This window comes from Gopherus evgoodei, chromosome 1 (assembly GCF_007399415.2).
Source record: "Gopherus evgoodei ecotype Sinaloan lineage chromosome 1, rGopEvg1_v1.p, whole genome shotgun sequence".
NCBI classification, from domain to species: domain Eukaryota; kingdom Metazoa; phylum Chordata; order Testudines; family Testudinidae; genus Gopherus; species Gopherus evgoodei.
The window spans coordinates 314612846-315597441 of NC_044322.1; the positions used below are offsets into that span (position 1 = coordinate 314612846).

A 984596-nucleotide genomic window follows, 5' to 3' on the forward strand; every position below is an offset into this window, starting at 1 on the left:
CTGGATATATGAAGGCTGCAGAAGCCGAAAGACAATGGCTTACCATGGCCGCATACAAGCCGAATTCTGATGTCTGGACCTGCATCTGTGATCTCTAACTCTAAAGCCGCAGGCACTCAATATTAAGATGCAAAATGAGATCTTGTAGTGAGATCATATGTACTATGTAAGGTGAATAGTGTTGTTCACCGTAAAAGAATATAACTATTGTTCTGTAAAATATATCTTTTTAAATACTTCTCTCCCTTTTTTCCCTCCCTCCTGCAGCTGCAAATTTTTCAAGTCTCCCTCCTCCGTCCCAAAGACTATTTCAGATAAGGCGGTGGAAAAAAAAGACACAAGACGAAATGTTCTCGGAAATCATGGAAGTGACCCACAATGAAAGAGCTCATCTGAATGAGTGGAAGGACATGGTATCAAAGTACAGGAAAGATGCCAGTGACCATGAGGACAGGAGGGACCAACATGAGGCCAGGAGGGACAATCATGAGGCAAGGAGAGATGCTCAAGATGAGAGGTGGCAGCAGGAAGATCTGAGGTGTCGGGATGCGACTCTGGGGCTGCTGCGTGATCAAACGGACATGCTCCAGCATCTGGTGGAGCTTCAGGAACGGCATCAGGATCACAGAGTGCTGCTGCAGCCCCTGTATAACTGCCCTCCCCCATCACCATGTTCCTTAGCCTCCTCACCCACCAGACGACTAAGAACATTGGGGGGGGGAGCTCCATGCACCCGCCCATTCCACCCCAGTGGACAGCCCAACCAAAAGGCTGTCATTATTTTGAATTTTTTTTAATGACCTTTTTCTTCCCTCCTATCCCCCTCCCAAATCCCACCCGGGCTGCCTTGTCAGTTATCTGCCTCTTTTTATAATTAATTAATAAAGAATACATGATTTTTAAATGAGAGTGACTTTACTTCCTTAGGAAGCAAGCGGTAATTGAAGGGGGAGGGTGGGTGGCTTACAGGGAATGAGTCAATCAGGGTGGGGGGGAGGTTCATCAAGGAGAAACAAACACAATAGTCACATCATACCCTGGCCTGTGATAAAACTGATTTTCAAAGCCTCTCTGATGTGCACCGCTTCCTGGTGTGCTCTTCTATTCTCCCTGGTGTCTGGCTGCAGGTAATCAGTGGCCAGGTGATTTGCCTCAGCCTCCCACCCCGTCATAAAGGTCTCCTCTTTACTCTCACAGAGATTGTGGAGCACACAACAAGCAGCAATAACAATGGGGACATTGGTTTGGCTGAGGTCTGAGCGAGTCAGTAATGTGCTCCAGCGCGCCTTTAAACGGCCAAATGCACATTCTGCCACCATTCTGCTCTTGCTCAGCCTGTAGTTGAACAACTCCTGACTACTGTCCAGGCTGCCTGTGTAAGGCTTCATGAGCCATGGCATCAAGGGGTAGACTGGGTCCCCCACGATAACTACAGGCATTTCAACATCCCCAACTGTTAATTTGCGGTCTGGGAAGTAGTAATTCCCTTACTGCAGCCGTTTAAACAGAGTAGTGTTCCTGAAGATACAAGTATCATGAACCCTTCCTGGACATCCCAAGTGGATGTTGGTGAACCATCCCTTGTGATCCACCAGTGCTTGCAGCACCATGGAAAAGTACCCCTTGTGGGTTATGTACTGGGTGCCCTGGTGCTCCGGTGCCAAGATAGGGATATGGGTTCCATCTATCGCCCCACCACAGTTAGGGAATCCCATTGCAGCAAAGCCATCCACTATGACCTGCACATTTCCCAGAGTCATAACCTTTCTTAGCAGCAGTTTAATGATTGCTTTGGCTACTTGCATCACAGCAGCCCCCACAGTAGATTTGCCCACTCCAAATTGGTTCCCGACTGACCAGTAGCCATCTGGCATTGCAAGCTTCCAGAGGGCTATCGCCACTCACTTCTCAACTGTGAGGGCTGCTCTCATCTTGGTATTCTGGCATTTCAGGGCAGGGGAAAGCAAGTCACAAAGTTCCATGACAGTGCCCTTATGCATGCAAAAGTTTCGCAGCCACTGGGAATTGTCCCACACCTGCAACACTATGCAGTCCCACCAGTCTGTGCTGGTTTACCAGGCCCAAAAATTGGTGTTCCATGGCTAGAACCTGCCCCATTACCAGCAGGATCTCCAAACCGCAGGGGCCCACGGTTTGAGAGAATGCCATGTCCATGTCCTCATCAATCTCGTTGCTGCGCTGCTGTAGCCATCTCCTCCTCACCTGGTTTTGCAAGTCCTGGTTCAGCATAGACCGCACGAGAATGCGTGAGGTGTTTATAACGTCCATGACCGCTGTCTTGAGCTGAGCAGGGTCCATGCTTGCCGTGCTATGGCGACTGCGCAGTTCACCCAGGAAAAAAGGCGCAGCATGGTTGTCTCCGACTTGCACGGAGGGAGGAGTGAGGCTGTACCCAGAACCACCCGCGACAATGTTTTTTGCCCCATCAGGCACTGGGATCTCAACCCAGAATTCCAATGGTTGGGGGAGACTGTGGGAACTATGGGATAGCTACCCCCAGTGCAATGCTCCGGAAATCGATACTAGCCTCGGTACATGGATGCACACTGCCGAATTAATGTGCTTAGCGTGGCCATGTGCACTTGACCTTATACAATCTGTTTTTAAAAACTGGTTTCTGTAAAACCGGAATAATCCCATAGTGTAGACATACTCTCTGTGTGGAAATTTTCTGTAGCAAACCCTCTCTTGGAAATAGGCACCTATGCTGTTTTTGTGAGGACAACAACCTCCATCATAAGTTTCGCCTAGTGATTAGGGAAATATACTGGGATGTGGAAAAAAAAACAGTTCAGGTCCCCTATCTGCCTGAGCAGGAGAAGAGATTTGAACTGGGCTCTGCCACCTCTCAGGTAACTGCCCCAGAGGCTAGGGTGTTCACCTGAGAGGTGGCAGATCCCTTTTCAAATCCCTTCTTCCTCTTAGGCAGAGATAGGGGACTTGGACTAGGGGTCTGCTAAGTCTCAGGTGAGTACCTTAAACACTGAGCTAAAAGTTATGAGGTGGGAGCTCCGCATGCCCACTGTTTTGTGTGGGTTTGCTTATTGAAGCCAGCTCCATTAGGTGAGCTCTGAGCTCGCTAGTGGATCAGGCCCTGCAGGAGATAGGCGGAAGAATACCTCTCTTTCCCTGAAAAAAGAACAGGAATACTTGTGGCACCTTAAAGACTAATACATTTATTTCAGCATGAGCTTTCCTGGGCTACAGCTCACTTCTTCGGATGCATAGAATGGAACACACAGACAGGAGATATTTCTACCTGCAAAGAACACGAAAATGTGGAAGTACCCATACCAACAGGAAGAGTCTAATCAGTTGAGATGAGCTATCATCAGCAGGAGAAAAAAACCTTTTGAAGAGATAATTAAGATGGAATCTTTCCCTGGATCGTGCATCAGTCTGGGTTTGGCATCTGGATGCCTAGAGTGAGGCAGCAGTCTGCATGCGCAGCGGCAGAGCCTTAGGCACCTGGGAAATTTTTCCTGAAAAAATGTAGGCACCTATTGGGTTCTATGTCAGCTGAGTGGGAGTTTTGTGAATCCCAGTGAGGCCTGGTTCTAGGATTTACGTCCCTAAAGTGGCACGTAGGCGCCTACGTTTTTTTTATGAATCTTGCCCTATGTGATCCTTAACATAGACTGGGTGTTTTTGTTTCTTTGAACTCTTCTTCTTTCCTATGTAGTATGTTCCTAAGATGTTTTTCTCATCTCCACAATGTGATGTAATCAATCCGATGAACGCACATGGTCCATGGCAGAATTTAAACATTTTTGTGAAAATGAGAGATTCGTTTGGGGAGAAAAGAAAAACCTGATTTTAAAATCAGTGTCTCCTTGGATACTCTCAGGAAGGGAAAAAACCTGTCACTTAAGTATGTAATTAATTCTTGCAGGAAGAACCTGTGAGAGCAAAAACTCGTTTTCAAGACAGACACCTTAATTTGCCTGCTCTGATGGATTCAAATGGAAACTCAATGATTCCTCTGAGTAATATGAAAAGGTCCCAAGAATGAGCTGGCAGATGGTTGCAGGGGGGCGGGGGTGCTTATGTTTTTAATTCTTAGACAGATCTCTGAGTTACTTTTTGGTAACTTGCCTTGTAAAATTCCAGTCATATGCAAAGCTAGTATAGTCTCCAAGTATGTGAGGTGGGTTCTGTGTATCTTGATGAGAGTGATCTGACACTTCTAATTACAAAGTGGGGTTCTATAATAGGTTTTTTTAGTCTCCTTTGTCTTACAAGGAAGAAGCAATTTAAATGACTACTATTTAAAGGACCAAATATTGTTAGTTTTCTTCCTAGCTGAAAACATTCAAGGAGCATTTACATTCAAGGAGTGCTAATTGTGTCCACTTTTCTCTTGGGGCGTCAGTTCACATCCAGTAAGGTTGATTTAAAAAAGAAGAGATTTGAACTCTTGCCCAATTAGTCCTTCAAAGCCTCAGGTGTGAAATGGATTTTAAAAGTTATAACAGAATGGGAATGCAGTTCCCCTTGCTCACACATTTTTCCGGAGAACTGTTTGTGAAGATCACTGCATGGCCTTTAATGTATCTAGTGACCCTTTGGAGTTCTGGCAGCAGGAGGAAATCTTGATAATTGCTGAAATAAAGTTGAAGGAATGTCTAAAGATTTAAAAGCAGAGCTTTCTATCATAGTCATAATGCTGTCAGTCTTTGTGAGCGCCTTTATTTTAAGTTTTGCCTTTTTCTATTTTTATTTTTGATGGTTCTTTCCCTTTGGAGACTTAACAACCTTCTTTGCACTGAGAATGCAACCCTAGGAAGAGCCATCCTAACTCCTGGGCCTCAGCATCTATGATGTTAGCATAGACCCTACTGGACATTTCCAGGGAATAATTTGCCATTGTAAAGTCATGCTGACAGTCTTGTCAATAGTACCATGATCACACATTAAACTAATGTCTTGTTAATTGGTAAATGACAAGAGATTTCATTTTCCGCAAAAATGAATACTCTGAAACAGGAGCTTGGTATTTATGTGTCTTTGCCTGGGCATCAGTACCATGCAGACTGCACCAAAGTGGCTCCGCATTCCAGGTGCAATGTCTGACTTTGAAGAAGCAACTTTTCTAACCATTACTAGTTCTACTCAACTGGCAAACCAGTTTTGTGTCAAAGCTTTATTTTCCAAAGAATCCTTACAGCAGTTAATACTTTCTTAATGAAAGATACTATAGCTAGCAATTCCAGGATTCTCTACAAATGTCTGCTGAAGGACTAAGACATTGATATAACAAAAGGCTAGGAATCTGACATGTGACCAGACTCTGCCCCAATCCCTTTGATCTCCATCAGCTGTATTCTTATGGTATAAGCAATCGTGATTATAATTATATTAATAGTTTGCATTTATATAGCATTTTTCATCTACATGTCTCAAAGCACTTTAAAATAATTCCTTATCTTTGTTTGAAATTAAAATTTATTCATGATTGTGAGGTGCACAGATACAATGGTTATGAGGGCCAGGTACAGCTATCTAGCTCCATTTTACAAATGGGGGTAACTAAGTGGTCGAGACTAAAATTTTCAAACTGTCGTGAGCCGACCACCACTTGAAACATATCTGCTGACAGACTTTTCCTATACTGTGGTTGAAAGCAAGGATTAGACACGTATCTAGATAATGAGAGCATCCACATTTACATTAGAAAGGATCAAAAATAAATAAGTGAGTTAAAAGTTCATGCCTCAAGGCATATGACTAACAATACCAGAGGTTGGAAAGAAACTTCCCCTATGGGCAAGTTATTCCATAGTTTTTCATGATAGGGAACATCAGATACTGACCACAATATGAACCAGTGAGTTAATTCATTCTTATGTCCCTTTCAGGAGTTAAATTAAGGTCTGAATGAGAAAAAAGGCAATACATTTCTTTAATTATAGTCACATGAAAAGCAGGTTCAAGTAGTATATGCAACTCAGATCTTTAGGCATCAAAGCACTTCAGAATGATTTGGTAATAAATTTTATGATGAGCCCCTGTAATAATCAACTGTATAAGGCTATGGGGAAAGTTAAAAACAAATGTCTGTCAATTGCTTCATTTTATTAATTGAAGTATATTTAAGAAAGATCCTGCGGGTGATCTACAGCAGGCCCCCAAAGGATGTACAATTCAATTTTAAAGTCAATTAGAAAAATATGGGGCAAAGTTATATATTAAATAAAATGCTGAGCCATCTGTGACTGGGTTAAAGATGAGACTGCATAATGTGCAGTTACAGCATGACTTGAACTAGTTAGCCAAAATTAAAGTGTTTTCTCAGCCCTCAGGTTTTTTTCAACTGTATTATTAAAACAGCCAGATATTTGGAAGAAAAGGTTACTTACTGTAACTGGAGGTTCTTGAGATGTGTGGTCCCTATCTGGATTCCACCATGCACTGGAGCTGGAACTGTTCATGGTAGTATCCATAGTATCCACACTTGCATGCATGGCGCATCCAAGGCTTTAAGAGGCTGTGCGGGTTGACGCCACTCCATTTCTGTCATACCAAGAAGCAAAAGAGTCCAGAGCAGAGGGGAAGGAGGAGGGATTAGAATCCAGATCAGGACCACATATTTCAAAGAACCTCCAGTTACAGTAAGTAACCTCCTCTTCTTCTTCACATGATGGTCCCTATGTGGATTCCAAACATGAGAGAGTAGCAAGCATTGTTCAGTGCAGAGGCAAGTGTGAGGGCTCTCAAGAAGACTTAGTTTGAAGGACCGCCTGGCCAACTGCCGCATCCATCACTGTGGCAGGGGTGATGGCATAGTGGGTGGAAAAGGTGGACAGAGGATCAAGTGGCTGCCCTAAAAATGTCTTGCCATGGAACAGCCACAAGAAAGGCCAACACTGCAGCGTATGCTCACAAAAAGTAGGCTGTGACTCCCAGAGGGGGGAACATGGGAGCGTGTATAGCAGTCCACGAAACAATGAGCGATCCACTTAGATAGTTGCTGAGAAGAGAGAGTGTGACCCCGGCAGCTCTCCACAATAAAGACTCAGTGGAGGTATAAGGCTAACACCCAGCAGACATTGAGAGTGTGGCATGTGTGCTCTTGGCAGGAGGTGTGCAGTTTTGAGCAGAAGATCAGGAGGTGTTCACACTGGTTGAGGGGAAATGGGGAGGCCACCTTGGGGAGAAATTTGGGATGAAGACACTGTGAGAGGTCCCAACATGGCATACCCCACAGGCAAAAGATGGACTGGAGTGAGAGGTTGTGGCACTTCCACTTGTGGTAGGTATGGAAGGAGTGGCTGAGCATGTCCGCCAGTGAGTTGCTGGTGCTTGGAAGATGTACAGTGTGTACAGTGGCCATGTGCCAGACAACCCATTACAAAGGAGGATGGTGTCTGTACAAAGGGAGGGGGATCTGACCCTGCCCTGCTTGTAGATATATATACAACCACCATCATGTTGTCCAACACCAGTTAAATATGGCGGAATTAGGTGAAAGGCAAGAAGGCCCAGCAGGCAAGGTGGATGGCCTGTAGCTCCAAGATGTTGATGTGTAACTGCTCCGTCTGATGAGTAAGGCATCTGTTGTGATGGAGCTTTGGGGGGTGATAAGGGAGGTGAGGACAGAGTGGGAAATCAGGATCGGTTTGTGTAGGTGGTGGGACTGGAGATCATAGACAGAGCAGAGACACAGCTGGACATAATGCATATGAAGACAGACATATGATGTGACAGAGATGCAGGCCGTCATATAGCCCAGGAGGGAAGGGCACCAATGGACACACGTATGTGGATGACAACAGAGCTGCACAATTAGCATAGTGAGGTTGACGGAAGCTGTCTGTCAGAGTCCAGAGTTCAGGTGAGCCCCCTAGGAAAGTTACTGTGCGAGTAGGAATGAGGACTGATTTCTCTGCCTTGATGCAGATTCTTAAGCTGTCAAGGAGAGTGCAAAGAGTCTGTATAGTGGTAAGGAGGCAGGCACGGGATGGGGCCATAGGGAGCCAATTGTTCAGATAGGAAATGACAAAGTGTCCCAGAGCTCCATGTAGGATACCACAATGGCAAAAACCTTCGTGAAGACATGGGGAGTGGTGGCAATTACACAGAGAAGGACCCAGAATTGATAGTGGAAATGTCCCACCGTGAAACAGAGAGACTTGTGATGAGCAAGGCGGATGACTATATGGAAATATGCATCCTTCATATCAAGAGCCACAAAATAAGCTCCACAGGGAAGAGATGGAATAATAAGGGGGAGCATACAGAAATGGAACTTGTGGATGAATTTGTCAAAGACAGGCAATCCAGAATGGGGAAATGATCACCCATGAGGAAATAAGGGGAGAAGAAACCTCGGCCACAGTAGCATCATGGGACATGTTCTATGGTGCCCTTTCAGAGGAGGGCAGCCACTTCCTCCCAGATGAGGTGGCATTAGGAAGGATTTGGAGGGTGCGCAGTGGGAGAGCTGCAAGGTGGGAAGGAAAGGAATTCAATGAGATACCCATGGTGAACAATGTTGAACACCCAGCTATTGGTGGTGATCTTGCCCCAATGGTGGGCAAAGAGGGAGGGCAAGATGACTCGCAAAGATGATCTGTAGTGTGATCGGAGGGAAGGAAGAGGGTTTGAAGGTCTCAAGCAAAGAGTCAAAGGACTGCTTAGACAGACATAGTGGAAGGGTGGAATCAATGGAGGTATTAGTAGAAGCGTAATGGGGGCACTGAGAGTGTAGTAGGTGGCAGGACAATTCAGGTGGCTGTTGAGGGTAGGACTGGTATGCAAATCGACCATTGCTGTCAGAGGGCAGGAGCTGGGATATAGATGCCTAGCAACTGGAAGATGTCATGGGAGGCCTTGAAGGAGTGGAAGGATTTATCAGTCTTATCACTGAACAACTGATAGTTGTCAAGAGTACCTCCTTTGGAAGCCCGCTGGCCTGAAGAGTGGTGGCAGAGCACCACCCCAGCTGCTAGAAGGTGGGACACAGTGTCAGCAGCATCAACACAGCATAGAGAGACATCTTGGCAACCAACTTCCCTTTGTGTAGGAGGTCTTGAAAGTCCTGTTGCTTTTCAGGAGGAAGGAAGGTTTGGAAGTCTGCTACCTTAGAGTAGGAAAGGAAATCATATTTGGCCAAGATGGCCTGATAGCTAGCAATGTGGAACTGCAGGCCTGTGGATAAATAGACTTTGTGTCCTAGAAGATCCAGCTTCTTCACAGCCCAATCAGGAAGTGTGGATCGGAAATGTTGCTGGCGGGCACGCTCAGTCACCACATTTACCACAAGAGTGTTAGGCAGCGGGTGGGTAAATACCCTTGGATGGCATGAAATAGCAGCGTTCTACCTGCTTTGGGGTAGCAGTGCAGGAGGCCAGGGTGTGCCAGATAGTCTAAGCCAGCTGTAAGATGGCTTTGTGGCTCGGCAGTGTGATACAGGAGAGTCCCAGGGGTTTCAGAATTTCCAAGAATTGGTTCTGGGGGCCCTGGATGTCCTCCAAAGGATGATTGAGGGCTGCACCCATGCAGCGAAGTAATCCCTGATGTCACACCCCGATGGCCCCCTCCCTCAGGGAGTCACCGAGGAAGGCAGATCAGCATTGCGGTGGCTAATGCTGTTGCAAGCATCGCAAAGCATTTTGGGGAGGGTCAAAGGTATGTGAGTGAGGAATAGAAGATTCCTTTGCAGGAGTATGAGAGGCCAATGGAGGAGGAGAAGAGAAAGAAAAAAGCAGAGAACGGGTTAACTCGGCACTTTAGCTAACTCCGTGTGAAGACAAGACGCTGGCCCTAGCACAAGGTCATAGACTCTATGAGAGAGTCGGGGTCCCTTCCAGTTCTATGAGATAGGAAATCTATAGATGAAAAATCTACAGCTGCCCAGTCGTGAGAAAAGGAGAACTAAGTGGAGCAGAGCTGCAAAGATAGAAGCAAAAACAGAGTGAATGAGATGGCAATGATGAAGGCCAACAGAAGGGAAAATAAATTCTCCAGGGCCGGTGTGTTTTGGGCAGCCGAGAAGGCCACAGCACACTGGTTTGGAATGGCACAAAGAGCACCAGAAGCAGAGGTTCCTGAGTGGAATTCCTCCTCTCCCCTCAAGGAGCCTAGGACTTAAAACCCTCCTGAGAGCTGGAGCAACTTGGAGATTACAGCAGATTCCCCAGATGACCTGGGCCCAGGACAGCTCTCCCTTCCACCCTTCCCCCCCTCTTCTTCTTACACCAGGTCTGGCCAGCTTTGGGTAGTGTGTGTGTGAGTATGAAAGTGGGTTAGGGCTTGGGGCTCTAATGCTTTCTTTCTTCCCCTGAGTGACGTGGGAGCATTCCTGGCACTCTCTGCTGTTATTTTATCATTTTTATCAATAAAGACTTAAAATCTAGACACTTAATGCATTTTGTAATCTCCTTCCCAAATGATCCTGTGGCATCAGCCTGATAAACTGATGCTCCAGGCAGACTGGTAACAAAAATGTCATACTGGAACTGGGCATGGTAGTTGGGTGGGGAAAGGGTGGGGCTATAGGCGCATCATCCAGTGATGAAGAAGTGCCAGTAGGGTCCGGGGGTGCCACTGGTGTTGACGGAGTAGGGGCATCCTGAGGCTCCTCGTAGATGGAAGGAGGAGTAGCATGGGTCAGAGATGGCCAGTGATATGGGCATGGTTGTACTCCATGGTCATGGTAGTGGCCAGTAGGACCAGATGTAGGGATCACTGGGCATCAGCAGCACCTGCAGGTAGCAGAACCATGGGGTGACCGATGGGTAGGGACAATTCAGAAGGTCCAAGCTGTAGGATTAGGCAGGTGGGAAGGCTGGTCTGGCTCAGAGGACCACTCCAAGTCCGAAGATGAGTCTGGTAGAGGAGGGGCCATCGGTGCCATCAGCAGAACAGGATGGTACAAGAGGAGAAGAGGTTCATCCATTTTGAGTATTAGCAGAGAATGTCAGAAGGGATGCTGGAGGAGTAGGAGGGGCTCATCTGCCAGAGACAGAAGTTTTGAAACGGCGGATGACGGGTGCATGGGGGAGAGCCAGTGTAAGATCAGCTGTTCACATAAAAGGAGACAAGCACCCTGGTGTATGGGGGACTGGGCATGAAAGACCGGATGGTCCCAGCAGTGTCGATGGTGCCAGAGGAGAGGATGGCAGTCTGGGCCCCGGTGCTGAGGATGGCATCTGTGGAGTGGCTTGTGCTCCGTATAAGACTTCTTTGCAGCAGGGACTTCTGTGTGGATGCATGACTTCTCACCCTACTTGGCAGGGCTCAGGGAGACAATGCTGCATTGGGAAGTGCTCCTCGATGGGGCTCCACCCTTATGCCCGTGGCTGTGCTTCCTATAGATGCATGACCAGGCTTTGACGGATGTCCCGGTACTGTTGGTACTACATGGGAAAGGCCCACGGAGATGCTCACTGATGGCGACACGTACGACTCCAGCAGAGTTGGTGGTGCTGGAGTTCACTGTACACGTGAATGCATAGCCTTCTCCATTACATGCTTGAGGAGGCGAAGTTCTCGGGCTGCTCAAATTCTGGATGGGAACAATCGGCAGATGGAGCAACAGGTGATGATGTGGGCTTTGCCTAGGCAGTAAAGACAATGGTGGTGTTCATCGCTCACAGAAAAGGCGTACGGACATGAAGCACAGTTTTTAAAACTGGCCTGTTGGGGCATAGTTCAGGGAAATGCCCCACCGAGGGGAAAGTCCAAGGACTTATACAAATGGACAATTAAATACAACTAAGAACTAAAACAATATACAGTGATATCAAAGAGCAGTTCTTTTAGCAAGCTAAGAGCACCGAAGGTTCCAACTCTGGCCATGTGGCAATAAGAAGGAACTGGAGCAGTGTCAATCTGCACGGCCTCAAATGCGCCACACGGGTGATACATGATGCATATGTGGGTCAACAGTCACTACTATGAATATTGCTGGCTCCAGCGCATGAGCACCCACTTTTGGAATCCACATAAGGACCATCACTAGATGAAGAAATAGCTGCTGTTTTTTAAAAAACAAACAAAAAAAACCAACAATTTTTTAAAGTCCAGGTTTTGAGCTGTTAAAAATTAGTAAAGCAGCCCCCCAAAATACTATAAAGTCCAGCAAAAAACAACTCTGGACAGAAAAATCGCTTGCTTGCTGGCAATATTCGCCAGGCAAATCTCTGCTTTACTATCTTACAAGGTGACTCTTGAGTGACAGTGATGCTGATTTACCTTGTAAGATAGTACATTTGCAAGTAAAACAAAATATAAAAACCTTCATTGTCTAACTGGTAAGGCTAAGCGCCACTGCTCCAGGCAACACAACTTTTTTTTTTAACTAAAAAAATTGACACTCACCAGGAAAGGTTAGATTTAAAAATTTGATACCAAATTTACTACAACATTCAGTAACACATGACCAAAGGCTGCAAATTCCTGTATGTATGGCAATCCCAACTCTGCCCAACACCATCTTGCCTTTTTTCCTACCTTGAAACTCAAGCCTTAAGCACTTAAAGGTTTCGACCAGCCTTCTTAGAGATGGTTGGATGAGACTCCATATAGCAGGGGTGGACAAACGTTTTGGCCCGAGGGCCACAGCTAGGTGGGGAAATTGCATGCAGTGCCATGAATGGGGCTAGGGACTAAGGGTGCAGGAGGGAGTATGGGGTGTAGAGGGGGTGTGTGGTGTGGAGGAAGGGGCTCAGGGCAAGTGGTTGGGGTGAATGAGGGGTATGGGGTGCTGAAGGGGGTTCAGGGCAGGGAGTTGGGGTGCAGGAGGGGAGCAGGGAGCAACAGGGGAATGGGGTGTGGGAGTGGGGTGCGGTGTGCAGGAAGTGGCTCTGGGCAAGGGTTTGGACTGCAGGATGGGGCTCAGGGCAGAGGGTTTGGGTGCAGGAGGGGTGCAGCAGGGGGCTCAAGGCAGTGGGTTTGGGGATTGGGGTGTGGGGTGTGGGGTGTCGGAGAGGTTTGGGGTGTGGGCTCTGGCTGGCACCACATCCCTGAGGCTTCTGGGAGGGGGAGGGGGATAGAGGGCTCCCCTGAAGCTCCCATTGGCCACAGTTCCCCGTTACCAGCCAATGAAAGCTGCAGGCAGCATTGCCTGCAGTGCCCTCTGACGCCCCACCCCCACCCCCAAGGGCCGCAGGCACAAGGTGCTGGCCGCTTCCGGGAGCAGCACAGGGCCAGGGCAGGCAGGGAGGGTGGCCATCCTGTGGGCCGGATCCAAAGCCCTGATGGGCCAGATGTGGTCCGCAGGTTGTAGTTTACCGCTACCATATAGTATAAGTTTGGTTATTTCTGGATGAAGGACTTTTCCTAAGTCCTTTACTCTGAGACCAACTGCATTACATTTTTAAACAGTGGTATATTGTCATAGACTTTAAGGTCAGAAGAGACCATTAGTCTGACCTCCTGTACTTTATTGGCCTCCCACCCACTCCTGTAATAGACTCTGACCCTCCTGCTAAGTTACTGAAATCCTCAAATCATGGTTTAAAGACTTCAAGTTACAGCAAATCCACCATTTAGTTTAAACCTGCAAGTGACTCGTGCTGCAGAGGAAGGTGAAACCTCCCTAAGGTGTGTGCCAATAGAAACCATACCACAGAAAAGCATCAGCTCATTCCTTCAGCAAACTGGCATAAGAGGCTTGAGCCATCTGCAATAGTTACCTGCCCAGTGGGCTGACTAGTCTTGCAATTAAGACGGTGGTCTGAAATCCAGGAAACCTTGGCTTAATACCTAGCTCTGTCACAGACATTCTCTGTGACCTTGTGCAAGTAATTTAGTAGGCCACACAAGGTGGAACACTGGCTAGTGACACGATGGATTAGTAATTTGTCTGTGTTTGAAATATTTGTTAAATATGCCAAACAGTACCATTGATACACTAGGTAAGGAGACAGACAGGGTTATAGCCTAGGATCAAGGGGCTTGTACCAACAGTCTAGCCAATTAGCGGCTAGATTCTGACTCCATGCACTTACAGTACAGTATGTGACCTCTGTGAGTTATTCCTTCTGTAATTTGTTTCTGAAAAACACAGAGCGCGAGAATGCTTTTTGCACACAGCTTACAATCTTTATGAATATTTCTGGGGGAAAAATGTGAAAAAAAACTTGTGAAAGAAAACTCAAAGACAAATATTCAGCACAACAGTAATTGATTTTCCTGTTTCGTGCTAGCATAGTTTGTATGTAGGTGCAGTGGTCTCAACTGCTTGATAGGTGAGTGGTATTCCACTAGTAGTGTTAATGCTTCAGGAACCAGGTAGCAGTGGAGCAAACCATTATTTATTAAAGTACCCTGTGTTGCTACTGGGCCCTATGTTGCCTCTTCTAGTGCTGCACTGATCTCTTACCACTATGTGAATTCTTCCTGTATCAAGCACAGGCTTCACCTCCGAACACATGGTGCTTTGTAAAATGCTATTCTAAACTGTGTTGTTACATTTCTAGGTATGTTACAGGAAGACTGACTCTAAGAGGGAGCTTGCTCTGTCTGCTCTGACAGTTCAGGTCTCTCTGTTGGAGGGAAATCCTGAAAGACTAATTAAGAGCACCAATACAATTAATTGCACCTGCTCTCCAGTTTCTTTATTGCTTCCTTTCAGTGTATTGATGCATTGTGGCCGTATATAATTTCATTCTGTCAGCCTCAGATGTTGCTTCTCATGTTTGCCAGTAGTATCAATGCCTGGATAGCTTGGCTGGTATACCCTGTCTTTCACTGTGGCTGAAATCCAGAACTCAGCACCAGGTCAGAGTAGCAATGCCCGCATAATAGGGAGGTGCACAGCGGAGAAGGAATACGTGGTTGAAATAACCTATTCAGGGCACTTATGTGGCTCCCTATACAGAAAGAACCTAAGCTCTATGGAAGTATTTTTCTTCTACTGTTGTAATATTATGGGTATTGCCCCAATAATTGAGGGCCTGGTCCTAATCTCATTGAAGTCAATGGCAAAATTCTTATGGACTTCATGGTGGCTTGACTGGGCTCATAGGGGCAACCTCAGCAGGCCCCCTCCTCTGTGTAGTGGAACCAGTGCAAGTCTGGTGTACAAGAGAAGGCTGAGGCATGGCCAGGGTGAAGGAACCTACCATGTTTTGTGTCTGTATCCTATTGTGGCTGCTGCTGAGTGTGACTTTGTCGAACCTTCACATTCAGTGATGTGAATTTAGTGATTTAAAGTGGCCTTAGCTGCAGTTTTGTGTCATGCTGTGAATGATCTCTGGTCATCACTTGCATAGGGGAACATGTTACCCACATTTATCTGGTGCCGAAATATAGCAAAGCATATAGTTTTGCAGACTTAGCAAGATCAATATACTGAAGAACAAATATTTGCAGCTTTCATTGGAATGTGAATGTTTCTTGTGTTGGTCCAAGAATATGGACCCAAACCCACAGCTGGGTCTATGCTTGCTGGGACTTATACATGTGATGAGTCCCACTGAAGCGAATGCAGCCCCATACAGGTGCATGTGTTTGCCGGCACAAACTCAATTGTATAAATTGGGGATTAAATTAACTAAATACCAGGAGGTTTTGAAGCATATCACATCTGAGTCTATAGGACAGAATTTACTTTACCCTTTGCTCAATCCCCTAAAATCTCTCCCATCTCCATCCTCTGCCTTTCTCCCACTCTCTCCTACTCTTTTCTATACGAAGAATAGGCTTGCAAGGAACCTTACCAAATTTTCTTGTTGCTGTGCAACTGACTTGAATTGCAATATTATAATTAAGATAATTATGGAGCTTTTCATGAAAAGGAATTTAGTACTGTTGACAACTGCCTGGCATTGCTGAAGAATGGATGTCAATGAACCAACAGGGCAAAGGGGACTCTGCCAGCCTAACATACATGAGAGCTGCTGCCCAGCAGGCGAATAAGGATGGAGGGACTGAACTAGAAGCTCAGAAAGAATGACAGATCTAGACTGACACCAGAGATGGCATTGGTGTAAATGTTCTAGTTGTATTTTTGTTTGCCCCCGCCTCCGTCTTTTTCTTTAATGTATGTTTGTATGTCCTTGTGTCCCAAATTAATTATAGCTGTGGCAATTTTTTTGAATCTGTTCTAGTTTTCTTGATTAATTTGTGAAAGAACTACACATCAATGTTTTCAGTCTCCCTAAACAAATCCGAATAATGGAAGACTGACTGTAATTAACAACCAAGCAAACCACATTGGTTTCAATAAAGAGCGGGTCACGCACTGGGGAGAGGTTTTGGCAGAAGGAAGGGGAGCTGGGTCCAGGTTTATGGTGTTCAAGGATACCAAAGTGCTGGGAGCCATAATAAGTAAATGGGATAGCTAGGTAGATTTAGCAGTGGCGGGAGCTACTGAGCAACCTCTATACAATAGAACAGCTAGCTTCAGTCTTCTCAGAAATTCAACTTAGCACTGAAACCAAACACCAGGCCTAGTTTCACCTCATTTTGGAGTCTGATGAGAAAGGTTGCATAACTCTAGCGCAGAGGTGCTAACTGTTGAATCCTGGATAGCTCAGTGGTTTGAGCATTGGTTGGCTAAACCCAGGGTTGTGAGTTTAATCCTTGAGGGGGCCATTTAGGGATCTGGGGCAAAAATCAGTACTTGGTCCTGCTAGTGAAGGCAGGGGGCTGAACTTGATGACCTTTCAAGGTCCCTTCCAGTTCTAGGAGATAGGATATCTTCAATAATTATTCCCTCTGAAATAAAATTCAGTACATATGCAATGAAGTTGGTTCATACTGAAAATGTGTCACTTGTCAATGGAAATTGGTCAAGGCTCCTCCATTGATAATGTGGTCTCTGGAAACTTTCTTGTGCATTAGTAGAGGAATGTGTTTAAAGGAGCTTTTCACATATTTCCAAATAAATGTGGCAATCATTGTTAACACTGAATGATTGTACTTAAGAAACCAATAGAGTGTATTTTGTGTAGATGCTGTGGCATAACATGTATTATATTTTGTTTGAAACTCTGTCTCAACACATGGATATAAAAGGAATATTTATATTAAACATTAATGAAAAATAAATTTAAAATAGTATGTTTTCAATTTAATAATAAAAACAACAAACTGCATTAAATGAAAAAGAAAAACTGGATTAAAGATGCATTTTTATTCTTTTCTGGACATATTGTACAATTAGCTTTTCATATACAGAAATGCTGCTTTTTCAATTTTAACAATTATATTGCAATTCAAAATGTTACATTATGAGTAAATGCTTCTACATATTCAAACTTAACTGAAATGATGAAGTACTGGACTGACTTCACATTTTTAACAAAATATTAATTTTCAAGGATCTGTCAAGCTGTTAAAGAAACAAATCAAAAGCAAAAGATTAAACCATTTTATAAACTGTTATAATAATGTCTTATCAACAGGAGCACTAGAACAGACAATGGCTCATATATTTTACTGTTTCTGGAAATCTGAACATTGGAATACTCCACAATCAGAGAATAATTACTCCAAGACAAAATAATGCACCATGTGATGTTACAGATTAAAGATAAAAATTAGATTTAAAGTGACACCTTAACATAAGGGAATTTCTGCTGCAGCAGTATCTGTTATAGTACAATTGGCGTTCTTATTTGTTCTGTTACACCATCTACCCCTCTTGATGGTTAATCCCAGTATCGATATTTCATTTCTCCATCATGCACATGTAGGTCATTCTTGATCACTGTGAAATGGTGTACGTTCTGGAGGCAGCATAGGTTGTAACTTCTGCCAGCGGCTTGGAGGCCACAGGATATGGGTAGCACGAGCATGTAAAAGCCCAAGAGAAACCTGCACCAACAACAGACATGAATAAAATGTAACAAGATTATATTTTGAAAAAAATTTTAGCGAATGATTTTATAAGAGAAATAAGGGCATACAAAGTAAGGAATTTAGAACTGTATTGACTTGTGCTACAGCCATAATGGAAGAGAAAAGTAAATGCTATTTGCAAAATACCTAAAAAGACTTATTTTAAGTTCTAATGATTTTGCAGACTCTGGAGTTTAAAAGAGTTTTCCCACATTATGTTTAACAGTCATATACTCAGTCATTTTTATTTTATGTCTGCAAACATGAAGAGAAGCCATTATTATTGTTCTAGTTAGAAAATACCAAAAATTATAAACAACACTACATTTGGACACCAAATATGGGAATGTTGGTGGACTATGTGCTGATTTAAGGGATAAAATGAAAAATGTTGGCACTTAACTTAACCCATGTTTGATAATTAGACACGCTCTGTATCCTTTAAGCTCTGAGTCTTGACAGTTACTCATAAATTTTAGTTCTCTTATAATGCAAAAGCAGTTTTCCCAGATAAGATTTATATTTAATCAGAATACACTTTGGGTACCTACTAGCCTCTTTACTATTAACCCAATACAACTACAGACACGTATCTTCAATTCTATCCTCACTTCTCACGACAAAAAGAATTCTTTGATTAAGTAAGTTCCACATTTTATGCAAATAGGCACCAAACAGACCCCTTCGAATATCTTCAGCTAATTTTCCTGATTTAATTTCATAGGATTAGATGTATACGCACCAATCTCTCTCTTCTACATAATCAAATGACTGAAGCTGAAGTGGCCGATATCTAAGTCCATATTTTGTAGCTTGATTAAGCAGGTGCTGAATTACTTGAATATAATTTGGTTAGCTAACAATCCACAGTATCTAACAGAATCAAACGTAGATCACTGAAATGACTGTGTAATATCTTATTTCACTTGCTGATTGCCTTGGAACACTGCAGTTTTCCTTTTACATTAAGGGGGAGGCCAACTAAGTCCAAGCTTCTGGGTGAGCATTGTTTGGAAGCTGCTTTTTGATAGACTTGCTCCATTTTGATTTCAGTATTGCTGTTGTTTTGGATAGCTGGTTGGGTGTTTTGAGCACACAGAATATTCTCTATTTTAATTATCCCACTAACTGGAGTTCAGATGCCATGGGAGCACACTATCATCACAGGGATTTGTACCCTTAGTTAATTGCATTATATTATATCTATTACAGCGCTGGCTACAAATAATAAAATGGATGAAATCACCAGTGCAGCATATAAGAAGCAAAAATGTACTACTGAAGTCGAGGACTAAGTTCTCTTCTCACATCTATCCTGTATTCTCTCAGTGCATGGTCACCTGTTGATTTCAATTGGCTTTCTGCATCTACAGTGAGAACATAAATAATGGAGTCAAAATATATTTGAATCTGACTGCGAACACTCTGCTTCTGGCTGCGTGTCCCCTAGTGTTCAGGCAAGGGGAACTCTGCCTTAGTTTCTCCTCAGCCAGATACAGACAAATCCAAACACAGCTTCTGTGTATTAAAGAGCACCCTCTTCTGAGGGCCTCATTTATTGACAACTGACATTTATATAAACATAAGTAAGGACTTACTCTGGTACTTCCCACAGCATTCATCATCCCAGCATCAGTATAACTCTCTTTGGAGAGCAAACTTCTGGTTCCTTCCTTCAGAACCACTCTTCCCTTCCCCTGGAAAGTCTCCAGCTCCTTCTCTCAGGATATTCCTACTCCCTTCACTGGGGGAACAGTCTCTCTCTCTGGATCCTTCCCAGTTTCTCCCTTTAAGTTATTCCTGTTCTCTCCTGGGGTTGCATTCCCCTTGTAAGCTCTTTCTCCTCAGAGCACCTTCTTCCTGAGCACACTAACTGACTGAGCTGAGGCAGCCTGTTTTCTAGGGTGCAGATGCTCCTCTACTAATTGAACATTAAACACCTACCTAGGGCAACCAATTATCCCAGATGGCTTTTAGAGGGCTGCCATGGGTAAGCTAGGCTTTGATTCTCCTTAAAGGGCCAATTGCCCCATGACACTGACAGAATGTCATGCCTGAAAATTACTTCTACTGACCATCTTCTCACTTATTTCAAGAAACAAAACCTCTTCCTAATAAAGCTGATCTACAGAGGAACATGACTAGTGGTATCCTGTGTTAAACAGGCATTTCTGGAAAAGCGCTGGATTGGAAGACTAAATTCAGCTCCTACTCCCCACTCTGCTGCTCCTGCTTCCACCCCACTCTGCTGCTCCTGCTTCCACCCCCTCACTCAATATCTCATGCCTCCATTTTACTTCTACTGTGCATGCTCCCCCTGACTTCCTTTGCCATCTTCTGCTGCTTTACTCCCTCAATCCCTGGATGCTGCCACTGGGTCTTTAATGGCAGAGACTAGGTTGAGATCCTGATGTCTGCACCAGAACATGAGATGAGAAAGAACAGCAACAGGGAACACAGCTTAACTGAGACACTCCAATGAGGAACCAAGAGGAAACCATCCCTTTTTGACCTCTGACTCTTGGACCCTATTATAATTATACTAAAGATTCCAATAGACTGTAAGGGGAATCTTGGATTGTCCACTTTCTGTCAGAAGGTAGCAAATCACAAGCACAAAATCTAAAGCATAACACAAATTCCTCAGCATGAGTTTAGCACATTGTTCCCTTATTGAGCTGTATTTGAAGAAGAAAAGTCTAATGAGAATGTTCTTCTTCATGAGAAACACTAATTAAAAAGACTAAACTTCTTACAGGTTTAAAAGTGATAAAACCAGATCAGTCAGAGTTAGTTTTTGTTTTGTCTTTTAGTCTTGTTAATATGTATTTAAATTGTGCGAAGCCTACAGAATGCCATTGGCAGAGAGGAACTCTAAACTCTTTAAAAACAAAACTGGAAAGAAATAATACTAATGCCACAGGTTTTGTATCAACTCCTAGAAAATAACATTGTAAAAACATATGCCAACCTATGACTCTGACATGTCTCTCTTGCTTTAACCCCCTCAATTTGAGTTAAAATCTATCTATATGCTACAGGCATTCCAAGTGCTTCAAAACAATGATAAACAAAGCACAAAGAGTAAAATTCACCCAAGCTTGGAACAAATAAAACAATAAGATCAATAAAAGTTGTTGTTTCTAATTAGAGTTTCTTTCCCCTGAGGTAGTATATTCTCATTAAACACTTTTTTCTGCAAATAAGTTTAATAAAGGAGTAATGTGCAGGTCCAATTCTATGGAATTCTTGCTATATTTTAGATGTCCTGCTTGCAGTTTGTTACCTTGTGATAGACAGTGGACAATTTTGGATCTTTTTTGTTCTTTTAGATTTGTCTAACTATTTGGGGGGCATATTCAGGCTAAACATTGTTGGCTGAATCCTGGACCCCACAAACATCACTGCAAAAGTGGCCTTAAAACAGCCCTAAAGGGGCAAAAAAAAATTCCCCCAATATGGAGAAATCCTAGGTTGGTGTAAAGTTGGCATATCTGGGCCCCTTTCTGCAATGGCATCTTGGGGGCATTTGGGCCACAGAGGAGGTGTTTCAGAGTGGGGCCAGAGTGTTGTTATGCATTTTGCTGGCCTCCAGCCAGCAGGAAGGTTAATAAGAAGCTATTCTAGCCATCATAAATTAATTTTATCCAGTGTTGTTGTAGTTGTGTTGGTCCCATTAGAGAGACAAGGTGGGTGAGGTAATATCTTTTACTGGACCTTTTATTTAACATATTCAAAACCATCTTCACTGAGCAAGGACACTCCACTAGAGAAGTAGATTGCATCATAGAACAGGCCACCCAAATGCCCTGAACCTGACTCAATACAGAAATAAAATCCCCTCCAACTGCATACCCCTAGCTGACCCCTATCTCCCCACACTGCAACCCATATGGGGTATCATCAAACAACTACAACTCCCCTATATATACCACATGAAGTGAACACTGGCATGCAAAGGGATAAAAACACAAAACATTTCAGCCCCAAAGGTGAATGCTTTGGAAAGTTATGGAGCAACTGAAAACAGGATCTTAGAATGGAAACATTTTAACAACTAGTTAGTGTTCCAGGTATAACACTAACCAGAATGTATTGTGCAGGATAGCTATGTGTCAAATTAGATTGTTTGTCTTTAAGAAAGGCTATTACACTGGGTTTTGATATTAGATTGTAAGGGTAAAACTGTCTCAGAGTATTTTCTCAGTAAACTAGCCTCATAAAAAATCCATAGTTTAATAGAAGGAAAACTGCTATTACATTTCATTTTTTGTACACTGCTGAACCTTGAATCAACCTCTCCCAAGTACAGCAGCAGGAGAAAAGCTCAATACAAATAAAATCCTGTGGATTAAAGCAGTATCCCAGAAAAAACTACTTCTTCCAGCTGAAGTACCTGTGGTAATGAACAAGAGTAGAAGAAGCAAATGTTGATCTTCTTTCATGCATGTAAGAAACACACTAAGGTGAGAACTAAGGAATTATTTTATTTAAAAAGCACACGGCACCTCAGATTGCTCAACTTAAATGATCCTGCTGGCTGTTACTACAGCAAGAAGCTACCTTGTTTATCAAAATAAAAATGCAGTAAGCTTGTTTCAACTATAAGAAGAAAGGCAACATACTGACAACTTCATTCATTCTCCCCAGCCTTACCCAACTCCTACAAGTCAAACCTAATGGAGCCGTCAACTGATGAAGAAAAGCATGCAGGACACTAATTTTGTTACAGGTTGAACCTCTCTAGTCCAGCACCATCTGTGGTCTGGCATGATTTTATGGTTTTTTTGCTTTCTCTACTTATTTCCTTGTGCCAAGACAGTAAAATTGTGGAACAACATTAAGACTTTGTTATGAAGAGAGCTGGTAAGCCTTGGCTAGGCGGCATTGCAAGCATTGTTCCGTTTATTAATCTCGGCGACATAAAAGTAAAAAGAGGCCCACTCGCTACATACTGACCTCCCATGGTTCATCAATTCTCTGGTTTGGCACCGGTCAGGTCCCAAGGGTGCCAGACTAGAGAGGTTCAACCAGTACTAAGTGATTTGTTAGTATTATAGCTGGAGCACTAGCTCCAACACAGATAAAGCATAACGTAAGTGTTTCCATTCAAAGGCCCTGCTGTAGACTCAAAGAAGGATTCATCTGGAGTTCCCAGTATTCTAATGGGATCATCTTAATTTCAAACAGGTAGCTCACTGGTTTGAGCATTGGCCTGCTAAATCCACGGTTGTGAGTTCAATCCTTCAGTGGGTCGCTTACGGATCTGGGCAAAACAGTATTTGGTCCTGCTAGTGAAGGCAGGGGACAGGACTTGATGACCTTTCAGGGTCCCTTCCAGTTCTAAGAGATAGGTGTATATCTTCATAAACAAAACACACATACAGGAATAGTGTAGTCATAATAATTATTATATGAATTTCAGACAGGTATTCTGTGACAAAATATAAAGAGTATACATTCCGAGAACCAGTTTTAACATTCTGAATATGCATAGAGATGGATAGATACACCCAAAAATGCTGTATATGTACTGTATGAGTGTGTGCATGCATGCATCATCTATATCTATATCCATATAAGAGAGTTCAAAATCTAAATGCTAAGACCAATTCTCAGAATGAATAAAATTCACAGTATGGCACAGACTAGCTATTTTAAATTTGTAGAACGATTGCACCTACCCCATTCCAATATGTCTTTGCAAATTAAGATGTTCATATCAGAATAGGTGGGCACTCATTGAATTCTTAATAAGGTTCATACTCTTGACTGAATCAAAATAGGGTAGTGAATTAAGTAACAAATTAAATGACTTATGTTCTCTTAGTCAATCAGAGCTGAACGGCTAGATTAGGCCTGAGTTATAAAAGGGGCAAAACAAAGAATTTTTTAGTTACCAAATTATAAATTTCACACATAGATGAAGCTATTACAGAGGAGAGAGAGAGAGCTTGGTTAACCTTCTATCATCACTTACATTCATAACAGTACCAAAGTACTGTGGATTTAAGGAAATAAAGCAATATGCAGGATTTTTTCCCACTTTCATAAGGAAAGCACCTAAGAATGCCACTGACTGATTTAGATACATTAACAAAAAGGCCTGGTACATATATTCCTCTGGCTGAATGCACTGAATTCTTGGAATTGTCAAGGATATGTTATTGAGAGGACAGCAATAACTAGTGACGTTCTTTTTCAATTTCTTCCTCTGTCTTTTCAAAAGTCTTTTTTTTAAACTGAGGTTAATTTACAATATTTTAGTGCTAGTCTTTCATCTCCAATAAGTATAACTTTATTAGAAATTATTTGTGAGATTCTTCATTGCTTATGATTAACAGAACTACTATTCTAGATAGGTCTACAGAAAGATTTATAAACCATTCTACTATTTATTTTAAAGATTTTTAGCCTACAGAGTTGTAAAAATTAAGACAGAATTGGCTTTAGTGCACAGCATGATATGCTTGCTTGCTGCATATACCAAAAAAATCATAATTTAATAGTTTAGAGCTGTTTAATATTTCACTGACTGATGCATCAAAACTAAGCCTAAATAGGGCTGTCACTGTGTCATGTTACTCAACAGAAAAACTGAACTTATTAATAGTCTTCAGGAAACAGCACAGATTAAAAAGCACTAGTATATATACATTTCAATAATGTAAAGAACTGGTAATTTAAGTGGTGGCAAATTGTCATTACAACACATTTATTATCTTCAAATAGAATGTAGCAGATACATCCCAAGTCTGTATATATTAATTATTCAGAAATACATACAAATTTTGAAACTTCTGTGTGAACTCCAGTCAAGCATACTTTGCACCAGTACCTTCTGAGAGTGTCAGTATAAGTGACATTTTTCACCTGATTACATTGCTTCACCTCCATTTGTAATGCTGGGTGTTCCCCAGGGAATATAGATAGAGTTGTTCCCATGCTGCTTAGAGTCCATAAACTGTCATTCTGTCTGACCCATATTCAAGAGTATACAATGTGGGAGCGACTCCTTACATCCTCCGCTTCCACTATGAACTCACACAAGTGTCAGGCAGAGTTTGGCTCTTAGAAAACCAGTCTTTAGTGTGAGTGTTGCTAGCATTGCTGAGCTCAATAAATTGGTTAAAATACAAATCAGGTTTTCACTGAGTTTTTAAAAAGTAGAGGGGGGAGTTATATTTCAGGGTCAGTTTTCACTATTGAGAAAAGAGTTATTTTCCTGTCCAGGAACTCTGTGACAGAAAACTGAGATCTGGATCTTATACACCCAGGCTCAGACCTTATGCCCTATTAATAATATTCTGGCCCCCCCCTCACACACACACTATGTTCTATATTAGTTAGTATGCATATTTTCCAGTTCCTGAGTGGCTAACAGGAGATGTCCTACAGCACCATTCCAGGAAGTTATTTTTAATATTGATGCCTATATTCTTTTTTATTTCAATTCAGAAGAAAAAAGATTAAAGGGTGCCCATACTAGTCTCTAGGTGATCTCGTCAATATTTAAACACACTAGTCTTATGTTTTACAATCCAACACTTTCACCCACACCCAACGAGCAAGCAAAACAAAAACGAAGAAACAATCTATCCACCACTCATCATACTCAGAATTCCTTAACCTGCTCAAAAGCTGAGGAGAATAAATACGTTTTGCTACATGCCCTCAAGGTCAAGAGGTACTGGCTAGTTCAAGGGGGGAAGCGCCAAAGAAAACAGATTCTCACAAGAATGCTCCTCACTTGTTTAACTGAGGGTGGTATTGCTCAAGTGCCTTTGGTGATCAACATCCCTAACACAGGAAGACAGACAATCTTCTAGTTAGACAGTTCTCAAGCCATTTATGGCTTTACTGGGCAAACTTTACATCTTAAACTCGATCCAAAAGCAACCGGCAGACAGTGCAGATCATAGAGCACCCCTGTTAAAATGCTCCCACCAAGATACAAGCTGTAGAATTGCGTACTAGCTTTGCTTAGTGCATGAATTCAAAATCTAGCCCCCATACAGAGTTTACTTATTTATTTTTATTTTTAAAACAAGTTGGGACTTATCAAAAGCTCCATTTAAATTGATCCATTTAAAATCACATACAAAATTAAACAATAAAATAAAGCATCCCAGTAAGCATCATCACTTAATCTTCACCCATGATTAAAAAAACAAATCAGCAGCCCATTCCCGCTGTTCCCACTATCTGCCCCCAAAGCCCAGGAAAGTAGATGGTCCTTACAACATGCTCTGAATGGTAACAAATTATGACTATTTAGGACCAAGGAGAGGAGTGGATTTCGATGTTAAGGAACCCTTAGTGGACAGCATACTGCGTGTAGCTTCCTCTGTTTTATACCCCAAAGCTCCAACTTGAATGTTTCCACTGATGATAACTGTGGTAGTATCTGGCATTGAGAGAGAGAAAGTCTCGAAGCAGATAGGTCCCACACCATTTAGCTTGTTTCACTACCTTACATTCTGCCTGGAAGTTAACTGACAACCCCTGTAAATCATACTGTTCAGCAATCTAACCCTGCGGTGACAAAGACACAGATGAAGCTAGGTTCACATCTGAAGTAATTCACAACCGCCCAGATATATTTAAACAGAATAATCTGTTCAGAGAATTACTATTCCCTGATCAGGCCCTCTGATCCTGACTGGGATTTCTAGGCACTAGTGCAATATAATAGTGTTACCAACTATACACATGACATCATGACCAATGACACCATAATTTGTTTCCTCTGGTATGAGTAGCCAGTTCAAGAAGTATCAGAGGAGTGGCCATGTTAGTCTGGATCTGTAAAAGCAGCAAAGAGTCCTGTGGCACCTTAAAGACTAACAGACGTATTGGAGCATGAGTTTTTGTAGGTGAATACCCACTTCGTCGGATGAAGTGGGTATTCACCCATGAAAGCTCATGGTCCAATATGTCTGTTAGTCTTTAAGGTGCCACAGGACTCTTTGCTGCTAGTTCAAGAAGATGTGTGTTAATAAAAACTAGGTGTGATAACAGACATTTTATCCTTGTTAAAACAAGTTGGAAAAGCATGTTTAGGATACTACAGCTTTTGCCTGGTAAGAAAGGAGATTTTTAAAAGGTAGGTGAATTGTTTTAAAATTTTCAAAAGAACACATTTGTAGGTTTCAGCAAACAGATCTGTAATCACTCACAGTTTTCCCAGTTTTTTTGTACGACGTTAGATCTTGTTTTTAGACTGACATGTATCATGCTCTTTGGATATTTTTATCAGAATCATTTTGATTTTCTTGTACTCGTCAGGAAAAAAAACACTCAGTAGAGCATTCCATTTAATTAAATCTTTCAAAAAGCCCTACTGTGAGGCTTGTTTATATTTTCTTATATAATGATATACAAAAGCAGTCTGGCTTACAGAAAACATGCTGTTGAAAAGCAATAGGGAGCAGATATTCGATGGGTAGCTAGGATATCAAAGTGTCATTAGATAGCTGCATGATATGTTATTAAAATTGTAAAAGACTTTCTTATATAGGTCTCTGTGTGAAGATGCCCACAGCTCATTGAAAATGGTACATTCTATCAAAACCATTTGCAGTCTATATACACTCTCACTGAGCGGCAAGATTTATAGGGAGAAACATATAAACATGCTTAATAGATATTTGATTCCCCCCCATCCCATAGCTAAAACAGACAGCCCAAAAGACTGTTTAAATACCTTGAAGGATGATTAGGTGCAGCGTAGGGAGCAGAAGAAATTAACTTTCTTGTGTCCTTTCCAGCTCTCATTCAGCAAGAAAGACCCTCCTCTCACATAGGGATCTAGTGGGAGGCAGGGGTGAAAGTAACTTAAAGGACTTACCGGTATGCCAGAGTCCTGATTGAGGCATGGCCTCAACCAGAAAAGGCAGAGCCTTTAAAGATTTAAAGGTCCTGGGGCTCTGGCTGTGGCTGGGAGCCCCAGGGCCTTTAAATCACCCTGGAACTACCAGCTGCAGAGGCAGCTGGGAGCCCCGGGGCTCACTGGTAAATTAAGGGGCCCGGGGCTCTGGCCACTGTGGGTTCTGGCAGAGATTTAAAGGACTCGGGGCTCTCTGCAGCAGCCAAAGCCCTGGGCCCTTTAAATCACCACCGGAGCCCTGCCGCTGCTACCCCAGTGGCAGCAGGGCTCCAAAGGCAATTTAAAGGGTCCAGGGCTCCCTGCAGGTGATTTAAAGGGCCCGACAGTGATTTAAAGGGCCCAGGGCTCCCCATAGCCAGAGAAGCCGGTCCAGTCTGGCACGGCGTACTGGCTCTTGCCGGTACGCTGTACCTGACCGTACCAGCTTACTTTCACCTCTGGTGCGAGGTAGCAAAGGGACTGGTGAAGAGGCAATGTCCTCTCTCAGGATTTGAGCCCCACTGTATGAATGTAGAGTCCAGCCAGATTGAGCTGCAAAGGCAGCTTTCTGTGCTTGTTGAGCATGGGAGTCACATTTGATATATCAATAATTCAAGTATGTTCTTGACTAGAAATACAGGGGGCCAAATTCATCCCTGGCTCAACTCCAGACAGAGCCAGTGTTCATGGACTACTGTCATAAACAGATAGTTAAGGGTTAATGTCTCTTTTACCTGTAAAAGGTTAACAGCAGTGAACCTGGACCACCTGACCAGAGGACCAATCAGAAGACAAGATACTTTCAAATCTCGGTGGAGGGAAGTCTTTGTTTTGTGTTGTTTGTTTGTCTGTTGTTCTCTCTGGGTTCTGAGAGTAACCAGATGTACCTACAGGCTCTCTAATTTTCTGTTCAAATAGTAAGTACAAGTAGAAGGCGGTTTAATCTTTTTGATTGTTTTCTTTATTTGCAAATGTGTATTTTGCTGGAAGGAGTTTAATTTGTATTTGTGCTGGGGGGAAGGCTTCTCTCTAATGTCTATAAGCTGAAAGACCCTGTAATGTTTACCATCTTAATTACAGAGACAACTTTTACTTTTTTCTTTCTTTTATTAAAAACTTTTCTTTTTTAAGACCTGAATGATTTTTTTCCCCTTGTTGAGGCTCAAGGGAATTGAGTCTGTACTCACTAGGGAATTGGTGGGAGACTGGGAGAGAGAAGGGAGGGAAAAAGTTGGAATTCCTCTGTTTTGGATTCACGGAGCTTGAATCTGTATTTTAAAAGCAAGTCTGCAGGTTTTTTTTCTTCTCTTCCTTCTGAGTACTCAGACAGAAGGCAAAGACATTAAGTTTAACAAGGGTCTTTTGTTAAACAAAGCAGGCTTAAGCTGTGAACAGCAGAGACCTGCAAAACATATTTGCAAATCAAAGAGTTTCTTTTTTTTTTTTAACTCTATCCGGAAAAACTAGTTAGGAAGTGTTAAAAAGTCTGTTGCCAAGCAACCCTGAGCTGCAGCATTTCAGGTACTGAGCAGCAGGGGGCAACCAGCATAAGAAAACAGGAACCATGAGTTCCAAAGAAACCCTGAAGCAGGAACAAGCAAAGCTAGAAGCCATAGAAAGAGATAACGAACATAAAAGGAAGATGGAACTAATAAATGCAGAAATAGCCAGGGAAGAGGCAGCCCACAAAAGAGAGCAAGAAGCCAAAGACGCGGACCACAAAAGAAAAATAGAGCTCCGAAGGGATGCACACCAGCAGGCCCTGGAATTAGAACAGGCTAAGCAGAAGAACACAGCCAATCCTATCAACCTTTCACCAGTTATTGTTCTACATCCCAAGAAATTTCCCACCTACAAGGCAGATGACGACACTGAGGCCTTCTTAAAAAATTTTGAAAGGTCATGCCTTGGGTACAGCATCCCTGAAGACCAGTACATGATAGAGCTGAGGCCACAGCTCAGTGAACCCTTAGCAGGGGTGGCGGCTGAAATGCCTAAGGAGAACATGAATGATTATAAACTTTTTCAAACCAAGGCCAGAATCTGAATGGGGATAACACCTGAGCATGCCCGTCGGCGGTTCAGAGCCCTAAGATGGAAACCAGATGTGTCATTCCCCCGACACGCCTACCCCATTGGAAAGAATTATGAGGCCTGGATATCATGAACAAAGGTTAACACTATGAACTAGCTGCACCTCCTAATACAAATGGAGCAGTTCTTAGAGGGTGTCCCTGAGGAAATAGAAAGGTACATCCTAGTTGGGAAACCCAAAACTGTAACCGAGGCGGGGGAGATTGGAGCCAAATGGGTGGAAGTGACAGAAAGAAAAAAGCTACTAGCAAGGGGAGTAAATACCACAGAGGGCACACCGACAATAAACCCTACAACCGAGGACAACCCAAGACCCCACCTACAACCCAAGGAAAGCCGCCGACTCCCTATTCTCCCACTTCACCAATCTCCAGTAACCCACCTTGGCCCAGTGACCAGTCAGCTGGGCGACGCTTTAAGTGTAATGAACTAGGACATACAAAGGCCAACTGCCCCAAGAAACCCAACCAAGTGCAGTTCATTACACCACCATCACACCAACAATCCCCAGGCCCAGATACCTCTCAAATACCCTTGGAGCGAAGGGAAATTTTGAGAGTGGGTGGAAAGAAGATTATCGCGTGGAGAGACACAGGGGCACAAGTGTCAGCTATCCACCAATCCTTAGTGGACCCCAAATTCATCAACCCAAAGGCCCAAGTGACAATTTACCCCTTCATGTCACAAGCTGTAGACTTGCCTACAGCTGAACTGCCTGTCCAGTACAAAGGCTGGTCAGGAATGTGGACTTTTGCAGTCTATGACAATTATCCCATCCCCATGCTACTGGGGGAAGATTTGGCCAACCAGGTAAGCGGGCCAAGAGGGTGGGAATGGTTACACGCAGCCAAACCAGGCAAGCTTCCAGACCCATCCCTGTTCCTGAGCTGTCCACAGGCGCCCCGTCTGTGTTACCAGAGACCCAGACAGAGGTAGTGGACCCGGATCCCCTGTCAATGACTGAAACAGCCAGAGTGCCTCCAGTCCCAGACTAGGAACTGGAAAAGCAACCAGCACCAGAACCGTTGCCAGCACTGAAGCCAGCACTTGTAAACCCATCTTCAACCCCAATGCCAGAGGGCGCCAGCGAGCCTGAACTGGCAGAATCAACAGACAACCCTACCCAAGAGGCTCAGCCAGAGCCTGAAATACCACCTGGTGTACCAGCAGAGAGCAGCTCACCAGCAACAAAAACAACCCTATCACCTACATCTCTTCCAGATGGACCAAGCCTAAGTCCACAGTCTAAGGAAGAACTGGTGTCTCCAGCCTCAAGGAAACAGTTCCAGACTGAGCAGGAAGTGGATAACAGCCTTCAGAAAGCTTGGGCGGCGGCACGGAGCACCCCACCGCCTCTCAGCTCTTCTAACCGATCCCGGTTTGTTATAGAACAAGGACTTTTATATAAGTGGTGGACACCAGGAAGACTGGCACCCGCAAAAACAGTTGGTGGTTCCAACTAAGTACCGAGGGAAACTCTTAAGCTTAGCCCATGATTATCCCAGTGGCCATGCTGGGGTGAACAGAACCAAAGACAGGTTGGGGAAGTCCTTCCACTGCGAGGGGATGGGCAAGGACGTTGCCAAGTATGTCCGGTCTTGTGAGATGTGCCAAAGAGTGGGAAAGCCCCAAGACCAGGTCAAAGCCCCTCTTCAGCCACTCCCCATAATTGAGGTCCCATTTCAGCGAGTAGCTGTGGATATTCTGGGTCCTTTCCCAAAAAAGACCCCCAGAGGAAAGTAGTACTTCGTGGACTTTGCTACCCGATGGCCGGAAGCAGTAGCTCTAGGCAACACCAGGGCTAAAACTGTGTGCCAGGCTCTAACAGACATTTTTGCCAGGATAGGTTGGCCCTCTGACATCCTTACAGATTCAGGGACAAATTTTCTGGCACAGACCATGAAAGAACTGTGGGAAACTCATGGGATGAATCACTTGGTTGCCACCCCTTACCACCATCAAACCAATGGCCTGGTGGAGAGGTTTAATGGATCTTTGGGGGCCATGATATGTAAATTCATGAATGAACACTCCAATGACTGGGACCTAGTGTTCAGCAGTTGCTTTTTGCCTATTGGGCTGTACCACATCCCAGTTTAGGGTTTTCACCGTTTGAACTTGTGTATGGCCACGAGCTTAAGGGGCCATTACAGCTGGTAAAGCAGCAATGGGACGGGTTTACACCTTCTCCAGGAACTAACATTCTAGACTTTGTAAGCAACCTACAAAGCACCCTCAGACACTCTTTAGCCCTTGCTAAAGAAAACCTAAAGGATGCTCAGGAAGAGCAAAAGGCCTGGTATGATAGACATACCAGGGAGCGTTCCTTCAAGGTAGGAGACCAGGTTATGGTCTTAAAGGCGCAACAGGCCCATAAGATGGAAGCATCATGGGAAGGGCCATTCACAGTCCAGGAGCGCCTGGGAGCTGTTAACTACCTCATAGCATTTCCCAATTCCTCCCTAAAGCCCAGAGTGTACCATGTTAATTCTCTCAAGCCCTTTTATTCCAGAGACTTACAAGTTTGTCAGTTTACAGCCCAGGGAGGAGATGACGCTGAGTGGCCTGAAGGTGTCTACTACGAAGGAAGAAGTGACGGTGGCGTGGAAGAGGTGAACCTCTCCACAGCCCTGGAATGTCTGCAGCGACAACAGATCAAGGAGCTGTGCACTAGCTTCGCCCCATTGTTCTCAGCCACCCCAGGACAGACTGAAGGGGCATAGCACTCCATTGACACAGGTAATCCTCACCCAATTAGAACCCCACCCTACCGAGTGTCTCCTCATGCCCAAGCTGCTATAGAACGGGAGATCCAAAACATGCTACAGATGGATATAATCCGCTCCTCTACCAGTGCATGGGCATCTCCAGTCGTTCTGGTACCCAAACCAGATGGGGAAATACTCTTTTGCATGGACTACCGTAAGCTAAACGTGGTAACTTGTCTAGACAACTATCCAGTGCCACGCACCGATGAGCTATTGGAGAAGTTGGGACGTGCCCAATTCATCTCTACAATAGACTTAACCAAGGGGTACTGGCAAGTACTGCTAGATGAATCTGCCAAAGAAAGGTCAGCATTCATCACCCATGCGGGGGTGTATGAATTTAATGTGCTTCCTTTCGGGCTGTGAAATGCACCTGCCACCTTCCAAAGGCTGGTAGATGGTCTACTAGCAGGATTGGGAAAATATGAAGTTGCCTACCTCGATAATGTGGCCATTTTTTCAGATTCATGGCCCGAACACCTAGAACACCTGGAAAAAGTCTTCAAACGCATCAGGCAGGCAGGACTAACTGTTAAGGACAAAAAGTGTCAAATAGGCCAAAACAGAGTGACTTACCTGGAACACCAGGTGGGTCGAGGACCATAAACACCCTACAGTCCAAGGTGGATGCTGTCCGAAAGTGGCCGGTCCCAAAGTCAAAAAAACAGGTCCAATCCTTCTTAGGCTTGGCTGGGTATTACAGGCGATTTGTACCATACTACAGCCAAATCGCTGCCCCACTGACCGACCTGACCAAAAAGACCCAGCCGGATGCAGTTAAGTGGACTGATGAGTGTCAGAAGGCTTTTACCCAGCTTAAGGCGATGCTCATGTCTGACCCTGTGCTAAGGGCCCCGGACTTTGACAAACCATTCCTAGTAACCACAGATGCATCTGAGCGTGGTGTAAGAGCAGTTCTAATGCAGTAAGGACCGGATCACAACTTCCATCCTGTCGTGTTTCTCAGCAAGAAACTGTCTGAGAGGGAAAGCCACTGGTCCATCAGTGAAAAGGAATGCTATGCCATTGTGTACACCCTGGAAAAGCTACGCCCATACATTTGGGGATGGCGGTTCCAGCTACAAACCGACCATGCTGCGCTAAAGTGGCTTCGTACTGCCAAGGGGAACAACAAAAAAACTTCTTCGATGGAATTTAGCTCTCCAAGATTTTGATTTTGAAATTCAACACATTTCGGGAGCTTCTAACAAAGTAGCTGATACACTCTCTTGTGAAAGTTTCCCAAAATCCACTGGTTAAAAATTGTCCTTAAAATATGAAAAGTCTTGTACTATATGTAAAGGTGCATGTGTTGTATTAATCTGTTTATTCTAAAGTTCTAGGAAGAAATCACCGCCAGTGAGGTTCCCTACTGTAGGCGATTTGGGGGGGCGTGTCATAAACATATAGTTAAGGGTTAATGTCTCTTTTAGCTGTAAAGGGTTAACAGCAGTGAACCTGGACCACCTGACCAGAGGACCAATCAGAAGACATGATACTTTCAAATCTCGGTGGAGGGAAGTCTTTGTTTTGTGTTGTTTGTTTGTCTGTTGTTCTCTCTGGGTTCTGAGAGTAACCAGACGTACCTACAGGCTCTCTAATTTTCTGTTCAAATAGTAAGTACAAGTAGAAGGCAGTTTAGTCTTTTTGATTGTTTTCTTTATTTGCAAATGTGTATTTCACTGGAAGGAGTTTAATTTGTATTTGTGCTGGGGGGAAGGCTTCTCTCTAGTGTCTATAAGCTGAAAGACCCTGTAATGTTTACCATCTTAATTACAGAGACAACTTTTACTTTTTTATTTTCTTTTATTCAAAACTTTTCTTTTTTAAGACCTGAATGATTTTTTCCCCTTGTTGAGGCTCAAGGGAATTGAGTCTGTACTCACCAGGGAATTGGTGGGAGACAGGGAGAGAGAAGGGAGAGGGAAAGGTGGAATTCCTCTGTTTTAGATTCACGGAGCTTGAATCTGTATTACTTCTTGGGGAGGGGAAAAGAGGAGGGCGGAAGGTGCATTTCCCTTTGTTTTAAGATTCAAGGAGTTTGAATCACAGTGATCTTCCAGGGTAATCCAGGGAGGGAAAGCCTGGAAGAGGCAACGGTGCGGGAAAGGGTTTACTTTCCTTGTGTAAGATCCAGGAGGTCTGGGTCTTGGGGTCCTCTGGGAAGGTTTTGGGGGGACCAGAGTGTACCAGGCACTGCAAGTCCTGGTTGGTGGCAGCACTGCAAGATCTAAGCCGGTAATTAAGCTTAGGGGAATTCATGCTGGTACCCCATCTTTTGGATGCTAAGGTTCAGAGTGGGGGTTATACCATGACAACTACATTATCTAGAGAATTAGTATCACCTGATGGGGCCCTAACGTTTCACATATCCACATATTCTATCAGTGAAGGCTGAGAAGAAAGGATACTGCATTCCCTTGATATTTTCCTATGTAGTGTTTAAGGGCATAGACTATCATATTTATTCATTTCATATCCAGATAAAATCTTAAACTTTATATAACCATCTTTTCTGTTTCATCAGTCAATGGCAGTAATAAAATATTTCCTATTATAAATGAGAAGTACATGTATAGTGTCAGAGTTAAAGTGTGAATCTTAGACCCCTTTGCAGCCCCTCTCAAGTGCATGCCTGAGATGACATGCTCAGCTTCCTTCCCCGCTCAAGGGTGGTACACCATGGTCCAGCCACTCTTGGACTGGATCTGTTAGTTACAGACCTCTGTTTCTGAATTATGTAAAAATGATAGGTCCAACTGTGTTTGATACCTGCAAGGTAATTTCTCTCAGGAGCCTGTGGCCATTGGCTGATTAAAGTGACTCAAAACAGTTTTATCAAAACAAACCTCTTGTTTATTCACCCAAAGGTAAATAATAGACAGTGAAGATGAATAAAATAACAAAATCCTATATGCCTGTGTCTTATCTAAACCTTAGCCACTGCTTGAAAGTTTTTGGTATATCCCACTGAGCCCAGACAGCTTACATGTGGGCTGGGAGAAAAACTGTGCTGCTGTATTCTGGCAGTGAGTCTCTATCAGTCTCACTTCCAACAGCTGATGCTTTCTTCTGAAATAGGTGGGAGGGTTTAATAGCTTAGTGTCCCTTTGATGTTAAGCTCTGACCTTGGGAAAATAAATGTGTTAACTGGCTAGAGCTGGGTAGGTAAGCATTTCCTGATTAACAGTCCCCCAGTGTTCTCTAAAAGACCCTTGGTATTCATTCTGGAGGTATCTTATCTCTGTCTATTTCATTTCCTGCTTGTTCTCCCTAACTACCTTCTTTGCTTTAATACTGTGGAGTCAGATGGAATAACACCAGGCAGGTAAACTGAGAGACATGCTGTACATAAAATACGTAATACGGATATCTCCCTCCTTCTCCATAAATTATAATTGTATTTAATTTACCACCTTGTGCTAAAACACTATTTTTTTCTCACTGAGTTATTAAGTTCTGCTTTTAATCCACACACAGAGAGGTGTCCACCTTTTTGCAATGGAAGATTAATGAATTCAGTTATTTGCATAATTAATAAATATTTTATTGTAATCACACTTGTGCAGTTAAGCCGCACTTCAGCAAAGCCTTCAGCATGTGCTTAACCTGAAGCACATGAGTAATCTCATCTCTATTCAACAAAGCACTTAAACACATTCTTACAGTTAAGCAAGATAAAATAAATCAGTTTTACATTCTGGTTCTGAGCTAACTGGATCTTAATTTGTTAACCTCTTAAATTACTGAATTTCTCAGTATTTACACATATTGGAGAAATTGTGCTCTTAAGTTATTTACAGGGGGGAAAGGATTAGCACATTTGAAAGTTGAAAGACCCAAATATCAGTACTTCCTGATGCAGTTATGCTGTAAATCATTACATAGAGCTCTTCCACTTCTTATCAAAATATCAACTAAATGCAAGTGAATTTTAAATGTTTGATTTATTAAGTTACACAAATCTATTCAATATGCACTTGCCTCTAGCAGCTGTAAAACTCAGGAGTTATTTTGTATCTTAATACTTTGGGGCTTGAAATCACATTTTAGATGAACAACAGGCTGCTTATCCATCACTATTTCTGCAGTGCCTGGAGTTCTAATTTCATTTGAGAAATTAGCAGGGGAAACAGAAATAATGAGATGCATAGATCACATGATCAGACAAATTTTCATTATTCTACTCTAGAAAAAAAAAATCTAGGGCTCCTGTACATTCACTGTGAAGTTTTATTATGTTTCAGGGATCTTGAGAGTCTTATAAATAAAGTAGATGATCCACATATCAAAATCAAGATGTTTCTGAGATCATCAATAATAGAACACAGATCTCCTAGTTTGCTCTTAAGAGTCACAGAATCATATCAGCTATTCTTAAGGTAAGGGGGGAAAGACTGCAGCTGAAACTGCTACTTTACTAATGGAGGTGTGCAGAACTATTTCTAGGGGGCTCCTGTTCCTCAGCTACTAAACATCTTTGCTTAGGAGTTTTGGTCCTTGGTAAAAACTATACTGTCTTCTTTTCACAGTGATGTTTTGTGCTTTTTCTATTGGGTTATTGTAGGAAGATCCCTGAAAAGGCAAACTAGCCACCAAAGCTTCTGTATAGCAAATAGCAGTAAGTGCCCTGTGCTCCAGTACAGAGCATTCTCCTGCTGTATTTTCAGTCTCCAATCTGTAAGAAGTCACACTCAGCCAGAGGTGAATGAGAAGTAGCCTTCTCTTCAGAAGTCTCACACCAGATGATGTTATACACCATTAATACACCTGAAGAAAGAAGAACTGGAGGCATACACACCCTATGTTTCCAGACTTGAGGATATAGTTTTAATCTTTGAGGAGGAACTACATACTGTGAGTCAAAATCATGCCATTTTAAATAAAGAATTTGAAAAGGTTAAGCATGTATCTTTTGATAGAAGAAAATGTGTTTCTATAAGAACTGAAGGAAAGCTAGGTCAAGGGCAAGAATCTGAGGGGAGCTGGAATTAAGTAAGACGTAGATAGAATCAAAATTTTGGATGGGAATTCAGAGTTGCTTGAACTTTTATTTTAACTCTGATGACTTTCTGAAGATGGAGAAAATCTATTGTCTCTGTTGCAGCTCCCAGTACAGAATGGAAATCTGGCAGATGCCAACTGCATTTGGACACACCTCTGAGCAGTCCTAGGATTTAAGGTAGGGGGATCAAGCTCTGAAGAGGACAGCACAGCACAAATGAATTTATGGCTGCTACACAATAAAAGTTCATTCAGTATGATGAATATCATTTGTGATTTGTTACTTAGAGCCAAGGCAAAATTAATGCCCATATTTAGCAGCAACTCTTTAGGATGCTTAACAATATCAAAACAAGAAAACACTCAAAACTTTCTGTAAATAATCTAAAATGATATCTTATAAATAATTTATGACTGGATCCTAAAGCCATGTCAGAAATAGTTTTCAGACAACAACATGTCCAACATGTCACATTATTTTATACTTGATATGTTGCTCAAGTTAGTAACCAAAAAGTGACCTGTATTACTTATTCACTTACAAAAAATATTTTGTTAAGACAGAGTTAAGGTTGCTGCCATCACAAATGCTCCCTTTAGCCTTCCAGAATATGAGACACAGACACCATAAACTCAAATGTTAGTCAACCAGGAAACACTCATTTTAGGTCCCATAGCATATCCCTTGTTGAGTGTTAAAATATAAGAAAACCAGGAAGTATATAGTTAAGGTAGCACTTGCCCTACAAAACGTTCATACACCTTTAATTCTGCTCCTCACTAGGATGCCAGCATCTGGAGACACAGTACAATGATACTTAGTGAACTGGGTGTCACTGCATCAATCAGGACTTTGCAAGATTCTCATGACATTGGGACATTAAAGGAAGTTAAGAGCTTGGATTCTGAAAACCCCCTCAGCCTTCAAAGTTTGGGGAAATTTTGGTTTGAGCCCATCTCTAAAATATTTTCATTCAGAAATATAATGCACTTTATTCTTCATAACCGAGTTGCTTAGAATGAAAAAAACTATAATATATTAATGCTAATACTGTATTTGAATTTTTGTTTAGTTTACAGACAATATACTTCATGCTTGTTAATAGTCTGTGAATATATTGAAATAAGAATAAATAAATCAAATACTAAAATAAAAACAATGTTCTGATTGTTTAAACATACTAGCAGGAAAGAAGGTAAAATATAAAAATGGAATTAAACACACACATCCAATTAGGGTTTTTTCTCTTTTGTTGATTGTGATTATAATCCATAATGGTGACAGTTGTCTGCAGTTTAAAAAAATGGCAGCATCTCCTGTGACTGCTGGTCTAAACTCTAACCCTTTCCTGATGAAAAAAACAAAACTATTTACAGCCAAAGTATATTCCTGTGTTCCTTTAGAATAATGGTATAACTGTACAGATGAAATGTCACCTCGAACTATGAATTTATAGCATTGAATCCCTAGTCTGATCAAAGCAAATGGAAAGACTCCAATTGACGTCAATGGGAGTTGGGTCAGGCCCTTATATTAAGTTTTCAAGGCTACACATCCATTGCGGAGGGAGAAGAGAAATGTTTGGCAACAGGACTATTATTATTGCTACCCATGGCTTATGCATTCTTTTGGCATTTTTTCTGATTCAGTTCTATATGGTTCAAATTTGTCTGAACTTAGGGTGTGCAGTGTTAATATGCCTTCTTTAGAGCAGCTGACTAAATCAGCTGGTTACGTCCATGAATGACCCTATCTGACACAAAAATCTGAGTGTTACTCACTTTTTCAAAGGCTAATACATTATGTACTGTAAGGTTTCTGATTGTCCAAACATATAATTCAAGCCATCTAGGATGGTGGGGAAAAAAGTAGAACCAGTGGGTGGAAAAATGAAAACTCTGGTCTGGAATTTAAGAATGTTTTGATTCCTAATATATCAACTGGGAAGTGAAGTGATCATTGGATCAAGGCATTATGATTGTTTGGATAAAGCCAGAATACTTGGATCTGGATTAGGTTTAGGCTAGAGCTCAGGCTTCAGATTTGAGGCCAAATGAAGCCTAGTATTTGAGTTCTGATATTAGTACCATTACTGAATAGTAGAAATCCTGAGTTCTGCTCTTCTAATGAGATTTCTAGTAAATTGGGAACTTAATCCTAAATTGACAAATTTAATTTTCCCGATAACAGAAGATATGAAATAGAGAAAAGATATCAGGCAGCATGAAAAAATGGACAAGGTGGCCTCACTTCCCAAAGGACTTGATCCCAAACCTACTGAAGTCAATGGCAATGCTCCATTGGATTTCATTGCTGCAGGATCTGTGCACAGTCTCTAAGGATATGTCTAAACTGCAAAGAAAACATGCAGCACAGTGTCTCAGAGCTTCAGTCAATTGACTTGGTTTGCAGTGCTAAAAATAGTAGTGCAGGTGTTCCCACTTGAGCGGGAGCCCAGGCTTTCAGACCTCATGGTGTGTATGTGTCTGTCTCTCTGTCTCTCAGAGCCCGAGTTCGAGCCCAGGTGGGAACAGCTACATTACTATTTTTAGTCCTTTAGTCTGTGCCTCATGAGCCCAAGTCAATTGATTTGGGCTCTGAGACTCAGTGCTGGAGGATTTTCTTTGCAGTGTAGATGTAAGGGGGGAATGGTCCTGCTATTGTGGGGAACTTTCCTGGCTTCTGCACTACCCCGGTAAAGTGGGCTAGTGAAAGGATCTGAGTCCTTGCTCCCACTTCCTTTACCCAGAGGTCTCCCTGCCCTTGAGGACTCCCCTTCCACTCTCCCATCTGGCAGAGTTCTCGTAACCCCAAAAAGGCTGGGCCCAGGATTCCAGGGGGGCTCAACCCCCAACCCTGCTGTGGTCACCTAGGACAGGGGCAAGGGTGTCCCCACTCTGGGGTACTCTCTCTGCACTGGGCACCTCCCTGGCCCACTGATCATTTCATACAATTTAAAACAAATACAAGTTGTTTAGTTAACAATTATTTAAAAAAAAAAGGAAAAATGGGAAAAGTTAAAGGAAAACACATCACCCTGATCTGTGGCAGGGAACATTACAAATAGTGTCTCTAGACATCAGGGCACTTCACAGTCTGTTCCTTGTAGGCCCCAGGCCTCCTTCTCAGGCCCTGGCTGTGCTGCAGGGATGTTGCGGGTTGGACACTTGCAATGGTGGTGGCCACACACCTCCGGGCTTTGGATGGTGGGATCCTTCTTTCCAGTATCAGCCCCTCGTCGGGTTAAGATCCCCCTCCCAGTCTGGCCTGCAAGGACCTTTGGCTGGGGGTGTCTTTCTGTGCTGGGCCCTTTGCCCAAGGTCCCCCCTGGGCTGGCCCCAGTTGCTCACCACACCTGGCTCTCTGGCTGCAGCTCTGCTCCCAGAACAGGATCTGCTCTCCCTGGGCTATGTCTCTGGCTCTGTGGCTGCAGCTCTGCTCCCAGCACAGGATCTGCTCTCCCTGGACTGTGCCTCTGGTTCTGTGATTCTGCTCCCAACTCTGACCTGCTTCCTGGGCTGTTTTTCTGGCCCCAGCACAGCTCTGCTCCCCAGCTCAGCTTGGGCCCCTGCTTTCTCCTTAGTTCGGCCCCATTCTGTCTGACCGAGGTTAATTCCAGCTCACACGGAGGACAACGGGACCTCTCTGGCCCCCTGACTCCCTGATTAGCCTGCCCGCCCTGTCAATCAGACGCAGAGACTGAGGCTGACCTAGAGCATTGGCCTCTCCTCCTTCTTTTAGTGCTGGGAGCTAGCCAACCAAAACAGTCCCCTTACACAGACATACACTAATACTACATTTCTCAGTCTCATTAATAATTGTTTTTTCCTCAGAAAAAGGATAACAGAAGTCTTCCTCTTTTTTGTGCAAATTAAAAGCGAATGACTTCCCTGCACCTTTAAGCAGGTGTATTTGGCTGGCTGACCAAATGAAGAGAATAGTGCTTTATGGCTCGGTGGGGAGATGAAAACTGCGGCAGAAGGGTCAGTGTGGTCACTGATCATCCCCTAGGAATACAGGGTTTAAAAGGGGCGGCTCTGCATCCAAAGCCTCCCTTTTACACGGAGGAGGCTGAAGCAGCACCCACCCGCCCACCTCCCCTTTAGGTGGTGAAATACCAGGTTTGGTCAAGACCTACTGTGGGCATTGCGCTGGACGCCCCTTTTTTAGGGGTCTGGGAAGCAATTTTTCCCTTACCACAAGATAGGCTTGGGTGTAGTCATGGGCTTTTTATCCCCCTCTCCCAGCAGGTTCAGGAATAGCTCTGTTCATGCCTGGCATGAAGAGCAGTAGGCCATATGTTGCAACTCATTATTTATGTGTAGGGTGGGGTCCAATGCAGGTACTCCATGGGAAAGTGATACAGTGACCGGGTAAATGGCTTGGAATGATCATTAAAAGAATGAATGGGGGGCAGTTGGGGACTCCTATGATTGGTACGTCAGGGAGCCATCCCACCCTGTTATAACCTTATTCCCAGATTTGGACCTTAGCGTCCAAAATATGGGGGTTAGCATGAAAACCTCCAAGCTTAGCTACCAGCTTGGACCTGGTACTTGCTGCCACCACCCAAAAAATTAGAGTGTTTTGGGGCACTCTGGTCCCACTGAAAAACCTTCCCTGGGGACCCCAAGACCCAAATCCCTTGAGTCTCACAACAAAGGGAAATAATCCTTTTTCCCTCCCCCCCTCTAGGTGCTCCTGGAGAGATACACAGACACAAGCTCTGTGAATCCAAACAGAGTGATTTCCCCTCTCCGTTCCCGGTACTGGAACAAAAAGGACTTTCTTATTCCCCCAGAGGGAATGCAAAATCAGGCTAGCCAATTCAACACACACCGATCTTCCCTGATTTCTTCCTCCCACCAATTCCCTGGTGAGTACAGACTCAATTTCCCTGAAGTAAAGAAAAACTCCAACAGGTCTTAAAAGAAAGCTTTATATAAAAAAGAAAGAAAAAATACAAATGGTCTCTCTGTATTAAGATGATACAATACAGGGCTAATTGCTTAAAAGAATATTGAATAAACAGCCTTATTCAAAAAGAATACAAATCAAAGCACTCCAGCACTTATATTCATGCAAATACCAAAGAAAAGAAACCATATAACTTACTATCTGATCTCTTTGTCCTTACACTTAGAAACAGAAGATTAGAAAACAGAACTACTTCTCCAAAGCTCAGAGAAAGCAGGCAGCCAGAAAACAAAGACCTCAGACACACAATTCCCTTCACCCAAAGTTGAAAAAATCCGGTTTCCTGATTGGTTCTCTGGTCAGGTGTTTCAGGTGAAAGAGACATTAACCCTTAGCTATCTGTTTATGACACACCCACTTTCCTATAGCTCACCTTAACCCTCCTACAAGGTGGGGTGGAGTGGATGGTAAGGTCCTGGTAGTGGATTTGCTGGAGGAACCTGGATGGAAAAAGAGGGGGAGTTGGTAAAAGCCCTCTGGGGAATTACAGAATAAACATGGGATTACCTGCACTGAACACTTTTATCTGCCAGGTAGCACCAAACACCTAACAAAAAAAGTTGCAGCCTGATTAAACCCATGTCAAATGTCTCCTGTCCTTCTTTCGATATAGCTGGACAATAACAACACCTGCAGATGGATCATCAAGGCAAGGTTGAGGAGTGGGGAGGAGTTGAAATCTGAGTGCCTTTGACTAGAGAAAAAGGGTTCTTAAATACAATTCATTAAATACCATTATACCAGATGACAGTTCTGGGAGTGAGGAAGTATGAGAATAGTAAAGCCAAAGTCCCTTGGGATAGTAACATAAAATGACTCAGAACCTGTCTAAATAACACATTTGTTCTATCGAGTTGTGTTGCTTTAAAATCTTTTCTCATGAAATAACACAGCTCAGTGGCAGAGCTACCCTCATCACAGCCAACAGAAACACATTGCTGTACACTGATCAGAATTGTCTATGTTCTTTGCCATGGCAACATACTAAAATTAAAAAAAAAGCCGGCTGGTATAAGGCTTGAATCAAAGATATTCATTTCTACTGGTGTCGAGACAACTCCATTTAAAGAACAAAGGAATTACTGCCCATAATTAAATTCTAAAATATCTCTTAAAATTATTGGTTTAATCTTAATGTCTAGTGTATCTTTTTTTTACATGTCATTGCCTGTGTAATAGATATTCCACTTTTTGTCTAAGGTCCCAATCCTGAACTCTCACTCATGAATAATACTTGTAAAATTGCCAGTTGGCCAAGTTTTACCTAAGTTCTTCAAGACTGGGGCCTAAAAATGACACCAAACAGTCCACAGCCACTGAAAGGCAAAAACATCAGATCCCCCTGGCTGTACTGCTGGGGCTGGGAGATAGAGAGGCAATTGCAGGGCAATACCACAGATTGGTGTGCCCAGGGTGCTCCAGCTCAATGAGAGTGCAGGGGCCCAGCCTTAGGGGCAGAGGAGGATTCTGTCCATCCAGCTCCCACATGAAAAGTCTAGATAAATGGTATTAAAATAGAAAATATGAAATTCCATCAAGAACAGCTCCAAGGAATGAAATGATTGATGCAGAACAAGCGTAAGATGGTTAATATAAATAGTCTGCTGTTTCATTATCAGATACTTGACAAAGTTACTGTCAAAGGTCTGGAAGCCTGATTCCAATGTGACTATATCTCCATCACATTGAACTGCAGAATAGTTTTGCTTTGGATAAATGAAAATGTAACCTTTTTTTAATGGTTTACAGTTATTATTTTTATAACATTTTATATAGTTATGTCAATCCTAATATGGTTTGAATTTTAGTTCTCTCTCACTCTATTTGTATAATTTAACTAGAGAGTGTTTTCTGTACAGTTACAAACTAAGAAAAGGTTGAAGAGGTGACTATATATAAAATTTTATGTTGCAACTCTGTATTTATTGTTAGTGTACGAATATTTTATTCTGACCTAACAGGTCCCCACTATAATCTTTATGTAAATTCTACAGATCTATAAAAATCAACACAGACTGTTTACACTAGTAAACTACATTCCTCAGAAGTAGAGAGCAGGCTCCAGGCTTGCGGTGCCAAACAGCTGATTGGCACTGCAAGCCTGGGAGACAGGAGAAGTGGAGCGGCGACAGCGTGCTTGAGGAGGAGGCGGAGCAGAAGTGAGCTGGGGCGGGGAGCTGCCACACAGCTCCTCGGGCGGGGGGGAGCTGCCACATGGGGGGGTGCCACAGGGTGGAGGGGGGGAACTGCTTCAGGGGGCATGTTAAGGTGTGGGGGGTGGAGAGCTGCCACAGGGTCTGGGGGGCAGGAATTGTGGGAGGGCACTTTTGGGGGGGTGGGAGCAGCCCGCTCTGCTTCCCTCACCCCAGCCCCAGCCATGTCACTCGGGGGAGGGGTCTTGGGGGAAGAAATCCCCCCACACTCACCAACAGTGGCAGAAGCTGAGCAGTCCGGCCCCAGCCCACTTCACTCCACCAGCTTCCAGCCGCAGCGTTCCGCTTCCTGCTGTAGGTGAGTACGGGGGGGCGTTCTTTCCCCAACCTCCCCGCACTCACCTGCGGCAGGAAGTGGAGCGCCGCATCTGGAAGGTGGCAGAGTGGAGCAGGCTGAGGCCACGTCGCTCCACTTCCCGCCACCGGTGAGTGCGGAGGGCATCCTTTCCCCAACCTCCCTGCACTCACCGGCGGCGGGAAGTGGAGCAGCCCAGTCCCAGCCAGCTCCACTCCAGCAACTCCCAGCCATGGCGCTCCACTTCCCGCCGCATGTGAGTGCAGGACCTTTCCCCAGCCGCCCCCCAGCAACACGGCTGGGGCCGGGGCAAGGAAAGTGGAGCAGGCTGGGACCGCGTCGCTCCACTTCCCGCCAAGGGTGAGTGCAAGGGGGCATCCTTTCCCCAACCTCTCCGCACACACCGATGGTGGGAAGCGGAGTGCTGCAGCTGGGAGCTGGCGGAGTGGAGCGGACTGGGGCCGGGTTGCTCTGTTTCCCCCCGCTGCCAGTGAGTGCCTTTCAGGGGGGGTGGATAGGGGTTGGAGCAGTCAGAGGACAGGGGGGTTGGGTAGGGGGTGTGGTCCTGGGGGTGATTAGGGACAGGGGTCTCTGGAGGGAGCAGTCAGGGAACAAGGAATGGGTGGGCGGGCAGAGCAAGTTTGATATAATGCGGTCTCACCTATAACGCGGTGAGATTTTTTTGTCTTCTGAGGACTGTGTTATATCGGGGTAGAGTTGTATTCCATAATGGTAACTTCAAGGTGTGCTCACCTACCTTACATTTTGTTGTATCGTCTCCATTATCTCTCAGATAAACAGGTCTTTATTAATACCTAGTGAATTTGGATTCTAGTGGCTTAAGTTGGGATTAATCATTGTTGGATATGCCACAAAAGAAAGAAATGCCTCCATTTCAACATTAAGATAGTTGAGCAGAGGTGATAATATGGGCCTTGCGTCAATAGGCACAGACATGTTTATAGCACTAAATAAAAAGTAAATGATACTTATGTGGTATTCTCTAAGTATCTTGTTATTTGCATTTCAGGGATATAAAATTCCAGCTGTGTGATGCTAAAGGAGCAACAGATGCCAAGAAAGTCAAGATTCTAAAAACACCAATACTCTATTATAGAGAACCACTTCAGACCCTGGTAGAGGGCCTCACATCATAAAAACATCCACTTTGTGGACAAAGGTTGCAGAAATGAAGCTACAATGGCCCATGCAACAGGAGGCTCTCACTCATGTAACACCACCTAAAAGAGGGCAGTATTGGGCAGCGAAGGGACAAAGTTTGGGACAACTGGGGATATACTAAATCTGTACTTCCACTAGATAATCTTGCTAGAGATCAAAGCTGCCCTTCCATGCTAGAAGCTTTGAGGGCAAGACAAAAGTCATTTCCACCACTTATGCACCTATGAGTGAACTGCTTCTAGAGTTTGCAGCTCATTTCACAAATATGTTTGAAGTTGGCCCAGAGAACAGAACTGCTAGAAATTTTAACTTGTCAGCCAGGGAGATTTATGATCTCTGTACAAAAGGTTTTACAACATACATTTTCCTGATTTGCAACTTTGTAACTTTCACTATTTTTCTCTTTACTTTCAACCATTCTGCGATTTCATTGTAACCCTGAATTTCTGAACTCCTAACCAAACACCTTCCAGGAACATCGCATGAAATTCCATAAGAGTGGAGATTCAGGTTTTACTCTCGCAGTACTCAAAGGTTGCACAGTGCCGAGTCTATGATGTTGCAGATCTCCAAAGTTCCACTGGAGTGGTGCTTCTAGCCACCTTTCTCTCTAGTGTCCAAGCACTACCAGGCACTCACTCATGTTTTGGAGTCTTTTGAAGGTGTTTGACTTCATTCCTAGATATAATAGGATGCAATAATCCATCTGAGAAGTCACAAATGCATTGATCACCATATCCAGGACTCTGCCCAATAGCCTAGGGTGCAGTCTTCTGGCCAGTCACAGAAAAGAGTGGGTGCCTTTTGCTGTCATGACAGTGGGGGTGGGCGCGGAAGGACACTCTCCTGGAGACCTCAGTGCTGACTCAAGAGTTTTTTGAAGTATTTAGTATCAGAGGGTAGCCGTGTTAGTCTGGATCTGTAAAAGCAGCAAAGAATCCTGTGGCACCTTATAGACTAACAGACGTTTTGGAGCATGAGCTTTTGTGGGTGAATACCCACTTCCTCAGATGCATGTAATGGAAATATCCAGGGGCAGGTATATATATGTGTGCTAGCAAGCAAGCTAGAGATAACGAGGTCAGTTCAATCAGGGAGGATGAGGCCCTGTTCTAGCAGTTGAGGTGTGAAAACCAAGAGAGGAGAAACTGGTTCTGTAATTGGCAAGCCATTCACAGTCTTTGTTCAATCCTGAGCTGATGGTGTCAAATTTGCAGATGAACTGAAGCTCAGCAGTTTCTCTTTGAAGTCTGGTCCTGAAGTTTTTTTGCTGCATGATGGCCACCTTAAGGTCTGCTATAGTGTGGCCAGGGAGGTTGAAGTGCTCTCCTACAGGTTTTTGTATATTGCCATTCCTAATGTCTGATTTGTGTCCATTTATCCTTTTCCGTAGAGACTGTCCAGTCTGGCCGATGTACATAGCAGAGGGGCATTGCTGGCATATGATGGCGTATATTACATTGGTGGATGTGCAGGTGAATGAACCGGTGATGGTGTGGCTGATCTGGTTAGGTCCTGTGATGGTGTCGCTGGTGTAGATATGTGGGCAGAGTTGGCATCGAGGTTTGTTGCATGGATTGGTTCCTGAGCAAGAGTTATTATGGTGTGGTGTGCAGTTACTGGTGAGAATATGTTTCAGGTTGGCAGGTTGTCTGTGGGCAAGGATTGGCCTGCCACCCAAGGCCTGTGAAAGTGTGGGATCATTGTCCAGGATGGGTTGTAGATCCTTGATGATGCGTTGGAGGGGTTTTAGCTGGGGGCTGTATGTGATGGCCAGTGGAGTCCTGTTGGTTTCTCTCTTGGGTTTGTCTTGCAGTAGGAGGCTTCTGGGTACACGTCTGGCTCTGTTGATCTGTTTCCTTATTTCCTTGTGCGGGTATTGTAGTTTTGAGAATGCTTGGTGGAGATTTTGTAGGTGTTGGTCTCTGTCTGAGGGGTTAGAGCAGATGCGGTTGTACCTCAGTGCTTGGCTGTAGACAATGGATCGTGTGATGTGCCCGGGATGGAAGCTGGAGGCATGAAGGTAGGCATAGCGGTCGGTGGGTTTTCGATATAGGGTGGTGTTAATGTGACCATCACTTATTTGCACCGTGGTGTCAAGAAAGTGGACCTCCCGTGTAGATTGGTCCAGGCTGAGGTTGATGGTGGGGTGGAAGCTGTTGAAATCATGGTGGAATTTTTCCAGAGTCTCCTTCCCATGGGTCCAGATGATGAAGATGTCATCAATGTAGCGTGGATAGAGAAGGGGTGTGAGTGGACGAGAGCTGAGGAAGCATTGTTCCAGGTCGGCCATGAAGATATTGGCATATTGTGGGGCCATGCGGGTGCCCATAGCAGTGCCACTGATCTGGAGATATATATTGTCATCAAATTTGAAATAGTTGTGTGTAAGTATAAAGGCACAGAGCTCAGCAGCCAGTTGTGCTGTGGCATCATCAGGGACAGTGTTCCTGACAGCTTGTATTCCATCTGTGTGTGAGATGTTTGTAGAGAGCCTCTACATCCATGGTGGCTAGGATGGTGTTTTCTGGGAGGTCACCAATGTAGTTTCCTCAGGAAATCAGTGGTGTCGCGGAGATAGCTGGGAGTGCTGGTGGCATAGGGTCTGAGTAGAGAGTCCATATATCCAGATAGTCCTTCAGTGAGAGTGCCAATGCCCGAGATGATGGGGCGTCCAGGATTTCCGGGTTTGTGGATCTTGGGTAGTAGATAGAATAACCCTGGTCGGGGCTCTAGGGGTATGTTGATTTCTTCTGGTGTTAGTGTAGGGAGTGTCCTGAGTAGATGCTGTAGTTTCTTAGTGTATTCCTCAGTGGGATCTGAGGGAAGTGGCCTGTAGAATTTGGTATTGGAGAGTTGTCTGGCTGCCTCCTTTTGATAGTCAAACCTGTTCATGATGACAACGGCACCTCCTTTATCAGCCTCTTTGATGATAATGTCAGGGTGGATTCTGAGGCTGTGGATGGCATTGCGTTCTGCACGACTTAGGTTGTGAGGCAAGCGATGTTGTTGTTCCACGAAAGTATTGAAGTATTTAATTAATGGAACTCTTGATTTTACAAACAGTGTCCCTGAAAAGCTACATAAAATAATAATTTTATTGTATTAAAGTTCAAGTTTATGGCCACCCATTCTTTGTGGATATTTACTTTTGTTAACAGAGAATAACTGCACTACCAGAAAAAAAAACTCAATCAAGGAGAAATACATATTGAATTTTCATTTTAAAATCATGTTTTAGTTGATCATTTAACTATGCATCCTTTTAAATTAATTCAGAGTTTAAGGATACATTTTGTAATAAAGTAATATTGTGGTAGATTTGCTAAGTCCAGATTCAATACTTACTCAAGGGTAGCATAGATGAGCATTACTTTTTCTTATAATAAACTCCACTAGAAACAAACATTTAGAATGCTGCATCTCACATGAATTCATTTAGAGGCAAGAAACAGTATGAATTAAACTGGATAACTGATCAAATAGTGTGATATGTTTTTTATTATGTACTCTAGAAGGCATACATACTTTATTTGCAATTTTAAAGTGTTATGCATAAGTTAATACATTTTTTCCCGCCTAAACTGAAAGTTAAAAGTATTTCCCTTGTCAAAGCAATGATACCCCAAATGGCAATGTAATGTTGAAAACCTAATTCAGACAATATTTATTAATATATCTACAAAATGATTGCTGTATTGGTGAAGTGAGGCTATGACAGGTATTCAGAGGGTACCTAACTACGACAGACCATCTTAAAACTAGTTCTTTATTACCGTTTTCATACTTCCCTCATTAGTAATATATTTATTTTTTATTTGTATTTATGAACAAATTTAAAAGTATCTATCCCAAACTCTAATCATTTTAAACAAAATTCATAGCCAAGCTTAATCAACCAAAGGGTTAAAGTTTCTACACACAGTGCTCTTCCTGAGAAATCCTGCAGCCATCTTTCCAGCCCTCCAAACCCTGACAAAATAGTTGGGCTCTGCTGTACTCCCTGAAGCACAGCACATTCATGCTGCTTCAGACAAAGGCGTGGAGTAAATTCCAACATCAAGGGCCCCTCACAGAAGTGCTCTACTAGCAGCTCCCTCCCTTTCCAACTAAGGGGATTCTCCACCAGTAACCAGTAAATTTCTCTACCAGTAACAATTTCAGCTTCATAAAACAGGGAAAGAGATAGTCAAGACCAACACAGAATCACAGAAGATTAGGGTTGGAAGAGATCTCAGGAGGTCATCTAGTCCAATCCCCAGTTCAAAGTAGGACCAACACCAACTAAACCATCCCAGCCAGGGCTTTGTCAAGCCAGGCCTTAAAAACCTCTAAGGATGGAGATTCCACCACCTCCCTAGGTAACCCATTCCAGTGCTTCACCGCCCTCCTAGTGAAATAGTGTTTCCTAATATCCAACGTAGACCTCCCCCACTGCAACTTGAGACCATTGCTCCTTGTTCAATCATCTGCCACCACTGAGAACAGACAAGTGCCATCCTCTTTGGAACCCCCCTTCAGGCAGTTGAAGGCTGCTATCAAATCCCCCCGCACACACACTTCTCTTCTGCAGATTAAACAAACCCAGCTCCCCCAGCCTCTCCTCATAAGTCAAGTGCCCCAGCCCCCTGATAATGTTCGTGGTCCTCTGCTGGACTCCCTCCAATTTGTCCACATCCTTTCTGCAGTGGGGGGTCAAAAACTGGACGTAATACTCCAGATGTGGCCTCACCAGTGCCGAATAGAGGGGAATAATCACTTCCCTCAATCTGCTGACAATGCTTCTACTAATGCAGCCCAATATGCCATTAGCCTTCTTGGCAACAAGGGCACACTGCTGACTCATATCCAGCTTCTCATTCACTGTAATCCCCAGGTCCTTTTCTGCAGAACTTCTGCTTAGCCAGTCGGTCCCCAGTCTGTAGCAGTGCAGGGGATTATTCTGTCCTAAGCGCAGGACTCTGCACTTGTCCTTGTTGAACCTCATCAGATTTCTTTTGGCCCAATCCTCCAGGGATTTGTCTAGGTCATTCTGGACCCTATCCCTACCCTCCAGCGTATCTACCTCTCCCCCCCCGCTTAGTGTCATCCGCGAACTTGCTGAGAGTAAAATCCATCCCATCTTCCAGATCATTAATAAAGATGTTGAACAAAATGGGCCCCAAGACTGACCCCTAGGGTACTCCGCTTGATACTGGCTGCCAACTAGACATTGAGCCATTGATCACTACCCACTGAACTCGACAATCTAGACAGCTTTCTATCCACCTTAATAACTCCTTATAACACCTTATAGTCCATTCATCCAATCCATACTTTTTTCACTTGCTGGCAAGAACACTGTTGGAGACCGTATCAAAAGCTTTGCTAAAGTCACAATATATCATGTCCACTGCTTTCCCCATACCCACAGAGCCAAACTCTATTTGGAAATCAGCAGGAAGTCAAAGCAAATCATTTAGCAATGGCCTGATGTGCTTCAGCCTTATTCAGTGAGAGGAGATGATATAAATTTTGCAAACCTGGCAGACCCTGATCAGTAGCTGGCAGGGGAGCCTCCAAACAGATCCCTCTCATCCTACAAAGAATGGGGTTAATACACCACTATTGCAGTCTGTCTCTCTGTACTGGACTGTTCAGGGCCCTCCATAGGCACAGAACACCTTCATCAAGGAGAGCACAAACTGAAGGTCAAGGGTATGCACATCTTCCTCCCCCAGGATTCCATATGGAATCTGGTGAAAAGTTAAGGTGTAGTATCACACTTCTCTGTAGACCCCACACACTGGGGAAATCTTCTGGAAGGCATTCCCAAAACAGCAGGAGTCAGGGCAAACCCTGATAGTGTGGCCAGAGGAAGAAGGAGGAATAGGGAGTGATTGAGTTCTGTGGTATTTGTCATATGAGTGTGTGATCTGTCCCAAAGTGATTATTCAGCACTGTAGGAAAGGGTCTCTTGCCCCTATTCATATCAGGTAGTACATTACTACACAAATAATCCCATTGAAACACACAGGTTTCCTCACATAGTAAGTTACTACTCAGTGTGCATAAGGATAGCAAAATTAGGCCCTTATTAAATACCCAGGCCTGACCCTCAGCTGGTATAAATCAGCAAAGCTTAATCAATACCAGTGGGGTTATGCCAATTTACACCAGCTGAGTAACTCCCCACATCAGTATCTCCCAGAGGATTCTATACGATGCTCGCTCGTGTGCCTCAAACCCTGAAAACAGCAAAGCACAGCAGCAAACAAGGAGAATAATGTACAGAGAATACAGCAATATGCCAAATATAATTAATAACTCCTCAAGTAAAAGTACAAAAGAGCTCTTGCCCTTGATATCTCCAAATCATTTTAGCAGTATGTAATTTATGGCCTGGAGAGGGCAAACTTCTTTCTTCATTCATTCGTTTCATCCCCTGCAGGATGCAGAAAATAAAATTACCTACAGAAAAAGCATGTTCCAGACAATATTGTTATAGCTGACACCTCTTGACAAAAACATCTTAGAATCCTTCTATTTAGAAAAAAATCCTACTAATATGCCCTATATTCTTCTCTTTTCTCATTCTTTATCACTAATTGGTTACTGTGGAAATAACTGTGATGTCAGAATTTTATGGTTGGTGGGGAATATTAAGAAATAAATGTCAGGAATGAAAAAGGTAGAACACCTAACTTTTATATAAATGCTGAATTGTTTAAAAATGATTTTCTATGACACATTATCCATTTTTAATGACTTTGCTTAATCCCTTAAACATTAGCATGTTTAGAATGAAGGATGATCAACCTGGGTGAGAACAATTTTTCCTGTTCTGTGAAAATTTGAGATTTTAAAAAAAAATCCTATTCCAAATTGGGACAAAAAGTCTTTCACAAATATGTTTATGAATTGAAAATCTGAAAAAAAAAGTTTCAATTTTGACCATTTACTATAATTAGCTTAAATTTCAAAACAAAAAAAAAATTTCAAAGTGAAAAACTGGATTTTTTATCAGTTTGAAAAAGTCAAAACAAAACATTTAGAAACTTTTTCAAAACATTTCAATTTGAGAAATTTATCAAATCAAACCCTTTCCTGCAAAAAGATTCAGTTTTGGTTATTGGCATTTTGCAGCAAAAAAAAAAAAAATGCAGTTTAAAAATTCCTAAGCAGCTCTAGAGCTTACTCTGCTAGCTGCACAAAGGGATTTAAACAGATGGAATCAAGTGGCTAATTCCGGGAAGGTGCTAGAGCCTTAACTTTGAATTTCCCTGTTTTTGTGCTTTAAAGCTAGACCAGAGATCGGCAAACTTTCAGAAGTGGTGTGCCAAATCTTCATTTATTCACTCTAATTTAAGGTTTCACATGCCAGTAATACATTTTAACGTTTTTAGAAGGTCTCTTTCTATAAGTCTATAATATATAACTAAACTGTTGTTGTATGTAAAGTAAATAAGGTTTTTAAAATGTTTAAGAAGCTTTATTTAAAATTAAATTAAAATGCAGAGCCCCCCGGACTGGTGGCCAGGACCCAGGCAGTGTGAGTGCCACTGAAAATCAGCTTGCGTGCCGCCTTCGGCACCCGTGCCATAAGTTGCCTACCCCTGAGCTAAATCATGAACATTACATTGACATAGTATTAGGGATGGGAGCAGACCTACCTGGGAGACGGGTGGTAGTACCTTCCTGGAATATGCATGTATAGGCCTGATGTTAATAGCTCCTTGTATTTCACTGTGCATTCTATTATTGGAATATCTAGTCCCTATTATATGTATTTACTTCTTTTGTATAAAATGTCATAAAAATTAACACATGCCTACCTTAGTTAAATATAGATAGAAAAGAAACCCAAGAAATGTATTAGATTTAGCACAAAGGACTGTAATACTATTCTAGAACCTTTTTTTAATAATGATATTTTTAAAGGTTGTCAGTCTACCCTGTAGCATATATGCCTCCTACGTGTCACCTTATAGCAGTCATAGAACATATAACTTGAAGTTGTATTATGGATGGATAAAATTGTGTATGACAAAACTCAGAGCTCTTTTTGAGTTCTCTTGATGAAGGAATAGAGAAATCAAACTATAGCCACCAACTGCTACATCTAAAGCCTGGCAAAAAGTGTTAAATTATTGTTGTAAAATAAACTGTTGACAGGATACGATTATCTGCCACTTTTTTAGCTCAGATACATGTAGAAGTTCCAGCACTTCACAAATAAAGAGTTCTGAGTAAGTTTGGCTGGCTTTTAATTACAGTGGCAGAAATATGTCACTGAAATAAAAGTTTCCAGTATCCAAACGTTGCAGGGATTGCTTTATTTAGGATTCTGAGGGTGAGGCCAAATGTGAAGTGACAATGATGATTTCTTTTGGCATATTTCCTTCTCTAGTATACACTTTTCACGATTTCTAAAAAATGAAAACACAGTTACAGCTCCTGTCTACTGATGTGCCTTGAGCAGCACATCAACACATTCTGCATATCAGAAGCAGTTGCAAGAGCATATCTGTCAACGTAAAGCTACTTCACAGCAGTAGAGGACTGATTTGCTAGTCAGTTTAGTTCACTAGCACTTCTGTAATAGCATAGGAGGCTTGTTTTAAGCAGGACTGTGCAAACAAAAACCAAACTTCACAGCCAGTGAAACAACAAACCAGAAAACTTTGGAGGCGAAATCCTGGCTTGAACTGCACATATGCAAATGAAAACAAGGTATTATCTGTCAGGTGACAGCAGGCTAGAAATTATATGCTGAGATATTGGCTCACCTCCAAACTACAGGGCTTCTGTCTCTGAAACTACAAACAAATGGCTTTCCAGCACAGTATTTATAATAAAATAACAGTAATAATATTTAGCTCATATAGCAAAAAGTATCATGAGCCCAATTTTACAGTTGGGGAAACCAAGGCACAGAGCCAAAAAGTGACTTACTCATAGTCTTCCAATTGGTCATTGTCAGAGCCTGGAAAAGGGCCCAGGTCTCCTGAGACCCAATCCAGTGCTTTATCCTGTAGATAACATTGACTGTCATTTAGGCATCTCATTCACCCCAACTTAGTCCCACACAAAACTCCACTTTAGCTGATGACTTTCAGCATCAGGTCTTCCATAGGATTAAGACCTGCCAGAAACAAGCTCATGCTAATAATATTCCCCTTTTGTGGAAATTATGAAACTTTCATGTCTGAAGACAAATTCCAGTGTGTGTGGGGGACTGCTTGCCATCGGCAAAGACAAATTTTCATCAATTCATTTGAAAATGTCATAGTTTGCATGTAAACACTGGCAAATCAATAAACCAGTAGTTTCACAAAGTTTTAGTATGCAATGTTAAAATAATGTACACCGTATCTGGAACCTACATAAGGAGAGTAACAATGATTTATGGGAAAGATGCCTTGCCATACATGCTCTTTCAAAAATATATTTTCAGCCTTCTGTTAACTCTGCTTTGTTTTTTCTTTAGTCTAGACATTCCAACTTCTTTCCTCAAGCCTTTTACAGACAAATTTTAAAGAAATTCAGCAGCCAAGTAAGATTAAGGAGCTTCAAGGAAATGAGATGAAACACCCAGAAGAAACAAAAACAGGAGTATTGAAGAAAATAGAAACTAGGATAACACCAATATTATTCATAGCTCAATGCTCACTAAATTCTTTTTTGTACACCAAGAGAACACACATAATATATTACAGCAGGTTAACAAATAGATCTAGATTGGCACCTAAAAGCAAGTTAATGACAGAAACCTTCTGATGTAAGATTGTTTTAATAAAAGATTGAAGGACCAAACACTAGTTCTGCCGACATAAATGGCAGAAATCTCATTAGTTTCTATGGGGCCAGACAAATGGCTGATAGTTCAAGGAGAGGCTAATCATTTAGAGCTAGTTTGGGACATGTGGTATACAGGCAGAGCAGCTGCACACCATGGAGAGCCAGTTGCATGGGGTGTAAAGCAATCCATAACACCCTTTGAAGTGGTGCAGTGTATCATGATCAGTGGAACTGGAGTCAGAGGATCCATGTGCCCTGAAGGGATTGTTAGTTTAAGGACACCATAAAAACAGGAAATGTGGGGAGTTGGGCTAGAAGCAGTGCAGTCAGATGGACAGAGCAGTGCACAGGGTTTAATAAAGTTTCACTTGTTCAGCTTAACCTGTATTCAGTTTCATGTTTTGCTAATGAAACACAGTGCCAGCGTCTGAGCTGTGAGTTCTCTGCAGTGCAGCAGCTGGCAGCATGAACTATGGAACTCTGAAGCCCCCTTGGGTTTTGCAGACACAAATCTAGCCCAGTGATTGACCCGGTGGAAGGAGGAATTTGAGCTGTACACAGAGCTGGCCATGCAAGAGGATGACAACAGCAGGAAAGTCAAACTGTTATTTTAACTTTTGAGGGGACAAGCAAGAGAGGTCTGCACCACTCTGAAGCTCACCACAGCCTCAAGCCTCACAACAGTCCTAAGGGTTTCGGGGACATATTTGTGTCTGTGATGGTGCACCTGCCCCACCTTCACCTCTGAGGGGTTAACAGAGCCCTAGGGAGGCTGTGCAGGAGGCAGTTAATCAGAAAAGGGCTGTGAGGAGCGACCAATCAGGGCCGGGCTGGCCCATATAAGAAGGGCTGCAGAGCAGAGCAGCTTCTGTCACCCCCTGGAGCTTGAGGAGGGAGGAGGACTGGCTGCCTTGCAGGCTGAAGGCATCAAGTACCCTGGACAGAACAGTGTTGCAGGCACACAAGCCTGGATAAAGAGTCCAGAATACTGACAGCCTTTGCAACACTATTTGGTCACTACAGACATCTGTGCATGGCAATAAGCCTAAGCCCAGCTCCAGAGGTGTTCCAAAGAAGACTCACCCAAGCACTTGCAGGATTGCTTGGTGTGAAAATAATTGCAGATAATATCCTCATTGTAGGTGAGGTGATATCCTCATTGTATCATGATCAGTGGAACTGGAGTCTGAGGGCCTTTGTTCCCAGGAGGGACCATTACTGAGGAGACACCAGGAAAACAGGAAATGTGAGGAGTTGGGCTGGAAGCAATGCAACCCCCATTGACAGAGCAGTGGATTTACTAAAGTTCCACTTAACCTGCATTCAGCTTCACTCTTTGCTAATGAAAAAGTTTGTGTGTGGGGAAAGTTATGGTGCCATAGACTTGGCCCTTGTCCCCAGTTAGGGTTACCACCTTTCAAATACAAAAAAAACCTGGTACCCATCCCCGAACAAGGCAAGCCCACCAAAACCCCAACCTCCAATCACAAGGTAACTCTGCAACTCCCCCCCTTCAACAGCCACTTATAGTATCTAGAGAGATAATACATATAGATAAGATTGATAACATAGCACATCTCACTCTCCCATGATGCACACCCTCTCTCGTACATGCATGGTGTTCCTGCATGTTGGTGGGAAGACAGCTGCTGTATTTTAACCATTTTGATCTGTTATCATTTAAACTGTGAAAGTGGGAACATTGCAGCATCTTTAGCTGGATACAGAAACTTTTAATATTAGATATCCCAGTCTATTGTGATAATAATGCAAATCTTTAGACCCATGTAAAAAATACTGGCAGATTAAATTATTTTTCTGGAAACTGGCAAATCCATAAAAAACCTGCCTGGCCAGTCCAATACAGCTACGTGGTAACCCTATCCCCTATCATCCTAATTGTTCCTTGTGGAGAAGCATCTCAATAAAAGCAGCTCAGTACTCCACTGAGAACATGATCTGCAGTTCTGGCAGGCCTTTACATGAGCTACACAAGGGCTGGGAGAAAAGGCTTTTTACCCATCCCACCACAGCTTGGCCATGAAAGGGCTGGCCAAAACCTTGCACTTTGCAAGGAATGGGCGAGATCTGAGAATGGCAAGCAATCATTTGATGCTTTGTTAACAATCTTGCACTTTGTGTACTCTAAACGCCTGCTGAATAGCTGAAAAGTCAGTGCAAGTTTTGAGTATGCAAGGAACACAGAATCAGGCCTTCTGGCATTGTATTTATCCTACAATATGCACGCATAATTTCCAGTAACATCAATGGGAAGTTATGCCTTTGTATTAAGAGAACAGAGCAATGAAAATTTCATAGTGAATAAAACATTTTCCTGTATATTTACTACATTCATATAGGATACTATTAATTGCATTAATTCAATTTTCAGCTTGACACACCAAACTAAATGAATAATGTATCATTTTTTAACAAAGACTATGAGACATCTGTGTGATTTTGAAGGTTTCTGCAACACATTTCAAATAGCACTTGTTTAATGTATCATCTAATTTTCTTTCACTCTTTACCTGGAAAAAACTACTGCATTTGTATTTTAAAGGTATGACGCTTTCCTGTTAAGGAAACAATCAACTTGAATTTTGTAAAATGGACTATTTTTTTTTCAAATATGGTTTCTAATAAAGCACCTTTAAACAGCATGTACTGGATTTCCTTTGTTGTTTTAATTCCTTTTAAAAAGAACAAACCTAAAATGTTTTCTGCCCTCATAGTCAGCTGCAAAAAAGGATATTTTCAGCAAAGGGGAAACTCACAAAGGCCTTGATCCTGAAATTCACTGTATGGAGGTGAACAGCTGCATCTGTACAGCTCCTCACTGCAGGGCCGATGCAAGGATGTTTCGCGCCCTAGGCGAAACTTCCACCTTGCGCCCTCCCCGTGCTCCCACCCTGCAGCGCCGCCACCCCCTGCGGCAGCTCCCCCTATCTGCCCCCTCCCCTACAGCAGCTCTGCTCCCCCCACCCTCCGCCCTGAGGCACCCACCCCGCCCCAGATCACCCCAGCTTCGTGCACTAACACGAGCACCCCAAGCACGCCCTTGCTGCTTCACTTCTCTCGCCTCCCAGGCTTGCGGCGCCAATCATCTTAGGCGGGGCAGGGGTAAACTGGAGCAGGGAGTTCCCCTGGTGCCGCCTCCCCCCCCTTACTTGCTGCAGGCGGTCGTCCCCGCACTCCCCTGCCCCAGTTCCCTCTGCCTAAATGTTCACAGCGACAGGGGAGGCCGAAGATCCGGTCACCACGGTTGCTGCCAAAGAAAATGGCGCCCCCCAAATCCCAGCACCCTAGGCGACCGCCTAGTTCGCCTAAATGGTTGCACCAGCCCTGCCGCATGCAGGAGCACCATGTGGGCCCAGTAGTCAACCTGTATGCAACATACTGCAGGATCAGGGCCTAAATATATGGCTTTACTGAATATATACAAAGTGCTAGAGATACACAAAGTAAACACTGTAAAAAAAAGCCGGAGAAAATTTAGCCACTTCTAGTAATCTTAGGTCTTATTTATAGCTAGAATGAGAATAGCACTTTCAGACAGAAGTGTGATTTTCAGGTTGAAAGTATCCCTTAACAATTGGCACCACTTTCTACAGTGATTTAAGGCCGCTTTTGTCCTATAGATCTTATAGTGCAATATGGACAGCAAATGTCTGGTAGCAACAGATGAGTTTATGAGTTCTGTGCCAAGCTAAGGCTGCCCTCATAATTAGGAATTACACGTTCCTTAGAAGTACAAAACTCTCAGTGAACGAGCAGCTGTGGGGTGCCTCTGTAGCTGTTGCACCTTGCTTCTCCCAGAAGAGGTCCCATGGTGTGGAAATGATTTCCAACAGTGTTACAGAAAGGAATGCAAAACAGATTTAATAAAATATTATATCCATAAACTCCAATCCTTTTCTCTCTTTGGTCTCTGCTTAGAAGTATTATGTGCAGCCTAAACTTATGAAACAGTAGTTGACAAGGCTTCTTAAAATTCTCATAAAAAGCAGAAGATAATTGACAGATTATGATGGAAAAACATGTGCTGTAGTTTTTAAGGATATATATATGTGCAAAGATACCTCTTATTATAGAAATAATATTATAGCTAAAGTGAAGGATTTCAGCCAATCACAGACACATCCCTTTACCCCACCAACAAACCATGACCAAATCAAACAATGACTCACTCACAAACCAAACCAAAGTTCTTACCGGTGCCAAACACACTAAATTTCTGGCTCCCTGAAGTCCAGAGAGACAAGCGTGGCTTTTGGTAAAAGGAGTGTCCTTCTATACTCTACAATATTTACATCTCCCTGTCACCTTATCTAACTCCCACGTAGCCAAACCTGGTAACAAAATGCCAACATTGAGACAATCTGGAGATTTTCTCTTGTTCGTCACAAAGTTTGTAGCATTTAAAGTGCAAAGCATTCTTCTCGAACATTCAGGAAAGTCATCTACCCTCTCTCCACTAGGGTCTATCTCCTTATACACAAATTTCTATCTCTAGCATTGAAATGTAAGTACATTTGCAAGATAACAAGTGCATCACGCAGTGTCTGCCACTACATTACCCTCTTCACAATCCTGCCAGCTTGGATTTTACATAAAGATGGTGATGCTGTGAATATGATCCACAGTATCATTTCAGGTCTCTTCTGATGGATATTTTGAGGCTAGCACACTTTGGGGCACTGTACAAATAAACTAATCAATAATAAGACAATAAACTAGTAGTTTAAAGCTAGTAATGTGATTATTTTACTTCCCAAGTTCTGTCTCCAATGTATACATCATTAACTGATTATCTCTGTTACAGGTAGTTTCATTTTATATTGAACTTACAACTGAACAATTTATCTCTAAGCACCAGGCAATCAGAATTCTAAGCTACTGTGTCTTCCATAAATATCTCAAAAATCTCACAGCTTTCCTCCATTGAAAGCATCAATGTTGGCCCAGACACCAAGGTTATCATCTGCTTTCTGAAACAGTTGTGGAAATATTAACTTCCAGTGGGCTGCCACCAGTGACTGCCAGAAGCAAGTTTCCTGCACAGTATGTACAAAGTTCAAATATGATCTTTGACGGATCTATTAGATATTCACTCTCATGACTCTTGTTGTGAACATCTCAGTGGAACTATAGTGGTAGAGTATGAACACCCAACTGGAAAGATTAAATAGGGTTGGCAACCTTTTCAGAAGTGGTGTGCCAAGTCTTCATTTATTCACTCTGATTTAAGGTTTCGCCTGGATTAAATTAAAAGATTAAATTAAATTTTAACTAAGCAAATATTTATAATGAATTATTCTGTCAAACTGTTCCAGTCACTGATAAAATGTTCGGCTAACCTATGCCAGCCCTCACTTTTGCAGACTCCAATGGGTGAGTTCCCGCGTTCAGTGCAGTCAACTGCATTTCAGAAGCGGGCTTGCAAAATTCAAGGATGCAAAATTAAGACCCCTTCATTGAAATAGTTGTAGGAAATAAAATGGTATTTTCAATGCTGCTTGTTTCAATGAAATAAAATACTGTTAGAAAGCAACAGATCTCAATTGTATTTTAAAGATAAATTGCCACCTATCACAGAGGTAGAGAAGCATGAGAATTCTGGGCTCTTTTGTACTTATTGTTATTCTTGCCAGCATATTAGTTTTTACACACTCACATACTTGAGCGCACCCCCCTCCCCACAGTATTGATATGATACACTGGCAGATTTGGATTCTCTGTACTGCTTGCAGTGGTTGTGGGTCCAGTTTCCAGAACGTATGCCTTCACAAACTATGTTACCTCTGAGGAATAAATGAAGGAATTTATCTATTACCATCATTTCTGTATTCATCTGCACTCCCAGGTCTCATGAGAATCACCAAAACCCCAATATTCATCACAACAAAGTAAAAGCTGAAGAAGTTCTGAGAAAATGAAATACAATAAAATGTTTCTGTTGGACAAATGAAAGATCCAAATAACAACCCATTTGCTTTAAAATTCAATATTCTATTACAGATTTACTTTTTAATGAAGGGAGAGACACATATTCATCATCATTCTAGCAGCTTTATTGTATTTACTTTTGATTTGTTATCACACTAGAAAAGGAATCAAAATTAAAACACACTGAACAGCCATTAGGCCATATGAAGAGGCCCATTCTTGTATCATTCTGTTCCAGCAAGAGGGGCACCACAATTCTATCCAATTTTATGTAGGCAATAACCTGAAAGATCTTGTGTTAGAAGTTAGAGGAAACCCTGCAGTTTTGTGTCACAGCACATCTAAAGTTTTCTAGCTGTCAACCAATTTTGATATTCTACTGATTAAAGAAGTTTTGGCTATAATTTCCATAATATTTGCCTAATCTAGGCCCAAGATGGTTCAAAATGATTGAAATATATTCAAAAATGTACTGAAATGATGAGTGAAATCATCATACAGCTAATACACAGGTGAAAACATGTTTAAAATGCTCCCCAAAAAACCCTGTTATCTTTGAATTATGTATGAAATTGATTATGAAGCCCAGAAATCTGTTCCATCTAGTGCATATTATACACCAACATTTTTCTCACTGATCATGCAAAACAGAAAATGTGCAACAACCAGCCATATCTCTATTTTGGTACAATTTCTGGGGCAAAATGTTACCCCTCACCCCCAATTTTTCTATCATCAGTAATACTCATGGCTCAATATAAATATTAATGTCTTCCATTTTAACTCCAGGCAAAGTAGTTGGATGACAAATGTATGATACTTTAAATTAATTTCTTCCTAAAGATTCATAGTTGTATGTCTTTTAATGACAAACAGCATATTTTCCTTAGTGTCAGCATTGTAGAAAAATAGCTCACAAGGTCTTTATAACTATATACAGTGAGGTTTTGATGTCTCACATGATGATAAATGTAATTTCAAACAAAAAAAGATAGAGTAGGAAAACAGCAAAAGGTGCTTACACCACCACATTTTCCTAACAATTAATATTTATGTGATATTGCAAGCACAACAATATACATTGTCAACCATGTAGATTTTCAGGAAGCGACTTCACTGTTGTCTCCTAGACTTTGTTTGCTTTTTACTTTTCAGCATTGAGTGTGAAAATATTGGAAAGTTAACCCAGTACTGACCTTGCCACTTGGATCACATAAAAAGTAATAGCAAATCTTGCAGGCTTTAGATTGGACTAGTTAACACATGCATTCATGCAAAACCAATATGGAACCTTCGCAGATGTTGGCGGACCAGAAGTGATGCATGGGGGGGAATTTAGGGTCACATGCCCCCCCAGATTTCCTACTTGGCTTGCACTGAGCATGCTGAGATGGACTAAGCATGCTCAGTAACATCTGCTGAAGCTGCTGCCCTCATTGACCCTCCTCCGCTAGGGGCAGATATGGGTAGCTTCTGGGTGGTGGGAAATTCATGTTTCTTTTATTAAAAACTGGGGGGACAAAGGCTCTAGGGCCGCCCACCATTCCAGACCACATTCCAAACTCCAGTGGTGGAGGGTCTGGAGTTTTCCTTAAAAGCACTAACTCCTCTCGCGCCTTTATCTAGTTCCCAGACTCACTTTTTCAGTGGTGGCTCCCCATCAGTGTTGGATGTCATGCTCTAGGGAGGGGCTCTAGAGTGCTTTGGAGAGGGGTGCACATCCCATTAATAATGACCAAGGAGCCTGAACAGGAGAAAGACAAGCGGACAGCATCCCATTTTTGTGGGGGAACAATCTCGTATCTCTGCAGATTCTCACAACAAAGAGAGGTTAACACTTTGTGCGACAGACACATTTTTATACAAAATATAACAGCAGGGAGAAGGAAAGAGTGCTGAATTATGTGGTTAACCCCAGTAATGAATGGCTCAATAAAAACTAAAGTAGTGAGTCTCAGTGGCAGGTACAATACAGCTGCTTGAAGGGAGCTAGAGAATTAGTAACTTTTCAAAGCATCTTAGAAAGTAGATATGGAGAGATAGTGATGGACTGATGATTGGAGAAAGAGATATTGATCCACTTCTCAGGCAAAGCTCTACACGCTAAGGATCTTGGCTTTTGAGGCATAAGAATGCACAGGAAAACACAGGCCAATATGTCTCAATATGTTTCAAATGTCTCAATATGCAGAGAAGCCAACAGCCATAAGATGCAGGAGCGCTAACAATAACCAGTTCCAGCGGCTTGGAGCACTCCAGCTGATGCAGCAGGTCATCCTGGAGGTAGCCGTGGCACAGCAGTGTGAACAAGGGGCAAGTGCATGGGACTCAAGCTACAGGCTCCTCTAGTAGCTGCGGTCATTCATTTGCAGGAGAGCTTTGCCTACCCACTCCTGAGCCAATGCAGCCAGATCCTCACCCATGGCTGCAAGCCGGCTCTGAGGCCCCTTCTCCTGGCACTTGTGTCTTGCTGGGGCCAGTGGCTGCCAGCTTCCAATGTTGTCTTCTTTCACTCATTCCCAAGAAGCCAGGGCTTTGTCCAGCCCAGCTTAAGGTTAGGTGAATAACTCATACACCCCATGCCCAGTTAGCATGGACACCCAGTAAGCAACCAGCCCCTGTTCCGATGGGGCTTCTGGCTTGGTCCCCAGCAGCTCAGAGTTTCTATTCTTCTTGGAAATGCTTGTGCTGGAGCAACTGCTTGGGCTCTGCTGCTCTGGCTGGAGTACTTATCTCCAAGCCTAGGCCTCACAGCTGACCAAGTCATTAACGAGGGAGCTGTGACCCAGGAATTTCCAGATGGACAGGGTTTGGGAAAAAGTGGGAGAGACATGGCCCCCTGCCCACCCACCATTCCTCCTGTGAAAGTAGAATGAATTATATTGTGAAAATAGAAAGGATTAAAGAAATGCTGTCTGTACCTTTAAATAAAACTGTTGGAATGCTGCAATCCAGGTGTCAGGAATACAGACATTCACATAGAACAATTGTACCGTTTAAGGGCAATTGGTGAAGTATTAGCCTTAGATCGATAACAGTTAGTAAGGAAATAGGATATGCATGCTATGGCCCTGGTGAATTTTACTGTTTTGCTTTCTTTGTCCCTTTGTCTAATTCCTGCTCTTTTATCTGTATAAATAAGACTGTTTGGGTCTTGCATGGCCACTCACATTATCTGGGTGTTATTGGCGGAGCGCTGCGCTAATAAGACAGAGTGGTCTGACAAATTGTGAGTCCTGATTCTAACTTTGACAATTTGGAGGTTCCACCGAGATGGCAACCGTCTTCATTGGGGCTGTGTGATTCCTGACCATTTTTGTAGGATGACTGTGGTAGCCAGCACCTGGGCATTTGGCCCGAGCGGTCCTCCACCAGAGCGAAAAGGCGCACAGCCACAGGGAGGTCTATGCCATCGAACCTGTTGGTTCCCACTCTGTTCTGGTAGGGATCCCGGGATCTGACATCAGGAATCTGCTCAGGTAATTATTTCTGTGTTTTGTCCGGACTGAGGACTGTCCTGTCTCTGTGTCTATCCATCCTCTTGTGGAGTGTTTGAGTCTGGGTGCCGTGTCTGTCTGGGGATCGGCCTACCAAGGGGTTCCTGTCCCCGCGGTCTGAGTGAGTGGAATCTGCACAATCGCAGTCACACCGCACTTTGGGTAAAACCCCTGGTGTGAAAGCAAGGGCGACTGAGGCAGTAGCCTGTGGGCTTCTTTTGTGTGTTACACTGCGCATCGCTCTGACGAACCCGAATTTCCTTCTTGTGAAATTGGTGTGTGAAGTCCTCCTGTATTGGTAACCAGACATCTAAGTTGGGACCGTTCCCTATATGAACGCCGGCTCATTTTATGTATTTAGAATGGGTCTGGACTCCTGTAAAAAGGGTCCAGATTCCTGTAAATTTCTAGAAAAATGGTCTAGGCTAACTCAGGGGGATCCCAAAACTCAGTGGCCACTGTTAAAATCTTGAAACAAAGACTTAGTGGACGTCTTAAAGGACAAACTCAGCCAACCTAAAACTAAATTGGCTAAAGAAGAGGTTAATTGTTTCATGCAGTGGTGGCAAGAGGCAAATCATAGGTGAACAAAATCAAAACTCGCCTCTCTTAAATATTCAAATAATAAGTTAAAAGCTTTATTAAAAGCCTCCTCTCCCAACACCAGATTGAGCGCTCCCCTTTACCCCATTCTCCAAACCCCGGATCGATCCAACCCCCTTCATACTCCCATCTCTTTGTAAAAAGGACAAAAAGCTCCTTGTTCTGTTCCCCTTTATTGTCTGCCTCAAAAACTGATTCTTCAGTGTTCCACTACCAATTCAGCAAGGAGGGTGGACTCTTCAACTAGCCCCCACCCTTCCTGGTCCCTTTCCTTGAACATTTCTTTCAAAATTGTAAAATGACCACAATATCACTCACAAACGGTTCATTGGGAAAAAAAAAAAAAAAGCAGGATCGGGCCCAGACAAGCAGGCAAGCAACAGATAAAGAAACACGCTGAAAGCCCTAAGGGAATAGTGTCAGTGGTAAGAAAAGCAGTAAGTGCAGGCATAAACCCCTGGAACAATACTTAAAATGGTAAAATCTGAGGTGATAAAGGTGTCATTTTGGGACATAAACAAGTGATTTAAGAAAAGAGAGTGAAAAGTTAACTCTACAGAGGCTGAAGAGAATTAAGCAGTTAAACTTTGTGAAAAATGTTTAAAAGGACCATGTTAAAGAGAGAGAATTCTTGGTTTCTTTGCAGCCATTCTGAAGGGAAAATGGGCCCTTTTTCCAGAAGAATGCCTGTAAATAATCCATATATATATATATATACAGCTATGTAAAAACAAAGCAGTGTAAAGAAATGTTAAGGAAAAGAAAATGTGTATGTATCTATTTGATTGTGAAAATATGTAACATTCTAAGAATCTAAACCAACACATCTGGTTTGTAAAAAAGACAGTTACTCACCTTTGTAACTGTTGTTCTTTGAGATGTGTTGCTCATATCCATTCCAGGTAGGTGTATGCGCTGCGCGTGCACGTCTGCCGGAAACTTTTTACCCTAGCAACTCCAGTGGGCCGGCAGGTCGCCCCCTAGAGTGGCGCCACTATGGCACTAGATATATACCCCTGCCGGCCCACCCGCTCCTCAGTTCCTTCTTGCCGGCTACTCCGATAGTGGGGAAGGAGGGTAGGTGTGGAATGGATATGAGCAACACATCTCGAAGAACAACAGTTACAAAGGTGAGTAACCGTCTTTTCTTCTTCGAGTGATTGCTCATATCCATTCCAGGTAGGTGATTCCCAAGCCTTACCTAGGCGGTGGGGTCGGAGTGAGAAGTCGCGGCCTGGAGCACTGCCGAACCAAAGGCCGCATCATCTCTGGACTGCTGGACCAGAGCGTAATGGGAAGCGAATGTATGGACCGATGACCAGGTCGCCGCCCGACAGATCTCTTGGATCGGGACGCGGGCGAGGAAAGCCAGCGACGACGCCTGTGCTCTGGCGGAGTGAGCAGTCACACGGCCCGTCGGAACTTGGGCCAGGTCGTAGCAGGTCCTGATGCAGGAGGTAACCCATGAAGATAACCTTTTGGAGGAAATCGGCAGCCCCTTGACCCGGTCCGCTACTGCCACAAATAACTGGGGGGACTTGCGGAAGGGTTTGGTCTTGTCCACATAAAATGCTAGTGCTCGACGGACATCTAGCGAGTGAAGCTGTTGCTCCCTACGTGACGAATGGGGCTTGGGAAAGAAGACTGGGAGGAAAATCTCTTGGTTCACATGGAAAGCTGAGACCACCTTGGGAAGAAAGGCAGGGTGAGGTCTCAGCTGTACCTTGTCTTTGTGGAAGACGGTATACGGTGGGTCCACCGTGAGGGCCCTCAGCTCTGACACTCGTCTAGCTGAGGTAATGGCCACAAGGAAGGCGGTCTTCCACGAGAGGTAGAGCAGGGAGCAAGTAGCTAATGGCTCGAATGGAGGGGCCATGAGCCGAGTCAGGACCAGACTGAGGTCCCATGAAGGGGCCGGAGGGCGAATTTGCGGATAGAGCCGCTCCAGCCCCTTCAGGAATCTCGCCACCATAGGCTGAGAGAAGACCGAACAGCCGTCCACTCCAGGATGAAACTCAGAGATGGCGGCTAGGTGTACTCGGAGGGATGACAGTGCCAGACCCTGGGTCTTAAGGTACCAGATATAGTCTAAGAGAGTGGTGACAGGAGTCTCCGTAGGACGAAGAGCTTTCTCTGAACACCAGCAGGAGAAACGCTTCCACTTAGCTGCGTAAGTAGCTCTGGTGGAAGGCTTCCTGCTGCCCATGAGAACCTCGGGAACCAGGGTGGAACATCGCAACTCAGAGTCTGTCAACCACGCAGGAGCCATGCCGTGAGGTGAAGAGACGGAAGGTCTGGGTGACAGAGCCTGCCGTGGTCCTGAGTGATCAGGTCCCGATGAAGGGGCAGGGTAACTGGGTTGGCTACTGAGAGGTCCAGCAACATGGGATACCAGTGCTGTCTGGCCCATGCTGGAGCTATGAGGATCACCCGGGCTCTGTCTCTGCGCACCTTGATGAGAACTCTGTGAATCAGCAGGATGGGCGGGAAAGCATAACACAGGTGGGCTGTCCATGGGATCAGGAATGCATCCGCTAGAGATCCTGGCTCCCGACCCTGGAAGGAGCAGAATGTTCGACAATTCCTGTTCACCCTGGACGCGAAGAGGTCCACCCGGGGACGACCCCACCTCTGGAAGAGTGAGAGGGCGACGTCCGGACGGAGGGACCACTCGTGTGAACGGAAGGATCTGCTCAGCCGATCCGCCAGGGTGTTCCGCACTCCTGGGAGATAGGAGGAGGAAAGGTGAATGGAATGGGCTATGCAAAACTCCCAGAGACATATTGCCTCGAGACAGAGAGGAGAGGACCTGGTGCCGCCCTGCTTGTTGATGTAAAACATGGTCGTTGTGTTGTCGGTGAAGTCTGCGACACAACGACCTTGAAGGAGATGGACAAACGCTTGACAAGCAAGGCGGACCGCCCTCAACTCCCATACGTTGATATGGAGGTTGATCTCTTGTGGTGTCCACAAGCCCTGGGTTCTCTGGGTGCCGCAGTGAGCCCCCCATCCCAGATCGGAGGCGTCCGTGGTCAAGGATGCCAAAGGCTGGGGCGGATGGAACGGAAGCCCCGCACAGACTACCAATTGGTCCAGCCACCATCGAAGAGAGTCCAGCACACTCTTAGGGACGGTGACGACTGTGTCCAACGACTGTCTGGCAGGCCGATACTGCGCAATGAGCCATGATTGAAGAGGTCTCATGCGGAGTTGAGCATATGCTGTTACAAACGTGCAGGCTGCCATGTGGCCTAGGAGGGCCAGGCACGTTCGTAGAGAGGTCATCGGGGCCGCTCGCAAACGTAGAATGATGTCCGACAAGGACTGGAACCTGGGCAAGGGTAACAAGGCCCTGGCCAGGGTAGAATCTAGAACGGCCCCGATAAACTCTATCCGCTGCGTGGGAAGTAGAGTAGACTTGTCCACATTGATTACGAGGCCCAGGGTCGCAAAGAGAGTGCAGATCCTGTCGACATGGTCGCGGACCTGTAACTCCGACATGCCTCGGATCAACCAGTCATCCAAGTAGGGGAAGACGTGGATGCGGCAACGTTGAAGATGTGCGACAATGACTGCCATGCATTTTGTAAAGACTCTCGGGGCCGTAGAGAGGCCAGATGGAAGGACCGCAAATTGGAAATGGTGGCAGTTGGCCATGAAGCGGAGGAAACGCCTGTGTTGGGGGGCAATCGAGATATGAAAATAGGCGTCCTGCATATCGAGGGCGGCGTACCAGTCTCCGGGATCCAGGGAAGGGATGATGGTTCCAAGGGATACCATGCGGAACTTCAACTTCACGATATACTTGTTGAGTTCTCGCAGGTCGAGAATGGGCCTGAGGCCGCCCTTGGATTTGGGGATTAGAAAGTAACGGGAATAAAACCCCTTGCCCTTCTCGTTGTCCAGAACCGCCTTTATGGCTCCCTTGGCAAGGAGCGCGTGCACCTCCTGATAGAGGAATTGCTCGTGAGAGGGATCCCTGAAAAGGGACGGGGAAGGTGGGTGGGAGGGTGGGGACGAAGAAAACTGCAGGCGATAACCGGCCTGCACCGTACACAGGACCCAACGGTCCGACGTTATTTGGGTCCACGCCGGGAGGAAAAAGGAAAGGCGATTGGAAAACTGCAGGGAAGGATCCGGAGGGGAAACCGGTACTGCGCCCCCGGGCGCACCTTCAAAATGAAGGCTTAGGTCCTGGAGGGGCCTTGGTGGAGCCTTGGTTCTCACCGTTTGCCCACCAGACTGCCTGCGGCGGTTGTTCCTGCCTCGATGCCTCGAAAGGTCCTGCCGTGGGTGGAATTGAAAGTATGGCCGCCGCTGCTGCTGCTGGTTTTGCTGCCTGAACGGCCTACGTTGTGACGCCGGGGTGTGCATGCCCAGCGACCTTATGATGACCCTCTTGTCTTTTAGATCCTTCAATCTAGGGTCTGTTTTATCTGAAAACAGGCCCTGGCCTTCGAAGGGGAGGTCCTGGATTGTGTGCTGGAGCTCCGGCGGAAGGCCGGAGACCTGCAGCCAAGAAATCCGGTGCATCGTAAGCCCCGAAGCTAGGGTCCGAGCGGCCGAGTCAGCAGCATCAAGGGAGGCCTGTAGCGATGTTCTTGCTACTTTCTTGCCCTCGTCCAGGATGGTGGAAAATTCCTGACGTGCATCCTGGGGCAAGAGCTCCACAAACTTCCCCGCCACTACCCAGGAATTGAAGGAGTAGCGGCTGAGGAGGGCCTGTTGGTTTGAGACCCGGAGCTGCAGCGCCCCTGCCGAATAGACCTTGCGGCCCAGGAGGTCCATCCGCCTCGCCTCCTTCGACTTCGGCTCTGGGGCCTCTTGCCCGTGGCACTCCCTATCGTTCACTGACTGGACCACCAACGAGCAGGGGGTCGGGTGAACATATAAGTATTCATAGCCCTTTGAGGGGGCCATGTATTTTCGCTCCACCCCTCTAGCTGTCGGAGGAATGGAGGCCGGTGACTGCCAGATGTTAGTGGCATTAGTCTGGATCGTTTTTATGAAGGGCAGGGCCACCCTGGTGGGAGCATCGGATGAAAGGATGCTCACCACTGGGTCCTCAACTTCCGACACCTCCTCCGCCTGCAAGTTCAGGTTCTGTGCCACTCGGCGGAGGAGGTCCTGGTGCGCCCTCAAATCCAGTGGGGGGGGGGCTGGAGGACGAGGTGCCCGCCACTGCTTCATCCGGAGACGAGGACGAGGAGACCCCCGGCAACAAGGTGTCCACGGGGGGTTCCGTGAGGGGCTGCACCTCTGTTTCCGGAGGGAGCTCTGGGTCCCGGTGAGTACCGTCCGTCTCCGGGGAGTGAGGGGGTCTAGACGCCGCCGCTTCTGGTGGTCTGCGCTCCGCCATAGGGCGGGGGGTAATGTGTTGTGGACCCTGGGCCTGAGAGTATGTCCATGGGGTCCAAAACCCCCACTGTGGAGGCCCTCGTTCTTGTGGCGGAGGATCTTGGAACAGGGCCGCGTGCCTGTCCTGTGCCATGGCATAGACACTGTCAGTGTGGGAGGAAACCGACGGCTCCCTAGAAGGTCAGGGGGGCGCCGAGCTTGGTTGATATGCAGCCCTATGCGCCGTGACTGATGCTCCCCTCGGTGCTGAGGCTCGGTGCCGCGACCCACATCGGTACCGGGATCGGGACCAGGAATGGCGTGATGATCTGTGCTGAGATCCCGACCGGGAGCGGGAGCGATGACGGTGCCGGGAGCGGGACCGCGACCTTCTGTGAACGCGGTGCCGGGCCAGCAGCGGAGACCGGGACCTACCACCAGCGCGGTGCCGGGAGGTCGACCGGGTTCGGGACCTGCCACCGGTTCGGTGCCGGGAGGTCGACCGCGGGGCCGAACGCCGAGGCGAACGGCTCCTGGAGTCTCGGTGCCGGTGGTGAGATGAGCCCGACCGGGATCGTGCGGATGGTGATCGGTGCCGCGAGTACGACCGGTACCGTCTGGGCGACTGGTGCCGGGACTCCAAGCAGCGCCCCGAGCGTGCGCGTTCGCGCCTCCGGGATGATCGGTGCCGGGACTCGGGAGACAGTGCTCGAAGCATCGGCTTACCCCTGGAAGTTATGCGTCCCGGGGGTGCTGGCTGAGGCTGAGATGGCTCCGTAAGTGCAATTAAGTCCCGAGCCGAGGCGAAAGTCTCCAGCATCGATGGGACCCTTAGCTCGACCCCTGATCTTACGGGGGAGCTAGGTGGAGCTGGACTCGACGGACCTTCGGGGCCCGGAGTCGACAGCAGTCCTGCAGGCGGTGCCGCGGCTAAGGTAGGTGCCGGGCAGTCCGCTCGGGCCTGCCTTGATGGTGTCGCAGACGCCGAGGGACGTAGATCTGCTCCCGGTGCCGGAGACGGTCGGTGCCGGGGAGTCTTGCCGGTGCCGGCGCGGTCTGGTGCCGTAGTAGAAGTGGCTGACTGCGCCGCCGGTGCCGGAGACAGGGCCGCTTCCATGAGGAGAGCGCGAAGTCTTTGGTCTCTCTCCTTTTTAGTGCGAGGCTTAAAGGCCTTGCAAAAGCGGCACTTGTTGCTGATGTGCGATTCCCCCAGGCACTTAAGGCACGCGTCGTGGGGATCGCTCGTAGGCTTTGGCTTTTTGCATGCCGAGCACTGCTTGAAACCCGGCGAGCCAGGCATGGGCCCGGTGCCGGGTGCCGGGGAGGGCAACGGCCCACCAGCAGGCAACGTCCGATAACTATTTACAAGATTCTAACTAACTACTAGACTAAAGAACTATGTACAACTCAACTAAGAACTATCTACAATCAAACGACGAAGACGAACAGGAGAGCTAGGGACGTGGAGGTCAGCAAGCCGCACTCCACAGTTCCAGCAACCGACACGGCGGTAAGAAGGAACTGAGTAGCGGGCGGGCCGGCAGGGGTATATATCTAGTGCCATAGTGGCGCCACTCTAGGGGGCGACCTGCCGGCCCACTGGAGTTGCTAGGGTAAAAAGTTTCCGGCAGACGTGCACGCGCGGCGCGTACACCTACCTGGAATGGATATGAGCAATCACTCGAAGAAGAACTCCTGTTTTCTAGGTGTAAGATAAATTGGTTTTGTTTTTGTTTTTAATGTCACTAAAAATTCATTTGACTCTTTAATTCAAAGTTGCAAAACTGACAGACCTTTTTGCAAGACCCAGGTAATTAGTGCTGTTTGGCTTTGGGATTTAGCATTTAACCCTTAAGAAGTATCTTGATTCTTTACAAAAATTAAAATGTTTTTAAATAAAGACCAAGTCATGGCTGCAATAGGGCAGTCAAAATCAGGAGAATAGGGAGAGATTCTAAAGTCTTTTTGTTTGTTTAGGGTTTTTTTGGTAAGAATAGCAGATAAAAGCTGTAATAAAAGAATAAAAAATTAACAGTAACCCTCTGAAGCAACAGCAGAGGTGAGGTGCACAAAACAAAAAGAAGCAATGTTAAAAACACTGAGCCTTAAAATGGCTCTGTGTAATCAGACTGTCACTTTTATAAGGGTACATAAAAACTCTGTCAAAACAAAACAAACAGTTACACCTTATGTAAAAATTAATATGGCTAATGTTTTTAAAAAGTTGTAGTATAGAAGAAATGTGCATTTTCCCTAGAACATGTGCAGTGTATATTGTAGAAGGGGGTAAAAGAAATGCAAATGAAACGTGCTACTGAATTAAAATCCTATTAGGGCTCCAAAAAGAGCCGCAATAGGCTGTGTTTTCTTTTTCAGATCTCTGTTTGTTAAAACAGAGTCTCTGAGCTCTGCTAATGGCTTTGAATCCAAAAGCCAAGCCTGTGTTAATGCAAATTACCTAACTAATAAAAAAAGGTAAAAACTGCCAGCACAAAAAAAGCTGCAAATAAAGAACATACCTGGTCAGCAAACAAATTGCCTACATAAAAGGCATGGTATAACAAGATACCTTTAATAGATTTAATGCTAATGTTATTGTTAATATTAAACATTAAAATAAATTTGATGTTAGTCAGTACCCCTGTAACAACTTATAGTGTGTATGATTTTTGAAAAAATCCTTTAAAGTAATATGGTAATGATGCTTCTCAGCTATTACCTGTAAATATACTTAAAGGTTAACACAGCAGGAAAAACATTACAAACTTGGTCTGCTATATAAGAAAAAAAACTTGAGGTACACCACCTCATAAATTTAATCACTAAACAGTGGAATAATTTCCCCATAACCCTTAAAAAGTAGAATCAATTAAAACCTGGCCTGCCTATAAAAAAAAACAAACACAGGAAAATATGGGGTAATTCCTCTGTTTTGCCTGCAATCAGGAAGAGTATTTGTAAAAGAATGGAATCTTTAAGCAATAATCAATGCCACCCCAAAAGGGGTAGAAAAATGTTATTTTTGTCTTTCAGAAAATCATAAAAAGCTAATACCAGCTACAGAACAAATGTAAGTAAAAAAAATACTGCAATAGCTATGGAATGTACTAAAATGCAGATATTTAGAACATAAGATGTTTTGGGTAATAGAAAATATTAAGTTTTTAATGCATTTTTTAAAGCAAAGAAAAAAAATCATTGTTTGATACCTAGCAATATAAATGGATGCAGTATGTCTCCAGTACGGTGAGACAAAATTTGTTAAGTGAAGATATTGTTGTTATAATCGCACGCCAACAGGCTCTGGAAGCAAAGACATGGAAGGTTAGCCCACTCCCCAGATTGCACCTGGGATCTTTCTGGTTGTCCTGGACCTCAAGCCAGTGGGCTGTAGAGAAAGGGAAACTATTGAACACTACAGGTTGTACAAAGTGGGCATGCTTATCCATGCCTGTTGCTCCAAAGCCCTGTAGTAAAGACATCTCACTAGAATCCTGTATGTGAAATAAAATTAATGAGACCAAAGTACTGTATAATGGGCTATGTGTATGTGTTAATTCTTGGGGGAAATTGTTTAAAAAGAGTTAGTAACCCACCAGAAGACAAATGTAAATGTAATATAAGTACTGTGTTTACTAATAATCACATTCACTATTTGCCATAACAACAACAACAACAACAAAAGAAAGTCTCAGCTTACTGTAAGCACTTATTTAGCTGAGTTCTCTATCAATCTTGGCGTTAAATGGCAAACAGTTACCAATCATCTGTTAAAAGGTAAAAAGGTAACATAGTTCCTAAAAAAAAACAACGTGGAAAACTGGACCATTCACATTATACACACAAATGGGGACATGTTAAGAATTGCCACTGCAGAAAGATATAACAGCTTACCATTGGTATAACATATTTTTTGGATGGTCTCTCACAACTATTAGCATACTAATGTTACTACCCCTAATTGTGTTTGGTTTTAAATTGTATGTGTTTAATTGCAATGTTTAAAATGTGCTGTTGGATAAAACAAATGTATGCAAAGCTAAAGCCACAGGCCCAAATCACCTCCCACTATTTTCTATTACACGGACTAAATAAGAAGTGACATTAGCGATTAATAATTTTAGTGTCAAAAGGGGGATATGTTGTAGGAGCAGGATTTTATAATGTCCCATAAGAATTAAAGTATAATTTGATTTCATCCTGCTAGCCAATTTTTTTAAATAGCAGAAAGAAATAACCCCCTGGGCTATAAGATTCTGTTTTCCCATATGCATTACAAATTGGGCCCTCTCTTAACTCTTTAAGATTTAGTTAGTAAAAGACAGGATTCTCTATTGTGTCTATGTTAAGTAAATTAGAGAAACATTAAAGGTCTGGGTCTCAGTGTAAATTGTCTTGGTTATCAATTGTAAAACTTAGCAACGTTTAATTTGCAATGCCTTTTTTTTTTGCTCGATATAAAATACTACTTTTTGTATTCTCAATCTATTTGTGCGAATGAGAAATGTACGCATCAGGAAAAGATAAAGTGTGAAGGCCATTGTTATAGCCAGAGTCAAGGAAGAAGTAGTAAAAAGACTTAAAGAACATCAAAGAATCACCAGGCAGTGCTTACTATCCCAACGGCTGTTAAACTGTCTGGCATCTCAGAGTGGATACATGCTTCGCAGTGTAAAAATGCATCACCCCCAGTCATCCAGTCAACCAATCATCACCTCAGGACCACGCAGAGTCAATTTTGACTCAAGAAGACGACGTAGAGGAACAGCCTGCAATACCTTACAATCTATGCTCTCATAAGGATTGCCGGAAGCAGACGACGACATAAAGCAAGGCCCAAGAAGAAGCAGTAGTGAGCCTAGCGCCTGCTGCCTGGTGGACATAAAACGGTGACTGCAGTTCCCGCAGTTGAGGTTGTCTGAACCAGAAGGGCCCTGCCTCCAACATGCACCTCTGATGGTGCCTGTTCCTCGGCTGTTGGTATCTAAGGTCTGGGGAGTCCACAATGACAATTCTTTTATCCAGCAGCAAGTGCGGATAGCTCAGACCCTTATTATTTCTAAATGCTAGGTCTGCAGCCACATCCCAGCCCACTCTCAAACTGGTGTTCCTGTCCTGGCTACCCATTCTATTCCCCTGACCTCACTGGAGGACCTTGTCTGTTTAACACAACATGGAACAGTAATGACACCTGGGCAGAGGCTATTGGCAGTTCCTTTATCCCACCTGGGGGAGTAATACACCATGCAAAGAGGCTCCTGAGGTTACAAGCAGTAGTTAAAATAATGGCAAATGAAACCAGAGAAAGTTTAAAAACCCTGGCCAAAGAAACAGGGGCGATCCGACAGGTGGCCCTCCAAAACCGTCAGGCATTGGACATAGTACTGGTGGCCAAAGGAGGGACCTGTGCTCTCACTGAAAAAGAATGTTGTGTGTTTATACCTGACAATACCAATAAGGTAATAGATCGCGCTAGCCACTTAGAACAAAATCGCATATCTTCCCCATGAAGAATCAAGTTCTTTATGGAAGTGGCTAAGTAACCTGTTCAATTTCTCTGGCATAGGAAACTGGCTGTTTCAGGGAGCCCTAACTATCCTGTTTGGAATCTTAGAAATTTTTGTATGCTTTCAGTTAATCTCCTGTTGTATCCAGAATTGTGTCACCCAGATGACTGCCCCAAAACAGAGTGCTTTATGATGATTTTAAACATTACTGATGAACAAAGAGATAGGGAACGGTTAATTTGTGAAACCCAGTAATTGTTGGTCATGGCGTGCGCTTGACCAAAAGGAGGGATTGTGAAAGTAGAATGAATTATATTGTGAAAATAGAAAGGATTAAAGAAATGCTGTCTGTACCTTTAAGTAAAACTGTTGGAATGCTGCAATCCAGGTGTCAGGAATACAGATATTCACATAGAACAATTGCACCGTTTAAGGGCAATTGGTGAAGTATTAGCCTTAGATCGATAACAGTTAGTAAGGAAATGGGATATGCATGCTATGCCCCTGGTGAATTTTACTGTTTTGCTTTCTTTGTCCCTTTGTCTAATTCCTGCTCTTTTATCTGTATAAATAAGACTGTTTGGGTCTTGCATGGCCACTCACATTATCTGGGTGTTATTGGCGGAGCGCTGCGCTAATAAGACAGAGTGGTCTGACAAATTGTGAGTCCTAATTCTAACTTTGACACTCCCCAGTTCCGGTGCTGTTGGGCTACACTCAAGGATGGTGATGAAGACCAGGAAATCCCTTCTCAATCATCTAAGATTAACAAGAAATCCAGTTTTACAACCGGTTTGCATTGTTAGATGCATCCAGCTTCAGTCAAGGAGTCTGCTGTAACCATTTACACGTCAGATGGGATAAATACCATGAATGTGCTCAAGCACTGGTTGGACTTCCATGGGGATATTTGATACATTGCTGAATCATTTTATCAGCAATGTCAAAATAATGTGATGACATCACCAGTGACACAGGGCTCTACCCCATCTGCTATAGCCGTTTTAAAGACAAACCGTTCATAGAGAGTGCAAGAAAATGCTGTGCTCAGCTGTCAATATTACAGGGAAACAGGATGATGGACAGTCTACCTCTTCCAGCACCAGTTTCACACCTTTGCCCAGCCCCAGGATGACATTTTGGTCAAGATCTAGCCTACCTGGTCATGCATCTGGACCAGTCCTTCCTGCCATCTACATCTTCCTACATCTTCATAACCTAGGCAGGTACCATAGATTCATGAAGGGTAAAAAGAGCTGCAGAGTTGAAAAAGGATCAGAGCACTGCCATTCACATACAAGGACAAGATTGTGTGGCAACTGAAGTCTGGTACTATATAGTATGTTACAGGGACTACCCAAGATTTTTGACAAGGCAGTAGATCAGGATAAGCCTACTTGTGCTGAGCACATGTACAGCGAAGCCTACAAGATTTCCTGTGCCTCTATCATCCACCAATGGTTCAATGTAGACCAGGAGATGTGGTTGACAATACATACCCACATTTTCATTTTAATAAAGCATGAAGGTCTTGATTCTTCACATTACAAGTAAGTCATTGTATAGGCAGATCATTTCATAATCTTTTAGGCAAAAATAATGGTAGAAACAAATGGAAATTTAAACATCACATCATTTTTCTAACCTTTAAATTGGTAGTAAATCTTGAAAACAATAGCAAAATATACATTTAAAACACAGTAGCAAGACTTATGCCTCACAACTACAATCAACATCCCTGTGGAGAATTCTGCTTTTATAAATCATGCATGTTTTTGTATTTCAGAGCTGACAGACTGAAATATTGTCTGAAACACGACTTCCCTCACCTCACCTTCCATTAACCATACCATAAGAATGTTAGTAAGATGTTGTCCATTGACACACCATCAACAACTACGCCAACTAATAGCCTTCCTTATCAATCTGAGGCAGGAGCAACTACAATGACAATTCTGAGTGAAAAAGAGCAAATTCATTCTCAGCCACAAGCTGAGTTACAATCACACAGATCAACAGTGGGTGCACTAGTTCCTGATATGCAGTCAACTAGGACTCTGTACAATCCCGCACTGATCATAAAGAGAACACTGGATGAAAGTTCTAGAATGAGTTGTCCCTGGCCACCAACATCAATTGATTTAACTGTTGATGCTGCAAAGTCTGTCATGCCAGTTGAATTTGATTGCCTGGATTACTGGAGCAGCATAGGCACCAACTCTGGCTGGTTATGTTGATCTTCCAGATGATCTGGATCTTAAACTCATATCATTTTGCCATGATATTATTTATCTCGTATCTAAGGGATCAAAAACAGACACCTAAATCGCTTTGCCTTGTATTGATAATTAGACACTCGATGGGATCATCTCAACTGGTTTCCATACTAAACAAATTGTGACTTTGTGCTTCTTGGAATACAGTAATTAGCCATGACACAAGCCTTGCTCACCTCTGGCACTGTGGCCCTTTTCATCAGCCCCCTGCCCTGTGAGCGCTACTTCCCCCCGACCTCTTCCCTGCATGACCCAAGCCAGCTGCATAATCTCCAAACCGCATCTAGGAAATAGCTGTATGTGCTCATGTGCCACACCATTCATTTCCTCACCCTTGTGTCCCGCCTTGACACCAAGTGGTGGGACCTCCTACTATATGTGGAGGGTGAGAAACCCCAATGGGCCAGTCTGTCCACTTTGGCCCCATGGCCCACCAGGGATATTGGTTGGCAGCTCCTTCCTAGAGCCGTGAGCATGGGCGTGTACTTGGCACAGTTCACCCCCTTCCTAACATCTGTACCTTTTGTTGTATGAGGGGGATTTATGCACACCCCATTCATGGCCCCACAAAGTCGCAAAACCTCCTTGTCAACCTTCCCCTGGTGCTGGTCAAGGTGTCCATCCATCATACTAGCAGGAGGAGGATGCTGAATGTGAGAGAGCTGGATAATGAGATAGTGTGAAGTGATGGCAGGCAAGACTCCAGAGGTATGCAAACAGAAAAATCCCGACAGCACAGGAATTCAGAATGACAAGACAGCCATAATGAGCATTTTGTGCACTACTGAATGCATGATCAATCATTCGATGTGCCTTAATATGCACTAGTGCGTTTAAATTCAAGTGCTGTTATCACCAGTGAGATTACAAGTGATTTGTTTGCTCTCAAAAGAAAGGTGAATTTGCACTGATGGATTTTGTGAACCAGTGACTGCTTTCTGCTACTCAGGACATTTTTTCTCCCATTAAAAGCCAGAAATTGAAAACATTTCAGTAATCAAGTCAAACAAACAAATAAACAAAAGTAGTTGGCAAAGATTTGAGTCTTCATAGTAACAAGAAACTCTGCCAGACTTCTTGTAGTAGGTGAATGAAGGAAAACTGATCTCAGGGAAATCTTGTCCTACTATTTGGGAACAGTTTCCTACTCTCTTGCTAGTGCTGGTGGTAATCTGGCAAAAACAACAAATGAGCTTTGCTCAATCTTCTTCTGTCCAATTGCCCATGTTTCAGAGAATTATGTAATAATTTTTGATGGAATGGCTGTCATCTAAGCACTATGGGATGTTCCTTCAACTTTTGGTGAGCTTGCAGATGCCATTGTCGCATAGATGATTAAGCTTTCAAGAAAGTACAAGTGTATTAATTTGGATTTTTGTTATAGATCAGAATCCCAATGTGAGCACCAAAAACGTGGAACTGTCACACCGAGCAGTTAGTGGGTCTCAAACCCTACAAATCTATGGGAGGGGCCAGAAAACTCCAGTCAGTGGAAGAAGATTCTTCCTGATGGCAACAATAAGGAAGCAATTCAGAAATTCTTGTACTCCATGTGGAGAGATGCAGATTTGCAAGCAGTAGGCAAGGACTCACAGCCCATGGAGGGAGGATGGTCATTGCCTGGTTGTACAGAAGGGTTCAGTGACAATCACAGGTGCTGATGAGTTAAATTGGGACCATGAAGGATGTGACACATGTAAATTTCTTCATTTGAAACATCCTGCCAAGGACTATCAGAATGTGATAATTAGGATCCCAGATATAGATGTTGCTGTCATAAGCATCAGTCTTATGTCACAGCTGCCAGTCCATTTGCATTTCTTCTCTGGTGTTGGCAATCAAAGCCACATTACTGATTTTGAGAAAAACATCTCAGCCCTAGGCCTGAAGGTCTGTACCTCTCTTATTGGTCTCACAAGTGCCCTCTATGGGAAGGGAAAGAGAAAGGCATTTGCTGTGGCCTCAGAGTGAAGAGTTCCCTGATGTTTTCACAGACCTTGGGAAAAACTTCACAATTCAAGGTGCAACATTCCTTGTCGTTGAGAAATGTGTGTGCAAGTTGTGTGGCCAAACTTCACCCCAGAATTCAGTGATGCCTGATACAAGGTGTTCTGTCTAGCTTCACCTTCTCTGACTGGAGACAGCATGCCACCAGCATGTGATGCTCTACATCGACATAGCAACCAGGCAAATTAACAGGCAGCTATAAAGAGGCCCTTTCTTGTTAAAAGGATGAATGTTCCTTCATCTGCTGGCCATGGATGGCATTTAGAAAACAAAGAGCTTGCCATCTCTGAGATGCCAAGTCATCCAACACCAGCTAGTATGTTGCAGGCAGTCCATTGTGCCTGCTAACATGTGAAATGTCAAACAGGGAGGTGTTCCTGTCTTGCTGCTAGGCTTTCCTGCACAGATTTGTATAAGTGTCAGAAGTGTGAGAACATTGTCAAAAAGCTGCTGATCCTGTCATGCACAATGATGATATGTCTGACGAGAGTGACTTTGATGAGTAGGATGCCTTGATTGTCAGACTGCAAAATAAAAATGTATTTTACTCCGGGAATAAGCACTACAATGCCAACAGCAAGGCACATAATTCAAAATGAACACTGCATTTGAATAAGAAAATAAAATGTTGATTTATATCAATTATGCCAATTCATATCAATCCAGATAAACTGTCATTTATAAATATTTTAGAAATAAATGTCAGATAACAAGAGGATACCAGCAAAAACATTTGTGTTTTACTTTTTTCAGTGCTGTTGATGAGGAAAATATGCTGGTTGTCAAAGAAAATAGCAATATAGTAATATTTTAGGTATTGACATAGAAAAATGCATCAGATGTATTAAATTTATTATTTCATATAGTTATAAATGTAGTGGTACACAAACAATTCTCCTGAGGGTAAATGGTAACAGAGTCCAGCTTACAGTGAGTATATGTGAAAAGTGAGTATTGCCAAGCCAAACAAATTATGAGGATAGGGTACTATATTGATCGATATTTACTCCCAAAAGGTAGCCATCGTAATTTATTGCACATTACCTGTTAAGACTGGTGATTGAAAAACTACTGATGCATAAAACACCACAGAAGGCCAAGGATTTTTAGTTCTTTATCATATTTTATATAAGAATGGCCATACTGGGTTAGACAAAAGGTTCATCTAGCCTAGTATCTTGACTTCCAACAGTGGCCAATGCCAGGTGCCACAGAGGGAATGAACAGAACAGATAACACTGCTCTACAGCCAAAATGCTTCTGAAATAAATGTAGTCCAACTTTACTAATTCTGGGTCACTGAAAACGAAAATGATGCTTAAAATTATTGATTGGCTCCAGTTGTCAAGATATGCTATTGGGTCTCTATATACGACCCTTGACTTGGGAATGGCGGAGGATAAGTGAATTATAAAGGGAAGGGATCTCAATTTAAACCAGAAATGACTAAAATACATCTTTGACTGGATCTATGAATAAATCTATGACTCGGTTTGGACAGTACTTGCTTTTGAGGCAAAACAATGAATGATGCAATCTGAAGCTGGTATTGCGTCATACATGATATGAATTGCATCATGTTATTCCTAGAAGTCATGGATGATGCAATCATAAAGAAGCTTACATCACTCTGCTGAACAAATTGCCCTATATCAGCTCTAGAAATCATACAGTGTCAGGTGCTCTCTTATTTGTCAGTGTTTGATTTTGCAAAGGGACACATTTCTGTTTAGCCAAAGTGAGCAGAGATGCCTCGTACTTGTGTGAACAGTGCAGATAACTTCTGCTATGTTTGTGGTGAAGTGACTTTTGCATCACAAAAGCGCAGTCTAACCACTCTGGTTAAGAAAGCCTATCACCTTTATTTTGGCTGCAAAATTGGAGATCAGGACAAGAGGTGGGCCCCACACATATGCTGCAACACTTGTGCAACAAATCTTCATCAGTGGTTGAACAGGAAAAGGAAATCTATGCCTTTTGCAGTGCCAATGATTTGGAGAGAGCAAACAGATCATATCAGCAATTGTTACTTCTGCATGGTGCCTCCAGTTGGGAAAGGTGTGTCAAAGAAGAAAAAGTGGACTGTGCATTATCCAAACATTCCATCAGCTATACGCCCAGTACCCCACGGAGAAGGACTGCCGGTTCCTGATGCACCAGAATCATTCTCACTTGAGTCGGACGAGGAAGAGGAAGAGGATGAAACTTCTGGTCCTGAACCATCAATGTCACAGGACCCACATTTTCTCCCATCCTCCTCCTCTGAACCACACCTCCTAACACAAGGTGAACTGAATGACCTTGTCAGGGATTTGGAACTACCCAAGAGTAAGGCAGAGCTGTTAGGCTCCAGACTACAGCAGTGGAATCTCCTGGCAGGCTATCAGGGCAAATGGAGCCCATCAATGCTTGCAGACTATTGCTGGCAAGAGTGACAAGAGATGCTCCATTTAATGAATACAAGAGACAAGCCAAGAAGCACCGAGTAGACACTGAACAGGATTAAACAATGTACATACTAGCTTTTTGCCTTTTGTTTCATAATAAATTTTATTTCTATAACCCTTTGGCTGATTTTTAAAGTGTTACATAAACAGGAGAGGTGAAATATTATCATGTAAAGCAACCATAAACACATGAAAAGACCTAGGTTTACAATTTATGATTAAAACTCTACTATCTACACAATATACATAGACATAAAATGTAAAAACTTAAATATCTTAGAAACAGTAGCCAATCAGTTGTTTTAATTGTCATATTTGAATTCAGCACATCAAAATACATAATAAATAGCACATTTTATCTCTGAAGCAGACGACTTCTCAAAAATTGTAGACCAGTGTAATCATCAAGTGATCCCAGTATCTGGCAAACAGAGTCTAGGGACACCATCACTGCCCATCCTGGCTAATAGCCATTAATGGACCTATCCTTCAGGAACTTATCTAGTTCTTTTTTGAACCCTTGGTCTTCACAACATCCTCTGGCAAGGTTGACTGTGCATTGTTTGAAAAAATACTTCCTTTTGTTTGTTTTAAACCTGCTACCTATTAATTTCATTTGGTGACCCCTAGTTCTTGTGTTATGAGAAGGAGTAAATAAAACTTCCTTATTTACTTTCTCCACACTAGTCATGATCTTACAGACTTCTATCATATCCCCATGCAGTCGTCTCTTTTCCAAGATGAAAACTCCCTGTCTTATTAATCTGTCCTCATACGGAAACTGTTCCATACCCCTAATCATTTTTGTTGCTCTTTTCTGAACCTTTTTCCAATTCCAATATATATTTTTTAAGATGGGGCAACCACATCTGCACACACACAGTATTCAAGATGTGGGCATACCATGGATTTATATAGAGGCAATATGACATTTTCTGTCTTATTATCTATCCCTTTCTTAATGATTCCCAACATTCTGTTTGCTTTTTTGACTGCTGCTGCATGTTGGGTGGATGTTTTCAGAGAACTATCCACAATGACTCCAAGATCTCTTTCTTGAGTGATAACAGCTAATTTAGACTCCATCATTTTATATGTATAGTTGGGATTGTGTTTTCCAATGTGCATTACTTTGCATTTATCAACATTGAATTTCATCTGCCATTTTGTTGCCCAGTTACTGAGTTTTGTGAGATCCTTTTGCAGCTCTTTGCAGTCTGCTTGGGATGTAACTATCTTGAGTAGTTTTGTATCATCTGCAAATTTTGCCACCTCACTGTTTACCCATTTCCAGATCATTTATGAACATGTTGAATAGGACTTGTCCCAGTACAAACCCCGGGAGACACCACTGTTTAACTCTCTCCATTCTGAAAACTGACCATTTATTCCTACCTTTTGTTTCCTATCTTTTAACCAACTACCAATCCATAAGAGGACTTTCCCTCTTATCCCATGACAGCTTATTTTGCTTAAGAACCTATGGTGAAGGACCTTGCCAAAGGCTTCCTGAAAACCTAAGTACACTATATCCATTGAATCCTCCTTATCTACATGCTTGTTGACCCCCTCAAAGAATTTCAGTAGACTGGGGAGGCATTATTGCCCTTCACAAAAAGCATATTGTCTCTTCCCCAAATTATATGTTCATCTACGGGTCTGACAATTCTTTTCTTTACTATAGTTTCAAACAGTTTGCCCACTACTGAAATCAGGCTTACTGGCCTGTAATTGCCATGAATCACCTCTGGAGCCTTTTTTAAAAATTGGCATCACGTTAGCTATCCTCCTGTCATTTAGTACAGAAGCTGATGTAAATGATAGGTTACAAACTATAGTTAGTAGTTCTGCAATTTCACATTTGAGTTCCTTCATGAACTGAAAAAATAAAAGGATTTTCATCCAGATTGGCTATTTGTAATGTATTGTCTTTTGTCTGACTTTTAAGTTCCTCATTCCATTCAGTCATACCTTCAATATATTTCTACATACATTTCAATCATTTTCTGCCAGTTTGGGTCTTACAAGGCAAATATGAATGAAGTTATGAACAAGAACCCTTTGTCAGCATAGTATCGAAATAGGTAACTTTAGATGTACTGTGAAAGAAAACTGCAGGGTTTCTTCCAGAGAACTGTTAACTAAAGGTTTCTCAAGTTATTGGCTATATAAATCTGCAGAGATTAAATAGTGCCCCTGTTGCCCAAACAAAACTCATTTTCTAAACACACTAATGGGCCTCACCATAGAGCCTACATGGGGAAAAGGTCAAACATTATCACCAAGTATTTCACTTCAGACTTCACATGCCAGACATTACATAGTCAAGGTAGGAGATGCTACATATTAATAGCTTTGTAAATTAAGTCTCCCAGGCATTAATTTCTGAAGTGCAGCAGGATAGCTGGGTTCATCCCAGTAATAAACTTATACTCATGATTTACACCTACAATATAACAAAGCCAAAATATCTAAATTAATTTAATGTGCAAATTCTAATCTACATCCATGAAAGCCATGAGGATCAGAGATGAGGTTCAATGGCATCCTATCTTTGCTTTTTTGTATAAATTCATTATGATGTATATACATTTAAATATTATGTCCTACTTCTCATCTTTTACTTCATAAATAATGACAGCCCCATTGTCCTCTTTTTTCTTCTCCCATGGACATTTTCGTATGTTCCTTCACACTGCCCAACTGGCAGGGAACCACCTCCCAGTTTTAGTGTTCCAAGTATCCTTCAGACTCACAGGCCACAAACACTAATCATCGTTCAAATGCCTTCTGCACCCCAACATTATATAAAAGACAAAACAAGGAAGAGTAAAATATTAAAAAATATTCAATACTAACATCTCCTCCAAAACTCCTAATTTGTCTTGTCTGAGTCTTTGTTTTGTATTGAAATATAGTCAGTATAGGGAATATTTTCATGACTCTTATCAAGAAACTGAACACATCAGTAGTTCCACTGTAGTAAAGCTGTGCATGCACTCAAGAACCTTGCTTAATCACAGACTATTATTTGTATCTTGTTCAGTGCTGAGCATGTTATTGGAGTTTCAAAAAATAATCAGTTTTAAAATGATAGCATATAGGGCTTCATATTATATAATACTGTGATCCAGGAACCTCTAGATGCCAATTAGTAGAAGGCATGCACCAAAAGAATGTCACATAAGAGCTCTACTGAAAGCCTGTGTCACACTGGTCATCATAACCACTGTGAGATGTTTGTACAGAAAAATACATGAGCAGTTATGTATATACACACACAGAGAGATATGTTTTCTAAGTCTGTAGTTAAAAGCAGGTCACTTAAAGATAGCGCATCTGGAAAAAAACTTCTCCAGAAAGGGGGTGGGATACATTTCTCTCTGTGGCAGAATATCCTGTATTGCATGTCATACAATAGGAATCTATTAGCATTCTAAGTCAGACACTAATGGAGAGCTGGCAGAGACCTGAGAAGGAAATTAACACGAAGAGGTTAACAGTCAGGGGGAACCCCTATTTTCAGGTAACATCACTGGTCTGTTCTGATATATTTGGGGTGCACAGAGACACTCTGGCATTCTTCACTGAGGAAGTAAACTGGCAGTGGGTTTGCTTCATGAAAAAGGGATCTAAGATAGTCTTGATTGAAAATGCGAGGAAGAACTTTGGGTGAGATAAACTTCTTTGGATAGAGGATAAGCAGTTAGTTATGTTCAGGCTCCAGAAAGTGTGTTATGATTTTGTTTTATATGTAACTGTTTCCAGTATTCTCATTCTTTTTCATTTGAATCTCTGTTCATTGATAATAAAAATATTCTTGTTTTCATTACATATGTAAAATGCTGTGTGTTAAGTAAAATGCTAATCCTGAGTCAAGTCAAATCAGCTGGTGTGTACTGTTTCTTTGGGAATAACATATCTGATAATCCTGTGAGTGTTCCGTGGACCAGGGGCTAAGCATTCCAAGTGGCTGCCCAGACGATGTGGGAGTAGCGTGGGCCTACCGCTAATGTGTGCCAAGAAAGTGAGGCCTCCAGGAGCCTGGAAGGCAGTGCTTGTGTGGCTAGCGGCTGGTGCTTTCAGGGAGCTGATCCACAGCAGGCACGGACAAGACTTCCTCATGCTTAGTGCAGGAGGTGCCTCACAATGATGGGCACCTCAGGGAGCATCACATATACACCACAATGCGAACAGGTGTATATTATAGGATAAATATAGATTTTAAAAAATGGGTTAAGGTAGCAGCAAAGAAATATTTCATCTTGTCCAGGACAGTCACTACACAGGTAAACTGACACATTGTAAAACCAAACTACTTTTGAGTTGCCAATGTTAAATTCTGAAATGCTTTTGATCAAAAATTTATAAATGTCCAAAATATATTTTGTTTTACATTTTTATAATTAAAACTGGGCTGAAGTGGGGAAGGGAGACAGTGGAATGTATTTTCCTCAGATTCGGTGACAAAAATTCACTTTCAGGCTGACACTTTTCAGATCCAATTTAAAGCCATAGGGAATATTTATCATGGAGTTCTATAATGGAAATACTAACACAACTTAATTATAGCATAGCTGTCAAGCTGCCATTCCTTGTCCTAATACTGTTTAGTTGGCCACCTAAATTAAGAATTTTTAAAACAAAAGGAACACCACAAATAATATACTTAATGCAAAAACAAGGAAATCTAGAGCAGAAAATGTAAACAATTATGTGATCAAGGTAATCTCTAAACATTTATTCCATTTTTTTTTATTATGATTTATAATGAGATTTGTGCACCCATTTTAATCAACGTTCTTATCCTGTTTGATTGTATGCAATGAAAGTACCACCTTGTGTGTATGGCAATATCTCCATGGTAACAGATTATAAAACATAAGCACAGGGATGTAATTTCAATGCATGATCCCTGTTTAGAAAGAAGGATGATTGAAAGTAAAGGAAGTTGAACATCCAATGCCTTTCATTTTCTTGGGATATCAGCAAAGAGATATAATATGCATTTCCAAGCACAAGAATATAAACAAAATACAAAAAACAGCCAATGAAATTCAAAACAAACAGATGTCTTGATTTTTTTGTGCTCTATCTTCTGATTTTTAGAGGTAAGAATACCCTCCCTCTCATTCAATTGTGGTCCCAATCCCGCAAAAATTCATTCATGTGTGTAATTTTAAGCATTCAAATATTCCTTTTGAAGTCAACTGACTCATGGCACCAATGCACTTAAAACTAATCCCATACGTATGTTTTTTCAGGATTGAGGTCCTTGGGAGCATTACCTATTGAATTTTCAACCTAAGTTCGAGCACACACAAAGAAGTTAAATGTCTCTCATTCCTATACCATTAGGCTGCTTGGAGGTGTGGGGGAGGGTGAGGCAGCATATTTTTCTTTTTATCTCAAATGCATAGGAAACTTGTTACTTCTCTCCTCCCACAGGAGAAAGAGCTACCAGCTTCACTGCAAACTCTGGATCTGGAGGAACCTCCATGTGTTGGATCAGCATTGCCCACTCTACTTCAATGTGTAGGGTGAGGAACACACCAAGGAGGGAGTGGAATTGTTCCAGCATGTCCAGAAGTTATAACTAGATTTGTATATAGGAGGAACCTAAGCAAAATCATTTTTAGCTGATTATCTAGAAAAATAATACTATGTAGACATATTAGACTATGAGATAGCCTCTCCAGGGCCGGTGCTACTATTTAGGTGGACTAGGCGGTTGCCTAGGGAGCCAGGATTTGGGGGCGCCAAAAAGCGGCACCCTCCAATTTTTTCTTAAGTGTTTGAGCGGCCGTTGCCCTGGGAGGGAGAGGGAATCTGAGCTGCCACCGGCAGCCCAAGGATTCCCGTGGGTCAGCACACTGCCACCGGCAGCCCAGGGGTTCCCCTGAGTCAGCGGGCCACCGCCGGTAGCCGGCAGCCCAGGGGTTCCCCTGGGTCAGTGCGCTGCCAGCAGCCGGCAGCCCAGGAGTTGCCCAGGGTCAGCGCGCCGCCAGCGGCAGCCCAGGGGTTCCCCTGGGTCAGTGTGCTGCCACCGGCAGCCGGAAGCCCAGGGGTTTCCCGGAGTCAGCAGGCCACTGCCGGCAGCTGGCAGCCCAGGGGTTCCCCTGGGTCAGCACACCGCCGCCAGCAGCCCAGGGGTTCCCCTGGGTCAGCGCACCGCCGGCAGCTCGGGGGTTCCACCACGTAGTCGCTGCTTCGCTTCTCCCGCCTCCCAGGCTTGTGGCACCAATCAGCTGTTTGGCGCCGCAAGCCTGGGAGGAGAATTAGAGTAGGACAGCGTGTTCGGAGAGGACACGGAGCAGAGATGAGCTAGGGTGGGGAGGTACTGCAGGGCTCCCCGGGTCTGGGAGTGAGGAGCTGCCACGGGGGGCGGGGAGCTGCCGCAGGGGGCAGGGGGGGCCTCAGGGCAGAGGGGAGCTGCTGCAGGGCTGGGGGGGGCGCAAGGTGGAAGTTTTGCCTAGGGCGTGAAACTTCCTTGCACTGGTCCTGAGCCTCTCAATGACAACTACATTGTTTGATTTGAAACGAGATTAGACAAATCTAAAAAGCCTGTCCTAGGGAACAAACCGCTTTGGAAGTGCATGGACAAAATGAGGTCTGTGTCTTTTCCAGCCTTGCCAATATTACACTTTTCTTCCATGAGCATGGATGAATTGTGAACAGTATGAAAGTTGTCCAAGTTCACATGGTAGTTTACTTGCATTACTCATGGGAGTACTCCAGCTACATTCCTTTTTAGTGAGCTGAAAATGCCCACATGAGTGTGTCTGTGGCCCTTAAGTTTACTGAGGTGAATAGTTACAGTAATACAGTGAGAGTCTCCTTTTCTTGATATGACCAGACCGTCATCTTAACTTCTTCTGAGCTCTTGTACTTCTGGTCCATGTCAAAGTATTAAGCCTCCTATAACCATGTTTCACACAGTGAAGTGGCATCTTTCCACTGCCTTTCAAATGTTTAGTTTATTTTTTTAACTTACAGTCTTCTAATGAGATTTCTGAAAAAGTTATACACATATTTCCAACCTTTAGCCCTAGCATAAGGAATGTTTGTGCCTGTGAATATATGCATGGTGAGCATATACACAGCAAACACTCTTCCACCAGAAGCATTGTCACAGACTGATCTGGCAGTTGTCACATAACGTACTATGTACCGTCATCACATAGTTAAACTTTCCTTTTTCTAACCTGATAGTTGTGATTTTTGAGATAACTGGTTACGGATTTCAAGGAGAAAGCTCTATGCAGGGGCTAGTGAGTGAAAAATCTATGGCCTGTGTTACACAGAAGGCCAGTCTAGAAGATCTAGAGGTTCCTTCTGGCCTTAAAATCTATGAATCTAAGAAAAAACGCTGTGGCTATGTGGTGATGATTGTTGGGGTGCTTATACAATATTTTTCACAGATTTTTAAAGCTGTAAGGGAAAGTCATAACTTCTATTTGAGCTATAGCATATCGTTTAAAAAGGTTATAGCCTGCCCCCAGCCTTTCCAAGCAGCTGTGTTGCCTGAGTCCTCCTGCCTAGCGTCTGTACAGCAGCCCCACCAGAGGACAGGGCTGGGGGCGGGGCCGCGAGCAGTACAGCAGCCCCCCTGCAGGAGCTGCTGGTGTGGGGCCTCCCAGTGGCCCCATGTTCTTCTTCTTTTGCGGCTGCGGTTCCTGGGAGATCAGGGCTCTCTGGAATCGCAGCAGAGAAAGTAGCAGAATGTGGGGCCGCCAGGCACCCCTGTGCCAGCAGCTCCTCCAGGGTGGCTGCTGTACCGCCCGCAGCCCCGCCTCCAGCCCTGTCCTCCAGCAAGGCTGCTGTACAGACCCCAGGCAAGAGGACTCAAGAGATGCAGCTGCGTGGAAGGGCTGGGGGCAGTACAGCAGCCGTGCCAGAGGAGCTGTTGGCATGGGGCCACCAAGTCGCCCCATGTTCTTCTGCTCTTTTCATCACTACAGTTCCAGAGAGCCCTGATCTCCCAGGAACCTCAGCAGCGAAAGGAGCAGAACGTGGGGCCACCAGGCGGCCCCAAGTTGGCATGTCCTCCAGCACAGCTGTACCACCCCCAGCCTGGCCTCCAGCCTTTCCACACAGCTGCATCGCCTGAGTCCTCCTGAATGCAGTGTGTACAGCAGAATTCTCCAGTGCAGTGGGAGGAGAACAGAGCACCCCCCCAGTTAACATGAGATGGAGTCACATGTGGGGGTCACATGCCCGCTCTTTGTGTCCCTCCCATGAGTGCAGCGTACCGGCAAGAAATTATTTCTACTTGCACCACTGGTCCTAGATAAATTGTTCCTATAATTAAATACCCTCGTTGTAAAAAAAATGCACCTTTATCCTGAATTTGGTTTCCAACCTTTGGATCTTGTTATGTCTTTGTCTGTCACATAAAAAAACTTCTTACTATCAAAAATTTTCTCCCCATGTAATCATTTACATAATATGATCAAGTCACCTGTTAACTTTCTATGGAATACACTGAATAGATTGCGCTTCTTTAATCTCTCACTGTAAGGCAGGTTTTCCATACCTCACATTATTCTTGCAGCTCTTTTCTAAACCCCATCCAATTGATCAATATTCTTTTTGTACAGTGTGGTTACCAGAACTGGAGGCTGTACTCCAATAAAGGTCTCACTAATGTCAGCATAATATATAGCAGTAATACCAACCCCCTTATTTCTACTCAAATTACCCCTGCTTACACATCCAAGGTTCACATTTGTTCTCTTAGCCACTACATCACTCTCAGAAGTTCAGCTTAGTTGGTTCTCCACCATGATGCCCAAGCTCCTTTCAGAGTCATTGTTTTTCAAGACATAATTCCTCCATCCTATTAAGTATAACATACATTCTTTGCTCCTAGATGTATGACCTTACATTTTAGCTGTATCAAAATCAGTAGTTCAAGCAAACTTACTTTGCCATGCAATCCAGATTGCTCTGTAGAATTGATTGTATATCATTATAAAATTTTTGTATCATGATTACTTACTAAATAGTCCTCCAAATTGATGCTTAACTTCTTCACCTCTTTTCGTCCTATTGTGCTGCCTTATCCTATGTGTCAACGTAATACTACACAACTTTATAACACAGCAGGATTATATAAGGGCTCATAGTTTTGAATATGAGTAGTTACTATCCTTGTGTGTTCAGTGGCACATATAATTTCTTTTCCATCAGGATCGTATGCTGTAGACACCTCAGTGAGATCATTTCCAATATGATCTCAAACCTTCATAAGCAGAGATGGTCAAATCTGATTAATCTTTTCTTATGACTCACACCTTGAATCAGTTTAGTTGTCCTATTCAGTTCTGAGAGGTTTTGAATTCCAGCACAAAGGCCCTTTTATTTGATAAAGAACCCCAGGTTGATCTGCTAAAATTGGTGTTTTGCCATTCAGTTCACCAAACAACTCCTTTCGGTTCAATGTTCATAATTGTTCCTTTACTCTGGGTTGGTGAGGACTCTCTGTTTGATCAGTATAAACAAATATCAGACAATTTGAAAAAAGCAATGGAAAAGTTTAAATCTGAAATATTCTGTAACTCTGAGCTCAAGACAGGGATGTGATAGGACTATGAATCTCAAACAAAAAAGAGGAGTGGGATGGAAAGCTACATATGGAGATATCAGAGATGTCATGAGAAGTCTTGTCTTATTTTGAACATACTGTATTATCCCCTTCACTACTGCACATAATATACTTTCAAGGACCATGTGGGCTCAACAAGACCCCATTCATTTGAACATAATGCATTGGCATATGTTAAACAATTGGTCACAGTGATTCCATTTTGCACAGTGTAATGCCTCCAGCCCAGTGAACTATATAATCCTTTCCACAGTTAGACTAAAACTATCCAGCAGATTCTAAGTGTGCAGAGCTGAGTAGATACAGTAGCATTTTTTCGTGTGGGCTGTTGGTAAAATTTTAAATTTCAGAACCTCTATTTTGCTCCTTTACTACCCACAACTGCCAGAAATTCTATTTGTTTGACATATGTCAATAAGCACCCAAGTGGTAGGTTATGGCTCAGAAGTGGAATGAACGCTACAACTGTGCAACTGGAAATGTCGCCAAATCACTGTTAAAGTAGAACCCAAATCAACTGTCTCTTTAATAAGTTTTACAAACCAAAATTGACACGCAAGGCCAGGACATGTCACATTTTCTAACAGAGAAACTGCTTTTTACTTCACGTCTTCCTCTCTTTTTCCACTTGTCGTTCCAGAAACTACTTGCCACTTTGCGCATTACAGCCCAGAGTTGCACATGCCCAGGGAAGCTAATTTCAGTCCAGTTCCTCTGCCTTCAAGATTAGTAACATCTTCTACAAAGTTTCAGGATTGTTTTTTTTTTTTAAATAGCAAGTAGGTTGAAGTTGAGGATTTCAAAGTTGTGTAATATACTATGCTTTGTAAAATACATTTTACAATCTACTTTTGAAGAGTCCACTGCACTATGCAAGCTCCTTATATGTTGTGGATGACATCACTAACAAATCTCATTGAAGTGTGACCATCCGCTGGCATGCAGGAACTAGATTCATGCATCTGGACTGCCACAGAAAACTGAAGAGGGAAACATATTGTAGAGAAAATGTTTTAATAAAAGATGGACTTCTTACTTTCAGGGAAGTGGGAATCTTTGCTAGATGTACTTATTTTTAAAGGTGTGGATACCTTAAGTGGGGATAGGGGCATCACTTCAAACTAACTCTAGCAATACAAAGTTCCTTTTATCTTTTTCAACTTAAAAAATAAAAGCTAGCTCTATTGCCTCTGTCCCAGCGTAAACAGCTGTGGCTGTCCCTTCACATCGGCCTCTGAGGAAGGCCATGCCTCCTCACAGTCTGAGTGGCAGGGATAACCTCAAAAGAAAAAGGTTTAGTGGTAGGCTATAAACCCAAACCTTAAGCAGGGTGGGGCAGCAAAGAGTTAGGGCTCTGGCCTGCGACCACGGCAAAGCTTTAACAGTCTATAAGCCCTGGCAGGGATAAGCACCAAAGCAGTCCAGGGGTTCAGGCAAGCGTGAGCACCAAAGCAGTCTGTTGTAATGGCTCTGGTGAGCAACAGACAAACGCAGGCCTCTTGGAGGAGGGGGAGTGCTGCCACTCCAGGGGTGGGGTGGCAGGTGTAGGGGAACACGGGCCCACCCAACTCCACCACATCCCAGCCCCAGGCCCTAACAGTGGCAGAGTGATCTGTCACTAGGTCAGCGGGGAATCCAGCCACAACACACTGACTGTGTTTTGGGCAGCACCACAGCCACACAGTTGTCTGGCTCTCCTGGGCTACTTCCTTCTCTCCCCCTGTTGGGTACCTGGGTGCAGTGGGTGTCCAATGTCTCCCCAGGGTAGATGGTCAGTGGCAGCTCCAGTAGCTCCTCGGCATTGTGGTCAACCAGCAGCTCCTACCACTCAGGTGTGTCCTCAGAACAGCTGGGGTTGGCTTCAGGCTCAAGCAGCCAGTGGAATGCACCTGTCTCCTTTAGCAGCTCCCTCCCAATTGAGCTGCAGGATCTAGGTTGTAAATTTCACCTTCCTGTCCTGCCTCTCTGTTTCCAGTGGGGTGGGGAGGAAAGGGGCTACGTTGTTCCACTTACCAGGCTGTGTGCTTGACTGTCCCTCTGTGTCTGCCTCCTCCCACACCTCCTCGCTACACCCAGCCGTATCATTCTGGCCACCCAAAGGCACCTTGGGCAAGAAACACCAAATGCTTCAGAGGAAGAACCCTGCCTAGTAGGCAGATGTGTACTGACGTATAACTGTACTGTTTGCACATCTCTCAGATTTGCTCTGGTGAAATAAAAATCTGTATCTAATACTTTTATTTAGTGCTCTTTGTTACATATCCTTATGATCAAGCAAAAACATTAAACAAACTGCTTGGCAATCATGCCCAAGGTGGCAAATCAGGACATATTGCTCACTTCTTTCAACAACTCCTATGTATATTTTCAACAATTCAAATATCTTTTTATAATAATATACACGTATAGACAATAGCTTGACTTTCAGTCAGAGTTGTGTTCCTAAGTCATGTGGGCACTTTTGAAAATTCCACCCAATACCTGAGGCTTTATTTATCTTATACATTGCATATGGAGGAATGTCTATGTGCCCCTCAGTATGCTGGCACTCATTCTCATATATGTGTATATGTTTACACATATACTAATGTTAATGTGGTTGCAGATAATTAGCCTTTGTTTGTAATTAGAGGGCACTAGTGCTGAAATATTTCTGTTCAATGACTTGCACAGATGAATTATGATAATAATTTAAAAAAACTATTTGTGTACTAAAATGTTACGGTGCTGCACTACATCACATGCATTATCAAATTTACATGCAACAATAGCACGTGAAACAGAGAATACTTCTCCATACACAGACCTTTCTAAAGTTTTATTTTGTAATATATAGGATTGCTAATCCTATGAAGTACTAATGCTATCGGTAATTCACCAAAGATTTGCCATTTGAGTTTAGATAATCCAGAAATTCCAGTTTTTATCCAAACTATCTGAACCTTCTGAGTCTGTAAAACTGAGTTAGAAATTATTTTTTTTTTTTGTAAATCAAAAGGCCAAAATTCTCTAACATGGGTGCATTACTTGAGACATCTAATTCCATATTTAGTTACATATAAAAAAGGTGCCCTGATTTTTCACAAGTGCTGAATTAACAGTGTCTTAAAACAATTCATTTTTTCAGTAAAAATTTTTACTAATAAATTATGTCTCACAAAACATACTTGTGAAACTTGCTACTATATGTGTTAGTTCAGAGTGTATTTGGCTAGTGGTGTCTTTATATGGTTAAACAGCCTCATTAGTCTTTTGTTCTAGACCAGTGTTCAGACACCTTGGGCTGTAATTTCATCATTAGCTAAAGAGATTTAACCTAGCAACTAAATTAATGAAGATCTACAAAGAAACCCAGATGCAGAAAGAAGTAGTGAGAGGGGAGGGATAGCTCAGTGGTTTGAGCTATTGGCCTGCTAAACCCAGGTTGTGAGCTACCCTTTGAGGGGGGCCATTGGGGATTGGTCTGAGCAAGGGTTGAACTAGATGAGGTCCTCAACCTAAATAATCTAGGATTCAGGAAGTGGGAATCTGAAATGAATCCCCCTAATAATGTTATGGTTCCATGTATAAGAGGAATGGCTTCTTTTAGCAAAATTGTAAAGCCATAGCTCTCTGACTAAAAGACGGCATTGCATTTTTTTGCAAGAGCTTTGACTATTAACTTTACTGTCCTGAGCAGACTATAACATGTAATCATTCTTTACTAATCTATAATTTCCATCTATAGTTTCAGGTGGAAACTTATTCTCTGCATCCCTCAAACAAACAAAACAGTTTTCCAGTGTTGCTGGTGCAGAATTGCTGGCAGTCCATTTGGTAGAAGAGATTAAGTCATCCTATTTGAAATCAACAGTGGCATTCAGACTAGAATGCCCTTGCAATATGTGGAAGGAGCTCCTGACAGTTGTTCTTCATGAACGTTCTTGAATATGCAATCTGTTTGCTCTAGTCCAGATTTATTAACCTTTTGGATATGCTACTTCAGACATATTTTCTAGGAGGCATTTGAGTGGGAGTTGACTGAGAGGATGAGAAGTTATCACGTGAGTTGTTGGAGGTTATGAATTTATGATGTAATTAACAGATTGTTTTATCAGTTTTATCTGAGTAAAAGAACTAAATTGTAACTGCTGTAAAAAGTGCCCAAAGCAAGAATGGGTGCTTATTAGTGATTAATAACTTCATAAATCAAAACTGGGATCCTCTGGATTGTCAACCTACTGGTATTCTTACAGTGGCTCTTTCTATCACAGGATACCTACTGTATGTCATTTGGATCATTAAGACTTTGCAGAACTGGGCATCCACAGATTTGCAGACTTCAGGGTCTTCAGTAGATAATACGTATGTGATACCGAGAGAGTTGGGACACCTTGCCCGTCACCAGTCAACATAAGGAAAGGAAAGAGCTAGAGGGGGGGTCGGAAGGAGAAGCAGGGTGGCGGGAACATCAGCCAGCTGAATCCTTTTGCCCCCTTTGCCCCACATTCATTAGACAAAGTTTTTACACACTGAACCCTATAAGGGTACAGTGTCTTCAATGTGTACAGCACCCCACTGCCACCCTCTGTCCTGCCCCCACTAAGTTTCTCACCAGTTTTGCTGACCACCTTTGCACGTTTGCCAGAATATAGGAATCACTTTCTGAAACCAGTAACTAAACAGAGGCCCCATTTAGGTGTGATAGATAGTAGCACTGAACTGTTACTAGAACAGTCCAAAATATCTTCTCCCTTATTGTAAACCTGCTATTTTTACTTATGCTCACCACTCCTCCAACTACCTTTTATGCCACTAAATGTTTCAAGAGAAATTAGGGTGCATGCAGTTACTTACACTGCTCCTGGTATTGGAATAAATTCAATAAGATGCACCTATATAACTATGTTATTGAACTTTGTCAACCTTTTTAATCTCAATGGATATGAAAACTTTTTCTTTTTTGTTTACATTGGTAACTTCCATGGGATTCAGTTATTCTTTGCTATTTGTGACTATCTGAAGGGCCTGCAAATGAAAAAATGTTGAAAACCACTGACTTCGAGAGATACAATACTTTAGAGTAGAGTAATGTTGCTGCTGAACTGACCATCTTACATGACATTAGCGATACCCTTCTAATTGTTTTGGCAGTAGTTTAACTATACATTTTTGCTACCTTTATTTGAACTATATAATATAGTGGAAACCAAGAGCTTTAAAGATACATTTACATTAGAAAGCTCACTCTCTCTCTTCTTCACCTCCTCCAATGTATGTCCGAAATGAGATTACATTTGATACTCTTTTGCACAGCTATTTAAAATGGATTTACCTTGTTTTGAATCTGGGAATAAGACGTGCTTTTCTCCCCTAGTTTCAGATACTTTTGATTTTTACTTGAAGGTAATCAGTGTTTGTTTTATTATCCTTTTGGGTATGTATAAGCAATTTAAAGCATTATATTGAGCACCAAAGAATGAGGCCTACTGAGTTAGGCAGAGGGTACTTCCAGGACGCATGTGAAATATTATTAATAAAATACAAAACTATTCAGCATTTAAATTTTTCTGATTTTATCTTTTTTGGACCCCAAATGTGACAATCTCAGAATATTTTGTTATTTTGCTCACGCAGCATGATCCAGGGGACAGGACACTGGACGAGTTTTAGGAGATCAGGATTCCAGTCCCAACTGTGTGTCTGATCTGCTACCTGAGTTTGGGCAAGTCACTTTACCTCAATATACTATAGTTTCCCCATTTGAAGCATAGGGATAACAACATTCACTTCCTTTGCAAAGCACTTAAGATCCATGGATGAAAGCATTATGTGAAACCAAAATATTCAGTTTCATAGACTTTAAAACCAGAAATGGTAATTTAATCTGATCTCCGGCATAACACAGGCCATAGGGTTTCTGTGAATTAATTCCTGCTTCAGTTCCAATACCTACATTTGAAATATAGCATAGCCAATCTAGATTTAAAAATTTCTAGTGATAATCCACCATAATCCTGGGTAAACTCTTCTAGTGGCTAATATCTTCACTAAAAATTTTCATCTGCATTTGTCTAGCTACCCTGTACAGTGATTCAGTCTTGTTATGCCTTTGCCTACTAGACTGAAGAGCCCTCTATTATCAAATCTATGTTCCCTATGTAAGTATTTGTGAAAGGGTGTGGCCCTCTGCTACTGTCTTCTCACACAAATGGTTCTAACATCTCTGGTTGTAAACCCCAACATGTAGTTTATTTGTCTCATCTCAGCCACCAGCAATTTACATCCCAGGCACGCAGTCTAGGATGGCTGTTTTAGCCATGCCACAGTCTTGCACCTCCCTGAGCTTCCCCTGCCAAACAGTGCGCTAGCTGTAGGGCCCAAGTTCCCTTGTCCCAACCTGCACCCACAGCTACTCTTTCAAAAGTAACCAAGAATGTGTCAGAGTCATCCAGAGAGCCCATCTTACAAAGGCCCATCATCTGTGCCTGGCTGCCATTACCATACCTTGAATTAGCCGACACTGCACAGGAGCTTGCGCTCAAATACAGTGTTGTAGGTTTTTCTGTTGCGCAGCCTGCCAGGCAAGCAAGGACTATCTCTCCAGAGTTTTTAAGGCCTGGCTTGACAAAGCCCTGGCTGGGATGATTTAGTTGGGGATTGGTCCTGCTTTGAGCAGGGGGTTGGACTAGATGACCTCCTGAGGTCCCTTCCAACCCTGATATTCTAGGAGTCTATGAGTCAGTCTGCTGGAAGGCCTGAAGGGTCTTCTGCATCTCCTGCTGTTCTTCAAGCCATTGCAATGTCTCCTCCATTGCCTAGCCTGCCAAACCTTTGCACTGACTTCCCTATAGGGTCCTCCATCAGCATGGATAAAGGAAAGATTCCAGACAAGCCAACTCCCCACCCCCTTGTGAGAGGGCACAGCCCTCCATTCCTGTCTTCTTGCACAAATGGCTTTAACACTTCCTGTGTGTAAACACCAACAAATTGTTTTTATATTTCAATCACCGCCCCCCTTTACAGTCTCGAGCAGGCAATCCTCTTTATAGTGACACACAAACATCATACTCTTTTGCCAGAGAGAAGAGAGGGAGAACTCTCTCCACTCAGAGATCTTGTAAATGTAAAATTATTTCTGATAGGTTTTGCAGATGACACAAAGATTGGTGGAGTGGTAAATAGTGAATGGGCTGGTCACTGATAGAGAGCCATCTGCCTCACTTGTTAAGCTGGGTGCAGTCAAACAATTTGCATTTCATTATGGCCAAAGTTAAAGTCATATATCTGGGAACAAAGAGTGTAGGTTGTACTAACAGGATGGCGGAATGCTATCTTGGGAACCTCTTTCTCTCCTCTCATTCCCCCTTTTGCTATTTCAGTTAATAGCTTAACTAGCTCATTAGCTCTTCCAGCTCAGACTGATCTAGTAATTAGCCCTAGCTTTCCTCAATCAGGCCGTTCTCTGGGGAAACTAATTGGATTGACAGCGACCAGAGTGCTGAATCAAACTTTCTCTCTGATAAATTAAAATGATTGAACTGCTTGGTTCTCTTGCGATAAGGTCTGTTTTCCAATTCTTCAACCATTATTGTGGCTCTTCTATGAATCCTTTCCAATTCTTCTATATTCTTCTTGACGTGTGGACACCGGAACTGGACGTAGTAGTCCAAAAGCAGCCACACCAGTGCCAAGTACAGAGGTAACATAACCACCCTTCTCCTACTCGAGATTCCCTTATTTACACATTCAAGGATTGCGTTAGCTCTTTTAACCACAGCATCACACTACGAGCTTATGAACCATGTCCCCTAAGTCTTTTTTAAGACTCAGTGGTTCCCAAGATAGCATTCCGCATCCGTTAGTACAACTTACACTCTTTGTTCCCAGATATATGACTTTAACTTTGGCCATAATGAATGCAAATGTTTGACTGCACCCAGCTTAACAAGTGAGGCAGATGGCTCTCTATCAGTGACCAGCCCATTTCACTATTTACCACTCCACCAATCTTTGTGTCATCTGCAAACTATCAGAAATAATTTTACATTTTCTTCCAGTCATTGATAAAAGTATTAAATGGCATAGTGCCAAAAGCCAAATTCTGAGAGACCCCATAGATGCACTCCTTCCAATACAATTCCCCATTTACAGTTACATTTTGAGGTCTATCAGTTAGCCAATTTTTAATCATTTAATATGGCCGTGTTCATTTTATATTTTTTTAGTTTCTTAATCAACAGATTGTGTGATACCGGTTAAACACCTTACTGTAGTCTAAATATATTACATCAGTACTATTACCTTTATCAACCAAACTTGTAATCTCATCAAAACAAACTGGTTGACAAGATCTATTTCCATAATTCATGTTGATTGGCATTATTATATTAATTTGTTTTAATTTTTGATTAATCATGTCTCATATCAGTCATTCCACTATTTTTCCCAGTATTAAAGTCAGGCTGACAGGCACTAAAGATTCAGCCAGCTCTTGTTTTCACCAAACCTGTATAACTATCCCTGTTTCTAATTGCCTATTCATAGTGACAAAAGTGAGGAAATTCAGAGCCAAATGTGACACTCAACCTATAGTTTTTAGATATTAAGATGACATAAGGAAAGGCATGATCTTACACATAGTGCCATCTGTGCCAATAATGTTGTTTACACTGCAGTATCTGAATGCAATTCTCTATTGTTTTCAGCTTTGCATGATCTCCTCATGGACCACAAAACCATTTTTACTTACATATACTGTGTGTGTGACATTAATAAGAAGCCACCTGAAAAGGCTGTGATTTTTCAAGAGAAATTTATTCCCTATTGTATTCCTAAAGAATCCAAGGATAACTTAACTTGACAGATGAAGAAAGAACAGCACATCTTCTTTCTTAATAGCATAGAACATCTATATCATTTGGAGTATTACTGTGGGTAAAAATTCCTCAGCACATATTTATCAATATATATTCCTTCAATATTTAAATATTATTAAATTGCAAATGTAAAATATGTACATTATTAGGCTTTTCAAATAATATAAAAGCTTTTAAGTCTTGCCTAGTCTGACTGTAGAATTCTGAATATGCTTTTCCTGCATTCCCCTTTGAAATTTTTTCAAAAATAGTGATATGAAAGGCAAAATAAATGTAGCTGCTACTAGTGTTGGGGGTAGTCATCAGTAATGGTGACAGTTCTCAAGACGATTCTTTGTAAAATTATATTTCTATTGTGAAATATTTTGCCTTTCCAATCAAAAACTGAAAAATAACACTGGCAGAGTAGATTATGTAATGATTCTTATCTTTTGAAATCTGGGTTCAAATACTACTTAGGCTGTACATACCATTATTTTTTTCTTAATAGCCTAAGTTTAAAATAAGCACTTGGCAAAGTCAAAGGCAGAAGATGAAGAAGTTACTCACCTGGAGAAATAATGATGGTTATTCGAGATGTATCTCCCTATGGGTGCTCCACTGTAAGTATGCTTGGGTCCCTGCGCTGCTATTGGAGAATCTTGGTAGCAGTGTCTGTTAGGCCCACACATGCACTGTCTCTCCTCATGCCCCACCAGCACGCACTGGTCGCCCTCCTCAGTTCCTTTTCTACCACAGAGTCATTGACAAGAACTCTGAAGTAGAGGGGAGGAAGCTGGTTTGTGGAGCATCCACAGGGACACGCATCTCGAAGAACAGGGCGGGTGCAAGGATCTTTCACGCCCTAGGCAAAACTTCCACATTGCACCCCCCAAATGCTAGCACCCTAGGCAACTGCCTAGGTCGCCTAATAGGTTGCACCAGCCCTGTCGAAGAACCATCATTACTGCACAAAATGAGTAACTTCTTCCTCCCCCTAAAATGCTGGCCAGTGCAGGTCAGCTAGTGCATTCAGTGTCACAATTTGCTGCTGGTATAGACCTGATAATTTGGGGCTGGCACAGACCTGATAATTTGGGGCTGGCATAGTGGCGAATTACTATTCCATCCTGGAGAAAGAGGGGAAAAAGGAAGGGGAACTGTGCTTCAGAGAGGTGTCCTAGACACAATGCCTTCTAAATTAATCCTGGGGTGGTGCAGTTTACACACCTGGCCTATAACCTAGCCCTAAATATAAAATATATGCTTTAAAAATGTATGCCCTGGTATCTCACATTAGTTTGTTAAAACCCACAGCAATCTCATCAAGTGTATAATAAACGGGGTGGGGGGGGAACATACATATTGTTGGTTTCCATCAAGAAAGAGAGAACTTTGCTGATACTGACATCTCCAAAATTAAACTATCATCAAAATTGTTCATATCAAGCCAGCTAAATCAGCCTCAGCTGAAAAGAATTATTCATTACATTTTAAGTTACAGGAAATTTGTTCTGTCTAATATGAAATGTTTTCTAGCACAGTCACTTTGAGAGATATGTTAGAATAATAGCAATATGGAAGATGTAAAATACTTCAGTTTCATATATTTATTTCTAAGACTTATACTCCCTTTTTCAAAGGTTTAATTATCATTTGCAGTCGTTGTGGCCGGATCTTAGATAGACTTAGAGACAGCATCTTTAAACTACAGCATAACAAATAAGGAAGTTTATTGTTTCAGTTGGAAAAGTTAATTTCATTTTTTTAAGGAGAGGAAGCATTATTTTATGGTATAGACGATGTAGAACGGTTACCATATCCCACCCTAGAGACAGGTGCATTTTTCTGGTAAGTGAGTGATTTCTGCATATTCAAGGTTCAATTCACTCTTCCGTTTCTGCTAGCAGAATCTGCAATACAGGCACTTGATGATGGAAACAGAAGTGCAACCAACGGTTGGATATGGGGTAAGGCACAAGAGTGAGAATGCATCAGTCCTACAATGCCATTGCTAGGGGGCACTGCAACAGATTAAGGCATCTGCCATCACTTCTCTGTTGGAAGACCTGGAGCTTGGCCATGTAATCCCCCCAAAATAGAAGGTCCTAGCCAGGGAGAGTTTATAACAAGGGCACCTCGCAAGGAAGCTTTGCCAGTAAGTCTCCTATGGAGCCCTAGAACTGCCTTTCCTTGATGGGCCACCACAACACACCGGGGTGCCTCTCCCTGAAGCACAACTGCCCCTGCAGTGTAAGAGTTTCAGATTACACCCCTTGCACCAATGGAGGAGGATGAAGTCCAGGGCCTGTGAAGCACTTTGTGATCTTCAGAATGAAAGGCATCCTCTGTAAACATAAGTGACTGATTATTACAACTATATGAAAGAGTCCCCTTTCAGAGCAGCACCATTTCAGTTTTGCTAGGATGCTAAGTAGAAGTGAGTAAATTATCACATCAGTGTAAGGTCTGAAGCCTATGAGAGGAGATGGAGTGAGCTCTCTGCTGGTATTTGCTAGAGAGCAAGGGGAGTCAACTGAGTGAGGCAGTAGCTTATTTACATATGAACTGTGAATAGTTTGGGGACATTAGAGTGTAATTTGACTAAGTTTTGTATTTGGGCCTGACCCAGCATCGCACCTGAATGTCTCTACTGTGGGTCAGGTAGTAGAGTCCAGAGCTGCTTCAGCAGTTGGGACCCAGATTTGTCCTGACCAACCAACTGCAAGTGGGGAGCTGTGGACAGGGCTGGCTCCAGGCACCAGTGGAGCAAGCGGGTCCCTCAGTCCCTATTGGAGGGAAGGATCTGCCACCAAATTGCCACCGAAGAATGAAGCAGTGGCGGCAGAGCTGCTGCCGACCGTGGTTGTTTTTTTGTTGTTGTTTTTTTTGCCACTTGGGGTGGCAAAAATGCAGGAGCTGGCCCTGGCTGTGGAAGTGACAATACTGAATCGGCCACTCATGGCTCATTATGAGGATGGACATAGGTTGGGATTGTGACTCATGCAATTGGATTAATAGTTGTAGAAACTGTTAAGTTGTAACGTTTAAACAAGTATATCCAGTTGTTTCCCTTCCCTCTTCTGTTTAAAACTCTCTGGTCACTGTGCTTGCCAATCTATGGCTCCCAGAGTGATAGGTAGATTCCAAGGTTACTGAACAGAAGTTCAAGCCAGAGTTATTAAAATTTCTGAAAAAAATGCTAGAAAAAATTGCTAGTAAGGACCTAGCCATTAACTGCTGTCACCGTCGCTGACAGGAGAATTACATCAGCAAGAGCCGTTAACTTGCTGAGAACCCATTGTGTGGCATTGAGATTGAAGATATGTGATGAAGGACAAAACACCAAACAATGAAAGAGGAAGTTTTAAATGACATAGGATTTATTAATAAGTTCTGTCTGAATCTCTTTTTCAAGATTTGGTATTTTTGTCATTAATTAACCAAAATTAAAAAATAAAGAGCAGGTTTGTGTTGAGACACAGGTAAATTTGGGTTTAAAAATGAGTGGCCATATAGTGAGATGTGGCAGTAAGATATATCTCATTGAGGTCTGCTCCAAAGTTCATTGAAGTCAGTGGGAATTTTTTCATTGACTTCAATGGGCTTTGGATCAAACTCCTATACCATTTCCATTTTCGAGAAGTGTCAAATTATACCTTCGTTCTACTATCAAATGAGTTCCACTGCAGTGACTGAAATGAGTCAGTAAGGTGGGAAATTGGCACCAGTGGCTGCTCTCTCCAGATTTTCCATGATCGCTTTGAAAAGAAATTTACTAGGAGAGAATTAGTATTCTCGAACTATAAAAAACAGGTAGATGCTTACATATAGGTAAACAGAAACTAAACTCTACAACAGGGGTTGGCAACCTTTCAGAAGTGGTGTGCCGAGTCTTCATTCATTCACTCACTCTAATTTAAGGTTTCACGTGCCAGTAATACATTTCAATGTTCTTAGAAGGTCTCTTTCTATAAGTCTATAATATATAACTAAACTATTGTTATATGCAAAGTAAATAAGATTTTTAAAATGTTTAAGAAGCTTCATTTAAAATTAAATAAAATGCAGAGCCCCCTCGGATCAGTGGCCAGGATCCAGGCACTGTGAGTGCTACTGAAAATCAGCTTGCGTGCCACCTTCAGCACCTGTGCCATAGGTTGCCTACCCCTGCTCTACAACCTAAATTAGCAACAAACTGAAAAGTGCCAGCATTAATACCAAGATATTAGTATTCTTAGATAGTGGAAACACTACCAGTGTAATCTTTCTGCATTACAGAACAAAAGAAGTTTGCTGCAGAAAATACAAGAAAGCCAGTATTGCCAGCTCCCATGATTTTTTCACAAGTCACAGGATTTTATCTGGGGTTGGGATCCTGTCCAGCCTGCCCTCATGTGGATTTCAGCTCTGCCTGGGAGAAAAAGCCCTCTGACTGTCTGGCTTTCTCGATTTCCTGCCACTTGGTAAAGTGCAGCCCATCAGGGTTACTGCAGCAGGCAGGCAACTCTCTCTTCTCCTTCACCTCAGGAGCTAACACCATTCTTTCAGCAGGGGAGAAACGAGCAGAAACAGCCCAGCACCCAGGGCCGGCTCCAGGCACCAGCTGAACAAGCTTGTGCTTGGGGCGGCAGATTCTAAGAGGCAGCATTCTGTCCAATCCTAGGGTGGCATGGCCACCTTTTGGGGGGGATTTTTTTGTTGTTTTTTGGTTCACCGCTCTGGCCACCCCACACCCTGGTGGGTTTTTTTTGTTTGTTTTTCTTTTGTGTCGCCGACAACTTTCAGTGCACCACTGTAGAGGGCAGTGGCATGGAGAAGGGGACCGCCCTGCTGGGAGTGGCCTGCACGCTCCGTCTGCCCCAGCTGGTGCCAGGTCTGCAGCAAGCCTGGCAGCCAGCGTCCTTCCCTATCCTCGCTCACCGACAACTTTCAAATCACCTGCAGGCGGGAGCAGTGTGGAGCCCTCCCGGCAGGCAGCACGGCGAGAGGGGCTGAGTGGCGAGCACCCTGGCTGAAGGAAGTCCTGGCCACTCCCTTTCTCTCTCTCCCCCCCGCTAGCCGGGGCACGCACTCTGCTGCCCGGGACACGTCTGCAATGCTGGGAGTCCCACTAGCCAGAGTGCAGCTGCCACCCACCCAGAGCTCACCAGTGCAGCCGGGGGAGGCAGCCACGAGCCGCCAAGTAAGGGGCACTGAAAGTTTGCACCCTGTTTTGGCGTTTTGGGTTCGCCGCTCCGGCCTCCCTGCACACTGCTTGTTTTTTTCTTTTGTTTTGTGTTTTTGCTTGGAGTGGCAAAAAAGCCAGAGCCAGGCCTCCCAGCGCCTCAGGGTTGCCCTCGCCTTCTTCCCCACTCCCCTCCTGTGAGCAACTGGACAGCTGTTCTCTGCTGCTTCTCACTGCCCCCCTGCCACACCCAGCCATGCAAGAGGTAGGAGGATTGGATGAAGAATGATTGAAGTTGCCCCCTCCCCTGCCTAGGGTGAGAAGAGGACCCCTTGCAGCCCCCTAGATCTAGAAGAGGGGGATGACATTCCCCAGGAGATGCAGGAGGACTACAGCTGTGGCTGGGAGGACAGAACTGATGTGGGGGTTGGAGTGAAAGGATTGATTTGTGGGTCAGGGGGATGGGCCAATGTAGGGGGCCTGCAGAAGTGGCCAGAATCACCTTCCTCTATGCATTTGGGAGATTGGGCAGCACTAATTGTCACACACACATGAGGGGGCAGGAGGAATTTAATAAACCCAAAGACAAACCAATGTTTTGTTTAAAAATCTCATGATTTTGGGAGCCTGCCTCTTGATTTTTGAAACATTGGGGTGTGCAGTACTATGAAGCTTACTCAATTGCAATTCAAAATTCCTCCACACCCATCTTGGGGCAGGGGAGATGTTTGACTGCTCTAGCAGGAGAAAACAACCGCTAGAGTCCTGCAAGGAGTAGGGAAGGGAGGGACAAGCTTTTGTACAAAATACACGTGGAGATCATCCCTGGACAGGGCGGAGGGCTGTGCAGAAGGAGAGAATTCTCTGCCTCTCGCTGCTGCCATTGGCTAGGCTGTGGCAGAGGGGGGAAGAGTTGATTGTGTCTCATGCTCCTGTCCTTCTCGGATGTGAAACCCTCAGGCCATGCAGCATCCATTCTGCTGCAGTAGCACCCTGGCCTTATGATAGCAATAAAATCTGAACTGTACTATCCAGAGCCTGTAGCTCTGATCAATCAACAGTTTTTGCAATCCACATGGAATTTTTCCATTCAGGCAAGACTGACAAGGTGTCCAGTGGGCTTTAATTTTCCTTGATTCCTGGAAGCCCATATTCAGGTTAATAAGGAGTAAAGACAGGAATTTAAAAACTGTGCTTGTCATTTCATGATGACTTGCTCCCAATGTCCAGTGCAGGTGAAAGGCTCAAAGGAGCCATGTCTCAGAGGTAAACATGAGACCTAGGAGATGATTGGTGGACCATATTAACCTGGGGGAAGAAAGGGAGATCTTAAGTCTGCACACCTCTGTATGCGTACACTCATTTCCCCGTGCGGAGAAAGGGCAAGAGAATTCAGAGATGGGCTGAATCCCAGATCTTAGGCTGAAGAGTGTCAACCCTGAATATTATTATTTGGCATGGTAATTGTGACCGACATCCCGTGCACCATCCTAGAGGAAGCTCTGGAAGGCATTGGGCTGGAAGCAGACACAATGACTTATGGAGTTTTAGGAAGCACAACAAAAACACAATAATAAAATCAGAGAAAAATAGGACTGGAAGGGATCTCAAGAGGTCATCTAGTCCAGGCCCCTGCCCAGAGGCAGAACTACGTATTATTTTGACCACCCTTGGCAGATGTTTGTTTAACCTGTTTATAAAATCTCCAATGACAGATTCCACAAACCCCCTTAGGTAATTTGTTCTAGTGCTTAACTACTTTACAGTTAGGGAGTTTTTTCCTAGTGCCTAACCTAAATCTCTTACTGTAATTCAAGCCCATTACATCTTGTCCTATCTTCAGTGGATAAGAATAACAATTTATCACATTGCTCTTTCTAACCACTTTTTAAGTACTTAAAGCCTGTTATCATATCCCCCCTCAGTCTTCTCTTCTCCAGAATAAACAAACACAATTTTTTCAATCTTTTCTCCTAAATCATGTTTTTTAGACTTTTAATCATTTCTGTTGCTCTCCTCTGGACTTTCTCCAGCTTGTCCACATCTTCCCCAAAGTGTGGTGCCCAGGACTGGACCCAGTACTCCAGCCGAGGCCTTAGTACTGAGTAGAGTGGAAGAATTGCTTCTTGTGTCTTGCTCATAAGATTCCTGGTAATATATTCCAGAATGCTGTTTGCATTTTTTGCAACAGTATTACATTGTCGATTCATATTTAGTTTGTGATCCACTCGAGCCCCCAGATTATTTTCTGCAGTATACCTTCCTAGGCAGTCTTTTCCTATTTTGTATTTGTGCAACTGATTATTCCTTTCTAACGTAGTACTTTGCATTTGTCCTTCATGAATTTCATCCTATTTATTTCAGACCTTTTCTCCAGTTTGTCAAATAATTTTGAATTGTAATCCTGCCCTCCAAAATGCTTCAACTCCTCCCAGCTTGATATCATCCACAAATTGTGTGTGCACTTTCTATGCTATTATCCAAATCATTTATGAAGATATTGAACAGAACTGGATCCAGGACAGATCCCTGCAAGACTCTATTGGATATGCCTTCTAGCTTGACTGTGAACTCTATCGTTTTCCAACCAGTTGTTCACCACCTTATAGGAGGTTTGTCTAGGCTATATTTCCCTAGTTTGCTTATGAAAGGGTCATGAAAGAAAGTATCAGAAGCCATACTATAAGTCTTGACATAAGTCAAGATATATCACATCTACTGCTTTTACCTATCCACAAGGCTTGTTACCCTGTCGAAAAAGAATATTTGGTTGGTTTGACAGGATTTTATCTTCTAGGTGCTTACAAACTGATTGTTTGATTACTTGCTCCATTATCTTTCTCGGTACCAAAGTTAAACTGACGGTCTATAATTCCCTGGGTTGTCCTAATTCCCCTTTTATAGATCATCATCATGTTCTCATTATACCTCTGGTGTTTAGGGCAGCAATGAAGCTCCTCCACTCCTCTCTGTGTTTCTGGCAAGTCTTTCAACGGTTCGCCAGCTGTGCCCCAGGTTTTTCAGCTCAGTCTCCACAGCTCTTCACCATGTTGTTTTTGGGTGGCCTCATTTTCACTTGCCTTCAAGTGTCCACCTTATTGCTATTCTGGTGATAGAATTCGTTTCAATACAAAGCACATGGCCAATCCATTTCCAACACCTCCTAGCAATGATGATGCTCATATCCTCTTGGCTGCACTGTGTCAATAGATCTTGGACTAATATGAAGCTTAGGAAAATTGTCTTTGCTGGAGGGTAGAGCAATGAGGAGCTGGAAATCATGGACAAGATCAAAGACCGGAGGGGAAGCCTGGTCTGTAGGACGGATGAAGAGAGAGAGTGTGTGTGTGTACTCAGTACACCAAGGCATGAGGGCCAAGATATCTTCTGTCTTCCAAGGTGAAGTGGTGGCATTTACTGCTTCCATCGCACAAAGGGCTGGATTAAATTAAAAGAAGGTAGTAATTCATTCTTGCCCCAAGATCATCTCAATGTGATACCAATATTGTAGTGTCAATATCCTGCCACCTCCCCCTTCAAAGGAAAAGATTTTATCCTCCTTTCCCTCCAAATCAGCGGAGCAGATTGAGGATTTAGAGGGGAAGTTCATGGGTTCAGCTAAAAGACTGAGTAAGCCAGCTGCGCAGAGAAGAGAGGCCTAGTCCAGACTCAGCTGAGAAGAGCTGAGCTGGCTGGAAAGGAGGATCAGAGGAGTGACCCAGCTCAAAGTGAAGGCCAAAGGACTAGCTTTGAGTAATGGTTGTAGAACTCCAGGACTACTATAACTCTATGTTTACATTAATGGATGGGATGCCAGTCAACATTGGCCATCTTGGCTTCCCTTGTACGTAAAAGGTGTAAATACTGAGGACAGAGAAGGAATATTCAGCGCAGTAAAAGGAGTTGCAGATAAGAGGGAAATATATAGGCAGGATATTTAAAAAACTTTCATGGCAGAGTGATCAGTTTGAATCTGAAACAGTGTCCCAAAGGCAGATCAGGCAAGGTAATTCCAGTAGAAATAGAGATGTATTAATACCATTGTACAAGGTAAAATCTGATAGCAGACTTCAACTATCTGAAGGGGGGGTTCCAAAGAAGATGGAACTAGGCTGTTCTCAGTGGTGGCAGATGACAGAACAAGGAGCAATGGTCTCAAGATGCAGTGGGGGAGGTCTAGGTTGGATACTAGGAAAAACTATTTCACTAGAAAGGGTGGTGAAGCACTGGAATGGGTTTCCTAGGGAAGTGGTGGTATCTCCATCCTTAGAGGTTTTTAAGGCTGGCTTGACAAAACCCTGGCTGCGATGATTTAGTTGGGATTGGCCATTCTTTGAGCAGAGAGTTAGACTAGATGACCTCCTGAGGTCTCTTCCAATGCTAATTTTCTATGATTCTGTGATCTCATCTGGAATACTATGTACAACTCTGGTCACCCATATTCAAGAAAGATGAAATCAAACTGGAACAGGTACACAGAAGGGCTACGAGGAAGGTCAGGGGGAAAGGAGAACTATAAATACAATGGAGAGGGCACCAGGGAGGGATAAGAGCTAATTAAACCAAAGGACAATATTGGCATAAGAACAAATGGGTATAAACAGACCATGAGTAAATGTTGGCTGGAAATTACAAGGTTTCTAACCGTCAGAGGAGTGAGGTTCTGGAACAGTCTCCCAAGAGTAGTGGTAGCAGGAAACCTAACTACTTTTAAGATGGAGATTGATAAATTTATGAATGAAATTATATGGTGGAGATGTTGGCGACAGCAGGGAACTGGACTTCAAGACCCAGGAGATCCCTTCCAGTCCTGTGTTATGTTATGTTGGCTGACTTTGAAACTGACATGCTTTACCAATTCTCTGTTTACAAATAAATTAGCCAATCCCTATTTAAAGGATTTAGCCTCAAACCCACAAAATGAGTGGGAAGTTGTGGCCTCCATTTTCACATGTGACTAGTGATTTTAGGTGCTTCAGTGTTGGGGTGCCCAATTTGAGACACCTTAAAGGGGTTGAATCTGAAAAGTGCTGAGCACCCAACCTCTGAAAAATCAAGCCCCTTTAAGGTGTCTCATCTTGGGTGCATAATAACTGACACATCCAAAATTCCTAGTCATTTTTGAAAATGTAGGTTTGAGGTGACTAATATCTGTGCTATTTTGAAAATTGAGGGTTAATGTCTTACTTTGCATGCATGGACTTTTTTTGTTAAAATATTTTGCACTGTTAGTAGCGTATAGTAATGTAACTATTCTAAGTGAGATATTTGAATAAAACACGTCATAAGCGTTTTTAAAGCTTTGGGTTCTTCATTGTACTTAACACTAAACACAATGAGTAATAATGAAGCTAGTAGGCTGTTTTTGAGTCCAACATTAATTGTCTCATATGTAACTTGTAAGTTAAATTAGATTCTGGTATTGGATGATAATGTAAAAAATGGATCATAATAACAACAGCAAAGTCATTATGACAACATCAATTATTACAGTCGTGTGTATCAGCATTAAAATCATGCCAATATATTAGAGTGCCACTTTATAAAGGTCAGCTATTTTCTTCTGGTATTGAATCTTTTTAATATGAAATTTAGACAGGTGGAAACAAAATTCTAGTAAAAGAGCAGAATTCAAGCACAATAGATGATTTTCAGGCAACAGATATGTGGAGATGAACAAGTCAGACAAATATTTCCTGAGCATTTTGATGTTTACTTAATTATTCCCTAAAAGAAAATGTAAAGAGATATTGTCTACAAGCTATCATTGTTCTGTCCAGTGTCTGAACTTCTCAGACCAAGTTCATTCTACAACACATTTGGAGAAAAATAAGTATTAGGGTGCTCTTTAAAAGAATTGCTTTAATAAAACATGGAAAGTTGCTCTGAATAGCATTGTTACACTTGAGGGAAATCAGACTGAGGAATCAAAAGAGAAAGGAAGATTCTAGCTAAATGAGATAGTAGGGTAGAGATGGAAAAGAACTGGTCTGAGTGGCAAAGATGTTGTAATAATATCACGGTAGAGCCTAAAGGTGCATGTGGTTAGTGATGATTGTTAGACTAACACCAGGGTAGCATACAAGGCTAATTAAGTTAGTAAGATATAAACTAAATCAGAAAGTGAGACCTCATAAAGGGGAATTGCTACTTTAGTTCCAACACCACAGTTCTAACTGTGGCTTATTGGGTGGTAGTCTCACTTTTACTTGCTGTCACCAATACAATATATATGGTAGAACTGGGTTTATTCTCTAGTAGCTTATCCTCTTCATTATTAGTAATGCTCAGTTCACTGTCTTCTCTACCTGAATTCATCTTTTCCTGTCATGAGGATGTAATATTTACTTGCAGGTGTGTTGTTTGGCCACTGGACGTCTTTGTGCTATGGGGAAGGAGTGGGGTCTCAGGGACAAACAAATATGGAAGAAGGCTTGTTTTTGTGGAGCTTGTACTACTCCTGTGCAGTTTTTGGTGGTCTTAAATGAGTCCGAAATCCTACAGACCTACCTCAAGCACAGCTCTACTGAACACGACAGATTATAGACCAACCTGGAATCAAATCATAGGTGCAGATAACGAATTCAAGAATCTAAATTCTCTCCTCTCCCCTTTAGAAATAGGGAGAGGTTTAGATGTAAGGGCTGAGTTTTGGCTCAATTCATTTTTAAAATGAGTGCCATAACTGCTTTACCCAATAGACATAGGGCAAGGGTGGATGATGCTAGAAACCTTCCCCACCTTGGGCCACTTGTAGCACACAGGAACAATAGTAGTCCATGCATTCCCCAAGTTACTGACAGCTATCCCCTCGGACTTCCCCTGGTGCTCAAGGAGAACAAGGAAACAGTAGTGGCATGGTCCTCTCTTTCCTCAGCGCTGGTCAATACAGCTGGTGACTGCAGGGAGATGAGTGTGAACCCTGAAGAGACCCTAACGCCTGGGCCAGCTCTAGCAATTTCGCCGCCCCAAGCACGGCGGCACACCGCGGGGGATGCTCTGCCACTCACCGGTCCCGCAGCTCCGGTGAACCTCCCGCAGGCTTCCCTGCGGGGGGGTCCAGTGGTCCCGCAGCTCTGGTGGACCTCCCGCAGGTGTGCCTGTGGATGCTCCACTGGAGCCATGGGACCAGCGGACCCTCCACAGGCACGCCTGCGGGAGCTCCACCAGAGCCGCCTGCCGCCCTCCCGGCATGTCGCCCCAAGCACGCGCTTGGCGCACTGTGGCCTGGAGCCGGCCCTGCCTAAGGCAGAATCTCAATGCAAGGCTATAGCAATAAGGCATAACTGAGCCGATTCTAGGTTTATTTAGGGTAATCCCACTGTGATTTGTCTGCCAAAATCACATTAGAGGAGAGAAACAAAAAACAAAGACTTATTTGATTTTCCACAACATAACACCATTACTCCAGTCCTACAGCCCTTAAACATGCATAGTTCTCACTAAAGTCAGAGGGAGTTCTGCACGCAAATACAACAATTTGTAATAATGAAATACCATGTAAAGCAGCTAGATAGTATAGAAATGAGAATATACATTTTTATGTTGCAGAGATGCTAATATAGCATGCTCAGAATGGGTTATTCAACAATATCAAGAATCAGCAGTCTGAAGCTGTCTCCTCTGAGTGGCAACTTTAAGAAATGTAATATATTGCCTCTTTATTTTAACAAATAGATGTAGGAAACAGATTAATACTCAAAGCACTACTAAAGACCTTGTTTTTCTTCAGTGGCTTTGGTCTTTTATTGCTTTTAGCTAAACTCAACAATAAATACAATTCAAATACATGATACCTCATTGTACTTGCATTACAGCCTGCACATATAAATAAAATTATCACAAATTGGTAAACAATTAATGAGATTCATTGCTGAGACATTTCATTACTGAATGCTGTTTTCCTGCCAACTTAGATATGATGTACTTAATTCTAAATGACACCACCTGCTCCCACCTCTAAGTGGAATGAAAAAGCTGCCAAGGGGCATGTTGGGAATTAACTTGCAGGCTTTCTTTTAATCAAGCATTCCTCCATGATGCTGAAAGCCAACAATATTACTGAGGAGAAAATACAATTGTTGTATACATCTGCAGTTCAATTTAGAGCTCTCATTGTAATGGTTAACTGAAGCCTAATGCATTTTTTTCTTGCCAGGTGATGCTGGTCACCAGCTACTTGAAGCCAAACCACCAAATGAATGTCAAAGCTACCATCTGACTGGGACAGGATAGTATAAAAACATTTAAAAGTGAGATGCAATTTTTTTCTTTTTTTGATCAGCTGCACAGACTTTTAATTTATATATAAGTGCTTAGACTTCCCCTTTTCGCAGCATCAAACTAAGATATCAAGGCCCTCTGGGGAAGGGAAAGACAAAGGCCTCAAAAAAGTTAAAAATTCTCACAGTTTGAAAGAGTGTGGCAAACAAAAATGACTATTCTCTTCCATATAGACATTCAGCTTCTGAGTACAACCTAACTGGGGGTGGGGAGAGGTTGATAACTGTGCTCAGATGCTCCCCTGCCCTCCAAGACTTCTAATAAAGAGGCAAAATGCAGTATCTTGTCAAACATAAGGTGAACTCTCACTTAATATAGGTGCATGTCGTGTTACGTCCTTAATGTTACATTTGCTGTTTAGTAACAAGGACCAAGTTACACCACCACCACATGGGTTACTCTTTGAAAAAGATGTAATCATCCCAGTATTTATAGGGTAGAAAAAAGCAAGTAAACAACCTCTCCAACTTATAAATACTAGCAAGGAAGGCAATGCTGAGGTTTTGCAATGAGTTTTCAGAAACAGTACCTTGCAGAAATAGCTGCGAATACTTTAGTTTTTATGAGCTACAACATGATCATTTCATCCAAATGACCCCCAAATGATAAGTGTGCTTCATATGTTAAATGCACTCCATTTAAGCAGCACACGTTTCAGGCTTTTTTTCCCAGCATTTGTTCATATTGACAGCATGTTGGTTGTTTTTTGTTTTTTTGTTTTTAATAAACCCACACACTTTCATGTAGTGACCCTCACACTTTTCTGCATTGAAAGCAGAAAAGGGAGGAGGGACAGAAGATATACAAGAATTTAGAAGACTGGGAGCACAGGCTTTCTCTGGCCCTGAAATACAGTAGAGTCGTTGGAGAGAGTTGGTTCCTCTCTCTGCATCTGGGTTTCCTTTTCTTTTCTCCACCTCCTGCTTTCAGAGGTCTGATCTGCAAGCTCTGCCTGGATCTGACCCGAAGCTCATCAAAGTCAATGGAAATCTTTCTATTGATTTCAAATGAGCATTAGGATTGGGCTCTATCAGAGGGCCTAAGGTACGGCTAGCTGACACCAAAGCCAGCTCACCCTCACTTGCCTCTGGACTCACATACATCCCTACCATGGTGACAGACACTGATCAATCACTTTCACAGTGCTGAATATTTCCTTTGGTCACTCACAGTTTAATAAAAAATAAATAAAAAGAAAGGTGAAAAGTTTGAACTTCACATTTTGCAAAGATTTTCCCAGCCATTGCATAATTCCATGTTTTCTGTAAAATCCAAGCTTATCAAAATATTACAGCCTTAGTCATAAGTTTCAGGACTAGAGAGGACTGAAATATTTGAAATTTTGAAAATTTCTATCAAAAAATGGGGTGTGAAGGACAAATAGTGAAAATGTTCACAATTTTTTCCCCATTTTTTCACCATCTCTACTCAGTATTCGTTCAGTGTATGTTCATGTCTTTCCAGTTAGAGCATCCATGAACAATCTTGAGGAAAATAAGGGAATATATAACACCAAAATGCAAAGAGGTAGGGTTGTGCTTTCTAATTTCACTAACAGAAACTCATGGAGCAATGCCATACTTCTTGCTGTAGAACCACCTTGAGTTGCAGCTTTGGGGCTGAAAATCAGTGAGATCATCTGGGCAGAATGACCCAACTACAGAAGCTATTACAAATGGGGAAAAGTTGGTAAAAGGGTCAAAGAGAATAATTCTGACAAGTAAAGAGGGTGAAAGTGAGTTTGCGTACCAAATTGCTGACTAAAAGTAACAATGAACCAAAATGAAAACTTTTTAATGTAATTAATTTATTTATAGGATTTTTTTACAGTGCTTCTCATTTTAGTATCTACATTTCATAATCAATAGTGGATTTCTCATTGCACCATCCCAGTCAGCTGAAAAAGGATGACTGTGGCCAGGGCCCGCTCCAGGCACCAGCTTAGCAAGCAGATGCTTGGGGTGGCCACTCTGGAGAGGGGCGGCAGGTCCATCTATTTGGCGGCAATTCGACGAAGGGTCCCTCACTCCCGGTTGGAGAGAAGGACCTCCCGCTGAATTGCCGCAGATCGCGATCGTGATAGCAGCTTTGTTTGTTTGTTTGTTTGTTTGGCTGCTTGGGGCAGCAAAACCCTTGGAGCTGTCCCTGACTATGCCCATGTAATAGATAAGGAAGTGAGGCATAGAGTGACTTAGGTTATGTCTACACTGGAATTAAAAATCCACAGTCTGTGCCCGCTGACTCAGACTTATGGGGACCAGGCTAACGGGCTGTTTAATTGAGATGTAGATACTCTGGATCAGGCTGGAGCCCGAGCTCTAAGACCCTGCGAGGTGGGAGGGTCCCAGAGCATGAGCTGCAGCGCGAGCATGAACATCTACACCGCAATTAAACAGACCCTTAGCCAGAGCCCCGCGAGCTCGAGTCAGCTGGCATGGGTCAGCAGTGAGTGTTTAATTGCAATGTAGACATACCCTAAGCGACTTGCCCAAAGTCACATAGAAACTCTGTGACAGAACCAGGAACAAAGCTCAGATCTTCCCAAGTCTCGGTACCTTATTCATAAGCTTATACTATATCATATGACAGAAAATAGTCCAAAAAACTAACTATATATTTTTACTAAGGAGAATGCCTAGAAAATAACTTCAGGGACATCATCATGGTATGCAAGCTGTAAGTATCTATATGAAAGGCAAGATACTGTAGTATGCAGGTCGTCAAGGGGATCTAGAACTGTGAATGCTGCCATACACAACTGACTTATATGGCTTGGACTCTAACTCTAGTGTTCAAAGACTAACTTGTAGGACCTTTGGGGTCAGGAATGAATTAAGGTTTTGTGGCAGTAAAGACTAATATTATCAATATATTGGGGTTACATGGTGTCTTGAAGGAACAAGTTAACTGGCCGTACTTCTCACTTAACCATTGACAGTCAGCTCAAGCATTGACATATCAGCCATAGATCGATTGCTGTAGCAATACCCATAAACAAAGGCAGACATGTTAGGTACTGAAAGGAGGGAACAACAGCACTAAGTCTGTAGAGGTGGAAGAGCTGTCACTGATAGCCACAACTCAGGGTCAGACACTTCTGATTTTTAAACCAAGACCTGAGATTCTACTTCATGTCAAGCAAAAGACGGATCGTCTCTTCCAGGGGTACCTAAAAATGTTTACTGTTCTCATCGTTTTGCCACAGTTAATACTCACACAGAACATAAATATATTACCTAACAGTCTAGATTTATAGCTTTGCAGCCATTTAGCAGTGCTTATTTCAAAGGAAAACATTACGCACGACACACAATGGATGAGTGATGATAATGACAAATAAAAAGATATATTAGAAACTTTGTGAATAAAATACATGCTTATTCTGTAACAGCAAACTGTGTTCTACTTTCTGGGTCCAGCACTGTTCAGTAATACAATTCCAAGTTCTCTTTAGCCATTTCTATTTCTTTCTTTCTTTCTTTCTTTCTGTCTGTCTGTCTCTCACTTTCTTTCTTACTTTTTACCATGCAATATTTTATATGTGCAATTTACCCTTTCCTTAGAGCATTTTTTAAAAGAAACAATTATGTCAAACAACCATAGCCAACTCAACAACTTTAGTAATGCAAACACTGAAATCACTCTTTCAGTGGCCTCACATTCCATATATCAATTGGTGCCTGCAATATTAAAAACTAACTCAGTTTAAGAAAGCTAAACTAATTTAAGTATAGCAAAAAACCATTCCAACTGCAGTGTCGCACCTAATCTGAATCTTCATCAACATCATATGGCTTGCCTTGTGCAAAACAACAGACCTTGGAAAGAAATTCACGTTGCTGTTAAGAGAAGAAAGGCAATTAATCATCCCCTGTATTAAATGTTCTGTAGTAACTGTCATATACAATTTTATCAGCTGCACTGAAGCCACAGCACAGTCTAAATTTTACACTTCAGGGCAGGACATAGAGATGCTGCATGGCTGTCTGGGTTAACCTGAGCTGTGTTTTGATTCCTTGGTTTGCATTAAGGGCGTTTGAGGTAATACATTTCAGATAACCGGAGGAAGAACTGATGAGGACTTCTGCAAGTTTTCTTCAGTTTCAACCACAGACATGTTGTCAAGATGTTGGCGAACCCACACAGGAGGCACTTGCCTGCTGGTGTTTGTAGTTATTGCACCAACGCTGGTGTTTTAGTTTGTCTTTATGCTGAATGAGGTTTAGAAATGTAAAATGATTAACACTTTGTCTAAACTTAACAGCACAGCAAAGCTGCACCAGGGCAGCTGCGCTGCTGTAGCACTTAGTGAAGACACTACCTATGCTGGCAGGAGAGCAGCTTCTGTCAACATAGGTACTTCCCCTCTCCAAGAGGTGGTAGCTATGTTGACAGGAGAAGCCCTCCCATCGACAGTGTTATCTACACTGGGGGTTATGTTGGTATAACTACATCGCTCGGAAGTGTGGATTTTCCACATCCCTGAGTGACGTAGTTATAATGATGCAAGTTTGTAGTGTAGACCAGGATTAAGATATAATAAGCTGCATCCTTACACAAGAGAAAGTCAATCCATTATAAGATAAAGAATAGGTCATGAAATAGTACAGTCCTGCTAATCAACAGGTCTGGTCACTGTTGCCACTTATATATCTGCTCTATCATATCTGTTATACAGTAGGCCCAAATAACAACTGGAGAAAGCAAAAAGCATGGCTACTAATGTACCTGAAATTGATGATTATGTTTAACGTACATGCAACAGGCATGAAACAGACAAACCAGGCATGCTACAGCACTGAATAGGGTTTCTCTGTTCCTGTTCGCATGTGTTTTTTAAAATAAAATAAGTAGTTTTAAACTATAAACTCTCTTCTTTTCTGACAACATACATACAGAACTAAGAACTACAGCCTATCTAAGTACTTAAAAGGCCCCACATCACTACAGTTAGTGCCTACTTCTCTAGAGGATGCACTGAATTCAAGTAGTGAATTCATCACAGATAAACCAGAGTAGAAAGGCTGTATGTGAAATCTGTCTTTTGGAAATACAGTAACAAAGATGTATATAAGTGTTTATCTGTTGTCTCAGAGCTAAAGGACTTAGAACCCAGCCAAACACGGGGTTAGATCCTCAACTCTGTTCTAGCACCTTTATTCCAAGTAAAAGGGCCAAAATGGTGTAAAAGGGAACTCAAAGCCTCATATCCATCCAGGGGAGGGATCCCCTGACAAAGATTCTGGAGAAGACAACCATACAGCTGCATCCTGATGACTCATTTTACAAGCTCCACTGTGGAGGGTAGGCTGTGATTGGAGCTGAAAGTGAGGGAGCATGACAGGAGTACGGCAGCACACACTGCGCTGTTGAGATTTTGGCTAGTGCTGAACCTTATACGGCAACCCTGGGAGGCTGATGCAATGGAGACAGGCCCCCAGGACAGTTTAAGTTACACAGGGGCTCCCAAAGCTACTCAGCATTGGCAGAGCACAAAGATGGCTTAAAACTTCTCAGTTACCCCTTCCCCTGAGAGTTCTGTGCTTTGTCTTTTAGTATCTGTGCTGCATCTTTTAATCTCATCTTTGCTGTTTTTGCACAAGGCATCTTCCTGGATTTGAGCAAATAAATCTTGCCCCCCAAGGCCACGCATTGAGGGTGATGTGCAAGTAAACAAATCAGCTGTGGGCCCTGGGGCTATGTCTACACTGCAGCTGGAAGTCAGCCTCCCAGCCTGTGTAAACAAGGTTGTGTTAGTGAGGCTCGAACTAGCTCACTAAAAATAGCAATGCGAATTTTCTGGCTTGGGCAGGAACTTGGGCTCAGACGGCTAAGGGATTGGGTGTGTGTGACAGTCCAAGCTTCCATCTGAGCCAGACATCCTCACTGCCATTTTTAGTGTGCTAGCTTGAGCCCCACTACCATGAGTCTGTCTCCCCATGCTGGGAGACTCACTCCCAGCTGCTGTGTTCACACACCATCAGAGCCCAGGATGAGTCTGCAGGACTGTTAGCTAGAAATGTACTGTAAACTGAGCACATGTGATCTGGAAATCATTTACAGGCAATAAACATGGAGCCACAAAATTATTTTTTTTACAGAGCCACATTTCAGAGTAGAGCTGCACTTCATATCAAACCAACTTTTCCCCACAACAAAAACTAGTTTCATTCCATTATAAACTACTCAGTGTCCAGGTGTCGGGCCTTGCTAGCCTCCATCCTAAGAAAACACGAGAGGTAGAAATAACCATGCTATCAATGGTTTGTTCCTACCTTGTGACAGAGGTTCTCATATCCCCCCTGGACTACCGGCCTTTGGCACAGAATCCTTCTGCCCTCTTACATGTTATGCTTAGAACAGAAACAACGCTACAGGTCCCACCACTTCCAGTTATTGAGACCACAGAGGAAATTGCATTTGGAAAGATCTGAAAAGTGCTGCTGCCTTCCAGAAAGTAGTCAGTGATAGGCAAGGATTACATCTCCTAGAATAAGCTTTCTAGGCCTGCAGGTTCCTTTTGTAGTGCCAGTTAAACTGAAGAATATCATTCAGTGGTAAACCTTCCATATTTATTATGTCAAAGCTGCTGAGGATGAAAAATTGCTCACAGTGTTAGTAAAACCACAAGCCAGTTGTGTGAAATGGGGTTTGTCAGAAAAAATTTCAGTAAAACAGTAATGTGTCACCTTCGTAATGCCTTCAAAAACTCTTACTCATTCTTGCTTCCCATATGACTTACTACATTGCTGTTCTTATTTTGAAGTTTTGTATATGCTAAACAAATTACTAATTGTATTATAGATGTGGTGAATATATATTTTATGGCTATGAATCATTTTTATCAGATCTTTATCATGGATAGTACGTGTAGGAATTGTCACAAAGGAGCATTGTTTTCTTGGAGTAGCTTACTTCTTTGTACTGATGCATTTCGTTTGGGGTAATCTCTTTTTATTTGTGTCTCAGGAAAAACTTTGGTAAAATCCACAGTATGTGGCCTAATATTCAAATCTGCTAAATATTGAGATCCACACAGAATTTACACAGCTTTTATGTGTAGTATGATAAGCGATGCTTTAAGCTTAATAGGACTGGTTTAAAAAACATGCTAAAAGTTTAAAAAAATGAAGGTAAACACCCTATATATTTATTTAAAATATCATTATATTTAAGCCAATGTCATTATTTTCTAGGGTCTAACTCGTGATTTTTGAACATTTAGGAATGACAATTACTGTCATATCCATGCTATGCTGGGTGCTATCGGTCTTCCACTTTTACAGATGGTTTTCATAGTCTCATAAAAATTGCTTTTTGCAATAAATGCAAGTTGGGAAATACCAAACTAGAAAGTGAATTTATTTTTAGTCTTTCTACAAAATTCACAAAAAATATCTATATAAGCAGTTTCACTACCTGAAATTGATCTACAGATTGTAGTGGAAATTAATATAATTTGACAGATACAATGTAACCCACACGTTGTGAATTGTATTTAGGTAAGCGAAAACCAGTTTGGAGACAATAAGAACTGTTTTGAAACTTTGCCCATAACTCAAAATAAGACTGCAGCAAACCTTTAGTGTGGTTTAGACAAGTTCAGATGCTTTTATTCCCTTTATTTTTCATTTTTGCTTCCTGGGGAGTTCTTGATTTTAGCTTGAAGCAAAAGTGCCAAATCCTACATGAGAGGCTTTGTTTTCAGCCTTTATGGCTGTACTGCAAGCAGGGAGCTCAAGTAATCTCATAAAACAATCTATTCTCATAAGATTTCCAACCCAGTTTTGCAGATTCAGATAAGCAGTGAACTTTTGATTATACCTGAGCCAAACCAGGTATCTGAACTTGGAAGTTTGACCATTTGCAAGCTATTACTACATAACTGGAGTCCATATTCTTGTTCTCAGTTACATATGCACAATCCCTCTGAACACAATGAGGCAGATTGTTTGCTATGACCAGCTTCTACTGAACACAGCACACAGGCAGGGCTGGACAAAGCTCCTTGTGGTTCCCTGATTCTCTGTCCCAGCCTCAACACTGGCACTGGTTAGACCCTTTCAGACTACAACATAGCCAGCTGTGAATTGCCAGAGCCCACTGTGCTCTAGTCTAGGGGTAGGCAACCTATGGCACATGTGCCGAAGGTGGCACGCGAGCTGATTTTCGGTGGCACTCACACTGCCCAAGTCCTGGCCACCAGTCCGGAGGGGGGGGGGTCTGCATTTTAATTTAATTTTAAATGAAGTTTCTTAAAAATTTTAAAAATCTTATTTACTTTACATACAACACTAATTTAGTTATATATTATAGACTTATAGAAAGAGACCTTCTACAAACTTTAAAATGTATTACTGGCACGTGAAAACCTTAAATTAGAGTGAATAAATGAAGACTCGGCACAGCACTTCTGAAAGGCTGCCGACCCCTGCTCTAGTCACTCTCTCTCTCTCTCTCTCCCCTGCTGCAGACATGCTCCTCTATGCACCCTCTGGGAGAGAAATTTAGGAGAAAATTCAATTGGCTGTAATTGTTGGGACTCTCTTACACAAGGGGAATCCCAGACAGGAATTTGGAATTGATTTCTGTTTCCTTTGCACCACCTGAATGATGGAGAGAGAGCAGATCAGGGCAAAGAAATTGCCCCATTGTGTCTGCATGCATGTACATGAGAGCAGAACCTGGTCCTAAATGTTTGATATAGAATTTAACATGTCACTGCTTTTGTTTCTGATGATGCAATCTGCATAGTAGAGTCTTACAGGTATATTCTGGGTTTTGTACCTTTATGTTCATGTGGTTTGTGGTGTTTCAGTAATCGTCATTGTAAAAGATAAATGGAAAAGCCAGTTTTAAATATGTACAAGCTAGTTACATAGAACAGTGTGAAGCATTCAAATGCCTTCCTAATAGAAGGTTTGTCTGCACAGAGCATCTGTGAAAAAGAAATTAAATTTTGAAAAACTGATTTACAATAGCACTAGCTGAAAAATGTGTCAAAACTTGAGAAAACTGCAGGCTGCATAGTGTGCACTGCACAGTATCTTTATAGTTCTACAGAAACCCTGCACATCTCCACCAAATCTTACATTGATTTACATCTAGCAGTAGTGAGACAGTTGTTCATCACAAGATTGGGTACATTAGAAACTATGTTACAATATGGCAAATAATGAGGTAATTTTTTATCATGAAGTTGGGTACATTAGAAACAGTGTTGCAACATGGTATGCACTGTGCACAGCTCTGACAGGAAAACATAAGCAAAAGTAAACAAAACAACTGTCAATCAACTCTGTCAGCAGAGTATGTAAGGAGAGTGTCAGAGACAGACAGATTTTGGAATGTGGTCACTATCAGAGACATAGAAGAAGAAGCAGGAGAGAAGCACCAGAGGGAGAAGAGAAGCAGAAACCTGACAGGAAACCAGAGACAGATGGGACTTGACCTAAAGACCATCTAAGAACTATTACCAGCTGTGAGCAACCTGTGGAAAACTGGCCTTCTGAAGTGGGGCACAGCCACTTAGGATCATCTTAACTGTAAGTTGTGGTTCAGGTGCTTTTTAGCTTGTGTTTAGAGATTTGTGTTTGAACCAATAACGGGTGTTTCGTTTTGCAAAAGTTACTACTTCTGTCAATCGTTTATCAGAAGGCTGTATCTGTATCCTCTGGAGGTAATAGGTGAGCTGTTCTGGGGAGTTTCTGAAACAGGGAACCCCTGGCAAGCCCAAGATTCCTTGATCAGCCTAGATACCCATCCCTGATGAGAACAGATTGTTATAACAGGTGGGCTGTTTTACAGGGGAAACTCTTGGGGAATATTTGAATTCTGGTTTTGAGGTATCAACAAATGTGCTCTATGCTCCCTCTTTAATATCATTAATAAAGATGAAGATAAAGCAAGTGCTAAAATCAATCCCTGTAGTAAACAACTTGTCAAGTACCACAACCTAATATATTGCTATTTAGCATTACTCTTTGAAAATTGGCTAAATAACCATAAACAGAGCACATGAGGGTACTCGTATCCAAGTCAATTTGAATTAATTTTTCAATTACTATTTAGTGAGACACTGTTTCAAATGCTTTACAAAAAGTCAAATATATTGCATTTACTACATTCTGTTTGTTTACTAATTTTGCAATTCTATCAAAAAAGCAGTGGTTTGTCTGGCAATTATTTTTCATAATCCCACTCTGCCTAATTGCTCAGAATTCTTTTATACTTTCGGAGTCCAACTCTGCTCCAATATAAATCAATGAGAACTTTACCACGGTTTACAGTGAGAACAAGATCAAACCCTAGATGTTCAGTGATTTTTCCTTAATAAAAATTCCATTATTTTGTTTAGAAGAGAAGGCAGATATATAGAATAGTAATTGCCAGGACCACTAATATTTCTTTATCTGAAAATAGCCTCTGTATTTGCTTGATTTCACTTTACCAATACTTAATCTTTTGTCCATGATTTTTCATAAATAACTTTTGGTGGTTCAGTAGGTTTGAACAATTTTCTTAATAGCCTGACTATTCTGAATGGCTGCTTTGTATATATGCATATTTTCCTTTGCCCGTTTGTTGCTCTATAAGATTTCCATTATTTTATGATCATCAAAATTTTCATTTTTGTTAGAGATTTTTGTTAGAGAAGTTCAGTATCTCAGCCATTTTTAATCATTATTAATTTGATCCTCTTCATGTATTAATTGACCTACTATTTTTACATAGTCAAGTCAATAGATGTCTTTCTCCACAGTGAAAATCAATAGTTACATACATGGGCACAAAATTGAAGTTACACAGCAGTGAATCAGACCCCTCCATATCTATATCCATACACCTGTATGTTCCATATTATGTGCAGGTAAGAAATTTTCACAAAACTTCCTTTTAACTTTTAATTTTCCAAGTCACTCTACAAGTTCCACTAAGTATTTCTATGTGGGCTATTCACAGTATGCTAGCTGCCTAATATGCAGCATTTGAATGAGTCCTTTTTATATATCCTATAACTATGGGCTATTTTCAGTTTGAAATTGCAACATTTTCTCAGGATGTGGCTATTATTATATCCAAATACAATATCATCAGGGACCATTTCAAAGGTCAACCCCTCCTCTTTGTGGAAACAAGCTTAACAAAAATGTTTAATTAATTAACATGGTATGAGCTTGCTGTTAAAACCAGCAGTTACATTATGAATTCTTTTTGACAGCACTTAAATGTGAACATTGTTTCATTAAAACTTTATGCTGATCTTTCTTTCTCTCCTCGTGCCTCACTATTCCATGTGGGACACAGGGTCTCCACCACTGCCTTCCATCTTTGCTGGTCTCCTGCTGCAGTCTTATCTTGCAATTCTGCTTCTATTGTGCATTTCCATGTGCAACCCTTCTGCCAGGTGGAGTCGGCAGCAACAAGGACCAGGTTCAATATCCAGTGGTCCCTCTTAACAATATAACACAGAACCAGCTCAAATCCCCACCTAGTAATCTGGGAAAATGAAACACCACCCTGGGCACCTCTAAGAGGTTATACTTCCCCACTTGCCAGCAGCGAATTTGTGTATAGCAGATACAATTTATTAAAAGGTGAAAGGAACCTGGCATTAACTTGGGAAACATCACAACCATGATTCAAACACATTTGACCATGAGCAAAATTCCGACCCCAGAATACATTAGGCAATGTACGTTGCCCCTGTTTCTCACTTTGTGTCCAACAAATGTCCCTTTAATGTGCTATTTCCCTCTCCCTTCACCACACTACACTCACAGCTGCTGTCCTTGGTCAGCAAAGACCAAGAGTTCAGAGCTGAATTCATGAGATTTCACTTCCCACCCGGGGTAGGGGAGGGGAAGAAATATCAACTAATGCTTCGGCTGTTGCTGCTGCCACCTCAATTTACTCACAGGTACCGCCACACCATCATTCACTCCACTGCTGTTGTTCATCATGCCACCATTCACTCCACCACATGATCATCTGCTCTGCTGCCAATGGCCCAGTGTCATAACCTTCTGCTGCCACCTGCCTCTCTAGTGTGATCTCTGTGTCAGTCTCTTGAGGTTCCACTGCTGGCATCCAAACTCTTGCTTAGCAAGTTGATTTTAGTTGAGAGTGAACCCCTCAACCAGGACAGACTACGTACACCCAGCTCTCAGTGATTTCAGCAGCTAGCGGGGGAACCTCACTACTAGCGCAGGTCTTCTGTAGAAGTGCTGTCCCACAGCAGGTCATTAAATTGTCAGTGATTTCAGCTTTAGTGATCACTTAACAAAACAAACAACTCCCAGTGCAGCCTAATCAGCTCGGTCTTTAAAAAGTGCAAAGGGGAAGGACAGCACCCACACCACCAGGCAGAAATACCTGTCCTTACCCTCTCCCTTCTCCACTGTTATCTGGTATCCAAACCTCCTGCTTAACAAGTTCAGTTTAGTTGAGGGTGAACCCCCCAATCAGGAAACACTATATACAGTGCTGACCTTCACTCATGCAATAAGGAAAACAACATTTCATTACCTATGCATTCAATACTAAGGTGATTTGTAATCCAACACCAGTCAATACCGATCACTTGGGCAACACAGCTGTCTGCTGGATACCTGGCAGAGTAGGTTTGTTCATGTAAATACAGCCTGGCCCTGAAGTCCCTCCTCCACACTGCTCACCACTAGATGTCAGGAGAGAGCTCATTTAGATCTTGCTTACACATATCATTCTTGGCCTTTTGCCCTGTAGGTTCCATTCCAATTCCTGTCTTGTTAGGTTATTTGGATCTTTCCTCCATGTATGTCCTATCCCTCTCCATTTGTGTTCCATAATTTCCAGTCTTATCAGTTTCTGTTTTGTCCTCCCCTGATTTCTCTCTTTCGATTTTGTTTATACATCTGATATTGAGGATTTGTCTAAGGCAGCTGTTTATGATAAACTGGAGTTTAGACAGTAAGGTCTTAAGTCTCCAAGTTTCAGCACCATATAGTAAGTCTGATTTTACAATGGAGCTAAATATTCAAAGTGTGGTATGGAACACAGATTTCTGTTTCTCCAGTCTGGCTTGTGCTATTCTGCCTTTCCCCACCAGTTGTATTTACAATGTTGCCAAGACATGGAAACAGGTAATGAAAACTTTTACTAAAACATGTGCAGTAGTGCTGGAATTCATGAATAATCATCACAACAAATGTTTATCTGAGGATACATGGTGGAAATAAAAAAATTAAACAGAAACTAAATCAAACAAGAACACAGATACTGACTCCAGGAGGAATATGCCATAAAGAACAAAGTGGCCAAAAAGAGCACTAGGAAGACTTCATAGACCAAACGGAAACAGCTGCACAGACTGCTGCAGCACAAAGCGACATGGAGACTCTGTACCACATCATAAAACAGTTAGGTTTAGAAAAAAACAAATACCAACAGATCAAGTCAAGACAATGAGGCCAACATAATAATGAAGACATCAGAACAATTAAATATATAAAGGCAATACTTTCGTCAACTACTGAATGGTGAGCCAGCGGCCAAACCCCCTATAGAGTGGGAAGAAGAGCTGGATGTCAGCCTAGGACCTATCAACGTTAATCTTTGCTAATTTTTTAACCCTTTTTTAACCTTTATTCATTTAATTCAGCATCTTTTCTCATGCAAGTTCTTGTCTACATGACGAGTTAGTGCACGGAGAGCCAGGTGAAAATCTACAATGCATCGGATGCTATGCTTAATTCCAGGACTTTTCACTGCACTGTAGCAGGGTCCACACAGTGAGCTGGCACTCAGCAAGCTAGTGAGCTATAGAGTCACAATTGGCTTGTCATACACTGTTCAAAGCCCACAATGCTGAGGCAGAGACGTCCCTTGGGTATGGCAAATTCTGTGCTTTGGGGGCCCCTGTGAGCTGGTATGATTGGCCGGTGCAGTTGGTCCTGGAAGTGACAGGTCGATCCTGGAAGTGATGGATTCATCACTTCTGCCCCAGGCACTGCACCTCGCTAGGAATGGCCCTGTGCTGAGGACTCTGAAAAACTTGCTGTATCCACACAGATTACAACATCTAAAAAAACCCACAGGTACTGTAGAATAACTAACCATTCTTTTTTCTTCTAGTACATGTCAGTATGAATCCCACTGTAGGTGCAGGGCAAACTGCACCATCCTTAAATGGTGGTCGTGAGGAGTTTCATCTGTACTAGTCAAACAGTGATTGTGGTACTGTTCTTCTAAATGAGCATAATGTTTAACAAAATTCAGTAGGCTGCAGATCTCAGAAATTGCCAAGTACATAAATCAGGCCAAAGATGCTGCCTGTGTCCTGGTGGAATGCACTTTTTTGTTCAAAGGGAGAAGTTTAACAGTAAACTGAAAGCAGGTGGAAATGCACTGAGTGATCCACTTAGATTATGTGTAATGAAATGGCTCTGCCTTTTGAGGGACCAGTTATAACAACAAAGTGGAAGGGAGACTTCTGGAAAGGCTTGATTCTGTCAAAATAATAAAGAAAAGCTCTGAACATGTCCCAGGTATGCAATTTCTTTTGCCCTGGCATTAAAGTAATTGATTGATGCCGGTGGAATTCTCAGACCACCTTAGTTATGAACCAGAGTTGTCATTTCAGCACCACCTTGTCAATATAGAAGGATGTATAAAGTGGTCGAGACATGAGGGCTCAGAGCTCACTGACTCACCATCTTTAGGTGATGAAAAAGACAGTCTTGTTGGTAAGGTGGTGTACTGAGCAACCTGACAGTAGCTCAAAAGGAGGCTGCATGAGTTTTAGGACAACACTGAGGTCCCACGTGAAAGTCACGTCTCTAACCAGAGAGCAAGTATGAAGGAGGATTTATCTGAATTTTGATACTGTTGATGTGAGATGATTGAATCTAACTGTACTGACATATGACGCACCAATACTGGTGCCAGAAGAACTGTGAGCGAAACCCTGTATCCTTCACAAGCAGCACATAGTCAAAGACCTTCAATGTGAATCTTAGGCACTTCTTGCAGCTGGAGGGATAGCTGTAAAAAAGTATGCACCCTGCAAGTTGAGAGCCATAAAGCAATCTTGAGCTCAGAAATATGGAACCCATCTGTAGAAATTTAGCTATCGTGGGATCCACACTGACACATCCTCGAAGTAGTAGTAACATTTCTGTGATTCCAGTGATATAGGGACCAAGTTTATATAAGACCAGACTCTGCCACCTTTGGTCAAGTAATCATAATGATTTCAATGGGTTTCTTGTGGGGTAAAGTGCTACTCAACAAGTGTTCAGGTGGCAGAATCTGGCCACAGTAATTATAATACAATAAGCCTTGGAAAAAACAGACCTTTTAGAGTTGAGAACAAAAATCACAGAAACATAACTGTTTGTTTATTTCACTGTTAATCTTTTTAATGGGAACATCCACCCACTTGCTTATCCCACAATCCGAAACTGCATCCCACATCTTGCCAGTTGCTAAATATGCCCATTGTCCTCTACCCACATACCAAAACCCGTAGCTCTCCCCCTTAAAATTTACACAAATCAGCTTTGCATTTGTAGTATAAAGATCTACAGTGCCTTGAAGATTAAAAATGTAGAGCATTGTAACAAACTAAGTTTAAGGGTGAACTGAATAACACAAGGAATACTGTAGTGATTGATTTACTTCTATATTATTCAATAGAGCCCTTTAATTTATCTCAGTCTGCAATCCATTGCAGCACAGTGCTGCAGAAACCAAGGGCCTTTCAGAATTTAGGTCAAGCTGGGCAAGAAGTACACACACGGCCTTGAGCATGGGGGAATCTTGCACTATATATGGACCTTTCTCAAGAGAGTTAATTAGTTGCAATGTTTACTACACAATTCAGGAGCCAGGTTTTTCACAAGAGAAGGCAGAGAACTTTTATTAACTTATTAAGTATGCAGATCAGCCTGAACCTGTTCAGGCTTCTGGAAACAACTAGTTTACACTGGGCATGCTCAGAGGTTTAAGGACTATTAGCATAGTTACTCCCATTCTAGTGACATGTTATCTATTCTTACTATAGCGTCTCATTTTCTTGAGCAATACCTACACACACTGTTGCATTAGAAAAAGGTGTATAGTCTGGTAACAACCTCTTTCAAAGCCACCTTGTTAGAATAATTATAAAGACAAATAAATGTAAACGTTGGGACAAATTCAGCCCTGGGAGTTAAGTCTGCTTATTCCAAAACAGAATTGGCCTTTACTGTAAAGGCCACAGTCACTTGTTTTCTTTATGTTTATATGGATACTTCCAAAATAGTCATTAATGTAATGCTGAAAATTGAATAAATGAGAATTTTGACCTTTTGTGCCCCTTAAATATGAGGCAAAACATATCAAGTATTCAATAAACACTATCAAATGGGCACCAAAGTTCTACCCCCAAAGGGGAATTTAAGAGCTATCAGATATACCATATCTCAGGTATCTCATAGTTCAAAATACAATCCCCAAAACAGAGAACAGTGCAGAAGTTCCTGGTGAGATTTTATTTACTGTGTGCACAGTGAGACACACTGAGGACTGTAAATGGAAAATGAGGGGAATAACAGCTGAAAAAAGGCAACAAAACACAAAATGCAACAAATACAACTAGGGTTTCAGTGTAAGTTTATAACATACATGCATTATCAACCTCCGCATCCTTAACCCATCCTGGCTGTAGAGGCAGAGAAAGCCTACATAACCCCTTTGGCTTGTTCATCTCCTCCTCTGGGAGAATGATTGACTCCCTTGATTTTGCTCCCTTTCAGACAAACAAATCAAGTAACACCAGTCCCCATTCCCTGGACAGCAGCAAGATCTTGTTTACTTCCTGGTCCAAATGCATTGAAAGGAACAAACTCTAGAGTGTGTGGAAGAAATCCATTAAAATATCTTTAAGGTTCCCATCAGTGTCAATCTTTGATTCCCATCAATTTCAGTAGGACTCTAAAATAAAATAGTATTGCTATTATTGGCCACGATTGCTTTTCTGCAATTTGCTGTGCATACATTGCCCAGAGCCCTCAGTAAAGTTCAGGGTGTTGCAGGGAAAATTAGTTTCAGTTTTCACATATTTGTAATAACATAGTAAGATGACTTCATCTTCTTATTTCCCTCCATTTCAAGTCCTATTCTGCTAATTTGTTGCCTCCTGATTTCCTGGTGGGGTGTCCCAGGATACCCTCTTAGCCTGTTGTAGTACATGGCAATTCCAGCAGCCACCAGTTCTGCAAACAGCCTCAATGAATTCTGTATGAATTAGAATTTATGCATGGAAGAATTAACATTGAGATTATGTCCCTAGGTTTTAACTTCACAAAGAGACACTGAGATTTGTAAAACAATGGACTTTTCCTCTAATAATTATATTTCACTGCATATCTCCAATTCTTTTTTTTTAATGATAAGGAGACAAGAAAGGTTATAAACAAAATCTGATTCATAACAAAAGATGCCTGTAAACATCAAATTCCAAACACTGGAATGCCAGCTGCCAATATGTCTTAATTTTCTTTTAAATCGCCTTTAAACAACTATTTCATTTTCTTCTGAACTATTATATGCAAACTCACTGTTAAAAGTTTAAACCCAGAGACCTCATCAAGAGGATACCTCTGGACCTACACTTTGGAGAAATTTGACCTGAGTAGCTTTCTTTGTTTAACTATGGTTAAACTACTGTTTAAGCAATTACAAAATATTTTGCCACAAAACTAGCATGTTTTTGCATCCTTTGAACACTAAGTAGAGGTTCAATCCTTATAAGAAAAGTACACCATAGTTTATGTCAGTGGTCCCCAACCTTTTCGTCTGGCAGGCACCAGACGAAGTACCGGGGCGGCGATGGAGCACCTACTGAAATGCCGCCAAATTTCTGTGGCTTTTCAGCAGCGACGCCTCTCAATGATGTCGCTTGTCAGCAGTAAGTGGCGTCATCGAGAGGCGTCGCCGCCGAATTTCTGCAGCGTTTCGGTGGCGACGCCTCTTGATCATGTCTCTTGTCGGTGGCAAGTGGCGTCATCGAGAGGCATCACTGCTGAATTTCTGCAGCATTTCGGCGACGACACCTCTCTATGATGTCACTTGCTGCTGACAAGTGACGTCATCGAGAGGCGTCGCCCACCGAAAAGCAGCAGAAATTCGGCGGCATTTCAGCGGATGCTCCACTGCCGGCCAGGAGGTGGGTGCATTTAGATGAGGACCCCTGGTTTATGTTGTGTATAGCAGTTTCCTTTAAAATAAATTAGATACAGCACACTTCTTCCCTCAGTGTTTTGACTGGATAATAACTGAAAAATCTTAACTAACAGCCCATTCCTGAACACCTGTACTCAGATGAGGAGTCCCACTGAAGTTAATGGATCTACTTATGTAAAGGATTTTGAAGATCTGTTCCTAATTCAGAGATCTCAAACCTACCTCTTTTTCCACAGCTCCAGATTCATCTGCTACAGTTTACCGATAATTCTCCAAGAACATAGCACTGGAATAGCAAGTTAGATGAGCCAGGTACAATCACAACTATCTTGGGCTGACAAGCATCTTTCTTATATGTAAGAGCCCCTTCAAATCATTAGCTAGGATGCATACAAGAAGGCAGAAAATGAAGACTCTACAGGTCATTCTCTTGAACTGCTTCACATAAGTAAAGTGCTTGTTTTACCACCTCTTGTGTCTTAAAATTCAATAAATCCTTACCTTTATCATAATCCTATGGAGAAAAACAGAGCAAATGTCCATATATATGTTCAGATTACATTTGGTTTCCTACTGAAAAGCAAAAGTGAAGGTAATCCCTCTGTAGCTGCAGTGCAGATAATTTTCTTTATACCATTTCACTGACTACTAAACAGAAATTGGAAAAGTTTGAAAACATAATAAACAAAAAGCTGAGCATGAGTTTAAAAGTTCTTTTCATTTGTCAGATGGATGCATTCAGAATCTCTGTATGTCTACCAAACAGTTAAAGGGGGACAGCCATCATAATTACATGTCTACAGTCTCCTCTATCTTTGTAAAAAAATAGATTAAAATTATTGAGGAGGAAAAATTGAGGGACCCTGGCCATTGATGTCACATACAAGTCTTAACGCCAACAAAAATGGACAGTTTAGGCAGTGCTGAGCAAAAATAAGCAGAGATCTTATATTTAAAAAATGTGCAAACTCACATTTTATTTATTAAGTAGATCAAATCGAAAAGGCGCATACTGGAATGAACAGATTTAATATATGTGAATATTAAAGACGAGGCAGGACTGAAATATCTGACTCATTAAGTGACTGTGTAAAAGTTCCAAAATAGTAGGTAATTAGGTAACTTAATTGATCTGTCACCCACAAAACTGTAGGGCGGATTGCTATTCACTTTATATAATTACCTCGTATAAAACAGCCTTGGCATCCTTCTCATTGCACGTCCATTTGACCACTCAGGACCTTTTAAAGTCCTTAAAGAACAATGCCATCAAGACTCATGTCTACACGAAAGCCTGATCCAAAACCCATATAAGTCAGTGAGGGTTGTTGAATTCACACAATGGGCTTTGGATAGGGCCCTAAGTAGGCAGGTGAAAATGTGATTATTAAATCATGGGTTATTCACTGATAGTTTGTTGATTTGAATTCAGCACAGGTAGAAGTGATGGAAAGTCATCAACTGATGGCTTTTCAGGAGGCCTGTGTAATGAGATGCAGTCTCAATTTCATTCCTGCCAGACATGCATCTATATCACAAAAATCACCACAATTTGGCATTCTTGAATAAAAGGAAGGCCTGACTGAGCTTAAATACTAAAATAATCTCACAACCCTAGATATATAGTAGCAGAACAGTACGGTGATGTTTGTGCTGCTGCTGTTTATGCTACACATGTTGTGAGAATAAGCTCAAAGTTGAAGCACTACTGACCACTACAGTCACCACAAGATGTTATAGACAAAAAAAAACATTGCTAATGATGCAATGAGAGCTCTGTCCCCATAATACTTGCACCTTGAGACTGAAATTGCAGTTTTCTCATAGAGAAGCAGACAACCTTCCCCTTTTTAGCTTGATTCAGAGTGAACATGAGTGCTTCCCACTCCCACTGAACTTAATGTGAGCTTCAGTATCTAACTCCTCTCACTGTCAAATCCAACATTTGTGCTGCTCTGGATATCTGGAGGCAGCTTGGGAATCAAAATTTCAGGGCCAACTGTGGAAAATTAAAGTGATTTGAATCTGATCCCGTTGTATCCTTTTTAGATCCCCTCAGAACAGAAGAGGGAAGGCAAGCATCTAGAGACTGACCAATTAAACTATAAGTCATCCACCTCCCAAGTGTAAGGATTCTGGCATTATGCACATAACAAAAGTAGTTGGTGGTTGAGATGGCAAGCAATAAGATCCATACAGTGCAGGTCACATTTAGAATGGCTTGTTAGCTATTTCTGTACTAGTCACAGGAAGGAGGAAAGGATAGGACAGTCATATTAAGATCTGCACAATCTACTGTATCATACCATTCTGATGACTCCCTTTTGCATGCCAGGTGGCTGGAGTTAGGTTTGGGGGTGCACCTTCTTATACCAGTTACTCACCCCCACTTCAATCCTTAGCATGATGAAAACCCAATCTGTTACACTCTGGTTTTGGGTTCAACTCTTGCTCAGGGGGAGGATGAGATAAATCAGAAGGAGTCCATATACCTGGGGCAGATTACTTCTACAGCTGGTCAAAACTCAGAATTTCCATTCCACAGATCATTTTAATATTTTGACATTTGTTTTTGTTTACATGTGGAACAAAAACATATTTTCTAAACTTCCTGGGAAACAGTAATTCTGAAAAAAATCACTTTGCAATATTTAGTTTTTAAAAATTTCCTCTTGAGAATTTTTTTTGTTTCAAATTTCATTTTATGGGGTTTTATTTTTATATTATTTTTACATTAATTCATGATGTCAGTAGTAGTAATATATAATATGACATCATGAATCACATGACATGTTCTAATACAAGCTACTACTACTGACATATCATGAAGTAATGCAAAAACAATATGTAAATAAAAACCCATCAAATATATAAATAATCAATGGATAAAGAGTCTGAAAGACTATTATTTTCATATTTCATATTATTTTCAGTTAGACTGGACCTGATTCTCGGAAATATGCTGTAGAGAACAATGCTCTACTCTACTGGTTAGCAAATGGACTAGATACTCTCATGTGTCTTTTCTGTATATTATTCTGACCTGTCATCAAGGCCTGTAAGCTGCTTTTTATTAACAGTAATTCTATACACTTCCTTTGCACAGTAACATTCAGAAACCGCTTTTCTTCTCATGAATATAGAGCGTTCTAACATATCTGCAAGTAGCAATGCAGAAAAATATGCTCCTTGTTATGAGATAACAAAAATCATTCACAGCAGAAATATAAATTACAGAGTCTTTACAAAAGATACAGAAAATATCTTTTTTTTTTTTTTACAGAATGTAATGACTACAATAAGGTTTTGTAAATATCAACTGTTGTTTTGTAACCAGTGGCATGGTCTTAATGACTAATAATGAAGGTGTCACAGAAAGGTCTAGAAATTGAATTTACTCACCATTAATGCAAAGAATTATTCTTGTGAGAAATGTGATAAAGGGTAATATATTCATAAATTAAACTAAGAGATAGCAATTTATTATAAACAGCTATTGTGATTTTTCATCACAGCCCAGACAAACATGAAGGGCTTTAGATGAACACCACTTTTGCTATATGCTACTGCTACTTAGATTTTGTTGTTGCTCATTCTTGTTTTTTACACAGAGGTACAACAGGAAGTAACTGTGATAAGTATAAAATATCTATTGGCCAATGTTGAATATTTAAGATTGATCACTGTACTTGTGTATCCATGCATATGTTTACATTTGTTGTAGAAGCAAGTGACTACAGAATTTTGAAAGTTTGGGGCTATAGGATGTGCTGTTATATAAAGATATGAACAAGATAAAAAATATCTAGCCGCTAAAACTTTAATCAGGATATTTACTTATTTTATAAATAGAAACCACTGAAACTAGAAAACTTCACCTAAAGAGTTTGTTTTTTAGGATGCTCTAGGACCTTATGTAAAAGCTTTAAAATAAATTAATTATAAATCTTCACAAGGACCCAATATAAAAGTCAGTATCTTGTATCATTTCTAAATATTAAGGGCTGCATTGTAACACATGAAAACCAGCATATTGTGTATAACAAACATACTGGAGTTGAATAGCTGTTAACCAGGATTATTATATTCTTCCTTTCTGTGCCTCAAAACACAAGCAAATGCAACCACCTATACTGTACATATCCTTCGAGTTTTTCAAAGTACACACACACAAATGTCACTTCAAAGTACTATTGAATTTTTCTCTATCTAATTAGCTTATTAAATCCCTTTCCAGCCTTAGGCAGAGCAAGAAAACTTTGTAGAAGATTTTGAGAAATAAATTATTTCAGTGTTTCTTCCTATATTTCAGACTATCTCTTGTGTCTTCAGCGACAACTGCACTGCAAGAGAATGTCATAAAATCAAAGACTATTTGAACTGGGAGAGGTTCATGAAGAAGGCTAACCAGCTTACATAAACTTGAGATCTTGATAATTACCATTCACTTTCAATTTACATCTACATCAATAACTAATTAAAATTTGGAACAATGTTCTTTGTTGTGGACTTCTTCTAAGTGACAATGAAAGGTCTGGTTAAAGTACAGGACTAGATGTCATAACACTGGAGTTGTATCCTTAACTCTGTCAAAGATTTCCTGTATCTCCTGAGACAAGGTACAATGCCTCTGAGACACAATGTCATAATCTGTAAAATGAGGATAACAGCTTTTGCCTACTTTAAAGCAACATTGTGGGGCTAAATTCGTGTTTGGAAAGTAATTTTAAATCTTTGGATGGAAGGTGCTATCTTAATGATTAATAAAGTATTAAAGTGATATTAAATTATTTTTACTGGTTGTTGCTTAGGAAAACACAGTAGAACTATCTAATAAATATTAGGTTTCCCTGACATTTGACATGACTACTATGATTCTACTCTGCTGAAAGTTTGTACTGTACTCTGTAACAAAAAGATTGTTAAGAGATATCCACTTCGAAATGTCCTTGAAAATGGTTGGCTTCTCTAACTCTTGTATGATCTTTGGGAAATCTCTCACATTTTGTTGTTGACAAGGGCAAGCTAATGGCAGCAAGCTAAGGGCTTTATTTTCATATACAAAAAAATAAAAGCTGATCTAACGATACTGGGAAAAATCAACCCTGATAATCCTGTCACCTTGGACTAATCTGACATTAATTTAAATATTGTGAACACTTACAGGAATATTAATATAACAAACATTATTTGTATCACACCTTTTAAAAAAATTACAGTTTTCCCACTTTCCCTCTAGAATAAACAGTAAACCTATCATTATATTTTGCATAGGCCATAACATTTCAGTAAAAAGCAAGAAACCAAAAATAGGTTTCTCTAGCTCCTTTTAGGTTTACTGACAAAAAGTAAGCATGTTAGTTGTACTGTACTGTATTTCATACTAGTGTATTTAAATAGACTAACACACATTGATTCAAACAACTCCAACTCTCATTTTTAAAATATAAATGAGCTTGCTCTAACCTAGCTCACAGACCTTCTCTTTCCCTCCTGCAAATTCTTTGCTGATGTAGGCTAAGCTTATGCATAAATTTACGTGGGTATGCAAGGATCAGAGTACTGTGTGAAGAGACATGTGGAGCAGAACAGAAACACACCATGTGCGCTACTGAGAGGGCTACAAAAAGCCCCTGAATCAGAGTCAGTCCACCATCACGACACTCCAGGAGTCCTTATCCTTTCAACAACTGATTGACTCTGTGTTGCCACTTGTTTTAATCCCATCAATTAATTATACTTGCCCACCCTGCCTTCATCCTTTCATTCTTCTGTTCCTTGCCTATACCTGTTCTCCTCTCTTTCCTTTCCTTTTCCTTGCGCCAATTTTTTCTCCCCTATTCCTCTCCATCTCTGTGTTTTTCCTTCTAACATCTCCCATTTCTCCTCTTTCATAAACCTTAGCTCCTCACTGACCCTGTCCCTCTATTGACCATGTTAATTTATAAACTAGCAAAATATTTTAAAACAGGCTAGTGAGGTATATTTTATAAGAAAAATAACTATAAGTGAACCATCAAAATGTGCACCTAGCCAATCTACTATTAAGAACATAAGAATGGCCAGTTCCTGGCAGTTCAGGGACACTCAGAGCATGGAGTTGCATCCCTGTCCATCTTGGCTAATAGTCATCGAAAGACCTATCCTCCATGAACTTGTCTAATTCTCTTTTGAACCCAGTTATACTTTTGGCCTTCACAGCATCCCATGACAACAAGTTCCATAGATTGTGGTATTGTGTGAAGAAGCACTTCTTTTAAGTTTGCTTTAAACCTCCTGCCTGTTCATTCATCGGGTGACCCTCACCTCTTATACTATGTGAAGGGGGTAAATAAACATTTTCTTACTCATTTTCTCCAAATCATTCATGATTTTACAGACCTCTATCATAACCCCCATTAGTTTTCTCTTTTCCAAACTGAACATTCCCAGTCTTTTTAATCTGTACTCATATGGTAACTATTACATACTCCTCCCTAATTATTCAAGTTGCCCTTTTTTTCCAATGTGCATTACTTTGCATTTATCAATATTGAATTTCATCTGCCATTTTCTCATCCAGTCATCCAGTTTAGTGAGATCTCTTTGTAACTCTTCACAATCATCTCTGGACTGAACTATCTTGAGTAATTTTGTATCGTGTGCAAATTTTGTCACCTTATTGTTCTCTCCTTTTTTCCAGATCATTCGTTATAACTTTCATCCTCTTATTACCCCATTGTTTGTTGCACTTACTAATGGTGTTATGTCTAAGATCAGAGCATTGCCCTTTTCTACAATGATGGTCTTTTTTGTGTGTAAAATGTCTACCATGCCCATTGAGTGCTGTATAAATATTGATAATTTTTGTGTGGCAGTTTACAAAGATTTAAAAGACATGGTCCCTGCCTTGAAGAGCATACAGACTAAATCAGAGAAAAACAGAAAGTGAAGATAAGATGAAGGTGAAGTTATGGGAGGGAGAAGGATTACACAAAAGCATATTATGAGTTATGTTACTGTGCAAAGGAAGATTATAAATGATGGTATTTTGACACTGAGACTGAAGGGATTAGTAGATAGCACAGATTTGGTACTCTGCAGTGGAAAGCAAAGGGAAAGCAGTGGGCTTTGAAGGAGAAGAGTTTGGACTCTTAGCTGATCGTTCATGAATAAGACTTCTAAAATTGAAAGGGGATTTTCCACATTAATAACCGCCTACTGGACGAGGTTTTTGTTCCTATCAGTTTGATTGGCCTTGATTTAGATAAAAGCTCTGTTCATGAAAAACTAAACAAAACAAAAAACCCAACGCCACACTTTGCACACACAAACCAACAAAAAACAAACTATGAATAATTCAAAGTACTAAATGGCATGAATGGTTTAATATTTTAATGTGTGTTATGTTTGTCTTTTAACAAGATGCAACTTGGAATATAATAAATTCTGTTTAAAGAACCAAAGATATCCACATCCTATATTTTCTATCTTTATTTAACTATTTATTTTTAAAGACTGGAATGTTTATGATCATATTCCCCGTGGCATGATAAAATGCAGAGAAATATACTGAGACTGTACCCAGGATTCTCTGCTTGCAATCTGAAATCTAAAACAAGGGTATCTGTTTTCTGTTACCTTCTTGTAAACATTTGCACCACAACTTTCTATAATTCTGTTGATAGATCCATAAAAAGAGCACTCTACAGTACTTAGCAGAAACAAATGTGAAGAAATATTTTCTGAGGCTGGGCTGCAGGCTACTGAAATATTGCAATCCAGCCAGTGAAATGCTTCTGGGAATGTTCAAGAGGCTAGAATTCAGCAAGGAGTGATTCACTCACCTGTTTCTGTGACACAATTAAATTTATTTGAGGAACTCATTGATAATAAAGTGCAGACATACCATATCTCATAGTATAAAACCAAAAATTGAAAATGCTACCAGCCAACAAAAATACTGCACTTTGAATCAAGTTGGACACACAATTAGAATCTCAAGCAAAATTTACACGGACATGGTGAGCTCTCTGAGCCTGATTCTCATTTACACAGAAGCCCTTTATCCCATACTGGCAGTAAAATGGGGCCTGAAGTGGGTATAAATTACATTTAAGGTCCCATTACACTGTCAGACTGGTGCAAAGGGGCAATAGGGTAATGAGAATCTGGCCATTCTTTGTCACTGTTGATAATACCACAATCCAAGGATGTAACTTGGGGATCATCTTTGACAATCCCTCTCCTTTGCCCCACACATCAATCATGCCTCTTCTTTCTCCATAATATTTTAAAAATCTGACCATTTCTTTCTGTCATGCAGCCAAAATTCATATCTAGGTCCTCACCATCCCTTGTCTTGCTTAACATAATCTCCTCTTCATCTGCAATGCATACAGTACTAGCTGTACAGATTATCTTTCTTTGCACATTGCACTGACCATGTCACCCTCCACTACGAATTCTTTGTTGGCTTCCCATTTTAATTACATATAGTTCAAGCTTCTTATACTCACCTTCATAATCCTTCACAACACTATGTCTCCTTACTTATTCAGTCACCCATTATTGTGCTGACCCTGCCTCTTCCTTCCACCAACCTCATCCATTATTTGCCCACTTCTCCCACAGTCATCTTAGGGCTTTCTTCCACACTGCCTCCTCAAATGTCTTCCCTGTATTAATCCACTGAGCCACTACATTCTCCTGTTTTAAATCCCTTCTTAAGACCCACTTGTGTGTGTCACTAGGGCTGAAAGGAAGTAGCAAACCAACAACAGCTAGGTCTTGCGCCAATTGAGATATAACATTTATTTTGTAATAAAAGCAGGTTATATTTCTCATCCTTCTCCTCCACCTTTTGTTTCTCACTTATCTTCTCCCATTAGAGAGTCTCACCACTGTGTGTGTGTATATATATATATATATAGTGTGTATATATATATATATATATATAGTAGCCACTGTTGTAATTCAAATACTGCCTGGTCATAGAATTCAGAATCAGGAAGAGTTCAGAACTTGCTGGCACAAAAGCAATCCAGAGATAAAGTGGGCTTGTTTAATTTCATTTTGAGATTTCATTATATCCAAGATGTGAAAATCCATGACCATGAGAGGGGATGTAAGATTGGGACATGAATGCAACTAAGTCTTTTAAAAGAATATTTTTTAAATTGAGATTCAGTGATTAAGAGGTTTAAAGTAGGGTTGAGTGAACTGGTTAAGTTAAAATAAAGTTTAAACCAAATTTTCAACCATTCTTTCAATTGAGGTGCACACAAATCTTTTAGAGTACTAGGGAAGTTCAATTACTTCACCTCTCACCCACAGGATCTGGGCCGGATGAACACTTCCTTTCTAGATAAGTCTCAGAAGACACGGAACAAATGAGACTCCTCCAATATCACAAAATCTGAGGCGTGACCAAGTACTTTGATATAATGTAGGCAACTTTGGAGCAGTAAGACCTTGCTGCACTGACTGGACTATGCTCATGGTGGAGTTAATGCTGGCTATGTCCTCTGACATAGCTTTTAATGGCAAGTATGTTTGTTCTTGGCCCTCCTGTTTCATGGTCAAACCACATGAATGATATTCCATTTTAAGGGCTGGATTCTTTAATCTGCTGTGGTCACTTTGTACCACTGAGAGTTTTGCTCTGCCTACCTCCACTGTGAGGTCATTTAGAGACATTACACCAGTTCCTTAGATGCACTAACTTGCACCAAAGCTGGGAAGTGCAGGATCAGGCAGCGGCAACAAGCTCATACAAACCTCCTTTCCCCCTATATCAAGTGAAGCTCAACCACATGGGAGAATCCATCTCTCAGGTTATATTCGGTGTATGAGTGTCAGACACATTGTTCAGGGCTATAGAGGGGCTTTGAGGTGAGAATCAATTTGGTAAAAATCTATTTTACAGGAAGCCTGGTCAGAAGAGTCATCATCAGTCAGAATCAGCCAGTCATCAACCTTCTCCAGTGTCTGAGGGCAAGTCTACACTAGACATGCTACATCGGCTCAGCTATATCAATGCAGCTGCACCACTGTAGTGCATCTGGTGAAGATGCTCTATGTCAAAGGAAGAGTGTTCTCCCATCTGCATAATTACTCCATCTCTGAGAGAGGTGGAAACTATACTGGTGGGAGAATGTTTCTTGACAACATTGCGCTGGTGTGGACAGTGCTTAGCTGACTGTAACTTACATCACTCAAGGGCGTGGCTTTTTCACAATCCTGAGCAACATAATTTAGATCAACTTAAGCAGTAGTGTATATCTGCCCTGACTCTCAATTACCATAGCTATACTGATTTATCAGGGTCTGTCATGAACAGATAGTAGGAGTTAATAGAACAGAAGTCTTCTTCTTCGGGGCATTTTTGTAAATTGAAATAAATACAAATAAAACAGCTAACAAAATCATATTTAAAATGCAGATCTAGTGTTGATAGTTACATTTCAGTCATAGCTCACAACAACACAAAGAGTTAAATCCTTCACTTTGACCCACACTGTATATCTTGTACCCACATTTATCAGAGATATCTCTTGCACATGCTGCATTCTAGCCATGAATAAGGCTTCTATGGATGTCATGGGATCTTTGCATGAAAACTGAATACAGAATATCAAGAGAGAACCAATTCATGAATTCAAAGGCAGAAAACTGCCCTGAGGGTAATGATGAATTCTTGTGCTTTTAAATCAGAATTTACCTATCATTAACAATCAGGAACTTGTCAAAAACAAGATGTTTAAATGTAAATTTTAAAAAATGACCACAAACCTAAATTTTGCATACTGGTACAAAACTTTCTTCAAATATATTTTCTAAGAGAGCGTTTCATCCTGCTGCAGTTCAGTTTGGGAAGGAGGCAACGTGAACATTTATAGAACAAATGAACATTCTTTGCAAAAATAACAAGCACATAATGTTGCCTGGGAGCTCTGAAATTCACAGCCAAGAGTGAAATGTTATCACTGTACAACCTGCATTAAAGCACTTAGTGTGAAAGCGACTGTCCTCTGTAAACGAAGCATACATGAGATATTATGTGTGCTTCTTTCTCTACAGTTCCAAAAGGATTGTAATTCAGAACATATGAAGGAATCAGTTATGCTAGATGTGCTAACTAGAGTTTCAAATATATAGAACAAAACAGATAATATGCATAAAGAATGGTTTGAGAAGTACTGGAACCAGCTGAATAGGGACTTTCTGGAGAAAACATTTCCACAATTAATTTCTTGTTTGTTTGGCTATTATAGCATGTCATGAAACACTCACTGAACATAATTAACTCCTTCACACTCCTAATTCAAAACTCTTTGGATGCAGACACTGGCTGGCCAGATGGTGAGCAGCAGCATGATGGCTTACCAACTGGGAAATATGAGTTCAGGTTCACAAGCCACAGGACAGCAGAGGCTGTATGTGTGATGGAGGTGATATATGAAACCCACAGGGGCAGGAAGGGTCTGCTAGTTATATGGCTTTTGCCAGACAAGACACAAAGTGCTGTTCTCTCACAATAAGGAGTGTGATAACACATGGCACACTGTTGGGGGAATGCATGTGAAAGCAGGAAGTAAAAAGGGAAGGCAAAACTGTCAACGGACAAATTAAAAATCACCACATGCAGAAACTGCATCTAAATTTATGAAACCACCTAGAGGGCCAAATTCCCTGCTAGATTCCCTGGCACAGCTCCATGGAAGTCACAGAATTTGCCGACAATTGTTGTTTCCCCCCTCCTCCCAAATCACACATGACTCTTGTAGGGGTTTTAAACTTTTTTTTTTTGGGCCTCCTAATGAGAATGGCTGGTAATCATGCAGCCTCATGCCTGAGCCTGACAGTGCTTAATGGAAAACCACTTTAACTGCAAGAAAGCTTGGGCTGAAAATCATTAGATTTATCTTGAAAACTAAAACTTATGGGAAAAGCAGGACATTGAGCTCAAAATAGCATAGTTGAAGTTGCCTTAAATTAGATTCAGAAACTGGAGATTAGAAAAGCCAAATTAGCTGAATTGGGTCAGATCAAAAATTTTCTCTGGGAAAAAAAAATACACCAATATTATTAGTTCTCTTTTCTTAAGTAGTTCATTATTTCTAAAGACATCTGGATACATAAAGTGCAGACATAAGAGCCATATATATTGTCTCGTTTACACATAACTTTGATTTCAAATAGAACAGGAAATAACATGGTCACAAACAGTCTTTGAGAGTCCCCTATGACATCCCCAGAAAGTGCTCTCAAGAAAGTTTCTTTTCTCCGATATTTTCCTTAAAAAAAATAAAGTCAAGCAAACACACACAGTGCAATCAGCACCCAAACCTGCAGAACTAAAAGGCAACTTGGCCCAGGCTTTAGATTGACTTAAGAGCAGTTAGGACTTGATCCTAACATGTGCTCCATATGGGGAGACCACTGAATCAGCCCATAGCCCCACTGATTTCAACAGGGGTTCATGACATTTCTTGTCAGATTGGGGCCTTATCTCGTAAACTTGTTTAGGCAGAGAGAGTCCTGTGACATCTGTGAAATGTCTAGCACTCCCCTGGGTGCCATAAAAATAATAAGTAATAATAAATGTTCTACACAGTGCTAGCCTGACTCTAATCTACCATAAACCCCCAAACTCTTCAAATTATTAGGCATTTTGCCAATAGAACATAGAATTTCTTCTATGTAAAAAAATGAGCCTGACAATTAGTCTACTATTATGTTCAATCCTTTATCTTTTTCCAGCATTTTGTTTTATATAGTCAAGGACCTGTGTACTCCATGGTATCATGGTCCCTCTGTAGCAGGGTTCTCTGCACCAGGGTCTGGAAATTCTGCAGCAGCAACAGACAAATTAAAACATGGAGAGTTTTACGAACTAAATATGAAAATGCTTAATACAATCCATGTAGTACCTGTGTGTTATTAATTCTGATGTTAAATTCATTCGTCTTGTTTGTTTTCAGTGCACTGTAGATTTTTGTACTGGCAACATAGAAGCTCACTGTAGTAGTTGTGTGGGGGCCAGGAGCAGGCAGCTTGAGGTTTGGTTAGCTGTGTATAGGGCACTTTGTCAGGTGCCAAAAGCCCAGTCAAGGTCCAGATACCCCAAGGGGAGAACAAGAGGTTTGAACCACAAAATAATAAGCAGTCAAATGAACGGATTATGTACAATGTTTCTGTACTATAAAAGTATACGCAGTAAACTTGTAGGGTTTGAATTTGATGGTTATGATGAGATATGTATACAGAGAATGTATTTGTGTATATACAAAACTGTGCTCAATTTGTGCTGCAACATTCAGCCCCAACTCACAGCAGGCTGGTGGACAGTCAGACTGGGAGGGACTGCATCCATGATGAGATAGGACTAGCCAGGACTAGCTCCAAGCACCTAGCATGGTACAAACTAAGAAAAGACAAAAATGATGGGCCATTGTGGTTTGGGATGTCACTGGCATCCCAGCTAGAATTTCCCCAATCTGAATAACCATAAGTGACCATACTCAGAGAGAAGGAAAAAGGACAAACCCTTTTATAAAGGAGGAGGTTTGAACTGATGACCTTCCAGAAACTGAGGGACAGGCACCTAGTGGGTGTTCTCCATGAAAACACTGGATCCTTTCTATGGCAGGGGCAGACTGGGAACCTATTCAAAGGCAATAGATAACTTGTATTCAAAAACTGATTTTATCTAATTTTAAAGTGTAAAGTCTGAGGTTGTGTCTATTTTCTGAGTAACTTGGATAGATTTGCATTCTTGCTATTTCCTCCTTTAATCTGTTGATTTTTCTATTGAATAAACTTTTTGTTTATTTTTATTCTAAATAAGTCTCTGGTATGGAAACTGTGTGGAGTGGTGTGCCAAAAAGCAAGCGTGTATCTGGGGGGCTGGATTCACGTGGGCGAGCTGACAATCCACAGGGGAAAAATCAGAGTGTTTGGTAATCAAGAACTCTGAGTGGCCAGATTTGGGGAGACTTGGGACTGGAAGGGTTGTTGGTGTCACCTTGCAAGGGGAAACTAGGCTTGAGAAAGTCAGGGTGAGACCTTGTGCTTGTGAGCAGGTTACTGGTGTCAGGGATCAGAGCAACATAGTAGGGAGGTACCTCAAGGTTACAGGGCAGGTAGTGACGAACCCCTTACTGGTCTGGGTGATTCCTAAAATGTCACACCAAGTACAAGAAATTCTTTGTCATTGTGGGATACATACATTGGCTGAATACTTTTGTTAAATTGATCAGCAGTGAAATAATTGATAACACTAGCTGTAACCACTAGATTATACAACAAACATCATACTGAAAAGAATGAAGTGGTTCAAACTTTCCAAGCTATTATTGTAGGCTAACTGCAGACTAAAATAGACATTAGTAAAATGGCTCAATTTAATTCACATTTTGAAATCTTTCTTTGTTGACCACTAATGGCTTCAAGGGACAGTTCCAAGACCCGTGAGCAGCAGGTATAGCAACCCTCCACCTCATGCTCCTTGTCCTCCCAGCCACATTCTATAAGCCCAACAAAGGTGGTATAAAAGTCACTATGGCAGTCCTACAGCATCTGAGGCTTCTCCCACGTGGAGGGAATCCTCAGGCAATTGGATCTGTTGGCTATATGTCTATTTTGTTGCACCATATTAAAACAAAGCAGCCATAATGGAGGACAGGATGTAACCCATTCCCACACACACTTCGTGTGTATGTGTGTGGGAGCATGGCAGAAGGGAGAGGGGAAATGGGATTCTGTGATAAATTCTTTAGTTTTAAAGTCATGGAATACAGATGATCCTGTGTATGGTAACTACTTTTAAAGTTATAACATTTATCCAAATCACATTCTGAACAACAAATCCAACCAAACAAAAAAAATTGCATTTTTGCAAACATTTTCTCTTAAAATATCTTACAAATAGTTGAACAAATATTTGTTCTCTTCCACCACATACTTAAAAAATAATAGAGGACAAGATACATAGAAGCAAGCAAAATGATATTTTATTTCTATTTTTTCCAAAAACATGTGGCTTCTGATATTTGCATATTCTCTATAAATTTTTGTAATTATGCATTTATATTTCCCACAGAAATATTATTTATAAAATATGGAAGAAATCCCATTTCCTGTAACAATTACCACTACACCTTTACTTTTGAATTAGATAAGTGGCAGGGACCTACCATAAAGTTATTCCTTCAAAACTGAGAGGTTACTGTTCTTAAACTGATTTAAAAGGAATTGTAATCATGATAAAACCTTTCCCAGCAGGAAACAGTCAGGCACAGAAACGTGGAATAAGTGTTCTCACTCTGGGGGTAGATGTTAAAGAATAGTTGGCCACAGGTTACAATTTTTTCAACATACAGTAAATACAGGGACATGAGTTCTTTAAAAACAATCAGAATTCTCTTTGTTTTGTAGTAATATATGTAAAATGTTTGAAAAGCACTTTTCAGAGCAATGCACTAATAGGTTGAGATTTTTTTGGAATTTGTCTAAAGTGATATGAAGCTTTGGATAAATATATCCAATGAAGATGTGATACAGAAGTATAATCCTTTACACAGACTTAAATTGAAAGTTTGTTGGAGCAAGAACTTGACTTCCTTCATTTCTGTGTAACACCAAGTACACTAATATATAATAATCAGTATTGTTTAAGGAGAAATAAAAAATTAGTGGATGAAGGGAATCTGGTACACGTAGAATTTGAAAAAGCATTTAAGACACATTCTCAAAAACTTAAAAATTGGCGTGAATATAAATTATCTCATACTCATTGCGAATTGGCTGAAGAATTATAAACAAAGGGTACTACTAAATGGCAACATCTCACAATCGGAAATGTGTCTAGCAAGGCTGTGCAGGAACTAGTAGGCCAACTGGCGTATCCATTAACTTCAACAGAGCTACGCTGATTTACATCAGCTGAGAACTGGCCGAGTGTCTTTATTCATTTAAAAGAACCCTCAAAATCTGCTCACTGCTTGCAAAAGATGGAAGATGACAGTCCCTACTCTAAGGATATACAATCAAAATTATACATCAGTAATGTAGTTCAAACATAATATTGAACATACATCACATCCATAAAGTATATGCAATAAATAGGTACTGGAGAAGATGAAATCTTCATCCATCTGATTTTTTTTTCTTTTGTGGGTTTGTTTTTCCCTCAAATGCCTGGAGGGTTAAAATTGAAAGGCCAAGCAGAAGAAACATTCTTTCAGTAGGTATTTGAATGTGCAGAAGGAAAATGTTTGACAAATAAGGATCGGAAAGGAGTTCCAAAGCATGGAAAAGAGCATACCAATGTAAGTGAGAGAACAGAAGAAACTGGACAGTCAGGCAGGAGGGAAATAGCAGGAAATTACAGCAGAGACAGAGGCAGGGAGTTGTGTGAAGAGCCTTGAAGGGGAGGATAAGGAATTTGGTCTCAGTTTGGAAGGCCAGCAAAATGATATGGACAACAGGAGAGAAATATGCTCCTTTCTTAGACTCCCACCTCTATAACATCATCAATTATTATTTTCCAGTGTTTGCTAAACACCAACAGTGTGTTCTTCTTGGTAACAGACAAGAGAAGATATTGTTCCTGCCTTGTGAAGCTTACAATCTAAATAGACCATTAATGATCTCAAAGAGAGTAAACTGTCATTAATTAATTTGGAGATGTGTTAGCTGTAACTTGTTGCGAACAGCAGCATGCACAAATGGACAGTACAGAGGAACTCCTTGCTAGGAATGTGGGCAGAATATTCTAACAAAATGTGATTCCAGTTTGTGAAAATATAACATACTGCATCTGGGGAAAAAATTATGAAACATATTTAATGGAAGGGAGAACCCAGGAATGTATAATGTGGAAAAAAGATCTGTAAGTGAGAGTTGGTAGCAAAGTGGACTAGGATTTTCCATGTGACATAGCAGCAAAATATGCTAATGCAATTTTGGACTGTATATATAGATCCTATGCAGCTCCAGGCAGGGATGGCCCTATCCATAACGCTTTAGTATGAAGGCTAGAAAATTGCATTCAGCCCTGGGTACCTCTTTAATAGAAAGACACTGACAGAGTGAATGTACAGAAGAGCCCCAAACATGATTAGATGACTAGAGAATTTGACTTGTTGTTAAATATCCAAATACCACGATAACTATTCCCAACAATGTGCAATACATGTTTTTTGTATTGAAGTTCTTACATTGTAATAAGCGTAATTATAATCCTTACAAGGAACGACGACAAAAACTGAAAATGTATAGGTTGATCAAGTAACTATTAAGAGGGAACTTCACAGCCGTCTACAAATATTTGAAGGATACAAATCCCAAGGCTGGAGAGGAGTTATATAGTGTCAAACATGAGATAAAATTAAAGGAAAAATTCAAGATTAACATCAGAATGAGCTTAATACAAGGAAGATCCTTTAGGTAATGCAACAGACTCAGAAAAGCAGAAGACCCATCTCCTTCGATATTTTCAAGTGGACAAAATGGAAATAAACTAAACTGGAAGGAAAAATCTGGCAGTGGCAGGTGATAGATTACAGGACCTAATAATAGAGCTGTGTACAATATTTCATTCAAAAACAAAATGAACTGAAATTTGCCTTGGTTTGAGTTAACTGGGTGTGCAAACTTTAAATGATTCTTTCAAAAATTTTGGCAAATGATCTGGAAGTTGTTCATAGAGAGGACAACCTATTGAGCCTCTCTTTCTCCCAAGCCAGACTCCTTCTGTATTAGAGGTGATTGGGAATCTTTTGTTGAAAAATACTGATTCATCAAAAATGAAAGGCTTTTCACTGGAACTTAGCAGTTTCATTGACATTTTCATCAAAAAAGGTGTCCCGGTCTGGTATGGAGTTTCTGGTAAAAAACAAAAAAAACAGAGAGGGAGATTTCAGAACAGCCAATAGCCCTCTGAGTAGAACACACAGTGGAAATATGGGAGACCTAGACTGAAGTCTCCGTGGTGCCTGATTCAGATCAGAGTTGAACCTGAGTCTCTCACTTCCCAAGTGAGTTCCTTAATAATTAGGTATTGACTATCCCAGGGGGAGTTTTCTCAGAAAACAATGTACATATATTATTTATTATTACTAACACATATTTCTTCCTACCCTTGCAAAAGAACAAAAGCAAAAATGACTAGAAAGTCCAGACATCACTACAATAGTCAGCGTTTTACTGGAATCTTAATCCTTCTACATTTCACTAGATGATAGTATCTTTGTAGTGCCTGTAATATTTCTGTCAAGCTACATTGTGTCTTACATTCTGATTCTGCTAAGAAACTTTGCTTCCTATTTACAGCAATAAGCTGACTGTCAATAGGAAACAGTTTTCTGTGTATGCAAATATGACTCTCATTTTGCTTTGCTAAATTCCACTGTAGTAGACTGAACGGAAACTGAAGCAGAGGCAACATAAACCCTTTCTATGGAACAATGCTAACAAACAAACCCATAGAGAGGGAGTATGTGGTCTTCCCTACTGTAAAAGACTGGAGAGTATTAAATTTCTGCATTAAGATTCAGTTTGTCAAGATAAAGGTTAAATATGAATCACACACACTTCAAACATTACTGAGAACATATAACTGAGCACTAAGCTCTGCCGTGGCAAATAATATTTATCTGACAAAAAGTAACAGAAGGAATTTATACATTAATGGCACAATAATTTAGAAAAATTATTAATATTTATGGAGTGTCAAAGGTGTATACAGGTTTTAGCAGACACATGCAACACATGGTCCCTCCCCTTAGGATATTACAGTCTAATTCAGACAGGAAAATACAGTTCTTGGGAAGGCAATTCAGACAGCAGCTGGCAAAAGGAAAATCACTGATGCAAAGATCAGCATTGGAAGGCAAAACAAAAGCTGTGAGTTTTCTTGAGGTATTGGGTGGAAGAACGGGAGGTTATTCAAGGAACAACTACAAACAATATCTGAAGGTCAGTCTCAGCAGCATTTTATAAAAACTTCTACCTGCCAAAAATAAGATTAAAGGGATTATACTAATATGTTGGTAAAAGACACTGGGCAAAAGAAAATGCCTTTGGATTTTGTTAGTGATGCCACTAACAGAGTGCCTAATACTGCAGTTGTTCCAGTAGAAGGCAGCAGGCTGAGACCAAGAAATATTAAGATTTGGTGGTAATCTCTATTCTTTCTGCTGTGCACATGCTTTCTCTAACAGTTTACTAGAAATTATTATTTGCATTACAGTAGCATCTAGATGGTCCAACAGACTGAGGCCCCTCAGAGAAAATATACAGTAAAAAAAGAGCTTACAACCTAAACAGATAAGACAGCCAAAATGTAGAGACAAAGAAACATCATTATGCTCATTTTGTAGATGGAAAATGGAGACACAGAGGGATTATTGGGGTTGCCCAAGATTATGCAAGGACTCTGTGGAAGAATAAGAATATGAACCCAAAATCTCCTAAAACTCCGTCTAGAGTCTTTACAACCACGCAACTCTAAGAGGAATAATCACCGATGCCTACACCTGGTCCACTACATAAACATCATAGTAGTTTTCTTCATCACAAATAGAATTTCTGATTATTCTTTTCACGTCTTGAACTCACTATTATTTCAAAATAACAACAAGAGTCACTTTAAGAGTTGTTACTTGTAATCCTTAACATAAAATAGCCTTCAAAATTGTACCATGGTAGTGTGGTACAATGTGCTACAAATTAGCAATGAGTCAATCTCATTGAGATAAGTATTCCAATGTTTGAATCTTGTCCAAACCACATTGATCCAGAAATCAGGTGAAATCCTTATAAAGTCTGAGATAGCACATCTTCTTAATTTCAAGAAGTAATGTGAGAAAATACATTAAAATATTTATCTACTTCAGCTCACTGAAGAAAAAAAAATCAGCTGCTCATAAAACTTCAAATAAAGAAAGTTAAAGCCTGGAATTTCATAAATGAGGACCTAAAGTTGGACTTTAAAGTTCATAGTTAGGAACCTTATTAAGATGCCTGATTTTTCTTAGTGCTAACCACTCAGCATCTCTTAATGAAGTCAATAGAAAGAGCTAGGGGCTCAGCAGTTTTGAAAATCAGGCCACTTTTTAGGTTCCCTAACTATGGATTTAAGAACCTAACTTTAGACTACTCAGACTGTGAAAATCCTTGTCTATATATTTTCTTTGAAGAGTCAGGTTTAGCTTGAGTGAAGCTTTGGGTAAACATTCCTGTCAGTCTTGACATTATCAAACTCCTCTGTCCATCCCTCCTACAAAAAAATAGTACAAATTCATTTCAGATGGACCACTGGCTGGGACCGTAGTGGACATTCACCCACTACGGACTTTGACGTGAAAGGACTCCAGCAAATAGGCAGTTTGCCAACTAAAGAAAGTTGTGGGGTTAACTTATTTTTTAAACTAACTTAATGTGAGTTTATTGTTCAGGAAAGTTGACATCCTTTGAGAGACAACTCCACAGAATAGATATTGTCCAGGTATCAATAACACAAGCTTCCACATGCCAATCCTCTAGCACACCTCAATCAAGCTTACAGAGATCACCACAGCTAGGGGTGAAAAGTAAGTTCAAGTTTCATACTCATTCAGTTCTCAACTTCCCTGATGAGACTGCCAAGAGTGCCAATTAGTGCCAGTATAGTAGTGCTTTTTGTGATCTTGGCATGTACTCTAGAAACCAGGCTGAGAGCAGAGAGCTGTTTTACAGAAGAGAATGTCTCCAGCATGAAGTATATGAGTTTAATACAGTCTTTGGCCCTGTGCATTTTCTGCCTGTAAAAGACTGTTTTACAAACGGGAAAAGTGCTGAAAAACTATGCCATCCATTTCAAATATTAATGTATTTTTCCCAGGAGGTGTTCTTCTCCTGATGTTCTTATTGTCTTAGTCGTGGTCATTTTCAATATACTTTATCTCAATTAAACTATTTCTAATTTGTAAATCTGTGTATGTGCTATTACTGAGAACAATGTCTCATTGCAGATGCAACTGCCTACCCATACACACTACAACTATGATTGAACTCAACTGGGATTTTAAAAAGCATTTTAAATACCTTGAAGTATAGAAGACACCATGTAAAAGCAAATTATTTTCTGTTCCATCTATATAAACAAATCTATAGTTCCTTTTCCTGTGAACAAACAATGGCTGCTGGGTCTGAGAGATGAAATGCCTTTCCAAAGGCTTATCACATGAGACAGCCCTTTCAAATGCATCTAGACTTCCTCAGATGCTGAAAGAAAAGGAACCACGAATATCCACAGTTTACTTTAAAGCAAGAGATTTTGGGTAAATCAGATTACAAATAAGATTAGATTGCATGAAGGATACATTTGTAACACTGGTCTACAATTTTTGAGACGTCGTCTGCTTCAGAGATAAAATGTGATATTTATTACGTATTTTGATGTGCTGAATTCAAATATGACAATTAAAACAATTGATTGGCTACTATTTCTAAGATATTTAAGTTTTCACATTTTATGTCTATGTATATTGTGTAGATAGTACAGTTTTAATAATTAATTGTAAACCTAGGTCTTTTCATGTGTTTATGGTTGCTTTACATGATAATATTTCACCTGTCCTGTTTATGTAACACTTTAAAAATCAGCAAAAGGGTTCTATAAATAAAATTTATTATGAAACAAAAGGCAAAAAACTAGTATGTACATAGTTTAGTCCTATTCAGTGTCTACTCGGCGCTTCTTGGCTTGTCTCTTGTATTCATTAAATGGAGCATCTCTTGTCACGGTCCAGCAATAGTCTGCAAGCATTGATGGGCTCCATTTGCCCTGATAGCCTGCCAGGAGATTCCACTGCTGTAGTCTGGAGCCTAACAGCTCTGCCTTACTCTTGGGTAGTTCCAAATCCCTGACAAGGTCATTCAGTTCACCTTGTATTAGGAGGTGTGGTTCAGAGGAGGAGGATGGGAGAAAATGTGGGTCCTGTGACATTGATGGTTCAGGACCAGAAGTTTCATCCTCTTCCTCGTCTGACTCAAGTGAGAATGATTCTGGTGCATCAGGAACCGGCAGTCCTGGGCGTATAGCTGATGGAATGTTTGGATAATGCACAGTCCACTTTTTCTTCTTTGACACACCTTTCCCAAGTGGAGGCACCATGCAGAAGTAACAATTGCTGATATGATCTGTTGGCGCTCTCCAAATCATTGGCACTGCAAAAGGCATAGATTTTCTTTTCCTGGTCAATCACTGGCAAAGATTTGTTGCACACGTGTTGCAGCATATGTGTGGGGCCCACCTCTTGTCCTGATCTCCAATTTTGCAGCCAAAATAAAGGTGATAGGCTTTCTTAACCAGAGTGGTTAGACTGCGCTCTTGTGATGCAAAAGTCACTTCATCACAAACATAGCAGAAGTTATCTGCACTGTTCACACAAGTACGAGGCATCTCTACTCATTTTGGCTAAACAGAAATGTGTCCCTTTGCAAAATCAAACACTGACAAATAAGAGAGCACCTGACACTGTATGATTTCTAGAGCTGATACAGGGCTTTTGTTCAGCAGAGTGATGTAAGCTTCGTTATGATTGCATCATCCATGACTTCTAGGAATAACATGATGCAATTCATATCATGTATGACGCAATACCAGCTTCAGATTGCATCATTCATTGTTTTGCCTAAAAAGCAAGTACTCTCAAAAGCGAGTCATAAATTTATTCATAGATCCAGTCAAAGATGTATTTTAGTCATTTCTGGTTTAAATTGAGATCTCTTCCCTTTATAACTCACTTATCCTCCGCCATTCCCAAGTCAAGGGTCATATATACTAACCCAATAGCATATCTTGAAAACTAGAGCCAATTAACAATTTTAAGCATCATTTTCGTTCTCAGTGATCCAGAATTAGTAAAGTTGGACTACATTTATTTCAGAAGCATTTTGGCTGTAGAGCAGTGTAATTTATACCAGCCTTTACCATAATGTCTGAATGAGTCTGTGAAACTGCTAATGTATATGAAAAATAACCAGATAGGATAGGGTTCGGGTTTGAATATTTACAGATAAAAATTCAATACCAAGTTGCACCTAATTTAAATTCAATTATTTACTGACACACAAGTTTTAGGACTAATAAAAACTCTCAAGCCTGAAAGATTGTCTGACAGTATTATAATCTTGGCACACGCATTACAGAAGAGCCATACGGATGTCTTCAGAAAGCTGTCCTTGCAAGGCCAGTCAAGGGGGAAGGTTGGGGCCAGAGCTAAGAATGGGAGATGTGTATCCGGGAAAGGGACACAGCACATAGCACGGAGGAGATTCTGAGCAGCACTGCATCCAGTAAGGCAGCTTTAGGAGGCTGCTGTAACAGGCAGGCTCCTCAAGACTGTCTAAATCACAGGGGCCTTTCCAATTACCATAGCAGCCCCAGACTGCAAAGGTCCAAAAGTGCCTTAAAATCACTCCTCTCCATGATTTGCAATTTCTCTGCTGTATCTCCTGGAGTCTCAGCTAAGTCTTTGAGGAAAGATTAGGGTGAAATCCTGGCCTCCATGAAGTTAATGGTGAAACTCCTATGGACTACAACAGGGACAGCTAATGAAACTACTTCAAATAGATTATCAGAAGTCTCCCTTCCCTCCACTCTGATTCTACACTATCCTGAAAAAGTTAATTTTGAACTTTGTTTACACTTCTAATATTTGACTTATTTCAAACGTTTTCTAGAACAATAAAAATGAACCTTTGTAGCAAACAGATTCCTCTTGTATCTCCTTTATGGAGTTTGGTAGCTCCCAAAGAGTTTGTTCAATGTCATTGGTACATTACAGTCATCATCATCATCACTCTCATAATCGCATTGCTTATTGGGGCACCATCACTGATGAGCAATCAACCAATTGTCTCCACCTCTGACGATTGTGTGTCAGCGCTTGAGTCTCTGCGAAGTCCATTCCTGTCCACTCTATTATGCTGTCAATCCTTTATGTGGTCAATCTCTTCTTCTGTCTACTTCTTCTTCTCTTCCCTTGTACTGTCCCTTGGAGGATGATCTTGGATAGGCCAGATGATCTTGTTACATGGCCGTACCACCTCATCTTGTGCTTCTTCACGGTCATCAGGAGGTCTTCATATAACCCAGTGCATTGGGTGATGACATTGTGGACCTCTTCACTACAGATATGGTCGAAGTAGGAGATGCCCAGGGTTTTACAGAAGCATCTCATCTCTACTACCTGTATTTTCTGTTCAAGTTCTTCTGTAAGGGTTCATGTTTCTCATGCATACAGAAAAATGGAGATGACCAATGCATGCAGCAGTTTCAGTTTGGATTCCAGGGAGATATTCTTATTCCTCCAAATTGGCTTTGGAGGAATAATACTGCTGACATTGTTTGTGTAGTTCTTTCCCAAATTTCTGCTGTGGATTCTTCATCAGTGACGATTGCCCCCAAATACTTGAACTGTTTCATTGTCTCCAGCTTTTGTCCCCTGACAGTGATGTGTGAGCTGATCCCATCACGTTTGTTTTTTCTTCAGCTTGATTTTCTCTGCACTGATTTCCATGCCATATTTTGCGGAGGTTTCAGCCAATCATTCCATAAGGTTGGCAAGTTCATCTTCGCTGTCTGCCAGGCCATCAATGTCATCAGCAAACTGAAGATTTGAGACTGTTCACCTCCCCAATGCTGACTGTGCATATGTGGTCTTCTAGGGCATCAGTCATCATTTGCTCCAACTAGATGTTGAACAGTGTAGGTGAAAGAAGGCAGCCTTGCCAGACTCCAACAGTCGGACTTCACACCACTGTTGGAGTCTGACAAGTACATTACAGTAGTTATTTGTAACTCCTCTTAAGAGCAAAGCTGATGGTACTCTAATTAGCAAACATTTCTGAAATTTCAAAATGATGAGCACATAATTGCTTGAAAAATACGAGTCTTCTCTCTTCTGTTCCAATCTTAATGTCAAAAGACTTCATGGAAATGAAGATTCAGAGTAAGACATGAAAAGTAAAACTGTAATTAATGCTATGTAATATTGTTATTCTGTGAACCACTTAAATTTGTCCCCAGAAAGCTGGCACTGTTCATTTTAAAGGCATAATACAAATTTTTATTTCAGAAACTATAAGAAGCAACTCTGTATTTTTTTTCAATGAAAATTTGATCATTTTAGTTCCCTGTGTCTCATTTTAAAATACATGCATTCAAATGTAGATTGAGACCTTCTCTAGAGGGCTAAGTAGAAAGCCTTGTAAGATGAAATTCTGACAGAAGAGTAAACTTTTGATATTATTCCTAGGATTAATTTATGTCTCCTGGTTAGCTTTGGATCTTCAATTACCTCAACTTGCAGACAACACTAATTTCTCTTGGATTAAACAGTTTTCTTTCAAAAAAGAGATTGCCCATTCTGACACATAAAACGTCCATGGATAATAATGAAAAACTTTATTGTCAACTGAACTTGATACCTTTGGACACAATTTCACACTAAATAGAGTCATGCCATGGTTAATTTTGCATGACTGCTATTTCTCACTGAGGCAAGAGATTTTCTAGAACACAAGATGGCACTAAGTGAAGAAGAAACTATCAAATAGTATAGGAGAATAGCGAACAATAGTTGTATTAGCATTTAAATGCTACAAAATAGTTGCTAAACGAAACTCAGTGCAATTATATACAAATTTAACCTACAGTGCTCATGTCTGCTCAGACTGATGATTCAACTCGGGGCTCAGATATCAGCCAGTGATGTGGAAGGATTTGTTAAAAAACTTCTCAGCTGATGGGCTGTTTTTACTAGCTCTTTGTTGTACACAATAAAATCATTGCATAATTAGTTTCAGGAGAGGAATATTGTGCTAAATGGTTTTAGGGGCCACACATGAGCTGTGGGAATGAGATGTGATCATTTGTCTTCTGCGACTTTACATGCCTTTGACAATAAGGATGGGAAAATCCAGAGAAGTTGAAATTTGCAGAAGCTAAAGCATAGAGATTTTTATTTTTCCTCTCATTTTCCCTTTCTAAACTGTAAGCTGCCATCAGATTCTCAACCTTCTCTGCAAACCGACAAGATACTTTATTATATTTGATGTATGCAGACCTTGCAATACTCAATATCTCAGTTTAACAGCTTCAGGTTTTTCACTCTTTATCATCTGTACAACAGAACTTGATTGTTTTCTCAGTTTATCAAATAGTAGAGAAGAACGGGAAACTCTGGGTCTCAGGATAGATTTTTCTATTATTTTCAGAAACTTTCATCTTGATTGTATGTTGTTAATTCTTTTGAATTTTCAAAACTTTCAAAACTAGGTGAACAAAGTGGTTCTGTGCTGCTGTTTTACATATATAGGCCTCTGTTAAATTTCTCAGGAGAATTAGGAAGATGAGCCCTCAATAGACATGGGGTGATGCAAGTAGGAGAAGAGCTTATAACAGTGGGCAAAATGTGCGTGGTATACAATGTGTGTGTCAGGCTGGAAGGAATAATGCACTGTTCTTCAGAGCAATTGTTTTGAAGATCAAAACCCTACTAAGTTGATACATAACAACAAGAGTAAAATTAATATCAGCATGCTCATGTCATTCAGATGGTGTTAATGTTTACTAAGAATTTGCAGAGCCTATGAGAATAGGAACTATGTTTGGGTGATAGACTTCACTTGACACTATTTTTTTCCTTTTTTGTTATGTGAAATGTGATATTTCTGTGACTTTTAAAACTTTGCTCATATCTAGTAACCCACAGTAATGGGCTGAAGAGCGGAGATTTCATACACACAGTCAGCCAAGGAGTGAGAAATTGAAATGACATGGCTCCATTGCTACTTTGTTGTTGAGGAAACCCAAGTAGCTTTTCAGTTTGTGATCCTGTCAAATGAATTTTTGTATGATGTACCAGGACAAAACTCTCAAAACCCTCCAACAAAAATAGAATTTTTGTTATGTTGTATTTTTTAAGATGCAAGGCTTCTTTTATGTAGGTGCTGTGACAAAGTTCCTCCTCTGCCTTCGTGGGTCTTGCACTTATAGGCGGATTTGCTCACCTTAGAGATTCACGGCAGCTCTCAGTTTGGCCACTTTTGCTTGTGGCTCAAACCTGCCGTCCACTCAGCTAACCTCATCACTGGCCAGCATGGGGGAAATGGAGAACAATCCCCACAGTCTCTATGTCCCACCTAGTGGGTCACAGACAGGCCAGATCCCTTTCCAATTTATACCTTCCCTTCTGGTGTTTCTCTCAGACCAGGTCAACTCCTCCTGTGTCTGATCAGGAGTTGGGGAGATAAGGGAAACCCGGGCCCACCCTCTATATCGGGCTCCAGCCCAGGGCCCTGTGGATAGCAGCGGTCTACAATGTTCCCTGTATCGCCCGCGTGACAGCTACAACTCCCTGGGCTACTTCCCCACGGCCTTCCCCAGCACCTTCGTTATCCTTACTGCAGGATCTTCCTTCTGCTGAAGCCTGATCATGCTTGAACTCTTCACTCCTCCAGCAGCACACCTTCATACTCCCTGCTCCTTGCACACACCCTCTACTAACTGATGGGAGGTCCTTTTTAAACCAGGTGTCCTGATTAGCCTGCCTGCCATAATTGATTCTAGAAAGCTCTTAATTGGCTCCAGGTGTCTTGATTAGCTTGCCTGTCTTAATTGGTTCTAGCAGGTTCCTGATTGCTCTAGGGCAGCCCTTGCTCTGGTCACTAAGGGAACAGGAAGTTGTTCATCCAGTGGCCAGTATATTTGCCTTCTACCAGACTCCTGTACCCCACTGGTCTGGGTCTGTCACAGTACATCTTGTAACAGTGTAGTAAAATAAGGATTGCCATGAATGCCCAAGTATAAATGCATATATTAAATGATCAAGTGATTGTTTTATCTCTCTTATTTCTTTAAAGAGGCAGCTTAAAGATGTAGCGATCTATTCTGCATTTCTTTATCACTTAAGAAATAAGAATTCCATCTAGGTTACTAATGCAAATGCAATACATTACTGCGGCAGAATGGTTGCCTCAGTTTTTTAATATATTGGTATAGTACATCTTTAACTGAAAGTTACTTTGTTAAATGTACTTCCTACTAATGTACCTTATTATTATAGCAGGTAGTTCTGCATCTCATAGGTATTGTGACAGTGGTTTAAGAGGAAGGTGCAAGAAAGCCCATAATGGACCACTATGCAAAGTTCTGTAAATAGGGGAAAATTCTTTCTAACCTATATAGGTCAGTGATTAGCTTACACCATGAAGCATGATGATTCTATTCCTCCTAAAAATTGTTTTATCCTCTCTAATGTACTGATAATTGTGGATATTCTCATTATCCATCTAAAATATCTACTCTGTTTTTGAATTCTACTAAGCTCCTGGCCTCAATCTCTAAATACAATGGATATTTTGAAAATTAATATAAAACTGAAAAATTGTAATCACAGAACACACACTTCTTTGCAAAATATCTCAACAGCAATAAATGAATTTAGAGAAAACAGACATCTTCTCAACAATTACTCCACCAATTAAGTATAATTTAATTTTTCTGCACTTGTTTGATTAAGTAACTTTTACGGATTGTGACAAAGTTCCTCCTTTACCTTGGTGGGTCCTGTGCTTATTGGCAGATTTGCTCACCTCAGTGATCTTCCCTTCTGGTGGAACCCACAGTCTGGGTCAACTCCTCCTGTGTCTGATCAAGAGTTGCGAGGTTTGGGGGGAACCCGGGCCCGCCCTCTACTCCGGGTTCCAGCCCAGGGCCCTGTGGATTGCAGCTGTCTATAGTGCCTCCTGTAACAGCTGCATGACAACTACAACTCCCTGGGCTACTTCCCATGGCCTCCTCCAAACACCTTCTTTATCCTCACCACAGGACCTTCCTCCTGGTGTCTGATAATGCTTGATTGTCTAATAATTCCTCAATCCTCCAGTAGCACACCCTCTCAGCTCCTTGCGCCTCTTGATCCCAGCTCCTCACACACACTTCCTCTCCTCTGGCTCCTCCCCACCTGACTGGAGTGAGCTCCTTTTTAAACCCAGATGCCCTGATTAGCCTGTCTTGATTGGCTGCAGGTGTTCTAATCAATGTAGCTATCTCCACTGCCTTCTAGAAATATCTTAATTGCCCCCAGGTGCTTTGATTAATCTGGAGCAACTGCCATTTGGTTACCATGGTCCTAGGTATTTGTTTAGCCTGGGGCTAACATACCTGTTCCTCAGTACTTTACTGTAGCCATCTGCCCTTGCCTCATCACAGGATTTACTGAGTTAATCCAAGTAGAATGGACAGTAGTCAGCAATGAACAATGAAACCATGTAACAGTTCACCACTGCCTATATGTAGTGTCCTGCAAATCCATGGATATCTGCTTTATGTCCACGGATATTCACAGACTATTTTTGTGGATCGGATGTGGATATAAATTTTGTATCCGTGCAGGGCTCTACCTACTTATTGTTAGGCCACAAGTGTATTTGAAAACAGATTTTGAGTATGGGAAATCAGCTTCCAACTTGAGCTTTTATTATATCAAAGAGCAAAGTACAGCTAATCAGAAACAGTACACTGTATTTAGCAACAGGGAGCTTTTATCCGTCACTGTGCAGTATGAACATAGTGATCCTTACAATATAATTGATTGCCATCTAGAAGCTTATGTTGAAATTTGTGCCTATATTCCAAACGTGCATGGCAATTCTGATGCATTTCAGTTTCAAAGTGGCACCTGTGCAAGGATATAAATTTTGGCTTTAAGCTGTATGTGGAGATCTAGGTTTGGAGTTGAATGGGTATTGGGGAACACGACTGTATCAGAGTGAGTACATGGATGAGTGTGAAAGGAATGAGAGCAGTGCTATGAGAGCAAAGACAGGAGTACGGTTGGAAATCTACATGAACTAAAGGAAGTATTGGGTCAAGAGTAAGCCTGGACTGTAAGATCATTAGCGGACAGAAAGGTGAGTAAGTGGCAGTCAGAGAAGCACAGCTCTGCTACATTTATTTTTTAAAAAGAACAGTGCTCTGATTTCTTATCTCTGCATTATTTCCTTCAACAAAGAAGTTGTATTGTTTTCAGGTCAGCTGAAAGTGTCCTCATACCTTCAGGTCCTAGAATTCTTTGTACAAGTTACCAGGTTGCCCTGTATTAGCCATCACAAAGCACCTTAGAGTATAATGGAACTAAAAGACTAGGCTTCACATAACTTAGATGTAAAAAGCAAAGTCCCTTTAGAAGACACTTTTAACTGATGTGAATGTAAGCAACAAAGTTCCTAATACAATATACGAAGACAGAGTATGTGAAATTGAAAGATACAGGGAAAGAAAGCAGGAAAAGTTTTATTCTTTGGCACAAAAAATATATCTACATTGCATCAATGTTACAAATTTGTAGAGTTTGGGAAGGAGAACCACACACACACTTATCGTAAAGTACTAAAGTATACTTTCATGCTCCTCTTCAGTTTGAGTACTCTTCTCACTTCCTTCCTATCCCCAACAAGTGGGAACCCTGGCTTCCAGTCATCTGTTATTCCCTCCTTTCTCCTTCCAACAGGCTCTCTTCTGCCTGCCACACAGTTCCCTCAGCCAGCTGTCAGAACACTTCACCCTCTCCTCCAGTGGCTTGCTACAATTTGCTATAAAAGTGAAAATTAGACAGGTCAGACCCTTCCCCCAAGATGTACACAAGTGGCCACCCAGCAGACTTGAAATTATCCAGCTGACACCCAGTCAGGGACTAGCTAGTTTCCAAAGGGTTGTATTCGGACTTCAAAACTTCCAGTAATTTATCTTCTTTCCATGGCATCTATTTTCCTCCTCCTCCTGCTTTTCCATTTATTGTGAGCTACTGTGTCAATGACTTATAGGTGCTGTTTGTGAAGGCTTTATGGACCACAATAACACATATAGCCTGCAATTTGCCCCTATCCAGGAATTCATTTTTTAAATTTTCATTTCAGTGGGTAAACCTAGACCATCTGCATTTCAAAAATCATCAATACATCACTCGCATGAAGTGCTTGGAATCAGGCAGCTTTCTCTTAATATACCTGCTGCGACAGACCCAGACCAGTGGGGTACAGGAGTCTGATAGAGGGCAAACGTACTGGTCACTGGATGAGTGGTTTTCTGTTCCCTGAGTGACCAGAGCAGGGGCTGCACTAGAGTAATCAGGAACCTGCTAGAACCAATTAAGACAGGCAGGATAATTAAAACACCTGGAGCCAATTAAGAAACTGTTAGAATCAACTAGGACAGGCTAGCTAATCAGGGCACCTGAGTTTAAAAAGGACCTCGCTTCTGTTTGTGGAGTGCATGCAAGGAGCTAGGAGCAAAAGGCATGAGGAGCTGAGAATGAGAAGACATATTGGTGGAAAACTGAGGAGTACAAGCATTATCAGGCACCAGGAGAAAAGTCCTGTGGTGAGGATAAAGAAGGTGTTGGGAGGAGGCCATGGGGAAGTAGCTGTACCAGGAGGCACTCTAGATAGCTGTAGTCCACAGGGCCCTGGGCTGGAACCCGGAGTAGAGGACGGGCCCGGGTTCACCCCAAACCTCCCAATTCCTGATAGACACAGGAGGAATTGACCTGGACTGTGGCTTCTACCAGAGGGGAAGGTCTCTGGGCTGTTACCTGACCCACATGGTGAATCAGAGAGGCAAGCAAATTGGCCAATAAGCACAGGACCCACCAAGGTAGAGGAAGAACTTTGTCGTACTACCTAAATCCATCCTGCTCATACTGATGCTCCTCCTACTGAATTCCCAAAGATCTAAATCCTGCTGCATTCATAGCCTCTGCAGCTATCATCTCTTGGTGAGAACAAGAGGCATGCTCTGCATTTTCAGATGCCAAGAAAAGAAAAATCTGTTTTGTTGGCCAAAAACACTGAACACTATTTTTTTGTCAGTTAAAATCCAAAAGGCAGATAAAATCAACATGAGAGTTTGGAACAAGATTCTGAACTGCATCAGCCTAGCAAATTGTGAAAAGCAGTTCTTCCTCATGTAAAAACTTTTCCACAAAGATGCCTGTCAGTGAGATTTGAAGTTAGCTATCACAGAAATGCAAGCCATATAGGTCAAACTTTCCAAGCAACAGTTTTAGGAAATTTTGTAGACAGTTACTTTTCCTGATTCTACTCTTCTTTCAGTCCACTACACCTTGTTTTTATCTTATGCTTCCTGTCTTATATTAGATATAGCATATATATGACCAAAAATCAATGTTAGATACTAGTTTCAAATCTGCTATAGAGCAGACCAGCAGTCTATCACTTTGGCATCTAAATTATACAAATCCCAATCTTAGAAAAATGCAGTTATCTGCAGTTATAAGCTATATAATTAACCCTTCGTATTAAAACAAAATATATCAGTCTTCCCTGGCACAACACAGAATGCTCTAAACTGCTAGCATTGTATGTGGCGAGCTTTCAGTCCTACTTCAAAATTTTCAACTAGCTTAACTGCAGTGGAACCTCAGTGTGCTGGCAACATCGCGGAAACCAATAGCTCTTCAACCTTTTGACTTGGCTACATGCCAATCAAAAAGCTACATTCTACAAAGAACATGTCTGGAATCCATACATTAAAGTGTTTAATAAATTCCAAAAAGGTGCAATATGGCGGAAGTACCACTCAGCATACTCTACTCCAAAGGGTGGTAAGCAATGATTATAGGGATTATTTACTCTACTATTAAGAAATGCAATGGAGTGTCTCCTTAAGGAAATACTAGACAAATCACTTTTACCATTATATTAATTCGAAGGATCCCTTTTTTTGTTTTGATTGCCATGAACAAACAGATTTTCACTATTAATATAACTGGGCATGCCACTTCCACCAATTCATATTATCTGTCTTGACAGGTGATAACAAAACGTCTTTTTTTTCCTTTCCAACTACTAGTCCAGCAGCAGTACTGGCCCTAGCATATTTGCAGTAGCCTCCGCAGGGATTCTAGCCCAGTAGGTTGAGGAATATTAAACCTTAAAATCACATATTTTTATATCATCTTGGTTCTACCCCTCCCCCCATTTCAATCTGATGGGATTTCAGCATCTGCTATCTCACAAACCCACAAGGATAACCAGCTCCTGATTCATACCACATGCAAGCTGGCTCTCCTGCTTCCAAAGGGTATAAAGCTACAGCTCTCATACATAGTGCTACTACTAGTGGTTTTCAAAATAGTGCTCACTAAAATCACATTGGAACTGAAGTGGATGAAGGAAGGAAGGAAGAAAGTTAGTAATTAGAGCAATGCAGTTTCATATTTCAAAATCCTGCAATGTGCCAAGCTCGGAAATAAATGCTATACACCTGTGGTTATCAAACAGTTGTAAAGAGTATATGTTAGTGATCTGTAGAGAGGTTCTCTTCTAGGAGTCCAAATGCTAAATTGCATTAAAGGGCAGCTAAATATACATTAAATACTTCCAGGTAAGGAAGTGCTGTTGTCAGAGTGGTATGTGACCATAAATGGGAGGGGAGGAGTACATTTCTAAAATGTGGTCCACAATATGAACAAGTTTAATCCCACAAGAACCTCGATAAAATAAGATTCCCAGTTTTATGACTGAACACAGCACTCATTGGTAGCTCTCAAGGATCGTCAGAGTTTTAAACCTCTTGCTGTTCCCCTTATCGGACAGTGAGAATTTTTGGCAGCGGTCCTTGACTGAATGAAATGGTCCCCTCACTGAAAGTTACATTTATTTGAAATCTCTGACAAAGGTTAATTTTTAAGCACTCAAAGGCCTGAGGCCAAATGAACAAAAATAACTATAAACAATGTTAGCAACACAAGGTGGGTGAGGTAACGTCTTTTATTGGACTAAACTCAGTTGGTGAAAGAAACAAGCTTTGAAGCATACACCGAGCTCTTCTTCAAGACTGGGAAAGATATTCAGAGTGTAAGAGCTAAACACAAAGTGGAACAGATTGTTTAGCATAAGGAATTAGCACATGTTGCAACAGACCATTCAAGGTGAACTGGACGGCTAACACTTCTACAGCTGTAGGACAAAGGAGGGTTAATAAGTTACAGATTGTTGTGATGAGCCATAAAACTAGTGTCTTTATTAAGTCCATGATATTCAGTGACTAGCAAAGTTAATGACTAATTCCCAGATTCGTCTTTTGAAGGTATTGTGCAGGCTTCCTTTGAAGATGAGGATTAAGAGGTCAGATATGGCGTGATCTCTTCGTGAAAAAATGTTCACCCACAGGATATAGGGTACTTTTGTCTTTTTTCATTTTCCTGTGCAAATTCATTCCAGAGCATAGTGATTGTCTCGTTTCAAACGCTGGGGGAGAGCTGCAAGGCCAGAAAGTGGTGGCTGCTGGCCAGGAGCCCAGCACTTAAGGCAGCGCCACCACTAGCAGCAGCAGCACAGAAGTAAAGATGGCATGGTATGGTAATGGGACCCCCGGGATCCCAGTCTCACTGCAGGGCTCTACCTCTACTTTTTTTTTCTCCAGTCCACCCAATTTTTCTGCACGTCCTCTCCCCACCGGCTTTGCACCTTGAGCGGCTGCCCAACTCGCCCCACCTTGGTTATATCTCTAGTAAAATATGTGGTTGTAAACATCTAAATACTAATATGTACAGTAAGCTACTCTTTCAAATAAACTTTTTTATGACTGAATGTGTTGTTAATTGCAGTAACTGCCACACATTCAACGTTATAACAAGTTTAAAATTTAAAATTAAATCATTGCTTGAGCCCTGGCATCTCTTTCATTACCAATTAAGCACTGGTTGTGACATTTTTTCCTTGGAGTCCCCTGGGCAATGAATTAACTGAACAATATGATCAGTTTAATAACCTTTTCCAAAAGCTGTTTTTTCACAACACATAAAATAAGTATCTTTGTGTGTCAGAGGAATGTTTATTTTTCATTGTTACTTATCTGTACTGCAACATAGTTGTATGTGATACTTCATAAACAAGAAAGAACATAATCTTATAAAGTAATTAACACTTAACTAAAAACAGACCCGTGAAACCTCAGGACTAAGTAATCTGGGCATAAAGCATCAATACACTGAACACAACCCATCTGGTATGTTTGGATATACATGAACACAGTAACATCAACAGCACTTCAGATGGATTTTACAAGAAGCAACACTGTTTACAAAATCTTTCAGTTTTTCGAACTTAAACCTGTTCCTGCTGTTTCCTAGAAAATACTATACATGTAAAACCTTAAACCTTTTATCAGGAGTGAATGAATTCATCTCTGAACTACTGTGGTTTATGCAGCTTTCCAAATGGTTTGGTCATGGCTCCTCAAACTGGAAATTCTGTCAGCAAGCATGAAGGATCAGTCAAATTCTTCGTTCTCTCTTTTCTTCCAAACTTGCTCACACTTAATAGCAATTTTTTTTTTATCATCAAGTATCACAGTCAAACATATAAAGTTTCTTCTGTCCATTTTCAGGAATGTTACCTTCTCTATCTTAAATGGTTCCTACAATCATAGTGTGAGAGTGCCTCACAACAAAGATTAATGCATTTATCCTCACAACATCTCTGTGATGTACAGAGGAGGTTCCAGCAATTTTCTTCCAATAGAACCTTTCAGAATGGAGAAAACATTGAGGGCAACCACTATATAGCATAATTTTAAATCACACAAACCATTACAGAAAGAACTTTGCAAGACTGTTTGCATCAATATTCTTGCTCAGAAAAAAAAGCTGAATGAAAATATTGTATTGTATTACCACCAATTCTCCCTACAGTAAGCCAATTTGTTCATATTTGGGAACATTTTTATCTCATTCCTTTAAAAGAAACACAAGTTATACAACTATTAACATTGCTAATTCTATATTAACAATGGACCACATATTTCACTAATGTTTTGTTTTTAACCCACTGCCATTAAATATACATTTCTGACAACATGACAAAGGGTGACCACCCAGCCCTTACTTCAAGGAACTGCTTTTTATTTTACTAATTTGTCTCTTAGGGTGACCACCTGTCCCATATTTTAAGGGACAGACTTCCTTATTTCATTGTAAGTCACATAAGTAAGTGAAGGCTGAATCAAATCTTTGCAGAGCAGCACTAAGCAACGTAGTGAAGAATTCAGACTGAAAAAACCAATCTTTCAACAAAAACTAACCACAAAGCTTTAAAAAATGATTTTCCTTTTGCATTGTCCTAAGACTGCTTTGAATTGCACACCTGAAATAAAAATCATTCTTATTTGAGGCTTTGTTAAAACATATTACATATTCAAAAATTTCTCCACTACAGTCCTGTTTTTGTACTTGTAACATAAATAAGGAAATGCTAAGAAGAAATAAGAAAACTTCTGGAAAGGGAATGGTTCTTTAGTGGCTAAATAAACAGTACATGCTTGCCACATAAGGACACTAGTATGATTTATCCCAAAGAGGGCTCAGTGAATACTGTGTGCAGGAGAAGGAGTGGGCTTTGAAACATGATAGCCAGCTCCTTCTCCTAATTTCTTAAAACTTGAGGAATTTATGCTGTCCATTCTTACCTCAAATGCAGCTGAGGAAACAATTTTTTTTTTTGTGTGTAAACATACCCGGAGAGATTGCAGAAACCTGCTAAATATTGATTCTGTTAAGGCTGAGCTTGAAATTAAAGTTAATTTCAAATTGTAGATATAAGGAGTTTCACTAATTGGTTTTTTTAAAAAATCAAAGCTAATATGAGTTTTAATACATTTCAGCATAAGTACTATTTTAAACATTAAATTGAAGCTTATGATGATTGCAATGTATACTTGCGGACAGTAGAAAAGCACACACAAGAAAAAAATATAGATGGTATGCTATGGGAAATGGTATTTCCTTAAAATGTCCCTTAAAATAAAGTGTCATCCCATATTTTTCATGTGGTTTTTTTCCTTATGTTTGTTCAACAAAGATGGCCACTCTACATGACTGCTAGTGAGTTGCACAAGGCATTGAGATTAAGTGGACTCAATGTCTGCCTCACGACTGAGAAACCCACAACATGGTAACATTTCTCCTATCTGAAAATAAAATCTGGTCAAAAATAATTCTTTATAGGGCTGCAGTCACCAAAACTGAGAACTGTGTTTGAGTTAGTAGTGATGGAGCTATAGATACTCTCCATGCCCAGAAAAGGAAAATAATCCCCCAAATATAGGTTCAATGAGTTTCTAAATTAAGTGCAAGTATATCTTGCTAGGAACATCGGCATGGTCAAAATACCATAGTATGAAGCCACAGAAAAGTTCTATTTCTACTGAAATAGGATCACTTTAGGAGCCATGTAGAATAGGATATAGTGTTGTAGATCCTGGAGAATGACTTATCAAATTAAAGAGCATTTCAAACTATATCTTGAGTACTGAGAAATATAGATAAGCAAAGAAAACTGATACAGAACTGTGTGTTATACTTGGGTCACAGGTATCTTCCAAATTTGGAAATAGATCTGGTCAAACTATTTAATTACAGATACAAGGTCTACCTTAGACTGGTTGTACACCAATGGAGATCCAGTGATTTAATAGAATCCTGATTTACATTGTCACAGCTCAGGTAAAGCTCTCCCTCCTAGACATTCACCAGGCTGCTGTGTTTAAGGACATAATGGCCATACTGGGTCAGACCAATGGTGCATCTAGCCCAGTATCCTGTCTTCCAAAAGTGGTCAATTACAAGTGCTTCAGAGGGAATGAACAGAATAGGGCAATCATCAAGTGAGCCATTACCTGTCATCCACTTCCAGCTTCTTGCAATCAGAGGCTTGGGAGACCCAGAGCAAGGGATTGCATCCTTGGCCATGTTGGCTAATAGCAATTGATGGACCTATCCTCCATAACCTCATCTAACTTTTTTGAACACCACTATAGTTTTGGCCTTCACAACACCAGCTGGCAAGTTCTATAAGTTGATTGTGCATTGTGTTTGTTTTAAACCTGCTGCCTATTAATTTCATTAGGTGACCCCTAGTTTTAGTGTTATGTGAAGGAGTAAACAACACTTCCTTATTCACTTTCTCCATAATTCATAATTTTATATATCTCTATCATATTTTTTTTTAGTTACCTCTTTTCCCAGCTAAAAAGTCTCAAACCTTCTAATCCCTCCTCATATGGAAGCTGTTCCATACCTTTAATCATTTTTGTTGCCCTTTTATGTACCTTTTCCCATTCTAATATATCATTTTTGAGATGGGGCGAGCAGAACTGCATGTAATATTCATGGTATAGCCATACCATGGATTTATATAGTGGCATTATGATATTTTTGTCTTATTATTTATCTCTTTCCTAATGGTTCCTAACATTCTGTTAGATTTTTGACACATTGAGTGGATGTTTTCAGAGAACTATCCATAATGACTCCAAGATCTCCTTCTTGAGCGGTAACAGCTAATTTAAATCCAATCATTTTGTATATATAGCTGGGATCACGTTTTCCAGTGTGCATTACTTTGCATTTATAAACATTGAATTTCATCTGCCATTTTGTTTCCCAGTCACCCAATTTTGTGAGGGCCCTTTGTAACTTCAATCTGCTTTGGACTTAACTTGAAAACATCTGATCTATTCTCCGTACTGCAAGTTTAGTTAGCCATGATAATTTTAATGGACAATAAGGCCACAGAACCTTCCCATCAACTGCTTTTGTAGTTTGCTAGCCATTCACAGTCTTTGTTTATGGACAATCCTCAGTCCCACTTTGAATCTCTCATGTAATATTTTCCAAACAGGACAAGCATATGTATCCTTCCAGGCATATTTAGCTTCACAGTAATAATGCATAATGTACTGTACACTTCATCTATCATAGACTTTTACAATAATTTCAGGCTGCGCACACATGCCACAGTCTCTATTGTCACCTCACCCTCCATACACAAAATTCTTCTTCCGATAGAGAATTTTGCTTTTGCCTCTTCATCCAAGGGCCAATATAAACATAATGGGAAATCTCTGGCAGTATATTTATGCTACGCATTCTGTTCAAAATTTCTTTTATAGTATATCAGAGACATTGCCTGATGTTACAGTGAACCAGGGCTGGTGCAACCATTTAGGCAAACTAGGCGACCGCCTAGGGTGCCTAGTGGTTGAGGGCGCCTAAAAACCTGCTCAGGTGAGGAGGTGGGGCGTAGATGAGCTGGCGCGAGGGGTGGGGTGCACAGGGGAACCGCTCCCCGCCCCAGCTCACCTCTGCTCCACCTCCTCTGCTGAGCATACAGTCCCCGCTCTAATTTTCCTCCAATTGGCACCGTAAGCCTGGGAGGGGAAGAGAATTTGAGTGGCACCAGGGTGCTTAGTGGAGGAGGCGGAGCAGAGGTGAGCTGGGCGGGCTCCCCGGGGTTAGTTGCTGCGGGGGGAGGGAGTCTCCCCAGGCGGGGTTAGCTGCCGCGGGGGGAGGGAGTCTCCCCAGGTGGGGTTAGCTGCCGCAGGGGGGAGTATCTCCCCGGGCAGGGGTTAGCGCCGCAGAGGGAGGTAGCTGCTGCGGGGGGGGGGGGGGTTCCCTGGACAGGGGTAGGCGGCGGGCTCCACGGGTGGGGATCTGGTAGCTGCCGTGGGGGTGTGGGGTTACTGGGTGGGGGAGTGGCGCAAGGTGGAAATGTCGCCTAGGGCGCAAAACTGCCTTGCACTGGCCCTGCAGTGAACTAATTTCTGGAACCACCTTCTAACTTCAGTTCTAGGAGCTGCAGAAAGAAGTGTAGGAGACACACTTTTTCCTAGGGGTTCAATTGTGCTCTGTAAGCATGGTCCTAAATTGGGAGTAGCATAGATGAGCACAAATCCAGAAGAAGCACCAGGAGACTGTGTATCTGCTGCTAACATATTATTCCTTACTATATAGTATGGGGGACCAGATGACCCCAGTCCCTCCTCATCTACTTTGGAGCACCATCCGCTTCAAATGTCTGGCAAAATTCCATTTGGAGAGATTACATTCTGCCTGCATACGTTCCCTTCGCAATTCCATCTGAACTCAGTGCACTTCCCTGTTGTGTAGCGCTGCTGTGTGCTGTTAAACAATCGCCACCTTTACCGTACAAACAGCTGCATTTCAGGGCTGATGAAGTGATCTTTATACCAGTATATAGCTTCTAAATGGCTCTGCAGTTCTTCCAATTAAAGAAGATATATATGGCAAAACCATAATCAAGATCATTTACACTTTTGTCTTAGCAAACATGGGGTTGTACTTTTGCTAAGACAGAAGCAGTAACAACAACAGTAGTACTTTCCCTCAGTTTTCCCTGGGGTTGCTTGAACCTTCCTAGAAGAGGTCAGAGCATCCCTATGAAGGTCATCCTCACAGTCTAAAAACCTCTTGGCTAGAATATTTCCTTTACCAGAGAGCATGAATTGCTCCTCTGTCTCTATCAGATTTCAGATTTTATCATTACAGGAGTAAATATTTTGAGTCAATTTACTAAGCAAATTATACATGACCAGATTCTGTCACCTTTATTCATGCTGTGAAACTCCTCACTTGCCAAGTAAGATACTAAATCAACACAAATCTGGCCAGAGAGGATTAACAGTTAAGTCTTCTCTCCACCATATGGCCTAAAGAGTTGATGACTTTCCTTTGAAATGAAAATCCAAATAATTAAATTTAGCATATTCAATCGTTTTGAATCATCTCTTTCTAAAAATCTTTATTGTGTTTTCTAATCCACAGATGGGATGCAGTTGAAAGAAGAAGGAACAGGAAGGAAAGAAGACAACAATGTGCATTTCAGACAGGTTCCCCTATGAACTTGCATCTCAGCACTGTTCACTTGGACAATCACCGGTATTTACAATGTTAAAGATGTTAGTCTTTACAGTTGTCCTAATCTACTCATTTGCAGTTTACAAATTTAAACTCTATGGTAAATAAAAATATATTGAGGTCAGATCCCAGTCCAACTGGATTAGTTTTTAGAAAGTAGGCACATTAAAGAAATAGTAGTGTCATGTTGAAAATATGACTGGGGGGTATGTCTTCACTGCAGTTAACCCAGGCTCTTACCTGGGGTTTAGCTCAAACCTGCACCTGGATCTGAAGGTGTTTTAAGGCTGAGTTAGTTTACTCAGTTAGGAAGTGGGTTAGAACCTGGACTCCAGTTTAACTCGGTTTGGAACCCACCTATTTTGCAGTGAGATTGCGGGCTAATTCGTTCAATTGCTCATAGCTCTCCCATTCCTTCACACAATTCTCCCCAAAGAACACACAATTGACTAGGAAAATAATCACAGAGGATCTCAACAGAAACTACCATGGGATATGCTCTCAGATACACACACACAGGCATGTGCAGAAATATAGAAGACAATAATGCAGGCAAAGCTTTGTGGGCACCATGGAGCTGGGCGCCTGAGGGCGGAGTGGTGCCCTGGCCCCGACATGCCAGCCGGGCCCATCAGCACAGATTCCCTGTGAATAACTTCAGTGCCTGCTTCTGTTGTTGATGCTCAGGAAAACTATCTTCATAACAAAGACTATGAATGGCTAGCAAACTACAAAAGCAGTCTCTCCTCCCTTGGTGTTCACACCTCAACTGCTAGAGGAGGGCCTCATCCTCCCTGATTGAATTAACCTGATTATCTCTAGATTGATTCTTGCTTGCATATTTATATCTGCCTCTGGAAATTTCCACTACATGCATCCAACAAAGTGGGTATTCACCCACGAAAGCTTATGCTCCAATACGTCTGTTAGTCTATAAGGTGCCACAGGACTCTCTGCTGCTTTTACAGATCCAGACTAACACAGCTACCCCTCTGATACTTAACTTGTCTAAGTAATTTTTAACTTCTTCTTTTACTATTTTAGCCTCCCATCCTACCTAATTTTCATGGACGTTCACTATGTTAGACATCCAATCACCACCAACTTTCTTGGTGAAAACCAAAACAAAGAAATCATTAAGCAACTCTGCCATTTCCACATTTTCTGTTATTATTCCTCCCCCTCCGCTCATTGAGTAACATACCTACCCTGTCCCGGTTTTCCTCTTGCTTCTAATGTACTTGTAGAATGTTTTCTTGTTACCCTTTATGTCTCTAGCTAGTTTGAACTTGTTGTGTGCCTTGCCCTTCCAAATTTTGTTCCTACATCCTTGAGTTATTTGTTTATATTCATCCTCTGTAATTTGACTTAGTTTCTACTTTTTGTAGGACTTTTTTTTTAATTTTTAGATCATTGAAGATCTCCTGGTTAAGCCAGCGTGGTTTCTTGCCATACTTCCTATCTTTCCTACACAATGGAATAGTTTTCTCTTTTGCCCTTAATAATGTCTCTTTGAAAAACTATCTACTGTCTTTAATTGTTTTTCCCTTTAGACTTGCTTCCCATGGGATCTTATCTACCAACTCCCTGAGTTTGCTGAAGTCTGCTTTCTTGAAATCCACCTTCTTTATTTGCTATTCTCCCTCTTACCATTCCTTAGAATCATCAACTCTACCATTTCATGATCACTTTCACCCAAAGCTGCCTTCCACTTTCAAATTCTCAACCAGTTCCTCCCTATTTGTCAAAATCAAATCTAGAACAGCCTCTCCCCGAATAGCTTCCTCCACCTTCTGAAATAAAAAATTTTCTACAAGATATTTGAAGAACTTGTTGGATAATCTGTGCCATGCTATTTTCCCAACAGATGTCTGAGTAGTTGAAGTCCCCCGTTACCCGAAGTCCTGTGCTTTGGATCATTTCATTAATTGTTTTTTTAAAAGCCTCATTCATCTCTTCTTCCTGGTTAGGTGGTCTGTGGTAGACCCCTACCATGACATAGCCTTGTTTTTTTTACCTCTTTTATCCTTTCCCAGAGACTTTCAACAAGTCTGTCTCCTATTTCCATCTCAACCTCAGTCCAAGTGTATACATTTTTAATATACAAGGCAACGCTTCCTTCCTTTTTCCCCTACCTGTCCTTCCTGAGCAAGCTGTATCTTCTACACCAATATTCAGTCATGCATATTATCACACCAAGTATCTGTGATGCCATCTATGTGTAGGCTCATTATGAAAGTCAATTGAACAAGTAACATTAACTTCAATGGGCATTCTATTAGGCTTTAATTGTGTAAAGCACTTTCAGATCCTAAGCTGGAAAACATTCTGAAAAGTAAAGTAGTAGCTATAGAAATAGTACATTTACAAAATGAATCCTGGTATCCTCCAGGTCTTTATTTAATTTGAAAGAATTTGTTATTACTACTGTGTACTACTACTGCCACAATTCTTTCCCAAGAAACATTTCTTAGATGAACTCACAACTAAATAGGAGCATTACTGGAATTAAAAACATAAAGCAATCTCTTAAAAGCAAAACCATATATCATCCAACACTGCATTATTACGTCTCTGTAATATTCCAATTAAACGAGAATAAGATAATATAATAAATGTTTGGCTTTACCCTCCTAAAAGCTTGAAAACAGAGAACTGGCTCATTGAAGTGATATCACTAACGCAGTCCAGCTAATTGAACTAAAATCATTCTATGTGTAATTTTTTTTCATCCCTTAAATTAAAAACAAAGCAAAGGAGGCAAGGATCATTGAGTTCTTTTCATGGTTATTGCCTGACATTTAAAATAGCTGTTTTCAGCCATTATAAATGGCAGACATGACTTACAAAACTTATGCCCCACAGTTCAGACTGTGGAGTTGTGAATAGCAGTGCATACCAAAGTGCTGTGCTGTAATTCCCCTGTGTGGATTGCAGACACAAACTAAAAGGTTCCTAGTTCACATTAATATAATCCTCCATAAACAAGAACTTTTAATTCACATCTTCAGAGTCTATGTAGAGTGTTACAGCTAAGCACTTCGGTGCGTACTGCTATTCATACTCCTGTAGTCCAAACTGTGGGGCAGTGTAGATAAGACCTCAGATTGAACCAGGCAGTATCAGAATAACAACAACACAATGCCTTTGTCTATGCTGCACAAAGCAGTTCTTTAAATAACAAAATTCAATAACCACATTATTTAAATAACTTCCCTGCATGCTGGATTAAATTAACATTTAAATCAGTAGTTCGCCAGCAATACTATACAATGTTACTAATTCAGCACAGTTGATAGATCTGATGGTGTTTGAATTAAATTAATGCTTACACTGAAGTCAGAAAAAGTATCTACTAGACAGAAAGGACCTATAAAGCCATTTTGAGGCTCCCTTGCTTTTTTTTGCAATATATTTTTACTTCAGTTAAAAAAACTATTTTAATGTATGAACTTGAGAAAATTATCTATATATGCCTTGAGAATCTGATCTTGGTCCTACTAAAATCAGATAGATACAAAAAGACTAAAGGATATCATGGATAAAATGTTTTAGAAACTATATAATGATTATCGTCTGTCAAAGGTCATTCACATTTTAGGATTCATAACCCCCAACGATGACATATAAATTAGCCCTTGAATGATCCCAGTATTTCTGTCTTATCACCTAGTCCATTAAGCCATTACACATTATTCTCCAAGTGAAAAAATGATTTCTAACACTATTCTCAGTCTGTATTCCATAATTCCATATATGCCCCATGTAATTCATTATGCTCATCACAAAACATAACTATGTCTGACTTTATCTATAGTGTATACGCTTTTTTATATATATTGTAATTAAAGGAATAGCATCAAAGTAAATAGACCTAAAATGTAATCTACCTTGAAGATACTTTTTTTTGTACTGGGCCCTTTTGACCCAGGAAAATGCATTGGTTCCTCCAAATTAGAGTGTGACACAGATAACATTCTAACTACTCCTCTGGAGTGACCTCTATTACAACAAAACAAGGACACTGGGTTCCTTTCTTGCCATTGTGCAGCCTTTGCATTCTGACTAACTGTTCAATTCTTATGAGAGAAAAGATATTAAAATGAAGAAGAATATGCCTCTCAATATCTTGAGAGTACAATCCTAATATATTCAGTATCCTGCAAGAATTGGTCAGGCTAGAGGAATGGACATTGTGATATGCCAATCTGTTCATAACATATGAAGTCTGCCTCCACAACCAAACACATGTAGGCGAAACATTAGTCAATAGGAGCTAAAGCATCCCTAAGCCTGCTTCATCTTTTTCTGCAGATGCTATATTTATAATTTTAGTCAATCCTCATAGCTAATTTCCTCCCACAAGAGCATGCGTGCCATCCTTTCCTTTATATTTTCAACTGCCACTATAATTTAAATCTAAAGAAAAATATCTGTTTACCTTTGATACTTACTCAAAATTTAACTCAACCAATACAAACTTTTTAAATGGTTCTATATGTATATCCCAAGATCATCTTTGTGGAATGCTAGAAAGCGTGCATTGTCAAAAGTTGTTACAGTAGTTCTCTGATGGTGCCTATTCACTGAGAAAGATGGTGGGAAACTTAACTTACTGTAACAAACATGAGGTAAATCTCACGAGAAAACAGTGAAAAAGGGCAAGCTTCATAATTCTTCACATTGCATTAGCAGGTGTAGTTAAAACCCAATGGGGGAGTGTCGAGGTGTACCGTGACCTACTCAACTCATGTGAAAACTACTACCTGCCTTGATTTCACTAGGATTTGGTTACTACATGTGTTTAACATATGCTATCTTCATACAAGGTTTAGAACACACCTTTCTCCCTAGGTGAACACAAGGCACTAAACATTTCAGAGTGAGTTTATTACACTGGTGAGCTACCATGACAAAATACTAGAAGTAAGAGGAAAACGGTGAGGATCGGATTGTGGGTATCCTGGGTGCACAGAGAGAGACTGTGGATAAAAAGACACCCGTAACAATACAGAAAGGGAGAGATACACATGGGGTCAGTGAAAAAAATCTAGTGGCACAGAAAAAAGAAAGAGCAACTCTAAAATTAACTGTCCAAAAAAAAGACCAGAGCAGAAAGGGAGAATAAAAAAATCATAAGTGATGTGGGCCCTTGAAGCAGATAGTGAGACAAACTATAAGGAATGTAAAAGAGATTAGGGCAATAGCAATACACCGTCCAGCAGGTAGGGGGTCTTTGAATCTTAGATACTCTTACGTTTTCCTCTTCACGTCACGTTATTGGAGGTAGATTATCTGGGGCCAAACTCTGCCACCTTCACTTAAGTTGAGCAGTATCTACTCCATGATTAGTCTAATTAAATTCAATGGCCCTACTTCAGATGTAAAGTGCTAACAGAATTTGAATAAGGGTAGCAGAATCTGGCATGAATTTCCCATGACAACCAGTCATTATGTCATTTTAGAACAGAATCATCTCTAAGTAAATAGGTAAACAAAACTGCATGTATAACATGAGAAAAATGATTAATATCTCCAGGGCAGAATGCAGAGACAATAAGGCTAAATTTCTGTATGTCAGACAAAGTGAGCAATTAAAAAAAAGCCAAAATACTAAAACCCTGAAAAGATATCCTGTCTTTCCACAGAGACCAGATGTATACTTTTAGCAGTCTAAATCTGAGTTTTAGCTTTTGTTTTGTAAATATTTGTATGCAACTGGAGACACTTACCATTTAGGGTGAGTTTTTTTACTTTGAGAACTGATTAGACAGACAAAGTGTCCATTACTTCATACTTTCTTCAACATATTGATTTATCAATTAACATTTGCTGTGCATCATTACAGCCCACTGATTCTGTTGGAGCACTGGCTCCAAAGTAGGAGAGAACTGCTGGGAGGGAGACACTCAAAGTTGCATCAGCTGGCAACAGATCTGTCAGCTGTCCCCATCCCTCAAAACTGCCTCCCTCCAAAAAAAAAAACCTTTCTTCCCTCTGCTTCTTGCAAGAGAGTTAAAGACAATCTCTGTTATTTTTGCCACTTAGGTAGTGCAAAGAGAATGGAGCAAGATCTGTCCCTCCATCTTGATTAGAAGAAACATTTCAAGGTGCGTGGATTCTCTCTAAAATCATGACTGCTAATACAGGAAATGAATACTTGCTGTATTATCTGAGTAACCCATCAGATACTATTTGCTCTCCAACTGCAAACATAAAGTGATTCATAGTGAATGTCACTTACCGGACCAAAAGCATTACTGTCAAAGCTGTGCCCGTGGTGATCACCTTCCACCCATATATGGCCATGCGGAACTTTCACATACTTGTTTTTGTACCCAATGGTTCTAAAAGACAGATGCAAAACAATTAGCAGTGTAAAAATATATATACACACACGAGTCAAAAATTACATAAATATAAAACATTTTGTGAAGAAAATCCTGTTATTTATTACCTTGGGGCCTGATCCTGAAAACAGCTAAAGCATGCAGAATTTTACCACTTGTGAGTAGTACCATTGACAGCAGTATGCCAACTACATGAGAAGAATTAAACACATGTGCTAGTGTTTCCAGTATTAGGTCCTTCTTTATTAAACATGTTTTCTTTTTGCAAATACTCTAACACCACAAGAAACAAAAGACATGTATAGTAATGTATGATTTAGCATGTAATTAACTTTTTTCCATAATCATTCGAATGAACTCTTTGAAGCATCACATTTTCACACCAGTAAAATTCAGGTGATCATATGTTGTACTTAAATATGAAGATATTTTAAGGCAAATTTCCTATGTGCAGTGCATGTTTGCAACCACCTCATTTAGCAAAAATAGCCAGACAGCTCTGCGCTGGCGGCAGATTTAGCATTTAGACTCCTGCAGCCATATGACCTTGGGTATGATCTCAAATTTCATAAGTTAAATAGGATTGAGTTAGGCAGTCCTTTAGGTTTAGGGTTAGGGAAGCCCAAATGCTGCAGGAAGTGATTCATGTGGTTCAAGAGGGGTCACTCTTTGCTGCAAATCAGTAATGAACCAGTGCTCCAGAATGAAACTAGGAAGTACCATGTTACTAGATGGTTACTCTTGTTACTACCATATTACTCTTTTGAATGAGAACATAAACCTGAATACAAAAAATGGTTACATTTTATTCATGGAATTTAACATCAATTTTCAACATCTTTCAGAATTCCAACCGGCCCGTACCAACTTTCTAACTGCACAAAACCAAACACCCTAGCCCTGCCCCTTCCCTGAGGCCCTGCCCCCGCCCACTACATTCCCCCTCCTTCAGTGGCTCACTCTCCTCCACCCTCGCTCACTTTTACTGGGCTGGGGTAGGGGTATGGGGTGCGGGAGGGGGTCAGGGCTCCAGCTGGGGGTGCAGCTCTGGGGGTAGGGCTGGGGATGAGGGGTTTCGGGTGCAGGAGGGAGCAGCCATTCAGCATTTAGTGTAAAGCAGGGGTCCATCCTGTCTCCTTTTTGTTTATGCTAATCATCGACTATGGATTAAAACAATATGACAGTGATAAATATGGCCGAAAATGGAACAATTCCAGGCTATTTGATCTAGACTTTACTGACGACATCGCTCTTATCAGTGAAGACGCAAACAGACTACAAAAACGTACAAACCAAGTAAAAGTAGTAATTGAGAAAATACTTTTGAGATACAATGCAAAGAAACATAAAGTCATGTTAATGGGGACTATAGGAACAGAATGAAAATTGAAGAGGAGAAACTGGAGAAGGTAGACAATTGTATGTATCTTGGAAGTACCGTCAGGCAAGATAGTATTAGTTCCGAGGAAATAAGAAGAACTGAGAAGGCAAACGCTGCATTTGGAAGACTCAAAACCATCTGGCAACTCAAAAACATCTCCCTCAAGACAAAACTGAATGTGTACAAAGCACTTGTTACTGCCAACATAGAGCAGTGAGACATAGCAACTTACCAAGAAACATACGCAAAAGCTGGATGCATTTCATCACAAATATCTGAGAAGAACATTGGGAATAACATATAGAGATAGGAAGACGAATGAAGAAGTCAGAAAATTTACTGGACAAGGTACCCTCTCACAATAATCTACAAAAGAAGACATCAGTGGCTGGGACATGTGCTGAGAATGGAAAAAGAACGCTTACCAAATATTGCCCTAGAATGGAAACCAGAAAATGCAAGAAAAAAGAGAGGAAGACCACAAATAACATGGAAATGAACAATTCTGAATTACATCAAGCACCTCAACATGAAATGGGAAGATTTGGAGAGAACGGCAGTTAACAGGCAACGATGGCAAATGTGGGGTAGCCCAATGTGCAACAAAGCAAGGACTGGACTAAGGTCTAAGGTAAGGTAGCGCCAGGCTGGGAGGTGGGGCTGAGGGATTTGGAGTGTGGGTAGGGGCTGCAGGTTGAGGCAGGGGGTTGGGGTACAGGAAGGGGTACAGGTTCTGGGCTGGGGATGTGGGCCCTGGGGTGGAGGCCAAGGATGAGGAGTTCAGGGTGTGGGAGGGGGTTTTGGGTTTGGGGGGGCTCAGGGCTGGGGCAGGAGGTTGGGGCATGAGCTTACCCCAGGTGGCTCCTGGTCAGTGATGCAGCAGGGCTAAGGGAGGCTCCCTGCTTGTCCTGGCTCCGTGCTGCGCTCTGGAAGCATCCAGCAGGTCTGGCTCCTAGGTGTGGGGGTCAGGAGGCTCCGCACGCTGCTCTTGCCTGCAGGGACCACCCCCCAGCTCTCATTGGCCGTGGTTCCCAGCCAATGGAGTATGGAGCCGTGCACTCCCTCCCCCACCTAGGAGCCGGACCTGCTGGCCACTTCCAGGGCGCAGTGTGATGCAAGGACAGGTAGAGCTAGCCTGCCTTATCCCTGCAGCACCACTGACCGGGCTTTAAACAGCCTGGTCGGCAGTGCTAACCAGAGCTGTCAAGGTCCCTTTTCAACCGGGTGGTCCAGTCAAAATCCAGACACTTGGCAACCCTAACCACACACTTCTTGCTTTATTTGCAAATTAAACATGAGGTTTTGTATTATTGTACAAATACCCATACAGAGAAGTAACTTTACTCTGGTGTGTTAAATTTCTTCCCCATTTAAGTGTTTATAGGGAAGGGCCATGGCTATTGAAGCTCGTAACTCTGCATTTAGCTCCTAAATACCACAGAAATGGCTGTCTTAGAAAAATTGAGACACAGTGAAGAGAAAGAAGGAAAAAAGATAAAAAGATCTGATATATGGAAGGAAAGAAAAGGGACTGTGGAAATGGAGGGTGAGGAAAGGCAAGAAAAGAGGTATCACTTTTTGATTAAAAATATGTATTTTATTTGTCAAATCATGTTTCATTTATTCTAAATGCATTATGTAATACTAGTATACTCAAAAATTATATAAAGGTACATGAAAACTATCCTGATGTAAAGGAAAGATGGAAGAATAGTAAGAGGCCAATATGGCTGCATTAGGATCTCTTTAATTACCTGAAAATCAAAAAGAAGTTCTACACAAAGTACAAACATGGACAACGCGATAAGAATAGTACAAAAGAACAGTACAAGCATGTAGGACAAAAATCACAAAGGCACAAAATGAGTTACATGTAGCAAGGGACATAAAAAGCAACAACAATAGCAACATTAGGAGCAAGAGAAAGACAAAGGAAAGTGTAGACCCTCTACTTAGCAGGGAAGGAGAACTAATAGCAGATGACGTCAAGAAGGCTGACATGTTTAATGGCTATTTTGTCTCAGTCTTCACTAAAACAATGAAATTGTGGCCATATACTAAACACAATTAATGTTAACAACAGTGAAGAAGGAACAAAAGCCAAAATAGGGAAAGAATATTAAAGAGTGGTTAGATAAGTTAAATATATTCAAGTTGAGGTGTAATAGAGTATGATGGTATAGACTGTATTCATGTTTACTTCTGGCCTTAGGTCAATAATTTTATTTTGGGGAGAAAGGTTGTTTTTTTTCTAGTCAATGCACTGGATCTGGTTAAGGCTAAGGAGATCTGAAGATTATTCCTGGCTTTTGCACAGACTTTCTCTGCAACCTTGGACAAGTAACTTAATCTCTTTTGTGACCTCAGTTTACCATAGATAAAATGGAGGCAATCATACATCTCTATTTTACAAGGATATATGAGGATAATTACTGTTTGTGATGTTCTGAGATACTATAGTGTTCTGGGAAAAAGCCTATATATATATATAAATTAAAGGTTCTTTCATGCTCAGATTCTGTCACTTGACCAAAAAAGTGAATTGGGCAATTAACTTCAATTTGCATTTCAACAACTATTGATTCATCAAGCCACATTGTATTTTTCATCTAATTTTAATCCACATTTCCAGCTACCTACAATGTGACAAGAGATACACTGAAAATGGCAACGTAACTCTAGGTGGGCTTTAGATTGCTTGGAAGCAAGTAGGAAGTAACGATAAGCATAATTATTTATTTTACAAATGGCAAACCCAAACAATCCCACTTTAAAATAGTTTTGTGGGCAGCTAACAGAGTGACTCAGGAGAACTATTTTCCGTGGAACCTCCTTCTGCAGTTCTTCTAATGCTGACAGGGTAAGAACCCACTTCTTTGAAAATGGACTCAGAGACATACATCATCAGAGCCTGGCTTGATTAAAGATTAGTTTCCAAAATTCAGTTAATGAATCATATAATTTAACAGATCCAAAAATGTCTTGAGCTGGCAAATATATATACCTTTAAGCCCATATTCTGCCATATGTATACACTGTGAGATTTTGCAATTCTACCCATGATTTATTCTGCTTTATGAATGTGACACAGCTAACTTCCTCAAAGCTATAAGGTTGTACTTATCAAAACGTATTTGAGACAACAACAGAGATATTTTCATGCTATTAAGAATTCTCTTAGGAAATAAGTTAAATGGCTTGAGCAGCTCCCCTGCTCTGTTTCAATAATACTTTTATAAAATACTACACAAGAACATGTTTTAATGAAGAATTTCAAAATGTAAGCCCAGAGAAGCTGTCCACTTGTCAAATTATTTAACATCTATTTTCTATTCCACAGACTTAGGAGATCACTTAAGTCCTACTTAAATTATGTTTTGAAGCTGAGAGACTAACGTATTCTATAGATTTTGGGCTGACCATCTGCACATGGGTAATTTTTACCTGGAGAGCTTAGAGACTTGATAAAGCCTGTAGTAATATTTTAACTCTACCCTCTTGTCTGTATGCAGTGCAACATTGTCATTAATTATATCATCACATGTTATGATTGTTACAGACTCTGCTTCATTCAAAATGTAGGCTGGTGAGTATGCAGTGAATGAGGTACCGGAAGTAACGAACGAGGCAAAGATACTACTACTCTTGATGTCATTGTAGCCCAAATCCTGGACCAGATCATACTAACTCCCATATGAATTATTCGCTAATAAAATTTGATTGTTCAAACATTCATAGAAAGAACACAAAAGAGCATGAAGCAACAAACCATACTATTCATATTTTCCAGCTACAGTCAGAGCAACATCCTCTACTCAAGCACATCTTCCAGTGCAGCTCACTTTTACAGAAGTGCTCCTCTTTATTTCCTTCCTATTCTTCCTCCTATATTTCCCCAAATTATCTTCACGAGAGAAAAGGAGTGTTACCAAAATGGAAGGAAAACTTCATGCAAATACTCGGGGGTGAAGGGGAGTGGCAAATGGCACTCAAAGACTTAATTTGTAGTTCATAGATTCCAGGTCAGAAGCGGCCATTGTGGATACTCTCTCAGTTAAAAATTTACACTGTATTTCCAGTCTCAATTTGCCTAGTTTCAACTTCCAGCTGTTGGATCATAGTATACTTTTTTTCTGCTACATTGAAGAGCTCATTATTAAATATTTGTTCCCCATGTAGTTACTTACAGACTATAATCAAGTCAGCCCTTAACCTCTTAGTTAAACTTAACAGATTGAGCGCCTTCAGTCTATTGCTATAAGGCATGTTTTATAATCCTTTAATTCATCCTCATGGCTCTTCTCTTTCTGAATTATGGGCACCAGAACTGGACACTGTATTTCAGGTAAAATAATCTCTCTACTCCTCAAGATTCCCATTATGCCTCCAAGGATCACATTAGGCCTTTTGGCTCCTGTATCACACTGGAAGCTCACGTTCTGCTGATTATCCACCACAACCCCCAAATCTTTTCAAATTCACTGCTTCCAGCATAGAGTCTTCCACCATTAAGTATAACCTACATTCTTGTTTGCTAAGATTATACATTTTGCCATATTAAAACACATATTGTTTGCTTGTGCCCAGTTTACCAAGTGATCCAGATCTCTCTGAATGAGTGAATTGCCCTCTTCATTATTTACCACTTCCTCATTTGGGTGTCATCTGCAAACTTTATGGTTTTTTATTATTTTATGTTGTTTTCCTGATCATTGATACAAGTGTTAAATAACATCCTCGCTCTTCCCCACTTCCCCACCAGTCTCCTGCACATAGCAAAACAGCTGATTGCAGTGGACAGGATGCATGGGGAGGGAGGGGGAGGTGCTGATGGAGGGCAGCTAGTGGGTGCTCAGCACCCATCATATTTTCCCCATGGGTGCTCCAGCCCCAGAGCACCCACGGAGTTGGTACCTATGGAAGCTGTTACAGATTACAGGAGTTATAGTTGGTCTTTCATTTTACTTCTAACAATTCAGTGCATAAGTATTTCTGCTCCTAAAATACGCCAGAAAAAAATCTTTGCTACTATATGTAAGAAGATTATGGATATTGTAGTCATTAAAAGGAAATAATATGCAAAATTCTCATATTGAGACGCAAAAAAACAAAAAAAATGAATGAGGATAATGATGTCACGGTTCTTGGGGTACCCAAGGGAGCTGAGGTCCCCTGTTACTCCCTGCATCCAGCACGAGGGAATCTTGCCTGTGCCTGGCTGGGTGTCAACTCCCTAACATCACTAGCTTTTCAGCCTCTTAAGCACTCTCTTCTGGATTATTCCAGCCTTATCTTTGCCTGGAAGGTTAACAATAGGTGCACCCCAGTCCTTAAATCATTCCTCTGTGATATCCAGTTCCTGACATTGGCTACTCAAAGAACTCCCAAATCCTCTGCCCCAAAGGAGCAGTGTACCCCAGTTTACTAGTTTTAACATAAATCACCACTCTTGTATAATACACAGCACTTGTGAGCACTTATCATAAACAAAAAGTGGTTTAAGAAGGAATACAGACTTAACTAGAAACAATGCAGTAGAAGCAAATATTTACAATACCAAATCAAATAATAAAATGTGAACCTGAGTCTTAATAGTTACTTTCCTATCTAATAAGGTAGGTTGCCTCCAATGCTGCTGCCAAAGTTTCGGTCTGCTGCCAAGCTAGCTGACTTCACAGGAAACAGGATCTAATTTTTTATGGATCATCTCACTCCTGAAGATGTTGCCTGAGTGAAAGGATTCAAAAGGACTTCTCCCTCCCCAGTGTTTACTGAAACAATCTTCTGTTTCTATTCATAGACAGGGCAAACCTTGGTCTTGTTCTAAAGTTCCTTTTTTAACCTCCCAAGTGATTTCGACTGTTTGCAAAACCAAAATTTGGAATAAAGTTTATTTGTACCTTTCATTAACAGCAAGTTATAACAGTAAACTCATGCTAGTGTAAACTTGATCATCTATTACTTAATGCAGTCTTTAATTTTCAATATAATTTCATTGTTGAATTACTGTGCAACAAATCAATGCATCATTCCTGCAAGCAAGCTGGGCTACAGAGTTCAGAAACCCACATTTAGGTAATGACAGGTGATAGTTTTTTAATTACTTTTGTTAAGGATTTCAGGTTTCTTAAGAAGAGCAAAATGGATTGTAGGCATATTCTTCCCATCTCTCCCCTGCATCACCACCATCATCTCCTTAAGTCTAGCAAATTTCCTACAATTAAAATTAGTCAATTCATTGCTGACTGTGCAGCTTTCTTATATGAATGAACTTCATGGAAATTAATAGCCCTTTGGTATTAAGTAACAGTGAGGAGACCACTTGTATTGGATTGTCCAAGTACATCAAAACACCATTCATACATTTCACTAGCTAAGCATTTTGGGCAGACATAGTGAAAGAAAACAATTCCCCATTTGTCTTTTCATATAACCACGCTAGGCAGAGCCACTAACTTACAACAGCATTTCCAAGCAGAAAAAGAAGGTGCAGAGTCAAGCACATTTTTCCAGCAAACTTCTGCAGGGAAGTGCAATGCAGTTTCTACATTCACTGCCGTACAAATAAAAAGTGGATAATTATGATAGAAACTGACTCTAAAAAATGGATGACTGTAGAGCTATAGCTCTGTCTCTCTCTCAAAACCCCCCTCAAGTAATTAAGATATAAAGCACTTGAGGCACTATTATATTAGTAGCAATTTTTTTTGTCCTCTCTCTTTGACTTGTATTACAAAAAGTTTATTGAATGAGCTTTCATTCTGACTTTTTAACTAAGGAAGAGAACCAGCCACTTGCATTATTTGCAGAATTAATATCATTACAATTGTCTACATTTTCCTGAAATCTTCACGACTTTGTGAGTGCTCAGATACAAAGCATTTAACTGAAAGTTTATATTATGTCTCAGTGAATTCTTAGGAATACAACTAGGTTAAATAATTACTAACTCCATATTTGTTAACCTAGTACTTAACTCATTCTTCAGGTTACAATTAGACTTATCTTGGATGTACGAACATCACTCTTTACAAACAATACCCTTAATTCCTGAAACCTTACATCTTGAAACAGGAGTAAAGAAAGAATTTATTTTTCCAACATCTCAGTCCCTTGCGCATCTCAGAGACACAACCTGGGAATAACACAGAATACAGATATTGCTGTGTTCAGATGCTAAGATGAAGGTACTTACAGATGTGATGGGAGCAACATAAGGCCATGTCTAGACTTCAAATGCTATAGCAGCAGGGCTGCAGCTGCATTGCCATAGTGCAGTGGTTCTCAACCTATTTACCACTGTGGGCCGCATATCTGTGTTATGTGGGCTGCATCTACACAATATATATACTACCTGTATGGCCCTGAGGATGTTACATGGGCCACAGCTGTCTGCTGATTGGGCCACAAGTGTTCCGTGGGTTGAGAAACACTGCTGAAGTGCTTCAGCATAGACTCTCACTACAGAGACAGGGAGGATTTTTTCATTGCCGTAGTTAATCCACATCTCTGCGACATGGTAGCTAGGTCAATGAAAGAATTTCTTCCATTGACTTAGAGCTGTCTACAACAGGGGTTAGGCTGGTATAGCTATGTCTCAAGGGTGTGGGACATAGGTATGCTGATGTAAGTTTTTAGTGCAGGAATAGATGAGATAAGGGAGAGATTCAGATCTCTGGCAGATCTATAGCGGAAACATATGTTACTACTATCGACATATTATCAACCTCTCACTGTTATAGTTTTCAAGATTTTACCCTCACCTTTTCTAAGACATGTAAATACAAAATATATAATAAACTTTTTATGTTGAAGACATTAATCCTATTTAGGATCAGTGGATCTACAGAAGTCTTGGTAATTTTTAGCACCACAGAATATTTTTTAAAATTATTTGTTTAAGAAATTATTATGGAATCACTGAAAATCAAGGATACATTTCTAATCCAGCATAATGTTTTTCCGTCTCTCAGATGATTTAATAGTTAACAGATGCTCTTATACCTATCTCTTGGCTGAGAAGTAATTTCAATCTTGACAGTCAAAATGAGCTCTGTAAGGTATTCTAACCACCTGCCCACAAGCAAGAGGAATCTGCTTTTTTAGGGCTAGCTGTGAGAGCCAGAGAGAGAGACTTGGCTGAGGTAAATTAGCTGAGGAATGATTACCTTCAGTTTGATGTGACCTTGAGAAATCAAAAAGCTTTCGCAGTCTCTGTACCTTTGGGTGTCATCAGGGTACAGACAATGCTTGATTAAGTCCCTCTGTATACACAGTAGATAAGTGGTTCTCAACCATGGGTACATGTACCCCTAAGAATACACAGAGGTCTTCCAAGGGGTATATCAACTCATCTAGATATTTGCCTAGTTTTACAACAGGCTACATCAAAAGCACTAGCGAAGGCAATAGAAATTAAAAATTCTTACACACAGCAACTTGTGTATACTGCTCTATACACTGAAATGTAAGTACAATATTTAGATTCCAATGGATTTAGTTTATAATTATATGGTAAAATAAGAAAGTAAGCAATTTTTTCAGTAATACTGTGCTGTGACACTTGTATTTTTATGTCTGATTTTGTAAGCAAGTAGTTTAAGTGAGATGAAACTTGGGGGTGTGCAAGACAAATCAGACTTCTGAAAAGGGGCACAGTAATTTGGAAAGGTTGAGAGCCACTGCAGTTGATAATGAAGAATGCAAACCCCTCTGCAACAAAGGCAATCTATAATGTATTTTTAGGGCAAATCCTCCTGTAGTTGGGTAAGGCAGGTACTTGGGTTGCACAGAGCTGCTATGGTCAGTCATACACCTTCTTCCTTACATTAGGAGCGGAGCATAGCTACAGAAAAGCAAGCATAGCCAGAGTGCCCCAGCGACCTCTGGTTACTGCAACAGCTTGTTGGGGCTGCTGGTGCAAATCAAACCAGCCTCACTGTCTTCCCCCATTGTTTCCCCAGGAACCCCTGACATTCTCTGTGATAGTTCCTTTTTCTTTGCCACTGTTTCATTTCCTGCTGATTCACCTTTGAGGCCTTGTCTACACTACAAAGTTTTGTTGGCAAAAGCTGCCTTTTGCCGACAAAACAGGGGAGGCATACATACTATCAAGCTACTTTTGACAGCAAAAACTCTGCTGCTTTGCCGACAAAATAAAACCACCTCAAAGAGCAGCATAAGCTTTTTGCGGCAAAGTTAAAAGCGACAACGCAACAGGGTAGATGCTGCTGTTTGTCTTGTCAACATAGCTGGCTTCCACCAGTATCCCACAATGCCTGCCATGACCGCTGTGCTCACCTTTTGATCTCTGCTTCCCTGCAGGCATGCACCCCTCCCCTTTCAAAGCTCAGGGACATTTCTGGTGTTTCAAAGCTCAGCTTGCTGCTCCCTTTGGGGAACAAAGAGCAAATCATTAACGTGGAATGCTCCTGTTCTGCCTGCACTAGGAACCCTGGGGATGGGGAGTGGGGGACGGGATACTGCTGTGTTGCTTGAGGTTCCTCAGCAGAGAGAGTTCACAGAGCTGCTCAGAATGCCGCTCCTAGCAGCTAAGGAGGCTGTGGGAGAACTCGGAGGGAATCACAGACCATACAAAGGCAGGTAGAGCCAAGGCTGGCTCCAGGCACCGCTCAGCAAGCAGGTGCTTGGGATGGCCATGGGGAAGGGGCAGCACATCTGGGTCTTCGGCGGCAGTTCGGTGGCGGGTCCCTCACTCCCTCTCGGAGGGAAGGACCTGCCGCCAAATTGCCGCCAAAGAAAAAAGCAGCGCAGTGGAAATGTCACTGATCGCAACCGCGGCTTCTTTTTTTCACCGCTTGGGGTGACAAAACCCTGGAGCCAGCCCTGGGTAGAGCAGACTGCTTCAGGAGAGACTGCTGTGCTGAGCAGAGCAGGGGGCTGATGTGTGGGAGTGGGGTTCTCCTGTTCCCCTCTTGCTGCCTCAGGATGGCTCAGTCAGCCTGCTGTCTCCCCTGCCCCAGATACACCACCCTTCTCTCCCTCCCATCACACACTTCAGTTGAAAAGTGGCTGACAATCTACTAGGGTGCCCCTGGAACGATGAGGTTGAGAAACCTGCATCATGTGACACTGTACCTGGCCCTGAGGCATTGCAAACCCTTCCCAAAGCACCCTACAGCCAGTTGCACAGTGGGATAGCTGCCTAGTGCACTGCTCTCTCTGTTGATGCAAGAGCTGTTGGTCTGGATGCACTCTGCCAACACAAGGAGCTAGTGTGGACATGCAATAGTGGTTTTAATTAAAGCACTTTAATTAAAGCGGCATAACTTTTGCCAACAAAATTTTGTAGTGTAGACAAGGCCTGGAAGCCTCCTTTGATTTAACTCTATGCAGCCATACAGGTAAACTAAAGTGCATCTAATACTTATATACATTATAACAGATATTTCCATCTTTCTAGATAGTGGGTTTTGGGACAGCTGGAGTTGGGGGTAAAAAAAAGAAGAGGGAGTGAAATATTTGGAATAGCATATGTGGCAGTCTGGACATTTTTATTGTTATAATACAGTTTACTGAGAATAAAGTTGGATAGTAAAGAGAAATTTTAAATAACTTCACATTTATACTAACTTAATTAAGCACTTGAGAATTAAGCACAAGAGAAAACATGCAATCTTTAAAGATGAGGTGGGCTTGAAAGATCAAACATCTGGCTTTGGGATCTAGAGTGTCGTTGCCAGTGCCTTTACAGTGTTACATAAACTATTCCTGAGTCAATAATATGTACCTATTCCACCGACAGAATGCAACTGAGACTTTGGGGTTTCGATTCCCTCTAAGCTCTTGTAACAGAGATCTAGCAAATACCTGCAAATTCAGTCAGAGTTTTAGTCACCATCAATGAAATAAAAAATAAAATTAGTTCACAGGAAACTACGGATGGAGCAAGGTATTGTATTAAATCTCCCACACTCTATAGCCTGATGGTTAGAGCACAGGTCTGAGATGTAAGAAACTCATGCTCCCATCCCTGCTCCACCTGATTCAGAGTGATCTTATATATTAAAAAAACCTGTGCTCTGAATCAGGCAGGGCAAGGACTTGAACCTGGATGTCCCATATGCCAGGCAGTCCCACATGCACATACCTCCCTTTCCAAACAGAAAAGCTCAGGTTTTGGTCCAAAAAACAGACATTCTAGCATTGGAATGTTTTTGTTTCATAGTGGAATGAAATAAAACCAAAGTCTGAACCTTCAAAAGTTGCTGCGAGTTTGGAAGGTCACCTCCAGTCAGCTCTATAAATAATCAAGAATAGCTCTGAGTAAAGGAAATGTAGTTGTCTGGACCTTGATTTCACCTTCCACAGCTGATGGATCAACCCAACATCTACAATGCTAAAAACTGTAAGCTAAGCAAAATCTCATCTTAGAAACAGTAGGTCAAATCCTGGCAGCACAGAAATCGAAGCCAACGAGTGTTTTGTCATTATGGTGCCAGGAATTAATCCAACATATGTTTAAGCAATTTATACGAAAGCATAACATACATAAGCTGTTCATTATTAAATGATTAGAGAAGAATTGAAGGACATAAGCACATATAAACACAAAATGAAAACAGGCCTATTCAATAATGTCACATTAGTTTCTGAGTGTTGTAGCTATGTATGGTAGTGACTAAAGAACTGCTCTGTCACTTTTAGACATTTGTCTTAACATCTTGAAGATACTAAAACGAAAATAAGTTTAGGTGATCTCATCTGCTTCTTTGTAAATAGTTACTATGTCACTGAACTACCATAGAGTTACTCTAGAACAAACAGAACAAATTTATTATTTTCCTGAAGACAAGTTAGCTGGAAAAAATATTCAACTTAAAGATTAATTAGAAGTCAAACAGAGCAATAGATTGTAGCATGCATTATATTTTATTATTTACTATGTCAATTTTACTAATAAAACCCAGTCTCTACAGTTAAGAGTCCACAGTCTCATGGAATACAACTAATATGTTTTGTTTTAATTCCAGTTGTATTGTATTGTTGTCATAACATAAAGATGAAAGCATTGCCTCTAGAGTAAGTCGAAATGCAGGATTTCGAAAGGCCAACTCCCAACCATATTTAAATTTTATTGTTTCCATTCTCCATAAAAACATTTTGCCAACAAAATGATTTCTGAGAAGTTTTTTTCTCCCCAAAATATTATTTTTTCCTTCTAAAATATCAAGTGGACTAATGCACTCAGGAATGTTAAACACCTTTCTACGAAAGCTCTTTTTCATATGCTATTGATCTAATGTGTTACGATTACATGAGACTATTTGACACTTTCATTAACAATGGCAAAATGATGTAAAAAGTGAAGAATGTCAGCCTAAAGAGATTGCACATACTCAGATTCACAGTTGCTCAGTGCTCCTTTATTCCCTTTTTTATGTTATAACGAAGAAGGAGATGGCAAAGAAAAAAAAAGTCAGAAGGAGCAAGGGGAGGATAATATGGTCTACAATTAAGGATAATGATAGAAAAAGTGATCACTGCTATGAGGAGGGACCAGAATTGATCTGGGCTTCCTCACCACCTCAGTGTCTCCAACAAATTATGCTGTCCACCATCTGAATTGAGAAGCATCTGAACCAGCCTTACCATAGGAAAGGAAGCACTGTCTCTTGACTCTTATTCAGCCTTAATAACCTTTTATATTGAAATTTGCCCAAGTTCCTATTCAAGGCTAATTCCAGAACAGAACTGATTTAAACTCAATTAGCAGTGCCAGGTTCGGAGAGAATCAAGACTGACATAAACGGAGTGTTGTGGATTAGGTATGAGGTGTCATCAGGAGAGTAATGGGGGAAGTTTGCATGATATTGGGAAAACTAGACACTATACATTACTCAGCAAAATTCAGACAAATATTTTAACATTTCACAAAAATATTAAACTGAGGGGGTGGGGGCAAGAAACCTCTGTTCTCTGCCTGTCTGTGCAAATCCCATCACATGACTAAAATAAGGTATTCCTCATGTTAAAAGAATAATTCATATTCTGCCAATAGGCAGCAAGAGGAATCTCCTGCAGAAAGAGCTATCCACTTATAGATAAAATGAGGTAAATTTAGTATCCTCAACCCTTCTCCCATGCTTACAATGAAGCTCTATAGCTGCCCTTATAAAATAGTAAAAAGTTTCAACGATGCTTCCTGTAACAGCTGACTAATGTTAATGGATTATTTAAACTTTCCTAGAATCAGTTGGACCAACGTATTTTTGGCCTACACAGTTGCAAGTCCATTGACTTACTGGAATTTCTTCCTCTTATGCCAATATAATATTGGCCCAACATGATATTTTTCCACAAAATGATTTGATTGCTCTTTTGTCTCTCTCTACACAATTTCACTTTTCATGTAAAAGTGTACCTAAAATTACACCATACCATTTGTTTTTGAAATCTGAAGAAATGTATTTTGTGTTTCATTAACTCATTTCTATAGGGCAATCTCAGTGGCTAACAAATTGTTTTATTGCCAGCATTGTAGTAACACTAAAAGGATAAAACTTTTTTTTTTTTTTGGTAACTGAAAGAGTGGATTTGGTGGGGTTGGGAGGTCTAGTGTTTTACTACTATTTTTCATGTACAACTGCACATGTATAGTGTAATTATATTACTCAATATTCAAAATGATCAGTTATGTTTAACTTTTTTCCGATTTTATTTTTTATTCTAATAAGGATATACAATCTTTGCTGTCTCATGATTCTTTCTACAATCAAAGATCAGTCACTATCTTCAGATCACTCTCGGGATGCTACTAATCAGTCATGTGAACATTTGTTGGTAATGCCCATAAATGTACCTTTTCTCCCAATGTTCGAACTTTAATATCTTCAAGGCTTTAATATCTATCAGTTCAGGTTTTCTTCTGGTAGCTCTATACTCATTTTGCAAGTATTTTAGGAATAGCTTTCTCTACTCTAATTCTCTTTCGTCTATCCAAGATCTCAGTCTCTCTGACATTGCCTTGTAGATGTCTTGCCATCGTCCAAGCTCACAGGGGCTCTGAATCTTCCTCCCAATCTCACTCCACTACTTCTCTTTCAGCAGAGTAGACATCACCACCATATTGCCTGTCATTCAGGCCCATAACCTAGATATCATCTTCAGCTCCACCTGTCCTCTAGGTCCCTCACATCCAGGCCATGTCTAAGTCTTTCATAACCCTCTAAAATACAGTCTTTTCCTATCCATCCATATAGCTAGACTCTTGTCCAAAATCTTATAATCTGAAGTCTTATTAATGAAATCCTGCTCTATTCAGATCCACTCAGAATTTGTTTGCAAGATCATTCTCCTAGACCATCACTTTTGACCATGTCACTCTTTCTCTTTGCATCCTCTACTGGCTCATCTTGTCTATTGTATCAAACATGACCGACTTGCCTTCCCTTTCAAGGCTTTCATGGCTTATCCCCATCCTACCTATCACCTCTCATTCATTATTGAAGTGGTCAACTCTCACCTGGATTGGCCCCACAAAGTCTGCTTGTTACATTTTCAAATAAGGACTTACGAGCTTTCTCCCATGTTTCCCTCATGCTTTGGAGAGGCTCAGCAGAAACATCGTGTAGTTGTCTTCTTTTGTGTATCTGCTATTTATTTTTTGGGGTCCATTCCTCATTGTCTCCTCCACAACTCATTTACTTCCTTCTACAACCCCAAATTCATTTGATTTTCTAAGAGTGTTACATGATGTGACACCTTTTGTAGGTAACTTTTGCTTAGTCTTTTCGTCATTCTGCTACAATGTTTAATTATGACAATGTACAGTTGGGCACAGATTTTTGCACATGCCTTGAAATCCTTTTCCTATATACAAGAAACACATACATTTCCTTAATTGGCTGTGGAACTATAAACTGGGTCCTCTAGTTCTCAACCATGCACTCTACAGTTTTATCTAACGACTAGCTATAGAAGCTAAGCCACTACAGGTTATTTTATAATTACTGGAATCAATGAGTTACAGGATCAGGCACCAACCAACAGAGCCATGAGGAGCTATATTTTAAAGAATTGACTTCTCTCCAGGTCAGATCATCTTTATTCATCTTTCATTACTTTCCATGACACCTTCTCCCTTCTCACAACCATTTCTCGCTGAATTCCTTCAATTGCACAGGGAATCTCACTTGTCCCCACAGCTCTGCTTGCATGAACAGGGGGAATGTAGCAGGCCTATGCTCTCAATACTCTTCTTCCAGGAAGCAGAGCTTCTTCTGCTCTGTTGACCCAAGAGTTCAAATGCTAGCATTAGAATTTGTTCACTGTTGAAGCCCCCAGAACCAGCCCACCCCTTTCAATGCCACTACTCCTCCAACACTGTCATTCTTGCCTCTCTTACACCCATCCCTATTATATAGCTTTCCTCCCACCTCTTAGAACTACCTCCTTTCCACTGTATGTCTTTCTATCCTTCCAAAACAGATATCCTTCTCACTGTAATGAGTCTCCTCCACGCCATTATTCCCTCAACCCTTTGTTAGAAAAAAGCAAAATTGGTTACTACATGCAAATGGTACAGGAGAACCTCTGCTGATTTGGATTTACAAATGGCACAGTTGAAGGCAGAATTGGCCCTTTATTTCCAGATTCGTTAGACTGATGCTAAGGGTATTGTGGAATGAGTATGTCAGATCCATACTCCTTTCAATGCACAATAATTGTTACATGTATCTACCACACTGCATGCTTTCCATTTAAAATGTGTGTAAGAACATATAAAGCTGCTGTTATATATAATATGTGATATTTAATATTGAGTGATATGCCACTATATTATGCAATCTAGAGATGTGAATGGAATATGTGAAATTAAGTATTTCTACACATATTTATATATGAATCTTTCACTGCTATTTGAGATATTGAAGTTATCTTATTCTACTGATGTGCATATTCCCTACTCAAAAGAACTATAATTCTCTTTAATTAAAAATATTGTTTTTAAAGACAGTAATTTTCTGTAGAAAAATAGCAGCAATTCACCTTTAAAAACAGCTAATTTAAATGGGGTAATTGCCTGCAGATTCAGCAAAGAAACTAGAACACAATATAAGTCATTTCTCTACTATGCTTATTCTTTCACTTGCAAATCTTGATTACTTCATTGACAATGCCATACTCATCTTTCCAGTTATGATTACGAAAATCATTCTGCTTGCTATTTATTGATGAAAAGCACCACTGATCATACTAGTTTCAGTACTGATTCACATTAGGAATTAACATGCTAGATTTTATTATTTTCAGTTTAGAACTACAGTACAAGTGCGAATGGTTAGCTACCACAGTTGCGATCTGGTGAATTCATTATCACAATCCACATAACTTTACCAGCATAAAATGGTTTAATAGATATTATGGGGTAACTAAATAAAAATAGTAAATCCCTAATGGTGTTACTCAATTGGAGATTTTGCAAATGTACAACAAAGGATAAATAGGGGCAAAAACCAAAAACAACACTACTGCTAACCATATTAGTCAAGAGTTTAAATATCCATATCCAGTTTTTACATTTGATCAACTCTTAAAATCAAAATACATTGGGCAAAATTCTACTCATGTACACTGGTAGAAAGGTTGAAGGAACTCCACGAAAGTCATCTGAGCTGAAGTAAATAGTCCAGATATAAGTGAAAGCTGTATTTGACCCAACAACCTCCTGCAGAAATGCTTTCCAATAGTTGATTACAGAATCCTCCTACTCTTTATTACAGTAATGTTCAGATTCTGCTCTGTTACTTACACTCAGGCAATCCAATTACCTAAGAGTGGAGTTGGCCCAGAATCTGTTTAATATTACCACCTTATAGATTTTAAATTCTCCAACCATTCAAATTCTGCAGAATTTGCAAGTCTTATATGATGCTCTAGGCTATTCCTCTTAGTACTAATGTCTGTTTATATTCATCTAGGCTTTTTTTCTTGACAATGTTGCCCTTGACATTTTTCTGCCCTCTCACCTAGCATGTTCAGAAATTATTGTAAAAGCTTTTGACCCTGCTAAGTTATTTTGACAGTACAATCAATAGTATGGAGGAGTTCTGGTTTTTATACTGAATGAATTTGATATGACAAAAAGGTTGAACTAACAGAAGAGAAGGCCCCATCATCTCCTATGCAGGAGACTCAACACTCAATTTTCTTCTAATTCTTCCATTTGGAGAATGAAGTTTCTTCCCCACCACGTGCAGATGGTTCAGTCCCTCAACTCAGCCAATATGGAGGAAAAAGAAAGGTCATCCTCAGACAGCAACCTGGCCTTCGCATTGCTGCTTGGCCTCCTTGCCAGAGCTGCCCTCTGCAGCCCACAACATCTATATCCACAGAAACCTCCATGATTTAAGGGGGCTTAAAGAGAGAGAAGGAAGAGAATTGCGGGGATTTTTTTTGTAAGGGGAGTTTCTAGCACATTCCTTCGTGAAAAGAACCTTAAATGTAACAGACAGAAACAGATTCTTCGGATTCAAAGTTAGTGTGATGTTATGGACATGAAGTGGGACCATATAGATCATTACTGCAACCCAGGGCCTGTAGTGGCACCAAATCTTTTATAAAGGGGGTCAAATAAGGTGTCTAAGAGAAGGTTATGGTTTGCTGGTTATGATTATTCTATCTGTATGTGTGTATTACTTTTGTAGTTGAAGTTATGAATATTTGCTCTAGACTGTCTGTATTTCAAACTTCTGCTATGGTGCTGGGTGACACCCCAGACAATTTGGCATCAGCACTGCCTAGCCTGCTTGATGGCCCATTAAGGACCATCAGCTACACAACTGACCCATTGAGAGAAGGCAGATACACCTTGTGACTCAGCAAAGTATGCAGCGACAGCAAAGTATGCCCATATGACTCCAACCTCCATTTTCTGTAATTTGCCACAGTACGTACAAAGAGGTGTCCTTACACTTTGAAGAGACAATAAAAGGCAGCTGCCTCATCTCCATCTTGTCTTCAATCCTGCTTACTTCTGGGGGCACTTTGCTACAAACGGAAGCTGTAAACAAAGGACTGATGACCCATCCCAGCTGTGGATGTACTCCAGAGACTTGATTTGAACCTGCAGCTTATTCCCTCATTGCTACAAGCCTGAAGCAAGAACTTTGCCATAACTGTATGTATTGATTCCATTAACCAGTTCTAGCTCTCATTGATATCTTTTGCCTTTTATGAATAATCCTTTAGATTTTAGATTCTAACGGATTGGCAACAGCGTGATTTGTGGGTAAGCTCTGATTTGTATATTGACCTGGGTCTGGGGCTTGGTCCTTTGGGAATCGAGAGAACCATTTTTCTTTTAGTGGGGTGTTGGTTTTCATAACCATTTCTCCCCATAACGAGCAGCACCAGTGGTGATACTGGGAAACGGAGTGTCTAAGGGAATTGCTTGTATGACTTATGATTAGCCAGTGCAGTAAAACTAAAGTCTTCTCTGTTTGGCTGGTTTGGTTTGCCTTGGTGTGCATAGAAACCCCAGCCTTGGGCTGTAACTGCCCTGCTTTAAGCAATTTGTCCTGAATGGGCACTCTCAGTTGGGTCCCACCAGACCCAGCATTGTTACAGTTAGTCACAGATTTTTAATAAAGATCACATATTCATGATCCCTGTTACAGTGCTCAGCGTTAGTGTTTGGAATCTGTGAAAACGATGGCCACAGATCTTGATTTTTCAGAAGGAACCCAAGTCAATTCACAGCTCGATGGGAAGCTCTACCTGGCTTCTGCTGATAGCACTTGGGTCACCACTAGGCACCACACAGATGAGTGCCAGAAACGGAGATGGCTACACTGCTGAGCAGCCAATGTGACTTCTGGCTGCACATTCTGAGGAGAGGGACAAGACAGCTCAATAACAGGAGAGGCACTATAGTCAAGTTCACTAAACAAATGGCTGAAACTGTGAGACTTAGGCATACTAATTAAACTCTGATACCAACTTTCTCTGTAGCCTTGTCATGTTTGTCTGACTTCATTTCCCCATGTCTGTAATAAGGATACTTGTTAGGGTGACCAGACAGCATATGTGAAAAATCAGGATGGGGGTAGAAGCCTAAGTAATAGGAGCCTATGTATGAAAAAAAAAAATTCAGATATCTGGTCACCCTAATACTTGTACTTACCTACTCATGGGGTGAGTGATGAGTAAGTGGTTAAAGAGCTATGAATGTACTAAAATTCACCAAAATGCACACTGAATCTTATAATAGCTGAGATAACAGCAGTGCACAGACCCTCAGTTTATTTGGGTAAATTACCCTTACAAAAGTATTTTTAAAATGTTGACCACTATGCGCAGACATCAGAACAAACAGCTCTGCTACACTACTGCTGCAAGAGTACGGGGAAGAAACCTACACCACAGTTATTTTTTTTAGGTGACAAATTGAGGAACTTGCCCAGATTGAGGTGTCAATAGAGGAAGATTTGGAACAAATTTATAAATTAAACAGTAGTAATTCCCGAGGACCAGATGGTATTCACCCAACAGCACTCAAATATGAAATTGTAGAACTGTGGTATGTAACCTATCACTTATATCAGCTTCTGTACCAGATGACTGCAGGATAGCTAAAGGTATACCAATTATTTGAAAAGGCTCCAGGGGAAATTCTAGCAATTATAGGCCAGTGATCTTAACTTCATTACCAAGCAAATTGGTTGAACTATAGTAAGAATTATCAGATACACAGATTAACATGATTGTCCTGTTCTGTTCATTCCTTCTGTAGTGTCTGGCATTGAGCACTGCTGGAAGACAGAACACTGGGTTAGATGGACCATTGGTCTGACCCATTTAGGCCATTCTTATGTTCAAGTTTTCCCCTCTGTTATCTCTTGTCTATAATTAGATCGTAACTCCCTTGGAATAACGAACATCTTTTTGTTCTGTGATTGTACAGTGCTTAGCACAATGGGGTCCTGGTCCATGACTGGGGCTCCTAAGTGCTATGGTAACACAAAATAAAACCTCCATCCTGGGAAAGTTTAGTCTGGGGCATATGTTAATGAATCATCTCACTAACCCTGCCTCCAAATCGTTGATCCAGCTCTTTACGCATTGGATGTGCAAGAATCTGATGTGTGGGATGCTGTGAAATATTTTTTTCTCCATTGGCCTTACCAAAAATGCTGAGGTCAGCTTTGTCACTGGCTCCCTATAGCTTCTCTAGATGCTGTGCTGCTAAGTGCTGAAGGAGGTGTTTCTAAAGCATACACGGCTCTTGGGGATAATTCAGAAGCTAACAACTGAAAGCAACATAGAATATGACTTATTCAGTCTGCCCCACAGTTTTAGATGGACTTTTCACTACTGATGTGCAGATCTGCAATGTCCTCCCACTTCCTGTGGCATTCAAATCCACTTAGAAGGGTTTTGGCATTGCAGGTGAGAAGAGGGGAACATAAGAATGGCCATACTGGGTCAGACCAAAGGTTCATCTAGCCCAGTACCCTGTCTACCGACAGTGACTAATGCCAGGTGCAGCAGAGGGAGTGAACCTAACAGGCAATGATCAAGTGATCTCTCTCCTGCCATCCATCTCCACCCTCTGACAAACAGAGGCTAGGGACACCCTTCCTTACCCATCCTGGCTAATAGCCATTAACGGACTTAACCTCCATGAATTTATTCAGTTCTCTTTTAAACACTGTTAAAGTCCTAGCCTTCACAACCTCCTTGGGCAAGGTGTTTCAAAGGCTGACTGTGCACTGTATGAAGAAGAACTTCCTTTTATTTGTTTTAAACCTGCTGCCCATTCATTTCATTTGCTGGCCCCTAGTTCTTATAATATGGGAACAAGTAAATAACTTTTCCTTATTCACTTTCTCCACATCACTCATGATTTTATACACCTCTATCATATCCCCCCTTAGTCTCCTCTTTTCCAGGCTGAAAAGTCCTAGCTTCTTTAATCTCTCCTCATATCGAACCTGTACCAAACCTCTAATCATTTTAGTTTCCCTTCTCTGAACCTTTTCTAATGCCAGTATATCTGTTTTGTGATGAGGAGACCACATCTGTATGCAGTATTCAAGATGTGGGCGTACCATGGATTTATACAAGGGCAATAAGATTCTGTCTGTCTATTTTCTATCCCCTTTTTAATGATTCCTAACATCCTGTTTGCTTTTTCGATTGCCACTGCACGCTGCGTGGACGTTTTCAGAGAACAATCCACGATGACTCCAAGATCTTTTTCCTGATTCGTTGTAGCTAAATTAGCCCCCATCATATTGTATGTATAGTTGGAGTTATTTCCTCCAATGTCCATTACTTTACATTTATCCACATTAAATTTCATTTGCCATTTTGTTGCCCAATCACTTAGTTTTGTGAGATCTTTTTGAAGTTTTTCACTCTCTGTTTTGGTCTTAACTATCTTGAGCAGTTTAGTATCACCTGCAAACTTCGCCACCTCACTTTTTACCCCTTTCTCCAGAACATTTATGAATAAGTTGAATAGGATTGGTCCTAGGACTGACCCTTGGGGGACACCACTAGTTACCCCTCTCCATTCTGAGAATTTACCATTTATTCCTACCTTTTGTTCCCTGTCTTTTAACCAGTTTTCAATCCACGAAAGACTCTTATCTCTTATCCCATGACAACTTAATTTACGTAAGAGCCTTTGGTGAGGGACCTTGTCAAAGGCTTTCAGGAAATCTAAGTACACTATGTCCACTGGATCCCCCTTGTCCACATGTTTGTTGACCCATTCAAAGAACTCTTATAGATTAGTAAGACATGATTTCCCTTTACAGAAACCATGTTGACTTTTGCCCAACAATTTATGTTCTTCTATGTGTTTGATAATTTTATTCTTTACTATTGTTTAAACTAATTTGCCCAGTACTGACGTTAGACTTACCAATCTGTAATTGCTGAGATCATCTCTGGGACCTTTTAAAAATATTGGCATTACATTAGCTATCTTCCAGTCATTGGGTACAGAAGCCAATTTAAAGGACAGGTTACAAACCACAGTTAGCAGTTCACAACTTCACATTTGAGTTCTTTCAGAACTCTTAGGTGAATGTCATCTGGTCCCGGTGACTTGTTACTGTTAAATTTATTAATTAATTCCAAAATCTCCACTAGTGACACCTCAATCTGTGTAAAATTCCTCCGATTTGTCACCTACAAAAACCGGCTTGGGTTTGGGAATCTCCCTAACATCCTCAGCCATGAAGACTGAAGCAAAGAATCCATTTAGCTTCTCCACAATGACTTTATCATCTTTAAGCGCTCCTTTTGTATCTCGATCATCCAGGGGCCCCACCGGTTGTTCAGCAGGCTCCCTGCTTCTAATGCACATAAAAAAAAATTTGTTATTACCTTTTGAGTTTTTGACTAGCTGTTCTTCAAACTCCTCTTCAGCTTTTTTTATTATATTTTTACACTTAATTAGGCAGTGTATATGTTCCTTTCTATTTACCTCACTAGGATTTGACTTCCACTTTTTAAAAGACGACTTTTTATCTCTCAATGCTTCTTTACATGGTTGTTAAGCCACAGTGGCTCTTTTTTAGTTCTTTTGCTGTGTTTTTTAATTTGGGAAATACATTTAAGTTGGGCCTCTATTATGGTGTCTTTGAAAAGCATCCATGCAGCTTGCAGGGATTTCACTTTAGGCACTGTACCTTTTAATTTCTGTTTAACTAATCCCCTCATTTTTGCATAGTTCCCCTTTCTGAAATTAAATGCCACAGTGTTGGGCTGTTGAGGTGTTCTTCCCACCACAGGGATGTTAAATCTTATTATATTATGGTCACTATTTCTAAGCGGTCCTGTTATAGTTACCTCTTGGACCAGCTACTGCACGCCACTCAAGACTAAATCGAGAGTTGCCTCTCCCCTTGTAGGTTCCCGTACCAGCTGCTCCAAGAAGCAGTCATTTAAAGTATCGAGAAATTTTGTCTCTGAATTTCGTCCTGTGGTGACATGTTCCCAGTCAATATGGGGATAATTGAAATCCCCCACTACTACTAAGCTCTTAATTTTTATAGCCTCTCTAATTTCCCTTAGTATTTCATCGTCATTATCGCTGTCCAGGTCAGGTGGTCGATAACAGATCTCTAATGTTATATTCTTATTAGAGCATGAAATTACTATCCACAGAGATTCTATGGAACATGTGGATTCACTAAAGATTTTTACTTCATTTACTTCTACATTTTCTTTCACATACATTACCACTCCCCTTCCCCTGCACGACCTGTTCTGTCCTTCCGATATATTTTGTACTCCAGAATGATTGTGTCCCATTGATTGTCCTCAGTCCACCAGGTTTCTGTGATGCCTATTATATCAACATCCTTCTTTATCACGAAGCACTCTAGTTCACTCATCTTATTATTTAGACTTCTATTATTTAGACTTCTTATTTAGAGCATACTATGGAAACCATACATCCCTCTTCACACCAAGATCCATGGATGGAGACTCTTCTCCACTTATAAAAGTTAACATAATATGTTAATAAACCCCCCCCCCACAAGGCTGAACACATCTTAGATTCACCAAATATTAAAGCAGCAAAGAGTCCTGTGGCACCTTATACACTAACAGACGTTTTGGAGCATGAGCTTTCATGGGTGAATACCCACTTCGTCAGATGCATGAAGTAGAAATTTCCAGGGGCAGGTATATATATGCAAGCAAGAAGCAGGCTAGAGATAATGAGATTAGTTCAATCAGGGAGGATGAGGCCCTCTTCTAGCAACTGAGGTGTGAAAACCAAGGGAGGAGAAACTGGTTTTGTAGTTGGCAAGCCATTCACAGTCTTTGTTTAATCCTGAGCTGATGGTGTCAAATTTGCAGACGAACTGAAGATCAGCAGTTTCTCTTTGAAGTCTGGTCCTGAAGTTTTTTTGCTGCAGGATGGCCACCTTAAGATCTGCTATAGTGTGGCCAGGGAGGTTGAAGTATTCTCCTACAGGTTTTTGTATATTGCCATTCCTAATATCTGATTTGTGGCCATTTATCCTTTTCCGTACAGACTGTCCAGTTTGGCTGATGTACATAGCAGAGGGGCATTGCTGGCATATGATGGTGTATATTACATTGGTGGACGTGCAGGTGAAAGAACCGGTGATGGTGTGGCTGATCTGGTTAGGTCCTGTGATGGTGTCGCTGGTGTAGATATGTGGGCAGAGTTGGCATCGAGGTTTGTTGCATGGATTGGTTCCTGAGTTAGAGTTACTATGGTGTAGTGTGCAGTTACTGGTGAGAATATACTTCGGTTTGGCAGGTTGTCTGTGGGCGAGGACTGGCCTGCCACCCAAGGCCTGTGAAAGTGTGGGATCATTGTCCAGGATAGGTTGTAGATCCCTGATGATGCGTTGGAGGGGTTTTAGCTGGGGACTGTATGTGATGGCCAGTGGAGTCCTATTGGTTTCTTTCTTGGGTTTGTCTTGCAGTAGGAGGCTTCTGGGATGGGATGCCTACCTTCATGCCTCCAGCTTCCATCCTGGGCACACCGCACGATCCATTGCCTATAGCCAAGCACTGAGGTTCAACCACATCTGCTGTACTCCTCAAACAGAGACAAAAACCTACATAATCTCCACCAAGCATTCTCAAAACTATAATACCCTCACGAGGAAATAAGGAAACAGAGCAACAGAGCCAGACGTGTACCCAGAAGCCTCCTACTGCAGGATTCGGGGCTATTTCTGGCATCCTTGTTAATTTCACTCAGGGTTGTTGGGGGAAATATACAAGATACTTAGAGAAAGTTTTGTCAGTTTCAGCCTCTCCACTCTGCAGGACACCAACAAAACAAAAAGAGATCTGAGCCCCTATGTCCTAAGGACATTTCAGGTGTTTAATTCAATATATAAAGAGGGTGGAATGAAAACTACTATTTCTTTCAAAGGAGGCACAATAATTTCCCTGAATATCCAGTTTTCCCCTCCAACCCCTTTGTGGTCTTGTCTATCGGGCTATTTGCTTTCCCTGTGAATCTTTAGTAATATTACCAAAATTGCTTTGCCCAAAATAAACTCTGATCATCAGAATACGTCTTCCCACCATGTTCTCCATGTGTTTTTTTTTTTCAAGCAGTAACATTTCAGAGAGGATCTGCAAGCAGTTTGGACATCACAACCACGATCTTCTGCTGGGGAGGGAATAGGATAGATCTGAACTTGGAAATGGTTGCTGATTTTGATTGTATTTTTTTGTGTATTCTATTATTGAAGATCGCCTCATCCGGGGGCAGAAAAGAACTGCCCTGACTTTGGTCACATACACCCCAACAATCATGAGTGAAATTAACAAGGATGCCAGAAATAGCCCCAAATCCCATGATTCAGACCGCAAAGTGAACAGCTAAGTTTAAACTGTCCTCATGCAGGCAGCAGGCTACCTGGGGAGGCTTCTCCCTCAGCCAGTCTCCCTGCTACAAGCTAGAGGGGAGCCCCTGTAGTCCCTGCTGAGTGGGAGGGTCAGAGGAATAATGGAACCTAGCTGCGTTGGGCAGCCTGGCTGGAGGAGGAGAGGGAGAGAAACAACAAACAAATGTGACAATGAGTTTTCCTTTTCCAAGCTTTTATTAGCTTTGAGTTTGAACTTTTTGTTATGCAGCCAAAAGAGGTGAAAGTAAGCCAGTACTGAATGCTCCACTTATTTGCCGGTACACTACTGCACCTTTTTTTTTACCAGTACTCCGTACCGGGCCGTACCGGCTTACTTTTACCTCTGACCAGTGTCTGTTAAAAGTAAGCCACTAAAAGTATGTATGTATAGTTCCAAATGCAAGAGATAATTCTCTACATACACATCTATTTGATACCACTCCTGACATGGAAGCTACTTGTTATACCTTCTTTATAACTTAACATTAATTTTTAAAGTATCACTCAGCCTGCTTTCAGCAGGGTATAGAAAAATGTAGAACATTAAGAAATATAATAAGTACTTTCAAGAGTACTTTTTATTTATGAGAGGGGGAAAGTGGGTACCCTTTCTACATTAACAGCCCTAACGTATTTTATATTCTTCCTATTCTCTCAAATTGAGTTCTAGAAACAAAAATGACAAAAGATGCCTTAATTCTGCTTTAAAGCTCTCTTTTCATATTTAAGATAAAGAACTTTCAAAATAAGTAATTTAGAAATAAGTGTTATGAAAAATATTTGCCTGACTTTCTGCATAATTACACAAATTAAAATACGTCTTTACTGATGTAGGCCTTAACAGGGTTTTTTTTTTAAACTCAAATATCTGAATTTCTTTATCTCAAATCACATGAGAACTATAACAATGATTTAACTCTCAATGACTGGACTGGTCAACTAACACTTTCAATTGAGAAAGAAGATAATTGGTGGAAAGTAAAAAGAAGGGAGCATTTTAGAGTTTGGACATCTTGGTATGAGCGTGAAACTAATAAAAGTCTGGCAAAAGTGAACAAAATGAGGACCAATATGAAGCTTTGCACTTAGCTTTCCTGAGATGTTTTACTGAACTTGTTCACAAATAAATTGACACTTTTTAGTTTGTTTTTATTCTCCTCAGAACAGCCTGGTGTCACTTGGGCCTGGGACCAGAAATGGAAGTGCAGAAGCACAATGAGAAAGTATGTTCATATGGTATTTCTGACCTTAAAGGAAATACTAGGAATCGCAGAGAAAATCTTGTTTTCATTAGTTTTTTGTCCAAAGGCATAAAGTCCGTGTGCACAGACCACACCGAAGAATAAGTCTAGCTTTACAGATTCAAACAGTTGTTCAAATAACCATTCAAACCATCAGGTGCTAATCCTATGTAAACCTGTGAATACTCTGAAGTCTGATTATCTCTAGTACAGATTAAATTTAACTCAGTATCAATTTTATATATCATCATTCTTTCAAAAGGAAAGTTAAGGATATATTCTGGATACTTTCACTTCAATGAATTAAAGATTGACACTTTACTGACATTTAAGACCTTTAGGCAGCATTTTCATGTGAAAGCATCAGGTAGGTTTTCAAAAGCGGCTAAAGGACTTCTGTGCACAAATCATATTGTGAGGTAATAAGACTTGTGCTCCTAATTTATTTTTGGTATTTTTAAAAAATTGCTAAGCTTTACATCTGCAGCCACATAATCAATAAACTATATTTACAAAAGTTACTTGGAAATTACTCATACAGTGCCTTCAAATTAGCATACACTCAGCCACCATTTTTGCTGAAGTAAAAAGGCAACAAGCTTAACTTAAGCCAATGGAGCTTGGTGGCTTGAAAGAGGATAGTGCATAGCAGCAGATGTACTCCCCTACTGCTCCTATCCACTGGAGCTGTTGAGAGCATTATAAGAGAGATATGGCTGTTAGGTGTCAAATTCCCATTTATGCCTCAGAAAATCTCCCTCTCCAATGAAGGATAGTACCTACAGGTCACAAACCAGCCATTAGTAATGAATAATCACTCTATACAGTTATATTCTGTCAGAAGAGTTCATAGTCTAGTTTCAAAAGAAGGATATCTTTCTGTCTCAGGACAGAAGGACATTAGATGGACATTAGTCTCCAGTAGCATTCAGGGGAAAAAATGTTAATTTTTATGCTCATGTACAGTTGCCGCCAAAACTCTGCAGACTTTAAATATCAGATAAAAACAATACTGTGGTATTTTATAATTATTGGTATTACGGACTTGTACAAAGTGTGAACTATTAAATCAACATCAATTCATTGGCAGTTTAACTGGAATTGTAAAGCCATCACCGAGACTCGACCTTTGTCGCCATAGAAACATACAGGCAAACTCTGAGAAGAGGGTGCGGAGGAAGAGAATTACAATTTAAATAGAATCTAGGCCAAGGTATCCTGGAGCAGTTAAGAGCAAACAGGAGACAGATCTAATATAGGCTGGCTATTGAATGCAGTTTGCTAACTTTAAGGAATTGAGCCTCACAAAACCCTGTGAAGAAGGTATTGTTGATATGAGCAGAGATAAAGAGTGAGTTTGAATGGAAAAGAAGGCCATGACAAAGCATAAGGCACTGTGATCAAAGTTTGCTTCTTGACAACTTGTGAAAGTAAAATATTTGGAAACAAAAGCTTATAATCTGGAGAAACACAAATAAGTAAGGTCTATTCAGATGGAATATTTAAAATATGATGAAGGAAAGAAGCCCTAAAAAAAACTGTGAATGGCCATTACGATTAAGCTAATAGAACTGTGTAGTAGTTCAGTGTTGAGTCTCTGGTCTAAGAGTGGTGATGAGCTGTTCACTGATTGCCACTAGCATCAAAAATCATCCCTTGGAGTGAAAGTTTGGGAATAACATTTTTAAAAGAGGGAACATTAAGGCACATACAAATATGCTTGAACAAACAAACAAACAATAAGTGTTTAGTGACTTAGACACCTTATGTGACTACAACACAAAATAAAACCTATAACAAAGAACACTTGAAACAGCAAAAGGAGTTCTCCTGATCACCAGAAATATAGGGAGCTTTGGCCATGGCCATTGAATGGTTGTTGGATCATATTGAAAAACTGAGCTACATTTTAGATAATAATTATGGAAGAAATTTGGCTAATTCTGATACTCACATTATTCAGTCTAGTTGTATAGTGTGTATTAATGGCTTCACTGAAGATAGATTATTCAAATCTATCCAAAATTTGGATATGCCTGAAGATCAGGCAAGTCAAATTTAGACAAGAAAAAAAGTTGTGAAACTAAACATTTAGGCCTTCTCTACACTACACAGTTTTGTTGACAAAACAGTGGAGGTGTACACACTGAAACACTCCTCCTGCCTATGTAAATCCCCTGCTATGCCCACAGGAGGTGTAGGGCATGTTAGGGTGATCTAGTGTCTGTGTAGACATTGATTTCCTTACATGGCTTTTGGCTGTTATTTTTGTCAATTTCACACCTCCAGTTGGCAGCTGGGCTTCCAACAGGGAGCTCCACAGAGCTGACAGCCCAGACCCCCACACTGCCCCTCTTCAGTCGGTGGAAGCACTCCTGGTGAGGACGTGCACCACAGACAGAAGGACATCAGACACCTCAGTAAGTAATGCGGTGATTGTAAATCGACTTAACATTTGTTGACTTAAGATTGTAGTCTAGACATAGCCTGAGCAATTTTGTCTGAAGTGAGAAACTGCCACAGTGTAGTGGAACAATTTTTATAGTGATGGATGGAAACTATGTATTTGGTGATGATGGAAACTATGTATTTGGTGTTTGTTATTACTACTTCAAGCCAGGGGGTGCAGCAGCACCACAGTTCCAGCACAACTGGTATGCTACGTTGCTCAAGTCTAATATACAGTGTTGCAAAGAGACCTCAGTAATGATTTCTAATAGATGACACACAAAATTACTGAATGGAAAGACTAAAAAAATCCCAGTAAAGTTATTTTTACATTTCAGGAAGAGGAGTCTAAATATTTTTGGACAACTGAAGTCACAGGGGTCTAATTCCATGATTTCTTTACAATTCTAATTAAACTCATTAATTAAATGATGTTGGTATCTTCATGTCTGACACTCAGTACAAGCAAAAGACAGAGAGAACATAGTACACAACAGCTGGTTTTAATTTCCAGCCAACTATCTAAATATTTGGAGCAACATTTTCAAGTTCTTCTCCTCCTCTCACCACCCTCCACCCATTCTATAATCCAGATTGAAATGAACTGGAAGAAAGCCTCTCTCTTTTCTATATTTCAAAGTACCATAAACTTACATTTGTGTGCCTTGGTTCATTTATTATGTTTCCCCCCACACCAGGGAAGAAAGTAAATTCAAGTCTCCCACTTTTATAGCATCTGCCTATAAAAACAATCGCAGGACAAGTAAGGGCACTCAGGACAACTGGTGATCTATGTTTCCTAGAGCTCCTGTATTAAAAAAAAGGTAAAATAGATTACAATGAAAGGTGTATCTGAAGTGAGTTATCCTTTAATGACATGTATTTTAAATGACTGAATCTAGATTATTTTCCAGAAGGTTTCACTATTTAAAATATACTTTTATCATTTAAGGTAAATGTTATTAGTATCAAACAAAACTTTTTTGTAAAGGTAAACTAAGATATCCATTAATGTTTCAATTTAAGGGCAAATATGGGTATCTACAGAATATCTGATGGAAAATAACTCATCTTGCATCCCATTTGATTATTTTCCATCAACCATGCCTATAGCAGCAGGAACTGCAGGTATTCATGAGTATTCTGTTTGAAATTTATCCTGTCAAAAACAGACCCATCTTTTCTGTTTGCATGTTGTAGCAGTCATGTTGGTCATAGGATATTAGAGACAAGAAGGGTGAGATAATATCTTTTATTGGACCAACTGCTGTTGGTGAAATAGACACGCTTTCGAACTAAATGGAGCTACTTCAGACCCAAAGAAGAGCTTTGTGTAGCTCAAAAGCTTGTTGCTTTCACCAACAGTAGTTGTCCCAATAAAAAATATTATGTCACCCTCCTTGTCTCTCTATATTTGCTGAACATTGTTATAATTGTACAGTTTAGACCTTAGAACCTACAGTAATGTGGGGCACTTCATAAGTGGAAAAAAATTACCTAGGGCTATCCTGACACTTTGCAGAGTAGAATACTGTTTGTCGTTTGATTCCATCTTTAAACATTTTCCTGAATGAGTTCACCTGTGGGCAATCCAGCGTTGGAGAATAATAAAGAGTGCTTTGTTGAGCCTTAAAAAAACCCTTTAAAAAGCAGATCTGTATTCTTAGGGTCAGGCATTCATGGAGGTTTTCTTTTTTTCCAGAACTCAATACTGGGATTCCATATTGCTTTGGTAACTGCAAAACCCTGAAAAGTAGTGAAAACTTCAAACTGGAGATCCTCAAAGAAGTCATCTAAAATTAACTATAAAAGAAAAGGGCATTATCCTCAAAAGTATTGTCTCTGCACCCAGTAACCTCACGGTACTGAGTGAGCTGATCTCTCATTACGCTAGCCTATTTCCCTCTCTCAGTGTGGTTTTTTCTGGTTTAATGTTACTAAACCAAGCAAGTGTTCATTCAATATGGAATTTTCAGATTACTTTGAACATTGTTACTTTAATACCAACAGAACACCCAATCCTGTGTCCATTGAGATCAATGGCACAACTCCCATTGACTTGAATGGGAACAGGAGCATGTCCCTATTGAGCTTTTTATCGGGTGCTTATGCTTCTGAGAAAATTCTGTAGAACAAAGGGGATGGAAGAATTCTTACATTTCCTCTTTTGGAACTAGAAAGTGTTTCAATGGCATATTTCTGATTTGATTTGGTGTAATCTTGCCTAGAGTCTTGTATATTGATCTTGAACTCTTGCTATAATTATCAACAAAAGCAGAAAAGAATCAAGGCAGATCAGAGAAACATATCACAAAAATGATACAATCAGATCAGTTTAAAATAGTTTCATATTGTATCCTTCACCCCAGTATGAATATTTTCACAAAGAGACAGTTGCAACTGTTCTAGTTACATTAAAATAGAAAAGTGATTTGAGAGACCTTTATATATGACCTGAGACAGTCGGCATGTGGTCTTTCTGGAATGAAGTGACTATACTGCTGTTAGCAAGATCAGACGATCCTAGAGAAGCAATACAACAAGATACCATGATGACAGGCAAGCTAGAGAAAAGAAGAGCCTTAATTCTAATAGACAGAGAAACAGACATGTTTCCTGTTTATCAACCACAGGAAAAAAAAAACGAACCTATTATTTCACCTAAAGTTGAAATCATAAATCTAGCTAGGAGATTAAAAATATAATTTAGGGGGGAAAACCCACTAAGTGGTTATGACCCTGAATTTATTGAAAACTGTGATCTTTAAACCACTTCTCTCCCCTCTCCTGTGCAGTGCAGTGGAGGCTGAAAGCTACTCATGCAAACCTGAGGCTGGGGAGAATGTAGAGAAAAAAGATGCAGCGTAATCCCTGACATGTTACCCCAGACCTTTCATGACAACAGCACATTTGAAAATACAGGTTATATGTATATGCCGCCAGAAGAGAGTGAAATTACGGATGAGTTACTCTCATTTGTAATAGAGTGGCTTTATTAGTTCTCAGAGGAAGAGTCCAGCTGTGCCAAAAGCATCCCATCCCAAGGTGGTCAATGAAAAGGAAACATGTTAGCTATGTATCTACTGAAGGAAGATAGCTGGGACCAGCAGGGGTTATGGAATATTTGTTTCTTTTTGGCTTTTGTCATAAATAGATGGTTAAGGGTTAATGCCTCTTTTACCTGTAAAGGGTTAAAAAGTTCACCTAGCCTAGCTAACACCTGACCAGAGGAACTAATGGGGGAACAAGATGTTTTAAAAGGAAGGAAGTAACTTTTTCCTTTGTTTAGAGTTTCAGTTTCAGCCGGAGTGGAAAAGATCAAGGAACCAACCTCTTATCAGAGTAGTAAGTTTTAGAAAGGGATAAATAGGTTTATATTTATTTTCTTTGTAACTTGCCTTGGTACCATTCAGGGAATTATCAAAAATTGGGTATGAGAGTATTTTTTTGTGTGTGACTAAATTTGTGCCCAGGGGAACATCCTCTGTGTTTTGAATCTGTTGTCTGTGAGAGCAGCTGGTATGCTAATCTCTCCCAGAGGGTTTTCTTGTACTTTTCTTTTCTTTAATTAAAAGCCTTTTTTCTTAATACCTGATTGATTTTTTCTTGTTTTTTAGATCCAAAGGGATTGGATCTGGACTCACCATGGATTGGTGGGGGGGAAAGGAGGGGGGATGATTAATTTTTCCTTGTTTTAAGATCCAAGGGGTTTGGATCTGTGTTCACCAGGGAATTGGTGAAGTCCCTCAAGGCAACCCAGGTAGTGGAAAGTTTTGGGGGGGACAGGGAGTGCTCCAGACACTGAAATTCTGGATGGTGGCGGCGATACCAGATCTAAGCTAGTAATTAAGCTTAGAAGTGTCCATGCGGGTCCCCACATCTGTACCCTAAAGTTCAGAGTGGGGAAGGAACCTTGACAGCTTTACTTGCTGTAAATGTAATGAATGAGAAACATATACCTGGCTTAGACATTAGGTAGAGATGGGCCCTGGAGTGCCTTCTGTATTCCCGTTCCCCGTTGTTAAGAGGCTAAAACAAACACAGCACTGCAGTGTGTGTGTGGGGGGGGGTGGGCACGGGACTTTATTACTCAAAGTAACCAGTGTCTTTTATGGCAGAGGAGCTAAAGGTCACTACAGCAGCATGTTTTATAGCAACACTCCATAAATGACACAGCAGATTGCACTGTCAATTGATGCTGCACCTTCCATTAACTTCACCTCCATTGCTTCAGCCCCACTGAAAAAGGAAATAATGAACCATCACCATCAAGGGAACCAAAAGAAGCATGGCACAAGGCAGCCACACTGCCAGTTCCAAAAGGATCAGAGGGCAATTGGATGACCTGAGATCCAAAGGATTGAAAACATCCTTTTCCACAGATCCTTGTGCAGTAGTTGCCAGGGAAAAAAGTTTGCAGCAGCATCGAGAAGGAAATTCCAACTTCCCTCAACCCTCATGGGGAACTTTGGCACAAAACCTGTATACTAGGCCTTTGCATACGGTGGGAAGAATTAGCCCTTAGAGATGTTCATACAGTAAGTTTTGTATTTGCAGCCCCACTTCCCTATTGGTACTTCAATGCTGTATTTACAGTTTTGATTATGTCACTTCTTCAACTCTGATCTTCTCAGTCACCACTTATTGCAATAAACACAATAGCAAATATTTTATTATTAATAATTATTTTACAGAACTGCCTAGAGTCCCTAACAAAAATCAGGGCTTCACGGTGCTAGATGCTCTTTTCAGCATATACATACCAAGGGAGGGTCCCTGCCCAGAAGAGTTTACAGTCCAAACAGACAAAACACACAAGAGGATGAGAATAAGGAACCACTGTTATCCCCATTTTACAATCACGTAGGTAGATCTGGGAATTTAACTCAGATCTCTTGAGTGCTAACCCAGTACCTTAACTACAAGACTATCCTTTCCCTATATTAGTGCTTATGCGGCATCCTTTTATAGTGACAGCTTTAAACATGCATTTTGTCGTTTTTATAGCAATAACCATTACCTTAATAGATCAAAAGATCCATCAATTTTTACACCTTGTTCTAATAATCTACAACTGTATCACTAATCCCATCTGTTCACACTTGTACTTTGGAGTTCAAAAAAGTGTTTCATCAGTTTTGCCATGAGCAGTTCCTGTGAAGGAAAAAAAACACCTTATTTCTGTGGGCCCAATTTGGCAAGTCCTTACTCATATGAGTAACGCGTGTAAGACTGGGTTTTAAGAGTGCAAGAAGAGATGCAAGTCAAGATTAAAATGCAGCTTTTTGCACCACATGTTCTGAATCTAAACTAGAGATAAGCTCAATCCAAATCTCGCCTTGGACTGCTTCCAAACTGGATGTTTAGATTCCCATCTGCACTTAGTGGTGTAGACCCATTTGTAACCACAATGTCACTCACACAGAGTTTGTGGCATGTAGACATATCCCTGCATAAGGGAGAATGCAGAGTGGCCCTACTGCAGGGGGAGCAGTGAGAGCTCCCTAGTTTGGCTATGAGCGGACCATCACAAGTGTATAACACTGACAGACCCCAGTTGTTGGCAGGCAGGATCAAACCTGGGACCTCTGAAGCTCAGTGCATGAGCCTCTACTGTATGAGCTAAAAGCTGCATGGCTCTTAGCTAAGGCTGTAGCAGACTCATTAATCTCTAAGGGGTGTCAGTGCAGCAAGAAGGGGACAGAGATGTGTGGGCAGGGGTGGTGAGTTATATGGGCCTGTGGTGCCCATGCTCCAGCAATATTCAGGGCCCAGGGGCCCAGCTCCATCAATGTTTGGAGCCGGGTCTCTCCCCCAGCCTTGCCTGCAGCTCTGCACACCTTACCTGGAGTGTCCCTGCTTGCACCTAGGCAACGGGCGGCTACCCTGCCGCTCTGCGCTGCAATTCCTCACCAGCCGCTGGTGGCTACAAAAGGGAGCAGCTGAAGTATTTGGGTGGAGGTTCAGAGGAGTGACTGAGTGACCACAGCAGCTCAGGGAGCCCCAGGTAGCTGCTCAGCCTGCTTTGAGCTTTTTCTTTTTCTTTCCCTTCCTCTCCTCTGCTTTTCTTTTGCTAGTTTCCCTTCTTTGTGGCTGTGGCAGGGATGTGGGGGAGCCCATTTTTCTGAGGGCTCCCAATTGGCCAGGGCCCCTGGGCACAGGCCCTGTTGGCCCAGTGGCTAATCTGCCACTGCATTTAAGACAGTAAAAGGCAACAGTAGTGCCTAAAGTGAACATAATCTCACCACTGAAAAGACAAATTAGCTAAAGAGTTACTTGCAGTAATGCTGTGGTAGTGACAGAACAAGTCACAGCATCAATGAGAGCGGCTTATAGAGGAAGAGGAAGGAAGTGGAGGCTCTGCACTGCCACCATCTGCACTGCCAGCTCACAGTAACGTTTAAGTTAACCAACACTAGCAGTGATGTGCTGCTGGCGACCTGAGAGCGAAACTTGAAGAATCCCACAACTGAATGGCTATTTCCCTGTGAGGCATTTGTGAAATGTAATCGTTCATTTTGGTCTTGTTTCCTGTTTGTTACCCTTCACACTGTCATAAACAGATAGCTAAGGGTTAATGTCTCTTTCACCTATAAAAGGGTTAACAAACAGTAACCTGAAACACCTAACCAGAGGACCAATCAGGAAACAAAATTTTTTCAAATCTGGGTGGAGGGAAGTTTTGGGTGTGAGTCCTTTGTTTTTGGTCTGTTCTCTTTCTCGGCTCTGAGAGTGACCACAGGAATCTCCAGGCTTTCTAATCTTCTGTTTCCAAGCTGTAAGTACAAGGATAGTAAGACAATAGGTTTATATATTTTTTTGTATTTACATGTGTATAGTTGCTGGAGTGTATTCTTTTTGGATAAGGCTGTTTATTCATTTTCTTTTAAGCAATTGACCCTGTATATTGTCACCTTATACAGAGACCATCTTTATGTCCTTTTTAATTCTTTTTATATAAAGCTTTCTTTTCAAGACCTGTTGGGCGTTTTTCTTTAGTGGGGACTCCAGGGAATTGAGTCTGCAGCTCACCAGGGGATTGGTGGGAAGAAGAAGTCTGGTGGAAAAATCTCTTTGTATTAGATTTACTAAGCCTGACTTTGCATACCCTCTGGGTGAGGGGGGAGAGAGGTTAGCTCTCTCGGTGCTTGTGTTTCAAGGACTTGAAACAGGGAGGGTGGAATCCCTCTGTTTAGATTCACGGAGTTTGCTTCTGTATATCTCTCCAGGAACTCAGGGAGGGAACACGTGGAGGGGAGGAGGGGGAAGGGAAATGGTTTATTCCCCTTTGTTGTGAGACTCAAGGAGTATGAGTCTTGGGGTCCCCCAGGGAAGGTTTTGGGGAGACCACAGTGAGCTAGGCACTGTATAATTCCTAGCTGGTGGCAGCAATTACCAGGTCCAAGCTGGTAACTAAGCTTGGAGGTTTTCATGCTAACACCCATATTTTGGACGCTAAGGTCCAGATCTGGGAAGAAATGTTATGACATGGTGGTAGAGCGGTGTGGATAGATAGAAGAATCCAGAAGCCAGTAGGAATATTATTTTCTTTTTCTCTGCTAGGGCTTTTAAGCAGAGAGAAAAGAGTTTGGTTTTAAAACGAGCTAGAGAGATCTTTTTTTCTGCTCTCTCTTGCAGTTTTTGGCTTGCATATTAAGCAAGGAACTATCAATTAAGCTGTGACAAAGGGTCTTTTGTTATACCATAGCACTCCGATTGAGAGTCAAGTACCCAGCACAATACACATGCAAATAAAGTGGTTTTTCTGGTTTACTTTACATTTAAAAGATTAGCTAGAGGAAGAAAAAAAAAGGCACTGTTGCTTGGCAGACCCCAGGAGGCAACAGAGAACCTGCATTTCAGGCAGTAAACACCAGAGAGCACCTCAGCACAAGAAAGCAGGAACCATGAGTTCCAAGGAAAGCCTGAGACAGGAGCGAGCACGGCAACAAGCCATGGACAAAGAAAATGAACATAGGAGACGGATGGAACTAATTAATGCAGAACTAGCCAAGGAAGAGGCAGCCCACAAAAGAAAACAAGAAGAAGAAGAGGTGGCCCACAAAATAAAACAAGTAGAAGAAGAGGCAGCTTACCGCCAAGAAATGGAAAAACAACAAAAAGAAAGTGGAGAGGGAAAAACAGAGAAAACATGCATTGCAGTTAGCGCAGGCTGGGCAGCATGCTCCAGCCAATCCTAACAACCCTTTGCCAATTATGGTTCCACATCCCAAGAAATTTCCCACCTACAAGGCAGGTGATGACACTGAGGCTTTCTGGGACTATAGCATGATTTTGATCATTAACATTCAGCAACAGTACTGTAGCACAAAAGAGAAAGTACAGAAACAGGAGGAAGACAGATACAAGAGAGCAGCAAGGGGGAAAATACTGCAATGTGGACTTTCCAGCTTTAGATTAGCTATCACTCCTGTCCTACACCTCTTTAGTAGCAAGTGAGTGTGACACTTTGTAGATGGAGCATTAATAAAAATGGAAAAGTGTCACAACATCCAGATGTTGATAATATCCAGATAACTTGAGAACAAATATAATCCTATATCCTACCTGCCTTTAGTTTTCTTGTGGATTTCCAAATATCCGGAAGCATGTCAGTCTAAGAGTATAGTTTAAAAGATTTAGTAGCAGTAATGGAACCCAGGGGGCAGCTTGTGAGTTTGGCTGCCACAGGAATGAAAAGGATGCAGGGAAGGGTTGTGGACATACAAGTCACTCATTCCACTTAAGAAACAGACCAGACAGATTAGGGGAGCTGATTTCCCCAGGACCAACAGCTAACTTCAGGATAGCAAGTAAAGGTGACAAAGCTAGCTAGTATTTAGTCATGACCCTAAAAAAAGGAAGGCAAGTTCTCACGCCACACTCCAGGCATAAGTTTAAAAGGGGAGGGATCCTGTGGGAAGATAAGGTCAGCATGGGGAGTCATTATACAGACCACTTTGTTGCTGCAGCTACTTCATACAATCAACACCTCTTGGATTCAGGGAGCCTAAAGTCAGTGAAAATTTTTCCTCTCATTCCAAATGCCTATCAGAGGAGTTTTTCTTTTCCATTCCCCTCACGGGCCAGAGAGGGGAGCCATTAGGCAGTCTCAGTCCCCCCCACACAAACACACACAGTTTCAGGCTAGAAGTGGAGAGAGTACCCAGCCAGCAGCAGCAGCTTGTCTGCTCACTGATCCGGGAGGGGCAGAGCCTGACCAGGATTTCTTTTTGATTACTCTCATGTCCTGCATGCCCACAGCAGCTCACAAAGGAATCAGCAGCAAAACATTGGGTACTAATCATGCTAACATTTAGTACAACAGAAAATCTGAAGATAGGACAAATTTTCAAACTTGGCTGCCTAATATTAGGCACCTGTGTGATGCACCCAAATTCTTCTAGAATTTTAGTAGAGAAATTATGAACAGAAGTAAAAATGGAGAGACGCCAACAAGATCATGCGGTCAGAGACACACATTCCAATGGATATTTTTATTGCTTACTCCAGTAGTGCCCAAAGTGTGTTAAGCACTGTAGAAACATAAAATGAAGACAATGTCTATGTCCCAAAGAGCTTACATCTGGAAATAGCAAAATAACTTTTTTAAGGCTGGGTGGCTCAGAGGATAGCTAATGATACATGAAAGCATTCACCTCTAAATCACTGGTTCAGAGCCACTCCAGATATTGGGGACTGAAGTTCGTTATCATTTGAGCACAGTTTGCTGAAAATAGTTGGTAGTCTGAGTCTAGTTGCTAGTGGGCAGTTTGTTCACACCACAAAACAGGGTATTTCCCAAACACCAGATAGTTTCTTTTCACTTTTATCCGTGTCCCAAAGGCCATCTTCAAAAGGTTAATACAACATTAAAGTTAAGAATTTAAAAGTAGGGATGTCACAAAATTCAAAATTATGGATCCCATAGATACAACTCCTTCCCTTGCACATTACACTACATGCTGCTAAAACCTGATGCTCTAATAGAAACATGTAATGTGATACAGTTATGGTTGCTATGGGAACTATAACATTACATGTCCTGATTTGTGTGCATAAATTCTCAGATATGATCCATTAATGTTTCTCCCCCGAATAAATCTCTCTCATACACCAAAGTCCCATGGACCATCTCTACACAAGAGGTAGATTACTCTCCATGGGTGAAATGTCACCCTGGTTGAAGTCAATGGGAGTTTTGCCATTGGCTTCAGTGGGGACAGGATTTCACCCCATGTTTCTGTGCCAAGTGCAGTCACTTAAATAAATCCACCAATTGTTGAGTCTGCTCTCATTTACACCTGTTTTACACCAAGTAACAAACAGAAAAGAAAACTTTCTGTGGCATTTCAGATTTATTGACAAGAGCTTTTTATTCTGAGGCAACAAAATTGCCCAAACCACCAATCTTTGGCCACTTTCCCTTCATTCAGTTTAAGAACCTGTAATCCCCTAACAGTACAAAACCAAACAAAATGTTATATTCAGGGCAGCTGTTGTGTCTTCAGAGCTTTTCAAATTGAGGGTGAATTTTCAAATGCTGGCATTTTCCCCAGCAAAAGTGTTTCACGATGGGGCTTCCATTGGCAACACAAACTACATGAGACCTGGGCATGAAGAAAAGTAAGGGATCCTCAGCAGTTGCAGGGTAGCACTGTGCTATTCTTCCCCGAGTCCCATCTTGCCTTTCTGGATAAAGGCACCCAAATTTTTTGGATTACACGCACAATATTCTTACAGCTGGCAGTTGGTTTAGGAAACCATCAACTCCCAGAAGTTGAAGAATGGTCCTGTGGTTAGGACACTAACCTGGAGTTTGATTCCCTGCTCTTTCAAAGACTTCCTATATGGGCTAGTCTACATTATATGCTACATCAGCACAGCTGCACCAATGCTGCACCAATGCAGCAGTGCTGCTATAGCACATCTGGTGAAGATGGGTTATGCTGACAGGAGAGTGCTCTCCCGTCAACATAATTATTTCAGCTCAATGAGAGGCAGAATCTATATCCACGGGATAGCATCTCCCAATGACATAGCACGGTGCAGACACAGCTTTAAGTAGATGTAACTTATGTCATTGGGGGGGGGTCACACCCCTGAACAATGTAATTTACATTGACTTAAGTGGTAGTGTAGACAAGCTTTACTTACCTTGGGCAAGTAACTTCCCTAACTCCAATAGTGTTATGAGGATAAATTCAGATTGTGAGGGACTCAGACATATACAACGATATGATTTTTTTTAAAATACTTAATTACGGGGGTAGATTTTACATGCCTATGAATGAGACCTTCTTTAAAATTAAGTACTATGTACCTGGTTTCCAGAAGAGTGAGCCACCAACAACTCAGCACCTTTGCAAATTAAGGACTATAGCAGTATGTCTACACTGAAGTTGGGGGTGATTCTTCCAGCCTGGGCTTGAGTTGGCATGCTACAAATAGCAATGTAGACATTCTGACTCAGGGAGAAGCTCAGGCTCTCAAATGCATCCAACCCCCTTCGCTTAAGAGCCCAAACCGGAATGTCCATAGCGCTATTTTAGCATGCTAGTTTGAGCCCTGCTATCAGAAGTCTGTCTACCCAGGCTGGAAGGCTTACTCCCAGCTGCAGTGTAGACAAATTGTATGGCTAAGTCTACACTGCATACCTCTTGTGGTGGCATGTAGGAGATGTGTAGCTACATGTCACAGTGAAAAGCGGGCTGAATCCACACTGTGGTGTGTAGCTACACGTCACTGAAAGAATCTGGCGGGGGGAGGCAGTGGGGAAAGGCTCAGCTGTGGAGAGTAACCAAACCTTGCCCTACTGCCTCCCCCCCACTAGAGCTTTTCCCTATCACTGTAGTCTTTCTGTGTGGCAGGGAAAGGATCCAGTAGCTCCGCGCAGCAGAAGTCTTTTCCTGCTGCTGGACTCTTTCCCTGTGGCAGGGGAAGACTCCAGTAATGGGAAGGCAGAAGGACACTACACTGCTAGAAATAGTGTATGTGGGGTAGCAGTGCTGGGGCAAGGAGAAAACCCTGTAGGGTACATACTCATAGGGTTCAAGAGTATCTTTACTCCACTCTCCCACTCGTTATACTCATGATAATGTGTGCAGTGCATGTACTTTACACCTCACTGAAAGGAGCGTACAGGGTAGCTGTACTCTTAGGGCTTGGCTACACTCACACTTGACAGCGCTGCAACTGGGGTGTGAAAAAACACCCTCCTGACCGCTGCAAGATACAGCGCCGTAAAGCGTCAGTGTTATCAGGGCAGCAGCGCTGGGAGTGCGGCTCCCAGCGCTGCACGCTACACCTGTAAGGGATGTGGTTTACATGCAGCGCTGGGAGAGCTCTCTCCCAGCGCTGCCGCTCTGACTACACTCACACTTCAAAGCGCTGCTGCGGCAGCGCTCCCGCAGCACTGCAGCGGCAGCGCTTTGAAATTCCAAATGTAGCCTTACCCTTAGTGTCATATACTACATATACCTTAATAGCATGGTCAGAGAAAATAGGTGTAAAAATAGCAGAGAGGGAGGGGCAAATGGGGCAATTTGCCCCAGGCCCTGGGCCCCGCAGGGATCCCGCGAGCCCTGGCCCAGCAGCAGTCCGGGTCTTCGGTGGCATTTTGGTGGTGGGGGGCCTTTCAGTGCTGCCGAAGACGTGGAGCGACTGAAGGGCCCCCCACTGCCGAAATGCCCCACGAGCTCTCGCCCGGCGGCGGTCCAGGTCTTCGGTGGCATTTCGGCAGCAGGGGATCCTTCAGTGCTGCCGAAGATACAGAGCGACGGAAGGGCCCGCTGCTGCTGAAATGCCGCCGAAGACCCGGACAGCCAGGTGAGTACAAGTGCCGCAGCTCCCCCGCTTTGCCCCAGGCCCCCTGAATCCTCTGGGCGGCCCTGAAAAATAGTGTGTTTCTGGGATTTTTTAAATGTCCAGAATGTATATGGCAACCAAGGAAGAACAGTTTTGGAATTAAGGTAATAGACTGGGCTGTTTGAATGCTAGGTTCAATTCCTGGCTTTCCCACACCCTTCCTGTGTAACATGCTGTCATAAACAGATAGCTAAGGGTTAATGTCTCTTTCACCTGGAAAGGAGTAACCTGAAACACCTGACCAGAGGACCAATCAGGAAACAAGACTTTTTCAATACTGGGTGGAGGGAAGTTTGTGTGTGAGTTCTTTGTCTTGTATCTGTCCCTCTCGGCTATGGGAAGGATTTTTCTGCCTCCTGCTTTTCTAATCTTCTGTTTCCAAGTTGTAAGTACAAAGATAGGAAGACCATAGGTTTGTTTTTTTGTATTTACATGTGTGTAGTTGCTGGAATGTGTTAAATTGTATTCTTTGTGGATAAGACTGTTTATTCATATTTCTTTTAAGCAATTGACCCTGTATTTGTCACCTTAATACAGAGAGACCATTTTTATGTATTTTTCTTTCTTTTTACATAAAGCTTTCTTTTTAAGACCTGTTGGAGTTTTTCTTTAGTGGGGAACTCCAGGGAATTGAGTCTGTAGCTCACCAGGGAATTGGTGGGAGGAAGAAGTCAGGTGGAAATCTGTGTGTGTTAGATTTACTAGCCTGACTTTGCATACCCTCTGGGTGAGGGGGGAAGTGCTTGTGTTTCCAGGACTGGAAATAGGAGAGGGTGGAGTCCCCCTGTTTAGATTCACGGAGCTTGCTTCTGTGTATCTCTCCAGGAACCCAGGGAGAGAACACCTGGAGGGGGGAAGGGAAAAGTTTATTCCCCTTTGTTGTGAGACTCAAGGAATTTGGGTCTTGGGGTCCCCAGGGAAGGTTTTTTGGGGGGACCAGAGTGCCCCAAAACACTCTAATTTTTTGGGTGGTGGCAGCTTTACCAGGTCCAAGCTGGTAACTAAGCTTGGAGGTTTTCATGCTAACACCCATATTTTGGACGCTAAGGTCCAAATCTGGGAATATGTTATGCCACATGCAACAAGTCATGTCATCTTTCTGTGCCTCATTTTCCCATATGTTAACTAAGGATCATAAAAATTCTGTTCTCCTACCAATCGTCTGTCTTGTCTCTTTAGGTTTCAATCCTGCAATGACCATATGCAACAAATTGCAGGACTGGGAGCCTGGAGTGCAGGGCAAGGGCTATCTTTTACAGCACCACTATAAGGCAATAGTAAATAAACTAGAATAACTTTTAAACAGCCCCTAATGATTTTTCAGAAAAAAACACTAGCTTAACCAGGGACTGTCATTTTCATGTAGTACAATCTTTTTGGTATAATATATCATTCCTTTTGAAATAGTGAAAGGCTTGTAATTAACTGAGGCATAAATTCCACACTAATAGCTCATTTTTTAAAAACTTTGTGCAACCTGGTAGCTAGGGTTGCCAACCCTCCTGGATTGGCCGGGAGTCTCCCGGAATCGGTCTCAATCTCTCAGTGGCTATTGAAAGCAATCTGGCAGATTTTAATAGGGCGCTAAAAGTCCAGTCGGGGGCAAGCAGGGCTAAGGCAGGCTCTCCACCTGCCCTGGCTCTGCGCAGGTCCCAGAAGCAAACAGCATGTCCCTCTGGCTCTTAAGCGCAGGGGTGGCCAGGGGTCTCTGTGCGCTGCCCCCACCTCACGTGGGGACTCCGCAGCTTCCATTGGCCAAGAACTGCAGCCAACGAGAGCTGGGGGGCGGGCAGTGCCTGCAGGCAGGGGCAGCATGCAGAGCCGACTGGGCACCCCTGAGCCTAGGAGCTGGACATGCCAGTTGCTTCTGGGAGCCATCTGAGATAAGCGCCACCCAGCCAGAGCCTGCACCCCTCAGCCTTTCCCATACCCCAACCCCATACCCCAGCCCTGAGTCTGCTCCTGCACCCAAACTCCATTCCAGAGACCACACTCCAAGCCCCGACATATTCTAACCCCTGTCTCAGCCCTGGGAACTCTCCCACATTCCGAGCTCCTCAGACCCAGCCCTCAGCCCAGAGCCTGCACCCCTGGGTACTGTAGTTTTAAGAACGCTTGACAGAGATCCTGTAGGTGTTTGTCTACAGCCAAGCCCTAAGATAAACCATATTTGCTCCAATTCCTCAAACAGAGACAAACACCTACAGGATCTCTAGCAAGTGTTCTTAAAACTACAATACTCATCTGCTGAAGTGAAAAATCAGATTGACAGAGCCAGAAGGGTACCCAGAAGACACCTACTACAGGACAGGACCAACAAAGGAAGTAACAGAACGCCACTAGCCATCACCCACAGCCCCCTCTCCAGCACATCGTCAAGGATCTACAACCTATCCTGGAGGACAATCCCTCACTCTCACAGACCTTGGGAGACAGGCTAGTCCTCGCTTACAGACAGCCCCCCAACCTGAAGCAAATACTCACCAGCAACTACACACCGCACATCAGAAACACTAACCCAGGAACCAATCCCTGCAACAAACCCCATTGCCAACTCTGTCTGCATATCTATGCAAGGGACACCATCATTGGACCTAACCACATCAGCCACACTATCAGAGGCTCATTCACTTGCACACCTACCAATGTTATATATGCCATCATGTCCCAGCAATGCTCCTCTCCATGTACACTGGCCAAATCGGACAGCCTCTATGCAAAAGAATAAATGGACACAAATCTGACATCAAGAATTGTAACATTAAAAAACCAATCTCCCTGGACACTCAATAACAGACTTAAAAGTGGCCAGTCTTCAACAAAAAAACTTCAAAAACAGACTTCAATGAGAAATTGCAGAGCTGGAATTAATTTACAAATTTAACACCATCAAATTAGGCCTGAATAAAGACTGGGAGTGGCTGGGTCACTACAAAGAGTAATTTTCCACCTGTTGATACTCACACCATGTTGTCAATTGTTGAGAATGGGCCACCCTAATTGAATTGGCCTTGTTAGCATTGACCCTCCACTTGGTAAGGCAACTCCCATCTTTTCAGGCGCTGTATATTTATACTTGCTCACTGTATTTTTCATTCCATGCATCTGCTGAAGTAGGTTATAGCCCACGAAAGCTTATGCCCAAATAAATGTGTTAGTCTCTAAGATGCCACCAGGACTCTGCACTCATTGTTTTTGCTGATACAGACTAACATGGCTGCCACTCTGAAACCTGTCCAATACAAAGTGTTTATTCCCACATTGGGGGCGAAAGACTCCTTCAACTGTCTGAACTTCCGTGCACGTCACTTTTTGTGATAACTGTCTAAAATGAAAGGTCTACAGGATAGCAGTTCTTTTGATTACATGCAAGTGTTGTATAAAACGTTTCAAGGCCAGCGCACTAAGGAATAAATAAGGACTTACTCTACTATATGAGATTTGAATATTTAAACAAAATACTGCTTACCTTCACCAGGTTTTACTATTCTGACACAGCAGAATGAATACACATACAATTGAGTGTCACAGTCCATCTGCACAGACATGATTATTTTTAAGGGTCCAAGATATAGCTTTCAGTAGACATATAATAATATGCATGCTGTGTCTGTAATAGGAAAACAGACTGGAAGGGAAAATGCAGGTCCTAATATCTGGATCTTCAGTTTCTAATGGGGCTATGCTTTTCTGTGGTCACCACTATAAATTATATCAGCAGAACATTGTGAGATTATTTTGTTAGGTAGTTGTCTAGCAATTATTGTACAGTTTTTCCAAGTCTATCATCATGATAGCACTCTGTTTTTCACTGTGACTGAAAGGACATTAAAGGGGAAGTTTAATTATGCCCTTTGCCATACGGACACAGAAGCTAGCAATACTGGTGTGATTTGGCATTTTACTATTATAAAAAAAAAATCGTATACTCAAAAGTACCATACTTTAAAAATAGGTACCAAAACCAAGTCCATTTATTCAGGTCTATGTATGGTATGCACTAGAGTCTAAAAATATAACTACTGCATAAGCACATGTACACTTGCCATGTCATGTTTTCCATTCATTTCATCCAAACATATGGCGCACACTGATTAATTGTTTCTATTTCCAAACAGTGGCAACAGGTGAATTTGTCTTTTATATTTAGTAGAGACACCGCAGCTACTTCAAACTGGTACCTACTGCACATCACTAAAGGTTGCTGTAATATTAGAAACATCTCTCTCCGGCCAAGGTTTATCAAACTAATGACCTGTTCTACATTTGTATTTTGTCTGAGAGAATTGGGAGATAACTAGTGCAGCTCAGCTGCAGATGAATCTTTCTACTCATGCAATTTATGGCGTTTCAATCCACATCATCTTGTCACATTGCACAAACATCCCTGGTTTTACAGTACATGACTAGCTCTTTCTCAGATATCATCACACTGGATCTGACCGAAGATTTTGTTACATCTGACTGAGAGGTTAATAATACATGTTTGAGAGGTCTGAAATATATGTTGGAATATTCACATTTGATGTTGGGATATTCACATTTTATTACAGTGTGATCCTTGATTATTTAATCAAAATTTGAAATCAGAATTTTTTTGTGGATTAGGTCAGTATTTGCTGAGATTCATTTCCTTCTTTACTTGTTAATGTGCCTAGTAGCACCAGTGAAGGAGTGGGAAGACTGATTCTGACTGAATCTTTTCTTGTTGCTGAACATTTGATTCAGATCATAGTTATCTAACTCCATTTTTTTATCTTTGTAGAGCTTCATGTAAACAATCGCCCAAAAATATTACATAGAATGACTTTATTACTGTTAAAGTTATCTAGTAATAACATCTTACTTGAAGGGACATCACCTCACCCCGATTAGATTCCATTATGATTAGTTTAATCTTTTTATACTATGAGAGAGAAGTCCTATCTCAAAAAGCTTACAATCCATAAGAAAGATAGACAAGGGACACAAGGAGGAAAACAGAGGCATAGAGAAGTGAAGTGCTTTGCTCACTCTCACATAGCAAGTCAATGGCAAAACCATGCACAGAAGCCTGACTCCTAATCCAATGATACCCTATTCATCAGATCACATTGCCTTGATGCCACAGAACATCCATTAACAAGGGGTTGGGGTGCCATAGCAGTAGGGGGTAAGACAAAATAAAAGTCTCAATTAGTAACTTCATTCAGCTTAAATTAATAAACTGTAGGATCTGCCAAAATAATTATGTAAAGGCCTGATTACACAGACATTCCTTATATTACGCCCTATACTTATAAAAAGACTAGTCTATGCCGGACAGAACTCAAGATCATACAGATAAATGTTTTGACACTTTTTCTTGTTTAAATCTGTTAGGGCATGTGTGTGAGAGAGAGAGACTGAAGTATTTAATAGGGGCATACAACTGAGCCTCAGCGAATGTACATCAGCATCACTTGTGAGGGAAAGGAAAAAAGCAAGGGACAGAGTGGTGGGGGCTATTGATTGTTACAAGCCTTCAAAGCAAAATCTGTCATGTTTAATGGACCTTAAGAGATAGGGAGCTTGTGCTACCTGTATAGCATCTGTTCTGTGGGTAAGTTTAGTATAACTTTATTCTCCAAGGCTGCCAGACCAGCACCTTTCAGTAGTCAATAACTCCAGATAACATGAAACAGTGAAACGCAGCAGTACTTTCTATCATTAGTCACACCTGCACATTTAATGAGAAGATAAATCAAAACCCTTTTTCATTTTAATTTACTTCAGTTCAACAAGATGCTTAGTGTTAAAAAAAAAGTATTTTATGCCAAAGTGAGACAAGAGGGAATGTGAGGGTTGTCAAGTAGAGGGATCCTTCTCTTTTCTGAGTGGGAATGAATAGGCTTATAGGAGGAAGTTGCTATCATTTTATTGTTACCAGAGGGAATGGAAGAGTGGTCAACTAACTGCATCTCATTTTATCTTGTCTTCTCTAGAGGCAGTGGGATGGGAGACCAGACTGGTGGCTTTCTCTGAAGACCTGCACTGTAGCACAGACTAGTGACATGATACCAGGATTTGTTAAATCACTGCACTATTTTCCAAAATTAAACTGGGAGATTTTGCTTAAATAATAGAAGGCAAGAAAAATTGACTTCTACAGAGATTAAGTCAGCTCCCTACCATCAATGGATCATTTTCAAAACTTCCAAATCAGTAACTTAGAAGTGGAAGTCAGAAAGAGTCAAAAAACACACACAAAGATAATTGAGCAGATTAGCTTGAACACCAGTAAAATCTAGATCAGGTTTAGTAACCTCCCAACAGAAGCTACATAATGAATACTAAGATGGTCAACCATGAGAGATGCATTGATAAAGCCAAAGCAAATGTGGGTTTTTTAGAGGAAAACCCATGACAGTATAATGACTTTCCCTTCACAAAAACGAATATACCTTTCCTAGCAAAGGTTGAAATGGATAATTAAAAAGGTGAGTCTCAAGCAGAAAATTTTATGAATGAAAATACTAAAAATCACCTATCAACAGGGCCAACTTTAAGTATTTAATCTCATACAAGTAAGTGAGGGGAGAGGAAGGAGACAAATGTTTGCTGAGTGTAAAACTCCCCAAAGTTTCTAAAATGTAGGAAAATGTAATTGGATGAAGTCTTAATTTGAGGGCAAGAGAGAATTAATTAACAATTAAAGTACTAGTGGATCGCATTTCCCCAAAAATGTAAAGTATCACAAATATTAAAAAATACATTATAGTCTTCATCCAAACAGTTCAGGTGGTGCAGCAAAAGAAACTGAATGTGTTTTCTGTATTGGAATACAATGTAAATAACAGCAGCATTTTGTAGTATACAATTTACATATTTGTATATATGTGAGCAAAATTGTTCTTGATTTTAGGACTGATTTTTCTCTTCCTAGAATCCACTAACACATTTTTAACTACTCTGGAGCATCTCCCTGACTAACGGAACATGGTTTTCAGTGCCTAATAAGGATATTGTGATATGCCATGTTCCAGAGGTGTTAATCAATTTTAGCAGACCACAGTGGATGTAAGAAATTGGATTTAAGTGTCTTTTCCATACAAGGCAGCTATTTGGGGTTTCAGAAGTTTCACAATGTACAGCCAATGAAGAACTGGGTTATAGGGTGAAGTTTAAAAAATTGGATACTTGGCTAAATATAGTTCTATAAAATAGAGAATTCCTTTTATTGTCTCCTCTTTGGCACCATTCCTGAAATAAGATGATCTATGTACTCAACTGTATGCATGTTTCAAAGTCATATCAACAAAAATATATCGCTACAACAGTATCCACCCTGTTCTCTTAGGGAGGAAGAGGATTGATTCATTTATGCCTTTAGTTGTTCGCCCTTCTCTCCTATCATTTTTTCAGGTTGACAATGTTTCCAGCTTTCACCACATATTTACATCCACCTAGTAATGTGACTCTTACATCTTGAAATAACAAACAGGCTTGACAACCCAAAGCAGACCACAAGGAAAAAACTATTTTGACACATCTCAAAACCGAACGTAGAAATCACTCTAGCGCAAGAGAGACAATCTGTTGAAAAATCACAATGAAGTGCTAAAACAAGAAAGGGTCATGCAGATTCTCTACTTCTCTTTAACCTCCACAGATGCAATTTTATTTAGGAATGCTAATCTACTGTATTTTCTAAGCACCTAAGCACAGTTTTAGGCTGATTTGTCATTGTATAGACAGTAGCATATTCCCTAATAAGTTAAGTTTCAAACTTAGTAAAGGTATTTTAATATGGATCACTTTATTTGATGGAGTTCACATTTTTATTTTATGGAATATAGGGATGAAATAGTTAATTAATAAGCTAAATGAAAAATTATCATAATAGTCCTGCACTGGTAGGGGGATAGGCTAGATGACTAATGTTATGCATCTCAAGTTTTGGGTGGTGGGAGAGGTTGAAGATTGGGACCAGTGTTCTGTACAGTAATTTCCCTATATGATCCACAAATACATGAACAAGTGCAGTATCTGATCAAGAGTTAACGTTGCTGTTCCAAGCCACCTAGCCACCTCTACACTTCATGGAATTCCTAGAATAGTGTTGTTAGTGGGAGAAAGAACCACAAGAGATGCACAGAGAGGCTATCCCTCTACACCAGAGAACTGGGGCTTCCATGACCTGTGGATCCTTAGAACTGGTAGGTTTAGCAAACCCTGTTATCTGCAAATTTGTGCCTACCCATTCCATCTGAAGAGAAGGTTCCCTGAAAACTCCACAAAAATAAACTTAGAATTTCCTGGCTCATTCCTCAATCCAGCTCTATGATTCTATGACTAAGGCCTAGTCTACAGTACAAATGTAGGCTGATGGAAGCTGCCTTACGTCAACCTAATAATGCATGCGTCTACACTACCAGGTCCCTTCCGTCAACCTAACTCGCCTGTAATGTCAAGTTAATTATTCCACTTTTGTGAGAGGCATAGCACTTAATTTGATGTTGATGAGTCAACAGAGAGGCAGTGTAGATGCAGCATTGTGGAAGTTGAAGGAATTGGCATCAAGAAGGTGTCCCACAATGTTCTGCTGTGACCACTCTGGAGATAGTTTTCAACTCTGCAGCACAGCAGCAGGGAACACAGGAAATAGCCCCTCCCCTGTTAAAGCCCCAGGAACTTTTAAATTCCCATTTCCTGTTTGATCGGCGTGGAGAGCTTGCCAGCCCAGCTGATCATGGTGACTCACTGCCCCAAACATACTCCAGCCTGGAGTATACAGGAGGTGGTGGATCTTATTGGTCTGCAGGGAGAAGAGTCTGTGGAAGCACAACTCAGATCCAGCAGAAGGAACTTCGACATCCACAGTAAGATCACGCAGGACATGAGGGAGAAGGACTGTAGCAGTGAACGTGAAAAAAATTAAAGAACTTTAGCAGGCGTACAAGACAACAAGGAAGGCAAACATTTGTTCTGGCTCTGCATAAAAGACATGCTGCTTCTCCAATGAGCTTCCTAGGATTTTTGGCATTGACCCCACCACTACCCCCAAACTCAGCATGGATACCTCCCAGAAGTCTGAGTCCCAGGCCACCTCAGGCAACAATGAGGAGGACATCTTTGATGAGGAAGAGGAGGAGGAGAATGGGAGACAGGCAATACATTCTCCCCGAGAGCCAGGAGCTATTTTTAACCCCAGAGCCCAGCTGGTAGCAGGACAGCATGAGAACTGAATGTGATGCCGGGGAATGCACCTCTAGTGAGTATGCAATTCCAATAAAACTGTAGGGGTTAAATGCTATTATATTCTGTTTAATCTGAAGAAAAAAAGTGAGGTGCAGTGGGTATCTGTTTCCCAGTGACACCTTCAGTTATGTGAAGGGTGCCCCCCCAGAAAGACTGTTTATGTGCAAAACGATGGCCTGGGACTCCTCCATGGAGATCTCTAGGAAACTTTAATGGAGGTACTCTGCAGTCCTTTGCAGAAGATTTCTGGGGAAGGCTTCCTGATTTCTTCCATCAGGGTAGGACACTTTCCCATGCCATTCCAGTATTAACTCTGCAGTACACAGCATAAAGGTCCAGGTCTGTACCCAGACGATTGCAGGATCTGCTCCCATGCCACCTCTGTTACCCTCAGGAGACTGATATCACACAGGGGAGATGGTGGAAGTTTTCATTACAAGTGCTCTTACCGCAAACAACAGAGCATGCGATCCACCATCAATGGTGACTTCTGGGTCCTTCAACCACACTTTCCCTAATACGTTGGTGGTTTGGTTGGCAGGGACTGGCATTGAACTCAGATTCTGCAAGTCCGAGGTGACTTTTACCAGCAGCATTAAGAGAAGAGGAGGTGCTTCCTGTATTCTCTCATGGTCACAAACCTCCCAGCCCAGGAACCGCCTCAACACCGATCCCTGGTCTCAAAGCAACGTCCATGTTGCTAGGTGGAGGGGGCATTGTCCACCTGCCCACCTGACATGGGTTTCCCACAAGTTGCAGCACCATGCCCATGTTGCTAGACTATAATCACCATTACTGGAAGAGCAAACAAGTTAATTGAATAGCTAAGAATTCTGATTATGTTCTGGCTTGCACTTGAGTGTAAGGGGAGTGATTTTTTTAAAACTAGAAACTTTGCACTAGACTCAGGGTATGCACTGACTGTCATAAACAGATAGCTAAGAGTTAATGTTCTTTTACCTGTAAAGGGGTAACACCAGTAACCTGAAACACCTGACCAGAGGACCAATCAGGAAACAAGACTTTTTCAAATCTCGGTGGAGGGAAGTTTTGGGTGTGAGTTCTTTGTTCTTTGTCTTGTGTCTGTGCCTTCTCGGCTCTGAGAGTAATTTTTCTATCTCCTGGCTTTCTAATCTTCTGTTTCCAAGTTGTAAGTACAAAGATAGTAAGATAATAGGTTTATATTGTTTTTTTTTTTTTGTATTTACATGTGTGTAGTTGCTGGAGTGTTTTGAATTGTATTCTTTTTGGATAAGGCTGTTTATTCACTTTTTTTTCTTAAGCAATTAACCCTGTATATTTTCACCTTATACAGAGACTATTTTTAATGTATTTTTCTTTCTTTTTATAAAGCTTTCTTTTTAAGACCTGTTGGAGTTTTTCTTTAGTGGGGACTCCAGGGAATTGAGTCTGCAGCTCACCAGGGAATTGGTGGGAGGAAGAAGTCAGGGGGAAAATCTCTTTGTGTTAGATTTACTAAGCCTGACTTTGCATACCCTCTGGGTAACAGAGAAGAGAGATTAGCTCTCTCGGTACTTGTGTTTCCAGGACTGGAAGCAGGGAATCTCCTAGGGTCGTCCAGGGAGGGGAGCCTGGGAGGAAGTAACCAGGAAAGAAGGGGAGGGGGTTATTTCCCTTTGTTGTAAGACTCAAAGCATCTGAGTCTGGGGGTCCCTCAGGGAAGGTTTTGGGGAGACCACAGTGAGCTAGGCACTGTATAAATCCCTGGCTGGTGGCAGCTTTACCAGGTCCAAGCTGGTAACTAAGCTTGGAGGTTTTCATGCTAACACCCATATTTTGGGCGCTAAGGTCCAGATCTGCAAAAAAATGTTATGTGTGCTTTGCATGCCTTATAGTGGAAAGCTTGGTGTTCAGCACATCCTCCATGCTGGCAGAGAGGCTTTTGCATATTAGAAGGCAGAAAGAGAGAGCATATGATGACGTGTTCCATGAGATAATGAACTCCTCTGGGACTGCTGACACGGAGCTAAGAGCCTGGAGGATTTCACTGTCTGAAAAACTGGACATGGAAAGCATCTCAGGAGCATGAACATGCCATGCATGATGAGATGTTGCACATTATGAAGTACCAGTGAGATATGTTGAAGCATCTTCTTGAAGCTCAACCAGAAGAGCTTGAGCCTAGAATCTGTCTGCAGAACAGTCTGCAAACATTGCCCTGTTCCCAATCCCCCATCCTAAAACGTTCCAGCAGCCAGGGGTGGGGGAAGGGTTGGAGAGGGAGAAGAGTTCAGTATCCCTTAGTACTCTCTCCCAGTGTTAAGTGTAAGAACAAAAGGTGGTCATTCAAAGATATTATGATGGGAAAGACTACTGTGCTTTAATAGACAAGCTGACTTGGTTTCTCCCCTCCCAATTTTATCACAACATTTGTCCAAGGTTATATTATTTTCCAGTTCTCTCGGTTTATTTATGTTTATGCAATAAAAGTCAATGCTTTGAGAATGAAATATTCTTTATATATTCCAATCAGGGGGAGTAGGGGTGGTGGGGTTTGAGGGAAACTGACGCAATGGGAAGGCACAACACAGATAAGTGGTGCACATTGCTGTGGCTCATTACTGAATGGGTTTTCAAAGCCTCCTGGAGATGCAGAGCTCCTTGCTGGGCTCTTCTTATTGCCCTGGTATCTGGCTGCTCAAAATTGGCTGCCAACCTATCTGCCTCTACACCCTGCCCTGAGGAAACTTCTCTCCCTTTGCCTCACAGATAGGATGGAGCACACAGCATGCAGTGATAACAATGGGGATACTGCTTTCACTGAGGTCTAACCTAGTCAGTAAACTGCATCAGCAACCCTTTAAACATCCAAAGGCCCACACCACCATCATTCTGCACTTCCTCAGCCTATTGTTGAACCGCTCCTTACTGCTGTCCACTGTGCGGCTTCATGAGCCATGGGAGCAAGGGGTAGGCTGGGTCTCCTAAGATCACTACTGGTATTTCAACATAATTAATGGGTTTTTTTGCGATCTGGGAAGAAAGTCTCCGATTGCAGCTTTCTGAACAGACCTGTGTTCCTAATGATGCACACGTTATACACTTTTCCTGACCATCCCATGTTGATATCAGTGAAATGCTCCCTATGATCCACTAATGCTTGCAGCACCATTGAAAATTATCCCTTACAATTTATGTACTCTTTGGCTAGGTGGTCTAGAGCCAAGATAGGGATTTGCATGCCATTTATTGCCCCACCACAGTTAGAGAACCCCATCATGGCAAAATCATCATGGCACCACTGCCCACAGTCACTACCTTTCTTAGCAGAAATCAATTAATGGTCCTACACCCTTGGATTACAACAGCTCCCAAAGTGGATTTACCAGCTTTGAATTGATTCACCACTGACTGGTACTCAGTCTGACAGTGAAGAAGTAGATCTCATTTTAGTGTTGCTGGTTTCAGTGCAGGGGAAAGCTCCGCACAAAGTTCCTGGAAAGTGGCCTTTCGCATTTGAAAGTTCTGCAGCCACTGCTCATCATCCCGTAGCTGCATAATGACGCAATCCCACCAGTCAGTGCTTTTTTCCCCAAAACCAAAAACTGCAATTCAACATGTTAAGCTGCTGCATGCCAGCAGCAACTGAGAATTGTTTCGTTCTATGGCTTGCAGCAGGGCTGTCTGCAGGACATCGCAATGTTCTGTATGGCGACTCTTGTCTCTATTCTGGAAATGCTGCAGGATAAGGAGCGAGATGCTTGTAATGCTCACAACAAGAGTGCACTGCTGAGCAGAGTCTATGCTTCTCAGGCTATGGTGTATGCGTGGCTAAACCAGGCTTTCAAGAAAAGGCACGAGAAAGTATGGGCTGTTTGCCCTTGATATCAAGGGTAGGGATGGAGGAAACTGCATCATGGGAGGCCTAAGCCATGTTCCCATTGCTCCCGCAACAAAATGTTTTGGTCTCATGAGGCATGACAAGCCTTCCCAAAACCGCCTGTGGCTAGTTGCTAGGTGCACTGTTGCACAGTGCACCGCTCTGTGCATTGATGCAAGTACTGCTAGTGAGGACGCACTTCACCAACACAATGAGCATGGTGTGAACACACATGACTGACTTAATTACTGTGGTGGCTGGATGTCAACTTACCTTAAGTTGACTTAATTTTGTAGTGTACACATGCCCTAAGACCCAAACAGTGATTGTTTCAAAATACTCTAGAAAAAAATCTGCACACGCAAAAAAGAGAACTTGATACCAAAAGGCCTTCAAATAAGGAACAATGACATAAACCACAGAACAGAAATTCAGTTAGCCTCACATGTCATCCCTAGTGTCTCACATGGGTGGAGTTTTGGATAGAGGAAGTGATATAAAGCCAGCAATAAATCCAGCATCTCGCAATGGTTCAAAGCCTCATTAGATACTGTTTTCAAAAGAATAACACTCTGAACTGTTGTTAAGATTCAACCAATTTAATTTGTGAAGTTAATTTCCTCATGTTGTACATTAGCAAATGAAAGAACTATATTCAATTGTCCAAGTCCTGCAAAGACATATGCAGTACTGGCATTTTAAGGCTCCGGGACTGTATTTTAAAGCAACTGAAATAATTAATATAGAGTACAGAAAAGTTACATATTAGTTGCATTTTAATACCAGCAAAAAGACAGCCATTGGTTTTAACCAACATGTGTGGATGCTATGCTAGTCCCCTTTATTGCTTTCAAATTTTAATGTATTTCGTTGTTATATTTTACTAATACATTTAAAACAAAAATTCAGAAATCATCTGCAACTAGGTAACCTATTCAGTGAAATTTCTGGGTCCCATATACAGTACTATATGTCATATTTAATAAAGTTTTAGCTATTCCAAGATTATACATGAGCAGATAAAGACAAAGTTATATTTTAAAAATATCCATATGCTTATTTATATAGAAGATATTAGTACCTCATGGTTCATAATTCTCCACATTTATAGTAAAAATACTGCCCTCGGATTCAAGTACACCAATCCTGTTAATGCCAATGAGGTTCATGAGGGAATTTACAGAAAGTCCACAATGTTCAGTCAAATCTCTCTGCTTTTTAAAATAAGCAAAGTATCCTCTAGTCTGTAAAAATAATTTTAGGTGTATATTTATGCATTTTAATAAAAATCATTTATCAAAATAGCCACTAAAATTTTAAGTAATGGGTTGGCTCCCAGCAGCCCCCTTTTATGTGGAAGAAAGCAAGGTGATATTAATCTGCTTTTGGAGCCGATCAAAGGATTAGCTATCTAATTAGTACTTATTATTTTGAATCACATTTACCAGGACTTTAGTAAACAAGCATTCTACATCAAACTTTGCCTTAACAAGTTCTTCAATCTAGCACAGGTTTCATCTGTTCCAACAACAGTGCGCAGTTTGCCACCGAGCTCCTACTCTACCACCACCAGAAGATCAGTCCACCACAGGGGGACAAATCAGTAAACTACTTGCCAATGCCATCTCTCCAGTGGGTGATGTCAAGATCGATATTCATGGAGAGATATAGGTCTTGATTTATGGGAGAGAAGTATAAATGGGATTTTTAAAAATTGAACAAGTTTATGAAAGAGTAGTTCAGGAAAAGATTGGGATTTGCAGAATGGAAGGGTAGGGCAGCAGCAGATCCCCTTTTACTGGAAAATGACATTTGCTGGATCTTAAAACAGAGGCCAGGGTTGAAAGTCTAAAGTTTACAATGAGGAGAGGTATGAGGATTACTTTTGAGGGCTTTCTGTGCCAAAAAATTAAAAATTCTGCAAAATTCTGCAAATTGTATTTGTCAAGGGTGGAGGCTCCAGCCTGGCATTGGGGAGCACAGGCCACTGGCTGCACAGAGGTGGGAGATCATTGTGCAGCTTCCCCTCCATCCTGGGACACAGATTCAGCAGTGAGGCTACATCCAACTCTGACAGAGCGCAAGGACCTGACCTGCCCCAGGAACACCCCAGAGCTCTGCCCCTCCGTGCCAGGTGCACCAGGTGTGAGCAGGCAGGCTCAGCAAGGTAGGATCTGTGTGTGGAAGGGCTTAGTGTAGGGGGATCCAGGTATGGGTTAACAGAGTTCTGTGGGGGGGATCTGGATACACAGGGGCTTGTTGGGGGGTTCTGGGTGCAACAGTAATGGGAATCTGCAGGGGGGTCCAGGTAAATGTGGTTGGTGCTCAGCGGTGGAGGGGTGCTGAGTGTGTGCGTGGGCGACACAGCTCAGCAGGGTCTGGGTGTAGGGGGGCTGTGTGGGAGTCCAGATGCAGGGGGAGTGGAGTTTAGTGGGGTTGGGATCCAGATGCATCTGGTTGGGACTCAGTAAGGTGGGGATCTGGTTGCAGGTGGCTCATCAGGGTGGTCCAGGAGCGGGGGGAGGGGGCCCTTCTGGGTGTGGGGGAGGGTGAGGCACAGTGGGAAGGTCTGCATATGAGGGGGGCTGGATGCATGCGAGTTGGACAGATAGAGGAGCAGCTCCCTGTACAGTGATCCCTTCCCTTGCAGCTGAGGAGTGATGGGTGCAGGGAGGGGGAAGTTTGCAGTTTCCTACAGCTGGGGTAGAAATCTGGAGGTGGGTCTGACCTGGCCACAGATGCCGTGAAGGAGAAGAGGAAGTCCCATCCTCCCTAGCGCAGCCGGGAATAGCAGCTGAGCCCAGCAAAGGGTAGGAGCCACCAGCTGTGTCTTCCCCAGTCCCGCTCCACTCTACAGTGATTTGCCTTTTGGCTGGCTGTCCTGGGCACTCGAAACATACTGCTGGGGTGGGTCGCATGATGGCTTTTGTGGCTTCCCTTTGCTTCCCCATCAGAAAGTCATTTTTCTGTGGGGAAACAAAGAAATCTGCGGGGGTCACAAATTTGCGCATGTGCAGTGGCACAGAACTCCCCCAGGGAATAAAGTCATTTTTAGAAGTGCTGTAGTAATACATTCACCCCCACTTCTGTGCAGTATTTGATGGGCTGCCTGAGCAGGTGGCACCTAATAGCAAAGAAATGATTGCATACTTAAACAACAAACTAGAAAGAACTGGATGGGCCAGAGGCACAGGTATCTGTTTAAGCATGCAATGCCATTTTCAACATAATTAGTTATCTAATTGCAAACCCAAACTTAGTCAATGTATTTGCACATGTAATTAATTACAATTTATTTAAAAGCACTGTGTTTGTAGTGCTTTGTTCTCCATTTCCCACATATCACATTACCAAAGGATAGATTGGATTTTTGAAAATCAACAGCGACAAATTAAAAAAAAAGAAAGAAAGAAAGAAGCAGCAGCAAAACAACACATTAAATAAAAAGTTACTGCAGGGTAAAGTGTCATTCTAATAATGATATTCTACCATGGTGATAACCATGGAATGAAGATTAGAAAAATAGATGTGAAAAAGATTAAATGAAGAATTCATGCAACAAGTTATTTTTTTCTCTTCATATGCTTCAGAGGCTAACGTTACATAATTATTATGTGTAAAGGAAAAAATTCGTACTTTACTTTAATTAATTTTCATAGTCCAGCATTAGGAAAGCAATTATTTAAAAAAAAAAGGTATTTTCTCTGCTATTTGTTTTTTGTTTTAAAGGCTATTGTTTATGTGAATGAAGGGGTGAGATCTGTGGGAAGCATAAAACTATCAGAAGCCATTAACATAACACAAAAGAGGGATGCTACTGAACAAAGGGACAGGATGAAACTGCATTCAGTTCAACGTGCAGAGTGTCTTTTTCCTATATACACTGCTATGTATTATTGTGATTATTATCAAGCAGAGCTTTCCCTCCTCCCCTCTTCAACTGAGTCCAGGGCAATATGAGCGGATTTTTCTAGTGACTCCATCTAAATGAAGCCCACTGCTACAGCCTGAGCATGCAGCTCCCTTCAACCTATTCCCAGGAACTCGGCCTTCTTCCCTCTGACATTCATTGTTTCATGGTAAGTATTATTATTAGTAATAACACAAAAATGTATAGGCCTTGTCCTGGTCCTCTGCACGGGGTGAAATACCTCTGAGCAGTCAGTAGTTGGAATTTACTATTTCAACTGTGTGACTGGTCATCTAAAAATCACATGGCTTGGTTTCCACAATTAACCTATGGATTTCATTGCCATAAGATGTTTTGATGGCCAAAAAGATGTTTTGATGGGTTCAAAAAGACTTCGGTAGTTTCATGGAGGATAGGTCCATCAATGGCTATTAGCCAAGTTAGTCAGGAATGTTACCCCATGCTCTAGGCAACCCTGAACTTGACTGCCAGAACCCAGGAAGGGAAGATGGGCAAATCTCTCCAAAGTGCCCTTTTTTGTACACTTCCCCATGAAGCTCTGGTACTGGTCACCATCAGAAACTGGGCTACATGGTCCATTGGTCTGAGCCAGTATGGCCATTTTTATGTTATGCTCCCTGATTGGATGACCTAACATTTATAAAATAAGGACGGAGTCTGACAAAATAACTGGTTTATTGCATCTCTAAGGAGAGAGGCAGAGCAAGAGATAAGCAGACCTAGGAAATGTTCAAACACTTTACATTTTGTCTTATGTTCATGGACTAAAGATTTTAGAACAGCTGAAATCCTTTCTGCTGAAGAAAGAGAGGCCAAATTTATTGGTTTTATAATAGATTTCATATTCCATTCGCTTTTGTCCCATCGACTCCAGTAACTGCCGTGGGAGTTGCTGACTAGCAATACTGCTTCCTGGCCTCTTCCAATCATTTTTCCCTGGTGACGGTGGCAAAGTCGATGCCTCTTCTCCCTGTCATCAATCTCAGACTTAGTGCCAGCGGGTGACCACATGACCATGAGATTGTCTGTGTAACCTTGTACTGTACAGAGAATCATGGTTGTTCCCAGGCACTGATTTCCATTCTGACCCACACCTAAAGGTACAACCACACTGCAGGCACCTTGGCTCTGTATTTTAAAGCTGGAACAATCATCTGAAGGCCAGAAACCTTTCTGATGCTGTTGCCCTATTTCTTCCTCCTTGCTTTTCTGACTGAGTGATCACTCACAAGATTGTTTTAGCATCACAGGCCCACTGCCCTGCTTTAACACAAAGCAAATATATATGGGATGACTAAGAAAGATCTTTGAGTGAGGACACCTGTTCACAAGCAAAACAGGAACATGCTGATCTGTGCATGAATGTTTTTATCCATAAATCTCTGCCCCAAATATTCATGAGAACAAACTATTCCAAAAAAACATGATCGTGGTTGGGTTGAATCCTGATTCTACTGGGCACAGGTGAACATAAGAAGAGCCGCACTGGATCAGACCATAGGGCTATCCAGCCCAGTACAGTATCCTGCCATCTGTCAGTGGCCAATGCTAGGTGCTTGGGCTTCCAACAGTAACTGCATGCTGCCACATGTGTATTGTGGGAGAGAGGGGGTTGAGCTAAGTACTGTTGGAATAGATGAGAAGTTTGAATCAGTGAACTGCAGCTGAGGTCTGTATGATAGCTCTCCCCATAGTTGCGAGCATCAGAATTGCCAATCCCAAGCACTCAAAAATCATGGAGATAATCATGAAATTAATTTATATATAAATTAGAATTTTCCTACCAGGATCTGAGCCTTGAGTTCAAGTTTGGCTTGTAGCCCTCAGATTTATGCCCTACAGTCTCTATTTTGTACAGAAAATCATGTATTGGCTTTTTCAGAACCACTAGTCCATTAGACCAAGTCCATTATAGACTCCAAGAAGACCCTTTTATAGCCATTAAATCTAAGTCAGCTAAGTCTATTATACATCAAGATTGCATTTTCAATCTGACATTGTTCATTTCATCCAACTGCTCATCTTAAGAAGCCTAAGGTAGCTCATAGCTTATCAAGCCCAGGAGTGGGACAAGCTTTTGAATTAATTTATCCTCAGGAGTAAGTCACATTCTCTGCTCTGCGTTTTTAAATGATAAAAAAGTGGAACAAAACATGCCCTTTATAGAAAGGAACACAGAGTGGCTGAATAACAAGTATTTGCCTATTGCAAACAATTTAAAAAGTCATTGTAAAGATAGGTAGCAATGTCATTTGCTAATATCATGCTACTAGTATAGGAGACTATAGGACAGATTTCTACAGGTGTTTAAGCACCTACTCTCCTTGAAAATCCACTAGGCATCTTTAGGTGTCTAAATACCTTCAAACATCTAGCCCTCTATGAATGTGTTAAGCATCTGAGCATGCCCAATATAAAGCAGATATTTCTAGGACATAGAGCAAACTCAGACTGAGCTGAACACTCATGCAATTAATTCAAGTTCTGCGTCCTGTCTTCACCAGCATTCCCCTAAGTGCTTATTCACTACTGCCAAAAACACTGACAACTTATACACTTTTTACCACAGGTTGATCAGAACTTTATGGGGAATTGGTTGTGGTACGTGAAAAGTAATTTTTTTAAAGGACTAAGGCACATTGTCCTTGTTCCTTTAGTTTTTTCAGTTGCTCAGGTGTATATTAGAAATCTCAGTGCACCTAAGTCACTTAGGCACTTTTGAAAAAAATTGAGCTCTACATGGCCTCTTCATGTTTCATGACAATGAAATGCACATAAGTACTGCAGAGAGAAGTCCAGGGTTAGCTAATGCTCCTGTTGCTACATACTGTAGTTTGAATATTTGTAAACCAGATGACTATATGCCAGCCCAAAATGCTGGAATAATACAGTTGTCAAAACCAAACTACAAATGCCCAATTTTGTTTAAGTCTCATTCTCAACAGAAATTAATTCAAATTAATTCTTAATGTCGTCATCATGTAACAGTTCAACAGAAAATGTTTCTAGTGGTCACGCTCTTGCCTATTCCTCCAAACCTGACCCCTTTACAGTCCTGTTTCTTCCCATCCCAGCTTGTTGTCTCAGTTCCATTTTCCTTGCCTACTCAGTTCCAGTCTCCATTCCTCAGGCTTCTGATCCCAGTCCAAGCCTTTTACTCACCCCATTCAGACTCCCAGTCTCTCCTTCTCCCCCCAGCAACTAGTCCCAGTCTCTTTACCCAATCCGAGTTTCCCCTCTGTAACAGCATGGCACCCACCTCTCACAAGCACTCCATTCTGTTCAGATGTGTCTGTACTTCTCTCAGTTTATGGTGACCCCTTCTAGCAGTTTCTCGCTATCCAATTGTGGGCTAATTCCCCAGTGGCCTATCAGGGAAGGGGAGAACCCAGGCCTGCCCAATACTACGGTCCCAGCCCAGGCACTCTAAGAAGAGCAGCCACATGATGCCATGCCCCTTTAACTGAACTGCTTTCAGTTCCCTGGGCCACTTCCCCATAGCCCCAGACTTCATCAATGCTTCATCCTTACTTCAGGGCTCTTCTATTTTCAGGCCCACTAGCCAGCTAGGAGCCCTTTCTTGCTCCCCCAAGCCCTGCCAGCACTGAGCCATCCCGTGGTGCTGCAGTTCCCTTTGGCCAACCAGGAGTACCAGCTGCACTCCTCCGGCTCCAGCAAGGAACTGACTGGTCTACACTGCAGCTCCTTTTATACTAGCCTGCAACCCTCTGATTAGCTAGCCTTTGCAGCCTCCCTCTGATTGGCTGCTTTCCTGCCCGGCCGCTCTAGGCCACTTGGAGGACTTGGCTCCACTGCTGCTTTCCTGGGATGGGTGTGGCCAGACCCTGAGGCCTCCAGTACGGGGCCTCTAGGCCTAGTCCACCAAATCACATCACCTCTTGACTCTTTGTCCAATGTCTCTCTCTCTCCAGCTGTCACTGGCTTCTAGTCCCAGTCTCTCTCCTTGGGCCACTCATCCAATCTGTCTCACCAGTTCCTGTCCCAGTCCCCTGCATCCCTGGGTCCTTGTCCCAGTCTCTTTGTCCAGACAGCCCCAGCTCTTACTCTATACTTCAGTTACATCTCAGACCTCTCCCATCCCATCTCCCTGCCCCTGCACTCTCTGCTATATAGATCTCCAGCAAGTGACAGAGAGGGATGGAAGAGATTAGTTTCCACCTGCATAAGAAGGCTCAATTGTTCTTAGTGCCTTGTACAGCCAATGCCAGTCTCCTTCCCTCCTCCTAAGTTCTCATCCAATCTCAGTGTTTCTCCTCCCCAGACAACTGACTCCCAGTCCCCTACTGGCCAATGGAAATCTTAAAAAAAGAAGTGACATAAAAAATAAAGATATCCACAGCACTCAGTAAACTCAACAATGTATGGGAATCAAAGATACACAGTGCCACAGTAGAATATAATTTTCAAGTCTAATGTAATTTCAGTGCTTACATATAGCTGGAGATCTATTAAGCCTTTGAAAGTATTTGTTGGAAAGACTATCACTAAGTAACAGATCAGAGAACTCACTAACCAGCCTTTTGTCTCCACTAGAATTAGAAGGAAGTGTTGGGGCACATACTCTACATGCCAACACACAGACTCACACATGAAGCTGTCAAGTGGAAACCAACTGGCATGTAAAAAAAAAAGGATGCCCAAAAGAAACTTTATGAAGAACCTTTAGCAGGGAAGGCAGGACAGTCAATCTTAACACCACAAAGCAGATAGAAGCAGCAAGTGACAGAGAGGGATGGAAGAGATTAGTTTCCACCTGCATAAGAAGGCTGTAATAATAAATAACAACATAAAAATATGTACATTAGAAAAAATGATATGACAAAATTAAGTGAAAATTTAGGCTGAATAGAAGACATAGTTTGTAAAGCCAAAAGGGACCACTGTGATCATCTAGTCTGATCTCAAAAAAGCTTCCCGGTGGGAAGATTTATTACATTATGCAATTCTTCCTAGGGAAGTGATGGAAGCCCCATCACTAAAGACTAGAAAAATCAACGAGACAAAGCAATAGAAAATGTATCTTAGGTAACATTTCTGCATTGGCAGGTGGCTGGCCTAAATGGCCTAATTTCATCTCTAATGCTGTGATTCCCAGTATCGTCCATTGCTGTGCTTGTTTTAGCAGAGTTGTGGGTGCAGACTTGCCTTGAAGTGGGATTTTCATAATCAGATATATGGCAAACAGGGTCAGTATTTTACTTATAATCATAGCACAATCAAGTATAGGTCTCCATGCATTTTGTTTTATTCACCAGAAGTGTCATGCTGTCTGTGTAATCCAGAACCAAATCCTTAGCCATTTCTTTTCAGGGCATAGCATACAATAGACAAGTTTAGTAAGTAAATGCTTTCATCTCTATTTGAAAGTAGTAATTTTTTGCCAAAAACTACAGGCATCCCAACATATGCATCTCAAGAAAATAAGATCTATGTAATCTCTGTCCCCATTTCCCATGTCTTATTTGTTGTAAGCACATGTATACCCCAGATTGACTGGATATGAGTCGACAGTGTGCCCTTGTTGCCAAGAAGGCTAATGGCATTTTGGGCTGTATAAGTAGGGGCATTGCCAGAAGATCGAGGGATGTGATCATTCCTCTCTATTCGACATTGGTGAGGCCTCATCTGGAGTACTGAGTCCAGTTTTGGGCCTCACACTACAAGAAGGATGTGAAAAAATTGGAAAGAGTCCAGCAGAGGGCAACAAAAATGATTAGTGGGCTGGAGCACATGACTTATGAGGAGACACTGAAGGAACTGGGATTGTTTAGTCTGCAGAAGAGAAGAATGAGGGGGGATCTGATAGCTGATTTCAACTACCTGAAAGGAGGTTCCAAAGAGGATGGATCTAGACTGTTCTCAGTGGTAGCAGATAACAGAACAAGGAGTAATAGTCTCAAGCTGCAGTGGGGGAGGTTTAGGTTGGATAGTAGGAAATATTGTAACATTTTTTCACTTAAGTTTGAAATATGTTATGACATATGTCCTGTTTCTCAATTAAATAAGCAGCACGTCACAAACTGGCTTATTAGCTGTGATATGTCACCCAAGCTGCAGAATAAATCAATAAAGTGAAAGACATGTCATGCTGGGGTTTTGGGTTTGTTTTGTTTTAAATGGAAAGGCCTGCTGCAAGACATAATTGCTCTTACTTTTTTAATATTATCACTTTCCTTTGCACTGTATTCTCTCATACCTGGTGTCCTAAAACATTTTTTTAAAAGCCATGTATTAACTCATTTGCGTTATGCTACACTTAGCTTACGTTTTACATAAAAAGAGCATCCATGCCATGGAAGGGAAAAAATGTCAATGTAATCCATTCATCAGTCTAGTGAAAAAACTCTGCCAGCGTGTGTGTCAAATCCATTTGATATTACTGAGTGCATGATTTTGACCTTTGATTTAGTTTAACAATATGAAGAATAACAGGCAGGCAGCTCCCTTTGACCCCACATCTGAGGAACCTCATTTACATTGATTATTCTGACACTATGTATGCAACATACCACACTAATCTAGTGAGATCTTGATAAGTTAGTTGTGGACAAGACATATGGATAACAGATGTATGGGACTAAAATCTTTCAGGTCAAATATTGCCCCACTGATTACCACAGACTAAGGCACTTTAGACATTCACATCTGACCTAATACTTCCAGGAAAACTATGGTGTCCTGATGGAGCAGCAGTTTCAGGCAGAAGCTATTACTAGCCCTTGAAACACAAAGAGTATTTCATCTTTCAGTGCAACACAATGCACAGAATAAAGTACTAAATGAGGATGATGAAGCATAAATTAACTTATTCAATATAAACTTCCTCCACGCTAAAACCTCTAAAGCCCTGCAGTGTAATTTATTATTGTGCAGTTCCATAGTAATAAAATAAGGAAAAATGTAAAACCTACTGTACTTGAATATTATACCAATGATGAGCTGCTAATGCAGTCACATATTGGCTAAAGGGTTTTCAAGATTAGCGCTCTGCACTTTCTTGAAGCAAGTGACCACAGCAAAGAGAAGGTGTGAAGACTAGCTAAGGATTATTTACAACTACATTAACTATATTTTGTACAGTGGTGCATTCAGCATATAGATCAAAATCTTGAAAATACTATTTTAGAATATCTATATAAATCAAAGTATGCCATCAAGACTCAAGAGAAAATATATTTGTTATTGTGTCTGCTGGTGACATATTGCCAATCAGACATAATACTGTGGCTGTGGAGAAGCCCCATATTGCGACAAATCTCCAGAAGCCCTTCCAAAATAGAGCTCAGAAATGACATCTGCATCCTTTATTTGAGTAGGATGAAGAAATATATGTCAGGTTTTCCAATCATATACACAGATAGAATAGGCGCAGCAGATTTAGTTCCACAGATACTGAATAGAGTATACTTGTTCATTTATATAATCTAACCTATTTTCAGTGGTACAAGCCCCAAAACACAAAAGGTGAAATCCTGACTCCATTGAAGTCAGTGGCAAAACTCCCATAGACATCAACAGGAGCAGGATTTCACTTGTGTTTTCTGAGATAATCTCTGTAGGGGAGTGGCCAGAGTGGAATGAGGAGAGATTCAACCAATAGTCCCAGTAGGTTGTGACCATGAAAACGGGGGATAGCAAGCCACATTGTTTCGTATGGGTCTTGGCAGCAGCGGCTCCAGGCACCAGCGCTCCAAGAGCGTGCCTGGGGTGGCAAGCCACGAGGGGCACTCTGCCAGTTGCTATGAGGGCGGCAGTCAGGCAGCCTTCAGCGGCTTGCCTGTGGGAGGTCCGCCGGTCCCACAGATTCGGTGGCAATTTGGCGGCGGGTACGCCGAAGTCACAGGACCGGCGGACCTCCCGCAGGCAAGCCACCAAAGCTGCAGGACCGGGGACCTCCTGCATGCATGTCGCCAAAGGCAGCCTGCCTGCCATGCTTGGGGCGGCAAAAAAGGTAGACCGGCCTCTGGATCTTGGATCAGTCTCTAAGAGTGAAGGAATTCCACATACAGGGATTGGATACAGGAAGGCTCCAATTAAAAGTTCCAGTGAGGAATAAGCAACAAGAATAGACACATTTTAAAACTGAAGATCTTTATCTTCTCTTTATCTGGTTTCCCTAACGCTAAAATGAGAAGGAAAAAACCCTCAAACATATCATTTGTTTATAAATATCTTTCAATGGGCTTCAGTGGAGCTATGCTGATGTACACTAGCTAAGGATCAAAGCCAATATCTTTTATTCTCTTTTTAAAATGGATTGAAATGAAGCTAAGTTACGAAAACAGCTTTGGAGAACGGCAGTTAGCACTGCCTCAGTTTCAATGCAACTAAACTGAAATGAATATGGTTTTCTGATCATTTAGAATAAAATGACTGCTCTCCAATTTTTTTTAACAGAATCTGAATACAGAACATTCTCCCTATATGAAAATAATCTTGATTTTTTTAAGTATTCCAGAAGGAGAACTTCAAAATATAACAACCCTAAGGAGGAAATAAACAACGCACAATAAGGGATATGAATTCAGATTAGCAGGAATAGAAAAAGCATATTCCAGAATTATATTCCCTAGTTGAGAGTACAACAGTAATCATGAGAAGAGACTGGCTTGAAGTTGGAGATATTTGCATTTTTGGTTCAAACAAATATTTTATTCACATTTCTCCTGCAATGGGGAGTGAAATCACAACTTTCACCTCCAGAGTCCCAGCTAGAGTCTGGGTGCAGTGTTACAGGGTTCTCTCAGTCAAGTGCCCCTTTTACAGGAACTCAGGTCCATCCTCTCCTCTGGTTCCAGCCCATGGACCCTCTTCAAGTGGCTAAGTACAATTCCTTCAATCCCTTTGTCACTTTCCCTGGACCACTCCTACTTTACCTGGCTCACTGGCATCGTCACCAGATCTGCAGATTTTGCTGCCCCACCTTGATGTTATGGCTTCTCACAGCTTCTAGGTCAGCTACAGAGGCATTTCCTAAAAGCCAGTCTCTCAGCTGGATTGTATGGCTAGTAGTTTTCTTTGCCCCTTGCCTTAACACAGTCAGTAACTCTCACCTTAAAAAAGAAATTCCTCCTAAGCCTTCTCTCTAGGACAGGGAGCTATACCTCAGACAGCTTCTCTGCATTACAAGTAGTCAATATTACAGGAGGAGATCTCCCCCAGTTCTCTTTCTGGAGCTGGGGTTATATCTCTTGTCTTAGGTTAGTCAGTTGCAAGGCCTTTGCCAGCTCCCCTCTGCTGAACCCTTCACAATTAGCCTTCAAATCTGGAGGGTTCAGCAGGCCAGGCTTTTCCTTTTGGTGTTAGTCCTGCTATGATGGAAGAGGCAGCCTTTATGCTGTTCCCAATTCCTTCCCAATTGGTTGGGTGAGAGGGATGCCTTGCTCCAACCTCTCTCCAAGGCTCCTGGCCCTAGATCCTTAAGATACAATAACAAGATTCTATCTCCAAGCACTATTAGTTCCCTGGTCTGCTTGTTCCCTATTCCTATTCCCCTTAGATTTCTATATATCTTTCTATTGGACCTTTCAAACCCTTCAAAGGCCATGCCAAGTGGTGGCGCAGGCTGACTACTGGGCACTACTGCCTTTGACAGTAGACTACCCCTTAACAGGGAGAAAGCAGTTTCAGTACAGCTATGAATCAAAAGTTACACTGCTTATAAGAAAATTTTGTAAAAAGAGAATAAAGTAGTTCTTTAAAACAAAACACAAACCCCTAAAATAATGTGTTTGTGTAAAAGTGCTCAGTTCTAATGTCATAATATAAATGAGACTCAGGCAAAAATGCATTAGAAGGAGTAAAAAGAAATGCTGATCTAATAAGGTATTTAATGCTTCTTGTCAGTTTTCATCAAGACACTAAAAAACACTTCAATCACCTCCCCCAAAGCACAAACACACATTTAGTAGTAGTGAAAGATTTTGAACCTGTCCCAACCTTCAAAATCTAAAAGTGATGTGAGAAGAGGAGGAGCCATATGATAAATCAACAAAAACTTTTACAATGCATTTAAAAGGAAGTGAGCCCTCCTAGCAAATCCTTAGAGCATACCAACAATCTACATTCTCAAATGGTCATCTCAACTATTTGATACTCAGTCCTGATTACTGAGAATACATAATCTGAGAAATCAGGAACAGCAGAAGCATCTTTTACATTTCATTTTGGGACACCAGTGATGTCAGGAATTTTTTTTATTCCAGTAATTGGATTTAAGCATCATTCACATCTAGATTGCAGATATTGACATTTCAACACCACATCCCACTGGCCTTTTCCGGTAGATTAAAATTGGCATATTACTCCCGATGAAAATATGGCTGCTTTTTAGTACTCGGTGCACAGCAACCCTGAAGCAAAAAGGTCAAACCACACAAGAGGATTCTCCCTGCCTAGGAAAGCTCTGTGTTGTCTTAGCACTTCCTAAACTAACTTCCTTCCTGATCCTTGCTGTCTGAGGCATGACCAAGGCATGGGTGAGGCTTCTTAATGGCGCTATGATCTGAGAGGGCTGGAATAGCCCTGCTGAGTTGCTTGCCTGCTATGACCCCTAAATCCTTCTCAAGAGTCACTGCTTTCAGTCCCCCATTCTGCAGGCTTGGCCTACATTCCTTGTTCCTAGATATATGACTTTGCATTTGGCTATATTAAAGAACAGGTTTTTTGAATAGATCAAATGACCCAGACTTCTCTGTAATTATTTACCTCTCCACCATTTGTGTCATCTGCAAATTTTATCAACAGTGATTTTATAACAATTTCCAGATCATTGATGAAAATGTTCAATAGTGCTGCGCTACCATCGATCTCTGTGGAACCCCACTAGAAACACCCTCCGCCAATGATGATTCCTCACTGATGACTACTTTTTGAGATCTGTCAGTTAGTTAGCTCTTAATAGATTTGACATATGTTTTATTGATATTCATAGTGCTATTTTTTTAATTAGAATGTCATGAGGTACTGAGTCAAATACTTTACAAAAATCTATTTTATCTGTACTTTTACCAACCGTAATACCATGCTGACTGGCATTAATTACATTCCCATCCTTAAACTGAATCCCATACCAACTTATCCAATCTTTTGCTTGAGACTGATGTCAGGCTAACTGACCTATTGTTACCTGGGTCATCCTGTTTGCTCTTTCTAGATACTGCCACAACATTAGTGCTTTTCCAGTATGCCCCACATTATTCACAATATTCCAAGATGTATTATGATCAGCAGGACAGAGATCTCCTCAGACAGCTTTTTAAGGTCTTAGGTGCAAGTTATCCAGCTTGCTGATTTTAAAATATCTATCCACAGTAGATGTTGTTTACCATCATCTTTGCTCACTAATGGACAGGAAGGTACATCATCCTCCTCATGTGATTTAAGCACATCATTCTGTTTCTTTCCAAATACAGAACAAAAAGATGTATTGAACACTTCTGTCTTTTTCTGCATCATTATTAACAATTTTAACCACTTCCATTTAGTAATGGGACTATAATGTTGCTGGGATGGCACAGACTCATAAACTTTAAGGTCAGAAGGGACCATCATGATCATCTAGTTTGACCTCCTGCATATTGCAGGCCGTAGAACCTCGCCCTCTCATTCCTACAATAGACCCATAATCTCTGAGTTACTGATTTAAAGACTTCAAGTTATAGGGAATCTACCATTTACACTAGGGTCTCTGCCAATCTGACCTAGGGGGAAATTCTTTCCCAATCCCAAATATGGTGATCAGTTAGACCTTGAGCATGTGAGCAAGACCCACCAGCCACATACCTGGGAAAGAATTCTCTATAATAACTCGAAGCCCTCCCCATCTAGTGTTCCATCAACAGCCATTGGAGATATTTGTTGCTAGCAGTCTCAGATCAGCTACATGCCATTGTAGGTAGTTTCATCATACCATCCCCTCCATAAACTTATCAAGCTCAGTTTTGAATTTTTTTGCCCCCACTGCTCCATTTGGTTGGCTGTTCCAGAACTTCATTCTTCTTATGATTAGAAACCTTTGTCTAATTTCAAACCTAAACTTGTTGACGGCCAATTTATATCCATCTGTTCTTCTGTCCACACTGGCGCTTAACTTAAATAACTCCTTAATATCAAATAAGAAATCTAAACATAAAATGTCAAATCCATTGATGAAGTGGGTGAGGTAATATATTTTATTGGACCAACTTTTGGTGACAGAGAAAAGCTTTTGAGCTTACATAGAGATCTTCTTATATGATATCCTGATACTGCATACAAAAACATTGACATAATTTTTAATTGCAACAGAAAATGTTTGGATATAGTTTATATGAATGATTTTGTGTTGTGGAATTGATGCTGCAGAAGACAACATATTATATTCTCACTTGTCATTGGCAAGTCATCATTTCAACACAGAAAGCAATCTTGCCCACTTGTTTACCTAATTACTTTCTACTTATGTAAATATGTATTGTGTCGCTATTAGTTTTCTTGGATTTGCAATAAATCATTTTTTAAAAATGAAACAGTATTGTACCACACTGAAGAAAATGGAAACTCCAGTAATTCAATCAACATAAGAATGGTCATACTGGGTCAGACCAAGGGTCTATCTTGCCTAGTATTCTGTCTTCAGACAATGGACAATGCCAGGTGCCCCAGAGAGAATGAACAGAACAGGCAATCATCAAGTGATCCATGCCCTGTAGCCCATTCCCAGCTTCTGGCAGACAGAAGCTAGGGACACCATCCATGTCCATCCTGGCTAATAGCCATTGAATCAAATCCTAGATACTTTGAAACTTATTCTAACATCTAGGCTAAAGTTTCAAATAGAGGCAACTGAATTACAAAGAAGACGAATTTAGCTAATAGTGCAAATTAGAAGGAAGAGGCTCTGTGTATGTCAATGAGGAAATAGGCAATATGGAGACTAGAAAGGTATCTTTGAATGTTCAGAAAATGAGGATACAAGTGTAACATCCGTTTGGGAATGTATTCATTTTGCACGTGTAATTTACTGTTCGGTTATGGTCCCACATAAAATGGAATCTAGGTCCAGTATCGTTAGCCCATAACTTCCTAAAATTCCTTCAGAGCTAAAATTGTCTATGTTTGGTGACAGCCCTGTTTGTACCCAAAAAGAGAATTGGTCAAGGACTTCCCCTAGTAGCAGTCTGTTTTACTAGATATATGTCTCTCCATTTTTCAAATAGTTTGAGCATTAATGGCAAAACTGATGTAAAATGTACACTTTGCTTGTTACCTGTCCATCATGAACTCTGATTTACTGGATTTTCAATGTCAAGGAAACTTTTTAACAAAGCTTTGCCTGTAAGTTGTTGCTGTTTAATGAACAGTTTTGAAAGACTTGAGTTTCTTTGGAATAGGCTTTAGTAAAGGAATCTAGTCTGATCTGAGTAACTCATAATGTAGACAAATTTTTATCGCATGCAGTAATAATTCATATGATTGCCAGCATATGATGACTTTATGTTGGTCACTAATAGTCAGATTATGGCCTTTATCTGTTGAGACACTGGAGAGCCCTTCTCAAATATTAACTTTTTTAGGGATTTAAACTGATTCTGGGATGGTGAATTTGGACTCCCTAGGGAAAAAGTGTTACAACTGCAAAACTTCAGAGGTGATCGAAAAGCAAAGGTCACCCTGTGACACTAGCAATTGCTCTTGAAACATCTTCGTTTTGTAGGGAGGGTGGTGGCTCCCACTAGGGGTCTTTGTTCTTAGTTGGTCTCTGTAATGGCAAGCATGTGATTCCTTCATCACTTCATCAAAGCGTCTCAAAGTAGTACCCTATGAGTTACTGGGTTAGGAGAAATTCCTGAATAAATAAGGGATTTTATTATGGAGCTCAGAGTGGGGTTCACACTCACAGATATAATCTGACACAGATGGTGATTTGGGTGTTGATATATTTTTACAAGGATCACGGTATTGTGTGCGCTGGCCTTCTCGGATGGAAGCAGTCACAGTAAGAGACATCATGCTCCTAGATTTTTTTTTCAAATCTTTGCTGCAATGGCTATATAGGGGTGGATGAGAGGGAATCAATGAACAGGTATACGCCAGTGGCTCTCAACCTTTCCAGTGCTCTCAACCTTTCCAGTGGCTCTCAACCCCCTTTCAAGAGTCTCATGAACAGACACATTTCATTCTGGTCTGATAATTTGTCTGTCTTCTATATAATACACATCAATCATCTAAGTCTCCCTTGCTAATTAAATTATTAGGGAATTGGTTTTGCATTGTATGGGATTCATGCATTTTTCACACTAAGGAACAATCCAGTTATTAACAATGCAAGGACTAGCATGGGGCGTTGAGAAGGAAATGTCAGTGATAACTAAATTCCTGTATTTCTGAAATGAGTGAAAGAGTTATAGCTAACTGGCCTATAATTTTTTGTGCAGGAAAGTCAGATTTACGATTTATGTTGAAGTATTTTGCTTGATGCCACACTGAAGCTCAGGCCAGAACTATGGTGATCCACAATGATATGCACTAACTCATCTCTTAGAACCTCTTGAGCTTGTTGTTGTGTAGATACCTGACCCAAAGCTCACTGAAGTCAATGGAAACATTCCCATTGACTTTATTAGTTTGGAGGGTCCTTGGGTAATATTTGCATGAATGGGTATGAGACCCCCCCTTTTTTTTTTTTAAGAAATATCTTGTCATTGGCCTTCTTTGGTGCCCTGAATATAAGCTAATTGATTCCTGCTTCTGCTGGGGATTCTTTGCAGCACACTATCCTGGCACAGGATTTAGATAGTTAGAAAAAGATAGACGTTAGCAGAGTAAAAACTGACCAAAAAGGTATAGGGTCAGTTATTTCTCTGTTGAGGTGCATGGGGAAACTCTGTCCTGAACCACACTAGGTAGCTTATTTTCCTTCACAACCTTGCAGTTTAGAGTGCTTGTTATTGTAGCAGAGAGGACAGCTCTTATAAAAAATTTTTAAAAAGCAGGGGTTAAATTAAAAAAAATGTGAAAATCAGCGTGGTTGCGTCAAAAACTGAAGTTGGGGTATTCTCAGAAAACAGAGCTCTTTGATCATTGAGTCTTATTGGTTCCTATAGGCTATCTGGTCTTTTATCAGGATTTCTCATGGACTTTATGGCAGATTAGATGGCGCAACATAGCTGTAGTTTACAGTAGTTGTGTGCTTGGGATGCATTGGAATTAACCTGAACTGACATTCAATTTGCTGTGACAAGTCATGAGGTACTAGCACATTTTGATATTACATCTTGAAGAGCCTGATCTGGCAACTCATCTGAGGCTGACTTAATTTTAAAGATAAAAAGGAAACATTATTGCATCAAAAAAACCCTCTCCAATATTGTGGTCTGGTCAGAAATCAGCTCATTTTTGTTATGCCAGCAGGCTGTGGCTGTGAGAAATTGGAAACATGCCTGTGTCAGATTATGAACTCCATCTGCTTTTGTGAATGCCATTTCTTTTCAGATGCTCCATTCTGTGCTGTAACATTCATTTTGGAGTATGACCTTCATGGTATATGCCAGTGGCTCTCAACCCTTCCAGATTACTGTACCCCCTTTCAAGAGTCTCACTTGTCTTATGTACTCCAAGTTTTCACTTCAGTTAAAAACTTACAAAATCAGACATAAAAACACAAAAGTGTCACAGCACACTATTACCAAAAAATGGCTTACTTTCTCATTTTACCATATAATTATAAAATAAATCAACTGTAATATAAATATTATACTTACATTTCAGTGTATAGTATACAGAGTAGTAAAGATAAATCACCCTCTGTGAAATTGTAGTTTGTACTGACTTTGCTAGTGCTTTTTATGTAAACTGCTGTAAAACTAGGCAAATATCTAGATTAGTTGATGTACCACCTGGAACACCTCTAAGTATCCCCATGGGTACATGTACCCCTGGTTGAGAACCACTGGTGTATGCAGCCTCCATTGTAGATAAGAGCATACATTTTGTAATAGAGGCATAACTTGTAATTGAATGGCTATGCAAATTATAAAAACTTCAGGGTTAATCTGCTACTTTATGTTTGTATAACACCTAGCACAATGGGACTCCACTTTTGATTGGTCCTTAAGCACTATCATAACAACATGTTAAATAAAAAAATTAATATATCTAAACAGTTGGCATAGAGAAATCTAGTGCCATCAACTCTGACTGTCTCTCTGCTACTGGCCCATCCACAAGAGCACTGAACTCTACACAGAAGCCTGCCTGGAGGAAGGAACAGTCATTTCTCACCCTGGACACCTGGAAGAGGTCAGAGACGTTATTTACAGGAGGAGTGCTCTTTGCAAAGGGAGACTATTCACTGCCACATAAGGAAACTTGGCCCAAGAGAGAGAAGATAAGAAGGTCTGCCTAGCCTATTGATACTGACCAAACCCAGGGCTCATACGAAGGGTCTGATCAAACTATTGGGGGAGAGATCAGGACTCTTATTTTTCAAAGATCTGTAATTTTCTAGTGCTCTTTAAGATTAACATGCTGGTTGAAAAAGTCCTTTGCTAAGCCTGTCTTCCTTGCTTGCCTACCACATTATCCCTAAAGATATTAACTGAAAAGCTAAGGGCACCTCATGGTGAGGTGGAATTCTGAGGGAACCTGTCTCAGCAATTTTGAGCTCTTGAGGGATGGGGACTGTTTTGGGGCTCTAGGTGGCTGGATTGCAGGGTCCCACTGACAAGAAGGGTGTCAGACACAGGATCTGCACCAGTCAGTATGATTGACAGACCTAGAGCTAGCAAATGTGATCTGTCACTACTGGAGTTGTACAGACAATGCATTTTTGGGGGGAGGTCCTCTGGCAATTCTGAAATCATTTCGGGTCAAACAAAGATTTTGTTTACATTTTGAGTATTTAACTTCTTTTAATTAAATACATTTGTAGGAAATTTCAAAATAAACTATCAATTCAAACCAAAAAATCAAAACTTGTAATATTTTAACACAACTCCAGTCACTATCCAGACCCTGGGGCTTAGAAGCATGTGGGATCCAGTGGCTGGATCCACTAACTACAGACTGGTGTCCATCCAGAATGTAAGATTGGGACAGGGCTGTTACATATGGCAAGGGTACTGAAGAGGTAGCCCATGTGTTTGCGTTATTAGTGAGGTTTCTAAACAAAGTCAATTTTGAAGTCTGCATGTAGTCCTGAGATTGATGATTGGTAAATATGAAGTTGTCATCCTGTAAATAGGGTGGGCCATAGGGCAAAGTATGACTGGAAGATTAGGGAAATGACTGCTTTGCTCTCCCTGTGGAGAAGGACAGAACTGTCACATTACATATGTGATCTTTCATGTACTGGAGCTGTGTAAATGTTCTCATTTGCAAGTATATTATATTCTGCAAATCTCTACTAAGCTATTTATTATTGCCTGCTAATTAGTATATTAATTCTGATTAAATCTTATTGGCTAGAAAATGTGTTCAGGCTTGTGTTCATTTCTTGGTGGCGCAGCATAAACAGCTAGCCCAAACTGAGATCAATGGAAATATGTCAATTTGTACTAGCTGAGGATATGGTCCTTTATTTTAATAGTGTTATAAATGCAATAAAAATGACACAGATAACCTCAAAGATAAAGTAAAAATATTTATCATAGTAAAGAAACAAAAACTACACCATTGCCAAGATTTATTCAGTATGGCAGAAGAAATAACTACCATAGTGAGTAACGCTATTATCAGTGATAATACTTTAAATTGAAATCAAAACCAAAACTAGGGTAACTATATTCAATTTATCTGAATGTCAGGGACAATTGCTGGAGGAGTCTCATCTTCTGTATCAGTGAAACATTCTGTTCTTTCCAGGAACCCACTGGGACACAAATCCCATTTTCAGTGATGTCCTGTTGATGATAGTATTGTAGTAGCATACCAGAACAATTCAAGAACAACAAGATTACACACAAAACAATTTAAGTTGTTCAATGTAATTTGTTTTCAAATTTGCATATATTGCTAGCCATTGAGACCATCAGATGGGGAACAACAAGTACTCCAGAACAACTTCTTAGCAATTTGTGGTTGTTTTGAAAGACATGAAGTCTATTACTCCAATCTGTTTTGTTTAATCTAAGCAGAAAATCAGAATTTGTCTTCAACGAGCAACGGATGTTTTGAAGTCCTTGTAATTAGAGGCAATGCATTTAAACATATATTATATGCTTAATTTATGCTTTATAAATATAATTGGGTAGAAAGCTTCCATTCACTGTAAAGTGAGAAACAAGGTGGATTTTAAATGGTGAATAATTGAAATGAACCATGATTCAGTTATACATATTACTTTTGTTGCCAGCAGGCCTAACTTACAAAAGTTTTAAAGAGTGAAAGTGTAAGTTTTTCTAGCATATATAAATTTTCATGCTATTTGGATGATTCCATGATCTTTAATTGTTCCCCACTTCTTAGGACCAAGTACAATATCTCAATATGTTGTGAAGGGAAATAAGTTATAGGGAAACTACAAGCATGATTTAGTAATTTAGTCCACCTATGTATCTCCTATGCCATGTGACTGACAAGGAACAATTTATATAAAGAAATAAATAAAACTAAATTAGCAGAAATCCCACTGTAGATGATTATAGATTACCACATCAGCAATTCTATCCAATTTCTTCTCCAGAGCAGAGTGACTGTTCTCAGAGAGGAAACAATGCCTGTCAATAGTGGAGATTCACACTGAGGGCAGCAGCTTCAGCAGACTGAGCATGTTCAGTCCAAGCAACAAATGGGGAAGGGGGGCACAGAGGTCACATGTCCCCCCCTCCCAGGTGTAGCCTCTGACTGTCTTTATTCAGCCCAGCTGCAACATATAGCAATCAAAGGTTTGGTGAAAACAGGATGAATGCCCTGAGAACAGCCCATAAGTCTTTTCGCATAATTACTAGCATGACCATTCTAGATGCTCTAGTCATGGAGGATTCTCAGGATAAGTATGGAAGGCTTTCATCAGATACAGTATGATTTCCATCCACTGCTGTAAAACAGCTCTAAGTACACCTTGACAAGCCACTTTTATATGTTAACGTCTTCCAGTTCTAACACTAGAACTAGAAGCAGCAGAAGCAAACATATTACCTATATGCATCACGCTTATGATGATGCCACAAATAGAGATGTCACAACACCAAGAAAGATTTTTAAAGGGTCATTGATTAAAAAATGTAAGCACATAAGGACCTTTGGTGTTTTTTTCTTTCTTTTCCCCTTCCAGCAAGGAAGGATAAAACAAAAACAAAACAAAACTGATGCTCACTGCAATATGAACTCTCCCATTCTCCATCAACGAGTTACAACCCAAGCCTATAAGATTCACGACAGTCATAAGGGTGTTACAAAGAAAATGTAAGAAAGCAAGAGCCTTCTACTTTGTCAATCTACTTCTAAAGGCTGGTTACTTCTATTTGATGGCCTTCTACACACCAGCTGTATAAACCAGCTAAGCATGGAAGTTATGTTTTGTGGCTTACTGAGCCCTATGCAGTCTTCAAAAACACAGTAGCCACCGATTTTTTATGGTTATTTATTTATGTCAATAAATGTAGATCTACTTGTCCTGAGCTCTAAGTGCACATGTAATTTAATTATTTCATTCAGAAATATACTGACTGTCAAAAGAAAGCAAGATTTTCAAGTTTTCAAAATTTTCCATGCAACACCATAAAGAGGCCTCTATAAAGTGTGCCAGAATATGGGCACCCAAAATCTCCAGTCATTTTTGACCATCTTGAGACCCCCCCTAGATTCAGGAAAACATCTTTTTAGCCCCCTTTATCTCCCTCAGAAAAAACCAACAACATTAAAATAGATAAGCCTTGCAATGTGCTCTGAATTTCAATAGGCCCAGCTTCCATAGCAGCAAGGAAGCAAACTAAATGCCAACTTTGATAACCCTCCAGTGAGAACACTCTGTCTCAACACTAACATGTCCAGGGACTTTAAACTCAAGTTGATCTCAAACACAGGGGTATAACATGAAAGAGTTGGTAACTAAGATACAGAGGATCCAAATTTTAAAGGGCTTTATCACTCAAAATAGATCTTGAATTGCCCCTCCAAGTGAAATGAAAGCCAATTCAGTTTTGTGAGAAGCCCTGCTGTTTAAATGATCCTCTACATTCCGCACCAGTTAATGTATCTGAATGGGTTTCACCTGCAGCCTCAGACAGAATGATGATGGAAGTAGTAAAAGTAAGGGTCGCACTGGTGAGGACCACAACCAGACAGAAAAAGTTGCAAACTCCTGGCCACACAATGATGAAGCACAAACTCTGGCCACCGCTAACGCTCTGTCTGGACTACTGAAGCAGTTAAGGATCCAGTAAGACCCTTAAATTATGAACTTGAGAACCAAATGTAGGCAAACTTTCTGCATTAAAAAAGCAGATTTTATCTCTACCAGTTGTTTCTCCCAGTTTACAAACAGTACTTCTGTCTTAACCAGGTTCTACTTTAATCAGGCAGCTTTCAGAAAAGCTCCAACTTCACCTAAATGCTGGAAAGCCCTATCAATTTCACTATCCAGGTCTGATAAAACAGAGATGTTGTGCTGGGTGTAATGGCCATACAGAAGGAAATGCAGTCCTTCACTAACTCCCTTAACTGTCTTACATACATGTTGAAAAGTGTAGCCTTATAGCACCCCACATGACACAGCTCTTAGGATAGAGGAGCAAATGCCCCATACTAACTCTCAAAGAGAAAAGAATGTTTTCGCTCAATCCAGTCTATTGGAATGAAAAATATTCTGATATCTAGATACACTTCCATGTACTAGATACACTTCCATGTAATAAATATTAGCATAGTGCCTAATAATATAATTTTCTTACCTGGCTAAGAAACCTTGGCAGCAAAGATGCTAAACTTAAACTGTAGGATAACTTCTTAGGAAATATGCAGCAGCTGTAGCAAGATTTACTACAAATATGCTAGAAAGTGCTTTTAAAAATTAATACTATGCTGCTATGCTTGGCTTAATTAGCTTTCTTCTTCATTTACAAAGCATAGCTCTCTGGTTTATGAACTCAGTCTCTATTCCCCTTTCTTGCAAACCTGTATGATTAAACTTCTAACTGCATAAGCTTTGGAAACAGTAAAATGATTTTTATCACTAGAAACCCTAAATCCTTCTTTTAAACATGATCACACCCTGTGTACATAATATTGGAAACATGACAAGAAATGATTTGTAATACCATAGATTGCACCCAGCATTGCTACTTCTAATTATAAGTTGCAGTCCATCTCCATCATGTTCTGTGTAGGCAGTTTTATTTTTATTTGCCCAGAAAGTTGCATTGAAGGTCACTTTTCTTTTTAGTATATACCTATTTCTAAATTGTTCACTGATTTCCTCATCCATTATTATATTCCATTCCCTTTATAGACTCATCACTTGTTAGACTTCTATCTCTAATAGTAGGTCACTAGGCTTTGGTTTTCAATTATAGTAAATCCTATTAAAATCTATTCCAGCATATATCACTTGCTTCTCTTCATGCTAAAGGATTAAAAAAGTGGTGTGTGTGTGGGTGGGTGGGTGGGTGTGTGTGTAAAATTGAAATCTATTCCCTAGAAATGTTATCTTGGAGATACTTGAAGTTCGAGAAATACTGAACATAGAATTTATCATCATACTTTTCAGGTTGCATATTAAAAAGCTTGTAGCATAGTGCTCAGTGAGCATAAATTATTTGTGCAATCAGTATCATCTGAGTATACCAAAGCAGAAAATATTTTTGGCTCCTTAATATACAGATGCTGAAACCCCAACTTCACGGCTTGCTACCCGACATACTCCAAATATACTGCAGTTTCATCAGACAATTTACTTCACTGAAAGTGTCAACAATAGTCAGCCCCATAATAATGAAAAAAGATAACAGTCATTTTCACTCCTATTCTCATTTGAATCTCATAACCAGTAGGGTGATCAATTTCAAAACCTTATTAGTTCTGCTAATGTGAACCATTCAGACCTCATTTCAATATCACTTTGCAGTGCAAAACTATAGAGGCAGTTTTTGTAAAGAACAATTTACAATTAATATTTATCCCAAAATATATTTGCCAGTTTTACATAACAGCAAACACAATCACTTCAAAGTTTAAAAATTAAAACATGGGTAATTATTGTTCACGTCTGACAAACAATGCTCTAGCCTGTACTAAATAGGCTTGACAAAGTGTAATTTTAATGAGACAAAAACAACAAACAGGGAATTCCAATACCTTTCCAATGTATTTTAAAACAAAAGGTAGCAAAACCACTATCAGTCTGTATATAATTCTATATTCCCTCTTTTCAAGTAATGGAGAAAATTTAAAAATATAACTGAATAAAATCTTTAAAGCAGTAGACTTTTTGTGGTGTACCATATAGGCCACATCTTATTTTTCCAAGGAAAATCTTACCAGAGGGTAAAATCTCAGCATAACAATACTTCAGTCACTTTTGCAGCTGGAATAAATTGGCAAAACTCTGGTGACATAAATTATGTTTGTTTATACCAGCTGAGTATGTGACCCTTTCAGTTTGACTTGTGGAATTTTTGCTAAATTTTCCCATCATGGAAAACAGAGGGACTCAGAGAGTCAAAAGAGGTTGTGGATTGCAAATCCAAGCAGAGGACAATTAGAAAGTTACTCACCCGGCACAGTAACTGAGGTTCTTTGAGATGTTTGTCCCTGTGGGTGCTCCACTTTAGGTGACTGCATGCCCCTCCACTTTTAATTGGAGATTTGTGGTAGCATTGCCTGGTTGAGTCGCATATGCACTGTACCCGTCTCGAGCCACCTTAGGCAGTTACATAGTGCTGTGCAACCAACCCCTCTCCCTATCCCGTGGTTCCTTCTCTACCACAAAGTATCTCATGTGAAAACTCCAAAGTAGACAGGAGAAGGGAGGATAGTGGAGTACTCACAGGGACAACCATCTCGAAGAACCTCAGTTGCTGCACAGGGTGAGTAACCTTCTCTTCTTAATCGAGGAGTGTCCCTGTGGGTGTACCACTTTAGGCAACTGTAGAGCCAAGGCCGGCTCCAGGCACTAGCCCAGCAAGCAGGTGCTTGGGACAGCCAACGGAGAGGGGCGGGACAGCTGGCAATTCGGTGGCGGGTCCCTCACTCCCTGTTGAAGGGAAGGACCAGCTGCCGAATTGCTGCTGAAGACTGAAACGGCAGTGGTAGAGCTGATCACGACTTTTTTTTTTTCCTGCTTAAGGCGGCAAAAACCCTGGAGCCAGCCCTGTGTAGAGCAGTACCTCTCAGTGGAAAGGAGGAGCTTCAGAGTTGCAGTCGTGGTGGATGATAGTCTGAATAAAGCATCTGATGATGAATGCTGCTCTGTGGCATAATGTTGTGTGAATGTATGGACTGATGCCCAGATTGCTGCTTTGCAGATGTACATAAAGGGGACATTATTAAAGAAGGCTATCAAAGCAGATAGTGATCTGGTGGAGTGTGTGTGGGTCCCTGGTGGGGGTTGTAACCATTGTTGGTGATAACAAAAGTGAATGCAGCCGGACATCCATTTAAACAGCCTCTGTTTAGATATGGCATCTTCTTTGATCGTTCTGTGATCGAAAGGAATAATATAAAAGACTAACGCCCTTTGGACATCTAGGGTGTGGAGTGCTGCTTCTCGTTTATTCCCATGGGGATCTGGAAAGATGAATGGGCTGATTCAGATGGAATGAGAAATTTAGGTAAGAAATTGGGATGTGATCTTAAGATAACTTTGTTTTTGAAGCATGTTGTGTATGGGGGGCTGTGCAATGAGATCTCCTACTTCCCACACCTGGTGGATGTGCTGGTGATGAGTAAGGCCACCTTCATCAAAAAGTGGAGTAGTGAGCACATCGCTTCAAATGAGGGTTCAATAAGGCCTTGCAACACCAGATTGAGGTCCCGTGATGGAGTACAGGCTCATATTTTGGAGTTAATGTTACAAAGGTCCCTGAGAAAACACTTGGTGATTGTGTGAGCAAAGATTGAGAACTCATCCACCTTGTGCTGGAATGCTGTGATAGCAGTGAGGTATACTCTGATCGAGCTCCTGGACAGGCCTGATTTCTTAAGTTCTAATATATAGTCCAGTAATAGTGGTAGAGGAGAGGAAACCACCATGATTTGTCTATTTTGACACCATGCATTGAATCACCTCCATTTATGCAGGTATGTATGTTGCGTAGATGGTCTGCAACTGTTTAAAAGAATGCCCCTTACTTCCTATGAACAGGTCATTTCGATTTCTCAGAGCCATGGAGTAGCCACTCCTTGAGGTGGAGTCTTGTCAGGTTTGAGTAGTGGACCTGGCCCAAATCCTGAGAGAGATGAGGTAGAAGAGGAAGAGTGCTTGATGGGCACATGGGCATCTTTAGGAGGTAAGGAAACGACATTTGCCAGGGCCACATGGTGGCTATCAAGATGACTCTGCAGTTATCTGTTCTGATCTTGTGTATGACCCATCATAGAAGAGAGATTGAAAGGAAGGTGTGCATTAGGGATCCATCCGATTTGATGAGAAAAGCATAGCCCAGGGAATGGTGTCCCAATCTCGCTATGGACCAGATGTGTGGGCACTTAGTGTTTTGGGTCATTGCAAAAAGATCTATAGCTGGGAACCCCCACTGTTTGAATATGCTCTATAGTACTTCGGCATGTATTTTCCATTCATGGTCCTGGGAAATTCATGGTCCTGGGCAGTGGTGGGGGGTGAGGAGGAGAGCCAGGGGGTGTGGGGGCTGAGGAGATGAGTGGGGGGGCGGGCAGTGGCAGGGGCACAGAAGGCGAGCCAGGGAGGTGGGGGGCTGAGGAGGCGAGTGGGCAGGCAGTGGTGGAGGGGGGTGAGTAGGCGAGCCGGGGGGGCTGGGGTCTGAGGAGGCGAGCGAGGAGTCAGTGGCTGACCTGTTCTACTGATCTGGTCTGGCTCTCATCCCCTCTCCAAGGGTTGCAGCTATCTGGAGGTGCCTGCCTTCCACACCTTCCTCATTCACACCTCATTCATTCAACACAGCAATTGATTAGGATGTTGGGGGAAGATCTTATTCTACTTCTAGCAAAAAGACATTTTTTCTTTTACCTTAATTATACTACCTTAGGGTCTCGCTATAACATATTATCAAGGTTCAAAATCGCCGTTTCGGTGGGGCAGCACTGGGGAAGAACGGTTTGTTTCCGCGGGGCGGGCGGGGCTGGGGGGGGAATATTTCAGAGGGCTGGGCAGTGCTGGGGGAGGTTGTGTTTCAGGGAGGGGCTTGGCAGCACTGGGGCGGGGGGTTCGGTGGGGCCGGGAGGTTCGGCCCTCAGCTGTTTTCTTTGGAGTAATATGGCCCTCGCCGCTTTATGAGTTGTTCAGGTCTGCCGTAAACATAACTAAATCCAGAATTTCAAGCTTGTCTCCAATCAGATACAGACAGTACCCTAAAACTTGCATTTATCAACTTTAAGGAGAATGAATGGTTTTGTGATTAATGCACTGGGATAAGGAAGCAAGAGATCAGGATTCAACAACAGCTGTGCACAGACTTTCTGTATGACCTCAGGCACGTGACACAATCTCTCTGCACTTGAGTTCTCCATCTATCAAACTACTTCTACTTCCTTTCTCCTATGCTTTATCTTTCTTTTCTGTTTAGATGCTGCAATGAAATTCATGCAGGTAAAGCTTCTGTGCTCACAGAGAGCCCCATTGACTTCAATGGGACTGTTCATGTGCTTAAAGTTAAGCATATGTCTGAGTGTTCACAGATTTGAGTCTTTATACTCTATGCTTTTCAGGGCCATGGCTGATTCTTATTATGTACCTGTACAGTGCAAAGCACAATGGAGCCCTGATCTTGGCTGAGGGATCTAAGCACTACTGTAATAATAAATGATGACAACCTTGACCATTAATACAGTCATTTCAATATTTGGGGTAATCCCCCACCCCATTTCAATTGTCATTTCTTAGGTAAAGGAAACACTTTATCTGAAAAGATAAAGAACTTCTGAAAAACCAGGCCATCTTTTATTTAGGTGCCTAAATAAGGCTATTGAAGCCTAGGTTTAGGCACCTAGGCTTGAAAATTTTTCTCTGTTGCAGAGATTATAATAAATGAAATGATATAAATTGTGAAATGAAAAGAAATAGATTAATATGGTTATTAATTATTAAATAACTAGTTTTCAAATGTTCATGCATTTTACTGACTTGCTACTTATCTTTTTGGTATCTTTTCTTTTTTTTCATAAAGACAATCTTTTTGAGCTTCCATTGAGATTATTAGTCTTGTGTGCTGTTTCTAAACCCTGACGTCTTGGCACTACATCAACTTTCATTGAAAAACAGATGTTTTTTGGAAAGCAAAAGCTCTACAAATGATTGCTTGCCCAGGTTTTCTCAAAGAGATTGTGACAAAACTTCTATACCTGTCTGACCCTCTAACAAAGAAAGCACTACACCAAAAATGGTTAATGTATCTGAAAACCAACACCAGACCAGGTGCGACTGGTATTTCCCCCTCCCCATCAACGTCCCAATAAGAAATCAATTATATGCTTTTGGGACAGATTCTGGTCCCTGCCTTGCCAGACCACACCAGAAAAGAGAACCTCGGTATCCTGTGATACAGCTATCACAGCATGGCAACCCGTAAGTAGCTGTAGGGAAACTGCTGTAAGTTGTATGCCTCAGGGCTGCTGTATTTAACAGCAGGGATTGCACTAGGCCCTAGTACAGCCAAAGTCTGGGTGGCCAAAGCCACTTTTTTGCCCCCTTGCCTCCTGAATCACACCTTGTGGTGTTCTTCTCCTTTGGTAGTTTCTGATAGGGAAATATGAGCTTATGGATTTTTTTTTTAAATTAACTGCAATATCTTTCTCCAGATTCCATGCAATATTTACAAACACATTGGCAGTGTGGTACTATACACTATTATTTCTAACAACATTTTATTGAATATTTGAGAGAAATGTTTGAAGAGAAAGAATTATGTCATTACTGCATCCACATACTGGTGTTTACTGTGCAAAGAACCATGCAATGCTTTAACCATATGATTTCCATATAAAGTCAGCAGGAATGCTATGCCTAAAAGTCTACATATCTTTTAAAAAGTTTTCTCCCCCATCATCATTAATGACAATAGTAGATTAGAATTATTTTTGTAGACTACAGTTCATAACTTTGTAATCTTAAAAGAGATGCGGTCATTGAGTTCAGTGAACTGCTTTAAATGTAAATGTCTCTCTCTCTCTCCTTGTTGCAGAATCAACTGTGAAGCAGATGCCATTTGTGTTTCAGTGCTGATATAGAATGCTACCGACTCAGTCACTTTGTGTTCTCTCTTCCACAGAAACTTTATATTTGTTCTTTGTTTGCACTCCTAGTTCTACTCTGAATAGCAACTCTGTCCAAATAGTGTTGTTGGGGTATCATGTTTATTGTCTCTCAGTGGTTTCTATTTCAAACATTCTCATTTCACAAAAAAGAGGATGTTTTACTAGAAACCAAGCCTACACATTCTATATAAGGAGAGGTTTACAAAAACCAAGTGCAAAGCAATCACATTGTGACGTTGCACCCCATAAGGCTTTATGGAAATATGAATGTATGTATGACATAGCTAGAATATGTTTTGTGCTACATATGCCATGTAACATATCTATGTAAAGATTATGATCTCCTGAATCTAATCATCCTATTTGTATGCATGAGTCATTTTTGTGTTTGAAGTTATGAATATTGTCTGTGTACTTGCTTGATTTCTAAGCAGCCTTAGTAAAGCATTTGGTCAGCTTTTTGAGAAAGGAATGTGCAAATTAAGTGCCCAATCAAGAAGCACTTAACAGACAATGGATCTTGGAAGGCTACAATCCACAAAAGAAGACTCCTTGAGGACTTTCAAGGTAGCATATGAACCATGGATGCTACATGTAAGTTCTGAGTCATGCATGGACATGTGACTTGCCCATGTGGTGCCAAAACTCCATCTTGTAGCTGGGATTCTACACAGGGGGAGGGAGGAGTGTCCACCCACAAAAGAAAGTCTGTTTCTGGGAGACCTGGGAGACCCCTCCATTTTGTCTTCAGCTGGCTAAAGAGGGAGCCTCTCCACTCCCAAGGATACCTGAAAGAAACTGGAACAAAGGACAGTAACTACCGGGGGTGTGAGTGATTGCTGGACCCAGACTAGAAGGAGACTAGTCTGTAAAAGGAAGCTTACTGGAACACCTCTGAGGGTGAGGTTTTATCTGTATTCAGTTTTCTTACTGTATTAGACATAGACATGCGGGTTTTATTTTATTTTACTTGGTAATTGACTTTGTTCTGTCTGTTATACTTGGAACCACTTAAATCCTACTTTCTGTATTTAATAAAATCACTTTTTACTTATTAATTAACCCAGAATATGTATTAATACCGGGGGGAGCAAACAGCTATGCATATCTCTCTATCAGTGTTATAGAGGGCGAATAATTTATGAGTTTACTCTGTATAAGTTTTATACAGGGTAAAATGTATTTGGGGTTTGGACCCCATTGGAAGTTGAGCATCTAAGTGTTAAAGACAGGAATACTTCTTAACCTGCTTTCAATTAAGCCTACAGCTGTTAGAGGATGTGGTTCAGACCTGAGTCTGGGTTTGCAGTAGGCTAGCGAGTCTGGCTCAAACCAGGCAGGGCACTGAACTCCCAAGCTGCCAGCGCAGGAAAGCGGGGCAGACACAGTCTTGGGACATCAGTTGGCAGTTCCCAAAGGGGTTTTTGTGATCCAATCCATCACACACATCTCTTCTGGATCCTTCACAATAGATGTGAGTAAATCAAAATTTTGGAAGGTCAAGCTTTGTTGACTGATTTGGTTTCTGAGCCAAGAGGCCAACTGATCTTTTGAAACTAACTGTACACACAGGAAAACTAAACAAACTCTCACAAGCATTGCCAGAATATTTCTCCAGCTTACTGATACTGTACCAATACATATTCATATCATTTTCATTTACAGAAATAGGATGCAATCACGCAAGGCCTCCATGTATGGAAATCATATTGAAATCGATGGAAATTCCATGCCAGAGAGCTTTCAGGATTGTCTCAGTGCTGAAGACTCATGACCAACTATTATAACTTAAGTCTGTCTGAAATTTATATTGACCTGACAGATCCCATCAGTACCTACAAATCAGTGTTGACAAGCATATTGCATAAGCCTTAATTGGGATGTTTCCTAAAGTTCCGAATTAAAACTATGGTGAACTACAGGTAGAAGACAAAGTGGTTACACCACAAACTTTTAATGTAAGGTGAAATTTCACTATAAATATATATTACACATACAAAAATCCCTAAATTAATAGAACATTATTAAGGTTTCAGTGTCAAGCACTCAAAAGTTAGGAAGTGCCAGAATTAAGGTTGCCCAAGCCATCTTATTAATGTTCTTTAACATAGTGTGTATGAGACTGAGAGAAAATTCTTAAATTTTTTTTTAAAGCAAACAAAATAAAAACAGCAATTCCACCATGTGGCATTATACTGATACCTACATGAGTCATAAGCAGGCTTGGAACTTGTAGGTCCATCACAGAGACCTCTACCACTTGAGCTAATGGAGTAACTGATAGCGATAGTAGGTTGTCATCCTCTCTGTGGATCTGAACTAGAGGGGGATGGGACACTTTGCTAATGGGTTTCTCAGATATTTGCTGATAGAAGGAAAGGTGAGACTCAGCATTCTTGGGTTTTATTCTAGGCTCTGGAGGGGAGTGTGTTCTAGTGGACTCAGACTATTCTGCCCCATAGCCTCCATCCTCTCTTTGTCCCAGTCCTGTCTCTTCCTCGTTCCAGCCTCATTCTTCTCAGCTAGCCGTCCCAGTCTCACCTAGTGACTCTTCTTCCAATCTCAGTCCCCCTCGTATCTTCCCCTAGCTCCCAGTCCCCTCTGCACCCCCAGTCACAGTGCCCCCCACCATAACCCCCAGCTTCCCTCTTTCCTCCACCAACCTCCAGTCACAGTCTCACTCTCACCACAAGCTTTGTCCCAATCTCCTTCTCCCAGTAGGTCCACATCTTGTCACCTCTGAATTCAAATCAGGGAGCTTCCTCCTCCATGATGCCTGATGTCAGTAGGGAGGTAACTGAAAGCACAGGAGAGACAATCTTTGTACTCTCACTTCAGGTCCCTGGACCCAGCTCAGCCCCTAGCAGCACACTTCTGCAATTCAAGGGAAAATCCAGCCCTGAGCATGTAGATACCCAGCGTGTAAAATTTCAGCACATATGGCTTATAATAGGAGGCGTCAAGCAACCTTAATAGGTGGTACTACCATCTGCCTCTTCCACCCCATAATTAGTGCTAGAGATACAATCCCTAAGAGACACAGTCACTTCTCACACAACCACCCAAAGCTTCTGTTATTTGCACTAGTCTGAAGATAGATAGATAAAGGGAGAAGCAACAGCAAGAAACACTTGAAAAATATATTGATCACATGTTGAAATATTCAGGATTCTGAACATTGACCTCTCCTAATCTAACGATAACCCTGGATGCAAGTTTGTTTGTTTTTAATACAGCCTTCCTTGGGTTGGGGCAGAGGGTCCATTTCCAATTTATCACTAGAGCTAAATATCAAACTATGGTCTAAAACAAGTAGACTCATAACATCAGATTATGGCAATGGCTATAAAAAAGCAGTACAGTATGTTATTAAATAGCCATTGTTTTAAGTTTTACTAGTAAAAACACAATTTTGGTACAGTTTTTCTTCTCATAAAACTTCATTATTTCTGGGACTGTACATAGCACAACTCAACCATCTGTGATAGATTACTATAGATTTTTGTATCTTCAGTAGTGCATTTAAGATAAATTGGTTTTAAAATGTTTAATTTCTAGTGATTCAATGTGTTTCCTAATACCCGCACTTATTTTTAATAAATTAGATAATATTGATTTTTTGTAACTTAGCCCCTCTCTTGGAAGAATTATCATTTAAATAGTCTACAATGTTGTTGTTTTTTTATGATTTCCTTTCTACAGAGTGAATTCTGCTGTGAATTCATGGAAGATAAATAAAGTCTCATCTACGGGATGTGTGCTGTGTGAGATTTGCACACTGTCCAGCAGTGCTGTTAGTGCTGACCTATAACATCTCTCTAGGGCTGAAAGGTGATTTTCTGCCTGTTCTTTGAAATCTCCCAACGAAGAATTGCTGTTCACTGCTGAAAGTCAAATTGTCCGATGGGATGGTGATGTGGACTATACTATGCTGGGAATTTAAAAGACACCACCTAACTCACTTCATTGGGACTGTCAGCTAGACTGGAACCAAGGTCTCAGAAGTGAAATGCCAGGATTTTTTATTCACTGAGTTTGCAGTATTTTCAGTCCCCAACAGCAGGTTTTAAAGGATGAAAAAATGTGTAGTCTATTATTTTTGACTAAATGGAAAATCTACAAAACAAAGCCCCAGCGGTCCCAGTGCTGGTCTTTCCTCTGTTGTGGTCTGCCAAAATTACAACTGAATCTTGTATATTTTAAAGTGTATGAATTTATTATTTTATATTTACTCTTAGCTTTTACACATGAAGAAAGCAAAACTAGCCTTTTTATGCAGCAGAGGACATAATAAATGAATATTTTAAAAAACAACTGTAAAGCTTTTCTATAGTAGTAATGGCTTTGTCTAAATAATACTTTCATTGTCTGCAGTACTCAAGACAAGACATAATAAAAAGCTAGCTACACTTAATTTGGTTAATGGCATGAAATACACAGCATTTATGACAACATATTCTGAAAGCTAGGTCAACATACTTCTGTATAATCTATTCAGAACAAGCTAGATACAAATACATTGCTGTTCCATGACAGTTATTTTAAAGGCAGATAGCTTTTTAGATAGTATCATATTTAAAAGAAGCAGGATGCTGTATTTCTTGACACTGGTAACATAATCCAGCATTTATGTCAATTTGTATTATGTTATGTTTGTTGTATCTGATAACAGTGTGATTTAAGACCTTAGCTAAGCATTTTTCTTCACTTCTATTGTGTGTGTAACATTTCTCACAGCATTATTTTGAGTTTGCTATTTCCCTTTCCCATGTTAACACTAAAACCACATTAAATCTTGCACTCCCCATTATTCAAATATGCAGCAGTGATACCCTTCATTAAGGGTAGGTTGGGATTAGAGCAGTGCATATAATTGATTTTTTTTCAATTTGCAGGCAATCAGGAAAAAATGTATTGAATTTTTCTCAGCAAATTAAAAAAAAACATTTTGTGTTGAACAAAATTCACCAAAACTAAATGTTTTCTTTCAATTCTGAGCTTTTAAATCATTTAAAAAAATTTAAAAGTCAAATTGAAGAAAACTTTAAAACAAAGTCATTTTGAATCAAAATCTTGAAATTTTTTGTTTTTAAAAAGTGTAAATGAAAGTTTAGATTTTTTCAATAGGTATTTTTAAGGGTACTTTTCAACGGAAACAATTCAGTGAATTTAGCATGAATTCACAAAATGTTTTGGTTGACCTGAATCTACATTTTCCTCCAAAAACTGTTCCAGTAGAAAAATTTTGCTCACTTCTAATTAAGATCGCTATTTGTTCAGTTCCAGAGATTATTACACTTTTGGAAATTTAGACAGAGGGTCTGATACTTATAAAAAGAGGAAAAAAGCTGGGCGGGACTTAACAGTAGCTGTTCTTCCTGGAAAATCACTCTGTGCCTTCACATTCGTGGGATATGGCGGCTTTGTTGTCAAGCTGCAAAACGGCTTTGAAAAGTCGTGTCTGCTGGGGAGTGCACAAGGGTGAAATAATTGCCTTGCTCTCTGTAAGAAAGTGCACCTCCTAGTCACGTCAGTTCCTTCTCTGAAATCATAGGGTCCTGATGTTATATAGAACACCAACATAGAGAGGAAGGTAAATGAGTAGCATGAACAGTTACTGGTAAATAATCTCTTTCTTCTTACAGGGCCTTCCCCCCTGTGGGAAACTGATTAAAGTGAACTTCCAATCACGATGATGTCTGCTAGAAGGGGGCATGAGCTTAGTAATTCAAGGTAACTCTATTCTGCCTGTGGTCCACAAGGACAAGTCACCATCTCAGCTTCATGCCTACTGTGGTCTTAAATTGCCACCTATCTCTATGCAGAGCTCTTACTCTCACCAAAGGAAGTCTGTCATCAGTACCCTAGATGCAAATAAAGTGCTCTGTTTTTCCATGGAAAAGACCAAGTCTTTTAGAAAATCTAACAGGTTATTCAGAGCATAAGAGCAGAGATTCCTGGGAGAACCCATTACCAAACAGACTTCCATACTGGATTAGGAGATGTATAGAACATTGTTACATCTTAGCTAGGAAACCAGTACTTCCTGGTTTAAAATTCACTCCATGAGACCCACTCATCAGTGGCCTGCCTTAGGCATGTTCCCTTGGTGAAAGCGTCCAAAGTAGCAGCGTGGAATTCAGTGCACATTTTCACCAGGCATTACTCTTTGGACTTAGCATCATGCTCAGTTTGGGAGAGCGGTGCTACAGTCCATATTTTGCTAAGAACTCTTTGCCCATGATCCACCCAGTGAAGCACTGCTTGCTAATGTCCCACTAGTTCCAATCCCTGGCAAAGCCCCTCTCATCACTGCCACTACTGAAATAACAAACCAATTAATTCAGTCATCCAACACCAATTTTTTTCTGGCACTTCCTGCAGTACAAACCATTTAATTCTGTCTCCCAACATTATTTCTGCTCTCACCAATAAACAATTGATACAGACAAGATCCCCACACAATGCAGATCCTCACTGTAACTGATACTGGCCAATCCATGCAAAATCACACACAACTCACACATACCTGTTACAAAACTGCTCACATTTGACAGACTGCACACACACTACAGACCCTCCTCATACCCAAAGCTTCACATAAATCCACACACACACTCTCACACAGACTTCCAGTCATAATCAATATACACACTTACACAAGCCTCCTCAACTGATATTACAACACCACACACAATTAATACAAACATTGCTCCTCCCCCACATCCCACAATTGACTCACCACCCAAAGACCCCTTCAACAATTGATGCACCACACACAGGTCTCCTCACAACTGATATGCACCCCTCATGCTGAGTGAGGAGTGGAGAAGGCAGGAGCTGTCCTTCTGTAGCATACTCGTTGCTGGCACAACTCCAGTGCTGTGATTTCAAGAAAAGGAGAGGGAGCACTGGGTTGTTCTATGTGTTGAGGGAACAACAGTCCTTCAGCACACAGAGTGGCTCTAATTAATCAGTGAAGTGACAGGCGTGGAAAACAATGAAAGTGCCAGTGTGGCATCTGGGCACAAACCATCTGTTTCTAGGCCCTGGAATCAGGAGTGGCGCAGCTTGTACACTAGACCTCTAGGACAATAACAAGTTTTGTCCCTACCAAAAGAATGTATGACCCATTAATTTTCAAAAGCAAGTTCTCTAAACAACTGTGGACAGCACCTCTACCATAACTCCTATAAACTACTTTAAAAGATGTTCAAAGTACAGGTAAATCTGAAGAGCAGCAAAATTCTTCCTAGGTACAGTAGGGGTAATTTCTCTGTTACCTGAAGTGTTTGAGACTTCCAAACATTTTCATTGCAATTATTCAGTGAACTAAGCAGAGGATGAATTTAGTTCTCATGAACATATTTTGTGCATATTCCAATTTATGTTTAGTTTAACTCATAATATCATTTCATGCTGGCCAGGTAATTTGATACAACATATTAATAAACATAGTATATTGGGTTGATACAATACTAACTTTATTTTGCTTCTGAAAAATACCTGTCTTCAAATTCATCAACTGGGAAGGAAAATGTCTGATTGTGTTTTTGTCACATATCTTAGGTCACCAAATTTGCTATGAATTGCTGTTGGTTTATCTGTTTTAGTCACATATCTCCTTTTAACACCATAACAGAAAATAATCAATAAAAGAATTTTAGAAAAAATTGTCACTTATATAAATCTGTATTTATACTCTGTATGTATTTTTAGGGAAAAAGTTGTAATTTTTTCAAAGATCTCTTCCAATGGTACAAAATGTGTATAGGTAAGTTATAAATTGTAAGTATTTTTCTGAGGAGGGTTCTAACCAGAAATTAACCAAAACAGTTCAAGAACCATTCAATATTGGAAGGCACTTGAGATTTGTGTATATTTATCATCATGGGTGGGATTTTTCAAAAGAATCTCTGGGAACGGGATGACTAATTTCCTTAGATGTTTCTGAAACTCTCTCCCCTACACCCATGTACTCAAGAACCACATTGTAAAATGTTATTATAAAATAATAAGTAGGATCATTTGGAACTGATTAATTTTGCTGTCCATTTTCAACAACATTCCTATGGAAATGAATGAGGAACCACTAAACTGGTTGTTAATCTTTCCCTTTTAGCTACAACACTTAGGCAAATATATTGCCAAAATGGTACAGAAAGAAGCCATTGTGTGAAGACAGATTGCTATAGAAGATGTCACTCAGGACTGCTGTTTCACATAGCCTTCCATGTATTATAGGTTTGGCATGTAAACAAACATTCAGACTTGGAAAGACATATGTTGTTGTTGTTAATTTTGTAACTTTTTGTTATGCAAGGGACAACTCAGTGGTTTGAGCATTGGCCTGCTATTCCCAGGGTTGGGAGTTCAATCCTTTAGGGGGTCATTTAAGATCTAGGGCAAAAATCTGTCTGGGGATTGGCCCTGCTTGAGCCAGGGGGTTGGACTAGATGACCTCCTGAGGTCCCTTCCAACCCTGATATTCTATGATTCTAAGGTTTGAATATAGGCAACGGTCCCTGGAAAGTGAGCTATATGAGCAGCATCAGGCTTTTCTATCCACTTGGTATCAAAGTAGAATCAATTCTTGAAGCAAGTTGTTCTCTGGGAACTGGACATTGGTTTTGGGCTGACAGACTAGATTTCTCCTCCAATGAGAAGCCAGTTTTCAAGTCCTCATGCATCTGTGAATGCTTTGCAGAAGGGCAATGCTGGTGCCAGAAGGAGTAACAACATTGTACATGCTAACTAAGACAGAGGTGCAAATACTTAGACTTGTGTCAATAACTGCATCTATACAAAGGGGTATTGGGCTTCAGCCCTTTGAAAATTTACTCTTTATTATCCGTAATATATTTAGAAGACCAGTACACTGAGCTAACTGTACTACTAATAAAAATAACTATCAATGTACTTAAGGGTCTCTCTGAAGTTCTAAATGTATTGAACAAAATTCTCTGCTGGCATTAACTTCACTGAAGTTAATAGAATTAATGTCAGCACAGAATTTGTCCGGTTGCAAATGCATACATTTACCATACTCGTAGATCCGTTGTGAGTCATTGCGGCCCTTCTGACAAAGTGGGTGCATCAACAGCCAAGTGGGCTTAAGGTTCAAATAAATAAGAACACACGAACAAGCCATACTGGTCAGACCAAGTCCATCTAGCCTAGTATCCTGTCTTCTGACAGTAGCCAATGGCAAGTGCTTCAGAGGGAATGAACAGAACAGGTAATCATCAAGTGAACCATCCCCTGTTGCCCATTTCCAGCTTCTGGCAAACAGAGGCTAGGGATACTATCCCTGTCCATCCTGGGCAACAGCCATTGATGGACCTATCTTCGAGAATTAATTTAATTCTTTGTTGAACTGTGATATAGTCTTGGCCTTCACAAAATCTTCTAGCAAAGAGTTTCATAGGTTGACTGTGTGTTGTGTGAAGAAACACTTCCTCTGGTTTGTTTTAAACCTGCTGCCTATTAATTTCATTTGGTGACTTCTAGTTCCTGTCTTATGAGAAAGAGTAAATAACACTTCCCTATTTACTTTCTCCATTTAGGTCTATAAAATCATGATTGCTGTGAAGTCAAACCTGTTGATAGCCAGTCTCCTCCTGAGCCATATTAAACAATAGGCCCACCAGATTTAAGAATAAGTAACAGGATTTTGTGAGTGCCGTTTTTGTTGTATTTTTTTTTATTTTTTGCTTGGTTTGGTTTTTGTTTTGAGGTGGGGGAGTGGAAAGACAGGTGGGTGTGTTGAATGGGCAAAAACAGCAGTAAGAGATACAGGCAAAGAGGGAACAGAAGAACAGCTGATCAACCAGCATGCATTTAGCAGTTTCAGCTGTGCTGGCTACTCTAGAGGTAGAACGCCAAATGTCCAATTGCAGCACACAGTAGAAGAGTGACCTTTTGGCTGGGGTAGTGGAGCCATATAGCCAGGTAAGGAGAGCCAATTCTATGCAAAATAAGTGGTTGTAATGGACTGAGAAGACTACAGCCTTTGATCTCTGACCAAACCAGGGACAATACTGACTTCCTCTGCAAAGCACTTGGAGAACTACTGATAAAAAGTGCTACATAAAAGCAGGGCATTATCATTACCGAGGGGTTAAAATGTGTGGGAAATGCAAACACTTTTAGGCACCATCTCATAAACTTGATCCTTAATTTTTCTTAGTTCTAGAAAAGCCTCATTCCCAGGACACCCAAAACCTAGAAACAGAGCTCTGTTCTTCTATAAATCCTCCTGATACAGTGTTTTCTTCTCCTGATTCTTCTATGAGCTCTTCAGAGCTCAATTCTTCTATAAACCCTCCTGATACAGTCTTTTGCTGTAAGGGTGCTGTATATTCCCCCCAAATCTTTGCAGTAAGGATAGATACACTGAGTACAATAGTTCACACAGGTGTGAGCTTTATACCTGCAAACTATTGTATAAATATTATCAGTCCTACCAGAAAGACTGTGCTCATGTATAAAAATTCCTTTGCAATTGCCTGGCATAAATTCGCTATGGGGGAATCAAATACTGTAGACCGTGAGCAGGATTTGCAACTACATAATCTTCATAAGGTTACCTTTGTGTAACATTTCTTATCTCATTAAAAAAGATTGACACTGACATCCCTGTTAAGAATATATAACAAGAAAATACTAGAAAGTTGTCATCTAAGATACTCATTCAAAATTTACTGAAAAGCCACAGTGTTCCTATAAGAAGGCAGATTAAGGCTCAAAATACTTACTTGATAATGTCTCCTTCAAGAGCAATCACTCGTTTAATGATCTTCTGTTCAGGGTTTTTAGGAGACCTGGGAAAGGGATAAGGTTACACAATCAGTAATGTGCCTGTTGTTTTAAGAAAATGAAAAGAAATTCCACAAAGAAATAGGCACTATTAAAGTCATTATGGGATTCCATGTTCTCCCTGATATGGCATCAGTCATGATGTTCCAGCTAAAGTGAAGCCACAGCTATCATTCTTATTTCAAACTATCATGAAAAAACTGGGGCTAAAATATCAGCTGAATGCAGTCTAAGAAAATCAACACTCTTTATAGCAGAAGAAATGGGGAAGACACTTGACACTGATGAAATTAGAATGTCCCATTATTGATGATGTGGGAAACTTTGCAAATAAATTAATACATTTAAACTTGAATTTTCCATCTAAATTTAATAGTATAGTGTATTTAAATATTCATGTCACTCATTTGTTTTGAAAAAAATCTTAAAATGAGATTAATATTTATTATACTAATTGAGGCAAATCTTGCACAGGAAAACAAAGAAGGAGTTTAGAAAAACAGGTAGAATTTTCTAAAAGTTTCAGCTTTATACAAAGTGTCCTAATGTATCAAGTGTTAGTTGAAAATTGTTTCTCATACAACACTATGTTGAGTGTGATACGGTTGCACACTTAAGCATTCAATAATCAGGAAGCAAAGATAAGCCTACATATACAACCTGAATTCTACACCCTTCTGCATATACATTAAGCCATAAAATCATACTACTATGTAAATATGCAGTATAATATTAAAAACATTTCTATAAACTCATATGTGCATATCATGTATCTTTTTGTGATATACTTAGACTTCCTCAGTTTTTAACTTGGAAATACTTAACTGCGCAAACAATGTAATTTTTCCATGTTCTCTTAATATAGGTTTTCATTTGTTTGCTTTAAAGAAAGGCCATCAGGTAGGCCATGCTTTTCATTTTCTCCTGGCACTGACTGAGGTTCTGTACTTTAGACTCTGAGTTTAACCAACTTGTTAGAAATGTCCTTACAGAGCTTTGCATCACAGTTCCTGCTCCTGACATCCTGTGCCCTGCTGGCCTCACTCCAGAAATCCACCAGTGTCTTGTGTCAGCCTCTGGCCAGGTGGCAGCATGCTGCAATTATGTCTTCTTCTTAGGCCACATTCTTCAAAGGCAAAGGAAAGATGACTTTGGATGGGAAACTCACCAGAGATGAGCTCAGTCACATATACTAGATGCCACATGAAACTAGGGGGACAGAACACCAAGGAGGCTTATTTGAAGTGGTAGACGACTTAAGATAAAGGTTATTTTTATGTCATGGAGGTCATGAAAGTCATGGAATCTGTGACTTCTGAAGACCTCCATGACATTCTCTGCTTCAGCTCCAGGGACTGCAGGACTCTGGAACTGTCAGCCAGCTGGGCCCTGTAGGGTTCCAGTGACAACTGATAGAAGCGACAAGCGACAGGGGCCCCTTGCAAGGTTCTAGCAACAGGTGACAGACTCCTGAGGGGGCCCTCCTCAGGGTTCCAGCAATGAGCGACAGCCTCGGGTGGAGTGTTCCATTTTCTCTTTGGGAAATATGGTCACTCTGTAGCTCCCAGCCACCGTAGGTGGAGCCCCCACCCCCATCCCACAGCTTCCAGCTGCCACGGACAAAGGGGGAACCCCACAGCTCCCAGCCATTATAGTGACAGGGGAAACTATTGAGTCAAAGCAGCAAGTCACAGACAGGTCACGGCTTCTGTGAATTTTTGTTTATTGCCTGTACATGTAGTGACTTTTACTAAAAATAACCACCACAAAATCTTAGCCTTACTTATGGTTAGGAAACAGGCAAGAAAGAGCCACAAAAGTCTTGGATGATTATGGGAGACACTGGTGAACTGGTGCCCCAAGACTGTTGTGTTACAGTACTTATCTGCAACCCTACAAACTCAACAGGTCAAATTAGCAGCTATCTATAGAAACTCAATTGAGGTCTGCCCTATACCCCTGGTCGTGCTAATTCATGTTACTTCTACCTCCATACACATGATGGAATTTTGTTTGGAGGCAGGAATCAAGTTAACAGGAACAATAATACTATACTTCATATAATGAAGACAAGCCCAAGGAAGGAAATGTCAGCTTAGGGACCGATGCAGATTCAAATCCACAGTTCCAGTCTGCATAAGAGAGACCAAATTGTTGAGAGGCCCACTCCAGAGTCTCAGAAAGAAAGGGATCAAAGCGGAGGACATCTGCACAGCATAGATAAAGAATTTATAATCTCTATATGGGAAAGATTCCTATGATCAAAGGATGTTTCTTCCAGAGCAATATGTGGCCATGGCAGTTCAAACCTGGGGAGGCCATAATTTCAAATGTGATAATTTAGTCATTATTAGAATTAAGTCCTGATATCATTTACTGTATAAAGTCATTTAATGTGACTCTTCTTTGAAGTACCCTTCCTTCAAGCTAACTCAACTCATCTCTTCAATTTATCTCTACTGTCTGAGAACAGAGATGTTTTTATGACCCCTTTGCATGTGATTCTTGGGAGGAACCCACCAAGTTTTAGATGCCCATGTGGTTCTAGTAGTTGGTGCACCAAAAATATTTGTCACTGCTACCATCACTAGCATATCTCTATGTGCCACGGCTCACTTGGGATCAGGCCTAAGAGAAGAGCTATTACTTTTACCCATTAGAGTTACTGTAAATTAAACCGTTTCAGTAAAATTTCACAGGTAATTTATTTCATCTCTTATTCATTTAGACTAAGTATGAACTTGTACTCCTGTAAAATGTATTCTAACCAATGGGAAATAGTAATACATAATGTATGTGCTAAAAAGTGTGTGTTTGCTAAAGAATGAATAAAAACAGCCATCAAATTTTGTCTGCCCTTTCAAAATTCTCTCTCACACATTACTTTTAAAGGTTCTTTTCAATTCCCCTCACAAGCATTTCTGTTTGATTAGCATATACACTTTGTAATGTAATTACTGACCTCTGTGTTAATTTGCACCCACTCAGCAATAATTGTAATGACCTTGAATAAACATCATTCTAAATCAGAGGTAAGAACATTCATTCTCAAAGTGGTCACTTTTCTGCCAGTAAGGACACATTTAAAAAACTGATTTATCAAAGAGGCTTTCAAGAAACCCTTATACATCACTATTATAAATCACGAATGTTTTCTAACATCTTAAGCCAGAAAAGCTAGAGTAATATAAAATAAGTATTTTATTCATATTTTGATTAGAATTCATTTAAATGGCAAAAACGAATGTAAGACAAATGAGAACTGGATATTACAGGATGCAAAAAATATAGATACTGCTAAACAAGGGATTTTCAGTTGGCTAAAGATTAAAAATAATAGACCACAGATGAGAGAGAATATTCTAAAGTCACAGTTTTCCACTGAGTTTAGTGTAATTGCAAAGGTTCACTTGGAAGGTGCTCAATGAAGGATAGGAATCTCAGCTGGCTATGGAAGACATATAAAGAGAAAAGATGTAGGCAATTTCTGGCTTCAGAATCTTTCTTACTGTTTGTTAGTCTATAAGGTGCCACAGGACTCTTTCCTGCTCTTACTGAATGTTACTGAATATTTTAGTCACTTTCTAGCTTCAGATCTGGTCAAAAAGTGAGAAAAAGCATTCTTTACAAATAATTATTTTGTGCAAATGTTAGCAAAGTTTTGTAATTATTATTCATTCTTCTCTCTCTAGCTGTGAGATAGGCAACTCCTTCACACGTTTATTTAAATATATTCTGTCCAGCATGCCTGTGACCAACACCCTCCACCAACTCCCATTTCCTACTTGGTCCTTCAGTCTCTCCCTTTGTGTTCACCCACCCCACCCTAATGGGAACACCACTGTCTGGGATGGGGCATCTTCATACAGACCTCGTACAGAGACTGACCAAGGGGAATAGGTTCCAGAAACTCTTTACCCTTTGGCACCTCTCCTTACAAGTTACAGAGTTTTCTTCCCTTTACAAATATCTGTGTGATATTGTCCATACAACAGTAACCTTAAAATGGGATTTATTAAAAAATGGATAAATGGATTAAAAAGAAAAGGAACTGTTTGCTTAACATAGCTAGATTTGCACTTCTCCTAAGTTACACTAGACAAAGCCTTTTCAACTTAATTACAGAGAAAAAGGAAAGATCTTACATGTCTAAAGAGCAAGTCCCTGCTCTGACATCCTTGTGAGAGTGTTTTCAGAGAGAGAGATGAGCGAGTCCTTCACTCACTCAACTGGCTTCTCAAGCTCCCCTGATTCAGTGCCACAGCCTCCACTATCGAAACAAGTTTTCTTCAGTTACCTAAATCCAAACACAATGGCGTGTACACTGTTTTCTTCAGTAAATGTCCTACTGAAGAGATAAAGAACAATAATGAGGACTAGTAGCTGCCTCTCGAAGTCTTAGCATTCAAATTCAGAGATTGCACTTCATAGACCAATCTGAATCTCTCTGCTCCAGTCAGATTCGATAGTGTCCTTTCAAAAAGACAGATTGGCATTTTCCTCCACAACACCACACACACACACACACACACACACACACACACACACACACACACACACACACACACACACACACACACACACTCATTTTCCTTTGTTATGAAGTTGAGTGCCTATCAAACTGTACAGGAATATTACAAAAAAAAACATTTAAAGAAGAAGCAATAGTAGGAAGCATATCAATGACCCATTAGAAAAACAAACCTCCTGAAAACCATTTTAACCTAGACCCAATTCTATTCCATCTCCCAATTTCTTTTTTGATGAAAACTGTAGGAAAATAGGTGAGCCATGCAGTGGACCCCAAAAGTCACCAAATCTGAGAATAACTTGCTGCTAACCAAATACTCTTTAAATGAGGTACTCTGTCAGGACCCCAATTCAGGGGCACAGGTCAAGACCAGGAACTGGGTTGGAGGGGACTCAAGAACATGGTCTAAGTCTAGAGGATCATAGTTAGAAGGAAAAGTTCATTCCAGTGTCCCACTGTCGGATCAGGTCAGAGTTGAGGTTGATGAGCCATATTGGCTCAGAGTCACATGAGCCAGCCTAAGTAGGGTTATTGGAACAAAAGCAGTGCAAAAAGTCAGGAGTGGAGTGAGGACTAAGAACACAGCATATGCTCCTGGTTCCTGTCCCTAGCCCTGCTCCTGATACCAAGCTCTGCTCCCATGAACCTTCTGAGAGGTCTTCCTCCTTTTCCACTACCTACCCACAACTGTCACTCACTAAAACACTCACAGATATCCATAAATCCATTCACGAGATCAGTTCAGCAGCACTCACTCATTTCACCTTCACACATTGACACACCCACCGTCTGTACCTCCATATACTCCCACTACACACTAGCCCATATGACACACACCACCAATTGCTGTACCACTGCTGTTTCTCTCTCAGGGGACTCTTATTATCCCTGCTTAGAAGTCCTTCACTTGCTGGGAAGCTCCTGCTTTCAGGGCCATTTCCCCTTGGTGTGGGGTGTCTCACTTCACCTTTTGGCTCGGGAGCACTAAACATCAGTGGCTGCGGAAGAGAAATGGAATATTTCTCCTCTTATCTCCTGGATGAGAGTGGATATTCTCAAAACAGGGGAAGTAAAAGAGTGTCTTCTCCCCTTTCCTCCTTAATGGGGATATATCTCAGTCAGGTCACTCCAATGGAGAAAGCATAAGAACATATGAAAGGCCATACTGGGTCAGATCAAAGGTCCATATAGCCCAGTATCCTGTCTTCTGACAGTGGCAAATGTCCTCACAATGTTCCACAGGTTGACTGTGCATTGTGTGAAAAAATACTTCCTTTTGATTGTTTTAAATCTGTTGCCTATAATTTCATTCGGTGACCTCTAATTCTTGTGTTATGAGAAGGAGTAAATAACCCTTCCTTATTTACTTTCTCCACACCAGTCATGATTTTATAAACCTCTATCATATCCCCCCTTAGTCATCTCTTTTCCAAGCTGAAAAGTCCCAGTCTTATTAATCTCTCCTCATGTGGCAGCCATTCCATACCCCAGTCATTTTTGTTGCCCTTTTCTGAACCTTTTCCAATTCCAATATATCTTTTTTGAGATGGGGTGGCCACATCTGTACACAGTATTCAAGATATGGGCATACTATGGATTTATACAGAGGCAATATGGTATTTTCTGTCTTATTATCTATCCCTTTCTTGATGCTTCCCAACATTCTGTTAGCTTTTTTGACTGCTGCTGCACATTGAGTGGATGTTTTCAGAGAACTATTCACAATGACTCTAAGATCTCTTTCTGGAGTGGTAACAGTTAATTTAGACCCTATCATTTTATATGTACAATTGGGATTACGTTTTCCAATGTGCATTACTTTGCATTTATCAACATAGAATTTCATCTGCCATTTTGTTGCCCAGTCACCCCGTTTTGAGAGATACTTTAGTAGCTCTTCGCAGTCTGCCTGGGTCTATTATCTTGAGTAGTTTTGTATCATCTGCAAATTTTGCCTCCTAACTGTTTACCCCTTTTCCCAGATCATTTATGAATATGTTGAATAGGACTGGGCCCAGTACAGACCCCTGGGGACACCACTATTTACCTCTCTCCATTCTGAAAACTGATCATTTATTCCTACTCTTTGTTTCCTATCTGTTACCAGTTACCAATCCGTAAGAGGACCTCCCCTGTTATTGCATGACAGCTTACTTCACTTAAGAGCCTTTGGTGAAGAACCTTGTTCAAAGGCTTTCTGAAAATCTAAGTACACTATATCCACCGGATCCCCCCTTACCCACATGCTTGTTGACCCCCTTCAAAGAATTCTAGTAGATTGATGAGGCATGATTTCCCTTACAAAAACCATGTTGATTCTTCTCCAACAAATTATGTTCATCTATGTGTCTGACAATTTTGTTCTTCAATATCGTTTCAACCAGTTTGCCCGGTACTGAAGTCAGGCTTACTGGCCTGTAATTGCTGGGATGACCTCTTGAGCCCTTTTTAAAAATTGGCATCACATTAGCTATCTTCCAGTCATTTGGTACAGAAGCTGATTTAAATGATAGTTTACAGACTAGTCAGCAGTTCTTCAATTTCACATTTGAATTCCGTCAGAATTCTTGGGTGAATACCATTTGGTCCTGGTGACTTATTACTGTTTACTTTATCAATTTGTTCCAAAACCTCCTCTAAAGACACCTTATGGTCACTATTACCAAGCGGTCCAGCTATATTCACCTCTTGGACCAGATCCTGTGCTCCACTTAGGACTAAATCAAGAATTGCCTATCCTCTTGTGGGTTCGAGGAGTGGCTGGTCCAAGAAGCAGTCATTTAAGGTGTCAAGCAACTTTATCTCTGCATCCCATCCTGAAGTGACACATACCCAGTCAATATAGAGAAAGTTGAAATCTCTCATTATTATTGTGTTTTTTTAATTTTTATAGCCTCTCTAATCTCCCTGAGCATTTCACAGTCATTATCACCATCCTGGTCAGGTGGTCGGTACTATATCCTTTCTGCTAGATTCTTATTATTAGAGCATGGAATTGCTTTCCATAGAGATTCTATGGTACAATTTGGGTCATTTGAGATTTTTACTTCCTTTGATTCTACGCTTTCCTTCACACACAGTGCCACTCCCCCACCAGCACGACCTGTTCTGTCCTTCTGATATATTTTGTACTGTGGTATTACTATGTCCCATTGATTATCCTCAGTCCACCAAGTTTCTAAAATGCTATACTTACCTACATGCCTCCAGCTTCCATCCAGGACACACCACACGATCCATTGTCTACAGCCAAGCTCTAAGATACAACCACATTTGCTCCAATTCCTCAGACAGAGATAAACACCTACAAGATCTCTATCAAGCATTCTTAAAACTACAATACCCACGTGCTGAAGTGAAAAAACATATTGACAGAGCCAGAAGAGTACCCAGAAGCCACCTACTACAGGACAGACCCAACAAAGAAAATAACAAAACACCACTAGCCATCACCTACAGCCCCCAACTACAACCTCTCCAGTGCATCATCAAAGATCTACAACCTATCCTGATGATCCCTCACTCTCACAGATCTTGGGAGACAGGCCAGTCCTCGCTTACAGACAGCCTCCCAACCTGAAGCAAATACTCACCAGCAACTGCACACCATACAACAGAAACACTAACCCAGGAACCTATCCTTGCAATAAAGTCCGATGCCAGCTCTGTCCACATATCTATTCAAGTGACACGATTATAGGACCTAATCACATCAGCCACGCCATCAGGGGCTCGTTCACCTGCACATCTACCAACGTGATATATGCCATCATGTGCCAGCAATGCCCCTCTGCCATGTACATTGTCCAAACCGGACAGTCTCTATGCAAAATAATAAATGGGCACAAATCTGACACCAGGAATCATAACATTAAAAAACCAGTGGGAGAACACTCCAACCTCTCTAACCACTCAGTGATAGACTTGAAGGTGGCAATTTTGCAACAAAAAAACTTCAAAAACAGACTCCAAAGAGAGACTGCTGAACTCGAATTAATATGCAAACTAGATACAATTAACTTAGGTTTAAACAGAGACTGGGAATGGTTGCGTCATTACACTAATTGAATCTATTTCCCTAGGTTAAGTTCTCCTCACACCTTCTATGGGTCATCTCAATTATCACTTCAAAGGTTTTTTTTCTCCTGCTGATGATAGCTCATCTCAATTGAGTGGACTCTTCCAGTTGGTAGGCATACTTCTATCTTTTCACATTCTCTGTATGTATAAATATCTTCTGTCTGTGTGTTCCATTCTGTGCATCCGAAGAAGTGAGCTGTAGCCCACGAAAGCTTATGCTGAAATAAATTTGTTAGTCTCTAGGGTGCCACAAGCACTCCTGTTCTTTTATTACATCAATATCCTCATTTAATACGAGGCACTCTAGTTCACCCATCTTATCATTTAGACTTCTATCATTCTTATATAGGCACTATAAAACTTTGTCACTTTTTAGCTGTCTGCCATTACATTATGTAATTGAATGGGACTTTTTTTTCATTTGACTGCTTCTCATCAGATCCTACCTGTATTTTATCATCCTCCATCCTTTCCTCCTTATTAAGACATAGTAAGGGATGTCTCTGTCCAAACCACATGCTCCTCTGCACCTCTTGGCTTTCCTCCAGCTCTTAGTTTAAAAACTACTCTATGACCTTTTTAATTTTAAATGCCAGCAATCTGGTTCCATTCTGGTTTAGGTGGAGCCCATCCTTCCTTTCCCAAAAGTTTCCCCATTTCCTAATAAATCTAAACCCCTATTCCTTACACCATCTAATCCATGCATTGAGACCCTGCAGTTCTGCCTGTCTAACTGGCCCTGCATGTGGAATTGGAAGCATTTCAGAGAATGCTCCCACAGAGGACCTGGACTTCAATCTCTTACCTAGCAGCCTAAATTTGACTTCCAGGGCCTCTCTCTTATCCTTCCCTATGTCACTGGTACCTACATGTACCATGACCACCAGCTCCTCCTCAGCACTACACATATTTCTGTCTAGATGTCTCAAGATATCCACAACCTTTGCACCAGGCAGACAAGTTACCATGTGGTTCTCCTGGTCATCGCAAACCCAGTATCTATGTTTCTAATGAACAACATGCTCATTACTAGTACCTGTCTCTTCCTAATAACTGGAGTTTCCTCCCCACCCGAGAGGTATCCTCAGTGTGAGAGGATACCACAGTATCATCTGGATGGAGGATCTCAACTATGGGAACTTTCCCCTCTGCTCCAACTGGATGTTCTCCTTCCCTGAGACTTTCATCCTCCCCAACAGCACAGAGGGTGCCAGATCAGGGGTGAGACCATTCTACTGTGTCCTGGAAAGTCTCATCCACCTACCTCTCTATCTCCCTTAGCTCCTCCAATTCAGCCACTCTGGTCTCCAAAGGCCATACATGGTCTCTGAGGGCCAGGAGCTCCTTGCACCAAATGCACACATAGGCCACCTGCATTGGGTGCAATAAACTGGAGGGCCCCCACTCCATTGCTAGACTTATCTTTTAACTCCTGAAGCTCATTCCTTTGTTGTTCTTTTGTTTTTATCAGGGGATGTTTATGGCTTTAAATTTAAAGAAGTTTAAGGAATGTTAAGTGTATCTAGCCCCCTCACGTTCCCCCAGTAAACTCCCTCGCAAAACTCTCCTATTAGCCACTCCTGTTTGCTAGCTATTATCTTCCCTTACACCCATGCTGGGACTCTTGAAGGAAAGAGGAGGGAAGTTCAGAGCAACAGCTGCGGAAGAATCCTCCCCAACCTACTACACCCATTTCAGAGCATGAGGAGCAAGCTAAGGAGCAGTAGTGCTTTATGTTCCCAGGCAGACAACCTCATCCTGCAGGCAACAAGCTGAGAGGGGGTGAGTAGGGGGAATATGTTAGAAAAGCTATTTCCAGAATGAGAATTGTAGAGGAGAAGGAAGAGACAGAAGAGGAGCTGAGCAGCTGCAGAATGAGCTAGAATGTCTGCTCTCAGATGGAAGGGCTGCAAGGTTCCTGAAGACTCTAGGCCTTTGCTATACTGTAGCAGTGGGTTGAGTTGAAAATTGCCTTATCCTCCCATTTAGACTATTAACACTGAGCGTAAATCACTTAGCACAATTTCAAACAACGGATCTCATAAATTCCTTTACAATTATCATTAAACTTCCATGGCATTTTTGCTTATATTATTTCAGATTCTACTCTTCCCTTCATTCTTTGATTCATTTTAGTAACTTCTTCCCAATAGTTGTCTACAGCATGTTACGTATAAGAACTTGGAAGTAACGTTGCGACAAGCTTCTCCATAGATAGTGCTTATTACAGTCTATCCCAAGGTCCCAGCAGGCTAAATGAAGGAAGGCAGTTGTTTCATTTTTCACTTTCCAAAGGAACATAGGAACACATATCTCCAAATACCATGTGAGATCATAGCCTGCTGAGTGTGTAGCCTTTTATAAGAATAAAAAGTAACCCACAGATCCTGGATAACAGTCATATAGAATGTTTAATGCTCAGAGGCAGTGGACAAGCCAAAAGCAATTATGTTTTTCAACATACATTAGTACTGTATCTGCTACTAAAAGAATAAAGAAATTAGACTTGAATGCCAGCAGAGCCCATTTAAATTACTGCTGCATCATAAAATAAAGAACTACTTCAAAGAGCACTCAGGGTTTATAGATGCATGTATGGAACAAAGAGGGGATAGTTTTACACTATTAACCCAGCATCAAAAATCATGTAATGCAATTTAAATAGAACTAGACCGCATTTCATGATAACCAGTACTTGTTTAATATGTTACATTACACTGGTAAGCTTTTATTTGCAAGGATTGTGCTCTCTTTTGATTGCGGGGACTGTGCTCTCAACTGATCGTATACAGAATAGGTCCTAGAAGAGAGATTTAAACTTCATGTTGAGAGGTACCTGAAGATTACAGATGCTATGTGTCTGCATATGGCTTTACTCTTGTATACTTTGAGAATGTTTAAACAGCATGGTTTATTTTCAGATTATACCAGATGGGATTTATGCCAGACAGTGACTTAACTGAGTATTATTTACACAAAGAAAATCAAAACAGACAGAACACTTACATTAAAACCATCTTTCATAAAAGGACACTATGCTTTTAAGAATACTTTGAGCTTGACTTACCCCACTGTTCCTCTCCCAGGAAGTTTCCACTGCATCTTTAAATTCTAGTGGTGATGCCATAGTGGTGACCATTCCAATAGCACCATTGTACATTTATTGCCTTTGGCCTGCCTGATGATAAATCTATTATGATATTTGCTATGAGCCATGTGGTGCATGGAATACCTATTTAAGAGCTCAAAGAACTGCTACAGAATTGGACCCAATGTTATACTATGAATTTTCTAATATGTTATTTTGAGAAATACCCCATTTAGTTTTATCCTCTTTTCCTGGCCATCCTTAAAGGAAAACCATATATTTTCTGAAGAAAATGTAACTTGTATCATGGTAAAAACTTGCATGTGAAATGAATAATCCTGTTATGTGATGCAGATTTAAAAAAGTACGGTAGCTAGGCAAAAGAGTGATTAATACAACATATTTTCTCATGTATCTATCTATCTTGGGTACTTATGTGGCCTCTATTATCATAGTATTTAAGCATCTCGCAGTTTCATGTATTTATCCCCACAATACCCCTGTGAAATAGGAAGTTCCAGGAGAACCTAGTTCAAATCCTAGGGTCCTCATTAGTGGACACCACAAAAATAGTAAACAGTAGCTCCTGATCTGTTCATAGGAAGTGTGTGACAACATCACAAAGCCATCATCAGATCAGTTCCGATCTTGTTGGCACTCTCAGCAGAGGCGTCAAGAATTTAAAGATCGTGCAAAATGCACTGACTTCACACCCTTAAAAGTGATTTCTCCAGCTCAGGACTAAGGCAGTGCCCATGCTACACCTGTTCTCTAGAATGACTAAAGTGAATCCATCTACTTTGCACTAGCACTAAACTCACAGTTAAAAAATTAACCTTAAAAAACTAAAATACATCAGACATCTTGCTATGATTGACAAACTTTGCTCAGGAGGGGTGCTACAGTTATACTAGTCAACATCGGGGGCGTTGCAAAGGAGAAATGAAGTGCATTGACAAACATATGTAGGAAAGCCTTTATAGCACTTGATGGCATTGTAAGCAGGGGCGGCTCCAGGCCCCAGCACGCCAAGCGCGTGCTTGGGGTGGCATGCCGTGGGGGGCACTCTGCCGGTCGCTGGGAGGGCGGGAGGCAGGGTGCCTTCAGCGGCATGCCTGTGGAGGGTCCACTGGTCCCGTGGCTCCACTGAAGGTGCAGGACCAGTGGACCCTCCGCAGGCACGCCTGCTGGAGGTCGACCAGAGTCGCGGGACCAGCAACCGGCAGAGCGTCCCCTGTGGCATGCCGCCGTGCTTGGGGCAGCAAAATGTCTAGAGCCGCCCCTGATTGTAAGGCACAAGAGGTCCTTCCCTAACCAACACAAAGAGTGCAGAGAGATTGAAGGTGGGGTGGAGGAAAATTCCCCTTGGTTCAAAGCAGAGCTGCTACCATTCCACTGCCACAACTACATCCTGCAGTTACAGACAGATCCCTTTCACATTCCCTAGCAGGGGTTTCAGCCCTATGGATATGGGATATGGTTGATCCACTGACTACTCCCCTACCCTTTTCTCTTCCCTGCCCCTGCATTGCTGAGGAAAGAGGCACACCAGAGGTATATTCCTTGATGCCCTGAACTGCATCATTACTGTTGCAATTTTGTTGTGTTTTATGCCATTCTTGCTTACAGAGCAGCAGTAAGGGGGAAGAGAACATTTGGCTCAGTTTCTGGCTTAACCAGTGCACTTTGGCTCTCACCCTTTCATAAGCGTGACATATATGCAAATTTTCCTAATAAAAAGTCTGCCAAGTAACCATCCATAATATTGGCACTATGAACAGAAAGTAAGAGTAACTCAAAACATTCTTCAATTGGTCTTGGATTCCTTGTAGGCTAAGCTTGAAGAAGCAGACTTCAGTTGTAACGAAAGCTGATTAAATGAACCATATGCTGAATATCCACTATTTTTCATCCATCTTGGAAACTTAGTCTCATTACACTTTAAGGCTGGAGTTGTGCCAGTTGGTTGACTGTAAGCTTCAGCAATGCTTGATTAGCGCTGTATCTCCAGTAGAAAATATGTTTGCAGTAATCTAATTAATACTAGGAAAACTATATTTGTAATGGCATACAGTAATTCTTGATTTTAATTCCATGACTCAGTGTTCTGAACTATGTTAGCATTTCATATTAAAACCTCTCTTGAAAAGTAAAATCTTGAGATAATGCTAGATCACAAGCTAGCCCTCTGGGACAGGTACTGGGCTGTTTTTTTTAATGTTTGTACAGCAGCTAGAACAATGGGTCCCTATGATTGGAGATTTAAGTGCTACTGTAGAACAAGTCTTAATAAATAACCATCCAAATTAATTGTCTGTACAAAATTCCACTGTAGGAGTTGTGTGCTTAGCCAAATAGCCATGAAATCTTTTAAAGCACCAACTGGCAGTTAAGAGGTACGTACAATTCCTCAAGCTCCACAGACTTTTGATGTAGATGCACTCCACTCTCTAACAGTCCCTTAGTTCCCCTCTCCTTCCCGAAGTCCTGTTTAGACTTGGGGATTGAAACAGAGTGAGAGGGAGGAGGTCAGTATCTCTCTTTGGACATAATTCATTCAGAAAACAAGAGTTGCTATTGATAAATAATCCTTTTTTCTCCTCCTTTGTGACAAATAGCACCCCCTCGGTCGGATACTAACTACAAGCGACTTCCTTGGTGAAATGGGATGAGGAATCAGCCCTGGTGATTTTTAATATCTGCCAGGTGCAATGTAGAAAGGATCGCTCTGCTTCAAATACTGTGACGCGTTGACTGCTGAAGCTTCCAAAGAACATGGAGAATTAAAGATTCTAAATATGTTCCCTAACCTAGACTATAGAATTTTAATTTGGAAAATTTGCATATATAGGCCATGCTCATGAAAGTGTAAGGGATGAAGAGCACAGGTTAAGCCAGAAATAGGCATCCATGTCTATCCTTATCTGAGGAATGAGCTCAGAGAAAGGCATCTCCTTCAGGACATTTTCTGGCAGTGTCCACCACCATAAAGAGTCTTTGTATTGATGTGGGGAAATACTAGCATGTACAATCTGTATGCAGATTTACCCACATTAGCAAAGGTTGATCTATAGTCTTGTAAAGCAGGCAACAAAGGTGCTGGGCAACATTAGGCCTAATACTTGCAAATTACATCTCATTGGGACTTCTAGTCTGAACTTTTCTAGGTCCAGTGCCTAGATGAGATCTCAGCACCCAATCTGGGGTCTCTAAACCAATCTGTATATTTTTGTTTTTTTTTAATCAGACCAAGCAATTTGAAGAGGGAGTTAGCTATTCCCCCTTGAGAATGAATTCTTTTGAACTAGTCATCCAGATAGAGATTATGGATTTTTATTTTACAACCGTCAATACTTGGTTAATACCCAGAATACCATCAGGATACTGTCTTGAACTTGCCCATAATGAACGTGAAGTATTTCCTGTGCTTTTGCCTTAATGAGACATGGAAATAAGCTTTTCAAAAGAGGAAGACCCAAAATCAGTCCTGAAAGTTGAAAATGCAGAACAAGCTCCACAGGGAAAACCCTGTGAAGTTTGATTTTCCTTCAGTATTTGTTCAATTAGTGGAGGTCCAGAATAGGGTGCAAGCAACTATTCATTTTGGGCATAAAAGCCTTTCCCTGAGGTAAACTCTACCACTGTCTATATGACTCCCATTTTCAATAGAGCCAAGACCTTTTCTTGCAAAGAGGAAGGATGGTCCATTAGTTAGGGTGTAATTCCCTGCTCCATTACACACTGCTTACATGATCTTGCGCAAGTCACTAATCTCTGTGCCTGAATTTCCCATTTGCAATATGAGCTGTTGGGAAAATAAATACACTAAAGATTTTGTGGAGCTCAAATACTGCAGTGATGGGGCCACGTAAGTACCTTAGAAAGATAGATGCAGCAGTTTCTGAAACTGAAGAGAGTGCCTCAATATGATTATTCCTAAGTCACAGCAGTCTGAAGGAATGGTTTGCCATGTGTTAACAAATCTGAGACAAATGGTTCCCAAAGTGTGGGACAGAAGAGGAAGAATGAGAGGATCTGGGTACTCTACGACTGATTCAGATATCTTTGGTATATCCTTGACTTGTAACATAGATGCAGTCTCACCAGTAGCTGAGATGGCACACATGGAAGATTTTTGTGATCTGACTGGTGGTGGAAGGTCTTTCCAGATTATCTGGGTCTCTACCACTAGCCAACTCCACAAAAGGAGTGTAGCAACTATCTTGTATGAAAACAAAATGGGTTTTTTCCATCATGAATTGAGCAAAGCCATCCTGGTATTTTCCCCCCTTTTTTAAAAAAGTGGACCTAGCAATCAAAAATGTGTATCCTATATGTAGTTCTGAAAATCTGAAAGGCAAAGTCAAACGCAGGCTCAACTGAAGATGAGCTCTCATTTTCATATTTCAGCCAACTGGCGCCAGTGCAGTAGTAAGAAAAACCAAAAAAGAAAATCGAAGGCTCTAATTAAAATGCTTCAGTGCAATAAAATTAATGGGTAGACTGCAAAACAATGTGACTAGTCAATCTGAAAACCTGGAAGTGCTATATTAACTTGCAAATATAACTACTCTTCTGAATTAAAATCTCATTTTAATTAGTTCCCAGCCCTTCAGTCTAATCACTGTGAAATTAAATGACTCAGTTGTTTAGAATGCAAACTAAGTAACTGCTATGGTTATGTGTACTTGATCTCTTCCCTGTTAACAAAGACACTCAATTATTTATTTGCTCTTTTACCCTTGCCATTTCACCTCACTTCCATCTTTTCCTAAAGAGTTGAACCATTTAATCACCTCAACCTTTGCTTTAAAGAGTGCACTTAGAATTACTTATCTGCTGAATTCTAAGCCAAACTAATATTAAGCAAGCTAATCGGAGACCAGGGAATCTGGACTTCTTATACTTGTTATGCTAAACTAAACTATTGACTGACTGTCACATTATCTCGTTGCTTGGGTTTTTATGTGTGAACTAAACTATTTTTAATATAGCTCCTAAAACACTTTATGCTATAACACAAACACAGTGACTTAGTTCTGTTACAAAAGGTTGCAGAGTACACAATAAAAGCCTCTGGAAAGAAACAATAATAAAATACTCATGGAAAGTTTCTAAGTGGTAATATGAGTTTTATATGTAATAATTGTAAGCTAGCTATACTTATTTTTAAAGCATTTTATACACTGAAAATGTGCATGTCTGTGTTTTCATGCTTCCAGAGCATGGGTTCAGCTAGGATTCAAAGCGTCCAGCTTCCTATAGAAAGGTGTTATCCTAAACCATCCATCGTGGTTTACTACAACCACCATGAATAGTTTCCAAATATCCATTCTTTTCGACAAGGTTTCAAGAAGATTCTCATCTAAACATCCCCACAAATTATTGAACAAATAATTGGTAGCAAATGTGTGTGTGTGATAGATTTTTCAGAAGTGCCTAAGTGATTTAGGAGCCTAAGTCCGGTTTTCAGAAAGGACTTGGGCACTACTGAGTCTACGTGGCCCGGCAGTCTGGACTATGGGGGTGTGAACTGCAGTGCGCACTAATATGTTGCATTGTAATTCCCCTATGTAGTTCACATTAACTTAGCCCTGTTAAAGAGGACTACATTAAGGCAAACTACCTTTTAGTTTACACCCACAGCGTCCAGAGAGGGGACTTACTCCAATTGTAACTATCCCTAGGGGAGAGAATCCAAGGAAGACAACAACAAGCAAATAGAATTGCAATGGTGGAGTAAAGGAAAGACTAATATAAATGTATGCTACTTGGTAAAATGAAGACTATAGGTCTGATCTTCTGAGGTGTTCAGCATTCTAATTTTACTTCCACAGAAGAGAGGGGTCCTGCACCGCTCACAGGGTATTGCACTGAGCAGAATGTAGGATCAGACCCTGAAGAGGGACATAAAAGCCTTCTTTAAGTATTTGAAAATTATATGCACTAAGGAGCAAGATACATTTTACAGTGGTGTAATTGGGTATCAAGCATAGTTTTGTAATCGCAATCTCCACTAGCTCATGGAATAGTCCCATGAAAGTGGGAGCCCCATTGCCCAAGACATATAAAACTAAACTGGACAAAATACTGAAGGCAAACTTCTCACCTCACTGAAGCCAATGACAAAACTCCTATTGACTTCCATGGGGCTAGGGTTTTACATTGAAAGCATACTGGAGTGAATACTACTACATTGGCTGGGAGTTGGAAAAGATAACCAGCTCCTTTGCAACTCTCATTACTAGAATTCCAGGATGTCACACAAAATAAGATGCTCAGACTGCCAGAAAAAATAAAAAATAAATTGTTTTAAGAGTAGTGGCATTATGTGAATGTAAAGCCACTAAAAAACTCATTAAGAACAGCTCTTTTGAGGTCAATAGGAGTTTTACCCTTGTTATGTTGATTCTTATAAAAATAGTTTGGTGTACACAATAGATGCTTTTTCAATGTTTATGTCTTAGGAAAACGAAAGCCAATTATTTTCCAGCTATCAAAAGGTAAAGACAAAAGTAACGGCAAATTGTATTTCTTAAAGTCAGCCTTTTTATTGCTACAGAAGAACAATCACATATGAAGCTATCATAAAGAGCTATATATTTGGTTTATATGCAAAACAAACAAAAAACTCGAAAACCTGGTATTTCTGAAGTTGTATAATGTTCTATTCACTTAAACCTTGTACACAATGCTAAGGAGTTATAACAGTTCTAAAAGGAGCTGAAGATAATGATACCATATTTATAGCTTTGACAGCATGATATTGTAATAATAAAATAGAAAATGTAAATCCCCGCAAAGTGGCCAAACATTTTTAAAACAGTAATTGTGAAAGTTACTATACATTTATAACAATGGGCAAACTACCATGTGCAAAGCTTTGAAATATTCTAATAAGCAATACACAGACAGGAATGAAGATATTTAGTATTTAGCTGCCAGCATCTAAAAGCTGTTTCAATAAAAAGAAGCTAACCTAATTTTTTTTTCTGTAAACAGCTTTTAGTCTAACTAGTAGCACTTGGGGAAAAGTATAAAATGAGCTTTGGCTGATCATCCTGCAGATCAAGTGAGTCGGAACTAACCACTGATTGGCTACTGTGAATGACATGACTCTAATAGTATGGACTATGACCTGCATATGATTGCCCAGCAAAGAACAACAATGAGAAATATAGTAAGTACTTTTTGATATGATACTTTTAGCCAGAAACTGATCTTCTGTGTCAGAAGGTCATGCAGCCTTTGGCTCTATTTGATACTAATTGCAACTTTCTTCACTTGTTTTGTGTCCAGAACTCTCACTGACATCAGTGGGAGCGTATAAAAACTGCCCTAAGAGACTTTGGTCATTTGAGCAGATCCAAACATATCTTTGAAGATTCTATAGAAATATCAGGATATCTTGTGCTGTTCTCTCTAGGAGCTTTATAGGATTCATATGTAACCAAAAAATATTTTAGCCTACCCTCTCGCATCTAGATAACTAGATTAATTTTTTCCCTGCAAAAAACAAACAGAAAAGAGGCTCAAGGAAACAGAACTACATCAGCTAATGGTACTAACAAGAAAAATAGATAAAAATTACAGATAATTTTTCTTGGTTAATTAAATATAAATATTTGTGAGTGGATATTGCTGTCTGCCTGGTAGCACCCTCTGTTGCAGAGATGACTGAAGTGGTGATGGGATTCCTGTAGTTTGTAATGCACTTTGGGATCATCTGGGAGAAGCTGTATAATAAACATCTAAGATAACAATTACTATTTTTTAGAGAACCACATGCATGCACCCAGCAGGTGCATAATTTTCTATGTGCACAAAATAATGCATATTTCAAAGATCTTTTGCACAGATAGTTTGACTAAAAAGGATATCATGAAAGAGTGCACCCAAAATGTTTCCAGCTACCTTTTTTGAAAAATCCTGTGCCCATTTATCATCCACTAGAAACTTCAAAATATCGCCCATGTGGCGTTGTTCACATGCACCATGTTTTATTTCCATGTGGAGAACACTAAGAATGATCTCATTTATTGTCTACATTGAACACAGGAGCAGATGAAAGAATAATTTACAGCTGTAATGTAAAATGAAACCTCAAATCAAAGTTCCTCAAATTGTATATCCATCATCTTCATATCCATATTGTTCTTCCCAGACTTAATACCTGAACTTACAAGCCAACTTCTACAATTTCACAAAGCGGTAAACAGTTTATGCTCCTCTTACCTGTCACTTTTAACAAAATGACCATGATAAAATGTTTAATTCTTTTTGATTTTTTAAAAGGCTCTTTGAACAAAAAACAGGTGATTTTATATACTACAAAAGACTGGACAAGTGTTGGCAAAAGAAAAAAATCCAACCCTGAATGCCAGAACAAGTGATACTTAAAGACTCACTCAGAAGAATGCAAATCTTTTTTTTTTAATCATGGAGAGACTACTCTTATAGTTGAGCATTAGTGGAATAAGATCTTAGGAACTGGAAATGGAGGCTATATTTTAAGATTAACGTGTCTTTGGACACAGAGTACCAATAAGAAGCATGCTAAGAGTTAAGGCATTCATGGCAATGTTGCCTTTGGGATTCTAGAATTAAAGATTTCATATTTTAATCAGATGCACATATTCAAAAGAGATCTGAATTGAAAAATTACATAGAGTCAGGCCATGTCTACCCTACAAACTTTGGTCAACGCAAGTTATGTTGCTGTATTGCCACCAACACTTGTATATTGCTTGGGTATGTGCGTACCTGGCTGTTTGCATCGGTGCTACATGTACTCATGAGGAGTGCTGGTGTTGATGCAAAATGTGATGCACCACAGGTAGATATCCCACTGAGCCACATAGATTCGTAGATTCTAGGACTGAAAGGGACCGCGAGAGGTCATCGAGTCCAGTCCCCTGCCCTCATGGCAGGACCAAATACTGTCTAGACCATGTCATCATCTGGTGCAATGCCTTTTGCAATGTATTGGGTGGCAGAAATGACTCACTCAAAAAACATTGCAAAATTTTCCATATCTCTGAGAGGTAAAGATCATGTTCCTAGCATGCATCTTTTTTCATCCAATAATGTCATCCACATCCCATAATTTTCATTCCTTTTTTTCAGATCCCACAAACCCACTGTATTCCCCACACTCTCAGGCTCAGAGGTATACCACTCTGCCTTACTGTGTCAGGCAGCAAACAACAGTCAATTAACAGTCTATAACTCTGGCCCTCTGGATGGGGCATGTATTGGAATTCAGGGATGGTTGGGCATAAGGCCATCCACAGTTAACTCCTCCCCTTAGGCTGGGAGAAGGGGACTTTACCAGACCAGAGCCCATGCAATTCTGGGCAACAACTGATGATTAAACAGGGATGAGAGTCAGGGTTACAGGTATAAAAGCGGTGCCACTGATCTGGAGATATATATTGTCATCAAATTTGAAATAGTTGTGTGTGAGGACACCATCACAGGACCTAACCAGATCAGCCACACCATCACCGGTTCATTCACCTGCATGTCCACCAATGTAATATATGCTATCATATGACAGCAATGCCCCTCTGATATGTCACATCGGCCATACTGGACAGTTTCTACAGAAAAGGATAAATGGACACAAATCAGATATTAGGAATGGCAATATACAAAAACCTGTAGGAGAACACTTCAACCTCCCTGGTCACACTATAGCAGATTTTAAGGTGGCCATCCTGCAGCAAAAAAACTTCAGGACCAGACTTCAAAGAGAAACTGCTGAGCTTCAGTTCATCTGCAAATTTGACACCATCGGCTCAGGATTAAACAAAGACTGTGAATGGATTGCCAGCAACAAAACCAGTTTCTCCTCCCTTGGTTTTCACACCTCAACTGCTAGAATAGGGCCTCATCCTCCCTGATTGAACTAACCTCATTATCTCTAGCTTGCTTGCCACTGGAAATTTCCACTACATGCATCCGACTAAGTGGGTATTCACCCACGAAAGCTCAAGCTCCAAAACGTCTGTTAGTCTATAAGTTGCCACAGGATTCTTTGCTGCTTTTACAGATCCAGACTAACACGGCTACCCCTCTGATACCTTACAGTTATGTTAATTTAAGGGTGAGGTCACACGTATCAATCTCAATGGTGTTTTAACTCAACCTATAGCAAGGTTTCACCCAGCTGATAACACATCCCACCTCACTTTTGCCCAATCCCTCATCCCAAACTGAAAGAAAATATTTTTTATTTGTTTAATTATTTAACTATTTACATATGTCTAATGTCGGGGTGGAGGAGTTATTGTATTACAGCAAATTCTCAAATTCTCATGACCTCCTGATTGCCTTCTGTAAACCCCCCTTGAGGGTCAGAACCACTAGCTGAGAAACATTGCCTTGAAAGGCATCTAGTACTGGATGCTTTCTGGGCCCAGTCTACAGATATGGGATGGCAATTCGTGGGTTCTTATTAAGGTCAAACTGTACTATCATTTGTAAATTTGTTTAAATTATCATTTAAAGTGCCCCAATACCAGGAAATTTAAGTTATTAGAAATACATTTTCACCATGCTGAAGACAGTGTGGCCACATGAAGGAGGGACCAGAATAATATTTTCATATTTAGCATGTTACACACATTAAATTTATTTCTCGATGTGCAGTTACTGAATAAAACATACTGAGCAAAAAAAGCACAGACTTTCCTAAACAAACTGTTAACCTATTCCTACAGACATAGGTTTGAATATAGGCTGATGGCCTTCTTATAACTTGACTATTAGCAGCAGAATTAGTTGATAGCAAAATTAGACTTCACCGGCCATGCTTTCATATAATTCTCAGGCCTTTTAAATACACATCACTTCCCTTCCTCTCTCTTTTCTTAAACAGAATTAGCCTCATCCCTTCCTGAGCACTGACATCGCTTTCCCATTTTCCTCTCAGATGGTTCAGAAAAGAGACTCATTCAAACAAGAAAGGGTAGCAGAGCTTCATCTTTCTGCTTGCTGGATGGAATGCTATTTTCTGCAACAAGAACCCATCCATCCTGTTATCAATTTATTTCTATTGTGCAGATGTCTCCATACCTATACAAGCCACAATAAACTACTCTGAATGCAATGCGCTAGCAAACAAAAAGAAACTCCATTGGTGACAACTGTTACTATCCACATGATCGTGTTGTGAAATGATTGTATTGTGCAAGGCCGATTAAATACAGTGCTGTTTCAGTTGTGATTGGTTTGCTTTTTATTATTAGGGTTTGACGTGACATGTCATACCAAAAGAACCCCACACATGTGTTAGCAGTAAACCAATAAGGCTAGGCCAAAGGTCAGATAGCATGCTCTAAGAGAACAAATTTGATATCCTAATGCAACACAGTTACCAGAAATACGCAACTGACTATTCATATCAAATCATAGCTGTATCTTAATTGGTTGGAGAATTCTGGGGTAAGAATAAAAAGTAGATATTTATAAAAAAGAGAAAGATTTCCCAGTGGTTTTACAGCTCTTTTACTGGCTTAATCACAAAGTAAAATGAGACTATTTAAACTTTACAGGCTTTAAAGAGGGTTCATCTTCAGAGCAGAGATGAGCCACAAAGAGTATGTCTACACTTGGAGCCACAGATGTAACTTCCAGGTTGAGGAGACATACCTGCACTAGCTCTGATTGAACTAGCATGCTAAAAGTAAAGGTGTAGCTGTAGTGGCAAGAGAAGTGGGAGAGTCTAGCTGCCCAGAGACATGCCTAAATCTCAGACAAAATTGTACTCGGAGTGGCTAGTTCTTCACACCACTGTGGCTATACGACTTGCAGCACGCTAGCTCAATCACAGCTAGTGCAGGTATATTGCTTCGAGCTGGGAATTACACCTCCAGCTCCAAGTGTAGATATACCCCAAGTCTGCATCTGGATTTTGTTAAAGTTTGATTGTTTAGATCTGGGCGGTTTGTCTCAGGGCAAGCAGAAAACTTTGGATTCAGATCTGGATCTGAGCTTCCCCAAAGTTCAAGGGTGTTCGGACTCAAGGTTTGGGTTCAGGCTTTTCTCACTTGTTAACTTTTTAGTAGCTAAAAGCCTTGTTGCTCACTAACCCAGAATATAGCTTTGTGATTGTGATTCTGGTAGATCAGATGTCAGATCTTGCCAAGCTGATAGGCATCAGCTGAGCTCTGATCAATTCATGACTGGAAACCAGACCAGCTCAGATTGCTGCATGTATAAAGTTTACTTCATTGCCTTTCTCCAGTGTCTAAAAAACTCAACTCCCATAGAAAAGCACCCGGAGACCCAGAATTCAGTCACTGGATTTTCAGCAAAGAGTGCACAGGGTCAACCTCCCCACAATCAAATCCAAAAGAACAAAAGAAATTAACTTAATTCTTAAGTACCCAACATTATAAAATCTTATGATAAAAAACATAAAAATTACTGAGTTAGCTAGTCAGCTAACCAATTAACCAACCACTCAGTTAATTATATATATATATATTTAAAACTGTTACAAAAAACCACAAAATTGAGAACAGGAAAATAAATGACTCTTTCCCCATCATAACGTTTCAGTAAAAAACAAAAAGTTGGCGAATCATAGTAGTTGGGAATTTAAAACAGTTTGGCTAAAATCAAACAACATTCAGAGTGTAGAATTAAAATTAAAAAAAATATTTTTCCATTCCAATTTCCCCGTTCTATAATTAACTGTTAGGGCTTCCTTATTGGAGGATTAACAATATCACTAACCTGCTACAAAATGCTTCAGAATTAGAGAAAACAGCCTGGCCTTCTGCTCTTAGGGCTCAGCTTCTCCTAGCCCACACAGTGCAGGAGGCCTTTGGCAAAGCAGCTGCTCTCACGTAGTCTGAGTCCAGCAACAGGGAACCTAATGACCATGCACAAAACTACCACAGCAAATTCCAGAAACTTCTGAGTGTGGACAGCTAATTGTGCATCTGCCTAGCAACATGATCCAGACATAATTTATTCCTACTCACCCCCCAATAGATGTCTTAAAGAGATATCTCCCTATTAGGCACATGGGTTACACATGCATTAATCGTACTGTTAATTTCTGTATCCCTTGCTCTAAGGCCAAAATCCTGAGGGTTGCGCATCCCCTCACCCTACCCCTCAGTCAGGGCTGGGAGCAGGGATGCAGCTCGGGGGGGATGCGGATGGGGCAAAGGGGCTGAGATTGGGCCAAATCTGGGGGTGGTTCTGGGGCTGGGAACAGGGACAGAACCACCGCAGCCAGGGGGCGAGGCTGGGATCAGGAGTGGAACCACAGTTGCACTGCAGTGGGGGCTGGCAGCCAGACCTGAGGCCAGGTGTGGTTCTGCTCCCAGTCCCACCCCCACCCCTAGCCTCTGCCCCAGGCTGGGAGCAAAGCCGCACTGAGGCTGGTGACGGGGCCAGGCTTGGGGCTGGGAGCCGGGGACGTGGCTGCAAGTGGGACCAGAGCAGAACTGGAGGCAGGGAGGGACGGGTGCTCCCTCCCCGACCCCCATGGGAGTTGGCCTGGGCCTCACTGCGCTGCCCTAAAGATTCCTCTGTGCCTCATTAGGGGGGCGCACCTCACAGTTTAGGGACCTCTGCTCTACCATAACAGGTAAGTTTTGCTTTATAACTGTAAAAATGCCTGCTCTGAACTTGTGAACCCAGGCAGGAGTAGTTCTCCTGCCCCACTAGAAGAACTATCAAAATTAAATGGGCCAGTGTGGTACATCACAATACAAAGACTGAGTTAATGGCACTCACACACCCATGAAGGTGCTACATTCAAGAAAGGTCCTCCCATCAGCTTGAATTCTGAAAGAAGGAAATAAAGATAGCTGACATAAAAAATTTTCATCTCTTTGCTGTTTGGACTCTAAAAGACATCCAGTGCTGACAGATTACTACTACTCAATCTCCTTTTGTAACCACAGACTGTACGTAACTCATTTGAGTATATATGTTGCCTGATTTAATTTGTAAATAACTCTCTCATTTCTTTTCCTAATTAATAAATCCTTAGTTAGTTTACTGTAGGATTGGCTATAAGCATTGTTTTTGGTGTGAGATCTGAAGCACAAATTGACTTGAGGTAAATGATTGGTCTCTTGGGACTGGATGCAACCTGAATCTTTTGTGATCGTTGGTATATGGCAACCAACTATCTCTCAGCTATAAATCAATTACATTAAACAAATGCAAACTCCTAATGTAGATATACTTAAACTAGTTTAATACTATTTTAGTGTTCATAAATTGCCAAAGCAAGTTACACTGATTTAAGCAGAAATGAAACCAGTTTAAGTAGATCACTTTAAAATCAATGGAGCTAAAACAGGGCAAATTTTTTACTATAGACAAGGAAAAATAAGGATCACATTGTCGATCAAAGTATTCGTATGATCGTGTATTTATTTTTTAGTAGTAGGGCACAGTAACAATGATAAGTAACAGCAAGGGAAAGAAAATGCCCCTTTGCTCACTACAGTTGGTGTAGACCTTAAACCAAGGACAACCATCTGCCCCAGAACACCAACCCAACTATCTACCCAACTACTTTTCAGCTACTTTGCTTCATTAACTTGAAGGTAACCTCATTAGGGGCCAACATGCGCTTGTCCTTTTTTGCTTCTCTATAATACATATAAAGAAACCTTTAGAGAGTCTTACTTTTCCCCAGTAAGAGTTTTTCTGCTTGCCTTTTACAGCACAGATATCAGGAATGTCAAATCTTGTTTTCCTTAACTTAATAGAGATGTGGGCTTATGGCTTTCTCTTCCCTTAATTGCAGAAGTGTGTAATCTTTAATAAAAAAAACTCATTTTTCATGCAGTTTATTGTGGCATTTGAGTTAAAAAATATTCTAAACAAACTCAAGTTAGCCAAGTTTTTTGGCTAACAAACCCACGTTTTTTGTTTGTTAGAATATTATAGACAAACGATATTCTAAACAAACAAAGAAGAGAGTATTAAAGAGAGTGTGGAGGGATGGGTCTATTTGAATTCCAGTCTCTCTACTGCAGTGTTTCTCAAACTTGAGACACCGCTTGTAGGGAAAGCCACTGGCAGGCCGAGCTGGTTTGTTTACCTGCCCAGTCCGCAGGTCCATCCGATTGTGGTTCCCACTGGCCATGGTTTGCTGCTCCAGGCCAATGGGACAGCGCGGGCTGAGGGATGTGCTGGCTGCCACTTCCACAGCTCCCATTGGCCTGGAGCAAGGAACCACGGCCAGTGAGAGCTGCGATCACTGCAGGTAGACAAACTGGCCCAGCCCGCCAGGAGCTTTCCCTACACAAGCGGCATCTCAAGTTTGGGAAACATTGCTCTGTTGGGACAGCAGGAAGCTCCACCCTGGTGGTGAAGGTTCATCAGAAGAAGAATTGAATGCAGTATGACAGACAGTGTACTCCATCACATATTTTTTTCACTCCTCTCAAGCTCTGCCACCTGAATTATGTGACCATCCACTTGGCCAACCCCATAAAGTTGATATATCTCATTACTGTATGAAAAGATGTTTATGTTTCAAAACTGTACAGTTCTTGTACAGATGGAGGCTCCCCTCACCTTTCTCACATGACTACAAAATACAGGAGAGCCCTTTTTCATGAACACTGAGGTAATACTTCTCACCTTGACTATTTAGATTGAGCATGCACAAGATGAAATTGTTAAACATGTTAAATTCAGTATGCTTGTTTTGCGATATACAGGAAGAACTACTTACATTTTTAACAGTCACTCTAATAAAAGCATTGTTCTTCCCTGGTAACAGAGGAAGAGAAGTGTACTATTATTATTATTACTAACCTGACTTGCCAGTAAAAATGACAAAGGATTTTCAAGCCCAATGACAACAGCAAAATGGGAAAACAATAAACATCAAGATGTAGGTCAAGCCAATGAAGACTTAAGATTCTGGCAATGTTCCTCTTTAATGTTCCTATGCTATTTTGGCCTTGTGGGACAGTGAAATGACTAAACATCTCAAAGAGAGACAAAATGAGTGCAAATTGCCATTGCGGCAACTTTACATAATTTAAATAATCTACAGAATATAGTCTGCAAGGCACCCAGACAGCACTAAGTGAATTTTCACAAGTAAAATTTTACTTGCTATTAGTCCATTCTTGTAGAAGAAAAGGATAAACAGATTTGACATGTATTCACAATGTACAATATTTTGCTGTACAAACACATTCTGCATTTTACAACAAGCAGTTGAAAGACTATATTGCTCTTGAGTTTCTATAAAATAAAGGATATTATTCTATACTTTCATAACAGAATTCTTGAAGACCCAATGATCCATGCAATAAAACAGTGAAATTAAATTTTACAATTAAAAATAATACAAGAAATTAAGATAGAAGGTTTCATCCAAATGGGTAATTACTGAGACCTATTCAATTCCCCATTATTTGTATATTATGTTATTTACCTGTCACAATGATGAAGTATGTACTATTCACATTTTACAATTTGTGCTCTAGCCTGCAAGGTGCTGTGAACTCCAGCTCTGATCCAGGAAAGCATTTAAGGATGTACTTGACTTCATACATGTTAGTAGCAGGGGTAGCTCTAGACATTTCGCTGCCCCAAGCACAGCGGCATGCCATGGGGGGCACTCTGCCGGTTGCCGGGAGGGCGGCAGGCGGCTCTGGTGGACCTCCTGCAGGCGTGCCTGCAGAGGGTCCGCTGGTTGGGAGGTGCACCGGAGCCATGGGACCAGTGGGCCCTCTGTCATGGTATATTTCCCCAATCTGAACCTTAGAGTCCAAAAAAATGGGGTACCAGCATGAATTCCTCTAAGCTTAATTACCTGCTTAGATCTGATACGCTGCCACCAACCAGGAATTCCAGTGCCTGGTACACTCTGGTCCCCCCAAAACCTTCCCCGGGGACCCCCAAAACCCAGACCCTCTGGATCTTAATACAAGGAAAGTAAACCCTTTCCCTCACCATTGCCTCTCCCAGGCTTCCCCTCCCTGGGTTACCTTGGAAGATACCGTGATTCAAACTCCTTGAATCACAACACAGAGAAATCAGGTTTGTTTCCCCTCCCTTCTCTCCCCAATTCCCTGGTAAGTACAGACTCAATTCTCTTGAGCCTCAACAAGGGGAAAAAATCAAACAGGTCTTAAAAAGCAAAACTTTTAATAAAAAGAAAGAAAAAAAGTAAAAGTTGTCTCTGTAATTTAGATGGTAAAAGTTACAGAGTCTTTCAGCTTATAGACACTAGAGAAAAGCACTCCCCTCCAGCAAAATACAATTTAAAATACTTCCAGCAAACTACACATTTGCAAATACAGAAAACAATCAAAAGACCGTAACAGCCTTTCCTACTTAATACTCACTATTCTGAATATATAAGAGACTGTAGTAGGGAGATTGGCAAGAAACCTGGTTGCATGTCTAGTCCCTTTCAGGACCCAGAGAGAACAAAACCAAACCCAAAAAACACAAACAAAGGCTTCCCTCCACCGAGATTTGAAAGTATCTTGTTTCCTGATTGGTCCTCTGGTCAGGTGTTTTTGGTTCCCTGTTTGTTAACCCTTTACAAGTAAAAGAGACATTAACCCTTAACTATCTGTTTATGACACCCTCCGCAGGCACGCCTGCGGGAGATCCACCGGAAACACCTGCCGCCCTCCTGACGACCGGCAGAGCACCCCTCGTGGCATGGCGCTCCAAGCACACGCTTGGCGTGCTGGGGCCTGGAGCCGCCCCTGGTTTGTAGGCTCACTGATCTGCAGGATTGAGGAGAGCTCTTTCTATATGTATACCGGTCAAATTCTCTGCCCTGCTCTGTCCCTGTTGCACAGATTTGGCAGCACAGAGGGGACAGAATCTACCTTCATTTCCTCTGCTAGGAATCTCCTTGCGTTAGTGGGTCCTCAGCAGGTACAGAACTAGAGATCAGTCCGAATTCCTATGCCATCCCCACAGAGCGCCAGTACAGGAGGCATGTCAACCAATGTTGGGGAGGGAGAGCAGAATGTTCCAAGTATCCTCAGCTGACAGACCATCCCTTGGGGACTGTCACCAGCTAGTGCAAGTTAGAACAACCCTGAGGGTGAAGCTGGGGAGAAAATCAAGGAGCCATAAGCAGTTCCCTTACAGCCCCCTCTCTCCTGCATTGAGCAAGAACTCAGGGAGGGAGAGAATCTGGCCCACAATTTCTAATTAACATTCTTTGTAAAATAAATACATGCAAAACAGAGGAAAAGTTTCTCTCTATTTTCATTAACTTCTGACAAACAAATGTTATCCAAGACCGCTTTTGTCTATGCTACCTGTCATCCGGTCATGATATCCCCCAGATGCTACTTACAACTACTATTTCTTGCACCATTTCTTTTGGGATCCCAAACTACAGTGTGATTAACTGTTTGGCTAAGAAGAGGTATCAACTACCATGCAAGAGTTACCCAAAATTAATTGTAACTGGAGTTGGGCACAAGGAAACATTTCTTATTTAAATATAAATAGATTACGTTAAAAAGGCATTCATAATATAAAAATATTAAACTCTATAACAACAAATCATCTTAAAAAAGTGAGAGTGTGGAATGTTATCTAAAGGAAAATGGTGGAGCCCATGTTGCTTGAATCAGTCCATTTAGAGGACAATGTTGAAAATCTCTCTGTTGCCATGCTCATTTTTTCCTCCATCAGCTACATCATTGAATGATCTTGTTCATTAACATAGAAGGCCTTGCTTTCAAATAATGCTAATTGTCATTTTAATATTCCTTTTCTTGGAAACTGCCTCTTACATATACTGATGTCAAAAAAATCAACCTTCTTTCAATTTTGAAGTATAATGAGATTTCTATAGGGCAGACAGAGGACCACAAAGAGACACTAGACACTTGGCAAAATGTTCAAAATAGAGCCATTTTTAGGTATCAGATAGACTACAAAATGTATTTAAAATCTTCAAAAAAGTTCTACTTGTCAATGATGCAAAATTAAAAATATGAATGCATAAAGCTTTTTTTAATTACAAGGGATCAAAATAAGCCTGATAGTAGGCATGTAGTAGCAACCTTAACTATGGAGAGACTATTACCTCTCTAATCAATGCATAGCTAGAGAAGCTAGGCTGGAACTGTGGCGCTTTGGCTCCAAATAAATAGGCTTCTACCATTTGAGCCAAAAACTAAGATCTTTGTTCACTGACTTTTATAGAAAACCTCACTCAGTCAATAAAGACAACATGCTCTCTCTCACACACACACACACACACACACACCCCTGCTGAAATAAATGGTAGGAAAACTTCCATTGACACAAACTGCAACAAGATTGGTCCTATAATTCCCACTTGAAATACATGGGACTGGGATTGGGCTCAAACTATCTACAATACAAAATTGTGAACAGCTTCACTTAACTATAAACCACTTTCTTAAATGTAGCTAGTGCATGAGCTTTTGTGGAGATTTAACCATCTGGTTAAGTTGGAAGTTACAAGACATTTTTCATGTTAGAACATTTGCCTTTGTCTTCAGAGATTTTAAAACAATTTTCAAGACAAACCTAGTTTAAAACAAAAGGTATAAGAGTGCTGAAATAGAGCTCTTTAAAGATAAATGAAGACAACCTTAACCATGCAGAAACTACTGCCTTTTCAGTAGGCAGGAAAGGTTTTTTGAACTCTCAAGGATCTATTTTAACAATCCACAGTGAATATAGATTCCAAGGCAACAAAATGAGAATATACCTATATGCTATGGGATATCTACTTTTAACATTCTTCTACAGCATAGAACTGTTATTAGTAATATGCATGATAGTTATTATTCATTCACTATTCCTTTTAAGAATGCCAAAGACTAGATATTTAATTATCATCCAACAAAATGTCACAGTGAAACAGCAATGCCTTTAAGAAAGTAATCTAAACAACATAAATATTTTTCTTCTATGAAAGTAACTTCCACTGTTACACCTTTATCTTAGTTGACCGCATTCCCAAATATCTTGGCAAGAATTTCATAGTGTACAGCAGTTTCATTAGGCAGCTTTAATAAGATCACTCAAGCATTTGTTCAGATGAATAGTTCATCCAAACATAACCAAACTCTCAGCCAATATCAAGACAGTTATGATTAAGAATATATTCAGGCATAATACTACTTTTAATATTTATTCAGATTGCCAACTTCACAGTGAATATATTAGTGTTGTCCTTATATGTCACTTGTATTCAGTCCCCAGAGTCAAAGTAATTTGGCTAACATCCAGCTACAAATCACTCAGTTAAAATTATCATTCCCTTGGTGAATATTCATTGCATCACAAAGGAAATATAGAATGAAAGATGATTATAAGCAACTTGTAGCTACTTGAGCTTTTACCTAGCCTCGTTGTTATCCACAAATGGATAGTTATTTTACATTCATGTAAACGACTCTGTGTACTATTATTAATTAATATACAAAATGCACCGCATCAAACCCAACTATACTATAACTGGCAAACCACACTCCTTAATAGATCATTTGTATACTGTGGATTTTCAGTACAAGTAAAAAAAAAAAAATTCATTGAACAACATATTGGATAGCAACTGCATAGTGAGGACAAAGAGTTATTTCCTTAAGTCACAAGGCAAAAACTAGCTCACTAGCTAAATAGTTATGTGATGAAATTGATATGAGCAAAAAGCTACCACTGAAATAATAGTAAAGCAGTTAATTCTGCTAACCTACTCTCACCGTGAATAATTCAAATATGCAGGTGTTTCAATAACTGCATTTGTTTAATCATATCCTGGGTTTTACTGAAAATCTCACCTGTTTTTAGTAAAATTCCAGCAGGACATACACCCTTTGGATGCCCCCTGAGAAAGTACAAGTCATATAGGTGATGTGCAAGACCTCTGAACAGAAAAATGTAAAATACATTGTTAATTTCCATTAGAACTGCACCTTTTGCCATCTATGGGGATGGAAGGAAAAGCATCACATTGTCAGAGCCAGCCTTTCACATTCTTTTATTTTTTGTGACTCATTAAGTTTGGAGATCCACTGAGCTAGGACTCAAACTTAAGTTTAAAAACAGTCACTAGAATTTCTTGTTTTCAAGTTAACTGTTTTTATTAAAACTTTGGTAATTCTACCAAAATTAGAGGGAGAAAAGGTCAGAAATGGTTTACAATCTTGAACAAAATAGTTGTAATTCTAAATGCATGGAACAGCACCTATTATATTGATGGGCACCTATGGAATATATATAACAATAAATAAAATAGTATTAAGCAATAACAAAAAATAAAACTAGGGTTTCTCCATGTTTCCTTTCAACCACCAATGGCCTGTGTGCAATTGAGCATGCTCCTCCCCTGATTTGTCAGTGGAGCCTCTGGTCACAAGAGCAGGCCTCGGGAAATGACTGTACAAATGACTTATCTGTAGGCTACTGGCACATAAAGGGGCAGGGAAAGATTGCACCAGGTTCTTCCCTTCACCGCAGTCCCAAGTTGAAAAGGTGGAGAAAGAGCTTGGCTTCACTGACCAAAAGAAAAGGGGAGATGTGTTTTTACTGTGGGATAACTAACATCTGCTATCCCTCTGTAAATACCTAGCAGAGATGAGACATAGTTTTTATATAAAATAAACGAGGCAAGATCAATTCCAGGCAGGAGGACAGACTGCTGGTTTCGCCTAACTACCTCCTGGTAAATACAACAAGCATCAAGACACTTGTAAAATGATTTTGCAGAGAGATAACTACTGTGTGTTTATTTTCTCTCTGTAAAAACCACCCAGTGTAGTCCTGAAGACAAAGCTAAGAGTGAACCCAAATAAGGGGAGAGAAAGGAGGCTGGACTTCAAAGGGGCAGAGGGAGACGATGAACAATGGGTGTTCAACAGGAATGTAATGGGGACTGTGATAAATAGGAGAGAGACAAAAAGAGATGGATGAGATGATCACCGAGAGACAATACAGGGGAAAAACAAGTGGTCAGAGCACACATTCCAGGTAGGTGTTCAGCATCATCAGCTCTCATTACCATCATAAACCCATCAATTGATGTGAGCATGAAACCCTTTGAAGAATTAGATATAGATACACACAGTATAAGTACCCTGACAGACAAACAGGGAGGAAGGGAGAAGAAACAATATAATACAAGAGGACAGAGTGGACAACAGAGAATGTGGGCAAATACCAAAGAGATAAAGAATGACACAAAATGAAACAGTGTTTATCAAAGTAAGACAGACCGGGAAAAAAGAGAGAGAATAATAAAACCAGGGAATCTATTAGTCAAAAAAACAAGTGAGAGACTTGCATGAGCCTGGACAGAATGAGCCCAAGATTGGAGAAGAGAAAAGGAAAGAAAAGTCACAACTTTTAGCTTGATATATTTTCCTGAATTTATTCCCACTGCTAACAATTGTCAAGAACTTTCTGGCCCTTGCAGTATCTGGTTAGTCATAGATTAAATCTCAATGTTTTGAACTCTTCTGGCCCTTGTTGTGAGTCATTATTGGACGCAGATATTGCGAAAAGCACATCCTTTAGTGAGCCATCAATAAATCTTTGTAAGTGGGGGCTTTATATATATTGAAACATTAACATTTGTCATTTAAAAAACCCACAAAACTGTGAAGTAGAAAAATCAGACAATTCATCCCTGTAACATTGAGCTGTTCAAAGTAACAAAGGACATTTTTTTTAATATAACGTGCTTTGAAAAGGATATTTAACAATAGAATCAGTGGAAACAGGAGACTTTCAGTTTTTTGTGATGGAATGGTCACTGTGTTCTTTTTTTCAAAAAAATCTTGCTTTCCTACCTGCCATTCATTTCTTCCAGTCATGCTTACTTGGTAAACTATTTTCATAGTTAATAAAGCTCTTAAATGTTAGATACTATTGTCTGTTGTTGTAATAGTCATTATCTTAAGCAGTAAATCACATTATTTCAGCAATGCCCTATTTACCTATTTTGATTCTGGTATGGAACTGGAGATTTAATGATTTTAGAATCATGGAACTACTGGGTACCCAGTTCTTGAAATACACATAGCTCACAGATTATAGATCTTGCTGCCACAGCCACGGTACTGTTTGGAAGCATTCCTTTGATAAGTCCAGTTTAAATGTGTAAAATATAATTATTTATAATGGCTTTTTGTTTTTAAACTTTATTGACTAACATTTTGACTGCTACATGGAGCAGATTGCAGGATTAAATAAATTTCTGTTAATTCATTTGTTTATTGATTCAATAAATGGGTTTTGTGACTGTCTACAATGGCTCCTTGGCATTTTATTTTCATTCCTTTCTGTTACCATGTCTACAGTCTGACCATTTATTTTATCTTAACCATATTTAATCCTTATGTCCAAATTCACCTTATTTAAATTGGGTAGACCAGGTCATCTGCTCCAGTTTAGGGGGCTCAGATATGTCAGATATACAGTGGAGTAAACAGGGCCAGACAACGCTTTTCCCGCTCTTTTTGCCCACTCCATTTAATCCCCTCTGCACCACTTACCACAGCCATTGTACTTCAGAGCTTGACAATTTTAGTGTTATTTGCATCACTGTAAATGCAGAATTCCACATGATTTCACATTCACAGATATGTTAACCTTGCTCTGAGATTTTAGGAATTTTTTTGACAAAAACTAGGGATGTTGCTTAGACCTCTCTCTTCCCAGGGGCTTCTCCCACCTCCACTCCCCTTCCTGTCTATTTCTAAGGGGATCTGGACCCCCTGGGTTTCCCCATTGCACCCCTCACCCCCAGACAGGGAGAAAGGGAGGATCAGCCCCAGCAAATCTGCCCTCCTATACCTCCTACGGTCCTTAACTATCTTGGCCAGACCCAGGCCTGGACCTTCCCAGGATGATCCCCATCCTCTTCTCCCTCTTCTGTTCAGCTTCTCCTCTCACACAGACTGTGTGTAGTGTAGTGAGGTGCTGACAGGAGGCAAGCTGCAGCAACTGTCAGTGGGGCTTGGGGCACTGTTGGATTCACTGCCCGTGCCGTAGGCGGTGTGTCGTGCTTGTGCTCTAATGCCCTAGGTGGACCCTGCTGGCGCAGCTCATTTAACGTAGCTCGCCAGAGTCCACACAAGGCAATAGAACACAACATGCAGCTTGTGCGGTAAATCCAGCAGTGCCCCAACCTATTCAAAATTGCTGCAGCTTGCTTCCTATCAGACCTTCACTGAGCAGTCTGCAGGAGTTTGGGGGAGGAGAAGCTGCATCACATGTCTGTGAACATGCCTATAGGGGTGGTGGAGAAGAATGCCCCTGGCTATGGCAAAGCTATTTGCTGTGTTCAGTGGTCCCAAGTGGTAGAGATTCTCTCTCTCTCACACACACACACAATTAGTACCTTTAAGCCTGAATTTCATAATTACATGTAAAAATTGGGAAGATTACAGAAAATTTGGGAAAGTTGGCATCTCTGCATTTATGAATGCTGTCAATGGTACAGTAAAGTTAATTTTATGAAACTGTAACTGTCCAGTGTTAAAAGGTAGCCACTGAGAGATCAAATTAAAGCTCTCCTCTTCTGGAATCTGAGGTTTCTTTGCAGGCTTTCAGAGAGGATGATCAATCATCTGACAAAGCCATTCCATTATGGAGGCTCAACAGGAGGGAGAAGGAAACAGTGTGAAAAGCATAGAGCATTTATGTAGATGGCCTGTATTTTCAAGAGATTTCAGGAGAGCCACAGGCTTTTGAATCCTATTTACAGTCCACTGTTGGGGGAAAGGCAATCCCGCCACCTGGAGGGAACAATCCCTGAGTCAAAACCTACAGCTCTTTCCAGCTCTCCACATAGGTAAAATCCAAGACAATCTGAGCCTTTTAAAAAATTTTTAGTATCATTTATATAAAGCCATTGGTGTTCGTAAGTCTTAGAATCTTATGGCTTGCAAAACTTTGCTTTATCTTGTAATTTATTTATATAATTCAATGTAAGTAGCATCATTTCATACTTATGGCTGAATTCTGATGTTCTACATGGAGTTAAATAGTTCTGTTTAGATTTCCAACAAAGATTATGAGGGAGGAGATATCTTCCCCACCATACCCTGTTTACAACATATTTTTCATTATGTGCACTAAAAACAGATGGATGGGCCTCTTATAGCAACTTGAGAATATGGCATCATTCTCAAATATTTTGACATAGAAATGTGTTAGTCTTCTACATTTAGGGCCTGATCCAGAGCCCACTGAAGTCAACAGAAATACTCCCATGGATTCCAATGCACTTTGGACCAGGCCCTTACAAATGTATTGAGGAAAAGTATAAAAAAGAAGAAATAAAACTGACAATGGTACTTAAGAGCATCCAACCAGAAAAATAATTATTAGACTTCCCTTAGGGTATGTTTACATTTAAAATGTTACAGTGGCACAGCTGCAGCTCTGCAACTGTGCTGCTATAGCTCTTTGGTGTAGACAGTACAGCAGTGAAAGGGTTTGTCCTGTTGCTATATTAATCCACCTCCCTGAGAGGCGGTAGCTAGATTGACTGAGGGGAGGGGGGGAAGAGGGAGGGGAATTAGGTTGGCAACTTGGAGGGGGTGTAGATTTTTGACACACCTGAGAGCCATAATTATGTCAATGTTTTCAATGTAGACCAGCCCTTAGATTAAGACCACAAATTTAAATGCTGAACAGATCATCAAAAAGGATTCAACTGTATAATGAATTTGCCCAGACATGGTAAACATTTGATTCAAAATAACAAGTTATCTTTAGCAACAACATCTTATTTCCATAGCTCACAATAAAGCAAATGTTTAAATGCATTTCCAGAGTCTTTGTGGGGCAGTGGAAATACTTGATATAATTAAAACCTATCAATGCATAACTCTTAATTTACATGCTTTTCATACCTCATGTTATTATGTTCAATCACGTATGGCAATATGAAATATCACTGCTTCCTGGAAACTACTAAACATCTACAGTTTTCTTGGTAAATAATGGACAACACACCCAGTCACAAATGGCTCTCACCACACCCTTTTTCTGTATCATAAGATCCATCCTTCTCCCTTCCTTTCCCCACTGGCTCCATCTTCCCTAACGGGGTACATTCACAACTCTGCAGTTCCCAGAACCTCTGCCTACTCCTGTTCCTCCTCTTCTCCACCAACACAAATCGAGGTTCCATATCCTCCTCTTTGCCTCTGATGACATCTGCCCCAGCCCTCTCTACTCTAACACCTACTCCTACCACTGCTCTGCCCCTCTAAAGCCTCCATTCCTAATCGCGTGCCCACCTTCCTCCTTCCCCCTTTCATCCTCTTCCTCTTACTGTCTCTGGGACACCCACTCCATCTCTAAAAAGGTTACAGCCTGCATAACCTCTTCAGCTCTCTCTCTCCCTCTGCAGCTCCTGGCTCTTACAGAGAATGGATCCCTTCATCTGGCACTGTCTTTACAGTGACAAATGAAGGGATCCACTCTCTTTTCTTACATTCAGACCATGTTGGGGAAGGGGGAGGGTTGTTGGGCTTCTGCTCTCACACTCCTGGTACTTCCAAACCATCCCTGCTCCCCCTTCCCACTCTTTCCCCTCCTTTGAGCATTTCTGCATCTGACTTCTATTTTCTCCCACTCAACATTACTGTCATCTACCATCCACCCAACTCCTTCTCATCAGCCTTCCTCTCTGATTCTGGTGCCTGGTTCTCTCTCTCTCTTCTCATAATCTCCCACTTTCATCATCAGTGACTTCAACTCCTATGTTGATGATCCATCCAACTTGTTAACTGTTCCTTTCCTCACCTCTTCATTCAATCTGCTGCAGTAGGTCAACTCTCCAATTCAGAGTCCATTCACTTGACTTTGTCTTCACAAGCACTGCTGTCTTTGATCTCTCTGTTACTCAGTTCCCACTCTCTGACCATCAGCCACATGGTCTCTGGTAGCACTGTCCATCAATCCCCTCTCTCATGCCCTGCTACTTGTCCTTTCCATGACTTCCCCTCCATAAGCACTTTCCTTCCTGCCCTATCCTCCCTTTCCTCCACTGATAAGGTGGTTGATTTTTTCCATGCTTCATTCTCTTCTGCCTTAACTTCACAGCTCAGTTACAGCAATATCTTTTTCTTTGGTCTTGACAAATGCAATCTTGCCCGACTGATATTCAGTCAGAACACTACAGCAAAGATTATTTTCCTAGCCTATTGCTTTTACCATGTCATCCCTCTCTTTGCATCTCGACTGGCTCCCCCTTCTTTCATCTCAAACATAAGCTATATGTCTTCACTTTCAAGGCCCTTCACAGCTAATCCCCATTCTACCTATCATTGCTCATTCACCATCAAGATGTTGACTTCCATTTCTGATCAGCTCATGATGCCAGCCTCCATCACCCAATTGTTAAATTTTCTAACAAGCAGTTTCATGCTTTATCACAGGTTCTCTCTCGGACATGGGAGAATCTCTCCACAAACTGTTGTCCTTCAAATTCCTCTCTTGCTGTGATGTCTACAAAACACTTGACAATAGCTAGGCTGGTGGTGTCCTGAGACCACTGCCTATCAGGCTGGCCAATATTATCTCATTGTTTTCTTGTCACTCCCCTGTCTGTCTGTCTGTCTGCATCTGCTGTCTTTTGTCTTATACTTAGATGCAAGCTTTTTGGGGTAGGGATCATCTTTTTTTTGTGTTTGTACAGAGCCTAGCCCTGTCCATGATGCCCTGGTCCATGTGCAGAGCTCCCTAAGCACCACAGTAATACATATAAATAATAAAAAAGCAGCAATCGTTTTAAATGCCTAGAAAGTCAGATAACAAAAAGAACACCACAAACTCAACGTATGTCTTAAGGAATTCTATACACATTCCAGGCAATTCCTTCTTATATGCTTTACATCTACAAGACTATGTAAACTATAATTAGGAACAGTCTGTGAAACTAATGAGCAGCTGACAAGCTTGGTAAAATAATATGATACTTTGATCATTTATTTGTCAGTATTTATAAAATACAAATTTATTCATTGAGCACAAGAATTACTGGATGTCAAATTCAAATGGAATGTTGATCTAATAATTATTAATTATTTAAAGCTGAGAAATTGCTAAACCTGAAGTCAAGGGTCTGTGCCTTGTTCCCCTTCCCACATTGTCCAAAAGCCCTCCCTCTTCCTGTCTATTCAGCTGTTTTTCTACTACAGCACCACAGTATCTGAGTACCCTCTATTAGACGCAGCATTACAGAATGTGTCCATCCTCACTGGGCAATCACACAGTGATACATCTGAAAGAAAGCATCAGTTGGTGCCGTTTCTTACACAGTCCTGCCTATTGTAGTGTCACTGCATTGAAAAGGCTTCCCTCCAGCCCTGACAGGGTGCCTGCTCCAAAGCCCAGTGAATTAAAAAGTCATTTAAAATATATAAAAACAAAACATTTTTGTTTGTTTACTTCTTGAAAAGGGAAAATCCTTTTTTTTTTTGTAAAAACCCAGGAAACATCTCTGGGAAAACAATTCCAGTGGGAGGAAGAGTTGACTGACGCAAAGAATCATAGAATCATAGAACAGGAAGGGAACTCAAGAGGCCATCTAATCCAGTCCCCTGCACTCAAGGCAGGACATAGTATTATCTAGACCAGTGATTCTGAAACTTTTGTCCTGGTAACCCCCTTTCACAAAACAAGTCTCTGCGTGCAACCCCTTTTAAAAACACTTTTTTATATATTTAACACCATTATAAATGCTGGATGCAAAGCAGGATTTGGGGTGGAGGCTGACAGCTTGCGACCTCCTATGAAATAATTGTGCAACCCCCTGAGGGGTCCTGACCCCTAGTTTGAGAATCCCTGATCTAGACCATTCCTGACAGCTGTTTGTCTAACCTGCTCTTAAAAATCTCCAATGATAGAGATTCCACAATCTCCCAGGCAATTTATTTCAGCGCTTAACCACCCTGAGAATTAGGAAGTTTTTCCTAATGTCCAGCCTAAACCTCCCTTGCTGCAATTTAAGACCATTGCTTCTTGTTCTATCCTCAAAAGTTAAGAAAAACTATTTTTCTCCCTCCTCCTTGTAACAACCTCATACATACTTGAAAACTGCTATTATGTCCCCTCTCAGTCTTCTCTTTTCCAGACTAAACAAACTCATTTTTTTAAATCTTTCCTCATAGGTCATGTTTTCTAGACCTTTAATCATTTATGTCACTCTTCTCTGGACTCTCTCCAATTTGTCCACATTCTTCCTGAAATGTGGCACCCGGAACTGGACACAATACTCCAGTTGAGGCCTAATCAGCATTGAGTAGAGCTGAAGAATTACTTCTCATGTCTTGCTTACAACACTCCTGCTTATACATCCCAGAATGATGCTCACTTTTTTTTGCAACAGTGTTTAGCTTGTGGTCTACCATGACCCCCAGTTCCCTTTTCGCAGTACTCCTTCCTAGGCAGTCATTTCTCATTTTGTATGTGTGCAACTGACTCTTCCTTCCTAAATACAGTACTTGTCATTTGTCCTTATTGAATTTCATCCTATTTACTTCACACCATTTCTCCAGTTTGTCCAGATCATTTTGAATGTTAATCCTATCCTCCGAAGCACTTGCAACCCCTCCCAGCTTGGTATCGTCCGCAAACTTTATAAGTGTACTCTCTATGCCATTATTTAAATCACTGACGAAGGTATTGAACAGAACTGGACCCAGAACTGATCCCTGTAGGATCACACTCATTATGCCCTTCCAGCATGATCACTACTCTCTGGGAATGGTTTTGCAACTAGTTATGCACCCACCTTATAGTAGCTCCATCTAGGTTGCATTTCCTTAATTTGTTTATGAGAAGGTCACGTGAGACAGCATCAAAGGCTTTACTAAAGTCAAGATATACCACATCTACCACTTCCCCTCATCCATAAGGCTTGTTACCTTGTTAAAGAAAGCTGTCAGGTCGGTTTGACATGATCTGTTCTTAACAAATCCATACTGACTGTTACTTATCACCTTATTATCTTCTAGATGTTTGGAAATTGATTGCTTAATGTATCAGACTAGATCTTTAATGATCCATTCTGCATCCAACTGGTCAAAATTTTCCTTAGGGGTAATTGTGCCCAGAGGGTCTCTTTAATTGAATGATCACATGCCCCCTCCAGACACCGAGAGGGGGCATATTCCAGAGGGGGCAGGCAAGGAAGCTGTTCCTGTCCTGTACAGCCAACCCTTTACAGCTGTGCTCAGGTACGTGCCTGGACAAGAGTAGCTTGCCTGAGCTTGCTGCCCAGTGAGCAAAGAAGGGGAGCTTCTTTCTTGCAGCGATGGGGCAAAATGGGAGGGCTCAGGGGATGGAGGAAGTGGCAGCTGCCAGGGACACTGGCGATGATCATGGGGATCATGTGGGGGACAGAGAGGCAGAATAGACCAGGGCTGGAAGTCGAGGAGGAGGGGCAAGGAAGGAGCCATGTGGCCAGCCTGGATGGATATCGGGGTGGGGGAGCAGAAGGGCCAGGGGCTAGCGATGGGGATGGGCTGTTTGGGGGAGGCAAAACCCATGAGGGATACGGGATTTCTGTGGGAGAGAGAGGTTTCTTGGCCTGGGTCCCTCAGGCCACACAATAAACTAGACAGAAATCCCTGATGTGCTTTTAGCAATGCACAGGATTCTTTTAGGAAACAGGTATTTTACTTTAAATAAGGCCCTGCCTGAGTTCCAAATATTGCATGAGTGCAGAATCAAACTCAGATTTCATGAAAGGAAACTTCTCATATGATCTGGGCCAGCCTACTAGTAGCTGGTGGGCTTCAACCTCCTCTTGTACCTGTTTTCTGACCCAAAGCTGTACAAGGACACAAAAGTGAAGTGATAGTAAATATTTGTTTTACTGACTCTGATCTTGGATCTACTTCATGTGTCAGTATTATTCCATCTTTGGCATAAAATAAATAAATAATAAATCTAGCCCTACCAAAATAAATAAATAAGACAACAATAGTATTATTCTACATTATTCAAATTTTGAATGGGGAAACATTTATTTTATAGACATTTTTGTTAGTCATTTTAAATACTCTGATAAGTGTGATTTTACCTGAATTATATTCAGCATAAAGCTCATAGTGGGGGTGAATGGGAAGGTGGATTAGTCTTCTGGAGTACATTAAGGCTAGGCAAAGACTAGGAGGTCTGTCATTTTAAAAATGCTTTCTGTCTTCAAAGGGGCCTCCCACCATTAGCTTACCTAGACGAATCTGAAGCAGGCAAATGAAAGCCTTCACTTGCACAGTTTAATGCTTCCAAAGGGGAAGGAGAGAATTGATTCTGCAAATGGACTTCAATTCCCAATCCTACTGCTTCTGAAAACAGAGAAGTAGGACAATTACTGTTTTTTTCTACATTATTCCCAAATGTCATGCTATTGTGAGATTCCAGAACCCAAAATCCTAGAATTCTATTATATAGCATTTAATTCTAATACTGGGCTTTAATTCTAGTGGCTACGTAATCTTCCATTGTTTAGGCTTCCAGTAGTGGAAGGTTTGCCCTGGAATGTGGCTGTGGCTGAAATCTCCCTTCTACTAAAGGACATGCTAAAAGTAGAAGAGAGAGAATATAGCCAATGTAGCTATATGATGCACATCCCTCAACAATGTGTACTCCAGGGGCTTCTACAATGCAGATGCCCAGCCTGGTGGAAAACCCAAGAGAATGTAGATGATCAGCACACCATCTGCCCTTCATTTAGGTGAATTCCCCATTTGAGCAAAGGAAGCCATGCTACTGCAGGGGGAATGTAAATTATACCCTCTTGTACCAGCCAGCTTCAATGATTCTGGCCCCCATTGTGTTTTAGGAGCCTAATACAGATATGTCAAACTGCATGGAAAGAAAAATACTAATAATTAAATCTACAGTTAGGAAATTTAAGATAACATTATAAATAGCACATCAAGAAAAAACATGCCTCCATAAATAAATCTACAATGGAAAATATGTTTGGAGTAAATAAAGCATCTTGAGTGCAAGTTAAAAATCCTGTGATTTTGATAGCAATATACCTGGCACTATATAGACATTAAATAGAATCCCTGAACCTTGTTTGTGCTCTGTAACACTGCTTCAAGGCAATATTTTTATTTTAAAATAATATTCCCTCATTTGCATACAAAATTAAGAAGAGAAATCTCAGTGTCAGTATCCCTACTATTATACCAACCTAGCCACTGGCTGATTTTAAACTGGGCAGTAATTGGACAGCTATGATTTTAACTGTATCAGTATGTGTACAGTTTCTTCAGATAAATATTCAGAACATTTCCCATATACGCCAGTGGCAAAAGAAAGAGTAAAGCTATCCTTAAAGAAGGCTAGATTCACTATAGCACAAACATTTCATTATGTATGGCATTTTTCGATTGTGGCTTCAATCATTTTTTCATTTCTATTCTTTCACTTTATTTTTAACAAAGTCTACAAACAAAGAGCAAAATGCAGCAGCTCTGTTCTTTAATACAAAGATATTTCCTTAGAAAAACTATAATGACAGTGAAAATGTTCCTAGTAATAGTATGCAGATTACAAACATTACTTGTTTTGAAGTATAAGTTGTAATCATCAATTCAATTGCACTTCTAAAAAATTGCATATAATCATTTCAAGGAGTATCTGCAAAGTACACATTTTCACTGTCTTCTCCCAGAAGCATTAGAGTAGTACAAAGATCAAATCTCCAAAACTATATGGGATATATATGTGGAGAGATAATGTCATTCTGCTGCCCGAGAGATACCATAATACTACTGATTAGCATGCTTTTTTGGTTGTGCCAGGATACACAAATTCTCATCACAGCTTTTGATGCTCAGATACCAAACTGATAAGCACAATATAAATGCCTAGGTAAACAGACACATTTAGATTGGAGTCTGAAAAGCAAGAGTTCAGATTATTTTATCCCCCAACAGCAGCTCATCTGTTAGAATCTCAGATCAGTAGGTTAAAATGTGATTATATGACCCCATGATAAGAAATGGAAGTATATTGTTGGCACCATAATCTAGTACAAAATTAATGTATGATCAAGAAGTGACAGTGTCATATAATTTCCCCCTTTGATAGTACTATAACAGGATACCCTTAGAATTCCATTGTTTAAGCTACTGCATAAACCAATAATATTCTAGATACCAGAGCGAGCTGTAGATTCTTACAATAATCTATTAAGATAATACAGTATGCAACACTTATTAATGTTGGTGAGTGCTTACTCAGTCAAGTCAACCAGTAAAATCAGGGAGAATATTCATGAGACTAAGCATTTACCAACATATTGACCCCTATTATCATTTGTTTGTGGAGGAAACACTAATTTAATGTAACTCAGTAACCATTTTTCTTGAGCTATTCATGTTATTTCTCCCTTGACTTTTTTTTTCATTAACATGGAATTAAGAAATACGAAAAACACAACACATCTGAGAGTAGTCGTGATCTCTTGTTCTACATTTTGAACTTTACTTGATAAAAACAGTATCTAAAACCAAATAACTTGGGACCAGATTGCCAACCCCTTTATTTCCATTGCTGAGCTGTGACAGATTGACAATATTTTGCAATACCCTGAACAAGCCTTATGAAATTAAGATAAAAAATTAATTCAATAAAGTTTATGAAATTAGGGTTAATACATTTGCAATCCATTGCAGTAAAACTGCATTTGTGTACGTGCAACTGAGACATTGTACATATCTTCTCTAGCACAAAGAGGGGAGAATAATGTTCTTCCTTCCTTATTAGCCCTTTGAAGCCACTCCCATGGAGAGATTCACATAAGCTAGTCCAAAGTGGATTCTCCAGGAACCAACAGACAAAGAGGGTTTTTTTAGATAAATAGCTAGGTTTTAAACTGACTCAGGGCTTTCTTTCTCATCCAGGAATTGGACAGGGTCCCTGATCCATGGAGAGCCCCAATTCCTATAGTAGGCTTGGAAGAACTGGAACTACTGAGGTCCCATAAGTCTGGATGCTCATTCTGGTCTGAAGCTTTGATGAACTCTAACCACCAGAAATCCCCTTGGATGAGGGAGTGAAGGACTTAGCTGGCCAAAATCCCTGTCAGAGTTGAGGTAACTTTGGTAAGCTTATTAGCATTGTGTAGGTTCTTTTATTGTTTTTAAAATATTTCTCTGCAATTCTTCTTACCTTCAGGATAAAGTAGGCTTGCATAAGAAGTGATGGGAAATACAGGTGCAGTGGCCCTGAACTGTGACAACTTTGAAGAAAATGGAAGTACTAGTGTAAGTAACCTGTCACCAAAGTAATAAAGGTTTCACAGTCTGCCTCTTGGCTAGTAAATATTTTGGAATTATTTGTGACTTTATTGAAATCTAACTACCAAAATCACCACAAATATGGGTTTAGGAGCCAAAAATGGCCACAGTGTTGGCTGTCCATTGCTAGTGTTAAGCATAACTCGTGTGAGTGCTGAAGTTGCAGTATAGTTTTTGCAGTGTTTTCTTTTGACTTAAACATTGATCATCTTGCCATGGTTTCAATATAAATGAAAATGTACATGAACCACACAGATGAAAGAGATTTGCCTCCATTCAGTGGTATGCAGGGAAATCGATCTGGCATCTCAGGAATTTATTGTCAGTGACCCCATCTGATGTGAGGTGCCTCAAAGTTACTTGGCTTCCTTGCATTAAGCCAAAGACCCAAGCACACTAATAACTTCTCTTTGCCAGGAAGTCAGCATCCAGTATTCTCCAAAGTTCTTTCATAATTTTGTGGCTTCTTGAATGGCTGATTAGGAAGTATGGTTTTTTTAGGTGCAACAAAATTCTATTATTCAGTAAGAGGTGAGTTCTCACCTTTAAAAAATAGGGAAATTTAAAAACATACAGAGGGATTGAGTATTCACTTTGGTAGAGAAACCAGAATGAACAGAAAATTAAGGTGAATACCAGAGAGTTTCCAAATAACAGTCCTCTCAAGATGGGATGAGGAGAGACCAGGAAGGAGAGTAATCATGTGAACTAAAGAAACAGCAAAAGAATTTGTGTACAATTTGGTAAAAGAAACATTGCACATTTTAGACAGTTCTAGGTATAGAGGGTGAAATCCTGGTCCCACTAAAGTCAACAATAAAACTGCCATTGACTTTAGTGGGACCAGGATTTCACCCAGAGCCTCTAGATTGGAGATGCTAAGGGATCCCCAATAGAATTCAGCTTATATCATCACTGTGTCACACATGAAAGTGCCAGTAACTTCATTTCCTCACAATTACACAACACGAATCAGGATTACAAAAGGTTATATCCCAGTGTGACCGGGTTCAGAATCCACTGACTCCAAGGGCTATTATTACAAGTACAACTGTGTCCAATGGTTGTTACTATTTAAAGGTTGTTCGATAGCACACATGAACTGAGTTGGTGAACCTGAATGCAGTCCTCACCAGCAAATGCCCGCATCACTAAAATCACCACTGTTGTTGGCACTTTTTGTTGTATCACTGACAGGCTAGCAGGTCAATGCTCATGGAAACTGAATTATCCTCCGTGCTTAAAGGTGAACCTCCAGGTCCAGGCTGGGGCAGAGTGGAAGGTAGCATGTGCAATCCTGCACTCCTGTTGCCCATGCAGTAACTGTTGTGCAAATAGAGGACTTCAGTGTCAAGAGCTCTTAATCTTGTACCTTTCACAAGTACTAAATTCACTTGCAGAAAAGTTTTAAAAAGAAAATTATGTACTGACGTTTAAGGTATGCACTCTTTGATGTTATCCATTCAACTGGAGTAATTATAAAACAAATTGAAAGGATAAGGCAATCTCAGTATATTAAAGTGACAATTATTACAAGACCAGTTTTCATCATAGTATGAATTAATGGACAACTGTTTCCAGTGAAGGATTTAATTTGTTTTTATGCTTGTCACATCTATGTTTGATCAAACTATGCTGAAAACAGACTAGTAAGTCTCTGGTCCATTGAACAGTTATTGAAATGTAAACCAATTTCACTTGTTTAGCTCTACAAATCATAGTCACAACAAAGTAATGATGAACACAGAGCTCTTCTCTTAGGGTAATTCTTGACATATTTTTAAAGTGTGTGACTCAGTAAGATTAAATAAATCACCTCAAAGCCACTTAAACATATTTTCCAAAGTAATTAAGAGAGGACAAGAGAATTAACTGAAAATGTAACATGTGCACACATTTATAACCTTTCTCAAAGCTTCAGAAGACAGGGATAAAACTTGCTCATTCTGCTGCAGCATTGTGATAGCATTAATAAAGAATTTTTAAAGGCCCGAACACTTCAAAATCAATTAGCATTGCACTCCAGAAGTGTCTGCATTTCAGTGGTGTCCAAGATGGTTTTAGCATTCCTATATATTTTGTAGAAAGAGTTGCTAGTTCTCAAGATGAAACACATTGGGCTCAATCCCTAGCTGTACCGAGAGTGCTGGTCCAAACCACATTTCCTCCTCCCCCAAACATGGAGGAGCCATGGACCAAACCAGCCTCTGGTGTAACAGCAATCTACTCTGATTTTAATGAGACTTTAGATCCCAGATGATGCAAGAGCAGTGTACCCCCAGCTCCTAACTCACCCACTATGCTGGGAGGGAAGTGGGTGACAGAGAGCCACATATGCAGATTTGAGCCACTGTACAATTCCTCTACAACAGAGAAATCTTGAGTTGCCCCTTCAGCGTAGCTTTCCAGTTGCTTTGTGTCGCCTTACAAAGGCAGAGCAAAGAGAAATGAAGCCAAAGAGATGGACCCTTATTACTCATTTTATTTTTTTCAGTAACAGCATATATCCCACTGTGACACTTCCCAGTGTACCATGGGTTGTAAGGCACCTCACTTTAGTGTTAGGTAGTCTTGTCTGTGCCTTGTCTGTGCCTGTTGTGGATCAGCTCTCTGAAAATAACCCAACCTTTGGCAACACAAGCACTGCCTTTCAGGCCTTCACAGACCTCAGTCTCTCTGTACAGGGTAGCTGTAGGCACACTCCAATCTCCGAGTCCTCTGAGTGTCCCTTGGGAATGCTCAGCCCCTGTTCCATTGAGAACTCTTAGATCCACTATTCCCAAAGGAATAGTACCCACCAGCTTGTAATATTCAATTCTGTATCACTACTTTGCTTAACACACAGCACACACACACACAGTGCACACACACATCATAGAATCATAGAATATTAGGGTTGGAAGAGACCTCAGGAGGTCATTTAGTCCAATCCCCTGCTCAAAGCAGGACCAACACCAACTAAATCATCCCAGCCAAGGCTCTGTCAAGCCAGGCCTTCAAAAACTCTAAGGAAGGAGATTCCACCACCTCCCTAGGTAACCTATTCCAGTGCTTCACCACCATCCTAGTGAAATAATGTTTCCTAATATCCAGCCTAGACCACCCCTCATTGCAAATGACACAACACTTAATTTACATATGACCAGCCAGTGAGATAAGTGACTCTTCCCCCTGCCTTCCAGGAGCATGTGGGTTAACTTTTAGTGACCTCTTAACTCACAGACCTAGATTAACTGTTAGTAACTTCAACTCACAGACCTAGAGAACACATTTTCTGATATGTATAACTCTTCCCATATTTTCTAGACATATATCTTGCAATGACTATGCTGACCAGTACAGGCTTTCATTAGAAACCTTTCATGACATTCTGTTGGTGAATTCAGAGGACCCTTGTATCCTATGTCCCCTGGTTCCCTCTGGCAGTTGGCATCAAGAGGTCTTTAGGTCACACCCATATATTGTACACAGTTTTTAAAGATACATAAATAAACACGCTCTTTTTGTATGAATATTGCTGTAGTATATTATATTTTTCTTTTTAAAAATAAATCCCTTCCAAGTAGCCCTAACCTCTTGTACAAAATAATTAACTTATTTAATAGTGAGTTTTACAGAAGCTGAATAGCTGTTGTTATGGAATACTGTGTTAGTATGTCCTAGACTATAATTGCATGACAATTTAGTATAAACTAAGAAATCTCTGCAGCTATATGACTAGAGAAGAATTGAAACAAATAACTGACATAATACTTTTGTTAAAATCCTGGGCTCTGACTTAAAGCCCAGCTGAATGCTTTCAAACCTGATTTGCATGTATTTTTATTGTTTTCATTTAAATGTTGGTTGGCAAGTGGCAGTGCTTCACCACGATTCATCGTCTGAAAGGACATTTGAGAGAAGGTCATTTAATTTAGTGAATGTTCAGGAACTTCTCTGGTGGAAATAAACAACAACCCCACATAGCCTTCTAGGGTGTGAAAGCCTTATAGGCCACATATATTGGGTAAGACAGCTTGCTGCACAGCCAAAGAAAAGTCCTTTCCACTGGACAAGGCCAAAACAAAATAAAAATGAAAAGTAAACCCCTATCTCCAACTCCCTATTTTCTGAGAGTCACAGTTCCCAGACATCATACTATCAACCCTAAAGATGAAATAACCCTGTTAATTAGTCAAGGTTTGTACCATGCTTGAAGAATTAAAATTGTTATTAATTTGCTGACTACTGACAATGTGCTTGACACAAAATGGGGACTGTTCTTGACTGGAAGAGCTCACAATCATGACACTTAGCAGTGTCGTGTAGTGCACATACCTACATGACCCCCTAGCATAGGTATAAATAGCAGTATAGGTGGTGAGGTACTATTTCGGCAAGAAAAGACAGACCCATAGGGTATATACCCTACAGAGCTCTCTACATGCCCACAGAGTACCTACCTTCCCCACCTACACTGCTATTTTTAGCAGTGTAGTGTCCTGCTGCCAGAGCCTTTCCCTCTTGCCTTTCACCCCATGTGTTGATACTCATACACACCTCAGTGAGCATGGCCATTGCCTGCTTTTCACTGTGGCATGTAGCGACACATACCCTACACATCACCACCAGTGTAGACAAGGTGTAAGAGGAAGATTTAATGTTAAGACTTTTCCCACTCCCCATTTTTGTGGGCACTGTAAAAGAAGTGAGTCTTAAAAGCCGTGTGTTAGCCTTGAATGGCACACTCCCAACAGGAAGGATACAGACTTTACAGATTTGTAATTATTGTGCATAAAGTTTGCTTAAAATGTTGGTTCCTTTTCCCTCCAATAAGTGGGGGCAGGCTGACGAGATCTTTGGGCAGATAGGTCCCTTCTTTTCTCCTTGACATCAGTAACATTTTGATCCTGGTCGACTGTTAGGCAGGCAGGCACTTGCGCATCACAATAATTTGGAAAGGGTACTATCGCCTTAGAAAGGTGTGACTCTTTTAGATCAGCTCCATAGATGATTCGGCTCTTGACATGGGCCATAATTATAGCTTAAAGTCTGAATTCTGATGTGAGAAAAAAATGTTGACGGGTGAAGGAGACATCAGTATTTCACTATGGAGCCAAGAAAGGAAATGTATGAGCACAATGAAGTCACTTAAAGCTGCTTCTGTGTTTATAATTGCAATGTAATCATCAAAGCCATTGAATACTTATATTTCTGTGCACTAAAAGAGCAATCTCATAGTATTACTGTATTGTAGTAAAGTTAAATGCATATCCTCCTCTTTTTGTAGCATTTCTGATAATATATAGAAGTATGTTCTCAATGCATGGAAAACAGTAATAAGGCAGCTAATCAAAATAAAACATATGTCAGTTCCACAATCTGTTTACGTATAAATATGATTGCATTCCTTCTGCTATACAGTTAGAAGCTCCTCTCCCTGGCAATTACAGAAGGAGCTCAAGTGTTGCAATGGGTACATGTGCCATAAAAACTAAAAGAAAATTAAAGTAAAAGCAGGATGTACTTTTAACAAATACAAATAAACCTTGTTTTCCCTATATAACTAATTAGATGCCTAATCATCAACATGTTGTATCAACCAGCCAAGGTACTAACAAACTTCAACAGGACTTTATTTTTAAAGTGGAAACCTCTTTACTAAGCTGCTGCTGCACCCCCTGTAACTCTCACTCTGCCTCCTCAACTCCTCTTTCCCCCTTCCTGTTTCCTGTCCTTTCAGACTCCCACCAGCTAATGCTCCCAGTTCACAAGCAACATCTAAACACCACACAACAGAATGCTTCAAATTCCAGTGAAAGCACCTCAAAAGGCCCTGGAACAAAGACAAAAATTATGAATAGTGAATTGAAGTTATTTCAGATATTATGAGTAATCACAGATCTCTCCTGCTGACAAAGAGCGACTACACTTGCAACTCTTTAGCGGCATGGCTGTAGTGGCACAGCTACGTCGCTAAATAGTGCGTAGTGTAGACATCTCCTAAAAGTCCTAGATGAGAGGAAAGCGCATATAAAATTAGACTAACTCAACAAAAATACCTCTTTATCTCTATGTAGGCTTCTAGCATCTGGGAACACTGTAGCTCATCTGAAGACCCCTGTATTCTTATAATGGGTCCTAGAAGTTTCTACTCTGTTATGCTGACCTCTTCTCTGCCCACACAGTTAAGCATCATTCAATTCAGGCCCTATCACCCAATGTTTTTCTCAGCTGTAAGTGAGCCACTATAGGTCCAGATTTAGGCACATGATTAAATATTTGTTAATTGACCGCATTTTAAACTAAATTGACGTAAACCAGTTGATACTGAATTTAAGTATGTACACAGAAGGGTTTGCATTGGAATAACAAAATAGATTTAAAAACAGATTTTAGTTAAATCAGTGCAACTTGTGCGTAGGCAAGGTCATAGATATCATCTTTATAGTCAGAGTAGGCTACCTTTAATGTAAACATTTTTATCTGCAAAATAAGAATATGGAAATCTTCTATATGGACTGGCTCCAAAGTCCATTGAAGACCAAGGAAAGTTTCCCATTGGTTTCAGTAGGCATTGAATCAGGCCCTCAGCAAAAGATGTGTTATCAATCTGTCTGATGTAAGGTATGCTACACCTTGACTCTCAACTCGATGAAATCCCAATTTTCAACCATTTCCTATTCCCCCTCTCTGTCTGAAACAAACAATTCAAATATTTTTTTCTTAGCATTTAAAAGCTAATAATACCTTTTTCTCCATATTCAGTTGTTGCGTCATGTCCAATGTTGTACAGTACTGAAAAATAGCTACATTTAATCCTTAAAACAAAGTTTCCTTCTTTTTCTATTATTGCACAGAAAAGTAATGTTGACTGTTTGCCCTCAAATGCCATTATGAATGGATAACAAAGACAAAATGAGTAACTTAGATTACATTACTGGGTTGCTAGCAGGCTACTCTAGTACCAATTACAGAAGACTTGCCTATTTACATATAAATAGCTAGGAAATTCCAGCACTGAATGTATCTGAAAACACTGAATCAGTAGTTCAGTAAAACAAGAATTAGGCGTAGTTCAATTTGAAGCTGATTACCACAACCATGCATCTAACAAACAACAGAAAGAAACAGAATCATTATAAAGTCTTTATTAGAAGAAAAAAAATAAATTAAATATACTCCCACACCAACATAAAACTTAACATTATCAGTTCCCATTTCCCTGTCCTTTTATTTAAAGTTAAAAAAAAATTCAACCATTCTGGGGCAGATTTGGTTTTAATCTGTCAATAACTCATATTTAGAGAGACAAAGTGGGTGAGGTAATATCTCTTATTGGACCAACTTCTGCTGGTGAGATTGACAAGCTTTTGAGTCACACAAAGCTCTTCTTCTTGGGACCAACATGGTTACAATTATACTGCAATAATTCATACTTGACAGAGTAGAAACACAGGTAAGTGGAAACAACTAAAAATAGAAATACTGATGCTTTAAAGACAGTATTTTAACACCTCCAGCCAGAAATAATTCACCTGCAAACCAGGATTCAGTCGCCTTGATTCCTTTGGGATAATTTAAGCCTGGTCACCACTTAAAAGTTTTGCTGGCATAGCCACATATCTCTAACCAACATGGCTATGCCAGCAAAAGCCCTAGTGTAGACACAGTTATATGTGCAAAAGAGTCCTTTTGCTGATATAGTTTATTTTGTGTGATATAAGGAATATATGCAAAATAACTCCCTCCCAGTGGAGGCCAAGTGTATGTCGGTAAAAGAGTTATTTATTATATAGCTATACTGATAAACCCTTTCTAATTATAGACAAGGGCCAAACTATATGCAAGATCAAATTGGTATTTGAAAGACTTAAATGCAGGGGAAAAGAGGGGTTGTTAGACGGCATAGGAGACAACAACCATTTTATGGAGATGAGTGAGTTAGACCTCACTCTCCCCTCTCCACTGCCTCCCCCTCACCCAGCATGGTACACTTAAAAAACATATTTTAAAGGCTGATTTGATAATGATCCTTTAACATCAGAAAAGATCACAGACTATAGAAGACTGAAATGTGAGGGAGACCGGGGATACTTAAGAAACCTGAAACCAGAGATGGCCCCTCTAAGACACTGCTTGGCCACAACACTCAGAAGGGAGAAAGGACTTTCTGTAAATTTAAAATGTTTAGCCACTACAATTAAATCCAAAGGAGACCTATCTAGATGAGCTTTGCCGAGTGTCAGACTAGATATGACATGCAGAACATTTATTTTCTTCTAATCTTGAACAGCTTCTTTGTTCTTAATACATTTTTATTTTAATTGGACCACTTGAGTCTTAGATTTGGATATGGAGAATTTAATGCACCGTCCCAAGGAAATTAAACCTTCAATCTCTAAGAGGAAGTAATGAATGAATAGTTGTCTGGACTCTACCTCTTTGGAGATTCTCAGATTTCAAACAGGACTATGGAGCCCCCCTCATATAAAGATGAATCACTTCTTGGGCTGTGGTCATAAGATGCATGGGAAACTGACCACAGACCGAGGACAAGAACCAAGTTTAAAGAAAACAATGACAACATGCCTTTATAGTAAGCTTGAAATAGTGTGAAATGTAGACTGTTTGCCTCTTTTTTCTTTTCTCCTAATTTTAAATACACAGAGCAAAACAAGTAGTTCAGTACAGATATTTAGAGTTAAGAGGCAAAGTCCCAAAATATGAAAACATGATTTCAGAGACTAGAATTAAGTGCTGGAATTTTCTAAATTGACTAGTGATTTTGATGGCCTCAATTTTTTCTGTGTATAACTTGAGACACATTGAAGTGGCTTGATTTTCAGGAAGTGCTGAGCACTCACCTCTTGGTTTAGATTGATGATAGACCCAATGTCCTAATAATGGAGCCATGAAAACAGCATCCTTTGAAAGTTAAAATTAATACTGTCATCCTGTAAAGACAGGACAATGGGTAAGTGCCCACCTCTTCAGGAAAGAAAGGACCTGTGTGTTTAGTAGCTAAAGAGCTTTAAAAATCTTTCTTCATTTAAATATAATGGGTCAAAAAAATTATATGATAAAATGTATAAGTAGCATTTTTCAGGAATTCTTTAGTACCATGTGCAATCTTATCTAATCTTCTTTCCTGCACAAGCATACAAGGACACCCCAAGGGAAAAGTATGAATCTTTATTAATGTTTGCAAATAAATCACTGAATATGACTTTCCAAGTGTAGCACGTATAACATTAAAGAATACTTTGCTAGCTGTAATGAATTGTTATTTCTACTACTACAATAGTTACTTTCTAGTCACTCCCTGCTTTGCTAATTTTTCTAATACACCAGACACTGACAGCAAGTTATGTAAATGTAAACTAACTATTAGTTTTTTCTTAGTGTCTGCAAATTATACAACTTGATATTGCAATCACCATAGAGGAGTTAGAGCTGCCATCACTATTGTATCTGCTTAATAATCATCCTCTTACAGAAACAAAAATAAATATATAAACCAACACCAATGGCTAATCATAACATCTTTGTGCAATGTGTACTCCTTTCTGCATAGCTTCTTTTAAATTCACTACTGAATAAAGGTTTCTCTAGGTGAAGCCTCCCCAAAAACCCTGTCATCATTATTCTCATTGTCTCTGAGGGATCATTCTCCCCTTCTCCATCTTTATCTAGGTAAAGATATTGCATGTCACTAATAAACTTCTATCTTTTTTTTTTAACCCCAGGAATTTTGCCTTCCTTCTCGTTTCCTTCTCTCCTCTCCTGATATCTAAGTATGTTGCCATGGAAGAGACTAAAGTGAAAAGGAATAGAAGACATGTCTGCAATCTAAAGCAAGGCAGGGACTAAAACAGGAAAACTCTACAATAGCTCTGTGAAAAATGAGTTTGAGAGAAAAACAGAACAAAAAATGTCACAAATATTATTCTTACAACAATTACTCTACATGTATTTTTCTCCTGAGCTGAAAATAAGCAACTGAGATAGATGCAATAGGTTTCACTAAGCCTAAGGAATATGCTCATAAAAACCCAAACCACAACTTGTGGCAGCAATTTGTTCAAAAGAAGGGACAGAAATGCCTCTTCTCTCCCACTTTATCCAACTGATATGGTCCCTCACTCTTGTTCAAAAGCTTCTTAGAAAAGGAAGAATGTCCTCAATTCTCATATTTTTCTGTGGTCTGTTTCACCATTTCCTAAATATTTTATGATCTGCTCTGTACACCTCTGGTCCCAGCTATAGATCAAGAAATGATCTGAGTATGAACTGAGTGTCATTATTGTGTCACCGATTTCTGAGCAAATTTCATCCTTGTGTCAACAGGGGATCCACTTTAAAAATAGACTTTAAAAAATCATGGTACATTATTGTCCTAAATAAGAGCTGCAGAATCTGGCCCAATATTTCTTTATTCAATAAATGCATCACAGTTATGTTTGATGTGCATTAAGTGTATTCCATAAACATATTCTTACACATAATAATAAACTTCTATATTCAAACAAAATCACCAGTCACTTCCACTCAGGCAAAACATTTCTCTTTACACAGTGGTATTCAGGCTCTTATGAGCCACAAATAGAGCTTTGAAACTTAGAGGTAATATGTTTTGTTTGAATTTATACCATTGCAATAAATATGCAGCATCATTCCACATAAAAAGGAAGCAAACTAAATTATCTTTATTTCTACTCCATGTTTCTTTTTGTTTTGGGGGTTTTTGGTTGTTTGTCATATTATTAAAATTTGCCATTGTTAGTATTGTTAATATTTGTCTGACTTTTGATACCACAGAACTTAACAGAGTATTACCACACTAGACTTACATTACAGTAACTGAGCTAGTGAATAATCATTTCCTTTGTAGTCCAGAACCATTTAATGTTTCTATTTAAAAATTACTATACCTATCATTTAAAATGCATCTTAAATTGGTTTTATAATGTTGCTTATGATTGTTTCTCATTTGCTTTGGAAGCTATTTGTAAATAATAATAATTATATTATTATAAAACTAGGTAACATCAAAGGATGAGGGTGAGGAAGAGGAACCACAGAGAACCAAGGAGAAGATTAGTCTCTCTCATGGAAGATTGCAGCAAACAGTAAATTGCTTAATTTGTAGTGATGGCACTAATGTCTTAAGGTGCAATATTGGGTTGGACTGTATAGCTCAGGGGAAGGGTAATGGGCTACTAAGTACTTTACTTCTAGGTCACTGCTTGGAATCCAGCCCAGGTTAGGGTTGCCAGTTTCAGCTGGACATATTCCTGGAAGTTTCATCACAACATAATATTTAAGTAAAGATTAATCTTTAACTCCTGGAGACTCCAGGACAATCCTGGAGGGTTGGCAATCCAAGCCCAGGTCATTAGTACAGTATGCAATGATTCTCTGCTGCATATATATACACAGATACCCTAGTCATCGGTTAAATGCAGAAGTAGGACATGGGAAATCCACAGCATCCTTCTCTTGGAGAATTGACAATAGAACTCAGTACAAGGAAAATGGCCTCTATCATGTTTGAAGGCCAACCACTACAAAATGAGACGTGTACAAATTGTAAACATTTGAGCAGGTATGGTTCTATCCAGGAGAGAACATTGATGTACATTCACCCAGGACAGCATCAGAGAGTGATACATGTTCATTGGCCTATGTGAAGGGAGTCACTGATGCTCTTAATGTCAGTTCCCAGAGGAAAGCTATCCACATTACAAAGGGGAAAAAATGCATGTGGAAACTGGAAGTTGTGTTGGCAGTTTCAGCAGGGAAGCCAAGGCCTGAGTGAGTATGGCGAGTGAACTACCCTTTTGTGATAGGTTGGGTTAAACCTCATTGAAGCTGATGGGTGTAATGCCACTCTTCATTTAAGATAGTAGGAACAATTAAAATCCCTTATGAAATAAAAACAGACTCCTCCCAAAACAAGGGCATACCCTTCTAGGCCACTTAGGAATTTGAACTATGTGGGCAGATGTCTTCACTGTGTATTGTTTGAATATGGTGGTGGAGGGGAGGAAAGAAAGAGTGAAAGACAAGCAAAGAAGCATGCAGTGTAGCCATGTCGGTTCCAGGATATTAGAGCCTCATCCACCTTGTCTCTCTAAGCAAAGAAATAGAAGCAAATGCCAGGCAGCCTGGGCAAGCAAAGCCTGTGGGTCTGAAAGAAGGCTTTTGGGTCTGGCGCTGATTAAAAGGCATTTGACTCTGTGGAAAAGAAACCTGTCTCCTGTTTGGTTCCTCTTATGTTCAGTACATGATTTTGTACATTGTTTACAAACAGGATTGTATCACAAGTACCTGACTCCATCATCAGTTTCTCCTCCTAGCTGGAACAACCTGCAAGACCCTTAACTTTTGGCTAGCCACACAGATCACAAGGGATAACATTATCATGACAACAGGATATCTAAGTGGAGACATGGTGAAGTACATAAGAGAAAATGCACTGTCATTGCCTGTGCAGGACCACTTCAATAGACAAATGGAGGATTTCAGGGTAAGAGCCTCACCTGGCGGAAACTGCCATAGTCCCATTGAAGCCAATGGAGCTCTAACAATTTACTTCAGCTGAAGATCTGCCCCTCAGTTTCAGTGCTGCCATTCTTTCAAAAGTTACAGTCACTTTCAAACTAAATAATAAAAATATAACCTTGATTGCAACTACAATATAGGCACAGAGAATATTCGTAAGAGTTCCCATTGATTTCAACACTACGTCTGATCTTGAAAGGTACTAGAAATACAACAACAAATATCCCGACGATAATGGAGGGCAGAGGGGCAGGAATGTTGCCAGATAGTGAGGCCTCTTATAGAATTTGGAGAAGGTACACTGGATCAGATATTATTGTCACCATCTCCTCCAGATATTTTCCCAGCAGCATCGTCTCCGGTGTTTTCAGGACTGAGCTTCAGTCAGCTAGATTTCATTCAAGCACCTATTTCGGTCAGATATGGTAAAAGCCACATTGTCTGAGTCAACTGAAATGGATATATAGAGCTGAATAATATCAGACTATAAATGACATTACATCTCTATCCACTCAGCAGTGTCACATGCCATAAATAACTAAGAGGAGGAGTGAGAATGGAATCTTGTGGCACTTCACATGACAGCTCCACAGGGCAATCCTTTAATACTACTTTGGGGCTTTTTTCTGAAAGAAAATAATGAAGCCACTAATCCAAAATGACTTCTATCCCTGCCACATTCTTCAGATGTGTCAACATCAACACATGATCAATAATATCAGAGGTAGCTGGCAGCATAAATCTAAAAGAATCAATATGGACATGTGATGTTTCAAGATCAACAAAAGGAGACTACTGACCATGAGATCAGATCAGTCTCTGTGCCCAACCCAAGCCTGAATCCAACTGACAGAGGTCAAGGTTCTCTGACTATGGTCCAGTGCTGTCTCAACAATCTTCTTAATACTTTAACTTTTAAAGAAACAATCATTAGAGACAGGATGATAATCATTGACATTGTGAGTGTCAAAAGATGATTATTTGAGCATAAGCCTAATAATCACTTGTTTGGGAGAGGTTTATACCTTCTCTCCAAAAGGAAGGCATGCACAATCTCTACCAAACAGATACATGTGCTACTGCAAGTGTTTATCAATGAAAAGAAGTATGGATCCAATACACTGATCACAGTTAGACGGTCCTGAGCTCCTCTATAACCTCACTGAAAAGCATTTGTCCCCACTTTTCCATAACGTCTGCTATCACAGAGGTTGTCAATCAAAACTGAATCAGAGTGACCTAATCCATGAAACAGATTAAAACCTGATGCTGTTTTGAAGCAGAGACAATTCAGTTTCCGTTTCTTCGGCTTTTAGCAGATGATATGTAATGGAGAGAAAGAACCTTTTCCTTGTCTGCATTAAATCCACAGGCTAAGATAAGAAACAATCATTCAGATTCAGAATGCAGTTGCTACCATCGGTTCTCTAGCCTCCTTCCTTCTTGAATCCTCTGTTACAGGTCATCCATATACTACATGAGGATACCCTATAAGGATCAAACAAAGGGAGAGGATGATAGTTAATGACAGCAGAAAATCATAATTTTAAGTTAATCTTTGACCGAGAGGTCCACTGGCTGAACCCTATTTCTTAACAGGCGTCTGAAACCCAAATGCTCTATTATTCTCCAAGAGCAGATCCTCTACCCTAATTGAAGAAAACCTAAGAAAAAGATAAATTGCAGAGATGAAACCACTGGACAATAATTGGGTTGATGCCAGTGCTGAAATTACACAGGGCAATAAAGCTTGATGACCCTAACCTCAGAACAGATTAGGCTCAGTCAGGAAACATGAATTGCAATCAGGCACTGTGCACATCAGGAGAATTTCCATTATAATCCAAACCCAGACATACACATTAAGTGTACCCACTACAAGGAATTCAGTTTTGGGGTAGGAGATATATATTACATATAGTCATTATTTTTCATTAACGTTGCACACGGTGCTAAATTAGAGGGCATCTCTGTTCATCAATTTAACAGAAACATGTCTATATACCAGCACCATGGATAATATGTAATGGAATGCACACACTGGGAAGTTTTAAGGGAATGAGTAAGAGATTATTTAACTGCCTTCAAAGGGTTCTCCTGCTCAAGAAGTATCTTGTAAGTCTATTTGACCGCAAACAAGAGTAGTTACGTTACCACAATCAGTCCCAGAATCATGATGAGATTCCTCACACTCCTTTTCCTGGCTAGGAAATGATCTAGATGTGGGTTAATGGAATGATACCATTAATATTGCAAAGCAGCCTTATTTTTTAAAAAGGAACATTTTCAGCACACTTCCACAAGTTTGATAAGCTGTGCAATAAAGATCAAAGAAGAAACTGGTGACTCATTTTGAATGTGAATAAATCTAAATGAGTGCTTAGTTGTGTACATTACTCCACAACAAAATACACCATGTGGCTATTGCAATTAAAAAGGAACACTTATTTATAAATATTCTTTAAGTGATACAGTGTTTTGCAACAAAATAAAGGTTCTTGTAAACTAAATGTCAAGGATCAATAATGAGCAGATATCCAGCTTACAGCTAACAACACTGTTGCCTAGGCTCAATCAAACTGAAAATGAAAAATTTTTACATGGAAAAATTTAATTAACATTTTGCTGTCATTATGCTGCTCTGCTGTTAGCTGATTTCTGTGATCAAGCTGTTAGCTGCTTTAATATTTAAAAGGCTGAGTTGTCTTTTAACTACTTACACATGGCAAAGAGCATTAATTATAAGACTTATGTTTTGAAATGTGGGCAGCTGTGCTCTGTTGTGTAAACATACAATACCTCTCATGTATGTATTTCTCGTAGATTTGAAGCAAGACCAAAAGGATACATAAAATCAGAGGAGAAAGAAAAAGGGGAGAAAATTCTACTATTGGAGGATTATAAGATGTAATTGAGGCCAAAAGCAGAAGTCATTAATTTCAAGAGAGTGGCTTGGACGGTTTTAAAACCCACTTCAGATGCATTAGTTGGATATCATTTTCCATTTCAGTAGGAGTAAGATCAAATCAAGGCGACTTCATAGCATATGAATCCTACAGTTATATTTCATGAAGAAGGGTCATTTTAATTTCAGGGTCTTATTACACAGCAAGGTAACTGATTGAACTGTGAAATAACATTTACAGCATAAATAAACTCTGATGTGCTCTCTTCAATGCAATTAGAAATCGTTCAAGTATTTTTCTTTTCTGATTCTTAAGAATTATTATGATTCCTCAATTATTTGTCTATGTAATATTTATCTGAAAGAGTGAGTTTATAAATTATACACCATTGCTAAATGGTTAGTACTACACACTACTTGACCAAACCAGTTATTAAAAGGGAGGTGACTGTTTAATGTTTAGACCTGACAGGGTGTTTGGAGCTCTTGCACAAGCATGAAGCTGTTTGTTACAAACCCATTACCCTATATCCTACCTTTTTAAGTACTTTCTTAGTGCAGCAGATTTTTGTACAAGATTAAGAGCAATACATTGCAAAATAATAGACATTTCTATTATAGTAAAATTGCTCAAAATATAAAATGATGATTTCCAAAACTTCAGAAGATCTACTGTCCACAGAAAGACTAAAAAGGAACAATAGCTATTTTAGCTATTATAGCTATTTTAATATCTATAAACAATGAGGAGTCCAGAAGAACTCCAAAGTAATAGACTGGCCTGACTTTTTGAGGGCATACTCCCTCAATGGCAGAAGGTGCTATGAATGAATGAAATATTTCACTCTTTCTGTCAGCATTAAGTTAGGCCAAAAATGTGATGCTACTCAAAGTGGTGAGTGGGGGGAGGAGAGGAGAACCACCAAGAAAGCTATTAAATATATATCTATTTGTAGCAGCTATCAACAGTTTGGACTTGTGTATTTCCACATGCTGGTCACTCAGATAATCCAAAGTCTACATAGCAGAATTTAAAAGAATGTGCTTTTGGCATATCTGCCCCTCCCTCCATCATTTGCCTAAAGAAGCTACCAGGTAAACTGTTCAGTGCCTCAGTAGATAAGAATTGCTACTGTATACTAGTGGTGAAACAGACAGCTTATTCCCAACTGTGAGACTGAGTTTGTGACCACTGAGACATTCCTCATCCCTAATCTAAAGCAAAATAACAACTATTTCCTGTGCCACTTCTGAACCATTCCTCCAGGCCAGCAGCTCTTCTCTTTAAAACTATGAATCCTAGTAGTTTGAAGCACATTTTGTCAATTTCTGTTTGTAGCCTTCTTAACCTTTTTTTGTCTGTTTGAATATATGCATTATGTGCTGAGACTCAGAGACCAATCATTTTGACCAGCAATAAGACTGGTAGTTACAATAAGGGCTGTCATGCACTTTGTCATGTTGTTTCTTTAAAAAAATTAATTAATTAATTAAAAAATCCCACTACTGCTCTTACCTAACATGGTCTCACGGAAGTCTATTAATCTTTATGCTGCACAAATAAAATAATTTATTTCCAGGAGGGACTGGGCCAAGAACATCAGGTTTACTTAGCAAGGCATTTTCAGATCTATTTTTGTTAATGGTTCATGAATCACCCTCAGGAGGCAACAGGATCAGATCTGGCAGATTTTCCCTCATGTAAATGTTCCAGTAAAATTCAAAGATCTGACCATTGCAAACTGCTAATTACTTGCTGTCCCTAAAGGGGACTTGAGTTCATGACCAGCAATCACATGACAGTAAGGACGAGAGTACACTACCAATTTAGGTCAGCTTAACTACATTGCTCAGGGTTGCAGAAGGCTACATATGCCATAAGATGTAGTCTCTGCTCCTGCACTCACTGAAGTCAATGGCAAAATCCCATTGCCTTCAGTGAGAGGAATAATGGGTGTATGGGTATTAAAGTATCTTTTAACTGAACCAAGACCTAGATTTTAAAAATATTTTCTAGTTAGAAATGTGTGATAACAATAGGCAAGATCCTCAGTTGATGCAGCTCCACTGATGGCGTTCCATTGGTGGAGCTATGCTGATTTACACCAGAGGAAGATTTGCCCTATTTGCAGCGGCGGCTCCAGGCCCCAGCATGCCAAGTGCGTGCTTGGGGCAGCAAGCTGCGGGGGGCGCTCTGCCGGTGCCGCTAGGGCGAGAGGCAGGCTGCCTTCGGCGGCTTGCTTGCGGAGGGTCTGCTGGTCCCACGGCTTCGGTGGACCTCGCACAGGCGTTCCTGCGGAGGGTCCACTGGTCCCACGGCTTTGGCGGGCCTCCCGCAGTCAGACCTGCGGGAGGTCCGCTGAAGCCACGGGACCAGTGGACCCTCCACAGGCAAGCCGCCAGAGGCAGCTTGCCTGCCGTTCTTGGGATGGCAAAATCCCTAGAGCCGCCCCTGCCTATTTGTAACACAATTTTAAGTAGCTCTACAAAGTGCTAACAATATTGGTATAACTTTAATTATTGCACAGTGCCACTCTAAACCAACATTCATTAAATGAAAATCTAAAGTGTGTGCCAATGATACTCTCATTCTGGCTGAATTGTGTATCACATCCTGTCTCTTTATATGAAATCTTCAGAAAGATGAGACTGCATAAGGATTTATTAGCAGCTAGGGCAGGTATTTATAAACCCCCCAAGGATAAGGAAATTGAATTATTGTTATCCTGGGGCTCATAAGTTCTTGCCTGTAAATATATCAGTTATTTGTGGCCAACAGAAGAGTTTTGTTTGTAAAGAAACACTCAAAAGTTTGTCTAATAAAAAAATTAGTGTGAAAGGAAGATGTGATGATTTCAGAATAATTTCTGAATAATTTATTATACTGCAGTAATAGTAAGCCCAAACATTTGTAGTGTGTATCTTATTTCTTTGTTAGAAAGACTTGTTTAATCTTCCCTGAATGGAACATACTCTATTGTGTTTATTTTACAGTTTTTAGCCAGCTATGTGGAATATAACATACAGAAGCTGAGGTACTATGCTGGGTGTCACCAGTTCAACCTCAATTCCAAAGTCACTTAGCAAGAAAGATTGTGACAGCTTTATTTATGTGCTACCAAAAATACCTAACAGTTAAATGAAATGCAAATTTGGCATCTGTTAATTCAAACCTACCCCCATTGCAATTGTGTGTCACACAAGCTGGCTGATCTGCAGATTTTGAATCTGACTAAAGTTTTCATTAGCTGTAGATTCATTCACACCTTCATTCTTGCGTCCAAACCACCACCAGACAAAAGACAGATTTAGGCTACCAAAGGAAGAGCATGTTGTGGAAATGAGATTTGATACTTTATGTAATGTCATGAATACCTATACCAAAAGAACAAGCTGTAATAGTTGAAAGGGTAGAATAAGTCACCATCTTTTGAAAAAGGAAAGTATCTGGACTGCAGCAGTCAGCTTGGAAAATATTTTCTATTCAGATGAAATAATTCAAATTCAGTGAGTTAATCAGCTAACTGGAATTCTATTTTAAATTTTCTCTGATAGTAGTTGGAGCATTTTAAATGGTTAAACAGTTTAAAAGACAAAACAATGTTCTGTGCCTTCAGCCATGAAGAACTATTGCAAACCTGGTACCTTCATCTCTGATTAAGTTCCAATAAGTTCCATGTTACTTTAGTCATCATTAACACTTTGAGAATCAAATCCTTTGTTTACTGTGACCATTTTGAAACACATCATGAATGAAATCTGGCCCTCAAACCTCAGATATTTATGAAAAATTGACAAACTTTCAAATCCTGATTTTCATTACCTGTACTAACTACCTGACAACTTTCTTTCTCTCTTTATTTACCTGCAGTTATGCTCATACTCTTATTTGAAAACACTTAAATTATATTTTAATGCTAGCCTAAAAGTCTTTTAATTCAATATTTTTATCCTCCCTCACATATTTCACTGCCTCATGTGGGTTAACAATACCTTTGTGGTGGTTTAAGTGTTGATATTTTAAATGGATTCTTTTCTCTGGTCCATTTCTAATTTATAACGAAAGTTCCTTGCTTCATTGTTTCATCCACAACTCATTAGTAACTGAACTAAAATAAAAGTGAATATTACCAGTTATCTATATGTAAGAATTCAGCCGTTATCTTAAAAAAATCCTGCTCTTAGAAATCACTGAGTTCTTCCATTCTTTGTTATTGTTCCTTAAGGGCTACCAATTAATGTTTGGATACTACCATGCGATCTGGTTTATTTTCCAGAATGCTGAAATTCATTCCATTGTGCTACAGTTACAGGAAGAGAAAGAAGTTTTGAATCATGACAAAGCTTTTTTCTATCTCTTGTCTGAGCCCAGTATAATACCAAGAAGAATTCCAATGGTGAAAATAGCAAGAGTAGTGAGCTACATTAAAGATGAAGTTGTTTCCAGTGTAGGGAGCCATTCCCTATCATGGACTGTGAGTGAAGAGAACAAAATACAGTAACTAATTGTAGTTATAATCCTCAGCTTCCTAAGTCCTAAGGCCCAAGTGTGTTATCCAAAGTCTGAGGCAGATTCAAAAGGAGCATGTAGTTGAGTCCAATAAGACATCTGACACCCTCATTAATGTCTGCAGTGTGGTTGTAGCTGTGTTGGTCCCAGGAGATGAGCGAGTCCCACTTTGTCTCTCTCACGCTCCTAAATGATAGTGTCTCCCCTGCTGCTTTATTTATAGAATAGAAGAAAAGATAAGGCACAATGACTATGCTTCAGGACCCAGGTCAGGTGCTTTTTCTTTAATCATTAAACTCTAGTAAGGGAAGAAAAGGAAACAAAAAACCCAAATGACACATATTTGTGTTTTGTAGGCGGCACATGAGCTGATTTTCAGTGCCACTCACACTGCCTGGGTCCTGGCCACTGGTCTGGGGGGCTCTGCATTTTAATTTAATTTTAAATGAAGCTTTTAAAACATTTTTAAAACCTTATTTACTTTACATACAACAATAGTTTAGTTATATATTATAGACTTATAGAAAGAGACCTTCTAAAAATGTTAAAATATATTATTGGCACACGAAACCTTTAAATTAGAGTGAATAAATGAAAACTCGGCACAGCACTTTTGAAAGGTTGCCGACCCTTGCATTATATGCTTCCTGCTAGGTTAATTGACTGGTTAACTCAGACAACCTGCCAAGCAAACTCAATTTTTTAATACCTTCTACTCCAGGATGAAATCTGCATGAGATACACATTCTTTTGTGGGGGCCAGTTTGGGGTAGGGTGTCCTCAGGTCAGAAGTTTTCTCCCCTGAACTTTTAAGAACTAGTACACATAGTTATAGAAAGCTACACCAAAAATAGAGAAGAATTAAGAGTGAATTAATGTAAGGGGAACTCTTCTAGTATACAGAACTTCTAAAGCTACAGTTTCAAGATTTAGTATTGCTCAAGGCAATAAACTATGGTAATAAACAATGGTATAACAATAGATTTGTGCAGGAGGGAAATTTAGAGATATGAGTGATATAACTCATAGAAAGATGGATGCCTTTGGGTAATGGCAAAGGCCACAAAGTTCAAGATTGATTGATTACATTTAAGTTCCTGAATAAGAGTGGTCTGATAGTTCAGCGATACTAATCACACACAGTTCCCAATGAAGTCACCAGGAGGTGTGCTTACTTGGAACCTCTGACAATGAGGAAGATGAAGGAGGAGTGCTTCAACTTATCTTCATGGAGGCTGCTCCTAGACTGGTGTCAGAGCCCCCTTAATCATTTAAGGGAAGCTCTTTGATAACTCCTTCCTGAAGCAGTCCCCCGGCTGTGTCACCTGAAAGAGACTGCAGAAGGTCTCTGAAACTATTCTCTTTTAGGCTCAGGGAATTGGACTCCCAGTCAGAGAAACACAAGCACTAGTCCGCAATTGGGTCCTGGTACAGCACCTTATATCTGATGTGGACCTCACCCAAACACTTTGGGCAGAGGGACTGAGGGCCGCTAGCAGGCATAGACTTCCTGCAGCCTGCACAAGATTTGAATCTCAGGAACCTTGGCATAGACTCCCCTGTACAGGTGGGAATGAGAGACCTGCCATACTGGAAAACCCCAAATGATGGGCTAAATCAAATGAAAAAAACTTAAAATTATTTTATTTAAAAATCCTAAAAGAAAAGCAAAAGTCAATAGCCTTTTTGAGTATCACAAGATAAATTTAGTAGTTAGTTGCTCTCAGGGAACACCAATGCTTCAACCATCGGCAATGACAAGGAACTGAAGGAGGGGCGAGGGTTCTCCAGCACTCATGCCATTGATCGCAGCATGAGGAGGTCAGCAGTGGGTGCATCTACTGGTACTGCTAGAGTAAGCTGTCTGGCACCAGTACACAAAGTGCACACACCTACAGTGTAATGAATGTATGTAAGCAATCAACAAAGAAGCTGTGGATCTACAGAACTACAGTTATACCAACTCTATTATACACAACTGAAACGTGGGTGCTGAACATGATGTCTTCAAGTCTCCTAGTCTTTGACAGCTGCTCCATATTAAATGGCAGGATGAGATCAAAAATGAGAATATTCAAAGTCAAACCCAGCAACTGCCTGCATCAGCATTGGTTTGGCTTTGGTGGTTTTCTTAGTACGCACATATTATTAGAATGAAGGACCAATGAATTCTGAATAATGTTTACCAAGGAATGCCACTACACAGCCAGTGATCTTTGGAGAACCAAAAGTTCGACGGCACAATGAGATTGCCAGTGATAATCTGAATATCCAGTGAAACTACCTTACGGACCTAGCTGATACCAGAGAAATTGCCCATACTCCATTTTGTATTCTTGACCTCCATTTTGAATAAGCAAGAGCCACTCCACCATCAGAAGCTGTAGATTACATATGATTAGAAGATGTAGGAACATGATAATTCTAAGCAGCCAGTAGATCATAACTTTGAAGTAAACAGTGAGTAGGAATGAATGTTTAGTATAGCAGATTATGAATGAATGTGTAAAGTAAGCCTAAAGCTAACAGACCCATATAAAAGTAGATGATTGGAGAAGAGAAAGTCAGTCAGGAGACAAGCTGACAAGGAGGTGAGAAGCTGCCAAAGAAGGAAAAGACGAAGAAGTGGAACCAGGCAGACCTGAGCCTGATAGCTGACTGAAGCTGACGGTGGTGGAGAAAGCAGCAGCAGGCAGCAGCAGCCACAAACAATGCAGCGTAGTCCACAGATAGAAGCAGCTTTCTCAGTTTTTATTATAGTTTAATATAGGATTAGAGTTACTATTTGTGTGCTTGAAATGTATGTTTATGTTAATTGTATTTTGCTATTTTTCCTATATAAAAATTAAAGTACATTTTAAGAACTACTGTCAGTGATCTGTAATGGACTGGCCATCTGTTACAGAGTGCACTGCTTAGAATCATTTAAACTGATTGTCAACGTGGTTTAGATGCTCTTTAACTTGCAATAAGGGATTTGCTTCTGGTTTTCGATTTAGACTAAATTGTAGTAGGGATTATTAGTTACATTAATAAAAAGATAATTTATTTAAGGAAAATAATACTGCCTGTGTCAGTCATTTTATCAGAAGGTTATATCTGTGTCCTTTAAGTGTTTCCTTAATTACCCCAAAAACCCTAAGTTGAGCGGATAGCAGTTCTGCCCCTCTCCTCCCCAAGCACGCCTCCTCCCCCTCCCTCCCAGAGCCTCCTGCACACCACAAAACAGCTGATTGCGGCAGGCAGGAGGTGCTGGGAGGGAGGGGGAAGCTGGGCTGCCAGTGAGTAATTTTTTTCCGTGGGTGCTCCAGGGCTGGAGGACCCATGAAGTTGGCACCTATGAATTACACCTAATTACTGCTACCCTGTTAACATCTTAAATAATTCCTCTCCATCTTTGGTGTTCACATCTACCTCCTATTTCTAGATTTATCTTCCTCAGTCCTCTACCCAATTAGCAATCTTTTAGCCAAATTATAAACATATATTTTGAGGAGTGCAGTCGCCAGATCTGAAAACAATAACCCAAGTGAGGTCACACTGGAATGACGTGGAGAGGAATTATTACCTTCTTATTTAATGATGTAATGCCTTTACACATACAGCCTGTGATGAGTGCTGGGCAAAGGGTTGCTGATTCAGCCCTCTGTCATGCCAGCTCCCATTTAGGGGGATAAATTAGAGCAGGCTGGAGATAACCTGGCCCTAATTGCAGAAGCTGAGACAGCGGGGAGCTCTGAGCCTTTTGAATCCCAGCCCCGGCCAGTATTCAAAGGGCTCTGGGCTGCCCGCAGCGGCGGGGAGCTCTGAGCCCTTTAAATTCCAGCCCCGGCCAGTATTCAAAGGGCTCTGGGCTGCCCGCAGCGGCGGGGAGCTCTGAGCCCTTTAAATCCCAGCCCCGGCCAGTATTCAAAGGGCTCTGGGCTGCCCGCAGCGGCGGGGAGCTCTGAGCCCTTTCAATCCCAGTCCCGCCCAGGATTCAAAGGGCTCTGGGCTGCCCACAGTGGCGGGGAGCTCTGAGCCCTTTCAATCCCCACCGTGGAAGCCGGTGCGATCCAGCACAGTGTACTGGCTCTTGCCAGTACACCGGACCAGACTGACTTACTTTCACCTCTGACTCCAGGTTCCAACACAGGGATCCTATAAACAGCAGCTACTTTGCTTCCCTTTAATAGTTGTTGCTGCCTTCCCCGGGCTGCTTCCCACTCGGTCCCATTACCTTCTTGGGTTCTCTTGTCCTTTCGTTGCTTGAGGAAGGTGTCTCCCAGGGCTCCTTGCCTGGAGAGTTTCTCTGTCATAAAATCCTTCTTCCCCTTTCTGGCTCCAGCCAGCAACTGACCTGCTTAGGCCCTGTAGTGCCCTTTAACTGAGCCTGCTGCATTCTGATTGGCTACTTCCCTGCAGCCTTTCTAAGCAGGCCTGGAGGATCTACCTTCACTGCTCTTTTCCAGGGTTTGGTAGGACATTGAGGTCTCCAGCTGGAGGCCTCAAAGGGCCTGGTACACCCCATCACAAATGCCTTATAATTGCACTCACTTAAAACCTGTAGTTAAATAAACTTGTTTTATCCTTTAATCAAAACTAATTCAGTGTTGTGAACTGTGTGGATAAATTCATTTAGGGTAGCACACTGTCATATACTGATCGCCTTAGAGGGGGAAGGACCTAGTATATTGGAACTGCCCAGTGGAGGGCAGTGCAGAACATACAATTTTGAGGGTAAAATTGGGACTTGGAGTGGGCTGGGGTCATCCTGCATGTAGTAAGCAAGGCTGCTGAAAGCCAGAGTGTGGCTGGTGTTTACTCACAGGCTGCTGGGGTCTGAGTTGCTAGACCAGGGCTGTGACTATCCACAGACACTCCAGATATAACCTGTATGCTGTTTGGTTGTTTGTGAGGGGCCCAGGTTGGGAGCTACAGCAGCAGAGCACTTTGAGGCATCCCAGGTTGCAGGGCTAGGGTGACACAGCCCTCAGTGGTCTGGACTGCACCGCAGAATGCCACAAACACCTAAGTCCTTTGTGGACTGTATTCTCAGCTAGCTAAAAGTTACTATCACACATTCCAATCCCAAACAGAATCCTAGTGACTTGTCATTCCAGACAGGAGTAAGAATATGCACAATAACAGCTATTTATAGAATCAGACCCAAGTAGTATCCCAGCAGATGATCATACAAATGAGAAGCTAAGAAGACAGGAACTGCAGCACTATGTTTCAAGGACACAGAACATCAGGACAAGTAACCTGTGAGAGATTCTAGATTCTCTGGGTGATTGACATGAATCTAGCATCAAAAAATCCTTGATAACTTCTAGGCTTTAGAAAAGAAGGAAAAACGAGCTAACACATTATAAAACATCACTTATTGATGGAGTCCTGAAACCTTAAAAGTTTAAACAAATTAACTTTACATTTAGCATCTTTTTAAAAAAAATTAGTTAAGGTCTTTACAGCTTCTGAGGGAAAGTGACCCAGAAAAGGCATCTCATTTTTAAAGTGAAATTAGATGGATCCATAGTATCAGGAACAATCAGTGAAGTGCTAATTTGCAGTAATAGGCAAAAGCTAAAATGGCACACCTGGGAAAGAAGCAGCTCTGTGGACTAAAATCTTTCAAGTCCTTTATACTCAGCACAGCCATCTTTATTCCAGCCAAGCACATACTAAGCCAAGCTCTCTCACTCTGTTAATGTTTCAACATGTAATAAAGTTAACGTTCCTCCACATATTGATTTTTCACTTCATAAAAACATAAGCTCTGTGGAAGAGAGATTCTTCTCATTATGTTTTATTACTTTATTTATTTTCTTGATTTTAGCCTACTTCAATTGGCAGCCGATGTTTCCCAATCCAAATGCTGTCTCGGTTGCACTGGCAGAATGATAGCTCCCTCTGTCCAGTTAAAGTAACACATTGCAAGTGTCAAGTTATTGGTATATGTACAATCCCTAGAAAATATTTTGTTCTCAGTGACATGCAGTCAGTAGGAATGCACATGTCTAAGCAATAGCTTAATTAGTGTACATGAAAGCACTTTTAAATGAGGGATTCTCCACTTTCTGGGCTTGATTATATTCTCACACCAGGTTTACTTTGAAACACTATTCATTGAAATAGAATTGATACTAATTTACATTATATGAGAAGTAAATCACATCACCTTTCTATCCATTGCCAATTACTATAATATATATATTGAGAATTTTTGAATGACAAATGTTGCAAAAAGGTCACCAAACAGAGTATTTTGACCTGCACATCTGTAAATGCCTGCATGCAGTACATAAGATATCAAACATCTACAATGATGATATTCAAGTAAAAAAGTGCTGCCTTGAGAGGAATGACATGGCATCAAGCTGAGAAGGATTTCTACAACTACAGTCTCAGTCGTAGAAGAGATGCATTACGGGGATGGTGCCTCTGCGAACAACGTAAAACATGTTGGCCTCAACCACTGTTTCTAAGAGACATGGGAAACAATTTATTGATCCCATTCCAGAGCCTTCAAACATAGCCAAATTCGGAGGAACTGAATGTCCTTTAACAGGTCTGATCTTTCTCAAGTTTATATTCACTGCACAAAGTATAGAGAGGATTTTATTAATACTTTAGCTTAGTTCATCAGTGATATTCTGTATCACTTGGTCCTGAACTTCATTGCCTCTTCAAGACTCCTTTAAATTTCTTAGCAACGTACAGTGCAGTGACAGGTAAATTTCAGTGGATTTCACTTGGCTAAGCATCATGCTTTTTGAGTCAGATACAAATGACTCTATGTCTAATCTATATCCAATGATCTATATCTAATCCTGTAAAGTGACTCTAAGGATACCTTTGTGCATCACTTTTCCTACATACTTTCAAATTCCACCTTCCGCTCCCTCCCTCCCTCATATTAGTTTACATGTTTATCCCAATCTCTATTATATAGAACTCTTCACAATAAAAAAAAATCACCATTTTAATGGTGTGGTACAGGTTAAGTTATTGGCTGAACAAGAAATACTGGAAGCATTGTTAAAACAATAGGCCAACTTCCCGACTGAGGCAAACTCAATTACTTTAGTACAACTCAATGGGATTACCAAAAATGTAACTGCAAGAATAGAATCTGCTCAAACATGCTGAGACTCCTCATAACAAGAACTAGGGGTCACCAAATGAAATTAATAGGCAGCAGATTGAAAAAACACTAAAAACAAAAGGAAGTATTTTTTCACACGACAGTCAACCAGTAGAATTCCTTGCCAGAGGATGTTGTGAAGACCAAGACTATAACAGGGCTCATAAAATAATGAGATAAGTTCATGGAGGATAGGTCCATCAATGGCTATTAACCAGAATGGACAGGGATGATGTCCCTAGCCTCTATTTGACAGAAGCTGTAAACGGGCGACGGGGGATGGATCATTGGATGATTACCTGTTCTGTTCATTTCCTCTGGGGCACCTGGCATTGGCCACTGTAAGAAGACAGGATACTGGGCTAGATGGACCTTTGGTCTGACCCAATACGGCCACTCTTATGACACTTTTTGGGAGCACCCAGGATTGTGACTCACTTCATTACCCTCTTGCCTCAGTCAACTGGGTGTCAGGTCCCTGTCACGCCAATCTGCTAGCCACTCAAACAGAAGCATTACCAGCCTTTACTTCCCCTTGCAGGTTAATTTTAGGTGCACCCAAATCACCACCCATCTTGAAAAGCATTCCCCTGTAGTATCCAGCCCCTGTCAGTCACACAAATTACCAAGTTTTCTGTTCCCTTAAAGAGAGTGAGCATACCAGCCTGTTTGGTTCAGGTAAGAATTCATACTTCAGTTTAATATTACAACACTGAGGTGAATTTATACTAAAATCAAGAATAAGTTTATTAATAAAGAACTGAGAAGCTAAGGATAGTGAAAACAGAACTGGGTACAAATAAAACATAAGTATAACACACTTCAAAGAGATGAAACATAAACCTATAGCAGGCTGCAATTGTTTGGCTAAAGCACTTTTCTCACTTGTAAAGTCAGTCTGTAGAGCTTGCTGGTTTTCAGTCAAAACCAGGATCCATAATGGTCATGAATCACTCCCCTAAGCCAAGAGCTTTCCTCAGGGAAATGGATAACAAAAGGTCTGTTTGCTTTTGCTTATATGTCCCCCAAAATCATTGTTTTTGACCCCAGAGATAAGACAAACCTGTGTGGTTTTAGTCTGCAGTGTCTTCCCATGCAAATTTCACATCTCCCTACCCAGGCTTTTCCTGCTGACGTACATGCAAATATCTCTCCCATTGATGTTTTGGGTTTATACTGCTTGAGTTACATCGGAGACCTAGGCAGACAGGTAAATCCATTTTCCTTTGTCTATGACAAATCTGTTTATCAGCCCTGCTTAGTTACATGCTTTTAACCCATTTTTAGTACAAACATACATACAATTATCACCCATACATACATCACACAACACTTATGATGACTAGAATAATATAAGCTTTCATTAGATACTTTACACAACCTTCTTTACAGATACATACTATGGCAACAATGTGTTAGAAGTAGTGAGTTTGTCAGATTTGCTGTTACAGGACAGTGAACTCTTTGCCAGTTAACACTGAGGGGCTTTGAGGGTCACAGTTTGTCAGTTTGTAACTCTGCAGCTGCGAGTTCTCAGAGAGACATACAATTTTATGATGATTTCAGCTGCTTCATTTCATCCTCCGTATTATCTTTTCAATAGGGTTTGCATTAACATTATTTCTGTAGAGATTTACAATATTTTCAGTGTCACTATTTTTGGTAGTCAAAATTTCCGTTGTTCAAAGTTGATTGAGGTTCTATGGGGTTTAATTTGTCATTTTTTTTTCATCTGAAGCTTAATAACAGACAAACTTTAGAATTAATTTAACATTTTGCATTTTTGTTCACCTACCCATATATAACTATATTTATTATTCTTAATTTACCAAAACATTGATTTTGTATGTGCATGAGTATATCCATTTACCACTGATGCTGATCCTTGAGAACATTCATGTTATTAACAAAAGCTAAACAGTTACAATATAATTAGTAACATTTACAATTACACATGTTTTACTATGTATACTTCCACCTGTATTATATCCAATTATGCAAAAAAGCTACATTAATGTTATCCACAGTATCACTGACAGTACAGTAATTCAGTCGATTTGTTTTCTTTTTATGATCATTATCAATGACCAATCATAATGAAGTAATTCCCATCTAGAGAACAGATAAAATAATAACAAACCTGATGAACTCTTCACTAAATGTAATAAAATACAACTAAGAAAGAAAGAAAGAAAGAAAAAAATTCAGTGTATGAGCATCACAGGCCATGCCTGTTGTGCTACAGATTATAAAGGAAAGGTCCAGTTAAGTAGCTTCCTTTCATTAGAACAAGAATAATATCTTACGCTCACACGGACAATCTGTCTTACTGCAACATATTAGAAATTCAGCCTTGTTGTAAGCAGGCACAATGTCATTGACTTCAAGACAGTTGTGCCCTTTTACACTTGGGATCAAATGGCCCCTCTGTGCTCAGAGTTCTCTATAGAATGACATTTCTCTTTGGTGATACAACTGAGGATTTCTAACCTAATAAATACATCATAGGATGTGCCTACACTAGCCATTTTTTTTCTGAAAAACCTCCCCCCATTGCTTACACGCTAACAGCTCCATGAGTGAAAAAAATAACAGGCACACCCGTGCAGCCAGGGCACCAGGCACCTGGTGGTATTTTAGCAGAAAGTCACCTAAACCTGCTCAAAAAAGGTCTGTACAGTATGGTAGAAAAAAGGCCAGCAGCTGTCCATGCCTTGTCTACAGCACTTCCACCATTCTACCACTGATGGAGGTCTATTCAAGGGTTAAAACAGGTTGAAACAGGAGGAGGAGCTCTCACTGCACCAACCAGGGAGAAGAGCTTCTCTTATACTGTTAGCAGCTACACACAAGGAGAAGGGGGAGCTTTTCCTCTGGGTCTAGGAAGGGAGTGGAAGCTGTGCTTCTTACCAGTTCCTTTCTACTTGCCAGTGTTATCAACCAAGAGAAAATTTTCAGAAAAGAACCTAGTGTAGACCAGGCTTTCATGTTTTATTGTCATGGTAATGCAGCATAGCGTTTTGCAGTTCAATTACTCATCAGCATTCGAAGTAATATCCTTCATTCTGCAGTCAGTGTGAAATCAGTTTGTCAGATGATTTTACTCCTCAGCCTTTTGTCTAATTGCTTTGTCTCTGAAATCTGGAAGGTTCATATTTCATGAAACTGTTTGTTTTGGTAGGCCCCAAATTATTACAACAGGCATGAACAAGACTATCGTAATTTCCTTCCCTGGAAAAGCAGAACTGACTGTAGCTTAATACCGTCATCTGTAGAATTTACATAAACACATTAATTAGCTTTCCTTTGTTTCTCTCCAAAGCCATATTAAAATAACATACTGCTGTCTCAATGAGAAATTAAAGCCATGTCCTTTCTAATTCATGATGTCATCCCAATCAAAGGTAATTTCCAGTCATCTTGGTTTCAAAAGAAAGACAACTAATGAAAACATTACTATAAATTTTACACACACAAGTTTTACAGACATTCTACAAAAACAGTAATATCCATTTGAGAGTTTTTTCTCATACTACTGTGTAAAGATATGTCGGCCAGCATGCCTGAAGCTAATTCAAACTTCAGTTCTAATAGAACTCAAACTTCAGTTCTAGTATGAAAGAGAAAGCTAAAAGCTTTGGCCATTTTTTTCCCCACTAGGACATTAGATTCTTCCATTCATTTGATACATAAACTTAATTGACATGGACCATGATTTAAAGATGAGACTAATCTACTATTTTTGGATTGTCCAGCTATCTCAAAAGGACAGGAGACGTTTGACATGGGTTTAATCAGGCTGCAACTTTATTTTTATATGTTTGGGACTAACTGGCAGATAAAAGTGTACAGTGCAGGTAACCCCCTGGTTATTCCATAATTACCCAGGGGGCTTCCACCAGCTCCCCCTCTTTTTCCATCCAGGTTCCCCCAGACAATCCATTGATGGGACCTTACAATCCACCCCGTTCCCTTGTAGGTGGATTAAGGTGAGCTATAAGAAAGAGGGATTGGCTCCCTGCCACACCAATCATAGGAGCCCTCCCTTCCCCATTCCCTTCCTTTAATGAACACCTCCTTTTTAAGTCTATTTCCAATCCAATGCTCCGGTCACTGCATACCTTCCCTATGAAGTCCCTGCACTGGACATCCACCACAAACTTATATAATGAGTTCTGACATACAGTCTATCGTCCTTCCTGACATGCATGAACAAAGCCCTTCCTGAATCTACTATGAGGAAGATGAAAAAAAACCTGACTTCATTTCAGCCAATCTGGTGATAAGGGTGCATGAAAGGTGCAATGCCCACAGCAGGTTTTGACCAAACCTAGTATTTTATCACCTAAAGGGGAGGAAGCGTGGGTCCTGCCTCAGCCTGCTCCGTGTAAAGGAGGGCTTCAGGCACAGGGCTGCCTCTTTTAAACCCTTCATTCTCAGGGGATGAGTCAGCGACCATGGTGACCCATTCTTCTTGCAGCAGTTTTCCTCTTCCCACTCTCCCCCAACCATAACACATTGTTCCCTTCATTCGGCCCGGCAGACAAATTCCACATGCCCTCCCCCCCAAAATTGTGGTCATTCTTCTGAATACCAAATAATGACCACTGATATTGGCTGAACAGTTAATATAAATACAAACCTTCGTCATGGAAGGGGATGGGGTAACAAGAGGTAACAGGTCAGTCTGAGGAGAAGGGGATCACTGGTTCTGTCATTCTCATCATTCATAATTCACAAAGCCCTCAAAAAGTGTGCTAGCTGCCGTACAGATCAAAGGCAAAGGAATGGTCCTTGACCTGAAGAGTTTACACGGTGACTTTAGAGCTGTCATCACAAATGAGACAAACAGGAAAGAGGAGACATATGAGAACGGACAAGGATCACAGTAATAAGATCATCTGATTTCTAATTATGATGTTCATGTGCATGCCCTAGAGAAGAAGTGGAGTGAGAAAAAGGTCTGGGCAGTGAGAGGGCTGCTTCTCTGCAGCTGGGGACAGGATTAACAAAGGTGTGCTAGTGAGGAGGGGTACGCAGCAGCAAGTGGGAGCAGCAGACTAATCATAGAATGTCTAAAATGTGCTATGATAAACATATGTGATGCCAGTCATCTTACCTATTCAAGACTTGGGTTATTGGTATTTGATAAATATAGACTAACTCGGTTCTCATATGACTCTCAGCAACATAATGTCTGAGCACCCATAAACATTAAAGCATGTATCCTTACAACGCTGTGAATTAGCGGTATCTCAATTTTACAGATGGGGAACTGTGGTGCAGGGTACATTTCCCAAGGTCACACAGGAAGCCTGTGAATGAGCCAGTGACTGAAGCCAAGTCTCTTGAGTCCCAATTAAGTGCCCTATCTGCTAGCCAATCCTTCCTGTTTTGAATGTGACTTATCCCTTCCCTAATGTGATTTAATCATAGTGACCATAATACTTCCTGTGAGAATTAAGTACTCCTGAGGGAATTCTGCATCAAAAATATAAACATTCTATATACAACATTTTAAAATTCTGCAAGTTTTATTTGTCAATAAATAAATGTGGCGGCTTCAACATGGCAGTGGGGAGCACAGGCCACTGGCTGCACAGAGGTGGAAGATCACCCTGCAGACCCTACCCACAGGACATGGACTCAGCGGTGAGGCTGCACCTGACCCTGACATAGTGCAGGGGCTTGGCCTGCCACAGAAACATCCCAGGACTCTGCTCCTCTATGCTAGGTGTGGGCAGGCAGGCTCAACAAAGCAAAATCCAAGTTTGAAGGGGGTCAGTGTGGGGAGATGCAGGTATGGGGTGAGAGGGTTCCCCGTGGGCAATCTGGGTGCAAGTAGCTCAGTGGAGGGTCCAGGTGTGGGGGGGATCTGGATGCACACGCTTGTTGTGGGGGTTTCCAGTGCAGGGGCAATGAGACTCTGCAGGGAGTTCCAGGTGAAGAGGAGTGGGGCTCATTAGGGGATGTCTGGGTGTTTTTTGACTCGGGGGGGGGGTCTGGGTGCTGGGGGAGTGGGACTTGATGTGGCAGGGTCTGGCTGCAGCTAGTTGGGTCTCAGTAGGGAAGTGGGATGGAGATCTGGATGTGGGGGGGATCATCAGGATGGGGATTCACATGCAGGGGGCTTACTCGGGTATGTTCTGGGTGCAGGGGTGGGGGTCCAGAGGCAGGGGTCTGGGTACAGGGGGGCTCTTGATGCAGGGGTTGAGGTTCAGCAGGGTGGATTTTGGGTGTGGAGGGCTGTGGGGGGGGGGTTCTGGGTCCACGGGGTGAGGCTTGGGGGGGTGGTCTGGGATGTCCAGATGCACAGGGTTGGGTGTACATGGGAGCAGCTTCCCTACAGTGACCCCTCCCCCTGCAGCCGAGGAGAAATGGGAGCAGGAAGCAGGGGAGGATGCTGAACTTCCTGCAGCCGGGGGAAGTTTCTGGGGGTGGGTCTGACCCAGCCCCAGCCGTTCCTTGCAAGGGAAGAGAAAGTTCCATCCTCCCCTGCCTCCAGTCCAGCCAGGACTAGCAGGTGATCCCAGCATAGGGTAGAGCCACCCGCTGGGTTATCCCCAGCCCTGCGATGATTTACCTCTCTACTGGCTGCTCTGGGTGCCCAAAATGATGTACCTGCACTGCTAGGGAAGGGTGTATGACTACTCTTTCAGCTTCCCTTTGCTTCCCTGTCAGAAAGTCATTTTTCTGAGTAGAAGCAAAGAACTCTGCAGAGGACGTGAATTCTGCGGACATGCAGTGGCACAGTTTACCCAGGAGTAAACTAAGGTAGAAGAACAGAAAGAGCTCAAAGAGAGTATACTGGTCCATGGTTCCAGTTAGAGAATTTATGGAACAAACCATCCAGTTTGGTGAGCCTTTCAGACTGCACCTGCCCCCCTCCCCAGCCTATGGAAAGAAAACATTTTTAAAGAGACACAAACATCAGGATTCTCACAAGACAAAGACAATATTAAAATAAGTAATAACTAATAAATATTAATTACTTTGCAATTCTTTAATGCAATACTTTTCTTGCCTTTCATCCAGCCATGTAAAACACTTTACAATCAATAATGAAGGGTCCAGATCCTGAAAGCACTTACTAAGGCATTTACATAAGCACTAAGCAATATGAACTCAGCCCATATTGAGTGTTTGTAAGATTGGGTCTTAAATCTCTGTCCATAGAGAGTCATGGTTGTACTTTAAATCTTAAAAATATATACTCCAAGGGTATTTTGCTGTACATAAAATTCTAGTCAACATTATCTCTCATTTTTACTATGGAATTGTAAATTAGTCCTCTCTTTTGGAATGTATCCTACTGCTCTCTCTAATCTCCAGAGACACAATATTGGCAGCCTTTGATGTTTAATTAAACAATCACCTTGGAGGGTTGGAATACTAATCATAAACTAGTGCTAAGTAACTTTACTGGAGAGCCCAAAATACATATTAAGTACAAAAAGGCAGTGTTAATGCAATGTTAAGTTTAGAAATTTAAATGCAACAAAGCCAGGGAATAAAAAAAAAAAGATTCTCATGGTCACAATAGCAGAGCCACACACACAGTCCTGGGCTAGACCAACCATTTACAGATTTAATCACAAAGGAGAATTTTCAGAAAATTATGAGCATTGGAAAACTAAGGATTATAATGGAATCATGAACACTAATCTCTCCACTGGCCAAAGCCATAGTTACCAGTTTAAGCTTTATTTTCTATTCCTGTACCTTATTTTAGTTGAGATTTCAACTCCACAACGTATATTTTTTAAATAGCTTACTTCAGTACACATAGTATCTATAATTATAGAGTTTTTGTATATGTAACTTATGGTACCTACATGCAGGCTAAACACATAATTGTGGTGAAGGATTATTCTTGCCAAAATCTAAATTCTGTACAAGTGGTCAACATCGCTTCATTATTTAAGATATTGGAAAAGGTGCCAACATCTCTTTCACCAATGAAAAAACAAACTCTATAACATGCCACACTTGCTGATTTATTTTTTGTATACAGAGAAGTAATAAACTTCAGCCAGGCCAACAAATCAAAGGCTGTTTAAGATAAATATGCACTTCTTTCCAAGATGAATATAATCCAAACCTATTACTGACAATTCAAACAGACTAAACAAATCGTTTGGTTATCTGTCTCATGTATATAGGTGTTGCAAGTTACTGAAAACACTAAATTTTTCAAGGTTATGTATATACTGTATAAAATGTGATCTTTGCAAACAGCTGTAAGTATATATGTAAGTATATGTAAGTTTGAAAAAATGAACTCTATATATACAGTGAAACAGATAAGCATGAGAGATTACCACGACTTCATGCAGCAAAAAGATCAGACTAAAAAACTGTATGTAGCATGTGGTATAATATATATAAAAATATAACTTTCCATCTCAATTAATTTCTTGATACCTGTGATGTCAAAAACCTTAGAATCATAGAATCACAGAATATCAGAGTTGGAAGGGACCTCAGGAGGTCATCTAGTCCAACCCCCTGCTCAAAGCAGGACCAATTCCCAACTAAATCATCCCAGCCAGGGCTTTGACAATACTGGCCTTAAAAACCTCTAAGGAAGGAGATTCCACCACCTCCCTAGGTAACCATTCCAGTACTTCATCACTCTCTGAGTGAAAAAGTTTTTCCTAATATCCAACCTAAACATCCCCCACTGCAATTTGAGACCATTACTCCTTGTTCTGTCATCGGGTACCACTGAGAACAGTCTAGATCCATCCTCCTTGGAACCCCCTTTCAGGTAGTTGAAAGCAGCTATCAAATCTCCCCTCATCCTTCTCTTCTGCAGACTAAACAATTCCAGTTCCCTCAGCCTCTCCTCATAAGTCATGTGCGCCAGCCCCCTCATCATTTTTGTTGCCCTCCGCTGGACTCTTTCCAATTTTTCCAAATCCTTCTTGTAGCGTGGAGCCCAAAACTGGACACAGTACTCCAGATGAGGCCTCATCAATGTCAAATAGAGGGGAATGATCACATCCCTCGATCTGCTGGCAATGCCCCTACTTATACAGCCCAAAATGCCATTAGCCTTCTTGGCAACAAGGGCACACTGTTGACTCATATCCAGTTTCTCGTCCACTGTAACCTCTAGGTCCTTTTCTGCAGAACTGCTTCCTAGCCATTTGGTCCCTAGTCTGTAACAGTGCAAGGGATTCTTCCTTCCTAAGTGCAGGACTCTGCACTTGTCCTTGTTGAACCTCATCAGGTTGCTTTTGGCCTAGTCCTCTAATTTGTCTAGGTCCCTCTGTATCCTATTCCTACCCTCCAGTGTATCTACTACTTCTCCAAGTTTAGCGTCATCTGCAAACTTGCTGAGAGTCCAGTCCATGCCATCCTCCAGATAATTAATGAAGATATTGAACAAAACCGGCCCCAGGACCAACTCTTGGGGCACTCCGCTTGAAACCGGCTGCCAACTAGACATGGAGCCATTGATCACTACCCGTTGAACCCGACGATCTAGCCAGCTTTCTATCCACCTTATAGTCCAATCATCTAGCCCATGCTTCTTTAACTTGCTGGCAAGAATACTGTGGGAGACCATATCAAAAGCTTTGTTATAGTCAAGGAATAACACATCCACTGCTTTTCCCTCATCCACAGACCCAGTTATCTCCTCAAAGAACGCAATTAGGTTAGTCAGGCATGACTTGCCCTTGGTGAATCCATGCTGACTGTTCCTTATCACTTTCCTCTCCTCTAAGTGCTTCAGAATTGATTCCTTGAGGACCTGCTCCATGATTTTTCCAGGGACTGAGGTGAGGCTGACTGGCCTGTAGTTTCCCGGATCCTCCTTCTTCCCTTTTTTAAAGATGGGCACTATAGTAGCCTTTTTCCAGTCATCCGGGACCTCTCCCATTCGCCATGAGTTTTCAAAGATAATGGCCAATGGCTCTGCAATCACATCCGCCAACTCCTTTAGCACCCTCGGATGCAGAGCATCCGGCCCCATGGACTTGTGCTCGTCCAGTTTTTCTAAATAGTCCCGAACCACTTCTTTCTCCACAGAAGGCTGGTCACCCTCTCCCCATACTGTGCTGCTCAATGCATAAACCTTGTTTATGTAGTTCTTTAGCTGTCTCTAGAAAGAGTAGATCAGTACTGTATTTCTAATTATAAAAACAAGCAAATATTTCTTTGTTTGGAAGAAAAAAAAATACTCTCCCCACCCATGGCTGGAGCCACCATCTGATCAGCCCTTCCTCATCAGAGCAGAAAGTAAAGTGGAAGCCTTACTTCTCCATGTTCTTCCATGCAACCAAGTACGGGCTAGGGACAATCAAGTCTTAAAACATCAATCTATATTTCTATGACTCCCCCCACCTAATAAATCTCCAGCAAAACTGGGAAAGACAAGGTCTGACATTCCTGATCAGCCATAAAGCCATAAGCTAGAAAATAAATGTTTTCCCCCAGAAACAGTTCAGACCTTTTTTGGGCCAAAGAAAAGCACAAATCAAGGCAGAACCCCTTTTTGTTTTCTTGTATAGGTGATCTTTAACATTATTATCCTTTGGTTTGAGTGGTTAGTCAATATTCAGGACCTTGCTGAGTTGTTTCATTAGGAGGAGAAATTGCTGATAGTCAGGTATTTCTTTAGTGCAATCCTGTTTATTTGCCAAGAATGTACACAAAATCCTGTTTCCTTGAACAGAGTAGGAACAAACAGGAGGAGGCAGCCTTTCTTATTCGGAAATCCAAGCCTGCTTTCCAGTCAGTACTTTGCCCATAAGGAGCTCTCTCTCCCTCTCTCTGTTTCCTCTGAGGGCCACACTCACACGGCTTCTCTGAGTTCTTATCTTGTCTGATTCTGAGACACACAGCTACACTGACAATAGGCTTTAGTGAAGATGCTCCTATGTCAATGGGATCGCTTCTCCCATTGGCATAGTTAATCCACCTCTCTGAGAGGCAGTTATGTCAGTATAACTACACTGCTCGGGGATGTAGTGTAGACCTGGCCTTATTATCTGTGAGTTAGTTCTTGATCATGTGGTGCAGTGCATTGGGCAATGGCTTCTGTAGTTTCAACTATCTCTAATCAAAAGGGCTTTAAATTGCTTTGTCGTTTAGCCTGAAGGATAGGTGGTTAGCACACCTATTAGCTTCAGCAAGGTGAAGCTGGCTGTCCACAGTAAAGACATGCCTGCTGGCAGCCATCAACACCCTCCATATGACACTATTGTTGCTTACCTGATTTATCAATACCACCTTAGAAATACTGTAGTTTGAGCCTACATTATTTGAAAGGCAGAGTATGGTAAGATTTGTACACTGAAAACTGCTAATTTAAGGATAATTTCCCCCTTCCCCATTTTTTGTTTCATTGCTATGGCAAGTTATATACTGGGTTAAAGTTGCATAGTAAAAAAAAATGTGTTAATTTCATTTGCTGTGATACTGGAACTACCTACATTTTATATTTTACTCCGCTGCAATGCTGTTCTCTTTATTTTGTATTTCTTTTCCTTTCATGCTTCCTTTTTTATCATTAAAGGTTTTAGCACTTGGTAATAGCAAAATAATTAGTAAAGTATTCGGTGATTGTATTTGAATTTCTGACTATAAACCAAATAAAATACTATGCAGTGTTAAATGCAGTATTGTGGTTTAGAATTTCAGTGTTTGAAATACATTTACCAAGAAGGAAATTCACAAGTTAAGCACTCAGGAAATTCAAAACTTTACTTCACCCACATTGCATGATGTGGATAGTGTGGCATTTTGGGTTACTAGTTAAAGTACTTAAACATATGCTATAAAACATGGGAGCACAACCCCCAGGGAGGCTACGAATAGGTCATGAGGAGTCTTTATCACTCTGTCTTTCTTTATGACTGTATGGGAAGTGGGTTCCAGAACTAGAGGAGAAGAAATCTAGAATGTTTTTCTGTTGTAATACAGGATTAATGGTTGAGAATCACTGCCTTAAAGCATAGAGTGCACACCGTGCTGCTGACATGACTGCAGAGTTTTGTGCAGCATTATGTGGGATAGCTTATGCAAATTATTTAGGAGCTAATTTACATATTTGCATAGAGACAAACTTCAGCTTAAAAATTGGTCCAACATTAACAATGGTAAAAGGCGTCAGAATGATAACCCTGGTGAATGACGTCCTATGTTTATAACAGGGGTTCTCGAACTTCATTGCACCTTGACAACAAAAATTACTTCACCACCCCAGGACAGTGGACTGAAGCCTGAGCCCACCCGAGCTTCACTGCTCCAGGCATGGGGGCTCAAGGCTTCAGCCCCAGGACCCAGCAAGTCTAAGGCAGCCCTGGCAACCTCACTTTAGGGTCCTGACCCGCAGTTTGAGAACTGCAGACCTATAGGGTATCAGGTATTAAAAAGCTTTGCCTGCTACTACACAGCTATGAGATGGAGAAAGTGGTTGACAACTCCACTCCATAGGCACAAGGTAGCTTTTCACCAGACAGGTAAAGCTTATCTGCGCAGGAGACAGAATTTTCTTGGGGGCTGGTTTGAGACTACAGAATGAACTCCCAGAGGCACCAAGGACCATCCGCTCAAAGTGTAAGGCACACTTCTTCAACCTTGCCATTTACAACACAACAATATCAGTGGGCACTTTTTTTCTAAGTGACCTACAAAAACAAAACATGACCCTGCACACACATTCTAGATTTCTTCTCCCCTAGTTCTGGAACCCTGGGGAGATGATGAATGAAAGAAGAAACCTCAGATGCCAAATCTTAATGCTGACTGGAAGGCACTCAGATACCACGGAGATTAGGGCCATATAACAACTTATTTATAATAAATGGAAAAGAAATACTCTGCCAGCATGGCTCAACCCTGATCTGACTATTCCATATGGAGACGCACCAAATGCCTCTTATATAAAGACTATCATATATCCCTTAGATGAGAACAGCATTTTTCATACTGATTTAACAACACCATTCTATATTTGTGAAATATACAACAGAATGCATTGGACTAGATTGTTGTGTAAATTCAGTCAGTAAAGAAACTTGTGTTTTTCCTGAACAATTTAACAAATTAGTTATTGTGTCAGTTTGAATTTACAAACTAAATGTTATTTCAACTCAGATGTAAGTTACATTACAAAGTTGTTTTCACCTCATGCCCACCTCATTTAAAAACAGGGGAATCAACAAAATAAGAAAACTCATATTGGGGAGGAGAGAAAACAGGCAACGTTTCAGATCAAATTTTGAAAAAGTAACAACTGCCTGAAAACAGTAGTCAGTCATGAATCATCGCATCCAGCATCATCAACACACTTTAAAGTTCTGAGTTCATACTATTTTATGTGCTACTGAAAGGCACATTCCAAACTTTTACTTTCCCTATCCACCACCTGCTTCAGGGGCGGCTCCAGGGCCCAGCATGCCAAGCGTGTGCTGGGGAGGCAAGCCGTGGGGGGCGCTCTGCCGGTCCCCAGGAGGGCGGCAGGCAGCCAGCCTTCGGCGGCATGCCTGCGGAGGGTCCTCTGGTCCCGCGGCTCCAGTGGACCTCCCGCAGGAATGCCTGCGGAGGGTCTGCTGGTCCCATGGCTTCAGTGGACCGGTGACCAGCAGAGCACCCCCGCGGCATGCCGCCGTGCCTGGGGCGGCGAAATGTCTAGAGCCGCCCCGACCTGCTTTATTTATTCTCAGCTATGTCATCCTTCTCGCTGGATTACCTGCCTACATTTCAGTCATGAACCATTATCAGGCTCTGAAAAAAGAAAAATGTCCTACCCATTTTTTCATCAATTATTCTTGCTAGCAAAATCATAATAAGTGTGTTATCTACTGTAAAGTTATTTTCTTATACATAATACAGCAAAAACAAAATTATTCTCTAGAACTGAGAACGTTGCTTGTTTTGATCGTGGGCACAGAAGATTTATTTTGTATTAATATATTTTATTAATTTTAGGGACTTTATCCAAGCAGCTATCTGTCATAATGCACTTCAATCTTCAACTTCATTTTAACAGAGATTGTGCAGGTCACATGGGAAGAATGATGACATGTACAACACTGGTAGTAAATAATCTTGCTGGTATCCAAAATATTTTCCAAAGACTTACTGTCCTCTACTTCTTGTAGTTTTTGACTGGCTTTTCCATGTTTTTTGTAAATAATTAGGGGCCTATTTCATAACCCAATTCACATATGATCCTGTCACCATCTATTATTTAAATTTAAGTTAAATCATTCTATAAAGCCAATTGTTAATGAAACTTTGAACAATGTAGAAGGAAAAGTAAGTTCATTTCAGTCCTCTATTGTAGTGCCTACGCTTTCACATTCCACTAATGTTGCCATCATTGAAAACAAAGGAATTTCAGGATTTAAATATCTGGCATGATCAACAATAGTCAGGGGGAGTTCATAAAAAAGTATGAAGGTGAAATAATAAAGTGATATGAATGACAAAAACAGAAACAGCAGAACAAAGGCTGTGACAAAGAATTTTGCTACTTTATAAAAATATTATACTACAGTTGTCTGCAGTTATGGTCCAAAACATTATAATTTACAATAGTGCTACTGCAGTATTATAGAAAATATTACAAAATATTGCTTTTCTAATATATAAGAATTTATTTCTCAATCTCTTGATTTTGTATAGGACCCATTACCATAGGATCTAAGCTCTTCCTAATGAGAATGAACTACATAAATTCTTTCACAATCACTGGAAGCTAGAGTTATTCCTAAGTAAGTTAAGCAAAAAATAATGATTTTCTTTTCTGCGCAATGTTTTGTAATGATTAGAAAACATAAGGTTATTGTTATGTTTTATGTATAGAACAACAACAAACATTCTCACTGGAAAGGAGCATCCACAGAGAAATAAAGAGCCTAAGATACAAGCCCAGGATAATATAGTATCAAACTTAATCAGCAAGAAGGCGAACTGTAAGAAGAAACATATAAGAACAGTTCCATATAAAATATTAGTGGCTCCATTAGTCAAGGTAGATCCTTTGATTACACTGCTCTGCAGCCAAAATGCTTCTGAAATAAATGTAGTCCAATTTTACTAATTCTGGGTCACTGAGAACGAAAATGATGCTTAAAATTGTTGATTGGCTCTAGTTTTCAAGATATGCTATTGGGTCAGTATATACGACCCTTGACTTGGAAATGGCGGAGGATAAGTGAGTTATAAAGGGAAGGGATCTCAATTTAAACCAGAAATGACTAAAATACATCTTTGACTGGATCTATGAATAAATCTATGACTCGGTTTGGACAGTACTTGCTTTTGAGGCAAAACAATGAATGATGCAATCTGAAGCTGGTATTGCATCATACATGATATGAATTGCATCATGTTATTCCTAGAAGTCATGGATGATGCAATCATAACGAAGCTTACATCACTCTGCTGAACAAATTGCCCTATATCAGCTTTAGAAATCATACAGTGTCATGCTCTCTTCTTTGTCAGTGTTTGATTTTGCAAAGGGACACATTTCTGTTTAGCCAAAGTGAGCAGAGATGCCTCGTACTTGTGTGAACAGTGCAGATAACTTCTGCTATGTTTGTGGTGAATTGACTTTTGCATCACAAAAGCACAGTCTAACCACTCTGATTAAGAAAGCCTATCACCTTTATTTTGGCTGCAAAATTGGAGATCAGGACAAGAGGTGGGTCCCACACATATGCTGCAACACTTGTGCAACTAATCTTCGTCAGTGGTTGAACAGGAAAAGGAAATCTATGCCTTTTGCAGTGCCAATGATTCGGAGAGAGCCAACAGATCATATCAGCAATTGTTACTTCTGCATGGTGCCTCCAGTTGGGAAAGGTGTGTCAAAGAAGAAAAAGTGGACTGTGCATTATCCAAACATTTCATCAGCTATATGCCCAGTACTCCACGGAGAAGGACTGCCTGTTCCTGATGCACCAGAATCATTCGCACTTGAGTCAAACAAGGAAAAGGAAGAGGATGAAACTTCTGGTCCTGAACCATCAATGTCACAGGACCCACATTTTCTCCCATCCTTCTCCTCTGAACCACACCTCCTAACACAAGGTGAACTGAATGACCTTGTCAGGGATTTGGAACTACCCAAGAGGAAGGCAGAGCTGTTGGGCTCCAGACTACAGCAGTGGTATCTTCTGGCAGGCTATCAGGGCAAATGGAGCCCATCAATGCTTGCAGACTATTGCTGGACAGTGACAAGAGATGCTCCATTTAATGAATACAAGAGACAAGCCAAGAAGCGCCAAGTAGACACTGAATAGGACTAAACTATGTGCATATTAGTTTTTTGCCTTTTGTTTCATAATCAATTTTATTTCTATAACCCTTTTGATGATTTTTAAAGTGTTACATAAACAGGACAGGTGAAATATTATCATGTAAAGCAACCATAAACACATGAAAAGACCTAGGTTTACAATTTAGGATTAAAACTCTACTATCTACACAATATACATAGACATAAAATGTAAAAACTTAAATATCTTAGAAATAGTAGCCAATCAGTTGTTTTAATTGTCATATTTGAATTCAGCACATCAAAATACATAATAAATATCACATTTTATCTCTGAAGCAGATGACTTCTCAAAAATTGTAGACCAGTGTTATACTAACAACAATAGTTTTAGACACATCTAACTGCAAGACTGGCAAAGAGTATTTCCAGAAATCACTCACTCTGAAAAGACCATTCCACACCTAAAGAACAGCCTCATCACTGCACTGGGTGGAGCATCTCATACTTTGTCAGGGGAGAAAAGTTAGCAATGGAATGATAGCTAGAACATATACCCACCAAACGGAAAACTTTCTAAAACATTGTTTTTCTTTGAAAGAACAGCCATAAATACAAAAGGGAAAGCTATAGTTGCTTGAAGAGGTCTACTAAGAATAACATGAAAGGGTAAATAAATTGCACGTAAACGAAACAAGCTAAATTGAAATTAAAAAAAATATTTTCCAAAAACAGTTATAAAACTCATTTATCATTGTTAGCTAACAATATAAGTAAATAAGAAGGATGGCTTAATCCTCTAGCTCAATGTCATGTATTTATGAGGCAAATTTTTAAAAATGGAAAAATTCAAAAATTCAAGAGAATTAACTGCACATTATGAAAAATAATGCTGCTTCCCTTTTTTATCCTTTGCAAACTACCTGATAACTACTTGAGCCCTGCTAGAGGCCTTGGGTAGACCTATGCTTCTGAATTTTTGAACTACAGAGGTGGTGATTTTTGAACTACAGAGGTGGTCAGCAAGATAAAACATTTTGAAAACTAATCATTTTTTGGTTGTTTTATTCAAAGGGGAGGTAGGTCCATGCAACTTCAGTGCTTAAATTGCAAGGTGGCATGTACATTAGAAATATTTAAACTAATGGTATGACTAGATGTACTTAGATAGATAGGAAGATCTAAATACTTTGTTGAATGATAAAGTTCCAGAATAACTGGAGAAAGCATGATATAGAAACAAAGCATACAATTGGAAAGGCAGAGATAAAGCAAAACTCTCACTCACAAACTTAAAGAGCTAAATTTTCAAAGTGGGCTAAAACCAGAGAGTGAAATCCTGGTCTCACTCAAGTCAATAACAAAATTACCTTTGACTTCAATGAAGCCAAGACTTCAAAGGCTTTCAATTTAATTCATAGGTATCACACATACAAAACTCACAATTGTGTATCTAGTAGGTGAAAAATTAGATGATCCCAACCAGCAAATATCTCTGTGTGCTCTGGCAAATTTATTGGAAACACAATACAAAAAAAAAAAAAAGCAGCATGCCAGAGGCGAATGTAAACTGTGAAATCAAAATCTACCCACGTACAGACAGATACGTACAGAACCCATGGGCTACATTTTTCAAAATCAGTCTGTCTTCCTCTTTTAGGATCCCTCAGGAAATGAACTTCAAACTTCCTTAGATTGTCACAATACTATTTATGCCAAAATTACAGGTGAAATTCTGACCACACTGAAATCTATGGCAAAACTTCCATTGACTTCAGCTGAGCTAGGATTTTACTCATAGTTTACATTTATCTATGTTTCTCACTATTATTTATTATGCCACAGAGTAAGTTTGTTTTCCAAATGCATAAAAATAACAAGGACCCTGCCTCACAGAGTTTACAATCTGATTTGGGAATTGGCAGGATGACATAAGGAGAAACAACCTAAACACATGCCACCATTTCTCACTTTTCATGATGTCATTGGACCTGATCCTTAAGTCCTCACTCAGGCAAAAGCAGATTATTACTGATTAACTTCATGTATGAACACTTTTATTCTTTGCTTTTTTCCTGGGAGGGAGGAGACACAGAGGGGATTTAGCTAATTTGGAATAGAGGACTTTTATTGTGGAATAAAAGCAGCCACACATGGAGTTAATCAAGAATAGTTAATCAAGCATAGCTAATCCAGAATAACTTCCAATGCAGACAAGCCCTAAAGAATGCCATATTGCTGCTATTGCTAGTATCTTTCCACAAGGAAACTAAATGCTTATTTTCCATAAAACCACTCTTTAGCAGAGCCAAAGCCTAATTCCACCGAGCTCCCAGTGTGACACTGGCCAAAAGAACTAATGCAATCCTAGGATGCATAAACTGGGGAATCTCAGATAGGAGTAAAGAGGTTATTTTACCTCTGTATTTGGCACTGGTGTGACTGCTGCGGGAATACTGTGTCCACTTCTGGTGCCCACAATTCAAGAAGGATGCTGATAAACTGGAGAGTTCAGAGAAAAGCCACGGGAATGATTAAAGGATTAGGAAACATGCCTTATAGTAGTAGATTCAAAGAGCTCAATCTTTTGATCTTACCAAAGAGAAGGTTAGGGGGCGTCTTGATTACAGTCTATAAGTATCTACATGGGGAACAAATAATTAGTAATGGTCTTTTCAATCTAGCAGACAAAGGTCTAACAGTCCGATGGCCAGAAGTTGAAGCTAGATAAATTCAGGCTGGAAATCTGGTGTACTTTGTTAATGGTGAGAGTAACACTGGAATAATTTACCAAGGGTCATGGTGGATTCTCTCTCACTGACAATTTTTAAATCAAGTACAGATGTTCTTCTAAAAGATATGTTCTAGGCATTATTTTGGGGACGTTCTATGGCCCGTGTCATACAGGAGATCAGAATAGATGATCATAGTGGTCCTTTCTGGCCTTGGAAACTACAAATCAAGCCACTGAGCCTTGGTCTACATTACAGAGTTAGGTCAATGAAAGGCAGCTTACATCAACCTAACTATGTAAGTGTCTACACTAAAATTTCACTCCTGCTGATGTAAATACCTTGTTACGCCAACTTAATGACTCTGCCTCCATAGAGTTAGTGTTGATGTAAAGTATCAGAGGGGTAGCCATGTTAGTCTGGATCTGTAAAAGCAGCAAAGAATCCCGTGGCACCTTATAGACTAACAGATGTTTTGGAGCATGAGCTTTCGTGGGTGAATACCCACTTCGTCAGATGCATGTAGTGGAAATTTCCAGGGGCAGGTATATATATGCAGGCAAGCTAGAGATAATGAGGTAGTTCAATCAGAGAGGATGAAGCCCTGTTCTAGAAGTTAAGGTGTGAAAACCAAGGGAGGAGAAACTGGTTTTGTAGTTGGCAAGCCATTCACAGTCTTTGTTTAACCCTGAGCTGATGGTGTCAAATTTGCAGATGAACTGAAGCTCAGCAGTTTCTCTTTGAAGTCTGGTCCTGAAGTTTTTTTGCTGCAGGATGGCCACCTTAAGGTCTGCTATAGTGTGACCAGGGAGGTTGAAGTGTTCTCCCACAGGTTTTTCTATATTGCCATTCCTAATATCTGATTTGTGTCCATTTATCCTTTTCCATAGAGACTGTCCAGTTTGGCCGATGTACATAGCAAAAGGGCATTGCTGGCATATGATGGCGTATATTACATTGGTGGACATGCAGGTGAATGAACCGGTGATGGCGTGGCTGATCTGGTTAAGTTCTGTGATGGTGTCGCTGGTGTAGATATGTGGGCAGAGTTGGCATAGAGGTTTGTTGCATGGATTGGTTCCTGAGTTAGAGTTACTATGGTGCAGTGTGCAGTTACTGGTGAGAATATGCTTCAGGTTGGCAGGCTGTCTGTGGGCGAGGACTGGCCTGTCACCCAAGGCCTGTGAAAGTGTGGGATCATTGTCCAGGATGGGTTGTAGATCCCTGATAATGCCTTGGAGGGGTTTTAGCTGGGGACTGTATGTGATGGCCAGTGGAGTCCTGTTGGTTTCTTTCTTGGGTTTGTCTTGCAGTAGGAGGCTTCTGGGTATATGTCTGGCTCTGTTGATCTGTTTCCTTATTTCCTCGTGAGGGTATTGTAGTTTTGAGAATGCTTGGTGGAGATTTTGTAGGTGTTTGTCTCTGTCTGAGGGGTTACTGCAGATGCAGTTGTACCTTAGTGCTTGGCTGTAGACAATGGATCGTGTGGTGTGCCCGGGATGGAAGCTGGAGGCATGAAGGTAGGCATAGTGGTCGGTAGGTTTTCGGTATAGGGTGGTATTAATGTGACCATCACTTATTTGCACCGTGGTGTCTAGGAAGTGGACCTCCCATGTAGATTGGTCCAGGCCGAGATTGATGGTGGGGTGGAAGCTGTTGAAATCGTGGTGGAATTTTTCCAGAGTCTCCTTCCCCTGGGTCCGGATGATGAAGATGTCATCAATGTAGCGTAGGTAGAGAAGGGGCGTGAGTGGACGAGAGCCGAGGAAGCATTGTTCCAGGTCGGCCATAAAAATATTGGCATATTGTGGGGCCATGCGGGTGCCCATAGCGGTGTTGATGTAGTTAAGCTGATGCAGTGTCAGTGTAGACACTGTGTTACTTATATTGACTGTTGCTGGCTTTCAGAAGCCATACAACAATGCCCAACACTAATAGTACAATTGATACAAGTGGTCCTGGTGAGGATATGCTCCGCTGACACAAGGAGCAAAGTGTGCACACACACAAGTGATGTAATTACTGTGGTGGCTGTATGCTGATGTACGTTAGGTCAACTTAATTTTGCAATGTAAACATCTGAGACAGATGTTGTGCAGCATTTAAAAGCAAGGCATCTGCATATCCATCACAGAGAATGTCGTCAGACTATAACTTTCTATTGCCAAAAAAAAAAATTCTATTTCTCAAAACTCTTGATAAAACTTATGAAGATTTTAATAATGACAGGATTCAGATGATGCTAAAATAAGAGATGTTTGGTGGTTTTAACAAAAAGCCCTAGTAAGTATTATAGAGCCTTCTTACCCTAGATCTCTTTTCAAAGGATTTATTAATCATATTGTTTAATGATCATGACACTTTTACACTCAGCTAACACAAGAAGAGTTAGTAATTCACAGTTACTAATAGGTGTTAGAAATTTCATGCTTGATAGGATACTTGATTTTAATACCTTGACCTTTTTTGCACCTTGTCCAGTTGCTTTGTGTGGAGGCAGGATGATTATTGCACTTAACTCGTTAGTGATGTGTGTTTTGAGGACAAAGGTGTAATTTGTTGTCTGAGTACTTTCAGCATTGAAAAAAAAATGTGTTACTAAGGATGGCTTGGAAAAGCAATAAAAACTATTAAGAATAACGGATAACACTTGTGCCTTGCCTTAGCCAAGATCATAAAATTTTGAAGTCAGTTTAACAGAAGCCTTCTACAGAGCATTTTTTAAACATGAAAATAAGAATGGAAAATAAGTAAGTAAATATACTGAGGTTCTCCATATAATTTATAAAGTAATTACGACAACATTTTGGAGTACTTATTGAACACTTTGTAGAATCATAATTTATTCAAGGCACTGAACAGTTCAAAACTTATACAGACATAGGGCATTTAGATAGTTGGTATCATCAACACTTCAGAATCATGAAACATAGACCCACTGGAACTGATGAAGAAAAAAAAAACAACAACAGTAGGCAGGTAGGATGACAAGTAATAACTTCCTCCACCAGTTAACTGGGACATCACAAGAATATAGTGTGAGCAGTAAGATTGGCCTTAGCATTATTTTGCTATTCCTGAAAAACATTTTACCACCACTGAGGCACACCCCTGTCCTGGCCCCCCTTACACCTCAAAAAAATCCTTCACTCCAAACTTAGGTGGCCAGTCACAATTTAACCATATTTATCTGCTCTCCAGATAGGCTGTCTCTCTTTATAAGTTACCAAGAAACCTCCCTTCTAAACTCAAGGGCTCAGCTATCTACTGTTAACAGACTCTCAAGTTCACAGCACCTATCACCAAATAATACTGTGCTAGCTGTATCTAAAGTGGCTGTTAATCTTTTCAAAGGTTGCCATCTCAGATAGTTTAAGTTAGTAGTTTCAACTCCTTTGCCACAATACTGATAGAAGTCATGGACTAAATCCCTATGCATTAACTTGGAAATGCAGGAATTAGCTTGTAATGGCAATGACCAAAGTTACCATACACTCAGGCCTGGTCTACACTTAAAAAAATCAGATTGACCTGGCTATATCACTCATTGGTGTGAATAATTTTCCGACCTGAGTTAGGCAAACCTTAATTCTTCATGCAGACACTCCTAGATTGACAGAAGGATTCTTCCATCAACCAAGTTATCTCCTCTCTAAGTGGTGGATAACCTCCTTCAATGGAAAAATCCCCTCCATCAATGTAGGAAGTGTCCACATTACAGCAGCACGCTGCAGCGCCATTGTTGTGCTTCTGTAGTGGCTATAGAATAGGAGTATCCTGAGGAGTACCTTGTTTCTTGCTGCAAGCAGAAATATAACAATAATAAATATCAGTGTTTTTAACGTCCCATGAGAGTTGTGAATCCCCACAACAAGAAAACAGAAAACAAACATAACCAGTCTAGGAGTAAAACAACAAATACGCTCTAGAATATTAAAAATTGATATTTCTTAGCAAACACAATACAGCTGTGTCATTTAAAGTCATCTACTCTATATCTCCCAGAAGCATTCAACTGAGTCAGGCCAAGGACATTTTATCTTCACCACAGCTGTCATTCTTCCTCTCTTCCACAAGTTAGGGAGTTAAAAGAAAATCTATATGGGACCATTTGCTTATTAATTGTGGGAAAAGAAAAGCCAGCTACTCCATATATACTAGCTTCAGAACAAGTCTCTTGTCAGCAACAATGTCACCTGAACTACTAAATATAAGCTTAGAGTAAACACTCTGTGGACACATTAGACTCCACAAACAGCTGGCAGCTTTAGGCTCCTCATTTCAAAATGAATTGAACAGTCACCACCTACATCAGAAAAAAAAATAGCATTAGCAGAGCATGTTTGTATTTTCAGAGGATATCAGCTGTCTATAGACAAACCTAGCACCATCTTTGATGTTATATGATTCCATGGAGTCATGTAGAAGTCCGAGGACAATACTGAAGGATTTAAGTAATGTGATATGTTTTTCTGTCTATGTTTTCAGTCTTATGCAATGTTTGCTAAGCTAATTCAGGCACTGACTTTGGAAAAGCTGAATAAGAACTTGCTAACATTTCCCCATTACTCACCTCAAGTAGGGAAGGGGGAAAGCAGGAAGTAAACCTGTTTGCAACATTCTTTGATTACATGCTTCCTGCTAAAAGAACAAGGAATATTTGTGGCACCTTAAGAGACTAACACATTTATTTAAGCATAAGCTTTCGTGGGCATCTGATGAAGTGGGTTTTAGCCCACGAAAGCTTATGCTTAAATAAATGTGTTAGTCTCTAAGGTGCCACGAGTACTCCTCATTCTTTTTGCTGATACAGACTAACATGGCTACCACTCTGAAATCATGCTTCCTACTTTAGTTCATGAACATTCATGATCTTTGAGTGTACATAGCAGAACATGTCTTAACAGTCAATGCCTTCAGATTCAAATACCTACATTTGAGTATATTAACTGATCACTATGCAGTTAATAATAGGGGGACATTTGAATTCAATTTTAAGATGGGGTTTGATTCAGAGTTGTTGGCCAACATTTCTGTGACTTGGATGAACATTTTGGGCAGCTGGAAGCTTGGCTTACCCTTACAAAATGTAAATGTATTTATGTGTATATTTGCAGTTACCCTTAACAATGGATTGAGCACTGTTGACAAACTCATACAGACATTCATTTCCAAGGGAAAGTTTGATCAACTGTGGAATCCATAGACAGCATTATCACCACAATTTTGCCCTTGTTATTACAGCAGTACTTTCTTTTATTTCAAACTAGTATCACATTTTGTTTCAGAGAGTAAGAGTATGTCTACACTTCAGCTGGCAGCTTGCCTCCCAACCCAGGTAGACAGACGTGCACCAGCGCTGCTCTAGCTAGATCATTAAACATAGTAGTGTGGACTTTGCAGGACAGGTGACAGCACAGCTAACTACCTGGGTAAGGATCCAGGGAGTTGGACAGGCTTGTTCCTGGGTAGCTAGTCTATGCTGCCATCTGTGCTGCAACCATCCACACTGCTATTTTTTTGCATGCAAGTTCACAGCATGCGTCTGTCCGCTTTACTGGAAGACATGATACCAGCTGGAGTGCAGTCATACTCCAAAGCATTCAAGGTCTATCTTTGGTGCGACAAAAGTTGCATGCTGAATTTCTCAACAGTGTCATAACAAGGGAGAAAAGGAATATAGGTCAGAAAATCTGCTTTACCTATTTTGTTTACTAACACATGGTCTGGAAAAGCCTTCTGATTTTTAAAGGATCTGTGAAATATTGTGCACACACACACACACGCACACGCACACACACACACACTACCTCTTGCACAATATTGTTAGATTGAATTTGTTAAAGTTGTGGTATTTTAAGCCTCTTTTGTTTCCCGCATTTCTTTCTCAGTGCCATAATGCAATCCTCGTGGTTTGAGCACCAGACTTCAAATGAGAGATCTATTCAAAGCATGTACGGACAAATAAGTGGTTTCCTTAGTAATGGGAACTATGTGAAAGCCTTGGAAATAGCCCTTTCCCAGTAAGTCCCTCCCCCACCCAGTTTATTAGTGCACAGATAGGCTCACTAAAAACATCATGCAGCTTGTGAGAATCCCTAAAACCTGTGATGGCAAAATTATAGCGAGTGGAGAAATATTTATTGCATTGCTAATTAAATACAAATGTAATTTCTAGATCTGTGGATTGAAAACCCAAAATTATATACCATAATTACTAGTCAATTCATTTCAACATTTATTACATGTATATATTAAACTGTATTTGATTTAAACTAGTATTCTGAGCTAACCATACTGTCAACATGTGCTGCACATATCCTGCCTGTTCCTTGTTGTTCCTAGTCCATGCCATAACAATTATCCATGAAGTAAGTTTGAGTTTATGCTATTGATAAGGGAAAAATCATTATTTTACTTTTTTTGAGCTCAGAAGTAAATAAAATCATAAGGATATCATCTCTACAGTATCTAGAATGTGGTCCTGTTTATACAGGTTTCCAAGGCAGCAATATAGCTCCCATAAAGACAGCTGCAAATTGTAAATAATCTAGAAACACTATTATCTTCAGTCCTCAGTCCCATCACTACATAACATTGCAGCTAGAATACTATGATAAAATGGCACTAATCTGATTTTAGCCAAAAAATCTAGGAAAATCACATCTGAAATTCCGTCCTCAGGAGTGACAACCAACGCAGACAGGTACATATAACAAATAAGCTTAATATTGTGGGGGGAAATGTCCCATTAAAACTAATCAATACTCCAAAGAAAAGACTGCGACAGAGTTAAATGACATCTACATTCCTGGATTACCTACCAAGAAAAAAATAAGTGTACACCCTTTGTTTATTATTGAGGTGAGAATACCTAGTATGTCACCTGTTTGCATTCCTGATGTATTCAGACATTAAACTACATTGCTAAAGTCTGGAAAAGATGTGAACCCTCACAACTACACCCAGAAAAGCATCTTCTCCTATTTCATCCAGAACTCAGTGCACACTCTCATTCCTCTCCCTTACATCAGTTCCCTTGATGGGTTTCTGCTGGTTCCATTAATCTCCTCCTTCAAAGCTGGTGTACATTGCATTTGAGAGCATATCAAAACTGAATGTGTAGATGCTAAAACTTAGAAAAGACATAGGTGAATTTTGCAAAATATCATTCAACTTTGTGTCTTGCATAAGTGAACTTCAGGGGGATGAGAGGAGGAGAATTGAGATCCCTCTGGTTTCTCCTTAACCAAACTATCATTTAGGCAATTAAATTTGAGTCGGTTCTTCTGGTGACCCACCCTTACTTCTGAGGTTATTCAACTAAAATAACTTTACATCCTCATTAATTAACCTCATTAATGGTGTAGGAAAAGCAATGGGAAGATACAAGTTACCATCACTTGGATGACTTTCTGATAAATGCCAACTCCTCAAATGGCGTAAGTCCTCAAAGAGTCTAGTTTTATAATGAACCTGAAGAAAAACTTCCTAATCCCCTCTCAAGCCATAGTTCACATCACAGCATACCTCAAAATGCCACTATGGGTTGTAATTAACCCAGCAGAGAAATTCTTGACAAAAAGACTCCACCTTCTTTTCTGGTTGCTGCAGGTTTTATCCTTTTGGTGTTTTCACCTGAATCCCCAAGGATGTCCCACAAGAGCATCAGGCTGAATCTCAAAGACTTGAGGTTCCTTTCTTTTTTAAAGGCCTCTAAACCTGTCATCACATCCTCAAACATTAAAGAGTCATTGAACTGTCAAACATACTGGTTGAGCCACTGAGAACTGTTCTCTGGGGAACAGTGGTTTCTCTCTGAAGTATTATTTGTGACTTAGATCAACAGAAACATTTCAACTTCCTGCTCCCAACACAGGCACCAAATGGCCAAGAAGATGGAGGCTTTCTCCTTTCCTTGATCAGACCTTCTCTCCACTTTTACTGCTCTGACACAGCTCATGAGCATGAAAGATATGCAGCACTGCGGTCTGAAGTGTACAAAAACTGAAGGTGGAGGGTTGATCATCAACTTGTGAATATCCCAAGGATAGATAATAGGCAAAATGGCACAGCCACAAATTGATATGGCCTATCTGTGATGAATAATAATGAGAGGGATGAATAGGACAATGGAGATATGCCTTTTTTAGAAGGATGGAGTATGTGATAATTTATGCTACCTGCCCCTAAAGAATTTTGAATAGAGGAGAATGGAGGAGAAACCTGGAAATGGTCTCTATGTCTAGTACATTTCAGCTCTATAATCACTATTATAATCACTATACTCTATAATCACTATTATATACTTTGTCAGACTGACAGGCAAATTGATGAAAAGTGTGTATGTATGTGTAAGAAAAGTCAATTTTGGAGATGGAAGAGAATTTGTTGCCCTTGTTCTATTGAACCTAATACAGTTTGACTGAGGCTGTTGAGAGAACCTTTACATTCTGGATGGGTCCTATTCCAAATCCAATAATTTTGTCTTGAGGAAAACGCATTCTTGTGTTTCATTTTCAACAGAACTGTCTTTGTCTCGAGAGAACTAAAATCCTTTATTGTCCAGTTCTTATAAATCATACATTCATTAATATTATTAATATATGATGAGTCAAACATCTCAGTCATATCCCTCTGAAGTGGCTGAGGAGATCTCTCTGTCTTCAGATAAAGATCTAATGTCAAACACAGCTGAGGCAAAATCAGTTTTAAAGTGAAATAAGGAGTACACTGTGCTTGAAAACATATGAACCTCTGGTTCTTAAGTTCCTCTATGTTCTGGCTGCTTTGCACCACTGTAGCTTCCTCAGGATTCCCCCTCAATAAGGGAATTCCCAGGTGACACAGAGAAGCAGTGCAGTCTCGATTCCACTCCCTCTCAGCCCCCAATGAAGGGACACGTTCTGAGGCAAGGGAATATGGTTGTCCCTGGTTGTTGGAATCCACATTTAGGGCCAGGGGCACTTGGCAATAAATTAAAGTAGTTCTGACATTTTTCCAAGCTGCACCAGGAACCAGACCAGTTCCAGTGCAGAACACATTCAGACAGATGCCTTCATGTCAATCTTGCAGACAACTTGCCCTCCCTGCGCTTTGTTGACTGCAGTTCTGGCATAACCCAGGAGTTTATTTTGAATTCCAACATATGAAGCACAGTTGCCATTTAATTAAGAACTTGGGCACACCTGGAAACATGCAAAACTCCCATGGTTATCAAGTTAAGCAACAGATTATTAACTAAGTCCATATTCAACCTCACTTAAGTCACCTTCAGGTTTTAAACATAGCTTATATGAAATTTAAACATATGAGAAATTGGCCTTTATTGTTCTGCTCACTAAGGCCCTGATCTTGCAAAGACATATATTTGGGTGGGCTCTTACACCCATATTCAGTCCCGCTGAAGTTAATGAGTCTTTACGTGGATGTAAGGGTAAGTCCATAGGGATCCCTTTTACAGGACTGTGGACTACATTTCTTGTGTCTTTCTGCTTAATCGCCATCCTTTTAGTATTAGTAACCCTCAGTACTTGCCAAAGGAGGAGTTGGTGACAACACCCATATTTAGGTTGCCTAACTCTTTTCATATAAAAGATTCTTGCAAGCATTTTTAGAAGCTCTAATACCAGCAACACTTTGAAATTCAGAAAAAACTCTGGGGCTAGAAACATGCCTCCTCCCCACACTTAAAAATCTGTTCTTGTTTGGCTGAAATATAAACTATTAAAAATCACCAATCCCCTTCCCTTGTTCATGGTCCTCAGGAAAATTTTGCCCAAGTGCCACAGTAATATGTGAACATTGACATTCTAAGGATGCAAACAGCAGCATACATGCTGTACTGGAAACTCCTGTGAGCTGCTGGATCAATTACAGAGAAAGGTTGAGGAGTGAGCCAGGCAAAGCTGCCATTATTCACCACCACAACCCTCCCTGAATACAGTACTTGGCCCCAGTGGCCACCCTCCCATCTGGGACACCCCTATGATAGGAGCTCCCTCAACTCTTGGGAGAGGATGGAGACAGAGAGAGCTGGGCACAGTTTCCTCAACCAGACTCAGCACATAGCCCCAGTGGCCCATTTCCCTCTTCCCCACCAAAGATAACAGGCTTCTCCTGTGGTCAGCTACAGTTAGTTCTGTAGATCAAGCTGTACTGACGATTTAGGTTTCATGCCCTGCTGGCGATGCATACAGTTGTAAAAAACAGAATTTATTTCTATCTTTTCCCTTTAAACAACCTAACACCTAGAAAATTACATATATAACCTACATTAAGAGAATGTTGCTTAGATTGCAAAAGCACTCAAAAGTTAGGAAATGTCAGATTTACAGTTGCCAATGCAAACTCAGTTCAGCCCCCTTGTGTGTATGCATTATTTAGCATTACTTACACAATCACAAACTATGTTTTCCACAGAACCGCTCTCTCATGCAGTTCACTGTGGATGCAAAACGAAGCAGAATCAAGGTTGCATGCAACCTTAAATCTGGCATTTCCTAACTTTCAAGTGTTTGACGTTGCAACCTAAAAAAAATTCTTTTAACATCTTTTTTTAGTATGTAATTTTCATTAAGCTTTCTAAGCACTTCTGCTTATCTCGTCAACATAGTTCTGTGTGCATTCAGAGAGCTAATTTCCAAATCATAGCAGTAATAAAAGTTCTGTCACCATCAACTTTCTTAACAACTGTAAACATACAACACATTAATAGTCCAGTAAAGTGATTCTCAATCTTTTCCATACTATGACCATATGTTACAACAGAAAAAAAATAATTTAGCCTCCCTCCCTCACTATAGAGAAGAGTGGTCACAACTCCCAGGTTGATTACCCTTCCTCTACTGCATCAAAGTACCTCTCCATTTCAACCAATAATTATTGGGTTTGTTCTGATGTCTCACTCACCTAGTATGAAAAAACCCACTGAAAACAAACTCCATTTTAGTGTTTGCACACCTTATTTTCTCCCTCACTCTGCCCCTCACCTCACAGTCTGATGAAAAAAAAATGCAGAGTGAAAGCTAATAAACTATATATAAATCTGGTGAAATAAATTATGTTGCTATTTTAAAACTACCAAACATGTTGGTGAAATCAGCAGGAAAAGAGCTTCTAATGAACCTTAATCATCATAATTGTATCAGTTATAAAAAGTATTTTATGTTGCAAGCATTTTGAAAACATCTTTAAAAAAATCTTTGGTATTAACTGAAATGAAAATTAAAGTATTTCTCTTCTTTGATATAATTAAAGTATATTCTTATATAAATATCAGTTAAATAGTAGTTTCATACACATGTCAATCAAGGAGGTATTTTAATTACATATCAAAACATACTTTCCTTATGCAAGTGCATGCTAACTGATTTAATTATTTAGCCCTCCAATTATATAGTCCATATCAATCAACCAAAATGAAGGACTTGTGTAGTAAAAAAAATAATCTGAATTTCATTGCATCATTTTTGCATGATTCTCACACATTATATGTTACTTAGAAAACTGAAGTGTACAGCTCTTAGTATTCTTGAATGATTCATTGAAATTGTGTGCGCATATGTGCATATATATAAAAATAAGAAGAGATCTGCACATACCTTTAAACAACATGTAAAAGATGTTCTCATCATTAAGAATAAATTCACCATTAACATATTTTTGAAAAATCAAGATGTGTGTTTCATTATAGCTACTACTAATGTAAGTATCAGCAAGAATTGTATGGGTTTTGCACCTATTTGCTCTTAACATGTTACTCCAAAATGACTTTTATTCCAAGTATTTAGCAGTATTTTTAAATCACATGTTATAAAATAAGCAACTTTATAAAGCATAAAACCAATTCCTCGGGGAATTAATGAAGCCTATAATCTAAGATTCAATGTGGTACTTTATGCTCACAAAACAATAACTATTATTTTAATAGTACTGTGGCATTTTGTTGCTGTTTCATTTAGGAAACAGATATTGATCCCTCATGCAATTAGACATGACTGCCAATCTTTCTTCAAACAAAACTGAAGAAATGAAATGAAAACCACATTTCATTTTATTCCACTAGAGGGTGGTCTGTATCAGTCAGGGTTATAGTAGGAAATTTATGCAAGACAAATCCTTTCTAGTTTTGACCTGTTGATAAACAGGTCTTTATAGTCCATTATTCTTTGTCCCCCGTTACAAAGCCATTTCTTTACATGATAGGATATTTACAATGAGAAGTTTTTTTCTAAACAAGGTCTGCCTAATTGTTGTTGTTTGGAAAGTAAAGTGGTAATAAATTTTCAGAAAACAAACCTTTTCTGAACTGTCCTGTAACCTCAGAAGCCTGCACAGACATATACTATAGTTTGCCTGCCTTTTATTTACAGAGTTAAGGACAAACACAGTGCCTGTGCCTCTGCAATAGTCCCCAAAGTACTAAAGAAAATATTATAAGAAGGAAAAAAAGAAAATTCTGTGCAGTCAATTGCTTCACTTTACTAAATGGCCAGACAATAACCAGTGAACTGGACAGGAAGGGGAAAAAATGATTTTTAAAAAAAACTAATCTGTTCTTCATTTTATTACTACTACATTTTACACTTGTAAAATTGATTTTTAGCCAATCAAAGCACATAAAAAGCTTATTTAATATTCTATCTGTAAAAAAGGGGGAAAGAAAGAGACTGGTAAATCATCTATACTGTCCAAAATTAAAAAATATAGCAAAAGATACAGGAAAAAGAAAATGCTTTACAAAATGACTTCAGTCTGTATGTGGTGTCTTTTGAACTAAAGCAATCTGGTTAAAGTTTAGTGATCTCTATCAGTTGCTTTGAGCATAGATACCTTCCTTCTAGCTCTGAAAGATTAATTTAAATATCCTACATTGTCTCACAAAAATAAGAAAGCAATGCTCCATACCCTCCCCGAATCAGAAGAGATACCCAGAAACATATAAAGACTTGTTCCCTTTATTCATACCCTAAGCAGCAATGTCATATAACAGACAGGATTTTTCAGCCAACCAGACTGGAGCAGCTGCGAGTGCTACATCTTGGCACTCTGAAGCTATTGGCTCCTCTCTGGGGAGTGGAGGATGTTCAGTTATTAATGATCTCTGAACAGGCAGCACCATGTCAGTGTGACAACTGATCGGGTGAACGATGCAGCTCTAACCACCATGGAAACAAGGAGAAATAAGGAGAGCTAGCAGGCATTTTTCTCTTCACTGGATTGTGAACCTCAGTCAGCCAGCAACAGAGCTCTGACAAACGTAAGGGATCTCAGCTGGCAGCACAGAGATTCTCTCATTCTGTAGGATATCTATAGATAAATGTATCATTTACTATATATACGTGCAACTCTTCAGACCCTGGCATTAACACAAATATGTGGTTACTTGCACTAAGGAATCCAAATATACAGATGCAGAAGTCCTCCAGCACTGAAACTACTCTTCCAGGGTAAGTTTTTTTATATATATAATATGACATGTTCTACTGTTTATATTTTCATTTACACAATCCCCCCTTTCTTGTTTCCTTCAACTTATTCTATTAGACTCTTTCCAAATTTAACTTTACGTTCAGACTACAAATACAACCAGCTTCTGGCCCATGGATAATCTAAATGTGTTTGCAGGTCTCTTAGATGTGTGCATTTGCTAGCTTGAAAAATATCAAAGGGTTTTTTAAAAAAAGAACATTTCCCCCAGTCTTTGCAATGCAAAATCAAATTAAACAGTTTCTCCATGTTTTGAAACCAATAAAACAAGATACAGGACAGCTATTTTTCCTCTCTCTCTCCAATGGTTGGATTAAGGCAAATGCCATTGTATGTCAAGACCTAAAGCCACTGAGCACCGAAGCTGAAGGAGCATATCACAAACAGTTATTGAATTTCTGCCAGGCTACATCTTAGAGATTGTGGCAAATGACTTCCCCTAAAAAAAATCCCTTTAACAGTCAGAAGGGACAGTGTGAAGCTCTGATTGCTACTGTAGCTGGAACTGACACATGCTAGGTAAAAAGGATAACATTAAGCAAAAGAGTTCTAATCTTTGGTAATTAATAAGACCACAGCAGGATGGCTCTAAAGTACATTTTTCATTTGAGAAGACTGTTGTTCAAATCAATTGCTATATTTCCCCTAGCCTGTTTTTCTACAGGAAGGCTTTTCAGTTTATTTGTAAGAAAATGTCTTTATTTTCATATGTCTAGTTTTTGCCCAGTGTTGCTGAGCAGAATGAGAAGAGCCTGACATGGGTTTTGTTTTTTTTTTTTCAGGGGGTGGGGGAGTGGGCAAAGAGAGGAACAGAGGGGGGAATAAGAGCTAAAAATTCTCCATATAATCGATATGAAATATCATGCTTGCTTTAATGTTGCTTAGTATGTGTACTTGTGTGTCATACCTTTCACCCAATATAAGCAAAGGCTTTAGTATAATAGTATAACTCCCTTAAGATGAAAACATGTTCAATAAAGTCCATCAGCATACATGGACCGGTGACTTAGGCAGCAGTGAAAGCTAGGTTAAGAGATTTTACTTCATATCAATGCAAAGGGGAGGTTGGCTGTCTAATGTGTGCTTCCAAAGCTTTCTACATAGCTTTTCTGTTTTATGGAATAACACATAGGTGTTAAAGCAGTTCACCCCTGTTCACCCTACAAAAACACCAACAGGAATCTGCTCCTCTGTAGCAAGGTAATTATTTGTTTGTACAATTGCAACTTCAGAGTTATTGTTTGTTTCTCAAATTACAGTGAAGACAAACATGAAAAGACAGTCAAGTGCTGCATACCTGTCACCTCATAAATACATCAGAAAAGGGGTATGGAAATATGTAACAATATGTATGGGAAGATGTCAATTAATTCAGATTACCTTTGTAAATGATGACAGAAAAGCAGCTCTGACAATATGCCACAGCATTTTATTTTCCCTCTGGAAAATAAACGAGCTTAATAAGAGGTTTCTTTTCAGAGTGCAAAATGAAAGGGACTGAAGCATAGCTCCCGTTATTGGCAAATTTGCTTTATGAATGAAAGTCTGTTTAAAACATACAGGTTTATCATACAATGTGAAATATAACTTCTGCTTTTATTACTTAAATCTACCTTTTCAGTCATCATGCATGGAGGTTTTTTTGTTTTTGTTTTTTATGGTTTTTAGTTGTTTAAAGGAGAACTGCAACCCTCTGGTTTATATTGGTACAATATGTGGCACTGCATTGAAACTCATATTGTTTCTTCTTGTTATATGCAAAGTACCACTTGCATGAAAACTTTTTCTGCATTATATGTCACAATCCAAAGTTCTGAATCTTTACTTTCACTCATATTTTACATAATCAATACCATTAAAAGTTAACTTTGATAACTTTAAACCTAAAATCCACTGTTCTTTTTTGACACATATACTGTTTCACATACTGTTACACTGCTTACAAAGATCTTCCAGCTTTTGAAACATGCATTCATTCCAATTACTCATGAATACAAAGGAAACATAGATGTCCTGATAAACAACTAAGACTTCTTACCCATTAACCCAGCCATACTATATGGTGACTTTATATTATGGTTAATACTCCCTAAAGCCCCCTGGTATAATATCACAATATCAAAGACAATGACTGGCTGATATTGTTACGGCAACCCTCGAAGTACTCCCTTTGAGACAGTAGATTTGGGAATTACATCACAATTCCTGTTTGGAGTACCTAGGAGCATGTGGGTATTTTTGTTTTCTACCAGATTAAACCAGACCAGCTGTAACACGCTGCCACTTGCAATGCATATAAAAAATATCATGCATAATCCTTATTAATAGGTTTAGCATAAGAAGCTTTATGAACATATTAATATACTGCAACTCACTTGTGATTAACAAGGGACACAGGAGGACAAAACTCAGACTTCGTGTAAATCAGAGTAATTCAAATTAATGCAGTTGAATCGGCTTTCTCTGAATTTGACCCCTAATCTTAATGATGTTAATATGGATTCCAGGAACAAACATAATTCTGTTTTATTGGTCAAAAAGAACTTCTATCAGTTTAACTAGTTGGCAGCTAAAGAGCTCATTCAATAGCTAAATTTTTCTAGAAGCTCATGTAATAGAATAAGATAAGCCATAAAAAAACAAACAGCCTGGTGTAAGATAAGCACTATCTTGCTTCAATAAGAAAAGCCTCCAGATAAAGGCAATTAAACATAATCTGATTTCTTGCATTGTATTAAGACATTTTTAGCAGGTTATGAGGTGTCAGAAATATAGTTCAGTTACTCCACTAACTCATGTATTCCTCTTCCACCCAATAACATATTAAGGTGAAGAAAAGCATAAAAATCAGAAGGCATAGTTAATATCTCTAGAGTATTATCAGAGACACTTTGTAAACTCTTCTACCTTATACTCTGAAAATATTACTAAAGACAAACTACAAAATGGGATATGGAAAACTGATTTGAAATAAATCACTCATAAAATTGTTTTTTTTTTTATTTTTGAAATTAAAGATTTCTCAAAAAAGGTCACCTTTTCAAATATATCTATACAGTTCTTCCTGTATAATACACTCAAGGCAAACTGTTATTTAAAAAAAAACTTGTAAATTTCCTTTTAATAAGAGGGCTGTGGTTACATACATAGATCTGGGAAAATATTTCAGGAAGCAATTAAAATGTATTACTTTACTGAGTGGAAATGCCATTGGAACATGAGAAGAAACAGTGTAGCAGATGCCATTAAAGGTCATTAGGTGCATCAGTACTAGCAAGAAATCAATATTGTTCATTGTAAGTCAGAAAATGCAGTACATGCTATTTATTTATTAAAGTGAGCAGTTTGTAAACAGCTGAATGCTATTATTGTAAGTCAACTATAGGTCACAATGAGCATTCATCAATGTTTTTGGTATCAAAAACACTTTTTAGAAATCCACAGTCTAGATCAGCGGTTCTCAACCTATGGCACACATGTGGCCTATCTGTGTGCTAAAAAAATTCTAAATTTGCAATCCCGGGAGCTGGTGAGAGCTGAAGTAGGGCAGGGTGCGGTAGAGTGAGGCTCTGGCCAGGTTGGTGGCGGGGGCACTGGAAACAAGGGGTTTGCGGGGATGCTGCAGCACCCCCAGGTTTTAGGTTGGACTTTGCTCCTGGCCCAGCTCTGTGGAGGTGTCTCTGGGCCAGATGGGAGGGGGAGGGAGGGGCACTGAGCATAGATGGTGGTGGGGAGGTTGGGAGGGGTGCTGTGCTTCTCAACCTGCAGCCCACATAACACATTGTGGGCTGCATATGCAGCTCACAATGATAAATAGGTTGAGAACCACTGATCTAGATGAACTGTAAGGTTACAAAGACACAATTTGAAAGTAATAGACATACTTGATATCACTGATATCAGCCTCCCTAATATAGGGCCATTTCCTCTCATGGGATAAAATGGCACACATTCAGAAAAGTGAATACAGCAATATCGATTTGTATCTGTTGAGGATCCCTCCTGGATCTCAACAGGGCCATTCCCATCTTAGGCTTTAGGTAAAGTAGTTGTGGTCCTAACTGTTGAGGAAGAATAATATGGTGAGAGTGAAATGCACAGTAACTGCAATTTTTTCAGAAGGCTTGTTAACTTTAACCTCTCCAGATACTCCAGATATGTTTGTACTAGCTGAGAGCTATGTTGAAAGATTCAAGAAGTGAAATAATAATAAAATTTTATTCATATAAACATAAAATGTGGCACTATATAAGTAAAACACCTAAAATCCAGTATAAAGTGAACAACAAAGAAAAAACCAGAGACTCCAGTTACTGGCTGTTGGAGGACCTGTCCTTTGCCATTATTCAAAAACATTTTCAAAGGCGTCACTTGATAAACATGATTACATTTATCAGGCCGGTTTTCCTTCAACTTTACGCTTAGTCTTAAATATGAAACATTTGGAATCTGGCTTATTCTTGCATCTCTCTCATTGTTCCCACTCCCAGTTCTACTTATCAGTTTGCCTTGAAAGCAATTCACTTATAAATACATTCAAATGATCCAATTTTGAATGGAAATATAAGTTAAAGCACACAATTTGTACATTAAACAATGAAATGTTGGTACAGTGCAATATGGAGACATTTCTTCTTGGTCTAACATTTTTCTCCATTAACATATTGTCTTTTAGACAGCACATTTTCTGTAGCTGCTATGCCATAAAGTAAACTGGACCAAAACCAAGTGCTGTGGGCTTCACATTATTTTTGTTATTATTTATGGAATTAAATACAAGCTTTGGGCCAAATTCTCTAGTGGTGTAATTCCAGTGACACCAGAGTTATGCCAAAAGAGCATCTGCCCCCTTGTACTTAAATCAAGCTAAGAAATAGCTTTCCACAACATTAGTACAAAATAAACATTTAACAATTTCCCTTGTGGCTTAAACTTCAATCGTGGAAGGTAAAGTCTGCAAATCTGAGGTAAAAAAGCTGACCAAAAAAAAAAAAATCTTTCAAATTGCCTACTGTTTATTAGCATTATCCCAGAAGTCTTTTACTGGAGGCTTCTTCTCATGTGAATAACTACTCCTCTGCCAGGAAAAACATGAAAGTCTCTAAAGAAGTCTTCCAATAAAAAGGTTGAAATATCAGCTCTAAGTTCAACTATATCAAGAATCCCCTGGACATCCGGCTACCCGCATTAAGAAAAAAATGACTGTTTAAACAATTCTCTTATCTATGAGGCTGCCAATTTCTGCAAAGGTTTGCTGAATAAATTAGAGACTAACAACAACATGCACCATAACAGATATATAGAAAGAGATAGAAAGACAGACACACACAAACTCCAGCAAAGTCATCTACTGGGACTTACTTTATTGAGCCTCTTAGGATTGAAAACCTCAAGGGAGTGGACAGTGTCATTGAAAAGAAAACAGGAATTTCCTTGTGGGAAACTCCTCATGCAGGGAATGTGATGCTATTAACACCAAGTTCAGCAAATTAGTGAGCTGTTAGCATGATTTTGTACAATTAGAGGAAATTGCAAATGACAATAAGGTTGGTTAGCTTCATCACTATGGCCATAATACAGGAAAGCACCCAAGCATTTTCCTGAGTAAGCATGACTTAAGCATATGCATGTGTGTAAGTCAGGGGTTCTCAAACTGGGGGTTAGGACCCCTCAGGGGGTCACAAGGTTATTACATGGGGGTCATGAGCTGTCAGCCTCTACCCCAAACCCTGCTTTTCCTCCAGCATTTATAATGGTATTAACTATATAAAAATGTGTTTTTAATTTATAACTGGGTTCACACTCAGAGGCTTGCTATGTGAAAGGGGTCACCAATACAAAAGTTTGAAAACCACTGGCTTAAGTGCTTTCCTAAATCAAGACCTATAGTTCGGTTTCACAGCAGTGACATAACCTGACTGTGAATAGAACAAAATATTGCATTGTGCATTAGGTCTGAGTTTCCCCTTCCTTCATATGCTGTGTAAATTTGCACTGTGCTTAAAATCAGTGTGAAATTTGTCACCTGTATAAGATTTTTTTTTAAACGTAAAGATAAGTTTTCTCAGTCCTTGCAAAAGTATAAGGTTAGTTCTAAATTTAAAAGGATTTTATATATATTTTCCTTTCCCTTGTCCCATTCCTGTTCCCTTTTTTCCAAATAAGGTGCTTCTCTACCTACCCTGGCATTCCCATCAACCCCTGAAAGGGGCTTCCTCCAGAGCAGGCATCATTATCCTTAGCTGTGCTGACACTGTGCTGACACTGGCCTAATACCACACATTGCCAGCAGTGTGCTGAATCCTCTTCACTATTAGCCTGATGGCCCAATGCAAACGTTCTCCTCCTTTATGGTTCTGTCCTGGTGGAGAGGTCAGGACCAGGCAGTGCAGGGAAGTGGAGCATGTCAGGAAGGACGAGGGACCAATCAGGACCTGTTCTAGACAAGAATCCCAACTTGGCCCAGACTCCCAGAAACCTTCCCTCTATCCAAAACAGTAAACTCCAGCTGCTCCCATAACCCTCACAAAACAGCAGTCTTCTAGGTATTCAACATGGAAAATAGCCAGACTCCTAAAATTGTTTCCCCCCTACTCCCAATTTTAAAGCTTAGAAAACAATTAAATGGATCACATTTTCATATATTTTTCTTGCAAAGCTCTAAACAAAAATATCTAAATAAAAAATAAAATATTGCAGACAGGCAGAGTTCCATTTCCAGCATTGTGGGAGTCAGATTAGATTCATAACTCCCATTAATGCCAGTTAACAATAAATAGGAGCGATGTGACTAATTTTCTATGCCTGGTGCTGAGGTTTATCCCAGATACTTTTACTGGACTAAGCCATTTAGAGTATATTTTTCCCACACGGCCAGATATTAAGTTGAAAAACAACTGCTGAGCTTGTACAATAGTTATTTTTATGACACATCCACAATAAGGTGATTTCATTATTCACTCTAATTCTCTTTAATAGAATTTGCTAGCATGGTTATTACTTGATACAGTATGGAGAGACCACACTGCCTTGAGAAAGGCAAAATGATGAATGATAGTAATACTAGTTTATGGGGGCAATGCTGAGAGGAAAGACAAAAAGGATGTCACTGTAAATATAGGGCTAAGCAGATTCACCTGGCACACACTGCTTAGATTATGCATCCTCTTGACTCTTCCTTTGGTGCAGTTTATTCAGACACTATTTTTTTTATATATGACATCATATATATCTGAAGTGTCAGAAGACACACACACACATACACATGAACACCAGCTTCTGGCACTTCAGTTGCTTGTCATATGTATTACAATAATGGAATCATTTTGTACTTACCATAGAGCCCAAGTAAAGGCGGTGCACTGCAGATATTCATGGGAAAAAGGATCCTGCCCCTAAGAGTGTCAGCAAAGTCACAGAATCCCACAGATCCCACAGTCTAGAGGCAGAGACAATAGCTAGCAGATCCATGTAATTACAGATCCATTGGCCATACTTTCTCCCTTCCAAAGACCCAACGATCAGAGCCATAACAAGGAATTTTTGCGCCTGAGGCAAGGGCCAGCTCCAGGCTCTTTGGCGGCAATTCAGCAGTGGGTCCCTGAGTCGCTGTCAGAGGGAAGAATCTGCCGCCGAATTACTGCCGCCGCTTCATTCACTCTTCGGCAGCAATTCAACAGCAGGTCCCTGAGTCCCTCTCAGAGAGAAGGACCCACTGCGGAATTGCCACCAAAGAATGAATGAAGTGGCGGCGGCAATTCAACGGCAGGTCCTTCCCTCCAAAAGAGAATCAGGGACCCGAGGCTGAATTGCCACCGAAGAAGCGGTGGCGGTAGAGCTGCCACCAAAGAGCCGCTGATAACGGTAGAGCTGCGCCCCTCTACTTTACACACCCAAGGCAAGTGTCTCACTCACCTCGCCCTTGTTATGCACTGCCAACAATTCTCTAAATGCTTGGACCTGGAGATCCCTACCAAATTCCCTAAGCCCAGCCCCTTCTGTGCAGCTACACTGTAACATTGGGCACTAACAGGATTTGATCCTAAGTGAATAATACAATTAAGGCACTGTGTGAACTCTCTTCAACTTTTCTATAACATATTAATCTTCACACCTTACCATGCATTTCATTTTAAGGGTTGCATTTTCAGAATGTGTCCTATCTTTTCCAGGCAAAATGTGGGCCAACTTTTTGTCCCTCCTCACCATCTCTTCCGTTCAATAGCAAGTTCAAGTTCAAATCCAGTAGGAAGAAGAGCAAATAAGTTGCATTTGTATCCACTTTGTAGCTGACACTAATGTATAGACACAATATGCCCCCACTAGTGAGGAAGTTGGGCTTCCACCCACTGGAAACATACCCTTAAATATGATGATCACATTCTGTAACATGTACATTTTTCTTTCTACAATAAAAATTACATTATGTACAACACACAAAATGGAAAGAAATGAAAAAGGAGTAATAAAACAGTGCTAGTAGAGGTATAAGCCAAGGAAATTTTGCTTAACAACTCATGTGATGTTTGTAATTCTTCCTCATTAGCAACAGATACTACAGCACAAATGGCCCTCTATCATATTGTCTCTAAAGTGGGCAATTTCATATACTCCGGGTGATTTTTGTTTATGTTCAAGTATCCCAGTACAACTGAGCTGGATAAAAAACATTGTGGGAAGCCTTAACTGAAATTGTTCTCTTTTATTCATACTTGTTTTTCGCTAATTGTGTTGGTTTCTGTTTCCCCTTAGCAACATTTCAACTGAGTTCTGTGTAAAGCTAATTATAAGAGAATGTTATGCTAAAAAACCAACAAAATGAAACTATGAACATTAAAACGTCTATAACAAGCAGAGCAATTTAAAATCCTTTCACAGATGGTCCTAAGAATTGCCACCACTGGGCCCAATCCTACTTCCATTGTAATAAATGACAAAGGTCCGAATGATGTCAACAGAAGCAAGAGTGGGGCATTAAGAGTTTTTTCTTTTCACCTGTTGGTGTTTTTATCATGTTTCCATCTAGGAAAGCAGAACTCACCATGCTGCTTCATTTGAACTCATACAGCAAGGTAGCAGACACAAAAGAATAACTCAAAGAGGTCTCCTTTTTCATTGTTTGAAAAAATCCTAGTCATTTCACACATTTTAGTGCAATCCTATTTCTCTGAAGGTCTAGAAGACATCCAAAGCCTTCAGATAAACAAGATTTCAGATGGGGGCAGGGAGTCAAGCCAGCCAGCTTTAAAAGGCCTGCCTTCAGGAACTCCATCCCCAAAATCCAGAGAAGAGTCCACCATCTGGTTTTTCAAATGCTGTGCTTTGAGAGATCCTGGGAACATAACCAGCCTTCAGTTTTTCGTTAATTGGAGTTTAATTAATTTGGGTTGCCTGTTGCGCATTTTACTTCACATGTGTGAGGGAAACAGTTGTGCCGGAAGCCAGCCAATAGAACATCTGACTGTTACTAAAGTATTACATTCTCAGTGAGGAAGACCAAACCTCCTAAATATTTAATATGTGTCTAGCCTTGAAAAAATAATTCATGAGAAATGAAACCCATATTTCAAAAATGAGCATTTATGAGTCCAGTACTGTAATATCACTATCAGTACAGCTTTCACACTTTAGCATTACAATAAAGGAACACTTTTCTTTCATTTTATATTGCATATTTCACTGCACTGTAGTTAAACATATTTCAGTGAAGCACTTCATTATTTCCACAGCCAACAGAATATCTGGATGAGGAGGGGAGGAGCAGTCATGGATTTTTCAGTTTTTGAAAGCTACAATAATTCACTGCAAAAGATGAAAAGCAGTTTTTACATCCCATTTGTGTGGCCAGTTGCCTAATATGAGACAAAGTTTTGTGCTCCAGCAGTATTTTGAAATGTATAGAAAATATACAAAGGATTTACCCATATACTTCCATTTGTAGTAATGAGAGTTATAAACTTGGTTCCCCTGCATACTGAAAGCAGGGTTATGCCAAATGTCAGCAATGAAACTTCATCTCTATTTACTCTACACTCAGGTTTACCAGACAGGTTGAATCAGGACTCTGAATCTTTTGGCAAACCTGGCCTGAACCAGGTCCACTGATCTCCCCATCAGCCTGATTTCTCCTCTCTGGTAACAGTTTATGTCCTTTGGAGAGGGGAAGAAGAGGTTGCAGTAGTGCACAAACCCCTTCAGCTCTTCGTGTATCAGATCACAAACCCATTCTCCTTGGTCTATAAAAAAGATGTTATTACAATACTAAAACAAATACTACACAAAGGACTTAATTCTGCTATCATTCACTCCTGTATATGCCAGCCATAATTCCACTGGAGTTATACTAGTATAAAACTGATACTAGTAACCTGAGCATCAGGTCCAAACTCTATAAAAACACAATTCTCATAAGACTAAATTCTGCTCCTTTTACTTACACTGTGTGGTAATTTACTTAGGGTGACCAGATGTCCTGATTTTATAAGGACAGTCCTGATATTTGGGACTTTATCTTATATAGGTGCCTATTACCCTCCACTCCAGTTTTTCACACTTGCTGTCTGGTCACTCTAAATTTACTCCACAAGTAAGACACTATCTAGCATGAGTAAAGGTGACTGAAGTGAGCTCAGATGCTTAGTAAATGTGACAAAAACACTGAATAGTAGATTATATCTAAAACATACACAAATTCTAGGATATATTTTTACAGAATATTTGCAGAGGCGATCAGAGTAACATCAGATTGCTTATCATTGATCTTTGTGCCATTGCTGATACCATGTCTATCACCTATTCCGAGACAGCATTAGGTTCTGTACTTCACGCTGATTTCATTGTCTAGTCTAAACTGGACACCTACATAAATCCATAATGTGCACATATGTCATACCAGGTATCTTTTCTCAACTGCATTCGTATTACTATTGCCTCCTGAAAACAGTTGTGAGAAGCTTTAGAAAGAATAAAAAGGCTTACATTATGCACCAGTAAAAACATGATTTTACTGCAAAACTTCACAAATAGAATAACTTTATTTTACAGTAATTTTCTTAAAATTATATATTTGCCACAAGCCAAAGTTTTCAGACCTGGATGTCTAAATTTAGGTTCCTCAATTCATATTTAGGCATCTAAATAAAAGAGATTTGCATTTGAAAGGTGCTGAGCATCTGAAGTTTCAGCTGATTCCAGTGGGATTTGTGGTGCTCACTCCTTCTGAAAATTAGATCACTTTTATTTAGGCATATACCTTTGGATTTAGGAGTATAACGGCATCCAGTTTTGAAAATGTTGGCCTTAATGAGTAGCATTCATAAGTAATCCATTTTATACAAAGCATTGTAATAAATGTAGGTTTACTTTTTAATAATTACTAGTTGAACTTTAAAATTATCCATATGTTTTCCAAACTTTCAAGTGCTTCTAGGGCTCTGGCCCAGATCCTCCACTGAAAACAGTGAAGCTGTACCAGTTTCCACTAACCAAGGATTTGGCCCTCTGCTTCTAAATAAAAATTGTTTTACTATTGCACTAATTGGAGAAATCACAGTGTTACTGGAGGAGTGTTCTTTATATTTCAGTTCCTGGTTTTTAAGAGCTCTTCTGCATCATTACTCTGATGCTCTCTGGCCTGATCCATAGGCCAATGAAGTCAATGGGAATCTTTACGCAGACTTCCATGGGATTTGGATCAGGCCCAAAGAATCTTATTTGTGGTATAATTTGCTTTTTATTGGTTTTTCCAAACAACAAAATCTTAGTAATTATTTCACCCCAATAATGTTAAATAAGGCATATGACATTACAGTTAAGAAAAAAAATCAATAGATATTATATATAAACAAAAAATATAAATGTTCAACACAAATATGTCAGGGATATGTTTATAATTGGGTCAGGATATAAGACTACTTGTAAAGTGCTAGGAAATCATAAGTGTCCAAGCTGCAGAATAAACCTTGGACACCATTTTTAACCTCTTTTGCAGAGGCTAATCGAACTTTCAAAAGGGCTGACCAAATTTCATAGATGGCATCAACCCTGTCACTGCACTGAAATGTATTTCTTTCAGGAGCAGCAATATGCCACTGACCAATATTCATGATTGAGGAAAATGTTAACTCCTGTAAAATCAGTCTTGTTTGCAGAAATACTGCTCATAAAACAAAGTTTTTGATATACAGATAATATACTTTATTGCACCCACATGACCCAAAATGAACAGAGGATCTTCTGAGAATCCCAGTATTAAGGATCAGATCAAGTCAGTTTAGCATTTCATAAGCAAAGGCCTTGGAATTATAGTAGTTCTATAATGTATGGGCTAGTATGCCTCCGATGGAGTACATAAATCCTACACAGCAGAAACCCAAAGCTAAGGTCCTTTCCTTGCATGGGGTGAGTAAAGAGTATTTGTTTCATCCCTAAAATCTGATTCAGCTGTCAGGCAGCACAGACTGATTAGGTATCCCAGCATGGCAGGAATCCGATGGGAGACATCATATACTTGGAACAGGAGAAAGCAGTGTTTCTGATCCTTCTCCTTGGGGCTTGCTACATACTTCAGGTCTCAGATTCAAAGAGGCAGGACTGAATAATCTGAGAACAGAGACAATTTAGCCCAAATCCACAAAGGCATTTAGGCATTGCAAAAGGGCTCCCACCAGGGAGGAGAGAAACTCAAGTTCAAATCCCTTCTCTTCTGGCAGCAGGTGGAATTGAAGCAGGGTCCCCCATATCCCAGGTGAAGCCGCTAATGAGACGGCTACAGAGTCTGCCTCTTCCTCCGCCCTTCTCTCCCTTCCTCCCTCCCCTTCCCATTGGCCATTTTGTATGGATCTAGGCATGCTCTTAGCACACCTACTGGCTCAAGCCTCACAGGCAAGATAGTCAGGAATACAACTAGTTACCTCTGGCTTAAGGATTGATCCTGTTGCAGCTTAAGTGTGAAAGGGCACAGGGCTGGGCACAGAGACTGAGGCAACAGTGCACATGCACAGAGGCAGAAACTTGGGTACCTCTGGAACTTTAACAATGGAACTTTAATTGTTGCGGGGTTTTAGCCACCTCTAGGGTTAGGCAGCAGCCAAGTGGCGCTTTGAGAATCTCAGTGAAGCCTAAACTTTAGACACAGCCACCTCAAGTGGGAGTTAGGCACCTAAGCCCTGTGGCTCTGGGTTTCTGCTACTATGTTTGTGATGAAATTAACACCTGTTTGTTCACAAGAAGAGAATTTTTTGTATTTCCCATTCCGGAGAGGGGTAACTTGTCACTGTAAACTTCTTCCCCACCTCCCACAATGTTGTACAATAACTTGTCTGAATGCCTTTCTACACTGACATTTTTGAAAGCCTGGACATGAAGTACTGTTTTTATTCAGAGACCAGGCACTGACCATTTTCTGAAACAGTCTGACTGCTGGCTGGTCAACCATTCCCCAGAATGTGACATTGCCTTTAGTAACAATCTTCCCCATTCTACTATGTGTTCAGTGTGTTCCAATAATTTTTGGCTGGATCAACTTCTGTTTTACACATATGACTGAGATTTTGGCATTAGCATAATTATAAATCCATACTGTTGGACTGATATTAATATTAAAGTCTAATCTCCATGCCAGCCTGTGGTTTTCTGTTTCTACATTTGTGTTTTAACTAATCCAGTCAATAGATCGAAGCTGCTTTGCACTTTACATGACCCAAGGCTGCAGTGAGCTGTTTGTTGGGTGCGTCTGCTAAAGAATCTTGCCAACATAGACTTATTTTTAGTGCCAACTGGGTTTCTCAATGGAAGTCGTCTCTAATATTGCAATTCATCCAGTATATACTTCTACTACGATTATTTAAAAGATATGAACAATACAGTTAGAGTTACCTACATTGTAGAGTTACTTGTAACCCCACTGAAGCCATATGGAGTGTAAATCAGGGGAGAAATTAGTCCCAAACATTAAATTCCAGAATTCTCAATAATTGTATTCATATTGTAAGACAAGTTTCATTTCCATTTGAAGGTATATCTCATTGCACTAATTTTAGGGGGAACAGTCTTGAAGTAGTCTTCTATTAGTTACTAGTTTGAGAGTAGGGGATAGAGAGGGGGTTTTTCATGCTAATATTTTGGTAATATTTTGAAGGAAATTAATTATTTCCCCAATAATTATATCTGATTGTTTATATTTCTACATTAAGCAAGCCTGTAGTCAGTATTACTAAAATAAGGGTACTGTGTCCACCGTGAGAGGTAATTGTGAAGACAAGCCATCTAAAAGATTCAGAAGCAGCAACAACTTTGTTTTACAAAAATCATAGTGATAAATAACAATAGCATATTTCTCATCAGCACATTTGTTCTGACAAAATCGGCCAGATTGGCAATCACTCTAGGGAAACATTTTAGATTTGGTTTGCAAAAAATATTGATTGTTCCCTGTTAATTATAACGCATGTAAAGAGTTCCTGTTATACAATCTGATCCGGCAAGTCCTTACTCAGACAGATCTTCCAAGACAATCAGCAAGAGTTTTGCCTCAGTAAGAATACCCTGCTTAGGCCCTAAAGCCTAAATATTTTCTAAATATTTTTCTAAATATTTCTTTTTCATTTTCTCTCAAAAGCACATCCATTCCTTGTCAATTACTAATGCCATTGTTTTGCATCATACGATGACTATAAATGCTTAATCAAATCTGAATAGTTATAAGCAACCATTTCTTTCTTTAGCCTCCACAGAAGTATTTAAAAGGTCAGGGGCCATTACTACTAATATTGCCAGCAATCATACACAGAGTACTAAAATCACTTTCTGCTGATGCTTTTGGCTAAATAAATCACATCAGCAGTTCTTGGGTCTGAAGTTTGGATTTATTTAGGGCTAGACAGACTCTTTAGGCTCAGGACCAAGTATGGGATGGTGCACATCTGGCCACACCAAGAATAGGTAAGAAAGGCTCCCCTTTTCTTTTGGGTGGGGCAATATTACATCAACCCTTTACACCATGCTGCACCTTCCTCACATCTAGCTAGTGCTGCTAGTCAGCATGCAAGAGTACATGGAACCATGGCTCCTCCTACTCCACAAACCTCTCTGCTTTGCTCTCATAGAGGTGATAGTAGAAACACAACCTCCTGATCTCATCTCTGTACCCAAACCTATGATCTGGTTAGGTCCTGTGTAGCTGTGTAGGGGACTTTACTCCCCCTTACTGATTAGCACAAGGGCACAAACTAGCCCTTAATGGTTTGGTCCCTAATGTTGAACAAACAAAATGTTCTATAGAACAGCTTTCTGAAAACTTCTTTCCTGAAAGCAATTATTCAGCTAATAATCTTTACATGTGCTTGGGGCTTAAATACCAAGATGAGAGAGGACATGGAAATACTCGAAGATAAATTTATTTAAACATTATAACCACTGAGCATTAAAAAGATCTCTCCAATTATGCAACATAGAAATGGGTGGTGCAAAAAAAGGGCAGACTACGCGGAAGAGCAATTGTTTGCATATCAAGATGTATATACTACATAGATACCTTAGTAGAAAACAAATTGACAAAACAAGAGTAGATATGTTACTGTTTCCCAGAACAGCAGTAGCTCATTGTCAATTTACATGTGTCTTACTCTTGGACTTACTCTGTGAATCACAAAAATTGGTTACCCTAGCAACTGCCACAAGTTACTCAGGTTGTCTGTGAGACACAGAGCAGCGTCGGAAAGAAAAATATTGCCATGTATTTTTATCAGAATCTTTCTATGCTGCAAAGATATGGGGATTAAGTGACACAACATATAAACATATTTCCCCAGAGTTTTAATGATAAGCATGTTCAAGAAAGGCTAGTTGTATATCAATGCTTTGTATTTCAAAACGTTTCAGAATTTCATTATGAGTAATAATGTATATGATATTCAGAGAAAATAAGAAAAGATCCATTGTGTAGAATGGGGAGGGACAGTGTATTTGTCCAATCTCATAGTTGTTTTCTGCATTCCCTTTTTGTTACTGCTCTATTATAATGTTACATCAGTACCAGACATTCAGGGGTGGCTCTAGGCATCAGCAAAGCAAGCAGCTGCCTGGGGCAGCCCATTTGCGGGGCTGCAGCTGGCAGGGATCCAGCCTGGGAGCTGAGAAAGAACAGGGGGCCCTGGGTGCTGTAGTTCCTTGGTTAGTTCCCTGCCTATAGAGCCAGCCCTGGAGCAGGGAAAGAATTACATTTCCCAACATTCCCTTGGCCACTATCAACAGGAAAGGGAGGGAGAGGGAGTATGATAGCTGAAACCTCATGCTGCGGCTTGCTGTGAATGGAGAGCTCACTGCTAGAGCGGGGTCGCACTGTGAATGGGGAACAAGTGTGCTCAAGGAGTAGAAGGCTTTGGCCCAGATATCCCCGTCAGAAGACATCCCCAGACTGGATTAGGGATACTGGTGTGACCTCACCTTACAGTCCCCAAAGAAGGAATTGGGTGGACTAAATGGACAGTGCCCCCTCTCTATCTGAAGCCTAGCAAGGGAGGTACGTGGATCACACTAGAATTTAAAATGAAAAGTAAGGGAGGGGAGGCTCTGGACCTGGGCAGCTTTAGATACAATACCAGGCACTTAGGAGGATTTCCACTTCTGAGCCATGGAAGCAAAAATTGACTTTTCCTTTCCAGATTTAGCTAATATTCAGAAAGGGAATCTAGCACCTGCCTTTCAGATTTGAGCACCTCAAATTCAGGAATGCTCAAGCTCTATTTGGGCAGCTGTTACTTCTTTTTTCCCACATCAAATATACTGATCCACTGTAATTTGCTGTAGAAAAAGTAGGATAAAATTGAGCAAGAAATGCTTCCCAGTGGTTTTAGGACTGGAATTGCTATTTTCAACAGACATTGACTTTTTTTTTTAAGTTTTATTTGTTTAAAAAGAAGACAGTGATATTGCATTGGCAAATTCCCCATAAAAAGAAAGAGTGGAACAAAAGAATAATAAAGGCACCTCAACTTTTCCTCATTTATGTATGACAGTCTTATAATATGGATCCAGATATCCTCCAATCACACAAGCTGAAAATTGTTCCACTTTACTGCATTTCTGTAACCGTATGGGAACCAAGCCTGTCTGTGTTCTTTGCACATCCAAAATTCCTGCTGAATGACCCACCCTGGGAGCAAGTCACCAGTGACTAATTTCTCAAAGTCTTTATGCAAAGACCATGCATACACATATTTTGTTGAACCTTGGTCTACACCAGGGATTGGCGACCTTTGGCATGCAGCCTGTCAGGGAAATCCGCTGCAGGCAAGGACAGTTTGTTTATCTGCAGTGTCCACAGATTTGTCCGATCGCAGCTCGCACCGGCTGTGGTTCACCGTTCCAGGCCAATGGGGGCTTCAGGAGGCAGCGCGGGCCAAGGGATGTGCTGGTTGCCACACATTCCTATTGGCCTGGAATGGCAAAATGCGGCCAGTGGAAGCCGCGATTGGCCGAACCTGTGGACGCTGCAGGTAAACAAAGTGTCCCGGCCTGCCAGCGAATTTCCCTGATGGGCCATGTGCCAAAGGTTGCCGATCCCTGGTCTACACCATACTGTGGAAGAAATATTTTGGTTTCGTGATTTTCAGGCTCATGAAAGATGCCAGACTGCTAATCATTTGAGAGTAAAGTCTTTTTAGCCAGAGAAGAGATACAAGAAAGGAAGCCTAACTGCCAACATGTAAACATTTCCCCATAATACTCCAAATAAACTGAGGTCTCAGAACTGATAAGTCCCCAGACACCAGAAGGTTGTGTGTCTATTCAGGTGATTTTTAGGTGATTTTAAATAAATGTATATATTATATTTTAAATATATACTTTAAACCTTTAGGACCAGGATGTAACAGCTGTGGGTTTAGATAAAATCTAGAAGTAAAGGATACTTATCTGAACCTTTGAAACCTCTCACAAGATGTGTCTGCTCAAGGGCACCTCAGATTGGGGTGGGCCATGTGCTTGGTGGGGGAAATGCGTATGCTCGCTCTTCCCCTACTTATGTACATGGACTTCAACATCTTTAAAAGGACAGAAGTCATGAGCTCTCCGCTAGCATCTTGAGGAAGTATCTTCCAGTTTCTCTTTTTTTGGGAGATGGGGAGGCATGTGGCTTTCTCACACACTCTCTCTCTCTCTCTTTCAGTACAGGAAGCCTCAGGCCTTCTCTCCTCTTTAAAGGAGAGGGGCAGTGCTTCTCCTTTCAGCTTCCCCATAGAGGAAGTAGTTACAGGCTTCTTTCATCTCTGCTTTCCAAACTAGCACCTCACTGTGTGTCTTTTCTATCTCCATTTTGTTCCCCTATCCATCTCCCATATATGTTTACTGCCTATCTCTCTGTAATTTCTTTGCTTTCATCTGTGCCCTTTTCATGCTGAAATGAGAAGGGGAAAAATAATCAGTCCCCCCTGAATCTTCCCCATTCCCCATTTTCTGCAGCATTAATGGGCAAGAAGATGAGCAAATACAGCTGTAATGGCTACTTTCCTTGCCTCTGCTGATTTCTGCTATGTCCTCAGAAACTCTAGAAATGAATCTAGGGGCTGAGTCATGTTGATGGGGAAGCAAAGTCCAGAAACAGGTCTTCTGCATCTATCCAGAGCAACCCCCTAGGAGAGAAAGGACGTTTAAAATAAATGTAGCCAAGTAACTTGAATTTGCATGAAACACAAACACTCTAGACTGAATTAAAAAAAACCACAACACAAATGGCACTCCTGACAAGAATACAAACATACTTCTTTAAGGCTGCTCTGCCAATATGCCTCAACCATGTCCTCCTCTCTCTCGGAGCAAGAGGATAGTCTTCTCCATGCCTGTTCCACAACTGGTCTCTTTCAAGAGAATTTGCCAATTAGCACAAAACTGTAGTGATGGTTTATTTGATGTAGTCATCTGTCGAGAAGCTGGACTAAGACCAAGTTCATTTCATAAGGACCACAAATAGCCATGTGATGATGGCAGCATGCAGTGGCTACTACACTTGCTGGATTCAAACTCGTGGTCTAAAGGTGAAAGGCATATGCCTTTATTTCCACACAAACGGAATATGTAAGTGAATGCTGCAGACAAATAAGAAATAAACATAATTACGAAATGCAGATTCAATGTCTTAGAATGGGCCTGTCTAGAAAACCGAGAACCATAAATAGTCATTAGGCTCTTGAAAAACATACTAATTCACCTTCAGAAATGTATAATGAAATGAAATTCTTCTGATGTTTAATTTAATCAAACTAAAGAAATAGAATAGTAAAATACATACAAATGGACTTTTTACATTCCCTTAGGCCACAATATAGAACAATCAACTGTAAACTAATTGGGGAAAATTTGTGTTTTGTTTAGAAGAGTGGTAAAGCATTCATTTATTCAGCAATTCCATGTTGAATCATTTGCTTAATGGCATTTCTAATATGCTATGCATTTATTCAGCCTACTTCTCTATATATTAAGATGTAAAACAATTACTGATGGTTATAAATTCTAGTAAAATATAATCAAAGTTTCTACTGAAAAGAGTGAAACCAAAGTCAAACTAATATATCATTTGCAATTTCTACCAAATAGTACATACAGTACTTGTTCGAGCAAAACATATCACTCATCAGTTAAATGAGGTTTTTAGGCCTAATTCAAAATTTAGACACATAAATAGAATAGACATAGAAAGCCAAACATGCACCCATATCATCTTTGTGTGTGTGTTAATACTGCAAAAGTACTGTTAATGTAGATCCATGTTCAGGCCATCCTGTGAGTACCAAAAAAATCCTACACAACTTCCCATGGAGATCACATATCATCAGGAGCATGATTCATCTCAGTAGAAGAATGGAGTTGAGGATACTGAATGAATTAGGACCTAACACTCTCCATGGTTCCCAGAGGACTCGCAGAGTGCAAACTATATGGATTTTGTGGGAAGGTACAAAAATTGCATCTTGTGGTTCCCAGCATGATTTTTAGGTACATTCTAAGCCTGAATCTGTCCCATAGACTAGAGCTATCTATACGTAATCATTCAAGAACAGTAACCCTATGCATAGGCAGTGCTAGGTCTGTAGCACATTCTTTCTTCTAGTTCTTATATCATGCCACTTCAGCAGGACTATCTGCTCTCCTTAAGTTTCAGTAGAAAGTTAATCTTATTTCCTTTTAAAATTGTGTAATGTTATAGCTGTCCAGTCTCTGGCATTTGCTTCCTTTATTACTCACACGAAATTCTGAAAAGTGCCTTGTACTTATGATAAAATATTGTTATATTGTACTTTACAATTAAAGTGACCAAATAAGTATATCCAAGAAAAATTACTAGCATATGAGGCGATAAGTGGGAAGTCTGTGCAAAAACAACAAGCATTTTGCATTTTTCTAGCTTTCAAGAAAAAAAATTACATTAATTGGTAAATTACTGAAATAATAATCCTGAATATGAGATTCAATAAATGCCATTCTTGCTCTGATTAAATGTCAAGGCCATAGACTTGTTATTTCAAAGCTAGTGAGCAATAATTTGGTAGGTATAATGAACCCTCTCAGGGATTTCTCTCTGGAATTCTATTCCATCCATATCAAGGAGCATTCATGGCCCACAGTTTTACACACTGTATATTATTCTTTCTGCTGCTATGTTTGTGTTTAGTGTAATTAGACTTTATTCACAATGGTAGCAAGCAAGAACAAGTCTATAGTGTTTTAAGGCCAGATTGTGCTTGGCCCTTACGTGTCTGCACATAAAAAAATCAAGGGTTGTAGGCTTTTGTGCACATGGGGGCTCCAGAAGGCATTCTGTATCCGCATCCTCAACCTGAAGTACTGAAGTTCAGCACCACCCCTCACTATGGGCTATACAATCAAGTCCTTTGGTATTAGTGTACTATTCTGGACTGGGTGAAGACCATCTCTCAAGGCAGAAAAATCATTGTGCTATTGTCCATTCTGCATTTCACAATTGTTTATATGATCAAAGTTTTGTTCACACGAATGGTTAAATAAAGTGAATTTTGGGGCTGTAGCTGAAATTGTTAAATCAAGAAAGAAAAGTAGTTTTGTCACTAAACAAAATTTGTTTTGTATGGGAAGTAGTTTATGAAGAATGGGTCCTTCATTTATATAATAACTGAAACAGAAATTATTGTACACAGCTTACACAGTAAATTGTGAACATATAAAAATCGAATGAATAATTGCTATGAATCGCTCACATAATCCAGAAAGAAATTAGATCCTTCTTATAGTTGCTGCTGCCTATAGTGTTCTAGAGCAACAAAGTTTAATTTACCAATATTTCATCAGTTTTATGCTGCAATGCTCACAATTCTATAGTCAACAATAATGAAATGCACTCATACTGATCCCTTATAACACTACTGCTTTTCTAGAAAGCCAAGCAGCAGCTGAGATATGTGCATCATCCACTATCGCAGCAGATCAAATTTAAAAACAAACAAAACTCTTCTTTACCGTGCAGCTCACAATTGACATAAAGTATGGACAGTCCACCCAGGAATATGAAGTGCTGTGGGGCAGGGGGAGGACAGATTTTCTGTCTTTGCTTTTGGCCAATAGATTGTTCAGTAAAATTTTCAAAAGCTGGAAACAAATTAGGTCACTCTTAACCTTGTCTGGATTCAAGTGCCCTAAAGGACTCCATTTGAATCCTCTTTACCAGAGCCATCCAGTCTCCCCAAATTTTATTTTTAATCCTGCTGACAAAGTGTATTTGAAGACACAGCTGTGACAGTACTGTAAAAGTCAGTGTCTCTGTTAGTTCCATCACAGCAGACAGAAGTCACTGAAATCCAAAGGTAGTGATTTTGTGCACAACAACCCATATTTAATAAAGACTTATTATAATAATTATTATTGTGAAAGGATGTTCTCAAGGTTGATAGATCCAAATAATTATCTACTTCTTTTAATATAGCTATTTGCGAAATCCATCGAATCCTGCAATACTCTTTCTATGACAAAGGAGGCCAGAAGCCCAGCACTTAAGAGCAACCTTACAAAAATAAACCAGTATGGGGTGCCAGTGGAGTAAAAGGATTTTTTTTTAATGAAACCATTTTCAGTTTCATGATTCCAAGTTATTCTTATTAAAAAGAGAGATAACAAAATTAAAAGTAATTATGAAAAATACGTGGACAGTGAACTTTCTACTGAAAGTGTGATTGGTGCAGTAGCGATAAGCTAGCAATGGGGCTGTTGCAAATCTATGTGTCTAAACTAATTACCAAATGTATTAATGTTAGTAATGTCAAACCTTAATAACAGTCTGAAAAAAGCAGCTATTTTGTAGATTAAGCTGTGTTAGAGAAAGAGAGATTTTTCATTAGAATGTGCACATATTCCTACTTTAATTGGATTATAAGGATTACGTTTATACATCATCTACTGTTGGACCCATTGAGGCCATAAAACAACTGCAAGACTGATGGGCCGGTGAGGTTCTGGGGCTTTGTGTGTGTTCCATAGCTGTATTTAGAGAGGAGAAACATCCCTGCTCCTTGCATGTTCAATGCCACACCTCTCCTTCACAATTCCAGAGTCTGGTTTTGCACTTGGCAAGTTCTTGGGGCCAGCACTGGGAGATGCCATACTCACAGGGACACCTGCTGTTTTCACACAAGATCAATGTCTTTCCTGCCTGAGAGAAAAGCTTCAAGGAGTGCCTGAAGGAATGTAGTTCTCCCTGTCTTAAGGGCTCTATCTAAGGAGGACATCCAGGAAGATTAAGAAAGGGAATATAGAAGCAAATCCACTGCTCATCCAAATAAAGCTATGTCTAAACTACAAGCTAGGAGTGTGATTCTCCTGCTTGTGTACATATACTTGTTTTAGCTCTCATTGGCCTAGCATAGGTATAAATAGCAACATAGCCAAAGTGGGTACTCAGCACAGCTAAGCCATGCCTCTACTACCATTACTAGTGCTACAGTGGCTACACTGCTATTTATACTTGTGCTAGCTTAATGAGAGCTAAGACAAGTATATGTACACAAGGGGGCAGGGGCAATCACCTTTCAAAAGCTCTATCACAGCAGCTTCATAACATAAGAAGGGTTTCTGAGGCAGATCAGCCTATCCTGTGAATAGCTCAGTCTGCTGTGAAGCCAGTGTTTGCAACTTTGCAGGGCTTGCACAGATCATAATGCTGCCAATATTTTCAGCTGGAGATCCAGTCTTATTGCAACCTTACCAGTATGTAGAAATAATCATCTAGTTTGATTTCTTACAAGTAAGCATGGGATTTATGTAACTGAAAACATCTCAGTAATATATTTTGAGACCTTAGTTAAAAAACTTGTTTAACAACGATCAGTAATGACCTCTTTTGTGATGTAACAGGGTACTCTTAACTAAGGCAGAACATAAAAAAAATGATCTGTTTTAAACACTGACCTTTATAAGGAGTAACAGAACTAACAAAGCAAGGATTCATCCTTAGATGAGCAACTAGAATCATTACAGTGCAGAGTGGATGGCACCACATTCTATCAGCTCATTCTCTGCTGAAACCCTTTTTTACTATGAATCCAGCATTCTGAACAGGCCGCACAGAGATTTATCTTCTTTTTCACCAAATATTCCATGTTTGAGATCTGCAACACAAATAGACTGCAGCAGAAATATTCATAGAAAGGATAAGATTTTTTAAATGTATTTTGCATATGCTAGACAGTAGAAAATGTGGAAGACAAATATTAATAAAATGATTCTGATACCGATACTGCTACTGCATATGACAAGTTATTTGTATAACTAAGGCCGCAAATAGGATTGCCAATATTGGTTGGATGTATTCCTGGAGATTTCATCACATGACATAATCTTTAATTAAAGATTAATCTTTAATTCCTGGAGATTCCAGGCCAATTCTGGAGGGTTGGCAACATTAGCACAAAGGGGTCCCCACTCAGATCCAATGCAATTAATGGACTATGCAAAGAATCTTCTATGACTTTAGGAGATAAAATACATAAAAGTAGTGGGAGTTTGAAAATTTAAGTGCAGATGGACCAAAATGGTAAACTAATTAATTTTAAAAGGTCCACTGTAAGGATAAGGCCTATCTTGATCTTTAAAATTCCTCCCCCCCCCATCATTGTTTACTAATTCTCTCCCCTATCTTCCTAAGAACCAAGTGAAGCCCTGCCTCTTCACTGTGACACTTCAGGCTCTTTCCCCCTCAGCAGTAACTAAGTTACTAATATGAAAAAGTATCAGAGAGGTAGCCGTGTTAGTCACACCTCAACTACTAGAGGAGGGCCTCATCTTCCCTGATTGAACTAACCTCGTTATCTCCAGACTGATTCTTGCCTGCATATTTATACCTGCCTCTGGAAATTTCCATTACATGCATCTGACGAAGTGGGTATTCACCCACGAAAGCTTATGCTCCAATACATCTGTTAGTCTATAAGGTGTCACAGGACTCTTTGTTGCTAATATGAACAAGTAGTTCTGAGGGATCAGAAAGACTCTTCTGCCTCCAAGAAATCTTGTTCACCCCAGAGTAGATTGGGTCATGGGTAGGATTAAGAGAAGCAGCACTGTGGGCAGACAGTCTAATTTCAGGTCAAGGTGATGTAGGTGAGACTGGAAAGTTCCCAAATATTTCCACAATCCTGCCAGCATTATATCAGTGCCACAGTCATTCACACACTGGGTGACTACAAGGAACTGACAGATTCCCTCCCACCGCCAGACAACTTCCAGCGCTACTACTAGGGCAAGCTGCCATCTGTAACCCTATGCAAGGGTGAGAAAGAGCTGCTGCTGACTTCTCAATTTCTCCATAAAAGACCTGCTGTTGGTTAGCTATCACACTTCAGGAAGATGGGAAAAAGGGAGGAAGAAAAAGATGGTCTCCATCACAATTCTGCACTGACAGAAGCACAGCTAATACTCTGAAAGCCCTATTGGGAAAGCAGTTCACCTGGATAAAAACACTACAAATGCAGATAGTTCATAATCCTTAACCACAATGCTTAATATCTGGGGTGTTTCTCTGATAATATTCAATTTTAGATTAAGCTTTATTGATAGTATTTTTCATATTGTTAACATCACATTTATTAACAGTGATTTAATTGATCAAGTCAATAACCCTGCAAAGCTGTATCCTGGAATGCTGAAAGCCCCGATTGTTATAGCGCTTACCCACATGGCGTTTTTATCCCTGAGCACTATCTTCAGATTTATAATGTCTGAAATTGACAAGCTCTACTTGATATTTCTTTTGCTCTTTCTCTCTCATGTTGTCTCTCATGAAGGATGGGAGTTTGAAAAGCAGAAGATCCTATCACTTTTAAGAAATGAGTTAACATACTTTCCATGTTCCCAGTCACTCAGCTGTAGAATTTCACCCAGTTGACTGCTGCTGAATGGTCCAGGAATACCATGTCAAACAAACAGGCTGTGCTTCTAAATGTAGTGCATCAGCAACATTCTGCCATTTCACTGATTGCAATGGAGTCTTGATGAGCAAGGCCAATGCAGAAGGAGCAGTGAAGGAGGATCAAAGAGGTTAATTGTCACTGCTTCCTATGACACAGGGAAAATTTCATCTGATCTGTCACAGCATGAAAACATATACATTAGGAAGCTTAAGCAGCTCTGCGCATTATGTTCCACATTGTCAATTCTAACTATGGACATACTTTCAAAATGTGCTTTTTCTAGGAGGTATAGTATACCAGGATAGGGAAAGTCTGAAATATAATGGTAAGAGATTAACAACAGACATGTTTAATGCAGCTTCAGCAACAGCTGTTGGTCATTTAACCCAAGAGGACTTTCATCCTCCATCTCTTTGCATGCTACCTTAAAAACATCAATCCATTTTAAGAGACATTTTCATCTGTAAACAGAGGATATTGAAAGTCATCTGCAGGGAAAAAGGCAGACAGCTTGTATCTTCCACCCCGGTAACAATGTTATTGAACTGTCTGACAAGGGCTGTTGCTTGAAGTAGGAATGACTATATTAGAAGGCCTTAGGCTGCATATCCATTTCAACACCTGTAAACTCTAGTAGAAAGATAATACAGAAAAATGAAATGTACCAGTTTCCTTGCTTCAACTGTAGTTAGCCACATTAAGCTTCGAGAATTACTGCATTGCTGGGCTAGCTACTGTATTTAATACATAGCTTTCCATCAAGTAATGCTATCTTTAAACATTCATCATTCACATAGCCCTACTATTTTTGGCGCTATTCCCCATTATTGCAGGGGACTGCACCCACTTAGGCTCCATGTGCAGAGGAATCATCTCTCCAAATGGATCACCCCTTCCTGGATGAAAGCGTGGGTGGGAGGAGGTGAGGGATCAGCCACCTCTGATACACTATTTTCCTGCTTCCCAGGACTGATGTGTAGGAAGAGAAAGGCCTAAGAGAGCTGAGCATTCTCATTCCTCAAATTTCACAGGTAGTGCACTGGAAAGGTATGGTCCTTCATTGGCTTGGCTCCTCGCTGTGATACAGACACTCTTCTCTTATGTAAAGGGTGGAAAGTCCATGGCAATATTGCTCATTGGAGCCAGGCTGAGTGAGAGCAAAAGCTGGTGCACAAGACAGAGGGCCTCTACGTGGAGGGCCTTATGCCTTTAAAAGATCTTGGGAGTATGTGGTATTTGGGATCCAAACCATGGCTTGTTCCTTAGGGAAAAATAGTGGCAAACACCCCAAGGAAATTAGGGGACATCTCTGTGAAGGGAAGCTTGTGGAAATTTCCTGCTCCCTGGACTCCCTCCCAAAGGAGTGATTTGTCTAGCCTATTATGTGTAACTAAAATGTTTCTTCCATTTTGGATATACATTACATCTCTGAACACCTGTGCAGAAGCTTCCTTATGGCCTTCAAAGCAGCAATTATTTTTTATGCTGCAAAAGTGAGCAATTTAATCAGCAATACGAATTTGATGACAATCCCTTTACTGCTACCTTCAATATAGTATATATTTCCGCTGTGTATGCCTCCCCCTTGAGGATAGTACAGCATATACTTGGGGCACCTAATAAAAGAACTTACGACACTTTTCACTATATTTGCCAGCCAAGTTCTTCCTTACAACCGCTTTATACATTCTGGAGAACATTGCCTGTGAATTCAAAGAAGAGCAAGAACAACATGCCAAGATCTATTAAATATAGATATTTTAAAGAGAGAACTGGAATAGCATTTCTGTAATGAATTGTTTGAGAGCTCTTTTTTAGGGTAGATATTTCCATAGTATTATCATTTGGACACAGAGAGTGGAACAGTTTTTGAGTTTTTCAAAAGATGAGCACTCTAGTCACCTACCCTTACAAGTAATATACTAGGACACATTATATTTTGTACGAACAGTAATGAAACTTAATTATCATATAGCACTTGTCATTCACAGCTGGCAAAGTGGTTTACAAAAGAACATATTGCTATTCCCTGTAAGCTGAGGGGAGGTCAGAGTAGAAATTTCAAATATTTGGTGAGTTCAGCTCTGTCGGTGACCTTTTATTGTCACTTTTCACAAATATTAATGGTTTTCATTCTCAGGAACATTTGTGGAATGGCTGTTCTTAAAACTATTCATATCCAGATAGTCAACATGCAAAATATCAGTAGTCCCTATTCATTTTCCTCTTGTTAATGAAGTGTTAGTCAATCACTTAGGTAACAGAAACAATACAACATGGTTTTGGGGACCAAGTTTAGGGCTGCAGGATTGTCATGGTAGCAAAAATGTCATGGATATTGGGATTTTTCTGTTTGTGTGGATTTTTCTTCACACTCAGGTTTTCATAGGCTGCACAACCAGTAGACCCACATGGGACATGGCTTAATCACTTTTGCCACCAGAGCCCAGCTCAGGGCAGGCAATCCAGTGGTGCTAGGGCCAGGAGGATGTGGAGATACAGTGAGGCATTGCCCAGGGACAGGTCCCACCTGCACACTGTGGCAAGAGGAATGGGCTAGAGTGCAGTACCTGACTGAACCTGTGTGACAGGAGTTGCTGCTGCAGAGTAACTGTGGAGCAGGCTCCACTCTGCAAATTCCAGTCCCTCATGCCCTCCGACCCCCCCAGTGGGCAGGACTTGACATGCACCATGTGGCCCCCTTACTTTAAATGGTACCCCATGACTTTACATACCATTTTTGCTCTAAGTTCCATGACTTTTACTAAATTTACCATAACTGGTCTGTGATTTTTGATAAAAAATCCTGAGACAAATCTGCAGCCCTACAAATAGTACATATAATGAAAAATGAATTGTAAATCAATCAATCACAGAGCTGAAGCAGACAGCTTGTGAACAATGTATTGGCTGAAGTATGTTTGCATAAACCATTTGGACAAATGCAAATATGAGTAAAAACCATAACATGGTTACAAATAGTTTGCAAACTGAAAAAAGAGCTAATTTTGTTGGATAATGTCTTCACAGTGAATTTAGAGTAGCTCAACCTCTGAAAGACATAGTAACTTGAAACAAGAAGGTCAAAGAAAATATCTGAATAAGATCAATCATAAATAGCTGAACAAGATCACTCATACCTATAGTCAAACCTAGCTCAGTTTACTCAGACAAGTTGTTCCGCTGATGGGCAAGAGAATTTGACCAATTATGTGGAAACAGAAAATAAAAATGGAGAAATGAGGCTTGGCACAATGCTTTGAAATAATCTATGCTCCTTGACATTTCTGTAAGAAGTGTCCTTTGATATGAATAAATAGTCATTACTGGTGTCCCAACATTCTATCTAGATCCACTACCTGGCTTCACCTGCACAAGCACAAACAAAGAATAATCTGAATGGCTAATCTCTCTAATGTCACCCACAACAATCAACAAGATTGTTCACTTTAACACTCCACTCCCACTACTAAACATATGAGGTCTTTTCATATAACATCAGACTCAGCGTCCTTAGTAAACTTCCTTCCTATTGATTTATAGTAAGGGCCATATTTTCAAAGTTAGGTACATGCAACTACACACATACATTTGTGCATGCCTAATATATGCATGGGCATGCAATACCGAGCTGGCTATGCACATGCACAAAAAGCTTATTTGTGTACCTAGGTATTTGCATTATATGTTAAGATGACACGAATGTGTAAGTGCACTTATGTGCACAAATTTGGAGAATCTATCCCTAAATCTTGAACAGACAAACTGATAACAGAATGGGTCACAGGTAATTTATTAACAGTAAAATACTGTACAAAACTATGTAAGAACATGCACATTAGGTCCAACGTTAAAATGTATACCACAGATCAAGCTCAGACATTGTGTACAAAATGCACAAAGGCAGAATAAAAATGATAAATGCTGGAACAGCTGAGAATCAAATACAAATTTATTATATGGATATGTCCTCGGCCTTTCAGGGAATAAATTAAATTAAACTGATCCTGGCCAGTGACATTGCTAGTGAGCCAAATCATCTATTAAGGGATTTGGGTGGTCCTGTCAATTTAAACAAAGCACAGAAAAAAAAATACTTTTAAGAGCAAGTACTAAAAGGATTATACTTAAAAAAAGGAAATTGGCTGTATGTCTGAACTTCACAGAGAGGTACAGTGGGTAAAGTGAGTTAGCAAACTTGGACTCAAATTACTTTTAGTTTAAAAGGAAAGCAAGAAGACTTTAAGGAGATTCAGTCAGTGGTTCTGGAAGCATATGATTAACTCACCTTCAATACCAAATCTAGAAAAGTGATATTGGATTCAGTTATATGTGCAATATAGTATATTTATCCTTCCCCTTTTGCTCTTTCTTTTTTAAAGAAGAAGGATTGCATTCTAATGTATCTGCTCCTGGGACAATACCAAAGGAAGCATAATAATCCTACATTGTGGATTAGAGCTGACAAAGAGTTTGAATATATTCATATAGGCATGAAATGACAATAACTTCAGATTTGGAAACATCATTTGTTTTGCTAATCATGTACAAAAATCAACTTAACATGTAATATTATTAATGAAGTGCTCAGCTGAGCAAAAACTATAATTAAAAATAAATACAAATCAAAATTCTTTCTGGAATTAGAAATGACAGTATCTCTACCAGCTGGTAATTTATGAGCACGCATAAATCACTGCAGAGACCAGAACTTACATTTCCCATTCTTTGCAAAGAATATTCTAATGAGTAATTTCTGCTTTGCAAATTATCACTTGTCAATTTTAGCATCCCTTAACTGTCTTTTCGTCAATCCACTTCTTCACAGTGCCTAAAGTGAAGTTAAAAATATCTATTTATGTTTAACAGCCCATTATCCTGTAGCTCAGGATAAAATTAATCACCCCCAAATTATAAAGTAACAGAAATTGGACCTAAATTAAAGGGGAAAAATACATGTCATATAAAACATTATCTTTCATCCACTATTTTTGAATACATCAAAATGAATTTAATAGTGTTATTTGGTGGACATTTCCACTTACCATTATGCCAAATGATATAAATTCTTCAATTTACATTCCTTAAACTATGTAGAACATTGAGACAAAACATTAAGGGATGTGGATTCTGTTGATACAAATTATAGTCACAATGCATTTTTAGGACTTTAAGGGTTTTCCAATTTAAAGCAACACAGTATGCACTGGAGATGATTTCTCTCTTTAAAGAAAAAGATATTTAACACTCATATGCCTCTCTCTAAAACTGTCTCAAACTGGCAGTACATCCATTATTGAAAGGGAAAATAACTAAACATCTAGGGCCTTGAAGCCATTCCAGACATTAAAAACACTGACAATATAAAATAAATTAAATGAACACAAGACAAACAGTCAAATAATAAATACATCTTTAGCTATCTTTTAAACCTAAACCCTAGTCATTGAAAAAATATACAAGTGAGGTAATATCCAAAATAAAGTCAGATTTTGCTATGGTGGCATAGGCACTTTATTATGGTGCCTAAGGATCTGTGTTTGGCTGAGTGATAAATCAAAATTCAGAAGTGAATATATTTAGGGGGAAATGTGATGTGATAAACACAAATCAAATAACCAAATTAAATGACTCATTTTTCCCTCCATCTGTAATGGAGCTACCTGAGGGCATCCAATTCTAGATGTTAGGTACATGTTTATCATTCATGTTTTAGGAGCCATAAAGAGGAAAACATCAAATATACTTTTTGTCAGCCACGGTTTGAAACTGACTAGACTATTTTAACAGCCAGAAGCACTTCATTTCTCCTGTATGGATTTGGTGCCTTTATATAATCATGCCCAAAGTGGCTCTCTTATCTTTAGTGCTGGCCATCTGCTTGAAGCATCTGGTAACTGGGTACAATCACCCACACCCAGAACTTGACTGTTTCCCTGCCGATGACTTCCCTTGGTAACTGCCAATAAATGCTTTCCAATACCGACATAATAACTGGCAAAGGAAGGCTGAACCTCTATGAATGCAGTTAAGTTAAAATAAACTATAATTGTCTCAGTCCACAGTTGTTTGCAGTATAGTTGTACCCATGTTGGTCCCAGACCTGAAAAAGAGCTCTGTGTAAGCTCAAAAGCTCATTTCTTTCACCAACAGAAATTGGTCCAGTAATAGATCCACACAATCCACAGTGGTACTATATCTGGCATAATTGTTCTGTAGCCTTTACTGACTACATAGAGAAGCCAGTTGGATGGTAAAACGTTCATACAGCACAGCACTGTTAACATAACACAACATAACATGCTTGGAGAAGAAAACCAAAGTTATAAGTAGTTGGAAAAATTCTCCTTCCAAAGTATTTCTTGAACATTATGACTATTTTTCTTTGAACTTCTGAGAAAATATGTTTTTATACAATACTGCACATGCCTCATTTTCATGCTTAGGTAAATGTATATCTGAAAAAATATTAACATTTTATTGTAAGAAACTAAAATCCTTTAGGAATCAATATAGGTAATGCATTACTGACAAAAATTATACATAACAGTATCATGCATTCACCATATGATATTTAAATCAGGAATCACATAAGCTAATCACATTTCAAATTCATTTTAAAGTTTCCTTTATAATTAGTCCAAAATGATGCAATTCACTAAACAGAGTTTAATCACTACAGACGGTAAGTAAACTGCAGAGAATGAGCATAAATGACAAAATTGCGTGTCTTGTCCACAATTTATTTCTAATTTAATTAAAGCTTATGCTTTTTAACATGTTCCTATCGTTTTACATTTTATTTCCATTCACTTCAATACCTCACCTGCCAGATTGTTTTGTACACTTTACCCTGGGATCATTAAAGAAATGTAGCTGATCAAAATTCACTAAAGGAGGTGGTTTTGTAGGGTTGAAATAAATATTTCCCTCTAGAAAGTATCCTTTAAGGAATTCTTCCCCTTCCCTCCCTTATTTTGCTCACCACTCAGACAAATGGTCAGAAATGCCCAATGGATAGAAAATATCCAATTAAATCTGAAAAAAATATAAGACAAACATCTACACAGAGGAAATCTGAAATGTCAGAAAAACTAATCCAGGATCCTCCTCGCAATGAACTCACATAGTAGTTTACTACTGTAGTAGTTTGCTATAGTAAAATCAAATAATATGGCTAGCAGAACATCTTATCCTACCTGCTTCCTGCAGGCAAGTGCCCACATGGCTAATTGCCACTTACCTGGTCCAGCTTTTACCAGCCACTGGCAACCTACTTCAAAATAAGTGAGGTAGAGAATGTTCCATATCAAAGCTCCTCAACTACTTAAGAAAGGTCTTTTATCAACTGCTTATCCAAGTCTTTTGGAATGTTCTTCCAACAGAACACATGCAATCAATTCTCTGAGATATGTAAAAGTTTATATACACTGCATGTCACTCTGCTGAATTTCTAATAGAGGCTACCAACATCATGTTATTTCTACTACTTGAGTTACTTTATTTTCCACTGCTATACATTTTATTTACTACAATACTTTTCAAAACACTACAAGAAATCCTAAGTGAATGGGGATAATTTCTGATATAGGTTCCGGATATCCTTATTCTAGTTCTATGCCTGTCCACAGATATCAGTTGATTTAGTATAGCATACAGTGAAGGTCAACGCATTTGTGAATTGGATCCAACTAACAGAAAAGAAACTGTAGGCCTCTTTAAAAGTGTAAATTCCTATACATCTGTTTTCCAGAAACTATCTTTATTTTTAGATTAAAGAATATCTAAAGTGTATGAGATGCCCAAAGTATAAAGTATTTTTATGATGCAAGAATTCCTCTGATTGTTTCCAAATCAGAGAGTTTATCCTGTCTTATTTGCATATAAAACATTTTAAGCCTTTGGCTTTCCTTTAGGCAAAATCTAGGCCAGGGAAAGAAAGAGAAAGAAAGAGGATGAAGAAAGCAGGTAACAAAGTAAGATTAAACATACATGCTGAAGTAACAATTCACCAACTGTAATTGCTTCCAGTGTAAGAACATAAGAACATAAGAATGGCCATACTGGGTAAGACCGAAGGTCCATCCAGTCCAGTATCCTGTCTACCGACAGAGGACAATGCCAGGTGCCCCAGAGGGAGTGAACCTAACAGGTAATGATCAAATGCTCGCTCTCCTGCCATCCATCTCCAGCCTCTGACAAAACAGAGGCTAGGGACACCATTCCTTATCCATCCTGGCTAATAGCCATTAATGGACTTAACCTCCATGAATTTATCTAGCTCTCTTTTAAACCTTGTTATAGTCCTAGCCTTCACGACCTCTTCAGGCAAGGAGTTCCACAGGTTGACTGTGCACTGCATGAAGAAAAACTTCCTTTTATTTATTTTAAACCTGCTGCACATTAATTTCATTTGCTGGCCCCTAGTTCTTATATTATGGGAACAAGTAAATAACTTTTCCTTATTCACTTTCTTCACACCACTCATGATTTTATATTCTTCTATCATATCCCCCCTTAGTCTCCTCTTTTCCAAGCTGAAGAGTCCTAGTCTCTTTAATCTCTCCTCTTACGGGACTCATTCCAAAGCCCTAATCATTTTAGTTGCCCTTCTCTGAACCTTTTCTAATGCCAGTATATCTTTTTTGAGATGAGACCACATCTGTATGCAGTATTCTAGATGTGGGCGTACCATGGATTTCTATAAGGGCAATAAGATATTCTCCGTCTTATTCTCTATCCATCCTGTTTGCTTTTCTGACTGCCGCTGCACACTGCATGGACGTCTTCAGAGGACTATCCACAATGACTCCAAGATCTCTTTCCTGATTAGCTGTAGCTAAATTAGCCCTCATCATATTATATGTATGGTTCAGGTTATTTTTTCCAATATGCATTACTTTACACTTATCCACATTACATTTCACTTGCCATTTTGTTGCTCAATCACTTAGTTTTGTGAGATCTTTTTGAAGTTCTTCACAGTCTGCTTTGGTCTTAACTATCTTGAGCAGTTTTGTACCATCTGCAAATTTTGCCACCTCACTGTTTATCCCTTTCTCCAGATCATTTATGAATAAGTTGAATAGGACTGGTCCTAGGACTGACCCTTGGGGACACCACTAATTACCCCCCTCCATTCTGAAAATTTACCTTTTATTCCTACCCTTTGTTCCCTTTCTTTTAGCCAGTTCTCAATCCATGAAAGGACCTTCTCTCTTTTCCCATGACAACTTAATTTACATAAGAGCCTTTGTTGAGGGACCTTGTCAAAGGCTTTCTGGAAATCTAAGTACACTATGTCCACTGGATCCCCTTTTTCAACATGTTTGTTGACCCCTTTGAAGAAGTCTAATAGATTAGTAAGACATGATTTCCCTTTACAGAAACCATGTTGACTTTTGTCCAACAATTTATGTTCTTCTATGTGTCTGACAATTTTATTCTTTACTATTGTTTCAACTAATTTTCCCAGTACTGATGTTAGACTTACCGGTCTATAATTGCTGGGATCACCTCGAGAGCCCTTTTTAAATATTGGCATTACATTAGCTATCTTCCAGTCAGAAGCTGATATGGAGCCAACAATGAACAATAACAACAGCTAAAACTGTCAAACATGACTAATAATTTTGGGTGCCTCAATTTTGGGGTGTCCAACTAAGCACACCTGAAAGAAGTCTAATTTGCAGAAAGTATTGAGCACCCAGCCTCTGAAAAGCAGGCTCCTCTAAGGAATTTCAAGCTGAACATCTCAAAATTGAGATATCCAGAATTAATGGTCACTTCTGAAAATCTTGACCTAGGTTTTTCCAGTGAGAACATATAACAGTCCCTTTCTCCTCAACTGTTAAGATCATGGCCATAAAAAGAAGCAAGATTCTACACAAACTATTCCCATGTCCAACCCTGGAGAAGGAAAGAAAGCAATACAATGTAGTTAGGTTGAAATCAAGGCCTATTATAAAATATATGTTTGAATAAAATGTCTTTTACTGGTTTACCCTGGAACTGCATTCACTTACCTTAGCACATCAAAAAAATCCCTGTTCTACTTTGTATGTTAAAATCACATTCTTGCACCACATATAATTCTTCAAATGCATCAAATAAATAGGGATTTTAGTTGAAAATAAAAAGGCTGATTCCTGTTAACAATACTTCTCTAGTCTTAATTTTTCTTATAATATTAATAACAAGAAATATACCTAAAGAAAATGTGTATTGTGTGTTCAAAAGGAAAAATAAGGAAGCACATATTCTCAGCAATTGAACATGTGCAAAATTCCATCTATTACAACTCAGACATGCATAACTTTTCCATTTTTTATTAGAAAAATTAATCTTTGCGTAGTGCTATAATTATAATAATGCAAGGTACAAAATCTTCCATTCCCTTGTTTCTGGTTTAGTGACACGTTCAGAATTGTTGTCCGGTTAAACAGCTGAAAATGTTTGGAATGGCAGGAATTGAGAAATGCCTCTTTCAATGGACATAGCTGAAAGGTAGCTTTGTATAAACAGCTGTGTTTTGAAAATGCTTGCCACCTCGAAATTGGTCCTTGTGAATTGAAATGTTTGCCTTATTGCCAACAGGGCATATTAGTGTAACTACTACATTTTTACTTTTTATCCCTGTTTCTCTAACTGCTGAAGTGGAAAAGAAAGATTGCCAAAGCCTGATGTGCTTCTTTTCCTTTCTGTCCACTCTGACTTGGTTCTGAGCTGTCGGTTGCTCCAGTGATGAGAAACGATTTTCAGTTTATCTATTCCCTGAATGTCTTTCCCAGCTCAAACAATGGTAACGCCCCCTTGTGAATCAATGACTGAAAGTGAAACAAACCTAATTAAGGCATACCAATCATTGCCCACAGGACAGATAATTACTCTGAAAAGGGTCACACCATTTCAAAGAGTACTGAACGTATTCTTATGTTCTTATGTATATCAATCTGCTGAATACAAAGGGTTTTGCTGTCTGCTTTGCACCCCACAATTTAGGTAAATACTGAGCACTGCAAACTCTAGTTTCACAAATGAACCATTTGAAGACAGAACCTGGAATTTAACAACTTTAAAAAAAAACCAGCAACGTTCTTATGTTCTCATTTGTTTAAAAAACAACAGACATCACTATCATATCTAATGGAGGAGTCTGAGTGGATTTCAACCAGTGGTAAAGGACTTCCAAAAAGGATAAGAAACCTGCCCATAAAGATTTGGAATGGGTTCAAGTTAGATTCCTAAGTAAATAGAGACAGTACTACAATTATAAACAATACTTAGAGGTTTAGGCAAACAGCAGCAGACATCATGGATGCCTCTGTTTTGGATTCTTATATGTCTGTACTGAATTAGATGAGAAAATGTTGTATACACACTAAAGGAACAGTTACTGATTACTCTATTCACTTGCATTAAACATTCTTTATAACATAAAAGACATGGGAAATCTTCACTAGCTCATAGACACAAAAGCTATCACAACAAAATTCCTACTTAATAGAACTGTGTAATTTTTCATTTAAATTAAATGTTGATGAAGCCGCACTACTTGAATGAGTGTGTTTTTAAGAAATTTAGCAAATGCCATACACATTGGTCAAGGGAATAGGACAAATTCTCCTAGCCCTTTGCTTTCTCTTTGCAATTTAATTACTACTTTTAAAATTGCACATTTAAAATTTATCCATTTCTATTAGGGACAAATCCAAAAGTCTTTGCTCAGTTTTTATTCAGTCCTAATTCAGGAAAAACTCCTGTTGAAATGGGAGTTTTGTGTGACTATGGATTGAATAAAACTAAGCAAGGCCTTGTGGATAATTCCCCCCAAAACTCCAGATTGTGCTGCACAAAGATCTAATTTACCAAAGTATTTCAGCTTCAAAAAAATCAGAAGTAATTAATACCGCAAAATGATAATTTTAAGTAGGAAAATTTTGGTTTGGAATTTTTATTGGAATTGGAGTGTGGGGCAGTATCCTTTGTTTACTATTATTGGCAATGTTTAATGGAGACAGGGAGTACCGGTCAAAGTGTTCAGGAGACTGTTACCTTAGAATAAAATCATCTACATATCTAATGCATTTGTATTAAGCAAGAATCATCTAACTGCACTACAGCAAGAAAATGACAAACCTGATAATTCCTCAATATGTGAGTTTTAGATGACAGGTAGTAGTACTGGATAATCTCTTTGCCAGAGGCATATTAGCTTTCACAAGAAATCTCCCAGTATACCTGGGTATCTATTTTCATAGTTCATCCAATACTGCATATGCAATATAAACCTTGAGTAGATACACGAAGTATAAATAATCTCTCTCTTTCTCTCTCATACACAGAGAGAGAGAGAGAAATATTTTGCATACAACATTAAACAGGCTGCATTTTTTTTAATTATTAAAAAAATGAAGCCTTACAGAGTATTTACTTTCCAATATAAACATATAATGCAGTAAGGCTTCATTTTTTAAAGGAAAATGAAATTTGCACACTCTAATGTTGAATGCAAAATATCTATTTATATGCAGGTTAATTTTTTAAACAGCAAATTGCAGGTGCTTTCTGACTTTGAAGTGCCTTGTATACCTCTGTTCATGGTTAGAAAATAATCACACCCAACCCTCCCACCCCCAAAAAATCAATACAATCAGTTGACACAAGGAAAGTTCACAGTGGCCAGAGTAAAAAACATTTAATCTTCTACATATCATTTTATACCTAATGCATGAATGCTGCACAACTTGATTCTGTGGTTTGGCACCAAAAAATCTACATTAGGAATCCAGGGATTTGCTGCTTTCCCATTTAGTATGGTATGCTGAAGTCATACATAAAAATGTAATTATATTTTAAAAACCTCACTAATCTGACACACACTTTACCACTCAAACGCCCCTGAAGTCTTGTTCTGTACATTATCTATTTCCTTCCTTCTCCCATGTTATCACCTTAGCATCTTCTCTTCTCATGATTAATCAAGGCTCAATCCTGCAAAAGTGTATACATAGGCTTAACTTGATGCATGCAAATAATCCTTCTAAAATCAAGCCGACTACTCATGTATTAAAAGCAAAGCATGAATGTAAGTTGTTGCAGGAGCTAGGTGTCATTCAGTAAGCTCTTTGGGCAGTGACCATGTCCTAGACATTATGATCCTGATTGCGCAAACCCTGAAGTTAACGGGGCTGCTCATGTGCATAAATTTAAATACATGTATAACGGTTTCCAGGTTTTCCAGTAAAGCACCTTGCACACACATAGTGCTAGATAAAATATTTAATATGATACTAGTAATAAATAATAACTCAATTTCAGATACAGAAATTGCCCAGGAACATTTTCAAAGCTGCCAAAATTGTAACATTATTCAAAATCAATTCCACATGCCTTTTAAAATGAAACATGGTATCTGCTAAGGATGACTTTTGTTGTAAAGACTCAGGGCTGAAAGTCAAGTGTTTTAGGTACTTTCCTTGACTCTGCCACAGGTGTCCTGTTGGACTTTGGTTAGAGAACAATCTGTGCCTCAATGTCCTCTACTTTACAAAAGGAATAACACCACTTATCCTAAGTGAGTCTGAACTGATGTCTGCAAAGAGAGTGGTGATCCTCAGGTGAAAGATTTTACCTACTCTAAATGAAAAGTATTCATATTTATAATAAAACACAAAGAGAGGTTTTTAGTTCCCCCTTCCAGATATGGCTGGGTTTTTCATAACAGTCTAAGTGAGTTAGACCCCTAACTCCCACCGAATTCCAATGGGAGTTGGGCACCTAACTCACTTTGGCTGGGAGTTTCAAAGGAGTCTGAGTGGCCTAGGTGCCCAACTCATTAAATCTCAGTGAAAGCTGGGTGCCAAACTCACCTAGGCTCCTTTGACATCCTCAGTCATGGTATTCAGACCATTGCCTTTTTAACCTCAGTATAGAGCAATTAACTATCTAATGTAAAAAGTTCAAATAAGCTATCAGCAAAAAGATTGTTTTATTGAGTGCTTGCTTGGCCTGTGTAAAGGGATGAGTGTGTATTTTAAAAGCAACTGTAAGTGTTACTAAATGAGACAAACATTTTTAAAATTTTCTCAGGCAGACCAAAGGGAAGTGGTACTTGAATTTGTACTCTTCACTGAATCACAACAAAGAAACTAGTCCTTGGGTTACCTCCCACATAGGTTTTTAGAAATCAATCAGTTGTGTCAGACTCTAGTGGAACAACATCAATTAGATTTCCTGCAATTCATATACAAGTGCTAGAGCTGTTTGTAACAACATGTGGAACAAACAAATGCCGAAACACACAAATGACAAGTTAAAGAATTAGCCATACAAAAGCTAAGAGTAAAATCTAGTCCCCCTAGTTTGTATCTTGTTTTTTAATTTCATCACCTACACTAACTGTAGGAGTATAATTATCTTTTGGGGAAATGAATGAACTTGGCTTGACTCAATGATTATCAACAGCACTGATTTGGCCCAGTTCTGAGGTCAGTTAGGGCAAGTCTACACTACTCATTATGGCAATATAACCTACGTTGCTCAAAGGTGTGAAAAAGCCACCCCCACAAGTGACACAAGTTACACCAACCTAAGCGCTGGTGTGGACAGCACTATGTCATCGGGAGATGCTCTGCCATCGACAAAACTGACAGGAGATCAGCATAGAGCATATTCACCAGATGCACTGCCGTGGCTACAGTGATGTAGCACTGCTAGTGTAGAGTAGCCCTTATAAAAAGGTTTGAATTCCACAGAAATTATTGTAATAAAATACCCTAAGAAGAATACCAGAAATCAATGGGAAGTTTGCCCAAGCAGGGACTTTCGGACTGGGCCCATCTTTTTAACCTTGCTTTTAACACAGGGAGTTGTGTCTGTGCATAGTTTGGTTATAAGGATGTGGCACTGCAAGCGGATCCCTGCAGATGGACCATTAGTAAATGGGGCAGCACAAAGAAAGAAGGGTTTGCATTCAAAGATCAGCTTGCGGGATTGGGAACTAAAAGTTTGGGAGTAGGTATAATTCCATGGGCAAGTTAATGAGAGAAAGGTAAGAGAGGTGTCATCTGATTTGTAAAAATCTACAGAATCATAATTTCAATGGTATTACCCTTTGCAGCATGATGGGGAGAACTTGCTCCCTCCCACCCCCGGCTCCCAACTCCTGTAGTTGATAGAAACTTTGATAATATAATATCAATTGAAATGAGTCAAATCAGACTTCATTCAAAAGCTCTTTCCTCCCACAAACACAATAGCGCTAAACAAGACAAACCTAGAACAATTATGTAAATATATCTTTGAGAAAATGTTTTGAAGTACAATTTTTAAAAAGTTGATTTTTAACACAAGCATGTCAAACATGCAGCCTTCTCAAAGTTAAACTGTGCCCTCAACTGACAGTGTGTTATCAGCTAATGCTTAGAATATGGTACTTTATTATTTTTTTAATGTTACAGGTAAATGGAAGGAGTGCTTCAAGTTGGTTTGCCATCATTGGGGGGGAGGGGGAAAGCAGCAACAGCAGTTCAGTGGTACTGATTATCAACTTTGTTTATTATAACAAAAGAGTTGTAATGAGGCACTGGTTAAGATGTCAGCATCCAGCCAGAAATTACTGGAATCCCAGAGGGTCAAACAATTGAAATTATAATTCTGTAGATTTTTATGAATCAAATGATATCTCCTTTACCTTTCTGTCACTAACTTGCCCACAGAATGAGATTTTATTCCATTATGCTTCCACACTACAAATTACTAATGTGAGGATTTGCCTAGGCAGTGCGCAGTAGCAGGGTGCACATGGAGACTTAGTTCGTGGCATGCTGGTGCACTGTATATTTAATTACCCAGCTTTACACATGCTAACTCTCCATCTAGATAAGCCCATAGTTACAAGAACTAACTGACCAGACATATATTTATTTCTTTGTAAATCTGACATTTACCTCAATTCAAGAAATGAAGGAACAGATTATATTTTGATTATTTTATTTTGTACTAGTGTTTCTTTGCATTTCAGGATGATCTGAACCATTGCTGTAACATGTATTATAAAACTACAAAGCAGCAGACTAATTTCTGTATGTTTAGCTCACACATTTTCTGTTCATTTTATTAATATAGTTTTATGGTAAAGTTAAGTGATGAAAAAGCTTTACATGTATTGAAAGAGCAGATCTCAAATAGTTGTCAAATGTCTTAGATAATTAATTATTTGCAATGTGCTTATCATCTTGTAGAATCATACTTTAAAATATATCCTGTCTGCAGATGTATGGTAGCTCTTAACCATGGTATTTACAGTAATCAAGGTATTTGCTGGAGTAAGTGTGAGGAAGTTAAAGAGGATGCTGAAGAGACTAAAGCAACCTTATCTATTTATCTTAAACAAAACTGACAACTTTTTAAGAGCCACTATTGTACCACAAAAAAACACCCAAATCACATATATTTGTTAATGCAAGCAACTAAAATTATATACAGTATTGAATGGATAAGATGCAAATAAGAAACAAATATTTTAGGCAAATATTTTAAAACAAGGATAATATAGGTATTAACTTAGATCTTAAGCAAGGGGATTGGACACCAGATTAATAGACATTCCTTCTAAAGCAGAAAAAGGAAAGGATGGAGAAACTGCAATATGCCTCTCTTGCTTATTTCAGCAATTTTAATTTGAGATAGCTTTTATCACTAGCAGAACACATACTAGTTATCTGTAATGTGTAAGTCAGTTTTATAGATAAGGACTTAGTGCCAGCAAATGGCGGGAAAACAGCCAAATCAGATGCTAGTTCAGATTGTATACGCTTTACATCTCTGAAGACAGGAACCTTTTGCCAAGTATGTAGTGTTTCCATCTGTCCATACCAGTGACATTTCAAAATGCATTTATCAATATCAATGAAGCATTGACCTTACCTTAGTTTTTGTAAACTATGCCACTATGAATTTTAATACTAGAAGTAAAAGGCAACATGAGAAATAAATGTATAAGGTATGGTTGATTCCACAGACACACACTGTATGGTAAGCTTTGGTACAGAGTCTGCTGTTTTAAAATAAATGCAGTAGTGTGTCCCATTTCATGCATAAAGGCATCAAAAATTTCTCACAATATAGTTTTGAATGTGCTCAAAGCAGTTTCTTTAAGAGGGAAAGAGCTACCATACATCTGCAGACAGGAAATATTTTAAAGTATGATTCTACAAGATGATAAGCACATTTCAGAAGGTGGTGAGAGCTCTCAGTACCCACTGAAGTCAGTGAGGACTGCGGACACTCGGCACCTTAATGGTGGAGCTCAGCATTACCAGCATTACCAGCTAAGTGTGCTTTTTTCCCCTGACTGCAATAAAGGCACTTTCCCTTTGTTATCCTAATGCAATGTAAGATTTTTCAAGCAAAAAAAAGATGGGTGGTAATCAGATTGAATTTCCAATATGACAAACACTTTCCACTCCAATGATATCTTTAAAAATTCAAGCTTGCTCCCAGAATAGCAGCTATAAAAGGAATTAGGAAAAGACAAAACCTGGGGATTATCAATTTTGTATGTTACTGTATAAATATCTCATGGGCATATCTCAGGATGCACTCATTTTGGGTGTATATTAATGCAACTGTTCCTTTTTCCTTGATTACATATACATTATGTTCTTTATATATATAAATTCTGTCTTCAAAGAGTAAAAATTCATACTCTGCAAGAATTAGCTCAGTGGTTAAGTTTTCAAAGCCAATATAGCAGAGTCTGCTTTTAGTGATAACAATAGGAAAGAAAAATATTCTAAAGTAGCCTGAAATATGTGGAAAAACCTTAGTGATATATTTTGTTTATTATTCTTTGGATCTTCAGCTTGCTATATTATGCTTTATTTATGCTGACTAGATGCCACTGCAATACTTCAGAAACCACAGCCATTTTCTTTTCTTACCTGCAATAATTAATATTATAGAGAGACGGCTAAATTATTTTATAGCCTTACAGTTTTTTCTAATTAATTATTTCCTCTTCTTATATTTTAGATCATCCTGTCATTCCTGTGAACAATAATCAATCATGGGATCTGAAGTTAATACTAGTAAATAAATGAATTGCTTGATCATCTATGACCATCTATACATGCTTCATCATCACAAATCTTATCAGTTTTATGGCATCAAGGAGACAGTGACCTTCATTTCCACAACATGCTTGTTATCATTGGACAAGGTTGTTACGAAGTTATCACTTATTTTCAGGAAGAAAATCTTTGTGCTTCTTTGGCATTCATCATTTGACAAATGCAAGTATTTGTTTTATCAAGTGACCAGCTCTTACTGAAGTTGAAAACAGCATCTGTGATATCCTTAAGGGCCTATTACTTTTCTTAAGACTTGAGCTAAAATGAAGGACATGCCACTCAAAATTCATTTTCTACTTGGCTTAGCTATCACTGCATTTGTACAAGCTGTAGATAAAAAGGTAGACTGCCCTCAGTCATGTACCTGTGAGATCAGACCTTGGTTTACCCCAAGATCCACATATATGGAAGCTCCAACAGTGGACTGTAATGATTTAGGCCTTGTTAATTTCCCAACAAGACTGCCTGCTGACACACAGGTTCTACTGCTACAGACAAACAACATTGCAAAAATTGAACACTCAGTAGACTTCCCAGTGAACCTTACTGGTCTTGATTTATCTCAAAACAATTTATCCTCAGTGATCAGTATTAACCTTAGAAAGATGCCACAGCTTCTTTCGGTGTACCTTGAGGAAAACAAACTTACTGAGCTGCCTGAAGAATGTCTGTCTGGACTGAACAATTTACAAGAACTCTACATTAATCACAACTTGCTTTCCACAATTGCATCAGGAGCTTTTATAGGCCTTGATAATCTTCTTAGACTTCATCTCAATTCAAATAGCCTACAGATGATCAACAGTAAGTGGTTTGAAGCTATTCCTAACCTTGAGATTCTCATGATTGGAGAAAATCCGATCATCAAAATCGAAGAAATGAACTTTAAGCCTCTTATCAATCTGCGCAGCCTGGTTTTAGCAGGCATAAATCTCACTCAAATACCTGATAATGCTTTGGTTGGCCTTGACAATTTAGAAAGCATCTCATTTTATGACAATAGATTTGTTAAAGTGCCCCATGTTGCTCTTCAAAAAGTTACAAATCTCAAATTTTTGGATCTAAATAAGAATCCTATTAACAGAATACGAAGAGGAGATTTTAGCAATATGCTGCACCTGAAAGAATTGGGAATTAATAACATGCCTGAACTAATTTCTATAGATAGTCTTGCTGTTGACAATTTGCCAGATTTAAGAAAAATAGAAGCTACCAATAACCCCAGATTATCATACATCCATCCAAATGCTTTCTATAAACTTCCCAAGCTAGAATCACTCATGCTCAATAGTAATGCACTTAGTGCCCTGTACCGTAATACAATAGACTCTTTACCTAACCTCAAGGAAATCAGTATACACAGCAATCCAATCAGATGTGATTGTGTCATCCGCTGGATTAACATGAATAAAACCAACATTCGATTCATGGAGCCAGATTCATTATTTTGTGTGGATCCTCCAGAATTTCAAGGCCAGAATGTGAGGCAGGTACACTTTAGGGAAATGATGGAAATCTGCCTCCCACTGATAGCGCCTGAAAGTTTTCCCTCAACTCTGGATTTAGAAACCGGCAGCTATGTTTCCTTACACTGCAGAGCAACAGCAGAACCAGAACCTGAAATATACTGGATAACACCATCAGGTCACAAACTTTTGCCTAATACAGTTATTGATAAATACTATGTCCATTCTGAAGGAACATTAGACATAAGTGATGTTACACAAAAAGAAAGTGGACTATATACATGCATAGCAACTAACCTAGTTGGAGCAGATTTAAAATCAGTTATGATTAAAGTGGATGGTTCCTTCCCCCAGGACAGCAATAGATCTTTGAATATTAAAATAAAAGAAGTGCAATCTAATTCTATTTTGGTGTCTTGGAAAGCAAGTTCTAAAATTCTGAAATCCAGCATTAGATGGACTGCATTTCAGAAGACCAAGAACTCTCAGGCTGCACAGAGTGTTCGAATTCCATCTGATATAAAGGTATATAATCTTACTCATCTAAATCCATCAACTGAATATGAAATTTGTATAGACATTCCCACCATCTACCAGCAGAATAAAAAACAATGTGTCAATGTCACCACAAAAGGATTGGACCTTGCAGTGAAAAATTATGAAAAGATCAACATAATAGAATTCTTTGCTTGCCTTGGAGTTCTCTTGGGAGTCATCTGTGTGGTATATCTCTACAGTTGCATCTCACAAGAAATTAACTGCGGTGCAGGACACAGCTATTTAAGGAATTACCTGAAGAAACAATCCTTTTCACTCAATGAGCTTTATCCTCCTCTAATCAGTCTTTGGGACACCGGCAAAGAGAAAAGCACATCACTGGAAGTAAAAGCAACCGTGATAGGAGTACCAATGAATATGTCATGAAACACCAGTGTAAACACCAATGTTGGAAAAGTACAAGACTGCAGTTGTGCTAAATAAAAAGGCAAAAAAAAGTATTACTCTTTAGAACTCAGAAGTCTGGGCATTGCTGCTGGTGTTGACAAATGGGAAAATGTACTGATTCAGCATAAAAAGAATTTTTAACTAACTGACTTCTAAGGGTATTGTGCCAACCAAATACAATTACTCCATTTTTTAGAACTTCTATGTGACTTTTCAGTCTGGAATACAGTGCAAGTAGCCAAGAACATTTTCTGTATTTTTTTTAATTAAGTAATAGTAGAACTGAGCAATACCTCCTCCTGTGCTGTATTACACACACTAGCAGCGTGTTTTTGCAATGACCAGATAAACTAGAATTGACACGTGGTGTAATGAAATGGACAAATTCTGTAGAGTAGACACAGTATGTGAAACATTTTTTATGAGGAAAAATACATTTTTGATTAAAATCAAAAGAGTTTTTGGCTTGTTTCTTAAAAAAAGAGAATCCATCTGGGGGCTCCTCTTTGACAATAAACAAATTCATTTTAATGTCTTATAAAATCTCTCTATAAATCTCTTTATATATTTTCCAGCTGAAATGCAGCTTTGACTGCATAGGAAATTTTTGCTGTTTTTTGGGCTGTATAACTGAAATAAATAACACAATAAATACTAATATAAAGTAGTTATCCATATGGTTAAGAAGTAATAACTATATGTATTTACCTGTTGGTCATTAAAACACACACAGACACACATACATCCCTCTTTATCCTCAAGGAGAAAAAAACAGGGACCTACTGCTATCAGCGAATGAGATTTATTTTTTTACTTGGTGTCTGAAGATTGGATTTAATTATTAGACACAAATAATGTAAATCCAATACTTTGGCTGCAATAAAAAGGCCAATTTAATGATTAATAGTGTCTAAAGTTTATGTTGCTTGGTACACAGGCACACAATTTTTAACAGAACTTAGCAATCTTGTTGACATTAAGGATCTCTCTGCGGGATCAGAATTCTGTTCTGATACAACAGCAACCATCACCAATAAAGGGTTTATTAATCTCTCCAGCTTTGAAGATGTGACATGCAAATAACTGAATGACATACACTGAAATAAAATGAATGCTTGATCCCACTCACAATGACTTTAATTGCAAAATTCCCTTTGTATTCATTAAGAGTAAGGCTGGGCCTTAAAATAGCAAATGGACACTGTTGCTGACAAATTTAAATCTGAATTCTGTCGGAGTAAATCTGACTATTCCTGGATTCAGTGGAAAAAGTAGTCCAAAACTGAAGTATGACATGCTAAAGGAATGTTGACCTCCAGGTGGTAGAAGACAGATGAAGAAGCAATCAGCAAAATTGCTACCTTATTCCAGTTAGTGGTTGTGTATACAAATGCAGAGAAGTAAGTAAGAAGGAAAAATGGAGTTTCCATTTAGGGAATGAAAAGAGTACATTTAGAGAATTAAAAATTATTAAAACAACATGTAAGTATCTTGCATATGAAACAAAAAATAGGACAAAAAGCATTTTGGTTTTTACTATGCTTTAATATTTTTAAAGTATTGTAATCAAATACTTTAACAGATTTTATCTTTCTGAACTCATTTCTGAACTCAAACATTTCTCTGGAATTGTTGGCAGCATTTGTGTAGGTCAGAACCCTAACTTTGAAATTCTCCAGTGCTTTCACGTTCATTTTTGTGTGTGTCCACTTGCAAACAGATATTTAACATTTCCACTTCATGGCCTGCTGCATAATGCCATTGGCCTGTAAGCATTCCTACTACAGAAAATCATCTCATCTGATATATTACTAATGAATAACTTGCTTTCAAGTTAAAGTTGACACTTTCTGATTAAATCCTAGTTGTTTCTGACCATGTGCAGGTTATTTTCAGAAAGATGTTTAAAACTAGAAAGGAGAACATGCCAGTACTAATTTTAAAAGATCCCAAATTTGGATCTTTATAAATTCAATCTGTTTTGCTGAACACAAATTTTACAAACGTGATGAATCACTATCACACACAGTCTGGCATCAGAATTTATCAGCTAGACATGCTCATATATCATAAGAGATTTCAGAACCTTGGACAGAGCTTTTAGAGCCAAGCTATTTATCAAAAACACAGGAGCTGAAATATGACCTATTACAATGCAAGTACTGTATAGGTCAGCAAGAGGTTGCTCATGTATCTTGTATGTTAATCTTTGGAATCTAGCTACATTTAGAACCTGTTACTGATATAGCTCAGAGGTGAGAATCTCATTTGTTTCAAGCAACAGTAAGTCAGCACAATGGTATGAAATAGCACACTAAATGAACACTAAATGGTAATGGAAATGAAAAAAATATTTTTGTTTCAGCTGAATAAATACAGCTATTCATACCAAGTCATCATGCTATTTATTTAAAAATCTAGTCTTGACTTTCTATTAGTGAAGAAAATGTTTGTTTGGCTAGCTAGCAGGGCATTCATTCTCTCCTATATCCCTGATATCTGACATATATATAATACATAAATGTTGGTCAAAAGCACACCAATCATTTTATATGAAAATATACTTAAACATTTAAATTAGAGATTGATAACTCTATTGCTTGCTGTTCAGATGGAAAATATTCCATGTCTCTTGTGAGGAGAAATTCGTTACAATAAAGTGGCTCTGCCAGTCACCTCCCATGTGACTCTAAGCAAGTCACTTCACCACTCCACATCTCATTTTCCCCAGTTCTAATGAACTTTACCTTCCACTGAAAAGCACTTTGATGTCTACCAACAAAAAGTGCTACGTGATAGTTAAGTGTTATTTTTAAATAGGGCAAGGCACTCCTATCCTTAAATAAGCATATATCCATTCACCTGAATGTAAGTATTACCTGCATAAAGACTATGAGATTTGTCCATTAGATCTGTGATTCTAAAATTGGGATCTATGGACCACAAGAGACCTGGGGAATTCTTTGTGGTGGTCTGTAGAATTAAATGTTTTGAGAACCAAGTAATAGGAAGGAGGGGTTGGGAGCAGGGATGTCCCATGAAAGATCTCTCTCTTGTGATTTGATTTGCAGAATGAAAAGTTTAAAGAACCCCAGCTTTTGAGTGTAACTTTTAGGGTTTACTAGTAGGAAACAAATGAGACTGGTTGATTTAGACACTAAGGATAATAACTATATTCCTTTACACAGGTATCATACATTTCAATGTCATTATAGTTTTGTAGGATTCCATCAGAGTGCAAATATGCTTTAGCCTGAGATTTTCCTGAAACTGACAGAAAAGTGAGTAAGTAGAGTCACATTTTCTTTGATGAAATTCTGTTTACCATAGACATTAAATGGGAAAATCTTTTGCAGATGGAATCATTTAAAAACTTTTATCTGATCTTAATGTTTGTATTTACTCACTGGAAGTTTGTTTCAGGTTTTTATTGCAGAGGCTACATTTTTTCTCAGATCATATTTATTTGATTAGTTCTGTGTTAAGATGGTGACAGAGATATATGCATTAACTACTCAAGAGCAATGAAACAAAAAAAGGCTGGGCTCAGAATGAAAATGTTACAACCCCATAACTAAGGATGTGCAAAAACCACAGTGTCACTTTGTTTAAACAATTAAAGAATAAACTCAAACTTTGCCATAAATTAGTCTCCTCACTTGTCAATTCTAGATTCTGCACAGTACAGGCAAACAGCTGTGCATGGTAACTGCACAGTACAGGCACACAGCTGTGCATGTAACTGCACAGTACAGGCACACAGCTGTGCACATAACTGCATAGTACAGGCACACAGCTGTGCATATAAGCACAAGATGAAACATGATGAGCATAACAGGGATCTAAGGCAAACCACACCTTAAAGAGAGCACTACTGCACAGCCATCAAGTTACTTCTACTCAGAAACAGGAGTAAAACCAAACAGGTGGGGCATGTTGATAAGCGCTTCATTTTGACATGAAGAATTGCACTTAAACCCATATGCACCCAATCTCACATCCCAAGATCGCCACTGACTTCAATAGATCAGGATTTCACTCCAGCAGATGCACTCCCCATACTTTAAAAAGATTCCAGCTCAGTGCATAGGTATGTAGTACATAGCAGGTGTCCAGTGAGCCCATAACCACATTATAAACAATAGTACATTCTCCACTAACAATTTTGACAAAATGGTATTATGGTATATCTGTGCTTTAAGTGTAAATTCATTAGCTTTCATGAATGTCTGAATTAAAAAAGAAAAATTAGTAAGCAAGGCAATTAAAAATTACATTTATACTTCTCAGACAAGGTATGGACTCTCACTCAAAGAGCAACCACAACTTTCCTCTATTCCAGCAGACACAACACAAGTGAGCTGAGCTGCCAAAGCTAACACAATACAAATGCACAAGTTAACACCACTAAAGCAAAAAGGCATAATATTTGGAGGTCATTCTTCAATCAATTTCCAAACCACAATGAGTGTGTGCGTGCATGCCACCACACACAAGTATAAACTAGCCAAGAAATTATTTACACCACACTTGCAGTTGACTCCTTTGAGAACTAAATTAAAAAAAAATCTTGAAAAGACATTCATTAAAGAGATCCCGATGGTGCCATTATAAATCATATAGTCATTGGCTTCCATTCATTGCCTTCTCTTCTTCAAATGTTCACTTACATATGGTTGCATTGGGCATATTTTTATAAGATTAACTTTAAAAAACTCCTATATAACTTTTTCCTCTTTAGGCTACTACTAGGTTGCTCTGAGTCAAATGGTGCAGTTAAAGTTGTGGCTGGTTGAGTGAGAGTCGTCTTGTTTAAGTAGTGAAAGCTTTATTTTTAAATTCCTTGATTCTATCAGTATTAATATGATTAATTATTTGTATTACCAGAGAACCTAAAAATCCTAGTCATGAACCAGGACTCCATTGTGCTAGGAGCTATACAAACACACAACAAATGGTTGTTTTTAACTCAAATGCTCATGAGATAGTATATGCTAAAAATCACCTGAAACCTCAACTCAAAAGCAAAAGTTTTTGGCTGGCTATTTCCTAATTTTTTAAAAATATTTCTAACCTAGGACTGAGGGGAACAGGAAATGTTATTCGTAGGTGGGAGCAGGCTATTTAACGAATGCCTCCTTCATAAGATTTGCAGGCACAAAGGATGTGTACAGAAATACAGCTACATGTGAGTAAGTGTACGAGCCACAGAATATCCTGAAGGAGCTCATTGTGCCATTACCAACCCTTCAACCTGGCTGGCATTAGGAAGCTTGTCAAGATCCCCAAACAAACTGGAGCGGCTGGTGGAAGTCTTGTGCTGTCCTCCATGGAAATTGATGGGGGTCCTTCCCCAGACCCACATGCCTCAAAGGATTTCCAATGCTCAACCAAACCCTCTTGTCTCCCTGAAAGTCTTGGGAAGCTTCTAAGCTCCCTCCCCCCTGCCTTTTATTAAATGAAAGCTTAGCTGCTCAGCACTAATTTGTGTTATTTTAAACTCATCTGAAATTACAGTCCAGTCTGATGTTACTATTTAAAATCTTACTAATAAATCCTTATCCATATTGTGTAGCCCTTAAAGTTTAGTCAATTCTAATCTTTGGTCACATCTATCAGATCTTCAGGAAGTGAATCCAGTACATTAGATTTATCTACTTCCATCTACTTCCTTTTTGTTCATCTCCGCCCACTTCCTCCCGGCTTCTTCTGCAGGTGGCAAATAAAATTTGAGATGTTTTGGACTCTGGTGTACACCTCTATTTAAGGTGTCTTATTTCAAGAGCCTCCAGATTAATTTAGCTTCAGATATAATCCACCAATTTTCAGGCCAGTATTTCTTTGTTTGTGGATTTTAGGTGAAGGGGGTCACAATCAGTTTTACTATGGAAATTCAGTGGCAATCTTAACTCTACAATGGTGGTTGTTACATCATGATGAATGCCTTACTTCATATTTACCCAAGGATTTTGCGTAATATGCTCTAAACAGCTCCAGTTCATAACTTTTCTGAGTTTCATGAAATCATATTCCTGAGTTCCTCAGTGCACAAGGAGTGACTCAGATAGTACTTGGGAATGCACAGCTTTCAAATTGCCACAGCAAAAGAAAAGGCAGAATAAGTGATATGGACCAGCAAACTACTGAGTAAATTGTGTCTTTAGGATAGGTCTACATTGTGTGACCAGAAACTTCATAGTTAATGACACAAATTCAGAACTTTCCCAAGAATTATCTACATTTTAATACTACATTATGGTTTCGACTCTTCAAAGTCTTCTTGTCTTATTTTCTACCTAATCTTGCTCTAACTAGCACATTTATTCTGTACACTGTAAGCACAAACCACTGCATAGTTATACTGCATTTTTTCAAAGATGGGAAATGGTATTATGTTACACAACTTTGCTTCTTTTTTTAAATAGTTATCATTCAGGAATCCAATGCATTAAAGCCACTGTTTATTGTAGTTTCAAGCTAGTAAATACAGAAGCTGAGTAGGATTTGAAATTGATTTTCCTTATCTTCATATTTGAATATCTTCAGTACCAGTAGAGTAAACCTCACTTGGGAATGTGGTAGTGACCACAGAAGATGTTAAGGCAGTAGCTGGTTTTAAGCTATCAGAAATGGCATTATCAAAGACATAGGACTGAAAAGTCTTGTTGATGCCATTTTTCAATAGAACACCTACAATACCTGAGTTCTTTCTGTTGGGCTAATACTACTATGTTGATTAATACTGTGTTCTGTTGAGATAAGGTTAAAACTCTACTCCCTGGTAGCTGCATTTCACATCAGAACTCTGGCATACATTTGGGCAAACACTGCTTAATGCTAGTAAACATCTCATATATATTTTAGTTTAGGTAACTATCAATGCAGCCAAAATATAACTCCAGTTATTACACAAAAGCCCTGGATTAGATAAAAATGCACCCAACAGACTGATGACAATGACACCCAAATATATGTTTAAGTCATTCTTAACAACATATTTTTCCATTACTCACAAATTGTAAATGCTCTTTATTAATAAAAGAGTGAGTCAGTGGATGGGAAAATACACTTCTGTTTCCCAAGACATGATTTTCTGGTCTCTCAGATTACTCCGACTAAGAATAGGGTTTTTAACATTTTTACATTTTAAAAAGTAGATAACTATTAATTTGATAAGCCAGAGTGGGCCAACAGTTAGTTTAGGACTAGAGTGTGACAATATGATCTGTTTGTTCTACTGCCCCTAGAGCAGTTTGGGAGCAAGACTGAGAATCTTAATCTCCCTCCCAGTTTCCTTGCTGTTCCAGGGAGGGAGTAAGCCAGGGGTAGGCAACCTATGGCACGCGTGCCAAAGGCAGCATGCGAGCTGATTTTCAGTGGCACTCACACTGCCCAGGTCCTGGCCACTGGTCCAGGGGGCTCTGCATTTTAATTTAATTTTAAATGAAGCTTCTTAAATATTTTAAAAACCTTGTTTACTTTATATACAACAATAGTTTAGTTATATATTATAGACACATAGAAAGAGACCTTCTAAACACTTTAAAATGTATTACTGGCACACGAAACCTTAAATTAGAGTGAATAAATGAAGACTCAGCACACCACTTCTGAAAGGTTGCCGACTCCTGGAATAAACTGTGCTGGGTATTCACTGGCTGGTGTTTTAGGAGGCTGGGGGAAAAGGGGAGGAAGTGGGGTGGAGCCAAAGCTCTGGTCATGATCTGCAAAGACCATTGTCCCATCCCATCACTTTGACGATGTCATGTTTCTCATTACATCCCTCCACTGCCTCCTTCTTCTCTGCCATATTCTAAGCTACTTGTCTTCACTGTCAAGGTCTGACCCTACCTAACATCTCTCATTCAGTACTGAAAGGTTGACTCCCACTTCCAATCAGCCAATGATGCCAGCCTGCACTGCCCACTTGTTAAGTTTTCAAACAAGACCTTTGTGTTCTTCCATGCTGTCTCTTATGCATGGGAGGGTTTCCCCATAAACACCTGCAAAACTAATGGATTATCCTCCTTCAAATCCCTGCTTAAAACTTTCTTTTCCCATTATGCCAACAAAAACACTCAATAACTTGACAATGGCTAGGATAAAGATGTGCTGAGATCACAACCTATCATGTTGATATAATCTCATTGCTTCCTCGTAACTCCCTGTTGGTTTATAGCCATCTGTTGTCTCTTGTCTTATACTTAGAGTATAATCTCTTTGGGGCAAAGGTTGTCATTTGTTCTGTTTGTACAGCACCTAGCACAATGAGGTCCTGACCAAAACTAGGGCTCCTAAGCACTATGTAATAATAATAATAATAATAATAATTAATAATAAACATTTCCTGCTCCTTCCTCCTAATTGCTTCCCCTCCCTTTTCCCCACACTGCACAGCCTGCTTTCCCTTTAAGAAGGGGTTTTAAAAGTTTGTCTTTTTAATGTTGTTCAGTGCCCTGTTACAGTATGACTGAAACTCTTCTAGTTAAAAGAAAATTGCTTTATAGAATAATACAATATATATGAATATATGCCCAATTTCAAAGCCCTAGTTCCCCTCTGGGAACCTATCCTTTACTCACCATGTGCAAATATTATTAGTATCATCAATGAAATATTTCATTATATCCTCTAGTATGCAAAACATATTGCTCTGCTGCAAATGCTATAAAGAAAGCATCCTTGACAACCAGCCTGCATCCTGAGAGTGGATGAAACTCTTTGGAGGTAAGACATGGGATTGATAGTAGGGAAACCTATGTTTACCCATCAGTAAAATGAGGCATTATTATACGACAATTATACTTTCCTACCACACAGGGAGGCTGTGAACCTTAATCTACTAATATTTGTGAGGCACTCAGCTGCAGTGGCAATGGTTTCAATAAATAAGTTTAACAACAGTCACCACCACTAAAGATTGAAATGTAATTTTTTGGAAGCAATACAAAGAAATCTCTCTAAAACATAGTCACATCTATTTACTCAAGAGAAGTCTGAATGCATTGTTTTATGCTGTCATTCATAATTATTACTTATAGTGCTATAGGTGTTCATGGCAATTTATTGACAAACAAAATAAGGCTACTCCTGCAATGAGGAACATTAAGTCTAAATTAATCTAGTTTAATGACCAATATTTCTGTTGCTCTTATGCTTTCTGCAGAAGGATATAGGAAATGGATTTTGCCATATCAAGCCCAGTGGCCTTCCTCTGTGATATCAACACAATGATATCAATGCCTCAGAGGAAGACAATATATAGATAAAAATATAAATCTATAGATAAAGATATAACACAATATCTCAATGCCTCAGAGGAAGACAAAAATCCCACAGTGCATCTGACCAACTGATTCCTGCAATCAGATGGTGCCCTGAAGCAATAAATTCGATTATTCTTATCTTAACTTGCATGTCTACAAAGTTATTTTTATTTTAAAATTACCCAGTTGCAATATTTGACACTAAAACCTTCTGCATATTCCACAGACTGACTAAATGCCGTGTTTTTTTCCACAGACTGACTAAATAAAGTGTTTTTATTTGGTTGAAATTTTTCTGACATTAACTTCATTGAGTGATGTCTTATTCTCTAACTCTATAAAACAGTGTGAAAAGAGTAAATAAAATGTATGTGATTAAATTCTGTTCATGAGAAAAATTCTCACGCTATCACCAGGAAATGCATAATGCAAAATATCATTAGAACAAAGACAAAGCAAATTTAAAAATGCATATCTATATGGCAAACAGTAGTAGTGATACTTGCCAGTGTTAAAGGAAACTGACCTTACAGTGGCTGATTGACCATCGGGCAGTACACCGAGTACAAGAAGCCTCACTGCTATAAAACTATATTTCATTGCTAAAACCACAACATTTTCTGAAAACAAAAATGGGTTTCTACCTGGTTAAGGCAATGTTTTTCAAAAGCCACTTTTGATAAATAAAGAGGAAAAACTGCGAACAAAAGTAATGCAATTTCATCTACTTGATTACATCACTTTCACAGAGGGATACAAAACTGCAATTGTTATAGCAAAAAGCTTTCCAATCTCCAGAAAAAAGAAAAAGATTGATCTGAAGAAAGAAAATCTACAGAGATGGCTCCCAAATGATCACAAATCTGGGCTGTGTTTTTAGAATAATGGAAAGCACTAGCAAACTTCTGCTATGAAAAAGCCTGCAGTGATACAGCTTTTGCCCACTGCCTCCCATGTAATTATTATGAGCATTTGTCAGAGCAATCAGAACCTGAGCAAAACTGAAAAATTGTGACAATGGACTTTTCTTTTACTCCTAGTTACACAAAAATATATTTAACAAGCTCAGTCTTGCTTCCATGGAAAATAAAAAATGAAAAAGCCTGTTTCACTAAAGAAAATCCAGCAAAGCACTTACACATGGTCATAATGCTAAGCACATGGATAATCTCACTTACATCTGTGGGACTATTCACATGCTTAACACAGCACACATACTTACATACTTTTTTGGGCAGGGATCTACATGCTGGCTCTAATCTTCAAATTCCTAACTGTTGACAACAATGGGAGTTCTACCTCACACTGAGATGTCTACAGACCTACTATTGCAGGTGCGTGTATAAAGCTACACAAGCCCTTATTCCACATCATATACTTGGTGGGGTGGTGGTGGTAATATAAGAGCATAATTTTCTCAGTAAATCTTTAAAGCAATCATCTAGTAGTTTTTAGGCAGTTACACCACATAACTGTGTGTTTAATTTGCAGTAATAAAATCCTTTTGGAAATATTTTATTTAGGGTAGAGTTAAAGCACACCCTCTTCTATCAGTCTTGTCATACAGTCTGCCATATTGTGTTCCCTTGTTTGTGCTACAGAAAAATTTGTCTACAATAAACTACTATCACTATTTTCCACAGCCAGTGAAAAAATACTTCATGCACATTTATAGTGGCAGAACAGATTTTTTTCTCCAAGTTTATTTTTATGGCATATTTCTTCCCAATCTCAGACAGCGCAAATGCAATCATGCTTAATAGAGTCATGAAACTGAAAATAACAGGAAAATATGCTGCGATCTAGAGAGAGATTAAATTACAATCTCATTTTTCTGAGTGATGAAGGTGCACTGTCAAAAGCAGTTTTATTTCCATTCTCCTTCACCCTCACTAATTTTTCAACATCTCTAAATTTATCTTGAGTTGATTGGAAATGGGTGTAGATCGTTTGAGAGCTTCAATAATATAGTCAAACAACCTGAGCTGCTTCAAATTCCCAGAAGCTGGGAATGGGTGATAGGGAATAGATCACTTGATGATTACCTGTTTTCATTCCCTCTGGGGCACCTGGCATTGGCCACTGTCCGAAGGCAGGATACTGGGCTAGATGGACCTTTGGTCTGATTCAGTATGGCAATTCTTATGTTCTTATGAGAATCAGCGAAGTTTAGCTTGAATTGACACACCTCTAAGATTTTTTAAAAGCATTTTGGAAATATTTCTCATGTGTTTGTTTATGTGTTGATATCATAAACACATATTATAATCTAGTATACAAATATTAATTATTCCTGAATGAACAGGTTACTTTCACTAAATATTTCTCCCCCTTTAGTCTACTGTGCACATGCATAAGAAGGTGACGGTTTTTAATAAACAAACAAAAAACAAAAGGTTCTGGATTTCTTTCAACATATTGCCTTCTGTCTAGTATACACTCTGCCTCCGCCTGCTGTAATTCATACAGAAGATAGTTTAATACAAAGGGCTGCCTGCCTTTATTACACAAAGGAAATACTACATCATTCATTCTTTCAATATCTAGAAATAACGTGTGCTTTCATGCATCATAAAATTCTTCCAATTCTGTGACTCTCGCTATGTAAGAAAAATAAGAAAAAGCAAATTTAACTATCAAAAATAATCCTGAAGATATAATTTAATTTACCTATAATAAATGAATAAAGCACTTAATCTACCAAAAACTTTAAAGGTCTGATTTAAACCTTCAGAATCAAGGATATTATTTAAGACTATGTTCTCCCCTTCTGCAGAGAAATCCCTGGAAGGGAATATTCTTTTTAAAAAATCTAGAGTTTAAATGGATCTCAGTTCTCCACTCAACAGGAAAGGTGTATGAAGCCCCATCAAGAAAGTAAGTCTGCTAATTACATTGGGCCTGAGGATCCAGGGATAAACCCTGCTGACCTTAAGTCCCCTATGCAATATGCATGCATTCTCCATGATGCTGCCTGGCCTCCTCTTCCTTCCTTTCATCATGTATTCTCTAACAGCTGCACATTTTTTTAAATAATATATTTGTAAGGTCTGATCCTGCAAACACTTACACACATACTTAACTATATGTGTGCCAACAGTCACAATGAAGTCGATTTTACTATTCCTATGCATAAAGTGAAGCATGTGTGTAACTTAAGCATGTCTTTCTGAAGGATCAAGGCTTTAGTGATTTGTTCACATGAAATCTAACAAACAAACATACATTAACCCTTAAAATTAACTTGCACAAATAAACAGAACTAATGTCAAACTGTGGTACCTTAGAATCACAGAAGATAAGGGTTGGAAGAGACCTCACGAGGTCATGTAGTCCAAACTCCTCCTTAGAGCAGGACCACCACCAACTAAATCATCCCAGCCAGGGCTTTGTCAAGTGTGGTCTTAAAAACCTCTAAGGATGGAGATTCCATCACCTCCCTAGGTAACCCATTTCTGTGCTTCATCACCCTCCTAGTGAAATAATGTTTCCTAATATCCAACATAGGACTCCCGCACTGCAACTTGAGACTATTGCTCCCTGTTCAGTCATCTGCCACCACTGAGAACTGCCAAGCTCCATCCTCTTTAACTACCTGAAGCGGGGGTTCCAAAGGCTGTTATCAAATCCCCCCTCACTTTTCTCTTCTGCAGACTAAACAAACCCAGTTCCCTCAGCCTATCCTCGTAAGTCATGCGTCCCAGTCCCCTGATCATTTTTGTTGCCCTCCGCCGGACTCTCTCCAGTTTATCCACATCTTTCTGTAGTGGAGTGCCCAAAGCCAGATGTGGCTTCACCATTGCCGAATAGAGGGGAATAATCACTTCCTTCAGTCTGCTGGCAATGCTCCTACTAATGCAGCCCAATATACGGTTAGCCTTCTTGGCAACAAGGGCACACTGCTTACTCATATCCAGCTTCTCATCCACTGTAATCCCCAGGTCCTTTTCTGCAGAACTGCTGATTAGCCAGCCTGCAGTGATGAACAGGATTCTTCCGTCCTAAGTGCGGGACTCTGCAATTGTCTTTGTTGAACCTCATCAGGTTTCTTTTGGCCCAATCCTCCAATTTGTTAAGGTCACTCTGGACCCTATCCCTACCCTCCGGCGTATCTACCTCTCCCCCCAGTTTATTGTAATCTGCAAACTTGCTGAGGGTGCAGTTCACGCCATCCTCCAGATCATTAATGAACATTATTGAACAAAACCAACCCTAGGACCAACCGTTGGGGCACTCCGCTTGATACCAGCAGCCAACTAGACATGGAGCCCAATGATCTAGCCAGCTTTCTATCCTTCTAACAGTCCATTCATCCAGCCCCTATTTCTTTAACTTGCTGGCAAGAATACTGTGGGATACCATGTCAAAAGCTTTGCTAAAGTCAAGGAGTAACACATCCACTGCTTTCCCCTCATCCACAGAGCCAGTTATCTAATCATAGAAGGCAACTGAGTTAGTCAGGCATGACTTGCCCTTGGTGAATCCATGCTGACTGTTCCTTATCACTTTCCTCTCCTCTAAGTGCTTCAGAATTGATTCCTTGAGGACCTGCTCCATGATTTTTCCAGGGACTGAGGTGAGGCTGACTGGCCTGTAGTTCCTCAGATCCTCCTCCTTCCCTTTTTTAAAGATGGGCAGTACATTAGCCTTTTTCCAGTCATCCAGGACCTCCCCCAATCACCATCAGTTTTCAAAGATAATGGCCAATGGCTCTGCAATCACATCCGCCAACTCCTTTAGCACCCTCGGATGCAGTGCATCCAGCTCCATGGACTTGTGCTCATCCAACTTTTCTAAATAGTCCTGAACCACTTCTTTCTCCACAGAGGGCTGGTCACCTCCTCCCCATATTGTGCTGCCTAGTGCAGCAGTCTGGGAGTTGACCTTCTTTGTGAAGACAGAGGCAAAAAAAGCATTGAGTACATTAGCTTTTTCCACATCCTCTGCTACTACGTTGCCTCCTCAATTCAGTAAGGGGCCCACACTTACCTTACCCTTCTTGTTACTCTTAACATCCTTTGCTAGCTGCAACTCCAAGTATTTTTTGGCCTTCCTGATTTCACCCCTGCATGCCTGAGCAATATTTTTATACTCCTCCGTGGCCATTTGTCCAATCTTCCACTTCTTGTAAGCTTCTTTTATACTAATAATTTTGTTCATTAGAGCTAATCAAAACTTGGAATTTCTGTTCCTTTCCAACATTATGAGAAATATTTTCATTCCATAACAGAATGAAAAGTCAATATTTCAAAGTTTTCCAAAAATGAACAAATCAAAAATTAATTTTAGGTCAATCGATGCATTTTGTTTCAATGTCAACTTTGTTTAATTTAATTGTTTTTTTTATTAATTTAGAATTTAATAATTATTTTAATTTATACCTTAATAAAAATAAAATAAATTGTTATTGAAATTGGTAATTGGAATTCTAACTGGTAATTGATATAATCTAAATCATAACAGAAATTTAAAATAATACAAAAATACATTAAAATATAAACATAAAATTAAACATAATCTTGTGGAGGATTTTCCCCAGTGTTGAGAGAGAATGTGTGTGACAGTGAGAGAAAGAGAGTAAATATATATTTATATTCGTTACCCACTTGGTTCGAATGTTTTGTCATCTGCTCCCTTATTTATGATCAGTGAAGATTGTTTCTGTAACTAGGGGATGTTGCTGCAGTGTTGGAGATGGCTCATTAGGTGGGAGGGTACTAAACACATGGGGTTAATTTGCCTTAGTGGATGACAGATTAGGCAGGTGAATAACTATAAATGACATTAATATGAACACTGAAGAACATCAATAGAGCCACTGAACCTAATACACAAATCACAGTAATGGCTGAAGTGAAGGAAATCAGAGAACCAAAATGAAACAAAAAGGCTTTGAGACACAGGAGCTAAAATCTGAAGAGTCTTTATGGCCAAAAGATTCTCTGCCACTTTAAGGGAGAGGGATAGCTCAGTGGTTTAAGCACTGGCCTACTAAACTAAGGGTTGTGAGTTCAGCCCTTGCGGGGGCCATCTGGGGCAAAATCAGTACGTGGTCCCCCTAGTGAAGGCAGTGGGCTGGACTCAATGACCTTTCAAGGTCACTTCCAGCTCTATGAGATAGATCTCTCTCTCTCTCTCTCTATATATATATATATACAGACACACCTCTACCATGATATAATGCAGTCCTGGGGAGACAAAAAAAATCTCACCATGTTATAAGTAAGATTGTATTATACCAAACTTGCTTCCTTGTTCCCTGACTGTTCCGCCCCCTGACAGGCACTCAAGGGCAGAAGCAGAGCAGCCCGGCCCCAGTCCGCTCTGCTTTCCTGGCCCCAGCTATGCGGCTGGGGAAAGGACCTGTGGTGGGAAGGGGAGCGCTGCAGCTGGGAGCTGGCTGAGGCAGGGCTGCTCTGCTTCCACCGCTGCTGGTGAGTACAGGGATGATCCCTTGCCCCCTCCCCTGAGTGACATGGCGAGGGAAGCAGAGTGGGCTGCTCCTGGGCCCCCCCCCAGGCCACTTTGGGACTGTAGGGCCCCCAAAATGCCCTCCCACAGTTCCTGCCCCCCAGACCCTGGGGGGGGAGCACTTGACTACCCCGAGACCCTCTGTCCCTTATCAAACCCCTTAGTCCCGGCACCCTTAACACGCTACTCAGAGTAGCGTGTCAGAATTTTACTGCATTACATCAGGGTAGAGGGCTGTGTGTGTGTATATACATATATATATATATATATATATATAGTTAATGGACAAGTTGGTATTAAAATATTAAACCAAAAAGTATCATAGGATGAAATTAAGAAAGAACTACCATTACAAAGACAGAAAGATTTGCTTTATGAGACTGTTTTTTTAAAAATGTTATTTTACATTCAATGGAACTCAGGCCTGGTAACCATGAATTTTTGTGCTGCTTATTGTCTGACGCTAGTTAAGATGAAAATTTAGTCCCCAGATTTCAGTTTTCCCCAAGTTGATTGTTGTGGCACTTTAATTTTGGTTTTCTTGTTATTGATCAAACTTCTTTTGCACTAAGCAGAATGGCAAGTAGAGTCTACTTCTGGGTGAAGCCCAGTCTGATATTGGAGAATATACAAGCAAGTAGTTCCAAGATAAATGGAACTTCAAATTTGCCATGTGACAATGGGATTCCTTTAGACATTAGAAACAAATATCTTCCATCTTCACTTGTCATGTTATTTTGCAGTTTTTGTTTTGCTACAATGTAGGCACATGAATTAATATAATATCAAAACAAAAAGCTGTCTTGAAATGAAAAAAAATTGAAATATTTCATTCTGATAAGGTTCATTTTGATTTATTTTTCAAAACAAAATTTTCTTGATGAGAACAGGTTCCTCTGAAACAACAGTTTCTGATGGGAAAATGTCTTACCAGAAATGTTAGAATTGCTCTAATGTTCATTTTAATAATGTGGTTGTCATAAACAGATAGCTAAGGGTTAATGTTCTTTTACCTGTAAAGGGGTAACACCAGTAACCTGAAACACCTGACCAGAGGACCAATCAGGAAACAAGACTTTTTCAAATCTGGGTGGAAGGAAGTTTTGGGTGTGAGTTCTTTGCTCTTTGTCTTGTGTCTGACCCTCTCGGCTCTGAGAGTGATCTTTCTGTCTCCTGGCTTTCTAATCTTCTGTTTCCAAGTTGTAAGTACAAAGATAGTAAGACAATAAGGTTTATATTGTTTTCTTTTGTATTTACAGGTGGAATGTTTTGAATTGTATTCTTTTTGAATAAGGCTGTTTATTCATTATTTTTTCTTTTAAGCAAATGACCCTGTATTTGTCACCTTAATACAGAGAGACCATTTTTATGTCCTTTTCTTTCTTTTTTATATAAAGCCTTCTTTTTAAGACTTGTTGGAGTTTTTTCTTTAGTGGGGACTCCAGGGAATTGAGTCTGCAGCTCACCAGGGAATTGGTGGGAGGAAGAAGTCAGGGGGAAAATCTCTTTGTGTTAGATTTACTAACCTGACTTTGCATACCCTCTGGGTGAGGGGGGAAATACTTGTGTTTTCCAGGACTGGAAACGGGGAGGGTGGAGTCCCTCTGTTTAGATTCACGAAGCTTGCTTCTGTATATCTCTCCAGGAACCCAGGGAGGGAACACCCGGAGGGGGGAAGGGAAATGGTTTATTCCCCTTTGTTGTGAGACTCAAGGAATCTGAGACTAGGGGTCCCCCAGGGAAGGTTTTGGGGAGACCACAGTGTGCCAGGCACTGTATAGCTTCCTGGCTGGTGGCAGCTTTACCAGGTCCAAGCTGGTAACTAAGCTTGGAGGTTTTCATGCTAACACCCATATTTTGGACGCTAAGGTCCAGATCTGGGAAAAAATGTTATGACAGTGGTCTATGGAAACAACCCAATAGTTGGGACCCTCCTTCCAGATGGGGAAGGGGACGCCAGTTATTAGGCTACAAAACCTTAACAAAATATATAGAAATTGAAACCCCTCAAATCTGCTGAATTAGTTGTTGGATCCCTCCAAGATCCTCTTGGGTCTTGACTTGCAACTGAACAGTTCTCATTCCTTGCTAATATGCACTTTTGCAAATCTCTTATTCTCACTTGTTCAGGCCTTCTCTCTCCCAGTTCTTATTATTTCACAGTCCTCTACTTGCAGACAGTATTGCCTTGATGCAGCTGCTCAATTGCTCTACCTTCCAACATCCCTTCTGCTCCCTAGCTTATCTCCCAGTAGCATTATTGCCAGCACTGACACATCATCCCCCATGCTGCCAGTTAGGACAGATGCTAGTCTGACTCAGTAAATAAATTATCATTCAAATTCCATATTTCCCTTCCGCGGCACTCCCTCCCCCCGCCCAAAAAAAACAAAACAAAACAAAAAACAAAGATGTTTTATTTGAATAGCAAAAGTGTAAACCTCTTAATGAGTTCTGCAATCTTTAAAAGAAACACTTGGATGAAATGTTAAAATCAGTGACTGAGAAAAAGCAGCATATAAGGAAGCAAAGCATAAACATATAACACAATGAAATTCCAACAAAAATAGTGACAGTAATGTGGGAGTAAGGTAAAGCTGAAAAGGTCAAGCAGTTTAGGTCAGATGGGCTTTACTAGGTCTTAAAATATCTGATGATCTTTCCAACATTACAGTTTGTGATAGTGGAAAACAACTCCATCTGCCTTACCTAAAGTAGCTATTGTTCTTCATTCATGTTGATAATTTCATGCTGTGCTCCAAACAGCCTTTATGCTTTTGGGAATCAGAAAGCCATATATCCTACCTCAGCTGTGAAAGGAAGTTTGGGATTGATGTCCCAAAGATACGCATTACTTCTCATAACAATTATAGCTCTTTGAGATGACTGTCCACAAAGATTCACACTATTAAGAAGTGTGCCTTGTTAGCATAAAAATTCAGAAGCTCTTAGCAAGCAGTATCCACACACTCTCTCCCTTCTTGTTGAGGGTATAGATGGGAATAGTACCCCAACTGCGATTTAGAACATTAATTCAGAAATCTCTCAAAGAAGACACGAAAAAAGTAACGAAAAGGCTAACAGAAAACACGGATCCATACGGACAATTATCTTGAAGAACCATAGTTATTCCGGTAAATAACTGTGTTTTCCTCTTCAAGAACTGCCAGCTGTGAGATTAACAAGACATTATTGTCCCCTCTAACAATATAAGATGTGGGTCTGAATATTATTTAAAAGTTCTCTTGACTGTTCTCTTGAACTATGCATCAGATCTGGAACCTAAATTAAGAGAGTAATTCTATGTAAAATTGTACTTACAATTCTAGGAGGCAGCCTTCTATATTCATTTACGAAGTCATAGCAAAAGCAAGCTGTGATGGCTGCCTGAGATCTGGCTGAACATTCCCTAATATCAATGGGTAGTCTAACTTCTGCCAAGCACTTGCAGTTAAATTTACAATCTGATCTTTCTGCACAATTTCTGAGCTGAACCTGACTGACCCCTTGTCTTTACCTCCATATGCCAGAAAGGGTGTGCTTCACTCACTGCAATTCAGCCTCTTGGCGTAGCTGGCAAGAATTGGCTCTTTCTTGGAATTTAGTGCAATACTTCACCATGTGGTTGTCTGCCAAAATTGGACAGCTCTTAATCTAATCTTAAGTGTTGCAAGTTCCAGATAACTATGTCTCAGCTTCACACAGATATGGAACCAAACCTAAATAGCATTCTGATCATTATAGGCATCCCATCTTAGGACAATTACTGCAGATTTAGATGTATATAAGATGAGCACATATCTCTTTTGCCCACAAAGTAGCTCTTATCATAGAATATCACGGTTGGATAGAACCTCAGGATGTCACCTACTCCAACCCCCTGCTCAAACCAGGTTCAATACCCAGACAGATTTTTGCTCCAGATCCCTAAGTGGCCCCCTCAAGGATTGAGCTCACAACCCTGGGTTTAGCAGGCCAATGCTCAAACCACTGAGCTCCCTCCCCCCTCCAAGAGCTGAGGTTCTTGAGAGTGAATCATTCACCATCAAATCACTACCAGAACTCTTCACCTAGCAAAGAAGGAACAAGCTGGGTGCAGGAGGTCTGTCCAAGGAGACTCCAGTAGCCAAAATTATGTCAAAGAAACAGGGTTCCCCGGTACAGAGTCCTAATCTCTGCTAAATATGGCACTAGTACTGACATTTAAAGAGTGGAAAGAAGGAGAAGGATCCTTGCTGGGATTGACCAAACTGGAAAGAATCAACGGAGACATAACTGGAAAAGGTTCTTCTCACCATCCAGAAAATGTTTTTTGGGGTCTATACCAAAGTCTTCACAGGTTTCAATAAAGAGGACAATAGCAAAGGAGCCGATGTCAAGGCATCATCTGTACCAATCTCCATTAATACTGACTGTAGCAAGGTGGTGTGGCTCCCCTCCTCCCCAGGGAGGGTCGAGCCCCATCAGATGCCAAAAGGGGCAGGGCCACTGAGCGGTAGTGCCACCCCTCAGAGGGTCAGGAGGCGCCCCAGAAGTATAAAAGCGGGCCCTCAGCCCTCAGTTGGAGCCCTGCCACCGTCGGGAGCCGCCGCCGTCGGGAGCGGACCTGCTAGAGGGTGCTCCTGACTGGGAAGCTGCGGAGGCCCAGGGCCATTGCCCTGACTGCCAGAACTTCCCCGTTAAGCCAAGGAGCTGCCGGAGCTGCCCCGCGCCCGCTACGACGAGGAGCTGCCAGAGCTGCCGGAGCTGCCCCACGCTCGCTACGATGAGGAGCTGCCGGAGCTGCCCCACGACCGCTACGACGAGGAACTGCCGCAGCTGCCCCGTCCCTGCTACTACTCTGAGAAACCCCCGGACCAGGCCTGGCCGGACTTTCCTGAGGTACTACCAGATCTACCACCCAGCCCTGGCCAGGAGGAGCCCATGCTACTAAGCTTCCCAGGGATGGATGGCCCCGATCAGGTAGGACCAGAGGGGGAGATAGGAAGTAGCCCAGGGGCAGCTGGCCCCAGTCAGACTGCAAGTATGCTGGAACCCATGTCAGTGTGTTTCGGTCAGGATTCCCCACTGACCGTTAACGGCGTTAACCGCTGCTAGGGCCCCGGGCTGGAACGCAGTGGAGTGGGTGGGCCTGCGTTCCCCCTGCCACTTGTACCCAGGTGGCAGAATCTCCCTCTCCCCGGCCTAAGGAGGCCATCAGTGCCTGAACTGATAACTGCTTAGCCCTGAGTCACAAGGGTCTGAGCTACTGTATCTGTGGGTTTGGTGCCTCACCCGAACCAAGGGCTGGGCCCCCCTTGACTGTGCCACTGCTCGGTCCTGTCTACAGGGCCCGAGCTGCCTGAACTGCTAACTGCTTGGCCCTGAGTCGCAAGGGTCTGGGCTACTGTACCTGTGGGTTTGGTGCCCCGCCCGAACCAAGGGCTGGGCCCCCTTTTGACTGTGCCCATGTTCGGTCCTGTCTACAGGGTCCGAGCTGCCCGAACTGTTGACCGCTCAACCTTGAGGGCAGAGGCCCTCAGACGATGCGTAGCGAGGCGGTGTGGCTCCCCTCCTCCCCAGGGAGGGTCGAGCCCCAGCCACGCACCATCACACTGACGAAGTGTTGGAGGAAGATTAGGTCTGAATGCAAATTTAAATGTAAATATCTCTTGTCTTCCTTGGCATTGTGTGAGAGCAGAGGAATCTGTTAGCACTGGCCTTCCTCTTCTCTTTCCAGATGGAAGACAATGTGTCCTGATGGTAAAATCTCAAAGAAATGTTGAGTTGGATTCTTGAGCTTCTGCACAGAGTTTATACAAAATAAAATCATGTTCCTACCTAATTCAATAAGGGAGAAGCCAGGCACCACAACTCCGCTTTTTCCAGCCCCAAAGTACCTTTTGCAGAGACCAGAATCCTTGGGGTGAAAGCATCTTTCAACATTAGTGGACCTGGATGCTCAATACCAAAACTGGTTGACAGCAACATGAGCCTTCTCTGTTAACAAAACATAGAGGCAATCCTCAAAAATGTTTAGATTCTAATGAAGACAAAGCAGACAGAAAATCTGTCCAGGGTATGGCCATCTCCTAGGCACCAAACACAATGAATATGGTTGCCAGTGATCATACCACACAGATACATAGATTCGGTCAGAAGGGACCACTGTGATCATCTAATCTGACATCCTCTAATAACATAGGCCAGGCGTGGCCAAATTTACTGACCCTCCAACTCGCATACAACAATCTTCTGAAGTTTGCGAGCCAAGGTGGAAATTTTATTAGAACAAAATCCAAAACCTTATACTTGTACAAAACCGTGTACTTGTATATTGACCAAATCTTGTCTGTTTTTTCCTTCTGGATACAAATTTTGAGGTGATTTGATTTTTGGGCTTTGGTATTTAGTAATTGTTCCCCAACACTGAGATTGATGTCAGACTGAGAGGCCTAGAATTACACAATTAATCCCATTTACCCTTTCTACATATTGGCACAATATTAGCTTTCTATCAGCCTTCTGGAACTTTCCCAGTATTCCAAGACTTATTGAAAATCACTATTAACAGACCAATGAGTTCTTCAGTGAACTCTTTTAAAACTCTTGCATGCAAGTTATCCAGACCTGCTGATTTAAAGAAATCTTATTTTAATATCTGATGTTTAACATCCTCCTGTGATACTAGTGGTATGGAAAGAGTGTTGTTATATGATATGACTACATAATCTGTTTTTCCACAAATACGGAACAGCTTCTAATTTATATTAATTACTATCAAATTCCCCTTTCTTCAATTTATTATATAGTACTTTTTTATACCTGTCTTCAGTTCCCCTCTAAACCAGGTCAGTTTTTAACCAATATGGTCTTCTTCCTTCATTATAGGATTGTGGCTGTTGGGATATCTAGTAAAGTGTTCTTAAAGACTTATTATCATTCACATTTTTCTCATTAAATTCTATCTCCCAACTGATTTGGCTCATTATTGTTTTTAGCTTTGTGAAACTGGCACTTTTAAAGTACCATGTATATATATACTACTGTTCTGGACTTCCTTTTGTTTGCATTGCAGGACCTGTGCTTGTCCTTTCCATCACTTTCTGCAATTATGGAAAATCCACAAATCTGAAAGTATTGTCATCATTTTTATTTTTTTAATATTTATAATATAAAAGAAATTTCAAAACAAAACATAGTTTTGAAACAAAAATTAAAACATTCTATTCAGAAAATGTCAAAGTGGAATGATTCAACATCAGGAAGTTTTGTGTCTCTTTTTTTTCTTTTCTTTTTTTCCCCAAAATCGAAAATTCATAAAAGTAAATAACACCCAGAAAATAAGAACATAAAAACGTCCGTATCAGGCCAGACCAAAGGTCCATCTAGCCCAGTATCCTGTCTATCGACAGTGGCCAATGCCAGGTGCCCCAGAGGGAGTGGACCTAACAGGCAATGATCAAGTGATCTCTCTCCTGCCATCCATCTCCATCCTCTGACAAAACAGAGGCTAGGGACACCATTCCTTATCCATCCTGGCTAATAGCCATTAATGGACTTAACCACCATGAATTTATCCAGTTCTCTTTTAAACACTGTTATAGTCCTAGCCTTCACAACCTCCTCAGGTAAGGAGTTCCACAAGTTGACTGTGCGCTGTGTGAAGAACTTCCTTGTATTTGTTTTAAACCTGTTGCCTATTAATTTCATTTGGTGACCCCTAGTTCTTGTATTATGGGAATAAGTAAATAACTTTTCCTTATCCACTTTCTCCACATCACTCATGATTTTATATATCTCTATCATATCTCCCCTTAGTCTCCTCTTTTCCAAGCTGAAGAGTCCTAGCCTCTTTAATCTCTCCTCATATGGGACCCGTTCCAAAGCCCTAGTCATTTTAGTTGCCCTTTTCTGAACCTTTTCCAGTGCCAGTATATCTTTTTTGAAATGAGGAGACCACATCTGTATGCAGTATTCGAGATGTGGGTGTACCATCAATTTATATAAGGGTAATAATATATTCTCAGTCTTATTCTCTATCCCCTTTTTAATGATTCCTAACATCCTGTTTGCTTTTTTGACCGCCTCTGCACTCTGCGTGGACATCTTCAGAGAACTATCCATGATGACTCCAAGATCTTTTTCCTGACTTGTTGTAGCTAAATTAGCCCCCATCATATTGCATGTATAGTTGGGGTTATTTTTTCCAATGTGCATTACTTTACATTTATCCACATTAACTTTCATTTGCCATTTTGTTGCCCAATCACTTAGTTTTGTGAGATCTTTTTGAAGTTCGTCACAGTCTGCTTTGGTCTTTACTATCTTGAGCAGTTTAGTATCAAAATGTTTTGCTCTCAATAAATTCATCAGAAAATTCCTGGCCACCTGTAATGGGTATGCATGTGACCCCAAAATAATATCGATGCCTATAAGTTTCTGAGTTTCATCTAGGGATGTATGATCCACATGGGTAAACCTAGAAGGAAAACATTTAGTATGAAAGGTCCATTTTTGAAACAGCAGTGATATACAATCATTGTTTGTCTGTATTCATCTCCCACATTCTAGCATTGTAGCATGGGATTGTTTCATTTTGTAGATCAAGGGCCCAATTTTGTTCTCTGTGCATGCACATTTCAAGAGGTGTTGTGCTTATATATTTGAGTGCAAAATTTTGCCTCATATTCTTATTAGTAGGGCTGTTAATTAATTGCAGTTAACTCATGTAACTAACTCAAAAAATTAATCGTGATCAATCGCACTTGTAATCACACTGTTAAACAATAGAATACCAACTGAAATTTATTAAATATTTTTGGATTTTTTTCTACATTTTCAAATATATTGATTTCAATTACAAGACAGAATACAAAGTGCTCACTTTATATTATTTTTATTACAAATATTTTCACTAAAAATGATAAAAGCAATAGTATTTTTCAATTCACCTCTCATAAGTACTGTAGTTCAATCTCTATATCATGACAGAGGTAGATTACAAAGGTAGATTTTTTTTTTTGTTACATAACTGCACTCAAAAACCAAACAATGTAAAGCTTTAGATCCTACAAGTCCACTCATTCCTACTTCTGGTTCAGCCAACTGCTCAGACAAACAAGTTTGTTTACATTTATGGGAGATAAAGTGAGAACAGGCATTCGCATGGCATTTTTGTAGCCGGCATTGCAAGGTATTTATGTGCCAGATATGCTAAACTTTCAGCTGCCCCTTCATGCTTCGGCCACCATTCCAGAGGACATGCTTCATGCTGATGACGCTCGTTAAAATGCATCTGAAGAAGTGGGTTTTTTACCCACGAAAGCTTATGCCCAAATAATCTGTTAGCTGTTAAGGTGCCACCAGACTCGTTGTTTTTGTTAAAAAAATAATGTGTTAATTAAATTTGTGACTGAACTCCTAGGGGGACAAGTGCGTATCTCCTGCTTGGTTTTACCCACATTCTGCCATACATTTTGTGTTATAGCAGTCTCGATGGTGACCCGCATATGTTGTTCATTTTGAGAACACTTTCACTGCAGATTTAACAAAACACAAAGAAGGTGACAAAACACAAACACAATGTGAGATTTCTAAAGATAGCTACAGCACTTGAGCCAAGGTTTAAGAATCTGAAGTGCCTTCAAAAATCTGGGAGGGAAGAGGTGTGGAACATGCTTTCAGAAGAGTTAAAAGAGTTAAAAGCCACCAAAATAGAAAGTCAACCTTCTCCTGGTGGCATCTGACTCAGATAATGAAAATGAACATGCGTTGATCTGCACTGCTTTGGATTGTTATCGAGCAGAACCTATCAACATGGATGCATATCCTCTGGAATGATGGTTGAAGCATGAAGGGACATATGAATCTCAAGTGCATCTGGCACGTAAGTATCTTGTGATGCCGGCCACAACAGTTCTTTTCCTTCTCCTCAGATGCCTGTTCTTACTTTCAGGTGACATAGTTAACAAGAAGCAGGCAGCATTATCTCCTACAAATTGTAACCAACCTTGTTTGTCTGAGCAATTGGCTGACCAAGAAGTAGGACTGAGTGGATTTGTTGGCTCTAAAGTTTTACATAGTTTATTTTTGAATGCAGGGGTTTTTTGTACATAATTCTACATTTGTAAGTTAAACGTTCATGATAGTACTTGTCTGAGGTGAATTGAAAATATTTGTTTTTGTTTTTTACAAAGTAATCAAAAAGAAATATAAAGTTAGCACTGTACACTTTATATTCTGTGTTGTAATTGAAATCAATATATTCGAAAATGTAGAATATATCCAAAACTATTTAAATAAATGGTATTTTATTATTGTTTAACAGTGCGATTAATTTTTTAATCATGATTAATTTTTAATTGCTTGCCAGCCCTACTTATTTCCTATTTTAAGTGTGAAGAGGTGTTCAAGATAATTAACATTCACTTTATGTTTTTCTCTCTGTCTCTAGTTTGAATTTTAGCTAAACTTACATATATTTAGCTTATATACATTCTAACAGCAAGGAAACTGAGCTCTTGTTTGGAGGTCACCAAAGACAGAAGGAAAGAAAATGGTTTGTTGAAGTTATGGTAATGACAGAATGATTTCATATTTATACAGAACTACAAGAGAAAATCACGTAGTGCTATCATACACCACATTTAAATATATTACATACAATAAGCAGTGTTGGCTGAAATATTTTTAAATTATATGCAAGTATCCAATAAATTTGCAAAATAAAAATAGCCATTCAGAAGTTGCTATCTGTAAAATAAGGAAACCATCCTCATTAAATTACTATTAGGGAAACATTATGTTCTAGTCTAGTTTATCTATTAAGTAATAAAAGGATTAAGTGAAATTAGACTGATTCACAGCAGCAGTCAGTTTTGTTAATTTAATTCTGCCCTAATATTTCTTTTTTAAAAAGCAATAGCTAAATATGTTTGTTAGATGGCTATTTACCTTGTCTTCTTAGATTATTTTATTAATAAAAATACTATGACAGCTGGTGCCAAAAATAAAATTATATAAATTGATTATTGATATTAATCTCTGCTTCATGGGACTAAAAATGGTCTATAAGCTGCATCAGTTCTGTATTTTTTGTGTAGTTTGAAAATCGAAGTGGTTACCAACCTTAACATTTAAGATTCTACACATTTTAATTCTATAAATACTATGAAGTTTTTAAACTAATAAATGTTAAGTATTAACAAATTATGTGATAATATGTTTGCATACATACAAGAGCACAAATTCAAAACACACTAACAATACATAAGACAATATAAAACTGAACATTTTCTCTCTTCCGATTTTCTAATTCCTGCAAATCTGCCTACTACCACCTTTATAACATAGCACATTCACATCATGGCCTCAACTCAAGCTCTCCTATAATCCTCATCCACTTGCATGACTTTATCTCCTCATACCTTGATTAATGCAGTTATCTCCTCTATAGCTATGGCCCAGATCTGCAGAATGTTGCTGCCTACCCACTCACACATACATAGAAATATGATCACATTAACTCCACCTTCAGTTTTCTGTTAGCTCCCTAGTCACTAAGGAATCCACTTCAAAATTGCCTCCTCCTTTCTAAAATCTTCAAAACTAATCTCCATTACCCTCCTCAATTCCCTCCACTTATTTAGCATTGGTCTCCTGTCTGCCCTTCCACACAATCTCATCACTGGTGGCATTAAATTCTTCTCTACAGCTACATTCTGTCTCATTAATTCCTCATTTTTTTCCATTCTCTTATGAAACATCTCTTTTCTTCCTTGCTTACAATCTCTCTATTAATTTCTCTCTCCCTGTGCTATTCTTTATTATTTAATTCTGCACAATGGTATGAACAACATGCAACAAAAGGGTTGTGTTGTATTATGGATTCAAGTGCAGATTTCAGGCATAATCACAAGCAGACTGCTTCTTTGATAACACTGGTCTACAATTTTTGAGAGGTCGTCTGCTTCAGAGATAAAATGTGATATTTATTATGTATTTTGATGTGCTGAATTCAAATATGACAATTAAAACAACTGATTGGCTACTATTTCTAAGATATTTAAGTTTTTACATTTTATGTCTATGTATATTGTGTAGATAGTAGAGTTTTAATCATAAATTGTAAACCTAGGTCTTTTCATGTGTTTATGGTTGCGTTACATGATAATATTTCACCTGTCCTGTTTATGTAACACTTTAAAAATCAGCAAAGCGGTTATATAAATAAAATTGATTATGAAAAACAAGGCAAAAAACTAGTATGTACATAGTTTAGTCCTATTCAGTGTCTACTCGGCGCTTCTTGGCTTGTCTCTTGTATTCATTAAATGGAGCATCTCTTGTCACTGTCCAGCAATAGTCTGCAAGCATTGATGGGCTCCATTTGCCCTGATAGCCTGCCAGCAGATTCCACTGCTGTAGTCTGGAGCCCAACAGCTCTGCCTTACTCTTGGGTAGTTCCAAATCCCTGACAAGGTCATTCAATTCACCTTGTGTTAGGAGGTGTGGTTCAGAGGAGGAGGATGAGAGAAAATGTGGGTCCTGTGACATTGATGGTTCAGGACCAGAAGTTTCATCCTCTTCCTCTTCCTCGTCTGACTCAAGTGAGAGTGATTCTGGTGCATCAGGAACCGGCAGTCCTTCTCCATGGGGTACTGGGCGTATAGCTGATGGAATGTTTGGATAATGCACAGTCCACTTTTTCTTCTTTGACACACCTTTCCCAACTGGAGGCACCATACAGAAGTAACAATTGCTGGTATGATCTGTTGGCTCTCTCCAAATCATGGGCACTGCAAAAGGCATAGATTTCCTTTTCCTGTTCAACCACTGGCAAAGATTTGTTGCACAAGTGTTGCAGCATATGTGTGGGGCCCACCTCTTGTCCTGATCTCCAACTTTGCAGCCAAAATAAAGGTGATAGGCTTTCTTAACCAGAGTGGTTAGACCGCGCTTTTGTGATGCAAAAGTCACTTCACCACAAACATAGCAGAAGTTATCTGCACTGTTCACACAAGTACGAGGCATCTCTGCTCACTTTGGCTAAACAGAAATGTGTCCCTTTGCAAAATCAAACACTGACAAATAAGAGAGCACGACACTGTATGATTTCTAGAGCTGATATAGGGCAATTTGTTCAGCAGAGTGATGTAAGCTTCGTTATGATTGCATCATCCATGACTTCTAGGAATAACATGATGCAATTCATATCATGTATGATGCAATACCAGCTTCAGATTGCATCATTCATTGTTTTGCCTCAAAAGCAAGTACTGTCCAAACCCAGTCATAGATTTATTCAGAAATCCAGTCAAAGATGTATTTTAGTCATTTCTGGTTTAAATTGAGATCCCTTTCCTTTATAACTCACTTATCCTCCGCCATTCCCAAGTCAAGGGTCGTATATACTGACCCAATAGCATATCTTGAAAACTAGAGCCAATCAACAATTTTAAGCATCATTTTCGTTCTCAGTGACCCAGAATTAGTAAAGTTGGACTACATTTATTTCAGAAGCATTTTGGCTGTAGAGCAGTGTAATATAAAGACAGATGATACACAATAGTAGACTTTGCAAGCTATTCCTCATTATGAACAGCCCTACCTCCTCCCAACCAGACAGTGCACTGGGAAGAGTTTTTACACTCCCTGGCAAAATTTGCACACAATAACTCTGGCAGCACTGAAAAGTCTGCCTTCCAGTTCCACTGTCCATAGCTCATTTAACTAATTAGCTCCTGTTAACCAAAGTTTCTTGTAAACCAAAGCTCACTTTATGTCCCTGAGCTTTCACAAACTGGCTGCAACATAATACTTTCACCGTGCTCAGAGTGATTTTATATACATTAAGCTTGTATGATGTTTGTATGAGGACGGTAGAGATCTTATTATCCAGCCAGCTTGGCTAACAATCATGGTTAAACAAATAACTGATCAAAAGACAGAGCCAGATTTTCAAAAGGCATTTAAGTGCCTAAAAAGGCAAACAGGTGGTCTACTGAGATTTTCAAAAACACCTAGGAAATTTAGGCATCTAACTTTCATTGAAAGGGTTTAATAATTAAATGTTCATAAAAACAGAGGATGGTTTGGGTTCCTAAATGGCAGCACAGGAATGAACAGAATTGTGCTGCTCAAATGAATACCTATTTACTAGTCAATAAAGCTGTACTCTATTGTCACTATTTGCTAACTAACATGTGCCTAATCAACATAGCCAGACTGGTCTGCCAGAAAGACAGTTGTAGATTCAAAACTGAAAAGAGTCAGAAGTAACTTTGGAAATTTAAGCATAAGGATGGTAATCGAAGCCATGAGAACACAGGAAATCACCCAAGCCATTCCAACATTCATCTCTCTGATTAAAACTGTTTTTGCTCCTTGCTCTTAGTTTTATGTACCACATATTCAGTATTAATTGTCAAATTCAGGGAGCTTTGGTTCCTTCAATTTTTTGAAAAGGTCCTTCAGGCTGCCAAAATTTACCAGATTATTTTAGTGGAAGTTTTTTTTTTTAGCAATTCATTAAACCAATGGTCAGAGAACATCTGTTACATGTGCTTGCTGGCAGACAATAAATTCCCTTCAGGTATCTGAGGAGCCATACTTAGTTTCACATACTGGGTAGTTATGTTCTTCAGTTGTAAGAACCACATTGGTGGAGGAGAAGTCATCCTGCTAGCACATATTAGGATTCATCCGGGCAGGCATCTGATTTTCTTGAAAAGGAGCAATGTATGAACTTGTCTAGAAGGAGCTACAGACAGCATCATTCCCTCTAGGAAATTTGTGCCTGCAAGAATCTGGAACCCCCAACCAATCTAGCCATATTGGCAAAGAACCTAGTATAGGCAGTCATAGTGGTATAGCTTATTAAGTTTGAGGAAGTGGTATAAGCTATACCAGCAAAAGTATGGATTGGTAAATGGTTAAAAGATAGGAAAAAAAGGAGAGGAATACGTGGTCAGTTTTCAGAATGGAGAGCGGTAAATAATTGTGTCCCCCAAGGGTCTGTACTGGGACCAGTTCTATTTAAGATATTCATAAATGATCTGGAAAAGGAGGTTAAACCGTGAGGTGGCAAAATGTGTAGATGATACAAAACTACTCAAGATACTTAAGTCCCAGGAAGACTGCCAAGAGCTACAAAAGGATCTCACAAAACGAGGGGACTGGACAACAAAATGGCAGATGAAATTCAGTGTTGATGAACGCAAAGCAATGCACATTGGAAAACATAATCCCAACTATACATATAAAAGAATGGGGTCTAAATTAGCTGTTGCCACTGAAGAAAGAGATTTTTTAGTCACTGTAGATAGTTCTCTGAAAACATCCACTCAATGTGCAGTGGCAGTCAAAAAAACAAACAGAATGTTGGGAAGCATTAAGAAAGGGATAGATAAGAAGACAGAAAATATCATATATAAATCCATGGTATGCCCACATCTTGAATACTGTGTGCAGATGTGGTCACCCCATCTCAAAAAAGATATATTGGAATTGGAAAAGGTTCAGAAAAGGGCAACAAAAATTATTAGGAGTATGGAACAGCTTCCATATGAGGAGCAATTAAGACTGGGACTTCTCAACTCGGACAAGAGATGACTAAGTGGGGATATGATTGAGGTTTATAAAATCATAACTAGTGTGGAGAAAGTAAATAAGAAAGTGTTATTTACTCCTTGTCATAATAAAAGAACTAGAGGTCACCTAATGAAATTAATAAGCCGTGGGCTTAAAACAGACAAAAGGAAGTATTTTTTCACACAACGCACAATCAACCTGTGGCACTCCTTCCAGAAGATGTTGTGAAGGCCAATAATATAACAGGGTTCACAAAAAAACTAGCTATGTTCATGGAGGATAGGTCCATCAGTGGCTATCAGCCAGGATGGGCAGGGCTGGTGTCCCTAGCCTCTGTTTGCCAGAAGCTGGGAATGGCAACAGGGGATGGATCATTTGATGATTACCTGTTCTGTTCATTCCCTCTGGGGCATCTTGCATTGGCCACCGTCAGAAGACAAGATAGTTGACTAGGTGGACCTTTTGTCTGACCCAGTATGGCCTTTCATATGTTCTTATAACTATAGGTCTCCTTTATCACATTTTATCTCCTCCTCCTTCTTCTCACCATCAAGACCATGGGCAGCTCTGCTGCTGCCTATTTCTCATCTCTACTCTCCCATGAATTCTCTTCTTATTCTCTTCTAATTTAGTTTGTCTCGATGGTCCTTTGTCTCCTCCTCCTCCAAGTGCGTCGTTGTGCCTTTAATTATGTTGCTCCTTATACCTGAAACATCCATTACCCTGTGTGTCATGCAACCTAGCTCTCCTCACTAAAAGTCCTCTTCAAAACTCACTTGATTTGGATAGACTTCTAATACTGACATCCATCCCAGCCTTCTCAAAATTAATATTTCTCTGATTACATTGTGGGAGTAATGCAGTCACTTTGCTGAGATTAAAACAAGTACTTACTCAAAAGAGCTTAGAAACTGCATCACACACACAGAAAATGAAAACAACAGATGAAGAAAGTTTAGGGAGAAGGAAGGAACATAGGTTAAAACAAAGATATAATGTGAGCCATATTACATTACAAACAAGTAGTCAGGAAAGGAAAAAGAGTGACAGGTGCCCAAGAAAGAAAAAGTCTCCAGAGAGAAACGAGTGGCTGCCAGCATGAAAGACAGCAGACAAATTAAGGAGCAGGAGAAAAAACCTTCAGACTAAGCAAAGAAATTTACAAATTCATGTGAGGACAGTTTAAGTGAAACGAAGAGGTAGTAGACTGAAGAGAACAGAGGAGAGATCTGCAGCTGAGGGAGCCAAGGCAGTAGGAATAGAGAGCCCATTCCAGGATCTTAGACATTAAAGGCAGGAAAGAGATGAGTCATTATGTAGAAGGAGGCTGGTCAATTGAGAATTATTTTAGGACAGGGAAATTCATAGATTCATAGATTCTAGGACTGGAAGGAACCTTGAGAGGTCATCAAGTCCAGTCCCCTGCCCTCATGGCAGGACCAAATACTGTCTAGACAATCCCTGATAGACATTTATCTAACCTACCCTTCAATATCTCCAGAGATGGAGATTCCACAACCTCCCTAGGCAATTTGTTGTAAAAACTTAGCCCTCCAGGTAGGTCACTTACAGTTCTATCTCTGTTGGACACTCAAAGTCCAAACCAAGTCTGAAGCAACACAATCATAAACTGTTCCTCCAGGAGATCTGTTAGGCGCTTGTTTGGTCATAACCTGCCTTCTCTCTCACTGTGAGAGTTCTACATCTGCTCTCTCTGTCTGCTCCCTCCAATTCAGCAGGGCTCTTCTTTTTCAGTCCCTTTCTGGAGACCTGCCTCCTGCTCCAGGTGTCTTATTTTGAGCTAAATTGGGCCTTCACTAGCCCATTAACCCCTTCCTGCCTTGCATGGAAATTTGTGTGCCCCATTATAGGAGGTTTTTAATCAATTGGAAGCTGAGAATTGAAAGCATCGTGGTGGCGGCATGCTCTGATAAACTTGTTAGCCTCTGGTGCCACAAGTACTCCTCGTTCTTTCTGAGAACCCTTAGTTATCATGAGAGAACTTTCTCGTACAGGTAGTCAAGGTGCCAATGAAAGGGACACACTACTGAATCTCATCACAGATTCTATGGAGCTACTTAGATATAGCTCTTGAGGTTCAGGGACTACACAACAAAAGCAATCCTAATATGGTTATGTGGTTTTCTGAGTTCTCACCAGAAGCGGCCAGAAAAATATTTAGAACTTTAAGACTTATTTTTAAATTGTTTATTTAAAAGGATTAATTGGAAAAATCTGATTAAAGGCAACAAAATAAAGGCATGCTGGAACATATTCAAGTCGGTTCTACTTAGCATTCAGAGCATATTTATTCCACTTTTCAAGGAAGTAAGCAAAGGGGCAAAAAAAGTCCCTGCTTTACCAGAGAGATTAAAAGCATGTAAAAAAAAGAAGCCTTCATTTAGGAAAAAAAAAAAAAGGCAAGCAAGGGATAAGTGAAGATGTCACTGAATGAGTATCTAAACATGTAGAGAAGTAATCACTGAAGCAAAATTGCAAGAAGAAAGTACAACAGCTGAAAACATTTAGAAGAAAAATAAATTATCTGTAAAAATAAAAAGCACTGGGGTAAACCTCCTGTGGATCCACTGAAAATCTGAAAGCCAGGCAGACTATTCTAGAGTAACAGTTCCTAGGAGCCTGCATAAAAAAGCAGCACTGATCTGTTAAGCTGTTAGAGGCTTGCTTAGAGCTGAAGTAGTATTTTTGGTTAGCTAGTTCAAGGTTAGATCAGGAGTGTCCAATTAGTTCCTATTAAGGAGTAGAAGATAAGATGAAGTAGCTCTCTGAAATAGTAGAGGTTTTGCAGGGAAGCCCTATGAACAGCCAAGATTTAGGAAGAAAGCAAAACACAAACTTTGTGTTAAGTTATTTGAGTGACTTCTCCATCTTGCCAAACCCTAGTCACATTGAAGGTCTGGAAGTGTGTGGGATCACTACCCACTTAAAGAGATGTTGGTGAAAGATACGCAAAAGGATAAAGAACTGAATACTTTTTTCTCTCAAGACACTTACTTTAAGTAAACTAGAATAAGACTTTGGACAATCTCCCTCTGCAATGATTAGGATTTTGCATCAAAAGATCAGACTTTTTTAGTTGCATCTGTCCCAGATTGTCATTATTACTGAGAACACAATAAACTTGTACCTGCTCAAAAGGGAAGGAAAGAGTAAATGCATCGTCTCTCTCCAATTTTAATAGCTTCCATTGCCTCTTAAGTGCTAATAAAACATAACGGACACCCACTCCTTCCAAGGTGCCAAAAACCATAGTTGTCCCCTAACAAAGCTATCAAAATCGTCAGCTGTCTTCCAAAAATTTCTATCATGCAACCATACATTTCTCACTGAAATTTGTGGGACAGCATAACATAAACTGAACTTAATAGCAAAATAAATTCATAAAGGATATTGTGCTAATTTTTACTGGATTAGACTGGCTGGGGGAAATTAAGGGCAGAGGACTTGAGGATACAACAGTTCATAATGTAAGTGCCTTTGTATAATTCAGATTTAATGAGCCTCATCAGACTGCCCCATAAGGGCAGTTACCAACCCTCTTCAGTCAGAAGTTGCCTTGTGCCCTGAAGCATAAGATTTTATTTCCATTACACATTTTTATTCTACATAATGTAACCATGGATGCATTTATTCTATTAGTTGTCTAATCGTCTCTGAGCAGTTGTGGACTTCATTTCTTCAGGTCTTCCTCTTCTGAGCCCCTCTGTTTTAAAACTATTCATAAGGCAGAAAGAAAACATCTTTCAAATATTCTTCCATATACAAGATAAATACTTAGAACTACTAATGTCTAATATTCAAGAGGACATTGAATATTAGAATGTTTTCTGTTCTTTGTTTTCCAGCTATGCCATGAGCACAACTAGACCTTTCTATCACTCATTTCTCTGGATGATAAACACATATGGTAAAGCCATTAACATACAAGAAAACAAACAGGTTCAAATACTTGCTTCCTCCCAACTACAGGAATGAAACTTTGATAATCCAATTTTACATTGTGAGTTGAAAATCTTTCATCTTGTACTAGCACTGGTCATTTTAAAATATAATTTCTTAGTTTTGTTTTACACCTAAAGACTGTGACCATAATATGCTAAACATTTTCCTTTTCTTTCAGGCTTGCAATTTCAGGCTGAATTCATGTTTATCCTTGCATGCAATGGAAGGGAGTTAACAACACAGGAAATGTAAATCTGCTGCTTTACTGCTATGACAACAGAATCACTAAAATTTCAGAACTGGGGAAAGCACAGGAATATTGTGCAAAACAGAAATGCTTTGAAAATGATCCGAGGAAATCTCTAACCAGGACAAAGCCTGGATCTTCGGCTGGCACTCCCGCAAAGGAATTTTCACCAAATAGTTAAAATATTGCAAGGATAGAAAGGACAGCTAGAAGTAGTAGATGGAGAAGGAAGGACAACAGAAAGAGAATCTACTTGTCACTTTAGAAAGATTACAGTTAATGTATGTGATCATGACAACAATTGACAGAGGATGTATCAGTTTGAAGTAACACAGGAGGAGAAAGACCTGGTTATCTCAGTTGATCACAGGATGACTATCAGCTGCCAATGTGATGTGACTGTGAAAAAGACTAATGAAATTCTAGGATGTATCAGTTGAGGTATTTCCAGCAGAGACAGGGAAATATTAGCACCATTATACAAGACACTCATCTGCAATACTGTGTGCAATTCTGGTCTCTCATGTTTAAGAAAGATTAATTCAAACAGGAACAGGTGCAGAGAAGGGCTGCTAGAATGAGCCAAGGAATGGAAAACATACCTTATGAGAGGAGACTCAAAGAGTTTGGCTTGTTTAGCTTAACCAAAAGAAGGCTGAGGGGAGACATGATTGCTCTCTATAAAAACAGCAGAGGGATAAATATCAAGGAGGGAGAGGAGCTACTTAAGTTAAGTGCCAATGTTGGCACAAGAACAAATAGATACAAATTTTAGGCTTGAAAGGTTTCTAACCATCAGATGAGTAAAGTTCTAGAACAGCCTTCCAAGGGGAGCATGGAGGCAAAAAATCTAACTGGCTTCAAGACTGAGCTCAACAAATTTATAGAGGGAACAGTAAGATGAGACTGCCTACAATGGCATGTAGCCAATCTGTGACTGCTAGTAGCAAATATATCCAATGGCCATGATGAGACACTAGTTGTGGAGGTCTCTGAGCTACTATAAAGAATTCTTTCCCAGATGACTGGTTGGTGGGTCTTACCCATATGCTCAGGATCTAACTGAGTGCCATATTTGGGGTCAGGAAGGAATTTTCCCCTGGGTTAGATTGGCCCTATTACAAGAATCACTGGGTGAGATTATGTGGACTGCAATATGCAGGTCAGCCTAGACAGATCATGATGGTCTTCTGACCTTAAAGTCTATGAGCTTGAAGGGAGAACAAATGGCCCAGGCAAACTGTTGGGAAGAAGAAAATAGGGAGAGTGGCTAGGTAAGAATATGATTAGGTCTGAAGTAGTAGTAGTATTAGCAGATAGTGAAAAGGAAAATGCTAGAAAAGAAAAATTAAGATGTGTCTGATAAATTTAAATAAGTTCTGTTTAAGGATGCTTTGGAGGGATTATCTAAACCAATACTTCTCAATTGGTGGTCATTACCCCGGGAGATAACTAAAGAAAACAGGGGGTTGTGAGAAACTGAAAATTTTATCATAATCTAAAGCAAAACATAAAAAAAAAATTCACTTGCCCACTCCCCACTTGTCCTTTAAGATGAGGTATTTTCTGACAACCTCTCGAAACAAACACATAACACACAAATAGATTACGTTGGCTCATCATTATCACTGATATATATTTTACTCCTACTTTTATGGTAAATGTAAGGAGAGGTATGTCATGAAACACTAATCAAAACCAGGTAGAATATATATCTATATTATGTATTTCTAATGATCAAATCATCATATAATACAGGCGCCACAAACTCTTCTAAAGCCACTCAATCAATGAAAATATCACAGGCAAAAGTATTTGAGATTAAGAATGAAACATATACTCTCTTAAGGTTTAATTTCTGTCACTATATATGAAATATACATAATAAGAGATCTGTACATTCTAAGTTCCAAATATTTCAATCATTCATTTCATGATTTTGCCAAATTATTTTTCACTTTCTCAGTCATATGTAGAACACATAGTGCACTCTCACTGCCACATCATCACCAAAGGTGATCAAGATTGATCAGTTTTAGGATCCTTGTTTCTGATGCCTGCTGACAAGCCACTTTGCCTATTTTCCTGAGAGACTTCAAAAAACAGAATACAGCTCAAATAATTTTTCTTTTCCCCACACGCAAATGAAGTCCCTGCCACCAAACAGAACAACCTGTACTACTACCTCTGAGATCTTGTAACTAACCATTCAACTTGATAGCACAAACTTCGGCCAAAATGCTAATTGTATTGTGAGGAGCATGTTTAATGGAACAATGTTTTAACCAGTTTTCCACCTTGCCTTCTTTTGCACAATTTAAAAAGGCATCCAACAAAAAGTACGCAGAGTTCATTTTATCTTCTGACATTACTCTAATTGATCATTTTAATCACACAGAATCATAGAATATCAGGGTTGGAGGGGACTAATTTAGAGTTCGCTACCTTGCGCCTACCAAAAAAAACAGACCCAGCCTTTGCTTGTTTGAATCTTGTGTCTTCCTGCCATCAGTGCTGCCACTGATCTTGACATTACCTCTTGGTCACCTGGCACATTTGGAGTCTTCAGGAATCTAGTTCTCCTCATCTCAAAGTCAACCACTCCTTTTTGAGACTGACAATTAATATTCCTTTGCTATTGATCCTCTCCTTTACGGAGTCTTCAACAGTTAAATCCATAATTAGCTCCATATTCTCTATTTATCTAATCTCTATAGATCCCTTTTATCTCATTTAACTTCCAGATGTTAGTAAACAAAAAACATTTCTATGGTTAGAAAAGGAATAAATTTCACATTTAAATTCTCATCTAATAAAATAGACACTAAAATGTGAACTTCATATTCTCTTTATGGTACACAGTATAACAAACGCACAATCTTCAAACAAGTTACCAATTCTAAGATACTGTAAAATCAATTGTTCCCTGAATGACTGCTCATATCCACTCAGCATGAATTATTGCCTTATTAAGTACCAGGGATTTTCTTCCTAAATGCACACTACATTATACAAAATCTGGTTAGATGAAGCAGAAACAAATTCACACTTCCAAATGCTTATTCAAATTCTTTAGACTAGAAATCACATTTTCTGATAGTCTGGAGACATTCCATTGAATAATTCTCCAAGTCAAATTCTTACTAATAAGTCTCTCATGTACCATTGCTTTTCTGTTTTTATTTTAAAAAAGGATCCCCAGTAATTTCACAGTACAATGAGACAATCGTTACTTAATCTCTATGCTTCTCCATATTCCACATTAAAAATTACAGAAGCATATGCCCTGTAGGGTTACATTACTGTTTTCAACCATTTACTTGTAATAAAAAAACAGCAACTACCATGATTTTTTAAAAAACAAAATAATATTAATGTTCTGTCTTAAATCAACAAAAGCAATAGCATTCGAGTTAAGATTTATACACTATAATCAGTTCAATCTCTTATAAGAATATATTCATGGTTCCTCAGAATAAAGCATGGCCTTGATCCTGCAAACACTGACTTTGGGGCTACTCATTTGAGTAAAATTTAGCATTGCTTAAGTGGCTACAGGATCAAGACCTATGATCCTCACACACAACATATGCTGCAATACCAAGACAAAGACCAAGACACTGTCAATTTTAACCGTGAGGTGAAATCTTGGGCCCATTGCAGCCAATGGGAGTTTGGTTTTCCGACCATTGGTTAAAACCAACGGTTCTCAAACTGTGGATTGGGACCAAAAGTGGGTCGCAATGCCATTTTAAAGGGGTCGCCAGGGTTGGTTTAGACTTGCTGGTACCCAGGGACGGAGCCAAAGCCCAAGGACTTCAGCCCTGGGCAGCAGGGCTCAAGTAGCAGGCCCCCTGCCAGGGCTAAAACCCTTCGGCTTGGACTTTGGCCCCCAACCCTGTCCAGGGCAGTGGGGCTTTAGCTTTTCCTCCCTCCCCTGCCCCCATCTAGGGCAGCAGGGCTTGGGCAGGCTCAGGCTTCAGTCCCCCTCCTCCTGGGGTTGTGTAGTAATTTTTGTTGTCAGAAGGGGGTCACTGTGCAATGAAGTTTGAGAACACCTGGTTTAAACTGATTGCTATTAGTATTTTAAAATGTTCTTGCATTTTAGCCTTTTTATTAAATTAGTAAGCCGCTACTCCGGGGCTGTGGCAGTGGGGCTCCACTGGAAATTTAAAGGGCCCGGGCTCCCCACAGCAGCCAGACTCCAGAGCTCTTTAAATCATCGCCAGAGCCCTGCTGCCCCTATTCCGATATAACAGGGTTTCAGCTATAATGCGGTAGGAATTTTTGGCTCCCCACGACTGAGTTATAGCGGGATAGAGGTGTATTTATTTTTTAAAAGAAAGGACAACCGATAGCCCCAAAAGACATGGAATCTAATAGTGGGGGAAAGCCATACTGCACATCTTTCTCACGACCGAAAATCAAGAAAGAACAAATAAACTAACAAACAAATATTTTCGTTAACTCGAGTTCATATACACTTATGAACTAGATGTGAACTGGAAAAGCATTCTAGATATTCATATGCAAATATTCAATATGTATCACATATCCAAATGTATCACTTTGCTTCTAGTATTACCATTTTAAGAAATAATGGCTATTTTAATGGGAATCAGATCAGCAGCTGTGGAACGCACTTCTTTTGACATCTAATAGGAAGAAAAGTGTTCCATGGTTGCTGAGCTGACACTCATTAAACAAGCCATTATTTCTTAAAATGGTAGTGCTAGAAACAGAATGATACATAGCAAAGCAACTAATCTAGTACAAGTAAAGGACAAAAAGTAGGGATGGGAAAAAAAAACGATGTAAGAAACTTATTAAAATTTGACTCGTGTATCATGCAGTGAAGTCTCTGCACAATCAAAATTGCAAAAATGCAATTTCCAGATCAAAGAATTTGAAAACGTAACCAACTGGAACAGTGGTGGGCAACCTGTGGCTTGTCAGGGTAATCCGCTGGCAGGCCGTGAGACAGAGTTTATATTGACCATCTTGCAGCTTCCAGTGGCCACGGTTCGCTGTTCCCGGCCAATGGGAGCTGTGGGAAACAGTACCCAGCATGTCCCTGTGACCCACGCCACTTCCTGCAGCTTCCATTGGCTGGGAATGGTGATCCGCAGCCACTGGGAGCTGTGGGTGGCTGTGCCTGTGGATGGTCAATGTAAACACAGTCTCGCGGCCCGCCAGCGGATTAACCTGACAGGCCGCGTGCGGACCACAGACTACGGGTTGCCCACTGAAATAGATCCTATGATAATAACTGCTAAATTGTCCAAAGTGGAGCTCTTCAAAATGTCTTTATTGTGATGGTGTAATGGTGTTGGCACCCAACTCTCGCAAGTGCCACCTCTGGCTGGGTGCGTATGTGTTCTTTCAGTTCTGGTGACCCTTTTCGGTGGTTCTCAGGAGTTTTTTTTTTAGCAACTCAGCTATCCAGCTGAGTCACGCACACTGTCTGCTTATGAACCAGAACAGATCTCTTCCAGGGTATACAGTCTACCAAGGCCTATCTCAGTATCTTTCTGGTGGTGTCTCTCTAACCCACCCTGGGCTCAGTCTTTAAGCAGTCTTTGGTATGGAACCATATCCCCAGGGCTTCCTCCCTGGAGACACTATTTTCTTGTGGCCCTCCCGAGACTCAATCTCTACTCAGTCCCCACAGCCAGACGGAGCTCATTCATTGCTCCCCCATCCCTGCTAGAACACAGTCTTTGGCTTAGTCCTAGCAGCCATCTGGGAGCCCCTCTTTGGTCCTGCTGCTCTTCAAGCCAGCCAGGTATGTAGTCCTTTCTTCTCCAGCTCCAAGCAACAACCAATTTGTGCTCTGTTCTGCAGCTCCTTTTTATATGGCTCTCCTGGTCCCTGATTGGCCATTCCAGCAGCTCCTCTGATTGGTTGCCTCCTCACAACCACTCTAGGTCACTTGGAGGACCTCTTCACTACTCCTGTCCTGGGATGGGTGGGGCAGAACCCTGAAACCTCCAGTAGGGGGCCTTTGGGCCTAGTCCACTCCATCACAGACTGCACCAAAGAAGATGTGACAAAAGGTGAGCATGACTCTAGTTTATTTCATTCTAATTATTACTAAAGAGCCATAAGAAGAAAAACAAAACCAAAAATACCAAAACCCACAATGCCCACACACACAAAACCAGTTGGTGTGACTGACAGTCTCTTTTGAGGAAAGACTCAAAATCCATGCTTTGGCAAGTCAGTGTAAAGTTATAACTGTGGAAAACAACTTTCAGTTTCCATCCCCAATAATTATCTCTGGCAAATGCGTATGTCTTTGGTGGCCATAGTTCACACACAAAATTGTTGTTCTAAAAAGTCCCCTAAAATGAAAACCAAACTACAGCAGTTTGGCTTCTTGAATAACTGCTTAAATGTCAATTAAAAATCCTTTGTGACCCTTCCTTGCCAATAATTGTGAACTCCAGGGAAATTTCAGTAACTGTCTATTGCTTAATGGGATTGTTCACTTACATTTTTTTTTAAAGTATAGACAGAGAAATATATATACAGTGAGGGAAGAGAGAGAGAGAGAAAAAAACAACAAAAGGAAAACACATTTACGCTAAAAATTAACGGTAAACTTAACAGTGGGATACTTCTGGAAACATGTAGTAGTATTAATAGTAATGTCCAGGTATTTAATACCCTGGGATGAAAGTGTATTTTACTAATATTAAGTAAACGTCAAAAGTTATTAAAGTGATTCTACCTTTTCTTTAAATTTTCTACACAAAGATACTGTAAGATTAACCCTAATATCACAAATACATTGGATGGTTTCAATTATGAGTGAGTTGGTTACTTATGAATACCAAACACTTTCTTCACAGCAGAAGAATCTGTTTACAGAGGAATAGACATTAGCAATAATATACGCCAGCATGAATGCACAGTATCTGCCATTCACTGAATACTATAATGCAAAGGAACAAAAGAAAAAGGCATGCCTAAATGATAGATATATTCAAATATAAATATTTGAAACCAATATTGCTACTAATATGAGCCCAGGAAAAGATCAGTATATTTGTGAGCGAGTACCTTTACAAGACATTACTATCATCACTATTTGTTAGAATCCTTATAATATTCAGGCTTTTTAATGCTTTCTTGATTCTCTCTTTAGAAAATGAATATTTTATTGCAGCTTTGCTATTCAGACACAGAAAGTGCTCCAGCATAGAATCAGAAAATTATAAAATAAGATTACTACTTTTTTGTACGGCAAAGACAAATAATGTGATTCTTTCCAATGGTCAAACAAGTATATGTAAACTGCATTATATATACTTTAAAAACTGTAAAAGAAAATATAAAAAACAAATTTCAGCAGTTATATATTAATATTGTATAATGCAATCTATTATGCTACAGCATTTTTGAAATACTGTCACAAAAATTTAACAGCCAGCATAAATTCTATTCCCCTACCCTTTATCATGATGACAGATACTAATCATAAAACAAATATACTTTTACTTAACAACAACAACAACAACAAAAGCTTCTCCGTGGTGAATGGACAAGTAGTATTTTGCAAGGCAGTGCTACAGTACTTCTAATTTTTAAAATAAACTAACAGTTTATTTATACCAGATCAGATAAATCATCTTTCTAACCTAGTTTCCTCTCTGACAGTGGCCAGTACCAGATGTTTCAGAGGAAGGAGCAAAAAACCATGTAGTGGACAATTCTGAAATAACCTGCTCAAGGGGATATTTCTTCTTACGCCCTGCCAATTAGTGGTTGGCTTATGACCTATACAGTTTTTTTCTATTCCAACTATTTTAACAAGATATCCTCATTATCCATAAAAAAATCTAATGCTTTTTTTAACTCAACAATTTTTCTTGTCCTTATGCCAATAAATTCCACAAGTTAATTATGCTTTGTGTAAAAAAAATACCATTAGAATCAGTTTTAAATTCTTGCTGTTTAGTTTTATTGGATGCATCATTTTTCTTGGTAAAAGGGAAACAAGAATGCTCAATTTACTTTCATTAAGCTGTTCATTATTTTGCATACCTCTTTCATGAATTGTATTATTCATCCACTCTCCAAATGAAACAATTCCAATGTGTCTGATCTCTCTTCATACAGAAGTCTCTCCATGCCTCTAATTACTTTCATTGCTCTTCTCTGGACTAAGTGGTTAAAGTTCATTTAATTTGGCAACATATACGGTTCCACTGCTCATTTGTAAACACTGAAATTCAGCTGGCGCGTGCTTTCCAAAAACCAGAAGCTTTAGTGGGCAAAATGGGTCATCATCGTACTGTTAATATTTTGCTGTGTTGAAAATTGACCATTTATTCCTACTCTTTCAATTCCTTTCTACTTCTTTTTTCTTTCTATCTATCTGTTTTATGCTGCCACACATCACCATTGTATCTGAGTGCCATTCATGTCAAAGCAATAGCAAAGTCCCTGTTAGACTTCATGGAGTCTCTGGCACTTCTCCCTTTACACGGTCAGAATTCTGCTTGGGGTAGGTTGTTTGTGGAGGTTGTTGTTTTGGGGATTTTTTGGTTGGGAGGGATTGAGAGGAACTTAGGAAATAAATTGTTCAAATCGTATTACTTATGGTAAAAAACCTTTCTTGAAGAGGACGGTTCTGCAACATAGTTCCCAAACACAGTCAGACTCTGGATTCATCTGATATCCACTGGAAGACCGTTCTATTGCTGGATCCCCTCAACAGAGTGCTTTGTCTCCAGCTCTCACCTGCTTCATCCTAGGCTAATCCTAGGTGATCTGCACTGTCCCAGAAGAGCACAGCTGTCCCAGTGGTTCATAGATGGAAATTCAGTCTTTGATGCAGTTGGGGTTTGATCCATTAACTGACCACATTGATATGCCAAATTTAATTTTTCTAACCACAGCAGTTTCAACACTAGAGTGGTTTTAAAAAAAGTTAGATTTTTTTTCAATAAGGGAAAAAGTATATTTTATACCACTCTCCTTTTTCTCAAAAATGGCTCAACAATTTTTGTCAAACTTTTCAAATAAATTCATGACCATTCAGGCATTGTCAAATCACAGGAAATTTAAGCCTAAAAGATGATGATCAGAATGTTAATCAAGAAAAAAAAGTTATAATGGAAATTGTTCTGCAACCCTAAGTGCCTTGCAACCAGCAGCGCAGATTTAAAAAAATCAGAACAAAACAAAAAACTCATCTGCTGTTTTTTGCATGGTAATTTGCAATGCAAAGTAAGATGCACTTGTGTTAAGTATTAGTATCATGACTAAAGTGATACAGTTTAGAACTGCAAATGACATACACATATCTTTATCACATGAAACAGATGAGAAATAGCATCAGATGAATGAAATAAATAATGTGAGAAATCCTCATGAGAAAACAATCCACTTGCTTCCGTAATATCTGTTATTACCAACAGCGTCACCAATTACAAGAACAAATGATGACTGCAGTTTACAGCTGCCATATTTTGATTAGGCCAAAATAGGAACACACATTTTCATTTATGTGTTCTTAAACCTCATCTAAATGAGCTACTTGCAAGTTTGCTACTTTGAAAGCACTCTTTGAAACAGCCACCTTTGTTACAGGCTTTTAAAATGGCCACATTCATTTCCAGGTTAATGAATTTGGCAGTGGCAGATTTAGAGTTAGTGGAACCTTGTGCTCAGCTTCATTTTTGCCCCCCCCCGCCCCTCGCATGGGACCCAGCCAAGAAAAAGAAGTGAGGTACCTTGATTGGTTTTGTAGTCTAGCTTTTTTTCCACAGACCACTTGAAAAGTGCTGAGGGTCTTGGCGGACTACATAATGATCGTTCCAAATACTGTTTGTACTGTTAGCTCACTATTGTAAAGTGCTTTGGATAAGAGCACTTTATAAAAAAAACCCATAATAATCTTTCCTTGATCCACTTGAATGAAGTTCTCGGACCACAGTTTGAGAACTTCTGATCTAGATGAATTTGCATTACGCTAACGTGATATATGTGTAAAAATAAAAAGTATAGATGATGCATGAATGGAAAAATAAAAGTTAACTTCCTTTGCGGAAATTTACTCAATCTGAAAAAAAAATTATTCAGATTGCTTTTTTTCTACACTTTTTCTTTACAAAATCATCAATTAAGTAATCATAAGTAATATTTGGTAAAGCAGCACTTTCAAGTGTTAATATTGCTGAACTTGTCAAATGTTCCTGATTCATCCTATTTCGCAAATAATTTTTAACTCAATACAGAAAAAGAAGGTTCACCAGAAGCATTTGTGACAGGAATTGTTAAAAATATTTTCAGAATGGTTTCTACATTTGGAAAGGTTGCCCACAAACTGTCATATACAATCAACTGGTGATCTCAAAGCACAGATCTCATCATTTTCGATGAAATGAATGAAATGTTTCACTTCATCTTCAAAAAGATGTATGTCTATCCTCTCAGTGGAATTCACTTAATTTCTTACTCTAGTGGCTTTTAGCATTTCCGTCCATACTTCTGTCAAAAAACGCACAAAATAAATCAACAGTTTTCTTTAGAGATTCACTTCTATTCTGCAGTTGCACTATTACTGTGTCACAAATAACACTGTCTCAATGATGATCTCCTCTTTCCCTTTTAAAATGATTTCATTTCTCTAGTTTCATCGAAAAATAACTTCCTGGTTTTTTACGCTTCTCATCAGACATATAAGAGAAACTTATATTTTCCGTTAATGTTAGTGCCTCTGCTTTCACCGTGCTATAGTCATTTCGAAATTCCATGACAAAACTTGTAACTGAGGCTAACAGTTGTGCAGCATTCAATAAATTTGTATCAACCTTTTGCAGCGATTTGCTGACAGCATTAATTCTTTGAAGTAAACAGTTCCACAAAAGAGTAAAAACAGCAATATCGTACTTTTCAAACTTTTCTGCTAAGGATTTTTGCACATGGTTTTTCAGAATTTGATGTGGTCCTGTGCTGGCTGGCCCAGAGAAACAGGCAGAGACTAGTGTGGGCAGAACACCCACCTGAAGCTGGGAGGGACATGGTTCCATTGGCAGCCATCTGAGTGCCCTGCTGCCTCCACACACTCATCTCTGCTCGGCTCTCCCAGCTGGCGCCTCTGCTTGCAGGCTCTGCGCTGGCTCCTATAGCCAGCCCCATCCCCTGGCTGGCCCTCTCTGCTTGCAGGCTCTGTGCCAGTTCTGGGGCCCAGCCCCATCCCCCGACCTCTGCCCCATGGGCTATGCCCAGCTGCCGCTCACCAGGCAGTGTCAAGCGGCGCCAAAGCAGGCTGGAGGACGCAAGAGGACCAGGGGGCAGCCACACAGCCAGCAGCTGGAGAGAAGCAGCAGTTTTCCCTTCAAAGTGACACTTCTCTCCGGCTCGCTCCATGGCCACCCTGTGCCCCTCCTGCATCCTCTGGCCCGCGTTCGCGGCACTCACCACGACCTATACCTCCCGCCTGCTCCCGAGGCTGCAGGTGAGCCTCCCTCCCTGCTATCTTGCCCCCCCAAACCCCTGCCCCAGTGAAGCGGGCTGCCCGAGTGCTGGTCGTTTGGGGGGCCCTATGACAGGGAATGGTAAATCCACCCCTGGAATTTGGCCTGGTTTTTGCTTTTTTACTTTTAATCCTACAGCTCAAGTGGATGTGATTTCAGCTGAGTTACATCAGGTTTGAATTTCACCCATTTATCTAAACATGATGGATCTGTATTTCCTACATGTATAATTCTCCTTTTCAGCATTCTTCACTCACTCCTTTAAAATTCCTAGTTGGACAGTGTCTTGTACCCTCAGATCATTTGAGTTACCTGCATCAATCTAGCACCCACCAGTTGCGGTCTAGTGACTGGGCAATGGGGACCATGCCCGGGGCCCCAGCCAAATAAGGGGCCCCATAAAAATGGGCATCCCTGCTCCCCAACCCTGTTTCCCTGGACGAAGTCCGGGAGACGGGGGGTAGAGGCTCCCACTTGCTCTGGCCCAGGGCCCCACAAAACCTTAATCGACCTCTGCCACCCATCTGCCTTTCTGTGGCACTGCTCTGGAGGAAGACTGCCTCCATGCTCTTGACCTTTATAGATTCATAGACTCTAGGACTGGAAGGGACCTCGAGAGGTCATCGATTCCAGTCCCCTGCCCTCATGGCAGGACCAAATACTATCTAGACCATCCCTGATAGACATTTATCTAACCTACTCTTAAATATCTCCAGAGATGGAGATTCCACAACCTCCCTAGGCAATTTATTCCAGTCTTTAACTACCCTGACAGTTACGAACTTTTTCCTAATGTCCAACCTAAATCCCCCTTGCTGCAGTTTAAGCCCATTGCTTCTTGTTCTATCATTAGAGGCTAAGGTGAATAAGTTTTCTCCTTCCTCCTGATGACACCCTTTTAGATACCTGAAAACTGCTATCATGTCCCTTCTCAGTCTTCTCTTTTCCAAACTAAATAAACCCAATTCTTTCAGCCTTCCTTCATAGGTCATGTTCTCAAGACCTTTAATCATTCTTGTTGCTCTTCTTTGGACTCTCTCCAATTTCTTCACATCTTTCTTGAAATGCGGTGGCCAGAACTGGACACAATACTCCAGTTGAGGCCTAACCAGAGCAGAGTAGAGCAGAGGAATGACTTCTCATGTCTTGTTTACAACACACCTCTTAATGCATCCCAGAATCATGTTTGCTTTTTTTGCAACAGTATCACACTGTTGATTTGTATTTAGCTTGTGGTCCACTATGACCCCTAGATCTCTCTCTGCCATACTCCTTTCTAGACAGTCTCTTTGCATTCTGTATGTGTGAAACTGATTGTTCCTTCCTAAGTGGAGCATTTTGCATTTGTCTTTATTGAACTTCATCTGGCTTACCTCAGAACATTTCTCCAATTTGTCCAGATAATTTTGAATTTTGACCCTGTCCTCAAAGCAGTTGCAATCCCTCCCAGTTTGGTATCGTCTGCAAACTTAATAAGCATACTTTCTATGCCAACACCTAAGTCGTTGATGAAGATATTGAACAGAGCCGGTCTCAAAACAGACCCCTGCGGAACCCCACTTGTTATACCTTTCCAGCAGGATTGGGAGCCATTAATAACTATCTCTGAGTATAGTTATCCAGCCAGTTATGCACTCACCTTATAGTAGCCCCATCTAAATTGTATTTGCCTAGTTTATCGATAAGGATATCATGCGAGACCGTATCAAATGCCTTACTAAAGTCTAGGTATACCACATCCACGGCTTCTCCCTTATCTACAAGGCTCATTATCCTATCAAAGAAAGCTATCAGATTGGTTTGACACGATTTGTTCTTTACAAATCCATGCTGGCTATTCCCTATCACCTTACCACCTTCCAAGTGTTTGCAGATGATTTCCTTAATTACTTGCTCCATTATCTTCCCTGGCACAGAAGTTAAACTAACTGGTCTGTAGTTTCCTGGGTTGTTTTTATTTCCCTTTTTATAGATGGGCACTATATTTGCCCTTTTCCAGTCTTCTGGAATCTCTCCCGTCTCCCATGACTTTCCAAAGATAATAGCTAGAGGCTCAGATACCTCCTCTATTAACTCCTTGAGTATTCTAGGATGCATTTCATCAGCCCTGGTGACTTGCAGGCATCTAAATTTTCTAAGTGATTTTTAACTTGCTCTTTTTTTATTTTATCTTCTAAACTTTCCCTCTTCCCATAAGCATTCACTATGTTAGACATTCCTTCAGACTTCTCAGTGAAGACCGAAACAAAGTCATTAAGCATCTCTGCCATTTCCAAGTTTCCTGTTACTGTTTCTCCCTCCTCACTGAGCAGTGGGCCTACCCTGTCCTTGGTCTTCCTCTTGCTTCTAATGTATTGATAAAAAGTCTTCTTGTTTCCCTTTATTCCCATAGCTAGTTTGAGCTCATTTTGTGCCTTTGCCTTTCTAATCTTGCCCCTGCATTACTGTGTTATTTGCCTATATTTATCCTTTGTAATCTGACCTAGTTTCCATTTTTTATATGAGTCCTTTTTATTTTGTAGGTCATGCAAGATCTTGTGGTTAAGCCAAGGTGGTCTTTTGCCACATTTTCTATCTTTCCTACTCATCGGAATAGCTTGCTTTTGGGCCCTTAATAGTGTCCCTTTGAAAAACTGCCAACTCTCCTCAGTTGTTTTTCCCCTCAGTCTTGATTCCCATGGGACCTTATCTATCAGCTCTCTGAGCTTACCAAAATCCGCCTTCCTGAAATCCATTGTCTCTACTTTGCTGTACTCCCTTCTACCCTTCCTTAAAACTGCAAACTCTATGATTTCATGATCACTTTCACCCAAGCTTCCTTCTACTTTCAAATTCTCAACGAGTTCCTCCCTATTTGTTAAAATCAAGTCTAGAACAGCTTCCCCCCTAGTAGCTTTTTCAACCTTCTGAAATAAAAAGTTTAATCTATTTCTGTCTCCCTACACAGGACAGAGAGCTTTGTTTCCTTTGTAAGTGCCAGGGAGTAACACTCACAACCCAAATATCAGAGGGGTAGCTGTGTTAGTCTGGATCTGTAAAAGCGTTAAAGAGTTCTGTGGCACCTTATAGATTAACAAACGTATTGGAGCATGAGCTTTTGTGGGTGAATGCCCACCCTTTGCCGCATTCACAACCCAGTTCAGCTTAGATTTGTAAAAAGGCAATATTTATCAGTAATTTACTACTAAAGGATATATGCCTCATGCAGAGACTATGAAAAACACCTCCAGAATTCATTCTAATCTTTCAAATTACAACTGCATATTTTATTTTGATTATCAAAAACTGAACAGCCAAACACCAATTTAGCTGCAGAGTTACATCCCTGATACAGCCCTCCAAAAATCCTTCACATTTGCTACCCTAAGTCCAGCTCCAGTAGGTAGTAGTTGTTTTTTTTTATTACTGTGCAGTGTAACCCTTCCTAGAGTGACACAGCAGCTAAAACACTAGTATTGTCTGTGCTCCAACGTTTGCTATCATGAGTGAAATTGACCCAATAGTAGCAATGATGGGAAATGTTACGGAAACAATAATACTGCATTGCACCCACATTCATGCTACTGATGCTTAGGCAGATCACATTTCAAAGGATTCCTTCCTCTCCCCACTAAGGCCGGCTTGAACATTGATACATTTCTGAGACCGGAGTTCTGTTCAAGCAGTGTCAGCAGAGCCCAATCACAGGAGTGTATCTTTGATCAAGCAAAAGGAATTGGGATTGCATTGAGGCAGCAGCAGCCTAATGACTGAGGAAGGAAGGAGCTAAAATGGATTGACTTAAAGTGATTTAAATCAGCAAGCAGGAAACCCTGGTTTAAATCACTAATCATTATTTTGTTTTGCATTTGTAATTTTTAGTTATTTCCCTAAAAGGGCTGATTCCCATTGACTGGTATAATTTGGGACTTCTTTTCTGCTAACCAGGGGAATATACTGCATCTATACGCATTTTCTTAATCTATTACATAGCTTAATATACATTTATTCAGATTCTTAATTTTCACGTTTTGTGAAAACCGTGAATGAATTATTTCTTATTTACTAGATGATTAATGTATTACTTATGATTTATGTCAAGCTACATTTGGATAAAATTGAAGCTCAATTAAAAATACTTAAGACAACATTTTTAATTTTTTTTTATTAGTTAAATAAAACTACCTTAAATATTCCGGATACAAAAGAAAAAAACCCGAAGTTTATCAAAACATGTTTTGTATTTAAAACTAACTGATTTATTAAATAAAAGTAGTATTATCTATAGTTAGCAACTAGGACTGGTAACCACATCCTTAAAGATTTTAGAATTAGTAGTTTTCATCCTATTACATCTCATTTTTATTCATAGATTGGAAGAAAACAAGCTTTCCTGCTTTTTCAGCTCCTAATTAGTTTCTCAAGATTGAATGAACTAGTCATTGAACAAAACTAGTTGAATAAATTGACATGAGAAAAATATTCTCTCTGCACCCACAGAAGAGACCACTACTGCCAAAAGATGGATTAGCACTTCAACAAACTCTATTTCTATATGCATAGCAAGTGACTTCCACCAGTTGAGTGGTCTGACTTTCTTTAAAACTTCCACAGCAAACAGGTACTATTTGGGTTTTTATTTAAATTATTTTAACATTTTAGTAAGTTTAGGGCTTAATGTAGGTTGTCATAGTAAAAAAAATAAAATTAAAATTAAAAAATTAAACATATATTTAGTTTAACTATTTTTAAAAAATCAATTTTTATTGACCCAGAAAAAAGCCATGTAGCTCCTACAAACACCAATAGATGCTGCTTGGTGAGGAAGAAAGAAACGGTGGGATCATGTACCTTTACTCACTTCCTCCCAGAGGGATACCAACAAGGACCCGGGACTTGAAATGAGAAGAAAAGGGTGGAACCAATCACATTTCCTACCTCCTCCCTGAGTCCCCTCCTAGACCTTAAATAGAAGATGAGGAAGGGGTGAAGAGAATACTGGACTGAATTTCTATAGCAAGATGTCTTGATTTTGTTGCACACCAACCATTTATCATGCAATAAACTGGAAATTCAAGGATAACCAGAAATGGTTGGAGAAGCATTAAAATACAGTGATTGTTACTGACTTGGAACACAGTATTACATGTAATCAAGGATTGCCATGCAATATTGGTTATTGTTAATATTCATATTTAAGTAATAAAATACCTCTGTATTTTAATGCTTTTCATGCTACCATAGAATTACTAGTTTGCAACAAAAATCAAAATCCCAACGAGCTGTTATAATCATATAGTCTAATCTCCTGTGTATCACAGACCATAGTACTTTGTCCACTGAACCCAACTTGTGAGAGTGTATCTTTTAGAAAGAAATCCAGTCGTGAGCAGTGGGTATCATAGGCTGGGGAATGCTGAGCCTTCCCAAACAGCCTAGCATGGCCCCGCCCATGCACCACCTGCCCAGCTCACCGGGGCTTGGACTGGGGGCGCCGCAGCTGTGCCACCCACCTGACACTCAGGCTGGGAGTGCTAATGCCGCACCGACAATACAATGTTCCGGGGCTGGGGCCACCCATCTGGCGCTGGGGCGCTGGGGCAGGGGGGCTGGCAGCCATGGTGGGGAGTGCTCTGGACTCTGGGGGGGGACAGGGAGCAAAAGAAGAGGGGCGGGGGCGGGGCCTTGGCAGAAAGGGAGAGGCTGGAGGCCTAGCCTCCCCCAAGGGCCAGTTCACCTGCTACCCATGAATGCAGTCTTGATTTAAAGACTTCAGTGATAGAAAATCTACCAAAGTTCATGAATAATAAATAATTCAGGTTCAAACTGCTGCTAAAAATGTAGGATCCATGTTGTAGGCTTAGTCTAATGGTACTTTTTTTTATTCAATAAATTCTGAAAGCAAACTAACCTCCAACCAATATCTCTTTTGTTATCTGTGATTTGAAACTTGGCAAAAGCTCTTTTGTTAAATACATTTGAAAAAGTAAGATAGCATCTTGTGAGGAGAATAACTTGAGATTTGTATATAGAAAGAGAGACTTAGAGAAAAAGGAACGATCAAAAACTTAATCCAGATTTCAACAAGTTTGAATTATTTTTGCTTTTAAGCATTACCGCCCTCAGGTATAAAGAACAGATATTTTTATTTTTATAATGTGTTGATTTATGCCACAGACACTGATCTTTTCCTATGCTTTCCCTATGCTTTGTAGACACTACTTAATTTAGTGGACAAGCTCACAGACTACCATTACTAAATAGAAATTTATTTGAAAAACTGGCTAACAGAATCAAGGACATTCATTATCAGGAGAGATTCACTTGTTTATTTCTACCAGACAAATTTTGCTGTCTCTTGACATTGCAGAAGCAACACATTCATTTTACTTTCAAATGGTGTTTTTATCCAAGACAATTCTGTTAGAAGAAAACTTGCACTTGGCAAAAAACATTTACACAAATCATCAGAACTTTGTTTTGGTATGTACAAGTAACCTATATTTTAAGGGTCTCTTCTCTCTTTTTTCCTTCACCTGAATCCTTGCTCCTCCTCTTCAGCATTCTAAACTCATTTAGCTGGAAGTCCAAATTCCTGGTCATCCCATTATGTATGTTGCTTAGCAAAGAGTACAGCAGCAACTATAAACAGGAGGCTTGGATGGGAGCCAGTTTTGTAAGCTGAGAGTAGGTCAGTACATTTTAAACCCTCACAGCATTAGAAAAGAAAGTAACCTTGCCAAGTGCAGCAAAGCCAGCTTGGTTTTCTTTCATGTGTTTCTCTGCAAAGAGAGAGAGTTATTGATATCCACTAAATTTCTATCACTAGTATTTCTACATTAACAGAGTCAGTACAGAATTTTCTCCATATTCAATCACTCTTTCTTTCCTTAGTTACCCAAAACTTTAGTACACCTCTACCCCGATATAACACAACCCGATATAACACGGAATCTGATATAATGCGGAAAAGCAGCACTCTGGGGGGCAGCGCGGGATGGGGCGGGGCTGCGCACTCTGGCAGATCAAAACAAGTTTGATATAACACGGTTTCACCTATAACGCGGTAAGTTTTTTTGGTTCCAGAGGACAGCATTACATTGGGGTAGAGGTGTATTATTTACAGAAGAATCAAACAAAACAAGCCACACAAATTTGGAAATGCATTCGCAAAATGTATTATATAATGATTTTTTATTATTACCTTGGTTCCTGAGTACCTTGAAAAGAATGCGGAACACAAAAAACAGTTTATTCATAGTTAAATGTTCTTGTACTTATTTCATGTTTTCAAAGTTTTTTAATCACTAAATCTAATCAGATTTTTGAAAAATAGCCAGTAAATCCATTAGTGCCCTACTGAACTTTACTTCGTGAATACTGGTATTAACTTTACTATATTGGTGTCTTTGTTACCTCCCTTTCATCCTCTTGACATTATGTTGAAAGGCTCTGCAGTCTGATCCTCATACTAATTCAAAGCCAGAACAATGTGTACCTGAGAATAGTGAACTACATTGCATAAACTGAATGGTAGAACCATGATGATGTAGCCATGCCAACATGTTGCACTGCCCTGTAGAAGAGACTCACCTTAGATGAATGAGCTCTGATGTAAAAAGAGAAATGGTTTCTGGTAATGTAGACCCATAAACCTTTATTATCCATGGTTTAGCACTGACCACATGGAGAACTTCTTATCTGCTCTGTTCCCTGGAGAACCAGAGGAGGTGTTAGGGGGGCAGGGTGCTATCAGACAAGAAAACTGAGATTTCCTGCAGTCGCTGACTTGATGTATATACCTGTTACAACCAGAAGAAACAATGCCAACAGCAGCAAATTCAGTGGAAAAATTCAGCATCAAGGTATATTTGTTTCTGGAAACGTGACAACTAACAAGTTTGTGACAGGAAACAAAACAAAACAAAACATTCTGCAGCCTTTACACTTACATACAAGAAAAAGGATCTTGGAAACAAGAAGTAGACTTGCAGCAATCAGGAGATCACTACTATTAAAAAAAAACAAGGCTCAAGTGACGATGATAATACTGATGGTTTCTCTCTACTGTCAAGTGGATGAAAATTACTGACAAGTGATTTTCCCAACCAACGGATGGCCAATTCTATGGATACCACACGCTCTCAGTCATGGTGTGATTTTTCTATCACAACTCAGCACTGCTGATATATTTGTTTCTTCATATGTGCAAGAAAAGTCCAGTGAACAAAAACACAGACATAGTCGCAACTGACTTGATAAAAAATGTTGAAACTGTCAGCTCTTCCTGGAGGCTCCTGGAAAAATTATATCCTCAGATAAAATGATCCATATTATCAAAAAACTCTGGAGAATGCATGGGTGAGCCTGTACAGGAAAAACAATGCCACCCTTCTGGTACTATAAGTTATTTGGACTTTTCTTTAAAGTAAGGTTAGACAAAGCAACTCATGTCCTATCACTGAAACTAAAATTAGAACCCATCCCTGCAATTTTTTTTAATCCATCTCATTTAAGTGCAGCAACAGAGATGTCAGAAGCACTTATTAAAGGAAAAGTCCTTTGTGAATAACTGTGTGCTCAAAGACCTGCCGATAATGACATCCTGTTTTGCAGCGACTATTGTAAACTCTTGGCATTAAAATTTGCATTTCATAGACTGAGGTTATGCACCAACCAAAAACATTTTGTGTCTTGAAATGGACCTAAGCATTATTAGCACAGTGTTAAACAAAGTGACAAAGCTTACCTACCTTGCATTTGTCATAATTGTAATAACTTTTTGCAAAAAGGTTGCCCTGCCTTTGTCGAGTTGCACATTCATGGGTGGAAGCAACATGGTTTTTGTCCTTGCACATACACACACAGCAACATAACAATCAGAATAGAAAACGTTTCCATAATATTACTGTATATTGTATGACCCAGAGATACAGACTTACCACTAATTGAATCTCAAAGTATCAGAACACTTTCATGAGAAACGTCTTTGGTCCCTCTTGGGTATGTAATGACAAGATGAGCAGCACTGTACTGAAGCATGCTGGTCTCATGCTCTATGGTAGGCAATACTCATAAATATGAACACTGGTTCAGAACACTAAGCCAGATTTAAAAAGGTATTTAAACAGATAGGGACCCACTGGGATTTACAAAAGTATCTAAATTGGTTAGCTGGATAACTTCCATTGAGTTCACTGAGCTGGGAAACAGATGCCACAATTGCTTAGGCGTTTTCATAAATCCTAATAGGTCTCTATCTACATCTTCAGGCACCTAAGTAGCGTTGTAAATCTGGCCCACCCTTAATTTGTACTCTAGACAATCTAAAACATGAGTTAAAAGTAGTTTTGGATATTATATTTACTTGAGTCATCCAGCCAGTAATCCTGTTTTGTTTTCTTTTTTAAATGCTTCCTCTACTGTTCTTGTGAGAAAGACCCAGAGATGGCATAGTCCACCATAGAGGGTAGCACCGTCTAGTGTTCAGCCTATCCTGCCCCACCTGGCTTGGCCCTTTCTGGGTTCAGAAGAGTCTAAAACATACATGTAGAGACCTAAGAGTCCTGAGAACGAATGGTACTTGTGGAAGGAATCAGGAAACTGGCCTGAAACACTGCAGAGAGGACAGGGCAAGGATCCTGTCAGGGTTTTCTCCCCACTCTAAACTCTAGGGTACAGACGTTGAGACATGCATGAAAACCCCCCTAAGCTTATTTTTACCAGCTTAGGTTTAAAACTTCCCAACGACAAAAATTCCTTCCTTGCCCTTGGTATTGCTGCCACCACCAAGTGATTTAAACAAACATTCAGGGAGGGCCACTTGGAGCCCTACCTCCGGCAAAATATCCCCCCAGACCGCTACATCCCCTTTCCTGGAGAGGCTTGAGAATAATATCTTCACCAATTTGTTACAAAGTGAGCACAGATCAACCCGCTGGGTCTTTAGGACACTGAAAAACAACCAGGTTCTTAAAAAGAAGTTTATTTTAAAAAAATAAGATAAAAGAATCACCTCTGTAAAATCAGGATGGAAGATAACTTTACAGGGTAACAAAAAGATTTAACACACAGAGGATTTCCCCTCCAGGAAAAACTTTAAAGTTACAAAAACAGGGATAAACTTCCCTCTTAGCACAGGGAAAATTTACAAGCTAAAACAAAAGATAATCTAACACTTTTTTTTGCTGTTACTTACTATTTCTGTAATATTAGATATGGCTTAGGGAGATGTATTTTTCCTGCCCTGGTTCCTCGCTGACCCAGAGAGAACAAAGGAACGCAAAACAAAAACCTTCCCCCACAGATTTGAAAGTATCTTCTCTCCCCTTATTGATCCTTTTGGTCAGGGGCCACTCAGGTTATCTAAGCTTATTAACCCGTTACAGGTAAAAGGAGGGATTAACCCTTTACAGGTAAAGAAGGGATTTTAAGCTACCCTTAGCAGTATGTTAATGACAGCTCCCCTCTTACCCAACCAATGAGAAGGGATTAGGAGAAGGGGAGCAGCATAAAGGCTGCCTCCTCCCTCAAAGCAGAGAGATGTTGATAGCAAAAGACTGGCCTGCTGAACCCAGCAGATTGGAAGATTATTAAGGAAGAGTGTTCCTGTTCTGCAAAAGGGGAGCTGCCTTGCAACTGATTTAGTGGAAGACAGGGGGCTTAAGGCACACGCCCAGCTCCAGGGACAGGGGGATCTGCTGCTGGGAAGAGAGTAAAATAGATTACTCTAAGGCAAAGAGGACAGAGGCAATCCCAGTCCCAGAGAGGAAACCCCTGTTCAAAGGAGAGGAATACAGATTATTCTAAGGCAAAAAAGCCTGAGATACAATCCCAAAGAGGGGGGGCTGAAGGGGAACCTGTATTCAAAGGAGAGAGCTAATGACTGTCTTAAGGCTAGAGGCAAATAATTGCTAGTAGTACAATCTGTGTAAGTTCCAGTGGGTCTAGAAGCTGAGCCCAGTAGGCAGTGCTGATAGGTAAGAGACACCTTCACTCAGCCACACAGCAACAGCTGTAACCAGCTTGTGCTCCAGTGCCCACAACCTTCCTTGGACATAGACCATGGGAAATCCGTCTCATGGTTTCTGATCGGTTCCTCATCCTAAGGGGTGTCCTAGGAAGTATCCTGGTAACAGTACAGTATGGCTCTCCTGTAGCTGCCAGGACCATTCCTGCTCCTGAACCCCTGGCTTTGACCTTGGTTTGATTTGGACTTTGCCTCTTAATCTGGACCCTGAAATTGGACTCAGACTCTGACCACGGGCAGCTCCAGGCACCAGCGCAGCAAGTGCGTGCCTGAGGCAGCAAACCACGGGGGGGGCGCCAAACCGGTCGCCCTGAGAGTGGCAGTCAGGCTACCTTCAGCGACGATTCTGCAGGAGGTTCGCTGGTCCCGTGGCTTCGGTGGCAATTTTTCAGAAGTGACCAGTGATTTTGCCCAAACTGATTTTTTCAGAAAGCGCTGAGCACCCAGTCTCTGAAAGTAATGATTTTTAAGGCATCTCAAGTTGGGCACTCAAGAACTAATCTCTCTTGAAAATCTTGGCCTGAATGTGCAAGTTTTATTCTTGTTCCATGAGTATATACATCTGACATAGCCTTTACGTGACCACAAAACTTCTTAGATAATGCAATACAAAATTGTACAGCATTTTTCCAAAACCAGTCTGGTCTGTCAGGGTCAAGGTTTTAGATATACATGTGAAACAGCTTGTAGGATTTCTGAAAACATTTGCAATGTTGTCTGGGTTGGGTCGGAGCCATTCACTGAGCTAGCTGGAATAATACCTAATGCTTTTTCATCTCTGCAAAAGCCTGGCTGTACACTCTGAGTAGGACCTCATCTTTCCAAATCCACAAATCGTTTTGAGTTTAAGTGACTGAAAATGTTACACTTTCCAGCAAGGGTTTCTGCAGGAGCTTGCAGGGAAATGAGGAGGCAAAACTAAAACTGCAGGCTCTCAGCACCAGGGTCACTGCCATGCAGCTCAGAGCTGCTTGTTCTGGTTCTATCTCCCTGCTGTATGGCTAAATGCCCACTGAATTACCCTTCTTGCACAGAAGAATCTGTTTTAAATATGTATATAAATATATACTCTTCTCGACCACCCCACAACACCTCCAGGGCAATCTAATTCTCAGCACCTTTGTTATCTCAACTAGAAAATATGAATAATGATGATGTCTTTCATTTACCAGATGCTTTGTAATCTGTAGATCACTAAACACCTTACAAGCATGTGTAAATCTTATTTTTTAAACCATCTGTAAAATGGAGATAATTCTTTGTGAAACTGCAAGAAGTGGCATAAGCAGTATAAGTCCTCATCAACAGGGATAACAAAGTGCAAAGAATTATTTAAGCCAGTCAGGAAAGAGGGGCAATAGAATGCAGGACCTCCTGTCACCCAGATCGGTGCAGAGTTCCCTAAACCATTATTCCAATACTTGCAAGAGAAGGCTCCCTTTGCCAGAATTTGGGCTTCCCAAGATATACACAAAATTTGTCTTGGTTGGGATCATTCTAATAAATTAGGAGTCAGGTACTTCACTTGCATGTGCTGTCTACCCTTTCTTGCGTGCCCACTTAGTATTCGTAACAGAAAACTCTGTACCATATGTATGAGGTAGGTAATTTTCAAATGCTCATATCTCAGTCCTGGAACAGGACGGCAATTGGAAACGACATCGACGTTCATGCCGTGACCAGCTGCAATAGCCCCTCTGAGACAAGGACCTTTGGTGTCATCTGCCTCAGTCCCATCAGTGTTCACTCCTTGAGGTGGAGCAGTGCCAAGAGTATCAGTCTCAGACGGAACCCAACCAGATAGCCTGATGGGCGTTGAAGGCGATCCATGTGGACTTTGCCCTGAACGGACGCTGGGCAGCAAACGGCATCGGGAATGTTCCCTCAACCGAGACCTGTGCCAAGCTAGGGGCAATTGCGGAGATCCCAGAGGCAGCTTGCCTCTGAAGCATGGGGCAGACATCAACGGTGCTCCTGGTACCAGCATGGACATAAAATCCTGGGCTGCCTGCAGGGTCTCCGGTGTAGAGGGCATCCAGACATCTGGGGAGGCCTGCTCCAAATGGACCGGACTACTCCGCTTGACTTGAGTCGGAGGCCTACAGGCTGGTGGGAATCGAGGACTGTCCAACATGGGTCTAGCCTTACTGTCAGTGCTGACTCCATCAGAATAGCCCAGAGCCTGATGTCCCTTTCTCTCTTGGTCAGAGGCTTAAACAACTTGCAAATCTTGTAGCGATCACTGAGATGGGTTTCCCCCAAATAGTGTAAACAGTCAGCGTGTGGATCACTCGCTGGCATAGATTAGCTACAAGTATCACACGACTTAAAAGCCGGGGCACGGGGCATGTCCTGGCCCAGGCACTCTAGCTAAACTAAGCTGGAGCAGAGCAGTTCTGAAGCACCTTCACCGGCGGCAAGAAGGAACTGAGGGTCGGGGGAGTGTGCAGAGTCCCTTACACTGCGCCATGGAGGCGCCACTCCAGGGGTCGCTAGGGCACTCCCCTGTGAGTACTGCTAAGGGAAAAACTTCCAGCACATGGCGAGCATGCACACCTATTGTGGAATACACATGAGCAATCACTCGAAGAACAACTGTTAGGTAATAAAAAGTCTCTCGACACACTCATCTAAGTATAGTCTCTCCCTCAGCTCTGACTTTATTTATCCAAGGGCTATGATGCAATTAGATTAATAAAAAATGTCTTTACAAAATTAAACTTCTAATTAAAATTGTGCTCCCTAATGACCTTATTTTTACTAGGTTCCAGACAGCAAGTACATGCATTAAAAAACGCACCTTCTATTTTCATCCTCAACAAAACACTGACTCTAAGAAAATGATCAAAAGAAATGAATATGCTCTGAAATCATTTTCCAGAGCAGTACTCAAATAGAGCAGGCCATGTAAATTGAAAATACATATAACAAGTCTAAAGGTTAATAAAAAGAACCATTATAACATGATATTGAAATAGTAGAAAATAAAAGCAAAATCAAGCACCTCATCCAGAGGCAATAAAAATGTATAATGAAGAAAATGTCATCTCAGATTACTAACTTCGCTTCCAGTTGTTTTTGTGCCAGACTTTTCTGGGGTAGTTTAATTTTGTTTTGAAGGAGCTAATGGTGGTGAAATTGATGGTAATTACCAGAGCCAGGCACAGTGAAGGAAAACTGTACCACTTCTTCAAAATGTTCCAACTCTGGACCTTAGTTTTGGGCCCCAATTCTGCAAACACTTATTTCCATTATTAACTTTATTACCATGAGGAACCCCTTTGAAATCAATGGGGTTCCTCATGGTAAGAAAGTGCAGCACTACACAAGTCTTTCCAGGCTCTGGGCCTTAGAGTGCAATACAACTGTTCATCTGTCCTGAGCTGCTTCTGAACAGAGACTTAAAATGAGAGACACATGTAGCAGCTTTTTGACAAGGATGAATGTTCACCTGAGACTAAACTGAGATCAAACTCATTTTACCTGTGACTTAATCCCCTTTGGAATCCAAATCTCCAGAAGTATACTACCTGTACATTAGATCTATGATGGCATCTCGTTCATTCATTAACTCCTTTTTCTTCCCTTTCATTTCCTTGCATCTCCCTGACCAAAAATAAACTTTATGACTCAAAACAATTTCTTAGAGCAAAGGCCCTCTGTAAATTAAACAATATTGACCAAGCTAAAACTATCATTTTTTCTCTGGACAGATGATAAGGCCGGTGAGAAGTGAAACCTTTCTTCAGACAGCATAGCAGATGATTTGCACGTAGCCACTGAATGGCACAACAGTCAGGAAGATTCATTGCCACTGTCTAGTTCATGCCACTTGACTTGACAGAATTTAGGTGACACAGGAGTCTCCTAATAGCAAATACTTAAACACACTCACCTAATCAATAACTTGAGTAATGACCTTCCTTAGAAACATGAGGTACGTGTTAAAGTGGAGTTTATGGTTACTTACAATCATTACAATGTTAAATGACAGTCCAGTATTCTCAATTTATTTTAGTTAATAAACAGAAAGATGTAAGATGCACTAAAAACGCAAAATAACTATAATTCATTCAACTATGTTTGGTCACAAAGCAGATCAATTCAATACTAATCAGTAATTTAGGCAGCCCTGGTCTTAAAAAGGTGGTACCGTATGAAGCTCCTACATAACATTTGGGATTGTAAAGAAACTGAGCTAAAACACAGACACTTTGTATTGAATATTTATAGCTATATTCAAGTTTCCCTCCAGGTTCCAAAGAATAAACCAGGCTCTGTTTGTAAAGTGCACAGCATGTATCTAAAGATTTTCTGTAGCCTACATCATCGTTATTTAAATGCTGAATGTATGTAAAAAAACAACAAGAATAAAGATCAAATTGTTCATGACTCCTGCCAAAAGGCAGTGCACATTCCTATATACTGTTGATTGAGAAATCAGCCATGCAATTGAACATATTGGCATGTATGCACAATAGCTGATTTTATCAAATACTCAGCAATTACTGATGCATTCTAGAGGGCATGTTTGAACCTCAAGAGGAGCTAATAGCACTTCTAGAAATATGCAGCAGATGGAGGGAAATCTGGTTTGAGGAAGAGAGGTAGAGTCTCAGAATGCAATATTTTTTCATCTGAAATAATGGGCTTTGGGGGCAGGGATGTGACAAGGTGTACAAATCCCACACTGGAGAACAGGGTAAAGGGCAGCTCTGGGTCCAGGTGGCCCTCCCTGCCCACCCTAGAACAAGCTGGAGGTAGACCTTAAAAAAGCAACTCAGAAGAAGGCAAGCTGTGGAAGGGAACAGACCTCTGTCTTTCTATTCAAACAGACCTCTGCTCTGAGCTTTAGGGAAATAACAACCCAGCGTCTCATCTTGCCTAAGACCTGACCACAATGACATGAGCACACCTGCAAAAGGGGAGTGGGAGGGGACGACTCAGGTAGGAATTGATCCAGGGAGGCATCTATTTAGCTCTCCAATGTGCAGAACTTAGCTGCCCACCAGTGGCCCTGGATCAGAGCCCAGTGGAGAGGGTGAGCCCAGGCTCCCCTACTAACCTCTGAAGGTGAGACAACAATAGGAGTCTACCTATTGGAGGGGTATCTAGCTGAAGAAGATCCTGACTACACAAGGGTCCAGACCCCAGGTCCCAGAGTTAAGGAGAAAGTCCTGAAGTCCTTGCAGGCACTAAAATACTTCTGTGTATATCATAAAAAAAGGTGAACTACACTGTTTCTCAAATGCAGCCACCAGGGCCATTGCGGCCATTGCCTCCGGGGCTGTGAGGGAGGACCCAAAGGAATGGCCCCTCTCCCAAGGCCACCAGCAGCAGTTGGGACCTGCCCCCCTTCAGAGACACAAATGGTGGAGGTGCAGGCAGCTGGTGAATTCCCCACTTTCCCTGTGATAGGGGAGGCAGGCTTTGGCCACAGGGCTGCGGGCTCCGTCCATGTGGTGGCAGGCTCTGGTTTCAGGCTCCGGCCCCAGCTCACTACCCCCGCCATCGTCCCTGAGCCCCGCTGCCTCCCTGCCCACCTCCCATCCAGGGCTTAATTTGTCTCAGGGCTTGCCAGGGCTGAGTTAGTCTGCTGTGAAAAGTGATATTAACAAACATACAAATATCACTTTACACAGCAGAAGACTTACCAGCTAGCAAGTCTTAGAAGAAAAAAAAGCACAACCAAAAAAGCAAAAGAAGCAACAACAACAAAAAGACAAGAACATGCAAAGCACCTTATTTGTGTTTCTATTCTGTTTAGGTCCAGTAAAGAATAGAGACAACTGTAAATTATTTTTATTACTGAGTCTGAAAAAACCCTACATAAATAAATTACAATTATTTGGACATGTACATGTGCATATTTATTGTTTTTTCCTAAAGTTAATTAAGTATTTTAGAAAAAATTGTCAATATAGCCACTCTAAGGCCACCAAAAAATTTGTTGTGAGAACCCCTGGACTAGAATGTGTGACCTGTCTGGAGGGCTGAGCTGCAAAAGAAGGATTCGACACCATAGGACAGAAGTGTAGAAGTTATGAGGACCACCAGCCACACTCCTGCTTGACCACGAGCCAGGACTGCCAGTGAGAGTCACCTTTCACAGGGAAAAAACATTTTGCATCCAGAGGTCATTTAAGTAAATAGTTATTTGGAAAAAATATTTCATATTTTGAAAACCGTTTAAGGAGTTACAGCCCAAAATGAAGATCAAAAATCTGCAAGTGACCTTTACAACAGTCCAAAATAAAACGCTAATCTTCCAAACACTTAGAGGTGCTTAACTTTAACGAATGTGAGTAGTCTCACTGAAGTGAGTAAGGAACTACTCACATGCTTAATATTATGCATGTGCATGAATATTTACAAATTTTAGGACTACAGCTCCAGCTCTGAAAACTGCCAAAAGTTGAAAGAGTTCAAAACACGTCAGCATTCACATTTTGTAACTTGAGTCTTTACTAGGAATGTGATCTTAAAAAGACTTTCAACACCACCCAAAGTGATGATTTAGGTGAAATTATGTTTAATTTGTGGAAATTTAGAAAAAATGCTTTTTACTTATAAGTTACATATTCTGCCTATCCAAAACACAGCAAATGTACATTTATTTGTAAAGCTTTGGGGTTGGTCTGACTTTGCCAGTTGCAAGAGAAACTTTATCCAAGCAAAAGCTAAAGTGCTTTTAAATGTAAAATGTGCTTGCTTCCACATGAGTAAGCAGCCTGCAGCTAAAAATCCAAGCCATGGAATGGAAAGATAATGTGGGATTTCAAGCTCTCTCTTCAGAAGGCTCTATTCCTAGCAAAACTTCTTAGGCAGAAGTACACTAAAAGTCACACATGACCTGATAAGATGCCATCTTATTTTCCTCTGCACACCTGTTTTTCTGTTTTTAAAGGCACCATTTCCTCTTGCAGCAGGTATTACAAAGGTGAGTTGCAGATCCTATAATTAGAAAATGCATAAAAATAAGGATACTCCATCTCCTAATTCATTTTTTTTAGTCCCAAATACCACATCCTAAAACAGGACCATTTTATTGTCCCTCTGAATCTGTCTGTCTGGGAATGAAGATTTCTAGGGCTGAAAAATAATACCACACAGAATGTCAACTAATGCATATAAGACAAGATTGTGACTGGAAGAGGGTCAACAAGAATGGAGTTAAGAATTACAATCTTCTGATCAATTTTACACAACTTTATTAAACCTTTAACTTAAACAAGATCTTCTAAAGGAAACCTGTCCTTGTAGCAGTGAAAGGAGGCAGAGGGGGGAGACCATAGCCACCACATGCACTAACAAAAACGTCCCTGCTTTTGCTGCTGAGTCCTGAGCACTGTCAAATATCTCATATCCTATGTCAATCAAAGATTTATCAAGGCCTGTAGTCTTGTAAATGTAATATAAGGCCCCTTTACACGACCAGAGCAGTGTAAAGAGGCCTTGATATAAATGAGAAAATGGGTCACAAGGATTTTTTTTTTAAACTGCAGTGTTCCCTGACATACAAATCTATTAGCAACCATAACAAAAATATAATCTGTGTGTTTAAGGCACTCACCACTGTTATATAAGCATTGTGACTCTTTTTGTGTGTTAATACACATAGTAATACACACATAGAGTTGGGTAAATAATACAGAAAGTGATTCATAAATATTTTCCCATATAAATAAATAAAGTTCAGTATTCTGCTATTTTTGCATCCGATGAAGTGGGTTCTAGCCCACGAAAGCTTATGCTCAAATAAATTTGCTAGTCTCTAAGGTGCCACAAGTACTTCTGTTCTTTCTGCTATTTTTGATGTCATGTTATATCTTATTCACATATATTCAGACAGCCACCAGCTACTTGTGAAGATATAACCAGAGGGTCGCACCCTCTTTTGCTCATGTACATTGAGCTGTGTACCCAGTTGGACCCTATAGCCCCACTTCAACCGGCCCTCCCAACAGCCAGACCCCTTTCCCCCCATTCCAGCCAATCCAGTCTCCACCAACCAGACTCCTAGCCAGGCTTCCATTTGCACTTAGAAAGTTAGATAACAGAGCTCAGCCTACATGAGCAACAAAGTGTGTAACCGTAAGCTGTAGCCTGATATATGTAGACACTAAGAGATGGTGCCAGTGAGCACTCTGTGGTCCTCATTTTAGCTTTTGCAGTTTTCTGTTTTTTGCCAAAATCAAAAGTTTTGCCCATTGGTATCTAGAACATACCCTGAAATTTTGGAGTTGATTGTATACAATTTTTGAAACTTCTCACATAACAACACAGATAAATGCCACTGAGTGGAGTGTAGGGTGACCAGACAGCTAGTGTGAAAAATAGGGACGGGGGTGGGGAGTAATAGGAGCCTATATAAGAAAAAGACTCAAAAATCAGGGCTGTTCCTATAAAATCAGGACTGTCCCTATAAAATTGGGACATCTGATCACCCTAGTTGAGTGTAGGACTTTGATTTGCTCAGTTATCTAGCTTTTCCTGTGGTTACACTTAGCATAGGCTTCCACCCCATTTGATTTGTAATGAGTGTCAGATTCAGAAACTTGAAAGCAGATAAAACTCTCTCAAGACTTTGGGCTGAAAATCACGTCCTGCTTAAAACCATGTACACCACACGTGGCTTTGATGATCAAAGTTTGATCGGAAATATACATTTGCTCAGTTTTGCTTAAAATTGAACCCAGGTTAATCCAACAGCAGATATGAGTTCAAGTCACAAAATTCAGCTCAGTATCAAGATTTCAATCAACTGATACTTTGTAGATGTTTGACTCCATAGCTTTCTGTTGCCCCATTTTCAAGATAGCGGCCATTGGGGAAATTTAGATATGGGTGTGGCTTCTGAACACCCAAAAGTTTGGCTATGTTTAGGTCTCAAAAGAAACTCAAAAATTTACTTGATTTGAGAGTTTCACTGTAAATATTTCACAAACTTCTAAAAACATTTGCTACAATTTCTGGCAAAAGATGCCAAACAAACACTGTGGCATGCCCTCTCTATTTTCTTACAAAATAAGAGTTACAGTCAGAAATAACAGTGATAATACAATTGTGTACATTTGGGACTATAATAAACCTAAAGAGAGAATATGGAGAATGGTAGAGAATATACAGTGGGTAAGAATCAGCTTCCAAAAAACTCTCCTCTAAATAACGTTAATATAGTGAAGAGGTGCAGCAATAGCAAAGAAGAATGAATCATAAGACTAGCAGAACACGTGAACATTCTCATACAAACAACTACTATACAAGTTGCAAGATAACACAGAAAAAATATCAAGCAATATGAAAAATTTTTTTGGATAATATAAAAATAAACAGATGAAACAAATAACACATGACAACAGATAGGATAACTTCTCTTATGCTTTTCTACCCCTATTGTCTATCCTTCAAATATTTTCCTTTTCTCTACTGATTAAACCAATGCATGTTCAAATAATAATTATAGGTTTGTAATGATAAATAAAAAACATTGGCTGGAAAGGAACTATGTAACCAAAGCATGTTCACACTATTGATATATAAACATTACCAATTTATAGTTAGTTACAGAATATATTTAAAACTATTAAATTAGTTTCTAAGAGCAAAAAAGAAAATATGATTTTCCATTAAATATCTCCATTATAATAGAAGTTTTATCAGCAAACATTTTAAAAATCTGGTTGATCTGATGACACCTGTCCTGTATCTACAGTCTTATTGTAAGCGCTGTGAGAACAAAAGTAACAACAATGTCAAGTTAATAAGAAGTTATGATGGAGAAAAGATTCTCTGTTAATGTAAACATCTATCTAGTTTAGAAATCTGATTGTGTATATACCAATAGTATTTTTAGTGCATAGCTAGTATATATTTATTTTATAAAGAGATTTTGAGTCATATTGATCCTACGATCAGATAGATGTGTAGGAGAAGAAACAGTATCCAGGTTGTTTAGCTATAGCCAGGGGCTATGGCTTTGATTAATAAAGAATTAAAGGAGGGTAATATAATTAATGCCAATCAACATGGGTTTATGGAAAACAGATCTCTTGTTTTAATAAGATTACAAATTCAGTTGATAAAGTTAATGCAATATACTTAGATTTTGTAAGGCATTTGAGTCGGTAAAGCAAACTTTTTTATTAAGAACTAGAATGAAAATCAACAGAGGACACATTAAAATAATTAACAACTTTACACGGGGAACCATCAAGAATGGTGTTGATAAACTGGGGTTCAGAGAAGAGACACGAGAATGACTAAAGGATTATAAAGTATGCCTTATAGTGATAGACTCAGAGAGCTCAATCTATTTAGCTTAAAAAAGTGACCATTAAGAGGTGACTTGATCACAGAGCCGAAGTGATATTCTTAACAAATACACTAGTCTGTCATATGGTTAATATTAACGTCTTTCCATTCAAACATGCTAAAAACTGAATAGAACAGTCAACCTATAACAGTCAGACTAAACTCCCTTCCTATGGATCTGTGGGCTGTAGCCTGACTCCTTGAACCAGTCTCACTGACCCAAATGGCAAGCCTCTGGGTCCTTGGAGGAATGTTATTCCAGAACAGGAGCTACAATGCCCTATAAAAGTGTGCAATATGCAATTCCCTGGCTATCAGGGGATGGGCTCTAGAGATAAGGCCCTGTCCCTGTGCTATACCTCCCCATGCCCTTTGAAGAGCCTAGTCCCAAATCCATGAACTTTGGGCATACATGGATTGGGACTGTGCGTTGCTCCTCTGAATGGGGAGGAGGAGAGAGGAGGAGAGTGTCCTTCTGTGCCCCCTTTCACCCTTCCCAGTGCCACTCGCTATATATCCCAGGAGTATTTTCCAAAGAGAGTTTTCATAGGTTGTTTTTAATTGCTTGCATAATTTCCATAGAGGAAATATGTTTACGAAATAGACTGAGCATTAATGCAGAGACAACGAGGGGGTCAAATCTGGCCCCAAATTTAAGTTTTTAAAACAAGTTTTAGAAAAACCCAAGTGAGAAAAGAGAATAAAGGTTCCATTATTGCTTCTCCTTATGTTTCTGTGGAGATAATTTTTAAAACAAATGGCCATTCCCCTGCAGTGTTTGTAATCCAGAGATTGCATTGTTATGCTATCATGTATCCACAAGATCAGTGTTACAACCCCAACATAGAACAGTCTCTTGGAGAACCCCCTTTTGATGTGACAGACCCCCAGGGGATCTCACTCTTCCTTCAGGGTAGGCCACTACCTCTTGACACCGAACCTCTGGGACTTCAGCACTCCTGCTTTACACTGTGAGCTCTGCTCAGTGAGCTCAACTGAGATAGACTCCTGGTAGAGTCTATCTGTACATTCATCACAGTTTAATGTTCCTCACCAAGTATTTACAGTGACACAAACAGCACTTTCAAAACAGAAGAGGTTAGTAGTAAACTGCAACTCACCATAGGAAATTCTTAGATTAGCATAGAGAAATTCAGATTAAAACATACGCCATTCTGGTTAGTCCAGAGCAGCCCACCAGCCAAGCTGCTGTGAACTGTTTTTTCAGGCTGTTTGCGTCTCTCACTGACTTCCTTCCTTCCTTAGTCAGTTCCCAGGTCAGAGAGCCCCCAGTGTCTTCCAGAAGCCAGATCTTACTTTCACACTTCTCAGTCCTTTGTTTTCAGGCTAGGGCCTCTGCTCCACTTCCCTGCTAAAAAAGTGGGGAAATCGTCCTCCATCTGTATTTTCCACTCCATGCATCTGATGAAGTGAGTTTTAGCCCATGAAAGCTTATGCCCAAATAAATGTGTTAGTCTCTACAGTGGCACAAGGACTCCTAGTTGTTTTTGCTGATACAGACTAATACAGCTACCACTCTGAAACCTGCCTCCTTCTGGGTTGTTGGCTGCAAGATGTCAATGTCCTGTTGATTGGACTTAACACGGACTTCTCAGATTTTCCATTGATATGGGTTGGCCGTGGGTAATGATCCATTCAGTCCACTCAGACAGCTAGGTGACATATATACCTATGTCTCTTAGCCTGCACTGGGAACAAACAATCCTTTTTCCCCTTACTGGGTAGCAATACAAAATATAGGGCGAAACTGGGGCACACACAGGATTTTTTAAAGTATTACAAAAAATTCCAACTTTCTCACATATGCTGCCACATGAGAGACAGAAAGTAACATGGAGTAGAAACTTAACTAAAAGTAAAATTGGTAGATTATTTCCGTTTTGCAATCTGAAAAAAACCTAGCATAAATCATAAAATGAAGATTTTATTTTAAATATGTTTTATTTCTAATATTTCAAAGTGTTCTTTTAAACTCAGACACAACATAAGACACCATAAAAACACTGTGTGATGTACTGTGAAGAGAGAAAATTTGCTACATATGTAGTATGTCTATATATTTTAATTCTGGAGAGAGTATTGCATATCAAGGATGATTTTTGACATTTTGCCTAAGAGCAAAACAGTCTGCCTATGAACACATTTTCCATCCTTATAATTATTGATGGCCAATGAAGGGAATCTCATGAAAGTATATTCAAATCATAATATTAAGGACTCCTAGCCACTGTGTTGTTCAACACCAGAAAGTATTGCATCTGATTAAATAACAGCCTGTCTGAGCAGGGATAATTTATTCAGATGTCCGGTTTATAAATGAACACACAGAACATGATGAGGATCATGAACAAACTCAAAAAAACTGAAACCAAGCCCAGTCTCTATTGCCACAGGAGTTACCTGCGCAACTGAAGTTGGGCAGTTCAGCTGCCTGGGGGTGGGAGAGGACCTTCAGTCTGCTTAGTGACCTCTGTTGTTGTTCAGTTCCAGCATGGAGTTTGCTAAGTCTCTATCCGTTCCAAGTTTCCCCAAGGGGGGTCTGGAAGAACAAGTTTTCGTGCCCTCCACAACAAGGTGGTTGGTAGGGGAGCTTAAGCCCTCCCTCTCCACTGGGCTCCATTCCCAGGCTCTGTGAGAAGCAATGATGGCCAATACCCAGGAGTGACTTATGGCTGCCTCCCTGGGTTGCTTTCTACCACTCACTATCCCACCTGTCTAAAGGCTCAAAAACCAGGAGGCAAATAAAAATAACCCACATTTATTATTTTTAATCACAATTTTTAAGCCCATCTCATGGTTTTTAGGGATATTCTTCATGATTTCTGAATGTTTGGGATTGGCAATACTGCTTTGAGCCTGCAGGAAGATCATAAAGGCTCAGCCAGACTTTGCATAGGAGCATGGATTTATGGCTGCTTATCGCTGTTTACAAGAAGTATCAAACATTTTCACTTATTACTGTAATGGTACTTGGTCTGCACATCTTTGAACTAGGGTGGAAGAGATTAAATACAAAACTGTAGAAAAACTAGAAATAAACACACAGTGGTAGAGTATGTCAAAAAGGAGAAAACAAAAAGCATGTTCTATTCACAAATATTTTACAAACTAACTTGACAGGAAAGCATTGAGGGTTTTTTTTAATCATTGCCTCCATGTTATGGATTACTTCTTACACTTGTCCAATATCTGCAAAATTTCCAGCTGGCCTGTGCATATGATTCAGACTCACTACGTAGCAACTGTTGAAGAAAAGACATAACCAAAGAGGTTTCAAGGACACATAAACCAGCAAGGCTGATATAAACATTTCATTTCACCAATATCTCTTATTTATACTAAAATATGCAAACTGTTTCATAAAAAGAATAAAAGGAAACAGCCTAGTTACCAACTAAAAACTTTTTTAAAGAACAGACAGTTCAGAGAGGAATCCCTTTCCCATCACTGTCTCCAAGGCATTTTCTTTTACCATCCACTGGGAGACTCAACACATCTGGCAACCTCTAATTAGAGAAGTAAAAAAAACCCCCAGGAATGAATGAGTCAAGAAATAGATCTAGCAAGGTTGGTAGAAGGGAAGGAGAGAGGGTGAGGCAGGAGACTGCAAAAGGTTGAAAAATATTTAATGACAATTTAGCTTCTTGTGTGCCTATTCAAATTGAAACTTCAAACTGTTTGCAGTTTGCTATCATTATTAATTTTTGCTATACATATCTCACTAGTACAAAATGATAGGTGATGGACAGAATATATATACACACACAATGTAAATCTTCTCACTTAAAATCTAACAATATACTCTCTAATTTTTATGTAAATATATATTTATATTTAATAGTTTAGATGGATGCCTAAAATATTGGATTTCCATATGCATCTAAGCCATAAATGGCAGAAAAGTAATTACAATCTCTTTAACCCCATAATACCTACAGATGGATAACATGATATTCTTTGGTAACAAACAAGCAAATAAAACATAGGATTATGAATCTATAAAATCTATATAAAAATTAAAGAAATAAAGCATCCTTGTACAGTGAGTGAAATAAATCATTTTGATTTGCACTATTGTCAACATTTACTATGAATATTAGTCATATATTCAATCTTAGCTCTGATTACAAAACCAATATATGCTCAGAATTCCATAAATATCAGACTAGGTGTCAAGGTTCCTTCCCCACTCTGAACTTTAGGGTACAGATGTGGGGACCTGCATGGACACTTCTAAGCTTAATTACTAGCTTAGATCTGGTATCGCTGCCACCATCCAGAATTTTCAGTGTCTGGATCACTCCCTGTCATAAACAGATAGTTAAGGGTTAATAGAACAGGAGTACTTCATGTCTCTTTTACCTGTAAAGGGTTAACAAGTTCAGTGAGCCTGGCTGTCACCTGACCAGAGGACCAATCAGGGGACAGGATACTTTCAAATCTTGAGGGAGGGAAGTTTTTGTGTGTGCTGTTAGTTTTTGGTTGTTGTTCACTCTGGGGGCTCAGAGGGACCAGACGTGCAACCAGGTTTCTCTCCAATCTCTTGGATACAGTCTCTTATACGTCCAGAATAGTGAGTACTAGGTAGATAAGGCAAGTTAGGCTTATGTTTGTTTTCTTTATTTGCAAATGTGTATTTGGCTGGAAGGAGTTCAAATTTGTATTTTGCTGAAAGGATTTTAATTTGTACTTGTATACTTAGGCTGGGAGGGTATTCCCAGTGTCTATAGCTGAAAGACCCTGTAACATATTCCATCTTAAATTTACAAAGATAATTTTTACTGTTTTTCTTTAATTAAAAGCTTTTCTTGTTTAAGAATCTCATTGTTTTTTTTTATTCTGGTGTGAGATCCCAGGAGACGGGGGCTGGATTCACCAGGGAATTGGTGGGGAGAAAGGAGGGAAGGGGGAGAGAAAGGTTAATTTCTCTCTGTGTTAGGATTACTTTCTCTCTCAGGGAGAGTCTGGGAGGGGGAGAGAGAAGGAGGGGGGAAGGTGGATTTTCCTCTCTGTTTTAAGATTCAAGGAGTTTGAATCACAGTGATCTTCCAGGGAGAGGAAGCCTGGGAGAGGCAACAGTGAGGGAAAGGGTTTACTTTCCTTGTGTTAAGATCCAAAGGGACTGGGACTTGGGGGTCCCCAGGCAAGGTTTTGGGGGGACCAGAGTGTACCAGGCACTGGAATTCCTGGTTGGTGGCAGCGCTACAAGTACTAAACTGGTAATTGAGCTTAGAGGAATTCATGCTGGTACCCCATCTTTTTGGACGCTAAGGTTCAGAGTGGGGAATTATACCATGACACTCCCTTTCCCCCCAAAAGCTTCCCCTCCCTGGGTAGCCTTGAAAGACTCCTTCACCAATTTCCTGGTGAGTCCAGATCCAATCCCTTGGATCTTAAAACAAGGACAGATTAACCATCCCCCTTCCTTTCTCCCGCCAACTCCTGGTGGATCCAGATCCAACCCACTTGGATCTAAAAACAAGGAAAAAATCAATCAGGTATTAAGAAAAAGGCATTTAATTAAAGAAAAGAAAGGTAAAAGAAAACCCTCTGAGAGAGATTAGCATACCAGCTACTCTCACAGACAACAGATTGAAAACACAGAGGATGTTCCCCTGGGCAGAAATTTATACACAAAAAAATACCCAAATACCCAATTTGATTCTACCTCTAATTGCATAAGACAGGTTACAAAGAAATGAACATAAACCTATTTATTCCTTTCTAAAACTTACTATTCTGATAAGAGGCTGGTTCCTTGATCTTTTTCACTACGGCTGAAACTGAAACTCTCAAACAAAGGAAAAACTTCCCTCCTTCCTTTTGAAACATCTTGTTCCCTCATTGGTTCCTCTGCTCAGGTGTCAGCTAGGCTAGGTGAACTTTTTAATCCTTTACAGGTAAAAGAGGCACTAACCCTTAACCATCTGTTTATGACATTAGGTAAGGTGGTTAATTGCCTTAGACTAATTATGAAAATTGGCAGGCTCAGCAAATGCACTGAACATAAGAGTTAACATTTTAGAACATGGCTTCCTACTCTTTATTTTACCTCAAGGTGTCTCCGTGCTTTATGGACTTCCTAATTTCACATCCCGCAGGAGAGGGATGTAAACTGCAGTCATTGCTTTATGCACTCCAAGGCAATTTGGAAAGTAGTACTAGTCATTAAAATGTAAGAATATACCATATACTTTCTGAAGAAAATGAAAGTTTCCTCCAGGATCATTTTCAGTTTCAAATCACAGAAGTGGCTCTCTCCAGAACCAGCTGATGCTACTCTGAACATCTGACACTAGTGAAAATCCCAATGGGGGGAAAGAGGTCACATGTCTTCCAGAGTCTCTTCTCTTTCTTGGAGCTTGGAACCTGATATTTTAACTTCTGTATGGCAGCACATTGCACTGGCCACTAGACTCCTCAACATTTAGGGCTAGAATGTGGCTAGCTCTGCATCAGTAAACACAGGAGGAAGATAAGTTCTGGGAGCCCTTCCAAGAGCATGGGTGTATGACAAATGGAAGCCATGATTTTGGGTCTTTGTGTTGTCATTCACAAGGACTGAGGGGGTAAGTGCTGACAGCTGCACTAGTCATCCCAAAGGGGGCAAGGCCAAGGACTCATCACTACCCACACTTTTGCACTACTTTGCAGAGTAGGACTGACACGTGGCAAGCACAAGCTACAACCTTTCAAAAAGTGCTGCCGCTCACTCTGGTGTGCTCTCCCCTCTTATTTCTGGAAACATTCAGGATGAATCATCCAGAATACCTATGAAAACTACTGTGGGGATTAAGTACCTCCTCCTATACACCCCAACACAACATTAAAGACAGAGTTCAGTCTTTAGCTTTTTCAAACATTTGCTTACATTAAAAATAGGAACTTTCCCCTTGCATTGTCCATCTAAAACTGATTTTGAACGGAGCTGGTTAAAAGAAACACGTAGTGTAAGAGAATTTTAAATTAGCAAATGCAATTAACAACACAGAAAGTGCAAATTCACTCAGCCAGTCAGGGAACAGGAATAATATCATGTCACTTATCTGATCAATCACACAACTCAACTGTCAAATATTGAATATCAAATACCCACAGTAAAATATTCAGAAACAGTGCATAGAGTATGGTATCTTTGTTTATTTTATTGATTATGTTCTGACATATGAATTTTAAAAAAAATTAATCCACTTAAAAATAAACCACAAGTCGAAAAAGAAGAGCCATTTTCCAGATAAATTATTTGTTCTAAATTATTCAATCAGCCACAAATAGAAAGTAACACAGTGAAAGACAATTTGAGATAAGTCAAATTTACATTTATGTTAATTATTTCAATATTCTACATACTGAAACACCTCAATGGTATATAGTTACGCACTTTTTGCCCTGATTTTTAAAAGTCGTTAGCTCTTTTGAGTGCCCAACCTGATAAACCTCAAACAAGCCTGATTTTCAGAAACTACTGAGCATCCAACCTCTGAAAACCAAGCATGTGTACACTGGTGGGCTGGGAAAGGAAGTTAATACCAGACCCAGTCCTTAAAGGCTCTTGTCTCAGGCAAGATTTATTGTTTATTTTCAAACAATAAGCATTTTAGGCTTTTATTTCCAAGTGACCACTTGATACTTTATAGTTTCTTAATATAGCCTAAAAAAATTGTAATCGACCAGGAAATTACTAGAATTTGAAGTATGATAACAAAGGAGTACATTAGATATTGGTTCCAGGTTTTCAAATGTATTTAAAACAAAAACAACACACACACACAACATTTTAAGAGCATAAAATCCAAATGACCCTCAGTCCTATATTTATTTTATTTCCCCTAAATAGACATTTGTCTCAAATTACTAAAGATGAGTGCCCATACAATAGGTACTTTTCCACAATAAGGTCAAATAAAAGATATTCCTTATCGGCAGCAGCTAGCCTCGATGTTGATATTCAAACCAAACAATAGTGACATTTCCCTATGTCATGTTGTCCAATATTTTCATGAGCTTATGCAAAAACTGTTGGGTAGGGACCAAAATAGACGAAGACCATCAGAATAATAGGTGTCTATAAGCATTGCAGCTCCAATGCTGACTCTTTCACAGAGTTACAGAGTGATCTGTTCTAGAGCAAGCAGCTCCTTTTCTCTTGCAGCTAAAGACCAGGCACTGCAACAGCAATGTGGAAAGATCCAGAAACCACACTATACTGCTGACAATGTAAAGCTTTGACTAAAAGGACTGAAGTTATCCACATTTTATTATTGTGGACTACTATGCCTTCTACTGAATGCATACTGTACCATCACATTAGTGAAATATAAACTATCTCTTGGCTTTTATTTGGGGGAGGGAAAGTGAAGAGCTAATTGTCAGTGTGAGAAGTATGGACCTCATTGTTCCAAAAGGATTCGCTCATTAAAAATAAAGTTACTTCCAGGGCCAGCTCCAGGGGTTTTGCTGCCCCAAGCAGCCAAAAAAAACCCAACAGACTCTCCACTAAATTGCCGCCAAATACCTGAATGCTCCAGAGTGGCCGCCCCAAGCACCTGCTTGCTAAACTGGTGCCTGGAGTCAGCCCTCGTTACTTCACAGCCCATGATAATTACACTCATGTTAACTTGCAGCATTTAATTTTGGTTTGGTTAGTGACTAGGCAGATAGAAATTTGCCCAACATTCGTAAGTAAAACTGCACTATCACTTGATGAGGACATGCATGCATATGTCATGCTATAACTTCCAAAAGTTATTTTTCTCCCACATTGAAAAAATGCTCTCTAATCTTGCAATACAACATATAAAATCATCAGAACAACAAATATTCTCAAGTGTAAATACTGCAATAAAGCTAGTTTATCACTGATGTTTATTCTGCTGACATGTCAAATACCAACCCAGAAGAGAAATATTTAAAAGACTGGAACCAAAGTGATGAACCTGTCTCACAAGATGATAATATTGCAATAAACCAATAAATATATTTGCAGCCTATGTTCAATGTCTTTTCCATATGACATCCCATTTGTCTTAAAGAGTCTGAAATAATGCCCTATAAGTCACTAATACAAAACACAGAACAAAAATAAAGTCTGCACAGTACTCTTGTTTTTCAGAGCTCTGCAGGATAGTTGCAAGAATTTTCCATGCTGTGAGTGTTAATGAGACTCTCCATGGGCACCAATAATACATAAAAGTAATCACTTACAGAATCTAAATCTGTCCTTCATGTATTTAGTAACAGAAAACAAACAATAGGGACTAAATACCGCCTTCATTTACTGCTATGCAACTCCATTAAAGGCACAGACAAGAGATAAATAAGGGCAAGTTCTATCCTTTGAATATACAAACATTCCAATAACATAAGCAATAAAGTCTGAGAGGATTTGGGAAACAGGTAGAATTTTTAAGACTCTAATACAACACTCCTAAGGATTTTTTTCTGATGCAGTCATGTCCTTTTATTGGAATTACCGGTTAAATAAAATGTTTAAGTCTGTTTGGATCCCAGCTCTCTCATTACTTTGGATTGTATGAGTATGTGGCAAGGCTCAAAGGAGACATGATTTATTGGGGGAGAGGGATAGCTCAGTGGTATGAGCATTGGCCTACTAAACCCAGGGTTGTGAGTTCAACACTTAAGGGGGCCACTTAGGGATCTAGGGCAAAAATCAGTACTTAGTCCTGCTAGTGAAGGCAAGGGGCTGGACTCAATGACCTTTCAAGGTCCCTTCCAGTTCTAGAAGATTGGTATATTTCCAATTATATAAGGCACAAGATTTTGACAGTGGAGATTAGCACAAAGGACATAAAGGTGAATTCAATTTCTCTCCAAAACATGTTTACTTTTCGGCTTACTTTTTTCTTTATTTAAATAAATGTAGCCAAATTCATTGAAAGCCCAATAACCTGCCTTGTTTCTACTTTCAGACTGCAGTGTCCCCAATATGGAGTCACATGCTAAAACTTGGCATGCTCACTTAATAGTCCCAAAAAAATCTTTGCTCTTCCCTTCCTCTGCATCCCATCAAACAATTACAAAACAATAGATTTCACCACTGTTCTGGTTTCCGTGTAGCAGCTGCTGAATTACAGGTCTTAGGCTTTATACACCATCCTTGTGCTGTGTTAAGCCACTACATCAATTACTACTACAAAAAGATTACAGAGTCTCAGACATATAAGTTCCTTCTTTTTTAACGAAAAAGTGAAATGCTTTCCAGAGTGGCTGGACAGAAATTTGCCCAACATTAATAAGTAAAACTGCACTATCACTTAATAAAGGGAGCAGAGAGATATTTTCATAGAGCTTTTCTTAATGCTTTCATGTTCTACTGCATAGATACTTCAATGCTAGCTTCAAGACCGCTGATAAAAAGTGCCAAAATGGCCTGATCCATAGTCCACTGAAGTCAATGGAAAATCTCCCAGAAAGTTTAGGTTTACATATAAGCATATATGTAACCCAAATCAAAATGACTTTGAGATGCTGTTAATGGTGCTAACTTGTCCAGATGCTCTTCCATGACTTGATTCACATAAGTCAGGGGTGTCAAATGCACAACATTTCATCCAGCCCACAGACTTCCCATGAATCTTTGGACTTGTCTGCATGACCCTGGAGACCACACAATGAGGGTGTGATTTGTAGACCACACAAACGTGTTGTGTTCTAACTCCCCCATGTAGACCCTAGTAGTGTGCACTGATGTAGTATTATTTCAAACAGATTGAGGTATGTTTATGATATTGTTGGTGCCACTAAGCATAACACTAAGTAACTCGGGAGGGTGGAAGGCCACAAGGATATGGAGCCTCTCTGTTTTAGGCCTCAGCAAACAAGAGTCCCTCCATGTTTGAACTTTAATCGACCTAAAAGGCCAGTAGCTGAAAAGGGCCAGGTGTAACAACCGTTAACAGTTGCAACACAGCTCAAAACCAGTTTGAAACAGTAATAATGAGGCCTGCATGTTTCTGGCTAAGGGAGTAAGATAATAGTTCAAAAGAAGACAGGACAAGATAGTAGTTCAAAAGAATAGGCCTAACGAGCTAGACCTGTAGCTGCCAACTTTGCTTAACTGTTTAATGTAACTGCTTAATGTAACTGCTACAAGGGGGAAAAGGGGGGGGAGGGAAGAAGGGAAGAGCTTAGTTGAAGTAGAGTATAAAAATGGTAACCTGCTTGTATTAGGTGTGCTGGATCTGAGGCGTGCCAAGTCTCCCAGCACCGTTTTGAGATCTCAGATAAACTTTGCTTGCTTCTCCACCCTGGTGTGTGTTCATTGGAGCTACGCACTCTGGGCAACGAACCACTGTTGCTTGCCTCGGGCACCCTCTGTGTCAGCAACAATATCTTTTATTTAATACCCCAGATATTGTCAGACCTAAGATGCTGGTGTTCTTGAACTGTCCTAAACGATACTTGTTATGAAGACTTATCCTCTGAAGTTAAAGGCTGTCTTCCCCTATCCAAATGCTTGTGCACACATAAACTGCTATCATAGACTAGCCTCAATATGTCAAGCTCTATACATGTATCATTAGGTTTTATTTACAGGACATTCCTAAATGCCAGCTTTTGGTGGTGTTTATACTGATGAGATAATTTTTTCTATTATTATCAGTTGAAATTACTTAAAGTGGTTGGTTGTCAGTGTGTCAAAACAAACAATGATACTGGATTTATGTTCTAAACCACAGTTTCACACCATTTTTTACGCTAAATTAAATGTGTGGCCAGAAGCTAAGAACACTGAACACTGAGATACTTGGTGTTAGCTATATCATTTCCTTATTTTTCAGGGTAGATTGCTGGGAATTGTTTTTTTCAGTGAGTTTTCCAAGTGTGTGATCTATTTTTCAGACTCTAGCATGTGAACAACAAAATACTTTTTCTCTGCCTCCACTAACAAGAATGTATATATTTAAAGCTTCAACGAAACATCATTTTATCATTTAATTATGGCTTCCAACGCTTCCTCTGTTATATCTTATTTTCATTGTAAATTTTATTATTTTTTATCTTTAAAAAGATTAGTCTTGTATGAGTGAGGGGCGAAACTTAACACTTGACTTTTCCCTAGTTGTACCTGCCTGAGTGATTCTGCAATACAATGTCATTCTATGCAGAAATCCCACTAGTATCAATTAAAAATAAACAACAGTATACATAGCCAAAATTTTATCCTATTAAAATGAGAAATTATATAAAACATAAAAATAATTTGTTTAAATAGAGAAGTATCAATCAGATAAATAGAAAGTAACACCAATTGTGTTGGACCTAAAAGCTGGGATCAAACTATAAAGCATTCTGTATACTCTATCTGGAAAATGGGTAGTAGACATAACATGCACCAGAAGAGATAAACTGTGTACACTAGGCAGCATGAGCTAGATATTCAAAATCTGTGTCCACTGAATGACTAAAAAAACAACATTTAGGTGTGCAAATCAATTTTCCAGCTCTCAAGCAAGAATTTGGACATGAAAGGCATATTCAAAGTAAGTACAAACCTACCAGGGCAACATCTTGGAAAATGGGCTGAGTAGGTAGAGTTATGTATCTAGAGACACTAAAGAAATCTTCAAAGAAAATATATGTAAATTCCAGACTCAAACTCATGTCTGAGGGCATGTCTACACTTACGGGGGCTTGACACTGCAGCGAGCAATGCACTAGGGGTTGATTTAGTATGTATAGTGAAGCAGATCGCTCCCCCATCAACTCTGGTACTTCACTGGAATGAGAAGTGAAAAGTAAGCCTATGGGAGAGTGTCTCCCATCAACCCAGCGCAGTGCAGACACCGCAGTAAGTTGACATGAGCTACGCCAATTCCAGCTACGTTATTAACGTAGCTGAAGTTGCATAACTTATGTTGAATTACCCTGGTAGTGTAGACAAGGCCTAAGAATCATTAGACTTAAAAAAAAAAAGTGAATAAAATACAGTTGGAATGAGTGAAGACTAATATTTTCTCTGAAACCAACACTGGACAAAGCACTAAAAAATAAACTTCATTAGAAAATAATTTTGCACTGCCAGGAGGATGGACAAGATAATCTAATAGGTCTTTTCCATCTATAATTTCTCTGAGTCTAAGATAATAAGTTCCTAAAATGGAGAAAGTACTATTTATCTTCCTCACAGGAGTCTGTTCAGCAACCTCATCCCCAATTCCAGGCAGATGGGTGGCATGGCCAGACCACAGAAGGGAGCAGCAGGTAGGAAAGGGCCTAGTAAAGTGTGGGCAGGGCCATGCCAGGCTGTTTGGAGAGGCACGGCCTCCCTGTCTATGATACCCTCTGCCCATGGTTAGATTGTTGTAAATCCAGTGTCTCTGGTAACTGTCTAACAGAATAATGCATTTAAACTCCCAGGCTCATCTTTTGTGCAGGTTTCCTTGCATTTTGCTATGATGCTGGGAGTACTTTTCCCAGACCTGAAGAAGAACTCTGTGTGGTTCGAAAGCTTGTCTTTCTCACCAACAGAAGTTGGCCTAATAAAATATATTACCTCATCCACCTTGTCTCTCTAATACCCTGTGACTGACACTGTATACAGACAAAACTGACATGTAAAAACTCCTCTGAGTCCACTTTTGGCAACAAGCTCTATTTGTCTCAGAACAGGGGACAGGACTGGAACAGTAACATTCCCTCTGGTTTACTCTCTGTGTACACAGTCAGGACACAGCTTGGGTTAATATGCAGCAGCATGGCAAACTGGCACTTCTCTGAAGATACCCTCTTCTTCTCCAGAATCTCAATTCTATTTCTCTCTCTCTCCCTCTCTCTCTCCTTTTTTTTAAGAAAGTCCTCTCTCTCTCTCCCTGTCTCTCTCCTTTTTTTTTTTTTTTTTTAAGAAAGTCTATCTGATATGGTTGTGAAGAAAATCTCAGGGCTGGTGTACACTGAATGCTTACATCAGGAGAGCTACAGCTATCTCAGGGATGTGAAAAATCCATCCCCCTGAGAGATGTAACTACATTGACCTTACATGTGGTATAGACAGCGCTAGGTTTATAGCAGAATTCTTCCATCAATCTAGCTACTGCCTTTCAGGGAGGTGGTAGTAGCTGCACTGCTATAGCGTTTTAAGTGTAGACATAACCTCAGAAATGTGCGCCAAGTGTAAGGGATACAGAGACATCTATTTGAGTCTGCAGAGCCCCATTCACCTCAAGTATTAACTTGGATGTCCAGCTGAGTTCCCTAGGGGAAGCCCATTGGAGCCTAAGGAACATGCATGATCATATTCTGAACATTCATATCAGGGATGGGAAACTTTAAGCTACTAGAGGGCCATAAAAACCGCTAACGTCCTTTGGCAGACCAGGGGGTCTTATTCTTGGAGCAGTATCGCCACCTTTTGCTTCCCAGTTCAGACCTATATGTAAAGTATTTCTTCCACGACAGTTACCACCTTTGATTTTTGCTGCTGCTATTAAATAGTATATCTAAGATAAAGGGTTGGTTTTTTTGAGCAGTGATGCTGTGGATTTGATTTAGACAATGTACAAAAGGGAAAGTAATCAGTGGCATACTGGAGCAGGAACTTCAGCATCATTCTTTATTTCTTATTTCAACAATCTAGTGGTGGAAAATCTGCTACAAGAATGTAATGTAGATAACTGGAAAGTCATTCTTCTAAAAGTAGTGACAGACATGCTTGAGCCAATAAAATACTTATACTCTGTGCCTTCTAGCTCTAGGGATAAAGTTGATTAATGGGAAATCAGGGATCTGAAGCAATGTTAGAAGTGGTGCAAATAATAATAAAGGTCTCTGAAGGCACGGCAGACTCCTGCGCTCAAAGCTGGCCCTAGGGTTTTTGGGAGGCTTTAAGCCTCCCACTCACTCATTCAGGGACACTCCTCACTTAAATGACTCTGATAAAAATGTAAGAGGGAATTTTCAAGACCCCAGCAACCTCCTCTCAAATTATTTAACTACAGAATCCAGAGTAGCCAGAAGTATTGGTACAAATGCAGAGAATAGCCATGAATTCTTTTCTCCCCAAGCTTGTAGAGACAGAAGGTCTACGTCAGGGAACCACATTTAAAAAAGAAATTGTAATAAAGTAAGTAAAATTCACTAACCCGAAAGCTCTCTTTTCTTACTTTATTCCTGATTTTTATTTCCTTCTCTCTCTCTTACTCTCACTCTATTCATCTTCATACCATTTTCTCTATTTCTCATTTCTATCAATCATTTCCTCTGTATTACTTTCCATTAGAGAGGACTAGTATTTTGTCTAGTCTAATGTCATATCTCTGATAGTGGTCGATACCTCATGCTTCAAAGTTATGAAATATTCCTGTCCATAAATGAAATGTTCCCACTCACCTGAACTATCTTCTGTGCAGTTCCTCCATCCCCTACCATTCCCACCCTGCCCTATGCCCTCTGCCTATACACCTCACGTAGACCTGCCAAAGCTACATGTTTTCCCTGTAAGAAGGTTTTTCCAACCTTCCTTTCCTACTGGTGCATAGGGGTATCTGGTTGAGTATCTTTTTTGAACTGAGTCTCAGCTAATTAAAAATAGTAGAGAACCTTGCATAATAAATTGGAAAACCCCTAGTCTAACAGGAAATGCCTTTTATTTGCCACTCTTTTCCATTTTCCCTGTCTCCTAGGCCATAGCTTGGAGCCTTAGCACATGGAACAGCTAATGCTCTCTCCCTTCCCTTGCTTCAGGGCTAGGAATACTTCTGTATGCTACAACTGGCTAGGGACCTGCTGCTGCTTCTAGAGAAAGAGAGAGTGCATGTATGCGTGAAGTATACCAAAGGGTAGTCTGTTCATTAATTCAGTACACAGAGAATATCAATTTGGTGGTATGGAAGTACAGCGCAACCAAAACAGCATTTTTGAAAATCTTTAAACTGACAACACTACATGAAAAAGTTACCCTTCTCATTCTCTTCAATTTCCATTTTCTTTTCCCTATGATAATCATAAGTATGATAATGTATAGTCTTATAACAACATGCATGCTAATTATGAATACTAACATTTTTATTTTTCTTTTTAATATTTAATTGTTTTTAAAAATATAGTTCCAGGCAATAGTGTCACATTCCATCCAATTTGCTAAGCAAATTTAAGCAGGAATGACAAACCTGTGTGGTCCAGAAAGAGGGGTATCTGGTTGAGTATCTTTTTTGAACTGAGTCTCAGCTAATTAAAAATAGTAGAGAACCTTGCATAATAAATTGGTAAATTTAAACACTGTTTTTATGTTGAAACATCATTTAGCAGCTAATAACCAAGCTTGGAAAGGAAATCTCAGTGGACACTTTAGACTCAAATGTTTAGAAGTCTAGCATCCATAAATGAAGAATACATACAAACAAAAGGTCTACTTCCTTTTTTCCATAATAAATGATGAGTTAAAAAACTCATGTGTCAAAGTGGTACATGCATAAGTCTCCTTTTATTATAATGTGGTTAATTTTCCTGCATCCAGTTTGTTAAAGAAAATGAAACAAAACAGAACAGTATTTAATATGTGTGAAATGTCAGAAATGGTTTAAATTTCCCTGGGGAAGTAACTCAAAGTTTTCATTTTTGCACTTATTCTGATGTATGCTTGGAAGTCTCTCTTGAAATCTGTCTACTTGAGGTTATTCACCACTGTTTTAGGTGATAAAAATAGTGGAAATTGAAATCTCATTAATACCTATCGAATATCAGATGCACTGTAGGGAATAGATTTTGGAATTTTGTTTGTTCTACTTCATCTGACGGCTGCCACTGTACATCTGGCACAAATTGGACTGATAGAAAAATGGGTGACTCTAACCACTAATTTCATAACAACGTCAAGTTCCACTGAATGCACAAACACATAGACTCATAGACTCTAGGACTGGAAGGGACCTTGAGAGGTCATCGAGTCCAGTCCCCTGCCCTCATGGCAGGACCAAATACTGTCTAGACCATCCCTAATAGACATTTATCTAACCTACTCTTAAATATCTCCAGAGATGGAGATTCCACAACCTCCCTAGGCAATCTATTCCAGTGTTTAACTACCCTGACAGTTAGGAACTTTTTCCTAATGTCCAACCTAAATCTCCCTTGCTGCAGTTTAAGCCCATTGCTTCTTGTTCTATCATTGGAGGCTAAGGTGAACAAATTTTCTCCCTCCTCCTGATGACACCCTTTTAGATACCTGAAAACTGCTATCATGTCCCCTCTCAGTCTTCTCTTTTCCAAACTAAACAAACCCAATTCCTTCAGCCTTCCTTCACAGGTCATGTTCTCAAGACCTTTAATCATTCTTGTTGCTCTTCTCTGGACCCTCTCCAATTTCTCCACATCTTTCTTGAAATGCGGTGCCCAGAACTGGACACAATACTCCAGTTGAGGCCTAACCAGCACAGAGTAAAGCAGAAGAATGACTTCTCATGTCTTGTTTACAACACACCTTTTAATGTGTGTTAAACATATTACAACAGTTTTCAAAAGTTGCTATTCATGGAACAAGGGCAATATGCTCATTAATTATAAAAGATTCAATAATTTTTAGCTGCAGATTTTCAATCAAAATCTTTTTGCCAACTACTACACAAGGGTAGATTTTTGCCTTGCAACCCAATCTTTACACTATTTAATCGGTTACAATTTTGAACAATTATAGTTACATGTTTGCTTGACATTTACATCATGCTGAGTTGTTCAAAAATAGTTTTAATCAGAAAAGATTAGATTCAGTAAAAATATAACCCCTCAACTCTCAAAATTAGATATTTTGGGAGTAATAGAGCTCAATGGTATGGAATTATAAGCAACATATTAATAGAGTAGATCCTAACAGTGTCAGACTTATGCATCTAAAAGCAATTATCTTTTTTGAATTTGATAAACTCAAAGGTCACACATGCTAATAGATAGCATGCATTTTCGCCCCATCTCACACACAGAACTAACAAGAAAGTCAAAGTAAATGTAGGAGAGATATAATTAAAAGTACATAGGCAACCTTGGATAAGATTCTTGAATCCTTTGTTGTACTAACAGTCAAATCTACAACAGTCACTAATTTTAACACTATTAAACTCAGTCACTATTTGCATTCAATAAAACATTGGTCAGATAGGCAGCATACCAAAATTTAGGCAGAAAGTATTGAAAGACATTGCATGTGACAAAATAATTAATAAATGTATTTAAAATTATTCCAAATTAGCAGGCAGTGTATTTACAGTTATTGATAAACTTCATAATAAACAGCAAAATAAACTGTTACAATTTCACTTTATGTTAATGATTGTTCCATATTTCCAGTGTGTACTTTAGCATTTACTGTTCATATAAAAGAACTATGATGAAACAGTGGTTCCACAATAATTTGTGAAGTTTGCTTATGTACCCTTTTTCAGTGTCATCATGTACAAACCAAAAACAAAAAAAATTAAGCAGTCAGAATTTTCAGTGGCATTTCTTGGTTGCATTCAGAAGAGGATTATGGCTGTTCAATCAGTGTCATGGGACAACATGGATTCCTAATTTTGGTGGAGGTATATATGGGGTCAATTGTTCTATGTTATCATAGCAAGTTGGTGGTCATCCACTCACCAGTAAGAGTGAAAATGAGAAACTCATGTATTAAGCCTTTAAATATGAGTCTTTTATGACCTAGCTGTAAGTCTGACTGCATAATATCCAGGAAGTAAGGACCACATAGTGCAAGTATCTGGAACCAGAAGGAACAGTAAAATCAACCATCTGTCATAATGTAGGGTAAGTAAAGGCCTTTACCTCCTCGGCCAGACAGCCTCCCCGCTACAGAAAGGGAGAAGGAAAAAAGGAGTGCATTACAGGATAAGAGGTGGGGGAAAGAAAACTATTAACATGTCTGAGTTTATTCCCATTTTACAAGTTTTCCCAGTTCCAGGCCCCTTCACTGTATTTGTTATCCTATCCCACACAATATCTGCTCCATTTCTGTGTTCATCTCTGCTCAAAGTCCTACCTTATTCCTCATGCCTCCATACTCGGCTTCCTACCACAATGGGATTTCTATTCTGAATGTTCTATGCATGTCTTTGGTTTCTTTTTCTTACTTTGTCCTCAGCACATCATTCTTCTCTCTTTCCCACCAGCTCAGTGCTATGCAGATGGGCAGGCTCTTCCTTCCTTTATCATCTCTCCTGCAAAAATCACTCCCTCTTCCTCTCCCCACCATTCTCTCTCTTCTCCTCTTTCTTCCATCCCCCATAGCCAAGGTACTTGGACGGGTGGAAAATTAGAACTCTTCCAAAGGCTAGTCTAGGTGGCCAGCCTGATGATTAGAGACATTCCTGTTGAACAACACTACTTCTCAGTCATAGTAATGCCATCACTTCCACTTCTCTTACCCTTTATTGAACTTGGGCATGCTAATGTCTGAGCAGATTTCACTGATGCCAGATGTGATTTGATTTGACACAATATTTCACATGCTTTGATTTGATGCCAGAATTGATTTGACTTGACATGTTTCAGTTACACGAGTATAAAAATAGTACCAATAAAAAGAAATTTGGAGAAGCAGTACACATATAAAACTTCTAATACTTAAAATCTATGGAAATAGACACTTCAGGAAGGAAATTAAAAAAATTACCCCCCCAGCATGAGTTAGTCCATGTCATGTTAATTGTCAAGGGATCAATAAACTATAAACATCACATAGTCCACAAATCAATTGAAAGTGGTACTATCCTAGAGAGTCAAGCAATACTGCAACCTAGTATGGATTACATTATATATATATGACCTATCTAAGGTTCTAGGAATCTAGCAAACAATATTGCTTACATACCAGTTATGTTAAGCATACACTTTCCCTCTAATCAATCAAGAAATGAAAAGTAATTCAGGGTCTGCAGTCAGGAGCCTGTTATAATCAGAAACTGAGTATTTTATGCTGGGAGTTGTAATCTTATGATGTAAAGGGCTGTCCATTAGGAGATCATGTTAAAGCCACTAATCTCATTTCACTGGACATCATCTGAGAGGTAAACCACATTACTAGACATAAGATGTCACTGGCTTGTCCTTTAAGTAATTCAGATCCATCAGGAATAGGGGTAGTAGTTTTAATAAAATGGGACTCGTACGCTTTTATTACATTTATAATGAATGCGTTTCAGTTTTATTGGCTCTTGGAAGGAGCACTTTAGCATTTCTATTAAAACATTACTTTATATCCTTCAGAAGCTGCAGGCTTCAATTTTATGTTTCTAACATTATAAATATGAATGCAGATATTGAGATTTTAATAAAGGTATAACATTCTTTTCACTGATATATACAGTATGAGAGTTTAGAACATTACAGGAAAAGGAACAGAAGATTAAAATCTCTTCTCTAGTCTGATTCATTCAACATCGTTTTTGCAAAGACCATATTCTCAAATTGGTTATCTGTGATTATATCAAGTTATATAAAACACTTAGATATTAATAAACCTGAACTTATCCTGTTCAATTTTCACAGTAGAAAGCACAATAATATCTTTCAAAGTTCTTCGTAATACATTGGAGTAAAAGATCCTTTTATTTAAGCACGTGAACCTTTTCTTGGTTTGTTTAATCTACTTGGGCCAACCTTATAAAATCTTCAACCAACTCAGTTTTATTTGCACTGAATTATAGATTGAATCAGTGCCCCTGTGCAAGTGGTACCAAAACAGAAGACCCAAAGACACCCCTCTATATTAGTGTATGTCAATCTGCCTTTACACACACACACATTAGTATCACAAGTTTCATTTCTATTAAAACATATTTTGTACAATTACAATTAATAATTTCAGTGTTTCTTCTTTTGCCAAAGTCTTCTCCATATTAGACCTCCAAATCCTTTTACCTGAAGAGCAACTATGTAACGTACTCTAAAATAATTATTTCTTCATCTGCAAAAAAACTATTTCAGAAAGGAAGCCTCATTTTGTATCCATCTACTTCATAACCCACTACTACTATCTTTAAATCAAGGTCTTGCATAATCCCTTCAGTAAATTTGTTTAAAGTTCTAATGTTTACAGCATTATTTTCACAGACTTATATGTGGAACATAAATAATGTATTAAGAAAACAGAATAATGAGACTCAATGGAGAATTTCTGTTCTCTCTATTCAGTGAAGTAAAAGTACAACTGATATAAAACATGTTCTAAAATATGCAACACTGGCCCCAGTCCTAATTAAAGAGTAGCGATGCTAGATGATGCAGACAAGCATATGCTGAAGGGAAAAGAAAGAGCCTGGCAGTCTTCTAAAGGAACTAATATGGACTGCTTACTTCTAAATTCAAGAACTGTTTTTGAGGATTTGATCAACATCTGAAGTAAGCTATCTAGGATAGAATGCGGACAAGGACCACAACATGGTTTCACATGAGGAGAGCAGTGGCAGCATGGAGCAAGGGAAGAACAGTGGCAGGGAAAGTTTATACACCAAAGTTAAAACTTGGAAGTTCCCTCTGCATTAGCATGTTAGCTAGAAATATGGTTCCTTGCACCAGAAATATCAAATTTTAAATGCAACAGTACTGTTATTGCATATTTTCCAATCTAGAAGGTTGATGCTGAAATTCGATATCTAGCACTGAAAACTTTCAGTCCTAGCCAAAAGATAGACATTAGTGACAATCAGAGTTCTTCTGATACTTTTCCCAGCCTGATAAAAAATTTCCTTTCTGAACAAAAGACATTGAAAAAATTCAGTTAAAAACTTGAAAATATGCCACAAAGATATTCTGAAATGAAACAGAAAACCACACCCAATGTAATTCATTCCATACACATATTTATTCCAAGAAAAAACTTGCAGTTCTGTGAGCAAAACACAAGAATATAAAAAATCATTTCCCCCGTTTACTAAATTAAACCTGCCACTTTTTGTGTATTTCTTTAGCTAGAATTTCACTAAATTATTTGATTTTCACCATAAAGGTAATTACTAGGGTGGCCAACTGCCTAATCGCTCAAGCCCAAACACCCTTGCCCTACCCTCTGCTCTGCCCCTTCTGAGGCCCCACTCCCACTAACTGCATCCTCGACTCTCACTCACTTTCACTGGGCTGGGGCAAGGGCTTGGGATGTGGGAGGGAGTGCAGGTTCTGGGCTGGAGGGCGGGGATGAGGGGGTTGGCGTGTGGGAGGGGGCTTTGGGCTGGGGTGGGGGTGTGGGATAGAGTGCAGGCTCTGGGAGGGAGTTTGGGTGTGGGAGCTGGCTCAACACTGGGGCAGGAGTTGGGGTGTGAGCTCTGAGTGGGAGTTTGGGTGCAGGAAGGGGCTCAGGGCTGGGATAGGCCGTTGGAGTGTAGGAGGGGGGGAAGGTTGCGGAATCTGGGAGGGAGTTTGGGAGCGGGCTCCGGTCTGGAGCAGGGGGTTGGGGTGCAAGAGGGGAGTGAGAGGTGCAGGCTTTGGCCAGGCAGTGCTTACCTCAGGCAGCTCCCGGAAGCAACCAGCATGTCCAGCTCCTAGGCTCAAGGGTGGTGAGATGGCTCTGCGCACTGCCCCTGCCTGCAGGCACCACCCCTGCAGCTCCTACTGGCCATGGTTCCCGGCCAATGGGAACTGTGGAGTCAATGCTTGGGGCGGGGGCAGCGCGCAGAGACCTCCTGGCTACCCCTCTTCCTAGGAGCCAGAGGAACATGCATGCCAGTTGCTTCCAGGAGCCCTGCAGAGACAGGGCAGGTAGGGAGCCTACCTTAGCCCCGCTGCGCCACTGACTGGACTTTTAGCAGCTTATTAAAATCTCCCATATTGGTTTCAGTAGCCACCAGGAGATCAGTTCTGATTCCAGGAGACTCCTGGCCAATCCAGGAAGGTTGGCAACCCTAGCTATTACAAAAATTCACCTGAGGTAATCTGAATGTGGTAATAATAAGCTTAATTGATGAGGAGCAGGTTGGACAAAGTCCTGACATCAACTGAGCTGTCTTTGGCGGTTTTGCTTCCACCATTTCCCACCATTATAAAGCAACAAAGTGTGATACAATCTCTTTCACAGTTATAGATCTAGAGAAGAATCTTGGAACTTTAGTTTTAAATGCTAGAAAAGGAAGGAAGGAAGAACACAGGATCATGTCCCACTGCCCACATTTCAGGCTGTTCTTTGCTCCATCTACAGCCTTTGCTTTTGGTATCAGTCATGTTTGCTAAATAATGGAATAATGTGATAGGTTCTCTAAATCATTTTTCAATTTTGTCTTTGTATTTTTCCAGGTTTTTTTTAAATTACTTCAAGCCATATTTCCACTGAAACTGCAACAGTAGTGTCATCAGCCCGTAATCTGTCAAATCCTTTGAAACCCCCTTCAACCTTTTAAAACATTTAGTGCCTCTCAGTAGATAGAGTATAAAGTAAGTGCTATATATTGATCGTTCTCCTCATGCTCACTACAAATTCCAACATATTTATAGTAGATAGATGCAAATGTAGAGATCCAAGGTGAAATCCTGGCTCCTACTGAAGTTAATGGGTGTTTTGCCATTGACTTCAGTGTGGCCAGGATTTCACCCACCATCTTCCTCAGAGGTATACTTTTTAACTAGGCCAGCCATCAGACTGAGAGCAGGTACAGAAAAAAAAAACTGAGCATCTATACTGTGCTTTAGGACTTTGTTAGAAATTGCTTCTTTTTCAAGAAGGTTAAAAAAGTGTGCTAAATACCCATATATCATAAGTTTACAATATTGCTCCTGAGAAGTTCTTTTCTCTGTTCCAGTTTTCTGGATATCAAGACTTGATTTTAAAATGTTACTCTGAAAGTGTTTACTTTGTCCTTTTCCATTTATATTTATATTGGCAGAAGATTAACTTTCCACCTGATTTTAAACTTGTACAGTCTGATTTCAAGATGGTGACAGTTTCTTAGTGATTGGTAGAATTTTGACATCACAGATGACTGTTAAACAGCTGACTACATGTCATTAACTATACGGCTACTATGATTAAATTACATACGAAACAGACATCACAGCTGTGAAGCATAACTTTATAACTACATTATATCCATGAAACCTGAGTTTTCTTGCTTTTTCCTTTTGTCCAATATGAGTGAAGAGATAAGGGAAGGGTGGAGAAATGTTTTCAAATGGCCTCAACTTTATTGTTGGAAAAAATTAGAAAGTTTTAAAAACAAAACAGAAACCATGAACAGTTATTTTTATGTTGATGCTACAGCTGAGGAGCATATGGTGGAAGTTAATTTTCAGAGATATCATAAATTTCACCATTGTACTCTCACAGTCCTGGTCTGGTTATGTGCTGGTTGGTCCACAGGCATAAACTACAGCAGTCTTCATAGATACACAAGCTATTAATGGTCAAAATGGCAGCCATGAGTATAGTGTTGCTGCCTCTAAACCTCACCATTGATACCAGCAGCAGAGAGCGGTGGCCTAGGAGCCTCTACATCAGGGGTAGGCATCCTATGGCATTGCATGCCGAAGGCAGCACGCGAGCTGATTTTCAGTGGCACTCACACTGCCCAGGTGCTGGCCACTGCTCTGGGAGGCTCTGCATTTTTATTTAATTTTAAATGAAGCTTCTTAAGCATTTTAAAAAACCTTATTTACTTTACATACAACAATAGTTTCGTTACATATTATAGACTTATAGAAAGAGACCTTCTAAAAACGTTTAAATGTATTACTGGCACGCAAAACCTTAAATCAGAATGAATAAATGAAGACTCGGCAAACCACTCCTGAAAGGTTGCCGACCCCTGCTGTACACTAATTCTTGGTCACTAAAAACAATGCAGTGTAATGGAGTGCCATTAAATCATCTCCCAGGGCTGGATATGCTGGCTTTAGGACCAAAATCCTCTGGTGTTTGCATACCACATCAGAGAATCTGACCATAAAGGTCCATGAGCCTCTCAGGTGGATGTACACGATTATAGGGAGAAGAAGTACTTTAGAAACATAAATATGGAAGAATATTACATGAAAGTGTAGTAAAGCTGCCACCCCTTAGACGTGATGGGGAAATCCTGATTACCATATTTGCTTATTTTAATTATTTTTTTTAACCATGGTTGGCAGTAACTGAAGTTTCACAGTTGCTAATATGTTATCATTACTCAAATAATTAGGCTTGGGAGCAATAGATTTTTTTAATTAGCTATCTCAAAGCAAGTACCATTATAATCATCTAATTATCCTTTGAGGCAACTTTATGCATAAATGCTTTAAACATTTATTGCCTTACTGCTGGGGCGCTGCCTCAGTGTTCATAGCTTAAAACAAAAACAAAGCATTGACACACATTTATTAACAGAAAATGTCAGAAACTGAAAGACTGATTTTAAAATTATTAAATATTAAAAAGTGACAATATAGAATTCTTTTCAGGGTTACCAAAAACTAAAAACTCTGTAAACTAAAAATAAAATAGGTAAGATAAGGGTTTGCTGTCATTTAAACTCTCTGTACCTCCGTTTCCCCTCTTCTAAAGCTGGGGTAATGCCACTAATCAAATGATTGTACTAATGAAATATTCAGTAAATTTAAATAAGCAAAGCTTTAGGTTTTTATGCATACTGATTAAAATTAAATATCTTAAAACAATGATTACCAGATGTATATACACCTCTACCTCGATATAATGCTGTCCTTGGGAGCCAAAAAAATCTTACCTCGCTATAGGTGAAACCGTGTTATATCAAACTTGCTTTGATCCATCGGAACGCGCAGTCCTTCCCTTTACCGCATTATATCCAAATTCATGTTATATCGGGTCATGTTATATCAGGGTAGAGGTGTAGAATATATAAAAACTAAAAGGACAAATGTAAATCAGAGTTTTTGCATAGCATGAAGGGACATGTTATGTCCATGTGTCATAAACAGATAGCTAAGGGTTAATGTCTCTTTCACCTAAAGCCCCTGACCAGAGGACCAATCAGGAAACCGGATTTTTCAACTTTGGGTGGAGGGAATTGTGTGTCTGAGGTCTTTGTTTTCTGGCTGCCTGCTCTCTCTGAGCTTTGGAGAAGTAGTTCTGTTTTCTAATCTTCTGTTTCTAAGTGTAAGGACAAAGAGATCAGATAGTAAGTTATATGGTTTCTTTTCTTTGGTATTTGCATGAATATAAGTGCTGGAGTGCTTTGATTTGTATTCTTTTTGAATAAGGCTGTTTATTCAATATTCTTTTAAGAAATTGCCCTGTATTGTGTCATCTTAATACAGAGAGACCATTTGTAATTTTTCTTTTTTTTATATAAAGCTTTCTTTTAAGACCTGTTGGAGTTTTTCTTTACTTCAGGGAAATTGAGTCTGTACTCACCAGGGAATTGGTGGGAGGAAGAAATCAGGGGAGATCTGTGTGTGTTGAAGTGGCTAGCCTGATTTTGCATTCCCTCTGGGTGAAGAGGAAAGTCCTTTTTGTTCCAGGACTGGGAACGGAGAGGGGGAGTCACTCTGTTTGGATTCACAGAGCTTGTGTCTGTGTATCTCTCCAGGAGCACCTGGAGGGGGGGGAGGGAAAAGGATTATTTCCCTTTGTTGTGAGACTCAAGGGATTTGGGTCTTGGGGTCCCCAGGGAAGGTTTTTCAGTGGGACCAGAGTGCCCCAAAACACTCTAATTTTTTGGGTGGTGGCAGCAGGTACCAGGTCCAAGCTGGTGACTAAGCTTGGAGGTTTTCATGCTAACCCCCATATTTTGGACGCTAAGGTCCAGATTTGGGACTAAAGTTATGACATGAGTGGCAGCGGGTGGGAGATAGACAGAATCCAGAAGCCAGTAGGAATATTATATTTTTCTTTTCTCTGCTAAGGGCTTTTTAGCAGAGAGAAACAGTTTGGTTTTAAAAGGGAACCAGAGAGAATTTTTTTTTTCTGCTCTCTCTGGCAGTTTGTGGCTTGCATGTTAAGTAAGAAGTCGTTAAAGGCTGTTTTCACGAGTCTTTTGTCACACAATAGCACTCCCATTGAGAGTCATACCAGCACTATATAAATGCAAATAAAGTGGTTTTTCAGGTTTACTTGACATTAAAGATTAGCTAAAGGCACTGTTGCTAGGCAGACTTCAGGAGGCAACAGAGAACCTGCAGTTTGGAAGATAAACACCGGAGGGCACCCCAACACAAGAAAACAGGAACCATGTCTACCAAGACAAAAATGGGGGCTGAAGAACACATCAGAGAAGCTGAACACAGGCGACAGCTGGAAATAAAACAAAAAGAGATGGAGATAAAAGAAAGAGAAGGACAGATCAGATAGGCAGCCTACGAAAGAGAACAGGCAGCCTACCAAAGATAACAGGCAGCCAAAGAGGCAGCACACAAAAGAAAACTAGAAGAAGAGGTGGCCTACCGAAGGAAACAAGCAGAAGAAGAGTTGGCCCACAGAAGGAAGCAAGAAGAAGAAGAGGTGGCCCACCGCCGAGAAATGGAAAAACAACAAAAAGAAATGGAAAAACAACAAAAAGAGAATGAAGAGAAGGAAAAACAGAGAAAACATGAACTGGACTTGGCAAAGGCTGGGCTGCATGTGCCAGCCAACCCTAACAACCCGGCGCCAATTATTGCTCCACAGCACAGGAAATTTCCCACCTACAAGGCAGGTGATGACACCGAGGCCTTCTTGGAAAATTTTGAAAGAGCCTGTCTTGGGTACAACATCCCCGAAGACCAGTACATGGTGGAATTAAGGCCACAGCTCAGTGGACCTTTAGCAGAGGTGGCAGCTGAAATGCCTAAGCAGCAAATGAATGACTATAAACTTTTTCAAACCAAGGCCAGATACAGGATGGGGATAACCCCAGATCATGCCCGTCGGCGTTTCAGAACCCAAAAGTGGAAACCAGAGGTGTCATTTCCCAAACACGCCTACTACATTGCAAAAAACTATGAGGCCTGGATAACAGGAAACAACATTCAAACCTTGGAAGAACTCAACCTCCTCATACAAATGGAGCAGTTCTTGGATGGTGTTCCTGAAGACATCACACGGTACATACAAGATGGAAAACCCAAAGATATCGCTGAGGCGGGGGAGATTGGAGCCAAATGGATGGAACTGGCAGAAAGCAAGAAAGCTACTGTCAAGGGGAACGATTACCCCAGGGGCACACAGACCATAAACCCTACAACTGAGGACAGCCAAAGACCCCACATACCACCCAAGTAAAGCCACAGACACCCTACCCTTCCACCTCACCAGTCTCCAGTAACTCACCTCGGCCCAGTGACCCATCAGATGGAAGATGCTTTAAGTGTAATGAACTGGGACATATCAAGGCCAACTGTCCAAAGAGCACCAGGCGAGTGCAATTCATTACACCACCATCACACCAAAGATCCCCAGGCCCAGATGCCTCTCAAATACCCTTGGAGCGAAGGGAAAATTTGAGAGTGGGCGGAAAGAAGGTTACTGCGTGGAGAGACACGGGGGCACAAGTGTCAGCTATCCACCAATCCTTCGTTGACCCCAAATTCATCAACCCAAAGGCCAAAGTTACAATTTACCCCTTCATGTCACAAGCTGTAGACTTGCCTACAGCTGAACTGCCTGTCCAGTACAAAGGCTGGTCAGGAATGTGGACTTTTGCCGTCTATGACAATTATCCTATCCCCATGCTACTGGGGGAAGACTTGGCCAACCAGGTGAGGCGGGCCAAGAGAGTGGGAACGGTTACCCGTAGCCAAACCAGGCAAGCTTCCAGACCCATTCCTGTTCCTGAGCCGTCCACAGAGGCCCCGTCTGTGTTACCAGAGACCCAGACAGAGGTAGTGGACCCGGATTCCATGCCAACCACTGAAACAGCCACAACACCTCCAGTCCCAGGCCCGGAACTGGAACAGCAACCAGCACCAGCAAGTGCAACCACATCTTCAAACTCAACGCCAGAGGGCGCCAGCGAGCCCAAACTGGTAGAAGCAACAGACAGCCATACCCAAAAGGCTCAGCCAGAGCCTGAAATACCCTCAGGTGCACCAGCGGAAAGCGGTTCACCAGCAACGGAAACAACCCCATCACCTACATCGCTTCCAGAGGGACCAAGCCCAAGTCCACAGTCTGAGGAAGAACTGGTGACCCCAGCCTCAAGGGAACAGTTCCAGACTGAGCAGGAAGCAGATGACAGCCTTCAGAAAGCGTGGGCGGCGGCACGGAGCACCCCACCGCCTCTCAGCTCTTCTAATCGATCCCGGTTGGTTATAGACCAAGGACTTTTATACAAGGAAATTCTTTCTGGTGGACACTGGGAAGAATGACAGCCGCAAAAACAGTTGGTGGTTCCAACTAAGTACCGGGGGAAGCTCTTAAGCTTAGCCCATGATCATCCCAGTGGCCATGCTGGGGTGACCAGAACCAAGGACCGGTTGGGGAAGTCCTTCCACTGGGAGGGGATGGGCAAGGATGTTGCCAAGTATGTCCGGTCTTGTGAGGTATGCCAAAGAGTGGGTAAGCCTCAAGACCAGATCAAGGCCCCTCTCCAGCCACTCCCCATAATTGAGGTCCCATTTCAGCGAGTAGCTGTGGATATTCTGGGTCCTTTCCCAAAAAAGACGCCCAGAGGAAAGCAGTACGTACTGACTTTAGTGGACTTTGCTACCCGATGGCCAGAAGCAGTAGCTCTAGGCAACACCAGAGCTAACACTGTGTGCCTGGCCCTAACAGACATCTTTGCCAGGGTAGGTTGGCCCTCTGACATCCTTACAGATTCAGGGTCTAATTTCCTGGCAGGGACCATGGAAAAACTGTGGGAAACTCATGGGGTGAATCACTTGGTTACCACCCCGTACCACCATCAAACCAATGGCCTGGTGGAAAGGTTCAATGGAACTTTGGGGGCCATGATACGAAAATTCATCAACGAATTCTCCAATAATTGGGACCTAGTGTTGCAGCAGTTGCTGTTTGCCTACAGGGCTGTACCACATCCCAGTTTAGGGTTTTCACCATTTGAACTTGTGTATGGTCACGAGGTTAAGGGGCCATTACAGTTGGTGAAGCAGCAATGGGAGGGGTTTACGCCTTCTCCTGGAACTAACATTCTGGACTTTGTAAGCAACCTACAAAGCACCCTCCGACACTCTTTAGCCCTTGCTAGAGAGAACCTAAAGGATGCTCAGGAGGAGCAAAAGCCCTGGTATGACAGACATGCCAGAGAACGTTCTTTCTAGGTAGGAGACCAGGTTATGGTCTTGAAGGCGCAACAGGCCCATAAGATGGAAGCATCATGGGAAGGGCCATTCCCGGTCCAAGAGCGCCTGGGAGCTGTAAACTACCTCATAGCATTTCCCAATTCCTCACTAAAGCCTAAAGTGTACCATGTTAATTCTCTCAAGCCTTTCTATTCCAGAGACTTACAGGTTTGTCAGTTTACAGTCCAGGGAGATGAGGCTGAGTGGCCTGACGGTGTCTACTACGACGGGAAAAAAGACGGTGGCCTGGAAGAGGTGAACCTCTCAACCACCCTGGAACGTCTGCAGCGGCGACAAATCAAGGAGCTGTGCACTAGCTTCGCCCCATTGTTCTCAGCCACCCCAGGACGGACTGAACGGGCATACCACTCCATTGATACAGGTAATGCTCACCCAATCAGAACCCCACCCTACCGGGTGTCTCCTCATGCCCAAGCTGCTATAGAACGGGAGATCCAGAACATGCTACAGATGGGTATAATCCGCTCATCTACCAGTGCATGGGCATCTCCAGTGGTTCTGGTACCCAAACCAGATGGGGAAATACGCTTTTGCGTGGACTACCGTAAGCTAAATGCGGTAACTCGTCCGGACAACTATCCAATGCCACGCACCGATGAGCTATTGGAGAAGTTGGGACGTGCCCAGTTCATCTCTACAATAGACTTAACCAAGGGGTACTGGCAAGTACCGCTAGATGAACCTGCCAAGGAGAGGTCAGCATTCGTCACCCATGCGGGGGTGTATGAATTCAATGTCCTTCCTTTCGGCCTTTGAAATGCACCCGCCACCTTCCAGAGGCTGGTAGATGGTCTACTAGCTGGACTGGGAGAATTTGCAGTTGCCTACCTCGATGATGTGGCCATTTTTTCAGACTCCTGGCCCGAACACCTACTCCACCTGGAAAAGGTCTTTGAGCGCATCAGGCAGGCAGGACTAACTGTTAAGGCCAAAAAGTGTCAAATAGGCCAAAACAGAGTGACTTACCTGGGGCACCAGGTGGGTCGAGGAACCATAAACCCCCTACAGGCCAAAGTGGATGCTATCCAAAAGTGGCCTGTCCCAAGGTCAAAGAAACAGGTCCAATCCTTCTTAGGCTTGGCCGGATACTACCGGCGATTTGTAGCACACTACAGCCAAATCGCTGCCCCATTGACCGACCTGACCAAAAAGACCCAGCCAAATGCCGTTAAGTGGACTGATGAGTGTCAAAAGGCCTTTACCCAGCTTAAGGCGATGCTCATGTCTGACCCTGTGCTCAGGGCCCCGGACTTTGACAAGCCATTCCTGGTAACCACAGATGCATCTGAGCGTGGTATAGGAGCAGTGCTCATGCAGGAAGCAACAGATCACAACTTCCATCCTGTCGTGTTTCTCAGCAAGAAACTGTCTGAGAGGAAAAGTCACTGGTCAGTCAGTGAAAAGGAATGCTATGCCATTGTGTACGCCCTGGAAAAGCTACGCCCATATGTTTGGGGACGGCGATTCAAACTACAAACTGACCATGCTGCACTAAAGTGGCTTCATACTGCCAAGGGGAACAACAAGAAACTTCTTCGTTGGAGTTTAGCTCTCCAAGATTTTGATTTTGAAATTCAACACATCACAGGAGCTTCTAACAAAGTAGCTGATGCACTCTCTCGTGAGAGTTTCCCAGAATCCAGTAGTTAAAAAGTGTTCTTAAAATGTAGAAGTCTGTTAGTTATATATTTAGGGGTATATGTAAAGGTGCATGTGTTGTATTAATCTGTTTATTTTCAAGTTCTAGAAGGAAATCGCCACCAGTGAGCTTCCCCACTGTCTGCAATTTGGGGGGCGTGTCATAAACAGATAGCTAAGGGTTAATGTCTCTTTCACCTAAAGCCCCTGACCAGAGGACCAATCAGGAAACCGGATTTTTCAACTTTGGGTGGAGGGAATTGTGTGTCTGAGGTCTTTGTTTTCTGGCTGCCTGCTCTCTCTGAGCTTTGGAGAAGTAGTTCTGTTTTCTAATCTTCTGTTTCTAAGTGTAAGGACAAAGAGATCAGATAGTAAGTTATATGGTTTCTTTTCTTTGGTATTTGCATGAATATAAGTGCTGGAGTGCTTTGATTTGTATTCTTTTTGAATAAGGCTGTTTATTCAATATTCTTTTAAGAAATTGCCCTGTATTGTGTCATCTTAATACAGAGAGACCATTTGTAATTTTTCTTTTTTTTATATAAAGCTTTCTTTTAAGACCTGTTGGAGTTTTTCTTTACTTCAGGGAAATTGAGTCTGTACTCACCAGGGAATTGGTGGGAGGAAGAAATCAGGGGAGATCTGTGTGTGTTGAAGTGGCTAGCCTGATTTTGCATTCCCTCTGGGTGAAGAGGAAAGTCCTTTTTGTTCCAGGACTGGGAACGGAGAGGGGGAGTCACTCTGTTTGGATTCACAGAGCTTGTGTCTGTGTATCTCTCCAGGAGCACCTGGAGGGGGGGGAGGGAAAAAGGATTATTTCCCTTTGTTGTGAGACTCAAGGGATTTGGGTCTTGGGGTCCCCAGGGAAGGTTTTTCAGTGGGACCAGAGTGCCCCAAAACACTCTAATTTTTTGGGTGGTGGCAGCAGGTACCAGGTCCAAGCTGGTGACTAAGCTTGGAGGTTTTCATGCTAACCCCCATATTTTGGACGCTAAGGTCCAGATTTGGGACTAAAGTTATGACACCATGGTATTTCAAAATCCTTAATTCTGAATAAATATTATGGTTGCAAACAATTTGTATATATTTAATGTACAGATATAGGAATATCTGATTTAATCTACAGAGTTTGATTTATCTTACTATCTTTTGTATGTTAAACACCAAATAATTAATTAGGTTTAATAACTTGAAATTTGTAATAGATAGTAATAAGTTTGCAATCCTCGGCTTTTTTTTTCTTGCATCCTTATGCATTATTAAGACACCCATCACTGTGGAATCTAGGCACCAATATATTTTTTTAAAAGCAAGTTCTAATTTTTAATATTAATAATTATTTAAATCCACTATCACCTTTTTCCATAAAATATCTGATCTAAATTAAACTTTTAGCTATGGTCTACAACATAACTTCCCACTACTGAACACTAATATGTACAAAGTCTTTCTAGGTCAAAGATAAATTCCAGCTTATGTTTTCTTGTTCTAGCTCACTCTCCTTAATTGAGACTTTAACTCTGCTCACAAGTTAAAGTCTCTTTTTTCATTCACATCTTGTCTGAGAGTCTTCTTTCACCACTCCTGGAACCTTGCCAGAACTCATTTATACTACCCTGCTCTGGCTGGAATCCATACTCTTGCATAAAATAATTTGCCTTCTTAATTGAATTTACTATAATTTCCACTTTTACTCTCTTCTCTCTGAAGTTGACAATACGGATTTAGAACTTAAAATGTTCTGGCCAAAAATGTATTTAGGAAAAGGGACCAAATCACTCTTATCTTCTATCATTCTCTACTTGCTTTCTATCTATGAATCTACTTCAAAACCGGCTTCCTGGTTTTCGTCTTACCCTTCTGATCTGACATTATATGTTCATTCTCCTTTTCTTCCCTCTCCTGCTCTCCTCATAATCCCAGCTCATTTTTAGCTGGAGGATGTTTTTTTACTTGCAATTCTTTTCTCTCCTACCAAGAGAGAGTGTTACTTTTATTTTGAAATCTTGCCTTAAAACTTTCAGGCATAAGTTTAGGAGTGCCGTTAAGTCTCTATCCAATTTTTGTAAGGCTTTGCATGACAGTGCTACACAAAAATAAACTATTGTACAGTTACAAATGGCCAGTGGGAATCAAAGCCAGACAGCTCCTTGTCTTACTCCCAATTTACCATATTTAATAACCTGCTGAACAAAAATGTCTAGCTAAATAGATACATTATGAAAAACATGTTAAAATTTCCCCATTCTCAGGTTTGGCAGATCACAAGTAGGAATGAATTTCAAAAATGAGGTCCCTCCATCTCTGCTGGAAGCCTCCTGTTGTTTAACTCTAGGGACAGAAAGATAATCCTGGCCTAATTAATTACTACAAAATGGTACTAGTGATAAAAGGAAAGAGTCATTATTTGTGAACCAACAGCTCATAATACAGCTGACAAGAAAATGCATTAAAATATATCTGTTCACTATAAATGCCTGTCCTGTCTAGTGATTTCCGATTTCAGTATATATTCTACATAAAAGAAGGTGACTAGTTTAGCTATTTTATTCAAGGAACAGTTCAAATCTCAATAGTAAGTATATCAGTAGAAAATCATTCAGAAAAGAGGCCCTTCAACTTAAAAATGCGTAGTTTTAATAGCTGATACCCAGTCAATCAAATAAGCATTTTGAAATTGCCTCTTAAGATCACCAAGTAATGAGGGACTTTTTGTATACAGAGAACAGAATAGTTCATTTAATGGAGCATGATGCTTTGTACTATTGTTTATATCAAGGTTTGCTAGTATCTGTACACAGGTGTGCACTAATTGCATCCAAGAGGCAATTAAACCAATTGCAAACTCTTAGAGAAACTCATTCAATGTGATTCTTACAAGATAATTATGTAGTTTCCATGTTAATTTAGAGGAAGAATACAGAACAAAGATGCTCAACATTTTCAGAATACTAGATCAAAGAGCTTTTTCCATAAATCTACTGTATTGTACCCAGACAAACTGATCTGCACATATTCTGAGGATATGCAAGTCTTCCCTTGACAGTAATTCAGTATTGTAAATTATTAGCAACATGAATGCAATGGCAAAATGATGCTGATGCTCTCTATCAGTATATTTCCCACAAAAGATAACAACAGAATTAATAATCAGCTACACTGCAGTCATGGATTTGTATCTTTGATTATATATGACTAATCAAAATAGCTACTCCCTTCTTGTAAAAGGATATGTGTACTAGTCATTCCTGGCAGCAAATTTCAGGACAATGTTGCTAGAAAAAAAAGAAGAAATAGTTCTAGATAAGTAATTCATATACTATAAACAAGAAGATTTGTTACACATGAAATTGACTAGAAGCCTGCACTGCTGTACAGTGCTCATTATTTTGTGTATATAAATTATCTATATTTTTTCATATTTATGTAGCATCTACTTTAGATAGATATGTAAGAGTAACAAGTCTTTAATAATGATTTTGTACTGTTCATTTTTTCTCTTCTGAGGAAAAAACTATTCAAAGGCAACAATATTTTCTGTGTTCTCTTTTACTTCTCTATTTAATAAATAACAAAGAATACCATTGGGCTGCCAATACTGTGCCTTCATTATCTAGCACAAAGATGGAAGTTGTACAATCATACCCATTTAAACTTCACAATCCATATCATTATCTCAACTCTTTCATGACTAAGACATTTATTTTCATAGAGAACTGCAAAGCTATGGAAGCAGGTTTTATGTACTCATTATTATACAATTAATACAAGTTAAGACATATTTGGAGGATATTTTCACTGAAATTTATAGGGATTTTGGCATGTGTCAGCAATATTCTTCTTGTTTATTTTGGTGTAACTTGGGATATTCCTGAAACTTGAATGTTTTTACTCAGAGACAAATAGTATATAAGGATATGACAAATGTTTTATAGGTTCCTGTATCTTTAAAAGTCACTGTGAGTATAGATAATAAAAGGAAGCATTTCTAGAAGAGAAAATATTTTGAAGGCTAATCATATAATATTCATGCAATGATTGGTAAGATGATAGCTTATTTTGCTTGGTGAAAGTCAGTTACAGGTGCTTGAGTAACAATCAGTGACAGCTCAAAACTTATTTATCCTGGGTGTCCTTGAATTTAGGAGTTTGTGACAAGGATCTAGGTCTTGTTATTGCTGCAGTGCTGTTAACTTGGACCCTAGACTTAAAGGCGAAATCCTGGCCCCATTAAAATCAATGGGAGTTTTGCCACTTCACAGACCTGTGAAATAAAATGTCTACAACTTATGCCAGATACCTGGAGGAAACCCCCCCCCCCCCTTTGATTGGTTGCTTTCCCCACTTGCCCACCTCCTAGGGAAGAGCAGCCAATCAGAACTGCTGCTGGAAGTAGACAGAGCTTTCTCTCACTCCCTCAACAGTTAAAGACAATCTCAAAGGAGGACAGGAGAAGGGATGAGCTCAGGCCAGCCCTGGCTCCCTTTTCCCCCACCCCTCCTCTGAGCAACAAAGACAGCTCCTCTGCTCCTCCTTCTCTGGATAACACCTAGCCTGGGAAGGGGGAGAGGGGACTTTGCTGCAGACCCCCAGGCCTGGTGTGAAGAACCACAGTAAGCCTGGGGCAGAAGCAAAACTGATATGGGGCAAAATAGATGGAGGACAGGGGCAGGACAGACGTGGGGGCTATGGAGGGAGTGCAGATGGGGACAAGCAGATGTATTAGAACTTTCATTTCTGTAGAAAATGATAGACTCCTACTTTGTTCAGAGCACTTTAAACACTATACTTAACATGTGCATTGACTGCAGTGCAGTGCCTCACATGCTTAAATTTACTCATGTGCTTAAATGCTGTGCTGGATTAGGCCCTTAACTGGCTTTAGGCAATGTTGGCGGTAGCACAAGAATAAGACAGAACTCTAGTTTCAATAGTGAGCTTTAGACTGCCAGTTTTTCCAAGAAATGATATAACAGATAAGTTGAGAAACTGCATACCGTAGATAAGATTCCCTTTGGCACTTGTATTTTATCAATTTTCTTCTTCTAATCTTTATAAACACTGAGGTATTTTTATAAAAAGTTTCCTTAGTTCTTCAATGATATGTTATATTTTCATTAAACCAATATAAGTTATCCAGTTATTCAAATCGTTATTATGCCAAAGTGGTCTCTTAACTAATTCATAGATTTCTCTTCCAGACTGCAAAACTTCTAAAAACTCCCCACTAGTCTCACAAAGACTATCTGTTTACTGTGGCTACTTGTATCACCAGCATATGACATATTAACAATGACAACCATCATTAATGCTTTCCTGATGGATTGACCTATCATTTGGGCCTCCTTGAGAGGGCCAAGGCCAAGCTGACAGATAAAAATCAGCAGCAATTGATTCCCAGCAGAAATCTTGGAAATTAGAGACATACATCTCACTTGTCTCTTCAGATATAGAAATTACACTTTTCCTTCTAAGTACGTAATGCAACAGAAAATACCCATGAAGAACTGATGGATCCATTCAACACTTTTAAAGTACCATACAACTGCTGTATCTTGGAAAATGATCGCATATTGTGTTATCAAGCAGTTTTCAAGCCAGCAACATGTACCCCAGAACTACGGTAGCTGCTCACTGAAAGTGACCTCTCAATTCAACCTTGGAGGTTGAAAATATAAAGATGAAAATGTAAAGACACCAAATCTTAGATAAGCAGCACAGTCATGTCTATTGACAGGCCACTGTGTTCACTTAGAGACAGACTCTATTTGGCCCTTACATAGGTGTACAGTGAGGATGAGGAAGCACATAAAACCCACATAATGGCCAAGCAGAGTTGCACTCCGCTGTACATAGGAACTGCTACATCCATATCCTTCCTGTGCCTTAAAGGGAAAAGGAGGAGGTAGAGCTGTGGTTATACCTCCCCATGGACAGACCAACAGCACAGGCAGAGGAAGTTAGATGCACCTCATAAAAGAATGCAGAAGTAGGCATGCACCTCTATGAGACAGAATACCTCCTGGTGCTGCCTGTCACCACTGTGGGGCTTTATTTAAATGGCACAATTGAGAGTTATATAACTCATTAATATCAGACAACTGCTGAAGACAAATAGGTTGCAGACATAGAAACTGCAAAATGTGCAGCCTTGCCTATTCATTTGTTTTCTCTTTAAATCCAATAACTCAAGCCATCTATTTAGCCTTTCCCACCTTAACTATAGTAATCTAACTGCAGAAGTTTAAAGCAATCAGTGCTTTTCTGGCATCAAAATATCTCCCATAACAACTGTCCAGGCTGCTAAAATAAAAATGATGTCACCCACCTATCAGAGAAGACCTGCCCTGCTTGTAGATGAAATGTAAGTGTAAAAAGAAGAGTCACCTCCTATACTTCAAAATTAAAAAAGCTAAAAGCAATACTAATGTAGATGGGAAATTGTTCTCTTCTTTTTTTGTCTTGACATGTATGTTCTAATTTCATGGCATGCAAAGTAGAAAAAGGAAAGAAATTTATCAAAGAAGAGAAACAAATGCCTACATATTCATAAGATAAGAATTTGGCTGGAAACTGAGACTCCAAAAGATGTTCATGTGAAAAAACTCCCAAAATCACTAATCACTCACAGAAAAATCATGCCCCCTCCTGTAGGTGCAGAGGGCCTTTTTACAGCATAACTCACCCAGTTGTGCACAAAGAAAATGCAGCACAGGGGAGGAACAATCAAATTTGAGGAGGTCTCATAGAACGTGCACCTCCCCTATATAGCATGATGCTTTAATTCACAGGCAAATCTCTTTATTGTGCAGGAGGGCTAGAGGATCTGCTTCATCCATCTTCTCTGGTGCTTCCTTATCACCTACTAGAGTCAAGCAGGCTACTTCAGTCATTAGCAGTACTGTATTTAGTGTGGTGCTACTGGCTCCGTGGTGCTGGGCCCAGAGTCCAAAGGGGCCCCAGCTGGCCATTCTTCTGTGCCCCCCGCTCTCTCCTGCGGGGGCAGAAGCTTGGTGCTGCTGGCTCCTGGGGCTCTGCAGCAGGGCAGGCTCTGCTGGCAGCCAAGCTCCCCCCTCCTGCCCCTCTTCCCCTAGCTTGCTGCGTTCCACCCCTCCCCCTCTCCCTGCCACCAATCAGCTGTATGCTGGCAGGACGGAGAGGGAAGAGCAGAGCCTCAGCACACTTGCCTCCGGGGAGGAGAAGAGGCTGAAGCGGGGTCTTGGGGAAGGGGCTGGGAGCGGGGCATAACCCCTTCTTCCCCCTGCAGTGAGCACCCCCATGACCCCAGCCCACACACCCAACCCTCTGCCCTGACCCCTGCACTCCCTCACAAAGCCCCAGCCCCCTGTACCCCCCCATCTCCCCAGCCCTGACTCCTGCACCCTCACACATACCCAGCCCCTGCACTGACTCCTGCACCCCCTCATACTCTCCAACCTCCTGCACCCCCTACACCCCCTGACACCCTTCAGACCCCTGCCCTGATCCCTGCTCCACCATTCATACCCAGGCCCCCACCCCATGCCCTGACTCCTACACCCCCCAACATTCCCACCCCCACCCTGAGCACCGAATGGGAGCTCCTGCACCGGCCCATTCCAGCTGCACCCCTTGCACCAAACAGGAGCTTCCCCCGGTAAGCGCTCCACACCCCAGCCTCCTGCCCCAACCCTGATCCCCCTCCCTCACCCTAGCTCCTGGCCAGACCCCACACCCAACGTTTTTTTTAATTTTTTTTTATAAAGTGCTCTTATCCAAAGCACTTTACAATAGTTAACTAATGATACAAACAATATTTGGAAAGATCATTAAGTGGTCCGTCGAGACCCTACGCGATTTTCAAGTGGTCTGTGGAAAAAGAAGATAGACTCAAGAACAATCAAGGTACTGAATTTTATTTTAATTTACTTGCTATTACTTATAGGAGGAGGATGAAGAAAAAAAAGAATGAAAAACGGAGGCGGGGGGATAAGAAAGAAGGTTTTTCTTCTTCGCTGGGTCCCAAGGAGGGACCCCAAAAATGAAGCTGAGCACAGGACCAGGGGGCCCCACTAACTCTAAATCCACCACTGGCTGTCACATCACCTGGTCTGGGGATACTGTGTCGACTGATCCCCACAGTCTCCAACCTACCTGGGCAGTACAGCAGACCTGGCCATGCCCACTAGCTCCTCTCCACTCTCTAGCCCAGCCACCACTTGCTTCCCCTCCTCCCCCTGCTTAAGGCTTAGCCTTCTCACTTTTAAAAATGATTGCTTGCCCATACCCCCTCAGGCTTTTCTGGCAGCCTGTCATAAACAGATACCTAAGGGTTAATGTTCTTTTACCTGTAAAGGGGTAACACCAGTAACCTGAAACACCTGACCAGAGGACCAATCAGGAAACAAGACTTTTTCAAATCTGAAGTTTTGGGTGTGAGTTCTTTGTTCTTTGTCTTTGTCTGCTCTCTTCTCTCGGCTCTGAGAGTGATCTCTCTCTATCTCCAAGCTTTCTAATCTTCTGTTTCCAAGTTGTAAGTACAAGGATAGTAAGACAATGGTGATAAAGAAAATAAACCCCTGGCCCCGGAGCCAGGCCTTGATTAAGCTGCTAATAATTAAATTAAGGCCATAGGCCTCACTCATACTAACACATACAAAGTAAGAAAATAATCATCACTAACACACCTGAGACTAACTCTCTGATTTTATTATACACAAACTCTGAATAATGCTGCTAAACAATAAAATGCTGCTAAAAGGGGTTAGAACTGACATAAAGTCCCTTAAAGAACCAGCCCATCACTGCCGGAATATACTAACAGCTGCTTCTAGTTCATTATAGTTCATTGAGTCGCTTATGTAAGCATAAAATATAACTCATGATAATTTGACCAAAGGTACAAACAATATGTATTTTTGGATACAAGTTCCTCAAAAAACTTAGCGATGTGTTACAGCTGTTTAACCGCAAGTAACAGCTGCTTAACTGCAAGTAAAAGAAAACCGAGGAGTCAAGGTCCTGACAATTGCGAAAACTTTTCATGAGGAAGTAGAAAGAACAGGCTTGCAATTTTTAGCTATCTATAGAAATATTAATAGCAATTGTTTTTAAAAGATGTCATGTATTAGCCAAATAAGGTAATGATGAATGTATAAGCTCACATGATAATTTGCGGTTTTAAGCTTTATAAACACAGGTATCATTGCTGTAAGGTAGAGCGACTTACCCCTTGCTAGGGGATTTGTCGTCTCTCCGTGTGTACACATGTATCTCTGATTAATCAATAAAGAAAAGCCTCAGGCTGTCTGATCAACTCAACACGGTGGTGGTCATTTCCACGACAATTTGGTGCATTGGCCGGGAACCCACGAGAGGGCTTCTCCTGGATCGGAGGACCGCAGGCAGTTTCCTTCCAACCCCAGGGCCCAATTAAAAGGTAAGAGACCTTTTGAAATCTCTAACTGGGCTTGGCAGAGGACTGGTCTGTAGGCTCCGGTTTGGGGTAAGTCACAAGCTGGGTTCGAACTTTTAGCCAGACAGGCCTGACGCCCTTTCTCTGAGGTTTCCAGGTTATATAAGTCTTAAAGGTATGAAGTCTTTTCAAGGCTCCTAAGGTTTAAAGGTACCGCCGGCAGCCCACGGACCATGCTCCTTTCGGTCCGGAGAGTCCTGATCTACTCCTGGGCTGGTACGCCCTGGGAGTTGATCGGGGGTCCCCTTCCTACTAGGTTTGGTGGGGATCCGGGTTCTGAGGTTTCTCGCCTTGACAGCTGTGTCAAGAATGTGCCTGTGCGTGTGAGGGCCAAGCGGCCAGCGTGAGTGACAGCTGTGGGAAGACGCCCCAAGCCTCCTGCGAAGCGAAAGCTCGTGACCGGGAGTGTCTCGAAAGCAAGCCCCACAGCTGAGCTTGGAGAGATTGTGATGCTTCCCAGCTGGCAGGCCTTGGTAAGTGGCTAGCCTGTTGGGTGTGTGTGTGTGTTTCCCCGTCCCTTTTCCCTTCCTTTAATTTTCTTTTGGTTGAACTTTGATTTAAGTTGACATAAGCACACAACATAATTAAATCATTATTACATAAGTATGTAATCAGATATGAAGATTAAAAGAAAATCTACATCTCAAGGAACTCAGAACTCATTTTACTGAGTTTTATGGAGCATTATATAAATGGAGAAAAAGTAAAGGAATGATGTAATTTTTCAGTAAGTTTGATTTGAGACCTGTATTCTAATGATGGAGAGCAAGGTTTAAAGAATTAAAGACAATATCCTATTACATAAATGTTCTCTAGATCAGATTTGTTTAGGCCTGGGCGTGGCAAACTGTCAGAGCATTAGAAGGAGCTGAGTTAGATTATGGAGAAAATGAAGCACAGAAAAGTTTGGTGAGTGACTTGTGCAGGATCACTCAGCAAGTCAGTGGCAGAGAAGAGAAGGGAATAGAACCAAATAATTCTGAATTGGCCTTCTGCTCTACCCTTTGGACCACAAACTCTCTTAGAATAAATAATTTGCATAGTAAACATTATTTGTAGTTGAAACTGAATATCAATATACTTTATACAAGTGATATAAATCACAGTCTTTAAGGTCAGAAGGGACCATTATGATCATCTAGTCTGACCTCCTGAACAATGCAGGCTACAAAATCGCACCCACCCACTCCTGTATCAAACCTGTGTCTGAGTCACTGAAGTCCTCAAATCATGGTTTAGAAGACTTCAAGGTGCAGAGAAGCTTCCAGCAAGTGACCCATGCCCCACACTGCAGAGGAAGGTGAAAAACCCCCAGGGCTTCTGCCAATCTGCTCTAGAGGAAAATTCCTTCCAACCCCAAATATGGTGATCAGTTAAACCCTGACCATGTGGGCAAGACTCACCAGCCAGACACCCAGGAAAGAATTCTCTGTAGTAACTCAGATCCCACCCCATCTAACATCCCATCACAAGCCACTGGTCATACTTACTGCTAGTAGTCAAAGACAAATTAATTGCCAAAATTAGGCTATCCCATCATACTATCCCCTCCATAAACTTATCAAGCTTAGTCTTGAAGCCAGATGTGTCTTTTTCCCTCACCACTCCTCTTGGAAGGCTGTTCCAGAACTTCACTCCTTTGATGGTTAGAAAGCTTCATCTAATTTCAAGTCTAAACTTCCTGATAGCCAGTTTATATCCATTTGTTCTTGTGTCCAAATTGATACTGAGCTTAAATAATTCCTCTCCCTCTCTGGGATTTATCCCTCTGATATATTTATAGAGAGCAATCATATCTCCCCTCAGCCTTCTTTTGGTTAGGCTAAACAAGCCAAGCTCTTTGAGTCTCCTTTCATATGACAGGTTTTCCATTCCTCGGATAATCCTAGTAGCCCTTCTGTGTACCTGTTCCAGTTTGAATTCATCCTTCTTAAACATGGGAGACCAGAACTGCACACAGTATTCCGGATGAGGTCTCAACAGAGCCTTGTATAACAGTACTAACACCTCCTTATCTCTGCTGGAAATACTTTTCCTGATGCATCCCAAGACGGCATTAGCTTTTTTCATGGCCATATCACACTGGTGGCTCATAGTCATCCTGCGATCAACCAATACACCGAGGTCCTTCTCCTCCTCTGTTACTTCCAACTGATGCCTCCCCAGCTTATAATAATAGTTCTTGTTATTAATCCCTAAATATATGACTTTGCACTTTTCACTATTAAATTTCATCCTATTACTATTACTCCAGTTTATGAGGTCATCCAGATCTTCCTGTATGATATCCTGGTCCTTCTCTGTATTGGCAATACCTCCCAGCTTTGTGTCATCCACAAACTTTATTAGCACATTCCCACTTTTTGTGCCAAGGTCAGTAATAAAAAGGTTAAACAAGATTGGTCCCAAAACCGATCCCTGAGGAACTCCACTAGTAACCCCCCTCCAGTCTGACAATTCACCTTTCAGTATGACCCGCTGTAGTTTCCCCTTTAACCAGGTCTTTATCCTTTCAATTTTCATATTGATCCCCATCTTTTCCAATTTAACTAATAATTCCCCATGTGGAACTGTAACAAATGCCTTACTGAAATCGAGGTAAATTAGATCCATTGCGTTTCCTTTGTCTAAAAAATCCGTTACCTTCTCAAAGAAGGAGATCAGGTAGGTTTGGCATGATCTACCTTTTGTAAAACCATGTTGTATTTTGTCCCAATTACCATTGACCTCAATGTCCTTGACTACCTTTTCCTTCAAAATTTTTTCCAAGACCTTGCATACTACAGATGTCAAACTGACAGGCCTGCAGTTGCCCGGATCACCTTTTTTCCCTTTCTTAAAGATAGGAACTATGTTAGCAATTCTCCAGTCATACGGTAGAACTCCTGAGTTTACAGATTCATTTAAAATTCTTGCTAATAGGCTTGCAATTTCATGTGCCAGTTCCTTTAATATTCTTGGATGAAGATTATCTGGGCCCCCTGATTTTGTCCCATTAAGCTGTTCGAGTCTGGCTTCTACCTCGGATGTGGTAATATCTACCTCCATATCCTCATTCCTGTTTGTCATCCTAGCATTATCCCTAAGCTGCTCATTAAAAACTGAGGCAAAGTATTTGTTTAGACATTGGGCCATGCCTAGATTATCCTTAACCTCCATTCCATCCTCAGTGTTTAGTGGTCCCACTTCTTCTTTCTTTTTCTTCTTCTTATTTATATGGCTATAGAACCTTTTATTATTGGTTTTAATTCCCTTTGCAAGAAAAAACTCTACATGGCTTTTGGCCTTTCTAACTTTATTCCTACATGTTCTAACCTTGATAAGATAGCTTTCCTTGCTGATCACTCCCATCTTCCATTCCTTGTAGGCTTTCTGCTTTTTCTTAATCACCTCTCTGAGATGCTTGCTCATCCAGCTTGGTCTACAATCCCTGCCTATGAATTTTTTCCTCTTTCTTGGGATGCAGGCTTCTGATAGTTTCTGCAACTTTGACTTGAAGTAATTCCAGGCTTCCTCCACCTTTAGATCCCCAAGTTCTTCAGTCCAATCCACCTCCCTAACTAATTTCCTTAATTCTTTAAAGTTAGCCCTTTTGAAATCAAAAACCCTAGTCACAGTCTATTTTTGTTTATCCTTCCATTTAGTTTAAATTGAATTAGCTCCTGATCGCTCGAACCAAGGTTGTCCCCTACAACCATGTCTTCTATGAGGTCCTCACTACTCACCAAAACCAAATCTAAAATGGCATCCCCTCTTGTTGGTTCAGCAACTACTTGGTGAAAGAATCCATCAGCTATTGCATCTAGGAAAATCTGAGTCCTATTATTATTACTGCACTTGTCCTCCAGTCTATATCTGGAAAGTTAAAGTCTCCCATGATCACACAACTCCCATTAGAGTTTACTCCATTAAAAACATTAAAAAGGTCTCTATCCGTATCCAAATCAGATCCCGGCGGTCTATAGCACACCCCAAGCACTATCTCAGGGGAGGTTCTAGTAGGTTTTTCCCCCAGGTGATTTTTGCCCAGAGAGACTGTGCCTTATCCATTCCATCCCTTCTTACAGCACTAAATACATCTGTAAACAGTCTTAATGTCAATTCAAGTTCATTCACTAACAAATATTCATTTGAGATACCAACAAAATTATTGCTGCCAATCCTTCAATTTTTAAAAAATCAACTGCATTCAGACATAAAGAAGTCTATTCTTACACTTCTTACAACATTACATTGTTATAAAGTCACAGTTTTTTTTTAAAAAAGCCTTAGAATTTTATTGACTTTTCATACTTATATCCATACACACACTGAAGAAAATTGCATACTGAAAGATGACATCCATTAAGTTTATCATCATATTAACACCTGATATATTAGAGTCTATAAAAGAAAAAAAAATCAAGGAGGGAGAGAAGATAAAGGATTTTTTTAAAATCAATCAGTTTGTTGCTGTTCACCACTAATTCCCAACACAAATAGACCACATAAGCATGCTAAGCAGGACCGGCTCTACAGTTTTCGCCGCCCCAAGCAGCACACCGAATTGCCGTCGTGGACGGAAGGGGCAGTCTGTGTGCCCTTAGGGCAGCAGGTGCGTTTCCGCGATGGCAGCAATTCGGCGGCAGCGTCTATGTTTAGCTGAAGCTGCCGCAGACAGATACATAGAAGTTGCCGCTGAATTGCCGTCGCCGCAGAAACGCACGTGCTGCCCTAAGGGCACACGGACTGCCCCCACTGTCCATGGCGGCAATTTGGCCTGCTGCTGGGGGCAAAACAACAAGGACTGCCGCCGCTTGAAGACTGCCGCCCCAAGCAACAGCTTGGAATGCTGGTGCCTGGAGCCAGCCCTAGTGCTAAGCAAAAGAAAAGATGGCCATCCCAGATGACCGTTACTCACTATACAACACGTTATTGTCACAAGTTGCAATGTCTGTAATGATGATTCAATACATTATTGCATAAATTTATAACAGTAGGATAATTTTTCAGACAATTTGAAAATGAAATATATTCTCAGGAAACATATCTGTTTAATTAATGTAAGTATAGGCAATTCTCTGATGCTCATTATCACAGTAGATTCTGATACACGGTATTTGCACACAGATGTGCTGCACATACAAAAGTCAAGAGGGAAGTAAGAGATCTTGCAGTGGTAATGGTAAATAGCAACTGTAAAATTTGCACTGAACAATCAGTTTTCACTCCTGTTCAGGTAGCTCATTTAAACCCTAAAGATTGTAAAATAAAAATAAATATATCATTTATTATTTGTTAGCACTAAATGAATACTCACACTCTTTCTACAGGCAAGAAAATAACTGCCAGAAATGTGTCAGGATACTGGTACCATATTTTGTAATAAAAGGAATCACAGTTAGCTTGTGATGGGGTGTCCATCCCACACAGGACTGGAGGGGGTTAAGATAGCCAGGAGGTCCAATTAACTCCACAGGCTGCACCTGAAGAAGAGCCAGGCAGCAGGGAATTGATTGGAAGCAGGCTCAGCTGGGCAGGAACAGGTGGGACCTATATAAGCAAGGAAACTGGCAACAGAGGAGGCTACAGTCACTCCCTGGGAGAAGGGAGGTGCATTTGGGGCTAAAAGCTAGTCCACAATTATTCTTTGAGAGGAGTGAGTTGGGAGGCTGGTGAACCCAGAGGAGCCAGGAAGGTAGGAAACAGTTCAGGGGGAATGCAGCAAGGTAGGACAGTGCAGGCCTTGGCTGCTGACTGGAGGCTGAGCTGGAAACCTGGAGCAGAGGGCAGGCCTGGGTTCCTCTACCAGCCACTGGGGGTGAGGCACAGGCCAAGCAGAGCACAGCAGGCCGCCTGGGAAAATTTGTCCTGGAAAGACTTCATAACACGCCCCCAGAAGAGGAACACGTATGGTGACCTGGCTGGAGGGCCAAGTCACAAAGAGGAAGCTGCAGTTCCTGGAGCGAGAGAGGTCTGCAGGACAAGAGGTGATGAGTTAGATACTACCAGAGTAGGATGCAATGGCTGGCCAGACCTAATTCTCAGGATAGCTAGGAAGAGGCACCTCTAGCGGTGAGTGAATCCTGTGACATAGCTAAATAGCTGCATACCCTCTGTAAGATCCTACCTTTCCTGTCCACCCATACAGCTAAATTGCTTGTCCAGGCCTTATCATCTCACATCTTGACTACGAAAACATCCTTCTCTCTGACCTTTTATCTATTCAAAATACTGCATGCAAATACCATTTTCTGGCTCATTGCTTTACATTTATATATATGCCATCTCTCCACTGGCTCCCTCTCTAGTGCATCAAACACAAACTACTTGTCTTCACTTTTAAAATGCCTTTACAACCTGTTCTCCAACCAACTTCTTTTATACAATACACTTTCACTCCACAAATGATGCCAGTCTCGATTGCCCATTTTAAATTTTTTCCAATAGCACTTTCTTCCGTGCTGCACCTTAGATATAGAGAGGACAACTCCGTACATATCCACAAAGCCAGCTCATTGTCATCCGTCAAATCTGTATTTAAAACTCTTCTCTTTTGTGATGTCTTCAAAAAACAAGAAACGATTAGTCAGCTGCTTTGCTGTGACCACTTTTTTCATGCTGACCAGTATCGCTTTGTTGTGCTCCTCTATCTGTTATTGACTTGTTTTCTATAGTCTAAGACAACTAGCTCTTTGTGGGCTGTGACTGTCTCTTCGCTACATTTTTGTACAGAGCATAGTATAACGATCTTGTGGTTCATTAAATAACAAACAGTGCACAAGACAGGAATAAAACTTTAATAAAACAAAGTGGAGAGCATCTTTGGTGAACTGCTGCACACAGCCATTCAGTGTTCCCAACCCCCACCTCCAGGGTACATCACCAAATTCCCACATTCACAACACTGTCCCTTATGCAGGAGCGTCTCCAAATCAGAATCTTTCATAATATATCTCCACAGAGCACAATGGAGGCCTTGCCTCTAGGTGCTACCATAACACAAATAATAGATGCTCAGTATACTGGTAACTAGATACAAAGAACCTTTCACTTCTAACTCACCAATTTGAATCAGGATCAGTAAGAACCAAACCTTCCTTCCAGCTGATGGCTGTTAGTGGCCTACATGAAGGAGTTGGTGATCTGTCTGCTTCCTACTTGACAAGCATCCATATTAAAAGAATACCACTACAACGATCACCTAAATTGGTAATTTTAGTAGAAAAGACAGAAAATTAATATCCATGGAGGCTGAATTATTCTCGCTTCAAGAGGTGGGCAGGCATTCCAGATTAGGCTTGAGGCAGGTTATTTTGGAAAAACTCAGACTACCGTTACCTGTTTTATTCCTGGTGGAATTACACAAGACATTAATCTCCAAGAGTATTATTTCAACACTTTTCATGAACGCTAAATTCACATAAAAATAGTTAAAAACAAGATGAATTCCAGAAATGCCAAAGGTGTGAGGTCTTTTAATTATACTGGAAAGTCACAATTAGTGGAAAAGTCCTATATACTTTAAGGGATCTGAAAATACGGTTCTACAGAAATTATTCTATCTACCTACAGAATTCCACAGAGAGTGATCTGCTTTCTACAGGTTTTTTTTCTGAAACATTCTATATGATTCTATAATGCTGTGATTTATAGAATAGCTTCCAAACCCTAAGAAGGTTTTACTTATCCTACCTATCTCACAGAGCTGGAAGGGACCCTGAAAGATCATTGAGTCCAACCCCCTGCCTTCAGTAGCAAGACCAAGTACTGATTTTGCCCCAGACTCCTAAGTGGCCCCCTCAAGGATTAAACTCACAACCCTAGATTTAGCAGGCCAATGCTCAAATCACTGAGCTATCCCTCCCGCTCTTTAATCTTAAATTCTATAGGACATTTCTAAAAGGTAAAACAATACACAACATTGGTGAAAAAAACAACATAAATCCATTGATAATGTGCCACTCCTTTCTGTTTTGGGGTAGTAGGTCATTAATCTTGTAAATGTCATTGTGTTCAAGGAGTTAACTACACAAGATAAAAGTGAAGAATCTCACTTGTGGGGGGAAAGGATTCAAAAGATCACTGGCTGCTCAAGCACACAGCAATCACTAAGGCTCAGAATGAGACATAAATTACATTATAAAATAGTGCAGATTAACAGATACACACAAAGAATTACACACAACTTGACATGAAGTGGGGATGCAAAGGAAATGACTTAACATGACACATACACCGTTAGTTCTTCATATGCTAACATTTATACTTACGATTATGTCATGTAATACTGGTAAAGAATTCCAGAGGGTCCTTTCTTCTAACACAGAATGAATTTGATTTCAATAAGGAAAACACCATTATCCCTGAAGCTTCTCACTGTTTTTCTCTGTAGAGAACTGCTGCTTAGAACTGATTCAAACCAATAGTATACATCCTCACAATGAGAACATGAGGAACAGCAATGAGAGAAAATTTCTGATCCCTGATTTGAACACTGAGTAATATATCTGACACTTTCACTGATACAGCACTCATCTTGTCTTAATCATTAGGCAACTAGCACAGAAAGGTATAATACCATTCTCCATCATTCTAAAAATAATTAGGGCATTTCTGCTGTTGCTGCTAGCTACTATCAGAGAAGGATACAGGATCAATCATTTCATGGTCAATATCCAAATGTCCTGGATACAACGTTCATGCATACAATTTCCAGTACGCTTCAAAATGGAAAGTAGAAGAAAAAGTTCTTTGCATTTCAAGATGTCTCTTATTAAAGATAGAATTTCACAGTGGAAAAACGTGAATGCATATGCCTCATATGTACATTGTATGATTTGTCCTGCCTCTTAATAGGTATTAACATTATTTGTATTTCATAGAAATCATAGAAATGTAGGACTGGAAGGGACCTTGATAGGTTATCTAGTCCAGGCAGAACTAAGTATTATCTAACTCATCCCTGATAGGTGTTTGTTTAACTAGGTCTTAAAAACCTCCAACAACAGAATGTCCATAGCCTCCTTGGGTAATTTGTTCCAGCGCTTAACTACCCTTAGAAATAGGAAGTTTTTCCTAATGTCTAACCAAAATCTCTTTTGCTTCAATTAAAGCCCATTACTACTTGTCCTGTTCTCAGTAGTCAAAAACAATTTATCACCCTCCTCTGAAGAATGTTATGTCCCTCCCCAGTCTTCTCTTCTCTTCTCTAGACTAAACAAACCCAACTTTTTCAATCTTTCCTCGTACATCGTGTTTTCTAGACTTTTAATAATTTTTGTTGCTTTCCTCTGAACTTTCTCAAATCTGTCTACATCCTTCCCAAAGTGTGGTTTTCATAACTGGACACAATACTCCAGTTGAAGCCTTATCAATACTAAGTAGCGTATTTAGACTGGGGAGAGGAATGTGTGTTCACAGTTGGAACTAGATCATATTTAGGCTAGACTTCAAGGCTAAAAGTATAGGAGCACATTTGGCTCCCTCCAAATTACAAAGTTTATTTGAGGTTCCATATTTAGCCCTTCTCTAGTTTAAACAAGAGCTGTAAACAGCCTATCTCTTCTCATACAACCTCTCCTCTTGGATCCTGTCATGAAAACATACATTGAGTTTGTGACAAAATGTTTGCTACCATAGAATCAGAAAAATGTAAGGTTTTTAAATATATATCTGAAATAATTGTAACTGCTACTAACTATTGTGACACTAGCAGGCCAGGTGCCAGCTCATGCCAAGGTCCCCATGTAACACTGAACACAGAGGTATATTGTTGGAATTAAAGTAGCTCACTTGTGGGTTAATATCAATTAAAATAAGTAGTAGAATTATAAAAATGTGTTTAGCATTTAGACTATAAATGATTGTAAGTTGCTACATGCATTAATTCTACTTGTACTATTTGTGTTCCATATTTTAATGTAATATTCGAGTAGTTGTTTTGTGAGCCTCAGACTGTATGAATCTCCATACAGGAGAAGGACATTAGCATGAGAAGCTGCTCTTCTACAGAAATTGTTACACAGTTCCTGAATGAGGAGACCCATTGATACCAGATGGGCTAGAGTTGAATCTTACAACTGGAAACTCCCTACATCTGGATTGAGAAACCAACAACAAAAAGGACTAAAGACTCTTATTATTGTTCTCCACTCCTCCTTGTGAAGATGAATCATTCAAGTGGACTCCTCCCATCAGCTGAGTTTGCAGCTCAGAGCACATGGCAGATCTGGAGTGTGGGGAGGAGTGTCATGACCATTAATGGGAGCTGTAAGAACCACAGACTAGGTGGAGAAAATATAAATATCCAAATGCTTTCTTATCAGTTTCTTTTTAATGCAGAGAATGAGTAATTATTATACATAATAATATGCAAGATGGCAATAATATTTAAGCTGAAGTAATGTCTGTAGTGTGTAATTCTGATTAGAAAAAAATCTCATCTCATTTCTTTGTATCAGATGAATAAGAAATCTATCCTTTTAAAGGAATGAGAGGGGTACACCAGTGTTGTTTTAAGAGCTGTCTTGTAGACTCTTCATCATAACAAAATGTTTTCTATTTAATGCAAGATATCTTTCTAAAGTACTTGTTAATATCCAGCAAGTATTAGTGTAGACTTACACACTAGATAATGCATTACAGACGCTCACCTTAAAACTGCATTCCGGCTGCTCTGTTTTCCATACAAATACAATGTCATACTATGCCAGAATGAAAGGCTGTTTACTAGTTCTACTAAAGCACCCTGATTGGAACCCATCATTACTTTAAGTCTATTCTTCTTGGAAGGATAATTCAATATCTTGACATTTATTGTGGGTTTCCAATTTGAGTCAGACATGTAATCAAAAATGTTTTTAAAAGATTTTTTCTTCTAATAAGAAAAAGGCTGTTTTATTAAAGTTAGATGTTTTTGACATGACCACTGAAAAAACTGAAATATAGAAATTGCACTGAGGTAAGAAACAAATTCACACCTGTTGCCTGTCATGCTTCAAACTCCTAGGCATGAACTTTAGTCAAGCAAAAATGAGTGAAAAAAAATGATTTTGTTCTGACATGATAATTATGAAGAAAGACCTACCCCTGCTCTTTTAACTTTGCACTCTGCCTCTGAATAATCTCCTTCATCAGATAGTTTCAATCACCATCTCGCTTTGCTGATGACTCACATATCTATCTGTCTCCCCCACATCCTGCTCTGCGACCTATCTACTATCTCATTCCATATCACAAACTATGCCTCTAACTCCGCCTCTTGGATGTCTCCTTGTCATCTTAAACTGAATACCCAAAAATGAATTTATTAAAATTATTAACCTTCCAAACCCTCTCTGCTTCCCCATTTTTCTGTTACTATCAACACTAGCATCTATATATTGTTGGTGGGTTTTTTTTTAAACTTCTTCCTCTTCCTTGCCCTGTATTCACCTACATCCAAATCCTATTACTTCCTCCTCCACAGCATCTCTAGGATCTGTCTTGTTCTAAGCACTCTTATTCACCTCATCATTTTCCATCTGAATCATTGGTACATCTTCCTCTGGCACCCCTGCCACCCACAATGATCTACCCCCATCATTCCAGACATGTTGCTGAAGTCACTTTCCTTGCTACTTTTTTGATTGTAGCAGGTTTTGAATCTCTCCGTTTACTCCCATCCCCCATTTGTACTTCATCAATGTCAAGCTTATCGTCACAGCCTTCAAAGTCCTCCATCAGTCTGCCCTAGGTCTATTTTCCATCTCTCAATTTCCTACTGATCCTCCAGCTATACCAGTCTTCTTGGCTTCTTGCATATATAGCTCAGAGTCTTCTTTCAGAGCTCCTGCTATGCATAGAACAAACTTCCTGAGCTCCTCCACCAAGTCACTACTTTCCTTCCATTTAAGTCCATCTCAAGACCTACTTTCTTCCACTCTGCCTACAGGGAATCCAGCTGATTTATACAGACTGGTAGAAGTGTGTGTGTGTGTACACACACATATGCACTTAATTATTTATACATTTATGTAGTCTGAAAGATTTGGCTAGGTGGGTTGTATTATGCATGAACCAGGCGGAGCTGGTAGGGAGAAAGTACAGAGTAACACCGTGACAGTGGCAACATGATGCTATTCTTGCTCAGAGGAAGTGCATTCACAAGGTGGTGTGAAAACATATGCACTGTTGCATCTGTGTGTGTGCACACATGGTGCTTTACAGGCATGCTAAAGAGTTTCAGTGGTACTGGTAATACCAAAATGTATGGTTACTTGCCCTATAGTAACTGTATTTTGAGATGTGTTGTCCACCCAAATTCCACTATTGGTGTGAATTTGGGTGGACAACACATCTCAAAATACAGGATTCTTGTTTGAATAGCAGCATCTGTTAGGGCCACACCTGCACCCTGGGAGCCCTTGCAACCACCATAGCCGAAAATATAACTTGGGGGGTGGGGGGAGAAGGGGTGTTGGCCTCAACTGCCTCTGAGGTTGCCAATAACTGCCAAGTATCCTACTAGCGAGGATAGAAAGCAGGCCATGGAATATGTCAGCACATCTTGAAAAACTATAATTACTGTATGGTAAGTAACCATACTTTCTTATTCAAGTGATAGTGAGCATTATCCTGTTCTTGGAGGTAAGAGGCATCCTACTGGAATATCAACTTTAGGACCACTCTGCCAAAGCTTGCATCTGACCTAGAGACAAGTGCACCAAGGCATAGAGAGTGGTGAACATGTGGACTGAACTCCACACTGATGATCTACAAATCTCAGTTGAAGGTATAGTTCAAAGAGGAGGTCACATAAGCTTGAGTCAAATGGGATTTATTGTGTCAGATGGCCCTATATTCAAAAGAATATAGCAGGTACATATACAGAATTCAATGTTAGGCAGGAACTTAGGGTATAGTCTTAAAGTAACCTTGTCCTTGTAGAAAACAGTATAGGGAGGATCTGCCATAAGGGCCTGGATTTCCCCTATTCTCCTGGCCAATATTATGGTCACCAGGAAGACTGTCTTCATCAAAAGTTGATTGACCTAGGAGAAGTCTGGTCTGATGCGTGACATAAGTACACGTCAGCATGTGTCCCAGAAGCTTCAGAGTGGTTTTCACTTGTGTTACTGGTTGTGCGTGAAGCTGCCATACAATGCATTGTGGGAAATCTTTGTTGCGGTTAGGTATGCCTTTGCTAACCTAGCAACCCAACACTGCTCCCATGAATTTTATGCTTTGTGTCTCAGCCAGTGTGGACTGGTCTTTGTTGACCTTAAGGCTGGGGTGGATGTAGCCTCCTGATTCAATGGGTGCCCTATCCTAAACTCTAGTGTAATTGTGATATTTAAAAATATATAAATAAATACCAAGAGAGCATGGAACAATTAGTGTTTGGGAGGTGGGATGAGTGTCTGGTGAGGAGCCCAGGCCAGGGCACAATCTAAGTGCAGGACCTGCTATGCATGCTAGCCCCAGGGCTGGCCCTTGTTACCTACAGCGGTAAAAGAGACTATGCCTAGGATATAGAATGAATGGCAGCTCCATTCAGCATGCAGACCCGGCTGCTCAATGTGGGGAGAGGTTTTGCCATGATCCCTGTGCCCTGTCCGCACCTTCCTGCTGCCTGGAGATTGGGGTGGGTGGGCCAGCCAAACCTGAATTAGTGGTGTTGGGATCTGGCCTGTGGAGTTGCAGACTCTCTCAGTTTTGACGGAGCCACTCCTCCGTCATGACTGAGGCTGTTGATGGCAGTGGTGGTGTTACACCTAGGAGCTGTATCAGACGGGTAGCCATATTAGTCTGGATCTGCAAAAGCAGCGAAGAGTCCTATAAGGTGCCACAGGACTCTTTGCTACCTAGGAGCTGGGCCATCAAATGGAAGGTCACTCTCACATCTTTCACAGAATGTAGCACCTTATCTGGTTCATGATTAAAGTTGTCGTCTCCCTGAAGTGGCAAGTCCTCTATGGTCAGGGATGCCCAACATTTTCAGCCAGTAGGACCATCTCATTGTCCTGGTCCGACATGTCCAGTGCCTTCAGGAGCACAGTTCTAGCACTGAGCCGTCCTTTGGATCTTAGCTCCTCCTGATATCCATTAGGGAGTTTGTCTGCTAATGAGGAGAGTTGACCTCATAGCAGAAAGTTGTACTTTGCAAGGTGCACCTGAGAGGTAGTGACTCTGAGTTGAAGACCCTGAGAAATACACTTTCCATCTGAAAAGGTCCAGTTTCTTAGGATTCTTTTCTCTGGAGATTGACCTAGTCTGTTATTTTGACCTCTCGTGCAGCTTGGATGATCGAATATCCCAGGTGGGGCGCTGGTAAAAAGTACTCAAATTGCTTTCCTGGCATCTGTCTCATCAGCACATTTTGATGTGGCAGGATTCAATGCAGGAGTGTGCCAGATAGCTGGTTTTAGCAACCACTCATCGATCAGTAGGACCATTGTACCCAATTGAGAGGATTGGAGAGAATCCTACAATATTAGGGTTGGAAGAGACCTCAGGAGGTCATCTAGTTCAATCCCCTGCTCAAAGCAGCACCAACACCAACTAAATCATCCCAGGCAAGCCTTTGTCAAGCCAGGCCTTAAAAACCTCTAAGGATGGAGATTACACCACCTCCCTAGGTAACCCATTCCAGTGCTTCACCACCCTCCTAGTGAAATAGTGTTTCCTAATATTCAACCTAGATGTCCCCCCACTGCAAATTGAGACCATTGCTTCTTGTTCTGTCATCTGCCACAACTGAGAACAGCCTAGCTCCATCCTCTTTGAAACCCCCCTTCAGGCAGTTGAAGGCTGCTATCAAATCCCCCCAACTCTTCTCTTCTGTAGACTAAATAACCCCAGTTCCATCAGCCTCCCCTTGTAAGTCATGTGCCCCAGCCCCCTAATTATTTCTGTTGCCCTCCTCTGGACTCTCTCCAATTTGTCCACCTCTCTTTTGTAGTGGGGGGACTAAAACTAGACACAATGCTCCAGGTGTGGCCTCATCAGTGTCGAATAGAGGGGAATAATCACTTCAATCAATCTGCTGACAGTGCTCCTACTAATATAGTCCAATATGCCATTGACCTTCTTGGCAACGAGGGCATATTGCTGACTCATATCCACCTTTTTGTCCTCTGTAATCCCCAGGTCCTTTTCTGCAGAAGTGCTGCTTAGCCTATCAGTCCCCACTCTGTGGCGGTGCATGAGATTCTTCCTTCCTAAGTGTAGAACTCTGCACTTGTCCTTGTTGAACCTCATCAGATTTCTTTTGGCCAAATCCTCCAATTTGTATAGGTCACTCTGGACCCTATCATCCATACCCTCCAGCGTATCTACCTCTCCCACCAGCTTAGTGTCACCTGCGAACTTGCTGAGGGTGCAATTAATCCTATCATCAAGATCATTAATAAAGATGTTGAACAAAACTGGCCCCAGGACCGAGCCCTGGGGCACTCCACTTGATACCGGCTGCCAACTAGACATCGAGCTGTTGATCACTACCTGTTGAGACTGACAATCTAGCCAGCTTTCTATACACCTTATAGTCCATTCATCCAATCCATACTTTAACTTGCTGGCAAGAATACTGTGGGAGACTGTATCAAAAGCTTTGCTAAAGTCAAGATATATCACATCCACCGCTTTCCCCGTATCCACAGAGGCAGTTATCTCATCACAGAAGGCAATCAGGTTGGTCAGGCATGACTTGCCCTTGGTGAATCCAGATTGACTGTTCCTGATCACCTTCCTCTCCTCCAAGTGCTTCAAAATGGATTCCTTCAGTAACCGTTCCATGATTTTGCCGAGAACTGAAGTGAGGCTGACCGGTCTGTAGTTCCCCAAGTTCTCTTTCTTCCCCTTTTAAAATATGGGCACTATATTTGCCTTTTTCCAATCATCCAGGACCTCCCCCAATCACCATGAGTTTTCAAAAATAATGTCCCACAAGTTGTGCTGCTTTTCTTGTATGATCTTGAACAGAATGTCAAGAATATCTACTAGCCTTCTCCTCAAGTCCTAAATGATTTTCCACTTGTCTAAAGAGGGTATGAATAGAGGGTTGGTTGCTTTGTGCCAGGACAAGAAAGAGATGGTCACTGTCTGTTAGTGTTTAGGAAAGAGATCATCCACACTCAATTCTTGTTCTTCCTCTACTATGGGTTGTTGAGGAGCTGGCATCAAGGCCAGTTTCAGCATGTGTTTGGGCAAGGATGTTCTTGGCTTGGAGTTCATTGAGGCAGCTGTTATATAGATTTACTCCCAAAGAGGCCCAATATGGCCAGGGTTAATATCGCTATTGGGCTGAGGGAGAGGCAAGGAGAGTACATAGGCAGACCCAGATCAGTGTTTGTTTAATGAAATCTGCTGACCTGTGAATGCCTCTTGTGAATTCCTACCTGGATTGTCTGTTCAAGACCCACTGGGTCACAGTCTGATGAAGATGGTCTGCTGCAATTGTCTGAAGACACTGAGAAAGCAAAATCATCCTTCAATGGTGGGGAGCAGTGCCAAATGAGTCCAGTCTGGTTACAGCTATGACTGGTACCAGTAAGTCAAAGGATGGACCTGGCCTATTGATTGTCTCTCTGTGCCTTTCTATGATCAGGGAATCCAGCACCAGTCCCATTGCTAAGTCTTCTAATGTCAAGAAACATGATGATGCTCATGAAGCAATCAATACCAGTAAAAGTGCTCTAGGATGCAGATTCCTTTGGCTCCATGGTGCTTGGTGCCAATGAGCTCAGTGTTGGGTTCCTTGGTGTTGGTGCGGTTGGTACAGGGTCAGCTGGTTGGGCAGTACTTGGGGCAGCATGGTAATTACTCCAGGAAGCAATGGTCAGTGCTGGTTTTGCTTTAGAGCTTAGACAAGGTTTCGTCTTAAGGGTCTGGTAAGTCACAACCTTAGGAGAGGACTTCTGCCTCCCAGCTGGAGAGGAATGGTTATATGGTTCACAGGTCACCAGAGGAGTGGCTGGGAGGAAGTTCTCACCTGGCTTACCTGGATCTGAATATCTTTGAATAGAGGTCTCCAGGACATCTAATTGTCTCTCACTGGCTTTCAGGGTGTGCTTTCAGAATGTCTTGCACACCAGACAGCATTCAGGCACGTGCCCTTTTCTAAGCATAGACAACACCTTGCGTGACCATCACTGATGGACACTGCTGTGTCACAGGAGGGGAAAATCTTGAATCCTGGAGATATTTGGCCTGAGGCATGGCCATGGCCCACCCAATTAGCACGCAGGCCCACCCAAAGTTCATCTGCTCCTGCCCCACGCTCTCTGCCTGCTGCCCACCACCCTGTTCAATATGTCTGCTGCCAGAAAAAGGAGGTGCCGCCACACCTGGTCCCTTTCCTCTCCACAGCCAGAGCTGGGCCATTAGGGCTCCTGACCCATCCCAGTACTAGACTCTTCCCTTAGCCAGGCTCAATGTGACTCCAGAATGCAGCTGGTCGTGAAAATTCAGAGCAAGGAGAGAAAAGAGTCTGTCCAACTCCAAGGACCTGGACTGATCTTACGCTCAGCTCAGAGGTGAGTCCTGACCACAGGCACTCGGGAGAAGGTGCAGTATTCCTTATGGGCAAAGTTTGGCGCACAGCCCAGCCAGAGTTTCAGTCTCCAACCCCCCAGAATTGCCCCAGAGACAAGGCAGGGATTCACCATGGGGCAGGTGCTTTTCTGCCACCTCCCAACACACCAATACAGCCCAGGAGCCTTCCCTTCCCCATCCTGTCTCTCCCTCCACCAATTATGCCTTCCCAGGCCTACTTGTGGCTATGCTCCAAGATAAACACAAAGACCCACTTCCTCATTCAAGTGTAGGTAAGTTCAGCCTACAAACCCTTGGACTGTCCCATGGACAGGTCATTGTCTATCTCTTATAAATTGGGGCCCACCCATATTTCCACTTCTAGCTATGTCATTACTTCAGCCATCTTGGTCTCATACATAAGGCAGTCTAGGGGGTGGGAGAGTGCATATAAACCCTATCCACAGAAACTTCTATCTAAACTTGTTTTCTCTTTTAAACTAATGGGTCTACTACCTATCTATCTAGCAAACTACTAGGAATTAGATTAACAAAGCCAAAAAAATCTCCTGCTGGGTGAAGACGTGCAGACACCACAGAGTTCCATCTCTCAGCAATGGGTGGTAGGAAGGAATTGAGAGGCCAGTGAGGCAGCCTTGCTCCTTTTCCATTCTCATATGCATCTGGCACATACACACTGAGAATGGAATCTGTGTGGACAATCAATTGAAGAATACCATATTTTAATGCAGACAAAGCTGATGTACTGTGTTTGTGACAGTCATATTATTTTATTTTGGAAACAGTTCCACATCCTTTCAACAACTTCACACTGCCATCCTGCCTTTTATATTTGGCACCTACACGTAGCCTATCAATCTGATTCATATTAATGGTTTGTTCAATTATGTTTTCTTAAATTCTCCTCTGCAGTAAACAGATAAGATGGTTACTCATCTTTGTAACTGTTGTTCTTTGAGATGTGTTGCTCATATCCATTCCAGTTAGGTGTGCGCGCCGCACGTGCATGTTCGTCAGAAGACTTTTTACCCTAGCAACTCCAGTAGGCCGGCAGGTCGCCCCCTAGAGTGGCGCCGGCAAGGCGCGCGATATATACCCCTGCCGGCCCCCCGTTCCTCAGTTCCTTCTTGCCGACTACTCCGACAGTGGAGAAGGAGGATGGGTGTGGAATGGATATGAGCAACACACCTTGAAGAACAAAGGTGAGTAACCGTCTTTTCTTCTTCAAGTGATTGCTCATATCCATTCCAGTTAGGTGAATCCCAAGCCTTACCTAGGTGGTGGGGTCGGAGTGAGAAGTCGCGGCATGGAGCACTGTAGAGCTGAAGGCCGCGTCATCTCTGGACTGCTGGACCAAGGCATAATGGGAAGCGAAGGTGTGGACGGAGGACCAGGTCGCCGCCCTACAAATCTCCTGGATGAGCACCTGGGCGAGGAAAGCCATCAATGATGCTTGTGCCCTGGTGGAGAGCACAGTCACATGGCCTGTAGGGGTGTGAGCCAAGTCATAACAGGTCCTGATACAGGATGTCACCCACGAGGAGATCCTCTGTGAGGAAATGAGTAGTTCTTTGATACGATCCGCTACTGCCACGAAGAGCTGGGGGGATTCGCGGAACGGTTTGGTCCTCTCCGCATAAAACGTGAGTGCTCGGCGGACATCAAGTGAGTGGAGTCGTTGCTCCCTGAGGGACGAATGGGGCTTTGGGAAAAAGATGGGGAGAAAGATCTCCTGGTTGCCATGAAAGGCTGAGACCACCTTGGGAAGAAAGGCAGGGTGTGGCCTCAGCTGCACCTTGTCTTTATGGAAGACCGTATACGGGGGATCTACCGTGAGGGCCCGGAGTTCTGACACCCGTCTGGCTGAGGTGATGGCCACCAGGAAAGCAGTATTCCAGGAGAGATAGAGCAGGGAGCAAGTCGCTAACGGCTCAAATGGAGGGCCCATGAGCCGAATCAGAACCAGGTTGAGATCCCAGGTAGGGGCAGGGGGTCGAACCTGGGGGTAGAGACGTTCTAATCCTTTCAGGAATCTGGTCACCACAGGGTGAGAGAAAACCGAACGGCCATCTCCCCCCGGATGAAAGGTGGAGATAGCCGCCAGGTGAACCCGCAGGGACGATATCGCCAGGCCCTGCTGCTTGAGGGACCAGATGTAATCTAGAATACTGGCGATAGAAACCTCCATAGAGAGGGAACCTCTCTCCATGCACCAACAGGAGAAACGCTTCCACTTGGCTGAATACGGCGCTCTAGTGGAAGGTTTCCTGCTGCCCAGGAGTACTTGACGTACCGGGGTAGAGCACCGCAGTTCCGACCTGGTCAGCCACTCAGGAGCCATGCCGTGAAGTGCAGAGACTGTAGGTCCGGGTGACAGAGTCTGCCGTGGTCCTGGGTGATCAGGTCCAGGTGAAAGGGCAGGGGGACTGGGTCAGCTAGAGACAGGTCCAGAAACATCAGATACCAATGTTGCCTGGGCAACGCTGAAGCTATCATAATCAAGCCGGCCCTGTCCCTGCGCACCTTCAGAAGGACCTTGTGGATAAGCGGGAATGGAGGGAACACATAGAACAGGTGCGTCGTCCACAGAATAAGGAAGGCATCCGCTACCGACCCTGGTTCCCGGCCTTGAAAAGAGCAGAACATCTGGCATTTCCTGTTCCCTTTGGATGCGAAGAGGTCCATCCGGGGACAACCCCACCTCTGGAAGAGTGAGAGGGCGACATCCGGGCGAAGGGACCATTCGTGCGAAAGGAAGGATCTGCTCAGACGGTCTGCCAGTGTGTTCCGTACTCCGGGGAGAAAGGATGCCATGAGGTGAATGGAGTGGGCTATACAAAAGTCCCGGAGTCGCATCGCCTCTTGACATAGGGGAGAGGATCTCGTGCCGCCCTGCTTGTTGATATAGTACATGGTCGTCGTGTTGTCGGTGAATACCGAGACTCAGCGACCGTGAAGCTGATGGGAGAATGCTTGGCAAGCAAGGCAGACCGCTCTCAACTCCCATATGTTGATGTGGAGGGCCACTTCTTGAGAAGACCACTGGCCCTGTGTCCGCAGGGTTCCGAGGTGGGCCCCCCAACCCAGGTCTGAGGCATCCGTTGTTAGGGATACCAAGGGTTGGGGCGGATGAAACGGGAGCCCCGCACACACTATGGACTGGTCTAGCCACCACCGGAGGGAATCCAGTACCTCCTGGGGGATGGTGATAACTGCGTCCAGCAGATGCCTGCTGGACGGTATTGGCTGATAAGCCAGGACTGGAGGGGCCTCATGCGAAGCCGCACATAACCCGTAACAAAGGTGCAGGCCGCCATGTGGCCTAAGAGGGTTAGGCACATCCTTATAGAGGTCAAGGGAGCCTCCTGTAGACGCCGAATGATGGCTGACAGCATCTGGAACCTGGACAGCGGCAGAACAGCCCTGGCCAAGTGGAGTCCAGAATGGCTCCGATGAACTCTATCCTCTGCGTGGGAAGCAGGACTTGTCCACGTTGATGATGAGGCCCAAATCTCCAAAGAGTCTGCTGATCTTGCGGACGTGGTTGAGGACCTGCGACTCTGACGTGCCTCGAATCAGCCAGTCATCGAGGTAGTGGAATATGTGTATGCGACTGCGTCGAAGATAGGCAACGACGACAGCCATGCATTTCGTGAATACCCTCTGGGCCGTGGAGAGGCCAAACGGGAGGACCGCAATTTGATAATGGTGGCGGTCGATCACAAACCGAAGGAAGCGTCTGTGTTGTGGGAAAATGGTTATATGAAAATAAGCGTCCTGCATGTCGAGGGCGACGTACCAGTCTCCAAGATCCAGAGATGGGATAATGGTCCCCAGGGATACCATGCAGAACTTCAACTTCACCATATATTTGTTGAGTTCCCACAGGTCGAGGATGGGTCTGAGGCCTCCCTTGGCCTTGGGGATCAGAAAGTAGCGGGAATAAAACCCCTTGCCCTTTTCGTTCTCCGGAACCGCCTCTATGGCTCCTTTGTCGAGGAGCGTCCGCACCTCCCGAAGGAGGAATTGCTCGTGAGAGGGGTCCCTGAAGAGGGACGAGGGTGGGGGGCGGGAGGGAGGGTGTGAAATAAATTGCAGATGGTATCCCGTTTGCACCATGCGTAAGACCCAATGGTCGGAAGTTATTTGGGTCCACGCCGGGAGGAAGAACGAAAGGCGGTTGGAAAATGGAGGGGACGGATCTATGGAGGAAACTGGTACAGTGTTCTCGGGCGCACCTTCAAAACGAAGGTTTTGGGCCAGGTGGGGCTTTAGAGGAGCCCTGATTCTGTCCCCTTTGGTTGCCCGATTGTCTGCGCCAGCCATTCCTGCTTCGGTGCCTACTAAAGTCTTGACACTGGCGGTACTGGGGATAGGGCCGGCGCTGCTGCTGCTGCTGAGGCTGGAAGGGTCTGCGCTGCGTCCCGGGCGTGTGCATCCCTAGTGAGCGCATGATGACCCTATTGTCTTTCAGGCTTTTCAGCCTAGGGTCAGTCTTCTCTGAAAACAGGCCCTGACCTTCAAACGGGAGGTCCTGGATGGTATGTTGAAGCTCTGGAGGAAGGCCAGAAACCTGTAGCCAGGAGATGCGGCGCATGGTAACCCCTGAAGCCAGAGTTCTGGCGGCTGAGTCCGCTGTGTCCAAGGATGCCTGCAATGAAGTTCTTGCGACCTTCTTGCCTTCATCAAGAATTGCCGCGAATTCTTGACGCGCATCCTGAGGCAACAACTCCTTGAACTTATCCGCCGCTACCCAGGAGTTATAGGCATAGTGGCTAAGGATTGCCTGTTGGTTAGAGACCCTGAGTTGGAGGGCGCCCGCTGAGTAGACCTTCCGGCCTAGCAGGTCCATGCGCCTTGCTTCCTTGGACTTCGGTGCTGGGGCCTGCTGCCCGTGGCACTCCCTCTCGTTCACAGACTGCACGACGAGGGAGCACGGGGGCGGGTGGACATGCAGGTACTCATACCCTTTGGAGGGTGCCATATACTTGCGCTGCACCCCGCGTGCAGCAGGAGGGATGGAGGCCGGTGACTACCATATGGTATTAGCATTGGCTTGAATAGTTCTGATGAAGGGAAGGGCGACTCTGGTGGGAGCATCCGCTGAGAGAATGCTCACCACAGGATCTTCGATTTCCGAGACCTCCTCAGCCTGCAAGTTCAAGTTTTGTGCTACATGCCTGAAGAGGTCCTGGTTTGCCCTGAGGTCGAGTGGGGGGGGGGGGACTGGAGGATGACGTTCCCGCCACTGCCTCATCGGCGGAGGACGATGAGGAGACCCCCGGTAGGAGCGGGTCCACGGGGGGCTCCGTCTGTTCCAGGGCCTCTGATCCTGGAGGGAGCTCAGGGTCCTGTTGGTTAGATCGGTCTTCCCCCGTCGGAGAAGGGGGAGGGTGAGACAACGAGGCCTCCGGAGCCCTGCACTCAGATGTCGCTGGTTGAGGTGGAATGTGCTGAGGGCCCTGGGCTTGATGGTACGCCCAAGGTGTGCAGAAGCCCCACTGTTGTGATCCCATATCCTGCGGAGGAGAGTCATGGCAGAGGGCCGTGGGTCTGTCCGCGTCCAGGGCGTACATGCTGTCTGCCTGCGATGAGACAGACGGCTGCCGGGAAGGCCTTGGTGGGGCTGAACCTGGCTGATAGGGCTCCCTCGGTCTCAATGTCGACGACCTCCTCGGTGCCGAGGACCAGTACCGGGAATCGTACCGGTGCAGGGATTGGGACCAGGACCTGCCACCAGCACGGTGCCGGGAGGTCGACCGGGACCTGCCGCCGGTGCGGTGCCGGGAGGTCGACCGGGACCGGGACCTGCCACCAGTGCGGTGCCGGGAGGTCGATTTGAGTGCTGACCGCCGACGAGAACGGCTCCTGGAGTCTCGGTACCGGTAGCGTCGACTCAAACCAGACGGTGTCGGGAGTAGCAAGACCGTCTGGAAGATGACCGGCGCCACGAGTACGACTGGTACCGCCGGGGGGAGCGGTGCCAGGACTGCGAGCGGCGCCTGGAGCGAGAACATCCACAGTGCTGGGACCTCGAAGGGGATCAGTGCCGGCTGGGCGAGTCCGGAGACGGCGCTCTCATTGTCGCAGGTTTGTCTCTAAATAAAACCTGCATCGGGGGCACCGGGGGTTGAGGCTGGGTGGGCTCCGTGAGAGCAATTAGGTCCCGCGCCGAAGTGAATGTCTCTGGCGTTGAAGGGACCAACAGCTCAACCCCAGATCTGATAGGGGAGCTAGGAGGGACCGGACTCGATGGACCTCCGGGGCCCGGAGTCGACGGAATCCCTGCTGGTGGTGCCGAGGCAGAGGTAGGTGCCGGGTGCTCCGCTCGAGACTGCGCAGATGGAGTGGCAGATGTCGAGGAGCTTGCATCAAGTCCCGGTGCCGGGGAAGGTCGGTGCCGGGGCGTCTTTCCGGTGTCGGCGCGGTCCGGTGCCGGCGCGGAGCCGGCGCTCTGCGTTGGGGCCACAGGGTTAAGTGCCGCTTCCATCAGGAGAGTCCTTAACCTCTGGTCCCTCTCCTTCTTTGTCCGAGGCTTAAAAGCCTTACAGATGCGGCACTTATCTGAAATGTGCGATTCCCCCAGGCACTTCAGACAGGCGTCGTGGGGATCACTTGTTGGCATCGGCTTTTTGCAGGCTGAACACTATTTGAACCCCGGCGTACCAGGCATGGGCCCGGTGCCGGGCGCGGGGAAGGGCTACGGCCCAAGCCCACTAACTAAGTATATACAGCTATACTAAAATTAACAATAACTAAAAATCCAACTACAATTTACAACTATCTACAACTATGAGAACAAAGGAGAGCTAGGGACGTGGAGGACAGCTATGCCGCGCTCCACAGTTCCAACGACCGACACGGCGGTAAGAAGGAACTGAGGAGCGGGTGGGCCGGCAGGGGTATATATCGAGCGCCATGCCGGCGCCACTCTAGGGGGTGACCTGCTGGCCCACTAGAGTTGCTAGGGTAAAAAGTCTTCCGACAAACGTGCACGCGCAGCGCGCGCACCTAATTAGAATGGATATGAGCAATCACTCGAAGAACTGATATTGTCAAGACAATTAAAAACCCACACTGAAGTCTCTGCAGCAGTACACTGTACATCAACATCACATTATTTATCTGATCAGATTTACTGGTATGTCTGAGAGAGACAGAGAAGCTGTGCTTTGTTAGTTTCCAAAGTGCGCTCTATGAAATGCTTAAAGAGAGCACACACTATAAATCAGCTAACTCATCAGTAAGAAAAGCCACTCTTCTATTTTTTTTTTTACATTTTAATTAGGCATTATCACTCGTCCATTTCCTTGTAAAATTGTTTTTGTTTTTTTTTGGGAAGATGCCAAAAACCAATAAAATGTAAACTAATTTGATCAACAAATACGAGTCTAACACATCCCAGATTTGCTATTCATATATATACATACAGTACAAACTTGTTTTTTGTGAGAATTATTAGCTAAATGATTACAAATGTGCTTTTTTAGCTTGTGATATTATTTTAGGCTCAGCTAAATAAAATGTGTACTTTCCCCTATGACAGGTTATATCAGCAAACCGCAAAATATAATTTAATATAAATTAGTGTAATTATCTCTTTTCAAAAATAGCTCAGATTAGAAGTACTGTATTTTGGAAGGTAACTTGCCCAACCAACACAAGATTAGAGATAGCTGGCTTAGAAGTGCAAAAATTTACATTGTCACTCACTATCACACAACCTCAGGATGAAAATAAGCTATTATTTAGCAGTCCTAAAGATCTCTGGGCATGGTGTGTGTCTGTGTTTTTTTTAACAAGCATTTTTACACACCCAAATAAACAAGTACAAACATTTAGAATGGAAAATGTAAAGGCAGCAGGATTTCCAGCAGCTGGCAAAGATATGCTGTTAAATTTCAAAGTGGCCTAATGCTGAATGTGAAATATGGTTACCAGCTGACCTGACCATGGAAAATGCCCTGAACCAATCTATGAAATGGCTTTCCTTTCCAGATAATGAAGAACTATGCACTGAAGGGGCTGTGCATCATGGATCTGAATAAGAAAAAGTTGGGATAAGCAATAAAAAAAAATCCTAGAAAACAGAGATTCTTTTACCATAAACTTTTGCTGAATATGCTTTAGGGAAATAGAGATAACAACAACACGGCAGAACAAGGACAAGTGTATGTTGTTCAGTGAGCAATTCAACTGAGCAATAACTCAGTCTCTTTTAGACGCTGTGAGTCTAATCTACAGCTGAAGTACATCAGCAAGGAGAGAAATCCAATCTCCTCTAAGATTATTTATCACAAAGTGCATCTAAATGAGGTTCAATTTGTTTGTGGAATTCTAGTAATTCCATTTCAACTAAACAATTACTGAATCTACCTTTCATAGGACTAGTTCAGGGTATAAAAGAAAATAAGCGGGAGAACAGATACAACGCTTCATTTATACACCAATCTAGAGGCTCAGTTAGAGGAATGATTGGATAAAGCAGTCCTTTGGAAGTACAGAAATATCTGATGTATTGGAAACTGAAATTCTTCAAATCACATCTACCATATTCCTTTTATATTAGTCATGCTTTATTTAGTGAGCATATCATATTATAAAATATCCCTTGTCTTAAAAGCCTAATTTTGCTTCACTATATTATAGTTGTCAATTTTATTCTACAACAGTTTTCCAGTTTCATCAGACAACCAAAATTAATCAATAATTTACATAAATTGTAAGAGAAACATACCTCTATTCGATTAAAAGAAGAAAAGAAGATTTTCCTGTTTTCTACGAAGACGGAAAATTAAATTTTCAACTTTAAACCTGTATTTTTTAACTCCAAACCTCCATGGATTTATGCTTGTGAAAAGTCCCACTTTTCATGTGCATAAAGTTAAGACAAAAGTCATTGCAGGATCCAGATCAAAATCTTTTACTTACTATGGCTATCTGTTTTTCCCTTAAATATTCTGCTTAGCCTGTTATGTACATTCCTTTTCTTCTAATTAATTATTCTGTCATTAAGTTTATTTGATCTTAACTTCATTTTTATTTTTCAGAACTAGCAAAGTATAGTATTGGTTTATCTTATGATTAAAAAAATCAAACTCTATCCATTTTACCAGATCTGACCAGAACACCCTCCAGTTTGATAGCCTATCTTGGATAGTGAGAAGAACCAAATATTTTGGAGGACAGTACCAGTATAACTGCATCAGAACCAGAGTTTTTACTGGCATACCTATGTCAGTAAAAAGAATTCATACCCTTGACTGTCATCACTATGCTGGCAATTTACCTATAGATCAGACCTAACTCTATTCCATCTTTTCGGGTATCCTTAGATGTGAATCAGGACTTGAATATGAAATTATATTATTTGCTGATCTTTTCTGTTACACAGAAATACACCGCTACCTCGATATAACGCCACCCAATATAACACGAATTTGTATATAACGCGGTAAAGCAGTGCTCCAGGGGGGGCGGGACTGCACACTCCGGTGGATCAAAGAAAGTTCAATATAACACGGTTTCACCTATAACACGGTAAGATTTTTTGGCTCCCAAGGACAGCGTTATATCCAGGTAGAGGTGTAGTATAGAATTAGGAAATCTCTCAGATATTCCTGTTGTGAATAAGAATTAGGTTATGTAGGCTAATTACAGAGATCAGGCTAATGAAGACTATCCAAGGTCACTTCTCTCTAACTGGGCCACAAAAGGATACCCCAGGGGAGACTATCACAAAGAGAAGAGAATGTCAGGGTCACTTTTCTATTGCACTGGGAGTTGGAGATCATATTAAGCCTGTGCTACCTCCCACCAACTCTAGTCCAGCCTCAAATGGACTATTGTGGGAGTGGGAAGCCAACTATGACTGTTCCTACTGACAATGGGTAGAAGTGATTATCCAGTGGAGCCTCCATAACTACCAAAGCATTAGACCAATGAAGACTGCTCCATAGTTATTGTGAGTCAGGAGAACGGAACACCCCTGCAGATTTTTTTCTTACCTATGGCAGGTTATTTGGTGGGTGGATGAAAGGGGAAGAGCAGCAGGGAGAGAACAGATTTTATTCTTTTTCTGCTCCTTTTCTAGTAAGATGAATTAGAATTAACCGAGCACTTGTTTTATTGGTTAACCTACGGCAATATTTTATTAAAGCTTAAATTTGTCATCTCACCTTTGAATTTCAGAGTAGGAAGAAACTTGGACACCGTTTGGTATCTTTTTGCCAATTCTAGATCAAAACATGACGGATATTTAAAAATAAAATTCTGCTGGCAGCATGTGCTTAAACTGTACTAGTTCCATTTGACAATTTGGAAAATATAAACCAATAAGGCAATTCAGTTTGACAAACAGCTGGTGAGCATATGCAGCAATGCTTCATAATTTTTTTTGATCATGATGCTATTGACAACATCATAATTAAATTACAATGCCATTACAATGCAAGATTGCAATAGCAAAATAACCTCAAAATACAGTAACTCTGAAGAACCTATTACATTTTCACAGTGATAGCAAAATAATACCAATGCCTGCCCATAGAAACCCAGTTTAAAACAGTTATGATCTGAGATTACAATAGTAAAGCAATTTCAGTGCAGGTCCATATAGATTCCATTATGATTATATCATTACAGTGTTGGATTACGTTGGAAAAATGATTTCTATACAAGCCAGGGTAGTCCCCATTACCGTGCTGCTTTTACAGTATAGCAGGGGTCGGCAACCTTTCAGAAGTGGTGTGCCAAGTCTTCATTTATTCACTCTGATTTAAGGTTTTGCATGCCAGTAATACAGTTTCGCGTGCCAGTAATACAGATTTTAGAAGGTCTCTTTCTATAAGTTTATTATATATAACTAAACTATTGTTGTATGTAAAGTAAATAAGGTTTTTAAAATGTTTAAGAAGCTTCATTTAAAATTAAAATGCAGAGCTCCCTGGACTGGTGGCCAGGACCCAGGCAGTGTCAGTGCCACTGAAAATCAGCTCATGTGTCGCCTTCAGCACTCATGCCATAGGTTGCCTACCCCTGCAGTATAGTATGAGATTACTTTGGAAAAACAATTTCAGTACAAGTCTGAAAACTATCAGGCAAGCAAAAAACAAGCTAAACACTAAGTATACAACCAGTGGAGGAGAGGGAATAAATATGGTACCAAAAATACCAAAGAGAAAGACTCTTCTGCTATTCTTTTGCCCAGTTTACACTAACCAGATCTAACCATGTCAGAAGATCTGGTTACAACACAATTCTCTTTTGTAGCACAGAAGAGTCTTAACAGTGTTTTGTAACTTGCTATCATTAGCAAGACATAAGCTTGGCTACAAGATACCATTATGGTCCTGTCAACACTTCAACCATATTTATATATATGCGAAAGGTTTCTAAGTGTACAGTATCCTAGCTCCTCATTCCTGTGATCCTTAAGAAGTCTGCAGGGCTGGATTTACACCTTATGAGCCCCTAGGCACAGCAGCTTCACACACACACACACACACACACACACGCCTATAGCTAACCTTCATGCTGCACACAGTTTTAGAGAGGTAAAGAGCCCTTAGACATGTGCCTACTGCGCCTAATTGGAAATCCGGCTCTGGAAGTCTGTAGTGGAATTGCTCATGTGGTCTAGCATTGAGTATGGATGTATCTCAGTTTCCCGTCGGTGGTTAGGTAGTTCATGTTGTTTAGCCTTCTAAACCATAAAATTTTCCCATTCAATCTGAGTTAATGAAAATTCCAAACAAGAAAACAGTCTTTTGATATTCCTCAAGCTAAACAGTCCAAGGTGTGTCTTAGACTTCTCCCTTTTACAGGGGAGTGAAGGGGCTTCCTGCCATCCTCTCTTGGACCCCTGGGCCTGCACTCCTAAATAAGAGAAGTTGCCCATACTAACCTGAAACCACATAACATCATTCATTCCAATATATTTTCTTCTCCTGCTTTCACCATACCCCAAATCATGAATTATCCCTCAGTGCAGTGCTCAAAAGCAGTCTTTTACTCCACTGATCTATTTACTCCAAACAAAGGTTCCTTCTTTCCCTCCTAGGCCTTTTCCAAAAGGACGGTCACTCCAAATCTTGTCTTTTCTTTGATCTCCGATGACTGGGCAAAGAGCTTTCCTTCTATAATTCCATCCCACCTCCCAGCAGGCTTCATTTCCAGTAGTCACAGAGGGCCCATTCCTGCTCCAATTTAAGTTAATGGCAAAAATCTAGGGTAGCCAATTTTGGCTGGATGCATCCTTAAGAGATTTCATCACATGACATAATCTTAAATTAAAGTTTAATCTTTCAGTAGAATCCTGGACAATCCTAGAGGGTTGGCAGCCCTACAAAAATCCCTCTGGCTCCAATAGTGCATAATCATCCCTATAGGCCCTAGACTGCAAGTCTCAGAATTCTGTTAGTTCTTGAATAAACAGATATCCCCATTAAAAAGGCAATACAACCTGCTACAAAGTCCAAAGGAAATTCCCAGACATAAACGTTAAATTACAATTAGCATTAAAGCCTTACAAGAATGTAGAGTTTTGGTTTTGTTTTTTTTTTTAAAAAAGGTGCAGCAGCATTGTCTCAGATTTTCAGCTGTTCACAGTACAGTAATAATAGAGAAGATTTAATTTGCATGGCTGTCATTGTGAATATTCTTGATTTTCAATTTTTATTTCTGAAGGTTAAATTTAAATTATAATCTCTTGTCTCTATTTTTTTAAAACAACAAAACATGCCTCCTTGTGCAGTTGGTAATATTCAAGCAAATGACAGTTTAACAAAGTTTTTGTCTTGGCATTTCAAAATATGTGATAGATTCTCTTTATTCTGTTCTCTTTAGTTTCTTACACCATACCCATCACCATGAGATCCAAATGCCTGCTCAGATGAAATGTACTGCAGCTAAATATTAGACAGAATACTGTTGAATAAGTCTGTCACTGGACCTTTGAGATAAGCTGTTTCTAATGTCTTTGCAGGTTACATTAGTTATGACATTTAACTATGTGCTATAAGGTTTATTCTATTAGGGAGGCCAGAACTTAAAACATAGCTAAAAATATCTTTAAAGTCATTTGATTTTCTTCTTAATGCACAGTAACATTTATCTAATCTCATTGCTTGTCTCATCTGTGAAGTTTGGGGGAAAAGGCTAGAAAAATATATGAGAAAGCTATTTCACAGATGAGGAAATCCTTTGAGGCAACAGTTAGAGAAACAACTTTTTGTATTCAAGGTAAAATAAATCTGTCTCCATGGCAGATTGTCAGAATACACAGTATTTTACTGATTAGATAATCGATGAGTCTAATGTATTGGAATTCTGTAGCAGCAATTCAAATTGGTTACTAGTGCTCATATAGAAGCCGAAAAGTCTTCATCTATTCTTGTGTCTCCAAACATTTTATATGGATTCTTCAAACAGGAAAATACATCAAATGCAGAGGTAAAAATAATCTAAGTGGCATCTTTTCAATACAAGTTTTTAGAACAGAAATAAGCTCCCACATACACACAAACACAAGTTTTCAGTGACAAAACTTATCAATCTATCTGCCTTCCATTCAGACATATATTTTGAAAGGACTACTCTAACCCTTTGAGACACTACCCATGTTGCATGCCCATCTCTTCTGACAAAAATAACAAATATTGTTTTATGTCAGCCCTGGTACACTATAACCAAATGGTTCTAGTATGGCTGAGCTGTATAAAGGCAGGAATTCCATTAACTCTCTCCTTTTCAGCACTCCTGATACAGGGACAGCATAATGCTATTGCCCAGTGTTTCTCAAACTTTCTGCGCTGGTGACCCCATTTGGACTTAAAAAAAAAAATCATAACCACCCTACTAGAAAAAATTGCGACCCCACCTCTCCATTTTCAGCCCTGCAGTACTTGGAGGGGCTTCAGCCCCACTGAGCACAGAGAACAGCTTCAGCCCCCTGCCAACCGCAGAGCTCTCAGCTGTAGCGTTAGCCCCCAGCCAACTCCCACCTGTGGCTTTCTGCACTGGTGATCTCCCATCAAAACAGAATTGTGACCCACTCATGAGAACCACTGCCGGGCGTTGCCAATGCTCCAGGGATAACACACAACTCCCTTGGCATACCCCAGAGGGGAGCAGTTTCCTGAGCAAGGGGAAGTACAGATGGCCCCAAACCTATTAACCACCAGCTGATCAGCACTGCTGCTCCTGTTGTACCAGCATAAGAAGTGTCACTAGCCAGTGTATTCCAAACAGACATCCTGAAGACATTATGCCTTTAGATAGGCATACTACTTCCCTTATTAGTGCTCGGGTACTAAATGCACTCTGCATTCCCACACCCAACCTCATATGCTTCCTTTGCAGTCAAGGGGAAAATCTGGCCCACAGTGGTTAGCACCTAGCATATGATCTACAATTACAACAAAAGATGGTCACACACACCTACATTAAATGTCCATTCTGATAACTATTAAAGCCATAATCTTCACATTTTTTTAAAACTATCAAAACGTTATTGCCTTGGCATATGAAACCGAATGAGAACATCAAGCTGGCTGATAGAAAATATCTAGGATCAGCCATTTGTTGAATAGGCATTAAGTATATCTGGATAAACAATAAAAAGTAAAATAAGAATCACCACCATCATCATCATATTCAGAACACGATACCAAAACCTCTCTTCAACTTAGCTTTCCCCCATTTCCTCTCAAACACATCAGCATCCCCACATCTTAAATAATTATAAAACAAATAAAAGAAAATAAATGCCCCCAATAGCTTTAAGCTTGTTCCTGCCAGCAAGGCTGGAGGAGAGCTATTGCTGTGTTTTCTTGGAGAAGGCACTCAGATATCATGTTGATGAGCAAACACGCAAAACCCTAGATAAACCTAGATATTAGCGGATTCTATATAACAAAAAAGTTAATGTTGATTTAAAAACCTACATAACTGAAAAGTTAATGTAATATGGAGTATACAGCATACTTTTTCAAGTAAATATACACAGAAATATATAATACAAATTAAGCATTATTGAAATAAAAAACAGACAACAAATTTTTAAACTGAAAACCTCCCTAATATCTTGCAAAGGTTTCCTTGAGGAGGAAAATAAAAGATCTAGAAAAGGAATATGAATATTCCTCTAGGAACTTCAAAGTTCAAATCCTCAGTCAGAAAGAAAGAAAAACCTCCAAATCATAAAACATTTGCACTTTGGACATAGGTTTATTGGAAGTTAATACTGCCTCTTCTCCATTTGGCTCTAGGATGCAGTTTATTTTTTGTAGTCAAAGATAAAGTGGCATATAAATGTAAGCTATCTTATTAAGGAGCTCCCACCATAATCCTTCAGACATGGGAACTCCAGCATTCTGAGTCCAAGTATCAAGAGCAATGCATTGTCCCCAAATATTTTATTTTCCCAGCATCATATCCAAATAATAAAGGGTCAAAACCAGGAAAGGATATATAGAGTTCAGTGAAAGTAGAAGGGTATCAAAGATGAGACAGAAAAAAGGGAGACACTGAAATTTGAGAGATTTCCTAGTAGAGAGATCTATCCTCAGAAAGGTCAGGCAAAGTGTCAACCACAGGTCACAAAAAGTAAGTGTTTGACAAAGTAGGAGCAAAAGAAGGACAACGTGACTGAGATACCAGAAAATTGTGTCATGAATCAAGAAGGATGTCATGACTGAGTGTGTCAAACGCAGTACTGCGTTTATAAGTATGAAGAGAGGGAGCAAAGGTCAGACAATAGGTTAAAAAAGGGAAGTTTCACTATTATGAAGGTGGTCGGAGCCAGACAGAGTGATCTAGATGGTTAGGTAGATTATATTATTACTGTTTCCAATTCTAAATTAATACATGTACTTTACAGTTGACAAATGTATAGTTATAGATATGTCAGCATTCCTTTTCAGTTTGAAATGAAAAGTTATTATAGTTATTAACAAGCACTATCAAAAGAGATTAAATTCATTTTTTATTTTCGTATATTTGCAGTCTTTCTAGGTCACTTTATATAATTTGTCTGGCCTCCCTAGTATTTGCAACTTGTCCCATTTTAGCATCATCTGCAAATTTAATTTACTAGCTATTTGGTCTCCTACCAGATAATTAATGAAGATATTTAATAAGACAGAACCTATCCCTTATCACTCCTAAACTTGCACTGAAATTTCTGCTCTATACAAAGATTTAAAAAAAAAAATCTATTCCTGATATCAGTAAACATAACTGGGATCAAACAAGAGCTCTTTGATATGTTCTGTTCTTTCATTAAGGATAAACACAATAAAGTAATCCTATTATTTGTTTATAGTAGTAGCTATTAAGTTGTTTCTTTTAAAGTGAAAGTTAATACAAAATCATATTATGCTGCAGGAAGGACTGATTCAGGTCACTCGTCACAAAATTACACATTTCCCACTTTCACTGCATCTCATTAAACATGCTAATGCAAGTTTAAATAACTCCATGCATTCATTTGAACCCTCACCCATTTTGTTATTATTACAGCAACCTAATTTGGCACATAATAATTCAGGCACCATTGATTTCAAATTACACTGAAGTATTAATTTATAATATATTCGCATTCTTTTGTCCAACAAAAGCTTGTTCCACTGGGTTTTTATTCAAGTGATTCTTGAGTTATTCCACAAGGCAAATTCTTCCAAATTTTGCATCTTCTCTTTGCCCCACTGATTCTTTTCTCTCTAAATTAAAAACTCATTATGTGTTTGTTTATACCATCTTATTTACTTACACAATACACTGGATAATTACAGTGGTGGATACAAAATGCATCATCTTTTCATTTTTTTAAAAAAACAAAGAATATCTTAATTGGTAGCAAGAACAACAAAATCCACCCCCACCCCCCGCTTTAGGAACTCAAAAAAATAAAAAATAAACTGTATTTTGCTTCAATTACTGTAAGGAATTGTTTGCTTCTACCAACATTTTCAGTGAACACTAAATCATTTTACTTGGGCCTATGACCCACAATGTAATGTTCCACAATTATGTAGCACATTGTCAGACATAGTTTACAGACTATTATTAATGTCATAGGAAGTGGTATTTTGCAAATGCTTATATATTTGGGACTAGCCTGCACGGTTTCAGCAGGTGCAAACTCAGCTCTTCTAATAATTCTTTTCGGAACCTATAAAAATGACACGAGACTTTTAAAGGAATGTCCCACTAAATGGCTTGATTTAACTGTGAACTGCCTTGAATCCAAACTTTACTTTAACTGATCATACTGCATCATTAAATAAACCCTCTGAACAACAGAAGCTACTATTTAACTGTTCTTCCCAACAATTTGTAGACAAGATACTGTATTTTTAACAACAAAATAATGGGAAAGGAGTACTACACTTGTTAACTTTTCATTCATCAGATGATGAGGTTCTCCATGAAAAACTGTTTATAAGCTTGAAAAGAAAATGCAGGTTGAAAACAGTTAAAACGAAAGAATCCAATTATGTTTCCAATGAATTTTCAAGGGTACTGTTAATTTTTTTCCAGACAGCAATTGGATTTGAAGGTCTGTGGGGACCAAAATGCTGCTATGATCCACCAAAATGTGAGGCCCAGCTCCAGGGATGCTTTAACCTTGCTCAGTCATTCCTAAATCCTCCAGATTCTACCCCCTATATCCCCAGCAGGACCTTATCTTCTTTCTAAGTGACACAACCCATCCCATCCTAATTGGCTGTGATCATGTAGGCACTGTACTGCAATCTGCTACTCTACCCATAGCTCACTGCCCCATTCACTCCCTCTATGACCACAGAGCCCTGGGGATCTCACTTCATGAGGCCACATTTTCCCACTTTAAGTTTCCATTTTTGTGCACTTGTGCAGCAACCTCACTAATATGGAGATAAAAGTAGATCTACAAATTCACTCTCGTGAATTTTCTTTTGTCAGTCACAAAGTGGACTTGAGAAATGAGAGGATTTATTTGCTAAACCACACAAAAGATATTACATGTTTTATCTGAGATTCAAATGGGTTTCTGAAATGGTTTGACTAGCCATATCTGAATTAACTCAGAACAATTTCCCAATTTCTATTTTTTGGAAGTTTAAGATGTAATAGTTGTTTTTCTTACATCTGACTGAAAAAAAGTAATGGGCACAACACAAGAAAACTTGTAGTTCATCCCAGGAGATGGATTAAGGCAGGAGCCTTGGATCCTTGTTCTTCCATTACTTTCCTGTCTTTCTTCATCATGTTCAGGCTTCTCCTCCCCCTTCCTAAGACTCCGCACAGAACCACTCAGACTTGTACCAGTAGCTCAGCAACCGCTTCCTCCTACTTCCATTCTGTGCTTACCTACCAGCTAAGAAACACCAGAAAAAATGCATCAGGATGGTGTCCTTTGCTCTACAGTGGCTCCCCTTTCAATTTCAAATCTTGTTAAAGATCCTGATACTAACCTCTTTGGCAGTAGGCCCCCAATTGCGGAACTCATTACCCTGGAGGTCAGGGATGACTCCTATTCTTTCTGCCTTTGGAATCCAATACAAAATCTTTGTCACAAGCCTTCCCACAACAATCACTACAGAATATTGGTAGTATTTACCTTCTGGAGACAAACTAGTGAGAATAGTCCCTTAAAAATATTGAAAATGGAGGGATGAAGAGATTTGGGTTTTGGATGAAATTGTGGTTCTCTTAATTATATATATGGCACCTAAATTTTACATAAAGCTCTGATAGATTAGATAGAAAAATAAATTTAATTTGCTAGGTATTTTGCAGCTTTCACGCTAGATATCGTCAAATTATTTTCAGATGTGGAGTCTTTCTACAACAGGGTCTGAAAAATGTTTGTGAAGTTAGTGTGCAGTCTTCTTAAGATTTTCAAAATTTGTTCCAAAACTAAACATCAAACATTAATGCAAATTTATATAAGAGCACATTTATGTCTGAGGTTTCTATCTTATATTATTACCATCATCATAACTTGTTTTAACATATCACATAGGATCCTACTTATGGACCAGAACCACATTGTGCTAAGTGCTGTATGAACACAGAACAAAAAGACGATCCCTGCCATGAACAGCCTACAATCTAAGGCTTGGTCTACACTACGCGTTTAAACTGATTTTAGCAGCGTTAAACCGATTTAATGCTGTACCCATCCACACGACGAGGCCCTTTATATCAATATAAAGGACTCTTTAAATCAGTTTCTGTACTCCTCCCAGACGAGAAGAGTAGCGCTAAAATTGGTATTACCATATTGGATTAGGGTTAGTGTTGCCGCAAATCGACGGTATTGGCCTCCGGGCGGTAACCCACAGTGCTCCACTGTGACCGCTCTGGACAGCAATCTGAACTCGGATGCAGTGACCACGTAGACAGGAAAAGCCCCGCGAAATTTTGAATTGCATTTCCTGTTTACCCAGCGCGGAGCTCTGATCAGCACGGGTGGCCATGCAGTCCCAAAACCAAAAAGAGCTCCAGCATGGACTGTACAGGAGATACCGGATCTGACCGCTGTATGGGGAGACAAATCTGTTCTATCAGAGCTCCGTTACAGAAGACAAAATGCCAAACCATTTGAAAAAAATCTCCAGGCTATGATACAGAGTCCACAGCACAGTGCTGCGTGACGTGCATACAGGAAAGCCAAAGAATCAAATGGACGCTCATGGAGGGAAGGAGGGGGTACCGAGGACTCCAGCTATCCCACAGTCCCTGCAGTCTCCGAAAATCATTTGCATTCTTCGCTGAGCTCCCAATGCCTGTAGGGTCAAACACACTGTCCGGGGTGGTTCAGAGCCTATCTCGTCAATTTACCCCTCCTCTCCCTCCGTGATAGAAAAGGGGAAAAAAATCATTTCTTGACTTTTTTATATGTCACCTATGTATACTGCATGCTGCTGGTAGACACGGTGCTGCAGCAGTAAACAGTAGCATACTCTCTCCACCCCACCCGATGGCAGACGGTAGGACTGATCGCCGTCCTCGTCATGAGCCCGTGAGTGCTCCTGGCTGGGGGCGCCTGGGTAAAAATAGGAATGATTCCTGGTCAGCCCCCTCCCTTTCATGTCTAAAGAAAAGATTCTGTACTACCTGGACTATCATAGCAGCGGGTTGCTGAGCTCCTCTCCTCCACACCACTTAATGTCCTGCCTGGACTATCATAGCAGCTGGAGGCTGCCTCCCCCTCATTTTATCTCACGAACAAGTCACTGTTTCTTATTCCTGCATTCTTTATTACTTCATCACACAAATGGGGGGGGACACTGCCACGGTAGCCCAGGAAGGTTGGAGGAGAAGAGAAGCAACAGGTGGGGTTGTTGCAGGGGCACCCCCCCGTGAATGGCATGCAGCTCATCATTTCTGCGGGATCTGACACGGAGCAGCTGTGCTCTCTGGTTCTCTGGTACACATATTCTAGGCAGGACTGACTCTATTTTTAGATACCATAAAGGAGGGATTGACTCGGGGAGTCACTCTCATTTTTGTCTTTGTGCCCCTGGCCGACCTCAGTCAGGGGCACCTATGACACCAGCAGACGGTACAGAACGACAGATAACCCTCATTTCATTGCCAGTTTACAATGGCACAGCAGATGGTACAGAACGACTGATAACCATCTCTGCTATCATGCAAAGGCAAATGAATGCTGCTGTGTAGCACTGCAGTACCACGTCTGTTAGCAACATCCAGTAGATATACGCTGACATTAAAAAAAAAAAAAAAAGCTGAACAGGCTCCATGGTTGCCGTGCTATGGGGTCTCTCAGGGCAAACCAGGGAAAAAGGGCGCGAAATGATTGTCTGCCGTTGCTTTCCTGGAGGAAGGAATGACTGACGACATTTACCCAGAACCACCCGCGACAATGATTTTTGCCCCATCAGGCACTGGGATCTCAACCCAGAATTCCAAGGGGTAGGGAAGACTGCGGGAAAAGACGGTTACTCACCTTTGTAACTGTTGTTCTTCGAGATGTGTTGCTCACATCCATTCCAGTTAGGTGTGCGCGCCGCGCGTGCACGTTCGTCGGAAACTTTTTTACCCTAGCAACTCCAGTGGGCCGGCAGGTCGCCCCCTGGAGTGGCGCCGCCATGGCGCCCAATATATATCCCTGCCAGCCCGCCCGCTCCTCAGTTCCTTCTTGCCGGCTACTCCGACAGTGGGGAAGGAGGGCGGGTGTGGAATGGATGTGAGCAACACATCTCGAAGAACAACAGTTACAAAGGTGAGTAACCGTCTTTTCTTCTTCGAGTGATTGCTCACATCCATTCCAGTTAGGTGACTCCCAAGCCATACCTAGGCGGTGGGGTCGGAGTGAGAAGTCGCGGCACGGAGCACTGCAGTTCCGAAGGCCGCATCCTCCCTCGACTGCTGGACCAGGGCGTAGTGGGAAGCAAAGGTGTGGACCGATGACCAGGTCGCTGCCCGACAGATTTCCTGGATGGGCACGCGGGCGAGGAAAGCCAGCGACGACGCCTGCGCCCTGGTAGAATGCGCAGTCACACGGCCCGTAGGGACATGGGCCAAGTCATAACAGGTCCTGATACAGGATGTAACCCAAGAGGATACCCTCTGGGAGGAGATAGGAAGCCCTTACATACGATCTGCTACCACCACGAAAAGCTGGGGGGATTTTCGGAAGGGCTTAGTCCTCTCTATGTAGAACGCGAGAGCCCTACGGACATCCAGCGAGTGGAGCTGCTGCTCCCTGCCTGAGGAGTGAGGTTTTGGGAAAAAAACCGGAAGGAAAATCTCTTGGTTGACGTGGAAGGCTGAGACCACCTTGGGCAGAAAAGCAGGGTGTGGTCTCAGCTGCACCTTGTCCTTGTGGAAGACCGTATATGGGGGGTCTACCACAAGAGCTCGGAGCTCCGACACCCGTCTAGCTGAGGTGATAGCCACTAGAAAGGCAGTTTTTCAAGAGAGGTAGAGCAGGGAGCAAGTAGCTAACGGCTCAAAGGGGGGCCCCATGAGCCGGGACAACACCAGGTTAAGATCCCAGGTTGGAGCAGGGGGACGGACGTTAGGGAATAAACGTTCCAGCCCTTTCAGGAATCTCGACACCGTCGGGTGAGAAAAAACGGAGCGACCGTCCGCACCCGGGTGAAAGGTGGAGATAGCTGCTAGGTGGACTCGCAACGACGATAAGGCCAGACCTTGCCCTTTGAGGGACCAAACGTAGTCTAAGATTTCGCTTATCGAAACTTCCATAGGGCGGAGATTTCTCTCTATGCACCAACAGGAGAAGCGCTTCCATTTCGCCGAATATGTGGCTCTTGTGGATGGTTTCCTGCTGCTCAAGAGCACCTCTCTCACAGGCGTGGAGCAGCGCAGCTCGGAACCAGTCAGCCACGCAGGAGCCACGCCGCTAGGTGCAGCGACTGCAGGTCTGGGTGACAGAGGGTCCCGTGGTCCTGGGTAATCAGGTCCGGATGAAGGGGCAGGGGAACTGGGTCGGCTATGGCCAAGTCCAGCAGCATGGTGTACCAGTGCTGCCTGGGCCATGCCAGGGCCACCATGATCACGAGAGCCCTGTCTCTGCGCACCTTCAGGAGGACCTTGTGGACCAGAGGGAACGGGGGAAACGCATAGTACAGGTGGGTCGACCACTGGATGAGGAAGGCATCCGCTATCGACCCCGGCTCCCTACCCTGAAAGGAGCAGAACGCTTGGCACTTCCTGTTCCCCTTGGACGCGAAGAGGTCCACCCGGGGATAACCCCACCTCCGGAAAATGGAGAGAGCGACGTCCGGGCGAAGGGACCACTCGTGTGACAGGAAGGATCTGCTCAATCGATCCGCCAGCGTGTTCCGTACTCCCGGGAGGAAGGAAGCCCTGAGGTGAATGGAGTGGGCTACGCAAAAGTCCCAGAGTCGTATCGCCTGGTGGCACAGGGAGGAGGACCTGGTGCCGCCCTGCTTGTTGATATAGTACATGGTCGTCGTGTTGTCCGTGAACACGGCAACACAACGACCCTGAAGCTGATGACAGAACGCTTGACAAGCAAGGCGGACCGCTCTCAACTCCCGCATGTTGATGTGTAGCCCCACCTCCTCCTGGGACCACAGGCCCTGTGTCCGCAGGGCCCCTAGGTGGGCCCCCCAGCCTAGGTCTGAGGCATCCGTTGTCAGGGATACCGAGGGCTGAGAGGGGTGGAAGGGAAGACCCGCACATAATACGGACTGGTCTAACCACCAGCCGAGAGAATCTAAGACCTTCTGGGGGATTGTGACTAACATGTCTAACGGTTGCCTTGCCGGCCTGTAATGACTGATAAGCCACAGCTGGAGAGGCCTCATGTGGAGCCGAGCGTAGTCGGTCACAAAGGTGCACGCCGCCATGTGGCCTAACAGGGTTAGACATGTCCTCACTGACGTCAATGGGGCTGACCGCAAACGTTGAACGATCGCCGCCATGGTCTGAAACCGTTGCAGAGGCAGGGAGGCCCTGCCCACAGTGGCGTCCAGGACGGCCCCGATAAATTCCACCTTCTGCGTGGGCCTCAGGGTGGACTTGTCTGTGTTTATCAAGAGGCCCAGACTTGCAAACATGCCGGTGATCACGCGGACATGGCTGTTGACTTGCTGTTCCGACGTGCCCCGAATCAACCAGTCGTCCAGATAAGGGAACACGTGGACACGGTTGCGCCGAAGATGCGCCACGACAACTGCCATGCATTTTGTAAACATCCTCGGGGCCATGGACAGGCCGAATGGGAGGACTGCAAACTGATAATGAAGAGCCCCCACAACGAAGCGGAGAAAGCGTCTGTGGCGTGGTCAAATGGCAATGTGGAAATACGCGTCCTGCATGTCGAGGGCGGCGTACCAGTCTCCCGGATCCAGGGATGGAATAATGGTCCCCAGGGATACCATGCGGAACTTCAACTTCACGAGGTATTTGTTGAGTTCTCGCAGGTCGAGGATAGGCCTGAGGCCCCCCTTGGCCTTGGGGATCAGAAAGTAGCGGGAATAAAACCCCTTGCCTTTCTCGTTTTCCGGAACCGCCTCTATAGCTCCTTTGCTGAGGAGCGTCTGCACCTCCTGCCGAAGGAATTGCTCGTGAGAGGGGTCCCTGAAGAGGGACGAGGAAGGAGGGCGGGAAGGAGGAAATGAAACAAACTGCAGGCGGTATCCCGTCTGCACCATGCTCAAGACCCAGCGGTCCGATGTTATTTGGGACCACGCCGGGAGGAAAAACGAAAGGCGGTTGGAAAACGGGGGGGAAGGATCCATAGGGGAAACTGTTACCGCGCCCTCGGGCGCACCTTCAAAATGAAGGCTTAGGACCAGGCGGGGGTTTTGAGGAGCCTTGGTTCTGCCCCCCTTGGTTCCCCGACTGTCTGCGCCTTCCGTTCCTGCCGCGGCGCCTGTAAAGGTCCTGCCGCTGGCGGAACTGGGAAAACGGCCTACGTTGCTGCTGTTGTTGCGACCTAAAGGGTCTACGCTGCGTCACGGGGGTGTGCATCCCGAGGGACCGCATAATAACCCGGTTGTCTTTTAGACTCTTGAGTCTGGGGTCTGTCTTATCAGAAAACAGGCCCTGGCCTTCGAAAGGAAGGTCCTGTATGGTATGCTGGAGCTCCGGCGGAAGTCCGGAAACCTGCAGCCAGGAGATGCGACGCATCGTAACTCGTGACGCGAGGGTACGGGCAGCCGAGTCCGCAGCGTCCAAGGAGGCTTGTAAGGCCGTGCGTGCGACCTTCTTGCCTTCGTCCAAGATGGCCGTAAACTCTTGGCGAGCATCCTGTGGCAGCAGCTCCTTAAATTTGTCCACTGCCACCCAGGAATTAAAGGCATATCTGCTCAGCAGGGCCTGCTGGTTGGAGACCCTGAGCTGCAGCGCCCCAGCCGAATACACCTTACGGCCAAGGAGGTCCACCCGCCTGGCTTCTCTGGATTTGGGGGCTGGAGCCTCCTGGCCGTGACGCTCCCTATCGTTCACTGATTGCACCACCAGTGAACCCGGAGTCGGGTGTACATGGAGATATTCGTATCCCCTAGAAGGGGCCATGTACTTCCTCTCGACCCCTTTCGCTGTCGGAGGGATGGAGGCCGGGGACTGCCAGATGGTATTGGCGTTGGCCTGGATGGTCCGTATGAAGGGCAGGGCGACCCTGGTGGGAGCATCAGAAGAGAGGATGGTTACAATTGGATCCTCTATCTCCGAGACCTCCTCTGCCTGCAGACTCAGATTTTGAGCCAAGCGCCTGAGGAGGTCTTGGTGCGCCCTGAGATCCAGCGGGGGGGGACTGTTGGAGGAGGTACCCGCCACCGCCTCATCCGGGGAGGAGGAAGATGAGACCCCAGGCACAAGAGTGTCTAACTGAGGGTCTTCCTCAGCCCTCGCCTCTGCCTCCGGAGCCGTAGCGGAGTCCTGCTGCTTGGACCCTTCCTCCCCTTCCGGGGAGGGAGGGGGGCGAGACAACGAGGCTTCAGGGGCCCTACGCTCCGCAGTCGCCGGTCTAGCAGGGAGCTGCTGGGGGCCCTGGGCCTGATGGTATGCCCAGGGTGTCCAGAATCCCCACTGTTGTGGGCCTTGGTCCTGCAGCGGCGGATCACCGAACAGCGCCGCCTGCCTGTCGGTGCCCAGCGCATACCCGCTGTCCGTCTGGGAAGATACGGACGGCTGTCTCGAGGGCCATGGTGGGGCCGACCCTGGATGGTAAGGGTCTGCGCGGGCCGGCACGGAGGATCGTCTCGGTGCCGGGGACCGGTGCCGGGAGTCATACCGGTGCCGGGATCGGGATCGGGACTGGGATCTGTCACGGTGCCGGGATCCTGATCGGTACCGGGCGCCGCTTCGGTGCCGGGACCTGCCACCAGCTCGGTGCCGGGAGGTCGACCGGGACCTGCCACCAGCTCGGTGCCGGGAGGTCGACCGAGACCGGGACCTGCCACCAGCTCGGTGCCGGGAGGTCGACCGGTGCGGCGAGTAGCGTCGGGACCCGCTCCTGGAATCGCGGTGCCGGTGTCGACGACTGGAGCCTGACCGCGACCGTCTCAATGCCAACCGGTGCCACGAGTGCGACCGGTACCGCTGAGGGGAGCGGTGCCGGGACTGCGAGCGGCGTCGGGATCTGGAGCGCCCAAGACGTCGGGACCTGGATCGTGAACGACTGCCTCTGGGCGGTGCCGATAGCATGGGCTTGCCTCTGGACACGACCCGCACCGGAGGTACCGGGGGTGGCAGCCGAGTGGGCTCAGTCAGGGCAATAAGGTCCCGAGCCGAGGCGAAGGTCTCCGGTGTGGACGGGACCACTATCTCAACCCCAGATCTCATGGGGGAGCTCGGCGGTACCGGACTCAACGGACCCGCCGGGCCCGGAGTCAACGGTGCTGACGGTGCCGGCGGCGCCACGGCCGATGTCGAGGCCGGGCGCTCTAGCCGGGTCTTCCTGGCCGGAGTATCAGACTTCGACGGCCTTGGCTCTGACTCCAGTGCCGGAGAGGGTCGGTGCCGAGGAGTCTTCTCGGTGCCGGTGCCGATACCACGGCCTGCGAAGCCGTCGGGTCAAGTGCCGCCTCCATGAGGAGAGTCCGGAGCCTTTGATCCCTCTCCTTCTTTGTCCTTGGCTTAAAAGCCTTACAGATGCGGCACTTGTCAGATCTGTGCGATTCCCCGAGGCACTTCAGGCACGCTTCGTGGGGATCGCTGGTAGGCATGGGCTTCTTGCAGGCCGCACACTGCTTGAAGCCCGGCGAAACAGGCATGAGCCTGGCGCCGGGTGCCGGGAAGGGCTAAGCCCCCGGCGAAGAACTACTTAACAACTATTTAACTTAACTATCTACTTAACCAACTAATTAACAACTATAATGGACTAGAGATGAACGATAGATAAACGATAGAGAACTAGGAGAGCTAGGGACGTGGAGGACAGCTATGCCGCGCTCCACAGTTCCAACGACCGACACGGCGGTAAGAAGAAACTGAGGAGCGGGCGGGCCGGCAGGGATATATATTGGGCGCCATGGCGGCGCCACTCCAGGGGGCGACCTGCCGGCCCACTGGAGTTGCTAGGGTAAAAAAGTTTCCGACGAACGTGCACGCGCGGCGCGCACACCTAACTGGAATGGATGTGAGCAATCACTCGAAGAAGAACTATGGGATAGCTATGGAATAGCTACCCACAGTGCAACGCTCCAGTAATCGACGCTAGCCTCAGACCATGGACGCACACCACCGAATTAATGTGCTTAGTGTGGCCGTGTGCACTCGACTTTATACAATCTGATTTACAAAACCAGTTTATGTAAAATCGGAATAATCCCGTAGTGTAGACGTACCCTAAGTATAAGACAACAGACAACATGTGGTATAGACAGATGGCGGAGTACAAAGAAACAATGAGAGAATATTGGTCAGCATGATATACTTTGGTATCAGCACACCAGCGGCCTAACCATTGTTAATTTTTCTTTAGGTATCATGGAAAAGGAGGTTTTATGGAGGGATTTGAAGGAGGACAGTTAAGTAGCACTGCAGATGTTTACATCCTCTCAAATATGAGGGGCAGCATGGGGAGAAAGCATGAAGGTGCTTGTTCAAAAATTTAATAAATGGGTGATGGTATCACAGGCCAATCAGAAATGGGAGTCAGCATCTCAACACTGGACGATAGGTAGGGTGCAGCCAGGCTGGGAAGGGCCTTGAAAGTGAAGAGAAGTAGCTTATGTTTGAGATGGTAGGGAAGGGGAAGTCAAAGGAAGGATTCTGCCTGAGGTTCTGTGGCCTGCAATGTGTAGGTGGTCGGACTAGATCAGAGGTCGGCAACCTATGGCATGCAAGCCAATTTTTAATGGCACGCGGCTACCTGCTGGGACTCCGAGTGTCATTAAATATCCTGCCGACACGGCAAGCTGACACGGAGCACCGGCTGAGCGCAGCAACCTGCTGCCCTCTCCCTCGCCTTCCCCTAGAGCCCTTTTGCAGCGCATGCAGCGCTTTGGGGGCTGGGGCTAGGCGCTCCCGCAGGGCAGCGATTGGCTCCATGGGGAGGGAAAGATGCTTCCCGCTCATCCGGAGCCCTGCTGCCGTGTGCTTAGCGCTCTGAGTGGCGGGGCGGAGCAGGGCTGCGCATGGGGGTGGCAGCGGCGGTGGCAGGGCTCCGGATGAGCGAGGAGCCCCACGGTAAGGGGGCCTGCTCCGGGGCTGGGGCCGCGGGGCCACGGGGGTTGGGTAAGGGGTGGGGGCAGTCAAGGGACAGGGAGCCAGTTGGGTCGGATGCGGGGGTGGTATACTGGGGGGTGGTTAGGGAGGAGGGAGGGTTGGATGGGGCATGGGAGTCCTGGAGTCTGTTTGGGGGGTGGATAGGGGTCAGGGCAGTGGGACAGGGAGCAAAGAGGGTCCTGGGGGAGCAGTTAAGGTATGGGGGGGTCTCTGTAGGGAGTCCTCAGGAGACAAGGAGCTGGGGGGGGTTGGATGAGTCGGGAGTTCTGGGGGGACTGCCAGGAGGTAGAGGTGTGGAGAGAGGTTCGGGCAGGCAGGGAATGAGGGGTGCGGTTGTATGGGTCCAGAGTTCTGGGGATCCTGTCAGGGGGCGGGGAGCGGTTAGATAGGCATGGGAGTCCAGGGGGTGTGGCTAAGGGTTGGGGCAGTCAGGGGACAGGTAGGGGGTAGGGTCCTAGGCGGGCAGTCAGGAGATAAGGGGCAGGGAGGCTTAGATAGGGGGTGGGGTCCCAGAAAGGGGTAGTCGGGACAAGGAGCACTGGGGGGTTGGGGGTTCGGGGGGCAGTCACCGAGCCCTCTGCCCTGAGCCTTGACCTCCACACATACACACACCCAGCCCTCTGCCCTGAGCCCTGCACCCCTTCACACCCCCAGGCCCCTGCCCTGAGCCCTGTACCACCCAGCCCTCTGTTGACTCCTTCAACCCCCTCCATGACCCCAGCCCTGACTGGCACCCCCACACATACCCAGCCCCCCTACCCTGACACCTGCACTCCCCTCACATGCCCCCAGCTCTCTGCCCTGACTCTTGCACCCCCCACATCCCCAGCCCCCCCCCCACATCCCATGCACCCTGCACATCCCCACCCCTACCCTGAGCACATCCCCACCCCTACCCTGCGCCCTCACTCACATTCCCACCTGCGTCCCTCACACCACATGGGAGCTGCCCAGGTAAGTGCCCCCACACCCAAACCTCTTGCCCCAACCCTGAGCCCCCTCCTTCATTCTAGCTCCTGGCCAGACCCTTCACCCCCAGCCCTGTGCTTGGTCCACTCCAACTCTCAGCTCAGTGCAGAGGGAGGAAGAGAATGGGCCAGAACCGGGCAGAAGGTAGGTACCCACTGTATGTGGGCAGGGCCAGGACCCCAGACCGTCACTGGGCTGAGTGGGTCTGGCACCCGGGATCCCAGCTGGCAGGAGCTGGAGGATAGAACCCCTGAGCGGCAGTGGGCTGAGCCACTCAGCCAACTGCCGGTCTGGGGTCCTGGCCACCAGCCCCACACAGCCCACTGCCGGTCTGGGGTTCTGGCTGCCACACCCTTCCCAGCTGGGGTCCCAGCCACAGGCCCCACTCAGCCCACTGCCGGTCTGGGATCCTGGCCACCAGCCCCACACAGCCCACTGCCGGTCTGGGGTTCTGGCTGCCACACCCTTCCCAGCTGGGGTCCCGGCCACAGGCCCCACTCATCCCACTGCCGGCCTAGGTGAACAGAACCCCAGACCAGCAGCGGCTGAGTGGGTTGGTGGCGTAAGATCAACATTTTAATTTAATTTTTAAATGGAGCTTCTTAAACATTTTAAAAACCTTGTTTATTTTACAATACAACACCAGTTTAGTTATATAATATATAGACTTGTAGAGAGAGATCTTCTAAAAAACATTAAAATGTATGACCGGCACTCAAAACCTTAAATTAGAGTGAATAAATGAAGACTCGGCACACCACTTCTGAAAGGTTGCCGACCTCTGGACTAGATGATCATGGTAGTCCCTTCTGGCCTATGAGTCTATGAGATTCAAAGAGATGTCTGACATGGTCAACGTGACAGGCTAGGAAAATGATCTTTGTAGCAGCACTCTGAATGGAAACGAATGAGGGAAAATTGCATTTGTCAAGGACAGAGAAAAGGATGTTGCAGTAACCGAGAAGTGAGATGATGATAGTCTGGATGAGAGCTTTAGCTGTGTGGATGGATGGGAAAGGTCATATCTTGTAGATATTTTGCAGAGTCAAAGATCAGGCCCAAGTTAGGGGCCTCAGTGACAAGCAGGATGGTGGCAGTATTGTCCACAGTGATCAAGCAAGGAGATAGGAGAAAGACTTGAGCGGGGAGATTAAGAGCTTTGTTTTAGCTATATTGAGCTTAAGCCTATAGCTAAACACTCATGAAGAGAGATCAGAGAGATAGGTTGAGATTTTGGTTTGGGAGAAGGAGCCAGAGGTTTGGAGTAGAGGTATTTTTATCAGCAATTTGCATGATAAGAAAATGACTATTAATTTTGAGGATATAAGGGTATAAAATTAATTATAGACTCATTTGTAGTTGAAGTGATAAATATCTGCAGATGTTTTGTAAGTATATTCGCTGATTCTGTCTTGTTTATTGAAAAAATTGGTGAAGTAACTTTAGTCATTATTTCTCATATTCCACCAAGAATAATGTAAAACTACATTTTAGAAACCATTCAATGTTTTTTTCCCATTTCCCTATTAGAGATAAAAAAATTCAGTACAACTAAGCATACCACGTCTCATGAGAGAGTGTGTGTACACTATAGCTGTAGTGCAAGCCACTGCTACAGTTAAGGTTGTCTAAACATTTACTTTCTAATCCCTGGTTTTCAATTCCTCATAATTTTTCAAAACCTTCAGTTCCTGGTGTGAAATTTTCCAGTGCCTGCTCTCTAAATGACGGTGAATGCATTTTGTAAGTGTGAGCAAAAATGGTTCAGATATTTTTTGGAGGCGATTGGGGGTTAGTAACAGCACTGCTTATAGAACTCACTACTGTCAATAGAGGCAAAGGGGATTTTACCCGTCTTGTGTTCCATTTGTATGTGCTAGCTATAACATTAGCCTGTAACAATTTATTGGATTTTGTGTTGCTCTGAAGAGCAAAAGCCTTTTCGTTTCGGTTTTCTTTTCTTTTTCTGTTTTTTTTTTGTTTTATAGAACAAGGCTGTCAAATAAATAAATATCTAGCACTTACATAGCACTTTTCACTTTTTGAGGGCCACATCTGGGTATGGAAATTGTATAGTGGGCCATGGATGCTCACGAAATTGGGGGTGGCGGTGTGGGAGGGGGTGAGGGTGAGGACTCGGGGTGAGGGTGTAGGCTCTGGGGTGGGGCCAGAAATGAGGAATTCAGGGTGCGGGAGGGGGTGCTGGGGTGAGGGGGGTGAAAGGGCTCTGGGATGCAGTAGGGTGGGATTGAGGGGTTCAGAGGTGGATCAGGGCTCGGGCAAGGAGCTGGGGTGTGGAAGAGGTCAGGGGTGCAGGCTCCAGGCAGTGCTTATCTCAGGCAGCTCCAATGGGAACTGCAGGGGCAGTGCTTGGGGTGGGGACAGCATGCGGAGCCGCCTGGCTGCCCATACACATCGAAGCCAGAGGGGGACCTGCTGCTTCTTCCAGGAGCCGTGCAGAGCAAGTCCCCAACTCCGCACCCTGGCAGGAGCTCGAAGGCCAGATTAAAACGTCTGAAGGGCCAGATGTAGCCCCTGGGCCGCTGTTTGCCCACCCCTATCGTAGAGGATGGACACATCATATCTCTCAACATCTCTCCTTCTCACCTCTGCTCTGGAGAAATTTTAAATAATAAATTACACACAATGCAAGTAAAAAAATTTTCTCCGTACCAGGCAACAAATATATTACTACCTACACATGTAATTTCTTTAAGTTTGAGCAATAATTTATTCTCCTTTAGACCAGAGTGGAAATCCAGTCTAAATCTAAATAAAAAATTGTATGCCACTGCTTAACAATTGTTCATAAAAGATTTTAAAGTGTTTATAAAAATAAACAGATATGTTTCAGTTTAACCAGGATATTCCTAGTGAACAAGTTCTTTATCTAAAGTGTATTTTAAAAATAGGTTCAGCTTCTACCACAAACTCATCACTAAGAAATTCCTACATGGTAAGTAAAAACAATATAACCAAGCTATACAACTAAGAAAAAATCATGGGTATAAAGGTGTTTTAAATTATTAGCACTTTACTTCATGAACTGTGAAAGGTTTTATTACTGCTAACTTGGGTTGATGAGTGTAGTTAATAACCAAAAGCAGAATCTTTCTGCTTTTTTCCCAAATCCCTACTCTCTTTTGTTATTTGGACAAGCTGCTGTTGGACTCATTTACACTAAAATAATAATCAAGCTCCCAAAGTAGCATTCGCTAATCCCCAAGCACGACAGAGAAGGTTATCTACTGTCACTCAGAGGGCTGTTTGGCTGTTACTAACAAGCATTCCAAATTAAAATAGCTGTTATATTCTAATTAACAAACAGAAATAAATCACCAATATAGTTAAATCCCAGAAACCGGAGAAAAGGATGTTTGAGTATACTGCTGCGCCTGTTTTCTGAAAAGACGGTTACTCACCTTTGTAACTGTTGTTCTTCGAGATGTGTTGCTCATATCCATTCCAGTTAGGTGTACGCGCCGCGCGTGCACATTCGTCGGAAAACTTTTACCCTAGCAACTCAGTGGGCCGGCAGGTCGCCCCCTAGAGTGGCGCCACCATGGCGCTCCATATATACTCCTGCCGGCCCACCCGCTCCTCAGTTCCTTCTTGCCGGCTACTCCGACAGTGGGGAAGGAGGGCGGGTGCGGAATGGATATGAGCAACACATCTCGAAGAACAACAGTTACAAAGGTGAGTAACCGTCTTTTCTTCTTCGAGTGATTGCTCATATCCATTCCAGTTAGGTGAATCCCAAGCCTTACAAAGGCGGTGGGGTCGGAGTGAAATGTGGCAGAATAAAACTGCTGAGCCAGAGGCTACAGCCTCTCTTGACTGCTGAACCAGGGCATACTGCGAAGCAAAGGTAAGGACCGAGGACCAATGGAGCTTCGCGACAGGTCTCGTGGGTAGAAACACGAGCCAGCAAGGCGGCAGATGAAGCCTGAGCCCTGGTAGAATGCACGGTGATGTGGCTTGGGGAACTATGAGCCAAATCATAACAAGTGGGGATGTCCGTCATCACCCAAGATGAGATCCTCTGAGAGGAAAACAAGCAAGCCCTCCCTTTGGCCCGCTACCGGGGCAGAGCTGGGGCGCCTTAGGCAATGATTCTGTCAGCACAATATAATGCGAGCACTCCACAGATGTCCAAGGAGTGCAACGGTTATGCCCATTGCGTTGAGCTGTGGGTAACATGAAAGGCCAAACACTTTAGGGAGGAAAGCCGGGTGCGGTCATAACTGCACCTTGTCTTTGTGGAACCTTCGTAAGAGCTCTGATCTCAGAGACCCGTCTGGCCAAGACTAGGTTGAGGTCCCAGGGCGGGGCTGGGCGGTGCACCCGAGGGTGCAAGCGCTCCAAGCCCTTGAGGGACCTCGAACCCATAGAGCGTGGGACACTGAACGTCCATCTTAGCCTGCTGGAAGGTAGGGATGGCTGCTGAGAGTATCCTCAGCGATGATACCGCCAGATCCTGCCGCTGAAGGCCAGAGGCAGGCCAAATAGAGGGGATCGAGACCTCAGCAGGAGCAAGATCGAGCGTACTGCAGCTGTAAAGGAAACGCTTCCACCTGGCTCGGTACGTTGACCAGGTGGAAGGCTGCCTGTCACCCCGACTCAGGTACGCAGGAGCCACCGTGAGGCGAAGAGGCTGCAGGTCCGAGTGACGAAGCCTGTCATTGCCCTGAGTGATGAGGTCTGGGCTGACAGGCCGAGCAACGTGGTATGTCAGTGCTGCCTGGACCACTCTGGAGTGATCATGATGATGCACGCTCTGCCCCTGCGGAGTTTGAGCAGGACGTAACGAACCAGTGGGAACAGTGGGAAGGCATAATGCAGTTGGCCGTCCCACGGCATCAGGAATGCGTCCAAAATCGATTCCGAGGAGAGACCTTGGAAGGAGCAGAACACCTGGCATTTCCTGCTCTCGCGGTGAGCGAACAGGTCTGTGTGAGGAACCATCTCCACTTCCGGAAAGCGGGACGCCTCACATGGGGCAGAGTGATCACTCGTAAGACAGGAAAAACCTGCCGAGTCAAAGAGTTAAGACGTTCCGAACGCCTGGGAGAAAGGACGTCGCCAGCTCCATCGAGTGGGCCATGCAAAAGACCCGGAAATGGATGGCCTCCTGACAAAAAAGGGGGAAGGACTATGTCCCCCCTGAATACTTATGAAGCACCTGGCCATTGTGTTGGCTGTAAACACCGAGATACAACGGCCTCGCAGCTGCCGCTGGAACCCCTGGCATGCCAGGCGGACTACTCTCATTTTTGGGGCATTAATGAGGAATGCCAGCTCCCTAGAAGACCGAAGGCCTTAAGCTCGGAGGTGACCATGAGCACTCGAGCAGAGAGAGGATGCGTCCGCCATCAGGGGCAGTGAGGGCTGGGGCGGATGAAACCGCATCCCTGTCCACACCAAGGAGGGAGTTAGCCACCACTCTAGGGAGCCTAAGGCGTTCGAGGGAACGGTGACTACCATGACCACTGGCTCCCTGTCCAAGCGGTACGCCGAGGTGGGCCGGACTTGGAGAGGACGGAGGCGGATCTTGGCGTGTTTGGTTACAAACTTGCAGGCAACCATGGACCCAGGAGACTGAGACAAGAACAAGCTGAGGTCGTTGGGAAAGCCTTCAGACCTCAGATGATTGTTGCCATCGCCTAAAACCGCAGTTGTGATAAGCAGGCTCCGGCTAGGTAGGAGACCAAGATCGCCCCTAGGAAGCCCAACCTCTGCGTGGGAACCAGAGTGGATTGCTCTATAGTAATCATCAGGCCTTGCTGTGAATAAGATCGTGACGATGCCCACGGGCTGAGTGGTTTGTGTCTCAGAGTCTCCTCGGATAAGCGAATCATCCCAATACGGAAAACCGCATATCCGACATAGCTACGGTAGGCGGCGACTATGGCCGTAAACCGGGAGTATTCACCGCTGGCTATAAAGCGGAGGCATCTCCCGTGCAGAGGGAAGATGGCATTGCGAAAGTACGCGTCCTTCCTATCCAGGGCGGCATAGTAGCCCCCAGGAGGCAAGGATGGAATAATGGTTCCCAGGGATACCATGTAGAACTTCAACCTTATCCCAAACCGGTTGAGTCCATGCAGGACCAGGGAGGTCTGAGACCTGTGTTCGAGTGGGGGACTAGGGCATAACGGGAGTAAAACCCCTAGCCCCTTTCGTCCGCTGAAGGGGGACAGGGCTGGAGCAATTTAAAGGTGGTACCTATGCTCCATCGTGCGCAGGACCCAGCGATCTGAAAGTAACTGGGGCCATGCCAGGAGAAAGCGGGATCAGGATCCCGTCCTGCGACTGGTACACCGCCCTCCGGCGAACCTTGGAAGGTCCGTCTTTTTGTCCCAGTGGTAATTGCGAGGGACCTTGACTTTGGCTTTTTAGGGGGCCTGACTTTTGTCTGCGACCACCTTGGCCTTGCCGTTCTCCAGAGTTCTGCCTCTGGCTAGGCACAGAGTATGGCGGCTGGGGCCATAAAGGCCTGCGTTTGGTCGCTGGCGTATACATGCTGAGACGCATTAGGACCTTATTGTCCAGCAGGCTTCGCAGTCTGGGGCTGTCTCTGCCGCGAAGATGCCTTTACCAACAAAGGGTAAATTCTTTCCCCCGTCCTCCAAGACGGCAGCGAACTCCAGGTGGGAGGTTCGAGGGAGAAACTCCTCCACCCAGGTGCTATAATTATCGCAGCTAAGCAAGGCTTGTTGCTTTGCTACCCAGAGGTGCAGGGCCCCTGCAGAGTACACCTTGCATTCGCCAAGGCTCTTTCTGCTTCGGGGCTGGCGCCCGCTGGCCATCATATCAGGATCGTGGTCCTGAACATAAAATCTGCGCATATGAGATGACACGGATGCGTGTCCGGACGGCCATGGAGGTACGAAAGAAGGCACGGGCCGAGTCTCTGACTCACTCGGACCTTGCCCAACTCGGCACCGGGGACCGGCATCGGGAGGCGTATCGGTACCTGGAACGAGATCCAGACCCGCAACCAGAACGGTGTTGGGAGGTCGACCGAGATCTCGAGGCTCGGAGAAGAGCTACAGGAGTCAAGGCACCTGCCCCGGTGCCAGATGTCGGAACGGTGCCGATAGCGGGTCGGCGAACGGGATACCGACCGGTGCAGCGAGTGTGACCAGTACCGAGGAAAACAGCACCGGGACTGCCAGTGGTGTCCGGCGTGCCGACAGGACTTGGAGTGTCTGCGGGACCGTGATCATGAACGGTGCCGCTCTGCTGTACTGACAGGGGACAATCCCTTGAAGAGACTGTATTACCCGTACCGGCGGTGCCCGGGTCAGGCAGCACTGACTCTGTCATGGCACTGAGAGCCCTCGCCGTTGGTAACATCTCCGGCGTGCAGGGAACAGCAGGCTCAACCACAGAGCGTACTGGGGAGCTGTCAGGCACCGGATTCGACGGCCCTCGTGGGGCCGGGATCCACGGTACCGAGGTCATCCATGGTACCGAGGTCATCCACGGTACCGGTAGGTGCCGGTGCCGGGCGAACCGAGCTAGATAAGCTGTCTGGCTGCGGTGCCGTCAGCACTGAAGCAGCGGGAGTAATACGCTCAACTACGGCGCGTGCCGGGGAGCCGTCGGGCACCGGATTCGATAGCCCTTGTGGGACTGGAATCGACGGTGCCGATGTTGTCGGTGCCTCGGAGGCTTCGGTTGGCATGGAAGCAGCCGGAGCAGGAGCTCAACCACGGCGCGTGCCGGGGAGCCGTCAGGCACCGGATTCTACGGCCCTTGCGGGACCGGGATCGACGGTGCCGACGTCATCGGTGCCGCAGCAGGTGTCGGTGCCGGGCGATCCGACTTAGACCAGCCCTCTGGCCGCGGTGCCGTTGGCACGGAAGCAGCCGGAGCATTAGCTCGACCACGGCGCGTGCCGGGGAGCCGTCAGGCACCGGATACTACGGCCCTTGTGGGACCGGGATCGACGGTGCCGACGTCATCGGTGCCGCAGCAGGTGTCGGTGCCGGGCGATCCGACGTAGACGAGCTCTCTGGCTGCGGTGCCGTTGGCACGAAAGCAGCAGGAGCAATACGCTCAACCACGGCGCGTGCCGGGGAGCCGTCAGGCACCGGATTCTACGGCCCTTGTGGGACCGTGATCGACGGTGCCGACGCCATCGGTGCCGCAGCAGGTGTCGGTGCCAGGTGATCCGACGTAGACGAGGCCTCTGGCTGCGGTGCCGCTGGCACGGAGCAGCAGGAGCAATACGCTCAACCACGGCGCGTGCCGGGGAGCTGTCGGGCACCGGATTCTACGGCCCTTGTGGGACCGGGATCGACGGTGCCGACGACATCGGTGCCGCAGCAGGTGTCGGTGCCGGGCGATCCGACGTAGACGAGCCCTCTGGCTGCGGTGCCGCTGGCACGGAAGCAGCAGGAGCAATACGCTCAACCACGGCGCGTGCCGGGGAGCCGTCAGGCACCGGATTCTACGGCCCTTGTGGGACCGGGATCAACGGTGACGACGTCATCGGTGCCATAGCAGGTGTCGGCGCCGGGCAATCCGACTTAGACGAGCTCTCTGGCTGCGGTGCCGCTGGCACGGAAGCAGCAGGAGCAATACGCTCAACCACGGCGCGTGCCGGGGAGCCGTCAGGCACCGGATTCTACGGCCCTCATGGGACCGGGATCGACGGTGCCGACGTCGTCGGTGCCGGGCGAGCCATCTTAGACGAGCTGTCTAGCTGTGGTGCAGCTGGCACAGAAGCAGCAGGAGCAGTAAGCTCTACCACGGCGCGAGCCGGGGAGCTGCCAGGCACCGGATTCCATGGTCCTGGGGGACTGGAATCGACGGAGCCGAAGTCATCGGTGCCTCTGCAGGTGACGGTGCCGGATAACGCAACTTAGGCGAGCTCTCTGGCTGCGATGCAGGTGGCACGGAAGCAGCGGGAGCAGGGGGCTCAACCACGGCGCGTGCCGGGGAGCCGCCAGGCACCAGCAGGAATCATAGACTCTCTCGACCTCGGAAGAAGGGAGCGGTGCCGAGTCGACATCGGTGCCGGCGACGGTCGGTGCCGAAAGGCCTTGGTGGTACCGGCGGGGTCCGGTGCCGAGTAGGCGCTTCTGCCCGCCGCTTGAACATCGCTCGGCGCCCAAGGTGGAGGGGTAAGTGAAAGTCCCGCACCTTTTGTTCTCGGCTTAAAAGCCTTGCAAATGGGGCACTTATCTGTCAAGTGTGATTCCCTGAGGCACTTCAAACAGAAGTCATGTAGATCTCTCTTCGGCCGCGGCTTCTGGCAAGCCGGGCCCCTTTTAAAACCCGGTGAGCCATGCATGGCTCCGGCACTGGGCTCATGGAAGGGGCTACTTCCTGAACCCCGCTAACTAAACTAACCATGTTAGCAAAGAAAACACGTATAACCATACAAATATATATATAAAAGCGTTATAACTGCATAATTATATACGAGAAAACGAGTAGCTAGGGAAGTGGAGGTCAGCTAAGCCGCGCTCCACTGTTCCAACGACCGACACGGGCGGTAAGAAGGAACTGAGGAGCGGGTGGGCCGGCAGGAGTATATATGGAGCGCCATGGTGGCGCCACTCTAGGGGGCGACCTGCCGGCCCACTGAGTTGCTAGGGTAAAAGTTTTCCGACGAATGTGCACGCGCGGCGCGTACACCTAACTGGAATGGATATGAGCAATCACTCGAAGAAGAACTACTGTTTTGCAACCCTCAATTCAATAACCAGTCTTTAAGCAAATAGACATCTCTCCCAAGAGAGAGGAACAAAGATAGAAAAACCCTTTTTTGCCTGATTCCCCATAGAAAGCATAAAGATATGTTTTAAAGTATTAACATTGTGCAAACAATAAAGACACCAAAATGTCCCCATCAGTATGTAAAACACTCACACTCTATCATTTACAGCTTTGTCTGCTTGACATCTAGCCTCAGACCCCAAACCAGCAACACCAAGGCACAACACTGCCTTCCCATTTGCACTGAATCGAATCTTGAGATGTGTCAGAATTAAATCTGGCTTTCTTCCACCCCATTTGAATCTGATCACATTTGGAGAAATGTGCTTGTTCTGTGACCATTCATACTAATCTAAAACAATCCACCCAAGGGAATCCCTGCAGTAACATTATGTAAGGTCAAATAAATATTGCTGACCACTTACAAAACTGTTGTGAGGAGACTTACAAACAAATACATTATTTTAATGTTACACCTCTACCCCGATATAATGTGATCCGATATAACATGAATTTGGATATAACATGGTAAAGCAAAAATGGTTTTCTGTCTGCTGATGCAGTTGTAGGGTTAGAGATTGGTTTTAAGTGGCTAGAAAGCCAGGATGTGGATAGACTGCAAGTACTGCAGTTAAATCCATAATTGACCTGGCGAAGAAGGTGGCTCACAGTAGTATGAAGCAACAAAATATAACAAGTTTTTTAAAAATTAAAAAATTTTTAAGGGGTGCATCTTAAATTAGAAAGCATCTTGTACACCAAAAAAAGGTATTTACCATTTTATCAATTTCTCCAAAACTTGATTACTTTACCTTTTTTAGCTTCATTTTAAACTTTCTATAAGTAAAAATTTCCATCTCCAAAACATTTTCAAACTACAGTATTTAATAGTTAACAGTTCATATTACTTAACAATCTACGTATAACATAGTTGGCTAAGTGACAAAGTGGCCCATGCTCCTATTTGCTAAAATACCAAAATCCTTTTTTACAACAGTTTGTAAGGATGTGTAATTAAAAGCATTTTCTGATATTTTATGTGAATTTTGCATTTTCCTAAGCATTACACACATACCAAACGATTGATGTATGATGAAACCTAGCCCATTTGCATTTAGCAGTGTTTAGTACCTGTGTTGTTAATACATTGTATCTTTTAAGTAAGCTTATAAAATAATTGTTGTAATTAAAGAAAGGAGATACACTTTAACCATTGTAGAACAGATTTATTTACTGCATACACTGTGTTAGTTCTAACAAAAATGATTTGCTGACTATTAGCACTCCTAGGCGTTTCTTGAGCATAGTCTGCCAAGAACAGTAAGTAATGGTCTGACGAATACAGCGGCAGAGAAAGTATTGAAGTTCCCATCATGGAGTTTCCCGAAAATATTCCCTAGAAGGGATGATAGTTGTGGACAGCAAATGTCACTGCACTGAGACCCTCTCAAATTGCAAGTACAGCGATCCCTAAGGAAAGGAACCTGGTCCATTCAAGCCGGAGTAAACTGTGATGACTGTGCCAACCTATTCCTGATAGTATGGTTCAAGCAACAGTGGCTCTCACTATCACAGAATTATAAAACCACGGGGTTAGAAGGGACCGCAAGGGTCATCTAATCTAGCCCACTGCCAAGATGCAGGATTTGTTGTGTCTAAACCTTCCAAGACAGATGGCTATCCAGCCTCTTTTTGAAAACCTCTAATGAAGGAGATTCCATGACTGCCCTTGGCAGTTTGTTCCATTATCCTACTGTTCTTATAGTTAGGATGTTTTTCCTGAAATTTAATCTAAATCTGCTATGCTGTAGTTTGAACCCATTGCCTCTTGTCCTGCCCTCTGTGTCAAGAGAAAACAATTTTTCTCCATCTTTTTATAGCAGCCTTTCAAGTATTCATGTCCCCAACTTAATCTACTTTTTCCAAACTAAACATACCTTGTTCCTTCAGACTTTGCTCACATGGCTTACATGCCACCCCTTTGATCATCTTTGTTGCTCACCTTTCCAGTTTCTCTACATCCTTTCTACACAGTGGTGACCAAAATTGGACACAGTACTCCAGCAGAGGCCTAACCAGCACTGAGTAGAGCACTATCACCTCCCATGACTTGTATATTATGCTTCTGCTAATACAACCCAAAATTATATTTGCTTTTCTTGCAACAGCATCGCATTGTTGACTCATGTTGAGGTTGTGATCCACCACAATCCCCAGATCCTTCTTAGAAGTGCTGCTGCCAAGCCATTTATCCCCCATTCTGTATTTGTGCATTTGGTTTTCCTTCTCTAAGTGTTGCATCTTATATTTGTCCTTGCTGAATTTCATTTTCTTGGGTATAGCCGAGTTCTCCAATTTATCAAGCCCCTTTGAATTTTAGTTCTATCCTCCACAGTGTTTGCAGCTCCCCTCCAGCACTGTGTCATCTGCAGATTTGATCAGTATGCTCTCTATTACTATATCGAGGAAAAAAGTCGTTAAATAAAGATGTTAAGTGACACCAGACCCAGAACAGATCCCTGTGGAACCCCACTTGAGACCTCCTTCCAATCTGACATCATTCCATTAATAGTTACTCTTTATTTGTGGTTGTTTAACCAATTATGTATCCACTTAATGGCAGTTCTACTGAGCCTACTTTTTTCCAGCTTATAAAAATGTGACATGGGACTGTGTCAAAAAACTTGCTAAAGTCCAGATATATTATGTTCACTGCATTCCCCCATCCACCAAACCAGTTACCTTGTCAAAGAAGGAAATCAAGCTGGTTTGGCATGATTTATTCTTAGTACATCCATGGTGGCTACTAGTAATCACCACTTCATCCTCCAGGTATTTGCGAATGGAAGGTTTTACACTTTACTCTAGTAGCTAGCCAGGTATCGAGGTCAGGCTGACAGGTCTCTAGTTCCCCGGCTCTTCCTTTTTAAAAATGGGCACTACGTTAGCCTTTCTCCAGTCTTCCAGGACCTCTCCGGTCATCCATGACTTTGCAAATAATATTGCTATTGGCTCCAAGTTTTCTTCAGCTAATTCCTTTAGCCTCGTAGTGTAAATAGTATTTGGCTCTGCTGACTTGAATTCATTCAAATTAGTCAGAAGATCTCTGATGTATTCTTTACTTATCATGATCTGCATCCTTTCTCCTTTATTGTCTATAACAACTTTGGTAGTCATGTCACATTTCATTTTTTGTGTGCAGACTGATGTCATCCATCTCCATCCTGGCCCTGTACACAAAAATCTTTGGTGCTCTTTCCAAGTGAAGGATGAGCAGATGGGCATTTGTGGGGTCCCATCAAAACTGAGACAGTGCCACTAAGTTTGCTTCCTCTTTCACATATTACTTTGAAATGAGAGAAGAAGGATGGTCTTGTGATTAAGGCACCTGACTGGGAATCAAGTTCCATATCTACCACAGATTTCCTTGTGATCATGTGCAAGCCAGCACGGTTTTCAGTGCCTCAGCTACCCTTTGTAAAAGTGTATAATACTTCACTGCCTCAGAGAGATGTGAGAATAAATTCACTAATTTAGTGAGGAACTCAGATACCATGTTGATGTTGGCCATATACATTCTTAGAAAGTAGTTCAGGGTGGCAGCATCTAAAAAACTGTATGTCCAGGGAAAGGTGGCAGAGAATATGCTTAGATAGCTTTCACTGCCTTCAAAACCAACAGGATTTTTGACCATAACCATTTGCTGAAACATACAACATCAGTCAGAAACTTCATAGCTACAAACTGCAAGGCAAAAGTAGGATTCTCACTGATCTCAGAAGCTGCAGCTCCCCACCTGGACCTTGGCAAAGTGCTGAACCAAAACCACATACCCTGCACTTACCATGGTTACTTCATAGCCTCACACCATCAACTGGATTCCTCAGGGACCCTGCTCCCTCTCCAGAGCTGATGGAGACTTTGGGAGGACCGGTGCAATGCTAGCATCCCAATTCCTTGTTCCTCCGGAGCCACTGGCAGGTGTCTCACTGTACAGAGCTACTAAATATCTTCAGAAGATGGTCCACCATCTCCCTTGACACTAGAAAACAGAAGTGTTTGGGATAACAGCAAACATCATAGCTGACTCACATTTACGTGAAGAAACAGCTATTCAGTGAGAAAAATACTTACGTGGCTGTTATATTATGTTTTAACTGCCCAATAATATGTCTTCTTTTCCTTTTTAATGGCATGAAACCACACAAAATAAATGTTTTTAAAGTTATAGTAACTTGGGGCCTATCAACCTTAACAGTGTCTGATAATCTGTTATTCAGGCTGGTTATCATGTGTAAGATGTGCAACCCTGGCATGACTCCTTTATTCATTCCTTTGAGGACATAAGTCATCCTTCCCATGTATCTTGCTATTCTTCAGCTGAATTTCTTCATATCAAGTGACAAAATTATCAAGAGATTATACTGTGGAAAATTCCACAAGCTGAAAAAATGTCACATATTATTTCAGGGCTATAGTGTAATGCACCCTATATGATGATGAGATTTCCGTTTCCCAAAAACTACTGTATTTAGTACTGGAAAGTTCTTGCAAATGTATAATTATGTCTGTGCTCTGCTAGAACATAGGTTTGCCTAATCAGAGTCATTAGTCATGTTAGCAGAGTGCATTTTCTGTCAACAGAATCAAATATAACAAAGCAAAATATGCTACCAGGTTTCTATTTTTTTAATTTATATATATATATATATATATATATATATATATATATATATATTAGTCATTTTACAGACTATTCACAGCTATGACATTCTTGTATATTACTTGCTTTTGTTCAGCTAATAAATAGCTGAAGAGACTAATGAAGCGACTAAGATGTATTTATACCTCTGTCTTCTACTGGATGGAATTAGAACAATTTAACTATCCTAAGAGGCTCACAGCTAAGAATGTTTCTCCTCTACTTCAAGTGGTATCAGCAGTGGCCTTTGTTTTAGAGGATGATGTAAATTCTAAAATGTGAAGTTCTTAATAGCCAAAGTATCAAACAAAGTGACAAGTCTGTAAGTGCTAGGTGGCCATGGACATGTTGCAAATTCCTTATCTTGGGTCATAAATCATGCTACTGTTTTCCAATAAATGTTTTCCAACATGGCTGTAGCTAGTATAGTTTTGGTGTTCAGTGTGCCTTTGGATTGTTTAACAGAAGTATGCTACCCACATTACCAAGTCTATAATATGTAGTGAAAATGATTGGAACAAGTAATTTTCAGTAGCTGGTAGTAGCACCCAAGAAATTATTTGCCAGGGTTCAGTTGAAGCTCCCAACGTTCCTTCTTTACCCCTTAGCATATACATTCCTGTGCCAATGGCTGTAGGAAGGTTGTCGTAGGAACTGGCAAGATAATTATGGTGAGTAGCCGCTCCCTTTACAATGCCTGAGTGGCAAAAAAGGAGCAAAGCAGGCACTGAGAATCTGCCCCAAACACTCTTTTCTATATATATATTTCAAAGACCCTATTCCTGCTAGCATTTGAACTGCCTGCCACCATTTTCAAACACATTTATGGCCAAAAAAAAATTACATTGTGCTTGGCATCCACAAATAACACGGTGACTGAATCTGCAAACATGCACATGTGGAACTTTACTGGTACCAGATATCAACAACTTTCCCCTGAGATACTGCTAGATCAACACTAATCCTTACAGATAGAATTTACTACATGGCAGAGCTTAAAAAGGTAAAGAACCTGTGATTTTATCACTGGATTACTTTTTAGTACTTTTAGGATTTTGTATTCTGTTTTATAGGTTTTTTGCTTTGCTGGGTTTGTTAGTTCTGAACTGAATAGTTTCATTCTTTTTTTTTTATCTCCGTTTTGTAAGGGCAGCATGAAATCATTATTGTGTTCATTTAATTCTCTTTGAATCAGACATTTAAACTCACATCTAAACTACTACCAAAGTGTACTATGTAGCAAATCAAATCAAATTATCTTATTTATTGTATTCTTGACCTGTATCATAAAAAAAACCCTTCCATAATAATTTATTCAATCAGTTGGGTATCTTTGTGGCCCTTTAATTAATCCTCTACAATTATCCAACAGGTTCAGATATCATTACTAATTCAAATACAGTTTAACTGATGCTCAACAAAGAAATAGTTATCCTCTTTCCAAGGATGTGCAGTGGTTTATGCCTACACTACAAGTGCTACAGCAGCACAGCTACATCTATGCCACTCTAGCACTTCAAGTAGACAGTTACTATGGTGACAGAAGGAGGTTTTTCTGTCACTGCAGTAAATCCACCTCTCCTAAAGAGGGTAGCTAGGTCAATGGAAGAATTATTTCACTGACATAGCTGAATCTACGGTGGGGCTTAGGTCAACCTAACTACGTCACATAAGGCATGAAATTTTTCACAGCCCTTAGGAATGTAGGTAGGTCAACCTAACTTTTAGGTGTAGACCATGCCTTAGGTACTTACTTCTGAAGTTCCTATCACTATGCTATCTAAGTGCTGTTACTAGTTACATAACTTTCAAAAGCAAACACCAAAAAGTATTATGTCTGTTAGGTGAGAGCACTGTTTCAAATCAGTTGATCCTAGGAATAAATTTACTCTCCAAAAAATTCTGTTTCTGCTCAGTCACATTCCTGAATATTCGTTCTGATGCTCATGCATTTAAAATATGATCAAAATAACAAAATACAGGTAAGATGTGATTTTTTTTTTCAAAACAAATGTGATGTTTAACAAATCAAATATTGTTACACAGATTTTACTGAAGGGCAGTCCTACGAAAATAGTAAGTGTAATTATTTAAAAATATTAATTTTGCTCTATAAGCCATATGATAATTAATGTAAGAAATAGAAGGATGAAATGCATAGTTACGATTATTAGTTAAATAATTGAGCTGTAAAACACCAATCCTTCAAGTTGCTCTATGTACGTGAACCCCTTCACTGGCATTGAACAAGTAGAAAGTTTAGGAACCAAGTATGCTAGGTGCTTTACAGACAAATAGGGAGACAAGATCCCTTCACAAAATTGCTTATGAGTCTGATTTAGATACCATTGAGCTTATTTTGACATTAGCAAATGAATATGATTTAGATGCTATTTCATTTTGCCCTTCATCAAACCTTTCTTAATTTAAGCTACATATTCTGGGAAATGTAAAAACTTGTTTCCAATCGGCTTTTGAGGAAATATATTGCATAAAAGAAAAAAAAAGAAAAATCTCAAAAAATTATTGGGGATATTGTCTTAATTTTAAACAACATAATTTATCTGGAAGTTTGAAACAATTCAAAACACATTAATGCATTTTCTCAATGCCCTAATTGTTACTTCATAACTGATCAGCAGAAGAAAACAGTATACAGAGGAATAATAATTTTAATAAAATTGGAAGACCAGAAAAATTGTATTTGCATCGACAGACTTCCCAGAAAGTTTTATAACAATGATAAATTATTTGATGTATTACCAGATTAATCCACCCTTACATACACAAATGATTACTTGAGAATTCATTGGAAAATAGTTAACAATCTCCTCTTTATTTGTTGTAAGCATATTGTTTTTAAAATGTAATGAGAAATTTAGGACTCTTCATGAAGAAAGATTGTTGAGATCACTTAAGGACTGATTATGTTCTAAAATTCACTAGAGTGGATCCCTGTGCCAGTGTGGCCTTGATGAGACTTCTGTGCCAATTAATTCACTGGGACCGCACAAGAAGGACAATGGTACATACTTAGGGGTCTACTTAAATTGTGGAGAATTCACACATTTTTCGTGGGTTGTTCATGACATAAATGGGAAATTTTGCGGATGTTTACATCCACGAAATTTCCCATTTATGTTGTGAGTAACCCACGAAAAATATGTGATTTCTGCACAGTGTTTCTCAAACTGGGGACCCAGACCCAAAAGAGGGTTACAAGCTTATTGTAAAGAGGGTCACGGTATTGTCACCTTTACTTCTGTGCTGCTGCTGGCAGCAGGGTTTCCTTCAGAGCTGGGTGCCCAGCCAGCAGCTGCTGCCCTCCATTCTGCCTTCAGAACTGGGTGGTTAGAGACCAGATTTCACATGGGAGACCAGATTTTGTGATGCAATTTTCACAGCCACAAATGTGTAGACCCCATCCATGCTACTGGTTCTTAATGCATGATCCAGGCCTTACAGTATAAATTCTTCAGAACAATCCCCATTCAAGGTGACTGAGAGGACTAGTTCAGAGAATGTATTAATTTGGAATTGGGATTAGCATAAAATTACAAGAAGGATTTTTATTTTCTAACATTGTTTTTTGTAATCATCAATTTACAAAGAAGACTACGTGTTTGGTCTTTAAAACAGCAAACACGCTTAGTACCAAGAGGATACGAATACTTCCAAAACTGATATTCAACTAATCCAACACCATAGATATATCAAATATAAATGTTTTACTTTCACACTCAATTTCCTCAGTCTGTCTTTCTGTGCAAGGATTATGCCAGACATTTGTAAGAACTGTATAAATGTTTTGCATTAATGAATAGACAATTCAATCAATGAGATGATAGCTAACATTTTAGCCTATGAAATCATTATGTAAATTAAGCTAGTTTCCACTGCAGTCATTTGACTTCAAACAGCTGTTCAAAACAAGATTTTTTTTTCTTTTATTAATGAAGTTCCAAAATCTACATACCATTGCATTTTCTGTCAGAGTTATACAGCACTAGTTTTGTCCTTTTCCTGAATAAGACCTTCAAGCCATGGTTCATATTTTAGGTGCTGCTGTGATGTTCACCTTACCATCTGTTCACATAAATATCAAGAACAAATCTGCTAAAAACGCTGCAATACAGTGACAGTTTTACAATAAAATAATCTTCATAATTAGGAGATGAAGCAAGTATTTGATAATTAAAAGAGAGGTAGAGTTCTATACATAAAATATGTATCTAAAGTCAGTCACTTTTAAGCCCATGTTAGCATAAACTGAGTCTTTCGTCTTTTGATACTAAAACTAAGGTCACAGAGAAAGAAATGACTGGTGAGGTCATTAAATGGTAAATGGTTAGCTGGCCCATGTAGGAGTATAAAATGCAATAAGCGTTTTCTTCATTCATTTCTACAAGAACTCCTTCTAAAATTAATACTTAAAGTGATTTTAAGAAGGAAGAGGAAAATACACTTTAAAAGATTTAGGCTTTGAATTTTTTAAATAAAGAAATATCCAGTAAAAATATATTTAGATAGCTATTTATAAACGTAACTCATTATATTAATTTTAAAATAAGATTATAGGACCGCTGAAAACATATATAAACACAGCTGTTTGAAAGTCAGGAAATTAGAAGTTAAATTTGAAAAATAAATAATTTGAAAGAAATTAGGATAACAGAATGATGTCCTGGTAATTCACAAAATTTAAGTGGCAGAAAATTTGGAAACATTCCGTTAAGGTTCCAGCACCAAGTTTAACTCTCCCCAGGTCCTCCGATTAATTTTCACATAAGTGCCACAGATCCCCACCATTTCAGAAAAATTGTGAACACTCTTATTAATTATAAGCTAGAGATCAACGGAGTATAAACAACATATTACCCTCGACATATGGTCCACACTGGTACCTGACTCCTCGCTTTATCCCATTTCCTCTCACAATATCCTCAAAACACAAACTAGATGTCAACTTTCTCCATGTCTCCTTTAAGATATAGATCACAGGTCTCAACAACCTATGCACCTTTGCAAGAGGGGCTTCAAATACATTGGTAATCATACAGACTAGAATGGTACGTGCAAGCTACATTATCATTCAACAAGAGATCATGTCATTATAATTTGTATGCACAAGAAGGAAAGCTTAAGTTCAAATTTTAGAACCTTGTAAAGGGTTACACTTAAGGGCTAGAAGATCTGCAGAATAATGCAGCAGTATCCACTTTTTTACAGAGTCTTTGTGGCTTGCCTCTGCCCTCTTGGTGGCTGCTAACTTCCCTCCTCCTCTCTCCCCCACCCCTGTTCTCCCCAGTGACATTATGCACTGATTCATCACCCTTCTCCTGGAGGCTCCCCATCTGACTCAGTGGAACTGCTCAGCATATTTTGCTCGTTACCAGTTACTCTGCTCTGACTTTTTTTTTCTTGGAGGGTTCTGCCTAAAATGAGAACGTGCTTTCAAGGCCCTATTGGGAAACGGTAGCAGCAGGCTCTTACTAGGTCCACCAGTGGCAAAAGCAGCAGCAGGACTAGCAAATTACAAGGTAATACATATTAATAAACCTTTCCCTGTAGGTTCAAACACCAGCTTCTCTCACTCCACATCTTGGTTGAAAGGTTTCCCTGTAACTGTCAGCTTGTCTCCCTGTTGTCACCTACCTCCAGCTGCTAGGGAGCCTTCTAGCACTCTCTCCTTTCCTTTGACTTTGCTACCTTACTAGCAGTCCCTATTCTAAATTTCAACAGGTCCTATTTATGTCATGTGACTAATTCCTGTTTATCATATGATGCCATAGTATCCACTTAATTTCTTGTGGGACACCTGAAATGTTCTTGTTTTTTCATTTCATTAATCAAAACATCTATTTGTTTTTTATAATTACAAAATGCTGTTTAAGGCACATTGCTATAGTAAACACAATTTGCCCTGTGTTGATAGGTACAAATGGTTGTGGGGATCAAACAGTTCAGTGGAAACAGCATTTAATATGATGAAAAGTGTTTAGATGGAAGAGAAAACCCAAATGAGTTTAGATGGTAACTACACTGGTCTTCTGCTGAAAAAGAATGTTAATGACAATTAAAGATAGACTAATTCAGACCACGAAATTACTAGAAAAAATCTTACACTCTGAGAAATATACCTGTATTGAGTTGAGTCAAAAGATGGTGGTAGTGACCCCAGCACATATGAGGGGTGAAATATGCCTTTGTCTTTTGTATGACTAATTTGCAACCCTAAAACATGTCTCCACAAAAGTGTCCCAGTTTTGGAGTTTGAAACTATGGTCAACTTACATTTACACAGAAAGTGGGAGGAAGCAGACCAGATGCTCACATTCCATATAAGATATCAGATAAAGTAGGTGAGCGTGGCCTACTTTAACTTCTCCAAGAAGACATGAGATGGGATCAGGCCTGCTGCCACCACCTGAAATTTCAGAATGGAGAAAGGGGGCAGAGCCTTCTATGGAAAGGTGTCTTCAGTGGGAAAATGAGTTTCAGTCCACTGGGCCCTACCAGAATTTACAACACAGGTTAAGTGGGAAGATAGGGTCTGTTGTGGGACATCCCAACACCTCTTGGTGAGAGATTTAACACAAACATATTTGAAAGGTTTGTTTTAGTAACAAAGGTGAGCTTTGCATGATTTCAGGTTTTGTTATAAAAGTTTCTCACAGCCCTATTTAGTAAACATGGGTAAAGATGAAACATGCATAACTTAAATATATTCTTACTAAGAGCAATTCAATTAAACTGCCCACAAGTCTTCATGCAAATGGCTCCCCAAACTGTGGGTTCAGTTCCAGCTTAGGAGTACAAAGGCCAACCAGCTCTACCTTCCCGGGCCTCTGCAAAGTGCAGCTCTCTCTGGTGCTGGTGCCTATGAATAGAGAATATGCTAGTACATACAGCTAACCGGCCATACTAGAGGAAGACATGCTTGACAGCAACTGTAAGGGGCCACAGTGGGCCTTGCACAGATGACAGAGTTCTTATTCCCTGCAAGGTGGAAGATCCAGGATGTGGTGAATGCCCAAAAGAGACCACAAAAGAGGGCAGAAGAAAAAAAAATGGGAGGGAAGAGGATCTGGAGCTAACATATATGAACAGTTATTCTGAGAGAGAGATGTGGGATAGAACAGAAGGAGCAAAATATCCCAGATAGGGAACAATGCAGAGAATATAACACTGTTTGTTGTACAGCCTCATGATAGATAAGATAGCAAACACTGGTCCTCTTATGAGGACAGGTTTATTTGTTTGTGTTTTTTCTGTCTCCCTCACTCTCTATCACCAGGCTTTCTGGTTGCAAGCTGTATAAAGATTGAGCGACCACAAGAGAGTACTCAGACAAAATATGAGGCACACTTCCAATACTTCCTTTCACTAAAAGAAGTACCCAAAATATTGCAAACCCCTCAGTAAAATACTGCAATAAATAGTCAAGCATGATACATTGCTTACTTTTGGTCTATATGTATTTTGTGACTGTAACAACCATGTTCAGGGTACAAGTAGGATTGCCAGGAGTCTGGTTTTCGACCAGAACGCTCAGTCAAAAAGGGACCCCGGCAGCTCCTGGCAGCACAGGCTGGGCCGTTAAAAGTCTGGTTAAGGGTGCTGCGGGCCTAAGGCAGGCTAGTCCCTATTTGTCCTGGCACCACGCTGCACCCAGGAAGCAGCCAGCAGGTTCAGCTCCGAGATGGGGAGGCCACGGGGCTCCGCATGCTGCCCCCACCCCGAGTACCAGCTCCGCACTCCCATTGGCCGGGAACCACAGTCAATGGGAACTGGAGGGCGGGCAGTGCCTGCGGGCAAGAGCAGTGCCCAGAGCCTCCTGGCCCCCTCACCTAGGAGCCAGACCTGCTGGCCGCTTCCAGGGCGCAGCGTGGAGTCAGGACAGGCAGGGAGCCTGCCTTAGACCTGCTGCACTGCTGACTAGGAGCCGCCCAAGGTAAGCCCGTGCCCCAACCCCCTGCCCCAGCTCTGAGCCCTCCCCAAACCACCTTCCTGCACCCCAAGCCTCTCATCCCTGGACCCACCCCAGAGCCTGCATCCCCAGCCAGAGCCCTCACTGCCCCACTCCCCAACTCCCTGCCCCAGCCCAGAGCCCCCTCCCACACCCTGAACCCCTCATTTCTGGCCCCACCCCAGAGCCTGCAGCCCCAGTCAGAGCCCTCACCACCTCCCACACCCCAACCCACTGTCTCAACTCAGGGAAAGTGAGTGAGGATGGGAAGAGCAAACCACTGAGAGAGGGGGGGGAAGTAGTGAGCAGGGGCGGGGCCTCAGGGAAAGGATAGGGCTCGGATGTTTGGTTTTGTGCAATTAAAAAGTTGGCAACCCTAGGTACAAAAACTGGGAGAAACATATAAATTCTTAGTCATACATAAATTGAATGATAAGTCAGAACCTACAGTTTCAGTGAAAAATGATTTATTCCTATATATCGCCAATCAAAGTCACTGTGTTATGTTGTGTGTGTAAAAGAAATGTAGGAAATCCCATTTGGAACTGAACACAGAGCAAGACATACGGTAGGCACAAGAATGACTAAGAAGAGCCCTATATCTAGGCAAATGGGTAAACGTTGACTATGTTTGGCAGAAGTGTAGATCTGGGAATCCCACCCACATCCAGATCTACAAAAAGAAAATCAGTGAAAACTGAAGAGCAGATCAATTTGAGGTATCATCTGCAATGATCCTATAAATAGGTAAATAATGAAGAGCTCTAATGCAGAGCAAGCAAAGGCGAGGCTCAAGCAAAGATTATGCGTTTTAAGATGGCTAAAGGTAAATGTATACATTTAGGAACAAAGAAATTAGGTCATACTAATAGGATGGGGGACTCTGTCCTGGGAAGCAGTGACTGTAAAAAGATTTAGGGGTCATGTGGGTAATCAGCTGAGCATGAGCTTCCAGTCCAATCCTGTGCCAAAACAGGGGACTCTTGAGTAGTAGTAGAGAGGCTATTTTACTTCTGTATTTGGCACCATGTGACTGCTGCTGGAATATTGTGTCCAGATCTGGTGCCCACAATTCAAGGATGACGTTGTTAAATTGGAGAAGGTTCAGAGAGGAACCATGAGAATGATTAAAGCATTAGAACACGTCTTATAGACTCAAAGGGCTTCATCTATTTAGCTTAGCAAAGAGAAAGTTGAGGGTGACTTGATTACAGTCTGTAAGTACCTGTGAACAAATATTTAATAATAGACTCCTCAATTTAGCAGACAATGATATAACATGAGCCAATGGCTGGAAGTTGAAGCTAGACAAAGTCAGACTGGAAATAAAGTGTACATTTTTAACAGAGAAATTAACCTTTGGAACAGCTTACCAAGAGTCATGACAAATTCTCCATCACTGACAATTTTTAAATCAAGAGTGGGTGTTATTCTACAAGATATGCTCTAAGAATTATTTTAAGGCAGTTCTATGACCTGTGTTATGCAGGATGCCAGATTAGATTATCACAATGGTCCCTTCTGGTCTTGGAATCTATGAAATCTAGGCTTTCTGCAGAGCCCACCACATTTCATCAGCATTTCGTGGGTAGCCGGGGGGGGCGCGGGGGGAGCGGGGGGAACAAACCACAACCAGCTGTTGAAAGTGCACATCCCTGAAAGAAAATCATAAATGTTATGGAGAACAAGATACATAAATTGGTCCTCTTGAATCTTACTGTTGGTTCTGGAGAAAAAAAAAACTGAATATGCAGGAAAAGCATAATGCAACACGAAGACTGAGGATTCTGATATACTGTTGGAGATTCATGTACTAGAACAAATGACTCAAAAATTAAGATTGGCTTTTGGGAAACACTGCTACTAAAACTGATCTAATAGTCAGAGTCTGTCTGGATTATTATCACGAAGTAATAATATGATGCAGATTTTTTTAACAAAATTAGAAGCTTTCTTTAAATGCTAAATATTTGTCACAGGGTAAAAAAATCAATGCTCAATGTTAAAAGAGCTTTCATTTAAATAAAAAGGGCAACTACAACTGTTCAAAATGGCAAATCCCCTGATATACATTACATTATTTTTAAAAATCCAACGTTAAACTTCTTCATTATGAATGCTTATCTTCAGTACTAGTTTTTGAAATTCTATTGCTGATATATCACATCACCATGTTTGGTTTTATACGTAATGCAAGTACATTTCCTTATGAGCTTTTAAAATTGGATTTTATTGCTTATGTAAAGCGACAGACTGACAGCACTGGAAATCAAAACTGTTTATCTACAGAACAAGCACAGCACTGGCAGGAGAAATGAAAGTTCCTGCTCCCCCACTGGCATGCTGGTATGCTTCAACCCAGTCCTGAAGGGGCCACAGCTAGGTGCAAGAAGATAGTTCACACTCCAGGCCCTGTTAACCATTGGCTTCTCTGCTTATCTCCTCCCAAGGTTGTGTATTTATGCCAAAGATGTTGATACTTTTTGTGATGTCAATATTTGTCTCCTAGGAGTTGAACTGAGATAACCAACTCATCTCACAGACACCACTGACCAGATGGTTACAGTTGAGCTGTCTAATTTTGAACCACTGTAGAGGGCCCATATACTATACTATATACTATACATAGGTCATTAGATGCAAGTTATTCAGCAGGGACACTGAATTACTTGGCAGGAACCCTAGTGCAGTTGAGCCCTGCCCTCTTCCAATCACTCTTCACCCAGAATACAGTGCAATATTTCTAATCCTGTTTACTTTCAGGTTAAATTTAGTTTCCTTTACATTCCCCCAAATTTTGGAAGTCCTGAAGATTTTTCTATAGACAATGCATACCAGAAACTTGTCCAGGAAAGCTGGAGGGTATGGACAATGGGTAGGGGGCAGTAAGGGCTATTTGCACTCAATATGGTTTTTTATTTTTCACAATCAGAAGGACACTGAAACCTTTGATAATGGTAAGAGGATGATGATGATTTATTTGTACTGCAGTAGCCTATGGGCATGAATCAAGACATGAAGTAAAAAGACAGACTCTGTTTTAAATAGCTCACAAACCAGGCAATGACACGATACGGTACGTGGATGAAACAAACACACAGAGGACGATGAAGCAACAGTGAATCAAGCAAATCATTTACAGTAAAAAAGGCTTATGTCACTGATTCTCTTAAGAGAATATGTGTAAACAGAAATCTTGCATTGTGCTCTGAATTCGCAAACAGAATTTCATTCTGATGCCCTGTGGCAGAAAGTTACACAGATCAGTGATCTTCATCTCCTTTTTCCCTCCCATTCTCAGGAAGGCGCAACAGTGAGGTTGAAATTAGGGAAAGTAACAGAATTTCTCATTCTCAACTCCAGTACATTTTGAGATCATCTCATTGTCCCACTGCATCGCCCAACAATATCTGTCACTACAGCCATTGCGAATGGAGAAGCGTGTTAATGTGATATTTCTGCTAAAATGTTCAGCATTGAAATAGTTAACAATGTTGACATCATTAGACTTCACAAATTCCCATTAAGTGGAATGAGGGAGCTCACAGATCTCAGGGCTATTGCCTCAAGCTATCCAAAAACTGAGGCCAACATAATTGCATTTGTTTATACTCAGTTTATATTCTCAAGGTATATGGGCCAGAATATCTGGCCCACTGAGCCCCAAACCAGTAGTGCACAGGAACCACAAACAGGCTGTATTTCCCAAGCTGAAAATCACCCACCCTAGGGAAGTCCTCATCTGGTTTAACAAGCTTCTACATCATTACAGTCCTAACCTTTGCATAGGGAACATACCAAGAGAGATGGCAGGAGCACTACTGTGTTCTGAGATGACAGACTGCCCTTGAGGGGCCATTACCAGCCGGCATGGTTTAAACTGCATCAGGGCCAGAAGACAGCAGGACTGAGAATTAGGTAAGCACCATCAGTTACCTTTTTGTCCATCCAGTTCTCCTTTCACACTAAGCCCGGCAGACACTATGGGATTATCTGGATAACCATCAGGACTAGAGATTTTATTTTTAAAAACAAATGAAAGCTTAGATTCCACAGCACATTGAACATCAAAATCAAAAAGAACCATTATGATGCTGCAATCTTTGGAGCCACACAATCACATTACACAGAGAGCCCTAATCATAGTCCCAGAGGTGAAAGGCTCCATACCCTATTACCATTCTGGACAAGCACCAAATTATGGGACCTAAAAAAAGTAGAAAACAGGCCCACAAGAAAACTGCTTCTGCATCATTAATCTTTAGCCATTTTCCCCACAAATTTGAATACAACCTGACTATGACCCTAAATGTTTTACTTAGAAAAATACCCCTTCCACATAATTAGAGAATGTAAGTTACATATGAAAATAAAGGTAAAACACTAATGATTGTTACATCCAATTTAAAAAGTTATCATTTGATAAAAGGACCTAAAACAAACCTGATTTATTTGTAATGGGATTTCTCATATCAGAATGAATTAACAGGAAGGGGATAATTAATTATAATTAGTAGTAGCAAGCTCCAGACAGGGACATTGTGCTGGGCATTGTACAAACATATAATGAAAAGACAGTCTTTGCTCAGAGGCTTTACAATGATAAATAGTATTCAGTCTTTTTTAGGTTTTTTTCCTAATGAAATAACTGTAGGAAAAGAAAGAAAGGATTTTAGGGAAATTAGTGACAGGTGTATTTGGCTTAAGTTCCTTTAAATACCCTATGATAGTATCATAAAGCATTAAGATCAAATTGATGCAATGCAGTACCTGTCAGTGAACATATTTCACTCCTATATGGAACAACAGAACAGACTTCAACAATTCAGATGGATATTTATTTGAATTGTGTCCAAAACCATGTCCATATGTAGATATGGTTGACAATTGTTAGTCTTCAGTTCCAGCAAGCAGCATATAAACTATCAACCAAAGTTATTAATCTAGATTTGTCACTTTATTCTTTAACTGTTATTTTCCACATCAATGAGAGAAGTTATCTGAAATGCCACTGCTGTAGAATTTTCTGCTGCACAGAAAAACTATAATTAGCTTGTAACTTCTCTATATGAAGACCTTTAAAACACAGGGTAATTTTAAATACTTCTTCATTTCTTTCATAGCTAAAGTACTCTTTTCAATACTTTCCATTATAAGACCCTGTTTTCAGTTGCTTATAATTTTACCAAACTTGACCATTTGGACTCAAATTTTCCATGACAGTTTGCTGCTTCAAGTTGATTTTATTTATTTATTTTTAAAGTTTCAGCTAAAATGGCTCAGCTGTTTCTGACAATGAGGTAAGGGAAAAATACATTCTTTTGCCAATATTATAAGATTCTTACAACCATTTCACTGATAATCTTGAAGGCCTCTGTGCTTTGAAGCAGGAACTTGAAATCTGGTAGGGTGTCCCGCTTGTGTCAGGTTGTACCTTTTGATGTTCCTGTGAAAATCCATCCAAATCTGGACAAATTATAAACCTCTGAAAATCACAGTTTGAACATGCTCAGTAGAGGCTTGATAGAGACTGCAGCAGGGGCACTGGATGGATTGCAAAAGTGTGCGGAGGGGGAAGTGGGAGCAATGCCATTCACTCAAATTTGGCCCAGCCTCTGTCCTACCAGCAAGGAAGGGACTCCAGCCATTACACCACTCAGCTCTGCTCAGGGGCCAAGGGCCATCTCTGGCACCCATGGTCTGCAGTATTCTTCTCTGACAAGTCCATCTACACAAAGCATGCTCCATCCCCTTACAGCTCCTAGGTGTTGACAGTACTGAGGACACATAATTGCTACCAACTAGATCAACACCTCAAACTGAACGAGGGACCTCAGAGCTAAAATCATGAGTCTCTACAGCTTGAGCTAATGAGCCAGGCTCTCTAGCTAAGAGCTATAACAGACAACATCCTCTGTGGATCAAGCACAGAGTGAGACACATAACCAGGGATTCTAGTTTTCTGTGATAAAAAACAAAAATTCCCCAATAAAAAAACATAAAAATCCACGTTTTTCTGCATTTAAAATGAAATGCTGAACATTAGTTTCCCTAGCCACAATGTACAGTGGAACCCCGTTTATCCAATTGAATTGGGATGGGGCCACATCGGATAAGCAAAAATTCAGATAATCCAAAGAAGGGTATTCAGCCCCTGGCAGGGCTCCAGCTGTCAGCCCCAGGGAGCAGGGATTCTGCCTGGGGCTGACAGCCCGAGGTCTGCTGCCTGAGGCTGAAGTGCCTTGCCCAGTCTCCAGATTATCCAAATTTTTGTTTATCTGATCTGGTCCCGGTCCCAATTAGATCAGATAAATGGGTTCCACTGTAATTAATATATGTTTTTATTTTTTTCACAAACTATAAAAACTAAAGATTCTCTGTAAAAATGCAAATTCTGCATTTTTCCATGACAAACCGATTTCTCAGTTCCCTACACATAGCACACTGACTAAGGGGTTACACAAGCTCCATCCAAGCCACAGAGTATGTAGGGGCTCAGCAAAACTTTTCTACCAAATATTCCTCTGCATGCCAGGGTCCATTCTGGGCTGGGCCTGAGAACTAAGAACATGGAGATTCTCTCTCCTGTACTCTCAATGTCACCAGACTCCTCACTGCTGGCTGGCATCCAGGGAGCCTGAAGTAAGAGGAATTACTTGGACTTGCTTGAATGGAAGTGCGAGAGAGAAGGACATGGCAGGTTGGGACAGACAGAGGCAGACTAGGTGGTTTAGATGTGTGTGGGGTGGGGAAAGCAGATGAGGACAAACAGACTATGGGGAGAAAGGAACAGATGGAGACAAACTGGGAGAGGAGCAGCAAAAGGGTTTATATACACTAGGTGCAGTCACTCCCCTCCAGAACCTGAAATTGAATCTGGGATTCCAGAGTTTCAACATTACTCTACTGTATTTGCTGCAGTTCCCAGCAAATACCTGGGAAATCCATTGTCAAAGTAGATGCCCATTCCCCTATACTGGCTGGTTGATACAGAGCCTAACAGAACCTGCTACTATTAATTACTTCATTAGATCAGTTAAGAATGAGATCTGTGCTATGGATCTAAATGTTTCAACTTTCAACTTGGCATTTCTTAACTTTAGAGTGTTTGATTTTGCAAACGTATTGTTCTTGTAATACAAATTTAAAAAAATACAGAGATTGGTGTTTGCTTTTATCTTCTATTTTCCCATTAGCCCTTAGCATGCAATATGCTGTTAGCAGGAAAAATAGTAGTTTCATTTCAATGGTTGTTCTGCTCTCCTCATTCTTCATATGTGGTTGATAAAATAAAATATGTTTAAATGAAAAAGTATCACTAAATGTTTCATTATTACAAATAGACCCTAATATAGTTTGTTTAGCTATTAGATGATTATGCAATTAAAACAATTCAATAAACTCATGCAACTTTTAACTTTTTTTTACTTAACGAAGAAACATACTGTGAGCTTCTCCTTCTTACTTATACCCAGGCTCCAGTTGGGTCCTAGAGAGACTGATTTTGCAGCCTCTTCAACCACCAGGGCATCTACTGCCTTGGATCAGCCTGCAGATTACACTCCAACACCTGAGAAGTCCCAGCCTACTAGCATGTGTACGTACTGCCTCTGCTCAGCCCCTTCACTCTTTCTTCATGTAGAAGTGTTTCCACATCGCTCATCATTTTTATTGCCTGTCTTTGAACCCCTTTTATTTCTGCATTTTGGAAACATGTTGGGTAGAATTGAAAAGAGTGACAGATGCAATGCTATGAAACAACAGAATATTCAGAGACTACTGTATTAATTCACAGATGTTATACGTATCTTTATGGGCTTGTTAGTGATTGTATTCCTAATTAAATGGTAAGATAAAGAACGCCTCATGCAGAAACTAAACACTGGTGTCACTTTCATAGAACATACAGAACTCACAGAGTCACCTGTGAGAACTGACAGGCAGGAGACTGAGATCAACAAAACTAGGCCTGCCTGTGGGAGGACCTGAAGTATAAACCTATCAGACTCTCCATGTGGAAGATGTGAGAAACTGCTGAGCTTCAGTTCATGCGCAAATTTGACACCATCAGCTCAGGATTAAACAAAGACTGTGACTGTCTAGTCAACTACAAAAGCAGTTTCTCCTCCCTTGGTGTTCACACCTCAACTGCTAGAAGAGGGCCTCATCCTCCCTGACTGAACTAACCTTGTTATCTCTAGCCTGACTCACTCTTGCTTGCATATTTATACCTGCCTCTGGAAATTTCCACTATATGCATCCGCCAAAGTGGATATTCACCCACGAAAACTCATGCTCGAATACATCTGTTAGTCTATAACAGGGGTTTGCAACCTTTCAGAAGTGCTGTGCCGAGTCTTCATTTATTCACTCTAATTTAAGGTTTCGCGTGCCAGTCATACATTTTAATGTTTTTTAGAAGGTCTCTCTCTGCAAGTCTATATATTATATAACTAAACTAGTGTTGTATTGTAAAATAAACAAGGTTTTTAAAATGTTTAAGAAGCTCCATTTAAAAATTAAATTAAAATGTTGATCTTACGCCACCAACCCACTCAGCCGCTGCTGGTCTGGGGTTCTGTTCACCTAGGCAGGCAGCGGGCTGAGTGGGGCCTGTGGCCAGGACCCCGGCTGGCAAGGGTCTGTCAGCCAGAACCCCAGACCGGCAGCGGGCTGTGTGGGGCTGGTGGCCGGAACCCCAGATCAGCAGCGGGCTGAGTGGCTCAGCCCACTGCCGCTCAGGGGTTCCATCCTCCAGCTCCTGCCACCTGGGATCCCGGCTGCCGGACCCGCTCAGCCCAGTGCCGGTCTGGGGTCCCGGCCCTGTCCACATACAGTGAGTACCTACCTTCTCCCTGGTTCTGGCCCATTCTCTTCCTCTCTCTGCACTGAGCTGAGAGTTGGAGTGGACCAAGCACAGGGCTGGGGGTGCAGGATCTGGCCAGGAGCTAGAATGAGAGAGGGGGTTGGGGCAGGAGATTTGGGAGTGGGGGCACTTACCTGGGCAGCTCCCATGTGGTGTGAGGGGCGCAGGTGGGAATGTGAGTGAGGGTGCAGGGGCTCCCATTTGGTGCTCAGGGTGGGGGTGGAGATGTGCAGGGTGCATGGGATGTGGGGGGGGCTGGGGATGTGGGGGTGCAAGAGTCAGGGCAGAGAGCTAGGGGCATGTGAGGGGGGTGCAGGTGTCAGGGTAGGGGAGGCTGGGTATGTGTGGGAGTGCCAGTCAGGGCTGGGGTCATGGAGGGGGTTGAAGGAGTCAACAGAGGGCTGGGTGGTACAGGGCTCAGGGCAGGGGCCTGGGGGTGTGAAGGGGTGCAGGGCTCAGGGCAGAGGGCTGGGTGTGTGTATGTGTGGGGGTCAAGGCTCAGGGCAGAGGGCTCGGTGACTGCCCCCCGAACCCCCAACCCCCCAGTGCTCCTTGTCCCGACTACCCCATCCTGGGACCCCACCCCCTATCTAAGCCTCCCTGCCCCTTATCTCCTGACTGCCCCCCCTAGGACCCTACGCCCTACCTATCCGCTGTCTGCCCCAACCCTTATCCACACCCCCACACCCAGATAGACCCCCTGGACTCGCATGCCTATCTAATCGCTCCTCGCCCCGACAGGATCCCCAGAACTCTGGACCCATACAACCCGCCCCCGCTCCCTGCCTGCCCCTACCCCTCTCCACACCCCTACCTCCTGACAGTCCCCCCAGAACTCCCGATTCATCCAACTCTCCCAGCTCCTTGTTCCCTGACCATCCCCTCCAGAGAAACCCCCACCCTAACTGCTCCCCTGGGACCCTCTTTGCTCCCTGTCCCCTGGCTGCCCTGACCCCTATCCACCCCCTAAACAGACCCTGGGACTCATATGCCCCATCCAACTCCCCCTGCTCCCTGACTGCTCCCTCCAGAGACCCCCACCCCTAACCACCCTCCAGTATACCACTCCCCCATCCTGCTCCCTGTCCCTTGACTGCCCCCATCCCTTAGCCAACAGGCCCCCCAGCCCTGGAGCCGGCCCCCTTACCATGAGGCTCCTCGCTCATCCGGAGCCCTGCTGCCGCCGCCGCCACTCCCCCGCACGCAGCCCTGCTCCACCACACCCCTCAGAGCGCTGTGCATGCGGCAGCAGGGCTTTGGGTGAGTGGGGAGCGTCTTTCCCTCCTCATGGAGCCAAACGCTGCCCTGCGGGAGCGCGCAGCCCTAGCCCCCAGAACGCTGCGCAGGCAGCGGCAGGGCTCTGGGGGAAGGCGGGGGAGGGGCCGGCGGCTTGCTGCCAGCGCTCCGGCACGGGAACGTGGACCCCGCGGCTTGCCACGTCGGCAGGATTTTTAATGAGACGCAGAGTCCCAGCAGGCAGTCATGTGCCATTAAAAATTGGCTCGCGTGCCACCTTTGGCACGCATGCCATAGGTTGCCGATCCCCGGTCTATAAGGTGCCACAGGACTCTGTGCTGCTTTTACAGATCCAGACTAACATGGCTACCCCCCTGATAATGTGGAAGATGGCTGACCAGCTGGTCAACCAGGCATGCATATAACTTACAAGACTTTTTGTATCACAGATTTCTCTGTTTCTAGAGTCTATGGAATACTCATGAGATGTACTTGAAACAAAGTCATATAGCATCAGTACCAGTGCTGACATCGCTTCATTAAGTGACCAAAATAACAGGTCTTGAGGTGGTGAAGTGGGACATTGTTGTTGTTCTGCCCCCAGGTCACATTCCTCTCGGTATTCTTCCCTGTCTGGTGCTGCTGATCTGGCCAGGGATGCCATCGGGGAATGGGATCTCCTTCTCTTCCTCAAATGCGGTGCAGATCAGCTCCCAGAAGCATCCGAAGACAAACTCCAGTAATACCAATAAGACTACAACAGCATGCAATATGGTTATTGGCCAGTCCAGTGCCTTTCCTGGTGTGATGCTGGCTGAGTCCTGTAGGTAGAGGCAGATGACCTTTCTGCTCTGGATCTGCTTGGGGAAGGTGAGAACATGTGCAGAGAGCAACAGGAATATGGGTCTCTTCCAAACAGAAGAGACACCTACTGTGCCCATCTTTCAGCAGAATTAATCTGTCACAGGCTGGGCAGGTGTGAAGCCCACAGGTTTAGAATTCAGCATGTTAAGATGGCCTGTACAGAGAGCATTGACCATCGATATTCAATCCGGGAGAGGTCAAGTTCCTTCACAGCAGTTTTTTATCATTGGATTAAGACTCCTGTAGATTTTGAAGAATTTGAGAAGATGTAGCCAGAGCTAAAGACTAGCAAGTCAGACACTTCCCAGGTTCATCTCACTGATGTGGACGGTAAAAGGGAACTGAGGGAGGCTCACATTTGCCCCACCCTTTATGGTCTCTCATGAGAGCACAAGCAGGCCCTGATGGACCCTTATATTGAAAGTACTCTGATCTCACATGCATGAGACACACGCCCACCCACAATGAGATTCCCACTGACACATACTTGAAGAACAAACCATTTTTATACGGTAGGAACAAAATTTTTTGGAATATATTTCATTTCACGAAAAATGATTTTTATATTTTGTCCCAATTCAAGACAAAATGGAATTTTAAAACCTTAGCAATTTCCACAGGACAGGAATTCTGTTTTTCCACTAGCTTTAATAAACAGGTGACCTTAGGGGATACCAGACTTAAGATATAGGTACCCATTTCAAGGACCTGTGTCTTCTGACCTGAAGGTGTGATGGAGTGACTTACCAACAGTCTAATGGAGATAACCACACAACCTTATTGAGGTTTCATTCTCCTTCACCCCCAGGTACTACCTACTGTTTTGTTAAATACTTTCCCACTTTTGTTACATCGTGTTTTAAAGGGACTATGTCCTCTTATTTGCATTGTGAGGTACCTAGCACGCTTTTGTACATTGCAAAATAATAACTAAACAGCAATTATTACTTTCTGTCCCTTTCTTTATAGTACATTTAAATACTTTGGTTTTTCGACAATCACTAAAGTTTGTTCAGATGGTTTCATTGAGTGAACCACAGTGGAAGCCAGATTTTTTTTCTTGAGTAGTTACAGTTAGAACACATTAATGTTTACAAATAGTTCAGATTATTTGTTATGATGTTCATCAGATTATTTCTTATGATGGCATCTGTCAACCTTGAAGTTAAATTGGAAAAAAAATTAATGTAATAGGCACCAGCTTTTCTGGCTCAGGTTCCAGTTCATAAACGATATTTGTAGTCTGCTACTATGAATAAGCTTTTTTCATTATTAAACTTTTTTCAGATGGCAGTATAGTGACGTAGTGCGTTAATAGCCATTTAAAGGTAGCAATGCATTCTGGCATTGATTTGCTTGGAAGAGCCATAAAAAGACACTGATTATTATTATCACCATAATCCCTGTTCCTGAACAACAAGGCTAACAACAAAAGTTCTAGTGCTCACTGTATTTCTACAAATGTAAAGGTGGTTTGTCACTTTGAAAATGGAAAAATGTAAAGAGCTGAAGTCCTTGAGATTTAGAATGACTTAAGAACGGTATGTACTTGCACATTTTTAACAATGCCAAACACAGCTGTACAAGAGCAAAAACAGGATGTTGTTGTAAATTAAGTTTTCTCTTTAGAAAGAGAGTAGCATTCTTAAGGGATACCATACCTGCATAATACCATTCACTGCCCCGAGGATCTCACAGTGTAAAGACAGACAAGTAGATAGCAGGAAGGGGAGGGGAAGAAGTGGTGCATGGTTATGCTCAATATCAATGCACAGGGCATGTAACTTATGCTCATGAGTGACAGTTTAGCAAGTTTCTTATAGGCATTGTCCAAGACTAATGCAGGTTCGAGTAAGGATTTGATTGAGAGAGGAAAATCAAAACGAAAACAGATTGTAATTCAAAACCAAATGGTTGTTTATTAATGGGGAATTAGTTGCAACTTGGACTGGGGAGGAGCACTTTTACCAACTAACAATACTATCAGAACAAGAATATACACACAACTTGAAACAGTCTATTTACATTAACAACAAGAAACCAAGCAGTCTATAATCAACTGCTCACTAAAAACCAGAGCAGATACACAAAACTAAGTAAACTGTGCGCACATTAACCGAATATTATAAAATCAACAATTAACCACAATAGCAATTAATACAACAATCTGACTTTCATATACTATATACACATCTTGGTATCAAGTAAGGGAGGGAAAAAAGGAAAGAGGCTAAACAAACAGCACACTCCAGGCGCAACTGACCAGCAGTACAGACACCAAGGGCATGACAAACGGTGGGAAAATAATCCAAAAAAGAAAGCGAATCGACATGACCCAAGCTGGCTAAATCCGGAGGAGACCCTGGCTGAAAGGGAGATCAGGCCTTTCAGCTAACCCACGGATACTCCTGCAGATTTTGGCACAAGACATAGTTTTATTCAAAGGCTCTCTTACTCGTGTCAGCGTCTGATTGGTCCCCAGCTCCTTCACCTTCCAGGTTCCAAGCTGGTGCCCTTCATGTAAACAGGATCTGCACACAGCACACTAGCCATATGCACATGGCACGCTGGTATTTTGCACAGGGCACTAGTCTGACCCTTAGCTGACCAGGGAAAAGAGCGGGAAAATGCACACGGCACTATAATGTAGCACACCACACTACGGAGTTGCACACCGTACCAATGTGACCTTTTGACCGACAACTGGCCAAACAGACGCCATGTTTGAGCATAGGCTTTAGGGCTGCGACAGGCATCATGAGAAAGATGGGAGGTATTTGAATGCAAAGAGGGCAGCGGTCTTGCAAATCGGCTGAATAAAGTATTTTCATACAGATGGAGCAAAAGACACAGAAGACTAAGACTAATAAATTATGGCCTAGAACTGAATGGAACTCTGGAAAACTGATGCCCCCTGCCTTGTTAATGTGGCAAAGGATAAAGAAAGAAAGCAATGACGCTGATTATAAAATTTACATAAAGTTACAACACTGAAGTATGTTCTCAAGAGTACAAGGCAAGATAAAACAGCTGAAAGCTACAGAAGCCAATCTGACTGCTTTCAAACAAGTTGATTCATTATATATTTTACCTTTAAATATAACTGAATCTTACAAGTGCTGCCATAGGCAAAGTTCATTCTCAACAACCTCTGTTTAATTAGTTTGTGATTTAACATATCAGCACTTGTGCTTTTTCATTACTACATGAAGTTTAAAAAAAACTGTATAAAAGCATTGTATTATTAGCAGATATTTGTGCTCCTCGAATAATTTAATTACAATTTGGAAAAAAATAAATGAAAGGGTTTTCTTACCTCAATCTCATTTGAAGCTGCAATAAGCTAGGCTAAACTAATAACATAATCTTTAAGGTCAATTTTGAGTAGCTTCTTCCAATGTCAGGCTATGATCTTAGCTTGTCAAATCTCAGAGGCTAAGCAAAGTTAGGATATGTTAGTACTTGGAAGAGACTACCACAGTGAAATCTCCAGGTTTTACTGGAACTGGGGACTTATTCAGTAGGTGGGGTTCTTTCCACAGACAGTCCTAGTACAGTATTAGCAGCTGCTGTCCTGTTGGAGATATCTTCTAATGGATGACAGGCAAAACTGAGGTTCCTCTAAATTCCTTGTACTACATTCAGATTGTACTACATTTCCATATCTGTGCCTAATCCATACAGGATCCATACAGAGCCTGGCTGTTTAGCTCAACCTGTGGAGACTCGTGCTTTCAGATATGGAGATCAGTCCTCAGTTACTCAGAATGGTGGCTGTCACACTTTGGCACTTTTTTCAAAAGTAGTAGTAGCAGCACTAGTGCCCTCAAAAATATAAATCTTGTAATTACCTTCTGCCTACCTATAATTTCCTTATAATTTCCATTAGATATATTCTTCCTCACTTCTTTGGCCTAAATTATTGTGAAATGTTGCAGCGAGTAATAAAATAACAATTGTTTTCAAATTTATAGTTAGCTAGATTTCAGTGTGGAGGGGAAAAAGGATATTTATTTTATGTAAACCTTGTAAAATTATCTTGGAAATTTACCAGTCCAGGCACAACCCCTACTTCTCCACCCTTATGAAGCTGACAATGATAATGAAAAAATCAATGATATTTTATTCACTTGTCAGAAATATTATTCCCCACAGGAAAGTGGTGAGTGAAACTTAGCAAAGCTGTCTTACATTTTGTTATTTAAGTAGTGCTATAAGTGGTCATGACCCTTTACAATATGCATAGTAAGAATGGATTCTGAAGACACACAAAAACACAGACACACTGTAATGGGGTGTGACAGCGGCGCCTCCTGCTGGCTTTCCTGGGAATTAGTCTCGTTTCACTGTAGTGCTCTCATCTAGTGGTGTCTCGCCCATCATCACTCTTGCCTCCACCTCTAGGAACCACGTCACTTCCCAGACCCCAACATCCTCTTCTGGACACAGCCCTCTGGCTGTGCCCCACTCAGTTCTCTCCCCAATTCCGGGGGACCCAACAGTCCTCAATCCAGCCACTTGCCTCAGTGGAAACCTGCAGTCCATGAAATCACCACTCCTCTCGGTGGCAAGTGGGGGGGGGGTAAAGGAGGGGACCTGGGCCCACACACTACTCCGGGTCCCAGCGCAGGGACCCTATAGCTGGCAGTCATGTACTGCCTCTCCTCCTACTCCACTGTCTGTTTCCCTGGGCCAATTCCCCGCAGTCCTAGCACCTTCACCTTTTTATCAGGGCCTCAGTCTGGCAGCTGTCAGGCTGGAGCTCCCTCTTGCTCCCCTAACCCTGTCCAGTATTGCTCTTTCCATGGCGATGTCTCTCTCAACCCTCCTACAGGGCAGCCAGTCCTTCTCCTTGGCCTCCAGGGAGAGCCCTTCTTATTCAGGCCAGCCTGACCCTGATTGGCTGCTCCACTAAGCCTTCTCCCTATTGCCTCACTCAATAAACCCTCTTCTAATTGGCTGAGATCTGCGCAGTCTCCCCAAGGCTGCATTAACACTTCTTCTGCCTGTGTGAGGCAGCTGCCCCAGACACAAATTCTTATTTTGTTAGGCTGGTGTAATCCCACCATAATGCACTGATGTTAATACAGTTATCTAGATTTGTAAAGTGTTCTAGGATCCTTCTGTATTAAAGGGCATTATAGAAATGCAAAATTTAATTAAATTGACCTAAAGAGGTAAACTACAATGCACTCAGCATGATCAATATTTACAGACAGGTTATAAGATTAAAAAAGGAAAATCAATTCTTTGTCGCAGTCTTGCTCTCTTATATGAAAGCAAACATCTCTGTATGGCTTGTAAATTCAGCCACAACCACTGCAAGCTCAAGTACAGTGGTTATTTTTATAAGATACAAATCAACAACATCCACCTGCCTGAGCATCATGAATCTTTATTGGAGTCACATTCTTCCAGGTTGTCTTCAAAAGCTAAAATACAATTTTTTGATAAATAAAATTTTAACTACAAATGTTAACTAAGCAGTCATGGGATAAGATGGAAGGTTATCTCAAGGATTGGTAACTGGTTAAAAGACAGGAATAAATGGTCAGTTTTCAGAATGGAGCAAGGTAAATAGTGGTGTCCCCCAGGGGTCTGTACTGGGACCAGTCCTATTCAACATACTTATAGATGATCTGGAAAAAGGAGTAAACAGTGAGGTAGCAAAATTTGCAGATGATACAAAACTACTCAAGATACTTAAGTCCCAAGCAGACTGCAAAGAGCTACGAAAAGATCTCTCAAAATTGGGTGACTGGGCAACAAAATGGCAGATGAAATTCAGTATTGATAAATGCAAAGTAATGCACATTGGAAAACATAATCCTAACTATACGTATAAAATGATAGGGTCTAAATTAGCTGTTACCACTCAAGAAAGAGATATTGGAGTCATTGTGGATAGTTCCCTGAAAACATTCACTCAATGTGCAGTGGCAGTCAAAAAAGCAAACAGAATGTTGGGACGCATTAAGAAAGGAATAGATAAGAAGATAGAAAATATCATATTGCGTCTATATAAATCCATGGTACACTCACATCTTGAATACTGCGTGCAGATGTGGTCTCCCTATCTAAAAAAAGATAAACTGGAATTGGAAAAGGCTCAGAAAAGAGCAAAAAAAATGCTTAGTGGTATGGAATGGCTGCCATATGAGGAGAGATTAATAGAACTGGGACTTTTCAGCTTGGAAAAGAGACAACTATGGGGGGATATGATAGAGGTCTATAAAATCATGACTGGTGTGGAGAAAGTAAATAAGGAAGTGCTATTTACTCCTTCTCATAACACAAGAACTAGGGGCCACCAAATAAAATTAATAGGTAGCAGGTTTAAAACAAACAAAAGGAAGTATTTTTTCACAAAACACACAGTCAACATGTGGAACTCCTTGCCAGAGGATGTTGTGAGGCCAATACTATAACAGGGTTCCAAAAAGAACTAGATAAATCATGGAGGATAGGTGTATCAATGGCTATTAGCCAGGATGGGCAGGTATGGTGTCCCTAGCCTCTGTTTGCCAGAAGCTCGGAATGGGCGACAAGGCATGGATCACCTGATGATTACCTGTTCTGTTCATTCCCTCTGGGGCATATGGTACTGGCCACTGTCGTAAGACAGGACAGTTGGCTAGATGGATCTTTGGTCTGACCCAGTATGGCCATTCTTGTGTTCTTAAATACTACTTTATATCATCAGTAAATATTACACATCAATTTTTACATGTCCAATCAGATATAGATTGTCACTATCATTTGAAAAAATATCCTACATCTACTAGTTTGAGGATTAAATCTGCGAATTCGGGTGAAACACCTGTGTAGTAATCCCAATTTGCCAGTCTCCCCTGAGACATGACCGCTGCAACTTAATTTAATAACGTCGTGTAATGTCTGTCATGAACCATACGTAGTTGTAACATACTGTCAATTAGCTTCCAATTTAGTAATTTTTTAAGGAATTATGTCTCTTCCTTTTGTTATATATTCTTTTCCTTCCTGACTTCACTCCATTTTTTAAAATTTCTTTCCCATGATAGATTACAGTACAAACTATACCATAGCATCTCTATGGATAGAAATTCCGTGCATGAATAAGAAGACTATAACAGCAGGAATATATTACTAACTACCTGACCAGGATGGTGAGAGTGATTGTGAAATTCTCAGTGAGATTAGAGAGGATACAAAAAACAGAATACCCAATAATAATGGGGAGTTTCAACTATCCCCATACTGACTGGGTACATGTCACCTCACAATGGGATGCAGAAATAAAATTTCTAGAAACCATTAATGACTGCTTCTTGGACCAGTTAGTTTTGGAACACAAAAGGGGAGAGGCAATTCTTGGCATACAGGATCTGGTCCAAGAGATGAATAGAGCTGAACTGCTCAATAATAGTGACAATAACATAATTAAATTTAACATCCCTGTAGGAGGAAAATACTAAACAAACCCACCACAGTAGCATTTAACTACAAAAAGGGGAACTATACAAAAATCAGGGAGCAGTTCAATGGAAATGAAAAGAAACAGTCACAGAGTGAAATGCAAGAGTTTCCTGGAAGCTGCATGGAAACTTTTAAAAAACAACATAATAAAGGCTCAAATTAAATGTATACCCCCAAATTAAAAAAAAAAAAAAAAAAAAAAAAAAAAAAAAGGAACACAGCAAGAGGACCAAAAATATTCCAGCATGGCTAAACAGAGCAAAGAGGCAGTTAGAAGCAAAAAGCCATCCTTTAAAAAATGGAAGACAAATCCAGCTGAGGACAATAGAAAGGAGCACAAACTCTGGCTATATCTACACTAGAAACTTCAAACCTCCCGTGGCAGTGCTTTGAAGTGTGAGTGTGGTTATGCGCAAGTGCTGGGAAAGAGCTCTCCCAGCACTCCTAATAATCCACCTTCATGAGGGGAATAGCTCTGAGCGCCGGGAGCACAGCTCCCAGCACTCGGAGCCTGTCCACACGAGCATTTTAGAGTGCTCAAACTTGGTGTGCTCAGGGGGTCAGCAAGTTAGAAAGCTAGAAAATGTAAATGTAGATAAGCCCTCTGACAAGTCAAGTGTAAAACAGTAATTATGCAAGACAGAAAAGAATCTGAAAAACAACTAGCAGAAGACACAAAAACTAACAGCACAAAAATGTAAGTACTTCAGAAGCAGAAAGGCTGCCAAACAATCATTGGAGCCACTAGATGAACAAGGTGCTAAAAGGTTCACTCATGAAAGAGAAGGCAATTGCAGAGAAGCTAAATGAATCTTTGCCTGGGTCTTCACTGCAGAGGAAATGAGGGAGATTCCAACACCTGAGCCATTCTTTTTAAGTGACAAATCTGAGATACTGTCCTAGACAAAAGGTGTCAAAAGAAAAGGTTTTGGAAAAAATTGATAAATTAAAAAGTAAAAAAGTTACCAGGACCAGATGATATTCACCTAAGAGTTCTGAAGCAACTCAAATATGAAATTGCAGAACTTCTGATTGCAGTATGTAACCTATTGCTTAAATCAGGGATCGTCAACCTTTGGCACATGGCTCACCAGGGTAAGCCCTCTGGCGGGCCAGGCCAGTTTGTTTACCTGCCGTGTTCGCAGGTTCGTCTGATTGCAGCTCCCACTGGCCACGCTTCGCCGCTCCAGGCCAATGGGGATGGCAGGAAGCAGCAGCCAGCACAACCCTCAGCCCGTGCTGCTTCCTGCAGCCCCCATTGGCCTGGGACAGCGAAACACGGCCATTGAGAGCCTCAATCATCTGAACCTGCAGACGTGTCAAGTAAACAAACTGGTCCAGCCCGCCAGGGGGCTTACCCTGGTGAGCCGAATGCCAAAGGTTGACGATCCCTGGCTTCAACCAATCTCTGTACCAGATGACTGGAGGATACTTAATGTACACTTATTTTTTAAAAGGGCTCCAGATGTGATCCTGACAATTACAGGCAGGTAAGTCTAACTTCAGTACCAGACAAATTGGTTGAAACTATACTAAAGAAAAGAATTATCAGACACACGGATGAACGCAATATGTTGAAGAAGATTCAACACGACTTTTGTAAAGGAATATCATGCATCTCCAATCTATTAGAATTCTTTCAGGGTGACAACAAGCATGTAGACAAGGATGATCCAGGGGATATAGTAGACTTGAACTTTCAAAAAGCCTTTTACAAGGTCCCACACCAACAGTTCTTAAGCAAACTAAAGAAAAGAATTAGCAGACACACAGATGAACGCAATATGTTGAAGAAGAGTCAACACGACTTTTGTAAAGGAATATCATGCATCTCCAATCTATTAGAATTCTTTCAGGGTGACAACAAGCATGTAGACAAGGGTGATCCAGGGGATATAGTAGACTTGAACTTTCAAAAAGCCTTTTACAAGGTCCCACACCAACAGTTCTTAAGCAAACTAAGCAGTCACAGCATAAAAGGGAAGGTCCTCTCTTGGATCAGTAACTGGTTAAAAGATAGGAAACAAAGGGGAGCAATAAATAGTCAGTTTTCACAGTGGAGAGAGGTAAATAGTATGGTCTTCCAAGGATCTGTACTGCAACCAGTGCTGTTCATAAATTATACGGAAAAAAAGGATAAATGGTGAGGTGGCAAAGTTTGCAGATGATACAAAATTACTTAAAATAGTTAAGTCCAAAGCAGAGGCAAGAATATGGCAAATTAAATTAAATGTTGATAAATGCAAAACAATACACATTGGAAAACATAATCCGACCTTTACAGGGGTCCAAATGACAGCTACCACTCAAGAAAGAGATTTTGGAGTCATTGTGGATAGTTCTCTGAAAACATCTGCTCAGTGTGCAGCAGCAGTCAAAAAAGTCAACAGAATGTTAGGGCCCATTAGGAAAGGGATAGAAAATAAGACAGCAAATATCATAATGCCACTATATAAATCTATAGGACACCTACCCCTTGAATACAGCATGTAATTCTGGTTATCCTATCTCAAAACAGATATATAAGAATTGGAAAAAGTACAAAGAAGGGCAATACAAGTGATTAGGGGTTTGCAACAGCTTCCATATTAGGAGAGATTAAAAATACTGGGATTGTTCAGTTTAGAAGAGAGACAACTGGTATGGAATAAGAGAGAGGTTATAGGCGTCATAAATGGTGTGAAGAAGGCAAATAGGGAAATGTTATTTACCCTTTCACATAACACAATTAAGGGTCACCCACTGAAATAAGTAGACAGCAAGTTTAAAACAAACATAAGGAAGTACCTCTTCACACAATCCACGGTCAACCTGTGGAACTCATCGCCAAGGACATTGTGAAGGCCAAAAGTATAACTGGGTTCCAAAAAGAATTATATAACTTCATGGAGGATAGGTCCATCAGTGGCTATTAGCCAAGATGGTCAGCAATACAACCCCATGTTCTGGGTATTCCTAAGGCCCTGACTACCAGACACTGAGATAGGATGACAGATAATTACTCAATTCTATTCATTCCCTCTGAAGCACCTGGCACCAGCCACTGTCAGAAGACAGTTACTGGACTATTGGCCTGACAGTATAGCCATTCTTATGTTCTTACTACATACAATAATTATGATTATTTCTAGATATGGACTTGGAACATAAAGGTTGGGATTGGTCCAAAGTTCAGTGGTGTTCACATCTGAGGAGAAATCATGGCTCCACTGAAGTCAAAACACTCCTTAGCTTCAGTGGGGACAAGATTTAATCCCTGGAGCTTTCTATGGTCCTATCTTTAGTTGCAATATATCAGAATTTCATAAGAGAAAAGTTTAGGATGTATTTGCATATCTCAGAACTGGCTTTACTGTGAAGTACTTAAAATCTAAAAGAAGATCAAAAGGAGCAGAAATCTTTGTTGACTCTAGGGACTAGAAAGATTAGAGATCCTGGGATCTGGGCAAGAGAAGCAAAAAAAGCAGATAACTTGCTGCGGATCCTTTATAATCATAGTAAATTTCCTTTTATTGGGTAAAGAAATATGGCAAATGAAATATTTTCTAGTTAGGATTGCTGTTTTGACAAACAAAACAAAATGTCCAAAATACAGAACTCTGTACAGTAAGTACTTTATAGAAAGAATTTTGCGTTGTTACAATATAAATAGCTAATAGGGATTTTACATGTCCAAATATTTCATTGTATATTTCCTTCGTGGAAATGTCCATAGTCTTTATATTCTGAGTAAGCATTTAAAGAAATATTTTAATATGCATTTTCATGCATGTTTCACAATGGCTGGAAATGTATATTAATACTGTATGATTCCTGTAAAGTGCATGTCGATAATCTAGGAATCAGCATACATTTATGTACTGGTAGTGTTTTTTATAAAGCATTTTGTAACTGAAATTATGTGTACAAAGTTGAACCCACTGTGGGATGGCCTCAGTAACGCCATGGTAGAATAATTTCCCTAATGCATGGAATATATGCTGATTTGTTGATATAATTAATATGAGATCATTGTTCATAAATTGATATAAGGTCACTGTTAAAGTTTTACATTAGATTGCAAGGTTGAAGAAGCTGGGTATGTATTTCTTTTGGTTATCTGCTGAAGATGGAAATGAAAGCCCTTTATGGTACTGGAGTTTTTTTATTGATAGCGTTTCAGGCAATATGAAAGTGGAAATGAATGCACAAGTCTTTCCCCTCCACTTCCTATTTTTATTCTTTATCTTTTTGGGGAAGTGTCCTGCTACAACAGTTGTTTGCCAGCTGTTTTAAGATTCTGCTCTTCTCTCTCATTGTGTTCATTTTTCCTCTTTCAGCCAGGGCTGCACAGAGGATTCAGGGGGCCTGGGGCAAAGCAATTTTGACGGCCCCTTCCATAAAAAAAGTTGCAACACTATAGAATACTACAGGGGTTGGTACCCTAAGGCATGCGTGCCAAAGGTGGCGAGCGAGCTGATTTTCAATGGCACGCTGAGGTCCCGGCCACTGGCCCCACTCAGCCCGTCGTCAGCCTGGGTGAACGGAACGACAGGCTGGCAGTGGGCTGAGACCCTGGCTGGCAAGGGGCCAGAAGCCAGAACCGAAACCCAGCCGGAACCCAGAGCCGACTGATGCTGGGGGGGCAGTGCGTGGCGCACTCCCAGCTGGGGGGCTGCTGGCTGCTGGAACTCTCCTGTAGGCTGGTGCTAGCAGCCGAAGAAGCAGGCAGTCAGGCAAGTGAAAAGGGCCGGTGGGAGGCGCGGTGGAGGTGTCCGCGTCCCAGCCTGTCCTGCTGCCCCTCTCTCGCCACTGTGGCATGTGCCGTCCCTGTGGCCCCTGCGGGAAGGGAGTGGCAGGCCAGAGGGTCTTCTGCAGGGCTGGCTCCAGCGTTTTTACTGCCCGGAGCAGGAGAAAAAAAAAAACTGCGATCGCGATCTGCAGCAGCTCTACCGCTGCCACTTCAGTGTTCGGCGGTTGGGCCTTCCCTCAGTGAGGGACCTGCCGCTGAAGAGCCAGACACGCCCCACCCCTCCGTTGGCCACCCCAAGCACCTGCTTGTTGGGCTGGTGCCTGGAGCCGGCCTTGGTCTTCTGCCACTGCCCAGCATTTGCCTGCAGATGCAGTGCCCCCACACAGCTGGCCCACAGCTCCCTTGGCAGAAACAGGAACAGTGTGGAGCAGGGACCCATTCACCATCCAGGTAACCCAGACACAACCGGGACTGTCCCATGCCAGCCCCAAGTTCCCGTCCCCCCAGGACTTTGCCCTACACCCCCCAAGCTCCTGCCCTGAACCCCTCACGCCACCCAACCCTGACTCCTAAACCCCCCGTGCCCAGCTCTGACTCCTGCACCATCCACATCCCCACCCCCTGCCCTGATCCCCTCACACTCCAACCCCCTGCTCTGAGTGCTCCTCTACACATCCCACCCCCTGAGCTCCTCCTCCCAGAGGGGGGCTTTAATACGACAGTACCTGTAAGAAATTTAAGTTACTTTTACCCCTGCTGGGACCTCAGACCAGCAGTGGACTGAGCGGAGCCACTGCAGGCTGAGAGGCTCAGCCCACTGCCGGTCTGGGGTTCTGGCCACCAACCCCACTGCCAGCCACTGTCCAGACTTCCGGCCCCTTTCAGCCCACTGCTAGCCTGGGGTATCAGCAGTCAGCCCGGGGCTCTGCTCCTGGCCTCAGCCACTCCCTGCTGTGGTGCATATTGGAAAACTCAGCAAGGAAAAGGATCACACTAAACTAATAAGATTGGCATTTTTATTTTATTTTAAATGAAGCTTCTTAAATATTTTTAAAACCTTATTTACTTTAAATACAACAATAGTTTATTTATATAATATAGACTTATAGAGAGAGACCTTCTAAAAACATTAAAATGTATTGCCGGCACGCAAAACCTTAAATTAGAGTGAATAAATGAAGACTCAGCACACCACTTCTCTCCCCCCCACCCCCCGGGCTGCCCTCTTTCAGCATTGTGGACTCTTCCATTGACTTTTCTCTCCCATTTCTCCCCCCGACAATCTCTCTCTTTAACCCATCCAATCCCCCATGCACACAGTTTAAAAAACGTACAAGACAGCTAGTAGTCAGTGGAACAAATTATGAGAAAAGTCCCCACTGCTTAGGGACATTACCTAGGTGAAAAGGTCCCTTCTCACTCTAGCTCCAGTGAAAATGGAATGTTCTGCAGTTCCTACCAAGGGTGGTATCCATTCTTTCCTCTCTACCTTCTGCATACTTCTCACTTTAGAGCAGGGGTTGGCAACCTCTGGCATGCGGCTTGCCAGGGTAAGCACCCTGGCGGGCTGGACCAGTATGTTTACCTGCCGTGGTCGCAGGTTCGGCAAACTGCAACTCCCACTGGCTGCGGTTTGCCGTCCTAGGCCAATGTGGGCAACGGGAAGAGCTGCGGGACGAGGGATGTGCTGGCCGCAACTTCCTGCCTCCCCCCATTGGCCTGGGACAGCGAATCGTGGCCAGTGGGAGCCGCGGTCCGCCAAACCTGCCGACGTGGCAGATAAACAAACTGGCTGTGCTTACCCTGGCGAGCCGCATGCCAGAGGTTGCCAACCCCTGCCTTAGAGCTTCCTGGCTGCAGCAAGATAATGGTGCAAGGATCTCTGATAATCCAGCTGTACCTCAACCTCCATTTTTGAATCTTCTTCCCCAGTGAATAGCTTCTGTGTCTACCTCCGCTGTTCTCATAGCTTCTCAAACTGCAGTATAGTGACACTGATCTGATTCTTATCTAGTTTCACTGGTACCCACACAGTTCTGCAGACAGAGGATGATGACACTGCACTGGTTTACATGTAGACAGTTTTTTTGTGTGCAAATGTAAGAGGTAGAAACATATTTATTTTAAATAAAATCTTAAATACTAAAATTGATGGCACATGCCCAGGAAAGATTCTTGCTCACCAACAAGTGGGCAAATGGATTGTTCAATCCCTGATTACAAATAAAGTAACTTAGTTCTATCGCTGTGTATCTGCTATACTATGTAATTATTCATGATGTTATTTGTGGAAAAAATTGGGTCTTTCATATGCAATTCCTTTATTATAATTGTTAGCTCCCCCCAAAATGAGCAAATCAAAGAAGCAGATCTGTTGTGCTATGCCAGAAATCCCATAGGCCATCTCTGAAAATGTGACTTTGCTCCATTTTAAGCATATGTGACTTTGCTCCATTCTCACTTCATCTTCATAAGTGAGAAAAATAATGAGTCACAAGACTAATAAAGCATTTATCTTTTCATGATATCGGACAAGAAAATATATTTTCTGTGTTTGTAGTTTCTGTGAATTAGCCTTAAATAAACAATAGTAAATATGAACAAAAAATGCAAATTGTGTCACAAATACCCACCATTACATGTTTTGAAACATAAAAAGAGTAGCAAAAGAAAAATAAACAGATAATGGTACCATTCTGTCCTTATTTTCATTTACCTGAAAATACTGAGCTAACAGAAGGGGATGAAGTTAGTCTGGTTTTTTTTACCTGTTACAAGCACTATAGTTTTTACAGTTTCTTTGTAAAGTAGATGATGTTTTAGAAACAGACAATAGAATCAAAATGTCATGTTATCATCTAAATACATGGGAATGAAAAATGTAAACCCATGGAAAGAGACAGTTCGGCCTATTCAGTTTTGCTGCTCATTATAATACATGAAATAATTAAGTCATATTCTGCATACAGTAAGAATGTGTATTACAGTTCACCAGACAGAATGAAGAACAAAGGCTGCTCATCACCCTGAGGCATTATAATACCTGCATTGCTCTATTCTGCTCTGCGAACTTCAATGAATTTGGGCTGCAGCTGCTGTATGTTACACTTCTATATTCCTCTTATCCAAACCACTACAAAGAAACATGAGAAGTGTGGGCTTTGACTGCTTAAGATAGTTTCCTTTACAGAGGAATCTCTCACTTTGATAGTTATGTGATTAGGATGATTATTTCTGTTTCTTACTATCTCTGTGAAACATATTGCTGCATATCAAGAAACATTTTAAAATATTTGAGGACGATAATATCTCATATTTTTAGCCTGAATTTCTTCTGAAGAATATTTCCTAAGTAATGAACATTACATTTTCTGACACAATATTCACATAGCTTTAGAAATAGACACACACAGTGGACACACTTTCTCAGAACAACTAAATTACACCTATATTTTACACAGGTCCCTGAATAGGCCTACCTTTGAGGCCACCTTACCTTTTGCAAATGCCCAAAATAACAACACTCCACAGGAAAATACAGCTGGAAAAACCCAGACTCAGCCCTCAGGAAGGATCCTGAATGAGAAACCTTTTGCTAAGGGAGATCAGACTGAGCTAAGTTTTACAGTGTTCAGTTCAAGGCATAGGTCACAATTTTTCAATAAAAAGTGTTCCACAAGAATAAAAGCAAACATTCTGTGTTGGTTCATATTCCTTTTTAAATCTATAAAATAAAAATTGTTTGAAAAAACTGTGTACAATAAAGTCATGCTTCTCTGCCTGGAGGAGTAAAGAGAGACAAACGCCTTTTATTTCCAGGCTTTTGTATACCTTAATTTTATGTAGCACTTAGATACCTTCAAGATAGGTACCATATAAAAACCTAAACCAAAGAGATTTCATTAATTGTTTCTACTCTAACAGCACACATGAGAGACAATACTACTCACAGATTGGAGACTTCTGAAATATCTAGGTACAGTGAAATATGTCTCTGACACGTTACGTTAATTCTTAATTCCTTGATATAACGTAGTTGAAGCTTTAAGCATAATGTTTTGTGTTTAAAAATTCATTTTTAGTGGTAAATGATAAAGCTAACCAGTAAATGTTAAAAGATATTATATAGAGGTGTCTAAATTTTAACGTCAAACTGTGAGTTTTAGTCACTGCAAGAAATCATACAGTATTGATATAGATTTGCAACCATTGTAAAACATGCATGAAAATGCATATTTTAAATATTTCTTTAAATGTTTACTCAGAATATAAAGACTATAGACATTTTCACAAGGAAATATATGATGAAATATTTGGACATCTGACGAGCTTGACTTAACAGATAAATCTTTGGTGAGCTTAAACACAAAAAGGAAGCTTACAAGAAATTGAAACTTGGACAGGTGACTAGGGAGAAATATAAAAATATTGCTCAAGCATGCAGGAATGTAATCAGGAAGGCCAAAGCACAATTAGAGTTGCAGCTAGCAAGGGATGTGAAGGGTAACAAGAAGAGTTTCTGCAGGTATGTTAGCAACAAGGAGAACATCAAGGAAAGTGTAGGATCCTTATTGAATGGGGGAGGCAACCTATTAACAGATGATGTGGAAAAAGCTGAAGTACTCAATGCTTTTCTTGCCTCGGTCTTCACAGACAAGGCCAGTTCCCAGACTGCTGCACTGGGCAGCACAGCATGGGGAGGGGATGAGCAGCTCTCAGTGATGAAAGAACAGGTTAAGGACTATTTAGAAAAGCTGGACAAGAAAAGCATTCACAAGTCCATGGGGCCAAATGCAATGCATCCGAGGGTGCTGAGGGAGTTGGCTGATGTGACTGCAGAGCCATTGTCCATTATCTCTAAAAACTTGTGGCGATCGGGGGAGGTCCTGTACGATTGGAAATAGGCAAATATAGTGCCCATCTTTAAAAAGGGGAAGGAAAACCTGGGGAACTCCAGACTGGTCAGCCTCATCTCTATCCCCAGAAAAATAATGGAGCAGGTACTCAAGGAATCCATTTTGAAGCCCTTGGAGGAGATGAAGGTGATCAGGAACAGTCAATCTGGATTCACCAAGGGCAAGTCATGCCTGACCAACCTGATTGCCTTCTATGATGAGATAATTGGCTGTGTGGATATTGGGAAAGCGGTGAACGTGATATACCTTGACTTTAGCAAACCTTTTGATACGGTCTCCAACAGTATTCTTGCCAGCAAGTTAAAGAAGTATGGATTGGAAGAAAGAATTATAAGGCGGATAGAAAGCTGGCTATATCGTTGGGCTCAATGGGTAGTGGTCAACAGCTCAATGTCTAGTTGGCAGCCGGTATCAAGCAGAGTGCCTCAGGGGTCGGGGTCCTGGAGCCAGTTTTGTTCTATACCTTTATTAATTATCTTGATGATGGGATTAATTGCACCCTTAGCAAATTCGCTAAACTGGGGGGAGAGGTAGATACACTAAGGGAAGAAATAGGATCCCGAGTGACCTAGACAAAAGAAATCTGACGAGGTTCTACAAGGACAAGTGCAGAGTCCTGCACTTAGGATGGAAGAATCCCATGCACTACTACAGGCTGAGGACCAAATGATTAAACAGCAGTTCAAAGATTACAATGGATGAGAAGATGAGAAGCTGGCTATGAGTTAACAGTGTGCCCTTGTTGCCAAGAAGGCTAACAGCATATTGGGCTGCATTATTAGGAGCATTACCAGCAGATCAAGGGAAGTGATTATTCCCCTCTATTCAGCACTCGTGAGGCCACATCTGGAGTCCAGTTTTGGGCCCCTCACTACAGAAAGAATGTGGACAAATTAGAGAAAGTCTAGTGGTGGGAAACAAAAATTATTAGGGGGCTGAGGCACATGACTTATGGGGAGCGGCTGAGGGAACCGGGATTATATAGTCTGCAGAAGAGAAGAGCGAGGGGGGATTTGATAGCAGCCTTCAACTACTGAAAGGGGTTTCCAAAGAGGATGGAGCTAGGCTGTTTTCATGGGTGGTGGATGACAGAACAAGGAGAAATGGTCTCCAGTTGCAGTGGGGAAGGTCTCGGTTGGATAATAGAAAAAACTATTTCACTAAGAGAGTGGTGAAGCACTGGAATGGACTACCTAGGGAGGTGGTGGAATCTCGATCCTTAGAGGCTTTCAAGGACAGGCTTGACAAGGCCTTGGCTGGGATGATTTAGTTGGGCTTGGTCCTGCTTTGAGCATGGGGTTGGACTAGATGACTTCCTGAGTCTCTTCCAATTCTAATCTTCTATTATTCTATTACATGAAAAATCGCTATTGCCTATTTATACTGTAATAAAGCAAAAAAATTTCTATGAAGTACTTAAAGAGTTCTGTATTTTGGACATTTTATTTTGTTTGTCCAAACAGCGATCCTAACTAGAAAATATCATATTTCCAATATTTCTTTACCGAATAAAAGGAAATTTATTATAATTATAAAGGATCCACAGCAAGTTACCTACTTTTTTTCGCTTCTCTTGCCCAGACCCAGGATCTCTAATCTTTCTAGGCCCCAGAATCAACAAATATTTCTGCTCCTTTTGGTCTTCTTTTCGATTTTTAGTATTTCACAGTAAAGCCAGTTCTAAGATATGCAAATACATCCTAAACTTTTCTCTTATGAAATTCTGATCTACTGCAACTAAAGACAGGACCAAAGAAAGCTCCGAGGCTCAGCAGGGGAGGGTGCCTAGTGGACAGAGCAGTCACGCACTCCCTGGGGGCAGGAGCCAGGGTGGGGATGAGGGGTTGAAGAAGGTGCTAAGCCCCTGCCAGAGGGGCTGCTGTGGAGTCCACAGATTCGGGGTAGGAATAGGCTGGAAATCGCTTCTCTCCTCCCGGTCACTCCAGAGCTTAGCTAAGAGGTGGAGAGGCTTCCCTGTGCCAGTGCTATGCAGGGCGTGGGCACATGCAAGGCTTGGTTCCTCTTGGTCCGGGCTGGAGGGTCTTGGGCTTTCCCAGGGCGGTGGCCCAGCCTTTCTATGGACTTGAACTTTTTTAAAGTCTAAATCCACTGTATTCTCTGGATCACCCTTTTCCAAGTAGAGTGAAAAATGTTGCAAATATTTGCTGAAGGAGGGTTAAATTATTGATGGTTTGATGGGACATCAGAGTTTCCCCTACCTTTTCATTCATCCATATCTGGCAAATGAAAAGTAAAATAAACTAACAAAAAAATCATTTACAATTCTTTTTTCAGCTGCATATTTACTATTTGATTAATTCATGCACTGAAAGAAAGTCTCAATGGGCCATCAAATAATGATATTTGTCACTTCCTCTCTTAACTTTAAAGCTTACATTTTCATCATGTAAAAGCAGCAAAGAATCCTGTGGCACCTTATAGACTAAGAGACGTTTTGGAGCATGAGCTTTCGTGAGTGAATACCCACTTCCTCAGATGCATGTAGTGGAAATTTCCAGGGGCACGTATATATATGCTAGCAAGCAAGCTAGAGATAACGAGGTCAGTTCAATCAGGGAGGATGAGGCCCTGTTCTAGCAGTCGAGGTGTGAAAACCAAGAGAGGAGAAACTGGTTCTGTAGTTGGCAAGCCATTCACAGTTTTTGTTCAATCCTGAGCTGATGATGTCAAATTTGCAGATGAACTGAAGCTCAGCAGTTTTTCTTTGAAGTCTGGTCCTGAATTTTTTTTGCTGCAGGATGGCCACCTTAAGGTCTGCTATAGTGTGGCCAGGGAGGTTGAAGTGCTCTCCTGGACAATGATCCCACACTTTCACAGGCCTTAGGTGGCAGGCCAGTCCTTGCCCACAGACAACCTGACAACCTGAAACATATTCTCACCAGTAACCGCACACCGCACCATAATAACTCTAGCTCAGGAACCAATCCATGCAACAAACCTCGATGCCAACTCTGCCCACATATCTACACCAGCGACACCATCACAGGACCTAACCAGATCAGCCACACCATCACCGGTTCATTCACCTGCACATCCACCAATGTAATATATGCCATCATATGCCAGCAATGCCCCTCTGCTATGTACATCAGCCAAACTGGACAGTCTCTACGGAAAAGGATAAATGGACACAAATCAGACATTAGGAATGGCAATATACAAAAATCTGTAGGAGAGCACTTCAACCTCCCTGGCCACACTATAGCAGACCTTAAGGTGGCCATCCTGCAGCAAAAAAACTTCAGGACCAGACTTCAAAGAGAAACTGCTGAGCTTCAGTTCATCTGCAAATTTGACACCATCAGCTCAGGATTGAACAAAGACTGTGAATGGCTTGCCAACTACAGAACCAGTTTCTCCTCTCTTGGTTTTCACACCTCAACTGCTAGAACAGGGCCTCATCCTCCCTGATTGAACTGACCTCATTATCTCTGGCTTGCTTGCTAGCATATATATACCTGCCCCTGGAAATTTCCACTACATGCATCTGAGGAAGTGGGTATTCACCCACGAAAGCTCATGCTCCAAAATGTCTGTTAGTCTATAAGGTGCCATAGGATTCTTTGCTGCTTTTACAGATCCAGACTAACATGGCTACCCCTCTGATTTTCATCATGCAAGCCTTGCACTCTATTTCATTTTTCCAAATGAAGCAAGAGATTTGTCCTGGGTTTAACAGCTTCAAATCAAGATGTAAGACATGCTGCTTCTTCGCGCCTCGTTAACACTGAGATGGCACATACCTCTAGCAGCATGCTGGGATAGCACTGAGTGCTGGCAGCACACTCGGAAAGCACCAGCTTCCAGCCACACAATGAGATTGTGCATCATATTGTAAGTCCTGGGTTAAATTGGCATACTTTGTGCCCTGGCTTAGTTTCTGTTTCTACTTCACAAAGCAGCAACTTTACATTTTTACCTATCAGTGTTAAATCTAACACTAAACATTATTCTTCTGAGCTTTCTTAAAGTTTTCCAAATTCTCCCTTATATCTCTTCCTACAACCTTAAAGCAAGTTGTGTCATATAACAAACATTGAGCTTTAATAATATTGTTGTTTTTCTTTCTTCTTCTATACTCTGTGAAAACGTGCCATCTCCTCAGCAATAAGAAGAGGAAAGCATAAGAGACACGTTTAACTGGAAGAGAGATGTAAAATGGCCACTTTAGGCCTACCAGTCTTTCGCTTTGCAAAAAAGAAAGGGCCAAGCCAAGAAAGTTATGCTGACTGTGCTGTTCTTCTGTACCAGATATGGACTCATCACAATGCTTGATTATATACACCAGATGTGTCTGTCATAAGATCCTTTAATACTCTGTTAGATAGGCTGAGGTTTATGTAAATAAGGTATTTTAAACACAGTGCCACCTAGAGGCTGAAAAGTATAACTTTACACTCAGGAAATCAATTCATTTCAAAAGGTTAACTCTATTCTGGGGATGGTTATTTGGGTCTAGGAAGTCACCAGAGAAGGTGCTCCTCAAAAAAGGATTGCCATGATGCTGTGCCTACATTACTACCACCACATGCATGCAGGAATAAACAAAATTTATTCTACTGCTAAAATGTATTTTTGTCTTTAAATGGACTACATAAACCCATGAGGCCAAATACAACAAAGATATTGTAAGAATGTTAATAATAGTTAAAAGAGTATGAGAGAGTAAAGGAAATACTGTAACCGTGTATAACAATTAATGAAAGAGTTGATAAAGGAGAAAATAATCCTTCCCCAAACCAAATACACAGTTTAGAACATTCATTTAATAAAATATGTCCATTTATTGAAATCTTAGGATGTCTGCACAATATATAATAAAAGTACTTTTAAACCAAAAAAGCAATACATAAACAAAGACTGTTCCAGTCTCTCTTTCACAGTTAGCACTCACTTAGGTTAGTGCCTGTGAAATGAATTATTAATATTTAAATTATCTAAATCTGTAAGTTATTATAAGGTCAAATTCAGGCCTTGCACCAATTTTTCTGAGTGCAGGAGTACAATGAATACTGCAAAAGCAATGTCATTATGAGCCCATATCTAAGCTGCCCATGGCAGAAACAATCTGTGTAAAATGTGAAGCAGCTACCAAGCTAGTTCCAGAATAGATAGTGTAAAAAACACATCACCATCCTCAGGACTCATGCAAACCACATCCTCTTTGATACTGTGTCTAGATTTCTAGAGTACAAACTCTCTAGGTTTTAAGGAGCCAAGTGTGAAACTTAACATTTGGATACTACACTCCTAGTTACCTCTTTTTATCCTTACATGTAGCAGAATGGACTAACTGATTTTGGCCAGTAAAATATGCAAATACTGTACATGCCAAAATTCCTTTAAATCCATAGTGAGCCACTGTCTTTTATGCAATTTACCAGCAATTTTGTACTTTAAATTTTATTTCTTGTTGCAAAATGTGGTTTTCGGGAATCTCAGGAAATCTTTGGTAAAAACATCCCTCAGAGCTTTACATTAAGCATTGAGATTCTAACATCAAAAGTGCTGGCATAGTTGCTACAAAGGAGATGCAAGAAATACTTTAGGTGGGAAAGACAAGAAAGGAACCCATAACAGCTCTCCATGTTCCTCTTTCACAGCCAATATTCTATTGGCTCATTAGGAATGGACAAAAGTGGGGACCGACTGGCTAGCAGTAGTTCTTCAGAAAAGGACCTGGGGATTACAGTGGATGAGAAGCTGGATAGGAGTCAGCAGTGTGCCCTTGTTGCCAAGAAGGCTAACAGCATATTAGGCTGCATTAGTAGGAGCTGCCAGCAGATCAAGGGAAGTGATTATTCCGCTCTATTTGGCACTGGTGAGGCCACATCTGGAGTACTGCGTCCAGTTTTGGGCCCCCCCACTACAGAAAGGATGTGGACAAATTGGAAAGAATCCAGCGGAGAGCAACGGAAATGATCAGGGGGCTGGGTCATATAACTTACGAGGAGAGGCTGAGGGAACTGGGATTGTTTAGTCTGCAAAAGAGAAGAGAGAGGGGGGATTTGATAGCAGCCTTCAACTACCTAGAAGGGGGTTCCAAAGTGGATGGAGCTCGGCTGTTCTCAGTGGTAGCAGATGATAAAACAAGGTCTCCAGTTGCAGTGGGGGAGGTCTAGGTTGGATATTAGGAAACACTATTTCACTAGGAGGATGGTGAAGCACTGGAATGGGTTACCTAGGGAGGTGGTGGAATCTCTATCCTTAGAGGTTTTTAAGGCCAAGCTTGACAAAGCCCTGGCTAGGATGATGTAGCAGGTGTTGGTCCTGCTTTGAGGAGGGGGTTGGACTAGATGACCTCCTGAGGTCTTGTCCAATCCTAATCCTCTAAGATTCTCTGATTCTAAAAGTGAAAGACCATATTAACCCAAATAAGAAGTGGCGAAAAGTCTACTTTTATAGAAAATCATTGGAGAATTGTCCAAAGCTATTTCTTCTAATTATTCCTAACATTTTTCTCAGGAGGTTCTCAGTGTTTTTAAAAAACAAAAGAGCTATCATAAACTAAATTGGTTAGTTGGAGATAGCTTGTGGTATAAAATACTAAGTGTCTGGGAAATAAAGCATGAAGAAATTCCAGCTTTTACATCTTTAGAAATAACCTTCCCTCCCTAACAGCAGGGAAATTTAACAAGCATAATATAAAATCTATTAAATCCCAGAAGTAGGAAATCTGCAAAGTAATGTTAAACTTCAAAAACTACTGTCAAGGATTTGTGAAAGAAATTAAGATATCACTTTCTCTACAATTTTCTCTCTCTTTCAATCTTTATAAGTAGAGACAAAGATTGAGAGAGAAAAAAATTGGCTGGACAGAAATAGATATTACGAACTTAATGATATGGAGAATAAACTGCTCTGATTTTAACACACCTGATTTCTTCCAGCCAATCTTACTATAATAATATCATCATAGGAAAGACAGAAAATTACTTAAAACTCATGAGAAAAAGTACATCTGTCATAAATTTTGAAACATTATATCGTAAGGAAAGCTTCACCGGGCAACTTTATGGAGCCAATATAAATTCTCCAATAATCATTTATGTTAGTCTGAAATCTTTAAAAATATAGACTTAATTTCTGCAAACTGTGAGCATCATTCCTTTGTGTAGTGCTGTGATAAGGACTGCACAAGCTCAGATGAATAAAGAAGAATGCCAAAGTAACACCATAATTAGTTATTATCTAGGTAAAATTACCATTTGAAAAGCAAAGCGTTATGCTTAACTTTGGAGTCGTTATGCTTAACTTTGCTGACGATAAACTGGTGCTTTATTAATTTAAGTACTGATTAATCAAATAAAGCTTTGAATCTCACCTGCAAATAATCCAATAAAGATAATAATTTGTCACATCCTTGTAAGACTGTTGTCAATTTAACTTTGAAAGATTAAACAGAAAAGGCACTAATAATTTCCTAGTTATTATTGGTTATATTATGACTGCTTTTAATAATCCATTATGTACACAAATAGACAGTAAGGACATGATACATAATTTACAACTATTAAAATTGTAAAGCAAAATATAATTAATAAACTAAAATGTAAAACTAGAACCTCAAAGGAAAAATCAGACTCATAATATATTTTCTTTGTGTCTGTTTAAGCTTTGTATTCTATAGCTGAAGGTAATATATATTATTTATTATTAAATAAAGTATTTTAAATGCAAAGAGACCCATATAAATTCCACATGTTGACTCATACTGGGGACAGTGGAGAAGGTTCCACACATACACCGTGGAACCTGGAGACATTATGCCTATTTATCAGATATAGCATCAGAACAAGTGCTCATTAAAGCAAACACTCCAATCAACTTCAGTGGGGCACAGGATCAGGCTCAAAATGCCTCCAGATATTCTGGTGAGACTATGTTTACTAAAAGCCTTTAGAAAAGGCTTTAGAAAAGGCATAGAATATGTGCCATTTGGCACATCTCTGCAAGAAAAGGGGGCACCAGAAAATCTTTGGTTAACTTGGAACTTGCTAACAGAGATGAGTGGAAGCAAAAACTTAAAAAAAATATTTTTGAGAAGGAAATCAAAGGATCACAGACTGCCACCAGGGGAAATTGGGCCTATCAGAGAACTTGGCAAGACAGGACATTTACAATGCTTCTACCTCTTTTGTAACCCACAGAGACTTGAAGGGAGGAGATTGGATTGTCCCAGCTCAGGTAATATAAATATGTTTTAGGGGAAAACTCCCTAAGAGGCTTGCTTACTTGAGTTCAACATCATAGCCCAAATGTACAGCTGAAATGATGAACAGTGTAAACAGTTTCTAGCAGCCAACTTGACTTGTTCTGTCAGGATTTCTTGACATCACTAACACGAATTTTAATTTGTTAAATGATTTATTTTCTTCCTGTCTGGAATAGGTCATTAAGGTATCACCATTTTAAACTCCATGGAGACAATGGGTGAGCTAAAATGCTGGAAGATATTAATGGCTGCTAGCAAGCATGTCTTTGATCTACAGTCAATCATAGACCTCATTAAAGCTGATAAGCCTGCTAGCCACCCTTCATTCAGGCTAAAAAGAAGCAGCAATTAAGCTCTTTTATGGACTACAATTCCTGAAACAAGAGAAATCACCACCCAAGACTCTGGGCTGCCTAGGAAGGCCTGATCAAGAACTAACTCAGAGACAAAAAGAGGTATTTCCCTGAGGCTGATAACAAATGCAGGGGCTGGTGAATTGAATTGTTGCATCTATGTTTGTGTGTCTGGCAAAGAGTAACCAGAAAGACAGGAGAAGACCAACAGAAAACCAGGGAAGCAGACAGGACTTTGACTCCGAGAGGGAGCAGAGCCTGAGCTCCTTGGGGCACAACACTGGCTAGAAAGCAGTCCTGGGTTTTTGAACAAGGTAACTGGCTCCTGTAGTTTGTTTCTACTATGTTAAAGAAAACAGGACTTTGCATACACTCTTTATAAATAAAAGGATTACACCAAAGAGATATCTGGGTCTATCATCCATTTCTCCCCATAAGGGAAATAACCTGGTACGGTCCAAAATAATGTCTAACAATTCAAGACAAAGGGGTAATAATACATTTCAACCACTTAAAGCCTAGAAAGATTGCAACATGTCCCATGAGCTTTTGAATAAGCTTTCAAAGCCACAAATACTTTTTAATGAATGACCCTTCTGGCTGGATTTAGTTGGATAGTATTTATGGAAGCACTAATTATTGCTGCAATCCTCACATCTCCATCAGTTCTTGTAAACTGTCCATATGTTCTTTAATTAAGAAGTGCCAAATGGCAAAGTGAAGTGCAAGTCAATTTATCATCCTTCTTTAACCTTTTGCAAAATAAGTCAGTTTTTACATGGAACAACAGTTGTAAATAAAATAAAAACACTTCAAATGGAATCCCACTACACTATGATGTCTTCTTGCATTTAATGCTAATATATTAACTTCATCAAATGAGATCAATAAAACATACATTTAGCCCTGTTCCACACAGTTTCAGTTAGGTATGTTTTTTTAATTAAATAAAAAATGATTATATTGCTTTATTATAGCTACGGTTTCAAAATAGCAGTATTCCCCTTCCTGTATAAGTATGGCTGCATCAGCATAAAGCATCTTTATGCCAACAGAACCACATTCACATTAATGGGTTAGTACCATTTTCACTTTACTGGTATAGTTAAGTGGTACAACTTTTATATGTAGGCAAGCCCTTACAAATGTTTTTTGATGACATTCTGAAATATCTATCCTAAAGCAGCTTAGTAGTTAGTGAAAATAGGGCTAAGCTATGCTTATGTTAAAATTCAAATTCTGACATACGTCGCTCAAGATTTTTTGAGGAATTGGGATATAGGGAACCTCTTGGTTCAGACTAATTAAATTTGTACCAGTCAAAACAAAGTTAGGCAAATTAAGGACACATTTGTCCAGTACTTAATTTTTACTGGACTGGGAATTGCTGAATTTCCACAGAATAAACCAGGAAGTCAAGTGAAACCCTCTGGATTTTAATCCCTCATGGCATCAGTATGAAAGACAACCCATAAACAAAAATGGTGTGTGGTGAACTAAGAGACACAGCTAATCACTACAATCTAAAAACAGTAAAGGTAAATATTATAGATGTGCCCCAAATGGTACACCTGATATGAAAAAGAAAAAACACCCCAAGCTTGCAGATGGCTCTGGCCCATTTTAAAAACAAGCTCAATTTTTCAAAAGTCTATAGGACAGTTTCTGATTTTGTACACTACAGCACCCAATGCATATGCACACATTGATGTTTTACACAAATACACGTACACATAACCGGCAGGGTTGCACTCTTAAAATTGAGCTTCACTTTCAGAAAATTTGAGCTGTCTGGTATCAAAGACTTTAAAGTGTAAAGAATTAAAGCAGGAAGAAAATCAAATAAACAAAGTAAAGTAGCAAAAATTGTATTAAAAACGCAGTAAATGTAATTCATAGAACTGAAGAATAGTAAGGAGTCTTCAAACAAACTGTTTTTTGATCTCTTGGTTCAGGATATACCCTGTAGCATATGACTGTCTATATGTTTAGATTGCATAATTGTACTCATGCCTGATTCTGTCCTTCATCAAAAATATTATGCGTTCCAGGACGCATACTATAGGTCACACAAGGCCAATTCCAAAGCAAATATGGATTCTTTTTTCAGAAGTCTGTAGAGGCTCATGCCTTTGCATACCCTTAGCTCCTACCTGCGAGGTCAAGAGTGGTGTACCACTGCATCTTCTTCTAGCTTCTTATCTACTCAAGAATGCAAAAGAAAGATTTTAATAGCTGAAACACAACAAATGCATGTACAGAAGGCAGATAATTGTTCAGATTATAATGTACCAAAGCTATCTTGCAAGTATAACAATGGAAAGATTCTGCTGGATACTCCCCTAGTCGACCAGGTATTCTAAAGTAAATAAGAAACTTCAAATGGATGTGATGATCTGAGCTGAATTTAAAGAATAAAGACAGATCTGACATCAATTCTAATTTTCTTTTCTTTCTTTTTTTTAAAAGGCAAACTATCATTGTCCCTATAAGAAGTGCAAGTATGTAGAACAGAGTGATATAAGATGCACTATCAAAACCCTGGCAAAGGAATTTGATTGGATTTTGAAAAAACTAAATCCTAGCACTGTAAATGAAAGAGGGCTGTACTGCAGATGTATGCATAGCCAAATAAAAATGCATAGGGGAAAATGTAATGCACATGTGGACTGAATAAACCTGAGTGCCAAATACAATGAATGTGCTCTCTCATACAAAGGACAGCAGGGAAAATTTTAAAACTTCAAAAAATCTCTTAACCATCTTAATTCTTAATATCTCTCTCCCAAAAATGCTTCCTTCCCCAGTACATTGAAAGAATGGAAACACTGTTTATATTCTTCAGGTATTCCCCCATTTTGAAAAGGTTAGATGATTCAATAAGCAAACAAAAACAACTCATAGACTCATAGACTCATAGGTCAGAAGGGACCAATCTGATCATCTAGTCTGACCTCCTGCACAAGGCAGGCCACAGAACCCCACCCATCCAATTTTATAACAACCCCTATCCCAAGACCGAGTTATTGAAATCCTCAAAATTGGTTTGAAGACCTCAAGCTGCAGAGAAATCACCAGCAAGCGACCTGTGCCCCACGCTGCAGGGGAAGGCGAAAAACCTCCAGGGTCCCAGCCAATCCGCCCTGGAGGAAAATTCCTTCCCGACCCCATATATGGCGATCAGCTAAACCCTGAGCATGTGGGCAAGAGTCACCAGCCAGCACCCAAGAAGGAATTCTCTGCAGTAACTCAGTTCCCATTCCATCCAACATCTCCCCACAGACCATTGAGCAGACCTATCTGGTGGTAATCCAAGATCAATTGCCCAAATTAACGATCCTATCATAACATCCCCTCCATATACTTATCAAGCTTTGTCTTAAAGCCAGAAAAGTCTTTTGCCCCCACTACTTCCCTCGGAAGGCTGTTCCAGAACTTCACTCCTCTAATGGTTAGAAACCTTCGTCTAATTTCAAGTCTAAACTTCCTAATATCCAGTTTATACCCATTCGTCCTCGTGCCTACATTAGTACTAAACTTAAATAATTCCTCTCCCTCCCTAACGTTAACCCCCCGATATATTTATATAGAGCAAGCATATCCCCCCGCAGCCTTCTTTTGGCCAGGCTAAACAAGCCAAGCTCTTTGAGTCTCCTTTCATAAGGCAGTTTTGTGACTTAGTTCAACCACCAGGTAAAAATAGCAAATCACAAACAACAAATGCTTGCCTCAAAATCATTAGCAGTCAGTCTCCAGTCAGAAAATTATTCACATAGAAGACTCACTAAACATTTATGAATAGTAAACAAATGTGTAAAAATTAATTACCTATTCATGGATAATTCATGAACAGAAGGAAGTAAATTCACAGAATAAATTATTCATTGTGAAACTGCCAAACTGCATAGCCATCTGTAATTGTTAAAAGTAGGTGGTTCTTCGAGTGGCTGCAGATGTATATTCCACTCAGGTGTGCACACACCCAGCGTACCACAGCTGGGGCACATGTGCGCTGCATCTCCTTGTGGCCTCTCTTGAAGCTATGTAAGAGCTGCACCACCCTGACTTTCCTAAGGTTCTTCTCGCTGTCCATGGCTTGAGTTGGAGCTCCCTGAGAGGTTTACCTCACAGTTACTGCATCAGCAAGTTTTCTCCTTGTCTTTCTTATGAAGAGGTAGTTAGTACCCAGTAGTTAGTTTTAGGTAGTTTCATGCAAAGCCTGGTGGTACTCCCTCACCAGGCTTTAACACGTCTGTCACATGGGGTAGCTATCACAAATATTAACACTCCCCCCCCCACACACACACACTCATTGCCTTTTGTGTCTCAGCAAGGGACACATTAAAAAGAGGTACAGCATCTGCTGTTCTTTCAAGAAGAAAATGCTCATAAGAGTTCTGAATCTCAAACAGCACTTCATGTAGCAGGTGATGAGGTCTGCTTCAGCCACATGAAGTCTGCTTCATCTGATCGCCCAGCCTCTCATGCAGCTCTAGAAGCTGTAGTAGTTTCTGATAGGCCTCTGGACTCAGATTCTTCTCCTTGGAGAAAGAGAGGCCAATCTTCCGCCATGAAGCCTTCATGATAGAAGACCCATAAAACAAATTGGAGTCATTCCTCATCCAGAAGAAACTTCCTCCTCCTCAAAGAAGGGCTTGCAACATCACTGGGAATCCTGAAGTACCCAGGTTACAGCCAGACCTCAATCTATGTCTCCCTGATAACATGACAAGAACATATCAGTATCATATCATTGACTCCAGTACCATATGTGGAATGGCTATTGAGCCTGAAATCAATGCACATGACTTCAGCACCAACATCGTCAGCAACAACTCCAAAAGGCTAATCAGGAAGCAATTGATCTATTTTGCCTCTCCATCCCAGACTCTCAACACAAGTGTCTGGTTCTGGCCCCTGATTCCTCTTTCCCTATTCCAGAGGAGTTTAAGTCCTATCATCCTTCCTAAGAGGGTAGGGAGTGGCTGCAGTGCTGGGCATTCAGGCTGAATTCATCCAAAAGAACACACACGTTTTTGGGTATTCTTCAGTTATCAGCCTGCTGAAAGGTTGCTCTGCCTATAAATAGGCTTCCTTGGAGCCAGCAAAGACCTTTGTGGCACACACCAGTTTCCTTAGATCCAATGGTTCAGCACATGAAGAAATCTATGTTTCCATGGAAAGCTTTGAATGTTTTTATTCCCACTTCTGCTCTGAAAAACAATTCATGAAACTTTACACTCATATAAGGACTCCTATACTATACTCAGTTAGTTAGTGTGACACTCTACACCTCAGAGGAGCACCCTATAACCCCATATTCATCAGTTGTATGTAATTGTGATATTGCATATAAAACATGCCATGTGAGGTATCATGGGAAAGGTTATGATCTGCTGAAACCCACTGTTCCATCTACATATTTTTATCATTAATGCATATGAAGTTATGAGAATGTGTTGTATGGCTGTCCCTAAAATATGTTGTGAGTTCATGAATCACCCAGATATTAGATCCCTTGAGACAAGGACAAGGGAGCTAACCAATACTCAGGCGGATGCCAAAAAACATCACCAGCAATTGCTTCACCTTGTGACTCAGCAATGCCCATCAGATATGCCTGGACTTATGTTCTCCGAGCACATGGGCAAAGGGTATAAAAAGGAACACAGCGGCCTCATGTTTCCCCTTTTCTCCTTCCCCCACCTATTCTGCAAGCAACAATGATGCTGAGAAGATAGAAGATTTCAACAGAGGAGACTGGCCCAGGTTTAAGGGACAAACTGTATATTAAGGACTGTAAGATCCAGTGGGGTGAGAACATTGCTTGATCCAAATACTGTCTAATGCGAAAAGTGTTAAGATTTAGACTGAGTGCTTATATTTTATTTTATTTTGGCAACCACTCTGACTTTTTGCCTATATGTAATCTTATATATTTATAATCACTTAAAATGTATCCTTTAATCAATAAACTTGTTTTACTGTTGATCTTTACCAGTAAGTTTGCCTTAAGTGCTTGATAAATCTGCTCAAGTTTACAAAGGCTGGTGTATATCCACCTTCCATTGATGAACTGGTGAACCAATTAATAAACTTCGATTGCTCAAGAAAGGGTCTTGAGCAGTGCAAGATGATATATTCCTGAGATACAAGGCTGGGACCCGGGGGGATGTGGCTGGTGCCTTTCTGTGTGCGATTCATGAATGGTTCTGGGCGCATTCATGTAATCTAGCTGGGTGCAGAGCTCCACATGCTGTTGTGCTGAATGATAACAGCACCTGGAGGGGTTTGCTGCTTGTCACTAGCAAACCATTGTGAGAGACAGCCCAGGCTGGAGAGTTAAGGAGGTACAGCAGTCCCACAGTCCCAGGCTGCACCCCGTGGATCCCATCACAGTTAGAATCTATACTCCAGACATGAAAAGACGGCAGTACAAGGCCTGACAACCACAGCAGTATCAACAATGCTCCCAGGAGTATTACAGGCTACATACTTATACTTTCAGACAACATGATTTTTCCAAGAGGAGGCATAAGCTGCAGAAGAAGAGACCCTTTGGCTCCAAATCCAGCCACCCAACTAGTCCTCAATCATTTTTTGAGATGCAACCCTTTTGACTTCCACCTAAAGGACAGCAATCCACTTAGGAGTGATCTTCCTGTCATTTCTCTTCTCTTTGGGCCTGACTGTCCCGCTTCCTCAATGTTTGGGAAGCCATAACCACAGTGACGTGAGACTTAAGCATTGTTCAACTGGGACATTATATCCAAGTCCTCCCCATTCCCCTGCCCCACCCACCTATCTGTCCCCTCTCAGCAGGGGTTAAAGTAACATAGAAGACTTACCGGTACGGGGGCCTGACTCTGGGCCCCCGGAAGGCGCGGGGTCTCAGGTGGAAGGGGAGGGGCAGGGGTCAGCCTCCCCCATCTAGCCCATCCTGGGGTTCCGGCCACGATTTAAAAGGGCCTGGGGCTCCGGCCACTGCTGAAGTAGTGGCGACAGTGGCCAGGAGCCCCGGGCCCTTTTAAATCGCCAGGCCTCTGGCCAGCTGTCCTTGCGTCCCCCCCCCCCCCGTCAATGGCCTACTTTCACCCCTGCCTCTCAGGGACATATCTCATGAGTTACCACTTCTATAAATTCAGACTCCACTCACTTCAGGAGCCACAGAAGAAAGGAGCAAGGGATTTTATTCATGTTATTTTCTGATACTCGAGTCCAATGGGGTTTGAGACCCATACTCAACCTTGGAATCTCAGCAAATACATAAAAAATATGAGATTTTTCGTGGTCACCATAGAAAAAAATCCTTCACTCATTAAATCACAATGACTGGTTCACTACCCTCAGTCTTCACAATGCTTACTTCCATGTGGCAGTAGTCTCCTTCAGCCTGTCTTTCGCTCTGTGTGTATTCACCAAATGCATGGCAGTGGTGGCAGCTTATTTGAGGAGGGAGGGGGTTCAAGTCTTCCCTTACTTCAACAATTGGATAGCACAAGACAGCTCCGAAGGCCAGATTCTCTGCCACATCCAGTTCATACTATGTCTATTCTATCATCTGGGTCTTGTACTGAACAAGGGGAAGTCCACATTAGTTCCAACACAGAAAATCGAGTTCATTGGGGTCCTACTCAATTCTACTAATTCAATGGCTTTTTTCCCACAAGACTGGTTTTACACAGTTCACCAGTTTTTCCTGTCTCAAGCCTCACTCCATCACAAAGCCTGTGTTTAAGGGATCTGGGCCATGTGGCCTCATGTACTGACATAGTTCACTATACAAGGCTGCATTTCTGCACTCTTCAGGGGTCGTTGATGTTAGTCTGTCACCCAAAATCACCACCCTCTGGACAAGTTGGTCCAGGTTCCTCCTGCAGTCCTAGAGTCACTAGCATGGTAGACAGATCAGATCAATGTATGTGGAGGTATGCCTTTTTCACATCCTTCCTTGGCCAAAGCAATAGTTACTGATACTTCAGTGATATGCTGGGGTGCGCTCATAGCAACTTTATGCACCCAAGCATTATGGACAGAGCAAGAGGCACTGCTACATAAACTTCTCAAGCAGTGAGTGATTTACAGTGCCTGCCAGGCTTTCCTCACTCACATCGGCGACTTGCTGGTTCATATACTTACAGAGAGTATGACTGCAATGTAATACATAAACAGACAAGGTGGGGCCTGATCCAATCAGTTCTGCCAGGAAGCAATGAAGTGCTAGCATTTTTGCATCAAATATGACATTGTCTCCTCTGTCACACATTTACCTGGCTCCAGAATCAGTTGGCTGACTATTTAAGCATGAATTTTTCCTGGAATCACAAATGGTCCCTACATAATAGTGTGCTGAGGATCATCTTCAGTGTCTGGGGAATTCAGTCTGGGGACTTATTCACAACACAGGACAAGAAATGTCAGTTCGTTCTCAGAAATGTCACAATCCAGGTTCGCTTTCCAATGATTTCCTGCTGAGTTTGGGATAGAGGCTAAATATATGCCTTTCCCTCAATCCCTCAGATCATCCTCAAGTTGTGCCAAGGTAATACTCATTACACCAGCGTGGTCAAGACAGTGCTGGTTCTCTGATCTTCACAGTCTCTTGACCCAAACTGCATGTCCTCTTCCACTTCAGTCACAAGACTATGGTCAAATATGGCATCCAGACCTGAGCAGCTTGTGCCTCACAGCATGGATGTTGAATGGTTAGATCAAGCAGAAAAGGGCTGTTCAGAAGTGGTTCATCAGCTCCTACTTAATAGTAGGGGGATGGCTCAGCAGTTTGAGCATTGGCCTGCTAAACCCAGGGTTGTGAATTCAATCCTTGAGGGGGCCACTTAGGGATCTGAGGCAAAATCAGTACTTGGTCCTGCTAGTGAAGGCAGGAGGCTGGACTCAGTGACCCTTCAGGGTCTCTTCCAGGTCTATGAGATAGGTATATCTCCATATATTTAGTCCACTAGGTCAGCTTACTTGGCTACATGGAAGTGTTTCTTGATCTGGTCTGCATTTCAGGGAGTTTAGTCATCAATGCCAAGATTCAGGACATTTTAGACCGAAAATCTGTTACACCTTAAAACTTCTGGACTTTCTAACAGTTCCCTGACGGTCCACTTTAGTGACAATCTCAGCAAGCCATTCTCCAGTTCAAGGAAAGTCAGTGTTCTGTAACCCCATAGTTGTTAGTTTCCTAAAAAGTGTTTCTCTCTTCCCTCTGGTAAAGGACACTTCCTCTTTGGGACGTTAACAAACCATTAGCAGCCCCGATGGATCCACCATTTAACTATATATTTATCCATATTATTTCCAAAGCCACACTCAAATAGATATCAACAATGCCTTCATACAGTAGGTGTGAGACAAGCACTGGTGTTCTATTTAGACAGAACTAAGTATCTTTTGAGTATCTCCTAAACTACTTCTTTGTTATGCTGAAACAATTTCCAGGTGGATTACTTCCTGGATCAGGCGTATGGAATAGCAGACACTACTGCTCTACAAAGACGATTGGCTCATTCAACAAGAGCTCAAGCTACTTCCAAAGTTTTTTTCAGGGATTGTCCCATATTAGATAAATGTAGAGCTGTGAATTGGTCCTCTGTGCATACCTTTACCAAGGACTACACCGTCACAATTGCTTCAACATCTGAAGCAAAGTTTGGGAAGGAAGTCCTACTGTTGCTATTTAAATAGACTCCAAATGCCACCACATGAAACAACTGCTTGTGAGGCACCTAAATGGAATACACATCTGCAACCAGTTGAAGAAGAAAAAATGGTTATTTACTTTCCTTATAACTAGTATTCTTCAGGAAGTGGGTACAGATGTGTATTCCCTTCAGCATCAAAGTCTTCTGAACATATTCCAATGCAAAGAAGCTGGGGGGGAGGAGGAGGGATCAAGGTAGTGCTGCCTTTATACAGCCTTGGGACGGGTCATGATGAGGCACATGCACTACCGCAATGAATATTGCAACAGAAAGCTCTCCAGCTCCAGCATGCAAACATCTGAGTGGAATCCATCTCTGCACCCACATCTTAAAGCACTGTTACAATGTTTTTTGTTTGTTTTTATTTATTTGCTCCTTTTTGAAGAGTTCTTTTTAAAACTTAAGGAAAATCTGCATCTAAATAAAAAAAAGTGGAGGATGACAGCCTCACTGGTCAGATGATGGTAATAATCTTAACTTCACAAGTTTCCCAATAACTTTATAAATTTGGTAGGCTGGTAATTATCTGATGAGTATTAACTAGCCCTCAGAATGGCTTCACAAACAAAGATCATCCTCACAACCAACAACAACAAAAACCTACATCCGATCCGTGAATCCTAGAACTCACACAGTTTTGCTACCAGGCAAAATCGGCTATTTATAGGCAAGCTGTTTGAGGAATAAGTATGCTAAGAAAATTAATCACATGCTTACTTACTTCTTGAAATTTCAAACAAAACTTATTGTGTAAGATTGTGATACCAGAAAACAGAGGAGAATTAAAGAATTGTTTTAAAATTATACCTCTTTGCAAGCTGCAAGATGAAATGTTTGTTTGACCTTATGTACAAATATTTACCCCTCATTTTCAGCAAAAATGAACTCTAATTATAGCCCTCTAAAGCTAAAGATGTTCACATTCGTTATTTACCATTACACAGTAATTGAGAAGATATTCTGAAAAGAGGTTTCCTGGAATAAAAAATTACAAGTCATCTTAACAATTTTCTCTCTCATTGGAATGTAAGCTTCTATTAGAATAGTGTAGAATTTTTTGAATATTTGAATATTTATTTACTATTCATTTCATTGCTAAACTATATAATATTCCTCACCTTAAGTATCTTCTCTTGGCTATAAGAATAATATTAGAGACCACCAAAATAACAGCAGAGTATGTAATGAGAAACTAGAGTGAGAACACAATGCATAAATCCCATTTGCTTATTTAAATCTTCAGCAGTTCTCCATAGAATCTCCTTTCAATGTTCTAGGAGAAAACTCTATAATTCAAAAATGTGATTCATTTATTTACGATTAGGTGTATTTATCAATCTGCCATTTATTGTTTCCTTCTGTACTCTGATTAGTTTGATGTCATCTTGTCATCAAGATTCCTCCAAACCACTTGAAATGTGCATCATTTTTTATGTATGTGCAAAATTTTATCAAACATAATAAATTCAAACAACCTTCAAGTGGACAAAGAAACTGTCTCACTTCTTTTATTCATAAATCTATTTGCACACTGTTTCGTACATAAATATGTCATTTAAGTTATAAGGATGAGCAAAAGCAAAACAAAATACAGCCCTGGAAGTACTTTATGGGATCTGCTTGTATGGTTCAATCTACCTTCCGTAACAGAAAATATAATTTTGGTGAAGTATGTGTCTCATTACTGGCATGTACAATACAATTTTTACATCAAGAGTAAAACAGATTCCTGACTGGTAACAACCCAATGACTTCAATGACAGTGCAAAGTGCTACCATGTGAACGATATGCATTTTGGAAAAACAGTCACTCCATACGTCGGTTGAAGCCAGGATAATTACAAAAATAACAATAACAGGTGAAGAAGTAGCTCCAAGTGCTTGCTGCAGTCCATGTGCTGCTAAAGGAAAAAGTAGGAGGGTCTTCATTAAATTAAGGAAATACCTCGAGTATGAAGTCAGAGTCCAAATTAGAGACGCAAATTTTGGAGGTGGCTTGTGACATGGACTAACAAGACTTCACAAGGAAGTAAGTGTAAGTGCAATATGCTTCTATGGCATGGAGCTTCCCACGTTGCAATTCAAGCATGCGGGTGCGGGGAAAGAATATAGGGCTATGCACCCAGTGTTCCCTGCATCCTAAACTAGTGGGTAGGGAAAGGTAGAGGCTTGGCATCCAAGAATTTTGTCCAATTAAATAAAAGTTGTAATAACCTCATAATTCACATTTTAACTTCACTCAAACATAACATTTAGTTATAATAAATATCACTTAATTTTAAAGATATTTAAGAATGAATTTCAGAAAAGTCTTTTATAGTCTATGTTATTAACAATCACCAGTCCCAAGTTCATTTTAAATATTCCTGTACATAGGTGATTTCCTAGAAAAATTACAAAACAATTCAATTTAGACAAGGTCTACATTAATTCAAATGTTGTTTCCAAATAATTTCCATCTTAAGAGCATGAGGTCCTTCACCATATTATGAATCTAACTAATACTGAAAAAGAGTACCTTCACAGGGAGAAAACATTTGTAAGTTTGATAGCACAAAAGCATGTTCGTTTTCTCTTTCTGTTTTTATTGTGACTATTCTTGAGTGTTTTATCGTTCTGGAACAGAGTGCCTTTAAAACAAATCTGTAGGACACTCTGCTATAGTAAAAAATTTATTTAGATATACTAAATGACTGTGAGTACAACAGGACATGATGAAATGTAATTAGCCTGCTCTGTGACTCCCTATTGAAAAAAAAGCCAACGTGCCCCTTCCCTCAAAACTTAAGGTGACCATTATGGAGACAACCATTTGACTATTATGATTCTGTGCTGTACTGTATAGAAAGCAACAATATGAAACCTACATATAGATATGTACCTTTCATATGATATTCACAGTAAAGGATATGTAAAATTTTTCCCCGCCAAACTAGAAATCTTTAGAAAACTGTACTGTCCTCATAGCCATCATCAACAAAATCATCATCATAATTGGTAATTATTTGGCTTACTCTTTTCCTGAGCTCTATCTGGTATTAATAGAAAAAGCATTATTTATCATCTACAATTTCATCCATTATCTCTGCAAAGATTAGACCTGACATCCATCTGCTCAGCCTAATGGCATTTGAAAGCTTACCGCCTAATGAAATATCAGTGATGATATTTTATAGGCACATGGAAGCTGCTTATAAAACCTGGATATTTAATATTCTCAGACATCTGGCTTTTTTACAAGATGTATCCAATAAAGCCTACCTTTGGTTGGAAAATGGTTAGTGCAGGAAAACATGCTATATGGAATAAATCACAAAAGAAAAATACACAAATTAATATGCAAATTATGCTGACAAAGCCCTACAAGGAGATAAAGAAGCCAATTGACATTTACATTCTATCTACATAGAAGAAAATAATGTTTAAAAGCTGCAAATATTTAGTTTTCACATTAGGCTAATTTACATCTTTCTGTTGCACTGAACTGTGTTTTTATCCAGTAGAGAAACTGTTACTCACTGATCTCACAAACATCAAGAAAGATAGGCAATTATGAATAGTTAATGAAAGTTGCAAGGGTAAACTAATAACTGTATTACTCTGAAACATTATAGGCAACTAAGTGAAATTGAGATCAAGCCTTCTGGGCAACCAGGAATGCCTTTTATTTGTAAATAATCTGAATATGTGGGAGGTGGATTACATATAAGGTATTATTAGTTTCTAAAATTCACTCTGATGCACTGTGCATAACAGCTCAGTCAAATATGGTTGTCAGTCTCTACACTGTGGAATTATAAAATGTTCAGCCAGAAGTTTGCCTAGTTCCTGAGTTTATCTAATATGTATTTCAAATGCAATTAAGCTTTTCTATTCTTTTTACATCCACCCAATATATAAAAAATCGAGCTGTTAAGTGATTAAAAAACGTAATCACAATTAATCATGCTCTTAAACAATAACAGAATACTATTTAGATAAATATTTTGGATGTTTTCCACATTTTAAAAAATATTTTGATTTCAATTACAATACAGAATACAAAGCGTACAGCGCTCACTTTATTTTTATTATAAATATTTGCACTATAAAAAGAAAATAGTATTTTTCACTTAATACAAGTACTGTAGTGTAATCTCTTCATCATAAAAGTTGAACTTACAAATGTAGAATTATGTACAAAAAATAACTGCATTCAAAAACAAAACAATGTAAAACTTTAGAGCAGTAGTTCTTAACCTTTACTGCATCCTGCACCCCTTTGGGTCTCAAAATATGTTCTTGCACCCCTTATTAAAAATCAAAATATGTTCTTGCACCCCTTAAACCTAAAAAATATGTTCTCGCACCCTTTAAACCTAGATATATTTTTGTTTGTATATTACAGTAATCGTTAAAAATGTACAATGTTAATAAATACATAGGTTTGATTAAACAAAGTAGTTGTACTTACATGCCTGTGCTTAATTTGCGTTTTCAATAATTTACCTTCTAAAAAAATCTGGCATGTCTCGCACCCCTAAAAAGGGCATCTTGCACCCCCCGGGGGTGCATGCACCACAGTTTAAGAACCACTGCTTTAGAGCCTACAAGTCTACTCAGTCCTACTTCTTGTTCAGACAAACACATTTGTTTACATTTGCAGGAAATAATGCTGCCCACTTCTTATGTACAATGTCACCTGAAAGTGAGAAAAGGCATTCTAATGGCACTGTTATAGCTGGCGTTGCAAGATATTTATGTGCCAGATGTGCTAAGATTAATATGTCCCTTCATGCTTCAACCACCATTCCAGAGGACATGCATCCATGCTGATGATGGGTTCTATTCTATAACAATCCAAAGCAGTTCAGACCAATGTATGTTCATTCTCATCATCTGAGTCAGATACCACCAGCAGAGGGTTAATTTTCTTTTTTAGTGGTTCGGGTTCTGTAGTTTCTGCATCAGAGTGTTGCTCTTTTAAGACTTCTGAAAGCAAGCTCCACACCTGTCCCTCTTAGATTTTGGAAGGCACCTCAGATTCTTAAATCTTGGGTCAAGTGCTGTAGCTATCTTTAGACATCTCACATTGGTACCTTTTCTGCGTTTTGTTAGATCTGCAGTGAAAGTGTTCTTAAAATGAACAACATGCTAGGTCATCATCTGAGACTGCTATAACAAGAAATATGTAGCAGAATGGGAGTAAAACACAGAACAGGAGACATACAATTCTCCCCCAAGCAGTTCAGTCACAAATTTAGTTAATACATAATTTTTTTAAGACCATCATCAGCATGGAAGCATGTCCTCTGGAATGGTGGCCGAAGCATTAAGGGCATACAGACATTTAGCAAATCAGCACGGAAATACCTTGGAATACCGGCTACAAAGGTGTCATGCGAACACCTGTTCTCACTTTCTGGTGACATTGTAAATAAGAAGCGGGCAGCATTATCTCCGGTAAATGTAAACAAACTTGCTGCTCTTCATGATTGGCTGAACAAGAAGTAGTATTGAGTGGACTTGTAGGCTCTAAAGCACAGGTGGTCAAACTTTTTGGCTCGAGGGCTACATAGGGTTTGCAAAACAGTATGGAGTGCTGGGTACGGAAGGCTGTGCCTCCTCAAACAGCCTGCCCCCCACCCCCTCTCACTTCCCACCCCCTGACTGCCCCCCCTCAGAGCCCCCGACCCATCCAGCCTCCCTGCTCCTTGTCCCCTGACCACTCCCTCCTGGGATCCCCACCTCAACCGCCCCCCCAGGACTGCACCCCCTATCCAACCCCACCTGCCCATCCCCTGATCGCTCCCTCCCAGGACCCCTGCCCCTAACCGCACCCCCTGTCCACCTCCCACCCCAAGCCCCTTTCAGAATGTGGCCCTGCAAATATGGGCAGAGGATTCCAGAGGAGCAGGGGCAGCTGCGCAGACAGAGAGAAGAGGTGGTTTCCCCTTCAAAGTACCGCTTCTCTCCGCCAGCCGTGCAGCCACCCAGTGCTCCTCCTGAGTCCTCCGGCCGCGTTCCCTGCGCTTCCACCATCTGCACTGCCCACCTGCTCTCCTGCCCCCGCAGTACAGCCCCTTCTCCCCCACAGGGGATGTGCTGGTGCTGAGCTGCCCGAGTTCCCAGCCCTGGGGCCCTTTGTTGTTGGGGCCCTTGTGCCAGGGCACCCTGTGTTCACTTGTAAATCTGCCCCTGAGCCATGCTGCCCAGCCAGAGCTAGCCACGACACCACGCTGCCAGTACGGTGAGCTGAGGCTGCATTGGAGCAGGGAGAGCAGGGGAGGGGCCAGGCAGGACAGCTGCAGGCCGGATGTGGCCTGCGGGCCGTAGTTTGCCCACCTGTGCTCTAAAGTTTTACATTTTTTTTTTGTTACATAATTGCACTCAAAAACAAATCTACATTTGTAAGTTGTGCTTTCACGATAAAGAGATTGCACTATGGTATTTGTATGAGATGAATCGAAAAATACTATTTCTTTTGTTTTTCATTTTTACTGTGCAAATATTTTTAATAAATATAATATAAAGTGAGCACTATACATGTTGTATTCTGTGTTGTAATTGAAATAAATATATTTTAAAATGTAGAAAAACATCCAAAATATTTAATACATTTCAATTGGAATTCTATTGTTTAACAGTGAGTTTAAAGTTGTGATTAATCGCGATTAATTTTTTTGAGGTAATTGTGTGAGTTAACTGCAATTAATTGACTGCCCTAATAAAACTTATTAAGTATTTTCTGTTTGAAATTCAAAAAAGTCACAGCCTCTTTAATAAAAATGTGTTATAAAATGACAGATAATAAAAAGAGATTAGATATAAAATCTTTTGAGTTGAAGGGGAAAAAAAGTCTACTAATGATTTGATACCAGAAAAACAAAAGCCAACAGAACATTTCATAGACAAAATGGATTTACAGACCCATATTGCGTCTTCTTCCCAATCTCTCAAAATACCTTTCACCATGTGTCATATGAACAAATGCCAAACATTTGTTTATACTGCCTCTAATTGCTCTTTCTGGTGTGCGGCATATTATGAAATGTCCTTCTCCTAAGAGGTTCACATCAGCAGAGAAGCATGGTATTTCATTACTAGGATCTTTTTCAGATTCCCAGTGTCTTTGTGCGACCCCCCCGAAGTGCAAATCTAAATAAGATATATATAGTGCTACACATCTAGAGGATGGCTATTACGTGTCAGTAAGTGCTTGAATGTTCATGTAATGCTGAGATTTTCATGAAGTAAACATTTACTTGACATTTAGCTCACAGCATTTACTTTTATTTTTTAATCATAGATATTTTAAAGGTTTAGCAATTTTAGATTATCTAGAGATTTTTTTATGCAGCCCGTCCTATTGTTTCACAAGTACTTTTCCCATACAATTTAACCTATTCTACACCACCACTTAGTTGGAGAAATGCCTAGAAAACAAGTAGTACTGTACAAGAAAATTCATTTAACAAGACTTGACTTCTGTAGGAGGTTACTAGAAATGAGCTGAGGTAAGCTATCTTCTGAAGAAAACACCTTGCTAGCACATTCCACTCTGGCACCACATCATTCTTTCTCCACATTTGTAGGACCCAACAAACTTTCAAAGTCAGGGGTAAAACAAACACTACAGTACTGAATGGAAGTATATGATAAAAAACGAAAATTACATTTCCATTCTGCATCCTAAAATAAGTACATCTTTTGTCCACTCACATATAACTGCTTAGCATTAGTGTCTATCTCTGCACGTCTTGCTTTATTTTCTATTTTATTAAGTTTGTCATAATATGAAAAATAAATGTAATTTGTTACAAAAGCAGCCAGTATGCAAAATTAAGACATATTCTGCTTCAAGGCATAAAATATAAAACAATTGTCAGACATTAATAATGTAGACAAAGCATTTTCAGGGAAAAATAAGGATCTGATGGAACAGAAGATAAATCATACTCAACTGCTCACTGTTTGTTGTTTCACAGTCTGTTGTATGTTATTGAATAAGACTGGTACAAGTCTGTTACATCCCTAAAAAAACATTAGAGGAAATTAATATGTAAATTACTATGGTGCTTGTGTGGGAAGCCATTTCATTAATTTGAATTCACTGACTTAACTATGCACTCTACATTTATGAGTTTTTCAAATGCCATTCCAGGGAGATTACAGCATTTATTGAATTTTGCTTTAGAAGAATTATATGCATCAAATAATTTTGGCACAGCAATGCTGTACATTAATGGTTTGGGATTTAATCCATATGATATAATAAATATTTTGTCTTTGAGTACATGTATATATCCTGAAATATTCTAGATGTCTTGTAGTTATTGCAATTTCATTTTAATTTAAATAGAAATTAGAAATATTCAGTTATTCTGCTTTCAGTAAACTAAATACTGTTTATTATTCAATTGCTGAAATAAATGCATTGCAAAATTTCTGGGGCTACACAACTGTTTGTCTGGAAAAACGATGGGGTAAGTGCCAAAGCAGTTCACTTACTATGCTGCACGTTTTAAGTGGCTAGAAAGCCCAATTCCCAGTGACAGTTCTTGCCACAAATAGTGCAGGCATTAAATACAGAGCCAGAGGATGATGCCATCACACTACTAGTGCTTAAGGCTTACCGCACTATCCTCTTTACTCTCTTCACTTTCCTTTCTCTCAACCATCTCTCTTCAGCCTCAGACTCTCTGGTGCAGCACAGCCCTCCAGCATAGCCTGTTGCTAGCTGCATCTTCCCAGCTTGTGGTGTCGATGTTAAAAGTTTTCAAGCACCTCTTGCAAACATCCTTAAATCTAAGACAGAGTCATCTCAGTAGCCTTAGGGCATTTGAAAGTTCTCTGTACAGGAGATCTTTTGGAATGTGTCTACCTGGTGCAGATAACCAAGCCAATGGAGACATCTGTGTTTGAGAATAGTAATTAGACTCGACAATTTTGTTTTCTCAAGTGCTCCAGTGTCAGGAACTTTGGTTTCCCACTTGACTGCCCACATAAGAACTAAGCTTGTCATAAAGAAATAAGTTATCTGATACAGTTGATCCTAGACAGAAGAACTTGTGCATAACTTCTAGTGTGGAGCTAGCTATTGAAATTTTGGTGCAGCCAACACACCTTGTGCCATAACTGGCATCTTTTTTAGACTGATGAATAGTCCAAATTCATCACAATCTAGTGCAAAGCAATTGCAAAGTTGCTGGAGCTCCTCTTTACTGTGTGCAGCCAGCACTGTGTCATCGTTAAAAAGAAGTTCTCCTATCACCAAGTGTTTGATGTGCTTTTTGCTCTTAGACCGGCAATGTTGAAGTTTTCTCCATCTGATCTTGTATGGAGATGTACACATTCAGTGCTAGGTGATAAAGCATGACAAAGCAGCAGACAGAAGAATACACTGAAGAGTATTGGTGTCAAAATACATGAGTGTTTGACACCATTGCAGATTTCAAAGCTGATCATCATCATATTGGACTGCAGCCTTCATGCCATCATGAAAGAATCAAATTAGACTGAGGAAGACTGGGGGGCAACCAATTCTCTCTAGTACTTGGAAAATACCCTTTCTAGTGAGCAGGTTAAAACCTTTGTGAGATCTATGAAGGCCAGGATGTCAGTTATAAGACATGATGTATCTCCGGCCTTCCAATTAGCACAAGCATATCTTTCTTGGCTCTGTGTAGCAGGTTGACCTATGAAGGCAATGATCAACCTGCCTCTTGGAAACAAAGACCCCAACAGAATTGTGTCTCCACTAGAAAGAGTTGCAGAACTGAGTACAGAAAAGAGAAAAGATTTATGCAAATAATCCCACAGTTTGCAACTACTGGGATCATCCATCTCAGCATTCAGGCTAATGCCATCTTTAGGAGTTCCAAGCCTTTTTAGTGCTGGCGCTCATGAGACAGACAGCTCTGAACCAGCCCTTGGATTTAAAAATGGATGGGGGGAAGAGGTGGTGGCAAAAAAAAGCACCTGTAATTTGGACAGGATTTTTTTCATTTTGATCACCAGAGAGGCGAGAGAGAAAACCCCTGTTTTAACTGTCATTGTGTCATGAGAGTTGCCAGCCAGGAAGAATCTGGTAAATTCCTATCAATGTTCTTCCTGAACCAAGTTACCATTTAGACACTCAAAATTAGTGGCCATATTTGACAATTTTTGCTTTAATAGCTGTGCCTCAGTTCCCCATCTATAATATGGGGACAATAGTACATCCCTACCTCACAGGAAGGTTGTGAAGATAAATCCATTAATTGTTTGTGAAGCACTCAGTGCTACAATACAAGCACACAGTAAAGCCCATGAGAACATTAATAATTCTGTATTCAGTGCAGTTTGGATGGCACGCAGTAAATGAGGCGTGCGGTCACACACTGAATGATGAGCCTAAAAAGAAATAAATAATAATCCATCTCATGCAATGGATAAGGCAGGGGTCTCGTGTAAAATAGTAATTAATCACATAATTAGAGACTATATCTTAAAGCATACACACAGGAGGGCTGAATTAAAGTTGCCTTGGCAACCTGGATGAATATTGATTAATTCATCATCTGTTATATCCTGGGGTAGACTGGTTGGTGATGGAATAGACCGAGCTTTGTGTTCTGCACGCTATTTCTCTATTGATGAGGCGGGATGATGATTAGGTCTTGTGATCCAGGGGAAATGTCGTCTGAGTGTGATATCAAGTCTGCTTTTCAGCTGCTGCCAGTGCATCCATTGGACTTGAATTTATTGGATTTCTCTTTCTAGGGACAATTTTATTTTGATAAAGCTATGCCCATGGAACGTGCAATATCCTGGTCTGCATTTCAAAAATTTAGTACATTGCTACACTGGGCAGTAATGTGGGAATCTGGATTACGGTAAGTAGTATATTATTTAGATGATTTTTTTTCATGGGTAGGGTAAATTTGGACGAGTGTGTTGACACCTTTCAGACCCTTGCTAAAAAATTGAGGGTACCCCTAGTGGAGGAAAAAACATAGGGACCTTCCACTACACTAACCTACCTGAGGATCAAGCTAAACACAAGGGCTGGCATATCGCAACTCCCTAAAGATAAGCTTCAGGAGCGTTTGGGAGAGGTATCGAGACCTAGCGAGTTACACTTTGTGAGCTGCAATCTATTATTGGGCACTCTGTCTGCCGGGTGATAGCCTCAGGGCAGGCATTCAGTGCCTGGCTGGCAGCGGCCACCACAGGCATAGAATGAACTCACCATTTTATAAGAGTTACTGGAGAGATGGAGAAGGACTTGGAGGTGTGTCTTTATGAAGAGAGAAATGGTTATTAGAGGCTGATTTAAAGATCAACTTGGATGCTTTGGGAGTGATGGATTTTAAGGTATTGTATCAAGGCAGGTGGTGCATTCAGCAATAGCCCTCCACCTGGACGCAAAAAAGGATAGTGTGGGACATGATATTTCTGGTTTTTTTTTCCCATTTTGGTTACAGCACCATTTGGGGAATGGAGTTTGCTAATAAAAGCATGTGTTTTGGGTGCAACATGGTGGTGAAACGTTATCAATTGACAGATCACAGAGGGTCATGAGGTTGCTAAGGGCCTTTGTGCTACAATGTTTAAGCCTTAACATCTGCTCCTCTTCCAAGAATGTTCCCAGGATTCATAACAGCATAGCAGATGCACTGTCTCATTGTCAGATGGACAGATTTCGGGAGCTGGCACCAGAAGCCAGCAAGGAACCCAAGTGGATACTTCTAGCACTATGGAACCTTGCCATGGTTGTCAGCGTAGTGCAGAGGTCACTGGCTCACTGTACGTTGTGGAGCTATGAAAAAAGTGTTAATCATTTTGTGCAATTTCGAGATCTGGAACGCCAGTCACCCATATGGCACAGAGAAATGTGTGCTGCAGTACGTGGTGTCGTTAGCAATCTGACAACTTCTGCCTTGTTCTCAATTATCTCCAGTTGCTTCTCGGCCCTTACATTTGTCAGTAGGTTGAACAGTTACTCAGATCCCTACAGCAGTGTCTTAGTTTGAAGGCTTCTAGCAGGGTGGTCACAAAGCACCGGCCCCAGGGAGGATACACATCAGCCCATCACAAGCTTACAGGTTCTCCAAGATCTGCACAAGATCACTCTTGTTGTCGACAGGAGGTGACCTAGTTCAGGACAGCATTTTTTGGAACCTTTAGAATCAATGAGTTAGTACCTGGTCCTATAGGGATTCATCTGGAAGGGCTTTGGAATTGCAGGATACACACTTGGAGGGGTAAGTGGTTATATTAAACTTATGTAAGTCAAAGATGGATCAAGGAAGCTGTGATAAATCCATAATCTTACAGGAGAGTGGAGAGCCTGGGGTTTGCCCTGTAGATGCTTTAAGGGCTTATATGGTGATAAGATAAGGGAAGAATGCGACCCTCTTTGTGCACGGTGACAGGAGTCCCTTCATAACTTATCAGTTTGTTACAGTGTTGAGATGGAAACTACTGAGGCTGCAGCTTCCTAGTCATGAAATTGGTTCCCACTCAGTCAGGAGCTAGGGCAATTCAGGCAATTGGGCATTGGCATTCTGAAGCACCCAGAATGTTTGTGAGACCTCAGGTGGGGAAATCAGTGTTAATTTTCCATTGTGTTTTAATTCCAGATGAGGGAAGATGGACCAGTCAGATGGTGGTCTGGATCTGCAGGAACAGTATTGTTTCCTAGATGGGCAGGCAGGCATCCAGGTTGTCTGAGGGATTGCAGCTGGAGCTTGATGAGGAATCAGTCCTGAGCTGGTACAGAAGAAGTGGCACATTCTGAGACAAGCTCATGCCCCTTCTGCATGCTGTGGGGGCGTGTGAAATATAATTGTGTGCCCCTTGGGGGTGATCATTTGGGAATGTGTAAAGGGCAGCATTAATGCTTAGAGTTAAGAGGGATTTGGAACATTTCCCAGAAGTAACAGTTGTATGATTGGACATTAACATTTCCCAGGAGCAACAGTTGTATGATTGTGACACAGGGTGTGGTGGGGAGCTGTGAAGCCCCCCCGTGTGTTGACAAGGCTAGGATGTATGTGAATAGGGAGGTGGCCAAATTCATGGGGGTCATAGGGAGGTTGGTAATTTCACAACCCGACAAATCATATAGGGCAACAGAATTATTCATGGAGGATGGGATTCACCTAACCCACTTGGCGGCTGACACATTTTTGACCAATATTAAAGGGCACATTAGTAGATGTCTGGAAACTCAGCTGGGTATGTGAGGAAGGCAGCCAAACTAATTGCTGGCATCTCCTAGGGGCAGATGCCCAGTGCAGGTACTCCACGGGGAAGGAATACAGTGATCAGATAAATGGTTTGGTAAAGGATTTTAAGGAGCTGTTTGTTAAAGGAGCAGAAATAGGGGGGATTCGAGGCTCTTATGACTAGCACAGCAGGGAACCAATCCCCCTCCCCCATTATAATCCATCTTTACCCTCATTTGAGGGGGGCGGGGGGAGATGGTAAGTCCCAGCAGCAGATTGGCTGGGGATCAGGATGGAAAGGGTGGGAGGCTGACAGAAGCCCCCTGGGTAGATATTGAAAAGACCCTGGGGTTACCCGCACTGTACACTTTTACCTACCATGGACTCCCAGACAGTCAATAATAAAGTTGCAGCCTAATTAAACCACATCTAATGTCTCCTGTCCTTCCACTATAGATGGACAATGTTAGGTTAAAAATTGTTTATACCATCAGGGAAATTTTTTTAAATTACTGTATTATAAAATGAACTTTTCCCATTATAATTCTGAATATCTAAAGTATATGAATATATTGTATTTAACCAACAGGGCAACCCATGAGGTTGGTTATTATGAGGTATTTACAATTTTGTATGTAAATATATGGAACAAGATTGATTATTTCATTATCCTACCCCAACCATGTAGATATCTTACTGTTTTTAAAAGCAGAAGCTATTCTCTGTTGGAGGGAAACTGAAAGATCTTCCAATGTTAGACAAAAGCTTCAGATGAGTTAATGATACACATAGTGCTAGAATGCTGAAACAAACAATAGGAAGCCTTTGTTATTTCAAATAGCTTTTTCTCAGTTCTCATTTCCCCATTTTTAGATTTATATACTTTGGCCAGAACAATAATATCCAGGCTATGCTTGTTATTTTGTACAAATCTTAGTCCCGGAGAAACATAGCAAAAAATAAATAAATAAAAGTGTGTGTGTTGTTGGTTTCCGTTCATTCAATTTAAAAACCAGCAAAATAGACATTGCTGGTTTCAAAGATTTTGTTATGCCTCTTATAAATTTTCACAACCCATTAGGCCATAATGTGGATTAGTGCCTTTGAGTATTAAAATCAAACAATTAAAAACAAACTTACTATTTTGTTTAAAAGTGTGGAACTCATACAAATTTTGTTTAATGAAAATTTCATAAGGATTTTAGGTATGTGGATTTAATATTTGTACAGTAGCCAGATTAATTTGATAATCTAACATCTTTTTCTGAGCTGTTATATGCTAGCAGGTTAATAATACCTTGAGCTAAAACAGAATGATCCAGTGAATTATAACCACACAAGCTGTTAAAATTAAATTGGGGAACAAAAAATATATATATTTTTTCTACACATATAAACAGACAATGACAACATGTATCTTTCCAAAGCAAAGGTACTGAAATACATATTATTTACCTTATCAATCAGAGTTACTCTACTAGGTAAAATTTTACAATCCAATTGAAATGCTTGAAAATCTTTAACTCTATTTTTAAGTACAAATTTAGAACCCCAGACAATCCCTACACTCAAATTTTGGCCCCAGTTTTGCAAGGTATAGTACGCAAGTGCAGAATCCCACCCAAAACAGAATACCATGAAGGGTCAGAGCTTCAGATTTTCCTAAATATTTATTTACACAAACCTAAGCACTGTGCATGCTTATCCAAGAGACACGGACAGTCAATCTGCATAATTCCTTTTTCTGGTTTTAGCAATTTATTTTTGTATGTGCTTGTGATAAACTTGTGATAAGCATAAGGCTCTCCCCATGCAGCCATTTTCAAGTAGGAAATTAAAGAAAAAAAAGAGAGAAAATCTGTCCCCCCCCCCTTTTTTTTTAACTGTTTAAAAATGTACTTAATCCTGTTAATGATTTTTAATTGATAATGATAAAGACAGGGATATAAACACAACAAAAATCAGGCAGGCTGTAAATTACACCTTCTGTGAACATCAAAGCCCCTTGTACTGCAGGAGAGAGTCACACCTTCAGACTGAATGTAGGGGTCTGTCACTGTCCTCCATGAGTTGTCTACTGTGGCAAAGGAAGACAACTTGAATCACAATGGAGTTAGTAGTATCATTGGCAGGAGATTCTCCACTAAATCAACAAACTCTCACCATCTGGTCGCATTCTCTATCTAGCCAGCAGTCAATGTTCCCTCTAATTTTTCCCACGCATGTATGGAATGAATTTTGTTATATGTACCAATAGGCAGGTTATGTCTCTCTCACACGTGGTGGGGCGTGGGGCTGAAGGGTTCGGAGTGTGGGAGGAGGGCTCAGGGCTGGGGCAGAGGATTGGTGGGGGGCAGGGATAATGGGCTCAGGGCTGTGGCAGAGGCTTGGAGTGTGTGGGGAGGGAAGGGCTCTGGGCGTGCAGACTCTGGGGTGGGGCTGAGGGGTTTGGGGTGCAGGCTGCCAGGGGCTAGCTCCCTCTAGCTCCTCTCCCTGCAGCAGCACCTGGACTGGGGGTGGGGCAGAGGCGCCTCTCCCCCAGCCATGGCAGGTCCATGTCGGGGCTGGGTTGGGGCTGGTGGAGAAGCGCCTCTCCTCCATCTGCAGCAAGTTCATGTCCGGTCCGTGCTGGAGCCGGTAGGCGCCTCTCTCCGCCGTTGCAGGTCCATGCTGGGAAAGAGGCATCTCTCCCCGCCATAGCCCTGAGCCCCTGCTTAATAGGCAGCTGCATGGCTGCGCAGCTAAGAGAGAACTTTAGGTCAGCACCATCAGCTTTTTGTCTCTTTGTGCGTTGGGCCCATGACTAATATTGTAGCCATTTTGCACATAGCAACAAGGATCTAGTACCAGGGACCTTCACTAGGTTCATAATGAAATAGACCCTAGAATTCCAACTGATAATGTAAGTCCACACAACATATAAATTTGCATCTACAATATGAAATTCCATCCTTCTCAGTTACAGCAACCCTTAATATTCAAACTCAGCAGAATTTTGTTGATAATCACATTACATTAACCAATAGCAAATACTAATATTCGAAGACTGTAAAAAAGAAAGTTAATTTTCCCAGAAGAGTTTCTGTACAATTTTCTCTTGTATATATTATTTAGTGCAGACTATTTAATCTCATGCAGAATACATGAACCTCATTGTCTGCATTTTATTTAAGGAATGATGATAAATAAATAATATGACCAGAGAGAGTACAATTTAATGCTCTTTTTATCGCGGTCTGTAAGTTAAAAAAAAAATTGCAATGGACTTTACTTGTCATCTAAAGCACTATTGTATTATCAGGTATGGTACCTCCCAAACAAAGTCTATACTAATCCTTAACAGAGGCAACACATCTTTGAATATAAGCAGTAAATATTATCTCCTTTCTGTAAATATAAATATTTCAACACAACTATTGTAAATTGCATTGTTTTTCCACAGATAATAGTATAAGCATGGCCATACATCATTCTACAAGGTGCTTCCTCCATCATTTTTAGAATTTACAAACTGAAATGAGGGTAGATGTTTTCAAATATTAATCTATACCTGTGAGATACATATTGCTTGTATTTCCCACCTCTCAATCTTTTCCTTTATTCATATTAATTATATTGAAATATCTTCTGAACAGCTAGCTATTAAATATACTCCTTCTATAGTCATTTGTTTGTCTCACTTTTATAGTTGCAAATATAGAATAACTTAATCATCAGCTGTTTCTTCAACATATTATATTCACTTATCAACAGCCTCTTATCTATAGCAGATATAAGCAGCAGAGTCAACCTTTCTCAAAATTCAGGCTTTTGGTTCAGCCCCATTTGTAACTAATACTATAGTATTTATCATGCTATACCTCTCTCACAATTCTGTCTTAATAAGAGCAAATCAAAGGGGAAAAGGAAAAAATATATAGATAATTAGTATTTGCGAACACTTAAGACAATACCAAGCCTTCCTGAGTAGGGCTGGATTTCCAGTTAGGCACATTAGGCACGTGCCTTGGGGTGCCTTACCTCTCCAAAACACAAAGGTCAGCTGTAGGCGAGGGAGAGGGGGCGCTGAAGACAGTGTGCTTAGGGGCGCATAAGGTGTAAACCCGGCCCTGCATGAGTAGAGAGGACCAAGAATCTTTTTTATCTTCTCCATCATTAATTCCAATGCCCTAAGAATCCAATGCTACTAATAATGTTCATAACAAGACATTATAGTTGAATAATTTACAATCCCTGTGGACAGAGTTAGTGGGAGGCAGCGTTTCTCTAAACAATAGCAGTTGACACCACTGAAGAGATAATAATGAAGAAAAATGGTGACTCACTGGGCACTTACAAGAGCATGTCTAATTTCTTGGCCACAGAATGAAGCAAAGCAAGGTTTGATCAGTATTTCTTGGTGCAATCCATGAGATGATCATGAAAAAGAAAAGATACTTCAGTGCTATGTAAGCTAACTTGTAAAATAGAACATTGTTTTTCATATATGGGCATCTACAGGTCCAGACACTGCTGATGGCTTAGGTCTGCTTGTTCTACCATTATTGGGGCAGTTTAGGGTTTTTCCATTGCAGCACTCCATCTGACCCCAGTCTATCTCCATCTGAGAGCAGCCTTAGGCTTACTCTTCTCCACTATAGAGAACTTTACAACATAAGAACTTCCTCTTCTAATGATTTGGATTTTCAGTAATCAGAACCTGTTGACTTTCCTTTCTGGGCAGCTTGTGTGATGCATTCCCTTCCTCCAGGTTCCCACAGAATACATGTGAAGAGCAACCTAGTCTAGCCCAGCATTTTACCAAACCTATCACTGCTTTTACTCAGCTACTAGCAGAGCAGACTAGCTGATGTTGCCAGTCTCTCTCTGCCAGCAGATCATGCAAATACCTGGAATCTGCAGAAAAAGCCTGAACTGGTCTTCCAAGTTTTCACTGTGTGCACAAGAGCAGCCTAGCCTAGCCTAGGTGTGCAGCAGAGAGATCTAGTAGCTCATACCACTAATCTGATTCTGTCAGTGGACAATCTAAATGGTTGTATGCAGTGTTGGTCCCAGCATATTAGCGAGACAAGATGTGTGAGGTAATATCTTTTACTGAACCAACTTCTGTTGGGGAGAAAGACAAGCTTATGAGTTTACACAGAGCTCTTCCCCAGATTTGGAAGCTTGTCTCCTTCACCAGCAGAAGTTGTTCCAATAAAAGTTATTACCTTACCCACTTTGTCTCTCTAATCTAAATAGTTTGCATTCTATTGTTAAAAGGTCAGTATTAAGACAGAAAGGTGCCCCAAAGATGGCACAACTGTAAAGTTGCAGCTTACTGAACACATGTCCACTATGGGGTTGTACCATTACCCTCTCCATGCTGGTCCGACTTTGGCCCTATCAATATAGATGTAATGACATGACCTTTAAAATCTTGCCAGACTTTCCTAAGATAAGCACCGCATTTACCTCTCATATTTCCTATAAGAAATATTTTAAATGAAGCAAATACGGAGGTTATTTAACTCCAAATACTTATTTAGACAAATAAGTAATTAGTATGTTTCTAAGGCCTATCACTGTATATGTACTTATTCAGGAATAAATTACATTTTTTTCTGCAAACTATATGAACTACAAACCAATTGTTTACCCTGACAGGTTCTATTAGTCTAAACCTCTAATCCAAACAGCTTGTACTCAAAACTTATTTTTAAAAAAATATAAGATAAAGCCAAACACACAGAGTATAGCATAGAGTATGTGATAGCAGATAATTTTTTATTTTCATCCATTAGGTATTGCGACAGGGTGGGGCCAGATGGCTACAGGAGAGTGATAGAAGGTAGACATATTAGCCCCAGGTTAAGCAGCTCCCTTTTCCCTGGGTAAGGTAACGGGGAGTTCCAGAACAATCAGGAACTTGCTGGAACAAATTAAGGCAGACACGCTAATTAGGACACCTGGAGCCAATTAAGAAGCTGCTAGAATCAATTCAGACAGGCAGCTTAATCGGGGCACCTGGTTTAAAAAGGACCTCACTTCAATCAGTGAGGGGCATGTGTGAGGAGCTGAGAGTAAGAGGCGCAAGAAGCTGAGAGCGAGTAGGTGTACAGCTGGAGGACTGTGAAATACAAGCATTACCACATCAGGAGGAAGGTCCTGTGGTGAGGATAAAGAAGGTGTGGGGAGGATGCCATGGGGAATATAGAAAGTATATTGCAATGCCCATTCTCTTTTCTAAAACCATAACATTTGATATGCATAACCAAGGCCGGCGCTATCATTTAGGCAACCTAGGCAATCGCCTAGGGCACCAGGATTATTGAGGGGGCGGCATTTTGCCGGGGGGCGGCAGGCGGCTCCAGTTGACCTGCCGCAGGCATGCCTGCGGAGGGTCCGTTGGTCCGCGGCTCCGGTACAGCTGCCGCAGTCATGCCTGCGGATGGTCGGCTGCTCCCGCGGCTCCTGTGGACCTCCTGCAGGCATGCCTGCGGCAGCTCCAGTGGAGCCGCGGGATCAGCACAGGGGGCGGCGAAATGACCATGCGCCCAGGGCGCGAGAAACCCTGGCGCCGGTCCTGTGTATAACACTATCTTTCTCTCACTGAAGCCTATAACAAAACTCTTCTAGACCTCAATGGGAGAAGAACTGGACCCAGGATCTTATTATTAAACTAGTGAATATGTATAACTAAAGAATTATGAATGAATGACATAATATACATATTGTGCAAAAAACAAAGTATTTTAGGGCCCCTTCCCTCAATTGCAAACAGACAACTAATATTTAATATGCAGTAGAAGGCATCCAATTATTAAATTAAAACAGAAATTATCATCAAGGGAGAACTCTGTCTGTATAGACCCGCTACATGCAGTACTCCTACATATTTTTATACATGTATAGGATGCTATTTTAACCTCAACAATTATTAAATCAATATGACCAAACAAATTGACCTACTAAAGTCAATATTTTCATACTTTTGGATACATATACAGCTTATCTTATCTATTGCTTTATGGCTCCAAGTGCAATGAGAAAAAAAACATACAACAAAATCAAACAGAAGAAAAAAAGCCACACACTCACAGGCCCACTTTATCAATTTCATCAGAAGTTGGACAAGAGGAGGACATAGCAGGTTGGAAGATTACATTTACCAGCATCTTCAAAACACTCTGTTAATTTTAGCAGCGGTATGCCAATTCACATGCACTCGAGACTTGGCCTAATATCTACTGGAGTCTGAAAGACTTCAATATTAGAAATATAAATAACTCTCAGAATACCTGTCATCCAAGCTAGCTCAGATATAAAATTTATAAAGAGATATTTAAATAAAGGGGACATGATCAAATTGAAAAAACCCAACATTTTTGCCTAAAAATTACGTACTACTACTGTTACTTAATATATAATATATATAAAATATAAGATTACTAAAACTGAAATAATTTACCAAGAAGCATTTCTCTCTCTTTTTGGGTTGTTTAACTTTTGCATTTGACAGCACTTGGCATATAGTCAATTTCATACTTTCTTATATTGTTAACCTGCTCCCTGCAGCAGAACCAGTCTCCAAGCAACCTAATAAGTGCAGCTGACCTATGTTAGAGAGCTTATTCCTTCACTCTCCAACTTCCCTGGTCCTTCTCACATAAACAGAAAGCAACAATACCCAAAGTCCGAAGGTGCAAACAATTTGATGTTTATTGGGGTCAACTTTCAGCAAGCTTAAATTTAAGTTTCTTTTTCCTTATTTTCCATACTTCCTGTTTGCCCCTAATTTATATAGTAATATTCACAGCTATACCTTAACCAATCATTCTACTAAAATCTACCTAACCAATCCTAATATATTGTAACATGATTAGCTAACCAATTATATCCCACCACCTTAATTAGTTTACACCCAGCAAAATTAATTATAAAGCAAACAATTACAGAACCACAGACCATGCAAATAAACATACAAAACAATACAGAAGCAAGGATTTCACAACTACATTTATACAGACATAAGGGTTTTCTAGCTGTGTCTATTGATAAGTGAGTTCTTAACCAGACAGAAAACTATTAAACTAAGGCCATGGCTACACTTACAGTTCTGCAGCGCTGGTAGTTACAGCTGTGTTCGTACAGCTGTGTAGAGCCAGCGCTGCAGTGTGGCCACACTGACAGCTACCAGCGCTGCAGTGTGGCCACATTTGCAGCATTTGCAGCACTGTTGGGAGTGGTGCATTGTGGGCAGCTATCCCAGCATTCAAGTGGCTGCAACGTGCTTTTCAAAAGAGGGGGGTGGGGTGGAATGTGACAGGGAGCGTGGAGGAGACAGACAGAATAGATTTTTGGAGTTGACAATGTTCTCAGCTCCCTGCCTTGCAAGTTCTAAGGACTGGAAGACACACAGTGCCTACCTTCAATCATTTTAAAAGTTCTGACCCCCTTCCCCCACCCCCTCTCATTCACTAAATGCAAATTATGTACTCCTAAATAGCCGTCAGACCAGATAAGCATCTGCTCAACACGGACTTCCCCCTCCCCCTCTGCCGTGTGAGTGCTGTTTCTCTGTTCAAGCAAACAGCTGTGAACATTCCAAAGTAATTCCCCTGCCTGCCTCCGCTCGCTCAGCAAACAGGAGCTGTGTTTATTTTTTAAATAAGCAGTTTGGCTGAACTCCGAGCTCTCCCTTTTTTCCAGTTTATTGTGGACAGGAATTCTGGGATACCTCCTTATACCCCAGAGGTCAATAAAAGCGCTGGTGGGGTCCACACTTGCTGACCAGCGCTGGATCACCAGCACTGGAATCGCTACACCGAGGCTCGACCGGGTGTACAGCCCCAGCGCTGCAACCAGGGAGTTGCAGCGCTGGCCGTGCTTTGCAAGTGTGGCCACATCCTAAGTTGCAGCGCTGTAACCCCCTCACCGGTGCTGCAACTCTCTAGTGTAGCCATGGCCTAAATTTTCTTTCACATCTTCTAGGCTCTTCCCTTTCTCTGGAGGTGATAGACCAAATCACCTTTCTAACAGCCCCGGATTGCCTTATTTCAATATGACTAAAAAAGGCCTCAGACTCTCACAGTGAGAGAAGGCCCTTACACAGATAGAATCAAAATCATTGTCTTTCTTTTATACCTCTGCAACTAGCTAAGTGATAAGAATACACCTAAATTCTTAAAGTATAGGCCTCTGCGGACACGCTTGAATATCTATATCCTAACAACCTGTTATAGGTTGCCTGATTGGCTGCACTGTTTGACTGCTGGGAAAAGTCAGCAGACCAACACTTAAGCCCAGCAGCAGTTTGGTGACTTCTCAAAGCATTTGCCCCACGGCTGTAATAGCACCTGTGCCTGCTTGTTCCCAGCCTTGCTCCCATCTTGGCCTCAGCCCTGATCCTGCCCCGGCCCCAGCCTTGCCCATGTATTGCCTTACTCCAGCTCTGACCCTTGATTCCGACATCTGGTTCTGTCTCTGGGCTCCTAGTCCTGGCCACCAACTCCTGCTCTAACCAGTAGGCCTAACTTCTGTCCCAACCAGATCTCTGGCAGTTTGAGCAGCCCCAAAAAACCCAAACAATATGGGAATTAGAGCATATACAGTGAGCATGGATACTACACAGGCCAATACTTCTCTGATGGGGATAGTGAGAGCCCTACAGACCTTGCAGGCCCAAGTTGTCATCTTGCAAGTGCAGAATATGCTCTGGCCCTTCCTCTCCAACATAGAGAAGAATCGATGCTGGGCATCAAATCTATGCCTATACTGTGGAGAACCAGGACACTTTGCATCAAGCTGCCCTGCCAAGATCTGAATTGCACTCTGGTCAGGGAATACCAAGCTGCAGCCTCAATATGGGTATGCTGGTTGGGACGGTGCCCTTCTCCTCTCACCAGCAGTCTGCACCAATACACTTGTACCCTGGTGATGACTAATCAGTATCCATACATGTCTAACTCCCTCTCCAACACCAGCACTCTGCAATGCCTGACACCACTATGGAGGTGCTGATGGCTTGAATGCCTCAAGCAATTTCATAGAGCTGGAGTTTGTCCAAGCACACAAGATCCCCAACCATTGCAAGGACTCCCCTGAATTAGTGGATTTCATAGGTGGGTCACTCCTTTTGTCAGGTCCAGTCATCCACCTGATGGCTCCCTTCGAGGCCATTGAGAAGTCCTCCAGTTTGGACTAATTCAAGCACCACGTTCATCAGTTATCCTTTGCATCCTTGGCATCCCCTGGCTCATTGCCCATGGCCCGCACATCTACTTGTAGTCAGGCACAGTATGTTTTGACTCCCCATTTTGGCCAAAATCCTGTTTCCTAAGAGTTGACCCACGACCAGCCCCCTCCTAACCTAAATTAGAGGCACTTTGAAGCTATCTAGAGGAAAACCTGAAGAAGGGTTTCATTTGCCCCTCTATGTCCCCAGTGGGAGTCCCAAGCTTCATGGTGAAGAAAAATAGTCGTTCAAAGGACTTCACTCAGCCTAAGTATTCACAAACTTGGACTTCTACAGAGTTTATACTCTGGTGAACACGTGGAAAAGACAAATGGAAGACCACTGTCCATACCAGGTCTGGCCACTTCAACTACTTGGTCATGCTGTTTGGGCTGTGCAACACCCCTATGACCCTCCAACTTTTCATAAATGACATCTTTGGGAACATACTGGACCAATTGTCATCATTTATCTGGACAACATCCTCATTTTCTCAAAGTCAGGACTTCCACAATCATCATCTGTACACTGTCACGGAGACTCTCCTCCAAAAATACCTCTGCATGAAGCTAGAGAAATGCAAGTTTGATAAGAACACAGTGGAATTCACGGGATATATCATCTCACCTGAGACACTCACCATCAACCTACATAAGGGGGCAGCAATATCTGACTGGGCTGCACCCAAGGATGCATGCATGGTGCAGTGATTCCCAGGAATTGCCAATTTTTACAGACAATTTATTAAGGAATTATTTTATCCTGGATGCACCCATAACAGCATTCCTGCAAAATGAAAGATTGTTCAAGCAGTCAGTGGGCCTGAAAGTTACTCAAACTCTCAGGGCAAGACAAAGCATCCCCAAAGCAAAAAACAAAACTATAATTTCTCACATGTAATAGTCAGTTATGTCTTGAGTCAAGCTATATAAATTAGAAGTTTATGTTGCTTCTTGGAGTAGATAACAGCTGGATGCTGCACAGAGTAAATGTGTGGGTCAACAAGTAGGTGGTACATAATGGTGAAAGGCAAGAAAGAGATGTATAGCTTGGGAAGTGATGTAGATAATTACTTGTCATTAAACAGTTGAGTAATTGTTGCACAAATTCCCATGTAACTGTTCCACATGCAACGGCAATGTGCCCTCAGACTTATTCTACACACACATTTATCAAAGTATCAGAAAACACTAAAAAACTGGTGCAAAAAAAGCATAAATATTTGAATTCTTGCTGCCAGACTCAGAAATTACGTAAATGGTTGTGTACATTACACATCAATAAGTGAGTGCAAGCAAGTTTAAACTGGCCATATTAATTAATTTTGCAAACCAGGGTACACTAGCGATGAATTTGTTCCACAGTGTCTATGAGAACCTAGGTTGGTATAACTTAAAAGCCAAGGCAGCAGAAAAAGAGGTAAATTAAATAGAGTGAGTATTACTTTAACACACTGTTCTGTCAGTTGCTTTTTCAAATTCCATCCCTCTCTTCTGCTACCTGAGCATATTTGTTATACTAATTTTGATTATTTTAAATTCACATACACCTATGTACTGACCTGATATAGCCTGACACAATCTTACATAGCATCTGTGAATTTAACATTTTGGTTTTAGAAGGCTTCATTTTGTCCAGCAATCCAAATCTAGTCAAGGCTGTGTGTTAGAAACTATTTTAAATAGATTTAGAAAAAAGATTTAGAACCATAGGCACAAATGGACCTTCACAATTGTTTCATGTAGAATCCCTAGAAAGTGTTTGTTTATGACATTTTATCTTTTTTTCCCCGTCATTTCAATTTCTTTATATCTATAGAACAGTGAAGGCAATACCTCGTTAAAAGACTAATGAACTTTCCGGGATGCATAAAATCATTCAGCCTCAGACCTCACAAAGGTATGCAGTAATCCTTTAGAAAAATCAGCAATCTATTATCCCTCCTCATTGTCAAGGACAATGAAGCACCAAGGTGATGAAAAAGGGGAAAACAGGGCTAGATTCACAAGAGGGACCCTTTAGACATCCTGCCACCTAACAGAATCCATAGTCCCAAGTTAGGTGCCCAAGCACCCCAGGCAGCGTATGGGGGAAGTTATGTGCTTTAAAATGGTTTCACAGAAACTAGCATGGTGAGTGGGGAGCTGCCTAAGCTAAAAGAAGGAAATGCCTAAGCCCCACTACTCAAAGGGAGTTAGATTCCTAAGTGCAGGCCTGAATCCTCAGGTATGATTCCTCTCCTGAAAGTAAGGCACCTAAACCAGGTCACCTCTTTCCCATGAAAAACTCAGGAAGTGGTGGTGCTCCCTTACAAACAATAGCTAGTGGTTAGAGAGACCCAGGTTTGAATCCCCACGCTGCCTAATTCAAAGAAGGGACTTGAACCCTCAAACCCAGGTCTCCCCAACTCCTCCAAGACTGTCCAAATCACACAACTGTAGTACACAGGTCTTACTCTCTCTGGCAAAATGAAATGGCTTCAACAGGAGAGATTGAGAAAGACTCACTCCAGAATAACCAACAGACCAGTGCTTAGGACATTTACCTGGGTGGTAGGAGAGCTGTATTAAAGTCTCTAGTGTGAATCAGGCAGAATGGGGATTTGAACCTAGCTTTCCTGTATCCTGGATTAGTATTCTACCCACTGGAGTAGTGGGGAAGCATATCCTCCATCTCTTGTGCAGGTTAAACAGTTTCTGAAAATGCCTACTGGATAGGGTCCTTCTGGCAAAAAAGCAAGGCGAATGCCTCGTCTGTGACTCCCAAGAGGCCGTAGGTGTGATATAGGCCCCAGGCAGATTGGTGGTGTCAAGACTTAGGGCTTGTCTACACTGGCAATTTAAAGTGCTGCAACTGCCTCACTCAGGGGTGTAAAAAAACACACTCCTGAGCACAGCAAGTTTCAGTGCTAGTTTGCCGTTCCCAGGCAATGGGAGCTGTGGGAAGCAGCGCGAGCTGGGCCACTAGGAGCTGCGAGCGGCCGTACCTGCGGATGCTCAAGTAAACAAAGTGTCTCGTGGCCTGCCAGGGGCTTACCAAGTTTGGGAATCCCTGATCTAGAGTATACTGTGTTGCCAAGAGTAATAGCAGACAAGCCTTTTTCAGTCTGGGGTCCTCAGGTTGGGTCTCCTATTTCTTTCCTTCTGCACATTGTTTGAGAAACTGTCAGGAATGAGTAAGTGTGGGCTGCACTGAGGATAACTTTAACAAAGTCTATGCCCTCGTCCAGACTAACCCGCGGCATCGGCGGGTTAAAATCGATTGCTCGGGGATCGATATATCGCGTCTAGTCTGGACGCGGTGTATCGATCCCCGAGCGCGCTTACATCGATTCCGGAACTCCATCAATCCGAACGGAGTTCCGGAATCGACACGGAGAGCCGCGGACATCGATGCGGCGTCGTCCAGACTGGTGAGTACCTCGATTTTAGAAATTCGACTTCAGCTACGTTATTCTCGTAGCTGAAGTTGCGTATCTAAAATCGATTTTAATTCCTAGTCTGGACGTGGCCTATGTGAAATCTTCATGTAACATACTTAAGTGTGGAAGTCTTTCTTTAAGAAAAATTTAGGTGGTATTCAAACAGCCATTACAGTGAATATCCCAAGATTAGTGTTAGCTGATAGCTTTGAATGATCCTAACTTTAAAATTGGAGGCACAACATTAGTTATTATCTGAAACTTTCTGAAACAACTCCTACAAAAAGCTTAAGGCTAGTCTTCCTCAAATGTCTGAGACTTAAAAGATTGACTCCTTGACCTTAAGAAGACATAGAAATCGTTGTATGATCCTATGACATCTACATGCTAATGTTACAATTTCTATAACCATAAAGATATCTAGAACCTTTTGTGTGGGTTGTGTTTTTGTATATTTAAACCAATAAAATCTTTTTTACAAAGTTATTTTGTAAATTCTATAAATTTGATTTACTAATTGCAATCTACAAATAGTTTAAAAAATGTATTTTTCCGCTAGAGGTTTTGAAAGTTTCCTACCCGGCTCTAGTTGTTTCTGAAACCACAGTGCATTTAGTGTTCTGAGTATCAGTGTCTTGCAATTAAGCCTCTGCACAGTCAATGGCTCTTGACTTTATAAAGCATTGATTGGCAAAATTTCTTTCAAAAGAGTACATGGCATAGGTGTGAGCTTAGTAGCTACTGCCCTTAAAAAGGGGAGGTAGTGGACAGAGATGCATGGAAACTTCTTATCATTCACACACTGTAAGGAATTGTTTACCTGTGTTTTCCTTCAGATCATACTGTCAAGCATTTTGTTTGATGTTATTCATCTCTTCTTATTGATAGGGAATGTAAACCACCCCCCCCCTTGTTAGATAAGCTTTGCTATTATTTTATAGTTAAATGAACTTTGCAATTGTTCTTGCAGGCCCCTGTGTGTAGGCTCCGGGCTTTAACTAACAAATGCTAAATAAAACCAGTTTTGTTTGTCTGGATCCCGATGCCTGCATATGGGTTTATCAGCATACTAAGCATTAAGGTATGAAGAAATGGAGTATGACACACTGACAAAAGAGGAACTGGGAGGAGGACAGAAGGTCTATTCGGGGCCAGCTCAGCTTTAGGCAAGTATAGTATGGCAAATATTGCTTACTTAGATAACTGTAAGGAGGGGTCACAGAATGACCAGCGCAATCACTGCCAGAACACATGAAACATGTTGAAATAGCTTGTTGATTTGCAATATTTTATACCAGATATGGTACACATGAAACGTTGAAATAGCTTGCTGATTTGCAATATTTTATGCCAGTTACGGTAAAATATTAATCTTAATTTGCAGTGTTAGCAATATTAACCCAAATATGGGCATGCTTATATGTGACGTTTTGCGGTTTTAACCTTTATAAGCTTGGTGAAAATTGTAAAGGGCAGAGCAGCCTACCTCTTGCATGGGGTTACGCCGTCTCTCCCTGTATGCATACTTGTAATCTTGTAGTCTTGTTATAGCAATAAAGGTGCCTCAGGCTGTCTGACCCAAAATCAACCATGTGGTCGATTTTCCACAACATTATGAATTATTGTACATGACATTGTGCGGGTATCAAAGTATTATTTCTATCATCTGTAAGTGGGTGACTACCAGCAGGGATTATAATTGCTTCCTTTCATAGAATCACAGAATATCAGGGTTGGAAGGGACCTCAGGAGGTCATCTAGTCCAAACCCCTGCTCAAAGCAGGACCAATTCCCAACTAAATCATCCCAGCCAGGGCTTTGTCTAGCCTAACCTTAAAAACCTCTAAGGAAGGGGATTCCACCACCTCTCTAGGTAACCCTTTCCAGTACTTCACCACTCTCTGAGTGAAAATTTTTTTCCTAATATCCAACCTAAACATCCCCCACTGCAACTTGAGACCATTACTCCTTGTTCTGTCATCAGGTACCACTGAGAACAGTCTAGATCCATCCTCTTCAGAACCCCCTTTCAGGTAGTTGAAAACAGCTATCAAATCCCACCTTATTCTTCTCTTCTGCAGATTAAACAATCCCAGTTCCCTCAGCCTCTCCTCATAAGTCATGTGCTCCAGCCCCCTAATTATTTTTGTTGCCCTCCGCTGGACTCTTTCCAATTTTTCCACATTCTTCTTCTAGCTTGGGCCCAAAACTGGACAAAGTACTCCAGGTGAGGCCTCACCAATATCAAATAGAGGGGAATGATCACATCCATCCCTCGATCTGCTGGCAATGCCCCTACTTATACAGCCCAAAATGCCATTAGCCTTCTTGGCAACAAGGGCATATTGTTGACTCATATCCAGCTTCTCGTCCACGGTAACCCCTAGGTTCTTTTCTGCAGAACTGCTTCCTAGCCATTTGGTACCTAGTCTGTAACAATGAATGGGATTCTTCCGTCCTAAGTGCAGGACTCTGCACTTGTCCGCGTTGAACCTCATCAGGTTGCTTTTGGCCCAGTCCTCTAATTTGTCTAGGTCCCTCTGTATCCTATCTCTACCCTCCAGCATATCTACCACTCCTCCTAGTTTAGTGCCATCTGCAAACTTGCTGAGAGTTCAGTCCACGCTACCCTCCAGATCATTAATGAAGATATTGAACAAAACCGGTTCCAGGACCGACCCTTGGGGCACTTCACTTGAAACCGGCTGCCAACTAGACATGGAGCCGTTGATGACTACCCGTTGAGCCCGACAATCTAGCCAGCTTTCTATCCACCTTATAGTCCAATCATCCAGCCCATACTTCTTTAACTTTCTGGCAAGAATACTGTGGGAGACTGTATCAAAAGCTTTGTTATAGTCAAGGAATAACACATCCACTGCTTTCCCCATATCCACAGATCCAGTTATCTCCTCATAGAAGGCAATTAGGTTAGTCAGGCATGACCTGCCCTTGGTGAATCCAAGCTGACTGTTCCTGATCACTTTCCTCTCCTCTAAGTGCTTCAGAACTAATTCCTTGAGGACCTGCTCCACGATTTTTTCCATGGACTGGGGTGAGGCTGACTGGCCTGTAGTTCCCCGGATCCTCCTCCTTCCTTTTTTTTCCAAGATGGGCAGTACAGTAGCCTTTTTCCAGTCATCCAGGACCTCCCCCGATCACCATGAGTTTTCAAAGATAATGGCCAATGGCTCTGCAATCACATAAGACAACTCCTTTAGCACCCTCGGATGCAGTGCATCCGGCCCCATGGACTTGCACTCGTCCAGTTTTTCTAAATAGTCCCGAACCACTTCTTTCTCCACAGAGGGCCCACTCCCAATGCAGCAGTCTGGGAGCTTACCTTGTTTGTGAAGACAGAGGCAAAAAAATCATTGAGTACATTAGCTTTTTCCACATCCTCTGTCATAAGGTTTCCTCTCTCATTCAGTAAGGGACCCACGCTTTCCTTGACTTTCTTCTTGTTGCTAACATACCTGAAGAAACCCTTCTTGTTACTCTTAACATCTCTTGCTAGCTGCAACTCCAAGTGTGATTTGCCCATCCTGATTTCGCTCCTGCATGCCTGAGCAATATTTTTATATTCCTCCCTGGTCATTTGTCCAATCTTCCACTTCTTGTAAGCTTCTTTTTTGCGTTTAAGATCAGCAAGGATTCCCATTCTCTTGATTGGGGAAACAGCTCCACTCTGAGAGAAACCCAACATTGATGGTGGGGTAATCATCCTCCCAACCACCTCCTTACGGAAGGGAGCTGAAGAGTGTGTGATCTATGGAAGTGAGTACCGAGTCTTTCTACACAACATCTGGCAATATCTCAGAGCAGTCCAGTGACTCACACAATATTGCATGCCTCTTCGTGCCTTTGGATTAGAAAAATCTGTTCAGGCTTTCAGACCTTTCAATTGCTGTAAGAGCTCCCTGCACTTGAGATTAATTTAATTAGTTTTTTTCACATCAACAGGTGGAAGCCTTTTGTCAGTCAGCCATTCTTTAACTTCAGTATCTGCCTGTCCTCACTGGTGCATGTCCTCATCAATGAACACACACATCATTTCAGAAGCAAATTTCCAAATTAGGAGGGGAAAAAAATCTATGTAATTTTCATAATTATTCAGAGTTATAAACGTGATTAACTTCAAAGCATGCCAACGATTATTTTATAATAAAAACCTGACTCAGAAAAGAGTGTTAAAATGTTCTGCTTATTATAAGAAATAAATTTACTTTTAGAACTTGAATAAACTCCTTTTAATTAAAAAAAAAAAAAAAAGGATGATGACCCACGCCACACCCATAATTACAGGCAGTTGTTTGCCACGTTGTAGCCCACTTCAATTTTATTTTTCTGACAAAACTATTACAAATACTCTTTCTAAAAAGAAAAAAGTTGGAGCATAATTTTAAAACAGTCCATTATGTTAATAGCTATATGTTGTTTACCTTCAGATTTATAATATGTGCCTTTGATATTATGTACCGCTTTAGCACCAGCTAGTGATTGTGCACTTTTAGTAATGTATAAGACAGACATATGCATTTTTCATTAGTGAGATGTTTTTAAAATAGCTTCACCTCTTCTAAAGCAAATTACCTGTTTGGATCAACCCTTTCCCTAACATACCATCCACCTACCACCAATTTACTGAGGTCTGTAGGAAATAAATTTCAATGGATCTATCAGGGCAGGGCTCCTCTTCTCTGTGCAATTGTAATCTAATTAAAACTTTGATTACTCATTCACAATCAGAGAAATCCATAAACAAGTAGTTTTAAAAAGTATTATGGTTGAAAGCGTATTTCAAAGGAGCTAAAAAAATTATACTGTTACAAATATTTCAAACTTTAAAATTAAGTGTGGAAATGAGCTACTTGGGATGCTGCCAGTTCTCTATCATTACTCCATCCAGCTTACACCAACATTAATTTAGTTTCTTGATATCTGCAAACAATATATGACACTACCAAAATAAACTATGAAATTGTAAAATTCCACTTCCTTTTCAAGGTATCCATTTCCAATATACTTCAGGATTAACAGATAGTGTAATTAGTTTCTACATCATATAATTAGTAATAGAAAAACACAAACTTAAAAAGTCTGTAACACCATAGAGGACTATTTTATAGTATCCAAAAAATGGATCAGTCCAATGTTATTCTTAAAAGTATTCATCTATTTCACCAACACAAATGATGAGTAAAAGTATATCATTCTGAAATTACTTAATATACACTGTATACTTAATATACTGTATTCCTTTTGAAATCCTCTCTTCATATTTAACAAACAATACAGAAAATCAATGACACACAGCCAAAAGGTGTATTAATTACCATTAGTTAACTGTACACAGCTTAAAGGGAGCCGTAAAATCCTCTACAAATGTACTAAAATAAATTCTCTTTAAGTTTTGGTTTTTAAGTCCTATGTCTCAAGATCTTTCATTCCTAGAAACAACTGCTGCATCCAGTTAGAAAGTGCAATCTCTTCCTTTCCCACTGGTATAAAGCTCTTATTTTTAACCCTGTGGGACTACAAAATATTGGACCTTTAAACTATGACATTTAGGCACAGAACATGTCATTCATCCAGGACTGAATCTTGCCCATCCTATCATTGTTCAAACATGATGCATAGGATTTACAATCCCTCAAGTACAGTAAGGCATCAAAATGTATGTAACTATTATGAAAGCACCTTATGGTGTTCTATAGTTAAGGGTGAGTTGAGTTTTGCCCTTAACACAGGGGTCCAACCACTTTGCTATGTATAAAGAATAATCCTTATCCAAAATTATAGCAGTATAGTCTTTTAAATTATCATTTTTTTCCTTTTTGTATTCATAAGTGAAAGTTTTTCCTTCAATATGGGCTTGTGTGTGTGTTCCACTACAGAGAAATCCACACAGACCTTTCCTCTTTCAAAGTGGCTACAATTTCCTATTGTTCTCAATGGGACTGAGGTCACACTTACTCTTAATAAAGATGACTGCTGATTTCACTCGCTGGAAATAATGGAAGACAGTGGCCTTTTTGAATAAGGGCATCTTGTATGATGGCACCAACCTCCGCTGACATAAACTTTTAAGTTATGAAAAATGACCAAAAATATAATTGATCGCAAATATTTCATTTATAAAGCTGTTTTACCAGACCTATTCAACAGAGGAGGTATGCGGGAGGATACTGGTATATGCAACAGGAGAACGTGGGGTAAAAAACAGATGGAGAATCTAGATGGTGTGTAAGATACAGAACACAGGTGTGGGGGAGCAGGAGAGAGAAGGAAACAACTATATGCAGAAGGGAATGTGGAGGCAGGAGATTGGAGAATAATGGGGAATACATTCCAGATGCTTTGGGCAGCACTAGTAATGAAAAAAACAGCCTATAAACCAAGCTTAGCTGGCCAGTTTGCTCTTGCTGCTCCACAGTAGCATACAGCATGCTGACCATACCAGTGAATACAGCCATAAAATTAAAAAATGTAAGATCAATGCTCCATATTCATACCATTAAATATATCACATGGTAACAATCTCTTTGGTTTTTTTGTTTACTATTCATGTGTGATGTTATTAAATAAAAAGCCACGGAATTCCCCGACAAAAGTTACATTCAGACTGAGATGGAATAAATTAGGGTGAAGTACATTACCAGGATGCAGCAATTATCTCAAAACACCCATAACAACACCAGAAAATTAACAGCAGGGTTAGTCTTTAAAAAAATTTACTTATTTTTATAATGGATTGAAAATATTATGATTAGTTCCCATTCATTCCCATGTTTATTTAATGTAATTTATCTTATGTAAAATTAAATTGGTAATAAAATGTAAAATAACAATCCATTAATCAATTCTATAGGTAGTAAATGCGAACAGAATACAATTCTAAGGTTCATTTTAATGCTAATCTAAGATCAGTACTACATAAATTTATAGCTAATTAATTTTAAATCATGGGATACTATTATCCTCGCTGCACATAGCTTGTACATGGAATCCGTTCTTCAAATCAAACTATTATTATTTAAACAACACTTACCACTAGGGTGACCAGACAGCAAGTGTGAAAAATCGAGATGGGGTGGGGGATAATAGGAACCCATATAAGAAAAATAGGGACTGTCCCTATAAAATCAGGACATTTGTTCACCCTACTTACCACAGAGTTACTGCTAACAAAATCAGTACTCACCTCAGTACAAGATAATTTTATTTGTTTCAAGAAACAAAGCAAACCCTTAATTAAGTGATATAGTTTAAGGGATCAAAAGAAATCATCTATATGTCCTTTCATAGGAGATATTAAAAATTCCAACTCCAAGAGTGCCAGAGCAGAGACTCCACAAACAGCTGTGACTCAGCATCAATCCATGCAGCCTAATCACGATGCACAAACTCAACATTTAAGGCAGTTCCATTAGTACGGAGCTCGGTCTCTGGCCTTTGTCTGTCCATTTCTTCTTTCTTCCAATTATGTGACATTTCTTTTCCCTACCCTTTGACCTTACTTGAAAGAACAGTTCAAATGTCACTAGCTAGGTGCCTCTGAAAAGGTTAAGGAAGCCCACTATTGAAAGTTTATGTTCCAAAACCTTGCCCTGGTTCACTCATGGTATGGAATGTGTCTGGGTTCAACAATATGGGATACAATGTAGCTCCTCAGTTGGTGAATCATAGAAACATAAGATTGGAAGAGACCTCAGGAGGTCATCTAGTCTATTCCTCCTCTGCCGAGGCAGGACCAAATATACCTAGACCATCCCAGACACGTTCTTGACTAACCAGTTCTTAAAAACCACCAGGGATGGTTCCACAACCTCTTCAGGTAATATGTTGCAGCGCTTAACTATCTTTACAGATAGAAAGTTTTTCCTAATATCTAACATATTTGCCTTGCTGTAAACTAAGCCAATTATTTCCTGTGTACACTGGTTCACTGTCCACTGCAACTGAGTACACTGAGGCTGATGTTCGTAGCACTGGGGCAGTTGATCCCCAAATTGTTCCCATAACTTTTGAATAATGTGGACACAAAAATATTTGCTTTGGAGGCTACTTTCTTGAGATGATTGTGAAAGGTCATGGTTCAGTCAAGAATGACACTGAGATATGTTGGCTTTGGATCATAATGCACAGTTCCACCACAAAACTCCACAGAGTATTTTGTGTGATTCTATTGTAAGGTAGAAAGTAGAGACTGCTGATTTGCCTGGATTTGGTCTCAGTTGCCACTTTTGGAAGTACTCCTCCATGGTCTTAAGGTCAGAGGTAAAGGTCACTTCAAGTTCTTTAAAGCTATGGTCCTGAGTTGTGATTGTCAAATCATCAGCTTACGCACATTTCTGTACTACTGTTTCAAACATATCATTCATGTATACATTCAAGAGAATCGGAGCAAGTATAGAACCTTGCGGTAGCCCATTATTCAAAGTGTGTGGCTTGCTGGTTTGACCTCCAAGATATATGCACATCCTTCAGCCACTAAGCATAGCGTTCAGCAGCCTTAGAATACACACACAGAGAATCAGTTTGGCCAGTTTCAGCAACAAACCATCCTTTCAGACTTTGTCAACGACAGAGCAAGGAAAGAAGTGATCTAAAATAGGTTTAGAAGATAAAATAAAAAAAGAGCAAGTAAAAAATCACTTAGAAAAGTTAGATGCCTACAAGTCACCAGGGCCTGATGAAATGCATCCTAGAATACTCAAGGAGTTAATAGAGGAGGTATCTGAGCCTCTAGATATTATCTTTGGGAAATTATGGGAGACGGGGGAGATTCCAGAAGACTGGAAGGGGGCAAATATAGTGCCCATCTATAAAAAGGGAAATAAAAACAACCCAGGAAACTACAGACCAGTTAGTTTAACTTCTGTGCCAGGGAAGATAATGGAGCAGGTAATTAAAGAAATCATCTGCAAACACTTGGAAGGTGGTAAGGTGATAGGGAATAGCCAGCATGGATTTGTAAAGAACAAATCGTGTCAAACTAATCTGATAGCATTCTTTGATAGGATAACGAGCCTTGTGGATAAGGGAGAAGCGGTGGATGTGATATACCTAGACTTTAGTAAGGCATTTGATATGGTCTCACATGATAATCTTATAGATAAACTAGGAAAGTATAATTTAGATGGGGTGGGTGCGTTACTGGCTGGATAACCGTACTCAGAGAGTAGTTATTAATGGCTCCCAATCCTGCTGGAAAGGTATAACAAGTGGGGTTCCGCAGGGGTCTGTTTTGGGACCGGCTCTGTTCAATATCTTCATCAACGATTTAGATGTTGGCATAGAAAGTACGCTTATTAAGTTTGCGGACGATACCAAACTGGGAGGGATTGCAACTGCTTTGGAGGACAGGGTCAAAATTCAAAATGATCTGGACAAATTGGAGAAATGGTCTGAGGTAAACAGGATGAAGTTCAATCAAGATAAATGCAAAGTGCTCCACTTAGGAAGGAACAATCAGTTTCACACATACAGAATAGGAAGAGACTGTCTAGGAAGGAGTATGGCAGAAAGAGATCTAGGGGTCATAGTAGACCACAAGCTTAATATGAGTCAACAGTGTGATACTGTTGCAAAAAAAGCAAACATGATTCTGGGATGCATTAACAGGTGTGTTGTAAACAAGACACGAGAAGTCACTCTTCCGCTTTACTCTGTGCTGGTTAGGCCCCAACTGGAGTATTGTGTCCAGTTCTGGGCACCGCATTTCAAGAAAGATGTGCAGAAATTGGAGAGGGTCCAGAGAAGAGCAACAAGAATGATTAAAGGTCTTGAGAACATGACCTATGAAGGAAGGCTGAAGGAATTTGGTTTGTTTAGTTTGGAAAAGAGAAGACTGAGAGGGGACATGATAGCAGTTTTCAGGTATCTAAAAGGGTGTCATCAGGAGGAGGGAGAAAACCTGTTCACCTTCGCCTCCAATGATAGAACAAGAAGCAATGGGCTTAAACTGCAGCAAGGGAGATTTAGGTTGGACATTAGGAAAAAGTTCCTAACTATCAGGGTAGTTAAACACTGGAATAGATTACCTAAGGAAGTTGTGGAATCTCCATCTCTGGAGATATTTAAGAGTAGGTTAGATAAATGTCTATTAGGGATGGTCTAGACAGTATTTGGTCCTGCCATGAGGGCAGGGGACTGGACTCGATGACCTCTTGAGGTCCCTTCCAGTCCTAGAGTCTATGAGTCTATAATCCCCTAAGTGTCTGATCAAACAAGCAGAAAACCCAGATCTCTCTCCAACTATTTTATCTTCCCAATCTGAAGTAACAAAGTGAAGGGGGAAGGGGAATCTGTGACACAGACAAGATGAACAGGTCGTTAAGATGCAGAATTTGGATACGTAACTGTGATGGGGTGCACATTAAATCATAACTGTGATGGGGTGCACACAGTGGCCCCCTACGTTCTTCTAATCAATTACTCACTTCCTTAATTGCTGAGTTCATGCTCACTCTGTGTTCCTATAAAAAGTCCTAGTTGCCCCTGTTCAAGAAATCCCTTCCTGGAGCTAGGGTTGTACTTTAAAGAGCCACATTCTGCCTCTCATTAAGCCAGGAGTCAATCCTCCTGGATCTGGGTTGTAATTTGGGTCAGCTGTAGGGCCTCAAAGATTCTCCTCCACCTGGCCCTTTTCGCCTAAATAATTCTTTCACCTTCAGGCTAGGAGAGCTCTGCAGGCAGACGTTGTCCCAGTGGTGTCTGCCCTGCTATAAGAGAGGAGGAAGCATATATTCTGGTCCCCTTTTCCTAGCTGATCCCCAACTGGTTGGATGAGAGGGGAGGCTTGTTCCTCCCTGGTTGAAAGGCTCCTGGTCCTGGGCCCTGAAAGAAATAGTAACTGACTTTCTCCATAACACTACTTATTCCCAGGGACTTCTTCCTCTCTATCAATACTCCTTATTTCCTAGGTGTCTGCATATCAAAAACTCCTAAAATGTTTAAATGCCATGCCAGGTGATAAGGGTTAAGCTGATACCTAGGCACCACTACCCTTAAGGGGGCAAATTACCACCTCTATCTCTCTCTCTCATATAGACACACAAGCAACCTATACCAAAAAGATGGGCTCAACCAAAATTAACACCAACCCATGATCTCCAGCAGGGCGGCGGGGTATATCCCGCCTGGTAGCTGAAAGAAAGTCCATTAAGTTCTTATTAATGCTCTTATCTTCACAAAAATATGAGGAAACTAAGTTTTTTCCTCTCTCTCTTCTCTTATTACAAGCACTCATCTAGTGAACTGTACTCCTTAGCACATTATAATACACAATATTTGGTGTCTTCAGACCATGTCTCTATAGCCAGTTCTAATGTATTCAGCAAAACTGGGACTTCATCCTGCTTAAACTTTGGAAAAGGCTACCTCCCGATCTTTTAGAGAAGGGCCCCCCATTATGCACACACACTAATACCCCTCTCAATTAAGGATTTTATTATCTACATTCTAGCTCCTTTCAGAGTCCCCCACAGACTAAAATTTGTGCTGTTTTATCTACAGTCCTTAGTAGCTCACTCAGCAAAGCCCATTGTTGTTCCTTTTGTATGCACAGTAGTCTGTGATATGTTTGGTACAAATGGGGACACTCATCTTCCTTTTTCTTTGGGACAGGTCCTTTCATTTCCATCACACTCTGATTGGGACTGACAATATCTTCCAACTCTCAGTAAGGGCTTTTTTGTTACCGTCTCTCTTCCACATTCTAACTCTTCATGACCCAGTTTTTTTTGCCCAACTCACTCTGCCAAGCTATTCATACCAGGCCCTTAAAGAAAAGGAAGTGACTGTCTCCAAAACATGTCTTATGCCCAGAAACATTTCCTCTCAACCAATACCTCTTATTTCCTTTGCATATCAAAACCTCTCAAACTTTTAAAGAGCCATGCCAAGGGACTGGGGGGGGGGCAGGGGAGGAACAACCATTAAACTTAGTGGAGGGGATGGGGAGCTGACTCTTATCCCATCACAGTAACTTACCCACATTGAAAACAGTTCATGACTCTTTTACAGTCAGGACCGGCTCTAGGCACCAGCAAACCAAGCACGTGGGGTAGCACATTTTCAGGGGCGGCATTCTGGCCATTTTTTGTTTTTGTTTTGTTTTGTTTTGGGCGGCAAAAGCCTAGAGCCAGCCCTGGCAGCAGCAGCACATTGTGCACAGGGGTGCCCTGGGGCTGCTGAGGTTCATGCCAAGAGGGAACAGTGCCCACACCTTGTGGCTTGGCCAGGCAGGCTCTCAGCGGGGGACACTCGGGCTCGAGGCCGCCCCGCGGGGCATACGGAGCTGCCTGCAGGGGCTGGGCAAAGCAGCTCGAGCCACCTAGGGACTGTGGCAGGGTGGCCAGAAGCAGCAACAGCAGCAGGGTCATAGAGGGCGGGGTCCGCGTCCCACTCTCCAGGGCTCCATTCTCTCTGGGGCTATCCTGCCCCAGCTCCTCAGCCTCCTGCCGGGGCGGTCCCCTAGCTCTGCCTTCCTGGGTCCCGGCAGGTCCTAGAGACAGGAGCCTTGGCTGGAGGGACTCTGGGCTGAGACACAGCCCGGGAGCCCTGCTGCTTACCCCGAGCCTGCCAGCGCCGGACCAGATGGAGTGGGCAAAGGGGGAGTGGGTGGAGTCAGCACTGGTCGAGGGGAGCCCAGGGCTGGGGCAGTAGGCGATACGGGTGGGGGTGAGAGCTCAGCGCTGGGGCGGCAGGGATTTGTGCCCAGGGCTGGGGTGAGGGACAGCCAAAAATTTTTTTGCTTGGGGTGGTAAAAAGCCTAGAGCCGGCCCTGGTTACAATGAAGAGATCCATGAGATCTGATTCACTTATTTAAATGTATTTTAGGTAGCTATTGCAGGTACAAATAGGGACTATAGTGATTTTGCAGTCTAGCGGAACTCATTTTTTATACATAAGATAGAAATCTCTCTCGAAACCTATGTCCCTGCTATTTGAATCTATACTATTTTTCAGGTCATGAGAGTTTTTCCCTGGAAAAGTATATGTAGGAGTTAGTCTGCATACTGGAATTTAAAAGACCAGGAGCCAGACATACTAGTGCAGTGTTGCTGCTCTGCACTGCACACCTCGCAGATTACATCTATATACCTGAAATATCTAGCACAGGATGATCACCTATGGATTCCACCCTTTCTGCTGCCAGTGTAGGAGGGCAGGATGAGACAGCTCTATGCTACAGTGATTCCCCAGCTCTGGTTTCAGCATGTAAACATGGAAAACCTGTCTTATGAAATGAGACTGAAAGAGCTTGGCTTGTTTAGCCTAACCAAAAGAAGACTGAGGGGAGATATGATTGTTCTTTATAAACATATCAGAGGGATAAATATCAGAGAGGGAGAGGAATTATTTAAGCTTAGTACCAATGTGGACACAAGAACAAATGGATATAAATTGGACACTAGGAAGTTTAGATTTGAAATTAGACAAAGGTTTCTAACCATTAAAGGAGTGAAGTTCTGGAACAGCCTTCCAAGGGGAGTAGTGGGGGCAAAAGACGTATCTGGCTTCAAGACTAAGCTTGATAAGTTTATGGAGGGGGTGGTATGATGGGATGGCCTAATTTTGACAATTAATTCATCTTTGATTATTAGCAGGTAAATATGCCCAATGGTCTGTGATGGGATGTTAGATGGGGTGGGATCTGAGTTACTACAGAGAATTCTTTCCTGAGTGCTGGCTGGTGAGTCTTGCCCACTTGCTCAGGGTTTAACTGATCGCTATATTTGGGGTCGGGAAGGAATTTTCCTCCGGGGCAGATTGGCAGAGGCCCTGGAAGTTTTTCGCCTTCCTCTGCAGCATGGGGCACGGGTCACTTGCTGGAGGATTCTCTGCACCTTGAGGTCTTTAAACCATGATTTGAGGACTTCAATAACTCAGACAGGTTAGGGGTTTGTTCCAGGAGTGGGTGGGTGAGATTCTGTGGCCTGCATTGTGCAGGAGGTCAGACTAGATGACGATAATAGTCCGTTCTGACCTTAAGTCTATGAATCTATGTTGGGGCCACTACCAGCCAGAGTAAGTTGGAGTAGTCTTCAGAATGCTCTTACCTATACTGTGGGACCAGTCCTGCATATTCGTATCAGGAGAATGTAAAAGTGAGCTTTATGACATCATTGTATCTTTTTAATCATCCACCCCAGCCCCAAGATTTGGTCCATAATATTATAAGATATAAAGTAGTTTTGTAAAGTATTTGAAACCACTGTAACCCAACACTCATAAAAATAACACAGGTATCTCCCACTTTCTTCACAGAGAAACCAAAATATGTAAACCATTCTAATTAATTTTACTCCAAAACAGTGGAAATGTCAGAAGATTTGCAGGATTTCATCTGCTTTCAAATTGGAACTAGAAAATAATTTCTTTACAGTTATGATAATACACTTGAATGAAAACTATAAAGGGCAAGCAGGTTCAGATTCAAAACTGAACTATTCTTTCATTCCACCTCTAAATTTGAACTACTTTGGCATTTTAGACTGGAGGTTGTGGTTTTGGCTTCTTTTAGCTTAACATATATATTTTCTTCTTATTCTGAAGGTGAATTATTAAAAGTTTTCAATAACTATAATCCCTTCTTCTATAGTTTACCAATGTTTGCCTGTTTACTTTAAGATAAAAGGACAGGAGTAGTTTAGGAGTTGCTCACGGGTGGGTAAATCATGGTGGAAAATGTAGATAATTATGTTCTTTAAGAAAAACAAAAAATAAACCCTTCTCCTCCCATAACCCCCTTAAAATATGCAGCAGAAGAATATTTAATACAGCTGACATTTCCGAGTTCCTGTAGTTATGGTTACTAAACAGAAACTGATACTGGAATTGTAGATTAATGAAAGATCTTTGCAACTAGGATCACACATTAAAAGATGCTAGGAATACAAATAGAGTTAAACTACCACTACGTTTCATTGAGGAGTTCTTAAAACACTGAAAATAGCTGAACATGTTAATAGTGATTTCTGTTTTCAGATATAATCTAATTCTATACAGAAAAAGCAGAATACAACTCTCCTTTCCCTGCAGTGACCTACAGGCTTCTGATTAAGTAAAGCCTATAAAATGTTTGGTTTTCTCCAGCAAGAGAAATGTCTATATTTCGCTTTGTTGTTAATGTGATTATGTCATAGGACTGTATCAACTAAATTAGGTGGCTAATTTAGTTTATGAAAGTCATATTTTTCCTTTATTAATTAGTTTGTGCAGTTGGGAGAAGGTCACAAAATTTGGTTTGGAAGGTTGGATGTTTAAATTCTGTGGCTGCTTTCTCTTAGTTATGTTTCTTGTTTTTCTCAGAAAGATACAGGTAAATAAATTTCAGCAACTTATTTTATTCATAGAGTCAGACAGAAGTTATAGAAGGAAGAGACCTGACTGGTCCCCTATTCTGCTGTCTACCTGTCCTTATAGTGCATTTTTTAGATCTTTTTTCCATTGCAGTTTTTAAACAAAGCAAAGCAGAATGGATACATACTCAACAGATTTAAGGTACAAAAAAAGTTAACAATAAAATAACATTCTTTATAGATCTCAAAGCTCTTTACAAAGAAAGGTATTACAGCTGGTTAAATATATTCCAACAGAACAGATTTCCATCAGAAAATGCTGATTCGACAGCAGTCAGGAAGGCCAGCCTGTTTGCTTCCTTCTTTGGCTTCCTGCCAGCTTGCCCACCAGCCAGTCCCTCAGCTGCCAGGCTGCATTGGCTCTCAGTCTGCCCACCTGGCTAGAAGGATCCCAGGTTTCCTATTTTCCTGGTTTACGCAGCTCCCTGGCCAGCTTTTGATCCCCACTCAACATTTTTTGAAAATTCTGTTTCTGATCTCCTGAAATGGAAGTTTTTTCTAAAATTTTGCATTCCAAGCTTTTCATTCCTATTCAGAATTAAAAAAAAAAAATCAGACATTTGAAATGTTATGTAGACTGTAAATTCTAGTCCCTCCACAATCCTACTAAGTATTATTATTATTACAATATGAGAGAGAAGGAAACTTAGGCAGAAAGAGCTGAAGCAACTTAACCAAGACCACGCAGCAGTTGAGTGGTAGAGCTGTGAACAGAACTTAGATCTCTTGACTCCAAGTCCAAAAGACTAGTTGTATAAGGAGGGAATAAATGCAACAAGATCCAGTTAGAAATTGAATACCATTATGTCCAGTCTACACTTTAAAATCATCCATCACCCTGTTGCATCACATTAGTCCCCCAACATGGTTAAAACTTTTTTATCTTACAGTGGAGTCAGAACAAAACCTTATTTTAACTGTGTCACTGAACTGCATTAAAGCCTTAGATCAGGGGTTGGCAACCTCTGGCATGTGGCTTGCCAGGGTAAGCACCCTGGTGGGCCGGGCCACTTTGTTTACCTGCAGCATCTGCAGGTTCGGCCGATCGCGGCTCCCACTTGCTGCAGTTCACCGCTCCAGGCCAATGGTGGCAGCAGGAAGCAGCATGGGCCGAGGGATGTGCTGTCCGCAGCTTCCCGCCACCCCCATTGGCCTGGAGTGGCAAACCGTGGCAAGTGGGAGCCGCGATCGGCCAAACCTGCGGACGCAGCAGGTAAACAAACTGGCCCAGCCCACCAGGGTGCTTACCCTGGTGAGCCACGTGCCAGAGGTTGCGGACCCTTGCCTTAGAGTATTTTCAAATAAACAAAAACAGAAGGGAAAAATCTTTTTTTCTAAACATCATACAGCCTGTATTAAAGCAATAAGATAATGTAATTTGGTATTTCAATATCCTAATGCCTCACTACACTGCAGTTTATCCTTGCTTCCAGAATTTGAAATATTATCATTTGTTAAAATCAACCAAGCTGAAAATTGTTACAGCAGTAGAAGAGATATTTATTAAATATTTTCACAGCATTTGGTTGTTCACTTTTCAGACTGTTTGTGTCTTCTCTGCAGCAATTCCTACATAATGCAAGATCTTTTTCATTTGCCATCATGGGCTTTACTCAACATTAGCTTTTTCGAAAATTAACGATTACCAACTAAAAGCACAGAAATAGAGACAATTACAGTTTTCAATAGGTGATCACAATAAGAATGTGAATTAATGTTCAAACTGGGATTTGATTATTTCCTTTGCATGGCTGACACTATCACTTCCATAAAGTAATTCGTTTCAGGCATATAAGAAAAGTGATGATGAGACCCACCATTACAGCAAAATGTTTTGGTTGTGCTTCATTTAGAATTAAGCATAGACTGAAGTGTATTTTCAACTTGCACAGGATCGTTTTATGTCTGGACACCAGAGGCATATTCTGTGGTCCACTGCTCGCCAATAAACAGCTGTTTGAATATGCCCTGTGTTACAGACAACATTAGATTTGCCTTCTGGAATTTATAGGACATTAGTTCCTAATGACCAAATCTAACATAAAGAATACATAAAGAGACATTTTTATACATATTACATACATATATAATAAATAAAATAGTATGTGGAACTTTGTTTGTAAAGCTTTAACTTCATTGAACGCTTCTGAAATGTCACAAAACATGCCAAAAGAAGATAGATCTATGAGGGTTTCTTTCTTGTTTCACATATTAATCTTTTGTTAGTGAATTTCATTTTTCATCCAAGATACTGAAAAAACAGCTTTGGAGACACTCTGGCAGTGCAAGGGGATTTAAAATGGGCTTAAATTACATTTACACTCACTTTGAGGCCTTTTTGTGTAAATAAAGATCAGGCCCAGAAGTCTCCCATTTAACCAAAACAACACAGGACAGACAAAGCTACCTCACAAATGTGCTTTAATCCCAACTTGAAGGAATTCACGCCAAGGTTCAGAAAGTAGTGCATCTTCCATGTCCATTCAAGTCAGAGTTGAGATCAAGTCATTTTACACAGGTACACACTACTACTGACCTGAACTGGATTTGAACCAGAGCTAAAGGCTCCATATACCCCATTAACAGTCTCCTGAGCCTTCTGGTTCCCTAAAACTGAGTTCTCACTTTATTATCTGAGCTACCTGATGCTATAGCTATGCACAGTGGGATAGGTAAGGGACTAAGAGTTAGCCTCAACTCTCAGTTTAATGAATCCTGGACTTTTAAGAGGCATTATTTCAATATTAGATTTTTATATTTAATGATACACAATATATAAATAAAAAGTGAATAAGCGCAAATCATACATAAAGAAAAAAAATGGATATTCTACTTCATCCAGAATAATTATTTTGAGTTATTCATCCTGGGTGAAATTAAATGCAGGAAGGGTGATTTGGAGGTGAAAGCTGAGCCTCTAACTTGGGACAAGGATGCAGAGCTGCAACACTATATACCCTGAGACAATACTCCAGCCAACAGGCTGGAACGGTGTTCACATCCCATCTGTGTCACTTGCAGGGGATATTAGGGCTATTAGATTTGCATAAGCACAAATTACCTGGCCCACCCCATCAACACACTATTAAGAACTCAGGCAAACCACTTCCCTTTTCTTTCTGCAGCATGCAGCACCTGTGCCATGTGCCATGGTGGCTCACCCTTGTCCCATGCACTCAAGCTGCATCAAGAACCTTGTGTGGCACATCCACACTAGTGTGAATGTCAGCTTTAAATTATCATTTTGTTGATCTAAAATAAAACTAAAAAAAAGTAATTAAGTCATTTAAATTAATTGATTAAGCTTCTGTAAACATTTTTAAGACAAGTAATTAAACATACAATTTAAGAAAATGGTTGATATTATTCTAGATTGTATCCCATCAAGTAAATGTCAATGAGGGAAATATATTCCCTCCCTCCTCCAATGTACTGCCGTATACTCCTGATATACACACACAAACACACCATCCACATCCATGCTTCCAGATAAAATGTAAGCGGTCATGACACTTGTACCTTTTGAGTTTTTAAATATGTTCTTCAACTCCACACCTTAAGATGAATGACTGCTAGTCACCTAGGATAGATGTGTAGTAGAGCCTATTAAATAGGTGCATCAGCAATGCGTTTCAGTAAATCCTTCAATATTGTGTTAAACTTTCAGCAACATATTTTAAGTGAATGAAGAGTGACAAGTCCATCTCAGTTTTATCAGTGTTGTATCACACATCACTTCACACTTCAAAGGCCTATGTATGCAAGATAGCTATTACATTGCCCCTCAATATATCCCATTTGATTTATTAATATAAAACAGAATATGATTAGGCTGCCACATTTCAGTGAAATGATGTTCAGCTACTTTAACATCAGTTTTATTTCAAAAGAATGACACCTGACATGACAGCTTTACTAATACCTTCCCCCCCAAAAAGTATTTCATATCAGACCATATTGCTGTCTTATTCTCCTGCCTATTACATCTATACCACTATCTAATTATTCCACCTTAAACTGGGCTCAGCTCTTTGCAAGTATGATTTATTTGATGTATCACATCTGCAAAAGTGATGGCATCTGTGAAATGGGGACAATGATACTGATCTCCTTGTTAAGTGCTTTAAGATCTAACAATGAAATGTTCTTTATAAGAGTTAGATATTATTATTATGTTGTAACATTATGTCATAATGGCAGCACTGAACCAATATGATTATGTTGCGATGCTAGCTCAGAGTGTGTTTCAGGATTCCAAGAATCAAGTTCAGGTTCACCAAGTTTTGTGGTTAAAACTCAACCTAGATAATACCTGGACACTTCAGGAGCACCAGGAGAAATCTAAGATAATATCCTACAACCTGAGCATGTTTCTTTATAGGGGTGCTTTTAAGTGATATACGAGTGCATGTGGACTTCAATGGGAGCTACAATTGGTCAGCATCCCTGAAAATCAGGTCTCTTATTTATGTGCCTCTGTTTCACACAAGTTTGAATATCCGGGATCAAGTTGTGCTGCCATACTTATTTTTTTTTTAACTTATTCAGACAAGTCTAATTAGCCAATCTTGTTCCAAGCCTGAGTTAATTCACTGTTCATTACTTCGTCAGAGTGAGAAACAAAATGGTAAGCAAGGCTGCTTTAAATTTTAGAATCAGAGCAGAGTCTGCTGGGTTTGTTTCTAGTTGGGTTTGTTTCTAGTCTATCTAGTTTCACATTGCTCCTAGCATAGAGCCAAGTGAATATTGTCATCTGAATTCAGTCTTTCTTACTGTCTAAAACAGAAGATGAAAGGTTTACAGCTGTGTGATGCAGTGGTTAAAGCCAAAAGAGTATGTTCAAAGCCCTGTTGAATACTGAACTATATGAACTAGTCACTTGACTTGGCAGAATTAATTCAACAGGAAAACTCATTATAAAACAGATTAAAGATACTTCATTTGAGATTACTAGAGTGAATATATTAAAAAATTCTCAAGTCTATTTGATTCCGACTGTACAATAAACAGAAAAGAGACTGAATATAAATGAAATAAAATTATCTAGTATTTTTTTAAATTTGCGTGTTTTGGCATGTTCACTATATGTAGATTTCAGCTCTCTCCTGATTCAGTTGTTGCAGCTGAGCAGCTTACCTAGATGCTGATAGAACTTGGAGCCTGGATGAGAGCTCAGTGGCTGAGTTTCAGTCCAAATAAACCTAAAGGAATGTGCATATATTGGAGTAAGCAAATGGAAGAAATGGCAGAAAGAACAGCACAGAGGTGGCATGCCTGCCACTTGTTACTCCAGTTCGCATCTATAGGTCATGCCGAATTCCCATCTGCTCCTGGATACCCAGACAGCAGGAGTGGCCAAGACTGCTTTTATAATTTTTATATGACAAGAAGGTTTAGACCTTTTATCTTGGATTTGGACCTTCCCACAGTTATCTGCAGATAACTCAGTAAGAGATTGCCCTTCATAGGCAGTATACATAATACCTGTGCTCTGGTGGAGTACACATTATACCTGTGCTCTGACTTGCACAGGCTACCTGTTGATGAAGTCTAAGGTGTTGGTTTTAAGCTATACAGCTACCATCTTTGCCCCTTCAATCTAGTTTTACTTAATCTCTTATGTTTTACTTGCCTTGGTATGACTGCAGTCAGAGTGCCGAGACTGCCTTCCAGATCGGAACTCTCTAATCCATGTTTTTGACCAAGAATCAAAACTGAGTTAAGGCTCTGACTCTTTGCAACCTCTCCTCAGTTGTCAAAAAATGTTAAGAGCTAGTAGTAATCATTGCAAAATGGTCAGTAGCTTCATTTACCTTAAATAGAACAAAATTCATTCCATCATGGAAAAAGAGAGACTCAATCAAGAAAGTAGTAAATTGCAAGTCTTTATACTGATGTGTAACGTTATTTCAGACATCTTTGGATTGGAAGAAGGGAACAATTTAAATAAATTTTTTTTTACCTTGGATTCAACCTGCCCTTCCTTCTCCTTTTGGGTAACCTACAACTTTTGACTATGCCAGCTCTTAGACTTCCAATAGTTTCTCATTTCTCTATGGGAAAAATATATTGCACAATATCTTTCAAATGCAATGGCAATTTAACTTTTGAGCAGGGTACAGCAACCCTCTTAAATCCTTTCTGGTGGGTGACTCTTATCACTCTCTTAACTCCCAATATGTCTGGATCATGAGTCACATCCCCTGAGCTTCTCTCTTCCTTGCAACTGGCCTTTTCTCCCTCAATCTTAGTGACAAGGAATTAGTTCCCTTGACCTAGTAGTTTATTCAGATCAAGAACCCAATACCTGTCTATGACCTGAGTTATGCAGGACATGAGACTAGATAATCACAACAGCACTTTCTGGCTTTATAATCTATCAATCTGTCACACAGCCAGGTAAAACATAAGAATAAAAGTACATCAGAAGCTCAGGTCTAAATACAAAATCATCCTCCTGTGGTAGGATTTTACTCTCTGGGTTATCGGCTGACTCAAGTTTGACAAAGGTTTCTAGCTGCATTGTTTCTGCAAAATTTTACAAGCAGTAAATTCAAAAATACAAAAAGCCAAAGCCATACAAAATAGCTTTTATGCTTCCCCAGAGCTCTCTACTCTTGGTCAGCACAACTCCTTGGTGTCTCTCTCCTCAGAGAAAAATCCTTCTTTTAAGCTCTCAAGTGGCAGGCCTTCCTAGAGTGGCCTCTGAATCATGTTTAGGAATTAACCCCCTAAACACCAAGCTGTTGGCTTGCTTGGCAAAGTCTCCTACTAGGGAAAGAATACAGAAGGGTTTCAATATCCCCTACAGAAGTTACCTGTAGCTCTCCTCCTTCCATCTTCACCACATATTACAACTTTCTTTTGTACAGACCCTGTATTAGCTGTTTGACCTCTAAGTATTAAAAAGCATTAGAAACAACAAACTTGTAACTCATTCCATTATGCTTTACTCTATCAAAACAGGATTTTGTTTCATTGTATGATGCCCCTCTTCATGCAATTTCTCCAGCTGTTGTGTTCAGTTGAGGCATTTGTTCTGTGACAATTATGGATCCAGGTCTAAATGGGAGGGGTCTTGAAGCATGGTGCTCTCTGTGAAGGATCTTCAGTTTTGGAAGTAACTTCTCTGTGGTCCTACACAGCCAAGATTTGATGACCTTCAGGGCACAGTGAAGGATCAAGTATTTTCCTGGGCATTGAGTTGTCACAGAGGGCTAACTAGGATTTTGGAATTAACAGAAAAGGAGAAAATTTATTCTGGTGGAGAGGAAGGTTTTTATGAATGGAGTTCTGGATGCATTAATGACTATACAGTACCTAGAATTCTGTATAGGCACCTTTTATGAATTTAAATATACAAATGCATATAGCCACAAATATTTCTCCATTAAAATTATATATAGTGTGAGACACTACACCTAGAAAATATTATGGACTGCAAAATTACAAAAAGTATGACAAATGTAGATAATGTGAAATTAGAAAACGTATTACACTGAACTCAAAGGTTTTGCATTCAGCAGGTTTTTGATTTAATCTCAATTTTTAAACATATACTCTGTAATTTCTTTAAAAGATTACACATTCTACCTACTCCTCACCACTGTTTTGTAAACACTCTTGTGAAGTTGGCAACATCTTTTGGAGAAACAAACACAATATTTTGTCTATACTATGTTAAAAAAGAAAATCCAAAATCTCCCCTGGTGGATGAGGTAATATCTTTTATTGGATCAACTTCTATTGGTGTTAGAGACAAGCTTTCAAGCTTCACAGAGCTTTTCTTCAGGTCTGAGAAAGATAACAGAGTATCACAGCTATATCCCAAGTAGGACAGATTGCTAAGCATAAAGGGCTAACGCTTGTTGGAAGAAACTACTTAAAATGAAGTGAGCAATTAACACCTCTGCAGTCATGGGACAAAAAAGGGCTAGTAAGTTACAAATTGTTGTAATGAGCCATAAAACCAGTGGAATTGTTGAAACCATGATTTCTAGTGTCTTGCAGAGATATGAATTTAAGTTCCTAGGTTAATCTTTCGAAGGTGCTGTGCTGGATTCCTTTGAGGATGCAGATTGAGAGGTCAGATGTAGAGTGATCTGTTCAGAAAAGTGTTCATCCACAGGTGATAGGGTGTTTTTGTCTTTTATCATTTTTCTGTGTGAGTTCATTTGAAAGTGTAGCGGTTGTCTGTTTCCACCCACATAGTTGTTGTTGGGGCATTTGATGCACTGGAAGAGGTACACCACACATGTTGTGATAGGCATGTGATAGACTCATGGATCTTGAAAGGTGTGTTGCTGAGGGTGTTGACCACTGTAGCAAGGGAGATAGGTGTGCATGTTTTGCATCTGTTCTAGCAGGGTCTGGTGCTGCTTTGAATTGGGTATCCTGGTCTGTGGGGAGCTCGCTTTTGATGATGAGCTTCACATGGTTGGGGTGGGGGTTGTTTGAGAGTCAGAAAAGGGGATTCAGGAAAGATTTATTTCAGGGTGGGTTCCTCATCAAGTAGGGGTTGTAATTGTTTGATAATACCCCATATGGGTTCCAGTGTGGGTTGGTGTGACAAGTAGGGGTGTTTGGTCAGTGTTTTTGATTTCTGTGTTGAAGCAGGTTCTTTTGGGGTATTTTGGTGGCCCACATCATGACACAATAAACTTACCTGATGGAGTGTCCTCTTTTGGTGAAGATGGTTTTAAAAGTGTGCTAATGTGAGTATCTCATACTTCCTTCTTGGAAAATATTTTGTGGAATATGAGTGTCTGGCTGTACATTACAGATTTCTTGAGTGTCTGGGGTGGTTACTTGATCTGTGATGGTAAGTGTGGTCATGGGTTTCTTGTATATAGTTGTCTGTGGGGTTTCATTGTTGAAGCTGATCATGGCTTCCAGGAAGATGATACTGATTGGGGAGTGTTTAGAGAGAATTTGATGGATGGGGGATGGTTGTTGAAGTTGTGGTGGAAATCTATGAGGGTGTTAAGGTCATCAGTCCAAGGGATGAAAATATCACTGATGTATCTCAAGTATATCATTAGTTTTGTAATGCAGAAATTCTTCCCTGAGGTGGCATATTGGGGATCCATCCTAGTACCCATGGCTGTTGATATGGTTTGGACAAAGTATTTACTGTTAAATGTGAAGTTGTTGTAGGCAAGAATGAAATTCTTTACACCACTGAAGTGATAGGACAAATTGCCAGCTTCATTTTCAGTGATTTCTTCCAACACGTTAACCCCTTATGCTTAATCTGTTCCACCTTGTATTTAGCTGTGACACACTAACATGTTTTCCAGACCTGAAGAAAAGTTCAATGAAGCTTAAAAGCTTGTCTCTTCCACCAATAGAACTTGCTCCAAGAAAAGAAATTACTTCACCCAACGGACGTCTCTGATAAAAGTGAATGCTCACTTTAACTGGGTCTAGATTGTCATTCTTACTATATACTTCTGATGCATGACATTTTTTTTAATCAATAACAGTTTTATCAGGAATAATGTGCCACTAACGTACATTCTAAATGTGTATAAAATTATACATTGCTTGTTAAACTTTTACTTACTGCAAGCACACTTTATTATTCCATGGGGACTGCACCTTAATATGGTGGGAAGGCTTGTGTGTTTCAATAACTCTGAGAGCTGTGCTGGTGGGATTTTCAGGGTCACCCAAGCCAGACAGGTCAAAAGGTAGGAACCAGATGAAAATCTGCGCACTACACTGCAGGATGGGCAATAGGTGAACAACTCATCCTTGTAAAAAAGTTAAGTTAAAAACATAAGGTAATCATTCTGTCTAACAACATGATAGACAGGGATGGAGAAGACTTGTTCATTCCCTCCATGATGTCTGAAAGCACAGGAAGAATTCAATTTCAGAAGGGAATTTTATGGGAACATAGGAATTGCCATTCCACATCACAGAAATGGATACACTTAGTCCAGTCTCCTATCATTTAAGTGTCCAGTTGCAGATGCTTTGGAGAAAATGATAGAAATCTTGGGGTGGAAAATGTTTATCCTATTCACCTGTACTTATGGATATTCTCATTCCCCTGTTCTTGTATTATATAAAATGGTAAATAGCAGTGTCTCATCTACCTTCCCTAAACATTCACCATATTGTATCTCTCCATCATACACCCTCAGACTTCTCGGTCCTCTCTATGTAAAAAGTCCCAATCTCTCCTCGTAAAGAAATCTCTGCATCCGTCCAGTCATTTTTTAGATCTTTTTCTAGATCCTTTCTTTTTCTACTAAAACAGAGACACAAAATTGACCTCACATTAAAATCAATAGTACAACTCACTTGGAATAAATAGCTTTATAATATTTTTCAGTATAATTTTCTTTAATCCAATTCTTTACATCTCCTAACACACATTCTGTCACAGCCTTGGTAATAAGATGAGAGAAAGTCTGAGTTTTCTTTATGCACATATTTCATCAATAGTTTCACATCTATAGTTTATAAGATGTTTCTAATGAAAATTTCTTTTTAAAGAGAGAGACTTTGGCTGTGGAATGTAATTGAGACTCACTGAACAAACAAAATCTTAAATTTTGGGAATCACACACAAAAACATGCTTTTTTAAATTTTTCCAGTTTTATTTCAGAACAGAATAGTCCTTTTAATTTCACTTTCCTGTTCTGTTAGCAATTAAACCATGTCTTTATGACTGGTATATAAAGGTCTGCCTCTTCCATCTCAGACCATAATACAAGCCATATTTGAGATTTAAATTTTCATGGCAAAGATACGATATGAAATCCACAGATTTTATTATGAACAATATTAGAAAAATGTCAAGTGAAAGGGTCAATCTTCACTACAGGGAGTAAAAGTAAATTATGATAAAATATCCTCTCTCCCAAAAAGGAAACTGTTCTACCCACTCAGAACTTGTGCCAACTGGTATCAGTGGTAGGACACACTAATATTTCCAGGGAGAGAAATTTTGAGTTATTAGGGCTCTATAGTTCATGCTGGAACAGAAATAGAGAATTTCACTTCCATGATGGCAAAAATTAAATCTGGAGAGGAGGCAATAAATGCTGGCCAGAAGAAAATCAAAGCAGTTTTAGCAGCATAGGAGATGAGCCAGCAACAGATGCAATATGATGCTCAGGCTGAAATCAAATCCAGTCAGTTGGATGCAAAAACTATATTGAGAGTAGAGACCCAGAAAGTACAGTTGGGGATATAAAGTTTTAAACGGCTCAAATTAGTCTCGTAAATTGGATCAAGAGAGGAACCAATTTGAACCAAACAGACAAAAACATTCTCCAGGATATGGGAAAAAATCCAATAATTTGACCAAACTAGAACTTTCTAAAAGTTTCAAATCTTGAGAAACATTTGTCAAAGAAGAAGATTCCTAACCACCCTAGGAATTAATAGTTTATATAAGAAACTGCAAAAGAAGTTGTTGGAAGAAACCACTTAAAATGAAGTGAGCAGTTAAGACTTCTGCAGTCCTAGGACAAAGAAGGGCTAGTAGGTTACAAGTAGTTGTAATGAGCCATAAAACTAGTGCATCTGTTGAGACCATGATTTTTGGTGCCTACCAGAGTTATGAATTTAAGTTCATAAAAACTTTTTTATAAAAAATATGTTTCTGCCTCTATTGTAATCTATCCACTAACTCCAAAAGATGCTGCAAGGCTCAGAATGGACAGAATACTATTCCTGTTTGAGTAACATCGAAGCCTACTATCATAGAAGACAAAACTGCCTGGGAAACTATTGTAAAAATCAGGGTCCAGACATCACAAGGGAAGAAGAGATGGTTTAAACCCAGAAATAAGCAGTTAAACCAACTGACTGCATACTCTGTCACTGTACCATTAAATATATTAAATTCTTTATGAAAGCTTGTAATGTTCTGTACTTGATAGTTATCATGATATGTATACAGATGGTGGTTATGAATTTAAGTATTCATGTACATAAAAAATTGCTCAAAATCTGTGGTGCGGTGTGGTATGGTGCAACTTCAGCTCCATATCACAGCACGGAAGTGAGCAGTCAAGCAGGGAACTGCACCTCCCAAACCAGTTGTTTACACACAACCACCTTCAAGTAACTATCCATTGTCCAGCCCAGGAAAAGATAATGGTGACCATTACAGTTAATGGAAAGACAGCCCAGTTTACCAACATCAAGTCAGGAACACTTTCCCCACTCTAACTAACCATGCCTAACCATACACAGAGAGAAGGAAAAAAAGCAAAAAGCCTGTAAATGGCAGGCTTGAGACTGAGATTTTTAACCAGAACCTGGGGGACTGTCTCCAGGAGGGAGGCTTTCCAGGAATGCTAAACTCCTCCTATAGCTAAGGAGTGTGCTGAAAAACTGTTTTAAGGTAATAGGTAACTAAGATTAGAAAATGAATTTTATCTAATATGACTGTGTAAAGCCTGAAGTTGCATCTTTTTATTTCCTGTGTAACCTGTATATGTTTGCTTTCTCTTACTATTTCATTTTTGAATCTGTTTTTTTTTCTATTAAATAAACTTTTTGTTTATTTTCATCCACAGCAGGTCTCTGGTGTGCAACCTGTGTGGAGTTTATATGCCAAATTAAGCTGGTATCTTGTGGGGGGGCTGCTTTCACATTTTTGAGGGTGATCAACTAAAGGGGAAAAGTCTTAATGTGTGATAGTTAAGAACTCAGGAACTAGGCTGGTGACAGCAGGGTAGGACCTTATGCTTGTTGTCTGTCTACTGGTGTCATAGATCAAAACCATAGGTGCACAGAACAGAGATCCCCAAGGTTAAAGGGTAGGAGGTGACAGATTGCCTTACTGGAGTGGAGAGTCCCCAAAACACCACAACAATTTATCCAAGTTTAACATCACACCTCGCAGGGCTGATGCAAGGATATTTTGTGCTCTAGGTAAAACTTCCACCTTGCCCCCCACCCCCACCCCCGCACATCAGTTCATTGAGGGGCAAATCCCAAAGAGCTTTTATAGCTCTAACTGCACTAAGATGATATTTCTTAATGATCAGTAATGAATACAATCATATAATACAAGGGCAGAGGGGATATTTTATTATTGGTTTGTAAATCTCTCTCTTAGAATATAAATCATACATGCTGCTAAGAAGGAAGGTCTTGTGTGTGAGTCACATGCCTGGGAGTGAGCAGATCCATGTTCTATTCCCAGCTTTTCCTCAGAATTCCTGCAACACACAAATTCTTCTCCCTTGCAAGGCAACTCAGAGGAACATCTAGAAGAGCTAGCTCCTACATAGACATATCCTTGGACCAACATGACACCCATATGCCTCATTTTCAACTGAAAAGGCACATTGCCTCCCAAGAACTCCAGAGAGCAGGGATAGGGAGTGTGCATGGTACACCATCCCTAGAGGACATGCTACCATATTTGCAACCAGCGTGGAGAAAGATGTAAGGGGAACATGACCAAGTTTGCAGCCCAGCACCTTTTGAGGGAATTTGTGCACCAAGGGTACCCAGAGTGAGTCCATTAAGCAGGACTACTTGCAACCATTTACTGTGTGTCCTAGAATGAAAGACAACACTAATCTGTCAGTTTATGGTTAAAGAGCACTTCAGATGCCATTGCATCTACTAACTTATGATTAGACAATACAGCACTGAAGCACTTGCATAACTTCAACCATGTGAGTAGTCCAGCTATGTTTAAAGTTACTCACATGCTTCAGTGCGTGTAGCATAGGGGCTGGAGAAATGCTGCTACTCTGGATGGAGTTATGTATTACAATTCCTATGGCACTGTGTTTTAAAAATATTAATATTAAAGATTTATATTGCCACAGGCGTCAACCAAGTTGGGGCCCCATTGTTCTAGGAACTAAATTGATACACAGTAAATGATAGTCCCCAAGTGTTTACAGTCTAAAGACATGATATAACAGGTGCATAGACAAACAACTGGACAGGTTGTCAGTGGTGCGTTTGGCTGTGGGATGTTTCTTTTACAATGAAATCCAAATTAATAAATAAAGTCACTTGGCATAGCCTACCAAGAATCAACTTTGCAGTTGACAAATCCCACTCAGTTAATTGCTCATCTAACTTTCAGCAACTTTAATGAAAATCTAGGCTCTTTATCTCTTGGATAAAAAATGTATCTCTTTCTCCTCATCCTCTGGAAACCTAACTACTTGGTGGCTTAGTTGACATGAGTTTATTGTTTTTCATCTGACTTTCAAAATATGCTGTGCAAATATTTGAGTAACAGTACCTCAAAAGGCAGAAACGGGCCAAAAACTACCCAAAACTCAAGAAGGATGTGGAGAAATTGAAGAAGGTTCAGAAAAGAGCCACAAGAATAAACTCATGGAGCTCAATCTATTCAGTTTAACAAAGAAAAGGTAACAATCTACATGTATCTGCATGGGGAAAACAAATATTTAATAATGGGCTCTTCAATCTAAAAGAGAAAGCTATAACACAATCCAATAGCCAGAGATTGAAGCTAGCCAAATTCAGACTGGAAATAAGGCATAAAATTTTGACAGTGAGGACAATTAACCACTGGAAAAAAATTATCTAGGGTTGTGGTGGATTCTCTATCACTGACTATTTTTAAATAAAGATTGGATGTTTTTCTACACTATATGCTCTAGAAATTATTTTGGGGAAATTCTATGGCCTGTGTTACACAGGACATCAGATTAAATCAGTGGTTTTTAACCTTTTGTTATTTACGGACCCCTAAACATTTTGAACAGAGGTGCAGACCCCTCTGGAAATCTTAGACATAGTCTGCGAACCCACAAGGCTCCAAAGATCACCGGTTGAAAATCACTGTTTTATGGTAATAACCTTTTGCCGACCCTCACATATAGGGATCTGTAGACACAGGTTGAAAAACACTAGACTAGATGATCACAATGGTCCCTTCTGGCCTTAGAATGTATGAAAATCTATTAACTTCACTTGCTAACTCAAGAGAAACAACAAGATTACAAACTTCCCTTTGCTAACTTTTGTTAAGACCACACATTTTTTTTTAAGTGAAGACAATTCATTTGTTAGCTTTCCATGTTTCACATTCAGTTGGAGGTGTGACTGCAGCACATGTAGACATATCAGAGCTAACTTTAAACTAGCAAGTTTATGTACCAATAGCAGTGAAGCCATGGTGGCATGCTATACATACTGCAATCACAAACCCTGACTGCAATGTAGATTGATACACTTTCAGATCACAGCTTATTTTTCCATTTTGGCAATAGTTCTCAGTCAATTTCCATTTGATACCAACCAGGCTGCTAAATTTTGGCACCTCTATTCCCCAGCATTTTAGCAGGTCCAGTTTCATAGCTGTTACACTTGAAATGCAATTCCTGTGCATTTTACATTGGAAACCAAATTCATTGCTGTTTAACTCACCAGATTTAAATTAAAATTGTGGGGTTAACTAAGTGATGACAGATTTTGCCCCTTCAACCTGGTGCCAACCTACTATGGACTATAACTGCACCAGAGAAGCAATTCTGCAAATCCAGAGAATTTCCCTTGAAATAAGGCAAGTGGTAAAAAGGTTTGTAAGTGACTAATCTGCAAAGAGTGAGTTGTTTCACTCCCGAACCAAAACAATAAATTCAACTAATATATCTCAGGCTAGGTCTACATTGGGGGGTGGGGGGGAAGTCGACCTAAGATACGCAACTTCAGCTACGCGAATAGTATGAGGACAGCAGCAAGTCAACCGCTGCCGCTCCCCCGTCAACTCTGCTTCCACCTCTCACTACGGAGGAGTTTTGGAGTCGACAGCAGAGCGATCGGGGATCAATTTTATTGCTTCTACACTAGACACGATAAATCGATCCCCAATAGCTCGATCACTCCCCACCGATCCAGCGGCTAGTGCAGACATACCCTAAATAATTTTTCAGCAAAGGAAAGATGAAGGCTGGTACAGACCTGTTTTGAAAAATTATTCAGATAGTATTTTAGCTATTATAATCAGATTAGATCTAAAACAAGCAAGTGTTTCAATTAGGTTGCTAAAGGTTTCTGACAGAGAACAGATTCTAAAGAAAGGTATGACGATGGAACTATGGTAAACTATGAACTAGGATATTTAGTACAAACTGGCACAAATTATATCTTTAGGAGAGAAGGGGGTGAAGGCTTGTTCCCAGAGGTTATACTGGATGCTTGTATTTAAATGACAAGCAGAATAAATATTTTTTAGGGGGGAAGGGAGGTGGGGAAGTTCTACTGAAGAATGAGGATTCATTCACACAGTCAAACAAAGAACCAAATTACACAGTGCATGTGCAATAGAAGGCCAACACTGGTGAAGGGCGTGAACAGTTTATTATAACGGAGCCCTTACAGCTGCCAATACAAAAGGGTAACAGGCTTTATATACCATTAACAAAATGTATTAGGAAGGCCATTTGATGAGTCATTGAGGTTTTTTTTCCAATAATTTTGGTTATGCAAAAGGCAACATCAGATTTGGGATGTATTATAGTATAGAAAATGAAAGCAAGATATTTAAAAAGGATTCCTATCCTTTGCCCTATCTTATAATGATAATTAGTTGGATTACACTGGTCTACAATTTTTGAGAAGTCATCTGCTTCAGAGATAAAATGTGATATTTATTATGTATTTTGATGTGCTGAATTCAAATATGACAATTAAAACAACTAACTGGCTACTCTTTCTAAGATATTTAAGTTTTTACATTTTATGTCTATGTATATTGTGTAGATAGTAGAGTTTTAATCATAAATTGTAAACCTAGGTCTTTTCATGTGTTTATGGTTGCTTTACATGATAATATTTCACCTGTCCTGTTTATGTAACACTTTAAAAATCAGCAAAAGGGTTATAGAAATAAAATTGATTATGAAACAAAAGGCAAAAAACTAGTATGCACGTAGTTTAGTCCTATTCAGTGTCTACTCGGCGCTTCTTGGCTTGTCTCTTGTATTCATTAAATGGAGCATCTCTTGTCACTGTCCAGCAATAGTCTGCAAGCATTGATGGGCTCCATTTGCCCTGGTAGCTTGCCAGGAGATACCACTGCTGTAGTCTGGAGCCCAACAGCTCTGCCTTACTCTTGGGTAGTTCCAAATCCCTGACAAGGTCATTCAGTTCACCTTGTGTTAGGAGGTGTGGTTCAGAGGAGGAGGATGGGAGAAAATGTCGGTCCTGTGACATTGATGGTTCAGGACCTGAAGTTTCATCCTCTTCCTCGTCTGACTCAAGTGAGAATGATTCTAGTGCATCAGGAACCGGCAGTCCTTCTCCATGGGGTACTGGGCGTATAGCTGATGGAATGTTTGGATAACGCACAGTCCACTTTTTCTTCTTTGACACACCTTTCCCAACTGGAGGCACCATGCAGAAGTAACAATTGCTGGTATCATCTGTTGGCTCTCTCCAAATCATTGGCACTGCAAAAGGCATAGATTTCCTTTTCCTGGTCAACCACTGGTGAAGATTTGTTGCACAAGTGTTGCAGCATATGTGTGAGGCCCACCTCTTGTCCTGATCTCCAATTTTGCAGCCAAAATAAAGGCGATAGGCTTTCTTAACCAGAGTGGTTATACTGCAAAAGTCACTTCCCCACAAACATAGCAGAAGTTATCTGCACTGTTCACACAAGTACGAGGCATCTCTGCTCACTTTGGCTAAACAGAAATGTGTCCCTTTGCAAAATCAAACACTGACAAATAAGAGAGCATGACATTGTATGATTTCTAGAGCTGATATAGGGCAATTTGTTCAGCAGAGTGATGTAAGCTTTGTTATGATTGCATCATCCATGACTTCTAGGAATAACATGATGCAATTCATATCATATATGATGCAAAAGATGTATTTTAGTCATTTCTGGGTTAAATTGAGATCCCTTTCCTTTATAACTCACTTATCCTCTGCCATTCCCAAGTCAAGGGTCGTATATACTGACCCAATAGCATATCTTGAAAACTAGAGCCAATCAACAATTTTAAGCATCATTTTTAAGCATCATTTTTGTTCTCAGTAACGCAGAATTAGTAAAGTTGGACTACATTTATTTCAGAAGCATTTTGGCTGTAGAGCAGCGTTATGGAACATGAAACAATTTGTTTTTCGCACTAGATCTTAAAGATGGTGTATGCAGGTTGAAGAAGATCCCAGAGACCAAGAAAAAATTGCTTTTATAGCAGGAGATGGCCTATAACAATTTAGAATAATTCCCTCCACATTATGATACGCATTTGCAACCTTTAAAAGGAGCATGATGAGGATACTGATGGTACGCCTCTCTCAGCCGGTTTGTTATAGCTGGATGACTTACTTGTATGTACTACATTTTTTTTTACTAAGAACTGATGCATGCACAAATAATCTCTGATACAGTTAAGTATGGTATTTGAAACAGAAGATAATGAGATGTGAGCTGTTTAAAAATAAGGATAATTTATCTCTGTCATTTGGTTACTAAGAAAAAATTTCTATTGACAAAACAAAACCCTGGTAAACTCTTCAAATACCCATAGACTTACGGATTTTTAGTGTTTTGCTCTTATTATAGAAGGTTCATTTCTAAATTTTTCATAATAATAAAGCATTGCTAGTTTAATATGGAAGGATTTTAAGCTACTCTATTTTGTTTCTTAAGCACAGCACTGAAACCATTAACTGAAAATAGGCGATGAACTGAAATAAAATTAACTAAATTGGTAAGAAATGGGGTGGCAGAGGTTGGCCCTAACATTAAGGTGCGTAAGTTAATAATTACGCATATACTAGAGACATAGTGATGATTTGTAGTTTAAAAGCTTGGTAATTTACAGTGAATTGGCAGATTCAAGCAATTTGGCCTATGGATAATGTGTTGGTAGGCAGATATGTACTGAGGTCAGGTAAAGATCATTCCAGTGAGGGGTCAGTCGGGCATGCTCAGTACAAAACAAGGTGAGGGTCACCATCCCATAATCGTAAACATCCCATAATACTAAAACTTGTTGCATAACAGCTTTGATTGACTGACAGATTTCCAAGTTGTGATTGTCTATAAGTATGGACCAACCAGAAAGGGTTTAAAGGTGATTGGAGGATAGGTATGCTAATACTAGGATTGAAAAATAAACCCATCAGAACAGGCCAAAAATTGTATAAAAGACAGAGAACAGACAGGCAGAAGTCAAGATAAGTTAGGCTCAGGAAAAGAAGAACCAGAAAAAGATCAGAAGAAACCTAAAAGAGCAAGAAGTAGAAGCAATTGCAGAGTGACAGCAGCAGCAGTGGGGGCGGCTGGGATAGAGGAGAAAAGGATCTTTAGACTGAGCAGAGGGAAAGACGACTATGGAACATAAGCATGCTAGCTATAATGTAGGATATAGAATAGAAATAGGGTTAATGAATGTGTATGCTTGGGATAATAAAGATGAGTGTCTGTGGTATTTATGTTTATGTTACTATAAAGTTTGGAGTTTATTAAGATTGCTGTCACTGTCCTGCATATGACTGATCACCATGTGAAGAACATAATCACTTAAGCCATTCCAACTGTATAACATTACAGTATTGGGTACTTTAGCTTGTATATCTGTGCGCTAAAGGATTTATGTTTATGTTTTAATTCAGGTTTTGATTAATTTTATTAGGAAAGGTTGGTTACACTAAATAAAGAAATACTGCCTGGGTGTCAGTCCTTTGAACTGAGGGCTATATCCATGTCCTCCAAGGGTAAACAAATCTAGTCTGTTCTGGGAGTTTCCTGAAGGGCATAGGGAGATCCTTTGTAAATCTTAGCAATTCTACTAGGGTGGGCCCCCTCCTTTCACTGTGCAGGAAGCAGTTAATATAAGTCAACATCTTGGGAACCAGGAAGTAAGGAATAGAAGGGCTATTCTGGGATCTCCAATCTGTTCTTGGGGGTAACAAGTTATGTGAGAAATTTACTTAACTATCTATAATTTATCCATCTCTGAAATGGGTATGTGGTGCTCTGTGATCAATTACAACTGGGTTATTCCTCCATATATTCCAAGCATGAGTCTCCTTTTTTAAAAAACCTCTCTCTCTAACTGTACTGTGCCTGCAAGTGCAGCTGTTCAGACAACCAACTGCCTCTCTAACTCCTCAACCAACTGCACAGATTGAGAAGACAAACTATAAATTCTGATTAATAAACAGTACAAAAGGTTAGTTTTCTCCAGGCAGGATACTTTATCTACTTATTCATTCAGTATACAAAAAATGGAAATGAAACTCACATCTGAATATGAGGGAATGCCAAGATTTCCTCATCTTTCTGTAGGTATGCTCCATAAGGAAAAATGAAGGATTGAGATAATTTCCCTCCAACTGAAATTTAATGTAAAATTTGGAGTCATTCTGGATAGCGTCTTATAAAGCAACAAGTGCTCTTTGCAGAGAAAGAAAAATTATAAATGGGGTAAGTAAACTTCACCATTCTCCTTTATGGGCACCTGGCACTCCATGATCGAATAACTGTGAAGTAGGCAGCAGTAAAGTCAATCTCCACAATTTGAGGGAAACTTAAAACATCAAGAAAACTGAATCAAGAGGAAAAAACAGCTCTTCTTTGAGGAGTTCTGCTTAATTTTTTATTTTCTTCATTTTCCTTCCAACACCATATGAAGGGTTTTAATGAAGGAAAACAAAGAAGGATGGCAAAACTCTCCGTTCAAAAGTCATCTCAGACAAAGACAACGTATCTATGTTGAAGTGACAGATAAGAGAATACTCTGAAGACATGGTAGCTATACAGCAACATTACTTGAATGAAGCACTATGCTGTTCTGCCACCGGAATGGTTATGTGCCAACAGCAGGAGGGTGATCTTTTATGAACAATACGTAGACCTGACAAATTACTGAATTTATCTATCTGAAATCAGTGGATATGGATGCTCTTCACCTTTTTTCTTAGGTCAACAAAATCATCCTGAAATTGCATTTGATTTTTGTCAAGAATTAGTTTTGCATATACAGAATTTGAATGACCTGACTACATTTAATGTGTGCAACTGATTCTGCTAGTTGTGGAAAGGCTTGGCACACAAGGAACACAAATAAATAGTGTGGCTGGCGTGAAAAACTTCATGGGGACAGAAAATTCTTGTGCAACTCTAAGAATCATCTCATGTGGGGGAAAGTTGCACATAAGGATTTCAGATAAATAAGCCTCAAATTTACTAACTCTCCAAATACAGGGAAATTGAGTGGGGGTTTTAGGTTTGTTTTGAAAACCCTGTTTCCTGCTTCCTAGCCTGGGGGAATCAGAGCTGCCAGCAGATAGAACCAGTGAAGGGCAGGCATTCAAGATACCAACCACTTCCAGGACTGGCTTGAAACCCTGACAAACAACTAGCGCAAAATACCTAGTTATTATGTCAGTTTTTGGTGATTGGGGGTGGGGTCCTGAATCACAGGTTTTTCATGCACGTATCACTTATAAACCCCTTGAAGACCTTCCTGGACACTATGTTTCACCTCTGCCAAAACAGCAAAAACACCCAAGGATCTCTGGATTGTTGTTTCCAAAATGTCATGCCTTGCTGCTGAAAGCAGCTTAAACTTGACTGCCACGGTGCTGCTTTTGGAGTCATTCACCTTGGCCTGGAGCATTGAATAGCCATGGCCAGCTGGCTTGGAGGTAGTACAAAGCCAGCTCCTGCTGCTGCTTTCTGCCCCACACAGTTTAGGGCTTGCCTGCCACATTGCTAGATGAGGGCATACATTATCATACAGTGGGGATGCATGCAAGATCACCTTTGATCTTAGCTGGGTCTGCTACAACTGCTGTGTGTTCTTCACAAATATTGGTTTCTTGCAGAGTCCTATTCTCCAAATGTCCTCTCCCTGTTAGAAAGGCAACAAAGAGAGGATGTAAAAACAAAAATCATAATGGAAAAAGTTCCTGCCTAGAAACAGAGAGAGGAGAGGCCTAGAGGAACCGCCTGCTTCTTTGAGTGGAGAGAAGCCATGGGACTATAGATATATCTACACTATGAGCTAAGGGTGTGATTCCCCAGCTCTTTTACACATCCTTGCGCTAGCTCTCATTGAGCTAGCACAAATAGCAATGTAATCACGGAAGCATGGATAGTGGCAGCAGAGACACAGCAGAGCAGTGCCAAGTACATACCAACAGGTTTCAAGTGTCTGGGCTGCTATTTATACTCACACTAGCTCAATGAGCATACCACCACACAGCCTCTCCAAGCTCAACGTCAGAAGCAAGCTCACCACAGGCCAGGACACATCAACTCAAAGTAGTACCAGACCCTGGCAGGAAAACAGATGCAAAACCTGCAAAAACATCTCCCCTGCTACAGTTATCAATACTCTAGCAATATCCCTTTCAAGATCTATGGATCTCACACATGCTTATTGCAACATGTGGTATAGATTTATAGATTCATAGATTCTAGGGTCAGAAGGGACCAATGTGATCATCTAGTCCGACCCCCTGCACAAAGCAGGCCACAGAACCCTACCCATCCACTTCTATAACAAACCCCTAACCACTGCCTGAGTTATTGAAGTCTTCAAATTGTGATCTGAAGACCTCAAGCTGCAGAGAATCCACCAGCAAGTGACCCATGCCCCACGCTGCAGAGGAAGGCGAAAAACCTCCAGGGCCTCTGCCAATCTGCCCTGGAGGAAAATTCCCTCCTGACCCCAAATATGGCGATCAGCTAAACCCTGAGCATGTGGGCAAGACTCACCAGCCAGCACTCAGAAAAGAATTCTCTGCAGTAACTCAGATCCCATCCCATCCAACATCCCATCACCAACCACTGGGCATACTTATCTGGCAATAATCAAAGATCAATTGCCAAAATTAGGCTCTCCCATCATACCATCCCTTCTATAAACTTATCAAGCTTAATCTTAAAGCCAGATATGTCTTTTGCCCCCACTACTCCCCTTGGAAGGCTGTTCCAGAACTTCACTCCTCTAATGGTTAGAAACCTTCGTCTAATTTCAAGTCAAAACTTCCTAGTGTCCAGTTTATACCCATTCGTTTTTGTATCTACATTGGTACTAAACTTAAATAATTCCTCTCCCTCCCTAATATTAATCCCTCTGATATATTTATAAAGAGCAAGCATATCCCCCTCAGCCTTCTTTTGGCTAGACTAAACAAGCCAAGCTCTTTGAGTCTCCTTTCATATGACAGGTTTTCCATTACTCGGATCATCCTCATAGCCCGTCTCTGAACCTGTTCCAGTTTGAATTCATCCTTCTTAAACAGGGGAGACCAGAACTGCACACAGTATTCCAGGTGGGGTCTCACCAGCGCCTTATATAACGGTACTAACACCTCTTTATCTTTGCTGGAAATACCTCGCCTAATGCATCCTAAAACCGCATTAGCTTTTTTAACGGCCATATCACATTGGCGGCTCATAGTCATCCTGTGATCTACCAATACCCCAAGGTCCTTCTCCTCCTCTGTTGCTTCCAAATGATGCGTCCCCAATCTATATCTAAAGTTCTTATTATTAAGCCCTAAGTGCATGACCTTGCACTTTTCACTATTAAATTTCATCCTATTACTATTACTCCAGTTTACAAGGTCGTCCAGAACTTTCTGTATGATATCCCGGTCCTTCTCTGTGTTAGCAATACCCCCCAGCTTCATGTCATCCGCGAACTTTATTAGCATATTTCTGCTTTTTGAGCCAAGGTCGGTAATAAAAAGGTTAAATAAGATTGGTCCCAGAACCGATCCTTGAGGAACTCCACTAGTGCAACATCCAGTGCACTAAATAACCAGGCAATCACTGCATTTTCAAATGAATTCACACAGGAAAATGATAAAAGACAAAACACCCAGTCACCCGTGGGCGAACACTTTTCACAAAGCAATCACTCTGTATCTAATCTATGGCCACGTCCAGACTACCCGCCATATCGGCGGGTTAAAATCGATTGCTCGGGGATCGATATATCGCGTCTAATCTAGACGCGATATATCGATCCCCGAGCGCGCTTATATCAATTCCGGAACTCCGTCAACCCCAACGGAGTTCCGGAATCGACACAGAGAGCCGCGAACATCGATCCCGCGCCGTCTGGACGGGTGAGTAATCCGATCTTAGATATTCGACTTCAGCTACGTTATTCACGTAGCTGAAGTTGCGTATCTAAGATTGATTCCCCCCCCCAGTCTGGACCAGCCCTATCAGTCCTCATCCTCAAAGGAAAGCTGCACAACACTTTTAAAAATAAGCCTGAGAGATTAAATTCTTAACTTTGTTAGACACTAAAAATCATGGACTGAATAGAGACACTGAATTTACAGCTTATTACAATAATCTGTAACCCGCTCCTTCCTTATGACTGGCCATTTCACCTTGAAATGTGTGTTAACTACTTATGCTAAACTTTGTATTTAGCTGTGACACTCTGAGTACATTTCCCAGACCTGAAAAGAGCTCTGTGTAAGCTCAAAAGATTGTCTCTCTCACCAACAGAAGTAGGTCCAGTAAAAGATATTACCTCACCCACCTCATCTCTCTAATATCCTAAGCTGACAGTGCTACAACAACACTGTATACATCAACTGTACCTAGGAATATATTATTTACTGTATTACTTTGAATATTATATTAAAATTTAAAATGACAACTTAAAACTTTAAAACGTTTTAAAAAAATTCTGTATTCAATGCATAAACAGAAGTTGTATTATTATAGGTGCAATACAAAAACATTCCAACCTAATAATTAACATTTAAATAACTGTAGGTTCTCCACAGTGTTAGAAAACAACGTACAATTAATTAATCCCTTAACTAATACAATTTATTTTGAATGTTAATTTGTTCACTTTGCTGCAGCTAATCTTTTAAAACTAATAGAATGCAATGATCTTTGAATAATTCTGAACTATAGTTTGCTCTACTTGAACTATGTAAGGGAAGGAGGTGGTTATTTGAAACTGTTTTAAGTTCTGAAACACTGTCTGTTATCATGAATATAATGAATATTTTATGTATTGAAAACATTTTTATTTATGCTTATCATTTTCGGCAAGCCCATATCATAATGCTTTATTTCACCTGTTTGTGAAAGATAACATTACTTTTCCCACACAGCTGCTTATTTCACACCACACTAAAGCTCCTGTTGCATTTCCTGCCACTTAACAGCCAATTCTACTACTCAAACAAGAAATACTAAGAGCAGCATATAAAGGATTACAGATGCAAAAATAAAACGGCACTGGATTAACATATCATATTCTAAATTAAACCATTTGGTGTCCATATATCAATCTCCTGGATAACCTCTGTAACCCCTATTTACAGATAAGTGAGCAAATAGATAATAAAGCATCAACCATCTAAAATCAATGTATTAACAATAATGCATAAAAGTCCTCTCTGTTCACTCATTTAGCATATAACTCAGATTTTTCCACTAAATATTAGTGATTTTGGTGGCTGGCATGTATCTGACATGGAAAGTGAAAGAAAACTGTATTTTGTCTTTTTGTCATTAATATTATGATAGAAGCATTTTAAAAATCTAAGAATAAACAACCAAATAAAAGCCTCAGAGCTTGGCAGGCATTCAAAGGGGAGGCACATATTCCAGAAGGTATGGAAAATAGATGAAAATGAGCAATGTCAATGTATTCTCTCCTTAAAAAAAACAAATCAGAGCTGCTTCATATTTATGGCAATAAGAACTTGTAAAGGTGCCAGTATTTCCATTATGAATCACAACTTTCAAAATTTCTCATTCAACAAAAGGCAAAACATGTTCCAGACCGAATGGCTTATTATGCTGAGATGTGGAAGCCACTGGAAGGATTTTCACTAAAATTTTGCTTTTTTATTCTTCCTGAAAGGTAGCTACAGATGATCTTTTGTTCTGTTCAAGCAAAAGAAAATATAAGTTTTTAAAACATTGAATTCTAATATAGAGAAGATGCCCTTAATATGGATTCTATTCCATTCACACTAGTTATTGGAACAATTACTGACCCAGTAGACTAACATAGCAGGCTGACCTATACACTTCTACTGAGATATAATATATTCACAGAGATTTTTATCTAAGGTTTATCTCCTTCCTGATACATTAGCAGAATTCTCTTCACAACTAAAATACGGCAAGAGGACCAAACAAAAAAAAGTTGCCATGGCCAAGCAGCAGAGTAAAAGCAGCAGTTAGATGCAAAAAGGTATCCTTTCAAAATTGGAAGTCAAATCCTACTCAGGAAAATAGAAAGCAGCATCAACTCTGGCTAGTCAAGTGTAAACGTATAATCAGGCAGCCCAAGACAGAATCTAAAGAACGAGCCAAAAAAGACAGAAAAACTAACAGCATTTGGAAGCATGCCAAACAATCAACAGGGCCTCTGGATGATCTAGGTGCTGAAGTAGTACTCAAGGGGTATGTCTACACTTACCTCCGGAGTGATCGATCCAGTAGGGGTCGATTAAATCAACTGCCGAGCGCTCTCCCATCAACTCCGGTACTCCAGTGGAGCGAGAAGAATAGGTGGAGTCGACCGATGAGCATCAGCAGTTGACTTACCGCAGTGAAGACACCACGGTAAGTAGCTCTAAGTACGTCGACTTAAGCTATGCTATTTTCGTAGCTTAAGCTGCGTAACTTAGACTGACTTAGCTCATTCTCCCCCCACCCCAGTGTAGACCAGGCCAAGGATAAGACTGTTGCAGAGAACCTAAATAATTCTTTGCATTCATTTTCACTGCAGAGGATGTGAGGGAGATTCCAACACCCAAGCCATTCTTTTTAGGTGACAAATCTGAGGAACTGTTCCAGATTGAGGGGTCAATAGAGGTGGGTAGGAATAAATGGTCAGATTCCACAATGGAAACAGGTAAATAGAAGGGTCCCCCAAGGATATGTATTGGAACCTGTGCTGTTCAACATATTCATAAACAATCTTGAAAAGTGGGTAAACAGTAAGATGATAAAGTTTGCAGACGATACAAAATTACTCAAGTGCAAGTTAAGTCCAAGATCCCTTTGTAACCCTTCGCCGAAGGGTTACAAAGGGATCTCACAAAACTGGGTGACTGGGCAAAAATATAGCAGATGAAATTCAGTGTTGCTAAATGCAAAGTAATGCACATTGGAAAACATAATCTCAACTAGACATACAAAATGATGGGGTCTAAAATTAGATGCTACCGCTTAATAAAAAGACCTTGGAATCATCATGGATAGTTCTTTGAAACATCTCTTTAATGTGCAGCAGTAGTCAAAAAAGCTAACAGAACCATTAGAAAAGGAATAGAAAATAAAACAGAAAATATAATGCCACTATATAAATTCATGGTACACTCACACCTTGAATACTGTATGCAGTTCTGGTCACCCCATCTCAAAAAAGACATACTATAATTTGAAAAAGGTACAGAGAAAAGCAATCAAAGTGATTAGGGGTAGGGAACTCCTTCCATACAAGAATTAAAAGGATTTGGACTGTTCAGCTCAAAAAAGACATGACTAAATGGGGATATGATAGAGGTTTATAAAATCATGAATGGTGTGGAGAAAGTGAATAAGGAAATATTATTTATCCTTCACATAACCCAAGAACCAGAGGGGTCACCCAATGACATTAATAGGCAGCAGGTTTAAAACAAACAAAAGGAAGTACTTCTTCACACAACACACAATCACCCTGTGGAATTCATTGTCAGGGGATGTTGTGCAGGCCAAAAGTACAAATAGGTTAAAAAAAGTATGAGATAAATTCATGAAGGATAGGTCTATCAATTAGCCAAACTGGTCAGGGACACAACCCTATGCTCCAGATGTCCTCAAACCTCTGATTGCCAGAAGCTGAGACTGTATGACAGGGGATGGATCACTCAATAATTGTTCTGCTCATTCCATCTGAAGCATGTGCCACTCGCCACTGTTGAAAGACAGGATAGTAGGCTAGACAGACCATTGGCCTGACGCGGTATGGCCACTTGTATATCAAACAGTAGCTACTAAAGACTGGCAATATACCTGACACTAGTCATCTTTTTCATCAACAATCTTGAAGTAAACATGAAAACATGTGGTAAGCTGGGACCATATAAGAACAAAAAATTAAGCCCATATCCACAGAATGAGGGTCAGTATCCTGGAAAGCAGTGATCCTGAAAAAGATTTGGGGATCATAGATAAGCAACTCAACAGGAGTTCCCAGTATTACAGTGAAGCAAAAAAGCTAATATGATCTTTGTATGTATAAATGGGAGTAGAGCATAGGAGCAGTTAGGTGATTTTATTATTTTACCTCTGTATATGCCATTGGTGAGACCAATGCTTGAATACTGCTGGCATCATTTCTGGTGTCCACGCTTTAAAAAGGACATTTACAAATTGGAAAGGGTTCAGAAAACAGCCATGAAAATGGTTCAAGGGCAGGAGAAAATACTGTATCGTGAAAGACTTAAAGAGCTCGATCTGTTTAGCTTATCAAAAAAGGGGGAGGGATTGAGAGGTGCTTTGATTAGTAAATAATTACCTTCACAGGGAGAAAATACTGGGTGCTATAGGACTCTTTAATGTAAAGAAGTAATGGCAGGATGCTGAAATCATACAAATTCAAATTAGAAAAAAAATCATACATTCTTAACAGGGAATGTGATCAACCATTGGAAGATGCCACCAAGGCAAGTGATAGATTCTCCATCATTTGATGTCTTCAAATCAAGATTGGATGCCTTTCTGGAAGGTATGCTTTAGTGAAATACAAGTTATTGGCCTCAATACAGGGGTAAATGCGGTGAAATGTAACGGCCTGTGATATGAAGGAAGTCAGACAAGATAATCTAATGGTCCCTTCTGGCCTTAAAGTCTTATGAATTTATGAAATTAGTCTATTAGAGTTCAAACAAAAGTGTATTTTTCTAGCAATATGAAAACTAACTAAACACCATAGAATTATTGGTTACAGTACCAAAGTGTGCAAATTAATTCACTTCCTTCTCTCTATATATATATCAATAAAAACTTCCATATTATATTGTTTTCCCCTGTTGTCCCCCATAAATAGATACATAAGAAAAATTCTTTACTAAAAATTCTTTACTTCTTTTGTAGCCCTTGTCTGAATTGGCTAACGCCATGCCTTAGATTAATTAGATTTAGTTCGAAGCAAGAAATTTGTCTCAACTCTTATTCTTCAGTAAGATTAAGCAAGTACAAACCTCCTTATATTTTTACTGCATGTTCAACACTCAAAAAATGTTACAGAAAAACAGTATTATATTTTTAAATCTCACAAAATAAATCTAGAGAGACAAGGTAGACGAGGTAATATCTTTTATTGAACCATCTTCTGTTGGTGAAAGAGATAAACTTCCAAGCTACAAAGAGCTCTTCTTCAGATCTTGGAAAGTTACTCCCAGACCAGCAAAATGTAAGGTGGAACACATTGTTTTGCAAAGTAATTAACACATATTGTAAAAGACCATTCAAGGTAACATGGTCCGTTTACATCTCTGCAGTCATAGGACAAAAAGAGGATGTTTAGTGGATTACAGATTGTTATAATAAACCATAAATCTGATATGCCCTGATGTGCTGCACACTAAGGATCTATAGGTTTACACTCTATCTTGTCTACACAAGTGTTTATGTAGACATGCCTCATGGGACATCAATGATTGGTGAACTTACTGTATTATGTATTCATAACACTTCTATGGAAACCTTTTCCCTCAGAGAAAGCGTAAAATAGCCAGTGTCAAAGACAGCCAGAATTCATTGCTGCATGGTAATAACCATGGATTTGTAAGTACCTGATAACTTGAAACTTTCCACCTGGAGGTCGGAGCACTTGCTTAGAAATACACTGTTGTAGACCACAGGAATATATCGCTACTATAAGAGGCTGGTCAAATGACTTATGTAAAATTAAAAATAAAAATTTTAAAAGCACAATGAATCTAAGAGAAAAAGCCCCACAAAATTAATTATCTGCCTAATCTGCTGAATATCTGATCTATCAAGGGTTACATATAGTCGTACATTATTGCAGTATCTGCCTTATACATCTAAGCAATACATTTCTCTTTTAATGTGTCCTTACATGTACAAATCAAATACCTGAAATTTCACACAAAATGATTTTTTAATAAAGCGGCCTACTAATAGAACTGTTGTATTTTACATAATATATAATTAATGTCCAAGACACTAAATTAAATATTCATCATACACTGAATTTGTAAATGATTTTCTTGAGCAAAATAAGTTTTTTCAAAATAACCCATTGGTAGCTCTCAATATTTTTAAGGTACAACTTTAGTCACTCAATGTGTAGTTTCATAGACCTCACTTTTTATCCAGGTCATGCTGGACATGTTTAATAAGTGACAGGTTTGAAGAATAGGGAAACCAGTCAATCCTGCTCTTTTATTCCTAACGGTTTAATAGAATCTGGAAGAATATTTAGGATCAGTCATACTGTGTGACTGATTAACAAAATCCAGACAGAAGAGCAAGCCTGTGCTTAACACTTTGAAAACCATTTTTTAATAGATCTATGATGTGTCATGCCTGTTGTATGCCTGCAGCCATACTACTGTACCTCAGGATGTGAGCTCAGTTTTTACGAACTAAGCATATGGAGTATGCTCAATATTGAATGGAAGACTTCCATGGAAAATCCAGGTGTTTCAGGAAGCGTTAAGGGCAATTTATTAAGAAGCACTCTTCATTCTGAGTCAGTACTGAACCATGCCCAGGCATGGTGTTAGAGGACATTTTTCTTCTGATGCTGCAGCCTTTCAATGAGATGTAAAACTGAGGTCCTGACCATGTTTCTTGTAATTACAGATACCCTGGCACTTGTTGCACTGGGGTGAAAATATAAACACTGATGCCTTGGCTAGATTCAAACTTGAGAAATTACCTAAATTCCCCCAGGAATTTTTTTTTTTTTTTTGGAATATGGTATTCTTTTTCAATATTTCTCCTAAACTGTTGTGCATTAATAAACAGTTGCACTGTTTCACATCAGAAGTGGTTGCAAATAAGTGACATATGAAGTGATTCCTCTGTAATGGACACGGTCCTGCTCCCAATAATGGAGTTACCCAAACAATTCACAGTATTGAATTAGTTTCTATTAAAAAATAAAACAAATTTATTTAACTACAAGGACATAGGTTTTAAGTGAGTACAAGTCACAAATGGTTAAAAGAGAAATAAAAAAGTACTAAAACTTAACTAGACTTGGGTCAAGCAACCAAGGCCACCGCTTAAGAGGTGTCAGGCTCGAGGGGCACCAGGTTTGCGGGGCTCTTTTTGTTGTTAGCAACAAAAGGAAAAATAGAATGTTTCAAGTAAAATGCTTCAGGTATTCTGTATGTGGATTCATTTTTCACTAACCTCCTAGAATGTTCTGGCTCTTTGTATAATCTCGTGGAAACTTCCAGACTTTTCTTAGAACTACATTATCCTTGAATCTCCTAGAATATTGTCAGCCACACCCTCCCAGGTATAACAAGGGGTGGAGCATTGCCAGTCAGTCAGTGAGATAAAATAATGAAGTGAAGTGATGCACAGCTGCAATATTTTGAAGCTTCGTTTATAGTGTAATTGTGAAAGTGTACTTACATTTTAAGACTTGAAGAGTATAAGTAGCAACTAATAAAAGACATTTAATGAGATGCCAGAGATATCCATTGAACCCCTATCTATGCAACAATATAAAAGAAACACTGTTACTTATTTTGCCATGATTTAGGCGTAATATTTGATGCGTAATGTCTAACACTGGAAACACAGTCCCTAATACTGTCTGTTTTACCCCTCCAAATGGATGGCGGTTGAATCCAGCTCAAGCTGAATAAATGCATAGGTGCAGAAAACCAGCGCATTATTAATGCAGAAACCCATCTGATCTCAATTACTCTCTTCCTTGCAAAGAATAATTTGGCTTTCCAGTACTTGTCAGATAAGTTGTTCGCTGAACATAATGGTTATTTCCTTGGTTTGATAGAGCTCCTTGGAAATACAACGTCATGTGTGAGCACCTATGTCAAGTAGTTTGAAAAAAGGCATGGACAATTACTGGAGAAAAACAATTTAAAAAAAAATTGATTGACCTTATGGCAAGGAAGGTGTTTGATGACATATTGATGCAGCTCAGCAAAGCAAAGTACTATGCTGCAATAATGGACTACACTCCCGACATTAGTCACAGTGAAAAGATGTCATTTAAAGTAATATTTGTTGACGCTGAGGATGGTGGTATCCAAGTAAAGGAACACTATCTGCTTCTGGTCTATAGATGTTTCTACTGGAAAAGGCCGAACATACCTGTTTATAAATACTTTGAATGAGAATAAAATAAAGCTTCAGGACTGCTGCAGCCAAGGCTACAACTATGGCATGAACATGAAGAAAAGAAACAGTGGTGTTCAGGCAAGGATCCTTGCTTGTGCTGAATCCAAGAGCTTTCTTCATCCCCTGTGGCTGTCATTTCCTCAACTTGTTTGTATCAGATGCAGCGTCATCTTCTTTAGATTCAATATCTAATACAACCTGACCATAAAGTCGCTAAGTGACACTCGCTGGGAGAGCTGCATTGACAGCATAAGGCCAGTGAGGTACTAAGTGACTGAGGTTTACGATGCCCTGATGGAACTGGCACAGTCAAGTAAAGCCAAGGATGGAATCCCACACAAAGCACAAAGCCTGGCAAACAAGATCACTGACTTCAAATTTCTGGTCTCAATTGTGGTTTGACACAAGTAAACGTTCCAAACAAACATTGTAAGGAAGGCACAACAAACTCAGTCAATGGACATTGCAACCACTACTACTCTGATGAGAAGCTGCCTTGATTTCGTTGTGGCCTCCAGAGACAACGGATTTGAAGATGCCATCACTGCTCCCAAAGAAAAGGCTTAAAACTTAGGAGTTGTGCCTATCTTCAAGGAAACTCGTATTCATCAGAAAAAGAGACAGTTTGGTTATGAGGGCAGAGATGAGGTGATGGGAAGTTCAGAAGAAAAATTCAAGAGGGAGATTTTTTGTTTGCTTATTGACACTGCCTGAGTGTCCATTGGAGAAAGGTTTGAACAAATGAAGCACCATGAAAAGACCAAGGCCAGGTCCACACTACAGCGTTAAATTGATTTAAACAGCGTTAAATCGATTTAACGCTGTAATCGTCCACACTACAAGGCACTTAAATCGATTTTAAGGGGTCTTAAAATCGATTTCTGTACTCCAGCTAAACGAAAGGAGTAACCCTAAATCGATTTTACAAAATCGATTTAGGGCTAGTGTGGACGGAAATCGAAGTTAATGGCCTCCGGGAGGTATCCCACAGTGCACCAGTGGCCGCTCTGGACAGGTAAAGGAACTCTACTGCACTGGCCAGGTACACAGGAAAAGCCCCGGGAACTTTTGAATTGCATTTCCTGTTTGGCCAGCGTGGAGCTCTCAGCAGCACAGGTAACAATGCAGTCTCCTGAGAATAGGAAAAGAGCTCCAGCGTGGAACGCACAGGAGTTATTGGATCTGATCGCTGTATGGGGAGAAGATTCTGTGCTATCAGAACTGCGTTCCAGTAGACGAAATGAGAAAACTTTTGAAAAAATTTCTAATGCCATGAGGCAGAGAGGCCATAGCAGGGACTCGGTGCAGTGCAGAGTTAAAGTGAAGGAGCTCAGACAAGCATACCAGAAAACCAAAGCAGCAAATGGCAGATCCGGATCTGGGCCAAAAACATGCCACTTCTACGTGGAGCTGCATGCAATTTTAGGTGGCTGCGCCACGACAAGCCCCCCCCCCCACCTTGTCTGTGGATTCAGAGGTGGGGGTAGTAATCTCAGCCGTTGCTGATGATTCTGCGGACGGCAAAGATGTGGAGGAGGAAGAGGAGGACGAGATGGCAGAGACCACACAGCACTCCATTCTCCCCAACAGCCAGGAGCTTTTCCTCACCCAGACAGAATTACCCTCGCAGCCCTCCCAAGCCACTAGCCCAGACAATGAAGCCATGGAGCGACCTCTGGTGAGTGTACTTTTTAAATAAAAACATAGTTTAAAAGCAAGCGTTTTTTAATGATTGATTTGCCATGAGGGCTTGCATGCATTAGCTGGCATTAAAGTTACTGGAAAAGTCTGTTAACATGTCTGGGGATGGAGCGGAAATCCTCCAGGGACATCTCTATGAAACACTCCTGTAGGTACCCCAAAAGCCTTTTCAGAAGGTTTCTGGGCAGGGCAGCCTTATTCCGTCCACCATGGTACGAAACTTTACCACGCCATGCCTGGAGCACGTAATCGGGTATCATTGCATGACAAAGCCTAGCTGCGTATGGGCCCGGGGATTGCTGGCATTCAAGAAGCATAATTTCTTTTTCTCTGTCAGTAATCCTCAGGAGAGTGATATCGTTCATGGTCACCTGTTAAAAAGTAATGTAGTTTATTAAGGAGACAGAGATGACCATTCCTTCGTTGCTGCTTTCCTGCGCCTTTAAAAAAATCATTCCCTTGCAGTTAGCCATGGGTGGGGGAGGTAAAAAGTAGTACGGGGAGGTGTCTCTAATGGTGCTGACCTTTTTAGCATTTGGGCAGCAGGAATTTTCGCTGCTAATTGCCAAGGGATAGAGGGGGGAGGGGAGAGGTGGTAAGGTTTCAGTGACCTGCCATTACAGCAGACATGCAGAGTGGGGGGGAAAACCATTCACAATCTTCCTCTACTGCTTAACCTTTCTGATGGCATAGGAAAAGCAAAAGATGTGCTTTTTAGCAGTTTGGCTGCCAAGCATGAATGTTACCTGGTAATAGCCAGTGGTACGGGGGAAAGGAAGAGGTTGTACGGTTAACTGCCATTAGATGTATGCCTTACCATGTCTGCCTGCAAGCTGATTTGTAGTCCCCGGACCTGCGTCTGTGTTGCTCTCTGACACCACAGCCGCAAGCACTAAATACTAAAAGAATCCAAAGGCGACCTTGTAGTGGAGTGAAATGTGCTACGTACGGTGAATAGTGTAGTTCACTGTGAAAGAGTATAACCATTGTTCTGTGAAATGTATCTCTTATGATCCTTCTATCACTCTTTTCTCCCACTCATGCAGCTGCACATTTTTCAAGCCTCCCTACCCCAGTCTGACGGATAGGTCAGATAAGGAGAATAAGGAAGAAGAGGACACGGGAGGAGATGTTCACAGAAATAATGGCAGTAACCCGCAGTGAAAGAGCTCATCTGGGGGAGTGGAAAGACGTGGTCGCCAAGTACAGGAACGCTGCCAGTGAATGTGAGGACAGGAGAGACCAACGTGAGGACAGGAGGGACGCTCGAGATGAGATGTGGCGGCAGGAAGATCAGCGGTGGCGGAATGGAACGCTGGAGCTGCTGCGCGACCAAACTGACATCCTCCGAAGTCTGTTGGAAGAGCTGCGGGGTCACAGAGTGCCACTTCAGCCCATGTTTAATCTCCCTCAGTACTCACCATGTCCCACATCTTCCACACCCAGACGTGTAAGAACGCATGGGGGAAGGCTTTCTGCACCTGCCCACTCCACCCCCGTGGACAGTCCAACCAAAAGGCTGTCATTACATTGAAATGCCCTTAATGGCCTTTTTCTTCCCTCCTATATTCCTCCCAAACCACTCCCGGGGTACCTTTTTATTTCTCTTACTCTTCTTATAATGACATGCTATTCAAAGAAAGTGGGAGGGTGGGTTGGTTACAGGGAATGACTTTATTTTCATAAGCAAGCTGTTATGGAAGGGTGGAGGGTAGCTTGCTTGCAGCAGGAGTCAATACATGGGGGGGGGGTTCATGAAGGGGAAAGAAACACAGCAATCACACCGTACCCTGGCTCATGATGAAACTCGTTTTCAAGGCTTCCTTAATTGCCTTTTTCTTCCCTCCCTCCCATCCTCCTCCAAAACACCTACTGGTGTATTTTTAATTACATGATTTTTAAAGCAAGAGGGAGGGTGGGTTGCTTACAGGGACTGACTTTTAATAAAGAATACAAGGTTTTTAAAAGATAGTAACTTTATTTCCATAAGCAAGCTGTTAGGGAAGGTTGCAGGGTAGGTTGCTTGCAGCAGGAGTCAATACGGGGAGGGGGGAGGTTCAAGAAGAGGAAAGAAACACAGCAGTCACACTGTACCCTGGCCCATGATGAAACTCGTTTTCAAGGCTTCTCTGATGCACACCGCTTCCTGGTGTGATCTTCTAATTGCCCTGGTATCTGGCTGCGCGTAATCAGCGGCCAGGTGATTTGCCTCAGCCTCCCACCCCACCATAAAGGTCTCCCCCTTACTCTCACAGAGATTGTGGAGCACACAGCAAGCAGCAACAACAAAGGGGACATTGGTCTGAGCGAGTAAGTAAACTTCTCCAGCGAGCTTTGAGACGCCCAAATGCACATTCTACCACCATTCTGCACTTGCTCAGCCTGTAGTTAAACAACTCCTGACCACTGTCCAGGCTGCCTGTGTATGGCTTCATGAGCTATGGCATCAAGGGGTAGGCTGGGTCCCCCAGGATAACTACAGGCATTTCAACATCCCCAACTGTAATTTTCTGGTCTGGGAAGTAAGTCCCTTGCTGCAGCCGTTTAAACAGAGTAGTGCTTCTGAAGACACGAGCGTCATGAACCCTTCCTGGCCATCCCACGTGGATGTTGGTGAAACATCCCTTGTGATCCACCAGTGCTTGCAGCACCACTGAAAAGTACCCCTTGCGGTTTATGTACTGGGTTCCCTGGTGCTCTGGTGCCAAGATAGGGATATGGGTTCCATCTATGGCCCCCCCACAGTTAGGGAATCCCATTGCAGCAAAGCCATCCACTATGACCTGCACATTTCCCAGAGTCACAACCTTTCGTAGCAGCAGCTTAATGATTGCTTTGGCTACTTGCAGCACAGCAGCCCCCACAGTAGATTTGCCCACTCCAAATTGATTCCCGACTGACCGGTAGCTGTCTGGCGTTGCAAGCTTCCAGAGGGCTATTGCCACTTGCTTCTCCACTGTGAGGGCTGCTCTCATCCTGGTATTATGGCGTTTCAGGACAGGAGAAAGCAAGTCACAAAGTTCAAAGAAAGTGCTCTTACGCATGCGAAAGTTCCGCAGCCACTGCGAATCGTCCCACACCTGCAAAACTATGCGGTCCCACCAGTCTGTGCTTGTTTCCCGGGCCCAAAATCAACGAGCGATGGGTAGAACCTCCCCCACTACCATCAGGAGCTCCAAAGCGCAGGGGCCCGCGGTTTCGGAGAACTCAGTCTCCAGGTCCTCAAAACTCTCGTCGCCGCGCTGCAGCCTCCTCTCCTGCCTTTACTGTTCATGGTTCAGCATAGACAGCACGAGAATGCGTGAACTGTTTACAACGTCCACGAGCAAGGTACTGATCAGACCAGGGTCCATGCTTGCTGTAAAATGGCGTTTGCTCACTTCACCCAGTAAAAAACGCGCGAAATGGCTGTCTGCTGCTTTCAGGAAGGGAGGGGGTGAGGCTGTACCCAGAACCACCCACAACAGTGATTTTTGCCCCATCAGGCACTGGGGTAGTAACCCATAATTCCAAGGGTCAGGGAACACTGCAGGAACTATGGGATAGGTACCCACAGTGCAATGCTCCTGAAATCGATGGACGCCTGGGACCATGGATGCACACCACCGACGTAATGTTCCCTAGTGTGGACGCGTAAAATCGATTTTATAAACCCTGTTTTATAAAATCGATTTTACTAATATCGATTTTAAGCTGTAGTGTGAACGTACCTTTAGGGTGGTTTGTATGACCATAGTAAGCTGCCAGTGGACAGGAAAACACTCTTGAACAATTGTACAGACCTTAGGCGGATGCTGACACATGGAGAATGTTTGGACATCAACAATAAAGACCTCTGTGTCAAATTGGACAACATCCGTCACATTCTGCAACACAGGACGCACTCTCCACTCCAAGTTCTCCAGTTCAATCATAATGCAGAGCTGAAGGACACCTTTCCCAATGTGTGGATAGCTGTGAGGACTCTGCTCACACTGCTAGGTATAGTCATGAGCGGTGAGCACAGCTTTTCAAAGCTCAGGCCCATTAAAACATATCTTCAATCAACAATGGCCAATGAGAGACTGACATTGCTTGCTTTTCTATCGCTTCAAAATGTCATTGACCAGTCTTTGGATCTCTCTGACGCTGTGCTTCAGTTCACAATAGCAAAGGCGAGAAAAGCAACCTTTTTTAACTAAAGGACTAGTATTAACATTTTAAGGTTGTCACCTACTGCAACACTATTTAATACTGGTCCTCCCAATGTTGATGCACAGTTAAATTTCTTGATATTAGTACATTTCAGTTATTCTTAAAATTAAAAAGTTTCTATAAGCTTATTTGCTTTTATATGGCAAAAATAAATACAGATTTACAGATCCTAGAGTGAAATTTATTCTCTCATATGACAGAGCTAAATGACACATGCAAATTGTGCATCAAAGTTGTGAAATGGGCTACAAATACAATAAAAAATAAGGCACTCAAAAGTTTAAAAAATGGACGGTGGGTGCCAAAGATGCTCCTTGCCTGGGGTACCCATTTGGTCTAAGACCAGCACTGCATGTCACAGTAACATTTGCTGACCAATTTTCAGCCTAGGATCTGCTGCCAAAGTTCAAATGCTGTTTCTTTTGCCTTCTTAGGTGAAAGAGAGAGAAATGGACAGGGAGAGAGAACTTGAGGTGTTTTGCCTTTATAGTTCAGTCATCCTTGAAACACGGGCAATTGGTAAACCGGCTGTTAGATGAAGCTAGCCCCAGTCTTTGCCTCTTCGGTCTGAGGCCCCTCCCCTCCTCACCTATTCCCCTTCCTCCTTGCAGCACCCGAGCACCCCCAGCCCCGGAGCACCGGGCTGGCAGGTGGTGCAGTCCAAGCACCCTGAGTGCCAGGCGGGTAGGTGGCATGGCCTGGCCCCAGAGTGAGTACTGCAGAAGGGAGCCTGGGGCCAAAGCATGGGCAGGGCCTGGGCAGCCTCTCCTGGCCTATGACATCCACTGCCCATGCTTTGAAATGCATTTTCCTGAGGGTTAGCCTTATTAAGTTCATTCCCACTGTGAGATTGGAGTCAAGGAATTTCATGGTGAAAGAAGTTTCATGCTGTTGTTTGCCAAGATGCACTCTGTTTGCTCCTGTCCCCCTTCCTTGTCAAAGAATGGCCATTTGATAGGTGACTGCCCATCAACTTTGATTACACTTGGGTAGAGTCCTTTGTCTTTGAGAAACTGACTTGCCTGGTAACCACACTTCAGACCCAGTTTCAGTTTATGTTATTACACACATTTCATCATGATATTATTGACCAACAAGTTATTAGTTTTCAAATGATGCCTTACAAGGCATATTTTGTACAAAGATTATTACATAGCATGTGGGGTGTGAATACAAGGGTGCATTCAGTCACACTCATACAGGATACTGGACTAAATGGACCACGGATATGATCCAGGACAGCAATTCCTAGGTTATATGTTGTAACATCAGGAATATGTGAAAGAATGAGGCGAGACCACATGATCTAAAAATCCAACAAACTTTAATGCCTCACACAGTGGTGTCTGCCTCCCCTAGAGCACATAAAGGTGGCACCATCCCCCCAAAAAACACTTTGCTTCAATTGCTAACTACCCCAGCCTCTCTATCAAATCACACAAATCTCACCTACCACCAACCAGTGAGGACAGGAAAGCCCATTATGCGCACACATGCCACATTGCATCAGTCTCATGGTCCAGCTAGTCCAATGTCCTGTCACCAACAGTAGCCAACACCAGATACTTCAGAGGAAAATGCAAGAAACCCCACTGCAAGGCAGATGTGGGGTAAGCTAGTCCCCAGAACAATCTCATCCTTATTCTTAGGAGTTAGAGGCTGGTTTAAAACATCCTCGTTTCACCTTTTTTTTTTTCCCCAAAACTTTCAATACTCCTTTGTTAATCATTAAAGATTATAACCCTGGAAACTTATGTTATCCTTATGTATATCCTTATGTTATACTTATGTATAAACATCCAGATCCTCTCTGAATCTTACTACGTTTCTGTCCTCAGTGATATCTTGGAGCAATGAATCCCGCAGTCTAATTATGCTATATGTGAAAAAGTATTTCCTTTTATTAGTTTTGAAATTGTCACCTTTTAGTTTAGTTACATGTACTCTTGTTCTGGTGTTTAAGTCAGTGACAACAGGAGTTCCCACTCTACCTTTTCTATTTATTGTTTTATAGATATTTTATCATGCTTCTCCATTCCTCTCCTTTCTAAAGTAAACAATCCCAGTCATTTCAATCTCTCTTCATATGAGAGTTTTCATTGCCCCTAATTCTGCAATATCCATTTTTAAGACAGAGTAACCAGTACCACACAGAGTATTCCAGATAAGGCTGTACCAATTATATATAATATTATATATGATTATAATATAGTTATAATATTTTCCACATTATTCTTCATTCCATTTTTATGCAGTCTAACATCTTTTTTGACCATAGCTTTGCATTGAGCAGATATTTTGACAGCTCCTTTTCTTGATTCATTACAGTTAATTTATAACCCTATAAGACATAAGAGTAACTCATTTTTTCCCTTTAATGTGCATTACTTTGTATTTATCAAGAATTAACTTCAAATCCCTCTGAAGTTTCTCACAAACTTCTCTGGGCTTGACTAACCTAAATAATTTCGTATCATCTGCAAATTTTGCTACCTCGCTACAGGTGATTCCTTTCTTCCAAGTAGTAATACAATATTTTATATAAAAACGTACCCATTACAACCACATTGATCCAAACCATTTTGGCACGCAGATAAACAGGGGTTCAATAACTGGAATAAAGACTTGGTGGTTCACCTTGCTGACATAACTGAGACTTGAATGAAACAAGGCAGAATGAACAGGTGACAGATATTAATTCCAATACTTTAAACTTACAATTCAGTATGGTTAATGAGGTATAATGTACAAACATTGATTATTGCTGCTTATTCTGTGCATCTTCTGTTTTTGTTTTGTTTCTGTTTTCTAAAAAAAAAAAAAAAAAAAAAAAAAAAAAGGCAGCACAGTTATCAATAGACATGGAGATGCATTAACCAGAAAATTATACTGAAATAGACACTACCAAGTGCTGGAGTTCAATAATTTTCAGAATTAAAATAGAAATAATTGCCCATTGATCTGGATTGACATCAAATGTGTAAGAACTTAAGACCTTGCTTTCTGAGGCCAGCCTTCTAATCATACAGCTAAAACAAGAAAAACAACTTTTAAAGACGGATTATTTTTTCTTACTGTGCCATGTGCCAATGTTGTCTTCGATCAAATATACCCTAAAAAAGTATCATGCACATCTAACAAAAGCCACATTAAAAGACCTTTATGGTTACAAAAAGCAAGAATAGGAAAATTTACAATTAAAGGTGCTTCCAGCCAGACACACACACTGCACAAAAATAGCAGTGAAAGGATGCTCTGTTGTGCTTCAGGGGACTCAATCAATTATTTTGCTTTTGTTGCCATCTCAACTATTATGAACAAGAGAGTTCCTTGATAAGCCCGTTAGGGCAAATACAAACTAGTAGTGCAGAGCAGCATTAGCTGTTCCACAGTTCAGGTTACAACTAACTTTTCAATATAAAAGAAAGAAAGAAAGAAAGTTTGGCCTCAAAACTGGCAAATGGATTTTAAAAAGTAAGGAAAAAATTAAAATACATATGAAATAGTCTAGTTCTGAATAAAAACACAACTAGGACTATTAAAATGTAGCCACAAACTAAAATACACAGATTAGCATGTTATATACTGAGATGGTATTGTACAGTAACAAGTGTCAACAAACAGCTAATTTGTATTTTAGTGTTATGTTGCCCTTAGGGTTAAAACTGACCAGTTGACACCATGTAAAACACTCCAGTCCTTGTCTATGCTGCTGAGTGTTTAATACCATGTTAGATGCTACAACTCCTCCATGTTATATGTTGTAATTACATACAATGTAATTTTCTGGTGTAAACATTTTTTTAAGGAGTTGAAAATAGGACATGATTTGGAAGAGATTACCATATTATATATTTATAGTGGTATTCCAAAACATCAGTATGTCCTCCTCACCCTTTTTTGTTTGTCTGTTTTGTTTGTTTGTTTGCTTGTTTATTGGTTGGTTGGTTGGTTTGGCCACAGTAGATAATGCAACTCCTATGAAGTTCAAGGTGTCATCTATAATTTGCAGAGTTAGAATATAATTTGCTCTTTTATTAGAAAAAGTGTAAGTTTAAATTGCTTAGCTTGGCTAATTCCCCAACTTTTAAGCAAATTCCTTTGTCATCCATAGGACAAGTATTCTCTTTAGATAACTCCAAAGGTTTCCAATATGCTTGTGATTTCCAGAATGGCAACATATATATATATAGATGTTCTATTAATTGCATGCCAGAACTGTTTTGCACACTACAACATGTAAATTATGCATTTAAAATATGCAGGAAAATATTTTTAGAATGAATTAATAGCCTGTTTGGATTTTTTTTAAACCAGGCCTGAAGGACAAGTCCTTTACAACTAAGAATTCCAGTACTAAAAAGTTACAGATTTAAAATTGTATATTGAGAACTTCAATTTTTCTAAGAAGTGAAAATGAAGATTTAGAGGTTTGTTTCAGTATATGAGGTATTATGCAGGTACAACTCCTATTACTACTAATGGAAGTTCTGAACATACATGCCCCACACATTAATGGGAGAACAAACCGTTAGGGTCCTATTTACCAGCCACTCTAATATACACTAGATTTACAAAAAAAATTGGATCCAATGAATAAGCCGTTAAAATATTTGTCTCAAAATTAAGTGATACCAAAGCTCCCTGGTGAGTTCACAGTGGAATGTGTCAAGATATGAAAAACATTTTAATGAGGGTGCTGTCAAGACAAATATATTCTGCATGTTCAATATTTTAAGCTAATTGAAAGTGGTATAGAATTGGCTAAGAGAAGCACTTGGCTTTTGCTTTTCTTTCTTGCTTTTTTAATATAACATATTGAGTTTCTCTCCAGGATTGTTCTTTTACACTGTAGCACAAAACTGTGTATGTCCAACCACATATAATAGCAACCACATATCCTACAGTAGTGTTTCTCAACAACCAAGCCATGGACCAGAGCTAGTCCCTGAGATCTCCCTGACACAATTTAAGAAGGCAGTAAGCCAGTCCCTGGTATCAAAAAGGTTGAGAAACACAGTCCTACAGTACTGATTTGTTATTTTCTACCATTGCCTCAGGCAAATAGATTTGTGTGAGCACCAAGCACTGGAAGAATATACATTTTAAAATGATTTTTAAAATCAAAGAGAGGCAAAGGATTTAAGAGTCATTTGCTACACATTTGCTATATTTAAAATTAATTTTGACAATAAAAACTAACCTTGACCCATTCAATATATTGTGCAAAAGTGGGAAAATATCAGTCAGCAACCAGGTCTTACATATTTTAAATAATTAATCATAATGGAATAGCATGGACTGTCTTTTCTGAGGAGATGACCAGTTTGGTTTTAGTCTTTTACCAAAGAGGTAAAGCACTTTTTAAGACTTTTAGTTGTGACATGTAAATTGAAAGTATGCTGAGTTTTTATTCATCCTCCATCCTCTTAACTATTTCTAATTCTCATGGTAGGGACCAATACATGCCAACCGTTCCAATAGTTCTGACTATCCTGAGATTTACATACCCATTACAAGCTCTATTTGCTGCTTCTACCTGACATACAAAGAGTAATAGCACCTCCCTACATACCGAATGGTCAAGATATGGATGGATACTCATTTATTATCAACCCCAAGAGTTCAATCATCATAAGTCAAACTGACAAAATCATGAGATGGGCTTAAAAACCATAATAATAAAAAAAATGCATCATGCTTTCCACCTGTCTTCTGATTTTTTTTCACCTTTAGGGAAAGCTCCCCACTCCCAGTTTCATGGGAGCATCTCAGTGTCCATATTCCACCTTAAATGCACAAAAAAAAAATGCAGGCCTACCCACCACTCAGACACTCCTATCCTTAGGTTATAGGAAGCTTCCTTTCTAGCACTGCAGTGCTCTTCATACCTAAACAAGATACTTATATTTTCCTTCCACACTCTCTCACGTTCTCCTGTCCCCTGCGTAAATCTAATAACCACTTGCCTCCTGTATCTCCCTCACAGGGTATGTCTAAACTGCAAAGAAATACCCTCAGAGGCCGGGTCAATTGACTCAGGCTGTTGACTGTAAATAGCAGTGTAGACATTCCCACTTCAGCTTGATTCAGGGCTCTGAAACCTGGCAGTGGGGGAGGGTCTCAGATACTCATCCTAAGCAGAAACATGTGCTGCTAGTTTTACCTCATAGCATGAGTCTTGCAAGCGAGAGTCACTTGGTTTAGGCTCTGAGAGTCACTGCAGCTTTTTTTCCCCACAGCATAGATATACCTTAGTCTCCTATCCACCACATTCTCCTTTTGTGCCATGTGTAAGGAAACGTAAGCCATATTTGGATTTAGGTCTGAGTATCTTTAGTTGACCAAATGTTTAATGAAAGTTAGCATTACTGGGAGAGGTTTGAAGCAGCTTTCTGGCTTGTAAGCAAAAGATTATGAGGGTAAATTCATTCACTTGCTCTGGACTTCGCCCCCTCCTCTTACATTTACTTTCCCAGTACTACTGGAAATGAGTGGGCGTGCGAATTCTGCAAATCATTAATCAATTAAAGAGACAATGTATCACATAGCTCCCTCTTGCATCCTACTTTTGAGAGACATATGTTTACTGTTATCAATTAACTTGCCAGATACATACACACTGAGCTGGAACCTTTCATGTGACTCCAAGATCAAGATGTCAGGCCACTGGCTGACACTGAATTGCTGCTAACTGGCCTTTGAAGATATTAGGGTATCCTCTGCAACAGAGTAAAGGGACTCTGTTCCCTACAAAAGACCCTAATCACATGGAAGAAAAAGGGAGGCACAACACAAAAAGTTGTATTCTGCTCTCCTCCTTGAACCGGCTATCCAGAGAAGAAGTGAAAGACTCTGACCATCAGATAAACCAAGTCCAAAAGCCACAACACAAAGGGAGAAGAGACCAACTGATTCCCCTCACCCGAAAAGCTTCAGGTTCATCCTATCATCATTAACTTAGGGCTTGTCTACATCAGAAAGTTGCAGCGCTGGTGAGGGAGTTACAGCGCTGCAACTTTGAAGGTGTACACATCTGCAGGGCATCACCAGCACTGCAACTCCCTGTTTGCAGCGCTGGCCGTACTCCCGTTTTGTCTCGGGTGTAGAGGATCCAGCGCTGGTGATCCAGCGCTGGTAATCCAATGTAAACACTTACCAGCGCTTTTCTTGACCTCCGTGGAAGGAGGAAGCCTCTGGTAATCAAGCTGGTCTCCTTCCCCAGCTTGCTCTCGCGTTCCCGGAACCCCGAGCAAGCAGGTCTCCTTCCCTGCGGTTTGCAGGGGGGTTCGGGAACGCGAGAGCAAACCAGGAAAGGAGACCAGCTTCGCCGCGGTTTGCTCTCCCGTTCCCCGAGCAAGCAGGTCTCCTTCCCTGCGGTTTGCAGGGCGGCTCCGGGAACGCGAGAGCAAACCGCGGCGAAGCGGGTCTCCTTTCCCGGTTTGCTCTCTAGTTCCCGGAGCCCCGAGCAAGCAGGTCTCCTTCCCTGCGGTTTGCTGGGTGGCTCCGGGAACGCGAGAGCAAACCGGGAAAGGAGACCAGCTTCGCCGCAGTTTGCTCTCCCGTTCCCCGAGCAAGCAGGTCTCCTTCCCTGCGGTTTGCAGGGTGGCTCCGGGAACGCGAGAGCAAACCGCGGCAAAGCGGGTCTCCTTTCCCGGTTTGCTCTCTAGTTCCCGGAGCCCCGAGCAAGCAGGTCTCCTTCCCTGCGGTTTGCTGGGTGGCTCCGGGAACGCGAGAGCAAACCGGGAAAGGAGACCAGCTTCGCCGCGGTTTGCTCTCCCGTTCCCCGAGCAAGCAGGTCTCCTTCCCTGCGGTTTGCTGGGTGGCTCCGGGAACGCGAGAGCAAACCGCGGCGAAGCTGGTCTCCTTTCCCGGTTTGCTCTCTCGTTCCCGGAACCCCGAGCAAGCAGGTCTCCTTCCCTGCGGTTTGCTGGGTGGCTCCGGGAACGCGAGAGCAAACCGCGGCGAAGCGGGTCTCCTTTCCCGGTTTGCTCTCCCGTTCCCGGAACCCCCCCTTGAAGCCGCCCAACAGCGCTGCAGTGTGGCCACATCTAACACCACTTGCAGCGCTGGTTGCTGTAAGTGTGGCCACTCTGCAGCGCTGGCCCTATACAGCTGTACTAATACAGCTGTAACTACCAGCGCTGCAAAATTTTAGATGTAGACATGGCCTAAGTTCCAAAACCAATCATGTGTGCTAAAGACTCTGAGAAGCAGGTGTGAAAATCCTTCCGCAGAGCAATTTGAGGGCACTCAAATCACTCCAAGCCCATTAGGGTCAGTAAGGGTGCATGTGTTTCTTTTTGTGTCACTATGGTGGGGCACCTGCCCCACACTAGGCTCTAAGGGGTTAATAGAACCCTAGGGAGGCTGCACAGGAGGCAGCCAATCAGAGAAGGGCTCAAGAAAGCAGCCAGTCAGGACTAAGCAGGCCCATACTCACTCTGGCTGGTGCAGTTGTTTAAAACTTTTGGGGAGCAAGGGAAGAAAGTTCTGAATCTTAACCTTCACTTTCTGTTGTGACTATATTGACAATGGTACCTATGTGTGTTTTATCTATGCTGCTACTGTTACAACCTTCTAAACCCATGGAACATCAGTGCCAAATAAAGAGGAGGAAAAAAGAGGACATGGGATGACATCTTCAATGAGATCCTGAAAGCCAGTGCTGCATCAGGCCAAGAGCAAAGGGTCTAGAGGGTGAACACTGCAGACAACCTGAAAGAGGGAAGAGCAGACAGGAAAAAGGCCCTGGAGTCTCAGCAGGAAAAGAAGAGGGAGAAGTATTAGGACGTAATGGGACTTATCTGACAGCAAACACAGATGCTGCAGACTCTTGTGGACCTACATATTCAACAGTCATGGGCTTGCCTTCCTTTGCAATCCAGAGAGAATGCTATTACAGCACCTCCCTACACACACTACCTTAACATTCCACATGGCATTAGGGCCACATCCCTATCCCTACCACTCCCATGGGGGACATTAAGGCCAACCAAGATTCCCCTATACTGACCTGTGGAAGTGGTTACTATATGTGAAGTTTAAAATGGACATGAATGTTCTTTCCCCTTGTTAAGTTCTGTGCCAATAATATATTACATTTTTAGTGGATTTGCTTTTAAATTACAGAGTTTTCTTTGCACTGAATAAAACTCTATTATTTGAAAAATAATTTCTCTCTGCTCGTTCACAGAGCACCTAGCAGTTCTGAAAACTTACTTGTTACAGTACAGTATGACACCACATATAGGATCAGTAACAAACAGTATAATAATCATAAATATACAGCAAGCACTGAAAAATTAATAGGTGCACTGATAGTGTAATATTTATAGATGTACACCAAGCACCACACAATTCCTAACAGGCCCCAAAACAGCAGGGCCAGGTAAAGCACAGTTCACAACAAATTACTGTGGCTCACTGCTCTTTCAAAGCCTCCCTGAGCCACATAGCTCCACCTAGAGCTCTCATAATAGCTCTTGTGCATGGCTGTTCACACACAATAGATGGTCGCTCCATCTCCACTGTGGTAGCAACTTTTCCCCCTTTGCTTCACAAGTTATTATGCAGGAACAGCAGGCAGCTGTAACCATTAGGATGTTTTTTCACTGTAATCCAATCTTGTGAACAAACACTACCGGCCTTTCAGTCTACCAAAAGCACATTCAAATGTCATTCTGCAGTAGCTAACTTGACAGTTCAATCTTTCCTTGGTGCGTCGAGGTGGCTAGAGTATGACTTCATGAGCCAAGGGAGCAAGGTGTAGGCGGGGTCCCCCAGGATTACTATTGGCTTTTCAGCATTGCCTATGATAATTCATTGGTCAGGAAAGAAAGTCCCTGCTTGTAGCTTTCTGAATAGTCCAGTGTTCTTAAAGATGCAAGCGTCATGCACCTTCCCTTGCCAGCCAACATTCTGGTGAAACACCTCTGGTGATCCACCAATGCTTGCATAACCATAGTTCTTTCTGTTGATGCACTCTGTGGCAAGGTGATCAGGTGCCAAAATATGGACTTGCATGTGGATCCATTGTCCCACTGCAGCTTGGGAACCCCATAGCTACAATTCCATCACTATATCCCACACATTGCAAGACTCTCCTCTCACTCAACAAATTGAGAATGAGCTGGAAGATGGAGATTAGCAATTTGTGGGTTTGGGATCAGACTGTGCCCCTCAGATGAGAGCCACACTTGAAAAGGTTCCCCTCTTCCTTCATACAAAACTGGCCCCTTTCTGGGATATCATAAAGGGCTATATGTGCCTGGGCACCCAGGCATGAGGAGGAGCAAGCACACATTGATTCCCTGACACCCAGCAGCAATGCTAACACTTAATACAGCCAGACTGCAGAACCCCTTCTGCTCATGGGTATCCAACACAGCTGCATTGCCTGTCAAATTGCATTTGGTGCAGAGGCCAGGAGGGCTCAGAATCAGCAGGAATGTCCCTGTACCTCAGGAAGAGTTCAAAATATCCAAAGATTTGCAGGCTGTAACCTAATGAAACAATTCACAAAGGACTGTACAGATGTTCCCTACCCCTACTTGGATATTTCTGTGTTGGGTACACTGACCAATGATTTCTTATCACTACAGACAGGAATAAAGTATATAATGATGGCAAAGATCTTTTAAAGATTAGACAACTGTACAAACCACTTTAGTTGAAATGTGTCAGTGTTAATTCAGTGAAATACTATTTTAAAATATATTACTTATTAAATACAAATATACTTAAAATTCTAACATTTCAGTTGAACCCAATCACAATGCTGGCCAATTAACACCTACAAGTGATCTCATCAATACTTGCATTGTTAACATCTTTACCTGTATTAGATTCCAGAAAAACAACACTCTACTGTTGCAAGAATCTTCTGCATAAGTCATCTTTACTGTTTGTAGCCTTTATTATAACACTGACAGTATATTTATTTGCTCCTACAAATTGTAATGGTTACCTTGTCCCACACTTTATTACTCTTCCACCAACAAATATAAAGCCACTCAATTTCACAACACGGTACAAAAATCAGTTTTTATCAGTTCACAACAGCATAGTAAATTAAAGCCTTGCAAAAGAAAAAACAAGTATGACACAAATCTTCCTGTTTGTATGAGCAGGTACTGACTCTTTTGAGTAACTGCTGTGTAAGTTCTACTTTGGCTGCTGGTAGAATTTAACAATTAGACACAGCCACAAAACTCCAGATTGAGGCAATGAGTGCACTTAAACATATTTAATATACTTACAAAAATTCTATTTTCCCTTATCTGTGTTATTTGTATGAAGGTGTGACGTTGCCCGCTGGTGTTATCTGGACCAGTGATCTGCTAGGTCACTCCAATCCTCGACTCTGGGAGCCAGCCTTACCCTGCTCTGCTGTGAAATCCCCCGCTCCTGGGCTGTTCACACACACCCTCTGGCATATACAGGCGAGTCTCATCTTACGCGGGGGGTCCGTTCGTGGTTAGCACGTAAAGCGAAAACCATGTATAGTCAAAAATACATTGAGTTGAATGGCAGGCGGAATCGTCCGCACTACAGGTACAGTATTAAAATTGTTATTTTTCTCTTTTTTTGGCCGATCGCGTAAAGCTGAAATCACGCATGTTAAATCCACGTAAGCAGCGACAGACCTGTAAGCTGCTCCTTGGATTGTGCAACCGAATGACACTAGCCAATATCTCTGGTCCCAGGCACCTCCATCTTGCAGCGTCCAGTTATGCCCACTGGACACAGCATGCTTATATGAGTTCATCAATTTAACAAAGACATTGATATGCACCAGGCTTGTTATCCCAAGGGGAGTCTCTGACATGCTTTAAACCAAATGCACTGCTTCCGGTAGAATAAACAAACAGATTTATTAACTACAAAGATAGATTTTAAATGATTATAAGTCAAAGCATAAGTCGGATTTGGTCAAATGAAATAAAAGCAAAACACATTATAAGCTGGTCTTAACAATTTCAATGCCTTTACAAACTTAGATGCTTCTCACCACAGGTTGGCTGGTTGCCCTTCAGCCAGTTTTTGGGGAAAACAACATTGTACAAGTCAAAAGTCCAGTGGCGATCGGCGAGTAGCGAGGGGAACAGGACAGTGAAATCTGGGAGTTCCTAGTTACACACTGACACACAGGGGGTGGGGGTGTGTGATACAGTTGTCTTGCTCACGGATTGAGGTGGGTCAAGCATCTCGGCAACTGCACCCACAACTGAGCAATCCTTTTTAGGATCCACTCTGCTCACCCCACATGGGGAGGGGGTTAGAAAAGGTACCCCTAAAAATAGTCTTGCCTCTGTTTTTCCTGGCTGGATAGCCACATCCAGCAGGATCACTACCTCAGTGGTCAAAAATGTAAGAAACTCTTCAACTTTGGAACTTGGAACGTACATACTTTGATGGACAATTCAAACAGTGACCGACCAGAGCGACGTACAGCCATTATTGCTCGTGAATTGAGTTGGTTTAACATAGATATTGCTGCTTTGTCCAAAACTAGAAGAGCTGATGAAGGACAGGTGAGGGAGGAGACAGCAGGAAACAACTATTTCTGGAAGGGAAAATCTATAGATGAACTCTGATTGCATAGAGTGTGCTTTGCTATAAACAACAAGCTTATAAGGTGCCTCTCTGAGGTACCAGTTGGCATCAATAAGTGGTTTATGACACTCCAATTGAGGCTCACCAAAAATCAACAGGCAACTATTGTGAGCACCTATGCACCAACACTGGATGCCAATGTGAATGTAAAGGAAGATTTTTATTCTCAGTTGGAAACCATTTTAATCAGATACTCTTACAGAAGACAAGATCATTATTGTGGGGGATTTCAATGCACATGTGAGACGAGACTCAGACCTGTGGAAGGGAACAATCAGGAAAGAAGGAGTTGGCAAAAGCAATTCAAATGGAATTCTGTTCCTGACCAAGCGTGCTGAACATGAACTTATTATTATGAACACTCTCTTCTGACAAAAGGAAAAGTTCAAAACATCTTGGAGACACCCATGGTCAAAGCACTGGCAACTCCTTGACTACATTATAGTTCGTGCCCGAGATCGTAGTGATGCACTTCTCACAAGAGCAATGACAAGTGCTGATGACTGCTGGACTGATCATCGCCTTATTCGATCCACATGAAAATTAAGATCACTCTCAAATGGAGTCTGAAAAAGAAGCAGATCAGGAGCAAGTTGAATAATCAAGATTTGAAGAACCCTATTAAGTGTAACCACTTCCAAGCAGTCTTAGAAGAAATGCTCCCATCAGAGTTTCTGGAAGAAACTGAGGAAAACTAGAGCCAGCTGAAAGCAATAATCAGTGCCTGTGAGGAAACCATAGGCTACCAAACCAGAAATCATCAGGACTGGTTCGATGAGAATGATGATGAAATTGAGCAACTCATTAATGAGAAGAGAATGGCATTTCATGCTTGACAGAATGATATAAATTGTAATATAAAGAGAGAAGCCTATGCTAAGGCAACAGCGAAAGTTCAATATAAAACCAGAGAACTCAAGAACAAATGCTGGATTGAGAAAGCACAAAAACTCCAACATCTCATGGACATCAACAATACATGTGGTTTCTTTAGAGTCATCAAGGTTTTTATGGGCCAATTTGCCATGGTATGAATCCTCTTTGTTCTAAAGATGGAACTACACTTCTGAAAGACAACGAAGTCATCAATTCTGGCTGGAAAGAACATTTTGAAGATCTCCTTAACCATAATTCTATGGTTGCAGATGAAGTCCTTGAGCAAATCTCTCAATGACTATTTAGGGATGAACTTGGAGATCCTCCTAATTTGTATGAGGTACACAATGCCATCAAGCAGATGAAGAACAACAATGCAGCAGGTCTAGCGGGGATAACTGCTGAAATCTTTAAAGACGGTGGACCAGAGCTAATTCGGTAGCTTTACCTGCTTATCCTTAAAATCTGGATAAAGGAGGAGATACCCAGTGAAATGAGGAATGTCCTGATTGTCACCTTCTTCAAGAAAGGGGTGAGAGCGGATTGTGGAAATTATTGTGGTATCTCCCTTCTAGCCTTTGCAGGCAAAGTTCTGGCACGGATCCTTGCAACTCGCCTTTTGCCCCTGTCAGAGTCACAGAGTGGTTTCCGACCATGTCGTGGAACTGCAGATATGATCTATACAGCATGGAAGCTGCAAGAAAAGTGTCAGGAGCAAAACCAACCACCGAACATGGCTTTTATTGATTTAACTAAAGCCTTTGATTCAGTGAATCGCCATGCTCTCTGGACTGTACTCTCTAAGACTGGATGTCCTGATAAATACATCGATGTCCTAAAATTGCTTCATGATAACATTAAAGCGACTATTCTGAGCAGTACTGGCTCCCAGAGCGAACCTTTCAAAGTACAAACAGGAGTGAAACAGGGCTGTATCATCACTCCAACCATATTTGCGGTTTTTATCGCCGTCATTCTTTACTTAGTTGATGGGAAGTTTACAGCTGTCATTGAAGTTATTTACAGAATGGACGGAAACCTGTTCAGGCTTAGCAAGCTGAAAGCCAAGAGTAAGATCTCCACAACATCTATTGTGGAACTTCATATGCTGATGACAATGCAATCTTTGCCCACTCTGACAAAGATCTTCAAACTATCGTGAATGTGTTTGCCAATGCTTACGCATGTCTTGGTCTCACTCTTAATATCAAGATGACGAAAGTACTCTATCAGCCCTCTCCAAATGAGGTATTACATGCCCCTATCAAAATCAATGGAGTGGCACTGGAGAATATCAATCACTTCCTCTTTCATCCAAGTCATCTTTCATCCAAGGCAAATATTGATGCAGAAATTCAACATCGCCTAGGCTGTGCCAGCATAGTTTTTTCTCGTTTACAGCACAGTGTTTTTGAAGATGACGACATTCAAACAGACACCAAGCTTCTTGCTTATCAAGCCGTTATTCTCCCAACTTTGTTGTATGAGTCTGAAACTTGGACAACCTATAGACACCACCTTAAAGTCTTTGAGAGGCACCATCAACGCTGCCTTCGTAAGATTCTGAAGATCAAATGGGAGGACAGGCAAACCAATATTAGTGTCCTGTAAGAGAAAAAGACCCCAGAACTGAGGCAATGATCATCCATCAGCAATTCCGCTGGACTGGTCACATTGTCCAGATGCCAGACCATCGCCTCCCAAAACAGGTCCTGTTCTCTCAGCTGAAAGAAGGGTGGCATAACATGGGTGGAAAACGGAAGTGATATAAGGACTTACTGAAGTACAACCTAAAAAAGTGTAATATTGACATTGACACTTGGAGGACACTTGCCAAGGATCGCTTAAAATGAAGTGAAGTCCTACATGATGGTCCCCTGCATTTTGAACTTGCTCACCGACAAACTGAAGAGGACAAGAAGCACAGAAGGAAGGAGACACTGGCTTCCAGTCATGGTCAACAGCCTCCTGCTGAGCCTGAAAACATCTGCCCTCACTGCAACAGAACTTGTGGTTCAAAGATTTACCTTATTAGCCATCTGAGGACCTATACTCCCATGGAAGATTATCATACTCAGCAACAAGTGATCACCAATGATCAATTACTGACTATCTCGAAGGCAGTTACTGTTATAGTTCTTTTGGCATCCAGTCATTAAGGCCATGAGGCAGTGTGCCTCAGTTTCCCCATTCACACACAGCACCAGGTTTTTTATGGTTTCTCTGCTGTGATAAGCTTTAAATCTGTTTAGCGGTATTAACTGAAAAGTAGCATTATCATAAGGTTTAACATCCATGCCAAAATTCTTATCACCAAAACTTAACATTAATACCTAAATGTTGATCTTAGATGTGCATTTGCAAGTATCTTTATGAACCCATGCCTTCTCTTCAGATATTCTAGTTTGAGATTAGTTTGTTCATTACCCATGCTGTCCTTTGACCCTCTCCCATGTAATCAGTCACTGGCTTTTCCTTCCCTCCAATGTTCCCCTCTGTGTGGACTCTTAATTTAATCATGTCCCTGGAATTTTGGTGCCTCACTATCTGGCAAAATAAGTATTCAGGCAGATCCTGCACACTGGCCAGCCCTTTGGGAAGCTGTCTTCCAACCCCAGGATTGTACATACGCAGAAAATCCAGCTACCCTTTTGGTGTTTCCTCCTGTATTTCCTCCTCCCAGAACTGAGTCCTTCCCCGCCCCCTAGAGGGCTGTGATCTGTGCTCTCTGGGCTAGGTGTGTTTACCCTTCGATCAGATTAACCTTTTCCCAGCACCTTTCCCATAACTGCTTTCTGTGTCTCACCCGCCTGGGGGAGAACACCCCCTTCTCTGTCAGTTGGGTCATTTGTATTCTGGCAGTTTCCTGGTCCCAACTCCTCTTATCACAGGCATTGGAGCTGCATCTTGATTTAAAGAGACACAATTACTTTCCAAAAACTTATCAGAAATAGCATCCTGAAAAATTAGGACCTGGCTTGGAGTACCCTCCTGCCACCCCTTTCTCTGTCCTGAGAACTCAACGGTGTGACTCCTCCTCTCCAGGAGGTCAGTTCCTTCTCAAAACCTGGGGCCACAGGCTGAGTGCCTGGGTGCACAGATGTTGACACAGCCATTCTCCTAGCATCCTTGGCATCCTGCCCCAAGTGACTAGTGAGGACACATTCTTGTACCCCCATTATTCTTTCCCTCGTTTCCTCCTCTGGGCCTGCTCCTTAGACACATTTCTCTGCTCTCCCTACGAAGGGTTCTGTCTCTTGTTCATCTCCAAAACTCTGCCAGCTAATAACTGGGACAGTTTCCTTAATAACTAACATCACCTCTCTTGCCCCTGTGCCTGAAGGCTTGTTGCCTTCTGCTGTAAAGGAGCCAGTCTCAGGCCCTTCCATACTTGGAAGCACACTGCTTCCCTGTGTTACAGAGTCACAGGAATCCTCATCCACCTCAGTAGTTTCTGAGATCCTCTGCCCCTTTTCTGAGCTCTCCTCTGGGACACATTTCTCTATGCTCCCTAGAGCCGGGTTTGTTTCTGGTTCAGCTGTGATCTGGCAGGCATTATACTCCCATCCCATCCTGGTAGTGTTGCCTCCAGCTGCACTGCAGGAGTTGGTCTCAACCATGCTCCCACCGGGAAGCACATGGCTTTCCCCTGCTACAGAAGAATCAAGGAGACTCCCATTCTCTCAGCAGTTCCTGAGGCCTTACCCTTTCCCTCGGGTGTCCCAGCATAAAACCCCCTCCTGCCGCAGGCAAGTACTTTAATCTGAGCTACCCACAAAAAATCTTTACCAAAAAGCAGGTCTATTAGGAGCTGTTCTATTACCCCCATAGTCAAAACACTTTCCAAACCACATGGATTTTAGCTAGTGATACAAGGAATCTGCTTTCGCCCACCCCTACAATCTTTGCCATTTTGCCAGGTAGCATACTGGCCTTTGGGATCACACTCTGCTTAACCCTGTATCCCTCTGCCCCAAGTACTCCCTGCCATTAATTTGGACATTAATTTTGGCTGGAATGAGAGAAAAAAGAATATTCCAAGCCCTCAGACAGTACATAATACTTTTTGTCATTCCTCTTGCACGTGGGCAGGATGGTAGCAGTGTCTACCACACTGTATTGGCTGGTGAGAGTAACGCTTCTTTAAGGACAATAATGTCTTGCTCTGTGAGGGAGGTATGCAGAATATTCACCAAGGAATGTTGCAGTTCTTGTATTTCCTTCAAGGGGATTTGTAGAGATTCTACTACTGTTTTTTTAAATCAGGTCTAGAAAAGCCCTGAACTCATCTGTATAGGTTGGTGGTGGGAACATAACTGCCTTGTCAGATGAGGAGGAGGAAGATTTGTGGAACTGCAATGTCTCCTCCACAACCACTAATTCATACACTTCTGGATAGGATCCTCCAGTACTGGTGACTGTTGGTCTGTATTGGTCCTTTTGCAGCAGGGCACCCTATAATACTTGTCAGCATAAGGAGCCAAAAGCCCATTGTGATGGAGCACTGGGAAAAGGGAATATTAGTGCCAGGGCTGACATGGAGGATGACAGTTCATTTCTGGGGTCTCCTCCTCTGGAAACACCTGTAAGGAGGTGGGCTGGAATGGGTACATGATGGAGTCCTGGATGGAAATATCTGAATCGAAGATGATGTCATCTCCTATATCCAGTGGAGGATATACTGATATAGGTACCAGGGGCTGTGTCAGTACTAATGGCCAACACGTGACTGGCAACTGAGTTGGTACTGGAGATCAAGTCTTTAGGGGATGCGCTGACAGATACTCCAGCTTCAGTATTGGTGAGTGTTCTCTCTTGGTACCCCTTAGAAGAGGAAACTCCCCCTGCCCCCTTTTGGAGTCTCTGTCAGGACAATGGAGTCTTCTTTCTTTTAGAATGCTTCTAATGCTTCAAAGTGTCCGAAGGTGGCCATGGTCTCTGCTTACTCATAAGTTAGTACGGCTGATGTATTGGGATGGGGATAATCGGATCTCACAGGTTTCAGCGAGCGCTCTATGAGGATATGCTTCAGTCTGTCTTTCCTCAGACATTGTACTTCAGTGGGACATGGGACTCTCTGAGACAGGCGGAATGCCCATCACTGAGGGGACAAGACGTGTGGAAAGTATGACCAGGTTTTAAACCAGGTGTCTTTGGCATAACCTGAGCAGGAAAAGGCTGCAAACAAACCAAAGGTGAAGGAGACCCTGATCACAAGTAATAAAATTAAATAAAAGAAATACTATAAAAGGAGAAAAATAGAATAAAGCTGTAGAGCTAACCAGTGGACACCCAGTGCTCCGTCTGGAGCTGAAGATGGCTGAGAAGGAACTGGAGCAGCAGCGGCACCTCCTCCTCACTCATGTATCTTTGCACCAGAGCACAAGGATCTATAGGTTGAAGAAACGGACCCATAGACACTGCTGGCTAAAAATCTCAGATCAAGAGTACATAGGTACACGCACATTCTCAGGTGGAGCACCCATAGGGATAATAACTCGAAGAATGACATTTTATTGCACCACCTCTCATCAAGAAAATATTGTTTTTCCTAGGTATGGTTGCTGTTGATCTTAACCAGTTATTTGCTCATATTGGAAGCTACCTGTGGTGGCTTTACTACTTTAGTACTTAACTTCTACTGCACCAACAAGCTTTACAGTATTTTGTTTGTTAGATTGTATCATTTTCAGCCAAGTTATAGCAAGACTAATCATCTCAGAGTGACCTAAAGTTTTAGAGAGAAATCAGATTGTGAATCTCTTGACTTTTCATGCATGCTTGCAGTTAAATAATGATCATCTGTCAGATTGTGACACCCATTTATTATCAACTCTTGCAGAATGACAAAATTATACATCGAAGAAATAGAATAAGAATTCCTGTAACAAAATGAAAATACTCTACAGATCCATTGTTCAGGTGGGGTTTTCCTCCCTTTAAATTCCAGTACACTGAAATTTAACTTCCTGAATCACTACTCTGCTACACAGCTGACTTGCATTAACAGTAGACTAGTAATAAATACATATACTAACAGCTATTCCCATGGCTCTTAAAACTAAGCACCAAAATTATGTGGAATGGAAAATACCCAATCAAGTTTTCCTGGCCAATTTAGCTTATTGAACTATTGAATATTTTGACAAACTCACTAGTAAATTTGTGACAGAAAAATTAGTCTTTTAATTAGCAGTAAACTAGTCCAAAAATCAGGCTGGTTTTGCCCCTCGTATATTATGAAATGCATTATGTCAGAAATTAAAAATACAGGAAATAAAGTACTGTTTGAGAGGGGAAAACTAATTTGCTAAACCAGTTTTACAAAAAAAATCAGGTCTTCATTTCTTCTTCCCTAAAAACAAAAAATAGTCTTATCTGCATAGGTATTTGAACCAGTTTCCTAATATATTGGAATGGTGGCAGTGGTATTGCATTATGTACTGTCAAAGACTATTTCTGAGGTGCCAAAGGGAACAGAAGACATCAAAGTGTTAGGTAACAGCAGTCCTTGTAAAAGATTATGTATGCATAGTTGTGGCTGAAATGCAACTTCCATCGTACCTCGTCTTTTTCAGTTGCTTATAATTTTCCCAAACAATTCCTTTTGGACTGAAATTTTCCATGTCTGGTCTGTGCCTTGAGGCAAGCTTATTTTCTGAAAGGATAACAGAACCAAATTAGCCAATTTTTTTCATTCCATTGTTGGATGGGGAGGGAGAGAAAACAGGAAAAAAAAGAGATAATCGAACAGCTGATCAGAGTTTGTCAACATGCTATTGCTTCGAATATCTGAATGAGATCCAGCAAATGAGCCGAGTTTAAAGAAAACTCATTTAGTATTTTTAAAGTTGTGAAGGTTAAGATGAGGATGTTGAATTTTTTAATTTTGTTTACTAGAGCAGATTAAATCGAGGGTGGTTAAGAACACCCTGAGGGCTGTAACGTGCTTTAGTGAACTGATCCTATTTGTAGATGCCGCATATCAGAATTCAGGACACCTCAATGTCAGAATCAAAGGAGAGGAAGGTTGGTCTTGTAGCTAAGGCATGGGCCCATTAGCTGGGAGACACACAGATCTTACTTTCTGACACACTGATAACCTGTGGTTTCTATTGAAATATGGAAGATGCAGGTGCTCAGCATTGTAGAAAAGCAGACCCATATATTCTAATCTCTGCCACAAACTTCCAAGTGTGACCATGGTCGAGATACTTAACAACTCTACGCCTCCATTTTGCCATCTGTACAATGGTGTTCCACAATGTTGTTGTGAGACTTAATTCATTATTATTTGTAAAGTGTTCACAAATGTTCAATTTCCAGCAACTGGAAACTAAATATATAATTTTAGACTGAGTCATAGCTAAAGTGCTTTAGAATGTTGGGTCATCTTAATATTGATACTTAAGACTGTCTTAGGACTATTTCATATGGGGGACCATTTTAAGTCAGAGCTCATCTAAAAACAGAACATCTCAAACTGTTGTGGCCCTTTTAACTTTCAACAGAGCTGATTTTGTTCAACATTGGCTTCTTCTGGAGACTTCAGTGAGAAAAAAAATCAGGATACAGTCTAATAGGTGGTGGCATTTTAAGCCCAAGGGCACATAAAAATGTCGTTTCACATTGTTTTATTAAGATTATGTTGTGTGTGTAAGGGTGGGGTGGGGGAGAGAATAAGAAAAACAATTACATGTTAGGTGCGATTGTCTTTTGCAAGCAGGTTAAATGACGTTGGAAGTAGAAGCATGTGGGCTGGCACAGGGTGAAATGTTCTCTGGTGCCTGCGAAGAGAGTTGCTAGAATATTATTATCCAATTTTAAAGTGTTTTATTGGTGCCCTGTCCTTGACACCATATCATCCAAGGTTCTTAATTTTCAAACAAACTGAGTCAAAAATACAAGAAATTTCAACAAATATTAATTGTATATTAAAGCACTTTGGACAACTTTGAATCTCATGTTTTTATTTTTTAAATATTTATCAAACTGATCTAAACAAAACTTTAAAATTTGGTTTCTATGGATAATTTTACTTGCTTTTTTAAAATTTAATATGGTAGTATTCAGGCTAAACAAGCTTGTGTGCTCATCCAATCAGAAAAAAGGAAACGGTACCATATGATGTAACTGGCTGATCACAATTAAGCAAAACAATTTTTAATACTTTTGGTGCACAATCCCAACAGTATAAAATTAAAAAGACATCAAATTTCAACAATGAATAAATTCAAGTAAGTCACAATCTGTTTGCAGATGTTGCACAATCAGAAAGAGGCTAAATTTGTCAAATAAATTATTCACTGTCAGATATTAGCTCAGCTCGAATCCTCAGGATGCATGTTGTGTTGAAGCAAAGACATGTATAATAAGGGCTGCTAGAATTATTAGGGTTGTCAACCTACGAATTGCTATCCATAGATGTTAATCATATGATTTCTATTAACCTGAGCTAAGCAGCAGCTGAAAAGGAGGGAAGGGAGGAGTGGGCAGAAAGGATAAGAGAAGAAAATATGGGTTAGAGAAGAATACAGCACAGAAAAAAACTACATGTAATTAGTGAGTTTTAACAGAATTTATCTGACTGGCTCTGATTTCCATGGCAATTACTGCAAAAAACTAGGACCTTGGTTGTAGCATGTTTTAATTTCCCAGATTTTGTAAATTTATGTTACAACAATTAAGTCATTTAAAAAGAATAAACAATTCAATACCAAAGGCTACTGTACATGTAATACTGAAACAAGAGAAGGGAATGCAGAATTTGTACTTCACAGTTGTGAACTGTCAGAATAAAGTAATGTTTCCACATATAATGAGGTTCCTACAGATAACGTTTACCCACAGGATTTGAGAGCCTGTGTCCTAACATAGAAAGTATTTTGAGGATGGCTACAGATGCAATAGCACAGAAAAGGCTTTTAACTTTGGCTCGGTTCTTCTGACCATATCTGCCTATATGTCGTAAATTATAATTTCTCAAAGGGGCAACTTTTCACATTTCTTCAAGTCATCTTCAAAATAAGTGCACCTTGTTTCTTCACAATAAAAAAAGACTAAATTATAGGACACTTTGTGTTTGATTGGCTGCATTGCTACATGCTGATAAATATGCCTCTTTAAAAAGCTACTTTCATCTGACAACTGTGTTTTGTTTGGCTGGTCAAATTTTTATCAAAATATAAATTATCAAATGTGTTTTACCAATGCATAGTTTTATCTGAAATTACTTTTCAGTTCAGATATAATAAGCACGTATAACCTCATTTTTGTGCCTCGGTGTGAAAAAGCTAACACTACAGCTGAGTAAATTTGTGGCTCCTCAAAATTATCCCAGATTTCTAGACAGAAGAGCTGAATACAGTCTATCAGATTAACTACTCTACAGATCTGTTTCTCATGGAGATTAGATAGATAGACAGACAGAATAAAAGCCTCTAGGTTTCCAAGATGGATAACTAATGTATATACGGTATATTATCACACCATAGAAAATGGTGAGCATTTCTAAACTTGCATTCACAATGCATGTTTTACACAATGAGGAAAAGATTTTTATAATATGGTTTCATTCTGAGGCCTTGGGATTTTGCCACACTAAATTAGTGTTGTAGCAATTAAGTCTTTTCATTCTCTTCTTTTTGGGTATGTTCACAGTTATAAAAGGTGAGATTTTACAATGTGATATTAACATGTAAAATCCTAATGTAAACAGGGTAAACTGTAGTTTTATCTTGATTTAGCTGGTCAAAGAAAACCCCAGGTGACAGTTTAGGGTTCATCTCAATGAGCTAAATAGAGATTAAACTATAGTTTTCCCTGTGTACACTATGATTTTACAATGTGTTATGTTTTACAGGTTTTTCTTTGTCTAGTGTTCAGGATTTCTTCCAGAAAGGTGGCAGGAAACAGAAGGGAACTACAACTAATAATTCAGAGTATACAACCTCCTGTAGTAATTTCATTCAAAGTCATCCTATCCCAAATATGCTTTCTAAAGTGAGTTTTTCATGTGACCAACAAAAACAGTTTAATAATCTTGCCCAAAGTTATATAGGGATTCAAGTGTTCCACATATATTAAAAAGAGCCAGGATCTTTCTGGCTCACACAGCTTTGCTTTTAAGTATTAGACCATGCTTCTGCCTATAAACTACAGCAACTAATGAAACTATTCTAAACCAGACTGTCATACTGCACAATGGTTAGCAGTCTTTGAAAATGTCTCTAATCACTCACCATTTCTTTTTAAATAAGCACATCTTCAATTCTGCAAAAGACACACCCCAGTTGTTGTTTTTATATGGTTTATTCAGCTGTATAATAGACAATATTGCTTTTAAAAATATTTTACATAGGAAATATCCCATGAAAACAGGCAAACAATTATGTTGAAAATACTACAACTAAAATGTTATGAAATATTCTCAAGATAAAACAATATAGTTACTCATTATCAGATCTTACTGAGTTTAAATTACTGCTACATCACCTAGCCATCTCTGCAGAACTGTTTTAACTAAACAATGTTAGGACCACAAAATATATTCAATTATTGCACTACACCATTGAGCATTTACATTGCAATGCTATCTGAAATAGCTACAAATCCTTCTAAACAAGAAAAAGATCATGCAACCTAGTAATGTAAAGTTTGCCAGAGTTCTCATGAGTAGCAATATTTCTTTATTTTACAGCTAAATGCATTCAATTCTCTTTAATAGTAATTCAACTGTAATCTTCAGTAGAATTTCTTTTTGGTAGAGTATAGAATACACTGAAGAATGTAATAATGAGCCTACCACTTTAATATTTTCAAACAGCTACAATTTAGCCACTAGTAGGAATCTGGCTAGCAGCATGAAAAGGTTACTATTCAGCTTTATCTGAAAATCATTTGCTTCTGCTATTTTTTCAGCTTCTAGGAGGACAAAGAGGCACCTATGTCTATGAATTTTGTTTTATATTAAATGCTGCTAACGCTGAACTATTATCAGCCTTTTCTTTCCTTTTATGATGAAGAGATTCTGGACCATGCCTTTATATTGTCCTAAATAGATTATCGTAATTCTTTTTCTTGGCATCCAACTCATTTGATTAGTAGGCAACAGTTACTACAAACAGCAGCTAGAATTCTGACTACAGTTAAAAGGTTTAATCATGTAATCCCTGTATTGGTTCAGCTGCACAGTTTGCTAGTCAAGTTCTGTATTAGTAATAAGGTTATGCTGATTTACAAACCTTTTATAGAAACAAGATCTAATCGCCTCTGAGTTAATGGACATCTTACTTTACTGGTTATCAACTAAAGTCAGGTTATTAATGTCTTTTTACATCACCATTCACAAAATGCATCATTTTTACATTTCTTATGCGTTGGCTATGCAGAATTCTATTTCCTATTGATCTCCACAACCAAGGGAAGAGGATTGTCAAGGAGCTGATTATTCTGTATCTGATTTTCTGCCACAACTTCATCTCCTGCACAAGTTACAGCAGCTTTGCAGGGGGAGTGGAGGTGGTTGCTTTTAACTTTTGCCAGCTGAGTATGGTTCCCTAAAAACCATATGGCAGCTGAGGACTACTGGTCTTCATCATATGCTGGCCTCATCTCCTCCCCACTTAAGTTTACCCCTTGCCACCCCCTGTGCCAGGGCTCGAAAGGAAAAGAATCAACCTAGGAGCCAGTTCTAACACCAGCTTTGTATATGTTTGGGGCTCCTCCATGCTGGGGGTTTCTTCGACAGGAATTAAAGGAGGTTTCTATCACCATTGCGCTGCCTGCGCAGCACAAAGAGAGCAAATATTTCTTTAACCAACTTTTGGCCAATTTTAAATAATTATTAATTATGCTGAATGAAACACCTGTTAAATGCTAACATAAAAATGGTCTGAAATGCCTTGGCATGCAAAGATGCTATAAAAGTTTAAGTAGCTGTTAAATGTGCTGCAATAAAAACCTAAAATAAAAAACTTTTTAAATTGAGCAATCTCAGTTAAAAAGCAGACTATAAATGAAAATGCAATGCCCATTTATTAATAGTTTCCTTCCTTTTTGCTGAATGTGCCAACAAGAATTTTAACTATTCAGGGACACAATCATACAAATTAGAGATGGGAACTGGAATTAGAAAAGGCCTACTACATCATCCAGTCCTTCTCCCTGGCACTTTAGATCTGTTCTCTGCTGTCCATTATCTAATGTTTTAGCCTCGCTAGTTTTAAATAAGTGAAGAAATACTGTAAGAAAACTATTTCTTTTGGATAAGACAAGGGTTCTCAAGCAGGTACCAGGTGCTTGCAACCACCCGACCCTTCCTATTTTGCTAAATGAAAGTGGTGATATGGCTAGAGAAGAGAGGAGTCTCATAGGTACCTGGCAAGAAAAAGAAATCCTGGTATGGGAAAGATTGGGGACCACTAGAATAAGGCATACAATGTAAAGCACATCTTTTGTTTATTAAAGATCCCATAACATTTTTCACGAGATGAGATGTATTAACCCTGGAGTCCTAGCCAAGTTCTAGTGTCCAACTGGATACAGTTTGCGTTGTCCCTTTCTGTTCCAAATTGCTGTGCAGTGTCGAACAGCTGCCATAGTCCTCCCTCTCTCTCACACACACATGCACACAAGATTAACATTACACCAGCAATACATGGGATTAACAGCATGGTGAATCATGCCCATTACTTCTAATTTAAAAGCACATCATTTACTAAGGGGTTAGGGTTTTTTTTGATGGGGGATGATAGGATGAAGCAGGTAAGTACAGACAAGAAGGGAAAGTGCATTTAGGCTGGCAAGTTAAACATCAATCCTCAAAATTTTAAAATTAAAAACAGCCATTTTTTAAGCTTCAGAAAATGGAGGTTTATAATAGAATGGCTGACAGACCTTTAACAGTGTTACTGGGCATTGCTCTAATAAAGTCAAAAGCAAATTTTATTACTTAACTGTCGTCTCTCATCTAACAAGCACTATATTTGACTATCTGTCAGAAACTAAATGCGTGCAAGATGTCACAGGATATAATGAATACCAATAGTATCCACAGCTTTTCCAATCAAAAGCCACTCTTTTACACAAATAGCTCTGGATAGCTTGTCTTTTGCTACTTCTCTTTATGCATTTAGTTCCCCAATTTTCATTTTGAACTAAGCAGCTGTGGTGATTATGGGTACTTCAGCTTCCATTTTTGTTTATGCAAAATACAAGGATCAACCACAGTCGTGAAGCTCTGTGCCAGATGTAAGGAAAGGGATCCCAAATTTCTAATGAATGCTAGATGGGCAGCGACCGTGGAAAACCCAGGAAGTCTGCTATTTCCATTTAGTAGTATTTAAAAGCTGGAAAAGCATCATCTGATTCATGTTAAGCTGCTTCCGTAGTACAAATGAAATCTCTTCTAAAACAATGAATTTCCACATTTGCAGTAGGCCATAATATGAACTGCAACTTACAATTCCCTAAAGGAATTATGTCAATTGGCATTTTAAAAATGAATTCAGTGACCTACAATAATATGAGTTTCGTATGCACAGTATTTGTCAGTAGGCAACACGGGAAGTTCAGAATTCACTTAGAAAGCCTACGTTTTACAAAACTAAACAAAAGAATACTTAAACCACTTCCTCTAACTTGATAAGTATCTTACACTGAATGGCTGCCTGCAATATAAGAATGATGAAAAACTGATACCAGAAAATGGAGCTGCACTCAGCACAGTTAAAATTCAAGAACAAGAGGGGAAAATAACCCCCCAGATAATATATGCCCAATCAGTGGCCTTACTGACCTGATGACACATTTAGAACTTGTGGAAATTTTACAACTTGTTGGCAACTATGGTTTAGTGGGTCTCATGTGTGCTTGCACAGCTTATTTTCAGTCGTCAAGTAGAAAATTTGCAACTTTAAGTATTCTTTTATTCACCTGAAGTAGGCCTTCAGGGATAGAAATGCCCATCTTGAAAGGGCTTAACATTCAATTATCCCATTGCTCCCTCCCTCTGGACTTACATTCCACCGAGCATAACTCTGCTCCTTGAAATGTCAGATATAACACTTAGCGGAATAGACTGTGTAAAGGGTACAGGCACTATGTCCAAACAAAGAGACAGCTAGCATTTCCAGGTTGTGCTGTAAAAAAAAGCACAGTGGCTTTCAGAGGACTACGTTGCTGTCAATACTCTGGCCTGGGCTACACTAGCGGGGGGTTTCGAACTAAGATACTCAACTTCAGCTACGCAAATAAGTATCTTAGTTCGACTTACCTGGCAGTCCTCACAGCGGCGAGTCGACTACCGTGGCATCCCCATCGACTGCACTTACTCCTCCTGCCGAGGTGGAGTACGGGTGTCGATTAGCAGATCCATTTATCGCGTCCAGACAAGACGCGATAAATCGATCCCCAATACATCGAACACTACCCACCAATCTGGAGGGTGGTATAGAGGTACCCTCTGAGTGACCCCTTCAGACTCCTAGTAAAAAGAATTCTAATCATTTCATGAAATACACTGTTATACTGTGTACATTTTAAGGCAGGACTGATGTGTACTGATATAGCCGAGGATTGGCCAAGGTGCTAGGACTAGAACAGAGGATGGGGTGCTCCAAATCAGAATTTAAGTGCACTAGCAAAGCTGTATGAAAGTCCCCAAAACTGAAACAACAGAGGTGTTATAAATAACGATTAAATAGTAGTGTTACGTTTGGACCAAGCACTGGAATAGTCAATGTATTCAGCATATGATGATGTCAAAAGTACACTACTTGTTTTCATAGTGAAGGGTGGGATTTTCAAAAGCATGCATCAGCATTGGCCTAAACGCTTCCATTTAAGTTAAAGGGAGTTTTACCGTTGACTTCACTGGAAGCACAGCTGGGCCAATGCTGAATGCTTTTAAAAACTTTAAAATCCTGATTATAATATGCTTCTCAAACTTTTCATCATATATACAAGCTGTAATATTAGAAAAACAAGATATATTAAATATTTTAAAATTTTAACTAATTTCTTGCTTTTGTATTATTACAGTCTGGTATACTTCATGCAGGTTTGATTTCCTCAAGTGGCTTAGGAGCATTAAGTTTAACTTTATAATTCAACCTTAGGTTACAATTTAAATACCCTACCAATAGAGACATTCTATTGAATACCTTAGATGCTGAAGCACACTTGAAAACAGTCAAGTAATCATCATATTACACCAGAGACAAAGCACTCTTTATAGAAATTGTTCAAGATTTTGCTGAAATTTTGAATTTTTTTGTATAAACTATTGTCAACTCTTGCAATTTTTTCATGAGTCTCAGAATATCTCGTATCAGAGGGGTAGCCATGTTAGTTTGGGTCTGTAAACGCAGCTAAGAGTCCTGTGGCACCTTATAGACTTAACAGACTATTGGAGTATGAACTTTCATGAGTGAATACTCACTTCGTCGGATGCATGTAGTGGAAATATCTAGGGGCAGGTATATATATGCAAGCAAGAAGCAGGCTAGAGATAACAAGGTTAGTTCAATCAGCGAGGATGAGGCCCTCTTCTAACAGTTGAGGTGTGAAAACCAAGGGAGGAGAAACTGCTTTTGTAGTTGGCTAGCCATTCACAGTTTTTGTTTAATCCTGTTTAACCTAACCTTGTTATCTCTAGCCTGCTTCTTGCTTGCATATATATATACCTGCCCCTGGATATTTCCACTACCTGCATCCAGGTATGCATCCACGAAAGCTCATGCTTCAATACGTCTGTTAGTCAATAAGGTGCCACAGGACTCTTTGCGGAGTTTTCAGAATATCTGGTGCTTTTGTTAGAGTCTCAGCTGCTGAAATCAAGTTATTAGTTAAGAAGCTTAGTTTTCATTTAAAAAAAATTTACACCCTCATGGACACAGAGAAAAGCTTGAAAACGACCTCTAAATGTTCCAATACCAAAAGGCGACAAAATATAACATACCACTATTATTTGTTAAGTAGCATGAACTTTAAGCCAATCTCATGATTTGATATGAGTCATGATTTTTGAATGCTTGGGGTTGGCAATACTGTGTATATATTCCTATACTTGTTTTTGATAATAGAGGTATAAGTGGCACTCTCCAAATGCTTTAAACAGTTGGCCAGAAACTTACAATTTTCTTCTCTTTACTTGAAGTCAAGGGTGAAATAAATCAGAATAATACAAGTAAGAGATAGAAAAGACCTATTTATCACCCAGTATGTCCTCCTAAATTCCAGTTGATCTCTATTCATAAATAATACAGTCTTCACATTTTGCGTGCATAATACATTCAGTGTAAATTTAAAAAAAAAATCAGAAGCTCGATCTTCATATTCTTTCTTGTTATCAAAACTATATTCCAGATTTTTTTCCCTTCTTTTCCTTCCGATATGTGTGAAAGGTCTGTGGGCAGCAATGCTGACTGGATATAGATGATAGGGTTTCGGCTCGGGGAAAGTCTCTTTCCAGGATTTCTACTTGTTGAATTTCTAGTGAATAAAAATAAATTTATTATCTGGCTGGAGTTACTAACCCATATTCTATGTTATACAAATTAATTAAAATACCTTAAAGAAAAATAGTTTGAACAGAAGTAAACCAATATATTTCTGAAATTCCCTTCACAGAGGTGCAGTTCTCTAAGATGGTCCTCCTGCACACCCTCTCTTCTGAAAAGCAAACCTCTTATATAGCTAGCTTCAAGGACTGCTTTTAGATAAAGTCTACTGTTCTGACTAGCTGAGTATTGCAACCCTATCTGCCTTTCCTCTATTTCACATTAGGGTTGCCAGGCGTCTGGTTTTCAACTGGAATGCCCGGTCGAAAAGGTATCCCTGGCAGCTCTGGTCAGCACTGAGGACCAAGCCGTTAAAACTCCAGTTGACGGCGCAGCAAGGCTCCCTGCCTGCATGCAGCTCCCAGAAGTAGCTGCCATTTTCCTGCCTCCGCCCGCTACCCACACCCCGAGTGCCAGCTCCGCAGCTCCCACTGGCCAGGAACCACAGCCAATGAGAGGTGTGGGGGCGGTGCCTGCAGGCAGAGGCAGCACGCACTATGCACAGCCACTCGCCGTGCCTCCACCTACTGACCGGACATGCTGGCTTCTTCCGGGATCAGTGTGGAGCCAGGCCAGGCAAGGAGCCTGCTTTAGCCCAGCTGTGCCATTGACCAGGAGCCCCTGAGATAAGCGCTACCGGCCAGAGCCCACACTCTGGTCCCCCAGCCTCAGGTCAGAACCCCCTCCCGCATCTCAAACCCCCTCCCAGAGCCCGCATCTCAAATCCCCTCCCACCCCCCAACCCCTCAACCCAAGTCTGAACCCCAACACACACATCATAACTCCCTCCCAGACCCTGCACCTGCCACCTGCACCCCAACCCCGTGCCCCAGGTCAGAACCCACACCCAAACTCCCTCCCAGAGCCCGTACCCTGCACCCCCTTCCTCACCCCTTTCCCAATCCTGAGCCCCCTCCGCACCCTAACTCCCTCCCAGAGCCCGTACCCTGAACCCTCTTCCACAGACATGAGCCCCCTCCCACACCCAGACTCCCTCCTGGAACCCACACCCCTAACAGCCTCCCATACCCCAACCCCCTGCCCCGGCCCAGAGCTCCCTCTTGCACCCAAATTCCTCACTCTGAACCTCTCAATTCTGGCCCCACCCTAGAGCCTGCACCCTCAGATAGAGCCCTCACCCCACCTGCACTCCAATCCCCTGCCCTAGCCCTGTGAAAGTGAGTGAGGGTGGGGAAGAGCGAGAGATGGAGGGAGGGAAGCTAGAGGGAGTGCTGGGCAGGGCCTCAGAGAAGAGGTGGGGCAAAATAATTTGTTAAAGGCAGGTGAATCTTGTTTTATTATTCTTATTAATAACAAGACAATTTATAATCAGGTAAAGTAAGCAATCTTAACTAAATTCTACAAAATAAAAGAAAAGAAATCAGTTACTTAGAAGAAATCATACAAGAATGTGTCTTGGAGACAGGCCAATTATGAATTTTAATAAACTTAAATTCAATTAAATCCCTTTATCTCTCTGTTTACCAATATTTAGCCCTTGTCTTATTTCCAGGAATACATGGTCAAACCATTTGGTGATTAATAGGAGAAACTGTTAATATTTTGAATTATAACAATATTTCCATATCCCAATAAAGTCATGGCAAACGTTTTAAATCTAATACCTTGGCAGCATTTTAGGTAACTTTCTTTTACAAATCCATGTTTAAGGCTTGGGGAGGTTTTCCTTGGACTGGTTTCTTCTTGAGTCTTCTATGTTTCTGTTAGCTCTTGTGGCAGCCTGTTTGTACTGGTGGGCAGGATAAGTTGATGAGTACTGTTTAAGCAGGATAGCAAAGGGTTGGGTCTGTATGAGGGGTGCTCACTTCAAATATATTTTTTTAATACTTCTCTTTCCTGTTTCCATGAAAGTATAGGAAACCACACCTCTTTCAGGCTTGTTTAGATTCAGGTTGGGTGCTGTCACTTTTTCATTGAATTTATGCTTCAGTGGTTTGCTTATGTAACACATTCAGTCTGCCTAATGAGTATGAAACCCTCTTCTACTTGCCTTTATTCTTTTCGTGGCAGGAAAGCATTAAAATCACTTTTAAAGTTTGTTTTATCTTCCTTTTCATTCAGCCCATTCTCTGAGATATTCTTCAATTTTATTAGTTTGATAAGAATGAAATTCTGTTTTGAGAAAAGCCAAAATACTACAGTTCTTTATATAGATGTTTTTTAGTTTTTAAAACTATATCTCTACCCTGATATAACACTGTCCTAGGGAGCCAAAAAATCTTACATGTTATAGGTGAAACCACATTATATCAAACTTGCTTTGATTTGCCAGAGCGCAGAGCCCTGCCCCCCTGGAGCACTGCTTTTCCACGTTTTATCCGAATTTGTGTTATATCGGGTCGCGTTATATCGGGGTAGAGGTGTATATTTTAAAATTATATAATTCTTAAAGAGATTCTTTAGATTGAATAGTTATTAAATAAGTGGTTGATTATTTTTGGGAAGATGATTCTTCTTGTTTTCCTCAGTTGGGTGAAGGAGTTGCTTCAGCAATGCCAGTAATTAATTATCTATTAACAAATTTTCTATACTTAAATGGCTATTAGTTTAGCAAGGTTATTAGATTCCAGGTAGATACCTGAAGCATTTTACCATTTACATAGCAATGGTATTAGGAAATTATATTTGAAGCTCTGCATTAGCTAACATATTTGTAAGAATGAATTTCACAACCGTGTTTTGCCATTTCAACATTTAAGAAATAAGCAAAAGCTTCAAAACATTTCCAACTTCATGTTTTCCCTAGAGACTTTTCTGAATGAAGATTTTAGAATAAGTTTACGATTCACTTCAACAACAACATTTCTATATTTGTTGTAGGGGGTTACTTAAAAACTTTTCTTAGGAAGATGACAAAGCCCACTTACACCTAGACATATTGTTCAGATATAGAATGATCACTTAGTGAAAAGGGTTTGCCTATGTGTGATGGTGTGTTTTTCTCTTTAATTATTATACTGTGAGAGTTCATTCAAAAGCATAGTGATGGTCTGGTTTCACCCACATAGTTTTTGGGGCATATGATGCACTGGATGAGGTACAGCACATGTTGAAATAGGTATGTGTATAACCCATGGATCTTGAAAGGTTTTTTGTGATCATCATAGCAGTGCACATACATCTGTAGGTTTTGAGTCTGTTGTTCTAGCAGGGTCTGGGTGCAACTTTGAGTTTGGTTCTCCTGATCTATGGGGAGGTTCTTTCTCATGACGAACCTGGACAGGTTGGCGGGTTAATTGAAACCCAGAAGAGATTTCTTTCAGGATATGGTCCCCATCAAGTCTGGGTTGTAACTTTTTGATGATGGGTTCTGGTGTAGGGTGGCAAGTGATAACTAGGGTTGTGCAGTTACAGGGGTTTCCACCTCCTATATTGAAGCAGAGTCTCCTGGGGTATTTGCATAGCCCATTCAATGATGCAATCTTCTTCTCTGGTGAGGCGTCTTTGTTTAGTGAAGGCAGTTTAAGTGTTTTTAGGTATCCCATTCTGGCTCTCTAGTGCTTAAAAGAGCACACATCTTTTGGCAACAAGCCAGACAATGGCCCCCACTGCTCAATGTGTGGTGAGGTCATTATTACAGTTAACAGTAAAGAAAGCTCGGAATATTCATACCAACGGTACCACTTTGAAAGTCATACAAATAAATTTGAATAAGGCTATACTGTCCAACAACAATCAAGCAGACTACTATCTGGAGTACAAGAAAGAATGCATGTAAAACTGACAAGGATTTTGGCTCCATATTCTCCTATGGAAGTTGGCCATCAATTTAAAAATATCATGAAGTAATAGAATACGAGTTAGAATATGAAATGATAAACGAGGAATCTAGAATCTGACAACTTGCACTCTGTAAACAGCACATTTTCTACCTACCTTAAATACTCTCCTGTGGTTTCAGTTGAATTACATTTCACTTTCTGCCACACAGTCCTTTACAATGCAGCCATTGCCCAAGTATTTTGGAATCAAACACAAATTTAAGAATTGTGTTGATTTATCTGCAAGGGACTCAGTTCTCCATCCTTCCTTGATTCAGCCAACTTACGAAGAAGAGAGGTTTTTCATTTTTCTTTCTCCTTTGCTATTCATATGAAATTATGATGCATCCTTCTTCAGTCTTGTTATTTAAAGAATTTATGAATAGTGCCAGATGAAAGCAATATAGAAATGTAAGTCATTATTAAGCCATAAATTTAAGACAATTTTGGAACATCTTAAATAAATCTTGTTGCAAAATTTACCATACAGGTTCCAAAGTATATAGCTTAAAATACAGCAGAAAGCATGCGCCCTGTAACTTTAAAGCTCACTCAGTTACCAACATACATATAAGTCACTCATCGACGAATCCAACCAAGATGAAACATTGTCAGCCAGTATGTAAATGAAAAGTGGGCACACACTCTGGGCTTGCAAGTCCAACTTTCTTCTTCTCTTCTAAAATTAACCTGGACTCCTCCAGGGACTAAAAACAATACCATTACCTCCAAATTATAGACAGTCTAGTAGGGTATAGGTCCAAGCAACAGTAGTCCATTTCAGTTAAGACGAATTTTTACTTCTATAAAGGTCTCTTTCTTTTCACTAGCCCAATCATATAGTCTCAATGACTTCAACCTCTTCTACTAAAAACTGGACTGGCTCAGCTTTCCAGACCTCTTTGAGAATCAGGTTCGGCATACAGTCTCAACGTAGTTGCAGGCATTTATGATCCAGCAGTCTTGATTCCAAACTACTACCTGAGGCACTGAAGTAGTGACAAAAAGAGAACTCCTCATGGCTAATAATAATCTTAGCATAAAAATTGAGTCCCAATCTGAGCAACATTTTTTTCTTTACCTTACTAAAGATCACCCAACATGAACACCAAAAAAGACTAAAAAAGAGCAGATTCAAGTGACTTGAAACATAAAGGGAAAATTAATGAAGGGATTTTAATTTACAGATAATTCCTTGATGGCTATGAAAAGTATCATTTTCAACCAGATGAAAAATTGCATCATCATATTTTTCAAATAGTCTAAAATCCACAGAGGTGTTTCCAAAAAAAGTAATTTGGATGCCCCAGTTTTAGTAAAAGATAAATTTGAAAATGATCCAGAATCTGACACTCTATTTTTATATAATCCAGTAATTCTGATTCTGGATTTTTTTAACCGAAGAAAGAAAAATAAATTGCGAGTGACTAGAGCTACTATAGAAGGTGTCTGTTAACACAGAACCCTGTGCTTGCAACAGCCTTCCACCCCACCATAATTACATCTGATGATGTACATCAGGATTCGCAACCTTTTAGAAGTGGTGGGCCGAGTCTTCATTTATTCTCTCTTATTTAAGGTTTCGCAATCCAGTAATACATTTTAATGTTTTTAGAAGGTCTCTTTCTATAAGTCTATAATATATAACTAAACTATTGTTGTATGTAAAGTAAATAGTGTTTCTAAAATGTTTAAGAAGCTTCATTTAAAATTAAATTAAAATGCAGAGCCCCCCAGACCGGTGGCCAGGACCCAGGCAGCGTGAGTGCCACTGAAAATCAGCTCAAGTGCCACCTTTGGCACTCGTGCCATAGGTTGCCTACCCCGATGTACATCTTCCCATCTTGTCCTTCAAATCTGTCAAACCTCCTTAAGGTGATCTTCCAACCCACAGATTCCACATCTTTTCTTTCTTTTACACTGTTATGCAAAATATAGTCATTAGACTAATGATCCAACCCTATCAGGAATTCTACCCAGACACACCACTAAACCCGTGTGGAGTTCCTTGTTGTTAGGAACTCAAGATGGTGTGTGGGCATTAACAACTACAACAAAATATAAAAATTCTTCCCCTACACCATGACCAGTTAGAGTTCAGCAGGCTTGTGTGCTATAGATTTACACTTTAACTTGCCACACACTCACTGACCATACAGACAAGTCTATAGAAATATCTTTGTGTTTACAAAAAATGTGAAGTCACTGACAGCTTTAATAACTTCAAAAACTGCCATGTAGAGAGAGGGGTTTTTAAAAACAGAATTGCTAACATGCTCCGTTACCTGCTAGAACTATAGTTACATAAAAGTTTCTCCAGCCAATAAATATGATGTCACAAGAAGACAATACGCTTCCTTTAGTTCATAGAAAGTACAGAATTTCAATTACAAAATTCACACAGTAGTGAACCCAATATAAATGGAAAACTCATAAGAAAAATATATTATGTTTTTCCTCTTTGTTTAAAGGGATTCTACACAGAATAGAAACAAATATACACCAAAAGCAATGATAGAGAAATACTGTCTATATATATTTTTAAATGATATTCAGAAAATGCAAATATTTATTCATAGGTTCACTGAGCATCTATATAATTAATATGGCAATCTTTTATAGGGCTTGAAAAAAAAATCCACTTGGCCCACTTGAGAAAGACTCTTTCCCTGGGAAAAGAAGAGGTCTAAAGTTCATTATATTTTGCACACTTTAACCTTCCTTATAAAAAGCAAATTTCCAACCATCATGTTTACACAGATACTATTCCATACATGAACTGAATTTAAATTGATATAGGGAAATGTTCCTGAGCCTGCTGACTGACAACAACAGTTTCTCTGCTGCTGCGTATAGCCTTATCAAGCAGTAGCAGAGTGGACATGGCAAAACAATGATAAATATCACTGCTTTTCAGAGCACAATAGGCAGAAGTGAAACTAAACAGAATTATGTCAGTCTGACTGGTGTTACTGATGTAAGCAGTCTGAATGAACTCTCCCCTGACATCTAATGGTGAGCTGTAGACAAGAACTTCTGGAGCTGATATCATTTACATGCCTAGGTGCTCATATTGATGTGATTGCTTGCCCAAATTATTATTTGTGGCTGGTGTTGGATCCCCAGTCTCCTTGTTATTGGGGGAGGAGTAATAAATGGTTGTTATCCTTGTGTGAACCAAGGGCAGCAGAACTATACCTGGCATACCCTGATGGAGAAACCTCACCCTCAATTGAACAGCACTCGCTAAGCAGGGGACATGGGTTCTGAAGTCCAATGAGCTGAGAGAGAAGGGGGATAGGTACTTATGCTTGGTTGTGTGGGCCCTGTTTAAGTGTTCTAGACACCCTTTGACCTTTCCTCTTTCTACAGTATAATAAAAGAGCTAGACTCAATTGAGAGTCTTGTTACATGCTGCAAAACTGAAATCACTGATACCTTTGGGACAGAGTCTCTATTGCAAGAGACTGCCTAGTGTGTACAAGCCGTGAGACTCCCCCATTAACAGCTGAAATCACTGAGATCTGCATTAAGTGGGAGGTCCTTAAGTCATTGTGGCCAGCCACACGGCTGGTGAAGAGGTGCAGCCAGCAGGGCAGCTGCTAAAGAGGGCCAAGGCCAGAGTAGAGCCCCGCAGAGGCATGGCAAGCAGCCGTTGTGGCAACGAGCGAGTGCCGGAGCAGTGGAACATGTAAGGTGCTTCCTTGCCCCCCCCCCCCCACCTTCCACCCAAGGTGGGAGGTGAATTCTATGGAAAAACTTCTAAACTCTGGGGCTGCACTGGCCAAGGACAGCAACTGTGAGTGGGTGCAGTGGGACATGTTAAAGGGACTTTTGGGTTGCTGGACTTAAGGACCTGCGGGGAAAAGGACACTGCTCAGCTTACTTGGGAGTAGGTCTTTTGCTCATGGTTTATGTTTATGAACCCTAGTTATAGTGTCTTCCCAAATTAATGCTGTTACTTCCCTCCTTTTATTAAAAGTTTTTGCTACACTCAGACTCCGTGCTTGCGAGAGGGGAAGTATTGCCTCCTAGAGGCGGACAGGGGTGGTGTGTAATTGTCACTGGGTGGGCGCTCGAGCCGGTTTTGTGTTGTATTGTTGAAAAGGAACCCCTAGATACTGAACCTGGCCCTTGTTGCTGCTGGCTCCACGTGGCAGAAGGGTTACACTGAGGAAACAGCGATTGCCAAGACACTGAAGCCGTTATCTGACACTGTGCCTCAGTCTCAGACTGTTGTGCCTCCCTCTCTCAATGCCCTTTCCTATGTACTTTTGACTGGTATGTGTCTGATAAATTTTCAAGCCCTAATCTTTTTAACACTTGCCTTTTTTTTCCTGCCTTTTTTTCTTTGTAGTCAGGTTGTACAAAGGACTAAAGCAATATTCATCTTCAGTATTTTAGCTAGAGACAAGCTAAAATAGCAGCCTCAGCACATTCTGCCTATATGATATATTGACACAATACTGAAATAGCTGCTGTATTGAAATATGCCATTCATTACTGAGCAGAAATGTTAATAAACGCTGACAACTTTCTATCATTTGAAATGTATCAGATGACGATATATACTATCTTTATTCAGAAAGCTTTCTTCAGTGTTTCCATGTGTAAACTGCAATCAACCAGTGATAGAAACCTCATGATGAAAATGCCTTTTCTTTTGCATATGTAATATTTATAACACATATCTGCTTGCATATACGGTATCTAGTAGCCATTTATTGTGTTTTAAACTTAAATGAGTCTTATTCTAAAGCAGGAAATCAATTTCTTGCCCCCATTTCTAACAGAATGAGAGTAGTCTGCCTAGAAGGCAATATATCAACAGCAAATTTATGGCTCAATATGGATATCAGCCACAGCTAAAAATTTGCAGATCTATATAACCAAGCACATTAAACAGTCCTCTTGGGTAACATATAAGCAAAAGTAACTCTCATAATGCAGTACACACTATAGGCAGTGCTATTACAACAGCCTCTGTTCACCTTTTGTTGGTCCATTATCAAAAGAATCTGTGCATATTGTCAACATAATGAATGAAATCACAAGTCTCCTCATAAATTTTAAATGGTTTAAAGGATTTCCTCATCTTCATGTGAAAATTTGAGTACTGTATGCTTAAACTAAAGTGGTTTTTGAAAAATTAAAAATGATGCATTTTAATGAAACTTCCCTTTTATCAATATTCTGTAAAATCCCTGGAACAGAAAATAATTCAGCAATGTTAAAGCTTTGTTTTCTTAAGTTAACTGGATTCAATTTACTGTATAACTCCTATAATGAAAATATTTAGTCATTCTAATGCAATTCGAATGTGGGTGGTGGGGGCCCTGGAGTTCTGAGCCCCTGCGGGTGGTGGGGGCTCCAGAGCTCTGAGCCATCATGGGGGCCCCAGAACAGTTTCCTTTTATATCATCAATCCAGATCAGCAGTGACAAAGTTTTAACCTTCTGTACGTGGGTAGACTACAGGCTTGTAATGACTATGGAAATTCATACTGGTATAACTACCTTGACACATGCTGAACCTGTGCAAACAGTATTTGTACTTACCGTGATACATTTATCTACCCCGGTAAGCACATCAGCACTGGCTATTTGCATCAGCATAGCTACATCACAGCACAGCTAGGTTCTAAGAGAAAAAAGATGATCTCTCAATACAATTTCCAGCAAACTGTCCATGTTACTGAAACAACAATAAGAGAGCCCAAAGACAGAAAAGACATGGAGGCCATTATTCTGTTTCAGGTCGAGAGGGGAGAGAGGGCAGGAGAAGGATGTTTCAATGCTGCAGCATACATTGTACATGATTTGTGGGTTTTTGAGGGAATATATCTATAAAGTAAAGATCAGCTTTTTACTCTCTCTTGTTAGACTTTATTTGCCACTCAGACTTCATTAGCCATAATACACTTTTATAGGTTTATCAATACCAGGAAAGTTGTTTGAGTGATTTTCTTAGTGATAGAACAACTGACATTCTAATGGACTATTAAGAAAGCATTGGTGTGATGTTTGGGAATCACCCAGACCAGTAAGGAGTTTTGTCACTGGCTACCCTATAAGTTTGAGGGGCCTTAACGCTCTGATGCTATGGCTCAGAGTCCTCCCCCAGTATCCTGCCCAAAAGCACAAGGTCTAACCCTGGCTTCCACCAGCCTAGTAACTCCTTGCAGGGTGACACCAACAGTCCTTCCAGTCCTGATTCTCCCCAAATCCACCCTTCCCAAGTTCTTAACTACCACACATTCAGACTTTTCTCCTCTGGTTCATCACTCAAAAAGGTGTGAAACCTGCCGCCCCAGATACCGGCTTACTTTGGCCCCCACACTCCACACAATTTGCACAACAGAGGCCTGCTTGGGATAAAAATAAACAAAGGGTTTATTTAATAGAAAAACTACAGATTCAAAAATGAAATAGTACGGAAAAACAAACTTATACGTGTTACTCAGCAAATAAACAAAGATGCAACCTCAGGCTTTACATTTCCATATTAGATAAAATCACTTTTCTAATCTGAAGAAGTGGACTTTTTACTGATGAAAACTTATGTTCGAATAAATCAGTTAGACTTTAAGGTGCCTTTAAGTCTTTATCTATTGTCTTTGAATAGTTTCCCAGCATTCCCCCTAGCTAGAGGGGAGATCTCATGGTTCATAGAAGATTAGGATTGGAAGAGACCTCACAAGGTCATCTAATCCAAGCCCCTGCTCAAAGCAGGACCAATTCCCAACTAAATCATCCCAGCCAGGGCTTTGTCAAGCCTGGTCTTAAAATCCACTAAGGACGGAGGTTCCACTGCCTCTCTTCCAGTGCTTCACCACCCTCCTAGTGAAATAGTTTTTCATAATATCCAACCTAGACCTCCCCCACCGCAATTTGAGACCATTGCTCCCTGTTCTGTCATCTGCTACCACTGAGAACAGCCTAGCTCCATCCTTTTTGGAACCCCCCTGCAGGTAGTTGAAGGCTGCTATCAAATCTCCCCTCACTCTTCTTTTCTGCAGACTAAATAAGGCCAGTTCCCTCAGCCTCTCCTCATAAAAGTGTATTTTTATAGCACAACAACATTGTACATAGGCTTGGAAAAGAGACGTCTAAGGGGTGATATGATAGAGGTACATAAAATTATGACTGGTGTGGAGAAAGTAAATATGGAAGTGTTATTTACTCTTTCTTGTAACACAAGAACTCGGGGTCGCCAAATCAAATTAATAGGCAGCAAGTTTAAAACAAACAAAAGGAAATATTTTTCACACAACGCCCAGTCAACCTGTGGAACTCCTTGTTGTGAAGGCCAAGACTATAAAAGGGTTCAAAAAAGAACTAGATAAGTTTGTGGAGGATAGGTCCATCAATGGCTATTAGCAAGGATGGGCAGGGATGGTGTCCCTAGCCTCCATTTGCCAGAAGCTGGGGATGGGCAACAGGGGATGGATCACCTTATAGGTAACTAATTCAACTGCTTATTCTTTGCAATTCAAACCCTCATTCTCCTCTTGGGATGTCTGGACCTTGATCATCCTAACAGGATAATTAACTTTTAACTCTGCTTGACCTGCTTTAATAAAAATGGCTGGGAGTGTCCCAGCATTTGTGAATTAATCGAGTTGTTAATTTAAACTGCAGTACACTACATATGTTGATTGAGCAACATGCAATGCCTATCCAGTATCTGTCAACAAATGACTATGCAAATAAAAATCAATAACTGTAAAGAGGGACTCACTAACTATCCTACTACAATACATATTGAAACCTTATTTGGGCATACAATGAATGAAGTTTGCAAAGTATTGTGGGAAAAAAAGATAAAAACAATGGTCTTTCATATTAGCAGATCATAAACAGACTATGCTAAATGCAGTCCATGTGTGCTTTTTCTTCTTAATTAAATGTTTGGGTGTCTGTCAAATGCCAATGGCAAAGTGGCACAGTGACTTGACTATAATGCTTAAAATATGGTAAAGACCAAAAACCCTTTGGGTTAGCAAACTAAGGACTCATTAAATTTCAAGCACATTATTCTAGTATTCAGTTTTTCCCTCATTCTTCTGCAACACTTATTCTATTATCTGGGAAGAAACTGATATTTCTTTAGGCAAACAAGTGGTAGTATTATTTCTAAACACTGAAGTGGAATCAATTTCCTAATGAACAATTCTTGACCTGTGAAATAAGCAGCACTCTGTCAGTAGAATTCAGTTCAGCCCTCCCATACCTTTCACATAAACTCACAGCCCGCCCACCAATCACAGAATAGTTTTGTATCGGGCCTTATCATAGGTTATTCCTTAGGTTTTACGGAACCCTGTAATTGGCTGCGAGAGAGGAACTGCATTTTCCTTTACATTCTGTTTGACAAGCTGCAAAGAACCATTCACGCTCTCCTGCTTGCAGCAGAGTCCTCATTCCCACCCCCCACACATGCGGTGCAAGGTTTTGGGTAAGCTCTTGGTCCATCTCCCTAAGAGATTTCGTGCATGTGGAATGCATGTTATTTTACTTCACATTTTATTTTCTTTTAATGTCAAGCCAGAATTACATTCAGATACCCACTGTTCAGCGTGTTAAGTCTTTTCAACTTTGGAGGACTATACAGTCTTTGCAGTGGGTTAAATTTATTATTCCGTTTGGGCAGAGAGGGTTGAAAGGGATATGTAGGATTCTGTGTGTTGTTGGGACAGAGACACACCTCGGTGGAGACTGCTTAAGTTTAACACACCAGTGACCCTATCCCACCCTGACTTATGGGGGGGCAGGAAGGAAGGGGGGAATGTGGGGCTGAGAGTCCAAGCCTTGTGCCCAACCTGAGTGGACCAGGCAACTTATCTGTTTGGGTATCTATTTGACCTTAGTATTTGCCAGTTAGGACAAAGTGTGGCTTATGGTTGGGGCAAGAAGCTGCAGTCATCCTTTGCTTCACAGGCTATGGGCTAGACTCACAAAGTTGGTTAGGGTTCATCTGCACTTGAAACACTACAGCAGCACAGCTGAGGCACTTCCAGTGTAGACACTCACAACAGCAAAGGGAGGGGTTCTCCCATCAGCACAGTTAAGCCAGTTCCCTGATAACTGATCAACGAAGAAGAATTCCTCCACTGAACTAGCACAGTCTACACCAGAGGTGAGGCTGGCTTAACTACAGAGTGTGATTTTTGGGCATGCATTCATATTTGTGTCACCAGAATACCTAACAGCCCAGTGGTAAGGGCAGTCATCTGGGATACAGCAGAACCACATTCAAGTCCCTACTCCAAATCATGCAAAGCAGGGATTTGAAACTGGGTCACCTGCCTCCCAAGAGAGTACCCTAACCACCAAGCCATTAGGTATTGTAGGGACACACATACACCTGCCCAAGCCCAAAGAATTCCCAACCTGCTCGCCTTGGCTGTCTTTTGTACAGAAAGAAAGAGAGATTGACTCAATAGCCTGCTGACTAGGGAACTCCTAGGGACCTAGGGACATAAGCTTAGCTTGCTGGCTTCTGAAAATCCCTTTCCTAGGCACTTCACTTCTTCCATGTATTATGTGGGAGGGGCGGGAATCTAGCTTCTGGCTGAAAATTCCATTAGACAGCAGGGTGCAAAGGAGTTAGGCACCTAAGTATCTTTATGAATCTAGCTCTATGTTCATCCTCCTTGACATAAAAAGCAAGCACCGATGGTATAGTAAAGTTGATGCCTCTTATGCCATCAATTATCCATAATTTGTAAATTGTCTTTTTTGAGAGCCTATGAGAAAAAAAGATCATCCCACCAGAATATTTACATTAATTAAACTTATTCAGATAGTAATTTCAAGATGGACATTGTCATTTCTCATTGTTTTTGTTAATAAAATAGTTTTACATCTTGAAAGCAATGTATAAAACAACAAATTAATTGGCACAAATCCTCAGAGAGGTAGGTATGTTATTTTCCCCATTTTACCGATGAAGATGTCAGATTTTTTCATTGTTTTAGCATTGTTATGCAAATCACTCTAATGATGTAATAAACTATGTTTGGCTTCAAGACCCTGTTAAGAATATAGGTCATTTTCAATTTAACTGATTCCACATATTGCTATGGAGTATAACAATGCAACACCACTGCTCATGTTTTGCAGAGTTATTCTTATACAGTACCTTTCATTAAAAGGAAACTGAGAGAAGCATTCAAAGAAGTTTCATATATGATAGTAGAAAGATTACTATCTCTACAGTGGTTTTTCATAAGGCTATGCATCCACTCCCTGTGGTCAAAAGTAGTTTATTAGATGATAGTGGCCCACAAGAAAGAAGAGGTCTGGGGAAAACAAGTAATTCATATGGGGCTAATTAAGGTTACCAGAGAGAGGTGTATCTGACCACAGGACTGGAGGTCAGTAGCTCCTGTTCTCTAATTAGAATTGGACAAATACCAGATTTTTCATTTGCCTGGTAGTTCTTGGGGGCGGAAAAAATGGTTTGATCTGAACTGAAATTTTTCAGAATTTTCAGGGAAATCAAAAAAGCCACAAAAAACTCATTTCAGGTTGAATGAAAAGTTTAGTTTAACCCAAAATGAAACACTTAGTTTCCAGCCACTTTCAAGTTCTTTTTAAGAAAGCAAAGGAAAGGAAGGACTAGATCAACAAAACAGTAGGTGGTGGTGCAATACTTAATACCTTAGTGGTTAGGGCACTCCCCTGGGATGCCCAATGACTACTGAGGTATTTTATACAAAGTGGAACAGCATCCACAAGAAAGATTAAGAAATCCCTACCCTATAACAGCAAACAGCTCAGTGGTTAGGAGACTCACTCAGGAGAGCGGGAACCTGGTTCCCTGCTACAGAAGCAGAGATTCAAACCTGGGTCTCCCATATCCCACATGAATACAATAAGCACAAGGATATTGGGTATGAGGTGGAACTACCAGCTTCTCCTATGGCATATAGGTGCCCTCGTGAATCTAGCTCTTGTGGATCTAGCTCAAATGTTTTTCTACAAAACTATTCCACGAATTTGTGTCAAATCTGCAAATAGTGTCCGGTGATCCACAACTGCATTTCCTGGCAAATAAATGATTTACCCAATAAATTTTTCTCAGCTCTAATTATAATTCCACCTCTGCATCAGAGGTGAGAGTTCAGTGATTTTCAAAACACTAGTAGGTACCTAAATACCTTTAAAAATCTGGCCCTGACTCTTTTTATGTCATCAGGCAATGTAACATAGGAAAACACTGCTTACTTAGTTCACGGAGATATGAGTTGCATGAGTTTTCACATACAGAACATCAAAATGGGAGGAACACAAGGTTAATCTGTGTATTTCTATATAATTTTCTGATGTTAGCTTTTATTTTAGTAATTTTTTTTGTATTTGACTAAAAATCATTGATAGAAAGGAATGTTACATTGCTTTCAGTATTCTACAGTGTATTAAGAGATCCCCACCGCATTACAGCCAATTGCCCGGTGATTAAGGGACTCATCTTATAAATCCACAGTACACTCACACCTTAAATATTGCATGCAGTTCAGGTCCCTCTCTCCCTCCCTCCCATCTCAGAAAAGATATTTTAGAATTGGAAAAGAGCAACAAAAATAATTAAGGGTATGGAACACATGAGAAGAGATTTAAAGGTTTGGGACGACTTAGATTGGAAAAGAAATGACTAAGAGGGGATATGATAGAGGTCTAATAAAATCGTGACTGATGGGGAGAATAAAAAAGTGCTACTTACTCCTTCACATAACCCAAGAACCAGGGGTCATCTGATGAAATTAACAGGCAGCAAGTTTTAAACAAACAAAAGGAAGTACATTTTCACACAATGCACAGTGAACTTGTTGAACTCCTTGCCAGGGGATGTTGTGAAGGCCAAAACTATAACAGGTTAAAAAAAGAATTAGATAAGTTCATGGAAGATAGGTCCACCAATGGCTATTAGCCAAGATGGTCAGGGATGCAACCCCTTGCTCTGGGTGTCCCTAGTCTCTGATTGCCAGAAACTGGGAGTGGACAACAGGTTCTGAATCACTCTGACTGCCTGTTCTGTTTATTCCCTCTGAAGCATTCGGCACTGGCCACTGTCAGAAGATAGGATACAGGGCTAGATGGACCATTCGTCTGACCCAGTATTGCAGTGGATAACACAACTTCAGGTACACGCCTTCAAAACAGCTAAGGGAACAGTAGAATCATTAGTGGGAGATGCTACTTCCTAACACCAGGTAAGTTAATAGGTTTTGTTTTGCCAAGCCTGGGCAATCAATTGAAAGTGGGGTGAGTGGGTGGCCCTGGATGTATCAGTGAAAAAGGATGTTTCATTAAGAGACAAAGGGAGAAGGCTGCAAGCAGTATAGGCCAGTGGTTTTCAAACTGTGGGTTGCGATCCAGTACTGGGTCATGGAATGTAAGGCACTGGGTCACAGCAGCTCTGGTCAGCACTGCCAGCCCGGCCATTAAAAGTCCCTACCTGTTCCAACACTGTGCTCTGCCCTGGAAGTGGCCAGCAGCAGGTCCAGCTCCTAGGCTCGGGGGTCACGGGGTTCCGTGCGCTGCCCCCCACCCCAAGTACCAGCTCCACACTCCCATTGGCCGGGAACCTGCCACTGGCTGCTTCTGGGACACAGCACAGTCTTCAGCGTCAGGACAGGCGGGAAGCCTGCCTTTGCACCCCAGCTGCACCGCTGACTGGGAGCTGCAGAGGTAAGCCGGAACCGCAATCCCACACCTCAATCCCCTACCCCAGCCTTGGGCCCCCCCTCAAACCTGGAGCCTCTTCCTTCACCTCAACCTCTCATCCCTGGCCCCACTCCACAGCCCGCACCCACAGCCCAGAGCCCTGACACCCTCCTGCACCCCAACACTGCCCCAGCCTTGAGCCCCCTCCTGCACCCCAAACCCCTCATCCCCAGCCCCACACCAGAGCCTGCACCCCTACCCTAGAGCTCTAGAACCCCCCTCCTGCACCCCAACCCCCTGCCCCATCCCAGAGTCCCCTCCCACATCCCAATCCCTCATCCCCAGCTCCATTGGGTCACGGGCATCCACAATCTTCTTCAACTGGATCACCAGAAAAAATTGGCATAGGCTGTTCCTTCTAACTCAGAGATGGGGTGTGTAAGCTGGACCCACCTGAGCTATGTGGATAGATCTGAGTGCTGATTCAGGAATGTTTCTGCTACCCAGCAGTCCAAATTTAAAGGTTAAGCTTAGGTAAGGGAATATGTGGTAAGGTCTCTGCTATTTGAAATCCACTTCTGTAAGTACTGCATTCCTTTAAATGAATCATGGTTTGCTTTAAAATAAAAAACAAAAAAACACTTTGTCTTACTGCAAATGTGTTACACAAACATATGCTGTCAAAGGCTTCCAGAGGAAACACTCTTCCAAGTGCAAAGCCCATTAGTACTGCTAAATAACATAACTGGTAACCACAGGAGTCTAACCCAGAAACCCAATGGGAGAGAGTAGCTGGATCACTAGATCTTACCTTTAAGAGAACTGGGGGCACAAACCTGCCACTTGAAAGAATGCACTTTCGGGGACTGAAAGAAGGTCTCAGTGGGGGGGAGTGGGGGCCAGCCTACCAAAGGACCACAAAGCATGAATCTGTTACATTCTCTAATAGTTTTATATGTCAAGGGAACATAATGCAGTCCAAAATGAGCAAGGCCTGTGCTGTTTCTATTTTCTTTGACTGCAGTTCAAAGAGCATAGTAAAATCTATCCAAAGATGTGTGAAAATTCCCTCCTGGTGTACCAGTATGAAAACGTCAGTATCACTTCCCGTGCTTTGCTGCACAACCTAGTTTGTCACTTGAAACCCCAAGTATTTTTGGAGTAGGCAAAAGAGGCCAAATACTCAAGATATTTCAAACACATTTAAAAGTTCTTGTTTCCTCTTTCATATTTAAGACATTTGGAAAAGTTGTTCTCTCCCCTTCATATTTTTCCAACATATTAAGGAAAAAGTGTCTATTTCATTTTGTTTCTGGCTTCAAACTAAAATACATACTGTTCTTTATCTTTATCTAGGGAAGCTAAGCTTAAAATGTCATTCACAAAATAAGGATGAAAAAGAACAGCCAACAGTTAGAATCCCTAGCAAGATAAAACGTAGTAAGATTTTAAATTTTGATTGTCACTTTTATTCATATCTTCTACTGTGTACACAGTGATACATGATCTCTGAAATAAAAGCACTATGGGAAAATGTGCAGGAGTATATAGCGCATTCTCACATAATATAATGTCCTAGTGAAATTCCTTCAAATTCTTGAACAGAAGTATGGAACAAAGAAGAAGCTGATCACAGTGACTTCTTCCCAGGTTTTACCTGAGCTCTGTTTCAGGACACCGAGGCCTACATTTCCTAAGAGCACATGCACTTTTGTATGCATTCAACTCCAACCTTACACACACATTCTGAGTGTGCAAAACTGAACAAATGTATTTTTGCAAAATTAGACTTGAGAGTCTAATCAGTATTCTGCAGATAATCAAGTACTGCAAATTCCATAGATCAGTTTAGTCTCAGGGCTCATGATACACAATAAATTCATTTATTTTGCATACATTTCAGTTAGCACAAGATGGCTCTCTGCATCACAGATGTGAATACAGGAGACGTTAGCCATGGAGGTCTGGTTCTATACTCTACTGCTTGCATAACTCCCACTGACATCCACAAGAACTGGGAACACAGATGGAAAGGAGATGGGGCCACATATGCTTCATTCTGATATATAGGCATAACTTTGTAAAGATAACGCAGGAAGGCCTATGACTTAGAAGACAGTATTGTCAAAGCTGTTATAATTTACTTCACATTAAAAGTGTACTTTTTCCTACTACACAAATGCCTTGGCTACTGCTTTTAAAAATAAATTGTTCATATACCCTTTGTACTACCTGATGATCAACTATAGCATAATATTTGGGTAGAGTATTTTATCATTTTAATTGTTTTAACTTCATGTTCATCATTGCCTTTATAGTTACATCTCCAGCCTGTTCCTTGCATTATATGAAAACAGAATTGCCTCAGGCAGAAGGCAAGAATGCTGTGCAGTTATTGACCCATAACTGTATACTAATTTCTCAATTCTACAATTTCTTGCACTCTGACTGGCTGAAGAGAACTGATTTACCTAATGGCTGCATGGTTATTTATCAGTGACCTTACAGTGAAACTTCTCTTTGTCAATAGTCCACAGAATTTCACATCTACATACAAAACATGGACACATCAACTTTTGACACCTTCTCCTCCACTGTCAATGTTCTTTACTTGTTTAGTAAAAATTTGATTTAAAAGTTAATTATTGTTAGTATGGGGAACACTTTTTGCAATAGGCAAAAAAGAAGTGAGCTTGGAATGAAAAGAATGAGCACATTTCAGTATAATTATGACAAATCTACAAGCCTCTTTGTTGATCCAGCAAAAAACATATTCTGATTTAATAAACATGAAAGGTGTTTTGAAGTCAACAGAAAATTCCCACTGACTTCAGTGAGGTCAGACTTCACCCTAAAGGTCTAATTTTATTTACCAGAGAATAAGAATAACTCTGACATCCTCATTTAAGTAAATCTTCATCTATGTAAACTACAGGAGATGTGACATGATCCAAAACATTTATTTTCAAATACAGTACTTCACATTTTAGATAGTTTACCTGTCTAGAAAACAAACACAATACAAAACAAATTCCCAGCTCTCATTTTTCTCCACTACTTCCACCACGTTCGTTGACTATTCAGTTTAAACCCTCCAGGTTTACAAGTATTAAATTATTCTGTTTAAAGATATTATGTAATTTGATTTTCATTCTGTAGTCTCAGTATAGCAGAATAAAATAAAGTGTGCACTTTTCTCTACAGAATGACTGGGATTTTTCACTGACAATGCTGTTATGCCAAGCAAAATCTCTGTCAAGCCATTTTAAGTTTCATATAATACAATGCCATTAAAAGCAATTTCCAGACTTAATGGTACACCAGCCTTGTTTAACTCTGGCATCCCCTTAAATTTATTCCATTAGTCATTTCATGAAGTCTTTTTAACTTTCCTTCATCAGCTGTCCTCTGGTTTTCAATTTATCAATTCTTATGCTTACTTCACAGGACCACATTTCACTTTCCAATAACATTCTTCATTTAAATGTTCAAAAGCTTTAGCTCTGTAAATCTGTAGCTGACTGTTACGTTTTTGCCAGCCTTCTGCAGGTAATACTTAAAACACACAGAAAAGTTAACACTAAATCCTTGCCTCAGTTGACACAGTAATAAGGTTCTCAGTAGCCCTACATGTAAACCAGCAGTGCACCAGACTGACTAATACTGACGACAGGTGGGCTGGGGCACAGTACACGAGAGGGAAATAGAAGGATCCTGATCCATTGACAGAAGATTTAGAGCCGACCAAAGATCATTCTGGTAAGCTCATCCACCTCTTAAAACAGCTCCAGGCCAATCCAAGTCTCATTTTTTCCCCACTCATGTCGAGTGTTGAGACTTACTACAGATCTAGAATAATGTCCAGGGACCAGTCCCTATGTGGAGGTTATTGGGTGATACTGCATCTCAGATCATCAAATGGATTAATCTTCACCTTAACAGTCCTTATTTCCATCCCCTGGCTGACAGCTCCATGTCAAAGCTGTCAACCAGCAGTACCATTTAGGCACAGTTACCCCACATTCCAATCTGTAGAGCCCTACATGGATACAAAATTTGTATCTGCATCCGATCCTCAAACATGGTCCATGGATATCCACAAATTTTCTAGATATAAAATTTAGATCCACATCCATCCACAATCAGCAGATGTGGTCCGGGATATCTGCAGATTTGCAGGGCTCTGCCAATCTGTGGCTGAGATGATGGGAGATTATTATAAAATCACCCCTACAGGAAATGACTCTAATTGACATCTATAGCAGCTTTCAGGAGACACTTCTTTTTCTCAGTGGTCCACATATATTATCATCACTTTAACACATTCCTGAGCTCCAACTCAAAATATTCTGAACAAATGTCAAACCTCTTGGGCTAGGTTCTGATCCCACCTACGCTAATGTCAATCTAAAGCAACTATACTGACTTCAGTGAGGTTACTGGGAAGGGGGGCTTCTCCATGGGAGCTGGGAGCCTTAAAGTGGAACTAGTATTAGGTGCAAAAAAAACCAACAACTTTTCAATTTATTCTAGCATGAATAGAATGTAGATGAAAGATGAGATTCTGATAACTTACACCTGTGTTAATCAAGAGTAACCTCACTGAAGTCAATATAGTTGCTCTAGATTTACATTAGTGTAGGTGAGATCAGATTCTGATCTCACCTACACCCACTTATATAATTAGCATGACGCTGATGCAAGGCAGCTGACATAACTCTGCAGTGTAGACCAGGTCTTGGACTCCACCATCTGAACATAAAGGACATACAAACTGAGGAGGGCACTAATTTCATCTACCAGTCACATACCTCATCAGTCTATAAAAGTTTTGCAGTGAAGAGAAATGAGTGAAAGGCTGATAGTCAGGAAGTACCAAGATCAAATCCTGAATCACAGCTTGATTCTTAATTACTCTTTTCCTGCACTTGGGGCTTAAAACCATTTTTGTGCTTCCTGTATTCTGGGGTTATGCAAGGACTGTCATGACCCATGAGTCTAAAATCTGGGTCTGCAGGGTTTATAGGAGCAGCCATGCTCTAACCTTCCATTTGCCAGCCTGCTGATGTTTACCTGGGACCCATGAAGCTCAGCCCCAGTTTGAGACTCCACCCCTGCAGGCCTATTGGCAGAGTCCTGGACCAACTGATTGGCTTGCTGGCCCTGCATAAGCCAGCCGAAGGAACAGGAAGCTGTCTAAACAAATGGGCTCCACCCTGTTCTGGGCTGTGTGCTTGCTGCTCCTGCTCCCTTGGCTTGATTTCCTGGTATCCTGACTCACTGCGACTCCGATCATTTGATTTGTGGTTCTGATCTCCAGTCCCCTTGGGGCTTTCCTGCTTTTCTTCCCTTAGGACTAGGCTTCTTATTTTCCCAATAAGAAAATCTCTCTCTTAAGGTGTCCCCTCTGCCCACAGGTGAAAAACTGCTTTACTCAGGCTTCTGGACTCCTGACCTTGGGGCTTCTTTTCTTGTCCCAGCCTCTCTGTCCCCTGCTCATCTTCTGATGAGGATCTTGAGCAAATAATGCTTCTCTTCAACTAGCCGCTTCATATAGTTCTGCAGGTATCTCTACGCCTCCCACTGTCCCCTTCTGTGGTTTCAAAGTCTTTCTTCAGCCAACTTAGGCAGTCTTCCCATTCACTGTCTAATTGCCACTTCCTCAGCCTCAGTCTTCCCACTCACTGCCTGATGGTACCACATCCTCAGTGGCGGGCAGGGGAAACCACACCTGCCCTCTACTCCAAGTTCCAGCAACTATAGTCTTGCTTTCCCTCAGACCCCGTTGGGCCTTTTCTGGACTCCCTCTTCCCATGGAGTAACTACAGCCTACTGAACCCTGTAGCTTCAAACACACTCCCTTCTCCCAGGGAGTGACAGCAGACTACCTCCCTGCAGCCTGCCACTGTTGCCGGCTTCCTGGCTTTATAAGCCTGGTCCTGCTCTTCCCCCAGCTGGACTTCATCAGCCACTTAGGCCTTAGCATTCCCTGGCTTTCCTGCAGATGCAGCCTCTAAGTTAATTGGCTTTCCTGAGGGGACTCCGACAGGAGCAAGGCATAGTGGCCTCCTATGAATCACACTTACGCTGCTTCACAATGGATATAGAGAATGAAGCAGCACAAGTGTATCAGTTGCAAGGGGGCTTGCGCAAAGAAATCAGAGATGAACTGGCCTGTGTAGAGATGCCAACGGGGCTAAATGCCTTTGTGGATCTCGCCATTCGCACAGATAATAGTCTTGGAGAACAAAGGGAGGAGAAAGGAGGTTGCCTGAAGCCTTCCCTACCACATACCAGGACTCCAGCTTCTGTATCACCTACCAGACCCATGCAAGCCAGCCTGGCTCACCAGCAACTCACACCTCAAGAAAATGAACAGCACTGCCAGTATCATCTGTGCTTCTACTGTGGTGAAACTGGCCACATCATCTCAGCCTGCCTAGTATGAATGCCGAAGAGCATGGGGAAAAAAGCCAACCGAGGCCTGGTGGGGTAACCAGCCAGGAACTTGAGATATGAGAATTTCCCAATCAGGGCTGGCCCACAACATTTTGGCACTTGAGGCAGGGGGCTCAAATGATGCCCCCATGCCACCTCACTTGGGCCAAAACTTTGAAAGGTCTCAATTCTGCCTTCTTCCTGTTCTACTCCTCTCATGGTACTGCTCTGCTACCTACCCCAATAAAGAAGAACTAACAACTTAAAATGCTTTGTTCAAAAATTGTAAGTAACATTTAACTTTCAAATGCCTGAACAGCAAATGTAACTTTTCTTGTCTGCATAGTCAACACTTGCATTTTTTTCTGTTTGAATAATCAAAGTGATGCTTTCCGTGCTTTCTTGGCTGCAAAGATTTGAACTGCCTCCTGAAGGTCCACGGTCTGAGCCAGTTCTTGCTCTATTGAGATGGTTGCACGGGTGACCAGCCTCTTCCGTGTCATTGTGGAGCGTAGATGTGTTTTTATTAACTTCAGCTTGGAGAAGCTGTGTTCTCCACTGGCAACTGTTACAGGAAGTGTTAGAAGTATGCGGAGAGCAACAAAAGCATTTGGAAAGAGGGTGGTCATCTTACTGGTGCACATATATTCCAGAACAGCCTTTGGAGTTGATCCTGCTGAAATGTATCTCGAAAAGGCTGTCAGTTCATCACCTAAATCACTTGCAGACCTGGGGTTCATCCTGTCTCCACAAGGCACCCAGATGGATTCAGGCAAGGACCAGACTGACCGTGACTGGGCAGCCCTCCACAATGTGTGTGACCTATAACATTTTTTAGGCTTTGCAAACTTCTACTGGAGGTTCATTTAGAATATTCCCAGACAAACCAAACCCCTCACTATCATACTCCGAAAAAACACCAATTCCCATTAGAAGTCTGAGGCCCAGCATGCATATGAGCAACTGAAGCTTGCCTTTGCCACTCCAATGTTGTCCCACCCTGACATGGCACAAGATTTCGTAATGGAAGCCGATGACCCTAGTGCAGTGATCAGAATAGTCCTCTCCCACAGGCATGGACCCAAGCAAATAATGCTTCCTATGGCCTACTACTGAAGGGAGCTCAGATCTGCTGAGTGAAACTATGAGATCCTGAACAAGGAGCTCCTGGCAATTAAAATTGCCTTTGAAGAGTTGCAATACTATTTATAAGGGACGCGCCACATGTTTACGGACAATAAGAACCTGGAGTACCTCCACAGCGCAAAGGCCCTGAACCAACACTCTGATGGCCCCTATTCTTCTTCTGGTTCAACTTTACCCTAACTTACACCCTGGAATAGGGAATAACAAAGCAAATGCCTTGTCCCAAAGATATGTCCCTGACCCACAAGGCCCCAGTCTGGAACTAGCCAACGTTCTCAAATCCCATAAATTTCTTAATGCAACTTGTCATCAGGACCTGATCACACTTGTCCACTATACCTCTATCTCTGCAATTCTGTACGATGATTGGCCATTGTCAACTGAGAATTGCACAACACCCAGCAGGAGATTGTGTTTGTGAAAGATGCATCTATGTTCCCCCTAGACCTGCAAGGGTGGTGGTTCTCAAACTGGGCCACAACTTAAACTTAGCAGGACACTTAGGCGATATAAAATCCAACAATTAATGTCCCGTTTCTTGTGGTGGCCTCGAATGCGCTCCACAATAAAAACCTTTACAGCTTTCTGTCAGCTGTGTGCCTGCACCAAGATCCCTTGCCAGAAACCCTTCAGTCACCTTCAATCCCTGGACACCCTATGTCTGCCCTGGGAAGCCATTTCCTTGGACTTCGTGGTGGAACTATCACAATCCAGTGGTTTTATGAGAATCTTCACAGTGGTAGATCGCTTTTCTAATATAGCTCACTTTATTCCATGCACAAGTCTACCCTCTGATGAGGAAACCACCCAGCTCTGGATAAACAACATAGTCTGTCTTCATGGTCTCCTGGATCATATCACCTCTGACTGGGAACCACAGTTTACTGCCTGCTTCTGGCACAAGGCCCTACGTTTATTAGGAGTCCACTTGCACCCGTTCTTTGCCTACCATCTGCAGTAAAATGGCCAAAAGGAAAAAAATAACCAGATCCTTAAACAATCCTTACAATGCTATATCAACCATCACCAGGATCACTGGCCTTCACTATTACCATATGCAGAGTTCTCATACAATAATGCAGAACACATCCACGGGCCACACACATTCTCTTCTTATTAACTGTGGGTACCCTCCTGATTTCACCCAGAACTACCCACATCCTCCCCCAACTTATCTGCCTTGGACCTAGTAGAACACATCTATCACATCCAAAAGGAGGTGAGGGGACACCTTGAAAAGGCAAAGAGGGACTACAAAAGGCATTTGGACGAACACAGACAATAGGGCCCCCATCACTCTATGGGACAAAAGGTATGGCTTTCAACAGAACATGTCCACACAGATAGACCCTCCCAGAAACTAGACTACTGGCATCTTGGCAAAAATCAACCCAGAATTTCAGATCCCTTAGAGTCCACTTCTGATACCGTTCACTGAACGCGCATTTCCCCATAGATCCCAAGCACCACCTCACACCAGTACAGGTACACGGTCAAGAGAAAAATATTGTACATGAAGTACTCAATTCTAAGATCAAATAGCAAATTACAGTACATGATAGACTGGGAAGGTTATGGCCCACAGGAATGCACGTGGGAGCGACAGGAAAATGTTCATGATCCTGCCCTGATTTGAGCCATCCATAGGAGCCACCCAGAAAAACCTGGACCCACACTACCCAAAGGGATCCTCTAGGAATGAGGGTTGATGGCATGACCCACAGGTCTCGAACCTGGGTCAGCCACGCTCCAACTCTCCATCTGGCAGCCTGCTGATGACTGCTTACCTGGGACCCAGGAAGCCCAGCCCCAATTTGAGGCTCCACCCTTGCATGCCTATTGGCAGAGTCTGGGAGCAGCTGACTGTCCTGCTGGCCCTACTTAAGCCAGCAACAAGCACAACTGGGCTCCACCCTGTTCTGGACTGTACCTTGTGCTACCTGCTCCTTCTCCCGCTCCCCCACCTTGATTTCCTGGCATCCTGACCTGGTGTGACTCCTGGCATCTGATTTGTGATTCTGACCTCCAGTTTGTCTCCTGACATCCTGATGCAGCCTAACTCATCTTGTACCGCAGACTCTGGCTCTGACTAATAGGTCTGGCCACCCATGACCTGGCTATGACAAGGGCCTGCTCAGCCCCCAGTGTAAATTAGCCTATACACTGACTAAATATTAAATAGCAAAGCATTTAACAGATGCACTTCTAAATAAAATGTTTCTCTCTATTCATTTTGACACAAAAATTTGAGTTTTCCTTTAAAACGTCCATACAAAAATACTGTTTTAAATCCCTCTTAGATGAGTAAGAAACTAATTAAATCAAGTTACTGAACTGTATCAATAAACAGTGGCTCTAATTCTGTCAACTTAATACCATTAATGCCAACCACAAATTGTCATGTTTACAATGAAACCATGAAAAAGTCACAGCTTAGTTACATAATAAGTTATGCTCTCTTGTGCGACTTCAGTGGGTTCAGTTAGCATGATAACAGCAGCTTACCAATTTAAAATGTTCAGGCTTCATTTTGTCAGCATCTGTGATCCAAGGGATCATCCATGAAGTGATGACCTTTTTCCACCATGTGGTTTATCAACTTAACTTAAAAAACAAAAAAATACAAACAAACAAGACGATCCACCTAAATCTGAGCATGGAAACAGTATGAAAGACAGCCAACACTACCCATTTAGTGTACTACTAGAACTAATTAAACAGATGATTTATCATGGCAGGAAGAAAAACATATGGTACCGTTAAAGACTCCTGCTGGTATACATTCTTTTTCATTTTATTTTTATATCACTCTTTCAAATAGAATACACAGTGATTGTCACTTTAAGGAAAATCTATCACAATAGGAGGGCCCAGAATTGTGTAGGGAGAGGAAAGAAAAAAATATTTTACATACCATAGGATGGAGAGAGACATTACCTGTCAAATGTTATTAAGAACAGAAGTGGGTAAATTATCCCACGAGAAATACTTATTTGAAATTTTCCCACTAAATTCATGTTTAAATTTCAACAATAAAAGGCCCAATTATGGCATTCCTAAATATAACATTCCTAGGACATCTCACTTTGGGAGACAAATTCAAAGATAAATCTTAATGAATCTTGGGTATTTAAGTGGGTGTTACTTACACCTTCTTCTGGCCCTTGAGGATATGTCTACACTATGATTAAAAACCCACAGCGGGCATGTGCCAGCTGGCTTGGGCTCGCAGGGCTCAGGCTAAGAGGTTGCTTACTTGTAGTGTAAATGTTTGGGCTGGGGCTGGGGCCGGAGCCGGAGCCCAGACTCTAGGACCCTGCAAGGTGGGAGGATCCTAAAACTTGGGCTGCAACTCAAGCCTGAACATCTCCACCGCAGTTAAACAGCCCCTTAGTCCTAGTGCCTATGTGACTTAAAAGCCTAAATTCTATTTTCTAAAGATGTAGGTAATTAAAAGCCTAAGTTTGCTGACTTTCAATGAGATACAGGTTCTTATGTGCCTATGTCACTTTTGAAAATGGGATTTAGGAACTTGTGAAAAATTTACCCACAAGCTCTAAAGGAAACCCCACATTTCTCAGACCATGCTCCCTTACATTCTCCACTACTTCACCAAGCCACATAGAGGACTATGCATGGGTGAACTCCCTATTTCCCCTGACGACCTAATGGCCCATAAGCTTACTTTTAGAGCTCTGCAGCCTCAAAGAGAATTCCCTGTGTAACTGGAACCCTACAAACAACTGTACCAGTGTCCCTAGCAATATCTTTATCTGGGGCTATGCAGAGTTCAGAATTCCATGAGATCCCACAGATACTTAGAAACCACTTTTAATTACTAAATAATTCCTTCCATCCACCTCACACTTCACAGACATATCTGAAGGCACAAGCCCCCATAGAGACCAAAAGATTAAAACATATTTGGAGGCTGTAGCCCAAGCTGGTTTTGAGTTATAATTTACCAAAAACAAACATTTGGGGAAAATATTCATGATACTATCACATCTGTGCCTGTTTTATTTTAGGGTTTATCGGTAATAACACTTAGTTCAGCGCAAGTTGGGATACAAATCTACCCTGCACCGAGTGTCTATATGCACCCTACTGCTGCACACTAGAAGTTCAATAATTAGTTTGGTCTACAGCACTTTGAAATGGGAGTGGATTAACATGCACTAGGGAACTCAGTGTATGGCAGTAGAATCCACACAGACACTTGGTGCACAGCAGGCTAGTACAGGGTAGATGTGTACCCCAGCTTGCCACAAATTAAGTGCTCATATAGACAAGGCCTTGGACTCTCCAGAAAAATCTAAGACCAGACCAATAAAATTTCAGATGGATCAGGTTAAGTTTGGTAAATTTACATACGAGTGTGTGTAGATAAGTTTAATAAAGGACTTGAATAAAGGTACAGGGCTGCTATTCACAGTGAGGTAAAAGTGAGAAGCATCTGCCTATTTAAATACAAACAGAACTCAGATAAGATTTTAAAATGCCATGCAGCTTTATCAATCTTTATGTCTACTTTTTTTTAAAAATTATCTATTCTGTGCTGCAGATGGAAAATACAATTTTTTAATTCTACCAGCACTAGCTATACATTACTGCCTAGGCAGAAAGTTCAGATGGTTTCTAATTCTAATTAATAAAATAAATAAATAAGAAATAAAATGCCGCTGAAATAAATAAAGTCCTATGGCTCTATGTAAAAGAGACTGAATGAATTGATACAAAATTTAAAAGGAATTTTAAAACTCTCTACAATTCTCAGCACTTTGATTGGTAGTGCATCCCTTTTATAGGGCTTCATCCAGCACAAAGTCTCTACCATTATTACAGTTGCACAGTCCCAGGTAGGTCACAGATACTGGGCCATAAGCAAACTAATCTACAAAGTGGAATAAAGTGAATTACCTTTACTGATCACATGAGAAAGTGGTGAGCAAGTGGTTGTCTATAGCTCAGATGTAATCAACTTAAATGGTTTCTTTATAACTCTTCTGTAATTATTTTCTGAGTAGGTGCTTATTTTGCAACTTTTTATTTTCATAACATTCAGAGACAGAAAACAAAGAGCAGCTATAGTGAGGCATCTTCCACTTTATGGTTTCTTGCTGATATAAATTATGCAATTTACTAAAGAAAGTTGTATGTTCATATAAATATAGCAAATGCGCACAGTTCTGTTCTAGCACAGTTACAACTACCACTCATCCCTGCCTCTGCTTTGCCAATAACGTCAATTTGGATTGCCCATTTACATTTGCCCCTTTACAGTTTATCCCATGGCTCTCTTTTATGCATAGGATGAGCGCCTATAAAAATCCGCAGGACATCACATTGTTCTCCTCCAGATCACCCCTTAAAATTCATCTCTGACATGATGCCTAAAAAAAGACTGACAAAAGGTTACACTACTAATCATCTTGTTGTTCTGGTGTCTCACTGTTACCCAGTGCTCCCCACATTTATTTGTATGTGCTTGTGTGACAACAGAAGAAGGGAATGTCTTCCTTACAGAAACAATTGATACATCAGGAAATGCGCACACAGAAGAATACTTATAAGAAATAGCAGTAAAAGCTATAACTGTGAAAAAAAATTCAAATGTCTAGTATGCAGCTTGGTCACAGACAATGCTGCAAATGTATCCAAGATAAGAAGAAATTATTTAGAAGGGAGTGAAGAGCTCTTCAAAGCTACTAACATACAGTTGCAGTGCTCATTTGATGTGCCTCCTAGCCAAAGACTTCAGTGTTCCAGAAATAAAGGCTAATGTTGTTGAAATTGCAAAATACTTCCGTAACAACCACTTTGCAGCAGTTGCTCTGAAAAAAGTAAGAGGAACCAAGCTAACTCTCCTACAATATCTGTGATAGAACTCAGTAGTGGACTGTTTTGAGTACTATACAAGAACTAGCCTAATCTGATGACAGTTTGTGAACAAATCGTGAAAAAATAGATGGCACTGTCACAGTCAAAGTTCTCAACATTGGGTTTTTATGAGAAATGTTGAACACATGCTAGGGACCCAGAAGTCTATTTCTGTAGCCATGAACAAAATGCAGGGAAATATCTGTTTTATTACTGATGCTGTTAAACTTTGGAAGGAACTGAGTGCGATCTTAAAAAAAGAAATATGCAATGACAGAGTTAAATTACAAGCATTAAAATAATGAATGGGACAAGTACTATGTCGAGCTCATTTTCTTGCAAATATTCTCAATACTTGGTACCAGGGTCAAACCTTAATTGTTGAAAAAGAGGAGTTGGCTATGACATGGCCATCCAGCAATCATCCCTCCATAATGCCAACTGTAATTAACTTCAGCGCTAAGGGTGAATGATTCAAGAAATGTATGTTTGCTGATGATGTGTTAAAGAAAGTCGCACCAGTGAACTGGTGCAAGTCACTTATGCACTTGGATTCAGAGACTGTTGAAGTGATAATCTCACTTTTAACAGCAGTAACTTCTTCTACTTGTGTAGAAAGAATATTTTCTTCCTTTGGACTAATCCATTCCAAATTGAGAAATCATTTGAGACCTGAAAAAGCAGGAAAGCTTGTTTTTCTTTTCCAGATTATGAACAAAACAGGAAAATGAAGATGAAGATGACTGAGTTAGCTGAGATGCCAATGTTTTAAGTTTCTCATGTTGGCCTAGCTGACATAGATGATTTAAGTTTTTTTATTAAATTCATTTAACTATTTTAATTAAAAAAATTTTAACTAAAACAAACCTGATTTTAAAATACTTGAATGTTTAACTAAATTCAAAAATTCATATGCTTGTTTTGTTAAAATATTTATATGTTTGTCATTGCAGAAAAAAATCCAGAATACAAAATGTTGTTGTTTTAATTAAATAAAACTATTTAAATGTCTGTCTGGTAATATTATCCTCCTAATACAGCATGGCAAGAAAATCCTCCAAATATTAATGATTAACCTGTTGAATTGGAGATAGTTCACCTCCCAATGTCTTCATAAATATCTGCTTCAATTACCTTTGGTAAATGAAATAACCAAACAATCATTCATTTTCTGATATAGCTGTAAAACTAACCTGAAAAGTTTTCAAAATAAATCACTTTAAAAATGTATAGTGTATACCTTCTAAAAATGAAACCTACATCTATCTCTGAGTTGTGAAGAATATGTATTAAGGTTATAACAACCAACAAAAACGCACTTTTATGTAGAAATTCATGATACATTTGATAAACTGCAAAACAAATACAAATAAATTTACTTAACATTTCTGCTTTAACTGTTTAAAATGTTTTGAATATAAACTATGCTAAAACTATACTCGATTTAGCCCTAAGAGAAAGGAATACTAAAAAGTTTCTCCTAGCTTGTGGGGGGAAAAAAAAACAAATTATCTGTCTTGTCACAAAGCAAGATGACCTTTGTAGACACCAGTAAGTATCAACCTTATAAAATCCAAAGCATTTCACACCTGGGACTCCCACACTTAGATGGTATGACTTACAGGCAAAGGAAGGTTACTCCTATGAAATACTGAAAATATGCAGTGAATGATTTTATAATGTGAACATATACAAGTCCTTACATGATGGACAACAGTGAGATTTTGGACCCATTCTGATACTGCATGACAGGTAAATGCTTCAGGATATGAACTGTATTTGTATAAAAATTGAATATTTACCAAATAAGCTATTGTATTGTTATATGTATATAACAAACTCAGTCTAGCCTTTCATTTTTAAGCAGTAATACCCTATTACTCGTTCAGAATGAAGGGTTAGACTGCATTTGCTATATACGTATAATAAGCATTATCCAAATTAGCATGCATACCAAAGGAACCTTGTATTTGTCACCAGATATCACAATCCTAACAATACTGGAACTTAGCATTTTGTATGACCATATTTCAATCCAGCATCTAACAAGTTTTGGTTTATTATATTCTTAATCACTGAAAAGACTTATGTTGTAACAGAACACTGTTTGAGATTTAACGTGTTTTTATGACCAATGAAGCTACAGTGAGTTGACTGGAGGATTTAGGCACAGGAAGTAGGGGTGCACTGCAGCACCTCCAGGTTTTATGCAGGGCTCCGCTCTCAGCCCCATATGCAGGGTCCTGGCCCCCAGTCACCCACCCAGGGTCCTGGCTGCCACCTGGTGCCCAAGGCTCTGCTGATGGCCCCACGCCTAGGCTCCAGACTGCTGCCCCGCACCCAGGGCTCCACCCCAGGTCCCATACCACCCCCTAACTATGTCCCCAGCCTCAGCCTCTTTACCTGTCTGGGTCTCCCCTCCCAGAGACAAGCCCTGATCCCAGTACCAGCTTGAAGAGGAGAGGGGGTGATCAGGGGTAAGAGGTGTGGCTTTCAGCACCCCCACTATTAAAAATGTTCCGGTGCCACTGGACTTAGGGACAGACAGACAAGCTGGTGGAAATCAATATTTCTCCACTGATTTCAACAGAACCTCACCAATTTACACCAGCTGAGCATATGACCCGTAATGTTGAAATATAAGTTCCCAACTTAGCTGATCAACATAAATCATTTTGCATCATTGTAGTGCTCATACCACAGAGATGCCACAGTTTTGCCCCCGTTGTGCACAAGATCAAAATCTTGAAGTCACTTTCAAACTCAGATGTCTCATGTGTTGACAAAGCAACTAGCTATCATGCCAGTTACAGAATACATAACTTGTTTTCAGAGCTTTTTAAAGGGGAGGAAAAGAGTTAAGCTATCCACATTAAAATATTCCCAAAATAGACTACACTAGTCTTATCTTCCTGAAGATACAGCTTACCACAAAAAATTGATGGCACATTATTCATTTGTATGTGTTTATTTTAATTCCGTTCTATTCTGTCAACTACAGCGATGTGATTCTGCAAGACTGAAAAACAAAGCTTAGTACTTTTACTAAACCTGTGACACAGTAACAGTTGCAATGGCATGAAGATATCACACAAAGCAGGACTAAAACTAATAGATTAAGGATACCCAGATGGCATGTTTCTAGCCTAAAGTAATACTTTGTACTAATCAGAGGGCAGGGGACTGGACTCGATGACCTCTCGAGGTCCCTTCCAGTCCTAGAGTCTATGAGTCTATGAGAAGACTAAATGCTCACTGTATGTTTTATGAATGCCGATGGCTGTCACATATGATTGCTAACAGTGGCACAAGAACCTACAGAATATATTCGTTGGTGCAACGTACTACCTCAATGGCTCTAGCAAACAGTATACAGCTGAATATAGTAACACTCAAGCAATGCATTATGAGTAAATATATGATTACTGGCAGAAATTTCTAGAACAATATCCCAAGAGAGCTTTTACAAATCATGAGAGGAAGTCTCTTCAACTTTAAATTTCCCTTGTCATTTAACTGTTGCTGTATTAGCGTGAACTGAAAAACCCTGCTGAGTTGTCTTGCATATAGCTAAACCCCTATTTAAATCCTTAGTACAACAAAAAAGAGTCTTTACAAGAGAAAAACATTTTCAAATAAATTTAACTTCATTCATACGTTTTACAGATTTTATTTTGTTTTGTGCCTGATCTTCAGCCACACTAGAAAACCAACTAGAAAAAGGCTATAACCATACCAATCAACAAATAATGTTCATTTCTCAAACAACAACAAAGGAATACTGACTATTTTGAATCAGAACTTCCTGGATTTTCATGGAGGCAACCAGCTTTTGAGGGAGAAAACTGAGAAAATCTCTATAGCTAGACAGTGGGTGGGTGCTGCAGGAAAGAGGGATTTAACAGAAATAAGGGTCAATAGCTACTGTGCTGAGAACAGATTGGGTGAAAGAGGCAAGTGTGGTATAGAAATGTAAAGTGGCTGTTTTTAAAGTCACTGTTACTAATCCTAAAGGGAACCTAGGTGAGATTAGCAGAGATTCAGAATTCCTGTTATGCAAGCAGGGTTTTTTTGGTTTTTCTCTGACCTTCTCATCTATTCTTATCGTTCTTGTTTTAAATTAAACTACTTTTGAGTCTATGGGCTTGTCTACAATTGAGAATTACAACATGTCTGAACTCAGTTTTGACACATGGTAGCTGACTCAAATTTAAACATAATTTATCACTCAATATAGGTACAAATGGTCATGCTTAAATTCATTTATTAACCTGACTCATTATGGCTGCGTTCTAACATGACATCATAGAGTTTAAGGCCAGAAGGGACATCAGGTCATCTACACTGACCTACTGTCTATCACAGGCCACCAACACCTGCACATTAAACCTAACAACCAAAATTAGATCGAAGTATTACAGTCCAAAGGAGATTACACTATTATAAAGGGTCACAGGGAGAGAACAAGGCATGCCAATGCCCAAGGCCCCTGTAATGGCAAGGCAATGATTAAGTGAGATATACCCAGATAATACTGGCAAGTGACCTGCCCCACACATGCTTCTCCACTCATTTCCTAGTTTAAAGCCCTTATCAATCATTCCAATCACTCCAGTGGAGTCCACCAGTCAAGAGGAGTTTTCTTTCTGTGAATGAATCTCAATGGTCAATCATCCCAAAAACAGCCCCACATCACCAATTCTTGAGATACCTGTTGATTTTTTATTATTATTTTTTTTACACCTTCACCTTCCTTCTCTAGGGACCAGAAGTATTCACTTCAAGCATCTTACCCAGCCAAGTGTAATCATCTTTGATCCATTCCAGTGGGAATATAGCGGTGTCATCCATCCCAACATGCAGCACAAACAGTTAATTTTTCCCCACTTCCATCTGGATCCTTTTCAGCATCATGTCCACACTTCATAAACCATTCATAATCTAGTCTAACTTCCAGTGCATTGCAAGCACAGACTCTTGGCCCACCCACTTCTGTAATAGACGCAATGACCTCTAGCTGAGTTACTGAAGTCCTCAAATCATGATTTAAAGATGTCAAGTTACAGAGTCTACCATTTACACTAATTTAAACCTGCAAGTGACTCATCCCCCAAGCTGCAAAGGAAAGCAAAAAACCATTGGGTTCTCTGCCAATCTGAGCTGAGAGAAAATTCCTTCCTGACCCCAAAGATGGAAATCAGTTGGACCCTGAGCATGTGGGCAAGACCCACCAACCAGATAGCTGGGAAAGGATTCTCTGTAGTAACTCAGAGCTCTCCCCATCAAGTGTCCCATCACCAGCCTTTGGAGATATTTGCTGCTAGCAGTCACAGATCAGCTACGTGCCATTTTAGGCAGTCCCATCATACCATCCCTGCCATAAACTTATCAAGCTCAGTCTTGAAGCCCATTAGGTTTTTGTCCACATTGCTCCCCTTGGAAGCAGTGTGGACAAAAACCTAATGGGCTTCAAGACTGAGCTTGATAAGTTTATAACTTCACTCCTCTGATGGTTAGAAACCTTAATCTAATTTCAAACCTAAACTTGCTGATGGCTAGTTTATATCCATTTGTTCTTGTGTCCACATTGGCGCTTAACTTAAATAACTCCTCTCCCTCCCTTGCATTTATTCGTCTGATGGTTTTATAGAGAGCAATCATATCTCCCCTCAGTCTTCTTTTGGTTAGGCTAAACAAGATCTCATGAAGTAGGTTTTCCATTCCTTGGATCTTCATTCTCTTCTCCTGTTCTAGTTTGAATTCATCTCTCTTCAACATAGGAGACCAGAACTGCACAAAGTATTGCAAATGAGGTCACACCAGTGCCTTGTATAATAGTACTAATATTTCCCTCTCTCTACTGGAAATACTTTGCCTGAGGCATTATAGGAACGCATTAGCCTTTTTCATGGCTGTATCATATTGGCAGCTCATAGTTATCCTATGTTAAACGAATATACTCAGGTCTTTCTCTTCCTCTGTCACTTCCAACTGATAAGTCCCCAGTTTATAGCAACAATTCTTGTTGTTAGTTTGTAAGTGCATAACCTTGCACTTAGTACTATTACATTTCATCCCATTTCTATTACTCCAGTTTTCAATGTCATCCATATCTTCTTGTATGATATTCCAGTCCTCCTCTGTATCAGCAATATCTTCCCACTTTGTGTCATCTGCAGATTTTATTAGCATCCTCCTACATTTTGTGCCAAGGTCATTAGTAAAAATATTAAATAAGATTGGCCCCAAGACTGATCCCTGAGGAACTCCACCAGTAACCTCATTCCAGCCTGACAGTTCACCTTTCAGTATGACCCGCTGTAGTCTTCCCTTTAACCAGTTCCTTATCCACATTTCCATTCTCATATTAACCCCTGTCTTCTCCAATTTAACTAATAATTTCCCATGTGGAACTGTATCAAATGCCTTACTGAAATCCAGTTAGATTAGATCAGGGATCGTCAACCTTTCAGAAGTGGTGTGCCGAGTCTTCATTTATTCACTTAAATTTCATGCGCCGGTAATACATTTTAATGTTTTTTAGAAGGTCTCTCTCTATAAGTCTATATATTACATAACTAAACTAGTGTTGTATAGTAAAATAAACAAGGTTTTCAAAATGTTTAAAAACTTCATTTAAAATTAAGTTAAAATGTTGATCTTACACTGCCAGCCCACTCAGCCCGCTGCTGGTCTGGGGTTCTGTTCACCTAGGCCAGCAGCGGGCTGAGCAGGGCCTGCGGCCGGGACCCCATCTGCAAAGGGTCCGGCAGCCAGAACCCCAAACCGACAGCTGGCTGTGCGGGGCCAGCAGCCAGGACCCCAGACCAGCTCAGCCCACTGCCACTCAGGGGTTCCATCTGCCGGCTCCTGCCAGCCAGGATCCCGGCTGCTGGACCCGCTTAGCCCGCTGACAGTCTGGGGTCCTGGCCCTGCCCACATACAGTGGGCACCTACCCTATCCCTAGTTCTGGTCCATTCTCTTCCTCTCTCTGCACTGAGCTGAGGGTGGCAGTGCACTGAGCACAGGGCTGGGGGTGAAGGCTCTGGCCAGGAGCTAGAATGAGGGAGGGGGCTCAGGGTTGCGGCAGGAGGTCTGGGTGTGGGGCACTTACCTGGGCAGCTCCCATTTGGTGCGAGGGGTGCAGGTGGGAATGTGGGGGGAGGGGTGCAGGCACTCCCATTTGGTGCTCAGGGTGGGGGTGGGGAACCCCCAATCCCCCCCGCTCCTTGTCCTCTGACTATCTCCTCCTGGGACCTCTGCCCCTAACAGCCCCCCAGAACTCCACCTCCTATCTAAACCTCCCTGCTCCTTGTCCCCTGACTGCCCTCCTAGGACCTACCTCCTACCTGTCCCCTGATTACCCCGACCCTTATCCACCCACCCCGCCCCCAGACAGACCCCCGGGACTCCCATGCCTATCCAACCACTCCCCACCCCAACAGGACCCCCAGAACTCCCGACCCATACAACTCCCCCATGCTCCCTGCCTGCCCCAACCCCTCTCCACACCCTTGCCTTGACAGCCCCACCCAGAACTCCCAACTCATCCAACTCCCCCCCCCAGCTCCTTGTCCCCTGATCACCCCCTCCAGAGACCACCTACCCTAACTTTCCCCTCAGGACCCTCCTTGCCACCTGTTCCCTATCCACCTCCCGCCCCCTGACAGACCCCGGGACTCCTATGCCCCATTCAAAGCCCCCTGACTGCCCCCTCCAGAGACACTATCCCTACCTCAACCACCCCATCCAGGATCCCACCCCCTATCCAACCCACCCTGCTCCCTTATCCACACCCCTTCCCCCCAGCCCTGGACCCCTTACCATGAGGCTCCTAGGAGCATGTTCTGCTCTGCACAGAGCCAGACGTGCTGCCCCGTGGGAGCTCACAGCCCTGCCCCTCAGAGCACTGCAAGCACAGCAACATGACTCCAGGGGAGCGGGGAAGGCAGGGGAGTGGCCGGTGGCTTGCTGTGCCTGGCCGGGCACTCTGGCCCAGGAGTGCAGACTCTGCGGTTTGCTGAACCGGGAGAGTGTGGCCATTTGCCCACCCCTGCATCAGGGTGTGCCTGGGCACACCCCATGCGCACACTTATGCTTCTGTCCCCTGCCCCCGCGGGGGTAGGAAGGGCAGGGAGCAGAGGGCAGAGAAGAGCAGGCCGGGCTGGGCTGGACAGAATTTTTAATGGCACGCCATTAAACTGAGGCAAAATATTTGTTTAAGTGTTGGGCCATGCCTAGATTATCTCCACCCTATCCTCAGTACTTAGAAATCAATGACTCTAGTTGTAGAATATGGTAGGAGCTATTCACAACTTTCATGTTTGCTAGTGATCCCACTTCTTTCCTTGTTTTCTTTTTATTTATATGGCTATAGAACCTTTCACTATTGGTTTTAATTTCCTTTGCAAGATCCAACTCTGCTTGGATTTTGTCAGTCCTCACTTTATCCCTACACTTTCAGATCTCCAAGAGGTAACTTTCCTTGCTGATCCCTTCCATCTTCCATTCCTTGTAGGCTTTCTGCTTTCTCTTAATCATCTGTTTTAGATGCTTGCTCATCCAGCTTGGTCTGCAACCCTTCCCAATGAATTTTTTCCCCCTGCTTGGGATGCAGGCTTCAGATAGTTTCTGCAATTTTGACTTGAAGTAATTCCAAGACTCCTCTAGACTCAGATTTTGAGTTCTTCAGTCCAGTCCATTTCCCTAATTCCCTTAATCTTTTTAAATTTATCCTTTTGAAATCAATGACCCCAGTTGAAGATCTTTTTTTGTTTATCCTTCTATTTAGTTTAAGTTGAAATAGCTCATGATCACTTGAACCAAGGTTGTCCCCAACAACCAGTTCTTCTATGAGGTCCTCACTACTCACCATTACCAAATCTAAAGTGGCATCACCACTTATTGGTTCATCCCTACATCTGGCAAATAGCACACTCTTCTGTTCTCTGGATCTGGTCCTGTGACTCTCCTATCAATTTTTCTGAGCATGGAGTCCCCAGCCACATAGATCTGTCTCTTCCTGGTGTTGGCATGAATCTGTGTTATGTCCTCTCACACAGTGCCATGTTCAGTCCCCTCATTTTTTCTTACCTCTGATCTCTGGCTACTGTCATTACCCCTTTTTCTCTTCGGCAGGGACTGGTGTGCCTATTTTTCTGCCTCACCACCTCACCTTCTGCCTGTATTGCCTCCTCATTCCCCACTGCAGCAAACATGTTACTGAACTTGATTTCACCACCACTACCAATCTCTTCTTCTGCCTTGTCCTTGTGGTCATGTTCGTCCATGGATCATCCTCCTCTTCTTCTGGCAGTCTGGTCCTTTTTCCCCTGGGAAGTGTCCACAAATTTTGAGTTGTCTGTATCTCCTCCTCTCTCCTCACCTGCATTATACCTACAAATCCTTGTCTGAATTCCATCATCATATCCAGCTGTACTACTAATCCTTGAATATTCTCTACCATGAGTGCTATTGGGCCACATTTCATGCATAGGTAGCTCCTATCAGATATTCACTCAAGGATGATGTACATCTAGGGTCACCAACCCTCCAGGATTGTCCTTGAGTCTCCAGGAATTAAAGATTAATCTTTAATTAATGATTGTCATGTGATGAAATCTCCAGGAATTCATCCAACCGAAGTTGTCAACTCTGTACATCTCACAGCTCCTGTATCCTACCATATTCTTTATCTCCTCTCCTCCTTGGGTCACTTCTGGTGCTCCCTAAGCAGCCATTATTGTTTTCCTAGACCCTCCTTCTGGAAGAAAGAAGAGAGAAGGAAAAAAATTCCTCTAAACCCCACTTCCCTTAGCAAATCTCCCACTTACAAACTTCCAAAGAAACCCCACAGTTAGCTGCTAGCTATTCACAGCTCTCATGTTTGCTAGTGGCTGGGTTTTAAACCTAGACAAACTAGGTCAGTACTTCCCTCTTGTTAAGGGATACCAATAAGCATTGAAGCAAGCCACACACCTGGAACAAATCACTGGAACGTCAGTACACAAAATCACCACTCTCTTCGCAGAACAAATTCCCACAGAAACTCCACTTCAGCTGCTAGCTGATTGTTGATGTAACACCTTGTAGACAAACCCATAGATTGTTATTTGTAGAATTTCATACAGACTGTATGGGCTGTTTCACAAGCACTATAATTGCTAAAGTCTTATCTACAGTGGTAACTTATTATGTTAAAAATGTGTTAACTAACATGTATTAAGTAATGGCAATGTTAAACATGTAATACCATTGAACTAGACAAGGACAAGTTGTGTTCCGCTAGGATTGACCACAACCAGTTAACACTTTTTAAAACACAATTTCTCCTTTTCTATACTAAGTGCTAAATCATATTTAACACTATATTAGTTTAAACATGTTCGTTAACACATTTTCTAACATGATTCATTTTCCTCAATGTAGACATACCCTAAGAAAAGTTAGAGAAGGAAACAGTGTCTAGAACCCACCCCACTTGGGAGATTCATTAAAAAGCATATGGACTAAGGTGTCCCTCACCATAAGGTGTGCCACTTGCAGGGCTACCGTCCAACTGATACACAGGAAACACCAACTGACCATGGACAGGAATGAGATTTAACGTGGTAGTATCTATTTATTAAAAATTCTGGCACACGTTTAATCAATACATCAAATATCACACAATAATATAGAGTAAACTTCAAAGGCTTTGAATCATCATAGGCGGCCACAGGAAGGCCATAAAAGATTATTGTTCTTATAATTTTCTAGCTTTACAGGATATTTACTTGTTACAGTAAATACACAAACTATAGCCAACAGCCCTTAAGTCCTCTCTTTCTCAAGAGTCTGCTTGTGAAGTGATAGTTTTCTAGACTTAAAATAATCTACATTCTTCACAAATATTACGAAGAAATCATATCACTAGTAAGGATCAACATAAAAATATAGTTTCAACAAATTAAATGATTTGATATTCTGATTATATGTAGATCTTCCTATTTTTAATCAGAAATCCCAGGACTGTCTGACCATCAAGCTGTTAAAAAGATGAAACCATGATTCATCCAAGGTTTCAACCAAAATATTACTTGATTAAGGATATGGAACATAATTTTTAATTAAAGATTTCACATTTAATGTTAAGCAGATAAGTCTTAACTCAGGAAAAGTGCACACTAATACAAATCTACTGTGGGGAGCAAAAAAACTTTGTTCTCAGCATCCTATAGCACTGAAGAACACAGCATGCATAATCATGCATTTAAATATATTCCAACAGCATTTCTTTACTAAGGTCATACCCAGCACCAATTTAAAAATAGACTGTTCTGAGGGTAAAGGGGATCATAAGCAGACACAAATATCACAGCAGGCCTTCTGGGCATACAAGATGCTATCATCATTTGCTTGCTGACAATATACTTTCTGACTCTATGGCAGTACCACACTTCTCTCATTACAGTTGCCCTAGTTCTTGCAACATCAAAGTTATTGTTCTGTCTCAAAATGCCACTAATTCGTCTCTTAAAGCAAAACATATAAAACACTATGTGACACAAGAAATATGCTCACAAGGTGTCGCTTGTATTTGCTTTAAGATATGCATTGTTAACCATTGAAGCTACATATCTCTGTTGTGAATGAGATACAATTTAAGTATTTATTCTCTACCATCTTCAAATCCAGATTCTTTTTCACAGTAGCTCCTCTGCCATTCAACAAATGTCAGATTTATACAACTAATGTTATCATGAAATAATGAGAAATGGCCATACAGATAAACAAGGACATGCTAGAACTATAAGGTAAACTTTTTAGTTGCATGTGAAACAAATCTAATACAATACTCATAATATTAATATAAACTGCACAGGAAGGAACCCTTAATGAAACGCAAAGTCTGGAGTCTCTGTTATTTGAAATCTTTAACTCAACATTGAATAACTTTCTGAAAGATATGCTCTAACTCAGCAGTTCCCAAAGTCCCTTAGACGTCCACCTACTACTCACATAAAACCAATCCTTCAGTTAGACCACTCTCTTAATGCTGTCTCTAGAGACAACAACTATAGAATCTTAAGAAATATTGGGCTGGAAGTGACCTCGAGAAGTCATCTAGTCCAGCCCCCTGAACCAAGTAAATCTAGATTAGCCCTAACAGGTATCTGTCTAAAAAAACACATCCAATGACAGGGATTCCATAGCCTTCCTTGGAAGCCTATTCCAGAGCTTCATTATCCTTATAGTTAGAAAGATTTTCCTAATATATAACCTAAATCTCCCTTGCTGCAGATTAAGCAAATTACTTCTTGTCCTATCTTTAATGGATATGGTGAACTATTGATCCCTGTTCCCCTCCCGTAGATCTGAAGGGACTTTGGGGACTCTTGTTGCCTAGTGGGACGATCTCGGGGCAGTTCTGGAACCTGGCCAGTCTCAGTCACCTGAAATCGAAACCAACATCCAAGGCCTGCAGTCTGCCAGCAGTATGAATGGGATGTGCACAATATCCAAATTTTGGCCCCCAATCATCTTGCGATGGAGTACATCAATCAAAAGGGCTACTTCTCCATGGTCTTGCAGGGCAGTTTTACTGACATGAACGCAGGGTGGTCAGAGAAAGTGCATGACACATGCAGCTTTCAGAATACTGGACTGTACAGAAAGCTGCACGCTGAGACTTTCTTTCCAGACCAGCCAATTCCAATGGGGTATGTGCAAACCCATAGTGATCCTTGCATACCCTGCCTATTCCTTGCTCCTGTGGCTCATGACGCCTTACATCGCAAACCTAGACTGCAGCCATGAGCGCTTCAACAACAGGTGCTGAATGACCACTGAAAGTTCCTTTGGTCAATTAAAAGGTCGCTGGTGCTGTCTTTTTGGCTAGTTAGACCTCAACGAGGAAAATATTCCAATGATCATTGTGGCTTGCTGTGCTCTGCATAATATTTGCAAGGCAAAAGGGGAAAAGTTTCCCCAGGGTGAACGGCTGGCTGCTGTTTTTGAGCAGCCAAATACAAGGGCAACTAGAGGGGTGTAGCAGGAGGCTATTCAAAACATAGATGCTTTAAAGGAGAATTTTGACAATGATTCCCTGTGATGTGTCTTTATGTTATGCATTCAGCCAGGCAATGATTACTTGCAGCACTGAATTACTCCTGTAGTGCTTGCTTCCTGAGCGTTAATTTTAGTGAGCAAATATTCCTACTTATAGCCACCGTGTTTCAATGATAATACTTACTGATGTATGCATGTCACAAAGAAATATTCATTTTATTTCAAAGAATCAAGTTTAATAACAAGACAAAACCCAAAATCCTGGTGAAACAGGGGACATGACAATAAGGAACAGTCTCATGGTTAGGACTGTCACAGCTGTGTGTAACTCCAGCTTTTGTTGGGAAATGAATTCCTAACCATTGAATGCACAGGGTACTGTGAGAAACAGGGAACACTCAAGGACTGCAGTGGAGGAGTTTCAGGAGGGTATGGATAGGAATTCTGTACTAGCCATAGGGGAAGTCATTCATGAATGTACTTAGACTGCAGAGTAATGAGGAACTTCATCATCTCTGTCTGGTCTTCCAGGAGCTTTATAATCCACTCCTGCCCCTAAATCCTTTCCAGGCTATCCATACTCAGTCTTTCATTAATTGTCTCCCTCCATGCTTTTGTTTCACTATGTGATGCATCTGATGACTGCAGCACTTTGCAAAACATATCCTCTTTACTCCTCCTGGTTCACCACCTTATCTGACAGAGGCGCTCTGCCAGTGTGGAGGAGAGTCCTCAAAGGCACATCTGCAGAAGCCAAAGAAATAATGAACAGAGAGTACTGTGAGTGTGACTCATGGCCATGAGTCACAAAAGTTACACAGAGCTTTCTTGCTGATCCTGGGCTAGCACACAAGTTGGTGAGAGTCCCAAATATGGTGAGTTGAGGGAAGGAGGCGGTGGCAAGAGGGAATGGGCAAGAAGGGACAAAGGATGGTTTGTGAAGGGGGTTACTACAAGCAGCTAGGGAGACTATTATGAAAATTGGTACCCTTTTTCACAGGCTAAAGTAATTGAACCAGGTATCTCACTCCTATGGGTAACTCCTGCCTGTGTATGGTTTCAGACTGGCTCTGAATGCTGCTTTCCTGTGTGCTGCTCTCGTCCCTGCAGAAATAATTACCAGGTGGTGCAGCAAAGTTTCCTACAGTGGAAAGAAAAACAAGGCAGCTCTGCCAAGGAACCTTTGGAAGAGGATTGCAGAAAACTTACAGGAAAGTTTCCTAGAGATCACAATGGAGGATTCAAGGCACATACTCACGTACATTAACAAATTTTCCGCTGTGGCCCCACTACATAGATGGACAAGCTCTGTTACTTTCTGTCCCTTATCCCTCTACTACCACATAAACTACATGAGAGCTCAATCTCCTCTCACCGTGCAGTATCAAAGCAAAATGAGCAATTTACCAGAGCTCCCCTCTCCTGCATACTGCATGCCAGAACCAAAGTGCTGGAACTGGCTAGATCCCTCTGGAATAGAAAAGAGATCCTGACTCACTACACAACCGAAAAACCCTGTTGTGTGCTCCACATCATCCTCCAGCTCCATTTCCTCATCCACCACTTCGTCCTCAGGGTTGAATGTACTGGGGGCTGCCTCCAGCCCCCCAAAATATGCATGGAACTCTTGGTGGTGGAGGTGGGGTCACCGCTGAGGATGGCATGGAGCTCGTTATAGAAACAGCATGTTTTTGACATCACACCAGAGCAATGGGTGGCCTGTCTTGCCGTCTCGTATGCCTGCGTCAGCTCCTTGATCTTAGCCTGGCACTCCTGCATATCCCTCTCATACCCCTTCTCCTGCATGTCACTTGCAATAAGCTCATAGTATCAAAAGTTCCTACAGCTGGAGCGAAGCGGGAACTGCACAGCCTCCTTTCCCCATAGACTCAGCAGATCCAACAGCTCCGATATGCTCCATGTGGGAAAGCATTTGCTGCAGAAAACCAGTATAGTCGGCAAGGAAGATGCTGTCTGAACTGTACATGCCGAGCAAACAGAAAGAGGAATTTCAAAAACTCCCAGGCCTTTAAATGGGGGAAAGGTACATATCTGTGTACCTTCGGGGCAGCAGATTTCAAATTGCTGACCAGAGCAATCAGTATGGGCATTGTGGGACACCTCCTGGCGGCCAATCAGGGTGAGATAAGCAAGTGCAGTATCTACACTGATGCTGTGTCACTAACTACATTGCAAAAAGCTCTATGCCACTCATCGAGGTGATTTTATTCTGTCGTTGTAGGGGAGTTACATTGGTGGGAGGAGCATCACAGCATGTACACCACCTTTCTGTCGATAAAAGCTAACTTTTGTTGACAAAACTGTGTAGTGTAGACAAGGCCTAAGAAACAACAACAGAAGAGAGAGAATCTGTTCCATTGATATGTGGAATGCTAATGGAATCTGAGATACATAGGCAAAGGTCAGACCGTCATAGAAAGAGTTAAGTTGTAGTTTGAACCTTAGCTACAAATTTCCAAACCTTAAATAACCTTCAGAAAGATTTTTGACTATTAACTGTAATATATATTTTACAGATAGGGAAAGTGCAACAGAGAAGGAATAAGTGGCTTGCCCAAGGTCATACAGCGAGTATGTGAACGCATTGTTTAAATCACTGTCTAGAGATCCTATCCTCCAATTCTATTCTTAGGCCCTCGCCTACACAGCTTCTGACCCTTGCACTCCACTGAAACTCCCAAAGTCTTTAATTACCTCCTCCTAGCCAAAACTCAGAACCAGTACTCCATCCTCATTCTTAACCTGTTGGACACTTTCAAAACTGTTGACCATGCTCTTATTGAAATCTTGTCATGTCTCAGTTTCCATTATGCTGTCCTCTGCTGGTTCTCCTCCTACCTCTCTAATCACTCCTTCAGAGAGATCATCCTCATCTCTCCTCCAACTTTCTGTTGAAGTTCCACAAGGCTGAATCCTTGGTCCCCTTCTCTTCTCCCGCTACACGTTATCTCTGGGTAATCTCATCCACAAACACAAATTCAACTTTCTGCTGACACACAGATTAACACAATTAGCTGGGGAAGAGTCCCTTTTGTAAAGGGAAATCATGTCTCATCAATCTATTAGAATTCTTTGAGGGGGTCAACAAACATGTACCAGGATGATCCAGTGGATACAGTGTAGCTGGACTTTCAGAAAGCCTTTTACAAGGTCCCTCACCAAAGACTCTTAGGCCTGGTCTACACTATGCGTTTAAACCGATTTTAGCAGCGTTAAACTGATTTAACGCTGTACCCGTCCACACTACAAGGTCCTTTATATCGATATAAAGGGCTCTTTAAATCAGTTTCGGTACTCCTCCCCGACGAGAGGAGTAGCGCTAAAATCGGTACTACCATATCGGATTAGGGTTAGTGTGGCTGCAAATCGACGGTATTGGCCTCCGGGCGGTATCCCACAGTGCACCACTGTGACTGCTCTGGACAACAATCTTAGCTCGGATGCAGTGGCCAGGTAAACAGGAAAAGCCCCGCAAACTTTTGATTTTCATTTCCTGTTTGCCCAGCGTGGAGCTCTGATCAGCACGGGTGGCAATGCAGTCCCAAATCCAAAAAGAGCTCCAGCATGGACCGTATGGGAAATACTGAATCTGATTGCTGTATGGGGAGACAAATCTGTTCTATCAAAGCTCTGTTACAGAAGACGAAATGCCAAAGCGTTTGAAAAAAAAATCTACAGGCTACACAGTGCTGCGTAACAAGCGTAACGGGAAGCCAGAGACTCAAATGGATGCTCATGGAGGGAGGGAGGTGGTACTGAGGACTCCAGCTATCCCACAGTTCCCAGTAGTCTCCGAAAAGTATTTGCATTCTTGGCTGAGCTCCCAATGCCTATAGGGTCAAACACATTGTCCGGCGTGGTTCAGGGAATAGCTCATCAATTTCCTCCCCCACACACACACGTGAAATCATTTCTTGACTTCTTTCAATGTCACCCTATGTCTACTGAATGCTGCTGGTAGACGCGATGCTGCAGCAGTGAAGAGCAGTATCTGCTCCTCTCCCGTCCCTGGTGGCAGACGATACAATATGACTGATATCTGTTGTCACCATCAGCCCGTGAGTGCTCCTGGCTTGCCTCAGGTGAGGTCGGCCGGGGGCGCCTGGGTAAAAATAGGAATGATTCCTGGTCATTCCCAGTAGATGGGACAGAACGGCTGGTGACCGTCCTCATCATAGCAACTGGGGGCTGAGCTCCATCAGCCCCCTCCCTTTCATGTGTAAAGAAAAGATTCTGTACTGCCTGGACTATCATAGCAGCGGGATGCTGAGCTCCTCTCCTCCGCACTGCTTAATGTCCTGCCTGGACTGTCATAGCACCTTGAGGCTGCCTCTTCCTCATTTTATCTCACTAACAAGTCAGTGTTTCTTATTCCTGCATTCTTTATAACTTCATGACACAAATGGGGGGGGACACTGCCACGGTAGCCCAGGAAGGTTGGAGGAGAAGAGAAGCAACGGGTGGGGTTGTTGCAGGGGCACCCCCCCGTGAATGGTATGTAGCTCATCATTTCTGCGGGATCTGACATAGAGCAGCTGTGCTCTCTGATACACTGGTTCTCTAGTACACTTGCCCCATATTCTAGGCAGGACTGACTCTATTTTTAGAAACCATAAAGGAGGGATTGACTCGGGGAGTCGTTCCCAGTTTTGCTTTTGCACCCCCGGCTGATCTCAGCCAGGGGCACCCATGATATCAGTGGACAGTACAAAAAGACAGATAACTGTCATCTCACTGCCAGTTTACACTGGCAGCAGACGGTACAGAACGACTGGTAACCGTCTCTGCAATCATGCAAAAGCAAATGAATGCTGCTGTGTAGCGCTGGAGTATCGCCTCTGTCCGCGGCATCCAGTACACATACGGTGACTGTAAAAAAAAAAAGCTGAATGGGCTCCATGGTTGCCACGCTATGGCGTCTCCCAGGGCAATCCAGAGAAAAAGGGCACAAAATGATTGTCTGCTGTTGCTTTCCCGGAGGAAGGAATGACTGACGACATTTACCCAGAACCACCCGCGACAACGATTTTTGCCCCATCAGCCACTGGGCTCTCAACCCAAAATTCTAAGGGGTGGGGGAGACTGCAGGAACTATGGAAAAGCTACGGAATAGCTACCCACAGTGCAACGCTCCGGAAATCGACGCTAGCCTCGGACCATGGATGCACACCACCGAATTAATGTGCTTAGTGTGGCTGCGTGCACTCGACTTTATACAATCTGTTTTATAAAATCAGTTTATGTAAAATCTGAATAATCCCGTAGTGTAGACATACCCTTACGCACATTAAGCTGTCATGGGATAAAAGGGAATGCCCTTTCATGGATCAGTAACTGATTAAAAGACGGAAAACAAAGGGTAGGAATAAATTATCAGTTTTCAGACTGGGGAGAGCTAATCAGTGGTGTTCCCCAAAGGATCTGTATTGGGACCAATCCTATTCAATATATTTATAAATGATCTGAAAAAAGAGGTAAACAGTGAGGTGGCAACATTTGCAGATGATTAAAATTACTCAAGATATTTAAGTCCGAAGCTGACTGCAAAGAGTTACAAAGGGATCTCACAAAACTGAGTGACTGGACAAGAAAATGGCAGATGAAATTCAATGTTGATAAATACAAAGTAATGGACATTAGAAAACATAATCCCATCTATACATATAACATGATGGGGTTTAAATTAGCTGTTACCACTCAAGAAAGAGATCTTGGAGACATTGAAGATAGTTCATTGAAAACATCTGCTCAATGTGCAGTGGCAGTAAAAAAAAAAATGAATAGAATATTACGAACCATTAGGAAAGAAATAGATAATAAGACAGTAAATATCATTATGCCACTATATAAATCCATGGCACGCCCCCACCTTGAATACTGTGTGCAGTTCTGGTTGCCCCATCTCAAAGAAAATACATTAGAAATGGAAAAAGTACAGAGCAAGGCAACAAAAATGATTAAAGGTATAGAATAGCTTTCATATGTGAAGAGATTAAAAAGACTGGGACTTTTCTGCTTGCAAAAGAGGCGACTAAGGGGGAACAGGAGATCTATAAAATCATGAATGGCATGGAAAAACTGAATTAGGAAGTGTTTTTTACTCCTTTATATAACACAAAAACCAGGAGTCACCCAATAAAATTAATAGGCAGCTGGTTTAAAACAAACAAAAGGAAGTACTCCTTCACACAATACAGTCAACCTGTGAAACTCATTGCCAGGGGATGTTATGAATGCCAAAAGTATAACTGGGTTCAAAAACAGAATTAGATAAATTCATGGAGGATAGGTCCATCAATGGCTACTAGCCAACATGGTCAAGGATGCAATCTGGGTGTCTCTAAACCTCAGACTACCATATGTTGGGAGCAGATATAGGGGGAAATGGATCACCTGATAATTGCCCTGTTCTTTTCATTCCCTTTGAAGCATCTGGCATTGGCCACTGTCCAAAGACAGGATACTGGGCTAGATGGACAATTAGTTTGACCCCCTAGGGCCATTCTTATGTTTTTATGACAACTCACAGAACGTTGGTCCCCTTGTTCTGTACTCCAGAGCAGTCTTCTGTCCAAACTAAAACCTCAGCCTGTTTCTTGGATGTCTCCTCATGGATGTCTCGCCATCAGCTCAAGCGTAACATGGTTAAAACAGAGCTCCTAATCACTCTTCCTCTCAAGCCCTCTCCAATGCCTCCATTCATGATCAATATCTCCATCCTGCATGTCAGTCTGGCCCATAAAGGACCTCTCTCTTCGTACTCAAATCCAGGCTCTCTCTAAATACTGCCTAATTCTTTCCGCATAATCTCTCTGAGATACAGCCTTTCTTATCCATTCACAAAGCTAAACTGTCACCCACATTATCATCGCACACTCAATTAGTGAAACATCCTTTTCTCTGGCCTTGGAAATTCAAGTTTTACAAATTCTTACCCCATTCATATCCATTCAGAATGCTGCTGCTGCATAGCTCCACTGGTTCCCCCTTTTCTATTGCATCAAACATAAGCGGGATGCCTTCACTTCTGAGGCCCTTCATGGTCTATACACACACCTTACTGACCATTTCTCATTCACTATTGAGATGTAAGCTTCTGCCTACAATGAGCCAATGATGCCAGAATCCATGCTCCATTTGTTAAATTTTCAAAAAAGCTACTTGATGCTTTCTCCCACATACCTGGGAGGAGCTCCCTGTAAACAACCACAAAGCTACCTCATTATTCTCCTTTATAAACCCTCCTGAAATCTCGCCTTTGCTGTGATGCCTACAAAAAAACTTTACAGTTCGGCTGCTAGTGCACTGAGACCTCTGCGTATCATTCTGGTAAGTAATCTCATTATTTCCTTGTACTCTTCCATCTATGTCTCTATCCATCTGTTGTCTCTCATCTTAGATTGTAAGTTCTCTGGGGCAGGCACCATCTTTTTGTTCTGTGTTTGTACAGCATCTACCACAACAGGGTCCTGATCTATTCCTAGGCACCACAGTAATACAAATAAATGTGAGTGGAACAGAACCTAGAAGTCATCACTTCCATAATGAGAGATAACACTTTCGCTAAAAGAACTAATTAAAGCAGGGGTTCTCAAACTGGGGGTTGTGACCCCTCAGAGGGTCACGAGGTTATTATGTGGTGGGTCATGCGCTGTCAACCTCCACCGCAAAACCCTGCTTCACCTCCAGCATTTATAACAGTGTTAAATATAAAAAACTGTGTTTTTAATTTATAAGGAGGGGTCACACTCATAGACTTGCTGAGTGAAAGGGGTCACCAATACAAAAGTTTGAGAACCACTGAATTAAAGTCAGCATAAAGTATAAGTTATATCAGACACTGGACACTAACTGATATTATTAAAAAGACAACACAATTATGTCTCATTCCTCTCTTTAAAAACTCCATTGCTGAAATCTGTTCAATCTACAAATCATGCTATAAAAAAAATACAGCTTTTGCTAAGGTTTGCATTAGTGATTTTTTCATTTGGTTATTACCAGTTCCATTTGTTACCACTATTTCTTTATGCACAATGCATGTATTTCGGTAAAGAAGGTTTCCAGTACTATTTGCATTAAAAACAATGACAAGATGAATTTTCCATTCATGTCTAGAGGCTAATATCACTTATCTAGAAAATATAGCAACAATCATAATTACCATTTTAAACCTGATTTTTGCTACTGTCTTGTGTTTGTTTTTTGAGAAAGGGACAGCATAATACAAATACAGCCCAGGCTCACTTATTAAATTTAAAAATATTCATACTGACAATTTATTCAGCACTGTTCCTGACCCAGGGTTTTCCTTTATCTTCAGTTAGATTTTAAATAAATGCTTTTGATGTGTAAGCAGAATTCACCTTCCCAGCATATGCAATTTGTTGAATGGTTCCTAGAAGTAATATCCTGCAATTAATACTTATGACTGGTCATACTATGACTGACTAAGATGTCCTAAGGAAATCTTGTTCCTCAACTAAAAGGTCAGCTGCAACAGACTTCGAAGATATTTAAACTATTAAGTCATTTCTGGAATAATGTATTGTGTGAAGAAATATCACGTGTAGCGACATAACACATCAGTATTTCTGTGATTGTATGGAAAAAAACCAACTAACCATATAAGCATGGCTAAAACATTATTAGGACCCATTTTTTTTAACCTACAAACTGTAGAAGCAATTCCAATCTTATAGCAGCATTATCTCAAGGGAACTATTGTTTTCCTGTTAAAGTCACCTGAGTATTTTGTTTAAAAGTTCATGCTTCGTTGCTTAAGTGAGATTACTTCTTGTTAGCTTCCGAGTGTAGTGAACCAAATCATAAACCCTCTACATGCATTTCTTCATTAACCCTTTGGTGCCATTGGAGCCATCATTTCCAGAATATTTTAACATATTTTGCGTAACAATTTAGCAATGGAAAACGCAAACCCTGATATCAAGGGACTGACATGCTTCAGAGAAGAGTAAATGCACACAAACGAGAATGAATAAAGGGTTATTATCACTATGAAAAGATGTTCCATGTTTTCCATCTGTTTTTTTGGGGGGAAGAGGGGGAATCTTCAGACTAGATTGCTGTAGTAGTACTTACATACAGAAAGATTTTTTTATTTTAAATTTAATTCTTAAATTATTTAAAATAAATGAAAAGGAGGAAAAAGGCCACAATCCAGAAAGCTGCTCTTTCTGAGCAGACCTCTGCACTTGGAGATTCACTGGCACCACTGAAACTTAAATGCTTTGATGAGGCAGTGTCTCATATTATGCTTAAGAGGAACATTAAGATCACAAGCACAGGGTATAGAACTTGAGATATACAACTGAGAGTTTTTCAGTTATGAAATTGGATGATAAGATAGAAGTTGAGTAGCTCAGAATATAATTTTAGATACTTTTTTGGCAATTTTTATCTATAAAGAAGTCTGCTCACCACAGGAACCACCTAGTGGTTGGGCAAGGACATGACATTCGCTCTTCTAGCTTTGCAGACCCTGTTGATAGCTGCTCCCATCCTGTGGTGATCTGTCCCTTTGTACGACTCAGCACTCCGTCTGGCACACAAGTTGCTTCCCATCCTTTCTGGGGTATGTAAAGAATCTAACATACTAGTTCCACTGCTCAGTAAGGAGCTTCAGTCTTCACCAAGCCAAAGCCCCAGAGTCACAACTCTCTGGGATATGCGATCTTCCTAATCCTGAGCCTCTAGTATGAGGTATAGGATTTTTGCCTTCCGCCTCATCAGAGAGTGAGCAGAGGTTCTGATCCAGGGCCCAAAGGTAGGCAGCTGAGTCCTGCAACCTGTAGTGCTATGTGACTGCATCCCGAGATCACTTTCTACCAGCCTCCATGTTCAAGATCCCTCCACCCCCCTGTGGCTGCCAGTCCACCACCCACCCCAGCGCTTTCAGCTCTGAGGCACCACGGCCCCAGTGCCCCCAGATTCCCCTGAGCACAGGGCAGGCAGCCCCAGCGCCTCCAGCTCCCCCGAGCACTGGGTACCACGGCCCCAGCAGCCCAAGTGCCCGGGGGCCCCCCAGCGCTGAGTAGTCCCAGTCGCCCCAGTCCCATCCCTAGCATAGTTTTGAGAAAGGGAGCAGCCTGCCTGGGCTGGGGCCAAGAGGGATGCAGCAAGCAGGAGGGGGGCCTTGGGGCAGAGCGTTGTTGGGGCCACACAACACGGGGCTGTTTGGGGAGGCCTAGCCTCCCTCAGCCTACAATACGCGCTGCTCATGGTAATCATCAAGTGATCCATCCCCTATCGCCCATTCTCAGCTTCTGGCAAACAGAATCCTTGTCTCTTAATATCATGGACCTGATACAGCCACAACTACACTGCACAGAAACGACATGGCAGTTCATGTATATGCAGGACAGTTATTAGCACCCTGGAATAATCAGTGAAGGACAAAGCCCAGCTCCTGACCCTTGGATATCTGCACAAAGGAAACCTTCCAACCACATATCTCACCTCCTCTCCACATGGAAGGGTGCTATGCCACCAAAGGCTGTATAATGTTTTCTGCAGAGGGCAGCTGGAGCTAGTGGCTGACCTCAGTAACACGGTTCACCACAATGCAGAGGGTGGGACTGTTAGAGGTGCACAGAGACAACACTGAAGCACAGATCACTACGAAGGTAGCTGTGGAGCTCAGCAAGGTTTAAAGGCCACAAAGAGGAAAGACTTCCCTCCTTCTCATCCAAAAGTACACAGAGTTAGTTTCCTCCCATGGATGTAGTGAAGGAAGGAATGATCTTGGCCCATACTCCTTCTGTAACAAGCTAGAAGGAATATTCAAAATAAGAAAACTACAGGAATTTTATTATAAGAAAGAGGAAAATGTATAGCTTTTCTATAGTTTAAGTAATCCTCTAGGCCCAGATTCTCTGCCCCACTTCAAGTCCCTTTGCACCACTTGCACGAGCTCAGTGCAGGACTGAATCTGGCCCTTAATGTATGTCTACAAAGGTGTAGGGAAAAAAGTCAATGGTCTCCTTACTATTCTAATACAAAAAGCTACTATTTATTGTGGCTTTTTTTATCTGGGCACCTAAACTGACCACCACATACTCCTATGGGCACTGAACTCTTCAATTTCTTGCTGAAGTATGCAGTTTAGCTGCCAGTCTGAGTGCAGACCAGGTGCCAGCTCACGCCAAGGTCTCTGGGTCTCAACTGAGCACTGACAAACATAGCTGGAACCATTCTGGTTTACCTATGTGTTACTATTATTGAAAAATATGCTAAATTTATAAGAATGTGTTTAGACTTCATGAAACACTTTTAGGATGCTGCATGTCTGAATCTCACTTATAATATCTGTACGCCCTGTTATAAGGTGATAATAAGTGCTTGCATTGTAATCCTCTGTAATTGTGTAAGTCAAACAAAAAAAAAGCTTTAATTAATGTAAAATGCTGGCTTCCTACAGCAGGTGTTAAGTCCTGCCCACCAAGAAGGCCCACTGAAACCAAATGAGCCATTGTGAAATATCAAAGAACAAAGACTTTGCTAATTGCAATCTTCCCCCACCCCTCCAAGAAGAGGAGACATTAGCATGAACTCACTCCATCAGTTTGAACTCTGTGGGGAAGCGAATAAAAATCCCCCAACAAGAAGAAACTGTATCGCTATGCTGCTTGGATTTTGGGAGGGCAAGATTTCTAAGCATAAGAAAGGAACCCCCAGCTATTTAGCCTGGGTCAGCCCTAAAGGACATATACAACTTGCATATTACAGCAGCTTCTACCACCTTTTGCAATGTAAAACTAACTCTCTGTGTGTGTTTATCTGCTCTAACCTTGTAAACAACTCTCGTTTTTCTTAATCTTTAATAAATCTTTAGTTAGTTTATCGTAAGATTGGCTACAAGCCTTTTCTTTGATATAAGATCTAAATTGCAGTTAACTGGGGTAAGTGACTGGTCCTTTGTAATTGGGAGTTGTCAGGGTTTCTTCCCCACTCTGAATTCTGGAGTACGTGAAGGACTCCCTAAGCCTATTTTTACCACCTTAGGTTAAAAACTTTTCCAAGACACAAATATTACCTTACCTTGAACAGTATGCTGCCACCACCAAGCGATTTAGACAAAGAATCAGGGAAAGGACCACTTGGAGTCCTATTCCTCCCCAAGCGCTGCACCCCACCCCTTTCCTGGGGAAGGCTTGAGAATAACATCCTCACTAATTGCTACAGGTGAACACAGACCCAAATCCTTGGATCCTAAGAATAAAAAAATCAACCAGGTTCTTAAAAGAAGAAACTTAATTAAAGAAAAGGTAAAAATCACCTCTGTAAAATCAGGATGGAAGTACTTTAAAGAATAACAAAAGATTCAGAAACATAGAGGATTTTTCCTCTAGGCAAAACTTTAAAGTTACAAAAACAGGGATAAACCTCTCTCTTAGCACAGGGAAAATTTACAGGCTAAAACAAAAGGTAATCTAACGCATTTCTTTGATATTACTTACTATTTTTGCAAGACTAGATGCTTAGTTCAGATATGGCTCAGGGAGATGTATTTTCCCTGCCCTCTTTCCTTGTTGACTCCGGGAGACACAGACAAAAAACCTTCCCCCACAGATTTGAAAGTATCTTCTCCTCTTATTGGTCCTTTTGGTCAGGTGCCACCCAGGTTATCTGAGCTTCTTAACCCTTTATAGGTAAAAGAGGAATTAACCCTTTACAAGGTAAAGAGGGATTTTATGCTACCCTCAGCTGTATGTTTATGACAGGAGTAATCTGAATAATTGTGATTTTGTGAGGGACCATCTATCACAAAGGCAAGCTTGCCTGTGTGGCAAGATAGATCAGAATACCCTAGGCAACTGACTGCAACTCCATGGCTAGCCTGTTATAGTGCCTAAGGAGTTTACATTTCATATTTGGTTGGAAAAATCTAAGTATAGAACTCACAACCAGTTTGGAGTTTGTGTTCGGCTTTTTAACAGTCTGCCCTGAGTTTGGTACTCATGCTCTTGAGGCACTCCAGATGGCTTGGCAGTGTGCTCTAGCAATTATACTGAAGAGAACAACTTTTAACAGGGTACCCGCATACCAGTGCCCCAGTGTAAATAATCTATACACACTTGCCTGCAGCAAAGAATTTTATTGGCTTATCTGATTTAAAAAATTCTGCTACCAAATTACCCACATTCTTTATATGGAAAAAAATGTCTAAGATGTGTACTCTGTTACCTTACTGTACATATATCACAGCAGGCATTTATATACCATCAGGCTCCTCTGAAATCAAAGCAAGTTCCTAGGATCTAAATTATAAATATTTCAAAAAGTACAAATGACATCTTTCTAAATCAGGACAGCTTTTAAGCTCCCTTTGCACAACATGACTTCCAAAGAGTAATCAGCCATCATGCTATAAGTCAGCCACAGCAACAGGATCACAGATGGCTTTCCAGCCAATCAAATCATAGGTGTAATTTCTGCAATATTTCAAACAGCTGGCTTCCCATTTAGACCCACTATCTTCAAAATACTATGATTCCTACTGATCAAGAAGAACCGAGAAAATCCCATTCTATATTACTTACTATTCCACTGAATAGCAGAAAGAATAGCAAAAGTTATGTCATTTGTAGATTTCTTTGGATTCCCCCTCCCAACACACACACACACACACACCCACACACACACACCCACACACACACCCACACACTTAAAGGAGACCAAAAAGAATAAGAACCTGATTTCATTTCACAAGTTAGATTTAGAAAATTACTGGTCTTCTCTATATATTTACATTGCTCCTACCATCATGGTACCTGATCACTTTCCAAAATTTATATGAACTCATACAAATGGTCACATATAGACCTAATTTTTTTCTCTCTTTTATCCCATTTCCTAGAATCAATTACATTTCAGGTGGGAACTTAATATAACCCTTATCCTTTTATTTTTCATTCACAACTTAATATTGCCATGGAAGACAACTGCGTAACTCCCATTTATTTCAGTGTGAGCAGAGTCAGGTCAGAAGTAAAATCTTTGCAATGGCAAGTGCGTTTTTGCACACATGAGGTTATAAAAAACTCAGATGAAATCTTGAGCCTGTTAGTCAATAGGAGTTTTTCCAAAGGTTATGACTGACTCAGCCTACAGGCGTCAGTCTGTGTAGAAATACCAAGTAAAATAATTGTATTATATCTACTATAGCTATTTATAACTTGATTTTTTACCAGGTCCCCACTGCTACCTTTTAAAGAGAATAAAAACTACACACATCCATGCAACAATAGCAATAACTGAACATACTGTAAAAATAAATGATAGTTTTTCCAGCACACTTCAGCATTAGCAGTACTTTAGTTGGATGAGGATTGCAGCCTGCCGTCTCCCAGTAAAGAAGTAAGTTAGTTTACACTGCACTGGATCGATGGGAGAGTTTCTCCCGTCGACTTACCTTATGCTTCTTGTTCTGGTGGAGTACCAGAGTCGAAAGGAGAGCAATATGCAGTCAATTTAGCAGGTCTTCACTACTGACCACAGCATCAATCCACAGTAAATGTAGACATACCCTTATTTAAGGGATGTCATTAGAATAAGGCTAATAAAGGTAAACATTTCCTGCTGCTACAGTGCCTCAAAATTTATTTTTGAAGTAGAGGATATTCATCGTTTTACAAAGTTCTGTTCTCAGTTACACTACACCTATTATACTAAATGACTGTTGTAATTATAATATCTAACAGATATTGCTATAGTAGAGAGACAGATGCTTCTTTTATCGATATTGATTGGTATGTTCTGGTCAGCTTCAACAACAGGCAAAGTGCTTGCTTCAGCCAGTCAGATGAGTTCAACCATGAAAGTGAAGGCTGTTTATTTATCAACCTATAACGTGTGCTAACAAATAAGATAACAAAAATTGCAACCAGTGATAATTTACTGTTTAACTTTTCTCAGTAAGTGGCAAGCAGACAACCAGTCAGGTACAAGAACTGAAATAAAACAGAACACAATATGGTGGTCTCACTGGCTGGCATACATTACATTTATCATGCTATGAAAGTGGATCTTTCCACAAATTATTCCATTACAGTCATTCCTTTCATGAGGTTTTCTAAATCTACAATTGATTTCCACATCATTAACCTAACAGGAAGCAGACTACTTCCTTTTCAATTCTAAGGATTAATTGTAAGCTTTAAAAAAATCCTTAAAACAGAATGTCCAAATATATGGTACTTTTTGGCTCAAGGAATCCAGCCTGCCACTCAGAAGGAAAGATTCTTGCAATCAAGCCAAGTGATATTCCTGGAAAAACCTGCTAACTTTATTTAGCGGGGGGGCGGGGACTGTGTACAGGACTTGAAAACATTATTTGGTAAACAGATTTTACCCACTTTACAAATACAAGGTGCAATAGGTTTGTCTTTCCACAACTCTATAAAACCTGTAATATACAGTATAATATCTAAGCTAAGAAAAGACCATAAAGTAGATAAGATAATAAAAGTAGAATTACACACATGATTTTTATCAGGAAAAGACATAACGAAAATTCTGTCTCTAGCCAAAGAAAGAGAAGAATCTTTTGAGGTCACCAAGGCCCAAAAAGTAAAGTGATTATTTAACTTCTGTGTCAGCACAGCTTCTTCATGCAGTGTCCAGCATCCCAGAAGACTGATGACTATGTATTGAGCCCTAAATACAAACAATAACAGAACAGAAATAGATAGACTCCAGAAGGTCAAGCAGAGGTATTCTAGTTCAGTATTTGAGACACGAAAAAAGTTTCGGAAATTTTAAGAAATGCTAAGTTTACATTTATATAGGTTTTAAGAAATGATAAGTTTACACTTGTATAGGTTTTTAGCCTCCCAGTCTTGGGAGTTGTGGTGACAGGGCTCATGGTAGCATGCTAAAAATAAACTATGAATGACTGTTCAGAGTAGCAATGGTTGATCAAAATTCAGTGTAGCTTTCAATGAATACATTTGTACAGGTTATCTTTTTTTTACTTTATGCACAAACTCATTAATGAAATAACTGTAAAATATGTAGCCTTTTATGAACATTAGAGGTGGTTGAAACTAACGACAAGGAAGGAAACTTTTGTTAATTCATTTTGTATAATTTGAACACTCAAAATGTTGGTTTCCATGAAATTTACAAAGCCCAACATATTTCTCAGTTTGGATCATGTTAGATCATTTATTTCAGTATTTCCAGGATTGTTCCTTACAATATATATTTTAGTGTTCTGTCCACTTTAATTTCAGTCCTTTAGAAGGTTTAATTTCAAACCTTTAGAACAGGGGTCAGCAACATTTCAGAAGTGGTGTGCAGAGTCTTCCTTTATTCACTCTGATTTAAGGTTTTGCATGCGAGTAATACATTTTAACGTTTTTAGAAGGTCTCTTTCTATAAGTCTATAATATATAACTAAACTATTGTTGTATGTAAAGTAAATAAGGTTTTTAAAATGTTTAAGCTTCATTTAAAATTAAATTAAAATGCAGAGCTTCCTAGACCGGTGGCCAGGATCCAGGCAGTGTGAGTGCCACTGAAAATCAGCTCCCGTGCCACCTTCAGCACACGTGCCATAGGTTCCCTACCTCTGCTTTAGAAGCACCTTGGCAGTCAATATGGATGACTATATGCTGTAATAATAGGAAATTTCATTTTTCACTTTAGATAGAACTCATGTAAAAATTGCTTAACTGGAATCCAAGTGTGCACAAAATGTTTTTTTAAGATTTCATTTGCATGCCTAGGTTTCTAATCTGCTTCATTAGTTCTAAGTCACTGTAAAATGAGCAATTTTTAGGTGTGTAAATTAAGCACAACATTTTGAATGTTAATTTAGTTTCTACAGTCAGCATTTGGAATCAGAGCAATACTGTTTCCACTACTACACTGAGTCAAACTGTCCCTTGGCCATTCATTAGTGAACTGAATGGAGTAGTACAAGAAGCTGTGACAGAGCTATATTAAAATATGTTATATGTCTGCTGTTTTAAAAGTTTGAATTTAAAAAGTTTACTGTCAAGTTTACTCATGCCAAAATTTGACCTACCTTTTTTTCTTGCCATGCCCGTATAAAACTAATTCTGAGTGTGTGCACTGGAGAAGGCTCCAGAACAAATGTTCCAACCATATTTTTCCAAAATAAATTAAAAATACCAGTAACTCTGGAAGAGAGGGGAGAAGAAATTTCATTGCCAGACACCAGAGACTTTCAACAAACGCATGTAAAGTAAATGTTAGCATTATAAATCATTGCTTGGCAATGTCTTTTTAAATAAAAAGATTACACAAGATATCCCCAAACCTACACTAGGCATCATGGCAAAATAAGCTCCAACAAAGACCAAAGTCTGAATTACTTGCCCGCAGGGCCGTCCTTAGCCATAGGCAGAATAGGCAGCCGCCTAGGGCACCACTAGGTCTGGGGGCACTGCTCTGCCAGGAGCCCGGACAGACAGGAAGCAGTGGAGCATGTAAGAGCAGGGCTGTTGGGTCCTAGAGAGACGAATGCAGCACACTCTGAGGGAGGGGATTGGCTGCTGGGGTCTCTGGGAAGCAGTGGGGGAAGGAACTCACCAGGCTCGGCGGCTCTGGCAGTATCCTTTGTTGTCCTCCATAACATCCGTTCTTTTCTCCCCTGCCCCACAGAGCACCTCACCTTTCTCCCTCCCCCCATGGAGCACCCCTCTCTCCCCCCTCCCATCCCTGGCTGCCTACTGAGGAATGAAAGTGAAAGTAACTCACTTCCTTGGCAGGCAGCCAGGATTGGAATGGTCGCACAGGACTGGGCTGGGGATAACAGTGCAAAAAATCAGGACAGGGGGTTGGGGTAGGGTGATCAGATGTCCCACTTTTATAGGAACAGTCCCAATTTTGGGGTCTCTCTCTTATATAGGCTCCTGGTGCCTATATAAGACAAAGCCCCAAATATCGGGACTTGCCCTATAAAATCAGGATATCTGGATCTGGTCACCCTAGTTGGGGAGCGCATCTCTCCCCCAGGCAGAGCTGTTGTGGCTCCAAGGGTGCCCTGTCCTTGAGATCAGATGCTGTGCTAACTTCACCATGGTCCACTGGGCTGGCGGTGGTGCTTACTGGCGTGTGATCGGACCTGATGGTTTGCTGCTGCTGTTGCCACTCTGCACCCCAAGAGGTGGATTTTGGGGTCCTGCAGTTTTCCACCTATCTCCTCTTCTACTGCAGCTGTTGGACCAGAAGGCTGGGGGTTGAGCCAAGCATGAAAGCAGTGCTGTGTTGCCATTTAGATTGTCATTTAACAAATTTGTTTGCCAAAAATGCTTGCTAACAATCCCGAATTCAATTTCAATTTTTTTAAAAAAAATCAATATCTTAGCCAAAAACAGGAAATTAAGTTGTTGACAATTATTTGTGACAAGTTTGGTATGGGGAAGGGAGTGGGCCAGTTTTCATCAGAGAAACAAAAAATGTTGACTGACTTTCGGATAGCCCTGTTACTGCTAAATAGAGCCCTCCAACAACTGTAATATGCTCATCTCCTTGCTAGTGTATAGAGCAGTGGTTCCCAAACTTTAACAGTCCGCAAACCCTTTTCACTAAATTGTGAAATGTCATGAACCCGCCCCCCCCCCAATGAATATTTTCAGGGATTTAAGTTTAAATTTCCTCAGTGTGATGGATGCCCCAACTGCCCACCCTGCTCTTCCTGGGGCTCAGGCTGGGGTTCGGGCTGCCAGCTCCCCCTCTGATGGGGGCAGGGCTCAGGCTGCCAGCCCCACTCTTCCTGTTACTCAGGCTGCCAGCCCTGCACAGAGCACTGGGGTTCAGGCTGCCAGCTCCCTTGCTGACTACCAGGACTTGGGCTGCCAGCCCCAGCTGCCCGGCCCCACTCTCCCTGGGGCTTGGGCTACCAGCCCCGCGCGGACTGCTGGAGTTTGGGCTTCCGTCTCCCACATTGACCGCCAGAACTCGGGCTGCCAGCCCAAACTGCCCAGACCCACTCTCCCTGGGGCTTGGGGTGTCTACCCTGCAACCGGGTCCAACCTGCTGTCTCCAATACCTGGGGTCTTCTGGCCGCCATTAGTGAAATTTTTCTGGCGACCCCCCTGTAACGTTCTGCAAACCACTGGTATAGAGCAGGGGTCAGCAACCTACGGCACACGTGCCAAAGGTGGCATGCCAACTGATTTTTGATGCTCCGGGGTTCCTGCTGCTGCCTCATTGCCAGCCGAGATCCCAGTCGCTGGCCCCACTCAGCACCCGCTGCTGGCCTGGGGACCCCCAAGGCTGGCAGCAGGCTAAGCAGGCCAGTGGCTGAGACCCCGGTTGAGCCACTCAACCCGCTGTTGGCCTGGGGTTCCATTCACTCAGCTGGCAGCAGGCTGAGCAGGACTAAATTCAATGAAAGAGAAAAACAAGAGCAACTAATGACAAAGTGCAAGAACCTAGAGAGCCTCCTGAAGCATGGTGATAGTTTTGATTAAAATGGACTTGAACTGTACAAAGAATTGAGTACACATGCCACATGCAAAATCAATGAAGGACATTGTATAGTTTATTTATACCAGCAAACTTGTTGATATATATATATCCTAATGTGTACATTGCCACTTGTATTCTACTGACAATTTCTGTAACAGTAGCATCAGGAGAACAGAGCTTCTCAAAACTAAAGCTCATTAAAAACTATCTCCGCTCTACAATGAGTCAAACGCTTGACTGGTCTTGCTATTCTTGCAATCAAACAAGACATCACTTTGTCTTTGTCATACGATGACATTATTACTGATTTTGCAACCAAAAAAGCCAGAAAGATTGCTTTTAATTAAAAACAAACCTTGTTTCAATACTTCTTCATATAAATTTCCAATAAAATGGTGACAAATTAAAAAAATTATATTATTTGCACCATTCTGTCAAATCAGAATTTTTTCTATAGTGCTACTTCTTTAGTGCTAGCCCATCAGCATTACAGTGTACTTCATTAACTTAAACTAGTTTTAATAACATGCATGTGGCAAGTTTTCCAATACTGTAAGCTTATGTTTGTGTTGCTCAGAGCAAGTCAGGCACAGGGGCACCAGTTTAATAATCCTGCCTAGGGCACCGTAAATCCTAAGGACGGCCCTGCTTGCCCCAAAGCTGCAGGTTTACCTGAAAGCAGCTCACAAAAGTGTGCTTATCTTTAACACTCAGATGCCCAACTCCCAATGGGGTCTAACCCCAAATAAATCCGTTTTACCCTGTATAAAGCTTATTCAGGGTAAACTGATAAATTGTTTGCCCTCTACAACACTGATAGAGACATATGCACAGTTGTTTGCTCCCCCAGGTATTAATACATATTCTGAATTAATTAATAAGTAAAAAGTGATTTTATTAAATACAGAAAGTAGGATTTAAGTGGTTCCAAGTAGTAACAGACAGAACAAAATAAGTCACCATGCAAAATAAAATAAAACGCGCAAATCTATGTCTAATCAAACTGAATACAGATAAGCTCCTCACCAGTTCCAGAATGCTCCCTTTTACAGGCTACTCTCCTTTTAGCCTGGTTCCAGCAATCACTCACACTCCTGTAGTTACTGTCCTTTGTTCCAGTTTCTTTCAATATCCTGGGGGAGTGGAGAGGCTCCCTCTTTAGCCAGCTGAAGACCAAATTGAGGGATCTCCCAAGGGTTTAAATAGACTTTCTCCCCCGGGTAGACATTCCTCCCTCCCCCTGTGTAGAATTCAGTCAAAAATGGAGATTTGGAATCACATGGGCAAGTCACATGCCCATGCATGACTCAGGACTGGCAGGTACCAGCCATTACCCACATGCTACTTTGAATGTCCTCAGGTAGACTTCTCATGTGGATTGGAGTCTTCCAAGCTCTTTTGTTTGTTCAGTGCTTCCTGATTGAGCACTTAACTTGCACATTCTTTTCCCAAGAAGTGACCAAATGTTCTAACTAAAGCTACTTAGAATCAAGCAAGTATAGGGCCAATGTTCATAACTCTGAACACACAAATGGTACCTGCATACAACTAGGATGAACATAACCAGTAGATCATAACCTTTACATAGACGTGTTACATGGCATATGTAGCAAAACCCTATTCCAGTTATATCATACATACATTAATAAGCATATTTCCATAAAACACATCCAAAGCATATTTCCATAAAGCCTTACGGGAGGTACCGTCACAATATCCCCAAACCTACACTAGGCATCATGGCAAAATGGGCTCCAATTCTACAATACACTATGTGTGAGTGGAGCCTATTAAGTTCATTGGTGTTCCACACAGGTTCAGAGTTGTATCTGCACAGAGGACACTAGAGGATCTAAACTTATTTTACCATGATACCTATTGCAGTTTCAGGGAGTATTTTAAAATTAATACAACCTCTTTGTTTTAATTGTGTGAACCTCAATGAAGTTCTCAGATTCTAACCACTGAAGATAACCCACGTGCATTTTTAAAAAAAGAAAAAAGGTTTATATTTTTAGATACAGGCTATCCTACACAAATATCCAAGAAAAGCACCATGACAGAAAGGCACATGTATCACACACAATGAGTTAACTTCATATTCACACTTCAGGGTCATTTAATTACCAGAGGAAGCATTTATTATGTTTTAACATATGCACCGTATCAAAAGATCGTTGCCTCTAGCTGTCTGAATTACCTCAAACACACCTTTAATAAAAACTTGCAGAAAAAACTTAGATAGAGTTTAAAAATCAGAAAAAGTTATAATTCTTTTAGTTGGACAATTATTGAATGGTGATTGTTAACATTCCAGAGGACCTGATTCAGAGTAATTAGTTTTTAAATTAAAGTTTTAATTAAGTATAAGTTAATAATAGTTTAAATTTAGAAAATCCAAAATGGCTGACCAAAATTTCAGAAATGGGGATGATGTAGTAGAGGATTCCATTTCTAAGAGACACAGGGAGCCATTACCTATGATATAATAATTTCACTTCCTGTGACACAATAGTAAATTCCACTTCCTGGGGGGAATGACTCAGCAAAATCCCATAGGACTACATAGAAGCCCCATAGGAATGTACAGGGATGGTGCAATACGGGAACAGTGTTGCATCATTTTCGGATCAGAGGGACACAAAGGGAAGGAGTGTAAATCTAATCTTCCTTTTTATTCCTTAGAATGTGTGGATTTTGTCTGTAAATAAAGCTGGGTGTTTGTGGTCTGAGTGAGATTTTCCCCTACCCATCTAGTAACCACCCAGCCAGTGCTTACAGGATGATTAGTGTTAAGTGTTTCATTGTTAATTGTCTAATGTTTAATTATTAAAAGGTTAAATATTGAATATATGGTTAAAGATAAATGTTTAGTGATTATTTTTATACAGTAACTCCTAGCTTAACATTGTAGTTATGTTCCTTAAAAATGTGACTTTAAGCAAAACGATGTTAAGTGAATCCAATTTCCCCATAAGAATTAATGTAAATGGGGGTTAGGTTCCAGGGAAATGTTTTTCACCAGACAAAAGACTATTGTGACAGGGTCAGGCCAGATGGCTACAAGAGATTGGTCAAAGACAGATACATTAGCTCCAGGTTAAGCTGATCCCTTCTCCACGGCTAAGATAACAGGGACTATTCCAGAACACTCAGGAATTTTCTAGAACTAATAAAGGCAGGCAGGCTAATTAGGAGGCCTGTAGCCAACTGAGAAGTTACTAGAATTAATTAAGGCTATTCAGGACACCTGGTATAAAAAGGCTCTCACTCCAGTTAGTGAGGTGTGTGTAAGGAGCTGGGAGTGAGAGGACATGCTGCTGGAGGACTGAGGAGTACAAGCATTAACAGACATCAGGAGGAAGGTCCTGTGGTGAGGACAAAGGTGGTGTTGGGAGGAGGCCACAGGGATGTAGCCCAGCTGTCGTGTAGCTGCTCCAGAAGGCACTCTAGACAGCTGCAGTCCACAGGGCTCTGGGCTCGCCCAGGTTCCACCCAAAACCTCCCAACTCCTAATCCAACACAGGAAGATCTCTGAGGCTAGCAAAATCCGCCAATAAGCACAGGAAACACCAAGGTAGAGGAGGAACTTTATCACGCTGTATATAAACTTGTTTGTCTGAGCAATTAGCTGACCAAGAAGTAAGACTAAGTGGATTTGCGGGCTCTAAAATTTTACATTGTTTTATTTTTGAATGCATGTTTTTTTGTATATAATTCCACATTTTTAAGTTCAACTTTCATGATCAAGAAATTGCACTATAGAACACCTCTACCCCGATATAACGCTGTCCTCGGGAGCCAAAAAATCTTACTCCATTATAGGTGAAACCATGTTATACCAAACTTGCTTTGATCCACCAGAGTGCACAGCCCTGCCTCCCCAGAGCGCTGCTTTACTGCATTAGATTTGAATTCATGTCTTATCAGGCCGTGTTATATCGAGGTAGAGGTGTACTTGTATTAGGTGATTTGAAAAATACTATTTTTAACAGTGCAAATACTTGTACTCAAAAATAAATACAAAGTGAGCACTGTACACTTTGTATTCTGTATTGTAATTGAAATCAATATATTAGAAAATGTAGAAAACATCCACAAATATTTAAATAAATGGTATTCTATTATTGTTTAACAGTGCGATTAATCGTTAAATTCATGTTTTTAATCGCTGACAGCCCTAATATATATCTAACACAGGATGAGTAAAGACCTGAGAAACTGCTATGTGCTGACATGGCATTAGGGGACAAAGGCATAAGCAGGCAATATTTCTTTGTTTAATACATAAGTTCCCATATTTTTCCCTTCCCTGTTTCTTGTAAGAATTGATATGGCCTGCAGCTGCAAGAGAAACGTAATTATCGAATAAATGCCTTTTGTGTGAAAGAAGGTAAAAGAAATGTTATCTCCCCCTCCCTTCCTTTCCTAGCTACATAAACTAGCCCTGTGGCTTAGGGCCTCTTCCTCCCTCCCCTGAGAACTGCTCATTAAGGAAATTTGTAGCAACAGATTGTTGCAAAGAAATGCATTTTCAAGGCAAAAATGCCTGTATGACATGTGTAATACTGTGAACAATAAATAGGGATGGGTATACTAGCAGTATGGGTTTTTCTATTACTTAATAAGGGTTTTGGGGTGTTGTAATGGATGTAGGCATTTACATATTAACTTACACAAAAAGTGTGCTGTAATTAATCCAGTGCTTACTTGACAATTGGGTTGAAGGGAACAAGTATCGCAATAAAGAAGCCCGTACTCAAATCCACCACGGGTCAACCTGCTCCTTCTAAGAAAAACTAAAAAGGAAACAATGAAATCACACTAGATTTTACAAACCTCACACTACACAAACTTCACCTCTACTACCAAATTCTTCCATCAGTTACTCACCCACACTGAAGCCAGGAGAGCAACACCCAGACGCCAAATCTGGCTCTGTATGTTAATTTATATTTTTAAGGATTGATGCCACAGTATAATGCTTCTCATCTACAACCAGCGACTGTGTGTCATGTGGGTGTACATGCAGTTGCTGATTTTGTAAGATGTGTAGCGACACATACCTGTAATCTCGGAGTCCAACTGAGTCCTCTAACAAGCAGTATAGTGATGCCCATATCAAACACTCAATGCAAGAATAAGCTAGTAAAATTACACACACACAACATATGTACTGATCACTCAATCATATAACCATAGGTGGGGGATCAAGATGAGCAGGATAAATTAATCCATTACTCAATAAAAGACTCATGTACCAGAAGTTAAGTCTCTTGAACGAATAAACATGTGCCTGCACAATTTCTTTTCACATGGATACTACATCATACAAGGCTCACCACATCATATTGTTATATTCAGACTTTAAAATGTATTATGATATATTGGCCTAAGTCACAAAATTTGGATCTAAACTTCTCCAAAGTTTGGAAGGAAGTAGGGAAAGGCCAGTGTACCTAGTTTAACTCAATTTCTAATGAACCCACATAAGAAGATTCTCTAAATTAAGTAATGATATATGACACATCCTTTAATATTTCTACATAAAAAAAACTATAGTGAATCTTCTTAAATTTCATCTCTTGGTTTTCCATTGTGCTCATTGTGACTTTTGAACATACTGTTCTGTGCTTTCCGTACACTTCCCAAGAGAATAAGGAAAAAATTCAGTACAGATACATGGCTATTATGTGACCTCTTCCACATGGGTGGATAATCTTTCCACCACCAACTAACTGAGGAAACAACCCTGTCAAACAGAAGATAAAAGAGTAATGAGGACACAACTGTATAACCCGGCATGTTAAAGGCTAGTAAAAAGAAGGTTTCAAAAACAAGGCATCTGTGTGACATTATGAAAGTAATCCATGAAGATGGATCAGACAATAGCAGGGAACCTTTGAAAGCGTAATGACTATGTAACCATGTTATTCCACTTGTGCCTGGTTAAACTCGCTGAACTTCTATTCAGTCCAATAATTACTAACCAGATATACTACTGAATTTAAAGTAACCTCTAGGATATGACTTGGGTAGAACTTTGTACACATATGTAGAATCTGCTTCCATGCATTCAATCAATAAGCTGGCCTGAATTTGGAGGCCCTCCACAAAGTGCAAGGTGTCTCAAATATGAATAATATACTACTTTAGTCAAAGCATTTAGAAAAATCTATCAGAAAACGCAGTAGCCCATTCAAGAACCAGAAAAAGAAATCCAAAAATTCCTACAAAAGAATAGCAGTAGATTTTTTTATATTTGATTAAACAATTGGTAGTAAAATTTATATATTAATTGCCACCTCAGTAGACAGGTAGCCATAACAACATGGTCCATTAAAACAGATGTAAAACGCACAGGGAACCTAAGGAAATTAGCTTTGGAAGACAAGTTCAGTTGCAGTCTATATACTGTGCATTCTACTTATAAAACTAAAAACCTTAAGCTTAAACCATCCAAGCATATACTATGAGAATGTATTATATCATGTCAGTTATACACACTTTGACGTTCCATTTCTATATTACATTAAGACTGAAATGGAGTTTTTGTCCTCTAACGGTCTTGAACATTTTCAACAGAGAAACAGTGCCACCTTTTGGCTTGATACATAGGCCTCCATGTTTTAATTCATAAGCCATTTTTTATAAAGTTGTACTTTAAAAAGAAGTTTGATTTTTGTGATCTTACTTAAACTTAAATGTAGTAAATAGATTTTTTCAGATACAAGTTACTATGATATGTTAAACATTAAGAAAATAGAGGGCTTTCCTCCTGAATTAAATATATCCATACACCAACATGACCTAAAAAAATAGTCTCTTCATATGCTACATTAATACAAGTGTTTTTTTTACCTACTGTATTCCAGATCTTTAATCATCATTGAACTGATCACTATACTTGATTAGAAATCTCAAATACCTTACTGCACCTATCTTTTTTTCTTGGCAGTTCTTGTAAACATCTATAAACAACACAGAGTACTTGACACTTTTCTCCTTTCAAGCAAATCCATGATACTGAACCCTTTGAAGATTTCTTGTATGTTGAAAATTTACAATAATGCATTTGTTGCTCATACGATCAATTTTCTGCATAGCTTCATTGCCAGCATAAAAAAAATACACCGTGGCATTACAGATGAAACCTATTACAATGCTGACGGTTCAAGATGTGCATAAATATGTATTTAAATGTATTTGAAATTACTTACACTAATGACACAATGTCTCCACGTTGCACTTCATAATTCCTAATGCTCCAATGGTTTAAAAGCACTACATCAGATACCTGTCTTTCCCCTGGATTCAAGGAAGGCTAAGGAAAGAGGAAAACAGTTTAAAAGTTAAAAGTAAGAAATTCAACATTTTTCCTAAAACTCCTCCTCTCCAGCTCCTCTCCCATTTCCTGGGAGGTCCCAATCCTGATATCATTAAAGCTAATGGCCATTGGTTTTATGGGACTAGGATCTGAATCACTGGTGAGAAGAGTATGTTTGGTGGAACCTACTTATAGTAGGTGCTGATATAGTTAAATACCATATATTTATAGTACATCTTGCAAGACATTACAATATCCAATGTACATCTTGTAATACACTACAATATGCAAATTGCAGTTCAACTGCAATTCCATACTCTTCCTAGGATACAACAGGAATCAAGAATGCTTTGCACTACAGCTTCTCATGAAGATTGGCACCATTCTGAGAAGAGCCTTTCCACCATAGCCTGTATCAAGTACCACTCATGTTGTCCCTGAAATACGTAATGGAGGTCATCTGCTAGCACGCCTCTTTGCTTGACAGATTTAGAGTTCAGGAATGTACTCAGTTAGGTTGGCATCAGTCCAATCAAATACCTGCCTCTTGAGAGAGTTTTGAGACTGCTAACCCCCTCTTCAAGACTATAATAGACAGCTGCCAACAGAGCTGGTGAAAAATGGTATTTCCATCATGTGGAAAATTTTGAAAAAAAAAATGTATCCTGAATCAGGATGAGAAGTTAAAAGTCACAGGACAACCAAAATGGAATTTTTCAGCTTACTCCCAGCAGGGAGCACCCAGGCTGGTGGACAACAGGGCTAGTTGGCCTACCTGGTTTCCACTGAAAGTTTTGACAGAATCATTATGCTACAGCAGAATGTTTTGATTCTATCAAATAAGCATTTTCCAATGGAAGTGTTCCATCAGAAAATATTCAACCAGCTCCAGTTGTCATGTTGTTATTAAAGTACTAACTTACATGTATCTTGATTAATGGCAGAAAAGACTTCAGATTCCACCTTACAGTTCTCTGTTCTTAGACATTTATGTGGAGCATTCCACCAACCATGAGCTAATTAGCTTCTGGGGCTCTCCAGCTCATATTGGATATATCTACGATGATCACAACAAATGGGCACAATGCATTGAAATGAAGTCGTCCCAACACATTGTCTTAGAGCTCTCATCAACCTATCATCATTCAGTGTAGGCCTCAGTTTACTTATATTCACAATAATTATTTACAAATTATGTTGCTAGTCTAAAGAAGACTACTTATAATTTCTGACAACGAATTCAGTTTCACTAAAGTAATTGTAATAATTCACTATTTTCTCATCCGCCTACTTATTGACTCTGTTTTCTATTTATAAAGCTGCTTAAAAATCGAATGCCATTTCTCTTCATTATAAACAGTGTTTCCTCCTTCCTCTTTTGTTTCCTACCCAGATAGAGGCTGACAAAGATTTATTTCAAATAGGACTCGTGTAATATTAACTTATGGCCATAAGACAAAAATGGATCCACCAAGGTTTAAGGCACGTATAAGTCATGTTAACAAGAATGAAGCTCATGCATAGACATCAGTATCAGAACAAGGTATAAAACATTTATTTACGATACATTTTTTTAGTCAGGTACTAACTACTAAAAATAGTTTCTTATTTATCTGCAGGTTTAAACTCACAAAGGCAAATTTCCACTGGTGTAAATTGGCAAAACTCCAATGCAGGTCAATGGAATTTGGCCCATAATGTTTAGAAATGGGAGGTATAATCATAGTTATTTAACAAACTATATGTATAGCAAGTACCAGTTAAGGGAAATCATCTTATTACAACTATATTTCAAGTGGATATCAGAATTTTTTTAATGTTATTTCCTACTTATATTATACTTTCTATTTATGCAGCATCTTTCATCAGAGGATATTTTCTACATTTGCATAGCATTTTACTTTGCAAATGATTCACAAACTATATTCAGGACACTGAAATGCAACCACCTTTGGACTGGAGGGTAGTAACCAATGGGTACGTAGCATCCTGCATGACAGTGAGGAGAGAGGATATTGGAGCAATGACAAAACCACAAACCCTTAACGTAATTGAAAGTGCCATAGAATCTCTGATGTCTGTTGAACGCACAGACCCTATTTTTTATTTATAGGTCCCTTTTATTAGAGGGGCCTCCGAACTTTATTGGGACTGTTCTAGTTGGGAAGATCCTGTAAGAGAACACTTCAACCTCCCTGGCCACACAATAGCAGATCTTAAGGTGGCCATCCTGCAGCAAAAAAACTTCAGGACCAGACTTCAAAGAGAAACTGCTGAGCTTCAGTTCATCTGCAAATTTGACACCATCAGCTCAGGATTAAACAAAGACTGTGAATGGCTTCTCCTCCCTTGGTTTTCACATCTCAACTGCTAGAAGGAGGGCCTCATGCTCCCTGATTGAACTAACCTCGTTATCTCTAGCCTGCTTCTTGCTTGCATATATATACCTGCCCCTGGATTTTTCCACTACATGCATCCGACCAAGTGGGTATTCACTCACGAAAGCTCATGCTCCAAAACTTCTGTTAGTCTATAAGGTGCCACAGGACTCTTTGCTGCTTTTTTTGGGGAAGATCCTGTGTGCTGCAATCTTGTCTTAGAGATTACAACCCCCATGATGCCTTGGGGAAAAAGACAGAGACTTTCTCTTCCAGGGAGAGCAGGCAGTGGGCTCCATTTTTTATTTTATTTTTTTTAGGGGGTGGGGGAGCCAGACTGCGGATGTGGCACTCTGTCCATACCAGGAGCTGCTGCTAGGAAGATAGAAGCAGCTACAGAAAGCCGGCTGGGGCTTTGATAGAGGAAGGCACATCAGAGATGGTTTGTGGCTTTGCTGGAGCCATGGGAGGGACTATTGCTGTGCCTGGAGCTGACTGAGGTGGACCTGCAGTGAAGCAACTGTGAGGAACCTCTACTCTCTTATTTGGGAAAGTACTTGCATGGGAAGGGGCACAGCAGAGAGACTGAGTCTGAGGAGAGGCAGAGTGATCTTCCCATCGAACCAGGATCCAGAGCTGACATTTGGTGGGACCAACTCCCATCTTCAGATGTGTTGCGCTGCTTGTTACCCTGACTGGGCTGACACACAGAACCAACAGAGTGCTGTCTCCAGCTTCAGCTCTTCAAGCGCGCCTACACAAGCAAGTGTCTAGGACTCTGAAATCCCAAGCAGCTGCACTCCAGAGTTGAGTAAATGGTGCCAGTGTAAATGCCAGTTAGATATATTTCATTTATTACTGTATACTATATTTATTAATTTATTTTATTCAACTGACCCGTGTATTTAAATTCGTAGTAACATTTAATCTTAGTCCGTTAATAAACTCTGTTTCTTTAAGTAGTTAAGTAAAGGTATGTTAACACTAATGTAAGTATATTGGATGTATATTATCTGTAATTGGTATTTTGACTTAGACCTATGCCACAGATTATTATTATTACAATAGGTTTATTCCTGGAGGTTCCCAAGGCACATCATTGAGTGTGTACAGGGGCCAGCCAGGTGGAAGCACCACCAATTTAAAATTCCTTTAGGAGTAAAGTGAGTGCAGCAGAGGGGTGGACAGAGGATTCCCATCTATCCAACATCACCACTGGGATACTCAGATCTCCTTTAATGTCAATAACATCAGGTACCCAGACACACAGGTTAGTGTTGCCTGTTCCCGAGTAACCCAGGGAGGAAAGTGGCAGGGAGAGCTACATAAAGTTTCATATAAAAAATTCCCACAAGTGCACTGCCTGGTACTCAACTTATCTACCTAAGGGCTTGTCTATATGGAGACTTAGTGCACAGAAAGCCAGGGTGTGAATCTACAGCACACTAGCCTAATGTGCACTAACCCTGCTGCCATGCACTACGTTCCATAGTGCACTTTGACATACTGCTGTTTAAAACATTCACACCCTAGCTTGCTGCACGCTAAGGTTATGTCTGAACTAGAGAGCTTACAGTTGCCAGAAGCTGGGAATGGGCGATGGGATGGATCCCTTGATGATTATCTGTTCTGTTCATTCCCTGTGTGGCACCTGGCATTGGCCACTGTCAGAAGACAGGATACTGGACTAGACAGACCTTTGGTCTGACAACCTGTATGGCTGTTCTTATATTCTTAAGCTGGAAAATAGATAGCTTGAAATCGTGCTAATATTTATTTTAGTCTGACCTAGTATGGTCATTCTTATGTTCTTATGGCACAGCTGTACTGATGCAGCTGCGCTGCTGTAAGATGTCTCGTGTAGCCGCTCTATGCCGATGGAAGGGAGCTCTCCCGTTGACATAATTAAGCCACCCCCAGTGAGCAGCGGTAGTTACGTCAGTGGGAGACGCGTAACTTATGTTATTCAAGAGGTGTTTTTTCACATCAGGGAGTGTTATAAGCTTTGCCAACATAAATGGTTGGCATGTAGACATGGCCTAAATCTTCGTGTGAAGAAACACAGTAAGGCTGGAGGGTGGGTTTGATGCAGTTGGAATTTGAACCTCTGACTCCAAGAGTAGATGCATTTCACACCTTATGCTTACACAGCTTTCAAAATACTATGTCAGCATTCGTCAAAAGTCTCTGTGCGATAAGTGAGTATTATCTTCAATTTAAAGATGGGGATTTTAAGGCATGGAAAAGTCAGCTGATCTGCCCAAGGACAAACAGCAAGTCAGTGACATGGTTACAACCTAGCAGTGGCCGCCCAGCCTTCTATTCTAATGAATAGTGATGTTAAACACTCTCTTATACTTTAAATATATGTTGCTATATTAATATCATTGTATTAAACAGCATTCTAAACCTTATGCCAAGTTTGTGAAAAATATACTGTTTTTAAAAATATATTACTGACATGGTTTGTTTGGAGGTAGAGGCTTGGTACCCAATTCATTAATAGCTATGTTTTAACATTACATCCAAGGGACACGCTGAAATTTAGGATAACTTGCTTTGTTTCTTTCCCACAGCATCTTGATATAATGAAATGACATCTTATTGACACATACAGAAATAGTTCTTTAGGAGCAGAAAGCATCAAGAAGGGAGGAGAACCTGAAGGAGACTACTTTCATTTTACATTAACAATTACGGTCCCCCACAAACAATAATAAATCTTCTACCAAAAAGTATAAATTGTGATGTCGTTCCTGAACACTAACACCATATATAAAACTGCATTTACAGGTAACTTACACTCTACGCTTTTTTATTAGCAGTAAAACCCCAAGATTAAAAAAAAATCCACAAACACACCTAGTGCTACTTCTGAAAGAGGGTTAACAAATGGACCCATAAATGCTGTTATTTTTAAGGAAACAAAATTCAAGAATGTTCCATATGTATCTCTAGTCTGAAACCTCTCTAGTTTGTTCAAACTCCTGGCTTAATAGCTCAGTGCAAATGGGACACATAGGTCTTAATTTAGAACAAGGGTGCAGAAGTCACATCACACTTTGACTCTCCAATTATTAACAAATCTAATGCTAAAAGAAAGTAAATTAAGGTCCAAGTCATATGATGGGAGCCTCACGAGACACAAGGTTCTATAAGTAAGAGGGAAGCAATACACCCTTTAACAATAAATAATGATTAACTTGATACTTGTTATGCTGCTGGTGGACACCAGAAGGTCAAGGCTTATTTTCTTATAGCTTGAAGAAGAGGAGAAATATTCAAAGCAGCATGCAGGCATAGGTATAGTCATGGTAATCATAATATTATAACAACACTGTAAGGAGAAATTGCCATAGAATAAGTAATTACTACAGGTACACTGCATAATGGATTATAATATTCAAAAATATTTGTACTGTAGTGTTTACAGGCAGGTGTACTTTGTCAGAAGTTATTGATCATCAGACTAAATTCTTAGTATAACACTCAAGATGTTTGTTTCTGAACTTGGAAATAAAATTGCAAGCTCATTTTGTAATCTAACATTTCGAAGCAGCTAATTTGGATATATGAATCTTTACATTCATTAACCATCAGGGGGTTCCTTTTTCCACATAATTAGGAAAAAACATGATCAATCCACTGAAGTATAAACAAACTTTAATGTATCAGACAAACAGAAAGCATTGCAACTCAATAGAAGCCATGAACAGATACAGACTTAAAATGAAGGTGCATTTATATAGGACAGTAACCCTATAAAATAAGTGTATAATCAACATCGCAGGAAAAATTACAAGATCCATAACAGTAAATTACTAAATTATCACATCAGCTGTTTCTGTCACATATATTCAAGGCTGTAAATCAACAGGAATCCATTTGAAGTCTATTACTACTAACAAGATGTTAGATAAGCATACCATAGAGGGAAGGATAGCTCAGTGGTTTGACCATTGGCCTGCTAAACCCAGTACGTGAGTTCAATCCTTGAGCGGGCCACTTAGGGAATCAGGGGCAAAATCAGTACTTGGTCCTGCTAGTGCAGGCAGGGGGCTGGACTTGATGACCTTTCAGGGTCCCTTCCAGTTCTATGAGATAGACTGTGAGAGTTTTACAGGGATATACCTAACAAACAAGACCTCCACTAGAGATTTAAAGAAAAGGACATTTAAAAAGAAAAAAAAAGTCAGATGATGAAGCAGTAAAGTGGTAACACTGAATGGTGCATTACTTTACAGATCAGTGATAAATACACCCCCAAAAAGGTGACTAAGCAGAAGAAAGGTTCCACCAGGTGGTTCTCAATACTGTGAAAATGCAAAATCAACATGAAACAATTAAATTTGAGATGTCTGCCACAATGATTGAGAAGAAATTGCAAAATATCTGTTTTCTTGAGGACCTCCGTGCAGTATATTTGCTAGAGTATCAAAAGAGTTACAATCTTTAGTGGTTATGGAGCAACATTACACATGTTCTGGGTTCAAAACAAAAAGCAAACAATCTGAAAAGAAAAAAGTCCTATTCCTTTCTTCTTGACATAACTTTTAATTTCAAACTCAGCAGGAACTAGAATAATGAGTGCAAAAAGCCACCTAGGCATCTAAGTATAAATCAAATCTTGGAGATCATACAGTGACAGCTTGAAGTCAACACAGTCATATACCCAATAGAAGCATGCTATTGATGAATAAGACTACATGCTGACTGAGCTTCACTTTCCCTCCTATCCTATAGCTTTCAAATGCATTCAACAGAAATCACTTTCTGAACTGCAAGATAAAGAAATGACATTCTAAAGCAGTGACTTGTAGTTTTCCTTTCTCAAGCTCTGCACTATGAGAGAGAAATACATTTCTTTAAAATAACGTGCCTGCTAAAAGACTGGTCTCATTTCAATCTAATCTTCGCATAAAAACAACTGAATATTTTATTACAAATGTTTAAAATGACTTAAGGTTTGTAGTGTAGTGTAGTGTTTGTAGTGTCCTGAAAAATGTAATGACATAAGAATGCAAGATATGTTATATAGCATAGAAGTATAACTTTGTTTTGAACTATGCTTTTTGTGTTCTTCAAACTTACCTTATACAAAAGATTGTGTCGATTGGCTTGTAACACTCATCCCTCCAAATCAGCACTAAACCAATATTCCAGCATGGTTCTAGAACATATTGTACTGTTGGAGAGGCTGCCTCTCAGGAGATGTAAACCTATGTCCTGACTCAGTGAGCTAAAAACTTAACACACATTTTTCAGTTATTGGACAAAAGCAGAGCTGGCCAAAACTTGAATTTGTTTAGTGGGAAATGTCAACATTTTGAAATTTGGTAAACCAAATATTTTTGGAGCTTCCTATGAAATGGAAATTCCATGAAATTTGTGTTTCAGAAACATTGACACACGGTGTTTTAAAAGTGAAATCCGCTCTCCAGGACCCTGGCATCTGGTGAGTGAAACTGACAACGGTGGGCAACAGTGACATTTACAAGAATCACCAGATGCCAAGTTTACAACATCTACACCTTCAGGGCAGCCCTATCAGGCAGTGAGAATTAGGAATCCTGGGGAGTGAGCAGGCCCAGGAGTCTGGAAGCCCTGGGCTCCACAGACCTGTGTCAGTCAGCATACAGGGCAGCCCAAAGCCATGCATTCTGGAAGTCCAGGCTCCCTTGTAGTCCATCAGGTGAGTTGACAGGAAATGCAAACGTGGTTTATTGAAAGTTCATCGAGCCCAAAACATCTCAAGTACTATGAATCAGCATTTTCAAACCTTTAGAGGCTGATCCTAGTAGTGCTGAATACCTTTAATTCTCATTGGGCTCAGGACATCAAAAAAGTCAGCTTAGTACCTCAGAGTCAAACCTTTAATGTGTAAGTACTTTTGAAGCCTTTACGATTAAAAAAAAAACAAAAAACAAAAAACAAAAAAAACAGTGCTACATAAAGATAAAATTCATGATCAAGTAGTAATTTATACTCATCATCAAGACTGAGCGATATCAAATTGAAGTCACACTGCCTGAGACTGCCCTGCTCTCAGTTCCCTCTTAGGGCTTTTCTACACTTGTCATAAACAGATAGTTAAGGGTTAATGTCTCTTTTACCTGTAAAGGGTTAACAAACAAGGAACCAAAAACACCTGACCAGAGGATCAATCAGGAAACATGATACTTTCAAATCTCAGTGTAGGGAAGCCTTTGTTTGTGTTTTTGGGGTTTTGCTTTGTTCTCGCTAGGTCCTGAAAGGGACTAGACATGCAACCAGGTTTCCTGCCAATCTCCCTGCTACAGTATCTTATACATTCAGAATAGTTAGTATTAAGTAGAAAGGCGGTTATAGTCTTTTGAGTGTTTTCTGTATTTGCAAATGTGTGGTTTGCTGGAAGTATTTTAAATTCTATTTTGTTGAGGGGAGGGTGCTTCTCTCTAGTGTCTATAAGCTGAAAGACCCTGTAACTTTTACCATCTAAATTACAGAGACCACTTTTACTTTTTTTCTTTCTTTTTATTAAAAGTTTTGCTTTTTAAGACCTGGTTATTTTTTTCCCCTTGTTGAGGCTCAAGGGGATTGAGTCTGTACTTACCAGGGAATTGGTGAAAGGGGGAAGGGTGGAATCCCTTTGTTTTAGATTCACGGAGCTTGAATCTGTCTCTCTCTCTCTCTCTCTCCAGGATAGCCCGGGGGGGGGGGGGGGGACCTAATTTCTCTGTGTTGTGATTCAAGGAGTTTGAATCACGGTGATCTCCTAGTGTACCCAGGGTGGGAAAGATCTGGGAGGAAGAAAGAAGAAGGGGAGGGAAATGGTTTCTTCCCCTTTGTTGTAAGACTCAAGGAATTTGGGTCTTGGGAGTCCCCAGGGAAGGTTTTGGAGGGACCAGAGTGTATCAGGCACTCCAAGTCCTGATTGGTGGCAGTTTATCAGATCTAAACTCGTAATTAAGCTTAGAGGAACCGATGCTGATACCCCAACTTCTGGACTCTAAGGTTCAGATTGGGAAAATATATCATGACATGTTGGCAGCGGTGTGGATAAAGTATGACCCAAAAAGCCAGTAAGATTATTATTTTTCTTTTTTCTCTGCTAGCTGCTTATAAGCAGAGAGAAGGGGTTTTTAAAACTACAGCCAGAGAATTTTTTTTTTCCTTGCTCCTTTCTGGTTGTCCAGAGAGACTGCCTGAGGGCAAATACATTAAGGTTTAACAAGGGTCTTTTGTTAAACAAAGCAGGCTTAAGTGGTCAGCAACAGACTCCAGCAAAGCACATATGCAAATGAAAGGGTTTTTTATTTCTTTTTACTTTACCGAGAAAGGCACTGTTGCTAAGCAACCCTAACAAAGCAACAAATAAGCAGCAGTTCAGGCAGTAAACACCAGAGGGCACCCCAACACAAGAAAGCAGGAACCATGACTACCAAGGATCTGAAACAGGAACTGGCAAGACGGGATGCAGAGGTACACCTCAGAGATGCCGACCACAAGCAAGACATGGAAAGAAAACAACAAGAAATAGAAATAAGAGAAAAAGAGGTGGAGCTGAGAGAAACAGAAGAAAAAAATCAAAGAGGAAGCCTACAAAAGAGAACAAGCAGCCAAAGAGGAAGCCTATAAAAGAGAACAAGAAGCCAAAGACGCAGATCACAAAAGAAAAATAGAGCTCCAACGGGAGGCACACCAGCAGGCCATGGAATTAGAACAGGCTAAGCAACAGAACACAGCCAATCCTAACAACACTTCGCCAGTTGTTGTTCCACATACCAAGAAATTTCCCACCTACAAGGCAGGTGATGACACTGAGGCCTTCTTAGAAAATTTTGAAAGGACCTGCCATGGATACAGCATCTCTGAAAACCAGTATATGATAGAGCTGAGGCCACTGCTCAGTGGACCCTTAGCAGAGGTGGTGGCTGAAATGCCTAAGGACAACATGAACGATTATAAACTTTTTCAAACCAAGGCCAGAATCAGAATGGGGATAACACCTGAGCATGCCGTCGGCAGTTCAGAAGCCTAAGATGGAAACCAGATGTGTCATTCCCCCAACACACCTACCACATTGCAAAAAATTATGAAGCCTGGATATCCGGAACAAAGGTTAACAATATGGACGAGCTACATCTCCTAATACAAATGGAGCAGTTCTTAGAGGGTGTTCCTGAGGAAACAGAAAGGTATATCCTAGATGGGAAACCCAAAATGGTAACCGAGGCGGGGGAGATTGGACTCAAATAGATGGAAGTGGCAGAAAAGAAAAAAGACACTATCAAGGGGAGCGAATACCCCAGGGGGCACACCGACAATAAACCCTACAACCGAGGGCAGCCCAAGACCCCACCTACAACCCAAGGAAAGCCCCAGACTACCTATTATCCCACCTCACCAGTCTCCACTAACCCACCTCGGCCCAGTGACCAGTCAGCTGGACGATGCTTTAAATGTAATGAACTGGGACATATCAAGGCCAACTGCCCAAAGAACCCCAACCGAGTGCAGTTCATTACACCACCATCACACCAACAATCCCCAGGCCCAGATGCCTCTCAAATACCCTTGGAGCGAATGGAAATTTTGAGAGTGGGCGGAAAGAAGGTTACTGCGTGGAGAGACACGGGGGCACAAGTGTCAGCTACCCACTAATCCTTCGTGGACCCCAAATTCATCAACCCAAAGGCCCAAGTGACAATTTACCCCTTCATGTCACAAGCTGTAGACTTGTCTACAGCTAAACTACCTGTCCAGTACAAAGGCTGGTCAGGAATGTGGACTTTTGCAGTATATGACAATTATTCCATCTCCATGATACTGGGGGAAGACTTGGCCAACCAGGTGAAGCGGGTCAAGAAAGTGGGAATGGTTACACGCAGCCAAGCCAGGCAAGCTTCCAGATCCATCCCTGTTCCTGAGCTGTCCACAGGGACCACGTCTGTGTTACCAGAGACCCAGACAGAGGTAGTGGACCTGGATCCCCTACCAATGACTGAAACAGCCACAGTGCCTCCAGACCCAGACCAGGAATTGGAAAAGCAACCAGCACCAGAACCATTGCCAGCACTGAAGCAAGCGCTTGCAAACCCATCTTCAACCCCAACGCCAGAGGGCGCCAGCGAGCCTGAACTGGCAGAAGTAGCAGACAACCATACCCAAGAGGCTCAGCCAAAGCCTGAAATGCCACCTGGTGCACCAGCGGAGAGCAGATCACCAGCAACGAAAACAACCCCATCACCTACATCGCTTCCAGAGGGACCAAGCCCAAGTCCACAATCTAAGGAAGAACTGGTGTCTCCAGCCTCAAGGAAACAGTTCCAGACTGAGCAGGAAGCAGATGACAGCCTTTAGAAAGCTTGGGCGGCAGCATGTAGCACCCCACCGCCTCTCAGCTCTTCTAATCGATCCCCGTTTGTTGTAGAACAGAGACTTCTATACAAGGAGACTCTTTCTGGTGGACACTAGGAAGACTGGCACCCGCAAAAACAGTTGGTGGTTCCAACTAAGTACCGGGGGAAGTTCTTAAGCTTAGCCCATGATCATTCCAGTGGCCATGCTGGGGTGAACAGAACCAAAGACCGGTTGGGGAAGTCCTTCCACTGGGAGGGGATGGGCAAGGACATTGCCAAGTGTGTCCGGTCTTGTGAGGTGTGCCAAAGAGTGGGGAAGCCCCAAGACCAGGTCAAGGCCCCTCGCCAGCCACTCCCCATAATTGAGGTCCCATTTCAGCGAGTAGCTGTGGATATTCTGGGTCCTTTCCCAAAAAAGACACCCAGAGGAAAGCAGTACATACTGACTTTCGTGGACTTTGCTACCCGATGGCCGGAAGCAGTAGCTCTAGGCAACACCAGGGCTAAAGCTGTGTGCCAGGCCCCAACAGACATTTTTGCCAGGGTAGGTTGGCCCTCCGACATCTTTACAGATTCAGGATCTAATTTCCTGGCAGGAAACATGAAAGAACTGTGGGAAACTCATGGGGTGAATCACTAGGTTGACACCCCTTACCACCATCAAACCAATTGCCTGGTCGAAAGGTTTAATGGAACTTTGGGGGCCATGATACGTAAATTCGTCAATGAACACTCCAATAACTGGGACCTAGTGTTGCAGCAGTTGCTTTTTGCCTACAGGGCTGTACCACATCCCAGTTTAGGATTTTCACCATTCGAACTTGTGTATGGCCACAAGGTTAAGGAGCCATTACAGTTGGTGAAGCAACAATGGGAGGGGTTTACGCTTTCTCCAGGAACTAACATTCTAGACTTTGCAAGCAACCTACAAAACACCCTCCGACACTCTTTAGCCCTTGCTAAAGAAAACCTAAAGGATGTTCAAAAAGAACAAAAAGCCTGGTATGATAGACATACCAGAGAGCATTCCTTCAAGGTAGGAGACCAGGTTATGGTCTTGAAGGCGCAACAGGCCCATAAGATGGAAGCATCATGTGAAGGGCCATTCACGGTCCAAGAGCGCCTGGTTAACTACCTCATAGCATTTCCCAATTCCTCCCTAAAGCCCACACTTTACCATGTTAATTCTCTCAAGCCCTTTTATTCCAGAGACTTACAGGTTTGCCAGTTTACAGCCCAGGGAGGAGATGACACTGAGTGGCCTGAAGGTGTCTACTACGAAGGAAAAAGTGACGGTGGCGTGGAAGAGGTGAACCTCTCCACCACCCTGGAACGTCTGCAGCGGCAACAAATCAGGGAGCCGTGCACTAGCTTCGCCCCATTGTTCTCAGCCACCCCAGGACGGACTGAACGGGCATACCACTTGATTGACACAGGTAATCCTCACCCAATTAGAACCCCACCCTACCGAGTGTCTCCTCATGCCCAAGCTGCTATAGAACGGGAGATCCAAAACATGCTACAGATGGGTATAATACGCTCTTCTACCAGTGCATGGGCATCTCCAGTGGTTCTGGTACCCAAACCAGATGGGGAAATATTCTTTTGCGTGGACTACCGTAAGCTAAATGCGGTAACTCATCCAGACAACTATCCAATGCCACGCACCGATGAGCTGTTGGAGAAGTTGGGATGTGCCCAGTTCATCTCTACAATAGACTTAACCAAGGGGTACTGGCAAGTACCGCTAGACGAACCTGCCAAAGAGAGGTCAGCATTCATCACCCATGCGGGGGTGTATGAATTTAATGTGCTTCCTTTCGGGCTGAGAAATGCACCCGTCACCTTCCAAAGGCTGGTAGATGGTCTACTAGCAGGACTGGGAGAATATGCAGTTGCCTACCTCGATGATGTGGCTATCTTTTCTGACTCCTGGCCCGAACACCTGCAAAAGGTCTTTGAGCGCATCAGGCAGGCAGGACTAACTGTTAAAGCCAAAAAGTGTCAAATAGGCCAAAACAGAGTGACTTACCTGGGACACCACATGGGTTGAGGAACCATAAACCCCCTACAGGCCAAGGTGGATGCTATCCAAAAGTGGCCTGTCCCAAAGTCAAAGAAACAGGTCCAATCCTTATTAGGCTTGGCTGGGTATTGCAAGCGATTTGTACCACACTACAGCCAAATCGCTGCCCCACTGACCGACCTGACCAAAAAGACCCAGCCAAATGCAGTTAAGTGGACTCATGAGTGTCAAAAGGCCTTTACCCAACTTAAGGCAACTCTCATGTCTCACCCTGTGCTAAGGGCCCTGGACTTTGACAAACCATTCTTAGTAACCACAGATGCATCTGAGCGTGGTATAGGAGCAGTTCTCATGCAGGAAGGACCGGATCACAACTTCCATCCTGTTGTGTTTCTCAGCAAGAAACTGTTTGAGACGGAAAGCCACTGGTCAGTCAGTGAAAAGGAATGCTACACCATTGTGTACGCCCTGGAAAAGCTATGCCCATACATTTGGGGACAGCAGTTCCAGCTACAAACCGACCATGCTGCGCTAAAGTGGCTCCATACTGCCAAGGAGAACAACAAAAAACTTCTTCGATGGAGTTTAGCTCTCCAAGATTTTGATTTTGAAATTCAACACATTTCAGGAGCTTCTAACAAAGCAGCTGATGCACTCTCTCATGAAAGTTTCCCAGAATCCACTGGTTAAAATTTGTCCTTGAAATGTAGAAAGCCTTGTAGTTTACATACTTAGTAGTATATGTAAAGGTGCATGTGTTGTATTAATCTGTTTATTCTAAAGCTCTAGGAAGAAATCATTGTCAGTGAGGTTCCCCACTGTCTGCGATTTGGGGAGCGTGTCATAAACAGATAATTAAGGGTTAATGTCTCTTTTACCTGTAAAGGGTTAACAAACAAGGAACAAAACACACCTGACCAGAGGACCAATCAGGAAACAAGATACTTTCAAATCTCGATGGAGGGAAGCCTTTGTTTCTGTTTTTTGGGTTTTGCTTTGTTCTTGCTGGTTCCTGAAAGGAACTAGACGTGCAACCAGGTTTCTTGCCAATCTCCCTGCTACAGTATCTTATACATTCAGAATAGTTAGTATTAAGTAGAAAGGTGGTTATAGTCTTTTGATTGTTTTCTGTATTTGCAAATGTGTGGTTTGCTGGAAGCATTTTAAATTCTATTTTGTTGAGGGGAGGGTGCTTCTCTCTAGTGTCTATAAGCTGAAAGACCCTGTAACTTTTACCATCTAAATTACAGAGACTACTTTTACTTTTTTTCCTTTCTTTTTATTAAAAGTTTTGCTTTTTAAGACCTGGTTAATTTTTTCCCCTTGTTGAGGCTCAAGGGGATTGAGTCTGTACTTACCAGGGAATTGGTGAAAGGGGGAAGGGTGGAATCCCTTTGTTTTAGGTTCACGGAGCTTGAATCTGTCTCTCTCTCTCTCTCTCTCCAGGATAGCCCGGGGGGGGGGGAGGGAGCTAATTTCTCTGTGTTGTGATTCAAGGAGTTTGAATCACTGTGATCTCCTAGTGTACCCAGGGTGGGAAAGATCTGGGAGGAAGAAAGGAGAAGGGGAGGGAAATGGTTTCTTCCCCTTTGTTGTAAGACTCAAGAGTTTGGGTCTTGGGGGTCCCCAGGGAAGGTTTTGGGGGGACCAGAGTGTATCAGGCACTCCAAGTCCTGATTGATGGCAGCTTATCAGATCTAAGCTGGTAATTAAGCTTAGAGGAATTGATGCTGGTACCCCAACTTTTGGACTCTAAGGTTCAGATTGGGGAAATATACCATGACAACACTATCGCTTAAGTCAACGTAAGTTATGTCACTCAGAGTGTGAAAAAGCTACTCCCTAAGCAACTCCGCCTCTAGTTGATGTGGGGTAATTATCCGCTCTCCGGTCGGCATAGAGCCTACATCAGACATGCTACAGAGCTGTAGCTGCACTGGTAGACCAGCCCTTAGTCCTTTACAATAATTTACACTCAGGCTAGAATACATAAAATAGGATCCCCTCCTTTGTGAGGTCTTATTTAGTCTTCTCCCAAATTGAAAAACTCCTTTAGCTCCTCAGGCCTAGCCTCTCTTCTCCTACGTTCAGGGGTCCCACAGTCCTGTTTCTGGAGTCTGTGTTCAAGCAAGTTTCTTCTCCCTGATTCAGGAGTCTCACAGCTCTCCTTCAGGGGTATGTTTGCTAGTTCAAGCAGATTTCTTCACCCTGGTTCCAAAGCTCCACAGTCTTGTTTCTGGGGCCTGCGTGCTAATCCAGGGAGTCCCACAGCCCTCCCTCATTCAGGACTCCCACAGCTCTCCTTCTGGGACCTATGTGCTAATTTCAGGCCCCTTGCAACCTTAGCCAGCTTCTCCCGGCTGAGCCATTTGTAACTCAGTCCTTTTCCTCCTGAGCTGGCCCAAGTCAGCAGGTTGTCCCCTGCTAGTATCTCTCGTTATGACAGAAGAGGAAGAATATATAATGCTCTCTTTTCCAGAACTTATCCTGTTGGCTGGGAGAGAGGGAAGGCCTTGCCCGACACTGTACTACAAGGCTCCTGGTCCTGGACCCTTAAAGAAACAGTAGCCTAGCTTTTCCTCAAGACTCATCCTCTCTCCCAACACCTGCCTCTGCTCTTCCCGAAATCTTCAGCTACTCCAGAAGTCCAGGAACTTTAAAGAGCCATGACATGGAACAGAAGTTGATTCACCCCTAGTCACTATTAACCTTAAAGAAGACAGAGAAGACAATCCCCTTGCTACACTAAGGTAATTTTCACTGGGAGACGGGTGATTGCACTGTTAGAAGAAGATAGATGCTACAGCTACACATGTTGGAATATGGTCATCAGAATGCAATGAAGCAACAGGCAAACAGAGTCACTCTGACAGAATTGCAAAATTGAAACAGGATCCATTTGAAAAGTCCCAATAACACAGTAAGGGGAAGCAGTGGTGGTTTTCTGTAGCAAGAATCTTTTGTTTCCTCTTAAATGTCCCTTTAAACTGCAAAAAATATCAGAATATCCATGTGCTTTAGCACACCAGTTTATATCGCAAGCATACACTATAACCCCATTAGAATATCACTTTCCCAATAAACAAAATAAGCATTAGCATGATTTCAAGCCATCTATTTTCCAGCTTAAGAATATAAGATTAGCCATATAGGATGTCAGACCAATGGCCCCCCTAGCCCAGTATTCTGTCTTCCGACAGTGGCCAATACCAGGCGCTTCAGAGGGAATGAACAGAACAGACAATAATCAAGTGTTCCATCTCCGGATGTCAATTACCAGCTTCTGGTGGTCAGAGGCTAGGGACACCCAGGGCATGGTGTTGCATCACCTCATCATGTTGGCAATGCTGACCACTGATGGACCTATCCTCCATGAATTTATCTAATTCTTTTTTTAACCCAATTGTAGTTCTGGCCTTAACAACATCCCCTCGCAATGAGTTCCACAGGTTCCTTATTGAAATACTTCCTTTACACAAGTCATGAGTAATAATAAGCCTGGTAACAGTTGTTTGTTCTTTTAAAATTAAAATGCGTAGTGTTTTAAATAGAACATTTCATAAACAAACAACCCACCTCCTCCACAGACTCTAAATTCCACACTGAAATTTTTACTACTGTAAAATGAGTATATCTAGATTTGTCAAAATTTTAGAAAGATCTTTTATTGAAAGAATACCTCTTTGCTTTCCTTAGCATCATAGTATTCTGTGAAGTTTTACTCCCAAGAGCCTTTTCTTGCCATACTACAGAATACCTGTGTGACATATTAGAAAGCAGACCACTCCATGACGTAATGCCCTGTCCATACATGTCATTTTACTACACAATATCCCACCTGCATCCTCCACCTTTAAAACTGGGTTATCAGTTATTTAAAATTGAGAGCCAGGCCTTGAAAAACACATGGATTTAATCTAACAGTAAATAAAGCTTTGTTACCTGCATTGATGCTCCTTCCACTCTTGCTACACAGGCCACTCTATCTAGAAAAGTCACTGTCACAGGAACAGCAACAAAGAAGCCTTTAAAAAAGGCTTTAATGTATCTCCTCCCAAAGCCTTGAGCCTGTGCCATAATCTGAAAAGATGAAGGAAGAAAATGGAAATGCTGTAAAAACAAGTCTTAAATAGTAGCAGGGTTTTTCATCATAATCAAGCAATGAACACTTATTGATAAATGAAGAATAATTTGTCAGTGTTCTTCAGCATCTGCTATGAAAAGATGAATGCATACAACAGAGGAAAAGTCAGAAACCTGCAGTGATTAAAACAGTGGTTATGTATCTGCTGATATAGACAAATAGAGTTTGATGTCTGGCATTCTCTCACCCACTTTTTATCTATTTTAATCATTTTATGTGGACTTTACTTTTAGAAGTACCAGTAAGTTTGATGTACTGTAACGAGTAATAGTCAAGCCATTTGTTTAGTGCAACTGTTAACAGCAATATAGCCACATAAAACCCAGTTACGTATCTGTAGCAAAAACTTATCAACTATAAGGAAACAATAAATTGGAGCATAACGAATCAGAGTATAATATCAGAGTTTCCAAATATTTTTCTCTGCCATTGGAGATTATGAAATCTATGGCTAAGAAGAGAAACAGTTATATTATGCATATGAAAGATGTCATTCATTTTGTAACATGGGACATAATAGTTCTTCTATAAATCTCCACTTTCATAAAGTAACACACGCACACACACACACACTCACAGAGTGTAGCAAACATCACTGCAATTGTTTCAGACACCAGACAAATGTAATTAGTCATATAAGTCACGCGGACATACAGCACTGCTGCAACTCCTTCATTTATTGCCATAACATTAATTAGTTAAAAGCAGTGTGGAAGACTGGACAACTCAGTAGGCTGGTGATGAAATATAGACTGTTTCAACTCTAAAGTCACCACTTCATAGCCAAGTCTCCTGTCTTGATTCCTGAACCTTTATCTTCTCTCATCCTCGTAACATCCCATTACCTACCACTCCACACAAAACAAATTCAGGCTTTCTGTCTTAAACTGTCACAGTGCGAAAGACCCTGCTTGTGCAAACTCCAAAAAAGTCAGAACTTGATTTTATAAACTTATTTTTCCAGAAAGCAAGTCTTGTTCTCGAAGGTATGTCATTAGCCCTTAATGGGGACTGGCTGCCTCAGGGCATTGCTAAAAGCAACATAGCTTTTGCCCTGTCAATTATCTAACGGATGGTTGGTAGCTCCTATATGAGAGGAGTTCCCACTCCCACATCACAAACTCACCACCATGCTTTGCAGTACCAGTAAACTCTTCAGGAGAGGGACTGTCCCTTATTATGTGTTTGTACGGTGCCCAGCACAGTGGGGTCCCAATCTCTGTTTGACTCTGAAGTAAGAGCTTCTGCACGTAAAGCCAAAATCATTGTATTTATTATAAATTTTTAAGAGTTGGCAACACTGTAATTTTCAAACACACGGGAGGTGGATGGGGGAGTTCAAAAATCAGGAAACAGACCAAAAACATAATTTAATTTTAAAAAAACTCAAACTTTGAGTCACTTATAATTTTGAGGAGGGTTGATTCATGATTTTGGGGTTGGGAATAATACATTTGTGTCATGTACAAAACCAAGCAATCTGTCAGCACTTACAGAAGAGCAATTTATATATTAAATACAACCGATGGCCTCAGTCTAGTTTCTAATATACATGTGTCCATCTCACACACACAGATCACCAGCACAATCAGTACCTTTTTTTGATGCTCTCACAGATGAGAAACAAATGACTGGATGAATACAATGACTGAAATACCCTTTCATCCCTAAAAGTGTTCCCTGAAACCGAGTGTTGAAGCACACTGGGGGAGCAGAGTGAGGATATTTATACCCATGATTTACCCATTTCTCTGGTTAAAGTTCTACCTTCAGTGCTTTCAATATAGCATATTTCTAGAGCACTTTTTAAGAAGCGTTTTAACTTACTGAACTCTCAAAACATAAGATTTATTTTCCTGGCCATGTGTGCAACTCTGCTGACTTTAATAGGAGTTATTTGTGCATAGGTAGGAAAATAGACTGGGCTCTCCCCTCTGAAGTCTAGAGTCATCCAGTATGACTACGCAGAATGAACAGAGTATTTTCAGAGGGAAATATTGTAGTTCTTTATGTAATTTGGTTCAACCTTCTTAACTACAGAATTTTTAAAGTTACATATAATTTCTTATTGTTCACTCCTTGTCAGAAACAGTTGTGCTACACAGACTATTTGCATTGTAAGATATTTCAAGCATATTTAATGAAATAATATTGCTAACTGAATTTCTGTTCCAGCCAGGGAAGCGTAGCTTCATAAAGTATTAAACTTATGTGACAAGAGCCAGCTCTGCAAAATAAATGATAAGCACGTTTTTCACTTGCATGGGCGCCAGGTTTGTATAATTTTTAGTGGTGCCTAGAACGGGTCCAAGTCCCGCCCATCCGCCCCCACACACACCTGCCTTGTAAGTTGATACATGTTTTTTAAAATAATATAAAAATGGACTGGAAACAGTTTCCCTATATTTCACAATGTAGGGGGGATGAGAGCTCTGACTGGGGATGAGAGCTCTGGGGTGGGGCTAAGGTGAGGGGTTTGAGTATGGGAGGGGGCTCAGGGCTAGGGCAGAGGGTTGGGGTGTGGGGGTGAGGCCGGGGGTGAGGGGTTCAGGATGCAGGAGAGGGCTCAGGGCTGGGGCCGAGGGTTGGGGTGCAGGGAGGTGAGTGCTCTGGCTGGGGGTTGGGATCTGGGGGTGGGACTGGGGATGAGGAGTTTAGGGTACAGGAAGGCTGCCTCAGGGCTGGAGCCGGAGGACTCCCCACAACCCTCTCCCCGCTGGCATCAGCGAACTCTGGCAGAGGCCTCTCCTCTCCCATCCAGCCAGGTCTGGCGATAAGGGGCAAAGGGGCAATTGCCTAGGGGCCCGGACAATTTAAAATGTCCTGGGGCCCCAGCTGCTGCCACAGTAGCTCTGCCTCCTCTAGGGAAAAGCGTCTCTTGATTCAGATGCTTTTGATATGCCCCATGCAGGTTCCAGGGTGGCTGAGGCAGAAGAGTAGCAAACACCACTGCCTCAGCTGCCCAAGAATCTGCATGGGGCATATCAAAACTGCCTTTGAATCAAGAGATGCTGCAGTTTTTCCCCAGAACAGGTTCGGTCGGCACAGCTGCAGCTGCCCTGGGGCTCCTCCAGATAGGTGTGGGACGGGGCTGCGCCCGGCACAGGGATCCTCTGGTGGGGGGGGGCCTCAGGGCTTCCCTGGATGCAGGGGCTTATGGCCCCGGATGAGGGTAGGGGCAGGGGCCCCATTGATTGATCTGCCCTGAGGTCCAGAATTGCTGTCGGTGGGCCTGCCGCTGGCAGCACACTCATCCTGCACCACACTGCACGTGCTCCTAGGGCCCCTCTCGGCGCTGTGGGCATACTGCCCAGCGCCGGGGAGGGGAAGAGGGGAAGAGTAGGAGAGATGCACCCCATCACCTTGTGGCCTGACTGGTGAAGGGTCAGGGCCTGGGGGGGGAGGGCTACCATCATGTCACATGTGCCTCCTCCCTCTGCAGACCACAGCAGCAGCAGCCACATCAATCCACTCTGCTCCCTTTTAGCTGGAGCAGTGGAGGGGCGTTGCTGGGCACAGCGTGAAAGGAGTCAGCCAGCAGCCAGTAACGGAGCACAGCACAGGAAGCAGCAGCCAGCTGCCGCCCAGGGACGCTCCGGGGAGATGCGCGGGGGCAGCGGGCGGAGCCGGGGGAGAGGCCCAGCCCCAAACATTGGTGGAGTACAGGCACCACGGACCCATGTAATTCACCGCCTATGTTCACTTGAATTCTTTACAGATTTCAATATTTTATCAATAAGATCTTTCACCCAAAAGACTGAAATATCTTTTCTATCTTTCTTAACATTAGCCTTCATGAGATTTAAAACACTTCTCCAAATGATCTTTACTATCATCTATGATACTTGGTAAAAGAGGCATAACTGATGTACAGATTTAATGTCTACCTTTACGATTCAGTGACTTTTCTCCCTGTACGTTAGATTTCATTAACTCACTTTCTCTGAAATCATTCTCAATTTGCATCATTTGCTTTTACAAAGTATCTGAAACAGGATGTGAAGCCCAAAGTTAAAAACTTATTGATCCTAAACAAATTGAACAAATACTGTATTTCCATCTTATTATTTTAGAACAAACCATTGGCTGAACCAGCCGAAATTCACTCCTAGAACCACTCCATACAAAATATAGCCTCTGAAATCATCTTCCTTGCCCATCAAACCAATCATGTCATACCAACCTCTTTTATCAGTCTCCTCACTGGCTCCCCCTTCTCCACAGCATCACCTGCAAGCTTCCTGCCTTCACTTTCTAGACCCTGCATAATTCTACACCTCTCTGTATCTAGTCTTGGCTCTTCTGTCCCTTCCCATCCACACCACTCCTCCAGTGATGTCAGCCCTAATACCCTGTTTGTGCACTTCCCCCATAACCAGCTCCACCAACTCCTATGCACAGATGACCCTTTATAACCTGCTCTGCCAGACTACTACCCTCTCCTTGTTTACATCCGTCTTGAAGAGACACTTCTGTGATACCAACAAGAAACTATCCAAATACATCAAAAAAAAAAAAACTTCTTTAACCCATCAACATATGCACTAGCCTTCACTACCTACGTAATATTATTGGTGTTTCCCCTGTACTTCCTACAGAAGACCACCCTAACATCTTGTTACCCACTTGATGCTTCATGCCTAAGGGTACGTCCACACTACCCGCCGGATCAGTAGGTAGCGATAGATCTATCGGGGATCAATTTATCATGTCTCGTCTAGACACAATAAATCGATCCCCGAACATGCTCCCATCGACTTCGGAACTCCACCAGAGCAAGAGGCGGAAGCGGAGTCAATGGTGGAGCCGCGGCCGTCAATCCCGTGCTGTGAGGACAGGAAGTAAGTCAAAATAAGATGTCGACTTCAACTATGCTATTCCCGTAGCTGAAGTTGCGTATCTTACATCAACGACCCCCCATCAGTGTAGACCAGGCCTAATACTAATTTCTAAGCTTTTGGGGGCTATGATCATGTCTTATCTGTGTTTTAAGGCACCACACACACTCTTGCTTACGTGAGATAATTAATAACCAGGATGACTAAAGGACTTAAGAGCAGAACTAAACATTGTTAAGACAAAATATTCCATTTCCAATATATATCCCAGTCACTATCTAGTTACTTTGGGGCTGGGAGGAATTAATATTTTTGTCTGTCACTGACTAAGGTTCAGGGATCTGATGTTAGACTTAAGTGCTTTAAGAATATACTGTATGTTACCACGAGTACATGTGAGTCATGGAAAAACAGCAGCCACCACCAGCAGTTGAGATCAATACAAGTAACTGGATTCCAAAGTCCCCTGGCTCCAGCGACAGCTGTTGTGCTGCAATGTCTCTAGCACTTTCCTTCCTTCCCTACTGAGCTTAAGATGCCTGCAGCACTCAAAGCCTCGGGTTTCTCCTCACTCTGGTAGAGCATGCAACACTCCTGGCTCCCTACTTAGCTTCCCCGAATCACCTGCCTCCTGCCCCCAGTTCAAGATATATTTCTCTTTGTTGCATTTGTTTTGTTTAACATTATCAGGAGCTGAAGTGGACCTAAATAGACTATACATCAGATCCATGATTCCTGCTGACATAGAAAGGTTCACAGTGGATCCACTGGCATTTAGAAGTTTTGCAGGGAGGCAAAGCTGGGAAAGGAAGCAGGAGTTAAGGTTCAGAACTTAAGGAGCAAAGTGAGGCCAGGAAATTGGGTTATCTAATTCATGAAAGCAAAGGAGCCTGGGGAAATAAAGAAAGTCAAGATAAATTCCTAGTTTAGAATTTAAAGATGTATTGTTACAAGGCTGTTACTAGCACGTTATCACATTTTAAAACTCTAATGTGGATAAGGCAGTGCAGACTTTAAAACACCCTAAACTTGTTGAGTTGAAGACTACTCTGCTACTAGCATTTATCTTGTTCAACTAATACATTAAAATACAACTTACTAGCACAATATAACCACATCAGTTTCAATTATTTGAGTAATTTATTTCAAAATATCTGTGAGCAAGTATGTCCATAACAATACAGACAATAAAAAAAGATTCCCCTAAGAGCACAGGGATAAAGAAACCCCTACAACAACCCAGCTCCTTTTTATCTATTATGCTTCTGTTGGGCACCTCAGTCAGGGTGTGTCACTTGTCAGCTGGGCACATCTTGGAGGAAATCTCTGCCCCTCCAGACTCAGACAAACCAACACCCTTCTCTCCCGCCCTATCCCCCCGAACCCAGCCACAGGGCACCCCCATCAGCCCACACACCCATACTCCCTGCTCTCAGAGCCACCCAGTCCAAACACCCACATCTCTTATACCGAAAGCCCAGCTGCAGGTTGCCCCCCGCCCAGACACCCATACCCCCTAGGCCCAGAGCCCAGCCATAGGGTGCCACTCCTGCCCAGACCACAACAGCCCCTAGCCCTTAGAGCCCAAGGATCCAGAGAGGAAAAAAGCCTGATGCTGGGTCCCGGGCTTGTACAGAGTTTGCTGCATGCCGCCTTCTTCCTTCAGCATGTGCTGGGAACTGCAGTTGCCCAGAACCCTCCAGCTCCCCCTCCGATTCCCCTTTCGCAGTGTCCTGTACTTGTGAACTGCAGAGTCGGGCTCTGCTAGCTCCAGTGGCCTCTTAGTGGCATCCAGTGGCTCTGCAGCACCAATTCTGCAGGGAGAAATGAAATTCTATGTAGAACATTAATTCTGTGCAAATTGCGCAGTGGCGCAGAATTCCCTCGGGAGTAATGCTGGAGAGAACTTTGGGTGAGATAAACTTCTTTAGACCAGAGGTTAACCTGTTTGTCAAATTTAGTCTCTAAAAAACATTATGATTTTGTTTTATATGTAAATGGAAGTTATTTACCCGTAACTGGAAGTTTTTCAAGATGTTTTCAAGATGGTATTCCACACATGAGCATCATGCTCCTGAATCTGAAATTTTCTTGCAAGCAGCATTGGTTGGTCTGCATATGTGCCATAGCTCTCCTCATGCTCCAAACCGAGGGTAGAAAGGACAGTGTGGACTGATGACTTTCCAATTCCTACTCTTAATCCAGATAATCCAGAGAAAGAGGATGGAGCACAGGTAGTGGATTACAGATACAGATCACATATCTCAAAGAACCTCCAGTTACAAATAAGTAACCTCCATTCCTTCTACAAGTGATGGTCTCTATGTGTATTCCACACGTGGGAGATTAACAAGCAGTGGCCAAACAGGAGGTAGGTGCAATAATACAGAAGTGACAGCTGACTATAGTACTGCTGTTCCCACGGTTGTATCTGCAGTAGAAGACTTAACCAAAGCATAATGTCTCATAAACGTGTGCAAGGAGCTCCAGGTAGCTGCCCTACATAGTAGCAATACGCCTCTCAGAGATAAAGCAGAGATTGTCTGTGCACTGGTGGAATAAGCACTTACCCCCTGCAGGGGAGAGATGTGAGCTAGTTGGTAGCAGAGGATAATACAACCAGATATACATTTTGAAAGTCTCTGCACAGATATATCCTGACCTCTTGATCTCTCTGTTACAGAAACAAAAAGTTTAGGTGCCTTTCCAATAATTTGTGTTCTTCATAGATAAAAAGCCAAAGCCCTTCAGATGTCCAGAGAATGACACCTCCTCTCTTCATTAGAGGCATGAGTTTATGAAAAAATATTGGCAAATGGATGGTTTGATTCATCATATGAAACTCAAACTACTTTATGGATAAACTTTTGGGTGACGCCATAGCAAGACCTTCTCTTTATGGAAGGTAGTATATGGTGGGTCCACTAGGAGTGCCCCAACTCACTGACTTTTCTGGCTATGTTATGACAATGAGAAAGGCCATAAAGCATATGGCTAGAGCTTTGAAAGGAGATTTAGTGAGAAACAAAAGAATAAAACTGAGGTCCCATTGGGACATGTGCTTTACTAATGCTGGAGAGGAGCTACAAAGCCCCTTTAAAAACGTATTTGTACCAGAGTGAGCGGAGATCACGCAGTTATCCCCTGGAGAATGAAAAGCACTGATTGCTGCTAAGTGAACCTGAAGAGAACTAAAGAGAGACTCAAAGTCTTACGAGTAAGTAAATATTCCAGAACAGCAGGGATCCCAGCAGGATTCTAAAAATGGGCTCAGCAATGCAAGTTAAGAGGAAACACCTCTATTTTGCTGAATAACAACTCCTAGTAGACTTTCCTCCTTTGATTGTGGATGGATTGCATCATTCTGGAATATGAGCACTCTATGTTCAACACTCATCCAAATACCAGGCTTTGAGCTGCAGTTCCAGACTGAGATGCTCAAAAGTATCCTTGTTTTGTGTTAGGTCTGGAAATGGGTGGATGTTTACGAGTGCCCAAGCTGAGAGCTTCAGCAGATCTATAAACCAGAACTGCATTAGACAGCTGGGAGCAATAAGGATGATTTGAGTTCTGGTCCTGACAGATTTTCTGTAGGCCCTGTGGTATTAATGGAATGGGAGAAATGGTAGCAGCAGGGCATCTCACATCAAGCCCTTGCCCTGAGCTGACTCAGGAGCAGTATAGGGGAAGTTTCTTGTTCACCCAAGGCAAAAAAAAGTCACAGGACAGTGCTCCCCATTGAATGAACACTTCACAGTGAACGCAATTGTGAATCTCCTATTCGTAGTTTGCAGAAAAATGTCTACTGAAACTGTCTGCTATGAAACTGTGCACCCCATGGTAAATATACTGCTGAAAGGGTTATGCGAGGGCTGATGCACCAGTTCCAGAAGTTGACTAACTCCATAGAAAGAGAGAGGGGATCTCAGCCCCTCCCCTCACCCACCTGTTTACACAGAATACGGTTTGCATATTGTCGGAAATTATTTGGATATGTCAGAATCAGATGAGTGGGAAGAAGGCATTGCAGGCTCAATGCACCCTAAGTTCTAGTAAATTGATATGCATTCTGGACTCCAAAGGGTTCCAGATGCCTTGTGCTGTACGATCTCCCGTATGAGCTGCCCAACCTAAGAAAGAGGCATCTGTACCAATGGTTCCTTCTGGAGTTGGTGTGAGGAAAGAGAAAGGGGCCTGACATTGGGAAAGCAATAGAAAGCCTCAGGAGTTAGGCTATAGTGTGATTTTGAGTGCTCAAAGCAACACAGTTATGTTTTAGAAAGTCATCTTGAGTGCTCAAGGGAACACAGCTACAATTTGACAACTGATTTATTGAACTGAGCAGCCAAGGGAAGACAGGTTCTAGGGTTGCTCTTTTGCGAGAAGGCAGAGGCATCCTAAACAGATATTTGTAGCCGGCAAAAGATAGAATTCGCATGTTAAACAGGGATCCATAAACAGAGTAATTGTTGTATTGAAGTTTTGATTGAAAACTCCTAAGTAAATAGGCCAGGAGGAGAATACAGAAAACAGAACTGGGCACCTCTGGTCTAGGGAGGCACAGGAGGCGGCGAACAGAGCGGCTAACAGGGGAGTTTCAGTGGGAGTGCTGTTGGAGGAGCAGGTTTTTGTGGTTTTTGTAGTTTGTGGTGTTTGTGTGTGAGTGAGTGTGTGTGCAGGCTGCTAGGGGCTGTGTGCTGGGAGCGAGGCTGAGCCCTGAGTTGGGGGCGGGGCGTACCTGATTAGGGGTCCTATATAAGGAGCCAGGCACAGTCAGCTGCAGCGGCACAGGAGGCGGCGAACAGAGCGGCTAACAGGGGAGTTTCAGTGGGAGTTTCCAGGGGGAGGTTTCAGGGGAGACCAAGGCAGAGGAACCAGGAAGGCAGACCAGGGAAGAGGCAGGGGTCTGCGAGCAGCCCAACCCTCGTTGGTGGCCTGCAGAGTGGTGTGAGGCGTGGATTGCCAGGCACACAGTTGGAGCGCTACGATGGAGGCAGAGGTAGCAGGTGCAGACACACTGAGGATGACTGGATGCGGTAGCTGCGGCATGTACATGGTCCTAGAGGGAGCACCTGAAAGGAGTTTCACCTGCATGAAGTGCCGCCTGATAGAGCTGCTGGAGGAAAAGGTCAGAGGACTGGAGATGCAAGTGGAAACTCTGGCTGAGTTTAGAAGGGGATTTGAGCAGTTGATGGAACACAGACATGATGAGGCGCAGGGGACAAGCTCAGACGAGCGGATAGAAGCAAGACCAAAGGACTCTGAGGAGGGGCTGCTGGGTGAGGAAAGTGGACGGTGGCAGCATGTGACTAGGAGAACCAGGCAGAGGAAAAGACGGGCCAGTGATGGAGACATAGAACTCAGGAACAGGTTTGCTGAGTTGGGAAATGAAGATGGAGCACAGCAGGCTGCTGAAGGACAAAGGGCGAGGAAGAAGAGGCGAGCAGCTAGTCCTGCAGAAAGAGGGGAGGAGTCGATGGAGGCGACACCAAGTGTGAGCCCTAGGAGGACTGTGAGGGCGAATACAAATCGTAAGGAATTGCGACCACCTGCTGTGGGGGATAGACCGCAGAATCGCACTGTCGCCAGGAAAAGGCAAGTTTACGTGATTGGAGACTCTTTACTGAGAAGAGTGCATAGGCCTGTAACTAGACCTGATCGGGAGAACAGAAGGGTGTGCTGTCTGCCAGGGGCTAAGATACAGGATGTGGACCTGAGGCTGAATACAATCTTAGCGGGAGCGGGAAAGAATCCGTTGATTATCCTTCATGTCGGAACAAATGATACGGCTAGTTACTCGCTGGACTGTATCAAGGAGGACTATGCCAGACTGGGGAAGAGGCTCAAAGACATCGAGGCTCAGGTGATCTTCAGTGGGATTCTGCCGGTTCCTAGAGCGGGGCGACGAAGGAGTGACAAGATTATGGCGATCAACAGATGGCTTAGGGAGTGGTGTTATAAGGAGGGCTTTGGGATGTACGGTCACTGGGAAGCGTTTACGGATAGACGACTGTTCGCTCAGGATGGACTTCATCTAAGCAAGGAGGGAAATAGAATTCTAGGATGGAGGCTCGCCGACCTCATCAAGAGAGCTTTAAACTAGGAAGTTGGGGGAGATGGTTGGGAGATGTTCGGGAGATCTCCACGCCGGAATGTAACCTGGAAAGGAAAGTAAACAAAGTGAGAGGGGATACCCTTGTGGTCCCAAGATTTGATCCAAGGAGGAATAGTGGAGAAACCAGAGTGGCGGGTGATGCTGGTGGTAAAAGGTCTCTGCACGACGGGGGAAAGAATGTCACTGATGCAAAACGCCAAAAATTAAAAGGCCTGTACACTAATGCGAGGAGTCTAGGTAACAAGATGGAGGAACTGGGGTTACTAGTGCAGGAAGTGAAACCGGATATTATAGGGATAACTGAAACCTGGTGGAATAGTACTCATGACTGGAGCACGGGTATTGAAGGCTATGTGCTGTTTAGGAAAGACAGAAAGAAAGGCAAAGGTGGTGGAGTAGCCTTGTACATCAATGATGACATTAACTGTAGCGAAATAAGAAGCGATGGAATGGATAAGACGGAGTCTGTCTGGGCGAAAATCACATTGGGTAAAAAAGCAACTAGAGCTTCCCCTGAGATAGTGCTTGGCGTGTGCTACAGACCGCCGGGATCTGATTGGGATATGGATAGAGACCTCTTTAATGTCTTTAATGAAGTAAACACAAAGGGGAAATGTGTGATTATGGGGGACTTCAACTTTCCAGATATAGACTGGAGGATGAGTACTTGCAAGAATAATAGGGGTCAGATTTTTCTGGATGTGATAGCGGATGGATTTCTTCATCAAGTAGTTGAAGTACCTACGAGAGGAGATGCCATTTTAGATTTGGTGTTGGTGAGCAGTGAGGACCTCGTAGAAGAAATGGTGGTAGGGGACAACCTTGGTTCGAGTGATCATGAGCTGATTCAGTTCAAACTAGATGGAAGGATAAACAAATGTAGATCTGGGATTAGGGTTTTTGACTTCTCGAGGGCTAATTTTAAAGAGTTAAGGAAATTAGTTAGGGAAGTGGATTGGACGGAGGAATTAGTGGATTTGAATGCGGAGGAGGCCTGGAATTACTTTAAGTCGCAGCTGCGGAGACTGTCGGAAGCCTGCATCCCGAGAAAGGGGAAAAAAAACCATGGGCAGGAGTCGTAGGCCAAACTGGATGAGCAAACAACTCAGAGAGGGGATTAGACAAAAGCAGACAGCTTACAGGGAGTGGAAGAAAGGCAGGATCAGCAAGGAAAGCTACCTTGGTGAGGTCAGAACGTGTAGGGATAAAGTGAGGAAGGCTAAAAGCCGCATTGAACTGGACCTTGCAAAGGGAATCAAAACCAATAGTAAAAGGTTCTACAGCCACATAAATAAGAAGAAAACAAAGAAAGAAGAAGTGGGGCCGCTATACACTGAGGATGGAATGGAGATCAAGGATAACCTAGGCATGGCCCAACATCTAAACAAGTACTTTGCTTCAGTTTTTAATAAGACTAGTGAACCTTGGGATGATGGAGGGATGATAAACGGGAATGTGGATATGGAAGTGGATATTACCGCAACTGAGGTAGAGGCCGTACTTGAACAGCTCGATGGGACGAAGTCGGAGGGCCCGGACAATCTCCATCCGAGGATATTAAAGGAACTGGCGCGTGAAATTGCGAGCCCGTTAGCGAAAATTTTTAAGCAGTCGGTAAACTCGGGGGTTGTGCCGTATGATTGGAGGATTGCTAATGTAGTTCCTATTTTTAAGAAAGGGAATAAAAGTGATCCGGGTAATTATAGGCCTGTTAGCTTGACGTCTGTAGTATGCAAGGTCTTGGAAAAAATTTTAAGGGAGAAAGTAGTCAAGGACATAGAGGTCAATGGTAATTGGGACGAATTGCAACACGGATTTACTAAAGGTAGATCGTGCCAAACCAATCTGATCTCCTTCTTTGAGAAGGTGACGGATTACTTAGATAAAGGAAATGCGGTAGATATAATTTACCTAGATTTCAGTAAGGCGTTCGACACGGTTCCGCACAGGGAACTGTTAGTCAAATTGCAAAAGATGGGAATGAATACGAAAGTTGTTAGTTGGATAAGGAACTGGTTAAAGGGGAGACTCCAGAGGGTCGTATTGAAAGGTGAATTGTCAGGCTGGAAGGAGGTCACTAGTGGAGTCCCTCAAGGATCGGTTTTGGGACCGATCTTATTTAACCTTTTTATTACTGACCTTGGCACAAAGAGCGGGAATGTGCTAATAAAGTTTGCGGATGACACGAAGCTGGGGGGTATTGCTAACACGGAGAAGGACAGGGATACTATTCAGGAAGATCTGAACCACCTTGTTAACTGGAGTAATAGGAACAGGATGAAATACAATAGTGAAAAGTGCAAGGTTATGCATTTAGGAACTAATAATAAGAATTTTGGATATACGTTGGGGGCGCATCAGTTGGAAGCGACGGAGGAGGAGAAGGACCTTGGGGTGCTGGTTGATAGCAGGATGACTATGAGTCGCCAATGTGATACGGCTGTTAAAAAAGCGAATGCGATTTTGGGATGCATCAGGCGGGGTATTTCCTGCAAGGATAAGGAGGTGTTAGTACCGTTATACAAGGCGTTGGTGAGACCCCATCTGGAATACTGTGTGCAGTTCTGGTGTCCCATGTACAAGAAGGATGAATTCAAACTGGAACAGGTTCAGAGACGGGCTACAAGGATGATCCGAGGAATGGAAAACCTGCCTTATGAAAGGAGACTCAAAGAGCTTGGCTTGTTTAGCCTGGCCAAAAGAAGGCTGCGGGGGGATATGCTTGCTCTATATAAATATATCAGGGGGGTTAACGTTAGGGAGGGAGAGGAATTATTTAAGTTTAGTACTAATGTAGGCACGAGGACGAATGGGTATAAACTGGACATTAGGAAGTTTAGACTTGAAATTAGACGAAGGTTTCTAACCATTAGGGGAGTGAAGTTCTGGAACAGCCTTCCAAGGGAAGTAGTGGGGGCAAAAGACTTTCCTGGCTTTAAGACAAAGCTTGATAAGTATATGGAGGGGATGTTATGATAGGATTGTTAATTTGGGCAATTGATCTTGGATTACCACCAGATAGGTCTGCTCAATGATCTGCGGGGAGATGTTGGATGACATGGGAACTGAGTTACTGCAGAGAATTCCTTCTTGGGCGCTGGCTGGTGAGTCTTGCCCACATGCTCAGGGTTTAGCTGATCGCCATATTTGGGGTCGGGAAGGAATTTTCCTCCAGGGCGGATTGGCAGGGGCCCTGGAGGTTTTTCGCCTTCCCCTGCAGCGTGGGGCACGGGTCGCTTGCTGGTGGTTTCTCTGCAGCTTGAGGTCTTCAAACCAGTTTTGAAGATTTCAATAACTCGATCCTGGGATAGGGGTTGTTATAAAATTGGATGGGTGGGGTTCTGTGGCCTGCCTTGTGCAGGAGGTCAGACTAGATGATCAGATTGGTCCCTTCTGACCTATTAGTCTATGAGTCTATGAGTCTATGAAGGCAAGTTCTGGGGTCGGGCACCAAGGAGGAAGCACAAGGCTTCAGAAGGCAGACTTTATCCCTTGTACTCAGAAAACAGAGTTGGGCACCTAGGAGGAAACCGAAAGGCTAGGGAGGCAGACTGAGGTTGGGCATCAGCAGCAAGAGGCTGTAGAGAAGCAGGCTTTATTCTGAGGATTTGTAGGTTTTGAGAGAGATAGAGATTCAAGAATAGAGTTGTCTGCTCCTGGAGCAATCACTGAGAGGGCTCAAGGTAGCCCTGATTAAAAAGGAGACAGTGCGCCTGCAGCAAAAGGCTGTAGGGATGTAGGCATAGTTAAGGTTTTGAAGGAGGATTTTGGTGGGTTGCAGAGAGAAGAAAGAATTGCTTGCTCCCAGAGGATGGGAGGCATAGCATCTGTGGAAATAAGCTGCAGTCTGCTTGGTTGGGCGGAAAGGAGAAGGCTGGTGGCTGGTTGCATAAGAGGAGGTTAGTAGGCTTATTTTAAAAGAGTCTGACATCTGTACACAGGTTTCAAGAGAGTAGGACCTATCACTCAGGAATGGCCACGGTTGAGCTTTGCATACACAGCGTATACATGGGTGAGAATCGCTGCCTGGTCAGATATAAGGATTGCACCTATACAAATACACAGACACACCTGCACATCTGGCAGCCATGTATGGATCTAAAGTGAGTAGGGCCCACAGCTTGAGTGTGACCAGGTTGTAATTATACCTGGGATATTTTATATACCCGGCCAGATTTTATATATCCACACGCACATCTAGTGACCTTTCCAGAAGGTGGCTGGATTCAACAAAAAACATCTCCACACACACGCGCGCGCGCATACCCACACAATTCTTTTTTGTAAATTTATAGAGTTTAGGAACCCAAGTGCCTAGAGCAAAAACAATCTCCGCTTATGCTTAAGTTTGCTACCGACATCACTGAGGAAAAAAAGAGTCAGTGGTATAAGAGGTAGCAGAATCTATCATAGGTGCAGCTTATATGGGGGCTGGTGCATAAAAGGCAGGGCAGTCCTGATGATGTATCAGCATCCCCATTACAAAGCGACAGTGGCTAATAAGAGGGGTAACAACTGGAAATCAGTATTCCAAAAATGACTGCTAAAGGGAAAATGAGGAACAAGGGAGTTTCAGAGAAAATGCTAGGGAACAGCCTAGAGGATTTAATTAGAAAAGTAAGACATAATCCATGGAAGGAGAATGTGTTTATTGGACTGGATGCTTATCAGCAAGTATGCAAGCAATAGGAACACTGGGTCCAACCTAAGAAAAAAGAAATTTTCTTGGGGGAACCTAGTAAAAAGGAGAAAAAGTGAGCTGCTTTACAAGGTTTGCAAATGGTAGCAGAAGTTTTATGTAAGAAAGTAAATAGTTTAAAGTTAAGCAAACAGGAGCTAGAAGAAAAGGAATTAATAAACAATCTCATAGTATGATGGTGTACAATTCTCAGATAGTTGCCTCACAGAAGGAACTGGTCAACATAAAAACAGAAGCTGAAAGACTGAAAGCCATTGTGCTACCTCAACAAAAAGAAAAGGACGAGGTACAGATAAAACAAGATAAATTATGGCAGGAGGTAGCAGAGTGGAAACAAAAAGCATTAGATGGGCAAGCTGCAGTAAAAGTTTTACTTACAGAAATAAGGGAGGAAGAAATTGACCTTTGGGGTGAAGATTCCTCTGGTTTGTATAGAGCTCAAAGAGCAATTCTGAGGAACTTTCTCAGAATCCTTACACTAATTGGAAAGTCCATAGGATCCCTAAATAGGGATACAACCGCAAGTGAGCAGGCTGAGATGTCTGGTGTACTTGAAACGGAAGGAAAAGATGTCTCAACTATAATTGTGAAAGAACTAGATAACTCTTATGTGTTTGAGACAGATAAATCTGAAAGGTTAAAAGATTCCTCAGACTGGGATCAGTTGCTTCAGCAGCAGCTAAAGTTTGGTTGTAAGGAGAGGGCTCAGCTTGATGCTGAAAACTCCATATTTCAGAAGAGAAGTTTGAATGAGGAATTGCAGATCAAAAAAATACTACTAAAAATCACACGACTTGTGATAAGCAATGGTTTAAAAGGTTAGGGAAGCAAGATTGTTATTTAAAGGAAAGATGTATAACCACACAAGCAGTGATAGATGTGATTGTGAGGTCACAAAATTAGTAGACCAGGCATATGGCCAGTATAAAGTAACTTGCCTGCAGAAAAAACGGCAAGATATGCAGGCACTCAACAACACAGTTCAAGAAGGTAGAACTATGGTAAATAAAGAAGTTAAATTCAAAGGATTAAAAGATAAGAACCGGGTTAGTTCTAGTGCAAGTTTAGGAACCTTCTCTGACTTCTCCTTTGAAGTGATACTAATAGCTGGAATAGAAAAGAAGGTAAATCTTGCTTTCCAGGAGGGGATTCCAGTTTTCTAAGGAGTTTTCCTGAAAAGCAATGATGGAAAGGGGAAACTCCAAAATTTTGTAGTACCTGGGGGTCAAGGCATACACAGGAAAACACTACAATGTGTAATGTATTACAGTCTGAAGAAGCAGTAGTTTCACAGTTTGGAATAATAATAAAAGCAGCAGTAGTATGTAGTTATTCAGATATTGCTTTAAAAACAATGCAGAAAAAGTAAAAGGTAAAATACAGAAAGGTTGGCCACTCACAAAAGAAAAACCTAAAGGGGCATCAGTAATAATGATCCAAAAGTCAATGAAACCAACAAAGTAGGCAAAAATCAAGGGGAAAATAAAAATAGTAGAATGGTTCCCTTTGAAACAAAGGAGAAGTAATCCAGGAAGAAACTGGCTATGGGGAGAATTGCTGTACTATGAACCTAGAGAACAAGTGCATGGGCTTCCTACAGAAGAACTGCTTTGAAGATTGGCAAATTATCAAAGGAGTACACTTAGGGCTCCATCTCACCCTCCAAATTGAACAAAAGGAGGCCAAGTGCCCCCTACTGGCCCAATATTAGAAAAAGAAAATCATGCTGATTGAGTGACACATTCACAAACTGATGACTAGGAGAGATCCACTGTGTATGTAAAATTTAATAAGGAAGCATATGCATAAATAATTATATAGATTACAATAATATTAATAAATAAGACAATAAGATTAGTAAATAGGTCTGTAATAAGTTAGGTAGTAAAAAAGTGCTAAGTATGGTACCAAAAGGATAAAAACATTAAAATGGTTCTATTCACTTCAGTGAAAAAAATGGGAAGGAGAGATAGAATAGTAATAAAATCTCTTTCTTAAAATAGGAAAGAAATAACAGACAAAACAATGCAGAAGGAAGAAAGCGAGATATAGGATGAGTCTTCAGGGCTGGAGTTACCAGAATGGATGGAACAGGACATTGATGAACTATTAGAAAGTTTGCCTGTCTAGATGTATTGGTCAAAGTCCATCATCCCAGATTCCGGTTTTGGATGATATAATAATGAAACAATCCTGGCATGTAACAGATAAAAGAATGCAAAAGGAAGGGACACAGGACGAGACCTGGGATGAATCTACGTGGCTGGAGTTATCAGAATTCACAGAACAGGATATGGACAAATTGTTAGAAAGTCCGCCTACTGTAGATATAATGAGTTAAACTCAACCATATGAGACTCCAGTTTCGGGTGATTTAGTAATGGGACAATCTTGCCATGTTATTACTCCTCTATGGAAGGATCAGTATGGTCGAACAGTAATATACAATATGGAAGATTTCATCAAATGTGTTATCTAAATACAGGATCTGCATGGTCAGTATTAAATAGCATATATGATTCGGGAAATCTTATCCCACTGACGTTAGTGGTATATCTTGTATTAATTTAGATACTCCTTGCCTCAGAGGTGCAAAGATTATCTAAAATAATACAAGATATACCACTAACAATCCCACTAGCAGTAAGTATAGGAAATAAAGAGATACTAGGGATTCAGTTTGGAATTATGGAGCTAGATACAAATGGGATAGGAATGGTAGGAATGGATATTCTTCACTGGTTACATTGTGCTATGAATTTAGAGAGAAAGGTTTTATGGGCAATAGAATGATAGGTTAATAATTGGTAAGAAATTAGATAAAATAAATAAGTTAAGAAAAGAGTTAAAGTACATAAGTTAAAATTCATGGAATATTAATTGGATATTTCTCCATAACACACAGAGAAAGGAAGTCAGATGGCAGAAGAAGGAGATATCCTGAATCCATTGTTCTATCAGGGGGAAATAGCTCAGTGGTTTGAGCAGTGGCCTGCTAAACCCAGAGTTGTGAGTTCAATCCTTGTGGGGGCCACCTAGGGACCTGGGGTAAAAATCTGTCTGGGGATTAGTCCTGCTTTGAGCAGGGGGTTGGACTAGATGACCTCCTCAGGTCCCTTCCAACCCTGATATTCTATGATACCTGGGGATGAACTCAGATATTTTAGATCAAGCAATAGGGGTAGTGTATATAGCTCAGTCAATGATGATGGAGAAGGAATACTAGAAAAAATACCTCATTTAGTAATTGCTCAACTGTTTATGGATAATAACCAAAGACCATTGGTGTCTGTTATATTGAACTTGCCTGGTATCCAAATAGGGGCATTATGTCACCTGGATACCAGATCATCATTTTCAATACTTAATACTACTAGTATTGGGAGAATTAATTGGATACCTCTTGCCACCGCTGATCAATACATAAAACTCACACTGGATATGGAGACCAACTAAACGTATATGTGAGCTGACAGATAACTTTCACAGTGGGAGTACAAACAGTACTGAATGTTAGGTTCAGACCTGTGAGTCGAGGTGAAAATGAATATAGAGTTTTAGGAACAGGTGCTTTAAAAGAACTAAAAAGGGTGGACAAAAATCAATTTTTTTTTAAATAAAAATAAAAAAAATCAGTTTTTATTTAAATCAGATTTTCTTTTGATAAAATGCTTTTTGAGGGAAAAAACCTATCTAGAGATAGTTTTAATTAAGATATATTATCACTCAAAGATATCTCATCATGAAATAGAGATTATAAATTCTAATTCTACAGTACGAGACAATATATTCATGGAAAGTTTAAGAAAAGTTTTGTAAATGAGTTCCAATAGTTCATGAATTAGGGACCCAATCTTATGGGATTACAGGGCATCTCTATAGATTATTTAGGTTAATCTTTCTATCTATCCCATGGGACTCAGTGCTCAGTCTAGAAGATACCATCACAGATGCTTAGTTTTACATTCTCAAACTGTGGATTTGTGTCTCCAGAGATAACACGCTAGTTAACAGCAAAAATGTTTTAAATAAATAATTAATACATAGAGGTGAGAAATAACAGACCTCAACCCAGTTGTCCCTCTACAAATTTGTGTACATGGAGTCAATCCCTTACCTCTTTCTAGAAGTGCAAAGCTTCAAAAAGTTCAATGAATAGAAGATTGTTGGGGGCAGAATAGATCTGGACAAGGAGAAGAAGTCTGGAGATAAATGTGAGAAGGGAGGGACAGACAGTAGAAACAAAAGTGAAACTGTTTGAGTAGCATATTCCAGAAGTCTTGAGGTCTTTCTGAGTGTAGCATTGATTTGAAATCTACCATACCATTCTCTCACTAGAAAGGAAAACCTATAATGGCAGCAAGCCGTAACAGAGACCCAGTTTGGGAATATTTTAATGAAGTTCCTCTACCTGTGGGTAAGACAGGAATGCATGCAAAATGCAAACAGTGCAACAAAGAAATGCAAGGCCTAGTTGCCCGAATGAAGCAACATTATAGGAAGTGTTCCTTCTCAGGAGGAAGCTGCATTGAAGATGATGAAAGGAACATGTCTGAACATGCAGGAGCTTCAGGCTGGTAAACTTTTTTACTTCATACTTCTTTCTTAAGGACTGCCTTTCTTCCTTCTGGACTATTCTTGAATTCCCATTTTTGAGCAAAAAATACAGTTGTTAATCTATGGTACTATCATTTTAGATGCAGTTGTGATAAAAAATAAATAGCTGAAATAGGGAGCTCTTCCTTTACAATTTCACCTTTAAAGTATTACTGAATGTCAGTGAATGCAATGAGTAATACTAAATGAGCAATATGGTAATAATAATTAAATAACTGCATTGACTTATTTGTTTTTAGGGGAATCCATCCTCAATATACAGGATTCTGAAGACTATCCACCTTCAAGATCACTATCATTTTCTATAGTTTCAGAGTTATCTGTCAATGGTAGTGCTTCAGTCACATCATGTATCACACAGCCACAGCATCTCTCACCTGTAGCAAAAAGAAAAAAAAAAATCTCCATCATACAGGAACAACCATAGATAAGTTTGTGATAAGAACCAGCAGATTACAAAAATTGCCCGGTTTGTTTATGCAGCAAACTCTCCTTTCCATATGATTGAGAACCCACACTTCATTAACATGGTTCAGTCATTAACACCAGGATATACTCCACCCAACAGAGCAGATGTCACAGGCAAATTTCTGGATAAAGTGTATGAAAGAGAAATTGAGCTGTGTGCAAAAAGTCTAGGGGTAAAATTGTTAACCTGAGTCTTGATGGGTGGAGCAATGTCCACAATGCACCCTGTTGTACGTGCTTGCGTGACAACAGAAGAAAGAAATGTCTTCCTTTCCGAAATGATACATCAGAAAATGCACACACAGTAGAATATTTAAAAGAAGTAGCAGTAAAAGCTATAACAAACTGTGAAAAAAAATTCAAATGTCTAGTATGCAGCTTGGTCACAGACAATGCTGCAAATGTATCCAAGATGGGAAGAAATTATTTAGAAGAGAGTCCCAAACTAATAATATACAGTTGCAGTGCTCATTTGATGCACCTCCTAGCCAAAGACTTCAGTGTTCGAGAAATAAAGGCTAATGTTGTTGAAATTGCAAAAAAATTCCCCAACAACCACTTTGCAGCTGCTCCTCTGAAAAAACTGTGAGAGGAACCAAGCTAATTCTCCCACAAGATGTGCGATAGAACTCAGTGGTGGACTGTTTTGAGCACTATACCAAGAATTGGCCTAATCTGATGACAGTTTGTGAACAAAATCATGAAAAAATAAATAGCCAAAGTTCTCAACATTGGGCTTAAGAGAAATGTGGTACCCTGAAGCCTATTTCTGTAGCCTTTGAACAAAATGCAGGGAAATAGCTGGTTTATTGCTGACGCTGTTGAAAATTGGAAGAAACTGAGTGAGATCTTAAAAAGAGAAATATGCAATGACAGAGTTAAATTACAAGCATTAAAAAATGAATGGGCCAAGCACTATCTCCAGCTCATTTTCTTGCAAATATTCTCAACACTTGGTACCAGGGTCAAACCTTAACTGCTGAAGAGGAGGAGCTGGCTATGACACGTACATCCAGCAATCATCTCTCCATAATGCCAACTATAATAAACTTCAGACTTATGGGTGAACTATTCAAGAAATGTACATTTGCTGATGATGTTTTAAAGAAAGTCACACCAGTGAACTGGTGCAAGTCACTTAAGCACTTGGATTCAGAGACTGTTGAAGTGATAATCTCACTTTTAGCAGCAGTAGCTTCTTCTACCAGTATAGAAAAAATATTTTCTTCCTTTGGACTAATTCATTCAAGAAGGAAAGCTTGTTTTTCTTTTCCAGATTATGAACAAACAGGAAAATGAAGATCAAGATGACTGAGTTAGCTGCAGAAGCCAATATTTTAAGTTTCTCATGTTGACCTAGCTGACACAGTCAATTTAATTTCTTTTTAATATTTCATTTAATTATTTTAGTTAACAATTTTAACTAAAACAAACCTGATTTTAAAATACTTGAATGTTTAACTAAAGCTGAAAATTCATATGCTTGTTTTGTTAAAATATTATATGTTTGCCATTGAAGAAAAAAACCAAGAATACATAACACTGTTGATTTAGTTAAAAAAAACTATTTAAATGTCTGTCTGGTGATGTTCTCCTCCTAATACATCATGGCAAGAAAATCTTCCAAATATTAATGATTAACCTGTTGAATGGGAGATACTTATGAAGTCATTGGGAGGTGAACGATCTGCTTCAATTACCTTTGGTAAATGAAATAACCAAACAATCATTCAGTTTCTGATAGAGCTGTAAAACTAATCTTAAAAGTTTTCAGAATAAATCACTTTAAAAATATATAGTGTGTACCTTCTAAAAATGAAGCCTACAACTATCCGAGTTGTGAAGAATATGTATTAAGGTTATAATGACCAACAAGAATGCACTTTTATGTTGAAGTCCATGATTAAATTGAGTTCCTGACTAGTGATTTAGATCAAATACTCCCTATACATGAATCTCAATAAATTACTCAAAAATAAATGTTTCAATGGTCCCAAACTGACAATTTTCAGAATTATTTTACAAGAAATTTTGACTTTTCATTCTGATTTGGAACTTTTTAAAAAAAAAAAATGGAAATTCCTACAGAATGGAATTTCAAGATCCCAACCAATTCTAATCATAACTATTAGAACACTATATGCACAGCTCACAGAGTATAAAGCCTCATGAATTACTAACAGCAATGAAAGATAGTTCAGTTTCCACATTAAACAAATATTTGCAAGTCTGATGCACAAAACACAATTTAACGTAAAAATTCAACAACAAAAGATAGCATACCAAAAATACTTATAGAAAGATTAGATTAATGATGTTTCCCAATATAAATCATTAAGTGATAATGAGTTTGAGCGGTTTTTGTTTTTATTAAATTTTACAGGAAAAAAATCTGCAGCACAATAAGAAAATACATTCTGGTAAAAAAATATCTCCATGTAAATAATCACAAGAAGTGATTAATATCAGTGAGTAAAACAAAAGTTTTAGAAAAGTTTAAAATCTAACCGCCTTCTGTGATACTTGGATTTCAAAATTTCACGCTGGGAAGTTCTTCTGCTTCCTGAAGTACCATGAAGAAAAGATTACATAGCTCCTAAGGCAAACAAATAATTGTTCATTTTATGCCAGCAAGGAACTAGCCTAAATGAGGCTAGGATTAGCGTGTCAATGGAGCAGGCTAGCCCTCTAAAGAGTCATTGGGGGGGAAGGGAATAAAGTAAACAAATTAGAGGACTTCAAACAATTCAACCAACACAGCACATATTCTGGATCGATAACTAGCCAGTAGCACCTTGTATACATTAACAAGTCATAGCACATGAAAATGCTGCCGTGGGAATAATTATTGAATAGCAAGAATAGACAGAAATAACCTCGAAATGTGTGCCCTTTTCATGGGGTTTACAGTTAGTGCTGTAATTATCTTTTTTTTAATGCAAAAACAAGTAAAGGTAACTGATCACCATAAAACAGCAACCTTGCTAACTCAAGTTTTAGTACAGAAAGCTTGTTTAAAATCACAACACAGCACAGAATAGCAAGGATCAAGTGTTAGTATATAACAGGGTCAAAGTACTAAGAAGTTCACAATGTGCAACTCAGAGATTAGGGCAGATGGAGCACAGCATTATCTGGACTGAAGTGTTTGGTGCACAAAAGGTCCAAGGATTACAATGAGCCTCTAGTGGGTACTACAATATATGGAACAGAGATGCTATTTAGATTGCACTCTACATATAAATGTTATTTTGATTTCCTATGCTTGCCTGCACATTAGAAGACACTGTTTATCAAGCAGCCTGCAGAATGCCATCAAGTAATCTGCAGAAAGCCCCAAGTTACAATATATTTGCACATTTAAGCACTTAAAAATTACTCACAGAAGTGCAACGGGAAGTATAGCAGTAAAAACACAGTGTTAGCAGTCATCCACAAAGGAAAGAAAATGACCCCTGATGTTCTTTCACAAGAAAACATCTGGGGAAAAAGAGGCAAATGATCACAGCCTACACGTGAAACAACTACAAAACCAAAAATTGTATTAGTTTATTTTAAACAATCTGTTTCCTCCTCTTTTCTCCACTTAAATAGCTTGTTTAGGTCAAAAAACGAGTGACTATATTTACATTAGCTTGTAGCTTTTTAAAGTTAATTTTGTAATGCGGTATTACACCACCTTGGGTTCGGCTCTGGGGTCTACAGTTTCAAGCTTACCAGAGTGAAAGTCACCTTTGCTACTTACTTTAAATTTAGGCTATGTCTACACTTGCCAGTTTTAGCACGAAAAGTCAGGGTTTTGAGCAAAAACTATGGAAATCCACTGGAAACCCATATTTTCAGTGCAAAAATAAAACCACCCCAACAAGAGTCTTTTTGCGCTGATGTGCCAGTGAAGACTCTTGATTGCTTTTACCAGTCTAATTGCACTCCAGAGCTGTCCCACAATGCAGAGCGGGAGCGGCTGCTCTTTGAAACTCACCAGTCCTGTCTGCGCCCCTCCCCTTTTGCACCTTTCTGACAGCCGGTGCTGTCACTGCTCCAGTACACAAAATAAATCATTATTGTGGAAAGCTCCTGCTGCTTCCCACTGTATAAACAGAGGCAGGCAGACAGAATCTGTCTGGGTCTCCTCCCCCTGCCTCAAGACTGGTTGCTTCCGGCGGCTGTCACAAACATACATCCACCTCTGCCATAATAATGATTTGCTTTGTATCCTGAAGCAGTGCTTAGTGGGATAGCTACCACAGTGCGCTCCTCTCATCTGCTATGCAAGTGCTGCACATGTAAACATGCTTTGACACCTGTGGAAAACAATGTGAACACAAACCAGCACATTTCTTTTAGCACTTTTCTGTCACTGACAAAACTGTCAGCGAAAAAATTCTGCAAGCCTTAGAGCCTCTAGGAACAAAGATCAAGGGTAGTAAACATACATACATTCACAAGTACAAGATTTAGTCTCTTTTACAAGTTTTATTAAAGTTACAATTAAAGTTATGAATATCTAAGCACATAGAAATTCTGTACAGACCTATGCACAAGTTACAAATATAAATATATTCACATCTTTCACAGTAGTGTTAGGGTCTGATGGGTCTCTCATGGTTTGATCATCAGTAGACAGATGGTTCCTGCTGGAGTTTCCCATAGGGAGCTCAATTTTCCCACTCTGGGCACCCTCTTTTATAACGTAATTCTGACTATACCTGATTAGCATTTCTGTACTTGGTGCACTCTGCAGTTAGGGTATGTGTTAGAAAAACGTGATTACCAGGTATCTTGTCATTACTTTTACTGTTAATTTTTCACAGTATCACCCATTGGTACATATCTTCCCATAATCTTTGACCAAAGAAAAACCCAATGCCCTCTTACTTATGTTATGCATTTCTTACCTCCAAAGCCTAGCATGGCTAAGCTAAAATCTTTCAGGCCTCAACCTGCAGGCCTTGAATTTCACTTAATTAGAAGGAATAATTATGTATTAGATATCTAACTGCTGATCAATTTTATACGTCTAAAATCCTACCATTTAACTCTGTGTAACATATTATTATGTATGACATTGCATGTTAGTTAATCATAATCACACAATAAATGAACAAGAAGCTAAAATCACTGGCTACAATCTTATCTCCACAAACCAATGAAACGTCCATTTTTTGGTCAGTTTATCAAAAGAAAAATAATTGTGTGTGTCAATGTCACAGTGGAAGCATCCACATCCATGTGGTCTGAAAGGAAAAAAGGGAAAGGTTTCATAATACAAAGAAGAGAAAAGAAAAGAAGAGAAAAGAAGAGAAAAGAAAAGAGAAAAGAGATTTGGGTTTTGCTACATGCTGTGAAACATAAAATCAAGCGGAAAACAGAAGTTTTCTGTTTTAAGTATGACTTGTCCAACTTGCGAAACTAGTTAATTGTTATTCTAGTAGCTATAATGAATGAGATAAATCTCATTGTTAACCAGTTACCTTAGATGAAAAATGTTGTGGCCTCTTTACAACACTTTTTTTTAAGAAAGCTTGCCTGGTCACTCCATTAACCCCAGGTCACAGCTCTCAGAGGGAGGTCTTGCAGGTGCCAAGCCCAGCTGGTTCTGCTGGGAAATCAAAGTTGGTAAACAGGGCGCTGTAGCATGAGACCAAGTCTCTTATAGGTGAAATCCCATGATTCTCCCGAAGATAAGTTACGGCAGTAGGCCTAACACCTAACAAGGGGTGCATTCAGAGGCATGAGAGAGGGGTTCAAGGTTCAGTTAGCCCTGCAACTGTTTCAGCAGAATTCTTAAAGTCCATTTATGTAACATTATAAAAATTCACTGGTGCAGCAAAAGGATGTCACCAGCCACCTTAAGGACTCAATATGATCTAATCTCACAAAGACAAAACTTTGACCTGTTAAATGGGTCTACAACATTATGCTGTAGCTATAGCATTTTACCAACCAGCCTCAGTACACAGGATGGACAGTGCTCAATGAATGAGTCAGCCTGCTCATTATTAGCCATAACAGACAGTTATCCTCAGTGGACCAGCTACTACAGGAAAAGTTCTGATTTACAAATAGATTTGACAGGTCTTGAACTCAGCTCCATAAGGTTCATGGGAGCAGCCATGTTCCAACCCTCACCTAGCAGCCTGCTGGCAATAGCCTACCTGGGACCCATGAAGCTCCGCCCCAGTGTGAGGCTCTGCCCCTGACGTCCAACTGGCAGAGTGCCAGCGCAGCTCATTGGGCCACTAGCCCTGCTTAAGCCAGCAGCAGGAACAGGAAGCTGTCCAAACAACTGGGTTCCACTCTGCTCTTGACTGTATGTGCCATTGGCTTCCTGCTCCTGCTTCCCCAGCTTGATTTCTTGGCATCCTGACTTAACTCTTGGCATGTGACTTGCAGTTCTAAACCTCCAGTTTGTCTCCTGCCTCTGACCTCCTAGTATCCTGACCTATCCTGATTCTGATTCCTGCCTTGTGGTTCTGACTGCTCAATATCCTTACCCAGCCAATTTTTGACTCCTGTCTCATGACTGCGGACTCTGGCTCTGACCACGAGGTCTGGCTGCCTGCAACCTGGCTGTGACAGTGTGTCGAAATTGATGAGACTTAGACATATCCTTATAGGAAAAGCCTACACTGCAACTAAAATCCCACAGCTGGCCAACACCAGCTGACTCAGGCTTGTGGGATTTGGGCTAAGGCAGTGATTCCCAAACTTGTTCCAGCACTTGTTCAGGGAAAGCCCCTGGCAAGCCGGGGCGGTTTGTTACCTGCCACGTCCGCAGGTTCGGCCAATCGCGACTCCCAGTGGCCACGGTCCGCTGCTCCAGGCCAATGGGAGCTGCTGAATGTGGCAGCCAGTACGTCCCTCAGCCCGTGCCACTTCTAACAGCTCCCATTGGCCTGGAGCAGAGACCATCACCTCTGGGAGCCGTGATTGGACATAGCAGGTAAACAAATCGGCCCAGCCCGCCAGAGGCTTCCCCTACACAGGCGTCAGAACAAGTTTGGGAACCACTGAGCTAACGGGTTGTTTAACTGCAGTATAGATATTCAGGCTTGGCCTGGAGCCCGGGCTCTAGGATCCTGTGAGGAGGGAGGGTCCCAGAGCTCAGGCTGCAGTCTAAGGCCCAACATCACCACCACAATTAAACAGCCCCTTAAAAAGAGTCAGCTGGTATGGGCCAGTTGCAGGTGTCTAACTGTAGTGCAGACATATCCATATAGAACTGAGCTCTTAGCCTACTTCTGTTAGAAAGGATCTTGTGCAACCACTCAGCTATACCTTCTATAAAAGGAGATGAAGCTGACACTTGCCTCCCCCACAGAGGAAGAGCGTGAAGCCCTGCTCAATAATAAGGGCTATAATACTTCTGTGCACTTTAACACTAGTCAGCAGAAGACATTAATCTAAAACTCATGGGGTGAAATCTTGGTCCTATTACCAAAACTCCTACTGACTACAATGGAGCCTGATTACACTCATAATTTGACTCCCAGCCAGTGCACTTTCTCCTGAGCCATTCTGATAAGAAGATGAGCAGAGACCACAGCAGCCAACCAGCCAAAAGGTTCTGTTTGGCTGCTTCAGGACAATGCAGGAGGCTCAGTGGACCATGATGGTATGTTCCATGCAACTGAAATGTTCACAAAATGAAGGCATAATCCTTTGTATGTTCTACTGTACATGTGTGAATAGTGATCTTCACAGTTAGGAACAACCAAATTGGATATAGACTTTCCTGAGAATGGCAAAAGGCATCTCTCTCTGACCACAGGCATATTTCCCTGACAAATGACCAGTTCCTACTCCAAACCACAGAAGTACTAAAGCTGTTCAAAAGCAGTCAGAACTTATTTTAATATTAGAAAAATCTGTCTATTTTTCAAGATACTCTTTCGTCAAACTGGTCGAACCATCTTTTGTTCAAAATTTCCATAACAATTCAATCTCAGGTCAAGACCAAGCATAAAAATACAACCTAAAAGGTTAAAGTCTGATAAAGTTATAAGCAATTGAAAACAGATGGTTATAATGGAAAGTGTTAGTTTGCCTTAATATTGGCATTGCTACCGTTACACCTGTTTTAAATCACAAAAGTTACTTGAATATTAAAAATTAACTGTTGAACAAGTGAAAAATCTCCAAATCAAAATTGTAAGCATGTTTTTCAATTAAGTAAACAGATACTCTATATTGCATCACTTCTCATAAAATAAGAAACCCTACAAAATATAAGGGAAGTAGACATCCCTAATTTTTCCCATATTAACATTATTTTAATCTAAACGTAAAACTAAACATCAAAAGATTTCTGTTCTAGTCTATACTTTACTGGAATCTGCTCTCACACTGCATAATTTGAATTACTACAAGTCAACCAGCCTTCCATAACAGGCAGATTAATTTCCTATCATTATGAACTCAGGACAAGTCTTCCCAGTATAATTATGATACAGGAAAATCAACAGTAAAACCTTTAAAGTTATAACCTTGTCAAAGGAACAAGTACCCAAACTGGAGTTCTGGAAAAGCAAACAGATGGATATTATGATCTTTGAGACACCAGGCCAACTCTACAAAAAATATCACATTTCAGATCAAATCAACACAATAACATTAGGCCTTGCCTGTCACTGATTCATTACTGAAGATACAATTCACTAAAGAATTAATTCTTTGCTAAAGTAACATCACTGTATCCCATCCATCCATCCAAAGATTGTCAGACCCACATATTCAGAAAGTAAATGGAGCGGGTTGAGAGGGGACATGATAGCAGTTTTCAGGTATCTAAAAGGGTATCATCAGGAGGAGGGAGAAAACTTGTTCACCTTAGTCTCCAATGATAGAACAAGAAGCAATGGGCTTAAACTGCAGCAAGGGAGATTTAGGTTGGACATTAGGAAAAAGTTCCTAACTGTCAGAGTAGTTAAACACTGGAATAGATTGCCTAGGGAAGTTGTGGAATCTCCATCTCTGGAGATATTTAAGAGTAGGTTAGATAAATGTCTATTAGGGATGGTCTAGACAGTATTTGGTCCTGCCACGAGGGCAGGGGACTGGACTCGATGACCTCTCGAGGTACCTTCCAGTCCTAGAGTCTATGAGAGTACAGACTGGGAGGACTGCAAGCAACAAAGGAAGTCTAGGACAGGGATCGGCAACCTTTCTGAAGTGGTGTACCGAGCCTTCATTTATTCACTCTGATTTAAGGTTTCGCATAATTCATTTTAGTGTTTTTAGAAGGTCTCTTTCTATAAGTCTATAATATATAACTAAACTATTGTTGTATGTAAAGTAAATAAGGTTTTTAAAATGTTTAAGAAGCCTCATTTAAAATTAAATTAAAATGCAGAGCCCCCCAGACAGGTGGCCAGGACCCAGGCAGCGTGAGTGCCACTGAAAATCAGCTCGTGTGCCGCCTTCGGCACATGTGCCATAGGTTGCCTACCCTGGTCTAGAACATGAATTTTACCCTGCTAGACAACCATCCATTTCTAAACAACCAAGTTTATCTTTGTGAGGGGGAAAACATAAGGAGAGAAAAAACAGAATTCCTGGTGAAGGTTACTCTAAGACTAGTTATCCTTTTTCTATTCTAAGCTGAGGTACTCAGGTGTTTTAAGCACAGCAAACCATTCCCAGGCGCGCACACATGCCAGGAAGAAAAAGCATAGCAAATCAACTAATTTTCTGCAACCACTGAGCCATGAAAAATGAGCTACGTATATTAACAGGATATTTTTATATATTATCTTTTTTTTAAAAAATAATCAATTTCAGCTTTTCACGCAAGTCAAAGAATTAATGTCCTGTGCATGCACACTTACTGGCCAAGCAAAGTTTAGCTTTCTCAGGCTCCAGGTTAGGATATTTTGGACTAAGCTGAGATCTATTTCCAAAATATAGAAAAATGTATAGCTTTAAAGATAGAGTAAGATAAATCTCCGTGTAGTTAATGAATGCATTCATAGACATCATTTTAAATTACTTCAGTTTTAGAACAGTTTTAGATGAACAGCATGGCAGGTATGTCCTATTGCACTTTAAGTTGATTGAAAACATACAAAATAGGTTAACAATTGGGCCAATGAATGTGAAGTGCCCCACTGTAAATGCCAGCAGCTGCTGTGTTTTGGCTTCAGATAGACATTGTAAATGATATGTTGTATCTCAATACATTAACTTTTAAAAATATATTTACATAAATATATTTAACAAACCTTTGATTTTTATCCACACTTTACATGACTCTACTTCCCCTGTAAAACACTTCTCCTGCCTGCCCCCACCTCGAAGTAGACTCCAAAAATTCAGCATTGTCACACAATTCGCCATTACTCAAATTTAGGCAAACCCAAAATGAAACAAAAGCCAAATAGTGAACACTTCCCATTTACCTTTGCTTAAATAAAAATGAATAAATATCCATGAAGCATAAATAATCCTTGTTACCGAGAAAATGAAAGACTGCCATCTCAAAACATAAAAATCTCTAAATCAGACTTTTCCAGCATATTTTGCAACAAGGAACAAATCTTAGCATAACATGAGATAACATAACATGAGAGAGATGGGAAGTTTCTGAATTCTCCTGGGTTTATGGACAATTAATATCTGAGAAGATTAAAGCAAGCCTCTCTCCTGTGCAACTGGCCTACCGGGATCAATGTTTATGATAATTTAGTAACTTAGTAAATGTTGTTACATTTATTTTAAAAATTGCACCAAAGGAAGAAAACAATGAATGACGCTTAAGTTAGATGGCACTTTCCATTTTCAAAGCAGTTTACAAAAATTAACTAGTCCTCCGAGAACCTCTGTCATAAACAGATGGTTAAGGGTTAATGCCTCTTTTACCTGTAAAGAGTTAAAAAGTTCACCTAGCCTAGCTAACACCTGACCTGAGGAACCAATAGAGGAACAAGATGTTTCAAAAGGAAGGAGGGAAGTTTTTCCTTTGTTTAGCGTTTCAGTTTCAGCCGGAATGAAAAGATCAAGGAACCAGTCTCTTATCAGAGTAATAAGTTTTAGAAAAGAATAAATAGGTTTATGTTTATTTCTTTGTAACCTGTCTTATGCAATAAGAGGTAGAATCAAATTGGGTATTTGGGTACTTTTTTTGTGTAACTAAATTTGTGCCCAAGGGAACATCCTCTGTGTTTTGAATCTGTTGTCTGTGAGAGTAGTTGGTATGCTAATCTCTCCCAGAGGGTTTTCTTTTACCTTTATTTTCTTTAATTAAAAGTCTTTTTTTCAATACCTAATCGATTTTTCCTTGTTTTTAGATCCAAGGGGGTTGGATCAGATCCACCAGGAGTTGGTGGGAGAAAGGAAGGGGGATGGTTAATTTCTTCTTGTTTTAAGATCCAAGGGATGGATCTGGACTCACCAGGGAATTGGTGAAGGTGTCTCTAAAGGCTACCCAGAGAGGGGAAGGTTTGGGGGGAAAGGGAGTGATCCAGACACTGGATGGTGGCAGCGATACCAAATCTAAGCTGGTAATTACGCTTAGAAGTGTCCATGCAGGTCCCCACATCTGTACCCTAAAGTTCAGAGTGGGGAAGGAACCCTGACACTCTGTAATGAAGGAGTTGGGGGGGAGTTAAATACTTTTTGCCAACATTTTATAATGGGATAAAGTTGAGGAACATAGAAGCCTAAAGATAGAATCAGAATAAACTCACTAGAACATATTTTTCATGCACCATGCAACAAGATATCAAGGTACAAATCATTACTGTACATAATTTGCTAATGATGCCAAATTGACTGTCACACTACGGAACTCAGTGGTTCTGCAGATTAGTTTCTTAAATCATAAGAGTGTATCAAATTTTGACTTTTTTTTTTTAATATTTCCTTTACTGTGACTCATTAAATTTTACCCTTGAACATTAGAGGGCACCGTGAGACTGCAATAGCAACTGCAGTGCATTCTGCATAGCGGTATTTGCTGCCATATTGATTTTGAATCTGATATTCATGGCAAGATGCATGCTTTGCCAGTTGCCATAACCATTTCCTGACACTGAAAGATAAACGTACCTTGCTCAAGTCTAATAAATAGTAGTAAATATTCTTTGGGAAATGTATGATACTAACTTTGCAGCAAAACATAACACAGAATTAAAGAATCCAGAAGTTATGTCACTGACATTAGAAAGAAGGCAAAAGCAAAGAGCCATTGATTGTTATTTGTAAATATGTTAGATGGACAGAAAGCATTACTTTTACAAAGCAAGATACATTATCCTACTTCATAACATGGGAGATGTCATATTCTCCCTCATATCAAAGAATCAGCATAACAGATCAGTGAGATTCCAGTTAAGAGTATTTGATCTTCTTGATGTAGATGACAGAATTTTGTGCATTTTTTGTGGAAACATATATAACTGTTAGAACTACAAAATTTTCCAAATATTTTAGCTCCTCTAATGTGTATGCCAATCTATTCAAATCAACTGTATTCTCAACTGATGGCACAGAGTCTTTTTTTTAAATAAATCAACTGTAAAACAAAGAAATACATGTCTGTACATTCAAGAATATTTTACTCTGCAATGACTGAAATGAAGCTGTTTGATAACTGAAGAAACCTTACTGTTAATTAATTTATCTAATCATTATAATTCCTAATATGTATCCCGTGTAAATATATATTATCAATTAATTTAGTTCTTGTCACATTTAGAAAATTGACTTTAAAATTATGATAAATTTATCCTCAATACAAAGGAAACAATTGCTTAGTAACTAAAGACTCAGCCTGCAAAGTTTAAAAAAAAAGGGGAGGGAGGGTCTGTCATAGTATAATTCCCAAATCTGAACCTTAGCGTCCAAAATATGGGTACTAGCATGAATCCCTCTAAGCTTAATTACCAGCTTAGATCTGATAGGCTGCCACCAATCAAGACTTGGGTGGAGCGCCTGATAGACTCCGGTCTCCCCAAACCCTTCCCTGGGCACCCCCAAGACCCAGATTCCTTGAGTCTCAAAACAAAGGGGAATAAACCATTTTCCTTCCCCCTCCTTTCTTTCTCCCAGCTCTTTCCCGCCCTGGGTACCCTAGGAGACCACCGTGATTCAATTCCTTGAATCACCCCTTCCACCTCCCTTCTTCCCCAGAGAGAGATACAGAGATAAACACCGAGAGCAGGTTTTTCTTTCCTCCTCCCTTTCCTTTCTCCCACCAATTCCCTGGTGAATGCAGACTCCCTTCCCTGGAGTCTTACAAAAGATAACCAAAAAAAAATCAATTAGATTCTAAAAAAAAGAGGAAAACTTTAATAAAGAAGGAAAAACATAAAAACTGTCTCTGTAATCAAGATGATAAATATACAGGGTTTTTATAGCTTATAGACAATAGAAAGAAAACAAGTTAAAAGACTATAACTGCCTTTTTTACTTACTAACTATTCTGAATAGATAAGAGACTGTAGCAGGGAGATGTGCAACCAGGTTTCTGCCACTCTAGTCCCGTCCAGGACCCCAAAAGAACAATGCACAAACCCAAAACCCACAAACAAAGGCTTCCTTCCACCCAGATTTGAAAGTATCTTGTTTCCTGATTGGTCCTCTGGTCAGGTGTTTGGGTCCCTATTTGTTAACCCTTTACAGGTAAAAGAGACATTAACCCTTAACTATCTGTTTATGACCGGGTCATAACAGCCTCTATAAACAACATCAGTTAGTAGGGAAATGTAGTTTTCAGACACTAATTAGAACATCCACTATGCTTAATAAGTCCTGAAGGATCTTATAATGCAATGCTGTCCATTTGACATATTGAAACATCTTTTTTAAGATGAAAACCCACTGTTGAACCAAAAGCAAACTAAAAGATATGGATATTTCAGAAATCAATTGAAGCCTCTTGCACATTAACTCCAGGGTCCTTACCAAACATCCCAAATCAAAATTCCAATTATGCTCAGAACAAAGGAGCTAGCTACTAGTTTTATCATTAAAAGACAATTTGAATATGAAGAGTTTAATTTTTTTTCGTAATTGTTTGTATCACTAGTTCTCAAACTTTTGTACTGGTGACCCCTTTCACATAGCAAGCCTCTCAGTGTGACCCTCCCTCTCTCTTATAAATTAAAAACACTTTTTTATATATTTAACACCATTATAAATGCTGGATGCAAAGGCTGACAGCTCGTGACCCCCCATGTAATAACCTCGCAACCCGTTGAGGGATCTCAACCCCCAGTTTGAGAACCCTTAGTCTATATACTATACAATGCTTAATATAGAGCTGGTTATTTCTCACTTCTATATACAATATGTAGTAATTTCTCCAACAGAATATTGTAAATTTCTTTAAATAATCACATAGCTCAGGCAGTGGCGCTATAAGGAGGGCTGTAGGATGTATGGCCACTGGGAAGCACTCATGGGCAGAAGACTGTTCTCTCGGGATGGACTTCACCTGAGTAAGGAGGGAAAGAGACTTCTAGGATAGAGGCTCGCCCAACTGATTAAGAGAGCTTTAAACTAGGAATTTGGGGGAGATGGTTGGGAGCTGTCCAGGTAATCTCCACGCTGGAATTTAACATTGAGAGGGAAGAAAACAAAGTAAGAGAGGATACAGCCGTGGGCAGAAGAATTGACATAAGGAGGAAGGGTAGTGTAGATACCAGTCTAATAGTTGATGCTGGTGGTAGAATGTCTATGCCTAACCGGGTAAAGAATGTCAGTGAAGCCAAAGGGCAAAAATTAAGATGTCTGTACATTAATGCGAGAAGCCTAAGTAACAAAATGGAGGAACTAGAGCTACTGGTGCAGGAAGTGAAACCAGATATTATAGGGATAACAGAAACATGGTGGAATAGTAGTCATGACTGGAGTACAGATATTGAAGGCTATGTGCTGTTTAGGAAAGATAGAAATAAAGGCAAAGGTGGTGGAGCAGCATTGTATATCAATGATGAGGTTAACTGTAAAGAAATAAAAAGTGATGGAATGGATAAGACAGAGTCTGTCTGGGCAAAAATCACATTGGGAAAGAAAGCTACTAGAGCCTTCCCCGAGATAGTGCTTGGGGTGTGCTACAGACTGCCGGGATCTGATCTGGATATGGAGAGAGACCTCTTTAATGTTTTTAAGGAAGTAAACACTAATGGGAATTGTGTGATCATGGGAGACTTTAACTTCCCAGATATAAACTGGAGGACAAGTGCTAGTAACAACAATAGGGCTCAGATTTTTCTGGATGTGATAGGTGATGGATTTCTTCACCAAGTAGTTGAAGAACCAACGAGAGGGGATGCCATTTTGGATCTGGTTTTGGTGAGTAGTGAGAACCTCATAGAAGAAATGGTTGTAGGGGACAACCTTGGTTCGAGTGATCATGAGCTAATTCAGTTCAAACGAGATGGAAGGATAAACAAAAACAGATCTGGGACTAGGGTTTTTTATTTCAAAAGGGCTAACTTCAAAGAATTAAGGAAATTAGTTAGGGAAGAGGATTGGACTGAAGAACTTCTGGGATCTAAAGGCAGAGGAGCCTGGAATTACTTTACATCAAAGCTGCAGAAACTATCAGAAGCCTGCATCCCAAGAAAGGGGGAAAAAAACCATAGGCAGGAGTTGCAGAACAAGCTGGATGAGCAAGCATCTCAGAGAGGTGATTAAGAAAAAGCAGAAAGCCTACAAGGAGTGGAAGATGGGCAGTATTAGCAAGGAAACCTACCTTATTGAGGTCAGAACATGTAGGGATGAAGTGAGAGAGGCTAAAAGCCATGTAGAGTTGGACCTTGCAAAGGGAATTCAAACCAATAGTAAAAGGTTCTATAGCCATATAAATAAGAAGAAAACAAAGAGAGAAGAAGTGAGACCACTAAATGCTGAGGATGAAATGGAGGTTAAAGACAACCAAGGCTTGGCCCAATATCTAAATAAATACTGCCTCAGTCTTTAATAAGGCTAATGAGGAGCTTAGAGATAATGGAAAGATGACAAATGGGAATGAGGATATGGAGGTAATATTACCACATCTGAGGTAGAAGCCAAACTCAAACAGCTTAAGGGACAAAATCGAAGGGCCCAGATAACCTTCATCCAAGAATATTAAAGGAACTGGCACATGAAATTGCAAGCCCATTAGCAAGAATTTTTAATGAATCAGTAAACTCGGGGGTTGTACCGTATGACTGGAGAATTGCTAACATAGCTCCTATTTTTAAGAAAGGGAAAAAAAGTGATCCGAGTAACTATAGGCCTGTTAATTTGACATCTGTAGTATGTAAGATCTTGGAAAAAATTTTGAAGGAGAAAGTAGTTAAAGACATTGAGGTCAATGGTAACTGGGACAAATTACAACACGGTTTTACAAAAGGTAGATCATGCCAAACCAACCCGATCTCCTTCTTTGAGAAGGTAACAGATTATTTAGACAAAGGAAATACAGTAGATCTAATTTACCTCGATTTCAGTAAGGCATTTGACACAGTTCCACATGGGGAATTATTAGTTAAATTGGAAAAGATAGGGATCAATTTGAAAATTGAAAGATGGATAAGGAACTGGTTAAAGGGGAGACTACAATGGGTCGTACGGAAGGGTGACCTGTCAGGCTGGAAAGAGGTGACTAGTGGAGTTCCTCAGGGATCACTTTTGGGACCAATCTTATTTAACTTTTTTATTACTAACCTTGGCACAAAAAGCAGGAATGTGCTAGTAAAGTTTGCGGATGACACAAAGCTGGGAGGTATTGCTAACACAGAGAAGGACCAGGATATCATACAGGAAGATATGGATGACCTTGTAAACTGGAGTAATAGTAATAGGATGACATTTAATAGTGAAAAGTGCAAGGTCATGTATTTAGGGATTAACAATAAGAATTTTAGTTATAAATTGGGGACACATCAGTTGGAAGTAACAGAGGAGGAGAAGGATCTCAGAGTATTGGTGGATCACAGGATGACTATGAGCTGCCAATGTGATGTGGCCGTTAAAAAAGCTAATGCAGTTTTAGGATGCATCAGGCGAGGTATTTCCAGCAAAGATAAGGAGGTGTTAGTACCGTTATATAAGGCACTGGTGAGACCTCATCTGGAATACTGTGTGCAGTTCTGGTCTCCCATGTTTAAGAAGGATGAATTCAAACTGGAACGGGTTCAGAGACGGGCTACTAGGATGATCCAAGGAATGGAAAACCTGTCATATGAAAGGAGACTCAAAGAGCTTGGCTTGTTTAGTCTAGCCAAAAGAAGGCTGAGGGGGGATATGCTTGCTCCTTATAAATATATCAGAGGGATTAATATTAGGGAGGGAGAGGAATTATTTAAGCTTAGTACCAATGTGGACAAATGGATATAAACTGGACACTAGGAAGTTTAGACTTGAAATTAGACAAAGGTTTCTAACCATTAGAGGAGTGAAGTTCTGGAACAGCCTTCCAAGGGGAGTAGTGGGGGCAAAAGACATACCTGGCTTTAAGACTAAGCTTGATAAGTTTATGGAAGGGATGGTATTACCAAAATTAATTGCCAAAATTAGGCTATTGATTATCAGCTTCGATTATCAGCAGGTAAGTATATATGCCCAGTGGTCTTTGATGGGATGCGATCTCAATTACTGCAGAGAATTCTTTCCTGGGTGCTGGCGGGTGAGTCTTGCCCACATGCTGAGGGTTTAACTGATCGCCATATTTGGGGTCGGGAAGGAATATTCATCCGGGGCAGATTGGCAGAGGCCCTGGAAGTTTTCACCTTCCTCTGCAGCGTGGGGCATGGGTCACTTGCTGGAGGATTCTCTGCAGCTTGAGGTCTTCAAACCACAATTTGAAGACTTCAGTAATTCAGACATAAGTTAGGGAGTTGTTATAGAAGTGGATGGGTAAGATTCTGTGGCCTGCATTGTGCAGGAGGTCAGACTAGATGATCATAATGGTCCCTTCTGCCCTTAAAGTCTATGAGTCTATAAAAATTATGAAAAATGATTTAACATTTAAAAATTTAGTAAAAACTTAAAAGATTGAAAATCTGATGATGGTAGTAGTTACATTGTTTAGTTTTAAAGAATTACAGGTGTTGGATGCAGGCTGGAGCAGCAAAGCTAATTCCCAAGCCTCTCATAGCAATCATTCTGCTATTTTATTCTGAAAATCCCTGTGAGGTGTCTTCCTTTCTTATTTTGCAAGCCTCTTTTATTCAAAGTTTAATTGCTATTTTTCTTTTCACATTCTAACTGTACAATGTTACATTTGTAAAATTTACTGCAGAAGAAACAAAAAATTACAAATAATTTATACCACCACTACACCTAGGAACTGGCCCTCAACTCATGTAAACTGTCATAGGCCCATTACAAGATATAGAGCAGCAGAGGACATGCCCCCTTGTGTGCTTCGTTATTGCAGTAGCAAAAGAAGGATGCTTTGAAACTTTGTCACAGGCAACAATAAAAGGACTGAAGAATATCATTACATGCACCTACATGGATCCTCCAGAAACAAAGAGTCTAAGTTTGAGTGAAACTCTCAAGGAAATAATAAGATGGGTGAACTAGAGTGCTTCATATTAAATGAATATAAAATATAATATAATACAATATAATATAATAGACATCTCAGAAATTTGGTGGAATGAGGATAATCAATGGGACATAATACAGGGTACCAAATATATCAGAAGGACAGAACAGGTCATGCTGGTGGGGGAGTGGCACTATCTGTGAAAGAAAGCATAGAATCAAACAAAGTAGACATCTTAAATGAATCAAATTGTACCATAGAATCCCTATGGATAGTAATTCCACACTGGAATAACATAAATAATAGCAGTAGGGATATATTACTGACCACCTGACCAGGATGGTGACTGTGAAATGCTCCAAGAAGTTAAAGTTAAAGTTAAAATAAAAAAATTGATAAAATGGAAAATACTATAGCAGCCCAATTCTATAGCTTTTAGTTTCAGCAAGGGGAACTACACAAAAAGAGGAGGTACCTTTTAAATTCTGTTTAACTAACATCACAAAAAGTGAAATCCCTGCAGGCTGCATGGAAACTTTTAACAACATCATAACAGAAGTTCAACTTAAATGTATACCCTAAATTTAAAAACACAGTAAGAGAACCAAAAAATGCCACCATGGCTAAACAAAGTAAAAGTAGTGAGAGGCAAAAAGGCATAATTTCAAAAGTGGAAGTTAAATCCTAGTGAGGAAAGTAGAAAGAAGCATAAACTCTAGCAAATGAGGTCTAAAAATATAATTAGGAAGGTCAAAAAAGGATTTGAGGAACTGTTAGCCAAAGACTCAAAAAGTAATAGCAAAAAGAATTTTAAGTACATCAGAAGCAGGAGTCACTGGATAATCGAGATGTGAAATGAGCACTCCAGGATGATAAGGCCATTGCGGAGAATCTAAATGAATTCTTTGCATTGGTCTTCACAGCTGAGGATGTGAGGGAGATTCCCAAATCTGAGCCATTCTTTTTAGGTGACAATTCTTAGGAACTGTCCCAGATTGAGGTGTCAATAGAGGTGGTTTTGGAACAAACTGATAAACTAAACAGTAATAAATCACCAGAACCAGATGGTATTCACCAAGAGTTCTGAAGGAACTCAAATGTGAAACTGCAGAACTACTAACTGTAGTCTGTAACTTATCATTTAAATCAGCTTCTGTATCAAATGACTGAAGGAGAGCTAATTTGACCTCCATTTTTAAAAAGGGCTCTAGACGTTATCCCAGCAATTGCAGGTTGGTAAGCGTGACTTCAGTACCGGGCAAACTGGCTGAAACTATAGTAAAGAACAAAATTGTCAGACACATAGATGAACATAATTTGTTGAGGAAGAGTCACAGGAGCCCCTTGTTAAAACAGCCCCACCACGAAGGCCATTTTCCCATTAAAATTATGCTATTTCTGTATTGTTCCTCCAATGGTGGGTATTCTTAATGCTGCCTCCTCTACAGGTGGCAACTGTTCTGTCAAACTCCACTGCTCTAATGAACGCGTCTCAGTGAACTACAGCAAACAAAGAGAGCAGAAAGATATTACAACATTGGTCTCTTGCTTGCTCTTTCTTCCTTTCCCCTCCAACTCTGGCTTTAAACATTTACTTGATTTTTTTTTTTTTGAGAGAGAGAGAAAGAGAGAGAGAGAGAAGTCAAACACAAAGAAGGAATCTTAACAGGGTAAGTGGCAGAGAAACTCAAAGCGGGATGGGAGGGTACTGCTGTGACATAATGAGACTTGCTCCTGTCAGCAAGGAGGGGCAGTCAGATTAGTGGCAGGATTGTTTTTAAGTATATAGAACAATTCTGAAGTTCTCCCAAGGTTTGTACTCTTTGGGATGTATTCTTAAAAATCCCACTTATAGGACTTCCTATGAATTGGCTGTATACGCCAGCAGGCTGCAGCAACAACACAACATGCTGTCAGTAAAACAGGAGAGGACCAGTACAAAAATGACCTCTCAAACAAGAGCAGTGTATCTGGGGTTCTCAAACTGGGGGTCACGACCCCTCAAGGGAGTCATGAGGTTATTTCGTGGAAGATGGCAAGCTGTCAGCCTCCACTCTAAACCCCGCTTTGCCACCAGCATTTATAATGGTGTTAAACATAGTTTAAAGTGTCTTTAATTTATAAAGGGGTTCACACTCAGAGGCTTGCTGTGGGAAACGGGTCACCAGCACAAAAATTTGAGAACCACTGCAGTATATCGAAGATCACAGATAACATGCCACGCTGTTTGATACACTGTAGCACCTGTGTTCAGCCAGTGAGCAGGATGAGCTGAGTCTCACCACCTGCAGTCATACACTTTGCAAGACTCGCCTCTTCCCGAAGGTGTCTCCAGACCGGAGTGGCCGCGCTCTCCCAATCTTCGCGGCAGACTAGACTTTCTAATACGCTGTACAGAAGAGGCCAGTTTTGCTCTGGCTGGACTCGGTCCTTAAGAAAGTTCTCCCGTGGCCTGCAGGTGGGAAATCACATCATAAAACCATTTGTCAAGACAATTTATTTTCAGGTCACCTTCTAAGCGGCGCTCTCGGTGCGTTCCCCTTCCCCGCTGCCAGTAACGTGTACGCGTGACGCTGGGGCTGTTATTTCAAGGCGCTTGTTAGTGCCTAGGGGCCAGGGTGGGGGCTGTTGGGTTACAGCCGCTCCCGGGTTTCCGCCGCGGCGAGCGCTGGAACGGAGCGAGCGCCGCGCCTGGCCAAGGCGCTGCGAGCGCCGCTGCGGAGAGAACAGCTTCCCCGGGTTATTACTGTAGCCGCAGCGCTCCTCCCCTCTTGGGGCCCTTCCCCCACGGCACGTACCCACCCGAAAGCCCCCTCGGCCACTCCGCTCCCATGTAAAGGGGAAAACAGCCCCCTCCCTGGCCGGCTTCCTGACCCCATCCCCCACGCACGCTATGCGCGCCGCTGATCCCTGCCAGCTGCCGTCACTTTTTTCGCCCTCGTCCCCGCGCGGCGCTACTTACCGCAAGTTTTCAGCGCTCCTAGTTTGAACGAGCCCCTGACGCGACTGCGGGGACGCGCTCGTTACGTGCGCGTGACACGTGCCCTTCGGAGGGGTGGGGCCGCAGGGCGGGTGAACCGGCTTTCCTCGCTCACGTGACCAGCACTGTGGTGCGGGTGCTGGCGTCGCGCGGTAGCGGGAGAGGAGCGAGCAAGGGGGGAGGTGGAGGAGCCTCTCAGTACAGGGTGGGGCCAAGGGGCAGCTCCCACCTTCAACTAACTCTGCGTGCCGGGGCCGGCCAAGCCCACAGTTCCCCCCAACAGGAAACCTGCTGCAGCCAGGCAAATGCATGGCAGTATAAGCAGAGGCTTGTGTATCCTGCCACACGCTTTGGCTCATGCTGTAGCAAACAGGACAGGCCCTTCCACTGCAGCATGCGCCCGTGGAAAATATTTGGCTACAGGGGCTTTCGCTGACTTTGTCATTAATTACCTTAAGCGTGTTCACACAGAATGCTCCCCTCATGTTCCTGTCCCTACACACCTGACAGTGCCCTAGCGTGGCCAGCTGGCCAAACAGTTCAAGCTTACTGTGAAGCAGCATTCGGGGTGGGTGGATGTGGCAAGGGACCCAGCAACATAGCCAGCGCTCTCTATGTTTACATGTTACTTAGCTATTGGTGGAGTGAATCACCACTGGCACTGCTCCTTTCCACATTTCAAAGGTATTAAACTTTTTGCAGGTGGCTCAGACCAAGCTGTAAGTCTTGGCCTCTTACCAGTAGTAGTGTGAGACATCTTTAAGTTGTCACAGTTTTATTTTAATTTTAATATAATAGTTCTTTTCTTCAGTAAACCTCCAAACACTTTGCAAGTATCATCCACATTTTACAGTTCTGGAAAGGAAGGAACAGGTAAGTGAAGTGGGTTGCTGGGAATAAAACCCAGGCAGTAGGGGCGTGTGCAAGGGGGGAACAAGCAAGGGCATAGGCCCCTCAAATCAGTGGTCGCACAGAACCCTGCCAGAATGAGGAGCGTGAGCTCCAGCCAGACTGGAGTGGGAGATAACAGCCCCTCCAGCCCTGAGGAGGTTGGGGAGGAGGGGATAAGGGAGCCAGCTCCTCTGGCAGAGAGACACAGAAGGTTTCCCTCCAAAAGCAGCCAAATTTTTATTCCTGTGCACACACCCAAAGCTGTAACAAGGAACTTTTGTGCCCAAGACAAGGGCCGGCTCCAGGCTCTTCGGCGGCAATTCAGCGGCGAGTCCCTGAGTCCCTGTCAGAGGGAAAGACCTGCTGCTAAATTGCTGCCGCCGCTTCATTCATTCTTCAGCGGGTCGCTGAGTCCCTCTCAGAGAGAAGGACCCACCGCCAAATTGCCACTGAAGAAGCGGCGGGGGTAGAACTGCCACCAAAGTGCCGCCGATCACGGTAGAGCTGCACCCCTCCGCTTTGCACACCCGAGGCAAGTGTCTCACTCGCCTCACCCTTGTTTTGGCACTGCACACCCCTGCCAGGTAGTGGCAGTACTTGGAATAAAACCCAGGTCTCCAGAGTCCTCATCTAGTGTTCCTAGTGTTACCACATGGCTAGTATTTGACTGGCCTGCCTGGGTTTTTTTTATTGATTTGCCAATTGCCTGAGAAATAATCTCCCAGGGTATTTTTATGTGGGTCTGAAGATTTGCATTACTATCACAACTGGACAGTCGCTACGGAAAAGGATAACGGACACAAATCAGATATTAGGAATGGCAGTATACAAAAACCTGTAGGAGAACACTTCAACCTCCCTGGCCACACTATAGCAGACCTTAAGGTGGCCATCCTGCAGCAAAAAAACTTCAGGACCAGACTTCAAAGAGAAACTGCCGAGCTTCAGTTCATCTGCAAATTTGACACCATCAGCTCAGGATTAAACAAAGACTGTGAATGGCTTGCCAATTACAGAACCAGTTTCTCCTCCCTTGGTTTTCACACCTCAACTGCTAGAACAGGGCCTCATCCTCCCTGATTGAACTACCTCATTATCTCTAGCTTGCCTGCATATATATACCTGCCCCTGGAAATTTCCACTACATGCATCTGACGAAGTGGGTATTCACCCATGAAAGCTCATGCTCCAAAACGTCTGTTAGTCTATAAGGTGCCACAGGACTCTTTGCTGCTTTTACAGATCCAGACTAACACGGCTACCCCCTGATACTTGACACTAATATTAAAAGTTTCTGTGTCCATCTAAAGGTGCCGCAGTGTTCCTTCCCACTGCTACAGTTTAAGTGGTAACAGATCAAAACTGTGGAAAATACAGCAGCTGCCTGCCCACCAACATGCAAGCGCACACGTCTGTGTGTGCACAACAGGATTCTGAGTCACAGGAGAGTGAGCTCATCTTGATTGGACTCTTCCAGTTGGTATGCATACTTCCACCTTTTCATGTTCTCTGTATGTCTAAATATCTCCTGTCTGTGTGTTCCATTCTATGCATCCGAAGAAGTGAACTGTAGCTGAAATAAATTTGTTAGTCTCTAAGGTGCCACAAGTACTCCTGTTCTTTTTATCTGTATGTGTTATCTCTCTAGATACTATAAGTGGCTGTTAAAGTTGAGGAGAGATGGGGAGATTTCCAGAGTTGTCTTGTGGTTGGGGCTATAGCAGGCTTGCCTTTTGGAGGGGGTGCCTTTTTTTCCCCCCATTTCAAAGGTGGTAACCCTAAATGTTACATCCAGTAGGTCAGCAGCTCTCAGCTAGGGGTCCGCAACCCTCCAGGATGCTATGAGTAGGTTTCAGACAATCCACCAAAATAAACCAGAGAGCAAGACCAGCATTAGATTCACTAGGGCCCAAGGCAGAAAGCCAAAGCTTGAGCCCCACCACCCTGGGGCTGGAGCTGAAGCCAAAGCCTGAGCCCTTCCCAAGTAACTCAGCTTTGCGGGATCCCTTACGGCGTGGTGCCCTGGGCAATTTCCCTGCCCTGGATTTTAATCTACTAGATATGCAGAAAACAAACTGTTGGGGCACAGGTGGCCCATGAAGTTTTTATAGCATGTTGCAGGGGCCTCAGAACAAAAAAGGTTGAGAACCTCTGCAGTAGGCTACCCTGCCTCCCCTATTTCAACATTGTTTCTATTAAATAGCTGATATCAGTACTGTGACCTGCCTGAATTGTCAGATTATGAGGAAGACCTAAGCAACATACATTATACATAGATATGGATAGATATAGATATATATGCTAAAAATGAAGTGTGAGCACAGTTACTGCAGGAAGTATTGATCCTCCCCCCACTTCCACAGCAGGAGTACTGTCCGTTGGAAGCTTTAAAACATAAAATGCAAGCCTCTCTGGAAAGCAAGTTTTAAATTCTTGATAATAAAGTACACCTTTTGTTCAATTTACCATGTGCTGGATAACGACGTTTCTAAAACTAAACCGGTTCTCTATTAAGAGAATTAGTTATAGCAGGGATCGGTAATCTTTGGCACACAGCCCATCAGGGAAATCCACTGGCGGGTTGGGATGGTTTGTTTACTTGCAGCATCTGCAGGTTCGACCGATCACAGCCCCTACTAGCCGCGTTTGCCGTTCCAGGCCAATGTGGGAGGTGGGAAGCAATGTGGGCTGAGGGATGTGCTGGCCGCCACTTCCCGCAGCCCCTGTTGGCCTGGAACAGCAAACCGCAGCCAGTGGAAGCTGCAATCGGCCAAACCTGCGGATGCTGCAAGTAAACAAACGTCCTGGCACTCCAGCAGATTTCTCTGATGGGCAGCAGTCCAGAAGTTGCCGATCCCTGAGTTATAGAGATGCTACAACTGCGGTTAGCATTCAAGCCAGGTGCACACAGACAAGCTTCCTGATGCATCCTTCAAACTCTTCCCTCCTACAGTCTGTGCTGCTCCCTCCAGCTTCTATGCTGTTTGCTATATCTTTCCTTTCAACAATTATTGTGTTTTTATTGCAAACATTTGATGACATGCCCACTGTAGGGACATGACTTTACTGCCAGCCCCTTGCTGTCAGCTAGGTCTCACAGTCTTTCAAATATGCTGGTCTTTGAAGCAGTCTCTTACTTCTTGTTTGTGTTATGGCTATTGATGGGGAACTTGCATCCACCCTGTTACTGTCTTCATTCTGTTGGATGGTTTCCTGTTGGTTCTCTTTATTGCTCTGGAACTACATTTTTTCTGACTCTCCTACATCAAGCCAAATGATGGCTGAGGCTTTTTCTAAGTCTTCCTGGCCTTGTCTAAATATCTCAGTTTTCTGCCAGTAGTACACCATTGTCCTCAGTTCCCTCTCCACCTGTGTCTGGAGAATGTAGCTTAGTTACCTTATATGATCTGTGCCCAGCTTCAGTTTGGATTGTTGCCTTTTGCCATTTCTTTTTGTGGCTATTTGATGGTTGGACCCAGACCTGTTCATCTGTGCATAGAAGCCTCAGGTCCTTGGCTCCTTTATTGTAGTGGGCTGCCTGCCTAACTTGGCATTCTCTTAACTGTTTCTGTACCCTGTCCATTGCCATGTAGGGATCCCTTCCTCTGTCTGTTTTCCTTTGTCATCAGTCTCTTGCCTGTCTTTACTGCTGACTCTGCCTTCTCAGTGGGTACCCAAGGGAAGATATCTTGTGTTCAAGTTTCCATTTAGTACTGAACCGTTTTAATTCTGCTGTGATGTACTGTGGCCTATCATCTGCACATAGCATGTCAGTTATGGCTAAAGCTACCTTTTAGTCATGGGTATTTTTAGTATAAGTCATGGACAGGTCACGGGCAGTAAACAAAAATTCACACCCTGTCCCAGTCCATGACTTGTACTATATACCCCTAAGTAAATCTTGTGGGGGGGTGGAGGCCAGCCAAGGGTGTTGCAGGCATCGTGGGTAATTGAGGGGGGCCCAGGGACCCCAGCAGCCCGGGACCCCTGCTGGTGCTAGGGGTGGGAGGGTTGGCAGGGCTGGTAGGCTCCCTACCTGTCTCCGTGCCTCCCTGGAAGCTGCAACATCTCCTCCCTCAGCTCCTAGGCTGAGGTAGGGTGACCAGACAGCAAAAGTGAAAAATCAGGTTGGGGTGGGGTGGGGGTAATAGGACCCTATATAAGAAAAAGACCCCAAAATTGAGACTTTCCCTATAAAATCAGGACATTTGGTCACCCTTGGCAGAGGCGTGGCCAGGCAGCTCTGCACACTGCCTCTGTTTGCAGGCAACCCCCCTGCAGCTTCCATTGGCCGCGGTTCCTGACCAATGGGAGCTGCAGAGCCAGTGCTCAGGGCAGAGGCAGTGCGCAAAGCTGCCTGGCCATGACTCCACCTAGGAGCTGAGGGAGGGGGATGTTGCCACTTCTGGGGAGACCCCCAATCAGTGTTCCCTCTAATTTGTCCCACGCATGTGCGGAATGATTTTCTTATGTGCATTAATATGGAGGAGATTTTAAAATTAATTGATAAACTTAACAGTAACAAGTCACCGGGACCAGATGGCATTCACCCAAGAGTTCTGAAAAAACTCAAATGTGAAATTGTGGAACTATTAACTATGGTTTGTAACCTGTCCTTTAAATCAGCTTCTATATCCAATGACTGGAAGATAGCAAATGCAATGCCAATATTTAAAAAGGGCTCTAGAGGTAATGCCAGCAATTACAGACCGGTAAGTCCAACGTCAGTACCGGGCAAATTAGTTGAAACAATAGTAAAGAATAAAATTGTTAGATGCATAGAAGAGCATAAATTGTTGGGCAAAAGTCAACAGGGTTTCTGTATAGGGAAATCATGTCTTACTAATCTATTAGAGTTCTTTGAAGGGGTCAACAAACATGTGGACAAGGGGGATCCAGTGAACATAGTGTACTTAGATTTCCAGAAAGCCTTTGACAAGGTCCCTCACCAAAGGCTCTTACATAAATTAAGTTGTCATGGGATAAGAGGGAAGATCCTTTCATGGATTTAGAACTGGTTAAAAGACAGGGAACATAGGGTAGGAATAAATGGTAAATTTTCAGAATGGAGGGGGGTAACTAGTGGACCAATCCCATTCAACTTATTCATAAATGATCTGGAGAAAGGGGTAAACACTGAGGTGGCTAAGTTTGCAGATGATACTAAATTGCTCAGATAGTTAAGAGCAAAGCAAACTGTGAAGAACTTCAAAAAGATCTCAAAAAACTAAGTGATTGGGCAACAATATGACAAATGAAATTTAATATGGATAAATGTAAAGTAATGCACATTAGAAAAAATAACGCCAGCCATACATACAATATGATAGGGGCTAATTTAGCTACAACTAATCAGGAAAGAGATCTTGGAGTTATCGTGGATAGTTCTCTAAAGACATCCATGCAGGGTGCAGCAGCAGTCGAAAAAGCAAACAGGATGTTAGGAATCATTAAAAAGGGGATAGAGAATAAGATGGAGAATATCTTATTGCCCTTATATAAATCCATGGTACGCCCACATCTTGAATACTGCATACAACTGTGGTCTCCTCATCTCAAAAAAGATATACTGGCATTAGAAAAGGTTCAGAGAAGGGCAACTAAAATGATTAGGGCTTTGGAATGGGTCCCATATGAGGAGAGATTAAAGATGCTAGGACTTTTCACCTTGGAAAAGGGTGGATACGATAGAGGTATATAAAATCATGAGTGGTGTGAAGAAAGTAAATAAGGAAAAATTTACTTGTTCCCATAATATAAGAACTAGTGGCCACCAAATGAAATTAATGTGCAGCAGGTTTAAAACAAATAAAAGGAAGTTCTTCGTCACACAGCCCAGAGTCAACCTGTGGAACTCCTTGCCTGAGGACATTGTGAAGGCTAGGACTATAACAGGGTTTAAAAGAGAGCTAGATAAATTCATGGAGGTTAAGTCCATTAATGGCTATTAGCCAGGATGGGTAAGGAATGGTGTCCTTAGCCTCTGTTTGTCAGAGGGTGGAGATGGATGGCAGAAGAGAGATCACTTGATCACTGTTAGGTTCACTCCCTCTGGGGACAGCTGGCATTGGTCATGGTCGGTAGACAGGATACTGGGTGAGCTAGGTGGACCTTTGGTCTGACCCAGTATGGCTATTCTTATGGAGGTGATGTCACACATCACCTCCATATTGGTGAACATGACAAAATTAATGGTGGGAGGGGGCTCAGAGCTGGGGCAGAGGATTGGGGTGTGGGGGGGTGAGGGTTCTGGTTGGGGGTGCAGTCTTTGAGGTGGGGCTGGGGGTGAGGGGTTTGGGGTGCAGGATGCCCCAGGGGTATGGTGGGGAGAGAGGAATCCCTCAGTTCTCTCTCCCTGCGGCAGCACCTGAGCCCCTGAGGTAAGTGCCACCCAGAGCCCTCACCCCATCCCATGTCACAGCCCCCTCCCACACCCAAACTCCTGCTGCTGCTGAGGGAGGGGGACATGGTGGCCTGAGACTGCACCAGCAGCAGCCTGTGTGACTGGCCCAGTGGCTGCCTGAGTTGTTCAGGTGGCCCTCTGGCTGGGTGCACCAGTTGCTGCAGAAGTCACAGAGGCCATGGAACATCACGGAATTCGTGACTTCTGTGACAAATGCGCAGCCTTAGTTATGGCTTACCTTGCAAAATGTGGCTAAAGTTTTCTGATCATATTTTGTGCCTGAATGGCTGGTAGATAGACTACTCCAGTCTCTGGGAGGTGCTAATCTACTGTGACCAGGTAGTTCCTGTCAGATAAACAGGTCTGTTCCAACCTTTTTCCAGAGTCACGTTGAGATTCCATTTGGTTATAGTGTCTCTTGTCAATCACTGTGCCCTTTTCACACCTCACACTGTTCCATATATGCTGTCATGGCACATTCATGCCTGGCCAGGAGACACAATTCAGGGAGCCAGGGAGTGTTTTATTGTCTTTAGCAACTGCGACAGAATATATCCCTGTGTCCACTATTGTAATAATCTTTACAACGTATGCCTTGTGAGGTATCATTTGAAAACTCATAATTTGCTAATCATTGTCCTGGTAATATATGTGTGGAAACATTGTATGTAAAGTTATAAGATTCCCCGGTATGGTGTTACTAACACATGTTCCAACTCTGAGGAGTGGTCAAACCAGTTCCTCATAGACAAAGGGCGAGCTGACCCCTCAGCCAGGTGTAAACAAGGCCAATGGGCCATTACCTGCTAAATGGCCATTCTTTGGCAGGATAAAGGGCAAGGGTGAAAAATCTACATCTTAGCAAAGAAGTGGCATGGCATACCCTTCCTCACAGACTGTCTGTCACCTTTATTCCCCAAAGAGGGGACCGGACTATAAAAAGAAGGGGCAGACACCCCTTTCTGTCTTTCTCTCACACTCTGTCCATTGATTCAGTGCACAAGAATGGACAAACAAGGCATCCATTAAACAGAAGAAGGGGTCCTGGCCCAAGAAGTTTGGTCACTAAGACTGTTGAGAGCATGTGATGAGAAAATCTTTGCTTTGAATTTGACATAGTTTGTTAACTCAAAGTCTGTGTTAAGATCATGCTTAGTAAATAAAGTGTTTAACCAGAAATCAGTGAACCAAAATTAGTGTTGGAAACTAGGCCTCTGATCATCTGGACTGACTTGCATACACACAGTCCATAGTACTTCCCTGAATTCACTTCTCTTTGAACAAGAACATATCATTTAGAAAAGCTTACAAACTTGAATTTAAAATTGTCAGTGAGGGAGAGTCCACCACAACCCCTGGTAGTTGTTCTCAGGTCCGGCCTTACATATGGGTGAACTGGGTGAAGACTGGGGGCGCCATTATAAACAGGGCACCTCCGAAACAGGTGTGCCCCTCCCCTGAGGTCTGCAACACTCAGCTCCTGCCCCCTGCCTTGGAGCCACCCCTGCAGCTGTTCTCGGGAGCTTCCTGTCTGCTGGGAGGGGAGAGAAGCGGGCGCCACTGTCAGGGTATCCCTCTGCCCATGTACCCCATCTCCGCAGAGCGGGGTGTGTGTGTGTGGGGACAGGGCTCACCAAAAGAGGGATGGAGCTTCTGGCAGCTGCTGCTGTGTCTGAAGGAGCTGTCCTTTGGGCTAGGGAGTGCCATTCTTTTAAAGAGGCAGCAGGCAGTCTCTCTCACCCTACCTAAGCTCTCACACACTGTCTCTTTCACACTCACGCCCCAACACATACTTATATTATTGTTGTTGTTACTTGTTGGTACTTCCTGCAATGCACAGATATTCTCTGTAATTTTATTCTTTCAAAGTGCTATTATTTTAGTTTTTTGACTGATCTGTGCATTTCTTTCTTATGTTTACATTTAATTCTTTGAGTAGTGAGTTTTAAAATGCCTAACCTGTCCTGGCCGGAGCAATTATCATTATTACTTTTATTATCATATTGTACTTTGCCATTCATTATTGTAGTACAATCAAATAATAGGTATCCTTCTAGAATGTAACCTTAGCTTATACTAACCTTAGCAGTACCAGTTTAAAAACATTAGCTAACATATAACTTTAGACACTGGGCAGATGAAGGTTGTTTATTTTCAAATTGTATTTTTAGTTATATTTGTAAAATAACTTAACATTTGCATTAAAATAAATGCAATTCCAGCTATGATACTAATAGGAATGATGGAGTCAAATGTTAGTGAGTCACACACATGATTGTGATCAGTAAACATAAATGCCAAAATAATTAGAAAAATAAATTCCCTTTCTTAATAAAAGAGAAAAAAACCTGAATCACATAAGTTAAAATCATGTTTTTAGTGAAAAACTATTTACTAAAATAGAGTAAATCAGGGATTGGCAACCTCTGGCATGCAGCTCGCCAGGGTGAGCCCCCTGGCTGGCTGGGCCCGTTTGTTTACCTGCCGTGTTCGCAGGTTCGACCAGTCGCGACTCCCACTGGCTGTGGTTCACCGCTCCAGGCCAATGGGGGCTGCGGGAAGCAGCAGCCAGCACATCCCTCATCCCGCACCACTTCTGCAGCCCCCACTGGCCTAGGATGGCGAAGCTTACCCTAGCGAGATGTGTGCCAAAGGTTGCCAATCCCTGGAGTAGATAATGGCAGTAACACAGAGTGTCTTAGAGTAAGCAGATTTTATTTATTTTTATATATCTCTGCTAAAGATAGTGTAAAAAATATCAAACGTGTTTCTGATATCTGTGTTAAAGCTCCAGAACTGATACCCCAAGGCTTGGCATTGGGAATATCTTGCTTTATTATCCCCTAATTGTTCTAAATTCACATATAAACTTTACATGTGGCTTTAACTGATGTTTGTATATTTTTTTCTTTCTTTATATAACCATTAGATACAGTGCTCCTGTCAGCTAATTCCTACGTTGTTATCTGCAAAAACCTTAGAGATTTTAGGTGCCTTCGTTGTTCCTGAAATCATGGTTAAAGCATCCTTCCCCTTTCCCCCCACAAATCTGAAATGGCGCCCTGGTGAGCCAGGAGTGGCCAGAGGGCGGCAAGAGGGCCATGGGCTCTGGCAAGCTGCAGCCCTCTGTCTGCGACACGTAAGGTTCAAGTGATTTTTTAATGGGGGAGGAATGACAAGACACAATAAAATAGGATTTAAAGCCAAATGGCTATGTTTATTTAGCGGGGATAGTTACACTTTGGGCTAGGAAAAGTAACTTAATAATAATAGCTCTTATTTACATAAACTATACACTTTTTTATACAAAAAGGGAAAGCAAAACAAAAGAGCAGGCTATAAAAGCAAAGCTAACCATCTCCCTTATACACAGAATGGAACAGCAGGCAGAAAGCAGAAGAAGGGAGATAAGGACGAGGCAATAAAACAAGTTATAAAAACAAACTTGACCATAATAAAGCAGTGGGCAAGACACAAAAAAGGGGGGTAGAGACGGTGGTGGGTTAGCAAACGCAGGCTGCTTGCAGGAGTTACAAAATACCTACCACACTCTAGATGTAACAGACAAGCAGCACAGACACCAAGTACATGACAAATTGGGGGACGTGGTTTTGTTTATACAACACGATACGAGCCGGCAGAAACAGAGGGGTCTCCTGGCTGAAAGGGTGATCAAGCCTTTCAGCTGATATGCGGAAAATTCCTACTGACTCTGCGCAGGCTACAGTTTAGTCTGGGGACTTAAACTCATGTCGATTTTGGATTGGTTTTCATTATATATGTCAGCATTGGATTGGTTCCTAGCTCCATCGCCTTCCAGGTTCCGGGTCGGAGCCCCCTACGTTAGCAGAGGCTGCACACGGCATGCTACTTCTTTGTCCAAGACAGGCTTGCATGTTTATATATGGCATACAGGGGCGGCACCCGGCATGCTGTTCCTTTGTTCATAATACGCTTGCATTACTGCATACGGCTCTGGCTTATATGGCTCTTGCCTTATTTGGGCACGGCTTTGCTCTGACCAACAATTGGCCAGGCCGGCAACTTGAGTAAAGGTTTAGGGTTGCAACACCCTCATGTGACAGCACGAAGCCCACCTTGAGCCACATGCTGAGCATCAGGCATCACAAGCCAAAGCAGCAGCACATAAAGGTGGCAATACACCATATACCATACTACCCTTACTTTTGCGCTGCTGCTGGCGATGGCATTGCCTTCAGAGCTGAGTGCTCAGCCAGCACCCACCAGTATCAAGTGGCCTTGCCAGTGCTTAATTTGTGCCAGGGCTGAACTCTAGCCTCTGGCATCTCTTTCAATATAAATTAAACACTAGGGGAGGCAGCAGGGCCCAGAGGTGATGGGGAGAGGGGTGGGGAAGCCCAGGGAGCCCATGGGGGCCAGGAATGATGGGTGGGGTGCCAAAATACAAGTTCACCCCAGGAGCCATTTTCCCTAAGGCCAGCCCTGGTTGTTCCTGGTTAATTACTCTCATGGTTAAAAATTTGTACCTTATTTCCAGTCTTAAGCGTTCAGCTTCAATTTCCAGCCACTGGATCTTGTAATCCTTTTTGTCTGCTAGATGGAAGAGTCCATTATCAAATTATGGTCCCTATGCACATACTTTTAAACTGTGATCAGATGCATTGAAATGCATATTTTTGGTTTATGCCCAGTTTACTATCCAATCCAGGTCAGTCTTCACTATTTACCATTCCCCCAACATTAAAAGAAATAATTTTATGTTTTCTTCCAGGTCATTTATAAAAATGTTAAATAGCATAGGGCCAAGAACTGATTCCTGTGGGACACCTCTAGACACACTGCCAGTCAATTCTCCATTTACATTTTGAGACCTGTCAGTTAGCCAGTTTTTAATCCATTTAATGTGTACCACATTGATTTTGTATCTTTCTAGGGTTTTTTAATCAAAATGTTACCTGGTACCAAGTCCTATGCATTACAGGAATCCCACTATATTATATCAGCACTATCACCTTTATCAACCTAGTTTGTAATCTCATTTTAAAAAACCCACAAAGTTAATTGGACAGTATTTATTTTCCATAAATCAGTGTTGATTGGCATTAATTATATTACTTTCCTTTATTTTTTTTTAATTAATTCCACTGTTTCCATGCTCGTGCTGCAAGGTTCATTTTATCTGGAAATCCAGCATTCCCCGTAGTCTGAGTCCCTCCATATTGCCTGTTTGCTCTGTATCTAGGTGTCGCTTTGTTTTCCTGTTAATAACACACTCTTGCTGTGGGTCTCACTAAACCAGGGGTCGGCAACCTGTGGCACACATGCCAAAGGCTGCACACGAGCCAATTTTTACTGGCACGCTGCTGCCAGCCGGGGTCCCAGTCACCGCCCCTGCTCAGTCCGCTGCCAGCCTGGATGAACGGAACCCCAGGCTGGCAGCGGACTGAGCGGGGCAGGCGGCCGGAACCCTGGCTGGCAGGAGCTGGCGGACAGAACCCCAGACTGGCGGCGGGCTGAGCCGCTCAGCTCGCTGCCGGTCTGGAGTTCTGTCCGTAGGTGTAGTGTATTAAATTTCTCCGCATAGGAATGTGCTACTTGCAGAGCACCAAGACTGACGGACGTAAGTAGTACACCATGAGTAGCATATTCCTACAGGGAGAAATTTAATACACCACACCCAGGTAGGGAAGGCTGTACCTCCCCAAACAGCCTGCCCCTTATCCACCCCCTCCAACTTCCCACCCCCTGACTGCCCCCCTCATAACCTCTGACCCATCCAACCCCCCCACTCCTTGTCCCCTGATCACCCCCTCCTGAGACCCCCTGCCCTCTGACTTTCCCCCCTCAGAACTCTCCATCCATCCAACCCCCCTGCTCCTTGTCTCCTGACCGCCCCTTCCTGGGACTGCCCACCCCTATCTGCCCCCGGGACCTCACCCCCCCATCCAAGCCCCCTGCTCCCTGTCTCTTGACTGCCCCAACCCCTATCCACACCTCCAACCCCTGACAGGCCCCCCGGGACTCCTAAGCCTATCCAACCACCCCTGTTCCCCATCCCCTTACCATGCCATTCAAAACATCAGGACTGGCAGCTGTAAGTAGTATACCCTAAGTAGCATATTCCCATGGGGAGCAATTTAATACACTACACCCGGCCCTCTCAACCTGCTAACGGTCTGAAGTTCTCAAAATACATTCTTGCACCCCTTATCAAAAATTACACTACTATTAGCTTAAAAACTTGAAAACTTAAACTTTGTTTGTATATTGCAGTAATCGTTAAAAAATGTATAATGTTAATAAATACATAGGTTTGATTAAACAAAGTAGTTGTACTTATGTGCTTGCGCTTAATTTGTGTTTTCGATGATTTACCTTTTAAAAAAATCTCACATCTTGCATCCCTAGGGGGTGCATGCACCCCAGGTTAAGAACCACTGCACTAAACTGATAAGAACTGCATTTTTATTTAATTTTAAATTAAGCTTCTTAAACATTTTAAAAACCTTGTTTACATACAACAGTTTAGTTATATAATAGAGACTTATAGAGAGAGACCTTCTAAAAACGTTAAAATGTATTACTGGCACGCGAAAGCTTAAATTACAGTGAATAAATGAAGACTTGGCTCACCACTTCTGAAAGGTTGCTGACCCCTGCACTCGACTGACCATGACCACCATGTTTCATATGCCACATGCTGCATAACAACATGACAGGACTCCATGTTTCTAAACCTAAGCTGGCTGTTTATTAAGAAAGCTATTTACAGAGCTGCTGTGCACACAGATTGGCATCCTGGTGCTTCCTCCAACTTCTTCCCTTCTGCAATCTGTGTTCTTCCTTCCAAGTTCCACACAGGTTGTGTTGCTACAGTTTTGTCACTTAAGATCTCCACAAAGGGTGGTCTATGGTGAAAAATTGGAGACTTGTTTATGGTGTTTGGGGGCATGGGAAGGAAGAAATACCAAGAGACAAAATAGTGATAGACTCAGGATTTTGAAGGATTTTGTAAAACCAAAACTGAGACCATGTCAGCATATACAACAACTTGAAAATTAGGTGACACCTGCAAATCTTGGATTCCTATGAATTCTAGAAGCATCTGTGTGGGTCCTAACCAAGTGAGGGTGTTTGGTCAGGCAGGTATGTATAATTTGTAAAATAAGTTGCTCAGCTTTTAATAATATTTAAAACACTTCAGTAAAACACATTAAACTTTGAATACTTTTCAAATATTTAATAATCAGTCCTTACAACACTCCATTGAGGTAGGTAAGCATTAATGTCCCAATTTTACAGAGGGGGAAATGAACATAGAGAAGGTAAGTCAGTTACCTAAAGCCTCAGAGGAATGAAAGTAAAGTGTTTGGGATCAGAAGTCAGGAGTCTGATTATTCTGACAATTGCATGTGAGTCCCTGAGTTCTAAGCATAGCTCTGACACTGACTCTGCTGTAGTCCTGAGTCCCAGTCTTGTGCTCATTTCCCTAAGCCATATCATCTTGCCTTCAAATTTAAAAAAACTTGATACTTGTATTTCACTTAAACCATTAAATATAAGCATCTGTGATGTTCTTCTGTTGTATTTCTCCACTTCTTTCCCTTTCCTCTCCATTCTTCATGTTCTTTTCCTCCTCTAGACCTTGCTTTTCTTCCTCAACTATCTTCCTATGTTGTTCTTCATCATTATTTAAATCTTCCACATTTTCCTTTCTTCCAATCCCTGTCTACCAATTGGTATCTTTTTATCATTTATTTATCCAGATATTGACAAAACATGAAATAAAAACCAGACATATTTTTGAAGATTTTTTTTACAATTACTTACACGCTTAAACAGGGAGGGGGAAGAATTGCAGTCAAAATCTCCTCTTCCTTCTTTGAGAAACTGTTTTCTGAAGCCAGACCGAAAGAAGAAGACAGTTTGATACAGAGATAGAGAAATTTACCTTAGGAAGTGAAGATAAACATCAGAGGAAGAAAAAGTGAGGCTGAGTAAAGAAAAGGAAAAACTCCAACAACTGGATAATTGATGGAGGAAAACATGATAAGTTTGTATATTTGGGATATAGTAGGTTTGGAAATAATGTTTTCTTTAGATATCAAATATCAGAACATATTGGTCTTGAGTAGTGCTTCTATATTTTCATTCTACAGAGCACTTCGCCTGAGACGTTCTCATAGAGACCCAGCTGTCCTCTCAACATCCTAATTCTCCATGCTTGGCTCTCAGATTTCATTCCACCGACCACTCTAACTGCACCAACACAGCAGAATTTCAAAGTTGCTAAGCTAGAGAATTAGCATAACAGAAAATTTAAACATGGGACCCTTCATCCCCAACTGCCCCAGAAACCTCTCAGGCTCTCTCCATTGAGTAGCAACTTCATATGATTTATTTACATTCCCATCACCAATACAGTCCCATGCAGCAGTATTATATATAGTGCTTTAACCCTTTCCTGCCAGGCCAGGGAGGAACAGAGGGTTCCCATCCTTGAGAGGTCTGAATACCCTGGGCTGGTTACTCTCTTACTCCCCCTTGTACTTCTTTCCTATGTTCTCCTTATACCCCTCAGCTCATGGACTAACTGGCTTATCCAGCTTTCCAGCCTGATCAGCCAATTAACTTGCATATCCCCAATCATCCTTCTCCAGGAAGATGATTGATGCCTCACTGGCTCACCTGCGAGCTTCCAGCCCTCTGTCACAGATTAATTTAAACACATACATGCTTTCTGGAGCTATCCCACATGCAGTGTTTGTGGTAAATGGATTGTGTTTAACAGCAAGCAAGACCCTAATTAGACTTGCATTAAATTTCCATTATGAATGCTCAATCCATGAAAAACCTGTATGTTTTATTTGCAGGGGGGCGGGGCAAGGAGATGAGGCATTGCTATGAAAGTACTACTCAAAGATTTCAGAATGTCATAGACATTCCCTTCCTCACCAGACATTTTCAGGGCAGCAAGTCAGCACGTTTCCAGCACCTGGAATCTTCAGAAGCTGATTTAGTCCTTGCAATTTTAATTTTGGGAAAGAGCCAAGAAAGCAAGTCTCAACACTTACTGTCAAGGGAGTGGGCCACCTATAAACCTGCTTCATTCAATAGGTGTAGGACAGGTCAACCCACTGTAGCCTTCTTCCTGTGTGGTACAGAGAAAACTAATTTTTTTTATTCATTTGGCTCACAACTAAATATTTCATTTACATTTCAACCATGTAAAGGGTTTTGATTTCTTAATAGTTAACAAATTTAAAACAAAAAGTAACTTCAAAACCAAAAATTCTAGATGTTTAATTTTGACACTTTCTTAAGAAACATTGTGAATTTTTTGGAATTTTTGTGGGGGAGGGTTTTCTGCATGAATAATTTGGTAAAGCTGATACAAAGTCATGAAATGTTTTGGTGTTGCCAAACCTGATTTTTCACCATAAAACTTACACCCCACTCCCCCCAAAAATTCACCAGCACTACTGAAAATAGCATTTAGTGTCTTCCTGGTGCTAAATGGAATACGAGGGGAAAGCCAACCTCTAAAGATGTTTACAAAAGAGAATAGTCTTACCTTGCCCATTCCCAAATTGAGGGAGGAGGAAAGAAGAAACACACAAAGACTAATCAGCTGCATCCCTAAGGGCAAAATTTTCAAAAGTGATGAGTGATTTTGCATACTTAAATTTTTGAGTGCCTGGCTTGAAACATCTCAAAAGGGCCTAATTTTCAGAAGATATTAAGAACTCAAAAAATCAGTCCCCTTGATGGCATCTCAGTTTGGCTACCCTAAATAACTAGCATATTTGAAAATCTTGGTCTAGGTTGTAAGGTGGGGTGCAATTCACTGGTTCTGTAATGAAATTAAGCAACATGACTACATTTACTGGGAATCTTAGAAGTTTCAGTCGAATGCAGTTTGAAATAGCCCATCCATTAAATTCCAAAGCTCAGGAGCCTATTATCTCGTCAGTTGTGCATATACGACTCCCATTGAAGTCAATGGGAGTGGTGTGTGTGTAACTGCTAGAATACTCAGGCCCCAGGGTCTTACATGGAAATGTCAACTAACTAATTATTAGCAACACTTCTGATATCATTATAATCTAGTGTCAAAAACTTGCTTCCTTTAGAGAAGCAAAATCAGAGGTCTGATATAGCTAGTTCTGACAATTTGTCTTTTTTCAGTTTCCTGTCATCAAGAGTCATCATTTAAATGTAAAACTTAGTGAAATCATAAAAGCACTCACTCCAAAACCTAGAATCTTTTATGGAAGTGGCATGATGATAATTCAATGATATTTGAAATCATTGCTGAAGGCTGTGGGGCAATTTTACTTTTGAAAGGAAAACGAGTTTAAGGACTCAACAGGAGGCAACATACTGTACATTGTGTCTTTTCTCTGTAGCAGTAACTAGACTGTCACTTAGGGCTATTGATGTGGATCACACCATAAAACAGAGAATCCTTTTAGCTTTTTCTCTTCACTGTGACAGAATGCAAGGAACTGTAAAAGCCCTTGACATTTCCTTTTACATTAGTAGGCAGGCTGTCTAAAACATCAAGGATGAAATTTATCAGGGGTGTAGAGGTTCTCTCTTTTTTTTAAATTAAAGTTGGTGTTCCCATGGTGTGTTTTGTTGAGTATTGGAAGAATGTACATATAAAATATGACATCAACCATGCACAAATATAGTGAAAGACATCCAGCATTGCACTGTAGAATTGCAAAATGCATGGGTATATAAATCCTGACTAAAGGCAGACATCAGTCCTACATAGTATAGTCCTGCTTCACAACTGAACTCAGAATGAAACAAAATGTTTTTGTCTCATCTAAGAGAAGCACATTGTATTCACGCATTATTAGGACTAACACATAATGTACAAGATACTTTCTAGTATAGTTTTTGAAGAATTTGATATTCATTCAAAAATCCAAGAAAGCTTGAATGAATTCTTGTGTGACACCCAAAATCATAATTCCAACCAGGGATGCAATGGCGTGGAGGGAAGGCTGGGGGACTCAGCCTTCACCCCGCTAGGTCTCTGACTCGAGCTGGAAATTTGACTCAGTGTGACACGCTGTACCTCATGTTCACCACTTTTATATGCCTATGATATATTTTGTACAAAGTATGCATTGTGAGGTATCATTTCAAAGCTCATAATCTGCTGAACATCATTATCCTGTTAAAATATGTGTAACAACACTGTGTGTAAAGCTATCATATTTTACTATATGTGTTACTGAAATATGTTGTGATTCTGGGGAATATCCACAGACTAGCTCATCAGAGACAACAAAGGACTAAGCACAGGTGTTAGAAAACTATTAACTGCTGAAACAACCATTCACCAGCAGGGGAGACTGTAAAGAAAAAATGTACATGTCAACTTTGAGACTGCTCAAACTTCATATACGCAGAAGGTGTAAGCAAGTAATTTTCAATTCACCTAAAAGACATTTTGTATCTTACATACACAGGACTGTTTTGTCTACACCCCAGCTGGGGGGAATCCTCAAAGAGGAGGAAAAGGTATAAGAACGGATAACTCACAATACACAAATTACCTCTTTCCCTCACCCCCATCGCTGCTCATAGCAACTACAAACATGAAAGAACAAAGGAAGCTTTTGGAACCAGGGGAAGGCTCTCCCACTAGCACAGACTGCTGTAGGCTTTGGGGTGAGAAACCCTGCCCCCTCTCCTTTTTTATGTTTTTTTTTGTGATCACTTAATGTGGCAAAGTTTAAGAATTAGCTTCCATGTTTATCCTTTTGTTTATTTTGCAACCATTTCTGACCTTTATGCCTCACTACTTATGATCACTTAAAATCTGTCTTTTTCTAATTAATACACTTGTTTTATTAGTTTATCTAAACTGGTGTGTTTGATTGAAGTGTGTGGGAAACCTCCGCTTGAGACAAGGAGACTGGTGCATATTCATTATCCATTGTAGGAATTACAAGCTATTTATGTGTTTGTATGGTCCAGTGGGCTACTGAATGGTACAAGACACATTTCTTGGAGGCGGGCAAGGGTGGGATTGAGGGATATATGGGTGTTGTCCTATATGTGATACATGGATGGCTGGGCACAGCATTCTTATACTCGTCTAGGAGAGACTTTGCCTGCTGGCAGTTGTGAGCAGAGTATGGAGGGGTTTGTTGTTCACTAGCAAAGCAGTGTAAAAGGCATCCCAGGCTGAAGAGCTGAGGGGACACATCAGTTCAGGTTGCACCTGGGGAATGTCACACTTGCCTTCACCTCTCTTAGAACATAGGGAGAACCGAACCAAATTTGAGTGGTGCTGCAACTCTTTGCACCTCGTTGCCTCCCCCCATGTTTGCAGTCCTCCTGGCACCCAGGGGAACCAGGCATTACCAGCCCTCAGGGAGAAGTGGAGTAGGCAGGGGTGGACTGGGAACCATCAGTCCCCAGGAGGATGGGAAGATTGGATCCAGGCTTTTATCAGTTCCTGGGGAAGTAAAGACACAGAAGGAGGATGGGGTCTGGGACTCCCAGAACTAGCCTCTCCCCTGGTGGGGATGCTTCTCTTCAGCCTGACTGCCTCTCTGGGTATGAGCTCAGGTCTGAGTGTGGGGCAGGGAGATCACAGGGGTAGGTGCAGGGCAATGTGAGTGGGCTTGGTGTGGAGCAAGAGGCAGGGAGTGTGCATGGAGCGGGGGAAAAGCTTGGGGTTAGGTATGGGGCAGCAAAGGAGGGGGAGAAAGAGTGTGCATGTGCACACACAGTAGGGAGCGTGTGTGGCTGGGTGAAAAGGCAGCATGAGAGCACTCAGAACTGGGTATGGGGGAGTGGCATAGGGAAAAGAGCTGGATGCAGCACCAAAGAGGGAGAATTCTTGGCACTCCTCCTTATGAAAATTCTCATTGCACCCTGGATCCATCAGTTATTAAGAGAGAGAATCAAATACATACTGACTCTGCCTACAATGTTTCTCACAAATGCAGTTACCATGGCAATTCTGATTAATCCAATTTAGTTCCTGAAAGTTTCAACTTTCTACTCTTATTTTACAGTTCAAACACTTTGTTTAAATTGTATAAATAGCATGCCATCTGGAAAAATAAAAACCATTTTTGTTCAGTTTTTACTGGCTTTAATTCATGAATGCACATTTGTTTGCACCTAGAGTAGTGACTCCTAAGTGCTCAGAACACATTACACACTACCTACTGCATAAGGCTCCAATCCTGCATTTTCCTTGCCTTAACAAGTGTCAAAGCTAGAATCAGGACTCACAATTTGTCAGACCACTCTGTTTTATTAGCGCAGCGCTCCGCCAGATAATGTGAGTGGCCATGCAAGACCCAAACAGTCTTATTTATACAGATAAAAGAGTGGGAATTAGACAAAGGGACAAAGAAAGCAAAACAGTAAAATTCACCTGGGGCACAGCATGCATATCCTACTTCCTTACTAACACTTATCGATCTAAGGCTAATACTTCACCAATTGCCCTTAAACGGTGCAATTGTTCTATATTAATATCTGTATTCCTGACACCTGGATTGCAGCATTCCAACAGTTTTGCTTAAAAGGTACAGACAGCATTTCTTTAATCCTTTCTATTTTCACAATATAATTCATTCTGCTTTCAGACAAGGAACACAGGACTGGGGCCTATGTCTAATAAATATACAAACATCAGGTTTTGTGCATTTCATTCAGATGTTTACTGAGTTTGGATATTTTTATAAGCTACCATAACAACCTTCCCCTTATTTTTAAATCACGTTTTCAGAATATTAGTTTATGAGGATTTGCATATTTTGTGTTTTAACTTCCTTTGTATGGATACTTTTGATTTGTTCTCCTGAGAAGTCAAGTTATCTTGGTTAATGAACTAGCAAGTTTGAATTAATGAACAAAGACATTGATATTTGCCATTATCCTTTCAAATTTTAGCCCTATTTACCCAAACAGCCACTTTAGTAATCTAAGTCCCATTTAAGCCCCGTTGGCATTCACAAAATCCCTGCTGAGTTACTGCCTAACTCTGTAGGTGCCTAAACTCACTCAGTGAGTAAATTTTGAAATAAAAGTTCCGTCTGTGCCTATTTTTTCTGACTTTGGGCACATGCACTATGGCCTCACTCTAGGTGACCGGACTCCTAAGCCCCAGTTGTGATCCACAAACCAGGGAAGAATAGATGCTCCTTTGCCTATGTCACATTTGGGGCCCGATCAGGTAGATATGCTCAGAGGCCATCTTGCTCCACAGAAAACAGCTAGAGAAGGAGGGCATCTGTAGTGGGCCAGCCTGGCTCCCCTCCTTCCTGGAGAGGGTCAAGCACTGCTGGAGGCCAGAGTGGGCGGAGCTACAGAGCTCTGAGTCCACCCCTCAAAGGGTCAGGCAGCGACCTGGAACTATAAAAGCCGGCCCTCAGAGCTCAGTCAGGCCCCAACAGCCAGAGAGATCAGATGTACCTCAGGGAGCTCAAGACTGGGAGACTCCGGCGACCCAGGGGAGAAGCCCAGACTGGCTCCCCTACCCCTGCCACCCAGAGGAGACGACGGGGCTTCCCCACTCCTGCCACCCAGAGGAGCCGATGGGGCTTCCCTGCGCCTGCTGCTACCCGGAGAAGCTGCCGGCGCCACCCTGGCCCGACTATCCTGAGGAATTCCCGGACCTACCACCCAGCCCCGGTCGTGATGAGCCTATGCTCGTGGACCCTTCAGAGGCCGACTTTAGGACCCAGGTAAGTCCCAAGGGGGAGTACAGAAGCAACCCAGGGGCAGCCGACCCCAGTCAGGCTGCGGAGTTGCCGGAGCCTATGTCAGTGTGTTGCGGTCAGGATCCCCCATTGACTGGCAAGCGGAGTGACAGCCGCTGTTAGGGCCCTGGGCTGAGAAGCAGTGGAGTGGGAGGGCCTGCGTCCCCCCTGCCATCTCACTCTGGGGTGACAGACTCCCCTCCTCCCTGGCCTGAGGAGGCCGATAACTGTTACTGTTGCTCAGCCCTGACCAAAGGCCTGAGCTTATTGACTCAGCGTTTGTTACCTGCCCTGACCTAGGGCTGGACTTAGTCTATTTCTGGTACTACTCAGTCCTGACCCAGGCCGGAGCTTACTGACTCTGTGTTGGCTGTCTGCCTTGGCGTAGGGCCTGGCGCCTCGCAGCTGGTACGGCAGCTCTGCCGGAGGGCCTGAGCCCCTTGCCCACTGGATGGACAAGCCCCGCAAGGACCGCCAGGCTAGTTTCCCGGACCAACCGGAGTGGAGTGGGCTGGCGTGGCTCCCCTCCTCCCCGGAGAGGGTTGAGCCCCGGCCGCCCATGTTTACAGCATCCCTCATAACTTTTAGCCTAGCAAATAGAATACTCACCTGGCTGTAATTGTCAGGCGCTGCTTCCAATAATCAGGCCTAGTGGATGGAGCGTGGGTCACAGCTAGAGGTAGGTTTGGGCCTGGGCCAAGGGTGGTCCTGGAATTGAGGTCTAAGGACAGACCAGGGAAGGAATCGGTCAAAACTGTGTCTAAGCGAGGTGGTCAGAGTTCAAAGACAAGTCCAGTCTATACCGAAGTTGGAGGCCAGATATGTGTCAAAGGTTGAAACTGGACAGTCAGAGTCTGAGGGATTGGTGAGGGGAGAAGTGCAGGGGCTTAGAAGGCAAGGCTGGAGTGGGTTGCCAATGAGGTTGGAGCAAGGCTAGTGTATGGCAAGGACAATACTGGCATAAAAGAAAAGAGAGGCAAAACTGAGGCTGAGGCAGGGGCAAACTGTGAGTCTCTCGAGTCTGATGCAGTGCAAGGCAGCAGGAGATTGCCTGGCTGGATAGCACTATTGCTCAGGCTGATCTTCAACTCTGCTGGGGTTGTGGAAATAGCTGACCCAAGCTCTGCTCAGTGATAGGCTGCTGCTGCATGGCTGAGGGCTGACTTACTACAGCAGCTGAGTAAACAACCTTGGTTTGGCTGTGAGTTTGCTTCATAGTAGGGGAACCCAGTTCAAGCCTCCCCCCAGACCCACAGCTGTCTGATGGGGAGAAAGGATTTGAGCAGGAGTATCCCACCCCTCAAGGAAGTGCGCTAACCACTGAGCTATGGACTATTTTGATGTGGGGCTTCCTCAATCTCTCCTGTTGAAGCTATTCTACTTTGTATAAATAATTAGAGTAGGGGGACTCGACTCTGGATTTCCTACATCCTGAGTGAGTACCTTGCCCAGAGTCAGTCTGGCACTCTCTCTGGCCCAATGCCTGTTTAAATATTTGTTCGCAGCGGTACAGCTTCAATGAATAGAAGTTGAAACTAGACAAATTCAACCTGAAAATAAATTGCAAAATTTTGAGAGTGAAGGCAATTAACAAAGAGAAAGTGATGAGGAATCCATTGTAATTCTTTAAATCAAGATGGGCTGTTATGACAAAATAGGAAATATCTATTACACTGGTCTACAATTTTTGAGAAGTTGTCTGCTTCAGAGATAAAATGTGATATTTAATTCAAATATGACAATTAAAACAACTGATTGGCTACTGTTTCTAAGATATTTAAGTTTTTACATTTTATGTCTATGTATATTGTGTAGATAGTAGAGTTTTAATCATAAATTGTAAACCTAGGTCTTTTCATGTGTTTATGGTTGCTTTACATGATAATATTTCACCTGTCCTGTTTATGTAACACTTTAAAATTCAGCAAAAGGGTTATATAAATAAAATTGATTATGAAACAAAAAGCTATAATGTACATAGTTTAGTCCTATTCAGTGTCTACTCGGCACTTCTTGGCTTGTCTCTTGTATTCATTAAATGGAGCATCTCTTGTCACTGTCCAGCAATAGTCTGCAAGCATTGATGGGCTCCGTTTGCCCTGATAGCTTGCCAGGAGATTCCCCAGCTGTAGTCTGGAGCCCAACAGCTCAGCCTTACTCTTGGGTAGTTCCAAATCCCTGACAAGGTCATTTAGTTCACCTTGTGTTAGGAGGTGTGGTTCAGAGGAAGAGGATGGGAGAAAATGTGGGTCCTGTGACATTGATGGTTCAGGACCAGAAGTTTCATCCTCTTCCTCTTCCTCGTCTGACTCAAGTGAGAATGATTCTGGTGCATCAGGAACCAGCAGTCCTTCTCCGTGGGGTACTGGGCGTATAGCTGATGGAATGTTTGGATAATGCACAGTCTACTTTTTTTTCTTTGACACACCTTTCCCAACTGGAGGCACCGTGCAGAAGTAACAATTGCTGGTATGATCTGTTGGCTCTCTCCAAATCATTGGCACTGCAAAAGGCATAGATTTCCTTTTCCTGGTCAACCACTGGCAAAGATTTGTTGCACAAGTGTTGCAGCATATGTGTGAGGCCCACCTCTTGTCCTGATCTCCAATTTTGCAGCCAAAATAAAGGTGATAGGCTTTCTTAACCAGAGCGGTTAGACTGCACTTTTGTGACACAAAAGTCACTTCACCACAAACATAGCAGAAGTTATCTGCAGTGTTCACACAAGTACGAGGCATCTCTGCTCACTTTGGCTAAACAGAAATGTGTCCCTTTGCAAAATCAAACACTGACAAATAAGAGAGCACAACACTGTATGATTTCTAGAGCTGATATAGGGCAATTTCTTCAGCAGAGTGATGTAAGTTTTGTTATGATTGCATCATCCATGACTTCTAGGAATAACAGGATGCAATTCATATCATGTATGACACAATACCAGCTTCAGATTGCATCATTCATTGTTTTGCCTAAAAAGCAAGTACTGTTCAAACCCAGTCATAGATTTATTCATAGATCCAGTCAAAGATGTATTTTAGTCATTTCTGGTTTAAATTGAGATCCCTTCCCTTTATAACTCACTTATCCTCCACCATTCCCAAGTCAAGGGTCATATATACTGACCCAATAGCATATCTTGAAACCTAGAGCCAATCAACAATTTTAAGCATCATTTTCGTTCTCAGTGACCCAGAATTAGTAAAGTTGGACTACATTTATTTCAGAAGCATTTTGGCTGTAGAGCAGTGTTATTTTTAATGACTATTGTGCATCTCTCCTTGTGTTTGTTTCTGAAGGGCTACTTGCTATCCAGGTACATCAAAGGAGATTCTTACAGGAATCATGCAAGAAAGGTAAAACAAGCAAGAAAGGTAAAACAATGACACACATAAAAGTCCTTGAGGAAACAATGGGGAAATTATTTATTGGAATACACCTACCTGAACTAGTCAGATTGAGACTGGTTTATTCTTCCCAAGGCTAAGTCTAGGACCAAAAGGAGAATACCTAATATTAGATAACCTCTGGCCTAGAAAATGGTAGGGGCTAAGTGAACAGCCAAAGGCTCTCTAGGGAGACACAGATAAAGAGGGGTGCAGAAATTACAGTGGTGTAGTTTGCAACTCTTAATCCAGAGATAAAGGAAACTGGGCTATCTGAAATGTATGAAAGCTTACAAGGAAAGATTAACGGTTAAGTAAAATGGAATATGCATGTAGACATTTTTTTTTAACCTCTCACTCTATGTGCTGTGTTCACCTTTGGATGAACAAATAATACTTTCATTTGAAAGTGAAAGGGCTTACAAGTGCCAAATCAAGTTGAGCCTGTTGCGTTAATACTGTTGGAAAAAATGGACAAGCTGATGTTCAGAGACCAAGTCCCAGAGTGGTTGAATCTTGTGGTTTCACCCAGATTGAAGTGCAAGAAGCCAGGCATGTCACCTAGAGGAGGTACTTGCGAAGAACCACAGGAGCTGAAAGTGTAGTTTACACTGTAACCATAACAGATGTGTTTCTAAAAGATATGCTCTTACTCAACCAGAAGTTATAGGCTTAATACAGAATTTTTGGGTGAAATTCTAATAGCCTGTGTTATGTAGGTGATCAGACTTGATTAACTTGTCAGACTAACCTGATCTGTTTTTTTAATAAGATTACAAATGTGGTTGATAAATGTAAGATACTTAGGCTTATTACTTGGTACCACATGATATTTTGATTAAAAAAACTAGAATGATATAAAATTAACATGGTGCATATTAAATGAATTAAAAACTGGCTCACTGATAGGTCTCAATGTAACTGTAAACAGGAATTTGTTATCAAGCAGGTCTATTTCTAGTGGGATCCTGCAGGGATCAGTTCTTAACCCTATGCTATTTAACATTTTACTCCTGGGGGCATTCTATATTAAAAAATATAAAATTCTGCAAATTTTATTAGTCAAATTTACACTTAATCATACCAGTTTCAATTATTTTGGTAATTTATTTCAAAATACCTGTCAGCAAGTATGTCTATAGCAGATACATACACAAAAATTCCTCAGAAGTAGAGTTAAAGAAACCCCTATGACAACCCAGTTCCTATTTCTCTGCATCCTTCCCAACTCCCCCACAGAGCCCAGCCAAGGTGCCCTCAGCCAATACACACAAACTCCCTTCCTCCAGAGCCCAGTCATGCCCCACCCAGCCCAGATACCTGCACCCTCTCCCCCCTGAGCCTACCTCTGGCCCCCACAGCTGCCTGCTCCTCCCCTCCCCCCGCCCAGATGCCCACTTCCCCCCCTCAGGGATCCAGAGAGAGAAACAGCCTGATGCTTGGTCCCAGGCTTGCATGGAGTTTCCTGCGCATCACTGTCCCCTTCCCTTAGGGCATGCTGGGAACTGCAGCTGCCAGAGATCCTCTAGCTCCCTCCCCTCCTTCCCCCAGTAGTGTCTTCCATGTGCGATCTGGACCTTGCTGGGTCCAGCAGCCCCTAGTGGTGGCCAGCAGCACTGCAGCCCATTTGTGTTGGGGGGTGGGGGCAGGAAATTGTGTACATGTTAATTTCTGCAAAATTCTGCATTGCACAGTTGCACAGAATTCCTCCCGGAGTAACATTTTTATCAGTGACCAGGAAGAAGAGGTTACTCACCCTGTGCAATAACTGAGATTATTCAACATGGTTGTCCCTGTCAGTGCTCCGCTTTACATAAGAACATAAGTTATCTGCACTTGAAATCGCAGATTTTTAGTAGCAGTACCTGGTTGGGCTGCACATGAGCTGTCCCCATCTCATGCTGCCTATGGCGGTTACAAAGCAATGTGCGACCAACCCTCCCCACATCCATCAGTTCCTTCTCTTCTGCAGAGTCTCTAGCATGAAAAGTCCAAAGTAGAAGGGAGAAAGGAGCGTACTGGAGCACCCACAGGGACAAGCATCCCGAAGAACCTCAGTTACTGCACAGGGTGAATAACCTTTGCTTCTTCTTCAAGGTCTGTCCCAGAGGGTGCTCCACTTTTGGTGACACTAGAGCAGTGCCCCTCAGTGGAAGGGAAGGGCTCTGGAGTTGCAGTCATGGCAGATGATAAAACTGCAAGTCCCAATATAGTGTCTGATGTTAAGTGCTATGGTACTGTGCAGTTTGAATGTATAGGAAGAGATCCAGGTTGCTGCTCTGCAAATGTACACAATGGGCACATTATTGAGGAAAGCTATCAGTGTAGAAAAAGCTCTGGTGGAATGTGTGTGGGTCCCTGGTGAGGTTTGTATCTGTTGATGATAGCAGCAAAAGTCAGTGCAGTCAAACATCCATTTTGACAGCCTTTGTTTGGATATTGCATCTCCCTTAGATCATTCCAGGATGGAAAGAAATAACTCTGACCTTTTGAAAGACTTTGTCCTTTCAATGTAAAGGCTCGCGGCCTTCAGACATCCAGGGTATGAAGCATTGCTGCTTGTTTGTTCCCAAGAGATTTTCGGAAGAATGATGGCAGATGGATGGGTGGATTCAAATGAAATGACAAAACTATTTTTAGATAGGAACTTGGGGTGCAGTCATAGGGTAACTTTATTTTTGAAAAATATTGTATATGGGACATGTGCCTGGAGGGCCCCCCAGTTCTCCCACTCATCGGACAGATAGCGAGAAGTGAGTAAGTTGCTAGTGGTTCAAAAAGGGGCCCTGTAAGGCATCACAACACCAAATTGAGGTCTCATGGGGGAATTGGGGCTTGTATTTCAGGCTAGAGGTTGTGAAGATTCTTAAGAAAATGTTTGGTGGCAGGGTAGGCAAAGATTCAGAACTCATCCACTTTGTAGTGGAATGCTATGATTGCCACAGGGCATACTCTAATTGAGCTAATGGAGAGACCTGATTTCTTGAGTTCCAATATGTAATCCAATACCATTGGTAGAGGAGAGGTAGTTGCCATTGTTTGCTATTATAACACCATGTATGAAATCTCTTCCATTTGTGAAGGTAGGTATACTGCGTAGTGGACCTTCCTGTGTTTAAAAGAATGTGTCTTACTTCCTCTGCACAGGTCATTTCACTGTCTCAGAACCCTGGTGTAGCCATACCTTTAGGTGGAGTCTTGCTAGGTTTGGGTGGCAGACCTGGCCTGCATCCTGAGACAGGAGATGAGGTACAAGTGGAAGTGTGTGTGGCGGGCTCATGGCCATCTTCAGGAAGTGAGGAAACCATGTTTGTCTGGGCCATGTGAGAGCTATCAAGATGACTCTCTGGAGTTGTTGGTCCTTATCTTTTGTATGATCCTGGCTAGGAGAGGGGTGGAGGAAAAGCGTACAGAAGATGCGTATCCCATTTGTGGAGAAAGGCATTGCTGAGATAACGGAGTCTGAGGCCCATTCTGGAGCAGAAGTATGGGCACTTGGCATTCTGGTTTGTTGCAAAGAGGTCTATAGTTGGAACCCCCAGCATCTGAATACATTCTGCAATACCGTGGTTTCATTTCCCACTCATGGTCTTGGGGAAAGGTTCTGCTCAGTCCATCTGCTGTGATGTTTTGGCATCCTGGTTGATAGGAGACTATAGGATTTCGATGTTATGGCACAAGTACTATTTCCATAGTCGCATTGCTTCTGTGCATAGGGAGCATGACCATGCCTCTCCTTTCTCTTTCTCCTATGTATATATAAATAAATAATGCAAGTGATGTTGTCTGTCAGCACCTTTATGGTCTTGTCCCTAATCATGGGTAGGAAGTGTGAGCATGCACTGCAGACTGTCCACATCTCCAGTAGGTTTATGTGTAATGTTGCTGCTGATGGGAACTAGCAACCTTGGATATTATGGTTGCACAGGTGTGCCCCCCCAGCCTAGCAGAGAGGTGTCCATTGTGAGTATCATCTACAGGGGGATCTGTGCAAAGGGAACTCCTGAACAGATATTGTGTGGTTGAGTCCACCAATGTAGAGAGTTCTTTACTTTGGTTGGAATCATAAGATGCTTGTTTATACTTTGTGTAGAATATATACTGCCCTGAGCCAGCCTTACAGGCATTGCATATGTAGTCTATTGTGCTAGATGACAAATGTCAGTGCTGACATATGGATTAATAGTTGGAGGCAGGGCCTGGCCAATGTCTGTAGGTTGGCTTGGATTTAAGCAACTTAATTGCTCTGAGTGGTAAATCTGTGCTGGGGCAGAGAGGTTGTAGCCTTCAGAGAGTCGAGATAGGCCCTAATGAATTCCAGTCTCTGCACAGGTGTGAACGTTGATTTTTGTTGGTTTACCTGTAGACCCAGCTGTGTGAGGAGAGGTACTATGCTTTGGGTAGATTCTAGGGCCCCTTCTTGAACCAAGGCTTGGAGTAGGCAGTTGTCCAAGAGGAATATTATGACCCCTTGTCTGCAGAAGTGAGCTGCTGCTACTGCAAGGAATTTCAAGAATAAATGTGGAGCTGTTGACAAGCCAAAAGGAAGTACTTTGTATGAGCGTTCCCTCTAATTTTTTCCATACATGTGCAGAATGAATTTTGTTATGTGCACTATGTCAAGGTAATGTGTGGATGTGTGCCACTAGTGGAAACCAAAAACCTAGATATGATGTATATATTTTTAAAAAGTTACCATAGCGATAATTACTCCAGCCATTTTAAGCATTTTAGAACTCACTACTCAAAAGAATTAAATGTAAGTGTAAGAGAGAAATAAAAATTATGAAACGCATAAACCAGTCAAAACACTAAAATAACACTTTGAAGGAAGTATCAAGAAGCAACAGCAACAATAAGTATGTGTTGGGAGATGAGTGTGAAAGACAGAGTGTGTGTGTGTGTGTGTGTGTCTGTGAGAGAGATGTATGCTTTTAAGTATGCTAAGCTCACTTTAAGTACATTGCCCTTTTATGGAGATTAGCAAGTTCAGACAGCAGCAGCTGCTGGCAAGCTCCCTCCATCCTGAGCCTTGTCATGTTCTCCCCACATCCCCCTGATCTGTGGTGATGGGGTATGGGGTGAGGGGAGAGGGACACCCTGTCATCAGCACCTATCTCCCCTTCCCCCCCACTCTGCACAGCAGGGAGGCGGCTCCTGGGAGCAGCTCCAAGGCTTCAGCGCTAGGAAGTGCGCATCCCTGCATATTGATGGCAGTAGAATGGACTCTGTTCAGGCAACACCATTTCAGATCCAGGGTGAACCCATTATCTTCCTTGAGAATGGGCAAAGCATACCAACATCTCAGCATGCCCATGGGTTTCCACGTCCAGCAGACACCTGAGGATACCATTGCAGAGATCCTAGAGATGTGGCCAGGATCAACTCCTCCCTACTGGCACCATTGCAGAAGATCAACATTTTGAACACCTTGCTAACCCCCATCTCATTTGTCCTGAGGGGATCTGCCATGGCGAAGGTACCTGTTAACAAGGCAGACAACACCATCAGGCAGCTAGTGAAGAAGTGGATGTTTCTTCCCCAGAGAGCCAGCAATTAACTGGTGTACACCTTGCACAGACAGGGCAGCACCAACATCCCTCATATGGGTGATCTCTGCAACGTTGCGGTGATCATTCACACCTTCTGCCTTCTGACATGCCCAGATGCCCTGGTGAGGAACATCACAGAAAGTGCTATGCAGGATGTCATCAAGAATAGAATCGCAAGGATCTCATCCAACCAAATGTCGCCATCTACCTGAGTGGCTCCCTGGAAGGTGAATTTGGAAAAGATGGGGGAGACTTTGCTTCACTCTGGACTTGTGCCCGCAATGCTATGTGATGACGAAAAGCGTATCGGCTGCCGCTGGACGTGGGGTGAGGAACGCTGGGAGTCCTGGTGCCACGGTTGAAGAACATGGACCATACAATCATCACTCCAAGAGCCAGAACCATGCTGAAAAGGACCCTGAAGGATGCCATCTGCTGCCAGTATGTGGAAAACCTGAAGAGGAAGCCGGACCAGGGCAAGGTGTTCGAGGTTACGTGCAAGTGGAATGCCAGCAACCACTTCTTCCCTGGGGGCAACTTCACCCAATTTGCCAACTGGAGGTTCATCCACAGTCCTGTGATGCAGTCACTCTGAAGGAAGGAGGAGACCTCTGTTTCCGGGGGAGCACACAGGAACCCTGCAGAACATTGTAGACAAGGCCTCCTGAAGGATTGAGTAACTTTTCAACTTTGCTCTTGTGTTAGGGGTATCAACTGTTGCTGTGGGAAGGCAGGTAGTGTGGTGTGGAGACTGCCTCCTGGTCTATCTGTTCCCCTCACCACCACCGCTGCCCCCTCCACCACCCCTACTTACACTCTGCCTCCATTCCTCGCACATAGACTCAACTGCTTGCCTCACCTCTGATACCAGTCAGCTCTGTGTTCTTGGGGAACCAGGGTGCAGTATCCAGCCTGACTCATGAAAGACACCTCCCCACCCCCCAGCCTCTGCTTAAACCAAAACCCATCAGAGGAAAAAACTTTCAGAGAGCAGTGAAGGGTGTTGGGAAACACACCTAGACCCCTCCTGACAGGGGTGACAAGATTAAGACATCTCCATTAGCATACAAAATGGAGAGCAGACACAACTTCCCTAGCCTCATCTGCATGAGAGATGGGACAGGGAGACATCTCAATTTGCATACAGAATGGAGAACAGAGAGCCACACTGAAATCTGGGACCAGAAAAAGCATGGAAGCACTGCATCATGGGAATTTCTGCTCCAGATGCTAATGAACCTACGCCTGCACACACCCAGCTCAGCAATTATCAGACCAATTCTAGAAATGAATCCTTGATTGATATCCAAAATACTGAAGCAGCCTAGTTGCATTGTGAGCAAACTGGAAGGAAACACCACCCATAGCCAGGAGTGATCAGCTCCTATTGTCTAGCCCAGGGCCGACTCCAGGCACCAGCGCACCAGGTAGGTACCAGGGGCCGCCAATGGAAAGAGGCGGCACATCTTGGAGGGAAGGACCTGCCACCAAATTACCGCTGAAGAATGAAGCAGCGGTGGTAAAGCTGCTGCCGAAGAGCTGCCAATTGTGGCTGTTCCCCCCACCCCACTGCTTGGGTGGCAAAAACGCTGGAGCCGGCCCTGGTCTAGCATAAAGAAAATCCTTGAGTCATCAAGTCCCTTGAACCATTGTATTTTGTCTACAAAAATCCCTACTCACCCTCCAGTCAGTGTTCTGATGCTTAGATCCAAACTATGCATTAGTTCCACTGGGACTCCATATTCTCCTGATTGATCATGCTGAGGATTCTGCCTGTCTCCAGTTCTCAGGACCCTGAGCTACCACCATCACCTGGGAACCCCAACCAGTTCAAGCTTCAAGGATGGGTGAGATCCCCTTTACTTTCTGTCTCTCTCTCTCTCTCTCTCTCTCTCTGTTTTCCTTTCTACCTTAGGTATTAACCTTTAATAATGTAACTGTTACGTTGGTTTAGCCCTCCTTGTGTAGTTATCACTATTATTCAATAAATAACTGTTATGGTTAAGTTGGTTGTTTCTGTCTCTTGCTGAACTTTACTCTTTTTGTGTTTTTAGCTTCCCCCATTCACTCTGCAGCAACACTTCTCAGCTTGACAGTGCTGATTGACCCGGTCCGCTCAGACTTGCTCTGTTAAGAGTGTGTGTGTGTGTGTGTGTGTGTGTGTGTGTGTGTTCGGTCCTCTGGTTCTGGGGGAACCCAGCCCTGGGGAACCTTGGTCCTGCAGGATAGCTCCATTGGGAAGGGACTTGCAGAAAAAAGAAGTAGAGCTCCATATGAAGACACAAGCAGTACACATTGATAGAATTACAGAACACCCCACTCCCTCCCCCGAAGAGTAACCTGAATAAATTAGCATACCCCAAAGTAACAGGCAAATCTGGTAACACCTCTTTCTAACATCTGGGACTATTGCAGCAGCCACCACTGACTGAATTTTGCAGGTGCACGTGCCCCCGCCCCCCCTCCCCTGCTGCTTCTGGCTCATGGACTTTCACACCTTCTGCCTTGTCCACCAGCCTCCTTGCAGCAGGTTGCCCCCTTCCTGCCCATCCCTTGGTACCCTGGCCCTCCTAGCTGCTTCTGTTTGTTTGCCTGCCCCGCCCCAGTCCTTGGATGATTGTTAGATTGCCTGCCCTGCCCTCGGCCCTTGCAGCTATTCCCTTTGGTTTGCCTGTCCTGGCCCTGCTCTGTTTCCAGCCTGTTCCTTTTCCCCTTCGCCTCCAATGCCCGCCCCCCCGCCCATTAGCCCCTTGCTTCATGCACCCAAGCCCCTCCCCCCAAAGCACTTGAGCCCTGTTTTTAGAGTAGCAGCCATATTAGTCTGTATCAGCAAAAAGAACAGGGGCACTTGTGGCACCTTAGAGACTAACACATTCATTTGAGCTTTTCTCCTTTTTGTTGAACTCACTGGGAATGTGGCTGCACAAGCAACTGCCCAGGGACATGATTTCGCCCTGCAGCCCAGCCCAACCACCGCCCCTGAGTAGTCCTTGGAGCCCCTCCTCACCCCAGTTTTGTGCCCTCAAGTCCGAGTGGCCTGCACAGCTCCAGCCCAGCTTGGCTTTAGCCCCATGGTCCATTGGAAGGAGTCTGGTGGTCTGGATTTGACCTGCAGTCTGCCTATTAATCACCCCTGAACTGGTAATTATTTTGGAGAAGTTATGTTATCTGTTATATACAGCAGGTCAGACTACATTATCAGACTTCTGGCCTTAGAATCTATGAATCTAGCCAACATCATTTTGGTTACAGCTAGTTCAGAACAGGCAAACTGTGTGAACCCGTTTTTATTTTTAATTATTATTATTAGTAGTAACTAACTTTTCTTCTCCTACCCTGTTAGCTTCCTTTCTTCCTGGCCACTCACCAAATTGTGTCCTCTCAAAACTTTCCCTGTGCTTTCTTTTTTCTCCATAATAATACATTATGAATGTTAATTACTGCAATCATAAATGAACACAAGCCATTTCCAGAACATGGTCGTAACCACTATATTTAACAGAATATATTCCTCAACATGCTAAATGTGTAGTGGGGAGGGGTGTAAAAACATCTTCAATACATAGATGTGTGGTGCCAATCAGCATAGCAACAGGGTGCTATGCTAGTTCTTAGTATACAATATGCACTGTTCTTAAATATGGATAGCACAATATAGAGACCACATTATACTCCCTGTAAAATAATGCACCCATATGGAATACATGACTACAGCTACTCAAAGAAATACTTATTTCCCTTCGTCTAGTATGGAACATAAATCTAAAATTTGGCAACATAAACCAAGCGATAAAATGCCTTATTGTCCAGAGTAAGGATTCCAATAACCTACAGTATTTACTGTACCTGCTTACTCTTTATAGACATTTTCCTGTCTTTCTACTGCCATAAGATAGCTTGCTCTTTAACCTTCTGTGCACTGAAAACAAGACCCAGCTGCTGTAATTGGGATACTTAGGAATCAGCTGTCATATTTTAAGCATTGTCCACTCTACAATAGCTAATTATGTTTGTGATGGGTTCCCCCCCACAGGGGTGCCACATGGAACTGGAGTACCACTGAGCCCTCTGATCCACCAGCCTGAGCTCCCTCTCACACTGTGCTGCTGTGACAAATTACAGAGCCCTCCAAGCTTGCATTTTCACCAGCATTCACACAGGTAGGGAGACACCCAGTTGCAATCACAAGCCTCCCAGCCTAGGACCCCAGAGCAGTACAGTCCTGCCCTGGTCATATGTAGCCAGTATATGTGTTAAACACTTGATCCAACTCTCCCTCAATGTGAAGAGGGCTGTGCACACTTGTAACTGAGCTGAGATTTTCCCCAGACACTTTAGTCAAACACATACTGGTTTGGATTAAAACAAAATACATTTATTAACTATGAAAGGATAGATTTTAAGTGACTATAAGTGATAGCTAACAGATCAAAGCAGATTGCCTAGTAAATAAACAAAACTGCAAACTGAGTTTAACATACCAGATAGATAGGATATGAATTAGTAAATTCTCACTCTGAATGATAAACAGTCTGGCAGATTCTTAAGGCACAAGCTTTCTTGGCTTTGCAGCTTGAGTTTCTCAGGTTTTCATACACAGGCTAGCAATCCCTTAGCCTGGGACCATCACTTCCGCCCCTTTCAGTCTTTATTTCTCAGGTGTTTCCAGGTGTGTTGTTGTAGGGAGAGAGAGGTCCCATCATGATGTCATTTCCCCCTTTTATATCTTCTTCCCACTTGCTGGAAAGCTCTTTTGCTGTGATCTGTGTGGTCAAACAGTTCCCATTGTCTAGTGCTATCTGAGAGGTTTCTATTATACACAATTCCTGGGGTAATCTTTGTGCTTGTGTTCATTTGCTCAATAAGCCATTAACATTGTTTGGCCTTTTTACCATTGTATGTGAAAGGCTTCTTATGGGTGTTTTCAACCTCACAACATGTTTCAGTAACACATACATAGCCAAACTTCATAAATTCACATATGACGATAGCACATACAATCCAACAAGACATTAATGTCTAGCAGATCAAGACTAGTTTCTAGGAGTGTTTGGCCCTAATGTGGACCATATTTTTCTCCTTCATTTCCACTTAGTTTCTTTCCCCCATCCTGCAAAGTTTCTACAACTGCTAATTGTGTTTTAATCTGCCAACTAGCACAAGTTAACTAACATAATTGTAAAGTGTCATGTAGACACTACAGAGGAACCCCCCACACACACACACACTACTTTTTAAGAAAGAAATATTGATAATGCCGTTGGCTGCCCAAGAGCAAGTTATTTCCTTTTATAAAAAACTCAATGCATGGTGTACTACTCCATGAATATATCTATACTCCTCATACTCAGCAAAAAGCCAACAAAATATACCTCAGTGAATCACCCTCCCCACTGATGAGGTCCCAGATCCTGGGCTCAAGCCTAAGCATGATCATCTACACTGCAATTTACACACCCTGTAGCCCAAGTCCTGTGAGCCTGAGTCAGCTGACATGGCCCAGTCATGAGTGTTTAATTGCAGTGTAGACATACTCATAGTGTAGATGAGAAGCAGATTGCAGGTGTCATTAAAACTTGTGAGAAACACCACAGTTAGCATTCGGGACAGCTAGGCCTGGGTTCCCCCAACTTCTTGCTGGCTAATTCTATACACATGTAGTCTTTTATGCAGGGTCACCAGCTGTCACACTGCCTGTCTTTAGGGCAAATTGTATCTGCAGGGCTGTCTGGGGTGCAGGTGAAGGGCAGCCAGGACAGCTGCAGCAGCACAGGAGCCAGCAAACAGAGCTGTAAACAGGGGAGTTTCAGTGGGAGTTTCCAGGGGGAGGTTGCAGGGGAGACTAAGATAGAGGAACCGACAAGCAGGTCAAGGGATAGGGTGGTGGTCTGGTGCCTGCTGGGGGCTTGTGTTGTGTTGACTACCAGGCGGCAGGTGGGAAGGCCATGACTGATACAGAGCCAGCAGCGAAAGACACAATGAGGATGACTGGATGTGGAAGCTGCGGCATGTACATGATCCTGGAGGGGGCGCCTGAAAAGAGCTTTGTCTGCATGAAGTGCCGGCTGATAAAGCTGATGGAAGAGAAGATGCAAGGACTGGAGATGCAGGTGCAAACTCTGGTTGAGTTCAGAAGGGGGTTTGAGCAGACGATGGAGCACAGACACGAGGGGGCTGAAGGGATAAGCTCAGATGGGCAGATGGAAGCAGGACCAAAGAATTCAAAGAGACTGCTTTGGGAGGAAAGTGGACGGTGGAAGCATGTGACTAAGAGAACCAGGCAGAGGAAAAGACGGGCCAGTGAAGGAGGAATAGAACTCAGGAACAGGTTTGTAGAGTTGGAAAATGAAGAAGGGGCACAGCAGGTGGTCGCTGAAGGAGAGAGGGCAAGGAAAAAGAGAAGAGCTGATAGTCCTGCAAGAGGAGGGGAGGAGTCAATGGAGGCAACACCAAATATGAGCCCCAGGAGGATTGCAAGGGGGAATAGGAATCGAAAGGACTTGCAGCCGGTGGGTGCGGGAGATAGACCGGAGAAGCACACTGTCACCAGGAAAAGGCAGGTCTACATGATTGGAGACTCCTTACTGAGAAGAATAGACAGGCCTGTGACTAGAGCTGATCGGGAGAACAGAAGGGTGTGCTGTATGCTGGGTGCTAAGATACAGGATGTGGACCTGAGGCTGAAAAGGATACTAGCGGGAGAGGGGAAGAATCCGTTGATTGTCCTTCATGTGGGAACGAATGATACTGCTAGATACTCTCTGGAATGTATCAAGGGAGACTATGCCAGACTGGGGAAGATGCTTAAGGAAATCGAGGCTCAGGTGATCTTCAGTGGGATTCTGCCGGTTCCTAGAGAAGGGCGACAAAGGTGTGACAAGACTATGGCGATCAACAGATGGCTCAGGCAGTGGTGCTATAAGGAGGGCTTTGGGATGTACGGCCATTAGGAAGCATTTATGGACAGAAGACTGTTCTTTCGGGATGGACTTCACCTGAGCAAGGAGGGAAATAGACTTCTAGGACGGAGGCTCGCCGACCTGATTAAGAGAGCTTTAAACTAGAAATTTGGGGGAGATGGTTGGGAGATGTTGAGGAGATCTCCACGCCGGAATTTAACCTTGAGAGGGAAGTAAACAAAGTAAGAGGGGATACAGCCATGGACAGAAGAATTGGCATAAGGAGGAAGGGTAGTGTAGATAACAGACTAACAGGTGATGGTGGTGGTAGAATGTCCATGCCTAACAGGGTGCAGAATGTGAGTGAAGCCAAATGGCAAAAATTAAGATGTCTGTACACTAATGCGAGGAGCCTAGGGAACAAAATGGAGGAACTAGAGCTACTGGTGCAGGAAGTGAAACCAGATATTATAGAGATAACAGAAACGTGGTGGAATAGTAGTCATGACTGGAGTACAGGTATTGAAGGCTATGTGCCGTTTAGGAAAGATAGAAATAAAGGCAAAGGTGGTGGAGTAGCATTGTACATCAATGAGATTAACTGTAAAGAAATAGGTGATGGAATGGACAAGACAGAGTCTGTCTGGGCAAAAATCACACTGGGAAAGAAAGCTACTAGAGCCTCGCCTGAAATAGTGCTTGGGGTGTGCTACAGACCGCCGGGATCTGATTTGGATATGGATAGAGACCTCTTTAATGTTTTTAAGGAAGTAAACACTAATGGGAAATGTGTGATCATGGGAGACTTTAACTTCCCAGATATAGACTGGAGTACAAATGCTAGCAAGAATAGTAGGGATCAGATTTTTCTGGATGTGATAGCTGACAGATTCCTTCACCAAGTAGTTGAAGAACCGACAAGAGGGGATGCCATTTTAGATTTGGTTTTGGTGAGCAGTGAGGACCTCATAGAAGAAATGGTTGTAGGGGACAACCTTGGTTCGAGTGATCATGAGATAATTCAGTTCAAACTAGATGGAAGGATAAACAAAAATAGATCTGGGACTAGAGTTTTTGATTTCAAAAGGGCTAACTTTAAGAATTAAGGAAATTAGTTAGGGAAGTGGATTGGACTGAAGAACTTGTGGATCTAAATGCGGAAGAGGCCTGGAATTACTTTAAGTCGCAGCTGCAGAAACTATCGGAAGCCTGCATCCCAAGAAAGGGGAAGAAAAACACAGGCAGGAGTTGTAGACCAAGCTGGATGAGCAAGCATCTCAGAGAGGTGATTAAGAAAAAGCAGAAAGCCTACAAGGAGTGGAAGAAGGGTGGGATTAGCAAGGAAAGCTATTTTAGTGAGGTCAGAACATGTAGGGATAAAATGAGAGAGGCTAAAAGCCAAGTAGAGTTGAACCTTGCAAAGGCAATTAAAACCAATAGTAAAAGGTTCTATAGCCATATAAATAAGAAGAAAACAAAGAAAGAAGAAGTGGGACCGCTACACACTGAGGAGGGAAAGGAGGTTAAGGATAACCAAGGCATGGCCCAATATCTAAATAAGTACTTTGCCTCAGTCTTTAATAAGGCTAATGGGGAGCTTAGGGGTAATGGAAGGATGACAAATGGGAATGAGGATATGGAGATGGATATTACCATATCTGAGGTAGAAGCCATACTTGAACAGCTTAATGGGACAAAATCGGAGGGCCCGGACAATCTTCATCCGAGAATATTAAAGGAACTGGCGCATGAAATTGCAAGCCCGTTAGCGAGAATTTTTAATGAATCAGTAAACTCAGGGGTTGTACCGTACAACTGGAGAATTGCTAATGTAGTTCCTATCTTTAAGAAAGGGAGAAAGAGTGATCCGAGTAACTACAGGCCTGTTAGTTTGACATCTGTAGTATGTAAGGTGTTGGAAAAAATTTTGAAGGAGAAAGTAATTAAGGACATTGAGGTCAATGGTAATTGGGACAAAGTATAACATGGTTTTACTTAAGGTAGATCGTGCCAAACCGACCTGATCTCCTTCTTTGAGAAGGTGACAGACTATTTAGACAAAGGAAATGCTGTAGACCTAATTTACCTAGATTTCAGTAAGGCATTTGACACGGTTCCACATGCGGAATTATTAGTCAAATTGGAAAAGATGGGGATCAATATGAGAATTGAAAGGTGGATAAGGAACTGGTTAAAGGGAAGACTACAATGGGTCATACTGAAGGGTGAACTGTCAGGCTAGAAGGAGGTTACTAGTGGAGTTCCTCAACGATCGGTTCTGGGACCAATCTTATTTAACCTTTTTATTACCAAACTTGGCACAAAAAGTGGGAATGTGCTAATAAAGTTTGCAGATGACACGAAACTGGGGGGTATTGCTAACATGGAGAAGGACCAGGATATCATACAGGAAGATCTGGAAGACCTTGTAAACTGGAGTAATAGTAATAGGATGAAATTTAATAGTGAAAAGTGCAAGGTCATGCACTTAGGGATTAATAATAAGAACTTTAGATATAGATTGGGGACGCATCAGTTGGAAGCAACAGAGGAGGAGAAGGACCTTGGAGTATTGGTAGATCGCAGGATGACTATGAGCCGCCAATGTGATATTGCCATTAAAAAAACTAATGCGGTTTTAGGATGCATTAGGCGAGGTATTTCCAGCAAAGATAAGGAGGTGTTAGTACCGTTATATAAGGCGCTGGTGAGACCCCACCTGGAATACTGTGTGCAGTTCTGGTCTCCCATGTTTAAGAAGGATGAATTCAAACTGGAACAGGTTCAGAGACGGGCTACTAGGATGATCCGAGTAATGAAAACCTGTCATTATGAAAGGAGACTCAAAGAGCTTGGCTTGTTTAGTCTAGCCAAAAGAAGGCTGAGGGGGGATATGCTTGCTCTTTATAAAGATATCAGAGGGATTAATATTAGGGAGGGAGAGGAATTATTTAAGCCTAGTACCAATGTAGACACAAGAACGAATGGGTATAAACTGGACACTAGGAAGTTTAGACTTGAAATTAGACAAAGGTTTCTAACCATTAGAGGAGGGAAGTTCTGGAACAGCCTTCCAAGGGGACTAGTGGGGGCAAAAGACATATCTGGCTTTAAGATTAAGCTTGATAAGTTTATGGAAGGGATGGTATGATGGGAGAGCCTAATTTTGGCAATTGATCTTTGATTATCACCAGATAAGTATGCCCAGTGGTTGGTGATGGGATGTTGGATGGGATTGGATCTGAGTTACTGCAGAGAATTCTTTCCTGAGTGTTAGCTGGTGAGTCTTGCCCACATGCTCAGAGTTTAGCTGATCACCATATTTGGGGTCTGGAGGGAATCTTCCTCCAGGGCAGATTGGCAGAGGCCCTGGAGGTTTTTCGCCTTCCCCTGCAGTGTGGGGCATGGGTCACTTGCTGGTGGATTCTCTGCAGCTTGAGGTCTTCAGACCACAATTTGAAGACTTCAATAACTCAGGCAGTGGTTAGGGGTTTGTTATAGAAGTGGATGGGTAGGGTTCTGTGGCCTGCTTTGTGCAGGGGGTCGGACTAGATGATCACATTGGTCCCTTCTGACCCTAGAATCTATGAATCTATGTTAGCAAGTGCTAGAGCAGTTACAGAGCAGGAACTGCCTCACTGGTATTTATACTGGTGCAATTACTATGGTTCAATTTTCTAGTACAGATGCAGGCCAAAAAAACTCTAATTCCACCCTGATTTGGTGTAGGTTATAAATTCTCTGTGGAAGTACCAAAAAGACAATTGGGAGAACCTTCATACAGCTGTGTTCCTCCATTCTTGCTAAGCTATTGGCTATCACATTTACTGCTCTAGTGAATATTAGGCATTGTATACACTGAAGAAAAAAGTGGTAAGAATAAGACTAGGAAGTTGATTCTCAGGCAGAGAGGCATAAAATGTGTAAGCAAACACCTCTTTATTGAGAGAAATGAGGAAGATGTAAATGGCAGGAGCATGGATCTGAAAATCTAGACCACAGTTATTACACAGATCCACAAAATTCAAAGGGCAGACAAATATATAAATACCACAGACCTAAGGAGTAGTGTGTGTGGACTTTCTGTAAAGAGTGGTAATATCCTAAATATTGAGGAATATGAACATGACTCAGACATGACACTTAGCATGTCTGCTTGTCTTATTTTACCAACATTAATTTACAATCTTGAACATTCACTTGAGCTGGGTAAGCATTATCCTCAGCACTTTACAGCTGGGGACACTAAGGAAGAGAGAGTATGTGACTTCCTTAAAATCAAAGGGCAAATAAGGGAGGAGACATTGTCAGACCTAAGATTAGAATACCAGTGGTCCAAGTACTGTACCCTTACTACAAGATAGTTAACATTAATTTGCTATGAGATACAGCACATTCTTTCCTAATAGTGCACTACTTAAGTTAAATCTCACCTGATTGGCATCATAATCACTATCTCCCCCACCCACCCATTAGAGAAACTTAATTATGACTCATTTCTCTTGTATGAGCATTTTAAAGATGGGTAATGAACTGGTTATAGGCTGTTAGGCAGCTGATGAAGTGTGAACTAGCCATTGACTTGTTCTTTTATTTACAGTTTTCCTGAAACACTCAGAAATCACAGCAGGATATTTTTCATTCCCTGCTTACTTCATAAGATTAAAAAATGATTTGTGAAGCCATTTTTAATTCCTAAAATTCCATTAAAACCAAGTATCCAAAGGATCCCTAATCAAAATGTAATAGGTGCTAAAACCTGAACACCCAACAGCACTTTTGACATATTTCTAACTGAGATACAATGTTTAAGAAACTGCCTTCATTGGTCTGACCTGTTGCAATAATACTGCCCTCTTTCAGACTCAATGCTCTGCACAAGGCCTTTGTTCAACTACGCCAAACACATTATCATATTTTGCTTAGCATATAGTCCAAAAGGCACATTCTTATGCATATATTTCACAGGCTGTGCCCACTGGTCCAGTGAGAACAGCACAAAAAACAAAGTCCACCCACTGTGGGTTTAATAGAACAACAAAAGTTCTTCACTGTTTGCGTCCAGATTTTCCCCCACTCTGTTAGCCACTTCCTTCCTTTCCGCATTTTTGCTCATCCACTGGACCTTGGACTGCAATGAGTTCCCACTGAATTTGCTCCCAATCACGTAACCATGCTCAGTTTAGTTACATAATCCTATTGACCCAACAAGAGGGGTGGTGGTGGAATGAACAGGCCTGTAGACCCCTTCAGAGGTATTGATTTATTTTTCACTTAGAGTTATATTATTTTAAGAATGATCCCAGATTTCACATATAATATGAACTTGATTGCCACCAGAATTTTCTGCTATGTTTGTTTATTGCTCATATATATAAAAACAGCTGAGATGTGGAAACGTCGTCTCAGCATGAAGACGTGTTAAGAGCTGCCCTCAGGAAACCAACACCATTTCTTCTCCCTCTGTCCAACTCTCCTCTGTAGGTATTTGTGCAGGAAAACCTGAGATGAAGTTGTATTGCCCCAAAGGACTAAGCCAAAAAAAGGCCTGTAGGCCCCTTATGAGCTCCAACAAGCTAAAAAGTTAATGGAAATTCATTTCCTCTGCAGTTCATTAAAAATGTGTTTATGGAATGTAATGCTACCCTGGAAGATTTGTGATTTTGCTCCATGAAAAGTGTCATTTTTTTCTGTGAAAAACAACAGTTTTACTTCTATTATATTTTATAAAATCAGCATGAGAAGGCTTTTAAAGAGAGAGTGGAAGCTAAAATGGGAGTAAGGGTAGCAGGGTGAAAATTACTGAGACAGAAAGATTGAGCAGTGGAAGTAGGAGTTGAAACTTAAATGGCTAAATAATGGCAAATAGGAGTGGGAAAATTGGGAGGATGCATCCGGGGGTTAGGCAACTGGAGCAATAACCGAGAGTGTGGGTGAGTCAAATGGCAGAAGCAGTCTTTCATAATATACAGGAACAGTTAAGCTGTACAATTATGAAATCATACTGTGCCTTGACTTCTGTGGAATTATTGAATCGACTCTTATCCTGAGTGCTGCATACCAAGGAGGATGCCAACAGTTCTCTCTCTTTTACTCCAAACTCTTCCTCTTCCACTTCACAAAGGAGTGACGTGTCCAATATTGTTGTCTACAAGTGTGAAAAAAGTGTCTTTCATACATGCACAATAGTATATTAATTCATCAAAGTGCTCTCCCAAGCAAACAGAGCTGGGGGGACAGATGTAATTAATTCCTAGTCAACAATGTGGCCCTGGCTAAAGCCATTATAAAAAGGTGCTTTAAAGATGGTTGTGCCTCACTTATTCCACAGTGGCTTTATTTTGAATTGCCTGTTATGCTTAATTCAGGCCCTGTATTACATTTAAGTCAGTACATTTGTAAATGACAGTCAAGGTTACACTTTGGAATCCATGCTTAGAAAACTTGGTGGCTACATTTATCCTGTCATTTCCATAGGCTAGATTTTTCTAGGCCCTGAAGCAAAGTGACAGAACATCCAGACTCTAAGCACATAGAATATCAGAGTTGGAAGGGACCTCAGGAGGTCATCCAGTCCAACCCCCTGCTCAAAGCACGACCAACCGCCAGACAGATTTTTATGCCAGGTCCCTAAATGGCCCCCTCAAGGATTGAACTCATAGCCCTGGGTTTAGGAGGCCAATGCACAACCTGCTGAGATATCCCTGCCCCCTTCATGATGGAAGATATCTTGCTGCTGAGGGTGAGCAGAGAATCAAAGGAGTCTTCTCAAAGACTGCAGCTTCTGCTCTGGCCCTTATGTGGGTCACCTGTGTGCAGCAATGGTCCCCCCGCAGTGACAGCAGAGTAGTGCAGGAAAGTTACCTTCAATGGGGCAAGAAACAAAGCAGCTGTGCCAAAGAATCTGCGGTAGCAGATTGCCCAGTATCTCCATGAGAGTTTTCTGGATATCTCTGTGGCAGATCCCCGGGAAGTGAGGGAGTCAATCAACACCCTGTTCTACCACTCAGACTAAGCATGTGGTGGTACACACATCATACAAACACAGGCCTGCTTTCTACAACCCTCCTGCCCCCAACAATTTGCTTCAGCAATTCCCAAAATCAAAGCCATTTACCAGGGCCTCCTCTCCTGTTTATGCTTCGCCAAGACCTGACTGCTGTGACCGGCTAGTCTCCAGGATAGAGAAGAGCTCTGGGCTGCATGCATCTCTGACTTCCGAGTCATCCTGTGCTTCTGGGCTCCCCCCGAACCAATTTAAACTCCAGTTTGAATCAAGTAAGCCTGAGCTGCTTAAAACTATTTTAAATCAGATCAGCAAATACAGTTTGAACCCCAGTTCCTCTAATGGCTTTCAGCAAACATTTTTAGAATTGCAACTTTGATCTCTCACATAAGACATCTGCCATGAATGCTCAGTTCATAATGGCACTGAAAGAAGCCTGCATTGGAGACATCTATTTTGCACCAGTAAGTACAAAGAATGGTTACGGCTCTGGGGATGTATGGGATTTGTTGGGGTCTTTATTAGGTCCTTTCCACAATATACAGCACTTCTTAATGACATCATCATCAAAATGAAAACGGAGCGGAAATAGTTAATTATGAGACTCACCATAACCTTGGAGAGCAGGAGCCCAGTCCTGCAACCTCTACTTATATGACTTAAAGGGGACTTCAGTCTAAAGATTGCTGCAGTGTAAGCTGTTCTGATGCTACACAAGTTGAGTGGAAACAAACATCCATATTTATTGTTTTCATACTTAGCACAAAAAGCAAGTGTGTTTCTCTTCCAATAACATTCAGTATGCGACAAAGGCCAGCTCACCTATCTGAATTCCTCAATAACAGCCAATTCAAGAAATAGTTAATTTACAGTTAGCATTTAAGATATATAATCTACTGAAGTGGGCATCGAAGAAAATTTTCTACATGGCCTTCTATTAATCCAGAACACATCACATCACACACTGGTAGAACAGTAAACTCTTTTGTTAAAATAGCATTAAAAAAGCTCATGTCAAAGCACAACAATCCTGCATGTTTAGCAATATATTTCTAGCCTCTTTACTCAAATTTCTCAATGTGGGTGCCTAAAAATTAGGCATGGAAATAATGGTAATGTGATTTTTCACAGGTGCTGAGCATCTGCCGCTCTAGTGCAACTCCTTTGTTCTTTGGAAAGATGTTTTGGACCCTACGGTGGTGCCAGTCTCAGCTTCTTCCACTGTATGTCTTCATTCTAGTGTCATCTCTAACCTCTCCTTCTGCAATGGTCCTGTAAGCCTCAACAGAGCATAACATTTTCCTTTGAAGTGTCTGGCTGGCAGCAGCCAACTTTTGTGGTGGACATGTGGGGAGGTTCTCTTGTTTAGATGTTTCTGGCTCATGGAACCAGAAAGAAAAAAAATCACTTATGCTATTCAGTTACAAGCAGGAGAGATGCAGGGCAAACTATCTGCTTTAACTTACACTCTCTTCCTAATGGGCCTAGGAAGCGGAGAATAGCCATAGTATACTTCATTATGGCAATGCCCAATCCATTCATTACACTGTGGACTGGGAGCAGAACCAGCCTAGAGCAGTTTACAACAGTGCTAAACTGGTTGGGGAGGTCCCTTGAACAAAGATTATTTTATGGGGTAATTTCTACTGAATAAAGCTCTCTTTATGCTGCCAGAGGAGAGAAAGTGTACATAGGGCCAGATCTGCAAAGAAGACTTAGGCTCAGAGTTGCACTCCCTAACATTAGGGGCTCTGCTGCCTATTGGAATCTACAGCTCCAAGTTAGGGTCCCAGGGTCCCTATACACTGCATGGCGAGAGGCACATAAGAATGGAATCCACAAAGGCCAACATTCTAGGTGGGGAGCCACCTAAGCTAGTTAATAAATGCTGAGGAGAGGGGGTGTAAGCTAAGCACCACCCCTCAAAAGAGCTTAGGAGCCTAAGGCCAGGTCTACAATACAGATTTCTATCGATATAATTATGTCACTGGGGTGTGGAAAGTCTACACCCCTGAGCGACGTAGTTATACTGTCCTAACTCCCACATGTAGACAGTGCTATGTCAATGGGAGAGCTTCTCCCGTTGACATAGCTACAGCTTCTGGGGGAGGTGGATTAATTACGCTAATGGGAGAAGCTCTCCTGTTGGCATAGTAGTGTCTTCACTAAAGCACTAGAACAGCGCAGCTGCACCAGTAGACAAAACAAAGACAACCTAACTTACATCCTCATACAGTCACCACACTAATTGCCCAGGCATGCATTTAAAAACATAAGAGTGGCCATACTGGGTCAGACCAAAGGTCCATCTAGCCCAGTATCCTGTCTTCCAATAGTGGCCAATGCCAGATGCCCCAGAGGAAATGAACAGAACAGGTAAGCATCAAGTGATCCATCCCCTGTCACCCATTCTCAGCTTCTGGCAAACAGAGGCTAGGGACACAATCCCTGCCTATCCAGGCTAATAGAAATTGATGGACCTAGCCTCCATGAACTAACTAAATTCTTTTTTGAACCCTGTTATAGTCTTGACCTTCACAACATCTTCTGGCAAAGAGTTCTACAGATTGACTGTGAATTGTGTGAAAAAATACTTCCTTTTGTTTTAAACCTGATGTCTATTAATTTCATTTGGTGATCCCTAGTTCTTGTGTTATGAAAGGACTAAATAGCACTTCCTTATTTAGGCCACGTCTACACTACAGCATAAAATCGAAATTAAAACGGGTTTTATAAAATCGATTTTATGCGTCCACACTAAGGCACATTAATTCGGTGGTGTGCGTCCATGGTCCTAGGCTACCATCGATTTCCGGAGCAGTGCACTCTGGGTAGCTCAGTAAAAGAATGAGACCAATAACTTCGATTTCCGTCCACACTAACCCTAAATCAATATAGTAATATCGATTTTAGGGTTACTCCTCTCGTTGGGGAGGAGTACAGAAATCGATTTTAAGAGCCCTTAAAATCGATTTAAAGTGCCTTGTAGTGTGGACAGTTACAGGGTTAAATCGATTTAACGCTGTTTAAATCGATTTAACGCTGTAGTGTGGACCAGGCCTTACTTTCTCTTGTATAGACCTCTATCATATCCCCCCCTTAGTCATCTCTTTTCCAAGCTGAAAAGTCCCAGTTTTATTAATCTCGCCTCATACAGAAGCTGTTCCATACCCCTAATAATTTTTGTTGCCCTTTTCTGAACCTTTTCCAATTCTGATATATCTTTTTTGAGATGGGGCAACCAGATCTGCATGTAGTATTCAAGCTGTGGGTGTACCATGGATTTAGATAGAGGCAATATGATATTTTCTGTTTTATTAACTATCCCTTTCTTAATGATTTCCAACATTCTGTTCGCTTTTTTGACTGCCATTGCAGATTGAGTGGATGTTTGCAGAGAACTATCCACAATGACTCCAAGATCTCATTCTTGAGTAGTAACAGCTAATTTAGACCCCGTCATTTTACATATCTATTTGGGATTATGTTTTCTAATGTCCATTACTTTGCATTTATCAACATTGAATTTCATCTGACATTTTGTTGCCCAGTCACCCAATTTTGAGAGATCCTTTTGTAGCTCTTCAGTTTGCCTAGGATTTTACTCTCTTGAGTAATAAAGTATCATCTGCAAATTTTGCCATCTCACTGTTTACACCTTTTTCCAGATCATTTATGAATACATTGAATAGGACTGGTTCCAGTACAGACCACTGGGAGGCACCACTATTTACCTCTCTCCATTCTGAAAACTGACCATTTATTCTTTCCCTTTGTTTCCTATCTTTTAACCAGTTATGAATCCATGAGAGAACTTTTCCTCTTGCCCCATGACAGATTACGTTGCTTAAGAGTCTTTGGTGAGGGACCTTGTCAAAGGCTTTCTGAAAATCTAAGTACACTGGATCGCGCTTGTCCACATGCTTGTTGACCCCCTGTGACCAGAGTCCCGAGGGAGCCGGCTGAGGTCACTCAATTAGGGTGAACTACAAAGAATGGGGCAGACAATCCCCAAAGATTGTGGATATTCCAGTACTTAGGGTATGTCTACACTACAGGATTATTCTGATTTTACATAAACTGGTTTTGTAAAACAAATTGTATAAAGTCGAGTGCACGTGGCCACACAAAGCACAATAATTCAGTAGTGTGCATCCATGTACCGAGACTAGCATCGATTTCTGGAGTGTTGCACTGTGGGTAGCTATCCCGTAGCTATCTCATAGTTCCCGCAGTCTCCCCGGCCCATTGGAATTCTGGGCTGAGATCCCAATGCATGATGGTGCAAAAACAGTGTTGTGGGTGATTCTGGGTAAATGTCGTCACTCATTCCTTCCTGCGTGAAAGCAACGGCAGACAATCATTTCGCGCCCCTTTCCCCTGGATTGCCCTGGCAGACGCTATAACATGGCAACCATGGAGCCCTTTTTGCCTTTTGTCACTGTCACCATATGTGTACTGGATGCTGCGGACAGAGGCGGTACTGCAGTGCTACATGGCAGCATTCATTTGCCTTTGCAAGATAGCAGAGACGGTTACCAGTTTTTCTGTACTGTCTGCTGTGCCATTGTAAATTGGCAATGAGATGACAGTTATCAGTCATTCTGTACTGTCTGCTGCTGTCATGGGTGATCCTGGCTGACCTTCACTGAGGTCGGCCGGAGACGCAAAGAGAAAAATGGGAATGACCTCCTGGATCATTCCCTCCTTTATGTTGTATCTAAAAATAGTCAGTCGTGCCTAGAATATGCGGCAAATGTGCTAGAGAACCAGTGTACCAAAGAACACAACTGCTCCATGTCACATCCCACAGAAATGATGACCTGCACCACCCGTTGCTTCCCTGCTCCCGCAACCCTTCTGGGCTACCGTTGCAGGGTCCCCCCATTTGTGAGATGAAGTGATAAAGAATGCAGGAATAAGAAACATTGATTTTTTTAGTGAGATAAAATGACGGGGAGGCAGCCTCCAGCTGCTATGATAGTCCAAGCAGGACATTAAACGGTGTAGGGGAGAGGAGCCCAGCATCCCGCTGCTATGATAGTCCAGGGAGTACAGAATCTTTTTTTTAGACATGTAAGGGGGGGGGGGCTGATGGAGTTCAGCCCCCAGTTGTTATGATGAGGAGGCCCATCTACCAGGAATAACCAGGAGTCATTCCTATTTTTACCCAGGTGCCCCGGCCGACCTCACCTGAGGCCAGCCAGGAGCACTCATGGGATGATGACAAGGACTGCTGTCAGTCCTACTGCACTGTACCGTCTGCCACCAGGGAAGGGAGAGAAGAGGATGCTGCTGTTCGGTGCCCCAGCACTGCTCTACAGCAGCATGCAGTAGACATACGGTGACATTGAAAAAAGTCAAGAAACAATTTTTTTCCCTTTTCTTTCATGGGGGGGAGGGAAAGTAAATTGACGAGATATACCTGAACCACCCCGGACAATGTGTTTGCCCCTACAGGCATTGGGAGCTCAGCCAAGAATGCAAATGCTTTTCGGAAACTGTGGGAGAGCTGGAGTCCTCAGTCCCCCCTCCCTTCCTCCATGAGCATCCATTTGATTCTTTGGCTTTCCATTACGCTTGTCACACAGCACTGTGCTGTGGACTCTGTATCATAGCCTGGAGATTTTTTTTCAAATGCTTTGGCATTTCGTCTTCTGTAATGGAGCTCTGACAGAACAGATTTGTCTCCCCATACAGCGATCAGATCCAGTATCTCCTGTACTGTCCATGCTGGAGCTCTTTTTGGATTTGGGAGTGCATTGCCACCCGTGCTGATCAGAGCTCCACGCTGGGCAAACAGGAAATGCAATTCAAAAGTTCGCAGGGCTTTTCCTGTCTACCTGTCCAGTGCATCTGAGTTCAGATTGCTTTCCAGAGCGGTCACAGTGGTACACAGTGGGATATCGCCTGGAGGCCAATACTGTTGATTTGCGGCCACACTAACCCTAATCCGATATGGTAATACCGATTTCAACGCTACTTCTCTTGTCAGGGAGGAGTACAGAAACTGGTTTAAAGAGCCCTTTATATCGATATAAAGGGCCTCATTGTGTGGAGGGGGGGAGCGTTAAATCGGTTTAACTCTGCTAAAATCGGTATAAACGTGTAGTGTAGACCAGGCCTTAGATTTACCAAGTCAGGACTAAACAGCTTCTGTTATACTTAACTGGTTACTCAGAAGTCCAAAACACTGTTCTCTTAAAATAAGCCAGCCTCAGGCCTCCACCTAGTTATCCAAGTCAGATATGAGGGGGATTAATGAAAATCTTAGTTAATCATATAAAAGAGTTCTTCCAATCCCAGAGGATCAAACACATTACCTCTCAGGTTAATGAATATTCCAGATCATACCCAAATACATGCTTATAGCCAATTCTCATTAACTAAACTAAATTTTATTAAAAAAGAGAAGAATTTGGTTAAAAGATCAATATACATACAGACATGAGTTCAATTCTTGAGGTTCAGATTCATAGAAGAGATGGTGAGCTTTGTAGTTGCAAAGAGTTCTTTTAGAATTTAGTCCATAGGTTATAATCCAATGTCCAATATTATATTCAGGGTGTACCAGCTTAACTGGGATCTCAATCTTGCAACTCAAACAGTTGACGCTTAAGCAGATCTGAGATGAGAGGATCAGGACCCAAGGATCTTTTATACAGTTTCAAGTCTTCTCTGACAGGTCGGAGTCCCTTGGCTTACAAGAGTTAAAATCAGGGCAACTTTGAAGTAGGTCCATCACTGGTTCTTAGCTACATGAATTAACATAAGGCAATTGTGTGTTTTTCCACCATTTGTAGAGGAATGGCTATACATTTTAAAGAGAGATGAATACAGTGATATTCCATATTACAGTTAACTTAAATGCTAAGATATTCTTTTGATCTCTGAAATAACAGAATACAACATAGACAGGGACTGTATGATTACATTGTTGACCTCTACCAATATATATGTAAATACACAAAAACACAAACATTATCTCCTCTTATGTTTTTAAGAGTTGAATTTGAGTAATTTATACTGCAGGAGGCTTAACCCTTTCTGGTCCCACGTCACACCTCCTCAAAGAATTCTTATAGATAGGTGAGGCATGATTTCCCTTTACAAAAACCATGTTACCTCTTCCGCAACAAATTATATTAATCTATGTATGTGACAATTCTGTTCTTTATTATAGTTTCAACCAGTTTGCCCAGTACTGAAACCAGGCTTACTGGCCTGTAATTGCCAGGATCACTTCTGGAGCCCTTTTTAAAAATTGGCATCATATAAACTATCCTCTAGTCATTTGGTACAGAAGCTGATTTAAATGATAGATTACAAACTGTGGTTAGTAGTTCTGCAATTTCACATCTGAGTTCCTTCGGAACTCTTGGGTGAATACCATTTGGTCTGGTGACTTATTATTGTTTAGTTTATCAATTGTTCCGAAAACTCTTCTAATGACACCTCAATCTTGGACAGTTCCTCAGATTTGTCACCTAAAAAGAATGGCTCAGGTTTGGGAATCTCCCTCACATCCTCAGCCATGAAGACCGATGCAAAGAATTCATTTAGTTTCTCCACAATGGCCTTATCATCGTTGAGTGCTCCTTCAGCATCTTGATTGTCCAGTGGCCCCACTGGTTGTTTAGCAGGCTTCCTGCTTCTGATGTACTTAAAACATTTTTTGCTATTACTTTGAGTCTTCAAATTTTTTTTTTGCCTTTCCTAATTATATTTTTACACTTGATCTTTTGCCAGAGTTTATGCTCCTTTCTATTTTCTCACTAGGATTTAACTTCCACTTTTAAAGGATGCCTTTTTGCCTCTCTCTGCTTCTTTTATTTTATTGTTTAGCCTCAGTGGCACTTTTTTGGTTCTCTTACAAGGTTTTTTAATTTGGGGTATGCATTTAAGATGAGCCTCTGTTATGGTGTCTTTAAAAAGTTTCCATGCACCTTTCAGGGATTTCACTTTCGATGCTGTACCTTTTAATTTCTGTTTAGCTAATCCCCTCATTTTTGTGTAGTCCCTCTTTCTGAAATTAAATGCTACAGTGATGGGCTGGCTGTGGTGTTTCTCCAACCACAGAGATGTTAAATTTAATTATATTATGGTCACTATTACCAAGCAGTCCAGGGCTCTTTTTCTTTGCCACACTTTTACAACCTTGGCAAAAACTCATGTAAAATATGCTCTGTATGAGACAGAGGCTCATAAATTGGACAAATCAAATGCAATGAGAGCCATTTCTATGCCAAATTTCAGCTTTTTCAACCCTCAAATGTTGTGGCTATAGAGCTAATTTAAAAAAAATCCTTGTCTGTTTTTGAAGTGGGAAAAGTATTTTTCCCCACTCACTTTGTGTAGTAAAAACAAACAAGCAAGCAAAGAAACCCATCCACAAACTTTTCCAGTATTCACCTTCAGGCACAGCCTGTGGTCTGTTTTCTGCAATCAGCTCTAGGAAGCAAACCCTTGTGATCACACAAAACCTCACTGAAGAAGTCAAGGCCTGGTCTACACTGGCAAGTTTTTGCGCCATAAGTCAGCTTTTTGCTATAAGACAACAGAGGCATCCACACCGACAAGCCACTTTTTGCGCCAAAGCTCTGCTGTAATAAAACCACCATGACGAGAGTGAGAAGGTTTTTTGCGGTGAGGCTTTAACGCTGTAGTGCCAGTGTGAATGCCTTGATTGCTTTTATCCTGTAATTGGCCTCTGGAAGTGTCCCACAATGCCTGGAATGACCATTCTGCTCATTGGTTTGAACTCAGCCGCCCTGCAGGCATGTGCCTCTCCCCATTCAAAGCACCTTTCTGACAGCCAGGGCATGCTGCGCTGCTCTGCTCTGGGACACAAAGCAAATCATTAATGAGGAATGCTCCTGCTGTCTCCCACAATAGGAACAGAGGCAGGCAGGCAGGGGTGCATATGTGTGTGTGTGACAGCAAGAGACTGTGCTGTGCAGAGCCAGGGAGGGAGGTAGGGGCTGAGGTTGGGATCTCCCCGTATCTCAGGGCTGGTTACTTCAGGGCTGGTTACTTCCTACAGCCGGGGCCGGATTAACTTTTTGTGGGTCCCGTGCCAAACATATTTGTGGGTTCCCCTGGGGAATTATTGCAAAAGGAGCTGGGGACAAAAGCACAGTGGGGCAGGTTGGTCTCTGGAGGAATCATTTTTAAGTGGTGGGGGTGGGGAAAGCAAGTGGTGGGTGGGCTAGGGAGTGGAGAGGAGCTAGTGGGCAGGGCTATGTCTGCTGTACTGCCCAGGTAGGTTGGAGACTGTGGGGATCAGTTGACACAGTATCCCCAGCCCAGGTGATGTGATAGCCAGTAGTGGATTGAGAGTTAGTGGGGCCCCCCAGCCCTGTGCTCAACTTCAATTTTGGGGCCCCTTCTTGGGACCCAGCCAAGAAAAAGAACATTCTCTCTTATCTCCCCCTGCCCGTTTTTCATTCTTTTTTTCTTCAGCCTCTTCCTATAAGTAATAGCAAGTAAATTAAAATAAAGTGAGTTACCTTGATTGTTCTTGAGTCTAACTTATTTTTCCAAAGACCACTTGAAAATTGAGGAGGGTGTTGATGGATCGCTTAACGATCTCTCCAAATATTGTTTGTACCATTAGCTAACTATTGTAAAACACTTTAGATAAGAGCACTTTATAAAAAAATGTAAAAAAAATAAAATTGAGGTGTCGGGTCTGAACAGGAGCTAGGGTGAGGGCAGGGGCTTAGGGTTGGGATAGGAGGTTGGAGTATGAAGCGCTTACCTGAGGCAGTTCCTGTTTGGTGCGAGGGGTGCAGATGAGGATGTGTCTGTGGAGAGGTGGGAGTCAGGGCATGAGGTGTGTGTGCAGGAGTCAGGCAGGAGGCTGTGGTGTGTGGCGGGATCAGGGCAGTGGGCTGTGAGTGTGTGAGGTGGGTGCAGGGGCTGGGTGTGTGTGTGAGGGTGCAGGTGTCAGGGCAGGGTGCTGGGGTGTGTGAGGGGGATGCAAGGGCTGGGTGTGTGTGGGGGGGTGCAGAAGTCAGGGCAGGGGGTTGAGGTGTGTGTGGGGGTGCAGGAGTCAGGCAGGAGGCTGGGGGGGTGCAGGAGTCAGGCAGGAGGCTAGGGTGTGTGTGGGGGTCAGGGCAGGGGGTTGGGAGTGAGGAGGTGCAGGGTGTGTGTGTGTGTGTGTGATGGGGTGCAGGAGTCAAGACAGGGGGCTGGGGTGTGTGGGGGGGTGCAGGAGTCAGGCAGGAGGCTGGGGTGTGGGGGGGGTCAGGGCAGGGGGCTGGGGTGTGTGTGGGGGTGCAGGAGTCAGGCAGGAGGCTGGGGTGTGGGGGGGGTCAGGGCAGGGGGCTGGGAGTGTGTGAGGGGGGTGCAGGAGTCAGGGTAGGGGGCTGGGGGTGTGTGACGGGGTCCAGGGGGTGGATGTGTGTTAGGGGTGCAGGAGTCAGGGCAGGGGGCTGGGTGTGTGTGTGGGGGGTGCAGAGGTCAGAGCAGAGGGCTGGGATGTGCAAGGGGAATGCTGGGTGTGGGGGGGGTGCAGGAGTCAGGACAGTGGGCTGGAGAGGTGTGAGGGGGTGCAGGGATCAGAGCTGAGGGTATGTGAGGAGGTGCAGGGGTCAGGGTGGGCAGAGGGCTGGGGCTGTGGACTGGGATTGTGGGGGTGCTCACAGCAGGGGGCTGGAAGGGGTGTGCCCCGATTCCAGCCCCTCCCAAGGCCTGTCCCCGTCTCTTCTCCTTTTCCTCCCTGGAGCAGAGAGCGTGCTGAAGCTCCGCTCTTCCCCCGCCCTCCTGCCGGTGATCAGCGGCGGGGGCGGGGAGGAGAGGGCAGTGATGAGCTGCCAAAATCTTAACAACTCGTTACCTATAAAAAGTTCTGATTTATGGGATGTACCACAGTATGTATTTTTTGTACCAACAAGGTTACCATATATCTGTATTTTCTCAGGAGGAATTTTTTAAATTCCTCCCGGACGGCGATTTAAGAACCAAAAAGCCTGACATGTCTGGGAAAATACAGATATATATTAACCTTACCTAAAGTTCTTTTTTAAAAAGATGGGCCTGAATTAGAAATGAGCTCCGTTGCACATGTGTGGGTCCCCGCCACTCCCTGGGGGTGTGCACGTGTGGGTCCCAGCTGCTCCCTGCCCCCCTCATTGAAACAGATGTGCAGGATTACTGCTCTGGGAACTGAAGAGCACCAGTGGACATGGGGCCGGCTGCAGACAAGGGCATGAGGCAGGGCTGGCTGCGGGCAGGGCAGGAGGTGCAGAGCTGGCTGGAGACAGGAGGGTGCAGGGTTGGCTGGAGATGAGGGGTGTGGGGCTGGCTGGAGGCAAGGCGGGGCTGACTGAAAGTAGAGGCTGGCTGCAGGTAGGGCAGGGGAGTGAGGGGCTGGCTGCAGGCAGGGGTGTGTGGGGCTTGCTGGCTTCGGGCAGAGCAGGGGGTGTGGTGGGGGCTGGCTGTAGGGAGGGGGTGGGGCTGTCTGGCTTTGGGCAGGACCACAGGAGGGTGCGGTGGGAGTTGGCTGGAGACAGAGGAGTGCGGGACTTGCTGGCCTTGGGCATGGGGGTGCAGCAGGGGTTGGCTGGAGTCATGTTTGCTGTACTGCCCAGGTAGGTTGGAGACTGTGTGGGTCAGTCGACATAGTATCCCCAGCCCAGGTGATGTGACAGCTACTTTTCTTGCCTTTTGGGCTGATCTGGTAGGTATGCTCAGTGCATGCCTAAACTTGCACAAAATGGCTGGAGGAGGAGGAGCTGCTGCTACTGTCCCTTTTAACATTTTAGCTCAACGGATAGGGCACTCATCCAGGAGGTGAGAGACCTGGGCTTAAAAAAAAGCAAAAGACGACAACCATCCACACACACAAATATGAAGGAGTAAACAAACTGGTAGAACAGAAAACTATAGAATGAAAATAGAAACGGCTAGGACACACATGGAGGAAAGAAATGAATAACTGTAACGGCTACAATCACCTTGAGTACCTCCTAGCAGCTGGATGTGGTATTGCAATTTCTGCGCCCCCACCCCCACAGCACTCCTGTAGGTTGCTAATCTCTCTAGGCAGATCTTCAGTGGTTCAGCTCTCTGACCAAGCCACACAGCCAAAAATGAACCCCTTCCATGGTAGCAAAGGGTTCAACAAACTGTATGCCCTCACCAGCATCTTCAGCCTCCTCTCTGGGCTCTTTAAATCCAGCCATTTGCTTGGCCTTCTGAACAAGACTAATGCCCTTCTCAGGGCTTAGGCCACTTTGCCACAGGGGGAACCCAGGCCCACCCACTACTCTGGATACCAACCCAGAGAACCTATAAACAGCACCTACATACAGCTTCCTTTAATTAGTCACTACTGTATTCCCTGAGCATCTTCCCACCTTCACTCATTACCTCAGGGTTACAGTTCTCAGGTTCACTGAGGACTCCCAGGGACAGTAAATGCAGCTAGTTGAGCCCCTTTAATCAGAGCACCCTACTTCAACTCTCTGGTCCCAGCCAAGAACTGACCCACTCAGGCCTTGCAGTTCTTTTAATCTGAGCCTGTTGGGATCTAATTAGCTACCTCTCTGCAGCCTTTCTTGACAGACCTGGAAGACCAATCTTCACTGTTCCTTTCTGGGGTGGGGTGTAGTAGGATCTCAGGGCCTCCATCAAGGGGGCCAAGCTGGGCCAGATATACCCCATCACAACAATATAGCAAGACAGGTACTGGACTGGAATCCCCAGGGCAAAATTTGATGAGGTAGACCCAGGACAACTTGGAAATGCACAACAGAAGCAGAACTGAAAGTCATCACAATGACATGGGAAGAAGCTAAAACTGCAGCAAGAACTCTTTGAAAACAGAAGACAGTGTTGAAGGATCTATGTTCTGTATGAAATAGAGGGGCCTAAATCTAGTAAGTAATTCTCCTCATGCATTGTGCAGCCTGGGTGCCTATTTGGGGTTGTGAATTCCAGTAAATGGCAGGGCACCTACAAGTTAGGAGCATCAGCACCTAAATCCCTCTTGTGAATCCCAGTTAGAGTATTTAACAAAGTGTCAGTTACCATGACTCCTCCAGGTTACATTCTAATGCAGCATAGTTTTTTACTACTCCTGCCACAAACGAATATGAAGATTCCACTACTTAACTTAGATGTCTTCAGGGTAGAATCCAGTGATTTATTCTCTCCTTTCAAATGTCAGGTAGCTGTCTCCTTAGGTCTTCTGCAGTATTGATGAGTTTGTAGCTACATGAACATCCTTATCCTATGTTCATGAAACATTTCTGTCCTCCAACACCAGATATGTATGAGTAATGTGAATGTTTCACACCATCTGCTTGATTCTATTGACTCCAAATCAACATTGATGGCTGACTTAATTTAGGATTTATCTCTAAAATGTCAGTGTCCTGCAGGTCTCTTCATATGATACTTTATTCTGCTCCAAATTATAGCAGTGTAAATCCAGAGTAACTCTACTGAGTCCAGTGAAGTTACTCCAGATTTACACTGTTGTCACTGAGATGAGAATCTGGGTGACTGACTTCAATCCCGCAACTAAATCAGTGTGCGGATAACCTCTACTAAAAAGACTAATGATTTTTGTGTTAAGAATCAGAAACGTTAACTTTTGTTGTGATTGAACGAGATTCGATCCCTAGGAGTGGAGTTTGTACATCAAAAAAAGCAGAAAAAAATCCAATACTTTAAAGGTCAAATTGAAAGCATTTGAAAAACAGTAGAACCTTCTTTATTTGTGGACATGAATGGGAGACTGTAACCGGGTGCGACTCACCCCCTCAGCGCCTCCTTCTGGTTGTCCGGGGAATTAGCTCAACTTCCAGCTCGGAGCGCCCTGTGCAGGCCGGTGAGCCATCTTTCGGCTACTGGCCCCGTGTCCCTCCCTGGACCCCGGTGCCCCTTTTATGTGGGGTTCTGCCCCCTGGCAGTAACCCCTTCCTCTTTCTTAGGGGTTTCCCCTCCCTGGGAATCCCCCACCCTCTATCCCCACTTTGCCTCAGTGTCTTGGCAACTGCCTAGTCATTGGCTAGCCCCACGCCCTGGGGCAGACTGCAGTATTAGCCTCTCATCATCGGCAAAGGGGGTTGGACCTGCTGCCTTGGCCTACCCCTGGGTTGCACCCTGCAACGCCCAGTACCTCTTAGCCTTCTGCTAGGCTGCAGCCTGGGGCTTTCCAGGCAGGAGCTCCTCAGCTCCTCTGCCTTTCCCCAGCCCTGCTTCACCCTAGGTACCTTATTTGGTTCCCTGCAGCCAGGCCCTTCTCTCTCTGAACACAGAGAGAGACTGTCTGGGCTCCTGGCTTCTCTGCCCTTATGTAAGGGCCTGTTGCTCAGTTTGGGGCATGACCCCAGCTGCTGCCACTTCCCCAATCAGCCCAGCCTAAAAGGCTGCTTTCTCCAGCCCCAGCCCTTGTCCAGGGCTCTTTTTAACCCCTTCAGGGCAGGAGCAGAGATCCACTCTGCTACACACCGCCCCCCTGAAAAACCCCCATCCCTGGGGATAGGAGGGTTTTTTCCCCTGGACTAGCCGCCCATGTGCCTCCAGTGCCACTTGCTTCTTTTCGGATTCCTCCAAACACTTCCGCAAGCGGACCTCCTCATCGACGACGGCCGCATACTCCTTAGCGAGGCCCACCGCATTCGCCTCAGACTCACGGAGGGCCTGCTCTGCTACCTCAAGCCGTGCCCATAGATCCTGGTCCCCCAGGCCCTCTTCCTTGAGGGTCTGGGTCCCCTTGGTGGTCTGTCCCACAACCACCTGGGTCCATTTTGTCTCTTGGAGATGTCCCCCCTGGGGCCCCATCTCCTGCTGGGCCCACTCCGTCTGGGTCCCTCTCCCCCTGACAGGTGGGGTGATGGTCTGGGTCCCGGCCTCCTGTGGGGTCCCCATGATCTCCACCTCGGCCTGTGTCACCGTCCTTAGTTCCTGCGTAGCCCCTTCCGGGCCTCCAGGCACCTCCATCGGCCCACCCTCAAGTCTCTTGAGGGGGCAGTGCCTCCTAATGTGGCCTGATTTCTGGCAGCCCCAGCAGACACTCTGCCTCCTCGCTGCCTTAGGCCTTCTCTTCGTGGGCCTAGATCCCCCCTGGGTTGCCCTGCCCCGTGTTCCTTGGGCCCGGGCAGTCCCTCCAGAAGTGGCCCACTTGCCCACATGTCCAACATACTGGCAGCTGCCTGGGTTCCCGCACCCGGCAGACTGCCCGAGGGACCTGCCGCCTCCTCTTCTCTGGGTGAGGCACCCTGCCTCCAACCCAGTATGGACAGTCCCTCCTTATATGTCCCTGTCTTAAACAGGCGTAGCATGTCCGGCGCTCAGCCGCAGGCCTCCCAGTCCCAGCTCTCCGCCTCTTCCAACTATCTCCACCACGCTTCCAGAACTCCGTCCTGAGGACGTTCACCAGAGCCCGCTGCTCCTGTACCAGCTGGCCCACTTGTTCCTGGAGGGCCTCCTGCACTTCCCACATGTCCTGCTGGGCCTCCCGGATCCCCTGCAAATGGTCAGCCCCCTTTCTCAGGGGTGCTGATGCCAGGGTCCTACCGGGAATTACCTTGGGGGCCTCTGCATAGAAGACCCCCGTGTACCCTGGATCCATCATCCTCTGGATCCCTTCAGTTCAGGCAATAGTCCTCGGTCCTTGCCCAGGCCCCTTGTGTCAGGGGCGGACCACTATGCCCGCGTTCTCCACCACGTGTAATCGGGCGTGACTCACCTTCCAGCTCGGAGCGTCCTCTGCAGGCCGGTGATCCGCCTTTCGGCTACTGGCCCCGTGTCCCTCCCTGGACCCCGGTGCCCCTTTTATGTGGGGTTCTGCCCCCTGGCAGTAATCCCTTCCTCTTTCTCCAGCTCCAGCCCTCTTTTTAACCCCTTCAGGGCAGGAGCAGAGATCCACTCTGCTACAGACACCCACAATGAAAAACTTGCCAATTAAAAATGAATAATAAAAAAGCCAGGAAAAGGCAACACAAATGTACATTTCATGCATAGTATTTTGTCAACTGAAGTTTAGATTTAATCATTCATAACAATACTTTGTAACATATTAGTGAATGTTCTGTGATATACTTCATACAAATAATACGATAGCAATCTGAGACTTCATGACATCTTTGTTGAGAAGTGAGGAGAGAGCCTGTTTTTGTGCTGATTATAAAGTGTGACATTTCATAAAGTAAAGGTTAGTGAGGTCTACTTCAAAATGGTTTAAGATCACAGATCAGCAAGGGTAAAATTCACTACTTTCCAGGGAACTAGCAAAAGGCCTGTGCACCATGTAAATGTCACTTACTTCCTGTTTCAAGAACTTAAATAGCATGTACAAGGTGCATAGACCTTGGGTAGCACAGGAGTGAATTTCACCGTAATGGAATATACATGTAGACTAAAAATGTACATTTAGCAAAATAATTACAAATCATATACCTCTCCACTTGTCTGATTAGTGCTGTCTGCCCAACCACAGATTAACATATACCTACCCACAGTAGAGTTCCATGCAGTTTGTAGTTCAGCACTCCCAAACTTCATTAATTTACATACCACCTTCTTAAAATTAATAACATTTATCAATCCATGTGCCACCTTCTTAAAAGATTATTATGAAGTGACTTTACACATCAAATTTATGTACCATCAGTGGTACAGGAATTAATTCAGGGAAGTCCTGTGGCCTGTGTTATACAGAAGGTCATGATCCTATGGCCTCTCCTGCCTTTGCAATCTGTGAATCAGGCCAAGTGAAAGAGAAAACTAAACTCAGGACTTAGAAGGTAAATGAAGAGGAAATTGTTTTAAAAATATATCAGCTCTTAGTCTGCCCCAGTGCAATCAGGAATAACTCCTTTGAAGTCAATGGACTTGCACCAGTATAACTACACTCGCATAACACCAATCAGGTGCTTCGGTTTCAAGTGGTTATTTGATTGATCATTAAATTTAAAAGATTTATTTTTCTGAAGCTTTTACAGTTCACATTTCAATTGGAATTCCATATTGGTGAGATGTAGCTATTCAGTGTTATAGAGTTTTATGTTGAAAATGTTAACAATATTTTTAGAGTTCCTGCAATACTTCAGAAGAATACTAGCCATATTGGGGAAAAAAAGCCATTGCAGATTGTGGCATGCTTTAAGGGTTTGAATTCATTTACTCCCTGGAAAGTATATTTGTAAATTGCACCAAAATGACATCTGGCCCATGTATACCTAAGAGCATTTTAGAAGTTCTAATGTGTCATATCAATTTGTTTCTGAATTTTTTCATATACCTTCCAAGAGTAAAAAATAGACTTATGTGCTCACTGCAATTTGATCACGTCACTTCTCAACCTCATATGGAGCATTACAAGAGTAATCTGTGGAAGATGATTGCCTTTGAACTACCTGGTTATGAATGGTACAGGTTTGTTATAAACAGCTTGCAACTTCACTCCGAGTGACTTCCAGGCCATATATAAATGTAAGCAGAGTCAGGATAAGCTCTACACTGACATCTGGTGGAAAGAAGTTCAGAGAGTGTATTTGCATAGGTACGCCCACCCTATCCCAGACTCCCAAGCTGTGGGATTGCTTGGTGACAAATTGCTCACCCTCAGTTGGGTGGTACTGGCTAGACATGGGACATGGGTTCCAAAACCCAGAGAATTGAGAGAGGTTGGGAACAGGTATCTGTGCCTGGTGGTGCAGTCCCCTTGTGGAGCTAAAAGTACCAGTTGCACCCCCTCCTCTCTCCACTATGGAATGTCAGAGTTGATTTTTTTATTTCCTTAAGAATCCAGATACAGGTTACTGAGCTGAAATCACTTTGGGCTAATGGTGCACTAGCACTGGGGCTCCCCTACTATGAGCTGGAATCACTAAGAGCTGAAAATCACTAAAAAGCTAAAATCACTGAGCTGAGAGCACTGAGTACAGTGCTAACTAGTGGGGAGCCCAAAGCTATACTGTGGAACAGAGCTGTTGGCAGAGTGGAGCAGTTTGTGGCTGGAGCGGATCACGGGACAGCTGGTGGCAGCGGAGCGGCTGGCAGAGCAGAGTAGCTGTGAGACGGGTGGAGCGGCCCGCAGAGCTGAGCAGTTTGCTGGGACAACTGGAGCAGCTCACAGGGCAGCTAGTGGAGCAGAGCAGCTGGCGGAGCGGAGCAGTTTCTGAGAATGGCTGGAGGAGCAGAGTGGAGCGGCTGGTAAAGCGCAGCAGTTCGTGGAGAAGGCGGGAGCAGAACCCACGGAGACGCAGGGCAGTTGGCCCCGGACCACGTAAGGTGCCCCTTTCTACCAGGCTGGGGGGGGGGGGGGAGGCCTCTGCAGATAGACTCTCGAACTTTGGGGCTGTACTGACCCAGGACAGAGACTTTTGGGACTGTGGGTGATTTGGGGGTTGCTGGACTCAAGAGCCCAGGAAAGAGGACACAGCTCAATTTCCTGGGGTGGGTCTTGGCTCACGGTTTGGTCTATGAACTCTAGTAGAGGTGTTTTTCCCAATTTAGTGTTTGTTGTTTATCTCATGTATTAAATCTTTTCTGCTACACCAAGACTCTGTGCTTGCGAGAGGGGAAGCATTGCCTCTTTGAGGCGCCTAGGGGTGTGTGTAAGATTTTCCCAGGTCAATGGGTGGGGGCTCAAGCTGGTTTGGAATTGGGTTATTGAAACAGAACCCTTGGATACTGAACCTGGCCCTTGTTGCTGCCAACTCAGAGGGGCAGAAGGGTTACATAAATTTTTCATATATCCATTAGATTGGATGATTTTTAGAACTTAAAGAAAGCAATATACAGTAGACTGAAATTAGCCTAAAGCCAAAACATTCTAGTGACACAAACCAGAGGTTCTTGTTGTATATTATATGTAAGGAAAAGATCACTTATTCCCAATTGCAAACTGAAAACTCTTCAAAATAAAACACCAAACACAAAACAATAGTGGCCCTCAGAGACAAATGAACATAGGAAAGTGAAAATATAAATATGAGGATAGAAAAGTGTTTTTGCCTGAATAAATTTGAGAATTAAAATACTCAATACTTACATATCATCTTACCTTATTTATAATCTACCATTGACCTCTGGTGTTTTTTTCCAAATGGATTTAGAATAATCAGCAACTAAAAGTTACCGAAACAGTAGGAGTCTGTTTAAGGTAAAACTATCTCCATTCTGAATAGTTCACATACTGTTTAGACCTTCTGAATGTTACCTCTAATGTTTTCTCTCCAAGTGGTGAGGCTCTTTCACAAAAAAACGTGTTTGGATATTAATAACCTTGTCAGTTATCTCCCATGGCAAGACTGTCTGATGTGGAGTAAATATCTGAGTTCTAATTTTTACTAGTTATTTTGCTCAAGTACTTCCATGCAGCATAGACTCGGTACCATGTCAAGAGTTCTACTTGGAAAGCATTTTTGTGGTTTCCTTGGGGTTGAGTTCAGCCTTTGTGCCTAAGTGATTTGCGTTGTAGTGTTCTGGCCATGCTATGCAAGAATAGTGTCTTATTTTCAGTAGGCACGTACTCAGCTATTGGTGTACTAGGGAGGCAGATTGCCTCAGGGGTTGAGACACCAGTGCACTTCAGTTATTTGTTCTTCCCATGCCTGCTATGTGTTCTTGCCAATATTTTACTTTCTAGGCATGGCACACAGGATGAACCTGCCTACCATGCGCCTTTTCAGGGGCACAATTCAGATGAGCTGGTTCATGACAAGGAAGAGCGAGGAGATCACAGTACTCCTGAAGGGTGTTTGGGTGGGTGAAATCTTGCTCTCTCTAATATGGATATTAAGCAGAATACCCTAAATTACATCAATGACCAGTCACCACACTTGTGACAGTATCTAGCTCTACTTCAATTTGCTCCAAGCCATCCTATATAAAGCCTGAGCAGGACAACATTGTCGTATTACTAGAGACATGCACAGCAGAAGCAGGAGTGGGGTGGGGAGTAAAGCTCGAGGCATGCCACATCTAACTGGCTTCACTTGAAAACAACAACTGTGGTAATAGCCTTTTCAAGGTGCTGCTGACTTCACCATAGCCGCATAACCAATCCTCTGTGAAGTTAACACACTTACAGGGTTTATTTTACTTTGCAAATTAGTCAGGTCTTGGACAGTATGGTACAATGTCTCTTTGAGTCTTAGAAACTGGCCCACAGTTCAGTGCACCTTTCTGATTCAAGATAGTTCCTCGCAAAGGAAATGGGAAGACAGGAGAACATAAAGGAGGATGAGTTCGAGTATGTTATCCGACTTGCGGCCACAAGTTTTCCATGTGAGCTTATAGCCCAAACAAGTCCATGGAAAATACAAGGATGACATTGTTTTTAATAAGTAGCCATCACTTATTTTTAGAAGTAAACTCCTAGCAAGACTTTTTTTTCCCTTGGAGAGCAAAGTAGCTATCAGGGTTATTTATCTCATGGTTTTCAGAAACAGTCTGGGCTAATCCAACCTTAGTATTTACTGCTTTATGTAAAATCAATGCTCCATCTGAAAATGACAGAGATTCCCCTGGCACTAGACAAAGAACAGGTCCTGACTCCTTTGTGTAAAGTATTAAACCCACAATACATGCAGGGGCACAATTCAGATGACCTTAGTCAAAAATTGAAACTATAACCACAGCCAAAAGATTAGTCCTGAAAGTCCAGTCAGTAATCCACTCTAATGTTACAAATAGGGCTATCAAACAATTAAAAAAACAATTAATTGCACTGTTAAACAACATGTTTTCAAATATATTGATTTCAATTACAACACAATACACAGTGTACAATGCTCACTTTATATTATTTTTATTACAAAACAAAAGTAGTAATATGTTTCAATTCACCTAACACAAGTACTGTAGTGCAATCTCTTTATCATGAAAGTGCAACTACAAATGTAAAATTATTTCCCGCAAAAAACTGCATTCAAAAATAAAACCATGTAAAACTTTAGTGTCTACCAGTCCACTCAGTCCTACTTCCTGTTCAGCCAATCGCTCAGACAAGTTGTTTACATCTGCAGGAGATAATGCTTCCAACATTTTGTTTACAATGTCACCTGAAAGTGAGGGCAGGCATTCGCACGACAGTTGTAGCTGGCGTCACAAGATATTTACGTGCCAGCTGCACTAAAGATTCAGACGTCCCTTTAGGCTTCAACCACCATTCTAGAGGACATACATCATGCTGATGACAGGTTCTGGTCAATAATGATCCAAAGCGGTGAGGACCAATGCATGTTCATTTTCATTATGAGAGTCAGATGCCACCATTAGAAGGTTGAATTTCTTTTTTGGTTGTTCAGGTTCTGTAGTTTCCTGCATCGGAGTGTTGGTCTATTAACTCTTCTGAAAGCATGTTCCACACCTCATCCTTCTCAGATTTTGGAAGGCACTTCAGATTCTTAAACCTTGGCTCGAGTGTTGTAGCTATCTTTAAAAATTTCACATTGGTACCTTCTTTGTGTTTTGTCAAATCTGCAGTGAACATGTTCTTAAAATGAACATGTGCTGGCCCATCATCCAAGACTGCTATAACCTGAAACATACGGCAGAATGCAGGTAAAACAGAGCAAGAGACATACAATTCTCCCCCAAGGAGTTCAGTCACAAATTTAATTAATGCATTTTTTTAAAAAGAGCATCATCAGCATGGAAGCATATTCTCTGGAATGGTGGTCAAAGCATGAAGGGGCATATGATTGTTTGACGTATCTGGCACAAATACTTTGCAATGCTGGCTACAAAAGTGCTGTGCAAACACTTGGTCTCACTTTCAGGTGACATTGTAAATAAGAGGCAGGCAGCATTATCTCCCGTTAATGTAAACAAACTTGTTTGTCTGAGAGATTGGCTGAACAAGAGGTAGGACTGAGTGGACTTGTAGACACTAAAGTTTTACATTGTTTTGTTTTGAGTGCAGTTATATAACAATGAACAAAGTCTACATTTGTAAGTTGCACTTTCATGAAAAAGAGATTGCACTACAGTACTTGTATGAGGTGAACTGAAAAATACTATTTATCATTTTTACAGTGCAAATATTTGTAATAAAAATAATATATAGTGAGCACTGCACAATTTGTTTTGTGTTGTAATTAAAAATCAATATTTTTAATGACGATTTTTTTTGAGTTAATCGCGTGAGTAACTGTGATTAATCAACAGCCTTAGTTATAAGATAGTTCTGCATCTCTCCCTGCAGGCAGGAATTATTTCTATTCCAGTTGTGTAAGGTAGAGAGTCCACTCATGGACAGCTTTTCTAGCTAGTTTACTCATTAGTTGAGATTACATGATTATAGCTGATTTTGGCAGTCTGGTCTGGAACAGATTTATTAATGATGATCAATTATGATCAGATGAAATTTCTGGCAGCTGATTTTTACCTGACACTATGGGTAAAGTCTTTAATTAGAGAAACATAGCTAACAAGCTGACCCTGCCATCTGCTCTCATTTCTGTTGCTGCAGAAAGCATATTATCGCCTGCTCAGAGTATTCCTGGTCAGTCAGATACTTGTAGCTAGTTGTGTGTGGAATAAAAATGTCACTAATGAGCAAAATAGCTAAAGGGTTTTCTGCAGAGACATCATTCTAGCTGCCTCAGGATCTCATTCACAATGACTCCTCGAGATTCACCTGGAAAGAAAGACTGATGAGTTCTTAAAAAATAACCAAACCAAATCAAAAGAACCATAACAAAATCCAAAGAGCTACCGAGTTCACAAACCCAAATAAATGCAGGACTTCAGATGCATTTTCCAAAGCAAAGGAGCCATCATTTTCTAAGTAAAATTTGCATAATAGTTTTACAACGTATTTTTGACAACTTCTGATGTGAACTGCACTGATTCACTTACCATTCTGTATTATTATTATAGTAACCCAGAAACATGTTGGCACTTTGAAGTTAGTGGTATTTATAAAATGGTTTCATCAATAGCTGTTACAATAAAAACAACTAAAATAAACTAGATAAGACAGATGATTAGCAGGTGTAGTTTTACATAGAGTAGCCTGGATTCCGCCTCCCAATCTGCCCCCAGATCAAAGCATGGTAGAGTTTCCCCATGCACAGGCCCTATGAATGGGAGTGCACATAGGGGAGTAAAATAGAGACTGGACAGGCTAAAGAGTCTCCCTGGAGGGCCACCCAGATGTTTCCCTGAAAAGGTAAATCATCTCAAGGCTGTATGTCTTTTTCTGTATAACCCCCATGGTGGTCCTGGGCCTCCAATCTCTGCCATATGGCTCGAATGGAGCTGTGCTTCCAGGGTGCCAGGCAGAGTTCCCGCAGGGGTCCAAGTCAGCATATATAGCCCTAAGCTCCCAGGAATCAGCTAGGTTTAAGGACAGATTCAGCCACCTTGTCTCAAGGGGTTGGAGGGCAAATCTTGCTCCTAGAAGGACTAATGTAGGGAACAATCAGTGGGGCCACTGGACGATCAAGATGCTAAAGGAGCACTCAAGGACAATAAGGCCATTGTGGAGAAACTAAACGAATTATTTGCATTGGTCTTCATGGCGGAGGATGTGAGGGAGATTCCCAAACCTGAGCCATTCTTTTTAGGTGACAAAACTGAGCACCAGTCCCAGATTGAGGTGTCATTAGAGGAGGTTTTGGAACATTTTGATAAACAAAATAGTAATAAGTCACCATGACCAGATTGTTTTCACTCAAATGTGAAATTGCAGAACTACTAACTGTAGTCTGTAACCTATCATTTAAATCAACTTCTGTACCAAATGACTGGAGGATAGCTAATGTGATGCCTATTTTAAAAAGGGCTCCAGAGGTGATCCTGGTAATTACAGGCCAGTAAGCCTGACTTCAGAACCAGGAAAACTGGTTGAAACTATAGTAAAGAACGGAATTGTTAGACATACGGATGAAAAAACGGTTACTCACCTTTTAGTAACTGTTGTTCTTCAAGATATGTTGTTCATGTCCATTCAAAGTAGGTGTGCGCGCACTGTGTATACACCAGCCGGAAGATTTTCCCCTAGCAGCGTCCGTAGGGTCGGCCCGGTTGCCCCCTGGAGTGGCGCCACCACGGAGCCCTATAAAGGGGCCTGCCGACCCTTCATCCCCTCAGTTCCTTCTTGTCGGCACTCTGACAGAGGGACAGGTGGGTGGGTGTTGGAATGGACATGAACAACACATCTCGAAGAACAACAGTTACTAAAAGGTGAGTAACCATTTTTCTTCTTCGAGTGGTTCTTCATGTCCATTCAAAGTAGATGACTCACAAATCTAACCTTAGGAGGTGGGGTCGGAGATCACTGCTGACTGGAGTACTGTGCGACCAAAGGCTGCATCATCCCTAGCCTGGTGCGTGATGGCATAGTGAGACGAGAATGTGTGGATGGAGGACCACGTGGCTGCTCTACAAATCTCCTGAGACGGAACCTGAGCCAGGAATGCTGCAGAGGAGGCCTGTGCCCTAGTGGAGTGGGCCGTGACTGTAGGCACAGGGGTCTTAGCTATATGGTAGCATTCCCGGATGCAAGTTGCTATCCATGAAGAGATTCACTGAGAGAAGACAGGAAGCCCCTTCAGCCTTTCTGCCCCTGCGACGAAGAGCTGGGTTGAGCATCTGAACGGCTTGGTACGCTCTATGTAAAAGGCCAAGGCCCTGCAGACATCCAGGGAGTGCAGCCTCCGCTCTTTGCTGGAGGTGTGTGGTTTTGAATAAAACACCGAGAGAAAGATATCTTGGCCCATGTGGAACTGTGAAACGACCTTGGGTAGGAAAGCCAGATGAGGTCTAAGTTGGACCTTGTCCTTGTAGAAGACTATGTACGGGGGCTCAGATGTTAACGCTCGAAGCTCCGACACCCGTCGGGCCAAGGTTATCGCCACCAGGAAGGTGGTCTTCTACAACAGGTACAGCAAGGAGCACAAAGCCAGAGGCTCGAAAGGAGGTCCCGAGAGGACGGAGAGGACCAGATTCAGGTCCCAAGCAGGGGTTGGCTGACGCACATGCGGGAAGAGCCTTTCCACACCCTTGAGGAAACGCCCAACCAGCGGGTTCGCAAACACTGAGGCACCCCTGTCTCCCGGATGAAAAGCAGATATGGCCGCCAAGTGAACGCGAATGGAGGAAAGGGAGAGGCCCAGTTGTCTTAGGTGAAGCAAATAGTCAAGGACAGCTGGAATTGGCACCCCCAGTGGGTCGAGACTCCGCTGGCCCGACTGGAGAAGTGCTTCCATTTAGCCAGGTAGGTGGCCCTAGTTGACAGCTTCCTGCTACCCAGCAGCACCTGCCTGACCAGCTGGGAGCACTACAACTCCACCGGGTTCAGCCATGGAGCATCCAGGCTGTGAGGTGAAGGGACTCGAGGTTTGGATGGTGGAGGGAGCCCCGGTCCTGCGTGACCAGGTCCGGGAGGAGGGGCAGTGTTAGGGGCACCTGAATGGACATGCGCAGGAGTGATGTGTACCAACGCTGGTGCGGCCATGCCGGAGCTATCAGGATTACCCTGGCGTGATCCCTGTGAACCTTTAACCTGTGTATCAGGGGGATCAGAGGGAAGGCATAGAGCAGACCATCCTCCCATGGCTGAAGGAAGGCATCCGACAGAGGCCCCCGACTGCGGCCCAGGAGGGAGAAAAACCGTTGGCACTTCCTGTTTTCCCTTGAAGCAAACAGGTCTAACAGGGGAAATCCCAAGAGCTGGAAAATTGAGCACACCACATCCCATCAGAGGGACCACTCGTGACTCTGGAAAGAGCGGCTGAGGGTGTCCGCCAAACCATTCTGCTCCCCCGGAAGATAGAATGCCATCAGGTGAGTGACATTGTGAACACAGAGATCCCACAGCGTGAGGGCTTCCCTGCAGAGGGGAGATGAGCATGCACCTCCCTGTTTGTTGATATAAAAGACTGCTGCTGTGTTGTCCGAAAGGACTGAAACACACCTGCTGACCAGGTGAGACCGGAAGGTCAAATAAGCCAAGCGGACCGCTCTCAGCTCCCTGACATTGATATGCAACTCGAGGTCCTCCGGCAACCACAAGCTCTGCATCTTGAGGCATCCCAGGTTCGCTCCTCAACCTCGATCCGAGGCATCTGTCACCAGGGAGAGGGAGGGCTGTGGGGCAGCAAAGGGGACACCCATGCAGACTTCCTGCGGGTCGAGCCACCACCATAGCGAGCTCAGCACCAAGCAGGGAACGGACACCACTGAGTCCAGGGGGTCCCTACCCGGGCGATAAACTGTCGCCAACCAGGACTGCAGCGGGCGAAGCCGGAGTCTGGCATGGACCACCACGTAGGTGCACGCCGCCATGTGCCCCAGCAGCCGGAGGCAAACTTGTGCCACGGTGACCGGGGCGCAGTTCAGTCCAAGGATGAGCTCGGAAATTGCATGGAACCTGGACTCCAGCAGATACGCTTTGGCGTGTGTGGAGTCCAGAACCGCTCCTATGAATTCTATTAGTTGCGTCAGAGACAGGGTGGATTTGGCTTCATTCAAGAGGAGGCCAAGATCGAGAAAGGTCCGCCTGATGAAGCACACCTGGGTCTCTACCTGCTCCTTGGAGTCGTCCAGGTAGGGGAATCCCTGGATGCCCCGCCTGTGCAGGAAGGCAGCCACGACCGCCATGCACTTCATGAAGACCCTGGGAGCAGCTGACAGGCCGAATGGGAGCACCGTGAACTGCGGATGGACGTTGGCCATGATGAACCTGAGATACCGACGGTGCCGTGGAATTATGGCAATGTGGAAATAGATGTCCTTTAAGTCGAGGGCGGCATACCAATCTCCTGGATCCAGGGAAAGGATAATCGAGGACAGGGAGACCATGCAGAACCTGAGTTTCCTCACAAACTTGTTCAGCCTCCGCAAGTCTGGGATGGGTCTCAGGCCCCCTTTTGCCTTTGGTATGAGAAAATACTGGGACTAGAAGCCTTTGCCCCTGAACTCCCGCGAGACTTCCTCCACCGCCCCTGCCTCCATGAGGGACTTCACTTCTTGAATTAGAAGTTGCTCGTGAGATGAGTCCCTGAAGAGGGATGGGGAGGAAGGATGGTGGGGTGGAAGGGAGGAGAACTGGATAGAATATCGCCCCTCTACCGTGCGGAGCACCCATTTGTCTGACGTAATTCGGAACCAGGCACAGTAGAAGTGGGACAGACGTGACCCAAAGGTAGGGGTGGAAGGATCCAGAGTCTCTATTGGTAGGTCGCCCTCGACTGTACCATCAAATAGAGGGTCTAGGCCCAGATGGTGGTCTCGATTGGCCAGACGCCTGGCCAGAGGGGTGGCGCTGGTGACGCCTCCTGCCATCTCTGCCCTGCCTGCGCCCCAGCTCCTGGCGAGCCTGTGGCTGGTATGGGCGAGGGGCCGCCTGCGGCCGAAATTGTCTGCGCTGGGTCGTGGGGGTATGCAAGCCCAGCGAGCAAAGCGTGGCCCTCGAGTCCTTTAAGCTATGGAGACATTTGTCCATTTTCTCTGAAAACGGCATCTGCTCTTTGAAGGGGAGGTCTTGAATCGTCTGTTGGACCTCATAGAGCAGGCCCGAGACCTGGAGCCAGGCTCCCAGCCGCATGACTAGGCCTGTGGCCAGAGTGCGTGAGGCTAAGTCCGCCGCATCTAAGGCAGCGTGGAGGGAGGCTCGAGAGATCAGTTTGCCCGCCCTCCTCCACAATGGCTGAAAACTCTGATCTCGAGTCCTGGGGAAGGAACTCCTCAAAACTTCGACATGGCCGAACATGTGTTATGTTCACATCAGCTTACTATTGCCTGTTGATTGGCAATGTGGAGCTGGAATCCCCCCGTGGAGTACACCTTTCTACCAAAGAGCTCAAGTCTTTTTGCATCCCTGCTCTTCGGTGTTGACCCCTGAAGCCCTTGACACTCCCACTGGTTAGCCGCATCTACTACCAGGGAGTCCGGGGAAGGGTGGGCGTACAGGTGTTCATGCGCTTTAGAGGGGACGAAGTAGCGCCGCTCTGTCCTCTTGGTGGTAGGGACCAATGATGCTGGTGTTTGCCATAGGGTGCGGGACATATCAGCTATATTCTTTATCAGTGGGAGGGCCACCCTGGATGGCCCTGAGGGGGCCAGAATGTCCACTACAGGGTCCGCGTCCACTTTGATCTCCTCCGCTTGGATTGCGAGGCTTTGAGCTGCTCGCCGAAGCAATTGTTGGAGGATTTGAGTGTCCTCTAGGGTCGGTGCCGCAGCTGTACTTGAGCCACCTCGTTCGGGGAGGAGGACGAGGAGATTACATGGAGAGGCCCTTCCTCCGGTGCATGCGGCCCCTCGGGGTCCTGCGGCACACAGTATTGAGGTTGCGGTGTCGGTTCCGAGTCTAAATGAGGCACCATGGCCGGTACTGGGGTCGCCAGTGAGCGACTTGGCGTATCATGCGGTGCTGGCGGAGCCCAAATAAAAGCTGTTGCCAGTGCCGCTGCCAGTTAAGGGGTGCTGAACTTGACAATGGCACACCTGTGCCCAGCGACTGTGCCGGAGGCAGCTGCGCCGGTGCCACTGACGTCGAGGACACCGAAGCCGACCATGACTGAGGGCCAAACGCCTGGCCTACCGACTGATGGTAGGCCCAGGGAGTCCAAAATGGCCACTGCGAGGGCGGCTGCCATTGTTGCTGCCGCTGCGGGTAATGTTGGTGGCTCACCCCGACACCGATCTCCTGCTCCAGGACCGGCTGGAGCGGTAGGAGTCTGCCTCTAAGTCTGAGGTCTCTGAGTACGATGACCTGAGGGGAGCAGCGCCTGGTGCTGAAGGAGAGCGGTGCTGAGGCGGCAGGGAGCCTCTCATCTGGCCCTGTGCCGCCTTCACAGCGCGGTGTGGGGAGGGAGGCAACAGCATGTCCTGCTTGCCTCTAGATTGCACTAGTGGACAGGCCACAGTAGGCAACTCCCTATGATGCGGGGAGGCCGGTGCCAGGAGACCCATTAGGCCTGAGGCCGCCTCAAATGCCTCCGGCATTGACGGGGGGCGTACGTCTCTGCTGAGGTCTGGGGAATTAGGCTGGTCTGGACTCGACTGCCCTCTCTGCAGTGTGGGAGTCGACAGAACCGCCGAGGGCTGCAGCCGAGCCTGTCCGCTTACACCTGCAGACGGCATCGGCCTCGGATCCTGGTGGGGTGACCGATCCCTCACTGGCCTGCTTCTCTTGGAGGGCACCAGTGAAGGTGAGTGGTGCCGCACTGTGGCCGACATCCTATGACCCGACTCCGTCCAGTGCCGGGTTTTCGATGACTTGGGCTGGGCCCTAAGTCCTGATGCCGGTGCTGGGGCACTCCACACCAAGGACGACGTGCTGGGCCCCGCCTCGGCTGGCTCTGGGTCCGAGGGTGGTCATAGGGCCGCCTCCATCAGGAGGACTCTAAGTCTTTGAGCCCTGTCCTTAAGAGTTTGCGGGCGGAAGCCTCTACAGATAGAGTACTGGTCATTTTGGTGGCTCTCTCCACGGCACCTCAAACACGCAGAGTGCGGGTCACTCTTGGGCATGAATTTCCCACAGTTCTCACAGAGTTTGAACCCGGGGGACCCGGGCTTGCCCCAGCGAGCGACGAAGACTCTAGGGGGGAGAAACTCCCCAACTACGAAAACTATATACGAAGATCTATCTAACTATAAAATAACTGAATACACAGACTAAATGGTAAGGATAGGACACTGCCAAAATGCTACACACGAGAAGTTCCAGCTAGCCGTCACTGGCGGTAAGAAGGAACTGAGGGGGTGGAGGGTCGGCGGGCCCCTTTATAGGGCGCCATGGTGGCACCACTCCAGGGGGCGCCTGGGCCGACCCTACGACACTGCTAGGGGAAAATCTTCTGGCTGGCGTGCACGCAGCGCACACACACCTACTTTGAATGGACATGAACAACCACTCGAAGAAGAACATAATTTGTTGGGGAAGAGTCACCATGGTTTTTGTAAAGGGAAATCATGCCTCACCAATCTACTAGAATTCTTTGAGGGGGTCAACAAGCATGTGGACAAGGTGGATCCAGTGGATATAGTATCTTTAGACGTTCAAAAGCTTTTTGAACAAGGTCCCTCACCAAAGGCTCTTAAGCAAAATAAGCTGTCATGGCACAGAGGGAAGGTCCTCTTATGGATTGGGAACTGGCTAAAGGCTAGGAAACAAGTGGTAGGAATAAATGGTCCGTTTTCAGAATGGAGACAGGAAAATAGTGGTGTCCCCCAGGGGTCTGTACTGGGACCAGTCCTATTTCATAAATGATCTGGAAACAGTGAGGTGGCAAAATTTGCAGATGATGCAAAACTACTCAAGATAGTTAAGTCCCAGGCAGCTACAAAAGGATCTCTCAAAACTGGGTGACTGGGCAACAAAATGTCAGATGAAATTTAAAGTTGATAAATGCGAAGTAATGCACATTGGAAAACATAATCCCAACTATACATGTAAAATGTTGGAGTCTAAATTAGCTGTTACCACTCAAGAAAGATTTTGGAGTCATTGTGCATAGTTCTCTGAAAACATCCACTCAATGTGCAGTGGCAGTCAAAAAAGTGAACAGAATGTTGGGAAGCATTAAGAAAGGGATAGATAAGAAGGCAGAAAATATCATATTGCCTTTATATAAGTCCACATCTTGAATACTGTGTGCAGATCCAGTCACCTGATCTCAAAAAAGATATATTGGAATTGGAAAAGGTTCAGAAAAGAGCAACAAAAATGATTAGGAGAGATTAATAAGACTTGGACTTTTCAGCTTGGAAAAGAGTTGACTATTGGGGGGATATGATACAGTCTATACAATCATGACTGTTGTGGAGAAAGTAAATAAGGAAATGTTACTTACTCCTTCTCATAACACAAGAACTGAGGAGTCAGCAAATGAAATTAATAGGCAGGAGATTTAAAACAAACGGAAGTATTTTTTCACTCATCATGCAGTCAACCTGTGAAACTCCTTGCCAAAGGATGAAGACCAAGACTATAACAGGGTTCAAAAAAGAACTGCATAATTCATGGAGGATAGATCCATCAATGGCTATTAGTCAGTATGGGTAGGGAATGGGTGACGGGGTGGATAACTTGATTATCTGTTCTGTTCATTCCCTCTGGGATACCTGGCATTGGCCACTGTCAGAAGACAGGATACTGGCTAGATGGACTTTTGGTCTGATCCAGTCAGGATATTCTTATGAAAACTCTGTGATACCCATCTCCTCCCATAGAGCCCTTTCTGAAGGCATTTAATGCAGGAGGGGATGAACTAGTTTACTGAAAAGGCCTTAAGGGGATAACCTCTCAGTTGCAAACTGAAGGGCCAAAATCTATTTGCTGTGGATGTAAAATCTTAACTACAGTTTCTGCTAAGAACTTTTTATATAGGCCCACATGAGGACTAGCTAACAAAGAACAATATATAGCTAAGAGAATGCTGGGGTAAACAGATAACCTTGTGTGTTTCAAATCAGTGAGGAGTCAGCATAACTCCAAATGTAATTGGGTGTCCTTATCATGACCTTATCACGGTTACTCCCCAACGTAGAGAAGAGATAGTGGCACAATACCCCTCAGATCCCAGACAGTGTTCAGGGAGAGGCCTAATATAATTAACATCAGGTATGCATCAGAGGGGTAACCATGTTAGTCTGGATATGTAAAAAGCGACAGAGTCCTTTGCTACCTTACAGACTAACAGACGTATTGGACCATAAGCTTTTGTGGATGAATACCCACTTCATCAGACGCATTAGCATAAATTATGACTCCCTCCCCTCACAGATGTATGCCAATCCTAGCCCACAGCAATGCAAGGGTAAACTTATAAACAATTGTTATTGTTAAATACTGATTACTGCTTTTTTGCTTTAAATCTCCAGGAATGTACCTGTTGGTCATTTCTCTGTACCCCTCCAAATTAGGATTTAACCTATACACTTTAATAGACATAGTTTGGGGGTAATTACCTGTGTGTCAGCAATACGTTAATTTAAGCCTTGGGTGAAGCCATTATGTAATCTTTTAGACTATTGGCTTATTGTGCTTATCTTGTCTTGCTGCTAGAACCTATCCAGGGGCTAGGGAAACCCATTCCTGTTGCTTCTCTCCGCCCAATGAGCACCCTATATAATCTATTGTAATTAATTGTTCTGCAGTGTCTCTGAGCCTGATAAGCAAAGTGACACTCCACCAGCACTGTGCGTAATAAACTCCTGTGCTTGACCCTACACGGTATCCATTTTTTATCCTTCACGAACACATTTCCCTGCCTTGCATTAGACCACCAGCTATTTATTACTAGGGCTGGGCAGACACATTTTGCCTAACTTAATGCATTAAGAATTTGTAACTGAACTCGAACCTTTCAAGGACCCAGAGTTAGAGTTGGACTGTGGTCTGCACCAGCCCTGGGCTGGGCTCACATGCATTGCTGGCCATGGGAGATAACCTTCCCGCCTCTTGTGCAAGTGAGGGCGGATGGAGAGAAGACCCTATCTCAGTTCCCTATCTTTTGTGAGGAGAAATGAGAACAGCCCTTTGGCCTTCCATCTCTGGGGAGAAAAGACAACCAAATATATAAGCTCGCTTAGAGATGGGAGGAAACCTTCTCTCTCTTTCTCTTGTGGAGGTGGGAGAAAATCTATCACATGCATTTTAACTGAAGTAGAAATGTGTGAAATTGCAAACCCATGAATATAGAAATAACTTAAGATGTTCAATCTGGAGAACAACATTCATTCTTTGATATTCTCCAAGAAGGTAAAAATTAACAAGATGTTCATAATTTCCCAACTTCTTTGAAAAATCTGAAACTATTGGAGAACTCCCCACTGCTTTGAAAGTATCAGACACTGTAGTCAGCCAGAAGTAAGCGATTACCGTGAAGAGATTGCAAAGAGACCACCACACTGATGATTACTCTGTTAATATGTGTGAAGCACTGTTTTTGCCCTCCTTTGATTTTTGCTTGTTTATCATCATGCAGGTCAGGTTTTACTACTATAACAAACTCAGACTGGAATCCATTTGAAAATACAGCGTTAGGATTATTGACAGGACCTACTTCAGTTCTGCAGTACAGATCCGGAGGGGAGGGGAGGGACAGCAAGTGTGTGAAAAGCTTTCTATGGCTATATGAAAAGGCTTCTGTCCAACATAGACTATTATGGAAGAGGAAGATAGTGTAAGAACAGCATGGCACATTAAGTATTTGTTGCTTCTCCGAGTAATAATACATCAGCTAAAAAGCTCATTAGAGTGTTGATTTTTTAAAATGTGTATTGTATTCAGTATTAGCCTGTGCCTTCTTTCCTTCAACTGGGAGGCCTGTTCATTATGTAGCAGCAGCTTCCTTCCAACTCACCATGGGTTCAATCCAGCTCCCACTGAAGTCAATATGAATCTTTCCATTGACTTTAATGAGCGTTGGATAGACCCCTTTGCTTTTTTGCAGCCACAGTAAAATGCAGGTCAATTGGGTGTCTCAGAAAGAAGGAGTGTCTCATGATCAGGAGTATGCTGGTGAGACCATCGCTAGCAGTCAGCTTCAGTTCCCTGCTGGACTGAAGATAGTTCTCATGCAGTGAATCCTCCTCTCACAGCAGACAGCAAAAGCTTCTCTGGATTAGAGGAGGCAATGAGCTTCAAAGCACACAAGACAGTTTGTTCTATGAAACCCTTTTCTTCACCCCTGCTGGGCACTCCTGAAAAGTACTGCCTCTCCTGAAGGATGCACTGGCCAGAGACCGGGAAGGAGGGCAAGGGTGAGGGGAATACAGAAAGCTCGCTCTCAGCTCAGCTCCTTTGTGTTCCCTCTGAAAACTGTTTCATCCCCACTCCACCCCTAGGTATTTTTGCCTGGGGAATAACAGGCTGTGAGAGCAAATATTTCCACTTTCAGGGCACACTTTGCATGAGCTTCACTCTTTGTTTAAGCACTGTCTGTGCAGTGCCTTGTCCGTGTTATCCTGTTTGACTAGGTTACTGACCTGATGTATTTTAGAATCCCTGTCCCTTGAGCAGTCTCTTTCAACACACACATTCTTAAATGTGTGTGCTCTACAGGCAAACACCCCCTGCCTCCCTTGGCTGATATTTTAAAAGACCCTCGTAATCATCATCCTAGGAGACTGCACATGCCTGTAGAAAATCCAGTGCTTAATTTGTGCCAGGGCTAGCCAAGGTTGAGCCCTGGCACTCTGGCTTGGCAGTCCATAGCCCCAGCACCTCTGACCGCTTGGGGCATCAGTTACAAAAGTAAAAATTGCTTGAGCCCTGCCATCTCTTTCATTATAAATTAAGCACTTGGAGCATCTCCCATAAAAATGATCCTCAGAAATGCACTCTGTAGAGTTTAGTCTGGGTTGCTGCTAACTGAGAACCTTCCCTTGAATAGACATTTCCAGGGAAGCCATGGAGAGTGAGAAGAAATAACAGTGTTACTAGCATTTCAGAAATATGCAGGGGTATAATTTGTCACCCTGCTATATCATTTTCAAACAAATGGAGCAAATTAAAGTACACCAGTGGATCCAGTAGTAATAGTAAATCAATGATATAAAACAGGTATTTAAATCTACCATAGAAATTTCAACAGTTTATGGGCTGTATCACAGCAGCCGTATCTTGCTATTGTATTTGGAGGCTAAATTGTTCTCTAAAATACCTTGAGAGGAGAATGTTATGGTAAAATGCGTATGTGTGAGACAGCAAGCGAGCTCAGAGTTCTTCATTCCACGAATGAGCTATAACAGTGACAGGCAACATCATAAAACCAGCTTGGACTCTTTTCTTCTGTAATTTATGATGATCACCTCTCCATCCCCACACCCCCTCACCCCCGGACAATTAGATGTAAAGAAAAACCATGAAGGTAAAACTATCCATTAGGGCCATTACCTCACCCCCTCCCAGAAGCATTTAAGCTGGAACAAGATGGGTGCCCTACTCTACTATAGTGGAGATACTATACAGTTTTTACTATACTGGGTTCATTTTTTTCATTAGAATTATTCCTCCCCTCACCCCGCCCCCCCCAAACCCCCCCCCAACCCCTCAACTCTTTCCACAGCTTCGTCCTCTGTTTCTGTGTTTTTGGGTTGACTGAAAAAATGCTTTATTATCCACCTGTGAGTGGGTGAGTTAGAGCAGGGGTAGGCAAACTTCTTGGTCTGAGGGTCAGATTAGGGTTCTGAAACTGTCTGAAGGGCTAGGTAGGGAAGGCTGTGCCTCCCCAAATAGCCTGGCCCCATCCCCTATCGGCCCCCTCCCACTTCCCGCCCCCTGACTTGCCCCCCCTCAGAACCTCCAACCCATCTAACCCCCCCTGCACCTTGTCCCCTAACTCCCCCCTCCTAGGACCCCCGTCCCCTATCCACCCCTCTCTGCTCCCTGTCCCCTGACTGCCTCGACACACATCCACACCTCTGTCCCCTTACAGGCCCCTTACAGACTCCCAGGCCTATCAAAACACCCCTGTTCCACATCCCCTGACCGCCCCGGGACCCCTGTCCCTTATCCAAGCCCCCTGCTCCCCACCCCCTTACCATGCCACTCAGAGCACCAGGACTGGTAGCTATAAGTAGTACACCATAAGTAGCACATTCCTACGAGGAGCAATTTAATACACTACACCTGTGGCTCTTGCAACTGCGCTGCCTGGCAGGAGCTTGCAGCCCAGAGAGCTGGCGGCACGGTGAGCCGAGGCTGCGGGAGATGGGGGACAGCAGAGGTGGGGCTGGGGGTTAGCCTGCCCAGCAGGGAGCTCAAGGGCCAGGCAGGACGGTCCCGTGAGCCATAGTTTGCCCACCTCTGAGTTAAAGTCTGTGGTGGCAGCCCCACGTAGTGGTAGGGGAACCCAGGCTCTCTCACTCCACCAGGTTCTGGCTCAGGGCCTTTTTTGGGCAACTGTACTAAGCTACCTGGGGTCCTACTAACTCCCTCCCCTGGGTCTCTTCCTACCGTACTATCCCTCCTTGGGGTTCCCATGGGCCTCTGCAGGCTGAGTAGTCCTGGCTTCACGCAGCAGTCCTCCTGGGGATACCTTTCTGACATAGTCTCTCCATGGCAGCGAGTTCAGGTTTGACTCTCTCAACCTGCCACCTTGCTGTGCTGAAGAGATTCTCTTGTAAGCCCTTCCCCCAAATGAAGCACATCCAGCTCGGGTGAGGCTTCCCAGATTCAAAGTTGTTCCTGTATCCTTATCTCTTCAGTGAGAGTTTATCTGCTCCCTATTTTTGACTCTCCTCACCTCCAATTCTCCCTCCCTTCCTTTCCTTTCTTCTCATAATCTCTCTTCTGAAAGGAAAACCAACAGCATCATATTAGTACTGCACCATCAAACTCCTTTGGTCATTGTGGTTTCTAAGTTAGGCACAGAAAGTTTACCCATCCTTGATATGGAGGCTTGCACCATGCACGCTGGATGCACAGCAGTCTGCAGAGGTGGCAGCCTGAGCTATCAGATGCAAAGAATTCCATATTAAAATAATCCACAGCTGAGAATTTTTACTATTTTCTTCACCACTAGCACGAGAGAAACGGCACTGCCAAGGAATAGTCACTCTATGTAGCTGACGATGATTGTACATACATTGAGGCATGCAGGTCTAAACCTTGCACAGGTGATTCTCAGACCTCTCTCAAATGTTTGGTTCATCTAACGTCAAGGTTGTACGTTAATGTTTACGAAAACAACCAATCCACGTAGTTTGCTGAATTAAATATAAGTAAACAACTGGATTAAAAGCACAGGGACCTTATAAGGACTAATAAAAAACTATGGCTTTGTTTTATAACAGTGGCCCAGATCAGCCCCTCTCATACTATAACTTGTGCGGAGGATAGTGCTAGGAGGAACTGTCTTTGAGGGTCCATTTGCAGAATTCTATTCACATTCTCATATTGGGCTTTGAACCCTCCACGGCAGAAAAGTCATGAGGCCTACACCCAAAGCTGCCAAGTCTGCCTAGAGCCACAGGGATATGTGGGAAGTCACAGCCATCCATGCAGAGCTCCTTTGTTTCGCAGATTCCAAGGCAGAAAGAACAACTGCGATCATCTAGTCTGACTCCTGAATAACACAGGCTGTAGAAGAATTCATAGAGTAGATCTTTTAGAAAAACTTCCAATCTTGATTTAAAAATTGTCAGACATGGAGAATCCACCACAACCTTTGGTAAGTTGTTTCAATGGTTAATTACTCTCACTGTTAACAATATTTCTGGTATGAATTTGTCTACTTTCAACTTCCAGCCATGGGATTGTGTTACACCTTTGTCTGCTAGATCGAAGAGCCAATCATCAAATATTTGTTCTCCAATCGAAGAGCCAATTATCAAATATTTGTTCTCCATCTAGATATTTCTAGACCGTAATCAAGTCACCTCTTATCCTTCTCTTTGTTAAACTAAACAGATTGAGCTCCATGAGTATATAAAGCATGTTTTCTAATTGTAAATCACAAGTTGTAATCATTCTTGGAGCTCTTCTCTGAACACTCTCCTATTTAGCAACACCCTTCTTGAATTGTTGTCACCAGAAGTGGACACAGTATTGCAGCAGTGGTTGCACCAGTGCCAAATACATTGGTAAAATAACCTCTCTACTTCTAATCAACATTTCCCTACTTATGCATCCAAGGATTGCATTAGCTCTTATGGTTACAGTGTTACAATGGGAGCTCATGTACAGCTGATAATCCGCTAAGTCCTCCAAATCCTTCTCAGAGTCACTGCTTCCCGGAATCGACTCCCTGACCTGTAAGTATGGCCTACATTTTGTTCCTAGATGTATATATTTACATATTTAGACATATTAAAACACAAATTGTTTGCTTGTGTCCAGTTTAACAAGCAATGCAGATTGCTACATATCAGTCCTCTTCATTATTTATTACTCCTCCAATTTTTGAGTCACCTGCAAACTTTATCAGTGATAATTTTATGTTTTCTTCCAGGTAATTAATACGTATGTTAAAAAGCATAGGGCAAGAGCCCTGGGGGACCCAACTAGAAACACACCCATTTGATGGTGATTTCCTGTTTACATTGAGACCTATCTGTTAGCCAGTTTTTAATCTAATTAACATGTGCTATGTTAATTTTAATCATTCTAGTTTTTTAATCAATATGTCATGAGGTATTAAGCTTTCACATCAGCTTGGCCTGCAAGTAGCCTGGTGTACTGGAGTGATGCTTCCAAATAGTCACCCTGGCCATGCCTGACCCCGCCACCTCTGGAGCAAAGAGGCTGTGCAGAGCAGATAGTAAAGTCCAGGCGCGCGCGCTCTCTCTCTATTTTTAGGGGAAAGTTCCTTGTGCCCTGAAGAGGGATGATGTGATGTGTTTCTCTCATTCGCTACCGCCAAAGTCCTTTTTGGCCCACTCACATACATATACTTGTCCACTCATTCTTGCCTGGTCCCCTCAGTCTTTGCCTATTTTCTCAGCACCAGACACTGGGACCATTTAAAGAGGCTTCTGTGAGGTCTGGGAATAAGTGGAATGAGTCCCCATTTCCATAAGGTAGCAGGGAAAAAAAATCTATGTGCGGCAGGCCCCCTCTGTACACAGACCTAGAGTACAGGATCTGCAGTAAATTTAAACCTAAGGCTACATTTTTATGAGTGAAACTCACCCCAGTGCAGAGGGCCACACAAGGCCTTTGCAGCTTTCTGTGCAGAAGTGAATGTCATCCTACGATTTTAAATTAAAGGAGTTAACACAAGTCAGCTTACTAAGTGTTGTTAGCCTGCACCAACAGCCCTTTCACTGGAAATTCAGGCAGGCCAACCCTCACTTACAGACAGTCCCCCAACCTGAAGCAAATACTCACCAGCAACTACACACCACATCACAGAAACACTAACTCAGGAACCAATCCCTGTAACAAACCCTGTTGCCTTCTGTTTGTCCCCATATCTATTCTAGCGACACCATCATAGGACCCAATCCACCAGGGCCAGCTCAAGGCACCAGCCGAGCAAGCTCATGCTTGGGGCGGCAGATTCTACGAGGCAGCATTCTGCCAAAACCTAGGGTGGCACGCCCCCCCCCTTTTTTTTGTTTGCTGCTCCGGTGGCCCTGTAGGGGACGGTGGCGCGGAGGAGGGGAGCGCCCTGCAGCAAACTTGGCAGGGTAGCCCACATCCTTCCCTCCCCACCGATGGAGCGGCACGGAGCCCTCCCGGTGGGCAGCGCAGTGGTCGGGGCCACGTAGCGAGCACCCTGCTGAAGCGCTGGCCACCCCCCTTCGCTCACTCCCCCCTGCACCCTCCCCCTTCTCCTCCCCTCCACTAGACCGGGCATGCACTCTGCAGCACAGGAAGTCCCCCTACACACTGGCTCCGGCTGCCCTGTAGGGTTTTTTGTTTTGCTTTTTTCCCCCCACTTTGCTGGCCATGCTGTTGTTCTCCCCTCTCCCTTTGCTGGCCGTGCCGTTGTTCCCTCCCCTACTTTGCCGCTCCAGCCGCGCCGCGTTCCCCCCTGGCTTTGCCGCTCCATGTCCTCCCCCCCCGCTTTGCCGCTCCAGCCGCGCCGTGTCCTCCCCCCTTTTGCTGCTTCAGCTGCAGTGTCCTCCCCCCTGCTTTGCCAATCCATGTCCCCCCCCTTTTTATTTTTTTGCAGAGCTGGCCTTGTCAACCACATCAGCCATGCCATCAGCGGCTCATTCACCTGCACATCTACTAATGTGAGATATGCCATCATGTGCCAGCAATGCCCCTCTGCCATGTACATTGGCCAAACCGGACAGTCTCTGTGTAAAAGGATAAATGGACACAAATCAGACATCAGGAAAGGTAACACACAAAAGCCAGTAGGAGAACACTTCAGTTTCCCTGGACATTCAATAACAGATTTAAAAGTAGTCATTCTTCAACATTAAAAAATTCAAAATCAGACTTCAAAGAGAAACCGCAGAGCTACAATTCATTTGCAAACTTATCATCATCAATTTGGGCTTGAATAGGGATTGGGAATGGCTGGCTCACTACAAAAGCAATTTTCCCTTTCTTGGTATTGATACCTCCTCATCAATTACTGGTAGTGAACCACATCCACCCTGACTGAATTGGCCTTCAACACTGGTTCGCCACTTGTAAGGTAACCATTTTTCTTCATGTTTCAATATATATTTATGCCTGTATCTGTAATTTTCACTCCATGCATCTGAAGAAGTGGGTTATTTACCCACAAAAGCTTATGCCCAAATAAATCTGTTAGTCTTTAAAGTGCCACCGGACTCCTTGTTGTTTTTGTGGATACAGACTAACATGGCTGCCCCTCTGATAACTGGAAATTCAGAGAGCTAGCTTCTGAACTGCAGTGTACTACCACTGCTAAAAAACTGGCCTGTTCATATTACACTTACCACTATGGGATCCCAGATACACACTGACTGCCTTAACAGGAAGCAAGACCATCACAAGTGTTATACAGATGTCGGATAATATTGAAAAGCAACCATGAAGCCACTGACAACAATTTGTAACTGAGTGTTGGTACTGTGACGCTGACAGAACAGCTCAGGCCAGAGCCTTAGGCCAATTCACTTGTGAATATCAAAAGAATTAAATGTATTAGTATATATTCAGGCCAATTCACTTGTGTGTTAATAGAGATCAGAGGCAATGTTAATTGTACAGTTTTCACCTATGTTTATCTTGTGGTTTACTATTACTTTACATTATATATACACACCTCAACCCCGATACAACGCTGTCCTTTGGGAGCCAAAGAATCTTTCCCTTTTGTAAGTGAAACTGCGTTATATCAAACTTGTTTTGATCCACCGGAGCACGCAGCCCTGCCCCCCGCCACCCGGAGCACTGCTTTACCACGTTATATCCAAATTCGTGTTATACCGGGTCGCGTTATATTGAGGTAGAGGTGTAATTAAATAACCCTAGATCAAACTGTGTGTAAATGTAAGAGTGTATCAGGTATTAGAACTTCATGAAAACTAATGGAACGTTACTTGTATTGTTTTCACTTCTCTATTCCTATTATAATGTAATGACAAGCATTTCCATTTTGTATATCCCTGTAACTAAATAACTCATTGAATGCAAATTAAGAGAGCTAAATTCAAAGAAACTGGCCATTGTGCGGGTACAGACACTTGTCTGCTTGTTGTCTGTGAAAAGAAGCTATAAGTACTGATCCAAAGAGATCCTTTATCTCTGGACTGTTTCGATTCTAACAGGGTGGAATAACTGAATGAGAAGACGGAGATCACCGGAGTTATTCTGGGTATCTCTGAGAGACTTCTGGGAAACTGGCAGATTGCTACATCTCTGCTATCATTTTGGATTTACAGACTTTGACTCACATGTTGTTATATTTTACCTGCTTTAACCACTTAATAACTCTCATTCTTTTTTCTTAGCTAATAAACATATAGTTCATTTACTATAGAATTGACTGCCAGCATTGTCTTTGGTGTAAGATCTGGAATACCAAGTGATCTGGAGTAAGTGACTTGGAACTGAGTAAGTGACTCTTGGGACTGGGAGCAACCTGATGTGATGCGATTTTTGGTTTATGTGACCATTATCACTAAGTCAATGTATCTAGGTGGCAAGATAGGTTGGAGAGCCTAAGGGGACTGTCTGTGACTCCATGATAAGACTGTATAGTGATCCATTTCTTACTGGTTTGGTGAAATCTAATTACAGAACATACCACCATTTTCGGGTATCTGCCCTTGTTTTCTGACAGTCTGCCCTGAGACAGGCACTCACATTTGAGAGTCATTCCAGACAGCACGACAGGTACATTATTGGGTGATGGGGGAGTGTTCTGATACATCTCTTGCATTATTTTCTGAACTGCTTAATGTCATTAAATAAGTCTTAAAACTACATTTATTCATAATGCATAAAAATCAAATGAGAGCTTTATTTACAGTAGCTCTGGGTGCTGTAGCATACATAACAAATTTCAGATTACATTTTTGTAGAAGCCAGGAAGAAAAGCTGATCTACAGAAACAATTTGTCAAAACTGCCAAAGCAGAAAATGTGTCAGCTCCTTTTTACAGCACTTCACTGTTATTTTTTTTATGATCTCCTATTGTTCAGAGTGTTTCTGATGTCTTGGTTATAAAAACAGGGAGTTCAAATTGCCATAAATGAACCTAAATTCTTTTAGTAAATTTTACAGTCCTCCATTGATTAGATGTGCAGGTGAATGCCCTCCAAACCTTTACTGTCTTGGCAATTGTCTCACAAAGCCATTACAGCTCCGAGAAGGGAAAGGACTAACTCAATCCAGGAGATTTTTATCAGAAAGAAAGCTGGATCTTTGAAGCAAAGGAGGCAGAAAGTTTAATTTTATGACAAACTGATTTATAATCTACTACTATGTGGAAAACAAATTATACCATAAAGATTAATCAAGTAACTTCATTCTGCAGCAACCTATATGAGCATCTGGGTAAACAGAAACCTCATGAAATGTTTTGCTGCAAAGCTGACTTCAATAATATATGCAAATGATAAATTCAGCAATTCTGCTCACTGCCAGAAATAAAATAAATGGCTTCAGAAGCAAATAACACTGACTCATACTGTGCTCAAGCACTAGTCAACCAATCTATTAAACTACACAGGGGGAAAAAAAATCAAAGCAGCTTTGTTATCTTACTTGTGACACCTTAGTTAAATCTCAGGCATTACCTCTTTATATCAGCATAAATATGTGGCCTTCTACATCTTTTATAATGTGGTTACGGACACAAAAATGTTATAGTCAAAAGCAAGAGCTAGTTCAAGGAATTTCAGACTTCCAAATAGGCAAGACACAAAGCTAAAATTCATATGTTCCTTTTCCAGTTATGAATACTTTCACTAAAACATAAATATTTTAACATATATTAATTTTTTCTGACATTCAAAATTGTAAAATCAATATGGCAGAATTATTGTTAAAAGCACATATGTACAAATATTCTTTTTTCCACACATAAAGTATTTGGCATAATTATAACAATCTTACTGCATACACAACTGTTTGCTTCTTTTTTCACATAATGGTACACTCCTTATTAAAATTAACCAGTTATGTACAAAAATACTTGAACATTTATTATAGAAAACCTCTATAGCTACCATCAACAGCACATACCTGCTGAAGGTTTCACTGAGTGAATATAAAAAGTGGTCACTTTCTTCCAGTTCAGCTATCAACAAAGCAAACAATTAAAATCCACATGAGCTTCCCCAAAAAAGGAGAATATTTTTAACAACATGATTTAAATACAATTCATAAATCTGTTGTCAACCAAGTGTTAAAAACAGTAAGTAAAAGAAAGAGAGCTACAAAAAATACATACACAAGGTGCTTTTTCCACACTCCTACAACTGGGCATTAGCTTTCCATAGTTTTACAGACGCTATCTAGTGAAATTCAACCTAGAACTGTCTACCATCATCTTCCTTCAGCAAAGATGACAATGATCAACTAAGTTAAAACAAACAATCAAAAA

The 984596-nt window shown here is 41.4% G+C and overlaps 2 protein-coding genes across 10 annotated transcripts; one reads left to right on the forward strand and one right to left on the reverse strand.

Annotated features, from left to right (window-relative positions):
• Nucleotides 1-17110: 17110 nt before the first annotated feature.
• On the reverse strand, nt 17111-896382 carry IMMP2L (inner mitochondrial membrane peptidase subunit 2). Of its 9 annotated transcripts, none has more exons than XM_030549004.1 (7): nt 896307-896382; nt 895589-895796; nt 853919-854056; nt 836125-836228; nt 279309-279374; nt 180743-180845; nt 17111-17790 (listed from the first exon to the last, which is right to left on the reverse strand). In XM_030549004.1, exons 3-7 carry the CDS (start codon nt 854051-854053, stop codon nt 17671-17673), a joined length of 528 nt encoding a protein of 175 aa, XP_030404864.1. In that variant the 5' UTR covers nt 854054-854056; nt 895589-895796; nt 896307-896382; the 3' UTR covers nt 17111-17670. The 9 variants fall into 9 exon arrangements, with proteins under 9 accessions (XP_030404864.1, XP_030404865.1, XP_030404872.1 ...); XM_030549005.1 differs by having other exon boundaries at nt 895658-895796; nt 896307-896376; XM_030549012.1 differs by lacking the exon at nt 896307-896382 and adding an exon at nt 896235-896264 and having other exon boundaries at nt 895658-895796.
• On the forward strand, nt 384550-434486 carry LRRN3 (leucine rich repeat neuronal 3). Its single transcript, XM_030549003.1, has 2 exons — nt 384550-384885; nt 428389-434486. The coding sequence occupies exon 2, from the start codon at nt 428750-428752 to the stop codon at nt 430874-430876; it is 2127 nt and encodes a 708-aa protein (XP_030404863.1). The 5' UTR covers nt 384550-384885; nt 428389-428749; the 3' UTR covers nt 430877-434486.
• Nucleotides 896383-984596: the final 88214 nt, after the last annotated feature.

Excerpts from the sequence above, each read along its gene's own strand:
- LRRN3 (XM_030549003.1), top strand. The coding sequence starts at position 428,750 with ATGAAGGACATGCCACTCAAAATTCATTTTCTACTTGGCTTAGCTATC.
- IMMP2L (XM_030549004.1), bottom strand. The coding sequence starts at position 854,053 with ATGGCACAGGCTCAAGGCTTTGGGAGGAGATACATTAAAGCCTTTTTT. Across the intron at positions 836,229-853,918 it reads TGGAAGGAGCATCAATGCAG|CCTTCCTTGAATCCAGGGGA; the intron begins GTAACAAAGCTT and ends CTCTTTCCTTAG. Across the intron at positions 279,375-836,124 it reads GGAGACATTGTGTCATTAGT|GTCTCCTAAAAACCCTGAAC; the intron begins GTAAGTAATTTC and ends TCCCTTTCCCAG.